This window comes from Chiloscyllium punctatum, chromosome 4, assembly GCF_047496795.1.
Source record: "Chiloscyllium punctatum isolate Juve2018m chromosome 4, sChiPun1.3, whole genome shotgun sequence".
NCBI lineage: Eukaryota > Metazoa > Chordata > Chondrichthyes > Orectolobiformes > Hemiscylliidae > Chiloscyllium > Chiloscyllium punctatum.
The window spans coordinates 20,682,847-21,777,499 of NC_092742.1; the positions used below are offsets into that span (position 1 = coordinate 20,682,847).

The window sequence follows — 1,094,653 nt, forward strand, 5'->3', positions numbered from 1 at the left end:
CATCCAAGGAGCAGCAAAATCGACGTTTTGGGCAAAAGCCCTTCATCAGGAATCAAGACAGAGAGCCTGATGTTCCCTAAAGTGGTCTGCGAGGAGACGTCCAGTCTCCCCAATGTAGAGGAGACCGCATCAGGAGCAATGGATACAATAAATGATATTGGTGGATGTGCAGGTAAAACTTTGATGGATGTGGAAGGCTCCTTTAGGGCCTTGGATGGAGGTGAGGGGGGAGGTGTGGGTGCAGGTTTTACAGTTCCTGCGTTGGCAGGGGAAGGTTTAATAACTACTCCAGCTATAATATCATGGAGTTTAAGAAAACTATTTGCTTCCCTCCACTCTGTCAAGGTATTGTACTGAAAGCAGTCAATTGTGGTGTGATGTGTTGTGACTCATGTTCGCGTGGGCTTGTTGGTATGTCAAAGGCCAGTTCATTTTATTTGCTGTGAGAATTGAGTGTATTTAAAAGCATGTGATCCTTTGAAAGATGTTTCTGTGTGATGGTGCTGATAAGTGCTTTGTGCTGAGCAATTTGAGTTTTCTCGAGTTCAGCCGACTTGAGTACAAAGTTTGAACAGGAAGTACATGGGACAGTTAGATCACCATAACTTGACATTTTGCTTAAAGTTGTTTAACATGGAGGGGGGAGGGGGGGAGAGAGAGGTGGGTACGAAAGTTACTGTAGTTTACTGCAGTGAAGGAGAATTTCAATCTATCTGACTTCCCTTATTTTTGAATTCCACTTTTGAATGGACCCCTCAAATTTAAAGTTTCATGCTGATCTCTCTCTGCACCTTCTGCAACTATGCCATTGTATCTTTTGCTCTGTTCTATTATCCTAATGCACGTTAGTATAATTTTGCTGAAGTGCATTGTACGGTTTGTATTTCAGATATTATAATCCAGACCACAGGAACAGATATCATCCACTGAGGTGATTCTTGAACTGCAAAGTGCACATTTCTCACCTTTTTCCTGTCAATCTGCTGCGGGAACTGTAGCAAAATAGTGCTTTTGAGCTCATCAGACCAACTCAAAAGATGACTAAAGGTGTTAAGTTGAAGGTTGCTTCCACCAGTGTTTTATCACCAAGATGTCCTTGATTCTAGCGAAGCCATCCAGTTCTCTTTAAAGTATAATTAAAGTATGTATTTGGAAGGTTAGCGTGTTTTGAGAAGATTTGTATCTCAGGTTGAGATTCTGGATATAGGTTTGCTTGCTGAACCTTCCAGCTCAGTGAGCAAACCTACATCCAGTAGTTGGAAGGTGGTGTTCTCACTATGTGGGCAGCAAGATGGCTCATTGGTAGCACTGCTGCCTCACAGTGCTGGGGACCCAAGTTCTTTTCCAGCCTCTGATGACTCTGAAGCTTGCATGTTCTCCCCAGTCCGTGTAGGTTTCGTCCAAGGGCTGCAGTCCCCCCCCACAGTCAATAGATGTGTAGGTTAGGTGGATTGGCCATGCATAATTACCCATAGTGTCCAGGGATATGCAGGATAGGTGGATTAACCATGGGAAATGCAGGGTTATAAGGATAGGGTGGGACTGGGTGGGGTGTTCTTTGGCAGTTTGATGTGGACTCGATGGGCTGAAGGGTCTGCTTCTACAATTGGGATTCTGTGATTCTATTTCAAACCATCAGATTCTCAGTGTATGGAGCTATTTGTTAATCTTGGTATCCATAATTATCTTCACTTTATATCGCCCCCTTTTCATCTTGGTCAATGTGTTGATTGGGACCACCCAGTTTCTTCTGCACCCTAAGCCCTTCGCAGCCACAGCACTGCAGGAATTTTGGATTTCCTTTCACTTCCTGATCTTCCTGCTGGTCAGTGTTCCCCAACAGAAAACACGAGTTAGTTTCAGGCACTGCTGAAGTCAGTTGTTCTTAAAGACAATACAGCTAAGTGTTTCACATATATGTTTAAATCTGCTGCCATTTGCTACTGAACTTTGTGCTCTTTCTCTTTATATTAGATGAGAGCATGAATTTACCAGGTACTGAAGCATAGTGTGCCTCCTGTGTCTTGGTTCAGAAGTTACAGGAAGGACTTTTACTTCCTCTGTTGAGAATGTTGATTCAGCCTATCCAGAATATGGCTGGATGCTGTTTGCCAGTTGCTGTGATGTTCCTTTAGAATTATTGAATGTCGGTTAGACTTGGCCTTCTATTGTCCTGAATGAGTTATTCCAGCTGACAACTTCCCACTCTAACAATTTTGATGTTGCTCAATGTGCCAGTTGAGTTTTTGAGGCTTCATATTCGCCACTATTGAGGCTACCTTTTTCATTTATTTTGTGCTCAATTCAAATTCTAAAGCAATGGTGACATTTGCATTTACTCTATTATTAATCCAGGCCACTGGTCAATAGCAATTAGTCATATCTCCATTCTTGAATGAGCTACCCATGACTTGTTACTATTGAGAAGCATGTTGGTATGAAATCGTCTGCAGTCCTCACTTTCTCCTCGATGAAATAATCAGTGAACAATGTTTGGTACTATTCAGTATCTGAAGAGTCAAATGCTGGCAATCAATTGTCTGGCAAGACCTGAACAGTATCCAACCAGGGCTGACAAGTGGCAAGTAATGTTCGTGCAATGCAATTGCTGGACAATTACTACCTGCAAAAGAGAATCTAAAAATCTCCTATTGACAGTAATACCATTAATATCAGATTTCTGGAGTTTACCATTTTCCAGAAGCTGGGCTGCACTGACTATACAAATAGTGTCTACCCAACAAATCAGAGGCAGGAAAACCTGCAGTGAGTAACTCTCCCCTTGACTCCAAAAAAAAAACCTTTCCATCATCTGTGTGGCACAAGTAGAATGGAATGGAATAAGCTCCAGTTGACCGAGCGAGTGCAGCTCCAACAATGCTCAAAGTTTGGCAATGTCCAGGGCAAAGTAATGCAGTTGATTGGCGCCTCACCTTCAGCATTCACCTCTGCCTTGCAGTGTTGGCAACATGTAGGAATTATAATGTGTACTACTGTGACTCTCAGGTTTCTCCACTGGTATCTTCCAAACGTAGGACCTCTATCACCTAGAAGAACTTTTAAATTTAAGAGCGGTTTTAGTCTGTTTTTAATCAACCAACAATTTTACTTTTTTCATATGTCACCGAGTCAATATTCATAACTTTTAATTTCTTCCATTTCAAGCCTTCATTTTTGTTTGCCTGTTGCCAGCCACTATGTTCAGAATTGTTGACAATGTTTATCTCCTCCAAATGATCCCAGACTATGGAAACCAAATCTACGTTCTGATGCTGAAACGCTGTGGAATGATAGTTTGCACTGTGGTTGTCATCTGTGTTAAGCATTGTCTAGGAACCCCAGCAAGGATCAACACACTAATTTTGATTGCATTCTAGTGAACATGTTAGTTTTAATTCAACTTTAAATATTGTGTTTTTCTTGTCACAGTGCAGTGGTTCTTCAGCATCCCTTTGCTTTGCAAAGCATGCAAGTCAGGTATATGCGACTGGATGTCTGTTTCTAAACTGTGGAACTGTCCTAAATTGAACAGATTTGCAAGAGTCATCCACCATTTCCAAAGTTAATCAAGAATATCTGTCTTGTACAATATGAAGAGTCTGCTTGCCCACTCAATGTCCTCTCCCCTGACAGTTGCATTATATTGTGCAGATTTTTTTTCTAGTGAGGGTGAAATTGTTTTTTCTTAACGTGCTGGGTCCCTAAGTTTGCTCATTTTTACTATGGCTCATCTGCATATGTCCCCAAAGGATTGTCTTTGGTTAATTCATCCCAAAATTGATGCTTTTTTTGGTACCCTGCTTAACTACTGAGCATCAACTTCCTGGCATGTATCTATAATAATTTGATTGTTTTCTGAGGAGGATTATGAGAAGGTAGTTTAGAATCCAGTGACTATTAATGTTTCCAGATGGCGATTTCATGTGTTTTGAAATTGCTGTGATGAAATTAGGCATATAAGTAATCTTATTGCTGCAGATTACGTAGAAAGTAATTTTTAAATTAAAACCTGTCATTCTAGTAGTCATCTTTTGCTTTGAATGATTTTATATTGTATTGTTGCAATATAAAATGTAGCAGTTTATCCATCCACTCTGTCAAGCTTCTGTTAATTGTCTGTGCATCTAACTAAGTGACATGAACTTTCTGTTACAGAATCTACAGCAGAACAAATTATAGTGGATATCACTCCCTGCCCCATTCAACCATGTCATCTTCGCAGAGGGCAAACATACAGTGTGAATGTCACCTTCACGAGCAGTAAGTGAAATGATAAAAGCAAATCTGGATTTGAAAGAAGAAAACTTTTACATTGAATGCGTGTGAGTTGTTATCCTAATCAGTGGGGTGAGCTTTATTATATACTTTTTATTATATATTGTATTATATCATAAAGCACCCCTCTAACATGAGTTAACAGTTTATACTTTCACAACAAGAGGGAAAAACATACTCTATCTCATCCTTACCAGTTTTCCAGCTGCAGATGCATCTATCCATGACAGTATCATTAAGAATGACCACCACACAGTTTTTGTGGAGACGCAGTTCTGCCCCCTCATTGAGAATAACCTCCATGTTGTGTGGATCTATTACCGTACTAAATAGGATCGACTTCAAACAGATCTAGCTGCTCAAGACTGGGCATCCATGAGGCCCTGTGGGCTATCAGCAGCAGCAGAATTGTATTCCAGTACAATCTGTAACCACATGGTCCAGCAAATCCCCACGCAACCATTACCATCAAGCCAGAGAGCAATGCTGGTGCAATGAGGGGTGCAGGAGGGCATCCCAGGAACAGTACCAGGCATACCTAAAAGGAGGTGCCAACCTGATGAAGCGACCCGATCAAGCAGGATTACTTTTGTGTCAAAACCATAAGCAGCAAGTAATAGGCAAAGCCAAGCGATCCCACAACCAACAGATCAGAATTGAGCTCTGCAGTCCTGGCATGTCCAGTTATGAATGATGGTGGACAACAAAACCACTGGCTGGAAATGGAGGCTCCACAAGTATCCCCATCCTCAATGGTGAAGGGCCCAGCACATCAGTGCAAAAGATAAAGGTGAAGCTTTGACAGCATACTTCACCCAGAAGTGCCAAGTGGGTGATCCATCTCTGGCTCCTCCAGAGGTCCCCAGCATTAGAGTTACCAGTCTTCAGCCAATTCGGTTCACTCCATGTGACAACAAGTAATGGTTGGAGACATTGGATACTGCAAATGCTATAGGGTCTGACATCGTTCTGGCATTAATACTGAAGACTTGTGCTTCAGAACCTGCCACTCTCTTCACCAAGCTGTTCCTTTATAGTTACAACTCTGGCATCTATCTGACAATGTGGAAAATTGCCCAAGTATGTCCTCTATATCAAAAGTGAGACAAATTCAACCCAACCAATTACCACCCTGTCAGTCTACTCCTGATCATCAGCAAAGTGATGGAAGGTGTAATCAACAGTGCTATCTAGCAGCACCTTCTCAGCAATAACCTGCTCAGTGACACCCAATTTGGGTTCTGCCAGGCTAACACAGCTCCTGACTTCCTTACAGTCTTGGTTCAAACATGGACAAAAGAGCTGATTTCCAGAGGTGAGGGTGACAGCCCATGACATCCAGGCTGTATTCGATAGTGTGACATCAAGGAACCCTGGCAAAATGAGAAACAGTAGGTATCAAGAAAAACTGTCATAGTTGGAGTCATACATGGCACAATAGATATCCTAGAGGTGAAATGGAGGCCAGCCATTTCACCTCTAGGATATCTGCAGGAGTTCCTCAGGGTAGTGCCCCATGCCCAACCATCAATGACCTTCCCTCCATCATAAGGTTGGAATTGGGGGTGTTCACCAATGATTACCCAGTGTTCCATTCCATTCATGACTCACGCTGAAGTAGTCCATTGTGCGTGGTGTGCTGCTGCCTAGTCTCCTGAAGGGGAGCAGACTTCACAGAAAACTCCAAGAAGAAATCAATTATCCAAACGAAATAGTGCCTGCCCATCTCGTTTGGATAATTGAGGTTCCTCTGTATACGTCTAAACTCTCCTCGTAAGACCATCCTGTCATATCCAGGATCAACCAGATGAACCTTCTCTGGACTGCCTCCAAATGCCTCCAATTTGATTCACCAAATGAGACTGATGGTGAGTATTTTGTTCAGATAACAGATTGTTCGGATAACTGATCTGATCGTAAACAACGGAAGCATTTGTGGGGCGTTGAAGTCTTGTTTGAATAATCTGAAATTTGGATAATTGATGTTCAGGTAACCAAGGTTGCTCTGTATAATCCTTCCTCACTTAATTGGAGAAAAGTTGTTTCCAATCCACTGCTTTGTCTGTTCAACTGTTCTTCTCTATCTTTGAACTCTATCCCCACCTATCATTTGCTCCTGTCGGCGCACGCACACTATTCTAGTTATCCGTTTGGACGAAGGGTCACTGACTCAATGTTAACTGTCTCTTCACAGATGCTACCAGACCTGCTGAGCTTTTCCAACAATTTGTTTTTGGTTTGAACTGAGTGATGTTTGTGACATTAGTCATTCTTTTGACTGGCTACTTTTGTCTTTCCAGCACTTGTTTTGTGAATGCTTCATATTGTGTGGTCTTAGAAATGGGACTAAATTACAGGTGAACCAACTGGCATTTATTTCCACTTATCGCGAAGTGTTTACTATTTATATTGGTAGATTATAAAAGCTAATACTGTTTTGCTTTGAATATAACTTGGATCACTGTCACCAAAAGAATCAGACTTAGAATTGTATTGACATTGTCTTGATCTTTTTAATCCCTAAAATAAAGTTTAAACCCAGCTCTGGTTGATGGCAGAATCTCCCCTTGCTGTGCTGTTGCCAACTAAAATTAATTGTCTCCAATTTCTGTCAAAGTCACAATACAAATAATCAGCAGAGACTTGAAAGATATCCATGATCTCAGGTTAGTTCAATGACAGTGGGGATTCAGTTGTTTATTCAAGTAGAATGCAGCGTCTGACTAAACTAAGGAAGGTCTTGCCCAAATGTGTGAAAAGTTTCTAAAATGACTTGTTTAAATTTTCATTGCTGCTGATGAGCTAGGTGAAATGCAGCCAAATGCCATAGCGGACCTGTGTACTTATCTTTATCTCAAACCAAGTGATGGAACTGGAATTGCAGGCACAGTTGTGCATTTTGCTGGTTGGTAGTAACTTTTTTTAATGTGGGTTAACCATATTGTAATCTGTTTTCTAGCCACCTTGAGTAAGACCAGTGAAGCCAAGGTTTTTGGTATCCTAGAAGGGCTTCCAGTTCCTTTTCCTATTCCTAACCCTGATGGTTGTAAATCTGGAATTAAATGTCCCATCCAAAAGAACATGAAATACAGCTACGTCGCTTCACTACCAGTGAAAGAGAGCTACCCAACAGTAAGTGTTTTCATGAAACATTAAAATGCAGAATAACATCGCTTTTACTTGATCGTTTCGTGGCTTGTTTGCTCAGCAAGACTTTGAAAAATTTTGTCGATCAAACAACATACTTTTATTGTCTGACTAAGTGGAATCATTTGGAACAAATCTGATGGTTGAACCCACGCTAGTAGTGAGGGAATTGTCATTCTAACCCTATCTGGTGATTTGTGGCTTGGTGGGAATGGTGTGATGAGGTCAGTTTGAGGTGTCAAATGATGTTTCATATTTTTTCAGGGAATTAGTGCTCCTGGTTCTTCGTGAATTCCAATTTGATGTCAGTTTCTCTGTTCTTTTTGGGAGCAATGACAGTGGAAATTTCTGACCTAACAGATAACTCTGCTTAATTAATCTCTAGCATATGTTCCAAGTTCTGCTCGGTTTGCCTGTAAAGATTTGAAGGTTTTTGAGCAAGTTAGTTGAAATTTGAAATTATAGTAGCTTTATCTCAGTGAAATTTTTTTGTGCACTAAAACCTAATCAGGCAATTGCCAAGTTGAGGAAGTTGATTAATTTAGGGACAGTGTAAGAGTCAAGAGGTGTTGACTTCAGGCATGGAGTGAGAAGCAATAGCATTATGGGACTTTGCCTCACAAATGGATTGTACTTTTCTTTTGAGAATGTTACCAATTGCAGATTTGAAAAATAGGAAGTTGGGCAGTTAAGCTTGGTGGAAAGAGTCAAGGGAGCAGAATGGATTTTATGGCCAAACTGAGTTTAGAGGATGTGAGAAATGTAACTTGAGGCCTTGTGAGGGGAGGTAATTGGAATTTTGAATAGGAGAAAGGAAGTTGTGAAACTGCCTTATCAAATGGTCTTGTTTTTATAACCAGTCGTAAGCTCCTCACGGATTGAGTATGGCCTGAGAGATTTGCATCAGAGAAAAGTCTGTTTTGGAATTCCAGGATAGTTTGGGAATAGTCAGTGGTTTTGGCACAGTCAATGCTTTTTTGTGATCCACTGAGGTCTGATGGTGAATGGTTAATTAGTGTTCTATCCATGCCTTGGTCGAAAGGACCTTTAGCTGAATCTCTATTTTGAGAGAGAGAGGAGGAGGGTGAAAGAGTTTAATGGCTTCAGAGGCCTGGGCATCAAAAGATGCAGATGTGGGTGTAGATTGGTAGCTGTGGAAATGCCAGAGGTGTATGGAGGGCCAAAAGATTGGCAATTAGAATTTTAAAGTGAGTTTTCTTGCTGGCTGCAGAGTTGGGAAACAATGAGATGTGGGTGGGGAGCAATACCAAGAAGTGATAGTAGCTGGTCTGTGGTTGACTTAGTGTGTAGTGAGACCATGTGATGGGAGAGAAATAGCTTTTTAAATGCACCAGACCAATTTAGAAGAATAGAATGTCTACAGTGTGGAAGCAGGCCCTTCGGCCCCACAAGTCCACACTGACCCTCTGAAGGGTAACCCATCCAAACCCATTCCCCTACTCTATATTTACCCCTGATTAATGCATCTACCCTACACACCCCTGAACACTATGGGCAATTTAGCACGGCCAATTCACCAAACCTGCACATCTTTGGATTATGGGAGGAAACCAGAGCACCTGGAAGGAAACCCACACAGATGCAGGGACAATGTGCAAACTCCACAGGCAGTCACCAGAGGCTGGAATTGAACCTGGCTCTCTGGTGCAGTGAGGCAGCAGTGCCAACCACTGAGCCATTGTATGGCCCCCTTTGTATATAAATTTGTATATAGTTTTGGAAAAGGTGCTATTCCCTTTAATGAGGCTGACTGGAGGTCACTGGTGCAATGAAATCAGTGCCTGAGAATTGTTTTGCATGTTAGGTTTTAAATGAATATGGAGTAATTTAACCTTTATGCAGGGGATTGTGTGGTTTTACAATGTTTTTAATCTTTTCTGCTTTTATTTTTCTTTTCATTTATCCTTCCCATCACCACCCTACCCAGATTAAGTTGGAGGTTAAATGGGAACTGAAGGATGTGAACAACACAGATATCTTCTGCTGGAAGATTCCAATCCAGATTACAGACTAAACCAGATCACGAAATACTAATCCCAACAAGTGCTCCTTGTATCTGGATACTGTGGAAAATTAAGCCAGACTTCTTTTGAAGAGATTTTTTGATATTTTTACAAAATCTTGTAACTTTGGAACACAGTTTTTAAAATTTAATAATGAATTGTCCTTTGATTTAATGCTAAGAGTTCTTGTGACTTAACCTTATTAGGCCATTAAAGGCATTAACTACAAGTTGCGTGTGCTGTTGCTTTAAATTGAGAGAATATAAATGGAGAAAATGAACGAGTTAAATGATTCCTGATTCTGAGCCTCTGTTGTTGAGGTGTCATTCAAACTCTCCCATGGGTATTTGGTGGTTCTTGGCTTTATTTTTCATTTTCTGAGAATGAGCCTAGTTGATGGGGAAAGATTGTTGTTTCCTGTTGCAGTGTTTGAAATTAATTGCTTTGCCTGGTCCATCTCTCAACTTCCCATCTGCATTGAGTTCTTTCCAGTGTTGAGCAATCCTTGCTTTCCAGTTCCCCTGCCCAGAGTTATTTTTGACTTTCTGGCAGACTTCTGTATTCATTCAGGTGATGTGGGCTTTCCTGGTTAGGCCAGCATTTATTGCTCATCCTTGGTTTCCTAGATTTTGACTTTGGCAATGGAGATTGCCTGTCACTTGGTCACCCTGGGCCTGGGTATGGTCCAGATCTTGCTGGACTGCATCAGTATCGAATACAGAGGAATCACTAATCAAAATGAACACTGCAATCATCGGGGAATGTCTGACCTTTATGGGGCAGAAGGTCATTAATGAAGCAGCTGAAGATGAACGGGCTAAGGACCATACCCTGAGAACCCATGCAGAAACTTCTTAGAGCCCATATGACTGAGCAACAATCTCAACCATGTTTTGTGCTAAATATGACTCTTACCAGCAGAGTTCTCCCCGGTTCCCATTGACTCTAGTTTTGCAAGGAATTTAAGTGTGAGCTGCTTCATACAAGGATGTTGCGAAACTCTTATCTTTCCTGAACTCTTTCAAGGATGTTGCCAGGGTTGGATGATTTCACCTATTGGGAGAGGCTGGCCTGTTTTCCCTGGAGCATCAGAGGCTGAGGGGTAACCTTATAGAGGTTTATAAAATCATGATAGGGTAGTCGAGTCTTTTCCCTGGGGTGGGGGAGTCCAGACCTTGAGGGCATAGGCTCAGGGTGAAGGGAAAGATTTAAAAGGGATCGAAGGAGCAAGGTGTAGTGCATGTATGGAATGAGCTGCCAAAGGAAGCGATGGAGACTGATAGAATTACAGCATTTAAAAAGCATCTGGCTGGGTATATGAATAGGAAGGGTTTGGAGGGCTTTGGGCCAAGTGCTGGCAAATGGGACCCTAGATTAGGTTAGGATGTCTGGTTAGCATGACGAGTAGGACTGAAGGGTCTATTTCCATGCTGTACATCGGAGTCCTCGATACCACACTTGGTCAGTTGTGGAGTTGGTGTTCATGGCAGTCATGTTCTATTCCTCTTGAGTTTGATTCCTGCCTGAAGTTTGGATCAAGATAGGAAAAAGGGTTTAAGTGCCACTAATGGAATGTAACTGAGTGGCAGCGAGCAGATGATTGCAAAGCAAATGTTGCTTGACAGCTCTGTTGACAACCCCTCCATCACTTCACTGATGATCAAGGGTAGACTGAGTTGTAAATGGAATGGAGATGCTGGTGTTGTAATTACAGTTGCATCACACTGTAAATTTTTGCTATAAATTCTGTGCCTTAGAATTGTCCTCCAGAGCACCACTCCATCAGGTGATAGTGAAAGCTAGTGTGCTTCCAATTAAACCTGTTGGACCATAACCTGGTGTTGTGATTTTTAACTTTGTAAATGGAAGGTTGTATTTGCTTTGTTCTGTGTACAGGAAATATCTGGGTAATTTTCCAAATTCCTGAGTGGATGTATTGGAACAACCTGGTTACAGGAGTAGAAAGATTTGGAGCACCAATCTTTAGTACTGTTGGCAGAGCATTGTCATGGCCCATCCAATGCAGTCAGCCATTTTCTAAAATCTGGAATGAATAAAATTTGTCTGCAGACTTCAGATCCCTTACATCCCAGTCTGTAAAGGAAATTAAAATGGGTCATCTACTCCAGGTCTGGTTGAAGATGGCTGCAAAATCAGTCTTATTTTTTGTGCTAGGCTCCTCCATTTATGGAAGGTAGGGATATTTGTGAAGCTGCCTGCTCCCTGGAGTTATTTAATTAACCTCATCCACAGATTCTATCAACAAACACATCTACCTCTACCCAATATACCGGCCACTGCAGCGGACAGCTGGAACTGACAGCCAGAAGCGGCAGAGACAAACCACTCTAAATGCTGGAGGAAACAGCACAAGCACTTCACAGGAGGGTCCCAAGCACTGAGGATGTCACCTAGACAGGGGATGAAACGTCTGCAACACAAATTCCCAGCTCGGTGAACAGAACCACAATATTAATTAACCACCTCCAATCAGCAGGCCTGTGAAGCTTGAATCTGATCAATTTGTTGTTTAAACTGCTTATTCCTGTAGTCACTTGCTGCTTTGGCATACACGCAGTCCTGTGTTGGGATATAGCAGATTGATGAATTTTAGGTATATTTGGCACTGCTTATGGCATGCCATCCTGCGCTCCCATTGAACCAGGGTTGATCCCCTTGTTTGGTCATGATGTTTGAGTTGGAATATGCCAGGTTGCAATTTGTCTGTCTGCAATTCTGCTGATGGCCCATTGATGCCTAATGTGTTGAGATCTGTTTTGGAATCCATCCCATTAAGTGGTCATTCTATGCAACTTGGTGTCCTCAGACAGGGCTTTCTCTCCAAAAGGGGTGAATGGTGGTAACTTCAATTTCTACTATAATAGACAAATGCATATGTGGCAGAGTTTAGTGAGGATCAGGTAAAGTTTTTTTTCCCAACTGGTTCCACTACAGATCCAGTCTAGTGCCAACCAGCTCTGTCACTACTGGTAATGCTGAGCCACTCTTGTTGATAGACACCCAGATGCCTCTTGCTCAATACATTCTATACCTTTTGCCTCCCTCTGTGCTACCACTGGGTTGGGAGGGGGTATAGAGATGATGATTTCCTTGCCTGTGTTTGAACCAAGGCTGCTTATTGAGGACTGTCAAAGTAACTATCTCTGTTATCTTCATCTCTGCTGGGCCTGCTCAAGTGGGTCAGTACATACTCTGGAATACCCAGACCTGTAAACTCTTATTGCAGTTAAGTTTTATGAATTCAATCACTCTCTAGTATTCCTGCTGTTTACACTTGAATCCCCATTCTGAACACCAAAGTGTTTTGGAGTTCCACTGAGAGTGATTGAAAGCAATGTATGCCATTGAAAATCCACTGTCAATGTTGCCAGTTAAAATAAAGACATGGTGGACATTCTGATTTATCAATTTGCATTACCACCCTTTCCCTCAACCACCACCTGCCCTAATTCAAGCAGCCTGCAATAACTATAATCAGTCTATACAGCCACTTCAGGACTCCCCCTGAGATGGGAAGAGAGTCTGAGGGACTTCTGGTGAGTGTTTCCAGAGGATGAAGTCAGCATGCTGGATGTCCCCAAGGAAACACAATACTGACCTTGTATGAGGAAGTCATTATGCTTGTTTTGTTCATGTAGTGAATTCCTATTTCACCATTACCACGGTGGGATGCAAACCTATGTCTCCAGAACATTAGTTTGGGTTAATAGTCCCATTACCAATATGCCACCTGTTGTTAAATTTCTAACATGCTGCACCACTCTCTCCTAGCTATCCCTCATCAAATACCCTGTGCACAAGTCCTTTGCATTCTATCCCTTGGCAAATGCAAAGTCCTCAGTGATGCATTTCTATGTTTGTATATGCGCTTAATGCAGATAGTCTTTGCAACATTTAACACAGATGTGCATTCTTAAGCTAACATAAGTAACTACTACTCGGTATGTGTAACCTTTCACCAATGGGGAGAGTGCTTATGGTATCCCCACAAAAAATTAAACTTGTACTGTGTTGACTTCTTATTGTTTCATATTATTGTGGGTATTGCTGATAAGGCCAGCATATGTTGTCCATCCCAATGACCCTTGAAATGAGGAGTGGTCAGCAATTTCAGAGAACAATTAACTGTCAACTGTATTGTTGTCGGTCTGAAATTACATGAGGGTCAGACCTGTCTCACAGCCCTGTCCTAAAATAACATCTGAGAAGACATGCACACATGTTTGAGACTGAAGGACCCGGAAAAGGCAAAAACAAAGTCCTGGAGAAACTCAGCACGTCTGGCAGCATCTTTGCAGAGAGGAACAGATTTAATGTTTTGAGTCCAATATGGCATGTAGGTCAGTCAACTTGTTCCCTCTAACTGTAATGCCTTATGGATCACTATATAATCATAGGGTTTCCTGGAAGAATTGCAACAACAAAGAAATCCAGACTATTTAGGAGTTGAAAAGAAAAACGCTAGAATGTTTCTCTTCACATTCCTTCAGTAATTTAAGCCCACCTGGGCAAGTATGAAAACTCAGGCTTACTGAGAGAGCAGATACACATGTTTCAATGGTAATGATGATGGCTGGTCTGTCAAAGATTGTCAATTTCCAGTTGTATGCATATACATCCTGACCAGCAGAATAAGGTGTGCAAGATGATCACAGACTGCAGGAGATGGCTACAGAATCGATGGGTTTACAACACAACTCAAATTCTGGAATACACTTAATTTTTTTTACTTTGCTACTTATTTGTATAAAGTGCTGAATCTGTTAATTTTCTCTTTCAAATCGTGTCCAGTTGACCTCCGAGAGGCAGATAATAATTATTTTCTAAATACCTTCTAAAAATACTTTTTTTTTGCTACGGGTGACTACTTATTGGAAGAAAGTTCTGAATCTGTTGACTTTCTCTTTTGAACCATCCCATTTGACCTCTGCGAGTTAGATAGAAGTTAGTTTCTAAATCTCTGCTTAAAGCATTGATTTTGTAAGAATTTGTCTAAGTTCACAAAGTAGCATTGGTTAGAGGACACAATGATACTTGCCAAGCACAGAATGTTGTGCTGCACACCGTGGACTATGCAAGGAAAAAAGTAATTTAATTGCAAGGAAGTCATTTGTTTGGACATCTGAGATATATCATTCACAGGCAGTCAAAGGTAAAAAAAAATGTTATTCCCCATTAAGTGTTTATGTGCAAGTACAGTTAACTTTGTCAACGACTTGTAAAAGGAGCTTCATGAATTTATTGCTGGAATGGTTCTTGATGGAATAATGATTGGAAACATTACGGCTGAATGACACAAGATGATAATAGAGGAGAAAGCCCCTGATGAAGGACTTATGCCCGAAATGTTGATTTTCCTGCTCCTCGGAGGCTGCCTGACCTGGTGTGCTTTTCCAGCACTAAACTCTCGACATGAAGATGACAAAAGAGTTAACATTTGGTTAGCTTTGTGGAGCAGAATAAAGCTTGACTGAACTTTTGCAACACTGATATTTCAGTAACATGCTTACTATGTCATAATGATAACTTATTTCCATTTATAGCCTTTGCAATGTTTTCCAAACCTTAGTTCAGTCTTGTGACTACATCATGTGCAGTTAGAAATGACTTAGATGGCAATTGATCAGTAATTCCATGCAAAAAGTTTTGTTTTTCAATAACTTTTGTAGGGCATTCTTTCATTGTGCATTATAACAACTGTGCATCAACCTGTCATACCTACAGAGAAGCCTGCACTAATCCAGCTTCATAATTGGGTAAAAACAATGACTGTAGATGCTGGAAACCAAATTCTGGATTAGTGGTGCTGGAAGAGCACAGCAGTTCAGGCAGCATCGAAGTAGCTTCGATGCTGCCTGAATTGCTGTGCTCTTCCAGCACCACTAATCCAGAATCCAGCTTCATAATTGGTTTTGGTCTCATGTTGTGCTATTGATATTTGCTATTTGTTACCTGGGTGTACCGTTTTGTATAAAGGGCTAGAGGAAAGAGATTAGGGTAAACAAATGCAGAGAATGAAAAACCATCATAGATTTAAAATGTTAACTCTGTTTCTCTCTCCACGGCTGCTGCCAGACGTGTTGAGATTCTCCAGCATTCTCTCGTGTTTGTTCCAGATTTCCATCATCCACAGCATTTTGCTTTTCTAAATGAATGGAGAGATAGATGGCTCCAGTTTGGGTTAGCAATGAGTTGCTTGTGGGACATTCTGGGCTGAATTCCCCCTGTCAAATGTTTGCCCAGACTGTGAGCCTATTCACCTCACTGCTGCTTGTGGTAGTGAATTCCACATACTCCCCTCTCCCTTCCAGCCTCTCACCCAACCCATTCAATCTCCTTCCTATCGGAAAGATGTTGTGAAACTTGAAAGGGTTCAGAAAAGATTTACAAGGATGTTGCCAGGATTGGAGGATCTGAGCTATAGGGAGAGGCTGAACAGGCTGGCGCTGTTTTCCCTGGATAGTTGGAGGCTGAGGAGTGACCTTATAGAGGTTCATAAAATTATGAGGGGCATGGATAGGGTATATAGGCAAAGTGTTTTCCCTGGGGTCGGCGAGTCCAGAACTAGAGGGCATAGGTTTAGGGTAAGAGGGGAAAGATGTAAGAGAGATCTAAGGGTCAACTTTTTCACACAGAGGGTGATACGTGTATGGAATGAGCTGCCAGAGGAAGTGGTGGATGCAATATTTAAGAGGCATTTGGATGGGTATATGAATAGGAAGGGTTTGGAGGGATATGGGCTGGGTGCTGGCAGGTGGGACTAAATTGGGTTGGGATATCTGGTCGGTATGGACAGGTTGGACCGAAGGGTTTGTTTCCATGCTGTACATCTCTATGACTCTATAATTCCTGGCTCCTTTCTCCGATGGTTACAACCCTGGACTCAGGGAAACATACATTTGCAGTCGAGCAACTGAATTCCCTTGAGAAAATAAATTGAAATTTTCGGATGCTCTTGGTTGGATCTCAACTTGGAGTAATATGCTCACATCAGGCATTAAAGGGAAAATGACATCTGGAGAATTTCAAAGCACCCTCCCCACACCGTTTATTGACAAATGCCGTGTCAAATATAGATGTCACCAACACTCTGATGAGTGAGAGCTGTGTACGTTCATGACTTTTTCAAGATAAAGGCCCCAGCTATTTGAATAAAGTGGCTAAGCATTGGTTAGTCTGTCGTTGGACTACTGTGTTCCATCCTGGAATCCGCACGATAGGATGGATGTGATTGCACTGGAGAGGATGCAGAGCAGATTTATCAGGATGTTGCCTGAGATGGAGAGTTTAAGTTGTGAAGAGTGATTGGACAGCTTGGGGCTGTTTTCCTCAGAATAGAGAGGACTGATGTGGGGGTCATGATTGAGGTTAATAAAATGATGAGGGTTATAGACAGTAACATAGAATTTTAGAAAATAGCTTTCAAACTTGCTCTGCACTTCAATATGATCATGGGTGATCATCCTACTCAATACCCTGCTCTCGCTTTTGGCCCACACCCTTTGATGCTTTGAGCTCCAAGATGAAGAGGCATTAGTTTAAAGTAAGGAGTGTACAATTTCAATGGATTTGAGGAAATTGTGTTCTGTCAGATAATAATCTGGAACTCACTGAATGATGGCAGAGGTAGATGCACTTATAAATTTGAGAAGTATTTAGAATGTATACTTGCAATGCCATAGCATACAAGGCTATGGGCCAAGTGCTGGAAAATTGAATGAGAATAGTTTTTGACCGGTGCTGACTCAACATTTTTCTGTGCTGCAGACCTCAATGACTGTAGCATGTCCTTGGCTTGGAGCTAGGGTTCTGTTCCTCAATTCTAGACACAATTTAATAAGGTTTGTTGAGACTTTGTGCTCTCTGTGCAGCAACGATTCAACTTCACCGACACATCGTTGGCTGAAAAGAAAGAGTTTCAGGTTTGAGGTTCTGATTGCTATTTTGGAAAATGTTTATTTCAAATCAGGCGCTGTGTTGCAATTCCAACGTTCCATCACCATCCGTGTTGAGATAATGGAATGGTACGGTCACCACATCACTTTGACAAATATCAATGATCTAAAGGGATCTGGAGGCAGGGAGGGAAAAAGGCAATGAAATAATGATCAGCGATCATTACATTGAATAGCGAATCAGGCTAGAGAGCCTAAATGTCCTCTTCTGGTTCTTACAATCACCCTTACATTTCTCAGTTATTCAGAAACTCTGAAGAAAATAAATTTTTGCTAAAGGCTGCATATAACATAACAAACTGTTCCTACCCAAATAGTACTACTGACAATAGTGGTGGTGTTCAAAACTCTGTGCTTTTTAGTGCAATAATTTAGCCAGATGCCACATTGTGAGCGATCGCATACCAAGGCAGTAAACTCCCTCTGCCTCAGTCTTTTTAAAAAATCCCTCTTGCCGTTCATTTTCAGTTCGAGTAGGTTAGGATTGTTTTCGCTGGAGTTCAGATGAATGGTGGGGGGAGTGTTGGATGGTGGGATCTCGAAGAAAGTTATGAAATTCTAACAAGACTAGACAGAGTAGATGCAGGGAGAACGTTCCCAATGGTGGGTCACAGTCTGAGGATTCAGGGTGAGCCATTTAGGACAGAGCTGAGGAGACATTTCTTCACCCAGAGAGTGGTGAGCCTGTGGAATTCATTACCACAGGAAGTAGTTGATTCCAAAACATTGAATGTATTCAAGAGGTGGCTGGATATACCACTTGGAGTGAATGAGATCAAAGGTTATTGAGAGGAAGCAGGATTAGGCTATTCAGTTGGACAATCAGCCATGATCGTGATCAATGGTAGAGCAGGCTCAAAGGACTGAAAGGCCTCCTTCTGCTCGTACCTTTTATGTTTCTATTTCAAAACAGCACCACTTCCCACTGAGCATTTATACCACTGACCCTGGTCTGTTTTGATGCCTTTTTGCCACAAAGATTAAGGCAATGATACAGGGCAGCAAAATAAGACATGGGCCAGACAAGTCCCCAACCTTGTACCAAATCCAGCTCTTCCCAGTTCAGTTTTTAGCGAACAGTTTTTTATAAATCCCAGCTCTGAGAGTTAGATTGTTTTATTAATTTAATATTCACATTATTTCAAAAACAAAAGAAGCATTCTGTTGCTGGTGCCTCGGTTTAATCTTTTTGCTGCAAATAAAACTGACAATTGCGTTTAGCCTGACAATTTTGTCCCGTTGTGAGGAGACCCACAGTTCTGAGGATGAGGAAGCGAGGGGTCCCAAATCATGAGGGAGTGTGAGGAAATCAGAGTTTGTGGAAATTTGGAGGCAAATAAGATTCCGTTCAGTCTGAAGCTCACCCCCACCTTGACAAATGGTGGATGTTTAGTGGAAGCTGCATTCTAAGAATGTGTGGCAATGACCGAGTGTATCCAATGGAGGTAGCTGGACACGCGGGTGTACACCCCGTAGCGTCCTGGCCGTGCGCATCCAGTCCCCCAGGATACAATACCCATCAGGTACCAGGCTCCCGAAGGCTGGTGAGGGACTAGGAAGCCCCCACCGGTGTCCCCACCACACGCATCCCTCCCGCCCTCTGGCAAACCAGCGCAGAACATGTTGTTGGTGATTGGCGGACGCAAACCCCCAATTCGTGCCTCCTGGAAGGCCTGCTGGCAGTGCTGCTGTCTGACCAAAGGCAGTGTAATGTAGCGTAGCCAGTCGCGAAGGAAGAACCCCTCCTCGATTCCCCAGCCGGCCACAAAGCCCACAGTCCCTGGTTGGAGGAGGTCACCCTCTTTGTATCCCCCGGCCCCGCGAAGGGCAGGCAAACAGGCAGGCATCGCCCCCTCCTCCTCTCCCTCGCTCCCGTTCCTCCTCAGCTTGATCAGGGCAATGTCGTTGTCGAAATCGTGCAGCTCCTCCACGAACCCTGGGTGCACCACAATCATCTCGATCTCCCAGCTCTTCCCTGCCAGGAGTGCCCGCAGGTTGGTGCTTCTCCCTGCCTGGCATGTCCGGATCCGGGTGACGTTGAGTTGGTGGGACAGCTCCGTCCGGCGGACCCCTTTCGGGTAGAAGACATGGGCGGCTGTCAGCACCCAGCCCCCGCCGATCAGGGTGCCCCCAGCCCTCCCCCGACCGCTGGCCACCACCAGCACGTGCCACGGGAAGCTCCCCTCCTCTGCCAGCCTACCGCCCAGGATCCGCTGCACCGTTGTCGCTGGGTTTGAAGGCCGCCCGCAAACTGTGAAAGTCGAGGAGAAGCAGAACAAGAGTCAGCGGCCGTGGTTTGGAAAGATAGAAAGAATTAGGGAGAGAGGGAATAAAAGCAGAGCTAGGGTGGTAGGTGTCTGGAATGCGTTGGCAGCAGAGGTATTAAAGGCAGACATGGTAGATTCATTTAAAATGCTTCTGGACAGGTGCATGAGTAGGTGGGGAGCAGAGGGATACAGATGCTTAGGAATTGGGCAACAGATTTAGACAGTAGATTTGGATCGGCTCAGGCTTGGAGGGCTGAAGGGCCTGTTCCTGGGCTGTAAATTTGCTTTGTTCTTTGTTATTTTCATCAGGTGTCATTACACAGGACTTGAGCACCTTTTCCCTATGTTTTCCCCCACCCTCATAGACCTTGTTATCACATGGGCTGCTACCACACACCACTCATTCTCAACCTCTAACAGTCCCCGCTGGCATAGCTGCCTTCCAAGCAGTTAACCTGAGTTCAATTCCTGACCATCACAAGGTTCCCATTTTCTTGTGGTGCTGAACTTGTTAACTTATTTCTTTATTTTTCTATTTCTATAACTTAAGATTTTATAGCTAGATACATTGTACCTAAGATGGCACTTGTGGGGTGACATTGTACACTTTTCACTGTACTCTTGTACCCTGTGTATGATAATAAAATGTAAATCCAGAATCTAGCAGCTATTCTTTCCCCTAGACACACCGTTATCCACTCCTTTTTTCTGTCCAACTGTTATTCTCTCTCTTTGCACTCTATCTCTACCTGTTGTTTACCCTCTTCCCTGCCACCCCACACCTCGTCTTCTGCATAAAACCATCCTTTTCCTTGCTGTCATCAGTTCCGAGGCAGAGTCACTGGATCTGAAACGTTTACTCTGATTTCTCTCCACACATGCTGCCAGACCTGCTGAGATTTTCCAGCAATTTCTGTTTCTGTTTCAGATTTCCAACATCTGTCATTCTTTCAGTTTTGTCCTCAACATCCTTGCTTGGCTGAGAGCTCAGTCCAGTAGGAATCTTAGTTCGGCAGAAAATTTATTTTGACATGAATTGTTGACTTGGCTTGATTGACATCTGTAAGCTGTTAACGTAAATTACATCTGAACCGGTGACTAGGAGGAATGTGCAGCAAGTCAAGAGTGTGGTGCTGGAAAAGCACAGCGGGTCAGGCAGCATCCAAGGAGCAGGAAAATCGATGTTTCAGGCATAAACCTTTCGTCAGGAATTTGCGGCAAGTAAGCATCACTATAAAGTTGACTGAGATGGTTATCCAGCAGTCAGCATCACTGTACGGCCAAGTGAAAGGTTGAGGGATGCACTAAAGCTGTGATCAGGGTGCAGTGGGGCAAGACCACTGTCTGAGGTCTTTCTGCTGAACTTAAGTAGGGATCTCAATACGGTAAAAACAATGACTGCAGATGCTGAAAACCAAATACTGGATTAGTGGTGCTGGAAGAGCACAGCAGTTCAGGCAGCATCCAATGAGCAGCTGCTCGTTGGATGCTGCCTGAACTGCTGTGCTCTTCCAGCACCACTAATCCAGTATTAAGTGGGGATCTGTTCAGTTAAAAGACTCTAGATGCCTCAAATGTACAGGTCATTCTGCTATAACACGTTTTATTAATGTGAATTCACCATAATGTGGTTAATGAATTGGGGACAATGTTTCTATCGTGTGAACTTATAAAGTGTGTTTTGGTTTTAACGTGATTCTGGACCCATTAGTTTAAACGATGTTGCTATTACATGATTTTCTTATAACACGGAATTGCACAAGATTAGATCTACTGCATTACAGCAGAACCAAATGCATGTAAATATAATCTTATAATAGTAAGAAATGCCTTTGGTTTGTTTATTGGATATAGTCCAACTCCAGTGTTTGATTTGTCTTCTTCATACGCTAATGCAAAGAACCGAACTGATTTAGTAAATATGCATTTTTTTAATGAATAAAGTATATGTTTGAAATAACATAAAGACTGGGAGTAGTGTGCAGCAGTCTATATCACTATGCAGCTGGGAGAGTGGATCTGATGGGGACATCAGGCCATGAATAAGGATAAGAGTTTTCTAGTCTGCAGTCCGTTCTGACATGTAAGGAATCCAGTCGGAGTGCAGCCAACCTGGGGGTAAACCTGGCAGGAGTGGAGCACTCCTGAGTGTCAATGGGGTGAGACCCAGCTCAAGCTCAGTCTGAGCAATAGTTAAACCCTAACGGGAAGCCCGCTCAAATTCAAATGACTGACCAAAATACCAAAAGTGCAAAGTCCTTGTCTACTTTAAAACCGCATTGCGAAACAGTAAAAGTTCTAGCTTTTTAAAACAAAACTCAATTCATTTTCTGAAACTAAAGCAGAAATTTCTGGAGAAACTGAGAATTAGCAGCTGGAATCCAGTGAAAACTGGTTGCAGCTCAGAAAGAGTGGTGCTTGTGCTGAAGTCAGCTGGACTCAGTGGGTGGGGAGGTGAGGTTAGGGCATAGGAGGCAAAGTCCAGAGAGAGAGAGAGTGAGAAATGAAAGGAATATGTACACAAGGAGATTATGGATAGCTGAAGGAAAGCGGAATAAGAGATAATCAGAGCTCAGAGTGAGAAATTGAATGAGCTATACTCAAAATAACCTGTACAATGTCATAATGGGCCTAGGACTATGTGAGAATGGGTGACTATGCTAAAAGCAACCCCATGTCATAATAGAACAGGGTGTGGGGTGGGTTAAAAAACTCACAGAAGTTTGGAATGGAATCCCCAGGCCCTAAAGTTATTAAACTCAGCGTTGCGTTCTGGAGGCTATGGAAAATGAGATGTTGTTCTTCGAGCTTGTGGTGAGCCACCCTTTGGCTCTGCAGCAGGCCTGTGACAGAAATGTTGGTGTGTGAACACAGTGGTGTGTTGAAGTGGCAGGCAACTTTTCAGGAACATTTCTGCGACAGAATGTAGGTGTTCTGCAAAGCGGTCACCCAGTTGGTGGTTTGTCTGTCCAGTCTAGAGGAGTCCACATTGCAAGCAGCGAATACACGAGACCAGATTGAGAGAAGTTCAGGTAAAACATAGAACATGGAACATTACAGCGCAGTACAGGCCCTTCAGCCCTCGATGTTGCGCTGACCTGTGGAACCAATCTGAAGCCTATCTATCCTACACTTTTCCATTTTCATCCATTTATTTATCCAATGACCATTTAAATACCCTTAGAGTTGGTGAATCTACTACTGTTGCAGGCAGAGCATTTGACACCCTTGCTACTCTCTGAGTAAAGAAACTACCTCTAACATCTGTCCTATATCTATCACCCCTCAATTTAAAGCTATGTCCCCTCATGCTAACTATCATCAACTGAGGAAAACAGGTCTCACTGTCCACCCTATCTAACCCTCTGATTATTTTATATGTTTCAATTAAGTCACCTCTCAACCATCTTCTCTCTAATGAAAACAGCCTCAAGTCCCTCAGACTTTCCTCATAAGACCTTCCATCCATACCAGGCATCATCCTGGTAAATCGCCGAGTAAAGCACTGTTCCCCCTGGAAGCTGTGTCTGGGGCCTTGGATACTGAGAAGGGAGGAAGTAAATAGGCAGGCATTACAGCTTCTGCGCTTGCAGGGGAAGATGCCGAGGTATGTAGGGAGGTATTGACAGTGGAGAAGTGGACGAAGGTATCCCGGAGGGAATGGTTCTTGCAGAAAGCTGACAAGGGAGGGGAGGGGAATGTGTGTCCCATGGCATCCCATTGAAGGTGACAGAAATGGCAGCTTACAATCTTCAGATGCAGAGGCTGGTGGTTTGGGTAGTCAGGACCAGGGGAACGCTATCATTGTTGTGGGAGGGAAGAGAAGGATTGAGGGCAGAACTGCAGGAGATTGGTCTGACATGGCTAAGGGCTCTGTCAGCAATGGTGGCAGGGATCTTCAAGTTGAGGAAGAAGGTGGATGTTTCTGAGGTTGGCCGGTGGAAGGTTGCATCCTCAGATGTAACGGAGATGGAAAGACCGGAGGAATGGGATGTAGTCTTTACAGGAAGGAGGGTGTTTGATGTATAGTCCAGGTAACTGTGGGCGTCAGTGGATTTGGAGTGGATCTCAGTGGTCAGCCTATCTCCATCATGAAAACAGAGATGTCAAGGAAGAGAGGAGTCAGATGGACCAGGTGAAGGAGAGAGCGGGTTGGAAATTCAAAGCAAAATTGTTTCAATTAATTTTCTACTTGGCTTAAGCTTATCATGGAATCCCTACAGATTGGAAGCAGGCCATCCTGCCCATCGAGTCCCTCCAAAGAGCAACCCACGTAGACCCCAACCCTACCCCATAACCCCACATTTCCTATGGATAACCCACCTAGCCTGCACACGCCAGGACACTATGAGCAATTTAGAACTATCTAGGCTGTATATCTTTGGACTGTGGAAGGAAACTGGCACAGACACAGGGAGAACAGATGCTGCCTGACCTGCTGTGCTTTCCCAGCAGCAAACTCTCGACTTTTATCTCCAGCATCTGCAGTCTGCGTTTTCTCTTCTCAATAGTAAAGGGTACAGGCATGTGTTTCTGCAGCCACAGGTGTGAGTCCAGGATGGTGGGGCCAAGGTCAAGAATGTCACTGAGTGGAGTATTTAGATGTGCATTTGCAATGCCAAGGAATACAAGGCCAGCAGACAAGTGCTGGAAAATAGGATTAGAATAGTTACATGCTTGTTTTTGACTGGCACGGAGGACTGCAGGACCTTTTTTTGTGCTGTGGACTCAATGACAATAAGGACTGCAAAACATTCTGAAGGAGGAGAGTGAACAACCAAAAGTTATGGTTCATATTGTTACCAATGACATAGAAAGAGAGAGGAGGTGCTGCATCAGGGAGCTAGGGAAATTAAAAAGCAGCACCTCACAGGTTTTAATCTCTGGATTACTCCAAGTGAAATGTTCTAATGAGCATAGGAATAAGCAGATGGACCAAGTTAATGCGAGGCTGAAGAGTTGCTGCAGGAGGGAAGGATTTTGATTCATAGATCACAGGATCCATTTCTAGGGGCCTGTACAGGTCTGACAGGTAGCTCCTACACTGAAACAGGGCTAACAACCAGGCAGGGGGAATAGCCAGTGCTGTTGGTGAGACTTTAAAGTAATTTGGCAAGGAAAAGGGATATGGAGTAGAGGTACAATAAGAGAAGATGCACAGACTATTATAATAAAAGAGAAACAAGTCAGTATAACTCCCAGTCTGACTATTTAGTCATGTTAAGACATAGGGGAGTTCAGCAAGGGTGGTTTATGTTTACTTTAATGTAAGAGTCATGTGAGTAAGGCAGATTAACACATGGCAATATGAGGTATCATCATTATCACAGAGACGTGGATGAGGGAGGGGTAAGATTAGGCAAACAAAACGGGAGTAATGTAAATGAGGAGGTGTCACAATATTGATCAATATTGATCCCAGCAACATGAAGGGATAATATCTCAGAAAGCTTACTCGATTGTGGCCATATTTTGGAACTTTAAAACAAGAAATGCCTAGTCATATTGTTGGGAGTGTTCTGTGGGCCCTCAAACAGTCAGGGAGAGTTAAAAGGTTAGATTTATCGGCAAGTTTCAGACAACTGTCAAAGTAATACGGTGACAATAGTTGCAGACTTCACTTTTACCCCCATATTAAATGGGATAGGTAATGCCACGATAGCTCGAGCAGACGATAGGGCTGCCCTCCCACTACAGAAAGAGAGAAATGACTGATGGTGGTTTAACCTGGGAGTCACCATGCCTCAGGCAAGGAGTGAGGTTTAGAAGGACAGTCCATCATGGTAACGTCAGCCGATAGACAAAGTAGGAAAGGCTGAGAGGGGAGAGCAAGTTAACTCCTACATGACACATGGCTGTGCTGTACTTAATTTTAGGGAATGAAGTTGGGCATGTGGTAGATGTGGAAGCATATTGGTACTATAACGTGGTAAACGTTAAAGTAATTGTGGATAAAGGCAAATATGGACCAGAAATAAAGATTCTGAATTTGGGGAAGGCTGTTTTTTAATATAGTAAGATAAAAGTCGGCCAAAGTGGCCTGGAAGCAATTACTTCTGGGAAAATCTACATTCAAGCCTTTCAAAAATGGGAGAGTGAGAGTGAAGGAACAACATTTGAAGAGTGAGACCATAGATTCTAGAGAACCCTGGGTATCAAGGTTTGTACCAGATAGGATAATTCACGAAACAGGAAGCTGATGGTAGATTCCAGAGGCTCAGAATGCCAGAAGCTCTCGAGATGCAGGTGGTTATTTATGAAAATAAATTAGGAAAGTGAAGAGACAGGCATGAGGAAACACTGGAGGGTAAATTAGATAAATATTGTAGAGTCATAGAGGTGTACAGCATGAAAATAGACCCTTCAGTACAACTCGTTCATGCTGACCAGATATCGTAAACTAATCTAGTCCCATTCACCAGCATTTCGTCCATATGCTTCTAAACCCTTTCTATTTGGATGTCTTTTAAATGTTGTATTTGTACCAGCCTCCACCACTTTCTCTGGCAGCTCATTCCATACACGCACCACCCTCTGTGTGAAAAGGTTGTGCCTTAGATCACTTTTAAATCTTTCCCCTCTCACCTTTAACCTATGTACCTAGTTCGGGAAACCCTGATATTGGGAAAAAAAGCCTTGGCTGTTCACCCTATGCATGGCCCTCATGATTTTATGAATCTCTATAAGGTTACCCCTTAGCTTCTGATGCTTCAGGGAAAGGAGCCCCAGCTTATTCAGCGTCTCCCTACAGCTCAAACCCTTCAACCCTGGCAAAACCCTTGTAAATCTTTTCTGAACCCTTTCAAGTTTCACAACATCCTTCCAAAGCAGGAAGACCAGAATTGAATACAATACTCCAAAACCATTATCCTGCACAGCTGCAACATGACCTCCCAACTCCTACACTCAATGCACTGACCAAGAAAGGAAAGCATACCAAATGCCTTCTTCATTATCCTGCCTACCTGGGACTCCACTCTCAATGAACTATGGACCTTAACTCTTAGGTCTCTTTGTTCAGCAAACTCCACAGAACCTTATCGTTAGTTTTCAGAACTAGAAGCAATGAACCCAAGGCTGTTGTGGGAGGGAAGGGAGGAGATTGCAGAGACATTGACATTAAGTTACAGTTTTTTCTCAGGAGACAAGACATGTGCTAGAGAACTGTAATCGATTCCTTGATCAATATTGTAATATCTCTTTTAGACCACCCCTTGTTTTATTTTTGTTTTATCATGTGGTATGTTTGCTCAAGAAGGGAAATATGGATGAACCAGGGAGCTACAGGCTATTGAGTCTAACATTTATGGTAGGAAAATGATTGGTAAAAAAAGAATCTGGGGGTCAGAATTAATCTCCACTGGGATCAGCAAAGATTCATCAAGGACAGTCAGCAAGGCTTTGTAAGGTGGACACCATGTCTGACAGGCTTGGTTGAGTGTTTTGAGGAGGTGACTAGTTGTGTAGATGAAGGTGGTGCAGTGGATTTAGGTTATGTGGACTCCAGTGAGGCTTTTGATGTGTTTTTGCATGGGAGACTGGTCAAGTTGGTAAGAGTCCATGGGATTCAGAGCAATTTAGGAAATTAGATCAAGAATTTGCTTAGTGAGAGAGATGGAAGGTGATTTTCGAAGGTTGTTTTAATGACTGGAAGCTTATGTCCAATGGTGTTCTGCAGGGTTTAGTGATAGCTATCTATTGTATACATTAGTGATCCAATCATAAATACAGGAGGTTTGATCGGTAGGTTTATGGATGATACAAAAATTGGTTGTGTGATAATTTGTGAGGAGGACAACTTTAGATTACAGGACGATATACATGGCCAGATGGACAGAATAGTGGAAAATGGAATTTAATCTAGAAATGCATGAGGTGACCATTAACAAGGCAAGGAATTACACGGTAAATGGTAGGTCCTTAGAAAGTACAGATGATCGGAGGTTGTATGAAGATCCTTGAAGGCAACAAGACAGGTGGCTAAGATAGTTAAGAAGACATGTATGATACTTGCCTTTTCTAGTTGGAACATTGAATACTAGGCATAAAGTCTATGATGGAGCTGTATAAGATGTTAGCAAGACGACAATTGGAGTGCTCTGTGCACTCCTGGTCACTACATTATAGGAAGGATGTGATTGAACTGGAAGACTGCAGAGGAGATTCACCAGATGGTTAAACTGAGAAAGAGAAAATGCTGGAAAATCTCAGCAAGTCTGGCAGCATCTGTAAGGAGAGAAAAGAGCTGATATTTCGAGTCTAACTGACCCTTTGTCAAAGCTATTTCTCACAAGAATGTTGCCTGGGCTGGATTGATTCAGTAATGAAGAGAAACTAGATAGGATGGGATTATTTTCCTAAAAGCAGAGAAGACCAAGGGGATCCAGACTGAGGTGTACAAAATTATGAAAGGCATAGTTAGGAAGAACCTAGCTAGAATTCTTTGAGGAAGTACGAGCAGGTTAGACCAAAGAGAGGCAATGGATATTATCTACTTGGACTGCAAGAAGCCTTTTGACAAGGTGCCACACAGGAACTTGCTGACTAAGATAAAGACCCATATGTTAGAGGCAAGGTGCTAGCATGGAGAGAAGATTGGTTGTCTGTTAGAAAGCAGAGAGTGGCGATTAAAGGGTGGAAAGTTGGTGACAAGTGGTCAGTATTCATAGATTCCCTATAGTGTGGAAACAGGCCAATTGGCCCAATAAGTCCACACCGACCCTCCAAAGACTAACCCACTGAGACCCATTCTCCTACCCCATAACTCTACATTTCCCCGACATATTCCTAAACACTATGGGTAATTTAGCATGGCCAATTCACCTGACCTGCACATCTTCGGACTGTGGGAGGAAACCGGAGCTCCCGCAGGAAACCCACACGGACACAGGGAGAATATGCAAACTCCACACAGGCAATTGCCCGAGGCTGGAATTAAACTTGGGTCCCTGGTGCTGTGAGGCAGCAGTGCTAACCACTGAGCCACCATGCCGCCCTTGGGACCACAACTTTTCACTTTATACATTAATTATCTAAGTGAAAGAACTGAAGGCGTTCTGGCTATGTTTACAACTGATACAAAGATAGGTAGAGGGACAGGTATTATTAAGGAAGTGGGGAGGCTGCAGAAGGATTTGGATGGATTAGGAGAGTGGGTAGTAAAGTAACAGATGGAATGCAACATAGGAAAATGTGAGGTCATCCACTTTGGTAAGAAGAAAAGAAGCAGGGACATGGGGAAAAAATTCAGAAGATTTAAGTACAAAGAGATTTGGAAGTTCAAATCCAGGATTCCCTCAAGGTAAACTTGCATGGTAAGTCAGTAGTTAGGAAGGCAAATGCAATGTTTGCATTTATTTTGAGAAGACTTGAATATAAAAGCAGGAATGTACTTCTGAGGCTCTATATAGCTCTGGTCAGATCATATTGTGTTTGGGTTTGGACCTGGACCTGGAATGGTTTCAGTGGAGATTCATAAGAATGGTCCCAGGAATGAAAATCTTAATGTATGAGGAATATTTGTGGACTCTGGGTCTATACTGGATGAAGTTTAGAAGGAGGAAGGGGATCTAATTGAAACTTACAGAATACAAAATGGCTATGACAGAGTGGATGCTGGGAAGATGTTTCCATTGGTAGGAGAGACTAGGACTGCCTTAGAGTAAAGGAATACCTTTTAAAATGGAGATAAGGAGAAACTTCTTCACCCAGACAGTGAACAACCTCTAGAATTCATTGCTACAGAAGGCTGTGGAGGTCAGGTCATCGAGTACATTTAAGACATGGATCAAGGGTTACAGGGAGAAAGAGGGAGAATGGGGTTGAGAAACTTATCAGCCATGGTTGAATGGCAGGGAAGATTCAATGGGCTGAATAGCCTAATTTCTGCTCCTTTGTTTTGTGCTCTTATGGTCTTACAACTACTTCCTCTTCGAGCAACCAATAACCAGTGGGCAGAGAGTTGTGGTAAAGGGCAGAAGGTTGAGAGGGGTGTAAAGAGCAATATTTCACCCAGAGGACGGTCGGTATCTGGAACTCACTGACCAAAAGGATGGTAGTGCTGGGAACTGTCACAACATTTCCGAAGTCTTTAGATGGTCCCTTAAATTGCCATAGCATAAGTGGCTATGTGCTGAAAAATGGGACTAGAATAGATAGATACTTTCTGACAGTTGTGGAGAAGATTAGCCAAAGGACCAGTTTCCATGAGGTGCATCACAATGGCTCTAACATATGAAATAGGAACAGGAGGAAGCCGTTTGGTCTCTCTAATCTGCTTCATCATTCAATAAGATATGATTGTGCCTCGACACCACAATACTTGCTACTCCAAATAATGTTTGATTGCTTTGTTAGTCCAGAAGTATATGTGTTCACCTTAAGAATATTCAATGATCCCACCTTGGCCCATGTGGTTCCATGACCATCAATTTAAAAATCTCATCTCAGTTTTAAACTAGAGACCTCTTATTTTCAAAATACCTTCCCTCATTCTTGTCTGTTCCACAACAGGAAAATTCCTTTCATTTCTCTCTATGATGTCTTTCTACCAATGCATCAAGACTTACTTGGATAAGTTTAAATGTGGTGAAATGCTTGAATCCCCTGTTGGGCACACAGAGGGTGGTATGTGTATGGAATGAGCTGCCAGAGGAAGTGGTGGAGGCTGGTACAATTACAATATTTAAGAGGCATTTGGATGGGTATATGAATAGGAAGGGTTTGGAGGGATATAGGCCGGGTGCTGGCAGGTGAGCCTAGATTGGGTTGGGATATCTGGTCGGCATGGACGGGTTGGATCGAAGGGTCTGTTTCCATGCTGTACATCTCTATGACTATGACTCTATGTTGCGACTTTAGGGCTCACATTTGTGTAAGGTTGCAGGAACAGAAGATTTTTTTTCTCAGAATATTTCTGAATTGGGGAGGGGGGGCGGATTTCTCAGCAGTTCCATAGCTGACCATCAATATTATTTGGCACAATGGTTATGTATATAATGCATACAGAGTATATGACAATACTGTGGCTTTCAGAGACATCCTTTGTCCTGGTTTTGTTTGAAGAAATTTTGCTCCAGAGGTACAAAGCTGCCTCCTCCAAGGCAATAAAGTAAATAGCTTGTGAGGCCTTGGGTTTTTTTTTCTAAAAGTTAGGACAATAGAAGCAGCCTGAATGGGTGGGGTCAGGCTCCCACACAACCAAGATTTTAATTTAGCTTTCAGGAGTTGTTGGGGTTTGAAGCTAGCTGTGGAAGCTGCCATATCCTTCTCCCGACCAGAATTTTCTCTTGGACTGGAGAAACATCTCATTGAGATAATCTATTTTATTGAATTTGCCTTTGCCGGGGTGTTTTTATGGGGTGTTAATATTTTGGAACAGTTGCTATCTTGTAGTTAAATAATCTATTAATCTGTTACATTTTCCAATAGAGTTAAAGTCATATCAATTCTTCTTTCTTTTGTTTGTATTTTAACTGTAGGGTACGAATAAAGCCGAGTGGAATAACAAATCGAATTACACGTGAAACACAACCCCTTACACTTGCCTTTAAGTAAGATAAAAGTTAGAGTCGAGGCTATCTCCTTGATATATTTGAAGGGGATTTGATTTGGTTCATTACAAATGTTACTCATGACTATGGGTAGTGGGTGGGGGCAGAATTGGTGTTGCCTTGATTTTGAATCCAAATTGGTGGGGGGAGGTGACGGGGATAATGCGGTGGTATGAGGAATGAGAGTCAAAGAGCTTATTGTCTTCATTATAAATGGGACAGAGTCTCAGAGTAAAAATCAAACTCTCTAAAATTCAGTGTCGTCAGGTCAAAATTCTGGAATTCCCTCCCTAATAGCACTCCGTGTCTACCTACAACACATATTGCAATGGTTCAAGAAGGCAGCTCATCACAACCTTCTCAAGGGTCATGGGAAATAGGCAATAAATGCTGGACCAGCCGGCAATCCCTTCATCCCATGAGTGATCTTAAAAAAAGGCAGCCCACCTCACCACTTCTGAGTTGAAATGGGGTGATGATTCCATCCTACACCCATCCACAATCCACTAAAACAGAAACTCAAAGACAGAAATGAACAAAAACAGAGACAGAGGGTAAAATAAAGACTGGAAGGAAGAGAAAGATAGGGACAGAAAAAGACTGAGTGTGAAAGAGGGTCAAGGAGACAGTGTGAGAAATGAGAAAGACAGGGAGACAAAGAGAGAGAGAGATTAAGAGGTAAAACCAGAAGGTTGATAGAGACAGAGATAGAGAGAGAGAGAAAAAAAATAAAATGGGAAAGAGGATTGGGGTGTGTGAGATAATAAGGGAACAGGCAGAGAGAGAGACATGGAGAGATGGACAGTTTGGACAGAAACTCTTGGAAAGTGAGAGAGAGGGAGAAACTCAAAGAGAGAAAGAGAGAGCTAGAGAGAGAGAGAGAGCGAGAAAGTGAGAGAGAGAGACAGAGACAGAGACAGAGAGAGAGACACAGAGAGAGGGAAAGAAAGAGAAATTACCTTTTACTCCAGAGGTTCCATTTCTTGTGTTATCAGTGGTTCCTTTGCACACTGTTTCTTTGGCACTCTGCTCTGTGACCCAGGGTTTCGTGGTAGTCTGGAGATCCTTGGTTGGTGGGCCCTCTGAGCTGCTGGTTGGTGACTGGGATATGGAATGGCCACAAAGCAAAGCAAGCACCAAAACCAAGAGCCTAGAAGGGATAGCACAGAGTGGTGACTGCATACAATTCACAGAGACAGCTAGGGTGGGGTGCAGGGTGATGGGAGTTCAGGGCTTCCAGCTGACCTCAGGACCATGCACCCCAGTTGCTAAGGCCATTGCAGGATTCTCAGCTTGATGGTTTGCAAACTACAGCATGGAAATTAAACCCAAATCCCTCTCAGTTTGCATTTATGTGTGTTAAACCATTTGTCCCTCAGGGAGAATGCTATTATCACTCAGATGCTTGGGGATTGGGCTCGGCCTTTGGATCTCAGTTGGAAACAAAAGCCAATGTTTGAGACCCAAGGAGGTGTTTTGGCCGTACGTTTCACCTCTGGGATGAATTAAGGCTGAAGCCAGGAGGAGATCAGCCTTTTATTGGGACCCATGGACAACTGGAAGTGAGAGGGAGGGTCCAGTCAGTCATTAAAGCTCAGCCTATAGCTCCGGGTGCACAAAGAATGCCCTAGGTGCCAGCACAAATCAGGGTTACACATCCCCAACACATCAGTGGCTTGCGAGACCAGTCAGACCACGTGTGGGTACCTCCTACTCTGATCTATTGCAATGTAAATGTTTATCTGTCATCTATTTATGTGACTGCAATGTTTGTCCTTTTAACGTTATTTCTTATTTTCCAACTTATGCTATAAATCACTGTATGATAATGTGACTATTATTTTCTTTATTTCGTATCTAAGATTTGAATCTCAGTACCTTTGTACCTAAGATGGCGCTGTAAGGGGAGACATTATAAACTGTACTCCTGAACTTTTGTACTTGAGCACACTTGACAATAAACCTAAGTCCAATCCTAATTCTAATTGCAAGTGTCCAACATACCTCATGGTCCTTCAGCAAGAGCAGAGCTGCTTTCTGTCGTCGAATGAGCAACACACACTAACACAAATCAAACTAGAACAGCACTCACTGACCTCTTGGACTGCTACGGTCTGTAATCTCTTTATCTGCTACTCACGTCACTCATCCAGGAATGCCCATGGCTCAATCACATTGCAATAGAGGAAACTGCTTCAGGGTCACCAGAGACACAGCAGTGGGCTACACGCAGAGTAATGCTGTCTTTACACTGCTCCTTTCCAGGTGGCTCATCTCTTGCCGTGGCGTTTAGAGGCACTTGTGCCAGCGCCAGAGGAGGGGCTGGCCCTATCGGAATCACCTTGTGAGGTACCCCATGATGTTGTCAGCAGCTCCTCATTCATTACTGTGAGATCCATTAGACCTTCCCTGTTTTCCTGAGAGGGGCCGGGAGCTACAGGCTCCTCATCACCTTTTGCCCCAGTTCTGGGCCTCAGAAGGTGGGACAAGTTGACGGAGCACAGTTCAACACACACATCGAGGTGAACAAAACACCAACAATCAAACATCCACACCACAAGGTGCAAGTAGTTTTCCCCTCAATGTTGTTTTGGTTTTAGCAATGATGACGTGCTGATGTCATGGGGGAGAATCTGTCTTCAATTCGATGGTTGGTCAGGTAGAGTTGGGTCTTTTTCCTGTAAGAATTCTTTCTTTTAAGCTCTGTTGGTTTTGCTGTCTTCTTCCCACAGAAAGTGTCTATTTTCAGGATGGCAGCCAGGGTCACAGGGATCAGAACTGGGACCAGAATTGTTTACAGTTTACCCTAATAATTTGGATGATAGAAGTGAAGGTAGTATTGCTAGGGTTGTGGAAAACACTAAAACAGCTGAGAAGGCAAGTGGTGAGGATGACGCAGAGTCTATCGAGGGATGTAGGCAGGTTAAGTGAGTGATCAAAATCTTGGCAAATGCAACATAATGTGGTAAAATGTTAGGTCATGCACTTTGGCAGGAAGAATAGAGGAGCCAAATATTATTTAAATGAGAAAACACTGCAGCACGAAGGGTATTCAGGGTTCTAATGCACCAAGCAGAGAAAGCTAGAATCCAAATTCAGCAGGTCATACAAAAGGCGAATGCAATGTTGGCTTTTATCTAAAAGGGAATGGGCTTTAAAATTGGGGAAGTCTTGCTAAAACAATACAAAGTAGTAGTCAGGCTACACCTGGAATATTGCGAACAGTTTTGGCCTCCTTATCGATGGAGGGATAAATTAGCATTGGGAACAGTGCAGACAAGGTTCACTAGCTTGGGCCCAAGAGATTTTCTCATGAGGAGGGATTGAGCAGCTTGAGCTTGTGCTCATTGGAATTTTGAAGAAGGTGAAGAGGCATTATTGAAATATATAACACGCTTTGGAAGACTCAACAGGGTGAATGCAGACAGGTTGTTTCACAAACCAAAGGGCATAAATAAGGCAGAGGTGAGGAGGATTTATTTTGTCTGAGGGTGGTGAATTTGTCAAACTCTTAATGGAAAGAATTGTTGAGGTTGGGTCATTAAGTACACTCAAGCTGATGGTGGAAGAATAGGCTGCGTTATATCTACACTCAGACTCAGTCCAGGGTGCTCTGTAAAGAAATGATCAACATGGTCAGAGAGAGTAGTCCCAGGAGACATCTTGTGTAGGCGTTTAGCCTTTTGAACAAGGCAGGAACCTGAGAGTTATCAAGAATATATGGATCATGGTATCTTCCAGAATACCTAGGGTAGACATCTAAGATGTGGTCGCAATGATTTTGGATGACTTGGAGATGGAACGTTTGAAAACCTTTTTCTGTTAACAAATTCAGCCGCAGCGTAATATGACACGGTCAACACAATTTTTCAAAACTCTTTTGCAGGATGAGAGTGTCACTGGCTAGACCAAAGTTTGTTGCCCAGAGGGCAGTTCGAAGTCAACCACATTGCTGTGGGTCTGGAGTCACATGTAGTCCAGACCAGGTCAGGACGGTTGCTTCCTTCCCTAAAGGACATTAGTGAACCAAATGTGTCTTTCCGGACAATTAGGAGAAAATGAGGACTGTGGATGCTGGAGGTCAGAGTCAAGAGTGTGGTGCTGGAAAAGCACAGCAGGTCAGGCAGCATCGGAAGAGCAGGAGAAGTGATGTTTCGGGCAAAAGCCCTTCATCAGGAAGGGAGGGCCGCACTACACTCTCGACTTTTCCAGACAATTGGCAATGGATTCATGGTCATTAATACTCTTAATTACAGACTTCTATTGAATTCAAGTTCCACCATCTGCTGTGGTGGGATTTGAACCTAGGTCCCCCGAATATTACCTGGGTCTCTGGATTGACAGTCCAGCAATAATGCCATGAAGCCATTGCCTCCCCCAGTCTACAGTAGCCTGCACCTGGGGGAAACCAACAATATTGGAAAATCCCACTGTAAGGGCTGCAGCACTGACCTCATCAAGGATCCATGGATGTTGAGATGCCGGTGTTGGACTGGGGTGAATGCAGTTAAAAATCACACAACACCAGGTGATAGTCCAACAGGTTTATTTGGAAGTACAAGCTTTCGAAACGCTGCTCCTTCATCAGGGAGTTGTAAGAAGCAGCGCTCCGAAAGCTAATTCTTCCAAATAAACTTGCTTGAGGTGGCACGGTGGCTCAGTGGTTAGCACTGCTGCCTCACAGCGCCAGGGACCCGGGTTCAACACCTCGGGTAACTGTCTGTATGGAGTTTGTACATTCTCCCCGTGTCTGCGTGGGTTTCCTCTGGGTGCTCCAGTTTCCTCCCACAGTCCAAAGATGTGCAGGTCAGGTGAATTGGCCATGCTAAGTTGCCCGTACTGTTAAGTGCGTTAGTCAGGGGTAAATATAGGAGAATGGGTCTGGGTGGGTTGCTCTTCGGAGGGTTGGTGTGGACCTGTTGGGCCGAAGGGCCTGTTATCACACTGTAGGGAATCTAATGATAACCTGGTGTTGTGTGATTTTTAACCTTATCAAGGAGATGGAGCAGTCATATGTTGCATAATCTACATTGGTAAGATCTTTGATATGTGTGGGTTGAAGATTGTGAGACTGCCCAACAACTCTCCTACAAAATGCAACAATGTGGAGAGCGGCCAACATTCTCACATCCTAACAGTTCACTGGGCAACTCTGTTCCCTGGTGCAACTATTAGACCTTGGTATGTGTTTGAGAATTGGTGAACTCTGGTGACACTTCCAATAACCTTTGCTTCACAGAGATCATCAGGGTGTTTCTTTTCTCTTTCGATCCTCGTCCCCTGCTTATGCATAGAACAACCTCAGTTATCCGAATATCTATTATCCAAATTTTGGATTATCCAAACAAGATCTCAAGGTCCTGTAAAAATGTTATCCATTATCTGAACAATCAGTTATCCAAACAAAATACTCCCCGCCTGTGTCTTTTGGATAATCGAGGTTGTACGGTGTTTATTTAAAAAAAATAATTCCCCAACTACTGCCAAACAGCAGTAGAGCTTATTTCTCCCCAGCACCCATGTTGTGTGCATGTAGGTGTAGGATGATTAGAGTTTATTTGTCATGATCAATGATATGGTCACAAGTGCTTTTTGGCCAGGATTTGGGATGTGTATTGTTGGTCAATGCATGTGCTGCACATGTGGAATAATTTAATGAGATATGTAGTATTATGGAATCTATAAATGCCTCATTAATACATTTATGTATACATCAACCCACAAGTCCACCTTACCTTGCAGACTAACCAAACTTTCTTGTTCCACTGTGTAATGGCAGCTATTTTCCATCATAATCGCCCAGTTGGGATTTGTTGGTAAATGGTATATTATCCAGGTCTTGCTCCTTCCAGTGAGTTCTAGTCTCTACCTCAAGGTCAAAGTACCCACTAATCCTTCAGGTACCTGTTTTGTGTCACTGTCCCTGTCAACCTCATCAGCTTTGAGGCTTTCTACATTCCCATCCAATTCCACTTATTTAATTCTCAATCCCCTTTATTTCCCCACTTCAGTCCCTATATAAATAGGCACACTGTCACAAGACACTGTCCTCCCCCTCTCCCCAACCACACTCCATTACAGTGATAAGCCACGGAAGATGACATCAGAAATGTCATTGCAGTCCTTCAAGAGAAATTATCCATGAACTCCCCTGAAATTGACTTCCCGAAAATAATGGAAGTTTCAGCCCAAAGTATTTCGATCTCTCGCGACATGTTGAAAACAAGCTGGTATTGAAGAAAATTGGACAGAACAATTTCAGCCAACAGCAGAAACAAAAATCTCCAAACATCCCACACGACTGGTGGCCCAGTGGCTTAGCAGTTAGTACTGCTACCTCACAGTGTCAGGGATGTGGGTTCGATCCCACATCCAGGTGACCGCCTGTGTGGAGTTAGTACGTCCTTCCTGTGTCTGCATGGATTTCCTCCCACAGTCTAAAGGTTAGGTGGACTGGCCATGCTCAATTGCCCATAGTGATCAGAGATGTGCAGGCTAGGGTTAGCCATGGGAAATGCAGGATACAGGATTGGGGGCAGCTGCTCGTCAGAGAGTGGTATGGACCTGATGGGCTGAATGGCCTGCTTCTGCACTGTAGGGATTTTATGACTGTGAAAGTTTGAGCTGCTGGAATCCTCCACCTTAACAGTTACAATAGTTGACAATCTTTGACAAAGACTGATTCAAGTCTTTTGTTGGACTGACCTTTCATTTCCAATCTGCACATATGTATGTGCATCGTGATGTATTATCTACTTTTGCCTAATAAACTCACATTATGCTCTGGAAAATCATGCTTAAATTGGCTCCTTTTAAAATATTTGGTCTGGGAATTGGTGTCCACAGGGAAGGAATCCATTTTTAAAAATTAACCAAGTCACAAGCCACAATGTGAAGGGTTGGTTACCAGAAGGAAAGTCAACACGTCCCTCCACATATCAGAACAGTACCCTTCGCGAAGCAGGCTCGAAGGGCTGAATGGCCTATCCCACTCGTATTTTCAATGTTTCCAACCTAACTAGAGTTGCAAAAGGTTGGGGAACCTCACCTGGGGACCAATTAGAACAATTATTTCTCCACACATTATGAAATACCTTTCACAGGTGAGGGTTGGGCTCAGTGGTCTATGCACTTTCAGGCAGACTCCCATCCACTATCACATGACCTGATACATTAAAGATCCACCATAACAAATGGAAAACATGAATTGAGTGCAGGTGTCCCCCCTCCATATCTGCGTTTGATATGTTCCAAGATCTACCGTGGATGCCCGAAACCGCGCATAGTAGCGAACCTTATCATTTATATGGGAAACCTGCCTCCCTGGCAGCCCCCTGGAATTATTTCTGTCATGTTCCATGTAATATTTTCAGGCTAAGGTAAACCATGGGTAACTTGAAGCCACAGAAACCAAATCCGCGGAAATGAGGGTTCTATTGTACATATAAAAGATATATAAATGAAAACTAATTGTGACAAATTGTAGAATTGTCATAGAGAACTGACAGTTAGAATGTGGTTGACTCTTAACTACCCTCTAGGCAATTAGGGATGGGCAATAAATGCTGGCCTAGCCAGTCATACCCTCATCCCATGAGTAAATGAAAAATATGATGTGTTTATCAACAGCAGCTGAAACAGTTGTGGGGTGGCGCAGTGGCCAGCACTGCCACCGGGCAGCACCAGAGACCCAGGTTCGATTCCAGCCTCAGGTGAATGTGGAGTTTACATTCTCCCCGTGTCTGTGTGGATTTCCTGCGGGTGCTCCGGTTTCCTCCCACACTACAAAGATGTGCAGGTTAGGTGGATTGTCCAGGCTAAATTATATGTAGCATCCAGGATGTGCAGGCTAAGTGAGTTAGCCATGGAGAATGCAGGGCTATAGGGTCAGGAATAGAAGGGGGTAGGAGGATGGATCTGAGTGGGATGCTCTTCCGAGGGCTGCAATGGGCCGAATGGCCTGCCTCCACACTGTAATGTAAGGGAGTCAATGAGCAGTCAGGCCTTCTTCTTGTCGTAAGTAAACTGGAAAGTTGAGGATTATCAGGCCAGCCATGATCCCATGGAATGGTGGGATGGGCTGAATGGCCTGCTACTATGTCTTATGATTTTATGTTCTCTTCTAGGCTGGGTTTGCTTGCCTAGATAGTTAGCACTGAGACCTTTTTGTTGAAACTGGACTTTGTGCATGATGTGATTGTTTTCATATTTGATGAATGTTCTCCCAGGGCTACAAGGAAAGCTCCACATTCACCAGTCATCTATAAAACTTGAATTTTTTTTAGTTGCTGCTATACTCCAGTCAGCAGCGATGCCAAAACATATCTCAATGTGGGCAGTCCTTGAACCACAATATGAAGGGCTTTGTTCTAGAAAATTGCTTGGAGTTCCTCCTGATTGGTCACCTTTTGGAATTTGCCTCTTTTTTTTTAAATTACAGGGTAAGGACAATAATAATCCTGGCACTGATCTTTGGGATCCCAACTGCATCCCCGACATGGACTCCAGTAATATATTTAAAGACAAAAAAAACTGCAGATGCTGGAATCCAAAGTAGACAGGCAGGAGGCTGGAAGAACACAGCAAGCCAGGCAGCAAGAGGAGGTGGGAAAGTCAACACCCAAAACATTGACTTCTCCTGATGCTGCCTGCCTTGCTGTGTTCTTCCAGCCTCCTGCCTGTCTACTTTGGATTCCAGCATCTGCATTCTTTTTTTGTCTCTCAGTATATGTCTACTCCAGCAATATATTGGCAGGTAATTCCCAATTTGACATTTCTAGCCTCAGGATGAAATAAAACTATGTGTGAATGCTGTTGCTTTAAAGATGAGCAAAGGACATACATAAGAAAAGGCCACAATGAGCTCCTGAGCTAGGTTAGAGTTCCCAGGGTTGGCCATGGACATTTGAGCCAAGAACTTCCATGCTGAGGGGAAATAAAATGAACCGTTTCTCAACTGGGTATGTGAAAGTCATAAATTGCCACATTATAAACTGCAAAACAAACAAAAGAATAAACAAACATGAAAAAGAAAGTCTGAATACTGTGGAGTTACAGCCAGTTTTATTGCCAAGGTTGAAAGTGACAAATTTGTGACTGTTGGAGTGGTAGACTTTCTTGCCAACAGCCCCATCTTTGAACAGAGACAGTGTCTATAGGCAATGTCAAAACCACATCAAGTGACTAGCCAATGGAGTAATTGATATAATAATTGTAACAAGAAGACAGACATAACAGGTTCAATCAGGACCCAGCTAATGCCAGGAAGTGACGATTTTTTTCAAGGAAACAACACGCCATCTTATGGGAAATTCTGGTACTGCAGATGCACTGAGCTGCAAGAAATGTGTCCATTATCAACTGAGCAAGCAAGATATTGAAATCTCCAGTGGATATCCAGTATTTTCCCCAGGAAACACTGATCCCCACTCCACCTCTGGTATTTTCTTTAATTTGCTAACCTATACTTGATTTGCCTCATTATTCAATTTTGTTTTAAAAAGAGTCTTGCATATCAGTACAGAAATCAGATTAAAACGACTTTTATCAGGTTAAAATAACTTTTACACAATGCAAATTGTGTAAAAGTTTGCTTTATCACCTTTGTGTCAAGATCCCAGACATGGAGAATGTGTGGGAGCAGTATTTCACTGTGGCTGGAATACTCCTGGGGAAACAGCCAGTGTTTTTTAGCAGCTGCTTTTTATTTTGCAAATAATGCAGACTTGAAAATGTTCAGCATTTGTAGGTTGCATGACAACTGATAAATAAAAATCATATATCAACCAATACCAGTTCCCAAGTTATCAGATAGATGGCAAAGATGCTGAATGAGAAGGAATGATTAAAGTAGATGATTCCCTGCTCAAAAAGGAGTAAGCTTTTGTTTTGCACTTGGTGTCTGTTTGCGCAAAGGACCAATAAAGTCAAATCTCTGTGCAAATCTGATTATTAGACAATGTGATGTAAATAGTTTAAAGATCCATTTAATATACCTGTAGAATTATGTATAGTGGTAATGTAAAAACAATGTCTAAATATTGTAGTTTTGTGAATAAAATGGAATAACCAATTGCAACAAGATGCAGTTCCTAACAATGAATATACTAGGGAACAATTAAGATTCTCATGCAAGTCATTATATGAGGTTTCAACTGTGTGGATAATTAAGGAGTAATTTTTCTTCTTTCTGAAAATGGTAACATGCTGTGAAAGATTTTTGCTTTGCACACATCAGGAAAGATGATATAACTTGTGCTCTGGAGGTAGAGGGCCTTGTGTATATTTGGGGCTGAGACAAATTCTTGATCAGTTGAGGAATCATGAGTTACAGGAAAGGGGCAGGAAATTCGGAGTCAGGAATGGCAAATCAACTAGGAATGGCAAATGTAATTCCTCTCTTCAAGAAAGGAAACAGGGAAATCCCCAGCAATTACAGACCAGTAAGTCTCACGTCTGTCGTCTGCAAGGTGTTAGAAAGGATTCTGAGGGATAGGATTTATGACCATCTGGAAGAGCATGGCTTGATTAAATGCAGTCAACACGGCTTTGTGAGGGGCAGGTCATGCCTCACAAACCTTATCGAGTTCTTTGAGGATGTGACTAGAAAAGTTGATGAGGGTCGAGCTGTGGATGTGGTGTATATGGACTTCAGCAAGGCATTTGATAAGGTTCCCCAAAGTTGGCTCATTCAGAAGGTCAGGAGGAATGGGATACAGGGGAACTCAGCTGTCTGGATACAGAATTGGCTGGCGAGTGGTAGTAGAAGGAAAATATTCTGCCTGGAAGTCTGTGGTGAGTGGTGTTCCACAGGGCTCTGTCCTTGGGCCTCTACTCTTTGTAATTTTTATTAATGACTTGGATGAGGGGATTGAAGGATGGGTCAGCAAGTTTGCAAATGATACAAAGGTTGGCTGTTGTAGGCTGCAGCGGGACATTGACAGGATGCAGAGATGGGCTGAGAGGTGGCAGATGGAGTTCAACCTGGATAAATGCGAGGTGATGCATTTGGAAGGTCGAATTTGAAAGCTGAGTACAGGATTAAGGATAGGATTCTTGGCAGTGTGGAGGAACAGAGGGATCTTGGTGTCCAAGTACATAGATTCCTTAAAATGGCCACCCAAGTAGACAGGGTTGTGAAGAAAGCATATGGTGTTTTGGCTTTCATTAACAGGGGGATTGAGTTTAAGAGTCATGAGATCTTGTTGCAGCTCTATAAAACTTTGGTTAGACCGCACTTGGAATACTGCACCCAGTTCTGGTCACCCTATTATAAGAAAGATGTGGATGCTTTGGAGAGGGTTCTGAGGAGGTTTACCAGGATGTCGCCTGGACTGGAGGGCTTATCTATTGAAGAGAGGTTGACTGAGCTCGGACTTTTTGCATTGGAGAAAAGGAGGAGGAGAGGGGGCCTAATTGAGGTATACAAGATAATGAGAGGCATAGATAGAGTCGATAGCCAGAGACTATTTCCCAGGGCAGAAATGGCTAACAGGAGGGGTCATAGTTTTAAGCTGGTTGGAGGAAAGTATAGAGGGGATGTCAGAGGCAGGTTCTTTACACATAGAGTTGTGAGAGCATGGAATGCGTTGCCAGCAAGGTCATTGGGGATATTTAAGAGACTGCTGGACATGCATATGGTTACAGAAATTTGAGGGTGCATACATAAGGATCAATGGTCAGCACAACATCGTGGACTGAAGGGCCTGTTCTGTGCTGTACTGTTCTATGTTCTATGTTCTAACCATGATCCTATTGAATGTGGGAGCAGGCCCGAGGGGCCAAATAGCCTATTCCTGTTCCTCTTTCTTAAGGTCTTATACCAAAGGGTGTGCTGATGTTGGAGAATCAAGATGAATGTCAATAACAGTAGACCTTTTTTCAGTAGTAGTCAAGTTATGTACCATTAAGCAACTATTTCCTTTCTCCACCAAGAAACAGGAGAAGAATTCAGATACACATTGCTCAGTATCTTCTCAACTTTAGTTTGAAGCAGTGTATGCTTTGAAAATTATCACTTCAGTTGCATCCTGTGTTGACAATGAGAAATAGATGTTATTGGTTGATCTATAACAAGTAACCAAAACTGCTCCACGGGGCAGAGAATTTGCACTTTATATGATACAGTGTAGAAAAAGTTACGTTTTGCAACAGGAAACTAAAGCAAAATGAAATATGGTTAAGGCACTTACTTTGAATTTTCAGCACGAGATACTAGAATTTATAGCCAGATCACTTGTAAAAAGAATAAAATCTGAACAGAAAACAATTACAATGTTATTACTAAATATCTAACATTTCTCTTACCTAAAACATTAAATACATTGTATTTTGTATATAAATCTGTACAAAACATATGCTCTACGTTTTTGAGAATGGTACTTGTATCCACAAAACATGTACAGGAATCAGGTGTAGCTTTACAGATGTTTTAGAAGCAAGTACGATTTACAAGACATACCAGAGCTTATTATTAATTAAAAAAAACGAAATACACAGACAAAAGAAAAAAAATGTTTTGTTCACTTGAGATTTTCAATAATTTACCTGCCCCTTGTTTAGCACTGATTAGACTTGAGAGAGAATTTACGACACATTCCTATGATGTGCGAGACTTTTAAATTTGAATATGAATTAATATACAAGCTGCAGACTATTTGAACAGCTCATTAGTCATATGGGTCTGTATTCATAAAAATCAATATGCTTCTTAATTTATATTTTATTGCAATCACATAGAAAATCATGCTGTAACTTTTAAAATTATTTTGTCCCACTGGTGAATCAACAAGAGTCTTCAGTGAGTTGCTGAGCAATGTTTGTTCTAGATTTGATTATATTTCCATAGCTGAGTTAGGTGATTGGCATCAGCTTCTCTGCGCTTCGGGGAATAAAGTGACCTGTATTTCCAATCGCCAGTCAGCACAGTTAATTAGTTGATGCTGCAAACAAGACTGGACTGTGATGCTTTATTATTGAACAGTAATTTAACCAAATCCAGGGGTTTAAATATGCAGGATGAATACCTCATCTATGCATGTACTTGAATCAATTACATGGATGGAATCAACATCTTCAACAGAGAACATAAGGGAGAAAATTTGTGAGGTAAAAAAAGATCATATTATTCATGTTCAAGGCAATTGAGGTAAATTTCCAAAGTAAATTAATAATACAATTGAAGCACGATTACATGTTAACAGCAGCTTTGTAAAAGAAAACTGCCAGGTAATGGTTCTGTATTAAAATCCAATTCTGAACTACTCAAAATAATTTACATCTTGTGTTAAGGTGAATTTGAATTACTCCCTTCTTGTTACATGAAATTTTCCATTAGCTTTCCTAAAGCAATGGATAGATGTTGTGAAAGATACAATTCAATCAACTTCTGAGCAGCTTACCTCTAGTTAGAATCTTCCTCTGGCACATGGTGTAATGATATTTCAAAGTTTTGTTTTAAATTTGTTCTTTATCAACAATTGCAAATTCAGTGCATAGAATGTTAACATAACTCAAGCTGCTAAGGTACAAGAAATCCAATTAGCTGAGGACAATACTAACAGCAATCAATACTGCACAATATATCTGCCACCTTGTCACATAAATAGGGGAAAAAAAGAGTATTACTTGAGGCCATCGAAGGATTTTTAATTAGAATGCTATAATTTCAGATAGATTTCCAGGATTAAAAACTTTAGAAGGTTACAGTTTGAATAAATGCACCTTTATTCTTCTGATATTTAGATAGTGGATTTACTTTAAGGTAGCCTTTGTAAGCCAATTTGTTTAAACAATTTGTTAAAATTCTAGGCTAATCTATAAATTTTGGCTGATAGCATGTTATAGAATTAAGACAACCACAATGATTATTTAAGACCTTAACTGATTTCTTTTTTTAACTTCAGTATTTCAGTCTACATGTCATTCATCACAGTGAAAACGCTGGGGGAGGATCATCTCATGGATGCAGAACATCTGAATATCATTAACATCATGCTTGAATAACATATACACCCTTGGGAGGCTGGTTCATGAGACAATGTGGTACAGTGAACTGGGAATATATGCGAATTATAGATAAATATGTGTTTTCTGTGTGAAAGGTGGCAGAAAGCTGGCACAGACTCAATGGGCCAAATGGCCTTTTTTCTGTACTGTGGACCTTTATGAAATCAAGTTTTGAATGGCAAGATCCAGCTTACTGTTCTCCAACTTCATACCTAACTGAATGTTTGCTATATGTTGCATTGAGTAGGAAATAATTGACATGCATGCTGGCCCCAAAACAACACAATTAGAGCAATTCCTTCAAGCTGCTACAGGGAGGTCCATTTCATTCTGCTCCTAGGTCCCAGAAAGCCCTTGCCTGTCATCCAATCCTAATACAAAATCCAGAAACATTTTTAATGAGGCTAACAAGAACAGATTTTATCCATATCTGTAAGTTTATAACTCAAGCCTATGTCAGATGAAACATATTGCCTGCAGAATTAAACATAATGGAACTTTACATGAGCCAGAATTAAAGTTATTATGGGGCAGAAGGAGGATCTTTGGCCCATTGTGCCTGTATTTATTATCCGATGCCAATCTCCTGCCTTTTCTCCATATCCCTGCACACTATTACTATTACAGTTAGCACTGCTGCCTCACAGCGCCAGAGACCCGGGTTAAATTCCCGCCTCAGGCGACTCTCTGTATGGAGTTTGCACATTCTCCCCGTGTCTGCGTGGGTTTCCTCCGGGTGCTCCGGTTTCCTCCCACAATCTAAAAATGTGCAGGTTAGGTGAATTGGCCATGCTAAATTGCCCGTGGTGTTAGGTGAAGCGGTAAATGTAGGAGAATGGGTCTGTGTGGGTTACGCTTTGCCAGGTCAGTGTGGACTTGTGGGGCCGAAGGGCCTGTCTCCACACTGTAAGTAATCTAATCTAATCTATTCAGAAACCATCCAAGGCTCACTTGAATGCCTCAATTGAACCTGCCTCCACCATATCTCCAAACAAGGAAATTCTGACTTTGTAAATAGATGACATTGCACTTGCGAAATTAATTTTGTATTCCCTTTATAAGGTCAAAAATGACTTGGGTTGAAAAAGAGACAATAGGGTTCAACTATTATTATAATAATTATTCTATTACCAAAGCTTGCAATCTATTTTTATGTCATAGCTTAGCAACCAAGTACATTTTGGCAGCTCTTCTGTTAACGGTGAGATATGGAGCTTGTGCTATGATGTTAGTTCCTCTCACACATTTGCACATCTTGTGTTATTATTTTTGATTGCTCTTTCCTGACCTTTCAGTTTTAGGAAGCAACAGCTGCAAAGTTCTCATTGAAACATTTCTAAATTTAAATCCCTCCGATTGGAGGTTTGCTTATTGAAGAGCACATTGCGAAATTGGAAGTTCCATCTCTCAAACTTTCCAATAAAAGGTTATACTGCCTTAATTCCCAGAGGATTCCAAGTCGTAGTCATAATTTGTGTTGGAGTTTGGGGGCGGTGGCGCACATTTCTACAACTACCTTATAATTCTTATATCACACTTTTTACTGAAAATTATTCCAATTCATTGAAATATTTTGATTATGGCATTTAAAGAGGTGTGAACACATACATATAACAAATAATAACAATAAAACAGGATTTTTTATTATCTAAAAAGCAAAACTAAGAATAAAAAATACTTACAGATTTAAAGAGATGAGCTCAAGAAGTTACGTTATGCAATATTAGAATTGGAGTGTTTAATGAGTGTTTAATTACTTAGTATGTTGTTTGGATAGATATTACCCATTTAACAAAAATGTGTTAGATTTGAACAAGATAATTTCATTCAAATGTGGTCAGTTTACGTTAATATTGTTTTTAGAATGCAGTTTTCAATGGAAGGGCACTGTAAACTGTCAGTGGGAGGTCATAATAAATCCTTACTGGCACACTTGTACTAATCCTCGAGAGCCTCGTTGATCCAGCACTAATAGCCTATAGTCATCGAGGAATGCTTTGAAATCAAATCGTATTCAAAAAAGAGAGGGAGACAGTAGGGCCAGTTAGATTAAAATTCTACAGTCTATTATAAAGGATGTTATCGAAGAACATTGAGAAATCCATGATATAATCACGCAGAGTCAACATGGCTCCATGAAGGGGAAATCATACCCGACAAATTTACTCGAATTTGAGAAGGTAACAAGCAAGCAGATAAAGCAGAACCAGTAGACGCAATTGGATTTCCAGGGTGCATTTTTGGGGAGGCAATTAGTGGTGTTAATTGCTGGACTGCTAATCCAGAAATGCAGGTATTGTTCTGGGGATATAGTACAAATCCCGCCATAGCAGATGGTGGTAGTTGAATTAAATTTTAAAAATCTGGAATGAAGAGTCTGATGATAACCATGAAAGGGTTGCTGATTGTTTGGGAAAAACCCATCTGGTGCACTAATGTCTTCTAGGGAAGGAAACTGCCAACCTTACCTGGTCTGGATTACATGTATCTCCAGACCCCCAGCAATATGGGTGACTCTTAACTGTTCCCTAGGAAGAACAATAAATACTGGCCCTCAACCCATGAATGAATTTTAAAAATTGATAAAACTGTCTAATAACACAACAGACCACGGGGTTGGGGGAATGTATATTAGCGTAGGTAAAGGATTGGCTAACTAATAGAAAGACAGACAGTTAACATTGGAGGGACATTTTCAGCTTGGCAGCATGTAGATTGCTGCAGGGATCAGTGCTGGAGTCACAACTATTTACAATACATATTAGTGACTTGGATGGCAGAAGTGAATGTACTATATCCAGGTTTGTAGGTGACACAAAAATAGGGAATAGGGCAAGTATTGAAGATGATACAAAGAATCAACAAAGGGATATAGACAGGTAAAATAAGTGGGCAAAAATTTGGGAAAATTGAATAGTATTGGAGAACCTGGGGTTATACACTTGGGCAGAAAGAATAGAAGAGTTGAATATTATTTGAATGGAGAGAAACTGCAGTGGGATGCAGCACAGAGGTTTGGAGATCCTCATGAATGATTCAGAAAAAGCTAGCATCCAGGTGCAGCAGGTAATAGGGAGCTTAAATGGAATGCTGACCTTTATTTCAAAGGGCATGGAGAATGTGGGAATGAGAGATATGGAAGTCTTGCTAAAAGTATACAAAGTACCACTTGGACCATAGCTAGAATACTGTGAACAGTTTTGGCTCCCTTATCTAAGGAATGATATACTGACATTGGAGCAGTCCAGCAAAGGTTCATCAGGCTAATACCAGCTATGCAGGGATTTTCTTATGAGGAGAGGTTTAAATAGGGTGGGCCTGTACTCATTGGAGTCCAGAAGAATGAGAGGAAACCTAATTGCAACGAATGAGGTTGTTATACTAATGAGGGAGTCTAAGACCAGAATTCATAATCTCAGAATAAGGAATCATCTATTTGGGACAGAGATGAGGAGGAATTTCTTCTTTCCCAGAGTTGTGAATCAATGGAATTCATTACCACAGAAAGCTTTCAGGACTGGATTGTTAAGAGTTTGACAGATTTTTAAGTGGGGACAGAATCAAGGGTTATAGGGAAAAGGCAGGGAAGTAAAGTTGAGGGTTATCAGCTTGGCCATAATCTCATTGTGTGGTAGAGTAGACTGAATGGGCTGAATGGCCTACTTCTGCTTCTACCTTTTATGGTCTGAAGTAATTTACATGTGCAGAGACATCTAGTGGCAGATCAGCTACACTGCAATATATTTTCCCTGACTGATTATTAGGGATTTTGAACACTAAACAACTGATTATATTTCTTTCGAAAATCTCAGTCTAGAAAATGCAACAAAGTGCACTGCTATGGTTTTAAAAGAGAAAATGTTTCATTTAAAAAAAACACAATGCTCGTGACCCTATCCGAATTATTTTCTCTTATTTAAAATGGTAATGTCTAATAAGAAATAACTTACTTTTTTAAAACTTTTGCTTAAACAAATGATATTTATCACAACCTTAGTGTCGATTATTTCAGAGCCATTCAGGATGTCTTCAAGTTACATAAAGGCCTTACACAGTCTTAATAGTCTCAGCCAACTGTCTGCTACTTGCAGTTTGTACTGCCTCTGTATATTTTTCAAATGGAACCATCACAAATCTAATCAACACTTTCTTTCAAAGTCATTGACATAAATTATAGATAGTGTCACTGGACTGGTGTCTGTGTGTGTTGCTGAACATTTACTCTCACATATAATCGAATTGATAATCCCAAGCAGAATAAACATATATTTTCCTTAAAATAAATCACCAAGTGCTTCTTTATCACTTGCCAGGTGACAATGTCCGTATTCTTACTGATGTTCTGTTTCTATTTCTGGTATACAGTCATTAGGATACTGGGAAAGCACAAAGCCTGGTAAACAGATGCACTTATATGATCCTTCTGTGTTCTCACAGCTTGCATTCCGGCAGAGTGGTATGCTATCACTCAGATCCTCACATTCATTAATATCTGAAATGCAAGAATCACAACAGAGTCATTTCAATTCATATGGATAGCAGTAGGTCATAGAAACGTCTCCAGCTTGCTCTGTTATTCAATTCGTTCATAGCTGATCATCTACCTCAACTTCACCTCATAGAATCCTGACAGTGTGGAAGCAGGCCATTCAGCCCATCAAGTCGACACTATCCCTCCAAAAGGTGTCCCACCCCGACCCATCTTCCTAATCTATCTCCATAACCCTGCATTTCCCATGGCCAATTCACCTAACTTGCCCGTCTTTGGACTGGACTGTGGTAGGAAACCAGAGCACCCAAAACGAAAACCCACACATACACAGGGAGGATGTACAAACTCCACACAATCACCTGAGGGTGGAATTGAACCCATGTCTCTTGCTCTGTGAAGCAGCAGTGCTAACCACTGTGCTACATCATTCTCTGTGACTGTAAGGTTTGAGCTTAAGGAGGCTGGTTAGCTCAGTTGGTGGGACAACTGGTTTGCAACAGAGTGAAATCAACAGTGTAGGTTCCATTCCTATACCAGCTAATGTCACCATGCCTTCTTAACCTCGGACCTCACTGTGAGAGGTGGTGGCCCTCAGGTTAAACTCACTACCAGTTGTCTCTCTTGAATGAGAGAATAGCTTTTGGGACTGTGATGACATTAATGCTTAAGGTTCTGTGGTGTGCTGTTTTCATGGAATGCAGGGGTGCCTGATTTATGAATGTCTGTCTTTTGAACGCAATCCTATACTGGGATGTAATTTGAAAGATCCAACACAGAAACATTTCCTATACACACAAATGGCTGCTTTATTTATCCTGCATTGTGTCCTGACTTGCATGCAAATCAACTTCCAAACAGACTCATTAACAGAACCTGTTCTCAACCTGGGGACTGCCTGTATTTAATATTCAATCAATATTCCCCCTTTCGATCCTGAAATATTGACTGCTTCCTGCAGTGAATATCTGTGGAGAGAGAGACTGCTTTCTATTTGACTGCAAAAATGTAACAGATTAAGTTTGATCATGTCCTTGTGAAACACCAGAGGTTAAGGGTTAGCTAGATTGAGTCTAGGCATTTACTTTTCCAATCAGGGTATTTCAACTTCACAGATGACACAATTCCAACACACCAAATACTTGTTATCCACAGACAAGTTCTCACCTAATTATCCCTTCTCTTTATAAAATAATCAATGCATATAGAATAATAATGAAAAACGAAAAGTCTACATATTATTTTCCTGCTTTTGTCATTCCAAATGTCCTTTTACTGGTATCTCTAATATTTCCTAGACCTTGTTCCTTTCTTTGTAAGGAGATGAGAAAGCCCACCCATTTCAAGTTTGCAATTTCTCCATTCTCCAATATCCACTTTCAAATTATAATATCGACTTGCAGCCTTTCTTCATTCACACGTTTTATTGAATGATAGTTACCCAGATAGAACTCAATGGGTTTTGCTGCCGAATCTCTTGTCAGAATTTCTCCCAGCATTTTTGTAAAGGAATACAGCACATCTACAGCCTCCACAATGGATTGGGAACAATATGGGCAGGTAGCTACTGCTGAAAGCATTGACATTGAAACAGTTGAAAAGCTGCCTGGCAGTTAGTCACAAGGAAACGATGACGAATGGACATTTTGAAAACTGATGTCACAGACAGCTGGTATCAGTGTATGATAAGACCGTGAACAGAACTCACAAATAATAACGTGCTGCAACCTTGAGGTAACACATGACCTGGCACATTCTTTGATATCCTGTTACATATATACATACATAAACTGTGATTGGCCAAGGCCATGACTTTGCCCTTTAAACTGGTGATGTGATGTGACAAGATATGACTGGTGTGCACCTCAAGGGATGTAACATGCATAAAAGTTACATGAACATTTGTATCCTTTGTTTCACTGAAGAAACCTACAATTGTTCCAGTTGTTCATCTCCCCAGCGGTGGAATAGAACCATAGAAAAACAGGAGTAAGAGGAAGCCACTCTGCCCTTTCAGCTTACTCTGCTATTTATTATGATCATAGCCGATCGTCCAATTGGATTCCCTTTCTTTGTCTGTCCTTCCCAAATACATCAGCTCACACTTATCCAGTTTAAATTCCATTTGCCACTGAATAGCTCATTGGAACAGTTTAGCTCAGTTGGCTAGATTGTCAGTTTACAGAGCGGTATGATGCCAACAGTATGGGTTCAATTCCCATCAGTGTTTCTTTTTAGATTCCCTATAGTATGGAAACAGGCCTTCAGCCCAACAAGTCCACACTGACCTTCTGAAAAGTAACCCACTCAGACCCATTTCCCTCTGACTAATGCGCCTTACACTATGGGTAATTCACATGGCCTACACATCTTTGTGATAGTGGGACAAAGCCCACACGGATACGGGGAGAATGGGCAAACTCTACACAGCCAGTCGCCCAAGGTGGGAATTGAACCTGGTTGACTGCTGCTGTGAAGCAGCAGTGCTAACCACTGAGCCATCGTGCCATCCATGAGGTTACCATGAAGGACTCTCCTTCTCAACCTCTTCCCTCACCTGAGGTTTGCTGACCTTCAGGTTAAATCACCGCTAGTCTAATGAGAGAGCAGCCCCTATGGTCTGGTAAAACCATGGCGACACATCAACAAGCATCTCGGACCAGCCCATCCATGTTTTCCTGTAATCTAAGGTTATTCTCCACCTGTGTTCTCACCTCACCTATTTTTTTGTACCTTCTGTGAATTTCGATCAACCCACCTACGTTCAAGTCTAAATCATTTACACAAACCACCAACAGCAAGAGCCCCAACGCTGATCTTTGAGAATCCCACTGGACACAGGTTTCCAATCACAAAATGTCCCTCAAACTTAATCTGAACTATCAACATCATTTCTCCATCAGCACCCTACACCTCCTGCCCCCAACACCACTCTCACCCCTTCTCCCTCAAAACTATTTCATAAATGCTGTCCCCTTCACACTTCACTTCAGCTCTGATGAAGAGTCAAGCGGGCTCGAAACATTAGCTTGCTCTCTCTTTATCTATGCTGTCTGACCTGCTGTGATCTCCAGCATTTGTTGTTTTTTGGTACAAATTCCAGCATCTGCAGTAATTTGCTCCTATCTCAAACTTCTCCCTCTGCTTCCCAATTCTGGACCTCTGCTTCCCAATTCTGGATCCAAATTAACCAAATTTCCTTGGATTCATGGGCTCTTACCTTCGCTATCAGTCCCCCAAGCAAGGCTTAACAAAACCCTTGCTGAAGTCTAAGGAGTCTACATTGATTGCTTTGCCCTTGTCTACAAACCTGGTCACCATTCTTGGAAAATTCAATTAAGTTGGCTGGACATGATCTCCCTTTAACAAAGCCATGCTGACTATCCTTGATTAATCCTTGTCTCTCCAAATTCAAAATAATTCTAACTCCAGCGGCGTTGAAACTGTTGGAAGCAATTCTGAGAGACAGACATTTATTTAACCTCCAGGGAGACACCCCCACCCCTGGCATTGACACTTCTTTTTGAAGAAACATTTCCATGTTGGACTGATCTTCCTGCAGAAAAGCATTTAATCTACATTCCCAATTATTTGTTAATAACAATGCCAAGAAATTGTTTCCCTCGATCTGAAGTGAATACAGAGTCCCGACAGAATGGAAGCAGCTGATTCAACCCATCTTAGAGTCGGATAAAAGGTTGGCACAACACCAAGGGCTGATGGGCCTATAATGTTCTATGAGTTCATGCCAGTCTTCCAAAGAACAGCCCACCCCTGACCCTATGAATCCACATTACCAAAAACTCACTCACCTAACCAGCATATCCTAGATACAATGGGCGATTTAGCATGGCCAATCCACCTAACCTGCACACTTTTGGATTGTGAGAGGAAACCCACACAGATACAGAAACCCTCAGAACGTGCAAACTCCATACAGAGGGTGGAATCGAACCGGGTACTATGAGGCAGCAGTGCTAACTACTGAGCCACTGTGCTACCTATATGATTATATCTCGACCCCCCTCAGTTTTTCCTCAAAGCTTTACTCCAGTGGCCTGGCTTTAGCCTTATAATTCCTGGAGAAACCTTTTCTGTGCATATCCATCCCTGTTCTGAAGAAGAGTCACTGGACCCAAAACGTTAACTTTGCTTTCTCTCCACACATGCTGCCAGACCTGCTGAGTTTTTCCAGCAATTTTTGTTTTTGTTTCTGTGATAGGGCTGTTTGCTGTCTGGAATCTCTGTGCCCACCCCACACTCTCTCCAGCTTTGTCATTCTTGCTGTTTATCAGCTTTTATTAACCTTTTGCAGGATGGGTGAGCAAATTGCCTCCATAGTTTGAACAGAATTTAGTTTATGTCTTCTCGATTTCTGCCCCTGATTTGAATAATATTTCCTTAATTCCAACAAAGGACAATGATTGCCCTAATTGTGTAAGTTGTACATTCACAGAGCTTCCAAACACAATAACTGTGCTCTTTTCCATATCCAGTTCCATTTGCATTTTTTTTTATTGATGGCTTACTTAACAACAATGGAGCTTCACTGGACTCCACGTCTGTGCTGATGAAATGACGGATTCTGGTTAATTTACAAGGAATGATTACTTTTCTTAAAAGATGTTGGTTTGCTATCACGTTCAAATCTGACAAAACGCTCAAATTCTAGGCATCTTTTCGTCTGTTCGTTTGACACAATATAAATGTGCTTTTGTTGTCTAACACTGCAAAGTTAAAAGACTCTGACCCAAGCACATTCATCACTTAGCTGAAACCTCTTGTGACCAACACAGTCCCCTCTTTGATCTCAACCTTCTTCTGAATCTTCCATTAGTTTCGAATGTTCTACCATCCTGTACGGGACAGGTGTTGGAGTAGTGAATCACACCTGACACATCAATTCCTATACCTGGAGATGCTGGAGTTCATTCTCTTATTGTAAATCTAAAATTCTCTTTCCTTCTCAAAATTGTGAAAAAGATTTTAATTTAATTTAGTTTCCTTTAATTAAAATTCTTCTTTTCTACTGTTGCCTCTGCCTTATATCGAGACAGTCCCACCAACCAGTTAACGTTGTGTCATATGGTTAATTGCCACATTTGCATCACAAATGATTCTGGAAAAGAATACATGTAATATTTTTCTTTTACGGCTCCTGACATTTGCTCTAGCAGTCTGTGTTTATCTACAAGTTGAACTCACATCATAACTGGAAGTCCGTATAAATTTGGCGCTGGGTAATAATTTATCGGCCAGGATCATTGGGGAATTGTTGCAGTCTTGTTGGTAATGTATTGAATTCCATTCGGTACTCTTCTATGCAGCTACCTTCACTCTGAATTGGCCAATATATGACCATGCGTCCTAAGCAGTTAATAAGACCATATGACATGGGAACAGAAGTAGTCCATTCAGCTGGTTGAGTCTGCGCTGCCATTCAATGAGATCATGACTGACCTGATAATCCTTAACTCCATGTCCCCGCCCTTTCCCCATAGCCATTCATTCTGTACTGATTAAAGACATGTTTAGCTCAGCCTTGAATACGCTTAAAACCCAACCTCAATAGCCCTCTGTCGTAAAGAATTCCACAGATTCTGTACCCTCTGAGAGAAGGAATTACTCTTCATTTCTGTCGTAAATGACTGGTCCCTTATTCTGATATTATGCCCTCTGGTCCGAGAATCTACTCCAGGGGAAACCAACTTTTCTGTATCTACCTTGTCACAGCCCCTAAGAATCTTGTACATTTCAGTAAGGTCACCATTTGGTTTTCTAAACTCCAATAAGTACAGGGCCACCCTACTCAACCTCTCCTCATAAGGCAGTCCCTCCATAGCTGGGACCAATCCTAGTGAACCTTCTTTGAATTCTGAGGAAGGGTCACTCAACCTGAAACAGTAACTCTGATTTCTCTCCACAGAAACTGCCAGAGACTTTACAACAATTTTTGCTTTTGAAATTTCTTTGATCTGCCTCCAATGTCAGTACATCTTTCCTTCAATTATCCAGTACTTTTTTTGTTTAATATTATTTGTGAAAAGTTGTAACTTGTGCAAACTTTTATTCATGCCTCCAATTCTAAAAAAAAACTTTGCGTCTTATCCTGTTTTCATTCTTTCACTGGCCGTACAATTTGCAATCAGAAATCAGGGCTGGGTAATCTCACCTTGATGATTTAGATTCAGTCTTCTGTCTGAAGTTTTCACCACACCACTGTCAGGTTAGAATAATGATAACTTTTCAACCTTTGTCCAAAAACAGCAAACCATCCTCCGTGGAGTGGGGAGAGTGAGGACTGCAGATGCTGGAGGTCAGAGTCAAAAACTGTGGTGCTGGAAAAGCACAGCAGGTCAGGCAGCATCCTAGGAGCTGGAGAGTTGACGTTTTGGGCATCGGGGGGAGAGAGAGAGTGACAGAGAGACAGACAGACACTGTGTGTGTGTGTGTGTGTGTGTGTGTGTGTGTGCGTGCGTGCGTGTGTGTTGGGGGGTGCGTATCTGAGAGATAAATAGAAGTGTGTGAGTGGGGCTGGGGGGAAGGTGATAGATGGATGTAGGTGCGGGGTGATTGCGATAGGTTGGTGTGGATAGGTGGGAAGGAAGATGGACAGGTAGGACAGGTCAAGAGGACATTGCTGAATTGGAGGGTTGGATGTTGGATGAGGTGGGGAGATTTGATTAGAATAGATTCCCTACAGTATGGAAACAGGCCCTTCGGCCCAACAAGTCCACACCGACCCACCGAAGCGCAACCCACCCATATCCCTACATTTACCCCTTACCTAACACTACTGGCAATTTAACATGGCCAATTCACCTGACCTGCACATCTTTGGATTGTGGGAGGAAACCAGAGCACCCGGAGAAAACCCACACAGACACAGGGAGAACATGCAAACTCCACATAGTCAGTCACCTGAGATGGGAATTGAACCCAGGTCTCTGGCGCTGTGAGGCAGCAGTGCTAACCACTGTGCCACTGTGCCACCGTGCCACCCATTTGGAAACTAGTGAAGTTGAATGGTCCCAAGGCAGAGGATGAGGCATTCTTCCTCCAGCAACAGAGTTAACGTTTTGGGTTCAGTGACCCTTCTTCAGAACTTCTGAACTTAAGTCTGCTTTCTCTCCACAGATGCTGCCAGACCTGTGTTTGTTTTGGATTTCCAGCACCCACCGTTCTTTGTCTTTCTTTAACCTGAGGTTACAAGCTGGTTAAACAGTGTTCAAGGTTTTAACAGCTTGAGTTTTATTCCAAATCACACCTCGTAAAACATCAACAGACTGCTTACTTGTTCCCCATATACCTAATCATGTTCTCATTCAATAATCCCGTAATTACCATTAAATATCAATTGTTTCCTAGTTCCATTTGGTTTTCGGTATCCCTACTGGATGACAATGGTTCTCAATTCATACATTGATCATGAGAACAAAACCTTGAGTTGACATCAACTCTCTCAATCTTATCAACCCAATATAGTCATCAACCAACAGTGAATTTCTTTTTAAGAATTAATTTGTTGCAATATGCAGTGAGATGGATTCTTTGGTCCTTTGACTTAGGGATAACGCATTAAAATCTAATCCATGCAGATAACTAGATCTATTTCCATTGGTTTGAGATTCTGGAATGAGCAGGGGACATAGTCTTAGAATATGGCCAGACTATTCTGGACAGGTATTATGAAGTACTTCTCCATACACAGGCTAGTAGAGGCTTAGAACTGACTTCTACAAATGGTGGTGGATGCTGGGTCACTTGTTATTTTAAAATCTGAGGTAGAGTTTCTTTTGTTAAACAAAAGGATATGGGCCAAAGGCGGGTAATGGAGTTCGACCACAGATCAGCCATGATCTGATTGAATGGTGGAACAGGCTCTAGGATCTGTTCCTATATTCCTAAAACAGCATCTACCCCATAGGGCAGTATCAGCAGTGATACTAATGAGATGTCTAGTCCTTTATCGGGGAAATGATAACTCAGAAAGCAGAACTGATAAGAACTACAGTGCAATCTGCATCTCACACTCCAAATAAGCTTGAATATTTAGTGGTGAAGGGTTGAGCCTTTAAGAAAGAGGAGGAAGGATGGACCAACCATCACAGAAAGCAAAAGGTCACTCACCTACACAAGTCATTTTTGTCATGTCGAGCTCAAAACCATCAAAACAGTCACAGGTGTATCCTTCCTGCACTCGAACACATCGCCCATTTTCACAGCCATTCAGAATTCCACACTCCTCTGCTTGTAAGCCTTCAAAACTACTGGAACGATCTAAGAAAATAAAATCAAATATTGGGATATACCACACAACTAAAGTAGGTTCAGGTGTTTCTGGTTCGACAATAGTATTTTCCATTGATCTACCTCAGACCACAGGCTGTAATCTTTGATGGAACTGGAACATGGATGTGCCCATGTATACCATCAATGATCCATGCCAGTTTTGTGAAAGTTGCATCCTGTTAAAAGAGCAAAGTGCCCTCATAATCCTGCCAAGGAAAACTGATGATACAATTGGCAAACAATGAGGACCCTGTGATGTGGTCACTGCACTGACAAAATGAATGAGGTTGTCAATTCTCCAGTTCATGGTTTGAAGTAAAACAATGTTAAAAGCTGTCATACATTTTTTCAATGTTCAACCTCATATAATTTCTAGTGGAATTTTGAGGTGGAATTGCCATCTGGGACTTTCTGAGGTGGAATTAGCCTTATTCCCAATTCCTCCACCTCCCTTATTCCCAATTCCTCCGCCAAAACACCATCCTTTATTCCCAATTCCTCCGCCTCCACTGCATTTGTTCCCAGGAGGACCAATTTCACCTCAGAAAGTCCCAGATGGCCTCCTTCTTCCGTGATCGCAACTTCCCTTCCCACGTGATTGACGATGCCCTCCAGTGCATCTCCTCCATTTCACGCACCACCGCCCTTGAACACCACCCCTCCCAACACAACAAGAACAGAATCCCCCTGGTCCTCACCTTCTATCCCACCAACCTCCGCATACAACACATCATCCTCCACCACTTCCACCAGAGATATATTTCCCTCTGCACCCCTATCAGCTTTCCAAAAAGACCATTTCCTCCACAACTCTCTTGTCTGGTCCACCCCCCACCACCAGCCCACTCCCCCCCCCCCACCAGCCCACTCCCCACTCCTGGCACCTTTCCCTGCCATCGCAGGAAGTGGAAAACCTGCTCCCACACCACTCCCCTCACCTCCATCCAAGGCCCCAAAGGATTCTTCCACATCCGTCAGAAATTCATCTGTATCCCTACCAATGTCATCTGCTGTGTCAGTTGCAACCGGTGTGGTCTCCTCTAATTTAGGCAGACAGGGTGCCTTCTTACAAATCGTTTCAGCAAACATCTCTGGGAACCTGCACCCACCAATCCCACCGCCCTGTGGCTGAACACTTCAACTCCCCTTCCCACTCCGTCGAGGACATGCAGGTCCTGGGCCTCTTCCACTGCCAAACTGTTACCACCTGATGCCTGGAGGACAAACGCCTCTTATTTTGCCTTGTTACCCTGCAATCACACAGGATAAAAATTGGATTTCAACAGCTTCCTCATTTCCCCTTCCCTCATATTATCCCAGTCCCAAACCTCCAATTTGGCACCGCCTTCCGGACCCGTCCATGACTGCCCCCTCTGACCTTTCACCTTATCCCCCACATTCATCCACCTATCGCTTTTTGAGCTATCTCCCACCAACCCCAACCCCCTCCCATTTATCTCTCAGAGCTTCGGCCCACAAGCCTAATTCCTGATGAAGGGCTTATGCCCGAAATGTCGATTCTCCTGCTCCTCAGATGCTGCCTGACCAGAGGTATTTTTCCAGCACCACACACTCGACATGTAGTGATTCACCCCAGACACTAGATAACGTACACAAGGAGCATATAAAGACACATGAATATGAAGCAAAGTAGGCCATTTGGTCCCACATTCTATTCTATCTTGGCTGATCCATTGTTTTGTATTTCACAATCCCATCTACTCCTGACATTCTTTGATTCCCTTGCCTTAACAAGAACCTAGGTAAAAACAAGGACTGCAGATGTTGGAAACCAGTGTCGAGATTAGAGTGGGGCTGGAAAAGCACAGCAGGTCAGGCAGCATCCGAGGAGGAGGGAAATCGATGTTTCGTGCAAAAGCCCTTCATCAGGAATAGAGGCAGGGTGCCCGCAGAGTGGAGAGATAATTGAGAGGGGGGGTGGGGGTGGGGAGAAAGTAGCATAGAGTACAATAGGTGAATGGGGGTTGGGGATGGAGGTGATAGGTCAGAGAGGAGGGTGGAGTGAATAGGTAGAAAGGAGGATAGGCAGGTAGGACAGGTCATGGGGATGGTGCTGAGCTGGAAGGTTGGAACTGGGGTGAGGTGGGGGAAGGGAAAATGAGGAAACTAGTGAAGTCCATATTGATGCCCTGGGTTGAAGTGTTCCGAGGCAGAAGATGAGGCATTCTTCCTCCAAGCTTTGGGTGGTGAGGGAGCGACGGTGGAGGAGGCCCAGGACCTCCATGTTCTCGGCAAAGTGGGAGGAGGAGTTGAAATGTTGGGTCACAGGACAGTGGGGTTGATTGGTGCGGGTGTCCCGGAGATGTTCCCTAAAGCGCTCTGCTAGGAGGCGTCCAGTCTCCCCAATATACAGGAGACCACATCGGGAGCAATGGATACAATAAATGATATTGGTGGATGTGCAGGTGAAACTTTGATGGATGTGAAAGGCTCCTTTGGGGCCTTGGATGGAGGTGAGGGGGGAGGTGTGGGCGCAGGTTTTACAGTTCCTGCGGTGGCAGGGGAAAGGTGCCAGGATGGGAGGGTGGGTTGTAGGGGGGTGTGGACCTGACCAGGTAGTCACAGAGGGAACGGTCTTTGCGGAAGGCGGAAAGGGGTGGGGAGGGAAATATATCCCTGGTGGTGGGGTCTGTTTGGAGGTGGCGGAAATGTTGTCCGATGATGTGGTTTATGTGAAGGTTGGTCCTCTTGGGAGCAGATACGGGAGGGCCAGGAGGACCAGTTCTACCACAGAACACACCAGATGGCCTCCTTCTTTAGAGACCGCAATTTCCCTTCCCACATGGTTAAAGAAGCCCTCCAACACATCTCGTCCACATCCCGCACCTCTGCCCTCAGACCCCACCCCTCCAACCGTAACAAGGACAGAAAGCCCCTGGTGCTCACCTTTCACCCTACCAACCTTCGCATAAACCAAATCATCCGCCGACATTTCCGCCACCTCCAAACAGACCCCACCACCAGGGATATATTTCCCTCCCCACCCCTTTCTGCCTTCCGCAAAGACCGTTCCCTCTGTGACTACATGGTCAGGTCTACATCCCCCAACAACCCACCCTCCCGTCCTGGCACCTTCCCCTGCCACCGCAGGAATTGCAAAACCTGTGCCCACACCTCTTCCCTCACCTCCATCCAAGGCCCCAAAGGACCCTTCCACATCCATCAAAGTTTTACCTGCATATCCACCAATATCATTTATTGTATCCGTTGCTCCCGATGCGGTCTCCTCTACATTGGGGAGACTGGGCGCCTCCTAGCAGAGCGCTTTAGGGAACATCTCTGGGACACCTGCACCAATCAACCCCACCGCCCCGTGGCCCAACATTTCAACTCCCCCTCCCACTCTGCCGAGGACATGAAGGTCCTGGGCCTCCTTCACCGCTGCTCCCTCACCACCAGACGCCTGGAGGAAGAACGCCTCATCTTCCGCCTCAGAACACTTCAACCCCAGGGCTTCAATGTGGACTTCACCAGTTTCCTAATTTTCCCTTCCCCCACTTCACCCCAGTTCCAACTTCCAGCTCAGTACTGTCCCCATGACCTGTCCTACCTGCCTATCTTCTTTTCCACCTATCTACTCCACCCTCCTCTCTGACCTATCACCTCCATCCCCACCCCCATTCACCCATTGTACTCTTTGCTACCTTCCCCCACCCTCCTCCTTGACCTATCACCTCCATCCCCACCCCCATTCACCCATTGTACTCTTATCTACTTTCCCCCACCCTCCTCTCTGACCTATCACTTACATCTCCACCCCAATTCACCTATTGTACTCAATACTACTTTCTCCCCACCCCCCACCACCCTCTCATTTATCTCTCCACTCTGCAGGCACCCTGCCTCTATTCCTGATGAAGGGCTTTTGCCCAAAACATTGACTTTTCTTAACAAGAACCTAACCAACCTTGAACATATTGAATAACTCTGCCTTCTGAGGAAAAGTACCAAACTCTTACAAACCTGGTGACAGAAACAAACTTCTTCTCATCTCTGTCTGGAAACAGCGTCCCCTAATTTTTTAACCATGTTCCCCAGTTTCAACTCACCCACAAGAGGAAATATCATTTCCACACCCACCTGGTCAAGGCTGTTCAGGATCTTACACGCCTCAATTAAATCACTTCTTAACAAGAACCTAACCAACCTTGAACATATTCAATAACTCTGCCTTCTGAGGAAAAGTACCAAACTCTTACAACCCTGGTGAGAGAAACAAACTTCTTCTCATCTCTGTCTGGAAACAGCGTCCCCTAATTTTTTAACCATGTTCCCCAGTTTCAACTCACCCACAAGAGGAAATATCATTTCCACACCCACCTGGTCAAGGCTGTTCAGGATCTTACACGCCTCAATTAAATCACTCCTCTCTCTTCTCCACAACCCAATCTGTCCAACATTGTTCACAAGACAATCCTTCCTTTAAGAAGGAGACCAAAGTTGTACATAGTATTCAAGGTCTGGCTCATCAATCCCTTTTATAACTGGAGCAAATTTCCTTCTGATCATGTTCTATTCCTCTCACAATACAACATAGAATTCTTCTCAAATAATTGCTGTACCCATATGGTAACTTTGAGTGACTTGTGTACTCGAACATTCGGCTCCCTCTGCAGCTCAGAATTCTGCTGATGTACTCCCTGAGGTAATCTGTTCTTAATTCTTTCTGCCAAAGTGAACAATTTTATACTTATTCTTCCCAAATTGCTTACTGACTTAAGTTACCTATCGTGGTTTCCAAACTCATAATGCCCTCTTTACAACATAGTTTCTCAACTATCTTTGTGTCATCTTAAAACTTAGGTACTGAGCCTTTGCTTTTCTCATTTAAGTCATTGAGATAAATTGCAAAAGTTTGAGCCCCCAGCATAGATCCCTCCCAATATTCTGCCAATCGGAAAAAAAGATCCATTTACACATCCTCTCTATTTTCTGCCAGCTAGCCAATCTTCTAACCGTGCTGGTATGTTATTCCCTCCACCATATTCTATTTTACTTTTGTAACAAATGTTTTCTCGCAAACATAATTTACCTCCGTTAGCCATAGCTCATGTCATTCTTTCAAAGATCTCCAATTAATAAGTTAATATGACTTCTATTTCATAAAACCACACTGACACTTCATGGTTGTCTTGATTTCTTTCGAAAATGCACCTTCTTAATAATCAATTCTAACACCTTCCCTGTGGCAGTTGTCAACTCAACTGGTCTATAGTTTCGCGTTTTCTGTCTCCTTTGGATGGGCCTTTTTCAGAATTTAACAAATTTTGGAACATCAATACCAAAGCGTCTGCTTCTTTCATAGCCACCTCTTTTAGGACCCTCGGATGAAGTCATTAAGAGCCAGGGTCTTGATAGCCTGCGGTTCCATTGTTTTGCTCAGTAATTTTCCCTGGTGATTGTAGTTTCACCAGGTTCCTCTCTTACTTCCACTTCCCAATTTGCAGCTTTTTTACAGCATATAAATGATTTATACGCGTGTCTACTGAAGTGTTCTGACAATCCTGCTGCTACTGTGACCACTCAAGTTATATCTATAATAACCTATCAGAAATAATAAGTGACATGCCTGGTGAGGGATAAAGGAAATTAACTGCAGCAAATAAAATAATTAAAGCAGGTATCAGACTTGGAAATATATCACTGCTCCTTCACGGTGTCAAAATCCTCGAACACTTTCTCTAACGACATTGTAAGTGAATCACATGACTGCAACGGTTCAAGAAGGAAGCTGACCACAACAATAAATAAAGTCTGGCCTTGCCTATAATGTATTATCAAATACATAATGTAGTGTCTGCGATTTACGTGTATTTTTAATATTATTTATTGTAAGTTTGGGTTTTTGGTTTTAAAATCAGTAACATACGGGTTTTCTGTATGTCTGAAGTTAATAATTAACTTGGAGGTATTTCAGTGGCCATGGTGATTTCTTTTGAAATATTTTTAGAATCTGAGGTTCAGAATTAATGGTGTTTTGTATACGTTGATAGGGATATATGACCGAACAAGACAATCAAGTTCCAGTTTCCAAGGTGAGGAGAGGTTTTATTTTAAGGCAAACACCCATAGCTTAGAGAGAGAATTATTTTCAGTCTTATTCTGATTTTAGATAGCCCTGTGAAGTCCTTGGATGAAGATGGGTAGATAGTCCAGTGATCCTGAGAAGGGAAGGATATAATTAGATTAACTTAGAGTGGAGAATTAGTGTTAGTTCCAGACCAAAAATGTTGGGATAGAATCCTGAAGAGGATAAAGCTGAGTATGTTTAAACTCAGATGTATAAAAGCTCCAAGAATAAGCTGCCTACAGGTCTAGTCTATAAGTTAACAGTCACAGTTAAATCTGTTGAAGGATTAGAGAGGGAGCTTCTGGTGTGAATACTGTAGAAGTGAAGCATTTGGGTACAATTCAAGGTGTGTTTCTGGGTACAATATCATGGCTGTATTTTGGGTACTGCACAAAAGCTGCTGTTTTCTATATGTAAAGGAACATTTTGGGATTAATAGGATTATATTTTTACTGCATGTTTAAAAATCTTAAAAGGTTTGTTTTTAGTCGATAATTTGGTTTATTCTATTTTGTTTTCATTTCTTTTGTTAATAAACTTTTGTTTTATTGTTAAAGTAAAATTGGCAGCATTGCAAGTTTATATTTCAGCAAGAGACCACTTTGTTAAAACCAAAACAAAACGAAGTCAGCTTTCATTTTGGGATCTGACTTGTCCAGTATTAGCATCATCTGGGATCATTAAATAAGTAAAAAATATAATTTGATCAATCCAACATATGCAGTCTAAGTAAAGACAAATAATCAAAGGCATAGGCAGTCCCTTCATGGTAAATCCATTTCATGTCATCTCAATCACAATGGAGCACTTTATGAGTAAAATAACCATTCAATTTGAACTTGCATATGTACACAAAATATTTTCTATCTACATATCTTGAAGTAGAACTTTGGGTTTCTTTTTGTCATTCTTTTAAAAGTCATACATGTGTCTGGAGAATAAGCATATATTGTGAAATAACTTTAGCTACTAATACGCAAGGTGAAAGTCTCATTATAATAAAGAAAACTGAATCACAGCTTACCATTCTCACTGCTACTAAACAATGGGATTCTTCCAGGCTCCCGAGGACGGTACTGTGGAATCCGTAAATATCCCGTAGAACTATACTCAGATCCAGGTTGTGAATTTCTTGGTCCATATGCTTCACCATATTGAGGTTCTACTGGGCCATATTGACGAGCTGGATAAGGATCTCTCAGTTCATACCTCGAGTCGGGTTGCGGATCTCTCTGTCTCAGATAGGGATCTCCCAATCCATATTCTAGCCCCTGTTGGGAATCATATGGTCTATATTCAGGCTGAACGTAATTGTCATATGATCCAATTCCAGGTTGGAAATCCTGACCATAGGGTGGTATTTCTGGGCCATATTCATAACCAGGTCTATCCCGGAGCCCAGTTGATCCATCGCCAAATATCCTAGGAATATTACAAAGCTGTGCAAAATCAACTGTAATGGTACAGAAAGAAAATCAATAAATTAAATTAGCAAATGAAAGAATAATCAGATGCCATTAAAATGCATACAATCCATTATTATGTTGATTGATTCTCAATGTTTCATTCTTTGAAAATGTGGCTCAATAATAACACCTGCTATAAGTATGTGTGGCACTGGTGAGTTTTTGAGTCTTATGTTGACTGAATACATAACCTGATTTTACATTTAGACCAACCTGTTAAACATACTGTATATACTCAAGTAAAAGTTGATCTCATGTCAAAGTCGAACCTCGATTCCTGGCCAAACAATCTGGTATTTTCCATCTAGCTCGTGTAAAAGTCAACCTTACTTCTTCACAGATAGTAATCAACATTTGCGAGTCAAGGTATTATCCTGTACACAAACGTTATGACGAGGAAATAAATATTGCTTTTTGTGCTATTATGTGTTTTGATGTACAATTCACACCAACATTAGGCTACGAATTTCTGAAGTTCATTATTGAACGAGCACTATAGTTAGTATAATGAGTGTGATACAAAGTTTATCACACAATCATTTCCTATATAAGATAGGCGTATATGCATTTATTTCCAAAATTACTGTGCAGCTGTTGATTATTTCTCGCAGCTACAATGATTGGCGAGATTGCATGAGAGTCAAATGTCTGATAACTTATTCTTATCAGAAATAAAAGCTTAGAATGTTAGTTTGAAACAACAGTAAATGAGAGAAAAAGGAGGGAAGCAGAAGAATTTGGCATAAAAGTTTTGGATGCATCAGGTGACACCTTCCTTTGTGTGTAGTTCAGCTGAGCTCAGTTCCCTTACAGCACTTGTGGAATTACCATAATTCATTGTGTATGAATTTCAGCCCCTCAAATGTAGTATCCATGTAATAGCTGACCCCATAAATTTAACCTTAAAAATAGTCTAAAAAAGTTGACTATTACAGGAGTATTTCTGGGCCACTTTCATAACCAGGTCTATCCCAGAGCCCAGTTGATCCATTGCCTAGGAATATTTCAAAGCTGTGTAAAATCAATTGCAATGATACTTTTACATGAGTATATACAGTAATTATTCTATCAGCTCACATATTTCCTTCCTTAAGCCTTGTTCCCATTTGTCATTCTAATCATAGTTTTTCTTAAATAAAAGATCAACTGATGTTTTAAACCACTAGATATTTATGATTATTATCTGTGTTTTAGAAATATTTGCAAAGTTAAACATGTTAAGTTTTTTTATTTTTTTAACTTTCCAGCCTTTATATTCTATGTGTGGATTTATTTTTCTGTGTTTAAGATGGCATTAGAAAGTGGCAACACTATACAACACTGCTCACTATATTTTGTACCAAAATACGTGTGATAATAAATTTTAAAAATCAAATAAACTAAATTAAATATTGTACTTACACAGTGAAGATTCAGAAAGAGGAGACTGAGATAAATATAGGTGAGAGACTTAGTGTCAATTGTCTTTTAAGATGACATATGGAATGTTGAAAGAAAATAGAACACAACACTTGAGTTTTGGTTATAGATGTAGGAATGTAAATATCCTGATTAGATTAGATTTCTTACAGTGTGGAAACAGGCTGTTTGGCCCAACAAGCCCACACCGACCCTCCGAAGAGTAACCCACCCAGACCCATTCCCCCTGAATGATGCACCTAACACTATGGGCAATTTAGCATGGCCAATTCACCTGACCTACACATCTTTGGACTGTGGGAGGAAACTGGAGCGCCCTGCAGACACAGGGAGAATGTGCAAACTCCACAGACAGTTGCCCGAGGCAGGAATCGAACCCGGGTCCCTGGTGCTGTGAGGCAGCAGTGCTAACCACTGAGCCACCGTGCTGCCCCAAACTGACCCCAATGGGACAGAGTAAGACAGACAGAAAGAGAACCTTTAGCTTCACCTATGTGATAGCAACAGGATGTTTGGGCAGCTACAATCAATGTTATTTCTAATCCACTGGCAAGTTGACTGGTCCAAATTTTAACTTGTTCAACTGAGCAGCTGGTTTGATGGTAATTCTTGAGGGTAGAAGGAATCCTCTTTGCATTTGAATATTGAATTCTGATGATGTCATTGCAATTAGATTGTAAGGTTAATTTGTGAGTTGGATCAGCAAGTTGCTGTTGTTTCCAGCTCAGTGTAAGGGAAGCAGAGAAACTGGCCTAATAAAGGCCCCAAAATGTTAACTTAGGGGTTGGCTGGTCAGCCATAATCCCATAGAATAATGGAGCAGGCTTGAAGGGCCAAATGGCTTGCATCTACTCCAACTTTCTACGTTTTAAAACTGTTCTTATGGTACCAGGAGTACTCCACTCAGCCATAATGGGTTTTCCCTGCTGCTAACCCTCTTCCCTTCTAATGCAATAACCTCCAAGACAACTGCAGAAATTGAACCTGTCACCTACAGAACTGGCGCTTGATTTTCAGGTACTCAATGTTGATGTTTTAGTCCAAATGGAGACCACTCGCAAAGTCAACTTCCCTCTAATTGTGCGTTACCACTGATATGCGTTTTCCCACAATACTGGGAGGTCAGGCCTTCAGTATGTACCTACATATTGTCCTGGCAATTTGAAATCAGCGATTAAGAATGGGATTCATTATGCTAACAGAGCTGCTCACATTTTCAGCACAAATTTGGCTCATTCAAATTGTCAAGAGAGCGGTCAAGAAAACTGTTAACATAAATGCCAAAGGGACTTGTTAAATAAAGCTGTTGAGCATTACAAACCCTTTCTTGTAACAAATGGAAATGTTTCTGTGGTGTCACAAGAAAAGCAGTGCTTGTTATTTGATTCTGTTGACATAAACCTGCAAGTTATAAATGCAGGATTAGTGCTATATGACTGATTTCACAACATGCCATTTCAATATTTGATTGGCTGTCTAAGCGGTTATAAATGCTTTGGGACAACAAATTCCAAGTTTTTTTTAATAGAGTCACAGAGCCATATAGCACAGAAAAGTGTGTATTTGACATTTAGATTCAATGCAGGTATTAAGTCATTAACATCTTACCTGATGTTCTGGAGGGGCAGAAAGCACATTGTAGGCCCCAGGCCTCTCCATACAAGCAGCAGCATTCAGTGTATGTTGTTGATCTGGTCCTCAAAGGCTTACTACAGATGTCATCCTCAGTCACTGCTTGCCAGCATATATCCAGATATGTATCTACCTCTTCAGAGTTAACTAGTGAACAGAATTAATATCCATAGGGTTATCTTCAAAACAGATAAAAAATGGTTATCAGGTTACTGTTGTACACACAAAACATATCTCTGAAGTTTCATGCCGCTACTGAGGTTTTGTAAGTGCAGTTAATGTCAGAGCATTGAAGTGTCCTGCCTCGAATTTTCCATGAAGGGGATTTAAAAGCACAGGCAACATATTTATTCAGCAATATTTCAATTAATTTCCTCAGCCCCTTGTTAGTTACGGTCAGGCATCCCAATTTTAAAAAAGGACCATTGAAAGAGAAATAAATGATTGATTATGATATAGGTTATGATATCTATATCAGCAGTTCCCCAACTGTGGATTCAATCCCAGTGGGCTCAAGGGATGAGCAATTGGGGTTGCAAACTCCAAGACAGCATTGGTGATTGCAGAGCCAAGACTCCGATTTAACCATCCTTAGTGCTGGGAGGACCCTTTAAGCGTATGTGTGTGTGTGTGTTTTTTTTTTCACTGTTAGGCATAATTTAAGGAAGTCAGTTTGATTACTGGCAACAAAACAATCTGTTCAATGGTAGGTGGCTGAAATTTTCTTGACCCTCACCCCTTCAGTTTGAGCTCCTCCCACACTCCATTGAGCAAATCTTCATAGAATTGTAGAAACCCTGCAGTGTGGAAACAGGCCCCTCGGCCCAACAAGTCCACACCGACCCTCCTAAGAGTATCCCACCTAAACTCACTCCCCATTACTCTACATTTGCCCCTGACTAATGCACCTAACCTACACAATCCTGAACACTATGGCAATTTAGCATGGCCCAATTCACCTAACCTGCACACCTTTGGATTGTGGGAGGGGCACCCAGAGGAAACCCATGCAGACACAGGGAGAATGTGCAAATTTCACACAGACAGTCACCCGAGGATAGAATCAAACCCAGATCCCTGCTGCTGTGCCGCAGCAGTGTTAACTACTAAGCCACCGCTGTTCAGTTCAACAACTGTTCATCTCCACTTTGTGTAACAATTATTCTCCCTCCTTACTCCTTCCCAGTTAACAACTCTTCCCATCACTCAATTTTCCTTGTGTGGGGTCACATCATTTGTGGGAGTTTGGCAAGAACTGGTCTACAGCAGGATAGCCAGGGACGCATTTTCAGTTGAGAACATGACAAACATTGATGGGAGAATAGCAATGAGGAAAGTTTGTAAGTTCTTTATAATATTTAAGGGATCGGTAACGTTTAGTTTAGAAAATGCTTGTAAAGGACCCTTCTAACAGTTTTCATCAATTCAAAATAAATCAATTGTAATGTTATTGGATGATAATGCTCACTTGTTCATGTGACTGGTGGCCCTTAGCTTGGAAGGATGGAAGTTAAAATGGAATCTGGAAAGGAGAACTGCAGACAGAAAAGCTGCAGCAGAGGGGAGAATAGAGAATGCACATTTAAAAGAAGCTGAGTTTTAAAAATAAGCTTAGATATATCATAAAGTCAAAGATAGGGCTAGAGCAACGATTGCACTTGAGATTTGCCAGAGTTGACTGCTGTTGGATGATATTTATGAAAGGAGTTTTATAAAGGAGTCTTTGGGAAATGTGTATTATCAAGACTTGAATGAACCTAGCTGAGAGGACATTCTACAGAGGTGTTCCACTTCGATGACATGGAGATGCCGGTGTTGGACTGGGGTGTACAAAGTTAAAAATCACACAACACCAGGTTTTGGTCCAACAGGTTTATTTGGAAGCAGCAGCTTTTGGAGCGCTGCTCCTTCCTCAGGTGGTTTAGATGACAACTCTCTCCGAATGCCTGGTGCTGAATGCAGTTTGACAGCCGAAGTACTTCCAGAGAAAAATGAAAGGTTCAGTGAACTGACATCGAGTTGGGAAGACTGTGAAATTACAAGTGGTGCCAAATATTTGTGGGGGTAATGTGAAGGCTTGTCGTATTGGCTCAGCCAGCATTTATTGTCCATCCTTAGTTGCTCAGAGGGCATTTAAGAATCAACCACATTGCTGTGGGCTTGGAGTCACATATAGGCCAGATCGAGGAAGGACGGCAAATTTCCTCCCCTGAAGGACTTGAATGAACTAATTTTCTTTTCCATCAATCGTTACATAGTTATCATTAGGCCAGTGTTTTGTTCCATTATGAAGCAAACTGTGTGACCGATATTGATGTTGATCTTTTTTGTGCTGTACGTTTGGGTTCTTGGTTTTTGCGTTCTTAACATTTGGGTTTTCTGTCAGTCTGATGTTAATTTACTTGCAAGTATCATGTAGCTACGGTGATTTCTTTTAAAACCGTTTTTGATGCCTGGCCTAGAATAAAAGGTAGCCATGATTTGGAGGTGCCGGTGTTGGACTGGGGTGTACAAAGTTAAAAATCATAAAGCACCAGTTTATAGTCTAACAGGTTTATTTGGAAGCACTAGCTTTCGGAGCGCTGCTCCTTCATCAGGTGGTTGTGGAGTATAAGATCGTAAGGCGCTGAATTTATAGCAAAAGTTTACAGTGTGATGTAACTGAAATTATATATTGAAAAAGACCAGGATTGTTTGTTAAGTCTCTCATCTTTTAGAATGACCATGTTGGTTTCAACTGAACCAACAATTATGATTTTATACTCCACAACTACGCGATGAAGGAGCAGCGCTCCGAAAGCTAGTGCTTCCGAATAAACTTGGACTATAACCTGGTGTTGTGTGATTTTTAACCTAGAATAAATGGGTTTTTGTGCACCGCTAATGGATTTTTATTTTCTAAATACTGTTTTGTGACATGAAAAGGTAAATACAAATGGTAAAAATTTAATTTGTTTTAAGCTTAAGAGAAAAACCCCCCTCTTAGAGATGGAGGCTTATGGGTTTAGTTTGACTTTGAGATTTGAGCAGTCATAGAATCACAGAATCCCTACAGTGTAGAAGCAGGCCAATTGGCTCCTCAAGTCCACACCAATCCTCTGAAGAGCATCCCTTTCAGAACCTCCCCCCTTTACCCTATCCATGTAATCCTGCATTTCCTGTGGCTAACCCATCTAGCCTACACATCCCTGAACACTACGGGGTAATGTAGCATGGCCAATCCACACTGACTTGCACACCTTTGGATTGGGAGGAAACCAGAGCACCAAAGCGAAACCCACACAGATACAGAGTGAATGTGCAAACTCCGCACAGTCACCCGAAGCTGGAATCGAACCCGGGTCCCTGGCAGAGTGAGGCAGCAATGCTAACTAATGAGCCACCATGCCACCCTTTGAAGAGGGCAATGGATCAGCTTAAATTTCTTGCGAATATAGAATTATCAATACATAGTAGAAATAGCTTCAAAACTTATATTTACCTCCTAATTCTGTGCCATTTATACATTTTTTACGGGTTACATCCAGTGTAAGTGGTGGGCTGCAGAAACAGTTAAAAGATCCTGGTGTATTGACACACTCTCCATTCACACATGTATTTTCATCTTGACACTCATCAATATCTAAAGAAATAATGACAAAAAAAGGGGGACAAATATGTCATTTCTTTCGATTAATACATGAACATGTACCCACCTCTACAAGTAATTGAGCAACTTCCCCGAGTAATAATGCTGATTGAAAATCATTGATACAATTATCTTGCGGTGCAATGGTAGTGTTGCTATCTCTGGACTAGGAGACCAGTGTTTTAAGTCCCACCTACTTCAGAGGTGGGTAATAACATCCCTGAACAGATTGAACATAAAATACGCCTTTAATTGTTTTATCAGTTTTGCTTTACATTGTTAATATGAAAGTATTAAATGCAAATGCGATATGCAAGTAATGTGTGTGCATTCTTCAAAATGTAGGTGCCTCATTTCTATAATTTTACCTCCAAATAGAAAACATTCTACTGAAATTGAATATTCTCAAAATTGGAAGGCCAACTTAGTGCGTATATATTCCTAGCAATAAGCAACACTCAGAGATAGTACTGCAGCTGCAGAACCTGTGATTTTGAACTCTATAATGAATGAAGATATACGTTGTACACCCATCAGTGAACACCAAGAGCACACAGTGATTGTTGTTTCCCAGTAGGTTGGAGGAATCAATACTAATATTTAGCACACGATTTCTATGAGGAAGCTTGTTTGAAATCAGAACTCTTGGACGTTCAATAGGCTTATAAAAGAGAAACCAGCCATTTACTAATTGCTTACTGGGCAAGCATAGTTTTAAATAAACATTCATTGTAGATATACATTCTTTTCATCCTGCTAATAGCTCAAACTTACCAACACATTCCAGTCGTACATTGTTATAGTAATATCCAGTGTCACAGTAACAGGCGTAGTCACCTATATTATTTACACAATGCCCATTCTTGCAAATTTCTGATCCAAACATTGTACATTCATCTGCATCTACAGTTGGGAAGTGAAACACATTTATTTCAGAGATATTTGATAAACAGTTCCACTATTTTGGTGAAGTGTTACAATGTCAGCTGATGGTAAGAGACAATTTAGCTCCCAAAATGAAACTTGACTCAATAGATCATAAGTTTAATTTTTGTAGATGGGTATTGTGAGTCACTGGTTGCATTCACATGAGATTGTCAATGTTCTTTAAGAAAATAACACCAGTTTATTGCACAAAAGGGAAAAAAATGGAAGTTTAAACATGTGATATGTTTTAGAAAGATCTCACCCATCATCATCAAAAAAACAATTCAACCTGCTTCCTAGGTTTTCATGTATTTGATATCAGGGAAGCATCACTTGTAACTTAACTCTGCAAATTCTTAGACAACTGACTTTTTCAGTTTTGTTGGCCAAGAGGCATCTTTCCAGATGCTTAAACCTCTTTTCAGTCCTTACAACTTGAAAACTTCAACACACACCCTCATAGTTTGGAAACTTCACAACTGGACCTGATCAGGTCTACCCTAGAACTCTGTGGGAAGCAAGAGAAGTGATTGCTGGGCCTCTTGCTGAGATATTTGTATCATTGATAGTCACAGGTGAGGTGCCAGGAGACTGGAGGTTGACTAACATGGTGCCACTGTTTAAGAAGGGACAAACCAGGGAACTATAGACCAGTGAGCCTGACGTCGATGGTGGGCAAGTTGTTGGAGGGAATCCTGAGGGATAGGATGTACATGTATTTGGAAAGGCAAGGACTGATTAGGGATAGTCAACATGGCTTTGTGCATGGGAAATCATGTCTCACAAACTTGATTGATTTTTTTGAAGAAGTAACAAAGAGGATTGATGAGGTCAGAGGGGGAGATGTGATCTATACGGACTTCAATAAGGAGTTCGACAAGGTTCCCCAAGGGAGACTAGTTAACAAAGTTAGGTCTCATGGAATACAGGGAGAACTAGCCACTTGGATACAGAATCCAAAGATGTGCAGATTAGGTGGATTGGCCATGCTAAATTGCCCATACTGTTAGATGCATTAGTCAGAAGGAAATGGGTCTGGCTGAGTGACTCTTTGGAGGGTCGTTGTGAACTTGTTGGGCCAAATGGCCTGTTTCCATACTGTAGGGAATCTAAGCATCTAAAGAACTGGCTCATAGGTAGAAGACAGAGGGTGGCGGTGGAGGGTTGTTTTTCAGACTGGAGGCCTGTGACTAGTGGAGTGCCACAAGGATCGGTGCTGGGTCCATTGCTTTTCATCATTTATATAAATGATTTGGATGTGACCAAAAGAGTCATAGTTAGTAAATTTGCAGATGACACCAAAAGTGGAGGTGTAGTGGACAGCAAAGAAGGTTACTTCAGATTACAATAGGATCTTGATCAGATGGGCCAAATAGGGCTGAGAAGTGACAGATGGAATTTAATTTAGATAAATGTAAGGTGCTGCATTTTGGGAAAGCAAATCTTAGCAGGACTTATACACTTCATGGTAAGGTCCTAGGGAGTGTTGCTGAACAAAGAGACCTTGGAATGCAGGTTCATAGCTCCTTGAAAGTGAAGTCACAGATAGATAGGATAGTGATGAAGGTGTTAGGTATGCTTTCCTTTATTGATCAGAGTACTGAGTACAAGAATTGGCTGTACAGGATATTGGTTAGACCACTGTTGGAATATTGCGTGCAATTCTGGTCTCCTTTCTATTGGAAAGATGTTGTGAAACTTGAAAGGGTTCAGAAAAGATTTACAAGGATATTGCCATGGTTGGAGTATTTGAGCTGTAGGGTGAGGTTGAATAGGCTGGGGCTGTTTTCCCTGGAGAGTCGGAGGCTGAGGGGTGACCTTATGGAGGTTTATAAAATCATGAGGGGCATGGATAGGATAAATAGACAAAGTCTTTTCCCTGGGCTGTGGGAGTCCGGAACTAGAGGGCAGAGTTTAGTATGAGTGGGGAAAGATATAAAAGAGACCTAAGGGCAACTTAGGTCTACGCAGAGGGTGGTACGTATATGGAATGGGCTGCCAGAGGAAGTGGTGGAGGCTGGTACAATTACAGCATTTAAAAGGCATCTGGATGGGTATATGAATAGGAAAGGAATATGAATAGGATTAGGAAAGGTTTGGAGGGATATGGGTCAGGTGCTGGCAGGTGGGACTAGATTGGGTTGGGATATCTGGTTGGCATGGACGGGTTGGACCGAAGGGTTTGTTTCCATGCTGTACATCTCTGTGACTCTATAACTGAAATCCTTCTGCTAAAATTGTTCTCTGAACTGAAACCTGATTCAGAACTGAACTCAAAAGAATTGAGTGACTCCCTGGTTTATTTTCTCTGTATATCATAAATGTTCCATTTTGTGAACTGTTCATTGGTAAATATTAGTTATCCTGCTGGTACTTGAGTGAAGGCACATGAATGTTTTGAAATTAAACATTGACTTACACTGTTCCAAACAAGTTTCTGACCTTCACAGGACTGAAAGCAAAATCAACGTTATCTCTAATTTTAAAAATCCCACATAATAATATGTTATAAACTGCTATCATACTGTTATGACCCAAATGAATTGTAATACAAGACTGAAATTTGGCTGAATCGTTTAGATCTTTTATCTTTACTTTGGTTAATGCTATGATCAGTCACTGATGGTGAGGAGTCTGGAGGCAGAGTTAAAGGTAAGAGTGGGTGGGATGGGGAGAATTTCGGCAGAGCCAGATTCGAAGGCCCTGACAAGGTGTTAATATACATTGACCCAAAGCAGGAAGAGGCACAGGCAAGCCTGTTAATGAGCTCACTTTCTTGCACATCACAGACTGAGCAGTGATAGTTGCCAGGTTGGATGTCTGTTTCCTGCTGTTAGTTAAATCCTAACGATAGTGGGATGAGGCATTTCAGTGACCATTAACTTGCAATGTAAGAGCCTCATCATAGAGTTTTTACTGTGTGAAAGCAGGCCCATTTGGCGAATTGAGTCCACACAGAAGAGCATCCCGCACAGATCAACCTCCTGCCCTATAACCCTACATTTTCCATGGCTAACCCACCTAGCCTGCACATGATGGACAATTTACAACAGCCAATCCACCTGAACTGCATGTCTTTGGATTGTGGGAGGATACTGGAGCACTCAAACAAAACCCACATAGACACAGGGAAAAATGTGCAAACTCCACACCGACAGTCACCCTAGGCTGGAATTGAACCCATATCCCTGGAGCTGTGACGCAGCAGTGCTAGCCACTGAGCCACCATGCCACCCTAAGGCGGGTGAGTTTCTTAACACAACCACTGGTACTGGTAAAATTGCAGCAGGATAGGGGACAATCTGAATAAGCAGCTGCCATGGACCACCCCCAGGGCATTTTACCAACAGAAGTCTTAAACCCCAGGCCAATATCCAACATTCGGACCAATGTATTGCACTTCACAGTAAAGAACAGTTGCTGACAAATCAAACCACATTTTCTATTGTAAGACTCACCTCCATAGCTTTGTGACCCAAAGCTAAAAGAACCGATCTGAAATGGAATAAAGCCTTTTCCATCTGGACAAATTTCATTGTATTCATCTGAATTGAGGCAAAGAGAACAAATGGTTCAAATGCAGTTCTGATTTTTTATAATTCCGGCCTTTGACAACACACACATCACATGGATAATGGTTCAATCAAACACCACAATTGTTTCTGAGGAAGGGCCACTTGACCTGAAACGTTAATTTTGATTTCTCGTCACAGATGCTGCCAGATTTGCTGAGCTTTTCCAGCAATTTCTGTTCTTGTTCTACAATTGCTTCACTGTCCTGTCGACACCTTGAAATGGAATGTTGGGAATTCTGTTTGCTTGCTCTGAATATCCCCTCACAGTAATTCTGTGTGTTGTAACAATGAGCCTAGATCCTTATGGGACATCTGAACATATCTATTGATGGAGTCACTTTCCCTAATGCAGTTGTAGTGTAATTCTTTTGTACCTGATGACCTTAAGAAAACTGATCATTACAAACATAATGGGTCTTTATTCTTTTACTTAGCAATGCTCCATGTCCCTCTCTCTCCCACACACACACACACACACACACACACACAAATCAATGGGGTAAAATTGCAGATTTGAATTTGAATCCCTGCAGCATGGAAACAGGTCCTTCAAGTCCACACTGACCCTCCAAAGAGTTTTCCACTCAAACACATCCCTCTACATTTACCCCTAACCTACACATTCCTGAACAGTATGGGCAATTTAGCATGGCCAATTCATCTAATCTACATATCTTTGGATTGTGGGAGGAAACCAGAGCACCTGGAGGAAACCCACACAGACACAGGCAGAATGTGTAAACTCCACACAGACAGTCACCCAAGGCTAGAATCGAACCGGGGTCCCTGGTGCTGTGAGGCCACAGTGCTAACCACTCAGCCACCATATGTAGCTTTTTATAAATTCCTACTTCTGGCTCCAGGGCGAGATACAAACACACTTGAAACTTGGCTTCACATCCAAAAAGTATTGTCTGACCTTTATTCTGATAAAACTTGAAGTTATCTTGGGGCAGGGATTTACATATTGATCAATTGAAACCTGCATCTCCATTCTAACTGATTAAGGACTGAACAGCCGTCTAGATTTGTTCAATACATTCGCATAAGTTGTATGACCCTTTGATCATTTACTTATAAATTCTGCGTCCCATATATTCTCTCTCACTAGCTGCCCAAGGAATTAACAGTGATCCAAAAGCTTGCAGTTTCAAATAAACCCTGTTGGACCACAACCCAATATCATGGGATTTTTGACTTTGTCTACCCCAATCTAACTCTGGCACCTCCACATCACAATGTCATGTATGTTTACAAAAAGCAGGGGCTCCTGCAGTAAGAGTTGGAACAAAGTGAACAGCTGGAACAACATCTCACCAGGTTCAACCTTCTCCACTGCTGGATTAGTGGTGCTGGAAGAGCACAGTAGTTCAGGCAGCATCCAACCTCGCTGCTCGTTGGATGCTGCCTGAACTGCTGTGCTCTTCCAGCACCACTAATCCAGTATTTGGTTTTCAGCATCTGCAGTCATTGTTTTTACCTTCTCCGCTGCTGTCAGCTATGTATGGATACATACTGGATTAGTGGTGCTGGAAGAGCACAGCAGTTCAGGCAGCATCCAGCGAGCAGCGAAATCAACGTTTCGGGCAAAAGCCCTTCGGCATCTGCAGTCATTGTTTTTACCTATGTATGGATACAATCAAGCCAAGCCTCTAGGAGTCATTAATACAGGGGGTGGTGAGTGATCATAAATAGATCTCATCTTTCTTTTTCTATTATCATTTAGTCCATTTTTCTAATCAACCTGTTCAGAGATGCTATTGCTCACCTCTGGAGCATGTGGGACTTGATCCCAGGCTTCGCAGTCCAGGGATAGGGACACTACCACTACACCACAAGACCTTAATAGGTCTCATCCTAATTACTGCCTCAAATAATTTCCAATAATATCCTCAGTGTGCCAGACATTGTGAGGTAATTTAGAATTTATATATGCAGATATGAAGCAGTACATTTCACTAGCCAGAATAGTTAATTGCCCCAAAATTCTTGGAGCTGGATAGTAAGGTGTATTTTATACCTGAGACCTGGACAATGCACCTCCAGCTTTACTGGGATTTTGCCTTAACTGGAGTAGAAATTAGGGCGGCACGGTGGCACAGTGGCACAGTGGTTAGCACTGCTGCCTCACAGCACCAGAGACCCGGGTTCAATTCCCGCCTCAGGCGACTGACTGTGTGGAGTTTGCACGTTCTCCCCATGTCTGCGTGGGTTTCCTCCGGGTGCTCCGGTTTCCTCCCACACTCCAAAGATGTGCATGCTAAATTGCCCGTAGTGTTAGGTAAGGGGTAGATGTAGGGGTATGGGTGGGTTACGCTTTGGCGGGGCAGTGTGGACTTGTTGGGCTGAAGGGCCTGTTTCCACACTGTAAGTAATCTAATCTAAAGAAATTCTTCCCTTGAGCCCGCTTTGAGCCCTTTTAAAGCAGTTGAACTCACCTCAGTTGCAGACTCCCACAGCTACCTGGATTACACCTTCTTCCACCCTGCCTCCTGCAAAAATGCTATTCCGTATTTCCAATTCCTCCACCTCTGCCGCATTTGCTCCCAGGAGGACCAGTTCCACCACAGAACACACCAGATGGCTTCTTTCTTCAAAGACAGTAATTTCCCCTCCCACATGTTGACGATGCCCTCAGCTTATCTCATCTACTTCTCGCACTTCACCTTCAAGCCCCACCCCTCCAATCGCAGCAAGGACAGAGCCCCCCTGGTCCTCACCTTCCACCCCACCAACCTCCATATACATTGCACCATTTCCACCGCCTACAAACAGACCCCACCACCACAGATATATTTCCCTCCCCACCCCATCCCTCCATAAAGACCATTCCCTCCATGAATACCTCATCAGGTCCACACCTCCCACCAACCCACCCTCCCCTCCTGGTACCTTCTTCTGCCACTCCAGGAATTGCAAAACCTGTGCCCAGACTTCCCCTCTCACCTCCATCCAAGGCCCCAAAGGAGCCTTCCATCAGTTTCACCTGCACATCTACAAATGTTATTTATTGTTATCCGTTGCTCTTGATGTGGTGTCCTCTACATTGGGGAGACAAGACCCCTACTCACAAAGCACTTTCAGAGAATACCTCCGGAACACCCACACCAACAAAGCCCACCGCACCGTGGCCGAACACTTCAACTCCCCTTCCCAATCTGCCAAGGACATGCAGGTCCTGGGCCTCCTCCTTCGCCACTCTCTAACCACCCACGCCTGGAGGAAGAATGCCTCATCCTCTGCCTCAGGACCCTCCAACCCCATGGCATTAATGTAGATTTCACCAGTTTCCTCATTTCCCTTCCCCCCATTTTATCCCAGTTCCAATCTTCCAGCTTAGCACCGCCCTCATGACCTGCCCTACCTGTCAATCTTCATTCCCACCTATCGACTCCATTCTCCCCTGACCTATCACCTTTACCCCCACCTCCATCCACCTGTTGCACTCTTAGCTACCTTCCCCCAAACCCCTCCCATTTATCTCTCCACTCCCGAGGCTCCCAGCATCATTCCTGGTGAAAGGCATTTGCCCGAAATGTCGATTTCCCTGCTCCGTGGATGCTGCCTGACCTGCTGTGCTTTCCAGCATCACACTCCCGACTCACCTCAATTGCAACCTAGTGTTGAGCCCCCTTGAAGGCTCCAAACTTCCACTAGGATTGTAGAACCCCACAGTCTCCAGTTCAAACATCTTTAGTGGGAGCCAGAAATTAAAACAGCTTCAGCCCATGGAGCACTCTGCTTTTTCTGAAGTCTTACTCTGCAGGTGGCATTTGCTGCTATAGAATGTCAGGGCCTGCAGTGTTACTGACTGTTCCACAGGAAGGTCAGCTTGTACAATAGCTGGAACCCCATTAGTGCCTGACCAGATAGTTGCCCCTTGAGGCTTCCAATCTACACTTTACATGGAGCCTCAGGGAGGCAACTATCTGGTTGGGCACTAATGGGATTCCAGCCTATTGTACACTATAGTTCAGGAGAAAAATCTTTTACTAACCATTAATAGGGCATGAGTGTTGCTGGCAAGACTAGCAACTACTTCCCATCCCCAGTAGCCCTTGAGAAGGGATGGGTGGTTAAACATCCTTTTGACTATAACTGAATGGCTATTCGAGCATTTCTGAGGATCATTAAGAGTCTACCACATTGTTGAGTGCCTGGAGTCACATGTAGATCAGACTTTTTAAATTCTTTCATGGAATGTTAGTGTTGTTGGCAAAGCCAGCATTTTTTGCTCATCCATAACTGCCCTTGAAAAGGTAAGGCAGCTTGATTCCATCATAAAAGATATTAATGAACTTATGGGGTTTACAATTAAAGCATGATATTTTATAATATGCCTTTAATGCAATAGAACATTTCAATGCATGCAACAGATGTTATGAAACAAGATACGACACTCTTTGTCATGAGGAGATTTTAGAGCAGGTGACCAAACATTTCCCAAGTGTCGTGTCTAGAGTTTTGTCAGGAAGGAGAGTGAAGCAGTGAGCTAATTTAGGAAGTGATTTCAAGAGGTTAGAGCTCAGGGATTTGAATACATTGTGAAAAGACTGAAATTAGAGAAGCCTGAAACTCATTATATTTTCAAAATTGGCAATGTGTAGGCTTTTATTTCTAATCTAGTAATTGATTCCTGAAATTCTTTGGTTAATGCTTCACAAATCTTTTCACTTTGGTCTTTGAGGTACAACAATTCATCACTATGGATTTATTGGTCTTAACACTTTCTACCAGTAATCTTACTTAAAACAAAAAATAAGTTGGGTTGTTGCCATTTCTTGGTGAATGTTTGGAGGAAGTAAACAGATTATGTTAAATGTCTTTACTCATTTTTGGTTTCGGTACAGTTTGCACCTTGTTCGGTTCTTGTCTCTCATTTCACAGTCATCATTTGTTGGACTTGAAGCTGTGTTTTTCTGCCTGCTTCATCTTTGCTTCTCTACCACTTCCAACCTGTACTTGGATGTTCAGGCCCATGCAGCTTTTTAAAATCTTCCTCCTTGTAGGGTTTGTCAGGCTCATGCTTCCTCGTCATTTTACTTCTCTCTGGTTCAGTCTACACTTTCCAACAACTGTGTAATCATCATCTTACATTCTCAGCAGTATGCCTTTATAAACACTTCATTTGCTCTTCACTGAAATATCATTGAAAACACCCATGCACTTGGTCACTCTGTAACTGCTATCCTCAAAAGAATGGCCCATTTTCCCATTCCTGTGTGTTATCTTCTGTAAGTTACCAGTATCAAGTTGGGATATGCACTCACCCTTGAAACTACCCTGGTTATGGATGAGGAATAGTCACATGTTATGTTTGTCAACTTCGACTGAACCACTTGACAATTCCAATTTATATTTGGTTGACTTAGAAACAACTTTGCTATTTTCACATGTCTTTCTTATCTTTGACTCTCTATTGCACATCTTGTGACTTTTACCTTTTTTTTATCATAGTATAGGTATCCAACCAGCCGTTCTCATTTTATGTCTTTTCATTTACTACGTGGTCATCTTTTCTGACATTGCTAAACTAACTCTCTTCCTGTGCCCCATGTACATTGCATATCTGTGGGTTAAGTCCACATTTCTGATATTTCACAAAAGTGGTTATCTTATTTGATTAGTGATCCAAAGGTCTGACCTAATGATCCATGGCTTCAAATCTCACCAAGGCAGTTGAAGAATCAAACTTAATGAATTAAATTAGTCAGGAATAGAAATCTAGCATTCATAATAACAACAAGAAGGAACCGAATTTCTATCGTGCTTGCAATCCATTTTTTGTTATTCATTCATGGGATGAGGATGTTGCTGGCCTGGTCAACATTTAATGTCCATCCTTAATAGCCCAGAGGACAATTAAGAATCAACCACATTGCTGTGGGTCTGGAGTCACATGTAGGCCAGACCAGGTAAGGATGACAGATTTGCTTCCCTAAAAGGCATTAGTGAACCAGATGGATTTTTCCCACAATCGATTCACGGTCATCATTAGACTCTTCTTCTCAGATTTGTTTTTGCCAAATTCTGGCATCTGCCATGGCAGGATTCAAACCCAGATCTGCTGAACATTACTCAGGTCTCTAGATTAACAGTCTAGTGATAACACTACGAAGCCATTGCTTCCCCTTTATGTCACATGCAATCTCAGCCACCTATCATCTTGCTGTTCGATGACCTACACTGGTTAACAATTTCTCAATTTAAAAATTCTCACTGTGCTCTCCCTTTATAATTGTTTCCAGAATGATGAGTCTCTAAGATATCTGCACTAATCTCCAATTCTGGCCTTATCCCAGAATCCATTAGCACTGAGGCACTATGGCATTGTACCTCTGTTAATTCTTTGAATGAACAATTCAATGAATCGCATGACCACACATTTTTCCTGCTATTTTATTTTCTCTTCAAGTGTTTATGAATGGTCTTTTAAAGGTTTCTACTGAATCTGCTTCTGCTATTCAGTCAGTGGTTATATTCCTGATCACCTTAATTTGCTGTGTTAAAAAAAAATCTCAATTTCCTTTCTGGGCCTTTTTTGCCAATGATTATAAATCTAAGCCCTCCGGTTACCAATTTTCCTGTCAGGGTTAAGTTTCTTCTTACTTACTCTCTCAACACTTATTATTTTAAAGAGCGTTCATAAGTTTGAACGCTGGAGCTGTTTAACTTTGGTGCCGATATACACATTTTTCAGCAAGTGCCACATGTAGCAGGATTTCAGGACAAAACACACCAAGGGTAACGAGATCTCAGTCACAGACAGATATCAAGGTCCAAAACAGGGAGAGAATCTCAAGGAGGTGCACGCATATGAAAGCATTAGGAAGAAAATGCTTTAACTGTATTCTGCTTGATGGTAGGGAACTATTGTGAAATATCAGAAACATGACTTCATCCACAGATAGGAGAAAGTGAGGACTGCAGATGCTGGAGATCAGAGCTGAAAATGTGTTGCTGGAAAAGCGCAGCAGGTCAGGCAGCATCCAAGGAGCAGGAGAATCGACGTTTCGGGCATAAGCCCTTCTTCAGGAATGATTCCTGAAGAAGGGCTCATACCCGAAACGTTGATTCTCCTGCTCCTTGGATGCTGCCTGACCTGCTGCGCTTTTCCAGCAACACATTTTCAGCTCTTCATCCACAGATACGCAATGTACATGGGGCACAGGAAGAGAGTTAGTTTAGCAACATGAAAAAAGATGACCACATGGTAAGTGAAAAGACACAAAATGAGAACGTCTGGTTGGATACCTATACTATGATAAAAAAAATGGTAAAAGTCACGAGATGTGCATAAGAAAGTTAAAGATAAGAAAGACGTGAAAATAGCAAAGATGTTTTTAAGTCAACCAAATATTAATTGGAACAGTCAAGTGGTTCAGAGGTGAAGTTGACAAATGTAATACATGACAATTTCCTCATTTATAACAGGCATGCTACATGGAGCAGTGCAGCAGTCAGCAAAGAAGGTTACCCTGGATCAGTTGGGCTGAGGAGTGGCAGATGGAGTTTAACTTAAATAAACGTGAGGTACTGCATTTTGGAAAGGCAAATCAGGGGGAGGACTTATATAATTAATTGTAAGGTCCTGGGGAGTGTTGCTGAACAAAGAGACCTTGGAGTACATGTTACTTGCTGGTAGACAAGATAGGGAAGAAGTTGTTTGATGTGCTTTCATTTATTGGTCAGAGCATCAAGTCTAATAATTGGGAGGTCATGTTACGGCTATTCAGGACATTGGTTAGGCCACTTCTAGAATATTGTGTGCAATTCTGGTCTCCCTCCTATGGGAAGGATGTTGTGAAACTTGAAAGGGTACAGAAAAAGATGTTGCCAGGGTTGGAGGGTTTGAGCTATAGAGAGAAACTGAATAGGCTGGGGCTGTGTTCTCTGGATTGTCAGAGGCTGAGGAGTGACCTTACAGAAGCTTATAAAATCATGACAGGCGTGGATAAGGTGAATAGACAAGGTCGTTTCTCTGGGGTGGGGAGTCAAGAAGAAGATGTCATAGGTTCAGGGTGAGAGGGGAAAGATGTAAAAGGGACCAAAGGGGTTACATTTTCACGCAGAGAATGGTGAATGTATGGAATGAGCTGCCAGAGGAAGTAGTGGAGGCTGGTACAATTACAAAATCTAAAAGGCATCTGGATATGTATATGATTAGGAAGAGTTAAGAGGGACATGGGTCAAGTGCTGGCAAATGAGACTAGATTAGATTAGGATATCTGGACGGCATGAACAAGTTTGACTGGAGGGTCTGTTTCTGTGCTGTACACCTCTACAAATCTATGACCCCAATTTGATATTGGTAACTTACACCAGATAACACACAAAAATGGGAGTATTACCACATTGCTGTGGGTCTGGAGGCACATATAGGTCAGGCTAGGTACGAATGGCAGTTTTATTCCCTCAAGGTCAATAGTGAACCAAATGGGACTTTTTTCCCGGCAATCATCATTCGTCAGATGACAGGGAATCCTCTGAGCACTCAGTCGCTGGAATTCACTGGGGTCTTCATGTTGAAGCTCTTTTTGTGCAAGATTTTCAAGGCAGATGAGGCAATGTGGATTGGCAGGACTGCACTTCGACATGCTAATAAACATACAAGTGTTGGGTTTGGTACATTTTAAGAGGTATTTTGTTGAAGTGGCCGGGGAAATGATGTGCTTACGAGATTTGGCTGAAGCTCCTCCAGATATTTTTTGATCAACCTGTTCAGAGGTGTCACAACACACCACTGGAGAAGGTGGAACTGGAGCCCGGGCCTTCTGATCGAGAGGTAGGATCACTACCATAATGCCACAAACTGACAGACAAATTAATTAATTGTAACAGGTAACTCACATTAGACAGACACAACTGCAATCTGTCAGAGGACTTCCAATGAGATGGAACTCAACCAAGAATCATACATGCTAAACAGTGAATGTTAGATAAATTTTAAAAGAAATCTCTATTAATTTACTTTGTAACACTGACATTGTAGAGAAAGCATATAAAAAGCATCTATTTTTAGGTGTAATTTGTAGTTAAATTGTACTGAATATGCAATGTGATATTTCAAGAGTGAAAGCAAGAATTTCCTAACCTTGCTTTCTGTCACAACATTTTATTAGCTGTCATCATCCTTCTGCTGTAATATATCTTTCATCTGCTCTAAAATTAATCATTATTTCCAATATTCCAGCATCCAGGAATCATGTTTTTTTATAACATCTGTTAACTGATTATTGATGTAAAAACCCTGGGGACAGTTTTTCATTAATATTTTTGAATATAAAGCTTTATTATAGATTTTGCACGGTTATAGTTAGTTGCTGAACGAAGAAAGTGAAATAAATCTCAGTTCAAAAAATATCGATTAGCTATTTTGGGCTGGAATGTATGAAATTGAATACAATGTTGTTTACAATGTTGACTTTGATCTTAGAGATGTACAGTTTTATGATGAGCCAAAGAATAATAAAGCAGTTTTGTACTGGGCAAAGGAATAATCAATGAATGACTCTTACTTCTATGGTAGAGAGTGGGGAGGGAATGCTCTGGCATCATGGTGCACTGGTCATGTGACAACTAACCAGCTGGATTCAGGAAAGGTCAGCCTATTTAGACAACTGAATGGTACTCCTCGTACATAAGTAACCGCTTTGCTGGATATTTAACTGAAACTATTTACATGGCGGAGTAGATTTCTGCCATGCTTCCAGCAGTGCTGGAAGGGCAGCAGTTCTCAGCAAGTATTCCTCTGGCAGGGAGGAGGGAAGAATTCCTACTGTCAGGCCCAACACTTGCATGTTAATGTCGAGAGTGTGGTGCTGGAAATGCCCAGCAGGTCAGGCAGCATTCGAGGAGCAGGAAAATCGACTTTTGAAAGGCTTTTGTCCTTCAAACTCTGATCTCCAGCATCTGCAGTCCTTACTTTCGCCTACTTGTATGCTAATTACTACATCAAACTATAATCCTACCAATCCATATTGCCTCACCCACCCCGGAAATCTAGTACTGCAAAACCTTCAAACACGAAGACCCCAGAGAATTCCAGCGACCGAGTGCTCAGAGGATTCCCTGTCATCTGACCCATGTCGATTGTCAGGAAAAACCCCATCTGGTTCATTAATGTCCTTAGGGAAGGAAACTGCCATTCTTACCTGGTCTGGCCTACATGTGACTCCAGACCCACAGCAATGTGATTGACTCTGAACTGGCCCCTCTCCGTAATTAGGGATGGGTAATAAATGCTGACCTAGCCAGTGATGCCCTCATCTCATGAATGAATTTGTAAAATGTCACCTCCTGCAAACCTTTCAAATTTGTTTCTTCAGTCTGACAAATCTGTCATGTGCTGGCATGAGACTGCATTGACAACAAAAAAACTGAAAGAACTGCGGATGCTGTAAATTAGAAACAGGAACACAAAACACTGGAAAAGCTCAGCAGGTCTGGCAGCATCTGTGGAGAGAAATCGGAATTAACATTTCGGGTCTCAGTCTGACGAAGAGTCACTCGATCTGAAACGTTCACTCTGGTTTCTCTCCACAGAAGTTGCCAGACCTGTTGAGCTTGTCCAGTAATAGCTGTGTTAGCAGATATTCATTTGACATTTTATATATGTCTCATGATGTTACAGCACAAGCACACATCTTGAGAATGGTTTTACCTGTGTTGATCATGGGACAAGGGTGAACTTCACAGTTATCACCCCAACCGAGTCCAACAGTACAGCAGCATTCTTCCTTTGTGATGTTTCGGGACAGCAAATTATCGCAGAAGTTCTCATCATTCAGATTGTAGTAGCATGCCTTCAAGTCTCCCTTTGCTGGAGCTGGCATCATGGACACTGGTGTCTGTTCTGTTGTATTGGACATGAAAAGATGTGAAATACGATTAATCAGGATTACAGCAAATACTAAATACATTGCTCAAGTTACTTCGTTCTCATTGGCAGAACCCATTTTTGTAGGTTAACTATGAAAGCCATGTCAACTGGCTATGATTCAGATGGTTCATTGTTTATCTTCAAATGTTCACCAAAACAAATCCTATTGCGGCTGTACAGGACATTGGTTAGGCCGCTTTTGGAATCTGCGTCCACCTCTGGTCTCCCTGCTGCAGGAAGGATGTTGTGAAACTTGAAAGGGTTCAAGAAAGATTTACAAGGATGTTGCCAGGGTTGGTGGGTTTGAGCTGCAGGGAGAGGCTGAACAGGCTGGGGCTGTTTCCTCTGGAGCATTGGAGACTGAGTAGGGTGACCTTCTAGAGGTTTATAAAATCATGAGGGGCATGAATAGGGTGAATAGCCAAGGTCTTTTCCTCAGGGTTGGTGAGTCCAAAGCGCATAGATTTAAGGTGAGGGGGAAAGATTTAAAAGGGACCTAAGGTGTAGATTTTTCATGCAGAAAGTGGTGTGTGTATGGAATGAGCTGCTAGAGGAAGTGGTGGAGATTGGTACAATTACAGCGTTTAAAAGGCAGCTGGATGGATATATGAAAAGGAACGGCTTGGAGGGATATGGGCCGGGTGCTAGCAAATGACACAAGATTAATTTTGGATAACTGGTGGGCATGGCTGAATGTGGCCAAAGGATAAGTTTCCATGCTGTACATTTCTATGACTCCATATTGTTAACGGCGATGTGCCAAGTAAATGACCTACCTCAGTTCCAACTAAGTTTCTGACTAATTCAGATGGCAGCCTTAGCTCACTGGTCACATTGTTATCTGAGTCGTAAAGTATTAAGTTCAAGCCTCACTTCAGAAACATGTGCTCTGCTCCAGATGAACCAGTCGGATGATGACTGGAGACAGGATGAATCCTGGGTGATGTGCTACAAAACTCCTTCATAAGTCCCAAAGCACTGATGGGGATAGCTTGAGAAGTTTGAACATCCAAAGGGCCATTCCCCCTAATCCCGATCCCTGGGATTTTCCAAAACATTCTCCAACTCAGAGGTAGAATTGGAGACTTTATACAGTTCCAATATAGTCCCTGGGTAATTATCCAGGAAATTTTGGCAAAGAAAAAAAAAATCCCAATCAAACTCTCAGGCAACTACACAACTGACCTCAAATCACTCAAAAGACCTGAAACCAACCTCCTGCTGATCCCATGATAGTCCTCACCAACTAAACCCCATTCCCCCAACCACCCCCAGTCCTCAGGCTCATCTGCTCCCCTGACCTGATCCAATCTCTGAGCTTACCTTTCTCCCTCCCATCCTGACTACAACCCCACCACAACCAACTGACGAAAGGCTACCCAGCTCAGTCAGGACAGACTGGTGATGAAGGTCAAGAGGAACGATAAGTCCCCACAGCTTGCTAAGAGCAGCAGCTCCACTGTTCCCTGTGCTAGGATGGAAGGGGGGTGGGGTGGGGGGGGGGGGCCCGAGGTGGTAGGTGTGTGCTTGTGCCAAGCAAGAATGGGAAAGGGCAGTGAGGCATCGGCTGCAAGGTGGGTTTGGAACAATTGCTGGTACAAACAGGCACCTGACAGCCTGATGACAAAAGGCTTCCTGCCTGTTTCCCAGTAAAGACCTCGGCAGCAGGATCTCATGCTCCATTCTTCAATGTTCATGGAGGGGAGAGGGAACATGTCAGAAGGTAAGGGTAGGGTAGTGGTCTGGAGCAACATGGCTGATCAGGCAGTAGAATCAATAATGAGCAACAGGTCTTTTGTTAGAGTCATAAAGTCATAAGCATGGGCCAAATTTACCATGCCGAACATAATCCCAAACTAAACTAGTCCCACTGCCTGCCCCTGGCCCATATCCCTCCTAACCTTTCCTGTTCATGTACTTATCTCAGAGTCTTTTAAACGTTGTAACTGTGCCCACATCTACCACTTCCTCAGGAAGTCCATTCCACATGCGAACCCTCTGTGTAAAACGTTTACCTCTCATGTCTTTTTTAAATCTCTCTCCACCCACCTTAAAAATATGCCCCCTAGTTTTGAAATCTGCCACCCTGGGGAATAGACATCTACCACTAAGCCTTTGATATTTTTAAATTTGTTCTAATTTAAAAGTTATTTCATTTAGCAATGTAGGAATTTAACAATGTGAAGCATTTCAAAATACAGGTTAGAATGTATCTTTTCTGATAAGTAGGCACGACAAAATCTTATTTCAGATTTAGCATTGATTTCATTTTTTACTTAAAGTTCTGATTTTTAGCAGTGACCTTGACTTTAAGTGAGAACTTATTCAAAATTTAATTTCCTGGACTCCACTGCTAACCTCATTGTTTAGGCACAATATTCAATCACTATCGCTGCCCGTGAAACCTCTCCTACACTTGAAGGAGGGTCACTGGACTCGTTTTTCACTTCACAGTTGCTGCCAGACCTTCTGAGTTTCTCCAGCACTTTCTGGTTTTGTTTGGTTCTGCAGTAAGATGTCTTAGTGCGCCAGGACTGTAAGCAGTTATTTATGAGCTATCGTTAGACAGAGTAGATATGACCTTTGCTTTTGTGGAAGAACCACTCCTGAATCAGCATTAACATCACAGACTTTGATAAGTATCTACCAAAAGAATAAACATGTAGACAATAATTTTTGTTTGTATGGGTCACTTTGCTTGCACTCGATTGGATTTTTTAATAAAACAATATCATTCCAAGTCAGTAGGGGGCAGGATTACCCTTGGCGAGAAAATAGAAACTTTTATTCAATAAACGTAACTTCAGTAGTAACATCTGAAAAGGTACACTTCAGCTCAGTTCAAGTACCTTAGTTCACAAAGTTCAGTACATAACACGGCATTTAAGCCTGCCTCCATCTATTCATAATGTAGATTATAAACACACACAATATCCATAAACATCTTTCAATTTCTGATATGATGTGGAGGTGCCAGTGTTGGACTGGGGTGAACAAGGCCAGAGGTCACACGCCACCAGGTTATAGTCCAACAGGTTGATTTGAAATCACGAGCTTTTGGAGCGCTGTCCTCACTTCACCTGATGCAGGGGCAGCGTTATGAAAGCTTGTGATTTCAAGTAAACCTGGTTGACAATAACCTGGTGTCAGGTGACTTCTGATTGATTTCTGATAGAAAGAGCCACTGCCCTTATGCTCCTGCTAGTGCATGCGATACTCATCTCAGTTTATATGAACCATGCCAATTTGCTTCTCTGCTAATTAGATTCAGGTAAGAACATTTGCAAGCTCCTTTGCTTAAACCAAGTTGGCAACACAGTGGCTCAGTGGTTAGTACTGCTACCTTACAGCACTAGGGACCTGGGTTCGATTCCGACCTCATGTGACCGTCTATGTGGAGTTTGCACATTCTCCCCGTGTCTGCGTGGGTTTCCCTCCAGGTGCTCCGGTTTCCTCCCACAGTCCAAAGATGTGCAATTTAGGTGGATTGGCCATTCTAAATTGCCCATTGCGTGCAGGCTAGGTGGATTAGCTGTGGGTAAATACGGAGTTACAGGGATAGGAAGTGGTTGACGTTGGTCTGGGTGGGATGCTCTTTGGAGGGCTGGTGGGAACTCAATAGGCCAAATGGCCTGCTTCCACACTATAGGGAATCCACGATTGTATAAATTGTATGAATTGCAGTTAGATTGTTTGTAAATATAGAGATATTTTCCTTTCATTTTAGGGGCAGTTTCATTACTGAGGAAACCTGTAAAAGTAGTAGATTCAGAGTTAGACCAGAGGGGGGCAGCAGGATCAAGGAGGCAGACAGCTGTTCATCGAGCACATGCAGCTTTCCACTTTAAAATTCATTGTGTTTAGGTATATGGACCTCAGAAGTCATTCAGAGTCATTGGATGTTTGGAATTTAATAGATTGGGATTATATCATGTGGTTGAGATTTTTGTATCTTGGTGGCAAGGAAGAGAATGCTCTGACAAAATTTGGGCCAGATTTTCCAATTGAATTGGGAACTAAGCACCTGGGAGGAATTTTGTCCTAAGTTATTGTGGTCTTTAAATGCAAATAGTATGATTGTCTAGCAAGTGGCCTTAGCACCAGAACTCCTTCACTCAAAAGACATTAATTAACCCGATCGGTTTTTTGATAGTTGGGCGAACTTTTTAAAATCAGTTTTATTTCATTCGCTCTTGGCCAGAATTTATTACCCATCCCTAATTGCCCAGAGGGCAGTTAAAAGTCAACCACACATCTGTGGGTCTGGAGTCATATGTAGTCCAGACCAGGTAAGGATGGTAGTTTCCTTCCCTGAAGGACACTAGTGAACCAGATGGGATTTTCCAACAATCATGTCATGATCATCATTAGACACTAATTTCCAGGCTCTTATTATTAAATTCAAATTTCACCATCTGCCATGGCAGGATTCAAACCCAGGTCTCCTGGATGAGTTTCTGGATGAATAAATTAGCGATAATACCACAAGGCCATTTCCTCCCAGTGTTTATATCCCTGGAGTTTGAAATGCTACTGGATGACATTACCATGACTGCACTGCCTCTCCTTTCCTGTCTATTTAAACAGACTCCCCTGGGAGCAGTAATCCTAATGACAGAGGATATATGAAGCACACAGATCTTTGATATTGGACACTAGACAATAGTTAAAGTCAATATGGCTATTTTCACCCACTTCATGTTTAACATCTGGGGTGTTAAAGGCTTCTCCAGCTGCACAGCCCTGAATGCACCTCATTGAGAGTGAGTGTGTAAGCATGTGTGCACGCGCACCTGTGAGTGTGTGTGTATGTATGTATATGTGTGTAAATGTGTATCTGTGTGTGTGTATGTGTATAGATTTGTGTTGGTGTGGGGTGGTGTGGGGTGGGGTTGGGGCTTATGAAGCCATGTAATGTTTTGGCCTTGCCTGTTTTTTGTACTCCAGATAGAGTGAAATAGTGAAATAGTGTATGTTGGCAACATGAATGAAATACCACACAGATCCGTGATGAAAACAGCTAACCTGTCTTTTCTATCAACCTGTTCAGAGATGTAATTACACATCTCTGGAACAGGTAGGACTGAACCCGGATCTCTCAATCCAGGGGTAAGGGCACAACCACTGCACCACAGGAGGGCACTTAACTAATTGTTGTTTCTCTACATTCCAATTGAACTTACCCATTGTTACCCGAGGGTGGCACTGTCCTCTTGCTGGGTCAAAGTCTTCATTCTCATCCATGCACACACAGAAGAAGGATCCTTCATAATTTTCACAGAGGGCTGTTCCACAAACTCCATTCATCATCTCGCATTCATTGACATCTATAACATGAGAACAAGTGATTTTCTTTAATTAAAATATGTACATACTCCGACTGCCTAATAGCAATAGATGAGATTCCTGACAAGACAATGGCACCTTTAAGAGGAGAAAATTTGCCGACTATTCCTGGTCTAGTCTACAAGTGACTCCAGAACCACAGCAATGCATCTGACTCATAAGTGCTCTCTGAAAAGACTAAAGAAACCATTCAGTTTTTTTTCCAAACCACTCTAAATAATAAATACCACATGGACTGTGGCAAGGAAGCTGCTCATCACCACCTTCTCAAGGGTATTTAGGGATGGGCAACATATACTGGCCTTGCCAGTAGTGCCAACACCCCATGGATGTACAAAATAAGTTATACCATGTTCAGATTTACCCCTTCTGCAGGAGATATTTTAAGTACATTATTTTACTTGACTCTGCGGCTTAATTATTCATAAAAAAAATGTACTCATACTAGCAAGGATCATGTTCCACCATCCACCTGTTCCTGGTTTTGTTGAGGAAGTCAACAAACAAACTTTGTGCTTCTTCCTCATTTATCCAAGTTTAGTTGAACAGACCCTATCTTTTTTTCTGTGTTTTTAAAAACTGTGGTATGAAAAGAAAAATAATTGTCTTAAAACTGGGGATTTACAAGGATGGTGGCATATTTTGAACATGCAATACCTGTTCTGAACCCTTTCTGTCTTGCTGTGCAGATGAACAAGAGAAAAGGGCTTGTTTCCAAGTGAAACTGATTGTTTTGTGGACCGGGACCAGTTATCAGTGATAGAAGTGCTCTACCTTCCCACATTGATGTGATTGGTTGTCAGGTAGCTGAACAGGTTTGTGCCATGAGCAGGACACAGAGAAGCTTTGTCGGACCAGGACAGAAACCAGAAGGTTGGCAACAGCAGAAAACTATTGCAGTTCTCTGCTGTAAGCCATTTTAAATCTGGAGCAAACCAGCTTCTCTTTCCTTCAGAAGATGCTGTAGGTTGTGACTTTGAATTGGCTAAGCCATGGACATTTCAGAAGGGATCCAGCCACCCTGTGCCTTTTGCAAACCAGTGGAAACATTTGAAAAAAGGAATGTCGAGGACAAATCTTCAGATCAGTAAGAACCCAACACACAGATCTTGTGAACAAATTCTATGGAACTGTTTTCCAAATGGATTTTTTCACCAATTTATGTTTGCTTGTGTGTGTATAAGGAAGAGTTTATAAGGGGTTTAGAGTTTTAATTTGTAAAATTTAGTTTAATTCTTTACCTGTAGCTAGAATCTAATGATCTGTAATAAAGAGTGATTACTTATTAAATACAGAAGCCTGGATCTGAAAATCAAGTACAACAAACAGACATTGTTGGAGAAACTCAGCAAGTCTGGCAGCATCAGGTAGTTTGGGGACTTTTAAGTTAAAAAAAGCTTGACTTTTGTGACAACCCTTGGAAATCAGGGTGGGACAGTGAAAAGTTGAACATGGTATATTCTGCTGGCTGGCTACATTCTCAACAATGTGCCTAACAGCTTGTGAGGTGAACATGTGTTTTAGCTCATGTTCAGCTCTTGAATGCAATGTGTTGCTCTTAAAATCAATGAACCGTAGGGAGGTATTGCTGATTGCCAGGACTGCAAATATCTGATGTTGTAAACAAAACAAATGGAACATCAAAGCAGAGAGAGGTCTCCTACATTCACGTGGCATTAGACACCTTGGAGTCATACAGTCATACACACATAAAATCATGCATACATAGAGTCATACATACTGGGTTATGAAGGTCAACAGGAGGAGAGAGGCCAATTTTCTGCAGGGGAAATACAATTTCTGACTGTTACTCTCATCTTTTCACCTTTATTTGCTTTGAGCTATTACCTACACTACCTTTTGACTCAAGTCTTCCACTGCATTTAATTCTTTAAAGCACTTATGTCTATACTCTGTAGCCTTTCCACAACAGTTCTGGTCCCATTGTGGTTTTGAGGCAGGTACTTTAATGATATAATTCCTTCTTTTCCCATTATGGTGCCGGGTTCCCGTGAAATGGAATTCCTCTTTTCCAAACCACTCTTGTAGCCAGGTGTTTGCTACGCAATGGGGAGAAATAGCTCTGCAGAGGCCAGTATTCTGTCACCAAGTTACTCTTTGTTTACATGTACACGGTACCTGACACAGATCTGGCTTCCTCAGAGCCAGCACTCAGAGTGAACAGAACCTCTGACACCCCTGTTTATATCTGTCAACCAGGGCTCCCTGATTGGACCAGGTTAATAGCCCCAAGTCAGATAACTCATTTTCTATGAGGTCCACCTAGCTGAACTTGTTACAGTCACTACATGGAGGTGCCAGTATATCAAGTGCACATTGGTGCAATAGTTACTTTGCAAATTCTGCCTATCTCCCCAATGATATGTGGGGCCTATGATTTCCACTGGCTGCTCAATGGGAAATCTAACTAAACTAACAAGGCATGACTGCATTCTCTCTGCTTAGAGAGCACACAATGAAGCAGCCTCTCTTCCTAGATAGAGTCCTTCACCTCCTGGCTGCACTGAACAGTGTCACTGGGAAATGTTCTCCCTTTCACCCACTTCTTCTTGGAATGATGGTGTGGATGTTGATTGCCACAAGTTTCGTCACAAATAGCAGCACATTTCTGTGTCCATTTTCTTGGTGAATCTGAGAAATCTCAGGCTGCTGAGTAAGGTGAAGACAGGAGGAGAAAAAAAAAACATAAATTGCTGGAGAAACTCAGCAGATTCTGGCTGCATCTGTGGAGAGAAAGCACTGTTAGTATTTCAGATACAGTGACCTTTCTTCAGAACTGACTGTAGACAGGAAAAGGTTGGTATATACGCTAACGACAGGAGGTGGGGTGGTAAATGAGTAAACAATGGATAAAGATAGACTCCAGAGAGAACTGCAATTGAACAGATGAAGGAATGGATACTGGTAAGTTGTGGAAAAAGGAAAGCTGATACTAGGGACCGTTAGTGGGTGAAATTGGGTTGACTGTGATAAGAGCAGCCCATGTGATGACAGGGTGAGGTGTGTGGGGGTGGGTAGAAGACATAGAGGAAAGTGTTCATGTCCTAAAATTATTGAACTCAATATTGAATCCTGAAGGCTGCAGGGTTCCCTGGCCAACATCTTTAGTTCAGGCCTGCTGCAGTACTCCAATGGAGCTCAGTGCAAGCTGGAAGATCAATAGCTCATTTCCTGCTTGGGGGGGCCTTGCCAACTTAGCCGATTTTCCAGCCACATCAGTAATTTTCTGAAGTAACTCCAAAGTATCCCCCTGTCACCAAGTCACCCTTTATTTACACGTGGATTGTTCTTGTCATTGATCCAATTCCCTCAGAGCCAGCTGTCAGAGTGAACAGGATGTCTGAATCTCCTGTTTATATTCCATCAGCCAGGAGTCCCTGATTGGTCAAGATTAACTGCCTCAATCAGAGAACTCATATTCTATGAGGTCTATCTGGCTGACCTCACTACAATCACTACATTTTCCTTAAATTCCATGGGCTTATTCTTAAATTTCTTTATCAAAAGCCTTCTGGACGTCCTTAAAAGCTGCTTTGTGACCCTGTGCTGGTCTTTGTATCTTTCCCAGTTAACAAGATCCATGCTATTCTTTGTATTTTTATCAGCCCTTTCATTGAGTTTTATGCTGTCCCTTATCTATTTGGGTTGTCCATGGCTCTTTTTTTCTGTGAAGTGGAGCTTTTCCCTCTCAGGGGCATAAACTGGCTTGGTGTTACCTACCAAGACATGAACAATAATTGGGCCATAACAATGGAGGCTATGCCCCGCTATGTCTTCGAAAGTAAAGCATCAGAATCCTTTGTTAAAGAGACCTAGCTTTAATGGGAGTTGGTGACACACAGTATCATTAACTGCATCGTCCATGTAAAATGCAGTCTGCTCAACCTCAATTTATCTGTTGATTCATTTTAAGCCATGTTAATCCTGACTGTTAAAGGTTAAATTGTATATAAAGTAATGTAAAGTCACTATTGTCTTACAGAACATAGAGCTGCTCTCTCATTCAATAGAAACAACTGGTGGTGATTTAATCTGAGGGTCACCACGTCTCAGGAAAGGGGAGAGATTGAGAAGGAGAGTCCTTCATGGTAACCCCAGCCGATGCAGTAATTGAACCCACACTGTCAGTAAGTATATTTTAGAATACATTTTGCATGCTTTGGCTACGTCTGAGTTGAATCGAGCATTTTGGAGTGGTTTGTTGTTGTGAAGTTTGGCGAGTATCTCTCACAGTATCTTAAGGAAACTCATCTCTATCTCTAGTTATTTACCCCACAACTTCTGCTTCTCTCACCACCGACTTCTGCCCGATCTTACCATTTCCTTGCAGTGCACCCTAGACTAGACTGACCGGACCAATGGTAAGCGATTCCTCTTGGGATGGCCTGGCAGGATGGCCTGCTGCTCAATTCCTGGGTTAAACTGGGAAAGATCCCTTGACCGTGAGCCTCCCAGATGGATGACTGACTGTGTCAAAGCCCCTTGACTGTGGCCGTGACTGATGATGCTTGGACCCCCTGACTGACAATGGATTCCTTGGATAGATTGAACATTATTCCCCATCATTTATTGACATGGCCAATGAATGTGCAGTCTGCTTGGCACTAGGGCAGCTGGTACATGCTGACAGCGTTCGATTAACATCTTGCTGTATCATTCACGAAGGTGCCCTCCCTACACTGAGACAGGCATACTGTCTTTGTGTCTGTGCTAAAGAGCCCATCCGAATAGCAGTAATAAAAGCCTCTGGCTATGGCAGAAGTACCAGTGCACTAACAGGCAAGGTATGGATGCTGTGGGTAGATGCAAAGTGAGTGCTAAGAGAGAGAGAGTAAGCAGCTTTGAGAAGCAGCCTGACTCAATCCATGAGTTGGTGCTTGCGTGCCAAGTATCCATGCTGCAGTGTTTCAATTCCAGTTTCTGGTATGGCCTTCAAGACAAGACTGTGCTTTCTGAGCATTTTGGTAGTGAATGGCCATGATGGGCTGGCAGATGCCAATGCCTGTGGAGGAAGGGTACAGCTGGTGCCTATGGATTGTGCCCTGAGATAGAGCCATAGAGATGTACAGCACGGAAACAGACCCTTCAGTCCAACCCATCCATGCCGACCAGATATCCCAACCCAATCTAGTCCCACCTGCCAGCACCCGGCCTATATCCCTCCAAACCCTTCCTATCATATACCCATCCAAATGCCACTTAAATGTTGCAATTGTACCAGCCTCCACTACTTTCTCTGGCAGCTCATTCCATACACGTACCACCCTCTGTGTGAAAAAGTTGCCCCTTAGGTCTCTTTTATATCTTTCCCCTCTCACCCTAAACCTATGTCCTCTAGTTCTGGACTCCCCCACCCCAGGGAAAAGACTTTGTCTATTTATCCTATCCATGCCCCTCATAATTTTGTAAACCTCTATAAGGTCACCCCCTCAGCCTCCGTGCTCCAGGGAAAACAGCCCCAGCCTGTTCAGCCTCTCCCTGTAGCTCAGATCCTCCAACCTGGCAACATCCTTGTAAATCTTTTCTGAACCCTTTCAAGTTTCACAACATCTTTCTGATAGAAAGGAGACCAGAATTGCACGCAATATTCCAACAGTGGCCTAACCAATGTCCTGTACAGTCGCAACATGACCTCCCAACTCCTGTACTCAATACTCTGATCAATAAAGGAAAGCATACCAAATGCCTTCTTCACTATCCTATCTACCTGTGACTCCACTTCCAAGGAGCTATGACCCTGCACTCCAAGGTCTCTTTGTTCAGGGACACTCCCAAGGACCTTACCATTAAGTGTATAAGTCCTGCTAAGATTTGTTTTCCCAAAATGCAGCACCTCGCATTTATCTGAATTAAACTCATAATTTGAGGAGTTTAATTCTCAGCCCACTACACTCAGCCACTTCTCAGCCCACTGGCCCATCAGGTCAAGATCCTGTTGTAATCTGAGGTAACCCTCTTCGCTGTCCACTACACCTCCAATTTTGGTGCCATCTGCAAACTTACTAACTGTACCTCTTATGCTCGCATCCAAATCATTTATGTAAATGACAAAAAGTAGAGGGCCCAGCACCGATCCTTGTGGCACTCCAATCGTCACAGGCCTCCAGTCTGAAAAACTACCCTCCACCACCACCCTCTGTCTTCTACCTTTGAGCCAATTCTGTATCCAAATGGCTAGTTCTCCCTTTATTCCATGAGATCTAACCTTGCTAACCAGTCTCCCATGGACAACCTTGTCGAACGCCTTACTGAAGTCCATATAGATCACATTTACCCCTCTGACCTCATCAATCCTCTTTGTTACTTTCTCAAAAAACTCAAGTTTGTGAGACGTGATTTCCCATGCACAAAGCCATATTGACTATCCCTAATCAGTCCTTGCCTTTCCAAATACATGTACATCCTGTCCCTCAGGATTCCTTCCAACAACCTGCCTACCAGGCTCACTGGTCTATAGTTCCCTGGCTTGTCTTTACCGCCCTCCTTAAACAGTGGCACCATGTTAGCCAACCTCCAGTCTTCTAGCACCTCACTTGTGACTATCGATGATACAAATATCTCAGCAAGAGGCCCAGCAATCACTTCTTTACCTTCCCATATAGTTCTAGGGTACACCTGAACAGTTCCTGGGGACTTATCCATTTTTATGCATTTCAAGACATCCAACACTTCCTCCTCTGTAATATGGACATTTTGCAAGATGTCACTACCTATTTCCCTACAGTCTATATCTTCCATATCCTTTTCCACAGTAAATTCTGATGCAAAATACTCATTTGAAATCTCCTCCATTTTCTGCGGCTCCACACAAAGGCCGCCTTGCTGATCTTTGACAGGCCCTATTCTCTCCCTAGTTACCCTTTTGTCCTTAATGTATTTGCAAAAACTCTTTGGATTCTCCTTAATTTTATTTGCCAAAACTATCTCATGTCCCCTTTTTGCCCTCCTGATTTCCCTCTTAAGTCTAATCCTACTTCTTTATATTCTTCTAAGAATTCACTCGATCTATCCTGTCTATGCCTGACATGTGCTTCCTTCTTTTTCTTTACCAAACCCTCAACTTCTTTAGTCATCCAGTATTCCCTACACCTAACAGCCTTTCCTTTCACCCTAACAGGAATATACTTTCTCTGGATTCTCGTTATCTCATTTCTGAAAGCTTCCCATTTTCCAGCCGTCCCTTTACCTGCAAACATCTACCCCCAATCACCTCTCGAAAGTTCTTGCCTAATACTGTCAAATTGGCCTTTCTCCAGATGTTGTTATCCAGTGTCCAGCATGGAGGTCATTCAGAGCTTGGGCTCAACTGAATCCGCCAGATATACAAGTTTGGTTTCCTTGTTGAATTTTGCTGACCTCTAGCTTTGTCGAGTTCAATGAGGTGGGAGGCTGAATACTTTGGCAAGGAGAATACAAGCACTGAATGTTACTTAAATGGAAATAAAAGACTGCAGAAAGCTTCAGTGGAGCGAGATTTGGAGGCCCTTGTGCATAAATCACAAAGAGCTAGCATCCAAATTAATAGGGAAGGCAAATGGGATGTTGGTCAGTAATTCCAAGGGAATGGAGTATAAAAATAGGGAAGTCTTTCTAAAATAATACAAACCACCTTTTAGACTACACATCGAATAATATTCATAGTTGTGGTCCCCTTATCTACGGAAAGATAAACTGTCATTGGAGGCTGTCCAAAGAAGGTTGTTCCTGAATAGGGAGGAATTGTCTTACAAAGAGAGATTGTGTAGTCTGGGTCTGTACTCATTTGAGTTTTGAAGAAAGAAAAGATTTACAAGAATGCTGCCAGGATTAGGAGGTTTTGATCTCTAGGGAAAGGCTGAATAGGCTGGGGCTGTTTTCCTTAGGGCACTGGGGGATGAGGAGTGACCTTATTGAGGTTTATAACATCATGAAGGACACAGATAGGAAGAACAGGCAAGGCCTTTTCCCCAGGGTAGGGGAATCCAAAATTAGAGGGCATAGGTTTTAAGGTGAGAGGGGAAAGATTTAAATGGACCTAAGGTGCAACTTTTTCATGTAAACAGTGGTGTGTGTATGGACTGAGCTGCCAGAGGAAGTGGTGGAGGCTGGTACAATTATAACACTTATACAATTACAACAGTCATAGAGATGTACAACACGGAGACAGACTCCTCGGTCCAACTCGTCCATGCCAACCAGATTTCCTAACTTAAACTCGACCCATTTGCCAGCATTTGCCCCGTAACCCTCTTAAACCCTTCCTATTCATATACTCATCCAGATGCCTTTTAAAAGATCTTTTCCCCAGGGAAGATGAGTCCAGAATTAGAGGGCAGAGGTTTAGGATCAGAGGGGAAAGATTTAAAAGGGGCAAGGTTTTCACGCAAAGGGTGGTGCTTGTATGGAATGAGCTGCCAGAGGATGTGGTGGAGGCTGGTACAATTACAACATTTAAAAGGCATCTGGTTGGGCATATGAATAGGAAGGGTTCAGAGGGATATGGGCCAAGTGCTGGCAAATGGAACTAGATTAAGTTAGGATATTTGGTTGGCATGGATGAGTTGTACCAAGGGGTTTGTTTCCATGCTGTACATCTCTATGACTCTTATAAACCTCGATAAGGTCACCCCTCATCCCCAATGCTCCAGGGAAAACAGCCCCAGCCTATTCAGCCTTTCCCTAGAGATCAAAACCTCCCAATCCTGGCAGCATTCTTGTAATTCTTTTCTTTCTTCAAAACTCAAGTGAGTACAGACCCAGACTACACAATCTCTCTTTGTAAGTCAATTCCTCCCTATTCAGGAACAATCTTCTTTGGACAGCCTCCAATGACAGTTTATCTTTCCTTAGATAAGGGGACCACAACTATGAACATTATTTGATGTGTAGTCTAAAAGGTGGTTTGTATTATTTTAGAAAGACTTCCCTATTTTTATACACCATTCCCTTGGAATTACTGGCCAACATCCCATTTGCCTTCCCTATTAATTTGGATGCTACCTCTTTGCGATGTATGCACAAGGACCTCCAAATCTCTCTGTGCTGAGGGTACTGAAGGATAAAATCCATTTATATTTGGAAAAGAATGGCTTATCAGTGATAGGCAACATAGTTTTGTGCAGGGTAGATCATGCCTTACCAACGTAATAGAATTCTTTGAGGAAATGACCAAGTTGATAGATGAAGGAAGGGCTGGAGATGTCATATACATGGACTTTAGTAAGGCATTTGATAAGGTTCCCCATGATAAACTAATGGAGAAAGTGAAATTACATGGTGTGCAGGGTGTTCTAGTTAGGTGGATAAAGAACTGGTTGAGCAACAGGAGACAGCGAGTAGTAGTTGAAGGGAGTTTCTCAAAATGGAGAAAGGTGACCAGTGGTGTTCCACAGGGATCAGTGCTGGGACCACTGTTGTTTCTGATATACATAAATGATCTGGAAGAGGGCACTGTTGGTCTGATTAGTAAGTTTGCAGATGATACGAAGATTGGTGGAGTAGCAGAAAGCAAAGGTCAAAGAATACAGGAGAATATAGATAGACAAGAGAGTTGGGCGGAGATATGGCAGGTGGACTTCAATCCAGGCAAATGTGAGTTGATGCATTTTGGGAAGACTAATTCTAGAGCGAATTATACTGTAAATGGAAGAGTCTTGGGAAAAGTTGATGAGCAGAGAGATCTGGGAGTGCAGGTCCATTGTACCCTGAAGGTGGCTGCACAGGTGGATAGAGTGGTCAAGAAGGCATATGGTATGTTTGCCTTCATCGGACGGGGCATTGAGTATAAAGCTAGCAGGTCATGTTAAAATTGTACAAGACTTTAGTTCGGCCTCATTTAGAATACCGTGTACAGTTCTGGTCGCCACATTACCAAAAGAATGTGGACGCTTTGGAGAGGGTGTAGAGAAAGTTTATGAGGATGCTGCCTGGTATGGAAGGTGCTAACTATTAAGAGAGGTTGAGTAGGTTAGGATTGTTTTCATTAGTGAAAAGGAGATTGAGGGGGGACCTAATTGAAGTCTACAAAATCATGAAAGGTATAGACAGGATAGGTAGAGATAAGCTTTTTCCCAGGGTGAGGGATTCAACAATGAGAGGTCATACGTTCAAGATGAGGTGAAATGTTTAAGGGGGATACACGCGGCAAGTACTTTACACAGAGGGTGGTAGGTGCCTGGAACACATTGCCAGCAGAGGTAGTAGAGGCTAGCATGGTAGATTCATTTAAGGTCCGTCTGGACAGATACATGAGTAGGTGGGCAGCAGAGGGATACAGGTGCTTAGGAATTGGGCGATAGGTTTTGACAGTGGATTTGGACCGGCTCAGTGTTGGAGGGCCAAAGAGCCTGTTCCAGGCTGTAAATTTTCTTTGTTCTTTGTACTAGGAGATTTACCAGGATGCTGCATGAATGGGAGGGCTTGTCTTGTGAAGAAAGGTTGAATGAGAAGGGCTTTTCACACTGGACAGAAGAAGGAAGAGAGGTGACTTAATAGAGGTGTACAAAATAATGAGAGGCATAGAGCCAAAGACATTTCCCAAGGGCAGAAATGGCTGTCACGAGGGGTCACAATGTTAATTGATTGGAGGAAGGTATATGGGAAATGTCTGAGGTAGGTTCTTTATGCAGAGAGTGGTGGGTGTATGGAATGCACTGCCAGTGGTGATAGTAGAGTCAGAGACATTAGGGATGTTTTAGCGATTGCTGGACAGGTACATGGACAGCAGTAAATTGAGGGATGTGTTGGTTAGGTTGGTCTTAGATTAAAATAACTGCTTGGCACAACATCGTGGGCTGAAGGGTCAATACTGTACTGCAATGTTTCATGTTCTATATCTGTGAATAAAAGAATAACCATTTACGACAGAGATGAGGAGGACTTCCTTCTCTCAGAGAGTGGTGAATCCGTACAAGTCTTTACTGCAGAAGGATTAGATTAGATTCCCTACAGTGTGGAAACATGCCCTTCAGCCCAACAAGGCCACACCGACCCTCTGAAGAGTAACCCACCCAGACCCATTTCCCTCTGACTAATGCACCTAACACTGTGGGCAATTAAGCTTGGCCAATTTACCTGACCTGCACATCTCTGGACTGTGAGAGGAAACTGGAACATCTAGAGGAAACCCACACGGACATGGGGAGAATGTGCAAACTCCATACAGACAGTCGCCCAAGGCTGGAATTGAACTGGGACCACTGAGCCATTGTGTCACCCACATTGATGTTGAAGCTGGCTCATTAAGTACAGTCAAGGCTGAGATAGGTAGATTTTTAATCATAAGGGAATTAAGATTTATTGAACAAAGTAAAGTCAAGGATTATCAGGTCAGCCATGATCTCATTGAATGGTGGAACAGACTCGATTGGCTGAACGGCCTATTTCTCCTCCTCTGTCTTATGTCTTATCAAGCCAGATTATAACAGAGATCAGCTTGGCCAGTTGTTTCAGAACTAAGATCATAGCACTTGATATCAACTGTGTTGGTAATAAGTGCACAAGAATTGATTTTATTATTTGTGCATTTTGGAAGTAGGTAATAAAGAGCTAGGAATGTTGATTTTCAAATCAATTAGAAATCAAACATTGTGTGGACGAAACTCAGTGCACATTTCAGTTTTCATCATTGTGAAACGATTTTGAACATTCCTTCACATTAACGGTGCTACATCAATATAAGTAATTAAAGGCTGCAAGGAAAAATTGAGAGAACTGCAGATGCTGAAAATCAGAAATTGTTGGAAAAGCTCAGCAGGTCTGGCAGCATCTTCAGGAAGGGTCACTGGACCTGAAATATTGACTCTGATTTCTCTCCACAGATGCTGCCAGACCTGTTGAGCTTTCCCAGCAACTTCAGTTTTTGTTATTAAAAGCTACAGTCTAGTTTCTGGTTTGCGATGACAGACATGGAATGTGAAACAAACTGGTTATTATCCTCAATTGGATTACTGTCTCATAATCAGTAAATCCCCTTTTCAACTATTTCTAAAATTCCATTTTGACAAAACAAAAAAATCCTGACATTTGCTAAACCTCTCATGTTTGTCTTGGCGTGTTTAAAATTTGTGGGCTGCAACAAAAGTATATTTGCTACCAAATTGATTTTCTTTAGAAAATGAAACTGATGTAATGAAATACCTGTTAGCAGTGTATTATGGTGCTTTTCGGCTTAAGTCTGCAAATGACTTTTTCTGAAAACTGTACTGGAGAAATGGCACAATTGTTTAAGCAGGACCTTGGGCAAAGCCAACCTCCCAGCCACCCGGTTCAGGTTTTATGTTGGATTTTACTTGATGTGTACAGCAATTCCTCCAGTTCAATCCACATAAGATTCTAAGAAAGTTGAAGGCTTAAAAATATTCCTTACTGGAGACAAAACGACTTGTTACAATACCTGTGCATGTATCAGCCAGTAGTTTATATAGACAAGGTCACAGTGTATTCTATTGCATCAATTGTATCTGGGTCAGTGATAGACTACTCAAAGCATTGAATTTCAGATCATTTTGATGTTAGGTAAACAACAGGATAATGATATTTAAAAGTTACCCTGTCGAATAACATTAATCATTGCTGCCTCGGGGAGCTAATAAGATTTTGCTTATTGAGAAAGCAAACATACTTGCATTCCCACTGTGCAGTGAAAAATCAGGCAAAATTACACAATAATCACTTCTTTTGGCTAAGGGATAAAATTACAATTTTCAGTTAGACTACAGATGTATGAAGTGAGAAATGGATTCAAAGTGTAATTGTTATTCATTGGGAAAGTAATGGTTACATGGAAGCCATTGGTGGTAAAAAAATATGCCACCCAGCCGAATGATCACTGTTTGAAGAGCCAGATGGTGGTCACTCAAGCTTGCAAACTCAAGCTGGCAGGCAGAAAACCTGGATCTTTCAAATACCCTCTGGGTGCATGGAAATACTTGTAGGTTCCAACGTAAGAAATAAGTGAGGTGTGTTCACATTTTGTTGAAGGGTCCCACGAACAGAAACATTTACTAAAGAAGCTACAATCGAGTCATATCTATTGCCTAGAAAAAGGTCCTTCGGCCCATTGGGTCCTTGCCAGTCGAAAACAACCACCTAACTTTTATAATCTCATTCTCCAGCACACAAACAGAAGCCGGAGTTAACGTTACGGGTCCAGTGACTCGTAATCCAGCACTCAGCTCATAGCCTTGTGTGCCTTGGCAATGCAAGTGTTCATCTGAATTCTACTTAAATGTTATGGTGCATTTCAGCCTCTACATCCTTACCAGGTGGTGAGTTTCACATTCCTACCTTCGTCTGGGTGAGAATGCTTTTCCTTACAACTTCTCTAAACCTTCTTTTCCTTACCTTGAACCTATATCCTCTGGTCCTTGATCTCTCCAGCCAGTTTATGTGTTTCTTCCTGTTTATTTTATCTATGCCCCTCATATTTTATAAATCTTAATAAAGTCTCCTCTGAATTTTCTCTGCTCTAATGAAAACAACCCTAATCTCTCTTCCCAAGTGAAACTCTCCAGCCCAGCACCATCCTGGTAATGCAGACGTCTACTAGAAAGGAACCAAGTAGAGCCATACCAAATGACCAATGCACTTTCAAATGGAGAAAAAGTGACCCTTCATGTGGGTTTGAGTATCTGTAAGGTTGTTGTTAAGGGAAAAAGGGTTGAATTGTTTTTGCTGTTCTTTGTAGTAAGATCATTTCTAATAATTTTTATACCGTGTCTTTTCCCTTTGTGTGTAATAAACATTGATGATTTTTTGTTAAACATACATCGATAGAGTCTTGTGAATATGTTGTGACTGATCTCTATGGTAACCAAATGACAATGATAAAGTTATGATCTATCAAGCCAACTTTCATTTTGGGATCTGATTTATCCAATACTGCCATCAGCTAAGTCAATAACAATAAGCTTCCAGGGGCAGGCTGTTCAGAGAGCCTGCTTTGATGCACAGACTCTGTGTGAGAGGTAAATAAAAAGAGAATAAAACCAAAGATTCAGATTAGATTCTCTACAGTGTGGAAACAGGCCCTTCAGCCCAACAAGTCCACACCGACCCTCCGAAGAGTAACCTACTCAGACCATTTTCCTCTGACTAATGCACCTCGCACTCTGGGAAATTTAGCACGGCCAAGTCACCTGAGCTGCACATCTTTGGACTGTAGGAGGGAACCAGAGCACCCGGAGGAAACCCACACAGACATGGGGGGAATGTGCAAACTCCACACAGACAGTCACCAAAAGCTGGAATTGAACCTGGGACCATGGTGCTGTGAGGCAGTAGTGCTAACCACTGAGCCACCATTCTGCCCTACTGAGCCACTGCACTGCCCACATCACAGCCATTACAGCTCTTCACCTCTCATACACCCCCAATGCCTCATTTATACCAACTCATGTCATCTTATTGCCCTACCCACACCCCCACGGCTCCTCATATCCTTAATCCTGGCTATGTCCCCCTGAGTCCATTGCCTCTTATACCCACCAAGACACCTTATGGTCTTCTTCCCCACTACATGGTCCCTCAGACACTTCATGTCAACCTATTCTCCACTCATCCCATGTTTCTGCCCCCACTGGTCAACCTTTAACCTTCTCTCTCCATGCCAATTCACATGAAGCCCATCATGTGCAGCGCTCAGGAGCCCTGCTGATGTAAATTAAACCTGTGTCTATTGATAATGTCACTATCAATAGACACTCTTGTTGACAGAAGACTATTCAATACACTGGGATTCTTTCGAAGCTAACGAGAACAAATATTTCTATTCCAAAAGCACTTGGTGCTGGCAATCAATCTGCTTACTTATCAGCCATTCTATGTGAAAATCTTAAGCTGGACAATCAGTTATGCAGCTCAAATATCAACAGGCACAATGCAACTGATATTATTTCAAAATATAGGCACATAGCTTTTAGATTTTGAGTCCAAAGGAGTAAAATCCCAGACCAGTTTGATAGTCATCTCTTAGCTTGAGAAAGGAGGTACTGGCACTGAAGGGGGTGCAGAGGAGGTTCATGAGGATGATTCTGAAGTTGAGGGGATTGACTTATGAGGAGAGATTGAGTAGACTAGGACTATACTCATTGGAATTGAGAAGAACGAGGGAGGACCTTATTGAAACATGCAAAATTGTGAAGGGAGTAGATAACATAGAAGCAGGGAGGTTGTTTCCACTGGTGGGTGAAACTAGAACTAGGCGGCATAGTCTCAAAATAAGAGGGAGCAGATTTAGGACTGAGTTGAGGAGGAACTTCTTCACCCAAAGGATTGTGTTAGATTCTGTTATTAGAGGATGTAATACCAGAACATTTAGAAATATGTAATGTAATCAAGCAGAGTCAGCACAGATTTTAAAAGTGAAATTATGTCAGGCAAATTTATTAGAATTCATGGAGGGGGTACCAAGCAGGATAGATAAAGGAGAACCAGTTGAAGTAATAGATTTGGATTTATAATGGGTGTTCAATAAGAAACCGCACACAAGGCTATTTAATAAGGTAAGAGCCCAGGGTATATATTAGTATGGATAAAGGATTAGCTAACTAATAGAAGACAGAGAGTCGGGATGGGGGGCTGTTGTTCTCAGAGTGATAACATGAAACTGTAATTAATGATTTGGATGATGGAAATGAATGTACTATTGTTACATTTGTGGATGACACAGTATCAGGTACTGAGGAAGACACAAAAAGTCTCCAGGTAAAGTGAGAGGGTAAAAACTTGGTAGATGGAATATAAAGTGGGAAAATTTGAGCTTATACCCTGCGGCAGGAAGAATAGAGGAGCTGGATATAATTTAAATGGAGAAAGATTGTGGAAGGTTGAAGCATCGAAGGATTTGAGAGCCCTCATTCATGAATCACAAAAATCTAATGTGCAAGTTCAGCAAGAAGGCCTTTATTTCAGCAAAAAGGGAAAGTAAAACAAAAATAGGGAAGCCTTAATAAAACTATGTAAGGCACTAATAAGGCCACAGTTGAAATACCGTGAACATGTTTGGTCCCCTTAACTCAGAAAAGATAGACTGAAATTGGATGCAATCCAAAGAAAGTCCATTGGTTTAATCTTGGACATGCAGGGATTTTCTTATGAAGACAGGGTGAGTAGGTTGGGGCAATACCAGTTAGAGTTTGGAAGAATGAGAGACAACCTTATTAAAACGGACAAGATTCTCTGGTTTCTCTCCACAGAGGCTGACAGACCTTTTCCGGCAATTTCTGTTTAAGAATGTATGAGGACTTGACAGTGTATTTGATATCTGCAACAAATACAAAGTTTTGAATATGACTTTGGGCTGTTAAATCAGTTCAGATTGTCAGACTGGAGATGCCAATCACAATAAATCATGTCATTCACAGAAATCTAACCACTACAACTGAAAGAACATTTGGTTTTGTATTTCAACGACTACCATGGAAAGATTTTCAGGAGATGTATTCTAGCTCTGACTTGAGACCCTCTGCGGTTCTTGCCTCTTTTGGAACATAGTCAACTATTTCTGCATCCTGATAGGGTCCAACTCTGCTGGAAATCTTGGGGGCACTCGCAGGGTCTGGAGCAGGGCATAGATCAAGACCCAATGTCAGACCCAGGGCCTTTGGAGTCCACTGAGCTTTGACTTGGAGGCAAGGCCATTATATGGAGGACTGTGGAAAACTGTGTGCATTGCAGCTACTGACTGCTGCCATTTCTAAGGGGTTGCTGAGTATCTGATATTTCCCATGAGGAATGATTGGAACCATCACCAATGGATCCAGGCATCCAGATGTTGTCATCTCCATGGCTAAGGCATGATGAACAACCACAGGCACCAATGAGGGACACACCTATCCAGAACCCTAAGACTTGAAACAACTTCCAGCAGATGTTAACCAACCTCTGAATGTAGAGTTTGCTGCAAAAGGTGCTGTCCTGATATGAAGAAAGTGCAGGAGGTCCACAGTTTCTCATTTTCAATGGCAGATAAAGTCACAGGGTCATAGAGATGTACAGCATGGAACAGACCCTTCGGTCCAACTCGTCCATGAGACCAGATATCCCGAATTAATTGAGTCCCATTTGCCAGCATTTGGCCCATATCCCTCTAAACCCATCCAGATGCCTTTTAAATGTTGTAATCATACCAGCCTCCACCACTTCCTCTGGCAACTCATTCCATACATGCACCACCCTCTGAGTGAAAAAGTTGCCCCTTAGGTCCCTTTTAAATCTTTCCCCTTTCGGCTTAAACCTATGCCCTCTAGTTTTGGACTCCCCCATCCCAGGGAAAAGACCTTGGCTGTTCACCCTATCCATGCCCCTCATGACTTTATAAGCTGGTCATCCCTCAACCTCCGATGCTGAAAGGAAGCCTTCAAAAACTGAGATAAATGAGAGTCGAGATTCTGCGGATGAATGTGACAGATTGCTTCTGCTGAATCGGAATGTCCCGGGATACAGTGAGAAATTGATATGTGCTGACCAATTTGAGGTTCACTGTGCTGGAGACATTAAATGGTGAGAGTAGCAATCACAACATGACCAATGTCACTAATAGGAAAGGATTCCATTTTGTCAATGGTTTTCAGCTTATCTATGAACATCATGACCACATCTTAGAAGTCGGGCCCCTGGTACTCTGGAAGATGATGCATCTATCGTTGATCCCTCTCAGGTTCCTGCTTCATTCCCCAAGATCCTTCCAAGGATGCAAGAGCAGGGCAGCTTGGTTGCCAAGACATGGAAGTCTTAGTATCCGTCACAGTTATCTCTCGTTAGTGCAAGGACTCCCACCCTCCTAAGAAAGGGTGAGTAGGCCATCTGCTGTGGAATTCTTCACACACACAAACTATGAAAGACAAAGCCTAGCTTGCAGTGTTTGAACTGGTGCACAGCTGGGTTTGGGACATAGCACGGACAGTACAAACACTGGAAGATCCATAAGACCATAAGACATAGAAGCAGAAGTCGGTCATTCAGCCCATCAAGTCTGCTCCACCAATAAATGAGATGTGGCTGATCTGATCATCCTCAACTCCACTTTCCTGCCATTTCCTCAGAACCCTTGATTCACTTATTAATTAAAAGTCTGTTTACCTCAAATAAACTTAATAACCCACTACAGCCTTCTGTGGTACAGAATTCCTGCGCTCTGAGCGAACAAACCCCTCCTCATCTCAGTCTTAAATGTACGATCTCTCACTCTGAGATCAAACGCTCTGGCCATAGACTCTCCCAAAGGATGAACAACTGTTCCAAATCTATCCTGTCAAGTCCCTAAGAAGCTTGAATGTTTCAATAAAGTTAGCTATTATTCTTTTAATTCTCATTCATGTAGCAGCAGGTACTGCTGCTGCTGAGAGCAAGAGGAACATCATGGTGGCCTGGCAAATACTTAATGAGGTGAGCACTGTAAAACTGGACAAGAAGATCTGATGGAGCTCAGAGGGAGAAACCCACGAAGAAAAAATTGACACTTGCAGAATTTTGCAAAAATGTAGTCCTCGATGTCTTTTCTGTGCATGATACACAACAGAGGCAACTATTGTATTCACAGTTTTTAGAATGATATTTGAGCCAATTACAGGCAAGAATACAAAGCCTGTGCCATGGAAATGTTAGGGTGTTATACCATATAAACTACTTTACATCTGTTATTGATTCAACAAAATCCTGAAAAGTAAAACAATGCAATGCCCAACTGTCATCGTTAAAGCAGCTTTTCACCAAATTAAAAAAAAGACACTTCCAGAGGCAAAGAGAAAATTAAGGAACTCTTTCAAGGAAAGCAGATTTCAACATCCACTCATTCATCATTTACTTTTTTACAAATTCAACAAATAAAAAGTACAGCTGGTTACCCAGACTGTTTACTGACCCTGACTCCGAGATGAAAGAAACTCAACGTAACACGTCAGTTTGTATATAGTTTTGACAACAGTTTTCAGTCAATGTTTGATTAAGTACTGAAAACCTGAGGAATGGTGGGTCAATTTGAAGTAACAATGCACTGTTTGAGAATGACTGTACTTTTTCTGATCTTGAGAACTGCTGTTAGTGGTGTAGAATGCTATCAGCCAATGTGAGTAGTGATTGAAATTTTTAGCGTAATTAACTCTGGTATTAAAATTGATGCAAGCTTTTAGATGGTTAAAGAGAAAACCAACTATTATTAAATCTATAAAACAATGCAGGATTTTGAACAAGTGTCTACAGTTTCACAACCAACATGTGCAAGATAACATCAAGGTTATGCCATTGAACGAATAATTACAGAGGCATGGATTTAAGATTGTAGGTTACATGTCACTACTAAGCAGTGGGAACATGAGTGTCGTTTGCCACTAACACAACGTTGCTGTTAGCTAAAAAGATGTTCTGTCTATTAACAAATGAATAATGCGGCATATGACTTTCAGTACCAGTGCGATGCTAGTTATGTAGGCTGCGTGTCCTAGAGATTGGTGGATTGCACCAAACAGCATATTTCTTTAAATATTTGTAACAAGCAATATATTGACCATATTCAACTAGCTCACATCTGCAAAACTCACAACGCAATGTCTAGCTTTAGATGTGATCCTGCAGTTGGGCAACATTTGCTGGATAATCCTAAATGTGCAAAGAATTACACTGACAACCAGTAGGGGAATAGCAGTCACACTTGCAGAGTACGCAGAGGTCCTCAGAGGTCCATGCAAAAGGAAAATAAAGGTCAGAGGGAACATAGTACACATAACCCTTTTCTTTACAGACACGCACAGTGCCTGTTTCAACACAACAAAATAGATAATAATAAACAATAATAGAAAATGCCTGGTTAACATTTTAAGAAAAACGTGGCTATTAACAATCAATTCAAAACCGTTAAACTATTCCAAGTGTTCTGGATTTCCCAATGAACCACAAGTGGGAAAGGACAAAGAGAGATTAGTATTTTTTCTGTTAGCTGCCCAGTTTTCTGGTGCTGCACACAGTGATTGAGCTGATGATTAACTGTTGGTGATGTCCATTTTGTTGAAATTGAACATAATGTCAAAAAACATGGCTATTAACAATCAATCTGTATGAAAGTGTGTTTTTCCATGGCAATGTCTCTACCAATTAGAATCCAATTACAAATCAATCAGCAGTCTCCATTCAGGCATTTTAAATATTGCTTTTCCTCTTGCATTGGTATTCTTGTGAATTGTTCTGATATACGTTAGCTTCAACGAACTGTTCTGTTTGTGATCCATAAAACAATTTTTTTGGGTCAAAGAATAAATACAACCATGTTAAATAATCCATTTCTCAGTGAACTCTTATTGACTCATTTTAAGTGTACTTCTAAAGAATTTGGTGTAATGATAAATGAAATCCTAGTTGACAGTTTTCCATTTCTTCACACAATATATTAACTTCCAACAACTTCAAATGCTAAGAAACACACATTTTTGTACTATGTAATATTTGGCCAAAGAAATTTGCTATTAGTATTTCTATAAAACATTGGCCATTAGAGAGGTGGACATTATGTTCATTTTCAACAAAATGGACATCACCAACAGTTAATCATCAGCTTAATCACTGTGTGCAGCACCAGAAAACTGGGCAGTTAACAGAAAAAATACTAATCTCTCTTTGTCCTTTCCAACTTGTGGTTCATTGGGAAATCCAGAACACTTGGAATAGTTTAATGGTTTTGAATAAGGCTTGAACATTCATGACCAACTTACACTTACCCACACATCCTTGGCCCCCTGGTGGAATCTCAAAACCTTGGTCACAATGGCAACGAAAGGATCCATCTGTGTTTTCGCAATATCCATGAGTACCACAGATCGTTCCATTCATACACTCATCAACGTCTGCACAAACCAAAAGAATTGGAATTAATTACTGATGTTCAGTATTGTTCAGTAATACTGAAAACCTAACTAAAGGAACACACAATAGTGATTACTGGATTCGGGGGTTCATTCTTCAATGCATTATGATGATCCTACTCATAGATGCAGGTTTGCTCGCTGAGTTGGAAGGCTCATTTCCAGACATTTCATCAGTCTTCTAGGTAACACCTTCAGTGGGTCTCCAGGTGAAGTACTGCTGCTGATCCCTGCTTGACATCACCACAGGAAATGACATCGCCAACCCAAAGAAGCCCAAATATATAAACAGAAAGCAGGAATCAGCAGCAATACTTTGCCAGGAGGCCCACTGAAGATGTTACCTAGTAGGGTGATGAAACATCTGGAAATGAACCTACCAGCTCAGCAAGCAAACCTACATCCAGAACCTCAACCTGAACTACAAATCTTCTCCAAACTCACTAAGATCCTACTCATAAATTGACTGGGTTAATGATACTCCACAGATAAATTTATGTTCTTACTGTTTATAATAGCAAGAAAACCAATGAGGAGGTCCAATGGATTTCAGATCTATTGATCACTACTTGATCATTTAGGAAGATTAAAGTTACCACTGTCAGGGCAATGACACTGACTTTGGCCTCTTCCCACATGACAGTAATCCTGGGTTAAATGTCTATATTCCTTTTTCTTATTTTTCTCTCCCAAAACGTATGAACCTCAAACCTATTCAAGATGAGTCTTTGTTTGATCAGATGGTTTACAAAAAGGACCAAAGTCAAAATGAGTTAAATCATGAGGCAATTGCCAAGGCCCTATAACCCTAATTATTTTATCAATTATATTTTTCAACCATTTATGCACATCTGCTCGGTATTTCTACGGAGAACTGTTTGACAACAGTGATTTCTTTATAAGTGAAATGCATACACTTTCTCAGTAACTGCTTAAGAACATTTAAAAAAATTGCATGGAACTTAATTCTTGCTGAAAAGAGATCATTTTTCTCAATGTATTGTTGAAATATAAGGCTGATGGCTTAATAGCACCTGCAGCACAGAACCTCCAGCTGCAGATTATCATTTGGCAGGTAAATCCTCAAAAGCAAAGTTCGACAATACCAAATACTAATGCTTAATAGGAATTCTCAAAAGACATGGCAGAGAAGCATTTTGACAATCATTAAAGTTCAAGACAGTTCATATAAACTATTAAAAGGGCCACTGTTAGGTATTTTACTACATTCTGTAACCATAATAAATTGTAACAGCTGCACATAGTTGGAACAAAGCTTTTGGTTTCATTGCTAATATCAACATAATGTCAGCACTGTAACATTCATCAAGGATGTGGCTAAGGTAGTGCTAAACTCCAAGAGTCCAATTTTAACTCTGGATAAATGAATGAATTGTGAGTAAGTTAACATCTTGTTCTTAAAACAGGCTATATTATATTTTGGTTGTTTTCAATCTATTCCTTACACACAGTACATTCATGCATCACACTAATAAATGGAAATGAATGCTTGACTAACAGTGACATTGTACAGTAAGTGAATTAAAAGTATACTGCAACCAATTCAAAGGGCCTTTATTGGTCAGCACGTTGAGTATAGGAGTTGGGAGGTCATGTTGTGGCTGTACAGGACATTGGTTCGGCCACTTTTGGAATACTGCATTCAATTCTGATCTCCTTGCTGTGAAATTTGAAAGAGTGCATAAAAGATTTACAAGGATATTCCAGGGTTGGAGGATTTGAGCTATAGGGAGAGGCTGAATAGGCTGGGACTAGTTTCTCTACAGCTTGGAGGCTGAGGATGGCCTCAAAGAAGTTTATAAAATCTGAGGGGCATGGATAGGGTGAATGGCCATGGTATTTTTTCAAAGGTTAGGGGAGTCCAAAACTAGAGGGCATAGGTTTAAGGTGAAAGGGGAATGATTTAAAAGGGACCTAAGGTCTAACTTTTTCATGCAGAAAGTGGACTGTGTATGGAATGAGCTGCCAGAGGAAGTGGTGGAGGCTGGTATAATTACAACATTTAAAAGACATCTGGTTGGGCATATGAATAGGAAGGGTTCAGAGGGATATGGGCCAGGTGCTGGCAAATGAGACTAGATTAAGTTAGGATATCTAGTTAGCATAGACAAGTTGGACCGAGGGGTCTGTTTCTGTGCTGTACAACTCTATGACTATAAGTCAAATATAATTCAATATCATACAACCAAACATTTTATATTCCTGGGAGAGTTTTGGAATGAATATATCTTCAAGGATGATTGGAACATTATTTATTACAGATGACAATTTCATGGCAGATTGCTTTTCCTGTCACACTTGTGTGAAATGATAGTAGTATCCTCTAGGATGCCACCAAGGCAACACATTATTACAAAAAAAGTTGCAGTCTTGTTCAGAGTGATGTAACATATATTAATTATTTCTTGTTAAAGTGTAAGCACGTTGTTGGAAACAACTTGTTACCTAGCGAGCACTAGAGTGTGGTGAATTCACAGAAACATAGCAACCTGGAGAAGGAGCAGGCCATTCAGCCCTTTCAGCTGGTTCTGCCATTCAATATGATCTAACTCAACAAGCGGTTCCTATTTCTCCCCCATAAGCTTTGATCTCATTCACCTCAAGTTCTATATATAAATCATTCCTGAAAACTTACAATATTTTAGTGTTGACTCCTGTCTGTAGTAGCAAATCCACCAACTCACCACTCTCTGGTGAAAGGCTTTTCCTCATCCCAGTCCAAAATGATTTACCCTGTTATCCTGAGACCGTGACCCCTGGTTCTGGGCAACCCAGCCCTCAGGAACAGCCTTATTATATCTACCCTGTCTAGTCCTGTGGGATTTTACAGGTTTCTATGAGATCTTGCTTCTGAACTCCAGTGAATATAATCCCGACTGATTTAACCTCTCCTTATAATTCGGTTCCGCACTCTTAAGAATCAATCTGGTAAACCTTTGCTGCATTCCCTCTATATCAAGAGCATCCTTCCCTAGATAAGGAGACCGGAACTGCATACAATATTCCCAGTGTGGTCTCACCAAGGCCCTGTACAATACCCCTATTCATTAATTTGTTATCCATTAATGACCTTGAAAGTCATTAATTATCTTGTCATAAAGGCAATTAAGAATAGATAACAAAGATTGGCCTTGCCAGTGACACTGAACCTGAACAAGAAAGAAAAAAGAACTTAATTAAACTAACCTTAATCAAATTCACTCGTTGGGAAAGTGAAGGGATTTTGTATAGCTCTGCATTTACACCTATTCCATAATATTTTTTATTGTATTTAAGATTTGCTAAACTACTGTTGCAACCAATTGTGTCAGTATGCCAAAAGATGTATTCAATTAAAATGATGCAGTTAAGTTAGTGTCATACAACACAGAAATGGACCCTTCGGTCCAACTAGTCCATGCTAACCATGTTCCCAAACTAAACTAGTCCCACCTGCCTATGCTTAGTTCACTTTCCTGTACCTATGTACCCATCCAAATATCTTTTAAACATTGTAACTATGCCCAATCCACCACTTCCCCTGGCAGTTCATTCCACACACAAACCACTACTTGAGTAAGAAAATTGGCCCACATGTCCTTTTTAAGTCTTTCTCCTCTCACCTTAAAAATATGAGCCCTAGTTTTGAACTTTCCCACTTTTGGGAAAAGCCCTTGTCATTCACTTATCTATGCCCCTCATGATTTTATAAACTATGATAAAGTCACCTCCTAACCTCTAGTGAAAAATGTCCCAGTCTTCCCCAGCCTATTTTTCCCTCTTGCCAACATAGGATTGTCAAGAGGATTATGTTGGTGCCCTCTATTTTAATGTGGGAACGTTTGTAGCATTCTCCCTGAAGAGTTCACAAGTAAGTCCATGGTACGTTTGTCTAAGACTTCAGACCCAATATTTTCCTTCTCTCCAAGAAGATCCATTTGAAATCCATCCTCTCTAGAGACTGAACAAGTTCATTTTCTTCACTGTATAACTAATGCTTGTGTTAACCTTACTGAACACTTGTGAGTCATGTCTTTGGTATTTTGAATTGGATAAAACATTGACAAGTTTAATATAATGGAACACTTCTGTAAACTGCAAAGGACTTTCAGGTCTCAAATGATCTCTCCTTATTATTCCATGTTTGCACAGGATGTATATGTCTGTCTGTAAAATAAGCAATAAACTCATGCAACAGCATGTTGCATATATGCGCACATTATACATAGGTAAAAGACTGAGAGCAGAACATGATCTCATTCTGTCTGCCATCTGTATTTGCCCATTAATATCTTTAGTTTCAATACTTTCTTTTATGAGCAACGAATGACACGTGCAAAAACAGTATGGAATTGTGGGTACTCACACTCACCATTACACAGTCTGAGCTTTATGGATTCAATAAAGCATCACATTAAAATAACAAAGTGGTCAAAGCACAGGAATGGAAGCAGTCTGTGAACAGTTAATGGTTTACCCCCTTGATTAATAAATATAAGGCAGCATGGGAGCAGCTTAAATATGTAAAAGAAAGGAAATTAGAAAACAGGGAAAAGTACAAAAGTGCCCAAATTTATACTGAAAAGAAAATCACAGATTTCCTCCTAACTTTATCCTTCCTCTGAGCTAGCAGAACAGTTTTAGACCTGCCAATCTAAACATTCTTCAGAGTTGGTTGTTGTCAATGCTGTGACTTGACAGTAAAGTTAGCCGTTGTGGATCGGAGGTGACTTGGCAACTTTTCTTCGCACATCTAAACCATCCATATTCCTATTCATTACCCTCCAAACAGAATACACTTAATAAATCGAGTGAGGAATAATTGTAAGAATAATAGAAATTGGAGCAGGAATAAAGTATACAGATACTCAAGCCTGCCCTATCTTTCAATAGCCTTCATGGCTATCCTCTGCCTCCACTGCATGACAATCAGTGATTCAAATCTCTCATCATCTGGATTGAAAGTGTTAAAGTGTTGATATGTTTAAAGCAGGAGGACTACAAATACTGGCTTGACTGAAACGTGAATGCTTGGACTTGGTCAATCTAATGAATATCATATGCACAGAGCACTAACCCAGTCACAAAAGTCAACAGGCATTATACAATTCCCGAAAGGAGCATTCGACAGGTTTCCTTTAGGAACTGGAATATTTTTTCTTCCAAATTTCAAAGCTGTCAGTAATTTATATTCGACACGAATATAAAATACAGCTTTGGTACTGTTCATTAATTTTAGATCTTTTAGAAGTTGGATATTTACTTAATGCTGGCAGCACTGTGGGGCTATGTTGAGGCCACAGTAAATTCTAGAACCGAGAGAATTTGTAATGCGCATTTGTTGAGTGAAAGGTATTTCAGAAACTTCAGTCACTGTTGCTTCAACAACAAGAGTTAACTTCAGTTAATTTAACCTTAAAAAGTTTCTCTGGGTATTTAGTAGATTTGTACTAAGTATGAAGTCCAACTGCACTGATAAATATTAGACAGTTTAATTAAAGCTGAAATTGTGCTGCTATGCTGCCATTTAAAACAAGGCGGCTTTAGGCAAATATCAGCATTAAAATGGCATTATATTTTGAGTCACTTCCTAATCTGTTCCCAAATTGCACTAAGTTCTAGCAATGTGGGACTCTCTCCTTGAGAGATGACCAAAGCTGCCTAAGTTTTAAGAAATTCAATATTCCTCCAGTCTAGACTTTTTAGATTAGATTCCCTACAGTGTGGAAACAGGCCCTTCGGCCCAACCAGTCCATACCGACCCTCCAAAGAGTAACACACCCAGACCCATTTTCCTCTGAGTAATGCATTTAACACTTTAGCATGGCCAATTCACCTGACCTGCAAATCTTTGGTCTAATATGAGGTTAAAGTGAGGGGCATGGATAGGATAGACATAAATAAACCCTTCCCCTTGATAAATAACCAGGGCATAGATTTAAAGTAAGGGGCAAAAAGTTTAGAGGGGATGTGAGGAAAAGATTTTTCACCCAGAGGATGATGGGAATTTAGAACTTACTGCCTGTGAAGGTGGTAGAGGCAATAACCCTCATAATATTTAAGAAATATTTAGATGTGCATTTGCAATGCCAAGGCATACCAGGATATGGACCAAGTGTTAGAAAATGAGATTAGAATAGTTAGGTGGCTGTTTTTGACTTGTGCAGATACAAAATGGCCAAAGGTCCTTTTTATATGCTGTAGACCTCCATGATTCTAAATGCTACTTTAACTTCATGGAATGTGTCAAATACATTTGGTTATAAAGTTTCTCTAATGCATTTAATCTCGCGGGTCGAAAGATGCTCTAACTTAAAATTGAACTTTGTTGGGGAGCATAGTTTTGAGTATGAATCAGACGTGCATGCAGTACAGTAATTATGACTATGAGGCTGCTAACCAATAGACCATAAGACCATAACTTATCGGAGCAGAATTAGGTCATTTGGCTCATCAAGCCTGCTCTGCCAATCAATCATGGCTGATGTGTTTCTCAATCCTATTCTTCTGCCTTCTCCCCATAACTCTTGATCCCCTTATTAATTAAGAACTTATTTCTCTCTGCCCTAAGTACAATTCAATAACATAGCTCCACAGTCTTCTGTGACAAAGAGTTCTACAAATTAACCACCCTCTGGCTGAAGTAATTACCCCTCATTTCAGTTTGAAAGGGTCGCCCCTTCAATTTGAGGTTGTACCCTCTGGTCCCAGTCTCTCTGACTAATGGAAACATCTTTTCCATGGCCATGCTATCCAGGTTTCTCAGTGTTGAGTAAGTTTCAATCAGATCCCGCCTCATCCTCCTCAAATCCATAAACCCAGAGTATTCAACCACTCCTCATACGACGTGACCTTTGTCTCCGGGATCATTTTTATAAACCTCCACTCAACCCCTCTAACGCCAGCATATCCTTCCTTAGATATAGAGCCCAAAACTGCACACAACATTCCAAATGCGGTCTGACCAGAGTCTAATACAGGTTCAGCAGTACATCCCTGCTGTTGTATTTTAACCCTTTGAAATGAATGCTGACATTCCATTTGCCTTTCTAACTGACAAATGAACCTGCATGTTAAACTTACGAGAGCATTGAACTGAGACTCCCAAGTCCCTGTGCTTCAGATTTCTGAAGCTTTCCCCACTTCGAAAAAAGCCTATGCCTCTACTCTTCCTACCAAAGTACATAACCTCACACTTGCCCACATTGTATTCCATCTGCTACTTATCTGCCCACTTTCCCAGCCTGTTCAAGTACATCTGCAGCTTCCTCACTTTCTCAACACTTTCTGCTCCTTCATCTATCTTTGTGTCATGTGCAAACTTAGCAACAATGCCTCGAGTTCCTTCATCCAGATCATCAATGTAAAACTTGAATAGTTGTCGTTCTAACAGGCACCCTTACTAAACTCCGCTAGTCACCAGGGTGACATCCTCAAAAAGACCCCTTTATTCTTATTCTCTACCTTCTGCCAGTCAGCCAACCCTCTATTCATGCCAGTATCTGCCTCTGGCATCATAGTCTCTTCCCTTATTAAGCTACCTTCTGTGTGGAACCTTGTCAAAGGCCTCTTGGAAATCCAAATAGATCACCCTCATTGGTTCACCTTTGTCTTACTTTCTTTGAACGTCCTCAAAGAAGTCTCATGGATTTGTCAGGCATCATTACTTTACACAGAGGGTGGGAGGTACCTGGAACACGTTGCCAGCAGAGGTAGTAGAGGCACGCACAGTAGATTCTTTTAAGGTGCATCTGGATAGATGCACGATTAGGCGGGGAGCAGAGGGTTACAGATCCTTGGAAATTGGGCAATAGGTTTAGACAGTGGATTTCAATCAGTTCAGGCTTGGAGGGCTGAAGGGCCTATTCCTGGGCTGTAAATTTCCTTTGTTCTTTATGATCTTCCCTTGATAAAGCCATACTGACTCAGCCCTTTTTTACCATGCACATCCAAGTTCTTCACAATCTCACCCTTCATGATGGCCTCTAAAGTCTTACCAGTGACTAAGGTTAGGCCAACCAGCCCATCTTTTGCCTCCCTCCCTTCTTAGCCTCCCTCCTTTCTTAAACAGGGGTGCTACACTAACCATTTTCCAGTCGTCTGACACTCTCCTTGACTCCAGTGATTCCTGAAAGATCACCACCAATGCTTCCACAATCTCTTCAGCTACCTCCTTTAAAATTCAGGGGTGCAGTCCATTTGGTTTGGGTGATTTATCCACCTTCAGACCTTCAGCTTCCCCAGCACCTTCTCCTTAGTGATGGTCATTACACTCACTCCTGACCCCCCCCCCCCACCCCCGATTCCATTAAAGTTCCAGTAAGTTGCTGGTAACTTCTATTGTGAAAATTGATGCAAAGTACCTGTTCAGTTCCTCTGCCATTTTTTAATTCCCCATTACTACTAATCCAGCCTCATTTTTCAGCGATCCAATGTCCACTCTTGCCTCTCTCTTACCTTTTAGATATTTATTCAAAACCTCTTGCAATACTTTTTGATATTACTTGCTAGCTTACTCTTACATTTATCTTCTCCCCTCAATTGTTTTTTTTATATATATCCTCTGTTAGTTTTAAAGGCTTCCCAATCCTCTGGCTTCTTACTGATCTTTACCACATTGTGTGCTTTTTAAAAATTTTATGCTGTCCCTGACTTCCCTTGTCAGGTATGTTTGCCTTATCCTGCCCTGAGCATGGTTCTTCTTTCTTGGGATCTGCTGTGATCCTGAATTACCCCCAGAAACTCTTGCCATTGCTGTTCCGATGATTCCCTTGCTAGGCTCCCCTTCCAAAAAAACTCTGACTAACTCTTCCCTCACGTTTTTATAATTTCATTTACTCAATTATAACACCATTACATCTGATTTCAGCTTCTCCCTCTCAGACTTCGGGGCAAATTCGATCATATCATGGTCATTGCCCCCTAGAGATTCCTTCACCTTAAGCTCCCTGATCAAGTCTGCCTCATTACACATCACCAAATCCAGAATTGCTTGTCCCTTATTGGGCTTTAGATTAGATTCCTACAGTGTGGAAGCAGGCCCTTCGGCCCAGCAAGTCCACACCGACCCTCCGAAGAGTAACCCACCCAGACTCATTTTCCTCTGACTAATGCCCCTAACAATATGGACAATTCACCTGACCTGCACATCTTTGGATTGTGGGAGGAAACCGGAGCACCCAGAGGAAACCCATGCAGACACAGTGAGAAATGTGCAAACTCCACACAGACAGTCACCCAAAGCGGGAATCGAACCCGGGTCCCAGTGCTAACCACTGAGCCACCTTGCCATCCCACAAGCTGCTTCAAAAAATCATCTTGTAGACATCCCAAGAATCCCTTATCTTGAAATCACTGCCAACCTGATTTTCCCACCTGCATATTGAGGTCATAGAGTCATAGTTCTCCCATGATTATTGTAACAGTGCCTTTCTTAATTGCCATTTCTGTTTCCTGGTTTATTTTCTTCCCCACATTCTGACTACTGCGAAAATGCCTGCACTTATCTCCCATCAGGGTCTTTGCTCCTTGATCATTCCTCACCTCTACTCACCTCTACCCTCACCTTTCTGACTTCACATTACTTCTTGCTATCAATTTAATTTAGTTTCTTACTATCAAGGCAACCCTGCCTCCTCTGCCCTCCTTTTGACTGAACGTGTATCCCATGAGGTAGTAATCTCAGGAATACTACCTGAGCCATGCATCGAACTTGGATAGAATAAATCAAGACAAGGAGTTAAATTCAAGGCTTAAAGATGGGTGTGGGAAGAATGGGTTTCAGTTCACTGAGGCACTGGTCCCAGTACTGGGATAGATGATGGGAATTGTGGATGGGTCGCCTTACTTGAAGTGTGCTGGGACCAGAAATATCAAAACGATAGGGCTATAGAGAGGGATTTAAACCAATTGGGGGGGGGGGAGGTTTAGAAGGGGAAATATGCAGTCAAACATGGCACCCTTATTACTGGGGAAAGGAGGGAGATCAAGGGGATATGGCTGCACTGCAGAGCAAGTATTTTTATAATTATACCAGAGAGGGACAGGAAAAGTTAGAGTGCGCAAGCATAAAAATAAAAAAAAACTGTAAGTATTGCTAAAGGTGGAAAAAAGGGGTGACAAGGTTAAAATAATAGTGAATTTCTTAAATGCTTCTGGTATTCAAAACTAAATAACTAAACTGCACAAATAGAAGTTAATCCTGTAGCCATTCCAGAGGTATAGTTACAAAATCAGGGGGTTCAAGCAGGGACTCAGGTATTTCAAAAAAAGTAATGCATGTCCCAGTTTACAGCCAAGTGTGATTGTGATTTCTTCATTGCTTCTGTTAGTGTATAATGACAAGGAAGTGCCAATATCTGCCATGGAGGGTAGGGGCAATGGTCTGGCATGGGATGCTTCAGGTGGAATGTATAGTGAAATAACTCCACAGTTACTCCCGGTTACCAAGTCACCCTTTATTTACACATGAACAGTCCTTGATTGTAATACTGTGTCATACAGAGTCAATTTCCTTGACCCTCAACCCCTTTTTTCGCCAGCCGGGGCTCCCCGATTGGACCAGGTCAACAGCCCCTATCTGGGAACTCACATTCCAGTGGGCTGACCTTGTTGCAATCGCTACAGATAGGGATATGCAGAATGTGTCGCATTGTGGATGGATGAAGGGTGATGTGCTACGTGGGGCCTAATTGCTTTTATTGTTACTGGAAGTAAGTCCCACAGCACAAAAGGGGGCATGTCCGAGCACTTGGCAGCACCTGTGGCTCCCTGCAATCTCTTTGCCAGACTGATGCAGCTCATATCAGCCCTCAGTGATGAGAAACCCTGTGGTTGACTGCACTTTCTCTTCAGGCAGGCATTATCGAAGGCAAGAGTTGTCCTGACTCCACCACTTTATGGTTTGGTGCTGTAAATCAGGCCCTAATGGTATTTGATGAAAAAAAACCTATGCTCTGATTACATACCTTTTCGGTCAATAGACAATAGGTGCAGGAGTAGGCCATTCTGCCCATCGAGCCTGCACCACCATTCATTATGATCATGGCTGATCATCCTCAATCAGTATCCTGTTCCTGCCTTACCTCCATAGCCCTTGATTCCACTAGCCTTGAGAGCTCTATCCAACTCTTTCTTAAACGAATCCAGAGACTGGGCCTCCACTGCCTTCTGGGGCAGAGCATTCCAAACACCCACCACTCTCTGGGTGAAGAAATTTCTCCTCAACTCTGTCCTAAATGGCCTACCCCTTATTTTTAAGCAGTGTCCTCTGGTTCGGGACTCACCCATCAGTGGAAACATGTTTCCTGCCTCCAGAGTGTCCAATCCTTTAATAATCTTATACGTCTCAATCAGACCTCCTCTCAGTCTTCTGAACTCAAGGGTATACAAGCCCAGTCGCTCCAATCTTTCAACATAAGATAGTCCCGCCATTCCAAGAATTGACCTCGTGAACCTACGCTGTACTCCCTCAATAGCCAGAATGTCTTTCCTCAAATTTGGAGACCAGAACTGCACACAATATTCCAGGTGCAGTCTCACCAGGGCCCTGTACAGCTGCAGAAGAACCTCTTTGCTTCTATACTCAATCCCTCTTGTTATGGAGGCCAGCATGCTATTAGCTTTCTTCACTATCTGTGTACCTGCATGCTTACCTTCATTGACTGGTGTACAAGAACACCCAGATCTCTTTGTACTGCCCCTTTACCTAAATTGACTCCATTTAGGTCGTAATCTGCCTTCCTGTTCTTGCCACCAAAGTGGATAACCACACATTTATCCACATTAAACTGCATCTGCCATGCATCTGTCCACTCACCTAGCCTGTCCAGGTCACCCTGTAATCTCCTAACATCCTCCTCACATTTCACCCTGCCACCCAGCTTAGTATCATCAGCAAATTTGCTAATATTACTATTAATACCATCTTCTATACCATTAATATACATTGTAAAAAACTGTGGTCCCAGCACTGATCCCTGCGGAACTCCACTGGTCACCGCCTGCCATTCCGAAAGGGAGCCGTTTATCACTACTCTTTTTGTTTCCTGTCAGCCAACCAATTTTCAATCCAAATCTATACTTTGCACCCAGTACCATGCACCCTAATTTTGCTCACTAGCCTCCTATGTGGGACTATATCAAAGGCTTTCGGAAAGTCCAGGTACACTACATCCACTGGATCTCCCTTGTCCATCTTCAGAGTTACATCCTCAAAAAATGCCAGAAGATTAGTCAAGTATGAATTCCCCTTCATAAATCCATGCTGACTCTGACCTATCCTGTTACTGCTATCCAGATGTGTCGTAATTTCATCTTTATAATTGACACCAGCAACTTTCCCACCACTGAGGTCAGACTAACTGGTCTACAATTTCCTGCTTTCTCTCTCCATCCTTTCTTAAAAAGTGGTACAACATTAGCCACCCACCAATCCACAGGAACTGATCCTGAGTCTATTGAACTCTGGAAAACAATCACCAACGCATCCACAATTTCTAGAGCCACCTCCTTCAGTACCCTGGGATGTAGACCATCAGGCCCCGGGGACTTATCAGCCTTCAGACCTAATAGTCTCTCCAACACCAATTCCTGGCAAATATAAATTCCCTTCAGTTCAGGTCCTTCAGCCACTGATACCTCTGGGAGATTGCTTGTGTCTTCCCCAGTGTACACAGATCTGAAGTACCAATTCAGGCAAGACAAGGGTTGCTAAATTGAAGAAATAGCAGCCAACTTCAGAAAGACAGCAAAGGCTCAATTTTGTATATTTCATAATGTCTAAGACTAAGAGGGATTGAGTTTCAGAGCCATGAGATTATGCTGCAGCTGTACACAACTCTGGTGCGACCACATTTGGAGTATTGCATACAGTTCTGGTTACCGCATATAGGAAGGATGTGAAAGGGTTCAGAGGAGATTTTCTAGGATGTTGCCTGGTATGGAGGGAAGGTCTTACGAGAAAAGGCTGAGGGACTTGAGGATGTTTTCATCAGAGAGAAGAAGGTTGAGAGGTGACTTAATTGAGACGTATAAGATAATCAGAGGGTTATATAGGGTGGACAGTGAGAGCGTTTTTCCTCGGATGGTGATGGCTAGCACAAGGGGACATAGCTTTAAATTGAGGGGTGATAGGCATAGGACAGATGTCAGAGGTAGTTTCTTTACTCAGAGAGTAGTAGGGGTGTGGAACACACTGCCTACAGCAGTGGTAGACTCGCCAACTTTAAGGGCATTTAAATGGGCATTAGATAGGTATATGGATGGCAATGGAATAGTGTAGATTAGATGGGCTTCAGATTGGTTTCACAGGTTGGCGCAGCATCAAGAGCTGAAGGGCCTGTACTGCACAGTAATGTTCTATGTTCTATGCTTTATTTGTCAGCAACAAATCAAGTGGTTGAATTCTTCAGAAAAACAATGAAGAGCTAGTGAGTATTTAACTGGATACTAATCCAAACCAACCAGACTGATACAAAGATAGAAAATAACAGAAACTCAGCAGGATCTGGCAGCATCTATAGTGAGAAGGAGACAGAGTTAACGTTTTGGGTCTGATATGACTCTTCTTGAGACTTGAAGAGGAGGAGAAAATGATGTTTTACGTTCTATCGACAGAGTGTGAGGAGGAGTGAGTGGAACAGATGGAGAGGATGTAAGGCAAAATAGAAAGGGAGTGCAAATGGTGATAAAGGAGAGATTGGGATGTAAAATAGGTGTAAGTGATTGGTGTGGAAAGGAGTATATGGGTCCTTTCTGCTGAGGGGAAAGGCAAAAGGATATAAGTAAGACACAGGACTGGGAGTTGTAACCAAATGGAAGACTGAGGTTACATTCTGAAATTGTTGAACTCAATGCTGAGTGCTAAAGGCTGCAAAGTAACTGACTGATGTAGTGCCAACAAGTCTTATAACACAATGTACTGGGGTTTTGTAGCTTTTCATTATGCAGAACAACTTGGAGGGGATACTGAAAACAACAGGAATCTAGGATAAGTTCTGATGCCGTTTCCAGGTTTCTTACTGCAGAATTTTCCAATGCAAAGATGGAACAAAAAAAAATTGCTGTTGCCATGACGAATGAATAAACAGATATTGGTTGACTGTTCCAATGATGGGATCGTTTCAATTTCAGGGTGGGAAAGAAAACTGTTGATTGAACAACTCTGGTTATTGTTCAGTCACAGATGTCAGATGGCGATACAAAGAAAAAGCAGCTTGCTTTTCACTTGTGAATTCATGTTTTGCATCATTTGAAAGAGGTTCGAATTTCACTGACAAATTACTCCTAGACATGTATAGGCTCATTTTGCACAGAATTGTGCATAAAGATGCTACTTTTACCTTTGACTGAGGTGTAATATAGGTGCAATGATCAGGTAGTTTTGGTCCATGTGCGAAGATTGTTGAAATGCAGAGGTGCAGTGAGTGGAGGGTGACTACATTTGACTTCAAGGAAACATTTTCCCCTTTGAAGAACCCTCATAAAGTTCAAGTTAATTGTAATCATGGGTGGGGGGGGGGATTTGCCACTAAAATGAAGCAAAGAACTGCGGATGCTGGGCATCTCAGGCAAAAACTGAAATCACATGAGAAACTCAGCAGGTCTGGCAGCATTGTCGGAGAGAAAGCAGAGTTAACATTTCGGGTCCAGAATGTGGAATGAGGAAGGGCTCGTGCCCGAAACATCGATTCTCCTGCTTCTCGGATGCACCACAATCTCGACTGATCTCCAGCATCTGCAATTCTCACTTTTTCCTACAATTAAATGGATTGTCTAAGAACTCTAAGACTAACAAAGCCTGAATTACTTTGTGGAAATAGTCTAATTCCATCACATCATTCTTAATTCTTAAAGAATGCTCACCAATGCATTCTCCGATCGCTGTACGTTGGAAACCAGGTTGGCATCTTACGATGCACTGGTAGGACCCAACCGTATTCTCACATTTCCAGACTCCACAGACTGAGCTGCCATATAAACTGCATTCATCGATATCTAAGTACACAAAAATACAAGCAAAGGGGTTGATCATCATTAGAAAGCATTAATACATTGCTTAATAAATGTGCATATTCTTAAAAGGATTCACACTTGTTTAAAGATTAATGTCAGAAGAGTATGTTTTGATTCATGAGCACTGGCACCAGTGCTGGGTATGATGTGGAGGTGGCAATGTTAGACTGAAGTCACCTGACGAAGGCGTGTGACCTCTGACCCGTATTGGGGTAAGTGGGTTTACCATGAGATGTTCTAGATCTGAAGTACGCTGGAGACATAGTGTTCTTGCAAATTGTATAACTAGGGAAGTACAGAGGATTTTAAAAGTAACTAGCAGGGGTAAGGTATCAAATATGGAGAGGTACAGTATATCAAAGAAATAAGGCACGTAAAGAAAATGGTTATGTGAGAAATGAGAGTTAGAGGTGGCGGGAAAAGTCAGAGACAAGAACATAGCAGCACATCAAAACTAGATGTTATCAAGATAACCAAAAGAAAATCAAAGGACTTTTGCATGGACAAGATATATTGGGTGCTTGTGATGAAGGGACAGGAATGATCATGGGTGATTTTACATATAAACTGGAAAAATAAGATTAGCAGTAGCAATTTGGATCAGAAGTTCACAGAATGATTTAGACATAGGTTCTTAGAACAGCATATTCTGGAACTGACTGGGCAGCAGGTTAGTTTAGACTTGGCGAGCTGAGTCACATGTTTTTTTATTAGATTCCCTACAGTGTGGAAACAGGCACTTTAGCCCAACAAGTCCACACCGACCCTCGGAAGAGTAACCCACCCAGACTCATTTCCCTACATTTACCCCTGAATAATACACCTCATGCTATGGGCAATTTAGCATGGCCAATTCACCTAAACTGCACACTTTTGGACTGTGGGGGGAAACCCACGTAAACACGGGGAGAATGTGCAAACTCCACACAGACAGTCGCCCGAGGCTGGAACCTGGGTGCCTGGCGCTGTGAGGCAGCAGTGCTAACCACTGTGCTGCCCCAAAGGGATTGGACAGTTTTGGATTAGGTATCAGTTTCACTGCTTTTCACAGGTTTGTTTCTCTCCACCAGGCTTCGGGACATCTCTTGTCATGTCTTACCAAACCCACCTCATTTAACTACCTACCTGCCGCATGGCACCCCTTCGCTCAATTCTAGACTCATTTTATCACCCTGGGGGAACCTGCCACACACACAGGCTGTCTGCCAAAAGATTGGCATCCCTGTCACCGATGCCATTTTTAAAAGGTCACTGTGCCTAGACAATCACTGGCATTCCATAACTGCCCTGCTTTTGAAGGGCAGCCATTCCCCAGATGGCACCATGATACCTCAACAGGGATCTGGAGATCCCGGAGAACAGGGCGGGGCAGATGAGGGCTATCTTCTTCCCAGAGGACTGGCAGAGGAGGTAATGCCAGGAGACCCTGGCAGCCTGGTCCAAGGTTGACACTGGGTCAGTGCTGCACCTATAATCCGGAGGAATAAAAGGTAAAGTTGCCATGGTCCCCAAGGACCATTGCACTGGCTCTCTCTCTCTCTCCCCAGTGAGAGATAGGGAGAATGATCAATGGTGGTGGTTTAATGGGGGATCACCTTAGCATCAGCCTGTGCAGGAATTGGACCTACACTGTTGACATCATTTTGCATTGCAAACTGGCCATCCAGCCAACTGACCTAGTGGAACCCCAATCATCCCCACCCCCACCCTTCCAACCACAGTGAGGACACAGCGTCACAAAAAGAACAATGCTTTTCACTGCTCTGCCAGAGTCAATACCACATTCCTCCCTCCCACACTCATTCTATCTCTGCTATCGCATCCACTGTTCATGATCTGTCACCCTCACTGTTGCCTGAAGATAGACTCTGATGTGACAACAAACTGTAGGAGACAATTGAAACAAGTGAAAGGTAACAGAGATATGTTTTGTCATTTCAGGCACCCTTTCGTAATTTTCTGCAAGGGATTTTTAAGTTTTGGAAATGGCTGTCCACATGTTTCCATCTTCAACATAACTAATATAAAATAATCACTTCTGTACAATTTAATAGACGACATAGGTTGTTAATAAAACACTAAAGTCTAAAATAAAGCAGTTAATATTTGTAAATTGATTCTTACCTATACATTGTTCTGCTTCAGGTAAATGTGTGAAACCTGCGTCACACCTACACATATACGATCCATCAGTATTTATGCATTGTCCCCCTGAACATTTAGTTTCGTCACTGCATTCATCCACATCTGCAGGATAACCAATATAGTTGAAGCAATGAACTTAGACAAAATACCTAAATGGACAGTTTAACATGAAATATCATGCTGACAGGAAAAATGTACAATACACAGTAGACAGAAATGATGGATTGTCATATATTTTCAATTGATTAGATTCCTTACAGTGTGGAAACAGGCCATTTGGCCCAACAAGTGCGCACTGACGCTCCCCACCCCCACCCTCCTCTAGTTTATCTCTCCACGCTTCAGGCTCACTGCCTTTATTCCTGATGAAGGGCTTTTGCCCGAAACGTCGATTTCGAAGCTACTTGGATGCTGCCTGAACTGCTGTGCTCTTCCAGCACCACTAATCCAGCCTGTGAAGAGTAACCTACCCAGACCCATTTCCCTCTGACTGATGTACCTAACACTATGGGGCAATTTAGCATGGCCAATTCACCTCACCTGCACATCTTTGGTTTGTGGGAGGAAACCGGAGCACCCGGAGGAAACCCACGCAGACATGGGGAGAATGTCTGTGTGGAGTTTGCACAGTCATCCAAGGCTGGAATCAAACCCAGGTCCCAGGTGCTGTAAGGCTGCAGTGCGAACCACTGAGCCACCGTGCTGCCCTATATTCCATATCTATTGTTTAAAAAACCAAGTCTAATGTTGAATTGAGTTAGTTGGCTTATAGACTCAATATTCATCATTTCTATTTGATGCAGAATAGCCAGAAATGAAGCCAGCACAATGCTGCTGCTTTGTCTGCAGTTGCCCTTGTATTTAACAAATGAAATACACCACATGGCCCTAAGTATAAAACTGCACTTGAAAATCTAATTGCAGGACATTGTTGTGATGCTCATCAAGGTTAAATGGATCTGAGCCTGAAAGAACTGCTCCTTAACTAGTAAAGTTTAGCATTTTGTATTTGCTGCCTGTAGACTCAAGGGGTGTTAGAAAAGCCAATTGTGTGCAACCTCAAGCATTTAGTTCCATGTTTTAAATTAGTTAGTCTTTTGACTTGTAATGCCTTAAAACAGTAAATCTCTTTTAAATTATATAACAAGCGCAAGTATTGCTTTGGTTCTGTAAGTTTAAGAATTAAGTTCTTATAACTATGCAGTTCTGTTTTTACTGTCTTTTTTGAACGTATCCTGCTGTATTTTGTAGGCATATCTTGCTACTAGCATTAACATACTGATTTTACACATGCTTTGTGCAGGCATAAGTATGGAGTGATTTTGGTTTTAAGAGTCATAGAAACCTACATCACAGAAAAGCCTCTTCAGCCCATCATGTTTACACTGTCAAAAATGGCCTATTCTAATCCCATTTTCCAGCATTTGACTCATAATCGTCTATGCCTTAGCTCCACAATTGCATATCTAAATACTTCTGAAATGTGATGAGGATTTCTGCCTGTACCATCTTTACAGGCAGTGAGTTCCAGATTCCTACTACCCTCTGGGTGAAAACATTTTTCCGCACATCTTAACTTTCTGCCTCTTCCCTTCTATTTATGTCCCTGGATCATTGATCCCTCCATCAAGGGGAAAGGTTTCTTCCTGGCCAACCTATCGATGCCCCCTCCAATTTGATACATCTCAATAGTGTCCTCTCTCAATCTCCACTGCTCTAAGGAAAACAACTCCAGTCTATCCAATCTCTCTTCATAATTGAAACTCTCCAGGCCAGGCAATATTCTGGTAAATCTCCTCTGCATCCTCTTCAATGCTATCACATCCCTCCCATAATGTGGATTCCAGAACAGCACACAATACTCTAGCTATGGCCTAGCCAACATTTTGTACAGTTCTAGCATAACGTCCCTGATCTTAAATCTATGCCTCGATTAATAAAGGCAAGTATCTCGTTTGCCTTTTGAGCCACTTTATTACCTTAAGGGACTGGTGGATATGCACACCAAGGTCCCCCTGATCTTCGGTGCTTCTCAGGGTCCCACCATTCATCATATATTCCTTTGGTTATTTGACCTGCCCAAGTGCATCACCTCATATTTATCCAGATTGAAGTTCAGTTACCATTGATCAGCCCATCTGACCAGCCTATCTATATTCTCCTGTACTCAAAGGTAATCCTTCTTGCTATTTAGGACTGTTTGCAAAACTATGTACCATTTTGCACTCTTTTGCTATTTTTTCACTAACTTGTGCAAAGTCACTGTAAAAATTTACACCCCACTAAAGACCAAAATACACTGATAACTCGAATAAAATCAAATTGCTGCAAATTCTAGAAATCTGAAAGAAACACAAAGAAACTCAGTATTAATGTTTTGAGTCTGATATGACTCTTTTTCAGACTCAAAATGTTAACTCTGTTTTTCTCTCTCCACAGATTCTGCTCAGCCTGCCGAGTTTCTCTAGTGTTCCCTGTGTTTGACGTGCACTTATAACTGGCTGGCTTCATGAGAATTCTTCAGGACGTGCAATATTGACACCTGGACATCAAGTAGGCATTTGAGACAATGAGCCCAGAAGTTCATCATCTCAAATAACTGGACAAAGAAACTATCGTAAGGCACCCGTTATCTTATTAGAAGGCCATTAAATTTAATGAAAGGACAGGAGAACCCTAATGAGAATGACTGTTCCACATATATCTGATAGCATAGGGTACCAGTCAGGAGTTAACAGAAAGTGACATCTGTAGATGACTGTCATCCTTCAGAACCCAATTACAGACTGAACACACACTACCTAAACCAATCAGAAAGAAATTCTGTACTTTCTGTAGCAATCAAAGTCTAGAAAACCACAGATTATAAATTGGGAGAGTTTTATGAGCAGACAGAAGAGCATTTAGCTGGTGTCAGTTCGAAGGATTGTGGATTGATTTAGTTTTTTGCTTGGCGAAAATTCCCCTCACTTGGATTTGGTTTGTAGGTGTCCTAGTTGAAGTTGGATATATGATGCATTTCTCCTGGAGAAAGCTGTTAATTTATAAAATAGATTACCTCAGTATAAAGGTTTAGTTTAAAAGTTCCACACCTTAAGTGTTTGGTTGATACCCTGAAGGGGTTAGTCAAAGCTGAGACAGTCTAAGCTCAGTGCGTGAATGCTCAAGGATCACAGAGGGTGGTTCACATGTGAAATAAAATGCCAGATGAAGTGGTAGATGCAAGTACAGTTACAACATGTAAAAGACATTTGGACAGGTACATTAAAAGGAAAGGTTTAGAAAAATATGAGTCAGATGCAAGCAAGTGGGAATGGTTAAATTTTGGAAATTTAGTCAGCAATAATGAGTTGGACTGAAGGGTATGTTTCTGTGCTGTATGACCCTATGACTCTCAGAGGATATCCGACTCTCAGGATCAGGAGTCGAAAGCAACATTTAAGTCAAACTATAGATATGATAGAGAAGGAAATTCTCTCTGGTGGTTAAGTACGTGAAAGGATACTCTTGGGATAATTCATATTCTGTATTTTGACTGTGTGTCTTTAAATCTTCCAAATTGCATTATACGTACATTTTTGATTTAATGTATTCAATCTTCTTTTCCTTCATGTGAATTAACTTCTGTTTTATTGTTAAAACCAGATCTGCAGCATTGTGTGCTTATAGTTCAGTGAAAGACCATCTCTTCAAATAAAAAAAACATAAATATGATTCATCAAGCCAGATTTCAGCCTTGGACTCTGACTTAGTCAGGAATAACATCAGCTGGGATTAAAGCAGATTCATACTGACTTCTAATACTACACTTTATCCAAGTCAAACCAAATATGAGGGTACAATGAGCTGCTAGCTAAGGGTTTAAAACAAATAACATTTTGCAACTGAAATAAAGGATCAATCTATTAAATTAATTAATAATAATTGTTACAATAACATAGATCCAAGTATATCCTTGGATTCAGTGGCCAGTTGATTCTGTAATTGATCTGAACATGGTGTTGACTAACACTGTTTTATAAGTGCTTGTTACAAGTCCTGGGAGGGTAACAAAACAATCCACTTAAAATGGGGAGGAAGATCCATGACTTGAATACACATTGTTTCTGTTTTTCTAATGCCAGATAAAGTGAATACTTCATGGGGTGACATGGTTTGAGACATATATTGCTTTAATTCACAATATTATGCTGTGTACTGGGTACTAGTTAATGTTAGAATTTCATAATTTAACCGATCAGACATATATTCATGGAAATTATACAAAATAAATGAAATGCAACACTTTCCTACTATTTAACGGATTGTCTTATATAACAGAAATGGAATAAGTCTTCTGCCTCCTCCCTTACAGTTACAGTGCACTTTGATGCCTGATTAATCTTGCTCTCCTGATTCCAAAGTCCAGTGTAGTTTTTAAAGGTGTTAAGATTGTGTTTTATTCCTTTTCTTTATACCTGTCTTTTAAATACATTCTGCATAAACGTGTTGTATTGCGAAGAGCAGGGAAACCCTGCTTTCTAATTTCCCTCACTTCAATTTTGCTTTCTGTCAAATTGTTCAAAGAATCCAAACTATTTATCAGTCATGGATTGGAATTTTCCTGTCTCCTGGAGTCCAAGTGTTTTGTGACAACGGATCAATGGTGCTTGATCTGCCCAACCTCAGAGTGACTTTACTCATCCGATCTTCCACTCTCCGGATGTTGAGTTCCAAAGGGAAATGGAGCAGGGATGTCTGAAACCAGGCATTTTCACGTGGTAAGACTGGTTATTTGCTGATGTTAAATTGCACAGATGAAAGAGTGTGGTGGGTTGTGGCCAGGGAACATGCATTGAACAGAGAGCACATGAAAAGGCCTTTCAGCCAACAATGCCTGTACTAATCATGATGCAATTCTAAGCCAATCCCACTGCTTGCTCATGGTCTGGATCTCTCTGTCTTCCTTGCCCTTCATGTGTCTGTCTAAATGCCTCTTCAACTTTGCTATCATAATGCAAGAATGTTTTTGTGAAGAACTAGTGGCAAAATGACCCGGACAAGCACTTGGTGAGCAGCAGCCATGTGGTATCATTGGAACAGGAGTAGACCATTCAGCCCCTCGAGCCTATTCTGTCATTTAATGAGATCATGGTTAATCTGTGCCCAACCCAGTGTGACATTTGTCTGATACCCCTTAGTACCTTCATTTAACAAAAACAAATCCATATCAGATTTAAAATTAACAATTCATCTAGAAGCAACTGCCATTTGTGGAAGAGACTTCCAAATCTCTCGCATCTTTTATGTGTTGAAGTTTTTCCTAATATCTCTCCCAAATGATCTAGCTCTAGCTTTTGGGCTATGCCCCTCTCGGACTGACATGTTGCAAATTATTTCTCAGGGAAAGAAAAATGAACCTGAGAGGTTTGAATGGATGGAACAAGGTAGTCACCATTCATTGGTGAAATTCCAACCACCATTTATGGCATCAGGAAAACTTTTCTTGGTCAAGAGTCTGATTTCTTTTATTCATATCATTTTTTCCCCTTCCTTTCTTGCTATTGCTCGTAGAATACAGGGAGAGGAAAATTCTACCCATGGAGACAAGTGATCAAATTACTTATGGTTAGGTCTCTGAGGTCTCCAATTAGCTTAATAAATACTTTTCTTCTGAATTTCGATTCACGACCCAGCATGCAGTTTTCCTGAGAAACTAAGTTTTTCAGAGGAAGCTATAGCTCAAAGCAAATTTTGGCATAATTGGAGCTAAGTTCCATGGACAAAAACAACGAAAATGTCCTGAAATGTAACATAGCTCTAGGTGGTAACATCTCTTGTTGCAATAGCAGATCTAAAATATCACGTTTTGGCTATTTGACAGTACACAGAGTGCACATAAGTTTGGCCAGAGAAACATCCAGCATTGTTTTTTCAAAGCGTCTCTGGCAATCTGCTCACATCTACAATTACATAACACCAAATGAATTACCTCATGAAAGTTGCAGAGTGGGTTAAGACTAAACTGCTCAGAGGCAAATGTTCTGAAATGGCCAAGCACGTGTGTCTGCTGTTCCCATTTATATGTTGAAGTTGTGGTTTGAAGAAAGTGCTTTTTGTAATTATCAAAGTGTGTTCCCAGAAGCTTTCACAAATTGAAACTTTAATGAGTATTTCCTTCTGAGGTTTACAAGGTGTTCACCATTTCATTCCTCTGACTGCTGGTATTTGCATTCACCCTCTAACACTCCTCAAATCTATGGGACAACTGTACGATTGTATGACATGTTAAATCTGGAATCACAAACAGTTGGACATAAACGTAGGCAAGTGTGAGATTATGCATCAAAGTGAAGAAGACAATCAGGGATTAAAGAAGATGGCATCAATCCTAAAACAGAGGAAGGAACAAAAGCAGAAGCAGGAAAAAGATTTGTCAAGCAGAAACATGAAACGAGGAAGTGTTTATTTATTTGTTCGTGGGACATGAGTGTTGCAGCTGGACCAGCATATATTGTCCATCCCTAATTATCCTGGAGAAGGCTTTCTTGAACTGTGGCTGTCAATGGTTACAGGGACAACAACAATGCTGTCAGGAAAAGGGTCTCAGGATTTTTGCTCAGCGACAATGTTGGAACAGGGATATATGTGCCAATCCAGGAAGATGAGAACAAGCATAGTGGTCCCATACATCCGCTATTCTTCATCTTTAAGGTGGTTGGGTTTGTGGGTTTAGAATGTGCTTTCAAGTACCTTGGTCAGCTAGTCCAGTGCATCTTGGAAATGGTCAACACTACTCCCATCATATAGTGGTAGTGAAGGGAATTGGCTTTGAAGGTTGTGGAGGGATACAGATCAAGTGGGCTGCTCTGTCCTGGACAGTGTCAAACTCCTTGAGTGTTATTAGAGTGAACCCCATCCAAGGAAAAAGTGAGGACTGCAGATCCTGGAAATCAGAATTGAGAGTGTGGTGCTGGAAAAGCACAGCTGGTCTGGCAGCAGGAGATTTGACATTACAGGCATAAGCTCATCATCAGGATGAAGGGCTCATGCTCAAAACGTCGATTCTCCTGCTCCTCGGATGCTGCCAGACCTGCTGTGCTTTTCCAGAATCACACTCACAACTCTGAACCCCATCCAGGTGTCTGAATGGTATTTCATCCCATACCTTTGTAGATGGTGGACAGGTATTGAGGTGATGAGACGTGAGTAATTTGCCACAGAAACCCTAGTCTCTGACACTCTTTTGTAACCATATTGTCAAAGTTCAGCTTCTGGTCAATGATTAGGTTAGATTACTTACAGTGTGGAAACAGGCCCTTCAGCCCAACAAGTCCACACCGCCCCGCCAAAGCGCAACCCACCCATACCCCTACATTTACCCCTTACCTAACACTATGGACAATTTAGCATGGCCAATTCACCTGACTTGCACATCTTTGGACTGTGGGAGGAAACTGGAGCACCCGGAGGAAACCCACGCAGACATGGGGAGAACGTGCAAACTCCACACAGTCAGTCGCCTGAGGCGGGAATTGAACCCGGGTCTCTGGCGCTGTGAGGCAGCAGTGCTAACCACTGTGCCACTGTGCTGCCCAATGGTAACCTCTAGGATGTTGGTGATGGTGTGTTCAGTGATGATAACGTGATTGAACATCAAAGGAAATTAACGGAGATAAATTACTTTAAGGATATAAAAAGAATGGAATTGATTTTTTGCACTAACCTGACACAGTGACCAATAACATACAGCACTGACTTCAGAGTTCCATTCCAACCCATCATCTAAACTCCTAATCAGATGAGATACTGGGATTGAAATTGGCTTTCAGCTATGGAATAAAATGGGTGGCCTCAAAATGGCAGCCTAGCTTACATTACCATGGCTGAATTTTCATTCTTACTGAAGTGATAAGCATACTATTATTGATTCTGTCCTACTGCCAAAGAGCAGAGCCACCTTCACTGCTAGCCCAATGGACTAAAGAATTAGAATTAGAATCCCAACAGTGTGGAAACAGGCCCTTTCGCTCAACAAGTGCACACCGAACCTCCAAAGAGTAACCCACCCAGACCCATTCCCCTACATTTACACCAGACTCATGCACCTAACCTGCACATCCCTGAACACTATGGGCAATTTAGCATGGCCAATTCACCTAACCTGCACATCTTTGGATTATGGGAGGAAACCCACACAGACACAGGGAGAATGTGCGAACTTCACACAGGCAGGCACCCAAGTGTGGGAATTAAACCCGGATCCCTGGCGCTGTGAGGCAGTAGTGCTAGCCATTGAGTCACTACACCAGTCCTAAAGAAAGTGGAAAGACGAAAAAAAGAGTTTCAAATCATAGCAAACTGCAATGTGCAAATCATAGGAGATGTAACATACACCATACAAACAGTTAGGCTGCAAAGGCTTGAATATAATTAATGATCTTACCTTCACAGCCTGTTCCATCAGTAGTAGTGGTGTAGCCCTGAGCACACAGACAGTGATAAGATCCTCCTTCATTGTTTATACACTCGCCATTTGGACCACAGATGTCTCTGGCCAAGCATTCATTAATATCTATGGAGCAGAGAACATACTGCAGGAAGTATGACACTAACAGTGGGCGCCCAGAAGCAAAAGCAAGAAACATTGACCCTAAAACCAAATTAAATTGAATTGGGACTGCTAACCATCCCCATTAATTATCCTCTGTTCTGAAGCAGAACTCTGTCTTGTCCATCACAGATGCTGCTGAATTTCTCCAGCTATTTCAGACCTTCAGCGTCACAGTTTTGTTTTATTTCATCCAACTAACTTTTCACAGTTTTCCTCATTGTTTGGGTCAGCTGTTTATTAGAGCCAATTGCTTTGGTCCAAATCTTCATCTTCCGATAAGGAAGAAAACAGCTAGCCCACACACCGGTGAAAGTTGTGTGTTTCTGTTTCCTAGTACAGAACGTTTCAGGTGGACTTTACAAAATTTTGGATACACAAGAGCTCTTGCAAAGCCAGCAATATCATAAAAATCCAAAATCTTTGAGGAAACACCTTACAATAAGTAGCCACAATCCAACTGTAGTAATAAGCTCAAACATTCCTTTCATATATATTTTCAAAACTTAGAGACGAGGAGCATGAGTATGTCATTAAGCTGATTACATCTGCTTCACAATTCAAAATGATCTTTGCTAATACACTTTCTCAAAGCCATATTCTCATCTTCACCCCATGCTCCCTGATTCCTTTGGTGTTAACAAAATCTATCTTTTTATTCCTTAAATATATTCACTGGCTTGGTTCCGTCGCTGTCTCATGTAGAGAATTCCACAGGTTCATCACTCTTTGACTGAAGAAATTTCTTTTCATTTCAGTGGCCTATCTCAGATCCTGAGACCTTGTTCTACACCTTGCCAGGCAGGGGAAATCTCAAGCAAAAGCCAACATATCGGTAGTCTTTTTTGAGGAGATTTGTAGCTCAAGTTGATGATAAGTCTGTAAGTTAGCTCACTGAACTTGAAGGTTTGTTTTCAGATGTTTTATCACCATGCTAGTTAACATCATCAGTGAGAATCTCTGGTGAAGTGCTGTGGTATGTCCTGCTCTCTATTAATAGGCCTTGCTTTCTTAAGGTGGGTGATGTTATTTCCGGTTCTTTTTTTCCCAAGGGAAGGTAGATGGGATCTAAATCGATGTGTTTATTAGTGGAGTTCTGGTTAGAACGCTATGCCTTTTTAAGAATTTTCATGCATATCTTTGTTTCCCCTGTCCTAGGATGTGTGTGTTTTCCCAGTCAAAGCAGTGTCCTTTGTCTGTATGTATAGAAACTAGTGACATTGGGGTGTGTCTTTTGGTGGCCAGTTGGTGTTCATGTATCCTGGTGGCAAGTTTCCTGCTAGCTTGTCTGATGTAATGTTTTTTACAGTTCTTACATGGTATCTTAAATGATGTTAGTTTTGCTGGTAGTATCTGATGGATCCTTTAGATTCATTAGTCACTGTTTAAGTGTGTTGGTAGATTTGTGGGCTCCCCAAGATGCCAAGGGGTCTGTGTAGTCTGGAAGTCATTTTGATAGGTCTTTGATGTACGGTAATGTGGCTATAGTTTTTGGTTGCATTGTGTCTGCTTGTTTGGGTTTGTTTCTGAGGAATCGTCAGAATCTGGTTATTGGGTACCCGTTTTTCTTGAAAACATTGCATAGATATTTTTCTTCTGCTTTTTGTAATTCTTGGGTGCTGCAGTGTAATGTAGCTCATTGAAATAATGTCTTGATGCAGCTCCATTTGTGGGTGTTGGGATGATTGCTTCTGCAGTAAAGTATTTGGTCTGTGTTTGTTGTTTTTCTGTAGACGGGTTTGAAGCTCGCTGTTAACTGTACAGTCAACTGTCACATCTAGGAATAGGAGTCTGTTATTGTTCTCCTTCTCTTTTGCGAATTTTATGTCTGTTAGGATATTGTTGTTGGTGTTGTATGTTTCCTCTTTTTGTTCCATTTTGTGAGTGACGAAGGTGTCACCTATGTAGCAGACCCAGAGTTTGGGTTGGATAGATGGAAGGGCAGCTTGTTCAAGTCTCTGCATTACTGCTTCCACGATGTGAACATCCCATGGGTATTCCGTGGACTTGTTTGTAGTTTTTGTTATTGAACGTGAAGTGGGTTATGTGGCACAGGTCCACTCGTTTGAGGATGGTGTCTTTGCTGATGAAGTTGGTGCTCTCTGGTGTTTGTGGTCCTCGTTTTCCTAGTAGTGATGCCAGTGTTTCTTTGGTCAGGTCGATGTTAATTGATGTGAAAAGGGCTGCAATGTCAAAGGAGACCATTATTTCATCCTCTTCTATCTTGGTGTCTTTGATGTTGTTCAGGAATTCCTGGGTGGAGTGAATGGAGTGGCGTGAATCTTCAAATAGGTGTTTTAGTTTTTGCTGGAGTTCTTTGGCTAATCTGTATGTTGGTGTACCAGGTAGGGACACTATGGGTCTGAGTGGGGCACTAGGTTTGTGTATTTTTGATAATCCATAGAAGCATGGTGTGTTGGATCCATCTAGTTTCATGTTTTGGAAATCTGTCCTGTTTAGCTGTCCTGATTTTTTAAGATCCCTTGGCATCATAGTAGCCCACAAACCTACCAACACACTTGAACAGCGACTAATGAACCTAAAGGATCCATTAGATACAACCAGCAAAACTAATGTTATTTACAAGATACCATGCAAGAACTGTAAAAAACACTACATCGGACAAACTAGCAGGAAACTTGCCGCCAGGATACACGAACACCGACTGGCCATCAAAAGACATGAACTGCTATCACTAGTTTCTATACATACAGACAAAGATGAACACTACTTTGACTGGGACAACATACACATCCTAGGACAAGCAAAATAAAGACTTGCATGAGAATTCTTAGAGACATGGCATTCTAACCCAGAGCTCCATCAAAAAATACATCAACTTAGGCCCCATCTACTTTCCCTTGAAAAGTGAACCAGAAATGAGATCACCCACCTTAAGAAACCAAGACCTATAAATAGAGAGGCAGGACATACCACCAGCACTTCACCGGAGACTCTCACTGATAATGTTACCTAGTATGGTGATAAAATATCTGAAAACAAACCTTCAAGGTCAGTGAGCTAACTTACATACATATCAGTAATCTTCCTAACTGCTTGCTACACATGCATGGCCACTGTCAGTGACTACTGTGAATAGATGGGGGGGGGGGGGGGGCAAAGACCAAACCTCATGTAGCCCATTAGTTAATACCTTACACTACAAAAAGGACCTATGTTTTGTTTGTTTTATGTTAATTTTTTTTTTGTTTCCCGTCTGCTAAACCAATCTCAGGCTATGTTAGCTATTTAACCTTAATTCCCTTTGCTTTAATTTTGCACATTAAATGCTGATTTGGGACATTGTAAAATGCTTTCTGGAAATCAATATACACCAAATCCACTGCTTCTCCCTTATCTATTCTGTTAGCTGTGTTCTGAAAAAGCTCAAGTTGGTTTGACAACCATGATTTCCCATTGATAAATCCTTGATGACTTTGTCTAAGTGACTTGTTAACTTATCTTTCACAGTACATGTCCTATATAATCGTTATCATAGACTCCAGGGTTTTCTTGACCACTGTTAATATACTAACTAATTTGTAACTTCACATTTTCATCTCCCTTTTTAAAAAAAAATAGTGGGGTTACATTTGCCACCCTCCAATTTGCTGGGACTGTTGCAGAAACTATAAAATTTTGGAAACTGACAACTGACATTACTTCAATGGCCACTTCCTTTAGTAACATGGAATATAGATAATCAAACCCTGGGGATTTATCAGCTTTGAATCCCAATAATTTCTCTGGCACTATTTTCAAATTTAGTTCAATTCCTTTTTCTTATGAGATTGCTGATTTCCTAACATTTTTGTGAAGATATATACTTTCATTCATGAAGACAGAAGTAATTATTTAATTGTCCTGTTTTTCCTTGTCCTACATTATCAAATTTCCTAATTTGTTCTGTGAGGGGCCTAAATTAGTCATCAGTCATATTTTCTCTTTATAATGAATGCAGAAGCTTTTACATCCTGATTTTATTTTTCTTGCAAGTTTACTCTTATACATGATTCTTATCTTAAGTAATCTTTTGTCTTTCTTTGTTGAATCCTAAACTGCTTCCAATCTGAATTTTTGTTACTTTCCTGACCAGCTTTCAGAGGACACTGCCTTACTTCCACCCCCTCCACAAACTGTGCCTTCAACTGCCCCCAAATTGAGTGGCAGTCCTCTCCACCACAAGCCGGTCACTCTGGTCAATCCCAGTCAGGAAGCCAGTCACTTTCTCAACATGGCAGTTAAACAGGACAGACTTCCAAAACATGAAACCAGATGGATCCAACACACCTCGCTTCTATAGATTACCAAAAATACACAAACCTGGTCCCCCACTCAGACCCACAGACAATCGTTAAGGTGGTCAGATGCAACCCCTAAATGGACATTCATTGGCTGTTTAATTACTGCTGAGTTGTGAAAGACTCCAGTGTACCCTTTTGTCCAGAAATTAATTAACAATGTGACAGACAGGGAGTGAATATCTCTCCAGTGACTATCTGCCCAGTTATTTCTCCCTGCTGGATATGGAAAGCTGTACTTGCCAGTTTCTAGGTATTTAACATTTTGCTGATTAGTTTTGAGTGAAATCTAGTTTACTGAACATTTCAAAATAATTCATGGACTATTGCTCGTTCTGGAATTTTCTGATGGCAGAGGGGTAAAGTTTTACTTTGGCTGTTGGCTACATGCCCTTCTGATTGACACAGTGGAAGGGAAACAGGATGGACCTGCAATGGACAAGTTATTCCCTATCATTCACTTTCCCCGCTGAAATTGAATTTCACGTCTAGCCGATTTCACAAAGCGTGAAATATAAAAGACTTGTGCTCTTAACAAACTTGACTATTACTTCACAAATTCTCCGTGACTTAATTAGAGTAATGGCAAAAGTGGCTGAATTGAATAATTGACCGAACTCATCTGTCAAAATGTTCTGTTGATACCTAAATAATGACAAAACAAACTATTGCTATCCAGTAAGACAGAGACTAAAAATAAGGAAGCTAATAAATGTGCTCCTACACTGTAACTGCTTGTGATTGCTCGTGAGTCTTTGTTAAAGTAAAGTCTTTAGAAAGACAAAGCTATACCTGTACAGGAGAGCTGAAGAATGGTTTCTCTTGGCCATAGCCAACCTGTATTACAAGCTTCGTGATTCACCAAAATACTGAATTCTACATGAATGAAGATGACCCCTCCCTAAATAACCTAATTTTTTTCCACTTGGCATTATAATCCCAATCATGACCCTTGGGTGATGTTCCCCAATTTATCGGTGATTTTTTAATTGTGATTTAATCTTAGTTTGATTTTGTTTTCAAATTGTGCTTATTTGCTTTAATCAGAATCTTAATTAAAACTACCTTATTAAGCCACACTGAAACACCATAGGTTTTGGGTTCTTGATTATGGAGTAATTGAGATTTCAAAATAAGAATGTGATTTCATATTTATTCAAATTTTCTGTGCCACATTTTATGGAATTTCTGTAAAGCACAATGTCTATTCTATGGATAGAATTGACACCTTGCAAATGGACTTTTTACTTTGGACTTTAAAAGGCATATTATATCTTCTTGTCACTTTACTAACTTTCTTTACCTTAAATATGCTTAGGTCAAAAATTGCAATGAGTAAAATCTGGCCAACAATTTGACCCCTGGACTCTAACACATCAAACGTGAAAATATGAGCTGAAATATGCAATTTTTACAATGACAACATGCATATTGTAATTGAGAATAAATATGAAATCTCATGCTTATTTTGAAATCTCAAATAGCCTTGTTACTTTTTAAAAATTCATCCATTCATGGAATTTGGATATCTCTGGCTGGCCAACAATTATTGTGAGCTGTTTTCTTGATCCACTGCAGGCCACAGACTAGGTAGACCCACAATGCCATTAGGGAAGAAATCCCTGGATTTTGACCCAGTGAAATATTTCCAAGTGAAGGTGGCAAGTGGCTTGGAGGGCAACTTACAGGTGGTGGTGTTCCCATGTCCGTGCAGCTCTTGTACTTCCGGATGGAAGTGGTCGTGGGTTTGGAAGGTGCTAACGAAGGATCTTTGGCAAATTTCAACAGTGCATCTTGTAGATAGTACATACAGAGCATTGGTGATGGAGGGAGTGAATGTTTGTGATGTAGTGCCAACCAAGTGGGCTGCTTTGTCCTGGATGGTGTCAAGCTCGTTGAGTGTCCAGGCAAGTGTAAAGTATTCCATCACACTCCTGACTTGTGACTCGCAAATGGTGAACAGAGAGTCAGGAGGTAAGTTACTCCCTGCAGGATTCCTAGCCTCTGTTGTAGTCACTGTATTTATATGGCGAGTCCAGTTCAGTCATCAATGGCAAGATGCAAAAAATGTGATTTTGGCATGTCACATAATCTCAATTGAATGAATTGTCCTATGAGAAAAAAACCTGAGAAACTTGAGCAGTCAATTATGATTCAGTGCTCTGTCAGGTCAAAATGAATTCTCATAAATGCTGGTATCATATTAACATGACTAACTTATTATAAGCATGTGTTCTTATCTTAATTGGTCTTACCTTGGCAGCCTGTACCATCAGGAGTAGTGGTGAAACCCCTGGCACAAATGCAGAAATAGGATCCTTCACTGTTAACACATTCTCCGTTTGGACCACAGACATCCTTGCTCAAGCATTCATTCATGTCTATAAAAGTATATTCATAGCAAAATTAGAAAAAAGATGGAAGACAGTAGAAAATAAACTCTCAACAATTCAATAGGAAATGCAACAAGTTAATTGAATACAAAAACCAGAAATTGCTGGAAAAGCTCACCAGGTCAGGCAGCATCTGTGGAGAGAAATCAGACTTAACATTTCAGGTCAAGTGACCCTCCAAATGGTTCTGAGGAAGGGTCATTGCATTCGAAACATTGACTCTGAGAAATCAGAGCCAATGTTTCGAATGCAGTGACCCTTCCTCAGAACCATTCTGAGGAAGGGTCACTTGACCCGAAATGTTAAGTCTGATTTCTCTCCACAGGTGCTGCCAAATCAGCTGAGCTTTTCCAGCAATTTCTGTTTTTGGTTCTGATTTACGGCATCCACAATTCATTTCATTTCTTAATTAATTAAGTACGTTGGAGCAGCAGGATGTTTCTTACATGATGTTTTCCATTGCTTATTTTTATGTCACCATTTCACACACTTCCTTCTAGCTTTTTCTTGGTGCACCCCACTGCCCCGTGTCGTGCTTTATAGTCATGATGTGGAGCGGTCTTGTTCAAATGTAATTTTTCTACCAAAACCTTGCTTCCTCCACTGACTTATTATTCTGTGTTAATCACTTTCTTCAGTTGACCTGAACTTTTGTAATAATGGAGACAGACATTCTCCCTGAAATTCGACTCTCTTTTCTATTGCAGGTGGGTGGCTGGAAGAACACAGCAAGCCAGGCAGCATCAGGAGGTGGAGAAGTCGACGTTTCGGGTGTAACCCTTCTTCAGGACCATGGGTGGGTATAGGGGGAGCTGTAGATAAAGGGGGGTGAGGAGGGGGGTGGAGCAGGGTGGTGAAGTGGGGCTAGGTGAAGACAGGTAGAGAGTACGGCCTGGTTGGTCAATGGGAGCAATGAATCCGGTTGGTGGCAGGGAGGAATGGAAGGGCAGAGGAGGGGCTGGGAAGGGAGTTAAGGGAAGGGAAGAAAGGTTATTTGAAACTGGAGAACTCAATGTTGAGTCCTCCGGGCTGGGCGCTGCCCAGGAGGAAGATAAGGTGTTGTTTCTCCAATTGCGGGGTGGTTTGTTTTGGCAATGGAGGAAGCCAAGAATGGTCATGTTGGAAAGGGAGTGGTTGGGGAATTGAAATGAATGGTGACTGGGAGGTCTGGTTGGCCCCTGTGGGCCCGGCTGCGATGCTCGGTGAGCCGTTCGCTAAGTTTATGTTCGGTCTTGCCATCTTCCATTGCTAAAACGTTCCCTTTCCAACATGACCATCCTTGGCCATCTTCCAATCTTTATCTTTCTCTTACAGCTCTCTCTTCTGAAGGGAGGCTGGATAAGCTTGGATGTTTTCTTTGGAGCACAGAAGGCTGAGGGGAGACCCAATAGAGGTGCATACGATTATATGGGGCATGAAGATGGTGAATGGAAAGTAGCGTTTTGCCTTTGTTGAAGGGTCGATAACAAGGGGGCATAATTTTAAAGTAAAAGGTAGAAGGTTTAGAGAGGAATTTGAGAATCATAGACTCTCAGAAAGAGGATATTCAGCCCATCAAGTCTGCACTGATCTTCCGAAAACTATCTCCATCACCCTAGGAAGAAGTGGGTACTGCAGATGCTGGAGATAGAGTCAAGATTAGAGTGGTGCTGGAAAAGCACAGCAGATCAGGCAGCATCCAAAGAGCAGAAAAATCAACATTTCGGGCAAAAGCCCTTCATCATTTAACCCATTCCTATTAAAGGGCTTTTGCCTGAAATGTAAATCTTCCTGCTCCTCAGATACTGCGTGACCTGCTGTGGTTTTCCAACACCACTCCAATCCTGATCCCCATCACCCTAACCCAACCACCCAGCCGGCACATGCCTGGACACTATAGGATAATTTAGGAAGGACAATCCTGCACATCTTTAGATTGTGGGAGGAAACTGGAGCACACAGAGGAAACCTATATAGACATGGGGAGAACTCCACCCAGACAGTTGCCCGAGGGTGGAATCGAACCCGGTCCTGGGTGCTGTGAGGCAGCAGTGCTAACCGTTGAGCCACTGTGGAGGAAAACCATTGTTCACCCAGAGGGCCTGGAATGCACTGTGTGGGAGGGTAGTTGAGGTGGGATACCTCACAACCTTTAAAACATTCCTGGATGAGCACTCGAAATGTCAAACATTCAATGCTATGGGCTTAGTGCAGGAAAGTAGGACTACTGTATGTGATAGTTTATTTTGGTGATCCAGGCTAGATAGGCTGAAGGGTCTCTTCTGTGACTGTGTGATTCTATGCTTCTTTTGCCAACCAGCCTGTAGGAGGATTTACTGTAAAGTCTGAGGGAACCTCTAGAGGCAATGAGGGTTTGGGAATATGCAATGAGGGTAGCCTTCCCACAAAGTGTATCAATCCGATCTGTGGTGGAACCCTTTTGGCATGTGCCAGGGTGCTTTGGTAGCTGTGTGGGTCATAGTCCTGAATCCCGTTTGGAATCGGATTTGATTGCAGAATAACAATGCCCAGCCTTGCACAACAACAGCCCTCCAGCCAGTTTGTTGACCAGTGTGTTCAGACAAGCCCATCACTGACCTGCAGCAAGGAGTGTTGATTCTGAAAATTCTGATTTTGGATGGTAGGGGTGCAACACTAATTGCCCGCCCCAAATTGCAGGAACAAATCAAGAGGTAAGTGTCTGGAACTACCTGTTGGTCAGACCAGGTAAGGAGGACAGATAGCATTCTCTAAAGGGTACTAGCGACTCAGATATGTTTTTAACCACAGTGAGAGCTTTTTATTCCAGATTTACTAATGTCACAGCCTCATGTCCTTCAAATATTAACCTGGGGTTCTGGATTACTCGGCCTGTGACATTACCACTAAGCCACTGTAAGATAATGCAATCAATTTCTGTGCTATGTACTGGGTCAAAGTTAAAAATCACACAATAACACCAGGTTATAGTCCAACAGGTTTATTTGGAAGCACTAGCTTTCAAGGCACCACCTACCACCAGTGGTACCCTTATACCATCCAAAATCAGAATTTTCAGAATCAACACTGCTTGCTGCAGGTCAGTGGTGGGCTTGTCTGAACACACTGGTCAAAAGACTGGTTGAAGAGACAATTGTTGTCCAGGGCTGACCATCGTGGATTAGATTACTTAGTGTGGAAACAGGCCCTTCGGCCCAACAAGTCCACACCGACCTGCTAAAATGCAACCCACCCAGACCCATTCCCCTACACCTAATACTATGGGCAATTTAGCATGGCCAATTCACCTAACCTGCACATTTTTTTGGATTGTGGGAGGAAACCGGAGCACCCGGAGGAAACCCACACAGACAGGGGAGAATGTGCAAACTCCACACAGTCAGTTGCCTGAGGTGGGCATTGAACCCGGGTCTCTGGCGCTGTGAGGCAGCAGTGCTAACTACTGTGCCACTGTGCTGCCCAATCTCAATCAAATCAGGCCAACCACCTGATGAAGAAGCAGCATTCCGACAGCTGGTGCCTCCAAATAAACCTGTTGGACTATAACCTGGGCATTCTGCGATTTTTGACTTTGTCCACCTCAGTTCAACACTGGCACCTCCAAATTCTGCACTGGGTCAGCAGGGCTTATGACTATCTCCTAAAAGGTGGAAATTCAACAACCCATTATTCTGACTGATAACACACACTTTGAGTTTTAATTTCATGCATTTGCACAAAGTGTTGTATTTTGTTCCCTTTTGTCTGTTAAAATAGACAATAGAAAATCTTAAAATGTAATTTTTTTTTTGCAAGTCTTTAATAGACATGCCTTTTTGGTACAGTAACAAAAGAATGTTGCTCTGCTGACTTACTGTGTAAGATATTAAAGCAAGGACCTATCAAAGGATCGAACAGACTCTGTTTGAAGGAGCTTAGGGGATCTCTGGCCTGGCTTTTACACCAATTCAGGCAGGAGAGGACCCTGTGGTCTCAGGGATCAGAGACTTCAAGCAAATGCACAGGGACAAGCAGAAGCAATGGACAGAGAAGTGGGATATAATGGCCCTCATTGTTCAAAGGCTATTTTTATTCATTCACAGGATGTGAATGTCGCTGGCTGTTCACTATCCATCCCCCTTGTCCAGAAGGCAGTTGAGAGTCAACCACATCACTGTGGGATTGGAGTCACATGTAGGCCAGACCAGGTAAGAATGACAGATTTCCTTCCCAAAGGAAGTAACTGAGCCAGCTGAGTCTTTCTGACAATTCGCGATGATATCATAGGTTTTATTTTTAGAATTTTTTATAGAATCCAAGCCCCACCATTTGCCATGGTGGGATTCGAACCTAGCTCCCCAGAACATTAGCTGAGTTTCTAGATTAATCATCCAGCAATAATATCACTAAGCCATTGCAAGAGGTGTAGCTATGTTTTGGGGATCCAGTTGCCTCATGCATGTCTTCATGGTCTGGTTGGCTGCGGCCATGGAGGTCTATGCTCAGCATCTCAAGAGTTTCTCGGAGAGATGCACATTCCTGCATTCCATTGCCTCTGCCATAAGCCCCAGGCATACAGGCAAGGAGTCTGAGAAACAGGTACATACCCCAGGAGCCTTTTCCAAAGGAGGAGACATGGCCAAGCCAGGAGGTACACAGCTGATTGACAAACCAAATCCAGGCCCTACAGAAGTTTCTCTCAGGACAATCCAAAAGTGCCCCGCCACCACCCTGACCCCATCCCTGACTCTCTTCAAGCTGAGGAGGGTCTATTTGCCTCTGGCAAGAAGACCCTCAGCATGTAAGGGCCATCCGGATACAAGCACCCGCTGTGGTCACTTGGCCAATCATCCAGCGTCCAGGGAGTCCTCCACCCTAGCTATGGTTCCTGGGACTACATGAAGATGCAGCCAGAGGGAAATGATCTCCAGAAAGTGAAAAGATGTTTAGAAAGCACTTTGGTGGCTTGGGTGATAGGGCACTGTATACGAACTAAATTTGATTGGTGTTGTTTGAATTTCTGAGTGGCCACAGATGTCACTGTGATAGCATGTGCCTGACTTGTTTGGGAAGGGGATCAAGAGTTACAAGGAGAATGGGGTTGAGAAACCCCATTCAGCTACGATGGAATGGCAGAGCAGACTTCATGGGCTGAATGGCCTAATTTTGCTCCTGTATCGAATGGTCTTTCATATGGTCCTATGATCTGATAAGACTATGGTAACTTTACCTTTACAGAGAAACATATCATTGAATGTGCCATGGGTTGATATGTTGAGAACTTGCTGGCCCATGTTGAAATAGGGTGAACAAGGCAGACACAGTGCAATGGGTTATTGTAATAGTTAACTCTGTAAACAAATGTTTATCTAAGACTCGAACTTCTCCCATGAAAACTAAGGTTCTTGGTGAAACAGATTATTGAAAGTCTATTAATAACTAACGGAATACTAATATGACATCGCAGACATGTTACTGTCACATTACATAGATTGTTGACTGGCTAACTGACCAACTGGATGACTATCTATTTGAGCAGCAATCAGACTGACTGTGCAAAGAGTAAGATGGAGTTCTAGTGCCTTTCTGAGATTTGTGCAACCACACAAAAACATATATATCCAACAAACACCTCAAGTGACAATCACTTCAGAAATGCCATTATTTTCTCTGGTTTCTTTACACAAATGCTGAGTTTTTCCAGCCATTTCTGTTTTTGTTTCTTATTTCCAGCATCCACAGTTCTTTCAGTTTTTCATTATCTTCTCTGTTTGGTTTTGACTTTCGTGACTATCAATAAAAAAACTGGGGGTCAGTTAGTACAGTCGGCTGGATAGCGATGCAGAGTGCTGCAAGTCCCACATTGGCTAAGGTCACCATGAAGGACTTTCCTTCTCAACCGCTCCCCCGTCCGGAGGCATGGTGACCCTCAGGTTAAGCCACCACCAGTCATCTCTCTCTAATGACAGGACAGCCTTATGGTCTGATAAGACTGATATAAGACTATAAGTTGATAAGGCAACTTCACCTTTACAATACAAACATATCATTGAATATACCCAATACTTTAACTGTTTTCCAGAAATTAAATTCATTAGATCATTTTGAATTACACAATTTTATTTATCAATGGGTGTGCAAAAGATGATGAGAAATCTACCTGGCTAATTATATAGATTCCTGGCCCATGATGTATTTAGTATTAACATGGTGATTTTTTGAAATCGGTTGTATTGATGTTCCTAATTTTAGAGTCCTTAAAATACCAATTCACATTACTGCACAACGTTCAATATGCTTTGAATGAAAAACCTTAGCTAGAATAAAGTGCAAAAGCTTTTCCACATAATTTACTCCGTCATTAATTTTTCACCTCTTTGGACATTTAAAATTATTTTTAAAATAGATGAGGAGTACCAGAAAGCTAGTCCACCTGAACATGTGTTATAACCTAACATTACATCTTGGAAAACTTAAACATACAGTGGCTATGCAAATCTAATAAAGAGATGCTTCTGTTGTTTGTATAAATTGGAGCTTAACAACTCTACAAAGAACTACATATAATTCTTTGAAAACATTCAATGTTTTGGTCTCAACCACTTTATGTGACAGACAGGCTCAACTGGATTAAGAAATCAGCCAGATATTACATTTGGTCTCCTTGTCTGAGGAAGGGTGTTCTAGTTATGGAGGGAATGTAATAAAGGTTGACTGATTCCTTAGTTTACAGGACTGAGAGAGACTGAATCGGTTAGGTCTTTATTCACTGGAATGTAAAACAATGAGGAGTGATCTCACAGAAGTCTATACATTTCTAACAGGACGAAACAGGACAAATGCAGGAAGCATGTTGACTGGGAAGTCCAGAAAGAGTAGTCACAGTGTAAGGGTATGTGGTAGGGACTGAGATGAGGAGACATTTCTTTACCCAGAGATTAGTGGGACTCTCTGCTACAAACAGATTGGAAAGGGTGATGATGGATGATTGTTTCTGTAATTGGAAGTCTGAGACCAGCGGTGTACCTCAGGGATCAGTGCTGGGACCTTTGCTGTTTGTTATGTACTAATGTTAGTGACTTGGATGTGAATGTAGAAGGTTTAATTAGTAAGCTTACAGATGGCACGAACATTCGTGTTGTTGTTGATACTGAGGGGGATGGTCTCAGGCTACAGTCTGATATTGATCAGCTGGAAACTTGGATAGACCAATGGCAGATGCACGTTAATTATGATAGGTGTTATGAGATGCATTTTGGAAGGTCTGATAAGGGAAAGAGAGATACAATTAATGGTCAGTCCCTTGAGAGTACTGGAGAGCAAAGGGACTTTGGTGTACAAGCCCATAGATCCCTGAAAGTGTCAGCACAGGTAGGCAGGGTGGTAAAGAAGGTCTTTATTAGCCAGGGTGTAGAATAAAGGAGCAAGGAAGTCTTCTTACATCTTTATAAAACTTTGGTTAGGCCACAGGTGGAATATTGTGTGCCGTTCTGGTTGCCACACTATTAGGAGAATGTGATTGCACTGGAGAGGGCACAAAGGAGATTCACCAGGATGTTAACTAGGATGAAAAGCCTTAGTTATGAGGAGAGACTGGGTAGGCTGGGTTTGTTTTTGTTGGAACAGAGGAAGCTGAGGATGAATCTGACTGAGGTATACAACACTATGAGAGGCCTGCACAGAGTAGATTGTGAGAATCTCAGGCATACCCAAGAACAGCTGGCATAAATTTAAGATGAGGAGTATTTGGTTTAGAAGACATCTAAGAAAATCCTTTTTCATCCAAAGGTTGGTAGATATATAGAATGTACTGCTTGAGAGAATGCTGAGATTGCTGAAGTAATTGACTGGGCAGATGGCAGTGGCATTTTACATTGCATTATTTGTCCCATTCTTCATGTTTCAACAACCAGAAGTGATTTGTTTTGTACCATGGAACATCAACATACTGCCTACCTTCACATCTGTGTCTGTCTTCTGATAGTTTGTAGCCAAGACTGCAGGATGAACACTCATAAGATCCCTCAGTGTTTGTACAAAGTCCATTGAAACAAACATCAAGAGACATACATTCATCGATATCTATAATACAAAACACAATAAATTGAGTTCACGTTTCTTTTATGCATAACTTTGGAGCAAAGTAATGGACTTTTCAACCAATTGATGAATTACTTTTGTATTCAGTTCATCTTGAAAATGTTAAATATATTCTGGAAGAATTTTGTAGCTATAGACCTAGGAATATATATTTAATGGAAAAATGGATGGAATATGAGCAGAGAGGTTCAGGAAGTCAACTGCATTAAAATGCATGTACACGTAATAGTAAAAAAGAATGGAAACAGCGTTTTGAAATTGCCCATAGTGTTCAGGGATGTATAGGTTAGGTGCATTAGTCAGGGGTAGCTGTAGAATAATAGGGTTGGGGAATGGGTCTGGGTGGGATACTCTTTGGAGGACTTGTTGGGCCAAAAGGTCTGTTTCCACACTGTAGGGATTCTATCGTGTGAGTGGGTTTGTGTATGTGTCTGTGGTTGCTTGTATTTTTGTGTTGGATTGGAGATGCTGCAGTAACAGCCTGCAGTCTCCAAGTAGGATCAGAGGGTTGAGAGTTTTGGGGGGGTGGGGGGAAGTGGAGGAGGGGGGTGGAGCGCAGTGGGCTGGCATGGCTCTCATTATTGGGCTCATCACAAAATCACAGAAATGCCAAGGCACGGAGAAGGTCATTCAGCCCATCATGTCCACACCAGTTCTGCAAATGAACACCGTTACTTGCTGCCAATCTGCTTTCTCCCCTCATACCATTGCACATTATTTCCATCCAAATGCTCATCCAATGCCCTCTTGAATGCCTCAGTTGAATCTGCCTCCACCACTTTTCCAGGTCAGTGCACACATATACCCACATCCCTCTGCTCCGGCACCCCTTTTATGAGTGAACTTTTATTTTACATTGTCTTTCAATGTTTTTCCTTCCAAGTGCATCACCTCAACACCTCTCACACTGAACCTCATTTTCCACTTAGTCACCCATTCCACCAACTTCCTGGTGTCTTTTTGGAGTTTCCACACTGTCCTCCTAACAGTTTACAATTCTTCCAAGTTTCATGACACCTGCAAACTTCGTAATTGTCCCCTGCATACCAAGATTCAGATCATTAATGTGCATCAGGAAAAACAAAGGTTTAAACACACTAGTTTCCAGCACAGCGCATTTAAATACTCCACGCCTGGAAATTTTAAATAGCGGAAGTTAACAAAAGCCAGAGTCAACAATGGGTTGGATAAAACAAGTAACTGAGTCTGTTTTGGTGTGGGGCCATGTGTACATTCCATCTGAATTAAGTGGTCTAAATTATGTTGCATTTATTTAAACATGTTCAAATACCTCTGCAACTCTTCAGGTTATCCCCAGGTTCAAACCCTTGGTTACAACTGCATCGGTAGGATCCATCCACATTTATACAATTTCCATTGGCACAAATGCCAAATGTCAAGCATTCGTTCTCATCTGAAACAGGCATAAATACATCCTAACATTAGAGTTGCATGTTTCCAAATTTTTTTTTTAACAATTGCAGAAGGGTCTAATTACAGAACAAAACAACCAAAATGCACAAGTCTTCTTTCATCGTAAATAGTTGTAACAATTGACAATCCACAAAGCTGACAGGAGTAACACTGAAATAATATGGAGTGAAAGGCTCTGCTGGCAACACTACTAAGAAAAAAAAAGTTTCCTTTGTTATAAGTGTTCCGTGAAGCGCACACTATCAAGAATGTATGCACTGATCCCAATTGGCAGCACTGCATCTTGGACGTACTCAAAGACTGAAGTCATTCATCCAACAAATAAATAACAGGCTTCTTGTAGCACTGTCCATTGTATGGCAACAACAGGTAAATAAGCCAAAACTACTCAGATGACACCAGTTGCAATTCAGTTTTGTTTCAATCACTCAAATAACAATTAATGTTTCTTTTTCTTCCACCTTTTCATCACTATTTTGCTCTTTATTTCGGAGGTTCTGAATCATGCTGGGACAAAATTTTAAGAACGTTATAATTTTACCAGTTTCCAATCCAAGTGGCTTTTTTTTTACATGTTATACAGTTTGGAAACAGACCCTTCAATCCAACTCGTCGGTACTAACCAGATATCCCAACTAATCTAGTCCCATTTGCCAGCATTTGGCCCATATCCCTCTCAACCCTTCTTATTCATACAGCCATCCAGGTGCCTTTTAAATGTTGTAATTGTACCTGCCTCCACCACTTCCTCTGGCAGTTCATTCCATACACTAGTGTACTGATACTTTGTCTTTTAACATAGAACAGTGCTTTGCAAAAAAAAAATTGCAATGCTGGAAATTAGAAACTAAAACAGGAATGCTCAACAGGTCTGGCAGCATCTGTGAAGAGAAACCAGAGTTAATGTATTTGGTCCAGCAAAAATTCTTCAATGCTTTGCAAACATCTTATGCAATGTCACCCCAGTAAAAATGGAGAGACGGGAAATGGAGAGAAGACGTATGAGAGCTGTGAAGGTTCATGAGAGTGAGGAGGGATTATTGGAAGAATTCCATAACCCCAGTTATTGCTGTGAGCTGGCAACCCCAAAAGCTCATGTTATGATCTTAACTCTCTTTGGGAATCCCTGGTCCACAAGTATCATTAAGATTCACTGCATTATCAGTGGCAGCAGGACTATGCACTATGTGATTGTCTCTGCTCAGAGATGCTCTGATCTGGTTGAGATCATTTGATCTTGTGGAGACTAGAGATGAACTCCCTCTTCATGCTCTTAGGTCATTGTTCCAAGCACCATGTCATTTAACTTGTCCTTGGATGCAGGAACTGTCAGCAATGCCGCACCAATTGTCCATTGCTGTTGCAACGAAAAGATGTAGGCAGCCATCTCCTGGAACCACAAGTCATAAGTCATGGTGCTCCCATTGTGAGGTTGGTTGAGGAATTTCAGAATGTTAACCCATCAACACTGAAGGAAAAACATAAGTCCACATAAAGATGATGCTGCTCTTGTTGGTGGAGCTTGTGGAGGAACAATCAAAGTAACCTTTATACATTACAAGCAGTGGTTTAAAAAGATGCACCATCATAGACTAGGACAACACAAATGTCCAAAAATGTGATCATTTTTAAAATTCATTCATGGAAGGAGGGCATCATTGATCAAGTCAGCATTTATTGCACATCCCTAATTGCCCAGACAATAGTTAAGCACATCACTGTGAAGTCACATGTAGGCCAGGGCAGGTAAGGCTGGCAATTTCCTTCCCTAAGGACATTAGTGAACCAGAAGGGCGGCACGGTGGCACAGTGGTTAGCACTGCTGCCTCACAGCGCCAGAGACCTGGGTTCAATTCCCACCTCAGGCGACTGACTGTGTGGAGTTTGCACGTTCTCCCCGTGTCTGCGTGGGTTTCCTCCGGGTGCTCCGGTTTCCTCCCACAGTCCAAAGATGTGTAGGTCAGGTGAATTGGCCATGCTAAATTGCCCGTAGTGTTAGGTAAGGGGTAGATGTAGATGTAGATGTAGGGGTATGGGTGGGTTACGCTTCGGCGGGGCGGTGTGGACTTGTTGGGCCGAAGGGCCTGTTTCCACACTGTAAGTAATCGAATCTAATCTAATCTAATCCAACAATTGACAATGGATTCATGGTCATCCATATTAGTCTCTTAATTCCAGATTTCTATTGAACTCGAATTCTACCATCTGCTGTAGTGGGATTTGAACCTGTGTCATTAGGATATTACTTAGGTCTCTGGATTAAGTTAGTCTAGTGATAATACCACTAGTCCATCATCTACCTTGTCATATGTTTATTACCCACATTCAAAAAACAAATGCTTAAAAACTGTAGTTTTACTTTTATTTTCCAAATCTCAGATGTTAACATACATCATGAACACAGTCTACTTTTAAACAACACCAAAGGAAGTATGTTTTATAATATTCTCCCAACCAAAAGATACTTGACCTGTAATGGCAATAGTTTTGAGAGGATGGTGACAGTGCCTGCGGCCAGGAAGATTTAGCATGCATGTATTAGTGAGGAGTTGGATGGAGATGATTTGAGGCACCAGATGAAACTGGAAAGATGAGGAGAAGGGCAGTATGGGACTAAGAAAAGCAATATGGCTTAACTTTCCTATTAGCATCAGGTTATCTGACACCATAAGTCAGATTTGAAGGAATCAGCCTGGCATTTGGCTGTAAGGTGGATTTGGCATGAATTTAGCAGTCACAGGAGTAGCAAAGGATAAGGGACTGTACAGGAGCCAATTCCAACACATCATGGCTCATCACGGAATTACTGAGGACCTGAGCAGCAATGGGAAACAGGAAGCAAAAGACTGGCCCGTGATAGGGTTGGCCCTCACTTCCAGATGCTAATCTGAAGATTCTCCTTGAGGCAGTAGGAGAGATTGGACATGCCCCCTTTGCACAGGGCTATAGGAGAAGGCCATCTGAAACAAAGCAAACACTCCCTGTGGTGGCTGAGAACACTAGGAGGTGCAAAATAGTAGAAGATCAGAGGGAAAATAAATTGTTCAATTGGGTTCTTCCTGTATGCAAGGGTGAGGACATCACTAGATTCTCACAAGGTCTTTGGTTGTTCAGAGTTGTCCAGGGTACCCTTTTTCATTGTTCTTTCATGCGATGTGGGCTGTCTTTGGCATTTCCTGCCTGTCCTAATTGTCCTTGAACTGGTGATTTACCAGACCATTTGAGGAGATAGTTAAGAGTCAACAAGATCTCTGGGGGTTTGGAGTCACATGTAGGCCAGACTCAGTAAGGACAAGTCCTAAGAACATTTGTAAACAAGATGGGTTTTCATGACAATAGCTTTCACAGTCTTCATTTCTTGGACCAGCTTTATATTCCAGACTTTTATCAACAGATTGTAATTTCCATTGGCTGTTATGGGGGGATTTGAACCCACATCTCCAGGGCACTGCCCCAGGCTGCTGGACCATTAATCCCGTGAGATTCCCATTACACTAGTATCTATGCCCCCTACTGTTCTCTCAGCAAGGCTCAGATCTGTCATGTTGAATTATGTTTCCCAGAACTGATAGGAGTAGCTTCCTATGTCAGTGAATCGCCAGCATTGGTCACAGAGGCCAAAGGGTTTCATATCTCTCTCAAGCAAATAAACTGCCCCACCTCATCTTCGTTCACCAAGAACGAATATGACCAAGAACAGTGACTGAGATGGTGACTGAAATTGGAGGTCAGTGTGTTAAACAAACCACCTTGAAATAGAACATAGAACATAGAACAGTACAGCACAGAACAGGCCCTTCAGCCCATGATGTTGTGCCGACCATTGATCCTCATGTATGCACCCTCAAATTTCTGTGACCATATGCATGTCCAACAGTCTCTTAAATGTCCCCAATGACCTTGCTTCCACAACTGCAGCTGGCAACGCATTCCATGCTCTCACAACTCTGTGTAAAGAACCCGCCTCTGACATCCCCTCTATACTTTCCTCCAACCAGCTTAAAACTATGACCCATCCTTTTAGCCATTTCTGCCCTGGGAAATAGTCTCTGGCTATCGCCTCTATCTATGCCTCTCATTATCTTGTATACCTCCATTAGGTTCCCTCTCATCCTCCTTTTCTCCAATGAAAAAGTCCGAGCTCAGTCAACCTCTCTTCATAAGATAAACCCTCCAGTCCAGGCAGCATCCTGGTAAACCTCCTCTGAACCCTCTTTAAAGCATCCACATCTTTCCTATAATAGGGCGACCAGAACTGGACGCAGTATTCTAAGTGCGGTCTAACCAAAGTTTTATAGAGCTGCAACAAGATCTCACGGCTCTTAAACTCAATCCCCCTGTTAATGAAAGAAATGTACACTCATTTCTTCTATAATGTGATAGCCATGTTCCTGTGCGATGCCACACTACACAAAAATCATGCAATACAAACAACACTTAAAGTGTTGGTGACCTAATCGCATTATAGCCAATACACAATTTATAAGTCCATGTTTTAGGAACAGCGTTCCCTACTCACCAATCGCGTTGCAGCCATTTGCATTAATGAAAGACATTATAGCAAGAACTGACTGTATACTTTTTCACTTACTGACCCATGTCACAAGATATTTGAGCCTCATTTACTTAATTGTGATACAGGATAAGAGGGAAAAAGTGCATGAAGGGGTGTGTGTGTGCCTATAAGGGGAACAGTGAAAACTATGAATGGTCCATACTGTAGGATATCTAATCTAATCTGGATCAACTCACTGGCAATAACAGGTGATTATTCCAGGTTGCAAGTTCAGTAGAAGTAATTTCAAAATACTCTCAATGGCAGTTCCTTGACCCTTACTGTTCTCCTGGATTAGAAGAGATCGGGTAATGAAATAACCCCTGAACATCGATACATTTTAATGATATCCTCAAGGCCTGCTCCACAGCTGGGGCACCTCTGTATTCACAACTTTCCTCTTCCACCAATAAGTAGAATGTTCTATTCTAAGACATTACTTTCTTTAAGGTCCATACCATTTTCAAGGTTAACACATTTCTGGAGGACTATGTTATAGAGCACACAGTGGACCGCCACAATGAGAGAGACCCTCACAGGCTGACCAGTCCAGGCAATATGACCGGATCTTCAGAGGTCTGATGGCTTTCCAGATCATGGTTCTTGCAGCTACCTTCAGTCTTGGTCTCTAATAAAGGTGCAAATCCTAATATTTTGAGTATGATACCTTGTCCACTAGAATCCACCAGCGCAGTTAGATGTTGGAATGAAGAGCTGTAAGTAATCTTTGGCTGCCAGAGGATGAATAAGCAGCTGCCAAGACAATGCAGAGAAGCATGAAGTTTTTGTTGTAGTTACAGGGCAGTTAATTGTTGGGGGAATGAAAGTTCTTCTAGTTGATGAATGTCCCTTGGTGGCCAATGGGTGCCTTGATGATGACATGAATGAAACTGATGATATCTTGAAAGTGGAAGAATCCAGTAATGGTGACCCTCTTTGCGCCTGCAACCCATATCTGACTGGAATTGAATATCGTCCTGATCTTGCAAATTCAGCATCACTGAATATGATATACAAGATTATACTACCTTCTAGTCCCTTGCCTCTCTCCCCAGTCCTCACCCTTGCATACAGGAAGAATTCAATTGAATGGCTCCACCTCTCCTGCTGACATTACTTTTCATCATTTCTGCATCTAGAATGTGAAATGCCACCTATTACCTTTCTTGCATTCATCTGGACTCTATTACATTCAATTCATTTATGCCTCAGGTGGGTGAAAACACCCTGCACTTCCTATGCACATGTAGACCATTCTGCAGTTCCTGCATAGCCAATGCATCTGTGTGTCAATGGCACCACACTCCTCTCAGTAATGTTCCTTTTATGGACTCACTCAAACTGATGTTGTGGTCAGAACTAACTCCCTGCTGCATTACAACAGTTTACCATCATAGGTCTGGACGGCACTGAACTGATCTTGCAGTCCCAAACTATCCCTGAACAAGCTCCTTCATTAATTCATTTCCCTCATTGCAGATTTCGAGGCCAGCATGCCTTTTCCCGGTCCTGATGAAATTTGCTTGTGGCAGTCATGGTGCTGGGAAATCAGCACACTGCCTGGCAGTACTATTTACAACGTCTCTACCTCCCACAATATATAAACCCTGAACTACAGCATTGTACTTGCTAAGTACTTACAGATGAAGAATAATTCAATGTTAAATTTTGAACGATTCTGTATTCTGTTCATTTTTTACGCCAAGTCATGCCTCTTCTCTATCACAGGTTGTGCATTTGCTATGTCAGCCACAGCTCAAATGCTCGTGTTTTCATCTCTTGATGAGAAACTTGTTTGTTCAAGTCCCACTACAGAACTTGAGCTCAAGATTATAACCTGACGCTCTAATATTACCTGAGGGAGTGCTGCACAGTTGGACATGCTGTCTCTCAACTGAGAGATAAAGCCAATACTAGGAGTAAATTATTACAGATGCTGGAATCTGTAATGAAAACAAAAAAAAAACCTAGCTTCTGATATGAAAACACTTAATTGTTAATATTTTTCTGAAGATTCATGTTTCAAGAATTTTGAATCATGGTTAATGTGAATAAAAATTGAGGAGATACCTGAACCATTTGTTTTTAAGGGGATCACGAAAGGATATTTCATTAAAAGACACTTCTTGGAAATCATGTGGTTTACACTAAGTAAATGGTCAAGATTCTTGGCTGTTGGATTTACTGCATGTTGATCATCTTCAATTAACTATTAGATTTACTGGAAGTCATCTGTCTAAGCTTGCGGCTGGCAAGGGGTAAAGTAATTTTGGATATTATTGGGAATACGGCTAGGGTACAACCTTTCATGAAGGGAGAGATTCCCCAGCTCAGCATCTGAGAAAAAGGATCCAGTAAAACAGCTGAAATACTGAGTAAACCGTTCTCCTGAAAAACCTCAAAGTTCAGATCATTCCGAATGCAAGTCTGTGTTAGGATTTGGCGCTCTCACCGTCGTGGCCCGGGTTCAATTCCCAGTCAGGGATAGCTTCTATAATGGGCAGCATGGTGGCACAGTGGTTAGCATTGCTGTCTCACAGCTCCAGAGACCTGGATTCAATTCCGACCTCAGGCAACTGTCTGTGTGGAGTTTGCACATTTCTCCCAGTGTCTGCGTGGGTTTCCTCCAGGTGCTCCGATTTCCTCCCACAGTCCAAAAATATGCAGGTCAGGTGAATTGGCCATGCTAAATTGCCCATAATGTTAGGTGAAGGGTAAATGTAGGGGAATGGGTCTGGGTAGATTGCTCTTTGGAGGGTCGGTGTGGACTTGTTGGGCTGAAGGGCCTGTTTTCACACTGTAAGTAATCTAATCTAGTCAATCTGCATCAGGATGCTGAGTGATATCCATCCTGAATATTTCAGATTTTTTTAAATTCAAGAGCTAATGGCGAGTTTTTTTTCCCCCAAAATTCAGTATTTAACTTTTTTTTTATTAAATGGTGTATGCATGTCAGGGTTTATTTAGGAAGGAGAATAAACGTTCATATTTCAAATTTTGTCTTAATCAACTTTATAACTTGGCTGAATAATTCCTGATTTCACAACCGACCAATGATTTTATTGTTTATTCGTGAAACCTGGTTGATGGATCTTATTATCCTAAAGCTTGTCCCCATCCCATTAGTGTTCAATGTTCAAAGCCTCTACAGTAGACAGGCAGAAGGCTGGAAGAACACAGCAAGCCAAGCAGCATTAGAAGGTGGAGAAGTTGATGTTTCAGGTGTAACCCTTCTTCAGGATGTCCTTCACCACCTGATGCTGCCTGACTTGCTGTGCTCTTCCAGCCTCCTGACTGTCTATTTTGGATTCAAGCATCTGCAGTTTTTTTTTGTTATAAACTTGTACAGGCAGTCATCTGGTTGCAAATAGGATCTGTTCTGGAGTCTCTCGCAAGTCAATTTGTTTGCAAGTCAGAGTACAATTCAGGAAAGTGTAAGTACAGAAGAATATTTATTCTTTGGGTCTTTAAATTTTAAAACTATGTATGAGATCACATTTTGTAAGTATGAGCATTTGTATGTCAGATTTTTGTAAATTGATGAGCCTGCTGTACATCCTCCACTAACATGCACAATGGCAGCCAATATGTACCTTCCATTAGATGCAGCACAACAAGATGCCAAAGTTGTTGTGACAGATCCTTCCAAACCTCTGATCTCTACCTGGTTTGAAGGAAAGAACAGCAAATGGATGTGAAAACCACCCTGACATGGTACTGTATCATCAGGTCTTCACTGTTGCTGGATCAAAATCATGAAACACCTCCCCCCACCAACCACACCCACCCCCCCCCCAACACACACACACACACACACACACACACGCACACACGCACAGACACACACAGACAGACACACACAGACAGACACAGACACAGACACAGACACACACACACACACACACACAGACAGACACAGACACACACACACACACACACAGACAGACACAGACACACACACACAGACAGACACAGACACACACACACAGACACACACGCACGCACGCACAGACAGACACAAACACACACACACACACAGACACACACACACTCACATGCACAGACAGACACAGACACACACACACGCGCACGCATAGACAGACACACACACACTCACACACTCACACGCACAGACACACACAGACAGACAGACACACACACACACACTACAGCAACTCAAGATGATGGTTCACCAGAGTTACTCGGGAACTGGTCTTGCAAGTGATGCTCATAACCCAAATGAAAACAAAACTGGGTTTGCTGACTGACCATTTAAATTGCTAGGACTTACTAATGATAAAGTTCAAGACTTCCAGGTCTCTTACATTTTACTTTTATTTATTGCAGCATTATTTGCTGCTTATTTTCTCTGTGTGCAAAACAGGAGTCCACTGCCTTGCCCTTAATTTCATCTGTCACTGTTTAGCTCAGGAATTTGCCCAGACCATTACATGGTTTCTTGTTTGTAGTAATTGATTCCATTAATCCTCATCATCATGAGCTGAGACCTGAGCTGGGATCCAGATTGGAGAAGGGCAAGAGAGAAAGAGTGAGAGCCCGCGCGCGCGAGAGAGAGAGAGAGAGAGAGAGAGCAGGAAAGTGCCTTGATTTGGAAACAGGAAAAGCCAAAAAGCTGACCACACTTATTATATGCAATTTATCCTTATTTTCGCAGCATGTACAGCATGCAATCATGTTATTAAACATGTGATCTGACCATTTTGGTAACTGTCCATCTTCTTAAGTGCACTTCAACATATGATAGATATCCTGTTTTCTTGTTATTTATCAGTAACACAACTTGAGTAATGTACTTGAAAAGCTCAAACAAGTTTCTTAACAGTTTAGATTACAATTTGTAGTGACTGATAACTATGTATGTACCTCCTGCTATTCTGCTCCATGGAACTTGGCAGTGGGCTGTATGGATTATATCTCGGTCCTGGGCTTATTAGCATTTAAAGCAGCACAGCTCCTGAACTATGAACAACATCCACCTTTTCGCCCCCAGTATAATTATTTTTAACTCATTCACTGGCTGGGCCAGCATTTATTGCCCATCCCTAACTGCCCAGAGGCAGTTAAGAGTCAACCACATTAGTGTGGGTCGAGTCACATGTGGGCCAGACCAGGTAAGGATGGCAGTTTCCTTCCCTGAAGGACATTAACGAACCAGATGGATTTTTCCAACAATTGACATGGTCATCATTAAACTCTTCATTCTAGGTTATTATTGAATTCAACTTCCACCATCTACCATGGCAGGATTTAAATCCAGGTCCCTAGAATATCACTTTGGTCTCAGAAATAGCAGTCCAGCAATAATACCATTCGGCCATCATCTCTCCTTGGATGATAATAATACATAGGCAGGGTGAAAATATGTATATGCTACCATAGTTACAAATCTACTTATACAGAAGCAACAGTACAAACATTTACGAGTTGAAGTGTGGATATGAAGTACTGGTGCTTTGACAGTCCTTCTGGATATTGTGATGGTGAAACCTTTGAGACATTTATATTTCATTCTAGGGCATCCTTGACTTGGGCATCTTGGTATGTTGCTGTCACCTTGGTTGTCCATTGTTCAAGCTTACTTCTGTGTGTGGTTTGTTCATATTTGGCATATTGCACACAGTCGCTTTACTTAGTTTCTGTTTCTCTCAACATTGCTTCATTAGTTTTGAGATTTCATGGAATCTAAGTTCATTTCGATATCTCTGTGGGTAACCATGACTTTCAGGTTGGCCTTCTTTCTCAAGACATTGCACAGCAGGACACAAGTTTGTGTTGACAATACTTGTTTGAGTGACTCAGATGCATGTAGACCACCTTGCTGCGATATATATGGGACCGCCCTCTCTTCCAACTTCTTTAAATGATGATGCCTTGTTGAAAAACTAGGTATGCATAGTGCCAGGGAGTTTTAAAAAAGGAGGCATTTCTGCAGATCTTCTTTGTCTTGGGAAGTAGGCATATATCCTAGCTCTATAACATTGCTTGTGTCAGGACATATCCTATAACTTGAACAGATAGAGTCAAAAAAGCTGTGACCTGCATTCATTTGGTACTCCTTGCTGTTGAAGACAAATTCTTCAGGATATTATTGGTGAGTGTAAATTTAAGTCGTGCATTTTATTGGTTTTGCCCATCGCCGAAATATTATCAGGAAGACAAACGCATCCAGGGATATTTTCTTGTAATTCCATCTCTAACATCCTGGAACATCTTGAGTGATAGACAGATTGAAAGGTAATCTCTGGAAGCAAATCAGGCGCGCTGAAAACAGTGATTTCCTGAGATCACATTGCCAAATCAGATAAGAAATATCTTTGTTTGGCATTCAGCTTGGGAAGAATTTAACTTCTGTGAATTTGGGATTCAATTCCTCCAATGTCAGAAATTTGTATGGGCATCTCTTTACAGAAATGTTTAGATATCTGGGGTTTAAACACGCTCCAAGAGTACCACCTTTCCCCAGCATGCACATAATAGAACTACATTAAGTTTTTCACTTTACTCTTAAGCTTCTGTATATGAAACACTGCACTTTCTTGACAAGCTTTTTCACAGAACTGCACCATCGTCTTCACGAATGTAACGTAATACTCCCCACTTGCCCAGATAAGTGCAGCTCCAACAACACTCAAAGCTTGACACCATCCAAAACAAATCTGACACCTTGATTGGCACCACATTCACTCCCTCCATATCAATGCTTAGTAGCAACTGTGTATACCTATCTACAAGGTGCACTGCAAACATTCATCGAGGCTCCTTATACAGCACTTTTCAAACACATGGCCAGTATCACGAGAAAGACCAAGACAGCAGATACATAGAAACACCACCACCTGGAAATATTTTGCCATTCCTTCAGTGTTGGTGTGTCAAAATCCTGGAACTTCACTCTTAACAGCATTACAGGTGTACCTGCATCAAATGGACTGCAGTGGTTCAAGAAGGCAGCTCACCACCACCTTCTCAATGGTAACTATGGATGAGCAATAAATAGTGCTTACCCACACCCCATGAATGAATAAGTGGCCGTGAGAAACCAAGCCATGAGACATTGCAGAGATTACAAAGTCACTCTACTGATTTCTCAAGATTTTATTGCAGAAGCAATTGGATCCAAAATATTCCTCTGCTTAAACGCAGTTTAATAGAGATCAAAAGAGTCAATAACATCTGTCAAAAAACACATAATGGGTTAAATGCCAAACCATGCTGCCATTTTAAAAAACTTAATTCATGGGATGTGGGCCTTGCGGACTAGGCCAGCATTTCTTACCCATCGCTAATTGCCCAGAGGGCAATTGAGAGTCAACCACATTGTTGTGGGTCTGGAGTCACATGTAGGCCAGACCAGGTAAAGATGGCATTTTCTGTTCCTTGCAGGACATTTAGTGAACCAGATGGGGATTTTCCCAACAATTGACAATGGACTCACAGTCATCATTAGACTTTTAATTCCAGATTTTAAAAATTAAATTCAAGTTCCACTATCTACTGTGGCAGGATTTGAACCCAGGTCCCCAGAACATTACCTCAGTAATTGGATTAACAGTCCAGCAATAATACAACTAGGACATCACCTCCCCTCCCACCTGATATGATGCTTCTCTAAAATGTTTTGGAGTTACAATTTTGCAAGGAATGTCGCCCTGCATATGCAATCAGGTGAGATGCTAATCCTAATCGCCACTGAAGAAGAAGATCCATAAATGTTGGATGGATGCAAAAAAAAGCTTGATAATCACAATGTGTATTTAAAAGCAATATGTTTACTTTTATGCAACTCAAGTTAGTGCACCTTGGCAGGAAATCAAAGGAAAATTCAATGAAGGAGAAGCAAGTTATTAACATAGCCTACAAAACAGATGGAGGTGGTACTGCAGATGCTGAAGATTAGAGTCAAGATTAGAGTGGTGCTGGAAAAGCACAGCAGGTCAGGCAGCATCTGAGGAGCAGGAAAATAAACGTTTCGGGCAAAAGCCCTTCATCAGGAATCCTGATGAAGGGCTTTTGCCCGATACATCGATTTTCCTGCTCCTTGGATGCTGCCTGACCTGCTGTGCCTTTCCAGCACCACTCTAATCATAGCCTACGAAGTGCAGGTTGAACCACTGGAAACCCAAAAAGAGGCAGTAAACCAGCAAGATAGCTGAATGTAAAATACTGCAGCTCTTGGAAATCTGGAACAATCTCAGCCAATGTGGGCGGCACGGTGGCACAGTGGTTAGCACTGCTGCCTCACAGCGCCGGAGACCTGGGTTCAATTCCCACCTCAGGCGACTGACTGTGTGGAGTTTGCACGTTCTCCCCGTGTCTGCGTGGGTTTCCTCCGGGTGCTCCGGTTTCCTCCCACAGTCCAAAGATGTGCAGGTCAGGTGAATTGGCCATGCTAAATTGCCCGTAGTGTTAGGTAAGGGGTGGGTACGCTTCGGCGGGGCGGTGTGGACTTGTTGGGCCGAAGGGCCTGTTTCCACACTGTAAGTAATCTAATCTAATCTAATGTGGAGGACCCCATCAAGCCTGGTAGCTTCAAAGGACAGAAAAAAAAGAGTTAACATTTCAGACCCCTGGGTTGCTGTGCAGTAAAGAGAGAGGCTTCAAGCCAGAGTGGTATCAAGTCAATCAGGTCAGACTGAAGCTGCATGAACAACATTAATCTTCATCTCCCAGCATTCAATAAAATGTTCGGTCCAAATTTTGAAGACATTGAAGTTTCACAATGCTGAAAGAAACTATGGTAAGCATGAACTCCCTGAATGTCTTTGGTGATGGAGCCATCATAATTTGAAAGTCCTTAAAAAAGATGATTCTGGAATGAATGAATGGGAAAGGAAACAAGAATATAGGTAAATGTTATAGCAACTATCCTGAAGTTCCCAGTGTATTTGACACAGAAGATCTGAGGGTCTACAGCTGGAAGTGAAGGTCCTTCAGGTGAATCTCAACTCCAAGTCTCAAACAATTAATCTGCCAACAGAACCCGCAGATAACTTGTCAGTCAACAAGAGCACATCAACTTCGGTAAAAAGGAAAACAAAAGATTGGACATGAACTGAGAAGGGGAGGCAGACTTCAACAATACAAAAGCTAATTATGAAAAGATAATGAAACTAGAAATGTGTGTGGAAAACACAGACCATTAATGCATTTGCTGAGATTACAAACCACGAAGACACAAAAGTAAGCTGAAAAAAAAGCAGATGCAGAGGTCTTATTAAAAAAAAAACAAGGTCTTCTCTCAGCCCCAAACTCAAACCAGGCAGTTTTGTTTTTAAATTCATTTGCAGCATGTGACAACCACTGGCTAAGCCAACATTTATTGCCCATCCCTAATTTCCTGGAAGGCAGTTAAGAGTCAACCACATTGCTGTAGGTTAGAAATCACATGCAGTCCAGACCAGATAAGGATAGCAGATTTCCTTCCCTCAAAGACATTAGTGAACTCCCCTAACAATGTATAATGGTTTAATGGTCTTCATTAGACTCTTATTTTCATTGAATTCAAATTCTACCATTTATAATGGTGAGATTCAAACCCAGATCATCAGAGCATTATCTGGGATTCTGGATTAACCAGAATAGTGGTATTATTATTCAGGAATAATACCATTAAGCCATCATCTACCCAGACACAGTCTGACTCTACATATAAAACAGTAAAAGGATCAGTATGACTTTGCAAACCTAGACTCGATTTGAGGAAAAGAAAGAGTTAGTTTATAATTTGCCAAATGTTCAAAGATTTGTTTGCTTTTGAAGGAATATGGATAGACCACTGATTAACAGTTCATTTTTAAAAGGTTTTTAAAATGGGGAAGCAGTGTTGAGTTTGTGATGATGTGATTAAACGTGTGATTTGGCCACCTTGGTTTCTGCCAGCATTTACTAATGTCTCCTATAATATGAGGGTGCCAGAATTGAAAGATAAATCACAGAACAGGTTGTTTGGAAAGTTTTAGGTAGGAGAAGAGTATCAGGACCAGTGTTAGGTCCCAGTGATCAGAATGGAAAGGATGGTGATCGCAAAATTTGAGGAACTCTTCAATGAAATCTATGGGGAAGTTCCTGTGAGACCAAGAGTGTATTACCAATAGAAAGGATTGTCCATGTTTTCCAAGGAGGCTGCATTTTAAAAATATTTTTAAATCAAGTCACTGCAGAGGATTTCTTACAGTCAGGCAACTTTCTGAACAGTAGCCAATGCAGTAGTTCTTGCTTTATTCTTAAGGCACTACCGAAATGAAATATGTTGCTGATAATTTTGAATGATTGAATATAAAAGCCTTTTAGTTTGTTCAAAAAGAACATCTGATTTAGGATCACATTTAAACAGGCTTCAAATAAATATTAATATTGACTCATGCAGTACATATTAAACATGCCAGAGCAATTTGTGACTTTATAGCTAGTAGAATAAACTATATATCCTACCATGCCTAAAAAACAATGACTATTTTTACGGACATGCAATTATTAAAAGCAGTTTCATTGTCAGTTTTCTTTTTTTTAAGGAGTGCATCCTCTAAAGGATTTATTACGGCACTCAGGGAATATTATGAAACTAGTTCAAGAAAAAATATCCTGTTTTGTTAATCTCATACTGCTGAAAACTCACCCAAAATAAATCTGAAGTAAGAGAACACACACTGCAGTAGCACATCTGTTACACTCCCCCAGTTTTTTTAGTTTGAATTGTTGACCTCTTGCAGCATATGATCCAATATGTGACTGTACGATCAACAACATCTGTTTGAAATTTCTTAAAAAAAGGTAACTGGGGGACTGAGGCGTACAGCCTTATTGATGAAGATGAAACACATATAAGTATTAATGCCAATGAGGAAACAAAACCAGGAAGGATATTATGCAGGATGTGCAGCAGTCATCAGTAGGTATCAAACATCTGGTACATTGTTTGACAGCAGTCTTTTAAATCTGAATCTCATCCATGGTACTGCTGAGCAAAGAACAAGCAAAATCCTGCTATGCGAAATTCAAATGCATCAATTCCAATTACTGGATTTTCTTCCATACAATTCATTTCTAGTGAAACTATGGTTTGTCTGGCATCGTGCCCTCCTGGCATGACGTAGCACCCTCCTGGCATGGCATGGTGATCTCCTGGCGTGACGCCCTCCTGGTATTGTGTGGTGACCTCCAGGCCTGGTGCAGCAGTCTCCTCCCGTGTCGTGGTGCCAACGCAGTGTGGAGCTAGGGCCTGGTGCGGACTGAAAGCTAAGCGTCAGCATGGTCTGCTGTACTGAGCTTTTATTTCCGGAATGTTGGACATTTTATTTCTGTATTGTCTAAAAACATGTAACTAAAGAAGCTGTACCAAGTACTTTTGTATCTATGTTGGCGCTATATACTCATTGAGAATATGTGACAATAAAGGTTAGCCTACATGAAGGAATGTCAAGGGCAAATTCAGTTCTACTGCGCCTGGAGGCCATTACAGATCTATTTTATATGGGGCTCAGTTGAGGTTTCTCCCCCTATAAGATAAGATGTTCCAGCTTCAACAAATCAGAAGCTTCTCAGTCCTCCCAGGGCCATGGGGAGAGATGGCAACTGCTGGGATTCCAACAGTGCTCAAAACAGTGACAACAAAACAGGCTTGAAGTTCCAGGGCCAGTATCAGGCCCAGTCTTAGGTCTCAGTAATCAGAATGGAAAGGTTGTTGATCGCAAAGGGCTGAGGAACTCTTCAGTTAAATCTTTGGGTAAGTTCCCCGAGGTGTATTACCAGCAAATAGGAAGCACTTATGACTTGGTGGCAGTATCTTTGATCCAGGAGGTCCAGAGTTCAAGTCCCACCTGATCCAGAGGCATGTAATAACATCTTTGAACAGGTTGATTGGAAAATATAAAAAAAAGTTTACCAAACTGCTGCAGCTATTGAAGTAATGGTTTCCTTCCAAACAAGGTCTTGTGAATAGTGTGGTGACTTGATGGTTCATAGTGCTGTATAATTATCATGACCAAAGTTCTATCTGATAGATGCACGCAATTACCTAATAAAGGAATAATCTTGTTCTGTTGACCCGTTTGTTGGCTGAATCTTTAGCCAAATGCTTAATGTGGAGCATTTGTCCAAATAGTCTCCACCTGCACTATGAATTATTGGCAGATAAGGAATGTTACAAGTAATTTCTGCTGATTTGAAAATGAAATTGGAGACTTAGTCCAATTTTAAAAGATTTTATCTTTCAAGATCTTGTTTGCTGTAAAGTTCAAATTACAAAATTTATCTGAGCTCTTTTAAATACATTAGAAGTCAACTTTTGTTTATTTTTCCTTACTGATATCATAAGAATAGACTTTGTTTTGGTGCACATTTCAAATCCATTACAGAGTAGTATAACAAATACAGGGCTGCAATGGCATAAAACTATCAGATTAAATCCACCTTAAAAGCACAAGTTCAATAGCAATAACTATAAAACTATCAATTTCACTGCCTTTTTTTTGATGCAGCTGTCAGATTTGTGACTAATTATTGAGAAGTGTCAATGGCACACAGTTTATTTTAGGAATCTTACCTACACATCGTCCATTCATTGCTTTGTATCCAACTGAACAGCTGACACATTCAAAGGAACCCAGAGTATTGATACACTCCCCAGTAGGACATGTATTGGGACTACTGCATTCATCAATATCTGTGGGATTAATCAAAAACTGAGCTCAGGTTTTTCCATTTAAAACTAGCTTGACAAATTGACTGAATTATGTATCTGTTCAAGCCACAGCCCGAGGAGGTTTTGTTGTCAAAGCATTTAAATTGTGTCACAGTAAAAGCTAAGAACAGAAAAATATTACCACATTTTTTTCACTCATTCATGGGATGTGGGTATCGCTGGTGAGGCCAGCATTTATTTGATTAGATTAGATTAGATTCCCTACAGTGTGGAAACAGGCCCTTCGGCCCAATCAGTCCACACCGACACTCTGAAGAGTAACCCACACAGACCCACTTCCCCTCTGACTAACACACCTACACTATGGGCAATTTAGCATGGCAAATTCACCTAACCTGCACATCTTTGGATTGTGGGAGGAAACCCATGCAGACACAGGGAGAATGTGCAAACTCCACACAGACAGTCGCCTGAGGCTGGAATCGAACCTGGGACCCGAGTGCTGTGAGACAGCAGTGCTAACCACTGAGCCACCGTGCCGCCCCAAATTGCCCAGAAGGCAGTTAAGTGTCAACCACACTGCTGTGGGTCTGGAGTCACATGTAGGCTAGACCAGGTAAGGATGGCAGATTTCCTTCCCTTACAGCTATTGGTGAAATCCCCAAACAATGGACAATGGTTTCATGGTTTTTGTTGGACTCTTAATTCTAGATGTTTTATTGAATTAAAATTCCACCTTTTGAGATGGTGGGATTCAAGCCCAGCTCAGCAGAGCATTATCTAGCATTCTGGAAAAACAGGCTCTGTAATAATACCACTAAGCACATAAAACAGTAAAAGTATCAGTAAGACTTTGCAAACCGAGTTGAGGAAAAGAAAGAGTTAGTTTGCAATTCGCTAAATGTTCAAAGATTTGTTTGCTTTTGAAAGTATATGGATAGACCACCTATTAACGGTTTATTTTTAAAAGGTTTAAAAGTGTTGAGTTTGTGATGATGTGATTAAACGTGTGATTTGGCCACCTTGGTTTCTGCCAGCATGTACTAATGTCTCCTATAATATGAGGGTGCCAGAATTGAAAGATAAATTATAGAACAGGTTATTTGGAAAGTTTTAGGTTGGAGAAGAGTAGTGTATGGATTCTCCTTGTTCTCCAAGGAGGCTGCATTTTAAAAATATTTTTAAATCTATTTGCTTTTGAAGGTGTATGGATAGACCACCTATTAACAGTTTATTTTGAAAATGTTTATAAAATGGGGAAGCAGTGCTGAGTTTGTGTTTCCATTGGCCACCTTGGCTTCTGTCCCTCTTTACAAATGCCACCTATAATAGGAGTGTGCCGGAAGTGAAAGATAAATGTCTGGAGACATATAGGCCAGACCAGGTAGGGACGGCAGATTCCTTCCCTAACGGACATTAGGGAGTCAGATGCGGTTTTCTGAAAATCGTCAATGGTTTCATGGTCATCATGAGGTTTTAATTCCAGATTTTTATTGAATTCAAATTTCACCATCCAGCAGAGTATGATTTGAAATTGGGTCCCCAGAACATTATCTGGGTCTCTGGAAAAACAGTTCAGCAATAATCCCACTAGACCATCCACAATTTGCACAATGTCTACAAGTTCAGATTTTGAAAGACCAAATGAATCTAACTTTGGCAAACTACATTGCAAAGGCATCATGCCATAATGTCCAAATCTTGCTGGGTCAGTCAACCTTGTGATGTGCCAAACCCTTACCTGATGTCATCCATCAAGGTTTTTGAGCTGCTACTTTTGGTCAAACATATAGCGGCTGCCCAGTTAATGAACATTTAACTTATAATGCGATCCCACATGGTGGTTTGGGGGGGAAGTGGGGGGGAGGTGTAATTTTAAAAGATAAGACATACAAACATTTCCTGTACTTATGAGTAGTGGGTTTACATTATGAGTGACATGGGCTCAGTCGTTAACACTGCTGGGGACCTGGGTTCGATTCCAGTCTTGGGTGACTGTCTGTGTGGAGTTTGCACATTCTCCCCGTGTCTGTGTAGGTTTCCTCCAGGTGCTCCGGTTTCCTCCCACAGTCCAAAGATGTGCAGATTAGGTGGATTGGCCACGCTAAATTGTCAACAGTGTTCAGGGATGTGTAGATTGCTGCATTAGTCACACGTTAAATGTATGGGAATGGGTCTGGGCGGGTTACTCTTTGGAGGGTCACTGTGGATTTGTTGGGCCTGTTTCCACACTGCAGGGAATCTGATAGAAAAGTTCTAATCATCCTGCAGTGTTTTGACTTGGGAACAAAGTGACGTGCAAATGCATTTCACAACAGATTCCATCCATCGACTGACTGTATATTTTATTCTACCAGATTTCTTAATTTTCAGCTTCTCGATTGATAAAACATTGCATCATTAAAAAAAGTCCATTATTTGCGCAAGGGTGTGTAAACTGGACAAAGCAACGTCTGCTTTGTCTGTACTGTCAAACAATTTATCTGAGTAGATACATAGTTGTGATCGTGACAATGAGAAAGGAAAAGCCTGTTCAAACTTTCCAAATCTAATATCCAAAGGGAAAAATGTGGCAGAAACCAGTGAATCTAAAGCAGAGAAATCAGATGAGTGATGAAGGATACTGTGATATACAAGGTGGTTCTGCTGGAACAGTGTACAAGTGGTCACACTACAGCTGGAGTACTGTGTGCAGTTCTGGAATCCACAATTTAGGAAGAATGTGATTGCACTGCAGAAGAGATTTACCAGGTGATTGCCTGGGCTGAACGGTTTAAAATACTAAGAGAGTGTGAATCGCTTGGCGTCATTTCCCTTGGAGCAGAGGAGATGGAGGGAGGACATGACTAAGAAGTATAAAATTATGAGACAGGGTAGACAGGAGATAATTTTCCCCTTGGTGGATAGATCACTGACCAGGCCATAGTTTTCAGAAAAGGAACAGGAAGTTTATAGGGAACATGAGGGATAAAAATGTTCACGCAGAGCTTTGGTGAGAATCTGGAACTCACTGCCGACAAAGGTGGTTGAGGTAAAAACCCTTATAACATTTAAGAAGCATTCAGATGGACACTTGAAATGCTGAGATATACAACGCTAGGGGATAAATGCTGGAAAATGGGTTAAGAATAGTTAGGTAGTTATTTCTGACTGATGCAGATTTGATAGGCTGAAAGACCCTTTATTGTGCTATGGACCTCTGTGACTCTGCATCATTTTCTCTAATAAACGTTTAGGAATGAGTGACCACAATATGATAGAATTTTACATGTTGAAAGTAAGGGTACTTCTATCTGAAGAAAGGTGTTAAATGTGAATAAGAGAAAATGATGAAAACATTATGGACAAATTGGCTAGATTGGGAAAATACATTAAAAGGCATCTCTGTACACAGGCAATGGATAGCCCTTAAAAGAATGATTACACAACTTACTACAACTATACATTCTTTCAAGACGCAAAACCACAAAATAAAACTCTAGTCAACCATGGCTGACAAAGGAAGTTAAGGATTACACCACATTCAAAAACAAAGGCTAGAAATGGTAATAAATCTGAGGTCTGAGATTTTTGTTTTTTCAGAATGCAGCCAAAATGGCCCCAGAAACCGATAAGGAAAGGAAAAGCTGAATGTGAATACAATCTGTCAAAAGAAAGTAAAAAAATCACACAACACCAGGTTATAGTCCAACGGGTTTATTTGGAAGCACTAGCCTTTGGAACAATCACCTGATGAAGGAGCGGTGCTCTAAAAGCTAGTGCTTCCAAATAAACCTGTTGGACTATAAGCTGGTATTGCGTGATGTTTCACTTAGTACACCTCAGTTCAACACCGGCTCCTCCAAATCATGCCAAAAGAAAAACACTCAAACCTGAAAAAAGGAAACATTTACGTAAGACGGATGTGGATCCATTTCAGTTTGTCAGGAGAATTTACACCAGGGAATCGAGAAATGGGAGAGCAGTTGAATTAATTAATTTGCAACTGTTTTCACTGAGGAAGATGCAAGAAATCTTCCAGAATCAGGGATTCAAGTAACTAGGAGTGAAGGAACTTAGTATTTGTAACAAGGCTGTACTGGAGAAATGATGGAGATGAAACTTGATAAACCAGAATGTTGGAGGTGGCCACAGAAATAATTGTGGTGATTATCTTTCAAAATACCATAGAATTTGGAATAATTCTTGCAGATTTGAAGCTAACAGATGACACTTCATTATTTCAGACAGGAAGAAGAGAGAAAACAGGGAACTGTAAACCTGTCAGCCTTACATCAGTAACAGCTAAAATGCTAGCAGTTATCACCTTGATAAATGGACCTTTGGATTAAAAAAATGATCTCATTGGGCATAATAAGCATACATTTGCAAATGGAAAATCTTGATAGACAAGGTAGACACAGGGAAGATGTTTTCTCTGTTTAGGGAGTCTCAAACAAAGGTGCACAATTTAAAATTAAAGGGTGGGGGTTGCCACTTAGAAATTACGTGGGGGTTATGATATTTGGAATTCAAAAGGGCTGTGTAAATTCAATTTTGAGCATATTAGAGTAGAAATTGGTAGATTTCTATTTTCAGTAGTGTAAAGCATTATAGGGATAGTGCGGGTTAGAGAAAGTGAAGTATTTGATTAGTCATATTAAATGATGGAGCAAGCTAAATGCGCTACTCCTGGTTCTATATTTCTAACTGACACCACCTGAAATTAAACTCAGTATTCATAGAGTTAATTCCCGATGACTAGGATACAATTCACTGTGAGAGCAGTAGTCAATGATTTCAATTACCGTTACACTGTCCCGATGGAGCCATGATGTAACCCTCTTCACAGTCACAGTGATAAGAACCTGGGGTGTTGATACAACGTCCTCTATGGCACAAATGAGCCTGAGCACATTCATTTATATCTGCAAAGCAAGAAATCAGGAAAGAAAAGATTACTTTTTAATCAGTTATGCTGGCAAGAATAATCTAAAGGATTTTTAAATTCACTGATGGGATGTGGGCATCACTGGCTCGGCTGTCACTCTCACTTCAGCTCTGGAATTCAACACTTCTGTCCATGTTTGAATCAAGGCTATAATGAAGTCAGGGGTTGAGTGACCCTGGCAGAACTCAAAGTGGGTGTCAGTGAGCAGGCAATTGCTGCTTGCTAGTCACTGTTGATGACACCTTCCATCGCTTTACTCAAGGCCTTTGATAAGATCCCTCACAGCAAGGTGTCAAGAAAGTAAAAGTCCACGGGATACAAAGGCATGAAAAGTGAATGGGAGCAGGAGTTCTGCATGGTCAATGGCTGCAGTGGAGATCCAGGAATTTCAGTTATTGCAAGAATGCTGGACTTGGAGGACCACAATCTTGCAAATAATTGGGAAGATGCACTTGGGAAGAGTGATGAACCTATTCAGCAAATATTTGAATTAAATTAGCTTTATTGTCACATGAGTACAGTGAAACATTTACAAATAACCACTTACAACACCATCTTGGGTACTAAGGTACAGATTCTTAAATGAGAAAAATTTGAAAAGTACAGAAACAAGAAGTCCAGCACTAGCTACAAAAACATATAGGAATAAATCAGAAAAAAAAAGTCCAGGAGTATAAATAAGACTGTAGGATTTATTGTTCACTGCTTTTCAAGCAGATTCAATATGGAAGTAGCAACTTAGAGTCAGGAAAACTAGAAACTGATGGAGCAATACACCTGGTTTAATTTTCAGCAATGAATTCCAAAAATATTAACTTTTTGTCCCTTGCATTGTGACAGTGATGGGAGCAATGCACTGGTGATCCCATCAAATCACATCATTAGTATCAATATGTTGACTTTATCACCAAAACAGCAGTGGCACATTTGCTTCCAATTTGCAGGAATTATTGCAGAATGGAAGATGGTCATCAATGCATCAGCTATCTCTGTAGTCTCCCCACTGTTTAAGAAGCAAAGCTTTTCTCCATAAGTCTTAATCTGAGGGATTCATGTCTCCTGAGAATGATGGAGGCAGTGTCAATTACAGGAGCAATCCATCAGGGACAGAAACAGTATTGGGATGAGGCAGCAAGTAGCAGTTGTTCAACAAACAGATAAGCCATGTTCTTACCAATCATAGAGGAAACCTGAGAGTCCAAGTGCCTATTCTGGTTCATAATTTGTATGCTTGCATGTTTTAACAATTCAAACCCATAATCCTTTCTAAGAATATATGTTACAATTTTTTTTAGAAGATCTTGGATAATGAAACAAAACTTCTCATGTAAACCTATACTTTTGTTTGATTCTCATTCCAGTTTCAAGGGAATATAACTTCAGTTGTATAGCTGGGTAGCATGGTGACTCAGTGGTTACCACTGCTGCCTCACAGCATCAGGGACCCAGGTTTGATTCCAGCCTCAGGTGACTGTGTGGAGTTTGTACATTCTACCTGAGTCTGCGTGGGTTTCCTCCCACAATCCAGACATGTGCAGGTTAGGTGAATTGGCCATGATAAATTGCCTGTTGTGTTCAGAGATATGTAGGCTAGGTGCATTAGTCAGGTGAAATGTAGAATAATAGGATCGGGGAATGGGTCTGGGTGCAGTACTTTTTGGAAGGTCGGTGTGGACTTGTTGGGCCAAATGGCCTGTTTCCACACTGTAGGGATTCTATTCTATATTTACTGAAAATCACTGTTTACTGAGTAGATGAAATAGAAAAAGAGCAGTGAACCAATTTCCAATGGGATCTTTCTGCTTGGCCATTGTTACATTGGCATAGGAAATGAAACATAAAGCTGGCAACCTGGGAATCTCATGGAAATTCAGCCAAATCCTAAAGACGATGTGCCCTTGAGTAACCTTTAATGGATATTGTTACTTATCGCTGCACTTCTTCACAATCTGAGAGTCAACTTATTTGTTTTTACTCCTTGGAAGCTCTTGGAAATTTTATGCAAGTTGGTTGCATTCAAAGGGACCTCTTACAGCTCAGCCATGTTTCCAGAGTTTGAATAACCCACTCTCAGATTTAAAACAGCACTCAGTATGCCAAAGCTCAGATTCCTGAACCAAATTGAACCAAGCAAAGCTCAATATCTTATTAACAGTGTGTAATAAATAACACTTACTATATTACATTGAAACAAGATCCAGTACTGCAGTTGTTTATCAATTAGTTATATATCCAACTACATACAAAGGTTGAGCCAAAAATTAACAATAGGCGAAAAATATGTTGCCAGATCTTAGATCCATAATTGCTCTCAAAAAGGGACTACATCAAAAGGTGAATGACACAAAACTGTCCCTAAATGGCTACATTGTAACCAGGACGCATGAGCCATTGACCAAAATATTCTTCCAAGAAAAGAACCAACATGGAAATCAAAACTTACTTAATTGCGACAATATCTTTCATTTAATCACTTTCATCCACTTTACAGAATATATCCAATTTTGCTCACTAGCAATATGATTATTAATACAAAGGTAAACCTTAATTTCCAGAATATCATTCTTAGGCGATGAGAACCATATTTACATAGACTTCAAGTTTGAAACTTCGCCAGTACTTAAAGGTTCACTGGGGTTATTGCCATTATTGTGCACAGTTTTGAGTAGTGTTGCACGTGTTTCCATGAACACATTCCTATAAATGTTCACTTCAATCATTTTCTAATACATTTCCTTCATTAAAACATGATGCAATCTCTCTTGAACTTTTTTGTATTATAATTAAATGTACTGGCATAACTTTAAAGAGAGTCTACATTTTTTGATACAAACAGCTGTCTGCTCAGCACGAAGTCTCACAATTTCAGCAATGATGGTTATATAACCTTCTATGTGTTAAAACCTAAATCACTGCCACTGTAATACATGCCATCCCTTCTAAAGTTAAGTCCAATTCTCCTGCAAGGACAAAGTACTGACATTATTCTGCACGTTTTAATTATTGATTATGATGAAGGTATCTGATTTACACTTTTAGAGCTTAGAGATTTTTAAGTAGTGGCATATGTGATTGGTTACTTTTTTGATGCTTTAAAAAAAACTTTGGTCGGACGTTCCTCTTGGAAAAAAGGGCTGATTTAGTATGAGCAGAGACCCCCTGAACTGCTAATGGAATATTACTTTCATTGTAGTGCTTTATGACAGATGGGGAAAAACTTAAGAGACATCAGTTTGTTTTTGGTTCAGGATAACCAAGTATTTGATTTTAGCACAGAAAATCCAGTGATTAAAAGTTTTCAGCTGTTCAGAGAAGACCTGAATAGAGTCAGAAGTACTGGATTAGTGGTGCTGGAAGAGCACAGCAGTTCAGGCAGCATCCAACGAGCAGCGAAATCGACGTTTCGAGCAAAAGCCCTTCATCAGGAATAAAGGCAGTGAGCCTGAAGCGTGGAGAGATAAGCTAGAGGAGGGTGGGGGTGGGGAGGGAGTAGCATAGAGTACAATGGGTGAGTGGGGGAGGAGATGAAGGTGATAGGTCAAGGAGGAGAGGGTGGAGTGGATAGGTGGAAAAGAAGATAGGCAGGTAGGACAAGTCCAGACAAGTCAAGGAGACAGTTACTGAGCTGGAAGTTTGAAACTAGGATGAGGTGGGGGAAGGGGAAATGAGGAAGTTGTTGAAGTCCACATTGATGCCCTAGTTTAACTCCGAAAACAGGAATATAGAACAGTTTAGGAAAAACACAGATAAATCAATCACAAATTTTATTTCCAGACAAAGATTGCTTGGTCAGAAATTGGCAGAGTATTAAAAAACTGAGAAAGTCTAGGCTCTCAGTTTTTTAGTTATTCGTGTAAGATGAGCTCACAGTTCACAGGAAAGAACTAGGGAGAATCAGCTGTATCCAACTTTAAGGTTTAACATTGTTAGGAAATAAATCAAAACTTTCTTTTGCTGTGTTTAACGATCTTTGAAATGGTGTTCTATATTCGATAACATTATTATTTGTTTTAATCTTTTGTGTAATAAATGCCTGTTCTATTGTTGAGAAAAAGTTCTGCAACATCATGCAAATATATTTCAATGATTGACCAATAACTCAACTAAAATAAAAATATTTAATCTATCGAGTCTGATTTTATTCTGGGATCTGATATGTTGGGTAATATCACAAGCATGCTCCATACCAGGTGAGAGCTGTTGCCAGGTTTTGAATTCATTGATTTAAAGAGAAATGTGTCTTTTTTTAAAAGAAGCAGGAATGTGGAGGTGCTTAAAATAATATGGGAGGATTGTGGTGAAGTTTCTTACATAAAATTAATTTCCAAGATGGCTTTGAATATTGTTAATAATCTGGGAATAGAAGCCTGAACAATTATCCATTTGAATTCTTGGTATAAAGTTAAAGTTATAAAGAGAAGGAAGAAAAAGAGAAGGAGAGAGAAATGGGAAAGATAATCAAAGGGACATGGAAAGGAAATGCAAGGATGGCACAGTGGTTCAGTGGTTAGCACTGCTGTCTCACAGCACCAAGGATATGGGTTCTATTCTAGCCTTGGGCGATTGTCTGTGTGGACTTTGCACAATCTTCCTGTGTCTGCATGGGTTCCCTCCAGATGCACGGATTTTCATCCAGACTAGATGGATTGGCTATGGGAAATGCAGGGTTATGGAGTCAGGGTTGGGACTGGGTCTAGCTGGGAATACTCTTCAGAGGGCCGGTGTGGGCTCAGTGGGTCAAATGGCCTGTTCCACACTGTAGGGATTCTGTGATGAAAGAGAATGTGAGAAAAAGAGATCTGAAAATATTTAAATAATTAAAAAAAATGTTTGATCTCAAAAAACATAGGGAAATTAGGCAACATGTGTTGGATAGAGAAAAGCTTACAATGAGTTTAAAAGGGTGACACTGGAAAAGCACAGCAGGTCAGGAAGCATCTGACGAGCAGGAGTGTCAACATTTCAGGCATAAGTCCTCCATCAGGAATATGGAAGAGGCAAGGGGTCAAGAGATAAATGGAGTTGGGCTCGGGCTGGGGGTGAGAAGGCTTGTGAGAAGGTGGTAGATGGATGCAGGTGTGGGGGGGTGTAATTTTGATAGGTCAGTGGGGAGGGTGGAGTGGATAGGTGGGAAGGAAGATGCACAGGGAGGACAGGCCAAGAGGGTGGTACTGAGTTGGAGGGTTGGATTGGGATGAGGTGGGAAGAGGGGAGATTTGGAAACTGGTGAAGTCAATGTTGATGCTTTGTGGTTGAAGGGTCCCAAGGTAGAAGACAAGGTGTTCTTCCTCCAGTTGTCAGGTAGTTTTGATTTGGGGGTGGAAGAGGCCCAGGACTTGCATGTCCTTGGAGGAGTGGCAGAGGGAGTTGAAATGGTTGGCCATAGGGCGATGGGGTTGTTGAGTGCATGTGTCCCAGAGATGTTCCCTGAAATGCTCTGTGAGTTGGTGTCCTGTCTTCCTGATGGAGAGGAGATCACATCAAGAGCAACGGTAGATGAGATGGATGGATGTGCAGGAAAGTCTCTGCTGAATGTGAAAAGATCCTCTGGGGCCTACCATAGCTTACAAAAACGTACAATATATAAAGAAGAGTCAGTAGTTTGGAGGATGCACCGGATTCCATTAAAGGACTTGAGTTAACTAAGAATCTATGCTTAGTGCATACTTTACTGAAGGTGCAGTCAAAAGATACTTCATCATATTCGAAACGTTTTAATAACTACATCCATAATTGCATGCAAATTTGTTTGAAGTGCAATCTGCAAATCATGAACCCATGAAAGAAGTAGTTCTAAAGATTTATGAGCTTATTCCTGAAAATTATCAATTAAAACTCTGAATTACAAGGAAGAAAACTAATCAGACATTTGTAGAATTTTCAAAAGAAAAATAAATTCTATAGGATCATTGTTTTTATAGTTATGAAGTCAGAGAGGTCTCCAGCACAGAAAAATACCCTTCAAATCCCATTTTCCAACACTTGGCTCAAAACCATTGAGCATTGTAAATGTAAGTGAATACTTCTTTATGTTATGAAGCTCTCTGCCTCAACCACCTTTACAAGGCAGAGAGTTCCAGATTCTCACCACCCTTTGGATGAAAAACGTTTTCCTCACATCTCCTTTCAACATCTTGCTCCTTATCTTAAATTTATGGCCCCTGGTCATTGATTCCTCCACCAAGGGGAAACTTTTAATGTATGCCCCTTACAATTGGATCCATATCTATCATGTTACCCATCAGTCTCCTCTATTCCAAGGAAAACAACACTAATCTGTCCAATCTGTTTTCATAACTGAAATCCTCCAACACTGGCAACATCCTGGTAAATCTCCTCACACTCTCCCCAGTGCAATTACATCCCTCTGATGGTATAATTTCGAGAATGCAGATCATGCTCTAGCTCTGGCCTAACTAATATTTTATATGGTTCCAGCATTATCTTTCTGCTCTTATCTCTATGCCTTGGTCAAGTATACCACATGCCACTTTATCTACCACTCTCACTATTTTAGGTGACCGATGGTCATGCACTTCAAGGTCTCTCTGACCAGGGTCCTGGGCATCATGTATTCCCTTGCCTTGTGTGTTCTGCCTAAGTGCGGCACCTCACACTTAACCAGATTAAACTCCATTTGCCACTGTTCAGTCCATCTGACCAACCTATCCATATCCTTCCATAACTTAAATCCTCACTATTTACCAATCCACCAATTTTTGCATCATCCATGAACTTACTGATCAATTCTTACTGATCAAGTTAGAGAAACATGTTGAGAACAGAAGGGAAATCATGTTTCTGGAAAAATTGAGAATTAGCGTTCCTGAATACCTGAAAACCTAGTTAAATAAGCATCCAGAATTAAAGATCTGTAAAGCAGACACTCTATTAGATACTGATGATATCTCAAATAGGTAGTTACAGGTGGGGTGACAGTCATATGGAAATCTATAAGGAAATCAAAGGAATAGAAAATCTGCCCAGATGGAAGAAGCATTTGTTTCAGGAACAAAAAGATGGTTGCCCAAGTTATGAAGGAGATTGGGCAGAACCGAAAAGTGACATGAAGTAAATAATATGCATCCGTTGTCTAAGACAGGTCACACCAAAGCCAACTGATGCAGGTTAAATCAGAACAGTAATAGAAATGTCTAAGGAACCATCAGGAAAGAGAAGTGTTAAAACTGTAGCAGTGGGATTACACATATGGAATATCCTGCAGAACTTGGCCACATCCTTATGCAATTCCAGCCAAAAAAAACATTTTAGTATGTTAGCTTGTGTTTTCCTAATACCGCAGTAACCTAGCATTTTATGAGCCCTTCATGAAATACGAGTACTTAGCTAGACCTAGAACCTGATTGAAAACTACTCATACACATTGGCTGGATTTACATGTTGTTATCAATGAGTATGGCTGCTGAATCCCTTTTTAGATTTTCTCCCAACATTTCCACTAAGAGAAATGTCGTTCCTAAAGGTAAAGCGCCATAGTCCCATTAGGGACAACTGGTGGTGAGTTGAATCTGAGGGTGACTGTGCCTCAAACAAGCAGTGAAGTTGAGAAGGCATGATGTTCATGGTAATCTCAGCTGGTACAGGAAATGAACCAAGCTGCTGGTATTACTTCACACTGCAAACCAGCTGACCAGCCAACTGAACTAACTGACCCCCTTATTTAATTCCTCACCAAGAGTAAGCGCCTCTATCGCTAATGTACATTTTCCGACTCTTTGATCTTTTTAGCTTCTCAAGTTCAAGGGCAGCATTCACTTTTCTTATCAGAAAAATTCCAAAATAAAGCAAATAATTGCGGATGCTGGAGATCTGAAATAAAACAGAAATTGCTGAAGAAATTCAGCAGGTCAGGCAGCATTTGTAGAGAGAGAGTAGAGTTAGTGTTTTGAGTCTGCTGACTGTTTGTTAGAAACTGTTAGCTGTTAGGAGAAAGTGGTATTTATGCTGAAGGTGAGGTTGGAGGTGCTGGGGGACAGGTGAGCGGATCGATGGAGATGGAGCCTAAAGAGAGATACGAAGGGGTTAGGCAAATGAGGCAATTATTGATAGGCCAAGAAAGCTGAATAAGGAGGAGAAAAAAAGAGCTTGGGGTGGAGGAACCTGTTGTCCGTGACAGGGCTCAGCTGTATTGGGTGCTACAAGCCAGACAGAGACTTATTGATACTGGATTAGTGGTGCTGGAAGAGCACAGCAGTTCAGGCAGCATCCAACGAGCAGCGAAATCAAGAGCTGACAGCAGTAGACCATCAGGGACAGTAAAATATTCATCGGCTACGATGCTGAAATCTGGTTTGCACTATGGCAGTGAAACTTAGCATCTATTGGTTTTGTTTGTATTCAGTTTTGCTGCCTGTAAACAAAAGTTCATGCTTATATTTATCCAATCGCTTGCCCGTACGTGATGTTCCCACTCTGAAGGTCAAGCTACAGGTTTACAGTGGGCATTGTGTGCAATGTCGTACTGACTTAGAGAATGAAGATATGGAGAGTTAAAGTGTGCAGTGTGGTGGTTCCACTGAGACTAGGGCGAGAGAATGGGGTTCTATGTAAGAGGGAGTGCCAGCTGTGCCAGCTACATATCATGGGTGTACAATGGCTGTGTCATGATGGTGCCTGTGAGGGGCATCATCAGATTGTTAATAAATATCAGGATGCATAGCTTCCTTTCAGTAGATATTCATGAACTGGTGAATGGTCCTGGGAATGTCATGTTGTAAGATGACACTGTGATTGGGTGTAGGGGTGCCCTGGGGCAGGGTGCTTAGTTCATGCAGTGAGGTTGGGTAAGTTATAACAAAAGGCCTCACAGTGAAGCGTCCTCCAAAAATAACTCAAGCAACTTGAAATTAGCCAAAAGAAAACAGAAGGTTCAATCCTTTAATTGGGCCAACAATGCTCAGAAACCACACTCAGAAGCCAATTTTACTGATGGTACCAGCTGGCAGCAGTGTAGCTTTGATTACAAAGTCTAAATTATCAATTTAAATATAGAACAACAATGGGCCTATCAGTGATCATTGGGGGATCCTACAAAACCTTCCACTTTGAATTGTTAGTCTCTGCCCCTCCTGTCTGCTTTCTTACTTGCAACAGCTTAGCTGTCCATTCTGCTAGTTGTCCTCAGTTCAGTATTTTCATTCCTCATTCATTAAGCTTTTACAAGGTGCTTTACAGAGATTTGCTTTGGAAATGTAGATGCATTACATCTTCCACCCTTGTGGAATCTCTCTCTGCCACCTCTTCAATTCATTCTTCGTAGCTCATCAAGCTCAAATTTCTCTCTTGAACACATTCATTATAATATTGTTCCTTTACAGCTGCTATTCTGTTTCTTGATTTGGAGGTGTCGGTGTTGGACTGGGGTGTACAAAGTTAAAAATCACCTCTACAATCTCAGACTCCACAACTGGCTGATGAAGGGGTGGCGCTCCGAAAGCTAGTGCTTCTCAATAAACCTGTTGCACCGAAACCTGGTGTTGTGTGATTTTTAACATTCTATTTCCTGCTTTGGTGAGGATATCATTATCATTCCCATCATCATGGTTAGACTTTGTGATTTCCTGATGCAAAGAGATATATCCATGGAGAGGCAAAACCAAGTGGATATTTTGTGTAACTGGATCATAATGGTCTCCTTGAGGAATATTTGATGTTTGGAATGTAACCAATATGGTGCTCCATTTGCTTTGGTCCCATCATCTTGACTTACCATATATACTCGATTAATAGTCAAACTTATTTGACTACTTCTTAAGGTTAAATTCATGGGGTTGCCTATTACATGGATACTACTTTTGAGGGACTGAAATTCATGCTCATCAAAATTCATACCGTATCATTAGCAGAAGCCCAACTGATCTGTAACAGGCTGGACCTATTTTCCCTGGAGCATTGGAGGCTGAGGGGTAGCCATATAGAGGTTTGTAAAATCATGAGGAACATGGCTAGGGTTAATAGACAAGGTCTTTTCCCTGGGGTGGGGGAGTCCAGAATTAGAGGGCATAGGTTTAGGGTGAGAGGGGAAAGATATAAAAGAGATCTAAGGGGCAACTTTTACACACAGAGGGTGGTGTATGTATGGAATGAGCTGCCAGAGGAAGTGGTAGAGGATAGAACAACTGCAACACTTAAGAGGCACCTGGATGGGTATATGAATAGGAAGGGTTTGGAGGGATTGGGGTGGGTGCTGGCAGGTGTGACTAGATTGGGTTGGGATATCTGGACGAGTTGGACCGAAAGGTCTGTTTCCATGCTGTACATCTCTATGACGCTACGACTCTAAAGAAAAAAATGAATTGCTGTATTTCTGAAAACCCGGAGTGGAACAAAACAGCCAGTGGAGTGGAAGACTGGGAATAGAGTGGAGTAACAGGCACATTGACTCATAAAGGTTGATCTGTTATCTGTAAAAAACTAGGGTCGACTTTCACACATGATATATGTAAAGATCCAGGTTATTTGGCCAAGAATTGGGGGTCGACTTTTACATGAGATTGACTATTACTCAAGTATATACGGTAAGTATGATGCCAAAGGATTTCTGCTCATTCACAGCTTGTGCATTAGATTCCTGTCTATTTTCACTACAAGTGAGAATCAGTAACTTGGATGCACGCCCTGCTGAAGCAGACAGACATTACTATGATGCCTTGCTGTCCAAAATTGGATCTTTAGCCCCAGTCCAATTTTTGAAGGGAGTTCCTCAAGTATCCAAAGTAGAAAAAAGTATCTATTTCTCTAATGCAATCATGATAAAAATTGGCATCTTAAAGCTTCAAAAGCATTTACATATCTATTAGTAGTGCTCTGCATAAAAGCACATTGGTATCGCTTGCACTGAATTGCTGGGATTTAAGAAAGAGTCACATTACATTGGAGATGTGGACAGAAGCAAATGGAGTGGAGATTCAGTATAACAGAATTCCATTCTGTCCTGCGCTGTTGCCCATCCAGATGTTTCTGGTTCCTGATACATAGCTAGCTTTTCGATATGTTGATAGAGCCAGAGATCTGAGGAGTTGTTGCCATTGTCAGTTTGTGTACAATAATGTGAGCAGGGCACCATAGAGTGTTGTGCCTCTCAGGAGTAGCACGTTGGAAACTGATCCCTGCTATTCCTGAAGTCCTCACTAAAGTTAAAGATTTTTTAAAATATCCCAAGATTCCTAAATATACCTGACTTTCAGACCAGGGTGACAAAAAGCACAGGCAAAAGCGAGGACTGCAGATGCTGGTGATTAGAGTTAAGAGTGTGGGGCTGGAAAAGCACAGCAGGTCAGGGGGATTCTCCTGCTTCTCAGATGCTGCCTGACCTGCTGTGCTCTTCCTGCAACACACGCTTGACAAAAAAGCACTGTCCAAGTTTCTGTATGTGACAGGAGTTATTATTACAAACAACTAACCTCTAGCTACAAAAAAAATTATGAGCTCTGGACACTTATATCTCTACTAGTTAAAACTAATTTAAAATTGTCACTTTTTAGTAAAATTCAGCCCACTGAATATGGTGTAATGTAGCTTTCATTGGCTTCTGTTTTATTGGCGAGTGAGATGTGAGTCTCATTGGGTGTGCTCATCCCTAGTTGCCCTTGAGAGGATGGTGGTGACTTCCTTCTTGAACCACGACAGTGCATGATTTGGACATTAACCCACAATGCCCTTAGAGAGGGAGTTTCAGGATTTTGACCCAGTGACAGTGTCCAGATTCTTTGAATATGGACTGCTTCAGTATCTGAGAAGTCACAATTAACTTCTACCCTGCCATTGTTTATTTGGAGGAAGTTCTGTCTCACATTAATGAAAACTAAGTGAGTTGCAAATTGAGAAGCATGGTATCTTCAGTGTTTGTCCTAAGGCTACATTTTATTGACAAAATTATGGAGTTTGAAAGTTTCTAATAATACACTGAATTGATATTGGGGAAACACTCTTTCATACATCTAGTATTTCATATTTTTATGCACGATACATATTGTTTCAGATGCATGAGTGAACAGTTACTCATTTTTTAATTTATTTTATTTATACTGTTGTTTTCTTTAAACAATTAGTGGAGCTGAGAAATAACAAGCAGCCACAAATATCAATAGTTGTTGTTCATAGGATAATGTAGACCATGGTATAAATTAAGGTAATTATAGTTGCGTACAGCAAGGGAATACAGTAATGATGAGTGAGCTCAATCTATTTATAAACTGAGTCAATCTAAAGAGCACCAATGCTATGGAGGAAGAATTCCTGGAATTGCTTTTAGGAGCAATATTTTGAAGAATGAACCAGAGCACCCAGAGGAAACCCACTAGGACATGGGGAGAATATGCAAACGCCACACAGTATGAAATTGAATCTGGGTCCCTGGCGCTGTAAGGCAGTTAACCACTGTGCCACCCCACATCCAACAGAATAGATTTCCTACAGTGTGGAAGCAGGACACTCGGCCCATCGAGTCCACGCTGACCCTCTGAAAAGCATCCCACACCACCTCATCCCTGTAAAATTGCTTTTACATGACTTACCCACCTAGCCTGCACATCTCTCAACACCATGGGAAATTTAGCATGGCCAATCCACCTAACCTGTACATCTATGAATTGTGGGAAGAAACCCATGCAGACACGGGGAGAATGTACAAACTCCACACAGACAGCCACCCAAGGGTGGAATCGATCCTGGGTCCTTGGCACCGTGAGGTGCCCCTCTGAACTGAACTGCCCCTAATAGGGTCATTTAAATGATAAGCTGCGAATATATTTCCATTTTTGGCAGCAGTGGGATTCAAAACCACACCTCCGCAGAGAATGGAACTTGAGTCCAGTGCCTTAGACTGCTTAGCGACACCACCCAGACTGTGGGTATGACAAGTATGACTTATACTGTAACAGAAAATTGCAAACTCAACTCATGTAATTTGCTGTGCACTGATTTGATGCCATCCTCCAGATTAAATCTTGGAAAATCTAGCCTAAATTATTTACTTATTCAGAGTTGCTTTTACTTAAAAACAGTTAAATTGCATTTACTCCAAATATGCAAATGATGATGGACTCAATGGTTGTCTTTGTTGAAGAAACTGAGCCAAATTTGGATTATTAATTGTTGAACATACAAATTTTCCACATACATACTGACGTTTTGAAAGTCCTGTAACGTTCTTTTCCAAAAGAACCAATGAAACAAATTAAAAATAAATATTGGACAACCAGATAGGATTTTCAGGAAACTGCACTGGGCAATTCAAACAGTATTGTTCAACCAACTGGTGCTCCTGCAGTATTGCATTTGCATATCAACATGGATTAGGTATTTAACCCTACCTATGAGTTAATTTCCAATTCTGCATACTTGGAATCACTTTGACATCCATACATGAACTCCCATAATTTAACTTTCCAAACAAACATTTGCCTGGGAAGAATAAGTAAAATAGTCCAGGTCATGGACATGGACATGGGCATAAATTCTGTTTGTAGGTCTCTTTGATCAACACCCCAAGTGACATAGATGTGTCGCCTAAGAATGAGACATATGCTAGTGTCACAATCCTCTACCAGGGAATCTGACTAAGTCTTTAGGAGAAGCTAAAGTGCACATTTTAACTAAGGCAGGATTTCGGGAAGGAAGAAAAGGAATGCAAATATCTGATTTTGATAACAGAATGAGTACTAACCTTGGCAGGTCTGTTTGTCTTCTAAGATAGCTAATGTATAGCCAGAATAGCAGGAACAGGAGTATGTGCCTGCTGTATTGATACAATGGCCTTTTCCTTCACATGGGTCTCCTTCACACTCATTTATATCTTCAGATCCAAATTATAAGATATCAATGGCAAGTGGATTCAACATAGAAAAAGAGAATAAAGTCATGGACTACTAATATACAACACTGTCATTTTGTTAGCAATGCTCATTTGGTTACCGTTTCATTACCTAAACATCAAACATTCCTTCCCAGTTCTCTCAATGAGTATCCATCAGCAAATAACTTATTTTTCAGGTGCTGAGCATTTTCAATATTTTCTGTTCTTATTGTTTCTGCTTTTCTATATTGTTTTCATGCAACCAATTAACAATCAGAATCTTCACCATTGCAACAGTTGTAGAAATGTGAAGTGCATATGTAAACATTAACAGATTTAATTAAACTATTTACAAGACACGGAAAGCGTGGACGTATTGTTGCAGTCTTACCATCCATCTGTAAACCCACTGACAGAGACTCAGTGATGCCCACACTTCCTGTTGCCCCGGGAAAGCAGCCAACACAATCAAATACCCTTCCCAACCCGGTTATACTCTCGTCCACCTTCTTCCATCATGCAGAATATACAAACATTTGAAAACATTAGATTACTTACAGTGTGGAAACAGGCCCTTCGGCCCAACAAGTCCACACCGCCCCGCCGAAGCACAACCCACCCATATCTACCCCTTACCTAACACTACGGGCAATTTAGCATGGCCAATTCACCTGACCTGCACATCTTTGGACTGTGGGAGGAAACCGGAGCACCCGGAGGAAACCCACGCAGACACGGGGAGAATGTGCAAACTCCACACAGAGAGTCGCCTGAGGCGGGAATTGAACCCGGGTCTCTGGCGCTGTGAGGCAGCAGTGCTAACCACTGTGCCACCGTGCCGCCCATTGATTGATTGAAATTTGTAGAAGATTGACAGCAATAGATTTGGTTGAGTTAGGTTATCAAGGGTTATTAAGTAAACGTGGGTAAATGAAATGGAAGCATGAATCAGTTAGGCTTTTTCATCAGCAATAATCCTGAGGGGCTGGATAATCCTATATTTACAATTCAAATACAAGCCGTCTTGCATATCAACCTGAGGACTGACATATGATAATCAAAATGTTTTCAAGATATAGTCATGTTCATTTTTCTCTTCCTTTCTGATTATTCAGGGCCTTGGTCATTTCTTCCAAGCAAAATTATGTACATCTTTCAGTTTAATACACTGCATTCCCTGCTCCTGACCTGGTCGACTCTACACTGATGTAACCAAATGCAATTGCATGATTGTTTTACCGGACACTTCCTTTCAGTCTGCAAGTTTAACCATGAGCTTTTGGTCACTTACCTGTTTAATACTCTGCATTGCTCATCATCTTTCTCTCTGTCTGCAGATACTTACTCTGTTCTAACTCCAAGCCAACAGAATTCAGCTTTTGATGAGGCATTCCGCAACCTTTCAGACCAAAGTCAAGACCAATAACTGATATTCCCACTTTTTTTCAGACAATTGTAATGACTCATCCATTTACTTGATCTGGTCCTGGTTTTCACCCCTATCACAGATCTTTCTTTTCATTCTTTGCTCCCTTAACCCATTTATCCTCCATTTGCTTGCTTGAAATCTTCTGTAGCTGTAACCATTTCAAAAAAAAATCTGGTAAATCTAAAGCTGGCTGGACCTCACAGAATATCAGTTCCCTGATTGGGGCTGTTAATAGAATAGAATAGAATAGAAAAATACAGCGCAGTACAGGCCCTTTGGCCCTCAACGTTGCGCCGATCCAAGCCCACCTAACCTACACTAGCCCACTATCCTCCATATGCCTATTCAATGCCCGTTTAAATGCCCATAAACAGGGAGAGTCCACCACTGCTACTGGCAGGACATTCCAATCTGGTCCAATCAGGGAGCCCCACCTGACAGATAAAAAGGGAAGTGTCAGAGATTCTGAAACTCTGGTAGCTGACTCTGAAGAGGCAGTATTAAAGTCAAGGGTTGTTCGTGTGTAAATAAAGGGTGAGTTGATAAGGAGATCCTGACCGCTGTGGAGTTACTTCAATCTGAAATGTTAGCTATTTTTCTCTTAGTTGGCACATATTGAGAAGATCTTCTATTATCCTTCACATTTGCCATTCTGCCACATTATGTATCTTCACTCAATAATATATTTAGATCCCAAATTGATTATCTTTATCTGAAGGAATTAGTTACAAAATGACAATAGTAAGAAGAGATTTTCGACATTGATTTTACCTATGCAGTCGATGCCTTGTTGGTTCAGCACAAAACCAATTGAACAAACACATCGATAGCTTCCCACTGTATTTTCACATCGTCCATAGCTACAAAACTGTGGGATTTGCCAGCATTCATCAATATCTGTCAATCAAAATAATCAATTTCAGAAATAATTACAAATTATGGTAGTTTAAGAAAATAACATGAAATTTATATAGAGCTACACTTGCATAATGTGTTTGAGTTTGATTTATTGTTGTCACGTATTGAGATAGAGTGAATAGTGTTGTTTTGCCAGATATACAGGCTATACTTGGTGTATCAGGGCAGCAGAACAAAGTGCAGAATACAGTGTTACAGCTGCAGAGAAGGTAAGAGAGAGAGAGATCAGAATTAACATTTGAGAAGTCCATTCAAAAATCTGGCAACTGTGGGGAAGAAGCTGTTCTTGAATCTGTTTGTATAGTTTTTCAAACTTTTATATAAATGTTCCCTCCCTATGTAAAGTTTGTAAATAGCAAGGCAGTATCAAACTGAAAACTTGCGAAGTCTTTACAGGAGTAATTCTAATTGCAGTTAACAACTTGGAATATTCTTTACTAATACGACACAGACTAAAGCTTTCTCAAAATGAAAACACTTTTCTTCTCTCTGTGTATTTCCTAACAATCCTAAACTCACTATTTAACTCAAGCAGTTTGCTTAATTAGCAGTGAATATAATACATAAACATACCCAAATATAACTTTAATTACTCAGTGAGATACTTAAAACTAAGTAGTATAGAAAATGGCAAAACCAATGCTGTTGTAGTGGGTATTTTTCCGTGTTTTGAAGAATGAGATATTGATAACACAGTGATTAATATGTATCTAATTAATGTTATGCTAGGAGTAGGTAGCATTGGAAGTAAAAGAAAGAAAATAATTATACCTCAGAACAATTACAAAACAATACTTATGTTGAAAAAACAACCTCTGAAATGAGTTTAAGATGAGACATGGTTTATAATTATCTATGTATAAATGATTAATTAACCAATTCTGATGAAAAAAGCCAATCAACCTGAAGTGAAGGCAAAATTTCCATGATTTTCCTCACACTATCAGCAGGAAACATTCACACAAATCTGTAACACAGCCCAGAAGCAGCATAAATCTCTCAGGATTTCATGACAATTTTACTCAATTTCTATACCCACTTGTTATTTTTTCACAATTACAAGAAAATCCACAGTCCATTATCTGATAAAAAAAGAAAAAAAAAGCCCTGGCAAGGTATAAAGTCAGAATCCCATTGAGGCATTTAATTAATATTGTCGGATTCTCAATGCAATGGATTTTCTAATAAAAAATACTCAAACACTGATAGCATTAATAAGCTCTCCATGAGAGATACAATGTACTAAAACAATAATTCATTCTTGTACAAAGTATATCCATTAAGACACTTCAGAATGAGTGATGACACATCTGCAAACTGCCATCATCCATGTGAAGCATACAGTAACAGACTTTTCATAAAATAATTCACTTAGTGCTTTTACCCTCTGGAACTCATCACCTTTCAAAAACAACTACGGCATGAGAGAAATCTATAACTTCTGCTTCTTTAAGAGAAGGAGACAGATTTAAAAAAAAACAAGTTGAATCCATTCCAGATCTCCCATTTATACTGAATAGGTGTTATAACTTTTCTCACAGTAAATTTTCTTGCTGTTAATGTGAGTGAACATTGAATACCTGATTTAGTTCAATTGTAAGTGTATACTTCTGAAGCCACTAAGTTGCCACATACAAATTATACAAGCTGGGAGAACCAGCAGTAAGAGAGAATAATGTCAAGGAGGCAAAGTGTCAAGGAGGATGGTGGCCATAGTATATGCCTGGGAGTTTATTGTGAAGTCACACCTGAATGAGGCCTTGCACCTGCTCTGATTTATATGTTGGGAATTTGTGCCGTCCAGTTGCTTGGGGAAGGAGAGGAGAATTGGAATTGGTATGAAAATAAAACACAATGAGGTTTTAATAAGATGAAAATATATTAAAATAAGAAATTTGCCACTCCATGGCAAAGATTTGGAAGTCATGATTCAAAGCTTGAAAGGAAATTTGCGAGCAAGAACAACATTTTAGGCGTCACAAATATGTTGTTACATTCTCTCTCGGATTTTGTAAACTTTCTTGCCCCTGCTCGTGCCATGCCAGGGAGGGGAAAGCACCCCCCAGTTCAAACCTTTGTTTCGTCCACTGGTGAGGAATAAAGCAACCTGTTGCTATAGTTTTCATACTATCAAACAAATCAGGATTGCAACCTTATTTCTTGATCTGGAGTCGCCGGTGTTGGTCTGGGGTGTACAAAGTTAAAAATCACACAACACCAGGTTATAGCCCAACAGGTTTATTTGGAAGCACTGGCTTTTGGAGCGCTGCTCCTTCATCAGGTAACTCCTTTACAGTTACCTGATAAAGACGCAATGCTTCGAAAGCTAGTGCTTCCAAATAAACCTATTGGACTATAACCTGGTGTTGTGTGATTTTTAACTTTGTCAATCTTTTCCTTACAGTTTTTGAAGAACAATTATGAAGCATTTCTTACCGACACACTTTGTTTTCTGATCATTTAGCTGATAACCTGGGTCACAGTTACACAAATACCCGACTTGCTGACTGATGCAAATTCCTGGACCACAGATGTTTGGTGAAACGTCACATATATTTACAACTGTAAGAGTGAAAACAAAACAAAAACATAATTTCCATTTTAACATAGTAAAAGCTATTTGCGTTTCTTTTCGACAGTTAGTCACTGAATATTAGAATAGAACTTTTGATGGCTGAAGTACATTTTAGGCTTAAATTGTAAACACATTCACTATCATGCACAATTACAAAATATCTTCTGTCAGTTTCTACTGACAGAACACTGAGAGGTGACCTCATAGAAACTTAAAAATTTCTTAAATGGATAGGCAGGGTCGATGCAGGAAGGAAATTCCCCATGGCTGTGACATCAAAACAAGGGACAGAATCTCTGAGTAAAATGTAAGCCATTTAGGACCAAAGATGAGGGGGAATGTCTTCACTCAGAGAGTGGTGATCTTTGGAATTCTCTATCCCAGAGGGCTGTGAAAGCTATTGAAGTCCCAGTTGATGATAATACCAAACAGGTCAGATGTCAAGAATGATAGATACATTGATCTGGCTTAATAGATCATACATCTTATTTCTGAAGTTTGGTTACTGTTGTACTTTGTCATTAAATATATTCACAAAGGGTTGCCAATGCTTTATTTTAACAAAATAATGAAAAATTAAAGCAGAGCTCTTTATATATGACAATTTACAAAGATTGTACAGCAACAGAAAAAGAAAGTTTCAACTCTTTTCCCAGCAATATACTTTACAGTCACTCAATCCCAGTGAAGGGTCACGCCTAATGAAATATTTCCACCCCTTCTTGTCAGATGGCTGAAACAATCTCAATGGTTGATTTTCAGCTCTGATGGCTTGGAAATTTCTTTCCAATTCTGATAGGCTGGAGAAGTTCTACCACTGTCATTGTCTGTAGACTTCTACAAACATTAAAAAAAGCCCTTCTTCTAGGATGACTTTTCTTCTCAGCTCATACTAGCCCTGGCTCATGACCATCCATTTCTCTACCAGAACACTCAAATTTGTAAATAGTTACTAATAAATTCATTTAACTTAAAGCTCACTGTTTAAGGTGACTTTGTAACCTTTCTCAAATCCGGCTGAGCTACCCGGCCCTGAAGTGTCAAAGTCGGTATGAGCAGTCATATTCACTCCCATCCCCACGTGGACCACTTCCCACCATGGGAAATGGATGAAACTCGGCCTGAACATGGGGGACAGGCCGCTCTTGAAAGCCAGACAATTGGCAGAACAACCGGGTCAAATCCGACTGAGCTACCCGGCCCCAAAGTCTCAAAGCCGGTATGAGCACTTTGCCTCACCTAACCAAAGGCTAAAGTTTCATTTATGTACCAATTCCAAATCAAGATTCCCAAATAATAACAACATTCTGCAAACCTCCATCACAAAGCTCAGTCTTTAATTAAGTTCAAGACAGAAATAGATAGGTTTCTAGTTACAAATGACACAAAGATATATGGGATAGCATAGGACTATGGTATTGAGGTAGCTGGCAGAACAGGCTTGAAGAAATGTATAGTTTATCCCTGCTGTCATGTTGCTATACCAATTTTGATCTGGAGAGTGATGTAGAGTTTTATATTCAAATAGGTGTAACCTGGAGTGATGATTTTCAAATGTATTTAGTTAGCACGAGTAATATTCAACAGAGCAATTTATGCCAAATATGTTCCCAGATATAAATCTAGAGATGACAAAACAATTCTCTACAAAGTTATTTGTAACAGTTATTACTGTTGCAATTACTTCGTTACCACATGTAATATATCAAATTTTATCATTGGCGTGCAAAATACGTTACATCATACAGGATGTACAAGAAGCCTTGGAGAACACGCTGATGACAGATTCTGGGGAGTGTTGTTAATGCTGAAGTGTTGTACTATAGGGTCAGATATTCGCCTCCTGCATGCTGCATCAGGTGGGCCAGGCTATAATGGGCTGGAGAATTAGGAAGCTCACATCAGGAAATTTCCCAGCTCAACTCCTGCCAATTCATGCACCGCTCCCCTCATTGATCCTGACTACCCTCCATATCACCCCACTCTCACATTCACCCCAAATAACCCCAGACACCCTTCAGACCCTCTAGGTCAACCCACTTCTCTCCTACCCCTCAATGACCCCCACATACCCTCAATGCCAACTTATGTATTCTATGCAGAATTATCAAACTGTGCAGTAAATTTGGCATGGAAGTACATAAAAGCCCAACCATCCATAACTTTCCTAAAAAGAAATACTGTTGCACAGCTCTAGAAGATTATCAATAAACCAAATGTTTAATGAACCAATATCAGAAACTATAAGCATCTGGCATTTCTTTATCTTTTGTAAATTAACACTGAGCCAGTGACAAAGTTGATCTAAACAAACCAAAGCTGTCAATGAAGCAAGAATATTTTGTCACTGCACTTGCTTAAAAGTAGTTATTTGGGCGGCATGGTGGCACAGTGGTTAGCACTGCTGCCTCACAGTGCCAGAGACCCGGGTTCAATTCCCGCCTCTGGCGACTGACTGTGTGGAGTTTGCACGTTCTCCCAGTGTCTGCGTGGGTTTCCTCCGGGTGCTCCGGTTTCCTCCCACAGTCCAAAGATGTGCAGGTCAGGTGAATTGGTCATGCTAAATTGCCCGTAGTGTTAGGTAAGGGGTAGATGTAGATGTAGGGGTATGGGTGGGTTACGCTTTGGCGGGACGGTGTGGACTTGTTGGGCCGAAGGGCCTGTTTCCACACTGTAAGTAAAGTAATCTAATCTAATCTAGTGGACATCTTGGATTCTCAGGAATACCTCATAATGCACATATGACATTGCCAGGACTGCTGAATTCAGGTCCAGTGGGTTATTTTTAAAGATCAATCGTGTCTTTCTGACTCAATGAAAATCCAGCTCAATATCTACTTTTGCAGCCAGTTGCCATACTTTGCTTTATTATGTTCTTATGGAGCATTTTTTAATTCTGTGAAAGGAATTACATAACAAAATAGTTATGATTATTATGAACAGTTTTGCTTGTTTTGATTCCACAGATCATATTAAAAGGTATAATTTTTACTGTGGGTCTATCTACAGCACATGAATGGCTGTCATTCAAGGCAACAGCTCAGTACCATCTTCTCAAGGGCAATTAGGGATCAGCATTCAAAGCTGCCCCAGCCACTGACACTCACGTCACATGAATGAAATGAAAAATTCTATTGGTGTGCCAATATCAAATTTCAGTCAAAGTGCAGAGTGCTCGTTTTAGATAATAAATCTTACATCACCCCATTGGCAAATTAACACACCCAATCATGCGCTTTCCCAAGTCACCAAAAACTGGTGGCCAATCAGATAATGTGCACGAGGTCCTAAAGACTACAGGATGGACCTAATCTTTGGACAACTCAGCTGTGAGAAGGTAACTGTTTCTTTTCTTTCTGGTTGTGGGGTGAACAATCAAAGGGACAGGGAAGTCTGGGTGCCAGATGAGCCTGTGCAGGCATGATGGGCCAAATATTCTCCTTCTGTGTCCAAACACTTCAGTGAGTCCATGATCAAAGGCAAAGGGCAGGGTTGTGGCTTTCACAGGTCACCTCCTTGCTCCACCATCAGTGCCTCCAATTGCCACCCAGGCTGCAACAAATGGTGCCCATCTCCCCTACCGTCCAGTGCAGCAAGCAGGTAAAGAAAATAGCCATCTTTCCTGCAAACTGGGAAGTGGAGTGACTGGGAGTTGATGAGCAGAGTGATATTAATTTATGACTTAAAGTCTTTAATTGTTGGTGGGTCAAGAATGTCCTGAAGGACCTTGCCATCCAGAACATAACTGGTGAGGTAGCAAGAAATATAAACATGGAAAATGAGGACAGGAGTAAGCTACTTGGTCCTTTGAACCTGTTCCATCATTCATGATGACCATGGGCAATCAGACAACTCAACAGTCAGTTCTCATTTTCCCTCCATTTCCTTGGATCCATTTAGTTCTAAACTTTTGTAACTTTTCTTGAAGGGAACAAGTATCTTGCTCAAGTCAACTTGCTGAATTATTTCCCTTCTCGCTAACTTCAGGGGAGAGAAATTCCACTCCGTGTTTTATAAAAAATATCTCCTGGTCCAATAGCAAGCTTTTTTCGAATAAAATACAAGAGGTCCCTTATTTATGGAACAGCCATCTAATTTTCAAAGATTTTGCAACAACATGTTTGTCCTAAAATTTTGTAAAGCTTGCCATCTATGAAATTTAAAACTGATCCCTTAATCCTGATGTAACTTCTGAGAAAGTTTGCCAACAATATATTGAATCATTCGATAGTCTATCTTTGTATCAATCTACGTTCAGATACAAGCAATTATTCAGGAATATTTTCTAATTTCAATGAAATGTTTGTTAAAATCATCCTTACGTCTTTCACTGAGGTGACACTAGTTTCACAATTTAAAAGTTTTTCCTTATAAAGCATCATTTTTCTCCTGTAAGATCCTCTCATAATCCTTTCAGTTTTCTTTCTTTGGCCCAGCTGAGTTGTCTACAGGGGCTTGGACCTCAACCAACATGCCCAATCTTCACTAGGTGACCCTGTGCTGAACTGTTCTGTAAGCAGTATTTTGATGAAGTAAGGTTGGAGTCTAGTATTGGCCCCAGCTCCCACATTAGACAACAGACATATGCACAGGTGAAAGCTCAGCACAACCCCTTCAAAGAAGGCAAGGAAATCTCGGCACAATACTAAAGAGGCGCTGTCCACTCCAAACTGCACACCCAGTTTTATTCCCATCTTGCAGGTCAGGCAAAAGGAGCTACTCTGAGACTAAAAGCAAAAACAGTCAGTCTGATCTATTCCTGAAGAGAAAATCTCCTCTTTCTTTGTCACAAATTGTAATTGTAGTCTATCAATTTTTGACGTCATCCATTACAATGCATAAGAACACAAGAACTAGGAGCAGGAGTAGGCCATCTGGCCCCTCAAGCCTGTTCCACCATTCAATAAGATCGTGGCTGATCCTTTTGTGCACTCAGCTCCACTTACCCGTCTACGCACCATAACCCGTAATTCCTTTACTGTTCAAAAATCTATCTTTGCCTTAAAAACATTCAGTGGGGTAGTGTCAACTGCTTCACGGGCACGGAAATGCACCAATTCACAATCCCTTGGGTGAAGAGGTTCCTCCTCAATTCAGTCCTAAATCTGCTTCCCCTTTGAGGCTATGCCCCCTAGTTCTAATTTCACCTGCCAGTGGAAACAACCACCTTGCTTCTATCTTATTTATTCCCTTCGTAATTTTATTTGTTTCTATAAGATTCCCCATTAAGTGCAATTTCCTCTTCTTTGTTGATCCAGTTCTTCCTCCATACCATTTCGGTTGTTCAGTTGCCTGTAATAAACTCCTCATAGCACCAGCTTGTTTTGTATTGCACTGGTATCTTTAATTCATATTGCCACTTTTCTTTCTTTTCATTTATCTCCTCTAATTTTATCCTCTGGAAATATGCTTCCAACTTGGAATAATTGGTTCCCTGTCCTGCGCTAACATTCCCTACACTAGTTATTACACCTCCCATATGGACGTTTCCCTTTGTGGGATAATTTAGGGTGACAGGTCATAGTTTTAGAATTAGGGCTTCCTGTATTAAAACAGAGATGAGGAGGAATTATTTCTTTTAAAAGGGTCGTGAATCTGTACCCAGACTACAATGAACACCAGGATACTGAATAAATTTAATGAGAAGATAGATTTTTAAGAAGTTGAAGGGTTATGGAAAGCCGATTGGAAAGTGGAGTTGAGACATGGATGAGATCAGCCATAATTGTATTAAACAGCAGAGCACTTTGAGAAGTTGAATTGCCTACTCTTGCTCCTAGCTTCTCACTCTTTATGGGTATGTTCTGCACTGCTCCATACAGGCAACCTCTACCCACTAATCAGGTAAACCTACCCCTTCTAACAGTCTTCCTTCTGTTCTGATTTTTATTACTTGATTATTTTTCCTGTTTCATAGTTCCAATGCTTATTGCCTTTTTTGGTATTGTCATTCCCCAATTACTTTTTACTTTGCTTAGAGTCATAGAGATGTACAGCACAGAATCAGACCCTTCGGTCCAATTTGTCCATGCTGACCAGATATCCGAAATAAACCTAGTCCCATTTTCTATCCTTTGGCCTACATCCCTCTAAATCTTTCTTATTCATATACCCATCCAGGTGCCTTTTAAATGTAATTCTACCAGCCTCCACCACTTCCTCTGGCAGCTCCTCCATGTACACACCACCCTCTGCATGAAAAAGGTGCCCCTTCAGTCCCTTTTAAATCTTTCCCCTCTCATCTTAAACCTATGCCCTCTAGATTTGGACTTACCCCACCCTCGAAAAAGACTTTGACTGTTCACCCTATCCATGCCCCTCATGAATTTATAAAAGTCTCTAAGAGTCACCCCTCAGCCTCCTACGCTCCATTGAAAATACCCCCAGCCTATTCAGCCTCTCTAAAATCATGCCATTATTATAACATCCATTTTCTACCCAATATGTAGTACCTAGTTTATTCATCTATCATTGGCACAATTCCTTTTCTACATTCTTCTTTCCTTTGATTTGACTGCCCTCTTATTTTAGTATCATTTTCAGTCAGTGAACACCTGATATTATTAATTTTTCAGAAAAGAATAAAAATATTTAAGGAAGGGTTTTGAGGGATATGGGCCGGGTGATGGCAGGTAGGGCTAAATTGGGTGGGATATCTGGTCGACATGGACGGGTTGGACCAAAGGGTCTGTTTCCATGCTGTACATCTCTATGACTCTATGATTCTATGGGTGAGTCACTTTCTTTTTCTGCTCATTCTTAGATTATTATCTCTTAAAATGCTGGGTAGAATAGATTAGTTAGCCAAGAAAAGGTTAATACTATCTCTCTCTTGTCTAATAAAATTTGGGCCTCACCTTTCAGACTATATAATAACACATATTGCAGCTGCAGTTACCATTCTAAACATGAGCAAAACGTTGCTTAAAGAAAGTAATAAAATGTTAAAGTAGCAGCCTATTTAACAGCAAAAACAACACAGATGGCTTACTCAGACATGTTCTGTATTACTTCATCAGATCCCTGCTGCACTGACTTTAAATCCAAGCTTGTTACTTAAGGTATACACATGAAGCATATGTTAATTCTATCATGTTTGTGAGATAAAAATCAGACACTGGAAATTCCAGATTCCTCAGTGAGAGCTAATTTGGTTCCATATTGATTTGGCAACTCTACCAAGATAAGACAATCTGAATAGCACAATCCAAACTCTGTTCTGTCTACTTTTATGGTATTTTCTTTTTTAAATGCCAACTTTGTGCTCCCTGTGCTGAAGCAGCTGGTAATCAACATGATTAAATTAGCTTTCTATAAATGGTCTGAGACAACTCCCTGCTGCTACCTGCCCCATAAAACACAAATGCATGCATCAGACTGTAATGTAAAACCATATGACATAGGTTGTGCTTTGAAGACAAGAACCATTTTTTAAACGCCAATGCTGATTATGTCAGCAAACACAGCAGTCAAATTGCTCATAGCAAAACTTACCAAAAGCAAATGGATATATCCCAGCTGAATCTAAGTTTGATTTGTTCTGATGATTTAAGGCACATGTCAATGTAATCCTTTTTTACTCTAATAGTTTTATCTTGAATAATATTTAACCCAAAAGTGTATTACAGTGGGAACTTCTTTTAGAAAACTGACAAAATTGATAGAGAGAGGTGTTCAAATTAGAGAATCCTTACAAAGCAGGTCATTTGACCCATCAAGTCCACACTGACTCTCTGAAGAACATCCTATCCAGACCGACCTCCTATCCTGTAACCCTGCATTTCCCAGGGCTAATTCACCTCGCCTGCATATCTCTGGGTCATTTAGCATGGCCAATCCACCTAACCTGCACATCTTTGGATTGTGAGAGGAAACCAGAACATCTGGAGGAAACCCATGCAGATGATGTGCAAACTCCATACAGACAGATACCCTAGAGTGGGGTCCCTGGCACTGTGAGGCAGCACTGCTAACCACTGAGCAACTCTGCCGCCCCATAGCAACTGTGACAAATGGGTTGCAAATTTCAAATCTGACATGTCCTTTATTGGTGGAAATGGACTTAGAGCAGGCTGGCTTAGAATAGCTTTTGCCCGAAACGTTGCTTTTCCTGCTCCTCGGATGCTGCCTTACCTGCTGTGCTTTTCCAGCACCACTCTAATCTTGACTTTAATCTCCAGCATCTACAGTTCCCAATTCTACATGGCTTAGTCATTTAATGAGATCATGGCTAGTCCACTTTCCTGCCTTTTCCCAATAACCCTTGATTCACTTAATCGTTTACACTTTACTGCTTTAGCCTTGAATATACTTAACAACGCAGTCTTGAGAACCCTCTGCAGTGACAGTATAGGAAATTATGTCTGGCGTATCCAGGGACACTAGCCAATTCTGGCAATTCCAGAATTCAGCAGCAACTCCCCAACTGCACTCCAAACATCCCCTCTCTGCTCAGGCTTCCAGGGTAGAGGGGTAACGATGGGAAATGTGGAGGACGTTTCTGGGGATAGGATGGATCACAGTGCAGGGTATTGGGGAAAGTAGGGGGACATTGGGAGAGGTTTTGAAGAGAACTGTGATAATTAACTTCAGTTTCATCTTTCTTTCTTAGAATGATGATTACATTCCAGGGTTTAACTCCATGACTGGTCATTCATCTTGTACAATGCAATTCTTCACCTAGATTTTCATTTTAATACCAAGGGTAAAGCAGTCAAAATGAGGGCAGCTCCTTGATCCTTTTTTACTGCAGTCTTCATATCGCTTTCCAATTACATGGGTGGCTCAGTGGTTAGCACTGCTACCTCACAGCACCAGGGACCTGGATTTGATTCCACCCTCGGGTGATTGTCTGTGCTGAGTTTGCACATTCTCCCCGCGACCACACGGGTCTCCTACCACAGTCCAAACCTGAGCATGTTAGGTGGATTGGCCGTGGTAAATTTCCCCAATGTGTCAAGGATTGAGTAGGTTAGGAGGATTACTCATGGGAAATGCAGGGTTATGAGGGGATGGGTCTGAGTAGGATGCTATTCCGAGGGTCAGTGTGGACTCGATGGGCTGATGGCCTGCTTCCACGCTGTAGGGTTTCTATGTTGACCAACTCCTTTGAGCAGTTAAATGGTGCAGCTGGAGGAGACAGTGGGATCCTTCCTTAAACATACAGTTTGGATTACAATGATATCATCAGGATTCCATCAGCAATTTGAGATGGAAGCTTGAGAAAGGGAACAGTGACAATTGCTCGGACAGGTTAGACTTGTCAGAAAATGGAGCTGGTCTAACAAGAGGTCTAATAAAGGGCAGCTTCTTCTTGCCAGCTTGGTTGGAAACTGGGTCAAATTTGGGCCATCATTGGGAAGGAACTTCAGTTGCTAAGATCAGCCATTTTCCACACCTGGACTTCCTGCTTTGAAACTTTCAGGCAACTATACTTACCCTTCCTTTAAAAGAAATATGAGCAGGTTTATCTCCTGGCTTGTACAGCAAGAGCGAGTTGGCTTCTTGTTTACTTATCAATATGAATGTTGAATGACAACGTTGCTCAAGGTATTGATGGAAAAGATGCAAAAGATACTTAAGTTAAGGTTGTGATTTCTCACTGTTGTAGAACAGTTTCACAGGGCTATATGGTCTACAGGTTGTTTTGTGGAAATGCGAGTTTTGTGAACACAAATTCGATATAACGCAACTGACAAATTGGGACACTATTTCTAAAACGTGAACTTTTAAAATGTTGGCTGTAACATGGTTGCATTGCCAACACTTTCAGCGTTGTTTCGAAAGCATTGTTTTTCTATAACACCGGGTTGCACAACCATCGCGTTATAGAAGAACTACTTATATTTTTGTTACTATACTCCTGTCTGTCTTTCATTTTAACAAGGTATCTTCACCATGGACTTCCAGTCCCTGTACACCTCCATCCCCCATCATGAAGGACTCAAATCCCTCCGCTTCTTCCTTTCCCGCCGTACCAACCAGTACCCTTCCACCGACACCCTCCTTCGACTGACTGTACTGGTCCTCACCCTTAACAACTTCTCTTTCCAATTCTCCCACTTCCTCCAAACCAAAGGAGTAGCCATGGGCACCCGCATGGACCCCAGCTCTGCCTGCCTCTTCGTAGGATGTGTGGAACAGTCCATCTTCCGCAGCTACACTGGCACCACCCCCCACCTTTTCCTCCGCTACATCGATGACTGTATCGGCGCTGCCTCGTGCTCCACGAGGAGGTTGAACAGTTCATCCACTTTACCAACACCTTCCACCCTGACCTCAAATTTACCTGGACCATCTCAGACTCCTCCTTCTCCTTCCTAGACCTTTCCATTTCTATCTCGGACAACCGAATCAACACGGACATTTACTATAAACCGACTGACTCCCACAGCTACCTAGACAACACCTCCTCCCACCCTGCCCCCTGTATAAACGCCATCCCATATTCCCAATTCCTTTGTTTCCGCCGCATCTGCTCCCAGGAGGACCAGTTCCAATACCGTACAACCCAGATAGCCTCCTTCTTCAAAGACCACAATGACCCCCAGACGTGATCGACGATGCTCTCCACTGCATCTCCTCCACTTCCCGCTCCTCCGCCCTTGAGTCCCGCCCCTCCAATCGCCACCAGGACAGAACCCCACTGATCCTCACCTACCACCCCACCAACCTCCATATATATCGGATGATCCGTCGTCATTTCTGCCACCTCCAAACGGACCCCACCACCAGGGATATATTTCCCTCCCCTCCCCTATCAGTCTTCCGAAAAGACCACTCCCTCCGTGACTCCCTCGTCAAGTCCACACCACCCACCAACCCAACCTCCACTCCTGGCACCTTCCCCTGCAACTGCAAGAAATGCAAAACTTGCGCCCACACCTCCCCCCTTACTTCCCTCCAAGGCCCCAAGGGATCCTTCCATATCCGCCACAAATTCACCTGCACCTCCACACACATCATCTATTGCATCCGCTGCACCTGATGTGGCCTCCTCTATATTGGGGAGACAGGCCACCTACTTGCAGAACGTTTCAGAGAACACCTCTGGGACACCCGCACCAACCAACCCAACCACCCCGTGGCACAACACTTCAATTCCCCCTCCCACTCCATCAAGGACATGCAGGTCCTTGGACTCCTCCATCGCCAGACCATAGCAACACGACGGCTGGAGGAAGAGCGCCTCATCTTCCGCCTAGGAACCCTCCAACCACAAGGGATGAACTCAGATTTCTCCAGTTTCCTCATTTCCCCTCCCCTCCACCTTGTCTCAGTCCCAACCCTCGAGCTCAGCTCCTAACCTGCAATCTTCTTCCTGACCTCTCCGCCCCCACCCCCACTCCGGCCTATCACCCTCACCTTAACCTCCTTCCACCTATCGCATTTCCAACACCCCTCCCCCAAGTCCCTCCTCCCTACCTTTTATCTTAGCCTGCTAGACACACTTTCCTCATTCCTGAAGAAGGGCTCATGCCCGAAACGTCGATTCTCCTGCTCCTTGGATGCTGCCTGACCTGCTGCGCTTTTCCAGCAACACATTTTCAGCTCTGATCTCCAGCATCTGCAGTCCTCACTTTCTCCTTTTGACCCTTTTAGTCTTTTACATGAAATAAATTATTATTTTAAAGCTCAGAAGTGTTGACTTCCAAAGGTCAGTGGTTAAGTGGGTAAACACACAGAATGGTCTGGTATTGAAGCAAAAAGGCATGACAATGTTGATCAATGTTGATTGGTGTTGAATTGGTCTGACAGTGATAGGGCGACAGAGAAAGTTCACCAGAGATCGTGGTTGTTGAAGAGGCAATCAAGTCCTGATATTCAATTACCAGCTGACACTGACTAATTATTCTGATATTTTAACAGATTAGTATTCACTAACACTTTACTAAGAATGTGTCTTAAGAACAGCAAAAATGTGTTGTACTACTGGAATTCAGTCCTTGACTATAAAGTGCAGCATTGCATGAAACTTTCTTTTTTTTTAAGATTAGATTACTTACAGTGTGGAAGCAGGCCCAACAAGTCCACACCAACCCCCAACCCACCCAGACCCATTCCTCTATATTTACCCCTTCACCTAACACTATGGGCAATTTAGCACGGCCAATTCACCTAACCTGCACATTCTTGGATTGTGGGAGGAAACCCACACAGACACGGGGAGAACGTGCAAACTCCACACAGAGAGTCGCCTGAGGCGGGAATTGAACCTGGGTCTCTGGTGCTGTGCGGCAGCAGTGCTAACCACTGTGCCGCCCATAGAAATGAAATGGTCAGTTTTCTTTTCTCTAAGTCTGTTCATGGCGTTTTGATGATCTGTGTACCTAGAAATCTTTTTGGTCTTTTATTGGTTCAACCTAATCACCATTTAGAAAGTAATCTGTTGTATCCTTTTAAAGTCCCAAAGTCGATGAACTCCCCCTCACCTACAGTGAAACACATTTGCCACAGCTTTACCCATTCACATAATTCTTCAATATTTCTTGGCAATTTTAAGCCCCTATCTACTCTGATTGCAGTGCTGCTAATTTTGGTGTTTTGAATATAGGACTTTTTAATCCCATCATCTAAGTCACCAATGAATACAATGCACAGTTGAGGTTCCAACACAAATCTGTGTGAGATTCAACTAGTCACATCCTGACCATTATCCCTACTCCCTGTCTCCTTTTGCTCAGGCAATCTCTCAATCAGGTTGTGATGCATTGTTTCAAAACAGACATTTTGTGAGCAAGATCCTCATTGAAAAAGGCAGTTGAAGATGGAAACTGAGAAAGGAAAGAGACCCTGTCCATTTTTTTTAAGGGGACAAAATGTGCAGCTGAGACTGCCAAACTTCCAAGCAGACTGCGACAGTTTGAAATCACATTAAAGTGACGCAATATCAATCAGAACTCAGACGATAATCCCAGAGAATAACTGTAACTGACCAAATGGGCTATTCTCACAAATAAAATGCTATGGGCATATTCAAAGTAAAATTCTAGATTAGAGTGGTGCTGGAAAAGCACGGCAGTTCAGGCAGTAGCTGAGGAGCAGGAAAATGGATGTTTCGGGCAAAAGCCCTTCATCAGGAATATTCCTGCTCGATTTTCCTGATCCTCGGATGCTGCCTGAACTGCTGCACTTTTCCAGCATCACTCTAATCTAGAATCTGGTTTCCAGCATCTGAGTCCTTGTTTTTACCTACATTCAAAGTAAAAGACAATAGTAGGACAAATAAATCTAGAGCTCCCTGAGTGCAAAAGAAGATAGAAATGAAACAAAATAGAAATGAAAGAAGATAAAGTGCACTTACGACAGCTGTCAGGTAGAAAATACAATAGAAAACCAAGAAAAATATAAAAGGTTCAGAAGGAAGGGGAGAAAGCAGACTGGAGAAATAAAGATGGATTCTGAGGAAAGGCTGGTGACCAAAAGAAAGGGGAATCCCAGTGCCTTTTATAGGCATTTGAATAACAAAGGGGTGGTGAAAAGAAGAGTAAGGTTGATTAGGGAAGGGAATGAAAGGAGGCATTGCAGAGTCTTTACCGCTCCCGATGTGGTCTCCTCTACATTGGGGAGACTGGGCACCTCCTCGCAGAGCGCTTTAGGGAACATCTCCGAGACACCCGCACCAATCAACCAAACCGCCCCGTGGCCCAACATTTCAGCTCCCCCTCCCACTCTGCCGAGGACATGGAGGTCCTGGGCCTCCTTCACCGCCGCTCCCTCACCACCAGACGCCTGGAGGAAGAACGCCTCACCTTCTGCCTCGGAACACTTCAACCCCAAGGCACTGGGAATAGCTGAGTGTGAACGTTTCCTGTATATTTAATGAACTTATCAAATGTAAGCTGTCACTTCTTAAGCAGTCCTTTAGATGTGACACTCCAAATCAAACATTCTGATCCACAAGTAAGAATTCTTGATTATGCACTGTCGTTAAACTCACCCGTTGCTATTTTCCTTTCAATCTGGCCAAATTAAACATTTTAGAATGCACATTATGATATTTAAGATGAGCACCTTACTGAAATTCCAAGTCACCTTTACATAATTGATATTTTGGTGTGAATTAACTTCCTCACACTTAGCAGGAATGACAATTTAGGATGTTACTTTCCTGTTTTTTTTTGTTCTTAATTTTGTTCTTAATAGTTCTTAAACTATTTCATGTTAAGCATAGTATAACGCATACACAACACATAAAAAAAGCTTCCTCTACTCTGTCCAAACCTAGAGCATGTGATTGTGAAATATTTTGTTTTTAAGGCAAGTTATCTTCCTCCTTCTGGGTGAGACTAGCAATTTCAATACTGTCCATTTTCTAACTCTGCTGAAAGCTGCTTTCTGTCTGCACTTGAGCAAAATTGAACTGAATTTAATGCAGTCCATTAGGGAATGGTCACGGAAACAAAACTGAGGGAGGGGGATCGGGGTGCTCCAAATAAAATTTTGCTGGAGGGAGAAATAATGCTCACAGCCCCACTGTGCCCAAAAGCTTCCAAAATCTTTGACTGTGCTGTTCAACACCATGTGTTCATGTCTAAGCACACCCAGGAGTGGCACACCTTTGAAAGAGTGGCGGGCAGTCAGGGAGTATGACCCCTTTATGGACCATTGACTGGGCTTATTAATGGCTGCTTAAGTCAGTCCGTCGAGTAGACCTATGAGGAGTTGCTCCTACTTGCCTGTGTCCAAAGATCAGGAGTTTGGACATTCCACGAGTTCAAGTTCAAGAGAATTACTCAAAACATGGGTGCAATCCACTGTGACCAATGTAAATTTGTGGTCCCTGCATTCTACGGTGCTACAGACAGTGCCGATGGCCTGAGAGTCCTGAACTGTAGCCTCTGATTGTACAGGATGGTCACATACAACAGCCTCCACTCCAGGTCTCTAATGGAAAGAAGGTGGACTCCTCCTCAGAGAGCCCCTCACTAGGCAGCAAAAGAGAGTGTCAAGGTGTGTCTGGGTGGAAGGTTAAAGTAAAGAAGTGGAGGATTTGCAACAAAAGCCTGTGCTGGAAACACCCTCTGCACCACCTGGAAAGACAGTGAGGGAATCACCCCGAAGCAGCTCAGGGTTTGGAGGGCAGTTTGAAACCCCCGGAACGAATATGAAATTCTGTTTGAGCTGAAGTACACTTAGAGGGATACCACCTCTTGTCTGCAGTTCCTCAAGATTGTTAGTGCTGTCAGGTCGAGTGGGTTTCCTCCAGGTGTTCCAGTTCCCTCCCACAGTCTGAAGATATACAGGTTAGGTGGATTGGCTGTGCTAATTTGCCCCATAGTGGCCAGGGTTGCTCAGCCTAGGTGGATTAGCCAATGGTAACAGTGGGATAACGGGGATAGAGTATGAGGACTGGGTCTGAGTAGGATGCCCTTTGGACACTTGGTGCAAATTGATGGGTGACATAGCCACTTTTTGCACTGCAGAGATTCCATGATATACAAGCTTAAACGTACACTGAATGGAAACTTCCCCTACCATCTCTTAAAGTTGGGCAGTAATTGGATAAGGCTTTGCATATTAAATGCCCACTTGAGGGTCTCAACTGGGCCATGAATGGGCATTTTAGTTCATAATGGGAGTGGGAATATGAAGGCCAACAATGGTATGGTACCCTCATTTACAGGTTCATTTGCCATTTTCAGCAGTCAACCAATAATATTGAACTCTTATTGGAAAGGTACTGTTACTTAGAAAAGATTTACAAGGATTTATCAGGATTGGAGGATTTGAGCTATAGAGGAAGGCTGAATAGAGTGGGGCTGTTTTCCCTGGCGTGTCGGAGGCTGAGGGTTGACCTTAAGAAGTTTACAATATTATGAGGGGCATGAATAGGGTAAACAGACATGGCCTTTTACCGAGGGTATGGGAGTCCAAAACTTGAGGGCATAGGTTTAAGCTGAGAGGGGAAAGATATAAAATTGACCTAAGGATCAACTTTTTCATGCAGAGTGTGGCGCTGGTATAAAACGAAATGCCAAAGTAGGGGGAGGAGGCTGGGAGAACACCAACATTTAAGAGGCATCTGGATGGATATATGAATCGGAAAGGTTTAGAGGGATATGGGCCAAATGCTGGCAAAAGGGACTAGCTTAATGTAGAATGTCTGGACAAATTGGACTGAAGGGTCTGTTTCTGTGCTGTACATCTCTATGAATGTAAGATGACCTTAAGGATGTAATTATAAATAGGAAGGGATCTTGAAAGTTTCAACAAAGAATAATGAGTTGCCAAAGAGAAAAAAAAATTAGATCTGATCTGCATCAACTTTAAACATTGCGCCTTTCTTCATATAATCAACTGCATTGTTTTCTTTCCAGAAAATGAAATGTTGGACCGAGAGCTAGCCACTGCAGACACCACAGCGCCATTTCTCAACAGGGGCTTCCTTCAACCTGCTCTCTAACTGGTGACCTCATCTTTTTGTACTTTTTATTGTTTTTCTCTTTTTGACAAGCGTTCCTGACCAGACTGCCTTTTGTCTCATTAAAAATGTTTTCTGATTCCAAGCATGCTGTGACATAGCTACAGTGGACATCGACGGCAAACTTTACCCTTTCCATGTGACCGTCTCAGTACTTTAGCCCAAAATAGGTTTCATATCCATCAAGAGCTGCTATTTTTTTCAGACCCATTATCTTACTTTCAGTCAGGTATAACCTGCCTTAGAAGGAGAATGTAGCTTTAATTCAGAACCATAATCACTGATATACCTATGTGATATTATCAATTCCCATCCTTGCGACATTCAGAGATGGTTAATTACAAAGTTGCTAAAGTTAATTGCTTTTCTATAAACAAAAAGCATTGAAAGTCTTCATTATAGCAACCATAACCACTAGACATAAGAAGACTTCATCCTGTCAGCCGGTATTGAACTCAGACCGAGGTATAGAGTCATAAGAGTCATACAGCATGGAGACAGATCCTTTGGCCCAAACGGGTCCATGCTGACCAAAATGTCCATCCACGCTAACCCCATTTCCTTGTACTTGGCCCATATCCTTCTAAACCATTTCTATCAATGTATTTGTCCAAATGTCTTTTAAGTGTTGTCAATGTACCTGCCTCAACCACTTCCACTGGCAGCTCATTCCATATGTATACCATCCTCTGTGTATTAAGGTTGCCCCTCAGGCTCCCACTTATTCTTTCCCCTCTCACCATAAACTGATGCCCTCTAGTCTGCAATTTCCCCAACCCTGGGGAAAAAAAACCTGTACATGCTTCTCATGATCTTATACACTTTTATAAGATTCCCCTCATTCTCTTATGCTGTAAAGAAAAAAAGTCCTAGCTTGTCCAACTTCTCCCTATAGCTCAGACCTTTGAGTCCTGGTAACATTCTTATAAATTTCTTCTGCACGTTTGCTAGTTTTATAACATCCTTCTTATAGTAAGGTGACCAAAACTGAACACAATATTCCAAGTGCGGCCTCACCAACATTCTGTACAACTACAACATAACTTCCCAACTTCTAAACTCAGTTTTCTGACTGATGAAGGCGAGTCTGCCTTCTACACTGCCCTGTCTACCTGTGAATCCACTTTCAGAGAACCATGCACCTGAACTCCAAGGTCCCTCTGTTCCATTATATTCCTTAAGGTCCTCCCATTCACCATGGAACTTCTACCTTGATTTGATGTTCCAAAATGCAAGACCTCACACTTCTCTATATTAAACTTCATTTGCCATTTCTCGGCCCACTTCCCCTGCTGATCAAGGTCCTGCTGCACTTTCTGATAATCTTCCTCACTGTCCATGATACTGCCTATTTTAATGTCATCTGCAATCATGCCTTGTACATTCTCATCCATATCATTGATATAGATAACAAACAGCAATGAGCCCAGCACCGACCACTGAGGGACACCATTAATCACAGGCCTCTAGTCCTACGAATATCCTTCCACTATTACCCTCTGCTTCCGACCATCGAGTCAATTGTGGATCCAATTTGCCAGCTCCCCAGATTCCAGAGCAGCCTATCATGTGGAACCTTATCAAAGGCCTCACTGAAATCCATATAGACTAAGTCTACAACCCTCTTCATCAAACTTCCTGTTCACTTCATCAAAGAACTGTAACAAATTTGTGAGAGATGATCTCCCACGCACAAAGCCATGCTGACTACTCCTAATCAAACCCTACCTTTCCAAATGCATGTATATCTTATCCCTCAGAATTTTCTCAAGTAACTTACTTACCATAAATGTAAACCTTACTGGTCTATAATTCCCAGGATTCTCTTTGCAGCCCTTCTTGAACTAAGGCACAACATTCACTACCCGCCAATCCTCTGGGACTTCACCTGTGGCTAACGATGATGCAAAGTTATCAGCCAGGGCCCCCACAATTTCTTCTCTAGATTCTTGCAGGGTTCCTAGATATATCTGGTCAGGACAGGGAGATTTATCCACCTTCTTACATTCTAATATGGTAAATGTTCATTGAGGACCTCACCCACCTCCTGTGATTCTACACATACATGTTCATTTTACACCTTGGGGAATCCTATTCTCTCTCTAGTTGCTCTTTTACCTTTATTCTACTTAAGCAACCTATTTGGATTCACCCTAATTTTCTCAGCCAAGGCTATCTCATGCTCCCTTTTCACTTTCCTGATTTCCTTCTTAGTAAACTCCTATATCCCCAATATAACTCCAAGGATTACCTAGATCCCAGCTGCCTGTACCTGAGCTATCCCTCCTTTTTTCTGCTCAGGGCCTCAATTTCTCTTGTCATCCAGGGTTCCCTATTTCTGCCAACCTTGCCCTCCATCCTCACAGGAACATATAGACCATGAACTCTAATTATCTCACTTTTGAAAGGCCTCCCACATGCAAGAAGTCCCTTTGCCTGCAAACAGACTTTTCCAATCAACCCCTGCAAGCCCCTGTCTAATTCCATTAAAATCCACCTTGCCCCAGTTTGCAACTTCAACATGTCTACCAGTTTTGTCCCTGTCCATAACTATTTTAAAATGAATAGAACTATGGTCACTGGTCCCAAAGTGCTCCCCACTGTTACTTTAGTCACCTGTCCAATTTCCCAAGCGTAGGTCGAGTTTTGCCCTGTTCGAGAAAACTTTCCTGAACACACTTAACAAATTCCACCCCATCTAAGCCTTTAATGCTCTGGCACTCCCAGTCTATGTTAGGAAAATTAAAATCCCCTGCTATGACAACCCTAGTGCTCCTGCCAGTCTCCCCAATCTCCCTGCATATTTGTTCCTCTAATTCTGGAGGTATTTGGAGGAAATTTCTTGAAGGCTGCTTTTGAGATCTTGTCAGGTGATTTTTATTTTGAGAAGATTTGTAGCTCAGGTTGAGATTTGGGTTGTAAGTTTGCTCACTGAGCTGGAAGGTTTGGTTTCAGATGTTTCATCACCACGCTAGGTAACATCATCAGTGAGGCTCCAGTGAAGGTGGAATAAATACAGCGGGACAGAACACCAGGGCTTCACCGGAGGCTCACTGATGATGTTACCGAGCATGGTGATGAAACGTCTGAAAACAAACCTTCCAGCTCAGTGAGCAAACCTACAACCTGATCTTGTCAGGTATTTGTCCTTCAAATTGCTTGAAATAGAGTTCAAGGTTGATAGTGTCTCAGTGCTAAAACTGACAGGTTGAATACTGTTCAAGCAAGTGGGACTTATAAAGGCGTGTTCAGGTTGAGTGCTTCAGGGAGCTAAGTGGAAGATGAGAAAAAGGTGTTTGGGTGCTTTTGCCTAAGCCTTTTCAGCTTCTAGGAATTGATGATTACTCTGTAACAGGATAAGCTAGTTAATTGATAGGTATCTGGGAAGTGATTGAGATTCATTCTATTCCTGTGGCTCAAAGGAATAAATTTTGAGCAAAAGGTGCGTGGGAGAGGATAAAAGATGTCAATTAAAAAGTCTCCCTACAGTGAGACCAGTGACGTCATGAACCACAACAATGACACGGGGTGCCGGGAAAGTATCTAATGAATGAGTAGGGTTGGTGAGTATTGCTAATACTTAAAACAATTGTGTTTAGGTCACCAGTCTTTATTTCTTTCTTAAAAATAGCTATTTAAATATAAGATCAATCTTGATCTTGTTAAAAAAAATTACAATAACGTGTAAAAAGTGGGGTATTGTTCACATGTGAATGTGAATAACAGTGATAACAATGTAATTAATAAATTAAATAAAATGCAATGGCAGTAGCAAGATCGGTGATGTGTTGTTGCTGCAGCATGCAGGAACAACTGGATACCAAGGTGACCCCGAATGAGCACACATTTAGAAAATATTTGTAACTCAAGGTAATCTGAATCAGAGCCAAAGAGCTGGAGATTAATTTGTAGACCGTGTGCGACATCATGGAGGAGTAAAGTTGTGGACACCTTTCTCCCAGAGGTAGTCATATCCCTCAGATTTGGTCATTCAAATTTGATCATTCAAATTTGGTCTTTGAGCAGGAAGAGGAGGCTGTGACTGCAGCTGAGGCAGATATGTGGACCCAGGAGGAGATGTGGCCCCTACATTTGTCCAATAGTTACAAGGTTCTTATAAGCTTATAGGAGTGTGGCAGTGCTGGGAGTCCATCCTGGTGGCTGTGAAGGTGACAGTCGCTCTGGACCTTCATGTGACTGGCACCTTCCAGGGACTGACAGGTGTAGGATTTCACGGCCAAGCAGCTACAAAATACATCACAACAGAGACCGATGCCATCTGTGCAAGATCACACTGGTTGACTTTGATTCCCCATGGCGAGCTCAGAGCTGTAGCTCAAGCAGTAAGATTCGGGAATATACCTGGATCCGCCCAGATGCATGAGCCATATCAACAATGCTGCAGGATTCATCAGCAAGAACGGGCTTCATTCTGTTTAAGTGCAGCTGATCAATACTTATGGTTACCACAACCTGGAAGTGTGTGCACACTAGCCTGGCAGCTGCCAAGACTGTTACAGCCTGAAACCTGGAGCATATTCTAGTGCTGGCTGTGCTTGAGGGTTCAGTGGCTTATAAGTCTAGTTATTAGGGGATAAGGGCCAGGGTACCTACTGTGACCAAGGCAGCAGCATTTTTACACTTGCCTTCATTGGTCAGAACATTGAGTACAGGCTTTGAGACATCGTGTTGTGGCTGTACAGGATGTTGGTGAGGCCACTTTTGGAGTACTCTGTACAATTCTGGTTTCCCTGCTATAAGATGGATATTATTAAATTGGAGAGGGTGCAGAAAAGATTTACAAGGGTGTTATCAGGACTGGAGGGTTTGAGTTACAGGGATAAGCTGGGATATTTTTTCACTAGGGCGTAGGAGTTTGACAGGTGACCTTAGAGGTTTATAAAATCCTGAGGGACTTAGATAAGGTGAAAAACAAAGGTCTTCTCCCCAGGGTTGGGGAGTTCAAAACTGGGGTACATAATTTTAAGGTGAGAGGAAAAAGAGCTGTGGGTAACTTTTTCACAAAGAGGGTGCTTTGTGGAATGAACTGCCAGAGGAAGTGGTAGATGCAGGTACAATTACAACATTTAAAAGACATTTGGACACGGACGTGAATAGGAAAGGTTTAGGGGGATATGGGCCAAACTCAGACAAATGGGTCAAGTTTAGCTTGGGAAACTTGATCTGTATAGAACCATATAATCCCGACAATGTGGAATAGGACATTCAGCCCATCGGGTGTGCACTGACCCTCTGAAGAGCATACGACCCAGACTGACTCCCCTACCTCATCTCTGTAACCCTGGACTTCCCATGGGCTAATCTACCTAACTAGACATCCCTGGACACTATGGGAAACTTAGCATGACCAATCCACTGAAACTGCACATCTTTGGATTGTGGGAGAGAACCAGAGCACCCAGAGGAAAACCATGTGGACACAAGAAGAATGTGCAAGTTCCATGCAGGCAGCCACCCGATGTCCAGTTGAACCCAGGTCCCTGGCGGTGTTAGGCAGCAGTGCTAACTACTCAGCCACCATGTTGCCCCTGGCATGAACGAGTTGGACTGAAGTTTCTGTTTCTTGCTGCATACTCTATGACTTTATAAGAGTCTATGGTAATGGGGGAGGATATTAGTGTGGATAGAGAATTAGCTAACTAACTTAATATGGAGAGTTGTATAAGGGTGCACTTTCAGGATGGTGACGTATAACTAGAGAAGTGCCACAGGGACAATGCTGGGGCCAGAATTATTTAGACAGATTAGATTCGCTACAGTGTGGAAACAGGCCCTTCGGCCCAACAAGTCCACACCGACCCTCCAAAGAGCAACCCACCCAGACCCATTCGACTACATTCATCTCTGACTAATGCACCTAACACTATGGGGAACTGAGCATGGCCAATTCACCTGACCTGCACATCTTTGGACTGTGGGAGGAAACCGGAGTACCCGGAGGAAACCCACGCAGACACAGGGAGAACATGCAAACTCCACACAGACAGTTGCCTGAAGTGGGAACTGAACACGGGTCTCTGGCCTTGTGAGACAGCAGTGCTAACCACTGAGCCACTGTGCTGAATTATTTCAGTATATATTATAACTTGGATGAGGGGAAGGGAACATTGACAAGCTTGTGGATGAGACAAAAATAGTACGGAAGGCAAGTGGGAGGATAGTATAAAGAATCTACGAAGGGATATAGACAGGTTAAGTGAGTGGGCAAAACTTGGCAGATGGAATACAACATGGGAAAATGTGAGCTTACACATTTTGGCAGGAAGAATAAGGCACTCAAACATTATTTGAATTGAGAAGGACACAGGGATTTGGAGTCCCCCTCAATAAATCACAAAACACTAGCAGGAGCGATCATTAGGTAACAGGGAAGGAAAAGTACACATTGGCCTTTATTTCAAAGGAAATGGAGTATAAAACTTGGGGAATCTTGCTGAAACAATACAAAGCACGAGTTAATTCATACCTCGAATACTGTGGACCATTTTGTTCTCCTGATCAAAGGAAAGACATTGGCATCGAAGGCAGTCCAGACAAGGTTCACTAGGTTGGTGTGGACTCAATAGGCCAAATTGCCTGCTTCCACACTGTAGGGACTGATCTACCTAACGCATTCCCAGCTACCTTCTCCCCAGCCCCATCCTCCTCCCATTTATCTCTCAGCCCCCTTGGCCCACAAACTCATTCCTGATGAAGGGCTTATGCTCAAAATTGATTCTCCTGCTCCTCGGATGCTGCCTGTCTTGCTGTGCTTTTCCAGCACCACATTCTTGACTCTGATCTCAAGTCTCTGCAGTCCTCAATTTCTCCCGATTCTGAAATCCTGTCAAAACTTAACAGTCAGACCACATTATAACACTTTGTCACATTCTGGCAGTCTGCCCAGTAATAGGCTGGCCAGCTGTTGGGCAGAAAACACTGCTGATACTTAAAGACCAGCCATGGAAATATAGAGATAGTAATCACAGTTGAGTGAGTTCAGGGAATGAGGGAATGCAAAAGGAGGGAAACAAATTATACAGTCATTGTCATACAGCACAGAAAGGGTTCTTTGGCCCAACTCGTCCATGCCAAACAAACTTCCTAAACTGAACCAGTCCCATTTTCCTGCGTTTGGCTCATATCCCTCTAAACTTTTCCTATCCATGTACCTGGCCTAAATATCTTTTAAATGCTGTACCACCCCCCACCACTTCTTCCAGTAGCTTGTTCCATACACACACCACCCTCTTTGTGAAACATTTACCCCTTGGGTCCCTTTTAAATCTTTCCCCTCTCAACTTAAAGCCATGTCCTCAAGTTTTTGGTCTCTCCTACCCTAGGAAAAAAAGACCTTTCATGATTTTATAAACTGCAGCCTCTGTCGCTCCAGGGACACAAGTCCCAACCTATCCAGCCTCTCATTGTAACTCAAGCCTTCAGTCTTGGTAACATCCTGGTCCTTTTCATCATTGCCCAGATTAATCACAGAACTATCACGATACAGAAGGAGGTCATTTGGTTCAAAGGGTCTGTGCCAGCTCTCTGAAAGAGCAGCTCACCTAATGCTTTCTCTCCAAAACCCTGCACATTCTTCCTTTTCATATAGTAGTCCAACGAGCTCCACTTGAAGTCCTCAAATGAACCTGCCTCCTTTTCTGATTGCAAAAAGGTTGCTATGTGCCCCAGCAGGTTCATCAGACATTCTGTCTCAAGTGTGCCATCCAGTCCAAATCTGCCTCATCTCCAAGATGACTCAGGACAGGCTACGTGCAAGTAGGGGTCCGCCAATTCACCTTTCTCGGTTTGTGTCTTACACAGTGTGCTTCCAGAGCTGCCCCCATCCAGCCACTCTCTTTGCCCTGGCCAAAACGTCACTCGTCGTAGATCCAACAAACAAGCAACAGTCCATTGCCAGCAGTTGCATTGCCCAGGCTTTATTTGGTTCACTAACACCCTTCAAGGAAGGGAATCTGCTGTCGATACTTGGTCTGGCCTAAGTGTAACTCCAACATAGCTGACTATTGACTGGCTTCAGAAATGGCCTTACCAAGCCATTCAGAACAAGGGGCTATTGAGGCTTGACTGTAAATGTTGACCCAACCCATCAATGAATAATGAATAAATAATAAGAAACGCTGCTGGACACTGCACCTGTAGGTGGCGTTTCACTGCAGAGAATGGTGCATGATGAGAAGGGCTTTCATGGCAATGTTGCAAAACAGGCGCTATCTGTGCAAACACAGGGACAATTTTTGCTGCCAAATTGGTTGTTCACAACACATTCCATTTACACTAGCATTAGGTAATAATATACTTTTACTACTGAAGTGAGACAGCGTAGACATTGATGGTCATTTATTGAGACTCAATCATCCTTGACACAGATGGTACATCTTTTTAACAAGATATTTAGTGTCTATTCACATTTTTAAAATGCATTTTATAGTTGAGATGAGGCTCCTGTGTTAAAATCGTTTATCCTCATGCACACACTTTACTGGTCTCATTTCTCAGAAGATAGACTTCTTGAATCCTTAGGTCTTGAAGGAATATACCACAGAAAATGCACAAAGTCTAATTTGTGAATTTATCCTCAGAAAGACCTCACTATGTAAAAGTTCAAATGAAAACTATTTGCAATTAATTGCTTTGCGCAGGCATATATAAGGAATTGAACAGTTATCAATTTCCTTTTGGTTTACTTACAAGAGTTCAAAAATTGCACATGGGAGTTTTGGATGCTGATTTCCTACTTGTTTAACTTCAGTGTTGAGCTGATGCCAAATTAAACCAGGAATAAAACTGTATCTGAACTTTCGCTGGAAGATTATATATTACTGAATGTAAAAAAAATTATTTTAGTTCAATGCCAGACTCTGACAATTAGGAGAATTTCAGCTTCGTTTCTACGACATTGTTCGATATCATTTTTGAAAGTTGCATTTCTCTATAAAAATAATTGCAACAAGAATTATACTTACTAACAGCACTTTAAAAGCCATGGACATTGAAGGAATGGAAGAGTGTGCATTTTGTACAGTGCCTTCTATGCCTTTCTACTTGTCCAATTTATTCCCTCAAATGAAGTGCAGAATTGCCCCTTTGCTTCTTGGTTCTACCAAAGTGGATGTGGTCAGGACTGCACCCAAGCCCAAGAAGAGGGTAAAGGTAAAGTCACCATAATGTTACTGGACCATAGGACTAGAGAAATGAGTAGTGGTGGTTTAACCTGAGGGTCACCATGCCTTAGTTGAGGGGAGAGTTTGAGAAGGAATGGTCACCTCAACTGATATGGGAATCGAAGCCCTTGCTACTGGCGTCACGTTGCATTGCAAACAAGCTGTCCAGCCAACTGAGCTAACCAACCCAAGAACAGCAGCAATGGAATCTCTGAACTAGGTACGTTGGAGGGGGGACATTGGGTGGAGAAGGCCTGGAAGAGGTGATGATGGAGTGGAGTTGTGGGTTTTAACGTCCCGACGAGGAAAAGGAAGAGGATATACCATCATATAATGGCGTGGTTTTGATGTGCAAAGCAGCATTCCTCTTCATCTCTCCCCTTTCAAACACCTTTTAAAAATAGACTGACCATGCTCATGATATTATGATTAATATGGGTCCAGCAACACGTGTTACAATCATAGAATCCTTACAATGTGGAAGCAGGCCATTCAGCCCATCATGTCTGCATCGACCTTCCAAAGAGCATCCTGCCCAGATCCACCCCTTTCCTATCCCCGTAACTCTGTACTTCCCATGGCAAATCCACCCAGCTTGCACATTCCTGGACACTACAGGCAACTGAGCATGTCCAATCCACCAAACCTGCACATCTTGTTATTATTTACATAATTGGAGACTCTACCACTTCTGGTAATCCCTTCCCCTATATCGTGGGATAAAGGGTGGGTGGGTAAACAGTCTGTCCATCATATATCCAATGCCAATCCTTACCTCCACTGAAAGCACACAAATCCAGCCCCTTATCTCTAAATGCTGCCTGATCTACAATAAGGTACCAGCACCAACAAGAAATGAAATGGGTTGCTTTGTGTGCCAGTTCAATTTGTATTCTTGCATTATTGTATAAGACATGCTCATTATTTTGAATTTATTGGGTGATGCTGGATGATTTTCAAGGAATAATTTTCAGCTGCCACAGCTAGTAAGAATTATTTTTAAGTGCATGAAACAAAGACTTGCCAACCATTCTTACATAATTTCTCCAGCAAATTTACACAACCATATTTCTTAACATGAAAAATATTCATATACAAGTTCTTTTCAGTTCAAGCTATTAACCTGAAATTCAAAATCTGCTGCTACTTTTAACAATTTCAATGTCTTTGGATATGCTAGTGACAAAATGTATTGCATTCAAAATTGTAAGCTATAGAATGGGGACTTACCTGAAATTTCTGTTGCAAATACTGAAGCCACCTGTCTTGGGGTAGGTTCAGGAACAATTTGCACCAGAGTAGGTGGACTTGTCTTCACTAGTACTTCCACTGTAGGACAAGAACCAACCATCAGTTCATAAACTATTCTGTCCCAATGTCAAAAAATGGGATTAAAACTAAGGGTGGAATCTTACAAAAGCCCGAACAGTGTGACCTATGGCATTATATGTGGCTGAAATGAGCTAGAAGTCCAGAAAGACTAAGGATGGCAGTGGTTAGCACTGGTGCCTCACAGCATCAGGGATGCAGGTTCAATTCCAGCCTTCGGTAACTGTCTGTATGGAGTTTGCACATTGCCCACATGGGTTTCTACTGGATGCTCCAGTTTCCTCCAACACAGTTGGAAAACGTGCAGGTTAGGTAGATTGGCCATGTTAAATTGCCCTGTGGTGTCCAGGGATGTGCAGGCTAGGTAGGTTGGCCACAGGAAATGCAAAGATGGCGTGGGTCTGGGTGGGATGCTCTTTGAAGGGTACGTGCAGACTTGAAGGGCTGAATGACCCATTTCTGCACTGTTGGGATTCTGTAGACCAATCTCAATAGTGAGAACAACACGCTGCATCTTTGAACTGGGTGCAGGGCATTGAGACAAGATTTTCACTGAGTAGAGGTGAGGTCGTATTGTTGAACATGAGGTGCCCATGGACAAAGATGTAACATAACAGAATCAATTAATCCTTAATTACTTATTGAGATGTGTCAATGGCCGGTTGTTTTCAGCACAACATTACGAGTTTAGATGGGAAGGTTATCAGCAGGGCACACAAGCTATTGTACATAATGCTCACGATCAAACACACACACAGCAGGGTTTGGCAATATCGAGGGTAATGCTTAGTTATGAAAGACAAGTGTCTCTTCTAGCTAAGATTCTCTACTGGTTGGTCCTGTAGCACTAATGATTAGACAGGAAGTGTACCATATAGAGGATATCATGATTTCATATGAGGAAAGTAAATAGGCATTGCACAAAAATATCATGCTTTTTTTTATTTTTAGTTTGCCTTGCCTGGCTAAAGGAAGGTGCTAAGATTCAGCTTAGAGAGGGGGATTGTGTTTCTTGAGCCAGGAGCCCAAGTTGAAGACCCAACTGCTGCAGAAGTGTGTTATAACATCTCTGAACAGGTTGATTGGGAAATATTGGAAAGGAGGGTGGGTTGCAGTGAACTATCCGCATCATCAGCTGGTAACCAGAGACCAATGTACTAGTCCCAACTTGCAAATATTTTTAACGAGTGGAATAACTACAATGGAATTAACTCAACTTTGCAAACACTGTTGAATTATGTCAGTTGTCTTTCCAAAAGTTACATTTTCAAAGTGAAGGCTGTATTTTTTTTTTACCCAAGACAGGAAGGATACCACATATGGGATATCAGGATTTCATATGGGGAAAGTAAAGAGGACTTTTACAATAATATCACAGGTGTTTTTTTTTAGTTTGCCTCACCTAGCTAATAATAAAGAGTTCTCAAGGAAAGGTTTTTGCAGAGTTCCACAAAAGAGGGAAGTTTACAGTATTTGTGTGAGGATTCATATGCAAAGAGAAATGGACAGATTTCTTGAAATACAAATATTGTATTCATCGAAAGATAGTATTGGCTGAACAAGGTGTCAGCTTACCCCAGCTGACAGCAATTTTACACGTGGTCCAGAGGATCCTGGAATTTTAATTCCACTCCAGGATTTGACAGCATAATGAAACTTACACTGTCTTGTCTTAAGAGACAGAATGCTGCATTGCTAAAGCCACAGGCCCATGGAGGAGGCCTGAGGCCCACCTCCCATCTACCTGACAAATGGGCATATAAACATCCTATAAGATGATATTAAAAAGAGCAGAGATCTCCTGGTGCCGAGTATCCATCTCACAACTAGATACTGTGATTGGTAATTCTGATGAATGGACATTGACTTGAAATTCATTTCTCTATTCCTCCTTTTACAGATGCTACCAGATCTGCTGAACACTGACAGCATTTTCTGTTTTAATTTCTGCTCTTGCTGTCTATGGAATGACACATACTAGAACAGTGACACCACAGCATTTTTAGATATCCTGATAAAGAAGAGCTTTTATAATTGGGGTAAGCTGACACATTTCAACCAATATTGTCTTTCAACAAATACAATATCTCAAGAAATCTGTCCATTCCTCTTTGCATATGAATCCTCCAATAAATCCCATAAATTTTCCTCTTTTATGGAACTCTTCAAAAACCTTCCTTTGATGTCTCTGTATTATTAGCCAGGGAAGACAAACTAAAAATAAAAACAACAAGCGTGATATTATTGTGCATGTCCTATTTTCTTTCCTCATATGAAATCATGATATCCCCTATATGGTACACTTCCTGTCTTGGGTGAAAATATTCAGCCTTCATCTTGCAAATTTGACTTTTGACTGATGTGCTTCAACAAAACGTTGATACAGAAGATGACAAAAACATGCCCTAAAGCAGGACTATCATCTTCAAAAGTAAAACAATGAGAACGTACAAGCTATAACTTTCACCTGTAATTAAGTTATGAAGCTAAAATAAAATTATAGATAAAAGATGAATTCAGTTGTTGAACCAGTTGATCACTGATGGTGAAAATGGGAGCCAAAGACCTGGTTCAGAAAATCTGAATGAGGCCTTGGTTGGCAGGAATCAACACAACATGTACAAAATTACTTTAAAGAATAAATACTTAAGTCATAGAGTCATACAGCATGGAAACAGACCCTTTGGTCCAATCGGTGTGTGCCAAACGTAATCCCAAACTAAACTAGTCCCACCTGCCTGCACCTAGTCCATATCCCTCCAAATCGTTCCTATTTATTATTTATTCAATAATCTTTTAAAGGTTGTAATTGTACTCACATCCACCATTTCCTCTGGAAGTTCATTCCACACATGAACCACCCTCTGTGTAAACAAATTGCCCCTTGTGTCTTTTTTGCAATCTCTCTTCTCTCACCTTAAAAATGTGTCCCCTGGTCTTGAAATTTCCCCCATCCTAGGGAAAAGACAACTACCCTATCTAGACCCCTCATGATTTTATGACCTTCTATAAGGTCACCTCTCAACCTCCTACGCTTTAGCAAATAAAGTCCCAGCTTTTTTCAAATTAACTCAAATTTTCCATACCCAGCAACATCCTGGCTAAAGACAAGATTCCTATGAAGTCCATGTTTGTTCGATTGATTAGTATTGTACTTCCATGCAAAGATGTCATATTTGAATTAAAATCTTTAACTATTATGGTAAAGTCTCCACATTGAAAAGCATGCTTTATTCACTAAAGAAGCAGCAGTTCAGGAATGATTTGTATGCACCCAACAACATTTTACAGATGTTAAGGGAAAATGATTTACTCCTTCAGTTTCCCAATTGAAATAAAGCTCACGTTTTTATAGTCCCACACGTCCATTTATGTTTGAAGGTAAGGCACTAAGATAAATTTGGGGTTGTAATCAACTGTAGTGGATGAAGGTGTAATGTTCCAAGTGTCCATATGATGATTAAAATATGCAGTTTAAATCCAGACCACAGTGGAATTACTGATGCATAAACAAACCTTAAAAAATTAGTTATTACTCACCTGGATAGGCATCAATTCTTGGAATATGAGCAGGTGCAAAGGGTTGAGGCTGTTTTAAACAAAAACAGATGGCACTGAGCAGATAATTCAGTAACTTTCTTTACCTAACCATAACAAATGTGATTGAGCATTGCATTTTATTTTTGGTTTCACTTTTTGGACCATTTTGTTCAGAGAACAAACTGGCAGCAGCTAGAGTTCTTCGAAGCTAAAGTTGAATCTAAATAGCCTGAATTGAAACTTTCTTAACTTTCTTCCACCATCAAAATAACAAAAAAAGTACAGTGGTTGAAAGATATGCAACAAATCCAGTTGTGTGAACAATTTCGTGCTGTAGCACACTCCTATACATTTAACTCTAAAAGGAATTTGATATGCTGTCAAACCACACTGTGCAGGCATACAAGACCAAACATTTAACCTTGGGTTTAATCCAGTATGTTCATTAGGAGGAGGTCATCTGTTTATTTTCTCTCTGATTTTGCACTGGATTGAAGTGAAAATTGGGCCGACAATAAAATGGATATCTGCCTCAAACCCACCTCATTCTGGCAGTGTGGATTAGATTAAAATTTGATTTTGTGCAGACTGCCACAATTTGAGACATGCAATCGCGTGAATAGCCTGGCACAAGGAAAAATCTCTGCAGGTGCCGAAATTGCAGGAATGGGTCCAAACAAAGTGACAGCAGTTCTGTATTCAGCCACCTCAGCAATTTTGCGTGAAAACATAACTAAGCCCCAAATGTAATCTTAACATGCCATCATATTACCTAATTATGTTCAGTGCCACGTCATGGACTCAATTCTATCCAAAGCTGATTGGGTATCCCCAGCCAGATTCTGTTCAAAACAGACCCTGCTCCCTTGGGATAACTCCTTCTCAAAGCTACCATTGTGCTAACTTATGACCTCACTTTAATGATGGATCAGGCAAGCTAATTCTGTTTCTGTAGGCACAAGTCGGTAAATTACACACCGATTAGCCTAACCTTGGTCTTGGGTAAGATCCTGAAATCTACTGTGAAGGATGAGATTCTGAACACTTGGAAGTGCAATGTAAAATAGGGCAAAGTCAACCTGGTTTCATCAAGGGGAGGTCATGCCTGACAAATCTGCTAGAGGTTTTGGAGGAAGTAATGAGCAGATTAAACCAAGGAGAGCCAATGGATTTTATCTACATGGATTTCAAGAAGGCCTTTGACATGGTGCCACACAGGAAGCTACTGGGTAACATAAGTGCCCATGGCGTTAAAGGCAAGGTGCTAGCATGGATTGAAGCTTGGCTGTCTGGCAGGAAGCAGAGAGCGGGGATAAAAGGGTCCTTCTCAGGATGGCAGCTGGTGACAAGTGGTGTTCCATAAGAGTTGGTATTGGGACCACAACTTTTCACTTTATACATTAACAATCTAGATGAAGGAACTGAGGGCATTCTGGCTAAGTTTGCACATGATAGAAAGATGGGTAGAGGGACAGGTAGCATTGAGGAGGCAGGGAGGTTGAGGAAAGATTTGGATAGGTTAGGAGAATGGGCAAAGAAGTGGCAGATGGAGTAAAATGTTGGAAAGTGTGAGGTCATGCATTTTGATCGGAAGAATGTAGGCATGGACTATTTTCTAACTGGGGAGAAAATTCAGAAGTCTGAAGTGTAAACTGGGAGTTCTAGTCCAGGATTCTCTCAAGGTAAACTTGCAAGTTAAGTCAGTAGTTAGGAAGACAAATGCAATGATGGTAATTATATTGAGAGGACTTGAATGTAAAAACAGGATGTACTTCTGAGGCTCAATAAGGCTCTGGTCAAACTACATTTGGAGTATTATGCACAGTTTTGAGCCCCATATCTCAGGAAGGATGTACTGGCCCTGGAGGGGGAGCAGTACATCTGCTCCAACTGCCCCTTCTTTGCCCACTCTCCTAAGCTGTCAAAATCCTTCTTCAACCTCTCTGCCTCCTCAGTGCAACCTGTCCCTCTACCTATCTTCAGAAAAAGTTCACGAGAATGGTCCCAGGAATGAAAAGCTTAAAATATGAGGAACGTTTGAGGACTCTGGGTTTATACTTGATGGAGTTTAGAAGAATGAGGAGGAATCTAGTTGAATCATACAGAACACTGAACGCTCTGGACTCAGTAGATGTTGGGAAGATGTTTCCATTGTTAGGAGAGATTAGGACCTGAGGGCATAGCCTTAGAGCAAAGGGAACACATTAGAACAGAGATAAGGAGAAACTTCTTCAGTCAGAGAGTGGTGAATCTATGGAATTCGCTGCAATGGAAGGCTGTGGAAGTCAGGTCATTGAGTGTATTTAAGACTGAGATAGATAGGTTCTTGAGTTTCAAGGGGATTAAGGATCGCAGGGAAAAGCTGGGAGAATGGGGTTGAGAAAGTAGGAGAATGGGGTTGAGAAACTTATCAGCCATGATTGAGTGGCAGAGCAGACTGGTTGAGATGAATACTGGATTAGTGGTGCTGGAAGAGCACAGCAGTTCAGGCAGCATCCAACGAGCAGCGAAATCGATGTTTCGGGCAAAAGCCCTTCATCAGGAATAAAGGCAGTGAGCCTGAAGCGTGGAGAGATGAATAGCTAATTACTGCTCCTATGTATTATGGTCTTATTTATGCCAACAGGCGACCATATTGTGCCACCCCTGGCCAGGGACTGTCCCAACATGTGCCACGTAGGTGGATTTAATAGCATCTGAAGCTGATTTGGCAATACCTGGACAGGTTTATAGGAAAATCTTTCATAACTGTCAGATGAATTTTAAATTGTATACAAAAGTTGACAAGCCAGTATTGTGAAGCATCATGCTTGTAATTTTTATGATAACAAATTTAAAACATTCCATAGATTATATGTGAGATACCCACTATGGAATCCAACATGCTGCAAAGTGTATGATCATTATAACTGGATAGCAATAGGTTATATCATGCACAGATAAATTCTAATGATTGAAATATCTAAATACAAGGTGAAAATTAATTAGTAATTACAATTGTTGATAAAGTTAATTATCATTTTCAATAATACTTACAGTTTTTATTGTCGTATCGTCTGCAAAGAAAAGAAAGTCAGTTACAGGAATTACATGTTACATAAAGAAGAATGGTCTATTAAAATAGAAGACTTACATTTTTGTGGCGCCTTTATAGCTATTGCACATTTCAAAGTGTTTTGCAGCCAATGAAACACTTCTAAAGTGGAATCACTGTTTCAGGAAATATAGCAACCATTCTGTTCACAATAAACCCCCGCAAACAGCAATGTGATACTAACAAATAAAATGTTTACTCATGTTGAATATAGTATATATTGACCAGGATGTGGGGGGAGAATTATCCTATTCCTCTTTAAACTAGTGCCATGGAACACATTATGTTCACCTGTGAGGATAGATAGCACCTTAATTTAACATCTAATACAAAAGATGACAACTTTGATGTAGCAACAAATCCTCCTTGTAAATCTTTTTTGCACCCTTTCCAGTTTAATAACATCCTTCCTATAGTAGGGTGACCAGAATTGTACACAGTCCTCCAAGTATGGCTTTACCAATGTCTTTGGCAGCTTTGACATGCTGTTCCAAATCCTATACTTAATACTCTGACTAATGAAAGTAAGCATGCCAAATGCCTTCTTCACCAGCCATCTACCTCAGGACTGCATTGAAATATTAGTATTTACAAAGGCACTCAAGATACATAAAATCTTTACAAACCAAAATTATTCTCTGAATAGAGAAATAATAGTTAAATACATTCAATGTACTCAAAATTGTGAAAGCATATTCACACTGTCTTTCATTGAATCCCTGCAGTGTGGAAACACACCATTCAGCCAAACAAGTCCATACTGACCCTCTGAAGAGCATCCCGTCCATAACCTATAACCCTGCATTTTCCATGGCTAATCCACCAAACTTACACACTCCTGGACACTGCAGGCAATTTAGCATGACCAATTCACCTAACCGGAATATCTTTGGACCATGGGAGGAAACCAGAGCACTCAGAGGAAACCCACGAAGACATGGGGAGAATGTGCAAACTCCACACAGACAGTTGGCAGAGGCTGGAATTGAACCTGGGTCCGTGGCATGGTGAGGAAGCAGTGCTAACCACTGAACCACATGGTGGTTCAGTGGTTCTTCAGAACTGAAGAAGGTACAATGGTGATATGAAATATTCTGCGTCCACCTGAAAGGAAGTTGTTCCCAAAGAAGGGTCATTGGGCCTAAAACATTGACTCTGCTATCTCTCCACAGATGCTGCCAGGCCTGCTGAGTTTCTCCAGCTAATTTGTTTTTGTACCTCATGTACATTGTGTATATTACTAGCCAACCTGATAGAAAAGTTTATTAATTCTTAAAAATATGTTTATTTTTCAGATGTCATCCCTGCTGTAATGTCAATCTTACAATATATTCAGTTGTAGTTCAAATTCATTGAAGAGGGCATTAAGCCAATGAGTGCAGACCAGGTATAAATTACTAGCTCTCTACTAACTGCATACTGCAAACTCTTTGTTACTTGCAATGTCAGCTGATTTAGTCCAGTTATAATTAGAATATCAATACAAAACAATTATGGGCACAGCTTCAATTAAAGTATAATCCAGAGCTAGGGCTCCATCTCATTCCAGAATAAAATATAAAGTTTCATTTGGGAGGAAATATTATTCTGTTACATGGAGTCATTTCATAACTCTAGATTTACACTGCATTAGCCTGGTTTGAAGTCAATGGAAAATAACATAAAACCCCACTGCAAATGTAGCTGTAACGATGGCAAAAGAAAAATGTGCCTTGAAAAGAACTTTGAAAATACTTAGTAATAAAAATGATACAAATATCCCTCTCAAATGTTTCACCACCGGGTTTACTTCTCTAAACTAAAATTATACACAATGTGGAGGTGTTGGACGGGGGTGTATAAAATTAGAAGTCGCATAGCACCAGGTTATAGTCCAACAGGTTTATTTGAGATCATGAGCCCTTCGTCAGATGAAAGCTTGTGATTTCACATAAACCTGTTGTGTGACTCCTAAAATTATACAGACCATAGAATTGTACTGAAAATATTGTACAGAAGTAGAGTATTTGAGTGAAGAATAGCTGGACACTCACCATCTTCTATCAGTGAATTCATGGAGGAGAGGCTCTAGCAATGAAATTGGCACCACATTTAAAATGCTGGGAAGCTTGTACTTACTAATGACAACCTCTCATCATGTGCAGACTGCATACTGATAATTTCCCATCCATATCTACTGGTGGTGCAGTGCTGGTATCCTCACTTCTAGAATAGGAGGCATGGGAAGTCTCACCGACTTTGAGCGGTTGATTAGGAAAATATCTTCATTTATAAAAAAGACCTATTGCATGCCTGCCTACAGGCAGAATGCAGCTACATTGGCAGCAGGAAGACCCTGGGAGATCTGAAGGTTTAACAATGCCCCCCTCCCCTCAAGGCTACAAGGACAGTGTGTGATGTCCACTCCCCTAGGGGTGGAAGGAAGTTTCTGCCCTGCCTGACCCAACTTACTAATATTTAGATTCTTCAGATCCCAAGCATCAGGTAGAAACTGAATGGCAACAACTCACAACATAAAAGTCACTCAGTGACTCCAGGTCACTGGCTGCCCATCTATACCTCCATCTTAGGCAGCAGCATCCAACACAGAGTCATAGATTCACACCACATGGAAACAGACCTTTCGGTCCACGTTGTAAATGTCAACCCAGGTTTGCTAAATTGAATTAGTCCCATTTTCCTGCATTTGGCTCATGTCCCTCTAAACCTTTGCCATCCGTGTACCTGTTCAATTGTATTTTAAATGTTATAATTGTACCTGCCTCTACCACTTTCTCTGTTACCTCGTTCAATATACACACCACCCTCTTTGTGAAATAGTTGTCCCTCAGGTCCCTTTTAAATCCTTCCCTTCTCATCTTAAACCTTTGCCCTTTACTTTTGGACTCCCCTACCTTGGGGAAAAGACCATGGCTATTGGCCCCATTCATGCCCCTCATGATTTTATAAGCCTCTAAGCTCACCCCTCAACCTCGTTTGAAAAATGTCCCAGCCTATCCTCATAACTCAAATCTTCCAGTCTGGATAATGCCCTTGTGCCACCAGCAGTGGTTAGCACTGCTACCTCACAGTGCCAGGGACCTGGGTTTGATTCCTGCCTCGGGTGACTGTGTGGAATTTGCATATTCTCCCTGTGCAGGTTGCTCTGGTTTCCTCCCATAATCCAAAGATGTGCAGGCCAGGTGAATTGGTCGTGCTAAATTGCCAAGTCAAGGGTAAATATAGGGTAAGGGAATGGGTCTGTGTGGGTTAATCTTCAGAGGGTCAGTGTGGACTTGTTGGGTCAAAGAGCCCGTTTCCATAGTATTGGGAAGCTAACCAATCTTTTCTGCACCCTAATATCCTTGCTGTAACAGGGTGACCAGAATTGTATGCAGTACTCCAAACGTGGGCTCACCAGTGTCTTATACAGTCTTAACATGCCATTTCAATTCCTGTACTCACTGGTCTGACCTATGAAGGCAAGCATACTAAATGCCTTCTTCACCACCTTTCTATGTGTGATACATCTCAGAGTACGCTCCCATGGGCAGTGACTGCATTCACCCACAGAAGATGGCATGAGACGCATATCAGCCTCAACATGATCTTATTGCAAGCATTATACCCATTACAAGATGATTCTGCACGTCAATGCTGCACTTTCAGTGCTCCAGCACCACCTGGAGTGACACGGTGACTCAGTGATTAGCACTGCTGCCTCACAATGCCAATGACCAGGGTTTGATTCCAGCCTTGGGCAACACATCTGTGTGGAGTTTGCACATTTTCTCCATGTCTGTGTGGGTTTCTTCTGGGTGCTCTGGTTTCTTCCCACAGTCCAAAGATGTGCAGGTTAGGTGAATTGGCCTTGCTAAATTAACCCATAGTGTTCAGGACGTGTGAAGGTTGGGTGCATTAGTCATGGGTAAATATAGGGTAGGGACAATGGGTCTGGGTGGGTTACTTTTCAGAGGGTCGGTGTGGACTTGTTGGGCCGAAGGACCTGTTTCCACACTGTAGGGATTCATGTTTATTGGAATGTTGTTGCGAGGACACTTTAGACAGGTTTTAGTCTGAATAGACTGGACCAGGAAATACCTCAGGGCTCCTCACTTACTCTCATAGCACATACTCACTTTGCATGCACTTGGATCCTCACAGTATCTCTGCCTTAGACAGAGCTTAAAGGCCCACAGTCCTTCTGTCTTGCCTTGGGTCTTAGCAGAGATACAAAGCCAGGCAGGCTAGTCTGGTTGTCAGTCAAGAGGGTGGCGTGTTGTATAGCAACTGTGCTACTTCAATCTCGGCATTATTAGTGAATTCAACTCACACATACAGTTTCCTATATGCCCACATGCCAGACAGAAACCTACAGCATGCGTCAGAAGCTTACACAGCAAATTGACTGTGTGTGTCTCAAAATCCAAGGGGAATAGACCTCAGTCAGCTCAAGGGAGACAGCTTTCAGTCAGGGGTCTCCTGCGCAGTATGTCAAAGATATCATCCAAGATCAATCCAGGGGCTTGAACATGATCAGTCTGTAACTTGGGTGGTCACAGTCAAAGGGCCTGCACCTCTACAGTCCTGGAAGTGGGACACGGTCAATCCTATATGTCTAGGGCAACCAGCACAGGGAGCCATGGTCAATCAGTTGGGAAGCTCCAGAGAGATCTGTCAGGGGTTTGGATACTCACCAATCAGGGCTGTCCATCCAATTAATTCAGAAGCGTGGGCTATAATCAATCCTGGCAGGCAGCTCAATGAAAGTGAAGGGGGTTGTCAGGGGCCACTGCTGAGTAGTGGTTAACTGTGGGGAATTGAAGGCAGCATGCAATATGTGAAATTGTGGGGATAGGACCGTGCATTGGGGCATATATGTTAATGTGAAAAGGGGCTGGTCATCAATGGTCACAACTACTCTGGCTTCAATGGGTGAATGGTTGAGTGTAGATTCACATCAGGCACACGTGAGGCATAGCATTCACCACTAGACACATGGAGCACCATAATGATTACAATGATACAATATGTAACCTTTCAATCTACATGCTCTCTCATACAGGTCAGCCTGTAGCTGAGCAATGGAGAATGACTAAAGGTGAAGAGTGCAGAGACTGGGTGCTATGATCCCAGTTGATATTAATGTTGACCAATTCAGCCTTCAGAGTGAAACCTGGCCTGGTAGACTCTTTGCTTTATTTGTGAACCATGGCAATTAGTTACTGAATACATGTACAAGAATCATGGTAAACAAGAAAAAGCATGCACTACATTACACCAGACAGTTGAAATACAATCATTAAGGCATCAGAAATGGATTCAAATACACACTACTTCATCTTGCCCAGCAATATTGTTACAAAGACGAACACGAGAAGTGAAGAGTTGCAATTATTTCCACACCAGACATTCTTACACGGGCCTGCATAGCTGCACTCAGATTCTTTCTAGTGAGGTTCTACACACACACACACACAAGATATTTTTTTAAACTGGTATCTCTCCCTGAAACACCTAAAACAAACTGTAAACTAAACTCACCAATTACTTTAACTTCAAAGCAAACCCGATTGCTGAAGCTCAGGTTGCAGCAGTCACTGTCTGGCACACCCACATACAAGGACTGACTGAATTCTACATGTTCCTGGCTCTCACTGTGTGTCCCTTGACCCCTGTCATTAGGCTACAACTCAAATTTTCTTATCGTGTTTTAAATCCACTGAACTGCTAACCCTATTTTTTTTTCACTGGAAGGGTTTTTAAAATACTCTTATAAAAGGCAAGGAAACAAACAAACCTGCCAACTCACAGCCACAAAACCCACAAAACAACTCTAAGAGGAAAATTAAATTAAAACTGACTCCCCTCTTCTTAACAAATAAAATGCATGAGAACTAAACTTGAGGTTGCACAGCACAGAACGTCAGAATAGCTATGGTGCAAAATGAGACCATTTGGCCCATTGGACCTGTACCAATTCTTTTATCTAATGCCGATCTCCTGCCTCTTCCCTATTTCCCTTCACACATTACAATCCAAACAACTCTCAGATCATGTCTTGAATGCCTCAACTGAATGTGCCTCTGCCACGTTTCCAGGCAGTGCATTCTAAATCCTAACCTTGATCCAGACCTGAAAAATATCCATTGACCGTTATTCTGTTTATAACCATCAGCCAATTTTATTCGTGTTTGAGTTCGATTTACTGTTGAGACATGTACCAAGATAAAATGAGAAACGTTGCTTTGTGTGCTAGACGGGCAGATTGTACCAAACAAAGTGCAGCAGGGGAGCAGAACAGAGTGAAGAATACAATGTTACAGCTGCAGACAAGATGCAGAGACAGATCAGAATGAAAGTTTGAGAGGTCTGTTCAAAAGTCTGATAACAGCAGGGAATACACTGTTCTCGAATCTGTAACAGGGAAGCAGCTATCCATGTTGTGTCCACATTGCCACTGTCCCTTTGATAATATTGTACTTAATGCCAAGGGAAACCGGCCACTTCAGGAGGAAGAGATGGCATCCCTAGAGACTGCACAGTCAGCTTCACTCGTCCACACCTTCCAACGGTGTAAATCCCAAAACGTATCAGTTTGCACACCAATTCAAGCATTCAAACTGGTGAGCACAGCATAGATGGGGCCTAGCAGCAGACGGAGCCCATCACAGGTCAGTTCACTATCAGTTTGAGGACGGCAACAGACCATGTGGATGTTGAGCCTTAGGATGGAGTCATCAGCAAATTCTGCAGTTGCATCATAAGTTGAGGGAATGTGTGGTGGAGCTTCCAGATGCTGTGTATTCTCAAACACAGATAATAGAGAATGGAGGCACCTATCCTAGCATTGTCAGATCTCGGGTGTATGGATGTTTTCTACCATCCAACTCAAAAGAACTGACTGGTGAGATAGTCAATGCAATTATTTTAATGTTTCAAAACATCCTTGATTCAAGGATGGTTCCATTAGAACATAACAAGATAAAAACTAGGAGCAATTCAGCCTCTCAGGCCTGCTCCACCATATAATATAATCGTGGCTAATCTCATCTCGGCCTTAACTCCAGTTCCTTGCCTGCCATTATTAATTAAAAATCTGTCTGTCTCTTCTCTTAATTTATTCAGTGTCCTGGTGTCCAATGTTGTCTGGGAGAGTGAATTCCACAGATTCACAACCCTTTGAGAGAAGTAATTCCTCTTCATCTCTGTTTTAAATCTGCTACCCCTTATCTTAAAATTATAACTTCTTATTCTAGATTGCTTCACAAGAGGAAACATCCTCTCTACATCTACTTTGTCAATCTTCTTTAATATCTCATATGCCTCAATTAGAGTTCTCATTCTTCTAGGTGCTAGAGAGTATCGGTCTAAATTGCTCAGTATCTCTTCATAAGGTAAAGCCCTCATCTCGAGAATCAATCTAGATAATCTGATTGGAATATACTGAATGTAACTACTTTATTCAAAAACTGATGGAGACGGAAAGTTACAGGCCAGCTGGTTGAACATCTGTCATCGGGAAAATATCAGAAGCTATTACTAAAAAGATTACAGCAGAGCACTCCGATAAATTAAAAGTAAGCAGGCACAGCTAATGCAGTTTGTGAAAGGGAAATCATGTTTGACTAATCTATTGGAGTTTTTTGAGGAGGTAACATGTAGTAGATAAAGGGGATGTGGTTGACATATTGTACTTGGATTCCCAGAAGACACTTTATAATGTGTTTTGTCAAAGGCCGTTGTGGTAGATAAAATCAGAAGTCACATGACACCAGGTTATCATAGAATCCCTAGAGTGTGGAAACAGGCCATTTGGCTCAACAAATCTACACTGAACCTCCGAAGGATAACCCATCCAGATCCATTCCCCTGACTAATGCACCTAACTTACATATCCCCGAATACTATGGGCAATTTAGCATGGCAAATTCACCTAACCTGCACATCTTTGGATTGTGGGAAGAAACCAGAGCACCTGAAGGAAACCCATGCACACACAAAGAGAATGTGCAAACTCCACACAGACAGACCTGAGGCTGGAATTGAACCCAGGTCCCTGGTGCTGTGAGGCAGCAGTGCTAACCACTGAGGCAGTGTGCCATCCGACACAGATTTATTTAAAATCACAAGCTATCAGAGCACTGTTCCTTCATCAGGTGACTTGTAAACTTTGTTCACTCCAGTCCAACACCAGTGCCTCCACATCATGGAGAATAAAAGGTCATGGTGGAGGGGGTGACACATTGGCATGGATAGAAGATTGGCTGGCTAACAGGAAACAGAGAGCAGGAATAAGTGGGTCTTCTTCAGTGAGACAACATAATGAGTGATGTGTGATAGGGATTGGTACTGGGACCTCAATAGTTTATAATTTGCAGAAGTGCAGTAAGAGATAGATGTTGTGGCCTCATAAATTGCTCAGGTAACAAAGGTAGCCAGGAAAGACTGGATCTAGAGTACTGTGCACAATATTAGTCACCTTCTTAAAAGAAGGATGTAAATACATTTGAGACAGTTCACAAAACATTTGCTTAACTATTACCTGGAATAGGGAGTCATCTTTTGAAGCAAAGTTGAACAGGCCTGGTTAATATTGGCTGGAGTTTTGAAGAGTGAAAGCTGAGTTGATTGATACATATCAGCTCTGAACAATCTGGACAGGATAGCTACGGAAAGGACATTTCCACTGATGGAAGAACCTGGAACTAAGGGGTCATCGTTTAAAAATCAAGGGTCACACCTTTAAAACAGAGATGAGTTTTTTTCCCTTGGAGGGTTGAGGGTCTTTGGAACTCCTCTTCTTGATGGAAGTAGAGTCCTTGAATAATTTTAAGACAAAGGTAGATAGATTCTTGCTTAATCAAGAAAGTGAAAGGTTATCATGAATAGGCAGGTGTGTGGATTAGTCATGATCTTATTGAATGGCAGAACAGGCTTGAGGGGCTGAATAGCCTACCTCTGCTCCTAACTTGTATGTTTGTGTGTGTTAAACCTCATTGTGCCATTTAACAAAAGACTAATGTATTAGTGCTACATCGTCTTTAATTTCTTGCTACTCTGTGTGTCTTCACTTGGCTACACAAGTGGCATAGCTGACACTTCATTGTAAGTATATTTGTGAATCCCCTTGGTTCCTTCAAAGTGCAGGTTGCAAGAGATAAGGCTGTGTCATTGCTGCAGACCTGCCGAAGTGTAATGTGTGACGGAGGCTGGGCGACGACATCAAAATAATGGAAGAGCCATTGGGGTTGCATAAAGGTAATTCTTTTTTGCTATGATTTCAACATGTAGTGTATAGTGTACTAACTTGCTATAAATACATGACTTCTGTCTCTCTGCTGTAATCACTTTCACTTCAGAATGTAGCAGCTGTTAAACACATTGCATGAAACATGATGGCAGAATAGTGCTGCTGAGATTGAGTGAATTTTCAGAGCTCCAGAAAGAGCCATCTACCAGGGGGAGGAAAGCAAAGGAAGAATTTTTAAAAAGGCTGTGTGTAACTTTGAAGTGCTAAGTGATTCAGGCTGTTAATATCCCACTCCACACTGCTGTGGAAATGAAAAAAGACAAAGGGCATAATCAGAATGTCATTTGCTTTCAGTGGTAAAACTATGAACTAGCCACAACATTAAGCAAAAAGGTTGATCAAATCTTATCGGTGCTTGGGAGAGAATATTGTATGATAGATCTCACTGAGAAGCAGAGAACACAGTTGAAAGTATTTCAACTTCATTTTTACATCTTCAGCAAGTCAATGATCTACACAATGGTGATTGTGGTTGTCCCGTGGCAGGTCTAATACCGCTCCTTTGCATCTGGAGAAGGGTTTCTCGAAACACGTCCTCACTGGGTAGCTCCTTCCTCTGGATATCCATCACTGAAGGTATGTGTGAGGGTCAGAGAAGCTTGTCACTAAGATTACTGAAGTACGTAGGTGTAATGACAGGCTCCAATAAAAGAAACATACATAAAGCAGGTTGCACCTTAGGTAAGCAAGATCTCTTTTCATTGATAAACTGATGTCTTGCATGCTTCATGCACACTGTCAATCACACCCAGCATCTGGGGGTGGCCCACAATGGGCCTAAGCCCAATGGACACCAGGGCTTGACTCTCTGGATTGATACAGTAGTGTACAGTCAGGCTCTCTTGGAAAGGGCACTGGTTACTGTCTCGATATGTTGATGAAGTGCAGACTGCAAGATCCTATACATACATCCAGTGGAGTTGAACAGTGTGGCGCTGGAAAAGCACAGCAGGTCAGGCAGCATCTGAAAAGCAGGAGAATCGATGTTACGGGCCTAAATCCTTCATCATGCTCCTTGCATGCTTCCTGACCTGTTGTGCTTTTCCAGCGCCACACTTTTCAATTCTGATCATCAGCATTTGCAATCCTCACTTTCTCCATATATCCAGTGGATTCAGAGGAGATCCAGAAATGCAGAAGATTGCTGCCATGGTGACATATCAGCTGTTCACCAACTCCAATTAGGCTCAGCTCCAAACAACAATGCAGCACACTAATCCGTGAGAGCATCTCTAGACAGACACATTCTCAGAAGCACAGCTGCTTGAACATCTGTTTGTCACTGAGACTTGGATCATAGACTCTCTGTTGAAGATAACCACTCCTTCATGAAAGAGGCTGCATTGCCCTGCTTCCTCTTTTCCAGTATCTCCATTCTGAGACAGACTCTCCTGTTCGCTCTGACATTGCTGACCACATGTTGTTTACGCCTGTATTATCCTTCTGCTGTCTTCTTTCTCTTCTCCAATGGGGACTTTGAAGCCTAAATAAGTCCTATGGCAGGTGGCCTCTCTCAGTGTAGAAGGTCTTTTATACAAATGGAACATCCCCTCATTTCCCCCATTTATTTCCATAAATAACAATTGATTCTTGGTCAATTGTCAATTATAAATCTGCGATAGATTCTTTTTTGTTAAGAATAAATTCAGGGAAATGGATTTAAGGGATATGAGCCTAAAGCAGGTATTTGAAGTTAGACCACAGATCTAATTTGATGAAGGGGCAGTGCTCTGAAACCTTGTGATTTCAATTACACTGTTGGACTATAACCTGGTGTCTTGTGACATATCATTTCATGGCAGACTTTGAATTCATTCTTAATTTATGAAACGTTAAATAAATTCTGTCTGCTGTCAGCACCAGATTCTCGGGTTTCATTGCTGCTTATTGCTTGTTGTCTTTGCATCTTTAATAATTTATAAGTGGGACATGCAGATGAAGTGGCTGAGAGATTTTCTTTTACCCAATGAACATATTAAGCGTATCTCTTGATTGCAAAGGTGTGGCCAGAGTTAGTGGATTGCTTTTGTGAGAGTTGAGTTATAGAGTTAAGAAAATGCTGGAAAAAGACTTAGATGGTTGGAGATGGTTATGTATGGGATGTGCTATGTTGGTTAGGATTGCACTACTCAATCAGATATAACTTCGGGTATTATAGTAATTCAAGAAAATTTTCGGCTGATGCACTCATGAGTATTGCCATCCTTATTACAAACTACCTTATCATCAGAAATCTCATCTACCACAAGATGTAAAGGAATGTCACAAACGTTATAGAGTCATAGAGATCTACAGCACAGAAAAAGGTCATTTGGCCCATCACATCTCTGCTAGTAAAAAAAACAATCATCTGACTCTTAATCCCATTTTCTAGTCTTGTTTGTGTTGGCATCACAAGTCCACATATAAATACTTAAATGTTATGAGGGTTTCTGCCTCTATGACTGTCACAGAGTGAGTTCCAGGCTTCCACCACCCTCTGGATGAAAATGTTTTCCTTTACATATCCCCTAAACTTTCTGCCCCTTACCTTAAATCTATGCCCCCACCCCAGTCATTGATCTTACCACCAAAGAGAAATGCTTTGTCCTATCTACCAATCTCTGCAACTCATAACTCTGTAAATAGAAAACAAAATGACTAAAAACTAAATTTGAATGATTTATTACTCTGGACAAAAATACCCTTTGTTATTTGCAGCAGAATGCTCATTGCAATTTTCTTTCTTCTAAATACTTTCTCTCTACCATATATATATTTGAACAACATGGATCTTGGGTATCTTGAGTCAACTTGTGGAACGTTTCAGAGAAGATCTCTGAGACACACGCACTCAACAATCCCATCACCCTGTGGCAGAATACTTTAACCCCTCCCACTCCTGGGATTCCTCCACTGCCAAACCCTAACCACCTGATGTCTGGAGGAAGAATGCCTCATCTTCTGCCTTAGAACCCACCACCCACTCGGGATCAATGTGGATTTCCTCATTTCCCCTCCTTCCACCTTATTCCAGATCCAACCCTTCAACCGTGGGTGGCACGGTGGCACAGTGGTTAGCACTGCTGCCTCACAGCGCCAGAGAGCTGGGTTCAATTCCTGCCTCAGGCGACTGACTGTGTGGAGTTTGCACATTCTCCCCGTGTCTGCGTGGGTTTCCTCCGGGTGCTCCGGTTTCCTCCCACACTCCAAAGATGTGCAGGTCAGGTGAATTGGCCATGCTAAATTGCACGTAGTGTTCGGTTAGGGCTATGGGTGGGTTGCGCTTCGGCGGGGCGGTGTGGACTTGTTGGGCCGAAGGGCCTGTTTCCACACTGTAAGTAATCTAATCTAAACTCAACACTGCCCTCTTGAACTGTCCTACCTATACATCTTCCTTCCCATCTATCCGCTCACCCTTCTCTCCAAACTATCACTATCCCCTCACCTCCATCTAACTATCATATTCCCAGCTATCTTCCTTCCAGCCCCACCCCCTCCCATTTATCTCTCAGCCCCCTTGGGCCACAAGCCTCATTCCTGATGAAGGGCTTATGCTCGAAATGTCGATTCTCCGGCTCCTCGGATGCTGCCTGACCTGCTGTGCTTTCTCAGCAACACACTCTTCGACTCTGATCTCCAGTATCTGCAGTCCTTGCTTTCTCCTAACTTTGATCAAACTCAGTTACATATTAAGATGAAGGATGTAGCTGTAGAGAGTTAAATACTTTCCATCAATGTAACAATAGGCATTCTTCATGTCAAATAGCATTCCAGAAGATGATCTATTATAGCTCCATCTACACTTGCCCCACTTTGTGATTATTGTTAATTGCAGAAATATGTGTTAAGTATTTTCACCTCTTCGCAAGGCAGCTATTCAATGTAGCATTTCTGATTGTGGGGCTTGCCTGAAAGCAATTCAATCCACGGACACTAGATTGAAATTACCTAAAACTAATCCCACAAAAAAACCTTTATTGTTGGCAGACAGCATCAGAGAGCACTCTCATTCTGTCAGTCTAAGGTAGATTCAAAGTCCTCACATAGAACTTAAATACAGCTTGCAAAATTAATGGATTTAAAGCAAAACAAAATACTTACATCCTTCTAACCTAATAAATTCATCCTTTTCCTTTGAAGTTAAATCGGAATCCTTGATGGTGCTCTGCTGACTGTCAAGATATTGTTCAGAGGTAATCTGAGCTAATTCATGTTCTTCAGCAGGTCTCACTGAAATCTGGACGTGAGACCGAGAGTAATGATACCCATGACCCGCTGGACAGATTTCATCAAAGACAGCTGAAATAAAACAAGACGTTACGTGTAAAAATACTATTAAGGCAAGAGTCCATGTGTTGCACTGTCAATTTGTTGAAAACATGAATGTTTGACAGACATTGCTTTAAGTAAAAAAACATGTTTAATACAAAGATAATTAAACCTAGCCTATTTGATTCCCTCGTCACTATTATAAACTGTTCCCTCTAGTGTCAGAGTAATGCACCACTTGTTATAATTGTTTCATGTTGAACTCACTTACACATCAGAAATCGGCTTATGTGGTTACGATAGAGCAATGTAATATACTGTTGTTAAATTAACCTCCAATACAAGAGTAGATGGTTTTTGGAATTATAAAACTAAACATTCACACCTGTGACCACACTATTGTACCAGTAGCAGCTGCAAGCTATCCAGCTTGATAACACTTGCTGATTTATACACAGTAATCCATATTTTCCCTTTGGTATTTTGTTAATAACTCAGTCATTCATAATGTTACAATGTTCCTAGCAGCTGTGTCAAGTATGCATACTTATACCATTTCTCCAAAACACTCCGGGGGTGGCTGTGATGGGATATTTATAATATTTGATCATTATTTGGGAACTTGGATTCGAAAGTGGAGAAATTATGGGTGGATGTAGGTTTGATTTGTATTTCTATACTCTGTATGGTAGGAAAGGGAGACATGAAGTAGACTCCTATAGAGGCCTGGGTGATGTGGGTGATGGGGGGACTGGGTCAAAATCAGATGAAATCTCTGAAGAGGTCTATCTTGATTTTGAGAGTATCTTACGCCAAATTTTGGCATTTGATGAGCACATGGTGAGTTTTACACACTAGATAGCAATTAAGGTTGATTATAGCTTGTCACGTGCTTTTTAATGCACAATGCACCTCATTTTGTTTTTGCTAAATATTTTTAAAAGTGTCATTAAATAGTTTTTAAAATTTCTTTCCAGCTTCCTATCTTACCAAATTCTGACATGGAAACCAGACCAGGTAGCTGTCAACTTCAACACGCTGCTAAGGGTCTCCTTGTTGTATCTCGATATCTCAGTGCACATCCCTTGGGCACAGGCCACATGCACTCCATGTCCAAAAATACCGGCATTCGATATGTGCCAGACTCTAAGAACCCTAACAGCATATCTCTGGCCCACTTACAGGATGCTTCTGCACTGAAATGCTGTGCCAGCATTTGTAATGCTGCACGCGCCCAGCTCATGGACTGGACAAGGTCACACCGCCAGGCTCTTCATTTACTCCATAACTCCCAAGAATGTTAACATCATCCCTACCTTGCATTACTATGCCTTGGTGTGTCTTACCCCCTCAGCCAAAGAAACTAGACTTATGTTACTTCAGTTCTCCCATGCTGTTTGGTGCAGATGCACAGACCTCAGTCAAGTGCAGAGGATAGTCTTTGCTCAGGGTTCCCAGCACAGCTGAGGACTTAATGGTAAAACTTTAACCTGCTGTCGGGAACCCTCACTTTTACCTCCTCCCACAACCCTTCTGTAAGTTGGAGGCCAAACCAGACAATTTCCCCTCAACATGCAGTTTTAGTAATATCAAAATTCTGCCAATAAACAGAAATGTTTTGAAATAAAATTTTTGTCAATTAAAAACTTACCCGCTTTGAAAAAGAAAACCAACAACTTAATCATATTATGTAACATAGCTTTAAAAAGCCTCACATTGTATCTGCTTGTTGAAAACAGTGGTTAGCACTACTTCCCCACAGTACCAGGGACCTGGGTTCAATTCCAGCCTTGGGTAACTGTATGTGTGTGGAATTTGCATGCTCTCTCTCTCTGTCTGTGTGGATTTCCTCCCACAGTCCAAAGGTGTACAGGTTGGCTATGCAAAATGGCCCATAGTGCCCAGGGATGTGCAGGCTAGGTGTATTTTGCCAGGGGAAATGCAGAATTACAGCAATAGGAGTGTAGGTGTGGTTGGGATACCCTTCGGGGGGTTGGTGTGGGCTGAATGGCCTGCTTCAACACTGTGGGGATCCTATGATTGCATTTTAAATATGAATAAACTATAACTAGCAAAGGCTACTTCAATTCTGACCTGTAGTTTTTTTATAATAATATCCATCTCTTTCATATGTAATGATTTACAAAGAACAGTGAGGCAGCACTTGAAATAAATTATTACCTGAGCCAGGCAGCGGGCACTTTTCACAGTTTTTACCCCATCCTTTGCCCACTCGGCTACAGCAGCAGATCTGTTTCGTGATCTGCTGAGAAAGAGGCAGCGAGCAGTTCCTTCTGGACAGCGATCTAAAACAAGTTCCTTTTTCCACTGAAACAGCTTTGTCCGCTGAAAAGAAAAACCAATTGCAAAAAAAACAAATCAACACATTGCTCTCAGGAGGATAGTTCAGGAGCTCAATCATCACCTACCTTTGAATAACATATACCCAACAAGCCCAATTCATTGCTGATTTGAAATCAGAAAAGTTTCAAAACCCAAATGACTTTTGTTTCTTTTCAAATGCAGGTTGACTTGTTTTAAAATGCAGTTCCATATTATTGATGTGGTTTTACATTGTGAACCAGAATGTGATGTTTGTGCGTAGAACAATACGGACTAAACTTCAAAAATACTTGTTTCTAAAAACTTTGTGATGTTCTGGAGACACATTAGCAAGTACATAAGCATATATTCTCTTTTGTTCTTTTAAATTACACACCACCTTCCTCGAAAATATTAGAAATTTACTTGAAGTAGCACTTCCCTAACAGTACTTTGATCAATTTTACAAGAATATTCACAGAAAGGAAGAAAGGTGGCAGCAAGGAATGGTGTCAGGATTATCAAAGACGACTAAAATGAGATGAAAGAGCATGCACCAAGCACTGATCCTGTAAACCTTAACAAGTGGTTCAAAATAAACTTTAACTAAGGCCAATAAGCGGGCCTTTAGCTTACAAACAAGGAATTATGTACACCCCATGAGACAAGGTGAGGAGAAATCAATAATTTACTGCAGAAAGATTTTTTGTGTGCACAATTTCATTTACAGCCATCATAAAACTGCAGGTCAAGTAATGAATTTGCTGTGAATCACTTGATGGTGTCAATTGTGCTGTATAAATAATTGCCAGCTTTTCTTTCTCTACCATTTTACAATTCACCCTGTCACATAGTATTGAGCAATTAGGACCTAAAAGGATCCAGCTCATGGTTCAAAAGACTAATTGTCTCTTTGAAATAAGGTATTTTAACCCCAAAACCTACCCAACTGGAAACTGGTACAATTACAATCATGTAATGTAACTGAAAACAAGACAGAAGGTGTAAAATAGGCAGCCTAGAAGTCTCCAAGCTTGATGTACTTTTATTCTAATATTGTCCTCTTGGAGACTTATGGCACCTGAAAAGTACCCCAAAGAGGACCCTCTTGTGGCAGAGTGGTAGTGACCCTCCCCCTGGATCAGGAGATAGGGGTTCAAGTTCCATCTGCTCCAGAGAAGGGTAATAGCATCCCTGAACAAGTTGATTGGATAAGTAGGTTAAATAAAAGCACCCCAAATTAAATATGGAGCTACTTGATTCATCATTTGAAGAGACTAATCATACTAAAGCAAATGTCAGTAAGGGAATGTTAACATTCCTACTGTCATGGTGGCTCAGTGGTTAGCACTGTTGCCTCATATTGCCAAGGACCCAGGTTTGATTCCTGTCTCAGGCAACTGTCTGTGTGGAGTTTGCACATTCTCCCTGTGTCTGTGTGGGTTTCCTCCGGGTGCTCTAGTTTCCTCCCATAATCCAAAGATGTGCAGGCCAGGTGAATTGGCCATGCTAAATTGTCCAAAGTGTTAGGTGCATCAGTCAGGGGTATGCATTGGGTCTGGGTGGGTTACTCTGCGGAGGGTCAGTGTGGGCTTGTTGGGTCAAAGGGCCTGTTTCCATATTGTAGAGAATCTAATCTAATATTAAACTCAAGGTTGCAGGTTGTGGAAGAAAATACTCAGACGCCAATAATCTAATTTGTGATTACTACACAATGATCTCATGTAAAGTGTGAGATAAGGTTCAATTTCCGAGTTATAAACTGGGGGATGATGAATTATAATGCAGCATAAGTCCAAGAACAGAAATTAGGCCAGTCTAAAATGGTGGGATCTGGGTCAGTTGGGGTTACATGGCAGTGGGCACATTTCAGTTTCCAGGCAGTGGGAAAACGTGCCCCTGCTAAAGCCCATGTCCCACAGGAGCTGACATGGAATTCCTTGCTGAAGTGGGCAAATGTAAATGAAGTTAATTAAAGACATTCCCCTTCTCCTACCCTGTTAATAAAATTAAAACTAGCATTATTGTCACATGAGTACAGTGGAAACGTTATAAGTTACCACTTATGGTGCCATCTTAGGTACAAAGGCATTCTTGATTCTTTACTACAAACTTTTAGGGGAAAAAAATTAGAAAAATAGAGAAATAAGAGGTCTAGCATTACAGATCATAATAATACATTGGAAAAATAAGGAAACAAAAATGTTCAGAATAACAGTCCTTCCAACCCAGGAGAAAGTGAGGACTGCAGATGCTGGAGATTAGAGCTAAACAATGTGGTGCTGGAAAAGCACAGCTGGTCAGGCAGCATCTGAGGAGCAGGAAAGTCAATGTTTCAGAGAACATCTCCGGGACACGTGCACCAATCAACCCACCATCCTATGGCCGAACACTTCAACTCCCCCTCCCACTCTGCCAATGACATGCAAGACACCAGATGCCTGGAAGAGGAATGCGTTATCTTCCGCCGTTGGGACCCTCCAACCACACGGAATCAATGTTGAATTTACCAGTTTCCTACTTCCCCTCCCCCCACCTTATCCCAGATCCAACCCTCCAACTCGGCACCACCCTGGTGACCTGTCCTACCTATCCATCTTCCTTCCCACCTATCCACACCACCCTCCCCTGCCACCCATCACCACCACCCCCCCCACCTTCATCTACCTATCGCATTCCCAGCTACCTTACCCCAGCCCCCCCCCCACTTATCTCTCTACCCCTTTGGGCCTGAAACCTCATTCCCGATGAAGGGTTTATGTCCGAAACGTTCGACTCTCCTGCTCCTCAGATGCTGCCTGATCTGCTGCGCTTTTCCAGCACACCCTTTGATTTTGATCTCCAGCATCTGCAGTCCTCACTTTTTCCCTGTGTTGTGAGGTTGACTGGTATTGAGAGTGCAGCATAAAGGAAAGTTGAAGATACATTAAGTATGTGCAAGTCGATATGGTGGTGTTTCGGCCTACTGTGGGCTCAGTGTGGACTTCCCACCTCAAGATGATTCCAGAGCGGTCGCTGGCCTCGGGGTGAAGGCCAGTGCAATCTAGAGTCCAGACCCATTACAGACTAGAGGCTAGATTTCAGCGAAGACTACTTTGGAAGGACTGAGTCAAAAAGTGTGGTGCTGGAAAAGCACAGCCAAACAGACAGCATCCAAGGAGCAGGAGAATCGACCTTTCAAGCATAAGCTCTTCATCAGGAACGTGGTGGGGGTGGGGGGGGGGGGTACAGTGGGCAGTTAGGTTTTGGTGACAGAGGAACCCCAGGTCCTGCATGTCCTTGGCAGAGTGGAAGGAGAGTTAAAGTGTTCAGCTACAGGGTGGTGAGATTGGTCAGTGCAGGTGTCCCAGAAATGTTCTCTGAAAAGATCTGCAAGTTGGAGTTCTGTCTCCACAATGTAGAGGAGACCACATCAGGTGCAATGGGTGCAGTAGATGATATGTGTGGAAGTACAGGTAAATCTCTGCCGGATGTGGAAGGATCCTTTGGGGCCTTGGACGGAGGTGAGGGCAGAGGTGTGGGCACAGGCTTTGCACTTCTTGCGGTGGCAGGGGAAGGTGCCAGGAGTGACAGGTGCATTGGTGGGGAGGGCGTGGACCTGACAAGGGACTCAAGGAGAGAATGGTCTTTACGGATGGTGGATAGGGGAGGGGTGGGAAATATATTTCTGGTGTTGGGGTCTATTTGCAGGTGGTGGAAATGGCAGTGAATGATGTGATTTATCCAAAAGTTGGTAGGGTGGAAAGTGAGGACCGGGGGGGGGGCGGGGAGGGGGGGTGGGTGGTGTTCTGCCCTTGTTGCTTTGAGCGGGATGGGGTTTAAGGGCAGAGGTGCGGGAATTGGAGGAGAAATGCTGGAGGGCATCAACCACGTGGGAGGGGCAATTGTGGTTTTAGAAGGAGGCCAAAGGCAGGTTTTACCCACCTTATAACTGGGCACAAAGAACTGAGCTGGTAACATAAGCTACATTGCAAAGATGGGTGAGAGTTTAAGACATTCCCACACAGAGGAAACTCTGCGTGCCAAATGACAAAGAGAAATAGATTTCCAAATAAAACAACTAGTACAAGAAGTATAAAACTTATTTCAAGCTAAAATTCAGAACTTTTGCAAATTCATCAGAGGTTGCAGCAATCAATTTGGTGTTAATGTAAAACCAATGTAAAAGCTGAAGAAAAAATCCATCCTGAAGAAGATACTCAAGACCATCAGCCAGTGGTCTGAACTTGAGAACCATGTATTGGAATGGGTCCACTAAAACCTCAAAATTATTTCACCATTGCAGGATTGGCAAAGTGTGCATGTGGCTTTAAGTGGGTGAAATCAAACCCCGATTCTGAGAAAGTTTCAGGGCAACAGTTAGCTCCTGTAAACACTTCATGTAACAAAAATGTTTTTACAAGTGTCCAGGATTATTTAGAGTGTGGGATACTAATATCATCATCAGATGGTAGGTGAGCTATAAGCATCCATTATGCCACAGAGGCAACATGGGAAGGATCATACACTTAAAGATGTACAGCATGGAAAAAGACTCTTTAGTTGAAATCCTCCATGCTGACCAGATATCCTAAATTAACCTGGTACCATTTGCCAGTGTTTGACCCATATCTCTCTGAATCCTTCCTGGTCATGGACCATTTCAGCTGCCTTTTAAATGTTGTAACTGTACCAGTCTCCACCACCTCCTCTGGCAGCTTACTCCATACACGCACCACCTTCTGAGTGAAAAAGTTGTCCCTTAGGTCCTTTTAAATCATTCCCTCTCACCTTAAACTTATGCCCTCTAGGTTTTGGTCTTTCCTACTTTGGGAAAAATGACCTTGGTTATTCATCCTATCCATGCCCCTCTATAAGGTCACTCCTCAACCTCTGACTCTCCAGGGGAAATAGCCCCAGCCTATTTAGCACTCTCTCTATAACTACAGATAAGCAATTATGAACTCTGGACATGAACTCTCTACTAGTTAAAATGAACTAAAATTTGTCACTTTATAATAAAAGTCAACCACTGAATACAGTGCAATGTAGCTTTTGTTGAAAGCGCTCTAGGATGGCTTCTGTTTTATTGGATGTGGTTCTCATTGGTTGTGCCCATCCCTAGTTGCCCTTGAGAAGGTGGGTGATGAGCTGCCTTCTTGACCTGCTGCAGTCCACCTGTTGTGGGCTGACCCACAATACCATGAGCGAGGGACTTCCAGGATTTTGACCCAGAGACAGCGAAGGAATAGCGATATATTTCTAAGTCAGGATGGTGAGTGGCTTGGAAAGAAACTTGAAGTTGATGGTGTTCCCATGTATCTGCTGCCCTTGTCCTTTTAGATGGAAGGGATCATGGGTTTGGAAGGTGCTTTGGTGAATTCTTACAATGTGTCTAGTGCAGAGTACATTGTGCTGCTGCTGCGCATTTTTGGTGGAGGGAGTGAATGTCTGTACATGTTGTGCCAATGAAGCAGCTTGCTTTATCCTGGACGGTATAAGTTTTATCATCAGAGTGGCTGTGGCTCTCAAGTGAGCCAACCTCCTCTAATGGTCTAACATGGCCAGAGACCATAATTCAGAGCTCTGACTCATTCCAAACTCCCACAGAGGACATCAGAAACATTAATTTTGCCACACTTCACAAATGCATCAAGACGGTCATTCGTGGCCTGTATGTCAAAGGTATGAAAAATTCACCATATTCATCCTGGATAATGAAAAGGCCTTGCAACTGGGTTCCTGTTGCAAGATTACCACCAGTCCAGGGAATTAATTGTGGCCACTTTAATGATTCAAGCCTCAATATGACATCTTATGATCTTCAGGAAACAAAAAAGAGATTGGGCTTCATTTATTTTGAAATAGTCAGCAACCAATGAAAGTCCCACCCCAGACAGCATTCATGACATCTTCATGTTAAGCCAACCATCAGCGCCTGGGCCATTTTAAGATCAGTGCAAGCTGTTCTAAAGCGGTGGTTGATGATATACTGAAATAGGATATCAACAGTAGGACCAACGTGTATATCAACAGCTTGTGTGCAAAAGTGACTTCAGAAACAGGCCACCATTTGGACAGTGAATAATCATTTTTCCTGAATTTAATTGTGACTTGACCAAAATAGTTTTGTACACTTTTCTAGAGTTCTGTGGGACCGTGTTAATGTATTGGTCTTCAAGAAGGATAGTTGTATATATTTGCACAATTTAAACCATCTGTAAAGAAACTTTATATGTTTGCAACAAACTAGTCCTTCATATATTAAAGTTGAGGAACCAGGCTGATTTTTTTTTCTGATGCTTAACTGTGCACAGTCTGATACATATGAATATATAATTGATAATATTACCTTTCTTAAAAGCAAGCATTTTTATTACCAGTGGAAGAGTGGGACAAGAAAACAAATCAGTTCAGCATTCCTAATTTGCTCATTACAGAGCAGTCAGGCTAGTCTTCAAGACAATTCTTCAGTTCTAGCTGATTGAGATAGTGTGGCTCCTACAGCTACAGGAATTATTTTCAAATCCAGCATCCAACATTTCTGTCAGCTTTCCATTGCTTGCTTACCTCAAGTAGTAAACAGTCTAAAAGACCAAAATTAACATTAGGAATAAGATTCACCTCCAGTCTCCACAGGACCTTTGGAGTTGACACATTGGTCCCACACATGGAAACCCAGAAAAAGTATATCTGAAGAAGGTGCCTCTTCTCGGTTTCTCATCTCGGATTTACTTGTGGCTATTACACAAGTGGGAAAAATGTACACGCGCACACACATACAGACACAAACACACGCTCACACATTTTCACTCACACGCATACCCTCGCACAGACATATATTCTGTCACACTCATGCATACCCTCTATCAAGCATGCACACAGGCACACACATGCACACAGGCACACACACCTGGATATTCACAATGACTGATTTCAAGAATTTTCACTCTGTATGAAGAGGGGAGATTAGGATTTGAGGTATTGGTATTCTTCCAAGTGTTGGGTATCAACAACTTTTTCTTTACCCCGATATAAGCCAAGTACCTAAGATGATCCCTTGGTGGGGGCAGGTACCATCCAAGAATTATTACGTTGTAAAACGTGCCTGGCTCACAGAGTCAGTGACAAGCCATGCAGCACTTGAGATTAGCTGCCACAAAAAAATTCAAGTACTTTTTGGGAACTTTAGCACTGGATTGCACAGTTTATTCCAAGGTTTTATGGATGGATTCATTGTTGGACAGAATGTATACTCGTACAAATACGGAAGTGGTCCCGTCAATCTGAGGGCCTTGTTCCACTGGTATGAATACAAGCCTGAACCCACAGAAAGTGCCTCAAAGTTCAGAACTCCCATCCAAAATTATGGAATAATGGTGGTATTTGCATAAAGGCTGCCAAGTAGACCAATAAGTACCTTGAATACTTGAAATCGTGACTTCCCACCTTTTCTATACTCCTGAAGCATTGAAGGGCTGGAGAATTTCAGACATTGAATGGTCTTCAACTTGCACAGTATTCCAACTGGAACTCCTGATGTCCACCTAATAGACTTGGATTCTTATCAATATTCCAGTCTCACCTGAGAACAAATCGGCCTTATGTTCCTCCTGCATTGACATTTCTAGGCCTTAAGCTTTGTATTAAGGACAAATATATCAAACACAACATATTTGAAACCATATTCACAAAATATTTCCTAGTAATATTTTCACAGATGTTAGATCTTTTTAACATTCTATGCATTATGAAAACTGGATGACAATGTGGTGAAGGTTAAGATCTGCCTGCCTTAACTACATCCAGAAATGTCACTGATATATACAGCATAGAATCATCAGATTATCACTTACAGATGCAGTGGCTCCTTGATGTATCCATCATATACCCAGGTTTACACGTACATCTGTAGCTACCTCTGGTGTTCAAACAGTTAGCATTTTGACACATTCCTGACATCAGGCATTCGTTGATATCTGAGATTAAGAAAATGCACCACGTTGTTGAGCACAAAAGAATACATCTCAAGGTAACTTAAGAGAAAACTATGTAACAAATTATATTGGATTAATAAATCTCTGCAAAATGCAAACTCGAAGACATTGAATGAACAGCAGTGCAATGGAGCAGAGTGTAGATCTGAGAGTTTGGTGAGTAAGGGAAGAAAGTGTTCCTCTCTTTTTTCATCTGTCACCCTCCAGAGAGGAGACAGAGAACCAGAAGACTTTCAGCTCTGCAACTACCTCCCATCAGACAATCAGCGATTAAATGTAAGGTTTTGCAATGAAACAAATGGGTTAAGGAATAAACAATACGTGGAGGTAGATTCTAAAGAGAGACAGGAACAGTTGGACAGACAAAGGAGTGGAAAGTGATCAGCCTGGGACAACAAACAGCTACTAATGGGGACAATTAGTGGCTGACAATGGGCTGTGTGTAGTAGCAGACCATGTGATAACAAGGCCAAGTGTGCAGGGGTTGGGGTAGGGAGAAAATTGTTGAACTCGATATTGAGTTCCAGAAGGCTATGGAGTTCTCAAGGGGAAAAATGAAGTGCTGTCCTTTCTGCTTGTTCTGAGCTTCACTTGAAATCTGCAGCAAGCCTGAGACAGAGATGTTGGCCAGGGAACAAGGTGGTGTGTTGAAGTGGCAGGCAATTGGATGCTCAGGATATTTTTTGCGGGCAGAATGTAGGTGTTCTGCGAAATGCACACCCAGTCTACACTTCATTTCCCTTCAGTGTAGAGAAACCACATTGTGAGCAATGAAGGCGGAGTGAGTGTCTTACTCGTTTACCAGTAACTTTTCAGTTCCTTTCTACTAAAGTCTTTTAAAACAGGATAAGTACACTTGAGTCTCAAACAAACTGGGCAAAAGTGAAGACTGCAGATGCTGGAAACTAGAGTCTAGATTAGAGTGTTGCTGGAAAAGCACTGCAGGTCAGGCAGCATCTGAGAAGCAGGAAAATTGATGTTTTGGACAAAAACGCTTTAGGGAACATCTCTGGGACACCTGCACCAATCAACCCCACCACCCAGCGGCCCAACATTTCAACTCGCCCTCCCACTCTTCCGAGGACATGCAAGTGCTGGGACTCCTCCACCGCCACTCCCTCACTACCTGGAGGAAGAACGCCTCATCTTCTGCCTCAGAACACTTCAACCCCAGGGCATCAATGTGGACATCACCAGTTTCCTCATTTCTCCTCCCCCCACCTTACCCCAGTTCCAACCTTCCAGGTCAGCACCATCCTCATGACCTGTCCTACCTGCCAATCTTCCTTCCTATCTATCTGCGCCACCCTCCTCTTTGACCTATCACCTTTATCCCCACCTCCATCCACCAATTGTACTCTTTGCTGCCTTCTCCCGAGCCCCAACCCCCTCCCATTTATCTCTCCACCCCGGAGGCTCCCTCCCTTCATTCCTGATGAAGGGCTTTTGCCCAAAACATCGATTCTCAAACAAACTGGCCAACACTTCTATTTTACAGCCAGACTTGAATTTGTTTGATCAGATCTCACGAGGCTATGCAAATGCCATGGATAGTCAAGCAGGTTAGCTGAACATGAAATATCTAACCCCGATGCTTTGCTCCACCTTGCCTGAATCACAACTGACTTTTGTTGCTCATCAGCAATCAACCACACTGACAGAGAGGTTAATCATCAATATTGTCCGATACTTTCAAATCAAGGTGTGTGGAGAAGCAGAAAATAAAGGGAAATAAAAAATTAAATAAAAAGGAAAACATGCTGTCTGATCTAATCCTGAGAAGAGTATAAAGGCAATAGGAGTATACTGAAGAGGGAAATCAGGAGGGCAAAAAGGGGACATGAGATAGCTTTGGCAAATAGGGTTAAGGAGAATCCAAAGGGTTTTTATAAATACATTAAGAACAAAAGGGTAACCCAGGAGAGAATAGAGCCCCTCAAAGATCAGCCTTTGTGTGGAGCCGCAGGAGATGGGGGAGATACTAAACGAGCATTTTGCATCAGTGTTTACTGTGGAAAAGGCCCTGGAAGGTATAGAATGTGAGGAAATAGATGGTGACATCTTGAAAAATGCCCATAAGACAGAGGAGGAGGTACTGGATGTCTTGAAACGCATAAAAGTGGATATATCCCCAGGAACTGATCAGGTGTACCCTAGAACTCCGTGGGAAGCTAGGGAAGTGATTGCTGGGCCCCTTGCTGAGATATTTGTATCATCGATAGGCACAGGTGGGGTGCCAGAAGACTGGAGGTTGGCAAACGTGGTGCCACTATTTACCAAAGGTGGTAAGGACAAGCCAGGGAACTGTAGACCTCCATCAACATGGTGAGCCTGACGTTGTTGGAGGGAATCCTGAGGGACAGGATTTACATATATTTGGAAAGGCAAGGACTGATTAAGAATAGTCAGCTTGGCTTTGTGCGTGGAAAATCATGTTTCATGAACTTGGTTGAGTTTTTTGAGGAAGTAACAAAGAGGATTGATGAGGGCAGAGCAGTGGACGTGAACTATACAGACTTCAGTAAGGCGTTCGATAAGGTTCCATGGGAGACTGGTTAGCAAGGTTAGATCTCATGGAATGCAGGGAGAACTAGCCATTTGGATACAGAACTGGCTCAAAGGTAGAAGACAGAGGGTGGTGGTGGTGCTGGGGGGTTGTTTTTCAGACTGGAGGCCTGTGACCAGTGGTGTGGCACAAGGACCGGTGCTGGGCCCACTATTTTTTGTCATTTATATAAATGATTTGGATCTGAACATAGGAGGTATAGTTAGAAAGTTTGCAGATGACACCAAAATTGGAAGTGTAGTGGACAGTGAAGGAGGTTACCTCAGATTACAATGGAATCTTGATCAGATGGGCCAATGGGTTGAGGGGTAGCAGATGGAGTTTAATTTAGATAAATGCGGGATGTTGCATTTTGGAAAAGCAAATCAGAGCAGAACTTATATATTTAGTGGTAAGGTCCTAGGGAGTGTTGCTGAATAAAGAGACCTTAGAGTGCAGGTTCATAGTTGCCTGAAAGTAGAGTTGCAGGTAGATAGGATCATGAAGGCGGCATTTGGTATGCTTACCTTTATTGGTCAGAGTATTGAGTACAGGAGTTGGGAAGTCATGTTGCAGCTGTACAGGATATTGGTTAGGTACAGGATATTGCGTGCAATTCTGGTCTCTTTCCTATTGGAAGGATGTTGTGAAACTTAAAAGGGTTCAGAAAAGATTTACAAGAATGCTGCCAGGGTTGGAGGATTTGAGTCATAGGGAAAGGATGAACAGGCTGGGGCTGTTTTCCCTGGAGGGTCAGAGGCTGCACAATGACCTTATAGAGGCTTATAACATCATGAAGGGCATGAATAGAATAAATAGACAAGGCATTTTCCCTGGGGTGGGTGAGTCCAGAACTAAAGGGCAAGGTTTAGGGTGAGAGGGGAAAGGTATAAAAGGGACCTAAGTGGCAACTTTTTTACATAGAGGGTGGTATATGGATAGAATGGGCTGCCAGAGGAAGTGGTGAAGGCTGGTACAATTACAGCATTTAAAAGGTAAATGAAGGGGAAGAGTTTAGAGGGATATGGGCAAATTGGACTAGATTGGGTTAGGATACCTGGTCGGCATGGACAAGTTGGACCGAAGGGTGTGTTTCCATGTTGTATATCTCTATGACTCTATATGAGAAGTTTCAGAGCTGATAAAGAGAGATTGGATAGACTGAAGTTGATTTTTTCTTAAAGCAAGAGGAGCCTATAATGATGAGCTGTATAAAATTATGAGTGGTTTCAGTAGGGTAGACAGGAAGAAACTTTTGCCCTTGATGGAGTGATCAGTGACTGGGGGCACAGGTTTAAGGTAAGTAGCAGGAGCTTTAGAGGGAACGTGAGGAAAAATCTTTTCACCCTGAGGGTGGTGAGAATCTGGAGCTCATTGTCTGTCAGGGTGGTACAGGCAGAAAGCTTTATAGTATTTAATAAGCCTTCAGGTATGCATCTGCAAGGTCAAGGCATACAAGGGCAAGAGGGTCTGCTTCCATGTTAGCCCATAGCCTTGTATGGAGAAAGTGAGGACTGCAGATGCTTCCATGTTAGCCCTTCATCACGAAATGACTCTTGCCTGAAACATTGATTCTCCTGCTCCTCGGATGCTGCCTGACCAGCTGTGCTTTTCCAGCACCACATTCTTGATTCTGATCTCCAGCATCTGCAGTCCTCACTTTCTCCATACAAGGCTATGGGCTAAGTGCTGGGAAATAGGATTGGAATAGTTAGGTGGCTGGAGTGAATGTTATGGTCCTGTGCTGTAGACCTGTATGACTCTTTGTGATACAGTGGGCAGAACTAATAGTAAAATTATAACCTATAAATTAACTGGATAGCTAACCATTCACAATTTTCATTTGCAGTAAACAGGTTAATTCTCAATGTAGAAAAGGACAGTACTGGATATGTGGTTAAAATTCCATTTTGAGATTCTACAGTGTGTAATCTTTACTTAATGGATTTAAAGCCCATTCTCTCAGGGCTGATCACAGAGTGTGCATGGTTGAGAGGAGTAGACAGCCCTTTCCTCTCCCTTGCCACCTTATTCTGAAGTTTGTGTTCAGGATTCAATTACATAGTTATTAATACCTCACAACGATATTTAAAATGCAGACGTGAAGCCTGATTTCCCCTTTATTTCAATGCCAACGTCCCTAAGTGAATTCCTGAGGCATCCATATTAATGGGTCTTCAGTCTGGATTCATTCATTAAACACTCTGCAAGGTTTATAATGCTATAATTATTAACCAACAAATCACTGAATTTACTTATGCAAGTATAAGCATTCCAAAGGGACTGCTACCTCCATGATAGTCTGGTCCACTCAATCACTTCTAATACCCTTGTTACATAAAAAGTTTGACAAAATTAAAGCTTGTTGAATAAAAATGACAGTAGCAGCATGGTTGTGAAGATGGCCAAGTGACAGGAGGTGGAGGACAGAGATGAGTTGTTGCTTTTCAGACTCGCTTAATGTACACAGTGAAGTTTCCTTAGTAATCTGGATCGGGATCACCGTTTTTCTTGATCTGTGTTGATTATGGAGACTTGGAAGTGCAGGGCACAATTCCAAAACTTAGAGTGCACAAAACTTGGAAGTGTTGCAAATTGTGTGGAGGTAAGTAATAGATTACAATAGTGCTCATCAGCAGTTTCTACATTTTGTCCAATTTCTAGAAACGGAGCTGAATTCTGATAAAGTTCACTCTGTATTAATTCCAGGGACTTTCACGGAGGGTTTCTGTCTCTGAACCCCAGAGAGATTTCTCACATTGTTATCTGAAAGCAACCTATCAATAATGTACCATGCCTCTGTGGTACCTCTCACATCCTAGATACACTCTCGTCAGAGGAAGGAGCACTTCCCACTGCGGGATATGCTGGGATTCCCAGCACCAGTGCTATCTTTAAAGCCCAGCCTTGCATTAAGCCAAATGCTGCCAGCCAGGAGTTGACATTTACTTAGAGTGTAGCAAGAGAAGAGAGAAAAATAAATGCCATTTGAGGCACAGAAGTGGCCCAGATGACATCCATTAGAAATGCAAGAGCGCATTCATAAATTTATTGGTGTTTAAGAAACAAACTACATAGGTTACCAGTCCTCAGCCTTACCTATCTTAGAAACCTGTCTTTTTGAGGGGGCAAGGCAGAGGGGAAGCAAGAGAAGGTAAAGATGCCGTAAGCAACTTACGGGTATGGTGCCAATCAAGCGGGCTGCTTCAACCTGCCAAACTTGAGTGATGTCGGGGCTATACCCATCCAGGCGAGTGGGCAGTATTCCATCACACTCCTGAATTGTGCCTTGTAGATAGTGGCCAGTTTTTAGGGAGTCAGGTGGTGAGTATTCCTAGCCTCTGACATGCTCTTGTAGCCACTATGTTTATGTAGTTAGTCCAGTTGCGTTTCTGGTCAAGGTAACCTCCAGGATGCTAATGGTGGGGGATTCAGTGACAGTAACACCATTGAATATCAAAGGGCGGTCGTGTCTTTTATTGGTGATGGCCATAGCCTGGCATTTGTGTGATGCAAATATTACTTATCACTTAACAGCCCAAGCTTGGATATCATCCAGGTCTTGCTACATCTTGATACTTCCGTATCTGAGGAGTCACAAATGATGTTGAACAATGTGTAATCATTTGTGAACAACCCTACTTCTGACTTTATGATGGATGAAGCAGCCAAAGATGATTGGGCCTCAGACCCAACCCTAAGGAACTCCTGTCGAGATGTCCAGAAGCTGAGAGGACTGACTTTCACCAACCACAACCATCTCCCTGTGTGCCAGGTATTATTTTAAACATTGGGAGAGCTAACCCTCTGACATTTCAGCTCCTTTGAACCAAGACTGTAATGGGGTCAGGAGCTGAGTGGCCCTGGCAGAACCCAAACTGGGTTTCACTGAGCAGGTTATTGCTGAGCAGGTAATAGCACTGTTGATAACATCTTCCATCACTTTACTGATGATCGAGATTAGGCTAATGGGGCGGGAATTGACTGGATTGGATTTGTCCTGCTTTTTTATAGAGGATCCTGGATTTCATTAGGATGTAGGTACTTCTGCAACCTCTCCAAGCCCTGGGAATCCCAACCTTTCACCCCCCAAAACACTGAATCCTTGATGGGTTATATTCTCTAGATACCAATCCAACCATAAGACCAAGACATAGGAGCAGAAAGTAGGCCATTCAGCTCATTGAGTCTGCTCCACCATTCGATCATAGCAGAGAAGTTTCTCAACCCCAATCTCCCACTTTCTCCCCATAATCCTTGATCCCTTTGAAAGTCAAGAACCTGTCTATCTCAGTCTTAAATATACTGAATGACCTAGTCTCCACAACCTTCGGTGGCAATGAATTCGATAGATTCACCACTCTCTGGCTGAAGAAATTTCACCTTGTCTCCATTCTAAAGGGTCTTCCCTTTACTCTAAGGCTGTGCCCTTGGTCCTAGTCTCTCCTAGCAATGGAAACACTTTCCCAACAGGCTCCAATATCTCATCCAACTGGCCATTAGAATGTGTGTCATTCTTAAATAACAGTAAGCAATCTGATCACTGAAAGCCACGTTCATGAAACCCAGCTCTGTCTGAATCTGGCATACATACAGACATTGCTGAAAATGTGTTGCTGGAAAAGCGCAGCAGGTCAGGCAGCATCCAAGGAACAGGAGGATCGACGTTTCGGGCATAAGCCCCTCCTGAAGAAGGGCTTATGCCCGAAACGTCGATCCTCCTGTTCCTTGGATGCTGCCTGACCTGCTGCGCTTTTCCAGCAACACATTTTCAGCTCTGATCTCCAGCATCTGCAGTCCTCACTTTCTCCTCGAAAATACATACAGACATTGCCAATTGGAATCTAAACTACAACTGGGGGCAGGAACTCCACTCCATTCCACCCTCTCTCAAACTAACCAATTTCAATTCTGGTGATTCTGAAACCAGTCCAACAAGGAAAATACATAACTTATTTGGTGTGAGTTACTTAGCTGCTTACTTTGGGAAAACAAAGGAGAAAGGGCCATGTTCCCACAGTTTAAAGTGTTTTGGGAAACTCAGTTAAGTGGGTTCACATTCTATCTTAATGACTACTTAGATAAGAGTTCAAATCTACAGAGTCTGATTGGATAAAACACTCTTCTTCATGTCTACAAGCATCCTACATCTGAGAAAGAGAGAAAAAATATCAGATGGAGCATTTTAAAATAACAATAGCAGGATCTGTAAGCACGTGAAACTTCTTTAAATAAACATGATGCAATTGTCAGCCTCTATCAGCGAGACAGATCAAGCTACCACGTATTTATTTCACTGGGGCTCAGATGTTTCAACACTTTAATGGATAACTGAGATCTCAGCTAACCTTAACCCTATGTTGCTTGATTGGCTGATGATCTCCAGCATTTTGTGTTTTCATTTCACTTCATTGCCACTTGCAATATTATTATTTTGTATGGGATGGTTGGGATTTGTTCTTACAGGAAAGAAAGTGGAATGGTGATTTGGTCGAGATGTTCAAATCTAGAAGAACCTGACCAGAGTGGCTGGACAGAAATTGTTCCTGGTGACAAAAGAGTCAAAAACCAAAGGAAACTGACTCAAGATGATTGACAAAAGGAATAACTATGGCATAAAGAAAAAAAAAATCATTTTGCAGCAGTTATTTCGGATCTCCCAAAAAGGACAGAATACAGCCATTTTTGTCTTTTAGAGAAGAATTTGATAATTACCTGAAGAAACAATATTTTTTTAAAATCTGCAAGGCTGTTGGGAACAGACAGGAAATTGGGAGCAGATGAACTACTCTTACACAGACAAGTCAGGCTGATTGGCTGTCTTCTCTGATGTAACCATTCCAGGATTCAATTTAATTATCAACTATGTTACTATTCTCTATGTACTGCCTCACTTAACAGTGGGACACGGAATTGCACTCTTTCCTACATTGTCTAAAACCATAAGACATGTCACCTTTTAACTCCATATCACTCACCTTGACAACTTGTCTGGTTCATTTTTTTATAGCCCAGAGGACATTCAACCTGGCCATTCTGTATCTTGGGATATTCTAAGAGATAGAGAAATAATCCATCATTATGATTGTTACTATATGAGTCAATATTATCCAGAACTTTGGTGGACAGAAGTAGAAATCGCCTGATTAGTGATATTATGATTAATGGGCTATTCGTGATCTATACTTCCATCAAGAAAGACTCTCAGCCTGTGCTGGAAGTGTGTAAAATTTGCCCTGCAATAATGTAGCACACAGCAAAATCTATAGAGCAGATTTAGATAATTTATTTCAGAACTGAAGTTATCTATAAGTTGTAGCAGAATTTTGAAAATTATTTGTCAGCATTAAAGGAACATGCAAAACTTTTGAATATTTCTTAAATTATTCTCAGAATGAAAAGTGTTATCAAACTTACTAAAAAGACATTGATCCATAAATACAACCTTTAGTTAAGCTGCCCTCATGGATTTTGTCCACCATGAGTTTTGGGTGTCAAAGTTTGATCCTACGCCTATGGTAGGATCTGGGTGCATAACGGCAACTGCTTTGCCCAGGGCCATAAGAAACGTCAGGCCGTTATGTGCACAGCCCAGACTATCATGGAAGCCAACCTGCCGCAGAAAGGCCGCCAACATCAAAGACCCCTCCCACCTCAGTAATGCTCTCCTATAACCTCTCCCGTCAGGCAGAGGATACAGAACCTTGAACACAGGCATCAGCAGTTTCAAGAACAGCATCTTCCCTGCTACTATTAGACTGCTGAATGGACCTGACCAACTTCAAATGATTGTTGATCTTGCTTTGTGAATGTCCTGTGCAGCCATTAACTGTACGCCTTGCTCTGTCTGAGCACCGTATGATGTGCATATCCTTGTTTTATATGATCTGCCTTTACTGCTTACAAAACAAAGCTTTTCATTGTACTTCGGTACATGTGACTACAATAAATCAATCAAAATCATATCAAAATCAAGACTGTCACTTCTCCAAATATGTCTCATCTTTGTTTCTGCTTTATCTAAGAAGCCATATAGTCCTAACTTCTGCAGTTCCAATAAATTTCTTTATTTACAAAATACACAATACTCATTGAAATTGCGAGGGGAATCTCAGAGTCATAGAGATGTACAGCATGGAAACAGACCCTTCGGTCCAGCTCGTTTTAGCCGACTAGAATTCCTAAACTAATCTAGTCCCATTTACTACCACTTGGCCCGTATCCCTCTAAACCTTTTCCATGCATATCCTCACCCAGATGCCTTTTTAATGTTGTAATTGTGCCAGCCTACACCACTTCCTTTGGCAACTCATTCTATACACACGCCACACTCTGTGTGAAAAAGTTACCCCTTAGGTCTCTTTTAAATCTTTCCCCTCTCACCCTAAATGTATGCTCTCTAGTTCTGGATTTCCCCACCCCAGGGAAAAGACCTTATCTGTTTATCCTATCCATGCCCCTCATGATTTTATAAACCTCTGTGAGGTCACCCCTTAGCCTCCGACACTCCAGGGAAAACAGCCCCACCCTATTCAACCTCTCCTAAAATCATGAAGGGACTAGATAAGATAGAAGCAGGGAAGTTGTTTCCGCTGGTGGGAGAAACTAGAACTAGGGGGCATAGCCTCAAAATAAAGGGGAGCAGATTTATGAGTGACTACTTCTTCACCCAAAGGGTTGTGAATCTGTGGAATTTGCCCAGAAACAGTGTTTTGATTGGCTCTTCAATTATAACTGTTTTGGGTTCAGCATAGTAACAAACACCTGATTAGCTCCTGAGTGTCCGTGTCCTGCAAAGAGGAAGCATCTCAATCTCTTTTGATCCTTTCTATTTCGAGAAGCAACAGAAAACCTTCTGGTAGCTATTCTCACTTATTCAATAGTCTACTCTCCAAATTTCCTTGTGGGAAGGGAAAACCATAAATTAAACTTCAGAAGGTTTAAAAGGGCAGATTGCTCAGCTAGTAAATGGAGTAAGTGTGCATCCCCAACTTCGGATTTTTAGCAAAAAGAAAATCAGAAGAATGAGAAACAAACCCGAAAAGAAAAAAAAACTCATTGACATCTGTGATCTGGACTGGGGCCAGAACTGTGCCATGCTGACTTCTTTTCCCATTCTCACCCGTAATACTCAGGTCCTGTCTTGTCTCTTTGTGTGTCTGTCTGTGTATGGGAATTTTTAAAATGGGTACAGTTTGAGTCGGAGAATTATAAGCTCGTAATTCATCTTTCTTTCTTTGTCTTTGGTTTAAAAATGATTAGAGTACAAATAGTGAAGAACTCCTGCCTTCAGCTCTTCCCCTTCTTACTTCCAGAACAGCAATGGTGTTCCCCTTGTTCTCACTGACCACCCCATCTTTCTTCTCATTAAAAGGGTCATGTCCTGCCATTTCTATCTCCTTCAGCTGGATGCCACCACCAGGAGGCAGCTCAGAGGAGATTTCATAGAATTTGCCAAAATTAAGAACGGGCTGGATGGAACCGTAGGGAGAAGTTGATCCACTCATAGAGCCATAGGTCCAACTCGTCCATGCCGACCAGATTTCCCAAACTAAACTGCGTTTGGCCCATATCTTTCTCAATGTTTCCTATTCATGTGTAAAAGTGAATGTGAGGGCATAGATTTAAAGTGATGTGTAAACAAAGCAAGGGTGATGTGAGAAAAAGCTTTTTCACACAGTGAGTAGTTAGGGAGCAGAATGCACTGCCTGGGAACATGGTGAAGGCAGGTTCAATTGAGACATTCAAAAGGGCCATTGGATGATTATTTGGATAGAAGTGGTATGCAGGGATGTGGGGGAAAGGCAGGAGATTGTCACTAATGAAGGGACAAAGGGCTGAATGGCCTCTTTCTGCACGGTAGCAGCTTTGTGATGCACTATTGTAACGGTTCTGGTATGTTTTCACGACGCGGATTGTGGCAGCCTTGGAGGCAGGCTGAGGAAAATGCCCAGTGGCTTCTGGATACAAGCTGAGACCCAATCGCAATGTCAAGGCCCGTACAGCTCAAACCGAGGGGAGTGAGCCTCCACCTGGGCAGAGACTCTCAATAGAACACAGCCCAAGAGGCCAAAAGACACCAGAGGGCGACTGGCCAAGTCTTCCATGCCAACATGGCCAACCGCCGACCCAGCTGAGGAACCTAGGTCGTCACCAGACATAGAGGGACAGAGAGGAAGAAGAAAACATACTATGCACACTGCATCACTGGAAATAAGGCACAATTTTGTCAATGGATTCACACATACTGTGACAATATTTGCTGCAACATTGCTCTGGTTAAGTCAGATCCATGTGAGATGAGCAGCCCATTCTAGCATCACAAAGATATAAGCTGTTGCATTTGCTAAGCATTGCTCATCTTTCATTAGCAACCGAGACTTTGACTGCACCATAACCTCATATATCATGGATCATGGAGGCTTTAACTTTGATCATTGCAGCCAAGGCTTTGCATGTCAAGGTGGAGATCCTGAGGCTAAAAGCAATGCGTCAGGGCCTGGCTTTAACAAATCCTTCAACCCTCTCCTTATGGCGAGAATCAAGGAGTGAATATTGGGACGCCTGTGAAAATGGCTGCGAGACACAGTATAAGTCAAATCCACCATATCATTAAAATAAATAGTGAAAGGTGAATGGCTTAACTCCTTGTACAAAAAAAACAGTTCCTGGAATATACAAACTATTCTGCGTATTGCGATCTAAATGTCAGTCACCTCAAATCCCTTTGCTCCTCCAGATTGTGTAATCTCATGTCTCATTTAGAATATTTATATTTCTTCAATCCAAAGTCAATGACTCACATGCCCTCAATTTATCTTTACCCTGTCATGACTTGGTCTGTGGAAATCTGTGTTCCTTTGTATTTCTGTGATCCCATCCACTCACCTCAGTGCCATTTTAAAAAGTCCATGTTCAACTCTAGCCTCCTCCACAGTAGTTAGAAACCATGGAAAGATTACTGTGCAGAAAGAGGCCATTCAGCCCCTTGTGGCCAAGAAAGGAAGGCTAGCTGCCCCTTCTAATAGGACTTTCCAGTACTTGCTGCTTTGGCTTAAAATGCTTCAGGTGTAGGTTCCTTGTAAATAGGTTGAGTGCTTCTGTACAAACCACCAAAAAGGAGCAGACATTCCAGAAACCATCACCTTCTAAGTGAAAAAGCTTTTCCTCAACTCCCCTCTACTCCTGTTACCAATCAACTCAAATCTGTGCCCCTCAGAAATCAACACTGTTATTGAAAACAGATCTGTCCTGCCTACTCTATCTTAATTCTTTTGCACCTCTTGACCTCCACTGTTTTAAGGATTAAAACTCTAACATGTCCAAACGCTCCTCATGGTTGCAATTTCCAACCCCTGCCATCAACCTCATAAGTTTCCTTTGTGATTTGTCCGGAGCAAACATGTCCTTTCTGTAAAGTGGAGACTCAGACTTCCATTTGTTGTATTTTATACAGTACCAATTTTTAAAAAAAATGCTTTTGTATTAAAATCCAAGGAAAGTATTTCAAAGATTTTTTTTTACTACCTTATCTAGCAGCCCTGCTACCTTCAAGGACTGGTGGACATGTGCTCCAAGATTTCTTAGTGCCTCAGTATCCTTCTGTTTATTGTGTTTCCCTACTTTTATTTGCCCACCCAAATGCATGACCTTATGACTTCTCGGGATTGAATTCCATTTGCCATTTTACTTCCCACTCAACCAAGCCATCGATATTATTCTGGAGTTGATAACTATTCACAATTAGTTTTAAATGACTGTATTTTGTAGTGACTGTAACTTTCTCAATAGTGTCTTGCACATTGGAATCTAAATAGTAAACATACACAGCAAACAGCAGGGGAACCACTAAGTCCTGTGGAACACCACGGAAACCACATTCCATTTGCAAGAACGTCCATGAAGTATTACCTTTTGCTTCCTATCGCTGGGCTAAATTTGGATTCAATGCATTATACTCCATTGTACATTAGTATCGCATGTGCTTTTACTTTTCTGACCAATTTCCAGTGTAGAACCTTGTCAAAGGCCTTTCTAAAATCCATACAGTCAACATGCACTGTACTACCTCATCAAACTTCCTTGTTAGTTCTTCAAAAAGTTAACTTGGGTTATGAAGACATGACCTTCTCCTTACAAACCAATACTGTATATTTGGGTTAAGCCATGTCTTTCTCCATGACAATGTATCCTGACTCTCAGAATTGTATCAAATAATTTTCCCAACAAAGTAAGACTGCCTGGGGTATAATTATTTGACAGACCCCTTCCACCCTTTTCAACCACAGGTACAATTTTCACGGACATCTGGCACCTCGTCTGTCACTAGTGAGGACTGAATAATGTTACTCAGAACATCCATCATGGCTGCCATGACTTGATTTAGATACAATCTATCTAGCCCTGTTGTTTCTTAAATTATTCATTAAAGAGATGTGGGTGCCACTGGCAAAGCCAATATTTATTGTCTATCCATAGTTGCCCTTGAGAAGATGGTAGTGACCTTTCTTCTTGAATTGCTGCCATCCATTTGGTATAGGTGCCCCAAAATGTAGTTAAGGGAGGGAGTTCCAGAATTTTGACCCAGGAACACTGGAGGAATGGTGATTTGTCTCCAAGTCTGGACAGTGAGTGGCTTCGATTGGAAGTTGCAGATGATAGAACTTCCATTTATCTGCTTCCATTATCTTTCTAGTATTAGGGACCAAGAGTTTGGAAAGTGCTGTCTGAGAAGCATGAGTGGATGTGTGCAGTGCATCTTGTAGATGTTATATACTGCACCGATTGAATGCTGTTGGCAGAAGGAATGTATATTTGTGGATGCCGTTGCAATGAAGCAGGCTGCGTTATCCTGGATGGCATCAAACTTCTTGAGTGTTGGCATAGCTGCACCCATCAGGAAAGTGGGGAGTATTCCATCACACTCATGACTTGTACCTTGTAGATAGTGGACAGAACTTCTGACCAGCTCTTGTGGCCATAGTATTTATAGGGTTAGTCCAGTTCAGTTTCAGGTCAACAGTTACCCAAAGGTGTTGATTCAGCAATGATAATACCATGGAACGTCAAGGGGGTGTGGTTAGATTCTCTGCTGTTGGAGAAGTTCATTGCCAGGCATTTATGCACCGTGAATATTTATCTACCTTCAAGAATGTCAGCACCTCCATTACTGTCTTGCCTTCTATACTTATTACATTGAATATTACATTGAATATTACACACTCCTCCTCTTTCCTGAGAATGTCTGCATCATCCTTCTACTTTCTGCAGGCAAAATATTCAGCCTAGCCACATCTTCTGCATTCATACATACCCTGTATGTCTCTTACCCTCCCCTTAGTTACCATCTTGCTCAACATGTAGTATAAAACATCTTTGTGTTTTCCTTGATTTTGTCTTTTTTCATATTCTTTGCTTTCCAATTTCATTTTTACTTCACCCCTGTACTCTCTTACATCTTTAGGTTTTCTACATTTTTACGTTTTTGTGACTGTCACAAATTTTCTTTTTTTTTTGCATAATGTTACCCTGGATACTACTGGATATGGGTTGTGCTGCTATAATGCATGTTTCATTAATGCAAATTTGTAATAACACAATTCATGAATTGAGGACACTGTTTCAAAAGTGTGAACTTTTAAAGCACGTGTTGGTTATAACATGATTCCGGCGCCATTAGTTTTCATGGTGCTGCTGTTACATGATTTTCTTATTACAGGATTGCACGAGAACAGAATTACTGCGTTATAGCAGAACTGCATGCATTAGGAGGCTCTAGATTTAGCAATAGCTCTCTTTTGTTTTATGAGGACAAGTCTACATTATGGCTGCTAAATCTCACTTTTGATCATTGGATTATAATGGTAAAAAGCCATGGTACAGATACAGTACATTATGGAAACCTGGGAAGCACTGCTTCTCAAATCTGCCAACTGAAGTAAATAATAAGTGATAACCCAAAGAGGCGTTCTCTGTCCTTTAGTAAGACGCAATTGATTACATGCAAATTGAGGATTCCAATTTGCAAGTGTGGAACAAAGCTAGGGGTCAGACCTGTATTAAACAAAGATCCAGAAACCTCAGACATCAGGAAGCAATAACATTATGGTCGTAAGTATATAAGATTAGCATAATTCAGGAATCAGCTTGTTCAAACTCATTTATTTGAGTATGTAGGTTAATTGGGCTACTACTGCCACAGGGATTGAATCAGCATCTGTTCAATCATTCTACACTCTCGTCAGCTGAACTACACATACCTTTAACATATTCCCTGCCCACAATCACATAACTAATTGCATCCCATGTCCTAAAATTACCTACAATCGCGTGCTTTCTCATTTTCACGAATGAATTCCAATAACCATTCAGATAATGATGCATGGCCAAAAGTCAATCAAGGGATGAATATAGACAGTATATAGGCTGTGAAGAAGTAACACCCACTAACACAAGATGTCAGATGCATATTGCTACAGTGGATTAGATGTCCTAGTACATAGAGATTTGTTTCTACAAGAATTGCACTGCAGTAAGGGCAGTGAACAACCTACACAAATAGGTGGTGCCACACACAAATTGAAGAATATATCATATTTTGGCATCATTCTATATGTTCCTATATATTAGGAATAAGAGTAGGCCACTCAGTCCACTGAACCTGCTCATGGGCTGATCATCGAACTCAATATCATAATTCTGTGCCAGCACTATATTCTGTAATGTCAACAGACTTCAGAAATCCATCGTTTTTTTGCCTTGAGCATGCTTACTGAGTGAGCTTGAACAGCCTTCTGCAGTCGAGAACTCCAAAGCTTCACCACCGCCAACAGAAGACAATTCTCTTCATCTCAGCCTGAAATGGCCTCCCTCTTACAGGCAGACCATGCCCCAGGTTTTAAATGCACCAGCCAGGGAAACATCCTATCCACCCTGTCAAGTCCTGGAAACATTGTGAGAGATAAAACTCCAGAGAATACCTGCCCAATTTCCTAGGTATCTCCTAAAAAAACATCTCCCTCCATCCCTGGTGAATCCTAATTGTACTCCATCTGTGAAAGTACTTAATCCTATTCCGTCTCACACTGTGACCTAATTTCAAGGCTTGAAAATTGTTTGGACCCCTCAAGTAAGCACTGTAAGACCTCTTCTGTTCTATTATTCATTTACAGGACGAAAGCACCACTGGCTAGGCCAGCATTTATTACCCATCCCTAATTATGTGGTGGCAATGACCTAGTGGTATTATCACCACACTGTTAATTCAGAGACCCTGGTAATTATTCCCAGAACATGGATTTGAATTTTGCTGTGGTAGATGGTGGAATTTGAATTTAAGAAATACCTGAAATTAGGAGTCTAACAATGACCCTGAAACCACTGTTGATTGCCAGAAAAAGATGTAAGACATAACACCATTAGACATTGGAGCAGAAATTACAGCATTCAGCCCATCAAGTCTATTTTGCCATTCATTCATGGCCAAGAGATTTATCAATCCCATTTTTCCATTTTCTCCCTGTAAACTTAGATCCCCTTAGCAATCAAAAACTTTTCTATCCCTGTTTTAAACAGACTCAATGACCTGGCCTCCACAATTTTCTGTGGCAATAAATTCTACAGATTCACCACTCTCTGGCTAAAGGGATTTCTCCTTATCTTCAATTTAAAAGGTATTCCCTTTACTCGGGTCCTAGTCTCGCTTGCCAATGAAAACATCTTCCCAATGTCCATTCTTTCCAGGCTGTTCAGTATTCTGTAAGTTTCAATCAGATCAGCCCCTCGTCCTTCTAAACTCCATCGAGTATACTCTCAGAGTCCACAAATGTTGCTCGTGTGTTAAGCCTTTCATTCCTGGGATCATTCTTTTGAACCGCCTCTGGACCTGCTCCAGGACCAATACCTCCTTCCTGAGGTATGAAGCCCAAAAACAAATCTGGTTGACAGCATTTTTATTACCCATTTTCTTACTTAGATAGCAGTTAGGAGTCAACCCACATGATTGTGGGTCTGGAGTCACATATAGGCCAGACCACGTAAGGAAGTCAGTTTCCCTTTCTAAAGGACACTAGTGACCCAGATGGGTTTTTCCATCAAGGGACAATAGATTTGTGGTCATCATTAGAATCTTAACTCCAGACTTTTATTGAACTCACATTCTACCATCTGCAGTGGTGGGATTTGAACTGGGGCTGCCAGAACATTACCTGGCTCTCTGGATTAACAGTCCAGTGATAATATCACCAGGCCATTGCCTCTCCTCCCAGAACAATAGGGGAAGGTCCTGGCAGGAGATTGACTGCTGTAATTCATTCAGAGCTCCACATCAGCCATTACTACCTGAGAACTCATGACCCTAGAGTTGCAGCTTACAACCACACTTGGGGTCCTGCCCCCATTTTTGGGAACAAAGCCAGAAATTGCCTGAAAAGCTCATCAGGTCTGGCAGCATCTGTGAAGAGAAAGCAGAGGTAATGTTTCTGGTCCAATGACCCTTCTTCAGAACGACTGGACATTTGGAAGGTCCTCTAGTCAGAATCATCAGAATAGTTGCAGTGGAGGAACTGAGAGAATTTACTGCCACAGAAGGCTGTGGAGGCCAGGTCATTGAGTGTACTCAAGACTGAGATAGATACGTTCTTGAGTATCAATGGGATCAAGAGATATGGAGAGAAAATGGTACAATGGGGTTGGGAAATGTATTAGCCATGATTGAAGGTGGAGCAGATTTGATGAGCTGAATGGCTTAATTTCTGCTCCTATGTCTTATATTTCAATGAAATAGAGTCTTTCCTAGAAGCAGGGTGTGAGGATGTATAGTTGAAGTAACTATGGGAGTCAGTTGGTATGTGATAGATATTGTGGGCAGCCTAGCCCCAGAAATGGAAATAGAGATGTCAGCAAAGGGAGAGGAGGAGTCAGATATGGACCAGGCGTAAGGAAAAGCAAGGTGGAAATTGGAAATTGATGAATTTTTCCAATTCTGGATGAGAGAGGGAAGCAGCACTGATGATGTCATCGATAACCAGAGAAAGAGTTGCAGCATAGGACTAGAACAAAGAAAGCCCCATCTACCCCAGAAAGGGACAGTCAAAACTTGGGCCCATGCCTGTAACTATGGCCACACCTTTGATCTGAAGAAAGTGGGAGGAGTCAAAAATGAACCTACCCAGGGTGAGGAGCAGCTCAGCCAGCTAGAGGAGGCTGGTGGTAGATGGGGACAATTCAGGCCTTTTTTTCCAAGAATAAGTGGAGAGCCCTGAGACCATCCTGATGGAGCATGGACATGTAAAAGGATTGTATGTTCATGGTAAAAAGAGGCAGCTGGAACCTGCAAACTAGAAATTCTGAAACTGATGTATAGCGGGAGAGGGATTGTGGATATCAGTGGGAAGGCACTGTACAAGGGAAAGTGGGAATAAAAGCGAGTCAAGTTAGGAAGAGAAGAGTTCTGTGGGGCAGTTACAGGCAGAAACAATGGGTCTGCCTGGGGATTCCTGTTTCTGAATTTTGTAAAGGAGATAGAAGGAGGCTCTATGGGGTTGGGGGTCTGTGAATTTTGTGGAAGTGGCGTTGGGACCGCCAGTTGAAATGAGATTAGTTATTAGGACACAAGACTTGGCATTCCATGTTGGGGTAATGATCCAGGGGAAGATAGGAGGAGGAGGTGGTACCTGAGAGCTGGTACTCAGCCTCCACAATGCAGAGGTTGGCACGCCAGACAACAGCACCATCTTGGGAAGCTCTGCTCTATGGCAGGCTCCTTAGATAAAGAGACCAAAGCTGCGTATAACACAGAATCACACAATTGTTACAGCACAGAAAAAGGCCATTCAATCCATCATGTCTGCTTTGGTTCCATTACTTAGTGCCAGTATCCTACCTTTCCCCCATAGGGGGCAACACATACAATTAATCTTTTAGCACACTTCATGAGAACCACAACTCACTGGATGTGACATTTCCTTTCTCCTGGTGTTGATCAATCTACAGGATTTGAATGCGCATTATTTCCACAAAAAAGAAGTCCCAGATTTTGGAACTCTTCCTCTAAATCCTCTGGACTTGCTACTCCATCTCCATCCAAATCTTCATTCATTGCTCCCTTGACCAACTCATTTGAACCTGCCTCCACCATATTGCCAGACAATGCATTCCATACTCACTGGACAAAATTTCTTTTTTCTCTCATCAGATCACGTCACTATAAACTATAAGGTGTTGCCTGTCTAAGGCTGTATACAATTGGAGCAAGGTGCATTTGAAACTCATTTCTGCACTCACTGAGGCCGACTCAGCACATCTTATTAGTAAGAAAGCATGAGAACCATACAGATAAACTGAATGTTAAAGCCAGCCTTTTAACATATCTAACACCGAATTTAATTACAAACAGGGTTGATAGCTGAATGGCTAATTATGCATATTCATAATTATGTCCGAGAAAATCTGGAATATTTGTCATTCCAAATTGGCTGACAGCCCCATGCAGAAACAGATACAATGACTCTAATCAATCTTACAAATAAAGTAAGTCTCATTCGCTGATAGGGGAAAACAAACTTTACTTCCCCACTTACCAAAATACTGTTTGATACTCTCCTGGATCTATCATATTGATCTGTACCTCTGCTGTCCTCCATACCCTTGTAAGGCTGTTTCAGAGGACGGAGATCCCAACCTATATGAATATGCAGAAAATGGATTTACTATCAATCTCCTCTGATAGGTGGAGAACAGAGGTACAGAACATTATCACAGAGTTTTCTATTTTAAGTAGAATACATTTTATAAAAAGTGAAATTGCAGAACTCAACTGCAAAGAGTTGCCAGTCTGGACTATTGTGCATGTAGGTTTGCTCGCTGAATGGAGGTTCATTTTCAGACGTTCGTCATCCTATTGGGTAACATTTTCAGTGGGCCCTCAGGTGAAGCAGTGTACATGATTCCTGCTTTCTATTTATATGTTTGGGTTTCTTTGGGTTGGTGATGTCATTTCCTGTGGTGATGTCATTTCCTATTCTTTTTCTCAGGGGCTGGTAGATGGGGTGTATCAACAAACACATTGAATTAGACCCCATCTACCACCCCCTGAAAGAAAATAGGAAATGACATCACCACAGGAAATGACATCACCAACCCCAGGAAACCCAAACATATAAATAGAAAGCAGGAATCATCAGCAGTGCTTTGCCCTGAGGCCCACTGAAGCTGTTACCTAGTATGGTGACAAAACATCTGGATATGAACCTTCCAGCTCAGCGAGCAAACCTACATCCAGAACCTCAACCAGAACTACAAATGTTCTCAAAACTCGCTGGTCTATTGTTTTAACCTCTGAAATGTCACCATAAAACAGCTTACTGTACTCAGTTGGCTGATACATGACAGCTAGCAATTGATTAAAAGACTCAGATAGCAAAGGCAATATTTTGGTTACACAGATATCCAGAAGGCCTTCAGTTAAAGCCCATTAATCCAAGTATCTTCCTACATCCATCTAACCTGTGCTTTTGTTTGCAAGTTCTTGTTTTTTGCTGAGGCCATGAAATGTAAAAAAAAATTGTTCTTTCTAGAAATGAAATGCAGAATAAGCAGATCCAAATCAACTGGACAAGTCTTCTAAAAGATACATATGCAAAAGCGAAACTGCGAGGAAGAGTTATATATTGAGGCAAGCTGACACATGCAATCAAAGATTACTTTCAAACTAAAAGTGCAACTAACTCTATAGTTGAAAGGTTAAATATTGTGAAGTACATTTACAACAGTGTAAAACATTTTGCTAGTTACTTCTATGCATGAAAATTTCTATTACACTGTGAATATGTTTGAATTATCCAGGAGGGGGCAGTGCGTGCAATTCATTTTTTAGCACACTTCATGAGAACTACAACTCACTGGATGTGACATTTCCTTTCTCGTGGTGTGGATAAATCAACAGGATTTGAGTGCTCATTATTTCCACAAAAAAGAAGTCCCACACTTTGGAATTCTTTCTCTAAATCTTCTGGACTCGCTACCTTCCTCAGTCCTTCAATGCTTGCCTAAAAATACATTTTTTTGACCAACTTTCATTTACCTTGTCTCCATTGCTCTGAAGCACTTTGGAATGGTTTTCTGCATTTAAGACACTATGCAAATGCAAGCTTCCTGTATTGTAGGAAAGCAAGAGATAGCTATGAATGACTCGAGATTTAACTTCTTACTGAAGGCTGAAATGCGATGATGTGGAATCTAGGGATTTTGGGAAAACAAGAGAAAGAGTAGCATAAGAAATACACAGGTTTGGACCAAGATTTCCATCTGTTTATCGAAGTGTTGTTACTACTAGGTGAATATTGAGGGTCACAACTCCACTTTATTTAACTCTCTCTCCTGGTTGGTTGCAACAAACCTCTTTAACCAGATGAACAATGAAGGAGAGCCAGTTCCAAGGTTTACTTGTGCGAAAAAAACATTAACTTTTATTACCCCAAAACAGTAATAAAATGTGACAACAAACACATAGATAATGAGCATTTTCATTCATTCATGAGCCGTAGGCATTATTGGTGAGGATAGCATCTATTGTCTATTCCTAGTTGCCCTTGAGAAAGTGATGTGTTGCTGGAAAAGCGCAGCAGGTCAGGCAGCATCCAAGGAGCAGGAGAATCAATGTTTCAGGCATGAGCCCTTCTTCAGGAATGAGGAAAGTGTGTCCAGCAGGCTAAGATAAAAGGTAGGGAGGAGCATTGGAAATGCGATAGGTGGAAGGAGGTCAAGGTGAGGGTGATAGGCCGGACTGGGGTGGGGGCGGAGAGGTGAGGAAGAAGATTGCAGGTTAGGAAGGTGGTGCTGAGTTTGAGGGTTGGGACTGAGACAAGGTGGGGGGAGGGGAAATGAGGAAACTGGAGAAATTTGAGTTCATCCCATGTGGTTGGAGGGTTCCTCCAACCCTCCAACCACAAGGGATGAGGAACCCTCCAACCACATGGGATGAACTCAGATTTCTCCAGTTTCCTCATTTCCCCTCCCCCCACCTTGTCTCAGTCCCAACCCTCGAACTCAGCACCACCTTCCTAACCTGCAATCTTCTTCCTGACCTCTCTGCCCCACTCCAGTCCGGCCTATCACCCTCACCTTGACCTCCTTCCACCTATCGCATTTCCAAAGCCCCTCCCCCAAGTCCCTCCTCCCTACCTTTTATCTTAGCCTGCTGGATATGCTTTCCTCATTCCTGAAGAAGGGCTCATGCCCGCCTGCTCCTTGGATGCTGCCTGACCTGCTGCGCTTTTCCAGCAACACATTTTCAGCTCTGATCTCCAGCATCTGCAGTCCTCACTTTCTCCTTGAGAAGGTGATGGTGAGCTGCAGTCCATCTGCTGTAGGTTGGCCTGCAATGCCCTTAGGGAGGGAATTCCAGAATTTTGACCCAGTGATGATATATTTCCAAGTCAGAATGTTGTGTGGCATGAAGTGGAATTTGCAGGTGATGATGTTACCATGTATCTTTTGCCTTTACCCTACTAGATGGTAGTGGAAATTTTGGTAAATGTCTGCAATGCATCTTATAGATATTGTTGAGACTGAGCATTGCTGGAGGAGGCAGTGTATGCTTGTGGGTACGTTGCCAGCCAAGCTTGTTGGAATGGCACACATCCAGACAAGCGGGCAGTATTCCATCACACTCCTGAGTTGTGACTTGTAGCTGATGATCAAGTTTCAGGGGCTCAGGAAGTGATTTATTCACTGCATGGTTCCTTGCCTCTGAACAGCCAATGTAGCCAATTATTTATACGGCCAGTCCAGTTCAGTTTATGATCAATGGTAACACTCAGGATGACGAAAATAGAAGATTTAGTAAAGGTGATGCCAATGAACGGCAAGGTGTGATCCTTCCTTATTGGAGATAGTTATTGTCCAGCACAAATGTTAGTCTCCAATTGCCATCTCAAGCCTGGATATTGTTTTGTTCTGGATGCATTTGAAGTGCCTGCTTCAATTTCCGAGGATTCACAAATGGTGTGAACATTGCACAATCATCAGCGACCATCCTCACGTCTGATTTTATGATGGAGGGAAGGTCATTGAGGAAGATGGTTGGGCCAAGGACATTACTCTGAGGAACTCCTGCAGAGATGTTCTGGAGCTGAGATGACTGACCTCCAACAGCCACGACCATCTTCCTATGTGTCAGGTATGATGCCAACTGGCAGAGAGCTTTCACCTGATTACCATCGATTCCAGTTTTCTAAGGGCTCCTTGATGCCTTGGTCAAATAGAGCAGTCAACTCTCACTTCACCTTAGAATTCAGCTTTTTTCTTCATGTTTGAAGGCTGTAATGAGCTGAGTGGGCTTGGCAGACCCTAAACTGGGCATCACTGAGCAGATTAATGCTGCTTAGTAACACTATCGATGATACCTTCCATCACTTTACTGATGATCAAGAGTAAACTAATGGGGCAGTTATTGGCTGTGTTGTAGTTCTCCTGCTCTTTGAGTACAGGATATAGCTGAGCAATTTTCCGCATTGTTGGGAAGATGCTAATGTTGTAACTCTAATAGAAGAGCTTGGCTTGGGGAGCGGCAAGTTTTGGAGCACAAGTCTTCAGTACTATTGCCAGAATGTTGTCAGGGCCCACAGCCTTTGCAGTATCCAGTGCCTGCATCACACTTGCTGATATTGAGTGGAGTGAATCGAATCAGCTGAAGACTGGTAACTGTAATGTTGGGGACCACCGGAGGAGATTGCAATGGATCATCTGCTGAAGATTCTTGCTAATGCTTCAGCCTTATCTTTTTTACTGATGTGCTGAACTCCTTCATCACTGAAGACGGGAATGTTTGTGAACCCTCCACCTCAATGAGTTGTTTAACTGTCCACCTCCATTTAGAACCAGATCTGGCAGGAGTGCACAGCTTAGATCTGATCCATTGGCTGTGGGATCATTTAGCTCTGTCTATCACTTCCTGCCTATGCCGTTTGGTAACTTCACCAGCTTGACATCTCATTTTATGTTCCTAGCATACCCTCCTGCACTATCCATTAAACTAGGGTTGATCCATAGAAACAGAGAAGATAGGAACAGGAGGAGGCCATTCAGCCCTACAAGTTTGCTCCGCCATTCATCATGATCATGGTTGATCGTCCAACTCAATAGTCTCATCCTGCTCTATCCCCATAATCTTTGATCCAGTTTGCCCCAAGTGCTATATCTAACCCCTTCTTGAACACATCCAATGTTTTGGCATCACCTACTTCCTGTGGTAATGAATTCCACAGGCTCATCACTCTTTGGGTGAAGAAATATCTCCTCATCTCTGTCCTAAATGATCCACCGCAAATCCTCAGACTGTAACCCCTGGGTCTAGACACACCCACCACTGGGAACATTTCTCCAGCACTTTCTGTTTTTGTTTCAGATCGCCAGCATCTGCGGTTCTTCGTTACATTTTGTGTTACAGATTGGATTGGGACTCTGTTGTAGCTGATAGTGATGCCCAGTTTTGATTTGCTAAATCTGATTTAATCCTTCTGAGAGGAGGAACACTTTCAAGTCTCCATCTATCTTCCTTCCACATCTACAATTTAATTGGGTGAAAGCTTCATCAGTCATTGTTGAACATCTAGGGGTGGGTCGAAGTGGGATACCAGGGTTGGAGATTTTGCCAGGGTTGGAGGATTTGAGCTATAGGGAGATGCTGGATAGGCTGGGGCTGTTTTCCCTGGAGTGTCAGAGGCTGAGGGGTGACCTTACAAAGGTTTATAAAATTATGAGGGACATGGATAGGATAAACAGACAAAATCTCTTCCTTAGGGTGCGCGAGTCCAGAACTGGCTGGGGGTATAGGTTTAAGGTGAGAGGGGAAAGATGTAAAAAGAGACCTAAGGGGCAACTTTTTCACGCAGAGGGTGGTGAGTGTATGGAATGAGCTGCGAGAGGAAGTGTTGGAGGCTGGTACAATTGCAACATTTAAAAAGCATCTGGATAGGAATAGGAAGGGTTTGGAGGGATTGGGGCGGCTGCTGGCAGGTGGAACTAGATTAGATTAGGATATCTGGTCGGCATGGACATGTTGGACGGAAGGGTCTGTTTCCATGCTGTACATCTCTATGACTCTAAGCCTCCTGCCCAGATACCCATATGGCCTGATAGTGCCAGTCAAGCAGGAAGCTGCCAGAAGCAGCTGAGAGAGATTCCTGGCGGAAAACTGGAATGGTACCCATTGGCAATCCTCATCAGAGAAATCTATGGGTAATCCACTAGTACTTACCAATCTCTACTGGTCTCAAATACTGGTTGACTTACTGTTCCTACAGGATTGGTGCAAGTCTTTCCTATTTCTGCCTTGGGAGTCAATTGGGCTCCTTGGCCATCAGGTCACAGGACGGAATGTCCTGCTCCACCTCAAGCTGCAGGACTGTCTGAGACCATGGGGGGGCAACAGCGAGAGGCTGAAGGCCCAGGCTACTGACGAAAGGCCAGCGCTGAGGACTGAGATCAGCAGGAAGCCAAGTGAAGGGAGGGAGGGGAAGGGGATGGCAGCTCACCCTTGGGGGGGGGGGGTGCGCGGAGGTCACAGGAAGAGGGCTGTCACAGGGGTAGAAGACACGGACAAGAAGCGAGTCTCGAAGTCACCCCTTCCATGCCATTGATTGCACCGCCCCTCATCAATGTAGGGGCCAAACTCAGCATCTCCCCTCCAACACCCCAAGCAATACAGAAGGCAGGCCATCCCGTGTTACCACTCGGGAAGACTGTCACTTTCTCACCTCATATACAACAAAGAATTGCAGATGCTGGAGATCTGAAACAAACCAGAACAAAAATAGCTGGAGAAACTCAGCAGGTCTGGCTGCATCTGTGGAGAGAAAACAGAGTTAAATGTTTTGAGTCCAATGACACCCCCCTTCAGAACTCTCACTTTCTTACCTGTTGGGCGCAGGATGAATCTGACCAGTAATGAGTTGGGGGCCCTTAGGTGGTTGTTAATTGATCACTATACTGGTTGGGAAGGTTGACATATGGACCAGTCCACTCAGGACTTAACCTGGTGGAACAGGCTGGAGGGGCTGAATAGCCTACACTTTTTCCTATGTTCATTGCTGAGGTTTTGGGAAGGGGATGCGACTCCCCTGATGCCAATCTGCTTTACTATTTGCCCTTCCCACTACCTTCCCCATTTCTCTTAGTGAGGGTATATATTCACAATGTGGTCCTAGGAGAGAATGGAAACAATATGTTGCTCTGAAAAACACATTCAGAAAATCAAGTCTAATTGAAGCAAGCTGTACAGACCAGGTGATATTTCTTCTTCCAAATTCTTATGTTCATATAAAGCAAAAGAAAAGGATTTCCATTCCTGAATTATCCAGCAGTGCAATGCAAATACTTTACACAGGTTGGTGCTTAATATTTAACTGATGAATTGAGTGTGATAATCCAAAATTCTGGTGCATTTACATTCTGTATTTCCTGCTACTGTGTGACTGTATGGTCAAAGCTGTGTGGCATTTTAAGAATTCACACATAACACATGTATTGCATTATAAACTTCACAAATAATTTAGCAGGAAACAACTTACCACTGGAGTTTTAATAATGTTCCACTTTACTTAAAGATCCATTTCAGCATGCACTCTGAACTCCATGCTTTGGAATAACCTCATGATGGCGAAAAAATGGACTATGCCCATTTCTCTTTGGTCTCATTCTCCTTCAGGAGCAGGTGAGGACTGCAGATGCTGGAGATCAGAGTCGAAGAGTGTGGTGCTGGAAAAGGACAACAGGTCAGGCAGCATCCGTTGAGCAGGAGCATAAGCTCTGATGCTGTTAGGAATGTTCCTGATGTTCCTCTTCATCACGTTCCCGATGAAGAGCTTATGCTCGAAACATTGACTCTCCTGCTCCTCGGATGCTGCCTCACCGGCTGCGTTTTTCCAGCACCACACTCTTCGACTCAATCTCCTTTACCTCATTTTCGTTAAGTCCAGAAATACATGCAACTGAGGTCAGCTTCAACAATCCAAAACTGCCTGTTACATACCCCTGTCCTGCCAGTTATATCTAATCAGCTTATTCAGAGATATTATTACACAAGTGAGACTTGAACTCAGGCCTCCTGATGAAGCTATATCCCATTTTTAAGAGGCCAGGTCATTTTGAAGCCTCAATCACATGACTAACTCCAGACCAATATTTTAATCAATGGTAAAGCAACATTTCAGTGTTCTGCCACCTCTCTTCCTCCTCCCTCCACAAAACCAATTTTAAACATATCCTTTAGCTGCTGCATGACTGAGTAAACCTGAGAATATGAGTTGTCTACACTTCCCTTTATCTGACTTGCTAAAACCACCCAGGGACTGTTGTAATCCTCAACACCGAATCTGTTGGTCACCTTTGCTGATACTCAGGCAGCATCTCCTTTCAAGTAATTCATCTCGTTCTATTCTCCCATTGCTCAGATGACTCTTCTGTGGAATTCTCTGTCGCAGAAAACCACTGAGTCAAAAACACAGAACTTTTTCAAGGAAGAGTTAGACATAGTTCTGAGGGCTAAAGAGTCAGGGGACCAAGTGAGAACAGAGTATTGAGTCGAACTATTTTGAGAAATTCACTAGTGGGACTTGTGCACCGATGGCCGGCCCGCATTTATTAGATTAGATTAGATTAGATTACTTACAGCGTGGAAACAGGCCCTTCGGCCCAACAAGTCCACACCGACCCGCCGAAGCGCACCCACCCAGACCCATTCCCCTACATTTACTTTGCAATTTAGCATAGCCAATTCACCTAACCTGCACATTTTTGGACTGTGGGAGGAAACCGGAGCACCCGGAGGAAACCCACGCAGACACGGGGAGAATGTGCAAACTCCACACAGTCGCCTGAGGTGGGAATTGAACCCGGGTCTCTGGCGCTGTGAGGCAGCAGTGCTAACCACTGTGCCACCGTGCCACCCACTTTTCCAATCCCAAATTGCCCTTGAACAGCCATGTTCAGGTTGAACGGCAGAAAAGGCTCAAAAGGCTGAAAGGGTGAATCCTGCTCTTATGTGACCTCCAACAATCACAAATACCATTCATTGTGCTAAAGGTGGCTCCAACCAATGCAGGCCCATATGTAGATATATAGGGTTAGTTCACAGATTAGCCAACATCTCATTGAACGATGGTAGAATGGTTCAATGGACAAAATGACCTTCTCCTATTCCTATGACTCAAAGTCCTTTGAGTCTACCTATCTCATACAAATAGACAATACACAGAAAATTCAACAACCTTCCTCCCTTACAGAGGCAACTCACATCAGGTTGCAACCTTGGGTGCCCAATGTAAATGTGGAGATGAAAACTGGACTTTATAATCACTGGAATTTAAGATTATACTTTCAATTAATTTGGAGATAGTTAGTAGTCTTTATGAAGACTAACTTAAGTAGAATATCTTGTCCAAGTAAAAATAAATAAACTTCACCTGATGGGGCAATGTTTTTATATTTTGGAATTGCAATTCATTGCTTCTGACATTAAAGTATGTTCAATTACTGGAATTGCTCATTAGTTATTTGCTTAGTTTATCTAAGGTCAAGTGAAACCTGAGAACATGCCGTGAGAGAGAGACTTGTAACAACTCAATGCTGAAAAAGATCAGCGGTTCACAGCATTAACTTTGATTGCTAATCAGCATTAAACCAAACCACAGCAAGTCCCAGATCACCTTGAGGGCTTAAATGGCAAAAAGGCAGAGAAAATATGGGGTTGAACCTTATTGTGTTTTGGCTAAGTTTGGGTTACATTGAGGGATTTTGTTTGCTGTAGGATTTCTCCCTGTATCTGACCAACTTTGCCTCATTGACTGACGAGGGCATTGGCTGGTTAGTTAGCTAGAAATGGTATGCAAGGGAATGGGGAGAAAGCAGGAGGTTGGCACAATAGGCAGAATGGTCTCCTTCTATGCCATTAGAATTCTGTGATCTACTCTGTCCTGCGACGTCCCTGATTCTAGCCGAATCTCTGAACATCTTGCCACTCAGTGGATGTTCACTGAAACGCTCCTGTTGCCCGCACCATCCCTTCATTATCCTGACAGCCCATTTCAACATATCTCCCTCACCACCACTCCCCATATGGAGACCCGCCACTTTGCACTTTGCCTCCAAATGCCCGCTCTTCCCTCGAGCCCCAACATTACACCTTAATGGTGCCCATTGTGCTCATCAACACTTCCCCTGTGGAGACCAATAACTGCCCCCCATCCCCCTCCCCCTCTTCAATAGCCTGCCGTGCCCTCCAATGTCGAACCACCTACCACCTCCCCCACCCACTTCACTGACTTTACCCCCAGCACTATCCTTTTCCCCACCTCAGCCCATGCCTCTGCTGTCTCCTGCCAGCCTCGACTTACCCACCCCTTTAGGCAGTGACCCTCCCTCTCTGCCCCTATTCCAACCAGCCCCCTCAACAATTAATGCATGGACTCCGAGCATTGGATTCAAACCAGATCTCTGACCTACATTGACGAGCAGCCCCTAGACCTTTCTGACCAGACTGCTGGCCATTGTCTTTGCAGATCTCAGACTGACAACATGCAAATCGCTTGATCTTTGGTGATGGCTCGGACCACTGCCCACTCCCCAGAGTGTAGTCAGACACATCCCTGACCATGCCCTGCCCAAGTGGGCAAAGACTGTGACCAGCCCCTGGACTGTATGTGCCCATGATTGATGGCATTAGCTACATAGGGTGGCACGATGGCTCAGTGGTTAGCACTGCTGCCTCACAGCACCAGGGACCCGGATTCAATTCCCACCTCGGGCAACTGTCTGTGTGGAGTTTGCACATTCTCCCAGTGTCTGCGTGGGTTTCCTCCGGGTGCTCCGGTTTCCTCCCACAGTCCAAAGATGTGCAGATCAGGTGAATTGGCCATGCTAAATTGCCCATAATGTTAGGTGTAGGGGAATGGCTCTGGGTGGGTTGCTCTTCGGAGGGTCGGTGTGGACTTGTTAAGCCAAAGGGCCTGTTTCCACGCTGTAGGGAATCTAATCTCCTGCCACTCAACTAGACTGAAGACATGGCCCCCCTCAATTTTCCAACATGGTTATTTGGGTAAATAAACGTGCTGTGTGTTTGCCGATCAGGCAGTTGGCACATGCTAAAGGGTTAGAGCAATATCTGTATGTGAGATGTCGCTCTCACATCTCTAGACAAATCCTTAATAACAAGCAACCTGGCAGCGTAAAAGACCATGTCTCGTTTGTTTGCCGCACTTAGTAAGATAGGAAGCCACCTTATATTAATGAGATGAATGTGCAGTTAATAAGGAGTTCAACAACCAATAATCCATGGTAATTGGCAATTAGCAGTTGCCTAGCAACAACAGCCTTCACTGTTCACTGATACATCAAAGCAACAGCAAGTTGCTCCCAACATCAAGATAGACCTCACTGGACCTGTCACACAATTCTGTCACAAATTTCCCCACAGACCACATCAATCAGCCCCCTGAAATTTCCATCATTGGATTCACAAAGCAAAAACATCCCCTTCATACACTTTCAACCCGAACATGTGTTTGTTGCAAGATCACTTTTACAGACAAGAAAAGAAAGCAAAATTCCCTCAGCCAAAAAAAAGACGTATTTATGAAGACCAGTCAAAAACAATGGAAACATAATCACGTATATGTAAATATTATTGCAAACAAAAGGAACTAAAAGGCTTCTAAGTATGCTGCCTTGTCACAAACAAGTATATGTTTGTTATTTTTAATGTCTGTGGTCCTTGTGCAAAAGGATAGTGAGAGCCCACCAAAGCTGTATTAGATAAAGTGTCTTTAAATGTCTCATGGCAACAGACAGAGGAAACAGATAAATCCCTTGGCTCATACTTACTTTCTATGAGGAGCAATGTCCAAATTTTGCCTGTGTTAACATTTGCAAATAAAAACTCAGTGTAAACGAATCAACACCAAGTTAGGAGAAAATGTCAGTGATGAACAGGTCTAGAATTAATAGTGATCAGAAGAAATAAGAACAGGAGTAGGCCATTCAGCCCCTCGAGCATGCTCCACCATTCAATAGGATCACGATTGATCTGACATTCCTCACATCCACTATCCTGCCTTTGCCCCATTACCCTTTGATTCCCTGACAGAATCTGTCTCAGCCTTAAATATACACAAGGACTCTGCCCCCTCATGGCTCTCTGTGGCAAGGAATCCAAAAGATTCTCAATCCTCAGCAAAGAAGTTCCTTTTCATTTCAGTTTTAAATTGGCATCACTTTATTCTGAGACTATGCCTCTCTGGTCTTAGACTCTTCCATGAGGGATACATCTTCTCAACATTTACCTTGTCAAGTTCCTTCAGAATCTGATATATTTCAATGAGACCTTGTCTCATTCTTCTAAACTCCAGCGAGTACAGTCCCAACTTGTTGAGCCTTTGCCCATATGACAACCCTTCCATACCGGAGAACATCTCAGTGAACTTTCTCTGAACTTCCTTCCGTGTAACGCTATCTTACCTTAAATAAGAGGATCAAAACTGCACACAGTATCCAGGTGTTTTCCCCCAGTACCTTATAATTACAGGACGACTTCCCTACTCTTATACTCTAACCCCCTTGAAATAAGGACCAACGTTCCATTGGCCTTCCTGATTACCTGCTGCACCTGTCTGTGAGCTTTTTGTGTTCTAATTCCCAAAAGTCATACTTAAAATGAGTATTAAAAACACAAGGAAAGAGTGTGAAAGTCTCAGATGAACTTATTAATAACATGAGTTTGAAAATCATGCAATACTTCATAATTGGAGTAATATTGAAAAGCTGAAAATTTTACAGCTCAGACCTTGCTTAGTGAACTTGGCAAAGCAGAAAAATGTGATCTTTTTCCAAGCCAATGAGAGATAGAAAATACTGTGGCGAGTGATTCACCTCCTGACTCTCCAAAGCCTGTCCACCATCTACAAGGCATAAGTCAGACATGTGGTGGGGTAGTCCCCACTTGCCTGGATGAATACAGCTCCAACAACACTCAAGAAGCTTGACACCATCCAGGACAAAGCAGCCCACTTAATTGGCATCACATCCACAAGCACCCACTCCCTCCACCAGCAGCGCTCAGTAGCAGCAGTGTGTACTGTCTACAAGATGCACTGCAGAAATTCACCAAAGATCCTCAGATAGCACCTTCCAAAACTCACAACCACTTCCATTTAGAAGGACAAGGGCAACAGATTGATAGGAACACCACCACCTGCAAGTTCCCCTCCAAGCCATTCACCATCCTGACTTGGAAATATATCGCCGTTCCTTCACTGTTGCTGGATCAAAAGCCTGAAATTCCCTCCCTAACGGTCAACTCACAGCACATGGACTGCAGTGGTTCAAGAAAGCAGATCACCACCACCTTCACAAGGGCAACTAGGGATGGGCAATAAATGACAGCTCAGCAAGTGAGGCCCACACCCCACAAAATGAATGAATGAATAAATAATAAAAGCACAGAGGTTTTTTGTCCAGGAGCACGAATGGAGGGGCTATTAGGAAGATTATTCAGAATAAGGGTAACCTAAAGAAGGCAGCATGAGAAGCCTGTGGAAGGGATTGTCTTAAAGCAGATCATATTCAGGAAAAGGGTATCCTGTAAAAATCATTCAGCGAAGTGAAGGACAAATGAACATCTGTTACCTGCTTTTCAAGATCTGCAGTGGAAGCATTTACAGGCTTATATCCTCAAGTTTTATCATTAGGAATCTCCAAAACACATTTGAGGTATGAAGTTACTATGCTTACTAGTGCTTTGCAGAGCCTTTTTGGTAAACCAGCTGGTGTGTATTGAGAAATCCACTCCAATTGTCACAAACCTCACAGATGTGTTAGTAACAATAGAGATCTAAAGTGATTAAGTGAGAAACCTAATGATTCAGGTACATGTGAAAGTTCTTTGAAAGATGCACCACACGTAGATGTTTAGCACACTTGCCTTCAGTATTCAGAGCACTGAGTTTAAGTGTTGGGATGTCATATTGTGGTTGTACAGGATGTTGGTGAAGCCACTTTTGGAGTACTGTGTACAATTCTGATTGCCGTGCTATAGGAAGGATATTATTAAACCAGAGAGTGTCTAGAAAATTGAATGATACTGGAACTGGAGGATTTGAATTATAAGGAGAAGCTGGAACAGCTGGGGCTTTTTTCACTGGAGTGTAAGAGGCTGAGGGCTGCCCTTATAGAGGTTTATAAAATCATGAGGGGCATTTATAAGGTGAACAGCCAAGATCTTTTCCCTAGGGTGAGGGAGTTCAAAACTAGGGGGCATATTTTTTAATGTGAGAAGAGAAAGATTTAAAAGGGGCAACTTTTTCATGATTTAGAGACACCGGTGTTGGACTGGGGTGGACAAAGTTAAAAATCACACAACACCAGGTTATAGTCCAACAAGTTTAATTGGAAGCACTAGCGTTTGGAGCGTTGCTCTTTCATCAGGTGGTTGTCAAGGAGCAGCACTCCGAAAGCTGGTGCTTCCAAATACACCTGTTGGACTATAACCTGGTGTTGTGTGTTTTCAACTTTTTCACACAGAGATTAGTGCATATATGGAATGAACTGCCAGAGCAAGTGGTAGTTGTTGGTATAATTACAACATTTAAAAAAGATCTTTGGACAGGTCTATGATTAGGAAAGATTTAGAGGGATATGGGCCAAACGCAGGCAAATGGGACTAGTTTAGTTTGAGAAACATGGTCGGCATGGACGAGTTGGACTGAGGGACTGTTTCTGTGCTGTATGACTCTAACTATGACTCATTAGCCCTTTGAGGATCAGGAAAAGTTTACTAATACAGATAAATTGCAAATAAACAGCTAATTTTTTATTGCCATTGTCAAAATTGAATGCCATGTATTCCTATAATAACATAAACAGTTTATTATAATTTTTAAAACACGTTTTAAAAATAAATAACTCAGGCTTTTAGTATTTTTTCAGATTTGGACACCATGTCAGTTTGATGATAAACTCCTGCAGGAGGTAAAGTTGACAAAATAGTCTGTAGGAACACAATCACATTATAACAGGAACCCACACCCACTTCCACATTTATTGCATTCAACATAATGAATGTATATTTCTAAAACATACTATTGCGTAAAGTTTGAAACCAATTTTCTAGATAAGTGAGTTAAGAATGTTAAAATATTTACTTAGATGTACAAATGCATTCTTTCCTCAAACAATTAACATTAATAATAACATTGCTTAGGAAGATTCAACAGTTAAAGACGGTTTTGACAATTTATTCAGCATCTGAGTGCCTTTTCATTGAATGGATTTCTTTGCTATAATCCTCGAGGCTAATGCTAATGCAATTCAACATTATTATGTGGAAGGTGAGGAAAAAAGTAGAGAGGCTAGGGAAGGGATTCCAGTGGTTAGGACCCAGGCAAAACCACCGATGGTAGGGCATTTAAAACTGGGGATACTGGAGAAGCCAGAATTAAAGGAGCCCAAATATCTTGAAGGTTGTGGAACTGGAGGTGATTTCAGAGCAAGGCTGGCTATGCAGGGATTCGAAAACAAGGATGGACGTTTTGGAAAAAATGTATTGCTTACCCAAAAACCAGGTCAGCACCTAAAAGGCTGATGGATGCAAAGATTATTTTTGTTTGTCATCTGTCTAATTAACTCTAAGCAATGACTTCAAACATTTTGTTACATTTGTTGAAATTGAAATAAATCAAAATATGGTCAATCAAACCAGGTTCCTGTCTGGGATCGGATTTGCTCAGTTATAAGATCAGCTCTGCTACCTAATTAGATTCTCATGAAACCACTGAAAACTGAAGGGTTAAATTGGACTTCCTTTTTCCCTTGATGCCAAGAGTCTAATTTTTGCACTCTTGCTGTTCGCCACATAGTTTAGAAGCTGGGAAAATTCCACCGTAACGTTCTGTTGTAGACACAAAAAGAATTATTCTACTTCTGGGGAGAAACAAATCTAGGAACACTCAATGTGATACTCAGCAAAAAATTCAATGGGGAAGTCAGAGTAAATGTACCTGGAGAGTTATGAGAATTTAAAGTTCACAACCACAGGATCTGATCGAAGTAAATTGGACAGATGCATTTCAGGGAAGGCTACGTGAATATATGAGGAAAAAGGGAACCATGTTGATAGAGTTAGCTCAGGAAAGATGGCGGGAGGTTTAAATGCAAAATGTATGCTGGCCTGGTTGGATTACATAACCTGTTACTCTTCTGTATATCTTATGTAGCACACAAATAATATGTAGCAATCCTATCCCAAAGTGCTTGAATTAGATTTGACATTAGATTCTGGCAGATTTCACAGAATGTATCAGGATACAACTCTCAGTTTCTTTAAGTACAGTTCCCCACTTCTCCAAATGCCTATGACTAATTTGTTGAGTATCCATTGCCCTCCTGTAAATTATTTGCTTATCTCAACTGTCTACTGTATGAGCGCACTCACTAACCACCCTTCAACCACACATACGAATCCCTCCGATACTAACGACTGCTTCACCAGTTAATTCTCCAAACCACGTTTTCACAACTATATATTCTCACCTGACTATTTCTAATAAACTAACCACTCAGCAGTTTCCCAATCTGACCAATAAATTCAAAATTTCCCAGTACTTTCCTTCTTTATTCCTCTTCCCAAAATATTCCCTACTCACACAATGGAAAAGTACTGAAATTATTCCTTCTACTTCCCAAATCTTTACAAAACCAACATGCTGTCCTCAATGCCATTTCCACATTCTTCCCATTACCAGGGTCTCCTTTTCCTTCAAAAAATTATGGGCCTGATTTTGAGAGTTTCCATTAACAGCGAAGACTCTTGCCAATGGTAATTTTAGTTTGAAATTCATGTGAAATATTAGTAATATGAGAGCCACTGGGGCTTTTCCCCAGGTGCCTTTAGTTTGATACTTTTCTAAAACAGGATTTATTTTTTAAAAAGATAATAAGATGAACAATATTCCAACAGCTAAACCTCAATCAGACCATGTACAATAGGAAACTGCAGGCACATTCCCAATATTTTCTATACATCATGTTAGAAAAGATAGTCATTTTCCAAAATACAAATCTATTAGGGGAGGTTCCCCCAACTCATGTACATTCACAATATTGACTAGTGTATAAAGAACATAAGCCTTTTAAACATTCTGATCATGTGGTAATTCATACCAAGGTACTTTTGGGACATGAAAATCATTTAAAGCAAAAGACCCAACCAATTTTCACAGCCACAAAACCATAATAGGACACAGCTGTTCCCAATCTGTAGAAATATAGACCTTCTGTAAGTTATCTATCACTCTGAATGTAAAGGATAAGACTGCAGTTAATTGACTAGTTAACAAATTCTGGAAATCATTAGTTAACAGTGCTGTAAGAACTACAGCAGCTGACAATGTTTATGGAATGTCTGACAGCTATACATAACGCCGACTTTACTTTAAAATGTGAAGTGGAATACTTTGGCCACATGACAACAGCGACTATACTTTAGAAGTACATAACTGTAAAGTCCTTTGGGGTGCCTTGTTGTTAGTGATTGCCTATCGATCCAAGAATGATATCTTTTCAGGGTTGAGAGTTTCTGGTGTGGATCTTCATGTGACTGAACATGTGAACCTATGGATCTTAGTGTAGGACATCCAGCTAAGGATTAGGAACCTGAGTGCAGGGTTTGCTTCCTTTCATTTCATTTTCTGCTGTTAGTCTGGTTAATCACTAATGCATTTTGACTCTAACTGTGATGGACAAACTGTTGCCCTTTTAAATGACTGGTATCAAGCTCCTCTCAGTCGTTAATGTTTCAAGGAAAGCCTCACAGTTTATTTACAGCTCTCTCATGAAAACACTAGCCATCTGAGAAGTAGCCCAAGTAGCGAAGATGTTTTACGGTCACCTGGGTGCAGAATTCAGTCCATCAGAGTTTAATTTCCATGACGTTTGCCTGAAGTCTTGTCGAGCTGTCTTCAAGAATGACGCAAGCATTTGTTTATCTATCCTCGTAGTGAATCTGAATTGGGGGTGGGGTGGGGGCACTATTGGTCAAACTTCTCCAGTTCTCTTATGATACACATCGGAGGTCTCACTGCAGTAACAGGGGTGTGGTGAAATTGCCCTGCACACTAGGACTTTAGTTAACTATAGCCAAATCTTTCCTGTCAAAGAGTTGTTGATCACCATACAGTCCAATAAAGGTTTGAACATTCCTGTCATGGTGGTTCCATGTCCTTCAGCCTTAAGGCATCTTCTGTTGGTCAAATGCTTGCTGCTGGAATTTGTAGAGGCCTGAGCAGGCATAGCCGATCCAGTGTTGGATCTCTTGGTCAATGGTGGTCTTTTAAAAGAGGTGGCTGCCAAGGTACAGAAAGCATTCAATGTTTTCCACATCAATACACATTGGTAGTGGCATATTTGATTGCATAGCTCTAGTTTGATAGGAGTTTTGTTTGGTGGTATTCAAGGAGCAGCTGAGTGTCCTGTCTGCAGATTCTCTAACTCACCAACTCAATGTGAACTCCAGCAGCTCCTTGAGTGATACTGTCGGGCGCTCCTGGCTCGTGGTCTGGACATGAATAGCAGCAAGATCGGGTCAAAGTGCCAGACAAAGAGCAGTCAACTGCAACTGTATCCCACCAGCAATGCAAATGAAGGGAGTCCGTGGTCCCTACTCATCATGGCTTGACACATAGCTGTCGAGATTGTGTGAACAACGATGACCCAAGGTCCCACGTAAAGCAATGTAAAGTGCTATCAGGGTCTATATGTCAACTCCTGTGATGAGATAGTTGCCGATGGTATGCGAACCTGTGAGTCAAGCGTCTGCATACAGTTGACACATATATGAAGAGCACTGGACATGTGTTGGCCCTGAGATCATCAAATACGTTATTAATGAAAATAGTTCCTTGTTCCACATTGATCCTCCAATCTTAATATTGGCCCTGAGATCATCAAATACATTATTAATGAAAGTAGTTCCTTGTTCCATATTGATCCTCCAATCTTAATAATTTCAGGCCTAACTGAAGTCCATTCTATCTGTTGGTTTCCAAATTGCTGACCTCATCTTCAAAGATATTTGCTTCTCCAGTCAACCAGAAATATTCAAAAGACACGTAATTGAAGTGTGTAGCATAGATTGCAAGTGGAACATCCATGTCTAAAACAGTTTACCATGTCACAATGAGGGAACAAAATCCATTGATCCATTATAATGAGGTAATATTGCAAGGGTGACAGGATTTCAACATTTTCAGATAGCCTGCTATGCCATTGGTTCACATAAAAGTTTCCTGCTGTGTTGAGTTTAGAAGGTACTTGATAAGTGAATTAAACCAATTTAAGGCAATGAGAGGGCTAATTAAATCCTTTTGTATTCTAAGGCAACTATTATGAAGATCAACTGATTATGTAACAGTTTAGCTGATGACTAATTTGATAAATAATAGTTGTCTACAGAGATGTTTGGCAGTACTGATGGTACAGCAATAGTTTAGTTGTTTGATAAACAAGAAGAGTCTCCTTTCTTGGGAACATGCTTTCTATATGGAAATTTCTAATTTGAAAGGTTTTTTTTTAGATTAGATTAGATTACTTACAGTGTGGAAACAGGCCCTTCGGCCCAACCAGTCCACACCGCCCCGCCGAAGCGTAGCCCACCCATACCCCTACATCTACACCTTACCTAACACTACGGGCAATTTAGCATGGCCAATTCACCTGACCTGCACATCTTTGGACTGTGGGAGGAAACCGGAGCACCCGGAGGAAACCCATGCAGACACGGGGAGAACATGCAAACTCCACACAGTCAGTCGCCTGAGGCGGGAATTGAACCCGGGTTTCTGGCGCTGTGAGTTAGCAGTGCAAACCACTGTGCCACCGTGGTTGAGAGCCATAGTGTTTTTGTAGCTCAGAAGCAGGTCCCTTACTCCACTATGGCCACTGGTTATCACACATCCGAGTATTCAAATCCCATTTTCCCTCACTTGGTTCATAAGAGAAATTTAAGAGGTGCCACAGAACAGGAGAATGTAGCAGAATAATTACTTTGAAGGAGGTCGGGGGAATGCTAATCACACCAAACAATAGGGGACTTGACACATTATGGTTTTTGTTTATCTGAATTACAATCAGGGAAACTGTACAGCTTTGAAAAATGCAGAGTCAAGCTTCTCTAACATTTATAGTGCCCTGTTAACACCATATATAGTTAAATAAAATAAGCACGGAGCTCTAAACCCAATTAGCCTGATAGTAGTCAGTCTGGAAAATACTGAAATCTATTATTTAAAAATGAATTGCTGAAGCCTTTCATCTTGTAGTCATCAGGGCAATTTATGACAATGCAAAGGGAAAAAAAACAACATTTTCACAGTATGATTCGTAATTGATTGGAAAGTAGACTATGCGATTGATAGAGGCATTGCAAAGGTGAATGCACAAGTTAGTTGCCAAGCTCTAACTATTTCGCAGATGGGTCCAGGCATTGCCCTGAAAAATCAACCAGAGAATCATTATCATCTATTCTTTTGAACTGAACTAGACACAATGTGCATACATAGATTAGAATCGTAGATCCCTACAGTGCTGAAAGAGGCCATTTGGCCCATCAAGTCTGCATCAACCCTCCAAAGAGCCATCCCATCCAGACCTGGCCCCCTACTTTATCCCGGTAACATTGCATTTCCAATGGCTAATCCACCTAGCCTGCACAACCCTGGACATTATGGGCAATTTAGCATGGCCAATCCACTTAACCTGCATATCTTTGGACTGTAGGAGGAAACCAGAGCACCCACGCAGACACAAAGAGAATATGCAAACTCTACACAGACAGTGACCCAAGACCAGAATCAAATCTGGGTCCCTGGCACTGTGAGACAGCAGTGTTAACTACTGCGCCACCATGCCATCCCCCATGTTCTTCCTGTCTGTGATGAACACGCCCTATACATTAATACAGGAGAAAGTGAGGACTGCAGATGCTGGAGATCAGAGCTGAAAATGTGGTGCTGGAAAAGCGCAGCAGGTCAGGCAGCATCCAAGGAGCAGGAGAATCGACGTTTCGGGCTTTCCTGAAGAAGGGCTCATGCCCGAAACGTCGATTCTCCTGCTCCTTGGATGCTGCCTGACCTGCTGCGCTTTTCCAGCAACACATTTTTAGTTATGCGTTAATATATGCAGCTTCAAGTGCACCAGCTTCACTGACAATCTTCAATTGGTTCTCAGCATCATTCTTCACACACTTGAGATTATTTACCAACTGTTGTCCAATCAGAGAACCACATCTAATGTTGGACATTGTGTTATGAGTTTTGTAAGTGCTGGCTGCTTGGGTATGGTCAAAACCTTACTTGTTGTGAACATCCAAAGGAATAAATTGTTTGTACAATCCATCAGCACTAGGATCTGCAGTCAGTCCTTGAAAGTGGAGTCGCAGGTGGATAGGATAGTGAAGAAGGCGTTTGGTATGCTTTCCTTTATTGGTCAGAGTACTGAGTACAGGAGTTGGGAGGTCACATTGTGGCTGTACAGGACATTGGTTAGGCCACTGTTGGAATATTGCATGCAATTCTGGTCTCCTTCCTATCGGAAAGATGTTGTGAAACTTGAAAGGGTTCAGAAAAGATTTACAAGGATGTTGCCAGGATTGGAGGATCTAAGCTACAGGAAGAGGCTGAACAGGCTGGGGTTGTTTTCCCTGGAGCGTCAGAGGCTGAGGGGTGACCTTATAGAGGTTTACAAAATTATGAGGGGCATGGATAGGATAAATAGACAAAGTCTTTTCCCTGGGGTTGGGGAGTTCAGAACTAGAGGGCATAGGTTTAGGGTGAGAGGGGAAAGATATAAAAGAGATCTAAGGGACAACTTTTTCATGCAGAGGGTGGTACGTATATGGAATGAGCTGCCAGAGGATGTGGTGGAGGTTAGTACAATTGCAACATTTAAGAGGCATTTGAATGGGTATATGAATAGGTTTGGAGGGTTATGGGCCGTGTGCTGGCATGTGGGACTAGATTGGGTTGGAATATCCAGTCGGCATGGATGAGTTGGACCAAAGGGTCTGTTTCCATGCTGTACATCTCTACGACTCTATGACTCTACATACTGAGCAATTTACCAGCACTGAAATCCACATTACTTACTCTTTTGTGCGATAGGCAGAACATCTGTTTGGTTTGATGGCAAATTCCTGTTGCGTGTACACCAGTCATATTGTTATTGCATAATAGCAGCATGAAAATCCTACTTCACCTTTTAGTCAAACTTTTGAGATAACTCATCCAAGATAGACCGGGCACCTTGAAGGATCAAAAATGAGAGTCTTAGACCCATCCATGCGTTTGTGCAATATATACTGAGAGGTGATGTGACCAGGGAAGCCACTATCCTGCAGGATGGCTTTAATACCCCATTTCAGTATGAATTGGCATTTACCAATTATCAACCAGTAATCTCCTCGCACAGATATTCTTGCAAGTTGTCCTGAAGAGTGCAAGACGAAAAGCCTGTTCTGTACTGTTAAACAACTGCTTATTAATTCTCAACAATACAATTGGAAAATGCTCGCGCCTATAATGATTATGTTTCTTATTCACGCATGAGGTGTGGACATCACCAGTTCAGCCACATTTATTGCCCATTATAATTGCCACGGACAAGGTAGCGGTGAGCTGCCTTCTTAAACAGGCCTTACAGTGCGTTTTGGAATGGAGTTCTGGAGTTTGATCCAGCAACAGTGAAGGAACAGGGATATACTTCCAAGTCGGGAATGCGTGTGGCTTCATTAATTTGAGGCGAACTGGACAAAAGCACCAAGTTTCCTCACTCTCCTTTCTTGAACAGCAGTGTTGTCATTCTAACTTCAAATCCATTGGGATCATTGGTGAATTTATGAATATTTTGCAGTCACTTACTACCAGACCTTTCAGCTCATCTAGCGATCAACCTCTCCCCTCACACCTATGGATTTAATTCAGTTAAATGTTTACAATCTTGTTTGGACTTCAACATATTGCTCTCAAACATAATGTGGAACTCAGTTACACCATGATCACGTCCCGTCACCCTTGAGAGTCTTTTATTCTGACGTTACTTGCTAAACCTCCCTCATTACACAATACTAGAACAAAATAGACTTGGATCCACAACACATTGTTTTCAGAATCAGTCACAAAAACATTCTACAAATTCATCTTCCAGGGTACCGTTGCCAGAGTAACAGCAGGCAATGAAAAATATTATTATTCATGTGGTTTGGGAGTAAGATGTTTAGTTGAATTGCATGCCTGTTCTTCCACATAATGATTGACTCAGAGTACATCTATTCTATATAATTAACACTCAGTGCTTTAGGTCTGTTTTCTTCACTTATTAAGCAGCTCAAAAACTCAACAAAATAGCAGAATACTGTGGCACAGTAGGCTTAAAACAATTAAATTATCTTGCCATTGCAAGGTTATTTCATTAACAATTGATTTCATCCCCGTAATGCAACATTGTAATGCATAAATAAAAGAATATTCAATGACAATGCATTTTAGCCCAAACTTTGCTACAGGTGCAACGCACAAAATATATAAAATCTGGCAAAGTGCTTTTTTAAAATAAGACTTTCAATGCAGACCTTGTTATTTCAGCTGGACTTAGTAACCTTAATGATAGTTGCTATAAATACATTTCATCATAACATTCATGTAATTCATCAAACCTTCATTGCCAATGGGAAGCAGACTGAAAGGGAGGACACATTAAAAGACAGAATTTTAATACTTTAGTATTGATTTTTCAACCTATTCCCCCTTTGAGAACAGCACTCCCCAACAATGGCATTTACTGTTTAATTGTAATGGTCAGAAAATCTTGCAGGCTGTGCTGACTTCCGTATCAAAATTCCAGATATATGCTCCTGAAATGCAAGTCTGCAAAATATACTGTACTGACTTATAGAACAGCACAAAAGGCCTACAATGTTGTGGTGAACTTGATGCCAAATTCAACTCAGCCGTTCTGCCTATCCTTGGTCCATATCACCCCATTCTTTGCACATTCACAAGCTTGTCTAAAAGTCCCTTAAATGCTCTAAATGTATCTGCCTCACCACCACCCCTGGCAACATGTTCCAGACCCCTACCACTCTGTAAAAGCTTGCCCCTTACCTCTCCTTTGAACTATTCCCCTCCTCACCTTAAATGCATGTCCCTGAGAATTAGACATTTCAGCTTAATTAGACTTAATTAGTTTAATATGTATCTGTTGTGTTATATTGGCATGTTCATATATATGAACTCATCTTGCCAAGTGCTGAGATAAACAGGAGGTCCTGCCATGAAAAATATAGAAGTTGGAAACGAGAATTTAATTCCACTTTAAATCAAAAGTGTATGGTTTATATGCAGTGAAATGGGCTTGTGAAGTTGGCAGACAAAGCTCATTATGCATTTTCTTGCACTACATTTCTGCAGTCTGCTGCAATTGTGAATTAAGATCACTGCCATTAATTTGTGCCATAAAGTTTCTAAGTCCTGCAAATTATTTGACCAGACTGTTTAATTGTTGAGTTTTCAATGCAGTTCCTCTGCAATACGAGAGAGTGAATTTCCATTTTGCAAACAAGTTTGTTTAAGAATGTCACAGCTTTGTATTTTCTCTTCTATGTTTTCTAGTACCAGGTATTTTATATACTTTCCATGTTTCTGAAATGTTAATCAATACGCATCTTTACAATGTACTTTGAGGCCAATTTATACGCAACATGAATTTGATGCTGCTGCAAACCTTCCAGTCGGGGTACCTCCCACGCCAGAGCCAAAGCAACATTTGCAGTGATTGAACAACAACAGGAAACACAATATTCGGCAGACTGGGGCCGCGCAGCCCATAAATTCAGTGGTGAAATGCTGGTTTAGCAAAGCATTTTCATTGACTGCCTGTGAGCAGGAGGCTGGGGTACAGACAGAGTCTATAACAAGGCTCTGGAATAAAGAAGCAATCCCTCACTCCCAAGTTGGGTTCAAATCCCTTTCCTCAGGCTGGGTCCTGTCACAGGCACAGGGGCTTGGAGAACTGTCTACATAAGCAAAGTGGCCTTTGAATATCTATAATTCTGGAAATTAGAGTTTGCATGGGCTGTTCAGGGACTGGCAATAATGATACATCTTTTCACGGATGCAATGAATGTTCTGAATTGTAATCAGGAGTTACAGTGTTCTATTTGCTCCTGCTCATGAATTTATTTTCAAGACAACTCATACGGTATATCTTTGGCATGATTAACCGTCAGTGACCATAAACAACTTCTCTGCTTGCTTTGCATTAGCAAGGAACCAGTTGTGCAGCTTTGCCAAGTGTAGCCAGCTAACAACATATGGATTGCATATTCTGTAAGTTTTACTCGACTCAACCAGGCTGCCTGGGGCCAACACAGTTAACATTATACTACCAGCTGACATGCTTCGATACATGTATCAAATAAAAGACCAGAACATGCATCACAAACTGCAACATTACTATTCCACTGCACTGCCTACCAAAGGTGACAAATATCATGGTTATTTCCCAAACTACTTAATGCCACAGGTAGCTACAAAAGCAAACATACTGCAGATGCTGGGAGTCTGAAATCAAAGCATGCTGGAAGTAGACTAGAAATGCTCAGTGTTTTTCTCGGGCCATAATTGTTTCCTGACCTGTTGGGTCTTTGTAGCGTTTTCTGTTCTCATTTCACTGGCAGCTATCATGCATCCAAAATACAGCCCATCACATTACAATTGTCTTGCTTGGCATTCAGTTTCCGTAGAAGTTGCAAGTGTGGTAAAACATTCAAATACATGTTACATAGGACATATAGCACAGAAACAGACCATTTCTCACGTATGTCAGCATTCCTGTTCCACTCAAGCCTCTCATTTTCCGTTATCTAAATCTATCATTAAAACCCATTATTCCCTCCTGATTAGTGACTCAAGATTTTAGCTCTCAGGCTTTACTGTCTCTCATTGTTTCTTTTGTACCACTTCAGTCTTGTTTAATTCCCAAACTTTTCTTCATGATGCTGACTACCGTCATTCACCTAACCTCAATTCTCTATCATAACATTCAAGGCTACAACTTAGTGAGTGAAAGTGGGACAGCATAGGTTTCGGTGGTATAGACTCAGTGGGCTGAAGGCCCTCTTCTGTTCTATGTAATTCAATAACTCTGTAAGAGCACTAATCTATAGAACTGGACTTGGTTCAACTTACTTGATATATGTATGTTGTAAGGTGTATGAAGTTTTTTTGAAATAAGGAAATCTTCGCAAAGGCAAGTTGACACATAATCATTGTAGCTCGCAATATTGAACCGTCAACATAGGGCATAATACAACTGGGAAGTATCATCTTGTTAAATGTTACAAAACATGCCATATTTTATTATAGCTTTTCTCCAGTTCCTGCAAACTCAGTAGACAACATCGAGACCGCCTAGCGACTCTTACAAGATGTGCCCAGTTCTGCCACACACCAGACTCCTGAACATCTCCGGGACACCCGCACCAATCTACCACACCGCCCCGTGGCCCAACATTTCAACTCCCTCTCCCACTCTGCCGAGGACATGGAGGTCCTGGGCCTCCTTCACCGCCGCTCCCTCACCACCAGACGCCTGGAGGAAGAACGCCTCATCTTCCGCCATGGAAGACTTCAACCCCAGGGCATAAATGTGGACTTCAACAGTTTCTTCCTTTCCCCTTCCCCCACCTCACCCTAGTTCCAAACTTCCAGCTCAGCACTCTCCCCACGATTTGTCCGGACTTGTCCTACCTGCCTATCTCCTTTTCCACCTATCCATTCCACCCTCTCCTCCCTGACCTATCACCTTCATCCCCTCCCCCCCTCACCTATTGTACTCTATGCTACTCTCTCCCCACCCCCACCCTCCTCTAGCTTATCTCTCCATGCTTCAGGCTCACTGCCTTTATTCCTGATGAAGGGCTTTTGCCCGAAACGTCGATTTCGCTGCTCGTTGGATGCTGCCTGAACTGCTGTGCTCTTCCAGCACCACTAATCCAGAATCTGGTTTCCAGCATCTGCAGTCATTGTTTTTACCTCCTACAAGATTCTGCCCTGTTTCATTTAGCTAGGAACCTCCTAGTCATGTAACATTATAAAATTCATTTACCAACTGAGCCAACAAAAAGTACAGACATTATTTCTGATGGAAGCGTATGCTACAGAGCAATTACGAAACACCGGTATGGGTTGAGAATAAGTTACATTGATGGTCAACATCCAAGCACTTGGTGTCAATTTACTTGTGAATCCTTTCCATAAATTGTGAGCCATTCGCTATCAATGTCATCTATTTGATTGGTGACTCATAGTATAAAAATAAATAATTATTAGAGCAGATCAGCCAAGATCTCATTGAATGACAGAACAATCTCAATAAGCTACTCCTGCTCCTATGTCTAATGAATGACTGCAGATGAGTTACATCAAGACAGACCAGAAAAGGAATAGGGTCCACTAGTTATTTAAATGTTTCTGTATATTATCACTGGGAGAGGACAAAGTGTATAATGAATGGTGTGAGAGGGCAAACTGGTTTCCTTACACATTGATAATATGTTGTCAAAACAATTTACAAAATCTATTGTCAGAAATTTGCAAATCTAACTTCTATCGTACACAAGTACAAACACCATGTCCATCTTTTTACTATTTATTCTTAAATCCTTAGAATACAAAGTAAAGCAAGTAAAGAAAACATCCAACGAAAATAAAACAAAGAACCTCTGATGCTGGAGATCTGAAACAAAAATAGAAATTGCTGATGAAACTCAATAGGTCTGGCAGCCTCTGGGAGAAAGCCGAGTTAACCTTGCAAGTCCAGTGACGCTTCACCAGAACGTGTGAGAGTCACCAGAGTTGAAATGTTGACTCTGCTTTCTCTCCACAGATGATGCCAGGCCTACTGAATTTTGCCAGCAATTTCTGGTTTTATTAAAGAAAATGTTAACATAAGTTCAACAGGATTTTCTGTTCTACTTTGAAACAGGAATTGCAAGCTTTATATTTCAGCTTTGTTAAATGAAAGGAAAAATTGTGTTTGCAGTTGTTTATCTTTATTCAGATTTAATGTTTCTTCCTTGGGCAATTATGTCATGGTAAAAGTACGCATATGTCTTAGATTACAATCTCACCCAATTATTCAGATAGTGAGGAATTTCTCAACATGTCAATTGAATGTTCTACCAGAACTTAGATGCAGGCATCGCTTTCATCATATTTACAGAATGTTGGTTTCAAAATGTAGAAAACAGTGAAGATATATCCCAATTTCTCAAAATATCTATTCATCAAGTCTGCTTAGTCTTTCGGATAAAATGGAAAAATCCATCATCCAACTCAGCTTCTTCACTTCAAAAATTAAGAAATAACAGAGTCATTTTTCACTGAGATCACAAAATACCTAGTGGGGGTAGCGAAGGGAGTAGTGGTGGCCAAATTAATGACAGCTTGCCGGATTAGAGTTAGCCTATGAAATTTCCTCTCAGGCTAAGGCTCTGTAGAATTAGGTGCCCCTCCTTACAATATACAAATTTAGAACACTCCATATGCCTGGACTGGTCAGGAGAGAAGACCAATACAGACCTCAGAGAACATGTGATAACATGCTGTATTCTCCAATATTACCATGTATGCTCGACTGATTGGGATCACTCGGAAGAGGAAGATTTGGAAAATGAATGAGAATCTAGAGGCCAGCAAAAGCTAATTCTTCAGATGATATTTGAACATGTAACAATTCACTCTCCTAACTGTTTAATGATTGTATTGACCTGCATTTGATTATGTTCACTTAGCTATGTTCACTGTACCTACATCTTGAAATGCAGAAGACCACATGACTGGGATGAATTTACATGTGACAGCAAACCTTGTGATGCAAGGGGACTTGGAGACAGCATTGGTGGCAAACAGTAATATTGCAGAAAGTAAGCCAGTATCTAAAAAAGAACCGGGGGCCTTTTGATGAAGAGGAAGGATGGAAATCAAACGACAGAGTACACAATGAACTTGCATTGTTTGGTGATACCTTTCCCACAAGCTAAAAAATGAGAAATTATCCCAAAAGCATTATAACAATGTATAGTGCAATTTGCCGATGAAGGACATCCAGTGTAACTGCCTAAGTTTTGGAGTAATAAATAAAAAAAAGTGTGATCGATTTGTCACTGATTGGTCATTCACAATGCTAAATCTTACACTAAGTATATAAACATACATAAATATTTCAACCATTTTGTTCAGAGTTAGTAAAAGACAGAGATAAAAAGATTTTTTTTTATAACTGTCCCTTCATTGGTTACTGATCGGCTTAGCATCACATCCAAAAGCATTCACTCCCTCCACCAACGACGCTCAGTAACAGAAGTGTGTCCTAATGCAAGATGCACGGCAGAAATTTGCCAAAAATCCTTAGACAGCACCTTCCAAAACCACAACCATTTCCATCTAGAAGGATAAGTGCAGCTGACATGTGGGATCAATACCATCTGCAAGTTTCCCTCCAAGTCACTCTCCATCCTGATTTGGATATATATTGCCAGTCCTTCACTATCGCTGGGACAAAATCCTGGAATTTCATTCTTAAGTGCATTATGGGTCCACCTGCACCAAACAGACTGCAGCGGTTTAAGCAGTCAACTAATCACCACTTTCTCAAGGATAACTAGGGACGGGCAATAAATTCTGGCCAGCCAGCAACTGGTTCATCCCGTGACTGAATGAAAGAAAAGCGCGGGTGAAAAAGTCAGGCTACGCTGGTATGGAATACCAGGAGCATTATATGGAGATAAGAGGAGTAATTGGAGCCAATTTGATAAACTTGAATAACTTCTCAACTCTACTGTAAGAAAGTAAGCCTATGCATTAACAAGTCACTGCAACATTCTACATTAGATCAAAGGGTAGGTCACCATAAAATGGTCGCATTCTCAATGGAGAACAAGAGCAGACCTGATGTATGTTGCACAAATCCAATTTCTCAGTCAGTAAGCAAAACGCCTTTTATGTTAGCACTGCTGCCTCACAGCGCCAGAGACCCGGGTTCAATTCCCGCCTCAGGCGACTGACTGTGTGGAGTTTGCACGTTCTCCCCGTGTCTGCGTGGGTTTCCTCCGGGTGCTCCGGTTTCCTCCCACAGTCCAAAGATGTGCAGATCAGGTGAACTGGCCATGCTAAATTGCCCATAGTGTTAGGTAAGGGGTAGATGTAGGGGAATGGGTGGGCTGCGCTTCGGCGGGTCGGTGTGGGCTTGTTGGGCCGAATGGCCTGTTTCCACACTGTAAATCTAATCTAATCTAATCGAAAAATTGTAGGACAAAACTACATGAAGGTGGTTGATGAATTCACGCCAGAATTCCAAACTTTTGTGACAGAGAGTAGCTGCAAGGTTCCACTATGAATGGTCATGGGTGTATTAATACTTTCGCAATATACAATAAAGAGAAATAAATTTTGAATTCATTAAACAAAACAGGCAAGCGCCTTATGAAATTCTTCAACAACCATGAAGTAACAGCAGGAAATAGAGTACACAGCTTCATTTCCATTTTAAAATATTCTCAAATTAACCTCCAAATTTACAACAAAAATATTAGGATTGTGTAACAGAAATGCTTGTAATATTGAGCATATCACTGCAAATAAAAATCATGCAATGAACTAGACTTTAATCATATCCCTTTGTAATTATTGGAATGGAAATGCTAACAAAACAATGACCAAACATAACTTCAAAAGGATATAAAAAGCATTAATCAAGAGATCACTTTCATTTCTAGCCCATCCTGATAATATTCAGTGTACTTAGGGCACCAGCCACAACAGCTGTTTGACCATGGCTTCACGGGTCTTACATTTTGTCAGTCACTTATGACATGTCTGTTTTTTTCAGGCCTATTGGTTAAACTCCAAGTGCACTCCTTACAGAGTATTACTTTAACTTCTTCCTAATGAATTTTCTATGTTGCACTGAAGTTATTTGTCAAAAGTGTGCAGTGATGTCCACCCTTGAAAAAACAAGAGTGCAATGGAATCATCATTAAGAGCATATCGCAGCAATGCATGATCTTAGTTATACACTATACATGTGATATATATTTTATCTATTCATAAAATCATTCTAATGTCTTTATCTTTAACAGTCACATCAGATCAATTTCAAACTTAAATCACTAAAAGCTCAGTATTGAAATGATACTCATATCCATTTAATTACTTGGATTGTCTGTATTGCTGCTTGCAATTATAACATTTTCAACAAAGTAACCTCTGAGGCTTGGCCACAGCTTTATTGAACAGGACCACTCCTCAGGACCACTCCTCAGGACCACTCCTCAGGACCACTCCTCAGGACCACTCCTCAGGACCACTCCTCAGTCTTTCTGAGACTTTACTCACACTTCACTCTTCAGTCATATCCCCAAACTGAACAGACAATTCTTGTCACTATTGCCCTTCTTCAGCCACCCCTGGTTGTGCTCGACATAAACGTCCTCTCAAATCTCTCACACTTAGCTTTTCCTCATTGGAGAAAAGAATTCCTGCCACCAGGGAGAGGCAGCGAACCAAGGTTAGACCAAACACTGAGTACTGCAGAGCAGACTGTGAACTTGGATAGGGTGATGCTGCCCAAGGGTGTAGGCAATGGAGAGGTAGTATTAGATATCATACTGCCATTCGATACATACAGTCACCGCATGCTGAATTGAACTACTAATAGAAATGGCATAATACAGAGAATAGAGGGTTTGATCACTTTCCTAATGTCAACAATAATTTATATCGTTCCTTCAGTGGCAGGGACAGAAGGAAGCCAGGAATCCTCAAAGGAGGCATGCACCTAAGTGAGTCCTGTATTGTGACACACTCGTACCACCCTCCAGCTGTGCAGGTACAGACAGCTTGGCAGCTACTTGAGTAGAAATGGCTTGGTTGTCACATAGCTGTTAGCCTCTGGAGAACAAAGCAATGCTGGAGACAAGTAGAGCACTGGAAACTCTTCAGAGTGTACAGTACTCAGCACAATATGGCTCTGATGGGCTGAATTGTCTGCTTCCACACCTTAGGGATTCTATGATGCCCGATATACTTGTCTACAATCTGGTCATATTATTTTCCTGAAGACTACTAATCATTTGCTGTTCGCAATGCAGTAAAGTGAATGGTTGAAGAACAAAGACTGCAAGTAGATTATTTGACTCATTTATGTAAGGACATACTGAACATCCTTCCTCAAACCCAAGTGAATAACGTTGTGCAATAATTAAGTCTTCCTGCTCAGGCACACTGCTCAGCCTGGGGAGTTAGCTACAGAAAGGAACTTCTGAAGAAACAATGGGAAATGTGTACATTTCCATGAACTTTTCCAGAGGTAGTGCATACACGTATAGAGGAGCCTCTCTCTAGTATGAGATGGTATTTCTGGTGTTTGCAATGTCCATCTCCTTGGGTGACCTGCATGGAGGAATGATGGCTCAGGAAGGGAACTATGTGTAGGCCCTTAACGAGAACTTTACATTGAAGGGATGAAGCCTTGTTTTGCTGGCTCAATGCCTTACTGAGAGGCAGAAAAGGGCTCCCCTGCTTTTTGGCTTGCTGGAAAGTGCAGCTTACCTTGGGAGACAAGTCTGACAAAGAGCATAGAGCGGTCAGAACTCTTCTCCAGGTGCTACCACTTCTTATACCTCAGTCCCCTTTCCACCCTCAGGCAGAACCTCTCGTGGGGTCTCCTGCAAGGGAACCACGGAGAAAGTGAGGACTGCAGATGCTTGAGATCAGAGTTGAGAGTGTGATGCTGGAAAAACACAGCAGGTCAGGCAGCATCCGAGGAGCAGGAGAATCGATGTTTTGGGCATAAGCCTTTCATAAGGAATGACAAGGAAACCATGCCTGTGCAGGGGTAGGTAGGGCAGTCTTTGGTTGGACTTTCATGGACTCCGAAAGCAAAAAGTTCATCCCCTCACAGGTATCTCAGGTGTCAGAGTGGGAAAGCAGCTATCTGCCTCCAATTCTGTTGAAGCCACAGGCTTGACACCACATAGGAGCAGGAGAAATAAACAAAGAAGACATAATTGTTGTACAATGTTATTCACTTGGGTTTGAGAAAGAATGTCACTCTCATTCCATATGTCTTTACATAAATGAGTCAAATTATTTATTTGCACTCTTTATTCTTCTAACATTCACTTTATTGTGTTGTGAACAGCAAATAAATAACAGTCTTCAGGAAAAGAGTGTGATCAGATTGCAGACAAGTATATAGGGGGATCATAGAATCCCGACAGTGTGGAAGCAGATGATTCGGCCCATCGGATCATAACCAACTCTCCGAAGTGCATCCCACCCAGATCCACCTCCCACACTATAATCCTGTATTTCCCATGGCCAATCCACCTGACCTGCACATCTTTGGACTGTGGAAGAGAACACACACAGACGCAGTGAGAATATGCAAACTTCACCCAGTGAGTCGGCCGAGGCTGGAATCAAACCCTGGTCCCTGGCGTTATAAGATAGGGCTGCGAACTACTGAGCCATTGTGCCACCCCATGAATATAATGACTAGATTTTAGAATGCGGGAATGGTAGTAAGATGGGAAAGAGGGTTGAAGATTGTACTGCAACATGACTTGTCACAGTTACAGTAGCTAAAGCATGTTTGAAATGAGGCCATTGCTCACTTCTCAGACCACCCGGTAAGTGGTTTCAGGCTCCCTGGTCATATCCAGCTCCTCCTATTGATACCCCACCCCCCAATCTTCCTCCTCCTTGAGTGCTCAGTGTCTGCTGTTTCTGGCTCCTGCAGCTCCATTCCTGTCTGCATCACCACATTGTACAAGGCACAGCAGACTATCACCGTTCTACAGAGTTGAGCATATTGAGAAAGGCGCGTCCAGATCAGTCCAGCACTGAAACACGTTCTCTTGGTCAACAATCATCCCGGAGTCGAGATAGCTAATGTTGTTCTTCTCCTTGGTGTCTATGGTCAACTCTTCTCAGGTGTTATCAGCCGTGTCTGCAGATACAGTCCAATGACCCGCCATTTCACTTCGTGTGTTGGTGAAAACTTACAGGGATGAGGAAGTCAGTTCCCCCACTTCCTGAGGTATCGCCACTCTGTTATGCAACTAAAGCTGATTCCTTGCCTACATGCCCTGTGTTGGGGTTATCACCACCTTCAGACTGGAGTCTCTGATCGTCCCATATCTGAACCATGAAGGAGCAAGAGAAGCCAGACGGTGTTCATCTTGTTACAAATTGGTGCTGCTGTTGCTGTACCTCCTGGTGCTGACATTCTTTATAATGATTGGTCTTTTTTCCCTCATCATAAAATCCCTACAGTGCAGAAGCAGGTAATTCGATCCACACCTAGCCTCTGAATAGCATCCCAGCCAGACCCACCTCCCGACCCTATTCCTGTAACCCCACATTTCACATGGCTAATCCACTTAGTCTACACATCCCTTGGACACTACAGGCAATTTAGGATGGCCAAGCCACCTAATCTGCACATCTTTTGACTGTGGGAGGAACCCAGAGCATTCAGGCGAAACCCACACAGACCCGGAGAGCAAGCAAACTCCACACAGACAATTGCCTGAGACTGGAATTAAACCCAGATGGCTTGGCACTGTGAGGCAGCAACGCTAAATGCTGAGCCACTGCGCTGTACCCAATCAGAGGTCTTTGCTGGAGCTCCAGAAGCTGCTCCCATGCCACAGTGAAGATCGATAGTTGGTAAAATCAGATCAAGGTCAAGTCAGGTCAAGTCCAATGCATGTGAAATGATGTCTAAGAATTTGGAATAATCTGCAAAGGGGCAGTTGTTGAAGCAGATCCTATGAGTGAGCTTCTCCTATAGCCCAATTAATTTTTAAAAAGCTTTCCAAACTCTCATTTTCATTGATTAGTTTTCTCCTCATATTGACTGGACAAGTTCTATAAAGCTCAAGAAACCTGCCTGTTTGCTATTCAATCTTGAACCTTTCGTTAAAGTCACACTTAATTGATTGTTTGAATGTTTTAAACACTGACCCAACAGCTTCATGGTGTTTCATAGTCACCTTCAGTACAATCTGGAAGTTTCTTTGAAAATTTATTTTGTTGGATGTGGGTATTGCTGGTTGGGCCAGCATTGATAGCCCATCCCTAGTTGCTCTTGAGAAGGTAGGGGTGAGCTGCTTTCTTGAACCCCTGCAGTCCACCTGCTGTGGGCTGACCCACAATGCCATTAGGGAGGGAATTCTAGGATTTTGACCCAGCGACAGTGAAGGAACGGCGATATATTTCCTAGTCAGGATGGTGAGTGGCTTGGAGGAGAAGTTGAAGGTGGTGATGTTCCCGTATATCTGCTGCTCTTATCCTTCTAGATGGGGGGTCAAGGATTTGGAAGGTGCTGTCTAAGGAGCTTTGGCAAATTTCTGCAGTGCATATTGTAGTTTGTACACAGTGCTGCTATTGAGCATCAGTGGGGGACGGAGTGGGTACTTGTGGATATAAGCCAATCAAGCTGGCTGTTTCTGGATGGTGTCAATGTACTTGACTGTTGTTGGGGCTGCACTCATCCAGGCGATTGGGGAGTATTCGATCACACTCCTGACTTGTGCCTGGAGGACAAGCTTTGGGAAGTCAGGAGGTGAGTCACTCGCCGCAGTATTCCTCGCCCCTGACCTGCTCTTGTAGCCACTGTGTCTATGTGGTGAGTCCAGTTGAGTTTCTGGTCAACGATAACCTGCAGGATATTGATAGTGGGGGATTCAGTGATGGTAACACCACTGAATGTCAAGAGACAGTGGTTAGATTGTCCCCTATTTTTGGTGATGGCTATTGTCTGTTATTTGTGTGACACAAATGTTACTTGCCACTTGCCAGCCTAAGCTTGGACATTGTCTAGATCTTGTTGTATTTGGACAGGAAAATGACACCCCAGAGTTTTCTCAATATTCATACCCAAATCTGAGCCTACACCTCAGATCTGCACCATCTTGGCAGTTAAAAATTTTCCTATTGTATTGGCTTTATCCTGTGTGTGCTCTCATAGTATCTAACTCCGCCACATTAAGAAGAGCTCCCTAAGTTGCATTTTTGTAATTGTGGTATATTATTGCATGTGTGTGATAGGTTCATTGACACAAACATTATTTTTCAAAATATCAAGAAAATAAATTTGGAAATTAAAGAGTAAAGGTTATTACGACAGATTTCTGCTTTTTATATTCCAACGTTCAGTCTCAAGATTCTCTAAATATTTCAGTGCAAGTTGCTATTGTAACTATTGTACATGTCAACACAACTTAGGTTAAAAAATTTCTATCAAATAATGTTCACAAAGAAAGGACTAGTAAAAATGAAAACGAATCGGTTTCTGGGTGTGGGTAGTGACTGCTCTCTATTTGAGTTGAATGGGAAAATATTGATAGCAATCAGACAGCCCTGTGTCTGCCAACCTGTGTATTGTGTGCAGTTCTGATTTTGACCCAGCAACACTGACGGAAAGTGATATATTTCCAAGTCAGGATGAGGAGTGGCTTTGGAGGGGAACTTGAAGGCAATGATATTCCCATATACTGTATCTGCTGCCCTTAGGAAGCATATTATTAAACTGTAGAGGAATCAGAAGAGATTTACCAGGGCGTTGCCAGGAATGAATGGTCTGAGATATAAAAATAGACTGGTAAGGCTGAGACCTTTTCTCACTGGGAATTAAGGGGTGCTCTTACTGGGGCTTGCAAAATCATGAGGGGCATTTGTAAGAGAAATGACAAGGATCCTTTCCTTAGGGTGGGAGAGTTCGAAACTAGGGGGTATGTTTTAAAGGTGAGTGGAGAAAGATTTAAAAAGGACATGAAGGAAAACATTTTTACTGAGAGAGTGGGTTATGTGTGGGATGAAGTACCAGAGAAATTGACGGAAGTAGGTACAGGTACAAGACATTTGGATAAATACATGAATAGGAAAGGTTCAGAGGGATATGAGCCAAGTGCAGGTGGGTAGGACTAGCTTAGTTTGGGAACATGATCAGCCTGGACTGGTTGTACTGAAGGGTCTGTTTCCAAGCTGCATGACTATGACTCTAAGAGATTTTCCAACACTAAGGACTGAAGCTAAAACTCTTAAAAACCTTGATGGCTTACCTGGTTTTGGAGGACATTTTGTACATTTATGGTACCCCCATGATATTCCTACGCTCCCACAACAATCATCCTGTTTTGTGAGACCTGGAAGGGGTTTTCCACACTAAAATATAAAGACAAGAAATTAATTGTAGCCACAAGTGCCTTACACCTTTATGGGAAAAAAGGTTTTTCTTCTTCCTAATAGTCAATTGTTTTACTTTTGGCCATGGTTAATAGTTGCTCATCAGATTGACAGATTCATAAAATAAGTTGGGAAAAAGGAAGGAAAAAATATGTCCCCATAGCCAGATTCATTTATTCCCATTGCAGCACCTAATTTGCTACTTTACAGATTTGAGAAATGGAAAACATGTTAATCTAGCTGTGACGTGTGATCAAGAGCTCAATACAAATAGGAAAAAGTGAGGACTGCGGATGCTGGAGATCAGAGTTAAGAGTGTGTTGCTGGGAAAGATTCTCTTGCTCCTCGGATGCCACCTGACTTGCTGTGCTTTCCCAGGCGGGCGGCACAGTGGAACAGTGGTTAGCACTGCTGCCTCACAGCGCCAGAGACCCGGGTTCAATTCCCGCCTCAGGCGACTGACCGTGTGGAGTTTGCACCTTCTCCCCGTGTCTGCGTGGGTTTCCTCCGGGTGCTCCGGTTTCCTCCCACAGTCCAAAGATGTGCAGGTCAGGTGAATTGGCCATGCTAAATTGCCCATAGTGTTAGGTAAGGGATGGATATAGATGTAGGGGTATGGTGGGTTACGCTTCGGCGGGGCGGTGTGGACTTGTTGGGCCGAAGCGCCTGTTTCCACACTGTAAGTAATCTAATCTAATCTAAGCAACACACTCTCGAATCTGAGCGCCATCCAAATGTCTAGCATGGCTTTTACATTTTGGGATTGCCACAGATCCTTGTGTTCAGTGGCATCAATCAAACACTCAACTGCATTATATAGCACTGACCCTCCTCAATATCCACCCACATTGTGAGAGCCTATACCAGAGATTTAACAACACTACTCTGATGTGATATGAACAAGCAATGTTTTTCTGTCACACCACAGCTGAAAATACCTGGTACAATAAGGTCAGATAGAAAAATTGATTAAATAGCTATATCACAGCAAATAAATATATAGGACGAACGTTATGATTGGGTTTATCTAACTTAATTGAAAATCCTCTCCCTTCTTACATCAGTGGTCTCCTGCTCAGTCTGTCTGAGCCTGGTGAGAGCTTGCCCTCATAGATCACTGTCAAAATCCTGAGTGATTGTCAGTTTTCTTGTCAGATAGAAAAATATGTAATCACTAAGAGAATCAAGGGTTATGGTTGTTGGGGTGGTGGGTGGTAGGAAAGTGGAGTTGATGATTATTAGATCAGCCATGATCTCATCGCATGGCAGAATAGACTTGATGGGCTGAATGGCCTATTTCAGCTCCTATGTCTTATGGTCTTATGCAGCTGAGTCTTGGCAGTGGACAGGGCAATACCTTCTGCAACTAATGTCTTCTAATCATGGCTATCTCCAACATTCTCCACCACTTTATTATCCTCATCAAACCAGTTGCTGCTTTGAGTGTCCCACTCTTTGTCAGTATATGTCCCTCCATCTCAATCTGCTCCTCACTGAAGGAGGCAAAAGCTGACTATGTGTAACCAATTGCTCTGTGCTGAGCTTAGGCCTAACAGCCTGTCAGATGTTTACCTCTATGTATGAGCTACATCTTGGAGAAACCTTTACCATATAAATCTTCCTCCACTGATTTTTCCCACTTGCATTGTCTTCAACTCCTGCTTCATATAGCTTAATGCCTCTCACCTTTCCTGTTTTGAGACATTGCAGATGTCAATAGCTTCCAAGCTCTGCCATTATTCACCTGCAGCTGTGCCTTTGCCTCCTTGCAACTAGTGAGGTGATACTGCGGCTTTAAAAGGTGCATTTTGTCGTGGGATCTTTTAAAGAAGGTTTTAAGGCAGAGGAGATGAGCAATCTATCAGGCAGAGTAAACAGCTTGTGACATCTTGTTTTTAAAGCTGGAATAATAGAAGCAGCCTGAAGGGGTGTGGTCAACCTCCCACAGAACCTGGATATTTAGTTTTAGCTTTCAGCAGAAGTTGCTGGGGTTGTGAAAAAGCTGCCATATTTCTCTTTGCCACTGTTGGAGTTCTCACTCCCTCAGAATTATCTTTTGATGTTCTTTCCTCCTGGATTGGAGAACTGCATGTAAGACAATCTATTTTCTAAATTTGCTTTTTGCCAAGGGGTGTGTCTATGGGATGTTACTACATGGAACAGATAATTAGTAATAGTTACAGTATCTATTATTTTGTTAAACATTCTAATAGAGTTACAGCTTAGCCAATTGTTTTCTTTTTTTGCTGTATTTTAACAATAATATGAATAAATTATGTTTTGCTTAATGTAGAGTGGTTCAAATTGTATCTGGAACACAACACCTTCCATTTACTTTTCAAATGAGAAAACGTTAGGGTCTAGGTTACCTTCTCAATATAGTTTGAGGGGGTCTGGTCTGGTTTGTAACACTAGCAGGTCACTGAATGGTTAGTCAGTTGGTTGGATAGTTCAATTGTGATGCAGAGTGATGCCTGTTAGACCAACCAGATAGAAACTATTCTGCCTTTAAATTAGAGAAAAGTAACAGACCCACACTAGAGGTTTAAAACTAGCTAGATACTGTACTAGGGAATGTTTTGTATAATTTAGTTTCAGCAAAAAAAGGTCCCAATTCTATTATTTAAGACAAAATCCATTTCTAGCTTTGTGAGCAAATCCTTCAGTCCTTTAAGTCCTTTCCATATTTCAGTTGGACCATGTATCTCATCTTCATGCACCTCAATTTGAATCAATTCTCCTTAATTAAATTAAGTAACAAGAATTCTCAGTCTTGGGAAATTCAAAGGACTAGACACCCCCAAACCATGGGGAAGACTTTCCAGATTTCCAACACAAGTTATGAGTAAATAAATTGCTTCTGCATTTTGTTTATATTAACTAGTTTTCAGATTGTTCCTCACTGTTCCTGATACTTGAGTCAGTCATGTGGCCTAATTGACAAGGCCACAGTATTAATTGGTAAGCTATCAGAAGATTGCAGGTTCAAGTCCCGCTGTGATCATTCACTAGCGCAAATTTAGTTTTCAGGTGGTGATAGCCATATTATTAATTGAATACTAATCCAGGAACTCTGGTAATATTTTGAGGACCCTGGATTGGAATCTTCCGCAGCAGATGGTAAAATTTGAATTCAACAAAAAAAAGTCTGGAATTAAGAATTGACTGATGACCATGAAACCATTGTAAAAAAAACCCATCTAGCTCACTATTGTCCTTTAGGGAAGGAAATCTGCCATCCGCATCTGGTCTGTACTGTGACTCCAGACCCACAGCAGTGCAGTTGACTCCTAACTGCCCTCTGGGTTGGGCCATAAATATGGGCCTATCTGGTGACACCCTTATCTTGTGAATGAATAAAAACAGCATCACCACAGGAAGTAATGTCTCTGTATCTGCCTAATTAAACGTTAGGTTTTAAATACCACATTTATACCAGAGAACTATTAGTGTGATAATTCCCATTTGACACCAATTCAAATGTTTAACAGTGCAAAAAGCAAGCATGATGCAGGAAACAATAACTTGTATTAGTACAGGGTCGAATCTTAAAGGAGTCTGGGAGATGTGGTCCTATGGTGGGATTTGAGGCAGAATTGTAAATAGACCCTGGCGAGGCCTATCTCAACAATGGGAGCATCTTGCTGCTCCTTTTCTGTTTCAGCAATGTGGAGAAGCTGGTTTCCTGCTAGGTAGCAGGGAGTTGCCAATTAAAGGGTCAGATGCCTTCAGTAATGTGCAACCTTTCAATATTCAGCTTCCGATTTTCCCAAACAAGTTAAGCATTGAGAATTCTCAACATGGGGAAGGTACCGAGTGACAGTAGCCCACCATTGTCTGCAAACAGCCTTCATTTTGTTCAGCACCAAGCCTGATGGGAAGGTAAATTTAAAGAATAAAAACTTAACCTCGTGTGTTCAGCTGTCTCCATTTTCTTGGTGGCAGTTGCAGTGGGAGTAGCGGCAGTGAGGACCAGGGGCTTGATGGGAAGGTAAATTTAAAGTAAAAAAACCTACCTCGTGTAAAGGCAGAGTGCACGCTGAGCACAAGCAGACATGGGACTGCTGGATAAGTGAGGTTACACATTTGGGCAGCTGCTTTACCCGAAACACTACTCGGGTAGTGTCTCCCACCCGTGCTCCTCCTCTAACCAAAAGAAAAGTTCTGTGCACTGGATTGGTAAGGTGACTAGGTTTTTTTTTTAAGTTTTCAGTAGTCTCGTTGAGAATAGTGGGAATGGAGGTTGGGGAAGTTGAATGTTCCTCCTGCAGAATGTGGGAGGTAAGGGACACCACTAGTGTCCCTTCTGACTGTATCTGAGGGAAGTGCACCCAACTTCAGCTCTTTGAAACCCGCACTAGGAAACTGGAGCTGGAGCTGAATGAACTTCAGATCATTCAGGCGGAGGAGGGAGTTATTGAGAGGAATTACAGGGAGGGAGCCACACCTCAGGTATAAGAAGAAGGTAAATGGGTTACCGTCAGGGGACGGAAATGGAACCGGCAGGCAGTGCTGGTATGCCCTGTGACTGTTCCCCTCAATAATAAGTATGCCGTTTTGGATACTATAGGTGGGGATGACTTACCAAGGGTAAGCCATTGGGTACAGGTCTCTGTCACAGAGTCTGTCCTTGTTGCTCAGAAGGGAAGGGGGAAGAGGAGCAGAGCATTAGTCATTGGGGACTCCATAGTTAGGGGTACAGATAGGAGGTTCTGTGGGAACAAGAGAGACTCACGGTTGGTGTGTTGCCTCCCAGGTGCCAGGGTTCCTGATGTCTCTGATTGTGTTTTCGGGATCCTTGAGGGGATGGGGAGGAGTCCCAAGTCGTCGTCCACATAGGCACAATGACATAGGTAGGTAAGGGAGAATGGGGATTTATGGCAGATATTCAGGGAGCCAGGGTGGAAGTATAGTGCTAGGACAAACAGAGTTGTTATCTCTGGTTTGTTGCCTGTGCCACGTGCTATGAGGTGAGGAATAGGGAAAGACAGGAGTTGAACATGTGACTACAGACACAGTGCAGGAGGGAGTGTTTTGGATACCTGGATAATTGGGGCTCATTCTGAGGTAGGTGGGACCGCAAAAAACAGGATGGTCTTCACCTGAACCAGAGGGGTACCAATATCCTGGGGGTGGGGGGAGTTTTCTAATGGTTTATCCTAATTCAATAGGGGGACGGGAACCTAAATTGTAGCTCCAGTATACAGGAGTTGAGCGTGGTGAGGTCCGAAATAAGGTTTCAAGGTCGCAAGAGGGCACCAGCAAGCAAGAAGCTAGTTTGAAGAGTATCTACTCCAATGCCAAGAGCATCCAGAGTAAGGTGGGTAAACTTGCAGCATGGGTTAGTCCCTGGAACTTCGATGTTGGGGCCATTTCAGAGACATGGATAGAGCAGGGACAGGAATGGTTGCTGCAGGTTCCAGGTTTTAAATGTTTCAGTAAGAACAGGGAAGATGGTAAAAGATGGGGAGGTGTGGCATTGTTAGTCAAGGACACTATTATGGTGGCAGAAAGGACATTTGATGAGGACTCGTGTACTGAGGTACTATGAGCTGAGGTTAGAAACAAGAAAGAAGAGAGCTCCGCATAGTTCCAGAGACAACACTGGAATAGTGTAGGTTAGATGGGCTTCAGACTGGTTTCACAGGTTGGCGCAACATCTAGGGCTGAAGGGCCTGTAACTGTGCTGTAATGTTCTATATTCCAAACAGCAATCACAGGGCACGGAACTGTGGCACCACCCCATGTACCACTCGATCACGGGCATCTGACACTTGTCAACGTCTCATAACCGTTGTGGCACCTTTCCAATCCAATCACAGGTAACTAAGGAAGCACATGCTTGCATTGTAAGGTGCACTAGCAAATAGCATTGAAAAGCTACAAAAAGAGATAGTGTGCGCACAAAGGCAAGCACTCAGGTCACAGATCGGACCAGGCTACATGTCAGACAGCTTTTCTGCTCTCTTAGCGCTCACTCATTTCAGACTGGCCTGCAGGCTCTTGCATCCATGTTTTTCCTTGCCATACTCTGCTAGTTAGCGTGTGGACACTCCAGCCAGCAGTATAAGACTCTCCATCCGACTGTACTGACATGCTAGCTTGCTCAGATCTGCAGAAGGTTGCTTGTCATTTGTGACCTATCTTGGTGGGGTGGGGGTGGACACCTTGCTTTCCAACATGCTGAGATCTTAGAATCCCTACAGTGTGGAAGCAGGCCATTCAGCCCACATCAACTCTCTGAAAAGCATCCCACCCAGACCAAAGCCCATCTTCTATCCCTGTAACCCTGCACTTACCATGGCCAATCCACCTAACCTGCAAATCTTTCAACAGTGGGAGGAAACTGGAGCATCCAGAGAAAATCCACACAGACAAGAGGGGAATATGCAAAGCCTCCACACAGAGTCATCTGAGGATGGAACCGAACTGGGGTTCCTGGCATTGTGAGACAACGGTGCTAACCACTGAACCACCATTCCACCCCCATGTCAATCTAACACTGACATCATGTATCAAATAGCTGTCTAGCAAGCACATTACATGTTCATTCACCCAAATGGCAAAGGTTGCAAGTAGTCTGCTTCAGCTCCACACAGTTGTAAGGGACGGGGACTGGAATCAATGGGTAAGGTGTGGATTTGTGGCAAAGACCAAAAAAACAAGTTTGATTTTCTCAATATTTGGACTGCCACAGGCTAAGGACAGTAGAGCCTGAGTGAGGGTAGTTCTGTATCTCCTAGATATTTCTGCTATCCACTTTTAGAGGTCACTACATGAAAGGGGTCTGTGGTCTAAACAGTCTACAGACGCATGTGTATCACCTTTTTGTTGTAGCAGTGACATGATTCTATAGCTGGGTCTGCTCACTGATGCAATGATGCTGTCACTTTAAAAAGGTCATTTTATCCTGGGATTTTTTTTGAAGAGAGGTTGTAAAGGCAGAGGTGCCAAAGTATCTATTGGAGACGGCCTTAGTCAATAACTTAAGAGGCCTTTAGGTTTTTGTTTTAAAAACAGTTGTCACAATGGAAGGGGAGTGGCCAGTTCTCCAAGATCAGGCTCTCTTGCGTTTTTAGCTGTAGCAATCAAAGCTGTTTGGGTCCCAGAAGGATTGTAAGCTTCAGTAGATGATTCCTAACTGTGACTTTCTCCAAAATCTTTCTTGATGTTGTTCCCTCTGGGATAGGAGACCTGCCTGTAAGAATCTTGTCGAAATTTTCTGTTTTGCAAAGGGGTGTGTTTATGGGATACTGCTGTATTGGAACAGTTAATTAGTAATTGGTACTGTATCTAGTCTTTGGTTAAGTTTTCCAATAGTTAAGTTATCCTAAATTCCTCTTTCTTTTGTTTGTATTTTAGCTGTAGTTTTTAAATGAATTACATTTTGCTTAATGTCGAGTGGTTTGACCAGTTGCATCACATCTGAAAGACCCACTTCACATCTACCTTTAAAATAAGTAAAGGGTAAGGTCAAGACTACCTTTTTAAAATATTTTGAAGGGGTCTGATGTCCTGCATAAAAAATTCAGAGCACATCTGGGATATAGTTCTATAATTCCAATTTGGATTTAGGGTTGTTGGACTCAAAGGTAGTGAGTGATAGGTGTTAGTGTATTTTGTGGAGAAAGTGAGGACTGCAGATGCTGGAGATCAGAGCTGAAAATGTGTTGCTGGAAAAGCGCAGCAGGTCAGGCAGCATCCAAGGAGCAGGAGAATCGACGCTTCGGGCATGAGCCCTTCTTCAGGAATGAGGAAAGTGTGCCCAGCAGGCTAAGATAAAAGGTAGGGAGGAGGGATTTGGGGGAGGGGCGTTGGAAATGCGATAGGTGGAAGGAGGTTAAGGTGAGGGTCATAGGCTGGAGTGGGGGTGGGGGCGGAGAGGTCAGGAAGAAGATTGCGGGTTAGGAAGGTGGTGCTGAGTTCAAGGGTTAGGACTGAGACAAATTGGGGGGAGGGGAAATGAGGAAACTGGAGAAATCTGAGTTCATCTCTTGTGGTTGGAGGGTTCCTAGGCGGAAGATGAGGCGCTCTTCCTCCAGCCATCGTGTTGCTATGGTCTGGCGATGGAGAAGTCCAAGGACCTGCATGTCCTTGGTGGAGTGGGAGGGGGAGTTGAAGTGTTGAGCCACGGGGTGGTTGGATTGGTTGGTCCGGGTGTCCCTGAGGTGTTCTCTGAAATTTTCCGCAAGTAGGCGGCCTGTCTCCCCAATATACAGGAGGCCACATCGGGTGCAGTGGATGTCGTAAATGATGTGTGTGGAGGTGCAGGTAAATTTGTGGCGGATATGGAAGGATCCCTTGGGGCCTTGGAGGGAAGTAAGGGGGGAGGTGTGGGCGCAAGTTTTGCATTTCTTGTGGTTGCAGGGGAAGGTGCCGGGAGTGGAGGTTGGGTTGCTGGGGGGTGTGGACCTGACGAGGGAATCACGGAGGGAGTGGTCTTTTCGGAACGCTGATAGGGGAGGGGAGGGAAATATATCCCTGGTGGTGGGGTCCATTTGGAGGTGGCAGAAATGATGACGGATGATACAATGTATATGGAGGTTGGTGGGGTGGTCGATGAGGACCAGTGGGGTTCTGTCCTGGTGGTGATTGGAGGGGCTGGACTCAAGGGCAGAGGAGCGGGAAGTGGAGGAGATGCAGTGGAGAGCATCGTCGATCACGTCTGGGGTGAAATTGCGGTCTTTGAAGAAGGAGGCCATCTGGGTTGTATAGTATTGGAACTGGTCCTCCTGGGAGCAGATGTGGCAGAGACGAAGGAATTGGGAATATGGGGTGGCGTTTTTACAGGGGGCAGGGTGGGAGGAGGTGTTGTCAAGGTAGCTGTGGGAGTCGGTCGGTTTATAGTAAATGTCCGTGTTGATTCGGTCGCCCGAGATAGAAATGGAAAGGTCTAGGAAGGGGAGGGAGGAGTCTGAGATGGTCCAGGTAAATTTGTAGTTCGGGTGGAAGGTGTTGGTAAAGTGGATGAACTGTTCAACCTCCTCGTGGAAGAAAAATCAAAAAATAAATATAAGGAGATTGAAATACAATTAAGAGAGACTATGTTTGATCAAATAGTTGAGACAAAACAAGTTAACACTGCTGCCTTACAGTGCCTGGGTCCTAGGTTCGATTCCAGTCTAGGGCAACTGTCTGTGTGGAGTTTGCACATTCTCCCAGTGTCTATGTGTGTTTCCTTCAGCTGCTCAGGTTTCTTCTCACAATCCAAAGATGTGCAGATTAGGTGAATTGACCATGCTAAATTGCCCATAGTGATCAGGGATGTGTAGGTTAGGTGTATTAGGCAGAGATAATTATCGGATAATAGGGTTGGGGAATGGGTCTGGGTGGGTTACTCTTCAGAGGGTCGGTGTGGACCTGCTGGACCGGAGGGTCTGTTTCCTCATTATAGGGATTCTATGAAGAACAAATGGAAGACAAAGTGGATTTTTTTGATCAGAGAAATTAAGTGAATTACAACAGATGCTGGGTTTCTCATATCAAGGTAAGGTGGCATTGGAAACCCCATCCTTCAGTTGGAACAGATATCCCTGATGGATTTACAGGACACAATAATAGCAAGACAACTGGAACTGACAAATAAATTAGAGTTATTTGCCAGAACCAAAACGAAAGGAGTGGTTGAAATATTGGCAAAACATTGGATGAAATTCAGTGACGGATCAGACGCACATTCATTTCAGCCAGCACAGATTCAATTAGAATTAAAGTATTTGTGTATGAAAAAGAAAAATAATTTAAAACACTTGAGCTTGAAAAGAAGGGAGAAAGAGAGCATCAGCCAAAGGAGAAAGATAAAGAAAGACCATTTAAGAGGCTGGAATGAGAAAACTAGGCATAAAAAAAACAGGAAGTAGTAGAGACAGGGAACACTGGTTAAAATGATGCAGTTAAAAAGAAAGAGATGTCAGATACTGTGGAAACCTCGGATGGGGAATATCCTCGTCATAATCTAAAGTCCAGCAGGAAAATGCTGAAGTTTGCACAGGCTCTAACAAAATTTAAGTTTAGGGACACTTTTGTCACTTGAGAAAAATAGCAAAACAAATGAAATAGCTGAAGAAAACTGGGCTTGACCAATCAAATCAAGTTGACGGGAAATTTGTCTAACACTGTCAGAGCAGGGCTCTAGGGGTTATGAACTTCAAAATGCTACTCTGGGTGTATTTTTTTTCTTCATCAAGGAATATAGATGTCGCTAACTGGAGTTAGTGTCCATTCCCTGTTGCCTTTGAGAAGATAATGGTGAGGCAGTCTTTGTGCTGTAGGGACACCCACAATAATGGGAGGGAGGGAGCTCCTTGACTTTGACCCAGTGACAGTGAAGGCATGGCAACACGTGTGTTCAAGTTAGTTCCTGCACCATACAGCAAAGGTTGTGAAATTTGAGGTAATAGCCTGAGCGAACTTGAAAGAACAAAGCAAAATAATTTTGAAATGGAAATTAGGAATAAATAACATTTTGGAAAGTTCTCAGTGAAATTACTTTCTTGGAATAATTTAAAGACTTAGTACAATGTTGAAACTAGAATCCATGTTGAAAGCCAGTTGCTGGACAGGTAGCAGGAATGGGTGACGATTATGACCTGAATCATAAAACTAAACTCTTTTTCCATCGCCCCCAGAAATTTGAAAGCATAGAATTGGGGGGCGGGGAGGGGAGGGATTTGAAAGGATGGGAGGTAGTGAGTGTGAGGAAAGGAAACCTGGGAAATCCCCACGATGCTCTCCTCAGACTGGAAACAAATTTGCTGAGGTTGGAGGTGAAAATCAAAGCTTGAGGTGATTCCACTCTAATGAAGTGGGATATATTCATTCAGACTGTTGGTGATTGTGAGGGAAATCCATTCATTAGAAAAGAGGTAAGTACCACTGATCATATTGTAACTTTAACTCCCTCAGGAGACCAGAGGTAAACTTTGCTGTATGGGGTAGGTAAGAGCTATAAAGGATTTTTGACAAAAGGAAAGATAACCTTTTATTCTTCAAGGTGATACAACCTAAGCAACATCTTTATCAAGAAACAGAAGCTACTCAAAGTTGTTTGACACAGAAGGCCATAACTTTCCTTCCAGTGAGTACAATGAAAAATAAATAAATGGGATAACTCCAGCATATATCCAGGTTCTTAAATAAAGTGCAATAGGAGTGTGACTTATAGAGTCATAGAGATGTACAGCACGGAAACAGACCCATCACTCCAACCCGTCCATGCCGACCAGATATCCCAACCTAATCTAGTCCCACCTGCCAGCACCCGGCCCATATCCCTCCAAACCCTTCCTATTTATATACCCATCCAGATGCCTTTTAAATGTTGCAATTGTATTAGCCTCCACCACTTCCTCTGGCAGCTCATTCCACACACACACCACCCTCTGCGTGAAAAAGTTGCCCCTTAGGTCTCTTTTATATCTTGCCCCTCTCACCTTAAACCTATGCCCTCTAGTTCTGGACTCCCCCACCCCAGCGAAAAGACCTTGTCCATTTATCCTATCCATGCCCCTCATGATTTTATAAACCTCCATAAGGTCACCCCTCAGCCTCCGACGCTCCAGGGAAAACAGCCCCAGCCTGTTCAGCGTCTCCCTGTAGCTCAGATCCTCCAACCCTGGCAACATCCTTGTATTTGTTGTTGGGAGCAGTAGGAGTAGGAATTGTTACAAAGTTACAATTGTTACAAATTATGGAAGGACTTGACTTACTTTTGATTCAGTGGGAGTAAATGTTGTACTTTCACAGAAAGTCTGAATGAAACTGTTACAAGAACAAGCTCCACTTACTTTTCCATCATGTGTGACAATCAGAACAATGGCTAAGCAAAGTCCATCACCAAAGAACACCACAAACAGCTGTTAGTGTAGACAGAATTTTCTTTCCCAATAGGGATGAATCAAAAGAATTGTTCAACGTGCATTTGTTAATTGAAGTTCAGAAAACAGATCCAGAATTAAGAAAGATAATATGAGCAGGCCACAATGAAGCTGATGCTGAAAGAGTTCCAGGGTGTTACTGTTTTTAGAGCAAAGCTCTGATGAGAGAGTGGAGATATCCTCACAGACTTGTGGATAAGGAATAGACAATTGCTCACCAGACACTGGTATGTCTGTATTAAAATAAGCAGATATTGAGAGAAATACATGGAATTTTTAAGACAGGACATGCAAGAATACAAAGAAAACTCAAGTGCCAAGATTTCGCAAGGACATAGTGAGATTTTGTAAACCATGCCATATATGTCAGGTCTGGGAAAACCTGAATGTGTGATCAAACCATTACCTTTAAGACCTATGCCACTTTTCGAAGCGGATTATTCAGTCAGTCAGTAGGTTGTGTCAGACCGTTACTGAAAACAAAAACTGGATGGCAGTGTACCCTCACCATTATGATCGTGACAACCTGATTTCCGAAGCAATTCTTTTGAGGACAAATATAAATATAATGGAAAAATTATCTCAGTATTTTTACACATTATAGAGAACCAATTGAAATATAATCAGATCAAAGTTCTAAGTTTATATCTAAACTTTTCCATGACATAAGCAATTTGAGTTTAGACAAGTTGATGTCTAGTGCATATAATCTGCAAACAGATGGTGTTTGAGAGATACCAATAGACTCTCAGAACAATTATTAAATCTATTATTGCAAATACACGTAAAATTGAAACAATGGATTAGATTCTTATCATCTGTGACTTGAGATTACCCCAAGGAATCTGTTGGGTTTAGTCAATTTGAATTAATCTATGGGCATGAGTTAAAATTGAAAATTGATTGAAATTTGACCATTGAAATTGACTAAGGAGAAGCTTTCAAGACAAAGTGTTGGATTTTTAATACAGCATTAAGAATTCATGTTCTTTTAAGAAACTTTCAGTGGCACTTAATTACTTCAGAAGCAAAAATGAAAGAATGTGACAAAAATGCAACATTTAGAAAAGAAAATGAAGTGTTAGTGATCCTACCTTTACAAGATGAACATCTGAAATTGAGATTCAATAGTCCATACAAGGTAGTAGGCATGTTAGTAGACTATCTATTTGATAGATAACCCTGATCACAGGAAGAAGTATGAACATGTTAAAGTGATATCAACATAGGGAGGAAGATAATCAGAGCAAATATGTCAGTTGCTTAGAGTTCTGGAAGGAGGGTATATAGTTGCTAAAGTGGCCTCCGACATTTCCACTCACCAATATATAAGATTAGGACAGATAGTTACCATATTTTGTATTTGGAGGAAAGTCAATGTGAGGACCCGGTAAATTATTTTAAGGAACATTTTTTATAGAATCTCTACAGTGTGAAAGCCGCCATTCAGCACATTGAGTCCACACCGACCCTCTGAAGAGCATCTCACTCAGCTACCCCATCCCTGTATTTCCCATGGCTAATCCACCTAGCCTGCACATCCCAGGACACTGTGGGAAATTTAGCATGACCAATCCACCTGACCTGCACATCTTTGGAGTGTGGGAGGAAACCAGAGCACCCGGAGGAAATCCATGCAGACACAGGGAGAATGTACAAACTCCACACAGACAGTTACCTGAGGCTGAAATCAAACCCCATGTCCCCAACACTGAGAAGCAGCAGTGCTAATCACTGGGCCTTCATGCCACCATAGACAAAGCAATGAACCAAGGTGCAACATTTTAGCCAGATATGATGTAGATGTACATAGGAATCAGTACTGATACAGCAACGTTCAGTTAAGCTCAGAAGAACAAGCTCGGGTGGAAATGGAGACTTGAGATCTTCAAAAAATAAAAACACTGGATTGAATCGAGCCAAAGCAGTTGGAGTTTACTGGTTATATTAGCTCTTAAACTAAATGGGTCAAATGGATTCTGCATAGGCTATGGATACAGTAATGAAAACAGACTTATGCCCAATACCTCAATTAGAAGATTGTATTAAAACAGTTGGCAGCTCATAAGATTTAGGAGCAGAATTCGCCATTCGGCCCATCGGGTCTGTTCTGCCATTCGATCATGGCTGATCTACTCCTCACCCCCATTTTCCTGCCTTCCCTCCATATCCCTCCAACCCGTTACCAATTAAAAAATCTGTCTAACTCCTCCTTAAACTTACTTATTTTCCCAGCATCCACCGCAGTTTGGGGTAGCAAATTTCACAGATTAACAACCCTTTAGGGGAAGTAGTTTTTCCTCCACTCTGTTTTAAATTTACTGCCCCTTATCCTAAGACTATCCTCTCATCCGAGAATGCTCCACAGGAGGAAGCATCCGCTCCACGTCTATTTTATCCACACCTTTTATCATCTTTTGATCTCCCCTCATTCTTCTAGATTCCAGAGAGGATAGGCCTAAACTGTTCAATCTCTCTTCATACGACAAACCCCTCATCTCTGGGATCAATCTAGAGAACCTTCTGTGAACTGTCTACAGTGCCACTATATCATCTCTCAGATAAGGGGACCAAATATGTGCACAATACTCCAGATGCAGTCTCACCAATACATTGTATAACTACAACAATACTTCCTTATCTATACATTCCATTCACTTAGCTTTAAAAAACCAACATTCCACTCACTTTCTGTATTATTTACCTACAAGGTAGTTTTCTGCGACTCATGAATGAGTATACTTAGATCGCTCTGCACCGGAGCATCCCGAAGTTTCTCCCCATTAAGATAATAGGTCGCCTTCCGTTTTTTTGACCCAAATGCATGACCTCACACGTATCCACATTAAACGCTATGTGTCACATTTTGGCCGACTCTCTTAACCTATGTTCTTCATTACATTGTAGGATTTATCTACTGAAGGGATTAGCATTACCACCAAAGCATACAAGTCAACAGTTTTTGTTACACCTATGGGCAATGTCAAGCTATTGCATTTGGGTTTAAAAATGCACCAGCAACATTCCAAAGATTAATGAATCAAGTCATAGCAGTACTGCCTAACTGTGTAATTTATTTAGAAGACGTCATAATATGTGGTAACACATTGGAATACTATGCAAAGTAATTGGATGGATTGTTTAGACAACTACAACTAGTTGGCTTAATAATAATTCTCAAAAGTGAATTTGCAAAAGCAAGGTTATTTCCTAAGCATGTATTGTATTGCAAGGGCAGTAATTTCCAAGAACAAAAATCAAAACTTTGATAGAATTCCCTTTCCTGAAACGAAACAGAAAATTATGAGCTTTCTGAGAATGTGTGGGTTTTATCAAATATTTGTGCCTAATTTTAGCAGAATAGCTGTGCCTTTAATGCATTTGTAACAAAAACAGGTAACAGTTTCTCTAGACAGCAGCCTTTGAGATGCTGAAGGCAATCCTATTAAATTAATTGGCGCTGCTGCCCAATGACTTTACTGAACCTGTTTAAGATGGAAATCATTCCTAAGTCTACTCTTCATCACTGTGTCTGAAAGATCCAAGTGCAATTGAAGCAAGCCATACTTTTAAAAAGATACCTTTTCCCTGAAAAATCACCATATCCCCTGACTCTCTGTTCCCAGTTGGTCAGGGAAACTGGAGGCAGCCTCCTACTCCTTTTGCTGAACCCATGGTAAAGAGCTAGTTTAAAGACCTGCAAAATGGGAAATCCGGTTCATGAGCCAAAAACCTTCCAACTGTTGCTTCAGAGTCTATGGCATCAAGAATCAACACCCAGAATCCTAAAATGAATTCCAATTTTAACACTTCAAGAAAGTGTGGATGATATAATAGATAAATATTGTGAGATTTTCTTTCCATACTCTCCAACAGATGATGGAAAAGAAATTTTGATGTTCTGATTGCAGATGAACCTAGTTAGGAGTCCCATGACTGTATCTCTTTCAAGTGACTTCAAATGGTTAAAAATTAAACCGTTGCTCAAAATTTGGTTCGAATCCAGCCATCCATCTTTTAATCAGGTATTAAACTGTGGTCTCACCTTGTTTCTTAGATGGATGTGAGAGGTGCCATCGTATCATAAAAACAATGGAATTTTGTCTACTTTCTGGTCAATATTTATTCTTCAATTCATGACTCAAAAAAAATTATTTGATAAATGATCATCATTAACTTTCTCCTTACTGATGCTGCCTGACTTTAGCATTTGCTGCAAAATGCTTCCAGCCTTGAGTTTTTGTTTAATGCAGTTTATCTGATAATTACAACATTGTTAATGATGGGAACTTAATGAGCACAAATTGGCTGTTTCACTTCCCACCTTAATATCTATACTTCAAGAGTATTCACTGCCTGCAAATTGCTTTGAGATATTTTGAGATCCTGAAAGATGCTATACAAATACAAGCTTGTGTTTCGTTCCAAAAACCAAAAATCTAAAATGTTTAAATATGTTGTGAGTTGCTACACTTCTGCCTTCCAGCGTTTTCTGATTGCTGTGGACAGTATTGTTAAGCACTGCAGAATCCGACACTGTGCATTTAATTGTTCTTTATTTCAATGAAAACAATGAGAATTTGTCAACTTAAATTCAGTTTTGGACAAGTTGCAAAAATGTTTCTGCAGTCCTCAAGGCTCAAAACTCAACAAATGTTTCTTGAATGATGCACAACAGAACAGAATAGATGCTTGTAACATGTCATGATCATCCACAAGGGATGCTGTTGCTATCTAAACACACATAAACATATTCTTATATCCTGACAACTACTATTTGTTAACAGCTCATTAATGTATGTTATAAACACTGGCATCTACAAGATGAATACATTTCACTAAAATTTAACACTGGATTACTATATAACGGACTTGTTTTTACTTCTGCATTTGGATTAAACAGTAAGCACGCCGAAATGGGGAAAGAAAAGTAAAAAATGGGACTGCACCTTTTCACCACTTGTTGCTGAGTAGCATTTAAATCCCAAAACGATTTGAAGCAGATCAGTGGATGCTTACCTTGCATTAAAAATCTCAGTGAAGGGATTATTTTTGAGAAATCATCAGTCATGGGATATTACAAAGGACTGAGGTAATGAGAATAACGATGAATGTGATGATTTAAATGAGTAAGAGTTCACTGATCAGAAATTCACCATCAAGTTAAACAGCACAATTATGTTGTTCCTCCCAAAATAGCAACACAAATTTTCACCATCATGGCAAGTAGTTTACATTTCATTGATTATATTTTTGAAAATTCATTTCTGGGATGTGGGTGTTGCTGACGTGGCCAGCATTTATTTCCCATCCCGAGTTGCCCTTGAGAAGGTGGGGGTGAGCTGCCTTCTTGAACCCCTGCAGTCCACCTGACCTGGGTTGACCCACCATGCCATTAGGGAGGGAATTCCAGGATTTTGACCCAGCAACAGTGAAGGAACTGGGATATGTTTCCAACTCAGGATGATGAATGGGGAGTTTGAAGGTGGTGGTGTTCCCATGTATCTGCTGCCCTTGTCCTTGTGATTATGGGTTTGGAAGGTGCTGTCTGAGAAGTTTTGGTGAATTTCTGCAGTGCATCTTGGAGATAAAACACACTGCAGCTACTGAGCACCAGTGGTGGAAGGAGTGGATGTTTGTGGGTATAATGCCAATTATGTGGGTTGCTTTGTCCTGGATGGTATCAAGCTTCTTGAATGTTGTTGGGAGCTGTAGTCATCCACGCAAGTGGGGAATATTCCATCACACACCTGACTTGTGCCTTGTAGGTGGAGGACAGGCTTTGAGGATTCAGGAGGTCAGTTAGTTGCCGCAGTACTCCTAGCCTCTGACCTCCTCTTGTAGCCAATATATTTATGTGGTGAGTCCAGTTGAATTCCTGGTCAATGATAACCCCCAGGACACTGATAATATCTCACCGCATTAATTAATTTTCCCCTCAAATAAAAAACTGTTTCCAAAAATCAACAATATAAAAAAAGCGGTTATGTGTCACGTTGCGTGTTCTGTCTTGTATCGGAGTGAGTTTATGGCTGTGCTAATCATTTTCCTTCTCTCTACTCGAGATGGAACCACCGCAACTGCATCAGGTGCCTCTACAATGTCAAAGGGCACAGTAGTCATGATTTGGAGATGCTGGTGTTGGACTGGAGTGCGAGGAGTGGTGCTCCAAAAGCTAGTGTGCTTCCAATTAAACCTGTTGGATTATAACCTGGTGTTGTGTGATTTTTAACAATGGACACAGTGACATTCTGAACTCCCTATCCACACAACTGAGCAACGTCAATGCATCAGGCTATATGTAACCTTGACAGACTGGTTCTCTCACAACTAGGTTTGTGTGGGGCAAGCTCCAGCTCAGAGATAGTATTTCAGTGCAGAAGGAAAACCAGCATCCTCTGGCCAAGGAGGATGGCTTACATGTTGCTGTCTGGCCATGTGCTGCCTCAATGTCAGATGGTACGTGGCAAACAAATCACATGCTTAAAAACTGTGGTAATGTGTGAAAGCCAAAGTGGACTTATTGGAGTTAGGTTGGGCTCCAGTCAGTTATGTGGTACTTCCACAGTTAGTCCAGTGTTTGGGTTATTTCTAGTCTCAGGGCTTGGCTATGGTCAGTCAGGTGCCAACCCGGGAATCCACATCATTCCAGTCTATGAGGTCGGGGCACACTCAGATCCAGAATTTAAATGGAAGCTGCCAAGGCCTTCTTACAAGTCAGCCACAAGGATACTATTGTGAACTCAGTTTGGGGAATGGGCTGCAATTATTCAGAGTTGTCCCACCAAGTCGGTCCAGAAGATACAACATAGTCAGTTGGCAGGAGCTGGATCCATATAATCTGAGGGCTGTTGAGGGTTCGATCCATGGCTTTTTTAAAGATACAGGCAGCTCAAGTCCGGGGATTGGCCCCATTGTTCTCAGTCATGGAGGGAATGGTCACAGTTGCTGGAGATAAGTGCAGATACTGAGATAGTGGGTGGGATCTGGTAGGTCATCAAAGGGAGCTATGTGATCTTAAAGTAGGAGCGGAGTGGATTATGACAAGTCAGTGTCATGCTGGCATCAAGAGGGAGAGCTTAAGGGCAGCAAAGGCAAAGATACCTCAAAAGCCATGGGTTCTAGAAGTAAAGCATACACATTAATGGTGATATAAAGTGCTTCAGTCTGAGGATTCGGGGAAGACCATTTCTGACGGAGATGAGGAAATATTTCTTCATCCAAAGAGTGGTGAGGAATTCATTACCACAGTTGATGCCAAAATATTGAACATATTCAAGAGGCAGACAGATACAGCACTTGGGGCAAATAGGATCAAAGATTACGGAGAGAAAGCAGGATTAGGCGATTGAGTTGGGTGATCAGCCACGAGCGTGATGAACGGCAGAGCAGGCTCGAAGCCAAATGGCCTCTTCCTGCTCCAATCTTCCATTTTTCTATATTTCAATGTAAACAGAGGTGGGGAGGAGCGGGTGGGATGGTGAAAGGTCAGTAGTATCATACGAATCAAAAGGCACGATGAGACATGTCAAACAGAGGGATAATCTAGGATTATGAATGCAAATAGAACCTTACCATATTGATCCAAAATCAATTGCATGGAAATAACATTTCAATGTGGAGTAAAGAGCCTCCGGAGTGGGAGGGGTAAGTAACTGATTTTGGTTTGGGGTGGTAGGGATGGGGTTTGGAGGTGGGGGAGGGTGAGTGCAGCACTAGAGTGTGAGGCCATCGCCACGGGCTAACTGACAGCAATCACCAAGCCTGCAGTGATTGAGCAATGCTATTCATCTGCATTCAATTCGCAGCTAATCTGGAAGTCATCATTCATCTGAACATCTGATTCCAAAATGTAATCATGAACTAATCATTTGCAGTGCATTGCCCCCATTGATTGCCAGACTCAATGGAGCAAGGTACTCTCAACAACAACTTTGCCTTCCCAAAATGGCCAAGGGACAAAATCCAAAGGACTGCAAGCCAATGGATGAAAACTGCTATATCCTCATATCCCACAAGGAAAAACCTACAAAAATGGCAAGCGATAGATACATCCTGAACTACCTTGTCTTATGCAATTGAAAATAGAGGATCAGGATGACCAATACATTCATATCTAAGTATTACTGTCTGTTTTCTTTTTAAGCATTTTTCATTTTTAAATACAACAGGTCAATGGGCTGAAAAATGGCAGATGAAGTTCAATCTGGATAATTATGAGGTATTGCATTTTAGTACAACAAACAAGGGTGGGGCTTATACAATCAATGGTAGGGCCATGGGTAATGTTGTAGAACAGAGGGGCTCAGGAGTTCAGGTGCATAATTCTTTGAAGTTTGCGTCATATGGAGACAGGGTGGTTAAAAAGGTGCACTTACATTCATTGTTCAATTGTTTGAGTATAGGAGTTGGGAAGTCACGTTGTACAGGACATAGTGAGGCCCCTTCTGCAATACTGTGTCCAGTTCTGGTCGCCCAATTATAGGAAGTATATCATTAATCTGGAGAGGATTCACAAGAGCTTTACCAGGAAGTTGCCAGGTATAGAAGGTTTGAGTTATAAAGAAAGAGTGGCTAGGTGAAGTCGTTTTTTGTACTGGAGCGTAGAAGGTTGAGGGGTAACTTGATAGAAGTTTATAAAATAATGAGGTATAGATATACTTAATGGTAATTGTCTTTCCACTAGGATGGGGGGATTTCAAGATGAGAAGTCATATTTTTAAGGTGAGAGGAGAGAGATTTAAAAAAGACACGAGGGGCAAATTTTTACACAGAGGGTGGTTCACATGTGAAATGAACTTCCTGAGGAAGTGGTGGGTGTGGGTACAATTACAACATTTAAAGGACATTGGAATAAGTTCGTGAATAGGAAAGATTTGGAGGTATATGGGCCAGGAGCAGGCTGGTGGGACTAGTTCAGTTTGGGATTATGTTCGGCATGGACTGGTTGGACCGAAGGGTCCGTTTCTGTGCTGTATGACTCTATGACTCTAAGACATTACTACCAAACAGAATGGAAAGGACTATTGGAATTTGACTGCATGGTAGCTTTGTTGAGGCACTTTACATAGGATATATCATTCGAATCTCTAGGAGCACAATAGGTTTAATTCCTTGTTTTGGCAACACACTGAATCTGTAACATTCAGCTTCATTACAAAGCAAACAGAGGGGTTTCAGGGCTCCGACATACCTTCAACGGCATTTGTTTAATCTCTCTTACCTTTTCTCATGGGGCATTTCAACTTAGGAATGAATGGCCAGAGTATCTGGCTGTGTTTCCAAAGGTGCTACTAATCCGATGAAACTGATGCAGAATACAGGAGAGTGAACATGTTCTGCGGGTCGCACATGAACAGAAGCCACGACTGGGTACTGTGCTGCAGCCAGAGGGAAAAGTGGCAGGACAAGTTCTACTGAAGAAATCAAAAGCTCCAACAGGCAATCGCATCTACAGACTTTGGTGCAGCTTTCTGAAAATGACTTGTCGAGGAGAAAGTGAGGGCTGCAGATCAGAATCAAAGAGAGTGGTGCTGGTAAAGTCCTGATGAAGGGCTTCTGCCCGAAACATCAACTCTCTTGCTCCTCAGATGCTGCCTGATCAGCTGTGCTTTTCTAGCACCACACTCTTCGACTCTGGAAATGACTGTCACCCAGTGCAGAAGAAAAGAGATGTTCCCAACCATCAGGTCATGTGTATGCCAGATACTGTCCTGACATGGACCTGGTGGCAATCACATCCTGGTAACTCTCACCATCAATGCTGTTTTGTGCTTTTTTTTAAACTAGGAGAAAGTGAGGACTGCAGATGCTGGAGATCAGAGCTGAAAATGTGTTGCTGGAAAAGCGCAGCAGGACAGGCAGCATCCAAGGAGCAGGAGAATCGACGTTTCGGGCATAAGCCCTTCTTCAGGAATGAGGAAGCCCTTCTTCAGGAATGACCTTCCTCATTCCTGAAGAAGGGCTTATGCCCGAAATGTCGATTCTCCTGCTCCTTGGATGCTGCCTGACCTGTTGTGCTTTTCCAGCAACACAGTTTTCAGCGTCTTTTTTTAAAAGTAGGCCATTTCAGAAAACAATTGGATATCCTTGTGGTATTTCACATCCCTCAACCCACAAATGCATCTGGGGTGGACAGTGAGAACCTTGAGATACACCAAGACCAACATGGAAGAGAAGACAACACACAAAGTGGTTTAGAAATCTATAACGGCAGATTGAGCTTTATAGCTCTGTGCCACTAGGATATCTGTGTAAATGGAGATCTTTTATTTATAATTTTGTCATTTGAGCAATTGCAGACAGTCCTCTGCTTGGTGGAGCACAAATTTCAAAGGAGTTATCTTGCTGTTGCTGTTCATTATACCAGTCGGTAAAATGTTCACTTGTATGAAAGCTAAGGTGCCTACACAAACCCTTGCTCAAGTCTAGAATTAGTAATACAAAGGGACTTCCATTACACTGTGCTCCAAGGTGTTTTTGCTAAAATTACCCTCGTGCCAAAGACATATGTATCCCATCTGGGAATGCATTTCTTCATGAGGATTGCCAAGGTGTCACTCATTCAGAGTTTGCTTCTTCAGAGCATTCCTTCAACATTATGCTTTCAAAACTCTGGCTGCTCTAAGCCTTCATTAGACCCTTGCATCCTCTATAACAGCGTTACAACTACAATGGTAGACAAGCAGGAGGCTGGAAGAACACAGCAAACCAGGCAGCATCAGGAGGTGGAGCAGTGAACATTTCTCCTGAAGAAGGGTTACACCCAAAACATTGACTTCTCCACCTCCTGATGCTGCGAGACTTGCTGTGTTCTTCCAGCCTCCTGCTTGTCTACCTTGGACTCCAGCATTTGCTGTTTTTTTGTCTTTTACAAATACAAAGAACTGGGTGTAGGTTTGCTCGCTGAGCTGGAAGGTTAGTTTTCAGACATTTCATCACTACTAGGTAACATCATCAGTGAGCCTTGAGATGAAGCACTTGTGGCATGGCCCGCTTTCTATTTTTGTGTTTAGGTTTCCTTGGGTTGGTGATGTTATTTCCTGTGGTGACATTACTTCCTGTTCTTTTTCTCAGGGGGTGGTAAATGGGATCCAGGTCAATGTGTTTGTTGATAGAGGTCAGGTTGGAAAACCATGTTTCTAGGGATTCTTGTGTGTGTCTCTGTTTGACTTGTCCTAGGATGAATGTGTTGTCCCAAAGTGGTGTCCTTCATCATCTGTATGTGAGGATACTAGTGAGAAAGGGTCATGTCTTTTTGTGGTTGATTAATGTTCTTGTATCCTGGTGGCTAGCTTTCTGCCTGTTTGTCCAATGTAGTGTTTGTTACAGTTCTTACAAGGTACTTTGTGAATGACATTAGTTTTGCTTGTTGTCTGTATAGGGTTTTTCAAGTTCATTAGTTGTTGTTTTAATGTGTTGGTGGGTTTGTGGGCTACCATGATACCAAGAGGTCTAAGTAGTCTGGCAGTCATCTCTGAGATGTAGGGGAGAGTGGCTAGGATTTCTGGATGTGTTTGTCTGCTTGTTGCGGTTTATTGTTGACAAATTGGCGGACTGTGTTCATTGGGCACCCATTCCTTTGAATACACTGTATCAGTGATTTTCCTCTGCTCTACTTAGTTCCTCTGTGCTGCAGTGTGTGGTGGCTTGTTGAAATAATGTTCTAATGCAGCTTCGTCACCATAGGAAATGACATCACAAACCCAAGGAAACCTAAACACATAAATAGAAAGCAGGCCATGCTAAACCTCACCTCTGAACAGCTTGATTAGAAAATATCTAAGAACTGTGTTTTGGTCTACTGTGGAGTATTGGTACAGTTCCTATCCTTGGACCAAGAATCATTAAGGCCCTTACAACACAGGAACAGTGAACTAATGTTAGTTATTCCTTCCCCTCCATAAATGCTTGAAATTTGGCTCTTCAAATTAACCCAAAATCTAAGGAATTTGTTTAAATGTTTTAAAAAGAACCACAGATTTATCGAAAATGTTGAGCTAATGACCTCTCACATTCATACTTATCTTTGTGACATTGCATTGAATAATCTTTACATAAATAGCAAACACAGGTGCAAGCTGTCAAAAACATAACACTTTTGAAAAACAACATATATAAACAGCCCCTTGAAACTCAACTGTGCCAATAAATAAACCATCAGCAACAGTTGCATAACATTATACATCAATTTCACCTCATCGTGTTGGCACGGTCAATAAACATCCAGCCAATCTAATCCCATTTCCAGCACTTGGCTTGTAGCCTTGTATGCTATGGAGATTTAAGGATTCATCAAAAAAGTTCTTGTGTCTTGAGAGTTTCCACCTCGAACATCCTTTTAGACAGGGAGTTACAGATAGTCACAACTCTCTGGGTGAAAAAAATTCTCACATCCTCTATAAGCCGCCTGCTCCTTACCTTAAAACTGGTCCCATGGTTATTGACCCATCTACTAAAGAAAAAAGTTACTCCTTATCTACCCTGTCTATGCCCCCCAGAACACTGTACCCCTTAATCAGATCCTTCCTTGCCTTCTCTGCTTGAAGAAAAACAATCCCAGTCTCTCTGTAGAGCTGAATCGTTTCAGTGCACGCTACATCCTGGTGAATTTCCTCTGCACTTTCTATTTGGGGCAGCATAGTGGTTAGCACTGCTACCTCACAGTGCCAGAGATGTGGGTTTGATTCCACCTTCAGGCAACTGTCTTTGTGGAGTTTGCCCATTCTCCACATGTCTGTGTGGGTTTCCTCTGGGTACTTCATTTTGGGTTGGTTAGCCATGCTGAAATTGCCCATAGTATCCTGGAATGTGCAGGTTGGGGAGATTGGTCATGGGGAGGCGCAGGGTTACTGGGATAACATTGGAGGGCTGGATCAGGGTTGGATGCTCTTCCCAGGGTCAGTGTGAACTTGATGGGCCAAGTGTTCTGCTTCTAAACTGTAGGGATTCTATGATTCTACTGTAAATCATATCTTTCCATTAGTATGGATCCAGAACTGGAAACAGTTCTCCAGCTATGACCTTACTAGTGATTTCTACAGCTCCATCATAACCTTCTTGCTCTTGTATACAATGCCTCAACTAATTGAGCCACTTACCATGCTGTTTCCAGGGATGGCGGGACTGACATACAAGAGGAGATTGACTGAGTTAGGATTGTTTTCACTGGAGTTCAGACAAATGAGGGGAGATCTCAGACATTTTTAACATTCTAACAGGACTAGACAGGTAGATGCAGAGAGGATGCTCCCAATGGAGGGTGTATCCAGAACCAGGCGCCACAGTCTGAAGATTTGGGGTGGACCATTTAGGATGGAGATGAGGAAATATTTCTTCACCCGGACAGTGATGAGCCTGTGGAAATCATTACCACAGAAAGTAGTTGACGCCAAAACATTGAATGTATTCAAGAGACGGCCAGATATAGCACTTAAGGCAAATGGGATCAAAGATTAGGCTATTCAGTTGGATGATCAGCCATGATGATGATAAATGGTGGAGCAGGCTCAAAGGATCGAATGGCCTCCTCCTGCTCCTTACTTCTATGTTTCCATATCTTCTTAACTACCTGATCAACTTGACTGACTGTCTTCAAGGATCTATGGAAATGCACACCAAGGTCCCTCTGTATTTCAAAGGTTCTAACATTTAATGTGTATTTCCTTAATTTGTTCGTTCTCCCAAAATGCATCACCGCACACTTCCACTTGCACGTAAGGGAAGATGACTGGTGCAGAACTCAGTGCTGAAGAGCCAACTCAACAGGTACCCATTCAGTTTTTGGTCTCAAATTTTTCAAGCATCAAGTTTCTTGATTGTAGAGAAGTTATTACAGAAGAGAAAGTTAATTGTGTAATTAATGAGATGCTTATGCTTGTTAATAGGCTAACTGTATATGATGTTGAAATGGTGATCTCACCCTCTAAGAATTAAATTTTGGACTGTTCTTTTGTGACAGCAAGAATCTGATATTTGGAATCTCACCCAATTAATTCATCAGCCATTAATTAGCTGCCATTGTTCCCATGACCACAATAGAGGGGAAAGACTTGCCCTTAATTCTATAGAGTCTATCTTAGAAGAAGTTCAACTCACAGGAACATCTTTGGTGCAACTGCAGTTACATATTCAACTGCTGGGCTAATGAAGAATGAAGACTGACAAAGTTAATTATTACATGACATTATATTGGACAATCTCTAAATAACTTGCAAAACCAGGTGCAAGTTGTGAAAAACAACATTTCTGAAAAACAAAATGCATAAAGAATGCCCCTTGGTACTCAACTGCGCCAATAAATTAAACCATCTGCAACTGTCATATAACATCATACAATAATTTTGTTTACATAATTTCTATACCAATCTGTTCAGAGATGCTATTCTACATCTCCAGAGCAGCTAGGACTTGAACCTAGGTCTCTAGTTTCAGAGGTAGGGTCACAGTCATTATACCATGACCCCTAGTAAGTTTGTTTAAGTTAGATTGTGTGACCCTGAGAGCCTGACCTCCAAATGAAATAGGAACGGAGTCAGGCCATTTGTCACCTTGAGCCTGTCCCATTATTAGACATGTTTACAGCTAATCCAACATTCCCCACATCCACTTTCCTGCCTTTTCTCTGTAACCCTGTTATCCATTATCCATTATCCAGGAGAAACAAATTGAAAGGGGAAATAATAAAAGTTCCTACTTTTATGTGAAGTAACACCAAAACATAGACATCACCTCATGGATTAGTTTACTCACTGCAGTGCAAAGTTTACACATGCAATTCAGAATAGCCTTTGTCAATGGGATGAATCGTGCCATATTTTGGGAAAGTACAAATTTTGTCAAGTTTCATGGAGGGATTTCTTTCTCCATGAGATCCAGAAAGTTTTCTCACACTGTTATCCTAAATTTACCTTGTTAAATAGATACCACACTGAAGTACTGAAGCGGAGGGACCTCGGGGTTCATGTGCAGAATTCGCTGAAGGAGGCTAGTTGAAACAAATGTTAAGGCAGCTTTTTGGATCCTTGAGTTTATAAGTAGAGAGATAGAGTATAAAAGTAAGGAAGTGATGATACACCTGTACAAATCATTTGGCAGACCACATTTGGACTATTGTGTTCAGTTCTGGCACCTTAAGACATAGAATATTACAATGCAGTACAGGCCCTCCAGCCCTTGAAGTTGCACCGACCTGTGGAACAAATCTGAAGCCCACCTAAACTATACTATTCCATTCTTGTCCATATGTTTATCCAATGACCATTTAAATGCACTTAGAGTTGGCGAGTCTACTATTGTTGCAGGCTGTGTATTCCATACCCTTGCTACTCTCTGAATAAAGAAACTACCTCAGACATCTGTCCTATACCTATCACCCCTCAATTTAAAGCTATGTCCCTTTGTGCTAACCATCACCATCCGAGGAAAAAGGCTCTCACTATCCACCCTATCTAACCCTCTGATTATCTTATATTAGTTAATATATATCTACTTATATATCAATACCAGGTTTATATCAATTAAGTCACTTCAAAACGTTCTTCTTTCTAATGAAAACAGCCTCACATTCCTCAGGCTTTCCTCACAAGACCTTCCCTCCTTACCAGGTAACATCCTGACCCCTTTTCAAAGCTTCCACATCCTTCCTAATATGCGGTGACCAGAACTGTACACAATACTCCAGATGCGGCCTAACCAGAGTTTTGTACAGCTCAAGCATGGCCTCATGGCTCCAAAACTCAATCCCTCTACCAGTAAAAGCCACCACACTGTATGCCTTCTTAACAACCCTATCAACCTGGGTGGCAACTTTCAGGGATCTACGCACAAGGACACCGAGATCTCTTTGCCCATCGACACTACGAAGAATCTTACCATTAGCCCAGTACTCTTTATTCCTGTTGCTTCTTCCAAAGTGAATCATCACACACTTTTCGACATTAAACTCCATTTGCTACCTCTCAGCCCAGCTCTGCAGTTTATCTATGTCCCTCTGTAACCTGCAACAGCTTTGACACTATCCACAACTCCACTGGCCTTAGTGTCATCTGTAAATTTACTAACCCATCCTTTTACACCCTCATCCAGGACATTTATAAAAATGACAAACAGCAGTGGCCCCAAAACAGATCCTTGAGGTACAGCACAAGTAACTGAACTCCAGGATGAACATTTCCATTCAAACACTACCCAGTGTCTTCTTTCAGCTTGTCAATTTCTGAACCTTATTTAAGGTAGGAAGTTAAAACCCTGGAGAGATCACAAAGGGGGTTTACTAGAATGATAGCAGGAATGAGGGATTTTAAATACAAGGAAAAAAAAATAGAGAAATTGGGCTTATTCTCCTTGGAGCAGAGAAGGTGAAGAAGTAACCTTATTGAGGTGTTCAAAATTATGAACAATTTTGACAAGAGACAGGAAGATATTCTGTGGATATTAGTTTGTATGTTATTAATGTTATGAACCAGGTCAGACCCCCAGAAAACATTTTCAGAAGGTAGCCTAGACCCTAACTTTTTCTTATTTTAAAGGTAGATGTGGAGGGGATATTCCAGGTGTGATGCAGCTGGTCAAACCACTCCGCTTTAAGTAAAACAGAATTTATTTAAACACAATGGTTCAAACATCTGTTGAACTGTGGAACTTTGTTTTCACTGTAGCTGCTTCCCCGTGATGAGTAGTTTCTGACTGCCTGCTTAAAAAAAAACTAGAAAAAATCCTGAATTGACTGAGCTGGCTACTCCCCTGCGATTGTTGAAGTAGTCATTTCCAGACATATTGGCACTTCTGCCTTTGCGAACCCTCTTGAAAAAAAACAAGGACTAAACAACCTTGTTAAAGGGGCAGCATAATCACAGTAACTAGCAGTCACAATTTCAAGATTGTCAGCAAGAGAGCTAGGAGTGAGTGGAAGAAAAACTTTGTTTGGTATGCTTGCCTTTATTGGTCATTGCATTGAGTATAGGGGTTAGGAGGTCATGTTGCAGCTGTACAGAACATTGGTTAGGCCACTATTGAAATATTGCATGCAATTCTGATCTCCCTGTTACAGGACAGATGGTGTGAAACTTGAAAGGGTTCAGAAAAAAATTGCAAAAAAATGTTGCCAGAGGGTTTGAGACATTGGGAGAGGCTGAATGGACTGCGGCTATTTTCCCTGGAGCATCAGAAGCTGAGGGGTGACCTTATAGACATTTATAAAATCATGAGGGGCATGGATAGGGTAAATAGACAAGCTCTTTTCCCAGGGTGTGGGAGTCCAAAACTAGAAGCCATATGTTTAAGGTGAGAGGGGAAAGATGTAAAAGGGACTTAAGGGACAGCTTTTTCACACAGAGGGTGGTACAGCGATGGAATGAGTTGCTTGAGGAAGTGGTGGAGGCTGGTACAATTACAACTTTTAAAAAGCATCTGGATGGGTATATGAATAGGAAGGATTTAGACGGATATGGGCCAAATGCTGGCAAATGGAACTAGATTTATACAGGATATCTAGTCAGCATGGATGAGTTGGGCTGAAGGGTCTGTTTCCATGCTGGATATCTCTATTACCCTATGACTTGACTGAGATTTGTTAGGATTTGGAATATGCTGTCTGGGAAGGTGGTGGAGGTGGATGCCACAGGAACATGCATAAGAAATCTGGGTATATATTTGATAGTGATGAAGTTAGAGGTCTATGGAGATGGAGACGGGAGAATGGGACTAGTTGGGTAGCTCTTTTGGGAGCTGGTACAGACATGATGGATCGAATAGCCTCCTGTTACATTGTAAAAATCCATGCTTCTGTTCGAATGATTCTAAAAGGCAAATTAAGATATCGTGCACCTGTTAACTCCAGTTGAGAAGGCAAGGCAAAGCAGGGAAACTGAATATCCAGGTCAGCACTGAATGAGTGAGCCACTATGAGAATAAGCATGCAACCCTTGATGCAGCATGGTCCATTTGGCAAAATGGGTGTCTGTCCAAGTGCACACAGCCTTCCAATAAGAATTACTGACACACCCCAAAGTGCAGTCTGATAGCATCGTGGCATACTATAAGTGGATTGGAGGTATATTGTCATTGACACGCTGGCACTATTGGATACCAACTTCTATAGTTGCAGGATGCGGGCGGTTGCTGCCCCGGTCTGTGCCCTGAGGCCTTGGTACCAGGTGTGAAAGATGGAGCTCTGAAGGAGCAAGCAGTGAACTGGAGTCCTACTCCGTACTCTCAAGGAGAAAGTGAGGACTGCAGATCAGAGTCAAGAGTGCGGTGCTGGAAAAGCACAGCAGATCAGGCAGCATCTGAGGATTAGATTAGATTCCCTACAGTGTGGAAACAGGTCCTTCAGCCCAACCAGTCTACACTGACCCTCCAGAGAGTAACCCACCCAGACCCATTTCCCTTTGACTAATGCGCCTAGCACTATGGCCAATTTAGCATGGCTAATTCACCTGACTTGCACATCTATGGACTGTGGGCTAGGAGGAAACCCACACAGAAACCCTGAGGCTGGAATTGAACCTAGGACCCTGGTGCTGTGAGGTAGCAGTGCTAACTACTGAGCCACCGTGCCACTCAGGGATCAGGAGAATCAACATTTCGGACATAAGCCCTTCATCTGACTTTCATGTCGGGAATTTTCAAAATGTGTTTAATCCCTGACTTGGTAAAATTGATGAGCTAAGATTAGATAATGATCCTAGTTACCAGGAATGATAACCCTAGTTACTAGTGTCATTGAAGCACAGAATTGTTAGATCAAGAATGACGCCATTCAGCTCATCTTTCCTGCACTCACTCGATTACTAGAGCCAATCTTCTTTTGTTCTATAACCCTGCAAACCATTTCTATCCAATGCTCTCTTGCACCTACCTTCACTATATTTCCAGGCAGTGCATTCCATAACCTAACTACTCGCTGTGTGAAAAAGTTTGTTTTGTTTCTCATATCACTGTTCCTTCAATTACACATCATTTTAAATCAATGCTCTTTCATTTTGAATCCATTTCCAAGCAGGAACAGCACCTCCTTATCTACTCTATTCCCACCTGCTCATGATTTTGCAAACTTCTATTAAATCTCCTCTTGGCCTTCCCCTCTCTAAAGAGAACAGTCCCAACCTCTTCAATCGATCCTCAAAATGGCAGTTTCTCATTCCTGCCTCAGGGTAGCAGCCACCCACGCCCTGTATCTACAGATGTTGGTATCCAATAGGTATCCAACCGGTCAATAACAATATGGTGTACCTCCAATCCACTTATAGTATGCTATGATACTATCACTCTGCTCTTTGGGGTGCGTCAATAATTATAAAATAGGATTATATAAATCCTCTTGCAGCTCAATAGTGGGAATCTCATCTCAATGTGCAAAACTAGGTTGGAAAATGAGACTTCTCACGACCAGCATCAGGAGGTGCAGGACTTCTCATGCAATTCTCCCAACTTTCTCACTATGGTCCACATCCTGGTAAGATTCCACCTAATGTGCCTTGCAACACCTCACAGGCATTATGAAGTCTTCAACATTTGAAATTTAAGAATTATCCTCATGGTGCACACTGCAATGACCATAGCATAGCCCGTCAGATCATTTTATTCCACTTAATCCAAAGAGGTCCTCAGCTGGAGTTGTCTATTCATATCCCATTTGACTGCTCTTCTGTGGCAGTTTTCCTTTACAAAATCTTACCCAATGACAATTGATGTCATTGTTCTGGTCATGTTGTGAGGATTCTCCCAAACCCCTGCACTTAACGATAGGGCACTCTTAGAATTACCAGGAACAATCATAAATAATGTTTACAGCCACAGGATGGTGTACAGAGCAAATCAAACAGAAGGAACCACAAGCTAAACTTGAAGAAGCAAACAATAATCAGTGTGAGAATTGGGACTCCCTATCTGAGGATGCTCAGGATCCAGATCTCTGGTTTAAAAGTGAAAATGATGGATTGGGAAGAGTTTATGGCACAATGTAATATTACTCAAGTAATTCAGACACTCAGGTCAATGCTATGGGATCAAATGATGCAAGTCCTGCCAATGGCAACCAGTAAAGTTTAAACTGGTTGTTATAAAAGCCCATCTGGTTCATTAACATGCTTTAGTGAAGAATAGTTTTCATCCTCACCTGGATTGCCTTCAACATGCAAGGTTATGCCATTAGCATTGTGATTGGCCAGATCCTACCTGCCCTCTGAAATGACCCAACAATCCACTCAGATTTGGAATAAATGGGAAATGCTGGTCTTGTCAGTTATGCCTATAGCCCAAGGAGGAATCAAATAATAAATATGTGGAGCCACTAAGAATGTTTCTAAACAAGTTATTTTATGTGAAAATACATGGGACTCTAAGTCTGTACTTTAAGACCAGAAGAAATGGGAACAGGAGTAGGCCATTCAGCCCCTCAATAGGATCATGGCTAATCTGACATCCTGCATGTTCTCTTTCCTGCCCTTTTCCCAAAACACATGATTCCCTGACTGATCAAGGTTCTGTCTACCAGACTCTTAAAAATATTAGATTAGATTAGATTAGATTACTTACAGTGTAGAAACAGGCCCTTCGGCCCAACAAGTCCACACCGCCCCGCCGAAGCGTAACCCACCCATACCCCTACATCTACATCTACATCTACATCTACCCCTTACCTCACACTACGGACAATTTAGCATGGCCAATTCACCTGACCTGCACATCTTTGGAGTGTGGGAGGAAACCGGAGCACCCGGAGGAAACCCACGCAGACACGGGGAGAACGTGCAAACTCCACACAGTCAGTCGCCTGAGGCGGGAACTGAACCCGGGTCTCCGGCGCTGTGAGGCAGCAGTGCTAACCACGGTGCCACCGTGCCGCACCACTCTCTGAGGCAGGGGGTTCCAAAGACTCTCAGCCCTCAGAGAGAAGAAATCCTCATCTCAGTCTTAAACTGGTGCCCCTTTATTCTGAGACTATGCCCTCTGGTCCTAGACTCTCCCATGGTGGGGAAGCATTTCCTTCGCATTTGCTCTGTCAAGTCCCCTGAGAATGCTGTGTATTTCAATGAGAAACTATGATAACGTGCTGAAAGTAATCCAGTCCATCCTGTGTGCCAGCTTCAGGACAACTAAGTATGCAGGTTAACTCAGTGAGCTGGAAGGTTTGTTTTCAGACATTTCGTCACCATGCTAGGAAACATCAGTGAGAGTCTCCGGTGAAGCGCTGGTGGTATGTCCTGCCTCGCTATTTATAGGTCTTGGTTTCTTTAGGTGGGTGATGTCAATTCTGGTTGTTTTTTCAAGAGAAGGTAGATTTCTTACCTTCAGAAACCAAGACCTCTAAATAGAGAGGTGGAATATACCACCCGCGCTTCACTGGAGACTCACACTGATAATGTTATCTAGTATGGTGACAAAACATCTGAAAACAAACCTTCAAGCTTACTTATCATCAACCTGAGCTACAAATCTTCTCAAAAATCACTAACAGGACAACTAACACAGAGGCCCTAAAGACTGTCCTAGCTCCTGAAATGAAGGCTCTGATGATAACTTTATGATCAGAGAAGGCTCTCCATTTCCATTCTCAAAGTTTTAGAAAACTGAATAGTACTTATAATTACAGAGAGTGTCTGAACGCCTTGATAATTTTCAGCTCACCAGAAAGACCAACCTGAGGGTTGTTACTGTACCCTTGCTTAAATCAATAACAGTAATCAGTAATGAGTTTTGAGAAGATTTGTAGCTCAGGTTGAGGTTTTAGATGTAGGTTTGCTCGCTGAGCTGGAAGGTTCATTTTCAGGCATTTCGTCACCCTACTAGGTAACATCTTCAGTGGGCTCAGGTGAAGCAATGCTGAAAATTCCTGCTTTCTATTAATAAATTTGGGTTTCTTCGGGTTGGTGATGTCATTTCCTGTAGTGATGTTATTTCCTGTGGTGAAGTCACTTCCTGTTCTTTTTCTCAAGGTTTGGTAGACAGGGTCTAACACGATGTGTTTGTTGATAGAGTTCTGGTTGGAATGCCATGCTTCTAGGAATTCTGGTGCACGTCTTTGTTTGGCTTGTCCTAGGATGGATGTGTTGTTCCAGTCGAAGTGGTGTCCTTCTTCATCTGTATGTGAGGATACTAGTGAGAGAGGGTCATGTCTTTTTGTGGATAGTTGGTGTTCATGTATCCTGGTGGCTAGTTTTATACCTGTTTGTCCAATGTGGTGTTTGTTACAGTCCTTTCCACAGTAGTTTGTAAATGACATTAGTTTTGCTTGTTGTCTGTGTAAGGTCTTTCAAGTTCATTAGCTGCTGTTTTAGTGTGTTGGTGGGTTTGTGGGCTACAATGATGCCAAGAGGTCTGAGCAGCCTGGCAATCATTTCCAAGATGTCTTTGATGTAGGGGAGAATGGCTAGTGTTTCTGGACGTGTTTTGTCTGCTTGTTTTGTGTGCAGCTGCATCAGAACATTATTTCAACAAGCCAAAACACATTGCAGCAGAAAGGAACTCCGCAGAGCAGAGGAAAATCACATATACCGTGTATTCAAAACTAAAGGTGCCCAATGAACACAGTCTGCTGAGTTCTCAGCAACAAATCCAAACAAGCAGAAAAAAACACGTCCAGAAACCCTAGCCACTCTCCCCTACATCAAAGACATCTCGGAAATGACTGCCAGACTACTCAGACCCCTTGGCATCATTGTAGCCCACAAACCCATGAACACACTAAAACAGCAGCTAATAACTTGAAAGACATTACACAGACAACAAGCCAAACTAATGTAATTTACAAAATACTGTGCAAGGACTGTAACAAGCACTACATTGGACAAACAGGCAGAAAACTAGCTACCAGGATACATGAACACCAACTAGCCACAAAAAGACATGACCCTAATTTACTAGTATCCTCACATACAGATGAGGAAGGACACCACTTCGACTGGGACAACATATCCATCCTAGGACAATCCAAACAAAGACGTGCACCAGAATTCCTAGAAGCATGACATTCCAACCAGAACTCTATCAACAAACACATCATGTTAGACCCTGTCTACCAAACCTTGAGAAAAGGAACAGGAAGTGACTTCACCACAGGAAATAACATCACCACAGGAAATAACATCACAAACCCAAAGAAACCCAAACATATAAATAGAAAGCAGGAATTTTCAGCATTGCTTAACCTGAGGCCCACTAAAGATGTTACCCAGTAGGGTGACAAAATGTCTGGAAATGAACCTTCCAGCTCAGCGAGCAAACCTATATCCAAATGTAATCAGTAACAACCTTGCTTAATCAATGTAAGAAGGATGTGGCAGTGTCAGTGTTGGACTGGGTTGGATAAGGTCAAAAATCGCATGACACCATGTTATAGACCAACAGGTTTATTTGAAACCACTAGCTTTCAGAGTACCTGATAAAGGAGCAGTGTTCCAAAAGCTAGTGATTTCAAATAAACACATTGGACTATAACCTGGTGGCATGTGATTTTTGACAATGTAACAAAAGCAGTAGACATGGGATTGTCAATGGATGCTATTAATAGCAGCGATAATGCATTAAAGTAAGTCCCACACAAGATACTATTCACTGAAATTGAAGCTTATGGAACTGAGGACAAGCCATTAGCCTGTATAGAAGATAGGTTCAGTGGATAGAGGCATAAGTGTACAAATTGACAGTGTGTGACTAGTAGAATCCTTCAGGGGCTGACCAAAACCTCAATTATTCGCTATTTATTAATGACTTAAACCGAATCACACAGCAATATGTCAATGATATAACGATGTGGCATTGCAATTAACTGCACATGGAATATATAAATTTACAATCCTTTTTAAAGAAATATAAGGTTTGGTAATGACAAACAGATTTCGTCTGAGGCAGTTGAAACATCATCCACTTTTGGATGTAAACTGAATGATCAAAATACCTTCAGCTTGCACTCAGTCAGCTTCTAATGAGCAGTGGAGGTGCACAGAAACTAAAGAGTCCTTGTGTGTAGATTGATGAAATTTCACAGCTAGGTTCAAAACATATTCAAAAATGGTAAATAGAATGGTCCTAGTTAGATTGCACCTTGAGTCCTGCAAGTTCTTGACAGCATACATTAGGAAAAGGACACTGGCTTGGAGGGAATGCAACACAGCTCTTTCAGAATAATAGGCTATTGCCAAAAACCAGATCAAAGACTATGAGTAAAGACGACTAAGGGGTTTTGGTCTAGGTTTCTGAACATTAAGAGGAACAGATAGCGACATGGATTGACAAAAACAATTTCTTCAAGCAATTGAATCTGACTAAAGTTTCAAAACATTTCTGGACTTAGAGTGGTGGAAGTTTGGGACTCTCATCCACAAGCAGGAGTTTTTCCTAGGTCAATTGTCAACTTCACACCCAAGACAGAAAGATTTCTGTTAAGAACATCGGAGATATATATGTGACAAACTGCGGTATATGGAGGCAAGCTATAGATCAATTCTGACATTGTTAACTGCAAAACAAAATACAGAGAATAAATAACTTACTGTGATACATGATCAATGTGTTATGAATTGACTTTCTTTATTCCTTATTTTTCTTTTCATTATGCGAGTTACAAATAATACCTTACCTGACCATCAGCTGTTTCCTGAAAGCATCTTCCCACATTCAGAGTTCTGGTTGGTGGTTGTGGTTGTGGTTGTGACTGAGGTTTGGGCTGGCCATTTACATTTCCATTAGCATTAAGCTGTGACCTTTGTTGAACTGAATGGATTGGCTGTTGCTCCTGTGACAGTTTTATGCTGTTCTTGATTGGAGTGTCAGGTACAGTTTTAACTCTTGCCACTTGATGAATCTGCACAGTGGCCTCTGGTGGGTGGTTTACATGAATATTAACCAAGGACGGAAGCATTACAACTGCAGGGAAAATGGAATAACCATTCAATATACTGGAAATTGACGATGCATGTTCTTTCAAACTGTATTATTTTCTTTGCCATCACAACAATAAAGACAGTACTTCAATGCAGAACTTTTCAAAGATTACCTAATAGAAAAAGGACATCTAGTCCACCATATTTGCAGCTCCTCTTCATCTAACAGATCAAAAAGTGGACAATTAAATATGTCAGGAGATTGGAAAGGAGGCACACCGCAAATATTTTGGAAGACCACCTGATCATCTATCTATTCATTTGAACAGAAAACAGTTGTGTTACAGATGTCTTCAAGGGCTCAGTGGTTAGCACTGCTGCCTCACAGTGCCCATCCTCGAGTGACTGTCAAACCATCTACAAAGACAAGAGGTGAATTCTGCTCAGGCAAAACAGGTAAGGGGCCTATGAAAATTATGGTGAACTTACGGTTCTATTTCCAATCTTGCTAAGACCGTGGTTACGTTGCCTGGGTTCTCAGTATAGGTGGAAGTAAGTGAATAGCAAACTAATGTATTTCAGATATGTTTTTGCTTGAGGAGTGGGAAGCAGGGTCTTAAACCTCCTCTCAACTCACGAAAAGCTTGAGATCACAGTGGGTTAGGTAGCATCCACGGAGAGAGAGCAAAGTAAAATTGAGTCTAGATGACTCTTCATCAGAGCTCTGATAGGAGACAGTGAGGCCTGCAGATGCTGGATATCAGAGTTGAGAGTGTGTTGCTGGAAAAGCAACCGAGCACCCGAAACGTCAATTTTCCTGCTCCTCGGATGCTGCCTGACCTACTGTGCCTTGCCAGCAACACACTCTCAAATCAGAGCTCTGGTGAAGAGTCAGCTAGACTCATGTACAGGATGGGCTAAAGTTGATAATATTCAACAGCTACATGATCTGGAATGGGCCTTGTGAACATTCCTGTATGTGCTGAAAACAGCACAATTAACTTGTTTTTCCTGTAGTGGCTGTTTGTTGCACTGTATAAAAGAGAGGGGGAGAGTTTCGTTCTGAGCTATTGGACTTCACCTCAGACTGGGATGGTGAAGGGTGCGAGGAATGAACCTAAGCCTCCAGACCAGCTATTGATTGAGCGGTCCCCGATGGGCAGAAGGGCCTGAGACTTGTTGCTTTTATTTCCTTTTATTTTCCTTTTAGTTTATTACTATAAATGCTGGATTGGGCAGTAGCATTGTGGGGGTGGGGGGGAGGGGTAGGGGCGAAGTTGGGAAGATGAACATATGCAGTGCGAGTACCTAGAAACATAGAATAGAGTCATAGAATCCCTACAAAGTGGAAACAGGCCCTTTGGCCCAACAACTCCACACCGACCCTCCGGAGAGTAACCCACCCAGACCCATTCCCCTACCCTATTATCCAATACTTACACCTGACTAATGCACCTCACCTCCGCATCCCTGAACACTATGGTAAAAACAATGACTGCAGATGCTGGAAACCAGATTCTGGATTAGTGGTGCTGGAAAAGCACAGCAGGTCAGGCAGCATCCGAGGAGCAGTAAAATCAACGTTTCGGGCAAAAGCCCTTCATCAGGAATACAGGCTGAACACTATGGGCAATTTAGAATGGCCAATTCATCTAACCTGCACATTTTGGATTGAGAGATGGAACTGGAGCACCAGGAGGAAACCCATGCAGAAATGGGGAGAATGTGCAAACTTCACACTGACAGTCACTCTGGGGTGGAATCGAACCTGGATAGGAGAGGTACGGTTTAGATATCATAGTCACACTTGCAAAAGAGAGAGAGAGAGAGAAAACTGGTGGTGTTTTAACCAGAGGGTCACCATGCCTCAGACAAGGCGACAGGCTGAGAAGGAGAATCCTTCACGGTAATCTCAGCTGGTGAAGGAATTGAACACACGCTGTTGGCATTACTCTGCTCTGCAAAGCTGCCAACTGAGCTAAACAAAGTCCTTTAAAGAGAATCCAATACCATCTTCTCAAAGGTAAATGGACATTGAAATGTTGCCTTTGCATTTTGAAAATGATATTCCATTATTATCCTGGAAATAGCTAACAGTAATGTAGAGATATGAATGAAATCATATTCAATAGGGGGCAAAATAATTCTATCGACTCAAATTAAACATCTATCTAAAGTGCACAAATTAACAATTTTTTCCACTCGGTGGACCAACTTTGACACTGATTTTAAGGTAAAAACATTGTAACTTATACTAAAATATACAGGTATCTTTTCAATAATGATAACTCAGTGTAATTACAAGAATTTGCCACATTACCTTGTTGGTTCGAAAGAGGCAGAGTATACACAGACTGCGAAACTGATGAACGGACAGGTACTGTCTTTGACACAGTTTGCTTTTCAGGAGGAACCGGAAGGTGGCAGAACTTCCCTGTTGAGTTTGATGGACACCTGCACTTGTCCCTTCCAATGCAGTATCCTCCATTCAGGCAGGGGATCTGGCAGAAATCTATAACACAATTATAAGGAAGTCAGTAATGAGAGCAATTGCTAATTGAATTGATTTATGCACCATTTGTACAATTGATTTCCTACTTGTGACAGCTCACTGGTGTTACTTAAGGGTCAAGAACAGGATGCTTCATGTGTGATTAAGAAACTCTCCTGAAAGATAATTAACAACTACTAATTACCTTTGAATGTTGGCTCCTTAGGAGATGACCTAAGAGACTCTGCTTATTATTTAAAGGTAGTTAACACTATGATACTTAGTTTTTAAGCCCTTTTCCCCGTATTTTTCAATTAAGATTGCTCTGTCAGTTACTTCCCCTTTCCATCTGACCATGAAATTAAAAATAATTAATATCTTACCAATAACCAGGACTGATGCTTTATTACAAAATGTAAAAGGCTTTACAGAGAATCACATATATATTCCTGGTTAAAAACTACCCCAGAACACTGAGAATTTTTATATAGTGTCAATTGTAACAAAGAAGTTCAAATAACTACAAGTCACAAATTACTTGAATGCGAGGCTTTTTCCATCCTGTTTATCTGTTATTAATTTGGTTTTCCTGTTAAGATACTCACTTACTTGCTGCACGTCTTTAGAAAAACTGTCTTAAGGCAAAGATTGAGAGTTCACCTTGCTGGGAACTAACAACGCCAAATTACATGCAAAAGGTAAAATTACTTAAAGTGCTCATATATAGCAGAAAATATTCCATGTTCTACAACGATTTCACCGTCGTTTTACAGACAGTTATGTGGGAAAGAAATTGTGATAGGAAAGATATAAATGGAAAACATATTCTTGAAGAACGAAGCAGAATTGATTGGAAACTGGGAAAACACCCACCGACAGTTAGATGTGAACTTAAGTCAATTGAGTGTAAGAAGAGTTGCATTATTTGGTGCTGTAAGGCATTTGTTTCTAACAATGGGAAGGCATAGGGAGGCATAACTGAGGGATTTCCCTCACCATGGCCCTTAACTCCTTTACTTTTCAAAAAAATTATCTTTGCCTTAAAAGCATTCAATGAGATAGCCTCAACTGTGGGCGGCACGGTGGCACAGTGGTTAGCACTGCTGCCTCACAGCGCCAGAGACCTGGGTTCAATTCCCGCCTCAGGTGACTGACTGTGTGGAGTTTGCACGTTCTCCCCGTGTCTGGTCTGCGTGGGTTTCCTCCGGGTACTCCGGTTTCCTCCCACAGTCCAAAGATGTGCAGGTCAGGTGAATTGGCCATTGCTAAAATTGCCTGTAGTGTTAGGTAAGGGGTAGATGTAGGGGTAGGGGTAGGGGTAGGGGTATAGGTGGGTTACGCTTCGGCGGGGCGGTGGGGACTTGTTGGGCCGAAGGGCCTGTTTCCACACTGTAAGTAATCTAATCTAATCTAATCTAAACTGCTTCACTGAGCAGGGAATTCCATACAGATTCACAACCCTTTGGTTGAAGGAGTTCCTCCTCAACTCAGTCCTGAATCTGTTCCCCTTTATTTTGAGGCAACGCCCCCCTTGTTCTAGTTTCACCCACCAATGGGAATAACCTTCCTGCTTCTAAGTCTTCTATTCCCTTCATAACTTTATCTGTTTCTATAAGATCCCCCCCTTATTCTTCTAAATTCCAAAGTGTATAGTCTCAGTCTACTCAACCTTTCTCAACGCAATTCTCTGAATTCCAGAATCAACCTAGTGAACCTCCTCTGCACCCCCTCCAGTGCCAGTACATCCTTTCTCAAGTAAGGAGACCAAAACTGTACATTGTAACTTCTGCTAGGAGGTCTGAAGTACTATGTTTAAACTGTACTTAAAGCAATGCTTTCTACAATCAGATGTTTCCAGTGAATAAAAACAGGCCATTAATATTAGCTTCACAAGTCGGGGGAAAAGGTCTACACTGTCTTAACATGTCAGGATTAATGTCAGTTGAAGAATGAAGAGATCTTCAGAAGATATGGATTACACTAGAAGACTGATTCAGTGTCAGTCAATTGGTCAACTTCATTGACTAGAATTTACGTCATTTAGACATATCTTACAGAACTCATAGACCACTTCAAGATTGGGTACAAAGCAAAGGATGCACAATATGATTTTTCAATGGGGAGTCAGCAACTGGAATTGTTAAATTGATGATTTCATCAAGCCCCATCAAAATTTCCCAGAAAGATTTGCTAGACAGCTCAAAGATTTAGTGTTGATGACATACAGAAGATTAGGTGTAAGTACAAGGCAATCCTTGCAACTTGACGATTGACATAATCATAATATTGACATACCCAAATATAGCAAGACATTGGGAAAGTGTGGCCTCCTGCCTGCATCAAGGAAATACTCAAATTTCAATCAAGAAAACCTTTAGAAGCAGTTGACTAGATCAAAGGCTGATGCGGCTACAGAGAGCTGATCCTAAATGATCATTCGCAAGGAGTAGCTACAAACTACAATAAAGACAATGTCATATCTCACCACAAGAATTGATCAACAAACTATAACCTGACAAGGAGTGAAACAAAGAGTGATGAATACATCTTCCACACAGTCAATATCATGGAAAATGTCAAACGTTATCACACTGTCCAGAGTGTTTGCAAAAATTCCAATTTTGTTCTAGAAAAACTGATGACTATTCAAAATATACCCAAACACATGGGAAGGCGTGACAAAAAACTTATTAATCCTCTGGCTAACAACTAATCTTTGCCAGATTGTATTTGTTTTTTCAACTTGATGTAGATTCTCTTTGTTAGACATGGTCACTGCTTGCTGCACTGGAGAATTTGTTTTTCGTGAATACATAGAAAACACAACAAAGGAGGGGCAGTTATGGGCCAAATATTCAGAAACGAGACTGGGCAGGTGGAAGGTGTATCAGGAGGGGAACTGTTGAAAATAGTGACCATAACTCAGTTGGATTGAATATGGGCACACAAAAGGGAAAGATGGCTGCTGAACAAAGCACTAAACTAAGGAAAGCCTGATTTTATGAAGATATGAATTGGTCCAAATAGACTGGGAACTATTTGCATTAATTTCTTTTCCAGAGCAGTGGGAGCATTCAAGAAATAACAAATATATTCACGAAATGACAAAGGGTAGGACCAAAACTGGAGAACCTTGGATGTCAAGAATTAAGAATACAAAGCAAAGGCTTACGACTGTTACTGAGGTATCAATACAGCCCTACCGTTCACCATGAAACCCCTCCTTTGATTTGACTTTCCAAAATGCAAGACCTCACACTTATCCATATAAAACTCCATTTTCCATTTCTCAGTCCATTTCCCCAGCTGATCAAAGTCCTGCTGCAATTTCTGATAATCTTCCTCACTATTCACAATACCGCCTATTTTAGTGTCATCTGCAAACTTATTAGTCATGCCTTGTACGTTCTCATCCAAATTATTGATATAGATAACACATAGCAATGGGTCCAGCACCAACCACTGAGGCACTGCAATAGTCGCAGGCCTCCAGTCCCACAAGCATCCTCCCACTGTTACCCTCTGCTTCCTACTATCAAGCCAATTTTGTATCCAACTTTCCAGCTCCCTCTGGATTCCATGCAATCTAACCTTCCAGAGTAGCCTACCATGTAGAACCTTTTCAAAAGCTTTAGCAAAATCCATTCAGACTATGTCTGGCATCCTGCCTTCAACAACCTTCCTAGTCATGTCATCAAAGAACTCGAACAAATTTGTGAGGCATGATCTCCCACTCACAAAGCCATGCTGACTAATCCTAATCAAACCAAATTCATGTAGATCTTATCTCTCAGAATCTTGTCAAGTAACTTATCTCAAGTTCATACCAGATCCCATAAGTCATGACAGAAAAAGTACTGATTCCATTTGCTCTGGGTATGGTTGTAGCCAGTTTCCATTTGTTGTTCACACGTAGGAATTGATTGAATATGGAAGGCAACACAGGTCATCATTGGCACTGAGGGTCTCAGGCTCAGCCTGGTTATCACAGGTCTTGTGCAACCTCAAGCAAAACTTGCAACTTCCTCCCCATTGCCCATATTGTTTAGGGGCTGTGAAGATTTTGTAACTCAACAATATTGGAGCTCATTCTGTAGCACACAATCCATTAACATGGATAGTTGAAAAATATACAAGAAACAGAGTCAGGATAAATGGCTCACTCTCAATCTATAAACTGTAACTAGTGGAAAGCCTTCGGGATCAGAGCTGAGGGGGTTAACAATTTATTGGGGAGATGTTAGTCACTGAATTGGTAATTAAGAACAGGCTAATTTGTTCTGGGGATGTGTGTTCCAATCTCAGAATGGTAGGTGGTGAAATTTGAACTCATTAAAAATCTGGAATGAAAAACCAACTTGATAGCAACTACATTGAAATAACTCTACCTCATCATTAAGTTATCGTGTATTTAACTGTGGAGAGAGTCCTTGACAGTGATCCAACTCCCTCAGAGCCAGCTCTCAGAATAAACAGAATATCTGATACTCTTGATTATTTTTTGTTTTTTGACACACTGATCCGGTTCTCTCAGAGTGAGCAAAACTCCTGGTTGACACTGGTGTTTATTTTTTTCTACTCCACAGAGACCAGTATCCTGTCACCAAGTCACCTTTTATCTACACATGGAAAGTCCTCAACAATGATCCAGCTCCCTCAGAGCCAGTTCTCAGAGTGAACAGAACGTCTGACACTGTTTATTTTTTTTTATAAACAGTGTCCCCAATTCACCAATCGCATACAGCAAATTTGTGTTGATGAAACGTGTGTTATGACAGAGGACCCGTATGAATGCAGAGATACACAAGGCTTTACTGTTCAGCTCCACAGTCCTTCATCACTGTTGTCTCCTTTCCCTCAAACAGAGTCTGTGTCTGGATGGATCTGAGTGGAGCTCTGAACTTTCTGAGGACACTCTTATTTATCTGTCAGCCAGGGCTCCCTGATTGCATCAGATTAACAGCCCCAGTCAGGGAACTTATATTCAATGACATCCATTTGGCTGACCACATTACAATCACCAGACATGTAACTACCATGGATGGTTACAAAATCATATCTGGTTCACTTGAAGGAAGGAAATCTGGCCTACATGTGACTCCAGATCGACAACAATATGGTTGACTTTTAATTGTCCTCGGGACATCTAAGCACAGGCAAAAATGCCAACACAGGGACTGGCACCCAGATGCCATACAAAGATAGATAAGTTTGAAGAGGATAAGAAGAACAGGTCTACAATGGGATACGGATAGGTTAAATGCATTGGGAAAAAAACATGAGCAGGTAGACTGGAATGAGAGAAAATAGGAGGTTGTCCACTTTTGTCAGAAAAACAAAAAATCCAACATTATTTAAATGTAGAGACACTAGAGAATACTGCAATGCAGATGCGTCCTCACAGAAGGTTAGCATCTAGATATAATAAGAAATTAGGATTCAATTACATTCGAAGTTTGCCCTTTGATACAAGAGAAATAAAAGTAAGTGTTGTATGTACTATAACAGCTTTGGTCACCTTACATAAGGAAAGATAGATTAGTGTCAAAGGTAATTCAGTGAAGGTTGATTTATTGGAAGAAGGCTTTGCCTTATGAGGAAATATTGAGCAAGTTGGACCTATATTCATTGGTGTTAAAAGGTCAAGAGCTATTGATTCTTTATTTGTATGGCTGGCGAAGGAGTAACAGTTCCACGTTGAGGTCAACAATCCATTCAACTGCTCTAATTGACACACGGTGAGAGTGGTTATGATGCTAAGAAGAATAGAAATCATGGGAATAAACCTGGATCCATGGGCAATGGTCTGACTTGGATGGTCTCAGTCACAATTTGAACTGTTCCTTGTGGAGCAAATGGCCATATCTTCCCCAGGCCAATGGTTGAGGGCTGTCCAGATTTTCCACAAAGGACTGATATCTGCAGCCTCAGCACTCGAGTCAGTCAGCAGGTCACATTTGGTGATGGCTGCAGCCAACCAGGAGTTTCACCATCAAGAGGTGGGGTGCTCATCAGTTTGTGGGATATGGAGTGCATTCTAATACACAGAGGGGAAGATTACAGACAAGGGTTTTGTTTTCATGTTCTGTATCAAAGGAAATGCTTCATTACCAAGCACTGAGAGATTCGATGTGTGAGATGTGAGCCCGGTTGGTCACAAGATCCCAGAAATAATCATTCTGTTTAAGTGGAAGGTCCTGAGCAGGATCGGCCATAGTGAGTGAAACATTGTGCAGCATGCTGGCTCTGTCCCGGGCGGTACCTGTTTTTGTCTTGATTTTGCCTCCCCAATACCAATAGATCAACACACAGTCAAGAGTGATACCAAGGTGTTTTGACATATGGGCATGAGTGAGTGGTCAGCCACAGAACTGAACATGACATTCCCAGCTGGCATTTAAGATTTTAAAGGGAAGGCTGAAACAAAAATGTTCAAAGTCAAAGTCTCAGTTTTCTTAAGTAGGCTTTTGGAGAACACAAGTCTTCACTGGATGGTTCCTCAATGTTCTGAAGTATTTTAACTGGAAAGTCAATGCTAGGTCATCAGCATACTCCAACGGCTATGATGTCAGTGGGGAAGAATTGGTGTGAAGATTGATCTCTGCTGAAGATAGTTTTGTATGATGATCTCCAAGGTGTACATGGAATGGTCAGTCGACAAACAGAAGGGTTTTCACACAGCTTCAGCTTCTTGCTCATACACCAAACTGTGATCCAGGCACACAATAAATCCACAAAGACATTCAGATCTCCAGCATTTTGGAAACTGGCAGCAATAGGTGAAGAGGAAGACAGCAACTTCTTCTGCATGGTTCTCCTACAAATGTTTCCCAAACTGTAAGCCTCTTTCCTGATGGCGGGCTTAAGCTTAAAACATCAACTCTCCTGCTCCTCAGATGCTGCCTGACCTGCTGTGTTTTTCCAGCACCACACTCTTGACTCCTCCCTGAAAACCTAGTTACCAAACCCTGGCCACCAGGCTCCTGGTTCAAGTGGTAAAAACCCACACAAAGAAAGATGATCTTACTGAAACATATTAGGTTCCAAAGAAGCATGTTAGACCGGTTAAATTTCAAAAGGATTCTTCATTTCATGGAGAATATTATCAGAGTAAGGGTTATCCCGCTTAAGACAGAGATGAGGAAAGATTATTAATCTTTGGAATTCTCTACTTCACAAAGCAGTGGAGGTTGGATCATCGAATATATTCAGAGTTAGACAGGTTTTTAATCTTTAAGGGAGTCAGGCTAAGGGAATGGAGGCATGGTGTGAGTCTGTAGGAAATGAAGGAGGCAGGAGGAAAGGAGCATTGAGGTCACTATAAATCAGCTTTCATCTTACATTACATTACAGTGTGGAAACAGGCCTTTCGGCCCAACAAGTCCACACTGGCCTGCTGAAGTGCAACCCACCCTTTCCCTTCCCCTACATTTGCCCCTTACCTAACACTATGGGCAATTTAGCATGGCCAATTCACCTGACCTGCACATCTTTGGACTGTGGGAGGAAACCGGAGCACCCTGAGGAAACCCACACAGACACAGGGAGTACGTGCAAACTCCACACAGTCAGTCGCCTGAGGTGGGAATTGAACCCAGGTCTCTGGCGCTACAAGGCAGCAGTGCTAACCACTGTGCCACCGTGCCACCCAGCAAATCTTAAATACATTTGAGTCAACCTCTTCAAAAATGTTATGAGAAACACCTGGAGCAAGTGGGACTTGAACATGGGCCTCCTGGCTCAAAGATAGGTATACCACCACTGTGTCAAAATAGCCCCTTGAAACCTTTTCTTGTCAATGACAAAAGAATTGATGGGCTAAATTCGATACTCCTGCACATATTTGTTCTGCTCTTTTGAAACAATACAAGCTCCCAAATTGTAGTAAGGAAGTTAATGGAAGAGGCATTGGAAAGGGCATTTTCCTGCACAAAATATAATAATATTATAACAGAAAGTGTCTTCTTTGGGAATTATTATTTTTTCTGGGAACCGAGGGTGTCACATGCAAAGTCAGAATTTATGCACTATAAATTACTCAGGCATTAAGTAATTTAGATCACACACAATAAAAAAAATAAAACAAAGAACTACTGATGCTGGAAATCAAAAGCAGAAATTGCTGGAGAAACTGAGCAGGTCTGGCTGCACCTGTGGAGAGAAAGCAGAGTTAATGTTTCGGGTCCAGGGGCCCGTCTTTAGAACTGAACACTCCAAAAGTTAGCGCTGCTTTCTCCCCACAGATGCTGCTGGACCTGCTGAGTTTCTCCAGCAATTTCTGCTTTTGTTCAACTGAGAAAACTGTTCAACTGAGAAAACAGTTCCCTGTAATTCTCTAGCTTCGAATTACCTTATAACATCCTTTGCATTTAGGTAGTGCATTTAAATACAAGTAGTTATTGTTCGCCTTTTGTAAACAAACTTATAATGTTAAAATGGGCAATGCAATATTGACCCATCTGGAAACGTGTTTGAGCATACAATTTGGAGAATACTATTCCAATGCAAGTTCTCCTGTGGTTAGTTGGAGCAAGTCATAATTTATTTTTGGTTTCACACCATTTATGAATTGCTCTAACAAATAATATATTAAAATCAGCCACACTTGACTCAGCCCCAAAACTGATGGCAAAGTTACAATACTTACAAACATTAATAGCTCTTACTTTCAGATACAATGAAGTTCTTGTTGTCTGGCATTTCTAATTCTTAAAACAACCTGGCAAACTAGAAGAAATGTTTGGAATTTCAACATGAATTTATTCAAGGAAATGAAAAGATGATGTTGTACCAAAAAAATAATATAGACTATGCTAGTCTGCCAAGTGACAAACTTATAGGGCTGTTGTTTCTCCTGCAATTACAGCAAGACAATCAATTTGGCACGGATTCTTTACAGAAGTGTTATGAATTTCAAAAGCAATACTCATAACAGGAAGAAAACTAGAATTAATTCTGGAACTTTAACAGCACAGAACAAAGAAATTATATTCCAAAGTGCATATTTTCTGTTAAAAATCCATCTCAAAGCTCTGGAATAATTTCACAGAATTTTATTCTTTGGTGAAATGTAACTTGTCACATTTCATCCCAGCTTGTTTCCCTGTTCACATGGAATGTGTAATTTTAATCTTCCATCAGTAACTTGTTGTTACAGCAGAACATTTTTAACCACCTGTTAGTAATTTTCTCTTCCTTATTTCTTCATAACATTAGAACAGATTTTTTAAGAATCAAGAATGAAAATAAACTCCATTTATTGTGATTTATTTTCTTTCTCAGCAGACTTTGTCAAAATATGAAACAGTGTGAGACTTCTTTCCTGACTTTTTTTCCTTGTGAACTATCATAAGCTGGATTAAAAATATGAAGGTAAATCCTCGTAGCCCCAGGTCTCCATTTTCTGTACAGTGTGAGCTCAATTCAAGATGCTCCTCAGGGTAAGGGACAGAGTTCAGCAGTTGCTACAATAATTATCACCTTATGTGGCTGAAGGTCACTTTTCATATGTTTGTAGACGTGAGGACAGCTAGATACAATTTTAAAAGTTAGGTGGAAGTCTGGTGGTAGGCAACCAAGCTGAGAGTACCCTTCAAGCTAAGTGGGAACTTTAAACCAAACCTTGAGGACTTTTGTAATCCTGGACATTTTTAAAACGTTTGTCCTTAATTCTTTTTATTTCTAACCTTCTGGATTTGAGTTCCACTGGCCATTTTTACAGGTCCAGGGTGTCTTCCCAACTTGACAAAAACCTGGTCTTGAGTCTGAAACAGGTATTATTTGTAAATGTCAAAGACATGCTACAAGCCTGGGTAATATGTGCAATTTCCTTCTGTTGTTTTAGGTCCTTTATATACATCATGATTTTTGAGCTCAAAGCATTTTCTGAAAACTTGGATTAAGAACTGACTCAGGTCTGGTGGTATGTTGAGAACCTGGAATGCAGAATCAAAGAAAATTTGAGATTTTCTTCATCAATTCTGAGAAGATCAAAAAGTCTTTGACCAAAGAGGTACATTTCTCAGGCAGTTTATTATTAAAGTAGCAAGATAACAGGTTAACTTAAGACTAGTTGGTTTAACTAATGTCAAATAAGTGACATAATTATCTCCTCAGAGATCGTAGCTGGACCTATGTATTTTGTAGATGGTATGCACTGCTGCCACGGTGGGTTATTAAAGGAAGGAATCAATGTTGGGAGTGGTGCATGGTGTGCTATTCATGTTGGTTGCTTTGTCTTGGATGTGGTCAACTTTGAGTGATATTGAAATGCATCCATCTGGGCATTCTTTTACAGTCCTGAGTCTACCTTGCAGTTGGTGGACAGATATCGAACAGAGAGGAGAGAAGCTGCTTGCTGCAGAGTTCATAGTCTCTGGCCTGTGCTATGTCTACAGTATTGATGTGGCTGGCCCAGTTCAGATTTTACTCAAAGTTAACATTCTGGATATTGACAGAAGGGTGGAGTCAACGGTGGCAAGGGGAAATGGTGAGATTCTCTCTTGTTGAAGATGTGCATTACCTGACACTTGTACAGAGCAAATATCACTTGCCACTTCTTTCATGGGATATGGATTTTGCCGACAAGGTGTATATTTGCTACTCATTCCTAATTGCACTTGAATAGAGTAACTGAATAGGCCATTTCAGAGGGTGGCTAAGAGTCAATGTCATGACTGAGAGTCTGGAGTCACATGTAAACCTGGAAGGTAGGGAGAGCAGGTTTCCTTGCCTAAAGGCCATTAGTGAATTGGATGGATTTTTATGTAAGAATACAATGATAGTCCCATGGTCACCAATACAAAGACTAGTTTCAATCCCAGGTTTATTAATGAATTTAAATTCCACCAGTTGCTACAAGGGGATTTGAACCCGTATCCACAGATTAACCCGAGCCTCTGGACTACTAGTACAGGGATGTTATCATTATGCAACCATCTTGACATTACCTTTATGCCATACATCATTGCTGTTGTCTGATCTTGCTGCATTTGAATGAAGGCTACTTCAGTATCTGAATTGTAAACAGTGCTGGGCACTTTACAATCATCTGCAAACATTCCTACTTCTGACTTTATGGAGGGAAGGTCATTTGATGGAGCAGCTGAAGATGTGCTGAGGACACTCTCCTGAGGAACTCTTCCGCTGAAGTTCTGGTACTGAGATGAGCCATGTTGATCTATCATAACCATCTTCATTTGTGCTGAAAATGACTCCAACCAATGTGGAGTTTTACCCTGATTCCTACTGACATTAGTTTAGCTCGGACCATTGTCATCAAATGCTGCCTTGATAGCAAGTGCCACTCTAGAATTTAGTTCTTTTGTTCAGCTTTGGAACAAAGTTATAATAAAATCAGGAATGGTTCTAACATAACCCATATTGGAGCATCAATATGTAAGTTATTGCTGAGCAAGTGCTTCTTATCAGTACTGTCAATGAGCTCTTTCATCACTTTGCTGATACCTGCGATGATTAGATTAGATTCCATGAGATTCCCTACAGTGATAATTGGGACTGGCAGTGAAGTGTTCAAAAAATAAATGTTACAAAATGAAAAAAGTGCTAGTACTTCACATTCCTATTGGCACATATCATCATAGGATTTGTGCGTCATGACTGACTTCCCAAACTATCATTTTCACAAAGGCATGTCCTGCAGGTAAGCATTCTGATGGATGGCTTCAACCGTTTATAGAATGAAGTGTTTGTTTCTATAAAGGGATGAAGCTCTGTACAGGTTGGACTGAGTCATCTCGTCTGACACCAGCATGGATCAATTAAATAAATTAAAGAACTGCAGACCCTGGAAATCTGAAACAAAAACAGAAAAATTGAGGTTTTCTTCACCAATTCTGAGAAGGTCAAAAAGTCTTTGACCAAAGAGGTACATTTCTCAGCAAGTCTGGCAGCATCTGTGGAGAAAAAGCAGAGTTAAAGTTTTGAGTCCATCTTTAGAGTGGTTACTGGACTCGAAATGTTAACTCCATTTTCTCTCCACAGATGCTGCCAGGCCTGCTGAGTTTCTCCAAACAATTTCTATTTTTATTGCTATTGAATTAAAGCCTAATCATGAGCCCCAGAGATCAATTAGCTCAGAAAGACTGGTCACAAGGACAGTTTTGGAGCAGTCAAAGTAGGAAACCAAGTTAAAAATTCTCATGGTTGTGGCATTGTCAGGAGTGAGACCATCAGTAACAGATGTTCCACTACTAGGAGACTGATACTGTAGCAGCTACTGTATGTTATTAAAATGACTCTTTTAAGTTAGTCTTTATTTTAATCAAACTGTCAGATTTGTATTGAAATTGTCAGTTGTGATCCTCAATCTGACAGGCTTTTGCACAGGCTTTTCATGGAGACTTTCCACCATCTGACAAACTGTCACTTACACTCACACTCAGCCTCAATGTAAGGCAATGTGACACTGAAACCACACAATGGCCAAAGACTTTTACCCTCCTTGCATACTCCCACAGCTCTCCGGTGTAACTGCCGGTGGTAGAGGAGAAGAGGGTTTGGTGAGCCTAACTCACTCTACTGGCCATTAGTGAGATTGAGGTGGTCCTGTTCAGCCTGTCTGGGGAGCAATTCCTAACACTTGGTGCTGTCAGCCACTTAAATGGTCCTGCCCCAAGCAATGCTACTGAGAGAAGAGGACCAATCCCTAATGAACACTGCCCCTGAGCCAGCTATGATTTACGTTGTGTGTGTGTGTGGGGTGAAGGGGGGGGGACAAGGGCTTTAATGTGACCTGAATGAGAGGGCAAGGGCATTGGGCTGTTGGGGTGGAGAGGCCAGGAGAGAGGGGAATTCTGGGGGGAGGGGGGAGGGGGAAGGGAGAGAGGGAGGAAGGGTTGGAGTCTAGGGAGCCTCCAATTGGGTCCAGCAAGTCCTTAGAAGGAGATTCCACCTCCTTCTCCACCACTAATTTGCAATAAGCTGCTGGGCAGTGCATTTGGCACTGCAGCAGGAGAAATTCCTTAGATGCCCATTATCTGGGCACTTACAAGGGCAAGAAAGCTGTTCAGTGCTTTCCCTACCACATGAACAATTCCAAAAAGGGCAAAATATGCTGGTAGGCTACAGGAGCAGTGCCCATAGCTTTACATTCAATTTTATATCCCCAACTTTCTAAAAACACCCTCTCAATGCATTCCATTTCACAAGAACATGAGTCAAGGATAGGAATACACCATATTAGTCTACTCAAAACAGGCTTCGACTCCACTCTCGCACCTAGTCTTCATATCCCTCAGTTCCCTGAGGTATGAAAAAATGTGCCTGTCTCAGAATGAAATTTGTCAACTATGAAGCATGCAGAAGCCTCTGGGAAGAGACTCTTCCAAAGGTCCATAACTGACTGAAAGAACTTCTCTTCAGTCCTAAGCAAGCAACCTCTTATTCAGAGGACGTTCCCTTAGTGCAGTCTAGATTCCTATCAAACTCAAACAGAATCTGAGTGTCATTGAAAGTATCTCATATTAACCTAAACTACAGAGAATGCAGGCCAAATGTATTCAGTCTCTCACCATAGGGAAATCCTCTCATCCTAATCTTCTGGCACATAGGTTTCTTTTGTCTCTTAAACAAAGACAGCACAGACTAGACATAGATCCCTTTTCCCTCCTAAGCAAAAGAGAGCACAGATTACTGGGAAGATACATAGTTCTGCAGATGGTCCTCCAGTTAACTTCATGCATGCTCCAAGAAGCCATTCTCTGACTCTTTGTGAAGATGCAAAGTGCAATGGTATCTGTTTCTTGTGAATGATGATGGCACCTTCCAGGATAACTTGCATAAACATTCACAAGAAACTTCTAGTGCCAAGATACCAGCTGGACATTGATGGAGGGGTATCTCTACCAACTGACAGACTGCTGGTTGCTACGAGTGCACCTTTGTTGTCACCAGCGTGCAGTCTATGACCAACTGCACCTGTAAGAATCTAGCCGTGCAACAGATGCAAGAGTCTTTGAGTTCTGAATGGACTCGTAAGTAACAAAGTAGTGGCCCAGGCAAAATCACTATCAATCACCTGAGAGGTGCAGTTTTGGGCAACAGGTTAAGAAGTTCTTCAGGAGATTGCTGGAAAAAATGGAAAGTGAATTAATTCAGGATACAGCTTCTTTCTTCTATGGCTAAGGTGGTAATAGCTGCTGATATAGTATTTTTGATGCAATGATTTCACATAGCCATCATCAATCCCAGTCACAGTCTCACCTTCTTGGCTCTGTTGATTTCATAAAGCACGAGAAACGCATGTGCTGACGTGAACCAGAATTCTGAGTTCAACATTCATTTAGTTGCTTACCCAAATAACAAGCAACCCAGTCAACCCTTTCAAAATCCATAACCACTTCCACCTAGTGGCTAGATGGTTCCATCTACAAAGGCAGAAGATACATGGGAACATCACCACCTGCAAGTTGCCCTCCAAGCGACTCACCATCCTGACTTGGAAATATATCCTTGTTCCTTCTCTGTAGCTGGGGCAAAATCCTGGAATTCCCTTGCCAAGGGCATTGTATGGCTGCCTACAGCACATAGACTGCAGCGGTTCAAGAAAGCAGCTCATCACTACCTTCTCAAGGGCAATTAGAGACGGGTAATAAATGCTACCCAGCCAGTGACACCCATGTCCCACAAGTGAATAAAAAATACTTGAACTATTTGCAAAAATGCATTCAATGGTAGAAATGATGCGATTATATCTGGTTCTGACACCCCAGCACCATCTCACCTCTGGGTTAAATTTTCACTCTATGACTGTCACAAAAAGCACGCAGACAAAATCCTTCCAAATCTTTAAAAACTGACTTGCTAGTTTACTGTACGTTTGATGTATTTAAACTTATGGACAAGATATCCTCTCATTAAGCAAAAATGGCAAGACACATGTAATGTGTGAATCGCCCTATAGCAAGGCCGTGGTATCACCATAAAAATTTTCCTTCCTCCTCTTTCTGTGTAAAGGTCATCATCTGATACAACAGACGTTTTTGGCCAGTTGCACCTGTGCCAACTCTAAAACAGCTACGAATTGGCCCCAATTGTCTACTCTTTTCTACCGGCTTTGCAAATTTTCTTCTTGTAAGTATATATCAAATTCCCTTTTTGAAGTTAGCATTGAAATTGCTTCCACCACTCTTTCAGGAAATGCATTCCAGATGAGAACAACACATCGAGTCAAAAAAAATCTTCATCTCACAAATGGCTTTTTTTGCCAAATATCTGTGCCCTCTGGTTACCACCCTCATTCATTGGAATTGGTTTTATCTTATTTACTATGTCAATCTTGAACACCACTTTTAACCATCCTCATTCCAAGAAGAGCTACAATAACTTACGTTTCTGGAAACTTTTATCGCCAACAAAGCTTCTCAAAACATTACAAAGGAAAACATATTTGATAGCGAGTCAAGGAAGGTCAGGTGGCAAGCCTTTAGTCAATTAGGAGTTTAAAAGGAGGATCTTAAAGGAAGAGGAGAAGGTAGAAATGGAGAGGTTGAGGGAGGGAATTCTAGAGTTTAGGATCCGTTGAAAGTACCACTGACAGATCGATGGAATCCGCGGAGGTGCAAAACAACTTAAAAAAAATATTTGGAGAAGTACTTCTAATATTATAACATTCAAGGATATAAGACAAGTGCAGGAAATTGGGATTAGCGCACTTTCAGTGGTAGCTACATTGGTGCAGATGCAATGGGCCAAAGGGCCTTTTCTGCAATGTATGAATCTATAAAACAGCTTTGGAGGAACATAGAGGTTGAGGAAATGCATTACTGATAGTGGTCACACAGTGTTGGAGAGGGGCAAGGCAATGGAGAGCATTGAAACCATGAGGATTTTAAAACTGAGGGATTGTCAAATTGGGAGCTAGTGCATGTCAGCAAGCGTGGGGTGCTGGGTGAGCAAGTCTTGGACCTAATTAAAACTAAAGGTAGCAGAGGTTTGGAAGATCATAAGGTGATATAGGGTCAAGGATAGTCAGTTGGAGGAGTATTGGATAAATGAAATCTAGAGGTGACAATTTAAATGCTCCACTCTATTTCTATCCTGCTACTATTTCTCTCTTAAGCAAAAAAAGGACACAGAGACACAGAACATCCCATAAACCCACACAGCTTCACACTTCCCCAGTTCCTCTCCCGTACGATCTGCAAGTGCCCATACTCACCGATGCTTTACAGAAACCAGCAGCACGAGTAGGACATTCAGCCCTTCAAACCTGCTCTGCTATCCAATATCATCATGATGGATCCTTTTTTTAAACATCATATTCATGTTTTCTCTCCATAACGTTTGAGAAATTTCTCAATCTCTTTCTTGAATATATCCAGTGAGCCCGGCCACCACAGCCTTCTGTGATAGTGAATTCCACAGACTGAATTTCCTCTGAGTGAAGAAATATTTCCTCATCTCAGTGCTAAATGGCCTACCCTACATCCTACGTCTGTACCTTCTGGGTTTAGACTCCCCATCAGGGAAACCAGCTTCCCTGCATCTAGTCTGTCCACTCCTGTTGGAATATCACATGTTTCAGTCAGATCCTCTCTCATTCTTCTAAGCTCTAGTGAGTTCAGGCTCCGTCCAACCAATCTCTCTTCACACAGTAGTCCTGCCATCCAGGTATACACCCAGTGAGCCTCTGCTGCCCTCCCTCCATGATACGTTTATCCTTTCATAGGTTGGGAGAGCAAAGCTGCACACAGCACTCCATGAGTGGCCTCACTAAGTCCCCCTTTTGGTCTGCCAATGATATCCTAACTTCTGAATTCAAATCCTTTTGTGATGAAATCCAATCAACAATTAACCTCCCTGATCGCTTGCTGTTCTTACTCATTTCATTGACTGGAACATGCAGATCTGTTTGTTCGTCGACACTTGCCAAAACATCACTATAGTACTCCCCCATTGTTTCTCACAGCGAAGTATATAATTTCAAAGACTAAGGAGAGAGGATCTCACTGAAGTCCAGGAGACAGTCATCATTCAGGAGGTCCCAGCACAGTAAGCCAAGGATACCCTCTGATATCAGTCCAGGGGTTTGGCCATGGTTAGAGGGTCCATGCTTCTGCAGTCTGGGCAGTGGGTCACGGTCAGCCTTATGGCTCTATAGTGGTTAGTTCCACCCACATTAACACATGAGGTGGCCATAACCAGAGATGGTCATTCACTGCACCCCACCCCCATCTTGAAGTGAGGCACCTCCTGAATAGGGACAACAGTGCCTCCTTAGCCCCTGACTGCTTTTTCACAGCAATGCTTTACTGTATCCCTCCCTTGCAGAGGCTGCTGCTCCCCTCATCACAACTAGGATCCTCCTACCCGGCATTCCCTGACGGCTGCACCTCCTTCACTTCCAGTTCTGGTCATCGCTGCCCCACAGACAGACATTGAAGATCCACAAAATGGGAAAAGAAAATTTTGGGAGGAAGCATATCTCCCATTCCCCATGCGCCCAGAGCCTGAAGCCCTGAAATGGAATAGCAGAGAGTCTCACTCCTGGATTCCCCAACCCCCCCAGCATTCCCCTTCATTTCTGTGGGTGACGTGACTAAGGTTCCCCCTCATTGTGAATGTCACTGGACAGCCGCTAATGAGGACTGCCAAGACCCCTGACCAGCGACTGTGCACCTACCGCACTGCATCCATCTTCCATAAGTTTGAAGGTTCTGTGTTGTCACTCACTACCCTGTTCACACATCACCCCTGAACTATACTGCCTCCTGGTTAAGTGCATCTGCTCGACTACTTTCCCCGCCCCCTCTGATTGCTGCAATAGAGCCACAGTACAGACTGTGGCCCACTCTGCACAAGCAGAGACACAACCCCCTTACTCACTCATTGTGAGCCATCCCCTTGAATGACATTGCAGGCTGCCCTTGACTGATTGTGCCAGGACCCCCCCTAACTGACAGGCGACACTATGGGCTTTGCCAATGGCTGCTCCCCTCAAACTTTGTCACAATAAGCTGCTGGCCACATGGTGCAGTATGGGACTGACGTGGCACAGTACCTGACAGCAAGACAGTCACCCCCCCCCCCCCCCCCCCCCCCCACCGCCCCCGCAGACTGAGGGCTGCTGTCCAGCGAGGCAAGCCACCTGGCTGTGTGACTGCGTGAATGGGCACAACAAGATAAGGCAGGGTACGGCTACTGTGAGTAGACAGTGGGCAAGTGCTGAGAAAGCAAGGTGCCACCTGGTCCATTCCATGAGCTTGGTGCTAGCCCATGTGTGTGGCCTTTTCAAGGCCAAATGCCAGTGTGCCTAGCAATGCAAGTTTGTGCTTCCAGAGGGCACTGCCAGTGTTTCAGAGTGATGCCATGATGGTTATGAGAGTTAGGAAAATATCAGGAGCCAATGTCTGTGAATGAGGGGCTGGTGCTCATAACTCCATCCTGAGCTGTGGCTTGCACATACAGACGTGGAGCTTGAATGGAGTAAGTGGTGATAATAAAATATGGAGCTGGTAAAAGCACAGCAGTATCAGAAGGCAGTACAGTGGCTCAGTGGTTATCACTGCTGTCTCCCAGTGCCAAGGACCAGAGTTGTCTGTGTGGAGTTTGGACATTCTCTCTGTGTTTGTGTGGGTTTCCTCTGGGTGCTCTGGTTTCCTCCCACATTCCAAAGGTGTGCAGGTTGGGTGAAGTGGCCGTGCTTAATTGCCCATAGTGTTCAGGGATGTGTAGGGGTTAGGTGCATTAGTCAGGAGTAAATATCGGAGAAGGGAACGGGTCTCAGTGGGTAACTCTTCACAGGGTCAGCGTGGATTTGTTGGGCCGAAGGGCCTGTTTCCACACTGTCGGGGGTTCTATGATCCGAAGAGCAGGGCATCGATGTTTTAGGCAGGGCATCTCCTTCTCCTCTGATGCAGCTTGACCTGCTGTGTTTTTTCAACTCCACATTTTATCCACCCTGACTTTCCAGCATCTGCAGTCCTCACTATCTCCAAGTTGGTGTAAGCAGTGAGCTGCACCAGTCAGGTGCCTGCTTCAGTTTCCTCCAGTTGTCTCAATTCTAGCTTGTTTAGCAAGTTTAGTATAATATAATAAGCAAATCTCCCTTGGTAGCTTTATGGAGGTGGAAGGTGGTTACACTGAGATAAGGAAGGAATGGAAACAGCTATGAGGATCTGAAAATGTGCATGGGATTACTTAACTAGGAGGCAGCATAGTCCAGGGTGATGTGTGAATCAGATTGTGAGTGACAACACAGAACCTTCAAACATATGGAAGATGGAATAGGAAAGTATGTTTGATCAGCCCAGTCTATAGATAATGGGGTTACTGATGAGGTTTTCACCAGATCAATGGAAGCAAGGAAGATTCGAACACCCCTAGCACATGAAAAACCAAATGTGGCCTACGTTCCCACCGTGCAGGAAACGATGGAGATTCAGCTCCATAAAGGAACTGGTGAAATCCCCGGCCAGAGACCTGATTGGAGAACCGCCTTTGAACATTGCATCTGAACTCATAACTTACTCGGGACAGGCAAGTGGGGCTGGTTTTCAAAGTGTATAGAGCTCAAGGATATCTTTGACTTTTGTCACCAGCCTGAAGTCTGCCCAAATTTAAAATATTCCTTTAATTGCCCATACACAAGTCTAACAAAACAGTTCAAAGTGATTCTATAAAACTGAACCTTCCAGCTCAGTAAGCAAACCTCCACCATGATTCCATTGTTTTACTGAGCTTTACATTAATTAGCCAATTGATCCATTTCCACATATTACACCTTGTAATTTCCAAAATATTTAACATTTTGAAACAATAAATGTTTACAAAATAAAGCAACAGAGTGATTTAAAAATGGCTACTCTTGTGCAGAAAAGTAATCAGAAATAGATACATTCACTTACAGATTCGAAAACCTGATTTGGACACAGGGCCGTAACCATTTTCGCTGTAAAGGGTGGTTGGGTCGCCTTTTTTACAATTGTTGTAACACTTTCCATTTATACACTGGCGTTTGCAAATAGTTGGTGTGAAGACTATTTTTATTGTTCCTATATTGGTGGTCAGGTTTGCCCCTGTAAGAAATAACAATTCAGCAAGTAAGCAAATAAGTACACAGTTGAAAATCATTGTTACTGAAGAGCTCTGGAGTTGTCGGAGCCAAGTGGAGAGAATTGGATTTTGTGAAGGAACAGTTAAGCAACCATGCAGCTAACCTACAATTCTCCAAACCAGGAAGTGGACAGAGTACATTGAGTTGGACTATGTTGGACTATGCTCCAAAGTGTGAGCGAGGATTGAAATAAAGGGCATGTGGAATGGTGAGTAAGAGGAACACAATGGCAAACTGCATCAGATCAATGGCTGTCAGTGGATTAGTTAAAGCCCTCAGCAGAGATTCCAAGTTCAACATGGTTTGTATAATGCAAATTAAAAAAAAAACGTTCCCCCGGAATATTTCAGTTACTCAGGAATTAGATTTGAGTTCAGCAGAACGTGGGCTTTTAAACTGACCCTACCATAGTTAAGTCCTCAGAAATAGTATGTTTTATGCCACTGCATGGTAGTACAGTGGTTAGCACTACTGTCTCACAGCACCAGGAATCTGGGTTCAATTCCAGCTCTGACTGACCATCTGTGTGGAATTTCCACATTCTCCCTTTGTCTACATTGATTTCCTCTGGGTGCTCCAGTTTCCTCCCAGAGTCGAAAGACTGTGCAGATTAGGTGGATTGGCCATACTAAATTACCCATAGGGTCCAGGAATGTGCAGGCTAGGTGGATCAGCCATGGGAAATGCAGGGTTATAGGGACAGGGTGGGTCTGGATGGGATCTCTTCAGACAGTCAATGTGCACTCGATGGGCTGAATAGCCTGCTTCCACACTGGAGGGATTCTATGATTTCTGATCAGCTGTTAGCAATGACACTTGATTTAATTCAACTCCTAAAAAAAAGAGGTAAAAAGAAAAAAAAAGTCAAACTTACTGTTTCTGGATAACTGAAGCATTATTTCTGTATTTTGCAAATAATTTGCGTGAACAAAATATTTATTGTTCCTTTGCTGGTGGGCAGATTTCTTCCTCCAAGAAATAAACACTCCAGAAAAATAACTAAAAACAAAATGAACTCAAAAATCATCATTGCTCCAGAGCGCTGGAGATGTTGGAACTTAATTGAGAAAATTAGATTTTGTGCAAATTAGTTGTTATGTAGAAAGTGGCAGCTGGCACCAAAGACTGGATGGTGTGCACGAGATCTACATCAGGTTTATAGTGGCCTATGTATTCAAACAATGTATTGTTGCAAAATTCTTTTTATTTCTTTGCCACAGCTATTTTAATTAAAGAAATGCAAACATTCTTCACCTCAATGTGTTTCTTGTTGTCACCCCTATTTAGAATAATGTGGTGCAAGGTCTGTGATGTATATGTTCTTCTCATCTGATTTGTTTTAGAATTGGCAATCTGAACCAGTGACATGTAGGTTTTTGTGTGTCTGTGTGTCTGTACTTTTGAGGAGGTTTAACAATTAAATTGTCACTATTTCTGGAGCCATGATATTTTTAAACTATTTTTCAGAGACACAGGAACAGGACATAACCAGTGCATTCCTCTCCACTGTCAGTTATAAGAAGATACAAATGTCAAAAGAAACATCTGTTTAAATGTGAAAAATACAAATTCAAGCTTCCCAAAAATAAGTCAGTTTCAGCTTTCAGAATAGATATCATGGAACAAACAGCACAGCAACCCAGAAATGCTCATTTGAAAAAGCACAATACTGAATAACAAATTCAAAATCAACATGAAAACACATTGTGGTGTCTTATGAATATTCATTTAAATAATGACCAGTTTATAGCCCAATTAGAGCTAGGTGGTTCAAATCATGTTATAAGAAACAGATATCACAATATGTCACATAGCAAATCACAATATAACCACACAAATATTCAATACTCAAGACCATTATAGCAGACCCTCCTGCTCCTCAGATGCTGCCTGACTGGCTCTGCTATTCCAGCACCACACTTTTCAACTATATTTTAAGGTCACGTTGCCGCTGTTCAGGACATTGGTTAGGCTACTTTTGGAATGTTGTATGCAATTCTGATCTCCTTCCCATAGGAAGGATGTTGTGAAATTTGAAAGCGTTCAGAAAAGATTTACAAGCATGTTGTCAGGATTGGAGGGTTTGAGCTATAGGGAGAGGCTGAACAGGCTGGGGCTGTTTTCCCTGGAGTGTTGAAGGCTGAGGGGTGACCTTATAGAGGTTTATAAAATCATGAGGAGAAGGGATAGGATGAATGGATCTTTTCCCTGGTAATGGGGAGTCCAAAACTAGACAGCATAGGTTTAAGGTGAGAGGAGAAAGATTTAAAAGGGACAAAAGGCACACTTTTTTTCACCCAGAGGGTGGTGTGTGCATTGAATGAGCTGCACGAGCAGGTGGTGGAGGCTGCTTCAATTACAATATTTAAATGGCATCAGGATGGGTATATAAATAGGAATGGTTTAGGGGATATGAACCAAATGCTGGCAAATAGGCGTTAATTTATCTAGCATATCTGGTTGGCATGGACGAGTTGGATCAAAGGGTGTTGTACATCTCTATGACTGTATGACTATAAAATAAAGAACAAAAACTACCAAGAGTTGAGAACAGTTCCACACATGAAACGAACAAGCAACCTGCTTAGTCAATGAAACAGTGAAATACTTTGGATGCTAGAAATCTGAAACAAATGCAGAATGTGAGAGAAACTCAGTAGGTCTGGAAGCATCTGAGGAGAGAGAAACAGAGTTAATGTGTCAAGTCCGCTATGACTCTTCTTCAGAAGAAATTAATCAGGATGTTGCCGGGAATGAAGGGTTTGATATACAAAGAGAGGCTGGAGAGGATGGGACTTTCCCTGGAGCATTGGAGATTGAGGGGTGACGGTATACAGGTTTATTAAATCGTGAGAGGTATAGGTAAGGTGAATGGTAGGTGTCTTTTCTCTGGGGTGGGGAATTTCAAGACTTGGGAACATATTTTTAAGGTGAGAGGAGAAAAATTTTAAAAAGACATGAAGGGCGATTTTGTTTTACGTAGAGAGTGGTATATGTGGGAAATGAACTTCCAAAGGAGGTAGCAGGTAAGGGTACAGTTACAATGTTTAAAAGGCATTTGGTTCAGTTCATGAATGAGAAAAGGTTTTGAGGGGTATGGGGCAGGAGCAGGCAGGTGGGACTAGTCTAGTTTGGGATTACAGTTGGCAAGTACTGGTTAGACTGAAGGGTCTGTTTCTGTGCTGTATGACTATGACTCCACAACCATTTGAAACTACTGAAGAGTCATACACAGGATTCAAAACTTATTGTCAGTTTAGTCACCTGTTTTATTGATATCATTGCACTGACTGAAGTAGGCCAGATAGAGTTCAAATTCCATTGTATAATAAAGTTCATCTGGTACTTAAGCTTGTATCGTACTCAGGAATAACATGTTTGATTCTGGGAGATGACATATAGACACCATGTGTAGCTGGTGAATGCTTAATGCGACCAAGTTTTAGACATGTAGATCTGAAATGTTCCAGAGCCAAGAAGGGGCTTTGCAAGTGGGAGTGAGGTATATTTGGAAGAATACATCTCGGAAAAAAAGCTTTGTTGCATTTCCATCCGTGAGCATTCTCCCCCAAAGGTGGACCAGCAAGTTCAACAGCAACCTGATCACCGGCATCACAATTAATGATGGCAACAAGACATCTCTACAGAACATGAGGTGCTCTCTTCTTCACAATGCAGAGGACCACCATTGTGTCAGGAGCCTAACAATGGACTAAAGGCACTGGATGTCTGAGATGTGATGCATTCAGGGGCTGACATTTCCAAAAGGGTAGCAGCCCTACCTTGCAGCAACATCACAGAATCTGGATGTCTCTGATCTCAGTCCCCTCCCTCCATTGAAGACAGCTCAATGCTGCTTCTCCTGTTGGGCCAAGGAAGGTCACTTAAAGGTCTGACTTAGTATTGGGCAACAAGGCCATTGTTGATCCTTCCACTTCAGAGTGAGCCAAAGCAGATGAGGGAAGATAGTATTGTACCCACGCCATACCCTTTAAAAATCCTTGTCCCCAAACCCATCCTGAGGGAGGACATTAAGTTCTGCACAATGTCTTGATTTACTCCAAGTAACTAGATAGTTAGAGAGTAGAACCTTGAGAAGGAGAAATGACAAGCTCAAAGAGCAGGAGACATGCTTTAGTATTCCCTGCTCCAATAACTGGGGAGTTTCAGAAACAGTAGCATCAGGATGAATGCCCATCACCTCATGTCCATCATTTTAACTGATCAAGATTGTGAAGGAAGCAGAGATGAGACTTGGAAGGAAATAACTTTGGGCCATTTACTCAATTACATCCTTAAACAAAAACAGAAACGATTCTGAGATTTGAAACAAATGTTTTCGTCACTCACCTCGTAACAGTGGATGCTCATTTTCAACTAACGTTTGCCCATTTGTTGTGAAACGGTTCTGGACCCGTGCCTGCCCATTGCCATTAAATAACGCATTTGAGAGTAGCTGTCCATTTCCATTCGATAGATGTTTCACAGTACGTAATGTTCCAGGCACTTGCTGAGTATTAACAGGCTGTCCATATCTACTCAATGTACTGCTGGAAGGTGAAAAACAAAATCAAATTCAGGCTATGTCTCAAGCTTAAGAAATCGAACCACACGGTGCACTGTAATTAAAAACATTTGAGGCAGATGACAACTTTACTCAGAAAAAAAGATTAAAAGTAAAAGGTTTTCAGTTATACATAAAGAACAAAGAACAGTCCAGCGTAGGAGCAAATTACTGCAGATACTAGAATCGGTACTGGAAGCAGCAAATACTGGAGATCACAGCATGTCAGACAGTATTCACAGAGAGAGAGAGAGAGAGAGAGAGAGAGAGAGCACAAGCTAATGTTTCAAGTCTAGATGACTCTTCATCAGAGCACAGCTTAGCTTGCTCTCTCTCCACGGATGCGGTCTGACATGCTGTGATCTCCAGCAGTTGTTGCTTTCGGTAAAGAACAGTACAGCACTGGAACAGGGCCTTTGGCCCACCAGGCCTATTGCAATACACAAGGCCTTTCTAAACTAAAACGTTATTACCTCTACGTTATTCATAACGCTCTATTCCCCCTATTCATACATCTGTCAATGTTTCTCTAACATTTCTATCGTATCTGCTTTTACCACCTCCTCTAGCAGTACACACCAGGCACTTACCAGTCTCTTAAAAAAAACTTGCTTCTCACATCTCCTTAAAACTTCTGCCCTTTTATAATAAGTCTATGTTGCCTGGAAATTGCCATTCTACTCTGGAGAGAAAAAAAAGACTTTGACTATCCATGCTATCCACCACTCTCATAATGTTGTAAAATTCTATCAGGTCACCCCTCAGCTTTCGAGATTCAAATGAAAGCAAACCATGGTTGTGCAATCTGTCCTGTGAGATTAGATTAGATTACTTACAGTGTGGAAACAGGCCCTTCGGTCCAACAAGTCCACACCGCCCCGCCGAAGCGCAACCCACCCATACCCCTACATCTACCTCTTACCTAACACTACGGGCAATTTAGCATGGCCAATTCATCTGACCTGCACATCTTTGGACTGTGGGAGGAAACCCACGCAGACACGGGGAGAATGTGCAAACTCCACACAGTCAGTCGCCTGAGGCGGGAATTGAACCCGGGTCTCTGGTGCTGTGAGGCAGCAGTGCTAACCACTGTGCCACCGTGCCGTCCTCATACCCTTCAAACCAGGTAACTTCCCAGTAAATCTCTCCAAAACTTCCACATCTTTCTAGTCTGGTGACCTGAACTGCACGCAGTAAGAATATCAGAAACACTTCACAAAGGCCTTTAACAAACCAAAGAATTGTGGAAACACGGATCATCGTCTGATTTGTTTTTGATTTGATTTATTGTAGTCACATGTACCTAGGTACAGTGAAAAGTTTTGTTTTGTGAGCAGTGCAGGCAGATCATAGCAAATAAGGACATACTGATCATAGGGTGCTTAGACAGAGCGAAGCATACAGGTTATAGCTGGACAAAGCAAGATCAACATTATTTGAAGTTAGAGAGGTCCAATCAGTAGCTTAGATTCCCTACAGAATGGAAACAGGCCCAACAAGTCCACACCGACCCTCCGAAGAGTAACCCACCCTGACCCAACCCCCTGATTAATGCACCTGACACTATGGGCAGTTTAGCGTGGCCAATTCACCTGACCTGCACACCTTTGGATGGTCAGAGGAAACCGGAGTACCCAGAGGAAACCCATGCAGACACAGGGAGAATGTGCAAACTCTAGCTGTGGAGAGAGAATCAGAATTAATATTTCAGATCCCTAACTCTGATTCGGAAACGTGAAATAATAACAAAAAAGTAGTGAAAATGATCAGGTGCAGAAGCATGTGACGAGAGATGTAGAGTTAATATTTCAGATCCCTAACTCTACATCTCTCGTCACATGCATCTGCACCTGAACATTTTCACTACTTTTTTGTTATTATTTCACATTTCCAGCATTTAGAGTATTTGGCTTTTGCTCTTCATAAAATTTGCTACTGGTGAACTTTGAGGAGAAAGTGAGGACTGCAGATGCTGGAGATCAGAGCTGAAAATGTGTTGGTGAACTTTTCCAATTTTGATATGATTACATTTTTATTGTGAGGGGATGGGATGGTTTCAAAAACACTCTTATTAAATTGTGGACCCCTGTAAATTTTAATCGCTCCATTTAAAATGGAGAGGGAATTAGAAATAGATATCAGGGCTACAATGTGAGCAATGATCAGGTGAATAAAACTAAAGAAAATCCAAAGGCATTTCAATACACATTAAATAAGTATTAAGCAAAAGAGGATAACTAGCTATAGAGTGAAGTCCATTAGGCCCCTAAGTGGCAGACTGTGGGTACAGCCGGAAGATATAGGTGAGGGTACTTCACATTTGCATTCACTCGATGAAGGAACAGTACACTGAAAGCTTGTGATTTTAAATAAACTCCATTGGACTATAACTTGGTGTTGTATGACTTCTGACTTTGTCCACCCAGTCTAACATTTCCTGATGAAGAGCTTATGCTTGAAACATCAATCCTCCTGCTCCTCAGATGCTGCCTGACCAGTTGGCTTTTCCAGCACCACATTCTTCGACTCTCCACATCCTAAGTTTGTATTCACAGCAGAGAAGGAAGATGTATTTATAGAAATCAAAGAGAACTCTGGTATACTTGAACAAATCACAGCTGAAGAGGACGAGGAGGAGGAATTAATGGTGTTAACAGAATTAAAATTGGGTAAGTATCCTCGCCCAAGATGATGTGTAGGCCAGATCAAGAGGTAGAAATCGGAAACACGCGCTGAGAATGATTCTGGTTTCTTCAGAAGAGTTAGCATTTTAAGACTGGTATGACTTTTCAGTTCAGAACTGAATATACCAGGCTCAAAATATTAACTCTGTTTTTCTCTCTTTGCAGATGCTGCCAGACCTACTGAGTTTCTCCAGCATTCTCTGTCTGCTTGTATTCCTTGTATCCCAGATCACTTTGCGAGGCAAGGGAGGAGATTGCAGGGGCCCTGACATTAATGTTCAATTCTTGTCTGGATACAGGAGAGGTGGTAGAGAACTGGAGGACTGCTATTGTAGTATGAATATTCAAGAAGGATGATAGGGGCAAATCAGGGAGCTAAAGGCCAGTAAGTCTAACATCAGTTTCAGGAAAACTATTTTTAGGAGACAGAATTAATGTGCAGTTGAAGAGGGAAGGTATGGCTGTGTCAGAGGGAGATCACGTGCAATTGGCTTGATTAAGTTTTTCTAGCAGTTTCCAAACTGTGGATCAGGGCAGTGTAGAGGATACAATCTACATGGAGTTTCGTTAGATTTTAGACAAGGTCTTGCATGGAAGACTGTAAGAGAAGAGTCCATGGGATCCCGAATAATTTGGAAAATTGGATCCAAAATTAATTTGGCAGCAGGAAGCAGAGGGTGGTGATCAAAGGGTATTTTTGTGACTGGAAGGCTGTGAACAGTGGTGTACCACAGAGCTGAGTTCTCCATCTCCATCTCTTGCTGCATTAATGATCTAGACAGGAGTGTATGAGGTATGATCAGCAAGTTCACAAATGAGACGAAAATTGATTGTGTAAATAGCAAGGGGAAAGTCTTAGGCTACGAAACAATATAGACTTATAAAAGGGACCTACAAGACAACTTTTCCACGCAGAGGGTGGTACGTGTATGGAATGAGCTGCCAGAGGAAGTGGTGGAGGCTGGTACAATTGCAACATTTAAGAGGCATTTGGATGGGTATATCAATAGGAAGGGTTTGGAGGGATATGGGTCGGATGCTGGCAGGTGGGACTAGCTTGGATTGGGACATCTGATCGGCATGGATGGGTTGGACCAAAGGGTCTGTTTCCATGCTGTACATCTCTATGACTCTATGACTTGGCTGTTCGGTCCATCTGACAAATCGCGAATGAAATTTAATCGTGAAAAGCATGAAGGAGGATTAATAAGGCAAAGGAATACATGTCTAATGACAGGACCCGAGGAAATATGGAGGATCATAAGGACCTTGATGAGCAGGACTGTAGATCTGTGATGAGAGAAGGTCAGTCGGTATGTTGGTTAAGAATGCAATGGGCTACTTGTCATTATTAATTGAGGCATCAAATATAAGAGCAGGGTGGTCAGGATGGATCTGTACAAGACACGAGTGAATCCACAGCTGAAATCCTGAGGGACTACGCAAAAAGGAGGAAGACTTGAAAGCATATTTTTTGGTTGCCAGGTGAATATCCGACCATCTCTACCCCTGACTGAATCACAAGAATCAGGAAGGCAATGGGGCCTCTGTTCCTCCATATTCTATGCCTCCCCTCAAGCACCCACTACCTGGCCTGCTCCTTCATACAGATTAACATTTTGCTGCCTTTAGAGTCAAGGAATCATTCAATGATTCAATTTTGTCTCCTTTATTCATGGGATGGGAGCATTACTGGCTAGACCAGCATTTATTGCCCATCCATAATTGCTCAAGGGAAGTTAAAAGTCAACTACATTCCTGTGGGTCTGAAGTCACATCTAGGTCAATCTTAGCAGGACTTATACACTTAATGGTAAGGTCCTAGGGAGTGTTGCTGAACAAAGAGACCTTGGAGTGCAGGTTCATAGCTCCTTGAAAGTGGAGTCACAGTTAGATAGGATAGTGAAGAAGGCGTTTGGTATGCTTTCCTTTATTGGTCAGAGTATTGAGTACAGGAGTTGGGAGGTCATGTTGCGGCTGTACAGGACATTGGTTAGGCCACTGTTGGAATATTGCATGCAGTTCTGGTCTCCTTCCTATCGGAAAGATGTTGTGAAACTTGAAAGGGTTCAAACAAGATTTACAAGGATGTTGCCAGGATTGGAGGATCTGAGCTATAGAGAGAGGCTGAACAGACTGGGGCTGTTTTCCCTGCAGCATCGGAGGCTGAGAAGTGACTTTATAGAGGTTTACAAAATTATGAGGGGCATGGATAGGATAAATAGGCAAAAAAGATATAAAAGAGACCTAAGGGGCAACTTTTTCACACAGAGGGTGGTACAGGTATGGAATGAACTGCCAGAGGATATGGTGGAGGCTGGTACAATTGCAACATTTAAGAGGCATTTGGATGGGTATATAAATAGGAAGGGTTTGGAAGGATACGGGCCGGGTGCTGGCAGGTGGGATTAGATTGGGTTGGGATATCTGGTCGGCATGGATGGGTTGGACTAAAGGGCCTGTTTCCATGCTGTACATCTCTATGACTCTATAACAGCAGTGGCCTTCCCTAAAGGACATTAGTGAGCCAGATGTGATCATCATCATAAGCTTAATTTCAGATTTTGTATTGAATTCAAATTCCACCAGCTGCCATGGTGGGATTTGAACCCGGGTACCGAAACTCTGGATTAATAGGCATAAAGAACAGAAACAGGCCCTTCAGCTCACCATGCCTATGCCAACCAACAAAGTCTAGCAACAATGTCACCAGGCTGTTGCTTCCCACATTGCTGCATGCTGTAGGCACTATCCTTAAATTGACTAATTTCTCACATTCACACCATATTTTCAGAATGAAATAAGCTTGAGAAAAGTTACCAGCATTGTCTACATGAGTGATATATGACAATGGATGGCACTTTCATTCCTGATACTATGCAGCTAAATTCTACAGAGTATTGGTTTTAATTTTCTAAAACTACTTCAATACAGACGATCCCATTAGTATGGAAGATCACAAATTTGACTCCTTTATTCATTTAGGGAGAGAAAGAGACAGGAAGCAGGAAACTGTAGATAAGTCAGTTCATGGAGAAAATGTGTGAAGGTATTAGTAAAGAAGTTATAGCAGGGCACTTGGATAAGTTCAATGTAATTAGGCAGAAACAACATTGTCATGTGTAAAGGGAAATCACATTTGACCAAAATCAAAATTGGACATAACTTATAAGATCACAGGAATTGACTGACAATTTAAAAGCTAAATTACACACTGTTGTTCAAAGCTCCCATATTTATTAATCAAGAATTTAATCCAAGTATGAAATGCATCTCCAAAGCAACCACAACTATTTGAATAAGACAGCTATTTTTCCATTTTCCTCTTCAAATAAATCTCATTAACAAGCGGCACTATTTGTATACAGGATCTTATGGCAGCATATTCAAGCCTAGATTTATGCAATTTGGGGCCTGTCCATTCTGTTTAATTACACCAACAAGGATTTCACTGTACATTAATTCTTGCCAGAAACATTACAACTTTTCTGTCACAACAATGTGTTTTTCAGTAAGGACCAAATGCTGGCAAATAGGACGAGACTAATTTAACATATCTGGTCGGTATGGACAATAGACAATAGACAATAGATGCAGGAGTAGGCCATTCTGCCCTTCGAGCCTGCACCGCCATTCAATATGATCATGGCTGATCATTCCTAATCAGTATCCTGTTCCAGCCTTATCTCCATACCCCTTGACTCCACTATCTTTAAGAGCTCTATCCAATTCTTTCTTAAAAGAATCCAGAGACTGGGCCTCCACTGCCCTATGGGACAGAGCATTCCACACAGCCACCACTCTCTGGGTGAAGTAGTTTCTCCTCATCTCTGTCCTAAATGGTCTACCCCGTATTTTTAAGTTGTGTCCTCTGGTTCGGCACTCCCCCATCAACGGAAATATGTTCCCTCCTGCCAGAGTGTCCAGTCCTTTCATAAGCCTATACGTTTCAATCAGATCCCCTCTCAGTCTTCTAAACTCAAGGGTATACAAGCCCAGTCACTTCAGTCTTTCCGTGTAAGGCAATCCTGCCATTCCAGGAATTGACCTCGTGAACCTACGCTGCACTCCCTCAATAGCTGGAACAGGATACTGATTAGGAATGATCAGCCATGATCATATTGAATGGCGGTGCAGGCTCGAAGGGCAGAACGGCCTACTCCTGCATCTATTGTCTATTGTCCATTGTCTATTGTCCATACCGACCAGATATGTTGGACCAAAGGGTCAGTTTCCATGCTGTACATCTCTGACTCTAAAAATTGGTCCAGTTTAGTCTTTGAAAATCAAATATTTTGCCAGATATTCATCTTTAAACATTTATTTCAGTAAACAGTAAAATGTTATTTTCTGGAATAAGAAAGTACCAGAACTTTAATGTGCACATTTTGAAGTTTTAGACTTTAACAATGCAGATTACAATGGTAATCAGGAAACTGTGGGTAAGGCGTTTTTAGCAGCACACGTTCATTTCCATGAGAGCCATGTCCTTGATAAGGAAAACACTTCAAAGTAAGTCTTTACTACAACTACGAAGACCATAGCCTAGGTCTTCTGAGGAGTGAGAACCGTCAATGGATTTTCACCTGCATTCCCAGTCTTCTCAATGCTCCTCCCTATTTCTTGCCAGGTCTTTAGAAGCAAGGAAAGGTTTGAGGGCGAATGGTGGCAGGCAACACAGGGTGATGTGTAATGGTGGTTGGGCAGACAGGAGCAACACCAGAAGCTGCAGGCAGTGGAGTTTGCAAATCAGTGACTGGTGTTCCTTGGCACATAATCCGAACCACTGGAATCAAGGAGGAGTACTGATTCATGAGCCAGGAGTGGGGAGATAGGTGGTAATCAGCAGGACATTCCCCTGTCCATTTCAAGCTGATGCCATTTGAATTCATGAGGTCCAGAGTCAATGGCAGAGGAACAGGAAGAGGCACTTGTTTTAAAATGCATTTACTTAGTATCAATGATTCTTCGATATTTAGTAAGACTATTCGATATTTGATCATCTTTGAGATCCAGAGTTATCCTCCAAATTTCATCCAAGCTCATATAACATCACTAGGTTGTGTGGAGTTCAATAAAATCCCCTTTAAGAACCATTACCTAAAACAATAGCTTTCATTCTCTAAGACAACCAAGAAAAAGACTATTTAATCATGTATCTCATTTACTTTCTAGATAAACTGTTATGAGGCTCGTACTCTGATCTGCTTCATTGGCATCTAGTCTTCCATTTCTTTTTAAATCGTATATCAATCACTTGTTTGATTCCTTCTGATTAATGGCCTAAAACCCAGATAGCCAAGGTATCACCTCCTTCCTATCACTTCAGCTCCAGGTCATCTTTTACCTTATCCTTATTCAGGGTACATTTTGTTATCGAGACAAATATCTTATAGGAGTTAACAGGGTACAAGACACTATCCTATCGGCTCAGGAATATCAACTGAGAAACCTCTTCCAGGAAACCTCAATGTGAGACACCATTCCTCTTTGCCAAAAAGGTCGTCTCCATCATTCCAAAGCGTAGCTCTCTCATGTGATGGTTTAACCTGAGGGTCATCACGTCTCAGGTGAAGGGAGAGGTTGGGACGGAGAATCCTTCATGAGATCCTCAGCTAGTGCAGGGTCGTAACCCAAACTATTGGCATTACTCTATACGGTAAATCAGCCATCCAGCCAACTGAACCAACTGATTCTTGGCTGTAAAATTTATTTCAATACAGTCCCTGATGTCTAAGAAATGTTTATATGCTTTACCAGAGAGAAGGAACAGGCTTCAGCCAGATAGATTTTTAATAGGCACAGTATAATGTAAGTATTCTATTACATTAAAAATACCAGTATATAGAAGAGTGGGAATTGACAATGTTGCTGCTTTTTTTTAATGAACAGTTCATTAAGTAATTTTCCATATTGTTGGGTTGATACCAAATTTCTGGTTGGACTGGAACATCCAGAAAAGGGGTATGGCCAAGTCCCAGGCCCCAGTCTTAAAGGACTACAGCCAGGATGTTGTCAAGGAGAGTAACCCTTGTTGGCTCCAGTGTACCCAGTCATTTTGTGATATCACTTGGAGTAAAATAAATTGGCTGAAAGCTGGCATCTATAATGGTGGGGAATGTCAGGAGGACTCCTAACCAGAGATGATTGCAAACTCATCAAAATTGTCTTTTGCATGGGTATATTAGAGTCCTCCATCATAAAGGATGTAGCTGTTGATGAAACTTATCCTCCTGTTAGTTGTTTATCCTCCAGCTCCATTTGTGGGGATGCGACAGGACTGCAGAGCTTTAATTTGATCCTTTGGCTGTGGTATCACTTACCTCTTGACTGTCATGGGATATGTCTGCTGTTCAGAATGCATGTAGCCCTGTGTTCTGGTGCCATCACATTGGTACCTCATTTGCAGGGAAGACGGTTTCTGGCATGTTCCCCAACACTTATCCTTGAACTAAGGCTGGTCCTTCAGCTTTTATAGAATTGACAGATGGAAAGATATTCTAACCTTTGAGTTTACAGATAGTAACAGATCAGACTTCTGCTGCTGTCTGTCAAAACTGGGACAGTGGGTTTTCCCACAAAAATAGTAAAGCAACAATCTGATGGACATTAAAGTCCTAATTCAGAATATACTGTGTTACTTATTGTCTAAAATGCTACTTTCAATTCATATTCAGGAGCTCCAATACATCAGCACAGTTGGTGGTGGTTGGTGATGGAAATCAGCAGGAAGAGTTCTTGCCCATGTTTTACTGAAGCCATGAGACTTAAAAGGATCTGTCTTGAGGAAGGGAAAGTTCCTCCAAATTTTCTAACCACTATGCTCCATCCCTGGTGAGTCTGTGCTGACCAAGGGCATAGGACATGTCCAAGGGATGATGATGGGGGAGTTTGGGGTATTGGTTGTGAAGGGCGTGACTTTGATTCACGTCAGAGTATTAACCATGAGACAAAGGAGCAGAAATTAGGCCATTCAGCACATCGAGTCTGCCCCACTACTAGTTCAACTAGTTTTAAGTAACTGGTTTGTGGGACAGCTCTCCTAATTTTGGCACAAGTGAGGAAGACATTGCAGAATTGACTAATGAGCAGTATTTTGGCGGGCGTTTTTCTCAGGTTTGTTACCTGAACCAGTACTGAGTGACCCTTCAGTTTTATCCTAATTTAATTTTGTTGTAGCAGTTTGAAAGTGAGGACTGCAGATGCTGGAGATCAGAGTCAAAGAGTGTGGTACTAGAAAAGCACAGCCGGACGAAGGGCTTCTGCTCAAAACGTCGACCTTCCTGCTCCACAGATGCTGCCTGACCTGCTGTGCTTTTCCAGCTCCACACCCTTCGATCCTGTAGCAGTTTGTACATGAGTAGCTTTTGTTAGAAATGCATAGATTTATAGGTTTTCAGTAACTGGAATATGGAACCACTTGAACACACCAGGTGAAGAGAGATTTACAATGTGATTTACTGGAAACAAAATAAAGTTTAAAGAAAAGGTCAAAGAGAAGGTGGTTACCCACCGTCCGTAGAAGCCGACTCTGAGGAAAGAATGTCCAGCTAAGCTTTTAAAAAGGAAAGATAAAAGATGGATTTCGATAAGACTTGAAGGAACCCTTCGATGTGTGCTGTAGTTTACCAGGCAACAGTCCCTGATCTAAAGGTACATTTTCAGCACATACCCAAGTGTGGTAGTTGAGGAAATTTTGCTGTGCTCTCTCTCTCTCTGTCAGTAAGAGAATAATGCTGAAAGCACAAAAAAAGCTAAATAGACATTTCCCTGGTGAAGTTGTATGAAAAATCTGATAACATTTCATTAGTTAGATCTTGATTTACCATCCACATCCGAAATCTAATCAGAGGACCTTCCAGAATTCTACAACTATCAGAAACTGGATGTCATCAATAGGCAATCAAAGGAACGGTGAAAAGTAATTCTACCTTCTGAACTCTGACCCTGGACGTAAAGGGCCATTGTTCTTTCTAGTGGATGTTTTTTCAAAAAGATTTACAAGCATGTTGCCAGGGTTGGAGAGTTTGTGTTATTGGGAGAGGCTGAATAGGCTAGGGCTGTTTTTCCAGAGGCTGAGGGGTGAACTTATAGAGGTTTATAATATCATGAAGGGCATGGATAGGGTAATTAGTCAAGGTATTTTGCTCAGGTAGGGGAGCCCAAAACTAGAGGGCATAGGTTTAAGGTGAGAAAGGAAAGGTTTAAAAAGGGACCTAAGGGGCAATCTTTTGACGCAGAGGGTGGTGCGTGCATGGAATGAGCTGCCAGAGGAGATGGTGGAGGCTGGTACAATTGCAACGTTTAAAAGACATCTGGATGGGTACATGAATAGCAAGGGCCAAGTGCTGGCAAATGTGACTGAATTAATTTAGGATACTGGTCAGCATGGACGAGTTGGACAGAAACTGTGCTGTACATCTCAATGACTCTTGTGATAGTTCTGCAGAGCTGCCATGTTACATCTACATACCAATGAGTGCGTGAAATTAGGGAAATACAGTTGAATGCCATGGTATCTTAATCAATAACTGATTTTGCTACTTATTTTAAAAGGGGTTATTTCTTAACGAACTAATTAACTTTAAGTTTCTTGAAAAACAAGTCTCTTTTGTTCTAGATAATAGTAATGAACAAATTGACCATTCTTGGTGATTAAAAATAATCACTAATTGGAGCTTGATTGCTTGCACACTCCTCCCATTACTCTAAGTGTTTTCAGAGGGTAGTTAAGGGTCAACTTAAAGGTCAATTGCTAAGAGTCTGGACTCAGCTGTAGGGAAAGACTGAACAATTGCCTTCCATATAATACATTTATGAACTAAATGGGTTTTTAACAACAATTTGGTCCTCATTACTGAGGGAAGCAGTTTTAACCTAGCTTTATTTGAATAAATTCCTCCATCTGCCATGCTGAGATGTGAAATCATAGCTCCAGTGCATCTGAGTTACCAGCCCTGTAAAATAAATTCCTACTAAGCTACCATACTGGAAAAAAATAAACCAAATGGAAAGCAAAACTGATCGCAGCAGCACAAAAGTACTGTAGATGCTGGAAGTTTGAAATAAAAACAGAAAATGCTGGAAATACTCCACAGTGTCCGACAGCAGCGTCTGACATCAGACAGAAACAGAGTTAGACACATGCAGGTATGATGGGCTGAATGGCCTCCTTTTACAGGCATAAGCAAGGCCTGACAGCAGGCTCAGTGATTAGTACTGCTACCTCACAGCAGCCGGTTCGATCCCAGTGTTGGGGGCACTCTGCATGCAGTTTGCACATTCTCTCTGTATCTGTGTGGATTTTCTCCCACAATTCAAAGAGGTACAGGTTAGGTGGATTAGCTGTGAGCAATGCAGGGTTTTGGGGTGGTTCTGGGTGGGGTTGCTCTTCTGCAGGTCAGTGTTGACTCGCTGGGCTGAATGGCCTGCTTCCACACTGTAGGGATTTGAGAAGTTCCTGCAATATTCCACCCAGATGTAACCAAGAGAAGAGTGACCCCTTGTGGAAGACATGCCAAATGGGCCAGTGAGGCATGTCTTGTTGTTACAGCCAATGAGGCAGGTCCAGGCAACTCGGGCAGTGAACACTGTTGTGGTGATGCACGGCCACATGGGAGGCTATAACTACCGTTAGTTCCTCCTCCTTCCATGGAGCCTTCAGAAAAGAAAGGACCTTGAGAAACTGAGCAAGTGATTAAGACGGCTAATGGGATGACAAGAGAAATTTAACATAAACATAAGGAGGCTTCAAATCATACAGGGCATCAGTGAGACCACATCTCAAATATGGTATACAGTTCTAGTCTCACTTAATTAAATGTTGACTAAATAGGTACAGGTATCCCCCACTATGCAAATGTTTGCCTTACGCTATTTTGTTTTTACAAAAGACCTACATTAGTACCTGTTTTCACAAATCCAAAGAGGATTTTTGCTTTTATGAAAAACGGTGATACTTTTTACCATATAAATTAAGCTTTCCACCATTTTTGGCTTACGATAGGTTTTCTGGGAATGCTGTACTTTCGGATAGCCGGAGCTACCTGTATCTAGAATGAGCTTCTGAAAAAATATTGGACAGACCAGGCTGGTTTCTACTGGAGTTTCAAAAGGTGAGAGGCGATTTGATTGAAACATAAAGCATTCTGAATGGTCTTGAATGTGGAAAGGGTCATTCCCCCAATAGGTAAGTCTGAAACTAGTGCACGCTGTTATAAAAATTAACAGCTGTGCTTTAAGGATAGGAATGAGGGAAGTTTCCATTTCCCTCAGAGGGTTGACAGATTTTGGAATGCTCTGCCTCAGAGGAGGTCATTGAATATTTTACCGGCGTAGGTAGAAAGATTCCTGATTAGTGAAGGATGAGGGGGTGGGGGTGGGGGGTGACAAATGAGTATCTGGGCTTCAAGACACTGAATATGTCATCCTTCCTCGGGCAACTGACTGTGTGGACTTTGCATGGGTTTTCCTCGAGGTGGTCCAATTTCCTCCAACAATCCAAAGATGTGCAGGTTAGATGGATTGGCCACACTAAATTGACAATGGCTTCCAGAGATGTGTAGGTTAAGTGCATTAGCCATAGGAAATGCGGGGTTATGGGAGTTGGGTCTAGGTGGGATGCTGCTCAGGAGGGTCGGTGTGGCGCAACGGGCTGAATGGCCTGCTTCCACACTGTCAGGATTCTATTATTCTAATACCTATGATCTTATTGAATGATGGGAGTAGGATGTAAGGGTCAAGTGGCCTTCTCCTGCTCCCAATTTGAATGAAACCATTCGGGAACTAGAGGAGTCCCTATGTAGCACAGGGCCAGTCTGACTCTGCTAAAATGCCAGCAGCCTGGTAGAATGGCCATCCAGAGGTTAATTAATGAAATAAATGAGTAACCTGGCTCCAGGTAGCAAGTAGCCAAACTGCAGAGTTCCCATCATGAGTGGGAGCTCTCCCTTGTGGCATAAAGAGGTTGGACTTTTCTCCCACATCACCATTTTACCAACTCTTCTGTCTTCCATCAGCTAATGAAATACCAGCCCACATTTCAGCAAGGTGACATTACTTCAAGATATTTCTGTGTCCAACATTGCAGAGATCCCAGCAGCACTGCAAAAACACAACCATTTGCCCTTCACATAATTTCTTGTCAATCTTTAAAGAAATAACCTTCTGTTTTTAGAGCAATGTCCACTGTCCCTTTCATCTGTTGTCGTTAGTAAAGACATATGTCACTTTTATTACAGTCGCAGAATGATTTACTCTGCACAAATTGTACTTTGTTGTTATTAGCATCTACTGAGTAGCACAAAATATCATCCAAAACAGTCACACTTTGAGTCGAGTTTTGATTCATTTTTGCTCAAAATACTTTTTGATTGGCTTTCCAGCTGTTATTAAAGCCAACTTGTTAAAAAAATTCAAATCATTGCTGCAATAAATAATACCATATGCTCTCTTTTATGACTTATTTTTTTACAAGAGCTGAAAACAGCCTCAATAAATTTACAGATAAACAGACAACACTGCAAGCCATAGAAAATTAAAGATTCTTTTCAGGTACAATGGGCTAGAATTTGCTTTACCCCAAGTTTTGGGTTGGGGGCAGGGGTTAATGATTCACAACCCGCTTCTACTCACTGAAATAGAGACAGACGTATCTCTGTCTACCCACTTCATTGGGCTAATAGTAGCGTTGAACAAAGCAGCTCCTTCGCTGCCCTGTTGAACTTCACAGTTTTCGCACAGAACGAGGGAGCTTGCCAAAGCTTTTTGGCGCTCTTGCCTTTCAAGCAGTCTGGTCCGATCAAAATAAAAAGGCTCCTTGCCTCATTAAATTGAGAGATTCTGCACCTGAAAATTGTGGCAAAACGGGAATTTATTTTGAAGCGCTGGAAGGACATTAGGATGGTAGAAGGAAGGGGGAAGAACAAACGTTCTTTGGGAGGAAAATGCCCTGTGTTTGGTGCCAGGGTCCTGACAACCTGATTTAAGCAGGTGGATGAAGGCATTCCCACAATCCACTCTTGCTCATTATATCAATAAAGGTCTCACTCTGCTCAATGAATTACATTGGAATGATCCTGGTATGGAGGGATTGTTTTATGTGGAAAAGTTATATAAGTTGGAATCCTAATCACAGTCAAAATGTGTGGTGCTGGAAAAGCACGGTCGGTCAGGCAGCATCTGAGGAGCAGAAGTGTCGATGTTGCAAGTGGAAGCTCTTCATCAGAAATGTGGAGCTAATGAATATGCTTTTCCAGCACCACACGTTTTAACTCTGATCTCCAGCATCTGCAGTCCTCACTTTCTCCTGGGATTCTACTCACTGCAGTTTAGAAGAATGAGAGGTGATCTCAAAAATATTAAGGGTGAATACTGAAAAGATGTTTCTCCCTCATAGGCAGTAGAGCACCAGAGGGCACTGACACAGAATAAAGGGGCGCCAATTTAAGACTGAGATGAGGAGCAATTTCTTCTCTCAGAGAGTTGAGAGTCTTTGGAACTCCTTGCCACTGAGAGCAGTGGAGGCAGTGTCCTTGTGTATATTTAAGGCAGAGAGAACTTCTTGATCAGGAATGGGGAAAGGACAGGAAAGTGGATGTGTGAAGTGTTGGGTCTGCCATGATCCTATTGACTGGTGGGGCAGGGCTCAAGGGGCTGAATGGCCTACTCCTATTCTTATTTTTAACGGTATAACTATCATTCAGACAGCAGGTGTCCATGGAATACAGGTCTCACACCTCCCAATCACACACTCTATCTCACCCATAACTATCTACCAATTCATCTGGCCCACACCTCTTCCTTTCAGTCACAGAGTGATCACAGGCACAGTACCATCCACCATCTCTAAAACTCTGCCCTCCCTTGCTGGAGATGATAGACAATCATATCGGAGAGAGGGAAACATTAGCAACTTCATTCCCTAAGCCCTTTGAAACAGATTGTGTTCTACATCATGAGGCTGGAGATATCACAGCCCACATAGAGCAGAAACTATACCAGATGACAGTAAGCGTCAGTCATAGATCTTCTTTTTAAACTTTTCTATTCACCCTCCATCCTGAATTATACCAGCAAGTTCAAGCTGACGACGTCGCAACCATCAATCTCCTGACTTGCACCCACTCTCCGTCCTTACTCTACTGCGTCCAGGGACAGAACGTCCCGCGTGACAACCACAACAGAGGCAGGAGGGAGAGGAAGAAAGATGTTGCCTGGATTGGAGAGTATTCTTTATAAGGAATGGTTGGACAAACCTGGATTGTTGCTACTAGAGCATCGGAGGCAGAAGAGTGACCTGAGAGAAAGCTATATAATTATTGGAGACACGGCTAAGATGTACAGTCTTTTTCCCCAGGGTGGAAATGTCAAATTGGCTGAAAGTGAGAAAGGGAAAGTTTGAAGGAGGTATACGAGGCAAGAATTTTTTTCCATAGAGAGTGGTAGGTGTCTGGAACGTGCTGCCACAGTAGACACAATAGTAATATTTTAGGGACACTTAGACAGACACATGACTAGGCAGGGAAGAGAGGGATACAGATCATGTACAGGCAGATGGAATTACTTTAAAATAGCATCACGGTCAGCACAGAAATGATTGGCCAAAAGGTCTACTCCTGCGCCGTACTGTTTTATGTTTGAAGAAGAATGACAAGTGCCATTACTTCATTGTACAAACAATGTCAATGGCTCAAATACTTGCACTGTGGGGAGTTCAGAGACCCACATAGAACACAATGAGTCATGAAGAATGGGTTGCAACCAGGTCAGAGAGAGAGAAAGGGTAGCTTTTCTGCCAGTACCCTGGGTGCAAAGGAGTTTTTCTGCAGAACAATCAGGCAAAGATTTGGATGGAGCAGCGTAGAAAGGAATGTAAATGAAAATCCATCCTGAGATGTTTGGAGCTCGGACAGGCCTGCTACACAGGCAGTGTTATTAGAACAGGATCACGCCATTCAGCCCCTTGAGCCTGTTCTACATTCAGTTCGATTATAAGATTCAGGTATGAACTCAGCTAATGTTAATTTTGAACAGGTCAGATCTCAGAGTTAAACCTAGCTTGTTAAATCCTAACTTAGTTTCATTTTAACCATGGAGATCAGTGACTAAGTTCATTCTCATTGACCCGATCATTTATAAACATTTTATTCCTTTTGTCTTTTTAAAAAAAAACAAAGTGAAAAATAGCATATTAGGAAATTAGCTGGAAAACATTTCATTACAGACATCAGAAAATGATTCAAACTCACATTATCCCCTTTATACTAGCAAGCTGGTGGTGGTGATGGCCTTGCGGTATTATCACTGGACTATTAATACAGTGACCCAGGTAATGATCTGGGAGCCTGGGTTCAAATCCTGCTATGACCAATAGTAGAATTTGAATTCAATAAACATCTGGAATTAGAAATATAACAATAGCTGGTGACGACTGCCATCTGGTTTACTGATGTCCTTTAGGAGAGGAATCTGTTGGCCGACATGTAACTCCAGACCCTCTGGGCGATTAGGGATGGTGACCTCATCAGTGATACCCATAACTTGTGACTGGATTAAAAAGACAGACTTGAAGACTTGCCACTATCTCTACATTAAAGTTGTCTTACACAGACAGGCTAGGACAGCTGCAATCAGCTACCTCACTGCAAAGTTCTGGTAGTAACTGATGCTTTTTTTAAAAACCCTTTCATCTAGGTGTCTCAGCCCCAAGATATCTGAAACCTAAACTCATTGGGCATCTCTTGGTTCATCCAAGTCCACATTGACCCCAGTCTCCTCAGGTTTCTTTCATTCATTCAGAGGATGTGGGTGTGGCTGAATAGGCCAGTAGGAATTACACACCCCTAGTTGCCCTCAAAGAGAGTGTCTTCGTAGCTATTTCTGAGGGTCGTTAAGAGGCAATCACATTGCTGTGGGTTTGGGGTCACATGTTAGGTTAGACTAGCTAAGAATGGGAGATTTGCTTCCCCAGCAGATATTAATGAGCTAGATTTTTGTTTAGGACAATGGTTACACAGTCACCATTAGCTTGTAATACCAGATTTTTAATTGCAGTTCATTCAAATTTCACCATACACCATGGTGGGATTCTAACCCAGGACCTTAGCCTCAGGTTCTGCATTACTAGACCTGTGACACAATCACTTCCTTTAAGAGCAATACTGGGAAAGAACTGGTGTGCACAGCAAAGAACCCCCAAGCACTGTAGACAATGGAAGCATTGTACCTGAAGGTGACGTAGCTGTCACTATGTGTCAAATGCTACTTCTATGATGGGATAGTACAAAGGTGCCCCTATCCTTGAGCAGCTAGTCTCTCGGTCTTCCTGAATGCCTGGAGATAAACGGTTTGTAGGGTTGACTGACACATACGGCCAAACAAACTAGAAACAGGAATAGGCCATTCAGCCCCTTTAGTCTGTCCTCCACTCAATAAAATCATGACTGATTGGATTGCAACCTTAAATCCATATTCCTGCCCATCCCTCTGACAGAGTTTTCTTGTCAATGGTGAAGGTTAAGACCATAAGGAACAAGAACAGAAGTTGGAAACACTTCATCACAGACATCAGAAAGTGATTCAAACTCACCTTGTTCCTTTTCTCTCAGCAAGATCCTGATAGACCTTGTTCAGCCCATTGTGCCTGCTCCACCATTCAATAGTGTCATGGCTGATCATTTAATAATAATCTATCTCTGCATTAAGGATCCCATTTTAACCACCTTTTCAGGAAAGAGAATTTTAAAAACTCATGGCCTTAAGAAAAATTTGCATCTCATCTTGGTTTTAAATGGACAACATCAGATTTCTTAACAATGTTGCCTAGTTTGAAGTTCTCCCATAATAGGTAACATCATCTCCACATCTACCATGACAAGACCACTCAGGAACTTGTTTTTTAATCAAGTCACCTCTTAATCTAAACTACAGCTGATACAAGCCTGGCTTACCCAAAGTACTGATAAATTAGCTGTACATTTTAATGTTGTCAAAGGCATTGTCCTTTGCAAGTTAAATCACTGATTTCTATTTAAAAATTGTTAAAGACTAAGCAGTCAGGAAAGAAATGAACACAAGTACAAAATATCTTTGTCATTCAGCAAGGCATAACAAAACATGAATTATGGTTTGTTATTCATGCATCACATTCTAGAGCTAACAGTTATGTTCTATAAATAATATATGTTGCATAGCCAAATATTTATATTACAATGGCACTTCATTACAAGGGCTTAGCAATGCACTTTAAGTTTTGGAAAATGGTTAAATTTGGCTTGAAGTTAATGGATCATTTCTCTATTATTTTTGTGGGCACATTATTTAACTGGGAACAATTGGTTGAAACAGAATGTTTTTGTCTAAATGAAGGTATGTACGAACATATCATTGGCTCAAATTTATGTCTTGCTTGCAACAAAAGCCAATTGGTAATAAATTTACCATTAATGTTTGTGTTCGTTTTTGCTGAAGCATTCTGATGAAAGCAATATCAAAGAATGAGAGTTAAAGTTTGTTTAAAAACTTTACACTGAGCTCTCCATTCCCTCCTTCCCTAATTCCTCCATTGGAATAAAGAGTACCACACCATGGCTCTCAGACTTTTCTCAAACTGAATCCTCCATGCCAGTGAAACTTGTCTCTCTCTATGATACACCACAAGTGACTGCTCTTCAACAGAAAGTCCAATCTCTCTGAGCATAACAGCCTCTCAAACATAGTTTGCAAGCTTACTGACTAGAATAGTGAAGAAGACATTTGATATGTTTTCCTTTATTGGTCAGTGCATTGAGTATAGGGGTTGGAGGTCATGTTGCGGCTGTACAGGGCATTGGTTAGGCCACTGTTGGAATATTGCATGCAATTCTGTTCTCCTTCCTATCGGAGAGATGTTGTAAAACTTGAAAGGGTTCAGAAAAGATTTACAAGGATGTTGCCAGGGTTATAGGATTTGAGCTATAGGGAGAGGCTGAATAGGCTGGGACTGTTTTCCCTGGAGCATTGGAGGCTGAGGGGTGACCTTATAGATGTTTATAAAATCATGAGGGGCATGGATAGGATAAATAGGCAAGGTCTTTTCCCTGGGTTGGGGGAGTCCAGAACTAGAGGGCATAGATTTAGGGTGAGAGAGGAAAGATATAAAAGGGACCGAAGGGGCAACGTTTTTTACACTGAGGGTGGTGCATGTATGGAATGAGCTGCTCAAGGAAGTGGTAGAGGCTGGTACAGTTACAACATTTTAAAGGAAAGGGATGGGGATATGAATAGGAAGGGCTTAGAGGGATATGGGCCAAGTGCTGGTAAATGGGACTAGATTAGGTTCAGAAATCAGGTCGGCATGGACTGAAGGGTGTATTTCCGTGCTGTACACCTCTATGACTCTATGACTCGATGACCTCTTGCCCTCTTCAGTAAGAACTCTTCTGCTCTTATATCATAGCAATCCGCTGCTCAGTGAATGCTTTCAGGATCACGACCCACCAATGTGCCCTGGGATTGCCCTATAAAATGGCATGGGCCTTTTTTTAAAAAAAAATTCATAAGTACTCTTACATGTGAACATTTCCCCTCAAAATCAATAAACCACATGTAGTATTATTTGCATCTATTAATCAAAATTTTATGGTGAGAGGAGAATGATTCAAAAGGGTCCTGAGGGGCAATGTTTTCGCACATAGAGTGGTTCATGTGAGGAATGAGCTGCCAGAGGAAGTGGTGGGTACTGGTATAGGTACAAGAGTTAAAGAAGACATGGATAGGAAAAGTATAAAAGGATATGGGCCAAACGTAGGCAAGTGGGACAAGTCCAGATTGGGAAACTTGTTTGGTATGGATGAGTTGGACCACAGGGCTGTTTCCATGCTATCTGACTCCATGACTCTATAACCGCAACCAGTAAATCACCCACATTTTCCAATTGATTAATTTACATGCAAAGCCCCATTAAGGCCAATGCAAACCATCAAACGTGAGGAGCGGGGTGGGCAGGCACATGCAGTGTTAAACTTTAACGTATTGCTACTTTAATTAACTTGATTAGTCATTACTTAGTCATTAGCCCTAAATGTGGATTCCAAATTTGCACTTCTTTGACCAAGCACTGGACCCCCATTGAAATTCCACATGAATGAGCCCATTTCAGGCAGCAGGTGCAAAGTGCAATTTATGACAAAGCCATTTGGACAGTGTACTTAGGGCATATGAAATCTTTTGTCAATCTTATAAATAAATATGATTTCAATCTTGATTCAGACTGTGCTATATTTTGTATTACACTTTTGAGTGATTTTTGAGCGATTGGGAGATATATTTTTTGCTGGGTCTGCCCCAGCCCCACTTTTCCCATCAGCCCCATTATTTATAATAAGCGATTTCTATTAAGCGAGGTTTTGTTGGAATGCAATTACGATATTACAGGAGAACTACCTGTAGCTGAAAACCAGACGTTATACAAGGTTTTCACCTCATGCTCCTACTTTTTCTGAAATAAACCATCCCCTGTTATTGGACGGCAAGGTGGCTCAGTGATTTGCACTGCTGTCTCATAGCACCAGGGATCTGGGTTCGATTCCAGCCTCAGGTGACTGTGTGGAGTTTGCATATTGTCTCTGTGTCACCAGCAGGGATCAGTTGAGTTTCTCATTTGTATAAATGATTTGGATGAGAATATGGAAAGTATGATTAGTAAGTTTGTGGATGACACAAATTGGTGGCATAGTGGACAGTGAAAACAGTTTTCTAAGATTACAAAGGGATCGTGATCAAATAGATCAATGGGGTGAAAAATGGCAGATGGAGTCCAATCTGGATGAATCAAGGTGTTGCATTTTGGTACAACAAACAAGGGTAAGGTTTATACAATTAGTGGTAGGGCCTTGAGTAGTGTTGTAGAATAGAGGGACCCAGGGGTTCAGGTACATAATTCTTTGAAGTTTGCATCACATATAGACAGGATAGTTAACAAGGTGTTTGACACGCTTGCCTTCATTGCTCAATCTCAATAGATTAGGAGTTGGGACGTCATGTTGAGGTTGTACAGGACATTGGTGAGGCCTCTCCTGGAGTACTATGTCCAGTTCGGGTCGGCCAGTTATAGGAAGGATATTATTAAGCTGGAAGGTTCAGAAGGGATTTACCAAGGTTTATGCAGGATATGGATGGTTTGAGTTATAGAGAAAGGCTGAATAGGTTGGGACTTTTTTCACTCCAGCATAGGAGGTTGAAGTTTATAAAATAATGAGAGATATAGATAGAGTTATTGGGAGTTATCTTTACCCCAGAATGGGCAATTTCAAGATTAGGGGGCACATTTCTAATGTGAGATGAGAGAAATTTTTTTTCAAAAATTAGGCTTTTTTTTTATAGAGAGAGTGTAACGAACTTCCTGAGGAAGTGGTGAATGTGGGTACAGTCATAACATTTAAAAGGATAACATTAGAGGGATATAGGACAGGAGCAGGCAGGTGGGACTAGTTTAGCTTGGGATTATGTTTGACACGGACTGGTTGGACTGAAGAGTCTGTTTCTGAGCTCTATAACTCTATGTGCAGGTTCAGTGGTTTGGCCATACTAAGTTGCCCATAATGTCCAGTGATGCGCAGGCTCGGTGGGTTAGGCATGGAAAATGCATGATGATAGGGTATGGAGTGCATATGGGTGGGATGCTTTTTGGAGGGTGGTGTAGACTCAATGGGCTGAATGGCCTGCTTCCACATTTTAGATATTCTATGAAATGTCTTTTGATTTACTCTAAATTCAACTGTTGTGAAAAAAAAATGTTGTTTCGAAACCGGTGTTGGCAGACAGTAGAGAACAATTTGAACAACAGTTCAAAACAACAACAGTTCTGAAGAATCACACTAGACTTGAATTGCTTCTCTCTCACAGATGCTGCAAGACCTGCTGAGCTTCTCTAGCATTCTCTGTGTTTGCATCAGGTTTCCTGCATCCGCACTAACTTGCTTGCAACAGATTACCTTTCACCATTCAATTGCTTGTCAGATTACCATTTTGCCATGTTAACTTTATCAGAGATCAATTTTTTCCAACTCGGAATTGCTCAAGTGTCTCAACCATAAGATAACAAAGGTGTGAAGTGTTCACAGTAAAACATCCTGTCGAATTAGTCACAAATATCTACACGGTTCAAACCACAAAGGTGCCAATTATAACACCTGAATATCGGTCTTTCCTTTATTCTGGTCCCTGATTCACAACTAAAAAGGGAGAATAGTCAAAAGAATGAAATAAAATAATCACAGGTATAGAATTCAGAATGGCTAGGTACTGATACAGAATAATGGCTATTATTCATGAGAATTAGAATTCACTTTATTTTCAAGTACTCAAATTAAAAGTTTACAAATCGCCACTTACAGTGCCATTATAGGTACAAATGTACCTGGGTACAGACTCTTAACTACAAACTCTTCGGGAAAAATTAGGACAGTTACTGTACAACCAAATGAATCACAGACATTGTAAATGGTAGCAATATCCTTGTGGTTTGTAATCATCTGGACCAACAAAGCTGTGTAACAATTTGAATTCTCTCCTTGTTATCTGATATTTAAAATTAAATACAAACTATGTGATTTAAATAAAATGATTAGCATCACTCTTTTTATACCATGAATGTACTGATCCAAAGCATAATCATTGCAATATGTGTGCTGTGACACTGATTTGAATTTTGCCATGGTAGTAATGGCAAAATGGTCAGTGATTGTCATCAATACTCCACTGAAACTGATACCACCGTTGATACCTACCCTTGTAAAGCATAACTTGCAAATCCAAAAATAATTGTCAATACTTCCATCCATCCTCAGAGGGAAGGAGGTTAGGAATCCACAGAGAGCTGCCAATGGAATCGATGGGAATTTGGCAGTGATCCTCAGTAAATGCTGTGAAATCCTTGGAAGTCTTGGCAAAGTTGAGCCTCAACAAGCTAACCTGTTCACTATGCCCTTCAGTGAAAAAGATAACTTTCGCCTTTTTACCTGGTCCAACAAACACTGTACTCTTTTTATGTTTCTGGACTTTCTGATTGTGGACTGCATTAGGAGGTCAACTGGTTTAAAAGCCAAAGGGTTGTTGAAAGAATGCTGCACTTTTTAAAAAGCGGGTAATGTGACACTCGTTGTAAGTGTTGTTTACACAGCTGTTTGGGCAGTGGGGACAACCTAGACACTGATGCACTGGACACAAGAATGAAGAGCTGGAGTAGGCCTCAAGCCTGCTCTGCCATTTCATATGATCGTGGCTGATCTCAACTCAGTCTCGAATCCACTTTCCTGCCCGCCCTCCATAACCCTTCAACCCATGACTCATTAAAAATCTATTTCCTCCTTAGATGTACCAGCATCCACTACACTCTGGGATAGTGAATTCCACAGATCCACAACTCTGAGAGATGTAGGTCCTCTTCATCTCTGTTTTAAATATGCTACTATGTCCTCTCATTCTGGATCGCCCCGTATGAAGAAACATCCTTCCTACTTTCTCAATCTCCTTTAGTGTGTCATATACCTCAATTAGATGTACTCTCATTCTTCTAAACTCCAGTCAGTATCGGCCTAAACTGGTCAGTCTCTCTTCACAAGACAAACCATTTATTACTGGAAACAATCCAGTGTACTTCCTCTGAACTGTCTCCAAACCAGCTGCATCCCTCCTCCATTAAGACTACCAAAATTGTATGCAGTATTCAAGGTTCAATGTCATGTATTGGACACCATCAATTGCTGATCCTGATTTTTCTTACCCACCCGATATGACATAACAAACACTGCCCAATCGGCAAGAACTAAAAAACAAAAATGAAAAACCAAGGATGTTGAGTGCTGAACTCAGCTCTCATTTTTTGGTAAAATAAATCGTTACAACACATACCTGCCCATCAAAGGTAGTTAACCACAACTAAACCAAACAAAGGAGGAGACTATAACAAAAATCAAAGAGGCAGTTGGAAACCATGGAACTCATGCCTCATGAACGTGATTGTGTTTTTTGAAGCAGTAACAAAGAGGATTGACGAGGGCAGAGCGGTGGATGAAATGTGTATGAACTTGAGTAAAGCTTTCGACAAACTTCCTCATGGTAGCTTGGTTAGCAAGGTAAGATCACATGGAATACAGGAAGAACTAGCCATCTGGATACAGAACTGGCTCAAACGTAGGAGACAGAGGGTGGTTGTGATGGGTGTGTCCAGTGGTGTGCTACAAGGATTGGCGCAGGGTCCACTGCTTTACACATTTGTATAAATGATTTGGATGTGAACATAGGCGGTATGGTTAGTAAGTTTGCAGATGCCACCAGGATTGGAGGTCTCGTGAACAGCGAAGAAGTTTACCTCAGAGTACACCAGGACCTTGATCAGAGGCCAATGGGCCGAGGAGTGGCAGATGGAGTTTAATTTAGATAAATGTGAGGTGCTGCATTCTGGAAAGGTATATCAAAGCAGGACTTGTACCCTAATGGTAAGGTTTTGGGGAGTGTTACTGAACAAAGAGACCTCAGATTGTAGGTTCATAGTTCCTTGAAAGTGGTGTCATAGGTAGACACTGGTGTCAGAGGAAGAGAAAGTGAGGACTGCAGATGCTGACAGGTTAGTGAAGACAGCGTTTGGTATGCCTGCCTTCATTGGGAGATCATATTGCAGCTGTAGAGGACATTAGTTAGGCCACTTTTGGAATATTATGTGCAGTTCTGGTCTCCCTCCTATGGGAAGGAATTTGTGAAACTTGAAAGGGTTCAGAAAAGATTTACAAGGATATTGCCAGGGTTGGAGGGTTTGAGCTATAGAGAGAGGTCGAATGGCTGGGGCTGTTTTCCCTGGAGCATCGGAGGCTGAGGGGTGACCTCATAGAGGTTTATAAAATCACAAGGGGCATGGATAGGATAAATAAACAAAGTCTTTTCCCTGGGGTGGGGCACATCTGAAACCAGAGGGCATTGGTTGAAGGGAACAATTTATAAGGGATCTAAAGGGCAACTCTGTCCATGCAGAGGGTGGTGCTTGTATTGAATAATGAGCTGCCAGATGAAGTGGTGGAGGCTGATACAACTACAACATTTAAGAGACATGTGGATGGGTAAATGAATAGGAAGGGTTGAGAGGGATATGGACCAAATGCTGGCAGATTAATCCAGGATATCTGGTCAGCATCTATGAGTTGGACCGAAGAGTCTGTTTCCATGCTGTGCATCTTTATGGTTCTTTGACTTGATGAGTTAGGATGAGGGGAAGCTACAGGGTCATTTTGTGAATCGTAGGCAGTGACTCATGGAGTACTATAGACATCAGTGCTTGGACTTCAAATGTGCAAAATATATATTGATTCAGATAAGGGGCCTATGTGCAATATTTCCAAATTAATGTCAACACAAAGCTGGGTGGGAAGGTGAATGCTGAGAAGGATGCAGAGATATTTCAGTGTGATGTGGACAAGTTCAGTGAGTGGGCAAATCCATGCAGATGAACAGTAGCAAAAACACTGAGGCAGATTGCAGTCAGTTCTTATACAACACGATAGGTCCGTTCTCGTTCGATCTCACATTATAAGAAAATCGTGCGATAGCCGTGCCATTTAAACTAATGGGGCTAGAATCATGTTGTAGCCAGTACAGGTAAGGAAAGTTCGCATTCCATAAATAACAGTCTAAAATCTCCAATCGTGTCAAAGCCAGTTGGCATTGAAGAAACGCATTCTAGCGGAACTGACTGTATTATCTGAATGGGGTAGTGCAAAAAGATTTGAACGCCCGATGGTGAAGGTAAGCATGCTGGTGCAGTAGGTGATGGAGAATGCAAAATTGAAGAATGAGAGAATTGGAGTACAGGAGTAGGGATGTCTTACTCCTATTGTACAGCGCCTTGGGAAGGCCACACCTGGAATACCATGTACAGTTTTGTTCTCCTTATCTAACTATGGAGGGTGTGTAACAAAGTTTTACCAAACTAATTCCTGGGATAGCAGGACTGACGTATGAAGAGAGTCAAGGGGGTGAATTTGCATTTGCAGATACATTCTATTTTGTTCAAAAAGCACACAATCTGCAGGCAGTCAATACATATATACTATTTTATAAATTCCTACTTTGGAAATAGAACCACTCTGGCTCAAGATTGGGAGACAGCCAGACTCTAACCTCACACCTTTAATGGATTGTCTGAGTTGAGACGTCACTTTCTTTTACTAAAATGTAAAGTTATCTCAAGAATGTCACTTGAAATTCTGGGATTTACATATTAATGGACCGAAACCTGTAATCCATTCTAAAAGATGAAAGACTTAACAGCAATCTAGGTTTGTTCAATATATCATTTCAGTCGTATGACACTGTGATCTTTTGCCATAAATTCTGTGTTTTATGATCCTGCTCCACAGATACCTGATGAAGGAACAGCACTCTGAAAGCTAGTACTTCTAAATAAACCTGTCAGACTATCACCTGGTGTTGTGATATTTTTAACTTTGTTCACCCTAGTCCAACACCGGCTCCTCTACATCATGACTAGACAAGGCAAACGCAAGAACAATATTCCTGATGACCACACAGTCCAGAACCAGGGGTCACAGTCTAAGGGAACCTTTTTGACCGAGATGAGGAGAAATGTTTTCTCCCCACAGGAGAATGGGGATCTTATAGAACATAGAACAATACAGTGCAGAACAGACCCTTCGGCCCTTGATGTTGCGCTGACCTGTGAACTATTCTCAGCTCGTCCCCCTACACTATCCCATCATCATCCATTGGCTTATCCAAGGATTGGCTAAATCTCCCTAATGTGGCTGAGTTAACTACATTAGCAGGTAGGGCATTCCACACCTATACCACTCTCTGCATAAAGGACCTGCCTCTGACATCTGTCTTAAATCTATCATCCATCAATTTGTAGTTATGCCCTCTCGTACACATTGACGTCATCATCCTAGGAAAAAGATGTTCACTGTCTACCCTATCTAATCCTCTGATCATCTTGTATGTCTCTATCAAATCCCCTCTTAGCCTTCTTCTTTCCAATAAGAACAGACCCAAGTCTCTCAGCCTTTCCTCATAAGACCTTCCCTCCAGACCAGGCAACATCCTGGTAAACCTCTTCTGCACCTTTTCCAATGCTTCCACATCCTTTCTGAAATATGGCGACCAGAATTGAACACAATATTCCAAGTACAGCTGCACTAGCGTTTGTACAGTTGCAGCATGATACTGCGGCTCTGGAACTCAATACCTCTACCAATGAAACCTAACACACTATATGCCTTCTTAACAGCACTATCAACCTGTGTGGCAACTTGCAGGGAGCTATGTACATGGACTCCAAGATCCCTCTGCACATCCACACTACCAAGAACCTTTCCATTGACCCAGTACTCTGCCTTCCTGTTATTCTTCCCAAAGTGAATCACCTCACATTTAGTTGCATTGAACTCCATTTGCCACCTCTCAGCCCAATTCTGCAGTTTATCCAAGTCCCCATGCAACCTGTAACATTCTTACAAACTGTGCACTACTCCACCGACTTTAGTGTCATCTGCAAGTTTACTAATCCAGCTACCTATGCCTGCGTCTAAGTCATTTATAAAAATGACAAACAGCAGAAGTCCCAAAACAGATCCTTGTGGCACAACACCAGTAACCGGACTCCAGGCTGAATATTTTCCATCAACCACCACTCGCTGCCTTCTTTCAGAAAGCCAGTTTCTAATCCAAACTGCTAAATCACCCTCAATTTCATGCCTCTGCATTTTCTCCAACAGCCTACCATGTGGAACCTTATCAAAGGCTTTACTAAAGTCCATGTATACCACATCAACTGCCCTACCCTCATCCACACGCTTGGTCTTGTGGAATTCTCTGCCACAGAAAGTAGTCGAGACCAAAACATTAAATGTTTTCAGGAAGGAGTTTGATTTACAGAGGAACCTTGATTATTTGAATGTCGAGTATCCGAATGTCAGATTATCCAAACAAGATTGGATAAACAAGATGTTTGGCTAAACTGTGTTATCTGGCACTTGACTTTCTGAACAAAATATTCCCTGCCCATGTCGTTCGGATAATCGAGGTTCCTCTGTAGTTCTTAGAACTAAAGGGACTGAAAGGTGTGGGAAGAAAGCAGAAACAGAGTACTAAGTAGGATGATCAGCCACAATCATATTGAAGGTGGAACAGGCTTAAGGGGCCAAATGGCCTACTCCTGTTCCTACTTTCTCGCTGTTATGTAATAAAGATTGAGGGTGGGGAGGTGGACATCCAGATGGGGAAGATAATGCAGTCCATTTCCCACCTCTTCCTAAATGCTACCAATGGACACCGTATGCTCCCAATTTCAGGTACATTACAGGTTAAGTAAATTTCAACCAAATTGAATAAGTAACAATTCATAGTAAACATACTTCATGAAACTGGGAAATATCACACTAGCAAAGCCTGACAAATGTTTCAGTTTGCACAAGCACAGATCAATTCCATTTTGATTTACAAAACTCAAACTTGAGTAGAAAGAATCACAGAGTTTGCCAGAGTCCTTTCTTGCATTGACATGAAGCAGAGTCTTGCAATTTCAAAGCACAAACAAAAATATCTTATTACTTTGCTGAAATAGCTCCTCCCTCACTTCACCGGATTAATAAAACTAAACATTATAAACCACAGTCAAACAATTATCACGTGGAGATTAGTTTAGTTTCCCTACAATGTGGAAACAGGCCCTTCAGCCCAACACATCCACACCAACCCTCCGAGGAGTAATTCACCCAGACCCATTTCCCTCTGACTAAAGCACCCAACACTATGGGCAATTTAACATGGCCAATCCACCTAACCTGCACATCTTTGGACTGGAGGAAACCGACGCAGACACGGGGAGAATGGGGAAACTCCACACAGACAGTCACCCGAGAGTGGAACTGAACCTGGTGCTGTGAGGCAGCAGTGCTAACCACTGCGCCACCATGCTGCCCCAAATGTTAGACACCTATGAAGCAGCAAATCCTTTTAAAATTTTCATCCATGTAGTGTTGTTCAATAAAAAAACTGTTTAGTTTACTACTTTTCATAAGTTTATGCCACTTAACAGAATTAATTCAAAAGGATGGTTGAACGTTATCAATTTTAATCACAAATCTTGAAGAGTATGGCTTCTAACACCGGAATATTTAAAGTCAGGTGCCTGATCAATACTGCCCGCTCAAAATTCCTCAGGTTAAAAGTTCAATCATACCTTTGGATATTCATCTTCTATAAATGCGCATATGTGGTGCCTCATGTTTCTGTATTGTCTTTTCTACAAACTGGCAAGGAAAAGGTTTGCTGGACTCCAGCCACCTCTCATACATGGTAGACTTGGCTTCAATCACATTTTCTCCTTCATTTCCTCTTTTGACTTGCACTGGGGCAGCACGCATGAACTGATTATTTCTATTCACCGATATTTGTGTGAGTACACTTTGAAAATAATTAATTGGCTCTAATGTGCTCTCACATGCTCTGATCGAAAATGGACAAATTTCAAACTAAATCTGACTTTTTGAATATTTCTGAAGCTATGACTACAAATTTCGAATCAGCGTTCTGTGGACCAGTATAAGAGGCTTGTGAAAGGTCCTGAATTTTGAAAAGTATGCCTCAACGCTCACTGGTTTTCTAAACTTGATAAGCAGCAGTTCCTTTGGACTGCTTGGAGGCTGCATTAATTGGTGTTGATAAGCTGCCTTACATGAACAATTGTTCTGCTGAAAGATCAAATAGAAGACATCTGTTAAATGAGCCACAATGTTCTTCAAATTAGATGAGAACAAAATACATTCATTAATCATTGGAAGCTAATTCTTCAGAAGCAGCATTCACATACTTAATTGTGAGAAAGAAACATAGTCTTTGACACATTAGGAACTAATCATATTCCTGAACTCATCCCATTGCACTGTCTTTTGACTTAATAAAATACAATGCAAAACATTAGGAATTTAGTTCACCATTCAGATAAAGAAATTTTCAGTCAGATGAATGAATATTAAGAATAGTCCAAGAACAGAACACCTTTAATCAAAGAATCGTTATAGCGCAGAAAAAGACCATTCAGCCCATCAAATCTGTACCGACCCTCCAAAGAGCATCCCACCCAGGCCCAGCCTTCTACCCTACCCCCATAACCTTGCATTTCCCCTAGCTAATCCACTTGGCCTGCACATCCTTGGATTCCATAGACACTTCAGCGTGGCTAATCCACTTAACCAACACAGCCCTGGAAACTATGGACAATTTAGCATGGCCAATCCACCTAACTTGCATATCTTCAGACTGTGGGGGGAAACTGAAGCATCCAGAGGAAACCCACGCAGATGTGGAGAGAATGTGCAAACTCCCCACAGACAGATGCCTGAGGTTGTGATCAAACCTGGGTCCCTGGCACTGTGAGGAGTCACAGTGCCACCCACTGAGTGAAATTTATTCTGGCTGATAGAGGCCTTCCCCACAAATGGACAAAAATGCATTCTGGGGAGAGATCAAATTATATACCAGTTAACAAGCTTAAAAAGTGGTGAAGAGTCTTCCTATGGGAACGCGAACATTATTGGAAGGGCAAAATCAGTTTAAGTAAAAGTAATCCTTGAAAATTATACTTGGACTTCCATTTTGATGAATATGAGATGTGTCTCAGTCCCAGCTTTACTAGTTTCTCCATCTGAGTGAGGGCAGAAATTACACCTCCAGGCAATCTCTGCAAACAGTGTAATGGCAGACGTGAAGATACCTATTGGCAATGCACCCATTAAAGTTCCTTAATCACTGAAGGATACAGAGAAGTAAGGGAAGGATAGGCCTCACAAGGCTGGCAGTCACAGCAGAAGGTGCGGTAAGGGGGCTGGCAGCAAGTGCAGACCATCTCTTCCCAATGCCAGATCCGTCAATTTGGCACTGAGTGCCTGACAATGAGGGATCCCCACCAACATCACTGGGAATATACAAGCAAACAGGCCTGGGTTTATTTCCCCCTACTCCCTGGACAGAGACAGCCCCAAACCTCGTCAAGGCAGAAGGAAAAAGGCAGCAGGGATCTCCACTCAACACCCTCCAACCCAATTAAATGCCACTCCTACCTCCAATCTCATGTTGAAGGAGTATCCATTACCTACTGTGCGATATAATCCAAGGAATTGCTCATATTAAATTACAAAGACAGATTTTTTTGAGGATGGGGAGATGTTAAACACAGACACCCTGAAACTGAATTGTCTTGAATATTGATCATCTACAGCAGTGGTCCCATGTTAATTTGTGTAGTCGGCTCATCTATAAGCTCTTTGGTAGTTCATTAATTCTAATCAAATGGAAGAAAGGAACAATACACCCGGTTCACTGCAGTAAAGTGGGGGGCTGTTTGAAGGGGATAGGGTGGTCAGGATCGAAAGACACAAATGTAATTGGGGGTCAGAATTACATTCAACAAAAGGCTAAGACCTAAAGCTCTGTAAAATCAAAAGCTATGGATTAGAACACAGAAATAGCCTCAAAATTACAACTCAACAAACAGGAAATACTTCCTCGATTAGGGTCCATAAATGGAGGAATATCTTGCGAATGAGTGTGTGTGTGTATGTGCGTGTGTGTATGTGCGTGAGAGAGAGAGAGAGAGATTACATCATACAGAAAGAGAAAGCAGCAAAAGATTGAAATGATGGTACTGATTTGCAAGACTTAATTAGGGAAAAGTGGTTTGCAAACTACTTTAGACAAAGGAAATAATGAGACTCAATTCTCTCATATCCAGACGAACATGGCATTCAATGACCTGAATTAAAGCAGGAAGGTTAACATTGAATATTCCGGGTCATCTTGTGATACAGGATTAGGAAGCCCACGTTCAAGTCCCACCTGACCCAGAGGTGTGTAACAACATCTCTGAACAGGTTGATTAGGAAAAATAGGTTAATGAGAAAAGAATGACACTCTTCCCTTTTTGAACTTTGAGAATCAAACCCACTCTTGGTCCCTGCATCAAGATCTTCTCGGATATTTGCCTCATTGAAGACAGGCTCAGGTGCTGGTGGGTATAGATGAAATTAAACAAATGACGGACGTCACACCAGGTGACACGCAGATAGTGAAGTCCCCGGAGGAGCAACGATTGGATGAGGATGAGCTACGCCTCTGCGAGAGGTTCTCCTCAATGAGAAAGTCATGAATTAACAGCTCATAGTTATACAGGTGAAAAGAAGAAGGTTTAAGGAACGCCACTATTACATGATGACACTGAAGTCCATTGCTGAAGATCAGACATCCCTCTGTAGCTTCGATCTGATTTCTGGCAATATCAAGGAACCATTTTCTTCATTAAAAGCCTCAAAGCATCCATTAATGTTTTGCGTGAGCCTAATGCCTACAATGCCATATTGTAGCTCTCCTCTGCAATTATTCTTGAGACCTTTAAAGAAGTAATTGTCCATTTCATAAAAGTGTATATTTCAACACTCATGTCATATGCTGACTTTATTTCTTAGTAATCATGAAGATTTCAAAGAGGGCAGAATAATTAATTGTGAAAATCTCTTGGTAAGCTCCTGCAAATTATACTTGGACTGGAAGTACAGTTTTGTATTGGGGGATGTAACCTGGGCAACGCACAGGGGGTCATCCCTGCTGTTTAGGAAGTTGAGTAGGTTGAGAGGAAATTCACAAAACAACATGGGATTCACTTATTAAGGAATTTAGCCACACAATAAAACTAAATGGATCAATCTTGTTATTGTCTTGGTGTGATTCCAACTGATTGAACTTCCTAGATCTCCTTAAAAGTGGATCAAACTTTGTTTTAATCTTCACCTTATGAACCGGCACTCTTGATAAACCAGAAAATATTAGATACCTGAAATGGCAGAAGTTTACCGTTCTATCGCAATCTCCATAATGTCCCAAGTAATCAGTTGAGGGTGTGAGTAAGAAGGCTGTCTGCTGGTATATTTTATTTAAGGTAGAATTGCATTATTATTTAAGTGATTTTTGCTGTAAACAGAGTATAACTGTGATGCGTATACTCCCCTGTATTACGTTTTGACTACTTAGAGTGTGTTTTACATTGATTATGAGGACTCCTTGATTAACCAGAATAGTTTATCAACCAGCCCACTCTTTTCCCAAAGCTGCTGGTTAATAAAACAGTTTGCTGTATTCCAGTTCTCTGATAAATGCCGGCTCATTCAACATCTTGGCCAGTAATGTACTAGTCGGTAGTTAGCAGCAGTAAACCAATTGCTGTACACCTTTTCTCATGAATACGCTATCCACCTCATTGTGCCAAGGTATCAGTTTCTCTAATCCTTACAATGATCTGAGGAAGAGTCACAGGATGCAAAATATTCATCTGGTTTCTGTCCACAGATGCTGCCAGACCTGCTGAGCTTTGCCAGCAATTCTTGTTTTTATTGATCATGATCTTTATGGCTGATCAGAACCTTAGCACTTAGTTGGCTTTCTGTGGATGCTTCCGCTGTTGCGCAAGGGACACAAAATGATTGGTTCATTTATAAACGGTCTCACAGTTATTCTAGCTGACAAAAACTGCTCCAAGAAAGAGAAACTGATTTTTTTCAGGTTTTAAGAGGGTTTTAGAGTCATAGAGTCATAGACATGTACAGCATGGAAACAGACCCTTCAGTCCAACCCATCCATGCTGACCAGATATACCAACCCAATCTAGTCCCACCTGCCAGCACCTGGCCCGTATCCCTCCAAACCCCGAGAAAACATATAGATGCTCCATTAGCTGGTGGAGATCAAACCATTTTCTCTCTCTGACCTGTTCCCATTTCCAAGCCAATCAGTAACTTGACAACCAATCACAGAATTGCTGCCAGGCAGAAGATTGTTGTCATCAGCAACAGGTCACTCGCCAATAGACCAATCAACTTCTTGTTGCCACCCAGCTGTGTCCATACATAATTCATCTGCAATTAAGATGCTGCTTGCTCAAACAATTATTCACACAATGCTTACCACACGGGTAAGGTAACTTGGTTTTTAAAACATACAGCAATCCTCAAAATGACTGGTTTTATAATAGTTCTTTCCCATTTCAGTCCACAATTCATCTGGATGGGTACATGAATAGGAAGAGTTTAAAGGGATATGAGCCAAATACTGGAAAATGGAACTAGATCAATTTAGGATATTTGGTCGGCATGGACTAATTGGACCGAAGGGTCTGTTTCTGCTTTGTGCATCACTATAACTCTATGACTCTAATTTTAAAAAGCACAAAATTAAGATACATTGTCTTTTCCTTATGTTAAACCTGTATCAAACCATAAGTAAATCATATCTGATCTCTGTAATTCAAAAATGATAGAATGATAATGAAGATGATGCAGATGTAATTTACAAAGGATAACACCAGAACGGTGTATAATGGTGTACATATCAGGGAAGATCAGTTTGGGTCTTTTTTCTCTTGAGACAAGAATGCTAAAGAGATTGCTTTTTTCATTCATTCACAGGATGTGTGAGTCACTAACTAGGCCAGCATTTATTGCTCATTCCTAATTGCCCATAAGGCAATGAGTCACCCAAATTGCTGTTAGTATGGAGTCACCTGTAGGCCAGACCAGGTAAGGATGGCGGTTTCCTTCCCTGAAGGACATTAGTGAACCAGAAGGGTTTTTCCAACAATCAACAATGGTATCATAGTCATCTTTAAACTCTTAATTCCAGATACTTCTTATTGAACTCAAATTCCCCCATTTACTGTGACAGGACTCACGCCGAAGTTCCCAAGGCATTACCCGGGTGGATAGTCTAGCATGGAAACCATAAGGCCATCACAGATGGTTAAACAAGAGAGCTTCAAATTCTGAAAGGTTTTGGATCAGTTGGGTAAAGATTGACTGTTTCCAGTTGTGAGTGAGGACACACACCTGAGGCCATCAATATCAGTTAGTCACCAAGAAAGCTAGCAAGACATTTGTAAGAAACCTCTCAACCCAAACAGTGATAAGAATGTGATACAGAAACAGAAATTGCTGGAAAAACCAAGTAGGCCTGGCAGCATCTGTGGAGAGAAATCAAAGTTTACGTTTCAGGTCCGGTGACCCTTCCTCTACTTCTGAAGAAGGGTCACTAGATCCGAAACATTAACTCTGATACCAGACCTGCTGAGCTTTCCAGCAATTTCTGGTTTTGTTCCTGACTTACAGCATCCACAGTTTTTTCAGTTTTTAAAAGAATGTGATACGTGTTAACACAAAAAAATGGCTCAAGAGAATAGCATTTAAGGTGAAGTTGAGAAGGATACCAGGGAAAGAAGGGGTTAGACGCTTACAACTTTAGTCTTAAAGCAGAGAGGGATGCTCATCTGGACAAAAAGTACTGGCATGGAATGGTTCAGCTGAATATTCTGTCACTGTAACCCTACGTAATACATACCAGCCAAAATTTATGAGTGTGGTGCTGGAAAAGTGCAGCCGTTTGGGCAGCATCTGAGATGCAGAAAAATTGATGTTTTGGGCAAAAGCCTTCATTAGGAATCAATCAAATCCCAAACTTCTTAAAGCAATTTGGCACTAACAGAAAGATTCCTTTGAGAAGTTAACATTATAAGTTGAATTTTATTGGAAGACAAACTGACATCTTTGGATCAAGAGGGACAGGTTAAATTGACAAAAACGTTTTTGCCGACATAACCCCACCTATTTCTGGAGTTAACTGACGGTTGAAAGTGGGCTGGGGTCTGACCCAATGGAAAGAGGTTGGCTACAACATTAAGTATGAATATAAGGCTGCAACTTTACTGGAGAGAAACATAGAAACTTAGAAGATGGGAGCAGGAGGAGGCCATTCAGTCTTTCAAGCCTGCTCCACCATTCATCATGATCATGGCTGATTGTTCAACTCAATAGCCTAATCCTGATTACTCCCCATAACCTTTGATCCCATTCGCCCCAAGTGCGATATCTAGCTGCCTCTTGAATACATTCAATGTTTTGGTAACAACTACTTCCTGTGGTAATAAATTCCACAGGCTCACCACTCTCTGGGTGAAGAAATGTCTCATCTCCAACCTAAATGGTCCACTCCAAATCCTAAGACTGTGACCCCTGGACGCACCCACCATTGGGAACATGCTCCCTGCATCTACCCTATCTAGTGCCATTAGAATGTTATAAGTCTTGATGAAATTTCCCTCATTTGTCTGAACTCCAGTGAAAACAATCCTAACCCAGTCAATCTCTCCTCATACGTCAGTCCTGCCATCCCTGGAATCAGCCTGGGAAACCCTCGCTGCACTCCCTCGAGAGCAAGGACATCCTTCCTCAGAAAAAGAGACCAAAACTGCACACAATATTCTAGGTATGGCCTCACCAAGGCCTAGTATAACTGCAACAACACATCGCTGCTCCTGTACACGAGACCTCTCTCGATAAAGATCAACATGTTATTTGCCTTCTTTACTGCCTGGTGCACCTGCATGCTCACCTTCAGTGACTGGTGCACAAGGACACCCAGGTCCCACTGCACACTCCCCTCTCCCAATTTACAGCCATTCAGATAGTAGAACATAGAACATTACAGCGCGGTGCAGACCCTTTGACCCTCAATTTTGCGCTGACCTGTGGAACCAATCTGAAGCCCATCTATCCTACAGTATTCCACTTTCATCCATATGCCCATCGAATGACAATTTAAATGCCCTTAAAGTTAGCAGGTCTATCACTGTTTCAGGCAGTGTGTTCCACACCCCTACTACTCCCTCTGTAAAGAAACTACCTCTGACATCTGTCCTTCTTGTTTTTGCTTTGAAAGTGCATAAGCTCACATTTATCCAAATTATTCTGCATCTGCCATTGATTCGCCCACTCACCCAACCTGTCCCGATCATGGTGAAGGATCTCTGCATCCTAGTCACAGTTCACCCTCCCACCCAGCTTAGTGTCATCTGCAAGCTTTGAGATGTTACATTTTGTTCCCTCATCCAAATCATTACTATATATTGTGCATAGCTGGGGTCCTAGACCTGATCCCTGTGGCACCCCACTACCTGCCAATTTGAAAAAGACCCACTAATTCTCCTAAGTGTCAAGAGCTTCCTCAAGGTGAGGACGTGCTGGATTCGGGAAAGGGAAATGACATTATACTTCCTTTCAGAATCCAGACATCTGCCAGAAAAACTTCTGCAATAGGCGACCACCCTTAAGAAAATAAGATGTAAAAGCAGACGTAGGCCATTCAGCCCATCGAGTCTGCACTGCCAATCAAGAGATCATGGATGATCCATAATCCTCTAAACCACTTTCCTGCCTTTCCCCACAACCCTTGATTCCTTTAACAATTAAAAATCTGTCTGTCTCAGCCTTGAATACACATTAATATCTAGTGCTTCCAATTAAACCTGTTGGCTATAACCTGGTGTTGTGTGATTTGTAACTTTGTACACCCCAGTCCAACACTGGCACCTCCAAATCTGATCTAGCCTCGACAGCCTTCCACTGCTGTCTGCCCTCACTGACGTCTCTTGTGATGAGAGAAAGCGATGGACTGAGTGATTTGAATGTGGGTGGATCTACAGTAATATTAGTCGTGGTGCAGGTTGTTGAGAGATGGTGAGATACTCCGAGGGAGTAAGGAGAAAGTGCACAGATCATGCAGAGGTGGTGGGTGTAGGAGGCTGAGAGACAGCTGGGATCGAGTGAGGGAAGATGTTGCAGCCCACAATGAGAGTGGTAGAAGGTGATCCTTGGTACGACGTGGGTACAGTGACAGAGATAGAGCAAGTGTGAGGAAGCAGAGAGTGTGGCACTTATCCTGTAGGAGCAGAAAAAGACGTGACATTCTCACAGCACTGGGAGAAAGTGAGGACGACAGATGCTGGAGATCAGAGTGAAGAGTGTGGTGCTGGAAAAGCACAATAGGTCAGACAGCATCCAAGGAGCAGGAGAGTCGACATTTCTGGAATGAGGCTTGTGAACCAAGGAGGTAGACAGATAAATGAGAGGGGGGTGGGACTGGGGGGAAGATAGCTGAGAATGCGATAGGTAGATAGAGGTGGGAGTAATAGCAATAGGTCAGAGAGGAGGGTGGAGTGGAGAGGTGGGAAGGAAGATGGACAGGTAGAACAGGTCAAGAGGGTGGTACCGAGTTGGAAGGTTGGATTTGGAATAAGGTGTGGGGAGGGGAAATGAGGAAACTGGTGAAGTCCACATTGATCCCGTGTGGTTGGAGGATCCCAAGGTGGAAGATGAGGCGTTCTTCCTTCAGGTGTCAGGTGGTTAGTATTTGGCGGTGGAGGAGGCCCACCACTTGCATGTCCTTGGAGGAGTGGGAGAGGGTGTTAAAGTGTTCCGCCACAGGGCGGTGGGGTTGTTTCGTGTGTGTTCCCCATGGCCAAACACCTTAACTGCCCCTCCCACTCTGCCAAGGACATGCAGGTGCTGGGCCTCCTCCATCAGCAAATCTTAACCACCCGACGTCTGGAGGAAGAACGCCTTATCTTCTGCCTTGGGACTCTTCAACCACATTAATGTGGATTTCATCAGATTCCTCATTTCCTCTCCCCCCACCTTATCCCAGATCCAACCTTCAAACTCGGCAGCACCCTCTTGTATTGTCCTACCTGTCCATCTTCCTTCCCACCTATCTGCTTCACCCTGCTCTCTGACCTATCATCTTCACCCCCAACCTATCTCACTCTCAGCTACCTTGCCCCCAGCCCCACACCCCTCCCATTTATCTCCCTGCCCCCTCGGCTCACAAGCCTCATTCCTGATGGAGGGCTTATGCCCGAAACGTCGATCCTCCTGCTCCTCGGATGCTGCCTGACCTGCTGTGCTTTTCCAGCACCACATTCTCGCAGCACCGCTGACCCTTCTTCAGCACTGTAGATACTGCCCTGACCGAGGTGGCCAGCTTTAATCAGTCAGGATGGTGGTGGTGGTGGTGGTGAAGATCAGTCTAGAGTCAGATGGTGAGAGATGCCATATGGTGGGTTAGGTAGTTAATGGCACTAGTTTGGAAAGATACAGCAAGGAAATTCAATAGGCCACGTTGTCAAAATTCCTCCAAATAATCAACTCAGACATTACCAAAAAAAAAGTAAGAGTCAACCCATTGTGAATGCCTTAAAAACACAGTGAAAACTCTAGGCTGTGTCATCGTGAGAGTGGACTTGCAGTTACCTTCTCAAAACATCTCTGAAGTTGAAGTCAGCCAAGGCATCAACACCAACCTCCATCAAAAACCCTTACACAATACATTCGCAAGTTCTCCACCATCTTATAGATGCACGTCTTAATGAGTTCCCACTTAATCCCTCAAATAGGGCACTGACAATGATCCCTTTGCAAAGCAACCCATTGTTTCTCCTTCCCTAGCAGGCTTGGTCACATGACTCTCAATATTAACCTCAACTACTTTTTCACTGTCCACCTTTGAAATCGCAGGCAGTTCAGGGTCAGTGCTACTCCATACATCAGTGATGACAACATCAACACTTCTAACTCTGAGTTACAAAGGAAAAGACTCTGGCCTCTACAAAAGCAACAACAACCCAAATTTGTGCACTATGCAAGAAAAAAACTCCTTTTATGAAAGCACTGAGGCAGAAGTTATATTTCAGCAAATCTTTCTCAGACAATTTGCGAAGGGGTTTTAAAGAGATGACAAAGCCTACAACTCAGCTGTTGGACAGCCAGCCAGTCAGACATCCACTGTAGGAATCCAAGACTGGTAACTCCAATCTTTGGAGTTTTGGACTCCATTGTAAAAGCAAGAACACTGGTGTTCCTTGGTTGTATTTCAATAAAGTTGTTACTAATTGAATAATCTCTTCTTCATTCCAATTCTGTTTCACTTATATGTTTGCTTGTGTTGTATGGTCTTCCATCCCCCTATCTAATCATTAAATAAACCTTATAAAATCAGAAATTGCTGGATAAACTCGGGTCAGGCAGCATCTTTGAAGAGAAGGTAGACAAGCAGTAGGCTGGAAGAACCCAGCAAGCCAGGCAGCATCAGGAGGTGGAGAAGTCGACGTTTCGGGTGTAACCCTTCTTCAGGACTACATTCAGGATTTTGGTCACACCTGAAACATTGACTTCCCCACCTCCTGATGCTGCCTGGCTTGCTGGGTTCTTCCAGCCCCCTGATGGTCTCCCTCTAGATTCCAGCATCTGCAGTTTTTTTTTGTCTCTGTGGAGTGAAAGCAGAGTTAGTGTTTTGGATCCAAAACAATTCTAAAGAAGGAGGGTCACTGATCCTGAATTGTTAACTCTTTTATTTTCTCCACAGATGCTATCCGACCTGCTGAGTTTTTCCAGTAATTTCTGATTTCCAACATCTGCAGTTCTTTGTTTTATTTTTTAAATATACCTCACTTCTGGTTTGGTTTTACCAGAGTGATGCTGTGGTTCCTATAAAGCCATGGCCCAGAATGGAGTATGGAAATATTGTTTTAAGATAGTTTAAGTCACTTTATGCTTGCAGAGGGCTGGGGAAAACAGGGAGAGAGGTTAATTCAAAAACTTACAAACTGTCTGTAACAATATTGATTGCCAAAACACTGCATATTAATCGAACACTGATGAGAAAACCATTTTCCTGATGTTCAAAACACCCATGTGGAAGAATAAATCAAACTGTTACTTACACAGAGCTTTGGCCTATTAGTGAAGCTCTATGTCCTGCTGAGGGTTCAGTTTTACTCCTTGTCGTGTTTTTTGTGCTGCTGTCAGTCCTCTGGAATATGTTTGAGCGCAAAGCAGACGACCGAGATGAGAAGGATCTTGACGATAATATGCGGGGCATGTAGGGCTGTTCTGGAACAATTTCTTCACACCTTGAACCCTGGAACCCTGACCGACAGACGCAGAGCTGAGGTCGTGAACACGAGCCTCTGTTCTGGCACGGTGGATCACACACAGCTGTTGAGAAATGCCAAATTAGGAAAAATCAGCAGAATAGAGATTTCAAAAGCAAACAATGTGGACAACACTGATATAGAGAAACTCATCCTCTTTTTGACAGGGATTAATAAATTGAATATTTGCAGTTCTTTTCTGCCAACAAAGCAAATGATGAGAAAATGATGATCAGAAAACTCATAAATGTCTGTTGCTCCCACACAGCATATTCCTTTTTGAAGTTTGTATTTATGGCCTGTGTCATTTGCAACTCAGATGTTTGCAGTTTCAGAGTCAGAGGTTGTGGGAATAAATCTCAACCCCAAGTAGGTCCCTGTAAATCAGATCTAGCATCAAACCCAAGCATGATGTCTCAGTCCTATTGCTAACTGCCCTTGTCACATGGCTGTCACTTAGCATTTGAAATGGAAGGTTGGGAATCTACCTTTTTTACCCATTCTCACTGATGTATGACCCTCAGAAATGGGATTGTCTCCCAACAGCCCCCTGAAATGGACGAGTATTCCACTCAGTTGTCTAAAGTCATTTTGAGAAAGTCTGCGATGATGCGTTAGATAGTTGGATTATGGGGGTTATGGGGATAAGGCAGGAACAGGATACTGATTGAGGATGATCAGCCATGATCATAATGAATGGTGGTGCTGGCTTGAAGGGCAGAATGGCCTACTCCTGCACCTATTGTCTATTGTTAGGTCTACCTAGAAATTTCAAAATGGCGGCAGAGGAGTGCTCCTGAGCTCAGTCGTGGAGGCAGTGGCAGTGTTGGCAGCAGCTAGGGACCAAAAGCAGGGACTTTGCCAGTTAGCCACGAGGTGGTTGGTGTACCCGGGCAGAACTCTGGCAGTCAGCGGCATCATGGAAATGGCTGGGGGCCCAGAGTGGCACCAGCTCTGGACTCTGGAGGCCTGTGGCGAGGCTGATGAGCCTGGATGGCAGTCGGCAGTGAGACAGCAGTGCAGAGGCATGGAGACAGAGAAATCGAACCTAGCATAGGGATCAAGGGATGGGGGAGAGATTGAGCTGAATGTGGAACGATTGCAGGCCCATGGCTAAAGAAAGACTGTAATTTGGAACTTTTAACTTTATTTCTTATTTACTACTTCATAATGTGAAGAACTGTCCTGTTGAATTTATAACTTATTTAATCATAGAGTCATAGAGATGTTCAGCATGGAAACACACCCTTCTGTCCAACTAGATACCCTAACCTAATCTAACCTAATCCTATTTGCCAGCACTTGGCACATACGCTTCTCAACCATTCCTATTAATTTACCCACCTCGATGCCTTTTAAATGTTGCAATTGTACCAGCTTTCACCACTTGCTCTGGCAGCTCATTCCATACACGCACCACCCTCTGTGTGAAAAAGTTGCCCCTTAGCTCCATTTTAAATGCTTCCCCTCTCGCCCCAAACCTATGCCCTCCAGTTCTGGACTCCCCCACCCCAGGGAAAAGACCTTATCTATTTACCCTATTCATTATAAACCTCTACAAGTTCACCCCTCAGCCTCTGACACTCCTGGGAAAACAGCCCCAGCCTGTTCAGCCTCTCCCTGTAGCTCAAATCCTCCAACCCTGGCAACATCCTTGTAAATCTTTTCTGAACCCTTTCAAGTTTCACATCTTTCCAATAGGAAGAAGACCAGAACTGCACATAATATATCAACAGTGGCCTAACTAATGTCCTGTACAGCTGGAACATGACCTCCCAACTCCTGTACTTAATACTCTGACCAATAAAGGAAAGCATACCAAACGCCTCCTTCACTATCCTATCTACCTGCGACTCCACTTGGAAGGAGATATGAACTCCTTTATTTTTATATGAGATTACAGAGCAAAAAGGGCTGGATTTGCAGTCATTGCTCCCAGTGCCAATGTTGATGCTGAGTGCTCAATTAGTTCCTTTTTGTAGACTTCATCCTGATTTGATACAACTAACATGCCTGCTGGGCCATCTCAGGGGACAGTTCAGAGTCAACAACATCGCTCTAGAGTGTTTGGAGTCACATGGAGGCCAGACCAGGAAAGGGCAACATTAGCAAATCAGATGGCGGTTTACAAAAGCAATTAGCTTCATGGGTCACCATTCACCTCGCTTTATAATTCCAGCTTTATGAATTTCACCATCTGCCAGAGTGGGATCCAATCCCATGTCCCCAGAGCATTCAGCAGGATCGCCAGTGCAGCGATATTGCCCACTACGTTACCACCTCTTACCCAAGATTTCCAAGAGTTTCTATTGTCTACAAGCCTGGAGTGTGATGACGTTCTCTCCACTTGCCTGGATGAGAGCTCATCCAATAAGAGCTCACCGTGCCAGGAACCCGGGTTCGATTCCACTTCCAGGAGACTGTCTGTGTGGAGTCTGCATATTCTCCCCTGTGTCTGTGTGGGTTTCCTCCGGGAGCTCCAATTTCCACCCACACTCCAAAGATGTACAGGTTAGGTTACTTACAGATTACATACTTACAGTGTGGAAACAGGCCCTTCGGCCCAACAAGTCCACACCAACCCACCGAAGCGCAATCCACCCAGACCCATTCAAATACATTTACTCCTTCACCTAACACTACGGGCAATTTAGCCTGGCCAATTCACCTAACTTGCACATTTTTGGATTGTGGGAGGAAACCAGAGCACCTGGAGGAAAGCCATGCAGATACGGGGAGAATGTGCAAACTCCACACAGAGAGTCACAGAGAGTTAGGGTGGATTGGCCATGCTAAATTGCCCCGTAGTGTCAAGGGATGTGCAGGCTAGGTGGATTAGCCATAGGAAATGCAGGGTTACAGGGATAAGGTAGGGAGGGTGGATCTAGGTGGGATGCTCTTCGGAGGGCCAGTGTGGACTCAATGGCCTGAATGGCCTGCTTCCACACTGTAGGTATTCTATGAATAAAATTCAAGAAGCTCAACACCATCCAAGGCAGAGTGGCTCACTTGACTGACACCCTGTGTGTGCTCCTCTTCTACCAAGACTGCACCATCGATTATTCTGTCCAAAAAATGCAATGTAGAAATGTGCTAAATCTCTTTCCAAAGCAGATACTTTTCAAACCCACAATCTGGAAGAGTAGGAGTAACAGATGCATGGGGACTATTGCCTGCAGCTTCCCCTCCAAATCCCTCACTATCCTGATTTAGAACCCTCACTGTCACTGGGCCAAGGTCCCTGAATTCTCCATCTAATAGCATGAGATATGAGTATCCACATCACAAAGGTTCAAGGAGGCAGATCACAACCACATTCTCAAAACTTTTTAGGCAATAAATTCTGACCTTGACAGTGATGTTTGCATCATCCCATCAAGAATAAAAAAAAGTTAGCCAGCCCTAAAAGAATCCTCCTCATGAATGTCCATGGACATGCCAAAATTGAGACAGCCATTTCACAAACTACATACACTTTCGCGAGGGGTGGTGGTGTCGTGGTTATTCACTGGTCTAGCAATTCAGAACCCCAGGCTGATGCCTAAGGACACAGGTTTGAATCCCACTGTGACAGACATGGATGGCATGGTGGCTCAGAGATTGGCACTGCTGCCTCACAGCACAGGGAACCCCCTTGGCTGACTGTCTGTGTGGAGTTTGCACATTCTCCCCGTATCTGCGTGGGTTTCCTCCCATAGTCCCAGATGTGCAGATTAGATTGATTAGCCATGCTAAATTGCTATGGAGTCATGGAAAATATGGAGGTAGAAATGGGCGGGATGCTCCTTGGTAGATAGTTGGGAACTTGATGGGCAGAATGGCCTCTTTCCACACTGTAGGGATTCAATGATTCTTTATAAAAAGAACATCTAATGCTGACCAAGTAACCACTGTTGTAAAAACAATGGTTCGCTAACATATTTTGAGAAGGAAATCTGCCATCCCCACCTGGTCTAGAAGTAACTCCAGATGCACAACAGTGTGGTTTATTCTTAACTAGGGATAGGTAATCAATGCTGGCCCAGCCAGAGACATTCACATCCTGTGACTAATTTAAATCACACTGGAAAAATCAAATTAGCAGTAGTAACTTGGATGAAGAGTTCAGAGAATGTTTTTGAGATCATTTCTTACAGCAGCTAGACCTTAGAGGCAGGACGCAAAGCTTTGTTGTTGTCTAGCTGTTAGTCTGATGTACAGTCCTGATTGAACTAAAATTCTCTCCAATTCAAAATTACAATGAAAGAAGTTCTTTAGCCTCAAACACAAACTCTGTTTCCAAGTGACCAAATCCATTACACAGCTTGGACACTAGATGAACTCCTCTTCTGTGACCAAGAGTAGGTGCCTGATCTGATTTTGTTCCACCTTCAATTTATGTGCTACTCAGATCTCCATCCATGACTTTGGTTACATCTTCTAGCCTTGGAGCTCGCTCAATCTCCTCTGCCTGAACCCTATCGCAACGTATGCCATTCATTTTTCACGACTATGTCAACCCACAACCACTGGATCCTCATCAACCAATGCCTTGATTTTAAAATTATCAATCTGTTCAAATTATGGTCCTGCCCATCCCCAACACAGTTACCTCTTCCAGATATGCAATCTTCCCAAGTACTTGGTATGCCTCCCATAACCCAACAAAGATCTTTACATAGCGCCGTCCAAACCCACAAATACTTCCATTTAGAAGAACATAGACCGCTGATACTTAGGAACGTAACCACCTGCAAGCTTCCCTCCAAGCCACTCACCGTCCTTACTTGGAAATGTATTGCTATTTCTTCACTGTCACTGGGTCAAAATTCTGGAATTCCCTCCCTAATTGTATTGTGGATCTACCTACAGTGCATGAACTGCAGTGATTCAAGAAGGCAGGTCATCCCCATCTTCTCCAGGGCAACTAGGGATAGGCAATAATTCCTGACACAGCTCGTGATGCACACATTCCATGAGTGAATTAAGAAAAATTGGTATGTATAAACTCCCAGTCTATCCTCTACATGCTACTTTGATTATCCAGTCTTGCTTCCTTTAAAATTTTTCTTAAGGCTCTTTGTGGTCACCTGTCCTAGAGTCTCCACCTTTAGTTCAATTTTTTGTCACATTATGTTCCTACAAAACATCTTGTGTCATTTTTCAATTTCAAAGGCTTTTTCCAAAATAAAAGCATTGCTATTGTTTTGTATAAGTACCATGGACAGTTCTGCAATGGCTACTGAATGGGACCTGATTTTCTTTCACATGTAGGTTTCTCCAGATTTTTCACCCCTGTCATTACTATTCGCAGACAATCTCCGTCGAATGAAGAAAACTAATAATGATTAACTCTTATTGGTGTTGCAAAGTTCTCAGAAATCTCAGCATGTCTATGACAGTGCCTATGACAATGAATTTGCCTATAGGAAAAATACATTCTGTCCCATCTCACCGATTAAATGCTACAACTGGAGCCAATGGCTTGAGAAATCAGCAGATCACTGCTCCCACTTTTGATGACAATAAGTGGTGGTCATGAAATAGAAAGTTTCTTTTTGTTCTTTGCTCAAATCTGCATATTCTCTGCTTTTGCGCTTTCTGAAAACCTGTCTCGAACTTAAATCGCCAATTTTTTGCTGAAAGACCATTGACCCAAAATAATAGTTCTCCTCTCTGATGCGACCTGACCTTTATGAGAATTTCCATCAGTTTTTGTTTTTATTAACAAAAACCTATCACTCCCAGTTTGAGGCTTACAGCTTGCAATAAATCATCTACTAAAACATTAAGTTTTAACTGGAAGAAATTTTTGTTCCACTTAAAACTTTACTATCTGTAAGATTCATTTGGAAAACAAGTGTTAACGGAAACTAAATAAGAGAAATATCTCTCAGTTCCAATTTAGCAATAATACCATTAATGGATCTTGTCTTGGAGATACTAGATAGTCCTTACATTAAATCCCTAATTTAGAAAACAACACTCACAGTTGCTTTGGCTTGGTAATCAGTTTTTATTGTCACATGTACTCAAGTACAGGTGGAGAGTATAACGTTGCCACATGAGGTGCTATCTTACGTACAAAGTACCTCGGTACAAAATCTTAACGACAGATGTAGATAAAGAAAGAAAGAAGTTAAAAAGTTCAGCACAAGAGACTTCTTAGTATAAAAGTGGGAAAATAAAGAAAACTAAGTTTAAAAAGTCAAACACTACAATCCTTTATTAAGCCCTGAACCTTCAGACACTCTGAGCTGGGCTATCCACAAGAGGGCTCGCAGTCCACTGCACTGGTAATACATTACACTGGCTATACACTGCATTGGCGAGACACTGCACAGGGTGATGCACTGCACTGGCGATACACTACACTGGCTATACACTGCACAGGCTATACATTGCATTGGTGATATACTGCACTGGACATGCACTGGGTACACACTGCACTGGTTATACACTGCACTGGGTATACACTGCACTGGCAATACACTGCACTGGGTATGCACTGCATTGGATATGCACCGCACTGGTGATACACTGCACTGGCTATACACTGCACTGTGTATGCATTGCATTGGCAATACACTCCATTGGGTATACACCGCACTGAGTATACACTGCACTGGTGATACACCACACTGGCTATACACTGCACTGGCGATGCATTGCACTGGCCAAACACTGCATTGGTGATACACTGCACTGGCCATACAATATACTGGATATACACTGCACTGATGATACACTGCACTGTGCATGCACTGCACGAGTGATACACTGCACTGGTGGTACACTGCAGTGGGTATGCACTGCACTGGTGATACACTGCATTGATAATACACTGCAGTAGGTATTCACTGCACTGGTGATGCACTGCACTGGGTATACACTGCAATGGTGATACACTGCAGTGGGTATTCACTGCATTGGCTATACACAGCACTGGCCCTACACTGCACTGGCGATACACTGCACTGGCTATACACGGCACTGGTGACACACAGCACTGGTGATACACTGCACTGGTGATACACAGCAATGGGTACACACTGCACTGGTTATACACTGCACCAGGCATGCACTGCACTGGCTACACACTGCACTGGGTATGCACTGCACTGGGTATACACTGCACTGATGATATACTGCACTGGCTATACAATGCACTGGATATACACTGCACTGGATATACACTGCATTGAGTATGCACTGCACTGTCGATACACTGCACTGGTGATACACTGCACTGGCTATACACTGCACTGGGTAAGCACTGCAATGGGGATACACTGCACTGGCTATTCACTGCACTGGCTATACACAGCACTGGTCCTACACTGCACTGGCGATACACTGCATTGGGTATGCACTGCACTGGAAATACACTGCACAGGCTATACACTGCACAGGCTATACATGACAGTGGTGATACACTGCACTGGTCATACACAGCAGTGGGTATTCTTCTGCACTGGTGATACACAGCACTGGGTATACACTGCACTGGCTATACACTGTACTGGGTACGCACTGCACTGGTTATACATTGCACTGATTATACACTGCACTGGGCATACACTACACTGGGTATCCACTGCACTGATGATACACTGCACGGGCTATACAATGCACTGGATATACTCTGCATTGAGTATGCACTGCACCATCGATACACTGCACTGGCTATACACTGCACTGGTGATTCAATACACTGGGTGATATAATGCACTGGCTATACACTGCACTGTGTATACATTGCATTGGCAATACACTGTATTGGTGATACACTGCATTGGTGATACATTGCACTTGGTATACACTGCACTGGCAATACACTACACTTGCAATACACTGCACTGGGTATCCAGTGCGCTGGGTATACACTGCACTGATGATACACTGCACTGGATATACTCTGCATTGAGTATGCACTGCACCATTGATACACTGCACTGGCTATACACTGCACTGGTGATACATTGCAGTGGGTATTCACTGCACTGGTAGTACACTGCACTGGGTATACACTGCACTGGTGATACAATGCACTATGTGATATAATGCACTGGCCATACACTGCACTGTGTATACATTGCATTGGCAATACACTGCATTGGTGATACACTGCATTGGTGATACATTACACTGGGTATACACTACACTAGCTATATGCATCACTCGTGATACACTGCACTGGTCATACACTGCATTGGTGATATACTGCATTAGCTATACACTGCACTTGCTATATGCTTCACTCATGATACCCTGCACTGGTGATAACTGCACTGGTGATACACTGCACTGGTGATACACAGCTTTGGGTACACACTGCACTGGTTATACACTGCACTTCCCACACACTACACTGGGTATACACTGAACCGATGATACACAGCTTTGGGTACACACTGCACTGGTTATACACTGCACTGGTTATACACTGCACTGGATATACACTGCATTGAGTATGCACTGCACTGTCGATACACTGCACTGGCTATACACAGCACTGGTCCTACACTGCACTGGTGATACACTGCATTGGGTATGCACTGCACTGGAAATACACTGCACAGGCTATACACTGCACTGGCTATATATGACACTGGTGATACACGACACTGGTGATACACTGCACTGTTGATACACAGCAGTGGGTATTCACTACACTGGCGATACACAGCACTAGTTATACACTGCACCGGCTATACACTGCACTGGTTACACACTGCACTGGTTACATACTGCACTGGTTATACACTGCACTGGTTATACACTGCACTGCGTATACACTGCACTGGGTATACATTGCATTGGCAATACACTGCATTGGTGATACATTGCACTGGGGTATACACTACACTAGCTATACACTGCACTTGCTATATGCTTTACTCATGATACACTGCACTGGTGACACACTGCGCTGGTGATATACTGCATTAGCTTTACACTACACTTGCTACATGCTTCACTCGTGATACACTGCATGGGTGATATACTGCATTGGCTATACACTGCACTGGATATGCACTGCACTGTTGATACGATGCACTGGCTGTATACTGTACTGTGTATACTTTCCCCTGCACTGGGTTTACTTTCCCCTGCACTGGGTATACTTTCTCCCTGCACTGGCTATACCTTCCCCCAGCACTGGCTATACTTTCCCCTCCACTGGGTATACTCTTTCCCGCACTGGGAATACTTCCTCCTGCACTGAGTATACTTTCTCCCTGCACTGGGTACACTTTCCCCCACACTGGGTATACTTGCCCCCCATACTGGGTATACCTTCCCCCCACACACTGGATATACTTTCTCCTGCACTGGGTATACTTCCCCCCCTCCCCACCCACACACTGGGTATATTTTCACCTGCACTTGGTATACTTTCCCCCTGCACTGGGTATACGTTCCCCCTGCACTGGGTATACTTTCCCCTGCACTGGGTATACTTTCCCCCTGCACTGGGTATACTCCCCTCTCCCCCCTCCCCGCACTGGGTATACTTTTTCCTGCACTTTGTATACTTTCTCTCCGCACTGGGTATACTTTCCCCTACACTGGGTATATTTTCCCCTGCACTGGCTTTACTTCCCCCAACACTGGGTATACTTTCCCGCCACACTGGATATACTTTCTCCTGCACTGGGTATACTTCCCCCCCTCCCCACCCACACACTTGGTATATTTTCACCCTGCACTGGGTGTACTTTCCACCTGCACTGGGTATACTTTCCCCTGCACTGGGTACACGTTCCCCCCGCACTGGGTATACATTCCCCCTGCACTGGGTACACGTTCCCCCTGCACTGGGTATACTTTCCCCCTGCACTGGGTATACTTTCCCCCCACACTGGGTATACTTTCCCCTGCACTGGGTACACGTTCCCCCCGCACTGGGTATACTTTCCCTTTGCACTGGGTACACGTTCCCCCCGCACTGGGTATACTTTCCCTTTGCACTGGGTACACGTTCCCCCCGCACTGGGTATACTTTCCCTTTGCACTGGGTACACGTTCCCCCCACACTGGGTATACTTTCCCCTGCACTGGGTACACGTTCCCCCCGCACTGGGTATACTTTCCCCTGCACTGGGTACACGTTCCCCCCGCACTGGGTATACTTTCCCCCTGCACTGGGTACACGTTCCCCCCGCACTGGGTATACTTTCCCTTTGCACTGGGTACACGTTCCCCCCGCACTGGGTACACGTTCCCCCCGCACTGGGTATACTTGCTCACTGCACTGGGTATACATTTATCCTGCACTGGGTATACTTTCTCCTGCACTGGGTATACATTTATCCTGCACTGGGTATACTTTCTCCTGCACTGGGTATACATTTATCCTGCACTGGGTATACTTTCTCCTGCACTGGGTATACATTTATCCTGCACTGGGTATACTTTCTCCTGCACTGGGTATACATTTATCCTGCACTGGGTATACTTTCTCCTGCACTGGGTATACATTTATCCTGCACTGGGTATACTTTCTCCTGCACTGGGTATACATTTATCCTGCACTGGGTATACATTTATCCTGCACTGGGTATACTTTCTCCTGCACTGGGTATACATTTATCCTGCACTGGGTATACTTTCTCCTGCACTGGGTATACATTTATCCTGCACTGGGTATACATTTATCCTGCACTGGGTATACTTTCTCCTGCACTGGGTATACATTTATCCTGCACTGGGTATACTTTCTCCCGCACTGGGTATACATTTATCCTGCACTGGGTATACTTTCTCCTGCACTGGGTATACATTTATCCTGCACTGGGTATACTTTCTCCCGCACTGGGTATACTTTCTCCTGCACTGGGTATACTTTCTCCTGCACTGGGTATACATTTATCCTGCACTGGGTATACTTTCTCCCGCACTGGGTATACTTTCTCCTGCACTGGGTATACATTTATCCTGCACTGGGTATACTTTCTCCTGCACTGGGTATACTTTCTCCTGCACTGGGTATACATTTATCCTGCACTGGGTATACTTTCTCCTGCACTGGGTATACTTTCCCCCGTACTGGGTATACTTTCCCCTGCACTGGGTACACTTTCCCCCGTACTGGGTACACTTTCCCCCGTACTGGGTACACTTTCCCCCGTACTGGGTACACTTTCCCCCTGCACTGGGTACACTTTCCCCCGTACTGGGTACACTTTCCCCCGTACTGGGTACACTTTCCCCCGTACTGGGTACACTTTCCCCCTGCACTGGGTACACTTTTCCCCGTACTGGGTACACTTTCCCCCTGCACTGGGTACACTTTCCCCCTGCACTGGGTACACTTTCCCCCTGCACTGGGTACACTTTCCCCCGTACTGGGTACACTTTCCCCCGTACTGGGTACACTTTCCCCCTGCACTGGGTACACTTTTCCCCGTACTGGGTACACTTTCCCCCTGCACTGGGTACACTTTCCCCCTGCACTGGGTACACTTTCCCCCTGCACTGGGTATACTTTCCCCCGTACTGGGTATACTTTCCCCTGCACTGGGTACACTTTCCCCCTGCACTGGGTACACTTTCCCCCTGCACTGGGTACACGTTCCCCCCGCACTGGGTACACTTTCCCCCGTACTGGGTACACTTTCCCCCGTACTGGGTACACTTTCCCCCTGCACTGGGTACACTTTCCCCCGTACTGGGTATACTTTCCCCCTGCACTGGGTACACTTTCCCCCGTACTGGGTACACTTTCCCCCGTACTGGGTACACTTTCCCCCTGCACTGGGTACACTTTCCCCCGTACTGGGTACACTTTCCCCCTGCACTGGGTACACTTTCCCCCTGCACTGGGTACACTTTCCCCCTGCACTGGGTATACTTTCCCCCGTACTGGGTACACTTTCCCCCGTACTGGGTACACTTTCCCCCTGCACTGGGTATACTTTCCCCTGCACTGGGTACACTTTCCCCCTGCACTGGGTACACTTTCCCCCTGCACTGGGTACACTTTCCCCCTGCACTGGGTACACTTTCCCCCTGCACTGGGTACACGTTCCCCCCGCACTGGGTACACGTTCCCCCTGCACTGGGTACACGTTCCCCCCGCACTGGGTACACTTTCCCCCGTACTGGGTATACTTTCCCCCTGCACTGGGTATACTTTCCCCCGTACTGGGTATACTTTCCCCCTGCACTGGGTACACTTTCCCCCGTACTGGGTATACTTTCCCCCTGCACTGGGTACACTTTCCCCCGTACTGGGTATACTTTCCCCCTGCACTGGGTACACTTTCCCCCGTACTGGGTACACTTTCCCCCTGCACTGGGTACACTTTCCCCCGTACTGGGTATACTTTCCCCCTGCACTGGGTATACTTTCCCCCGTACTGGGTACACTTTCCCCCTGCACTGGGTACACTTTCCCCCTGCACTGGGTACACTTTCCCCCGTACTGGGTATACTTTCCCCCTGCACTGGGTATACTTTCCCCCCGCACTGGGTACACGTTCCCCCTGCACTGGGTACACTTTCCCCCTGCACTGGGTACACTTTCCCCCGTACTGGGTACACTTTCCCCCTGCACTGGGTACACTTTCCCCCGTACTGGGTATACTTTCCCCCTGCACTGGGTATACTTTCCCCCCACACTGGGTACACGTTCCCCCTGCACTGGGTACACTTTCCCCCTGCACTGGGTACACTTTCCCCCGTACTGGGTACACTTTCCCCCTGCACTGGGTACACTTTCCCCCTGCACTGGGTACACTTTCCCCCTGCACTGGGTACACTTTCCCCCTGCACTGGGTATACTTTCCCCCGTACTGGGTATACTTTCCCCCTGCACTGGGTATACTTTCCCCCTGCACTGGGTACACTTTCCCCCTGCACTGGGTACACTTTCCCCCGTACTGGGTACACTTTCCCCCTGCACTGGGTACACTTTCCCCCTGCACTGGGTACACGTTCCCCCCGTACTGGGTACACTTTCCCCCTGCACTGGGTACACTTTCCCTCTGCACTGGGTACACTTTCCCCCCGTACTGGGTACACTTTCCCCCTGCACTGGGTATACTTTCCCCCATACTGGGTACACTTTCCCCCTGCACTGGGTATACTTTCCCCCGTACTGGGTACACTTTCCCCCTGCACTGGGTATACTTTCCCCCTGCACTGGGTACACTTTCCCCCTGCACTGGGTATACTTTCCCCCTGCACTGGGTATACTTTCCCCCTGCACTGGGTATACTTTCCCCCTGCACTGGGTATACTTTCCCCCTGCACAGGGTATACTTCCCCCGCACTGGGTATACTTTCACCCGCATTGGGTATACTTTCCCCCATACGTGGTGTACGTTCCCCCTGCACTGGGTATACTTTCCTCCTGCACTGGATATACCCCCCTCCCCACACTGGCTATACTTTCCCCTCCATTGGGTATACTCTTCCCCTCACTGGGTATACATTCTCCATGCACTGGGTCTACTTTCCCCCCCGCACTGGTGCATACTCTCTCCTGCACTGGGTATACTTTCCCCCCCGCACTGGTGCATACTCTCTCCTGCACTGGGTATACTTTCCCCCCCGCACTGGTGCATACTCTCTCCTGCACTGGGTATACTTTCCCCCCCACACTGGTGTATACTCTCTCCTGTACTGGGTATACTTTCCCCCAACACTGGGTATACTCTCTCCTGTACTGGGTATACTTTCCCCCTGCACTGACTAGACCTTCTCCTACACTGGGTATACTCTCTCTTATACTGGACAACAATCCATTTGTGTTTGTTAGCTACTGATCATTAATTTATATTTTTAAACACAACGTTTGATCACATTTTATGCAATATAATGAGGTGGTCAACAGCTTCAAGAAAGCAAGGACTTTAAAAATCAACACGGTCTGGGGGGAAAGGCTGCTTAGTTGTCTACATAAATATTCAATGCAAAAGGTTTCATGTAAAATTATATTTACACTTAAATGGTGGATAGGTTTGAGATTTACCCATGCTGAACATTATGGTTTGTTCAACTCATGCGGCTCCATTACATACAACCTATGAAATGCATAACACAAATTTGAAGAATTACATAATTATCGTTGGGCATTTCCAGTCCGGTGTGTGGTGGAATACACACCAGTTGCCTGGATACATGCATTGTCAACAACACTGTCAAGTACTCAACACCAACCGGGACAAAGTATCAGGAACAAAATGGGAGATTGAAGTGGAAAAATAAGTCATCAAGAAAGGAAGAATACGGTGAGGTAGGAAACACTGATTAGATTAAATTCCCTTCAGCGTGGAAACAGGCCCTTCAACACATCTAGTCCAAACCGACCCTCCGAAGAGTAACCCACCCAGACCCACTCCCCTGACTAATGCACCTAACTCTACATCTTTGGACTGTGGGAGGAAACCGGAGCAGAACCACACAGACACGGGGAGAATGTGCAAACTCCACACGGACAGTCGCCCGAGGCTAGAATCGAACCTGGGTCCCTGGTGCTGTGAGGCAGCAGTGTTAACCACTGAGCCACCGGACCACCCCTGCCCCCATCATTACAAAATGCGACTTAGAGCAATCATTTCACCCTCATAATATTGAGTTTCTCTAGCCTAAAATTGAAAAGGAACAAAAAAAACCACAGATCTATATAAAGGACCAAATGAAAATGAAGAATGGAAGAGGCAAAAAAAAAACACAGGAAGAGAACATCTGCTGCTTGCATATACAAAGAAAATCAGCAATACAATATAATTGATGTCACGGGGGCAGGAGTGGGGGGCTTTGGTTTATGAGTCAGTGATAACATTTTCCATGTCGGTAAAGTCAGGAAAGCTTTGCCTTGCCATTTCTGGGAGCCATGGCTGAGGTTATAACCTCAGGTAGTGACTGAACCTCTGCCAGGGCTCCCATTCCAATAAGGGGATGACAAGGGCTGTCAGTCAAATGGCCAACAGGATTTCAGAGCCAGCAGTGCCACCTGGAGTAATGGCCACTGCTGAAATTACACCTAGCCCTGAGAAGTGTTCTTGGATCAAAATCCATCGAATTTTTGTCACTGGCTCACCAATGCCACTGGGATGGTGTTCTGCGATCCCATTGAGAATCCCCCATCAGGTGTCCAAGCTTGAGAGAGACCACCTATTCCTGGTGACTTTGCCATGAGGCCTCTGCCCAACACCTCTCTTTCCCCTCCGCCACTGGGAAAATAGCTGGAACAATGGGATTGGTCCTGAACTCTCAACCTCCCCACCTGCCTGCCCACACCCTTTTTAGTCCAGTGCCCCACCCCAGCCCTGTCCTGCAGGTCTGTTAAATGCTGACCCATGATCAGCAAATGGGGGCTTGACTTCTTGAAAATCTACACAATGGAACATCAGGAAATACCAGCCTGCCAACGTACACGTGGTGGTCATGTGTGAAGTTACCCTTTGATTCATGAAGAGCAATGTTTATAATTGTAGTAGATTTTTCTCTTCCCACAAAGAAGCAGGACAACTCTGGCAAGTTAACATCCCAACAGCCTACCATCTTCAACAAAGGGATGGAAAGGGCAGGGAGCAGCGCCCCCAAGTGATACTGACCCAGTATTCGATTTCTTGTTCAGAACCAAAATATTTTTCCAGCCTTAGATCAAAATAAACAAAATGACTTCTTATTTGAGACTGTCCCACAAGGGGGAATATCTGTTTACCATCCACCTTATCAATCTCCCCTTTAGAACTTTATATACTTTGATCAGATCCCCCCCGCCCCCCTCATTCTTCAGAACTCCAGCAGGTACAAGCCCAGGCTATTCAATCGCTCCTCATATGACAGCCTTTTCATCCCTGGAATTAACCTGGTGAACCTCCAATGGCACCACATCCTTCGTCAACTCAAGGAGACCAAAACTGGACACAATATTCCAGGTGTAGTCTTACCAATGTCTTATATAATTGTAACAACACTACATTTATAACCATGTCCTTTTGCAATACATGCCAGGATTCGTGCACAAAGATGGCCACATCCATCTGCACTGACACACTTTGAATCTGCTTCCCAATTAAACAATAATTTGCCTTTTTATTTTTCCAAACAAAAGGACAACTTTGTACTTATCCACATTAAACTCCACCTGACTGATTCTGACCCATTCTCCTAGCCAATCAATATCCATCTGTAAACTCTTTATCTCCTCATCACTTGGCGAAAGTGAGTACTGCAGATGTTGGAGATTAGAGTCCAGAGTGTGGTGCTGCAAAAGGACAGCAGGTCAGGCAGCATCTGAGGAGCAGGAAAATTGACATTTTGGGCAAAAAGCTCTTCATCAGGAATCTGCTTTCCCACCTATTTTAGTATCATCCACAAATTTTGCTATGTTACACTCAGTCCCTACTTGCAGATCATTTATACAGATTGTAAATAGTTGAGGTCTGAGAACTAAACCCTGAGGCAACCCACTAACTATAGCTCACCATCCAGAGAAGGATCCATTATCCCAACCCTCTGCTTTCTGTTAGTCAGCCAATCCTCTATCCAAGTCAACACTCTACCATTAACGCCCTGGGATCTAAACTTCTGGATCAGTCTTTCATATGGCTACCGCCACACAGTGGCAGTTGGAGGTTCCACTTGTTGAGGAGCTACTGGCCAATCAGAGGCAGCACTCTTTGGGAATAGTGACTGCTACAGGTAATGCTCCAGTAAAATCATCGTCGGAACCCTCTACTCAGGCAAGGATATCACAGGATACACAGATGGCAGGGGTTTCAAAGGTGAGGACTTACTGGAGAGCCTCCACTTCCTGATGCCAGGCCCCTTGATTGGGCACAAAGTGCCAGGCAAATAGCAAGTTCCTTCGTAGGCTGCTGACTAACCTAACAACATGTATTGAGCAACCTTCAGGAGGCATATGAAAGCAGTTTGATCCCTACTTAATCCCTTGAGTCAATACTGAACACTGGTCAGCTCAGGCATAATTGGTATCAACTGGTTCACTTAGGAGCCTAATTAACATTTCACCAACAGCAGAGAAGTTTTCACATGGGATTGGATCATCCTGCCTCCATCTTAATCATAAAACAATCTCCCGCCAACAGACTAATGGGCACGACTGCCATATGTCTCATTTTAAGGCACAGTGGCTCAGTGGTTAGCAATGCTTCCTCACAGTGCAAGGGGACCCAGGTTTGATTCCAACCTCGGGACACTGCCTGTGTGGGCACTGCATGTTCTATCCCCTCCCCGGTTGGTGTGGATTTCTACCAGATGCTCTGGGTCCCTCTCACAGTCCAAAGAGATGCAGGTTGGGTGGAGTGGCCATGCTAAATTGTCTAGGCTGTGCAGGCTAGCTGTGGTAAGAACACTATGCACAGTTACAGGGATGGAATGCCCTTTAGAGGGTTGGTGCAGGCTTGGGCTGAAAGGCCTCATTCTGCATTGTAGAGATTCTACGTTGAATTAAATTGATGCTTGAATTTTCTATCTTTATCAATAGAAAATATGATATCACAAACATATCTTACATATGTTATTGCATGTTCACATTTCCATCTAATGTCTGAAAATGAGACAATAATGAGTAGTCAGTGCCTCTAATGATACTCCAAATAACTTTACTTCTCTCCTTTCTAATTAGTTGTAGGTGAAATAAAATCAAAGTACTGTTACTTCAATCTTTCAAGGATGTAAGACTTTAATACAGGAACAGAATTCCTTCTCTGCTACCTGATCTCATTTCCCCATCCCTCTATTCCCACTTCAAAAGAAGAAGGTATTTTGACTCTGTGCAGGATACCACAAGAGCTCAGCTGGTACACAGCAATAGTTAAGCAGTACAGTGAAAGCTTTGTGGAAAGTCAGAAGAACACTGGGAGGTCTGAAAGTGGTCCTTTTGTCACTTAAAATGCCTTTGCTCAACCTCAGAATCACTTCTGCAACAGTACAACCTTTCCCCCAAGTATAAACCAGTGAAAAGTCTGAATGACGTTGGTCCAATCTGATTCGTTCACCACAGGACAGTGCTCCAGTATGACCAGTGCATTCATTTCCAAGTATTACAGTTTTTTTTTACTGTTTGCTTTCCCCCCTCTGGGTTGTAAATTCATCTGAGCAGAAAAGCATAAATTTCTTGCAAATTGTGTAACTGTGAATTGTGACTCCGAAACTTAAATTTACTCAGGACCCTTAACCATCACCAGGATGGAGAGACCTTCAGCATCTCAGCCACAATTGGACAAACATTTTAAAACATGAATCAATCAGCTCTTAATTGAATTACTTCGATTCACAAATATGATAATGCACAGGGCAAAGCTTAATTACAAAGTAGCATCAATATCACTCCAGAGATCAGTTTCTCCTTGGATGCTGCCTGAACTGCTGTGCTCTTCCAGCACCACTAATTCAGAATCTGGTTTCCAGCATCTGCAGTCATTGTTTTTACCTTTTTACTTCATCATCAGCAGTTATAGCATAACAATGCTGCTATCACAAATTACTATCCTTAGCCCTCTGTGGATAACTCAACAGAAAACATTTCTTTCAAGTGATATGCCCGTTTATTTTGTACACAGTAAAATCATTGTACAAATTCCACGGTGTCTGCACAGGAAAAGAAATAAGTAGTGTGAGTGCCTCATGTTTCCAATGAGTTATGTTCAGTGCCTGGAGCAACATTAATTCCTCAGACAGCATCAACAAGTGGATTATCTGGTCATTATCAATTGCTTTACATGGGACCTTGCTAAATCCAAATCAGTTGCCATGTTTCCTAAACTACAATAATGATTCCACTTAGAATGTACTGCTTCGGCTGCAAAATGCTTCTGGTACATCTTGCAATCTTGAAAGTGTTTTATAATTACTTTTTTTTACATATACAAATTACAGCTAAAACTTTTTTTACTTAAGTATGTTCACACTGCTCATACCGTCCACATAGAAAAAGGACAACTACAATGTTTAAAATGTATATAACACACTGCATTTGAAACACCACATTGTTAAAGTAGAACTTTAGGGTTCTACTTTAGGTTTAGGGTGAGAGGGGAAAGATATAAAAGAGACCTAAGGGACAACTTTTTTCACACAGAGGGTGGTACATGTATGGAATGAGCTGCCAGAGGATGTGGTGGAGGCTGGTACAATTGCAACATTTAAGAGGGATTTGGATGGGTATATGAATAGGAAGGGTTTGGAGGAATATGGGCCGGGTGCTGGCAAGTGGGACTAGATTGGGTTGGGATATCTGGTCGGCATGGAAGGATTGGACTGAAGGGCTTGTTTCCATGCTGTACATCTCTATGACTCTATAACTTGCTGTTACTAATGACTAGATTATCTTCCAGCTCAGCACTGTCCCCATGACTGGTCCTACCTGCCTATCTTCTTTTCCACCTATCCACTCCACCCTCCCTCCCCCCCCCCCCCCCCGACCTATCACCTTCATCCCCTCCCCACTCACCTATTGTACTCTATGCTACTTTCTCCCCACCCCCACCCTCCTCTCACTTTTCTCTCCACCCGTCAGGCTCTCTGCCTTTATTCCTGATGAAGGGCTTTTGCCCGAAACGTCGATTTTACTGCTCTTCGGATGCTGCCTGAATTGTTGTACTCTTTCAGCACCACTAATCCAGAATCTGGTTTCCAGCATCTGCAGTCATTGTTTTTACCTATTAGTTGGATATCTTCATCAGTGATAGACATTTTATTTTCACTGCACCTGATATTGTTGTTAAAATGAATCACTGCAGATGCCAACTCACAGCTCCACATTTGATAGCGACATTGTCAGATTATAACTATTCAAAATTACCTGTGGAGCCATATAGTTGCTACTTTGTAATTAAGCTTGGATTTCTGATTTGACGTACATGCGAACCAAAGGAATTAGATTCTGAGGAACCCTGTTTGCACTCTGATACAGCTGGCATTGGCCAGATTCTCCAAAGGAAAGAAAGCTGATGTCTTCCTGCCAACACGGTATATATTGAGAGACAGGAACAGCAACAATTTACACTTTAAGCTCATTAGCTTATCGGAGAGGCGGTGGCCAAGTGGTATTATTGCTGGACTATATATACAGAGGTCCAGGTAATATTCCTGGGGAACCAGATTCAAATCCCATCATAGCAGATGGTGGAATTTGAATTTGATAAAAATCGGGAATTAAGTGACAAATGATTGAGTTTCGGGGAAAAGCCCATCTGTTCATTAATGTCCATCCTGACCTGGTCTGACCTACAATGTGGTTGACTCTGAGCTGTCCTCTGGGCAATAGGAATGGGAAAAAGATTTAAGGCCCTTCAGCATTTGAACAGCAGAATTACAACTCAATAGAGACAGTTGGATTCATTCCTAATCGCATCCCAGTTAGGGAGTACCCCAACTTCCATTCAGGAGTTTTCCTTGTCTCACAGTGGAACCTCCCCCAGTAATAATCACTCCTGTGGTTCTCTCACTACACCAGTGGAGAGTTTGTTCAGTCACCAGAACCTGCCTTAATGGACCTCGCATATTAAAAAAGAAACTCTGAGTATTCTTCAAGAACATAGAGAAACCTCACCATCTGTCTGTAGCTCCCATAGCAGCAGTCATCTCCACAGGTGACACTGCCAAAGTCACGAAGCGTCTGAACAAACCACTGGCTCAGAGAGGCAGACCACTGTCCTTAATGGGGTAGTTATCTCAACAGTAGCCTCTGGAATGGCATTCAATAGTAACTTCACTCCACAGATCCATCATCTGTCAATGCAAGCTAGAAACCATCTCCAGTATGAATGTGTAGGTGTTGTTACATTGACTTAGTCTCCTTGACTGGAATTTTACTAACACGACGGGGATCCCATCATCTAAATCAAATGATCAACTGAATCAAAGGAGTCTAGGTCAGTGTAACACCTACACACTTATACCGGAGGACAGTATCCCACAGCAATACCCAGAGGAGGAGGATGTCATGGTGGAACTTGGCTTCCACAACAAAGTCTGCAAAGTTGCTCATTGACCTTCCCATTGTTATTGATAGTACATGACATGTGGCAAGGAAAAATGCTTGTCTTTTTGTTGGCTAATACTGAACTTTTCTGTTAGGTTTTGGGTTTTCATGTTCAGATAAAGGACTTGAAGACCTCAACCAGATGCTTTCACACAGGAATCTGTTTCAAAAGGCAAGTATTCTTTTCCACCACAATGTATAAATTGAGATAGACCAGTGATCAAGGAACTCTGCCAAATCTAGTGTTATCCAAAAAACCAGTATAAAAATATACAGTTTACAAATTTCTTAGTAGAACCCTCTATCATTCACAGCAAGCAAATAAACTTGCATCAATGCAGCCACATAAGGAAGAGGAACTGCAGATATTTTCTCAATCCTTTATTGCCAGGTTATAGATAAATGATTGGAGCTCTTTCTGGGGTAGGTGGGACCTCCACAAACAGGATGGTCTTCATCTAAACTAGAGGGGTACCAATATCCTGGGTGGGAAATTCACTAAAGCTATTCAGGTGGATTTAAACTAATACAGCAGGGGGATGGGAACCAAAATTGTAGGACAGGTGCAGAAGAGGATGAGAGCAGGGAGTTCCCAAATCAAGTATCTGACACTGGCAAGCGAGAACCTGGTTTGAAGTGTGTGTACGTCAACGCGAGGAGCATCCGAAATAAAGTGGGTGAACTGGCAGCGTGGGTTGGTACCTGAGACTTCAATGTTGTGGCCATTACGGAGACATGGATAGAGCAGGGACAGGAATGGCTGTTACAGGTTCCGGGATTCAGATGTTTCAGTAAGAACAGAGAAGATGGTAAAAGAGGGGGAGGTGTGGCATTGTTGATCAGGGACAATATTACAGTTGTAGAAAGGATGTTTGGGACTCATTAACTGAGGTAGTATGGGCTGAGGTTAGAAACAGGAAAGGAGAAGTCACCATGCTGGGAGTGTTCTATAGGCCTTTGAATAGTCCCAGAAATGTAGAGGAAAGGATAGCAAAGATGATTCTCAATAGGAGTGAGAGAGGCAGGGTAGTTGTCATGGGGGACTTCAACTATCCAAATATTAACTGGGATCACTACAGTATGAGTACTATAGATGGGTCAGTTTTTGTCCAGTGTGTGCAGGAGGGCTTCCTGTCACACTATGTAGACAGGCCTACAAGGGGCGAAGCCACATTAGATTTGGTACTGGGTAACAAGCCTGGACAGCTGTTAGATTTAGAAGTAGGTGAGCACTTTGGAGACAGTGATCACAATTCTGTCAGGTTTACTTTAGTGATGGAAAGGGATAGGTGTACTCCACCGAGCAAGAGTTACAGCTGGGGGACGGGAAATTATGATGCAATTAGGAAAGATTTAGGAAGCATAGATTGGGGAAGGAACCTGCAGGGGATGAGCACATTAAAAATGTGGAGCTTATTCAAGGAAAAGCTCCTGTGTGTCCTAGATAAGTATGTACCTGTCAGGCAGGGAGGAAGATATAGAACGCGTGAGCTGTGGTTTACGAAGGAAGTGGAATCCCTGGTCAAGAAGAAGAAGAAGGCTTATGTTAGGACAAAATGTGAAAACTCAGGGTGCTTGAGGGTTACAAGGAAGTCAGGAAAGACGTAAAAAGAGAGCTCAGAAGAGCCAGGAGGGGACATGAGAAGTTGTTGGCGGATAGGATCAGGATTAACAAGGCTTTCCATAGGTATGTCAGGAATAAAAGAATGACGAGAGTTAAATTAGGGCCAATCAAGAATAATAGTGGGAAGTTGTGGAGTCAGAGGAGACAGGGGAAGCTCTAAATAAATATTTTTCGACAGTGTTCACTATAGAAAATGAAAATGTTGGCGAGGAAGATACAGAGATACTTGCATCTAGACTAGAAGAGATTGAGGTTCACAAGGAAGAGGTATTAGAAATACTGCAGAGTGTGAAAATAGACAAGTCCCCTGGGCCAGATGGGATCTATCCTAGGATCCTCTGGGAAGGAAGGGAAGAGATTGCCGAGATTTTGGCATTGATCTTCAAATCATCATTATCTGCAGGAATAGTGCCTGAGGACTGGAGGATAGCAAATGGTAATAGAGACAACCCTGGTAATTACAGACCAGTGAGTCTCACTTCAGTTGTTGGTAAAGTGTTGGAAAAGGTTATAAGAGATAGGATTTATAACCATCTAGAAAAGAATAATCTGATCAGGGACAGTCAGCACTGTTTTGTGAAGGGTAGGTCGTGCCTAACGAATCTTATTGAATGTTTTGACAAAGTGACAAAACAGGAAGATGAGAGTAAACAGGTTAATGTGGTGTATATGGATTTCAGCAAGGCGTTCGATAAGGTTCCCCATAGTAGGCTATTATACAAAATGCGGAGGTATAGGATTGTGGGAGACATAGCAGTTTGGATCAGTAATTGGCTTGCTGAAAGAAAACAGAGGGTTGCAGTTGATGGAACATGTTCATCCTGGAGTCCAGTTACTAGAGGTGTGCCGCAAGGGTCGGTGTTGGGTCCACTGCTGTTCGTCATTTTTATAAATGACCTGGATGAGGGCTTAGAAGGGTGAGTTAGTAAATTTGCGGATGACACTAAGGTTGGTGGAGTTGTGGATGGTAACGAAGGATGTAGTAGGTTGCAGAGAGACATAGATAGGATGCAGAGCTGGGCTGACAGGTGGCAAATGGAGTTTAATGTGGACAAGTGTAAGGTTATAGACTTTGGCCGGAGTGATCAGAATGCAAAGTACTGGGCTAATGGTAAGATTCTTGGGAGTGCAGATGAGCAGAGAGATCTCGGTGTCCATGTACACAGATCCCTGAAAGTTGCCACCCAGATTGACAGGGTTGTTAAGAAGGCATACAGTGTTTTGGCCTTTATTAATAGAGGATTGAGTTCCAGAACCAGGAGGTTATGCTGCAGCTGTACAAAGCTCTGGTACGGCCACACTTGGAGTATTGTGTACAGTTCTGGTCACTACATTATAAGAAGGATGTGGAAGCTTTGGAAAGGGTGCAGAGGAGATTTACTAGGATGTTGCCTGGTATGGAAGGAATGTCTTATGAGGAAAGGCTGAGGGCCTTGAGGCTGTTCTCCTTAGAGAGAAGAAAGTTGAGAGGTGACTTAAGAGACATACAAGATAATCAGAGGGTTAGACAGGGTGGACAGGGAGAGCCTTTTTCCAAGTATGGGGACAGCAAACACGAGGGGACACAACTTTAAAATGAGGGGAGATAGGTATAAGACAGATGTCAGAGGTAGTTTCTTTACTCAGAGAGTAGTAAAGGTATAGAATGCTTTGCCTGCATCAGTAGTAGATTCGCCAAGTTTAAGTGCATTTAAGTTGTCATTGGACAGGCATATGGACGTACATGGAATAGTGATGGGCTTCAGATTATTATGACAGGGTGGTGCAATATCGAGGGCCAAAGGGCCTGTACTGCGCTGTAATGTTCTATTTTCTATGTTCTATCAAACGTAATTGCACCAAGTATTTATAGTGCATAGTTGAAGTGAACTGATAATATATGAAGTATACAGAATGCAGCACAGCTACCCTTCTGCTTTTGACCTGTACCACTGTTGCATGTAACACCTCAGGTAGCTATAAATTCAACAACTCTGGAAGTCAATGTGAAAAAAGACAGTTAAAATCACCATCAATATATTCACCTTGCATATATTTTAACCTCAGCTGTATTATTTTCCCAATAATTATTTCAATGAAAACAGCCAAGATAACAAGAAATTTCCAAAGTTGTTTTCATTGCAATACTTACGTTTTATACATCTGTTTGTACCAGGGCTCACAGTCCATCCAGAACAGCACTGTCGTCCACAAACATTAGCTCTGAAAGAAAAATTAGCGTGCAGGTTAATTATGAGGTTCTTTCTTTGATTCATTGTGTTTGCTATGTTAGAAAAGATGTTCATTCATTTGGCCATGTTATCTATCAAATCATTCACAAAACCATCGCAAGCAATGCCTCTGGGACTCCCCAGTGAGTTAGCAAGTTCATCCAGTGAAAACCAATTAGATCAAAGGTGTTGCAAATATGATAACAATATGGGTTCTGCTGTGATGTGTTAAAGATGAAATAGGAGCTGATGTTCATCGTCAAGCTCTATAATGGCCTCATCCAGGACCTTGGGTTCATGTCACATTACACCACACACACACACACACACCTACAGACCTATACAGTCACGCAGACCCTCTCTCATACACAAGCTCTCTCTCATACGTTCACACATACACTCCCACACCCACCCTCTCACAGACTTATACCCCTTTACAGTCAGAGTCACACACATACTCACATCTCTCATAGACACTTATATGTCCCCTCTACATACACACACACATACACACACACATACACACACACACATACACACACATAAGTTTGTGGGGTGACATTGTACTTACAGAATTATAGTTCTGTGTTTCCTTAAACACAAGTGAGGTGCCGGAGGACTGGAAGGTTGCTCATGTTGTCCCCCGTACAAGGAAGGTAGTAGGGATATTCTAAGTAACTACAAGCCAGTGATCCTGACATCAGTGTGGGAAAGTTGCTGGAGAAAGTACTGAGGGATAAAATCTATTTATGTTTGCAAAAGAATGAGCTTATCAGTGATAGGCAACATGGTTTTGTGTGGGGGAGATCGTGCCTTACCAACATTAGAGTTCTTTGAGGAAGTGACCAAGTTGATTGATGAAGGAAAGGGCTGTTATATCATTTACGTGGATTTTAGTAAGGCATTTGATAACCATCCCCATGGTAAACTAATGAAGAAAGTGAAGTCACATGGTGTGCAGGTGTTCTAGCTAGGTGGATAAAGAACTGGTTGAGCAACAGGAGACAGAGAGTAGTAGTTGAAAGGAGTTTCTCGAAATGGAGAAAGATGACCAGTGGTGTTCCACAGGGATCAGTGCTGGGGTCCCTGTTGTTTCTGATATGCATAAATAATCTGGAAGAGGGCACTATTGGTATGACCAATAAGTTTGCAGATGAAACGAAGATTGGTGGAGTAACAGAAAGCATAGGGGACTGTCAAAGAATACAGGAGAATATAGATAGACTGGAGAGTTGGGCAGAGAAGTGGCAGATGGAGTTCAATCCAGGCAAATGTCAGGTGATGTATTTTGGGAAGTCTAATTTGAGAGCAAATTATACAGTAAATGGAAGAGCCTGATGGGAAAAGTTGATGAGCAGAGTGATCTGGGAGTTCAGGTCCATTGTACCCTGAAGGTGGCTCCACAGGTGGATAGAGTGGTCAAGAAGGCATATGGTATGCTTGCCTTCACAGACTGGGTATTGAGTGTAAGAGCTGGCAGGTCATGTTAAAATTGTTCGGTCGCATTCGGTCGCATTTAGAATACTGTGTACAGTTCTAGTCACCACATTACCAAAAGGATGTGGAAGCTTTGGAGAATGTGCAGAGAAGGTTGACAAGGATGTTGCCTGGTATGGAAGGTGCTAGCTATGAAGAAAGGTTGAGTAGGTTAGGTTTGTTTTCATTAGAAAAAAGGAGATTGAGGGGAGGACTGATTGAGGTCTACAAAATCATGAAGGGTATAGACAGGGTAGATAGAGATGCGCTCTTTTCCCGGGGTGAAGGATTCAATAACACGAGGTTACACTTTCAAGGTGAGAGGTGAAAACTTTAAGGGGACTATACGCGGCAGTACTTTACACAGAGGATGGTAGGTGCCTGGAATACGTTGTCAGCAGAGGTAGTAGAGGCATGCACGATAGATTCGTTTAAGATGCATCTGGATAGATTTGTTTAAGATGCATCTGGACAGATGTATGAGTAGGTGGGGAGCAGAGGGGTATAGATGTTTAGGAATTGAGCAACAGCTCAATTTGGATCGGCTCAGGCTTGGAGGGCCGAAGGGCTGGTTCCTGGGCTATAAAGCTTCTTGGTTCTTTGTTCTCTTTGTTGTAAATGTTATTTTGCTCAAAACCTGCATGAATTCATGTAAGATTAAATAAATCCCTTTTTTAGATTGGAATCAGTCTGAACATTGGGACATAGACAGTCTCACACAGGGTACCTCGCACCATCAATGCGTTATATGAGCCAACATGGGACCTATTTTTTAGATTTATTTTTTGATTAGATTCCCTAGAGTATGGAAACAGGCCTTCGGCCCAACAAGTTTACATCGACCCTCCGAACAGTAACCCACCCAGACCCATTACCCTCCCCTATATTTACCCCAGACTAATGCACCTAACACTATGGGCAATTTAGAAAGGCCAATTCACCTGACCTGCACATCTTTTGGACTGTGGGAGGAAACCGGAGCAACCAGAGGAAACCCACGCAGACACAGGGAGAATGTGCAAACTCCACACAGACAGTCACCCAAGGTGAGAATCGAACCCAGGTCCATGGTGCTGTGAGACAGCAGTGCAAGTTCACTTGAGAACGTAACTTTAAAAGAAGTTCTGGGATTTACATATGAAAGAACTGAAACTAACATGGTCATTCTAACAGATGAGAGACTTAACAAACAATCCAGGCCTTTTTCAATATATAATTTCAGTTACATCACACTGTAAACTTTTGCTGTAAATTCTATGTCCTACGATCTTATACTCCACAACCACCTGACGAAGGAGCACAGCTCCAAAAGCTGGTGCTTCCAAATAAACCTGTTGGTCTATAAACTGGTGTTGTGTGAATTGGCCATGCTAAATTGCCCGTAGTGTTAGGTGAATGGGGTAAATATAGGGGAATGGGTGTGGGTGGGTTGCTCTTCGGAGGGTCGGTGTGGATTTGTTGGGCCGAAGGGCCTGTTTCCACACTGTAAGTAATCTAATCTAATCTAAGTAAAATATAATTTGGCATTGGGAGCACATAAGTGACTGAAAATTGCAACTAAAATATTTCTTAAAATGCCAAGTGTATAAACCTCAACGCAGCTTGATGTTCTCCGGGATTGCTTTGGCCCATTTGATAGTGTTCAAAATGCTAACTCACTCAGGCAAATTAACAAATGCGTGTTTCTCGTTTGACCGATATTCCTCCCTCAGAGAAGTGTGTCACGGGGCATATTTGAATTCAGTGTCATTTGCATATATTTGTTGCTCCAGTGAATTCTGTAAGACCCAACAAAGTTATTTTCTTCTGTGCTGCAGATCACTTTGAACCCCTTGGCTTTTCCTGACTGAATTCAACCATATATTGCCAAGGAAGCTTTTCTGGGATTGATCTAAATCTGGGATTATAAGCAAAAATTCAAATGCAGCCAAGACAGATCCAGAAATTTAGAAAATATGTCAGCTATTCATGCATTAATTTGTAGAAATTGAGAGCAGATGATTTCCTCAGTACTTGTTTACATGCTTTTGACAATCGGTTTTCTCATACAAGTTTTTTGTTTTTAAATTATCTATCTTAAATCCAAATGCATTTCTTCATTTGCCAGACTAAGATATAATCTATCAGCCCTCTTCTTTTACACAGCAACAAAGCAGTAGCAACATGAATCTAATTCAACCTTCAGACCACAACATTCTATCTGCTACATGAAGATACATAAAGTTCAAGAACAAATAACGATTGGAAGGGGATTTAAATATACCTCTGTCAAGGAAAATTCTCGATGCCGAAACATGCTGCAAGAAGCAATTGAGCAAGTATGGTAGAAAACAGCAATGCCAGGTCAGAAAAAGACTCAGAGAAAGAGGAAATATTAGATAGCAGAACATTATTTCCTCCTGTTCTTTATATTTTAGCAACCCTTTCACAGACTTGAATCCAGTGTTTTGTTTTAAATCTAGCCAGGCATCTAATCCCATTTGGCCCTATTTTCTGGTCTTTTATGGTGTTTGTGGATCTCACTCAGTTTTCAATCTATTTTGGCACCATCCTTTAGATCTCTGAAGCTCTTCATATTTTGTGAATATGATCTAAATCAAACTCAGTATGAAAGTGACTTAAGTACTTTGGTATTTATTGACACCAGTCATCTCTATGTGCCATTTAATGATATAATTCATTACAATTATTTCTGGAGTATCTGTTTTTTATATAGAAAACTGTTATTGATTTTCTTGCATCTTGTATTCTCTAATTTGTGTGAAAGTTGAAAGGAGGGAGGCAGTACTTTCAATCATTATTTCCTTGTTCATGCTTGCAGCTGCCATGTAGGACCATAAGATATAGGACCAGAAATAGGCCATTCAGCCCATCAAATCTGCTCTGCCTTTCGTTGAGATCGTTGCTGATTTGACACTCAACTCCACATTCCTGCCTTTTCCCCGTAACTCTTGGTTTCATTATTGATTAAAAATCTGTTTATCTCAGCCTTGTATATATTTAATGACCCAACTTTAACAGCCCATTGTGGTAAAGAATTCCACAAATTCACAACCCTTTGAGAGAAGAAACTCATCCTCACCTCGCTCATAATTGTGCAACCCTTTATTCTCAGATAATACCCTCTGGGCCTAGATTCTCCTATAAGAGGGAAACAATCTTACTGCATCTACCCTGTCAAGTCCCCTAAGAATCATGTCTATTGCTATAAATTCATAAGAACAGAAGAAATAGGAAGAGGAGTAAACTATTCAGCCCCTCGAGCTTGCTCAACCCTTCCATAGGATCATGGCCAATCTGACATTCCTCATATCTATTTCCTTGCCCTTTCCCCCATGTCCCTTGATTCCCCCACTAATAAGAGCCAATCAATCACAGCCCTAAATACACACAAGGACTTGGACCCCACAGCTCTCTGTGAGTCCAAAGACTCACAACCTTCTTAGAGAAGAAATTCCTCCTCATCTCTTTCCTAACTTGGTGCCGCTTTATTCTTAGACCATACCGTCTGGCCCTAGACTCTCCCATGAGGAGAAACGTCCTCTCAGCATTTACATTTTCAGGAATTATATATGTTTCAGTGAGATCACCTCTCATTTTTGTAATTTCCAATGGATAGAGTCATTAAACGATCCCTCCATAAGGGAATCCTCCTCGTGAACCTTCTCTGGATTGCCACCAGTTGAATGATAGCTTCCCTGAACTAAGGGGACAAAATTCCTCACAGTACTGATGTGGTCTCACCAGCACCTCATACAGTTAGCAAGACTTATCCTGAAATCCTATTGAAATAAGGACAACATTCCATTAGCCTTCCTGACTACCTGCTGCACCTGTGTGCTCGCTTTCTATGTTTCATGTGTGAGGCCTCACAAGTCCCTTTCTGTTGCAGCTTTCTCCATTTAAATAATATTCTGTTCTCTTGCTCTCCCTTCCAAAATGAACTGTTATACATTTTCCCACATTATACTCCATTTGTCAATTCCTATTTAACCTATCAATATCTCCCTGTAAACTGTTTGTATCCCTCTCAAACCTACTTTTCCACCGGTTTTTATGTCATCTGCAAATTTGGCTCCAACCCATTCAGTTCCTTCCTCCAAGTCATTGTTAGATATTGTAAACAGTTGTGGTCACAGCATTGATACCTATTGGTAATAGGTACCAGCCTGAGAAAGAACCCTTTATTCGCTGTTTCCAATTTAGGAGTCAAATCTCTACCCACACCAATATACCTCCTCCCCCAACATCATGGGCTCTTATCTTGTAAGTTAACCTTTTTTGAGGTATGTTTTCAAACATGTGTCCAAATAAACAGATGTCCAAATAAAACACCTCTACTGGTTTCCCTCTATCCAGTTTGGTTGAGTCTTTCTCAAAAAACTCTTGCCAGACACAATTTGCTTTCATGACGCCATGTTGGCTCTGCCTGATTATATTATGTTAAAAATCACACAGCACCAGGTTATAGTCCAACAGTTTAATTGGAAGCACACTAGCTTTCCAATTAAACTGTTAGACTATAACCTGGTGTTGTGTGATTTTTAGCTTTGGACACCCAGTCTAACACCGGCATCTCCAAATCATAATTATGTTATGCTGGTTTTCCAAATGTTCTGCTATTTCTTCGTTAAAAATTTATTCCAACATTTTTCTAACAATGCTGGGCTAATCCATCTCCACCCAACCCATTTCTGCCTCCCTCCCTTTCTGAATAGAGGTGTCACATCAATAGTTTTCCAAGCCTCTGGTACAACTCCAGATCTTTGGAAAGTTACAACCAAAGCATCCATGACCTTTGTAGCTATCTCTTTAGGATCCTAACATGAAGCCATCATGGCCAAGGAAGTTATCGGTGTTCAGCCCCATTAGTTTGCCTATTACTACTTCTCTAATGATGATGATGATGGTTCTTAATTTCTCCTCTATATTTTTTAGTATTAATGCGATGTTCAAAGTACCTTCCACTGTAAAGACTGATTCAAATATCTGGTTAACTCCTCTACATTTCCTTGTTCCCCATAACTGTCCCCTCAGATTCATTTTCGAAGGGGCCTATGTTCTCTTTGATCTCTCCCTTTCATTGTTTTTACATTTAAAGAAGCTCATACTGTCAGTTTTTTGTATTTGCCCTCATAGTTTCTGGGCTCACCTCAAATTTTGTTACATTCCAACATGTACAGAGCCAATCTACTCAACCTCTGCTCATAAGACAGTCCATCCATACCTGGTATCAGCCTTTTGCCTAATGCTATAAACAAGGTCGGATGGACACATCATTTCCTTTCTACTCCCATTCTTCCACCAGTCACAATAAATGTTCGACGTTGACAGGATGATGATGTGACCTATTATCAGGAAACATAAAAACTGGGAGCAGAAGCAGGCCATTGGCATTTTCAGCCTGCTCTGACATTCATGAAAACTCATGAAAACATTTACACACAGAAATATGGAAAATAGGAGCAGGAGGAGGCCATCCCGCCCTTCGAGGCTGCTCTGTCATTCATCACAATCATGGCTGATCATCCAACTCAATGGTTCCCCTCCAAGCACGGGATTGATGTGGATTTCACCAGTTTCCCAAGGACAGAAACCCCCTCCCCCCGGTCCTCACCTTCCACCCCACTAACCTCCAGATACACCACATCATCCTTCACCATTTCCAACACCTACAAACGCATTCCACCACTAGAGATATATTTCCCTTCCCACCCTATCCACTTTCCATAAAGACTATTCCCTCTGCGACTCTCTTTTCAGGTCCACATCCCCCACCAGCCCACCCTCCCCTCCCAGCACCATCCACTGCCACTGCAGGAATTGCAAAACCTGCACCCACACCTCTCCCCTCACATTCGTCCAAGGCCCCAAAGGAGCCTTCTACATTCATCAGAAATTTGCCTGCACTTGCACACGTCATTTACTGTATCCATTGCTCCCGATGTGGTCTCCTCTATGCTATTTACAGGACGCCTACTTACAGAACGCTTCAGAGAACATCTCCGGGACACACGCACGAAGCAACCCCACTGCTCTGTGGCTGAACACTTCAACTCCCCCTCCCATTCCACCAAGGACATGCAGGTGCTGGGCCTTCTCCATCGCAAAACCCTAACCACCCAACACCTGGAGGAAGAACGCAGTGGGACCCTCCAACCACACGGGATTAATGTGGAGTTTACCAGTTTCCTCATTCCCCCTCCTAGATCCAACCTTTCAACTCAGCACTGCCCTTATGACCTGCCCTATCTGTCCATCTTCCTTCCCCCCATCCACTCCACCCTCCTCTCTGACCTATCACCTTCACCCCATCTCTATCCACCTATTGCACTCTCAGCTAACTTTCCACCAGGCCCACCCCGCTCCAGTTTATCTCTTCACCCCCTCGGCTCACAAGCCTCATTCCTGATGAAGGGCTTTTGCCCAAAATATTGACTCTCTTGCTTCTCAGATGCTGCCTGACCGGCTGTGCTTTTCCAGCACCACACTCTCGACATCTACCTCAATAGCCTCATCCTGCTTTCTCCCCATAACCTTTGATGCCATTCGCCCCAAGTGCTATATCTAGCTGCCTCTTGAATACATTGAATGTTTTGATAACAACTACTTCCTGTGGTAATGAATTCCACAGGCTCACCATTCTCTGGGTGAAGAAATGTCTCCTCATCTCTGTCCTGAATGGTCCACCCTGAATCCTCAGACTGTGACCCCTGATTCTGGACATACCAACCATCAGGAATATCCTCCCTGCATCTCCTCACTCTAATTCTGTTAGAATGTTATAAGTTTCTATGAGAAGTCTCCCTCACTCGTCTGAACTCCAGTGAAAACAATCCTAACCCAGTCAATCTCTCCTCATACATCAGTCCTGCCATTCCTGGAATCAGCCTGGGAAACCCTCGCTGCACTCCCTCGAGAGCAAGAACATCCTTCCTCAGAAAAGGAGACCAAAACTACATACAATATTCTAGATGTGGCCTCACCAAAGCCCAGTATAACTGCAACAACACATCCCTGCACCTGTACTCTAAATCTCTTTCAATGAAGGCCAACGTACCGTTTGCCTTCTTTACCGCCTGGTGCACCTGCATGCTCACCTTCAGTGACTGGTGCACAAGGACACCCGGGTCCCACTGCATACTCCCCTCTCCCAATTTACTGCCATGGTTGATCTGTTTGTGTTTGAAATCCCACACTCCATCTATCCTAGAATACCTTTCCTCACAAGAATCTATCCACCTCTGTCTTCAAAAATAATTAAATAAGCAAAAACACCAGACTCCTCTGGTTTCTAAAGTTCTAAAGTCACACAATCCTCTGTTCTCCTCAATTCTCTCTAAAAAGGGCAACCCCCTCGTTTTAAAACAAAGTTGACCACCAACAAGAAGATGACTATTCAGAATCTTCTCTACTTCAAATAAATCACCCCTCACTCTTCAAAACTCCAATGGAAACAAACTCAGTCTGTCCAACCTTTCCTCATAAGATACCTCACTCAGACCAGATTTTCATCTTGTAAACTACCTCTCACATAATTGCATCCTTCCTTTAAAAGGAGACCAAAGCTGCACACATTGAATCCCTACAGTGTGCAAACAGGCCATTTCGTCCACACCAACCCTCTGAACGGCATCCCACCCCACCCTCCTACCCTGTATTCCCCACATCTAATCTACCTAGCCTGTACATCACTGAATGCTATGGGTAATTTTGCACAGCCAATCCACCTAACATGCACATCCTTGGACTGTGAGAGGAAACTGGAGCATCCAGAGGAAACCCATGCAGACACGGGGAGAATGTGCAAACTTCGCACAGACAGTTGCCTGAGGGTGGAATCCAACCCAGGTCCCTGGCACTGTGAGGCAGCAGTGATAACCACTGAGCCACTGTGCCACCTCACAGTATTTGAAATGTCTCAGAAATGTCCTGGAAAACTGAAGTAAACTATCCTTACTTTTATGTTCAGTTCCTCTTGAAATAAAGGATAGGATCCCATCAGCCTTCTTGATGCCAGACCCCTATATTAACATTTGAGACACATGCAGTAGGACACGTAAATCTGTCCCCACTTCAGAATTGGGCATATGTTCTCCATTTAAGTTCTGCTCTGCCTTTTTAAAGTGAACATCCTCATATTTCCCCACATTATTTTCAAATCTTCCAGATTTTGCCCATGCACCCAATCTAGCCATATCTGTCTTCATCCTCTTTGTGTCTTCATCACAACATAGCTTCCGATTTTTTTTTGTCATGTGCAAATGTTGCCACCATGCTTTTCATTTCCTTCATTTATTTCAGTGACATAATTTGCATAAAGCTGAGGCACCAGCACAGACCGCTGTGGGCTGGGTAATCCAAGACGGAGGATGGGAAACAATTGTTGCTGTAAGAGCTGCTCCCTTTTTGAGGTATTTCAGGTATTGGAGCTGATTCCCTCGAATTCTAGGAGCAGTAATTACTGTTTTATAAGCTGTTGCATTGGTTTGGAACTTTGAGAACAAAAAGATCAAAACAACAGCACTTTATAAAGGACGAAGGGAGATAAATGCAGAGACCATATGGTCAGTGTAAGAGAGAGAGAGAGAGACAGAGAGACACAGAGAGAGAGAGAGAGAGAGAGAGACAGAGAGACACAGAGAGAGAGAGAGAGAGAGAGAGAGAGAGAGAGAGACACAGAGAGAGAAAGAGAGAGAGAGAGACAGAGAGACACAGAGAGAGAAAGAGAGAGAGACAGAGAGACACAGAGAGAGAGAGAGAGAGAGAGAGACAGAGAGACACAGAGAGAGAGAGAGACAGAGAGACACAGAGAGAGAGAGAGAGAGAGAGAGACAGAGAGAGAGAGAGAGAGAGACAGAGAGAGAGAGAGAGAGAGACAGAGAGACACAGAGAGAGAGAGAGAGACAGAGAGACACAGAGAGAGAGAGAGACAGAGAGACACAGAGAGAGAGAGAGAGAGACAGAGAGACACAGAGAGAGAGAGAGAGACAGAGAGAGACAGAGAGAGAGAGAGAGAGACAGAGAGACACAGAGAGAGAGAGAGACAGCGAGAGACAGAGAGAGAGAGAGAGAGAGAGAGACAGAGAGACACAGAGAGAGAGAGAGACAGAGAGAGACAGAGAGAGAGAGAGACAGAGAGACACAGAGAGAGAAAGAGACAGAGAGACACAGAGAGAGAAAGAGAGAGAGAGAGACACACAGAGAGAGAAAGAGAGAGAGAGAGAAAGAAAGAAACCTACGTTGCTGTCTGACACAACAGTGAATCTGCACAGCTACTGCCTTTGCTGTTTGAGTTCAAGTATTTGTATTGTGTGGAATTCTGGTCTCCTTCCTCTAGGAAGGATGTTGTGAAACTTGAAAGGGTTCAGAAAAGATTTACAAGGATGTTGGAGGTTTGAGCTAAAGGGAGAGGCTGAATAGGCTGGGGCTGTTTACCCTGGAGCGTTGGAGGCTGAGGGTGAGATGTTTTACAAAATCATGAGGGGCATGCATAGGGTAAATAGATAATATTTTCCCTGGGTTGGGAGAGTCCAGAATTAGAGGGCATAGGTTTTGGGTGAGAGCAAAAAGATTTAAAATGGGACCTAAGGGGGGGTGTGGTGCGTGTACGGAATGAGTTGCCAGAGAAAGTGATGGAGGCTAGTACAATTACAACCTTTAAAAGGCATCTGGACGTGTATATGAATAGGAAGGGGTTAGAGGGATATGGGACAAGTACTGGCAAATGGGACTAGATTAATTTAGGATATCTGGCCAGCATGGACGAGTTGGACTGAAGAGTCTGTTTCTGTGCTGTAAATCTCTGTGATTCTATGACTTCACTTATTATGTCCTGCCAATCAGAAAAGAGACTCATTTATGCATATTCCCTGTTTTCTGCCAGCCAGCCAATACAACCAGAAGATAATACAATAGAGCGTAGAACAGGCCCTTTGGCTCTCAATGTTGGCGCCGACCTGTGAACTATTCTCAGCTCGTCCCCCTACACTATCCCATCATCATCCATCTGCTTATCCAAGGATTGTTTAAATCTCCATACTGTGGCTGAGTTAACTACATTGGCAAGTTGGGCATTCCACACCCTTACCACTCTTCATGTAATACCTGATACCGTGAGTACAAACTTTGTGCAGTAATCTTTGATGTGGAACCTTGTCAAAGGTTTTCTGGCAATTGAAGTATAATATGTCTATAATTTCCCCTTTATACACAACGCAAGTTCCACCTTCAAAGATTTCAGTAAAAATTGGTTAAAGATAATTTCCCTTTCACAAAACCATGGTGACTTTTCCAATTATTTGGAGTATTTCAAAATACCCAGTGGAAATCTCCTTAAAGATCAGGGAGTTTTTTTTTATATAGATTTGCGACTGAATCTGGTTTCATATTAGGAACAAGTTATGCAGGTTCCTTTAGCTAGCAAAGAATAACAGCTTTATTTGAAATAAAGCTAAATGTGCATAGATTATTGCAAAGAAATGGTGCAAGCTGTGCCAAGATAGGTATAACATATTCTAACAATCCAAACTTAACCTGAGGAAAATGTTAGAATACCCCACAGAACACATCAAACAACAACCAGGATTGATACAGACCCTATGGGTTTGTCAGCAGCTCCTCAGAAGTTAGTGACACTGTGGATGAGCAAATCTTGTTAGAATTTCAGGAGAGATTCTAATTGTCAACTTTTGATGATATGGCCTGGAAATTCTTTCAAAAACTACTGTCATGCACTGTCTCAATGACTGCTCATGTTTTGGTGTTTCGCCCCCCCTCTCCTGGGTTTACGTTCCCAAGGATTCTGGAAACTGCACTCTAGCACTTACTCACAAGCATATTTCACAAACTGCAAACTTCACCGAGTCAGTGCAATACTTGTTTCTCCAGCTATATTCTGGCTCAGTTACACAAAGTAAAATGCTGACTTACGGCTCTCCTTCTCCCTCATTCAGCGCTACACAGTTTCTCTCAGGTCCCCACAGCATTTAGGATGTTTCCTGAATGAATCTTCTGCCTCCTAGAACAAGAACCATCGCAAACCCTAACCACCTGATGCCTAGAGGGGCTTCCAATACTTTGAGCCAGTGACACTGAGGAACAGTGATATGTTCCCAAGTCAGGATAAGTGTGTGGCTTGAATGGTAACTTCCCATGTATCCTTCCTGGTAAGTGGTGAGTATTCCATCACACTCCTAAGCTGTGCCTTATAGATGGTGGACAGGCTTTGTGGAGTCAAAGATGACTTAGTCACTGCAGGTTACCAAGCTTCTAACCTGCTCTTTTAGCCACAGTACTTGTATGGCTAGTCCAAGGCACAACCTTCAGGGTGAAGGGCCACACTTTAGAATTGAGATGAGGAGATATTTCTTCAGTAATGAGGGTGGTGAATCTGCGGAACCCATTTCCGCAGAAAACTGCGGAGGCCACGTCATTGAGTGTATTTAAGATGGAGATTGATTAGTAAGGATCAAGGGTTTTGTGGTTCTGGAGTCAGGTGTACATAAAACAAGTTAAGGATGGCAGATTTCTTTCCTTAAAGGGCATCAGTGAACCTCAGATTTTTATAGCAATCAACAATAGTTGCACTTCTCTACTTTCTAATTCTAGATTTGTATTGAATTCAAATTTCACCATCAGCCATGGTGGAACACAAATGCATGTGCCCAGAACATCAGCCTGGGGTTCTGGATTACTGGTCCACTGACATTTCCACTACAGTATCCAAATCTAGATCTCCACAAGTAAAAGTGTGGTTACAAAGGCATTTAGCATGGTTGCCTTCATTGCTCAGACTTTGAGAATAGGAGTTTGGAGGTCATTTTGAAGTTGTACAAGACATTAGTGAGACCTCTTCTGGAGTATTCTATCCAGTTCTGGTCCCCCTGCTATAGGAAGGGGATGATGGTTCACTGGTTAGCACTGCTGTCTCGCAACACCAGGGATCCAGGTTTGATTCCCACATTGGCCAGATGTCTGTGTGAATCCTGCAAATTCTCCCTATGTCTGCATGGGTTTCCTCCCACAATCCAAAGATGTGCAGGTTAGGTGAATTAACTGTGCTAAATTGCCCACAATGTTCAGGGATGTGTAGGTTAGGCACACTGCCTTTATTCCTGATGAAGGGCTTTTGCCCGAAACGTCGATTTCGCTGCTCGTTGGATGCTGCCTGAACTGCTGTGCTCTTCCAGCACCACTAATCCAGTACATAATTTAGAGGGAAATGGGTCTGGGTGGGTTGCTCTTCAGAGGATCGGTGTGGACTTGATGGGCCAAAGGGCCTATTTCCACACCGTGGGGATTCTATAGTCTTGGAAGCGTTTTCTTAAATTGAGAGGGTTCAGAAGAGATTTACCAGAATATCGCTGGGACTGGTGAGTTTGAGTTATAAAGGTAGGCTGGGATTTTCTTCAACCAAGTGTAGGAGACGGAAGGGTGACCCGATAGAGATTTACAAAATCATGACCGGCTTAGCCAAGGTGAATAGCAAGGGTCTTTTCCTTAGGGTGGAGGAATTCAAAGCTAGGGTCATATTTCTAAGGTGAGAGGAGAAAGTTTTAAAAAGAACGCTTGGGGCAACTTTTTAATGTAGAGAGTGTGTAGAGTAATCTGCCAGAGGATGTGGTTGAAGCAAGATGTAAAAGACATTTGGACAGGTAAGGTTTGGAGGGATATGGGCCAAATGGAGACAAGTGGGACTTCTTTCGTTTAGGAACGTGGTTGGTGTGGACGAATTGAACCGAAGGGTGTTTCCATGATGTATGACTCTATGACTCAGGTTTTCTAAACATTTGCCAGCCAAGCTGATGGAAAAATTCTGAATCTATAACAATATATCATACAGTGAATACAATTAATTTGCAATATTTCATTCGAGCTGCATTGGTGCTTTTTCAAAACCAAAATGGCTTTTAAATTATGAAATTAAAGTGTAGATTTTAAGGCTGTGCTGTTCACTAAACATCAATTGCACATGAAAAATGGCAATTTGTTTATGTTTGTTTACAACTTATAAATGTGTTTGCTCAGATAGCTCTTTTTTTCTGTTTTAAGTCCTGTGTGTTTTGATCTCCTAAACATTGTTTCCGTTTCTGTGTCCAGTTGGTTTTAAGACAAGTATGTTAATTTCTGGAATAATACTCCCAACATGTGTGCCAGATTCATTTCCAGCCTCAAGCAGAGTTACAGAAAAAGCACATTGAGGGTGGAACCTGACCTGAATTCCCAAACTTTAACTAGGCGAAAGTGAGGACTGCAGATGCTGGAGATCAGAGTCGAGATTAGAGTGGTGCTGGAAAAGCACAGCAGGTCAGGCAGCATCTGAGAAGCCGGGAAATCGATGTTTCGGGCAAAAGCCCTTCATCAGGTTTCCTCATGAAGGGCTTTTGCACGAAACGTCGATTTTCCTGCTCCTCAGATGCTGCCTGCCCTGCTGTGCTTTTCCAGCACCACTCTCATCTAGACTTCTCAAAATTTAACCCAAGACAAGCCTTCATAATGGGGGATACCTTACTAGTAACAATGATCCCAGTATCCGTGGGCAAGAAGGCTGACTGGGTTGAGAAACATATCAGCCATGATCAAATCGTGGAACAGACTTGACAGGCTGAGTGACTTAATTCTACATCATTTAACATTACTTTCATAATCCTGTATTTCTCAAAACACAAAATTGACTACATTTCAAAAGTTCTTAATTAACTGGAAGCCAAATCTTTAGATGACATTGTTTTGTTTTCAGCTGGAATTATGTGTCCGAAGTGTCCAAAATAATTAATGGTTTTAATGGAGCAAATAATGGCTGCACTCCAAAAAATATTGGAATGACATTGAATGAGGCATTCACGCCCGATAAGAATGGAGTGTTTTTAAAATGTTTGCCCTGTTAAACTTGTGCCCTATCAACATGTAATCCAGTTCTGAGCACCAGATTGACACTGCATGAGGCACATGTATCTGGTGAGAGTCGAGAGCATTTAAACTGTTAGAATATAGTGGTGAAAGCAGAATCTATAATTGCTTTTAAAAACAGGGCAGATGAATGTTTAAAGAAGAGAAAATTGAATCTGTATGAAGAATAAACGGGGATAGGACTAAGCATACACTTCTTTCAGGTAATTGGCATCAGCATGATAGACTTATAGCTTCCTGTACAGTGGAAATTATGCAACTTCGCTGGGCTCAAGTTATATACAAAACAGTACAGAATCAACTTGCAATGTTATAGCAATAAAGTTATTCAGGCATTTAAACAAACGAGTAATAGCATGGTATGGTGTAGTATATAGTGTAGAAATAGTGTTCTGAAAAATTGCCAAATTAGTTTAAAGTTAGCATTTCCAAACAGTGTGCAAGTGGTTGAGCTGTAAAGCACATCTGTGGCACAGATTTTCCGTTGACCTCCTACTGAAAGACAGCACTAGACTGTAGACATCACAAGCATGTTAAATATCCCACATAAGATGGATGTTGCCTTTTTGTCACAGAGCCATCTCTTGGAATACTGCTTGTTTCTTTGATTTGTTGCTTTCTGCTATATGCTTTAAAAGAAATAAATATACTTCTACAGTACTACATTCGGCAGAACAAGTTCCTGAAGCCCAATAACTGTGAGCAAATTTGTTAAGTTATGGCAATTACATTAAATCCACAATAATTCAAAGATTCAAAATCTTAAATATGAATGTCTTATTTTGTTTGGAAGGTTAATTTATTCTCAGTACCAGAATGATCTTCCCTATTTTAATCCTGCAATACAAGCAAATAAATATGTTTAGAAGCTGACTCTTATCTCTTTAAGTGCTTTTTTATTAAATATCTAAGATTTGTGCATACCAGAGGTGATTTTAATTGCAAATCCGAAAATCTCGGCAGTTGGGAGCCTCAAAGTCTGTGTTTCATCTGGACAGGACTCTATCCTGACCTTCTTTTATGACTTCTAATATATTTTGCTGCTACACCCCCCACCTCCAAAAGTAGGCAATATCTGCCATGTGAAAGCATGTGCGTATGAGAAGTAATATAACTTGACTGACTGGCACACTCCAGAAGTCATACCCACATTGTACCATTTATCAAAAGCACTCTATAAAGTTGTGAATTTTTTTGCCGCACTGTGCAGAAACATAACAGTGCTGACTCTCCTGCCAATTAGTTGTTTTTCAATCTTTTACCATTCAGTAGCCATAATGTAATCAGACCTGGTGTAATGTTAGCCTACCTGTATTTTTGAAAGTTGATCACCTCTCCTGAGTTTTCAGGAATCACTGGAGTCAGGAAGGATGTCAAAGGACTAGAAAACAGCTAATGCAACATTCCTGTTCAAGAAGGCAGGGAGGCGGAAGAGGGGAAACTATAGGCTGGCGAGCCTTCCTCTTGTCATTGGTAAGACTTTAGAGTCCTTAGATTATGGAGAACTTAGAACTCCATGGAAAATTAGGATGCAATCAGCACACAGTTTCATCAAAGCAAGATCATGCTTGACAAATCTGTTAGACTTCTTTGAGGAGGTAACGAACCAGTTAGACAAAGGATAGCCATTGAACATGATCTGGATTTCCAGAAGGCCTAGGACAAGTTGCCATACAGGAGTGTTTGACTAATTCAAAATATAGTGCTTTTATTACATTGAGACAGCAAGTTTTTCGCCGAATGTTAGTACTTATCCTTTTTCAGCCCTTCACATTGCAAACACCATCTCACAGTGAATGGCTAAGCAGCACACCTAATCAGGGGCATATTTATATTTGAATGAAGCCTTGAGTTTCGATAAATGGCTCATTTCTAAAATGAAATCCATGAAATAATTTGGATTTGTATGTTGAATTTGGAACACATGTGGTTTATATAACTCAAGTTGTATTGAGGTGAAAGCTAAGTCAAACATAATTTTGTCTGTGTTCCTAACATATATGGAAACCAATCAGTATGGTAAAGGGGCTTGAGTTAAATTACTGAAATAGTTATATTGGCATATTTTCTGGGTGTCCAGTGTAGGGTACATGTCCTCCTGCCTTCAGTAAAGCTACTGTTTTCCTAAGTTCAGAGAATCCTATCACAGGTTGGCAGACCTAAGGCTTCAGGACCCTCATGAGGGATCAGGGATGCTGCTGAGGTTTCCCTACGGTAAACCTTCACACAATACCAGAAAAAAGCATCGAGAAGTCTCTGAATGCTTATTCAGCTGTGACCATAGGATTGCAGCAAAGTTTGGAGCCAATTGGAAACTTGACAGCACTGGCATCTGTGCAATAATGTGGAAAATTGCCCAGGTATGTCCTGTTCACTAAAAGCAAGACAAACTTAAGTCTGGCCAATTATCACCTCAGCCGTACATTCTCAATCATCCGCAACGTGATGAGAGTATTGTTGAAAATTCTATTAAGCAGCACTTACACATCATCAACTAACTCACTGATGCTCATTTTGAGCTTTGCCGGGACCACTCTGCTCCAGATCTCCAGGTCCGAATATGAAAGAGCTGAATTCCATAAGTGAGGTAAAGAGTGACCGCCCTTGACATTCTGGCTGTATTTGGCATTAAGGCACGCAAGGTGTTGATGAGAGTCAAAAGGAAAGTTCTCTACTGGAGTCTTGCCTCGCATAAAGAGGGATGATTGCGATGGATGAAAACTGATTATCTCTGTCTGAGGTCATTGTTGCAGGGTTCCTCAAGGCAATGTCTGAGGCCTTCGCCACTGAACGTTATTCCAACATAAGGTTAGAGGTGGGGATGTTAGTTGATAATCTCCCATTGTTCATGGCTCTCCAGATACTGAGGAAGTTCATGTTTTTATTTATTCATGGGATGTGTGCATTGCTGGACAAGACAGCATTAATTGCCTATTACCTAATTGCCCAGAGAGCAGTTAACATACTGTTATGGGTCTGGAGTCGCAAGTAGAACAGTTTCCTTCTCTAAAGGACATCAGTGAACCAGATGGGTTTTTCCTGACAATTGACAATGGTTACATGGTGATTATCAGACTCTTAATCTCAGATTTCTTTCATTGAATTCAAATTCCACCTAAGTCTCCAGAACATTACCTGGGTCTCTGGATTAGTAGTCTAGTGATAAACCACGAGGACATCAGCTCCTCTTTGGATACATCCAAGACCCGGACAATATTCAGGCTGGAGCTGGAAAGTGGCAAGTAACAATCGTACCACACAAGTTCTAGGCAATAATTATCGCCAACAAACTCTAATTATCGCACATTAACATTCCACAATCACTCTTTGACTAGAAACTTAACTGGACCGGCCTCCTAAATACAGAGACTACAATAGCAGGTCAGAGGATGGGTGGATAATCACATGATCAGCTGTTCACAATGCTCTACATCAAGCGCTGACTGAGTGACAGCTTTGGGGAACAATCGTGGCTGTCGGCAAAAATGACCCTAAGTGTCTGGTTGATTGCCACTTCAACACACCATCTTGTTCCCTGGCCAAAACATTAGCCTTGGATTTGTTGCAGTGCTCCACTAAGACTCAGTGCAAACTGGAAGAACAGCACCTCATTTTCCACTTGGGGACACTGCAGCCTTCGGAACTTTGTATCAAGTTCAATAATTTTAGGGCCTGAACACCTTCTTCCATGTCCTTTAGCCACCCCCTTCCCCTCAACCCAGGCCTTGTCATGACCTGGGCTTCCTTTAGCACAGCCGATCTATTTTCAACTACTTATGGCCCGCATTAGGAACTCCTCTTTCTCCCTGGCTTACCATTAGACATCCCTTTGTCTTGCAAACTGTTTTTCTCTCCTTCTGGACTTCACCTCTACCTATCACTTACTCCTTTAGCCCACCCACCCACTCCCCCTTCCTGCCCCACCACCACCTTTTGCTAACCTTCATTGATTCTGAAGAAGGGTCACTGGACCCAAAGTGTTAATTTTGCTTTCTGTCCACAGATGCTGCCAAACCTGCTAAGTTTTTCTAGCAATTTATGTTCTTGCTTTGGGTAATCACATCCTGGCTCCCCAAAATATCTAAAAAGTACAAATCAGAAATACTCTCTACTTCCACTGATGTAACAATCCATTGACACTTGGATCAATTTGCCATGTTCTTCAACTGCACCTTGAACCTAAAATCTCTGTCACCCAGAGGGATAAGGGTAGCAGCTAAATGGAATTGTTGCTACCTGCAAGTTCACATTGAAGCTATACACCATCCTGACTTGGAGTTATATAGCTAGTCCTTCCTTGTTGTTAGCTCAAAAGCTTGCAACTCTTTGCCTAATAGCACTGTACACGACTTGGATTTGAGTACTTCAAGAGGGTAGTTTACCTTCACAAAGGAAGTCAGGGCTAGGCAATAAAAGTTGGCCTTTGCAATGATGCTCACATCCCATGGGCAAAGAAAAATTTTAGTGACAGGTCTATCTTTCCAGGTTCTTTTCACAAACTAGCCTGGTCAATCATTAATAATGCCCTAGAGTACAACAGGCCTGTCTGGTGCATGTATCGTATTACCAAGTCTGTTAAAGGATTAACTTCGTTTTGAATTTCCATTAGCAGGCGTGTCTCTCTGAAGCCACGTCAACCTTAAAGACACCCTACTCAAAACAATAAAGAATACTTAAAAGCCAGATTAGTAGCAATGCTGCAAGTTCAGTAATGGTTAGACCTCCTTAAATGTGAGTTGTACTTAAATGTTGAATGTAAAATCAAATAAACTCCACTTCTATTTCTTTTTGAAAGCTGTTTCCTCCATCCGTACATTCTTTTTCGCTTTGCTGTATTACATGCCAAGGCAAAGAGCCAGTCAAAAGAGTTAGCAGGGACAACGTTTACAGATTTATCAATCTGCTGTAACACTGAAGTGCAGGAACAAGAGAGTAATAAATGACCATACATTCCACACATCAAGCCTTCAGTGAAGCAGCACTTCAGGCAGATCTTAAAGGCCTCATGCCACTATTTGAGGAAGAGTAGAAAACTGAGGGATTGGCTCACTCCAGAGTGTTAGCATATGGTTCCGAGTAACACCAAAGGCTTTGGCTCCTGTTCTGACTGAGGTGGCTTTGGGACTTGTCACCTTCCCCTATCTCTGAGGCTGGCTGGCAATGGCAGTACACCACTGACAGAAACTGCCGCAAGAAAAACTGAGGTTGAATCAGCAGTGAGCCCAGGATTAAGTATGACAAATTCTGTCAGTGCCCAGGCCAAAATTTCCTCCTCACTCAACATGAACAAAAAGCAATGAATAGGTCATTCATCACATTACTGTTTGTGGGAATGTATATAAAAATGCCATTGTATTGCTGTTAAAATTAAACAATGATACTGCATGTTGCATATAAGTGATACGGCAGAGCATTACATAAGCGCAAGTGTTTTTTAAGTAATTTCACAATGCGCACCAGAGTAAGCACGAAAGTGAACTGATTTAAGTTCCTACAAGTGTTTTCCTTCTCATTGGAAAAAGCATTAGTTAGTCTCTGAAAACTCATCTGATAGAACAACGGGATAGTAAATTCATAGCAAGGGGAGTTACAGGGATAAAACTACATCTTACTTATTAGTACTATATCCTCACTGTATAATATTGTGCTGAATTATGAGTTAGGAACAAAAGATGTACAGAGAGTGGTGAGCCTATAGAAATTTCTGCCACAGGAAACTGTTGAAGCCAAAACATTAATTGCTTTCGAGAAGGAGTTACACATAGGTCTTAGGGCTTAAGGGATCAAAGAGTATGGGGAGAAAGCAGGGAGTGGGTTCTAAGTTGGATAATCAGCCATGATCATAATGAACAGTAGAGTAGAAACTCAGGGCCAAAAGGCCTACTGCTGCTGCTCTATTCCATGTTTCTATGATGTGGAGGTGCTGGTGTTGGACTGGGATGGACAAAGTTAAAAATCACATGAAGGAGCAGTGCTCTGAAAACTAGTGCTTCCAAATAAACCTGTTGGACTATAACCTGGTGTTGTGTGATTTTTATCTATATTTCTAGACAACTTGCTTAGTTTGTTTCTGCTACAACATGTATTAAAATTTAATTAACTTTTTTTTAATTATTCACTCATGGGACATGGCTGTGTCAGTATTTATTGCCTGTCCCCAGTTGCCCTGGAGACGGTGATTCAGGAGAAATGTTAGGAAGTACCTTTACACAGAAAGGGTGGTAGAGGTTTGGAACTCTCTTCCAAATAGCAGTGGATGCCAGATCAGTTGTCAACCTTAAATCTGAGGGAGATAAATTTTTGATAAGCAAAGGTATTAAGGGACATGGGCCATACGCAAGTATATGGAGTTAGGCTTACAAACAGGAATATCAACGAGTATCTTTGTGAGATCTGCCTGCTATTGCTGAAGAGCAGATGTAGTATGGAAACGTGAAGAGGTGGCTCAGAGAATTGACAAGCTCGAAGGTGAGCTGAAACATTTGAGTGGTAAGCACATTGCTGTTGATGAGTGATGGGCATTTGGAGCATTGACCAGCGGGAAACATTACCAAAGAACATTCTTTGACAATACATTAATTGGCATTGCCCACATCAAAGAGGTCATTGAGCCTTTTCCAGAATAACAGCCAGGTCCTCAGGGCCAAACATCAGGAATTAAGTTCCATGGTCATTTATTCCCATTCTGTTGTAAGGGTACACTTATTGACTATGTCTCCCTCCCCTTCGCTCCATCTCCATCACTTAGGCTGCCTCCGAAAATGTATTAACCTTTCCTCTATTCTGCTGCTCCATTAAAAGTCCTCTGCCATCCAACAAAGCCTTTCAGCGACTATTGCCAGCTGCTATTGTACTATCTTTGTAATTTTCTCGTGAGACATGAGCATCACTGTCTAGCCAGCATTTATTGCCCGTCTCTAGTTGCCATTGAGAAGGTGGTGGTGAGCTGCTTTCTTGAAGTGCTTCAGTCCACCCTGTAGGTCGACACACATTGACTGCCCTTATTGACGGAATTCCATGATTGTGACTCTGCAACAGTGCAGGAACAGAGATATACTTCCATGTCAGGCTGGCGAGTGGCTTGCAGGGGAACTTGTCTACTGCTCACTTTGAGAGTAAAAAACAGTATTTAAAAGTGCAAACTAGCTATATATGTCATGTCAGTCACACACATTGACACTACTCAGTGTGCCATCAATTGAGATTTTTAACTTTATTGCACATTACTGTCATATTGATGTGTACGGAGGTAGCACCAAAGTTTGAATATTACGTGCCTTAATGAAACACAGGGTCATCACTCATTCTCAGATTCAGTCCTCATCAAACCATCACACCAAGGTACATTTTTCTTCCATTTAGTTACCAATTATAACATAAACGTGGAAGCAGGATACATTTTTAAAAATACAATCTTCATGTTATAAAGGAGGATATGAGCACACATCTACTGAAAAAAAAATACCGATAATATGATGAAACAAACAGAGAGGGAGGGGTGTGATAGATGAAGAAGTTGAGCTCTTGACTTCCATTTAATAGGTTGCAAGTTCAAGTCCCAAGGCAACCTTTCATTGGCAATAGCTTGTCTCACTTGGGTAAATTCCATCAGTTCCTGTCTAAGACACTAATGAAACACATACAACAGACTTCCAGATGGATGGGGAGGATCAGTATGCATGACAGATGATAACCTGCTAGAAATATGGGGTAGAATGAATGTCTTCTAGAAAACAAGATCACAAAAATTAAGATTGGCAAGCAATCAGTTACAGTACACAGTGCCAGAAATTAAATCTTTTGACTCTGCAATAGGAATGAATTTTCAAGTTAGGCTTTATAAGCTTTTTATAATGCTTTATTTTCAATTGTATTCCTCGATGGATTTGTGCAATGTTACAACGTGAGCAACAGTAAAAATAACTTATGCTTGAGTAGCGTGATTTTGAATTAGCTCAACCTTAATGAAATTGATTTTAACCTAGAGTGGGTTTCAGGTGGGCAGTGCTACTACAGAGAGTTGCCACTTGCCATGAATATAAAAAATGCATGAACTGTGGTAACGGACGAATGTGGCTCAGCACAAGCTTCCAGAGGGGCGGCTGGAGGGTGTCTGGTAATGGGGAATATTTGGAGGTGGGAATGAACATGGCAAGACTGTGACTTTCATTTTTGGCCCTGGTGGAATCTTCCTGTTGCTCCTGGCCCCACTGAGGAAAAGAAATTTCGACATTAGCAGTCCGTCTATTCGATCTTCAGACCAGCTGCAGATCTGCTGCTGCCTAGAGGGAAAGGCACAGAAATTACCCTACACAGGCCCCAGTTAAAATTGCACCGAGATCCTATTAATATTTTAAGAGCCCAATCTCACATAATTCCTTAAATTTACAAATAACTGTTATTCATCTGCCAGCTTCATGCAGTAATATTATCAATTTGTATTGCCTGTCCTTCTAGTACCTGCCTTCTGAATCTAAATTTACATCTTCTTTCTTCTTTTCTCTTGATTATTCTGTAAATTTTCCACTTTTATTGATATTCTGTATTTATAGATGAGCAACAACTTGCATTTATGTAGTGCCCTTTCTGTCACAAAATCAGTAGAAAAACCTTATGAACTTTAGTAATAAGCATTTTTGACATTGAGGCGTAGAAACAGCTATCAGGACAGATGACCGAAAGCTCAGCTAAACAGGTAGGTTTGAGAAGCATCTCAAGGATGCAGAGGCACAGAGATTATACAGGAAACTCCAAAGCTTTGGCTGAAGATGACTGAAAGTAGTGAAGGGATTAAATGTCAGTGATGGGGAAAACGCCAGAATTGGAAGAGTGCAGAGCATTAGACCAGTGGGCTGGAGGAGTTTACAGACATAAGACAAGCCCATGAAGACAGTTGAAAACGTGTTGAGAATTTCTGGGGATCTGAAACCCTCCAGTTGATTCATACATCGATGTCAAGAGATCAGCCATCTCCAGTGTGCACTTGAATCCAAGGTTACATTATCCAAGGTTTTACAATACAGCCCAAGTCAATAATCAATGTCAGCACAGTATCAATTTAGTCTACCAACCTCACAAAGAATATGAGGAACTTCAAACCAACATTCGGCGCCAGAGTTCATGGTCATCAGTATAGCGCCATGTTGTCAAGCAGATAGCATCCAAACTTAACAGACACGCATTCAACTTGGCTCCGTACTGTTGGGAATACAACGTACAGATTGGCTTTCATGCCTAAGGAAAGATATAGCTGGCTGAGGCAAAGATTGCAATCAAGATTCGTTAGATTGATTCCTGGCATGAGAAGGATATTGGGTTGAGTCGAATGAGCTATGCAAATGGAGTTTAGAAAACTGAAATGCAATTTGATTGAAACATGTAAACTTCTGTGGACCTTACAAGTTAGATGCTGGGAATTGTTTTCCTGTCTAGAACAAAGGGAACGGTGTTTTTGGATTGAGATGTGGAGAAATGTCTTGGCTTGGAAGGTTGTGAATCTTTGGACTCCACTACCAGAGAGCTCTGGAAGCTTAGTTGTTGAGTTGATTAAAGACTGAGATCAACAGATTTTCACACCCTGAGGGAAACAAAGGATACAGGAATTGGAAAAACATGTACAGTGGAATTTGTGAGTTATTCAAGGTCTTGTGAAATAGTAGCAGAAGAAAGAGGCAGCTGTAAAGCTTACTGCTGCACCTACTTTAGAAGGAGTCCATTCAATCCATCATGTCTCTGTTAGATTTGCTTCGGAAAGTGGTATTCACGTAGTCCCATCCCCCAGTCCTTTGCTGGAACCCTACAGTTCTTTCCCCACTTCCCACTTTCAACAGAGTTTCCAACTACTTCTCAGGCGATTCATGATCATAAGGTCCCTCTCATTTGGTTGCCAAATGTGTATTGTATTGTCTTGTGTCACCATAGTCTTTCAAAACCACAGGGATGCTCTCTCATTAGAGATAGAGACGACTGGTAGTAGTTTAACCTGAGGGCCACCATTCCTCAGGCGAGGGGAGAGTTGCGAAGGACAGTACTTCATGGCAACCTCAGCCAGAGACGGGAATTGAGCCCACACTATTGCTCATCACACTGTTTCGCAAGACAACCATCCAGCCAACTGAGCTAAACCAAATCCCAGTTGCCAAATGCCTCAAATTTGTACCATCTGATTCATGACCTCACCCTCTATCCCAATGGAAACCATTTCTCCTTATGCCTCATACAACTTTGAACAATTCTATTCAATATTCCTTTAGTTTTGTCTACTCTGAAGGAAACAAAATCCTAGCTTCTCTTGTTTATCTACTTAAGAGTCCCTTAACCCGGGTACCATTCTGGCAAATCTCCTCCGCAATATTTTCAAGGTCTTGACATCTTTGCTAAAATACAGTTCTTAGAATTGAACAGAATAGTTAGGTTTCAGTCAGTGTCTTATAAAGATTAGCACTGTTTCTTTGCTTACATTTGGGGTAAGTTCTCTAGCACTTTAAGTATAGCAGATGCTTCAGCTAAGCATGTCAAATTCTACATGACGCAATGTGGTTAACCACAAATTCGACTTGTCTTGGAAGCAGTACAGAAAAAGTTCACTAGGATTGGTTAGTGCAATAAGAGGATTTTCCTACGATGAGAGGATGATTTCACCAGGCCCATACTTCTGGGGTTTGGCTGCCTGAGAGGTAATCTGAAAATACATGATAGGATAGACACTGAACAGTTGTTTCCCCTGTCTGGAGAATAAAGAAAACCTGGGCACATTGAAATGGATGATTTAGGACCAGGAGGATGAGATTCCAGTGGTTGTAAATCTTCAGAATTGGCTACCGAAAGTATTGTGGATGCTCCACTGCTGAGTATATTCAAGGCTGGTCTCCCTGGGAATCAAAGGACACAGGGAACATAAATAGAGTGCAGGCAGAAAACAACCACAATCCTATTGAGCGTTGGAATAGGCTGGAGAGTCTAAACAATCCACTCCTACTCTATGTTTTTTGTAACAGAATCTTAGAAGGAGGCCAGTCAGCTCCTCATCTTGGATTAGTGGTGCTGGAAGAGCACAGCAGTTCAGGCAGCATCCAAGTAGGGATGCTGCCTGAACTGCTGTGCTCTTCCAGCACCACTAATCCAGAATCTGGTTTCCAGCATCTGCAGTCATTGTTTTTACCTCAGTCAGCTCCTCATGTCTGCATTGGTTCAGACTGAATGTATAATTCATCCACCTCATTCATAGAACATAGAACATTACAACGCAGTACAGGCCCTTCGGCCTTTGATGTTGCTCCCAGCTATGAAACCAACCTGAAGCCCATCTAACCAACATTATTCCATTAACATCCATATGTTTCCCCAGTGACCATTTAAATGCCCCTAAAGTTGGTGAGTCTACTACTGTTGCAGGCAGGGCATTCCACACCCTTATTAGTCTCTGAGTAAAGAACCTACCTCTGACATCTGTCCAATATCTACTATCCCTCAATTTAAAACCAGCATCACCATCCAAGGAAAAGGCTCTCCCTGTCCACCCTATCTAACCCTCTGATTATCTTATATGTCTCTATTAAGTCACCTCTCAACATTCTTCTCTCTAACAAAAACAGCCTCAAGTCCCTCAGCCTTTCCTCATAAGACCTTCCCTCCATACCAGGGAACAACCTGGTAAATATCCTCTGCAACCTTACCTGTACTTTCACAACCTTCCTATAATGCGGTGACCAGAACTGTACGTTATTCTCCTGATGTCTAACTCTGCGCATTCATCCTTTCCAGATAACATGAAGATATGCGTTAGGAGGAGTGGGGTTCTCAGCTCTCAGACCTGCACTGTCATTCAATAAAGTCATTGATGATCGGATGTCTCTTTACATTATCGCCTACTCCTAAAAACACTTCACTCCCACTTTCCTAACAAGTATCTATCTAATAAAAAAAAACTGAAAGATCTGTGGATGCTGTAAATCAGAAACTAAAACAGAAATTGCTGGAAAAGCTCAGCAGGTCTGGCAGTGTCTGTGGAGTGAAATCAGAGTTAACGTAGTGCTGAGGAAGGATCATGCGACCTGATATGTTAACCCTGAAGAATCTATTGATCTCTGATTTGAGAAATATTCAAAGGCTCTGTTTCCATCAGCTTTTGAAGAAGAGAGCTCCAAGTTCCTAAAACTCACTGTCCTCTCTGTCTTAAGTGAGTAACCCTTGACTTGATAAAAACAAGGACTGCAGATGCTGGAAAGCAGAGTCTAGATTAGAGTGGTGCTGGAAAAGCACAGCAGGTCAGGCAGCATCCGAGGAGCAGGAAAATCGACATTTCAGACAAAAGCCCTTCATCAGGAATGATGAAGGGCTTTTGCCCAAAACGTTGATTTTCCTGCTCCTCGGATGCTGCCTGACCTGTTGTGCTTTTCCAGCACCACTTTAATCTAACCCCTGATTTGAATACAGTGATGAAGGGCTTTTGCTCGAAACGTCGAGTCTCCTGCTCCTCAGATGCTGCCTGACCTGTTGTGCCTTTCTGTCATTACTCTAACCTTGACTCTAATCTCCAGCGTCTGCAGTCCTCACTTTTGCCTTGAATACAGTGACTGCTAATTCTAGATTCTCCCACAAGAATCTCGAATCCTTTCGACATGCACCTGATTGAGACTGTTCAGCATCTTATATGTATAATCATGTTGTCTCTTACTTTTCTAAACCCTAGCAGATGCAAGCCTAGCCTGTCCAATGTTTCCTCATAGGGCAACCCACCCATTCTTGGTAAGAATCCATTAAAACCTTTCTGACCTGCTTCCAACATATTTACATATGTACACCCACCCCCAGTCCTGAAGAAGGGTTACACCCGACACGTTGACTTCCCCACCTCCTGATGCTGCCTGACTTGCTGTGTTCTTCCTGCTTGCCATCCAACATATTTACATCATTCATTAAATTTCCTTGGTTCTTCAATGCAGGGTGACAATAGCATAAGTGGCATTCTGACTATGATATTGATCTCGTGATCCCAGATTATTTTCAGGGAACCTGAGCTCGAATCCTGCCATGGTAGATCCTATTCAATAAAGGGGGAATAATCTGGAGTTACGATTATAATGACGACCATGAAAATATTGTGACCACTGGGGGAACCCCTATTTGGTTCACTAAGACGTTTTAGGGGTGGAAACTAACATGGACTGGCCTACATGTGACTCCAGACCCACAGCAATGTGGTGACTCTTGACTGCCCTCTGGCCAATTAGGAATGCTAATAAATAAACAAATGCTGCCTTAGCCAGCAACACCCGCATCCTGTGACAGAATGTTAAACAAAAAAGTGAAAAATACATCAAGCCTGAAGAAAGTCAGTTTATTTCCCTTCATCAGTGCTGAGAAATGTGATGGCTCTTATCCAATACATGAGTGATCTTATGTGTGAAGGAGTTGTCCTGAGTGAAAGTAACAAAAACAGGAATTGCTGGAGAAACTCAGCAGGTCTGGCAGTATAAGGCCTTAAGATTTAGGAGCAGAACTGGCCCATCAGGTCTGATCTATCATTCAATCATGTTTTTCAACCCCATTTTCCTGCCTTCTCCCTGTCACCCTTGATCCTTTTATCAATCAAGAACCTATCTATCTTTGTCTTAAATACACTCAGTGGCTTGGTCTCTACAGCCTTCTGTGGTAATGAGTTCCACAGATTCACCACACTCTGGCTGAAGAAATTTCCCCCTCATCTCAGCTCGAAAGGGTTGTCCCTTCACTCTGGGGCTGCGCCCTCTGGTCCTAGTCTCTCCTACTAATTGAAATGCCTTCTCCATGTTGGCTGTATCCAGGCCTCTCAGTATTCTGTAAGTTTCAAAGAGATTCCCCCCTCACCCTTCTAAACTCCATTGAGTACACAATCGCTCCACATATGACTAGCTTTTCATTCCCAGGAAAATTCTTGTAATCTTCCGTTAGACCCCCACAACTGCAGCACATCCTTCCTTAGATATGGGACCAAAACTGCTCACAATATTCCAGATGCAGTCAGAACAGATATTTGCTGAAAATGTGTTGCTGGAAAAGCGCAGCAGGTCAGGCAGCATCCAAGGAGCAGGAGAATCGACGTTTCAGGCATTGTGATTCTCCTACTCCTTGGATGCTGCCTGACCTGCTGCGCTTTTCCAGCAACACATTTTCAGCTCTGATCTCCAGCATCTGCAGTCCTCACTTTCTCCCAGAACAGATATTTGTACAGCCTCAGCAGTACATCCCCCTGTTCTTGTATTTGACCCCTCTTGAAATAAATCCTAACATTGCATTTGCCTTCCTAACTGCCAAACGAACTTGTGTGTTAATCTGAAGAGAAACCTGAATGAGGACTCCCAAATTCCTTCATGCTTCAGACTTCTGAAACCGTTCCCCATTTATAAGATAGTGTATGCCTCTTCTTCCTACCAAAGTGCATAACCTCACACTTTCCCACATTGCATTCCATCTGTCACTTCTTCGCCCACTCACTTAGCCTGTCCAAGTCTTTCTGCAGCCTCCCTGCTTCCTCAGTACTACCTATCTTTGTGTCATCTGAAAACTTAGCAACAATGCCCTCAGTTCCTTCATCCAGATCGTTAATGAAAACGTGAATAGTTGTGGTCCGAACAACGACTCCTGTGGAATTCTACTAGTCACCAGCTACTCTCTAATGCCTGCTTTCTGTCATTCCTCTATCCATGCAAGTACCTTGCCCCTAACACCATTGGCTCTATTGTTATTTAGCAACTTTCTATATAGCACCTTGTCAAAGCCCTTCTAGAAACTGAAATAGATCATGTCCTCTGGCTCTCCTGTTTTTAACTTGCTTATTATCTTGTCAAAGAATTCTGACAGATTTGTCAGGTGTGATCTCCCCTAGATGAAACCATGCTGACTCTGTCCTATTTTACAATATTGACAACAATCTCAACCTTAATAATCAAAGAACAAAGAACATTACAGCACAGGAACAGGCCCTTTGGCCCACCAAGCCTGTGCTGATCCAAATCCTCAATCTAAACCTGCCGCCTATTTTCTAAGGATCTGTATCCCTCTGCTCCCTGACCATTCATGTATCTATCTAGATACAGCTTAAATTGACTATGTAATCTTATTAATGACTGAGATCAAGCTAACCACCCTATAGAATCCTGCCTTCTGCCTCTTTCTCTTCTTAAATAGGAGTGTTACAGTAGCTCTTTTCTCCCCAACCCTCTGGCACCCTCCTTGACTCGAGTGATTCATGAAAGATCCCCAGCAATGCCCTTACAATCTCCTCAGCTATCGTCTTCAGAACTCTGGGGTGTAGTCCATTTGGTCAAGGTGAATTATCCACCTTCAGACCTTTCAGCTTCCCCAGCACCTTCTCCTTAGTGATGACCACAACATTTACCTCTGACCCCTGATGCTCATGAAGTTCTGGTATGTTGCTACTCTCTTCCACCATGATGACTGAGGCAAAGTACCTATTCAGTTCGTCTGCCATTTCTTTGTTTCCTATCACTACTTCTCTTACCTCATTTTCCAACAGTCCAATGTCCATTACTGCCTCTCTCTTACCTCCTGATACCTAAACAAAAACTTACAATTATTTTTAATATTACTAACTAGCTTATTCTCAAATTTCATCTTCATCCCCCTTATTGCTTCTTGCAATATCCTCTGCTGGTTTTGAAAGGCTTCCTAATCCTCTCATTTTTCACTAATCTTCACCACACTGGATGACTTTTCTTTTGCTTTTATGCTGTCCTTGACTTCCCTTCTCAGTCACGGTTGCCTCGTCCTCTCCTTAGTATGTTTCTTCCTTCTTGACAGGAATTTCTGTTGTGCCTCTCGAATTACCCCCAGAAACTCCTGCCATTGTTGCTTCACTGTCTTCCCTGCTAGGCTCCCCTTCCAACCAACTCTGAGTAGTTCCTCCTTCATGTCTTTGTAGTTTCCTTTACTCAGTTGTAACACCATTACATCTGATTCCAGCTTCTCCCTCTCAGGCTGCAGGGTGAATTCTATCATACCATGGTCACTGCTCCCTAGGGATTCCTCTACCTTAAGCTCCCTGATCAAATCTACCTCATAACACATCACCCAATCCTGAACTGCCTGTGCCCGAGTGGGATCTGCCACAAACTTCTATTCAGCCTCTCCCATTAGCTCAAGTCCCCCAACCCTGATTCCTGATGAAGGGCTTATGCCCGAAATGTTGATTCTCCTGCTCCTCAGATGCTGCCTGACTGGCTGTGCTTTTCCAGCACCACACTCTTGACCCCAACCCTGGCAACATCCTTGTAAATCCTTTCTGAACCTTTTCAAGTTTCACAACATCATTCCAGTAGGAGGGAAGCAAGAACTGCACGCAAAATTCGAAAAGTGGCCAAACCAATGTCCTGTACAGCCGCAACGTCACCTCCCAACATCTCACATAAACAAGCTGAAAAAAGTCTTCAACCTATTGGGAATTGCAAAGACTGAGGCTCATGTACACCTGACCTCCGGGTCCCTAACCTGTCTCAATCACAGTCACACCATCGTTTCTGTGACCAGAGATCTAATTAGAATATTCGAAGGAGGTGTGACACCCTGCGAACAATGAGATGACGACCCAGTGGTATTGTTACTAGACCACTACTGCAGACACCCAAGTAATATTCCACAGACCCAGGTTCAAATCCCCCATGGCAGTTAGTGGAATTTGTATTTAATAAAACCCTGGAATTCAGAGTTTAATGATGACCATTAAATCATTGCTAATTGTTGGGGGAAAATAGACTAACAGGAGGTGGGCAGAACATAGCAAGGCAGGCAGCATCAGGAGGTGGAGAAGTCAACATTTCAGGAGTAACTGTTCTTCAGGTCTGGGGCTGGGGTAAGGAGAGCTCAAGATAAAGCGGGGGTGGCGGAGAGTTTTGGGTGGGGAGAGGGGCAGCATGGTAAAGTAGTGATAGGTAAACAGAGGTAGAGGGTACGGCCTGCTTTATTGATGGGAGGAGTGAATCCGTTTGGTGGCTGGAAGGATTAATAAGTAGAATGGAAGGGAGGAGGAGGGGCTGGACAGGGAATCGGGTGGATAGGAAGGGAGGTTATTTGAAATTGGAGGCCGCCCAGGCGGAAGATGAGGTGTTGTACTTCAGTGAGTCATTCAAGTTTACGTTTGGTCTCACTGATGTAGAGAAGACCACATTGGAAGCACCGGATACAGTAAACTCAGTTGAAGGAGAGGTAGGTGAACCTCTATCTCACCTGGAAGGACTGTTTGGGGCCCTGGATGGAGGTGAGGGGGGTGGTGTGCTGGCAGGTTTTGTACCTTTTACAGTAGCAGGGGAAGGAACCATGGGCTTCAGCGGGGAGTATGGCATGAACCAAGGAATGATGAAGGGAGCGGTCCTTGCGGAAGGCAGAAAAACCCACCAGCTACACTTATGTTCCTATAGGAAGGAAGCTACTGTCAGGTCTTCCAGTGACTCCAGATCCACAGGATTATGGTTGATTCTTAACAGTATTTAACTTAACAATTAGGGATTGGAAATTAATGCTGGTCTGGTCAGTGACATCCATGTCCAAAGAACAAAAATGAAAAACTTCCTGAATAAAGTGGCCAGTAAACATTCCTCTCCTGGGTACATCACAGTGTCTGTAGTTCACCCTCCAACCTATAAACTCTGAACTGAAGTTGATCAAGCTACGGCAGATATGTTTACCCTGGATCACCTGGGCATCCAAGAACTCCCACTTGTTCTTTATTGACTTGTGGGATTTGAGCAATGCTGACTTGGCCAGCATTTAATGCCCTGTCCCTAGTTGCCCTTGAGAAATGGTGGTGCCTTCTTGAACTGCTCCTGTCCACATGCTATAGGTAGACCCACAATGCTACTCAGGAGGGAATACCAGGGACATCCTGCAAATACATCTCCCAACTTCATTGTGCTTGAATTAAGTAATGTATTTAATATTTGGTTAATTAACTTTTAAATAAATTAATATCCCTTCTCACCACGACTCACTGTACTAATTAATATCTTAGAATTCAATAAATTTTACTACTTAAGAATTATATAAATAATGGAAACATTAGATTCTTACTTCCCTTTTGCAATAGGCTTGAGGTTTCCATGATGCTGCTAATTGCCTGTCTTGAGGTCCACTGATGGCTGTTCTATTTTGAATTCCCATTTGAATGCTTCGATTGAATTTGTTTCCACCATAGGCTCAAGCAGTGCACTGTTGACCTTGACCACTCACTGCATGATAAAAGATTTCCCTCATGCTGATTTTGTTTCTTTTGCCAAATAATATAAATCTATGCCCTCTCATTTACAAGCGTGGGCAGTTTTTCCTTATCTATTCTACGTCCATCATTGTAAATGCCTCCATCCAACCTCGTCTCAGGCCTCTCTTTGTCAAGGAAGCTCCTCATGCCCGGGAATGTGTTAATAGATTCTGATTCAATCTACCTGCACTGAGTAATTATTTATTCCATTTATTCAGACTGCATTAGAGTGGAGCATCCCACTGCACACACTGCTCTTCACAAATATTCACCAAACTTTAAAGAATTTTGTCCATACTATTGCTGGAAATACAATTTAATACAATAAAGGCAATAAAAGGCTTCTTGGATGTTGATGAACAATAGAACAAACATTCCATGAACAAATGAATGTAAAAGTTTGGAAAATAAACAAAGGATGAGAAGATTGAAGTGGACAGGATGAATTAATTATGTCAATGCTGGAACGGAGTAGGAAATATTAGATTAAGAAAAGAAGTTTATTTACTTTTAATTTTAAATCTGAGATAGATACTTTTTTTTTCAGCAAAGCTATTAAGGGACAAATGCAGACATATAGAGTTCGGTCACTAAACAACCATGATCTCATTGAACAGTGGAACAGGATTGTGGTTTGAATGGCCTACTCCTGTTCTTCTGTTTCTGTGTAAGCAGGATTTTTCTTTAAAGATTGACAAAAGTTAGGTCTCCAACTTAAAATAACAGCTCACCACCACCTTCATGACGTCAACTAGAGATGGGCAATAAATGCTGGCCAGCCAGTGACGCCCGCATCCCACAAATGAAATAAAATTAAAAGTACATAAGTCCATGCAAGTCACATTTCCAATTGTACACTTTCCTGGTAAGATTAACAAGGAATGCCAGGAGAGAATACTTACACTGTTAATTATGGATGTACTTCAAATTCTGCTTAAAACCTACTTCTTCGACCGTACCTTTGATCATGCAGTTTAAAGTCTCCTCTCAGACCTTGCTGTCAGCTCCTGTAAAGCATCTTGGAGTATTCCACTTTATTTAAAGGGACTATTATTATCAGTAAAAGTTTTTTAAATTTAATTTTTGCAGTATGTTAGTGGGCAATTAATCTGCAAATGCTGAAACCTCATGAAAATTACGGAGACATTAAGGGTGAGATGCAGTTTTCGCAAAACTCGTGCTGAATTGTTGCAAATCATCCAACAAATTGGGGCAATTTGCAATTGACAGGGTGTATCTTTTTCACCATTGACTCATTTGCATGTACAGTTCATACACCATTATTTTTTCTCAGCAAATTCTGGCAATTATTTTGACAAGAGTCAGAGAGTGATAGAAATGTACAGCACAGAAACAGACCCTTCAGTCCAACTTGTCCAGCTCGACCAGATATCCTAATCTAATCTATTCCCATTTGGACAATGTTCCCCTAAACCCTTCCTATTCATAAACCCACCCAGATGCCTTTTAAATGCTGCAATTGTACCAGCCTCCACCAGTTCCTCTTGCAGCTCATTCCATACACGCACCACCCTCTGTGTGAAAAGTTGCCCCTTAGGTCCCTTTTAAATTTTTCCCCTCTCACCCTCAACCTATGTCCTCTAGATCTAGGCTCCCCCATCCCAGGGAAAAGACCTTGTGTATTTATCCATGCCCTCATGAGATTGTAAACCTCTATAAGGTGATCCCTTAGCCTCCAACTCTCCAGGGAAAACAGCCTCAATGTATTCAACCTCTCCCTATAGCTCAAATCCTCCAACCCTGACAATATCCTTGTAAATCTTTTCTGAATCCTTTCAAGTTTCATAACACCTTTCCGATAAGAGGGAGACCAGAATTGCACGCAATATTCCAAAAGTGGCCTAACCAATGTCCTGTGCAGCTGCAACATGACCTCCCAACTCCTGTACTCAGTGCTCTGACCAATAAAGGAAAGCATACCAAACGCCTTCTTCACTATCCTATCTACCTGCAATTCCACTTTCAAGGAACTATGAACTTGCACTCCAAGGTCTCCTTATTCAGCGACACTCCCCAGGACCTTGCCATTAAGTGTATAAGTCCTGCCCTGATTTGCCTTTACAACATGTAGCACTTCACATTTATCTAAATTAAATTCCATCTGCCACTCCTCAGCCCATTTGCCCATCTGATCAAGATCCTGTTGTAATCTGAGGTAACCCTCTTCACTGTCCACTACACCTTCAATTTTGGTGTAATCTGCAAACTTACTAATTATTACCTCCTATTATTCACAATCAAATCATTTATATAAGTGACAAAAAGTAGAGGGCCCAGCACTGATCCTTGTGGCACTCCACTGGTCACAGACCTCCAGTCTGAAAAAATAACCCTCCACCACAACCCTCTGTTTTCTATCCTGTAGCCAGTTCTGTATCCAAATGGCTACTAGTTCTCCCTGTATTCCATAAGATCCAACCTTACAAACCAGTCTACCATGAGAAACCTGGTCGAATGCTTTACTGAAGTCCACATAGATCACGTCCACCACTCTGCCCTCATCAATCCTCTTCGTTAGTTCTTCAAAAAAACTCAAGCAGGTTAGTGACACATGATTTCCCATGTTCAAACCCATGTTGACTATCCTTAATCAGTCCTTGCCTTTCCAAATACATGTACATCCTGTCCATCAGGATTCCTTCCAACAACCTGCCCATCACCAATGTCTGGCTCACTGGTCTATAGTTCCCTGGCTTTTCCTTAGCACCTTTCTAAAATAGTGGCACCACATTAGCCAACCTCCAGTCTTCCTGGACCTTATCCATGACTATCGATGATACAAATATCTCAGCAAGGGGCCCAGCAATCACTTCCCTAGCTTCCCACCGAGTTCTAGGCTACACCTGATCGGATCGTGGGGATTTATCCACCCTTAAGACATCCAGCACCACCTCCTCTGTAATATGGACATTTTTCAAGATGTCACCATCTATTTCCCTACATTCTATATCTTTCATGTCCTTCTCCACAGTAAACACTGATGCAAAATACTAATTTGGTATCCCCCCCATCTCTTCTGGCTCCACACAGAGGCTGCCTTGCTGATCTTTGAGGGGCCTTTTCTCTCCGTAGACACCCTTTTGTCCTTAATGTATTTATATAATCCTTTTGGACTCTCTTTAACCCTATTTGCCAAAGCCATTTCATGTCCCGTATTTGCCCTCCTGATTTTCCTACTGCCTTCATACTCTTCTAAGGATTCACTCAATCTCTGCTGTCTATACCTGGCATATGCTTCACATTTTTTTCTTAACCAAAACCTCAATTTCTCCAGTCATCCAGCATTCCCCACACCTACCAACCTTGCCCTTCACCCTAACAGGAATGTACTGTCTCTGGACTCTTGTTCTCTCATTTTTGGCTTTCCATTTTCTAGATGTCCCTTTACCTGCAAACATCTGCCCCCAATCAACTTTGAAAGTTCTTGCCCAATACTCTCAATGTTGGCCCTCCTCCAATTTACAACTTCAACTAAAGTATACACAGGGTATGGGTTTCATGTAGGAGACGTACCAGCTTACAAACTGGTGAGAGACCCATGTCAACTGTTTTTGTGAAGACCTGCCATATTACTGCCAATCACACAACTAAATGGGCAGTGATGGACCTTCCAAAGGATATAGGGGCCCAGAGGCAAAGATCCCACCTGCTGATAGTGGCCGGCACAGTGGCACAGTGGTTAGCACTGCTGCCTCACAGCGCCAGAGACCCAGGTTCAATTCCCGCCTCAGGCGACTCTCTGTGTGGAGTTTGCACGTTCTCCCCGTGTCTGCGTGGGTTTCCTCCGGGTGCTCCGGTTTCCTCCCACAGTCCAAAAATGTGCAGGTGAATTGGCCAAGTTAAATTGCCCGTAGTGTTAGGTGAAGGGGTAAATGTAGAGGAATGGGTCTGGGTGGGTTGTGCTTCGGCAGGTCGGTGTGGACATCAGTGTGGGCCGAAGGGCCTGTTTCCACACTGTAAGTAATCTAATCTAATCTGATAGCTACCAGAAAAACCAAAGACTAGTTAATCGTCATTGCTCAGCAGCACCACTGCAGAATGGTGGCCAATGCCGATAATATTCCCAGCTGAGATCAAGACTCTGAAGGCTTTGGGCACAGGAGGAGTACCTGAGGGTGGGGGTCAAGGGGAATCTTGATGAGGTTTTGTTTCAATTCATTCAAAGGATGAAGGTGCCGCTAGCCAAGCCAGCATTTATTGTCCATCCCTAATTGCCCAGAGGCCAGTTAAGAATCAATCACATTGCTGTGGGTCTGGAGTCACGTGTAGGCCAGACCAAATAAGGATGGCAGTTTTCATCCCTAAAGAGAACCAGATGGGTTTTTCGAATAATTGACAATGGATTCATGGTTATCATTAGACTCTTAATTCTAGATTTTGCTGAGCTCAAAGTACACCATTTGCCATGGTGGGGTTCAAACTCGTGTCCCCAGACTATTACCTGGGTCTCTGGATTAACAGTCTAGCGATAATGCCACTAGGCCAGTGACCAGGCACTGAGTGCCTTCGAAGTGGGGAACCACCCCCTCGAAACTCAGCAGTAAATCGATGAAGATTTGCTATTCAGAATTCTTGTATGGTGCGTTTATAACTGGGTAAATGCTAGTGGTGATGGGAGAGCCCTTAAATAGACCAGAAATTGCATAACTGGGGCAGAAGGAGGAAAGTGGATGGTGCTGAGCCTTCACTCTATTGCCTTATCAACTGCGGCCTGTCATCAAACTCCACACAGCAGAGATTAAGTTTCACCCAGAGTTAATATTTGTTTCCAACAAGTGCCTCTGAGAGGTGGAAGACTGCTGCTTTCAATCTGGTAATTTGCAACAGCAAAAACAGATATGTGCAGACTGAAAACTAGAACATCCATTCATGATCAGGTTAAAGGGTGCTGGCACATTGAACATTGGGTCATAGCCAAGAGACAATGAGAAAGCATGAGAGGAATGGAAGGACAGCATGGAGTAGAGGCAAAGAAACAAAGAGAGAATGTGACAGTGTCCAAGGAAAGGTGAAGGCAGACTGGGGGGGAAAGTAATCTGCAGGGGTTCAAAGGTTAGGTTGATGAGGGAGAATGTAAATGTTAAAGTAAAAAGTATGGAAGCGAAGGAAATCTGTGAAACAACAGGCAGCTTTTTCTTTTTTTAATATGAGCTCAAAAATAACATTTCATGCAATTGATAGCCACTTCCAATTGGAATGATAATTTAATAAGTTTGGTTGCAGGTTCTGAATGAATATCTTGAAGTATTTTATCGATAAGTTTTTTTAACACATCGATTTCTTAAATTGGGCACGTGATGAATAGGGAATTATAAATTCCAGCTATTGAGAAAGAAATATTTTGGATGTTTCTGATTCAATTGGCTCCTCTTCTTCTTGATAGGCTTTCCTGACTGATCATGCAAGTTTAATTCTTTGCTCCTGTGTTTCTTTGAGCCAATTTGCAATTGGAAAAATATGATGTATGGAGTGTGCTGCCAGAAATAAGTATGATACATCGAATTTGCAAGACTGTTAATACAGTGTTGATTTTATGTATCGCCACATGTGGGTGTGTGTCACAGGTTTTAAGTCATAATTTGCGTGCCACATTTATGCACACATATATTTCATATTTCACATCCGTGAACTGACAAATTACAACTGGATAAATAGGCAACATACCGATCAAAAGATTACAACATTATGTAATCCTCGAACAGGATCAGACAGAATAGATACAGGAAGGATGTTCCCAATGACTGCAGAATCCAGAACCATCGCTCAGAGTTGAAGGATATGGGTTAGACCTTTTAGGACTAACATGAGGAAAGTTTTCTTCACCTCGAGAGCGTGGTGAGCCTGTGGAATTCTCTGTACAGAAAGTGGTTGAGGTCAAAACATTGAGGACTTTTAAGAAAGATGTAGGTATAGATATAAAATTATAGAGTCATTGGAATCCAAATGTCTTTCAAATGTTTTAACTGTACCACTACCTTCTGCGGCTGTTCATTCCACACACTAACTGTGTAAAAAGGTCCCCCTCATGTCCTTTTTGAACCTTTCTCCTCTCACCTTAAAAATATTCGCTGTAGTTTTGAATTCCACCAAATTAGGGAAAAGACCTTTGTGATTCACTTTATCTCCACCCGTTATGATTTTATAACATTCTGTAAAGTTACTCGTCAACCTCCTACACGCCAGTGAGAAAAGTCCCAGCCTATACAGCCTCTCCATATAACTTTAACTCTCCATTCCCACAACATCCTGGTAAATCTTTTTTGAACCCTTTCTAGTTTAGTGTATCCTTCCTGTAGCAGGGCAACCAGAACTATGCCCAGAAGAGGCCTCACCAACGTCCTGTACAACCTCAACATAATGTCCCAACTCCTATGCTCAGTTCTTTGGATTTAAGAGATCAAAGGGTATGGAGTGATAATGGGAACAGGACATTATGTTGGATGAGCCGTCATTATTATATCGAATGGTGGAGGAGGCTCGAAGGGCTGAGTAGCCAACTCCTACTTCTATATTCCATATCACTATGTTTCTGTAGCAACACTTCTCTGCTTTTATAATTCATTATCCTCACCAGGAAGTATCAACATTTTGATTGTCTTTCTCATTACTTGCTGTATCTGCATACTCACTTTTAGCGATTCAGGTATTAGGATACACTGGTCCTTCTGAGACATAAAGTTTTGCAATCTCTCCCCATTCACATGACATACTGCTTTTTGATTTCTCCTGACAAAGTGGACAAGTTCACATTTCAGGTTCACATGTGAAATGACCTGCCAGAGGATGTTGTAGATGCAGGTACAGTTACAAAATTTGAAATACATTTGGACCGGGGGTGCATGAATTGGAAAGGTTTAGAGTGGTATGGGCCAAATATAGGCAGATAGGGCTAGCTTAGTTTGGGAAACTTAGTTGGCATGGACTGGTTGGAGTGAAGGATCTGTTTCATTGCTATAGGACACTATGACTCTGACTCTATCAATGATTTTCTAAAACAAATATAGCAATCAGCAAAAACAACCAATACATACCGAAGAAAAGGAAAACCTATGAACTTTTTAAAAAATCCTCAGCAAGGTGATAGAGATTATTGTTAGGGAATTTTCATCACCTGAAATCAGCATCAACTACTGTCAGGTAAGTACAGTATTTGGAGAAGGAGACAGAGAATAAAAGTTGCTCAGTTCTGCCCCAACCATTTGCTTCCTAGTGACATGGCTGCAAGGACATCAGGACTGGGAATTAAATATCCAAAGATGCATGCCCTATTGAAAGGACAGACAGATGGGCATGGGGGCAGGATTGCATTGTTAGTAATGAATTAAATTAAATCGATAGCCAGAAGTGATATCGAGTCTATTTGGGTAGAATGGAGGGGCTGCAAAAGATAAGGGAGGACAATAATGGGAGTTGTATACAGGCCTCCTAATCAGGACGTAGGGAAGAAAATAAAACAGGAGACAGAAAACGGAACTAAGAAAGGCACTATTACAATAATCATGGGGTGGGGGGTGGGGTCTTCAATATAGAAATGGACTAGGAAAATCAGGTTGATAGTGGATCTCAAGAAAAGGAATTCGCAGAATGTCTACGGGATTTAGTTTTGGATCAGCTTGAGGTATAGCCAATAAAGGGACAGCTAATTCAGAATTTGATGGTGTGTAGTGAGGCAAACTTGACTAGGGAGCTGAAGGTGAAAGAACCCCTTGGGGCAGTGAACATAATATGACAGAATTTAACTTGCAGTTTGAGAGGAAGAAGTTGGAATCAGGTGTAACGCATTACAATTGAATAAAGAGCCTCACAGTAGATGTACAGACTTTTATAATTGAGCTGATAAGGAATTCTTTCAGCCAGAGGGTGGTGAATCTTTGGAACTCATTGCCACAGATGACTGTGAAGGCCAAGTCATTGAGCGTACTTAAGACAGAGATAGACAGATTGTTGATTGTTAAGAGGTTTGAGGATTACAAGGAGGATCCTGGAGAATGGGATTGAGAAATATATTAGAATTAGAATTAGATTTTTATTGTCTCATGTACTCAAACATAGAAGTACATGAATACAGTGAAAAGTGTACAATGCTGCCATTCCCTGCACCATCTTAGGTAAAAAGGTACCTAGGTACAAAATCTTAAGTACAAAGTATAACAATAAAGAAACATTAACATTACTGTCCCTCTTGGTACAAAACAGAAAAATAAAGAAGTAAAGTTAAAAGTTAAACATTAATGTCTTACTTAGTATTAAGTAGAAAAATAAAGAATTAAAGTTAAAAGTTCAACAGTCTTTCTTATGTGCTTAGCCCTGCTGGGCTTGCACTCCCTACAAGTGTTTGATCTACACCACTTTGGCCCCATCTCCAAGAGACCTCGGGCTGCCTGCTCTCAGCAGTGCAAACACCAGGCAGACCTCTCTCACTAATGTGTTGGGCTCACTCCTCTGACGTTGGAATCAATCTCCAACTGTCAAAGTCCCAATCCAGGCATGATCGGCCATGATCAAATAGTGGAGTGGACTCAGTGGGCTGAATGGCCTAATTCTGCTCCTATAATCTATTGGTCTTAGAATAGAATCCCTACAATGGGATTTTGGAAACTGCACAATGTTTTCTAGATATGATCCATCCAATGCCCATTTGGCCTATGTATAACTACAATAAGACTTCTTTAAATGTTACATGCCAAAGCCTTTTTTGGTACCATAAGCGTACACACCATTTGCCTTCCTAACTGTTTGCTGTACTTGCATGCAACTTTCTATGATTCTTGCTGAAATGCATCCAAGTTCATCTACGGAATTATTTCCCAAACTCTCACCATTCAGAAAAATACTCTGCAACAGTCCAAAGCTCATGCTCCATCGAATCACTGGCCGTCATCACATCTCAAACACATACATTTGATAGCTTTTCATCAAATGTTTGGATGGGGCAAGGACACAACCATAAAAGATAGTCTTTTAAATTGATCTTCTTTCGAGTTCAGCGCCACTCTGCCCCAGTCAGATTTCCTGGTGTCGACCAGTGAGAGTTGTCAAGCTTGAGAAGCCATGTTGACCCAGTTATGTTGCACCTTTAACATTGCAAGTTTTTGACAACAACATAGAGTCATAGAGATACACAGCGCAGGAACATGACCTTTGGTCCAACTTGTCCACACCAACCAGGCATCCTCAACTGAACTTGTCCCATTTGCCTGCATTCGGCAAATGATCCTCTAAAACTTTCCTGTCTAAATGTCTTTTAAATGTCATAATTGTACCTGCCTCTACCATTTACTGAGACAGCTCATTCCATACACACACCACCAAGCCCAACTGCATGCAATTGAGATATCTCATAAGCAGGTCAACAATTAGGGGCTTCACTCCAAACATCGTAAGCATTTGCCTAAACAAGTATCTTGATTATGAAACAGCCTCGAAGAATTGAAGAAGTTTGTACTTATCAGAGCTTCAAGGATGAAACCTACCCTGCTAAGTTCATGCATCATATATGAAGTTAGATATGTGAATGTGCAATTTCCTGTTTATGGCCAATAAGATTGTGCCTTTGAACATAATTCCAGAAACATGCCAAGCTAAGAAATATAAAATAGGTTCCTGACCATGAAGGTTAGGAAAGCCAACCAATCTGCAAAGTTCTGCGAACTTCATAGCAAAGCTTTAGTCTGACATTGGAAAACTGAATTATTGCCTCCTGTTCCCGTGGCCAACTTTCTAAAATCTTTGAGCATGCTGAGAAAATTCTGCCTGAAATCCATTACTAGTCTACTGACATATTCCCTTTGCTTTTAGTTGCCCAGTATATATGTGGATTAATATCCAGCAGCATTTTGCATTAACCCTTTCTTATATGACCCTCCACTTTCCTGATTTATACTCTGTCTAATATTAGAATAGTAATAAAATATGGGCCATCAACTTTCAACTTGCATCATCTGAATGTTAATATTTAGGACTTAAGACAATGAGCCATCAAGTTCAGCCAAACTCAACATATGAAAAGCAAAGGCAATCTAAGCTAAAATGAACATTTTCTCAATCAGGCTTTGAAACTCAGTCATGCATGTAGAAACCTCAATTGTTACTTTTGATTTCCAAACGTCTGGAAGTTTCACATACTGAAATGAAAATCATATCCATATAAAAGAACAATGATGCCAGACATGGGAACACACAAGTGACGTGTATTTCAGGAAAGGGAAAGAAATAACATGGATTGGTAACAGCAAGAACTGAAATCAATCTCCCTGTTTCATTTCCAGTGACTCAAAAGCCGGTCCTGGTGATAAAACAGAGGAACTGAGAATTCCCCAATCCTTACTACTGCTAAGGATACCAGACATTAACTAAATAGCAGTGGTCTCGGGTTCAGTTATAACAATAAGGACTCGTAAGCACTTTTGAAACTTTGCGTTCTAGAACTTCCTGCAAAGGTAGACACTGTTTTCTTTTAAAACATTTTACCTGAGTTTATCTGTTATATATTACATTTTATTATTTTTCTCAAAATAAGTATATAATAAAATTCCACTTTATTTCATTCAAGAAAACTTTGCATTTGACAGCTTAGTTTTGATTAGTATTATATTTCAATTGAAATCTGACATAGATGAATGCTAAAAGAAAAATGTTTGACCGAGGTGTTTGAAAGAGATCTGATTTACCCCTCGTCACCTGGTTCTGGAACTATACAACAACAACTGTTGAAGAACTACGACAAGTCACATTAGTATTTTCTGCCCCTTGCTGTTTCTTTGCTCCACAGAAAAACCATTTGGTTCTTGATTTTCTGATCTGAAATTCTTTATCTCTAAAGCCTTTATCCTATTCTTTATTATCAGTGCTATTCCTCCTTCATTTCTGCTCTTTCTACTCCTTTTAATTACTACATTTCATAAAATATTTAGTGGGCATTTTGCAATCACATCTGTAACGATAATCACATTAAACCTATTCATTTCTGAGCCAGTAGCTTCTCTAAGTTGTTGTGATTTTGAATATAGGCCCTTTAGCATGGACTTTTACTGATATTGTTTTGTGAAATTACTTTAGTCATTAATACCTTTTACTCGTACTGTCCCTCCCTGATCCACATACTTCCTTCGCAGCTTTCAAAGTTATCCTTTTCCTGATCTTCCAGCTGCTTATTTCACCAGGGAACTGGTTAGAGCCCAGTTTAACTGGAGCCCATTTCCACAGCACAACTCTCCCTCACCCCCAGTGCTTCTGGTCAGTGGCACATGAAACCACTGCCTCCCACATCAATCCTTTAGCCACACATTCATGTTCCAATCCGCTTTTGTTTCCCTCTCTGTCAATAGGCACACAGCTGAAGTAACAACTCTGGGATTAGAAATTTTGAGTGCTACTTTACAATTTAACATCCTTCCCAATCTATCGATGTTGGTGATCCTTTCAAGAGCCACAACTGCATCCAATCCTCTCTCACTCCAGACTGTTCTCCAGCCGCAAAGAGAGGCTTTTGCCTCCAGCACTAAGCCCGGTAGTGACTGAAAGGAATGGTGTTCACTCTGAGAGGTGTGGTGTTCCCTATCACAGCCACACTCCTTCACTTTCTTACTTGAATGGCCTCCTGCACAGTGGCTAATTTGTCCATCCACATCCACTTCACAGACACCTCTCACCTATTGATCAAAGTAAAGGGCTGGGTCACTCCATAACTATGTCCTGGTGCCAATACTTGCCTGTCAAAGCCCATGCACAGTACATGTACCACATGTTTAATGGTTTAGCATGTGTCTGGAGTATTCTTTGCCAAGTCAGTTCACACACACACACACATACACACACACACACACACACACGCACACATATAAGCGCACACACACACACACACACGTTGAACTATGTCATAGTATGAGGGATACTAATGATGTAGGAATGTAGAAAGTAGGAGTAGGCCATTCAGCCCTTCAAGCCTGTCCCATCATTCAGTATGATCATGCCTGATCATCCAACTCAGTGCCATCTTCCTGTTTTATCCCCACACCCTCTGAACATAGATTTAATGTGATTGTTGTTACAGATTCATTGCAAAATGACTAACAAATATTTTATGATATTTTGTATTTAAAAGAAGTAGGCAGAACAGAAATGAAGGAAGAATAGCCCTGATACCAAAGAATAGGATAAAGACCTTAAAATCATATCAAATTCTTACGTGAAAGCATTTAAAGTGCTCAGGTAATTCTTCCCTTCCTTAAGGTGCCAGAATATCTGCAGCTCATTCTCCAACTCTATGATGCTGAACTGAGCTGGCTGCAGGCAATATGTGGGGATGCAATTGTCCATTATCACAAACTTCAACATGGTGTACCGATGGCATTGTGCCTGGCCTGCTGTGTCTGTGTAACTCGGTGTATTTCCTTACTTATTTAGTTAATTGTTCAATTGCATCAACTATTTTAATTTCAGTAAGTAATTGATTTTATCTAGTTTAAGCTTATAATTGAGAAAGGTTATAGCAAGTTGCAGTTTCCCCGTTTAGAGACAAAAATGAAACAAGAGGTCAATGGAAATTGAAAACCAGCAACTTTTTCTTTCTCTGAATTGAGTTCCCACTTGCACCACATTTTGGGCTTTAGGAATATGTAAATGAAGCACACTTTCATGATCACACTTTGTTCCGTATTGTGCTCTTAAAACCAGCAGCAGAAAAGATTTCCATCCTATCAGCCTGGGCTGGAACTGAAACAGGGCCCCTATAAGGTCAGAGTTTAAGCTACCGTCACACAGTTCCTCTCTAATCATTGTGTGTAAGCCAATCTTAACAATGAAACAACAGGAAGGTGTCAGAACCTCAAATTTCAGAAATCATTAATGGGGCTTTGAAGCTAAATAATAATTTATTCCACTTTGGAATAAAACCATCAAGACAATACTGTGATTTGGTTTTTACTCACTTTGTGCAGGCTAGATTTAAAGATCTGAAGCCATTTATTAGATTCAGCACATTCTCTCTAAATCTGATCAACAATAAACGCTGTCATTCATTGTTACAGTCCACAATGGGAGCATAAGACATCTGCTGTTACATGCTCCTCAGTTGTCCTTTTCTCCACCCTGTTGCATTCTTTCCCCAAACTGTCACATTTCCATTAAATTCAGAGATCCACTTGGTTATCAAACTTATATTTGAGGTACACAAATTTACTTCAATGTTATTCAATCACCAAAATAATTGTTGATCAGTTCATTATTTACTTGCAGGAAATAGTCAAAAATAATGCCACTGTCTCAGATCATAATCTCTCATATAATCTTTTCCAAATCCTTTCAACATGCGTGTGTCCCTCACCCTCTCAGTGCCTTTCAACTCTCCAAGTGCAACAACAAACCTTCTGAGCAATGACACAGGATAGATATGAAAGGTTAATACATCTCAGTTATAACTGAGACATTGCGTGGTGTTTTGCCAAATTGTTACCTTATGCTTATTAAAAAATATTAAAACGCAACAGACGTCAGTGTTCAAGCATCAAGATATGCTATACCACAACTAACTTGAAATGACCTCAGCATGTCTTATTTACTCCCTGCAGCATTTTATTTTTTGAAATCACAGGGCAAGCAAAGCTAAAGGCATCTCCATTCCAAAGAACTAGCTTTGTAAGCAGGCAGGTATAATATTCCTACCTTGATAAAAGATTGTATCCTTTCACATTGAATAATGCTATGGGTGATTCATTGATTACAGCATCTATCCATCCATCCAACTCGTCCAAGCCAACCAGGTATCCTAAATTAAATCAGTTTCATTTGCCAGCATTTGGCCTGTATCCCTCTAAACCCTTCCTATTCATATACCCAACCAGATGCCTTTTAAACTTGTAATTGTACACATTTCTATCACTTGTGGCAGCCCATTTCATACACATACCACCCTCTGCATGGAAAAAAGTTGCCTTAGGTCCCTTTTCTATCTACCTTCTCTCACCCTAAACCCATGCCCTCCAGTTTTGGAGTTCCCCACCCTGAGAAAAAGACCTCGACCTTATCTACACCCCTTGTGATTTTATAAACCTCTATAAGGTCATCCTTCAGCCTCCAACACTCCAGGGAAAATAGCCCCAGCTTATTCAGCCTGTCCCCTGTAGCTCAAACCCTCCAACTCTGGCAAAAGATTTGTAAATCTTTTCTGCAACCATTCAAGTTTAACAAATCTTTTCTATAGTGACGAGACCAGAATTGAACATATTGTTAAAACTTTCAATAATCGAACGCATTTAAGAAACACAGAGAATGCTCAAGAAATGCTGCAGATCTGGCAGCATTTGTGGAGACAAAAAATAAGTGAACAATTTGAGTCCAATATGAACTAAGTTCTGAAGAAGGATCACTCAACTTGAACCCTCAATTCCGTTTCTCTCTTCCCAGAAACTGCCAGGTTTAATTGTGTTTCTCCAGCATTTTCTGTGCTTGCCTTTGTTAGTGTGAACTTAAGATATTGACATGACTTTAAAGCCTGGATTTCCATTCATCTTTTTAATCAACTCAACTCAATCTTTCAATTTAGTTCCCTGGTCCAAACTTTTGAAACCTAAATGGGATATTAACACAGCATGGTCCCACAATACCTCACCATTTTAGCTTGCCAGCATGTTCCTAATTCTTCAGAGCACATTGCTATGGGGGTGAAATGGATTCTCCCTTGTAAATGCAAGAAGGGAATCAAGTTTACGAAGGGGCACAGAAATCCCCTTGGATCCAACCAGCTTCTCAAGATGGTCCATCCTGCCCAAGGAACATGACTTATGAATGGAACTTGCTTCCCAGCATCGGATCAGCGGAGGGAGGTGGGGGTGTAGTTTGGGGGGAGATATGGGGAAGTTGTTACATAAGGTGAATGCTCTAAAAGAGTTAACATCAAAGATACACTAAGTTCCACCCAATCTGATAATATTTTACAATATTTGAATATAATACAGGCAGGCCAGCATGAGAATACAAACAGTGATAGACATTTTCATTACCATGGTCTTTGTAATTTATGTCATATCAGCACATTCAAATCATACAGTGTGGAAGGATACCATTTAGCCCATCAAGTCCATACCAACTCCCTGGAGAGCATCTGACCCAAGCACATTCCCTACTCTATCTCCATAATCCTGCATTTCCAATTAATCCACCTAGCTTGCACATCCCTGGACACTTTGGGCAATTTAACATGCCCAATCTGTCTAAGCTGCACATCTTTGGACTGTGGGAGGAAACCAAAGCACCAAGAGTAAAACCACACAGACTTGGGAGGAATGTGCAAACTCCACACAGACAGTTGCCAAGGGATGGAATCAAACCTGGGTCCCTGGTGCTGTCAGCCAGCAGCGCTAACCACTGAGCCACCATGCTGTCCCAGTGCTTAACAAGTCAATTTAGCTTGTACCAATGACAATTAGAGTCATGGAGATGTACAGCACGGAAACTGACCCTTCGGTCCAACTCATCCATGCTGACCAAATATTCCAACCTAATCTAGTCCCACCTGCCAGCACCCGGCCCATATCCCTCCCAACCCTTCCTATTCATATACTCACCCAAATGCCTCTTAAATGTTGCAATTGTACTAGCCTCCACCACTTCCTCTGGCAGCTCATTCCATACACGTACCAGCCTCTGAGTGTAAAAGTTGCCTCTTAGGTCTCTTTTATATCTTTCCCCTCTCACCCTAAACCTCTACCCTCCAGTTCTGGACTCCCCCACCCCAGGGAAAAGGCTTTGTCTATTCATCCTATTCATGCCCCTTATGATTTTACAAACCTCTATAAGGTCAACCCGCAGCCTCCGACGCTCCAGGGAAAACAGCCCCAACCTGTTCAGCCTCTCCCTATAGCTCAAATCCTCCAACCCTGGCAACATCCTTATAAACCCTTTCTGAAGCCTTTCTGGTTTCACAACTTCTTTCCGATAGGAAAGAGACCAGAATTGCACGCAATATTCCAACAGTGGCCTAACCAATGTCCTGTACAGCTGCAACATGACCACCCAACTCCTGTACTCAATACTCTGACCAATAAAGGAAAGCATACCAAACGCCTTCTTCACTATCCTATCTACCTGCGACTCCACTTTCAAGGAGCTATGAACTTGCACTCCAAAGTCTCTTTTTTCAGCAACACCCCCTAGGACCTAACGATTAAGTGTATAAGTCCTACTAAGATTCACTTTCCCAAAATGCAGCACCTCACATTTATCTGAATTAAACTTCACCTGCCACTCCTCAGCCCATTGGCCCATCTAATCAAGATCCTGTTGTAATCTGAGATAACCTTCTTTGCTGTTCACTACACCTCCAATTTTGGTGTCATCTGCAGTCTTACAAATTATACTTCTTATGCTCACATCCAAATCATTTATATAAATGATGAAAAGTAGTGGACCCAGCACCATCCTTGTGGCCCTCCACTGGTCACAGGCCTCCAGTCTGAAAAACAACCCTCCACCACCACCCTCTGCCTTCTAACTTTGAGCCAGTTCTGTATCTAAATGGCTACTAGTTCTCCCTGTATTCCATGAGATCTAACCTTGCTCACCAGTCTCCCATGGAGAACCTTGTCGAACGCCTTACTGAATTCCATATAGATCACATATACCGCTCTGCCCTCATCAATCCTCTTTGTTACTTCTTCAAAAAACTCAATCAAGTTTGTGAGACATGGTTTTTCATGCACAAAGCCATGTTGACTATCCCTAATCAGTCCTTGTCTTTCAAAATACATGTATGGCTAATGGTTTTTAAATTTAAGGTCAGGGTGGAATGTATGTCCTGTCCCTCAGGATTCCCTCCAACAACTTGCCCACCACCGACATCAGGCTCACTGGTCTATAGTTCCCTGGCTTGTCCTTACCACCCTTCTTAAACAGTGGCACCATGTTAGCCAACCTCCAGTCTTCCGGCACCTCACCTGTGACTATCGATGATACAAATATCTCAGCAAGAGTCCCAACAATCACTTCCCTAGCTTCCCACAGAGTTCTAGGGTCCACCTGATCAGGTCCTGGGGATTTATCCACTTTTATGCCTTTCAAGACATCCTCCTCTCTAATATGGACATTTTTCAAGATGCCACCATCTATTTCCCTACATTCTATACCTTTCATGTCCATTTCCATAGTAAATACTGATGCAAAATACTCATTTAGTATCTGACCCATCTCCTGCGGTTCCACACAAAGGCCGCCTTGCTGATCTTTGAGGGGGCCTATTCACTCCCCAGTTACCCTTTTGTTCTTAATATGTGTGTAAAAACCTTTTGGATTCTCTTTAACTCTATTTGCCAAAGCTATCTCATGTCCCATTTTTGCCCTTCTGATTTCCCTCTTAGATATACTCCTACTGCCTTTATACTCTTCTAAGGATTCACTCGATCTACCCTGTCTATACCTGACATATGCTTCCTTCTTGTTCTTAACCAAACCCTCAATTTCTTTAGTTATTCAGCATTCCCTATAACTACCAGCCTTTCCTTTCACCCTGACAAGAATATACTTTCTCTGGACTCTCGTTATCTCATTTCTGAAGGCTTTCCATTTTCCAGCCGTCCCTTTGCCTGCAAACATCTGCCCCCAATCAGCTTTTGAAAGTTCTTGCCTAATACCGTCAAAATTGGTCTTCCTCCAATTTAGAACTTCAACTTTTAGATCTGGTCTATCCATTTCCATCACTATTTTAAAACTAATAAATTATGGTCGTTGGCCCCAAAGTGCTCCCCCACTGACACCTCAATCACCTGCCCTGCTTTATTTCCCAAGAGTAGGTCAACAAAATAGGTTTTGTTGTGTATGACAAGTGACTCTTTTGTTAAGATCTAACAGTGGTTTCTCTTATGCCATCATTCATTAAATAGACACTTGGACTCAGTGGTAGTGTTTCTACTTCTAAGTCAGAAGGTCTGGGTTCAAGTCTCATCTGTCCCAGAGGTGTTTCACAGCATGTCTGACCAAATTAATTCCAACAATTTTTCCAAGAAGGATCAATCAAGGGCTCACTAAACAGCAAATATCTATTTTAAAAGCCTTAGAAATGAGAAATCCCTCTCCAGTTCTTAGATTTGATTCCCTACAGTATGGATCAAGTCTACATCGACCCTCTGAAGAGTTACCCACCCAGACCCATTCGCCTATGTTTACCCCTGACTAATACACTTATCACTATGGGCAATTTAGCATGACCAATCTACCTGACATGCACATCCTTGGAGTGTGCGAGGAAACCCACGCAGACAGGGGGAGAATGTGCAAATTTCACACAGATAGTCACCAGAGGCTGAGAATCGAACCCAGGTTCCTGGCACTGTGAGACAGCAGTGCTAACTACTGAGCTACATGCCATTTCTATTGAACATTCATTTTAAGAAGTAGATAGGAGGATTGTTGGCAGCACTCTACACCAACGAAAAGCCTTACAACGTATGATAGGAGAGTTAGAGAGGTGGAGGTACATTGCTCTATATGCCTTATTAGATCCTCATTCCTGCCCCAATCATAGTTTCAGCCAGAGCCCTCCATAATGGTCAACTTCCAGCTTTAGTCAGATTTCATTCCAAAACATTTGCAAGATATCTAGGTTTATAAAATCATGAGGCGTATAGATAGGGTTAATGGTGCGTGTTTTTTTCCCCCCTAAAATGGTGGCTTTCAAGACTAGCTGATGTATTTCTAAGGTGAGAGGAGAGAGATTTAAAAAAAAACATGAGGGGCAAATTTTTTACACAAAGGATGATTTGGATGTGGAATGACCTTCCTGAGAAAGTGGTGGATGTGGGTACAGTTACAACTTTTAAAAGACACTTAGATAAGTACATGAATAGGAAAGGTTCGGAGGGATATGGGACAGGATCAGGCAGGTGGGACTAGTTTAGTTTGGGATCATGTTCAGCATGGATGTTTTGGACTGATAGGGTCTGTTTCCATCTCAATATTGAAACAATCTTTCTATCTCTAAAGTGGAAGCTCCCATCCCTGACAGTGGGGCTGCTCTACTCTTGGTGCTAGAACACCTCCTATTGGACAATGAATGTATTCTCTGGCAACTAATGGTTCTTGTGACAGACACTCAAAAATCATGCTGGAAACGTTATGCAGAAACTATTTGGAGTCAGGTCCCAAAAACGATCCTGATATCAGTGTTTTGTCACCCCCTAAAAGTCCGGTCTTTTATATCTGTTATTATCAGAACAATGGAATTAAGTACAATATATAATTTACCAGAAACCAATCAGATTTGAGAAGAGAAGCAGCAACTTCAGCAGACTTCAAAGGCAAATATTGACACAATGTGTGATCTCATTACTCGCATTTAATATTTTCAGATTTCATGGAAGTGACTTCATCGTGCCACATTTTAATTGTAAGAAATGTCTTTCCCTTTTGAAATTCATTTTTTGATGAGACATTCTTAACCATTGACAGATGTAGGCAACAAGCACTTACACATATATATCCCTGATTGAATTTCCAATATAACTGAGTGTTTAAACCCCATAAGTCATATAATAAGTAACACTACTACAATGTTTTGAATTGAGCATTTAAAAAATATTTACAGTTAGAAAGTATGTCGAGATGGAATTCATTTCCATAAAATATTTTTCATATTTCATGGAAATGACTTCATCACATCACATTTTAATTACAGGAACTATTTTTCTCCTTTGAAAATCCATTTGAAGAAAATATTTCGAACATGTGTTTGAATCTGTGTCACACAATAACCTAATTATTAATCATAGTGCTTCCAGCTGGACAAGGGACAAACTGGAAAGGAACATATGCACTTTAATCTCAAATATTTTTGAAAGCACTTTATAGAAGTAATGATGAGTTCTCACTCACCGGACTTCTTTTAAAAGTATCAGGCCATTCTGATGAATACCGAAGAGCTTTCCTTTTGCTCTATTTTGGTCACTGATGGGCAACTCCCTATTGCTACTTGACACTTGATATGAACAAAAAGCATTATGACTATCTATAGGTTGCAATTTATGCCTCTCTTTTAGATCTGACTGCAATTAACTTGCAAATACTTCAAGGATCATCAGATCAACCTATTCATAGGCAGATGTATTCCCCCGTAGATCTTTTACAATGAATAGTTGCTATTTCACTACTGCTCCCAAACGTTTGGGAGACGGTTCTGCTGTGGCATTTTGATACTTCTGCATCACGCGAGATAGGCACGGGCTTGAAGAAGTAGTTAATTTTCATAGAGTCATGGTACATCACCAATGAGCTGTTTGATGCTGCACTTAATGCTTCGATTCTATATGTCAATGCCACAACTTAATTCAACAAAGCAGTTTGGGGGCTACAGCTGTTCAACCATTAAACTTGTTTAGCTGCTGCCAAGCACAGTTCCATTGTTGCTATTTTGATAAATAGACAGTTTAACTGATATGTTTGTGTGTTTGAATTAAACTTTTGTCGCATTTCAAAGTGCTGGCTGCTCAAGACAGATGGATGTTCAGTGCCTAGGTTATTTTTCATGTCAAACTATGGATTCATATGCTAATTCCAATGAATCCAACATCTGTTTTACTACTGGGTCACGAGGCAGCCTCATTTGTATTGAGGAGTGGTTTTAGGAGCCATTGGGTAGATATATATAAAAAAATCCACAGTTCCTCATGCTTCCAATTCCACCCCATACCCACCCCCATATAGCTGGTCTGTTTTCTAATAAAGTGGATTTTATGAGAAGTCTCCTGTTTATACTGAATGATTAACATGAAGCAGAAAATAACATGAAAAATGTGGTCTGTGTCTCAGACAAAAAGCGAAAATCACAGCGTGGGGAAAGTAAGCCAAATGTGGTAGGGTGAGAGCAGACAAAGCATCAGCAACCACGTTTTTGGAGTGTGTGGGATTTGGCACTCTAGTCTATGTCCCAATTTATACTGGCAAGAGTCCATATTCCCCTGTATTGGCCTAGGCCTGTTTCCAAGGACTGTACTGAGTTCCGGTCGAGTTGGTATTTGGGAGTTAAATGTAGATTATAAAATGAAGATTGGAGACACCCGAATTACTTATGAATCTGACCTCCAAAGACTAAATGAGAGAGTACAAAGAAGACTTAGCGTTGCTGAGGTCAGTAGGGATTGCATAGCCAACATTGAGAAGAGCAATTCCCGATTTCAGAACCGTGATTGCCAGGAAAGGTAATGGGAAATATAACAAAACTGGTGATTCTATATCCTTTTTTCTTTGAAATACAATTTTTAGTGAAAATTATCTTCATTTGAAATGAGATTCTGAATTTCAATTTATTCATCATATGTACCAGAACCAATCTTGAAACATTTCAAGCAAATAAGTTAAATTGCGTACACTGGGGTGATACAGGTTCTGTTGATTAAGTTTCAAGGAAAGGGGGATGCACTATGGAGGGTTTCAAGATGTCAAAGGTAACATCCACAGTCTACACTGCTGCAGATTAATGGGCGGGCTGAGGCACTATGGGAGAGATTCATGCTGCTCTCTCAGAATTGCAGCTTACTCACTCCCTGCCAGTACCTGGAACAGTGCTTGGGCTGGTGCTGCAAAGCTCAATCCGACAGTCAAGCCCCCGGCGTGACACAGTCTGCGGCCAGGTATTCCCACACCCACATTCCTCAAAGGTTTTGCTTTCCCAAGACTTGTCCCATCCCCAAACTATTGTGGAATTCTTAGTAGAAGCAGGTAAAGGAGAACTTCAGACTTGCAGGTCCTCTAATTAACAGCAGTTGTAAAACCCACCACATTATTTTTTGAATTTTTTTTGCTGGACTACTCTAATTTGTTGAGTACCTGATGGCCGTTCAAGTGTTCTATCTGAAAGATTCATGTTTCTATAGGGTCTCTGGAATCCTAAGGATACTGGTAGGGCTGAAGCTGGAAGGGGCTACTGGCAGAGGAGAATATTCAGCCCTCCTCGATGAGCTGTTGTCAAAATGTTCTTTAGCTGGTAGAATAGGTGGACCTTGTTCTGCCTCATACTTCTCACAGCCTCCTTGTTGTACACATATCTACTCCTCCACATTTTCCTTTGTAGCTGGTTCCATAACTTAGCCATCTGCCTGGCAAAATTGTGCATAATGTAGCAACAATCGGTGACAATCCTAAGGACAGTGTCTGAGGACAGTACTGGGGCCACTTCAGGACCTAATCTGCAGCAAATAATATTGCTTCAGAATCATCACAGTCTGTTCAATAAGGATGAATGCACAGTGCCAGTTGTATCTTATCACTGTAACTGGGCTTTGGTTCCTGGGAGATAAGTTAGCCAAGCATGAGAAGCACAGCCATTGTCCTTGAGTAGTCAGCCACTAATCTGATGAAATGGAGAAGGAGTTGAAGATTGATATGGGAACAATGCATCAGGAAATTAACCATGATATGGAGGTGCCGGTGTTGGACTGGACTGGGCTGGACAACGTTAAAAATTGCACAACACCAGGTTATAGTCCAACAAGTTTATTTGGAAGCACTAGCTTTCAGAGCGCTGCTCCTTCATCAGGTGGCTGTGACAGCTACCTGCTGAAGGAGCAGTGCTCTGAAAGCTAGTACTTCCAAATAAACCTGTTGGACTATAACCTGGCGTTGTGTGATTTTTAACTCTGGGAAAATAAGGCAAAGACGTGCATGAAGTGCCTTGTGTCACTGCATGGTCAGTTGATGAAATGCCTTCCTATTCATGTTGATTCCCCACTCCTCTACACACACACGTGCAAGGTTGTATCTGCAAAGTTGATAACGCCATGCACCAAGGTAATTTCTGCAACTAAGGAAAGACTCAGAGACCTGTCATTCTAATTAATTGGGATCAATTGAAATAATTGGCTTTTAGTGTACCACCACCAAGCAAATTAACAAGAATGCATCACCTCTTCTTGCCCAGTAGTAGTTAACGACCTCTCGACCAGAAGATCCCGATTTAAGCCCTACCTGCCCCAGATGTGTGTCATAACATGTCTGAACAATTGGATTAAAATGATCTATTTTCAGGCCTCTTGTGGTGCAGTGGTAGTGTCCCTGTCTCTGAGCCAGGATGCCCAGGTTTGAACTCCAGCTGCTCCAGAGATGTGAAATAACATCTCTGATCAGGTTGATTAAAAGGAAAGTACAAAAAGATCTGAGTTCTTTTGGGCTCTTGTGATGCAATGGTAGTGTCCCTGCCAGAAGGCTTGGGTTCCAGTGCCCCAGAGGTGTGTCATAACTTATCTGAACAAGTCAAGAGCTACATCATTTTACTGGACTTTAATAGAGATTCCATGGTAAAGCATAGCCCCTTTATACACTTTGCCTCAATAAGTTGGGCGGCACAGTGGCACTACTGCCTCACAGCGCCAGAGACTCAGGTTCAATTCCCACCTCAGGCAACTGTCTGTGTGGAGTTTGTACATTCTCCCCGTGTCTGCGTGGGTTTCCTCCAGGTGCTCCGGTTTCCTCCCACTGTCCAAACATGTGCAGGTTAGATGAATTGGCCATGCTAAATTGTCCGTAGTGTTAGGTGTAGGGGAATGGGTCTGGGTGGGTTGCTCTTCGAAGGGTCAGTGTGGACTTGTTGGGCCGAAGGGCCTGTTTCCACACTGTAAGTAATTTAATCTAATCTAAAAAAAGTTGAAGTTGGCTAGCTCTGGGAATATACTTGGGTTAAAGGTATTGTTCACTGCCCTCATTTTGGCTCCCCACAGCTACAAGACTTAGCTGTAGCTCATTCTTCCCTCTCCTCCTCACCCAGGCACAAGGGCAAGTACCAAATCCATATCGAAACCAATCTAAGCTATATCAAAAACTCTGAGACTGTTTAATGAATCAAATTACTTGAATAAAATGTCAGTTGTAGTCAGTTGAAGCAATTAAAAAGTTCAAAAACAATACTATGGAAATCCAAAAACGTCTAACCATTGATTTACATGAGAACAATTGATGACCCCTTTAAAAACCTCAGGCAATGGCTGCTCACACAACTGATGTCTGTAACTGTTAAGGAATTGACAAATAGAGCTGAAGAAAGGGGCATACAGTCTGTTCTGCTATAACACAATAATTCTATTCCTGTGCGATCCCATGTTATAAGAAAATTGTGAATTAACAGCATCATTTAAACCAATGGGACCTGAATCATAATATAACTAATGCAGTGAAGGAAGGTTCACGTTGTTCAAATAATGGTCTAAATTCTTCAACTGGCGTTGAAGAAACACGTGTTTCTTCACAGAACCAACTGTATAGACCTTTGAACAAGCACACAGCAAAACCAATGTGCTTAAATAGATGCCTAACATCTTGGACAGATGCCTAAAAGGAAAAATACTTAAAGGTGATGACAATTGACATCTGTGTACAAAGTTAAGGACTAAACAATCAAAAGCAGAAATTGCTTTAGAAACTCAGCAAGTCTGGTAGCATCTATGAAGAGAAAACAGTTTTGAATTCTGAAGAAGAGTCACTAGAATCAGCTCTGTTTTCTTTCCACAGATACTGCTAGACTTGCTGAGTTCTTCCAGCAATTTCTGTTTAGGTTTGTTTCAGATCTCCATCATCCACAATTTTTGGTTTATTCAGGGCCAAATAAAATAATTTCTGAAGCTCCTACATTTAACGTACCTGATCACCTGACTCCACATCCTGCTGATGCATTTTGGATATTGGATGGCTTCATCCCTGAGTGAAGTTGACATTTAATTCCATATTATTTTTTATTTTGTTGCATTTGTAGAATCATGTAAAACAGCGGAAGGCTTCACAGACTGAATAGCAATCAGACAGGCTGCAATGTGCAAGCTGTTTCCATAGCTGCAGGAAGGGTTTTATGGGGTCCCATTTAAATGCATCCAAAACGACATCAACTCATTCTCCCATTTATTATGACAGAATGAAGAAATACCAAGAAATAGAAGCAAAGTTACTTCTCTATTAATACGTAATTTCTGTGCCTCAATGGCAATGTTTGAATATTTTCTTCACTGTTTCCTTCACACCCATTTACATGTTCCATGCTGTAACTTTAAAATATAATTCATCCTGTACATTTGTGCAATTCTTTAAATTGGGCAAGTTCTTCCAGATCTCGAAGGTAGACCTGCGAGTAGTTAACTGATGGCACTCTTCCAATAATATGCAGCCATGCCCTCCAACACATTATCATTGTTGGAACATTATCCATGCTTTAAATATGACTTTCTGAAATTGCTACTGTGCATTCCACAGATTTATACCAGTTAACTGGCTCATTAGCTCCTTAAAAGCATTAAAGGATCAATTGCCTACTGTTATGGCTCCACTTACTGCAAGAGAAGTTGCATTCTTAGGCATTGCACACTTGAAATCATGCCTTCCTTGGATTTCTTTGGAAAATACAAATTAAGGCAAAATATTTTAAAATTCTCCATTTCGAGAAAGCCATGAACGATCACGCAATTTGATAGCTTTTACTCTCAGAGAAAAGTAGAGAATAAATAGAAATTATTGCACTGGAGCTCGTTCTTTTGGTAAAGTCACCATTGTTTCCCAAAGCTGACTTTCATTAGAAAGAGAGAGAGAGAGAGAGAGATAACTGGAGCTGATTTTAACTGGAGGGCCAGCACACCACAGGCGAGGGATGAAAGTTGAAAGGTGGGACATTCTTGGGAAGCTCAGCCAGTGCTAGAATTGAACCTGCACAGATGGCATTACTCTGCATCACAAACCAGCCATTCTAACTGATCCCCAGTGCTCTTAGTGATCCATTGGTGGCAGCACAATTGTGATCTACCAAGTGACCAGTCGGTGGCTTGAGCAACAATATTTCCTCGTGAGAAAAACTTCCCTTTTCAAGCTTTCCCAACCTACTTGTAGATGGTACAGGAGACAAAAATTAGGAAAGAAAATTTAGAGTGAAGACTGAAGTTGGTGGGGTCACATTAAAACAGCTTGATATAATGTAAATAGGTAAACTGAACAGAAGATGACAAATGTAATGAAAAAGTTAGAAGAATAAAGATGGACAGAAGTAATTGTGTGAAAAAGAAGGATGTGTAAACAGCAAGAAAATGCAAACTCAAAAAGGGAAATAATCATAAATTCCTACATTCCATCCACTTTCCTCAGAAACAAATCAATAAGTCAAAAATCAATGGTAGAAAAGAGGCTTTTGACATGATACTAAGGTGTATGGTCATTTCCAATACCTCGGCAGCGTCCTGTGGGCCAAAGCAGGTATTGATGAAGAGATCCACCACTGCCTGTAGTGTGCTACCACAGCCTTCAGCTGCCTGTGGAAAAGGGCGTTCGAGAACAACAACATTAGATCCAATACCAAGCTCATGGTTTACAGAGCTCTGGTGGATCCCACCCTCCACATGGCTCTGAGACATGGACTGTCAACAGCAGACACCTCAAGGTCCTGCAGCAGATGCACCAACGCTGCCTGCACAAGGTCCTGCAAATCCGCTGGGAAGGCATACCAACATCAGCGACCCGACCAGGCCAACATCCCCAGCATCGAGGCACTGACCCTCCCTTGATCGTCCGCCTGACCAACACAAGATTTCCCAAGCAGGTGCTCTACTCCCGGCTCCGTAACAGCAGGCAAGCCCCAGGTGGACACAGGAAGTGCTACAGGGATATCCTCAAGGCCTCACTGGGCAAAGTGTGGCATTCCCACTGACATCTGGGAATCACTTGCTCAAGACCATCCAAAGTGGAGTAGGAGCATCCAGGAGGGTGTCGAGCTCCTCGAGACCTGCCATCTGGAAGAAGCGGAAGGCGAGCATAGACAGCGTAATTGCGCGCTGCCACACCAAGCCCCACCTTCTGCCCCAAGTGTAACAGAGCCTGCAGTAGCCAAAGCAGTCTGTACAGCCACCTACAGACTCACCCTGAGAGTGATTAGATTAGACTAGATTACTTACAGTGTGGAAACAGGCCCTTCGGCCCAACAAGTCCACACTGACCCGCCAAAGCACAACCCACCCATTTCCCTACATTTACCCCTTTACCTAACACTACGGGCAATTTAGCATGGCCAATTCATCTGACCTGCAGGTCTTTGGACTGTGGGAGGAAACCGGAGCACCTGGAGGAAACCCACGCAGACACAGGGAGAATGTGCAAACTCCACACAGTCAGTCGCCTGAGTCGGGAATTGAACCCGGGTCTCTGGCGCTGTGAGGCAGCAGTGCTAACCACTGTGCCACCATGCTGCCCACCGTGCCGCATCATTCTCATCTGCGAAGGACCGCCAATGGTGATGATGAGGATGATGATAATGCTAAGGTGGATGCTGAAAAAAACCACATACCCCCTGTTTTGAGAAGATTTGTAGCTCAGGTTGAGGTTTTGGATGTAGGTTTGCTCGCTGAGCTGAAAGGTTAATTTCCAGATGTTTCGTTACCTTACTAGGTAACATCTTCAGTGGATGTCATACGAAGTAATGCTGAAAATTCCTGCTTTCTATTTCTATGTTTGGGTTTCTTTGGGTTGGTGATGTCATTTCCTGTGGCGAAGTCACTTCCTGTCCTTTTCTCAGGGGGTGGTAGACGGGTTCTAACTTGATGTGTTTGTTGATAGAGTTCCGGTTGGAACTTGTTAGAACCCATCTACCACCCCCGGAGAAAAGGACAAGAAGTGACTTCACCATAGGAAATAACATCACCACAGGAAATGACATCACCAACCCAAAGAAACCCAAACATAGAAATAGAAAGCAGGAATTTTCAGCATTACTTCGTATGACGTCCACTGAAGATGTTACCTAGTAAGGTAATGAAACATCTGGAAATTAACCTTTCAGCTCAGCGAGCAAACCTACATCCAATACTCCCTGTCTAGAGTATTAAAAAAATGGTGAGAGGCTTGAAATTACAGGAGACAAAAGGAAGTCACACATAGAAAAGAAGATGGCAGTATTTTGACCATTTAGTTAGAGCTGGAAAGCATATTCTACAGGGCAAAGTGAAGGGCAGCTGATACAGAGGTTGACCTAGGAATATTGGATGATGGATGTTACCATCTCCATGTTGAGGACTACCTAGGGGAAGTATTGAAGGTGGCAAGGGCACAGAATGGCAAGGGAACTTAAATGTGCATCACTGGGAATAGCTCAACAACATCTCTACTGACTGAACTGGCTGGGGATATAATTGCTGGATTGTGCAAACGGCAAACCATGATGGAATCTACAAGAGGGAAAAAAAACAAAATCATCTTCAATTTACCCATTGCCGATGCATCTGTTCATGTAGTATCAGCAGGAAAGACCATTGCACTATCCTTGTGGAGACATTGTCTCAACTTTACACTGAAGATTCTCTCCACTGTGAGGAATGAAATCGATTTTGGACAGAGCTACGAGGTGCTGTCATCCATCACTGAAAAGGAGTGTCTACAAAAATAACCCAAGTCTATGATCGGTACCTTGATGCAAAAGATTCGGCTAAAGCATTCACAAGTTTCTTCAGCCAAAAGTGCTGAGTGGGTGATACATCTCAGACTTTTTCTGAGATCCCCAAAGCCACAGATGCCAGTCTTCAGCCAACTTGGTTCACGTCATGTGGTATCAATAAATGGCAGAAAGCATCAGATATTACAAAGGCTACAGGGCCTGAGAGCATTCTGGCAATATTTCAGAACACATGCACTCCAGAACTAGCTATGCCCTTAGCCAAGCTGTTCTAGTACAATCACAACATTGGTAAATGCCTGGAAAAGTGAAATATAGCCCCAAATATGCTGTCCACAAAAGGAAAGCCAAATCCATCCCATCCAATTACCATCCTATCAGCCTACTCTCAATCATTATGCAAGATGTCTCAACAGTGCTATCATGAGGCACTTAGTCAGAAATGTACTCAGTGACCAGTTTGGGTTCCACCAAACCCATAAAGCTTCTGATCTCAATACAAGACCCAAGCACTTGATCATGGACAAAAGAGATGAGCTCAAGAAGAAAATAAGAGTGTCTGCCCTTAGCATCAAGGCCTCATTTGACCAACTGCAACATTAAGAAACCGGAACAAAATCAGAGGAATCGGAAGAGAACTCTCTGCTGGTTGAATTTATACCTGGTACACATGAAGACACTCTTGGCTGCTGAAAGTTAGTTATCTCATCACTGCAAGAGGTCCTCAGGGTGATGCCATAGGACAAATCATCTTCAGCTGCTTCTTCAATGATTTCCCCTTCACCATATGGTCAGAAATGGGGATGTTGTCTGATGATTGCATAATGTTCCTCAGATGCTGAAGCAGTCTATGTTCAAATGCTGCCAGACCTGGACAACATTCAGATTTGGGCTGATAATTGGCAAGTAACATTCATGTTTCACAGGAACCAGGTAATGACAATCTCCAACAAGGCAGAATCCAACTATCATCCCTTACATTCAATAGCATTACAATTTTTGCAAGGCTTCACTTAGAGGTCACCACTGATGATGTTACCTAGCCAAGTAGTGAAACGTCTGGATATCAAATCTACAGCTCAGCGAGCAAACCTACACCCTAAGCATTACGATCTCTGAATAGCTAGTAGGGGATCATTAGAAACTGAAATAGACCAGGCATATAAATACCATTGAGGTAAAAACAATGACTGCAGATGCTGGAAACCAGATTCTGGATTAGTGGTGCTGGAAGAGCACAGCAGTTCAGGCAGCATCCAACACCTTCAACATTCACTCCTTCTACTACTGATGCAGAGTGGCAGCAGTGTATACCATCTACAAGATGTACTGAATTTGCTTACCAAGGCTCCTTAGCTACTACCTTCCAAACCCATGACCTCTACCATCTAGAAGGATATGGGTACCAGATGCAAAAGAACCCCACTGCAAGTTCCCATCCAAGGCACTCACCATCCTGACTTGGAAATGTATCACCGTTCCTTCAGTGTCAGTGTCAAAATCCTGGAACTTCCTCTTTAACAGCATTGTGGGTCTACTTACCCCTTATGGACCTGTGCAATTCTAGAGTCAGCTCACCATTTTTGATGGCAATTAGGGAAGGGTAATAAATGCTGGCTCAACCAATGATGCCAAAATACAGTGACTGAATGCAAAACACAAGTAAAAGTGCTATACAATTTGTGACATTGTGTCAAAAGCCATCATTGCCTGCTTCACATTTTTTGACCTCTTAGCCGGGTTATAGTGAGCCATGGTACTGCAAGAAGCCAAATTCTTCAGAACACACCCAGCGCATTGCATCTTATCCTTGTGCAGTTCTAACTCGACGCATGTTGTTGACACACCAATGCCTTCCAGTCATTGCTGACATCTGCTTCAAATATATGCCTGGTACAAAACTTGTACACACGTTTGTTATTGTTGCAATGATGCTCTGTGATGGAGAGTGTAAAAGTGTTGATTTCTTTTACATTTTTTGTCTGTATTAGAGTTCCTGTCTGTTTTCTTTACACTCTTGCCTGTCATTACAGTCCCTACTTCATACGCAATCCCAAAAATGATTCATTTTAAAATGGCCTATTTTCTTTAAAATTCCACTGGGATAGATGATTTAAAACTTGTGTAGATTAGCATTAGTCACAAACCCAGCAAAATATTCATAAACATTTAACAACATTCCAGGGATCACATCTTTGGAAAAATGTCAGAGCACTTGTGTTTTTTAATGGTCGCTCCTGTTCAGATTCCATCCCCCACCCCTCTCCAGTAGAATATGGTCCCATTAAGAATGGAACATGACAAATAATTACTCAATCAAAGTTTTCAACAGAAGGGAAATGAGAGGGAATGCTCAGTTAAACATTGCAACAAACTGAATTCAACCTGTCAAATGTGAGTTTGGTTTTGCATCTTCACCACCCCCTTCCCCCACATGAGACAGTTTAGCTCCCCATCCCCCCATGAGAAGGTATAGTCCCCCCCCCCTCCCAATCCCCCCATGAGACAGTATAACATACCCCTCCCTCCATGAGATGGTATATCTCCCCCTCCCCCTCGAGACGATATAACTCCCCCTCCCCCATGAGATGGTATAACTCCCCCTCCCCCCCATGAGATGGTATAACTTCCCCATGAGACAGTATAACTCCCCCCTCCCCCATGAGATGTTCTAACTCCCCCCTCCCCCTATGAGACAGCATAACACGCCCCTCCCCCATGAGACGGTATAACACGTCCCTTCCCCCCCCGACGGTATAAGACACCCCTCCCCCCATGAGACTGTAACCCCCCCTCATGAGACGGTATACCTCCCCCCTCCCCCCATCAGACTGTAACCCCCCCCCCCCCCCAGGAGACGGTATACCTCCCCCACCCCCTATGAGACGGTATAACACGCCCCTCCCCCATGAGACTGTACCCCCCCCCATGAGACGGTATACCTCCCCCCTCCCCCCATCAGACTGTAACCCCCCCCCCCATGAGACGGTATACCTCCCCCCACCCCCCACATCAGACTGTAACCCCCCCATGAGACGGTATACCTCCCCCCACCCCCCACATCAAACTGTAACCCCCCCATGAGACGGTATACCTCCCCCCTCCTCCTATGAGACAGTATATAAAAGTACAGGCATTGCAGGTATCATTGGAATCAATGCAATGGGTTTGCCATCACCCTGGTCAGTCTCATCATTGTAACTGGCAATAAACATACTCACTACTACTCTGAAGAGGCATATAGGTATTCTGCGGGGGGGGGGGGGTGTTATTCTGTCCGTTCCTCGAGGAAAATAAAATGTTTTGCTGTGTTTTTGTGTGTGTGAGGAGGGGCCGTTTGAAACTGGACACTGCGAGGCTTAAGTGATCTCTGTGGGATTGAACGGATCTCCCTTGTTTGATCTTCAGGGAGAAAAAAGTCTGAGATGGCATGGGGAGAGCCAACAGCGCCACTCTGCAAAACCACCCAAAATCACAACCCGTCCAAAACCCAGCGCTAACGGTAGGAAACGAGGGAAGTGAGTTACATGTTATGAACGCTGTTTATTCCCCAACCCACACACCCTTTTGTTTATTTAGGATAAATCTTACTGCGGGGCCGCTGTGCTTTCTCCTGATCACCACGCCTTGGGCTGTCTTATTTTTTTCTCTCTCTAAAGCTGTCATCGGTCAGAGAGCGAGAGCTAGTTGTGACTTCAAACGAAGTTTTCTTCCTGCAGAAATGTTCACCCCACCCACCCTGGCAAACTTGCTTGATGGCGCCGTCGGGTTTTGTTTTAAAAAAAGAGCATGAAGTCATTAAAACTGGGGGCTTGTGATTTCATTTTAAAGCATGCCCGTTAAAGTGAGGTCCCTGTCTTTATCCCAGAGCCAAACAGTTACGACAAGAGCGCTAGTCGGGATGTGGTTAAGTTGATGCCACATAGCGCCGGACTCTCAATTTCAGCCTAAACTTCACCCACAACACACGGGCCACACACGCCTCCTCAGAAAATAGCCACACATTGGGACTGACCACATTTAACAGAAAGCGAGCCTTGGTGTTGCAAGGTTGGGGGGGGGGGGGGGGGGTGTGTGGGGGGGAGGTGGGGAATGCATTCGGGTGACACTCTCTGTGGAAATGGTAAAGTCCCTATCACTTGCATTTGACACTTCAAACGACTAACGTGCCCTCGCGTTAGGACCCATTCTCTGCTGGGATTTTAAGTGTGGGTGTGCCGAGCGAATAGGGAAGGAGAGGGTTCGAAAAAAGAATTCCCAGGATGTTGTCTGGACTTGGAGGGTCTGAGTTATAGTGAGCCTGGGACGTTTTGTTTTCACTGGAGCGTAGGAGGTTAACCTTGTTGAGGTTTATCAACACATGAGGGGCATAGATAAGGTCCTTTCCCTACTGGGAGAGTTCAAAACTTAGGGAGCGTGTTTTTAAGGTGAGATGAAAAAGTTTTAGGAGGGACCTGAGTTGCAACATTTTCGCAGAGAGAGTAGTGTGTGGAATGAACTGTGGCTCAGTAAAACTGCCTCACAAACTGGGTCCTAGGTTCAATTCCAGCCTCCGGCAGCTGCCTGTGTGGAATTTGCACATTCTCCCAAAGATGTGCTGGTCAGGTGAATTGGCCATGCTAAATTGCCCATAGAGTTAGGCGCACCAGTCAGAGGGAAATGGGTCTGGATGGGTTACTCTTCGGAGGGTCGGTGTGGACTTGTTGGGCCGAAGGGCCTGTTTCCACACTGTAGGGAATCTAATCTAAACTGCCAGAGGAAGTGACAGATATAGTTACAACACTTGGACAGGTACATGAGTAGGAAAGGCTTAGACGGATATGGGTCAAGTGGGATTAGTTCCGTTTGGTCGGCGTGGACGAGTTAGACAGAAGGGTCTGTTTCTATGACTCCATGCCTCCTCCACCGCATTGTAGCGACCCCCAGACTTTCATCTCTCCGTTTAAAAAAAATGTGAATCGCTCTCTCCTTACACGCGGTACTGTTTTAACCCTGAAACTGTGGCAATCTCTGATCCACCAACTCGTGGTGTGAAATGCGGTGGGGGGGGGGGAATCGATTGAGCTCGGGGGAATGGGATCTAAATCTGTTCACATTTTTGAAAGACAAACCGATTCCAAAATCATGTCCCCTCGACACCCTGCAGGCAGAGGAAGCTGAGAACATCCAGTGTCGGCACTCCGGGACTTGAGATCAAACAAAATTTTAAAAAAATACAGGCGGAGACACCGTGCTTGGGTCCACCTGTAAACACCGCATTGTTCTCGCTCGGTTCAAAATGAAAACTCGGATCGGTGGTGGTGGTAGTGGGGTGGGGGTGGGTGGGGGGGGGGGGAAGGCACAGAAACCACGTCTAGCGAGAGTAGGTTTAATACTGTCTTAAGGTAAACACTCCACAGAAATAAATTGATGTAAATTAAACGCAGTTTGCAAAACCCTGTATAAATAACTTGCGTAGTGCAATAGACAATTGGATCTTATTCCACGTCAAGTTAAAAATCACACAACACCAGGTTATAGTCCAACCAGGTTATTTGGAAGCACACTAGCTTTCGGAGCGCTGCTTCTTCATCAGGTAGTTGTTCACATAGGTCAGTGTTTTAACAAATAATTGATCATGTTGAAGATCCAATGTGTCTATTGCACGATGCACTATCTGAGAGAGTGGATTTTTAAACAAAATGTTGGAGGTTAGTAACTAATGGAATGAATTCAGATGGTGGTCTCACCCTATCAGTTTCCTGAGTGGTGTTCGCTTCCCTGGGTTCTGTCTGTTTAGCTGCCGGTTCCTCAGCTGGGAGCCACTCGCCGTGATTCTGTTCCTCAGGGAGACCGGGGACAGTGCGCTCGGTCCAGGTGAGCCCTTGCCTGCGGCCGCCTCCCGTTCCTGGCTCGAAGCTGCTCCCCGGCCGTTCCACGCTGTGCTCCGGGCCGCCCCGTACTCGATCCGAGCGCTCTCCCGGGACGACACGGCGCTGATCCGGGAGGTGATGGGGCGGCCGGTCCGAGCGGAGGCAGCCCGGGGAGAAGCAGCATCGCTCGGCCGCAGGGCGAGGGGATTGACCCGGGCTGCGGTGCGGCTTCCCCATCTCGCTGTCAGGTTCAGAGCTGGAGACCTGCTGCTCAAGCTCCGCTGAGACGCACCGGGGACCACGAAACTGCCCCAGACCACCAGGACTGACATACCAATCCAGAAGCGGCTGTACTGCATCTTTCCCCGCTGGGCGAATTCCAAATAGCAGCTGTTCACTTTAAAAAAGAAAAGGTCCTTTTTCCCATGAAATCCCAAAGCGTCCTTTAGTAGAAAGCAACACGCACACACCAACACAGACTTCCAAAGCAAAAGTCTTCCCTTAGCTCCCTGTTCTTAAAATCTGAAAAGCGCTTTCTTGACAGAAGATTGCAGGCGGTGATAGAGTCTGTTACATGCGGGTGACTGTCAGGATCTCCAGTAACTAACTGTGGGTCGCAAAGTAATCCTCTCCTTTGCCGTGTGGAGTGTCTCAACCGACTCTCGCTTTTCTTTCAGATTCTTTCTGAAACACTCGTTACGTGTAGAGGACGCTGTAGCCCACTCTCAATGAACTGTGACGTCGGGACAGAACCTAATTTAGAGATGGTTTTGTTTTTTTTAAAAGAAAAGAGATCCATGTGTTTATCCTTTTGACTGGGAAGGCAGGAGGTGTCACCCATTATGTCCGCCCAGTCCAGCAACAGTTCCAACTCTCCCCTTGGCCAAGTGCAATGTTGTACATGACCCTGCAGTGGGACACTCAGGACCAAACTAAATTACCGGCAACACCTTTCATTGAGTGCCTTGCTTAACCACCTATTCCAATTATTAGAAGTTAATCTTGCAGCAAGGAAGCTTGAGGTGGGAGATGAGCCGGCTTGCTTCTTCTGAGTTTGATCGAAATGCCGAGGTCAACTGTGCAGGGACGGGACAAGTTGTATTTGAGAATGAACCTCAACAAAACCCGCTCCCAATTAAGCAAGCACTTATGTCGTCAGTTTCGAGGTCAAATAAATCTAACTTTCTGGAGGGATTTATTTACAGCTGCCTAGATTTGTAGAAGTACTTTGGACGGTTTCCAGGTCTCTCTCTCTCTCTCTTTTTAATGATCTTTCCCTCCGGGCGCTGACAATCACTTCATTTCCCTCTTTAGCTGAATCCACACACGGAGGCTGCCGCTTTCAAGAGATGCAGCAACATATCAAGCACAGAGCCCTCGGCCCCGGGGCGGATCTGTGCTGGGATACATGTTCAAAACAGATCCACTACTTAGCTTTTTGGTTCAGCACCCGCTGACACGGAATAAGCCACACTTTCCTCTCATCACCAGAGAGAGGTCATGGGCATCGCGAGCTGGACCTGCTTAATTTCCCATCCCGAATTGCTCCTGGGTCTGAATGGTTTATCGTATCCCTAAGGGTTGGAAGCAGGCCATTTGGCCCATCAAGTCTGCACTGACCCTCTGAAGAGCATCCCACACACATCCAACCCTCATCTCTGCGTTTCTCATGGATGATCCACTTAGTCTTTCATAGGATCTTGGAGTCCCTACAGTGTGGAAACAGGCCCTTCAACCCACCACCCCACCCTGACTCTCCAAAGAGTACCCACCCAGACCCATTCCCCTATCCTAATGCACCTAACCTATACATTCCTGAATGCTAGGTACAATTTAGCATGGCCAATTCACCTCACCTGCACATCTCTGGATTGTGGGAGGAAACTGGAGCACCCAGAAGAAACCCATGCAGACACAGGGAGAATGTGCAAACTCCACACAGACAGTCACACGAGGTTAGAATTGAACCTGGGTCCCTGGTGCTGCGAGGCAGCAATGCTAGCCACTGAGCCACCATGCCTCCCACAGTCCAAAGACTGTGGGAGGAAACCAGAGTACCCAGAGGAAACCCAAGCAGTCACGGGGAGGATGTGCAAACTCCACACAGACAGTCACCCAAGGGTGGAATTGAACCCAGGTCCCTGGAGCTGTGAGGCAGCAGTGCTAACCAATGAGGCAGCTTGCCATTGGCTTGTTAGGGCCATTAGGCTGTGGGTGTGGAATCACATGTAGACCAGACCAGGTCAGGATGGCAGATTCCTTTCCCTAAAAGACATTAGTGAAGCAGATGGATTTTTACTACATTGAGAATGGTTAATTCATAATTAATGATGGTATCATGTCACTATTACTCTAGCTTTATCAGGGCTCTAGTGGTGCAGTGGTAGTGTCCCTACTTTTGACCCATAATCCCTTGTCTCACCTATTCCAGAGGCATATCATAACATACCTGTACTAGTTGATGAAAAATACCTACAGATCAAACCATGAGTATACCACTCTTGTGCTGCAGTGCTGTACCTACCTCCAAGCCTGGACAACTAGATTCAAGTCCCACCTGCCCTAGAAGAATACAATAACGTTGCTGAACAGGTTGGTTAGAAAATATCTACACCAGTTTTTTAATTCCAAAGTTATGAATTGAACTCATATTTCATCATCTACCATTGCAAGATTCAAACACATGATCCCAGAACCTTAGCCTGGCTTATTGGATTACTAGCCTGGTGATGTCACCACTACAGCACCTTAATTGTTAGAAAAAATAACTTCACTTCACTTCATGAACCAGGAAGCTTGCTTGGTTGGAACCTCCAGCAATTAGGAAAGTTTATTCTCCCATCCAAAAAATCTCTGTCAAATTGTCCAACTTCTTTCTAGGTGATTATCACAGTCCACCCAACCCCAAGCACATACACCTGAGGTACTACAACTGCCTGGAAACCCAAATGACTCTTCAATAAAAGGTCTGATCCACAGTTCCTGTTTGAAGCCCTTGCTATTGACTCACCAGAAATGTCAAGATGGCATCACTTCATACGTTCAAATAATAATTATATATTTTTAAGAGGTTAAATATTGTTGCCTTGAATACTGCAAATCTTGCATAATTTCAAAACATCAATACTAATTTTCAGCAGCTACAAGACTGATACAGTGTCCTATTCTGCAATTTATTAGAAGATTAATGGTTAAATACAACAACTGCTTGCATTTGTAAAGAGACCTTTACATAGAAAGTCTTTCATAGCTCTTCACAAAAGAAAGAAGGGGAAGATCACCATTGTTAGTTCAACTTTGCCTATGTTTCCAATACTGAAATCAGTGACTGACTCCACTCTTAATTAAAATACAGTACATCTAGTGCAGTCGTGTTTTAAATCCTTTATGTGCTCAGCTTGTGTTAAATCAGTTATAAAAATAACTACAGATTTGTACATGGACAGATATGTATACTGAGATTTGTCAGAAATCAATAAAGGTTAAAATTGTGAGGTGTAAATTCCTGTTTTAAATCCTTTATGAGCTCAGCTTGTGCTAAATCAATTATAAAAATAACTACAGATTTGTACATGGACAGATATGTATACTGAGCTTTGTCAGAAATCAATGAAGGTAAAAATTGTGAGGTGTAAATTGATCTGCTCATTCACTCTCACAAGGTTACACTTTTATAGAAAATCAGAAGGAAGGTCTTTGGACTTCTAGTTAATGGGAGGCGTTCAGAAGAATGTCCCAGTCTGTCAAAATGAACCACATAATGCTGGATTGGCAAAGACTTTTCCACATGGAAGGAGGGATAAGTTATTCAACATTCCCCTCTGGATCATGAAGTCTGTTACAATGCAACACGGAGGAATTATGGAAAAGCCAAGCGAGAAAATCATACATACTTTAACTTTAAGAGAAAAAAAAACTTAACTGGGATGAAATTAATGCATTCTACTGTGATCCCACGTAGCTTTTCACAATCAAAGCTAGCAAATGATACCGACTGAACATCACAATATTGAATTGGTTACAGACCATTTAGAGGGCAGGGAGCAGGAAGATTTGTAAGTCAGGAAAGGCACTAATAATAGGAGTACTTCTGTGGTAAATAGGTGAAACCCATAACTCCCCCCACACACTGAGTCCTGATTTCCAGTCTGCCTTTGGGGATAGGATGGGCAGGAGGAAAACCGAGGGCAGTCACTTCCCAACAGGAAAGGAAAAGTCAGAGGGCAAGTCAACCCAGGCCATTTCCATAATTATGCTTCCATCTAGAACTGTTTTCGATTATAACAGTAAAGTTATTTTGCAACAGGTATTCATTAACAAAAGTAGAAAGCCAACAATTCTCAGAGAACAAATTTTCATTGAGGTGAAATTTTGCTCGTAATTAACTTTTTCTCAATTTGCAGTTCAAAGTCTGTTTATATTCATCTCAGTTGTTCTGCATCCAATGATTTGAGCAGCTGTGTGTTGTGCACCTCAATTGTGAATAATTAGGCCTGATTGAGGATATCTGGTGTTATATGTGAGCTCTCGTGGGTCAAGCAATCATCCTTTTCCCCTTGAATTCTCAGTGGAATTGGAATGTTCTTCCTTATTATCCAAGTTTCGGCAGGCATTTTCTCTCTCATAGCTTCAAAAGATAAGAAAGATGATACAAATACTATAAGTAAAATCTCAGTAGAGCCAGAATAACAAATTCTTGCTATACTTAGTTGAAAGTAACAGGTCAAATTGATTATATGATTTGATGAACTGCCTGCCCTATTTCCCAAGTAACCGTGCAGATAGAGTCATAGAGATGTACAGCATGGAAACAGACCCTTCAGTACAACCTGTCCATGCCAACCAGATATCCCAACCCAATCTAGTCCCACCTGCCAGTACCCGGCCCATATCCTTCCAAACCCTTCCTATTCATATACCCATCCAAGTGCCTCTTAAATGTTGCAATTGTACCAGCCTCCACCACTTCCTCTGGCAGCTCATTCCATACACATGCCACCTTCTGCGTGAAAAAGTTGCCCCTTAGGTCTCTTTTATATCTTTCCTCTCTCACCCTAAACCTATGCCCTCTAGTTCTGGACTCCCCGACCCCAGGGAAAATACTTCGTCAATTTATCCTATCTATGCCCCTCATGATTTTGTAAACCTCTATAAGGTCACCCCTCAGCCTCCGATGCTCCAGGGAAAACAGCCCCAGCCTGTTCAGCCTCTCCCCGTAGCTCAAATCCTCCAACCCTGGCAACATCCTTGTAAATCTTTTCTGAACCCTTTCAAGTTTTACAACATCTTTCTGATAGGAAGGAGACCAGAATTGCACGCAATATTCCAACAGTGGCCTAACCAATGTCCTGTACAGCTGCAACATGACCTCTCAACTCCCGTACTCAATACCCTGACCAATAAACGAAAGTATACCAAACGCCTTCTTCACTATCCTATCTACCTACGACTCCACTTTCAAGGAGCTATGAACCCTCACTCCAAGGTCTCTTTGTTCAGCAACACTCCTTAGGACCTTACCATTAAGTGTATAAGTCCTGCTAAGATTTGCTTTCCCAAAATGTAGCACCTCGCATTTATCTGAATTAAACTCCATCTGCCACTTCTCAGCCCACTGGCCCATCTGGTCAAGATCCTGTTATAATCTGAGGTAACCCTCTTCGCTGTCCACTACACCTCCAATTTTGGCGTCATCTGCAAACTTAGTAACTGTACCTCTTATGCTCACATCTAAATCATTTATGTAAATGACAAAAAGTAGAGGGCCCAGCACCGATTCTTGTGGAACTCCACTGGTCACAGGCCTCCAGTCTGAAAAACAACCCTCCACCACCACCCTCTGTCTTCTACCTTTGAGCCAGTTCTGTATCCAAATGGCTAGTTCTCCCTGTATTCCATGAGATCTAATCTTGCAAATCAGTCTCCCATGGGGAACCTTGACGAACACCTTACTGAAGTCCATATAGATCACATCTACTGCTCTGCCCTGATACCTTTTTTTATATTTATATATTTGTGGGCATTGTTAACTCACACATTAGGTGTTGCATTCATTGTATAACAATGATGAGTACTGGAAAAAATATAGCATACTAGATAAGAAGTATGTCAATGCAATGTGTTTCTTAATGTATGATACGATGTGAAGGTGTCAGTGTTGGATTGGGGTGGACAAAGTCAGAAGTCACATGCCACCATGTTATATTCCAACAGGTTTATTTGAAATCACAAGCTTTCAGAGCATAGCCCCTTTACCAGGTGAAGTGAGAGAGAAGCACACAGAATTTACAGGCAGAGAGATCATCACGGAGAGATCAAAAGATCATACAAGTGGTGTGTGTGGAGGGTCGAAAATAAGTCTCTGCAGGTGATCAAAAGTGTCAGACGGTGTGAGTAAAGTGTCAATGGCTAAATAACAAGCAAAGGATGACCTATAATCCTATTAAATGAGGCAGAAGATCGTTGCAAAAAATTAAAAATAAAGTGGTGCTGGAGACAAACTAACTGAATGGAATAACATGATAGGTATAAGAGTCACATGCTGAGGGTCCAACCAAAGTAACCAGTAATCCAAAACTGTATAAACTAATTAAAGTAGAGTGATCATAACAATTTATCAAGGTGATGGTGTCAAACAGGACAGTGAGGAATATTTTACAGATACAGAACTGTTTATTGGGGTCATATTAAGTGTGACATGAACCCAAGATCATGGTTGAGGCCATCTTCATGGGTACAGAACTTGCCTATCAGTTTCTGCTCAGTGATTCTATGTTGCTGTGTCTTGTGAAGGCTGCCTTGGAGGATGTTTACCCATCTGAATGTCCCTGACCACTGAAATGTTCGCTGACTGGGAGGGACCATTCCTGTCTGGTGATTGTGGATGGTCTCCATTTAGCCGTTGTCATAGCGTCAGTACAGTCTTGCCAATACAGCATGCCATGGGGCATCCTTGCCTGCAGCATATGAGAGAGACAACATTGGCCGAGTCACATGAGTTTCTGCCATGTCCATGGTGGGTGATGTTCCCACATGTGATGGTAGTATCCATGTCAATGATCTGACATACCTTACAGAGGTTGCTGTGGCAGGGTTGGGTGGTGTTGTGGTCAATGTTGTCCTGAAGGCTGGGTAGTTTGCTGCAAATGATGATCTGTTTAAGGTTTGGTGGTCATTTGGTGGTGAGAAGTGGAGGTATGGGGATGATCTTGGTGAGATGCTTATCGTCATCTATGACATGTTGAAGGCTGTGAAGAATATGATATAGTCTTTCTGCTCTGGAAAAGTACTAGACGATGAAAGGTACACTATCAATTATATCCTGTGTCTGTCTTTTGAGGAGTTTGTTGCAGTTTCTTTGCTGTGGTACTTTGGAACTGGTTGATGAGTTGAGCATTGTATCCTGTTCTTATGAGAGCGCTCTTCAAAATCTTTAGGTGTCCATCATGTTCTTCCTTATCTGAGCAGATCCTGTGCATGTGCAGGGTAAGAGTCCTCCAAGATGGCCTTCGAGATACTCACCAATGCAGAGATGCATAGCTAGGTTCTGTACCCATGGAGATGGCCTCAACCTGACCTTGGGTTCATATTGCGCTACATGAGACCCCACCACAAGTCTGTATCTGTAAAATATTCCTTACTATCCTGTTTTGACACCATTACCTTGATAAAATGTTATGATTTCTCTACCTTAATTAGTTTGTATAATCTTGGTTTACTTATTGCTTTGGTTGGATCTTCAGCATTGGACTCTTATACCTATCATGTTATTTCAGTCATTTGGTTTGTCTCCAGCACCACTGTATTTTTTAATTTTTTATAATTATCTCTCTGCCTTATATAACTGGTCATCCCTTCTCTTGTTATTCAGCTGTTGCCACTTTACTCACACTATCTGACACTTTTGATTACTTATTAATCAACGATCTATTCAGACCATTTGTAGGATCTTTTGATCTCTCTGCCCATAAACTATGTGTCTGTGTACTTCTCTCTCACTTCACCTGATGAAGGGGCTACACTCCAACAGCTTGTGATTTCAAATAAGCCTGTTGACTATAACCTGGTGTTGTATGACTTCTGACTTATAAAATCATACAACATGAAAAGAGACCCTTCGATCCAACCAGTCCATGTTTAACATAATCCCAAGTTAAACTAGTCCCATCTGCCTACTCCTGGCCCATATCTGCCAAACCTTTTCTATTCATGAATCCATCCAAATGTCTTTTAAATGTTTTAATTATACCTACATCTACCACTTCCTCAGGAAGTTCATTCCACACACGAACCACCCTCTGTGTAAAAATATATGCCTCTTATGTCTTTTTTAAATACCTCTCTTCTCACCTTAAAAATGTTCCCCCTAGTCTTGAAATTCCCCCATTTTAGGGAAAAGACAACTACGATCAACTCTATCTGTACCTCTCATTATTTGATAAACTTCTACCAGGTCACCTCTCAATCTCCTACGCTCTAGTGGAAAAAGTCCCAGCCTACATAGAACATAGAACATAGAACATAGAACAATACAGCGCAGTACAGGCCCTTCGGCCCTCGATGTTGCGCCGATCAAAGCCCACCTAACCTACACTAACCCACTATCCTCCATATACCTATCCAATGCCCGCTTAAATACCCATAAAGAGGGAGAGTCCACTACTGCTACTGGCAGGGCATTCCATGATCTTACGACTCGCTGAGTGAAGAACCTACCCCTAACATCAGTAAGGGCCTATCTAGCCTTTCTTTATAACTCAAACCTCGCATTCCTGGCAAAAAGCTGGTAAATCTCTTCTGAAAGCTCTCCAGCTTGATAACATCCTCCCTAAAACTGGGTGAGCAGAGCTGGACACAGTACTCCAGAAGAGGTCTCACCAATGTCCTGTACAACTTCAACATAACATCCCAACTCCTGTACTCAAAGGACTCAGCAATGAAGGAAAGTGTGCCATATGCCTTTTTAACCATCCTGTCTGTATACGATGGAAACTCTAAAGAATTATGCACCTGCACCCCCAGATCCCTCTGTTCTACAACACTACCCAAGGCCCTACCATTAATTGTATAAGCCCCACCCTTGTTTGTCGTACCAAAATGGAATACCTCGCATTTATCCAGATTGAACTCCATCTACCATTTTCTGCCCACTGACCCATTTGATCAAGATCCTTTTGTAAGCTTAGAAAACCTTCTTCACTGTCTGCTACGCCACCAGTTTTGATATCGTCTGCAAACTTACTAGCCATGTCTTCTATATTCTCATCCAAATCATTTATATAAATGACAAACAAAGGACGACCCAAAACCAATCCCTGTGGAACACTGCTGGTGTCAGGCCTCCAATCCAAAAAGCAACCCTCCACCATTACTCTCTGTCTCCTGCCATTAAGTCAATTATGTATCCAATTGGCAAATTCATCCTGAATCCCATGTGAACTACTTTATTAATTAGTCTACCATGCGGAACCAAGTAAACAACGTCTACTGCTTTGCCATCATATGATAGCAAGAAATCAAAAGATTATTGAATTTTGTTTTGGAAGTTGCAAATATTCGCTGGTTCTTATTCGCTGGTTTTGTTTGTATTGACTTATGGTCCAATAAGTGAATAAAAAATGAATTTGTTCCCTTATGCCTTATGCTCCACTAAGTGCATTTATCTTATTTACATTTCATAGTACAGTTTAGTATCTGCTGTGATGTGTATTTGACATACATTGAGATAATAACAATGTGCTAACAAGGGATCAAACTACTCTAATTAAAGTTGCCAGTGAAAGATAGTGAGTGATGGCTGATTGCTTAATTGTTCTATTTAATCTGTCACTCCAACACCCTTTGCTGATACCATCTCCTTTAGTAGTCCGTCACTTTATAATTTAACACAAGGTCAGAACGTTAACAGTGCTGCCTAAATATCACAAGATAGGATGCGTTGGCATTTGCTCTAGACTCAGAAATCTTTTTGTGTCTCTTGCAGAATGCAAGGCTGATATCACTTTGAAATGCATCTATACCTCTGCACAAATGTTATTGGCAAAACTAAAACAAGCAATGTTAGGGGAAAAAAAATAAGTTCAACAAGTGAAAACTGAATTGCTGATGTGTATGAATCATTGGGTGTATTGGTTTACTCTTGACCAGATCAATATGGAAGCAGAAGGTAGTGACGTGGTTAACAGCATGCATTTACATTTGTCCAGAGTCACAGCACTTTGCTTTATGAACCAATGTCTTGAGGTTGATCTCCATTCGAATGAACCGACTAGTCCCAGCTGGTAAGTATCACAGCACTGACAATGGAGGATTGCAATATAATGTTCGCGTTATTTTGCTGGGCTTACACAGTGTCTTAGTGACTAATTGAACCTGAAGTCAACCAAAATCTTAACTTAATTAGTATGTGCCAAATCAGTGCCAGTTTGAAAACAGAGCCAACTCAGGGCTTGTTTCTCTAAAATCCAGAATTAGATACTTTTCATTGAAATCTAGTGAGACTTATGAAATTCCCTTCTCCTCAGAAACCACCAAGCTCATTGCTCTGTATGCTGGATCCTTTCACTTATCTGTATCATATTTGCCACTTCTGCCAAGTCAATTTAGGTTCTAAACTTCCTTTAAAGATTGGGCATGTAAATTCATGTTTGCACGTATAATTGGGAAGAAACCTTATATTTCTGTTACAAAGCTGGATGTATTCAAAATAGCTGCAATTTCTTTAAATTTCTTGTGTTTGTTTGAAATTGAAAGCATGGATTACACATTAGGTGATAGAATCACTGAAGCAAAACAATTGTTTTAGAGAAATTCTCCTTAAATTCAAATATTTTTGTGAGATTTTTAGCATCATAAATGTCTGCTTATGCTTACTCTCAGCAGCTCAAGTGCACAATCAGAAATAACATTGCCCAGATAGCTGGTCTTAAAGAATCAGATTCAGCGAAGGCATAATTGGGTCCATCATTAGGGAAAAGAGCAAGAGAAATCAGCCAAAAACGCAATTACTTCTGAATTCTTGAATAAATTCAGTGTGGAGATGATGAAAACTCATGTTGATACCTTCTTAATGCAATGATTTTACTCAGATATTTGCCAAATAATTTGTATAGTGATAGCAACTTGCATTATTAGGAACCTTTTGTATTTTAGAAAGTGACAAGTTACTTCACAGGAGTGTAATTGGACAAAACTCATGCATCATTTGATTTGATTTATTATCATGTGTACTGAAGTACAGTGAAAAGCTTTGTTTGCGAGCAGTACAGCCAAATCATAGTAAGCAAGGACAAACAGATCATAGAGAGCTTAGACAGAGTAAGGCATACAATGACACGGCACAGTGGATGTGCAAAGCATGATCAACATTAACAAGATGAACATTATTTAAAGATAGAGAGGTCCAGTCATCAGATTAATAATGACAGGTAAGGAGCTGCTCATATCCCTGCTATAGCAAGTGTTCAAGCTTCTGCAACTTCTGTAACAGAAGAGATTGTATGAGAGCATCACTGGGGTGCGATGGGTCTTTGATGATGTTGGAAGAGATTATAGGAAGCATGACCAGGGTGTGATGGGTCTTTTATGATGTTGGAAGTGATTGTAGTAGAGCCTTAATGGGGTGTAATGGGTCTTTGATGATATTGGAAGTGATTGTTGGAAGCATTACCAGGGTGTGGTGGGTCTTTAATGATGTTGGAAGAGATTGTAGGAGAGCATTACTGGGGTGCGATGGGTCTTTGATGATGTTGGAAGAGATTATAGGACAGCATTACGAGGGTGCAATGGGTCTTTGATGATATTGGAAGAGATTATAGGAGAGCATTAACAGGGTGCGTTGGGTCTTTAATGATGTTGGAAGAGATTGTAGGAGAGCATTACTGGGGTGTGATGGGTCTTTGATGATATTGGAAGAGATTATAGGAGAGCATTAATGGGTGCGATGGGTCTTTAATGATGTTGGAAAGGATTGTAGTAGAGCCTTAATGGGGTGTGATGGCTCTTTGATGATGCTGGAAGAGATTGTAGGAGAGCATTACTGGGTGCGATGGGTCTTTAATGATGTTGGCTGCCTTTCCACGGCAACAAGAAGTGTAAATGGAGTTCAATGATGGGAGGTCGGCTTCTGTGATAGTCTGGGCTGTGCATACAGCCTTTTGTAGTTTCCTATGGTTCTGGGCAGAGCAATTGCCATACCAGGCTGTTATGCACCTGGATAGAGCATTTGTAGAAGTTGGTGAGGGTCTTTATAGCTATACCAAATTTCTTGAGCTGCCTGAGGAAGAAAAGGCATTGTTGTGCCTTCTCGACCATCTCATCAATGTGAGAAGTCCAGAACAGGTTGTCTGTTTTCATCACTCTTAGTAACTTGATGCTCTCAATTTCCTCAACTTCTGCTCTGTTGATGTAGATGGGGGCATGTTCTCCTCCTTTTTCTGAAGTCAATGATCAATTCTTTAGTTTTGCTGACACTGAGAGAGAGGTTTATATCACTGCACCATGACACCAAGCCTTCTATCGCCTTTCTGTATTCTGAGCTGTTTGATATCCTATTTACCAGGGTGGTGTCATCAGCAAACCTGTAAATGGCATTCATTCAGATCTAGGCTACATAGTTGTGGATGTACAGGGAGTACAGTAGTGGGCTGAGAGCGCATCCTTGGGAGGCTCCAGTATTGAGGGTTACCGCAGAGGACACGTCTGTCTTCACTGCATCACCCAAGAAGCTTGACACCACCCAGGACAAAGCAGCCAACTTGATTGGCACAACATCCACAAACATCCACTCCCTCCACTGATGCACAGGAGCAGCAATGTGTAGCATCTATAAGATGCAATGCTGAAATTCTGCAGAGCTCACTTGATAACACCTTCCAAACCCATGACCACTTCCACCTAGAAAGACAAGGGCAGTAGAAACATGGGAACACCACCTCCAGCAAGTTCCACTCCAAATCACTCACCATCCAGATTTGGAAATATAACACAGTTTCTTCAGTGTTGCTTGGCCAAAATCCTGGAATTCCTTCACTAACACCATTATGTTACCTGTAACATATGGACTGCAACAGTTCAAGAAGGTAAAAAGTTCAAGAAGGCAGCTCTTCACCACATTCTTAAGAGCAACTAGGAATGGGGAAGAATGCTGGTCATTCTCACATCTTATCTGTGAACAAAAAAAGTCACATAAGGAGCTGTAAGGATGGTGACCAAAATGTAGTCAACAAGGAAGCATTTGAGAAAAGGAGAAGTGACATAAAGAGAGAATACAGAGGAAATTCCAGAGCTTAAAACCAGAGCCATTGAGTAGATATTGTAAGGATGAGAATGATTTATATCTACATGCTACTAATACACAGGAACATGCAATTTTCAATCATGTTTAAGCAAATAATGCCCATTCCTGTAGGTGGAGGCAAACATGTTTGAAAAGCTAAATGATGTTCCTTATTTTCTGTGCACATTGAGAAGTGCTTGAGGTTAAAATTAAGTTGACACTCTGTATGGAGATGTTCTGAAGAATCACTGACAGGACTTCATTTCCAAAAATAAGGTGTGTATGAACCCTGAAGCAAATGGGAACGCATGAAATTTATTTAAAAAGGTGTTAAGGAATATAATTTTTTAAAATGTTTGGATAGATTCCCTCTATCTGCCTTTTACCTATCAGTGGTTGCTACTGGTGACTTTTGGTTTAAGCTTGATAATGCTTCAAACAAAACGTCCGCGCTCCAGCTACATGTCTCTTTCATTTCTGGTTTATTTGTCTTAAAAACAAGAATGGCATACCTTACCATGACACACAGTGAAAGAATGGACAGAACTTCCTTCTCACTTTCACCACTTATCATTTTGCAACACCTGGAACTCTTCCTTGAGCTCATTATTGAATCAATGACAGTACAATGCAACTTAATTTGTATAGATCCTGCGTCCAAGCATAAAACTCCATGAATGCAAATTGTTGTCAAATTAACATTTACAAGGATTTGACTGAATGAAATATGTATTCATATTATCAAATTATTCATATGACTTCCAACCACTGGAGTTGCTTAGGGCATGTAAGGATGAGTGTCATTGCAGAGAGAGGTTGAGGCAAGTTAATTCACGTTTGATACAAATGGCTGGATTTCAAGACAAAAGATTGGATTTAGTGTACTAGGCGTCAGGAAATAAATGCCTGTCAGGAATCTGGATGAGTTGAAGAATTAGGACTTTTTGAGTGGCAGGAGAAAGTAAGTGGAGTTTTGACAAAGTTCACATTTATGGTGGGTCTAGATGGGAAGTCAGCAAGGGGTGTAAATTTAGCTTCCAGCAGAATTGGGAGTGAGAGACGAGAGGACTTTTGATATGGAGTTGAAAGTAAATTTTTGTTTATGGTGGACTTGTGGAAGTTCAGATCGGGGGGTAAAATAGGACACCGAAGTTTGGTTGAACCTGAGCTGAATCCTGGGGAAGGGGTTAGACTCAGATCAGAACATAAGAATGACTGTGAGCCATATACTGGATTAGTGGTGCTGGAAGAGCACAGCAGTTCAGGCAGCATCCAAGGAGCTTCAAAATCGACATTTCGGGCAAAAGCTCTTCATCAGGAATAAAGGCAGTGAGCCTGAAGCGTGGAGAGATAAGCTAGAGGAGGGTGGGGGTGGGGAGAAAGTAGCATAGAGTACAATGGGTGAGTGGGGGAGGAGATGAAGGTGATAGGTCAAGGAGGAGATGGTGGAGTGGATAGGTGGAAAAGGAGATAGGCAGGTAGGACAAGTCCGGACAAGTCATGGGACAGTGCTGAGTTTTGAACGAGGGTGAGGTAGGGGAAGGGGAAATGAGGAAACTGTTGAAGTCCACATTAATGCCCTGGGGTTGAAGTGTTCCGAGGCGGAAGATGAGGCGTTCTTCCTCCAGGCTTCTGATGGTGAGGGAGCGGCGGTGAAGGAGGCCCAGGACCTCCATGTCCTCGGCAGAGTGGGAGGGGGAGTTGAAATGTTGGGCCACGGGGTGGTTGGTTGATTGGTCCGGGTGTCCCAGAGATGTTCTGTAAAGCGCTCTGCTAGGAGGCGCCCAGTCTCCCCAATATAGAGGAGACCGCATTGGGAGCAATGGATGCAATAAATGATATTAGTGGATGTGCAAGTAAAACTTTGATGGATGTGGAAGGCTCCTTTAGGGCCTTGGATAGAGGTGAGGGAGGAGGTGTGAGCGCAGGTTTTATAGTTCCTGTGGTGACAGGGGAAAGTGCCAAGATGGGAGGGTGGGTTGTAGGGGGGCGTGGACCTGACCAGGTAATCACGGAGGGAACGGTCTTTGCGGAAGGTGGAAAGGGGTGGGGAGGGAAATATATCCCAGGTGGTGGGGTCTGTTTGGAGGTGGCGGAAATGTCGGCGGATGATTTGGTTTATGCGAAGGTTGGTAGGGTGGAAGGTGAGCACCAGGGGCGTTCTGTCCTTGTTACGGTTGGAGGGGTGGGGTCTGAGGGCGGAGGTGCGGGATGTAGACGAAATGCGTTGGAGGGCATCTTTAACCACGTGGGAAGGGAAATTGAGGTCTCTAAAGAAGGAGGCCATCTGGTGTGTTCTGTGGTGGAACTGGTCCTCCTGGGAGCAGATCCAGTGGAGGCGGAGGAATTGGGAATACGGGATGGCATTTTTGCAAGAGGTAGGGTGGGAAGAGGTGTAATCCAGGTAGCTGTGGGAGTCGGTGAGTTTGTAAAAAATGTCAGTGTCAAGTCGGTCGTCATTAATGGAGATGGAGAGGTCCAGGAAGGGGAGGGGGGTGTCAGAGATGGTCCAGGTAAATTTAAGGTCAGGGTGGAATGAGTTGGTGAAGTTAATGAATTGCTCAACCTCCTCACGGGAGCACGAGGTGGCGCCAATGCAGTCATCAATGTAGCGGAGGAAGAGGTGGGGAGTGGTGCCGGTGTAATTACGGAAGATCAACTGCTCTACGTAGCCAACAAAGAGTCAGGCATAGCTGGGGCCCATACGTGTGCCCATGGCTACCCCTTTGGACTGGAGGAATTGGGAGGATTCAAAGGAGAAATTGTTAAGGGTGAGGACCAGTTCGGCCAAACGAATGAGAGTGTCAGTGGAAGGGTACTGTTGGGGACGTCTGGAGAGGAAAAAAACGGAGGGCTTGGAGGCCCTGGTCATGGCAGATGGAGGTGTAGAGGGATTGGATATCCATGGTGAAGATGAGGCATTGGGGGCTGGGGAAACGGGAGTCTTGGAGGAGGTGGAGGGCATGGGTGGTGTCTCGAATGTATGTGGGGAGTATTTGGACTAGGGGGGATAGGACAGTGTTGAGGTAGGTAGAGATGAGTTCAGTGGGGCAGAAGCATGCTGAGACAATGGGTCGGCCAGGGTGGTCAGGCTTGTGGATCTTGAGAAGGAGGTAGAACCGGGCAGTGCGGGGTTCCCGGACTATGAGGTTGGAAGCTGTGGGTGGGAGATTGCCTGAGGTGATGAGGTTCTGTATGGTCTGGGAGTTGATGGTTTAGTGATGGGGGGGCGGGGTCATGGTCAAGGGGGCAGTAGGAAGACGTGTCCTCGAGTTGACGTTTGGCTTCAGTGGTGTAGAGGTCAGTGTGCCAGACTACCACTGCGCCCCCTTTATCCGCTGGCTTGATGGTGAGGTTGGGATTGGAGCAGAGTGGTTGTGGGAGTGGCCATGATGGGGCAGAAGTGATATCATCAATCAGCGTAGGGGTGGCAGCTGCATCAGCCGCATGGCTAGTGGCGGAATAGATTCCGAGGCCAGCAGAATCTTCTGGAATGTTTGAGGAGCACTGGTTATGGAGGTGGGTGGATAAAAGTTTGTTGTACTTACAGTTTTTGATGTTTGAGATGGAATTGAAATACTGTTTGTTGAGAGTATGAATTCTCCTGAGGATGTAGTGCAGAGTGAGTGAGCCATATAGCCTATCTTGCCATTCAATGCGATCATGGCTAATTGAGCACTTAGAATTCCTACAGAAACAGGCCCTTTGACCCAACAAGGCCACACCGACCCTCTGAAGAGTAACCCACCCAGAGCCATTTCCCTACCCTATATTTACTCCTGACTAAAGCACCTACACATCCCTGAACACTATGGGCAATTTAGCATGGTCAATTCACCTAACGTGCTCATCTTTTGATTGTGGGAGGAAACTGGAGAACTTGGAGGAAACCCACGCAGACAAGGGGAAAATGTACAAACTCCTCACGGACGCCTGAGGCTGGAATTGAACCCTGGTCCCTGGTGCTGTGAGGTAGCACAACTAACCACTAAACCACCGTGCCGCCTACAAATAGCTTTATGGGCGGCAATAACTTCAAAACCTTTCCTAATCCCATGCCTATTAACACTGATAATGAACAATCCATCAAACTACTTTAAACATATTCAAAATCTGAGCTTCCAAATTGAGAAATCCAAAGGTTCACAATCCTCTGAGTTAAAAAAAAAGTCTGGTGTTCTGAGGAAGAGTCATACTAGACTGGAAACCTTAACTGTGTTTCTCCCTCAACAGGAAACTGCTTAGTTTTTCCAGCAGTCTCTGTGTTTGTTTCAGATTTCTTGCATCCGCAGTATTTTGCCTTTATTCTATTCCAAGCTTGTGTGGTTAAGTATAGATATCAACACTTTGCATCAAATAATCTGTGAGGATAGAGAATTAAACTCTGGTATGCTTGACTTCAATTGCCGCCAAATTGTACTACAAAGCGTTAAACTGAGATTATATCACTTCATGAGGTTGCAAATCGGGTAGATAAAATGTGAATTGAAAAGGCGATAAAGAGAGTGAATTTAGAAGGATAGACAACTTCATTATTTGCAGGCAATCGTCATAAGAAGGTAGATGAGGTTGGGAAGTGATGTCATGATATCTGGCAAGACCTTAGCAAGAGAAGGAGAAAACAAGGTTAAATATTAAACAGTTACATGTCCTAACCAAAAAATAGCAACATTTCCTTTGAAGCAATACATCAAGCTTGCCAGAGATAAGCAAGCTGCACAGTATTAAAACATGGATATAAACAGACTTCAGAGAAATAAGATCTGATACAACAGTACAGTTCCAATGTCTCAAACCACTTCCCCTCCACTTCAATTATACAGCAGTCCTGGTCCAAGCATAACATTTAAATATGAATTCCTGATTCAAACATTAAAAAAAAATCATCTCTGATTATTTGTTTTGTAATACTGTTGCCTATAAGGTAAACTACTGCCAACTTTCACCTAAGGCAGCAACATATGTCTGGTGTAAAACATTTTGGCTCAGGGTTACCTGTTTTTCTTAAGATAGGATCTCTGAATCAACCATTAAATAAGGCTATGAGACAAAGAGTTTGCAATTTGTCTCTTTTTATTTGCAGTTCATTTGAATCCTGAATCTGGTGTTATTTTCCTGGCAAGGTAGGCATGCATTGAAGTAACTTCATTTCAATGCATGTATTCAACTGCAGTCATTGACCTTTTGGCAGTATAACAAGTATCATAAAAAAATTGACCCAGCCTTGTAATTCACTGTGGAATTACTCCCAAACCACATGGAAAATAATCAGTCATTATTAAGTTATCAGGTTTACTTACTTAGATCAAGTTTCAACGCCAAACAACTTCTACCCATGTCTTATTATATCATTTATAGTAAGAAGTGAAGAAGGCATTTGGTATGCTTGCTTTTATTGGTCAATGCATTGAGTATGGGAGTTGGGAGGTCATGTTGTGGCCATATAGTACATTGATCAGGTCACCTTTGGAATGCTATGTTCAATTCTCGTCTCCTTGCTATAGGAAGGATGGTGTGAAACTTGAAAAGGTTCAGAAAAGATTTACAAGAATGTTGTCAAGGGCAATCTATAGAGATAGATTAAATAGGTTGGGACTATTTTCCCTGGAGTGTCAAAGGATGAGGCAGAAGTTTATAAAATCAGGAGGGACAGGGATAGGGAGAATAGTCAAGTCTTTTCCCCAGGGTAGGGGAATCCAAAACTAGAGGGCATGGGTTTAAGGTGGGAGGGGAAAGATTTAAAAGGACCCAAGGGGCAACTGTTTCACGCAGAAGATGGTGGATGTATGGAATGAGATGCCAGAGGAGGTGATGGAGGCTGGTACAATTACAACATTTAATCAACATTTGGATGAATACATAAATAGGAAGGGATATGGACCAAATATTGGCATATTGGACTAGATTAATGTATAATATCTGGTTGGCATGGACAAGTTAGACCGAAGGGTCTGTTTTCATGCTGTACATCTCTATGACTCTATTTACATCAATAGTTCCTATTAATAATAAAGTTTTTATGTGCCCTTTTATTACTGCTTGGAATACGAGAACATTTTAGCTCATGGGCAGCATGATTGATATCGATGGGAAGCCAATGAATTTTGCTGTTGTTTGTGTTATAACTTCTGAAGGTTAATTTTATGATGTAAATAATGTAACACTACAATGGTGCAATCTTCAATAAATTATTGCAAAATAGCATTATTCAACCTGTACAGGCATTAAATATGATATTCGATTGGGGATAAACCACAGGACACTGAATTAGATAATCAATGCGTCGAAAGGCACAAACAAAACTAGAGCAAAACTTGGAATGATTTTTTTCTGTTATCAGATCCATTACTGTCTTTGAAGTCAACAAAGTCTGATTCTGTCTAATATAAGGTGTATTGCTACTTTTGTATCTCCAACGTTTGATTTTAATTTGGCTTTCCTTGGAAGACATAGTTGCTGGAGGAAGTCATTCTGCACCCGTTCTGGCATTCAGTTAGATCATGGCTGATCTGGTCATAATCTTACCTCCATTTTCTTGTCCTCCTCCCATAACCATTGACTCCCTTGTGTATTGAAAATCTATCCAACTGCACCTGGAATAAATTCAATGACCCAGCCTGAACAGCATTCTGGGAATAAAATTCTACAGACTAACAAACCTCTGACAGAAAAGGATTCTCCTCATCTCCATCTTTAAAAGAAAGCTACCTTTTATTCTTAAACTGTGTTCCCCCACCCCCGGTTCTAATTTCACTTACAAAGGGGAGCATCCTTTCAGAAACCACCCTTTGGGCAGCATGGTCGCACAGTGGTTAGCACTGCTGTCTCACAGCATTAGAGTCCCAGGTTCAATTCCAGCCTCAGGTGACTGACTGTGTGGAGTTTGCACATTCTCCCCGTGTCTGTGTGGGTTTCCTCCAGGTGCTCCGGTTTCCTCCCACAGTCCAAAGATGTGCAGGTCAAGTGAATTGGCCATGCTAAATTGCCCATACTGTTAGGTGCATTAGTCAGAAGGAAATGGGTCTGTGTGGACTTGCTGGGCCGAAGGGCCTGTTTCCACACTGTAAGGAACCTAATCTACCTAATCTAATCACGTCTTACATGTTAGAAACTATAAAGTGTAGGAACAGAAAGTAGACCATTTAGCCCATTGACTAGATTAGAGTGGTGTTGGAAAAGCACAGCAGGTCAGGCAGCATCCGAAGAGCAGGAAAATTGATGTTTCGGGCAAAAGCCCTTAATCAGGAATAGAGACAGAGAGCCTGCTGGGTGGAGAGATAAAAAGCCCGTTTAGCCCATTGAGTCTGCTCTGCCATTCAATGAGTTCATGGCTAATCAGATAATCCTCAACTCCACTTTCCTGTCTTTTCCATATAACCCTTGATTCCCTTGTTGATTAAAAATTTGCCTGTTTCAGCCTTGAATGTACTCAATGAACCAATCTGAACATCCCTCTGTGTTAACGAATTGCATGGGTTGACTACACTCTGAGAGAATAAATCTCTCATCTCTGTCTTAAATGTGCGACCCCCTTATTCTGAGATTATGTTCTCTTGTCCCAGACTCTCCCACAAGGGCTGACAAACTTTCCAATTTCTTTACCTACCATAAGAGTCTTATACATTTTAATAAAGCTGCCTGGCGTTCTTCTACATTCCAATGAATAGAGGCCCAAACTACTCAATTTCTTCTCATAAGACAGTCCCTCCATACCTTCTCTGGACTGCCACACATGCCAATATCTCTTTCCTTCAATAAGGAGCACAAAACTATTCCATCTGTAGTCTGATACTGCTTTGTGTCATTGTAGCAATAACCTCTCCAATTCTTTTTTCCATTGCCTTTGAAATTTCAACAGGGTCATCTCTTGTTCTTCCAAACTCCAGTGGGTGAAAACACAGCCGATTCAACTTTCCTTCATGCAATAACACCTTCATCCCAGGAATGAGTCAAATGAGCTTTCTTTGAACTGTTTCTAAGGACAGTGATGAATGATAAGCGCTCACTTGCATGTCATGTACTTTGACTGGTGGTAGTAATGAAACTTTATGCACTAACCAATTCAGTGTAAATGCCATTCTACAACTATAGAAACATATTATAGTAAGTGAAAATAAGAATGCACACCTTTCCTCAGGATCCATCTTTTGTAATTGTGCAAGTTCTGCTCTTTGAAGTTATTTTAATTTTTCCTTTCTCCTGTCACTTGGTCTGTTACTAATGCCAATCAAGTAGGTATGTAATGTACTTTTAGGCTTCAGCCAGCATCTTTCTGAGTCAGGCGTTATAAGATGTGGTTAAGCTGTAAATTGCTGACTTGTCTTTGCATTTTCTGTTCCCTCAGTGTGCAGAGACCCCTGATCTATCTTAGGCAGTTTCATAATTGATTTGATTTGATTTATTTTTGTCACATGTACCTAGTACAGTAACAAGCTTTGTTTGGTGTTCAAGGCAGGCAGGTCATAACATACAAAGATCATAGGGTGATTCAACAGAGTGAGCAATACAAAGTCACGGCTGCAAAGAAGGGGCACAAAAAGCAAGCTCAAGGTTGATTTGAAATTTGAGAGATCCATTCAGAAGTCTAATAACAAAACAGAAGAAGCTGTTCTCATACCTGTTGGTACCTGTTTAAGCTTTTGTACCTTCTACCCAATGAAAGAGATTGGAGGAAATTATAACCGGGGTGGGAGGGGTCCTTGTTGATGTTGGCTGCCTTTCGAGGCAGCAAGAAGTATAGATGGAGTCAATGGCTGGAAGGTTGGCTTGTGTGATGGACTATGCTGTGTTCACAACTTCGTTGTTTCTTATGGTCTTGGGCAGAGCATCCTGACAGAACACTTTCTATGGTGCATCTGTAAAGGTTGGTGAGACTCCTTATGGGAATTCCCAATTTCCTTAGCCTCCTGGCACATGGTGTGTAGGGTGTTCTAGCTAGATGGATAAAGAGATGGTTGAGCAACAGGAGACAGAGAGTAGTAGTTGAAGGGAGCTTCTCAAAATGGAGAAAGGTGACCAGTGGTGTTCCACAGAGATCAGTGCTGGGGCCACTGTTGTTTGTGATATACATAAATGATCTGGAAGAGGGCATTAGTGGTCCGATCAGTAAGTTTGCAGATGACACGAAGGTTGGTGGAGTAGCAGAAAGCATTGGGGACAGTCCAAGAATACAGGAGAATATGGATAGACTGGAGAGTTGGGTGGAGAAGTGGCAGACAGGGCTCAATTCAGGCAAATGTGTGATGATGCATTTTGAGAAGTCTAATTCTAGAGCGAACTATATAGTAAATGGAAGAGCCTTGGGAAAAGTCGATGAGCAGAGAGATCTGGGAATTCAGATCATTGCAACCTGAAGGCTGCTCCGTTGGATAGAGTGGTCAAGAAGGCATATAGTATGATTGCCTTCATTGGGCAGGGTATTGAGTATAAGGGCTGGCAGGTCATGTTAAAATTGTACAAGACATTGGTTCGGCCGCATTTAGAATACTGTGTACAGTTCTGGTCGCCACATTATCAAAAGGATGCGGACGCTTTGGAGAGGGTGCAGAGAAGGTTTATGAGGATGTTGCCTGGTATGGAAGGTGCGAGCTATGAAGAGAGGTTGAGTAGGTTAAGATTGTTTTCATTAGAAAAAAGGAGATTGTGGAGGGGACCTGATTGAGGTCTACAAAATCATGAAGGGTATAGACAGGGTGGATAGAGATAAGCTTTTTCCCAGGATGAAGGATTCAATAACGAGAAGTCACGCTTGCAAGGTGAAAGGTGAAAAGTTTAAGGGGGATACACGTGGCAAGTACTTCACACAGAGGGTGGTAGGTGCCTGGAACACGTTGCCAGCAGAGGTAGTAGAGGCAGGCACGGTAGATTCATTTAAGGTGCGTCTGGACAGATACATGAGTAGGTGGGGAGCAGAGGGATACAGATGCTTAGGAATTGGGCGATAGGTTTAGACAGTGAATTTGGATCGGCTCAGGCTTGGACGGCTGAAGGGCCTGTTCCTGGGATGTAAATTTTCTTTGTCCTGAGGAAGAAGAGACATTATTGTGTCATCTATGTGGCTGGTCCAGGACAGATTCTTGATGATAGTTGAAACTGGGAACTTAGTAGTTTGAAAGGAAGAAGTCCCAGCTCTGAGCTCAGGCACCACCATCTCATTATTGTGCAGGTTGGAACTTCATACTGCTTAATGTGGAAGCACACCACCTTACTTGTTAAAAGAATGGCTCAGCCAATGCAAATGCTTTAACGTTTGCACAATTATATTTTCACACAGTAGTCTTGGTGAGATTACCTTGAAGTCTTTATGGTTATTGTGAGCTAATATTCTTTAAGATGTGGAAGTGCCAGTGTTGGACTGGGGTGGACAAAGTTAAAAAAAATCACACGACACCAGGTTATAGTCCAACAGGTTTATTTGGAAGCACTAGCTTTCGGAGCGTCGCTGATCAAGGAGCGTGCTCCAAAAGCTTGTACTTCCAAATGAACCTATTGGACAAGAACCTGGTGTTGTGATTTTTAGCTAATATTCTTTACTAGCAAATAAGAAGAAGTGTATTAATACCCTTAACACCAAAAGTGGCAAATGCCTAACCAATCTAGCGACTGCTAGTATTTAAGGTGGTTTGTATTTTTCATCTGGTTTGCTGTCAAATGCCAACACAGGAGCTACATACATCCTGAACTACCTTCAGGATCTCCTGAATGCTGAAAGGCAGGGCTCACCTTCAGTGCAATTGTAACCACACGGTCAAATGGCTGTGACCTTTGGCCACGTAAAGGAGCCCCCAGCAACCAAAGTGTGCAGAAAAGTTGCATGAACATTTTTAGGAAAAAACTCATCATGGAATAAGAGAAAGTATTGAATGAAAAAAGAGTATATTTTTTCAAGCATTTAAAAAGTAAACTTACTTCTTTTCAATGTTGATTTTTCAAATTGGTACAATTCACTTAATTCTGAAATAAAAACATTTTCCAAGCTTTTTTTTTCCAGGCTAGTTTCCAGGGTCCGTGGTTTTCCAGTTCCTCCACCAAGATCTAAGACACTTGAATGGCAGAAATTCATCTATGCTCATTTTTATCGGAAATTGATTAAAAGATTTGGCTGCCCCTGTGAAGAGAAATTAGAGTTAACATTTCAGGTCTAGTGACCCTTCCTCAGAAGTTTTCCAGCAACTTCTGTTTTGTTTCTGATTTACAGCATCCACAGTTTTTTTTTTGGTTTTTATTTTGATTAAAAAATTCTTGTTTTTAAATGAGCCTTTCATATTCCCAGAGTATTCCTGTGTTCCCTTTGAAATAACTCCACAGAGGCTGGTATCCTGTTATCAAGTCACCCTTTATTTACATGTGGAGAATCTTTGACACTGATCTGACTCCCTCAGAGCCAGCTCTCAGAGTGAACAGAACCCTTGTCACTCCTGATTTGGAGGTGCCACTGTTGGACTGGGTGTACAAAGTTAAAAAATCACACACCACCTGGTTATAGTCCAACAGGTTTATTTGGGAGCACTAGCTTTCAGAGCACTGCTCCTTCATCAGGTGGTTGTGGTGTATAAGATCGTAAGACACAATGGGCCGACATGGCACCGATTGTTAAAGATCACTTAAGAATGTAACTTTAAAAAGAATCTGGGATTTACATATTAAAGAACTGAAACCAACATGGTCTTTCTAAAAGATGAGATACTTAACAAACAATCAATGTCTTTTTCAATATATAATTTCAGTTACATCACACTTAAACTTTTCCTATAAATTCTGTGTCTCACAATCTTATTCTCCACAACCACCTGTTGAAGGAGCAGCACTCCAAAAGCTAATGCTTCCAAATAAACCTGTTGGACTATAACCTGGTGTTATGTGATTTTTAACCTTGACACTCCTGTTCTTTTTTCTTTGGCTGTCAGACCCTCCTATTTATTTCTTTTTTTCTTTTTTTTCTTTTAACCCCAGCCCCCATGTTGTGTGTGTGCAGGTGTGAGACACAGTGGGAGACACAAGGTGTATGAATTTTTATTCAGTTTCCACAACCAGGAAGAAGGAAACACCTGAGTGGCCAGTGACAAACAGTGCCCTTCACATCAAAGGGCAACACTGCGTGATCAAACCATGAAGGGGAGGGCAGGGATTAAATCAAAATAGAATTGGATGGGGAAATAATACACCTCACTCCCTGTGGTGCCCACCTCTTGACACTCCTGTTCTTATCTGTCAGCCAGAACTCCCTGATTGGACCAGATTAACAGCCCCATATTCTATGAGGTTTATCAAGCTGATCTCATTACAATCACTTCCTTCCTCCCCCTCTGAGTCTGAAGACATAGACCAGTTGTTTTATTTGTTGCTCCACCTGGAGTGTTTTAGCACTGGGTCAGGTTCCTCCATCTCACCCTCAGATACGGGCAGCATGTAGTGCACAGTAGCTCATCTCTTGAGCCCAGAGCATCTCGGACAAAATTAATTCTCTTCTTCAGGCAGCAAAGACGTTGAGGTGGTGACATCCACCATGTCCACCTCGGATTCTGAGGTATCTTCAATGCTTGATGGAAAGGGAGAACCCATGGGTCCAGGGGACAGTCAGAAATGCTATCAAGGAGGTGGACATGTTTTGCTCCCACACAGTTTGCGAGTTTGCAACTTTCATATGATCTATGTGCTTGTGCAGAACCATCACATTTACCTGAACGTTATATGTCACTGGATCTCACCTCGCATTGACTATGCCTCTTACCCAAGCAGGGATGTTCCTGTGGTTCTTACACCAAACTTTGTCCCCTGAAGTAAACTCTCTCTCTCGCTTAGCGGAGTCTTGTGTCTGGAATTGGCATTCCTGGGGCTGTGAGGCAGCAGTGCTAACCACTGAGCCACTGTGCCGCCCCACGGTGATATCTAGTGAAGCCTACCTTCAAATTTTGGATTGTTCTTTCTGCCAGAACATTGGATGATGGATTATACAATGAATACCATTTAGCTTTAGGAAATACCCAAATTCTCTGCTGGTAAATGATGGTCCACTATCAGTTGCCAACACTTCTGGGAGTCCGTGTCTTGCAAACAATGCTTGCAGTTTTCTATTGTTGTCCCTGTGTTTGATGAGTGAACTCTGTGCACGTCCAGCCACTTTGAGTGACCATCCCCAATGATGAAAGAACATCGAGCCCATGATAGGACGTGCATAATTGAAGAATAACCAAGTCCAGGGTTTACCCAGCTAGTCCCACAAATGTGGGGGAGCTACTGGTGATAATTTTTGTCCTTATTGGCTCTCTGCACACCAACACGGCTATCCAATCCCTGCCACCAAACATAACTTCTCACCAACATCTTCATTTTGGGAACCCCTGGATGGGCCTGGTAGAGTTTGACCAGTATCTGGCAGTGATCTTTGTTCAGGATAATCGCTCTTGTTCTCCATAATAATGTCCCCTCCTCTGCTGTGATCTGGTGTCTCTGGGTCCAAAAGGTTTTCAATTCTGATTATGCTGGGCCTTTGGATTCCCCCATCACCACCAGCTGTTTCAGTTTTGCCAGGACCGGATCTTTCTGTGTCCAAAGTCTGATATTGTCAGCTGTGACTAAAAGTGAGTCCAGAAATGTTAAAACCATGATGAGATCATCCAGTAGTGGTACCATCGGCTGTGTATCTGCCAGTAGGAGGTGGCTCAATGCATCCACATTTGCTATTGGTCTCCTGGATGGTGTTCCAACTTGTAGTTATACAGACTTACTGTTATAGCCCACCACTGAGTCCAGTCTGAAGCTACGGGCGGCACTGCCTTGCCCTTTTTATAGAGAGCGAGCCGAGTTTGTGGTTCCTTAATATTACAAATTTACATCTGTAAATGTATTGACGGAACTTCCTGACTCCAAATATGACTGCCAAACGTTTCTTCTCTAACTGTGCGTATTTACATTCTGCATTAGCCACAGTTCCGGATTCATACACTATTGGATGTTCCTCTCCATTGGGCCACCTATGAGTTAAGTCAAGAGTGTGGTGCTCAAAAAGCACAGCTGGTCAGGTAGCATTCGAGGAGCAGGAAAACTGACGTTTTGGGCATAAGCTTTTCATCAGGAATGGCTGATGAAGAGCTTTTGCCCAAGACATCGATTCTCCTTCTCCTGAGATGCTGCCTGACCAACTGTGCTTTTCCAGCACCACACTCTCAACTCTAATCTCAAGCATCTGCAGTCCTCACATATGTACCAATACTGCCCTGATGCTGCTTGGGGAGGCATTACATGTCAATATGAGATCTCACTTGGGATCATAGTGTGCCAACACCTAAGAGGATGATAGCTGTTTCTTCACTTCACTGAAAACTATGTGACCATTTCCGAAGCTGACCCTTACTAAAGAGTTGATGCAAAGGTGCCAGGATAGAGGCCAGGTTATGTATGAACTTTCCGTAATAATTCACCAGCCTAAGGACAGGTCTAAGCTCTGGTACTGATGTGGGAGCCAGGACACCTTTGATCGCTTTCACTATAGCTTCCCGGCTGTGTCGACTCTGTAGCATAAGTAGGTCACTTGGGGTGACTCAAACACACATTTTTCCTTTCTAAGGCATACATCAGCCTGGGAGAAAGGTCTAAGGACTATGTCCAAGTTCTCTAAGTGCTCGTTGTTGGTCTTCCCTGGTATTAGCGGTGATCTAGATGAATGGAGACCTGGGGTAGACTTTGTAAAATATTCCCCATTGTCCGCTGAGAAACTGCACAAGCTGGTGATGCCTTAAATGGCTGTCTTGTATATTGGGACAAATCCTTATGGGTATTAATTGTGGCATACTTCTGGAAATCCTGATCTAACCGCAATTGCAAGTACACATCGCTCATGTCCAGTTTCATGAAGGACAGCCCCCCTGCCAGCTTTGCGTATAAATCCTCTATGCGATGGTTGGGTATTTATCTAGCTGTGAACAGCTCAGTCAGACTGGCAATGGTGTCCACTTCCAAGAGAGTACCTGCAACTCATATACACCACTTGCTGCATTTTCCAATGATTAAGTCAGTAGTAGTGCCTGTTTAAAGTCCAGCTGGGCTTCAGCTAGTGGGCACTTTTGCATGGTCACATCAAGAATCCCACATACTGAATGGTTTCTCAGCATCTCATGAAGGGTTATACCACAGTCACATGCCTCTGCCAGTTGTCCTCACCTAGTCAATAATACTGATTCCCCTAGTTCATGAATTGCCAAGTAAAACCGACAGCGTCACAAAATTAAAGGTTTGGGGTGTAATAATCCTTAATTAAATCCATCAACTCTTGAAAGGTTTTTGTATTTGATGCCTCAGGGGAAGTTAGATTTCTAATGACTGATAAAGCTATCAGGAGAAATTTTTTTTCTTTTTTTTTACTCCTGTTCTTTTTTTTATATAACCTCCACAGTACTGCCTAACTGCGATAGTGCTTATTTTTCCCCCAGCCCGCCTTTTTATGTCCTTAAAAGGGACAAAATTAAAATTCTAGAGGCGGCTCAGGTTGTGGGGCATAGGTTCCCACGGGAAGTTCGGGACCTTTGGGCCAATGTGAAATTCCGTCCGGGCCGGGGTGAGCACGGACGGGATCCCATCGCACACCTGAGCGTCCTCCAACTGGTGCACTACGTCGGGTCGGAGCACCGCCGTTTTAAGGCGTTGGATGGCGGTGGCCACGTACCGGACGTCTACCGCTGCCCTGCTATGCTCCTGTTCTTTTTTCTTTTTTTTCTCTTTTTTTTAATAAATTTAACCCCCACAATACCGCCTAACTGCGGTAGTGCTTATTTTTCCCCAGCACCCATGGTGTGTGTGTGCAGGTGTGAGACACAGTGAGAGACACAAGGTGCACGAATCTTTATTCAATTTCCACCACCAGGAAGAAAGGAAACACCCGAGTGGCCAGTGACAAGCACTGCCCTTCACATCAAAGGGCAATGATGTGTGATCAAACAGTGAAGGGGAGGGTAGGGACTCAATCAAAATAGAGTTGGAGGGGGAAATAATGCAGTCCACTCTCTGTGGTGCCCACCTCTCCCTGAACGACTCCAGGGTGTTGGTGGACACCCCGTGCTCCTTCTCCAAGGACACCCGGGCTCTAACGTAACCCCGGAAGAGGGGCAGGCAGTCGGACCTAACGACCCCCTCCACAGCCCGCTGCCTGGACCTGTTAATGGCCAGTTTGGCCAGGCCCAGGAGCAGACCCACAAGGAGGTCTTCGGACCTGCCCTCCCTCCTCTGTACCGGGTGCACGTAGATCAGGAGCGTGGGACTGAAGTGCAACCAAAAGCAGAGGAGAAGGTTTTTAAGAAAATCAAAAAGGGAGTGCAAACGCCCACACCCAATATATACATGGTCCACGGACTCCACAGCGCCACAGAACAAGCAGTTGGGCTGTGAGTCCATGAACAACCGCAATCTGTGGTTGCAGGGGACTGTTGCGTGCAGCACCCTCCACCCCAGATCCCCGAGAGAAAGGGGGAGACTCCCACGTAGAGAGCCCTCCACTGGGGATCCCCACTGCCCGGTGGCAAATGGGCACGCCAAGGCGTGTCCGGACGGTGGATGAGGGAGAAGAGGTGGATGGTGTGCAGCAGCAGTCTATACAGGGCCCTCCTTTTTACATCCTTGAAGGAGACAAAATTAAAATTCCGGAGGCGGCTCAGGTTGTGGGGCACAGGCTCCCGCGGGAAGTACGGGACCTTCGGGCCAATGTGAAATTCCATCCGGGCTGGGAGGAGCGCGGACGGGATCCCACCACACACCTGAGCGTCCTCCAACTGATGCACTACGTCAGGTCCGAGCACCGCCGTTTTAAGGCGTCGGATGGCGGTGGCCACGTACCGGACGTCTACCGCTGCCCTGCTATGCTCTTATTCTTAACTGTCATCCAGGGCTCCCTGACTGGACCAGATTAACAGTCCCAATCAGGGAACTCATATATTCTGAGGTCACCTGGCTGACCTCATTACAATCACGACACACCTTGACTCACTGAGCACTGAGAAGGTGTTTGAACAAAGTGAGCATATGTCAGTCATCAGTTTATCAAGGTTAATGACTAATCCTTGGATTTCTGCTACATTTGCTGTTTTGATGACCAGCAACTTACAGTGACTGGATCACACAATTACCTGGCAGATTTTAGTTAAGTTAGGAAAATTCAATGTCAGTTGTTTTAGCTCTTGACCTTAAATCAGAACATTGGCCCTCAGAACATAACCCAGTCTGACACTTCAGCGCAGCATGTAACAGAGTGGTTCCTTGCTGGAAGTATCTCCTGAATGAGTTTTTTAATCAGGAGCCCATCTGCCTGCTTTGGTGGATGTAACTGATTCCATGTAAACTATTCTACGATCAGTGAGTTCCCCTGGTGTCCTGGCTAATGTTCTTCCCATAACAGACTATGAGATCATTCACATCATTGTTCTTCCCAGGTCTCTGCTGTGTGCAAATATCTGTTGCATTTATTTAAATATAAATAATTTTAAATAGATCTGTGACTACTATTCAAAACCAATTCATTGGTTACAGAGTGCTTAAGGCAATGACAAAGCACTTTTTATCTGCAAACACCCTCTCTTCTTTATTATCTATGTGTTGAGTAAATGTTTGGTGATCTCATGTATCACTTATTCCCAGGAATTATATTGGGGAAAAATTTCCTCTTCATTGTACAGTAATAACTTCATAAATATAGTGAGGAGGTTATGAATGATTGATTCTTCCTCACGAAGTCACCAAAAGATGTTCCCAAATGAACAGATCTTGAGGGCGATTGTTTTAGACTTATTAAGAACCACATTAAATTGCTCCACGCAGGAAATGACAAAAACGGATTAACCCACAGATCCAATATGATTTCTGACCTGATTTGTTATCGAACCAGCAACAAACACAACAAAGATGCATAAAATCATTAAAAGATTTAAAATATGAATGTGTGCAGTCGAGTGAACCAAAATTAAATAAACAGATACCATGTGTACAGCTCCAACCTAATTCAAACAACAATCCTAGACTTCTTTCTTCAGTGAGTCACCCAGTCAAAGAAGTAACTGTTTCCGATGTTTAGTTTTGTTCAACATTTCCTGTCTGAACAAGCTTTGCCCTCACTCTCTCATCCCTCATTCCTTTGTGACTAGGATACAAAAGAGTATTCAACCACAAATAATACGGAATTATATTTCAGAATATTAAATGTAGAGGGAGGGACATTGTTTATCGACTGATAATCCACAGCGAGAATCAAAAACTGCAAGAGCCATTTATGTTTATGATTGAAGTTAATATAAGATAAAACATTAAAAACCGAAAGAACTACGGATGCTGTGAATCAGACACAAAAACAGAAATTGCTGGAAAAGTTCAGCAGGTCTGGCAGTATCTGTGGAGAGAAATCAAAGTTAATGTTTCATGTCAAGTCACTCTTTCTCAGAACTTCTGGACCCGAAAAGTTAACTCTGATTTCTTTTCTCAGATGCTGCAAGATCCAACGAGCTTTTCTAGCACTTTCTGTTTTTTGTTTACAATAAAACACTATTGGTATTATAGAGACTATTGCATTGTTTCTTCCTCTGCCTAGATAAAACATAAGTAGATTAATCTTGCTACTCAGTCGCAGTAGTGTGCATTTTCTACAAAGTAAAAACAAGGAATGCAGATGCTGGAAACCAGAGTCTAGATTAGAGTGGTGCTGGAAAAGCACAGCAGGTCAGGCAGCATCCGAGGAGCAGGAAAATTGACATTTCAGGCAAAAGCCCTTCATCAGGAATAGAGGCAGGAAGCCTCCATGGCGGAGAGATAAATGAGAGGGGGGTGGGGGGTGGGGAGAAAGTAGCATCGAGTACAATAGGTGAATGGGGGTGGGGATGGAGGTGATAGGTCAGAGAGGAGGGTGGGGGAAGGTAGCAAAGAGTACAATGGGTGAATGGGGTTGGGGATCGAGGTGATAGGTCAGACAGGAGGGTGGAGTGGATCGGTGGAAAGGAAAATAGTTGGTAGAACAGGTCATGGGGATAGAGCTGAGCTGAAAGGTTGGAGCTGGGGTGAGGTGGGGGAAGGGGAAATGAGGAAACTGGTGAAGTTTACATTGCTGCCATGGGGTTGAAATGTTCCAAGGCGGAAGATGAGTCATTCTTCCTCCAGGCATCGGGTGGTGGGGGAAGCGGCAGTGGAGGAGGCCCAGGACCTGCATGTCCTCGGCAGAGTGATAGGGGGAGTTGAAATGTTGGGCCACGGGGCGGTGGGGTTGATTGGTGCGGGTGTCCTGGAGATGTTCCCTAAAGCGCTCTGCTAGGAGGCGTCCCAGGAAGAACGCCTCATCTTCTGCCTCGGAACACTTCAACCCCAGGGCATCAATGTGGATTTCACCAGTTTCCTCATTTCCCCTTCCCCCACCTCACCCCAGCTCCAACCTTCCAGCTCAGCACCCCCCTCATGACCTGTCCTACCTGCCTATCTTCCTTTCCACCGATCCACTCCACCCTCCTCTCTGACCCATCACCTCCATCCCCACCCCCATTCACCCATTGTACGCTTTGCTACCTTACCCCACCCTCCTCCCTGACTTATCCCCTCCATCTCCACTCCCATTCACCTATTGAACTCTATGGTACTTTCTCCCCATCCCCACCCCCCTCTCATTTATCTCTCCACTCTGCAGGCACCTTGCCTCTATTCCTGATGAAGGGCTTTTGCCCGAAGCGTCGATTTTCCTGCTCCTCGAATGCTGCCTGACCTGCTGTGCTTTTCCGGCATTTTCTACAAGATGCACTGCAGAAATTCACCAAGACTCCTTCGAGAGCACATTTCAAATCCATGACCTCTACCAGTTCGAAGCACAAGGACTGCTGATACCTGGGAATATCATCTGTAAGATCCCCTCTAAGCCATTCGCCAGCATAATTTGGAGATATATCGCCATTCCTCAGTGTTGCTGGATCAAAATCCTGGAACTCCCTCTGTAAAAACACAGTGAGTTTACCTACACGCATGAACTGCAGCGGTTGAAAAGATCAGCTCACCAACTACCTTCTCGAGAGCAACTAGGGATGGGCAATAAATGCTGGCCCACCAGGTGATTCACAAATCCCGTGAAATGAATTTTAAAAATCACATTATGATCATGTACAAAAAGTGTCATATGAATGTGTGAAATGTTTGTAGTATGTTGAAAAATGTTTCAAAATCAAAAGACAAGTCAGTGCTATAAAAATGCTCTGGCCTCAGTGGAATATTGGGCTAGCACTTTTGGAAGGAAATCATAGCTTTAGAGGCTAGAAATGATTTAGCAGAATGATCCAGAGATGAGGGGCTATAGTAATGTGGACAGATTATAGAAGCTAGGGGTGATTTTCTCATTTAAGAGATGATTAAGAGGAGACTTGTTAGAAATGTGCAGTCTAGACTGAGCAGACACGAGATACCATTTCCATGGGTGGAAAGTTTGAGGATCTGAAGATATTGATTTACTTCACATAGACTCCTGGCCTCGAGAGCTTCAAGATGAATACAGAGCGGACTCCCGGGCTCAGCGTGGACTCCTAGCCTTGAGGCGAATACAGACCGGACTCCCAGTACTCCCAGACTTGAAGCTTTGAGGTGAAGCCCAGCGCAGTCTGGAGGCTAGGCACAGTATGGTTCGGTGGTAAGGCCCGGTGCAGTGTGGTGGCAGGCCTGATGTGGTCTGGAGGTAAGGCCCAGTGTGGTCTGGAGGAAAGGCCTAGTGCGGTCTGGAGATGAGGCCCACTGCAGAATAGAGGTGAGGCTCAGTGCAGAATAGAGTTGAGGCTCAGTGCAGTTTGGAGGTAAGGCCCAGTGCAGCCTGGAGGCAAGGCCCAGTGCGGTGTGGACATGAGGCCCTATGCAGTCTGAAGATAAGGTCCGTGCAGTCTGGAGGCTCAGTGCCAGTATGGCCTGGGTTATTCTGAACTTTTTATTTCTTTATTTTTCTAACTTATTCCTATGACTTTTGTACTTAAGAATCTGTACCTCTGGACATTCGTACCTAAGATGTCACCATAATTGAAAAACTTTTCATGTGACAATAAAGCTAATTCTAATTCTAACAAAAACATGTTATGCACCCAGAAGGCAGCACTTAACAGTATGATGAAGAAAGACATATAGTGGGATTGAAAGGAGAATTGGATAAGCACTTTAAGAAAATAAAAGAACTTGCAGGACTGAAGGGAAAGAGTAACAGAACTGGACTAGCTGAGTTAATTTTATAGGGAACTTATGTGGATACAATAGACTGAATGATGTCCTTCTGAGTTATAATAATGCTCTGATTCTATAATTATAAGTTTGAATGTGATTCTACATCAGAACTTGGTTATAAAGTTTTGTTTGAAGAAGACTCTTATTAAACACAAAATGTTGACCCTGGGTTTCTCTGCTCAGGCACTGCCAGATCTGTTAGGTTTCTCGAGCACTTTCTGTTTATATTTCAGAACTCCAGCATCCACAAGACTTTTATTTGTTTTGATGATACCTTATCCTTTCTGAAGCTGTTTAAAAGTAAAATCATTCTTGAACCCAAGACTTTGACCAAGACTTTGGCTACTCATACTTTAACCCTCTTTGTCAGCTCAGAGCTCATTTTTGGGTATTGTAATTCTGTGAAGGGATGTGGGCGTCACTGATTGGGTCAGGGTTTATTGCCCATCACTACATCTCACTCAGTCTGTCTCTGCGACCTTATCCATTTCCCTCCAAGTCTCATGCTCTTCTCTTCTCACTATTGCCTGCAACATCTTCCTTCCCTAACTGGCACCTACCCCAGAGCCTGATGCCACTACCCCTTCATACCCTCTGTGCTGCCTACTCACTCATGCAGGACCAGCAATTATAGCTGTGCCACCTATGTTTATCCTTCATAAAACATGTTTCGTTGCCTCTCTAATTGCATGAGGAAAACAGAGCACAATAGCACAGAAAGACTCAAGATGAGTTGTGTTCTGCCCACCATTTAGCCGCAGTCCCTTTCTGAGATGAGGGCCTTGATACGTGTTTACATGATAAAGAGAGCTCAGATAGACTAGAGCTGTAATCATTGGAGCAGAGGGGTTTGAGGGGGGTTATAATTACATAGAATTGTGAAAGGCATAAACTGGGTAGACAGGAAGGAACTTTTCCTTTTGGTAGAGGAATCAATGGCAAGAGGGAATAGATTTAAGGAGAGGGGTGGGACGTTACGAGGATGTGAGGAAATATGTTTTCACCTAGACAGTGGTAATCTCGAACTCACTACCTGTAAAGAGGTGTAGAAGCAGAATCCTTCATAACATTAAAGAAGTGTTTAATTGTGCACTTGCATGACAAGGATGGGAAATGGGATTAGAATACTTAGGTGCTTGTTTTTGACTGATGTGGACTTAATGGACTGACGGGCCTTTTTCTATGTTGTAGACCTCTATGACAAAGTGAAGACTTCACATGCTGGAGATCAGAGTCAAAACAATGTGGCACTGGAAAAGCACAGCAGGTCAGGAAGCTTCTGAGGAGCAAGAAGGTCAACGTTTTGGGCATAAGCTCTTCATCAGGAATGTGTGACTCTATGACTCGATGACTCTGACCACCCTGATGAGGGCCTGGACTGGTATTGGAGCTACTGTTGACTTTAATGTGTAGGCATCCCCTGAGTGACTCCCCTTAACAGATACCTGCTGACAAACTTCCTGGCTTTGTGTCTGTTTTAAACTGCAAGGTAAGAAGGCACCATTCGTGTATATCTGGCTCTGGGGCATAAAGCTCTGCAAGACAGGAGATGCTGAGAGCATCCGGGCAGGCTCAGAGTAAGGAAGTGAAGAGACCAGAGATGCAGCCTTTGTGTAATCCAGGAGCTGGGGGCACAGTCCTGAGCACACAGTATCTTTGCTGCAGCATTACAATGATAGCTGAGAGCCAGATGGCGATGCAACATGGAAGTGCAGAAATGATCTGTAAGCAAATCAGAGATATGCCGTTGGGTTCGTAGAGGCTGGTACATTAGATGGCAATGTCTGTGGATGTGGCATGCGTGTGTTTGGTGCCCATGGAGTGTGCCCTGAGGCATTGGCGCTTGATTTCCAACATAGAGATCCTTGATGACTTTAGCTTCCATGTATCTGCTTTTGCATCTCTCTGTGTGGACTCTCAATGTGCTGTCACACCATCAAGCAGCAGTTTGTAGCCACACAGGAGACTAATAGATGGAGGTCTGCAATGACAGCGGGAGTAAGGGGTAGCATTGGATGTTGCTGATGCCTCTGATCCTCCTGGTTCAACATCCCTAATTCTTAGCTCCCTCGATAAACAAAGGTTTAGCTACCAAAGAGTTGTCCAGAAGTGGCTGTGCCATTGAGGTGCCACATACACAGAGAATCAATGCCAGATGATGACCAGAGAGTAGCCAGCCAACGTGCCTGTGTGCTGCACCTTTCATAGGCCTGAGACCTAAAGACCATGAGAAATAGGAACAGGAGTCGACCACAGGAGTTGAACCTGCTCTGTCATTCAATATGATCAGCATGATCCTGCATTCCTCATGTCCACTTTCCTGCCCTTTCCCTTGATTGTCCAACCGGTCAAGAACCCATATCAGCTTAAATATACACAATGAGTCATCTTGAGGTTGTACAGGACGTTAGTGAGGCCTCTTCTGTAGTACTATGTCCAGTTCTGGTCACCCTGTTATAGATAGGGTCGCTGTTATTAAGCAAGAGAGGACTCAGAAGAGATTTACTAGGATGTTTCTCAGTATAGAAGTTTTGAGTTATTAAGAAAGGCTGAATAGGCTGGGATCACTTTTTCACTGGAGCATAGGAGGTTGAGAAGTGACCTTATAGTGGTTTATGACATCATGATATGATTAATGGTGAGTGTCTTTTACCTGGGATGGGGTATTTCAAGACTGGGGGGTATATTTATAAGGTGAAAGGAGAGATTTAAAAAAGGCATGAGGGGCAGCTACTTTTTACATATTTAATGAACGTGAGGAAGCAGTGGATCGGGCACAGTTACAATGTTTAAAAGGTACTTAGATAAGTAGATGAACAGAGAAGGTTTGGAGGGATGTGGAGCTTAGTTTGGGATTATGTTCAGCATGGACTAGTTGGACCAAAGGGTGTGTTTCTGTTCTGTATGACTCGATGACTCGATGACTCTGCCCCCACAACGCTCTGTGGTAAGGAGTTCCAAAGATTATCAGAGAGAAGAAATTCCTCCTTATTTCAGTCTTAAATTGGTGGCCCTGTATTCTGAGACTATGCCCTCTGGTCCTAGACTCTCCCATGGTGGGGGAAACATCCTCACAGCATTTACCTTGTCAAATCCTTTAAGAATCCTTTATGGTTTAATGAGATCACCTCTTATTCTTCTAAACTCCAGCGAGTAAACTCTTAACCTATTTGATCTCTGCTCGAAAGACATTCCCTCCGTAGCGGGGATCATCCCGGTGAACCTTCTCAGAGCTGCCTCCAATTAAAAGATATCTTTCCTCACATAAGGGGACCAAAACTGCTCACTATCCACCAGATGTGATCTCACCAGCACCTTGCATAATTGCGGTAAAACATTCCTCCTCCTATACTCCAACCCAAAACAAAACAAAATAAGGGCCAACATTCCATTAACCTTCCTAATGTGTGTGCTAGCTTTCTGTGTTTCATGTACAAGTCTCCCCAAGTCTCTTTGTGTTGATTCCAACATTTTCCAACAATATCTGTAAGGATAACAGCTCGTGGTTAACTGTTTTAATGCCTCCCTCCCATTAATTTCCTCCGCTTCTCCTAGCCTAGATTTTTCAAAATAATTTTCTAAATTTGTCTTTTACACATTAAAAACCTAATTTATGCAAGATCAGCTCTCAAATGCATCTTTTCAACGAACTGTGAAAACAATTTAACTGAATGGCAAGGGGACAGAAAGAGATTAACTATGCTGTTCCCTTTTAAAAGCCTAATGTTCGATTTTTGGTACAGCCCACTCCCTCCAGTTTAAGTCACTTACTCTTCTCACTTTAACTGTGGACGCCAGACATTTTCATCCGCATTGTCCACCTAATTTCCAGCACAATGTGAGGTGACAGTGAGAGTCCCTCTTTCAATGGTTTCCAACCAGAACCTGATGGTGAGCCCCAAAATATCCATAACTCTTTCCCAGTGAGTCATCCCATCTACCCTATAACATATCCCCCTTCCCAATGTCCTAACGCAACTCATCTATGTTCACCTACACCTGCCTACCCATTCTCACTCAGTCCCTGGCGTAGGAGCCAACTGTGCTGGAGTGGTCATTGACTTGAAATCAGGGTCTCACTGACTGTGAACAAATGTCCCCTGCCACATTGAATCCGCCCTGACCATACTAAACCCCTTTCACTACTGTACTGTACCCCTTTCACCATCGTACTTTACCTCTTTCACCATTGTACTGTACCTCTTTCACCACTGTACTGTACCCTGTTCACCATTCTACTGCACCCCTTTCACCACTGTACTGTACCCCTTTCACCATTGTACTGTACTTCTTTCACCATTGTACTTTACCTCTTTCACCACTGTACTGTACCCTGTTCACCATTGTACTGCAACCCTTTCACCACTGTACTGTACCCCTTTCATCACTGCACTGTACCCCTTTCACCACTGTACTGTACCCCTTTTACACTGTACTGTACCTTTTTCACAACTGCACTGTACCCCTTTCACCACTGTACTGTACCCCTTTTACACTGTACTGTACCTTTTTCACAACTGAACTGTACCCCTTTCACCATTGTACTGCACCCCTTTCACCACTGTACTGTACTGTACCCCTTTCACCATTGTACTGTACCCTGTTCACCACTGTCCTGTATCCTTTTCACAACTGTACTGTACCCCTTTCACCACTGTACTGCACCCATTTCACCTCTGTACTGTACCCCTTTTACACTGTACTGTACCTTTTTCACAACTGTACTGTACCCCTTTCACCACTGTACTGTACCCCTTTCACCATTGTACTGTACCCCTTTCACCACTGTACTGCACCCCTTTCACCACTGTACTGTACCCCTTTCACCATTGTACTGTACCCCTTTCACCACTGTACTGCACCCCTTTCACCACTGTACTGTACCCCTTTCACCATTGTACTGTACCCCTTTCACCACTGCACTGTACCCCTTTCACCATTGTACTGTACCCCTTTCACCACTGTACTGCACCCCTTTCACCATTGTACTGTACCCCTTTCACCATTGTACTGTACCCCTTTCACCACTGTACTGTACCCCTTTCACCATTGTACTGTACCCCTTTCACCACTGTACTGCACCCCTTTCACCATTGTACTGTACCCCTTTCACCATTGTACTGTACCCCTTTCACCACTGCACTGTACCCCTTTCACCATTGTACTGTACCCCTTTCACCACTATACCGTACCCCTTTCACCACTGTACTGTGCCCATTTCACCACTGTATTGTACCTCTTTCACCACTGTACTGTACTCCTTTCACCACTGTCCTGTATCCCTTTCACCATTGTACTGTACCCCTTTCACCATTGTACTGACCCCTTTCACCACTGTACTGTGCCCATTTCACCACTGTATTGTACCTCTTTCACCACTGTACTGTACTCCTTTCACCACTGTCCTGTATCCCTTTCACAACTGTACTGCACCCCATTTCACCATCGCACTGTACCCCTTTCACAATTGTACTGTACCCCTTTCACCACTGTCATGTACCTCTTTCAATACTGTACTGTACCCCCTTTTACCATTGTACTGTACCCCTTTCACCACTGTACTGCACCCGTTTCACCACTGCACTGTACCCCTTTCGCTACTTTACTACACCCCTTTCACTATTGTACTGTACCCTTTTACCATTGCACTGTACCCCTTTCACCATTGTACTGTACCCGTTTCACCACTGTACAGTACCATTTTCACCACTGTTCTGTACCCCTTTCACCACTGTACTTCACTCCTTTCACAATTGTACTGTACCCTTTCACCAGTGTACTGTACCCCTTTCACCATTGTGCTCGACCCCTTTCACCACTGTACTGTACTCCTTTCACCACTGTACTGTGCCCATTTCACCACTGTACTGTGCCCATTTCACCACTGTACTGTACCCCTTTCACCATTGTGCTAGACCCCTTTCACCATTTACTGTAAGCCTTTCACAACTATACTATACCTCTTTCACCACTGTACTGTACCCCTTTCACCATTTACTGTAAGCCTTTCACCACTGTACCGTACCCCTTTCACCATTTACTGTAAGCCTTTCACCACCATACTATACCTCTTTCACCATTGTACTATACCCCTTTCACCACTGTACAGTTCCCCTTTCACCACTGTACTTTACCCCTTTCACCACTGTACAGTTCCCCTTTCACCACTGTACTTTACCCCTTTCACCACTGTACAGTTCCCCTTTCATCACTGTACTTTACCCCTTTTCACCACTGTACAGTTCCCCTTTCATCACTGTACTTTACCCTTTTCACCACTGTACAGTTCCCCTTTCATCACTGTACTTTACCCCTTTCACCACTGCACTGTTCCCCTTTCACCATTGTCCTGCACCCCTTCCCCCAGTTCTGAAGTCTCTGCTGCTGAGGCTGCATTTGCTCTGACCCCTTAATTTCTCTGGTTGGACCAGACAGTGTGACCATGGCCCAACCCTTGACCAAAATGACCTGAGAACCCCAGGCATGACATGTTGCACTGCTAGTGTGTCTGGATCCAATGCATTTCCCTGACTGTATTAATCTTACAACCTCAGCCTCCGTTCTGACGAAGAATCACTTCACTCAAAATGTTAACTCTGTTTTTCTTTACAAATGTGGCCAGATCTGCTGTGTTTTTCCAACACTTTCTGTTGTTGTTTCCAGTATATTCTCTCCAGTATGAAAGTCCAAAGTCCAGAAATACCAATTACCTGTAAATTGTTTAAACAGACACCAATGACCCACAGATTCTCTATTCAATTGTTTGCACACTGAACTTGAGAAGGTGTAGCTTCACCTGATCTTGCGCTGGGTCAGAAAATGGTGGCTATTTCAAGTATTGGTGTTTCTGGCCAACAGTAGTAGTACCATTGGATTGTTAATCTAGATACCTGGCTGATGTTCTGGAGAGTGTGGTTTTAAATCCTGTCATGGCAAATGGTGTAATTTGTATTCAATAAAAATTTGTAATTCAGGTTCTCCTGATGACTATGAAACCATTATTGATTGTTGGGAAAACCCACCTGGTTCACTCATGTCCTTCAGAGAAGGAAACTGCTATCCTTATTTGCTTTGGCCTACATGTGACTTCAGTCCCACAGCAAAGTGGTCGACTCTTAATTACCCTCTGGGCAATTAGCAATGAGCAATAAATAGTGGCCTGGCCAAGACACCCTCATTCTAAAAATGCAGCACAGATTTATAAAGTTAATTGTTTTATGCCTCTCATTGTCTGTCTCTGCCAGTCTACATCTACGTCCCTCTTAACCTAATTCTTAATGGCTCACTTGGATGCAGTCTCTTTCTCTGACCCTCTCTGTTGATCTTGCTCTTTGGTAAGCTACTTCTGTCTGTTTCTGTCAGCGTCCCTCTTTTGCTATCTGCAATTTTCTCCATCCGTCTGACTCTCGCTCTCTCCCTTCCTCTTGCAAATTCACTCTCTGGATCTCAGGGCGGAAAAATGTAAGTTCCAATCTTTGGACAATCAAAACATTTTTATTACTGTTTCCATAATGGTTATCAAAGCTTTATATCCATGTTTATAACTTAGACGTGTTCTGGTTCATACACTAGGTGGTAAGGCATTTGAATGTCATTATATAAAGCAGACAAAATCAGAATTTGCTTGGTCCCAAGCATTCAGAACATTAGAAGTTATAGAGCACAATCGGATCTCCCTCAATATTATTCAGATGATTGAAGGGATATGCTGATTCATAATGAAGGAGTTTTGGGACCAACATTTTCTTTATTCTTATTAGCACTGAGTTATAGTGACAGGATACATCACATTTCATTTGGTTGTATGATATCAGGGGACTTTAGAGAACATTGACACTTGTGTACTGGCCAAAATATGACATCTAAAGTGTAGTATCTGATGTTTGGCTGGAATTAAATGTTATATTCACTGAAAGTGTATGTTGCATGGATAGATCATGGAAAATGTGAGGCAAAAAGTTCTTGGACCTGATAGGCTTTTTACCCTCAGCAGTTAAAATAACAGATTAACAGGCTTCTGGATAACTGCTTCACACTTAGATATAATTGTCTATTATAAATATACAATGTATATCTTAGGAAGTTAGATATGTGGGCAGCACGGTGGCACAGTGGTTAGCACTGCTGCCTCACAGTGCCAGAAACCCGGGTTCAATTCCCGCCTCAGGCAACTGACTGTGTGGAGTTTGTACGTTCTCCCTGTGTCTGCGTGGGTTTCCTCTAGGTGCTCCAGTTTTCTCCCACAGTCCAAAGATGTGCAGGTCAGGTGAATTGGCCATGCTAAATTGCCCATAGTGTTAGGTAAGGGGTAGATGTAGATGTAGGGGTATGGGTGGGTTACGCTTCGGCGGGGCAGTGTGGACTTGTTGGGCCGAAGGGCCTGTTTCCACACTGTAAGTAATGTACTTACTTACTGTAAGTAATCTAATCTAATATTGCTTTTCATAATCCCACAGCCGTCAGGAATATATGCTTAGCAGGTATTGGGATAGAGTTATAGAGGCATAGAGATGTACAGCATGGAAACAGACCTTTCATTCCAACTCGTCCTTGCCAACAAGATATCCTATGTTAATCTCGTCTCATTTGCCAACATTTGGCCCATATCCCTCTAACCCTTTCCTATTCATGTACCCATCCAGAAGTCTTTTAAATTTTATCAGTCTCCACCATTTCCTTTAGCAGCATATTCCATACACACACCATCCTCTGTGTGAAAAAGTTGCTCCTGAGGTCCCTTTCATATCTTTTCCCTCTCACCTTAAACCTATACCCTCGAGTTCTCTACTCCCCTACCCTGGGACAAAGACCTTGGCTCTTCACCCTATCTATGCCCCTCATGATTTTACAAACCTCACCAAGGTCATCCCACAGCCTCCAATGCTCCAGGGGGAGAAGCCCCAGCCTATTCAGCCTCTCCCTGTAGCTCAAATCCTCCAACTCCAGCAACATCTGTGCAAATCTCTTCTACATCCTTTCAAGTTCAACAACATCTTTCTGATTTCAATCATCAGTGTAATTAAATTCTCAAAAGAATAAAAAGAGGGCATGTGTTACCTTTTCTATGCTGCATTGACAAAATACACATTAATGTAACAGAAATATCTATTGCAAACTCGCTAATACCAAACTGTTTACAAATTGCAGCACACATGCAAGTCTCGACCTGAAAGGTTGTATCCTGTACAATCATCAAATGAACCTATTACATTCTGAAAACGAAGAATCATTCTAAATTTTTATAAGTCACCATGCAATACCACCTTTATGCCATTACACAGAAGGTAAACTTTCATTATGGGCATCAAGTGGGCATAATATTGGTAACATGCCAACCCAATGCAGCATTAACAGGGTCAAGTCACTTTCAATTTTCTTTTTATCTTAACCTAGTTTTCTAATCAAACTGTTCAGAGATGTTATCACACACCTCTGAAGCAGGTGGGAATTGAACCCAGATCTCCTGGTTCAGGACAGACCACAAGAGGTCCACAAGTCACTTTTAATTCAGACTTTTTTAAAATTAGTAACAGGTGTCAAATAGTGTAGTTGACCAGGGAATCCTCAGGGAAAATCTGCCAACTGTAACTCAGCAGTTAACCAGCCAGCAGGTTAGGTCTGTTTTGGTATGGGTCAGGATTGAGAAAGGGCTGTAGTGATCTGGAAGACACTTTGGGATACAGAAAGTTATGTGTACCTGAATTATTGCCTGTCGAAAAGATGGTAACTTTTGCCATAGAGTATAACCATTTACAATACCAAAGATCAGGGTTAAGCTATTTTTCTTACTGAATGTGTAATAATCAAATCTTCTAAGGATTTGCTTTAGTCTCATATTTCATTAACTTTCCTACTTAAAGGTGACATTAGAACACCAGAGGGAGCCGGCAGTGTTTGAGTGTTGTGGAGAGGAAGTCGTATTATCAGAAAGAGGACTATCTTCAGTGAACTTTGCAACATGATGATCAAATATCACAAAGAAGAGTTTTATCAAACTTCTGTGTGTTTGTCAAAAAGTTGATGCAGCGAAGTAACCTGCCTCAACGCAAAAAAGATTCAAAATGCCATGTAGCAAAACAAATGCCCCAAGTGATGTAGATTGCAGGGACTCGACAACAACAACTTGTGTTTATACAGCTCTATTAACCTGGTTAAAAATGACCACATGCTTCATAGTGACATTAGGAAACAAAATTTGCCAACAAGAAAATATTGGGACAGGCCCTTCGGTCCAGCCAGTTCATGTCGAACATTATCCCAAACTAAACCAGTCCCACCAGCCTGCTCCTGGCCCATATTCCTCCAAACCTTTCCCATTCATGTAATTATCTAAAGGTCTTTTAAATGTTATAACTGTGCCTGCATCCATCATTTCCACACGTGAACCACCCTCTCTGTAAAAAAAATTTCCCTCCTGTCTTTTTTTTAAATCTCTCTCCTCTCACCTTAAAAATATGCCCATTACTCTTGAAATCTCCCATGCGAGGGAAAAGACACCAATCATTAACTCTATCTATACCCCTCATGAATTTATAAACCCTTATAAGATTACCTCTCAACTTCCTACGCTTCAGTGAAAAAAAATACCAGTTGGATAAGTACATGAATAGGCAAAGTTTGGAGGGATATGGGCTAAGCACAGGCAAATGGGGCTAGTTTAGTTTGGGATTGTGGTCGGCATGGTCTGGTTGGGCTGAAGGATCTGTTTCTGGGCTGTATGACTCTGTGACTCTATGTGGCAGGCAACAGCTTACCAGCAGGCAGTCCCAATTCTAAAATACATAAAATACCCACCAAGATGTCAGTGTCTGAGCTGGTTTAGGGCATAGGAGACAGCCTTGCCAATGTTTACCCCTAGGGATCCATGCTCTCTTCGTCAGAGCTAGGGGTCAGAATGCCTCGCAGAGCAGCTCTCCTGACCACTGCCAAAAGGGCCATTTCACTGATACCTGCAAGACACATCGCACAAGACATAAGACCCAGGTTTAAATGTGGGTTTACTGTACAATAAACAAAATTCATACTCGGTTGTCAGGATGTCTTTGCATTTCCACAGGACCTGACCAGGCCGAGAACCAAGACCTGCACATAGGAGGTGCGTAGCCCGGTACAGGGAACCCCACCACCTAGCTTCTTCCCATTTCCATCCCATTGTGGGCCATCTCTGTAATGAAAGGGAGAAGTTGTGTAAGATAATGTTGGGTGGCATAACTGTTGGCGAATGAAGGATTATTTGGAAAAGGCAAGACAGAGACGTTGACGATTATCAAATCAGCCACAATCTCATTGAACAGTAGAGCACACTCGTTGGGCTGAATGGCATGCCTTTTCTCCTATGTCTGATGGTTTTGTGGTGCTAATACAGACAGGTGAAAGGTGGCAAGGTGCCCTGAGTGGGTACAGCATACGGGGTTAGTGATCTGGGGGCATTGGGATGGGTGAGATTGAGTAAGGAAAGGAGCTGCATGTGGAAATGAGAGTGACAGAGCATGAGGCTTGGTAGGAGGTATGTCAGTAACAGAGACAGAGTCAGAGTGGGTAGCGGACTGAAGTTAAGTGGCACTTACTCTCACAGATTGGAAGAGGTCATTGACCTTCATCCTGCATTGCTGGTCCATCCTCTGAACCTTGTAGCCCACACTGACACAGGTAACGACCTCCAGCCAGGCAGCAGAAGCTTGTGGCATGGTCTCCCCACACAATCTGAGGGAAGAGGACATCTCTCCTCTACGCCAGCCCATCCATCAGGCCATCGAGCATGGACACCAATTTCCTCTCGGCTGCCACTGTCCACCAGACAGTGTGTATTTAACCATGCAGGGCAACCTTGGAATGCCAATGTTTGTCCAAGTATTGCAATGGTGCCATCCAAATGCACAATGGCATTTTAAAGATGGCACCGGGAATACTGGCCTCTTCCAAGATATCTGGCCAATGGCAAACTCTTCTGGCTAAGGCAAATGGGAGAATCAGGATAACATTGGATAAGAGGAGGACTATAGGGATGGAGTAAATATTGAATGAACAACGATGATAATGCAGGGAAACCAATTAGGCCTCACAGAGAGAAGCCGCCCATGAAACCGGCCAAAATATTCAACTGAAGAGTCGCTGATACAGGGTAGGCCAATCAGAACAAAGATAAGAAGATTTTTCTTCACTTAGTGAGTGGTGAGCTTGTGAAATCTCGACCACATCAAATAGCTGAGGCCAAAACATTGAATGCTTTCAAGGAGGAGTTAGATGTAGTTCTTGGGGTGGAGGGACTAAAGGGTATAGGACGACAGCAGGAACTAGGGACTGAGTTGGATGATCATATTGAATGGAGGAGCAGGCTCAAAGGGCCAAATGGCCTACTCCCATTCCTGTTTTCTACATATCTATGTCTGGGATTAACAGGTCAACCAACAGAACATCTTCCCAAAGAGAAATGTGGATTGGAAAATTAACCATGGATCAACTGAGAAAAAGGGAGAATTAAATAAGGCAAGTTCAATGTCATATCAGATACCAAATGAGAAATAGAAAGAGGGTAAGAAAGACTGGATGGAAGAAAGATAAATAAGAAAGTTCACATCCTAAAGGAATCAGAATCCACATTTGTGTTAATCATTTTACAGTGTCAGAGAGGATGATTGACAGTCATTAAGATGAATCATAACTTCAAAAGGATAGGTCCATTTGTCATTATTTTCCTAAAGTGTCTGGATTGCATTAGTTTACATTTGCTATGCATAATATAGATGGTCTAGTGGCATTGTCACTGGACTGTTAATCCAGAGACCCAAGTTCAAATCTTACCCCCCCGCCCCCCATGGCAGAATTTGAATTCAATTTTTTAAAAACCCTGGAATTAAGAGTTTAATGATGGCTTGGAGAAAAACTTCTCTGTTTTGCTCATGCCCTTTAGGAAAGGAAACTGCCATCCTTACATGTGTCTTCAGAGCCACAGCAATGTGGTTGACTTTTAACTGCCCTCTGGGCAATTAGTGATGCTGGCTTACCAGTGACACCCACATACTGTGAGTGAATTTAAACTGCAGCAATCATGTGTGTATCCCTGGTGAAGCAGGTTCAAGCTCTGCCTGGAATTGTATTATTATTATTGATGAGTTTGGTGGCTGGGGGCTGGAGGTGAGATAGTAGTCAGAGAGATACAGTGGCTTCCCTCCTCCACTCTGATAAAACCTGCAGCAGGGGCTTTTCTGTCTCATCGCCAATCGAGGCCTGCGTATTGAGGAGAGGAGTCTCAACCCACTGCTACCGGCCTTCACTCCACGGTGGGAAAGGGAGGCCTATCACGTGCCAAGCCTGACAAGCAAACCTTGGTGCCTTTGCTTGCTGGCTCCAGGGAAGGTCAAGTCCCATTGCTCAAAGGTGCTCAGCACTTGATTGGTGGGCCCATCTTCAGCATAGATGAGTCTGCAGCTAGCCAAGCCCCTGATGTTATCTCTCACTCATCCATCTCCCAATCCTGCATCCCTCCTTGATCAAATAACCTGTATTGTTGTAGACCAGCAGTAACCATAGAGGTGCTGCTGAGTACAGAAGAGTGCCCAACTTTTAATTAGTCAACAGCTCTTGGTGTACAGGCCTTCGACCCCCAGGGTCCTTGATCCTGGGGTGGCCAGAGCAGGCCTGTGCAGCATATGAGATGCATAAGATGTGGTGGACCTTCCAAAAAGCAGGCAACATGGGGTCCTCTCCAGCTCTCCAGTCAAAAGCCCTTGCCTTCACAAGATCCCATCCACCGTGTGTGGTAAGCAATTGTAATCCTTGTTGTTTAACTTGGCATTGGTCTTCAAAGTACCTGTGCCCCCCCAACTCTGACAGTTTGTCTAAAACCACATTAACTTCCCGTCTAATTAAAGGATATGGTAGCATAGAGGTTACTGTTACTAGACAACAGTTTCAGAGGACGGATGATCAAAAAACATGGGCTCGTATCCACCGTGGTTGCTGGGCAATTTAAACACAACTAATCAAATAAATCCCTAAGGGCAGCCAGAACATAAAACTACCAGATTTCTGTCATAAAAACCAAACTGGTCACAGCTGTCCTCATAGAAAGGAAATCTGTTGACTCAACCCACGTGATCTATGTGGTACTCCAGATGCACAACAACGTGATTGACTCTTAGTAGTCCTTCGGAGAAGTCTAAACACCAAATCATTGTGTTCAAGAAAGTGGCTGAGGGAAACTTTGTCAATAGAGCTGCACGGAAAAAGTTGGCTTTCCGAATAACACTGTAAAGACCGCTTTTGTGTTTATTTTTGGATTCTGCATTAAAAATGGGAAAAGCTGCTGCTTTGAAGCAAGGAACTTGTAAAAAGATGTTTGAAGTTTTGAAAACATGCTCCTGGAACACACTGTGAGTCGTATCAGCAATATTGCCTTATTCAAGCAATGAGGGAGCATTTCAGACAGAATGGCACTGTCACTCTGAGTTTGAGAGAATTTTAGCATCATTAAGATTTCTATCACAGAAAAACAATGCCCTTCAGCCCATCGAGTCTGCATTTGTCAAAGACCAGCACCGAACTTTTCGAATCCCATTTTTCATCACGTGTTACATATGCTTTGGCATCACAAGTGCACATCTAAATACTTTGGCTTTTGATTTTGATTTTATTACCACATGTATTTTACAGTCAATATACAATAAAATACAGTGAAAAGCTTTCATTTGTCACCACAATATAGTGCCATTCTGAATTATTTAGGAACAAGGAATAAAAAAAGGTGTAGATTGAAGAGAGTTGAAGAGTGTGGTGTTGGAAAAGCACAGCCGGTCAGGCAGCATCTGAGGAGCAGGAAAGTCAATGTTTCGGGCAAAAGCCCTTCATCAGGACAGTCTGCTCCTTGAATGCTACCTGACCTGCTTTGCTTTTCCAACACCACACTGTTCAGCTCCGATCTCCAGCATCTGCAGTCCTCACTTTCTTGTAGTTTGAAGAGAGTCCATCAGTCCTGAGACAGCTTCAGAAATACCTGCACTGCCAACCCTCTGCCACTGCCATGCTGCTGTCTACACCGGACCCAATCGACATCATAATCGCCGATTCTCAGGTGCCATCTCTGCCGCTGGGCCAATACTCCTCCACCCCCACCTCCTGGGCTGGGGAAGGAATATCAGAATCACGTCTCTTGTCACTTGGCCAACCTCATTGATGTTGCCATGATGCCTTTCCACCACCATTTTCTTACTGCCTGTGCCAGACTCAACCAACAACAAAGTTGCCAATCCTTGGGCACCATCTGGACCTACCTTGCCTCCACTGATGTAGCAGCCGCTGATTCCAGGTCTGTCATGAGGGATTTTGTACAGAGGTGGATTTTTGATAGGCTTTTTAATCAAGACAAGTTGTTGTGGGCTCAGCATAGTAACAGCCACCTGATTGGTTCATTGGCAGGAGGCCTTACCTGTGCGTGGACAATATAGCAGAAGCATTCCGTCTCCGAAGAGAAGGCATCTACCTTTCTCTTTCCATTCTGTGTGGGGAAGTAATAGTTAATCCTGAGTAGCTAGATACTCTCCCTCACCTTTCTCCAGAAGTTGTTCTGTCTGCAAATTCCCCGTTGAAAGGAAAAAGAAAAAGACCACCTTCAGACACATTAAAAAGATGAATCTTCAACCACTGAATGAAAGACTGAGAATCAGTGTATCTACAACATCGTGTTATTAGCAAATAATCAGAAGGGGTTGAAAGAAAGCTAAAAGAAAGCAACTCATTGATGTCTGTGATCCAGTCTGGTGCCAGAACTGACATTTTTTTCCCCTTCTGTACTAATAATATTTGTGTCTTGTTTCTTTGTGTCTGTGTGAGAATGTTAAGAAAGACGGCACACTTTAAGCTACAGAGTTATAGTAGCAACTGAACTTGTCTTTTTTTTTGTTATTGGTTAAAAATGTTTAGTTATAATGAATATTTACTTTCTTGAGCATGGTAGAACCCTCGTGGACTTATTCATTCTCCCTGAATTAAACAGGTTCAGCAAGATGGGGCATTTCACATTTGTAATGAACCCTGGTATAGTGGAGCTTGATTTCCATCACACTATCCCAGCGAGACAGTGAAACAGAACCCACAAACCACAAATGTAAGTGCAAATATTGTCTGCCTTGATTTTGTTGTGGGTGTCCTTCTGCACGTTGAAAGACACTTTTGTTTGAGAACAGTTCACAATGAAGAGCCACACACATGGGCGACACGGTGGCTCTGTGGTTAACATTGCTGCCTCATAGCAGCAGGGACCCAGGTTTGATTCCACCCTCGTGGAATCGTCTGCGTGGGGTTTGCACATTCTCCCTGTGTCTGTTTGGTTTCCTCCCACATTCCAAAGATGAGCATTGGCCATGGGGAATGCAGGTTTATGGGGATAGGGTCTGGGTGGGATCCTTTTTAGAGGGCTGGTGTGGAGTCAATGGGCCAAAGGGCCTGCTTCCACTCTGTAGGGATTCTATGTGCAAATAGCTCTTTCACTGGAGCTTGAATTTGTGCAATTCTTGATCCCATTAATGCATTTTGAATTAGTCATTCAAGTGATTCGGACTGGGCTCGGCCAGCATTTATCGTCCGTCCCTGACTGCCGAGAGGGCAGTTAGGAACAGGAAAATAGGAACAGGAGTAGGCCATTCGGCCCCTTGAAGCCTGCTCCATCATTCAATAAAATCATGGCTGAACTGTGACCGAGCTCCTTCCTGGGGAAAGTTCTTATAAACTTTGCTCACCTTAACTGACTTTATTCCCCCTCCCCGTATATTTTGCAGTAACAATGAATGGCGTCATTTACAAGTCTCGCTACTTTGCAACTCTATTCTTGGATGAGGTTATCCTCATCAAAAACATGCAATGCTGCCTCAACCAGTTTGAACGCTTTTGCTATCCTCTCAGTGGTTGTAAATGTTGGAGGAGCAAGAATTTCAAATTCATCCTCCTTCCTGTACTATTCCATCTGGTGTAGCTTCTCATTGGTAAATGCTGTATAATCAGTTTCCAAAACTTCCATGACATCCCTTTTCATTAAACCCAGCTTTCTTCACCTTTCTTCTGACTTGCTTCAGGGACATCCTATTTGATTTCGAAGTCATGAAGGTCAATTCCATATTCAGATCAAATTTGCTTTCACGCATCAATCACACAGTCATGATTTGGAGATGCCGGTGTTGGACTGAGGTGGACAAAGTTAAAAATCACACAACACCAGGTTATAGTCCAACAGGTTTATTGGGGAGCACTAGCTTTCAGAACGCTGCTCCTTCATCTGGTGGTTGTGGAGTATAAGATCGGAAGACACAGAATTTATAGCATATGCTTACAGTGTGTTGTAACAGAAATTATATATTGAAAAAGATCTGGATTATTTGTTAAGTCTCTCTTCTTTTAGAATGACCATGTTGGTTTCAGTTCTTTGGTATGTGAATCGCAGAACATTTAAAAGGTACATTCTCAAGTGAACTTTAATAACTGGTGTCGTGTTGGCCCAGATAATGCATTGAAGGTATGAGCTGTCCTGTGTGAGGCTGTCTGTGCCACAATGTTCAGACTGATTCTAACCTAAAAAACAGATTTACGGAATGTTACATGGATTCGTGCAGGTTTTGAGCAAAGTAAAATATAATTCTGTAAGTACAAATTCACTCCACAAACTTATATGTATTTGTGTGTGTTTGTGGGCCTGTGGGTGGGTGCGGTGGTTATGAGTGTCTGTGAGAGGGTGTGTGTATGTGCATGAGTGTGAGTGTAAAGGGGTATAAGTCTGTGAGAGAGTGCGTGTGTGTGTGGAGGAGTGTATGTGTGAGCGTATGAGAGAGAGCTTGTGTATGAGAGACAGTCTGCATGACTGTATGGGTCTGTCGGGGTGTGTGTGTGTGTGCATGCAGTGAGGTCACCCGTAGCGTGACATGAACCCCATGGGTACCGAACTTGGCTATCAGCCTCTGCTAGGCCACTTTGCATTGTTGCCTGTCCTGAAGTCTGCCTTGGAGGACGGTCACCCTAAGGTCCGAGATTGAATGTCCTGGACCGCTGAACTATTCTTTGACCGGAGATTTGATGACATTGATGACATTTTCTTCCTCTGGACCCATGGCAAGGAGTCACTGAAACCACTACAGAGTGATATCAATGAGTTTCATCCCACCATCAAACTCACCACGGACTACTCTCTACTACATGGGCACCTCAGCACCTCATTCTACCTCAAACTCACAACGCTACATTTCTCCAGCTTCCACATGAAACATTTTAAAACAGCCATCCCCTATGGACAAGCCCTATGCGTACACAGGATCTGTTCAGATGAGGAGGAACGTGATGGGCACCTGGAAGTACTCAAGGATACCCTCATAAGAACAGGGTACGATGCTCAACTCATCGACTGCCAGCTTCGACCTGCCACAGTGAGAAACTGTGATGACCTCCTCAGGAGACAGACACGTGCTGCAACCGACAGATTACCCTTCGTTGTTCAGTACTTCCCAGGAGCTGAAAAACTACACCATGTTCTACGCAGCCTGCAACACATTATCAATGAGAATGAGCACTTTGCCAAGACCTTCCCCACACCTCCACTTCTTGCCTTTAAACAACCACCAAACCTCAAACAGATCATTGTTCGTAGCAAACTGCCCGGCTTTCAGGGCAACACCATACAACCCTGTTACGGTAGACGCTGCAAGACGTGTCAGAGTGTGGACATGGATGCCACCATTACACATGGTGACACCTCCCACCATGTACATGGCAGGTACTCATGCAACTCAGCCAACGTTGTCTATCTCATGCGCTGCAGGCAAGGATGCCCTGAGGCATGGTACATTGACGAGACTGAGCAGATGATGAATGGACACTGCACAACAATCAAAAGACAGGAGTGTTCCCTCTGAATCGGAGAACACTTCAGCAGTCAGGGATATTCAACCTCGGACCTTCAGGTGACCGTTCTCCAAGACGGACGTCGGGACAGGCAACAGCGCAAAGTGTTCGAGCAGAGGCTGATAGCCAAGTTTGGTACCCATGGCTATAGCCTCAACCGGGACCTTTGGTTCATGTAACACGACAGGTGACCTCACTGCACTAAACACACATACACGCACACAGACACACGCACACAGACACACATGCACACAGACACACGCGCACGCACACAGGCACACACATGCATACAGACACACAAACACACACATGCACACAGACACACGCACGCACGCGTACACAGACACACACGCACACACATAAACAGACAGACACAGGCACACAGGCACTCCTACGCACACACACTCCTACACACCCACACTCCTCCACACACACACACACACACACGCACAGAACCTCTCTCATACACAAGCTCTCTCTCATATGCTCACGCATACACTCACACACGCACCCTCTTACAGACTTGTACCCCTTTACACTCACACTCACTCTCTCACAAACACTCATAACCACCCCCCCCCCACACACACACCTGCATACACACACAAATACATATAAGTTTGTGGGGTGAATTTGTATCTGCAGAATTACATTTTATTTTGCTCAAAAGCTGCATGAATCCATACAAGATTCTGTAAATCTGTTTTTTAGATTAGAATCAGTCTGACCATTGTGGCATAGACAGCCTCACACTGGGCACCTCACACCTTCAATGCATTATCTGGGCCGACATGCACCAATTGTTAAAGTTCACTTGAGAATGTAACTTTTAAAAAGTTTTGCAATTTACATATGAAAGAACTGAAATTGACATGTTCATTCTAAACAAAAAAGAGACTTAACAAACAATCCAGGTCTTTTTCAATGCATAATTTCAGTTACATCACACTGTAAACTTTTGCTATAAATTCTTCATCTTATACTCCACAACCACCTGAAGGAGCTATGCTCCGAAAGCTAGTGCTTCCAAATAAACATATTGGACTATAACCTGGTGTTGTGTGATTTTTAACTTGAATCACAGAGGATTGAGTAACTCAGTCGAGAGTGTGGTGCTGGAAAAACACAGCTGGTGGGCCCACTCTCACTGATAATATCAATGCCATTCTTAATGTTGAAACAATGCCAACATTCCTTGATCAAAGGCTTGTCATTGCCATCAATTCCTGGATCAGTTGGCAAATGTCTTCCTCAGATTGTGGGCCTTGAAGGCAGCTATCACTCCTTGGCCCATTAGCTGCACAAGGGAAGTGATGGTAGTTGTCCTTGGAGAGATCAACAAAGTTTGCAGGGGAATTATTCAGCAGAAGAAGAATCTTGACGTCCAGATATTATTGGGCTCAGAATACACATTGTTGAATCAATCAGCCAACCCAAAGTCTCCAACTCTTAATCCTCATTATTACTTTGTCAGCTTCTCTTCTGTCCTGGCTTACCACCAATAAGTCCTTGTTTACCTATCCCTTTCATATCTTTCTCTCTCTCTCTGTTCTCCATCTCCATCTATTCGCTCACTTCTCCCCCAACCCTCCCTCACCCTCAACCTCATCTTCAACTCTTTCCTGGCTGCTATCAGTTCTGATGAAGAGTCACTGGACTCGAGATATTAACTCTGTTTTCTCCCGACTGACACTGCCAGACATGCTGAGTTTTGCCAGCAATTTCTGATTTTGTTTCAGATCTCCAGCATCCGCATTTCTTTGTTTTATTACAATACTGTCCATTGCCACTCTCTGGACTCCCAAGGGAACAGATGGAAGAAAGACACAGGAGGTTAGAGTTTGAACTATATATCTGCCAGTTGATGTGGTTGTGGTCAACACATTGAGTTGACAGAGAACCATTGCACTGAAAGTTCACCCTTGACTAGCCCTTCAAAACCTTTGGACTTTCTGAGTGGTGCACCGTCAGTGTTTCTAATATGCAGTCTCCTGTAGCTTCTCCTCCAAAAAGCAAAGTACATCGATGTTTAGCCACCTTAAGTCATGGTGCTGTCTTCTCCTCAGCAGTATTGTAAGTGCTGGAAGACATTCTTTTCCCATACAGTCCTGTCTCACCAGGCTCACCATCTGCTTCAGGCTACCATTGTTTTCTTCAATCAATTCCTGCAATAATGTGGGAAGTGTTTCTGTGGCTTTGACACCTGCTGGGGCTGCATCACCAGTCATCTTAACAGGGCGCAGCATCGCTCTCTATTTGAAGCAGTCAAGCCACCCACCACTGGCATGGAGAGGTTTCACATCAGAATTGTTTGAGTCAAACCCTTGTACAGGCTTCTAGCTTGCTTTTGTATCACAATTGAAGAAAAAAGAGCGACACTTTTTTTTGGAATTTTAAGTTCCATTTGGGATGTTATCAATTGTTTCAAACCATCCATCACCTCAGGATTTGAGTTGCACTTAACAATGCTGAATATTTTGCTACTTGCTTCAGTTTTATCAGCTTCCCATTGTACATACGGGAAACATTGAGAGCCATAGCTCTTCGGATATCCAGTTTTTGCTCACCACACTCAAACCTAGAGTGTACGCCTCTTTTATCTCTTGGTGGAATTGGTACCTGGTGTTCTTAGCAAAAATCTCATTGTTTGTCAAGGCTAGACCATGATGGATGGACGTGCCAAAGGACAAGTAATGGCCAAACATGCTAAACTTTGGAATCAGTTCACAACTGTGCTGGCATGCACCTATTGGAAAGATAAAACCAGGTTATAGTCCAACAGGTTTATTTGAAATCACAAGCTTTTGGAGCAGCGCTCCTTCATCAGGTGACCTCACAAAGGAGCAGTGCTGCGAAAGCTTGTGTTTTAAAATAAACCTGTTGGACTATAATCTGGTGTCGTGTAACTTCTGACTTTGTCCACCCCAGTCCGATACTGGCCCCTCCATGTATTGGAAAGATGGGTAGTGAAGTAAACACTACATTATGGTGAAAATTGTGTTAATCGAAACTGATTTGATTGAGGATTATCTGGAGTGATTTGATAAAGTCACTGTTTCTAATGCCTAATGGACAAATAACCCAGGGAGGACTGATTGAAGGCAATTGACAAAGGAACCAGAGGTGACTTGAGGAACAATTGTTTTTACAGAATGCCTGGTTAGGATTTGAAACATACTGCCTGATAGTGTAACGGATCTAAATTCAGCAGTAGCTGTCAAAAAGGAAATTCAATTAATACTTAATAGAGAGAAGCAAAATGCAAAATATAGGGACGTGAAGGGGATTGAAACTAACTGGATCATTCTTTAGAAGAGTTGATGAACTGAAGGACATTTTTCTACATTGTACTGTTTAATGACGCTATAGAGTAAAAATATCCCAAAATGCTTCACAAAAGTATTGTCCTGAAAAATCTGTGGAAGCTCAATGTAATTGAGAGTCCGCCAACTGGCCCATGGTCCCCATTCGCTTATAAGAACAAACGCTGCAGGCAGGCTTGTTCAATACAGGCCAACCTTAATAATGCATCTGTCACATCTTGGCTACTAATGTTGGAGCTGAGGTGACTCTCCTTTCCACCGACTTCCCACTACCTGCTATTTTCAATTGGTGTCAAGAGTGTCAAGAGAATTCCCAAAGAAGGGCTTATGCCTGAAACGTCAACTCTCCTGCTCCTCAGATGCTGCCTGACCTGCTGTGCTTTTCCAGCACCACACACTTGACTCTAACCTTCCAGCATCTGCAGGCCTCACTTTCACCCATTTTCAATTGGTGTCTGCCTATACCTCAGGCAAGAAATGGCTAGACAGTTCTAAAATTTCACTAAAACACAAAACATTATTGAAACAGCAGATCTGTGAAGGGTTAGCATTGAAGAGTTAACCTTAGAAGCCCAAAATGATTTTGCAGAAATACCCATGTCAGAAGAGTGAATTAATCTGTTTTCTCCAACAACTTTGTCTGAGCTGCTGAGCATATTCAGTAGTTTATGTTCAAAGTTCAGGTTCCCAGCTGTTTATTTTTGTGCTTTTGGTTGTGAGGTACACTAGAAATCTTAAGGACGCACTGACTTCCTCAGCAGAATTGCTTATCTTATTGGATGTAGCTTGTAATGTAGCAGTAGTCTCAGCTCTGAGGCAGAGAGTTGTGGGTTCAAGTTCCACTCCAAATATTTGAGCACATAATGCTGGCTGGCGTTCCAGTGCAACTGAGAGAATGTGAGATGACCCTAAAGGTCCAACTTGGGCTCTCATTGGATAAACGTTAAGACAAGAAAACCTTCACAATTTGAGGAAGACCAAATCATGTATGCCCAGGCTGATTTTATTTTTTTCTAAAGCGAATAACATGAAAGAAAAACATCAGCTGATTGTTCTCATTTTGCTGCTTGTGGGATCTTACTGTGTGCTAATTAACCACCATGATTTTTTTTAACAGTAGAGCACTGAGTACACTTTAAAACCTAATTCTCTCAGTGTAAGATGCTTTCATAGAATCCCTACAGTGTGGGAGCAACCCCTTTGGCCCAACATGTCCACAGACCCATTCCCCTACCCTATATTTACCCCTGACTAATGCACCTAACCTACACAGCCTTGAACACTACAGGCAATTTAGCATGGCTAATTCACCGGACCTGCACATCTTTGGATTATGGGAGGAAACCCACGCAGACACGGGGAGAATGTGCGAACTTCACACAGGCAGTCACCCGAGGCAGGAACCAAACCCAGGTCCCTGGCACTGTGAGGTGGCAGTGCTAATTACTAAGCCACTGTGTCACATGTCTTAACTTGTCCTGAGGTAATGGAAGACCTTATGTAAAAAGAGTTTTTAAAAAAATGTGTACCTGATTTTTGAGGGTGTGGACCAGGGGAGTATTTTTGTACAAAAGACAATAGATGTTCCCTTTTTCCTCATTTCCCTCTACCCTGCAGGATAGCTGTTTCCTCTTTAATGCAGTACTTCACCATGGAAACTGATTCATATGACAGCAGTATCACAAAGACTTCTGGGGTGGTGCAGTTGTTTCGTGGTTAGCACAGCTGCCTCATAGTTCCAAGAGCCCAGGTTTGATTCCAGCCTTGGTTGACCGACTGTCTGGAGTTTGTACGTTCTCCCTGAGTTTGTGTAGGTTTCCTTCCACAGTCCAACCATATGCAGAAGGCACTGAACAGCTCAGCGGGTCAGGCAGCATCTGTGAAGAGAAGTTAAGGTTAACATTTTGAGTCAGAAGGGTCACTGGACCCAAAACGTTAACTTTGATTTCTCTTCACAGCTGCTGCCAGGCCTGAGCTTTGCCAGCAACTACTGTTTTTATTTCTGATTTATAGCATCCGTACTTTTTGGTTTTCAAAGATATGCAGGTTGGGTGGATTGGCCATGCTAAATTGCCCACAGTGTCCAAGATATGCAAACTAAGTGGGTTAGCCATGGAGTATGCAGGGTTAGGGGGATAATAGGTCTGGGTGGGATGCTCCTCAGAGGGTCGGTGGGGACTCGATGGATCAAATGGCCTGTTTCTACACTGTAGGGATTCTATAGTTTTCTATGATTCTAAACTAGCTGCCCCAAACCTTTCACAACAATCCCTCCATAGAAGGGTATGTGATGGCCTTGTGATATTGTCGCTGGACTATTAATGCATAGTCTGTCATAATGTACCAGGGACTTTGGTTCAAATCCTGTGTTGACTACAAAATTAAGAATTTAATGATGACCATGAAATCATTGGCAATTGTTGGAAGAACCCATCTGGCTTACTTCCTTTGGGGAAGGAAATTGCTATCCTTATCCAATTTGGCCTGCATGTGACTCTAGACCCACAGCAATGTGATTGACTCCTAACTTACCTCTGGGCAATTAGGGATAACCTAGCCAGCAACACCTGCATCCCATGAATGAATTGAATTAAGAAACATTGAAAATAGGAGCAGGAATAGGTATCCAATCAGAGGTTATGCATTAATGATGAGAGCGGGGAGCTGGAAAAGCACAGCAGGTTAGGCAGCATTCAAGGAGCAGGAGAATCAATGTTTCGGGCAAAAGCCAGTCATCAGGAAATGGCTCTTGCCCAAAATGTCGATTCTCCTGCTCCTCGGATGCTGCCTGACCTGCTGTGCTTTTCCAGCACCTCACTCTCGACTCTGATCTCCAGCATCCGCAGTCCTCACTTTCTCCTTTTGCATTAATGATCGTACTCACAACACTTTCACAAAGCATCCCTACTCAGTCTTTTTAAAAAAGCATAAATAGTCATGAAGCATGATGATTTATGCCAATATCGCTTTTGCATCATTTCCTCTATTTATGTTGTTATATGGATATTTTCTTCAATTATTTAACGTTGATGACATTTCCACTGGAATATCTCTCTAAAGGGTGACAATGTCAGGGGTCTGGATTAATATGAGCATGACAGACATCAGTCTGAAAGCATTCCTCCAATCTGTCAAGCATGGAAAATTTTCCAAGGTTATTGACGTCATACATGTGCACCATCTAAACAAAAATATTCAGCCAACTCATTCAAAATGTCCAAAGGAAGTTAGAAATTAGGATCCTGCATCCTGACAATTTAATACTTTAAAAGGAAACCTTACTCTCATTTTGTGAGAAGATACCACTAATTCTGATTTGACACATACAAATTGCAGGTTGAAAATTTCACTTTGCTGTAGCTCCATGATCACCTCTCGTGTTCAACCATTTAATTACCACATCCTTGAATCATCCTTAAATCAATTATTTATGAAGCAACTGGTCTTCTAAACTTCAGTTGAATCTTGCTGTGCTAAACCCATTTGTTCTGTGATGGAACAAAAACAGAAATTGTTGGAGAAACTGTGTAGAGCATCTGTAGTAGAGAAAGCAGAGTTAACGGTGTGAGTCCAGTTCCCTTCTGTTCTGAAGAACAAAGAACAATACAGCACAGGAACAGGCCCTTCGGCCCTCCAAGCCTGAGTCAACACATACTAAAACCCCTTCCATATGCCCTTCCATACTAAATCTGTCGTCACTTACAGGATCCATATCCCTCTATTCCCTTCCTATTCATGTATTCATCCAGGTGTTTCTTGAACGCTGCTATTGTGTCTGCTTCCACCACCTCCTGTGGCAATGTGTTTCAGGCACTCACTATCCTTCGCGTGAAAAACGTGCCTTGCACATCTCTTTTAAACTTAACTCCCCCTCCCCTGCACCTTGAACCTGTGTCCCCTAGTAATTGACCCCTCCACTCTGTGAAAAAGCCTCATACTTTCCACTCTATCCATGCCATTCACAACCTTATAAACTTCTATCAGGTCACCCCTCAACCTCCTGCATTCCAGTGAAAACAAACCCAATCTATCCAACCTTCTTTCATAGATAAAATCCCCTAGACCACACAACATCATGGTAAACCTTTTCTATACTCTGTCCAAAGCATCCACATCCTTCTGGTAGTGTGGTGACCACAACTGTATGCAATATTCCAAATGTGACCTAACTAAAGTTCTATGAAGCTGCATGGCTTATGCCTGAAATGTTGATTCTCCTGGTGCTCAGATGCTGCCTGACCTGTTGTGCTTTTCCAGTGCCACACTCTAGACTCTGATCTCCAGCATCTGCAATTCTCATTTTCTCCTTCCTGTAGCATAACTTGTCTATCCTTATACTCAATGCCCCTCTCAATGAAGGCAAGCATGCCATAAGCCTTTTTTATTACCATATCTATCTGCAATGCCACCTTCAATGATCTATGGACCTGCACACCCAGTTCCCTCTGAATTTCAATAAGCCATTCACTGCACAATGACCTTCCAAAATGCATCACCTCACATTTGTCCAGGTTAAACTCCATTTGCCATTTTTATGCCATACCTCCAACTGATCTATATCCTGCCGAATCCTCTGACAATCCTCCTCACCATCTGCAACTCCAACAATCTTTGAATCGTCCGTAACTCAAAATGTTAATTCTGCTTTCTGTCCACAGATGCTGCCAGACTTGTTGAGTTTCTCCAGCATTTTCTGTTTTTATTTCAGATTTACAGCGTGTACAGTTCTGTGATCATAGAATCCCGACAGTGTGGAAGCAGACCATTTGCCCCATCAAGATTTGGTCTGTTGAGGCCCATCAGAGAGATTGGTTTCACTCGTTGTGAAATAGAGGAGATAGCCATTGCCTAATAATTTATATGCTAGAACTATGACTTTTTTTCCTATCGTAACATCGACCCATGCTATAGAAATATATAACATAGTAAACAATAGGAATAGAAGTAGGCCTCTCAGTCTGCAAGCCTGCTACACCAATCAATAAGATTTTAGAGGATCTGACATTCTTAATGTTTCTGCCTTTTCCCCTTAACCCTTGATTCTGCCTTGATCAAGAATCTATCTCAGCCGTAAACATACAAAAGGATTCTGCTTCCACAGTGTTCTGGGGCAAGTAGTTCCAAAGATTATCAACCCTCTGAGAGCAGAAATTCCTCCTCATCTCAGGCTAAAATTGGTACCCCTCAAATCCTAAAGTGCCAATTTTGACAAGTGGAGTATTCTCCTTCCCAGTGTTAGGATTTTGCACTTTGATAAAGGAGAAGGTAGAAATAGTGAAAATGGAATACCTTTCAGATCCATGCTGTTCACAATTGCACTGATTCTTGTTTGAGAAACGGTGAATTTTGATTCTTTCATTTTGTCAATCACTATCATGAAGCATGTTTGAAAAAGGACACTTTTTTTATATTTGTAGACCTGTTTATTAATCATTGAAAATTCCCTTATGTCTTCACCATCACTGCGCAGAAAATATCACATTTTCAGAAAAGTCAAAACCTTCATCACTTAAAAAAAAAGTTAAAATTGTTTTCATAAATGTATTATTTATTTAACCTATAAAGTAAGGTTAAAGAAATACCACTAATAAAGTTGCCGAGAAGCAGCTGGAGCTATTCATCATTGTTTTACAACAGGAAAGAAGAATAGTTATAGTTTACAAATCATTTAGCGATGGGCCAAGCCTATCCATTTTTTTTAAACTAAAACACAGGGTGCCGCTATCGTACACAAGTTATCTATTACATAGTAGAGATTGTACTGTGCTTTAAATACTCTGGTGTTAACACTTGTGCCTACATCCATCTGGGAAAGTTAAGAAGATGAAAGCTGAGTCTCGTCAACTAGAAATGTCCAAGAGCATTTGTGACATGTGATAAATCTATGTTAGTATGTGTGACTTTGTGTGCATGGATTTAACTCACCAGGCAAGAACTGATACACTCCAAAGGACACATCCTGTCAATTGACTTCAACAAAAACAAAAAGCAGAATGTGAAGCCATAATTTTGCCAGGGCGGGACTTGCACTATCAATGGCAGGGCCCTGGGAAACAAAGAGATCCAGAGTATAGGTTCATTGCTCCGTGAAAGTGGAGTCACAGGTAGACAGGGCAGGTGAAGAAGGCTTTCAGCAAGCTGGCTTTCATTGGTCAGAGCACTGAGTATCGGAGTCTGGACGTCTTGTTGCAGCTGTACAAGACAATGGTGAGGCCACATTTGAAACACTGCATGCAGTTCTGGTCATGCTACTATAGAAAGGATGTAATTAAACTAGAAAGAGGACAGAAAAGGTTTACTAGCTGGACTGGAAGATTTGAGTTATAAGGAGAGATCGGATAGTTTGGCACTTTTTTATGTGAAGCATAAGACACTGAGGGGTGGCCTTATTGAGGTCTATAAAGTGGTGAAAGGCACAGATGTAGACCATATGGAATTGAGGAACACTAAAGGATCTAAGATTGTAATTGGTGCCATGTACAGACCCCCTGGTAGCATCTCTGAAGTGCTAGATTGTATAAGTGCAGAAATGAGGCCAAGTGTAGAGCCAGAGTAGTGTTAAACAGGGGATTTTAACTTTAAAATAGATTGGGAGAGGCAGACAAGCCCCTCATAGAGTCATAGAGATGTACAGCATGGAAACACGTCCATGCCAACCAGACATCCCAACCCAATCTAGTCCCACCTGCCAGCACCCAGCCCATATCCCTCCAAACCCTTCCTATTCATATACCCATCCAAATGCCTCTTAAATGTTGCAATTGTACCAGCCTCCACCACTTCCTCTGGCAGCTCATTCCATACACGTACCACCCTCTGTGTGAAAACATTGCTCCTTAGGTCTCTTTTATATCTTTCTCCTCTCACCCTCTAGTTCTGGACTCCCCGACCCCAGGGAAAAGACTTTGCCTATTTACCCTATCCATGCTCCATATAATTTTATAAAACTCTATAAGGTCACCCCTCAGCCTCTGACTCTCCAGACAAAACAGCCCCAGCCTGTTCAGCCTCTCCCTATAGCTCAAATCCTCCCACCCTAGCAACATCCTCGTAAATCTTTTCTGAACCCTTTCAAGTTTCACAACATCTTTCCGATAGAAAGGAAACTAGAATTACATGCAATAGTCCAACAGTGGCCTAACCAATGTCCTATACAGCCGCAACATGACCTCCCAACTCCTGTACTCAGTACTCTGACCAATAAAGGAAAGCATACCAAAGAGATAGAATTTCTGGAGCATGTCTGGGATAGTTTCCTTCAGCATAATGTCCTGGATGCAAAAAGAGGACAAGCAATATTGGATTCAGATATGAGTAATGAGAAAATTTAATTAATAACCTTACTGTGCACGAACATTTATCAAATGCACGACAACAGACTACGACCCTGATCTCCAGCGTCTGCAGTCCTCACTTTCTCCTTATAGTTCAAATCTGTTGGACTTTAACCTGCTGTCAAGTGATGTTTAACTTTGCTCACCCCAGTCCAACACTGGCACTTCCATATCATTTATCAAATAGTGATCATACCATGATCGAGTTTAATGGAACATTTGAAAACAAAAAGCATGAGTCACCTACTTGAGTTTTAGGTTCAGGTAAAGCTGACTTTAACAAGATAAGACAGTGACTGTCCACAGTAAACTGAGAAAATCTGTTAATGAGTAAAACAACTGAAGAACTGTGGAGGGTGTTTAAAAAAACACTTAACAAAATGCAAAACCAATTTATATCCCTGAGAGGGAAAAGCTTCACTTCACAGAAGAAAATACAGCCACGGACAAGAAAAGTGATAAAGGCCTGGATAAAGCTAAAAGAAATGGCTTACAAAAATGCAAACTGAAAGCACAGATCCAAAGGAATAGAAAAGATGCAAAAACTAGCAAAGCCACAAAACATCTCATAAGAGCTACAAAAGGGAATTTTCAAAATAAATTTGTCAGCGGCATTAAAATCAAGAAGAAAATTTACACTTACGTAAAGTGAAAGAGAGTGGTCAGGAGCAATATTGACCCAGTAAAGACTGAAAATGGGATATTGTCAATGATTGTGGGGGGAAATGGCAGACATGTTGACTAATTACTATACCTCAGTACTTAATCGAAAGGGATGATAGCTTATCGGAACTCTCGAGGAAATTAATGGTGAATTGGGAACAAGGATTGAATAAAATTAATGTAAGAGAAACATGGAAACATTAATTGAGGAAATTAATTGAATTAAACAGTGACAAATCCCCAAGATTGGACAGTGGCAAATCCCCAGGAAATGACAGTGACTATTCCCCAGGACTTGACAGTGACAAATCCCCAGGACTTGACTGTGATTATTCCCCAGGATATGACAGTGACAAATCCCCAGGACTTGACAGTGACAAATCCCCAGGGCATGACAGTGACTATTCCCCAAGACTTGACAGTTTCCATCGAGGGTGTTCAAGGAAGGAGGGGACAACATTGTCGATGCCCTAACTGTAGTCTTTCAGAGTTCCCTACATATAGGAGTCAGCGCTCTGGATTGGAAAATCACACTTATCACTTCACTTTTGAAGAAGGGTGAAAGAGGAAAACCAGAACTGGTACAGACCAGTTAGCCTAACACCTCTGGTGGGGAAATTGTTGGACTCTTTAAGCAAGGATGAGGTAACTGAACAGCCTGGAATTTTTCATTAATCAGGGAGAGCCAGCATGGATTCATAAAGGGCAGATCATGTCTGAAAAAAAAGCCAAATGGATTTTTTTTGAACAAGTGACTAAGGTAATGGACAATCTCTACGGACGTTTTCTATATCGACTTTCGGAAGTCACTTGATAAAGTTTTACATTAAGTAAGGTAGAAGCAAACAGAATTGAGGGCAAATTACTGACATGGCTGGAAATTTGACTGAATGGCAGGTGACAGAAAGTAAGGAGAATGTGTAGGTACTCAAATTGGCAGGATGTGACCAGTGCACAAGGGTCTGTGTGAAGATTTCATTATTCGCATTATTCATCAACAACTTGGATAATGGCATAAAAAGTCATATATCCAAATCTATTGATGATGTAAAATGAGGTAGCATTGTAAATGATAGCATAAAATTACAAAGGGATATTGATAGATAAAGAGAAGGGCAAAACTGTGGCAGACGGAGATGAACTTAAGCAAGTGTGCATCATTTTGGACTGATGGAGGATAGATCAGATCCACTTTCTAGATGGGATGAAGTTAAATACAATGGATGTCCAAAAGGATTTGGTGGGTTCAAGTACATAGATTTTCAAAATGTCACAAATAGGAACAGAAAGTAACCAAGAAAACTAATGGAATGCTGGCATTATGTTAAGAAGATTGGAGTACAAGGATACAGACGTTATACTGAAATTATACAAAACCCTGATTAGACATCACCTAGAGTACTGTGAGCAGATCTGGGCACCACACCTTAACAAGGATATATTGGCTTTGGAGGAAGTACAATGTAGATTTATGGGAATGATACCTGGACTCCAGGGGTTAAGTTATAAGGAGAGATTAGATGAATTAGGCCTGTTTTCTCTAGAATTTAGAAGGTTAAGGGTGATCTGATTGAAGTTGTTAAGATTGTAACAGGAAAAGACAGGGTAGATAAACAATTTCCACTGGTTGTGAATTCTACAGCAAGGACAAATAGTCTAAAACTGAGGGCCAGACCATTCAGGAGAGATGTTGGGAAACCCTCCTACACACAAAGTCTGGTAGAGGTTAGGAACTCTCTTTTACAAATGACAGTGGCTGTTTGCTCACTTGGTAATTTCAAATCTGAGATAGATACATTTTTGTTAAGCAAAGGTATTAAGGGAAAGGAGCCAAAGGCAGGTGTATGGAATTGGACCACAGATCAAACATGATCTCATCAAATAATGGAACAGGCCCTAGGGGGCGAAATGGCCCACTCTGTATTCCTAGCTTAAAAATCACCTGTTCAACTGCCAATGTCAATACTACCAGTGCAATAAAGGTTACAATGTCATCTCATCTTAATGAACAATTGAGATAGATCTGCATAACCTTACTTTTTGCTTTTAACTTTTTGGGCTCCCCTCTTATTTCCAACCTGTATCCTGGAGTCCTTACAATCCCAGTCACATTTGGCCCATTGAGTCTACACAAAACCTCTAAAGAACATCCCACCCAGACTTACCCTTTGCATGTAACACTGCATTTCCCATGGCTAATCCACCTAACCTGCACTAGCTTGAAATGTGGAAGGAAACCGGAGCACCCAAAGGAAACCCATGCAGGGAAGAATGTACAAACTCCACACTGACAGTCGCCTGAGGGTGGATTCGAACCCAGGTCCTGGTGCTGTGAAGCAGCAGTGCTTTCATTGAAACACCGTGCTGGCCACATATGTATGTGTATCATGTTAGTACTTCTTCTTAACCAATGAGACTGGTTAAATTGTCTCTTTTTGAAACATAAATCCATTTGAGTCTGGGGGAAAGGTATCAACAAGGGAATGGATCCTTTTAAAATTAGCTTGGTTGCAACTAACTGAGGGGGCAGATATATAAAGAAGGGAAGTCAGTCTGTCCTTCTTCACTCGAGAGCTTAATAATTTTGGATTTTTTGTTTGGAAATGTACCAACTTGGGGAACATGGCATGGGAACATTTTGTAAAAAAATTGCATCACTTTTTTGAAAGGCGAGTTAGTTTAATATCATATTCAGTAGGAGGATAAGGGAAAATGTGGTGAAAAGAACAAATGCTGGAGATTACAGCAGGTCAGGCAGCATCCATGGAGAGAGAGCAAGCTAATGTTTCAAGTCTAGATGAATCTTCATCAGAGCTGAAGTGAAGTGTGGAGAGAGCAGTATTTATGCTATAGTTGCAGGGGGCAGTTGTGGGGTGTAGCGTGCTGGGGAGAAAAGATGGCGATAGCATGTGGTGACTGTATCTATGTCTTGACAATCGCCAGATTTACAGATGAATTAGTGAACAATTATATTCCTGCTGTTGTTGATAGAATTGCATTAGCTTTTCACCCTTGTTTGAGTCATGGGATCAAGACTGCAGCTAGAATTTTAAGACTTTTGAAATGAACTGACTAAATTTACAGAACACATCTAAAACTGATCTCCGCTGTCTAATGGATAATTTGTGTACATTTACTAAGATGATGCATTTCCATACCAATAAATGCAAATTAAGAGTGAGAAGGGAAGTCAATCTTTCAATGAAACCATAATACATGTTATCAGGGAAGAACAATGAAATACCCAATTTGATTGCAATCAAGGAGATCCTTTCCCAGATAGAAATGAAACAAATTGAGTTGATAGGGATCCATATACTAGAAAAGGGCCAAATGTAATAGACTCTTTCCTGTTTCTAACAAGTCTGCAGTAAAGACAAAATGGAAACATTAACATAGTACATCCAAAGATTTGTAGCTAACAGAATTTCCATTACATCTCAGTAATCTGTAGGTTGTTGACAGTCTCAGAGCAATACCATTTCTGCTCTAGATCTGACCTAGTAATTAAAAAAAAATCTACTGATTGGGTGCAGAAGTGCACAAAGCTGGGCGCACATATGGACCATTTCAACGTTTGGACTAAACCCAGGTAGTGACTCAGGCTCAGCTTCTCGGACTTCAGGACAGCATGAAAAAAACATGAAACAATCAGAAATATAAACAGTGGAAATTGTTGTAACCAGGTATGGAGTGATGATTCACCTCCCCGCTTTTTAACTCCCATCTGGTCAGTTGTAACAAATTATTTCATTTATTTTTAACCATGCAACTATCCCACTTCAATTAAAATGTCATAATGGTCAAAAAAAAGCCTCAATTGCAAGGTTTCCTTGCTTCAAAGTAAGAGGAATTTTTGCTGCACACTCACCGATAAAGATTTTTTAAAATGCCATTGAACACACAGACAAGAGCACTAATAATTTTAAAAGGAACAGTGTAAAGGCTGGAAGAATATAAACTCTGCAGTTAAAACATTATTAGAGTTTTTGATGTGTTAAATATTCCCTCCGACAACTTGCCCACCACTGAGGTCAGGCTCACCGGTCTATAGTTCCCTGGCTTGTCTTTACCACCCTTCTTAAACAGTGGCACCACGTTTGCCAACCGCCAGTCTTCCGGCACCTCATCTGTGACTATCGATGATACAAATATCTCAGCAAGAGGCCCAGCAATCACTTCCCTAGCTTCCCATAGAGTTCTAGGGTACACCTAATCAGGTCCTGGAGATTTATCTACCTTTATGCATTTCAAGACATCCAGCACTTCCTCCTCTGTAATATGGACATTTTGCAAGGTGTCACCATCTATTTCCCTACAGTCTATATCTTCCATATCCTTTTCCACAGTAAATACTGATGCAAAATACTCATTTAGTATCTGCCCATTTTCTGCGGCTCCACATAAAGGCCACCTTGCTGATCTTTGAGGGGCCCTAGTTGTGAAACTTGAAAGGGTTCAGAAAAGATTTACAAGGATGTTGCTAGGGTGGGAGGATTTGAGCTATAGGGAGAGGCTGAACAGGCTGGGGCTGTTTTCCCTGGAGCATCAGAGGCTGAGGGGTGACCTTATAGAGGTTTACAAAATTATGAGGGGCATGAATGGGGTAAATAGACAAAGTCTTTTCCCTGGGGTCAGGGAGTCCAGAACTAGAGGGCGTAGGTTTAGGGTGAGAAGGGAAAGATATAAAAGAGACATAAGGGGCAACTCTTTCACAGAGAGAGTGGTATGAGTATGGAATGAGCTGCCAGAGGAAGTGGTGGAGGCTGGTACAATTGCAACATTTAAGAGGCATTTGGGTGGGTATATGAATAGGAAGGGTTTGGAGGGATATGGGCTGGGTGCTGACAGGTGGGACTAGATTAGGTTGGGATAGCTGGTCGGTATGTACAGGTTGGACCGAAGGGTTTGTTTCCATGCTGTACATCTCTATGACTCTATGACTAACAGTTATTTAATTGTTGACCCACATCCTCAGCAGTGATGAAGTTTGTGGAGATCTTTGACATCTTGGTGAATTTTACCAATTTTCTTTTTCACTAGATGCTGTCTTTTGAGATGCTGAGGAGAAACTAGGGAGACAATCTTTCAGTCCTTGAAGTTATCAATCCATGTTTTTTTTTTCTCCCTGCCTTGTTGCTCAAAAGCATCTCTTGAAATATTCAGTGTATTCCTGAGTCTGACTTCATTGTCTTTTGAAGATAGATCATTTGCAGGTGAGCCCTTCAATGTGTGAAGTTATTTACCTATCTATGCTACTTTACTCTGTGATCTGCTTGTATTGCTCACAAGACAAAACTTTTCACTGTGCCTCGGTACACGTGACAATAAATTCAATACAAGTGTGAATTAAAGCAGGTTCTTTGTTTCTTGATGCCTGATTGCCTGAATTTCCTAATGTGTTGATTGCCTGGTCTTTGTGTCTTTGGATAAAATACTAATTCCAATGCAGACAGTTTCACTTATTTCACATTCTCCTCCTCTTTCACCAATCATATTTGCATTTTAGGGCAGTATTTTCACTTTGTCTAAGAAAACAGTTTAGTCCAAGCAAAGTCTCAGGTAAAACAATCAGAGGATAGGAGCTAAAATTTGGTAAGCCACAAACATAAAATATAAATAGTACATAAAAAGCAGAAAGAACACAATTACAAAAATTATTTTGGGATAGAAATTGATGTACAAAAATGGCCACAACATTTTTACAACTTGACAGAAGCATAACTGTACCTAAACTACTCAGGTTTTGGTCAGATTTGAAAGAAACCTGAATCAGGAATGATGTCTTTTTCATATGTAAAGAGGGGATTACTGTCTGTCATTGATAACTTTGTTTAGGTGATGAGGACTGAAGAACAATTTCAGTTGGTCCGTGGATCTCTAGTCTGTGTAAATGCTTTTCATAAAGCTCTGAGTCTGAGTGCAGATCAGAATTTACCTCTTCAGGGCTAAACTAAATAGAGTTTGAGGATAGATAAGTAGACGAATATGAACAGATCTAGGCCAAGCAGGTGGGACTAGTTTAGTTTGGGATTATTGTCAGCATGGACTGGTTAGACCGAAAGATTTGTTTCCATGCTGTATGACTCTATTACTCTATGACTGTAGCCATGATGCTGTGGTGCTGGGGTGGACAAAGTTAAAAATCACACAACACCAGGTTATAGTGCAACAGGTTTATTTGGAAGTACTAGCTTTTGGAGCACTGCTCCTTCATCAGGTAGCTAGTGGGGCAGGATGATAGGACACAGAACTTATCGCAAATTTATGGCTACTCCTCATGAAGGAGCAGCTACAAAAGCTAGTACTTCCAAATAAACCTGTTGCACTATAACCTGGTGTTGTGTGATTTTTAACTTTGTCCACCCCAGCACCTTGTCATCATGGCTACAAATAGACTTAACAGCCATCTAGATTTGTTCAATATATAGTATCAGTTGCATGCCCCTATGAACACGTGCTATAAATTCTGTCTTATGATACTGTCCCACTAGCTACCCAAAGAAGGAGCAGGGTTCTGAAAGCTAGTGCTTCCAAATAAACCTGTTGGATTATAACCTGGTGTTGTGTGATTTTTTAACCCAATGACTGTAATTAAACTGTTGGATACCAACACTGTTATTGGAAATTTCCACTTCCTACATTCTATTTTGTCATTTATATTTCATGTTGGGCAATATTTCTTGCAACACCAGTCATTATAAAGGCTTTGTGTCACAGTGATGTACTTGGGCAAAGGTTAACTTGTGTTTTTACCAGGTATGATAGAGAAACATTATTGAAAAATGCCATCACAGCAAAAAGAAAAATCATTGCCTCTTAACCAGGAAGATTCACATTTTAATCCAGTGACATTCTGGTTTTCCGTAGTTGCAAGTCATGCATTGTGTGGCACAGTGATTCTGTTTTAGAAGTAATTGAGTTAAGGGAGGCACATGAGTTTGTTTGGCAAATGACTGATGTGTGAGTCAGTATAACATGGGGTTCAATATCCTCCTGTCAGTAAGGCTAACATGGGGCCTATCTACCCACCCCGGTCCTCAATAAATTCACAGCCTGAGCCCGGAAGCCCTTAACCCTGGTAAACCTTGAATAACCAAGGAAGTGACTCAGAGGAGAAGAAATAATGAGTGAGTTGAGTTAAAAGCAAGTTTAAAATAATTCTCTCTTATCAGAAAAGTATAAGACCAACAAGGGTAGTCAACATGCATGATGCTACCACAACAAGATCTGCAAAATGGAAATCTGTCCTTTACTCATGATATCATTGTGACTAAGAAGTTAATGTGCTCTGCCAAACTGTTACTCATAACTGTAACAAGCTGCACTTAAACTTTAAGTTGGAAAGAAAATTTTACAGCATCCCACTTGCCTGGAGCTTACTGGAAGTTTACAGTAACTTTAAAAATCTTGTCAGCATCTCATTGTGATCCACAGTGCTTAGAAAAGTGGGACCTATCAGTCTGAGCGTTTCTCACAAATTGGTTTACTAAAGGCTATCTGCAAACCTGTCAATATTCCTCTCTTTGCCAAGATTTTTTTTTTCTTTTTTGCATCATCCAGTATCTCTGTCTCTTCTACTTTATGTCCAAATATAAAATAATGACTGCTGGAATATTCCAAATAAAGAAAAAGAACAAGGAACAAAGAACAGTATAGCACAGGAACAGGCCCTTCGGTCTATCAAGCCTGCACTGATACCCAATGTCTTTCTAAACTAAAATCCTTTTGTCTTTATGCAGGCTGTATCCTCTATTCCCTGCCTGTTCATATCATCTGTCAAGATGCCTTTTAAATATTGCTATAGTATCCACTTCCACCACCTCCTCTGACAGTGCATTCCAGGTTCTTACCACCCTCTGTGTTAAAAAAAACAATGCCTTTCACATTCCCTTTAATCTTACCCTCTTTTAGCTTAACCCCATGCCCCTATTTCTCCCCTGGGAAAAAAGGCACTGACTAGCTACTCTATCCATGCCTCTCATAATTTTGTAAACTTTCATTAAGTCAGCCCTTATTCTTCGATATTCAAATGAAAACGAAGGAAGTTTGTCCATTCATCGCTCATAGCTAATACCCTCCAAACCAGGCAACATCCTGCTAAACCATTTCTTCAAAGCCTCCATATCTTGTGATAATGTGACGACCAGAACTGTGCACAATATTACAAATGTGGCCTAACTAAAGTTGTTTGCATCTGCAATGTGACTTGCCAATTTGTATTCTCCATGCCTTGATCATACCCCTTCTTGACCACGTTATCCACTGTATAGCACTTTCAGGGAACCGTAGACCTGTATACCTAGATCCCTCTGGATGTTAATGCTTCTAAGAATTCTGCCATTTACTGTATACTTCCATCCTACATTTAACCTTCCAAAATGCATCACCTCACATTTGTCCAGATTAAATTTCATCTTCCATTTCTTTGCCCAAATCTCCAGCCAATCTATACCTTAATGTATCTCTGGCAATCTTCCTCACTCTCCACAGCTTCCCCAATCTTTATTTGTTCCCCAAACTTACTAATCAGGCCACCTATATTTTCCTTCCAATCATTTATATATATTACAAACAACTGGGGTCCCAGCGCTGATCCCTGCAGAACACTAAGAAGGAATAAATTGATTAGGGATAGTCTGCACAGTTTTGTGAAGGGTAGGTTGTGCCTCACAAATCTTATTGAGTTCTTTGAGAAGGTGTGCAAACAGGTGGATGAGGGTAAAGCGGTTGATGTGGTGTCTATAAATTTCAGTAAGGCATTTGATAATGTTCCCCACAGTAGGCTAATGCACAAAATAAGGAGGCATGGGATTGAAGGTGATTTAGTGGCTTGGATCAGAAATTGGCTAACTGAAAGAAGATAGAGGATGGTAATTGATGGGAAATATTCATCCTGGAGTTCAGTTTCAAGTGATGAACCGCAACGATTTGTTTTGGGTCCACTGCTGTTTGGCATATTTTATAAATGACCTGGATGAGGGCATAGAAGGATGGGTTAGTAAATTTATGGATGACACTAAGATTGATAGAGTTGTCGATAGTGACAAAGGATGTTTTAGGCTATAGATGGACATAGATAAGCTGCAATGCTGTGCTGAGAAGTGGCAAAAGGAGAGGAGTTTAATGTGGAAAAGTGTGAGGTGACTCACTTTAGGAAGAGTAACAGCAATAAAGATTACTGGGATAATGGTAAGATTCTTAGTAGTGTAGATGAGCAGAGAGCTCTCAGTTTCCATGTACATAGATCCTTGAACTTTGCCACCCAGGTTGATAGGGTTGTTAAGAAAGCATATGATTTATAAATGTTAGCATTTATTAGTAGAGGGATTAATTTTCAGAACCATGAGCTCATGCTGCAGCTGTACAAACTCTGGTGAAGCCACACTTGGAGTATTGTGTGCAGCTCTGGTCACCACTGCAGAAGCTTTGGTTTGGGTTCAGAGGCGATTTACTAGGATGTTGCCTGATATGGAGGGAGGGTCTTATGAGGAAAGGCTGAGGGACTTGAGGCTGTTTACATTAAAGAGAAGAAGGTTGAGAGTTGAATTATTTGAGGCATATAAGATAATCAGAGGGTTAGATAAGGCAGACAGTGAGAGCCTTTTTTCTTTGGATGGCGATGGCTAGATTGAGGGGCATAGCTTTAAATTGAGGAGTAATAGATGTAGGACACATGTCAGAGATAGTTTCTTTACTCAGAGAATAGTAGGAGTGTGGAACACACTGCCTGCAACAGTAGTAGACTCGCCAACTTTAAATGGTCATTGAATAGGCATATGGATGAGAATGGAATAATATAGATTAGATGGGCTTCAGATTGGTTTCACAGTTCAGCGCAACATCGAATGCTGAAGGGCCTGTACTGCACTGTAACGTTCTGTGTTCTATGTTCTACAATTGGTTACTGGCCTCCATTCAGAAAAACACCCTTCCACAGCTACTCCCTGTCTTCTATGATTAAACCAGTTCTGTTTCCATGTTAGCAGATAGAACATAGAACATAGAAGAATACAGCGCAGTACAGGCCCTTCGGCCCTCGATGTTGCGCCGATCCAAGCCCACCTAACCTACACTAACCCACTATCCTCCATATACCTATCCAATGCCCGCTTAAATACCCATAAAGAGGGAGAGTCCACTACTGCTACTGGCAGGGCATTCCATGAACTTACGACTCGCTGAGTGAAGAACCTACCCCTAACATCAGTCCTATATCTACCCCCCCTTAATTTAAAGCTATGCCCCCTTGTAATAGCTGACTCCATACGTGGAAAAAGGTTCTCACTGTCAACCCTATCTAACCCCCTAATCATCTTGTACACCTCTATCAAATCACCCCTAAACCTTCTTTTCTCCAATGAAAACAACCCCAAGTGCCTCAGCCTTTCCTCATAGGATCTTCCTACCATACCAGGCAACATCCTGGTAAACTTCCTCTGCACCCGTTCCAGTGCCTCCACATCCTTCCTATAGTATGGCGACCAAAACTGCACACAATATTCCAGATGCGGCCGCACCAGAGTCTTATACAACTGCAGCATGACCTCAGGACTCCGGAACTCAATTCCTCTACCAATAAAAGCCAGTACGCCATATGCCTTCTTCACTGCACTATTTACCTGGGTGGCAACTTTCAGAGATCTGTGTACATGGACACCAAGATCCCTCTGCTCTTCCACACTACCAAGTATCCGACCATTAGCCCAGTAATCCATCTTTTTGTTACTCTTACCAAAGTGAATCACTTCACACTTAGCTACATTGAACTCCATTTGCCACCTTTCTGCCCAGCTCTGCAGCTTCTCTATATCCCGCTGTAACCTGCCATATCCTTCCTCACTGTCTACAACTCCTCCGACTTTCGTATCATCCGCAAACTTGCTCACCCAACCTTCTAACCCTTCCTCCAGGTCATTTATAAAAATGACAAACAGCAATGGTCCCAAAACAGATCCTTGCGGAACACCACTAGTGACGGCACTCCAAGATGAACCTTTGCCATCAACTACTACCCTCTGTCTTCTTCCAGCCAGCCAATTCCTAATCCAAACCTCCAACTCACCCTCAATGCCATATCTCTGTATTTTCTGCAGTAGCCTACCATGGGGGACCTTATCAAACGCCTTACTAAAATCCATATATACCACATCTACCGCTTTCCCCTCATCTACCTCCTTAGTCACCTTCTCAAAGAATTCAATAAGGTTTGTGAGGCACGACCTGCCCTTCACAAAACCATGTTGACTATCCTTGATCACATCATTCTTATCCAGATGTGCATAAATCCTATCCCTTACAATTCTCTCTAAGACTTTGCCCACAACAGAAGTGAGACTCACTGGCCTATAGTTACTAGGATTATCCCTACTCCCCTTCTTGAACAAGGGAACCACGTTTGCTAGCCTCCAGTCCTCTGGCACTACTCCTGTCGACAAAGAGGACACAAAAATCAAGGCCAATGGCTCTGCAATCTCCTCCCTTGCTTCCCAGAGAATCCTAGGATAAATGCCATCAGGCCCAGGGGACTTATCTATTTTCACCCTTGCCAGAATTTCCAACACCTCTTCTCTACATATCTCAAAGCCATCCATTCTACTTATTCGTGCCTTAGTATTCATATCGACAACAATGTCCTGTTCCTGAGTGAATACTGACGAAAAGTATTCATTCAGCGCCTCCCCAATCTCTTCAGCCTCCACACGCAACTTCCCATTACTATCCTTGATTGGACCTATTCCTTCCCTAGTCATTCTTTTATTCCTAACATACCTATAGAAAGCCTTAGGGTTTTCCCTAATCCTACCAACTAAGGACCTTTCATGTCCCCTCCTTGCTGCTCTTAGCTCTCTCTTCAGGTCCTTCCGGGCTACCTTATAACTCTCAATCGCCCCTATTGAACCTTCACGCCTCATCTTTACAAAGGCCGCCCTCTTCCATTTAACAAGGGATTCCAACTCTTTATTAAACCACGGCTCCCTCACACGACCCTTTCCTCCCTGCCTGATAGGTACGTACTTATCAAGGACACTCAATAGTTGCTCCTTGAACAAGTTCCACATATCAATTACGCTCTTGCCTTGGAATCTACTTTTCCAATCCACACATCCTAAGTCATGCCTCAACGCATCATAATTTCCCTGCCCCCAGCTATAACTCTTGCCCTGTAGTACACACTTATCCCTCTCCATCACGAGAGTAAAAATCACCGAATTGTGGTCACTGTCCCCAAAGTGCTCACCTACCTCTAGTTCTAATACCTGGCCTGGTTCGTTACCCAGAACCAAATCCAGTATGGCCTCACCTCTTGTTGGCTTATCCACATATTGTGTCAGGAAACTCTCCTGCACACATTGCACAAACACTGACCCATCTAACGAACTTGAGCTATAGCTTTCCCAATCAATATCAGGAAAGTTAAAGTCTCCCATAACAATCACCCTATTACTGTCACTCTTCTCCTGAATCATCTTCGCAATCCTTTCTTCAACGATTCTAGGACTATTAGGAGGCCTGTAAAAGACTCCTAACAGGGTGACCTCACCTCTCCTATTCCTAACCTCAACCCAAACTACCTCAGATGGCAAATCTTCGTCCATCTTCCTTTCCACCGCTGTAATACTATCTTTGACAAGCAAAGCCACACACCCCCCTCTTTTACCCCCACCTCTGACCCTACTAAAACATTTAAACCCTGGAACCTGCAACAGCCAATCCTGTCCCTGATCTAGCCACGTCTCCGTAATAGCCACAACATCGAAGTCCCAGGTACCAACCCACGCTGCGAGTTCACCTACCTTATTTCGTATACTTCTGGCATTAAAGTATACACACTTCAAGCCACTCTTCTGTTTACAGGCACCCTCCTTTAAGATTGATGCCATATTCCTAACCTCCCTACACTCCAGGTCCTGCACCCTAAAGCTACAGTCTGGGTTCCCATGCCCCTGCAGCGTTAGTTTAAACCCCCCCCAAGAGCACTAGCAAACCTCCCCCCAAGGATACTGGTGCCCCTCAGGTTCAGGTGCAGACCATCCTGTTTATAGAGGTCCCACCTTCCCCAGAAAGAACCCCAGTTATCCAAGTACTGAAATCCCTCCCTCCTGCACCATCCCTGTAGCCACGCATTTAACTGTTCTCTCTCCCTATTCCTCGACTCTCTATCACGTGGCACGGGTAACAAACCAGAGACAACAACTCTGTTCGTTCTAACTCTGAGCTTCCAACCTAGCTCCCTAAAAGCCTGTCTAACATCCTCAGCACTCCTCCTACCTATGTCATTGGTGCCAATATGGACCACAACTTCAGGCTGCTCCCCCTCCCCCTTAAGGACCCGGAAAACACGATCAGAGACATCACGTACCCTTGCACCTGGGAGGCAACATACCAAACATGAGTCTCTCTCGTTCCCACAAAACCACCTATCTGTGCCCCGAACTATCGAGTCCCCAATTATTATTGCTCTGCTCTTCTCCACCCTTCCCTTCTGAGTAGCGGGGACAGGCTCCGTGCCAGAGGCCTGAGCCCCGTTACTTACCCCTGGTAAGTCGTCCCCCCCACAAGATCATTGTGCATCCCACATGACTTCACCTTCTGTATCAGGGGCTTGACCCTGAATCAATGAAAGAAAAGTGCACACATGCAATGAAATAATATGAATATATATCCACCAACATATGATCTGACCAACATTACAAGATAGACTTTCCTGAAATCAGGTTTACAGGTTGGAATTTTTGAGTGAAGCAACATATTTGTAAAAAAATGATAATGATGCCCATTGATAGTACATCCTTAGAGTTTCAGAATTTTTAAACAAAGCAAGGATATATAATGTTTATCCTGAATTTTTGCGTTCAGTGGAACTTTGGTGAAGGCAAACTAAAAATTGCATGACATCTGCACTCCATATTTTTTCTCTGCATTGGTCGTTCCTTAGGTGTTCTTTCTGCTCCTGGGTAATACGAGAAAAATTCAACAGCCTCCCTCTCAAGAATCTAATGTTTCATCTTGACTCGGTGACAAAATGTTCAAGCGCACTTTGAAAAACTTTGAATTTTAACTTTTTATTGGAACTGATTTTGTCACGTAGGACAGCCCCGGGCAGATACCGGCTCCATTTACCAGTGTTTTCTGATTTTTCTTCTGTATGAGATGCTACTACTTTATTCCACATGCTTTCCGTCTCTTACCTGACACATCCCATGATGCTGAAGCAATTCCATACGGAGGAATGGAAGCGGGACATGCTATGATGTACTTTCAATGGGGCGTCCCGACTCATTAAGATTATGCAGCAAAAACATTTGGAAAGGCAATGAGACAAGTCCGGTATGACTGTTCAGAACTAAAAGTTGTTGGAAAATAAGATTCTTTTAAAATACATTTGACAGAGGCACTGGAGGAGAAAGAATGCAAAGGATATAACGGTCCAGAGCAAAATCAAAGTGTTTGTTTCTAGTGGAGAAAGGGAAGAAAATATGTAGAAAGGGTTTAGATTAAGGTGTGAAAGGAATCATAGAATCCCTGTGGAAGCTGGCCATCAAATCTACACTGACTCTCTCTTTAATACACTGTGTAACTTGTTCTCCACAGTTATCTGCGGCAATCAGTTCCACAGATTCATTACCCTCTAGCTGAAGAAATTCCGCCTCATCTCAGTTCGAAAGGGTTGTCCCTTCACTCCGAGGCTGTGCCCTCAGGTCCTAGTCTCTCCTAACAGTGTAAATATCTTCACCGTTTCCAGTCTAGTCCAGTCTAGTCAGTATTCTGTAAGTTTTGATGAAATTCCCCCTCATCCTCTAAAACTCTGTCGAGTACAGACTCAGAGTCCTCAACCTCTCCTTATATGATATTTAAGTTGCACTTATTAAAGGAAGCCAGGACATTGTCTATTCAGTCCTCACAATTGTTGACTCCTCTTCTGTATCATAATCACAGCTATTTTTCCTGCTTACAATTGCACTCCCTCTCCCCTTTGTGATGATACAATGATTTTAAGAGGTGAGTTTGTCCTGGTTTGTTGTTTGAAGAGATGTTTTAAGACAGAGGTAATGAGCTGTGCATTTAAATCCAATACAGTAGACGGCTTGTGAAGTCTTGGGGTGTTTGCTTAATGTTGCAACAACAGAAACAGCCTGAATGTGTGGGCCCCAGCTCCCACAGAACCAGGGTTTTTAGTTTTCGCTTTTCAGTAGATTTTCAGGATCCTGAAGCTGTGTTTGGAAGCTGCAGCATATCTCTCCCCCCTACTATCTCTCTCAGAGTTTTCCCTTGATGTTTTTTCTTCCCTCCTGGACTGGAGAATTGCCTCTGAAACAATCTATTTAACTGAATTTGCCTTTGCCAAGGATGTGTTAATGGAATGTTACTACATTGGAACAATTACTATTTAGAATAATCTCTTATTCTATTAAGTTTTCTAATAGGGTTAATTATTCCAATTCCTTCTTTCTTTTGTTGTATTTTAACTATACTGTACGAATAAAGTGTTCTTTGTTTTAAGTATGGTAGTTTGACCAATGAATTGCACCCAGAATGCAACGCCTGGCATGTGCATTTAAATAAAAAAAGGTTAGTGTCTAGGCTGTCTTCTTCATATAGTTTGATGCTTGGTCTTGTCCATAACATCTTTGTTACCAACCCTCTATTTCATGGTCTCTTCCTCCCTCCAAGACCCCCACCTTCAATGTCTATCTCTTTCCTGCTGTCAAATGCACTCACTCTCTTGCTCTTTTGTTTACAATATTATTCCATAGAGATGTAATAGCCTAGTGATATTATCATTCTTAACTGCGAAACCTAGGTAATGTTCCAGGGACTTGGGTTTGAACCCTGCCACAGCAGATTGTGAAATTTGAATTAAATAAATATCTAGGATCTATGATGACCAGGAATCCATTATTGACTGTTGGAATAAACCCACTGGGTTCACCAATGCTCTGTAGGGAAGGAAACTTGAGATCTGGCCTACATATAACTACAGATCCACAACAATCTGGTTGATTCTTAACTGTCCTCTGGGAAATTAGGGTTGGGCAATAAATGCTGGTCAAGCCAGCGACACCCCTCATCCCACGAAGGAATCAAGAAAAAAATCCCCGCTCTTGACTGCAGCCTCTTTCTCCCTCTCAAATGCAGTTTTTCTCTTTCATCTTGATCTCAACCTCTCTGAGGCTTACAATTACCTCATTCCTTCCCCTCCTGAGAATGCTGTCCATTCCCCTAGACCTTATGGGATGTCTCTCACATGTTATTGCAGGCTCTAACCTCTTCAATTTCCAGGAGAACCTCTTTGAGAGTTTGAGCCTCCTGCACTTGTTTTCCTCACTGGTCTACCCCATGCTGTAGTTGTCAGTTTTCAGTCTTTACAGCCGTCTGCCTTCTTGCCCACAGATACTGGGAGAGAGAGCCCTCATTATGAAAGCTTGTCCTGGTTTAAATTTCGGGAATTCATGTGATGTTCCACCTTCAACATGCTGCTCCTGTAAATCAGCTCAAAACCAGGCCTGGCACTCACAGAATCCCTACAGTGTGGAAATAGACCCTTCAAACCACCAAGTCCACACTGACAGGAAACATGTTTCTGCTGATGGGTGAGTGCCGAACCAGAGGACACAGCTTAAAAATACAGGGTAGACCATTTAGGACAGAGATGAGGAGAAACTTCTTCACCCAGCGAGTGGTGGCTGTTTGGAATGCTCTGCCCCAGAGGGCAGTGGAGGCCCAGTCTCTGGATTCATTTAAAAAAGAGTTGGATACAGCTCTCAAAGATAGTGGAATCAAGGGTTATGGAGATAAGGCAGGAAGAGGGTACAGATTAGGAATGATCAGCCATGATCATATTGAATGGCGGTGCAGGCTCGAAGGGCTGAATGGCCTACTCCTGCACTTATTGTCTATTGACCCCCCAAAGAGTATCCCACTCAAACCCATTCCCCTACCCTGTTACCCTACATTTACCCCTGACTAATGCACCTAATCTACACATCCCTGAATACTATGAGCAATTCACCTAGCCTGAAATCTTTTGATTGTGGAGGAAACCCATACAGACACAGGAAGAAAGTGCAAACTCTACATAGACAGTCGCCCTAGGGTGGAATCAAACCTGGGTCCCTAGTGCTGGGAGGCAGCAGTGCTAACCACTGAGCTACCATGCAATGTTGGCAGCATTATTCCGGAAATTGATATACTTGTCTTAAAACCAACTGGACACAGAAATGGAAACAATTCCTGATATTTTGGAGATCAAAACACACAGGACTTAGAACAGAAACATAGTGAGCTATCTGATCAAATAAATGTATAAATTGCAAACAAATATAAGCAAACTATCATTTCTTAATGATATTGCAAACCCCGCTGCCTTCAAATGTGCATTTTATTTCCATAGTTTAAAAATTATTTTGGTTTTGAGAAAGTATCATTGCAGCTAGAATGAAATATTATAAATTAATTGTGTTCAGGGTATTGTATATAGTTACAGATGCAGATTATTTCCATCGGCTCTTTTTAAAGGATGTTCTTCATGTTGGCTGGCAAACATTTGGAGAGCTTATAATTTGGATGATGTGGATTTGGAAGACAGAGTGGAAATGTCAATGGACCTGTTATCCAGAACCCCAGGCAAATGTTCTGGGCACATGGATTTAAGTTCCATCATGGCTGATGATGAAATTTGAATGCAGTAAACTTGATTAAAAAAAATTAACCATGCAACCATTGTTCATTGTTATAAAAACCTATCAGGTCATAGATAGGAGAGATTGAACGAATCCTCAGAAGAATATAAAGACAGAAGGAATATACTTAACAGGGAAATCAGGAGGGCAAAAAATGGACATGAGGTAGTTTTGGCAAATAGAGTTAAGGAGAATCCAAAGGGATTTTATAAATACATTAAGGACAAAAGGGTAACAAGGGAGAGAACAGGGCCCCTCAAAGATCAGCAAGGCAGCCCATATGTGGAGCCGCAGGAGATGGGGGAGATACTAAACAAGTATTTTGTATCAGTGTTTACTGTGGAAAAGGACATGGAAGATATAGAACATAGATGGTTACATCTTGAAAAATGTCCATATTACAGAGAAGGAGGTGCTGGATGTCTTGAAATGCATAAAAGTGGATAAATCCCCAGGACCTGATCAGGTGTACCCTAGAACTCTATGGGAAGCTAGGGAAGTGCTTGCTGGGCCTCTTGCTGAGATATTTGTATCATCAATAGTCACAAGTGAGGTGCCAGAAGACTGAAGGTTTGCTAACGTGGTGCCACTATTTAATAGAAGTGGTAAAGGAAAAGCCAGAGAACTACAGACCGGTGAGCCTGAAATCGGTGATGGGCAGGTTGTTGGAGGGAATCCTGAGGGACAGGATGTACATGGATTTGGAAAGGCAAGGACTGATTAGGGATAGTCAATGTGGCTTTGTGCGTGGGAAATCATGTCTCACAAACTTGATTGAGTTTTTTGAAGAAATAATAAAGAAGGATTGATGAGGGCAGAGCATTATACATGATCTGTATGGACTTCAGTAAGGCGTTCAACAAACTTCCTCATGGGAGACTGGTTACCAAGGTTAGATCTCATGGAATACAGGGTGAACTGGCCATTTGGATACAGAACTGCCTCAAAAGTAGAAGACAGAGGGTGGTGGTAGAGGATTGCTTTTCAGACTGGAGGCCTGTGACCACTGGGTGTCCACAAGAATCGGTGCTGGGCCCACTGCTTCTCCTCATTCATATAAATGGCTTGGATGTGAGCATAACAGGTACAGTTTGTGAGCTTGCAGATGACAACAAAATTGGAGGTGTAGTGAACAGCGAAGAGGGTTACCTTAGAGTACAAAGGGATCTTGAGCAGATGGGCCAATGGTTGAGGAGGCAGATGGAGTTTAATTTAGATATATGCGAGGTGTTTCTTTTTGGAAAAACAAATCTTAGCAGGACTTACACACTTAATGATAAGATCCTGGGAGTGTTGCTGAACAAAGAGACCTTGGAGTGCAGGTTCAGAGTTCCTTGAACGCGGAGTTGCAGGTAAATAGGATAGTGAAGAAGACGTTTGGTATGCTTTCCTTTATTGGTCAGAGCATTGGGTATAGAAGTTAAGAGGTCATGTTGCAGCTGTCCAGGATATTGATTGGGCCACTTTTGGAATATTGCGTGCAATTCTGATCTCCTTCCTATCGGAAGAAGTTGTGAAACTCAAAAAGGTTCAGAAAAGATTTACAAGGATGTTGCCAAGATTGGAGGAGAGGCTGAATAGGTTGAGGCTGAGTGTCCCAGGCAAAAGGGTGACCTTACAGAGGTTTATAAAATCATGAGGGACATGGATAGTTTAAGTAGAGAAGGTCTTTTCCCTGGGATGTGGGAGTCCAGAACTAGAGGGCATAGTTTTAGGGTTGGAAGGGAAAGATTTAAAAGGGACTAAGGGGCAACCTTTTCACACAAAGGGTGGTGCATGTATGGAATCAGCTGCAGAGGAAGTGTTGGAGGCTGGTACAATTACAACATTTAAAAGGCATCTGGATGGGTATATGAATAGGAGGGATTTAGAGAGATATGGGCCAAGTGCTGGCAGGTGGGACGAGATTAGGTTAGGACATCTGGTTGGCATGGACAAGTTGGACCGAAGGGTCTGTTTCTGTACTGTACATCTCTATGATCCCCTTTAAGGAAAGAAATCTGCCACCCTTAACTATCTTTATTGACACTTGACTCCAGATCCACAAAAATGTTCTTAATGGCCCAATGGGAAATGAGGAATGAGCAAGGAATGTTAGTCTAGCCAATCTATGAACAAGTTTTGTTGAAAAAACAAATGCCATCTCCAATGCTTTGAATATTCTTTAGATTAGATTACTTACAGTGTGGAATCAGGCCCTTTGGCCCAACAAGTCCTCACCGACCCACAACCCATTCCCCTACATTTACCCCTTCACCTAACACTACAGGCAATTTAGCATGGCCAATTCACCTAACGCGCACATTTTTGGATTGTGGGAGGAAACCCACACAGACACAGGGAGAATGTGCAAACGCCACACAGAGAGTCGCCTGGGGTGGGAATTGAACCCAGGTCTCTGGTGGTGGGAGGCAGTAGTACTAACCACTGTGCCACTGTGCTGCCCACCACATTCTGGCGAAATATTCCTTGCTGAAACAATCCACAATACAAGAAGGTTCCTGCCTCCTTATCTCCCTAAGGTAAGGTTGCTAACCCTCCAGGATTGCTATGGAATCTCCAGAAATTAAAGAGTAGTCTCCAGGATATTATCAAGAACAAAACCCCACAGAAAAGTAATCACAACATTTAAAGAGTTGAGTTTAATTGTCTGCTAACATTTTCATTTATTCATGACAGAAGTATTAGGAAGGGTTTTACTTTGTGGAGTTGTTAGAGATGGGTGGGTATGGGGCTTTTGTTTTTCAAGAAAAGGTATATCCCATTTGTATTCAGTCTAATAACATTTGGGCTAATTGTCCATACACCAGGACAATCTGGCTAGACACTGATTCTCAGTGGTACACTGGACTAGTTGTTGGCTTCAGCACTTTGTTTATCATGGCATGTTGGTTTAGTTCCCACATTCCCAGTCGATGCAAACAACATTTGACCTGGCCCAGCCCAAACAGCCTGATCCCTGCTCATGCACTCTTTGTGTTGTTTCTTGTCCTCATTTAGTGCAGCTGCTGAGTTGTTATTTGTGGTTTCCTTTAAAGGATTACTGCTGGAATTAGATTGAGGTACATCAAATGTTATGCAAATATTATCCATTTTTAATACAATGTTTAACATATTTCTTATTCATTTAATCTGTCCTTGGATTTTACTGTCCAAAATCCAAGAAAGTCCAAAATCCAGTAGTGTCCTGTTCCCAAGTGTCTGTGAATGACCAACCTAGTAATTTTAAAATGTTTATTAAATTTCCTCTTAGCTTTTTCTTCTTTAGATAAAATACTTGCCCTATCTCATTCTCAATCACCTTTTAGGGTGGCATGTGACTCAGTAGCAAGCCCTGCTGTCTCACAGCGTCAGGAACCTGGATTCAATTCCAGCCTTGGCAAATGCATGGGTTTCCTCCAAGTGCTCCAATTTCCTCTTGTGGTCCAAAGATATGCAGCTTAGGTGAATTAGCCATGATAAATGTGGGGTTATAGGGAATGGGATGGTCTTTGGAGAGTTGGTGTGGACTTGATGGACCAAATGGCTTGATTCCACACTGTATGGATTCTATCGCTGAGAACGCCCTGATCGATTCATGTTGTCCAACCTGAACTGGATGCCAAAAACAATTTTTAAATTTTTTTACAAACTTACAGACAGTCTGCTACTTTCTTCTAAGACAATTGTCAAAAGAACCTGAGAAGAGAGGAGGAGAAAAGGATTGTGCCGCAAAGTCTGATGATCTGAAGTGAGATTTCGGAACGGGTAGTAGAAGGACATTAAATTATAACTTGAAGCATGGAATAAAATAAGTCCTTATAATAGAAATAATTGCAAGGTAATGAGGGATAATGAGGGAAGTAGAAGAAAATGGATCACTATCTTAATGAGCCAGCAGAGGCACAATTGACCGAATGGTCTCCTCAGCTGTATTGTTCAGCAACTTTATGATCTGCATATCCTACTTTATCTCTTCGAACTATATTTTCTGCCTCCGCACTGCGTTTTATACGCCACATGGTTTTCTTTACGCTAATTTTAATGACAAACATGATGGATTCGTCATTGAAAATACAAGAGAGATTATATTATTAGGTTTCAAACTATGCATTGACTTCTGTTGCTAAGGATAGCTACTTAAGTTATTTACTTGGAACACAGTGGGCAATAAATACAGCAAAGCATCATTAACTGAGGAACTGTGGACCTATTTGCTGGCGTTACTCCAACAGTGAACTTTATACTGATTGGAAGAAATGTAGCTGTGCCAGAGGATATTACTGCTGCACCTTGGCTGTAGTATCTGTACAAGTGTTTTTTTCTCTGACCTCTCCATGGTTTTCTTGCTATACATTGAGATTTCTACTTTGCTCCAATCAAAGTGTAAAGTTGCTATCCCCTTTAAGATCAGGATACGACTCTGTGCTCTTGCTGTGGAACATCCATGTGTTATGCCTAGAGTTGATATCAGGGAGCAGATTTTCATATTTGTTGGGGGAATCAGGAAAAAGTACTTATCCCATCTTCTATTCTAGCCTTGGTCTTGAGATTACCAGGATCCCAGGAGGAGAATCCAGTAAAACTTGTGAAAATGCATACTTTTCTGACCTGCTTTGTTGCCCTCAAGAACAATGCTCCAGTAAGACCAGTATGTTCATTTCCAAGTATTTCTGGGGAAAGGCTGGACACCAGTATCCACCACACACCCACTGACCCCAACAATTACCTGGGCTATACAGCCTCACACCCTGTTTCCTGTAAAGACTCTATTCCCTTCTCCTAGTCTCCCTCCACTGGTGCATCTGTTCTGTTGGTGCCTCCTTCTGCAGGGAGGCCTCTGAAATGTCCACTTTTCCCTTCAATGGAGGGTTCCCTACAACCGTGGTTAACAGGGCCCTCAGTCATCTCCCCCACTCTTGCCCTCACCCCTTCTCTTCCCTCCCACAACAACGATAGGGTCCCCCTTGTCCTTACCTATCACCTCATCACGCATCCAAAAGATTGTAAGCCACCATATTTGCTACCTTCTGTGAGATGCCACCACCAGACACATACTCCCCTCTTCACCTTTGTCAACATTCCAGAAGGACTGCCCCTTCCAGGACACTGCCCCCACATCCCTACACCTCTACACACCCCATGGCACCTTACCATGCAATTACAGAAGGTGTAACACTTGCCCATTTATTTCTTCCCTCCACACTGCCCAAGGCCCCAGCCACACTTTCCCAGTGAAACACCAGTATGATATAGTGATTTGCCAGCATTTCATTTATCTGGTCTCATGTAATCACTGCTCACACTACGGTCTCATCTACACTGGGGAGACAAAATGCAGACTGGGTGACCGCTTTGTGGAGCACCTCTGTTCTCTCTGTGAAAATGCTCTGATTTTCCTATTGCCTGCTACTTCAACACACCACCGTGTTCCCTGGTCATTATCTCTGTTCTGGGCCTGTGACAGTGCTCCAGCGAAGTTCAGAGCAAACTGGAAGAACAGTACCTCATTTTCCACTTGGGAAACCTGCATCCTTCAGGACTCAATATCGAGTTCAATCATTTTAAGGCCTGATTATCTTCACCAGTGTCCTTACCTCAACCCCCAAACACCAGGCCCTGTCACCACACGAGCTGCTTTCTTCCTAACCAACCCATTTTCACCAACTAATGGTCCATATTGTAAGCTTTCCTTTCCCCCCGGCTTACCATTAACCATCCCTTTGTCTGTCCAATTGCTGTTGTCTCTGGGCTCCATCTCCATCTATTGTTCACTCCTTCCCCCTCCCCTCAACTCATCTTCAGCATGTGTACCAACGTTTTCTGAGCTAGCATCAGTTCCGAAGAAGGGTCACTGGACTTGAAAGGTTTACTCTGATTTCTCTCCACAGATGCTGCCAAACCTGCTGACACTTTTCATTAATTTCTGTTTAAGTATTACTATACCTTTATATTCTTTTCCTGCACTTTTTATTCTAAGTTTCAATCCCTAAATGGCAGAAATAGACTCAGAGTGCCCGGGGTTATCTCATTTCATGGTCATCATCAGACTCAAATTAGATTCAAATTCCATGGCAGGATTTGAACACAGGTCCCCAGAATATTACTGGAGTCTCTGAACAATACCAGTGATAATGCCACTAGCCCATCAGCACCTCCTGAAAAATAATGGGTTGCACATTTAAGACAGAGATGAGGAGAACGTTCTTCTCTCAGGACATTTTTACCAAAGTGGGCTGTTGAGGCTTAGTCATTAAGTATATTCAAAGCTGAGCCAGATAGATTTTCAATCACTGAGGGAATCATGGATTAGGGGGAAAAGATAGTTGAGTTGAAGATGATTAGATCAACCATGATCCCAATGAATGGTGGATCAGACAAGGTGGGCTGAAAGACCTCCATCTGCTCCTTTGTGTTATGGACCTCTAGCTGTGCTGCTAGGGGGCTAGTTTTTGTTTTGATCCTATACCTGTTTGGTCTTGATATACATGGTCACTAAAATCTGGCCCTAGGAGTTTGAGACAAGTTAAGGTGATCATCTAACTCTAACCCTAACTGTTAACCTAATCCGAAACCAAACCCTAACTCAAGTCTTAACTCTAGCTCTAGCCCTAGCCTCAACACTAACCCTAACCATAACCCCACCAAACCTAACTCTAGCCCCAATCCTAACCCAAACTATAACCCTTCAACCCTAACTCTAGCCCCAACCCTAACCCTAACCATAACCCCCCCAACCCTAACTCTAGCCCCAACCCTAACCGTAACCATACCCCCTTAACCCTAACTCTAGACCTAACCCTAAACCTAGCCCTACCCCAACCCTAACCCCTAATCCTAACCGTAACCCTAATTCTAATTGTAAACCTATTGCAATCAGTGGGTCGACAACATTTTCCCTTTGTTTAGTTTGATGATTAGGAAATTTCTATGTTCCACTGAATTCCCAAAATGTGCTCAGGGCATGCGATAAGGCATGCTGGGAATGCAAATTTGTCATGGCTACCTATTATGGTCATTGATTTGCATAAGTATTTTATAGTAATGATTCACAGTTTTAGGGTCACATCTCCCTTGCTCCTAGCTTCTTAATTTTTGTGGAAAAGTATATCTCTAAATCGGATTGTGCTGCCTTCCTCTTAATCGCGCCAATATTGTCAGTGAAATTGGTAAAACTGACCCCTTTCATTCAACAAGATCTTGTTTTTGGATTGTGAAACTGAGTTTTCCACCACAAGGTCACTGAACTGAAGCAAAAACTTAGATTTTAACAGTAATTATCCAGCATGAAGATGAGGGTAGCAAATCGTCACCATTTTCATAGCCTGTCAAATGTACTTTTCTGTAGTTTAATTGCTGAAACAATATTCAGCCAATTGATTATAATTTGAAACTTGAACTACCATCTGAGGTGTTCTGGAGTTGGTGGGATAAGGCCAATATATTGATGGAAACTCATTCCAATTGTTCAAATAATCGAACTCTTGTTCAATCGCCCGCCGTTTATTCTGCGCGGTGTGATCAAACTTTGAACAGGCTGTCACCCATTTCCAAAAGCAAAAAATTACATTTGTTCTATACTTGTGGTTTTGTGAACATTTTGACTGACTGGGGAAGTTAATAACTTAAAATATATTGTGCTACTGATGAAAACCTAAATGTTTTGCATACAAACTTTTCACCCAACAATTACTCTGGTTTTCTTAGTCTGAGGAATAAATTGCTTGCTCCCTGGTCAGTACATTTTATTTATCTGGTCACTTACTGACAACACTCAGGACAATGTATAATTTATCATTTAATTATAATGTATATAATTACCATATAATTTGTCACCTACCAGTTGTGCTGATCCTTGGTGGGATTCACATGTCACCTCATCTTCTAAAGTTCCCTCATGTGAAAAGGTGTGTAGGTGAAGAGTTTGCAGTTTGACAGGAATTTTTAAAATTATTTATTCACAGGATCTGGGATTTGCTGACTAAGGCAGCATTTATTGCCCATCCCTAATTGTCTGGAGGGCAGTTAAGAATCAACCACATCCCTATGGGTCTGGAGTCACATGTAGGCATTTTCCTTCGCTGAATTTGATTTGATTTGATTTGATTTATTATTGTCACATGTACCTGGGTACAGTGAAATGTTTTGGTTTGCATGCAGTACAGGTAGATCATATCATACAAAGATCATAGGGTGACTGAACAGAGCGAGGAATACAAGGTTACAGCAGCAAAGAAGGTGCACAAAAAGATCAACGTTAAGATTTGAAAATTATGAGGTCCATTCAGAAATCTAAAAAAGCAGGGATGAAGCTGTTCTTGAGCCTGTTGGTACATGTGTTTAAACTTTTGTATCTTCTGCCCAATGGAAGAGGCAGGAAGAGAGTATTACTGGGATTGGAGGTGTTGGCTGCCTTTCCAAGGCTGCGAGAAGTATAGATGGAGTTAATGGATGGAAGATTGGCTTGAGTGATGAATTGGGCTGTGTTCACAACTCTGTATAGTTTCTTATGGTCCTGGGCAGAGCATTTGTGGTAGCAAGCCGTGATGCACCCAGACAGAATGTTTTCTATGGTGCATCTGTAAAAGCTGGTGAGGGCCTTTATAGACAGGAGTGAATGCCCAATACTAGATTCATGGTCATCAATAGACACTTAATTCCGATTTTCACTCAATTCAAATCCCACCATCTGCTGTGGTAGGATTTGAACCCCGGTCTCCAGAACATAATCCAAGTCCCTAGATCTACAGTTCAGCAGGTAATTCCATTAGGCCATCACATTGTTGGAATAGCCACTCTAATTTTCATTCTTCCCTGTTTTCAAAATGTCATCAAATATTAGGAATGTAACTCATTTTTTTGCCCTCTGTCTGTAGTTTGGAGCCTGTGTTAAACTCACCTGATTCACCCTCGGGTGTGGTCATGGGATAATTAAGTCACTTCTTACTTGATCGCAAGGCTATATTAAACCAAAGGCCTAGACTGTCTTCTTGACAGCTTACAAAGGCTGCACTTATAGCACATTATGAGCGAAGCATTTACGCAGCCATTACCAATTAATGCTCCCTTTCACACAAAAACATGTCTTCATGTTATGACTTTACTTGAGAAACAACCACATTCACAAGTTGTAGGTTTTCTTGTGAATGTTGCTCTCCTTTAGGCTCCTCTGTGTTGACAAGGCTGTTGTAAAATAAAGCAGCTGTGTCTTCTATTTGTCTATAATGCGGTTAATCTCTCAGTCAGTGAGGATACTGTCTGGGAGCTTCTTATGAAAATCTGTGAAGCTTTGTTTGTTTTATACCTGAAGATGTGACAAATTAAGAATGCAGGGCCTCAAATCTTTAAGAATGTCTCAGCTTATATAAACAAAAACATTAATGTCATCTGGTGTAAACACAGTATAGGCAGGACTTCCATTTGTATAGAATCCTTCATTATCCCAGAATCTGCCAGAATGTTTTACCACCACTGAAGTGTTTTTGGCATGTAGTCACTGTTGTAGTGTATGTAAGAAGCCCAGAGGAGAGCAGATGTAAGCGATGGTAAGGATTTATTTTAAGCATCCGCAGATTCTGAAGGCCATAATTCCCCTCTTGGAGAATCACATCAGAACGCAACGAGGCAACAGTCAAGACCAGTGAGAGCCCCATCAAAACATCATTTTCTGTCAGAGTTGGGCCCATTTATACAGAAATAAAAATTTTATCATTCTATGTTATCATTTTATCTATGGAGCATCTGTAAAATCAGTGAGGGTCCTTATGGACATGTCAAATTTCCTAATCTGCCTGAGGAAGAAGAGGCGCTATTCTTTGAGAAGATACTCCCTAATTGGGGAGTGAACTGTTTGCTTTAATATACATTTTTGGAGATGTCTTGGTCAATAACATATGATGTAATCGCTTCCATAAAATTACATTGCATCCTCGAGCACAGAAACAAACTGTTTGCCCACCATTCCAGCTGTTTAGATGTAGCTAAAGCCACGGACTACCCAGTGGAGAGTCTGTTCAAGACTCTTTAAAGGAGAAGTTGGAGACAGGGATTCTCGAAATGGTGCTGTTCACTGTCTTGGTTACCTGAATCAGTTCATCTGCACTGGAGGGCCTTTTATTGGTTCTCCAACTTTTCCAAAGTGGCAATATATATTTAGAGAACGCAATCTCTGTAAACCTGGATAGTTAGCACTTTTGCAATGCTGGCCCTCAATTTATATATGGTAATGGAATTTTAGCATTTCCCTTTTACCTGAGGAGCCTAAAGACATCTTCTATCTGGTTTTATCTCATTACAGTGTATAACTGCTGTATGAAAGCAATAAATTGGGATAGGATTCTGTCCTTTGCCTCTTGATTTCATCATCAAAAAAGAGTCGCAACATTGCACTCTGTAAAGCTAATAAGAATTGGGGAAGAGATTTTCTCTGAATGGACAAATTAGTGGCTGGGGCTGAGGTAGGCTCATCATCCAACTGTGGATGGCAGATGGGATCTCTAAGTTGGAGAACCAATAACAGCCTGGTATGGCAACTGCTCTGCCCAGGAACGTAAGAGATTACAGAAGGTGGTGTGCACAGCGCAGACCATCACAGAAGCCATGGACTCCATTTACATTTCTCATTGCCACAGAAAGGATGCCAACATCATCAAAGGCCCCTCCCACCCCCGGTAAGGCTCTCCTACAACCTATTCTGTCAGGCAAAAGATACAAAAGCTTGAACACAGGCATCAGCAGAGTCAATAACAGCTTCTCCCCTGCCATTATTAGACTGTTGAATGGAGTTCTCTAACTTCAAATAATGTTGATCTTGCTTTGTGCACCTCCTGTACAGCCATAACCCATATGCCTCACTCTATCTAAGTATCCTATTAGCCTGTATATTCTTGTTTGCTATGATCTGCCTGTACTGCTCGCAAAGCAAAACTTTTCACTGTACTTAGGTAAATGTGACTACAATAAATCAAATCAGATAAAATTGTGTCATGATCAGTCCCTGGGTAAGATTTCCTTATTTGTTGTGGTTCCTGATGAGGGTCTCACAAATTGTCAGACTCCTACATGAATAAGGGAATACACTGGCTCCCCTTCATCAGGACCTCAGTTGCTTGGCAACAAGATTAATTGCAAAAGGATCACGTCCCATGCGTATTCACCAATTTTACCCAGACCAATTAATTCATGTTTTCAAAGATCATTTAACCAGGTTTCCTTGAATTAACGAAAGAATGAGTTTATCATTTACAATGTACAACTCACACACAGATTAGACCTGAGAGGGAAGTGAAGAAAGGCACATGTTGAAAAGCTTGCAGATGCGTCTCTGAATGCCATGAAAAGCAGACATTAGAATAAGGTGTAAGCCATTCAGGACTGAGATGAGGAAGAGTTTCTTCACACAGAGAATTGTTAACCTGTGGAATTCTCTCCCACATAAGGCCCGTTAGATATATCTTCAAAAAGGGAACTGGATGTGGCCCTTTCAGCTAAAGGGATAAAGGAGAGAAAATGGGATTGGGATACTGAAATTGCACGATCAGCCATGATCTTACTAAATGGCAGTGAAGGGTCCAAGGGCTGAATGGCCTACTCCTGCAGCTATTTTCAATATTTCTATGTTGCTGCTGGTACACTGCATGAACCAGTATCTCTGATGTTGATAGGTGAACAATTGTATTCAAGATGCTTGGCATCACATGTCAGCAGAATGTTTTGTTTTCTTTCGACTGTGGTTCCACTTATAGCAGTCCGAATGACGTTCTTTTTTCCCCCTGGAGAGCAGGGGTGTTTAATGGCTGTTCTCAAGCTATGACCAACAAAGCACATTATTCCACACATTAGCACACAGACCACTAACACACCGACCAGTGATGAAGTTCTGAAGTTTGGTTTGATTTAGCCAAGAAAAGCAAGAAAATCTTAGCTAAATATTTTATTAGGAAATTAAATAGCTTTGGCTTTTGAACAACTATGGACAATTTATGCAAGAAGTAGACTTGACCTTTCTTGTTTATTGCCTTCATAACTTCCAAAATGTTAACTATTAGTTGAGTTCTTAGTTCAGAATTTGCAAAGGTGTCTTATTGCTGACAGAATTGAGGTAGGATGCCAGTGACAATACTCTGATATAATTTATAATTGCTATTCTATAACAGTATTTAGACACAAACTCTGTAAAATCACAAATATTTGAGCTGGTGTGATCGTCAAAAATGCAGCTCAGATGTAGTACTGACATCCTTACTCCTCAATGTTACTGTTTGCATTATATACAGAAGAATTATATCTGTAAACCAATCCATCAATCTGTCTATCCATCCATCCAGGTGTGTCTATGAGGAGGAGGAGGAGGAGGAGGAGGAGGCATAAGCTGTAAAGGGATACAAAATAATCACTGAGTTGGCAAAACATGACAGATGGGATATGGTCTGCATATATGTGAAGGTCTCCATTTTGGAAGAAAAATAGGGAAAAAACAGAATATGTGAAAAACCAAATTGGCACTCTTGGATCCTTGTGGACAAACGATAGAAAATTAATTTTCAAGTAGTGCAAGCAATATTGCAATTAGTAACTGATATGCTAACCTTTCTTGACACATTATTGAAGTATTAAAGTGATGTTGTCTTACTACAGTGGAATAAGGCCTTGCTGAAATTGCACCTGAATTACTGAATACAGTTTTAATCAATCTGCCTGAAGAGACATGTTTCATGGGGAATGCAACAAGTGTTCACTTAACTGACTACTGTAATGAGAGGATGTCTTATGGGGAGAAACTGTGTAAAGGCTAGACCTATATTCCATGCACTAGAAGTACAGAGTCAAAAGCTGTTGTGCTGGAAAAGCACAACAGGTCAGGCAGCATCTGAAGAGCAGAGAGTCGACATTTTGGGCATAAGCTACACTTTTCGACTCTGTACTAGAAGTATGCAAGGTAATCTCATTGCAGCAGAACACTTTTTCTCCTGATTGTGGTATCGAGAAGTAAGGTGGTGTAGAATGGTGGGTCAGCCATTTAGAACGGAAATGTGGAGAAATATCCACACTGAAAGGCTTGCAGATCTTTAGAATTCTCTAACCTGGAGAGCTGTGAGTGTTCGAGCACTGAGAATATTTAAGATGGAGATCGGGAGATCTTTCAATGTTAAAGACTGATTGGATGAAATTCCCTGTTTTTGTACTGCCAAGTGAAAAATGTGGAGGCTGCCAAGGAAACACTGGCATCCCCATGACCAATGGCCCACAGCAGGGTGACAGACTGGCCAAGCGGTAGACTCCAACAGAAGATGTGTTGGGGGCAGGAGGTGAGGGGGCTCTGGCATTTGAGAGGCCGTGGGAAGAATATGACCTGTTGTGGTTCTGTTTGCTGAGCTGGGAATTTGTGTTGCAGACGTTTTGTCCCCTGTCTAGGTGACATCCTCAGTGCTTGGGAGCCTCCTGTGAAGCGCTTCTGTGATGTTCCCTCTGCCATTTATAATGATTTGTATCTGCCGCTTCTGGTTGTCAGTTCGAGCTGTCCGCTGGAGTGGCCGGTACATTGGGTCCAGGTCGATGTGCTTATTGATTGAATCTGTGGATGAGTGCCATGCCTCTAGGAATTCCCTGTGTGTTCTCTGTTTGGCGTGTCCTATAATAGTAGTGTTGTCCCAGTTGAATTCATATTGCTTATCATCTGAGTATGTGGCTACTAAGGACAGCTGGTCGTGTCGTTTCATGGCTAGTTGGTGTTCGTGGATGCGGACCGTTGGCTGTCTTCCTGTTTGTCCTATGTAGTGTTTTGTACAGTCCTTGCATGGGATTTTGTACACTACATTGGTTTTGCTCATGCTGGGTATCGGGTCCTTCGTCCTGGTGAGTTGTTGTCTGAGAGTGGCTGTTGGTTTGTGTGCTGTTATGAGTCCTAGTGGTCGCAGTAGTCTGGCTGTCAGTTCAGAAATGTTTTTGATGTATGGTAGTCTGGCTAGTCCTTTGGGTTGTGGCATGTCCTCATTCTGTTGTCTTTCCCTTAGGCATCTGTTGATGAAATTGCGGGGGTATCCTTTTTTGGCGAATACATTGTATAGGTGTTCTTCTTCCTCTTTTTGCAGTTCTGGTGTACTGCAGTGTGTTGTGCCCCTTTTGAACAGTTTCTTGATGCAACTTCTTTTGTGTGTGGGGTGGTTGCTTTCGTAGTTTAGGACTTGGTCTGTGTGTGTGGCTTTCCTGTATCCCTTTGTGGTGAATTGGCCGTTCGGTGTTCTCTGTACCATCACGTCTAGGAATGGGAGTTGACCTCAAGTGTACAATAAAATCTCATGAAGAGGTGCTTCTGATGAGTTCAGGAGCCTGTTAAAGAGGACCCTTCCCATCAGCCACCAGACAATGCAGGAAAACCTGCACAGCAGTGCAGTTGGCATGGAAATCTCCCAGAGTGGTCAAACACTGGAGGCAGTCAGATGAGACCCTGTAATGAACATTCACTATCCATATAAGGACCCCAGTTGGGTCCAACGGCAAGCAGACCAGTCCCCAATAACCCCTTGCTGCTGATTGGTGGCACTCCATCTGCTGACTTGAATAAACTCTGTCTTCAAACGTTCAAATTGGGTACTCCCTAGTTGAAACCTTGAGGATAAGGGTAGTTAAAGCCTATGCAATTAAGGGATAAAGTCAAAAGTCACACAACACCAGGTTATAGTCCAACAGGTTTATTTGAAATCACAAGCTACCAGAGCGTTGCTCCTTCTTGAGGTGAAATGAAATTAAGGGGTAGGATCAGAATGGAAAAGGATAGCATTGAGAAAGAAGAGTAGTCATAGTCGGGTGGAATGATGGTGAAAGCCCAATGTGACGTATTCAGGAACTCCTGTTTCGTATTTTCTTGGAAACTTTGTGCTTATATATAAAAGGTTTTGCATATAGTACACGTCCATCACCTATCGGGTAGACTTACAAATGTTTGATTTTTTCTTTGTTGGCTACATAGAACAGTCAATCTTCCATAATTACACCGGCACCACTCCCCACCTCTTCCTCCGCTACATTGATGACTGCATTGGCGCCACCTCATGCTCCCGCGAGGAGGTTGAGCAATTCATCAGCTTCACCAACACATTCCACCCTGACCTTAAATTTACCTGGACCATCTCTGACACCTCGCTCCCCTTCCTGGACCTCTCCATCTCCATTAATGACGACCGACTTGACACTGACATTTTTTACAAACTCACCGACTCCCACAGATACCTGGATTACACTTCTTCCCACCCTACCTCTTGCAAAAATACCATCCTGTATTCCCAATTCCTCCGCCTCTGCCATATCTGCTCCCAGGAGGACCAGTTCCACCACAAACACACCAGATGGCCTCCTTCTTTAGAGACCGCAATTCCCCTTCCCATGTGGTTAAAGATGCCCTCCAACACATCTCATCCACATCCCACACTTCCGCCCTCAGACCCCACCCCTACAAACGTAACAAGGACAGAACGCCCCTTGTGCTAACCCTCCATCCTACCAACCTTCGCATAAACCAAATCATCCGCTGACATTTCCGCTACCTCCAAAAAGACCCTATCACCAGGGATATATTTCCCGCCCCACCCCTTTCCGCCTTCCGCAAAGACCGTTCCCTCCGTGACTAACTGGTCAGGTCCACGACCCCCTACAACCCACCCTCTGTAAAACCTGCACTCACACCTCCTCCCTCACCTCCATCCAAGTCCCTAAAGGAGTCTTCCACATCCATCAAAGTTTTATCTGCACATCCACTAATATCATTTATTGCATCCGTTGCTCCCGATGCGGTCTCCTCTACATTGAGGAGACTGGACGCCTCCTAGCAGAGCGCTTTAGAGAACATCTCCAGGACACCCGCACCAATCAACCACACCGCCCTGTGGCCCAACATTTCAACTCCCCCTCCCACTTTGCCGAGGACATGGAGGTCCTGGGCCTCCTTCACCGCCGCTCCCTCACCACCAGACGCCTGGAGGAAGAATGCCTCATCTTCCGCCTCGGAACACTTCAACCCCAGGGCATCAATGTGGACTTCAACAGTTTCCTCATTTCCCCTTCCCCTACCTCACCCTAGTTCCAAACTTCCAGCTCAGCACTGTCCCCATGACTTGTCCTACCTGCCTATCTTCTTTTCCACCTATCCACTCCACCCTCCTCCCTGACCTATCACCTTCATCCCCTCCCCCACTCACCTATTGTCCTCCATGCTACTCTCTCCCCACCCCCACCCTCCTCCCACTTATCTCTCCACACTTCAGGCTCACTGCCTTTATTCCTAATGAAGGGCTTTTGCCCGAAACGTTGATTTTGCTGCTCCTCGGATACTGCCTGAACTGCTGTGCTCTTCCAGCACCACTAATCCAAAATCTGGTTTCCAGCATCTGCAGTCATTGTTTTTATCATACAAATGTTTGAAACAAGCTTCAGAAAGTATGGAAAGAACCATTCATTTGGAGACAGAACAATTCCATTCCATTGCTCTACACTGTAGGGAAATAGATGGTGACATCCTGCAAAATTCCCAGATTACAGAGGAGGAAGTGTTGGAAGACTTGAAATGGTTAAAGGTAGATAAATCCCCAGGACCTGATCAGGTGTACCCAAGAACTCTGTGGGAAGCTAGAGAAGTGATTGCTGGGCCTCTTGCTGAGATATTTGTATCATCGATAGTCACAGGTGGGGTGCCAGAAGACTGGAAGCTGGCAAACGTGGTGCCACTGTTTAAGAAGGGCAGTAAAGACAAGCCAGGGAACTATAGACCGGTGAGCCTGACCTCGGTGGTGGGCAAGTTGTTGGAGGTAATCCTAAGGGACAGGATGTACATGTATTTGGAAAGGCAAGGACTGATTAGGGATAGTCAACATAGCTTTGTGCGTGGGAAATCATGTCTCACAAACTTGATTTGAGTTTTTTGAAGAAGTAACAAAGAAGATTGATGAGGGCAGAGCAGTAGATGTGATCTATATGGACTTCAGTAAGGCGTTCGACAAGGTTCCCCATAGAATACAGAGAGAACTAGCCAATTGAACACAGGCCTGGCACAAAGGTAGAAGACAGAGGGTGGTGGTGGAGGGTTGTTTTTCAGACTGGAGGCCTGTGACCAGTGGAGTATCACAAGGATCAGTGCTGGGTCTTTACTTTTTTCATTTACATAAATGATTTAGATGCGAGCATAAGAGGTACAGTTAGTAAGTTTGCAGATGACACTAAACTTAAGGTGTAGTGGACAGCGAAGAGGGTTCCCTCAGAATACAACAGGATCTGGACCAGATGGGCTAGTGGGCTGAGAAGTGGCAGATGGAGTTTAATTCAGATAAATGTGAGGTGCTGCATTTTGGGAAAGCAAATCTTAGCAGGACTTATACACTTCATGGTAAGGTCCTAGGGAGTGTTGTTGAACAAAGAGACCTTGGAGTGCAGGTTCATAACTCCTTGAAAGTGGAGTCACAGGTAGATAGGATAGTGAAGAAGGCATTTGGTATGGTTTCCTTTATTGGTCAGAGTATTGAGTTCAGGAGTTGGGAGGTCATGTTGCGGCTGTACAGGACATTGGTTAGGCCACTGTTGGAATATTGTGTGCAATTCTGATCTCCTTCCTATCGGAAAGATGTTGTGAAACTTGAAAGGGTTCAGAAAAGATTTACAAGGATGTTGCCAGGGTTGGAGGATTTGAGCTATAGGGAGAGGTTGAACAGGTTGGGGCTGTTTTCCCTGGAGTGTTGGAGGCTGAGGGGTGATCTTATAGAGGTTTACAAAATTATGAGGGGCATGGATCGAGTAAATAGGCAAAGTCTTTTCCCTGGGGTCAGCGAGTCCAGAACCAGAGGGCATAGGTTTATGGTGAGAGGGGAAAGATATAAAAAAGACCTAAGGGGCAACTTTTTCACGCAGAGGGTGGTACGTGTATGGAATGAGCTGCCAGAGGATGTGGTGGAGGCTGGTACAATTGCAACATTAAGAGGCATTTGAATGGGTATATGAATAGGAAGTGTTTGGATGGATATGGGCCGGGTGCTGGCAGGTGGGACTAGATTGGGTTGGGATATCTGGTCGGCATGGACAGGTTGAACCGAAGGGTCTGTTTCCATGCTGTACATCTCTATGACTCTATGACTATATGAGGGAGAAACATCTGTGATTAAACTCCAACTGGACAGACTCTGAGAAACATGTCCACCTGAGCTGAAGAATTTGTTGCACAATAGTCTTCACTCAAATACTTGCGAATCTTTGGAATTCTCTAACCCAGAGAGCTGAGAGTGCCCACGCTTTGAGTGTATGGAAGGTAGACATTGGGAGATCATTCAATACTAAAGACTGAATTAATCTGGCACCAGATTCCATGCTCCACCACTCCCAGGCAAAAAAAAATCAATAATAGAATGATACCTATCTGATTTCCAGTGAGTGGGCCACAGGATGTTTGACAACAGAGTAATGTAAAACAGGCAAATCTTTAGTTACAGACAGGGTTAATGGTAGTTGTCTTTCCCCTAGGATGGGGAATTTCAAGACTAGGAGGCACAATTTTAAGGTGAGAGGAGAGAGATTTAAAAAAGACCAAGTGGGCAAATGTTTTACACTGAGGCTGGTTTGCCTGTGGAATGAACTTCCTGAATGGGTGGATGTGGGTAGAATTATAACATTTAAAAGATATTTGGATAATTATATGAATTAGAAAGATGTGGAAGAATGTGAGCCAGGAACAGACAGGTGGGACTAGTTTACTTTGGGATTATGTCGGTGTGGACTGGTTGGGTCAAAGGTCTGTTTCTGTGCTGTGTGACGCTATGATTCTATATAGACCTATACATGCTCTAACTTATAGATTATGGAACATTGTTTCTCAACAAAAGGTGTCCCTTTTACCTTTACTCCCAGCATGCTCAATATTTCACAACATCATTGTTGGAGAAAAAGCTTACAATGGGCTTTCATTAGGTCCAGGAGCAATAGAGAGAGAAAGCAAAGTAAAAGGTACAGATGAGTTACTTCCCTTATTGATTTTGTTCTATTTGTAATGTTGATGTCACTGAGCAAAATTATCACTAAACACACAACCACACAAATGTGCGCCTGTTTCCATGTGTACAGGATGTTTTATTTAGAAGGGGATGCAGTGATTAGAATGAGGTCAGCCAGGTGGACATCAGAGAATGTGAGTTCCTTGATTGAGGTTGTTAACCTGATCCCATCCTTGACTTCGCACATAGATGTGATGGTCAAGAAGCAGCAACGGCACCTCTTCCTCAGGCAGCTCTGAAACCTTGATATGTCCGTCACCAACTTTTACAGATGCTCCATAGAAAGCATACTGTCCGGGTGCATAATGGCCTGGTACAGCAACTGCTCTGCCCAGGACTGCAAGATACTACAGGAGGTTGTGTGTGCACGGCCCAGACCATCACAGAAGCCAACCTCCCATCTGTGGACTCCATTTACACTTCTCATTGCCGAGGATAGGTTGCCAACATCATCAAAGGCCCCTCCCACCCCGGTAAGGCTCTCCTGTAAACTCTTCTGTCAGGCACGAGGTACAGAAGCTTGAACACATGCACCAGCAGGTTCAAGAACAGCTTCTTCCCTGCCATTATTAGAATGATAAATGGAATCTCTAACTTCAAATGATTTTCTTGTTAATGTAGATCTTGCTTTGTGCATGTCCTGTGCAGTGTAACCTCTATACCTTACCCTGTCCAAGTTTTTTCACCCTGTGATCTGTATGTCCTTGCTTACTATGAACTGCCTGCATTGTTCGTAAACAAAGCTTTTCACTGTCCTTAGATACACGCGACAATAAATCAAATCAATCAGTCAGTTAATCAATCAGCGCTGACAGAAATAAACAGGAGTGTCAGGAGTTCTGCCCATTATCGGAACAAGCAGGGTCAGTGTCATGTACTCTGCAACTGTAAGTAAAAGGCGATTTGGTGATGGGATACCAGCCTTTGTGGAGTTATTTCAGGGGAGAATTTAAATTGTAGAGAGTTATAAGTTAGGAATTTTGTTTCTTTTCTGCTTTCAGTTAAAAGTATTTTGTTTGCAATAAATAGCTATTTTCTTGCGAAGTACAAAAGGATCGTTAGTAATTTTCTTTAAACCTGGGTTTGCCAATCAGATAATCTGGGAAATTTTGATAATTCAATTAAATCATTCCACATTTGTGACAACCTTGGGAATAGTGGGGTTTGAAATCTCATGCACTACTCCTGTGAGTCATGGTACTACATATAGATTACTTCAGTGTAATAACTGTTCAACATAACAAACAGAATATAATTGTTGCCAAAGTGTTATTAGAATATAGAAAGTATGTTACCATGAAATTAAATACATGCTGTGGTACATTAACTCTGTTCAATTAAAATAAAGCATACAACCACAGTATGTGATGTAATGTCACTTCAGAATAAACTACATAGTACGGTAATAGTGATGTAAAAAAAATCACGTGGTAGAATAACTTAAGAGTGAATGAAATTTTATAAAAATACTGAAATATGAGTCATTTGGTGCATTCATGTCAAGAAGGATCATTTAATTTAGCATTGGAACCTAATAACCATTCAAAATATTTCTTTGATAATGGTACATAATGGAACATCAGAATTGAGGACAGGGCCAGAACATTTGTAATTTTGATTGTCTTGGCTGCATACAAGTGACAGAAGCTAAAACTTAATGAACTGTGACATGCTTTGTACTATCCTCAGGGCAGTAAAGGTGTTATATAAATGCAAGACTGCACGTTCTATCTTCCCACTTATCCTCATTAGATGAGCTGTACCAAGTAATGTAAAGTGTGCCAAAGCTAAGTTTTTATCTAGCTGAAGAAAGAATGACTTCACTTTAAGAAAACAAAATTATTAAAGCAAGTGCTGACATACTCAAGTGAACAAAGCTTCTGATTGTGAGTGTTTAATGCTGAAAAGAAAGCATTCTGAGCTCAAATTACCCTCCCACGATTGAGAAAGTCAAGTCATGTTTAGTACAGGATACAACTTGGCAAAATTCTGATTGTAAAGAGTGGTCTAGATGGAGTAAAAATATTATAAGTATATATAAATGTACATTTGATGGGAATAGAGTAAATTGTGGATATTGCCATTATGAAAGTCCGGATGGAGATGATTTCAGAAAGTGAAAAGTTGAGGATGTTAAAAAAAAATCACAGGTCCAGAACCAAAAGTTCTTACACTGGCCTCAATGACATGGATTCTGGATTAGTGGTGCTGGAAGAGCACAGCAGTTCAGGCAGCATCCGAGGAGCAGTAAAATCGACATTTCGGGCAAAAGCCCTTCATCAGGAATAAAGGCAGAGAGCCTGAAGGGTGGAGAGATAAGTGAGAGGAGGGTGGGGGTGGGGAGAAAGTAGCATGGAGTACAATAGGTGAATGGGGGAGGGGATGAAGTTGATAGGTCAGGGAGGAGAGTGGAGTGGATAGGTGGAAAATAAGATAGGCAGGTAGGACAAGTCATGGGGACAGTGCTGAACTGGAAGTTTGGAACTAGGGTGAGGTGGGGGAAGGGGAAATGAGGAAACTGTTGAAGTCCACATTGATGTCCTGGGGTTAAAGTGTTCCGAGGCGGAAGATAAGGCGTTCTTCCGCCAGACGTCTGGAGGTGAGGGAGCGGCGGTGAAGGAGGCCCAGGACCTCCATGTCCTCGGCAAAGTGGGAGAGGGAATTGAAATGTTGGGACACAGGGCGGTGTGGTTGATTGGTGTGGGTGTCCCGGAGATGTTCCCTAAAGCGCTCTGCTAGGAGGTGTCCCGACTCCCCAATGTAGAGGAGACTGCATCGGGAGCAACGGATACAATAAATGATATTTGTGGATGTGCAGGTGAAACTTTGATGGATGTGGAAGACTCCTTTAGGGCCTTGGATAGAGGTGAGGGAGGAGGTGTGGGCACAGGTTTTGTAATTCCTGCGGTGGCAGGGGAAGGTGCCAGGATGGGAGGGTGGTTTGTTGGGGGGCGTGGACCTGACCAGGTAGTCAGAGAGGGAACGGTCTTTGCGGAAGGCGGAAAGGGGTGGGAGGGAAATACATCCTGGTGGTGGGGTCTCTTTGGAGGTGGCGGAAATGTCGGCCGATGATTTGGTTTATGCGAAGGTTGGTAGGGTGGAAGGTGAGCACCGGGGCGTTCTGTCTTTGTTACGGTTGGAGGGGTGCGGTCTGGGAGGATTTGGGAATATGGGATGGCATTTTTGCAAGAGGTAGGGTGGGAAGAGGTGTAATCCAGGTAGCTGTGGGAGTTGGTGGGTTTGTAAAAAATGTCAGTGTCAAGTCGGTCGTCATTAATGGAGATGGAGAGGTCCAGGAAGGGGAGGGAGGTGTCAGGGATGGTCCAGGTAATTTTAAGTTCAGGGTGGAATGTGTTGGTGAAGTTGATGAATTGCTCATCCTCCTCGCGAGAGCACGAGGTGGCGCCAATGTAGTCATCAATGTAGCAGAGGAAGAGGTGGGGAGTGGTGCTGGTGTAATTACAGAAGATCGACTGTTCTACGTAGCCAACAAAGAGACAGGCATAGCTGGGGCCCATACGTGTGCCCATGGCTAGCCCTTTGGTCTGGAGGAAGTGGGAGGATTCAAAGGAGAAATTGTTAAGGGTGAGGACCAGTTTGGCCAAACGAATGAGAGTGTTGGTGGAAGGGTACTGTTGGGGACGTCGGGAGAGGAAAAAATGGAGGGCTTGCAGGCCCTGGTCATGGCAGATGGAGGTGTAGAGGGATTGGATATCCATGGTGAAGATGAGGCGTTGGGGGCCAGGGAAACGGAAGCCTTGGAGGAGGTGGAGTGCGTGGGTGGTGTCTCGAACGTATGTGGGGAGATCCTGGACTGGGGGGATAGGACAGTGTCGAGGTAGGTAGAGATGAGTTCAGTGGGGCAGGAGCCTGCTGAGACAATGGGTTGGCCAGGGTGGTCAGGCTTTTGGATCTTGGGAAGGAGGTAGAACCGGACGGTGTGGAGTTCCCGGACTATGAGGTTGGAAGCTGTGGGTGGGAGATCTCCTGAGGTGATGAGGTTCTGTATGGTCTGGGAGATGATGGTTTGGTGATGGGGGGGTGGGGTCATGGTCGAGGGGGCAGTAGGAAGAGGTGTCCTCGAGTTGGCATTTGGCTTCAGCGGTGTAGAGGTCAGTGTGCCAGACTACCACTGCGCCCCCTTTATCCACTGGCTTGATGGTGAGGTTGGGATTGGAGCAGAGGGATTGGAGGGCTGCACGTTGTGAGGGTGAGAGGTTGGCGTGGGGGAGGGAGGTAGACAGGTTGACGCGGTTAATGTCCCGGCGGCAGTTGGAAATGAAGAGGTCAAGGGCAGGTAATAGGCCAGTGCAGGGTGTCCAGGTGGATGCAGTGTGTTGGACGTGGGCAAAGGGGTCCTCAGAAGGTGGGCTGGAGTCCCGATTGTGAAAGTAAGCTCGGTGGCGGAGGCGGTGGAAGAAGTGTTCGACGTCACAGGGTGTATTAAGTTAATTGATGCGTGGACGGAGGGGGATGAAGGTGAGTCCTTTGCTGAGGACTGATCGTTCGTCCTCAGTGAGGAGAAGGTCTGGAGGGATGGTGAAAACTCGGCAGGGCTGGGAGCTGGGATCTAGTGTGGGTGTGGAGCTGGGACTGGGGGCGGAGCCAGTAACTGGAGTGGGTGTGATGGTGGAGTGAATGGGGGTGGAGTCATGAGCAGGGGTTGTGTTCCCCTCAGGGTTCTGGGGGCTGGGAATGGTGACATTGGGATCTGTGGGGGGCGTGTCAGCAGAATGCAGGTTAGTGGCGCTGGTGGGGGCGGAAGTGGTGGCAAACACGGCACTTGGGGTGGCAGAAGTCACTGAGCATGTGACATCAGCAATGATGTGAGAGGCGGAAGTGACGTCACGTGTGATGCATGAGGAATTGTGAGGGGCGGAAGTGGTTGTGGGAGTGGCCGTGATGGGGGCGGAAATGACATCATCAATCAGCATGGGGATGGCAGCTGCACCAGCCGCATGGCTAATGGTAGATTCCAACAGAAGCTGAGGTGTCGGGGGTCTGGCATTTGAGAGGCCGTGGGAAGAATATGACCTGTTGTGGTTCTGTTCGCCAAGCTGGGAATTTGTGTTGCAGACGTTTCATCCCCTGTCTAGGTGACATCCTCAGTGCTTGGGAGCTTCCTTTGAAGCACTTCTGTGATGTTTCCTCCGGCATTTATAGTGGTTTGTCTCTGCCGCTTCCGGTTGCCAGTTCCAGCTGTCTGCTGCAGTGGCCGGTATATTGGGTCTAGGTCGATGTGCTTATTGATTGAATCTGTGGATGAGTGCCATGCCTCTAGGAATTCCCTGGCTGCTCTCTGTTTGGCTTGTCCTATAATAGTAGTGTTGTTCCAGTCAAACTCATGTTGCTTGTCATCTGTGTGTATGTCTACTAAGGATAGCTGGTCATGTCGTTTCGTGGCTAGTTAGTGTTCATTGATGCGGATCGTTAGCTGTCTTCCTGTTTGTCCTATGTAGTGTTTTGTGCAGTCCTTGCATGGGATTTTGTACACTGCATTGGTTTTGCTCATGCTGGGTATCGGGTCCTTCGTCCTGGTGAGTTCTTGTCTGAGAGTGGCTGTTGGTTTGTGTGCTGTTATGAGTCCTCGTGGTCGTAGTAGTCTGGCTGTCAGTTCAGAAATGTTTTTGATGTATGGTAGTGTGGCTAGTCCTTTGGCTTGTGGCATGTCCTCATTCCGTTGTCTTTCCCTTAGGCATCTGTTGATGAAATTACGGGGGTATCTGTTTTTGGCAAATACATTGTATAGGTGTTCTTCTTCTTTTTGCAGTTCTGGTGTACTGCAGTGTGTTGTGGCCCTTTTGAACAGTTTCTTGATGCAACTTCTTTTGTGTGTTTTGGGGTGGTTGCTTTCATAGTTTAGGACTTGGTCTGTGTGTGTGGCTTTCCTGTATCCCTTTGTGGTGAATTCTCCGTTCAGTGTCCTCTGTACCATCACGTCTAGGAATGGGAGTTGACCTCAAGTGTACAATAAAATCTCATGAAGAGGTGCTTCTGATGAGTTCAGGAGCCTGTTAAAGAGGACCCTTCCCATCAGCCACCAGCCAATGCAGGAAAACCTGCACAGCAGTGCAGTTGGCATGGAAATCTCCCAGAGTGGTCAAACCCTGGAGGCAGTCAGATGAGACCCTGTAATGAACATTCACTATCCACCTAAGGACCCCAGTTTGGTCCAACGGCAAGCAGACCAGTCCCCAATAACCCCTTGCTGCTGATTGGTGGCACTCCATCTGCTGACTTGAATAAACTCTCCCACTCACCCATTGTACTCTATGCTACTTTCTCCCCACCCCCACTCTCCTCTAGATTATCTCTCCACGCTTCAGGCTCTCTGCCTTTATTCCTGATGAAGGGCTTTTGCCCGAAACGTCGATTTTACTGCTCCTCGGATGCTGCCTGAACTGCTGTGCTCTTCCAGCACCACTAATCCAGAATCTGGTTTCCAGCATCTGCAGTCATTGTTTTCACCTACTCAATGACATGGAGTTGACTGAGGATCTCTGGTGTAGCTTAGGTTCAGCACAGCATTGCGTTGCAAGGTGCAAAATGATTTTCAGCCAAAGTAAGCAAGATTAATAGCACTACTGGTGGAAGTCAATCTAAAAAATAGCTGATCTCTATGCTAACCTCAAATTTTAGGCATCTATAGGAGACTTCATTGGATTCAGCCACCCTAAGGTAAGCTAGTGCTATGATGGCTCAGTGGTTAACGCTGCTGCCTCATAGTGCCAGGGACCCGGTTCAGTTCCAGCCTGTGTGGCGTTTACACATTCTCCCTGTGCCTGCATGAGTTTATTCTGCGTGCTCTAGTTTCCACCCACTGTCCAAAGACATACAGGTTCAGTGGATTGGCCATGTTAATTTGTCTACGGAAGTGTAGCTAAGGGAAAGATGGTGTTAATGGGACACTCTTTGGAGGGTCAGTGTGGACATGATAGGCCAAATGGCCTGCTTTGGCACTGTAGGGATTCTATGATTAACTGCTAATGTTGAGAGAGGCTTTTCTGTGCAATTCGGCAAACGTTACCAAGAGCAGCAATAAAGGCAGTTTGCAGTTTAGCAGCTGGTCTGCTTTCTTAGAGTTGAGTACAAAGTGTGGTGCTGGAAAAGCACAGCAGGTTAGATAACATCCGAGGAGCAGGAGAATTGACGTTTCGGCCAAAAACCCTTCATCAGGAATGAGGCTGTGAACCAAGGGGGTGGTGAGATAAATGGGAGGTGGGTGGGACTGGCGAGAAGGTAGCTGAGAATGCAATAGGTAGATTGAGGAGGGGTAAAGGTGATAGGTCGGAGGGGAGGATGGAGCGGATAGCTGGGTAGGGAGATTGACAGGTGGGACAGGTCATGAGGGCGGTGCCGAGTTGGAAGGTTGGAACTGGGGTAAGGTGGAGGGAGGGGAAATGAGGAAACTGGTGAAATCCACATTAATGCCATGAGGTTGGAGGGTCCCGAGGCAGAAGATGAGACGTTCTTCTTCCAGCCGTCTGGTGGTTAGGGACTGATGATGGAGAAGGTCCAGGACCTGCGTATCCTTGGCAGAGTGGGAGTTGAGTCTTAGAGTTGAGTCTATTGGATACAGTAATGGTTTTTCTATTCAGTCACAAGATATAGGTTTCACTGACAGACCAGGATTTATTGCCCATCCCTAGTTGCCCTTGAGAAGGTGGTGGTGAGCTGCCTTCTTGAACTGCTGTAGTTCACCTGCTTTGGGTTGACCCACAATGCCATTAGTGAGGGAACAACCGGAATTTGACCCAGAGATTTACCCAGAGGGTAATTTGGTGTCAAAAAAATTGGATGGCATAGAGTAGGACTCCTGGCTGTAGTTCATCTGCTCCAATCGCTTTTCTTTCTTCCTGTTTTCTCACTTTAAGTTCTTTTTTTCCTTTCCCTACTTACCTTTTAGTGGGAGGTTGGTCATGGAGGCAGTGGCAAACGTTTCTTAATTGAATTTAGATAAATGCAAGGAGCTGCATTTTGGAAAAGCAAAAAAAGCCTTAATGGTCCTAGAGAGTGTTGCTGAACAAAGAGACCTTGGAGTGCAGGTTCATAGCTCCTTGAAAGTGGAGTCGCAGGTAGATAGGATAGTGAAGAAGGCGTTTGGTATGCTTTCCTTTATTGGTCAGAGTATTGAGTACAGGAGTTGGGAGGTCCTGTTGCCACTCTACAGGACATTGATTAGGCCATTGTTGGAATATTGCATGCAATTTTGGTCTTCTTCCTGTTGGAAAGATGTTATGAAACCTGAAAGGGTTCAGAAAGGGTTTACAAGGATGTTGCCAGGTTTGGAGGATTTGAGCTATAGGGAGAGGTTGAATAGTCTGGGGCTGATTTCTCTGGATTGTCAGAGGCTGCGGGGTGACCTTATAAAGGTTTGTAAAATTATGAGGGGCATGAGTAGGATAAATAGACAAGGTCTTTTCCTTGGGGAGTGGGGGAGTCCAGAACTACAGGGTATAGTTTTAGGGTGAGAGGGGAAAGATATAAAAGGGACCTAAGGGGCAGCTTTCTCTCACAGAGGGTTGTGCTTGTATGGAATCAGCTGCCAAAGGAAGTGTTGGAAGCTGGTACAAATACAGCAGTTCAAAGGCATCTGTATTGGTATATGAATAGGAAGGGTTTAGAGTAGACCTGGGCATTTTACGGCCCACGGGCCATGTCTGGCCCTTTGGTCGTTCCTTCCGGCCCGCATGAGGTCAATCTTAAATTAGAACATAAATGAAAAAGTATTTATGCCATGCACGCAATACAACTGTGTTGTTTTTGTTTTGAAAAGGATTTTTTAAAATTTACATATGGACGCACATGCGCGTGTATGTGCATACGTGAACAGTTAAAAGTGATGCTTGCTGTCTAGCCCTCAAAATGTCAGCTCACCCCAAAAAAAGGAAAGTTTATACGGAATGCCGCGTTTTTAGCAAGACGTGGACTGCTAGATATTTATTTCCAGAAATTGGAGGTAAAGCCGTGTGCTTGGTTTGTGGTGCACAGGTCTCTGTGTTCAAGGATTATAACTTGAATCGCCACTACGTGACCAAACACGCCGAGAAGTACAACAACTTGTCTGATCAAGAGCGGGCAAGGGGGTCGGATGCTACATAAGCTACATAACCAGCAAAGACTTTTTACTAAACTTCACATATCCAGAGATGCAGCTGTCAAGACTAGTTATGTCATATCCCACAAAATCGCCAGAAACAGTAAACCGTTTTCTGATGGACAGTTTATTAAGGAGTGCTTGTTGGACTCTGCAGAACTAGTGGACCTGGAGAAAAAGGAGGCATTTGAGAATGTGCCCCTCTCCTGACGCACTGTAACGAGAAGGATTGGGGACATTGTGAGAAATCTGGCGCTTCAGCTGCAGCACAGAGCGGTCAACTTTGACTTTTTTTCCTTGGCTTTGGATGAGAACTGCGACATACGTGACACAGGCCAGCTACTCCTCTTCATACGTGGGATAACTACGGACTTTAAAATCACGGAGGAGCTGGCCGCCATGCAGTCAATGAAAGGAACAACAACTGGTAATGGTTTGTTCATGAAGGTAAATGCATGTTTGGACACGTTGGAACTAAAATGGGGCAAGCTGGCGGGTGTGACAATGGATGTTTGTCCAAATCTAATGGGAAAACATGTTGGACTCTTAAAGAGAATGCAGGATAAAGTGACAGAAATTGACCCTGAACAGAAATTGGTATTTTTGCATTGTATTATATATCAGGAAGTGTTGTGTAAGTCAGTGTTAAAAATTAACCATGTGGTTGATGTTGTAACTAAAATAGTTAACTTCATCAGGGCAAGAGCTTTGAATCACAGGCAGTTGGTTGCACTTTTGGAGGAAAATGAGACTGAACATTGTGACATAAGCTACCACACAGCTGTCAGGTGGCTCAGCCTGGGCAAAATGCTCAAGTGTATGGGACCTGAGAGAAGAGATTCAAGATTTCTGTGTGAAGAAAGGGAATGGCATTCCACAGCTTTCAGATGCTGACCTTGGTTTTGCTGTTGATGTGACTGCACATATGAATGAACTAAATGTGAAACTGCAGTGCAAGGGCCTTTTTGTGCATGAAATGTTACAACTCGGTGAAGACTTTTATGAGAAAGTTGCAGCTTCTCTCAAGCAAAATGGAGGACAACATTCTCACCCACTTGCCAACACTGAAGGAAGCCGCACCTTCAGCTGATCACCTTCACAGGTACTCAACTGCATGGTGAATTTTCAAGGCGATTTCAAGACTTTAAAACGGTTGAGAATGAAATGCACATGATTTTTTTGCCCCCACTTACATGCAATGTGAAGAATGCACCTAGTGATGTTCAGCTTGAACTCATTGACCTGCCGTCTGACACACTTCTGGCAGAGTACTTTAGGTCAGTCTCACTACTTCATTTTTACTCATCCCTCAAAGAGGAGAACTTTCCACACATGAGGAGACATGCTCAGAAGATTCTAGTCCTGTTTGGACCTACCTATATATGCAAACATTCTCAGTGATGACATTCAACAAGTCCAAATACAGATCCTCTATCACTGATGATCACCTCTCAGCAGTCCTTTGCATATCTACCTCAGACATTCAACCAGATTTCAGAGCACTTATTCAAGCCCAAAACAGACAGGATTTTTGTCACTAAACAAGTAAAATAAACTGAAAAACATCAAAAGCACTTATTGCTTTTTGTATAAAGTTGTTTGTTGTTTGTAATACTGAACAATAATGAAACAACTTTTCATTATTGGTTTGTGAGATTAACATGTTAAAAATAAAATGAAATACTGAAATTATTGTTTTTACTGTTTATTTCATCTATATTTGACCTACTCCACAATTTCATGTCTTTATTGTAACAGAATATCCTTATTCTTTTGATTATAAGTTTCAGTGCAAAACTATATAATTTAGCACTTTTTACAATGGGAGAAAATTAATACTGAGCAGAATTATGTTCAACTTATTGTTGGTTCGGCCCTCCAACACAACTCAGGTTTCTCATGTTGCCCCTTGGACGGAAGAATTAATTGCCCACCCCTGCTTTAGAGGGATATGGGCCAAGTGCTGGCAAATGGGACTGGGTTAGGTGAGAATATCTAGGCCGTGTGGACAAGTTGGACCGAAGCATCTGTTTCCATGCTGTACATCTCTGTGACTCTATGATTCTATGAAATCAAATTCCACCATCTGACCTGGGGGAGTTTGAACCTGACACCCTAGAACATTACCTGGGCCTCTGAATTAACGATCCAGTGATAACATCCTTCTTCAAATGTTAACAAAACTACTTGTATGCTCTGTATTTCGAAACATTACTTTTGAGAAGTGCCTTCCATGAAGGTGTGCGGAAATAGAGAGAAGGAAAACAAAGTAGGAAATGACGGTGACATTGTATTGACCAAGCGACCACGTTCGAGGTGAGATGCAATGTTTCTTTTTTTGTTGTGGGAAGTTAAAATTGCTTTTGCACATTTGCATTAGATTAAATAGTGTTTTCTATTTGTTGAATTGAAATATCAATTTTTGTCAACAACATGCATAATTTAGCCCGTGGAAAGGAACGAACCCCATTGGGGACTGCTTTGTACGGCAGTACATAACTGCATGTGGTCCCTAATTGCTTATATGTCACTCAGTATGGGCAACTGTTTGAGTATTTTCTTATGTAAAAGGCACACTTCCAGCGGGCAGGGTTCCCAGCTACATTGTGCACTTGGAAAATTATCTCTAATGTGTTTTCCTAATGTGCTTATCAGCAGTTATGAGTCATGTATTTCTATATATGAGTAGCGTCTGTGCCTGTGATCAACGTGCTTCCCTAAGCCAAGAGGCAACACATTAATGCCAACTGTTATATTTGAAATTTAGTCTGCCCTCTGGCAGGGGTTGCAGCCTCTGAAGTGTCTTGTATTGAATCATGGTGTAACTCCTTTGTTTTGGTCACGGAAGGAAGCCATTTGGCCCATATCTGTGCCAACTCTATGCTAGAACAATCCAAAGTTAATTCTACAGCCCCACACTCTGTCTTTTTCCCTGTAACCTTGTAACGTCCCCTGCTTCAAACATTTAGCCAAGTTTGTCTTAAATTGTTACTGTGTGAATCATTTCCAGTGGCAACACATTCCATACCCACTATGGAAGGAACAACTGCTAATTCTCTCTTCATAAGCGTCGTGCTTTTTTTACCGATGATCCTTTATCATTGATGCCCCAACCAAAGGAAACAGACCTTAACCTGTTCACTCTAACACCACATTTCTGCATTAATACTTTCTTCCACGTTTCATAACTGAATTCCTGGTATTAAATTGGTGAATTTATATTGTACATGATTTGAATGTCCTTTTTATCATAACTCAAAATTGCATCATACTTTTAATAAAGCCTAATAAATGTTTTGTACAATTCCATAATTACTTTTCAATTTTTGCTCACACAGAAAGTATAATAACATTTCTTGTGGCTTTAGTTAATTTAATTTATACTTTCAGAAATCCTGGAAGTTCCTTTGTTTATACAAAGTCTTCAGTGTCTTTGGATTATATCTAGTCCTTGTTTTTTTTTCTTTCAATATTTACTGCCTCACTGTTGTCCACATTATTCCACCTGCCTTCATGTTCCATTCAGCTGTTTGTGTTTTTCTGAAGACTTTTTTGATCTTTTTAATATTTGGCATATCCATTCATGCTCAAGTACCCAATGCCCAAGCCTAAATCAACAATCTTTCACATTGAACATAATAAATATCCAAGTCATTTCACAGAGATGTAACTTTTAAAAAAAACAAATTCCTGTAGCACTCTTTTATTTGTTTCCTGTCAATCAATTCTTTCTATATCAAAACATTTCCTCTTGCACAATAACCCCCGATTTTTCAAACAAACACGAAGCACATTAGAAAAGCAGAACATTTTCAATGTATAACGAAGCTCTCCAATTTAGTTCATATGTGTCAAACAGCAGAAAGTGAACTCCAGCCTAGTCCCACTTGCCAGCTCTTGGTCTGCAGTTCTGTCAATTATAGCAGTTCAAGTGGCATATCAAGGTATTTTTTGAATATGATGATGGAATCTGTTTTGTTGAGAATCTTAAAAAAAAATACATTTATTAAGAATGTTCTTTCAATATTTGTCAAAACAATCATAAATCTGCCTGTTACTCCTTCTGGTGACATTCCTAGAATGTCTTGTGCAAAGTTTGGCACAAGCGCAAATCTGACGCGATGTATCTGTCAGTCGTTGTTTTTTAATTCATTCATAGCGTGCGAGTGTTGTTTCAAGGACTGTATTTGTTACCCAAATCTATTTGCCTATAAACCAGCTTCTTCAGCCACTGCAGTCCATCTTGTATAGGCATATCCACAGTGCTCTTTGGAAGGGGGTTCCAGATATCTGACTGAGTGACAGTGAAGGAATACTTTAACTCCAAGGCATGATGATGTGTGACTTGAAGGTAAACTTAAAGGTATTGGTATTTCCATGGTGTTCTTTTAAATTGGTGAGGTTGTGAATTTGGAGGGTGCTGTTGAAGGAATCTTAGTGAGTTGTTGCAATGTGATTTGTAGATAACACACACTGCTGCCACGATATGTTAGTGATAAACGGAGTGAATGTTTAAGGTGGTGGATGGGGTTTCAATCAAGGAGGCAACTTTTTACTCGGATGGTGTCAAATGTCTTGAGAGCTGTTGGAGTTGTACTCATCCAGGCAAGTAAGCAGTATACTACCACACTCCTGACTTGCACTTTACAGATGGTGAAATGCTTTCGGGGACCCAAATGTGAGTTACTCATTGCAGAGCTTCTGTTGCTGATCTTCTTTTACAGACACAGCAATTATATTGTTGGCAACAAAAACAAAAACAGAAATCGCTGGAAAAACTCAGCAGATCTGACAGCATCTGTGGAGAAACATCAGAGTTAACAGAGTTTCGGATCCAGTGACCTTTCTGATTTCTCTGCACAGGTGCTGCCTGACCTGTGGAATATTTCCAGCAATTTCTGTTTTTGATTTTAATCTGATTTCCACATTCCACAGTTCTTTTGTTTTTTTTTCTTTAGAATTATATTGCTTTTCTGGGTAATTCTCTCATCAATGTTGACTATCGACATTGGTGGGATATTCAGCAACAGTATCACCATTGAGTGTCAAAGGTAGAATGGTTAGTTTCTCTCTAGTTGGAGATATTTATTGCCTGACATCTAAGTGAAATGAATGTTACTTGCCACGTTCTCAACTCAAGCCTGAAAGCTATCGAAGTTTTTCTGTATGCAAACATACACTGATTTGGTATTTGAAGAATCATAAATGGTATGAAACACTGTGCAATCGCCAGAATGTTCCCACTTTATGTTGGAGGAAAAATCTTTTATGAAGCAGCTGAAGATGGTTAGGACTTGGACACTATCCTGATGAACCATGTAATGATGTCCTGGGGCTAAAATGATTGGCCTCTAACAGCTATCATCCTTTTGCGCTAGGCCCCAAGGAGACATTTTTTCTTTTATTCTATTTACTTGGCAGATAAACTGATATTTTCACAAAACTACCTAAGAGATTTTCAAATAATATTTTCCATCCTTTCAGTCTGCTGATTTATTCTTGGTATTCATCTTGACCAAGGAAGTCCATGTGAAATTGTAAATTCACCATTGGCAGGCTAGCCCATATTGTGGCAATCTTAAAAACATAATTTACTTCAAAAATACATTGTTGGTTACTTGCTTGTAACCAATTAATTGAAAAGTAGAACTCATTATTGCTTGGAATAGTGAGTGAAAATTGCCTTTATTGTTCTAGGGCATGGGTTGGAGTCCAGGAAAGACAAAGTGATGAAAGGTTGTTCCTGCTGCCTTTATGTAAGTCTTGTGCATTGAAAAGATTTTGTGCAGTTCCAAGTTACTCTTGGATATGAGTTCCCAACACAAAGATCCCCCTAATTCATCACATGTGAGTATCAAATTGTTTACCTTAATGAAAAATACTGAAGTATATTCGATATAGGAAAAGATTAAATTCACTCAGGTGCAATGAAGGGTATTCCGAGGTTGAGTGTTGTGGATTTTAGTGGGAATCTAACTCCACATTTTGTCTATTCATTTGATTTAGGCTGAGGGGGCTGAATGTTGGAATTGGGTGGTAAACGAAGAATTGAGAGGTAATGGCTTAGTGATAATATCCCTGGGCAAGAAGCCCATGAGTCATAGATTAATCCTCTGAAGACATGGCTTTGGATCTCACCATGGCAGACGATTGAGAACTGAATTCAGCTAAAAAAAAATCTGGAATAAAAAGCTTGTTTTTGTGTAATGATGGCTGCTATTGGTTGTTGTTTATTTCAACAAAAAAAATCTGGTTAATTAATGTCATTTAGGGAAGGAAATCTGCTATCCCTACCGAGTCTAGTCTACATGTGACTCCAGATTCACAACAACATGATCAACTCTTAGCTGTCCTCTGGGCAAGTGAGGATGGACAATAAGCGCTGGTCTAGCCAGCGATGCCCACATCCCATTCATGATTTTTTTTTGAAAATGCACAACATTGATATTAGATTAGATTCCCTACAGTGGGGAAACAGGTCCTTTGGCCCAACAAGTCTACACCGACCCATTTCCCCTGACTAATACATCTAACACTGTGGGCAATTTAGCAAGGCCAAATCACCTGGCCTACACGTCTATGTAGCCAGGGAAGCAGCCAGGGGAAACCTGCACAGACAAGGGAAGAATGTGCCAACTCCACACAGGAAGTCACCCAAGTCTGGAATCGAACCTAGGTCCCTGGCATTGTGAGGCAGCAATGCTAACCACTGAGCCACCGTGTCACCCCATATGCCTCACTATCACCTTGTCCCATTGCAATAAAATAATTATGGCTCTTTAACTCATCTGTTAAAATCTTTTAAAAGTGTGCATTATATGTTATTGACTCATTAAGGCCAGAATATGCTCTTAACATGTTTAAAACATAGAATCCACCGATGCAGTTACTTGATTGATGTTGCCCATTCTAACTCTCCAATTCATAGTGATGAGGGTATTCTGTTATTAGTCATAATAATTAGCATGCACTAGCCTAGAGCTCTGTAATGAATTGCAAATGCAATAATGCAACAGTTAATGCTGTTTCAGGATGAAGCATCAGCAGTTAATTAGCCAAAGAATTGCCTTCAGGCAGAGCGTACAAACCATACCATTTTGTTCCTACAACAGTTCTATAATGAAAGCTATTAAGCAGCAGTGAAAAGTATGCTTTACAGAGGACGTCCTTCAGGGCCTCAAAGTTGTAGTCAAGGAAAGACAAAATGGAATAACCTTGAACCAACTGACCTCAAGGTAGCATTTGAGCAATGACTAACCCTGCTCCAGCACCTAATGAAATTGGTTGGAGGTTCATAAAACCTCATGAGATATGAAGAAAGGCTCCAAGGTGAGCACTCATATAATAGAGCAAGAGAAAAGCAAACTATGGGTGATCTAGCTGTCAGAGACTCATAAACAATTTTCTAAACTTGCATGAAATATAAGCTCAGGAAACTGTTTAAGATCCATGTGCTGTGTTGCAGAAGTTTGATGACAGCGTAAATGTTTTCTCAAAACTACTGGTATATGGTATTTATAACCTAGATGGTTCTCAGGTCCATGTCTGAATTTCAGAACAAAGAATAAATACTTATAGGTCCTTGTTAGTATGGAACCTGAGGATCTTTGAATAAACTAGCGTCATGGAGTCACAGAGATGTGTAGCACAGAAACAGACCCTTCCGTCTAACTCATCCATGTTGACCAGATATCCTAGATTAATCTAGTCCCATTTGTCGGCATTTGGCCCTTATTCCTCTAAACCCTTCCTATGCATATATCCATCCAGATGCCTTTTAAATATTGTAATTGTACCAGCCTCCACCATTTCCTCTGGCAGCTCATTCCATACACACACAACACTTTGCATGAAAAAGTTGCCTCTTCGGTCCCTTTTAAGTCTTTCAGTCTCACCTTAAACCTATGCCATTTAGTTTTTGACTCCCCCACCCTGAGGAAAGGATCTTGTCTATTTACCCTAGTCATGCCCCTTATGATTTTATAAACTTCTATAAGTCACCCCTCCGAAGCTCCAGGGAAAACAGCCCCAGACTATTCAGTTTCTTCCAATAGCCCAAATCCTCCAAATCTGGCAACATCCTTATAAATCTTTTCTGAACCCTTTCAAGTTTCACAGCATCCTTCTTACAGCAGAGAGACCTGAATTGCATGCATTATTCCAAAACCTAACCAATTGGCCTAACCAATCTTGTTGACGCTTTTCACATCGCATTTGTCAGACAATTTATAAAAAAAACAAATGTAAAGGGAAAACAGCACTTATACTGGCTGAGCCAAGACTAATTATTGGTTACCAATATCCAAGTTTGGCAGTCCGCTGTCAGTTATTATCTAACTGGTGCATTTTCCATGGCAACACCTTCACCAATTAGAGTCCGCTTGCAAACCAATCAGCACTTTCCTCTCATACAGTCTGATTATTGTTTTTGCTTTACGATGTAATTTAATGTGAGTTGAAGATTTAAAAAACTGTAGCATTATTGAAATGTTTACGCAAAGAAGGAAGAACAGAGGCTTGCAGAAGTTTGTAAAATTAGGATAATTCTAAAGGGTGAGGTATATCAGCCAAGACTCTTCTTTTTCTGTGAAAATATATTGTGTTTATGAAATGTGCAAAATACATTACATATAATGAATTGATTAAGTGCAGTCACATGCATTACGTGAGGTGCTTCATTCACTATGTTTGCCATTGCTGATTATATTTAAAATGTGCATTTGAATTTTGTGTCAAGCGTGTATTCAACTCAAGAGATTTTACACCGTTTCCAGCTCCTCAGTATATAATTGGCAAGAGGGCTCAAGATAATGGTCTTTCCCTTTTGAACTTTTGCAGCAACTACCTCAATCATCAGTGCATCCCTCAGGCCTGAACTTTGGAATGGGACAGTCTGTAACACTCAGTCATCAACAGTAGAGGAAAACCAGCAAAGTTAAGGCAAACCAAACAGCAGCTTTCAACAATCTGATGGCTCTCCAGCTAAAGGTCTGGGCAAAAGCCAGAAGACAGACTGGAGACCAGATTATAGTGTGAGGCATTTGTATACTGGCTTTAAGCTGTTAAAGATATCCTAAACCACATCACTGTCAGATGGTGGAATATGAATTCAATAAAAACGTGGAATTAAGAATCTAATGATGACCATGGATCTATTGCTGATTGTCATTTAAAATCCATCTGGTTCACTAATGCACTTTAGGGAAGGAAACTGCTGTCCTCATCTGGCCTACATGTGACTCAGGACCTACATCAATGTAGTTGACTCTTAACTGCTCTCTGGCCAATTAGGGATGGACAATAAATGCTGCCGAGCCAGAGACATCCTTATGCCATGAACGAATAAAGAAAAAGAAACATTAAATCTCTCTTTCATGAGCCTTAGTACTTAGCCAAGTGTTAATTGACATCTTTTCAACAGAATGTTTCAATTTGCCAGCGTTGGCCTCATTACATGAATATATTCTTTTAAAAAATCAACACTTATCGATTAACTGAATTGTCACAGCATGAAATATTTTATGACGTGTATGTTAAAACCAACGTCAGAAAAAAAGAAAATCTCTTGGTGTTGGAAGATGCCCAACCAGAAACAGAAAATTCATTCGAAGAATCTTGGAGAAGTTCTGATGCTGGCCTACAGGTGGGGTGTTGACCTCATTGACAAGGTCCTCAACTCGCTGCCACACGACTGGTGACTGTCAGGAACGTAATTGAAAGGAGAGCTGACATGTCATCTGATCATCCCTTGAGTTCAGTTTTTAAGGTGTAGCCAGTCTTTACTGACAACACCATCAGGGCATTACAAAATTGTACTGCAAAGATTACATTTGCATTTTGAGTGACTTTAATTGAACTTCAACAAGAGCCAACCTAAAAGAAATTGCTGTACTTTAACAGAGCAAATGTTATTCTTCAGAATTATTGCATACTGCTCGTTAAGGCTTTGAGAAATGTCTTGTTAGCCGCAAACAATGTGTGGTCTCCAGGAATTAAGAATCCTTGAGAGAAAATCAAAATACTTCTACCTCTCACTGAAGTTCCAAAGTATTAATACCACTGTGAAACTAAGTTGGGAATATTCCTGATGGTCATTTGTCTTTACTCAGGTCCTCCTTTTAAAGGGCTTCCATCAAATAAGTGAAGCTGGATGACACAATTCATAAAGTTCCGTCCAATAATCGTGAACAAAATTGAAGACCATTTTTTACAAAAATCCTCACTTCCATTGGATTGGTCCACACTTGGTGCTGACGAGATGTGTCGTTTTTAAAAAATAATTCATGGACGTGTATGCATCACCGACATCATTTCCTGGTCGTTCCCTAATTGTCCAGGAGGTGATGGTGGTGAGCTGCAGCATTTTTGAGCTGTACCAACAATGCTGTTAGGGAGGGAACTCCAGGACAATAACCCAGCGACACTGAAGTCAAGGTGATCCAACTCCATGTCAAGATGGTGAGTGGCTGGGAGGGTACCTTGCAGAGGTATCCCATGTATCTGCTGCCTTGGTCCTTTTAGGTGGTAGAGGTTGCAGGTTGTTGAAGGAGGCTGGGTGAGTCTTGTAGATGGTACATACTGCTGCCAGAGTGCATTAGTGCCAGAGAAAATATATGTTGAAGCTATTAAATGGGCTGCCAGTCAAGCAGCCAGCTTGGTCCTGGATGGAACAGGCCTCATCCAGGCAAGTGGGGAGTATTCCAATATCCTCCTGAGCTGTGCCTTGTAGATGGTAGAACAGGCTTTGGGGAGTCAGAAGATGACACTGCTCTGATCTGCTTTTGTAGCTATATGGCGAGGAGAAACTGAGGACTGCAGATGCTGGAGGTCAGAGTCGAAGAGTGTGGTGCTGGAAAAGTACAGCCAGTCAGGCAGTATCCGAGGAGCAGGAAAGTCAACATTTCGAGCATAAGCTCTTCATCAGGAATGGAGGGGAGCAGAGACATAAATGGGAAGGGTGGGGCTGGGTGGAAGGTAGCTAAGAATGCAATAGGTAGATAAAGGTGTGGTGTGATGGCGATAGGTCGGAATGGATAGGTGGGAAGGGAGATGGACAGGTAGGGCAGTTCAAGAGGGCGGTGCTGAGTTAGAGGATTGGATCTGGAATAAGGTGGGGGGAGGGGAAATGAAGAAACTGATGAAATCAACATTGATCCCGTGTGGTTGGATGGTCCCAAGGCGGAAGATGATGCATTCTTCCTCCAGGCATTGGGTGGCGAGAGTTTGGCAATGGAGGTGGCCAAGGAATTGCATGTCCTTGGTGGAGTGGGAGGGGAAGTTGAAGTGTTCAGCCACAGGGCAGTGGGGTTGATTGGTACTTGTGTTCTAGAGATGTTCTTTGAAACATTCCACAAGGTGGTGACCTGTCTCTCCAATGTAGAGGACACCACATCTAGAGCAACAGACATAGTAGATGACATGTGTGGATGTACAGGTAAATCTCTGTCAGATGTGGAAGGATCCTTTGGGGCCTTGGATGGAGGTGAAGGGGGAGGTGTGTGTGCAGGTTTTGCAATTCCTGTGGTGGCAGGGGAAGGTGTTGGGAGTGGACAGTGGGTTGGTGGGGGTGCATGGACCTAACAAGGGAGTCACGGAAAGAATGGTCTCTAAGGAACATAGATAGGGGTGGGGAGGGAAATATATCCCTGGTGGTGGGGTCTGTTTGTAGGTGTCAGAAGTAGCAGTGGATGATGTATTGTATCTAGAGGTTGGGGGGAGGGAAGGTGAAGACCGGTGGTTGGGGGGGAAGGGGGGGGTGCTCTGTCCTTGTTGCGATTGAAGGGATAGGGTTCAATGGCAGAGGTGCATGAAGTGGAGCAGATGTGCTAGAGGGCATCATTAACAACATGGGAGGGGAAATTGTGGTCTTTGAAGGAGGAGGCCATCTGGTATGTTCTGTGGTAGAATTGGTCCTCCTGGAAGCAGATGTGGCAGAGGCAGAGGAATTGGGAATAAGGGATAACGTTTTTACAGGAAGCAGGGTGGGACGACGTACAGTCCAGGTAACTGTGGGAATCAGTGGGTTTGAAGTATATGTCCGTGTTGAGTCAGTCTTCCTTCTCCCACTCCACCAAGGACATGCAAGTCCTTGGCCTCTTCCACCGCCAAACTCTAACCACCCGATGCCTGGAGGAAGATTCATTTTCCCCTTTGGGACCCATCAACCACACGAGATCAATGTCAATTTCACCAATTTCCTCATTTCCCCTGCCCCCATCTTATCCCAACCCCCTGACTCAGCACCACCCTCTTGAACTGTCCTACCTAGCCATATGGCAAGTCCAGTTCAGTTTCTGGACAATGTTAACCCCCAAGATGTTGATAATGGGGCATTCCGTGAAGCCAATGCTATTAAATATCAAGGAGATTGTTGGATTCTCTTTTGTTGAAATAAAACAAAGAACTGTGATGCTGGATACCTGAAATAAAAACAGAAATTGCTGAAGAAACTCAACAGGTCAGGCAGCATCTGTGGGAAGAAAGTGTGGTCAACATTTTGAATCCAGTAACCCTTTTTTAGAACAGTTCTGATGAAGTGACACCAGATGTAAAATGTTAACCACTAGCCCAGCATTAAATCCATCAATTTTCTTCCTTTCTTCACACCTGAAGAGGAGGCAGATTTGACGTGAAATAAGAATTCTCTTTCTCGTTCCTCAGATGCTGCCAGACCTGCTGAATATTTTCAACACTGTCAGCTTTTATCTGAGGGAAGGGCCAAGTGTTGTTTCAATGAGTTATTGCTGACTGTGTTTAACAATCACTGAGTTGCTTCAAACAAACATTGTAGGAATTCTGGTCAGGAAGTTGGGAAGTGGCATGTTAATGGGAAAATAAATTATACATGTAACCGAGAGAAATCAACAAGGGAATGATTAGAGAAGGAAGTGGGAGAAGTCTAGTTTGCTTTTAAAATCCATGCCTTGTAAAAGGGCAAGGGTCAATAAGCTGGAATTGGACTAACATATACACAATGGACGTTCTGTGAAAGACCCCATCTTGCAAATATTGTGACACATGTCCCATTCCCCCAGTGGTTTGAGTTGCCAAATTCAGCTCAATGGACCTCGGGCTGTAGTTCATATTTTAATTTAATTTGTATTTTCATTTCCTTGCACAGTATTCTTTGGGGGTGAGGTGGGAGGCTGAAAATCAGCTCAAGGGGATTGCAATGGACTATTAACTCTGGCCTGCTTGTTTGCATGCAGACAGCCTGAAAGGTTTGCACTGCCTATGACAATTACCGCTTTCTGTCCAGACCTAGATGCACTCCTGAGTGACTGCGCCCCTCAGCAAGGGGCTCAAGTATGTGTGAGACTGGCATGAGTTCAAAATCACAGAACTGCCATAGTATAGAAAGAAGACATTTGGCCCATCATGTTTGCAGTGTCTCTGAGTATTTTAGTTTAGCACCAATCTCCTGCCTTATTCCCACAGTCCCTGCAGCCCGACCTATTTAAATATTCATCCAATGCCCTCTTGAATTCCTTAATTGGACCTGTCTTCACCACATTAGCATACATTCCAGATTCTAACAGCTTGCTGAGTGAAAAAAAGATGTTTGAGTTTCAGTTTCAGTTTGATTTATTGTTGTCATATGTACTGAGATATAGTGGAAAGTGTTGTTTTGCACACTATGCAGGCAGATTGTACCATACAAAGTGTATCGGGGTAGCAGAATAGAATGCAGAATACAATGTTACAGCTGCAGAGAAGATGCAGAGAGAGATCAGAGTTAATATTTGTGAAGTCCATTCAAATGTCTGATAATAGCAGGGAAGAAGCTGTTCTTGAAACTGTTCGTACGTGTTTTCAAACTTTTATATCTTCTGCCCGACGATAGAGGAGTATAACCAGAGTGCGAGGGGGCTTTGATTATGCTAGTTGCTTTCCTGAGGCAGTGGGAAGTATGGATGGAGTCAATGGATGGAAGACTAGTCTGTGTGATGGACTGGGCTGTGTTCATGACTCTGTAATTTCTTGCCATTTTGGGAAGAGCAGTTGCTGTTCCAAGCTGTGATACATCCAGACAGAACACTTTCTATGGTACAGCTATAAAAATTGATAAGAGTCTTTGTGGACACATTGAATTTCCTTAGCCTCCTGAGGAAGTAGAGGCATTGATGTGCTTTTTCTCACATTGCATTTGCTTCTTATGCAAAACACTTTAAAACTGTGCCCTATGGTTGTCAATCCCATTTCTTAGTGGGAACAGTTTCTACCCTATTCTTTGTATTCAGACCCCTCACGACTTTGAAACCTTCTGTCAAAAGTCCTCTTAGCCTTCCCACTGTCCAGTGGAAACAGCCCCAACTCATCCAATCTTTCCTCATAATCTTTCCTTATGTCTCATAACTGGAACCATGCTTGAAAACTTCTTCTGGACTGTCTCCAATGCATGCATATCCTTCTTACAACGTTGTACCCAGAACTGCACACAATAGTCCAGCTGAGGTTAATCAGTGTCTTGTGGAAGTTCTGCTCTTGTGCTTTATGACTCTATCAATGAATACTGTACACTTTATTAACACAAAGTCAAAATACTGTTGATGATACAAATCTGTGGAGAGAGTAACAGAACGAAGGTTTTGAGTCAAATATGACTGTTTCAAAAATGGAGGTGGTTGGAAGATTGTGTTATTAATGCTGTAAACAAAGGGGGAAAGAGGGGCAACTGAGGGGAAAGAGGCTGTATGGGTGTTCAGAAACAAAGACAACAGAGTTGCCGATGGTAGTAAAGTGAAAATAGGATGCAAGAAATGTTTGTGTGTATGTGCATTTGTGCATGTGTGTGTCTGTATGTCTGCATGTGTGTGTGTCTGTGTGTCTGTGTCTGCGTGTCTGCATGTGTGTGTGTGTGTGTTGGAGGGGAAAAGGTAGGGTGTCGTCAGTAGGATCTTCTTTTTCCAAATCTGCTTGATACGAAGACCAACATACCATTTGCCTTTCGAATTCCTTGCTATACTAGCACGCTAACTTTCAGTGACTTATGGATCAAGGCCAAAATCTTTTGGACTTTCACACACTTCTCAAACTTTCATCATGTTGTGAAATTTGAAAGTTTTCAGAAAAGATTTACAAGGATGTTGCCAGGGTTGGAGCGTTTGAGCTACAGGGAGAGGCTGAGTAGACTGGGGCTGTTTTCCCTCGAGCGCAGAGGCTGAGGGGTGACCTTATAGAGATTTATAAAATCATGAGGGGTATGGATAAGGTAAATAGATAATGTCTTTTCCCTGGGATGGGGAAGTCCAAAACAAGAGGGCATATGTTTAAGGTGAAAGAGAAAATATTTAAAATGGAGCGAAGGAGCAAGTTTTTCACACAGAGGTTGATGCACGTGTGGAATGAGCAGCCAGAGGAAGTGGTGGAATCTGGTACAATTACAACATTTAAAAGGCATCTGGATGGTACATGAATAGGAACGGATTAATGGGATATGGGCCAAGTGCTGGTAAATGGTACTAGAATAATTTAGATATCTGGTTGGCATGCATGAGTTGGACCGAAGGTTCTGTTTCTGTGCTGTACATCTCTATGACTCTATTTATGAGATATTCTGCTTTTCTAGGTTTTTTTTTACCTCCGTGAATAACTTCACACTTGTTAAGTTTTATTCCATTTGCCATTGGAAGGACAAATAAGATGCTGGCCTTCATTGCAAGGGGATTTGAGTAGAGGGGTAAAGATGCGTTGCTGCAGTTGTATGGAGTCTTGATGATGTCACACCTGGATTATTATGTTCCGCCTGCATCTTGCAATTGTCTTGGTGATGCGTCATCTTGAGATCTTGGAATGTTCCTTTTTTTTCTGAAGCAGGGATGTACTTGTGGCAGAGAGAGTGTAATGAAAGTTCACCAGATTAACTCTTGGGATGGCAAGATTGCATTAGAAGGATAGATCGGGAAAACTGAGTTTTTATCTAGAGTTTGCAAGAATGTAAGTTGGTTTCATTGAAACTTACAAAACTCTTACAGGACATTACAGGGTGGATAGAGATAGGATGCTTCCCCTAGCTGGTAACTCTACAACCAGGATGATAACCTCAGAACAAGGGGCAGGCTATTTAAGGAGAAATGTCTACATTTGAAGGCTAGTGGATCTTTGGAATTCTTTACGCCAGACGACTGTGAATAATTGATTATTAAGCAAGCTCAAGACAAAATCCAATGAATAGAAAGGTAGATTATTGTTTGCACCTTTTTTTCTGAGGTGGCACGGTGGCTCAGTGGGTAGCACTGCTGCCCACAGCACCAGGGACCTGGGTTTGATTTGATTCCAGCCTCAGGTGACTGTCTGTGTGGAGTTTGCACATTCTCCCCTTGTCGGCGTAGGTTTCCTCCGGGTGCTCCAGTTTCCTTCCACAATCCAATGATGTGCAGGTTAGGTGGATTGGCCATGCTAAATTGCCTGTAGTGTTCAGGGATGTGTAGGTTAGGTGCATTAGTCAGGGGTAAATATAGAGTCAGAGGGGAATGGGTTTGGGTGGAATACTTTTCAGAGGGTCAGTATGAACTTGTTGAACCTGTTTCCTGTTTCCACACTGTAAGGATTCTATGATACTATGATTACTTTAATGACCATAGATTGCGGAGAAGGAAAGGAAATGAAACCTGGGTGTCCTTGTGTACCAGTTGCTGAAAGTAAGTGTGCAGGTGCAGCAGCCAGTAGAGAAGGTAAACTGTGTGTTGGCCTTCACAGCCAGAGGATTTAACTAAAGGCACAAAGATGTTTGCTGCCATTATACAGGGCATTGGTGAGTCCATATCTGGAATATTGTGTGTGGTTTATCTGAGGAAGGATGTTCTTGATATAAAGGGAGTGCAGCGCAAGTTTAACAAATTGATACCTGGGATGACAGGACTGACATATGAGGAAAGATTTTGTCAGCTAGGATTGTATTCACTGGAGCTTAGAAGAATGAGGGGTGATCGCATAGCATTCTAATTGGACTAGACAGGTTAGCCACAGGAAGGTTGTGGGGAGTCCAGAAGCCGGGGTCACAGCTTAAGGGTAGTTTAAAGTTGTTAAGACTGAGGTGAGGAGAAATGTCTTCACCCAGAGATGGTGAACCTGTGGAATTCATGATCATAGAAAGTGGTTGAGGCCGAAACATTGTGTTTCCAAGAAAGAGGTAGATGTAACTCTTGTGACTAAAAGATGGGGTGGAGGTGCTAGGACTAGGGTTCTGACCTCAGTGATCGGCTATGACCATAATAACTGGCAGAGCAGGCTCAAGGGGTTAAATGGCCTACTCCTGATATTTTCTCCTATGTTTCTTTGAATTTCTGAAGAATAATGACATTTGGGGATACTGCAGAAAAAATGTATCTGCGGAATTAATAATAGAAAGTAGGAAGATGGCAGATGAACTGAACAGGAATTGTGCATTAGTCATTACCGTGACAATCTCATCCAACAGTTCTAGATTATAACCTAAATTCTAATTTTATTTTTTATCTCCATTTCTACCACAGTGTACTTCCTATTGTCTCCTGCCTCAAATGTGAAATGCAGCTGATGTGAAATTAATGACATAATGTGTGAATACATTTTTGCTCTGAAGTTGCTCCATTGTGCATTGTTGCTGGCTCATATCGACCTAAAGAAAGCTAAAAGTTTCTTAATTTTAAAAAAAGCAAAACAGCTCTGCTTTTGTCATTGGCTTTGCTGCAATGCACCTGGTTGAGATGTTGAATTTAGGACCAATCAAATCATGAATGAGGTTGTTAAATTGGTAATTTAATTTCCACAGACCTCCTGTCTCAAAGGCAGGATGTTTCATTAGCCTCTGGCTACTTCTGGTTGTTGATAGCATAACGAGGTGAAACTTCAGAGAGCTCTGTGTGTCCTTTCAGTTGTTCTTAAACATGTCGTTGGGTGAAGAATAAAGGCCGCAGGTTTGATCCTTGTTTTCAGATTATATTATCTGATTGTTGTTAGGGAATATAACTGTCGTCAGCACTCTTGGGTTCAGGGTGGGAAATAGCCTCCAGCTTTAATGATCCCTATCCTGTCATCACTGCTGAGATTGTGCTGAACTGTTAAGCACCAATTCCCCCAATTGACCATGAGTCAACACTCATCTGGTGAGTGGTTGCCTGAGCCATAAGCACCATGAGTCCATTACCCTACCAAGAAAAGATGATAAAGTTTGGAAAAAAGGAGAAAAAAAATCAAAACTGCAAAACCTAAAGAAAAATAAGGTCAATATTTGACCTTTCAGCACAATGCTAAGAATGCAGATTACAGGGTCAAGAACAGCAATTGCACATGGCCATACACAATATGGAGATTCTTCCCTCAAACAAAGATGCAACAGTTCACTTACAATGCGGAGCTCCAAATGTAAAGAGGCTGTTCAAAAGCAGCCTCTGTCAGTACTTCAATTTGTCATTCGTTAACCAGTACATCACTGTGAATTTTTGTATTTCTCCTGTTCACTCTCACAATCTTTAGTTAAAAATAGACTCTGAAAGGAAGCATCTCAGAATTTCTCACACGTCCCACAGCTATAAAAATTTTAATGTGAGTAAAGTTTCTGTGCTCTCCATAACAATTAGGTTGGAGCATTTACTGATGCTATTGAAGGGGTGTCTTTTTATGACGTTCTACAGAGTGCTGTGTACAGGCATTCAATCTGTAAGCACTAAAAACCTGCTCGAATTCTCAGTTTTCATAAGCAAATTATCACCCAAGACCCTTAAAGGGTCAGTTAGACTCGAAACGTCAGCTCTTTTCTCTCCTAACAGATGCTGCCAGACCCGCTGAGATTTTCCAGGATTTTCTCTTTTGGTTTCACATTCCAGCATCCGCAGTAATTTGCTTTTAACCAAAACTAATGAGTTCTCTCGTGTCCCATCACAGTGGGGCAATGCAATATAGGACAGACAATTACCTCTTTGTTTTGGCACTTGCACCGGGGGCTATCTGAGATAGCAGGCAATAAATATAAAACTCCCAGCTATCATTTTCAGGTTAGAACCAATAGTTTAGAAGAAATGATAGAATGAAAGTGGAATACAGTAGCATGGTCTGCCTATGCTGGCATTTCCAAATTCAAAGACTCAGGACATGAGGGGAGTAAGCTGAGGTGCAACATAATTTGAAATGGACCCTGCCTGTGAGGTACAGGCCCAGTAAATAGTTGCTAAATCTCCACTGAACATTTTTACTCCCCACTGAACCAAGAGTTCAAGGACATTATGACAAGGATTTGGGTTGGGCTACCATTTCAGCTGATCAAATGGGTCAGTGGGCTGAAATATTACAGCTAGAGTCCAATGTGGATATGTGCAAGGTATTGCATTTTGTTAAAAAAAAACAGAGGTAGGATTTATACAATTAATGGTAGGGCCTTGAGCGGTGTTGTAGGGCAAAGAGATCTAGGGGTTCAGGTGCATAATTCTTTAAAGTTTATGTTACATAAAGAGAGGGTGGTTAAAAAGGCATTTGGCACAGTTGCCTTCATTGCTGAGTCCTCTGAGTATAGGAGTTGAGAAGGCATGTCGAGGTTGTACAGACATTGGTGAGGCCTCTTCTGGATTACTGTGTCCAGTTCTGGTCGCCCTTATAAGAAGGATATTATTAAGCTGGAGAGGGTTTGGAAAGAGTTTACAAGGATGTTGCTGGGTATGGAGAGTTTGAGTTATAAGGAAAGGCTGAATAGGCTGGGACATTTTCACTGGGGCATGCGAGGTTTAGAGGTGACCTTATAGAGGTTTATAAAATCATGAAGGATATCGATCAGATTAATGGTGGGTAGCTTTAACCTAGGATGGGGGATTTCAAGACTAGAGGACACTTTTTTAAGGTGAGAGGAGAGAGATTTAAAAATGACATGAGGGCAATTTTTTTACACAGAGGGTAGTTCACGTGTGGAATGAACTTCCTGAGAAAGTGGTGGATGTGGACACAATGAGACATTTAGATATGTATATGAATAGGAAGGATTTGGAGGGATATGGACCAGAGCAGGCAGGTGGGACTAGTTTAGTTTGGGATTCTGTTCGGCATGGACTGTTGGACTGAAGGGTCTATTTCTCTCTGACTCTATGATTCAATGACCTCCTCAAGTAATGGGTAGAGGCCAAAGTGTCTGAGTACAAGAAATACCTGTTTTAAGCATCTGCTCACAGTGGTGTTACTCCTGTCCGTCCAATGCTGATGAACGGGCCCCTCTCTGAGCCTGCAAATTCCATGTACGTTACCACCAAAGGACACAGTCAGCTAGGATCCTTGCACAAATGCTGAGATTGGGCCACTTTAAAGATAGAGGTGTTCTGTTTAGTTGGACGATGATATCTTCCCTCACCCTCTGACTTTGTACATCCCAGAAACCACACCAAACCAGACCCTCTCCTGCTCGAATTTCCTCACTGAGGACAAATTTCTTGAACTATTTCAGAATCCAGCTACTTCCTGATTTTGATGGGGTGAGGGAGTGGAGCAGAGATGCAACATTGGAGAATTTTGGATGAACTCCCATTCCCTTCGACCCCTTCCCTCCTGATTCATTGTGATTAGAATTTCTGTGTTAACATGTAACAGAATCAAAATGGTGGGTGAAACTGGCCGACTTGAGATCTTGTGCCACCTAGTGGCGAAAGGCTTATAAGTACAGTGTGACAATAAATAAGATTTTGTCATTCAAAAATGTTGACATGGGGTTTTACCATTACAAAGGCTGACATTAATTCTGTCACACAAATATCAGACAATGGAAAATATAGTTAAAATGGGCATGAAATGAATGGGGTATACAAGACTTCTTCTGTGCTATCAATGCAGAATTGGATATAAAAAGTTTATAGGTATATTGTCTATTTAATTTAATGTTAAGCTTTCAGTAGTGGAGAAAAAACTCATCACCTTGAAGGAAGTTATTTTGCAAAAGAAAATAAGTTGGTTAATCATAGAATTTCATGAGGCAGATATTACTGGAAGCTACCACAATGCCAATTCCACATGATGTTAGCTTGATATCAATAACATAATTGTAGCGTCACAACTTAAATGAGATTACCACGAGGTCTATGCACTTTGGGACCCTTTACACAGCTCCCAATATGCTGCATGAATGAGAAGTGTTTGTCTCATTCTCACAAGGTAAAGGCAAGCAAAAGATTTCTTCCAATTTTATGATCTAATGGGGAGGGGTGAGTTGGCTCCCTAGTTTTAGGGCTCTCTGGTTGGTTGCATTAATGGTTTGAGTTATTCTTAGGACTTTCTCCAAAGAAAATATAGTTAACTAATTTTTATAATAGACATAATGAGCCAATCGCAACATTTTCTTAAGTGAGAGAAATAGCAAATTTCTTACCTCCTAATATCAAGGAAAGTATTGAAGAGGTAACATCAAGCCTTCAGTCTTTGTGCAGTCCTGTAGGACTATGCACAGACAAATGTACAAAGGTGATCGTGTCCAGTACAAAAGGGAGACAAAATAATATTGAGTTTTGAGTAGTGTCATAGAGTCACGGAGTCATACGGCCTAGGAACAGACCGTTTTATTCACTCATCCACACCGAACAAGTTTCTCAAACTAAACTAGCTCTGTTTACCTGTATTTTGCCCGTATCCGACTAAACCTTTCCTATTCATGTACAAATGTCTTTTAAATGTTGTAACTGTATCTGCATCTACCTCTGGCTATTCATTCCACATACAAACCACTCTCTGTGTGAAGAAGTTGCTCCTCAGGTCTCTTTGAAATCTTTCTCCTCTCACCTTGAAAATATGCCACCTAGTTTTGAACTCCCTCATCCTAGGGAAAAGATCTTTGCTGTTCACTCTATCTAAGTCCCTCATGATTTTATAAACCTTTATATAGCTACCCCTCAACCTCCTAAGCTCCAGTGAAAGAAATCCCAGCTTATCCAGCCTCTCCTGTTAATCCATTACCTCAGTCCTGGTAACATCCTGGTAAGTCTTTTCTCAACCCTCTCCAATTTAGTAATATCCTTTCTTGGCAAGGCGACTAAACTGGACACAGCACTCCAAAATTGGCTTCCTGTGCAACCTCAACATGACATCCCAACTCCTGCATTCAATGTTCTGAGAAATGAAGGCAAGCGTGCTAAATGCCTTCTTAAAGATCTTGTCTACTTGTAATGCAACTTTCAAAGAACAATGTGCCTGAACCCTAAGGATCAAAACGTAGGCACAGCAAAGAGCACAGCAGGTCAGGCAGCTTCCGAGGAACAGGAGAGCCAACATTTCAGGCATAAGTCCTTCATCAGGAATTGGTGGTATCGTTGACAGTGAAGAAGGTTATCTAAGATTAAAAAGGGATCTTGATCAATTGGGGCAATGGGCTGAAAAGTGGCAGAAGGAGTTTTAATTTGGATAAACTCCCGATGAAGAGCTTATGCCCAAAACATTGACTCTCCTGCTCCTTAGATGCTGCCCGACCTGCTGGGCTTTTCCTGTGCCACCCTTTTCAACTCTGTCTCCAGCAGCTGCAATCCTCACTTTCTCTAGCTGTGCCCAGGGCCCTGCTATTAAATATATATCACCAAAATACAACACTTCACATTTATCCAAATTAAAGTCCTTCTGCCACTTCTCAGCTCATTGACCCAATTGATCAATATCCCTTTGCAATCTTAGATAACCTTGTTCACTGTCAATTATTCCAACAATTTTGGTGTCATCTGCAAACTTACTAATCACACCTTCCATATTGTCATTCAAATCATTTATACAAATGACAAACAACAGTAAACTTAACACCGATCCCTGTGAAACACCTCTGGTCACAGGTGTCCAGTCTGATAAACAAGCCTTCACTACCACTCGCTGTCTCCTACTGTCAAGTCAATTTTGAATCCAACTGGCAAGCTCTCCCTGAATCCCATGCGAGCTAACTTTACTAATCAGTCTACCATGTGGAACCTTGTCAAAGGCTTTAATAAAATATGTGTAGACAACGTCTACCACTCTGCTGTCATCTATCTTTTTGGTTCCATCCTCAAAAAACTCAATCAAGTTTCTGAGACACGATTTTCCATATACAAAGTCATGCTAACTGTCCCTAATCCATCCTTGCCTCTCCAAATATGTGTAAACCTTATCTCTCAAAATCCCCTCCAACAACTGACCTACTAATGTTGTCAGACTCACAGGTCTATAGTTCCCAGGCATTCCTTGCTGCCTTTCTTAAATAGCCACTCTCTAATTTTTCAGCACTTCACCTGTAGCTGTATATGATGCAAAAATATTTGCTAAGGGCCCTGCAATTTCTTCCCTAGCTTCCCACAATGTCCTGGGATACACTGGATCAGGTCCCAGAGCTGTCTCCACCTTTGTTTTTTTTTAAGACCTTCAGCATCTCACCTTCTGTAATGTGGACTGTTTTCAAGACATCAATATTTATTTACCGAGTTCCCAAGCCTCCATTTCTTTCAGCACAGTAAAATCTGATACAAATATTAATTTAGTATCTCTCCCATCTCCTGTAGTTCATAAACATAGATGATCTTGTTGATCTTTATGGGGACCTATTCTCTCTCTCGTTGTTCTTTTGCTCTTGTTGTACTTGTAGAATCTCTGAGTTATCTTGAACCTTATCTGCCAAGGCTATCTCATATCCCCTTTTTGCCCTTCTGATTTCCCCCTCAAGAATATCCCTATACCTCTTATACTCTTCAAGAAATTCACTTGATCCTAATTGTCTATATGTGACTTATGCCTCCTTCTTATTCTTCAACAGAGTCTCAATAACTCTATTCATACATTGTTCCCTACTCCTACCAACCTTACCCTTCACTCTGTCAAGAACATAATGCCTCTGAACTCTCGTTATCTCACTTTTGAACACCTCCCACTTGCCTGCCATTTCTTCACCTGCGAACTGTCTAACCAAATCAACCTTTGAAAGTTCCTGTCTCATATTGTCAAAATTGCCTTACTCCAGTTAGGAACTTCAACTTTTATACAAGGCCTATCTTTTTCTATAACTATTTTAAAACTAATAGAATTATGATCACTGGTCCCAAATGCTCCCCACTAACATTTCAGTCACTTGCCCTGACTTATTTCCCAAGAGAAGGTTGGGAAGGTTGCTCCGTCTCCAGTTGGTACATCTCCATAATTATAAAGAAAATTTTCTTGTTCACATTTAATGAATCCCTCACCATTTAAGCCCTTCACACTATGGCAGTCCTGGTCTATGGTTAGAAAGTTAAAATCTCCTACTTATATAATCCCATTATTTTTACACATATCTGAGATCTCTCCACATATTTGCTCTTCAGTTTCCCATTGATATTGGAGTGCATAGTGTACAATTCCATCAAGGCAATCATCCTTTTCTTATTTTTGAGTTCCACCCATATAACCTCACTCCCCTCAGTAATATCCTCTGCAGTAATGTTTTCCTTAATCAAAAATGGCACTATCCCTTCTCTCTTGCCTTGCTTTCTATCTTTCTACAGCAACTAAACCCCAAAACATCAAGCTGCCAGTCCTGTCTCTCCCTCAACCATTTTTTCTGTAATAGATATGATGTCCCATTCCCACGTTCCTGCCTTATCTTTCTTGCATTGAAAGAAATGCTGTTGAATTCTTCTGAGTTATCTTGTTCTCCGACTTGCTCTTGCCTGCCTTGTCTAATTAACTTGCTCTTTTTAATGTTAGAACCCTCCTCACCCGTCTTTCTATTCACATTACTACTTAACCCCCTCCCCTGCATCTTCCCTACCTAACCCCACACACACTTTTCTCTACTAGTTTAAAGGCTTTCAAATAGAACTACCAAATCTCCTCACCAAGGTATTGGTCCCCCTCCCTCTCCAGTTCACGTGAAACCCATCCATTTTGAACAGATCACTTATGCCCCAGAAGAGATCCCAATGATCCAAACATCTGAATGCTTGCCCACTGCACCATCTCCTCAGTCATTGATTTATCTGCCCTAACTTCCTAAACCCATTCTCACGAGCACATGGCACGCAGGAGTAATCCAGAGATTGCTACCTCTGAAGTCCTGCTTTGCAACCTCCTTCCTAACTTCCTATATTCACTCTGCAAAGCCTCAACCTTTTCAAAGCAGTATCTCAAAGGACTTTTGGATCATTGGGATCTCTTCCAGTCTACTGAATTCACTGCCCACAATGTGGTCTCCTCTGCGGTTGGGCAGACTGGCTGACCGCTTCACAAAACATCTATGTTCTCTCTGCAAAAAAGGCCCTGAGCTTCCAGTTGCCTGGCAGTTCAACACACCACCCTGTTCCCTGGCCAACATCTCTGTCTCAGGCTTGCTCCAGTGCTCCGCTCAGCTCAAGCTGGAGAACAGCACCTTGTTTTATGCTTGGGGACTCTACAGTCTCCTCACATCAATATCGAGTTCAACAATTTTACAGCTTGAGCACTATTCGCCATGGTTTCCCACACCCCCACGCAGCAGGCCTTGTCATCACATGGTCTGCTATTACACACAACCCATTGTTAGCCACTAATAGTAACCATTAACAACTATTCACTCTCCCAGACTGACTTTTACCCACTCCTTTGACTCTCCAACTGTTTTTTTTCTCATTTTGGGCTCTATCTCCCCCTATCGTTTACTCCTCACCCCCTCCCCCCCACTCTGCCTTCTGCATAAGAACCAACTTTAGCCTAGCTACCATCAGTTCTGAAGAAGGGTCACTGGACCTGAAACATTAACTCTGATTTCTCTCCACAGATGCTCGTAGAAAGTGAGGACTGCAGATGCTGAAGATCAGAGTCGAAGAGTGCGGTACTAGAAAAGCGCAGCAAGTCAAGCACCATCTGAGGAGCAGGAGAGTCGACGTGTGTGGCATGAGGAAAGTTCCTGATGTTCCTCTTCATCATGTTCCTGATGAAGTGTTTATGTCCAAAACATCGACTCTCCTGCTCCTCAGATGCTACCTGACCAGCTGTGCTTTTCCATTGCCACACGTTTTGACTCTCCACAGATGCTGCGCAGTTCTTTCGGTTTAGTTTTAAGCTCTGAATACGTTTTTATTTTAAAAATCTAACCTTGCCATAAGTTTTTAAGTTTTTAAGTTTAAGTATGCCAAAAAAAAGGAAAAAAAAAATTCTTAAAATCCAGCATCCACCTTGAACTCTGGCAACCAAAAACAGTCTCTTCCTCAGATCCTCTATCAGTTGGCTCTCAACTCTTTGGCTCTAAGTAAAGGCACTTTGTTCCCTCCTATTCCTGGGTTCAGCCCTACAAAAATAATGATCCAGGAACCTGCTCCCCATTATTATTTAAGTTACTACAAATGAACCCTCAACAAAAGAAAATCTTTTCTGGAGCCCTCGCCAAATACGTGGGCAATCCAGTAGAGGGATGACTGTTTTAACCTGAAATTACATTGGCTAGTAACATTCTTAGACTGTCAGCTATAGGAAATACTGCATTTACAACAATTGTTGCTGTCTCTGGACTTTTTCTTTCATGACAGGCAGTGGGAGATCCTTTTTCCTACCTGATTCAGTTCTGCAGTCAAACATCCATCAACACTGCCTTTTGGCAAAGAGCTCCTTAAATATGGAAGCTACTTGTCTGTTCTCTGTCTAATGAAGTTTTGTTTTGTTTCTCTAGGTTTGATAGGTGTCAGTGAGGTTCCATCACATTGGAGATAAGATTCATTTCACAGCTCTCAGGATGAGTTTTATTGGTTTCACTGCCATGGAATAAAATGTCAACGCGTCTACAATTTGTGTATTCCACTCACTTCATGAAACCTCACTGACTTGTAGAGTAAGTGTTGCTTGTAATCCCTCTAGGTCAATGTTTTGCTCTCCTTATTAAGCTTTTTCAGGCCATGAATGTCCCAGGTATTAAAATAGAAAATGGAATGCACTGTCAAAATCCATATTCTGTCCAATTGTGACAAGTTCCTTCGGTTCATTGAAGGATACCTGTAGAGTATAGAACACTCTGGTACCCTGTTTTACTGAACAGCTATAACTGGTTTTTTCCCAATGGCAAGGAGAATAGACAGGCATAACAGCAGCAGACTTGTATTTTTAAACATTCATTCACAGGGTGAGGGCATCACTGGCTAGCCCTGCATTTATTGCACAGAAGGCAGTTAAGAGTCAGCCACATTGCTGTGGGTCTGGAGTCACATGTAGGCCAGACCAGGTAAGCATGGCAGCTTCCTTCCCTGAAGGACATTAGTGAGTAGTTGGTCTTTTCCTGACATTCATGGCCATTATTTGACTTTAAATTCTGAATTTTATTGAATTCACATTCCATCATTGCAGGGTTTGAACCCAGGTCCCCAGAACATTTCCTCGAGTCTTCCCCATTAATAACCCAGTGATAATATCACTAGGCCATTGCCTCTCCTAGTACATAGAACACACATATATGAAGTAATTCAACATCGTGTCAATCATGATAAGTAAATTCTACTAATCATAGACAGATTTGCTCTTACTTTTTTGTCTTTCTGCATAAAACATACAGCAGCTGTCCACAAGATGACAGGGAGGAACATACAGTTGATGCATCACTAACATTTGCAAAACCTCAAAGGAATTATATTCCCAGATGACAGATTCCATTGAAATAAACAAACATGTGAAACTTGTTGCCTTCAAACCGTTTCAAACTTCCATGAGTTAATCATACTTGGTTTAAGTCGACAGTGTGGAGCTGGAAAAGCACAGCAGGTCAGAAACTCATTCCTGATGAAGGGCTCTTGCCCAAAATATTGATTTTCTTGCTCCTCAGATGCTACCTGATCTGCTGTGCTTTTCCAGCACTACATTCTCGACTCTGACCTCCAGCATTTGCTGTCTTCACTTTCTTCATACTTGGTGTAACTCCAGTCATCACAGCACTTTGACAATAAGGGCTTTGGGTTATGTCTACTCAATATGGAGACCAGGTCAAACACTACCATTGCCCTCCACAGTTACTACCCGAATGTGAGACACCTGGGAATAATGTAATTACCCTAACTTTAAACTAAACATAGATCTCAAATATTGTAAACATAGAAATACAGATATTTAGGTGTGATTAGAAGGCAGCAATCCAATCAAGCAATTTGGCTGACATCACAAACTTTTATCGTATTAGTTGATATATAAGTGCATTTCGTATCCGGATGTGATTTTCTGTTCCATCTATAATTTTATAGGATAAAGCTGCGGTGATCCTAAAAGCCAGAGTATAATTCCTAAAATAAGTTTTGTTAAAGTGTCACTGGACTTGTAATGTTAAACTTGCATTCTTTCCATCGATGCTGCCAGACCTGCTGAGTTTCACCAGCAATTTCTGTTTCTGTTTCAGATCTCCAACATCTAGAGTTCTTTGTTTTTCCTAAAGTAGGCTTGGTGAGCTGGTTGGAAAATGTCCCAATCTGCTTGCCTTTCATTCATAAGAACAAAGGAATGTAAGACATGGGAGCAAAAGGAAACCATTCAACACTCCGAGCCAGCACCATCTTTCAGTAAGATCAAAGCTGAGCTTCTATATTGATTAAATTTTACTGCAAATCAGCAGTAAATGTACCAATTTTGACAGGTTTCATGGACAGTTACTCTCCATGAGGCCTGGTGAAATTTCTCATTATTTCTTTTATTGAGGGTTCATTTGTAGTAACTTAAATAATAATGGGGAGCAGGTTCCTGGATCATTATTTTCTGAAATTCGTCTCACTAGCTATGCACCACATGATTATGGCACCCCACTTGTAATATCTTTCCTCTTGCCATATTCATTACTGCCAGGATCGCAAAAGATTCCTGGTGCTGGTGCCCTGTTTATGAACAGTTGTTCACCAAGTCAAGTGCAGAAAGTTCAGAGCTGCTTTGCATATTCCTTCATCCAAAGTATTGCACTGGACTTGGCAGATCGAGGAATATTGCACTTCACTGTGCTGACAGTGACTAGCAGTTCAGGTGGACAAGGTATTGCAGAGAAAGACTGTTCCATTCCCTCAGGATCGGCAGAGGTGACCGTGCCACCAGACTCTGCCAGCATGTTCTAAGATTGCCACCTGGGTCAGTGCAGTTTCGGTGATCCAATGGAACCTACAGTCATGCCACAAAAGGTGCCACTTATACTGATATTTTTCTCTCTGCTTCCTCTCATTAATCTATTTCTGCTCGATCACCCATCTCACACCAAGGTTCATGTTCTACCATTCTCACACAGTCCCTTCCTCCATTCAGTCTCATTAATCAAATCTCCTCAGATCACTAACCCTGTACAGGCTTTGCGCTGCCTACTCACTTACTTGGGATGCCTCCTTACCTGCAAGATCACTCACAGCCTGCGCCAGGCACTTGCATCTCACTCAAACCCTCCTTTTGGAGATGTTGGTCCACATTACGGCAGGAGAGCCAAGACAGTTCTTGGGGCACCTACTCATCTTGCCACCCTCTTTGACGTTAGGATCATTGCCCTGGCTGCTCAGGACCATGACCATTCCTGTGGTGATGCTGAAATATTCCTGAAGCCACAGAGCATTCAATGTCCATTGCTGTGCTGCTCTCCTACCATCACCACTGGGAATTTACACTTAACAAATCTGATCTTCCACAGCTTTTCCATCTGGCTTTCCCTTTTTTGTCTCCTGAAGATGCCAGAGGAATCTGCACAGTCTCCATCATTATGGGTGTGGCCCTGAAAGATATACCCTGGACTGCCTCTGAGGAAGATAGCATGGATCCCTCAGAGGTAGCATTAACAAGGCTCCTGCAGCCTCCACTAGCTCAGATACTGACACCTCCGTAGATAATTTATTCCCATTACTGTCAGGAGCACTTGCTGGTTAGCACCTCCCTGCCTCATCTTCTTTTTTAATTCGTTTGTGGGATGTGGACATCACTGGTTGGATCAGCATTTATTGCCTGTCCCTATTTGCCCTTGAGAAGGTGGGGGTGAGCTGCCTTCTTAACTGCTGCAGTCCATTGTTAACCCACCATGCCATTAGGGAGAGAATTCCAGGATTTTGACCCAGCGACAGTAAAGGAATGGCAGTATATTTCCAAGTCAGGATGGTGAGTGGCTTGGAATGAACTTGCAGGAGGTGGTGTTCCCATGTATCTGCTGCCCTTGTCCTTCTAGATGGACGTGATTATGGGTTTGGAAGGTGTTCCATAGCTGACCAAGAGAAAAACATCCTAAGTCACTGGCCTGGGAATTGAAAAGAACTAAATGCAAATAAAGTCAATCATTGGATGTAGGTTTGCTTGCTGAGCTGGAAGGTCCATTTCCAGATGTTTTGTCACCCTACTAGGTAACATCTTCAGTGGGCCTCAGGTGATGCACTGCTGATAATTCCTGCTTTCTATTTATATGTTTGGGTTTCTTTGGGTTGGTGATGTAATTTCCTGTGGTGAAGTCACTTCTTGTTCCTTTCTCAGGAGGTGGTAGATGGGGTCTAACTCGATGTGTTTGTTGATAGAGTTCCTGTTGAAATGCCATGTTTCTAGGAATTCTTGTGCATGTCTTTGTTTTGTTTGTCCTAGGATGGATGTGTTGTTGCAGTCGAAGTGGTGTCCTTCATCATCTGTATGTAAGGATACTAGTGAGAGAGGATCATGTCTTTTTGTGGTTAGTTAGTGTTCATGTATCCTGGTTTAGAAGAGAGTGGTGCTGGAAAAGCACAGCAAGTCAGGCAGCATCCAAATAGTAGGAAAATCGATGTTTCGGGCAAAAGCCCTTCATCAGGAATAGGCTTCCTGCCTCTATTCCTGTTGAAGGGCTTTTGCCCGAAACGTCGATTTTCCTGCTCCTCGGATGCTGCCTGACCTGCTGTGCTTTTCTAGCACCACTCTGATCTAAACTCTGGTTTCCAGTATCTGCAGTCCTCACTTTTGCCTTCATATATCTTGGTGGCTAGTTTTCTGCTTGTTTGTCCAATGTAGTGCTTGTTACAGTCAATCGTTTTTTTGGTAAAAGACTGCTTACAATATGAATTTTAAAGTGTGAATGACAGTGTTGACTGTATAAAACAGATTACAATATAATCCAGGAAGCCTGCACGTTTTAACTGAAAACCACAAATGCTGGAAATCACAGCGTGTCAGACAGCATCCACGGAGAGAGAGCGAGCAAACATTTTGAGTCTCGGTGACTCTTCATCAGTGCTTGTACCTAAGCCTGTAATTCATATTTTGTTCACTCATGGGATTTGGACATCCCTGGCTGAGCCAGCATTTTATTGCCTGCTCCTAGTTGTTCTTGAGAAGGTGGTGTTGAACTACCTCTTGAACCACTGCAGCCCATCCTTTGATGGCGGTTATGTTTCGCATTGTTGCACATAGGTCATCAAGTGTAATATTCTTTTTCAAGAGTAATGTTTGGGAATTGCTGTTATGTTATGTCATTATCATTATATTAAATGGCAGGCAATTAGCTTGAGAATATACATGAATAGTCTAATTTCAGGGCACTGGCCTAAATATTACCGATAAAACATTTAAGATCATCTTAAACTAAATGTACGTAAATACAAAAGCAGTGAAATATGGAATAATTAAACGGTCTGGAAAGCACAATCCATTGGGATTCAAATTTTAATTCGGTCCAGTTGTGACCTCTGTAAGAGAAAAGAAAAGCTTGCATTCATGTAGCACCTTTTGTAACCTCAAGACGTCCCAGTGTGCTTTGCAATTATTAAGTACTTTTGAAGTGTAGTCACAGTTGTAATGTGGGGGGAAAAAAAACAGTCTCAATTAAATGCAAGTTCCTGGTTTTTTAGTTAACCTCTGCCTGACTCTAACTTCTTCCAAACCCCTAAAATATACTTTTTCACGTCATGTAAGAGTAATTGGCATAGCAAAACCTGAAGCTGTACAAGGTGAGTAGTTGATAGTTAGGACGCATACAAGGAACAATGGTGAGATTCAAATGTATCCACTTAGTCCTCATTCCCGAATTCAGACAATGGCTGCCTGACACGTCGGCCTACAATCCAAAAGGCTATTTATTGCCCATCCCTGATTGACCTCATACTGAATAGCTTGTTAGATTATTTTAGAAGTTGGTTCACAATCATAGAATTGTACAGCATATAAATAGACCCTTCGGTCCAACTTGTCCATGCTGACCAGATATGCTAAATTAATCTAGCCCTATTTGTCAGCATTTGGCCAATTTCCCTCTAAAACCTTCATGTACCCATCAAGATGCCTTTTGAATATTGTAATTGTATCAGCCTCCATCACATCCTGTGGCAGCTCATTCCATCTATACACCACATTCTGCATGAAAAAGTCACCCCTTAGCTTCCTTGTAAATCTTTCCCTTCGCACTTTAGACCTATGCCCTTTAGTTTTGGACTCACCTACCCTGGAAAAACGACCTTGCCTATTTATCCTATTCCTGCCCCTCATGATTTTGTAAACTTCTATAAGGTCACCCATCAACCTCCAATGCTCAAGGGAAAACAGTCCCAGCCTATTCAACCTCTCCCTGTAGCTCAAACCCTCCAACCCTGGCAACATCCTTGTAAATCTTTTTGGAAAACCTTTCAAGTTTAACAACATCTGTACTATAAGAGGGAGACCAGAAGTGAACACAGTATTCCAAAAATGGCCAAATCAATGTCTTGTACAGCCGCAGCATGACCTCCCAACTCCTATACTCAATGCTCTAACCAATAAAGGCAAGCATAACAAATGCCTTCTTCACTTTCCATTTTCAGGAAACAGTCAGCCATATTCTGTACAGCTGTAGGCCAGGCCAGGCAAGAAAACTGATGTTTTTTTTCCCCAAAAGGATATCAGTGAACCAGATAGATTTTTATGACATCTGCTGCATGGTCACCATTGAACTTGCTTTTAAATCCAATTCTTATTGAATTTGAATTTCACTATCTGTAACTGCAGGATTTGAACCTCCGTTTTAGGAATGTTCACTGGTTTATTAGGCCAGTGACATCATAACCAAGCCATCACCTCCCCTATGTTCTGGATAAACCGAGATTGCAAAAATATGATTGTTAGATATAACAAGTACCTCAAAAGGTATAGAACAAAAGCAGATAAATAGATTTGAGATATAAATCAGTCAGGAATTTACTGCATGGTGACATGACCTCCTATATCTTACCTTATCTCTCAACATTCTAAGCTTCAAACCATTACATTAACTAACTGTGGTTTTAGGCTATCTGCTGACTGCAGGGAGACTGAAGCAAGCTGCTTATTATCAAAGTATTTTGCTAACTGTTGATAAATACAGCAGTGACTCCTCACTAAAATTGTAGCCCAACATCAACGGTTCAGAGATTATTCTTCAGCATATAGCTGAACAATCACATGGTATCAACATCAACTTCGCCAGTTTCCAAATCTCCACTCCCCGCATCTCATCCCAGATCCAACCCTCCAACTCCACAACATCCTCTTGACCTGTCCTACATGTTCATCTTCCTTCCCACCTATCCGCTCCACCCTCCCCACCAACCTATCACAATTATTCCCCACTTGCTTCCACCTATCACCTTCCCAGCTACCTTCCTCCCAGCCCTAACCCCATCTCTCTATTTATCTCTCAGACCCCATGCCACCCCATCGCCGCACATTCCTGGTGAAGGGCGTATGACCAAACCAGTGACTTTCCTGCTCCTCGGAGTCTGTCTGACCTGCTGTGCTTTTCCAGTGCCACACGTTTTGACTCTGACTTTCCAGCATCTGTAGTCCTCAGTTCCTCCAAACTTACTAGTAGGATTAATATTCGAAGTAAGGTCAGGAACCAGACAATCGGATGAATTCTATGTCCTCGTGCAGTTCATGCGCTATTATTTTGGAATACTCTTTTATGCAAGAGACAAACTCAAGGCTAGATGTGACCTGTCTTGCAGCAATGGTAAAGGCAGATGATGACAAAATTGGAGTTTGCTACTGCCTTGTTGAAAAGACCACTTGGTACATCAGAGGGATAGATCATTGCGAATGAGAGTAGCTGGGTCAAACTGAGGTTACATGCAAGTTCTGAAGCAGATTGTCCCAGAATCTGATCATTTCCAATGTCGAAAGGGGAACCTGTCTTTAACCCAGCGGTGAATCTGAAGCTGTGCTTTGAGGTGCAATAGATTGTTTCAGTTTACCAAAATCAGTTTTAAAAATTGTGTTCCCAGATCCGTGGCCCCTAAACAAGCCCCTCAAGGGAATTAATAAGTTGTTAATTTGGCAGCCAGCTGGTTTCCCTTCATCCCACCCCTGCCAGCACTTTGTAAAGAAGACAATCTCCAGGACCATGATTTGAAGTCACACCAATACATGAGTCCTAACCCCATGTGGATTTACAAATCCGGCCATTCTTAACCTTTGAATTGGTCGTAGTCCCACCACTGAGTCAACAGGTTCTTGGTACTAAATCCTATTGTAGTCGTGAGCTTATCATCTTGGTCCTCAGGGAGCAAGGAGAATCATGCAGGCCCCTTTAATTCCCAGATTCTGGATTAGTGGTGCTGGAAGAGCACAGCAGTTCAGGCAGCATCCAAGTAGCTTCGAAATCATTGTTTCGGGCAAAAGCCCTTCATCAGGATGGGCTGATGAAGGGCTTTTGCCCGAAACGTCGATTTCGAAGCTACTTGGATGCTGCCTGAACTGCTGTGCTCTTCCAGCACCACTAATCCAGAATCTGGTTTCCAGCATCTGCAGTCATTGTTTTTACCCCTTTAATTCCCAAGCTACCGTTATACTCTGGACAGCTCAGGGACAATTACTCACAAATGGCTCATTATGGAGCCAAATTGACATCTTGTTGGCATAGCCAAGGATTCCAGTGATGGACCCTTCCTGCTTAACTTAAGTAGGGACAACTTGATTGATGAATCTAATGAGAAAACCCAATTCAATTCTTCTACTCAACGGGGCAGCATGCTTACTCCAGCAGGCACCAGTGAATTCCAACCATTATATTGAAGAGTTGACAATATATCGGTTCAATTCCTCCTCTATGTTGCAATATGGATTTCACTCCTGTCACAATTTCACATGTTGAAGGAGGCAATAAATCATATTTCAATAGGCAATTTGTGTTTTACATTAAAACAGCATCATTCATTCACATTGCTTGATTGTGCTGGTCTCTGTCTGCCTAATATTCCTCTGTAGAATATTCCAATGCTATCTGACCAGCCTTCCATATCATCTTCCACAAACTGAGGCCATTTGAAAATGAACAGCTTTTCTTTTCACTCATCACCCAGTTCCAGTTGATTCCCAGCTATGCAATGCCTTCATTTCAAAATCCTTATCTTTGTTTCAACCTCTTTCATGACTTTGTTCCTAACAATCTCTGTAACCTCTGCCAAACCTAGAACCTTCAGAGATAACTAAAATACTTCAAATTTGGCCTCATGCCTTCCAAAATTTAATGACACATTTGAAGATACTTGAGTCATTGGTGTGTAGGAGGGATACCCCTGTGTTGTTGCCCATCTGTTCTGATTTCAATAACCAGGCTGTTGTATGCCATTAGATCTTTGCTGCTGTAAGGACATGCTCATCAAAATTGATCTTGGTTAAAAGTTGCCTTCACCTCTGATTTCTCCTCCAGTAAGATCTTTCCTAAAACCTACTATGTTAGCTTTTGGTTTCCTATGTATTTATATATTTTAAGATGATTCAATATATAAGTGTCATGAAATGCCTTGGGATGCTTTACGATATTGAAAGTGTTCCACAATTGCAACGGGTCGTTATTGTGTAAGAGAAAACACAAAGGTAAATGTTGATTGGGTGGCATGGTGGCTCAATGGTTAGCACTGCTACCTCACAGCACCAGGGGCCCGGATGGGATACTCTTCAGAGGTTTGGTGTGGATTTGTTGGGCCAAATGGCCTGTTTCCACACTGTCGGAATTCTGTGATTGGTTTTTAACTAACCCGTCTGATTTCTATTAAAACGGAGTAAGGAACTTGCTCTTGAATGAATAGCATTCATGTTTATTTAGGGACCTTGACCTGTGATCTGTGTTCTTCCACCTGTGACCATATACTTCATATATGGTCAGTATAAATAGTGGAAGGTGCCGATCCAACCGAATGCTTTTAATTCAATTGTGACGGAAGTGGGATTCTTCTCCTTGGCTTCCTTCCTGACATGTGAATGTCAAGGAGCTGAGCTTCTTGAGCTGTGACCTATTGCTCTCTTAACTGCTGTCAAACAAAGAGTACTTCAGTGTGCATGCAATGAGATTTTGTATCAGGTTTGTGAGCGCGAGCTCTCAAGCTTCTAATCACCAATACAATACCTGGATTATCTGCTGTTTGCTTCTTAGATAGGATGAAAACTATTATCTAATTTCCTGTTTGTTAGCATTGCTAATCTATGACTATTGCAGCTTAACTTTGACTCTGTTGCTCTAGGACTTATTTCAACTCTGCCCTGCATTTATATTAAACCATGTTTTGCTATTTTCAGGTGGCGGCACGGTGGCACAGTGGTTAGCACTGCTGCCTCACAGTACCAGGGACTCAGGTTCAATTCCTGCCTCAGGCAACTGTCTGTGTAGAGTTTGCACAGTGTCTGCGTGGGTTTCCTCCGGATGGTCCGTTTTCCTCCCACAGTCCAAAAATGTGCAGGTTAGGTGAATTGGCCATGCTAAATTGCCCGTAGTGTTAGGTGAATGGGTCTGGGTGGATTGCTCTTCAGGACTTGTTGGGCCGAAGGGCCTGTTTCCACACTGTAAGTAATCTAATCTAATCTGTTTTGCTGCTTCCAGTGAGAACAGAGTGAGTGAGTGGTCAGAATGGTGGCTGGATACTCCTCCCTGCATACACAAGGTGTTAATGTCTGTTTAACTGCTGCATTGCTGGCAATACAACTCCACAGACAGGCGAAGAACTCATTACTCAGCTGTTGTCCAGCATCCGATGATAATACTCTGACCCAAATCTCAGCGGTTACACCTGTTTAACACTATCAGCAAGTCAGAGGATGGCTAGAATAAATCTACAAAAATCTAACTGTCCCTCCCCTTCCTCGTGGAATGGAGTGTTCCTCTGAGTGCATTATGAAAAGTGTACTTGCCCCACTTCATCCCATACTCACAATAACCTCCTGCTACCCCTCATCCCACTTACATTCAACCTAAAAACCTTTGTTCAGGGCACCAACTGCCCAGAATCCAAGACCCAATAAGACATTGGGTCTGACGATATGTCACACATGTACAAGATCAGGTTTTGGAATTCTCATGTGCTATTGTGAACCTGCTGATGGGACAATGCTGCGTCATCTCTGCGGAGCAAACATTTGGGGAATTTGCAAGATACATTTTCCCATAACAGAGATCACGAATGATGCTAGAAACTCACCCATGTCAAGTACCATTCATTCCCTTGGACTGACATGTCATTGCACAGCATGTGTTCTTTATTTCTGCCTGGCACCTTAGTCATGCCTCTGCTGTGTGGTATTTATCTATCCCACCCCTTCAAGTGTTGCTGTAATTCCAACACAAGGTGTGATTGTGATTCTAACTTTCCTTTATAGAATTCACTACAGTATGGAAGCATGGACCATGGAGTCCACACTGACCCTCCTGAAGAGCAGCCCACCCACAACCACCCTACGACCCTGACCCTGTAACCCTGCATTTCACCATAGTTAATCCACCTAGCCTGCACACTATAGGCAATTTAGCATGGCCAATCCACCTAGCCTGCACACAATAGGCAATTTCCCATGGCCAGCCCAATTGACCTGCACACCTTGTGGGAGGAAACTAGAGGACCCGAAGGAAACCCACACAGACACAGGGAGAAGGTGGAAATTCCACACAAGCCTGGAGACGAACTTGGGTCACTAGTGCTGTGAGGCAGCAGTGTTGACCACTGAGCCACCATGCTGCCCTATTCCTTCTTCTCCTTCTTGTGCACATGACCATAACCTCCACTGAGTTGTTTGCAACAGATCAAGAATACAAGACTGTCTCGGGTGAAAATATCCTCTGGCCCATTGGATCAGTGCACAGGTACAGCACAGAGGACTCTGTGCAGTAATGTGCAAGGCTACTGGTCTGGAATAATCTATAACAAATCTCAGGAATAAATTAACATTCCAGCACCGTAGCCCAGCTTTAAGTTACAAAAAAAGAATGCAATAGAAGAAAGAGAAGCTAACTGTTTCTGCTCATGCAGAAAGTCTCAGTTACAGATGTTTGCTTGATAAATGGCTGCTTTTTACTTTCTGATTTGTTCAGGCTCAATCTATCAACATTGGATAATTCTGGTAGAAATTCCAGGGCTGGGTCAAGGGCAGATCCCACGGCTCCTGTTAGCTACACCGACTAATGTAAATACTTCAACCTCTCGCGCCCATAATTTATGCATCTACTTTAATTTACTTGTTTTCTTTTATGTGTTGTTCCTTCCAAAGGCATGAAGATAGCTGACTGTTAGATACAATTTGGAGAGTAAGGCTCATTTGAAGTTTGGACTAGGAACACAGGAACAGGCATAGGCCATTCAGCCCTTCAAACTAGTTTTGCAATTCAGTGAGATCATGGCTGTTTTATGGCCTAATCCCTTAATACCTTTGCTTCATAGAAATTTGTCTATCTCAGACATAAAACTAACAACTGATCCAGCATTTGCTGCCATTTGTGGAAAGGAATTCCAAACATCTACCACCTTTTACGTATAGAAATACTTCCTAATATCTCTCATGAACACCCTGGCCATAATTTTTACACTCTGCCCCCTAGTTCTAGAATCCCCAGACAGTGATAATAATGTATCTTCATGTAGCCTTCCCTTTTCTGTTATTATTTTGAGCATTTCACTTAAGATTGCCCCTTAACCTTCTAATTTCTAGAAAAAAAACAGAATTAATTTGTAAGATCTCTCGATTAGGGGCCGAGGGGCTGGATCAAACCCAAGAATTTGACACGTTGGGCGATCCCATCCAGGACCATAATAACTTAGGGGACCTCACCTAGGGCCTGATTAATTGAAAAACCAAACTGATTGAAGCCTTTGTTTCTTACAGCCTGACTGAATTGCACAAGGGAAACTGGTCGAATTCTGAAACCTTGCAAATTCTGCTTTCTGATGTAGCCATCACAATGTATTCCTGGGCTCTATCAAACTGCAACATTTTATGTTAGCACCTTTTTGATTTGCCTTAAAACTGGCTACACTGTATTCCCGAATATTGTGGAATTATGCACTCATGCACTTTGTGAGTTCATATGTAATGATGCAATTGACCATTGCCCCTGTGTGCAATAATTATATTTAAACTCAGCAAAAACAGAAGAAGTACAAGAGTATATTTCTCAAGATGCTCCTGGGGGAAAGTTGCAGCAACCACCTCTGTTAACTTGGGTATGATTATTTTAAATCAGATTCACTGAACAGTTAGAGATTAACAGGGTCAATCAGTTCAGAGTTGACAGTATCTGTCAACTTCATCATTGCAGGCAATGAGGCATGAACTATCAATGTTAAAGATCTATTTATCCTTCAAACTCTATTCATACAATTTTAAAGTACATCGTGTGTTCTTGGTGTTTTGTGTTTTCTACCTTTTTTGTTACTCACTAGATGGTTTGCAGAAGATCATTGTTTATAGTATACACAATCTTGCCACACCATTCCTTTGTAAAGCTGTCTTTAGTTTTAATTAATTAGAATACCTACAGTGTGGAAACAGGCCCTTCGGCCCAACAAGTCCACACTGACCCTCCGAAGAGAAATCCATCCCTCTATATTTACCCCTCAGTAATCCACCTAACACTATGGGCAATTTAGCATGGCCAGTTCACCTGACCTGCATATCTTTGGACTGTGGGAGGAAACCGGAGCACCCGGAGGAAATCCACGCAGACACGGGGAGAATGTGCAAACTCCACACAGACAGTTGCTGTGAGGCAGCAGTGCTAATCACATTACTGTGGGTTTGTGTGCTTTCTTTGTAACAGGTAAGATTTCACTGTTTCGGCATGAGCTGGGGCTCAGGGGGTAGCACACTGAAATCGGGGTTGCAAAGTTGTGGGCTCAAGTCCAATTCTGGAGACAGGGAAAGAAACATCAGCTGACGATCCAGTGTGGTGCTGTGGGACTACTCTGGTTCGTGAAATGCTACTCTTCACATGAGATATAAAGCCAAGACACTTTCAGGTGACCATAAAAGAACCTTCGCCAACATTTCATTGATTTGGAGAGTCATCTCCAGTATCCTGACCAATATTTATCACTGAATTAACCTAATGGAAACAGATTAGGTGGTCTTTCATTTGCAGTCCCTCTGCTCAGGGTCACAGGTTTCTGCTGTGGGTCTTCATGTGAACTGAACAGGTTGATTGCCCGGGTTTGTGGTCACATCAGCAGGACTTCCCACAAAGTAGTAAAATCCTTTCCTTTCCTTCTCTGCTGCTGTTAAGGCCACAACAAATAAAAGCAGGAATAGGCCATTTGGCCTTTCAAGCCTGCTTCACCATTCTATAGGATCAAGCCTGATCTGAGCTCTACCTCATCGTTATGATGTTATGATGCCAAGTGTGATACAACTTGATGGATGAGTTGTTAATGCTCTGAATACTTTGTAACAATTTCCACTCAATTATTAATGACGATGCTGTCAAGCTTTAAGGAGGACCTCGGAATGTCTTTGTAGCATTTTCTTTGTCCTTCCTTGGAACAGTTGAGGAATTGAGGAAACAGAAGCTGGCAGGGAAGACATTTCTCACCATCCAGATACAACGTCTGATCCATCTTAATTGGTTTTGCTGGAGTTTTACCTGAATTCTCATAGAGTTGGCTTCCAGAAGGACACTGACATTTACTTAACAATACTCTCCTAACATCTGGAGGATGCATGGGACTTTGCTGATGGAATTTCTCCAGCATTCCTGAAGCAATCGAGGTGTCACTGTGCCTCTAGGAGTGTGGGGCCAACTGTTCTGTGCATTCGGAATGCTGATTGGTGGAGGTCTTTGTTGTCAAATACTCCCTGCTGTAGTCTGAAAGAAGCTGAGCTCTACCTTGTCGTCAATGGTGACCTTTTGAGAGCAGTGGCTGTCAAGGTGTGAGAGATGCTTAACATGTTCCAGAGTCTTCCCTCCAACATAAAAGTGAGGTGGAATGTTTGACTGGCTGGTTGTGGATTTATAGAGTTTTGTTTTGGCAACGTTCAAGGGCAGGTTTCCACACTCTAGGGAAGCTAATCTCTAATCAGGTCAAATTTCTAGTATGGAGAATTGAAGAGATCGAGACTGGCTTGCAAATCTGGTACAGAGTGCACATTCTGGAGATCATTTATAGTCAGGTTAGTTTTAGCATGGAAGTTTCTGACGTTAAAGAGTTCTTCATCTCAGCGATATGCAGAACAAAAGCAGGCAATGCTGGAAAAGGGAGCTGATAGCCTAGTCTTATTATTGCTAAACTATAAATCCAGAGACACAGAAAGTAAAAACCTGGAATTAAGAGTCTCATGATGACCCATGAAATCATTGTCAGTTGTTGGAGGGAAGCACATCAGGTTCAGTGAAGTCCTATAGGGAAGTAAAGGCCTGGCCTGCATGTGACTCCAGACCGGCAGCAATGTGGTTGACTCTTCACTGCCACTGAAATGTCTCAGTCAGCCATTCAATGCAAGGAATGGGCAATCCAAGATGGAGGATGGGAAAAATTTCTGGCTGTAACAGCTGCTCCTTTTTTTTTGAGGTATTTTAGGTGCTGGAGGTGATTTCCTCCAATTCCAGGAGCAGCAATTACTGTTTCATATGCTGCTACATTGCTTTGGAACTTTGGGGAAAAAAAAGTCAAAACAACAGCAGTTTTAAAAGGGAGAAGAACAGACAAAGGAAGCACATGGTGAGGACAGTGCAGGAGAGACAGAAAGAGAGAGAGGGAGAGAGAGAACCTGCACAGTTACTGCCTTTTCTGTTTGAATTCATGTTTCACTGGACATCGGAGTGCGTCTGGGAAAATTAACAAACAGTGAAATTCACAACTAATCTTGGAGGAACTGTTGGGCGAAGTTCACAGCACAGAATCAGATAAACTAATTGTTTTAAGTGAACTACAGAAAGTCTGCAGTAGTAAGTAGAGTGGGTTCTTTCTTGATTTTATGTGTTTGGGGATATGTCTCTTGATTAAACTTAAAATATAACCCATAACTATTAATTTAACCTGGGGTAGTGTTTGTAGAGGAATAAGACGGTGATATTTTCTGGGTCTATAGATTGTGAAGGAGCAAAAATGTGATATGTGCTTCTTGTCAGATGTGGGAGTTTAAAGAGAGTTTAAGGGTTACTGCAGATTATATCTGCCATAAATGCTGTTGGTTGCGAATCTTATCAGATTGAGTGGATTGGTTGGAGAGACAGTTAGAAGCGATGAGGAATTTTCAACAGCAACAGTATGCGATGGATGGCAGTTATAGGAAGGGGGGAAAGTCTCAGATACACTCACATAGATGGGTTAACTCCAGGAAAGGTAAGAGAGGCAGGCAGCTAATGCAGGAGTGTTTTGTGGCTATACCCATTTCAAACAGGTATGCTGTTTTGGAAAATGTAGGGGGTGATGGATTCTCAGGGGAACGTAGCATGTACAGCCAAGTTTCTGGTATTGAGACTGGCTGAAATACAATGAAGGGTACGTCGGGTTCCAAGAGATCAATTGTGTTAGGGGATTCTCTAGTCTGAGGTACAGACAGACGTTTCTGTGACCAACAGCGACAAAACAGAATGGTGTGTTGTTTCCCTGGTGCCAGAATCAAGGATATCTCTCCGAGAGGATGCAGAATGTTCTCACGGGGGAGAGGGGCCAGCAGGAGGTCATTGTCCACATTGGAACCAATGACATAGGAAGGGAAAAGGTTGAGATTCTGAAAGGAAAATACAAAGAGTTAGGCAGGAATTTAAAAAGGAGGTCCTTAAGAGTAATATTTAGATTACTCCCAGTGCTGTGAGCTGGTGAGGGCAGGGATAGGAGGATAGAGCAGATGAATGCATAGCTGAGGAACTGGTGTATGGGAGAAGGATTCACATTTTTGGATCATTGGAATCTCTTTTGGGGTAGAAGTGACCTGTACAAGAAGGACAGATTGCACCTAAATTGGAAAGGGACTAATATACTGGCAGGGAAATTCACTGGAGCTGCTCGGGAGGATTTAAACTAGTAAGGTTGGGGGGTGGGACCCAGGGAGATAGTGAGGAAAGAGATCAATCTGAGACTGGTACAGTTGAGGACACAAGCGAGTCAAACAGTCAGGGCAGGCAAGGACAATGTATTACATTAAACTGCATTTATTTCAATGCAAGGGGCCTAACTGGGAAGGCAGATGAACTCAGGGCATGGTTAGGAACATGGGACTGGGATATCATAGCAAATACGGAAACATGGCTCAGGGATGGGCAGGACTGGCAGCTTAATGTTCCAGGATACAAATGCTACTGGAAGGGTAGAAAAGGAGGCAAGAGAGGAGGGGAAGTGACATTTCTGCTAAGGGATAGCACTGCAACTGTGCTGAGGGAGGATATTCCAGGAAATACATCCAGGGAAGTTATTTGGGTAGAACTGAGAAATAAGAAAGGGATGATCACCTTATTGGGATCGTATTATAGACCCCCTAATAGTCAGAGGGAAACTGAGAAACAAACTTGTTAAGGAGATCTCCGTTATCTGTAAGAATAATAGAGTGGTTATGGTAGGGAATTTTAACTTTCCAAACATAGACTGGGACTGCCATAGTGTTAAGGGTTAGATGGAGAGGAATTTGTTAAGTGTGTACAAGAAAATTTTCTGGTTCAGTATGTGGATGTACCTACCAGAGAAGGTGAAAAACATGACCTTCTCTTGGAAATAGGCAGGGCAGGTGACTGAGGTATCAGTGGGGGCGCACATTGGGGCCAGCGACCATAATTGTATTAGATTTAAAATAGTGATGGGAAAGGATAGACCAGATCTAAAAGTTGAAGTTCTAAATTGGAGAAAGGCCAATTTTGATGGTATTAGGCAAGAACTTTCAAAAGCTGATTGGGGGCAGATGTTTGCAGGTAAAGGGACGACTAGAAAATGGGAAGCCTCCAAAATGAGATAACGAAAATCCAGAGAAAGTATATTCCTGTCAGGGTGAAAGGAGAGGCTGGTAGGTATAGGGAATGCTGGATGACTAAAGAAATTGAGGGGTTGATTAAGAAAAAGAAGGAAGCGTATGTAAGGTACAGACAGGATAGATCGAGTGAATCCTTAGAGAAGTCTAAAGGCAATAGTATACTTAAGAGGGAAATCAGGAGGGCAAAAAGGGGACATGAGATAGCTTTAGCACATAGAATTAAGGAAAATCCAAAGGGTTTGTACAAATACATTCAGGACAAAAGGGTAACTAGGGAGAAATAGGGCCCCTCAAAGATCAGCAAGGCAGCCTTTGTGTGAAACCACATAAAATGTGGGAGATATTAAATTAGTATTTTGCATCAGTATTTACTGTGGAAAAGAAATAAAATGTAGGGAAATAGATGGTGACATCTTGCAAAATGTCCACATTACAGAGGAGGAAGTGTTGGATGTCTTGGAATGCAGAAAGGTGGAACGCATAAATCCCCAGGACCTGATCAGGTGTACCCTAGAGCTCTGTGGGAAGCTAGGGAAGTGATTGCTGGGCCTCTTGCTGAGATATTTGTATCATCGATAGTCATAGGTGAGGTGCCAGAAGCCTGGAGGTTTGCAAACGTGGTGCCACTGTTTAAGAAGGGGGGTGAGGATAAGTCAATGAACTACAGACCAGTGAGCTTGACCTCAGTGGTGGGCAAGTTGTTGGAGGGAATCCTGAGGGACAGGATGTACATGTATTTGGAAAGCCAAGGAGTGATTAGGGATAATTAACATAGCTTTGTGCGGGGGGAAATCATGTCTCACAAACTTGACTGAGTTTTTTGAAGAAGTAACAAAGAGGATTGATGATGGCAGAGTGGTAGATGTGATCTATGTGAACTTCAGTAAGGCGTTCGACAAGGTTCCCCATGAGAGACTGATTAGCAAGGTTAGATCTCACGGAATACAGGGAGAACTAGCCATTTGGATATAGAACTGGCTCAAAGGTAGAAGACAGAGGATGGTGGTGAAGGGTTGTTTTTAAGACTGGAGGCCTGTGACCAGTGGAGTGCCACAAGGATCAGTGCTGGGTCCTCTACTTTTTGTCATTTACATAAATGATTTGGATGCGAGCATAAGAGGTACAGTTGGTAAGTTTGCAGGTGACACCAAAATTGGACGTGTAGTGGACAGCAAAGAGGGATACCTCAGATTACAACAGGATCTTGATCAGAAGGGCCAGTGGGCTGAGAAGTGGCAGATAGAGTTTAATTCAGATAAATGTGAGGTGCTATATTTTGGGAAAGCAAATCTTAGCAGGACTAATACACTTAATGGTAAGATCCAAGGGAGTGTTGCTGAACAAAGAGACCTTGAAGTGCAGGTTCATAGCTCCTTGAAAGTGGAGTTGCAGGTAGATAGGATAGTGAAGAAGGCATTTGGTATGCTTTCCTTTATTGGTCAGAGTACTGAGTACAGGAGTTGGGAGGTCATGTTGCGACTTTACAGGACATTGGTTAGGCCACTGTTGGAATATTGTGTGCAATTCTCATCTCCTTCTTATTGGAAAGGTGTTGTGAAACTTGAAAGGATTCAGAAAAGATATACAAGGATATTGCCAAGATTGGAGGATTTGAGCTATTGGGAGAGGCTGAACAGGCTGGGGCTATTTTCCCTGGAGCATCGGAGGCTGAGGGGTGACTTTATAGAAGTTCACAAAATTATGAGGGGCATGGATAGGGTAAATAGGCAAAGTCTTTTCCCTGGGGTCGGGGAGTCCAGAGCAAGAGGGCATAACTTTAGGGTGAGAGAGGAAAAGATATAAAAGAGACCTATGGGGCAACTTTTTCACTCAGAGGGTGGTACCTGTATGGAATGAGCTGCCAGAAGAAGTGGTGGAGACTGGTACAATTTCAACATTTAAGAGGCATTTGGATGGGAATATATATAGGAAGGGTTTGGAGGGATATGGGCCGGGTGCTGGCAGGTGGGGCTAGATTGGGTTGGGATATCTGGTCAGCATGGACAGGTTGGACCGAAGTGTCTGTTTCCATGCTGTCCATCTCTATGACTCTAAATGCTGACCTTGCCAGAATTGCCCACATCCAATGAATTATAAAATGAACTCCAGCAGGTTACAGAGTAAGACCCTTTGGTACAAGTTGTTCATGCCAACTAGATATTCTAAATTAATCTCGGTCCATCTGCCAGCATTTGACCCATATCCCTTGAAACCCTTCCCATTCATATTTCCATTCCAATGCCTTTTAAATGTTGTAATTATGCCAGCCGCCACCATCTCCTCTGGCAGTTCATTCCATACATGCACCACCCTCTGTGTGAAAACTGTGCCCTTTAGGTACCTTTTAAATCTTTTCCCTCTCACTTAAACCTATGCCCTCTAGTTTTGGACTCCCCTATCCTGAGAAAAAAACCTTGACTATTCACCTTATCCGTGCCCCTCACGATTTTATAAACCCCTATAAGGTCATCTCTCAGCCTCTGAAGCTCCAGAGAAAATAGCCCCAGCCTATTCAGTTTTTCCCTCCAGTTCACCCTCCAACCCTGACAATATCATTGTAACTCTTTTCTGAACCTTTCCAAGTTTTACAACATCTTTCCTATGGCAGGGAGACCAGAATTAAATGTAGTACTCCTAAAATGGCCTAACCAATGCCCTGTCCAGCCACAGTATACCTCCCAACTTCCATACTCAATGCACTGACCAATAAGGGCAACGTTTGTGGGGAGAGAAACAGAGTTAAGTCCGGCGTGACTCTTTTTCAGAGCTGGCAGTGTTTCACAGTGACACCAAAGGGTGGGTGGTCTTCGTTGAGGTGAGTAACTACCACCAGGTAGATTTTAAATAGTAAATGGTCATTATTAGTTTACTATTTTGTGGGATCTTGTTATTTACACATAGTGAAACCGTGAAACTGTTGATAAATGGGAACCGGACTCGCAACAGAATCAGAGAGGCATGAGGAAAAGATTTCCTTTATTCATTAGGATTTGCTGTGTACTGTCCAATGAGATGGTGAATATAGGTTCAATATATAGCTTGCAATAGGAAATTCAATGAAAAAATGGCTGAGAAAATGGTATGAGATTGATTGAAATACCCAGCCCAGGCACAATGGGCTAAATGGCCACTTTTTCTCCTGTTCAATTCAATAATGGTATAAAATCTATCAGGAAGATAATTGGGCTGCAATATGTCATCACAAATCATACCTCACTATAGCCACCAATCCAGTACCTCTTCAGGCAGACAGAGGCCTCCTGCCCTAAAGAAACAGTTAAATCAGATTTGGAATGATGTGGTAATGCCAGCATCTAAACATTCCACTCTGCCCCTCCTCTTGACTTATCTGTCAGAGTGAAACTGCCAACTATGACTTGAGTCGCTGCTTTACCTTGACCTGGACCAAGCTTGCATTCCCCTTGAACTCATTGATAATGTGGGACACACATTGTGGTGTGAATCTGATATCATTTTGGCTAATTATGAGTTGCACTGAGTATTTTGGAGGATTTTTCTACCGTGAGGCGCGGTGAGATTTCCCACCATATGTTATCAAAGGTGCCTCATTAACTCGCTACCTCGTCCATATCCCAGGATGAATCCTTTGAGCCCACACCACCTTTAAAAGCCAGTTGTGCACCCAAACATACACTGTCAGTCCGAGCTGCCCTGCATGGTTCCTGACATTTGCCCCAGACATGGCAAACATGAGAAAAGCAATACTCCAGTTTGGAAGCAAAGATGAGGAAGTCCTGCTAGATGGGGTGGCACTACTATTCAGCTTCCTCCTCCCTCCTAGAAAGGAAAATATGTCCAAGGTTTCACAGTCAGAACAACATAGAAATTTTCAGGGGTGTGTTGATAATTGACTTGTGGGGTTGGAATGGGAAGGTCAAGACCATAGCGAAACTTAAATAGAAGCAAATCATTTTAATTTAGTGTCCATTGTCCATGCAGCGCAAATGGGTCAGTGATGCAGAATAGAATGGACCTACAACACTTGCTATGAATTTAAACCGAAGGAAAATGGATACCTTCCTGAGAACTTTGGAATATTTGAATCTAAATGTGTGTGTGTGTGTGTGTGTGTCCCTGTCTGTGTGTACCTGTGTGTATGTGTGTGTGTGTGTGTGTGTGTGTGTTTGTGTCCCTGTCTGTGTGTACCTGTGTATATGTGTGTGTGTGTGTGTGTGTGTGTGTGTCCCATTATTTTACACTTATTATTTTGTCTCCATTTCTTGGCAAAGAAGAAATGTTTACATAAATCATACATCAACTTATCATTGGTTAAATACCATGCCACTGTGTCACATATTTCTCTCATGCTTTCAGTGTGTACATTGGCCTGAGAAGCTACAAACAATAATGTGATGTTTTTTTTTGTGTTGGCATTATTCCACAGCTGCACAATTTTTAGTATCAGTATCAACATCCGTTCATTCTTATTCTTCATTTATGAACGAAAAAATGGCATTAAATGGTCCGTCATATCAATGAGGCCACATATTTGACTGGTATGGGAAACTATCAGAATCTTTATCTTAGTCTGGAGTAGCAGCGCATTCAGCTAAAACCTGCCACAATTACGTGAAATGATATTGGATGACTTCAGAACTCTGCTCACTATTTTTAGAACCCAAATTATCCCTGGAACAAAAGAGAAATTAGAAATCTTGTTTCACACAGCAATTTCTCAGAACACTAAAGGCTTAACCTCAAGTGGCTGTTGAGGCAGACACTATAACTTCATTGCAAAGGAAATTGGATTAGTATTTGAAAAATGAAGAAAGGATATGGAGATAGGACAGGACAGAATTAATTAACTGAGACATGAGTCTAGGCACAATCGACTGAATGGTTCCCTTCTATTTGAAGATTCAATAGAAATTCTGAAATAAAATTTCTATGATTGCGTTGTAACTGACCAACAGAGGAACTCTTCATAAATGCAGAGTGAGCATGGAGATTAACACTTCTTTTCCCATTAGGCATCCATTTAAATTAAATTCCCAAAATGGAATTGGTTAGGCAAGTGCTTGCCAAAGTATCCGTCACCATCCCCTTCCAGAATGGCTGACCATTCTGGTATTGAAAACATCTTCCCCAGGGTTCTACAACATTCTTTAACATTTGTGATGTCCCCAGAATAACATGAAAATTAAACCTTCCTAAATCATGATTGGATGCAATCCTTAGAGCTTTGGTTCCTGTTGAGAAAGGAATTGTATGTATTTTGCACAATGTCCAGGAATTGCATAACATGCTCAAGGTTTTTAAGATATTTTCTAATCAATCTGTTCAGAAATTTTATTACATGTGTTGGCACTTGAACCCAGATGACTTAGTACAGAGATAGATACATTATCACTATGCCCCAAGACCCATGCTCAAGACGTTTAATGATAAGGATTAAGTTGTATACACAGCCCAGACCATCATGGAAGCCACCTTCCCATCCATGGACTCCATTTATGCTTCTCGTTGTCACCAAAAGGCTGCCAACATCATCAAAGACCTGTTTGATGCCAGTGATACTCTCTTCCACTCTTTTTCTTAAAGCATAAGATAGAGAAACATGAACATATGCACCAACAGGTTCAAGAAAAGCTTCTTCCTTGCTGTTATTAGACTGTTGAATGGACCTCTCTAATTTCAAATCTAATGTTGATCTTGTTTTTATGTATCGCCTGTGCAACCTTAACCTTATATTTTCGCTCTGACTAAGCACCCTATTATCTATATGTCCTTGCTTGCTATGATCTGCTTGTACTGCTCACATAACAAAACTTTTCACTGTACTTAGGTACATGTGATAACAATAAATCAAGTCAAATCAAATCAAGTCTTCTGAATGATTAACTCAACAGAAAGGCTCTCGGTTTAATCTCTTATGTACTTTGAATTATCTTAATCAAGAAGGTTGAAGACATGCTATGCTCCAATGGTCTTTGGTAGTACAGTGTTAAGGAAATTGGTCAGTGCTTCGGCATCTAATAGCAAACCAAAACAAACTATTACAAAACGAATAAGTGGAAACATTTGATCAATAGTGGTTTAACTGAGTTGCAGGGAGCAGATAATACTCAGAAACATATCAAATCAAAGAAGTATAGTATTTCAGAGACAGTAGAAAAAGGTGAGCACAGAAAATTAGCAAGGACAATTAAAGACAACAATGTATCTCATTAAAAGAGAAACATAAAAATTGGTATGTGCCCTAATGCAACCTTTGGTAATATAGTATAGAGTAGTAAGGAGAAACAATGGTATTTTTGTATCTTGCTGAATTTTTCACCTACTACAGTATCAAGATGTCTTAGAAACAGCTAAATAACTAAAGTTTCCAATAAATTCAGCCTATTTTGAAAAACACAGATACCAGGAAGTTCTTGATCTGATATTCATTAAACGGATAATCAAAACCCATAATGAATCTTTACAGGGACTGGAAGAAGCAAAAACATGGACATCCAATGACCTCTTTGTTTATTTCAACAGTTTTAACAGTCTATTTGGTTCAGATCTCTTGGATCTGTTTTGAACACAACTTCCTGGAGCAGGAAGTCATTGTAATTATTCTGGTAATGAATGAAACATCGAGGAGGATACATAATGAGTCATTGGTATCACATCGGATGTAGGATGTGGGAACACGAGTTAGGAATGAGTGATGCCATTTAACCCATTAGACTCTTTGTACACCTGCATGACCACCCCCACCAGCATCCACCTTTAGTTCCACAAACAGGAAATACCTACCCCATTATCGTCCTGTATCAATACAAGAATATGTTTGGAGAATTATTCCAACTAAGGCCATATTATTTTACAATAGAATGGAATCTATTCACTTGAGTGCGCATTAACTATGTTAAGTCCATTTCCTCCTTCTGAGTACATTCACTGTCTTTTTTAGATGACGATTTATTCCTGTTCATTTGTTAAAAGGATTTGGAGGGATATGGGCTGGGTACTGGCAGGTGGGACTACATTGGGTTAGGATATCTGGTCGGCATGGACAGGTTGGACCAAAGGGTCTGTTTCCATGCTGTACATCTCTATGACTCTAAATGCAAGTTTATTATATCTGAGCAAATATATGTTCACTGTATTACAATATTGGTAAGTACGACAGTCACATTTTAATGTTCACCATCAGATTGCTATACTCAAGACCTTACATGGACCACAATGGGTATAAAAAACGAAGCAGCAATGGCTTACATTAGCTGCAGTTAGAGTCATAGAGTCATAGAGATGTACAGCATGGAAAGAGACCCTTCGGTCCAACCAAAGATAGTACTGTTGATGACACCTTCCAACACTTTACTGATGATTAAGTGTGGACTGATGGGGCAGTAATTGACTGGATTGGATTTGTCCTGCTTTTTATGCACTGGACATAACCTGGGTAATTTTCCAAATTGTCGGGTAAATGCCAGTCTAATATTATCTCCAAGTCCTTTTTTCTCATTTTCAAATACTTTCTTATCACTTCTGGGACTTAGGTTACAAATCAGTTCAGGTATAACGACATCTCTACAACAATTTGGGGCGGCACGGTGGCGCAGTGGTTAGCACTGCTGCCTCACAGCGCCAGAGACCTGGGTTCAATTCCCGCCTCAGGCGACTGACTGTGTGGAGTTTGCACATTCTCCCCGTGTCTGCGTGGGTTTCCTCCGGGTGCTCCGGTTTCCTCCCACAGTCCAAAGATGTGCAGGTCAGGTGAATTGGCCATGCTAAATTGCCCGTAGTGTTAGGTAAGGGGTAGATGTAGGGGTCTGGGTGGGTTGCACTTCGGCGGGGCGATGTGGACTTGTTGGGCCGAAGGGCCTGTTTCCACACTGTAAGTAATCTAATCTAATCTAAACAATTATAAAGAACTTTACTTGACTTTACTTCAGTTAAATCAACTCCATTGCAAAAGGAAGCAAATATGTAGCAAAATTTGCCCAAACATTGGCAATATCAATTGGATGCCATTGTGATAAGAGATATAGAGCATTAAAGATGTCACACTGGTGCAATAGAGATCCCACATCAAATGAGATGAAATAGACAATAGACAATAGGCGCAGGAGTAGGCCATTCTGCCCTTCAAGCCAGCACCACCATTCATTATAATCATGGCTGATCATCCTCAATCAGTATCCTGTTCCTGCCTTATCCCCATAACCCTTGATTCCACTATCCTTAAGAGCTCTATCCAACTCCACAGCTTTCTGGGGCAGAGCATTCCACACAGCCACCACTCTCTGAGTGAAGAAGTATATCCTCAACTCTGTTCTAAATGGCCTACCCCTTATTTTAATCTGTGTCCTCTGGTTCGGGACTCACCCATCAGCGGAAATGTGCTTCCTGCCTCCAGAGTGCCCAATCCTTTAATAATCTTATACGTCTCAATCAGATCCCCTCTCAGCCTTCTAAACTCAAGGGTATACAAGCCCAGTCGCTCCACTCTTTCAATGTAAGACAGTCCCGCCATTCCGGGAATTGACCTCGTGAATCTACGCTGCACTCCCTCAATAGCTAGAATGTCTTTCCTCAAATTTGGAGACCAAAACTGCACACAATATTCCAGGTGTGGTCTCACCAGGGCCCTGTACAGCTGCAGAAGAACCTCTTTGCTTCTATACTCAATTCCTCTTGTTATGAAGGCCAGCATGCTATTAGCTTTCTTCACTGCCTGCTGTACCTGCATGCTTGCTTTCATTGACTGATGTACAAGAACACCCAGATCTCTTTGTACTGCCCCTTTACCTAACTTGACTCCATTTAGGTAGTAATCTGCCTTCCTGCTCTTGCCACCAAAGTGGATAACCACACATTTATCCTCACTAAACTGCATCTGCCATGCATCCGTCCACTCACCTACCCTGTCCAGGTCACCCTGTATTCTCCTAACATCCTCCTCACATTTCACCCTGCCACCCAGCTTTGTACCATCTGCAAATTTGCTAATATTACTTTTAATACCATCATCTATATCATTAATGTACATTGTAAAAAACTGCGGTCCCAGCACTGATCCCTGCGGAACACCCACTGGTCACTGCCTGCCATTCCAAAAGGGAGCTGTTTATCACTACTCTTTGTTTCCTGTCAGCCAACTAATTTTCAATCCAAGTCAGTACTTTGCCCCAATACCATGCGCTCTAATTTTGCTCACTAACCTCCTATGTGGGACTTTATCAAAGGCTTTTTGAAAGTCCAGGTACACTACGTCTACTGGATCTCCCTCGTCCATCTTCAGAGTTACATCCTCAAAAAATTCCAGAAGATTAGTCAAGCATGATTTCACCTTCATAAATCCATGCTGACTCTGTCCTATCCTGTTTCTACTATCCAGATGTGCCGTAATTTCATCCTTTATAATAGGCTCCAGCATCTTTCCCACCACTGAGGTCAGACTAACTGGTCTATCATTCCCTGCTTTCTCTCTCCCACCTTTCTTAAAAAGTGGTACAACATTAGCCACCCTCCAATCCACAGGAACTGATCCTGAATCTATAGAACATTGGAAAATGATCACCAATGCATCCACGATTTCTAGAGCCACCTCCTTCAGTGCCCTGGGATGTAGACCATCAGGTCCCGGAGACTTATCAGCCTTCAGACCTAACAGTCTCTCCAACACCATTTCCTGCCTAATATAAATTCCCTTCAGTTCAGGTCCTTCAGCCACTGTTACCTCTGGGTGATTGCTTGCGTCTTCCCCAGTGAACACATCTGAAGTACCAATTCAACTCTTCTGCCATTTCTTTGTTCCCCGTAATATATTCACCCGTTTCTGTCTTCAAGGGCCCAATTTTAGTCTTAACCTTTTTTTTTCCTTTCACATACCTAAAAAAGCTTTTACTATCCTCTTTTATATTTTTGGCCAGTTTACCTTCATACCTCATTTTTTGTCTGCGTATTTCCTTCTTAGTTATTCTCTGTTGTTCTTTAAAAGCTTCCCAGTCCTCCGTTTTCCCACTCATCTTTGTTATGTTATATTTTTTTCTCTTTTGACTTTATATGTTTCTTAACTTCCCTTGTCAGCCCCGGCCACCCCTGCCTCCTCTCAGGATCTTTCTTCCTTTTTGGAATGAACTGATCCTGCATCTTCTGCATTATACACAGAAATACCTGCCATTGTTGTTCCACTGCCATCCCTGCTCGGGTTTTGCACTATTGAACTTTGGCCAGCTCCTCCCTCATAGCTCCATAGTTCCCTTTATTCAACTGAAATATTGTCACTTCCGATTTTACCCTCTCCCTTTCAAATTGCAGATTAAAGCTTATTGTATTATGGTCACTACCTCCTAATGGCTCCTTCACTTCGAGGTCCCTGATTAAATCCGGTTCGTTGCACAACACCCCCAGATCCAGGATTGCTTTCTCTCTGGTAGGCTCCAGCGCCAGCTGTTCTAAGAATCCATCTCGGAGGCACTCCACAAACTCCCTTTCTTGGGGTCCAGTACCATCCTGATTCTCCCAGTCTACCTGCATGTTGAAATCCCCCATAACTGTAGTAATATCTTTGCAACAGGCCAATTTCAGTTCCTTATTCAACTTACACCCTACATCCAGACTACTGTTTGGGGGCTTGTAGATAACTCCCATTAGGGTCTTTCTACCCTTAGAATTTCTCAGCTCTATTCATACTGACTCTACATCCCCTGATTCTAGGTCCTTCCGCACAAGGGACTGAATATTATTCCTTACCAACAGGGCCACCCCACCCCCTCTGCCCGTCAGTCTGTCCTTACAATAGCATGTATAGCCTTGAATATTCATTTCCCAGGCCCTGTCCACTTGAAGCCACATCTCCGTTATCCCCACAACATCATAACTGCCAATTTCCAAATGAGCCTCAAGCTCATCAAATGGGATAGTAAAGTGAGTATTATCTTGTATATAAACAGTTATGAAGAAATACTTGCTGCAGGTGCTGAGTTTTGAAATGGGACAACGGTTCCATTCCGCAGCAGTGAGGTATCTTCAATTGATGAGCACAGAATTTATATTCCCCTGTCTATAACAGATGCCAAAGGTCCTTGCAACTTTGCTCAGAGGAATGTATTTGGGAATATATGCATTCCATTTGAACAGTGAAGAAAGGGTACAGAATCTCTGTGAACAATCCATTATTGGTGGATTCTCTTGTCCCAACCTCTGGAATTTCCTTTTGAGATTCATCCACATCCTTATTCCTCTTTCTGTCATCAAGAACCTCTCTAAATCCTAATGTTTTGCCCAAGATTATTTTGTTATCTGTCCTGATATCCCCTTATGTGACCCAGTGTTACTCACATTTTCTTTTGAGATGTGCTGGTACATTAGGGTGGCACAGTGGCTCAGTGGTGAACACTGCTGCTTCACAGCACCAGGGTCCCAGGTTTGATTCCAGCCTTGGGTGACTGTCTGTGTGGAGTTTGCACATTCTCTGCATGGGTTTCCTCCAGGTGCTCTGGTTTCATCCACACTCCAAAGATGTACAGGTTAGGTGAATTGGCGATGCTAAATTGTCCCAGGAATGTGTTTGAATGAATCTAGGGTAAATGTTGAGCAGTAGGGGAATGTGTCTGGGTAAGTTACTCTTTGGAGGATTGGTGTGGACTTATTGGGGTGAAGGACCTGTTTCCACACTGTAGGGTCTCTATACCATTAAAGGTGCTATGTATTTGCAAAAATGGACTGAGCAGGGGAGTTGGATCAATGCTAGTGACAGTTTGGAGAATTGATATTCTTGTTCTTTTGAGATTCAAATGGTCATTTCATGATTTGCTTTTATTTATGGGTATATTAACTATGAAGCCTGAAGTACCTAGACATCCACCAGGATTCTTGAATTGAATACAAAGATTCAAAGTGTAACCTTTTGTTTTATGTCTCCAAGCAGTTGTTATGGACTAGATCAAACCCCCTCAAAATATATTAACAAGATCGTCCTGATGCCAAATTTTCCTTATTTTTAAAGGCAAGTGTAAAACATTGTAGGTCCAGATACAATTTGCTTAGTCAAATAGCAGATTTGAAGCAAGACATTACAGTTAAAATACAAACAAAAGAAAGAAGAATTTGTACAACAACGTTTGAAAAGCTTAACAAAAAAAAGATGATTTAACTACTAAACAGCTACCGTTCCAATGTTGTAACATCCCATAAAAACACCCTTGGCAAAGGCAAATTCAGATAAATAAATTGTCTCATATTTCAATTGTCTAGTCTTGGAGAAAAAAAATCAACAGAAAGCTCTGAGACATAAAGAGAGAGAGAGAGAACTCAAGCATTTTGCTGTAGTAGGGAGAAATGTTTAGCAGCTTCCAAATCACAACAGCTACTGAAAGCTAGACTGAAATCCTAGCTCTGTGGGAGCTTGACCCTACCCCTTCATGCTGCTTCTACAAGCTGTTTACTTTATTGGCTTGGAACAGACTACTCGCCACCTCTGTCTAACCTCCCTTTATAAAAGTAAAATAAAATAGACCTCTTAAAGCCATGGTATCGTTAGTAATTCCTGAAAAGAAACTTTTAAAACTGGAATTTCCTCTTTAGGCCTTTGTATACTTGTTTCTTTAATGATTGCATTTGTCAGCTGGGCCTACAGTTAATATTATTAAGCCTGTGTAACTTAATATTTTCACACCATACTCTCAGAAGATTGAACCTTACGTCTTTTGGCTAACTGGGAGTTGCATTGTGTATTTTGGAAGGATTCTCACTGTGAGGCCCAGCAAAACTTTTGGCAACAACTCATAAAATTCGCCTCATTGACTACCTGCCCCATCCATATAGCATCTCTGAAATCCAAGGCAAGCCCAATTCTATCACCGTTCCCAGAACAATTCACCATTCAGTACATATCTGCCGGAAGACTGACATCATCGGAGGCTCAGGGGTGACCTTATAGAGGTTTACAAAATCATGAAGGGCATGGATAGGATAAATAGACAAAGTCTTTTCCCTGGGATGGCGGAGTCCGGAACAAGAGGGCATAGGTTTAGGGTGAGAGGGGAAAGATATAAAAGAGACCTAAGGGGCAACTTTTTCACACAGAGGGTGGTACGTGTATGGAATGAGCTGCCAGAGGAACTGGTGGAGGCTGGTATAATTGCAACATTTAAGAGGCATTTGGATGAGTATATGAATAGGAAGGGTTTGGAGGGATATGGGCCGGGTGCTAGCAGGTGGGACTAGATTGGGTTGGAATATCTAGTCGGCATGGACGGGTTGGACCGAAGGGTCTGTTTCCATGCTGTACATCTCTATGACTTTATGACTTGTACTTGTGCCAGGTTTGAAAGTCTGCTCTGCACCCAGACAAGTGTTGCAAATCCAGTATTGCCCCTCACCAGGAATGTAAAGGCACAGCAGCCTCAAAGCCAACCTTCTCACCAGATATAGCAGGCATGGCTAACACTCCCTCGCAAATAAACCACACACCCCAACCTACCCTCGTTCTCTTATCTGATCACCCTTGAAAAAAAAATCACATACAAAACTCTGGTGCAGCCGCACTTGGAGTATTGCATATAGTTCTGGTCACTGCACTATAGGAAGGATGTGGAAGCCCTGGAAAGGGTTCAGAGGCGATTTATTACGATGTTGTCTGGTATGGAAGGAAGGTCTTGGAGAGAAAAAGGCTAAGGAGTGACTTAATTAAGACATATAAGATAACCAGTCGGTTAGATAGGATAGACAGTGAGAGACGTTTTCCTTGAATGGTGATGGCTAGCATGAGAGGACATAGTTTTAAATTGAGGGGCGATAGATATAGGGCAAATGTCAGAGGTAGTTTCTCTACTAGGAGAGTAGTAGAGGCGTGGAATGCACTGCCTGCAACAGTAGTAGACTTGCCAACTTTCAGGGCACTTAAATGGTCATTGGATGAAAATAGAATAGTGTAGGATAGATGGGCTTCAGATTAGTTTCACAGGTCGGCACAACATCGAGGGCCAAAGGGCCTGTACTGCACTGTAATATTCTATATTCTATGTTATATACTTTGCTTGGCCTTAGATACATCCCATCTGAAGAACCTCTCTGAATCCTCACTACTCTTTTCCCAAAGACCAGTGGCCACCAACATTGTCCAGTTGATGCAGGCAATTATTTGGATAAGTCCAAGCATGAGCCAGCAAGACAGAACACAAAGAAAACAAATTGATTTGTTCTTATCCACAATGTGAGCCAAATGTTGACATCTTGGCCTTGACTGTTGGTGATGGTTTTCAGCACCTAGCTAACATATGCTGGAACTGGGTTCAATCACATCCAGTCTGGTTTGTAATGCCTAATACAGCTGAACTCTGTCATCGATAAGGAGAGCTCTCTGCAGCTCAATCTCTTCATCCTGCTCCTCAGGTGACAGCTCGTGCTCTCCCAGTTCCATGGCATTTAGCATATTGTCCAATTGCCTCCTCCAATTGTAGAGAACACAGCATGCCAGGATGATGTGGTACACTCTGTCTGGACAATACTGACTGGTCCAAACTGCCTATGGCGGTCTTACCCTTTGTTTCACTGTGGCGCTGTTTGCAGAATATGTACTAACTTGGGGATGATATGCACCAGCATATTACACCCAAAAGGATGCTGCACTCTGACACCCTTCCCATCTTGGATGCACATGAACCATTTCACTTTCCAATGTGTCCATTAGAATCTAACATCACACTTACACGACAAATGATGTCGCATTATTCCCCTTGTCCCACAGCACATTTAGAAACTCCCATAAGTGATGGGGTGCTTTCGACCTGTTGTCACCTTCTTTTAAGATATTGCCACTCACTTCTGCATCACTGAGATGACGATGTTAATTTATGAAGCCCCAGTGTCATGGTGCAGTCTGTCTTTGGCAAGCCTTTGACACATCAGCACATTCACTTGGCAAGCTTTGGAAATGGGTGAAGAAAATGAGTGCATATGAAATGTAGCTGGTGTTTGCTAACCCATACTTCAATGTCCTAGTAGATGTGAACTCCCATGCTTCTGTCCATCAATGTGACATTGACTCTGCACACCCTGGGCATTGACCGAGCCACTTTCACACCTAGAGAAGAACAAATGAAGGCAGGGAGTGAGCCTCATGGTGGACACTGTCGGCACTGGGCTCTGCTGTTGTCATCAAGTATGCATCAGGCTTTCAATGCTGGTTGTCAACGTATTTTGCAACACAGGTCTGTGCTTCCTAAGTGATCTGCAACTGGATTGGAGAGGTGCTATGAGGATCACATGGGGTTGACAAATATCAGATGCCAATGACCTTTGGATGATTAGCTGGTGCCCGTGTATCATGCTCCGAGATGCTGCAGGCTGCTCAGAGCCAGGGGCAGGCTGAGGTCACCAGTACATACTCTGACTTCCATGTTGAGAATTTCTGATCATTGCTTATTTGACATGTTTGGAAGGATAGTAAGCTGAACAATATTTCGATGAGTTGGAGCATTAATAAGGCATTTAATAAGCAATAATCTCTAAATCCCCATTACTCTTTTTCCCAAAGACCAGTGGCCACCCACATCTTGTAATTGTCCAGTGAGAAACCCCTGCTATGAGGTTCCACCCATAATCTCAGCCATTTTGAAGCTGCAACTGTTTTGGGATTGACATTTTCAGAATTGGGAGAGCATTGAAGAAACTGACTCAGCAGTCGATGTGGCTGCTTTCTATAACTTTAGATCTCCAAATCCCAAGTCCAATTAACTTGAAACATTAACTCTGTTTCTTTCCCTACAGATGCTGCCAGACCTGTTGTGTTTCTCCAGCGCTTTCTGTCTGTTCCGCTGAGGAAGGATCATGGATTTCTCTCCAAAAAAGCTGCCAGACCTGCTGAGCTTTCCCAGCAATTTTTATTCTTGTGTTTTATTCTTCTCAATGATTGGTCCACTTTAGTATAATTTTCAGTTTGCACTGAATTGCAGTGATACCAATGTACATAATGAATTCTGTGCCAATCTGTAACAATAAAGCACTTCCTGGGGATTTTGACCTATCAACCTTATCTTTTAGATGGTAACTGTGTAAATGCTTTGGCCACAAAATAATTCTGTGAGATTACTGTTGTTAGATGATTTGCGTCTATTTTGTTTCAGATAGGTAAATGCTTTCATTAAAATGAAGGTATTTCCTGTGAATGCATTAAGTGTTCATATGCTAACATACACACATTATAATTTCAAGTTCGTTGCTTTTGCCAAATTCAGCTACATCATCACAGAGAGGACTTTTGTTTTCTTTAGTAGTGGGATTGTGGTTTATGTTCAGTTATTCAGAGGAACAGAAAAATCCCAGAGGAAGCAAACATTGTTTTCCTTTAGGTAGAATGGAAAACTGTGAATACTGGAAAATTGAAAAAGAGAGAGGTACATGGGAATTTCTAGACAGGAAAAGACTCAGATCCATCTAGTTCACCTTCTACAACCCGTTAACCACATGGCACAATGATAAAGGAATGGTGGACAAATCATAGCAATCAATCTCTGACAATTCTTTAACAATAAATCCAGAAATGAAATCCCCAAAATTGGAAAGCTTGGGATGTAGGCCTTTGCCGATCCTTCATTCCCAGCACATGTCCACAGGGAAAACCCTAGTTTAAAAATAAATGGTAATACTTGAAAATGAAAGTATTGATCGCACTGATGCTCTAGTGTTCCATTTTTATAGGTAAATTAGAGCAGGACTTAGACAATTAATGGTAAGGTCCTGAGGAGTGTTGCAGAGCAAAGAGCCCTTACAGTGCGGGTTCATAGTTCCTTGAAGCTGGAGTCACAGGTAGACAGGATAGTGAAGAAGGTGTTTGGTGTGCTTGCCTTGAGTGCATTGAGTATATGAGTTGGGAGGTCATGTTGCAACTGTTCAAGACATTAGTTAGGGCACTTTTGGGACACTGCATTCAATTCTGGTTTTCCTACTATAGGACAGATACTGCCAAACTTGAAAGGGTAAAGAAAAGATTTATAAGGATATTCCCAGGTTGGAGGGTTTGAGCTACAGGGAGACACTGAATAGGCTGTGGTTATTTACCCTGGAGCATCAGAGGCTGAGGGGTGACCTTATAGATGTTAATAAAATTAAGAAGAGCATGGAAAGGATGAATAGCCAAGATCTTTTCGCAGGGTCGGGGAGTCCAAAACTAGAGAACATAGGTTTAAGGTGAGAGGGGTAATATATAAAAGGAGCCGAAGGGGCAATTTTTTCATGAAGAGGATGGTGTGTTATGAATAAGCTGCCAGAAGAAGTGGTGGAGGCTGCTACAATTACAACATTGAAAAGGCATCTGGATGTGCATATGAATCAGAAGGGTTTGGATATGATCCAAATGCTGGCAAATGGGACTAGATTAATTTAAGAAATCTGGTCCAAAAAGTGTGTTTCCATGATGTACATCTCTATGACTCCATAACTGTATAACTCTATGGCTCTGTAGCTCTATAACTCTACAACTCTATATAGATAAATATGATATGGGCCAAAGGCTTCAGGTCAGCCATGATCTCATTGACTGCCAAAACAGGCTCAAGAGACTGAATGGTCCACTACTGTTCCTAAGTCCCCATCAGATTACCAGTGTTTAAAATTTTATTAAGGACAAAACCAGACAGAAATTTTGGGAATCAATTGTAGAAATCAGGAAGTTGCTATCCTAGGTTGGTCTAAATGAATGCATTTCTTTGTGCTTTGAAGTTTTCTTCAGGCTTATTGTGGAAAGAAATGTATAATATGCCTTTATAAAGAGTACACTTAAAGTTGGAAATTGTAGTAAATAAAAATATTTGATTTATATAGGCTATCCCCCTGGCCTTCCCTGCTGCTCCTTAAAACTCAGACTGTCATCCCTGGTCCTCCTGCATTAGGAGTCGGTTGCCATTTCCTATGTCAGTCTGAGTTGTGTCTCTGGGAATGCAGTTAAAAGAAAACACAATCTTGCAAATGTCATATGCTGGTCTGGCTTGTTTTGTAGACATCAGGACAGAGTCAGAGAGTCATCGAGAGAGTTCTATCACTCTTTGTGTGTAGAGCTGCTTCCTAACAATTCACTTGAATGGTTTGGCCTTAATTTTTACAGAATGCTCCTTGTTCAAGGATCTCCAACCAGTGGAAATGAAATTTGGACACAAAATCCAGAACCATGAATCTAGTCAATCGTAGCACTGTTAATTTCAACCTCACCTCTGAGGTTCAAAGTCTGATTCAAGTTCCTGACTAAGGCTTGAGCATAGATATCTAGGCTAACACTCCAATTATAGTACTGCTGGAGTGCCACAATGTTGGTGGTGCCATGTTTTGGATGAGAGTATAAACTGAGCTCCCGTCTGCTTGCTCAAATGTATGTTGAAAATCCCATACACAGATAAACAGGGAATGTACCTCCATTGAAGAAAAAACTGAAAGAATTGCAGATGCTGGAAATCAGAAACAGAAACAGAAGTTGCTGGAAAAGCTCAGCAAGGCTGTAAGCATCTGTGGAGAGAAATTAGAGTTAATGTTTCAGATTTAATGTTCTGAAGAAAGGTCACAGGATCCAAAATGTTAACTCAAATTTCTCTTCGCAGATGCTGCAAGATTCCTTCCATGTCTGTCAATCAAAATACACAAATATGGTCATTGACTTAATGTGAGTTGATTTAATTTGATTTATTATTGTCACCTAAGTACAGCGAGAAGTTTTTTTTTGTGCAATACAGGTAGACCATACCATGCAAAGTGCATAAGGGTAATAGAACAGAGCAAGGAATACAATATTTCAGCTGCAGAGAAGGTGCACAAACAGCTAGATCAACTTGAGAGGTCTATTCAGCAGTCTAATAACAGCATTAAAGAAGCTGTTCTTGATCCTGGTAATACATGTGTTTAAACTTTTGTATCTTCTGCCTGATGGAAGAGGTTGGAAGAGAGTATTACCGGGGTGGGAGGGTCTTTGATGATGCTGGCTGCCTTTCCAAGATGGTGAGAAGTATAGATAGAGTCAACAGATGGAAGGTGGTCTGCCTGATGGACTGGGCTGTGTTCACAACTCTCTTTTTACGGTCCTGGGCAGAGCAGTTGCCATACCTAGCTGTGCTGCATCCAGATAGAATGATTTCTATAGTGCGTCTATAAACATTGGTGAATTTCCTTAGCTTTCCGAGGGAGTAGAGGTGCAGTTTTGCTTTCTTGATGTCACATCAGCGTTTGCGGTGCATGAATTAGCTATGATGTTTCAATGATTATAACAGTGACAACACGTCAGAGGTATTTCATTGCCTACGAGTACATTGAGACATCTGGTAGCCAGGAAAAGTGAACATAAATACAAGCCATCCTTTAGTCTCCAGTCAACAGAAAGTCAATGTCTTGTACTGTACGTCCAAGATAGGAGTCAGTCTATGACAACTCTGAGCATCTGGGATTTAGTCCATACCTGGACAAGAGAGCTATTCTTTGAGACTCACTCTGACCCAGACTCCTCCAAATAAAGAGCGACATGGTTCATTTGAGACATAAGGCCACTGCCCATCATCTCTTCAATCCCTTCTCATAGGGGTCTGGTATAAAGTGATAGATTTGCTGTCCTCTATGGAGTATATTAAGAATATTTAGCTGCTGGGAGGTTTCTTCCATTCCCCAACCATTTGCCAGTTCCTTTGTAGAGGTGCCAACAGAACCTACATGGTCTAGTTAAGAACATCTGGGTGGCCCATAATATTTAACACCTGCCAAATGAAAGATTCCCAGGACGTCAAAAATGTTTTAAAACCTTACAGCCCTCATTAAAATTGTTTACTTTCTCTTTTTATCTTTTCCTGCCATTCTTTTACAGGCGTGTACGGCAGAAAACCATCTTGTCTGAGACACCAAAGTGAGGTTCAAAATTCACGACTTAGGGGAGACAGTGAAAGGAAGCCTTGCTGTGAAAGATCTGCAGTTAAAAATAACGTGAATAAAAGTCGGCAATGTGGTATAAATTGCAAAGCTGAAAGACTAGGATTCATTCCGCACATATGATGCAGAAAAGGTCAATAGATCAGATTAATCGCCATAGTTTCACTTTTACTCAGTCGACAATTAAAGGTAATTGAATTTTCTATTAAATTTCTAACAAAAAATATCGTGTGGCTGTAATTCTCTTGAATTTAAAATTAAATTCCCTGCCTGCATTTAAAAGCAACATTACCATCTCTTGGTCTCTGATCAATACCTAGACTTCCATAATACAGAGGAATGTATATCAACAATTTTGATAGGAATCATAGATAATTAGCAAGTATATTGATTCCCAAATCTCTGATAGTATGCAAAGTTGTAGAGTGATAGTTTCTCTCCTCAAAAGAATTGACTAAAGTCCGTGAAAATCTACATTTTGTGTATATTCAATTAATTGCAAGGAGAAACATGGTGTAACACCCGACAAAAATCAATTGAAATAAGAAGAGAGATTCTGTGGAAACTCAGCAGGTTTGGCACCATCTGTGGAGAGAGAGAAACTGAGTTCTGATGTGATTCTTCTTCAGAACTGAAAGGGATTGGTAAATAGTGCTTTTTATGCTGTTGATAGAGGAGGACGAATTGGACAATGGCGGTACACGGAGCAGAAGATAAAGAAAGCGCTGTTGATACTAAAGGATAAATAGAGATGCAAAATAGTTGAAAATGTTAAGTCTCACGTTTGAAGTATACAATTAACCCCCAGGACCACATCACTTTGAAGGAGAGAGTTCCAAATTTCAACTACCCTTTATATAAAGGAATGTTACCTGCCAGCAGCCCTGGAAAGTCCAATTCACTTTTCATTATTATGACCCCTTGCTCTGGACTCATACAACAAGAGAAATGTTTTCTCTTCATCTGCACATTTGAGCCCTTTAATCATCTTGAAAACCTCAATTAGATTACTCCTTAAACTCTACTGTAAAAGGAATATTAGCTTAACTACAGTTATATTAAATCTACATGGCTATCATATACATCAACATGCAGTTCTAAATTATGTCAAAATCTACATTTCAGTGCGAATGGTTTACAAAACCCTTTTTCGTTTTCTTTCTAGGGCCACAGGTAACACTTTGGTAGAATACATGGCCCTCCCACTGTCCAAATACACAAGTTAGTTGAAGTTTGTTTTTGACTTATGACATTATTAAGATCAGATGCAGGTTCATTAAATTAGTGCCAAGGTTGAATAGTTTGTATCATGCAGTGCTATAGAAACAGATCTGTGAACATTGCATTCACTGGCATTAATAATTGCAGGTAGTATAGGTCTGTGTTGGTGGAAATCAAACACAGGGCTACCACAGTGTGTACCGCAAACAGAAAAACCTCGTTAAGCTGACACAGCTGACAAAATGCCAGGAATAAAGCTGAGCCGAACATATAGAAGTGTTTTTTTACAAGCACGGGCTTTGGAAAGAATTGCAGGACAGGTTTGAAATGGCATTAGATTTTGTTCATACCTTGGACAAGTTTAAACTGACAAAAGAAATCGCATTGTTAAGATGGATGTGGAGTTGGTGGGAGGGATCGGCAGGTGTGGTTGGCTGCAGCTCACTGTTGGCCTCGAAGGGAGCGCCGATAACCTTTAGGGAATGATTCAGAACTTATCTGCTGGGACCTCTTCACCTCATGAAACGGGATGGAATTTGCAAGAAACAGATTTCAACAGTTAACAATCAGAATCCATTGAATTACTCATTTGCATTAACAAACCAGGCCCAACCCTATCACAGCTCTAGTTCAGTTCTGTAAATTTCTTGGGCCTTCATACTATACTTCATACTATACTTTGGGCCTAGGTACTCTAGCAACAAATGCTGCTCCCTCGGAATCATAAAACCCATACAATGATGAAGAGGCCATTCAGCCAATCAAGTCACACTGACCCTCTGACGAGCAACCCATCCAGACCCAGCCCTATCCCCATAACCCTACATTTCCCATGGCCAATCCACCAAACCAGCACATCCCTGGACACTTTAATCTGGTCAATCCACCTAACCTACATATTTTTGGACCATGGGAGGAAACCAGAGCACCCAGAGAAAACCCACATAGACATGGGGAGAACATATAAACTCCACACAGACATTCACCCGAGGCTGGAATTAAACCCAGATCCATGGTGCTGTGAGGCAGCAGTCAAACCACCGAGCCACTGTGCCACCTACACTTCCAAGGTGAACAGACTCCACTACAGGGCAGGGTCCCTCCACCCCATCTGCAAATGCTCGGACTATACCCAGACGTGGGTATCAGGGAAAGGAGAAAAGAAATTACAAGGAACAAAGGCAACACAGGCCAAGATGGAGGTTTTGTGGCAGTAAGGTCATTAGAATATCTATCCAGAGCTCAGACTAATTTCAATGGACATAGCTTTGAATCCCATCATGGCAGATGGAGAAATTTGAATTCACAATTTTAAAAACCGGAATAAAAAGATAGTTAATATTTACATTGTAACACTGTTGTTTGTCTTAAAAGCTTCTGGTTCACTAATGTCTTTTAGGGAAGGAAATCTGCCATCCTTATCTGGTCTGGCCTTCATTTGACTCCAGACCAACAGCAATGTCGCTGTTTCCTCAATGGTCCCTAGCAATTAGTGATGGGCAATGAATGTTGGCGGAGCCAGCAACACCCTCTTCCCATGAACGAGTAACTAAAAAGGAGCAAGTGGCAAACTGGAGCTGCCAAGGGTGCACTTTGACTTTCGTGTCAGGCATTGTCAGCATCTGGATTCTCTCTGCCAAATGAGAGATAAGCGAATTACACAGAAATGAGGTGAGGATAGGTAAAAATTAGATATTGATGTGTCCAAATATATCCCCTGTCTTGCACTACTGGGGTTCTCATCTCATGCTGAAAACCTTGGATAAAAATGGGATTTTCTCCTAAAAGCTCACGTCTATTTTTTGCTGTTCCCGTCATATCTTCCCATTGCCTCCCCATTGTCCACATCACTCAGGGGCTTGGAAAGCTCCTCCCATTATCCTATGGCTCTGTTGGCCTTGTATTTGTGATTCCTCTATCAGACTGCACACAATTTTCCTTACTGAAGGAAATCAAGCAAATATTCAACACTACAACATTCCTTGAGCGTTTGTCCAAGAAGTCCAGAAAAAGATGGACTTAGGAAACACAATCTTCTTTTTCAGTGGCTAATTTGCAGTTTGGAGATTTCGAATACATGGTCAATGGCATATTTTAGCTAAGGCGAAGTTTTATTTCTTCAATCAAATGCCTGAGAATAGGGAGGAAAATAATATTGAATGATAAGGCCCTATGTTTTGGAATTATCCTTTATGTGTTCTTAAGCCAAACTCAGACAGCTGATTTTCTTTACATTGTTTACAAATACCATTCAAAAAGTACAAGTTTCACAGGGAACAATTGTGCACTACTCCTTGCCCTGTCTTCCCTCAATAGAACTGATCCTTAACCTCTTCCATGACCTTCCCCTTGACAAATGTGCCCTAACACCGTGAGGAGGCAATGGTCCAGTTGTATTATCACTGGACCACTAATCCAGAGACCAAGTAATGTTCTGGGGACACAGGTTTGAATCCTGTCATGGTAAATGGTGAATATTGGAAGTTCCAATTTTTAAAAAATGCCTGGAATTAAGAGTCATTATCAATTGTTGGAAAACTCATCTGGTTCACTAATAACCTTCAGGTAAGGAAATTTGCCATTCTCACCGGGTTTGACTTGCATGTGACTCCAGAACCACAGGAATGTGGTTGACTCTTAACTGCCCTCTGGGACAATAAGTGCTGCCCTAGCCATCCCATGAATGAATTAAAAGAAAGACTCTGTGGTCCAATTCATCCATACTGACCAGACATCCTAAATTAATCGAGTTGCATTTGGTCCACATCCCTCTAAACCCTTCCTCTACATAGACCCATCCAAATGCCTTTTAAATGTTGTAATTGTATCAGCCCCCACCATTTCCTCTGGCAGCTCAGTTCATGCACACACCACCCACTGCATGAAGAAGTTGCCCCTTCGGTCCTTTTTAAATCTTTCCCCTCTCACCTTAAACCTATGCCATCTAGCTTTGGACTCCCTACCCTGAGGAAAAAGACCTTGACTATTCACCCTAGCCATGTCCCTCATGATAGTGTAAACCTCTATAAGGTCACCCCTCAGCCTCGGATTTGCCAGAAAAAATGTTCAGCCTCTCCCTGTAGCTCAAACCCTCCAACCCTGGCAACGCTCATGTAAATCTTTTCTGAAACTTAAGTTCCATGATGTTAATGATTCACCCATGAGTGATAGATGCCTCAATACACACAGCTCCTGCAAAAACTCTGTGTGCCTGTTGAATGTGCTTCAGGATTAACCAGTACCAGCTAACAATTGGGGTAGAAATCTATTCACTGCAAACTACATCTCAAGTTCTGTTTGGTTAACAGTGCTACAGGATGAACCATGATGAGTCTTAAAAAAGAAGAAATATTTATCTTAACAAGAAGATGGAGTTTATTGTTTGATAATGGCATAGGGCAGCACGGTGGCTCAGAGGTTAGCATTGCTGCCTCACAGCACCAGGGACCCAGGTTCGGGTGACTGTCTGTGTGGAGTTTGCACGTTTTCCCCGTGTCTGACCGGGTTTCCTCCGGGTGCTCCGGTTTCCTCCCACAGTCCAAAGATGTGCAGGTCATGTGAATTGGCCGTACTAAATTGCCCATTGTGTTAGGTGCTTTAGTCAGGGGTAAATGTATGGGTCTGGGTGGGTTGCTCTTCAGAGGGTCGGTGTGGACTTGTTGGGCCGAAGGGCCTATTTCCACACTGTAGGGGAATCTAATCTAATCTAATCATGTAAAAGGTATACTGGCAAGTTAGACATAACTTCTAAGACCATCAGAATCCAGGAGTGACTGACTTGTCTGACCCCATTAAAATCTTGAGATAATCTCACATTTTTCCACCCAATACTGCACACTTAATGATGGTGATGTTTATTACTGTGCCATAATCTGGTGTGACTTGGTTTATTTTGAGGCCAGTGAGGAGATACAATAAGAAAAGCTCTCACAGTCTCACAGTCACACTAGCATTACCATCTGATTCATTACTCATTATGCTACGTCTTTTTCTCTTTTGTAGTGCTTGGTTCAACTGTTATATGTTGTTTGGTGAATGTCATTGCATAGCAGAGCTGGGAACACAATTTATATAAGACTGTTTTAGTGGGAAGCATTTTGCAGCTGAATAAAATAGAATTGCAAGAAAAAAAAGATACAAACCACCAGTCATGGGATCCTTGCCATTTGCAATTTCATCTTCTCTATCTAATGAGTCAGCAGTTCGGGCTCTGCTTACTTAGAAACGTCTGTTTTAACACCTTGTGTTGGCTTGCTTTCTTCAGGTCTTTCTAACTTTTGTGACCCACTTTGGCTTTTCCGTCCAACATTTAGAGATATATTTAGGGAGTCTAAACCCTTCTTTGCCAAGTTCCATTGAAGAGATAGGCCTGTGGACACGTCTCCCTCAATCCTAAGATCTATATCGTCTTTCACATTCCCGGAGTCATTTCTAGCATTGAAATGCTGAAAGCTCTCGCTCTGTCCGTACTGGTGTAATTTCTTTGGTGTTGGATTGGGAAGTGATCCCCCTTTATGGCTTCATTGAGATTTTGGAATCCAGGCAAACTCTTAACTAACCCATTGTGAGGGGATTCATCCAATCTATGTTCTGTGACTCTGGTGGTCACCATTTTTTCTTCCATTTCTTATGGGTCTATTGGTGCTTTACCAAATCATCAGTTTTGTAGTGGGGTCAATTGGTTTTGATATTCAAAATACAGAAAGCATCCAACTATCTCATCAGAATACACTGGGTACACTTGCACCAGTTTTTTTTAAGAATCCCTATAGTATGGAAACAGGCCCTTCAGCCCAACAAGTCCACATTGACCCTCTGAAGAGTAACCCACCCAGACCCATTTCCCTCTGACTAATGCACCTATCAGTATGAGCAATTTAGCATGGCCAATTCACCTGACCTGCACATCTTTGGAGTGTGGGAGGACACGGGGAGAATGTGAAAACTCCCCAAAGACAGTTGCCCAAGGTTGGAATTGAACCAGGGTCCCTGGCGCTGTGAGGCTGCAGTGCTAACCACTGAGCCACCATGCTGCCCATCTTCTTTCCATCTAATCAGAGGGTACTTTTCAATGACTATATTCTCTTCAACCTACAGAGCTGTCCCCTTTACTTCACCATTTATTGACATAATCTGCAGCTTTTCACAACTCTTTACTCCTCCTTGTTGTAGATTGTAATGGAACATTGACAGGGTGCAGGGCTGGGCCGAGAAGTGGCAGATGGAGTTCAACCTGGGAAAACGTGAAGTGGTTCACTTGGTAGGTCAAATTTGAATGCAGATTATAGGGTCAAAGGTAGGATTCTTGGCAACAGAGGGATCCTGGGGTCCACATCCATAGATCCATCAAAGTTGCCAACCAAGTTGATAAGGTTGTTAAGATAGCATATGGTGCATTGGTTTTCATTAGCAGGGGAGTGAGTTCAGGAGCTGCGAGGTTATGCTGCAGCTCTATAAAGCCCTGATTAGACCACACTTGAAATATTGATTTATATTCTGGTCACTTCATTATAGGAAGGGTGCAGAGGAGATTTACCAGGATGCTGCCTGGACTGGAGGGTATGTCTTATGAAGAAAGGTTGCAAGAGCTATGGCTTTTCTCATTGGAGCAAAAACGAATGAGAGGTGACTTGATAGAGATGTACAAGATAATGAGAGGGCAGAGACAGTGTGGATAGCCAGAGGTTCTTTTTATCCAAGGCAGAAATGGCTATCACAAGCGGGCATAATTTTACGGATTGCAGGAAGATCTAGAGGAGATGTCCGAGGTAGGTTCTTTATACAGGGAGTAGTTGGTGCGTGGAGTGCACTGCCAGTAGTGGTAGTAGAGTCAGATACATCAGGGACATTTCTTGGATAGGCACATGGATGATAGTAAAATGAAAGGTATGTAGGTTAGTTTGATGTTAGAGTAGGATTAAAGATCGGCACAACATTGAAGGTCAAAGCACCCATACTGTGCTGTACTGTTCTATGTTCTAAACAGAAGGTCATTCCTCCTCATCTCTTTTCTGGATATGTTTTAATGTTTGACACTGATTTGTGTTGGTTCTCTTAAGTTTGCAGGCGTATCCAAGTGCAGCCGTGAAATGTCCCCTAATGAAACACTGAAATAAAAGTTTAGCTCCTAACTCCCTCTTTCTTGGAATAAACCAGAATGCTGTTTCAATGTTACTCTTCCAGTCACTGACTTTTCAAAAAGAAAGAAAATTATCAATCGAGTTTTTGGGAAAAGAAACTAAAGGCCTTCTCATTGTCTTTCTTCTGGCACTAACACTGCTCAGTTTTTCAAACAAGTAATTCATTCAATTTAAACCGCTTTTGGTTCATTCACAGACATACATCTGTCAGGAAGAAAATCTGCCATCCTTACCTGATCTGGCCTATATGTGACTCCAGATCCATAGCAATGACGTTGACTCTTAACTGCCTTCTGGGTAATTAGGGATGGGCAATAAATGCTAGTAATGCTCATATCTCATGAATGAATTTGAAAGAGCTGCAAATGTGGAATACTGAAACACTCATACATGACTTTGGGTTCTCGCTCCAATATGTAACAACATGTACAACAATGTGTAACAGCAATCATATTGTAATTCAATCCCTCTAAAGCATATAGTGCTGTGTTCGAACATCTACTTGTGGTGACACAGCCATTCCTGGTTAGGCACAGCTACGCAAATCCATTTACAAGGAACAGCATGTTTCAAAGAAATGGGAGGGATACCTATTGGAAATGTATGTTTTCTGACAGATATTAAAGGATCTCAAAATCTAAAGTCAGAAGCTGTCAAGATGAAAGTCCTGGTCTCATAACCTGTGATATAAAATATTGTCTTCATGCTTCTGGTGTCGATGTCTCTAAGATTGCTCTTGCCTTTGAGGTTCACGCATTGGATTGTCGTGTAAAGTCAGCAATATACTCCGCACAATCTGATCAAGTGAGAAAAGGCAGAACACCTCTAAATCTCAAAGGTTACTGTACAGACTTAGTAATCCTGACCCTAACCAATGTAACTCATAGCTCATTGCTATTGTACAATAAACTGCACCTTGTTTAAGACCCACAGCCTCTTCGTATTCAAAAGCCGAAAGAACTGCGGATGCCGTAAATCCGAAACAAAAACAGAAATTGATGGAGAAGCTCAGCAGGTCTGGCAGCATCTGTGCAGAGAAAGCAGGTCGAATGATCAATTGATGGTAGCGAGGAAAATGTTCGTTTATATGCAGGAGATAGGGAGTGGATAAGGAGTAAAAGATAGGTGGGAATATAGCCCAAAGAGAGAGAAGAACAGTTGGACAGTGAAAGGTGTGGATAATGATCAGGCTAGGAGGTGAATCGCAATTAATGGGACTGTTACTGGCTAACAATGGGTTGTGTGTAATAATAGACTATATGATAACAAAATCTGGTATGTGGAGTTTGGGGCAAGAACGTGGGAGAACTCAGACCCTGTAGTTGTTGAACTCGATATTGAATCCAGAAGGCTGCAGGGGTCTGGCCTTGTTATCACACAGGGTACTATTACAGACTGTTACACAACAATTACTCATCATTAGTCCAGATCATTATCCAATCCTTTGTCTGTCCAACTGTTCTTCTCCCTCTTCGGACTCCAACCCCACCTATCGTTTACTCCTTACCCCTTTCCCATAGCCAATCCCCAGCATGTATACTGAGATTTTCCTAGCTACCATCAATTCCGTCAAAGGGTCAGTCAACCCAAAACAGTAATTCTGATTTCTCTCCATAGATGCTGCCTGACCTGCTGAGCTTTTCCAGCAATTTCTGTTTTTGCCTCTTCCTATTTGATTACTTTGTGGTTTTCCTATCACATGAAACAGTCTTTGTAAATCCTAAACTAAAAGAAACATGATGGTAGTTAACTTACTTTATGGTGGTCAAGGGTCCACCTAGCTTTTACAAAATTGCACCAGTGCAGGGCAGCTGAAGATTTATTTTAGCCACATCATTGCAACATGAACTGAAGACATTTTGCTTTCCACCCAGCAACACCAAAATGTGTCTGATACATACCTGAGAAAGATTGAGCACCAATATTCCTCAAGGAGAGGAATATTGGCCCTCATGTGATAAATGCAGAAGCTTTCACCTCACCCTTATTTCCTGTTCATTGTCATCTGCTATCCTCCATTACTGAAGATCGAAACCATTGGTGAACTGTCCATGCAGAGTAAGCTTGTGGTATAAATTATTCCACAGATGGTGAGTGGGTTGTGGTGCTGTGGTGCCGATTTCCCAAACTACTTCTAATCCAGAGAGATTGATTGAGTTTTTTGAAGAAGTAACAAAGAGGATTGATGAGGGCAGAATGATAGATGCGATCTATATGGACTTCAGTAAGGCATTCGACAAGGTTCCCCATGGGAGACTGATTCACAAGGTAAGATCTCATTCGCAAGGAATACAGGGAGAACTAGCCATTTGGATACAGAACTGGCTCAAAGGTAGAAGACAGAGGGTGGTGGTGGAGTGTTGTTTTTTGGACTGGAGGCCTGTGACCAGTGGAGTGCCACAAAGTGCTGGGCCCTCTACTTTTTGTCATTTACATAAATGATTTGGATGCAAGCATAAGAGGTACAGTTCGTAAGTTTGCAAATGACACCAAAATTGGAGGTGTAGTGGGCAGCGAAGAGGGTTACCTCAGATTACAACAGGGTCTTGACCAGATGGGCCAATAGTTTGAGAAATGGCAGATGGAGTTTAATTCAGATAAATTTGAGGCGCTGCATTTTGGGAAAGCAAATCTTAGCAGGACTTATACACTTAATGGTAAGGTCCTAGGGAGTGTTGCTGAACAAATTGACCTTGGAGTGCAGGTTCATAGCTCCTTGAAAGTGGAGTCACAGGTAGAAAGGGTAGTGAAGAAGGTGTTTGGTATGCTTTCCTTTATTGGCCAGAGTATTGTGTACAGGAGTTGGGAGGTCATGCTGCAGCTGTATAAGACATTGGTTAGGCCACTGTTGGAATACTGCGTGCAATTCTGGTCTCCTTCCTATCGGAAAGACGTTGTGAAATTTGGAAGGGTTCAGAAAAGATTTACAAGGATGTTGCCAGGCTTGGAGGATCTGAGCTACAGGGAGAGGCTGAACATGTTGGGGCTGTTTTCCCTGCAGCGTTGGAGGCTGAGGGGTGACCTTATAGAGGTTTACAAAATTATATGGGGCATGAATAGGATAAATAGGATAAAGTCTTTTCCCTGGGGTGACAGAGTCCAGAATTAGAGGGCATAGGTTTAGGGTGAGAGGGGAAAGATATAAAAGGGACCTAAGGAGCAACTTTTTCACGCAGAGGGTGGTACGTGTATGGGATGAGCTGCCAGAGGAAGTGGTGGAGGCTGTTACAATTGCATCATTTAAGAGGGTATATGAATAGGAAGGGTTTGGAGGGATATGGGCCGTGTGCTGGCAGGTGGGACTAGATTGGTTTGGGATATCTGGTCGGCATGGACAGGTTGGACCGAAGGGTCTGTTTCCATGCTGTACATCTCTATGACTCTATGAATCTATGAGATGAAGGGAAGAGCATCCTGAACTGGTGAGCTGTTTCGGCACTGGTTAGTCACTGGCATGTTCCACATGGAGACTTCAAAAAGCAAAGATTTGGATGAAAGAAAGAAAATTTGCTTCTGTCCTGGATTATTTAAGGATGTCACTGACGCTGAGCATGCTGTAATTTAAATGACCTGCAGAGAGACGACGCATGCCGCCCTGATGCTGAAGATGTGATATGTTGCTGATTTAGCTCACAATCACACTGAAACCTGAGAACATAAGCCAGATTGCTCTAGCGGTATACCTTTGATTATAAATGGCTTGCTACTTAGCCTGTGGTGATGAGTATATCCATCCGATAGATGGCCTGTGGCCCTCAGCAGGAATCCAAAAGCACCGACCTTTCAGCGTGGAAGAGCTGAACTCCAGCTGCATGTCGCCATGGTGACCCTGCTAATTACAGTGAACTGGCCCCAATCCAGTCGCGGCTGGATAAGACAGAGCACAGAGCTAGAGTGCTCTTACATGCTATTCCACTAAGACATAAGGGGAACAATGCATTGGTGTGCCATGCTCCTTTTGCAAATAATTTGAAAACCTTGTCAGGATTGGACAAACGACATTGGTAAGAAAAAGTAAGACAGTAGCGTGGAACGTTTCATGGTACTTTCCATTCCTAGTTTGCCAAGCTCCAAATTATTTATCAGCACGGGTCCCTGCCTCAAATATCATGGTTTGTATACTTTTTCCAATTTGCCAATCAATTGGGAGGTAGAAGTGGTGCTCAGGATATACTTTCTGTCTGACCTTCCCTCCAGAACCATTAGGTTTCATCCTTACACCATACACTCTCTCTCAATACTCAGATGTCAGGTGGGAATGCAGTCATCACTTTTCTAGGAAAGGTGCTGTTGCCAAATACTGAATGCCTATTCTAGCTGTGCTTGAGATATTTTCTAATCAACCTGCTCCGAGATGCTATTACACACCTTTGGAATAGTGGGACTTGAACCCAGACCTTAAATAGTTAGAGTCATTGGGTCATGGAGATGTACATCATGGAAACAGACCCTTTGGTCCATCTTGTTCATGATGACCAGATATCCTAAATTAATCTGGTCCCATTTGCCAGCATTTGGCCCATATCCCTCTAAACCCTTCCTATTCATATGCCCATCCAGATGCCTTTTAAATGTTGTAATTGTATCAGCCTCCACCACTTCCTCATTCCATACATGCACTACCCTTTGCGTGAAAAAGTTACCCCTGAGGTCCTTTTTATATCTTTCCCCTCTCACCGTAAACCTATGCCCTCTTGTTCTGGACTCCCCCCACCCAGGGGAACAGACCATATCCATGCCCCCCCCCCCACCCGCCATGCTTTTATAAACCTCAACCTCTGACACTCCAGGGAAAATAGCCCCAGCCTATTCTACCTCTCCCTATAATTCAAACCCTCCAACCCTGGCAAGATCTTTGTAAATCTTTTCTGAACACTTTCAAGTTTCACAACATCCTTCCAATAGGAGAGAGACCAGAATTGCACACAGCATTCCAAAAATTGCATAACCAATGTTCTGTACAGCCACAACATGACCTCTCAACTCCTATACTCAACATTCTGACTAATAACGGAAAGCATACCAAATGCCCTCTTCACTATCCCATTTATGTGAGACTCCACTTTCCATTTAACACTTCCATTTAAAAGAATAACAGTTGGAACACAATGAGGTCATTCCCTCCCTTCAATCTGTTTCATTCTTCAGGTACTGAAAACAAAAAATGCTGGAAATCACAGGGGGTCAGATAGCACCCATAGACAGAGAGAGCAAGCTAATGTTTTGAGTCTGTTCTGAAAAAGAGTCATCTAGACTCAAAACATTAGCTTGCTCTCTCTTCATTGATACTGACTGACCTGCTGTGATTTCCAGCATTTTTTGTTCATAAGTTGCAACCCATGCATTAAACAAATACTCCGAATCAGAGTTTTATACAGATGTTTCCTAATCTCTTTGTCCAGATTCCAGCACCTACACTAATTTGCTCCTTCATTATTCAGTTAGGGTCCTGGCAGTCTTTTTTTATAAAAGTACTTCATTTTTAAAGGAACTGAAATAATGATTGTTGAATTACAGCTCTAACACAGCTGGTCCTAAATGAAGCTTAAACTCCTCCCATAAGCGTATCCCAATACCAGCAGAAATAAGGCTCCTCTGAATAGACATTTCTCCAATTTATAGTTGCCTCTTCTACTTACAAACCCACACTACTAGCTACCACCATATTTTAAGTCCCTTGAACATATTATTATCATAATGTTGCTTTGTGTTTATCTTCACAAAGAACAGTATCTCTTGAATCTTTCTTCTGTCCTTCCAATAGTAATAAAACCATGACAGACACAACCTCAATGAGACCTATTGGAAACAGGACATATTATGCCTCCTGGTCTTCCCCAAATTCTTTGCATTGTTCAATTCAGTTGACAACTTGCTCTTCCATTTTCTAAAATTCATTCACAGAATGTGGGTATCAGTTCCACTGTCCAGCCCTAATTGCCCAGAAGACAGTTGAGGGTCAACCACATAGTGTGGGTCTGGAGTCATATGTAGGCCAGAACAGGTAAAGATAGCAGTTTTCTTACCCAGGGGACATTAATGAACCAAATAGCTTTTCGCAACAATCAACAATGATTTCATTGTTAGCATTAGACTATACTCATGCTTGCAAAATGCAGAATATAATGACTAACATGAAATGTGATTCTGCAATAAACTGAATACTCCAGAGTGTGCTAGGAGTTATACTGATGACTAATTTAAGATTATTATTCTGGCTCAAAATGGCTTCCACCTATGCCAACACCACCAGAACATGTTTTATATTGGACCTATTAGTCTAGCCGTGTTTTTAGAAAGATTTTTTGAGATCTCAAAAATCAACTTGCATGCCACAATCCATTGCAACAAAAGCTAGAGTAGAGTGGATACGTCCAAATGGTTTTAAATAATTTTCTTGCTTTTTTCTTAATAAGGCAGCTGAGAGGATTGATGACAGTAAAGCCATAAGATGCGATTAGATGAAAGTCTACAGAACAGGCTTTGCTTGTCAAGGTTAAGTTTCGTGGAATAAAAGTGACAGCCAGAATTGGATACAAATTTGGTTGAGTAACAGGTTTCAGAGAAGCAGAGTTGCATTGTTTAGAAGTTGAAGACAAATTCCCCATATATTGGTGTTAGAACTCTACTTGATATGTATTAATGACCTAAAGTTGTGTGTACAGGGAATAATTTCAATATTTGTGGGTAACATGAAACTTGTACATATTGTTAACTCTGAGGAAGATAACGACAAACATCAAGAGGACATTGTAAAACTGGTGGAAAGACAGATAAGTTGTAGATTAAATGAAAACAAACAATGCTGGAAATCACAGCAGGCCGGGCAAAATCCTGAGAGATCGTAAGCTATTGTTTCAAGTCTAGATGACTCTTCATCAGAGCTTATTGCCCCAGTAGAGGTTTCAGCATCAGCTGTAATTTGCTCCTGAGTGGTAGATTAAATTTGATCTGGAAAATTATGAAATGATTCGTTGTGGGAGGCAATATGAGGAAAGCAAATATAACATCAAGGGCACAATTTTAAAAGCAGTGCAGGATCAGAGGGGCCTGTATGCATAACTAGAGACATAGAGTCCAGTGCAAGGAAGTTAGGAAACATCTGTATGAAACCCTGATTCAGAGTATTGTGTCTAATGCGTGGGATTGCAACTTACGAATGATCTCAAGACATTAGAGGCTACAGAAAATATTCACGTGAATGACTTCAGGAATGTGGAACATCAATGGATAGATTGGAGAAGTTGAGGCTGACCGTCTTGGAAAGGGAAAGAATCCAAGGAACTTTAATGGAAGTGTTCTGAAAGGGACAGGACAGAGTAGATAGGCAGAAGGTACTCATATGGCAGGAAGATTGGAATCAAAAGGCATTGATTGAAGGTGCTTAATGAAAGAAACAAAGCTAACAACAAGTAAAATCTTTTTTACACAGGGTCTACAATGCACTGAGAGCTTTGTGCCTTCAGTCAGGGACAGATTTTTAGTCAGTAAGGGAATCAAGGATTGTGGGGAAAAGGCAGGAAAGTGGAATTCAGGGTTATCAGATCCACCATGATCTGGTTACATGGCAGTGCAGACTCAATGGGCTGAATGGCCTACTTCTGCTCCTATGTCTTATGGTCTAAAGTGGTATGGTAGTGAGACGATAGGTGATTAGGAGGCAAATGGGTGCATTTGTTGGTCAGCAGGGAAACAGGTGGTTGAGATAGCAGCTGGATAGGATGGCAGATGGGTGATCTAGGTAGTGGTTCGAGCCAGAAGGACCTTATCAGATTGAGTTGAGAGGGAGAAGTCAAGGGGTCAAGGGACAGTCAGACTTTTCCATCTAACATTTTCTTTATAATACCAATGTATTTCTGTCCAAATTGTCTGATGTATTTGACTCTAACACGGAGTCAAGCAATTATTCAGAAAATTCTGTGGGAGCAGGGTAATTGTCTGTCCAAAGTTCAAAACTCCTGTGCCATTCCTGTGGAGATAGTGCACGACGTCTGGGGGATCCTGGAGTGAATCTCTGGTTCCGCTCCAGACCCCAACTATCTGGAGGGCAGGAGATCAGGGCCTATCTATATATATATATATATATATGCATATATATATATAAAGTTGTATGAAAGCTGAGCTGTCACTCCTCAATATTATATTCAGCTGCACTGTGACAGAATAGAAAACCAAGGAATCAGAGTGAGAGTGAAATAAAGACCACTGCAATTCTGGAGACTTGAAGTCTGAACTGAAGTGTTACATTATAAGACAAGACCAGATCAGGTGTACGCTAGAACTCTCCAAGAAGCTAGGGAAGTGATTGCTGGGCCCCTTGCTGAGATACTTGGATCATCGATAGTCACAGGTGAGGTGCTGGAAGACTGGAGGTTGGCTAACGTGTGCTACTATTTAAGAAAGGTGGTAAGGACAAGCCAGGGAACTATAGACCAGTGAGCCTGATGTCTGTGGTGGGTAAATTGTTGGAGGGATTCCTGAGGGACAGGATTTAGATGTACTTGGAAAGGCAGTGACTGATTAGGGATAGTCAACAGGCTTTGTGCGTGGGAAATCATGTCTCATGAACTTGTTTGAGTTTTCTGAAGAAGTAACAAAGAATTTTGATGAGGGCAGAGCGGTAAATGTGATCTTTATGGACTTCAGTAAGGCACTCAACAAGGTTTCCCATGGGAGACTGATTAGCAAGGTTAAATCTCATGGAATACAGGGTGAACTAGCCATTTGAATATAGAACTGGCTCAAAGGTAGAAGACAGAGGATGGTAGTGGAGGATTGCTTTTCAGACTGGAAGCCTGTGACCAGAGGTGTGCCACAAGGATCGATGTTGGATCCACTACTTTTCATCATTTATATAAATGATTTGGATGGGAACATAGAAGGTATAGTTTGCAGGTGACACCAAAATTGGAGGAGAAGTGGACAGTGAAGAAGATGACCTCAGATTACAATGGGATCTTGATCAGATTGGCCAATGGGCTGAGAAGTGGCAGATGGCGTTTAATTTAGATAAATGCAAGGTACCGCATTTTAGAAAAGCAAATCAGAGCAGGACTTATACATTTAATGGTAAGATCCTAGGGAGTGTTGCTGAACAAAGAGACCTTGAAGTATAGGTTCATAACTCCTTGAAAGTAGAGTCACAGGTAGATACGCTGGTGAAGACGGCATTTGGTATGCTTTCCTTTATTGGTCAGTGCATTGAGTATAGGAGTTGGGAGGTCATGTTGCGGCTGTACAGGACTATTGCATGCAGTCCTGGTCTCCTTCCTATCTGATGGATGTTGTGAAACTTGAAATTTTTCAGAAAAGATTTACAAGGGTGTTGTCAGGGTTGGAAGATTTAAGGTAAAGGAAGAGACTGAACAGGCTGGGACTGTTTTCCCTGGAGCGTTGGAGGCTGAGAGGTGACCTTATAGAGATTTATAAAATCATAAGGGACATGGATAGGATAAATAAACAAAGTCTTTTCCCTGGGCTGAGAGAATCTAGAACTAGAGGGCATAGGTTTATGGTGAGAAGGCAAAGATATAAAAGAGACCTAAGAGGCAACTTTTTCATGCAGGGGGTGGCATGGAATGAGCAGCCAGAGGAAGTGGTGGAGGCTGGTACAATGACAACATCTGGATGGATATATGAATAGGACAGGTCTAGAGGGATATGGACCAAGTGCTGGAAAATGGGACTAGATTAGGTTAAGATATCTGGTTGGCCTGGATGAGTCTGTTTCCATGCTGTACATCTCTATGACTCTATATAGGAGAAAAAATAGGCCAGTTAATACATCAAGTCTACTCTGCCACTCAGTGGCTGATCTGATAATCCTTTCCTGCCTTTTTTGCAAAGGAGTTACCCAATCTACATTTGCTTTCCCCAACAAACAGCAGATCAACATCAAGAACAGTGAGAACAGTACCCTGAACTGAAAGATACTGTTAATTTGCCAAGGTCTTATCCCCAGGGTTGGGGAGTCCAAAACAAGAATGCAAAGGTTTAAGATGAGAGGGAAAAGATTTAAACAGGACCTAAGCGGCAACTTTTTTTACGCAGGGGGCGGTGCATGTTGGAATGAGCTGCCAGAGGAAATGGTGGAGTCTGGTACAATGACAGCATTTAAGAGGGCTCTGTCTGGGTATACGAATAGAGACGGTTTAGAGAGAAAAGGGCCAAATGCTGGCAAATGGGATTTGGTCAGATTGAGAAGTGTGGTTGGTGTGGATGAGTTGAACTAAAGGCTCTGTTTCTGTGTTGTGTTAAAATTCACACAACACCAGGTTATAGTCCAACAGGTTTATTTGGAAGCTGCTCCTTCATCCAGTGGTTGTGGTGCATAAGCCCACAAGACCCTTGCGGTCTGACTCTATGACCCAAACTAAATCATTGTTTCACTTAGAAAGACTATTTGGGTTTTAGGACAGTGTGAAGTGAGAAGATAAAAGTGTTTTTTTTAATTCATAGAATCCCTGCCAGGCCATTCAGCCCAACACGTCCACACCGACTCGCTGAAGAACTTCCCACCCAGACACACTCCCCTACCCTGAAACCCTGCATTTCCTCTGGCTAATCTCCACTCTCCTGGACACCATGGGCAATTTAACTATCCATTCTGCATATCTTTGGACTATCAGTGAAAGAGGGAACAAACTCACACTGACGTGTGGAGAATGTGCAAACTCCACATAGACAGTCACCTGATGCTGGAATTGAACCCCGGTCCCTGGCACTATGAAGTCGCAAAGCTAACCACTGAGAACCATGCCACTCTTATAGTTTAAGATTGTAGGGGAAGATGCAGTGTGACAGGAAGAAGTTTCCTGATGCAGCATCCCCAGTGCTTATGTAAGCAAGTCCACCCAGGAAATATGCAAGTGTCTCCCTCTGGAGGCATCTTAAAGGTGCTACATGTTCTTTTCAAAGTGAAAAGTAATTTCAAGGAAATTTCAGGATTGTCATTTTGGCAAAATGATTAGCTTGTTCAAGTTATAAACAGAAATGATGCGATCATGTCTAATTAAATAAAAAGCAGATTGCAATAGCTTGCACTGAAACAAGATACGGTATCTGTGGTGCTCAAACATTCACAGATGGCTAATATGGCAACTTGCTGAGCTTTCTGAGTGAGGCATTTCAGAAAATTGGTCCGCGCTAAAGCGCTTTTCAATGCTTTTTATTTATTTGTTTATTTATGACTCTCAGCTAAATTATTTTCCAAAAGCACAATGTTAGCTATCACTGGCCGTAAAGATCTATAAGTAATTACACAGAAAAAGATTGCAGATGTGTAGGATAAAGATGATTGCAATGCAAACATATCTATCTCTCTCTGTCATTATTTTGCACGGAAACTGGTACAATAGAGAGAATTCCAATTATCGCATCTCTTTGGCAAAGGGAGTGCTTCATTATTGTTGCTTTCCATTCAAATTTCTATCTGATATCTGATGGATGTTAAACACGTGTAGGGCAGTGTAGTATTTGAATCCAGGGTATTGGTGAGGCCACACCTGGAATATTATGTACAGTTTTGGTGTTCTTATTGTCAAAGAATGTTATTACTAGTGAGGGAGTACAGCGAAAGTTTACCAAATTGATTCCTGGGTTGGCAGAACTGTTGTATGAGGAGACACTGAGTTGGTTAGGATTGAATTCACTAGAGTTTAGAAGAATGGGAAGAAACCTATAAAATTCTAATAGGACTCAACAGTTTAGCTGCAGGAAGGATGTTCCTGATTGTGGGGAAGTCCAGACCAGGGGTCGTAATTTAAGGATGAGGGTAAGCCATTTAGCACTGAGATAAGGAGAAAGTTCTTCACCCAGCGAGTGGTGAGCCTATGGAATTCACCACCATAGAAAGTGGTTGAGGCCAAAACAATGTGTTTCCAAAAAGGAGGTAGATATAGCTCTTGTGGCTAAAGGGATCATGGGAGTTTGGAAGAGGGCAGGATTACTGCACTGAGCTCAATAGTCAGTCATGCTCTTAATTAATGGCAGAGCAAGTTTGAAAATCAACATGGCCTACTCCTGCAGCTATCTTCCATGTTCCTATTGATGGGTTTATAATATATAGATCTAAGTTATATTCAGCTACAGTGAAACAGCCATCAGGAAAGATAGAGATGCAGGATAGAAAGGGCCAGGGAACTTCACATTGCCAAAATCGGCAGTTTCTTTTTCTTTTTAAATTCACTCATGGTATCTGGGGATCACTGATAAGATCATCAAGTATTACTGACCATTAATTGCCCTTGAACTGACTGGCCTACTGGGCTATTTCAGAGGGTAGTTAAGAGTCAACCATACAACTGTGGTTCCAGAGTCACATGTAGACCCGACCAGGTCAGGATATTAAAGGACATTAGTGAATCAGACAGTTTTTACAACAATTGGCATTGGTTGTCCTTACGGTGGCTTCTAATTCCAGACTTTACTTTTATCAGATTCAGATTTCACCACCTGCCATAGTGGGACTTGAACCAACATCCACAGGAAGTTCAGATTAGATTAGATTCCCTACAGTGTGGTAACAGGCCCTTCGATGCAACCAGTCCACACCGACCCTCCGAAGAGTAACCCACCCAGACCCATTCCCTTAAACTAATGCACCTAACTCTATGGGCGATTTAGCCTGGCCAATTCACCTAACCTGCTCATCTTTGGACTGTGGGAGGAAGCCAGAGCGCCCAGAGGAAACTCACGCAGACACAGGGAGAACGTGCAAATTGTATAGAGACAGTCGCCCAAGGCTGGAATCAAACCCGGGTCCCTGGCACTGTGAGGCAGCAGTGCTAACCACTGAGCCACTGTGCCACCCTAGAATAGTCTGCCAACTGAATATCAGGGGTAGTGTGGGGGTGCCAGTAATGGTGTGGGGTGGACAAGGTCAGAAGTACTTCACCTGATGATGGAGCAGCACTTTAAAAGCTTGTAACTTCAAATAAACCTGTTGGACTATAGCCTGGCAATGTGTGACTTCTGAATAATATCTGTGGAAGGAAAAGTACTTAATAAATATGAAGAAACTAAGAAGGCCAGCTACCATGTCCCTAAAATACTACAACAGGGAGGAATTCTCTGCAAAGTAAGTACTGTACATTTCGAGGAGATTTGCCATCCACCCTAAATCAGGTAGCTTGTTCCAACAGTCCTCATCCAAACCCGCTGCTCTGAGTGGTCAGCAGCTTAACGGAGTGAAATAGTGGTCACCATTTTTGCAAGAATTTGACACAAGAGAACCTTATGGAAATGTATAAGACCATGAGAGGCATGGATAGGGTGAATGCACTCAGTCTTTTTCCCAGAGTTGGGGAATCGAGGACTGGAGGGCATCAGTTTACCGTTAGGAGGAAAGAATAAAATGGAACCTGAGGGGCAACGTTTTTTACACACAGGAGGGTACACACATGGAATAAGCTGCCAGCGGAAGTGATTGAGGTGAGTATATTAACAACATTTTAATGGCATTTCGGCAAATATATGGTTAGGAAAGGTTTTAGTAGGGCCAAGTGGGCTAAGTGCAAGGAAATGGGGTTAGCGTGGATGGACATTTTGGTTGGTATGGATCAGTTTGGGCCAAAGGATCTGTTTTCATGCTGTAGGACTCTATGACTTTAAGAGATGCCGGTTCAATCAGAATAATTGTCTTTCTGTCCAATCTTTGATTTGCAGGTGGAATAATGAAACTGCTCAACCCAAATGAAAATCCTAATCAGTTGGAAGCAGTGACAGGTATCATATAGACCATGAAACAGACAAGCTTCATTCATTAAAGCAAGAGGAAAACAGTGGGAAATCTGACATGAAAAGCAGAACATGACACAAAACGGGACAATCAACTTCACAGTAATAAGTCTCAGTGGGAATTTGACTGAAACCTCTTGAGTCAGTGGATGGGATGTCGGACTCATCGAGCAATGTTCTATGGTGTCTGCCATGGGAAAGATCCCCCCAGGTGGTCCTTTCTGCTACTCTCCCACTGCCCCTCCACCTGTCCAGGATGTTGCCAGGTAATCCAAAGGCCAACGTGGTCCTGTCATCCGAACATGGGTAATTTTTGAGCACATAGGCCCCTGCTGTGATTTTCCAGCCAGTGGGAGGAGATCAGAGATGGAAGGTAGTGGCCTCCTTTCTGCTCTTCTTGGTTCCCCATCCTCCTAACTCCTTAAACCCAGCTATGTCTGCTCTTCTGGGTGCTTCTCCTCCAGCTGGACTTTGCCTGAAGACATGATAGGATGGATATAGATGATTAATCAGAACCTATCATTAGCCTCAGTGCCTCTTCCTTGTGCAACCCCCACATCTCTTCATCTCATTTCTCTCCAGAAAATAATCATGATCTATTTTGAATCAGATCAATGCTTCCACAGACCTTTGGGAAAGAAAATTCCAAACATTCACCATGTTCTGAGTGAAGAATTTCCTCTTCATCTCATTCTTAAATGGCCTGCCCCATATCCTGAGATTTGGCTCCTGTTTATAGACTCTAGATTAGAGTGGTGCTGGAAAAGCACAAATGTCAGGCAGCATCCGAGGAGCAGGAAAATCAATGTTTCGGGCAAAAGCCCTTCATCTGGAATGTCCTGTTTATAGACTGTCTAGCCAGTGGAAACATCCTATTTATATTCCCTGTGGGAATTTTGAAAGTTTCAATGAAATCGCTTATCATTCTTTGAGTCTCTAGAGAATACAGAAGGCCCAATTTTCTCAATGCTTTATCATAAGACAGTTTCAGTGTCCCAGGGATTAGTCTGGTGCACCTTTGTGATACTTCTTCTTTGGTGAGTAATGTCTTCCTTAGATAAGGTCCTCCAAGTGTAGTAGTGTAGTCGTATCAAGGTTTTGTACAATTACATCAAGATACCTAGACTCCTGTACTCAATCCACGAGCAATGAAGATCAATGTTCCATTTACATTGCCAAATGTTTACTACTATTGTATACTAGCTTTTAATATCACATGAACAAGGGCACCCAGGTCCCTTTGTACATCAGCACTTCCCAACCTCTCGCTATTCAGATATTTTGCCAGAACATGTAACTTTACATTTATTCACATTGGACTCAGCTCTTATTTCTTACCAGTGCAAATGCTATTGTTGATTCTACTCAAAATTAATAATTAACAAACTCACATTTTGTTATTCCAAGAAAGCCTGGTTAAATTGGCTTTTTGAAAACACAAAATAATTTGAATCTGGGAGAAAAGTATCCATAAGGGAAGAGATCCACTTTGAATGAAACTTGTTGAGATTAACTGAAGTGGGGTCAGTTCATCCCCCACATACGGAAGGTTACTAATTTGGGGTATCTCATCTGGACTGTAACAAAGCTTCACCCAGTAAAGGGTCTTATTAAACTGCAGGGATACCACATCCAATGCCTATGCTACAAGTAACATCTCAAAAAGCTTCAAAAGATTTGTCAAACATTTTTTTACTTCCATCAATCCATGTTGACTCATTTTCTTTTCTGAACGTCCAGTCATCACTTCCTTTATAATTGACACTAATAAATTCCTTACTGCGGATGCTAAGCTAGCAAGTTTGTAGTTCTCCATTTTCTCTCTCACTCCCTTCTTAAACAATGAGGTTATACTTGTTCCTTTTCAGTCTGCAGGAAACTTTCCAGAATCAAATTCATTCCAAACATTGGCTCGCTCCTTATTGGCTGTAAACCACTTTGAAATCTAAAGCACTTATGAAAGGCACTATATAAATACATATATTTATTTATTGTTCTATTCCAGTCTGTGTAACGCCCATAACTTTTGATAGTTCTCAAGTGTTTATCTAGTTCTTTCATAAATGTCACTGTTAACTTCACTTCAAAACGCGTCATCTTAATCAGGATGTAAATATTTATTCGTTCCTTGCTGCAAAATACCAACATAGTTTCTTTGAGTCAGGTTTGCTCAGTTCGTAAAATAAAGCTTACTAATTCATGCAGGAATGTTTTAGTAAAAAGTTATGACACGGAGCTGACAGCCAGTGGAAGTGAAAAGGTACACGCACAGCATCAGTGAAATAGAGAAAGAAACAATAAGGACTGAGGCGGAAGGACTGAACACACACATTTTCTGGCAACTTGCTCAGTTTTTCAGCTCCTCGCCAGAACTGGAAAAGCAGTTCACCCCTGCGTAGTTGGCGAGGGGCAGATCCAGTCATAGAGACTCCTGTGATTATACAGCATAAGAACCTGGAATTCTGGAGCAGAAGAAAGCACATCTGAATTCCATAGCAATTGAAAATAATTGTTTGCTGGACACAACACATTATTAGAAACAGAAGTTCTTACAGCTATGTTACCATGATGTTTGGCATGGTCGTCAACTGATACATAATGTTGCTGTTGAGTAACCATGATATAAAACCATCAGATTTCTTCACACATCACTTGGCTGTGAAGAAAGTTTAAAAAAATCTCTCCCCATGCCTATGGTCATTGTCTCACTATCATTACAATGTCTGCTTGCTCTGCAAGAGAGAGGGGACTGCAGTATGCAGATACCAATTGCCATTGACAGCACTAAGCTCAAAATTCAACATTTTCCTGATGCAGTTTTGGCATCAAAAGATTTCAACAATTTTTTGTTTCACACTGAAACATGATGATAGGCAATTCAATTGTTTGTTCTGCTTCTCGTTTTTCACATGATTCCTTTTCACAGTGACATGTCAGTTCAGCACATGCAATACCTCCAATCCAATGAGGTGGATGTTGGTGCTTTATAATTTTCCACAAAGCGGTTCCTAACCTTGCTAATGAAGGGAAGCTAGAAAGACTGTGTTACTATTGCTGTAACAAACAGAGACTGTTTGTCACTCAGCTGCTGGTTCATGCAACTCTGTTTCTGCAGTACGTGAAGATCCCACATTAACTTGTTCTTTGCTGAATGACATGAGAGTTGAATTAGCAGCTTGATAGTGTTTATTCCCACCTGTAAGGCAGGTGATAGCACTCCTCACATTAAGTCTGGTTTGCTTTAGCGAAGATTATATCACAGGCATTCCTGAGCGTTCTTTTTGTAAAGGGTAGGTGGGGGAGGGGAATAAATGAAGGTGCCTGCTTCCAAACTTTCGTCAATGACCCGGCAATAAAATCTGTTGACATTGCACAAGGGCATGACTGGGCTCATCTGGGATATGCTCCCACAGTCGATTCATTTGCTACCACTCACTGGCAATGACTTAAACATGAAGAATGGCTAATTAGTTCCGGTCATCAGAGGCTGACCGATGTATGAATAAATGATGCACGATTGTGAGTAAGTGCCTTCAATGAAGGAGAGACTAAAGATGTAGAATAGTGGCCTCTTAAAGGGACAGGCAAGTTCTGGTGTAAAGCATATTACAAAATGATGCTGACAAAGCAATGAAAACTGATCAAGAAAACATTGATAAGATGGTTGAACAGGCAATCAGACAGCAACTACAAATTATGATAGTTAAGTTGTAATTGGTAATTATTAAACTCACTTTTTGTTGTGTCAAGAAAGCCTGGCTAAATTGGCTCCTTTAAAACATGAGTTAACTTGGGTCAAGGAGGCTATGGATAAACAGTAATTTCCTAAAAGCAAATTAGGCCAAAAAAATTTAACTTTTAAAAATGTCATCGTCGAATATACAGTAAAGTTATTCGGCCACAGGAGAATTATCACCTAACGTTATGGGCATCCCAATCCAGTCATCAAGAGGGTATTCCATGACGAGTACTGAGTGAATTAGGAAGGGTAATTCTCTCTGGTTGGGGAGTCAGTGACAATGGCACATTAGTTCAAAGTTATCACTGAGGAGTTGAGCTGTGATTTTAGCAGAAACTTCTTTACAAAAGAGACATGGAAACATGAAACATTTTGCAATTGGGAATGATTGATGGGGAGGGCATTGCAATCTTTGAAGGAAGATTAGACTAACATCTGATGCAGAGAAAGAAACGGGGAGAAATTTGTTCAATGGAGTTTTAGATAACCATGCGTTGTATCCTCAACTCCACTTTCCTGCCTTTTCTCCACAGCCCCTAATTCTCTCAATGATGGAAAACCTGTCTACCTCAGCCATGAATATACTTAATGACCCAGCTCAACAGCTCTCTGCAGGACAGATTCATTGCTCTCTGAGAGAAGACTCATTTCTCTCTTAAATGTGCAACCCTTTTTTTCTGAGATTCATGCCCCCCGGTCTTAAACTCTCTTAAGGCCAAAACAACCTTTTTATACCTACCCTGTCAAGTCCTCTAAGATCCTTGTGTTGTGTGATTTTTAAGAATCTTGTATGTTTCAATAAGGTTACTTCTCAATATTCTAAACTCTGTGGCAAAAGTGAGGACTGCAGATGCTGGAGATTAGAGTCGAGAGTGTGGTGCTGGAAAAGCACAGCAGGTCAGGCAGCATCCGAGGAGCAGGAAAATCAGGGTTTCATTCCTGATGAAGGGCTTTTGCCCGAAACATCAATTTTCCTGCTCCTCGGATGCTGCCTGACCTGCTTTGCTTTTCCAGCACCATACTCTCAACACCAAAGAACACAGTCTCAACCTATGCAAACTCTCCTCCTAAGACATATCTCTATACCTGGTGTGAGTGTGGTGAACTTTCTCTGCACTGTTTCCAGTATTTTTCCTTAAATAAGCAGCCCAAAATTATTCACAGTATTCGGGACTAGAACCTTGTATAATTTTAACAAAACCTCACTACTTTTAAACTTCATTGCCTTTCTATTCAGATGAAATTTTAAAAACTGACTTTAACAATAAATGTAACCTTTGTGCATTTTGCACAGTGAAGGATATGCAGCAGAAGGGGCACATGGTATTCCTCAGTAACCCCCAGGCCTGGAATATTGTGGCTACATTTAACCTCAGTGAGTGGCTGGCCAGCAACTTTCTTCTGTGGATGATTAACTGTGGCTGGGTGAAGATCCTCTCCCTTTATACTCTTCTGTATCACTGCTCCCAGCATTCAACATGCTGTTCCAGTAGCAGCTTCCCGAGGGCTTTCAGAAACTTTATTCCGTGAAGGAATTGGATGTCGGATTTAATAAAACGGTTCCCTTTCACTGAATTAACACTCTGACATCCTTGCAATCTATACCACTAAGTGGCAGTTAGCCTGTCTCACAAAATAATTTTCCTGCAGTCAGTTGTTCAACATCCTGAATCTCCTAACCATAAATCTGGTTACATTCAATCTAAGCAACCTCTCAATTTTCAAGTCTGCCGCTTGCATCCTGTAGTGCAATATTTCATTGCAAATTGACATAACCTACTTGTTATTCCAACCTCAACACTCTTATTACCATTCATCTACAGAGTTCACTTCCTCACCCATTCACTTATTTAAAAACCATCTGTTTAAACTATTCCCCTACAGATCAATTCAGAACAGTAATCAGGCACCAATTAGTTCCTTAAAGACATTGTAACTTAAGCATCGTATCATCAGGTTTGACAAATAAAAGCTAAAATTTACTCTTATATTAAGGAAAGAAAAGCAATTCTAATCTAGCAGAATCCCTCATCAATCAAATCAGCCACAGGATTGTGCTGCTACCCTGATTAATAATCTCTTTACAGATCTATTCCACTTCCTATATTTATTATCCATCAGAAGGTTTATGAAGGAAGAGGAAGAGACTGCAGGATACCATGTCGTTGGGTGTTTTCACAAGTTGCATGCCTTGACTGGCTGCAAGATCATTGTCCAAAGCCGAGCGTGGACTGCTTCAGTATCTGATGGGTTTGTGAATCCAGCACAGCACTGCACAAACATCCCGACTTGTAACCTTGCAATGGAAGGGTCGTCACTGATGATTGACTTATGACTGCAGTTTCCCTAAGGTTAGGCACAGCAACTAACCAAAACACAGTTTTCCCCAGACACCCCATCAGCTTCAATGTAACAGGGTTCCTTAATGTCACAGCTGAAAATGTATTGCTGGAAAAGCGCAGCAGGTCAGGCAGCATCCAAGGAGCAGGAGAATCGACGTTTCGGGCATGAGCCCTTCTTCAGGAAGAAGGGCTCATGCCCGAAACGTCGATTCTCCTGCTCCTTGGATGCTGCCTGACCTGCTGCGCTTTTCCAGCAACACATTTTCAGCTCTGATCTCCAGCATCTGCAGTCCTTACTTTCTCCTCCTTAATGTCACACATGGTTTAAGGCTGCCTTGATATCAAGGGTGGTTATTTTCACCTCGCCTCTGTTGTCCACGCTTGGATCAAGGGGTCAGGAGCTGAGTGGCCCTGGGCATCAGTAAGCAGATGGTTGGTGAGTAGGTGCTGCTGATAGCACTATTGACATCTTCTACCTCTTTGCAGATAATAGAGAGATTGATGAGTCAGTATTTTATCAGATTGACTTTGTCATTTTTTTTCTTTAAATGGGCCATATTTGAACAATTTTCCACTTTGTCAATGCGGTTGTGCTGGTACAAACTGGCAAGGGTCATGGCATGACCTGGAGCACAAATCTTCATTGCCGTTGGCAAAATGTTTTCACGCCTCTGACATATTCAGTGCCTTCTATCATTTCCTGACATCATTCTGAAGACTGAAAAGAACAGTTTTCAGACACTGGCTGACATTAACTAAAATGTTGCATTTGAGAAAAGCTTTCTGAGGAATGTTGAATCCACAAAGCTCTCAGAAAGAAAGCATGTGGTGCAAGCTCTTGGGAGCAAAACCTGGTTTTGAACCAATAGTAAGAGATGAAGACAGCCACAGAAAGCAAGGAAACAGCATTACCCCCTCTGTCTCTTTGAAGAATCTCTCATCAGTGCTGAGCTGTTGATTTGAATTCCCACATGAACCTTCGTTGCTGCAACTTGTGTACTGTTATGGAAAAATTGAATTGATTCTAGTGTCAAAGAGAATGAAAACAATCACCATGACACAACTGAAGAGAGGGATTGTGCCAATAGGAAGCTTCAGGACTAGTAGCTGCTGCAGGGAAACAAGCCTCTGGGTAGTCCATGATTAATTTCCTTTTCTGAATTGTTACTTGGCCGGGTTTTAAGACCTGATACTCTGCAGAGCTCTGTTGTTTCTTTTGGATGCTGGGTGGCAGTGAATTTTGTGAATTGTTTTGGATGAAAAGTGGCAGCTGGGAGCCACTGCAAGAAGCTGAGATGGATCATCCACTCGGCACTCCTGACTGAAGAGCATTGCAAAGGCCTGTTTTAAAATTCATTCATCAGATGTAGCCATCACTGACAGTGCCAGCTTTTCTATAGACATGCTGGGCTTCACCGACATTGTGGAGGTAATGTCCATGAAGCCTCGTCTTCCTTCTAGCGTTAAACTGTCCACCACCGTTCACAGTCGGATGTGGTAAAATTGATCTGATCCATTTTGCATTGATCACATCTATTTCGCATGCAATTAATCACATATTGCAGCTTTTTTAGGTTGGAACCTGACTGTTAGACATCCCTGTGCTGCTCTCAGTCTCTTGCCGTGATTTCCAACATCACAGCTGTCATTTTTCAGTCAATATCATATTGTTGTGCAACCATCAGTGAACCAGAGTTGATCCACCTAGCTTGATGGTAATTGTAGAGGGGGAAATGTTCTGGACATGAAGTTACAGATTGCGGGTTAAACACAACTTGACTGCTCTTGAAGGCCTACAGTGTCTCATGGATTTGCAGTTTTGATCTGTTTTGAATCTTTCCTATTTAGCATAGTGAAGCCTTACAATTTTTTCGAGGTTATCTTCAATCTGAAGATGAGAATTCATCACTAATAGGGCTCAGTGGTGGTCATGCGTACTACTAATTCCATGGATAGACATAGCCATGACAGATCGGTGGTAAGGATGAGGTTTGTCCCTCTGGTGGGTTTGGGGAGGTGATGTCTATCCTCCTAGTGGAGCACGAAAGCCCAAGGTCAGTGAGATGTTGGAGGTACAGCATGATTTTGTGAATAAGACAATTATAGATTGGCTGTTTTCATGAGCACTGTCCCAACTTTGACCAAAACCTCTGGACACCAGAGTGGAGGGTCAACTGGGCAAAATGTATCATTGTCATTTCTGCTGCCTCAGTCAATATTGGATGGGCATTTTGGTTCTATTATTATTAGACTTCTCTGTCACATTTTGCGCCACTGAGAGACTTGTTAAGGTATTTTAAAGAGTGCTTTACAGTTAAGCACATTGCATTGGGTCTGAAATTACATTTAAGCCAGATTAGGTAAGGATAGTGAATTGGGGTCAAGCGTGTAGTGCTGGAAAAGCACAGCAGATCAGGCAGCATCCAAGGAGCAGGAGAATCAACATTTCTGGCAAAAGTCCTTCATCTGGAATGAGGCTGTGAGCCGAGGAGGTGCTGAGATAAATGGGAGGGGTGTGGAGCTGGGGGTAAGGTAGCTGAGTGTGCAATAGGGAGATGGAGGTGGGGGGTGATGGTGATAGGTCGGAGGAGAGAGTGGAGCGGATAAGTGGAAGGAAGATGAACAGGTTGGACAGGTCATCAGGGTAGTGCCAAGTTGGAAAGTTGGAACTGGGATAAGATGAGGTAGGGGAAATGAGGAAACTAGTGAAATCCACACGGAAGCCATGAGCCAGATGTTGAGGCATTCTTCCTCCAGGCATCGGGTGATTGGGGAGTGGCAATGGAGGGGGCTCGGGACCTGCATGTCCTTGGCAGAGTGGGAGAGGGAGTTGAAGTGTTCGGCCACGGGGCGGTGGGGTTGCTTGTTGCGGGCTTTCCGGAGAAGCGAGGGAAGTGATTGCTGGGCCTCTTGCTGAGATATTTGGATCATTGATTGTCACAGGCGAGGTGCCAGAAGACTGGAGGTTGGCTAACTTTTTAAGAAGATGGTAAGGACAAGCCAGGGAACTATAGACCAGTGAACCTGACCTCAGTGGTGGGCCAGCCATTGGAGGAAATCCTGAGGGACAGGATGTACATGTATTTGGAAAGGCAAGGACTGATTCGGGATAGTCAACATGGCTTTGTGCGTGGGAAATCATGTCTTATAAACTTGATTGAGTTTTTTGAAGAAGTAAAAAAGAGGATTGATGAGGGCAGAGTGGTAGATGTAATCTATATGGACTTAATTAAGGTGTTCGACAAGGTTCCCCTTGGGACATTGGTTAGCAAGGTTAGATCTCATGGAATACAGGGTGAACTAGCTATTTTGGATACAGAACTGGCTCAAAGGTAGAAAACAGAGGGTGGTGGTGGAGGAATGTTTTTCAGACTGGAGGCCTGCGACCAGTGGAGTGCCACAAGGATCGGTGCTGGGTCCACTATTTTTCATCATTTATATAAATGATTTGGATGGGAATATAAGAGTTATTGTTAGTAAGTTTGCAGGTCACACCAAAATTGGAGGTGTACTGGACAGTGAAAAAGGCTACCTCAGATTACAACAGGATCTTGACTAGATGGGCTGAGAAGTAGCAGATGGAGTTTAATTGAAATAAATGCGAGGTGCTGCACTTTGGGAAAGCAAATCTTAGCAGGACTTATACACTTAATGGTAAGGTCCGAGGAATTGTTGCTGAACAAAGAGACCTTGGAGTGCAGGTTCATAGCTCTTTGAAAATGGAGTCGCACGTAGATAGGATAGTGAAGAAGGCGTTTGGTATGCTTTCCTTTATTAGTCAGAGTATTGAGTACAGGAGTTGGGAGGTCATGTTGTGCCTATACAGGATATTGGTTAAGCCACTTTTGATATATTGCATGCAATTCTGGTCTCCTTCCTATTGGAAGAATGTTGTGAAACTTGAAAGGGTTCAGAAAAGATTTACAAGGATGTTGTCAGGGTTGGAGGGTTTGAGCTACAGGGAGAGGCTGAACTGGCTGGGGCTGTTTTCCCTGGAGCGTCAGAGTGATGACCTTATGTGGGTTTATAAAATCATGAGGGGCATGGATAGGATAAATAGACAGTCTTTTCCCCGGGGTGGGGGAGTCCAGAACTGGAGGGCATAGGTTTAGGGTGAGAGGGGAAAGATATAAAAGAGTCCTATGGGGCAACCTTTTCACACAGAGCATGGTACGTGTATGGAATGAGCTGCCAGAGGAAGTGGTGGAGGCTGGTACAATTCGCAACATTTAAAAGGCATTTGGATGGGTATATGAGTAGGAAGGATTTGGAGGGATATGGGCCGGGTGCTGGCAGGTGGGACTAGATTGGGTTGGGATATCTGGTTGTCATCGACGAGTTGGACCAAAGGGTCTGTTTTTGTGCTGTATATCTCTATGACTCTATGTTCCCTGAAGCGCTCTGCAAGTGGATGTCCTGTCTCCCCAGTGTAGAGGAGACTGCATCCGGAGCAACGGATACAGTAAATGACATGTATGGAAGTGCAGATAAAACTCTGATGGATGTGGAAGGCTCCTTTGGGGCCTTGGACGGAGGTGAGGGGTGGTTTTGCAATTCCTGCAGTGGTAGGGGAAGGTGCTGAGAGAGGAGGGTGGGTTGGTGGGGGGCTTGGACCTGATGAGGTAGTCGCAGAGGGAATGGCCTTTACAGAAAGTGTATAGGGTGGGGAGGGAAAAAAATCTCTGGTGTTGGGGTCCGTTTGTAGGTGGCAGAAATGGCAGAGGATGATGGGGTGTATAGGAGGTTGGCGGGCTGGAAGATGAGGACCAGGGGAGTTTTGCCCTTGTTGTGGTTGGAGGGGTGGGGTTCGAGGGCAGAGATGCACTGGAGGACAACCATGTGGGAGGGGAAATTGTGTTCTTTAAAGAAGGAGGCCATCTGGTATGTTCTGTGGTGGAATTGTTAATCCAGAGACCCAGGTAATGTTGTGTGGACATGAGCTTGAATCCCATCATGGCAGATAGCAGAATTTTAATTCAATAGAAATCTGGAATTAAGAGTCAAATGATGACCATGAAACTGTTGTTGATTGTTGGAGAAATCCCATCTGGTTTGTTAATGTCCTTTAGGGAGGGAAACTGTCATTCTTATCCATCTGGCCTACGTGTTGACTTCTTACCCACAGCAATGTGGTTGACTCTTAACTGCCCTCTGGGTAATTGGGAACAGGCAATAAATGCTGGTCTTGCCAGTGATGTCCTCATCCCACGAATGGAAGAAAAATATCATCAAAATCTTGTCAAGTGTTGAGCAGCAAAACAAGAATTCCACATCGCCCTACTACATTTTTGTCCAACATCAACTGAGAACACCACCCTGAACACAACTTGGGCTTGTCCAGCAACCAATTGTCTTACAAATCTGATACACAAAACATTCTTCTGTGAAGACAGGGAGAGTCACTTAATCAGCGAGAAAGTAGAAAACCATAAATGGCATGGAGAGCAAACTGACTGATATATTACCCCTGTGAATGCCATTGGAGACGAGAGAGAGAGGGACCGTATTGTTGTATTTACAAACGAGAGGGACCGTATTGTTGAAGAGGAGAGTGTGAAACGGACTGGTAAGCTAGAAGAGATACTTGTTAGGAAGGAAGATGCGTTGGACATTTTGAACAACTTGAGGATAGACAAGTCCCCTGGGCCTGATGGGATATATCCTAGAATTATGTGGGAAGCAAGAGAGGAAATTGCAGAACCGTTGGCAATGATCTTTTCGTCTTCACTGTCAACGGGCGTGGTACCAGGGGACTGGAGAATAGCGAATGTTGTGCCCCTGTTCAAAAAAGGGAATAGGGATAACCCCGGGAATTACAGGCCAGTTAGTCTTACTTCGGTGGTAGGCAAAGTAATGGAAAGGGTACTGAGGGATAGGATTTATGAGTATCTGGAAAGACACTGCTTGATTAGGGACAGCCAGCACGGATTTGTGAAGGGTAGGTTTTGCCTTACAAGTCTTATTGAATTCTTTGAGGAGGTGACCAAGCATGTGGATGAGGGTAGAGCAGTGGATGTAGTGTACATGGATTTTAGTAAGGCATTTGATAAGGTTCCCCATGGTAGGCTTATGCGGAAAGTCAGGAGGCATGGGATAGAGGGAAATTTGGCCAGTTGGATAGAAAACTGGCTAACCGGTCGAAGTCAGAGAGTGGTGGTAGATGGTAAATATTCAGCCTGGAGCCCAGTTACAAGTGGAGTTCCGCAGGGATCATTTCTGGGTCCTCTGCTGTTTGTAATTTTTATTAATGACTTGGAAGAGGGAGTCGAAGGGTGGGTCAGTAAATTTGCAGATGATATGAAGATTGGTGGAGTTGTGGATAGTGAGGAGGGCTGTTGTCGAATGCAAAGGGACTTAGATATGATGCAGAGCTGGGCTGAGGAGTGGCAGATGGAGTTCAACCCTGTCAAGTGTGAGGTTGTCCATTTTGGAAGGATAAATAAGACTGTGGAATACAGGGTTAACGGTAGGGTTCTTGGGGTCTATGTTCATAGATCTTTGAAAGTTGCCACTCAGGTGGATGGAGCTTGTAAGAAGGCCTATGGTGTATTAGCGTTCATTAGCAGAGGGATTGAATTCAAGAGTCGTGAAGTGATGTTGCAGCTGTACAGGAATTTGGTTAGGCCACATTTGGAATACTGTGTGTAGTTCTGGTCACCTCACTTTAGGAAAGATGTGGAATCTTTGGAGAGGGTGCAGAGAAGATTTACCAGGATGTTGCCTGGAATGGAGAATAAGTCATACGAGGATAGGTTGAGAGTGCTAGGCCTTTTCTCGTTGGAACGGCGAAGGATGAGTGGTGACTTGATAGAGGTTTATAAGATGATCAGAGGAATAGATAGAGTAGACAGTCAGAAACTTTTTCCCCGGGTACAACAGAGTGTTACAAGGGGACATAAATTTAAGGTGAAGGGTGGAAGGTATAGGGGAGATGTCAGGGGTAGGTTCTTTACCCAGAGAGTGGTGGGGGCATGGAATGCGCTGCCTGTGGGAGTGGCAGAGTCAGAATCATTGCCGACCTTTAAGTGGCAATTGTATAGGTACATGGATGGGTGCTTAAGCTAGGACAAATGTTCGGCACAACATCATGGGCCGAAGGGCCTGTTCTGTGCTGTATTGTTCTATGTTCTATGTTTGATGTTCTATGAGACATCAGAAACAAAGATGTTTAAAGCTGATACAGTGGCCTTGGTTAGTCCTCATATGCGATGTGGGCCATCTCTGTTGCACTCTCTCAATACACTCAAATTTGCTTTGCTCTTCCACGAACTGCATAGTCCTTTAAACACTCGCTGGGAGAAGAATGATTCCTTTGAGAATTTTGCTTTGTTTTTGATTCAACTGTTTGTCCTCCTCTGACCATCCTTCTCTGAGTGTAGCCTGACTAAACCCTCATCAGAGAGTCCAGCCAGCCCCTTGATCATTTGGAAACCACGGTGGCGACCGCAAGCTTGAATCCTTTAAGATCAAGAGAGAAAATTCCTGACTAGCTAGTGCAAGGAACTATCTCCAAAACTTTGGTGATACTTTGCCTGAGTGCAACTGATGCCGCCTCAAGGAATCACGTTTACTGATTTCCAGGACATTGACCTGTTTCAGCCTTAGTTAATATCCCCAGAAAATCTGAGCAGTCGTGACAAACTGCAATTAGATGTTTTCCCACCTGACAGTGCTGTGTTTCAGCTCAAATTGGATGATAAAGAGCTTAAAATCGTCCCCCACGGTCTTCCTTACAAGTAAACAGGTTTTCCAGAGGGTAGACTGTGTTTAAAATGGTGATAGAAGGAGTACAGGGTGCAGAGAGACACACATCAGGCAGGAAATATTTTTCAAGGTAGAGAAGATAAGGATTACATTTACACCTAGTTAATAGCCGGAATATTATTCTTTTTCTTGGAAGTGGAGTTACTGTTTACGGATGGTGCACAATGAGCACGTTATTATTGTTCGTTGGGGAGTGTGAATAACTGTCCTCAAGTTTTCCCTGTATAAAATAACATGGAAATCACTCACACCCAGTGAATAAACATAGTGTGTCACCATCTATTTTAACTGGGATAATGTCAGAGGGCAGCAATCACTTTTGTTGTTGACATAAGTGAGGTGTATTGTTTTACAGTTGCTTTTTGAGTCACTTTGGCTCCCATGATCTGAAGGGAGTATTGATTCCAGACATTGCAGTATTGGGCTTTATTAATACCAACTCAGTATGCCAATGGCATAGCTCCTCACCTCCATTGTTAGAAGGTACAAAACCAGAGAGCCAAGCATTCCCCAATAGTGACACAGTGGATTTCAGAAAAAAAATCCAATGGCCTTCAGTACATCTTTAATTTGTTCCAGCCAATTACTCTTTGTCATCATGACTATTCATTAAGATTATTTATATAGGAGCAGGCCATTCAGCCCTTCGAACCTGCTCCACCATTCAATAAGATCATGGCTGATCCGAGTTTAACCTCAACTTAACGCTATCCTCGGTGGCCTTTCATCCCCTTGGTAATCAAGAATCTATCTACCTCTGCCCTCAAAATATTTAAAGATTCTGTGTCCACCATCTTTCCAGGAAGGGAATTCCAAAATTTCACAAGCCTCTCAGAGAAAATTCTGTGTCTTGTATTTTCAATTCTTTTTGTATTTAGCAGCTAACAAACTCACTTTTTTTTTAACTCAAAAAAGCCTGGATGAATTGGATTCTTTTAACAAGTAAATTTATTTGGTCTGGAAGAACCCTCTGAGAGAAAAATGTTTCCTCACCTATGCCTTAAATGGGTGCCCCCTTATTCTTAAACCATGAGCCCTAGTTCTAGAAACTTCCACAAGAAGAAACATCCAGCCAGTCAAGTCCTCTCAGGATTTTGTATTAATTAAGTCACCCCTGACTCTTCTAAACTCCAGAGGATACAATCCAAGCCTGTCTAACCTTTCCTCATAAAGCAACCCACTGATTCTGGGTCATAGTCTCTGAGTTACTCCTTTAAACTGCCTCCAATGAATTATATCCTTCTATAAGTACAGTATCAGTAATTTACACGGTATTCCAATGTTTTGTATAACTGAAGCACAACCTCTCCACTTTTTACATTCAATTCCCTTCTCAATACACCCATCATATTCTATTTGGTTTCTAAATTACTTTTTGCCCCTAATTCCCTTTCACAATTCATGATATTGTCAGATATAAAGATGAAGGCATTGGCTTTTTGTCATGCTGTCTTGTCCCAGAGACATTTTGTTCTCCAATAACGTCAAAATTACTCAGTGACAGGGACACCTCCACTTGGGTCTGTCCAAAGTTCTTTTTGTCCTGTATTAGGATCCAGCTTGCAAGTTGAACATAAGAACGTAACGTAAGACCTCAGAGCAGGAGTAGGCCATCTGGCCCCATTGAGCCTGCTCCACCGTTCAATAAGATCATGGCTAATCTTTTTGTGTACTCAGCTCCACTTACCTGCCCTCTCACCATAACCCTTAATTTCTTTATTGCTCAAAATAAGATCCATCTTAATTTTAAAAACATTTACGGAAGTAGCATCAACTATTTCACTGGGCAGGGAATTCCATAGATTTACAACCCTTTGGGTGAAGAAGTTCCTTCTGAATTCAGTCCTAAATCTGCTCCCCCTAAACTTAAGGCTATGCCTTCTTGTCCTAGTTTCACCTGCCAGTCGAAACATCCTCTCTACATCTGTCTTATCTATTCCTTTCATATTTTATATGTTTCTATAAGATCTCCCCACATACCTCTAAATTCCAGCGAATAAAATCCCAGTCTACTCAGTCTCTCCTCATAAGCCAACCCCTTCAACTCCAGAATCAACCTCATGAAACTCTACTGCACACCCCCTCGAGCCAATACATCCTTTCTCATGTAAGGAGACCAAAACTGCACACAGTACTCCAGGTGTGGCCTCACCAGCATTCTGTACAGCTGCAATATAACCTCCCCACTTCTAAGCTCAATCCCTTTAGTAAAGAAGGACAAAATTCCATTTGCCTTCCTCATTAGCTGCTGTAGCTGCAGACCAACCTTCTGTGATCATAAAGTTGGAGTTTAGCTTTCAGTTGGTCTTTTTATCGAAGATTGGAAAGTCCTGTGGTGTGGATTCCCAGTTCTCAGTTGGCTATGTCGGACTGCATTTGTTCTCTAGGGTTTGATTATGTGAACCATGCGACTGACCCCAGGATGCTGAGCTGTGAAAGGCAAAATCTAAATGCCGGGTGTGCAGCATTTTGCAACAACTTCACCACTGGGAAATTTCTACTGCCATCTGTTGCAAATAGTTTGCAGGCTGCAACAATGGAATGTTTTTAGTTATTTCATATGATGCCAGTAGTTGTCCAAGTTTCACACCTACGAAGAAATGATTTAAGAACCATTGCCTGGTAGACTTTGATTTTGCTTTGAGACAAACTCCATGCTCTTTCCAAAGTCTGTGAATGAACTTGCCAAATTCTGTGCAAAAACCGAAAGAACTGAGGATGCTGTAAATCAGAAACAAAAATCGAAGCTGCTGGAAAAGCTCAGCAGGTCTGGCAACATCTACAAAGAGAACATTCTGAGGAAGGGTCCCCGGATTTGATTTCTTTGATTTCTCTCCACAGATGCTGCCAGACCTGCTGAGCTTTTCCAGCAACTTCAGTTTTTGTTGCCAAATGCTGGGCTTGCTTTTGCCAGGCAGTGGCCAGTTTTATCATTACATTATTGGAAAGGACACTCCCGAGATAGCAAATCCCTTGTACTGAATAGAGTTGTGTAGTAATACAGCACGGAAATATACCCTTTAGTCCATGTTGGCCAGATATCCTAAACTGATCTAGTCTCATTTGCCAACATTGTCAGGCTAAAGTGTTGAGGTGAGGACAAAGCAATCAACTAGCAACTGAATGGCCTCCACAGTATATGCTGTGTGAGTGCAATAAACTGTGAACAAGTGTTCACTCAGTAGTGCTATGTAGATTTGAGTTTTATAAATCTATGTTATAATTTAATTAAGCTTGAATCTTTGATGTTTTGACTTAGTGACATATGTTTATTGTGCCTTTAGAATTCGATGATTAACTTGTAGATTCCATTATTATTATTGCTGTAGCCATGGTAACTTCTATTAAAACAATTTGAGAGAGTTAGCTTTCAGAATTAATGATTTTATTACATTGAGAGAGCTTATGACTGAGCAAAGCAGATAATTGTGCATCAGGTTTCTGTTAGAAACCTCAGGAACCTTTCTTTGAACTTAACCTTACCCATTGCTTGGAATTCTTTTTTGTTTTCAGTTTTTGGGGATAGTTCTGCAGAAGTCCGTCATTGAAGATGGATGTATAAAGTAATAATCTCATGAGGGGAGAAGATTGTAGAAATACGCTACCTTAGAGTAAGGAATTTAATGATAGTTCCAGCAGTGTTTGGATAAAACATGACGGAGTCACTTGAAGCTCAGAATGTTTAGATTTAAATCTTTGAAAACCTCATTTCTAGTTTCCGACTAGAAGTTGGAGTCAGATTCAACTTAAACTTATCAAACAGTTCGAAAAAGGGATGTTGTTTTCTGATATGAGTACTGTACAAGGAACGCTTTTAGATACTGTATTTTGGCTTCTGTAGATGAGTTTGGTTTTGAATTAATGGGACAAGATATTACTTTGTGGTTAACATATCGTTATGTTTGTCTAATAGGTAAGTAGTGTTGTTCATTCAATTGTATCTTCTTTTATTTTGCTTAATAACCTTCTGTTTTATTGTTAAAACCTAAACTCCAAAATTGTGTGTCAGTGACAGACCAACTCCTTAACACCAAAACAAAACAAAATATGATCTTCAAGCCAGATTTTAATTTGGGTTTTGACTTGCCCAGCAATACCATTAGTTGAGATCAAAACAAAGCAGAGCCCTTTATACAAGCCTTTGTGTCTCGATCAGTTGAAGAAATTGTAAACTATCCTGAATTGAATATGTAACCCCTCGTGGAGACTGTTGTAGACGGGGTCTAGGACTGAGATAAAGTGCTGTGTAAATGTAGTTTCACTTTGCAATTTGCACAAAAAATTGGGAGACTATGGTAATTTTCAAGCTTGCTTTTTAATTCATGAGACATGAGCCTTTTATTGCATATAAAATCATAGAAATGTACAGTACGGAAACAAATCTTTTGGTCCAACTCGGCCATGCCAACTAGATATCCTAAATGAATCTAGTCCCATTTGCCAGCAATTGGCACATATCCCTCTGAACCCTTTCTATTCATATACTCATCCAGATGCCTGTTAAATGTTGTAATTGTACCAGCCTCCACGACCTCCTCTGACAGCTCATTCCATACATGTACCACCCTCTGCGTGAAACAGTTGCCCTTTAGGTTCCTTTAAATTTGTCCTCTCTCACCCTAAACCTATGCCCTCTAGTTCTGGACTCCCTCACCACAGGGAGTCTATTTACCCTATTCATGCCCCTCATGAATTTATAAACCTCTACAAGGTCACCCCACAGCCTCCAATGCTCCAGAGAAAATAGCCACAGCCTATTCAGCCTCTCCCTTTATCTCAAACCCCAGCAACATCCTTGTAAATCTTTTCTGAACACTTTCAAATTTCATGACATCTTTCTTGTAGCAGGGAGGCCAGATCTGAATGCAGTGTTCCTAAAGTGGCCTCACAATGAGTTGTCTTTAAGAAGTTGGTGGTGAGCCATGAGCCCTGGGGTTTAAGAACACCTGCAGTGCCATTCAGAAGGGAGCTACTGGACTTTGATCAACTTACAGTGAAGGAATGGCACTAAACTTTCAACTCAGGACGCTTAGCTTGGAGGGGAACTGTGTGTGTTGGACAGGAATTGGTGTTCCTCCTTGGCTGCTGACTTTTCCATTCCCGGCAAGGTTGGAATGCACTGTCAAAGGAAGCTTGTCAGGAGCCACGGTGCACCTTGTACGTGGGACATACTATTAGCACTGGGTGTCAGTGTGGAGGGAGTAAGTGTTTCAGGTGACTTTTAAGGTTAAGTGTGCTGCCTTGACCAGAGTAAAAAAGTAGTATGCGGACTCGGAACAAACGGGATGCGGTTAGGTGAGGAGCAAATTCCTGCAGATGCTGGAATCTCTACAGCAAATAACAAATGTTGCAAGAGTTCTAATGAAGTGTCGTGTCGACTTGAAATGTTAGCTTGCTCTCTCGCCATGGATGCTGTCTGGCCTGCTGTGCTCTCCAGCATTTGTTGTTTTCAATGCAGTTAGGTTAACTGTGCACATATGCACACAAAACAACACTTTTCACTGTATCGCAGTACATAAGACCATAAGACCATAAGACATAGGAGTGGAAGTAAGGCCATTCGGCCCATCGAGTCCACTCCGCCATTCAATCATGGCTGATGCGCATTTCAGCTCCACTTGCCAGCGTTCTCCCCGTAGCCCTTAATTCCTCTAGACAACAAGAACCTATCAATCTCGGCCTTGAAGACATTTAGCGTCCCGGCTTCCACTGCACTCCGTGGCAATGAATTCCACAGGCCCACCACTCTCTGGCTGAAGAAATGTCTCCGCATTTCCGTTCTGAAATGACCCCCTCTAATTCTAAGGCTGTGTCCACGGGTCCTAGTCTCCTCGCCTAACAGAAACAATTTTCTAGCATCCACCTTTTCAAAGCCATGTATTATTTTGTACGTCTCTATTAGATCTCCCCTTAATCTTCTAAACTCCAACGAATACAATCCCAGTATCCTCAGCCGTTCCTCATATGCTAGACCTGTCATTCCAGGGATCATCCGTGTGAATCTCCGCTGGACACGTTCCAGTGCCAGTATGTCCTTCCTGAGGTGTGGGGACCAAAACTGGACACAGTACTCCAAATGGGGCCTAACCAGAGCTTTATAAAGTCTTAGTAGTACATCTCTGCTTTTATATTCCAACCCTCTTGAGATAAGAGACAACATTGCATTCGCTTTCTTAATCACAGACTCAACCTGCATGTTTACCTTTAGAGAATCCTCGACTAGCACTCCCAGATCCCTTTGTGCTTTGGCTTTATTAAGTTTCTCACCATTTAGAAAGTAGTCCATTCCTATATTCTTTTTGCCAAAGTGCAAGACCTCGCACTTGCTCACGTTAAATTCCATCAGCCATTTCCTGGACCACTCTCCCAACCTGTCTAGATCCTTCTGTAGCCTCCCCACTTCCTCAGTACTACCTGCCTGTCTACCTAACTTTGTATCATCGGCAAACTTCGCTAGAATGCCCCCGGTTCCCTCATCCAAATCATTAATATATAATGCGAACAGCTGTGGCCCCAGCACCGAACCCTGCGGGACACCACTCGTCACCGGCTGCCATTCTGAAAAAGAACCTTTTATCCCAACTCTCTGCCTTCTGTTAGATAGCCAATCCTCAATCCATCCCAGCAGCTCACCTCGAACACCATGGGCCCTCACCTTGCTCAGCAGTCTCCCGTGTGGCACCTTATCAAAGGCCTTTTGAAAGTCCAGATAGACCACATCCACTGGGTTCCCCTGGTCTAACCTACTTGTTACCTCTTCATAAAATTCCAACAGGTTTGTCAGGCATGACCTCCCTTTACTAAATCCATGTTGACTTGTTCTAATCAGACTCTGCTCTTCCAAGAATTTAGAAACCTCATCCTTAATGATGGATTCTAGAATTTTACCAACAACCGAGGTTAAGCTGATTGGCCTATAATTTTCCATCTTTTGCCTTGATCCTTTCTTGAACAAGGGGGTTACTACAGCCATCTTCCAATCGTCCGGGACCTTTCCTGACTCCAGTGACTCTTGAAAGATCTCAACCAATGCCTCTGCTATTTCCTCAGCAACCTCTCTCAGAACTCTAGGGTGTATCCCATCGGGGCCAGGAGATTTATCAATTTTAAGACTTTTTAACTTTTCTAGCACTATCTCTTTCGTAATGGCAACCATACTCAACTCAGCCCCGTGACACCCTTTAATTTTTGGGATATTACTCCTGTCTTCCACTGTGAAAACTGACGCAAAGTACTTGTTAAGTTTTCCTGCTATTTCCTTATCTCCCATCACTAGGCTCCCTGCATCAGTTTGAAGTGGCCCAATGTCTACTTTTGCCTGTCGTTTGTTTCTTATGTACTGAAAGAAACTTTTACTATTATTTCTAATATTACTGGCTAGCCTACCTTCATATTTGATCCTCTCATTTCTTATTACACTCTTTGTTATCCTCTGTTTGCTTTTGTATCCTTCCCAATCTTCTGATTTCCCACTGTTCTTAGCCACTTTATAGGATCTCTCTTTTTCTTTAATACATTTCCTGACTTCCTTTGTCAGCCAAGGTTGTCTAATCCCTCCCCGGTTAATCTTTCTTTTCTTGGGAATGAACCTCTGTACAGTGTCCTCAATTATACCTACAAACTTCTGCCATTTTTGCTCTAGTGTCTTCCCGGTTAGCCTCTGCTTCCAGTCTATTTTAGTCAGTTCCTCTCTCATGCCCTCATAATTACCTTTATTCAACTGTAACACCATTACATCAGATTTCGCCTTCTCCCTTTCAAACTCCAGACTGAACTCTACCATATTATGGTCGCTACTTCCTAAGGGTTCCCTTACTTTAAGATCTTTTATAGAGTCTGGTTCATTGCAAAGCACTAGGTCCAGAATAGCCTGCTCTCTTGTGGGCTCCATGACTAGCTGTTCCAAAAAGCCATCCTGTAAGCATTCCATGAATTCCCTTTCTTTAGATCCACTAGCAACATTATTTACCCAGTCCACCTGCATATTGAAGTCACCCATGATCAATGTAACCTTGCCTTTCTGACATGCCTTCTCTATTTCCCGGTACATGTTGCGTCCCTGGTCCTGACCACTGTTAGGAGGTCTGTACACAACTCCAATTATGGTTTTTTTGCCTTTGTGGTTCCTCAATTCCACCCACACAGACTCCACATCATCCGACGCTATGTCATTCAATACCATAGATTTAATTTTGTTCTTAACTAACAAGGCAACCCCACCCCCTCTGCCCACCTCTCTGTCTTTTCGATAAGTCGAAAAACCATGGAGGTTTAACTGCCAGTCCTGACCCCCCTGTAACCAAGTCTCTGTGATGCCTACTACATCATAATCATTCACTATTATCTGTGCCATTAATTCATCGGCTTTGTTATGAATGCTACGAGCATTCAGGTAAAGTGCCTTAATGCTAACTTCCTTATTAGAGATGTTGTAAGTCATATGTCCTAAGTTATCCTTGCTTTTTTCTGCATTCTCAGTCTGCCTCAATTTTAAATCCGCCTGGAAACATGCTATCCTGCTGCTTATCTTTCCATTTACCTCCATACTCCCTGTCGCTTTCACTTTCCCTTCCCCCCAACTCAGAAGTTTAAAGTCCTACTGACCACCCTATTTATCCTCTTCGCCAGAACATTGGTACCTGATCGGTTCAGGTGGAGACCGTCCCAACGGTACAGATCCCCCCTGTTCCAAAACTGATGCCAATGCCCCATGAAGTGGAATCCCTCTTTCCCACACCAATCCCTTAGCCACGTGTTTACTTGCCTAATTTTCTTGTCCCTATGCCAATTGGCACGTGGCTCGGGCAGTAATCCGGAGATTATGACCCTTGAGGACCTGTGCTTCAATTTCCTGCCTAGTGCTTCGTAATGCCCAAACAGGTCTTCCACCCTAGTCTTGCCTATGTTGTTGGTACCAACGTGGACCACAACAACTGGATCCTCCCCCTCCCGCTCCAATATCCTTTCAAGCCGGTCAGACATCTCACAACGATAAATCAAAGTTAAAAATCAACAACACCAGGTTATAGTCCAACAGGTTTATTTGGAAGCACTTGCTTTCAGAACGCTGCTCCTTCATCAGGTAGCTGTGGAGCAAGATCATAATTTCTCGCAAAAGCTTGCAACTGAAATGATATATTGAACAAACCTAGATTGCCAAATCAAATCAAATCAAATGCAAGCTCACAATCCTTGATCAAATTGTAAATGTCCACATGGGAGTACGATGTTGTGTTGGTAACAAAGACGGCTTAAGAAAGAGAAGAACTGGGAACTAAATATTCCTTGGTATCAAGTGGTCAGTAAAAATAGGAAATGAAAGAAAGGAGCAGGGATAGCTTTATTGGTTCTGTGGAATATTACATTGTTGCAGTTAGGGAGAGAGGATGCCCTGAGGGATTGAAGAGAGGATTAATTTTGTTCAAGTTAAGAGATAATTATAACGACATTACACTATATATTATCTAAACCACCAACCAAATAATGGGGCAAATTTGCAGGAAAATGACAGAGAGATGCTAAAACCACAGTAGTAATAATGGGAGACTTCAAATATCCTAATGTGGACTGGGATAATAATAGTGGAAAGGGCAGAGAGGGAAGAGAGTTTCTGAAGGGGAATTTGGGGCAATTTTCTTCATGAGAATGTTTCTGATCCAAAGAGATTCTGTGGGTCAGCTTGATCAAGTGTCAGTGTGGGCTCATTTCAAGGACAATGATCATTATATCATAAGATTTCGGCTAACCATAGAAAAGAAGAAGATACAATGGGTTGAATCTTACATATTTTTAGCTGAGTGCCAGTTGCATTGAGTTTTTTGGAGGATTTTTCACTCTAAGATCTAGCCAATTCTCTCGCTATATCTTATCAAACTCATGTCATTAGCTACACAGCCTGTCCCTGTGTCGTCCCTACTGTCTGATTCTAGACCTAGCTTACCATGTGTTGTTCCCGATACAACTCACCACTGCTGGGATATCCTGGAATTGACTGTCAACCATCTAGCTCCATTTTCCAAAACTCTTTACCATTATTGGTCAGAGGATTGAGTGTAAGAGTTGGGAGGTCATGTTGCGGCTGTACAGAACATTGGTTACGTCACTGTTGGAATATTGTGTGCAATTCTAGTGTCCCTCCTATCAGAAGGATGTTGTGAAACTTGAAAGGGTTCAGAAAAAATTTACAAGGATGTTGCCAAAGTTGAAGGATGTGAGCTACAGAGAGAGGCTGAATAGGTTGGGACTGTTTTCCCTGGACTGTCGGAGGGTGAGGAGTGACCATGTAGAGGTTTATAAAATCATGAGGGGCGTGGATAGAGTAAATAGACAAGGCCTTTTCCCTGGGTTGGATGAGTCTAGAATTGAAGACCATAGGTTTAGAGTGAGAGGGGAAAGATTTTAAAGGAACCTAAGGGGCAACTATTTCACGCAGAGGATGGTGCATGTATAGAATAAGCTGCCAGAGGAAGTGGTGGAGGCTGGTACAATTACAACATTTAAAAGGCATCTGGATGGGTATATGATTAGGAAGGGTTTAGAGGAATATGGACCGAGTGCTGGCAAATGGGACTACATTAAGTTAGGATATCTGTTCGGCATGGACGAGTTGAACCAAATGATCTGTTTCCGTGCTGTATATCTCTATGACTCTCTGATTCTATAACCGGAAAAACAGTGTCAATTCGGAGCTGCCCTGCACAATTGCACATGACAGAGCAAGGAAGACAAACTAGGTGCCCCTCTTTCAGGACAGGGACCTGAAGATCCTGATGGATGAGGTAGTACAAATGTTGTGTTTTTTTTCCCTAGGACCAGAAGAGACACCACGCTATCTGACCATGCCCACCTATCCGAGGTTACTGCTGAGGTCAGTGCAGTCTCAGGCATCTGGATGAATGGAAAGCGTTATAGGAAGATCAATGACTACCTCTCCACCAGCATTTCACACCATTCTGTCTCTGATATCGTGCGCTCATTTTATCACTCATTACTGCCTGCAATATCTTCCCTCACTCACTGTCACCCACTCCGACCCTCCCCCATCACCACTAACCCTCCATGCCTCTACAGTCCCTACTCACTTGCTCAGGGCACTCCCTCTCCCCCCTCTCCCACCCCCCCCACCCCCCATCCCCCCCCATCCACCACCCCCATCCACCCCCCACCCCACCCCCCATCCCCCCCATCCCCCACCCCCCCATCCCCCCCCATCCCCCACCCCCATCCCCCATCCCCCCCACCCACCCACCCCATCCCCCACCCCCCCACCCCCCACCCCCCACCACCACCCCACCACCCCCCTACCCCCCCATCCCCCCCATCCCCCCCACCCCCCCATCCCCCCCATCCACCCCCCACAACCCCCCACCCCCCATCCCCCCCCACCCCCATCTCCCCCACCCCCACCCCCCCATCTCCCCCCCCCAACATTGTAAATGTTGCAAACTTATTTAAACCCAGCAACTACAGGTCTGTTCATCAAACCGACATCCTATGAATGATTTTTTAAAAAAAGACTTATTAGTTTTAATATTGATGCCAGGAATACATTAAAATGTAAATGTGAACAAAATTAACAGGAATTGGGACAAATAGAGACTAATTAAAGATATTAAAAATTGCTAAATGCACATCATTTCCATTAGGTAAAAGAAAGGTAAATGAAAAGATGGGTGTGGTTTGCATGGTCTTCCAATAGATGTTTGATAAAACACCTCTTTAAACTTGTGTTATCTGGAAATAGTATGTAAATAATTCTACTTCCTGTCATTTTCTTTTGCAGAATGAACTTCTGTTTTACTATCAGAATCAGAGCTGCAGCATTGCATGCTAGTGTTTCAGTGAAAGGCTATCTCATTTTTAAAAAATCTATTGAGCTAGATTTCAGCCGTAGATCTGACTTGTGCAGTAATGGCATAATTAGAATTAGATTTAGATTTTATCAAATATACTCAAGTAAGTGATGCAGGAGCACAATGAAAGGTCTCGGATGTCTCCTTCCCTGGTGCCAGCTGAGGTGTTCAAACTCTTCTGTGCTAAGTAGAAAAACAGGGAAATACAGTGAAAAGTTCAACATTAAAGTCATAGAGTCATAGAGATGTACAGCATGGAAACAAACCCTTCGATCCAACCCATCCATGCCGACCAGATATTCCAACCCAAACTAGTCACACCTGCCAGCACCCGGCCCATATCCCTCCAAACCCTTCCTAATCATATACCCATCCAATGCCTCTTAAATGTTGAAATTGTACCAGACTCCACCACATCCTCTGGCAGCTCATTCCATACATGTACCAACCTTTGCGTGAAAAGGTTGTCCCTTAGGTCTCTTTTATATCTTTCTCCTCTCACCCTAAACCTATGTCCACTAGTTCTGGACTCCCCGACCCCAGGTAAAAGACTTTGTTTATTTATCCCATCCATGCCTCTCATAACTTTGTAAACCTCTGTAACATCATCCCTCAGCCTCTGATGCTCCAGGGAAAACAGCCCCAACCTGTTCAGCCTCTCCCTATAGCTCAAATCCTCTAACCCTGGCAACATCCTTGTAAATCTTTTCTGAACCCTTTCAAATTTCATAACATCTTTCTGATAGGAAGGAGACCGGAATTGCATGCAATATTCCAACAGTGGCCTAACCAATGTCCTGTACAGCCGCAACATGACCTCCCAACTACTGCACTCAATACTCTGACCAATAAAGGAAAGCAAACCAAACGCCTTCTTCACTATCCTATCTACCTGTGACTCCACTTTCAAGGAACTATGAACCTGCACTCCAAGATCTCTTTGTTTAGCAACACTCCCTAGGACCTTACCATTAAGTGTATAAGTCCTGCTAAGATTTGCTTTCCCAAAATGCAGCACCTCGCATTTTTCTGAATTAAACTCCAGCTGCCACTTCTCAGCCCATTGACCCATCTGGTCAAGATCCTGTTGTAATCTGAGGTAACCCTCTTCGCTGTCCAATTTTGGTATCCAATTTTGGTGTCATCTGCAAACTTATAAACTGTACCTCTTATGCTCGCATCCAAATCATTTATATAAATGACAAAAAGTACAGGACCCAGCACCGATCCTTGTGGCACTCCACTGGACACAGGCCTCCAGTCTGAAAAACAACCTTCCACCACCACCCTCTGTCTTCTATCTTTGAGCCAGTTCTGTATTAAATTGGCTAGTTCTATTTCATGAGATCTAACCTTGCTAATCAGTCTCCCATGGGGAACCTTGTCGAACGCCTTACTGAAGTCCATATAGATCACATCTACTGCTCTGCCCTCATCAATCTTCTTTGTTAATTCTTCAAAAAACTCAATCAAGTTTGTGAGACATGATTTCCCACACACAAAGCCATGTTGACTATTCCTAATCAGTCCTTGCCTTTCTAAATACATGTACATCTTGTCCCTTAGGATTTCCTCCAACAACATGCCCACCACTGATGTCAGGCTCACTGGTGTATAGTTCCCTGGCTTGTCCTTACTTTCTTAAACAGTGGCATCATGTTAGCCAACCTCCAGGCTTCCGACACCTCACCTGTGACTATCGATGATACAAATATCTCAGCAAGAGGCCCAGCAATCACTTTTCTAGGGTACAGAGTTCTAGGGTACACCTGATCAGGTCCTGAGGATTTATCCACCTTTATGCATTTCAAGACATCAAGCACTTCCTCCTCTGTAATATGGACATTTTGCAAGGTGTCACCATCTATTTCCCTACATTCTATACCTTCCATATCCTTTTCCACAGTAAATACTAATGCAAAATACTCGTTTAGTATCTCCCCCATTTTCTGCAGCTCCACACAAAGGCCACCTTGTTGATATTTGAGGGGCCCTATTCTCTCCCTAGTTACCATTTTGTCCTGAATGTATTTGTAAAAACCCTTTGGATTTTCCTTAATTCTATTTGCCAAATCTATCTCATGTCCCCTCTTTGCCCTCCTGATTTCCCTCTTAAGTATAGTCCTACTTCCTTTATACTCATCTAAGAATTCACTCGATCTATCCTGTCTATACCTTACATATGCTTCCTTCTTTTTCTTAACCAAACCCTCAATTTCTTTAGTCATCCAGCATTCCCTTCACCTACCAGCCTTCCCTTTCACCCTGACAGGAATATACTTTCTCTGGATTCTCGTTATCTCATTTCTGAAGGCTTCCCATTTTTTAGCCATCCCTTTGCCTGCGGACATCTGCCCCCAATCAGCTTTCGAAAGTTCTTGCCTAATACCATCAATTTTGGCTTTTCTCCAATTTAGAACTTCAACTTTTAGATCTGATCTATCCTTTTACATCACAATTTTAAATCTTATAGAATTATGGTCGCTGGCCCCAAAGTGCTCCCCCACTGACACCTCAGTCACCTGCCCTGCCTTATTTCCTAAGAGTAGGTCACGTTTTACACCTTCTCTAGTAGATACATCCACATACTGATTCAGAAAATTTTCTTGTACACACTTAACAAGATCCTCTCCATCTCAACCCTTAACACTTATGGCAGTCCCAGTCTATGTTTGGAAAGTTAAAATCCCCTACCATAACCACCCTATTATTCTTACAGATAGCTGAGCTCTCCTTACAAGTTTATTTCTCAATTTCCCTCTGATTGTTAGGGGGTCTATAATACAATCCCAATAAGGTGATCATCCCTTTCTAATGTCAGGTCAAAAAAATAAAGAAACAAAATTAAAAGTTCACGTGGAAGTCTTTCTTAAGTGCCTAGCCATGCTGGACTCACACTCCCCACATTGATTCCACCTCCTCCTCTTCGAGCTCATTCTCCTCCTCGTTGGATTCCATTGCAGATGCTGGGAGACCTTGGACTGCCTGCTCTCCCTGCCAGTGCAGATGCCGGAGTTCTCTATCACTGCCACACGGGGATTAATCGCCCCCTGCACTGGGTCTCTCTCCTCTGCTTCGGGCTTACTGCCTCGCTCTCCCCCACACTCTCGCACTGTCCCCCATACTGGCTTGATCTCTGCACAGAAGGTAGGTAAAGTAAGCAAAAATTAGCTGTGAAAGGAAAGATAAAAGCAGATGAGCTCTAGGAGCCCACATGCTGCACTGCTGCTCTGCCGCCATCTTGGAAATCAAAAATCATCTGAGATTATGGCAACTGGGGGATCTTAGCAGGATGGCAAATGTGAGGACTGCAGATGCTGGAAACCAGAGTTTAGATTTGAGTGGTGCTGGAAAAGCACAACAGGTCAGGCAGTATCCAAGGAACAGGAAAATCGACTTTTCGGGCAAAAGCCCCTGATGAAGGGCTTTTGCCCGAAACGTCAATTTTCCTGCTCCTCGGATGCTGCCTGATCTGTTGTGCTTTTCCAGCACCACCCTAATCTAGGATCTTGTCAGGATGTTGAACTCAGAATTTAAGATGGATTGGTGCCTTTTTTTTAGAACAGTAGGCAGATGATGCTTCGGGGTACAAAATGATTGTCTTCTGCTGAGGCTCCAGAGAATTTGAAGATGCTCTGAATGTTGCTCAGAGTTTTGGGAAGTGAAAGATATAACAGTTGATGATTTAGAATCTTTGGCTAAAGGTAAATTGAGAGAGTTAACAGATAAATTGAATGTAAAAGTAAAACCAGTGTCTTATAAGGAGTTTGGAAGATGGGTGTTATGAAGTCGAAAGAGTGTATTGTCACTTTAAAAGAGGTGTCTTTCCTGAGCAGAGAGATTGTGATGGCATATGTGTTTCTGACTCTCTGAGATTGCAAAGAGTGCTGGGAATTGCTCAATTGTGAAAATCAGCTTGGAGTTGTGTTTTGATGTTGAGACAACCAGATTTGAATTTAACCAATTAATTTAAATTATGCCCAGGATACCAAAAACCAATTGAATTTGAATTTATTGTATTGACATCATCAGACCAATGAAAGGGTAGGATGCTGGGGGTTTAGAAAGGAAGGGCATTTTGAAAATTGGTCAGGGCTAACTGCCCATTGAACCTGAGAGCACATGTCATCTGAAAGTGGCTTTCAAAAGAAACTTTTAAGAACGCACAAACTATTTAAAAGCAAGGCATTTGATTGTTGAAATGCTCACAGTGAGAGGAAGACCCAGCGAGAAGGCAGCAGAATCAAAAGGAAACAGCAGACTTGGAAGACTTGAAGGAAGGCAGCGTAAGAGACTGTATAGACTTTGAGAGATTAAGTTAATTTAAGTTTAATAATGTTATTGGAACAGCATTTTTGTAGTCAGCTTTTAGTTAAGAGAAAGGGGGCTTGAGTTTATTAATAGCTTTTGTTTAGTGTTCACTGTTAAAGTTAAGAAAATAAATTGTTTTTTCTTTTAAACAGTGGAAATTAGGGGTTTTCTTTCATTCACTCTCATTTTAACAGATTATAAGACAAGACAATCTTTTCTGGGTGTTTTCATTTTAATTAACAGAGGGGTTTGACTTCTGCATCGTAACAGGGGTCACTGGATGTGAAACTTCAGCTCTGTTTTCTCTCCACAGATGCAGCCTGACCTGCTCAGTTTCTCCAGCAATTGTTTCTGTCTCGTGAGGATGAATTGCTTCAACTGAAAGTGCATTGTAGACCAGCAGGAGGCTGGAAAAGCACAGCAGGCCAGGCAGCAATGTCCACTTCCTAATGCTGCCTGGCCTGCCGTGCTTTTCCAGCCCTCCTGCTGGTCTACTTTTGGATTCCAGCATCTGTGGATATTTTGTCCCTAACTGAATGTTCAACATTTGGGATTAGAAAAAGAAGCTTGTAATTGAACGTCACGACTGGAATTAGTAAATACACAGCTTTAGAAATAAAAAAAGATTCAAGTTAGAAGATAAAGGGAGAGTGAGGATAAAGAAAATGAGAAAATAATGGAGAACAACATGAAGATAAGGAAAAGTGAAATGGAAAGAGAGAAAAGGAAGATGGGAAGTGAGGAAAGAGACAAAAGATGTAATTGTTTTTAAAAAATGAATGCTAAAGAGAAAGGTAATGTGGAGGACACAAAATGGAGGATAGACATCACGTTCTGAAGTTGTGGAATTCAATATTGAGTCCAAAAAGTCAAAAATTGTGCTTCGTTGCAGGAGGGTCATGGCAGAAGTGTCAGATGGTTTGCAGCTGGAAGGTCAGGGTCATTGCTATGGACAGAGTGGAGGTGTTCTGCAAAATGACCATCCAGCTTGTGTTTAGTCTCACCACTGTAACAGAGGTTGCACTGGAAGCAAAAATGCAGTAGGCCAGAATGAAAGAAGTTCAAGTCAAATGCTGCTTTTCCTGGAACATGCATTTGGAGCCTTGGACAGTGAGGACGGCAGGCATGAATGGGCAAATGTTACAACATCTGCAATTGTATGGGAAGATGCCATGATGGAATGAGGAAATGCTAGGAGCTATAAAGGAGTTGACCAGTGATTGAATGGAAGATGGCAAAATACTGGAACAAGTCAATTGCTGATGCTGGCTGATAATACTATTTGTCAACCAGAGGTGTTAATGAAGAAGAAAACATTGATTGGAGGTATACATGGAGATTATAAACCGGTGTCAATATTAAGTCAAACTTATAAGTCTATGGCTTGTCTAGCAAACCTCTCTGGACAGCCTCTATGGGCTGGCTGCAATCACCAGCCTGACAATTCTTTTTGCTATCTCCCCATCTGGCTGGGCGAATAGAAAAGCAGAATACTATTTCCATAGTGAGAGATTGCAGGACTCGCTGGTACAGAGGGGTTGGAAGAGCTTGGTACCTGGTTCATGGGAAGTTAGAATACAAGTACAGCAAATGATTGGGAAGGTAAAAAGAATGTTCTCATTAACCACAACAGAATTGGAACATAAAAGTAGGAAAGTTAACTAAAGCAGTACAGGACAATTGTGATGCACTGGTTCCTTTTCAATTAATTTCTGTATAGCCATGATATGCTATTTTCCTTCAACCAATATCTCTCCCCAGAAAACCTAAAGCAAACTTTAAGATAAATTTACCATTTCTTAACTTCAAAATAAATGCAGAAGTTCTCTAAACACAAATGTCCAGCAACCTTGCCTCTACTTTGCACTAGCAGTAATAATGTATTTACATCCATTACACAAGGATTACCCATAAGAAAGCTATTTTACACAAGTCCATTTTAAGTTTGACATTTGTTTTCTTCCATATTGCTCTTGAGAAAGCTTCTGCTGCAGCCTTTTATCTTTCTGATACTTGATGATTTTCAAATTGTATGGTTATAGCATTAAACTTCAATGAAAATAGTCTCAGATTTTTGGTATGAAACTGCCGGGAATGTCAGTGAATTATGGTTGTATAAGTAAGTATCCATAATTATGTAGGCTTCAGAAAGTCATGGTGCCAATATGAAACTCAATACAAAACCCTCAGTATGTCCCTGCTGTCAAGAATTTAGCTTTTTAATAAGGGAACTGACTGGCAATTTGATCCAAATCTTCTCTGCCTGTAATAAAACTGCACTGATTGCCACATCGCTGGCACAAGGGTAAATTTAAAGGGCTTAACTTAATTCAGCATTGCTGAAGTCAGTATGATAATCAGTATGGCAAATTTACTGTTGACCAAGTTCGTAACCAAGTTGGTTCTTTGTCGTGGTCAAGTAATTCAATCAACTGTTGTAAATGTTCACCCAGCTTTGGCTGAACATTACCAAATCATTACCATATGCATCATAGTTGCATAACCTTCATGACGTTGTTGGTTAATGTTTGAAAAGTTGCATTTTTCATGCCAAATGGCACGATTTTTCTAAAGTTCATCCAGGGTTACAAAAGCTAACACTTCTTTGGCCATAACATTGAATCAAACTTGCCAATACCCTTTTACAGCAGACTATTTAAGGAGCAGTTGTTGTGAGTGTTGCACAAAGTTGTTCCTCTGAGACAGGTAAGAAGGGGTAAGACTAAGGAATCTTGATGACGAGAACAGAGGATCTTCTCATCAAAAGGAAGAAGGCAGCTTATGTAAGGTGGAGGATGCAACGATCTAGCACAGCTTTAGAGAATTACAGGCCTACTAGAAAGGAGCTCAGAAATGGACTGAGGAGAACCAGGAGGGGGCGCGAAAAAGGTTTGGCAAGAAGGATTAGGAAGAACCCAAAGGCATTTTACTCATCCGTGAGGAATAAAAGAATGATCAGGGAGAAGATAGGGCCAATCAGGGATAGCAGAGGGAACTTTTGCGTGGAGTCTGAGCAGATAGGGGAAGCCCTAAATGAGTTTTTTGCCTTGGTTTTCATCAAGGAAAGGGAACTTGTTGTAAATAAAAACTTAGAGGAGCTGGGATACAGTCTTAACCAGATCAAGATTGATGAAGTTGATGTGCTGGAAATTTTGGAAAACATTAAGATTGATAAGTCTCCAGGGCCAGACCAGATTTATCCTAGGCTGCTCCGGGAAGTGAGAAAGGAGGTTGCTGAGCCGCTGGCAAGGATATTTGCCTCCTCACTCTCCACGGGAGTCGTACTGGAGGATTGGAAGGAGGCGAATGTTGTTCCTCTTTTCAAGAAGGGTAATAAGGAAATCCCAGACAATTACAGACCAGTCAGTCTTTCATCCGTGGTCAGTAAAGTTTTGGAAAGAATTCTGAGGGATAGGATTTATGACTATTTGGCAAAGTATAGTGTGATTAAAGGCAGTCAGCATGGCTTTGTGAGGGGCAGGTCATGCCTCTCAAATCTTATTGAGTTCTTTGAGGAGGTATCAAGACAGGTCAACGAATGTCGAGCAGTGGATGTGGTGTATCTGGACTTCAGCAAGGCACTTGATAAGGTTCCCCATGGTAGGCTCATTGATACAGTCAGGAAGTATGGCATACAGGGAGATTGGACTATCTGGATTCAGAATTGGTTGACAGAAGGCAGAGAGTGGTTGTAGATGGAAAATATTCTGCCTCGAGGATAGTGTTGAGTGGGGTCCCGCAGGGCTCTGTTCTTTGTAGTTTTTATTAATGACTTGGATGAGGAGGTTGAGGGGTGGGTTAGTAAATTTGCAGATGACACAAAAGTTGGAGGTGTCGTCGATAGTATCAAGGGTTATTGCAGGCTGCAGCATGACATAGACAGGATGCAGAGCTGGGCTGAGAAATGGAAGATGGAGTTCAACCTGGATAAATGCGAAGTGATGTATTTTGGAAGGTCGAACTTGAATGTTGAATATAGGATTAAAGACAGGATTCTTGGCAGTGTGGAGGAACAGAGGTATCTGAGTGCGCAAGTACCTAGATCCCTCAAAGTACGAGGAGTCATAGTTTGAAGATATTAGGAGGAAGGTATAAAGGAGACGTCAGAGGTAGGTTCTTATGCAGAGAATTGTGAATGTATGGAATGCGTTGCCAGCTGTGGTGATAGAAGTGAAGTCATTGGGGACATTTAAGTAACTGCTGGACATGCACATGGATAACAGTGGGTTGAGGGGTGCATTGGTCAAGTTACTTATATTTTTCATTCGGAGTAAACCTCGGCACAACATCGTGGGCCAAAGGGCCTGTTCTGTGCTGTACTTTTCTATGTTCTAATAAATTATATCCTAGTTAGCAATCATATACTTTAACATCATGGATAACCAAAGATGTTTTAGGTGACCTTTATTTGTGCTGGTAACGACATTTATAAGTCATTTTGATAGTTTTCTGAAAGCATAATATCACCCAACGTTTTGCGCACCTTTATATTGGAATCTTAGAATTCCTATAGTATGCAAGCAGGCCATTTGGCCCATTGACTCCATGCCAACCCTGTGAAGAGCATCCTACCCAGACCTAAACCACCTACTCTATCTCTTTTAACCCTGCATTTCCCATGGCTAATCCACCTAACCTGCACATCTTTGGCTTGTGGGAGGAAATAGGAGCAAACCCAAACAGACACAAGGAGAGTGTACAAACGCCACTCAGTTGCCCAAAGCTGAAATTGACCCTCAATCCCTGGCACTGAGTCAGCAGTGCTAAGCACTGAGCCACCATGCTGCCCATATTATCTAATCTAATTATTGGAGGTGAACTTTACAAATTTTAATTTCTGATTGATTTGTAAATCAATCTGACATTTTCATTTGTCTTCCTATTACTTTTACTAATGTAAACACACCTCTCGGCTGACTATCCTCCTTATCTTAGTGTTGTGTTGTCATATTAACATGACACACCATCTGATTTTACCTCTGAGTATTCATGGCATAATTCACATAAGTCTTCAAATGCTGGAAAAGAATTCAATGCACAGGCTTAAGTGATAGTTGGAGTGTCCCTTTTTTTTGCATTCCTGGTGAAAAAAATGTCTCCGTACTTTAATTTGTCTTTTTCTCAATACCAGAATTACTCGCCATTGGAATTTTATGACCACTCATAAAACTGATGGACTGCTGCCCATTTCTCATTAGTTTGTATTTGGGGCGGTGTCTATTTCCTCATTAGCAGTTCATCTTTCAAATAATAGCACTGAGGTATTGGTTCTGATTTACTTTCTGTGTAAGCTGTTTGACAGCTTTTTCAGTGCAGGATGTATTTGTTCCATTTCCCTTAAAGATGATGGGTTAAGCAGATTTACATTATTGTCTTTATCTTCCTCCATTTTATGTAGGTTTTTGAAAATTGAGGTAACTAATTTTCCACATCATCTCCGCTTTGTACAGATTCTTCTTCCTGTCTAATTTTATTGTGTCATGACCATGGATCAAAATCCCAGAATGCCTGAGGGCATATCAATCTCTATTTCCAACATGTGTTTTCTTCACAAAAAAGTCATTCTGCCAAAGGTCCACTGTGTATGTGAATTTAATGGTTGCCTGCAGAAGAGAGAGATTATGGAATGTCATGCATGATGAGGGGCCAAAGAAACTTCAAAAGGAGAAAATGCACTACAAACTGTTTTTTTTTTGTGATCTCCTGTGAGTATCACAGACTGTGAACATGATGGTTTCAAAATGAAAGACAGTAGATTAGTTAAGAGACATATTTGCATTTTCCCCTTTTTTAGAATACCCAGGGATAGCATGCTTTAGAAAGTGAACGAACTGCGGATGTTGTAAATCAAAAATATTATATGGAAATTGATGGAAAAGCTCAGCATGTCTGGCAGTATCTGTGGAGAGAAATCAGTGTTAACATTTAGGGTTGAGTGACCTTCTGAGGGATATCTTCCCTTCAAGATAAACCATCCAGGAGCTTCAAAAGTCTGACTCCCTTTCATAATTGGAATTCTTTTTGACTACCTTGAGCAATCTCTTCCTTCTGAGAAGGTTTTGAGGGAACCCATTCTACCTGTTCCACGGCTATGATGTTAATATTGATTTACTTTGCTGCTACATCCTCTCATGAGGAGTCCTTAGGGATGTTTCTACAGAAATTGGTCTCCCATTTAATTTCCAGCAATTACCTGAGATGCCTAGTCTTACTATAATGGAGCACATAATTTTCTTAACCTCACCTTTACATTCAAAGCATTCTGCTTTAATATTTTGAAGTTTGACTTGTTGTCCAAAATGAATGCCTTTCCCATCCCCAGATTTTCTATTCCTTAATATTTCCTTTTTAACTCTGATATGGCCATTTTCCCGTCTGTAACTGACTGTGACAGAACTGCTGCTTCTCAGCATTTGATGCTTTATCTAAATATGTTTTAAGAGCTAATTGAACTGCCATAATTATGATTTCACTTACATTCTCAATTTTATGCTCTCACCTCAGTGATTCAAACCACTAATCCCACCACATTTCCTTTTATCTTGCAAATTCCACAGATGTCTGATTAGTTTTCTTTCTTATAATTCTAATCTTTAATTGTTAATCTCCAGGGAGAAGCTCATAGTCTTGAGTATAAGCCTTGGAACCTTTTTTGGATCTGATGCTCTTATCCAACTGGTGTACACATTCATTACTGTACTTACAGGACACTGCAATAGTAAGGTCCAAACATACTTTGGTCATTTCAGCTTCACCGTTACCTGAACAAATGAATAGAAAGACCTTTCAGGTCTATTCTGTGTAAATATAGGTACAAAATGAAGGCTTCTAGTTTAATCAAATCCTTCAAAGAACAATACGGCACAGGAACAGACCCTTTGGCCCACCAAGCCTGCACCAATTCCTCTTCCTTATTTAGGCACGATCCTTATTGCCCATACAATACCTATCCCTCTGTTTGCCTCCTGTTCATGTGTCGACCAAAATGTCTCAGTGGTGGCACAGCGGCTAGCACTGTTGCCTCACAGCACCAGGGACCCGGGTTCAATTCCAGCCTCGGGCAACTGTCTGTGTGGAGTTTGCACGTTCTCCCCCCCCCCGTGTCTGCGTGGGTTTGCTCTGGGTGCTCCGGTTTCTTCCCACAGTCCAAAGATGTGCAGGTTAGGTGACTTGGCCATGCTAAATTGTCCATAGTGTTAGGTGCATTAGTCAGGGATAAATATAGGGAATGGATCTGGGTGGGTTACTCTTCAAAAGGTCAGTGTGGACCTGTTGGGTCGAAGGGCCTGTTTCCATACTGTAGGGAATCTAATCTCACTCATTTACTTATCATACCTGAATTATTTTCTCTTCTTTCATCCTTAACTTTTAGCCACATCATCTTTTCTGATTTTCTTTTCTCTCTCTCTGTCTAGAAGTCAAGCATTAGCATTCCCTTATTCATTTCAATGCTTTTGCTGTTCCTTGTCCTCCTTCGCCAATGTACACCTTTCTGCTTTCATCTCTGTTGTCATTTTTCTTTCTCTTTCTTCCTCCACACATACCAATTCATTTTTTTTTGTTCAATTTTCCATTTCTCCAACTCTTGTTTTTTCCTTAGTTATATCATCAGAGCACCCTTTGGTTCAACTTGTCCATGCTGACCAGACTTCCCATTCTGACCTAATTCCATTTGCCAGCACTTGGCCCATATCCCTCTAAACCGTTCCTATTCACATACCCAACCAGATGTCTTTTAAATGTTGTAATTGTACCAGCCTCTACCACTTCCTCTGGCAGCTAATTCTATATAGGCACCACCCTCTGTGGGAAAAAGCTCTCCCTCAGGTCCATTCTAAATCTTTCCCCTTTCACCTTAAACCTATGTCCTTTAGTTTGGACTCTCCCACCGAGGAGAAAGAGCTTTGTTATTTACCCTATCCATGCCCCTCATTATTTCATAAATCTCTATAAGGTCACCCCTCAGTCTCAAAAGCTCCAGGTCCACACTGACCTTTCGAAGAGTAACCCACCAAGATCCATTCCCTATATTTATCCCTGGCTAATGCACCTCAAACCCTCCAGTCCCAACATATTCATGTAAATCTTTTCTACGCCCTCTAAGTTTAACATCATCCTTCCTATAGAAGGGCAATCAGAATTGTATAGAATAGTCAGTGATCTCACCAATGCCCAGTACAGCCACAACATGACATTCCATCTCCTATACTCAATGTTTTGACCAATGAAGGCAAGTGTGCCAAAAGCCTTCTTCACTTCCCTGTCTACCTGTAACTCCACTTTCAAGGAACAGTGTGACCCACTTTCACACCTGGGTCTCTTGGTTGGCAAAATCTCCAGGGCCCTACCATTACCTGTATAAGTCCTGTCCTGGTTTGCCTGGCCAAATGCAACATCTCACATTTATCTAAATTAAACTATATCTTCCACTCCTCAGTCCATTGGCTGATCTGATCAAGGTCCCAATTACTTTGAGATCATCTTTTTCACTCTCTACTACACAACCTATTTTGATGTCACCTTCAAATTCATGAACCATACCTCTCATGTTCACATACAAATCATTTATATAAATGAGAAAAACCGGTGGACCCAGCTCCAATCCTTGCGTCACATCACTGGTCAGAGGTCTCCAGAAGGGAAGACAATCCTCTACTACCAGTCCCTGTCTCCTATTTTCAAACTGATTTTGTATCCAATTGGCCAGCTCACCCTGGATCCCATGTGATCTAACTTTACTAAGCAGCTTATTATGCAGAACCATATTGAATGCTTTGTGAGACCTCTTCAAAAAAACTCAGTCAAATTAGTGAGACACAATTTCCCATGCACTAAGACATACTGACTATGCCTAATCAGTCCTTACCATTCCAACCTCATGTAAATTCTATCCCTCAGTTTCCCCTCTAACAACTTACACACCAGTAACATAAAGCTCACCCGTCTATAGTTCCCTGACGTTTCCTTACAGCCTTCCTCAAATAATGGCCAACCTGCAATCTCCAGTCGTGACTTAGAGATGCTGGTGTTGGACTGGAGTGTACAAAGTTAAAAATCACACAACACCAGGTTATAGTCCAACAGGTTTATTTGAAGCACTAGCTTTCAGAGCGCTGCTCCTTCATCAGGACAACCACCTGCTCCGAAATCTAGTGCTTCAAATAAACCTGTCGGACTATAACCTGATGTGTGATTTTTAACTCCAATCTCCAACACCTCACCCATAACTATTGATGATACAAATATCTTAGCAAGGGGCCCAGAAATTCCTTCCCCAGCTTCCCACAAAGTTCTGGGAAATACCTGATCAGGTAATCAGAGTTGATCAGACCTCCAGTGCCTCCTCTTCGATAATAGGGACACTTTTCAAGATATCAATATTTATTTCCCAGATTCCCTGGCTTCCAACTCCTTCTCCACGGTAAATACTGACACAAAATATTCATTTAGTATCTCACCCATCTCCTGTGGTTCCCCACATTGACGGCCATGCTGATCTTTCAGGGGCTCTCCTCTCTCCCTACTTACTCTTCTGCCCTTAACATATTTATAGAATCTCTTTGGATTCTCCTTAACTCTATTTTCCAAAGCTATCTTATTTTTATTCCTCATTCCTTTCTAATACATACATTTTCTCTTTCTCCTTTAAGTCTTTTTTTTTGCTACTGTATTTTAGCTCATTCTAGCTGTGATAGATCAAATTCAGGTTTCTTCCCTTTTTAGTTCAAAGTGATGAGTAATCACTCTAACTACATTAACCTTACAATGTCCTGATTTTATTTCTACCTTCAGTTTAACCACTTACTCTCCCTGATTTGTTGTTAAAGATTTTAAGAAATCCACTCGCAGAGAATTAGTATCAATAGTCAAGTTGATTTTGAAATTCCAACCCCGATCACATATTTCATTACAACTCCTATTTCTATGCCCATCATCTCCCAATATTTTATGGATTCACAGATTTATCTTGAATTCAATGAATTTCCAGCTCACAAAAGGCCCTCCTTTATTATGATACCAGCTGAGTGAAATCTGTACTATTAGATACTCGATTTGTTTTTTTTAAATTTATCGGTTAGTTCCTGAACACAGTCATAAGAGATTGCTTGTGTATTTTTAACACAAAGAATAAAATGTTTGTTAAACAAAATATACACCATTAACTATCTTATATCTAACAAAATGAAAGGTTGGAAAGCTTTCATTACAGACATCAAAATGTATTCAAAAGCATACTATTTCTTTTATTGCAGCAGCATCTTTACAAATATCCAAACCTCAGTGAATTATTACCACAATCTCCACACCAGACTCGGCCTGTTATTGCTGCAATTGGTTTCTTTTCAGTAAAAGTCTATGCAGTCAAGAGATGCTACTCTCCTTCAGCTAGGAGAAGCAAGAGACAAAAAATCTGCAGATGCTGGAATCCAAAGTAGACAGACAGGAGGCTGGAAGAACACAGCAAGCCTGAGATCCTTAACAATGCAGCAGTTATCTAAACTCAGTGTCTAGCAGCTTTGCTTCCACTGTCCAGAGGTGCAGAAGTCGACTTCTATTTCTTCTGCATCTACTTCGACATTTATTTCTGCACCTCCTCTTGCTGCCTGGCTTGCTGTGTTCTCCCAGCCTCCTGCCTGTCTACTTTGGATTCCAGCATCTGCAGATTGTTTTGTCTCTTGCTTCTACTGTCCAACATCTACTGACACAGACCAGTGCACTTTCATGGTTGTCATTCTGTGTCACTGGACTCCTGTCACTAACCAAACCTTTAACAAAAACAAATTGCTGGAGAAACTCAGCAGGTCTGGCAGCATCTGTGGAGAGAGAGCAGGGTTAATGGTTTGAGGTCTCAAAACATTAATTCTGCTGTCTCTCCACAGACGCTGTCAGACCTGCTGAAATGTTTTCTAGCAATTTTTTGGTTTTGTTTCAGATTTCCAGCATCTGCAGTTCTTTATTTTCTTTTAGCACAATCTCTTTTATCTCAACATAAAATAGAAAGTATAAATTCAACTTCAAGTCATACAATGCTCATAACACATAATTGCTTTAGAAACAGTACAAAAAAGATTGTATCCACTCATTCCTGAGGCGAAGGGATTATCTTGTAAAGGAAGTTTGAGCAAGTTGGCTACTCATTGGAGTTTGTGAGAATGAGAGGTGATCTCATTAAAACATAGGTATTGGATAGTCTGAGTACACAGAGGATGTTTCTCCTAAGGGAGAAAATATCTAGGGGATATGATTAAGAATAAGGTTTCCCTTTCAAGACAGAAGGAGGAAAATTTGGTGTGGTAATAGAGGTTCCCGAGAAGGGAATGGGCATTCAGTCTTTATATGTATTCAAGGCTGGATTAGATAATGATAGTGAGTCAAAGTTTATAGTATGTTGACAGCAAAATGGATCCAAGACCACAACCAGATCAATTATGTGCTTTAGAAATGGTGGAAGTTCCAAATGGCCTCGTCCCACTCCAATATTCTTCCAAGCAATCTACAAGTGCTTCCTGTGAAAGGTAAAGTCATCATAGTCTTACCAAATCATAGGATCGCGCTCTCATCAAAGAGAGATTACTGGCGGTGGTTTAAGTCAAGAGTGTGGTGCTGGAAAAGCACAGTAAGTCAGGCAGCATCTGATGAGTATGAGAATTGATGTTTCAGGCAAGAGCCCTTCATCAGGAATGAGGCACCAGGAATGGTGGTGGTTTAACCTGATCGTCACCACACCTCAGGCAAAAGGAGATTTTGAGAAGTGGCAACTTTAGCTTTCACAGGAATTAAACCATTGATTAGATTAGATTCCCTACAGTGTGGAAACAGACCCTTCGGCCCAACCCTCCAAAGAGTAACCCACTCAGACCCATTTCCCTCTGGCCAATGCACCTAACACTACAGGTAATTTAGAATGGCTAATTCACCTGACCTGCACCATCTTTGGACTGTGGGAGGAAGCTCACATGGATGCAGGGAGAATGTGCAAACTCCACACAGAGAGTCGCCCGAGGCTGGAATTGAACCTGGGACCCTGGTGCTCTGAGGCAGCAGTACTAACCACTGAGCCACCATACCACCAACCATCCAGCCAGTTGAGTGAGTTTTAACAGAGGACCTAGGCACAAAGAAATCCTTCTAGCAACGTACTTCCTTCCAGACTCAAAAGCCATTCCCTTCAGTATGATAGCGATATGTCAAATAGCAGTCCTCCTCATGTTTTGCTGAGAGATGTTAACTATTTGCCACTTATTCTGCAAAATAATTGTCGGTTGAGGTCACCTATAATAATCTCCAAATTGTTCTTAAGTTTTTTTTTAACTTAAGACCTTTACAACAGGGGAGGCTTTAATCCAATCAGTATGATCTACAGTTCAATTCGGGTCCCAAAGGTCAGAAACCATTCATCATACCAGCCAGTCCCAATTGTTCTGGCCTTACAATTCCAGCCTTGTTTCTTTCCTCTGTGCTTTCTTTTCTTCCTCCTATCATTCCTTTCTTATTTTACCCATTATTTTGTAGCTCAGTGCAAAGTCAAATGATTTACCTTTCTGCAAAGCTGAATAGAACAAAACACAAATTAGAAGTTGTTAAAGAAATTCTTCTCCTAGCTGTCAAATTTGGAATGATGAATACTGCCAAGATAGCTCTCTCTCGCTCTCTCTCGCTCTCTCTCGCTCTCTCTCGCTCTCTGTCTCTCTCTGTCTCTCTCTGCCTCTCTCTCACACGCACACGTGCACGCACACGCACACACACGCACGCACTCACACATCAAATCAATGTTGCACACAGTGGCTCAGGTTTGACCACTGTTTTTGCCTCTTGTGTCTCCTTCAAGGTGCTGTCCTTGCATTATTACAGCTGCTTCACATCAACATCTTTCTCTACTCGATAACCAAAACCATATCCAGCTTCTGCTTATAGTTCTACTCATTGACTTCTTTCAGGTCCTACAACATAGGTTGATTAGAATCCATACAGTGCGGAAAGAGGCCATTCAGCCCATCCAGACTGCGCCAACCCTCCAAAGAGCATCCCACTCACGTCTCCTATTTCCCATGGCTAATCCACCTAGCCTGCACATCCCTAGACACTATGGGCAGTTTAGCATGGCCAGTCCAGCTAACCTTTGGGCTGTGGGAGGAAACCAGTGCGCCTGGAGGAAACCCATACAGTCACAGGGAGAATGTTCAAATTCCACGCAATAGTCATCAATGGTGGAATCAGATCTAGGTCTCTGGCACTGTGAGGCAGCATTGCTGACCGCTGTGGCCACCCTGTGTTCATGACTGTACATTTTCCAACATATCATTAGAGAAAGAAATCTTCCATACCCAGTCACCAAGGCAGTAAATTAATGCTCCTGCTGCTTTTATCTCTGCCTTTTGTATGTGTGCCCTTTACTGTTTCATCATAAAGAGTAGCATCTGCGCAATATCTATAGCCTCTGAAGAAGTGCTTCTTCTCAAAACTTTCCTTTCTCTGATCTTTCTTTTCTGATCTGAGTCATTATATACTGAAGGTGAACAGAAGTTAGCTCCCACCTTGAGGAGGTGCCGGCTGGAGCATACAGCCAGTTATCTGTGCAATCACTAGACCCTGGATCCAAACAGGCATTGGCAGAGCAGAGTTTCAACAAGCAGATCTCTCAGAGTGATCCTTGATGTGGGAGAACTCAGGACGGAGAAGCATAAACCTTAAGAGAAACTATAGGAAAGAAACATAAGGACAAAAATAAACCTTTGTTAGATCTGGGTGTAATAAGATTGAGTACCTAAGACTGAAATTGAACCAACCTCTGATCTTTGTTAAACTTGTTTCTTACTGGCTATTTCATATAATCATCTGAGCTGTTAATTATTTGTGTATAAAGCACATTATACATTCACTGCATTATATTATGTCATTTCTAAGTATTAGCAGAAGAGCAAAAATATTTTAACAAAGTTTGCACATATTTGTCACAAATGAGCTGTTTGAAAGTGTTCAATGCGATTTTACTCAGGAGCAATTAGTTAACTTCCATTTAATTGACAAATGTTTAAATAAAGCTTCTCCATGGTTGTGAACTAGTTAGCACTATTGCCTCACAGCACCAGGGTCCCAGGATCGGTCCCAGCCTCAGTCGACTGTCTGTGTGGAGTTTGCACATTCTCCCCGTGTCTGCATGGGATTCCTCCGGGTGCTTCAGTTTCCTCCCTCAGTCCAAAGATGTGCGGGTCAGGTGAATTGGCCATGCTAAATTGCCCATAGTGTTAGGTGCATTTGTCAGAGAGAAATGGCTCTGGGTGGGTTACTCTTCGGAGGGTCAGTGTGGACTTGTTGGGCCGAAGGGCCTGTTTTCACACTGTAGGGAATCTAATCTAATCAAGATTAGAACAATTAAGAAAAGCAGAATGCACATCATCAGAGACTTTCGCTTGTTAGGATTTCTATCTTTCCTAAAACAGCTGTTTTAAAATGTCACAGAAATAAATTCTTCCGGGATTTTCATTTAGGAGCTGTTTTTGGATAATTCTTTCCTATTTTAGTACTAATTTAGAAGCTGGATTTGGAGTAAACATACTCATGTTTGTTTTGTTTGGTTTAAGAGCTGTTTTTGGAATAATAGACTTTAAAAAGTGCAAAAAGCTGGGTTTGGATTAAGCATACCTATGTTTTGTTTTTTATTTAAGAGCTGTTTTTGGAGAGTATGGAAAGTGATCTTCGTATGAAAGTATTCACACCAAAGCAGTCCAGTACCACATGATGTCTAAGAACAAGAACAAGCTGTGGGCTGCCATTTCAATGTCATTAAGAATACACAGGAACATTGAAAATTGAAGCATGACCATTAAGAGAAACTGTAATCCTTTGAGTCTGCCCCAACATTCACTATCATAATTGTTCATCCTGTTCCCACCTTCTCTCCAAATCCTTTTATTCTGTTTAGGAACACAGGAACAGAAGCAGGCCATTCAGCTCTTCCAGCCTGTTCTGCCATTCAATGAGATTTTTGCCGATCTGTGGCCTCACTCCATCTACCTGTCTTTGGCCCATATCCCTTAATACTTTTGCTTAGCCCCCAAGAACAATATCCATCTCCTTCTTAAAAACTTACACTGATTTGATCTCAACTGTTTTCTGTAACAAAGAATTCTGCAAAGCTCACCAGTCTCCGAGTGACAAAATTTCTCCCCATCTCAAACTATTTGGTATAAGTCAGCATATAATTGGCCTGTGGCTCAAAAATATGTTGATGATGTGTCTCTTCGGGAGGATCAAGGATTTGGAGCCTGGAGCTTTCCTAAACTGGCCATATATTGTGCTGTGTCAGTTCTACAAGCCAGCAATTGTTAGACATGGGATACCAACATATGTGTTTGTACTGTCTATCGACTGGGCTGAACTAGATGGGCCTGGTCACCTTTATTGTCCATATTTTTGCACTTTTGCACATGTGCAATACAATTTGGTGCTGAATATAACCTTGACCAACTATGGCCAATATGTAAATGTGGTCATGATTTAGGCTGCTTCCATACTAAATAGATATCATCCCCATAGCACCTCACACCAAGACTCCACAAGACTTTAGAATTTGGTGTTAGCATTAATTTTTGAATTGGGCAAATGAGTATAAGCAAAACTTCTTCCCCTCTAAGTGGTCTCACAGGACAATGCCTTCAGGTTTTAGCTATCAAATTACAATTTCTAAACATTCCAATGATTTCATGTGCTACAAATAGATGAAACAAGCAGTGGCTTCTAGACTGACATGGTATAGTGTGTGTCTCAGAACAAGCAATACCGCAAACTGTCAGCTGGTATATAATATAGAATCATAACAATATATAATGTAACAATATATAATGGAACATTGATCACAAATTAGATAATATAGAATCACTGCATTTAATGCACAGAAGTAAACCATGATGAATGTCATTCACATTTCAAGACTTATTGCTTTGACTAACATTTTCAACTTCATTTCAATTTCTTTGCATTTCCTTAAGAACTTTGCAAGCTCCCTTTCTAAATAGTTATCATTAGAATCTGCTCAGAATGCAGTGGGAATTTAAGGTCAACTCAAAGGCTAGTTACCAGTCTGACAGGATATCTTTCAAAAAGTCCACCCATGGCTGTCACCATCATTATACCCACCAACAGAATGGTTCATTCTATATGACAGAGATTTTATATGTGCTGCTACAACCGACATGATGGGTTCTAATTGGGAATGGGATTGGATGGGGGGCATATAAATACCACTAGCAGAGTCTGTGAGTTTTAGACAGTCAGGAACTGGGCACCATACTAATGCAAACTCATGAACACTACTTAACTATTTACATTCCCGATGAAGAGCTTGTGCCCAAAATGTCGACTCTCCTGCCTGACCGGCTATGTTTTTCCAGTGCCAAATTTTGACTCTGATCTCCAGTATCTGCAGTCCTCATTTTCTCCTAACAACTATTTACATCAGCTGCAGAGACTTTGTTTTCTTTCTTCACTCGTGGAATGTGGGCATTGTTGGCTGACGAGCATTTATTATGTGTCCCTCGTTGAGAAGGTAGTGGTGAGTTGCTTTCTTGACCCACTGCAGTCCATGCGCTATAAGTAATGCCAGTAGGGAGGGAACTCTAGGACTTCACTAGAATCATTTTTCCTTTAAGTCCCAGTTGCATGTGATGTGACATCAGTGATGGTGCAGTCTAGCTATTAACATTGATCTCGTATCTAGAGAATTCCACTCCAAATTATTTTGACTGTCCTGCTGGATTTCAATCCAAAATTCAGAGTTTGTGCTGGAAAACTTTATAACACACATGTAAAACATTCATTATTTCAATAGCTCTCCGTATGCAAAAGAAAAGCCCACCTCAAATTGATTTCGACAATGCACAGTTAGAAACATCTGTATCTGACAGGGAATACTTGTGCAGTGATATCAAACAGAAAGTCCAATTTAGCAGCTGAACATCAAAGGTATGACCCTGCCCCCGTATTAAGACAACACCAACGTCTTCCATTTATAATTGAAATGTACTTATCTATTTTATTTTAAACAAACAAATATAGTATTCCAAAGAACATGTGTCAGTCTACATATTTTGTGATGATTAGTGTTGATTTGCAGATAGTTCCACTGTCTGGTTGACTGTGCTTTTCCTGTGAATGTTACAGAATGCAAGCCAATCTCACCTGATGTTGCTCATCGTGTTTTTGGCTGAAACTGCAAAATTATAAAGAGAGGGGTTAGCGTTTGGAATTTTCACTGCACTTGTAACACAGAGATCTAGCCTAGTGCTTCAGTGAGGGGAATTCAATCCAGAACTTAAAAAGAGTTAGTCTGTTGGCAAATGTTGTTCATTGTTGTAAAAAGTCACTAATGCCACTTTAGAGAAAAAAAATCTGTCAACTTTATCCGGTTTGGACTGCATGTCATTCTAGAACCAAAACAATGTGGTTGACTATTAAATCCTCCCTGAAAGGGCCTAGCAAGCCACTCAGTTGTGACTAGCCACGAAAAACAATAACATGACTTAAACAAGATAGACCGCCCAACATCAACTAAAGCATCAAAAATGAATGACAACGTCATGCACAGCTTTATGGATTCTGAAAAATCCTCCTTATTGATCACCAGGGCTTGTGCCAATATTGGAAAAGCTGCTCAAGTACAAGTCAAGCCATAGCCTGAAACAGGCATTCTCACAGAATCACACTGACACTTCCATCTCTATCCCTGAGGTGACCATCGGTTAGCATCCCTGCAGTGTACAGTTGTCATGGAGTTGCCTTCAGAGTTCGGAACATTGTCTCTAAACCCCGTGAGCTCTCATAACAACAGGTCAACCAGGCACAAGGAAGTTTCCTGCTGGTTGCCACTTACCACTCTGCCCTCAGCTGATGACTCAGTGCTTCTCCATCAGAGACACACTGAGAGTGGCAACGGTACAGAATCCCTAACTCGGGCATTTCAAAATCTAGCACCAAAAATTATTTGGTAGCACCACGAATAACCAAGCTATCCATGGGCAAAAAAAATGCCAGACTGTGCCAGTGGCATGTGGTATTGAGGGAGCCAAGAAGAAACAAAAACAGATGTGACCTCATCCTTACCAATCCGCCATTCACAGATTTGCCTATCCATGACAGTAATAGTAGGAATGACCACCACACAGTCAATGAAGAGATGGTGTTCTATCTTTACATTGAAGAGACCCTGCACGGTGTTGTGTGGTTTGACCAAAATGTTGAATGGGGCAGATATCAACAAATCAGTCAAATTAAAACTGAGTGTCCATAAGGAGCTGTATTCATTAGCAAGAAAATTGTATTCGAAAACAAACTGTAACCTCAAAGCCTGATATCTCACTGCTCGGCCATTACCGCCTCATCCCTGGCTCAATGATGAGTGCAAGAGCAGAACCAGACACGCCGAAAAGCAAGGCATCAACCAGGTGAAGCTAGAACACATGCATGCCAAACAGAGTGAGTAACACACAGCAGATTGGGAGAAGTGACCTCACAGCCAAAGGATCAGATATAAGTCCTGCAGGCCTGTCATTCCAGTCATGGAAAGTGATGTACAATTCTAATTTCGAGAAAGAGACTCCACAAATATCCCCATTCTCAATAATGGGGGAATCCAAATATCAGTAAAAGACAAGGCTGAAGCATTCACAATGATTTCTGCCAGAAGTATCAAGTACATGATCCAACTCAGCCTCCTTCCAAGCTCCCCAGCAGTACAGATACTAGTATTCAGATTCAATTCACTCCATATGATATCAAGAAATGGCTGAAAGCAGTAGAAACTGCAAAATCTGTGGGCCCTGATAGTGGTTAGCACTGCTGCCTCACAGCGCCAGAGACCCGGGTTCAATTCCCGCCTCAAGCGACTCTCTGTGTGGAGTTTGCACGTTCTCCCTGTGTCTGCGTGGGTTTCCTCCGGGTGCTCCGGTTTCCTCCCACAGTCCAAAGATGTGCAGGTCAGGTGAATTGGCTATGCTAAATTGCCCGTAGTGTTAGGTAAGGGGTAGATGTAGGGGTATGGGTGGGTTACGCTTCGGCGGGGCGGTGTGGACTTGTTGGGCCGAAGGGCCTGTTTCCACACTGTAAGTAATCTAATCTAATCTAATCATTCCAGCTATAATATTGAATAATTGTGCTCCAGAACTGACTGCACCCCTAACCAAGCTGTTCCAGTACAGCTACAATACTAGTATTAACTAGCAATATGTAAATTTGTCTAAATATGTCCTGTCCACAAAAAGCACGACAATTCCAACCTGGCAAATTACCGCCTCATCAGTCTACTCTCAACCATCAGTAAAGTGATGGAAGGTGTCAACATACAGCACTTGCCCAACAATAACCTACTCAGTGACCCCCAGTTTGGGCTCAGCCAGACTCATTCAGCCCCTGACCTCATTACAGTCTTCACACAAACCTGGACAAAAGAGCTGTAACTGTTTGAAGCATGTAGGAGAATGGAGGGTTGTAGATGTTAAAAGTCAATCATCTCAGCTCCGGGTAATGTCCTTGGCCCAACTATCTTCGACTTCTTCATCAATGATCTCCCTTCCCCATTATAAATGTCAGATATTTGCTGATAATTTCACAATGTTCAGCACTATTCACAACTCCTCAGACACTGGAGCAGCCTGTGTCTAAATACCAAAAGACCTGGAAAGCACTCAGGCTTGGACTGATGAAGGGCAAGTAAGATTTGCACTACATAAGTGCCAGGCAATGATCATCTTCAACAAGACAAAAAGCAAACATTGCTCCTTGGTATTCAGTGGCATGATCATCACTCACTATCAATATCCTGAGGATTACTGTTGATCTGAAATCACACTGAACCAGCCAAGTAAATACTGCAGCTATAAAAACAGGTTAGAGGTTCAGATGTCTTCAGTGAGGAACTCACTTCCTGACTTCAAACATCTTTCCATCATCTACAAGTTACAATCACTGGTGTGATGAAATACGCTCTACTTGCTTGAATGAGTGCCGCTCCAGCAACACCCAAGAAGATCAACACCATCCAGGACAAAGCAGTTCACTTGATTGGCATCAAATCCTTGTTGAGAACTCTCTAACAACACCATGGGTGTATCCACTCCCACGGACTGCAGCAATTCAAAAAGATGGTGCACCATGAGTTAAATTAAAGAGGATGAGGGTTGGGCAATAAATGCTGACCTAAAAATATACCAATAAAAGGACATCCCAAGACACGTCACAAGAACGTTGTCAAATAAAATTTGATACTGAACAACAAAGTAAGTATCACAACTGCTAGCCAAAACCTCCAGTCCAACAACCATCCCCGCTCCACTCCAAGCTTCCAGTCCGCTCCATACCACCTCTCTGCTGCTCCAAGATTTTTTATTCCACTAGGCAGCACAGTGTCTCAGTGGTTAGCACTGCTGCCTCACAGTGCCAGGGACCTGGGTTTGATTCTATTTTCAGGCGACTGTCTGTGTGGAGTTTGCACATTCTCCACGTGTCTGCGTGGGTTCCCTCTGGGTGCTCCGGTTTTCTCCCACAATCCAAAGATGTACAGGTCAGGTGAATTAGCCATGCTAAGTTGCCAATAGTGTTAAGGACTGTGTAGGTAAAGTGCATTAGTCAGGGATAAATGTAGAGGAAGAGGGTAGGGGGAATGGATCTGGGCAGCTTACTCTTCGGAGAGTCGGTGTGGATCTTTTGAGCTGAATGGCCTGTTTCCATACTGTGGGGATTCTATGATTTTATTTAGGTTTTACCTAGGTACTTGTACCTAAAGTGGCACCATGAGAGGCAATATTGTAAAATTTTTCACCGTACTTGACTACACGTGACAATAAAGACCAAAAGGATCATGGCTGCGGTAAATCAGAAACAAGAACAAAAGTTGCTGGAAAAGCTCAGCAGGTCCGGCAGCATCTGGGAAGAGTTTACAGAAGTTGCTCTTCAGAGGATCTCTTCCCAGATGCTGCCAGACCTGCTGAGCTTTTCCAGCAACCTCTATTTTTATTTCTGACAATAAAGGATATTCTATTCCATTCTGTTCGAAATGCTTGGCCAAGGAGGTGGATTCTAATGGGTGTCTTAAGAATAGAGTGAAGGATAGGGTTGTGGAGAGCTTTAGAGAGAGAATTCCAGAGCTTAGAAATCACCATGAGCAATGCCACAGGCGATCGGATTGCCTTCTATGATATTTGCAGGAAATGGTCGGACACCCAGACACGTAGCTATTCACAAACCAGCACTGATCATTTTGAAATATGTAGAACGACAAATGTTCCATGAAATGCTTTATTTCTTTGCTTTGCAAATGAAATAGGTACATAACTCACTTTTCTTTGAAATTGTACTGGCCTATTTTATCCTGCCTGCATTTGTCTTCCCTTATTATTCAACCACGAATAATTGATCTTTTGAAGCTGAAGTCAATTCAGTATAAGGTCTCTGTTTCAGTAAAGAGAGATGACAGATATTCAAACAAACCATCATGACGAAAGTGATCTAGGAGAAACTGCATAGAGATCGAGAAAGCTTTTGGTTGTTCGCAATAAAGTAATCCAAGGCTCCTGCATTAATGCATAAAATGTTGTTATTTAAAACTTGCTGCTGTGATCAAAAAGAAAAAGTACACCATTGAGTTTAATCTCAGTGGTAGCTACACGCTTGCATATGCTGGTCCTGGCCTAGATTCCAACTCAACTGGAGACTTAACTCATTTCAGATATTCTCACACATAATAAAAGATTATAAATAATTATGCTAGGAATGATTTAAGAATACATGTTTTGGTATTCATTAAAATGAATACAATTTTGTAGTTTACTAGTGATTTCAGCTTATGAGGAATGCAATTTACAACCCTTTAGAAATTACTTTTAACCAAAATTATATGTACCTTCAAGGTGTATGTTCAACTAGACATCATTTGGTATTCACGGCTGTTTATTTAACATCTCTGCCAAGATTAAAAAGCATTATAAAGATATGATAGTGATAATTCTCGGAGCTGACAGTACCTATTTTTCACTTCTCATAGCTGAGCTATTGCCACCTTTGAAATCAAGGTAAACATTTCTTAATACTGTCACAAAACTGGACAATTTGTATTCCAAAGACCAAAGAGAAAAAAGTAATACAGACATTACATCAAATAATTCCATGGGCCCATTCTGAGATCCAAAGACTCTCTCCAGCTCTCAGAAATCAGTGCATTATTCTTTAAAGTGACTTTCATAGTACTCATCATCAAGATACTGGTGTCATTTAAGTAAATGGCAATGGTGTCATTGGAAAAGGGTAAGGCCTATGCTGACGCCTTCAGTCCTTGGAGACATCATTTACCCATTAGCAAGCTGAAGGGGTCATGGTGACCTAAGGGGTCATAAGCATTATGAAGTGCCAAGCATAGGAGAGAACAGGAAAACAATCATAATTAAATTGGAGACGGTGAGTAATACATGGGAAGGTCTTGATATTATTTCTTATAAAGCACAATGAAAGTGCATTTTTAAAACTTTATCGGCTTTGAACAGAACTCCTTTTAGTGCTTTACCCCCTATGGTTAAAATACATAAAAGACTCTCTTTGGGAATTTGATTCAAATTCATCAAGCAATGATTTTTTGATTTTAATGAATGGTCATTACGTTGCACTAAATTTTCTCTAAATTTACTTGATTAAGTTGACTAGGTCAACAATTGCTGTACTCCTATTGCAACAAACGCATCAAAATGTATATTCTTTCACAAATAGCCAATATCATCGGAATTTCTATGTGAGCTTGGTTAGAATGCCATTTCACAACCAGCTTGGCTTCAGAGCACCATTATATTAGACCTTCTTTCTCTGCTGTCAGTTCGAGCTGAACATAAATTCAGGATAATTGTGCTCATGGTTGATGATTCAGTCAAACTATCCAAGAAGAGATTTCGAATTATCCAAGAAGCGATTTCTTACTGGATGGGGAAGTATCAGAGATGAACAAGAGCTGAATCAAATCCTGTTCCAGATGGTTAAATGGTGTATTCAGCTGACTGGGTCCAATGGCCTATTTGCATTGACTTAACATTACAAAGTTAACGTCTTGCAGACCTTTAGTGAAGGGAGAACCCTCCATGTGCTTCTAAGCCACATTTTCCACTCATTCATAGTAAATGTCAAGAAGAATTAAGCTATAACTTAGCATAGCACACCCAAACTTCTGATCAAAGCTATTTCACATCCCCTGAGAAAAAACTAGTTAATCCAATCTCTGAATCAAATGGTAGAGGCTGTTAAGGTTGGACAGCACAAAGCAGCTTTCCCTTCCTTTTTAAGGAGAAGGTGTATAGAACTTTAAGTTGCTTAGGAAAGCTCAAGAGAAAAGTTGAAATGAAGAGATGATAGTGAAGGTGAATATTATCAATGTAAAAGAAGAAAATGTTGAAATGTACTGAAGAGCAATCAACAATAGACAGTAAAAGATAGTTTGATATTTTCAGGGTTCAAAAGGTCAGCGTGACTAGTTAGCGCTCTTTTCATCCATAACCACTCATCCCAGACATTTGCCAGCTCAGGTTCTATTCCTGGACTTGAAAACACTGTTGACTGATGTTCTACTGACTCAATAACCAAGTATTAAACTATCTGAATGCAGTTCTCTGAACTAGATGTCATCTGCCTCTTTGAGTTGATGCTGACCAACACTTCTCCTTCAGTCAAGACTCATTGATTATAACCAGTTGCTCAATATACGTACACCTACTAAAGCCTTGACCACATTACATTTCACAGGCATTACATCCAGGGGTAAAACAAAGTTTGATCATTTGCTCTATGCTGTAACCTGTAAGTGCTCTTATACAGGTCAAAGGCTGAGGAATGTTGGATAGGAATGATTTGAGAATAATATTGTACATAAAAAGGAAAAACCGTGGTTTCTTGGTCTAGAAATCATGAGATCTCATCTTTTGCGTTTTGGGGGTTACTTTTGGTGTGTTGGGGTGGGAGAAAGTGGTTGAGTGGAGAGTTGGAGAATGGACCAATCTCTGCACCTGAATTGTGTGCCACAATATTAGGCCTTGAGTCTCATTGCAATGCAGTAGATGAGCTTTGAAGAAGAGCAGTAGAGGTGACCATTCAGTGGGCAAAGAAAATGAAATAAGGTGGATAAAGAGCATTCATGGAGATGGAAGGGTCTGGCAAGAGAGAGAGAGAGAGAGAGTGTGTGTGTGTGAAAGACAGAGACAGAAAGAGAGAGAGAGAGAGAGAGAAGAAGAAGAAGGGAGGGAGCCAGCATGCATACCATGGAGCTGGAATCATCACACTAAGTGCAAATAAAATGCAGATTTGATTTTACAAATAAAGATGGAGTTTTTAAAACAAATGCACATACACGTTCACAAAGACATAGATGTCTTCTCTACACGTAATACAGATGTTAATGATTTCATCATCTGAAGCACCCTTAAAAATTTTAGAAGCTTTTGTGATTTAAGTTTTCAGTCTAAAAAAAGACACGTGTTTCCCTCTCAAGCAGTACATGTACATCTCAATCTTACTGTCCGTCTGTCCATCTGTTTGTTTGCACGTTGCCAAGGGTTTGACTTGGAAAGGGGGTTGTTTTGTAGCAGATGGATGTCTTCTCTCGAACCAAACAACATTTTCATTTGTTCCTTGGGTTATTTGGTCTTAATTAAGCCGTTTAAAAATCAGATTAAATTCTACTTTGTCTCATGCAATACAATTATATTTGGAAGGAAAAAGTGGAGGGGAAGATTTTGCACCTTCCAGTTGTCCCTTAATATTAATGAGGAGCAATTTTAAAAGATTGGAAATGAGAAACAATCGACAATTTCTCCCCGTTTATTGTAATCATCAGGCTCAATACCATCACTACCTGTCATCAATGTTACCCCAACAATCAGCCCCCACTTCACCAGAATCACCTCAACCGCTACAATAGTGGATATATTGGCTATAATTTTCTAATGTTCCCTAGAATCCAGAAATGTAACACATTTCAAAAAAAGAAAGAAGGGCAAAGAACAGGAAGCTATCAGCCAGTTCTTATAACCACCTGTCATTGGAAAATACTATAATCTATTAGGAAACTGAGAAACCATAACATAATCAGACAGAGTCAACATGGTTTTGTGAAAGGAAATCATTGTCGGTCATTCTTTGTAATGAGCTAGGTGTATAGAGGGGAACTTAGGCTGCAACACCCACATCCTATGAAAGCAATTTATATTTATTGCCCATCCCTAATTGTCAGTTGTTTCTTTTTCCCTAACTCCCAAGGTTTGCATTTCAGATGGTTATATTTGTAAAAAGAAACCAATGGTCTTAAAACAGGTGTTTTAATTTGTAATACTGAAGATGACCCAGCATTGTCAGTCCTGTTACTAAAGTATGGGATTCAGTGCACTGTAGATATTCAGGCTACTCAAATGTAGTATTAGATTATAATATTGAAATCAAGGCACCACATCTTTTGAGATTGATCGACCTCAATGATTGACTTGCTGCTTTAAACTTGCTCGGAGCTAATCACAGTAGAGAGAGATGTAATATTATGGGATAGGGGATGGTGCAGTGGCAGTCTCACTGTAACACAGTAACCCCCGGTTAATGTTCTGGGATAAGAGATGGTGCAGTGGCAGTCTCACTGTAACACAGTAACCCCCGGTTAATGTTCTGGGAGAGGGGATGGTGCAGTGGCAGTCTCACTGTAACCCAGTAACCCCAGGTTAATGTTCTGGGATAAGGGATGGTGCAGTGGCAGTCTCACTGTAACCCAGTAAGGCCCGGTTAATGTTCTGGGATAAGGGATGGTGCAGTGGCAGTCTCACTGTAACACAGTAACCCCCGGTTAATGTTCTGGGATAAGGGATGGTGCAGTGGCAGTCTCACTGTAACCCAGTAAGGCCCGGTTAATGTTCTGGGAGAGGGGATGGTGCAGTGGCAGTCTCACTGTAACACAGTAACCCCAGGTTAATGTTCTGGGATAGGGGATGGTGCAGTGGCAGTCTCACTGTAACACAGTAACCCCCGGTTAATGTTCTGGGATAAGGGATGGTGCAGTGGCAGTCTTACTGTACTGTAACACAATAACCCCCGGTTAATGTTCTGGGCTAGGGGATGGTGCAGTGGCAGTCTCACTGTAACACAGTAACCCCCGGTTAATGTTGTGGGATAGGGGATGGTGCAGTGGCAGTCTCACTGTAACCCAGTAAGGCCCGGTTAATGTTCTGGGATAAGGGATGGTGCAGTGGCAGTCTCACGGTAACACAGTAACCCCCGGTTAATGTTGTGGGATAGGGGATGGTGCAGTGGCAGTCTCACTGTAACACAGTAACGCCCGGTTAATGTTGTGGGATAGGGGATGGTGCAGTGGCAGTCTCACTGTAACACAGTAACCCCCGGTTAATGTTGTGGGATAGGGGATGGTGCAGTGGCAGTCTCACTGTAACACAGTAAGGCCCGGTTAATGTTCTGGGATAAGGGATGGTGCAGTGGCAGTCTCACTGTAACACAGTAACCCCCGGTTAATGTTGTGGAATAGGGGATGGTGCAGTGGCAGTCTCACTGTAACACAGTAACGCCCGGTTAATGTTGTGGGATAGGGGATGGTGCAGTGGCAGTCTCACTGTAACACAGTAACCCCCGGTTAATGTTGTGGGATAGGGGATGGTGCAGTGGCAGTCTCACTGTAACACAGTAACGCCCGGTTAATGTTCTGGGATAGGGGATGGTGCAGTGGCAGTCTCACTGTAACATAGTAACCCCCGGTTAATGTTCTGGGATAAGGGATGGTGCAGTGGCAGTCTCACTGTAACACAGTAACCCCAGGTTAATGTTCTGGGATAAGGGATCGTGCAGTGGCAGTCTCACTGTAACACAGTAACCCCCGGTTAATGTTCTGGGATAGGGGATGGTGCAGTGGCAGTCTCACTGTAACACAGTAACCCCAGGTTAATGTTGTGGGATAGGGGATGGTGCAGTGGCAGTCTTATTATAACACAGTAACCCCAGGTTAATGTTCTGGGATAAGGGATAGTGCAGTGGCAGTCTCACTGTAACACAGTAACCGCAGGTTAATGTTCTGGGATAAGGGATCGTGCAGTGGCAGTCTCACTGTAACACAGTAACCCCCGGTTAATGTTCTGGGATAGGGGATGGTCCAGTGGCAGTCTTATTATAACACAGTAACCCCAGGTTAATGTTCTGGGATAAGGGATGGTGCAGTGGCAGTCTCACTGTAACCCAGTAAGGCCCGGTTAATGTTCTGGGATAAGGGATGGTGCAGTGGCAGTCTCACTGTAACACAGTAACCCCCGGTTAATGTTGTGGGATAGGGGATGGTGCAGTGGCAGTCTCACTGTAACACAGTAACCCCAGGTTAATGTTCTGGGATAGGGGATGGTGCAGTGGCAGTCTTATTATAACACAGTAACCCCAGGTTAATGTTCTGGGATAAGGGATAGTGCAGTGGCAGTCTCACTGTAACACAGTAACCGCAGGTTAATGTTCTGGGATAAGGGATCGTGCAGTGGCAGTCTCACTGTAACACAGTAACCCCCGGTTAATGTTCTGGGATAGGGGATGGTCCAGTGGCAGTCTTATTATAACACAGTAACCCCAGGTTAATGTTGTGGGATAGGGAATGGTGCAGTGGCAGTCTCACTGTAACCCAGTAAGGCCCGGTTAATGTTCTGGGATAAGGGATGGTGCAGTGGCAGTCTCACTGTAACACAGTAACCCCCGGTTAATGTTCTGGGATAGGGGATGGTGCAGTGGCAGTCTCACTGTAACACAGTAACCCCAGGTTAATGTTCTGGGATAGGGGATGGTGCAGTGGCAGTCTTATTATAACACAGTAACCCCAGGTTAATGTTCTGGGATAAGGGATAGTGCAGTGGCAGTCTCACTGTAACACAGTAACCCCCGGTTAATGTTCTGGGATAGGGGATGGTCCAGTGGCAGTCTTATTATAACACAGTAACCCCCGGTTAATGTTCTGGGAGAGGGGATGGTGCAGTGGCAGTCTCACTGTAACACAGTAACCCCAGGTTAATGTTCTGGGATAAGGGATGGTGCAGTGGCAGTCTCACTGTAACACAGTAACCCCCAGTTAATGTTCTGGGATAGGGGATGGTGCCGTGGCAGCATCACTGTAACCCGGTAACCCCCAGTTAATGTTCTGGGATAGGGGATGGTGCAGTGGCAGCATCACTGTAACACAGTAGGCCCGGTTAATGGTCTGGGAGAGGGGATGGTGCAGTGGCAGTCTCACTGTAACCCAGTAACCCCCGGTTAATGTTCTGGGATAAGGGATGGTGCAGTGGCAGTCTCACTGTAACACAGTAATCCCAGGTTAATGTTGTGGGATAGGGGATGGTGCAGTGGCAGCATCACTGTAACACAGTAAGGCCCGGTTAATGTTGTGGGATAGGGGATGGTGCAGTGGCAGTCTCACTCAAACCCAGCAAACCCGGTTAATGTTGTGGGAGCAGGGGTTTAAATTCTACCAAGGCATATGGTGAAATCTGAATTTATTAAAAATCTGGAATTGACAATCTGGGCTAATAAACCATTAATAAGAACCCATCTGGTTTGCTAATGCTCTTTAAGGAAAGGAAATTGCCAGCTTTAAGGAAAGGTAATGGGGGAAAGCTCAAAGGAGATCTGAGAGGCAAGTCTTTTACACAGAGAGTGTAACAAACTGCCGGGGTGGTGTTAGAGGTAGCTGCAATAGGGTCATTTAGGGGACTTTTAGGTAAACACTTGAATAAGCAAGGAATGGAAGGAATTGGACTAAGGGCAGGCAGAAGGGATTACTTTAATTTGGCATCAAGTTTAGCACAATATTGTGGGCTGAAGGGCCTGTTCCTGCGCTGTACTGTCGTACGTTCTGGGCGGCACGATGGCACAGTGGTTAGCATTGCTGCCTCACAGCGCCAGAGACCCGGGTTCAATTCCCGCCTCAGGTGACTGACTGTGTGGAGTTTGCACGTTCTCCCCGTGTCTGTGTGGGTTTCCTCCGGGTGCTCCGGTTTCCTCCCACAGTCCAAAGATGTGCAGGTCAGGTGAATTGGCCATGCTAAATTGTCCATAGTGTTAGGTAAGGGGCAAATGTAGGGGTTTAGGATGGGTTGCGCTTCAGCGGGGCGGTGTGGATTTGTTGGGCTGAAGGGCCTGTTTCCACACTGTAAGTAATCTAATCTAATCAGGTGACTCCAGATCTACAGCAATGACCAATAACTGCACACTGGAATTATAGATGGGCAATAAATGCTGGTAGAGGCTGTGACAACCATATCTCATCAATGAATAAACTGTACTGTTCTAGTGGCTCATCTCCACATCAATCAGCTGCTCTCTTCCCATCTTAGATTTTTTTAAACTTCTGGGCTTATTTATTTGGCCATTTTTTTGGGTTCTACCTGACATCACAATTGAATATTGCATCCAGAAGTTAGCGAGTTGAAAACATCTCAACTATGGCTCGAAGTCAGCTAGCAGATTGTGTGTGAGCAGTTTGTGGATTTACCAATCCCCTGTTTCAATGGATTTCCACATGTCAGAACGACCTGATAGTGGAATATTATTCCTTTTTGCCAAAGTAGATACGATCTAAAGAATTACGTTTGTTAACAAAGAAGATCTGTGTGTGTGTGCGTGCGCGTGTGTGTGAGAGAGAGAGGGTGTGTGTGTGTGTCCTTGTGTGTGTGTGTATGTGTGTGTGTGTGTGTACGTGTGTGCGTGCGTGTGTGTGTGTGTGTGAGAGAGAGAGTGAGTGTGTGTGTGGCTATGTGTGTTTGTGAGAGAGAGAGAGAATGTGTAGGTGTCTGTGTGTCTTTGTGTGTATGTCTGTGTGTGTGTGCCTGTGTGTGTGTCTGTGTTTGTGTGTATGTGTGGTCTCATTTCTGGTCATTAAACACCTTTTTATCTTTTGAGACATGATCAACATTAAACTCTCCAAGTTTCAACACAGAATGGGCTACTTGCAGAATATTATCCTCCCTATTCTTTTACAAAGAATGACATGAAAAAAGTTCATTTGTATTGCACTTTTCAGAGCATATTACAATCAGTCAAGTGCCTTGTCAAATAGCGTCAGCTAGTTTGTGACAAAACAGCAAATGTTCCACATATAGCAATGCAGTAATTATCAGAAAGTTTGGACAGAATGAAAACACCTTCCCCAGGGGAGTTTGATGATGGGGGAAGGGTATTTAATCAAGTGGGAGGGTGGCTGAAAGTGACCTCATTGCATTTTCGCTTCTGTCCCAAATAGGTTGGATGATAATCCTGTCCCACTGCCATTTAAGGACTTCAGTCATCCAGTGATGGTTGAGGAGCTTGCAGTGTAGGAGACACTGAGGTGAAAACCCTTGTGAATTTGATTGTGGGCCTCATACAAAGGCACTCAGTTCCTGATCAGAGGACCTGGTATTAGGAAGTGGAGATGCCTTGCTGAAAGACCATTCCACCTGGTGCACTTGCTATCAACTCCTAGCCATACCATTCCTGCCCATACCACCCCACTCAATGTCAGTCACCTCTACCCAAGTCCATGATAATCCTGGGCCTCAAGAGGATGCAGTATCACAGTAGTCACTGACTTCACAATTTGGAGTAAAGGGTTAACTTTACTCTTACTCAAAGAATACCAAGTGAGCAAGTAGGTAAGAAGTAATAAAGACATCCGATCACATGGAATTGGGAAGAGAACCTGTTAGGTTCCAATGAAGATCTCTCTTACTACCCCTTGTATTGATACAATATTAATGTTCACTCACTTGAGTGTGGACTGGATCTTACTAGATGCGATATAGGGTCACTAACGAGCAATTCAAAGTTGCTGATATTTTAATTTGTTACAGCCTTCTAAGGGCCAGGCTTACAATCTGGGGGACCCAGTTCGTGGGGCTGGAGGGGGCTGCAAGTTGATAGCTGCCCTTAGAGAGGCAAAATGTGGTTCTGGCTGGTTCTTCAGCAGATGTAGTGTACCAGGAGGCACACTCCCATCGTCTTCACTAAATGACATTCTCTGTGTCAGTGATGTTGACCTAGATATACACAGGAAGGACAGGACTTGGGTGGTGGGGCAGCTCCAAATTATTTTCACAACTAACTCCTGTTGCCGGTGATGATTGCTTCACTCAACTGGACTGGAATGAACTGTAGCCCAGGTTAACAAAATGAAAGGCCAATGCTATGAAACATCCATGGGTAACACCATTGTACGTGGGGACACCGCCTACCATGTACACGGTGAGTACTCAGCCAACATGACCTATCTTATACATTGCAGGCAAGGATGCCCTGAGGTATGGTACATTGGCGAGACCAAGCAGACGCTATGGCATTGGATGCATGGACACTGCACAACAATCACCAGACAGGGGTGTTTCCTCCCAGTTGGGGAGCACTTCAGCAGTCCAGGGCATTCGACCTCAGACCTTCGGGTGACCATCCTCCAAGGCAGACTTCGGGACAGGAAACAACACAGAGTGGCTGAGCAGCAGCTGATAGCAAAGTTCAATACCAATGGGGATTGCCTCAACTGGGACCTTGGGTTCATGTCGCACTACATGTGACCCCACTGCACTACACACGCACACGCACACACACGTTCTCTCTCATATGCACACACATATACCCCCCCGCACTTACACCAACACACACAACCTCCCACACATACCCCACCACACTACACACACACTTAACCAAGCTTACACAAGAACATGGACACACACACAAACTTTTTATCACGTGAACTCACATCCATACGCACACACTCGCATGTACACTCAATTTGTCATTCCTGCATGTGCACACATATAAGTTTATGGGGTGAATTTGTTTTGCAGAATTACATTTTACTTTGCTCAAAAACTGCATGTAAAACCCTGTAAAACTACACAGAGGGTTTGTCAGTATGACATAACATTGGGTCATAGACAGACTTCACACCTATTGTTTACAGAATAGAAGCCATCATCTCCCATTATAAAAGATGCAAGTTTTAATCGAAGATTGTTTACTGTATCACATCTCCATGACACTGGTCTCCTTTGGCTGTAAGTTCTGAGAGCATGATGTAACCTTCACAACCGCCTGATGAAGGAGCTAGTGCTTCCAATTAAACCTGTTGGACTACAACCTGGTGTTGTGTGATTTTTAACTTTGTACACCACAGTCCAACACCACCACCGCCAAGTCATGAAGATTGGATTCCCTACAGTGTGGAAACAGGCCCTTTGGCCCAACAAATCCACACCAACCCACCGAAGAGTAACTCCCCAGACCCATTTCCCTCTGACTAATGCACCGAACACTACAGGCAATTTAGCATGGCCAATTCACCTGACCTGCACATCTTTGGACTGTGGAGGAAACCAGAGCACCCGGAGGAAACCCACACAGACAGTCACCCGAGACTGGAAATCGAACCTGGGTCCCTGGCGCTGTGAGGCAGCAGTGCTAACCACTGAGCCATTATGATAGTTAGTGCCCTCCAAATACTTAGTCCCCTCAGTGCACTGCAGTAATCCCTATCCTCATCTTCAGTAAAATTCAAAAACAATCTCAAAAACAGTATCAACAACAGAATGACAAAGGAATTTATTTGAATTAATACAATGTGCTGCTGATCTAATCTCACTGGTAGAACTCAATTAATCAGATCCTTTCCCAAGGATCCAGTCCCATTGCTTTATAATTCAGGTGAAACAAATCTATTGTTGAGAAAGCAAAGGATTAATCTGCTTCATACTGTATGAATTTTCTAGTCCAGGAAAGTTGTTCATTTTCCCAGATTTAATTGTCTAAGCAGTTAAATATCACCTGAAAATTGCAGAACATTTGAACAATGTGTATAACATAGTTTTTAATTAGGTATTTTCTTTTCTTGATTAGGTTGAGTTATGAATGATTAAATAGATTGTGTAACAAAGATTTGTAATGCACCCATTTAAATCTCTATCTTTAATTTATAGATACCCTAATTGAAGCATAACAGTTCTTGGCAAACTGTTAAACTCCACAAAACAAAGTTAGCACAGAACAAAGGCAATGCAGGATCATGCCAAAAGACAAGTCATCAACACAAAGACCAAAATCGCTGCAGGTCAGTCAAAGATTCAGTTACTTTGCACTACAACAAGACGACTCAACTCAATGAGAATCTGCTGCCAGTCTTACTATTTTCGGTTTTACATTTACTTATGATGAACCAAAATGGTGGCCAAACACATCTTGAATCAATCTTGGTTCAACAATTCTGTAGACAATAAAAATAGCAGATAAGCTGATTCTGCATTGCATCCATATCCTACATGTCATGTTTTACTGAACCTCATTTATATCCCCTCCCCAACAATGTTAGCAAACTCCATGCTGTGTAATCACTCCTCTCATTGGTACAACATCAATACTGTGCTAGGTTTTACCTTGAGCTACCTAACAGTCTTTCAACAAAGTTGTGCCTTAGTTTTCTGAATGGTCTGCTTTTTTGTTTAAGTGTTGCACATATTAAGTTGCTGATAGAAATGACCATGAGGAAAATAGGCAACGTTCCACCTTTGCACCCAGTATCCACGCCTTCAAGTTCCAGGAGAGGGATGGTAATGTTTATATGCAGGAACAATTCTTTTCAATTGTTGAAGGGTTTTTAATCCTAGTCTGCTGCATCTGTATGATGCTCTCATATCAACTACTGTTTGAATCTCTATTTGAGAGCCATGATTTGGAGGTGCCGATGTTGGACTGGTATGTACAAAGTTAAAAGTCACACAACACCAGGTTATAGTCCAAGAGGTTTAGTTGGAAGTACTAGCTAGTGAACAAAGAACAAAGGAAATTTACAGCCCAGGGACAGGCCCTTCGGCCCTCCAAGTCTGAGCCACTGTCTAAACCTGTTGCCCAATTCCTAAGCATCTGTATCCCTCTGCTCCCTACCTACTTATGCATCTGTTCAGATGCATCTTAAATGAATCTACCGTGTCTACCTCTACTAGCAACGCGTTCCAGGCACCTACCATCCTCTGTGTAAAGTTTAGCGCTTCCAAATAAACCTGTTGGACTATAACCTGATGTTGTGTGATTTTTAACTCAATGAGAGAGATTATTTTTACAATAATTTATATCAAATAGCATTGTTAACTTAACTGATTGCTTGACAAAAAGAGACCAAATACCAAACAAGAGATTGGGAGACATTGAAGTGCAGTGACCAAAGATAGAATGTACTCTGGGTGGAGTCTTGATTGTTCACCACCAAGAGTGGGCCGGTGCCACCATGTCTGATTGAACTGATCAAGTCCTGTAGGAAGTACTTGCCTTTTGGAATACTGCATTCAGCTCTGGTCTCCATGCTGTAGTAAAATTGTTGTGAAACCTGAAAGGGTTCACAGAAGATTTACAAGGATGTTGCCAGGTTGGAGGGTTTGAGCTGTAGGGAGAGGCTGGGGCTGTTTTCCCTTGAAGCGTCAGAGGATGAGGGGTGACCTTATAGATGTTTATAAAATCATGAGGGGAATGGATAAGATGAATAGTCAAGGTCTTTTCCCCAGCGTAGGGGAGTCCAAAACTATAGGGCGTAGGTTTAAGGTGAGAGGGGACAGATTTAAAAGGGACCAAAGAGAAAATGTTTTCACGCAGAGGGTGACGCATGTAAGGAATGAGCAGCCCGATGGAGAGGTGGAGGCTGGTACAACTTTAACATATCAAAGGCATCTGGGTGGATACATGAATAGGAAGGATTAAGAGAGATATGGGCCAAATGCTGACAAATGGCACTAGACTGATTTAGGATATCTGGTCAGCATGGACAAGTTGGACCAAAAGGTCTGTTTCCATGCTGTACATCTCTATGATTATATGATAGGTTTGCGACAGGCAGTGAGGAACTAACTAAAACCTGACTGACCTCACTATCATTAACCTGTACATTGCAGATGCCTTTCTCTATTGATATTGCTAAGAGTATTCACTTCACAGTGTTTATGAAGAAAATGTGCATATTTCACACTGAAAATACTCTCCATCACATTGTGTGGTTCTACCACAGGGCAAAATGGGATAAGTGGAGAACAGATTTACCACTCAAGTTTTGAAACATCCAAGATTCTTAGGGGACTTGACAGGGTAGATGCGGAGAGCTTGTTGGCCCTTGTGGGAGAGTCTAGGACCACTCAGCATCATTTCAGGTGAGGGACTGCAAACTTAAGACTGAGATGAGGGGGCATTTCTTCTCTCAGAGTATTCTTAATCTGAGGAATTCTTCACCATAGAGGGCTGTTGAGATTGGATCATTTAAGTGTATTCAAGGCTGAGATAGACAGATTTTTAACCAGTGAGGAAATCAAGATTTATGGAAAGTGAAGGAAAGTGGAGTTGAGGATTATCAGAGCAGCCATGACCTCACTGAGTGACAGAGCAGAATCGATGGGTTGACTTCTCCTCAAAAGTATTATGGTTATCCATGAAACACAGTATGTCATTAGGATTGGCAGAATTGTGTCCAATCACAGTCTGGGAGAAAGTGAGGACTGCAAATGCTAGAGATCAGAGGCAAAAAGTGTGATGCTAGAAAAGCACAGCAGGTCAGGCAGCAACCAAGGAACAGGAGAGTCGACATTTTGGGCATAAGCTCTTCATCAGTCTGTAACCACATGCTCCACCAAATCCATTACTCCACTATTAGTATAAAATCAGAGGATCAGCACTGGGCTTGAAGAGGTGTGCAGGAGTGTGTATCAGCCCTACACATGCACTATGAACAGCCGAAGGAGCAATAGACCCACAACCAAAGGATTGGATCGAAGCTCTGCAGTCCTACCATATCTTGTCATGAATGGTGGTGGATAATTAAGCTTAAGGCTCAATACAAATGGAACACCAAGTCTAGCAGTAACTTAGTAACAATTAGTACTGTGTTTATTTCAGGCTATTAGATGTACAGTCCTGACTGCTGATAAGGAGGACATTATCGTCTCTCAGTCTGAACCAGGGCAGAACCCAAATCATAACCAAACTGACTACGGTGAACAAAAGGCAGCTCATGGAGTCAGAGACACCTCCACTCAATTCCACAAAGTTTGAAAAAGAGTCATTCCTGTTGTTTATACAAGCTTCACTACAACAACAACTTCGTAATTATATGGCGGCTTTAACATAAAGAAACATTCGAAGAGGTTCCACAGTGTGAAACAAAAATATTACACTGAGCTACCCTGCAAAGATGATAAAAAATTTGATCGAAGAGGTAGGTTTTAATGGGGTGAGAATTGGAGAGGGAGGGAATTCCCAAGCTTGGGACCTGAGAAACTGAGGAGGTAATGACCAATGGTTGAGTGACATGTCTGTTCATGAAGCCAGGATTATTGTCTCTGAGGGGAGTGGAGCTATATACGATTACAGTGAGGCAAGGCTTGTTGCCTAGTCTGTTCAATAGCACCCCAAGATTTCTGTGCTCCTCAAATTCTGGTCTCTTGCACTTCACTTTATCATGGACGGCTGTGCATTTGATGGTCCAGGACCCAGGCACTGGAATTTTCTTGCTAAAACATTTCCAATTTTCTACCTAGTTTTCTTCATTCAAGATGTTCCATAAAATCTGCCTGTCGGCCGTCTGTCATAGTACCTCCTTTTTTAACCAAAAGGAGCACTGAGAAGGTGGAATGCTCTACCACAGGGACAAAGTCAGAGAATGCAGAAGAAAACCAGCAGCATTTGGGGAGAGAGAAAAGCAGAGTTAACATTTTGAGTCGGGATGGATGCTCTTCAGAAAATATTCTTCAGCTTTCTCTGCGTTTGCTTCAGATTTACAACACCCACAGAATGTGATTTTTTTTCTCTCTCTCCCACAGTGGTTGAAGCAAAATACTCTTATGGTCGTAGAGTCATAGAGATGTACAGCACAGAAACCCGAACCTTCAGTCCAACTAGTCCATGCTCACCAGATATCCTAAATTAATCCAGTCCCATTTGCCAGTACTTGGCCCATGTCCCTCTAAACCCTTCTTATTCTTATACCAATCCAAATACCTTTTAAATGTTGTCATTGTACTGGCCTCCACCACTTCCTCTAGTAGCTCATTCCATATAAGCACCATCCTCTGTGTGAGAAAATTGTCCCTTAAGTCCTTTTATATCTTTCTGCTCTCACCCTGAACCTATGCTTCTAGTTCTGGACTCCCCCACCCAGGGAAAATATCTTGTCTGTTTATCCTGACCATGCCCCTCATGATTTTGTAAACCTCTATAAGGTCACCCCCTCAGCCTCCGATGCTCCAGGGAAAACAGCCCCAGCCTGTTCAGCCTCTCCCTATAGCTCAAACCCTCCAACCGCGGCAACATCCTGGTAAATCTTTTCTGAACCTTTTCACAACATTCTTCTTATAGGGGAGGCTATATGAGCAAATGAGGAAGAAGAGAATGGATAGTTAGGATGATAGATTCAGATGAGGAAGAAAGGGAGTAGACTCCAGTGGAACATAGAATCAGGCATTGGCTGGCTGGAGTGGATGGCTGGTTTGTCTACAATGCGTGTTCTGTCATCCACATAGTGCACAGTGAAAATCTCTTTGTATGCCTGCTTGCCTAGTTCACTTAGGTTTCAGTGTCAGCTTCATACAGCTGCCCAGTAATCACACCTACTACTAGAAGTCTGTTCAATTGAACACCATTAAAGCTGATGGATACATAGCCTGTGACATAAGCCAATCTCAGTCTCGTCAGTCATTCTTAAAAGAGACAGCAGTGGGCCTCTGCTAAAATGGTACTATATATTTTTAGGTTTGACTTTTCTTTCTGTGATGATGCACGTGCTTCTCCTGGCCCAATAAAAATCCCACTGCCCACCATCGCCATTCTCACGCCACCCCCCACCACCCCCCCCCAAAGCCCTTTCACCACAGCCTTGTACCGGCATCCAGTTCAGCTGCCAACCCAACCTGAACCACCAACCAGTTGCCAGTCTGTCTCTCACCAGACTGGAATAACCATTTGTTATTGATGAAACCACCAAGAAACATGTTAACTGAAGAGACAGCCTTGATAGAAGAGTAACGAAGAGCCTGCCTATATTGCATCCACTGAATTATTTCCTCACAGCATCAACTGGAATGCATAATTTGCCTTGGTATCATTGAGAGAGAAACCTAAGATCATAGAATTGTAGAATTCCTACAGTATGGAAACAGACCATTTGGCCCATCGAGTCCACACTGACACACCGAAGAGCATCCCACCCAGCACTATCCCAAACCCCTTGGGTAACCCCTATACCTGTAACTCTGCATTTCCCATGGCTAATCTAACTAGCCCACACATCCCTTGACACTATGAGACAATTTAGCATAACCAATGGGGTGGCACAGTGGCTCAGTGGTTAGCACTGCAGCCTCACAACACCAGGGTCCCAGGTTCAATTCCAGCCTTAGGCGACTGTCTCTGTGGAGTTTGCATATTCTCCCTGTGTCTGCGTGGGCTTCCTCTGGGTGCTCTGGTTTCCTCCCACAGTCTAAATGATTGCAGATTAGGTGAATTGGCCATGCTTAATTGTCTGTAGTGTTAGGTGCATTAGTCAGAGGGAAATGGGTCTGGGTGGGTTTCTCTTTGGAGGGTCGGTGTGGACTTGTTGGGCCAAAGGGCCTGTTTCCACATTATATGGAATCTAAGCTAATTTTAAAAAACTCCACCTAGCCTGCACATCTTTGGACTGTGGGAGGAAATGGGAGCACCCAGAGGAAACTCACACAGACAGGGGGAAATGTGAAAATTCCACACAGCCTGAGGCTAAGGATGAGTGAACTTTATATCCTAATGTTGAGACTGTGGTGGACAGAGACTTATACACACACGGGTGGGGGAAGCATGCGAGCTCAGTGGTTAGCACTGTTGTCTCGCAGCGCCAGGGACTCAGGTTCAAATCCTCCCTTGGTCAATTGTCCTAGTGGAGTTTGCACATTCTCCCCATGTCTGCGTGGGTTTCCTCTGGGTGCTCCGGTTTCTCCCCACAATCCAAAGATGTGCAAATTAGGTGGATTGGATATGCTAAATTGCTCATAATGTTCAGGGATGTATAGGTTAGGTGGTTTAACAATGGGAAGTGTGGACTGATTGGGTTTGAGTGGGAAGCTTTTCAAAGGTACGGTATGGAATCGATGGGCAGAACTGCCTGTTTACCAACTGTGGGTATTCTATTCAATCCCACCTCATAGCTACAATTTTTCAGACTTGACAATCATAGAATAGAACAATAGAATCCGTACAGTGTGGAAGCCAGTCATTTGACCCACCAAGTTCACGCTGACATTCCAAAGATGATCCCTCCCAGACTCACCCCATCCCTATGACCCTGCATTTCCCATTTCTAATCCACCCAGCCTGTGTATCTTTGGACACTAGGTAATTGAGAATGGACATCAAATTTTGGTGTAAATCTCCTGTGTGCTATCTCAAGTGCAATTGCATCCTTTCTGTGATGTATATAAGACAGTCCCAGAAACTGCAGTGTCAGTTTTCAATTTGCACCCCACTGATCTTGTGACCTTCCTGAGATGGTGTTGTATCGGCGTGGGTTTTCTCTGGGTGCTCCGGTTTCCTCCCACAGTCCAAACATGCGCAGGTTAGTTGGATTGGCCATGGGAACTGCAGCATTACAGGGATAGATAGGGCAGCAGGTCTGGATGGGATTCTCTTTGGATGGTCAGTACGGACTTGATGGGCCGAATGGCCTCCTTGCCCACTATAGCCATTCTACGATTCTATATTATCCTTCACTTTGACCAGAGCATTAAACAATGCAAAATGGTTTAAGTAAATCCTCTCCAAATATATGTTTGAACTGAACCTAGCTGAGTAGCTCATTAGCAAAATTAAAAGTGGATGATCTCACTTGTCTGTACACACTTTGGTAGATCATCAAACGTATTTTGTGAATTGGTAGAACTGGGATGTTTGTCCAATTTTGCTGAGATAGAAATAGAGCAAAAGAAGTCTCTAAAAAGAACATAAAGTTCACTTAAAATAACATTTTTTCCATGAGTGAAAATCAATTATTCTTTGTTCTTCAAAGAGATTAATGCAAGACTTCTTTCCTAGGAGTGGTACCATTTTTGCTCCAGTTTTGAAAAAAAACGATTCTTATCAAAATCCTTTTAAATTTTGTTTTGTTGATTTTATAAAGAGCTTTAGTAAAATGAGTGGCTGTTCATTAGATTTTTACAGTTTTGGGAAAATTTTTTGAGATCTTTAAAAATGATACATCGATCTTTGATGTATTCATCGAGACATGGAGTTATACAGCATGGAAATAGAATCTTCAGTCCAACTTGTCCATGCTTATCAGGTTTCCCAAACTGAATTTGTCCCATTTGCTGTTTTTGGCCCATGTCCCTCGAAATCTATCCTGTCCATGTACCTGTCCAAATGTATTTTAAATGATGTAAATTATAACTGATTTTGATGTGAATATAGGAGGTATGGTAAAACGTTTGCAGATGAAGCCAAAGTAGATGGTGTAGTGGACAGTGAAGAAGATTATCTCAGATTACAATAGGACCTTGATCAGATCAGTCAATGAGCCAAGGAGTGGCTGATGGATTTTTATTTAAGTAAGTGTGAGGTGTTGCATTTTGGTAAGGCAAACCATGGTAGGACTTATACAGTTAATAATAGGGCCTTGGGAGTGTTGCCAAACAAAGAAACCTAGGGGTGCAGGTGAGTAGTTCCTTGAAAGTAAAGTCGCAAGTAGATAGGGGGTGAAAAAGGCGTTTGGCATGCTTGCCTTCATTGGTCATAACATTGAGTATAGGAGGGTGGGATGTCATGCTGGCACTGTATTGGACATTGGTGAGACTATTGGAATACACCATACAATTCTGGTCACCCTTCCATAGGAAAGATGTTGTCAAACTTGAGAGTGTGCAGAACAAATTTACAAGGATGTTGCCATGACTGGAGGGAGAGGATAGATAGGTTGGGGCTTTTTTGCTTAGAATATCGGAGGTGCGACCTTAAAGAGGTTTATAAAATCATGGCAGGCATAGATAAGCTAAATAACCAAGGTCTTTTTCCTGGGGTGGGGAAGTCCAAAACTAGAGGACATAGAGTTAAAAGTGAGAGGGGAAAGATTTAAAAAGGATCTGGAATGTACTGCCAAAGGAAGTGGTGGGGGTTGGTACAGTTACAACACTTCAAAGGCATCTGGATGGGTTTATGAATAGGGAGGGTTGGGAGGGATATGGGCCAAATGTTGACAAATGGGACGAGGTCAGATTGCAATGTTGGGCTGACATGGATGAGTTGGATCAAAGGGTCTGATTCTGTGCTGTATGACTCTTTGACTCCAGATACTTACCTCTACCACTTCCTCTGACTGTTCATTTTGCCAGTGGGCATGACCAATGGGATTGAAGCCCAAAGGCAGCTGCAGTGTTACCATCCGAGCTGATGCTTTACTGGACAACTCCAATCCCAGAATGAAACCTGGTTTGGTTGTTTGTTTGTTTTGCTTATTTTGTTGACATGTTGGTTAGCCTACCAACCATATTCACATAAGACCGCAGACTCTCTTAAACAATAAAACAGAAGTTTGTTACAGAAATTACACAGATAAAATTTAAAAAAAGAAAACAAACAAAGAGCAAAGAACAGGACAACACAGAAACAGGCCCAACAGCACATCAAGACAGTACTAACACATGATGCTTTTCGAAACTAAAACTCTTTTGCCTCTACAACATCCATAACACCAGCAACAGTTCTCCTTCAAGAACACAAGCAACAGTTCTCCTTCAAGATCCTCCGCTCCACGCTTGTAGCAATGCGCCGGCACCTAACCTCTCTACAGTCAGCCCTGCCTCAGCTGAGGGCCACACTCTCGCAGAATTGCAAAGGACCCACTCTGTACTACATCCTCAGGAGAATTCATACTCTCAACAAACAGTATTTCAATTCCATCTCAAACATCAAAAACTGTAAGTACAACAAACTTTTATCCACCCACCTCCATAACCAGCGCTCCTCAAACATTCCAGAACATTCCCCTGGCCTCGGAACCTATTCCACCATTAGCCATGCGGCTGATGCAGCTACCACCCCCACGCTGATTGATGATGTCACTTCTGCCCCCATCATGGCCACTCCCACAACCACTTCCACCCCTCACAATTCCTCATGCATCACACCTGACATCACTTCTGCCCTGCACATCATCGCTGATGCCACACGCTCAGTGACTTCCGCCACCCTTACTGCCGTGGTCACCACCACTTCGGCCCCCACCAGCGCCACTCACCTGTATTCTGCTGACATGCCCCCCATAGACCCCACTTCACTATCCCCACCCTTCAGAACCCCAAGGGGAACACTACCCCTGCTAATGACTCCACCCCCATTCCCCCCACCATCACACTCACTCCAGTTACATGTTCAGCCCCCTCTCTCAGCTCTACACCCACACTAGATCCCAGCTCCCAGCCCTGCCGAGTTTTCACCATCCCCCCAGATCTCCCCCTCACTGAGGACGAACAATCAGTCCTCAGCAAAGGACTCACCTTCATCCCCCTCCGTCCACACATCAATGAATTTAATACACGCCGTGATGTCAAACAATTCTTCCGTCGCCTCCGCCTCCGAGCTTACTTTCACAATCAGGGCTCCCGCCCACCTTCCAAGGACCCCTTCGCCCACCTCCAACACACTGCATCCACCTGGACACCCCACGCTGGCCTATTGCCTGCCCTCGACCTCTTCATTTCCAACTGCCGCCGGGACATTAACCGCCTCAACCTGTCTACCTCCCTCCCCTACTCCAACCTCTCACCCTCACAACGCGCAACCCTCCAATCCCTCTGCTCCAATCCCAACCTCACCATCAAGCCAGCGGATAAAGGGGGCGCAGTGGTAGTCTGGCGCACTGACCTCTACACCGCTGAAGCCAAACGTCAACTCGAGGACACCTCTTCCTACTGCCCCCTCGACCATGACCCCACCCCCCATCACCAAACCATCATTTCCCAGACCATACAGAACCTCATCACCTCAGGAGATCTCCCACCCACAGCTTCCAAAATCATAGTCCGGGAAGCCCGCACTGCCCGGTTCTACCACCTTCCCAAGATCCACAAGCCTGGCCACCCTGGCCGACCCATTGTCCCAGCACGCTCCTGCCCCACTGAACTCATTTCTACCTACCTCGACACTCTCCTATCCCCCCTAGTCCAGGAACTTCCCACATACGTTTGAGACACCACCCACGCCCTCCACCTCCATTAAGACTTCCGTTTCCCTGGCCCCCAATGCCTCATCTTCACCATGGATATCCAATCCCTCTACACCTCCATCCGCCATGATCAGGGCCTCCAAGCCCTCCGTTTTTTCCTCTCCAGACGTCCCCAACAGTACCCTTCCACCGACACTCTCATTCGTTTGGCCAAACTGGTCCTCACCCTTAACAATTTCTCCTTTGAATCCTCCCACTTCCTCCAGACCAAAGGGGTAGCCATGGGCACACGTATGGGCCCCAGCTATGCCTGTCTCTTTGTTGGCTACATAGAGCAGTTGATCTTCCGTAATTACACCGGGACCACTCCCCACCTCTTCCTCCGCTACATTGAGGACTGCATTGGCGCCACCTTGTGCTCCCGCGAGGAGGTTGAGCAATTCATCAATTTCACCAATACATTCCACCCTGACCTTAAATTTACCTGGACCATCTCTGACACCTCCCTCCCCTTCCTGGACCTCTCCTTCTCCATTAATGACGACCGACTTGACACTGACATTTTTTATAAACCCACCGACTCCCACAGCTACCTGGATTACACCTCTTCCCACCCTACCTCTTGCAAAAATGCCATCCCGTATTCCCAATTCCTCCGCCTCCGCCAGATCTGCTCCCAGGAGGACCAGTTCCACCACAGAACACACCAGATGGCCTCCTTCTTTAGAGACTGCAATTTCCCTTCCCACGTGGTTAAAGATGCCCTCCAACCTATCTCGTCTACATCCCACACCTCCGCCCTCAGACCCCACCCCTCCAACCGTAACAAGGACAGAACGCCCCTGGTGCTCACCTTCCACCCTACGAACCTTTGCATAAACCAAATCGTCCGCCGACATTTCCGCCACCTCCAAACAGACCCCACCACCAGGGATATATTTCCCTCCCCACCCCTTTCCGCCTTCCGCAAAGACCGTTCCCTCCGTGACTGCCTGGTCAGGTCCACGCCCTCAAACAACCCACCCTCCAATCCTGGCATTTTCCCCTGCCACCGCAGGAACTGTAAAACCTGCGCTCACACCTCCTCCCTCACCTCTATCCAAGGCCCCAAAGGAGCCTTCCACATCCATCAAAGTTTTACTTGCACATCCACTAATATCATTTATTGTATCTGTTGCTCCCGATGCAGTCTCCTCTACATTGGGGAGACTGGGCGCCTCCTAGCAGAGCGCTTTAGGGAACATCTCCGGGACACCCGCACCAATCTACCACACCGCCCCGTGGCCCAACATTTCAACTCCCCCTCCCACTCTGCCGAGGACATGGAGGTCCTGGGCCTCCTTCACCGCCGCTGCCTCACCACCAAACGCCTGGAGGAAGAACGCCTCATCTTCCGCCTCGGAACACTTCAACACCAGGGCATCAATGTTGACTTCAACAGTTTCCTCATTTCCCCTTCCCCCACCTCACCCTAGTTCTAAACTTCCAGCTCAGTAACTGTCCCCATGACTTGTCCGGACTTGTCCTACCTGCCTATCTTCTTTTCCACCTATCCACTCCACCCTCTCCTCCTTGACCTATCACTTTCATCCCCTCCCCCACTCACCCATTGTACTCTATGCTACTTTCTCCCCACACCCACCCTTCTCTAGCTTATCTCTCCACGCTTCAGGCTCACTGCCATTATTCCTGGTGAAGGGCTTTTGCCCGAAACGTCGATTTCGAAGCTACTTGGATGCTGCCTGAACTGCTGTGCTCTTCCAGCACCACTTATCCAGAATCTGGTTTCCAGCATCTGCAGTCATTGTTTTTACCTGTCAATTCATGCACCTGTCAAGGTACTTTTTAAGTACTGCTATTGTATGCAGCTCCACCACCTCCTCTGGCAGCTCATTCCGAGTACTTACCACCCTCTGTGCAAAATACCTGTCTCTCACATCTCTTTTAAACTTCCTCCTTTCACTTTTAGCCTATGTCCTGTAGTTAATGACATTTCTACCCTGGGAAAAAAGACTCTGACCATCCATTCAATCCACCCTGCTCTTAATTTTATAAACTTCTATCAGGTCACCCCATATCCTTCAACATTCAAGTGAAAACAAACCAACCAATCAGTCCTAATAGCGAATGCCTTCCAAACGAGACAACCTCCTGGTAAACTCTTTCTGTATCCTCTCCAAAGCCTCCACATTCCTCTGGTAGTTTTGAGACCAGAACTGTACACAACATTTCAAATGTGATCGAGCTGAAGTTTTATACAGCTGCAACATGACTTGCCAATTTTATACTCTATGCCCCCACCAATGAAGGCAAGCATGTACCTTCTTGATCACTTTATGCACTTGTGTTAGGGAATTGTGGACCTGGATGTTATGCCGACCTTTTATCCTACTCTGAGATCAGAGTAACCAACATATACTTCATTTGCTATCATCCATGTGTCTATCCAAGAGTCACTTAAATGTCCCTAATATATCTGACTCTATTACCACTGTCGGCACTGCATTCCATGCACTCACCACTCTCTGAGTAAAGAACCTACCTCTGATATCTCCCTTAAAGTTTCCTCCAATCACCTTAAAATTATGCCCCATCATAATTGCCATTTCTACCCTGGGAAAAAGTTTCTGGCCATCCACTCTATCTATGTCTCTCATCATCTTGTACACCTCTATCAAAGTCACTTTTCACCCTTCTTCGCTCCAATGAGAAAAGCCCTAGCTGCCTCGAGCTTTCCTCATAACACATGCCCTCCTGTCCAGGCAGCATCCTGGTAAATCTCCTCTGCATGCTCTCTAAAGCTTTCATATCCTTCCTTTAATGAGGTGACCAGAACCGAACACAATATTTTAAGTGTGGTCTAACCAGGGCTTTATAGAGCTGCAGCATAACCTCGCTGCTCTTAAATCCCTGCTAATGAAAGCCAGCACACCAAAAGCCTTCTTACAACCCGATAGGGTGGCAACTTTGAGGGATCAATGGATGTTGACCCCAAGATCCCTCTGTTCCTCCACACTGCCAAAAATCCTGCCTTTAATTCTGTAATCTGCACTCAAATTTGGCCTTCCAAAATGAATCACTTCACATTTTTCTAAGTTGAACTCCATCAGCCACTTCTCAGCCCAGTTCTGCATCCTATCAATGTTCCATTGCAACCTACAACAATCCACACTATCCACAACTCCACCAACTTTCATGTCATGGCAAACTTATGAACCCACCCTTCCACTTCCTCATCCAACTCATTTATAAAAATCACAAACAGCAGAGGTCCCAGAATAGACCTCTGCGGAACATCACTGGTCAGAGAGCTCCAGGCTGAATACTTTCCATCTATTACCACCTTCTGTCTTCAATGGGCCAGCCAATTCTGTATCCAGACAGCCAAATTTCCCTGTATCCCATGCCTCCTGACTTTCTGAATGAGCCTACCATGGGGAATCTTAACAAACACCTTGCTAAAATCCATGTGTGATCCATGCTTCCTCAACCTTAAGTATGCTTTCTTGTTCCTCTTGACCAAATGTTCCACATCTCTTGTCAGCCTACCATTCCTTCTTTGTCTCAGTGGGACAAACCTATCCAGTACTCCACATTTCTGTCATGCATTTCCCTGAGAACATTTGTTCCCAATTTCTCTACAGTTCCTGCCTAATAGCTTTGTAATTCCGCCTCCCCTAATTAACTACTTTCCCATACCGTCTGCTCCTATCCCTCTCCATAAGTATAGCAAAGATCAGGGAGTTGTGATCACTATCACCAAAATGGTCACTGACTGAAAGATCTGACACCTGACCTGGTTTGTTGCCAAGCACCAAATCCAATATGGCCTCCCGTATAGTCAACCTATTTACATATTGGACACACGTGACAAAATCTGCTGCATCCAAACTATTTGCACTAAAGAGGTTCCAATTGGGTAAGTTGAAGTCATTCAGGCAACAACCCTGTTACTTCTGCAGATTTCCAAAATCTGCCTCCCAATCTGCTCAGTGTCTCTGTTGCTATTGGGGTGGTCATAGGGTCATAGAGTCACAGAGATGTACAGCATGGAAACAGACCCTTCGGTCCAACTCGTCCATGCCGAACAGATATCCCAATCCAATCTAGTCCCACCTGCCAGCACCTGGCCCATATTCCTCCAAACCCTTCCTATTTATATACCTGTCCAAATGCCTTTTAAATGTTGCAATTGTACCAGCCTCCACCACTTCCTCTGGCAACTCATTCCATACACATACCACCCTCTGCGTGAAAAAGTTGCCCCTTAGGTCTCTTTTATATCTTTCCCCTCTCACCTAAAACCTATGCCCTCTAGTTCTGGACTCCCCGACCCCAGGGAAAAAAACTTTGTCTATTTACCCTATCCATGCGCCCTATCATTTTGTAAACCTCTATAAGGTCACCCCTCAGCCTCTGGCACTCCAGAGAAAACAGCCCCAGCCTGTTCAGCCTCTCCCTATAGCTCAAATCCTCCAACCATGGCAACATCCTTGTAAATCTTTTCTGAACCCTTTCAAGTTTCACAACATCTTTCCAATAGGAAGGAGACCAGAATTGCACGCAGTATTCCAACAGTGGCCTAACCAATGTCCTGTACAGCCGCAACATGACCTCCCAACTCCTATACTCAATACTCTGACCAATAAAGGAAAGCATACCAAATGCCTTCTTCACTATCCTATCTACCTGCGATTCCACTTTCAAGTAGCTATGAACCTGTACTCCAAGGTCTCTTTGTTCAGCAACACTCCCTAGGACCTTCCCATTAAGTGTATAAGTCCTGCTAAGATTTGCTTTCCCAAAATGCAGCACCTCGCATTTATCTGAATTAAACTCCACCTGCCACTCCTCAGCCCACTAGCCCATCTGGTCAAGATCCTGTTGTAATCTGAGGTCGCTGTCCACTACACCTCCAATTTTGGTGTCATCTGCAAACTTACTAATTGTACCTCTTATGCTCGCACCCAAATCATTTATGTAAATGACAAAAAGTAGAGGCCCCAGCACTAATCCTTTTGGCACTCCACTGGTCACAAGCCTCCAGTCTGAAAAACAACCCTCCACCACCACCCTCTGTCTTCTACCTTTCAGCCAGTTCTGTATCCAAATGGCTAGTTCTCCCTGTATTCCATGAAATCAAACCTTGCTAATCAATCTCCCATGGGAAACCTTGTTGAACGCCTTACTGAAGTCCATAAACATCAATCTACCACTCTGCCCTCATCAATCCTCTTTGTTACTTCTTCAAAAAACTCAATCAAGTTTGTGAGACATGATTTCCCATGCACAAAGCCATGCTGACTATAACTATTCAGTCCTTGCCTTTCCAAACACATGTACATCTTGTCCCTCAGGATTCCCTCCAACAACTTGCCCACCACCGATGTCAGGCTCATTGGTCTCTAGTTCCCTGGGTTGTCCTTACCAACCTTCTTAAACCGTGGCAACACGTTTGCCAGCCTCCAGTCTTCCGGCACCTCACCTGTGATTATCGATGATACAAATATCTCAGCAAGAGGCCCATCAATCACTTCTCTAGCTTCCCACAGAGTTCTAGGGTACACCTGATCAGGTTTGGGGCTTTATCCACCTTTATGCATTTCAAGACATCCAGCATTTCCACCTCTCTAATATGGACAATTTGAAAGATGTTATCACCTATTTACCTACATTCTATATCTTCCATATCCTTTTCCACAGTAAATACTGATGCAAAATACTTATTTATTACCTCCCCCATTTTCTGCGGCTCCACACAAAGGCTGCCTTGCTGATCTTTGAGGGGCCCTATTCTCTCCCTAGTTACCCTTTTGTCCCTAATGTATTTGTAAAAGCCCTTTGGATTCTCCTTAATTCTATTTGCCAAAGCTATCTCTTGTCTCCTTTTTGACCTCCTGATTTCCCTCTTAAGTATACTCCTACTGCCTTTATACTCCAAGGATTCACTCGCTCTCTCCTGTCTATACCTTACATATGCTTCCTTCTTTTTCTTAACGAAACCTTCAATTTTTGCAGTCATCCAGCATTCCCTATAGCTACCAGCCTTTCCTTTCACCCTAAAAGGAATATAATTTCTCTGGATTCTTGTTATCTCATTTCTGAAGGCTTCCTATTTTCCAGCCGTCCCTTTACCTGTGAACATCTGGCCCCAATCAGCTTTTGGCCGATAGAAAACTCCCAATAAAGTGACTGCTCCTTTCCCGTTTCTGACTTCTACCCATAGTGACTCAGTCGACAAACCCTCCTCGATGACCTCCCTTGCTGCAGCTGTGATGCTAATCCCTGATCAGCAATGCCACTTCCTCATCTCTTTTACCTCCCTTCCTATTTCTTTCAAAACAGCTAAACCTCAGAACAACCATTCCTGCCCCTGTGATATCCAAGTCTTCTGTAATGGCCACAGCATTGTAGCTCCAAGCACTGATCCATGCTCTAAGTTCATCACCCTTATTCCTGACACTTTTTCCATTAAAATAGACGCACATCAATCCATTACACTGACATCACACTGCCCTATCAACTGTCTATCCCTCCTCACAGGCTTTCTGCATGCTGTATCTGCCTGTTCACCAGCTATCCCATCCTCTGATCTATAGCTCCAGTTCCCATCCCTCTCGAGCAAACATCCTGCTCAAGATATTGGTGCCCCTCCAATTCACGTGCAGCCCCTTGTACAGGTTCCACCTTCCCCAGAAGGTATCCCAATGATCCACATATCTGAAGCTCTCCCTCCTTCGTCAGGCCTGCAGTCACGTGTTTCAGCTGCACTCGCTCTCTATTCCTAGCATCACTAGCCCATGGCTTTGGTAGCAATCCTAATTCCCTTAATTCACTTTTCAAGTCCTCATCCTTTTTCCTAGCTATCTCATTGGTACCAATGTGTACCACAACCTCTGGCTGCTCACCCTCCCTTTTAAGAATCCTGTAGACTCGATCCGAGACATCACTGACCCTGGCACCCGGGAGGCAACATATCATCCGGCTATCTCATTTGCGACCACAGAATCTCCTGTTTGTTCCTCTAACCAATGAATCTCCAATCACTATTGCTCTCCTATCCTCCCCCTCTTCTCCTCTGAGCCACAGAACCAGGCTCAGTGCCAAAGACCTGACCACTGTGGCTTTCCCCTGATGGGTCATCCCCCCAATAGTATCCAAAACAGTATATTTAATATTGAGGTGAACAGCCACAGGGGATCCCAGCACTGTCTGCCTATTCCCTTTTCATCTCCTGACAGTCACCCAGCAACTGCCCTAGCTTCCATCTCCTCTGCTCTTAATTTCCAAAAGAGATTTTAAAAAATCCCTTACCTTACCAACCCTCCACACACAGTTTTTTTGTTTGGTTAGAGGAGGAGGATGGGTGGGAGGTACTACACGTGTAGTGTTTCGTGTTTAACCACTGCCCGAATCTCTTAGTTCACTTACCAGCAGTCTCCGTGTTGGCTTCTGCTCTTGTTCAGCCTTCACTTCACCGATTCATGAGGTAAGTCTTTTCTAATCAAATTTACCTTCCCTGCTCTCCCCTGGCTCTCCTGCTGTTGAAATGGAGGCTATTAATACTGCTAAGAATTCTTTTCTACCTGCATGACCTGATATTTGTTTGGATTAAATTCCATTTGCCATTTCTCTGTCCATGTCTCCAGCTTATCTCTATTCTTCTGTATCGTTTGGCAATCCTCCTCACCATCTGCAGATCCCCCGATTTTTGTGTCAGACCGAGCTTACCTATCAGACCACCAATATTCTCCTCCAACTCACTCATATGTACATTCCTAACAACAGGAATCCCAGCACTGATCCCTATGGAATACCACTAGTCGCAGACCTTCAGTCAGAAAAACATCCTTCCACCATTACTCTCTGTCTTCTATGACTATGTATCCATGACACCGCTCACAGTGGGTCCCATGTGACCTCACGTATTATATCATCTTGTCATGTTAAAGTCCATGTAGACAACATCTACTACGCTGCCCTCATCAATCATCTTTATAACTTCCTGAAAAAACTCAAAGTTTGTGAAACACGACCTCCCCCACACAAACCCATGCTGCCTATCACAAATAAGTTTATATTTTTCCAAACATGGGAAAAGAGAAAGACTCCCTTGAGCCAGTAGAAAGATCTTTAAAAAGAGAGCAAAACAAATTTACCAGCATTTTCCATTATACAGACTCAAGACTGAAGAATCTAATCTAATCTAATCAGAGAATGGGTCTGGGTGGGTTGGTCTTCGGAGGGTCGGTGTGGATTTGTTGGGCTGAAGGGCATGTTTCCACACTGTAAGTAATCTAATCTAATCTGTAATATAATCTAAAGAAATTATGCCTCGACTTCAGTCTCTTAAATCTCTGCTTAACTGACTCTCAGTTTCTTTGCCATGGATTGAAAATTCAATTCAATGAGTCTGATAATATGAACTTCTCACAAAGCTGAGAGTTTACAGTTTTAATTTTTTAATAACCTGCAGATTTCCAATCAAACATATCTGATTTTGAAGCTTTGCAAACTGGATTTTTTCTGCTGATTCCCTGAATTGAACTTTTAGGAGAGAAACTAAATTTGCTTCTAAACTCAACTGTGGTGTCTTCGAAACTGAACTGAAATCTAAGTAAATGGCCTCACATGTTTACTCTACCTGTCATAAATGCAAAAATATAAACATCTGCCCATTAATACCACAGGGGTCTACAATGATCTGTATGACAAACACTGAATTTAATCTCTGTCCCAGAAGGACTCTATGACCATTCTAATTTTAAAAAAATTCTTGCACAGAAATAGGCAATAGCTTTTTGTATATTAATATATAAATTTATATATATATTTATATATAAATCATAGCAGGGACAGTGAAACTTATGTCACTCACCAATGGAATAAACTTAAAAGCTCCTAAACAACCATTAAGGGCCATTTACCTATCATGATCTAATTATTAACAATTATTTTTCTTTTTAAAATAATTTTTAAAATGTAAAACAAAACTGGCAGCAACTGTCTATAATTATTAAAAAAAAACAACTCTACTAGACTGTCTTGATTATGAGGACAGATGTGTAACATGGATTTAAGCAGTTTCAATAGAATTATCTGTTGATACTTCCTTAAGAGGCATCCATTATGAATGTTAGGTGAGTTTTTGAAGCTAAAACAGGTTATTAAAGGATTAAGGCTATGTACAGAAATTCACCTATTTATATAAGAAATTATCCACTTGAGGCAATCTAAAAACGTTGATGCATTTGCGATTGGGAGCTTTTCACTATAAATTCTTTGTGGGGATTTACTAAAATTTTGTTTCTTTTCCACATGGTTCATGAAGTCTACCCTTGGTGGAAACCAAGTGACTTGGCATTGAATAGGCATAGGAGTTTGAGGAGGCATGATGGCTGGGTGAGGGTCATGAGTTAGCATTGAGTTGACATGGGGAGTTTGAGGTGCCATGGGGGAGTAGGTGAGAGTGGGGAGGTGTGATGGGTAGGTGCTAGAGTACCTAAAGGTTTCCGAAGCAACTGAGACCAAGTCCCAGAGATCCACAGCAGGGCTTTTAATCAGCTTTACTCTCACTGGACTTCACATCCTCTGAGCAACTTTTTTCTCGTTGTGTGGATCCCAAACCATCCAGTCCCCTAAAGTGGAAATCGCATGAGTGGGAGTATGTTTTATCAAAGTGAATTCATCAAACTAAGAAATTCTCCAACTTGAGGAATTTTCTGTGGTAGCCAATTTCTGGTCCTATGACTTTACCATCGCTTCACAGAGTAAAGATGTTAGATTTGCATTTAAACAGCAGAATTGCTGCACCCTCCTTTAGATGGCCATGCATAATCAAGCAGAAGTTGACCTTTGGAATCAAAATTTTTAAGCCAAAGATTAGAGGTTAATTTATACAAAAACTATATTGAGGGATTACGCATGAAAATTGTGCATGTTCTTGGTCATGACAACACAGTGCAAGACTTTAGCCCTATCTGTGTTTTATGGTTGGGCCAATGAAGTCTGTGAGAACTGATTAAAAGTATTTTGGTGAGACCTGTTTTATTCCCTGAGGCTATTTCCCATTCTCTGCTTCAATGCTCAACTCTTCTACTAGCATGGGGGAGTGGTGGCATACCAGTGTTAATATCACGAGACAAATAATCCATAGTTTGAGGTTAACATTCGATGGACATGAGTTCACTCCCAGAGGAATAAATGGTGAATTGGCATCACCAGTACCTGCTATGACTTTTATGACCAGGAATGTTTGGCATCCAGTTTCTATCCAGCAGGGAGTAGAATAAGAGAATGCACATTCATGAGATAACACTAAGCAATAATGAAGTTGATAATGAACAATAATCCCAGTTAATAGGTTTCTCGCTGCTCACCAGCAGGAATCTCATCTAGACATCCGGAACATAGGATCTAAGTATCTGGTTGCTTTCTTTGGCCCCGAACATTTTATATTCGTGGACTGGTGCCTTTTCATTTCTTAATCGATTGTTAATCCTGGGACTGGCAGGTCCAGTAAAATGAAACACTCAAAAGCTTGGAGCTTTCTTAGAGCTGCTTACTTGGAGCTTGGCTGGGCATGTAGCATAAATCCCATCCAGTGGAGATATGTCAGACGAGCAGGACCTAGTCTGAAGAAATTCACAACACATATTCATCGAATAAATATTAGTATAATGCAATCATAAAACTCCTCATATTTCAGAAGCAGCTCTATTATTACAATGTTGGATACAAACATTATATTTTAAATTAGACACTAATAAAAATGTTTCTCTGTTGTGCTTTTTGCCTCTGTTCACTGCTCATGCTTTGATTATTTTACTTTTTAAACAAATTTCTGTCTAATATCACTTGATGCATTAATTCCAATGCACTTGCTAAACTTGCATACCCACCACAAATGAGAAATGAGGAGGTTTTCCCAACAGAAATTTAACTCCATAGTAATATATTTTTCTCTTTCTCAAATTAAATTATTTTCAGTAGGGGGGCCGTTGATTTATGTCTTATTTTCTCTCCCTCCCCTGTTTTTGCTTTCCAGCACATTCCATGTTTGAGGAAGCTGACTTTCAAACTTTCACTGATGGCAGACTGAGATGATCCATTGAATTGAGACACTTCAATAACTCACTTCACCATGGTGGCACGGTGGCTAGCACTGCAGCCTCACCGCGCGAGGGACTTGGGATCTGTGTGGAATTTGCAAGTTCTCCTCATGTCTGTGCTGGTTTCCTCCCACAGTCCAAAGTGTACAGGTTAGGTGAATTGGCCATGCTAAATTGCCTATAGAGTTCAGGAATGTGTAGGTTAGGTGCATTAGTCAGGGGGAATGGGTCTGGACTTGTTGGACCTGTTTCCACATTGTAGGGATTCTATAGAGACTAATTGGGAGAGGAGCAGTGAGGTATTAAGTTGGAGAAGGGAAATAGTTGAATTTTAATGGAAGCATATTTCTTGTCACTTTATGATAAATTGATCATTGGAATAACTGGTTTTTATTGCTTATCTTCACATAATAGTTAACCATTGAGTAGATGGATGCAATTAGTCAATTATGTGCTATTTTAATGTCCATTTGAGAGGTGTCCAATTGGTACAGAACAGGAGTCCGGTAATGATGCTAAATGTCCTTCCTGAAAGCTCCCTTTTTATGACAAACTAACAACTTCATGGACAATTTCATTGATGTTAATTTATTTTTTATTTAAACTAAATTTAAATTTTTAAATCACCACTGCAGGAAATTTATTTACTAGATTGCTAGAAATAATCAATTTACCACCCCAGTATTCTGACAATTAACTAGTAAAAGGAACCCAGTGAATTGAGAAAATTACAAGTAGATAATTCCTACCCTTCTGAGGTTCAACATTGAAGTGTAACTCCAGCATTCCATCATCACATACTTGCTTGCAATCTTCATCACTAACTGTTAGTGTTTAATTCAATCACTAGGAGAAAGAATAAAATAAATTGGAAATAAAAATTTTAGATCGCAGAATGACAATTTTGGGGGCAGAAGGGGGCCTGTGTTTGCTTATTAAATGAGCATTGTTACTGGCATTAATCTTCTGCTTTTTACCTAAAACCTTATACATTATTTTTATCCAAATATCCATCCAAAAACCCTAGTGAATGCCTCAACTAGAACATAAAACATAGAACAACACAATGCAGAACAGACCCTTCGGCCCTCAATGTTACGCCAACCTGTGAACTAATCTAAGCCCATCCCCTCAACACTATCCCATCATTATCCATATGCTTATCCAAAGACTGTTTAAATGCTCCTCATGTGGCTGTGTTAACTACATTAGCAGGCAGGGCACTCCATGCCCTTATCACTCTCTGAGTAAAGAACTTGCCTCTGACATCTGTCTTAAATCTATCACCCATCAATTTGTAGCTATGCCCCCTTGTACAAGCTGACATCATCATTCTAGGAAAAAGACTCTCACTAATCCTCTGATCATCTTGTATGTCTCTATCAAATCTCCTCTTAGCCTTCTTTGCTCCAATGAGATCAGACCCAAATCTCTCAGCCTTTCCTCATAAGACCTTCCCTCCAGACCAGGCAACATCCTGGTAAATCACCTCTGCACCTTTTTCAATGCTTCTACAGCCTTCCTGGTTTTTTTTTCTGATATTTAAATTAATCTGAGATACATCAATTTTACACATTAACATTTTATAAGTATTAGGTCTCCAATTTAATCTGTTACACTTAAAAATGCATCAATGTAGATTGAAGACAAGCTGTAAAAAAGTTACCACCTACAACCATTAAAAGCCCTGCTTCAAAATGCTGAAATAAAAGTCCAACTTTGCTATCATTTTTTCCTCACTATTGCCAAATCAAAAGTTTGTGCAAGTTCAAGTGAATTTGACATTAGAATCAACAATACTGCAGACTCCAGAATGCACAGGAGACTAATATCTTTTAAGAATAAATTAAAATGAATACAATGAAGAAATAACTGCTTCTTGACCAATTGAAATTCAGAGTGTAATACTTGAAAAAACAGGGTTCTTATAATCTACTTGGAAACAACTTTGCCCAAGCATTGAACATCTCATGTAATTTCAAGTGTTTGAAGCTGATCTGAATTGTAGCAAACTTAAGCAACTGAACTTACTTTCACTACATTTCTGGACAGTGCATTCCATACTCTAAATCCTTGTTGAGTGAAAAAGGTTTTTCCTCATTTCACCCTTGTTTCTTTTGAACACCACTTCGAACCTACCCCTTCTTGTTATGATTCCTTTTAGAAATGGGAACAGCTTTTCTCTATCAGCTAGATACAGATTGATCATGGTTTTGGAAACCTCAATGAGATCTTCTCGGAGTCTTCTTCTCTCCAAGGAGAACAGTGCCACATTCTTCAATCTATCCTCAAAATTAAAGTTCCTCAATTTTGGAACCAATCTTGTAAAGCATTTCTGCATTCTCTCCAATGTGTTCACATCCTTCCTATAATGTGGCGCATACTGCTATACACAATACTCCAGGTGGGAGTCTAACAAGTGTCTTATATAAATTCAACATCACCTCTTTGCTCTTGTATTCTATGGCCCTACATTACAGCTTTCAAGACTGAGACTATTAGACGTTTACTAAGAAAGGATATCATAGGACGTAAAGCTAAAGCATATAAGGTCATAAGACCATTTGATGTCCATACAGATCAGCCATGACCTAAGTGAATGATGGAGCAACATAACAGAGTTAAATGGTCCACTCCTGTTTTTTTTACCAATATCAATGGATTAGCTTCCACATCCATGACTAAGTGCTGGTGAGTGAGTCTACTCCTGATCAATGACTAGATTGTTTGCTGGCCGAGAATGTCTTCTCAACTCAGTTTGAAGAAATCCTAATTCGTCATGAGGGCCATGTTTGAATGATAGGCATTGACGTTCAGCAGACTTGATTCCAGTTGTCTAAACAACAGATCAAGGGATATTCTAGTCTCTATTGAAGTGCAATTGGAAATTAAAATCCCATACCATTTTTATCTAAATGCATTCTATTTCTTCTTCCATCCTCAGTAAATTCCTAAATAGTGAATAATATTTTGCCCAGATTACACAATGCGATATGTTTATTTTACCTCGTTTACAGCTTAGATTATAAACATTTGACATGTTGGACAGAACATGACTAATTTTTTCAATCTGGGTAAGATGACATCACTGTGACTGGCTTGTTCTCTGTAGTTGCACTAAGTAATTTGGCTCATAAAAAGAAATAATAAAGCTGTCTTGATATGTGAGCCAAATTTCTATGGAAAGTTCGACAATGCGTAATTACAGAGCACAAGCTGGACATGGTGAAGTCATCATAAATGAATACACTCGGCCCTCTGTGGTGAAGCAATGCAACGTTGGGAATTTTTTTTGCCACAATGCAACAGAGGGGTCTCCATACACTTGACCGGAAATCATGTTAGTGAGGATGTGACTGCCTTTTTGTTTTAAAGATGCTTCCTAATCTACTTGTTCTTTAAGATTCTAAGGAGCGTGACCTATTGCCAATCTTAGCACTAGCTGAAAATAGAATGCAGTTAATAGCTGAGCAGTAACTTCGATAACCTCCACCTTTTCTCTGAGCAAAGAACTGGTTTTGATGTGTCAGAAAAATTTAAAATCATTATGACATTGTAATTCCTTGTCACCTACTTCCCTGACGTTGGGACATCCTATTGTATTTCTCCCTGTACCGCAGTCAAATTGTGAAAACAGGGATCAGGGCTTGATGAGGGTGAGAATGTAAAGCTGCATCAGACTATGAGGATGATAGGGCAAAGATGGAAAGTTTAATTACGTTAAGAAGTTTGCAAACAATGTCACTGTGAAATCTATATGTTTGAATCTCTATTAGCCAGTCTGAAGTGCATTTTTCTCTCCACAGAAACTCATCCCCTTATCAAAACCTAGAGAGCTTTGACACAATTGACAGAGGCTCGCTATAGAGATATCTGAGAATGCATAGTACTACTACTCCTGCTCAATTATCTTAAGCTGCACAGTTAATGACTACAGAGTACTAGTAAGCTACACCCTTGCTCTTCATGCTGTGAGTAACTGCTCTGCTGTCTTACCTGCAAAAACATTGATAGATAAGGTTATCTGGAGATACATCAGAGAAACTTTAGCTCCCAGTGTCCAGTCCACCTTTTCCATGTTCCATTGGTGGGTAGACTGACCAATCAATCAACAGTATAGAGTGAAATTCATCTGCCACGCACTGCAGATCCATATGTGCTGCCCACAGACCAAATTAAAGCTTTTGACAGTGTGAGCCACCCTCATCTTACACCCCCAACCTAAGAGCAAACAAGTTTGTCAAAGTCTTGCACTTACCATACATTAGCATGGCTAGATATATTTGTAATGAGATATCCTATGCCTTTGGGATAACCAGCAGCATGAAGTAAGGAGGCACCATAGCTTTCCAACTCTTCAATCACTTCTTTGATGCAATGCTTAAGAAAACCATAAGACAAATGCCTGCAGACATCAACATTAGGTTACAATCAGAGAGGTTCATTTACCTTTCAAGGCTGCATGACGTCCCTCAAGTGAAGAGGCAATGAGCAAATACTTTTCGTAGGCAGATAGCTGTTGCTCAACCACCTGCAAACAGACAGACAAACAAATCCTAGGTTGCTGACAGATCAGTGTTTCAAAGACTGTGATTGTGTCTCAGCCATGACTAGGTAATGCCATGAAATATCTGACAGCTCTCTCAAGATTGTTGAAAAATATCTTATACTTTGGTTATGTGCTTTCTAAGGTTGCTGTTATTGATGAGGAAATCAGTGCATGCACCCTTTAAGCAATGTCTGCCTATGGTGAATTCCCTGATTATGTTTGAAAGCGGTATGGCATTAAATGATGATTACTGGGCTGACGTCCTTACTGGTCTGCTATGTATGATGTAGAATCTTGAGTGTTCTATAAGAACTACATGAACACATTGGAACAGATTAAGCAAATTACGTTTTTGTTGGATGCATCCAGCGTTTACTCTTCATCCTTAATTCATCAAACACCCATCTATTCAAATCCCATTTCTAGCTCTTGGCCCCATAGCCAGTAGTGATAAGCTACCTTCTTAAACCTCTGCAGTATACATGGTGGCAGAACACCCATGGGGCTCTTAGCAAGTGAGTTTGTAGAATTTAACCCACTAACAGTGAAAGAACAACAATGCAGTTCCAAATCAGACGGTGGTATTCCCATGTCATTGAGTCATAGGTTAATAGAGATGTATAGCACAAAAACAGACCCTTTGGTCAAACTCACCTATGCCAATTAGACATCCTGATCTGACCTAGTCCTATTTGCCAGCATTTGTCCATTATCCCTCTAAACCTTTTCTATTCATGGAACCATCCAGATGCCTTCTAAATGCTGTAATTGTACCCACAGCCATCACTTCCTCTGGCAGCACATATGTACCACCCTCTCTGTGAAAAAGTTACCCCTAAGGCCCTTTCAAATCTTTCACCTCTCACCTAAGCCTATGCCCCTTGGTTTTAGACTCCCAAATAGTGGGAAAAAGACTTTGACTATTCATCCTATACATGCCCCTCATGTTTTTATAAACTTCTACAAGGTCACCCCTTACACTCAATCTCTGACACTCCAGGGAAAATAGCCCAAGACTAGTCAGCCTTTCCCTATATCTCAAACCCTCCAACCCTGACAACATCCTTGTAAATCTTTTCTGAACACTTGCAAGTTTTACAGCATCCTTCCGATCAGAGGGAGACCAGAACTGCACAATATTCCAAAGGTGGCCTAACCAATATAATGTACAGTTGCAACATGACCTCCCAACTTCTATACTCAATGTGCTGACCAATAAAGGCAAGCATGCCAAATATCTTTTTCACTACCCTGTCTATTTGCAACTCCATTTTCAAGGAAATATGAACTGCACTACAAGGTCTTTTTATTCAGCAACACTCCCCAGGACCTTACCATTAAGTGTATAATCCTGCCCTGGTTTGCCCTACCAAAACATAGCACCTCAAATATATCAAAAATAATCTCTATCTGCCACTCCTCAGCCCATCTGATAAGGTCCCGTTGTAATCTGAGGTAACCTTCTTTGCTGTCCACTGCACCTCAAATTTTGTTGTCATCAGCAAGCTTACTAATCACACCTCCCATATTCACCTGAGAATCATTTATATGCATGACAAAAAACAGTGGACCCAACATCGATCCTTGCAGCATACCACTAGTTACAGGCCTCCAGTCTGGAAAGCAACCCCCACTACCACTCTCTGTCTCCTACCTTTGAACCAGTTATGTTTCCATGGCTATTTGTCCATGTGTTCCATGTGATCTAACCTTGTGAACCAGTCTATGAGGTGGAACCTCGTCGAATGTCTTACTGAAGTGCATATAGGCCACGTCCACTGCTCTGCCTTCATCAATCCACTTCTTCACTTCTTCAAAAAACTCAATCAAGTTGGTGAGACATGATTTCCAATGCACATGTCCTTCTAGATGGTAAATCTTCTATGGAAGGAACCGTTAAAGATTTTGTCAAAGTCACCTGAAATTCATTGTGAGAATTCAATGGCATGACAAGATCACAAACAAAGAGTTCCTTACTCAATGTCATAGAGACTGCTCTCTGGAAAATTAAATGGGCTGGCCATAGCTCCCACACAGATAATGACAGAATCAACAAGCAAATAAACTTTTGGGAGTTGTCTCAAGGCGAACAAAACCAAGAAGTCATACAGCTGACATGAAAACACTCAAAAACAGAGCCTTACAAATGACTGCATTGTACACCATCTCTCTCTTGACATCCACCTCAGCCCATGGGGAGGCAGGCACTGAAATATGGCTCTGTATGCTTTACAAGATGAGCTACACCAAACCCGCAGCATTCAACATGCCAATAGGGAGACCAGAGGTGACGCAGCCACAGATATTTACATCACACAAAGAGCACAAGCAAGGACTGCCAGTTCTGGGCATGTCTGTATCAACTTTGCATCAAACTATTCGGTTATGAGAGAACACTGTGATGATACTATGGCTTTCGGAGGAGTATTTTGTCCTGTTTTCTTTTGAAGAGAGATTTTAAGACAGAGGTGAAGAACTGTTATTTGAATCCAATAAAGTAAACAGCTTGTGAGGCTTTGAGATCTTATTTTAGAGTTGGAACAATTGAAGCAGCCTGACTTGGTGGGGTCAAACTCTCAAAGAACCAAAACTTTCACTTTTAACTTTTCAGTAGCAGTTGCTGAGGTCTTCAAACTGGGTTTGGAAGCTGCAGCACATCTGTCCCCCCTACTCTACCATGCAGAGTTTTCTCTTGATGTTTTTCTCCCTGGACTGCAGAATTGCCTGTGAGACAATTCATTTGAACTTGTCTTTGTCAAGGGTCTATTCATGGGATGTTACTATGTGGGAACAGTTAATTAGTAATGGTTAATATATCTTTTTTTTAACCATTTTGTTAAAGTTGTAGTTAAGCCAATTCTTTTATTTTTGTTTTGTCTGTGTTTGAACAGTATTGTAAAAATGAAGTGTGCTTTGCTTAACATCGAGTGATTCGACCAATTGATTTGCATCTGGGAATGCAGCATCTTAAGGGTGGCACGGTGGTTAGCACTGCTGCCTCAAAGGAACCCGCATTCAAATCCTGCCTCAGGCAACTGTCTGTGTGGTGTTTGCACATTCTCCCCGTGTCGGCGTGGGTTTCCTGCCACAGTCCAAAGATATGCAGATTAGGTAAATTGGCCATGCTAAATTTTCCGTTGCATTAGTCAGGGGTAAACGTAGGGGAATGGGTCTGGGTGGGTTGCTCTTTGGAGAGTTGGTATGAACTTGTTGGGCTGAAGGGCCTGTTTCCATTCTGTAGGCAATCTAATCTACGCTTACCTTTAAAATAAGAAAATGTTAGAGAGTCTAGACTATTGTCGCTATATATTTTGAGGGGGTTTGGTCCTTAACGATACTCACAAAATGAAAATTGCCTAGAACTTGGATGTACTTGAACAAGCAGCAGTCTACCAACAATTGTGGATCTACCATTCTACCAATTAGCTTGCTCAGTCTGCTATGAAAGGATAACTTACAGGATCAGACAAGAAGACCATTTGGCCAAAGATGCCTGTGCCAATTCTTTGAAAAAGCAATCCAATCAGTACCGCTGCCTTATTCTTTCTCTTTGGCCTTGCAATTTTCTCTTAGCTTAGCTAATCTGAATTTCCATTTTCAAGCCAACTCTGACCGCAAATAAACCTTGCTAGGTGCTTTCTGAAAGTATCTTTGATCAACAGAATCATGACTATTGTAAAATCAGTTGCAATAATAACATTTTTAAAAAAAAGCAAAGAACTGTAGATACTGGACATCACAACTAGAATGAGAAGTTGCTGGAAAATCTTGCTGGAGCTTTTCCAGCAATTTCTAATTTTGTTTGCAAAAATGAAATGCATATTCACTGATATTTTGATAGTGTCACACCATTAGAATTGCAAACTCATTTTAAATCAACTTTGTCTGTTCAGTTCCATTCAATATATTGTGTGAATGTTGCATCAGCAGGATTTTAAAGTCAAAAGTTTGCAGAGGTTGAAGCATTATATTTATAAGTCTACTAACAATAACTTGCCACAGTCAAACTGTCAAATTTGATTAAAAAATGGATAAAAGCAAATTACTGCGAACGCTGGAATCTGAAACCAAAAGAGAAAATGCTGGAAAATCTCAGCAGGTCTGGCAGCATAGAACATAGAACATAGAACATTACAGCGCAGTACAGGCCCTTTTGTCCTCGATGTTGCGCCAACCTGTCAAACCAATCTGAAGCCCATCTAACCTACACTTTTCCATGTACACCCATATGCTTGTCCAATGACGACTTAAATGTACGTAAGGTTGGTAAATCTACTACCGTTGCAGGCAAAGCATTCCATACCCTTGCTACTCTCTGAGTAAAGAAACTACCTCTGACATCTGTCCTATATCTATCACCCCTCAATTTAAAACTATGCCCCCTCATGCTCGCCGTCACCATTCTTGGAAAAAGGCTATCCCTGTCCACCCAATCTAAACCTCTATTAAGTCACCTCTCAACCTTCTTCTCTCTAACGAAAACAGCCTCAAGTCTATTAGCCTTTCCTCATAAGACCTTCCCTCCATAGCAGGCAACATCCTAGTAAATCTCATCTGCACCCATTCCAAAGCTTCCACATCCTTCTTATAATGCGGTGACCAGAACAGTACACAATACTCCAAGTGCGGCCGCACTAGAGTTTTGTACAGCTGTAGCATAACCCCATGGTTCCGGAACTCAATCCCTCTATTAATAAAAGCTAAAACACTGTATGCCTTCTTAACAACCCTGTCAACCTGGGTGGCAACTTTCAAGGATCTGTGTACCTGGACACCGAGATCTCTCTGCTCATCTACACTCCCAAGAATCTTACCATTAGCCCAGTACTTTGCATTCTGGTTACTCCGGCCAAAGTGAATCACCTCACACTTGTCCGTATTAAACTCCATCTGCCACCTCTCAGCCCAGCTCTGCAGCTTATCTATGTTTCTCTGTAACCTACAACATCCTTTGTCACTATCCACAACTCCACCGACGTTATTGTCGTCTGCAAATTTACTAACCCACCCTTTTACGCCCTCATCCAGGTCATTTATAAAAATGACGAACAGCAGTGGACCCAACACCAACCCTTTGGTACACCTCTGGTAACTGGACTCCAGGATGAACATTTCCCATCAACCACCACCCTCTGTCTTCTTTCAGCAAGCCAATTACTGATACAAATTGCTGTATCTCCCACAATCCCATTCCTCTGCATTTTGTACAATAGCCTACTGTGGGGAACCTTATCGAACGCCTTGCTGAAATCCATACACAACATAAACTGGTTTACTCTCATGTACCTGTCTGGTCACCTTCTCAAAGAACTCAATAAAGTTTGTGAGGCACGACCTACCCTTCACAAAACTGTGCTGACTATCCCTAATCAAATTATTCTTTTCTAGATGATTATAAATCCTATCTCTTATTACCTTTTCCAACACTTTACCACCAACTGAAGTGAGGCTCACTGGTCTATAATCACCAGGATTGTCTCTACACCCCTTCTTGAACAGGGGAACCACATTTGCTATCCTCCAGTCTTCTGGCACTATTCCTGAAGACAGTGACAATTTAAAGATCAATGCCAAAGTCTCGGCAATCTCTTCCCTGGCTTCCCAGAGGATCCTAGGATAAATCCCATCCGGCCCAGGGGACTTATCTAACAAAGAGTCAGTTAGACTCAAAACATCAGCTCTTTTCTCTCCTTACAGATGCTGCCAGACCTGCTGAGATTTTCCAGCATTTTCTCTTTTGGTGTCAAATTTGATTATCAAAATGAACAGTAATGGTGAAAAAGCGAGGTAATCATTGATCTCAAATGCATAATTCTCCAATGTTTCATTAGGTCATCTGAACCCTTCCGTTGGAGTACATATAGGAGCAATCATTTCTCAGTGAATGGTAGGGTCATTATATATTTGGGGGATTCGAGGGGGAGACTGCTGATTAAAAACAGGACAATAAAGCATGGGAAGTTTACGTTCGATATGTGAATTCTGAAATAAAAATGTAGAATCAAAACCATTGAGGGGAATTATCTGATACTGGAAGGACATTGAATATTTGAACAAAGGGACTTTTGGAGAAAATTCCAAGACCACAAAATGAAGGATGAGCTGAAAAATTTCCCTGGAGCCAAAATGTATTTTTTTTCCAATGAGAAATTCCAATTTAATAAATCTCATGATTTTTTCTGTTTGCTTTGAAGAAGGAATAATGTCATGTGATTGAAAAGCTTATATGACAGAGGTTTCATGCTTTTCAAAAATAAAGATTAAATGGTATTAAGGGACAGGGTCATAGCCTACTATCTACTAGATTAGTGGTGCTGGAAGAGCACAGCAGTTCAGGCAGCATCCAACGAGCAGCGAAATCGACGTTTCGGGCAAAAGCCCTTCATCAGGAATAAAGGCAGTGAGCCTGAAGCATGGAGAGATAAGCTAGAGGAGGGTGGGGGTGGGGAGAGAGTAGCATAGAGTACAATGGGTGAGTGGGGGAGGAGATGAAGGTGATAGGTCAAGGAGGAGAGGGTGGAGTGGATAGGTGGAAAAGAAGATAGGCAGGTCGGACAAGTCCAGACAAGTCAAGGAGACAGTAACTGAGCTGGAAGTTTGAAACTAGGATGAGGTGGGGGAAGGGGAAATGAGGAAGCTGTTGAAGTCCACATTGATGCCCTGGGGTTGAAGTGTTCCGAGGCGGAAGATGAGGCGTTCTTCCTCCAGGCATCTGGTGGTGAGGGAGCGGCGGTGAAGGAGGCCCAGGACCTCCATGTCCTCGGCAGAGTGGGAGGGGGAGTTGAAATATTGAGCCACGGGGCGGTTTGGTTGATTGGTGCGGGTGTCTCGGAGATGTTCCCTAAAGCGCTCTGCTAGGAGGCACCCAGTCTCCCCAATGTAGAGGAGACCACATCGGGAGCAACGGATACAATAAATGATATTGGTGGATGTGCAGGTGATACTTTGATGGATGTGGAAGGCTCCTTTAGGGCCATGGATAGAGGTGAGGGAGGAGGTGTGGGCACAGGTTTTACAGTTCCTGCGGTGGCAGGGGAAAGTGCCAGAATGGGAGGGTGGGTCGTAGGGGGTTGTGGACCTGACCAGGTAGTCACGGAGGGAACGGTCTTTGCGGAAGGCGGAAAGGGGTGGGGAGGGAAATATATCCCTGGTGGTGGGGTCTTTTTGGAGGTGGCGGAAATGTCGGTGGATGATTTGGTTGATGCGAAGGTTTCAACTCCCCCTCCCATTCTGCCGAGGACATGGAGGTCCTGGGCCTCCTTCACCACCACTCCCTCACCACCAGACGCCTGGAGGAAGAACGCCTCATCTTCTGCCTCGGAACACTTCAACCCCAGGGCATCAATGTGGACTTCAACAGCTTCCTCATTTCCCCTTCCCCCACCTCATCCTAGTTTCAAACATCCAGCTCAGTTACTGTCTCCTTGACTTGTCCAACCTGCCTATCTTCTTTTCCACCTATCCACTCCACCCTCTCCTCCTTGACCTATCACCTTCATCTCCTCCCCCACTCACCCATTGTACTCTATGCTACTCTCTCCCCACCCCCACCCTCCTCTAGCTTATCTCTCCATGCTTCAGGCTCACTGCCTTTATTCCTGATGAAGGGCTTTTGCCCGAAACATCGATTTCACTGCTCGTTGGATGCTGCCTGAACTGCTGTGCTCTTCCAGCACCACTAATCCAGTATTTGGTTTTCAGCATCTGCAGTCATTGTTTTTACCTTATAGCCTACTATCACTGAAGCAGGATGATCTACCATATTGCAAGAAAATATGGCTGCCTATATTTAATATTTGACCCAATTGGCTGCTATGTAATTGAGCAAGATGTTTTTGTTATTCTTATCCTAATTCTGCATTGGCAAGCTGTTCAAACACTTGGCTGCAAGTGGAATGTGTGTTTCAGAATTACACTAACAATCCAGGTTTGATTTCTGGCTCAACTGAGGTAGACTTAGTTCCTGTCCCTTTGCCCAGTCCTTGAGAACCTGAGACAATGTCAAACCACCATTGACAAAACTACCATGAAAACTCCTTAGGAAGAAGTAACAGCAGACAATGAGCCAAGAACCTGAGTTCAGGTAGTATACACGTGTGACATGACATGATTATGTTTTGCATTCAACCTTTTCTTGGTGCAAGGCAAATTACTGCAGAGGCTGAAATTCTGAAACAAACACAGAAAGTGCTGGAGAATCTCAGCAAAGGCGACAGCACACATGAAGAAAGGATCAAACTTAGATCGAAAGATATAGGAACTGAAGTGGACCACTCAGCCCATTGAGTCCGTTCTGCCGTACAGTGAGAACATGACTGATCTCATTATCCACAACTCTTGCTTTGTCATCATTATTTCCTTACTGATTAAAACTTTGTCTACATTGGCTTTGGATATACCTAACAATGCAAGCTCCACAACCTCTATGGAAAAAAAAATTCCACAGTTTCATTGGACTTTGAAAGAAGGAAGCCCTCTTCATCTCTGTATTAAAGGTGCAAGCCCTTATTCTAAGCTTATGTCCTCTGGTCCTATACTGTCTCACAATGAGAAACAACCTCTCTATATCTATTCTGTCAATTACTGTAAGAATCTCGTCTGTTTCAAAAAGGTGACATCTTATTATTCGAAATTCTAATGAGTGCAGACTCAACTGACTCAATCTCTCCTATAAGACAGTCCTTCCAGACCTTCTCTAGAACCTTCTCTAGAATATCGCTAATGCCAAAATATCTTTCCTTAGACAACTGTTCACAGTATTCCAGCTGTGGTCTGACTACTACCTTATACAATTTTAGAAAAACCTTCCTACTTTCATAATTCATTCCCTTTGAAATAAAGTTAAAAATCACACAACACCAGGTTATCGTCCAACAGGTTTATTTGGATGTACAAGCTTTCGTAGTGCTGCTCCTTCGTCAGGTAGCTAGCTGATGAAGGAGCAACATTTGGAAAGCTCATACTTCCAAATAAACCCTGCTGGACTATAACTTGGTGTTGTGTGATTTTTAACTTTCTCCACCCCTGTCTGACACAGGCATCTCCACATCTTTGGAATAAAGACAAACATTCCATTTGCTAGCCTTTTACTCACTGAACTTCATTGTTAGCAACTCCTAGTGCCCCAACATTTTAATGACGTATCTCAGATTTACAATGTGTCTATCATTGTGTCATATTGGGCTCTGGGTTACCAACCACAGATGGCTTATGGTTGCAGTAATCTGCTGCTACTCATTCTCCTTTCCAAGGATCTGTCTAATTATCAATGGTAGATGGTAAACTGCTAGAGTCTTAACAAGAAGAGGCAATTATTTTGCATATCAAGCTTTAGTTTATTGCACTGTCACAACTAATAAGTTAGGCATGTAAGACCCTGTTTTTGATTTTAACTTTTGTGCCAAATGGTGTTTATGGGGATTGTTGCAAGCATTGGGAACAGTGTCACAAAGTTGGTAGAATTTGTTGGGTTTTCGGATAGGTTACCTTAATCGGTATTCTGTTCTCTTTTGCTTGTGTTTCATTCAGTAATCTTGTAATAAATTCCGTTTTGTTTAAAACTAAGTGGTTTGACCAACTGCATCCCTCCTGGAATATCTGTGTTCACCTGCTTAAAAACAAACTAGCAAAGTTAGGGTCTGGGTTACACACACACTCACACACACAAAGACCAACATGCACACATATACATAATACATTTGTGGGGTGAATTTGTACTTGCAGAGTTACATTGTACTTTGCTCAAAAACTGCATACATTCATGTAAGACTCTGTGATCTCACTGTTTAGAGTGGAATCAGTCTAAACATTATAGCACAGACAGAGAACACAGGGGGCTAACGTGGACTTCAACAGCTTCCTCATTTCCCCTTCCCCCACCTCATCCTAGTTTCAAACTTCCAGCTCAGTAACTGTCTCCTTGACTTGTCTGGACTTGTCCGACCTGCCTATCTTCTTTTCCAACTATCCACTCCACCCTCTCCTCCTTGACCTATCACCTTCATCTCCTCCCCCACTCACCCATTGTACTCTATGCTACTCTCTCCCCACCCCCACCCTCCTCTAGCTTATCTCTCCATGCTTCAGGCTCACTGCCTTTATTCCTGATGAAGGGCTTTTGCCCGAAACGTCGATTTCGCTGCTCGTTGGATGCTGCCTGAACTGCTGTGCTCTTCCAGCACCACTAATCCAGTATTTGGTTTTCAGCATCTGCAGTCATTGTTTTTACCTTTTTACCTTCAACATAGTGCCAGCTAACACAAATTGTTACAGTTAACCTGAAAATGCAACTTTTTTTAAAAAAAGCTTTGTGATTTACACATGAAAGAAATGAAACTCTCATGGTATTCGAACAGATGAAAGACTCATCAACAATCAAGGTATTTGTCAATGTATAATTTTTAAGTTACATCACACTGTAAACTTTTGCTATAAATTCTGTGCCTTACAATTGTGTCCACCACAACCACCTGCTGAAGGAGTGACGCTCCGAAAACTGGTGCGTCCAATTAAACCTGTTGGACTATAATCTGGTGTTGTGTGATTTTTAACATTGCCAGGGTTGGAGGAATTGAACTATAGGGAGAGGCTAAATAGGCTGGGACTGTTTTCCCTGGAGCTTCAGAGGCTGAGGGGTGACCTTATAGAGATTTATAAAATCATGAGGGGCATGGATAGAGTAAATAAACAAAATATTTTCCCTGGGGTGGAAAACTAGAGGGCATAGGTTTAGGGTGAGAGGGGAACAATATAACAGGAACCTAAGTGGTAACTTTATCACACAGAGGGTTGTGCGTGTATGGAATGAGCTGCCAGGGGAAGTGATGGAGATTGGTACAATTGCAGCATTTAAAAGACATCTGGATGGGTATATGAATAGGATGGGTTTAAAGGGATATGGGCCAGGTGCTGGCAAATGAGACTAGATTAGGTTAGGATATCTGGTCAGCATGAACAAATTGGACCAAAGGATCTGTTTCTGTGCTGTGCACGGCACGGTGGCACAGTGGTTAGCACTGCTGCCTCACAGCGCCAGAGACCTGGGTTCATTTCCCTCCTCAGGCGACTGACTGTGTGGAGTTTGCACGTTCTCCCCGTGTCTGTGTGGGTTTCCTCCAGGTGCTCCGGTTTCCTCCCACAGTCCAAAGATGTGCAGGTCAGGTGAATTGGCCATGCTAAATTGCCCGTAGTGTTAGGTAAGGGGTAAATATAGGGGTGTGGGTGGGTTGCGCTTCGGCGGGGCGGTGTGGACTTGTTGGGCCAAAGGGCCTGTTTCCACACTGTAAGTAATCTAATCTAATCTAATCTAAAAAAAAACCTCTATGATTCTATTTGTTCCCTGAGTTTCTTGTTGGAATATGACTGTCATTGTAGGAAAGCTCCCCATGTGTGAGATGGGAACAGAGAGCAATAATGAGCTAAGTATGGAGGCTGTTGCTCTTGTCATTACTTAGCCACTGTCTGGTGGCTGCAAAATGATCAGAACAGCTGGCAGAAACCACAGAGTGTGGGTATCTCAAACTACTGCCAGCATCATGGAAATTAGCCAGAATGATGACCTTGGGCATTCTCAGATACCAGTATCCATTCAGCTCCATCCTGAAAAAATCCACCTGCATAGAAATTTAAGGCAAAAGCAACCTTGATGACTACGGTCCATGCAGTGTTCTAAGACTGTGGATCTAAGATTGAAATCAACCACTAACCAACCCCATTAGAAGCTATTCATTGTGCTAGGCTGACCTTTACCCACTCCTTTGTCCAACTATTGTTCTCTCTCTCTCTCTCTTTCTCACTCTCTCTGGGCTCCATCTCCAGCTATTGTTTATTTCTTGCCCCTCCCCTCCCCCTTCGCTCACAACCTTTTCCTCGCAACTATCAGTTCTGAAGAAGGGTCACTGGATTCAAAACGTTAACTCAGATTTCTCTCACAGATGCAGCCAGCAACTTCTGATTTTGCTTCTGACTTCCAGCATCAACAGTTCTTTGCAGTTTTTTTGTCAGTACAGTGCAGGAAGCATGCCCATTAGCCCCAGATTGATCACATTCCTCATGGCAGCGTGAGACCCTATATATAATTGCTGGCCACTTCTGGTTGGGGTGCAAAAGAGAGTCAATCATCAGATGTTAAGTCAATAACCTTTGTCAACCGGTATCTACCATCTGCTATGACTTGTTGGCCCAGCCAGACAGAGTGGGATAAATACGCCAGGACTGTTGCCGAAAGAACAAGCATTTATTAGACCATCAGTTCTAATGGAGGGTCACTGGACCTGAAATGTTAACTCTGTCTTTTCTCCACAGGTACTGCCAGACCTTTCTACAGGATTGCAGATGCTTTCAGTTTTCGCTTCAGATTTCCAGCCTCCACAGTTCGGGGTTTTATAATCAACATTGACTAGGATTTGTGTGGTAACATGCTGACAGAGCACTGAGCAAATGGTAATCTTTGCAAAAGATCTGTAAAGTTCTGCAATGTTTTACGTCCCATGACAGAATAAAGCTGGAATAGCCTTTGCTGTTCTGGGACATGTTAGCAATGTAATACCCATAAGATGACACAAGAGGAGTCGATTATACTCTGAACCGTGAGAATGCCCACCATCCTGGTCAAATCTGGTGTATGTTCCACCTTGCGCCCTCTGTACTGCGACTAGATCTAACTTCAATCAAACGTTGTGGAGAATCACAGGTCTAGACATAATATGTTGGTACCCTGTGGTTCAAGAAGTTATAGAACTCTGGAGAATGCCCAGGATCAAAGGTATTGACTGTCAACAAATAGCACCATAGAGGAAGCACACAGCCTCAGTTCAACTACTGCTCACAGCAATACAATTGAGTTCAGAATTGAATTGTGCAATGAATTAAATATTGTTTCCATTAATGACCTAATAGAAGAAAAACTGGAATCTCCAATGATTCATGAACATGGTAGTTAGAAACAAATGTGTTTAGAATAATTCCCTTCTCAATGTTGGAATTTAAATGACACATTTTCAAGAGACTAAGTCAAAACTAGGATTAAAGCAGAGCCTATTAGAGTTAAATGGTGCAACATGGGATTGGTTGAAGGATTTTCAGTGGAATAACTTATTCCTGTTAAAGTCAAGATTCCTCATTATTGGTAATTCTGATTAAAATTCCTGTCTAAAGACATATCATTCACATTATCCACATTAAATTGGATACATGAAATGTAAAAATAGCTTATACATCATTAACAACCCATTCTCCTGAGGGAAGTAAAATGTCCCAGAGTCAGACCCTTTGCCAATTCAAGGATAACTCAGAAATTCCAACTCCAAATCTCTAAAGGAATTAAGTTGAGGTCCAAGAGATCTCAGTAGCTTATAACCCCTCATAATTACATCTAACCAGCTCTTATAGAAACCCACATAATTGAAGGTTCTCTAGTAGTCTCTGTCTACTTCAAGTCATGAATCCAGTGCCTGTAAAACCTGTAACTTAAACACTATTATCTGAAGGAAATCAATCTGTGTGAGCATATTTTTGAAGCTTAAAATTGGAAACGTGTGGGAGGTGAACAGAAGTCTTCCTGTGGTAATGAGTCATGTGAGTTATTCCCATCACTGGATATTATCAATTAGATTCAACTCAGCCGCTGAAGTACATTCACTTTCTGAAGATGGAAGTGGCTTTGTCAATCCATTACTCATGATTAAAGCAATTCCCCAAACTGTGATTATTCCATCCACCCACCAAGTGATCTTCCAAGATGGTTCCAGAATATATGAGGAAATGGGGAATTTGCAAAAGCTCTGCTTTATGGCCAACATTGACTGAATTGAAATTTCCACAGTATTCCATTTCGGCAGCCAAAAAAATTTTACTTTATACTGGAATTATTTTGAAGTTGCAACATATTTTGTATTTACTGTTTAAAACCAAGATCCAAATAAGGAGTTGGGAGGTCATGTTGCAGCTGTCGAGGACCTTCGTTAGGTCACTTTTGGAATATTGCACTCAATTCTGGTCTCCCTGCTTTACAAACAATGTTGTGAAAGGGTTCAAAAAAGATTTACAAAGTTGCCGCCAGTGTTGGAGGGTTTGAGCTACAGAGAGAGGCTGAATAGGCGAGAGCTGTTTTCCCTGGAGTGTTGAAGGCTGAGGTGACCTTATAGAGGTTTATAAAATCATGAGGGACATGGATAAGGTGAATAGCCAAGGCCTTTTCCCCAGGATAGCGGAGTCTAGAACTAGAATGCATTGGTTTAAGGTGAGAACATAAAAATATAAGAAGGAGCAGCAGGAGTAGACAATCTAGCCCCCTGAGGTAAAAACAATGACTGCAGATGCTGGAAACCAGATTCTGGATTAGTGGTGCTGGAAGAGCATAGCAGTTCAGGCAGCATCCAAGGAGCTTCGAAATCGACGTTTCGGGCAAAAGCCCTTCATCAGGAATAAAGGCAGTGAGCCTGAAGTGTGGAGAGATAAGCTAGAGGAGGGTGGGGGTGGGGAGAAAGTAGCATAGAGTACAATGGGTGAGTGGGGGAGGGGATGAAGGTGATAGGTCAGGGAGGAGAGGGTGGAGTGGATAGGTGGAAAAGAAGATAGGCAGGTAGGACAAGTCCGGACAAGTCATGGGGATAGTGCTGAGCTGGAAGTTTGGAACTAGGGTGAGGTGGGGGAAGGGGAAATGAGGAAACTGTTGAAGTCCACATTGATGCCCTGGGGTTGAAGTGTTCCGAGATGGAAGATGAGGCGTTCTTCCTCCAGGTGTCTGGTGGTGAGGGAGCGGCGGTGAAGGAGGCCCAGGACCTCCATGTTCTCGGCAGAGTGGGAGGGGGAGTCAAAATGTTGGGCCATGGGCAGTTTAGTTGATAGGTGCGGGTGTCCCGGAGATGTTCCCTAAAGCGCTCTGCTAGGAGGCGGCCAGTCTCCCCAACGTAGAGGAAACCGCATCGGGAGCAACGGATACAATAAATGATATTAATGGATGTGCAGTGCGGGGTTCCCAGATGATGAGGTTGGAAGCTGTGGGTGGGAGGTCTCCTGAGGTGATGAGGTTCTGTATGGTCTGGGAGATGATGGTTTGGTGATGGGGGGTGGGGTCATGATCGAGGGGGCAGTAGGAAGAGGTGTCCTCGAGTTGGCGTTTGGCTTCAGCGGTGTAGAGGTCAGTGCGCCTGACTACCACTGCGCCCCCTTTATCCACTGGCTTGATGGTGAGGTTGGGATTGGAGGGCTGCGCGTTGTGAGAGTGGGAGGTTGGAGTTGGGGAGTCCGGGAACCCTGCACTGCCCGGTTCTACCTCCTTCCCAAGATCCACAAGCCTGACCACCCTGGCCGACCCATTGTCTCAGCATGCTCCTGCCCCACTGAACTCATCTCTACCTCCCTCGACACTGTCCTATCCCCCCAGTCCAGGAACTCCCCACATACATTCGAGACACCACCCAAGCCCTCCACCTCCTCCAAGACTTCCGTTTCCCCGGCCCCCAACGCCTCATCTTCACCATGGATATCCAATCTCTCTACACCTCCATCTGCCATAACCAGGGCCTCCAAGCCCTCAGTTATTTCCTCTCCAGACGTCCCCAACAGTACCCTTCCACCGACACTCTCATTTGTTTGGCCGAACTGGTCCTCACCCTTAACAATTTCTCCTTTGAATCCTCCCACTTCCTCCAGACCAAAGGGGTAGCCATGGGCACACGTATGGGCCCCAGCTATGCCTGTCTCTTTGTTGGCTACGTAGAGCAGTTGATCTTCTGTAATTACACTGGCACCACTCCCCACCTCTTCCTCCGCTACATTGATGACTGCATTGGCACCACCTCGTGCTCCCGCGAGGAGGTTGAGCAATTCATCAACCTCACCAACACATTCCACCCTGACCTTAAATTTACCTGGACCATCTCTGACACCTCCCTCCCCTTCCTGGACCTCTCCATCTCCATTAATGATGACCGACTTGACACTGACATTTTTTACAAACCCACCGGCTCCCACAGCTACCTGGATTACACCTCTTCCCACCCTACCTCTTGCAAAAATGCCATCCCGTATTCCCAATTCCTCCGCCTCCGCCGGATCTGCTCCCAGGAGGACCAGTTCCACCACAGAACATACCAGATGGCCTCCTTCTTTAGAGACTGCAATTTCCCTTCCCACGTGGTTAAAGATGCTCCAACGCATCTCATCTACATCCTGCTCTCAGACCCCACCCCTCCAACCGTAACAAGGACAGAACACCCCTGGCGCTCACCTTCCACCCTACCAACCTTCCCATAAACCAAATCATCCGCCGACATTTCCGCCACCTCCAAACAGACCCCACTACCAGGAATATACTTCCCTCCCCACCCCTTTCTGCCTTCCGCAAAGACCGTTCCCTCTGTGACTACCTGGTCAGGTCCACGCCCCCCTACAACCCACCCTCCCATCCTGGCACTTTCCCCTGCCACTGCAGGAACTGTAAAACCTGTGCCCACACCTCCTCCCTCGCCTCTATCCAAGGCCCTAAAGGAGCCTTCCACATCCATCAAAGTTTTACTTGCACATCCACTAATATCATTTATTGTATCCGTTGCTCCCGATGCAGTCTCCTCTACATTGGGCGCCTCCTAGCAGAGCGCTTTCGGGAACATCTCCGGGACACCCGCACCAATCAACCACACCGCCCCGTGGCCCAACATTTCAACTCCCCCTCCCACTCTGCTGAGTTTCACTTAATGGCCCATTCACCATATCCTTTAATTCATTCAAAAATCTATCTATCTTTGCCTTAAACACATTCAATGAGGCAGCCTCAACTGCTTCACTGGGAAGGAAATTCCACAGATTCACAACCTTTTGAATGAAGAAGTTCCTCCTCAACTCAGTTGTAAATCTGCTCTCCCTTATTTTGAGGCTATGCCCCCTAATTCTAGTTTTACCCACCAGTGGAAACAACCACCTTGCTTCTATCTTAACAATTCCCTTCATGATTCTATATGTTTCTATAAGATCCCCCCTCATTCTTCTAATGTCCAGTGAGTCTACTCAATATCTCCTTATAAGCCAACCTCTCCAATTCCAGAATTAACCGAGTGAACCTCCTCTGCACCCCTTCCAGTGCCAATACATCTTTTCTCATGTAAGGAAACCAAAACTGTACACAGTGTTCTGGGTATGGCCTTGACAGCACCCTATACAGTTGCAGCATAACCACGCTATTTTAAACTCCATCCCTCTAGCAATGAAGAACAATATTCCATTTTCCCTCTTAATTGCCTGCTGTACCTGAAAACCAACCTTCCGTGATTCATGTACAGGACACCCAGATCCCTCTGCACAACAGCATGCTGCAATTTTTCACCATTTAATTAACAGTCCATTTTGCTGTTATTTCTACCAAAATGGATGACCTCACATTTACCAACGTTGTACTCCATGTACCAGACTGAGACTGAGAGGAGCAAGATTCAAAAGGGATCTAAGGGGCAACATTTTCACAGAGAGGATGGTGCATATATGGAATGAGCTGCTGGAGGAAGTGGTGGAGGCTGCTACAATTACAACATGTAAAATGGATCTAGATGGGTATAAGAATAGGAAAGGTTTAGAGGGATATAAGCCACATGCTCACAAATGGCATTAGATCATTTTAGGATATCTGACCGGTATGGACGAGTTGGACTGAAGGGTCTGTTTCTGTGCTGTGCATCCCTGTGGCTCTATGACTCTAAGTCTGTTCAAAGCTTTGTGCAGAGGACTTCCAGTTTACCATTTGTCTTTAATCTCACCTATCCAGCTTTCCTAAATGCACTGACTGTGGGACTTGGCCGGGAGAGGGCGGTAAGGGTGGGTTATTGGTTAGGTCAGTTCGCCCGATGACTGGTTTATGATGCAGAGAGGGTTCAATTCCCACAGCAGCTGAGGTTACCATGAAGGATTCTCCATCCGAACCTCTCCCCTCAACTGAAGCGTGGCGACCCTCAGATTAAACCACTACCACTTGTCTCTCTCCAATGAGAGAACAGCTCAGGAGTCTGATAGGCCAATGGTGACTTTAAACCTTGGCAGGGTAGTGATCATTATTCAAGGAGAGCAATTATAGCGAAAATCTGCAAAAACAAAATGACTATCATGTGGAAACAGTACAGTATAGCCAAAGCTCAGAGTTCCCAAAGTTAGTTAGTTTGTTCAAAATCACACAACACTATTGGTTATAGTCCAACAGCACTAGCTTTCAGACCGTTGCTCCTTCATCAGGTGGTTGTGAAGTATAAGATCATAGGACACCGAATTTATAGCAAAAGTTACAGTGTGATGCAACCGAAATTATATATTGAAAAAGATTTGGATTGTTTGTTAAGTCTTTCATCTTTTAGAATGGGCATGTTGGTTTCAGTTCTTTCATATGTAAATTTCAGAACTTTCTTTAAGTTACATTCTCAAGTTCACTAGTGCTTCCAAATAAACCTTTAGATTTAGATTACTTACAGTGTGGAAACAGGCCCTTCGGCCCAACAAGTCCACACCGCCCCGCCGAAGCGTAACCCACCCATACCCCTACATCTACCCCTTACCTAACACTACGGGCAATTTAGCATGGCCAATTCACCTAACCTGCACATCTTTGGACTGTGGGAGGAAACCGGAGCACCCGGAGGAAACCCACGCAGACACGGGGAGAATGTGCAAACTCCACACAGTCAGTCGCCTGAGGTGGGAATTGAACCCAGGTCTCTGGCACTGTGAGGCAGCAGTGCTAACCACTGTGCCACCGTGGACTATAACCTGGTGTTGTATGATTTTTAACTTTGTACACCCCAGTCCAACACCAGCACCTTCAAATCAAGTTTGTTCAAAATTCTGCAGAATTTCCACATGCAGTTACAGCTGATAGTGGATAATGAGCAATGAATGAGAGGAGGAGGTTCCATGAATATCCCCATTCTCAATGACAGCAGAACCCAGCATGTGATTAGAACAAATAAGGCTGAAGTACGCAAAACCACCATCAATCAAGTGTGAGTTATCTTTCTCAGCTCCTTTCTGATAGCTGTATCATCTTCGGACAAATTGATCTACTCTGCATGATATTAAGAAATGCTCAGTGTGCTGCAGGCTGTAAAAAGTTTCACCAAGTCTCTAGTTGAAAATCTGTGCTCCAGAACTAGTCACACCTCTAGCTATTCCTAAACATCAAAAACACTGGCACCTGCTCAACAATGTGAAAATTGTCCAAGTCGGATCTGTCCACAAAAAAAAGACAACTTCGATCTGGCCAATTGCCATCCCATGTATCCTCTCTCAATATCAACCCAGTTGGGTTGGAGCAGCTCGATGGCTCAGTGGTTAGTACTCCTCCCTCATTTCACCAGGGACCTGGGTTTCATTTGGGTGGCTATCAGTGTGGAGTTTGCACATTCTACATGTCTCCAGGTGTGTTTGCTATAGTTTCCTCCCACAGTTCAGATGTCATCACGTTCCCACCCCTACCTCATTTGAAGCAAAATGCTCAGACACAATATAGCTTTACCTCCTTCATCTTTATTCTGGGCCCTGGAGGGAAAGAGAACGATCGCCCATGTGCATAGAGACATGAGTTCACGGTCTTCTCTAGAACAGCAGTTTCTCAATGAACTATATAGTCATTTTACAGGAAGGAGCAGCCAGATAAGGTAACATATGTACTAATTACATGACCATTTCAATCAAAGAGTATCAATAGTAAAGATTAAGACATCTGCTGTTACACAAATAATATCTAGCTCCACATAATGAATACTTTTCACCTTGTTAAACTGACCTCACATACTGAATGCTACCTCATCTTGTTAAATGGTTCTACATGATGAATGCTTTATGCCCTGTTAATCCATTACCCTTGCCTGCAGCACCCCATTGTTAACTGTAAGTGCTTGTCTGATCTGAGTCATGCTCAGCTGAGTTTCACAATGCTCAGCTGAGTTTCACAAAACTCAGAACTTAACTCTTTCCCTGCCTGCTATACACATTCTCACAAAGATGTGCAGATTATGTAGATTGGCCATGAGAAATTCAGGGTTATAGGGTTGGGTGATGGACTGACATGGGATGCTCTTCGGAGGGTTGATGTGGACTTGATGGGCCGAATGGCCTGCTTCCACACTGTAGGTATTCTAGTCTATGATTCTGTGTGAAGGGCACTGTAACCTACCTGGAGGATTTCATCAATCTTCTCAGCTCTGTTAACATCTTGCCCTAAACATGGACAAAAGAGCTGAATTTAAAAAGTGATGTGAGAATAACTGTCCTTGGCATCAATTTAGCTTCTCTCTGAATGTGAATTAAAGGAGCTCCAGTAAAATTGACATTGATGGGGATCAGAGGGAAAACTCTACAGTAGCTGGGAGGAAGTTGGTTACAGTGTATACTATTCACAAATTCCACTGCAGCAAATTGCTAAATCTTTTTTGACAGCCTGTCCCAATCTACAGACAATCTGGAAAGACAAATGGCACCAACTCAAAGGACCTCCAAGTCAAACACATGGCCACTCTTCTGTCATTATAGAAGTCTAAATTTTGGAACATGCACCCCTCTCTCCTCCCTTAATGGCATTGAGGGTCTACCTTCAGCACACGGGATGCTATCATTCAAGAAGGCAGGTCACCACCACTTTCTTGAGGACTTTTGCTGTAGATAGTAAATGCTTGCCTTGCCATTGTTGTTTAGATCCTGCAAAGTAATTTTAAAAACTCTCTGCCTGAGAGAGGGATGTGTAAACTTTCAATTCTCTTATTATCTGAACCTCAGTCAAGACCTCTCATATCCTCAACCTTTAATGGGATCCAGTGTAGCGTCAGTGGGATTGTGCTTAGTCAGAATTTGATTGAAATAAGATAATTCAAGGGTCTGGACCAATGGTTGTCTGAACTCCAATGCTAAGTTGGCAATGTCTTTTAACAAACATATAAGGGCAGGGAGACATGGAATAGTTCTTTAGGCGGCCAGGTACATATTGTGATATCCCTGACCAGATACTTCCCCTCCAGATTCCTGGTCTCCTGAGAAAGCAAGATGTCCATTTTGATGAGGTATTAAGGGAACTTCTGCCAATCCTGGAAAGTGCTCAGATTGCGACCTGGGAGACTTCAGTACCCTAATCTGAAGAAGAACTATATGGGGATTACAAAGTTAACAGTCACACAACACCAGGTTATGGTCCAACAAGTTTAATTGGAAGCACTAGCTTTCGGAGCGCTGCTCCTTAATCAGGTAGTTGTGGAGGACACAATTGTAAGACACAGAATTTATAGCAAAAGTTTACAGGGTGATGTAACTGAAATTATACATTGAAAAATACCTTGATTGATTTTTAAGTCTCTCATCTGTTACAATGACCATGTTAGTATCACTTCTTTCATATGCAAATCACAAAACTTCTTTTAAAGGTTACATTGTCAGGTGAACTTTAACAATTGGTGTCATCACAGATAATGTGTTGAAGGTGTTAGCCCCCTGTGTGCTGCTGTCTGTGCCATAATGTTTACACTGATTCTAATCTGTAAAATGAATTAACAGAATCTTACATGGATTCATTATATAGGGCTTGTAATCTTAACTCTCTTTCTCTCTTGAGAAATGCTGCTTAACTTGTTAAGTTTCTCCAGCATTTATTTCAGTATCTTACTGTTTTCTGTTTTGGTTTTCATTTCAGATGTGAAGGATTTGCTATTTTTCTCCTTTATGTTTCTTGTCCTATTTGTACACTTGTTGTATTCCCTTTACCCTGCTAAAATCATTTTACTTAGGCTATCAACTTTCATTGCTTTCCAGATCTATTGAACTCATTTGCTTTTTTCCTTCCTTTATGTTTTGCTCAGTCCCAGAAATGGGTACACTCATCAAGCAAACCACAAATTTGTTTTGCAACAGGTTCTGAGTAACCTGCTGTGCATTTTCTTCTATTCTTTCCAGCATTGGTATTTGGCAGCTCCCTCATCTCTGAGTCATAAAGTTGCGGTTTCAAGTGAGCCTCCAGGCCTTCATGCACAATAGAATCTGATGTTATAGTCTAAAACTGAGGGAGCACTGCACTGCTGGACGTGACTTCTTTCAGGTCAGAAGACAAACAGATCCTGTGACACAACATGAAAGTATGTTCATCACTGGCTGAGGTTACCCTCAAGACCCCACTTTCTTAACATCTCTCCTTGCCTGAGGTGTGGTGACCCTCAGGTTGACCTCTCTAATGAGAGAGCAGCCTCGAGCACTATGGTAACTTTTAGGAAAGCAGGCAGATTTGTTTTCTTAAACTCAGCAGGTTTAGCAGCATTTCTCAAGAGAGAAAGAGAGTCAACATTTCAAGCACCATATAGTTCTTCTTCGTATTAGGGTCTCCCAGCTCGCAATCTGAGCACTTTCCAGGATTGGCAGAAATTTCCTTAATATCTCACCAAAATGAATACAGTAGCACCTCGACTTATGGACTTAATCCGTTCCAGGACCTGGTTCGTGAACCGAAAAGTTCGCCAACTGAATCAATTTTTCCCATTGTTTGGATAGCGTAAGAATGCTTGGATGTAGCAACGAACGATGTTCACAGCGCACGCGCCAAAGACGAACTGAATGAGATCACGCGGGGCCCGAGAGCTTTTGTGTTCAAAGCACGTGTAGCAAAGCAGAACAATGAAACTACGTGGTCGCACACGGGCTTTTTGCGCTTGTACCTTCGTTTGTACCTTGAATTTCGTGCGTACATTGAAGCAAAATTTTACGTACAATCCTGTTTGTAAACCGATTTGTTCGTGAACGGGGTCATACATATGTCGAGGCGCTACTGTATCTGTACCGGACATTAGCTGGACATCTTGCTTTCTCAGGGGATCAGGGAATCTGGAGGGAAAGTATCTGGTCAGGGATATCATAATATGTACCTGGTTTCCTAAAGAGTTGTTCCTAGTCTCCCTGCCCTTATATGTTTGAATGTCTGGTATCCAAGTTAATCAAAAATAGTTATCTGATATATAACACTTCAAAATAAATGTATGGACATTGAAGCTCATTGAGATATCCCATGGTGTGATCATAAGTTCATAAGCTATCAGAGCAGAATTAGGTTATTCGGCCCATCGAACATGCTCCACCATTCGATCATGGCTGATATGCTCCTCACCCCCATTTTCCTGCCTTCGCTCCCTATCCCTTCAACCCATTACCGATTAAAAATCTAACTCCTCCTTAAATTTACTCACTGGCCCAGCATCCACCGCAGTTTGGGGTAACGAATTCCACAGATTCATAACTTTTTGGAAGATGTAGTTTCGCCTCAACTCTGTTTTAAATTTGCTGCCCCAATCCTAAGTCTATGACCTCTCTTCCAAGAGTGACCCACAATAGAAATCATCCGCTCCACAGCTATTTTATCCACGTCTTTTATCATCTTGAACACCTCAATTTGATCGCCCCTCAAATCTGCAATAACACCACACAGGTGCAAGAGGAACAGATGCAGGCCATTGACCGTGTTGCACCATTGAACAGGTGATCTGATCACCATTTCGTTGCTATTTCTGGGACCACCACTGCACAATCTTGGCTGTCATGATTCCTCCATCACAGCAGTGACCGCACATTAGAAAAATGTAATTCACTTCAAAGCATTTTGTGACACTTCACAGTTGTGAAAGGTGGCGAATAGATGAGAACCTTTCTTTCTTCTTAAACTGATGCAAGTTAATTCCTCGCATTTCATTTGGAACATGAGTAGATCGTCTCCATTTATTTAAACAAGAGAATGGAACCATTCTGCTTGCTGCTGTAGCAGTAATGATTTTGTAAAAATGCAGCCTTAGACTGGTACCATGAAGGAGCTTATTCACCGTGATTCTATCGATTTCCTGCTTTAACATTGGCACCAATCCCTGGGAAACAGTACAATAGCTGTTTGCCCAAAGTTTTGGCAAATCCCACTTTCAGCGGGAGATTGGGAGATATAACCTGTGCTCTTTCCACATGGAAGTCTCACTCTTACATTTATATTGCCATTATTTCTCTCAATGGCACCTCCTAAATAGGCAAAAGCGAGGACTGCAGATGCTGGAAACCAGAGTTTAGATTAGAGTGGCGCTGGAAAAGCACAGCAGGTCAGGCAGCATTCGAGGAGCAGGAAAATTGAAATTTCGGGCTTCCTGATGAAGGGCTTTTGCCCGAAATGTCGATTTTCCGGCACCTCCTAAATTCCTAGCACTAAGAAGGACAAGGACAGCAGGAACACGGTAAGACCAACAATTCAATAAAAACCGAAAGAACTGCTGATGATCTAAATCAGAAACCAAAACAGAAGTTGCTGAGAAAGCTCAGCAGGTCTGGCAGCATCTGTGGAGAGAAACCGGAGTTAACGTTTCAGTTCCAGTGACCTTTCCCCAGAAGGGTCTGAGGAAGGCTCACTGGAACTCAAATGTCAACTCTGATTTCTCTCCACAGATGCTGCCAGACTTGCTGAGCTTTCCCAGCAACTTCTGTTGATGTTTCCAATGCTTCAATGTTCCACTTTGAGACACACAATGCCCTGACTTGAAATTTCTTACTTTTATTTCTGTCATTGGGTCAAAATCCCTATTTGAGAGCACTGTGGCTCTCGCAATGACATCAGGGGTGAAGTAGTCCGAGAAGCAGGAAATCATGGGCTGAATGGAATAGACAGGATGAAGATATTTCCACTTATACAAGAAAACTAAAACAAGAGAGCATAGATTTAAAATGATGTGCAAATGAAACAAGGATGATGTGAGAAAATAACTTTTTCACAAAGTGAGTAGTTAGGGTGTGGGAAGCACTACCTGAAAATTTAGTGAAGGCAGGTTCAGTTGAAGCATTCAAGAGGACATTGGATGGTAATGATGAGCATGGAGATGGAAAGAAGCAGGAGTTTGGCACTAAGTTATAGAGCTGGACTAGATAATACAGAGAGTGCAGGCATCATCCTGCATTGTAATAGGTCTGTGATTCTGCGGTTCTCCCATCTTCCCAAGGGCATCTGAGGATGTGCAATAAATACTAGCCTTTCCAGCAATATCCACATTCCATAAACTAATTTTAAAAGCTCTGAAGTCCTATTTACACTGGGAATGGCATTGAGATTGGAGTTTGGGGAAGGGATAAGGAATTCAAAATACAAACTAGAACACATGAAGCAGCAGGATGGTTTCTGAGGATGAATTCTCTCTTGTGCACCAGGGAACATTGGTGCAGAATTTTAATACCCAACCTGCCTGAAGCCATGTTTCGATATCCTGCTCCTTCTAATGCCAAACGTCCATTTCCTGTTGCTGTTACTGATGACAACACTGCTGCCTCTATTTAAAGTACAGCATTGCTGTCAAAGGCAGAATTCCAGCAATCACATTCATTCTGATGTGAAATTAGATGCTGCTAACTCGTTCAAACTTTTAAATAACAAAGAAGAGCTGCAGAATGAGAAGACAATAGTAAATTCATCTATGCTCCTCCTTCTGGCACATGCTAAAGCAGATGTCCACTTTACTGCTACTTTTAACACACTGTAAATGAATTCTGTTAAAATGTTTTTAATACATTTGTGGAAATATTGACCTGCTTAACTACTGTGTCCTGGTGCCCAGCTACTTTTCGAGTCTGCTGAAGGAAGTGAATAACTAATGTTATCTTTAGTACCACTTGAAACAGAGATCTAGCAAAAGCTATTTGTCTTGAACTCATCAGCACACATACAAGAATGGCAAATTCCAAACAAAACCAGGAAACCTGGAATGGGGATTCTTGCACTCGTCCTGATGTTCTGGCCCACATGTGACTCCAGACCCACAATGTTTGACTAACTAATCTCTAAAATGACACCTAGTTCAAAGGGCAACTATGAATGGGCAACAAACAAGAGGCAACAATCGATATCCTATGAAATACATTTTCTAAAGCTGTATGTTCAGGATACCCATGTTCTAGTTCGACTCTGTATGAGGTTTCTTAATTCTAGCTGAGTTAAGCAGTGGGGATACCAACCAATAGAAACTGTGATTGTTGAGTAAAAACAGGACCAACTTTAGTTGGTCAACCTGCTGATGTCAATTGAAATGCATCCAGGTGATGGTGGAGATTTCTGAGCTCCTTAGCCTGGACATCATGGGTGACCTGAGCATACTGGTTAACCTGTGAGTATTGGATCACTTTGCAGTGTAGGGTCACCAACGTGTGTAGGATCAGTGGGTGCATTGGACTAACTGGGGGCAATGGATCTATAGGTTAATTGGATCACTGTAAGCATTCGTGTATTTGGATTGCTTGGTGATATTGGATCACTGCAGGTCATTGGAGCATCAAGGAGTGTTGAACCATCAAGGAGTGTTGATTATTGGATCACTGGATTAGTGTATCACTGGATCTTTTCAATCATTGTGGCAATGGATTACTTGAACTTCTGAATGCTTTGAATTATAAGTGTTTCATGTCCAGTTGTCCAGCTGTTTTCTTAAACATTTGGCCCTTAAAACCTCACTTTATCTCTTACATCCTCTCAACACTCCTCTTATGTCCACTGCCTATCCATACTAACTCATTATAAACTATGCCAATCAACCACCTCCATGTCCCTTGTATGTCAACTTAGTACCAGCCTATGTCAAATCATTGACCCCTTCTTGGCATCCTTCGTCTTTACAACTTGTATGCCAACTCACTGAACATTTGCCAAGGGCAGACATCAGAAGCCATGCTGAAATGAAATAAGGTTCTAAGTATCAATGACAGACCTTATAACTAAACAATCTTCATGAAAATCTGTGCAATATATTTAACTTGCCTCAGGTATTTAATCCCTTTTTAAAGACGTGTATTTATAAACATACATCAAAGACAGAAAATCCTTTAACTAGCTGTTTGAGTGTCAATCAAACTGTGAATCTAAAACCTCCACTGTGTTAATGGTAGGTTGTGAAAATCAGTCAAGGAATAATAATGCTTTAATTATAAGATTAGGCTTATGACAACAAAGAGCTATTGAAAATGTTAGAACAGGTACCCCTCAACTCAAGATACAAGCAGATGATGTTTCCCATCATCAATAACTTCTAAAAAGTTGAAAACTTATCGTTTCTACTCACCTTATTCACTTTTCATGACCACCTACATTTGTTTTGAAATTTTGTAACATATTTTGCTAGTTAAGCCCCATATTGAAATGAATTTGAGGTCTGTTTAAACTCAGTAGTGAGTTTAAATGGCTGCTGAGTTCAGGTTTCCTTCCTATGTTTCCTTCCATTCCCATTCAGTGCCCTGCTCCACCCCACTGAAAATAGGATCTGCTGGAAATGAGGAGGGACTATCAGACCGAGGACCTGCCAATGACTTTTAATGGTTACTGGGATCTCCACAATTTCGTGAGAATCTAGGCTTGCAAGAATGAGAGTGGGAGGATGGAATGTGCGTACCTGTGAGAGAATATGGGTGGGCATGTGAGTTTGCCTATACATATGGAAGAATATCTGTGTGTATGTGTGTGTGGGGGAGGTGGGTGGAGGGGATGGGAGCGTGTGTGTGTGCATACATGTGTGCGTGCCTTGTGTCTGCATGTGTGGGAGTGTGTGTACATATAAACGCTCACGAGTGAGTGTGGGAGTGTGGGAGTTTCTGAGTGTGCTTGGCGAAGTGTGCAGGTGTGAATATGCGTGGATGAATGTGAGTGTGTTTGAGTGGGATGGAGAAGTGGGAGTGTGCGTGTGTTGGTATGTAGGTGCAAGCATGATTGGATGAGTGTCTGAGAGGGGGGGCAAGAGAGATGTGGGGATGGGCGGGTGTGGGTGCGCTTGTGTTCATGTGTAAATGCTAGTGTGTGGATGCGTGTGTTCATTTGTTGGAGTGGGGGGTGTGTGGATGGATGTGTTCATTTGTGGGAGTGGGAGCATGTGGGTTGAATTGCCTGTGGGTGTGTGAGTGTTAATATATTTGGATGAGTGGAGTTGGGAGGGAGTGAGAGTGTACAGGTGAGTGGGTTGTGTATGTGGGGATGAGTGTGGGAGGAATGGAATGGGAGTGTGTGGATGGGTGAGTGAGATTGCTTGTGAAAGGGAATGGGAGTGGGAGTGTGTATGTGTGTTTGGGTGAGTGTGTGGAAGGCAGTGTGTGCATGTGTGTGTGAGAGAGAGAGAGAAAGGGAGTGGGAACGTGTGTGCATGTATGTGTGTGGGGAAGAGAGTAGGAGTGCGTGTATGTATGAGATGGAATGGAAGTGTGTGTAAGTGTGTTTGAGAGGGAGGGTATAGTAGATTTGTGTGTGGGAGTTAGTGTGTGCATGACTGTGTGAGCATGAGGCTGTGGGGTGATGGGATCGTATCCTCACAGTTTCATTTATGCTATAGTAACTGTCCAAGAGCATCTCTTTTCCAAGAGCCATTCTGGATGTTACAATGGGCTCATTCTTACAATTCACCTATATATAGAATATGTTTTGTCTGTAATTATCATGCATGAAAAATCCAGACAAAAGTTATTAAATTACCCCACAGGATCATTGCCATCAAACACAAGGCTCTGCTTGTCTCCCAAATTTGAAGCCAGTTCCTGTGTTTTTGTGATTGTTTTTGGACTGTACACAGTCGACAGAGTTTGCCTGCCAGGGCCTCCCTGTAAATCAGCGCCTGATTCCATACACTCCACCCTCTGCAAATATGCCAAGCATTTTATTTAGTTCAATAATGAATAAACCAGGGAGGGGCTCCAAGGAGTAAGCGGATTGAATGGCAATGGCCCTCACTCATGGGGCAAAACAGCAGCCCAGCTGGTGTGTCTGTTCATGCACTGGGATATTGAACCGTGAATTGATACAAAGCAGACTTCAGCCATTGCTTCTGGCATAGGGTGTTCCTGATTGAGATGTCTGGGAGGTTAAAGCCTGAAAAGAACATTTCCTCAGTGGCAGGAATTGGTAAATAATTAAACATGTTCTCGAGAAAGACAGGCTGATATAACAATAATTTGGAGGGCAGGGTGATCAGATGCCAATTCACTCAGCGTTCTCTGGCATTTCTCTGGCTCCTTCTCTCAGCCCATCTACATCAGGTATCTCTGGAAGAGAGAGAGGAGACAACACCAAGAGGTGAATTGATCTCCTTCCCAAGCTGCTCTGGCACATTTACCAAGAGCAGGGAGCTTTCGGAACCCAGTGACTACAGAGGAATGAGATTGAGGGTGATTTAGTGGTTTGGATCAGAAATTGGCTAGTTGTGAGAAGACAGAGGGTGGTGATTGATGGGAAATGTTCATCCTGGCGTTCAGTTACTTGTGGTGTACTGCAAGGATCTGTTTTGGGGCCACTGCTGTTTGTCATTTTTTATAAATGACCTGGATGAGGGTGCAGAAGGATGGATTAGTAAATTTGTGGATGACACGAAGGTCAGTGGACTTGTGGTCAGTGTGGAAGGATGTTGCAGGTCACAGAGGGACATAGATAAGCTACAGAGCTGGGCTGAAAGGTGGCAAATGAAGTTTAATGCAGAAAAATGTGAGGTGATTCACTTTGGAAGGAGTAACAGAAACACAGAGTACTGGGCTAATGGAAAGATTCTTGGTAGTGTGGATGAGCAGAGAGATCTCAGTGCCCATGTGCATAGATCCCTGAACATTGACACCCAGGTTGATAGGTTTGTTAAGAAGGCATATGGTAGAGGGATTGAGTTTCGGAGCCATGAGGTCACGTTGCAGCTGTACAAAACTCTGGAGCGGTTGCACTTGGAGTATTGCATACGATACTGGTTGCCACATTATAGGAAGGATGTGGAAGCTTTGGAAAGGGTACCAGGATGTTGCCTGGTATGGAGAGAAGGTCTTATGAGGAAAGGCTGAGGGACTTGAGGCTGTTTTCGTTAGAGTGAAGAAGGTGACTTAATAGAGACATACAAGATAATCAGAGGATTAGGTAGGGTGGACAGTGAAAGCCTTTTTTCCTCGGATAGTGATGGGCTAGCATGAAGGGACATTGCTTAATTTGAGAGGCGATAGATGTAGGACAGATGTCAGAGGTACGTTCTTTACTCAGAGATTGTAAGGTTTATGGAAAGCCCTGCCTGCAACAGTAGTAGACTCACTAACTTTAAGGGTATTTAAATAGTCTTTGAAAATGGGATAGTGTTAGTTAGATTGGCTTCAGATTGATTTCACAGGTTGGTGCAACATCGAGTGCTGCAGAGCTTGTACTGCACTGTAATGTTCTATCTTCTACTAGCTGATGGTTCCACCCAAACTCTTGGGATATGATAGTTGACCTTAATCGAGAAAAGTATAGGGGTTAAAACAAGCACATTGAAAAGCTTGGATGGCAAGCTGCAACTATAATAAATAATGCTAATCATCATGTAGCTAACTGGTGGTACAGAATCTGCAATATTGATACAATGCAAACAATGACCCAATCAGGATAGCCATTGTCCACAAAAAAGCTTTGATGTTTGGTGCTTTGACATAAGAGTTCAGTTAGCTCAGTTGTTCAGACACCTCGTTTGTGATGTCGAATGACACCAACAATGTGGGTTCAATTCCTATTCCAGCTGAATTTTCCATGAAAGTCCTGCCTTCTCAGCCTCACCCATGCCTGATGTGGTGACTCTCAGGTTAAATCACCACTGATCATCATTCTCTCTCTCTCTCTCTCTCTCTCTTTCTCTAATAAGAGAGTGGGGCTATGGAAACTTTACCTGAACTTTGATGTGTTCTAGACCAAAATCAAGCTTGAGGAGGTTGTAGATCCCGATTCCTCTTTCTATGGGAACATCTCAGCAAATCAAAGTCAACTTGTAACCAATCACCTGCAGTACAAATTTTAATGATTTTTAAAATTTGGCATTCTTGAATTGGTCCTGATCTGTGCAAGACGAAACGTTTCGCCAACAGGTCTCTCATAGAACAGAAAGCTGAATTGTGCCCAAAAATGGTCATGCGTGGGGCAGATTGTACATTCCATGATGATGTTTCAACCACTGTGTAATGTTGGTGCTGCCAATATAACTGGAGTACATCCAGCAGAACACACAATAGATACATGTTTATGAAGTGTGAGTTTGAACAAATACTGAAACATGCTCTTCAACTATAAACTTTTTTTAATTTCAAAAATATACTTTATTCATAAAAATCTTTGTATATCGACACAAAAGCAGTTCGGTTCTACACAGTTGCATATCAAGCAAACAAGCAAAATATTGAACTTTGACAATTGCAAAAAAATGAAAGACCTTGTTTATACAAAACTAATATTTACATATGTTTGAGGCACCAGGAAGGTCCGATAACTGAACAGGTTCACATTTACCTTCAGCAGGAAGACCTCGGACAGTGGTCTTTCCCCACCACGCCTTGGCAGCAGCTGTCCCAAACTTGAGTACGTCTCTCAGCACGTGGACCTGGACTTTGCAATGTGCCATGCTGCAACACTCATTCGGAGTCAGGTCCTTGCTCTGGAAGACTATCAAGGTTCGGGCAGACTAGAGAGCCTCTTTCACCGAGTTGATGGCCCTCTAAGCGCAGTCGCGTTGTGCATCCTGGGGAACAGACGATAGAGCAGAGTCCTGCATCACAGTGCTTCTAGGGACAAACCAATGCACCTTCCTCCAGACTTCCTTTGCTAAGGGAAGTGTGTGACAGTTTGGTCCACCCCCCCCCACCCCCAAGGCCACTTGAAGGACAGCATGCGCTGGCACAGTCCAACTGGGCGTACATGAAGGATCTTACTAAGGTACTTAGTGCTTGTTGGAAAGTTCTGGCGATGAGGCATTCTGACACCTGATTTTGATAGTCTGCTAAGGGAACAAACTGACATGATCCAGCCTCTCCTTATTCCGCAGGGTCTCAAGGACACTACGTGCTGACCACTTCCTGATGGGCGTGTAGTCAAAGTTGAAAGTGAGGACTGCAGATGCTGGAAACCAGAGTTTAGATCAGAGTGGTGCTGGAAAAGCACAGCAGGTCAGGCAGCATCCAAGGAGCAGGAAAATCGACGTTTCGGGCAAAAGCCCTTCACCTGGAATGTAGTCAAAGGTATTTATCTTTGCAAATTTCTCTACAAAGGACAGGTAATATGGAACTGTCAAACTACTTGGAACACTCCACATCAGTAAGGCTAGGCCCATCCTTCACAACAGCAAGGACAGGTAGAACCTCAGTACATAGGGACACCTGGCCTTTGCATACCGAGGGTCTACACAGAGTTTGATGCAGCCGCACACAAAGGCAGCCATCAGATGAGAGCAACATTGGGCACATTCTCCACCACTCAACCCCCGCTTCAGCCCAACAAGTCCGGCACTGAGCTTCTGAAGAGTAACCCACCCAGACCCATTCCCCTAACTAATGCATCTAATACTATGGGCAATTTATTATGGCCAATTCACCTGACCTGCACTGCTCCTTCATCAGGTTAAGTTATCTCGAGAATGTGACTTAAAAGAAGTTCTGGGATTTACATATTAATGAACCGAAACCTGCAACCTATTCTTAAAGATGAAAGACTTAACAACAGTCTAGGTTTATTCATTATATCATTTTAGTTGCACAACACTGTAAACATTTGCTATAAATTCTGTGTTTTATGATCCCATTCCATACCTACCTGATGAAGGAGCAGCGCTCCAAAAGCTAGTGCTTCCAAATAAACCTGTTGGACTATAACCTGGTTTTGTGTGATTTTCAAACCTATTCAGGGTAGCAACACTAGCAGCTTACTTGTCAAAAGGGGAAATGAGTCCATTTGTGAGCCACTACAGCTGTTTCCATCAGTGGAGGGAATGGTTCCAACTTTACCTCTGCAATATAAGAGATATTGTGAGGTGCTCTTACTGGTTGTGATTGCAGAAGTTAGGCAATTATAAAGATCAAAAAGCACAGAAACAGGACATTTATGAGACACACAAGCCTCCTCCTACCACTCTCCACCCAATCCGATCAGCATAACCTTTCTCTCTCGCACATTTTTCTGACTTTCCCTCAAATTCGCTTTCCCTTTCATTGCATACGAGTGGCTGTCTCAGGCATTTTAAGGCTGGAAATCTATGATGGTGTGTCTTTTTGTGAACAATATGTTTGGTAAGGAAAATAATGGCAAATGACCCATTGTGCTGCAGTGTGTTCAATATCATTAGAACCAAAGAAATTTTGATTAAACTTGTGTTCATTTGTTTAAGGAGTACAGGAATTAGAATCGGAAATGAAATAAGTATAATTATATTTTGGAAGGTTTTACGCAATTTGTGGAATATTATGTGTATAAACTGAATGTTAATAAATAAATGTTATGGTGTTTAAGTAATTACTTTGCTGATTTCTGTCAGTAGTAACACATCTTAGGAAATAATATTTCTTCAACAGGTTGGCAATAACCTGTTGGCAAAGGTAGAAATGGAGGAGGTTAATTAATAAATAAATATTTGGGAGTCTTCCTGTCACAGAAACTAATTATTCAATGCCCACTTGTGTTATTGATGAACTTTTATATCACTTATACTCTGCAGTGGAAATATTCATTGTTACCACTAATATTTTAAAAATATCCAAAGCACTAATGGAACTTAAAAGCTAGGTTTTGTTTGTACCAGTGAATGAATGCTGGGACCAAGTGTCCTAGCCATGCTGCCAGGCTCAGTGATATGTGAGTTTGAAGATTAAATGAGTATTCGGTGAAAAGGTGACAGGTATCTATGATGAAATAACAAGACTGACTAAACCAAAAGAACATATTAAGTATAAGAATTTCCCTTATACAATTCCATTTCCGTCCCAGCAGTTGTGCCCAATGCAGTTTTAGAACATAGAACATAGAAAAATACAGCGCAGTACAGGCCCTTTGGCCCTCGATGTTGCGCCGATCCAATCCCTAACCTACACTAGCCCAATAACCTCCATATGCCTATCCAGTGCCCGTTTAAATGCCCATAAAGAGGGAGAGTCCACCACTGCTACTGGCAGGGCATTCCATGAACTCACGACTCGCTGAGTAAAGAATCTACCCCTAACATCTGTCCTATACCTACCACCCCTTAATTTAAAGCTATGCTCCCTCGTAATAGCTGACTCCATACGTGGAAAAAGGTTCTCATGGTCAACCCTATCTAAACCCCTAATCATCTTGTACACCTCTATCAAGTCACCCCTAAACCTTCTTTTCTCCAATGAAAAAAGCCCCAAGTGCCTCAGCCTTTCCTCATACGATCTTCCTACCATACCAGGCAACATCCTGGTAAACCTCCTCTGTACCCATTCCAGTGCCTCCACATCCTTCCTATAGTATGGCGACCAAAACTGCACACAATACTCCAGATGTGGCCGCACCAGAGTCTTATTCAACTGCAACATGACCTCAGGACTCCGGAACTCAATTCCTCTACCAATAAAAGCCAGTACGCCATATGCCTTCTTCACAGCACTATTTACTTGGGTGGCAACTTTCAGAGATCTGTGTACATGGACACCAAGATCCCTCTGCTCATCCACACTACCAAGTATCCGACCATTAGCCCAGTACCCCATCTTCTTGTTACTCTTATCAAAGTGAATCACTTCAAACTTACCTACATTGAACTCCATTTGTCACCTTTCTGCCCAGCTCTGCAACTTATCTATATCCCGCTGTAACCTGCCACATCGTTCTTCACTGTCATCAACTCCACCGACTTTTGTATCATCCACAAACTTGCTCACCCAACCTTCTAGCCCCTCCTCCAGGTCATTTATAAAAATGACAAACAGCAATGGTCCCAAAACAGATCCTTGTGGAACACCGCTAGTAACTGCACTCCAAGATGAACCTTTACCATCAACTACTACCCTCTGTCTTCTTCCAGCCAGCCAATTTCTAATCCAAACCTCCAACTCACCCTCAATGCCATACCTCCATATTTTTTGCAGTAGCCTACCATGGGGAACCTTATCAAACGCCTTACTAAAATCCATATACATCACATCTACTGCTTTACCCTCGTCCACCTCCTTAGTCACCTTCTCAAAGAATTCAATAAGGTTTGTGAGGCACAACCTGCCCTTCACAAAACCATGCTGACTATCCTTGATCACATTATTCCTATCCAAATGTTCATAAATCCTATCCCTTACAATTCTCTCCAAGACTTTGCCCACAACAGAAGTGAGACTCACCGGCCTATAGTTACTAGGGTTATCCCTACTCCCCTTCTTGAACAAGGGAACCACATTCGCTATCCTCCAGTCTTCTGGCACTATTCCTGTAGACAACAAGGACATAAAAATCAAGGCCAATGGCTCTGCAATCTCCTCCCTGCTTCCCAGAGAATCCTAGGATAAATGCCATCAGGCCCAGGGTACTTATCTATTTTCACCCTTTCCAGAATTTCCAACACCTCTTCCCTACATACCTCAAAGCCATCCATTCTAATTAATTGTGACTCAATATTCACATCGGCAACAATGTCATGTTCCTGAGTGAATACTGACAAAAAGTATTCATTCAGTGTCTCCCCAATCTCTTCAGCCTCCACACGTAACTTCCCACTACTATCCTTGACTGGACCTATTCCTATCCTGGTCATTCTTTTATTTCTGACATACCTATAGAAAGCCTTAGGGTTTTCCCTAATCTTACTAACTAAGGACTTTTCATGTCTCCTCCTTGCTGCTCTTAGCTCTCTCTCCAGATCCTTCCTGGCTACCTTATAACTCTCAATCGCCCCAATTGAACCTTCACGCCTCATCTTTACATAGGCCGCCCTCTTCCCTTTAACAAGGGATTCTAATTCCTTATTAAACCATGGCTCCCTCACACGACCCTTTCCTCCCTGCCTGACAGGTACATACTTATCAAGGACACTCAATAGTTGCTCCTTGAACAAGCTCCACATATCGATTGCGCCCTTCCCTTGAAGCCTACTTTTCCAAGCCACGCATCCTAAGTCATGCCTCACCGCATCATAATTTCCCTGCCCCCAGCTATAACTCTTGCCCTGTAGCACACACTTATCCCTCTTCCATCACTAGAGTAAAAGTCACCGAATTGTGGTCACTGTCCCCAAAGTGCTCACCTACCTCCAATTCTAACACCTGGCCTGGTTCGTTACCCAGAACCAAATCCAGTATGGCCTCACCTCTTGTTGGCCTGTCTTCATATTGTGTCAGGAAACCCTCCTGCACACATTGGACAAACACCAACCCATCTAACGTACTCGAGCTATAGCTTTCCCAGTCAATATCTGGAAAATTAAAGTCCCCCATAACAACCACTCTATTACTTTCACTCTTCTCCTGAATCATCCTCACAATCCTTTCTTCTACGTCTCTAGGACTATTAGGAGGCCTGTAGAAAACTCCTAACAGGGTGACCTCACCTTTCCTATTTCTAACCTCAGCCAAACTCCTCAGATGGCGAGTCTTCATCTATCGTCCTTTTCACCGCTGTAATACTATCTTTGACAAGCAATGCCACACCTACCCCCCTTTTACCCTCACCTCTGACCCTACTAAAACATTTAAACCCTGGAACCTGCAACAGCCAATCCTGTCCCTGTTCTACCCATGTCTCCATAATAGCCACAACATCGAAATCCCAGGTACCAATCCACACTGCAAGTTCACCTACCTTATTTCTCTCATTGAAGTATACACACTTCAAGCCACTTTCCTGTTTACAGGCACCCTCCTTCGAGATTGATGCCATGTTCCTAACCTCCCTACACTCCAGGTCCTGCACCCTAAAGCTACAGTCTAGGTTCCCATGTCCCTGCAGAGTTAGTTTAAACCCCCCCCCAAAGAGCACTAGCAAACCTCCCCCCAAGGATACTGGTGCCCCTCAGGTTCAGGTGTAGACCATCCTGTTTATAGAGGTCCCACCTTCCCTAGAAAGAACCCCAGTTATCCAGAAACCAGAATCCCTCCCTCCTGCACCATCCCTGTAGCCACGCATTTAACTGTTCTCTCTCCCTATTCCTTGACTCTCTATCACGTGGCACGGGTAACAAACCAGAGACAACAACTCTGTTTGTTCTAACTCTGAGCTTCCAACCTTGCTCCCTGAAAGCCTGCCTAACATCCTCATCCCTCTTCCTACCTATGTCGTTGGTGCCAATGTGGACCACGCCTTCAGGCTGCTCCCCCTCCCCCTTTTGGAAAACACGATCAGAGACGTCACGTACCCTTGCACCTGGGAGGCAACATACCAAACGTGAGTCTCTCTCGCCCCCACAAAACCGCCTATCTGTGTCCCGAACTATCGAGTCCCCAATAACTATTGCTCTGCTCTTCTCCAACCTTCCCTTCTGAGCAATGGGGACAGGCTCCGTGCCAGAGGCCTGAACCCCATTGCTTACCCCTGGTAAGCCGTCCCCCCCACAAGTAGTTAAAACGGTATACTTGTTCTTGAGGGAAACGGCCGCAGGGGGTCCCTGCACTGGCTGCTTCCTCCCAGTCCCCCTCACTGTCACCCATCTGTCTGCAATCTTTGGAGTTACTACTTCCCTAAAGCTCCGATCTATGACCCCCTCTGTCTCCCGAATGATCCTAAGTTCATCCAACTCCAGCTCCAGTTCCCTAACACGGTCTTGGAGGAGCTGGAGATGGGTGCACTTCCTGCAAGTGTAATCAGCAGGGACGACCATGGCATCCCTCACCTCAAACATGTTGCAAGAGGAACATTGCACTGCCTTCACTGCCATCCCTCTAAAAGTAACCTTTTTTAAAAAAACTAGGTCTAAACAATAGAACAAGCAAAATGCAGCACTTACCTGCTTACCACAATGGGTCTTATTATTAGGTTAGAGGAGGAGGGCAGGTGGGAGGCACTACCTCTGTAAGGGTAGTGGTAGAGTTATAATATGTGGAGGTGATGAGACCAGCAAATGTACTGAGCTTATTTGAACATTTCCATTGTAAATATATATGTACCCACTTATGGTAGAAATTATCTTGGAAGACAAATACATTTTAATTACACCATCCATCCAGTAATAGCGCTGAACTGGGAGGAGGGCATAGTTAAAGATTGACAGACCTGCCAAATGTTGTGGTACCAACAAGTCGTAGCTTCTGGGTGGGTTACAGTGCTGAATCCTCTTTTCTGTTTTTTTTAAAGATAATGTTAATAAGGTTAGACAGCTCCTGGTGGGATCTGTAACTGAAATAACTGCACAGAGGCCAGTATCCTGTCACCAAGTCACCCTTCATTTGCTTGTGCACAGTACACTCGCTGTGCCTATGACCAGCCAGCTCGGAGTTAATCTCCTGAACTGAGGAGATTCTAAACCCCCATTTATAGTTTTATTTTCCTTTTTTCCCCTTCATTCTGATCTCCTGTTTATATTTTTATATCCAGCTTGGAGTCTATCCCCTGGTCTTTGTTTTCCCTCCCCACAATACTGCCCACCAGTGGTAGTACTTAATACCACCTCCCCAGTACCCATGTTGTGTGTATGTGTAGGTGTAGGACACAGTGAAGAAACAAGTGCAGAAAACTTTATTGACATTCCACCACCAGGAAGAAAGTAAACCAAGTGGCCACTGACAGGCAGTGCCCTTCTCATCAAAGGGCAATGGCTGAGTGAACGAAAAAGTAAAGGAGAGGGTAGGGATTAAAGCAAAATAGAGTTGGAGGGGGAAATAAAACACTCGATTCTCTGCAGTGCCCACCTCTCACTGAACAGCTCAAGGGAGTTGGTAGATACTGCGTGCTCCTCCCCGTTTATATTTTTTATTCTCCTCCTGAAATAACTCCAAAGAGGCCGGTATCCTGTCACCAAGTCATCCTTCATTTAGCCATAGAAAGTCTTTGATACTGACCCAACTCCCTCAGATCCAGCTCTCAGAGGGTCAGGATGTCTGACATTCCTGTTATTTTTTGTTTTTTGTCTACTTTATGTTTTGTGTTGGTGTCGGACACAGTGAAGAACAACAAGTATGTAAAGCTTTATTCAATTTCCCCCACACCAGGAAGAAAGGAAACACCCGAGTGGCCAGTGACAAGCAGTGCCCTTCACATCAAAGGGCAACGCTGCGTGATCAAACCATGAAGGGGAGGGCAGGGATTAAATCAAAACAGGGTTGGCGGGGGAAATAAAACACTCCACTCCCTGCAGTGCCCACCTCTTCCTGAAAATCTCGAGGATGTTGGTAGACACTGCATGCTCCTTCTCCAGGGACACCCACATTACCGCAGAAGAGGGGCAGGCAGTCGGCTATAACGACCCCCTCCATGGCCCGCTGCCTGGACCTGGTTATGGCCAGCCTAGTCAGGCCCAGGAGCAGATCCACAAGGAGATCCTGTGACCTCCCTTCCCCCCCCCACACCCCCCCCCCCCCCCACCCCCCTTCACACTCAGTGCTCAAAGATCAGGGGCATGGGGCTGAAGTGCAGCCAAAAACATAAAAGAACATCCTTAAGGAAAACAAAAAGTGACTGCAGATGCCCACACCTCATATATAACTCGGTCCACGGACTCCACACTGCAACAGAACAAGCAGTTGGGCTGGGAGTCCGTGAACCACCGCAATCTGCGGTTGCAGGGGACTGCTATGTGCAGCACCCTCCACCCCAGATCCCCAAGAGAAAGGGGGAGGACTCACGCGTAGAGAGCCCTCCACTGGGGATCTCCACCATCCAGTGGCAAATGGGCACGCCAAGGCGTGTCCGGGCCATGGATAAGGGAGAAGAGGTGGATGGTGTGCAGTAGCCATCGATAAAGTTTCATATCTCGAGAGGGGACAAAAATAAAATTTCAGAGGCAGCTCAGATTGTGGGGCACAGGCTCCCATTGGAGATCCCCTCTTTATATTTTTTCCCTTTTTCTTTTTTTTTTACCCCCACACTACCGCCAAACCGCAGTATAGCTAATTTTTTCCCCCTGCACCCATGCTGGGTGTGTGCAGGTGAAAGACACAAGGTACACAAATCTTTATTCAATTTCCACCACCAGGAAGAAAGGAAACATCAGGCTGGCCAGTGACAAGCCCTTCTCATCAAAGGGCAATGCTGCATGATCAAAAAAATGAAGCGGAGGTTAGAGGTTAAAACAAAAAAAAGGGGGAAATAAAACATGGCACTCCCTGCAGTGCCCACCTCTCCCCGAACAGCTTGAGGGAGTTGGTACATACTGCGTGCTCCGCCCTGTGTAGATTTTTTATTCTCCTTCTGAAATAACTCCAAAGAGGCCGGTATCCTGTCACCAAGTCACCCTTCATTTAGCCATTGAAAGTCTTTGACACTGACCCAGCTCCCTCAGATCCAGCTCTCAGAGGGTCAGGATGTCTGACATTCCTGTTTTTAATTTTGTTTTTTTTTGTGTGAGTAGGTGTCGGACACAGTGAAGTAAACAAGTGCGCAAATCTTTTTTCAATTTCCACCACCAGGAAGAAAGGAAACACCCGCGTGGCCATGGAGAAGCAGTGCCCTTCACATCAAAGGGCAATGCTGTGTGAGCAAACAGCGAAGGGGAGGGCAGGGATTAGATCAAAATAGAGTTGGAAGGGGAAATAAAAACCCTCCACTCCCTACGGTGCCCACATCTCCCTGAACAGCTCAAGGGAGTTGGTAGACACCGTGTGCTCCTCCTCTGTTTATTTTAAAATGTTTTTTCACACTGGTCGAGCTCCATCAAGGAAAATGTCTGATACTCCTCTTTTTTGCCCCCACACTATGGCCTAACCGCAGTGCTGGTAGTGCTTATTTTGTCCCCCAGCACCCATGTTGTGTGTGTGTAGGTGTGGGACACAGTGAGAGACACAAAGTGCACAAATCTTTATTTAAATTTCCATCACCAGGAAGAAAGGAAAACACCCGAGTGACCAGTGACAAGCACTGCCCTTCACAAAAGGGCAAGACCGTGTGATCAAACAGTGAAGGGGAGGGCAGGGATTAAATCAAAATAGAGTTGGATGGGGAAATAATGCACTCCACTCCCTGCAGCGCCCACCTCTCCCTGAACAACTCAAGAATGTTGGTAGACACTGTGTGCTCCTCCCCTGTTTATTTGTTTTTTTCTTTTCTTTTGTAGTGCTTATTTTTTCCCCAGCCCCCATGTTGTGTGTGTGCAGGTGTGAGACACAGTGAGAGACACAAGGTGTTCGAAGCTTTATTCAAATTCCCACCACCAGGAAGAAGGAAACACCCGAGTGGCCAGTGACAAGCAGTGCCCTTCACAGCAAAGGGCAACGCTGTGTGATCAAACAGTAAAGGGGAGGGCGGGATTAAATCAAAATAGAGTTGGAGGGGGAAATAATGTACTCCACTCCCTGCAGTGCCCACCTCTCCCTGATCAACTCCAGGGTATTGGTAGGCACTGTGTGCTCCTCCCCGTTTATTTGTTTTTTTTAGAGTGAACAGAACCTCTGACACTCCTGTTTGTTTATTTATTTATTTATTTATTATTTCCTTACTCCCACACTACCACCTAACTGCGGTAGTGCTTATTTTTTTCCCCAGCCCCCATGTTGTGTGTGTGCAGGTGTGATACACAGTGAGAGACACAAGGCGTACGAATCTTTATTCAATTTCCACCACCAGGAAGATAGGAAAACACCCGAGTGGCCAGTGAGAAGCAGTGCCCTTCACATCAAAGGGCAATACTGTGTGATCAAACAGTGAAGGGGAGGGTAGGGATTAAATCAAAATAGAGTTGGCAGGGGAAATAATGTACTCCACTCCCTGCAGCACCCACCACTCCCTGAACAAATCCAGGGTGTTGGTAGGCACTGTGTGCTCCTCCCCTGTTTATTTTTTTTTCTTCTTATCCCCACACTCCCACCTAGTTGCAGTAGTGCTTTTTTTTCCCAGCACCCAAATCTCCTGTTTTTTTTTCTTACTCCTGCTTTTTTTTCCTCTTACCCCCACACTACCACCTAACTGCGGTAGTGCTTTTTTTTTCCCAACATCCATGTTGTGTGTGCAGGTGTGAGACACAGTGAGAGACACAGTGAGAGACACAAAGTGCACAAATCTTTATTCAATTTCCACCACCAGGAAGATAGGAAAACACCCGAGTGGCCACTTCCCTATTTATTTTTTTTTGTTTGTTTTTTTTTGCTGTGTGACACTAGTGTTATATATATTTTTTTTCTTAACCCCCACACCACCGCCTAAGTGCGGTAGTGCTTATTTTTATTCCCCAGCACCCATGGTGTGTGTGTGTAGGTGTGAGACACAGTGAAAGACACAAAGTGCACGAATCTTTCTTCAATTTCCACCACCAGGAAGATAGGAAAAACACCCGAGTGGCCAGTGGCAAGCACTGCCCTTCACATCAAAGTGCACAAATCTTTATTCAATTGCCACCATCAGGAAGATAGGAAAACACCCGAGTGGCCAGTGACAAGCACTGCCCTTCAAACCACAGGGCAATGCTGTGTGACTTCCCTATTTATTTTTTTTTCTTCTTTTTTTTTCTTTTTTTTTCTTTTTTCTCTTTTGTCTTTTTTTTTCTTTATACCCCCACACTACAACCTAAGTGCGGTAGTGCTTATTTTTCCCCAGCACCCATGGCGTGTGTGTGCAGGTGTGAGACACAGTGAAAGACACAAAGTGCACGAATCTTTATTCAATTTCCACCACCAGGAAGATAGGAAAAACACCCGAGTGGCCAGTGACAAGCACTGCCCTTCAAACCACAGGGCAATGCTGTGTGACTTCCCTATTTATTTTTTTTATTTTTTTTTTTTTTTTTTTTTTTTTTTTTTTTCTTTTTTTTTTTTTTTTTTCTTTTTTTTTCTTTTTTTTTTTTTTTTATTCCTAAGTGCGGTAGTGCTTATTTTTATTCCCCAGCACCCATGGTGTGTGTGCGTGTGTGTAGATGTGCGACACAGTGAAAGACACAAAGTGCACAAATCTTTATTCAATTTCCACCACCAGGAAGATGTGAAAAATACCCGCGTGGCCAGTGACAAGCACTGCCCTTCACATCAAAGGGCAATGCTGTGTGACTTCCCTATTTATTTTAGTCAGCCAGAGCTTCCTGATTGGACCAGGTTAACAACCTCAATCAAGGATGCCATAGTCAATAAGATCCACCAATCACTACAGTTGCAAATCAGTAATCAATCAGTTATTGTTGAGTTTAAAAATAAAACCTTCAGACCTGACCAGTAAGGATTAATCGTTAAGGGTTAATTGGATATGACAATGACCATTTGAAATAAAGGGGAAATGTACATGAACAAACCCAATGTGAAACATAGCCCTTTTTGACTTGGGGGTGGGGAGTGTGATTCTGCCTGACCTTAAGGGGCAGGGGGATCTGTCTGCTTCTGCAGTTTACATGGGGCTGCCTGGACTTATTTCTCCACACATTTTTGGGGGCTGGAGAAGTACTGAAGTTATGACAAAATGGGGATTCAGCACATAACCTTAGAGACAAAGTAGTATTAATAGCAGGGACTTTACTCTGCTCATTGGACTTCAGACCATCAGGCCGGGGTTGATGTGACCGGTGCTGTGGACTCTGAGATTGAGCTCTGAATACCATTGTCACCAAAATCCCCAATGGATAAAATGGGAGACTCATTTGTTTATCGCAGTTGTTCAACTTGGTAAGTTTAGAATATAGATGTATATAATAACCCAACAATTCACATATGTATTATAACCCAACAAATTAGCCATATATTGAAGTTCACATGTTTTTGTCTAGTTATTTTGATCAGACCTTAACGAACTTGTTAGGTACTTTCAGTCTAACAGAACAAACGGTCAACAGCATCTTACGGAACTTATCAAAATCAAATCATGATACCATTATCTGAAGTGATAATTAGTGTTGCCAGTGTTGAAAAGCCTCTACTGTCCTAGTGGACTTCCTTCCCTATGACCATGGAACAACATAAGGCCATTCGACCCTTCAATCCTGTTCCAACATTCAGTAACATCGCAGCTGACCTGATTTTAACCCCAACTCTACAATCCTGCATTTCCCCAATAATTCTTTCAACCCAAGAATCTATCTCCTTCTGCCTTGAACATATTTAAAGATCCTACATTCGTTGCCTTTTGAGGAAGGGAGTTCCAAAAACTCTCAACACTGAGAAAAGAAACGATTCATCATCTTTTTTAAACAGGTATTCCCATTTTTTTAAACAATGACTATATTATCCCACAAGATTGTAGACTATCTCACAAGCTTCTCCCATATCCTTTCTCCATACACGCAGTCAAACAAAACAGAATTTATTTACACAGTAACAAAAGAAAACCCGATTTAGAATAACATAACTATTTAAAAACCCCCCAACACGAAAAGCAAAGTAACAAAGAGCTGTTCCAATTTCCTGCAACATCCTATAAACACACCCATGGCAAAAGAGTAAATTTAAACACAGGTTCTTATAGGAGAGAGATTTCAGAGAGAGTGAGGATCAGCATGGAGCTGTTTCTTTGGGTCTGCAATTAAAACCTACCCAAAAATAAAAAGAATCCTGAACTGGAAGAACTGGCCGCTCCCCTTTCATTGTGCAAGTACATTGAAAAAAAACCTGAAAGCCTTTTCTGATTGTTAACGTAGGCAGCATCATTATTAAAGTAGCCAGTTCAAACATTTCAGCACCTCTGCCTTTACAATCCCTTTCAAAAAAAAAACAAAGACAGAATAACCTTGTTATAGGAGCAGTATCACCACATAACATAGGTTCCTCCTTTCTACTCTTGTAAACAAACAAAAATTTGGTTAAATATCCCCTGGTGGAGTACTGTAACAAAAATGCAAATGAATGGTTAGCAGAAACTCAGATGACAAAAAGGAAACTAAAAGAGATCATGATAATGTTGTCTGGAATAATAATGCTCTCCAGCTCTTTTCATATCTACTAGTCTCTGAAGGTTTATATCGCGCTGGTGAGCACTGCATGCTCTATCTCCAAGGACACCCAAGTGCGGATGTTATCACAAAGCAGGGGCAGACAGTCAGGCGTAATGACCCCATGCACAGCCCCCCCCGCTAGTTAATGGTCACTTTGGCCAGGCCTATGAACAGAACCACAAAGAGGCTTTCTGATTTGCTCCCCCCCTGCCCCCCAACAACTACACTCCCCGCACAAGGTGCGGTTCCACTGATTAGTGGCATGGGGATGAACTCCAGCCAAAAATGTAAAAGCTGCCCTCATAAGAGACTAAACAAGGGCTACGCACAAACACGTTCAAAATAAAATCTTTTTTTCTGGACTATATTGAAGGGGCCTGTTCTGTTAACAGTAGTAGAGGGCAAACCACTAATGTGTGCTAAACAGCAAAGGCACTTGCCTTAATAAAGTGTGTAGTTTATTGGGTGATAGCGACAGGTACCAAGTTACATTGGCTAACGACACCTAACAGGAGTCAGAGATGACCCCTGTTCTGAGAGTTTCAAGGAAGGGTCACTCAACCTGAAATATTAACTCTGATCTCTCTCCACAGGTGCTGCCAGACCTGCTGAGCTTTTCCAGTCATTTCTGTTTTTGTTTCTGATTTACAGCATCTGCTGTTCTTTCATTTTTTATCAGAGATGACCTTGGATGATGGCGTTGAGAGTGTGTTGCTGGAAAAGCACAGCAGGTCAGGCAGGATCCGAGGAGCAGGAAAATTTGGAATGGCTGATGAAGGGCTCCGATTGGATGATGGACTCTAGAACTATGCTCCTCAATTCTCCACCTAAGACCACATGGCATCATTCAGTACAGTCTCTAATATTAACTATTTCAGAACATCGGATTACACCACAAAGTTCTAATGTACCCACCTAGAGCTCTGAGAAATGCCAGTGGGACACTTAATTGTGCAGGAGGCGAATTTTCTTGTTTCCTGGATGTGAATTAAACGTTTCCTATTACGTTATCAAAATGTTCAGATGGGTTGGGTTTCCTGGCCATAATCAGCAGGAATCTGTTTTGCATTTATTAACACATCATGAATACTGATTAAGATAGCAGCCCACTGAAATTATGTTCACAAACACAATCTTGGTAGTCAAAAATGGAAAATATATCTGTTCACAATCCCGAATGTACCCTGAAAAGGTTTATGCCTCACATGCATGCATGTTTCTCCAAGGTCCATTGATTACAAATAGTTTCAATAACTTCACCCTGTCAGAAAAGAGATTGTGCATAAATACATACAGTGTTAGGGTTGAAGCCTCTCCAAGACTATGACTATATTGATCAGCTCATGAAAAGTCTCAGTCATATGCAGTTGACTTTGAACAAAGAACAAAGAAAATTGTAGCACAGGAACAGACCCTTCAGCCCTTCAAGCCTGCAGTAAACCATATCCTCTATCTAAACCTGTCGCCTATTTTCTAAGGATCTGTATCCCACTGCTCCCTGTCCATTCATGTATCTGTCTAGATACATGTTAAATGACATTATTATGCCCACCTCTACCACCTCTGCTGGCAAAGCATTCCAGGCACCCTCTGCATAAAGAACTTTCCATGCATATCTTCCTTAAACCTTTCCCTCTCACCTGAACTCATAACCCCTAGTAATTGAGTCTCCTACTCTGGGAAAAAGCTTCTTGCTATCCACCTTGTCTATACCTTTAATGGTTTTGTAGACCTCAGTCAGGTTCCCCCCCCCCCCCTCAACCTTCTTTGGTGTTTTGTTTTAGGTTACTTACAGTGTGGAAACAGGCCCTTCAGCCCAACAAGTCCACACCGACCGCCGAAGCGCAACCCACCCAGACTCATTCCCCTACATTTACCCCTTCACCTAACACTACGGGCAATTTAGCATGGCCAATTCACCTAACCTGTACAATTTTGGACAGTGGGAGGAAACCGGAGCACCCGAAGGAAACCCACACAGACACGGGGAGAATGTGCAAACTCCACACAGTTAGTCGCCTGAGGCTTTAAATACCTAAAGTGTTAGGGGTGAAGTCTGTACTGTAGGGAGTGCTGGTTGGTTTACTGTGCACCAGCTCCCTGGTTCTGACACTGGACTTATGTGGTGAGATGTGGTGTGGTGGAAAACACAGGAGGCAGATGCTTCAAAGGCAGAGGAAACTCGGATTTTCTTAAAGCAAGCAAAACTGAAAATATGTACAATAACTGGAAAAGAAAATGAATATTAAAAACAAAACCCAATCTTATGGATCAAGCAAAGTGAGACTTATCTGACACAGCCACCTAGCTACCTAGTTAACCCTTACAACCTGACTTGGTAGTGTGGGTTTAAAATTACAGAGAGGGTGAGAGGGGAAAGGGGAGAGTGAGAGAGAAAATGCTAATCCTGGGGTCTTATCCAGGGTGCCCTGCACCATTAGCCCTGAAGCCCACCCTTCCTACTCTATCCAACTGAGCTGGGACAGAGGGCCTCAATGACCTTAAGCTCACCCCTGAAGTGGCTTCTGTCAACTCGGACGGTGGTGGATTTCACTGACACTGCCCAAGTCGGTATCTCAGCTCCCCAGTCACTTCCCGTTTGTATGTGGAGGTTTGTGTTTGAAAAGATCGTTTATTCTCATTCTTTTCCCGAGTCTATCAATGGTTACAGTCTGACTCACTGCGACTGGCTGTGTTTGATTCTCTCTACTCTGGCCAAACGTCTCGCTGATTCCAACCTCCCTTCGAGATTTCGGCTCCCCAGTTATACTGACTGCCGGTTCTCCATTTAGATTAGATTACTTACTTACAGTGTGGAAACAGGCCCTTCGGCCCAACAAGTCCACACCGACCCACCGAAGTGCAACCCACCCATTCCCCAACATTTACCCCCTTACCTAACACTATGGGCAATTTAGCATGGCCAATTCACCTGACCTGCACATCTTTGGACTGTGGGAGGAAACCGGAGCACCCGGAGGAAACCCACGCAGACACGGGGAGAATGTGCAAACTCCACACAGAGAGTCGCCTGAGTCGGGAATTGAACCCAGGTCTCTGGCGCTGTGAGGCAGCAGTGCTAACCACTGTGCCACCGTGCCACCCTGCCAAATCTGGGTTTGGTTAATGAGCTTAAGAGTGTGATGCTGAAAAAGCACAGCCAGTCAGGCAGCATCCAGGGAGCAGGAAAATCGACGTTACGAGCAAAAGCTGATGGCTGAGCTGTTGTTCCTCCTCTCCGGGTTAAATGAGCCTCCTGATTATTAGATGAGGTGTAAATAGTTCTTTAGTTAAAGTGAATGACAGTTCTGAATGTCCAGTATTTCTCTTGGATGGATGTAGGTTAAAGCTTTCCTAATAGTGTAGGGCCAGGTTTTCAGTGTAATACAATGGTGTGAAATGTTCAGTATCTCTGTGTCAGAGCAAACTGATTAAAAGTTGAATGGCTTTGTATGTTTTTGTTGGCTCCAGAATGTCTCAGTTGTTTCCTCTGCAGGCCGGTGTTCCTTGTCTTCAGCTGAGGTGTTTGTGGGGGTCTTCTTTTAGCTTTACAATCTAAGGCTGTGTTCAGACAGCTGCCCCTAGGCTTGCATATTGCATGCTAAACCCCTGTTCGGACAGCTGCCCCTAGGCAGCTCTCTCACCCAGAGAGCTCAGTGACTCCCAGTTCAAATGTGAATTCCACAAGCGCATGTCCCAAGTTCAGAGGGTTTTAGTCCAGGGTATCTGATGGGGATTTTTGCCCCACCTTACAGGGAACAAGCCTGCCCAAGTGAGGCAGCTGCTCTGGCTGACACCAGCAAACACAACCAAGGCAGACAAGTAGGCCTGAGCTCAGAAGGGAGCTGAACTCAAAAGGCCACCTTTTGTCATTGCATCCTTGTCCCCTACAAGCCTTTAACAACAAGCTATCAGACCTCTCTGTTCTCCTAGTTGTGATGTGAGGTCAATGAGTTGACAGTGGATGTGCTGCTGTTCCTTCATTGCTTTAATTGTTGACCCTGGCGAATATGTGAGAGGTAGTTCCATTGTGGTGCTATAAGCACTATATTGTTTGGGGCAATGAAGTGTAGAATTGATTGCACATGAAGCATCTGATGAAGATGCTTGGCACCCACATTTGTGTGCGATTGTCCTCTGCAGTAACAACTTTACGATGTTAACTCTGTCTGCAGGAAGTATAAAGCATTGAGCAAAATGTACCCAGGTTCTGAACAACATGATCTATGGTGAGAAATTTGGGAGAATCGTGTGAGATGTCAACTTCCCAATATCAGGACCGAAGAGTCGATTCTTCAACCAAGGCACAGATGATGAAGATGAGATTTCTGCTAGTGAGTGGTGAGAGACTTACTAATGGGGATTTGCACACATTAATACCTTCACTACAACCTAATCCTGCCTGATTAATACGCAGGCTCCCATTCTTCGCATCCACTGGGTAGAAACTGGACGCTGAGAATTCTCCACATGCAAGTCAGAACAAGTACCTGGCAATTCCAGCTCACCATTCGCTTTCCGGATCTCAATCTTGCAAACCCAGCACCATCCTCTCAGGGCACACTATATGGGCAGAGGGTCCTTGCACCCTAAGTCCATGGATAAGGCAGGTGATAGTGCAAGTTCCTCTATGCCATTGTCGCAATCCATTTACAGTACACTTCTATTCTGCCATGCTGCACTTCCCTCCGTATCTTCTGCTGCAATGTCGTTGCAAGGATGCTTTATGCACAAGGATGTATGTCCAGCTCAGGACAGGACCAGGGCGCAGCACGTTCTCTGAGTGCTCGCTCACGTCCCACTGACCTGGATTCTCACCACATTCTTGCTATGCGTTTTAGTGTTTCGCTCCCCTCCCCCAAACCCCCTCAGCCACACTTTAAAGGGTCACAGAACCAAAGGCACAAACTCACCGAATGCACACCCACCATCTGTGGCAAAGCCTACGCAACATAATGGGATACATAATGAAGCAGAACAAAATAGCGGACGGAAACACATGATGTGCTCAGCGCTTTCTGTGCTCGGTTCGAGCAGAATGCCAGTGGCAGGGTGTCTCCTGCCCCGACAGCACCAGACGCACCTGATCCCTCTGTCACCGCGGCAGACATCAGATCGGTCTTCCTGAGTGGAAACCCAAGGAAAGCGTCTGGCCCTGACGGAGTCCTCGGCCGTGCACTCAGATCCTGTGAGGACCAGTTGGTGGAGGCATTCACTGACATCACTCTCCCTCCTACAAGCCAAACTCCTCACCTACTTCAAGAAGACCACTATCTACCCCATACCTAAGAAAGCACATGTAAAGTAGCTTAACAACTACCGCCTGGTTGCTCTGACCTCAATACTCATGAAGTGCTTCAAAAGGCTGGTGATTGTCTATATCAACTCCAGTCTCCCGGCCTGCCTTGATCCCCTTCAATTTGCCTACCGATGAAACAAATCCACAGCGGATGCCATGTCCCTAGACCTGTACTCATCCCTGGATTATCTGGCTAGCGAGGATACCTCTGTCAGACTGCAGCTGATTGACTACAGCTCCGCCTTTAACACCATAATCCCTACCAGACTCATCTCAAAACGCCAAGGCCTAGATCTCGGATCCACCCTCGGCAACTGGATCCTCAGCTTCCTGACCTACAGACCGCAATCAGTGAAGATAGGAAACTGCACGTCTTCCACAATAACACTCTATACTGGAGCTCCCAAAGGAGTGTTTTCAGCCCCCTACTGTACTCCCTGAACACCCACAACTGTTTAGCAAAATTCCAAATGAACGCATCGACATGTTTGCTGATGACACCACCATGTTAGGGTGGATGGTAAACAACAATGCGTCAGAATACAGAAAGGAGATAGAGGACTCAGTGGCATGCTGCAATGATAACAATCTCTCTCACAATGTCAGCAAAACAAAATAATTAATCATTGACTTCAGGAAGAAAGGAGGAGAACACTCCTCCATTAACATCAGGGGAGCTGAGGTGGAGAGGGTTCAGAGCATCAAGTTCCTGAGAGTGACAGTAACTGACAACCTGGCCTGGACTTCACATGCAGATGCGACGGTCAAGAAGGCACAACAACGCTTCTTCTTCCTCAGGAGGCGATGAAAGTTCAGCATGTCCATAAGGGCCCACGCCAACTTTTATAGATATACTATGGAAAGCATACTGTCTGGGTGTATAACAAGCTGCTACAGCATTTGGTGTGCCCAGGACTGTAAGAAACTACAGAAAGTTTTGTGCACAGCCCAGACCATTGTGGAAACCAACTTCAGACAAAGACTCAATTTGCATTTCTCGTTGCCGCAGAAAGGTTGCCAACATCATCAACGACGCCTCCCACCCCAGTAATGCTATCCTATAACCTTTTCCATCAGGCAAAAGATGCAGAAGCTTGAACATATGCAACAACAGGTTCAAGAACAGCTTCTTCCCCGGTATTATGGACCTCTCTAATTTCAAATAATGTTGCTCTTGCTTGGTGTACCTCCTATGCAGCCATAACCTGTATGCCTCACTCTGTCTGAGCATCTTATGTTCCTGTACATCTTTGTTTGCTATGATCTGCCTGTACTGCTCATAAAACAAAACATTTCACTGTACTTAGGTACATGTGACTATAATAACTCAAATCAAATCCAATTAAATAAAAACGGAACTTCTCTGTTGCCTTGCAGTTTAGTGCAGACACAGAAAATTTAGAGATTAAGAGTACAACTTGGGTTTCAAGCTCTGATGCAAAGCAGCTGGTTCACAAAGGAGAAGCCATTCACTTGCTCCAAATGTGGGAAGGGTTTCAGGAAATTATGCAACCCTGCAGCAGCACTGGTGAGTTCAATCAGGGGAGAGGCCATTCACCTGTCCCCAGTAGGGGAAAGGATTCATTTAGCCATTCAGCCGGCTGAGTCACCAGTGTCTACCCAGCGTCTGTCGGAGGGGATTCATTTGTTTTATAAACTTACTGAGACACCTCAAAGGTTATATTGGGAAAAGACCTTTTAACTGTCTAAATTGCAGTAAATGCTATAAAAGCTCAGGGGAATTAAGAATGTTTCGAGAGGATGCTGCAGTGATGAAGGCGGTGTGGTCAATTCCTCACAGCCATTTTGACTGCATCCAGGTGGGTCCTGCAGAGTGGTGGTCTGCATGTTGGTGGCGTCTTTGGCTATGAGGTGGGTTTGATCTGGGATTCCAATGTCAGTGTGGCAGTTTCTCAGCGGCTCAGTGAGGCCTCAGTGTGAACTTCCAGCCTCGAAATGGTTCTGGAGTAGTCTCCCAGCCTTGAGAGCCTCAAGATGAAGCCTGGTACAGTCTGGAGTCAAGGTGCAGCGCAGACTAGAGGCTAGGTGTCAGCGTGGACTGGGTTGCAAGAACTATTATTCTGAATGTTTTATCTTCACTATTTTTCTAAATTTTTCCCTCATAGTTTGTAGTTAAGAATCTGTACTTAAGTACCTTGGTACGGACTGGGTGCCTCCTAGCAGAGCGCTTTAGGGAACATCTCCGAGACACCCGCACCAACCAACCAAACCGCCCCGTGGCCCAACATTTCAACTCCCCCTCCCACTCTGCCGAGGACATGGAGGTCCTGGGCCTCCTTCACCGCCGCTCCCTCACCACCAGACGCCTGGAGGAAGAACGCCTCATCTTCCGCCTCGGAACACTTCAACCCCAGGGCATCAATGTGGACTTCAACAGTTTCCTCATTTCCCCTTCCCCCACCTCATCCTAGTTTCAAACTTCCAGCTCAGTAACTGTCTCCTTGACTTGTTCGGACTTGTCCGACCTGCCTATCTCCTTTTCCACCTATCCACTCCACCCTCTCCTCCTTGACCTATCACCTTCATCTCCTCCCCCACTCACCCATTGTACTCTATGCTACTCTCTCCCCACCCCCACCCTCCTCTAGTTTATCTCTCCACGCTTCAGGCTCACTGCCTTTATTCCTGATGAAGGGCTTTTGCCCGAAACGTCGATTTCGCTGCTCGTTGGATGCTGCCTGAACTGCTGTGCTCTTCCAGCACCACTAATCCAGTATTTGGTTTTCAACATCTGCAGTTATTGTTTTTACCTTGTTGATCCTACCTAAGATGGTGCCATAAGTGGCGATTTGTCATTTTTCACTGTATCCATTTGCGTACATGCGGCAATAAAGCTAATTCAAATTTGAATTCCCTGAGGCAGTGTCTGCAGCATCTTCTGGCTTGGGGTTCCAAAGGCCTGGCATGGTGGTCTGCTTCAACAGCAGCTTTGGTGTGACATGGGTTCTTGAGGGTGGCTTCTGCAACACCTTCATTGGCATGGTGGTCTGGCCTGAGAATCTGTGGCTTCTATGCCAGCTTTCTGCAGCGGTGGAGAAAGCAAGTCCTGTCTTTTTATTGACCTTGGGAACTCATGGGCTGTGAATTGCACAAAGATGGCCATTGTCTTAATTTTATTTATATACGGGTTCCATTATTAATATGGTGTCTTAAAGATTTTCACTACATTTTTTGTGAAAATACAAGTGACAATAAATGACTATTCTATTCTATTCTGATTCAGTTACCAGTGGTTGTAGGAAAACGTTCAGGTCAAGCTTAATGGGGTGAAATTGGTTGAGAAGGTTCTCCTCGATGCACTCAACGTTTTTCAATTAGAAAACAGCTTGCCTGAGTGAAGTTAAAAATCACACAACACTAGGTTAAAGCCCAACAGGTTTATTAGGAAGCACTCGCTTTCAGAGTGCTGCTCCTTCTTCAGGTGGTTGCAGAGTATAAGATCCTAAGACACAGAATTTATAGCAAAAGTTTACAGTGTGATGTAACTGGAATTATATATTGAAAAAGACCTGGATTGTTTGTTAAGTCTCTCATCTTTTAGGATGACCACATTGGTTTCATCTCTTTAATAAGTAAACAACAAAACTTTTTTAAAAGTTACATTCTCAAGTGAACTTTTTAAAAAGGTTTTGCAATTTACCTATGAAAGAATTGAAACCAACATGGTCATTCTAAAAGATGAGAGACTTAACAAACAATCCAGATCTTCCTCCATATATAATTTCAGTTACATCACACTGTAAATCTTTGCTATAAATTCTGTGTCTTACGATCTATACTCCACAACCAACTGACGAAGGAGCAGCACTCCGAAAGCGAGTGCTTCCAAATAAACCTGTTGGACTATAACCAATGGTGTTGTGTGATTTTTAACTTTGTACACCCCATCTCCAAATCATGCCTGAGTGAAGTCCTAATTACATACCTGGAAGTCTTTCATGGAGGTGTAGGGACTACAGAGAAGATAAGGCCACCCTGCATACTGACGAGGAAAATTTGTGATAATCGTGCACCACAAATCCTATTAGATCTGCTTTCAGAGGACAATTACACAAGGCCTACTCAGTGCCATTTGCCTAGTGAGCAAAAGTAGAAACAGAAATCAGAAGGCTGGAAATTGAAGGAATCATCAAACCAGTCCAGACTGCAGAATGGGCAGCACCAGTCAGATTAACTATGAAGCCTGATGGTCAGTTCACCTTTGTAGAAATTTTAAACAAACAGTAAAGCACTTTTGTAGCTGGATAGCCAATCCCTCAGATAGAGGATTTGTCCATAGCTCTGGTAGGGGTGCAATCCTTCACAAAGTTGGACATGAGCCATGCTTACTTGCAATTGCCTTTAGACAAGACTTCCCAGAAATATGCTACAATTAATACCCATAAGGACTTGTACCAATACTGCTATAAATCAAATTGATATCTGAGACTACCATTTGGAGCATGAAAGGGAAAGAAGGATTGGCTGCATTTAGGAAGTGGTACCAATACTTTCATGGATGAAAATTTATGATAATCATCTACCCTACTAGATCTGCTTACAGAGGACAAAGCAGTGCTGCCCATAGCTTCAGGCCAAATTCAACATAAGGCTCTAATACTAAGTGCATATAATAAGGAGTTAGAACACCGTCTGGGAGGCCAATTAGCGAATGTGGGCTCATTGAGCCACTTCTCATTCGCAGATGCACCATTGATGGTACTCCCAGTGGAAGATTCAGTCATGATATTACATTTTCTGGAAATGCTCCCAGTCACAGCTGAAAATATCAGACTTTTGTAATGAGGCTGCTCCATTTACAAAGTTGTGCTGTCTTTAGTTTATGTTTTCAAAAGTGCTGTACGAGGCAGAGTTTTTTTTTAGATTAGATTACTTACAGTGTGGAAACAGGCCCTTCGGCCCAACAAGTCCACACCGCCCCGCTGAAGGGCAACCCACCCATACCCCTACATCTACCCCTTACCTAACACTACGGGCAATTTAGCATGGCCAATTCACCTGACCTGCACATCTTTGGATTGTGGGAGGAAACCGGAGCACCCGGAGGAAACCCACGCAGACACGGGGAGAATGTGCAAACTCCACACAGAGAGTCGCCTGAGGCGGGAATTGAACCCGGGTCTCTGGCGCTGTGAGGCAGCAGTGCTAACCACTGTGCCACGGTGCCACCCACGGTGCCAAGAGGTTTAGCTTAGATGAGTTTTCGGACCAATTTGATTATAGCTAACAGATACTGCCTCAGAAAAGGGCTTTCAAGTTTTAAAAAAGACACTTGTACAATGAAAGGGCAATGGCTAGTTCTCCCAGTTCAGCTTTTCTGTAGTTTGGTTTGGTTTAGTTTTGGGTTTTAGCAGTCTGACTGTTCAGAGAAATCGGTCAGTCAGTTTTTTGAGGCTGTAGTAAAAGAAATAGCTCCATGGAAGAAGGTGTTCCATGCTGAATCACCCTGCTATCTCTGTCTCTCTGCTGTAAGACGCTGTGTTTGATTTTACCTTTTTTGCCAAGTGGGGATTGTTGCAAGTATTTGGAACAGGATCATTAAGATGGGATAGTCTCTTGGGTTTTTGGATAGGTTACGTTATACTACATTTTGCTTTTGGTTTTGTTTCATTTGGTAATCTTGTAAATAAATTCTGTTTTGTTTAAAACTAAATGGTTTGGCCAGCTGCATCGCTCCTGGAATATCCACTTTACACTGTCTTAAAACAACTAGCAAAATTAGGGTCCAGGCTAGTTCCTTGAAATGTTTTAAGGGGGTCTGGCCTGATCCATAACACTTTGAATGCAGAAAGAAACAGCCTGGTGATGATGGGGGAAGGCAAAAGGACCATCACAATTAGCATTGAAATCTTTTTGGACGAGGATAGCCCAATTCAGAGTAGAGAATAGCATATTGTTATGGGGAGCACGTGTGATTGCCCCAAGCAAAGTTCACTGCAAAATACTTGCTGAAGTCCACTAGGGTCACCCAGAGGTCTCCAAATTGAAGATGCTGGTGAGAAGTTATGCCCTGGTAGCCATGCATGGATGCAGACATAGCCATGTTGATGGGGCAGTGCCCAGAGTGCTAACAAGGACAAAAACTTTTGCCAGCAGCTCCCTCACATCCAAGTAACCTGGATGCAGGTTAAATTCTGACTATGCAGGTCCTTTCATGCCCTCAGTATTCTTGGTTAAAAATCACACAACACCAGGTCATAGTCCAACAGGTTTATTTGGAACCACTAGCTTTCAGACCACTGCCCCTTCATCAGGTGGTTGTGGAGTATAGGATCGTAAGACACAGAACCTTATATGATCTTATATTCCACAGCCACCTGATGAAGGGAGCAGCGCTCCAAAAGCTAGTGCTTCCAAATAAGCCTGTTGGACTATGACCTGGTGTTGTGTGATTTTTAACTTTGTACACCCCAGTCCAACACCGGCATCTCCAAACCAATGTTCTTCGTCATTGTAGACAACCACTCACAGTGATTGGACATGCTTAGGGTCCACTTGTCAAATACGGGATAATAGAAACACCGTTTGCATCTTTTTCAATACACACTGGAATGTTGGTCATCGATAACAGGCCATTGTTTACCAGCAGGGAATTTGAGTATTTCCTATAGCCAAATGGGAGTCAACATGTAAAAACAGCTCCATACCACTCATCATCCAATAGTCTGGTAGAAAGAACTGTGGGTAAAAACAATGACTGCAGATGCTGAAAATCAAATACTGGACTAGTGGTGCTGGAAGAGCACAGCAGTTCAGGCAGCATCCAACGAGCAGCTCGTTGGATGCTGCCTGAACTGCTGTGCTCTTCCAGCACCACTAATCCAGTAGAAAGAACTGTGCAAGCTTTGAAGGCTGGCTACAAGAAACAGCCTACAACCTCGCTAGATACCAAGATGTCACAGTTCTTATTTGATTATGGAATGATCCCACATGCAACTGCACAGATAGCACTGACAGATTTGTTAATGGGGAGAAGACAAGGTTAAGTAGATCTTGGGGGGACAGTGAAATGGAATCAGGAATGCCAACATCAGACACAAACGAGAGAGACAGTTTGATAAAGGGGATGAAGTTTGGTGTAGGAACCATGGGAATGGCCCTACATGGGTAAGAAGCATGGGTGACACGAGATCAGGACCAGAGATGTATAAAGTTTGGGAAGGTGCAATGGCTTTGAACAAGGACTGTATGAAAGACATGAAAACAATTCAGGAGCAAAACATGTCCTGCTCCTTGGAACAGTCAGAAAGGCTGCCAGAATCCATGGTTTCACCCTCTCTGATGAGTCCTTATAATCTGAGATAGACATAACAATGTAGCCACCTTGATGTCTTTGCAGCCAGAAGAAGAGAGTGAAATTCTGCCGAGGCACTCCTGGTGCAAAAAGCAAGCTCCTGCATGTGACATACCACCCAAATCAGAGGTTGAGTCAGAGGAACCTGACCCGGTACTAAAATGACCCAAAAGCCTCTCCAAGATAAAGTGTCAGTCTGTGTCTTTGAACTCAAAGGGGGAGGGCATAACGATTGTGACGAAGTCATCCAGGCAGACCACACAGGATATGTATTCCCTGATTGAGGCTGTTAACTGGGCCCAATCAGGGAACCCTGGCGGACAGGTAAAAATGGGAGTATTAGAGGTACTGACATTCTGAGAGCTGACTCAGAATGAAACATTACTGAGGTCAAGGATTGTAAATAAAGGGTGACTTGGTGACAGGATACTGGCTTCCATGGAGTTATTTCATATTGGTCATCCTAGTTGCCCTAGTTTTATACTTACTTCATGAACGCAGTAACACCTGTAACAGTCTATCATCATAAGTTGGATGTGTAGCAAGAAGGTTATGTGGCTAGCATACTATGAAAAAACTATTTTAATTTGGCCAAAATTGGGCAGATATGTAGTTCAAATCACCTCAAAGTTTGGCCGACCAGATGTCTCACTAATGTCCCATACATGAGGTTTTAATCTTTTTTTTATTGGGTTTCATTTTAAGAACTTCTGTCTGAAACCATCAAAGTGCTTCATTAAATATAGAGCTAAAACTTCCTGTTCATTTATTTATTAATTAGTTATACGATTGACGATTGATGATTGACTTGTCATTGCCTGTTTAGGTCTTTAAGTGTTTCATGTGATAATTTGGTGATTGGACAGATGACAAAATCATAGCATGGTAACCCAGGCATCTGAGACCTGAGTGAACAGAGAAACCAACAGTTTGATTCTCATGGAAAACAACAGCCCACAGACTGAGAAATAGTGTAAATTTACAGTAGGTGGATTCAATACCAAGTTAGGAAGAAAAGTTAAGGAAAGAAAGGCTGGAGTAAAAGACTGAGAGAAGGAAGACTAAGGTCTTGACCCTCCATTTTTTTTGACTAAATGTGTGTCAGGTAGGGTTTGTTAAAGGGATTCTCACCACTGGAACCATTCTTATAAATTGCTTCTGCCCTCTCTCCATCCTTTCTAAAGTGTGATGTCCAGAACTATACACAATACTGCATCTGTGGTCTAATCTGTATCTTACACAAGTTCAGCATCACTTCTTGCTCTTGTACAAGTTCATATTAATATTGGCTAAGACACTTTATTAATTATTATCTCCATCTATCCTGCTTTTTTCATTAATCTATGTACGTATACACGCAGGTCCCTCTGCTTTTGCACTCCCATTAGCATTGTATTCCTTATTCTATATTGTCTCACAATGTGCTCCAACCAAAATGCATTGCCTCATATCTCTATATTCCACCTCATCTGGCACCTAACAGCACACTCCACCAATGTGTCAATGTCCTTTCAGAGTTCCACACTGCCCTCCTCACAATTCACAATTCTACCAACTTTCATATCATTGCCCTGTTTGAAGTTGAAATTGCCCTGGCCCATCAAGATCTAAATAAATAATATAAATCAGAAAAAAACAAGGATCCTAACTCTGCCCCTTTGTGAACTTCACTTCACATCTTCCTCAAACCCAATGTGTAGAAAGGTCATCAATATCCCTTTCCTCTCCATCAGGATAATTTGTTCATCTTCTCTTTGATCCTTCACACTCACTCTATCACTGCCACTGGACCCACCTCCCATCAAGTTTGATGCTTTACCATCTTCACCAATGCCTGTAAGGTCTTGCCCACTCACCCTCACCAACTCATATCTGACACTTCCAACTCTGCCAGCCCCAAGCAGGCCTTGCACTCAGAGGTTGCCAAGATCTGCTGAGTGAAGGCTATTCCCCTTTGACTTGACTGAGGCCTGCTGACAACCATGGCCTGCTTCCTGGCTTTGCATCTGCACCAAATGGCAGAGCAAGTCAGCACCAATATCTCCATATGAGAGGGCAAAGAGCAAAAGGGAAGGCAAGGCAATGCAAGGAAGGGATGGTGTGAGTATCTTGATAGGCTCAGAATGAGTGAGCACTATGACAGTGAGTGAAAAGACTAGAAATACAGGCCTACTGCACTCCATAAGCTGGCACAAGGTCCTTGCTGCAGCATTACAATGAGAGTTAGAGGCACAGCATGTGGACCAGCGCTGAAATGCTGATGTGACCTGTAAATGGATCAGAAGTGCGCATGAGGGTTCTTAGAGGCTGGCACATGTCAGATGCCAAAGGGGTGCATAGAACATTTCCTGGGATATGGCTGTCTGTTGTCCAACATGAGAATCATTTTTTTTATTCATTCACGGGACAAGGGCATCACTGGTTGGGCAGCATTTACTGCCCATCTCCAATTGCTCAAGGGAAGTTAAGAGTCAACTACATTGCTGTAGGTCTGAAGTTACATGTAGCCAGACCAATTAAGGATGGCTGGCAGTTTCCTTCCCTGAAGGACATTACTGAACCAGATGGGTTCAACAATGGAGTCATAATCATCATTTGACTCTTAATTCCAAATATTTATTGAATTCAAATTCCACCATCTGCCCTGATGGGATTTGAACCCAGGTTCCCAGAACATTATCTTTGTCCCTGGGTTAACAAATACCACATGGCCATTGTTTCCCTTTCAAACAAACAGCAAGCTTTACACACCAGGCACCCATTCTGGTTTCTACGTCACATTTTCCCAACTACTTCCCTTTCCTTGGGAGACCAGGAGCAATGGGATAAATCCTGCATGCCCAATGAAGAACAATAAATGTTTTCCCAGACCTCCTGCTATCCGTGGCAGTTAAATATGTTGGTTGACTCAACACCCCCACTGGTCTGATGCCTGCTTCTCATGAGAATCAGGACTCAAAAGGTTTAGCAAACTCAATTATCCTAAATGTAATCTTCGCAAGAAATGGACCTTGCAGCAAATTGATGGGAGACATTATGACGGAAAACTTGTACTTCAGTCAAAAAAATGTCTCAAAGCATTTCTTATACAATTCCACAAATACCAAAACTCAGTTCATGAATTGTTGATGACATTGGGAGAGGAAAGAATATTAGTCAAAAGTCCTTTCCATTCTTGGAACAATGCATTGCATATTTTACCTGAAAGTGCAACAAGTCCTCTGTTTAACTTTGCATCTCACACACACACATTATCTTCACCACTGCATTGTTCCAGCAACAACTATGTTTTTGGTGTTGCAATGAGCCTCTGACTTAAAAGCAACTCTGCCACCCTCAGCTGGTCAACTAGCATCAAGAGTCAAAATAAGAATCTTTTTTCCGAAATATTTCACTGCAAAATAAACTATTGACATCGACTGCACCTACAAGTCATCAAACCAAGTTGGGACAGGTCACAGTATATAAATGACATTGAGTGGAGGTGCCTGCATGCTCTGTACACTCTGTTAATTTACCTTTTGAGAAGTCACAATTTTTGTCTGGACCCAGTGCTATCTCTACTAAAAAATGCCTTTACCCTCTGCCAAGTGTTGATTGGAACCTGCTGGTCCACACTCAGATCAGCAGCCCATTCCTTACTAATGAAAGCAACATGGGTTCCAAGTTACAACAGGGGCCACAGTGGTTTAGCTACCCTGCAGTCAGACTGACTGATACAACAAGTAAGCCACATACCTGCAGGCTGAGATAGTGCAGGAATTGAACCTCTGGATTCTGTTGCATTTCAGGAATGAATTCTAAGTGGCACTTATCAACATGACACCCACATCCACATTAGACCCATTAACTGTAGTAAGTGAGGGGTGAATGACAGTGACATAGTGGTCATGTCACTAGACTAGTAACTCAAGTGTCAAAGGTTATTGTTCTGGCTTCAAATCCCACTGCTTCAGGTTGTGAAACTTAAAAGAAACTCCAGTGAGCAAGGAAGATGGCAGGCAATAATAACAAAACTAAATTCCTGGATAATGCCAGAACTTGGCTAGGTTGTACCATTGATGGGCACCATCATTTTCTTTTGCCACCTACTCTTCAATCCATGTGTACTCAAAGTAAATCATTAGCCATGCTATAGTTAAGACTCTGGCTAGGATTCTTCTATTTGGAATGAGTTATTTGACAATTGGTGTGACTTGATGTTGTGGCCCGTGGCCCAACATTTCAACTCCCCCTCCCACTCTGCCGAGGACATGGAGGTCCTGGGCCTCCTTCACCGCCGCTCCCTCACCACCAGACGCCTGGAGGAAGAACGCCTCATCTTCCGCCTCGGAACACTTCAACCCCAGGGCATCAATGTGGACTTCAACAGCTTCCTCATTTCCCCTTCCCCCACCTCATCCTAGTTTCAAACTTCCAGCTCAGTTACTGTCTCCTTGACTTGTCCGACCTGCCTATCTTCTTTTCCACCTATCCACTCCACCCTCTCCTCCTTGACCTATCACCTTCATCTCCTCCCCCACTCACCCATTGTACTCTATGCTACTCTCTCCCCACCCCCACCCTCCTCTAGCTTATCTCTCCATGCTTCAGGCTCACTGCCTTTATTCCTGATGAAGGGCTTTTGCCCGAAACGTCGATTTCGCTGCTCGTTGGATGCTGCCTGAACTGCTGTGCTCTTCCAGCACCACTAATCCACCATTTTGATTTTGTTCCAGTCAGAATTCGTGTTTCCGTTCAGCAATACAATGGATCTCATAGAAGTGTCATAGAAGATAGATGGTTTATATACTTCCCAAATGATCGTGCAGAGTGATGGGTTGCAGCAATTAAGATTACATTCTGTATGTCTATTGCATTGGAAGACAAGACTCTGTCTGTTTTTTCTTAAGCCCACAATTCCACTCATGAAATTGAAAATCAATAGCCCCAGCCCATGGATTCTTAATAATCAGGTAAGAAATTATGACCTGACAAAACAAGGAATCAGTGACATGTGAAAAGCTACTCAATGGAATGGGATAAGAGCAGCCCTTTTAGGTATCATTGCGTTGAATTTCAATGCCCAAGGAAGGTCAGATGCCAGAAGACATTGCCTCACCAATGTAACACACTGAAAACAAAGCCCCACTATTCCTGGAATCGTCACCATTTAGAAGTCTAGAAAATCATGAGAGGCATAGATAAGGTAGATAACTAACGGTAGGGGAGTCTAAAACTAGAGGGCTTAGGTTTAAGGTGAGAGGGAGCGATATAAAAGAGCTCAGAGGGGCAATTGCTTTCACACAGATGGTGGTGAGTGCCTGTAACAGGCTGCCAGAGGTAATGGTGGAAGCAAGTACAATTTTGTCATTTTAGAAACATTTGGACAGGTACATGAATGGGATAGGTATGGAAGGATATGGACCAAGTGCAGGCAAATGGGGACTAGTTTAATTGTGAAAATAGGGTGGCATGGAAGATGAGCTGAAGGGTCTAATTCCATGCAGTAGGCCTCTATGATTCTGTGATTCTAAGTTAAATAGTTTGAAAAGCTTGCAGAATTCGCCAAATTTGGTGCATTTTTAACCTAGGTTGACAGAGAACATGGACCAAGTCTCAGTACTTAACAAGAATTACTGTTTATTACTATTAACTAGGCTCTAACCCCCTTATAAATTCCCCTTCACACATAAACAGACAGGGCAAAAAACAATGGGTGTCATGGATGGGTGTGAAGACTGAGAAAGCGACTTAGTAATCTGTGTTGTCAAAACAATCCTTTTATAAACCAGAAATCTGCTTCTTTTAGGTTAGGGAGTAGCAGATCTAAAACAGAGATGAGGAATTCGCTCAAAGGGTCATGAATCTGTGTATTTCACTCCCCCAGAGTGCAATGGATGTGAGGACATTGAGTAAATTTAAGGAGGAGATAGGCAGATTTTGAATGAGTAATGCATTGAAGAGCTACAAAGACTGGGCAAGAAAGTGGAGTTGAGGCCAATATGTGATCAGCCATGGTTGTATTATATGTGAAACAGCCTCGAAGGGCTGAATCACCGACTGCCAATCCCAATTTTGATGTTCTTATGATCTTCCTTCTCCAGGGGCTCTCAATTGTTTGCAGGAGGCAGTCACCACCCATTTTAATCCCCCTTCCCACTCCCTTTCTGACACGACCATCCTCGGCCTCCTCCATTGCCACAGCAAATCAGACTTCAAACTGAAGAAACAACACCTCATCTTCTGCCTGGGCAGCCTAAAGCCCAGAGGACTCAACATTGAGTTCTCCAATTTCAAATAACCTTCCTTCCCAACCCCTGACTCCTTTCCCAGCCCCTTCCCTTCCCTTCCACTCCTCTGATTGACCCTTACTTTCAGCTATCAACTGGATTCATTCCTCCCATCAACCAACCCGGTGGTACCCTCTACCTGTCTTCATCTATCCCTACCTCACCACCCTGCACCCCCCCTTCCTCTTTACCTGCAGCTCCCCTCACACCCACCTCCAGTCCTGAAGCAGGGTTCCACCCAAAATGTTGACTTCCCCACCTCCTGATGCTACCTGGCTTGCTGTGTTCTTCCAACCTCCTGCTTGTTTACCTCTGATATGGCCTGTCTAAGATCAGCGTATTGTCATGTGGAAAGTACCATTCTGCAGTGCCATCCTCTTGGAGCACTCATCAGAAGTTTTGCAGCCTGTATATGAACAGTAAGAAATAGTCATTCATTGAGAGTAGAAATCAAGATGAGTTTTAAATGACAGAATGGTTGCACTGAAGATCACAGCACAGATTCCAAATACCAATACGCCTTAGTCAGTTTGGGCTCTGAGTTGAGTGACTGGTTTATAAGGTATCAAGTTCTATTTTTATTGAAAAGATTACTTGATTTTTACAAGGTGTTTGGAATACTGCATTCCATGATGTTTCTCTTTTTATGACTTGTGATGGCTGAATAAATTAAGAATTCCACTCACATTGTCTAGGATTCTGAGACTCCTTGAAATTGGTCCAATTCCCGAAACCAAAGATTACGACATGACTATCTTTAAATCGTCGAAACGAAAGGTTGAATAATGGAATAAAAACTGTAAGAGTTCAGCAACCTCACATTTTGCTAAGATTACTGGCAGATTTGAAGTTGGTATGGGCAGTCAGCAAAAGGGCCACCAGAATTTTCTATGGGTGGGGCATCAGGATGTAAAGTCAAGAGAGAGCAATGGGTATTTAAGTTGGTTATACTGGAGATAATAAACAAAAAGGAAAAGAGCAAATGTAAAAAGAAGAAAATAAATAAAGTAGACAGAAGCAGATGAGCTGAAAATGTGTTGCTGGAAAAGCGCAACAGGTCAGGCAGCATCCAAGGAGCAGGAGAATCGACGTTTTGGGCATGAGCCCTTCTTCAGGAATGAAGCAGAAATGAAGCAGATGAGCCCCAGGCTCAGCCCTGCTACTCCAACACCATCTACTATTCTCACCACTAGGGGCAGTATACTGCATGTTCATAAAATGAGAATGGCTTTAGGAGAAAGTGAGGACTGCAGATGCTGGAGATCAGAGCTGAAAAATGTGTTGCTGGAAAAGCGCAGCAGGTCAGGCAGCACCCAAGGAGCAGGAGAATCGACGTTTCGGGCATAAGCCCTACTTCAGGCTTTTAGTGCACACAACCAGCAACTTGTAACGGTCCTCAGCCAAAGTGGCATCCACCTTAATATACAGTAACATGTGACGACAATCTCATACTCGTACCATATGCCAGCAGTTTACGTGACAATCTCTGCACGTGCAACAAGCAAGAAAGTCTTAAGGGAATAGTGCTCACCAAAGTCCATGGAGGTACCAATTAGTCAGGGGGTATGGAACAGTAAGTCAAGGGCAACCTTCAAAACTACTCCATTAGCTGTGGTCCAGCATTTAGCCTGGGTACCTTGGTTCTCTGCAGGCCAAGCAATGGATCATAGTCAATCCTCTGACTACATAGCAGCCAGCTTGAGGGATTTCTCTGAGAAAGCAATCTCAAAGGTGTTGTCAAACCAAGCTGAAGAAGGAATTGTAGAATAATGGAATATCCCAATATGATGATGAGACTCTGGCATCAGTAAGAGATTGAGAAAAGGCATCGCTCTCAATAAGCATATGGAACATAGAACAGTACAGCACAGAACAGGCCCTTCAGCCCATGATGTTGTGCGGACCATTGATCCTCATGTAAGGTAAACCTAATGTACGAACCCTCAAATTTCTGTGACCATATGCATATCCAGCAGTCTCTTAAATATCCCCAATGACCTCACTTCCACAACTGCTGCTGGCAACGCATTCCATGTTCTCACAACTCTCTGCGTAAAAGAACCCGCCTCTGACATCCCCTCTATACTTTCCGCCAAACAGCTGAAAACTATGACCCTCCGTGTTAACAATTTCTGCCCTGTGAAAAAGTCTCTGGCTATCAACTCTATCTATGCCTCTCATTATCTTGTACACCTCAATTAGGTCTCCTCTCTTCCTTCTTTTTTCCAATGATAAAAGTCCGAGCTCAATCAACCTCTCTTCATAAGATAAGCCCTCCATTCCAGGCAGCATCCTGGCAAACATCCTCTGAATCCTCTCCAAAGCATCCACATCTTTCCTATAATAGGGCGACCAGAACTGGACACAGTATTCCAAGTGCGGTCTAACCAAAGTTTTATAGATCTGCAACAAGATCTCATGACTCGTAAACTCAATCCCCCTGTTAATGAAAGCCAAAACACCATATGCTTTCTTAACAACCCTGTCCACTTGGGTGGCAATTTTAAGGGATCTATGTACCTGCACACCAAGATCCCGCTGTTCCTCCACACTGCCAAGATTCCTGTCTTTAATCCTGTACTCAACTTTCAAGTTTGACCTTCCAAAATGCATCACTTCGCATTTATCCAGGTTGAACTCCATCTGCCACCTCTCAGCACATCTCTGCATCCTGTCAATGTCACGCTGCAGCCTACAACAGTCCTCCACACTGTCAATGACACCTCCAACCTTTGTGTCGTCTGTAAACTTGCTAACCCATCCTTCAATCTCCTCATCCAAGTCATTAATAAATATTACAAAGAGTAGAGACCCAAGGACAGAGCCCTGTGGAACACCACTCACCACTGACTTCCAGACAGAATACTTTCCTTCCACTACCACTCGCTGTCTTCTGTCAACCAGCCAATTTTGTATCCAGACAGCTACATTTCCCTGTATCCCATTCCTCCTGACCTTCTAAACGAGCCTACAATAGGGAACCTTATCAAATGCCTTGCTGAAGTCCATATACACCACATCCACTGCTTGACCCTCATCAACTTGTCTAGTAACATCCTCAAAGAACTCAATAAGATTTGTGAGGCATGACCTGCCCCTCACAAAGCCGTGCTGACTGCATTTAATCAAGCCATGCTCTTCTAGATGGTCATAAATCCTATCCCTCAGAATCCTTTCTAACACCTTGCAGACGACAGATGTGAGACTGACTGGTCTGTAATTGCCGGGGATTTCACTATTTCCTTTCTTGAAGAGAGGAATTACATTTGCCTCTCTCCAGTCCTCAGGTACAACTCCAGTGGAGAGTGAGGATGCAAAGATCTTCGCAAGCAGCAAAGCAATCACATTTCTCACTTTCCAAAGCAGCCAAGGACAAATCTGATCTGGCCCTGGCAACTGGTCAATTTTAATGTTTGTCAAGTTTTTCAGCACATCGGCTTCCTTAATCTCTATCCATTCCAGCATGCTTACCTGCTCCTCAATGGTTTCATTCACTACAAGGTCCTTTTCTTTAGTAAAGACAGAAACAAAAAACTCATTTAGGGCTTCCCCTACATCCTCAGACTCTATACACAAGTTCCTTATGCTATCCCTGATCGGCCCTACTCTTTCTTTGATCATTCTCTTATTCCTCACATACGTGTAAAATGCCTTTGGATTCCCCCTAATCCTTCCTGCCAAGCCTTTATTATGCCCCCTCCTGGCTCTCCTCAGACCATTTTTGAGCTCCTTCCTCGCCTGCCTGTAATCCTTTCGAGCTGAGCAAGACCCTTGCTTCCTCCACCTTACATAAGCTGCCTTCTTTCTTTTGATGAGAAGCTCCTCCGCTCTCGTCATCCAAGGTTCCTTTATCTTACCCCTTCTTGGAGGAGAAAGTGAGGACTGCAGATGCTGGAGATCAGAGCTGAAAATGTGTTGCTGGAAAAGCGCAGCAGGTCAGGCAGCATCCAAGGAACAGGAGAATTGACGTTTCGGGCATAAGCCCTTCTTCAGGAAGAAGGGCTTATGCCCAAAACGTCGATTCTCCTGTTCCTTGGATGCTGCCTGACCTGCTACACTTTTCCAGCAACATGTTTTCAGCTCTTACCCCTTCTTGCCTGTCTCAGAGGAACACATTTATGCATCACTTGCAACAACTGTTCCTTAAACAGTCTCCATGACATTTCCATGGATCAATTGCTCCCAGTCCATGCTTACCAACTCACGTCTGATAGCATCATAGTTTCCTTTTCCCCAGTTAAATATCCTCCCATTGTGCCTGCTTCTCTCCTTCTCCATAGCTATGTAGAATGTGAGACAGTTGTGGTCACTATCACCAAAATGCTCTCCCACCACAAGATCTGACACCTGCCCCGGCTCATTGTCGAACACCAAATCCAAAATGGCCTCTCCCCTCATTGGCCTGTCAACGTACTGAGTTAGGAATCCCTCCTGAATACACCTTACAAAAACAGCTCCTTCCAAACCATCTGCTTAAAGGAGGTTCCAATCAATATTGGGAAAGTTAAAGTCACCCATTACAACAACCCTACTACAATCACACTTTTCCAAAATCTGCTGACCTATGCTTTCTTCAATCTCCCTGCTGATATTTTGGGGCCTGTGGTAAACCCCTAATGAGGTGACTGCTCCCTTACTGTTTCTAATTTCCACCCATACTGACTCAGTAGGCAGACCCTCCTCGACAATGGTAATTTCTGTAGCTGTGATACCCTCTCTGATTAGCAATGCTACACCCCCACCTCTTTTTCCCCCCTCCCTATTCTTTTTAAATGTTCTAAACTGTGGAACACACAGCAACCATTCCTGCCCCTGAGAAACCCATGTCTCTGTTATGGCCACAACATCATAGCACCAGGTACTGATCCATGCTCTAAGTTCATCACTTTTATTCCTGATACTCCTTCCGTTAAAGCAAACACACTTTAACTGATCCCTTGGTTCTTTCCCAGGAAATTCCTTCCCACTGGCTGAGCTATCTCTTGCTATTGCCTCATCTCCATCAACTCTCACCACAGGTATATAGCTCAGGTTCCCACCCCCCCGCCATACTAGTTTAAACCCTCCTGAACCACTTGAGCAAACCTTCCAGTTCAGGTGCAACCCGTCCTTCATGTACAGGTCTCACCTTCCCCAGAAGGCATCCCAATTATCTACATATCTGAAGCCCTCCCTCCTACACTAGCTGCGCAGCCACGTGTTAAGCCGCGCCCGCTCCCTGTTCCTTGCCTCGCTATCTCGTGGCATCAGCAGTAAACCCGAGAACACTACTCTGTTCGTCCTGCTCTGCAGCTTCCACCCTAACTCCCTGAAATCACTTTTTATATCCTCAATCCTTTTCCTGGCTATATCATTGGTGCCAATAACACGATTTGTGGCTGTTCGCCCTCCCCTTTCAGAATCTTATACACCCAATCGGAGACGTCCTGGACCCTGGCACCAGGAAGGCAATATACCTTCCAGGATTCTCAATCCTGACCACAAAATCTCCTGTCAATTCTCCTAACAATCGAGTCTCCTACCACTAGCGCTTTTCTATTCTGCCCCCTTCCCTTCTGGGCCACAGTGTCAGGCTCAGTGCTAGAGAACTGACCACTATGTATTTCCTCTGGTAGGTCACCCCCCCAGCAGTATCCAAAACGATATACTTATTGCTGAGGGGAACGTCCATAGGGGATCTCTGCACTGTCTGTCTGTCCCCTTTCCTCCCCCTGACTGTAACCCATCTACCTTTATCCTGAACCTCAGTAGTGACCAACTGCCGGTAACTCCTCTCAATTACCCCCTCAGCCGTCCGAATGATCCGTAGTTCATCCAACTCCAGCTCCAATTCCCTAACACGGTTTTCAAGGAGCTGGAGTTGGGTGCACTTCCCGCAGATGTAGCCAGCAGAGACATGTGTCACATGTCACATTCTGCACAAGGAGCAAGCAACTGCCCTAGCATACATAACCCACTTTTCTGAACGCCCACACAATACTAAACAAGAAAGCTTAGTTCAGTTGCTATAAAATCAAGCAATAAACTTATATTCAATAAAGGAAATGATATCACCACAGGAAATGACATCACCAATGCAAAGAAACCCAAACATATAAATGGAAAGCAGGAATCATCAGCAGTGCTTTGTCCGGAGGTTCACTGAAGATGATATCTAGTTTGGTGATGAAGCATCTGAAAATGAGACTTCCAGCTCAGCGAGCAAACCTATATCCAGAACCTCAACCTGAGCTACAAATCTTCTCAAAACTCGCTAATAAAACTTGATGGGTTAGCCAAAATGAAATTACAAAAATTGAAAAGTCAATGGTCAGCACTGGTCTCAATGTTTCTGTGTCTTTTTAAAGGAACGTGTCTGTTGAGTTATGTGTTGTAACTCAGCACTAATGGACTGAGCTACCACAGTATGGCTGAAAAGTTCAAATCCTGTTAAAAACAGTGACGTAGATGATAATGTGACTATTTATCTGCTAAATATAGTGTACTTGATTAGAGAGTTGTGCTGTGAAAATATCATATCAGAAGATATATAAGTAGCAACAACATAATGAGAGAAGTCTGAGGTCAAAATTTGCTCAAACTGTGAGATAAGCCTCTTACCAGGGCAATGAGAAAATCTTTTCATGAGTAATTGATCAAACCAGTCATGCCAGTTAACACATTCCTCACCAGTGGTCAAACTGATCTTACTGCTGGAGACTGGGCAGTGTCAAAGTTTGAAAACACAGCATGCTTAGCTGGAGAAAGGGTAAAAGAAAGCCTGACTCAGAGCGATAGCTCGCTCAAGAGGGATCATCGCATCAACGATGAAACAGGCTGATCTCCTCTTTTGGCCTGATTTTCAGACAAGTCCATGTAAACTTGTGATCGTAAAAATGATGAGGTTAAAGTTGGAGAGTCTTGCTACTGTTGCAGTATTCTGTCATATACCTTGCTTTGATAAAGAACATTGGGTAAATCCCGTTGTTAGAACTTCCTTGGGTTACTGAAATCCAGAATAAACCTGATGGACCAGGAAAGGTGGGAATAAAAGCCTACAACACACAGGCTAGCGACACTAAGCACAAGTATCTCATTATGCTAATACCAATATCATCCTAAAGCATGAAATAAAGCAGAGGTGTTGCTCAGTTAACAGCAAATTCCTCACAGTGATGCGCAATAGATTGACTGAAGCTTGAAGCAAGTCTATAATGTTTATCTTCAAGTGCAAAGCCAGGTTTAATTATCATTCTGTGCTAAAACCTTTCCATAATTATATTCATTGCAAGTTTATTAAATATCAGTCTCTATTCCACAGCATGTTGTAAATTACTTCACAGCCAATTTGATTTCAAAATACTGTTGTCAATTTCTTCTGTCGTCGTATATCTAGAGCTCGGGTTTGCTCATTATTGAGGGAACTTGCTGTAAGATTGGCAGATTCTTTGTAAACTGGGCCCTTAAGATTAGGCCAATTTTTTTTAAAAATCAGAAAAATGTGAAGAAAATAACTGGTTTGCTCCTTTTTTCCACTTTTGACACTTTGAAGTTGGGTGATTGAAAAGTGACTGATATGCGTCAGATGCATAACTTTTGCACAGACAGATTGACTGTCCTATGTATTTGGATAGTTCACTTTACTTCTGCAGTTTCCTGTCCCAATTGAATGTGAAAACTTGATTTCAACCACAGTACTCCTCATTTGGGCCGGCAAACATTTCAGATGTTGATTGCTTTTGAAACTAAATGCAGCAATGCCAGGGAAATAAAAGGAAATAAACTTTAAGATTCATTTTCATTAACAATTGCTGGAGCTAATTAAAACAGTAAAATGATCCTAGATGCTCAAAGATGAATGAGTTAAAAGTCTTGATCTGTATTCTCCAATGAATTATTTAAAGGGGAAGTAACCTTGCCAAAATAAGAAATGTCTTTGGCAAACTATTAAGAATTTGTTTACAGATGTCTTAACAGTGCAAGCCACATTGAGTCTCTCAGGGTCTTACGTGCAAGTGTTGCTGTGTAAACACTTTTTGTGGCTCTTTATCCACATCAGTCAAAAAGAGAGAGATTGAGAAATGTACTTACTTGATGATGATTGCACTTTAACTACTGGCTTTGTTACAAAGTCCAAATAGATGCTTATATATTTTCAAATAACCTACTGACAAGAAAGCCATTACAATTTCCTCATGAGTTGTTTCTCAATGTTGCAGTTTGTCACAAATCATACTCTTATAGCGTGCCTCTCAGGAAATCGAAAGGAATGAAACTACTGAGAAAAAAAAGCAAGTTCGATTGTTAGAATCACATGTTTTGCAAAGTTTCCAATGGAAAGAACATTCTGAAGACAATTTCAGTTGAAATATTCACTTGGATCAATGTCCTCAATCATTGACTTAATAACTCCTTTGGGGCTTCATTTTGAATGGAGGCACCAGTATCGCCAATTGCACTTATTGTTCTATTTTTGCCATTTGTGCTCAGCTGACTCTCCAGGTTTTTAAATTACTTACGACATTGTGACCATCCAGCAACCACATTTTTAAGCGCACTGTGTCAGCTGGGTATAAAACTTCTCATGGCACCATTACAAAGCAGTGTGTACCATTTTCCTTAGTCCCCTAAGCAATATGTACTCCTCAATCCACACCACTATGACACATGATCACGATCACACCCTGTTTGTGGGACCTTACCATGAGCAAATTGTCTAAACTGTTTCCTAATTGTGACTGAGAACTGTCTCAATTACACTTACAAATTACTCTTTAGAAGTATTTAGTTGGCTTTCCAATGCTTTGGAATGGTATGAGATGATGAAAGACACTATACAAATGCAAATAATTATTTTACGGTTGACTTCAGTAGTTGGACAGTCAAATGCATCTATTTATCATTTCTTATATGCAAATGCATTTTAAACCAGATTTATGAAGTAAACAATTCTGGGCATGAGCAAGTGTATACAAATGTTATAGATATGGCTCATCTTTGCCAAAATGGAAAAGATGCCTCTTCTCAAACAGTCTGCCAATACTTACCAACAGGAGATTGCACGCAATCCTCACCCAGATATTCTACATGAAAACATAAGCAAATATGTTCACAATGCAGACTCTCACATCTTACATATAAGCTGCATTGGAAAAGGTTGTATTTCTTTCAACAAAAACAATCATTTCTGTATGAATTATTATATGAATAGCATTGTTGCAGTTCTGGCATTCGGTATGCATTTCCTGGCGATCTTGCTTCAGTTATTCAGGATTCCTTTTGCTCACCTTCTCATTGCTGACTCCTTGCATCATGGAACATGTGGCTTCTGAATCTTTGTCTTTGATGTCAAACACTTTGATCTTCCAACATCTGCGTGTGCTTTTTGTTTCCTCAAAAACTCTTCCTGCTCATGCTTCAGGACTACCCCCTGCTCTTCCCTCCCCCTCATCACCCCATTCCTCTCATTTGTGCTCCTTCGCCATGGTCAAATGCTGAGTGATTTGGTACTTTTGGACGCTGGACAATGTTAGTCAGCATTTTCAAATTATCCATAACCTACCAGGAAAACTATATTCTCAAACAATCCCTAGCTCATTTTACATGGATTTAATCATGTAGCCTTCTCTCACAAGATTCTAAAGTGAATGGCTCGAGAATCTATCCATGCTTTCATTGACCACTTACAATCTGTCAGAAGGTCACTTGGCTCATTTCAACAGCCTCTGCTAGACACCATATTAGAATTACCTCCAGTACTCTTCCCAACAGAAGATACATTTATCACCGCATGTTTAAATGATCCAAACCGATTCAATTTGCTTGCTTTGGCTTCAGTGTACAAGATGCAGCCAATACTCTGTTAAATGTCAGCTTGAGACAGCAGCAGCATTATGAACAGTCAAATGGACCACGTGCACATGTTCTTGCTAAAACGCATGGCTGTTTTTGTTTAAATTGAAGGAATGATTTAAGCAGGCTGTAGTGGAAGATTTACAAACACAATCAATTTTGACTATGATTTCGAAGAAAACCTGAGAGAAACACAGATTTGTTTGCAAACAACCCTTTTCTCATAGAACTGACCTGCAGGCTGACTGGTAAAGGATGAGCCTGATTTGACATGCTGTCATGACAAGCAATCACCAGCACATCTTTCCTCCGAGACAGTCAGGGAGTATTTTCAAAAAGGTATTTTTTTGTCTAGGATATCGATGCAATAATTTTTAAACCCTCACACACTCTAATAACATGGTCAATAACTCGGATCTTACTAAGGTTTATATTCACATGCCATCTTTCATGACCTCAGAACATGACAAAGTGCTTTTGGAAGTGCAGACACTTTGAACACAGCAAACGTTTAATAATTTACCTGAAACTTTGCTTTCAACAATTTACTGGAGAGTTAATTGTTGGTCAGGACATCAAGTAGACATTCCTTACTCAGCTTCAAAGTACTCCCCTGAAATTTCTTAAATCCACCTCAACTTTACACTTCATCTGTAAGGTGCACTTCTGACAGTGCAGCACTCCCTCAGTACTGGCAATAGAGGGTCAGACTAGATTCTGAGCAAAAGTTGCTGGAGTGAGAATTGAATATTCATTCCTCTGACTCAGAGCTAAGAATGCCATCCCACTCCACCCATTTCAGTTCAAACAGAAAGGATGTCTTATGACTTCCACCAGGATAGCAAGCATTCAGCAAGTCAATGTTTGCTCAATCTTGTATTTGGCACTGATACTGCTACCTGCACATTGAGATATTGTTCTGGAGTATCTCTAGGTCTGCTGTAGTCAAATGAAGTTTTGCAATTTTCGAATTATAATCGACCAGGGCGAAACCTTATCTCTGAAATTGCAATAAGATCCATTGTTAACAATTCCCACAGTCTTTTCACAAAATCTGATGAAATCATTGGCCTTTTGGACATGCATGAGGTACAATCAGCAGCAGCAGAACTGTATTCAGCCACAACCTGTACCTCATAGCCCACACTTCACCTATTCATCAATCAGCCTCAATGTCGATTGCAGAAGGGTTTGCCAGGAGTAGCATCAGGCATACCTAAAATGATGTGTTAAACTGTTGAGGCCACAACACAGGGCTACTTGAATAAAGGGAGAAAGTGAGGACTGCAGATGCTGGAGAGCAGAGTTGAAAAATGTGGTGCTGGAAAAACACAGCAGGCCAGGCAGCCTGGCCTGCTGTGTTTTTCCAGGGCTACTTGAATGTCAAATAACTTAAGTATTATGCGATAGACAGAGCTAAATCATCCCACAACCAAAGGATCAGATCTAAGCTCTGAAATCCTTTTGCCTCCAACCATGAATAGTAGTGGATGATTGAACAACTCATCGGAGGAGGAGCCTCCACAAATATCCCCATCCTCAATGATCAGGAAAGCAAGGTCTACTCTGCAAAAGATGAAACATGTAGAAGCATCTGCAGCTATAACTGCTGAGTAGGCAGTGCCATCTTGGATCTTCCTGGATATTCTTGCATTCCAAGTACTAGATCCCAATCTTCAGCCAATTTGACTTACTTCAGGCAACATCAACAGATGGTTGAAGGTCTAGGATCCTGCAAAGACTAAGGGACCTGATAACATTCTGTCAATTGTACTGCAGACCAGTGCTCCAGAATTAGCTACCTCCTTAGACAAGCTGTTACAATACATTTACATGTATATCCTATCCAAAAAAATTGCAGGATAAATCTAACCCAACCATTTGCTATAGACTCCATGAGTCTATTCTCAATCACCAGTGAATTGGTGGAAGATGTCACCAATGGTGTAATTAAGTGGCACTTATGTTTAATTCATTCATGGCATGTGGGTATTGCCAGCTAGGCTGGCATGTATTGGCCATCCCTAAATGTCCATGGGTTAGTTAACAGTCACATGTAAGCCAGACCAAATGAAGATGGAGGATTTCCTTCCCTAAAGGACAAGAACATTAGTGAACCAAGACAGCTTTTACAGAATCAGCAGTGGTTACATGCTTACTATTAGGCAAGACTTTCATTCCATATTTGGGTAATCCAAGATGGAGAGCAGGAGAAATTTCTGGCTGTAACAGGCTGCTCCATGTTTTGAGGTATTTTAGGTGATGGAGGTGATTTCCTTGAATTCCAGGAGCAGCAATGACTGTTTCATATGCTGTTGCATTGTTTTGGAATGTTGGAGAAAAAAAAGTCAGAACAACAGCACTTTTAAAATCGAGAGGAACAGACAAAGGCAGCAATGATCAGGTCAGTGCAGGAGAGAGAAAGAGAGAGAAACCCACACTGCTAACTAAGATAGCAATGAACCTGCACAGTTACTGCCTTTGCTGTTGAATTCATTTATCGCTGGACATAGGAGTGCGTCTAGGAAAATCAACAAACAGTGAAATTCCCAACTGATCTTGGAGGAACCTGTTTGGGAAAGGTCACAGCACAGAGACAGATAAGTGAATAGTTTTAAGTGTGGCCTTGCTGTAAGTCTGCAGTAATGAGTAAAATGGGTTCTTTCTCGATTAAATGTTTTATTGAGCTACGTCTCTTGATTAAACTTAAAAATATAAGCCATAAGTATTATGTTAGCCTGGAGCAGTGTTTTGTGGAGGAATAAGACCTGCAGATTGGAAGAAGCAAAAATGGCCTTTAATAAAGTGATATGCTCTTCTTGTCGGATGTGGGAGTTTAGGAAGAGTTTACGTTTTACTGAGGATTGTATATGCAATAAATGTCATTAATTGTGAATCCTGTCAGATCGAATAGGTCGACTGGAGCGACAGTAGGAAGCAATGAGGGATTTACAAGAGCAAGGGGATGTGATGGATGGCAGTTATAGGAAGGGAGAAAAGTTCAGATACAGTCACATAGATGGGTTAACTCCAGGAAAGGCAAGAGGGGTAGGCAAGTAGAGCAGGAATCTTCTGTGGCTATCCCCATTTCAAACAAGTCTGGTGTTTTGGAAAATATTGGGGATGATGGATTCTCAGGGAAATGTAGCATGAACAGCCAAGTTTCTGGTATTGAGACTGGCTCTAATGCAATGAGATCAATTGTGTTAGGGGACTCTCTATTCCGAGGCACAGACAGACATTTCTATGGCCAGTAATGAAAAACCAGAATGGTGTGTTACCTCCCTGGGGTGCCAGGATCAAGGATGTCTCAGGATGTAGAATGTTCTCAAGAGGGAGAGGGCCAGCAGCATTGGATCCAATGACATAGGAAGGGAAAAGGATGAGATTCTGAAGGGAGATTACAGAGAGTTAGTTAGGAATTTAAAAGGAGGTCCTCGAGTGTAGTCATATCTGGATTACTCCCAGTGCTACGAGCTAGCGAGGGTAGGAATAGGAGGATAGAGCAGATGAATGCATGGCTGAGGAGAAGGATTCAGATTTTTGAATCATTGGAATCTCTTTGGGGTAGAAGTGACCTGAACAAGAAGGACGGATTGCACCTGAATTGGAAGGGGGCTAATATACTGGCAGGGAGATTTGTTAGAACTGCTCAGGAGGATTTAAACTACTAAGTGGGGGGGGGGGGGGAACTCAAGGAGATAATGAAGAAAGAGATCAGTCTGAGACTGATACAGTTGATAAAAGAAGCGAGCCAAACAGTCAGGGCAGGCAGGGACAAAGCAGAGACTGATAAATTAAACTCCATTAATTTCAATGCAAGAGGCCTAACAGGGAAGGCAGATGAACTCAGGGCATGGTTAGGAACTGGGATATGATAGCAATTACAGAAACATGGCTCAGGGATGGGCAGGAATGGAAGCTTAATTTTCCAGGATACAAATGCTACAGAAAGGACAGAAAGGGAGGCATGAGAGGAGAGGCAGTGGCGTTTTTGACAAGGGATAGCATTACAGCTGTACTGAGGGAGGATATTCCCAGAAATACATCCAGGGAAGTTGGTTGGGTGGAACTGAGAAATAAGAAAGGGATGATCACCTTATTGGGATGGTATTATAGACCCGCAAACAGTTGGAGGGAAGTTGAGAAACAAATTTGTAAGGAGATCTTAGTTATCTGTAAGAATAATAGGTTATGGTCGGGGATTTTAACTTTACAAACATAGACTGGGACTGCCATAAAGTTAAGGGTTTAGATGGAGAGAAATTTGTTAAGCATGTACAAGAAATTTTTCTGATTCAGTGTGTGGATGTACCTACGAGAGAAGGTGCAAAACTTGACCTACTCTTGGGAAATGAGGCAGGGCAGGTGACTGAGGTGTCAGTGGGTGAGCACTTTGGGGCCAGCGACCATAATTCTATTAGTTTTAAAATAGTGATAGAAAAGGATAGACCAGATCTAAAAGTTGAAGTTCTAAATTGGAGAAAGGCCAATTTTGATTGTTTTAAGCAAGAATTTTCAAAAATTGATTGGGGGCAGATGTTTGCAGGTAAAGGGACGGCTAGAAAATGGGAGGCATTCAGAAATGAGATAATGTGAGTCCAGAGAAAGTATATTCCTGTTAGGGTGAAAGGAAAGGCTGGTAGGTATAAGGAATGCTGGATGACTAAAGAAATTGAGGTTTTGGTTAAGGTAAAGAAGGAAGCATATGTCAGGTTTCGACAGGATAGATCAAGTGAATGCTTAGAAGAGTATAAAGGCAGTAGAAATATACTTACGAGGGAAATCAAGAGGGCAAAAAGGATACTTGAGATAGCTTTGGCAAATAGAGTTAAGGAGAATCCAAAGAGTTTTTACGAATACATTAAGGACAAAAGGGTAATAGGGAGAGAATAGGGCCCCTCAAAGAACAGCAAGGCGGCCTTTGTGTGGAGCTGCAGAAAATGGGGAAGATACTAAATGAGTATTTTGCATCAGTGTTTACTGTGGAAAAGGATATGGAAGATATGGACTGTAGGAAAATAGATGGTGACATCTTTAAAAATGTCCAGATTACAGAGGAGGAAGTGCTGGATGTCTTGAATTGCATTAAGGTGGATAAATCCCCAGGACCTGATCAGGTGTACCCTCGAACTCTGTGGGAAGCTAGGGAAGTGATTGCTGGGCCTCTTACTGAAATATTTGTATCATCGATAGTCACAGGTGAGGTGCTGGAAGACTGGAGGTTGGCTAATGTGGTGCCACTGTTTAAGAAGAGTGGTAAGGACAAGCCAGGGAACTATAGACCGGTGAGCCTGACGTCGGTGGTGGGCAAGTTGTTGGAGGGAATCCTGAGGGACAGGATGTACATGTATTTGGAAAGGCAAGGACTGATTAGGGATAGTCAACATGGCTTTTTGTGTGGGAAATCATGTCTCACAAGCTTGATTGAGTTTTTTGAAGAAGTAACAAAGAGGATTGATGAGGGCAGAGTGGTAGATGTGATCTATATGGACTTCAGTAAGGGTTCAACAAGGTTCCCCATGGGAGATTGGTTAGCAAGGTTAGATCTCATGGATTAGAGGGAGAACTAGCCATTTGGATACAGAACTGGCTCAAAGTAGAAGACAGAGTGTGGTAGTGGAGGGTTGTTTTTCAGACTGGAGGCCTGTGACCAGTGGAGTGCCACAAAGGTCGGTGTTGGGTCCACTACTTTTTGTCACTTATATAAATGATTTGGATGTGACCATAAAAAGTATAGTTAGTAAGTTTGCAGATGTCACCAAAATTGGAGGTGTAGTGGACAGCAAAGTTTACCTCAGATTACAACGGGATCTTAATCAGATGGGCCATTGGACTGAGAAGTGGTAGATGGAGTTTAATTCAGATAAATGCGAGGTGCTGCATTTTGGGAAAGCAAATCTTAGCAGGACTTAAACACTTAATTGTAAGATCCTAGGGAGTGTTGCTGAACAAAGAGACCTTGGAGTGCAGATTCATAGCACTTTGAAAGTGGAGTCACAGGTAGATAGGATAGTGAAGAAGGCATTTGGTATGCATTCCTTTATCAGTCAGAGTATTGAGTACAGGAGTTGGGAGGTCATGTTGCGACTGTACAGGACATTGATTAGGCCACTGTTGGAATATTGTGTGCAATTCTGGGGGGTGAACTTATAGAGGTTTATAAAATCATGAGAGGCATGGATAGGATAAATAAACAAAGTCTTTTCCCTGAGGTGGGAGGAGTCCAGAAATAGAAGGCATAGGTTTAGGGTGAGAGGAGAAAGATATAAAAGAGACCTAAGGGGCAACTTTTTCATGCAGAGGGTGGTGTATGATTGGAATGAGCTGCCTGAGGAAATGGTGGAGGCTATTACAATTGCAACATTTAAAAGGCATCTGGATGGGTGTTTGAATAGGAAGGGTTTGGAGGGACATGGGACAGATGCTGGCTGGTGGGACTAGATTGGGTTGGGATATCTGGTCGGCATAGACGGGTTGGACCGAAGGGTCTATTTCTATGCTGTATACCTCTGTGACTCCATGAACATCTTCAGCATCCACACCCCATGCCACCAATGCTCAGTAGCAGCAGTGTGTGTCATCTTAAGATACACTGCAGAACTTCATCAAGGCTCCTCAGATAGCAGCTTCCAAACCCATGACCTCTATGATCAAAAAAGTCAAAAACAGCAAACACATGGGAAGATCTGAAGTTCCCCTCCAAGGCAAATAATTTACTGACTTGGAACTATACCACCATTCCTTCATCATCAACAAGCTAAAATCCTGGAACTTCCTTCTGAACATGTTACATCACATGGAATGCAGTGGTTCAAGAACGCAACTCACCAGCACCTTCTCAAAGTTAATTCCCAGCCAGTGCCATCCACATCCCATGAATGGAAATTGTCTTGTGTATGAGTATGGCACATGTTTAGCTTACCAAAACATATTCCTATTTGTCTTTCAAAAAAGACTGACCATAACACTGATTTTTATGCTCTTGATCTGCAATTTGTGATACCTAGATATCCTCTGTGGAGCTTCGGTCAGATTTTTTATCACATCAACTTTCATGCTAATTCTATAGTTACAGAACTTTAATAAATTGTCCTCTATCATCAAATAGTGTTTCTGTTTGTGGCAGCTTTTCAGCACTTTGTCTGCTGGATCTTTTTTCAACCCTTCTTGCAGATCGAGTTGTTTGACCTTTGTGCACTCCTGTTCAGATTCTTGAGATGCCCAAACTTGCCTCAGTTACCTAACTGAAGTTACAATGAAGGACCCTCCTTCTCCACCTGTCCCTTCCCCTGAGGGGTGATGACCCTCAAGTTTAACCAGTCATGTATCTCTCCTGAGAATGCAGCCCTGTGGTCCTTCAGGTCTGTACTTTTTGCTTCTTCAGTAAGAATAAGATCTGCTTCTGCTGAAACCACTGCAGCCTTGCAGAGTGAATCTGTCATTAATCATGACTTGTACAGTTCTGGAATATCTCAGGCTGTCAGTGTCTGCACATATACTGTCCCTGAGGCTGCTTGCTCCTTATCTCTCAGTGAGGATCTTCAACTCCTTCTGTGTTGTAACAAACCCTTATTTATGTCTATATATCTAACAGCTTATCAAATATGACTCCTCAGACCTTTCTCTCCCCATACTCATCCTAGATTGGTCTGTTCTTGATTACTGTGTCAAATTATCGGTTAATTCATCATGGTCTACATGAAACAGCACAAAAATAAGTGGGATAGCAAGTTGTGAGAGTGATACAAATAGTTGACTTTGAATTATTGATAGGTTAAAAGCAAGTGGGTAAAGAAAAATTGGCAAATGGAGAACTATGTGGCAAATTTTGAAGTTGTTCATTTTGGAAAGGAGAACAAAGGTACAGAGTATTATTTAAATAGAGGAAACTGCAGAACTCTGAAATACAGAGGGACTTGGGGCTACTTGAGCATGAAGCACAGAAAGCTAGCACATAAGTGCAACAGGTTATCAGGAAGGTTATTGGAATATTGGCCCTTATTTCAAGGGGATTGGAGTATTAGAGTAGGGAAGCCTTATTGCAACTGTACAAGCTGCTGGTGAGACCACCTCTATAGAACTGAGAGCAGTTTTGGGTTGCCTTATTTAAGGAAATATCTCATTTCATTGGAAGTTCAGAGAAGGTTAACTGCAATGATCCCTGGTGTGGAGAGATTGTCATATGAGCAAAGGCTAAACAGGCTGAGATTCTGTTCGCTGGAGTTTAGAAGAATCAGAGGTGATCTCATTGAAATGTATAGGATTTTTAAGGGCCGAAAGAGGGTAAATGTTGAGAAAATGTCCCATTTGGGACAGTCTGAGACAAGAGGACATAGTCTCAATATAAAACAGTGCCAATTGAAGACTGAGTTCAGAGAACTGTAGGGGCAGAGTGCTTGTGTATATTACAAGCTGAGATAGATAGAGTTTTATTCAGTAGGGGAATCAAATTTACAGGGAAAATGCAGGAAAGTGGACATGAGGAATGTCAGATCCTTTGAATGGCAGAGCAGGTTGAAGAGACCAAATGGCCGACCCTTGTTCCTGTTTCCTATGGACTTTTGGTCATATCTATACTCCACCTCACCCAAACAAGAATGAAAATGCATCTGTAAGAGGAATTTTCATTGGCCTTCAAAAATGATCAATTTTATTTCCATAGCACATTAACAATTGCAACATTAAACATACAATGAATTACACAACAACCATATTTTACGTTAAGTCCACAGGTACCAAATTATTCAGTGACCTTCACATGTGCTCTGAATAAAGTATCTGCAATAACAGTATAGTTTCCAGGCACAGGAATAATTTTTAAATTACATCTTTGAAAAATTAAGCTCCACCAAAATAATCATAATTTCTTTTTCCAAAATATTCCAAGAAATCAAAGAACTGTGCTCCATGTAAATAACAGTTGCTTCCAAATTATTGGTGATGTGCATTTCAAAGTTTTGCCGCACCAACACCAGACTCAATTTTCTTTCTTAGTTGCTGAATATTTTTGCTAACATGCTGTCAGTTTCTTTGAAAAATAACTAACTGGCTATTCGATCTCCATCACGCCAGCTTGCAATCAATCAGCTCCCAAACCAATGTCATTGGCATCAATAGCAAGTTTGAATGGTTTCTCATATTTCAGCACCGCTAAACTAGTGCAGTTGTCAGTCCAGCTTTCGGGTTTTCAAAGGCACTCAGGCACTCTCACATCTATTCAAGTTTTCTGCCTCTCTTTAACAAGTTTGTTAATGGTACAATGCCAGTGCTAACGTTTGGAACAAAATTTCAATAAAATCTACCCATGCCAACATTATACAAAATTGCATGCATTGTCCTAAGCAGGAGAAATTCCAAATAGCTTTTACTTTCTCTTGGTCTTGTCACAATATGTCACTCAAATAAGTAATTTCTTCTTTGGTAATTCCACTTTCAGCCAGATTTAAAACTGACTTTAAAATATTTGAAATATTTCAGCCAAGTTGTGTAAATGCTCTTCCCGGGTTTGGCTAAAAACAACCAAATTGTCAATATGAACAACAACATAGTTCTACAAATTTGTTGGTTAATCATTGGAACATTGCAGCTTCTTTATCATTCCAAATGGCATAACTACAAAGTTAAAAATCCCACAACACCAGGTTATAGTCCAATAGGTTTAATTGGAAGCACTAGCTTTCGGAGCGCTGCTCCTTCATCAGGTGGTTGTGGAGTATAGTCCACAGCTACCTGATTAAGGATTAGTGCTCCGAAAGCTAGTGCTTCCAATTAAATCTGTTGGACTACAACCTGGTGTTGTGGGATTTTTAACTTTGTACACCCCAATCTAACACCGGCATCTCCAAATCAAGGCATAACTATACATTGCTACAGTTCACCCGATGCTGTAAATACCAATGTTTCTCTTGCTGTATCAAGTAAAGGGTACTTGGCATTATCATTTTAGCAAGTTGATTATTGCAACAAAATATATTTTATGCATGTCCAACTCAGTCAATATAATTCTGCAATTTTGGATTCGGATATGGCTCTGCTTTTGTTACCAATTTGACTTTGCAATAATCATTACAGAATCTTTGAAACTCATCCAGTCTCATCACCATGAGAGGTGAGCCCCAGCAACTATGAGTCAATTTAAAACAATCATTGTCTATCATTAACATCATCTCTTCCCCTACCTGAGCTAATTTTTCAACATTGAATCTATATGAGTATTGTTTCATACATATTGCACTCCCCATTAACATCATGAACAGCCAAACTGTTTTTCCAGACCCAATCATGCAATTTGATTTAAGGTTCTTTAATTTCTTTTGTAAGTCACTTTGATACTTTTCTGGAAGATAAAACATGATGCCATTGAACATGCTATGTGCCCTCATACTCTCCAATCTGATTGCTGGAGGGTCAGCTTTTAAAGTTTCAATTTCTGACTCATTCTCTAATTGTTCTGATATTTCTATTTCACACTTCACTTCTTTCACTGTTATGAACGTACTTCTTCCATGACTGTTGCCCTTGTCATAATATCTCTCTAACATGTTAACAGGACAAAACCAATGATCCTTTTTCCAGTCTGGGGTATACATTATATAATTTATATGATTAACTGTCTTTTTGATTTGATTGGGTCCAGCGAACTTTGCTTTTAATAGTTCCTGAGAGACAGGTAACAATGCCAACACTTTATCTCCAATAACAGCATCTTGAACATTGGCCTTTTTTATCTGCCCTGGTTTTCATTGTTTGTTGAGCATCCTTCAAATGTTTTTTGTCAGCTCACACACTTTATTTCGTTTCCCTTTGAAATATGAAACATGGGTTGAAAGCACAGTCTCTGAGCTTTGGCTCATTAATTTTCCTTTAATCATTTTATGTTGTGCTGTCATCTCATGCCTATAAATAGCTCAAAAGATTGAAACCCTATAGACTCATTTGGAATGTCCCTAATGACAAACAGTAACAAAGGAATACTTTTATCCCAATCATTGGGACATTGTTGGCAACAAATTCCAAACATGGTCCTCAAAGTTTGATGCCATCTTTCCAACACCCATTGAGATTGTCGATGATAAACAAAAAATGCAAATTATTTTGTTCCCAAATTGGCTTTGAATATTTGCAACATAAAATTTGAACCTTGATCAGATTACTTTTCTTAGGGTAATCCATACCTTTTAAAATGTTGAATTAACTTCTCTACTACCACTTTTTCAGCAAATGTTCCTAAAAACACTGCTTCAGGAACTTTCATGAAAATGTCCAGAATTAAATGATACCAATTCCCACTCCTAGTTCTAGTTCAGGTTCTATACAATTTATTGGGACTCTGTTAAATGGTTAAATGCTTTAATATTTTCGCCTGCATTTACTTATACCTAAATAACACTCTACTGGAATTTTGAAAGCCATTTGTAAAATTCCATTACAATACTGAGATGGACCACTTCTAATTCCTCATCATATGGTATTTAAGGTGGTCTCCATTTCTTCATCAATATTTTGTTTTCAAATAATACCACTCATTGTTTCTGAGTGGGCAGTTTGATATAACTTTTTGAATTCTGAATTGTTTTTGCATTTCCATGAAAAAAGATGGGCTAAACAAATCAGCCTCATTCTGTTTCCTTCAACCAGCTTACATAAAATTTAGAAAATTTTATTAGATAGCTGAATTTCCAAATCGTCTCCCAATTTTTTTTGTCCAATTCTGTTGGTCTGAGATCTAGTCACAACATAGTCAGAAAATAATCCAGGATATTCCTTCAGTAACATCAATTTCTTTTGCCTCCCCTGGTTGTTCCATCGGATTTGGTGAGGCAAATATTCTTGAAAATGTCAAGTCTTTTCTCAAAATAAAATCAATGCCTTCTTTCACAATTTGTTACATTACTCCTCCTCTGCAACTTAGAATCATAAAATCATAGAATTTTATAGTACTGAAGGAGGCCATTTGACCACTGCCTCCAAAGGAGCTTCCCAGATAATCTTATTCTCTGACTTTATCTCCATAACCCTCTAACTACATCACCAGCAAATATATATCCAGCTCTCTTTTGAAAACTCTTGTCTCCACCAATCTCACAGGCAGCATATTCCAAAACTCAACAACTCTCTTCCTCCTCATCTTACTCCTTACTCTCTAAATTCTCCATTTACCAAGTCATTCTAATTCAGTTCTGAGTAATGTATAAATTTGTCTCCTTTATTCAAAAGCATAAAGAAATACCTTACTTTTTGAGGCAAAGTACATTGAACTGCTGGTGGTCTTCTATATTACTTTGGTGTCTCTAAGACTGTCCTCTTCCATCTATTTCTTCCTGATATATCTCCCCAACTGTAATTGTCTCTTAACATTCCTGCCAGAACTGCTGTTTCTCTGATCTTACATACTTATTTAATGGGATGTCAAACATTAAATTTTGCAGGAATACCATTTCTTCCATCATAATTTCCCCATGTTCTCTTTTTTTATTTCAATAGCTTGACTGATCCAAACCACTAATCTCATAGTATTTGTTTCTGTTTGCAAATTTCACAAATGTCAAATTAAGTTTCATTCTTGTACTCCTAGATTTTAATTAATAAGCATCAGGCACAAGCTCATAAACATTGAGTATTGACTACTTGACAGTTTGTACTTGGCAGATTTTTCTTCTGTCAAGATTAGAGTGGTGCTGGAAAAGCACAGCAGGTCATGCAGCAGCTGAGGAGCAGGAAAATCGATGTTTCGTACAAAAGCACTTCATCAGGAATGAGGCAGGGAGCCTCTGGGATGGAGAGATAAATGGGAGGGGGGTGGCGTTGGGGAGAAGGTAGCTCTCAGAGGCTCCCTGCCTCATTCCTGATGAAGGACTTTTGCCCGAAACGTCAATTTTCCTGGTCCTCGGATGCTGCCTGACCTGCTGTGCTTTTCCAGCCCCACTCTAACCTCGACTCTGATTTCCAGCACCTGCAGTCCTCACTTTCACTGAGATTTTTCTTTTGACAAACTGACATGTACTGTCAAACTTGGACCTAGTATAGAACATAGAAAAGTACTGCACAGAACAGGCCCTTTGGCCCACGATGTTGTGCCGAGGTTTAATCCTAATGTAAAGTATAGTAACTTAACCTATGCACCCCTCAACTCACTGCTATCCATGTGCATGTCCAGCAGTCGCTTAAATGTCCCCAGTGACTCTGCTTCCACCACCACCACTGGCAATGCATTTGATGTATTCACAACTCTCTGCGTAAAGAACCTACCTCTGACGTCTCCTTTATACCTTCCTCCTAATATCTTCAAACTATGACTTCTCGTACCAGTCAATCCTACCCTGGGGAAAAGTCTCAGTAGAAAGTTTGCGTTATCCAAACAGTGCCTACAATTCATCAATCACGCTATAGCCAATTCGCAATGATGAAATCCAGCAGATCAATGTGGGAATACTTTGAAATATTAAGATCCAACCATCATTTGGCACCTCCATCTGCCCAGCTGCCTTCCTAACAGACATAAAATCCCTTTCATATCTATTCTTAGTGTGGTTTGGTATTATGTGTAGATTCATAGCTAAATCGAATCTCTCACTGGAATTAGAAGCATTCTCTGAGCTAATACATTCTCCTTCTTTATTTGTTCTAGGCTTTCACTTGACCAATTCATTTTCAATAGTTCCCTATCTGTTTTGAGTTCAGATATTTCATTATTCCCACCTCTTTCTGCTTTTCATTCTTCCCTACTTTCTATTACAGTTGTTAGATTAGGTTCCCAGGTTGATCTGCTGGATTTCATCATTGCAAATTGGCTATAGTGTGATTGATGACTTGTGGGCACCGTTTGGATAACGCAAACTTTCTACTGAGAGGATATAGCAATTTTCACTTGTGACCTTCTACAGAGTGATTTTCTATAGCGAGCTTTTACAGAGTGATTCTCTATAGTGTTTCTCCATCATGTGATTTTCTATAGCACGAGATTACAGAGGATCACAACTGTTGGATTATAGCAGATCTATTTGCATCCTCTTTTCTTTTGTTGTCTTTTCTTCCCTTTCCATTTCTTAAATATGTGATGCATTCAATAATCTTCTGAAATTTATTTGTCCTCTGACTCAAGCCTTTTCATTTCTAACGGTGGAGCACAAATGAGAATAGCATGTAAGCCAGTGATAAAGCCACAGCTGGACAATTGTGTTGTCATGCTATGATTCATTTTCCTTCATTCAAAGCATTACCATAAACGTGGTGAAAACCTGAGACTCTATGCACAGCTTCATGAGAAATACCATCTGTCAGCCTAACAATCAAAGAATAAACCCTCTACCCCTAAACTCTACTTCCTATCTCCCAACAAAGGTTATCTCCATTACAGTACGTGGTCATTTTTGTTAACAATTTTATATCCTAAATCCTTCAGCATGCATTCACTGCCCAAGCTACTTTCATCAGATGAATGAACCGCATGTATCCAAAGGCATTCTGTACAATGCACTGACCACAGGGTTGTGACCATTGAACTTCCATTTCTCTGGTGACCTTTAGTCAAGATGGTGGATTTAAAGCAGACAACGTTACCTCTGGAGGTCAAATATTTCACAGGATGCTGGAACAGGTGAGCAGAATAGGTAAAGTCTGCAGACTGACAAGACAACACAAAGAAATAGTGGTCAAAATTGCACACCTGCTGAACCCAAAGTCCTCCTGCGAAGCAAGTGTAGCAAATATGCCATGTCAGAGTGGAGCTGGCAATGCTTATCATTAAGTTGCCAGTGACAATGCAAATTATCATCTCACAAGACAGAAGGTCACTGAAACAATCCCACATTGACCTTATCAACTGTCTTCTGTATAAAATATAGACAGTAGCAATAGACTTTTGATTAACTATTGTCACATGTACCTAGGTTTTTTAGATTAGTGTGGAAACAGGCCCTTTGGCCCAACAAGTCCACACCGACCCTCTGAAGAGTAACCCACCCAGACCAATTTCCCTCTGACTAATGCACCTACACTACGGGCAATTTAGCATGGCCAATTCACCTGACCTGTACATCTTTGGACTATAGGAGGAAACTAGAGGCAATCCACACAGACATGGGGAGAAAGTGCAAATACCACACAGTCACCCAAGGCTGGAATCAAACCTGGGATCCTGGTGCTGTGAGGCAGCAGTGCTAACCACTGAGCCACCATACTGCCCTAGGGTGAGTGAAAAATTTTGTTTTGTGTGCAGTACAGGCAAACCATACCATTCAAAGTGCATGAGGGTATTAGAACAGGAATACAAAGTTATGGCTGCAGGGAAGATGCGCAAAGAGTGAAATTATCACTAAATTTAAAACTCGAGAGATCCATTCAGAAGTCTAATAATAGCAGAGAAGGCCCTGTCCTTGAGATGTTGGTGCATGAGTTCAAGCGTTTGTATCTTCTGCCCAATGGAAGAGATTATAACCGGGGTGGGAGAGGTCTTCACTGATGTTGGCTGCCTTCCCAAGGCAGTGAGAAGTGTAGATGGATGCATAAAGTAATAGAGTCATAAGGATGTACAACACAGAAACAGACTCTTCAGTCTAACTGTCCATGTTTACCAGATATCTTAAATTAATCTCGTCCCATTTGCCAGTACTTGGCCCATGTCCCTCGAAACCCTTCCTATTCATAAACCTATCCAGATGCCTTTTAAATGTTATCATTGTACCAGCCTCCACCACTTCCTCTGGCAGCTCATTCCATACACACACCACCCTCTGTGTGAAAACATTGCCCGTTAAGTCCTTTTTAAATGTCTCCCCTTTCACCCTAAATGTATGCCCTCTAGTTCTGGACTCCCCAACCCCAGTGAAAAGACCTGGACTATTTATCTTATCCACGTCCCTCATGAATTTATAAACCTCAATAATGTCACCCCTTACCCTCCGACGATCCAGGGAAAACAGCCCCAGGCTATTCAGCCTCTCCCTATAGCTCAAACCCTCCAACCCTGTCAACATCCTTGTAAAGGTTTTCTGAACCCTTTCAAGTTTCATTGGATAGAAGGTTGGCTTGAGTGATGGACTGGGCAATGTTCACAATTCTCTGTAGTTTCTTATACCTTCTTAACAACACATTCCGCAACCTCCAGAAAAATATTTAACAAGATTGGTTGGACATGATCAGCCCTTTGTAAATCTACGCTGTTTCTTTTGGATCTAATTTCCCCAAAGATTACCCACCATCCACAAAACACACAGGAACATATGGAATGTTTTGCTCTTGCCTGGGAAAATGCAGCTTCATCAAGAAGCTTGACGACACTGTAATTAGCCAATATTTTGTATCCTTTAAGCTGGATACATATTTCTACCTCACCTGTTTGATTTTTATGCATCTGCTAGTGGTCCACTCAGGCAACAAATTGCCCAGTAGGAGCAAATTTCTACAGATGCTGGGAGCCATACTGAAAGCAAGAAATGCTGGAGATCACAGCAGGTCAGACAGTATCCCTGAAGAGAAAGCCAGTTAACATTTCAAGTCTAGATGACTCTTCAGAGCTGACGTGAAGTGTGGAGGGGACAGCATTTATGCTATAGTTGAGGAGTGTGTGGGTGGTGAGGTGTCAAGTGCAGGTGGAGAAAAGATTAGATTACTTACAGTGTGGAAACAGGCCCTTTGGCTCAACAAGCCCACACCGACCCATGCCCCTACACCTAACACTACAGGCAATTTAGCTTGGTCAATTCACCTGACCTGCACATCTTTGGACTGTAGGAGGAAACTGGAGCACCCGGAAGAAACCCACGCAGACACGGGGAGAATGTGCAAACTCCACACAGTCAGTCGCCTGAGGCAGGAATTGAACCTGGGTCTCTGGGGCAGCTGTGCTAACCACTGTGCCACCATGTCTCCCACTTTGATTGTACTGATTAAGTGATCAGAATATGAGAATGGCAGAACAATGACTAACTGCCAGCCTTGCAAGAACAGAGAGTTCCACTGTGGGGGAGAGGAAGAGAGGGTATGGTGACAGAGAATGTAACAAATAAAGCTAAAAGAAAGGGAAGAAATGGGAGTTGGTTCACAATTTAAAGGTGTTGAACTCAATACTTAAGTCCAGAAGACCCTAAAATGCCTAGTCAGAAGCTAAGATGTCAGTTTGTGTTGTGATTCACTGGAACACTGCAGAATGCTTAGCACAGACACATTGGGCATGTGAGCAGGACACTGTATTAAAATGAACAACTATGGGAATGTGTCCTGATTGTGCACAGACCAGAGGCGTTCTGCAAAGCGATTACCCAGTCTGCGTTTGGCTTCTCCAATGTTGAGTAGGCCACATTAGGTACAGTGATTACAGTACACCAGATTCAAGGAGGTGTGGGTGAAACAGAGCTTCAGCTGGAAAGACTGTTCAGGCCCTTGGATGGTGAGCAGAGGAGGAGGTGAAGGGGCAAGTGCTGCACCTTCTGCAGTTACATGAGAAATGGGTGTGGTGTTATTGGTCGATGAATGGACTAAGGTGTCCCGGAGGGAATAATCCCTGTGAAATGCAGACTGGGGGGCTGAAGGGAAGATATGTTTGGTGATGGCGTCCTGCTGGAATTGTCTGAGACTGGAGGTGTCTAAAGTTGGTGAAGAATGATCCTTTGAATGAAGAGGCTAGTGGGATGAAAAGTGAAGACAAGGGGGACCTGATCTCACTGCTGTGAGTGCTGGAAATGGGCAAGGGCAGAAGCATGGGTGATAGGTTGAAGACCCTGTCCACCACAGTGGGTGGGAAACCATGGTTATGGAATAAGGAAGCCAAGTCAGCAGGAGGGTGGCATCATCGAACACGTATGACATAAGTGAAGGAACTGGGAGAATGGGATGGAGTCCTTGCAGGACATGGGGTGTGACGAGCTGTAGTGAAGGAGCAATGGGAATCATTGGCTTTGTCATGGATGGTAGTGGACAGTTTTTCCCTGAAACGGAGACAGCGAAGTCAAGGAAAGGAATGGAAGTATCAGAAATGGATGTTGTGAAAGGAATTAAGGGGTTGAAATTGAAGGCAAAGTGAACACCTTTTTCAAGGTCTTGGTGGGAGCATGAAGCATCATTGAAGCAGCTGTCGAAATTTTCCTGCAGCCCACAAGTGGTACATGAGGAGGATGGAAAGGAAAGAATAATAGCATTAATGACCATCACCTGCCCTGAAGCTTATTTAAATGACGTACTTAATGCAAAATAGAGATTGTCAATTGCATAGATGATCTTTACTCAAACTGTATAACAATTCTGGAGTAGATGGGACTTAAACTTAGGCCCCCAAGCTCAGGGGAAGAACATTACCACTGTACCATGGCAGCCCTTTTCTCACAGTGGGAAGCATAAGTGCTAAGATGATGCCGTGTGACTCTGTAGTGCGTGACACAATGCAATCAAACTGTCACATCCAAATGGTGTGTGGGGATAGCAGAACGTGGTTGACTCAAACTTGTTCACATTTAATCTGGCTGCTCTCTTAAACGTTAGCTGTGTCCACCTAAAGTGATCATTCATTGACATGTATCAAATAGTAGCTCATTACTATCAATGGCTGTCATGACTTGAAGGTAGTTTAAGAGCTGGCTTGTTTAATGCAGTGGTAGTGTCTCTACCGCTAAACCAAAAAGCCTGAATTTAAGTTCCACATGCTCCAGAGGTGTGCCTGAATACGTTGGTGAAAACTATTTGAAACTCCAAGGGCATAACACAGTGGGTAGGGGATAAAACACATGTTTGTTGGGGTGTGAAAGTGCTTCTGGATTTTTTTTTAAAAGTGGTAAAAATCTCTTATAGGGGAGGAAATTTTTGGCAGGATAAAATGCTGGGAGCCTTTTGTGAACTGAATCTCTGTTGTGAAAGGGTGGAACGTATCTGACAATGCGAGAGAGTTTGCATTAAGGAGGTCTGAGCAAAAAGAAGAGAAAATTAGGTCTTTTACACCTGTGAGAGTTGAAGAGATTTCTTGTTATATATTTTCAGGAGGCAATGGGAGATCAATGCCATAACCTTTCCCATTATTCTTGACACCCTTCCATTGACTATTGAGGGCTTCTTCAGAGCAATCCAGCCAAGGGGAGTGTTTCTTGGCATTACTAATATTTGACTATCAGTATAGGCGCGTTGTGCATGTGAGCATAGATTTCAAATCAGAACCCTGTGCCATGTTACAAGTGGGTAGTAGTCAGGCTGTGACGGGTGATGGTGTGTCAGATACAGTTGGCATATGGAGGACTGACTGCAGAACAAAGGAATCATGAGTCAGGTTAATGAGAAGTTATCTGCATATTGCATTGCCTGTCATTCCATGTACAAATTGGCTAGCTCTGGAGGCTGGATGACTGGCCTGTAATAGACACCAATACCAACAGGTTAAATTCCTCCACTGTAGTTCCTGAGAAGGATTCCCTTCACAACCTTTCCCCTTGCCTGAAGTGTGGTGACCCTCAAGTTAAACACCACTCATGAGAGAGTAGTAGGACCGTGGTGACTTTGCCTTGCCAACTGCACATTGTGCGGTTGGGATATTTCTGATTTATCAAAATGGGGCATGCAAAGTCATGTGTGTGCAGCCAATGACACCCTACACCAGGAGGACATCTATAGTCTCAAACAAACCTTTGTGTTGTTTTACCTGATTGCCTCTAGATAAGGAGAATGAGCTGAAAGTATCTGTTTATGTCGTGAGCTTCAGCAACTGTCTACTGCTTAAAGTCTTCACCCAGACACAAAGACTAACAGTGACAGTCACCATGACAGCCATGGGTACCTTGTCTTTGCCTATCCTTACAGTTGTAGCTATGGGAACAGCAGAGTTGCCAATTTCAGTGACTACAGCTTTCATGAGAAGACATCTCATAGATTGGCCCTCGCTGATTCAGGTCAGAGAATTGTTTCCTAAAGGTCCTTTTTGTAAATGACTTGCTGACCTTTTTTCCCCTCCTATGCCTCTGCCTCCCTCAGATAGCTGCTTGCCCTGAGGTGCATGTTCTTGGTCTATTCAGTCCTTGATGCTTCAGGTGCATAGAATGTGCCATAAACATAGTCAGGTGTGTGCAGTAACCAGGGCAGTTTGCTTTGTAGAAGAGGAAGACTGGAGTGCCTTTGATTCTTGCTGTATTAGATTAATGTGAAAGAAATTTACAGCCCCATATGGGTAGTTTCATCCTTAAGGTCAGGATTTCCTGTATTAAACCATAAATCTCTCTTCTCTTCCCAAAGGTAATAGAGATAATATTTGGTGAAGGGACGACTGAATTCTATAAATATTTATGGGGTAGATTTTCCCGCACAACATGCAGGCAAAGAGAATTCCGCAGACCAGATGCTCTTCATGAAATCCTGAAAATAAACTGCTCACAAATTGTTATCTATTTTAAAATGGGCAAACCATTATAGGCTGCTGGTTGTTTGTAATAAATGCTGCTTCACATCTGAGCTCTTGCACACAGCTACTGTATGGGAGAATCCACTTCTTAGGGTCTGTCTATGTGCATGTGTGAGACTTTTTGTGTGAAACTGCATGTTTGTGTCAGTGTGAATGTTTGTGTATGCATCTGAGGGTGTGAGAGGTGAATGAAATGTATGTGCGAATGTTTGTAACTGAGTGAACGTGACATGCATGAGTGAAAGTATATTGGAGAATGTGTGAGTGTGATTGTGTGATTATGTGTGTGTGATTATGTGATTGTGAGAGTGTGTGTGTGAGTAAATGATAGTGTGATTATGTGTGTGTGTGTTAATTGACTTGGGAAAGAATACTCCAGACACATGTTAAACCATTAAACTTGTGGTATGTGTATTGTGCATGGGCTTTGATCCAGGAGCTCTTAAGGCCAAAGGGACTTTAGTAATTGTCTTTTTGGCTATGATTGCAGAATAACAAGATGAGTCAATGAAGAACTGTGAATATAATTTGAGTGTCAAAGAAATACCAGGATTTAATAGCTGACATGATTTCAAGATATGATTGTAAATAGAATTATACCATTGTACACAGACATGAGAAAAACAAGATTTTTATACGCTTTTATTGCCGGATCATAGTGACTTTCAAATCTTTTATTTTAAGGGCATTTTCCCATGAACATGACTCAGTCTCTTGATTTAGTATGCCTTGTATGGAGACCAAGGTTCAAGTCTCACAGGCTGTGCACATTAAGCCAAAGATGACTGATCCTACCCATTAGCCAGTGAGAAACCAACACAGCAGATATGTTTGTACAATTGTGATTATTAACTAGAAAGGCACCCCTTCTCTCTAGCACACCCTCCACCAACATGGACAAAGGGCCTCCAATACTCCACACAAGTAATTAACAAATTGAGCACAGTGTTGATATTTATATAGTTTATGGAAGATCATTCCTCATTTTCATAAATGTACGAAATAGGAACAAAAGTCAGTCACTTGGCCCTTGAGTTTCCATTTAATAAGATCATGAATGTTTTATGTTAGCTTCCAATCCCACCTATTGGATTACTCCTAATAACCTTTGATTCCCAAGGCCAGAATAATCCGTCTACGTCCGCCTCAAATGTATTCAATGATTCCACTTCCACCCACCTCTGAAGCAGAGTTCCAAAGTTGTACAAATCAGAAAGAAAAATAAAATCTCCTTATCTCTCCTATAAAATAAAGCCCTAATTTCAAAACAGTATCCTATTGTTCCCAAGTATCTATTGTTCTTATCCTCCTAGATGGTCATGGGTCTGGAAGGTGCTGTTTAAGATCGTTGGTGCATTTCTGCAGTACATCCTGTAGATAGTACACACTACTGCTACTGAACATCAGCAGTGGAGGGAATGGATGTTTGTAGATGTGGTGCCAGTTGGTGTCAAGCTTCTTGAACATTGTTGGAGCTGCACAGCATCCAGGCAAGTGGGGGGTGTTTCATCACACTCCTGACTTGTGTCTTGTAGTTGGTGGACACTCTTTGGGCAGTCAGGAGGTGAGTTATTCACTGCAGGATTCCTAGCCTCTGACCCGGGCTTGTGGCCACAGTGCTTATGTGTCTAGTTCAACTTCACGTCAATGGTAGCCCCCAAATGTTGACAACTGGGGAGTCAGCAATGGCAATGTCATTGAATGTCAAATGGCAATGATTAGATTCTCTCTTGTTGGGAGGTGGTCATCGCCTGGCACTCGTGTCGCATGAATCTCACTTAGAACATAGAACATAGAACATTACAGCGCAGTACAGACCCTTCAGCCCTCAATGTTGTGCCGCCCTGTCATACTAATCTGAAGCCCATCCCACCTACACTATTCCATGTACGTCCATATGCCTGTCCAATGACGACTTAAATGCTCTTAAACTTGGTGAATCTACTACCGATGCAAGCAAAGCATTCCATATCCTTACACTTGTCCGCCCAAAACTGGGTATTATCCAGGTCGTACTCCATTTGAACATGGTTAAAAATCACACAACACCAGGTTATAGTCCAACAACTTTAATTGGAAGCACTAGCTTTCGGAGTACTGCTCCTTCATCAGATGGTTGTGGAGGCCACAATTGTAAGGCACAGAATTTATAGCAAACATTTACAGGATGATGTAACTGAAATTATACATTGAAAAATTCCTTGATTGTCTGTTGAGTCTTTCATCTGTTTGAATACTATGATAGTTTCACTTCTTTCATGTGTAAATCACAAAACATTTTTTAAAACATTGCATTCTCAGGTTAGCTGTAACAATTGGTGTTGGCTAGACAATATGTTGACGGTATTAGCCCCCTGTGTTCTCTGTCTGTGCCATGATGTTTAGATTGATTCTAATCTAAAAAGTGAGATAACAGAGTTTTACATAAATCCATGCAATTTTTGAGCAAAGTACAATATAACTCTGCAAGTACAAATTCACCCCACAAAATATATGTATATGTGTGCATGTGGGTCTGTATGTCACAGACACGCACACAGACACTCACGCACATTCTCACAGACACACACACTCCCACTCACACATGCATCCTCTCAGAGACTTAGACCACTCTACACTCACACATACACATATGCACTCTCTCACACAGACACTCACAACCCCCCACCCCAGACACACACACACACACACACACACTCACTCAGGCACCCCCTCACAGACCTAAGACACTCTACACTCACATCCACATACATATACACTCTCTCACACACACACAGACACATACACACACACAGGCACACACACACAGACCCACATGTACACATATGCATATATTTTGTGGAGTGAATTTGTAATTGCAGAGTTACATTGTACTTTGCTCAAAAACTGCATGAATTCATGTAAAACTCTGTTATCTCACTTTTTAGATTAGAATCAATCTAAACATCATGGCATAGACAGAGAACACAGGGGGTAACACCTTCAACATATTTCCCCTCAGACGTGATTGACGATGCTCTCCACTGCATCTCCTCCACTTCCCGCTCCTCCGCCCTTGAACCCCACCCCTCCAATCACCACCAGGACAGAACCCCACTGGGCCTCACCTACCACCCCACCAACCTCCAGATACATCGTATCATCCTTCGGCATTTCCGCCACCTCCAAACAGACACCACCACCAAGGATATATTTCCTTTGCCTCCACTATCAGCGTTCCGGAAAGACCACTCCCTCCATGACTCCCTCGTCAGGTCCACACCCCCCACCAACCCAACCCCCACTCCTGGCACCTTCCCCTGCAACCGCAAGAAATGCAAAGCTTGCTCCCACACCTCCCCCCTCACTTCCCTCCAAGGCCCCAAGGTATTCTTCCATATCCATCACAAATTCACCTGCGCCTCCACACACATCCGCTGCATCCGTTGCACCCAATGTGGCCTCCTCTACATTGGGGAGACAGGCCGCCTACTTGCGGAACGTTTCAGAGAACACCTCTGGGACACCCACACCAACCAACCCAACCGCCCGTGGCTGAACACTTTAACTCCCCCTCTCACTCCGCCAAGGACATGCAGGTCCTTGGCCTTCTCCATCGCCAGACCATGGCAACACGACGCCTGGAGGAAGAGTGCCTCATCTTCCGCCTAGGAACCCTCCAACCACAAGGGATGAATGCAGATTTCTACAGCTTCCCCATTTCCCCTCCCCCCACGTTATCTCAATCCCAACCCTCGGACTCAGCACTGCCTTCTTGACCTGCAATCTTTTTCCTGACCTCTCCGCCCCCACCCCCACTCTGGCCTATCACCCTCACCTTAACCTGCTTCCACCTATCACATTCCCAATGCCCCTCCCCCAAGTCCCTCCTCCCTACCTTTTATCTTAGCCTGCTTGGCACACCCTCCTCATTCCTGAAGAAGGGCTTATGCCCGAAACGTCGATTCTCCTGCTCCTTGGATGCTGCCTGACCTGCTGCGCTTTTCCAGCAATATATTTTTCAGCTCTGATCTCCAGCATCTGCAGTCCTCACTTTCTCCTACCTTCAACATATTGTCTAGTTAACATCAATAGTTACAGCTAACCTGAGAATGCAACTTTTTAAAAAAAGTTTTGTGATTTACACATGAAAGAAGTGAAACCATCATGGTATTCGAACAGATGAAAGACTCAACAGACAATCAAGGTATTTTTCAATGTATAATTTCAGTTACATCACACTGTAAACTTTTGCTATAAATTCTGTGTCTTACAATTATGTCCTCCACTATCACCTGATGAAGGAGCGTCGCTCCGAAAGCTAGTGCTTCCAAATAAACCTGTTGCACTATAACCTGGTGTCGTGTGATTTTTAACCTTGTACACCCCAGTCCAACACCGGCATCTCCAAATCATTTGAACATGGACTGCTTCAGTATCCAAGGTATCATGAATAATGTTGAACTTTGTGCAATTATTGGCGAAAATCCCACTTCTCACCTTACGATAAACCAAAGTTCATTGATGCAGGAGCTGATGCAGTTGAGAAGAGCATACTGCCCTGAACAACCCCTGCAGAGCTGCCCTGGAGCTGAGATTGCTGATGTCCAACAAGTACAACTATTTCTGTTTCAAGTGTTACTCCAACATCAGGGTGCTTTACATCTGATTTCCTTTTATCCCAGTTTTGCTGGGCATCCTTGGAACCCCATTTGGTCAAATGCAGCCTTTATATCAAGGGCTGTCACTCTCATCTCCCCTCTGGAATTCAGCTCTTTTCTTAATGTTTGGACCAAGGCTGTAATGAGGTCAGGAGCCAAGTGGCCCTGGTGGAACTCAAACCATGTGTCAGTGAGCAATGCTACTTGTTAGTTTTAGTGGTAACAGCTTCCATCACTATGCTGATGATTAGTTAAGCATAATTTCCCTTTCACAAAACTACACTGACTCTCCCTGATTACTTTGAGTTTTTCTCAGTGCCCAGTAATAACTTATTGATTTTAACAGCTTCCCAATGACAAATCTCAAGGAAGATGTTCTATAGTTCCCTATTTTCTGTCTTCTTCCCTTCTTGAGTACATAAGTTACATATACTAGTTTCCAGTCAAATGGAATCTTTCCTGACTGGAGAAAAATCTGTAAAATTAACACAAACATGTTTATGACCTCATTAGCCATCTCTTTTAGATGGATGAAGTCTATCTGGACCTCGAGACTTGTCAGTCCAGAGCTCCTGCAGTTGCTTTGTACCACTCCCCTCATGGTTGTTCTTTGTTCTACACTCCTCTCTCTCTTCAATTCCTGATTTGCAGATATTACCTGAATTCTTTTTGTATTCTTTATACAGAAGTCAGAAGCAAATCAGTTGTTCATTTCATCTGTCTTTTAATATCTGCTATTAACTCCTCATTCTTACTCTTTACAGCAACAACACATTTCTTTTTCTTTTTAAATGCCTGTAAAACGTCTCGATATCCATTTTTGTGTTTCTAGCTAGCTTCTCCTCATGCTTTAATATCTTTCTGTTGATTAACTTTAGAGTCATTCTCTGCCATTCTTTATATTCTGACCTATCATCTCTTATCATTGCACAATTTTGTGCTTTCTCCTTAAGTTTGATGCATTCTTTAGTTAACCATTGATGATGGGTCCACCCTTTAAGTGGTTTCTTTATAGTACAAATATACTTCATTTGAGTGTTTTGAAATGTCCCTTAAATTTCTGCCACTGCAATCTATTTCTGATTCGCTTCATTGAGCTCAGATTTTATGCCCTTAGTTAAGCTTAAAATATTAACTCTTAGTCACAATCTTTTACCTTTCAAACCAGATATAAAGTTCAATAATATTTTGGCCACTGCAACATAAGAGTGCTTTTAATCAGAGATCATTAATTAATTCTGTCACAGCATACACTACCAAGTCTAATGTAAGTTGATCTCCAATTCCAGAGCATGTTGCTCTAAGAAACTACTTGCAAACATGCAGTGAATTCCTTATTCATATTGCTACTGTCATCTAATTTTTATATATACATTAAATTCTCACATGATTATTTCCAGTCCTTTATCACAAACATCTAATATACCATCTTGTATACTTTAACCTACACTATTGTTAATGATGAGGCCTGTAGACCACTGTCACTCCCATTAGAGAATTCTTTCCCCTGCGGTACCTCATCACTAGTTAAACTAATTCTAAACCTGACCTGAATAAAGTGATATCTAACTATTGCCCAAATGCCATCCTGGATTAACAGTTCTACCTCTCCATCTTTACCTGGCTCCTTTCTTTTTAAGTGTCATATACTCACGCAACACTCACACCAAATCCCTGTTAAACTGCAGCTACATTTCTGTAATGACTATCAGGTCATATTTATTAATCACAATGTAAGCAATCGGTTAATTTACTTTATTATAAATGGCATGTGCATTCGCATACAAAGCCCTTATTTGTCCTTTTTATTATTTTTGCAACATGCACTGTTTGGAAATTTTATTATCAATTTACCATTTACTTGTCTATGCATATAAAGGAAAAAAATGCATCTTTTGTTTCTATAGAACCTTCCAGGACTTCAGGCTAAATTTCTTTGAGTAATCATTGTTGAAGAAATTTGGGGAATTTCCAAATGCTGGCGGTTTCTTATCTTCCTTTGGTAGCAACAATGCCAGTTACAGTCATTACTTTTTGTAAACATTATGCCATTATACAATTGGCTTACGGCTATCATACTTCACTTCATAAAATACTCACGAAAATGTATACTGATTCAAAGCTCCCATTCAGCTCAATCTAAAAATCACAAAGAGAATAAATAGCCCATCTATAAATAAGCCTGTCTTCAGACTGATGTTCCAGAGATCAAACCAACTTAGTTAATGGTAGTCAACCTATTATAGACATAAATATTTTAATGGGGTAAAAACAATGACTGCAGATGCTAAAAACCAAATACTGGATTAGTGGTGCTGGAAGAGCACAGCAGGTCAGGCAGCATACAACAAGCAGTGAAATCGACGTTTCGGGCAAAAGTCCTTCATCAGGAATAAAGGCAGTGAGCCTGAAGTGTGGAGAGATAAGCTAGAGGAGGGTGGGGGTGGTGAGAGAGTAGCACAGAGTACAATGGGTGAGTGGGGGAGGTGATGAAGGTGATAGGTCAAGGAGGAGAGGGTGGAGTGGATAGGTAGAAAAGAAGATAGGCAGGTTGGACAAGTCTGGACAAGTCAAGGAGAGTGTGCTGAGCTGGAAGTTTGAAACTAGGATGAGGTGGGGGAAGGGGAAATGAGGAAGCTGTTGAAGTCCACAGTAATGCCCTGGGGTTGAAGTGTTCCGAGGTGGAAGATGAGGCGTTCTTCCTCCAGGCGTCTGGTGGTGAGGGAGCGGCGGTGAAGGAGGTCCACGACCTCCATGTCCTCGGCAGAGTGGGAGGGGGAGTTGAAATGTTGGGCCACGGGGCGGTTTGGTTGATTGGTGCGGGTGTCTCGGAGATGTTCCCTAAAGCGCTCTGCTAGGATGCGCCCAGTCTCCCCAATGTAGAGGAGACCACATCGGGAGCAACGGATACAATAAATGATATTAGTGGATGTGCAGGTGAAACTTTGATGGATGTGGAAGGCTCCTTTAGGGCCTTGGATAGAGGGGAGGGAGGAGGTGTGGGCACAGGTTTTACAGTTCCTGCGGTGGCAGGGGAAAGTGCCAGAATGGGAGGATGGGTCGTAGGGGGGTGTGGACCTTTTAATCCTCACGTGATAGCTGCCAAAACCATTGTTAGTTACTCATAACACCACCTAATCTATAGCCTTGTGTGCTAAATTATAAGCAAGTAAAGGGTTCTCACAAACTTCACTCTTGCAATGATGTTCCTCATTTCCCCAACCCACCAGCTCTAAACACAATCTCCCTCCACCTCACTATAGCTGTGAAGGTCAAAACTGGAGTGAAGGTGAAGGGACTGTTCAAACTGCATCCAATACCATTATATGTGACAATGTGCATAGGCTGTTTATGATCAGGAATGTTAGGCATTACATTAACAATCAACCTGAAGGAAAGAGAAAGAGAAAGAGAAAAGATGTCCTAAAATGCAACGATATGTTTTTGAGGTGTCATCACTATGTAAGTTATTAAATTATTTATATATTAAGTGGTTATCGATTCTCCATTTGAAAAACAACCTTGTAAGTTGTTGAAGTCCTCATATCCTTTCATTGCTCTTTGTTAACATATATAATATTACAATGAATCTCCGAAAACTGTCTCAGTGTACCTACCTTTATCCTCAACGAGGGATTCATCTCCACCAATTTGCCACACTACCTTCCTTCCCAGAGCCACAATAGGATCCCTTATATCCTCATCTTACACCTCACAGCCTGGATTGAGTGAACAGGCTTCCACCGTATCTGCCATCTCCTTCACAGAGCTACCACCAAATACATTATCTCTTCCTCTTACTTTTCAACATTTTGAAAGTACGTTCCCTCTGAAACGCTCTGGCCTCCTCGTCCAGTGCCCTGACCACATCCCATGGAAGCACAGGGAGATCAAAGCAACTTGCTCACCACTTCCTTTTGCACTACCTGAGGCCCACAAACATTCATTTCATGTGACATAGCAATTTACTTGCAATTTAACAAGCTATATTCACTACTCACACTGTGGTCTCCTCTACAATGGAGAGACCGAATGTAGGATGGATGACTGTTTCAGGGAAATGTGACTCAGCTGAAGCATCTAGTCATATGCTATTTTAATTACTATTACGTATTACGTGGGCTTTTACGTATTTCCGAAGAAATTTCCAAAGTAAATTTATGGAACAACATCACATTTTTCAATCGAGTGCTTTACAACTGGGTGCAATGTTAAGTTCAACAACTCATGACCCTTTTTTTCAGCCAAGGGATGTTCATGACTCTGCTGTAAACATTTATACCTCTTCTGAATTTAACTTCTGTTTCTATATTATCCCATTGCCAACCCTCTTTTGTTTTGCAACATTTTTGTAATTTAATCATTCCTGCCCCTCCACCCCATCACTGACAATCCCTTCATTCTTTTGATTTGATTTACTGTTGTCATATGTACCTAAGTACAGTGAAAAGTTTTGTTTTGCGAACTGTACAGGCAGACCATAACATATAAGGACATATAGATCATAGGGTGATTGAACACAGTGAGGCATACAAAGGTACGGCTGCACAGGAAGTGCACAAAAGCAATATCAACATTAGATTTGATATTGGATGGCTCCATTCAGCAGTCTAAAAACAGCAGGGAAGAAGCTATTCTTGAACCTATTGCTGCATGTGTTTAAGCTTCTGTATCTTTTTTTTAAGATTAGATTACTTACAGTGTGGAAACAGGCCCTTCGGCCCAACAAGTCCACACCTCCCCGCCGAAGCGCAACCCAACCATACCCCTACATTTACCCCTTACCTAACACTACGGGCAATTTAGCATGGCCAATTCACCTGACCCTGCACATCTTTGGACTGTGGGAGGAAACCGGAGCACCCGGAGGAAACCCACGCAGACACGGGGAGAACGTGCAAACTCCACACAGTCAGTCGCCTGAGTCAGGAATTGAACCCGGGTCTCTGGCGCTGTGAGGCAGCAGTGCTAACCACTGTGCCACCGTGCCGCCCAAATTTTTTCTTTTAGAACGTAACTGCATCCTCCTTGTTTCTCAGCTCCACCCATTGTGCCTCACTGTCCAAGCCCTCCATAGTGTCCTCCTTTAGCATAGTCGTGGTTTCATCCCTGACCAGAAATACACTTTTTTTTTAGATTAGATTACTTTTCTGTACTAGTTCAGCCGGTGAAAAGTTACCCCCTAACACCGTGCCGAATCAATAGCCACTCTCCCCCAACCGCCAATCTTCTGCCTGATGAAGGAATGTTCTCCCTTCCCTTCTCCTCTTGCCTCCACAGTTGCTTATAAATCAAAACAAACTGAAATGTTAGTACTATTCTCTCTCCGCAGATGCTGCCAGAGTTGCTTGGAGTTTTCAACATTGTCAGTTTTTACACGTCCTTGCCGTGTTGGAAGAAATGATCAATTCAAGGATCATGGGCAGACCTTCAACTGACAACATCCCAAAGTGTTACTCAGACAGCTGTTAGACAAATTTAAGAAAGGCAAGCCAATAGCAACTTGATATGAATTTAATTTTATCCCATAAAGATTCTTGGACTAGCTATTTTTTTATCGACTAGTCGACGTTGGACAGAAATGACTGCTGATATTGGGATGGGATTGAAACTGAGAGTTCAAGTTGCTGGAATAACATCTACAAAATGCAAATGAGAATGTCAAACCTAAACAAACACTGACTCTATCATTATCACTGCAGATGGTTCTGCGTTAAAGGACTTTGGACACGGCCACCTCTTTAGGGTGACTGGATAAACTAAATTCTGTTCTTTTTCAATGGAGTTCTAATATTTTGACCATGTTTTGGCATCACTTTCTTCAATTCCATTTATATTCCAGCCAACTGGGCTATGGTGGCTGAATAATACAAATTCTTTGTTTATTACTCAGCAATAAAGAATTTCCCTGGACATTCACTCGTGTTTCAGGAATTGTAGTCTATAATTCTGTTCATTTTCCCAGAGAAGCTGCAAACGAGTGACCTTGTCTTCAAATAATCAGCTGCTGTGGTATTAGGGGAGGAGGATTGTACATGGCTTACTCACACAACCTGGAACAGAGATACAAAGAAACCATACAGCAACAGATGTTAGTGAATAACATTTTTCACCCAGTGCATGCACAATGAGAAGAGTTAATTCACCCTCATCTGCTGGGGCAGTTAACATATAGGAGTTCACACTCAAACATGAATAAACCACACACTATTTAGTGTATAATAATGTACATGTATAAGAAAGAGCACAAAGTCCAGACATGTAATGCTCCCATTGTATGGAATGGCAATATAACCAAACCATTCCCCATTCAGTCCAATTGTATAGAACCCTGATGTATTAAGCCACTCTACTATTTGATTCTCACTCTATTTGATCAATGTACTTCTCAAAACATATCAAATCCTTCTAATATACTCCCAGTGTGACATGTAGATCAATCAATCCAGCCCATTTCTGTAGTGAACATCGATTCTCAGCTTGACTCAGTATTGTCTGTAGTAGGTCCAGCTCAGGAAGCTCCTCAGGTCCAGCCAAGTATTGCAATGACTACCAATATTCTATTTGGAAATATAAACCAGATAGTAAAATAAAAGCTTGGACTGCTTTGTTGCAGAGAATATTCTTTTTTATATATGTTACTCAATGGAAAGTGGAACTATTGGTTACACAAAGATTAGCCCAGTTTGCTAGATGGCTGGTTTGTATTGTAGAGTGATCCCAATAGCATATGCCCTGCATTGGCAGAGGTTACCAATGAGGGTCCCACCTTCTCAACCTCACTTCCTGCCTAAGGTGTGGTGTCCCTCAAGTTAAGCCATCACCAGTTGTCTCTCTCTCTCTCTCTCTCTCTGGTAGGGCTATGGTAACTTCTTACACAAAAGCATGTCTTTTTAAAAAATGATTTTTGGCACGTGTTAGAGAATACTTTTAATATATTAAGTACGTAAATTTTTTTTTTGTTCAGTGGTAAAACCTGGTGTAAGTTTCTTCTATCTTACACATGGGCCACAATTAGGCATTAACCATTCTAGTGATTAAATTGGTCATATTTCGCACTCATTACAGCTCATGGAATAGTGGGGCTTGACATCCCACACACTATTATTATCAAGGTCATAATAATATTACAAACAGTATACAGTCAATCCTTCTCTCCAATTTACAGTCAATTCAAATCTGCAAAGTTATCAAACCCTGCTCTGCCAATGTGTTTAAAAAATAAAGACTTGCAGTAATATAGCAAATTTCACAACAACATGACGACCCAAAGCGAATTAAAATGAAATACAAATTGGTTCTGCTATAATGCATGTTTCAACGTGAATTGGCTTTAACGCACTTGAAAAATTTAGACTGTTATTGTAGAATGTGAACTTTCCTTAACTGAATTGGCTATAACACGATTCCATCCCCATTAGTTTAAATTGCATGATTTTCTTTTGACGTGATATCACACATGAACAGACCTAGGACATTATTTCAAAACCAACTGTAAATACTGTCAATGCACATTCATTGTAGTAATGTAAGAAACACAGCAACTGTGCACAGTAAGCTTCCACTAAGAGCAATATGATAATAAGCAATCTGTTTATACAGTTATTGGTTGAGGGCTAAATATTGCTCAAGACAATAAATTGGAGCCTAACCTCTCCATATTGTCAGTTTGACTCACTGAACTCCATAGTCAAAAGTTTCACTGCCTGAGAATTTCTTTATAAAAGTTATGTCTTAAATCTGTTGCAGTGATGTAAAAATCTAATTATTGGAGATAGAAGTATTAAAAATATCTTAAATGAGTTCTTCGCATGCAATCTAAGATTATAAAGATTACTTTACTGCACAAATTGTATTATGCAGCATCCTGCCATATAATTAGTTAAGCCCACTCATTGTCTGTAATGAAACCACTTCTATGTTCTCCTTCCTATCAATAAGAATGCATGCAGCCAAGCATTACCATTCTGTGGTGTGTTTTTCAGATTAGCCCAGCGGGACAAAAACATTTAAAATGTGTATGACATTTATGTACCTTCTCAGTAACTAATCTTAATACTAACCCTAATGAAAAACACTTTTATTTACTGTTCAAAGGGAAAGAGGTTTAAGTCAATGCAGATGTTTTAAGGTTCTTTGCATGTCTCCTCTCACCATGTGCCTGGGCTGACCAGACAAGCTCCAGGTTTTGTGATTCCATGTTTTCATTATGGAATAGGTCTAGTTCACAAGGGATAGTAGTCACCTTGTTTATAACCAGCTATGGGCAAAGTGAATGTGCATCATACTAGATCAGGAAACATAGAACAATATTTTAACAAATTTGAAATCCACTCACTTGTGCAAAGTTAAATTTGGGTACTAAGTCTATCAATGCACTACCCATATAATATAATTATATGTGCTGTAATTTGAGTTGTATCTGTATCATGTGGGAATTCATTGCACCAGTAATCTAGAGGCTGAGACCACTGGACTATTTCAAATCACATCAATTGAAAAGTTAAATTTGGTGAATTAAATAAGTTTTGAGTTAAAAGGCAAGTTTCAGAAATGGTGTCTATGAAGATACCACATGACTGTCAAAGCCCAATAAAACAGAAATTGCTGGAGAAACTCAGCAGATCTGGCAGTTTCCTTGGAGAGAGAAACAATTAATGTTTGAATCTGATATGATCCTCAGCTCCCAATAAGAGTCAAATCTGATTTGGAATAATCGACTTTGCTTCTTTCTCTACAGATGCTGTCAAAACTTTTGAGTTTCTCCAGCATTTTCAGTTCCATTCAGATCATCAGCATCCAATGTATTTTGCGATTTATGATAAAACCCCATTTGGTTTACAATCATCCTTTAGGAAATCTGATGTCTTTAACTAATTTAGTCTAGATGTGAACTGCAGATCTATCTATAGTTGACTCTTTAACTACCCATCGAAATGGCGTGTATTCAACAAAACAGCTAACCTTCTTTTGTGCAATTAAGCGTGGTCAATAAAATCCACTCCAACTTGTGAATGAATAAAATAATCTTCCCATGTTGGTACATAAGCATATTCAAATAGGAAAAGAACCATATTGGTCCTTGAATCTACCTTGCCCTCCAGTAAAATTATAGTTGGTACTTTTCCTCAACTTCATTATCCCACCCACTCCCATTATCCCTTGATGCCCTAAAATTTAAAATCAGCCCTCACATACACTCCACAAGGAGACTCTATGCTCTTTGGATACACAATTCCAAAGATTGATACCCTCTGAGTGAAGGAATTTCTGCTCATCTCTATTCCAGACAATCAATTCATTATGCACCCATGTTCTGGATTCCCCAGTCAGGCGAAACAACTCTCACAATCTATCTAGTAAGGTCTCTTCAAAATCTTGAACTCTTCAATGAAATCCCATTCTCATTGTTCGAAGTTCAAAATATTTAGACTCAACTTCCTCATCCTGTCATTGCAGGATCTAGTCCTTATCCCAAGACCCAATCTAGTGTCGATTCACTATACAACCTCCAATGCAAGTGTTACGTATAGAGATTAAACTGTGTACAGTGATACAGATGTGGTTTCCTACATAGCTGGAGTAAGAGTTCTTCATTCTCATTCTCCAATGTCTTTGTAATAAAGTTCAAAATGACATTTTCCTTCATAAGTGCTTGCTGTAGATTGTCAACTTTTTTGTATTCCTTGTACAATTACATTCAACTCTCTGTGAACATCAACATTTGGAAGTTTCAATTCCAGAACATCCATAACCTGAACTGGATAATAGTGGAAGGATACTCTTAAACTGAAGAGGGTTCAGAATAGATTTACCAGGATGTTGCTGAGAATGGATGGGTTTGAGATGTAAAAGTAGATGGAATGGTTGGAATGTTTTTCACTGGAGCGTAGGAAGTTGAGGGGCGACCTTATTGAAATTTGTAAAATCATGAGGGGCATAGATAAAGTGAATGACAAGGGTCGTTTCCTAAGGTGGGGGTGTTTAAAACTAGGGGGCATATTTTTAAAGTGAGAGGAGAAAGATTTATAAAGGATATGAGGGGCAATGTTTTTATACAGAGAGTGGTTTGTCTGTGGAATGAACTGCCAGAGAAAGTGATAGATGCAGGTACAGTTACAACGTTTAAAAGATATTTGGATGAGTTCACAAATAGGGAAGGTTTAGAGGGATATGGGCCAAGCACAGGCAGGTGAGATTAGTTTAGTTTTGGAACATGGACAGTGTGGACCAGTTGGACCGAAGGGTCTGTTTCCATGTTGCATAATTCTATGGCTCTATGATGGAGGTCTTCTGCTCGAAAGATCGACTCTCCTGTTCCTCAGATGTTGCCAGACCTGCTGTGCTTTACCAGCACCACACTTTTTGACTCTGATCTCCAGCGTCTGCAGTCCTCACGTTCTCCTCTATGACTCTATTACTCTTTAGCTGAATCGACTAATGAACAAGATAGAAATGGACTAACCTAGACCTACAAAACCTCATGAAACCAACACCTTTGCAGAAGCTAACTTTGGAGCCCATCTCTAGAAACAAAGCAGCAAGGTTTTATTGTGTTTTTAAAAATATTCTGCTTTCCTATTCTTGTATCCGAGGTGAGTGATATTACACTTTCTAGCTTCTCAGATCAGACTCTATAAGTCACTGCATTGCCCTGCATCAACAATGCATTCATGTTTCTAAGCAGCAATTCCCTTGGCCAAACACAAATGGACTGCCACTTGCCACGGTCCCAAAATAGAACTTTGACTATTTATCATCATTTTCCGCGTCATTTTATCAACTCAACTTCCAATCCCACCAACTAATTTTCAATTAACGCAATGATTGCTTTCTCCAAAAGAATGGGTGGCATGGTGGCACAGTGGTTAGAACTGCTGCCTCACAGTGCCAGGGACCTGGATTTGATTCCTGCCTTTAGTGACTATGGAATTTGCACATCCTCCCTGTGTCTGCGTGGGTTTCCTCTGGGTGCTCTGGTTTCCTCCCACAGTCCAAAGATGTGCAGCTCAGGTGAACTGGCCTTGCTAAATTACCCAGAGTGTTAGGTGCATTAGTCAAAGGGAAATGGGTCTGGGTGGGCTACTCTTCGGAGGGTTGGTGTGGATTTATTGGGCCAAAGGGCCTGTTTCCACATGAATGTAATCTAATCTAATCAGTATTCCAGTTCAGAATTAACCATCAGAAGCAGATACTATTACATTTTAGAATTTTTGTACAGCTCTAAGACTGTAAGAAACTTAGCATGAATGAATTTACCTCCAATGCTAAAACCACAATATAATCTCAGGTTTCAGGACCTCCCTAAGCAAAGATGGGAGGTTTCCTCCAAAATTTTGATTACAGTGGTGCTGGAAAAGCACAGCAGGTTAGGCAGCATCCAAGGAGCAGGAAAATTGATATTTCAAGCAAAAGCCCTTCATCAAGAATGAAGGCAGGGAGCCTCCAGGATGGAGAGATAAGTCGGGGTGAGAGGAGGGGGTGTGGAACGGAGCTGGGGAGAAGGTAGCAAAGAGTACAATAGGTGAATGGGTGTGGGGATGGAGGTGATAGGTCAGAGGGGAGGGTGGAGCAGATAGGTGGGAAGGGAGATTGGCAGGTAGGACAGGTCATGAGGACAGTGCTGAGCTTATCCCAGTTCCAACCTTCCAGCTCAGCACTGTCCTCATGACCTGTCCTACCGGCCAATCTCCCTTCCCACTTATCCGGTCCACCCTGCCCTCTGACCTATCACCTCCATCCCCACCCCCATTCACCTAATGTGCTCTTTGCTATCTTCTCCCTAGGCAACCTTCCCTACCCCCCCCCCCCCCCCCACCCCACCCCCACACTTATCTCTCCACCCTGGAAGCTCCCTGCCTCCATTCCTGATGAAGGGCTTTTGCCCGAAACGTCGATTTTCATGCTCCTCAGATGCTTCCTGACCTGCTGTCCTTTTCCAGCACCACTCTAATCTAGACTCTGGTTTCCAGCATCTGCTGTCCTCACTTCTGCCTGGTTTCCTCCAAAGTCAGTCTTGGGTGCAGAAGTGGTCGCTTGATAACAATTCATTTGGTACCCTTTCAACCCTCTCCGGCCTCTTAGGGAATATCTGGATTTCACTTAGCAACCTCCTTGTTGTTACCATTTATAAAAGATTAACATCTAAAAATGGGAATTCAGGAAAAAAATTGAGTTCAGAATCTGTGTCTGGCCCTCAACTGCGTTCCCTCTTGCCTATTTTCACCTTTGTTTTTAGATTCTCTTAAAGCTGTGTAAAGACACATTGTGACATGACTTGACCTGTTCCTAATTTGGTGGATTTGAGATTTGCACAATCTGTCAAATGTATGTTTCCCATTTCTCCTGATCAAGCGAAGTGGCATATGCATAGTCCTTCAAAAGTAATTCACACCTTGCAGCTCTTGAGGGTTTTGACAATGTGATAAATTGTTAAGTAAACACAAGGATTTTTTTTTGTAAATGAGGCAAGGGGAGGAGAGTACCTGTAAATTGATTCCAACTTCTGTTTGAAGAAGGCAATAATTGAATGCTGCCAAATTCAATCAGAACATTACAGAAGTGGGGCCGTTCAGATCCTCAAGTCTGTGCCACCATTCATTGAAGGCCACATTGTACTCAACTTAATTTTCTTACCTGAGTTTTACACACAGTTTGCAGTATATAGGTCAACCCTGCGTACCAAATAACCTTGGTTTCTCAGTGCCAAAAAAATCATGCTTTTGTAGATACTTAGCATATAAATCAAATCTCTTTTACAGCTATATTTAGCTCCTTTTAAACCATTAAACACTTTGATCATTGCACACCACAATCTCCCACATTGCGTATTTATATTTGTAGTCAGCCTCACCCCAGAAAAGTTAGTTGCACTGTAAGTTTATGGAATCAAGATGATGATATAGGTTGTGCTGTAAAGAAACTGCATAGGAGTTTGTTTAAGACATTCCTCATTCCTGATGAAGGGCTTTTACCTGAAACATTGGTTTTGCTGCTCCTCAGATGCTGCCTGACCTGCTGTGCTTTTCCAGCACCACACTCTCGACTCTGGAGCAGCACGGTGGCTCAGTGGTTAGCACTGCTGCCTCACAGCACCAGTCTCCCAGGTTCGATTCCAGCCTCGGGCGATTGTTCTGTGTGGAGTTTGCACATTCTCCCCGTGTTTGTGTGGGTTTCCTCCAGATGCTCCGGTTTCCTCCCACAGCCCAAAGATGTGCAGGTCAGGTAAATTGACCATGTTAAATTGCCCATAGTGTTAGGTGTATTAGTCAGAGGGAAGTGTGTCTGGGTGGGTTACTGTTCAGAGGGTCGGTAAGGACTGGTTGGGCCAAAGGGCCTGTTTCCACACTGTAGGGAATCTAATCTAATCTCCGGCATCTGCAGTACTCACTTCCTCCTTTGTTTAAGACATGCCCACACCAAAGCATATTGTGCATGAGGTAGGTGAGTGACAACACAAAATGGGACCTCCAACGAAACAAATTAAGTACGAAGCTGATTTCAAGCTAAAAGTCAAAACATTTGCTTACTGTACACAAGGGAGTCTGATGTTGCTGAGAAACTTCTGCAAGAATGGAAGAAGAAAGAATACACCCTGAGTAAGATCCTAAGACCTATTCCCCCCTGAGGAAGATGCCTATTCCCGATGAAGGGCTTTTGCCAAAACATCGATTTTCCTGCTCCTCGGATGCTGCCTGACCTGTATCACTCTGATCTAAACTCTGGTTTCCAGCATCTGCAGTCCTCACTTTTGCCTAAAATCAAGCCCAGTGCTGACTTTATAGAACAAAGCAGTCTAATTTTGTGATGGAAAACCAAGATTGCTCTGAGATGTCCAGGAGGTCTCAGTGCCAAAAGCACAGTTTATAATTGTTCCTAATCAAACAATTGTAAAAAACACAAGTAACATCAGTAACAGAGGTGATTTTTAACATGCCTTGCACCCTGAAATGAAAAGGTTAAAGAGAGTTCTAATGAAAACCATGCGACACAAAAAGACAAAATGCATAGTGGTATTAACCTGTGTGGTCACTCGAACAATAAAGCTTATGGTCATTCTAAACTTAAAACTATGCCAAACATCAAGTTCTGTGCAGAACTTTATGTGTTTGTCCATGACAATGGTTGGATAAATGAGAATGTGGTGACATTATCATGCTGTGTGATAGAGTTATCCCAGTCGCCCACACAAAGAATACAGTTTCTTAGTTTTGTAAATGTTCAGATTCTATATAGCTGATGAAATCAAGCTATGCAAGCAAAGTAATATCTGCAATACAGTTATACCAGGGGATCTAACATCAGTTTTCAGATATATGTCATTCAAGCACCAGACTCACTGTAAAGGGAAGGAACGGATGATTGACAGAGAACGGGATATTTACAAAGAATGTAGGAAGCAGGAATCTGTCTGGTGAACCTTTGCTGCATTCCCTCCATAGCCAGAACATCCTTCCTTAGATAAAGAGACCAAAGCTACACATAATACTTCAGATGTGGTCTCACCAATTGCATGACATATCCCTGCTCCTGCACTCAGATCCTCTTGCTATGAGAGCCATTATACCATTTCCCCTCTACACTCCCTGCTGCACCTGCAAGCATTCTTTCAGCAACTGGTGTATAGCCACTAATTTAGATTAGATAGATTAGATTAGATTCCCTACAGTGTGGAAACAGGCCCTTTGGCCCAACAAGTTCACACCGACCTTCCGAAGAGCAACCTTGACTAATTCACCTAACACTATGGACAATTAAGCATGGCCATTTCACCTAACCTACACATCTTTTGGACTGTGGGAGGAAACCAGAGCACCCGAAGGAAACCCATGCAGACACGGGGAGAATGATGTGCAAACTCCACACAGACAGTTACCCGAGGCGGGAATTGAACACAGGTCAGTAGTGCTAACCACTAAGCTACCATGCTGCCCCCATTTAGAAAGCAAGTCAATTTTATTCAAGCTGTATTCACAATTTAACAATGATCAGGCTAGAACAAATGCGTCTTTCAATAACAGGGAGAAAGGTGAGGGTTGCAGCTGCTAGAGAGTCAGAGTTGAAAAGTGTAGCACTGGAAAAGCAGAGCAGGTCAGGCAGCATCTGAGGCGCAGGAGAGTCGACATTTCATGCATAAACTTTCAGAGTAAAATAATGATTAATTGCTAAGAAACACATCTTTCTTTTATTCATTCACAGGATACAGACAGCATTTACTGCCCAACCTTAATCCCAGAGGGCAGTTTAAAAGTCAACCACATTGCTGTGAATCTGGAGTCACATGTAGGCCAGATCAGATAAGGATGGCAGTTTCCTTCCCTAAAGGACGTTAGTGAACCAGATGGAGATTATTTCCCAACCATCGACAATGGTTTCATGGTCATCAATAGACTCTTCATTCTAGATTTGTTATTGAATTCAAATTTCAATGGCCGAATTTGGACCCAGATCCCCACGACATTTTCTAAGTCTCTGGATTAATTGTTCAGTGATAATACCACTCGGCCATTGCCTCCTCTGAGACTTTGGATCCTGGCCCATTGACTGGAAATTGATTGAAATCAATTCTCTTGCTGCTTTATTGGTATAAATCGCAATTGGATTTTCACTCTTTCACTGATGTTCTGGGGTCATGGAGTCAAACCCTACCATGGCAGCTCGGGATAGTTCAATTCAATAAATCATACCCATTGGTGTAAAAGCCCATCTGATCACTAATGCCTTTTAAGGAGGGAAATCTGCCATTCTGGTCTGGTCTACATGTAACACAGCAATGTGGTTGCGTATTGACTGCCCTCTGGACAGTTAGGGATGGGGAATAAATGCTGGCCTTGCCAATGATGCCCACATCGCTTGAATTAAACAATTTCCATTCTTTACATGAAAGAAGGCATGAATTACATCCACCAAAAGAATAAACTGTCTGTACAATGCATACACCTCTTTCCGTTCCAGATTACGAACAGTCATTCTTGATGATCCATTACGTACAATTGCCTTCCTCCTTTCACCTTTCCAATCAGTATTCATTGTTTTTTGCCAGTTGTAAAAATACAAGAGAAAGTGATTTGTAGAGAGCAATGTCCTCATGTTATAGTGGGAGTGACACAGAGAAGACAAACATTCTAGATACTTCTGGAAGGAATTGTAGTTTGCGCATTTATGCATGTGATTCTCCAATCATTGCACCAGACACCAAACAAGATTGATAGAAGTCCCAGAAGCAGATAATCAATTGTGCATGACCCATCCATTGCTGTGTATGGTTTAAAGTAGATTGGAGGTAGACCCCAAGAGAAGACTACAGGTTTTTCTTTACTCTGAGCTACTCCAGTTATAATATCATCCCTGTAAGATTTGTGTTTTATTTCAGCAGGGAAAGGGTTAATGTCAGATTGTGCATGCTGCCCTTTATGTCATGTTGAATCGCACTTGATAAAACCCAGGTGCCTTGAATTGCCAAAATCACTTTACATGAGTACAATACTTACTTTTCCCAAATTGCTTTGTCTGACCCTGGGACTGAACATTTAATCCGATTGGAATCACAGGAAATAATTACTGCGAGACTCTAACTGTTGTCTTTGCCTGTTTGCCAGTTTTTTCTAGCCTGATGCCTTAACTGCTGTTTGCATTAATAGGGCCCTTTGACGTTCAAGACTGCTTGGCTGCTTCTCAATGAAGAAACCATAGTCCTGAAGTTTTTCAATGGAGCTGAATCTACACTTACACATGTTAACTCCATCTCCCCTTAACGCCATTAATGTCTGTTACCTTTCCACATATTAGCCAGAGAATGTGTTTCTTAATGCCAAAGCTGCCAGTGGGCATTGATTGCCACTAATTTTATTGCTACATTTTCTGTATGTTTGATGTCTTTGGGAACAGACGTCTGGGCTTTTTACTGATGATCTGTTCGGCATCTACTTTTATGTCCTCATCCTTAAGATCCAACAGATATAATTTGAGTGGAACATGCTGTTACCAATATTCTAGATACTTAGAAAATATATAAACATTATAATACTATAAATATCTAAAGAAAAATTAATATGCAACAAATAGCATATGTTTATATTAGTTGGCTAATAGTTAACAAAGGGCATTCATGAACTAGTGTGTTTTTATATCAAAGCAACAATTTCAAAGTCATATGAACACTTACATATTGTACAGTTTTAAATTCCACTTTTTAAAAACTGAAATCTAATTCTCAATTTGCAATGGTGGGATTGGAATTCATTCTCTCTGGATTAGTACTTCAGTCCATTAGAATTCATTACTATTATGTTATCTGTACCTTGAATGCTTTGACATCAACATGGTGAGGAAGAACTTTTATTCCTTACAGTGTCCACACAGTTCACTGCCCATTCATTGGAAAGGATATGAAATACCATCAGGCTGCACTATGTGCAAGGCCTACTCTACACCTGATTCCCCACCTTTGATACAGATACAGCATCCAATAGCTCTAAGCACAGAAACAGGAAAACATGCCTCAGTTAGTTTCACTAGAAATCAGTGAAACCCGAGAGGTCTGTATATTCTGACATTACCCTGTGTAATAATAACCTTGGAATGCTGAATATATTGGTCTCAAATTACCTTATCCAACATCAACAACAAACCTGAGAAGAAAGAGACACAATGAGAATTCGAGAGGGAACTTAAGGCTTAGACAGTAAAAGTCACAGCCACCAATGAACCTACGTACCAGCTGTCTGAGCTGCGTAATGACAATATAGAGTGGAATTTCAACCAATAGTGACAACCATATACTCCAAACTAACAGTTTAATCTGAATAATTATCTCTCAACAATTATTCCATCCATTTTTTTATCATCTACAATTGTTCTTTAGCATTCACAAATTGTAACATCTAAACTAACATTTCTGTCTATGCATGCATGGGATCTCCCATTCTCTCGCTCACACACTCACACATTCACACACACGTACGCACACACATACACACATACACGCGCACACACACACACACACACACAGACACACACACATACATCCACACAAGGTATTAATGGGTTACAGGATTTACACCCAGCAAAGTTGATATATTTCCAAATCACAGGATGGTGGTGCATGTTTCATGTGCCTGCAGTCTTTACAGGCAGAAGAAGATTGTGGATTTAGAAAATAACCTTAAAGGTACTTTGTCCAGGTATTGTCTTCATTTCTGGGATGGTACACCTAAGACATGGATGCCAGTGGTGAAGGAAGTGAACATGAATCTGTACGTAACTTGGAAAATGGACAAACCGGTGTCTATATACCAACATGGTTTTAAAGGAAAGGTACAGCTACATTAATACTATCTGTGTTTGTATGGATCAAAACATTTTTGGCGATTCTTTCTTTAAATATATAACTCAGCTTTATCAATTAAACTGATTTAATCAATTTCTCCATCTCCCTGTCACCTCCTCAGGTAGAAGAGAAATAGAATAGTTAAGAATGGATTTGTGGTGAATTTGGATTAAAATGATAAAATACTCCATGGTTCCAGTCACGCTGAAACCGTGTTATCTCTGGCATTTAAAAAATGCAGATTGTAATGTTAGATTTACAGTCTGGATTGGAATTATCTTTATGAAGCAATGTCACCAACTCCAGCATTATGTTTCCTTTGGCATTGATCCTCTTCCTTGACTTTTCAATGTTGAAATAAATTAAGCTCTAATTGCTGAACTTATATCAAGTAGAGCACCAAATTATCCAATTATTAGGGTTGTGACTAGCTGAGCTGCTATTTTCTTCATGCTCCATTGCAACAGGGAATTGCTGATGGAAGCTTGTCTTGAAAGCAATGGAAAATAAATTTGGTTGGGGTCTAATCAAGACTGCTGATTGGCCACCACCCATTTTTGCTAGTGTCCAAGACCAATATTTTCCCCCAAATGTTTCATCATTTCACTCGAGCATGCATGAGGGTTCAGTTAATGTGAATCTTTCGTGATTTGTGCCACTGTAGGGAGCTATCAATCCACTAAATGCATTCTCAAAGGGCTGAAAAGTAATGTCTGCATCTGCTGAAAAGTCCACTTTCAGAATAATAAACACAATTCATATTGATTTCTTTGCTATTATGTCAATGCACAGCATCAAGTAATGAAGCCATTAATTTTCATATCAATTTTCACAATTACACACTGAATCCAAAATAATAGAATATAGCAGAACAATATAGCAATGTTTCCACACTGTAATTAATCTAATCTAATTCTCCACCCTCTCATCTGTAGGATTACTATTGAGCAGAAACTTAACTGGACCAACAACATAAATGCTGTGGTGACAAAAATAGATTTTCAGTGTTGAATGATTTTTTAAAAATTCATACGCAGGATGTGGGCATCACTGCCTAGGTCAGCATTTATTACCCATCCCTAATTGCCCAGAGGGAAGTTAAGAGTCAACCATGTTGCTGTAGGTTATATGCAGCCCAGGAAAGGACAACAGTTTCCTTCCCTAAATGACATTAGTGAACCACATGGGTTTCTCCCCAACAATCAATTCATGATCAACATTAATTTCTTCTTTCCAGGCTCTTTTTTTAAATTTAATCATATGCTGTAGGAGGATTCGAACCCAGGTCCTGACAACATTATCAGGGTCTTTGATTTAACAGTCCAGCAATAATACTATTAGACCATTGCCTCCCCATTAAGCCAACTTATCTCTTGACTTTGAAAAGCATGTTTCAAGACAGAAGTCAGAAGTGTGATGAAACGCTCTCCATTTGCCCAGCTGAGTACAGCTCCAACACCACTCAAGATGCTCAACAGCATTCAGGATGAAGTTCATCAACCCAACAATCAATCTACATGTCCTCCACTACCAGAGCACCAGTGTGGTGGTGGAATGTACCAGCTACGAGGTGTGCTTGAGCTGTTCAGTTATGTTTCTTAGGTCTTCCAAACCTGCAAACTCTATCATTAAGAGAAGGCCCGCTGTTGCATGGGAACATGACCAACTAAGCTGCACACCAAGTTATTCATCACCTTGAATTGGGAATACATTATCATTCCTTTGCTCTCACTGGGTCAAAATCCTGAAACCCTCTTGCTTATATGGGGAATGGCACGGTGGCTCAGTGGTTAGACCTGCTGTCTCACAGTGCCAGGGACCTGGGTTAAAATGCACCCTTGGGCAACTGTCTGTGTGGAGTTTACACACTCTCCTTGCATTGGTGTGGGCTTTCTCTGGCGCTCTAGTTTCCCCCAACAGTCCAAAGATGTGCGGGTAATCATTAGACTCATAATTCAACACTTTTTTATTGAATTTAAATTTCACCATCTGCCATGGGGAGATTCAGACCCGGACTCTTAGAACATTATCTGGGTCTCTGGTTTAACAGTCTAGCAAAAATACCACTAGGCCTTTGTGTTCCTAAATAACCTAATAGACCATTGGCCATGCTAAATTGCTCACAGTGTTCAAGGATGTGCAGGCTAGCTATGGGAAATACAGGGTTACAGGGATAGGGGACGGAGTGGTAGGTCTGGATGGGATTCTCTTCGGATGATCATTGTTGATGTGATGGGCCAGGTGGCTTGCTTCCACACTGTAGGAATTCTATAATTCCATGTGATTGTATCCGGGGTGGACTGCGCATTTAAAAAGTGCAGTTTCTCAGGGTCAATAGAGGATAAGCAATAAATGTTGACCTGAATCCATGTCCCATGGATGAACAAAAAAAAGGTCAAACTTCAAAATGTTCATCTTCCAACACTGAGATCCAACAACTTGCATTAATCATCCTTAATATTGTAAAATATCAAAGATATCTCTCAGGCATTCCATCAAACAAAACTTTGACCTGAAGTGATGTAAGGATATATAAGAATACGTTCCCAAAAGTTTGGTCAAAGAAGTAGGTTCAGAGCATTGAAAGTTCTGGCCACTGAGTTGTAAAGACATACATTGGCTGAAGGTATTGCAAAGCTAAACCACATGAAACAAGGAGGGGAATGGCTTCAAACTAGCAAAAATAAAATATACAACTGACAATCAAGACTTTTCTCCAAGCATGTAAAGTGATTCATGCTTGGTTGTAAGGTAAAACAATGGACATTAAAGACCATCGAAGTTACATAAAGGAGCAGATTATTTGGGCTATGCTTGTGATAATGTTACACACACACACACATACACACCTCCTCCTTTCAGCTTGCATACACTATCTCACCCTATTGCCATATCCATCTAATCCTCTCTCCTTCGCCTAGATTTCCTTTAAATGCATCAAACCGTTTAAGAAGCTATTAGATATTCAAGAATTGGAACAGTGGATTCTTATGGATGGATGAATTGAGATGGGCCAATTTTCCTTCACATCATTTATTGTTATAGAGGTGATTCCATGACTCCGGAATGTTGATGAAGGAATAAAAATACAACATTGTTTTTCTGATTCTCACAAACATGATCGCTGTCAGTCTGACTCCCCAGTGGGAACACAACATCATGGGATTACCACATATTCTGAAGCTGCCTTAAAGGGACAATACCAAAATGCCCGGAATAGGAGTTGTTCAAGGCAAACTGTTTTGAATGTGGATAAATCAGAACAAAATTGGTGATTCAAAAGGTAAAAAGAAAAGGGATAGGCATCTTTAAAAGTGTCACAAATGTCCAAAAATTCCAAAAAAAAACAAAGTAAAGCCTGGATTTTTCCGCTTTTTAACTGACAGGCTAAGTGAGGGAAGGCATGAAATTGACTGAGTTTGTGTTGGAAACACCAGTAACTGATTTTCCAAGAGGCATGCCCTTTTGGAATGGCTTGCGGATCTGATATAAGTGTTTAAAGCAATTAAGTTGGCAGGTGACCAGGATTTTTCAAAAGCATTCCAATTTTCCTCATAGTACATAGGGGCCACAGAGCATGTGAACATTGACAGTCCCTCGGGGTGGTAACGAGGCAACAGGTCAGCTCACTACTGCATCCAACAGCCATTGGGTGAGCGATGCGTATTCAGGTCAGATTCTCGGGGGCATGGACGATCTTTTGGAGATGGCTAATGATTCCAGTGAGGAGTGATGAAATCCAAAACTTGCCATACAGTGACCTGAGCCACCATCAGACTGACCATAGTTCTTCATGGGATGAGATTCAGGTTCCTGGCTCATTCCAGTGAGTCACTTCAATATGTTCCAGACTCTGCTGTGATTCACATAACCTGACAGTGCAGAGGAGCTGCATTTCTGGCAAATGATGATATCACGAAATATGAGATATCTTTTGTTGAGGAGAAAGGTAAGGAAGCTGATGAATGTTGCATCCCGCATGACAGAGGAAATAGGAGCTGGAACAAGCAATTTGAGCCCACAGCACCATTCAACATGATCATGGCTAATCATCTAACTCAGTACCTTTCCCCACATTCTTCTATACCCTTTGGTCCCTTTAATCTAAGAACTATATCTAACTTCTTCTTGAAAACATTCAATAATTTGGCCTCAATTGCTTTATTTGGCAGAGAATTCCAGCAGCTCACTACATTTTGGATGGAAAAGAATGAATCATATGAAAGGTGCCATGATGTAGGCACAAGGGAGGCAGGGCAGGAACTCATACACACAAGATTGAAATGAGCCTTGCCCATCAGTAAAGATTGATCTTCAACCTTTCACAGCTGCTATCTCCTCATTTGCAAGGCCTACTTAGTCTTACCCATGTTGCCGTCCACTAGGATTGTCCTGAGAAAAGCTCCCAGGAGTAGAAAGTAGGTTATTCACTTCTCTTCCTTCACAAGAGTCACAATCAAGCGAGGAATGGCTCCCTCCTTGTTCAATCTCTTTGACTGCAGTAGTCCTTTTCTTTAATGAATATAGTATGTATAATAACTCAGTGAGTGCTCAAAGTTTGTGTTTTGTGACTGCAAAAGACACAGGCAGAAGGATTTTCTTGTGACCTTTTCAAAAGCAGAGAATAATTTTATGGTCTTTAACCAACTCTAAGGAAAATAATAAAAACATGCTAATGTTTATGCACAAATATGCACCTTCGCTCACAGATACACAACAATAACCTACAAGTGAAAGGATAAATGCAGGGATCATTTAAGGGTCTAATAAAGATTAAAATTGCAATGGGCAAGGTTGGAGAAGGTCTCTCTCTTTCTAGTCCCACTACTCTTTTGTAGTTAGCATATATTTAAATACTTTGCCTAGATACTGATATGAGCAATTATGTCAATTTGTCAACATGCAATTCAGAATTTAAAAAATGCATTGGACAGGTTTCTTTAATCAGATAATGCTTTATTATAATAGTAAATTATATTGAACAAAGATGCAAAGCTGACTACCTTATAGTAAAAGAAATGTAAAAGAATTAATATTTATCCTTCTATATAATCCCAACACACACACACACACACACGATCACATAAGTTAAAGGAAAAATAAGGAAACTTTCACTGCAAAGGTTAACTTTGAATTAATAAAACACATCTGCCAGACAGTTAATAATTCTCAGAGAATAAAACAATATGATATGGAATGCTCCAGGTTGCTTTCCATCTGACATCTTTCTGCACATAAAATGAGTGACTAAGCATAGACCATTGTCACAAGATACGTGGTTGTCTTTCTGGAATATTTTCAGTTGCAGTTAGTTGAGAATATCGAGGGAAAGTCTTCTAGAAGCCTTTCAGACAGAATAGCTGTTTCACCTGTTCAGCTTTCACATATGATGCTCAAAAGAGTTTCTTGTAAAGGGTGACTAAAGATAAGCTTTTGGTCTTACCTCATCACAGACTACATCTCCATGAAATTCTAAAGCAATATCAAATAGCTACACTCCTGGCAGCCATAATCCCAGACATGTGACTTCCTGTAAATCCAAGCAATTAGCCAAAGACAGGTGACTTCCAGTAAACAAGTTCAAGAAGTTAGCTTAATTCAAGTGGCTTCTAGTAAATGTGCTTTAAGAAAAAAAAGAGTCAAGCAGTGTTCTTTCAGTGACTCTTGACAAAAACAAGCCCAGATATCTCCTCAAAACCTCAATGAACTAATTTTCACTATCCTTTAGAAATGAGTCTTCAAAATAATATCAATAATGGAAACCTTTGTAAGAAAATTGTATGGTTCTTACAGGGTGATGAGTTGGACAGACTCAATGATCCTTCTACACTTGGTGGGAAAGTACTTTAATAGGTAAATAGTTGAATTGCCTGTTCTTCTGGAAACAGCGGTTTTAAAAATCTTTGTGTACAAAGGCCTTTGATTGTAGTCAAAGGCAGTAAACAGAATTTCAGCATGTAAGTCAGTAGAGGAACAGATGATCACAGAGTGATCTTGTCTGTTGTGATAGAGTCATAGAGTCATTGAGATGTACAACACAGAAACAGACCCTTCGGTCCAACTCATCCATGCCAACCAGATATCCTAACCTAGTCCCTTTTGCTAGCACTTGGTCAATATTCCTCTAAACCCTTCCTATTCCATGCACACACCACTCTCTGCATGAAAAAGTTGTCCCTTAGGTCCCTTTTAAATCTTTCCCCTCTCACCCTAAACCTATGCCCTCTAGTTCTGGACTCCCCACCCCAGGGAAAAGACCTTGTCTATTTAACCTATCCATGCCCCTCATGATTTTATAAACTTTTATAAGTCACCCCTCAGCCTCTGATGCTCCAGGGAAAACAACGCTAGCCTATTCAGTCTCTCCCTATAGCTCAACACTCCAACTCATTTACAGCTTGGCTTATTTCTCCACATAGGCAGAAGTGGGTACTGCAAATGCTGCAGATAAGAGTCAAGATTAGTGTGGTACTGGAAAAGCACAGCAGATCAGGTAGCATCCGAGGAGCAGGAAAATTGATGTTTCAGGCAAAAGCCCTTCATCAGGCCATCAAAAGTCATTCCTGATGAAGGGCTTTTGCCTGAAACATCGATTTTCCTGTTCCTCGGATGCTACCTGACCTGCTGTGCTTTTCCAGCACCACTCTAATCTTATTTTTCCACACGTCTAGTTCAGAGAGTAGATATTTATTATTGAAATTAATTTGGTGGATGTGATTTGAAATAACTCCACAGAGGTCAGTATCCCGTCATCAAGTCACCCTTTATTTACAAGTGGAGATTTCTTGACACTGATCTATAAGACCATAAGACCATAAGACATAGGAGTGGAAGTAAGGCCATTCAGCCCATCGGGTCCACTCCGCCATTCAATCATGGCTGATGGGCATTTCAACTCCACTTACCTGCATTCTCCCCGCATCCCTTAATTCCTTGTGACATCAAGAATTTATCAATCTCTGCCTTGAAGACATTTAGCGTCCCGGCTTCCACTGCACTCCGCGGCAATGAATTCCACAGGCCCACCACTCTCTGGCTGAAAAAATGTCTCTGCGTTTCTGTTCTGAATTTACCCCCTCTCATTCTAAGGCTGTGTCCACGGGTCAGAGTCTCCTCGTCTAACAGAAACAATTTTCTAGCATCCACCCTTTCCAAGCCATGTATTATCTTGCAAGTTTCTATTAGATGTCCCCTTAATCTTCTAAACTCCAATGAATACAATCCCAGGATCCTCAGCCGTTCCTCGTATGTTAGACCTACCATTCCAGGGATCATCCGTGTGAATCTCCGCTGGACACGTTCCAGTGCCAGTATATCCTTCCTGAGGTTTGGGGACCAAAACTGGACACAGTACTCCAAATGGGGCCTAACCAGAGCTTTATAAAGTCTCAGTAGCACATCGGTGCTTTTATATTCCAACCCTCTTGAGATAAATGACAATGATCCAGCTCCCTCTGAGCCAGTTCTCAGAGCGAACAGAACCTCTGACACTCCTGTTTAAATCTGCCAGCCAAGGCTCACTGATTGAACCAGATTAACAATCCCACTGAGGATGTCACCTAGACAGGGGACGAAATGTCTGCAACACAAATTCCCAGCTCGGCGAACAGAACACAACAACATTGACAATCCCAATCAGGGAACTCATATTCTATGTGCTCCTGATTTCTTAAACCATTGCAGTCCATTTGTTGAGGGTTGACCCACAATGCCTTTAGGAAAGGAATTCTAGGAATTTGACACAACAACACTGAAGGAGTAGTGACATATTTCCAAGTCAGGGTGGTGAGGGGCTTGGAGGGTAACTTGAAGGTGGAGATGTTCCTATGTATTCCTTATTCTGTTGCTTTTAGGTGGAAGTGATTGTGGGTTTGGAAGTTGCTGTCAAAGGAATCAAGGTGAATTTCTGTAGTGCACCTTGTAGATGGTACACACTCCTGCTATTAAGCTTCAGTGGTGGAGGGAGTGAATGTTTGTGATTGTGGTGCTAATCAAGTGAGTTGCTTTGTCCTAGATGGTGTCAAGCTTCTTGAGTGTTGTTGGGGCTGCATCCATCCAGGCAAGTGGGGAGTAATCCATCACACCCCTGACTTGTGGCTTGGAGATGGTGGATAGGCTTTGGAGTGTCAAGAGGGGAGTTACTCAATCTTACTTAAATTTATTTGAAGTTAGGAGCCATTGCTGCATAATAATGAATGAATGGTAGCTATTCACACTTATTTATGATGAACTCGATTCTCTACAGATCTCAGTATGTGTGAATACCACCAATTATTTTATTTTCACATACCCCTTCAAGGGAGGTAACCCAATTAGTTAAATTTTTCCAGAGACTTGAGGAAACTTTGACCTGATAGGTCACCTGACACTTGGTAGCCACATTTATAGCTTGCTCTTTTAAAACTCAGTTGGCATTTTCCAACCATTTTTTATAATTAGTAATTTTTTACGCAGCATAGTTTTAATACGCAAAATTGATATAGATCTGGGGGATACTCCAGATACCTTATCTCCCACTCACATTGTCACTATTGGATCGAGATCACAGCTGAGGTGATGACAATGTCAGTCTCCATGCATCCACTGACTGACCTGCTAGATGTGGCTCTCCATGAGTTTGACAATCACTCAATGGCATTTCTGCCAAATCTTGACATAGCCCATACCGAACCTTAATATCGTCACCTCACATATGGCTTCAGAGGTGCTTCAATCACCTTGGACTCAGCTTTAGCTTGGCATCCCACACTCCTACATTGTCAGAGGCCACAGCTGTCACTACCTCCGAAAGCTGGCCAGGAAGGGCATGCAGTGCTCTCATCAGGTTGCCACTCTGAGATGGATGACTGTAAGTGAAAAAAGTATCCTCTAAAGTGTCCTCTTCCTCATCAGTGGCAGACAATTGTTCCTAGCGTTATGGACCAGACCAGACCCCCAGCGTACATCACGCAGATAGCCTGGACACTAACTTTTATATTTTTTAAAAACATAGGTGTAAGGCTCTGTGCTCTAGATCTGATTCGATTGGTCCACTACTAAGTTTTAATCAAAACATGTTTAATTCTTACAAGGGTTAAAATATGACAAAATGGATTGGCATAACTTTACTCTATTGAAATACTTAACAAGGTATTGCATTATTTAACCATTATTTAATTGTTCCAGTATAGGCAGCATCCCATAAACACACCCTTGGCAAAGGCAATTGGGCATCACAGTTATGATTCTCATGTGCTGTCTCTACTCAGTCCAGTAGAAAGAAACACTGAAAGAAATGATCTGCCCCTTTTGATTTTGAAGAGGAAGTCTCTCTGTCTGGCTCTTCTCTCTAGCAGCAGAGCATTCAAGCTTTCAGCTCCAGAAGCCAGCAAAAACCACCAACTCACTGAAAGCAAAAGCAGAATTCTCTGTCTTTGTGAGCCTGACCCTGTCCACTCATGATTCTTTATGTCTTATTTCTAAACAAAGATGAGGGAGAACTCAAAACTGTTTACCGACCACTTGCCTAAAGGAGCCATTTCAGCATCATTGTGACAACACGACTCTGCAAGTAAACAGGATCCCAAACACATGTCTTAAAGGCACAGTATCAATGCATCAGGCAGTGGCAACTCTCTGTTCTTGTGACTAATCTCTATAACAAGACAGGACTCTGTCCTTCTAAACACAAATTGCGAGAAGCAACAGGTGTTTATATTGATGTATGTACAGTGAAAGTCAAATAAACAACCCTAGTGCTCACCTAAAACTGTCAACTGTCCCGTCACGAGACAGGAGCAGACTCAAATGGCAAAATGGCCAAATTTCTGCTCCTATTTCTTAGGGTCCTCTGAGACTAGCACCCTCTTGCACCCATACCCATGCCTCCTTCTCCACAATGGAACAGTCACCATGCCCCTCTGCCAGTTTCATAGTTTCCACCACCATAGGTATGAAGATGGCAAGGAATGGGACCAGGGATTTTTTCCTTAGGATTTTTTCCTTGACATTGTGGGCTCTCTTTTTCTGCAGGGACTAAAATAAGGAATCCTACTTACTCCACAATAACAGGTGTAATAGCTGTCAGCCTAATTGTTCATTCTGGTGGCATTCACATGCAACTGCAGTCTGGCCAACTGGAAGCAACCTTGCAAGGGTTGCTATTAAAGGATTAGTGCTCATCGCCCAAGTTTCATCCAATCCTTTCAAAGGAACCCCTACAGCCTAACTCCACTGACAATGGCTAGGTGGCCTCTGTCTCCACAATGACTGCTCCCTCATACTTATCCAGCTGTTAATTCCTAAAGGAACTGAGGTATGGAGTGCTCCCCTTAATGAAAATATTATTCAAACATTTCCTGCTTCTGGGTTCTCCAATCAGCCTCATAACTGCCGATCTCCTCTGTAACCTCTATCCAGGCTTACTTTGTCCTGTTCTGTTGAGTTATCACCTTTAGAGTGATACCCCTTTAAGAGTTTCAGGTGTAAATGAGCCAAGTACTTGAATGTTATCACATAAATATATATTACATGGTCTCTGCAGTGTAGTACTCAAGGCACGGGCTGTGTCTAGAGAGTACCCTGTAGTGTACATATTATTTCAGCTGTAAACACATGTTTAGGATTGTTTGATTAAATGGAATACATACAACTTAATTGTATTACATTTTGTTAATCCTAAAATATAATCAAATGATTTACAGCTGGGAAGTTTAAAAAAAACCACAAAGAGGGCACCAGTCTTCCAGAGTTCAAGGAGAACAGAAGCAAACAAAACATAACAGTCATCTAGAAATTCGCACAGTATAGCAAACAGAAACAAGTAAGATATATTTGTAATCAGTATCTCTGAACTGGCCAGGATCATGCCACAGCTGACTGATTTTGAACCCATCCAAACTATAGGCAATTCCAAATTGGGCATTTGCTGAACTAAGAGAAAGCGTACCTAAATTCAACAACTGAAAAAGGCAGGCTACATTCAGAAACAACGCAGAGCCAACTGAATAGCCCTTGGAACAAGTTTCAAGCCCAAGTTAAATAGAAAACAAAACTAAGGACAGCATTGAAAGCACAGTAGGATGGATACAAAGCTCCCTAGTATGAACTGGGAAGCCATGGATCTTCTATGTGAGTTCAATGTTTTTAAACAAAGGATTCTGTTATTTTTCAGAGACCAAGCAGTGGCAGGCCAGTTGAAGTCTTCATGAAGATTCTGATAGCTGTTGGTAATGAGGGATTACACAGAGTCAGGCTTATCTGAACATCCATAAGTACCTAGAAAATGTTAAAAGAGCAACTGCATGCAAGAGTTCACTTTAAAATTAATTGCTTTGAATTGGTACCGTATAAATAAATGCCAGAGGAATCAGGAGATGCTGCAGCAAGGGCAACGTATATGGCTGTTCAGAGGCTGATCTGTCAGAGCAGATAATGGAGTCAGTGAATGCCTCAACACCTATTGAAAAAGACCTCTTGGGAAATAAAGAATGGTTGCCACATTGATTCACTGCAAATAGACGGCACAAATCATGAAGTCACTGTAACTGGATAGCAACACTGCCAATCATTAGGCATAGCAAACAGCATTAACACTGTAATCAGGACACAAAAAGACAGAGGTAGTCTATCACACCCAATATAAAACTGTCCTGAATTCCAAGGTCTGTGCATGGCAAGCAGTATTAAAAGGCTCACCAAAAAAGGAAATCTGGCATCAGGGTATAACAAAGGACAACCAAATAGATTATAGATGCAGCAGAGCAGCAACAACAGTAAGGAGTGCACGAGAAATTAAACAGAAACTAATACATGATGATCACAGCAATGCAGACGCAAGTCAAGACCAGGAGTGGAACAACTTCCAATCAGAGGACAAACAGGATTTCCACATGGTGAATGGAACACATTATGTGGACCAAATCAACCAACCAGAAGCTTTTGCCACAATCAATGCCATTAGCCCAAAGAAAACTGACAAAAACACATACAATACATGAGATCTAGTACACATATCCCACCAGTCTGTATCTGAAGAGACATGCAGCAGGATCATTGGAACTCATGGGGCAACTGACAATAATACGACTGACAACCACTAAATTGTCTGCACTGATTGCGAGCTAATGCATTATATTACTACACCAACAATGTAATGCAGCTAAGAGTGGACAGGACTACCAGTGTGTACAGTTCTGAACATTGTAACTACCCGTAAGATCAACAGGGCATCTCTTGTTAGCTTAACAGACCAAGAATACAGAGATTGATTCAATCTCAGATAGAACAATTGTACTCGGACAGATCTGATGTCATAGGAAATTTGAAAGACGATGGCATATTGCACCTCAAAGAAGATGCTATTCCATCAAGCAACCTTTCCAGGAAGTGCACCATTTGCAAACAAAGAAAGTTTAACTGCAAGCTGGGTGGTATCTGATGCCTTGTCATAATCTGCCAGGTCGATCAACTCAAGTTAGTGTAGATCAATTGTGTCTGTACTAAAGAAAGATCATGCAGTCAGGTTGTGGCTAGAAATAAAAAATATCTAAACCTCTTCCTAACCGTACAAGATTCTAATGCTGGAGGAGTTCAATCCCAAGTTCACAGGAGCTAGGTTCTTCTCTAGTTCGGACACCAAACATGGATATTAATCGGTATACTTAGTGAAAGACTATCAGGAAGTCACTACCTTCAGATCGCCTTTTGGATAATATTGTTTCCAAAGATGACCATTTAGTTTATCTAGCAGATAAATCTGTCAAGGTCTGTTTCAGCATCGTATGGACTGAATTACAGAACATACATGTTTAATGCTCATGGTATTATGGTAATGGACAACACCAAAGAAGAGCATGATTTGAACCAGCACTCGCCAATAGCAATAGCTTATCATGGTCAACAGCAAAAGGTACCAGGTGAATATACTTCAGGTCCGTTTTTTTTTTGGAGCTATCAGTCTGGTTTTGGAATCCATCCTGACTCAGGTAGAGTTGCAGATGTGCCACAAATGCTAACCCCACAATGAAAAGAAAGACCTACACAGATGCCTTGCGTTATTCAACGTCTTGACACCTTTAATTTTGAACTTTTCCAGGAAAGCATCATCATCGGGATAGCTCCGATGATGTATCATTGGAATGGGAGAAAAACTGTCAACATGTGTCTGAGCCTTACAAACACTGACACCACCCTACAGCACCACAACCCAAGGAAGAGAAAGATTTTCCTTTGCAGAGAGAACCTAGGAAGTGCAAGATGGAAAATGGCAAACCAATTGCATTTTGATCCAAATGTCTATTGCAAAAGCAATCCTATTATCCTAACATAGTGCATGAAACACCCACTCTTGTATTCAATATCAACTTGGTGAGCAATTCATTGTGGAAACTATTCACAAGCCATTGGAAATAATTTGGCACAAACCAGTGACAAGTGTACCACCCAGACTAAAAGGATGTGACTTCAATATCTCCTAGAAACCTCTCACCAAAATGATTACCTCAGATACATTGAACAGTTTACTCAACACAAACAAGGATGCAGATGTTCCATTGGATCTACAAGTTGACAGTGTGGTGGGCAATGGCTCAAAATTAATTTGTTGCATTTTTTCAGCATATGTGCCATTGTCTTCAATCAGAAACAACTAACAACCAACAAATGAAAGCACTGTGGAGAAATTCGATCCAATAAAAGAGGTGCTAGAGACTCTCTTAGCCTTATTGCGATGAGCTCAGTATCTCAAGAAGAGTTATCTTCTAAGAAAAGTAAGTACCTGTTCCTGAGTCTCTCCACCAGGACACATTGGTGCATCTACACCAAGGACCTAGAGGTATAGAGTGTAAGAACCAACTAGCCTTTGGGAAAAGTTAGTTTTAGTTTTATCTTTCTTGTACAAAGGTAGGCTCCAATCAGGAAGACTGTGATTGTGTTCTGGTGCTGTCTCCCTTTAAAAATGGTGGCAGCAGACCCATCTGTGCCAGCTGGCTTTGTGGCTAGCACTGCTGTGCCCATCTCCTTCTCTGGAATGGTTGGCCTGATTGCCCGTTGACGGTTAATTGATTGAGATGGTAGTGCCATCTGGAATCAAGTTGTTAGTGTTGTGCCACCCACTTTTAGTGCCAGCTGCCAAACCTCAGCTCTGCTCATTAAAAACCTAGTCAAGCATTGGATCCCCTTGCACAATCTTCAATGGTTCATCATGACATTTTGACATTCTAATGGTTCCTTCTCAGCCAATCACTCTGGCACTAAAAATGTAATGGATATTGAAAAAGTCAAGATATTTTGCTCAATGTATATCCTATAAAGAAGTTAAATGTCACAGGGGTTAAGTTTCATCTTTGGGTCTAAGCCAGTTCCCACCCACTCAGAAAGTCAAGTGCAAAGAATGCTCATTTCCTTAGGGTAGGCTTATTTGCATAATCAGTCATGGAACTTGGTGTCAAGTTGGATCTGTCTTGGGTAAATTATGGGGCGGGGGTGGATTTTAGTTTCTGCTGTACGTGCTTTTGGGTGGAGTTGAAGTGGAAAATGCCTCAAAATGTAGCAGCAATAAATTCTGTCTGATTTCCATCAATTTCTGGATACGCACACTCTCTTGCAGAGCTTGTGGTAGGCTGTGGGGACTCTCATCCAAACATGGTGGTAGTTTCAGGAATATATTCAAAGCAGTGTGAAATCATAAGAGTGGCTACACAAATCTATTCCCTTTTACATTTCTGCATGATTGCTTACTGATTCTGCTCAAAACATCGGAGGGTTGATCTTAACATAACAACAATGAGTACATTGAGTTCATGGGCCGTAAAATGTCCTGATATCATAAGAGGTGATTATATTAAATGTAAGACATCCAAATATTTATTTTCTTTTAATACAATTCAAACAGTAGATTGCAAAGGGCTTTTTTTACATAATGTTTTAAAGATCGCAGCTAAATGTTGTAACTATTTTTTATGATGAGTTGCTAAACTGACAACTGTAGGCTTCTAAATGTGAAAGGGGTTTAGAAGACAGAGTCCCTGTGAGACCACCATAGCCGACATTACCCCTTCGCATTATGAAATTCCCTCTCAGAACTCCTCGGCCCATTGTCCGCTCGAAGGAGAAGGGATATGGAAAGAAACAAGGATGCTGCTCATAGTTCAAGACACAGGAGAAGGTTTACTCACACCCAGACTTACCCTCTCCTAGCCAAGTGCACAGGCTGTGCCAAACATTCCTGCACTTTCACTGAGAAGCATGAGGAGACTGTGGCTCTCCAGGGAGCCAATGAAAAATGTATATTGTCTGCACTGCCAGCCTCTGAGGCAATCACTGCACTGCCTCATGCAGGAAAGGTCATTGCAACTCTTGAACTGTTTTGTTCCAGTGGCTCCTTTCAGACTGCAAAGGGGGACCTAAGTGATGTTAGCCAATCTGCAGACCATACAAGAATCCAGCAGGTCAGTTTATCAGAGTTAATGCCTTCCACTGTTTTCCATGCAGAAGGCCAGGAACAACAGGGGAGACCTGTTACTGCTCAAAAATCCAGTCTTTACAAATTGCATAGATTTTGACTTCATGATTTGAAACAATTTGTGCTCTATCCGTTCTGTGATTATCTGTAGATCACATCTGCTGCAAATGCAGTTCACCACAGACTAAGATGCTGTAAAAGTCTTCTGTTTCCTAAAGGAAACAAAGTGCAAGTAAGGTCTCTGCAGGTGGCCTTACGATAACTTTGCGATAAACACGTGCACCTCCTGAAGAGATATGCAAATATGCTCAGTGCTTCGAAAAAGGACCATGACTGAGCCCATTTGGAATCTAGGACGTGTGGCAGAAATCTGCAGGAGTGGGGCCTTCGTACATTACAATTTATCCAAACTGTCATATATCCTTGAGGTTTACTACTGAATAGGTTTACAGTACTGTGTAATGAAGGATACCAATGGATCTGACAGAGAACTCATAGAAAGATGTGACTGTGTTACATTCAGTTCCCCTAGTTGGAGTTCCTAAATTATTATAGTTCAAAACAGGATACAGAAAATTGGCAAGCTCCAGCTAATCCTAACCCAACCCTAACCCTATCACTAACCCTGATCCAAATCTTAATGCTAACTCTGACCCTAATCCTAAATGTAATGCTAAACCTAACCCTATCCTTAACCCTCACCCTAACCTTAATGTTAACCCTGACCCTAATCCTAACCTTAACCCCAAATGAACTCTAACCCGAACCTTAACACCGACCCTAACTTTAATGCTAACCCTGATCCTATTCCTAACACTAACCCCAAGCCAACTCTAACTCTAACCCTGACCTTAATCCTAACCATAACACTAAACCTAACCCTAACTGTGACACTAACCCTAACTCCACCCCTAACCCTAACTCTGATCTAAACTGTAATCCTTACCCTAATACTAGCCATAAATCGAACCCTAATCCTAAATCTAACTATAACCCTAATCATAACCTGATGTTCCGGTTCCCCTTCATTATTTGCCCACCTCCTTGATTGGTTGTAACAGAACCAATTTCCAAAGGACTCTCCACTTCTGAGTATCTTTCGCCCACATTAAATGGTTTTGTGTTTTAAAAGGAGCCCATTTATCCAGGCTTTTTTGACTTAACAAAGGTTGAGTTTATTCATTATTGAATGTGAGAAGTTATAATAACACCATACACATGTATACAGATTACAAATAAGAAGTGAGTTAAAAGATACATATTAGTTAAATGAATCACTACAGGTAACGTGTGAAGATTTGTGAAGTAATTTGTATAGGCCTGTATCTCAGCCCACTAGCACACATAGCACACAAACGGCTCATTAGTTTTTAATTCCTGTTCTTTTGCATTCCTGAAACGGGGAGATACAAACCTTGTGAATCCTTTTTCTCCCATCATGTTCAAAGTCTGAGGTAACTCCCAGGCAATTACAGTTTTGCTGCAGTGCACTTCTTCCTAACACATCCATCACTGTGAAGCTTCCAGGACAACTCATCATTCCAGAACACTCTACGATCTCTCTCTTCAGACAGTCACTGAATTTACATAAGCAGGTGTAAGTTCTTTATCATAAACAAAAGCATATAATTGAAAATTCAGTATGTCAGTAACTACATTGGGATTCCAAAGTCCTTATGACACTTTCCCCACAAGATGAATAAAATGACATAAATTCTCATTTCATTACAAAAGGAGGAAAGCAAAATCAAAATATGAACTTAAAACAACAAACTTACACACATTCATTCCTCCAACCTTGGTCAATTACATCTCCTCAGCACTATCTGTAACATCTGTCGGCTCTGGATGTTTGAGATAAAGTTCTATTTCCTGGGATTAGGGTTAATTTTTAAGTGGTGCAGTTGAAGGATCAGGCTCCAACATAATAACCTGGTATTCTGGGTCTTAAATTTCTCTGCAAATGTTAATGAGTTGCATTCAGTATAGACAGTGGTCTCTTTGTATCCATTTCGGGCACATATCCCAAAGTGTTTGAGATGAAAATCAAACTCAGTGTTTCATTCTTTATTGTGGAGCACCGTCTCTGATGCTTTTATAGCTTTATTTGGAGGGGTACCCGATTGATCTCTCTATTCTGGAGTCACCTTCCTGAATGAAATCAGCCTTTATCCCATTGTTGCTCGAGTCAGTGGTTACTTTAAATGACTGTGTAAAGCTTGGAGCTGCCAGCAGAGGATCACTGACAAAAATGGCCTTCAGCATTTCAACAGCTGTCTGGAATTTCTCAGTCTGTGCTAGCTTTGCTCTTTTTCCCCCGTTTAGTAGGTCTGGCAGTGACACAGCTGCTGTGCTGATGTTTGGGGAAACCTTTTGTGGAAAGCAAGACCCCTCGAGAACCTCACAATTTCCCATTTTGTTGTGAGAATCCAGAAACATGCTGCCACTTATACTCAGCAGTCCTACCTTAGACTGAAGCTACCGTGCTCTAAGGAAGCATGCTCCACCCTGCAGATATAACACAACGCTAGGTTGGATAACAGTGATGCTGGAAAAGCACAGCAGTTCAGGCAGCATCTGAGGAGAACAGTGTGGCATATATCTCTTGATGGGAGAAATCTCACTCGCTGAAATTCCTAACTGGCTGGCAATTTCCACCATCCTGTCCTGAAGAAAGGTTACACCCGAAATGTCGACTTCTCCACCTCCTGATGCTGCTTGACTTGCTGTGTTCTTCCAGCCTCCTGCCTGTCTACTTTGGATTCCAGCACCTGCAATTTTTTGTTAGACTCTAACCTAGCTTCCGCCATCTTGGCAATGCTTTGGAAATGAGCTTGCGGGAGTAAGTCCATTCAACTCCTTCAGTCTCCTCTACCCCCATTCAGTCAGGATGTGGCTGATCTGATTGCAATCTTAAATCTGCATTCCAGTGATTCAAGATGGCACCAGCGCACGGCGCCTCTTTGCCAGCTCTCTACAGCAGATACAGCAGAACCTGAGCTGTATACCGGAGGTGAGAGTTGATGCAGATGAGGCAATAGCAAGAGGTAGACCAGCTAGTGGGGAGGATTTTCCTGGGAAGGAACCAAGGGATCAGTTAAAGTGTGTTTGCTTTAACGCAAGGAGTATCAGAAATAAAAGTGATGAACTTAGAGCATGGATCAGTACCTGGTGCTATGATGTTGTGGCCATAACAGAGACATGGGTTTCTCAGGGACAGGAATGGTTGCTGGATGTTCCAGGGTTTAGAGCATTTAAAAAGAATAGGGAGGGGGGAAAAAGAGGAGGGGTGTAGCATTGCTAATCAGAGAGGGTATGACAGCTACAGAAGCTTCCATTGTCGAGGAAGATCTGCCTACCGAATCAGTATGGGTGGAAATTAGGAACAGCAATGGAGCAGTCACCTCGTTAGGGGTTTACTACAGGCCGCCCAATAGCAGCAGGGAGATGGAAGAAAGCATAGGTCAGCAGATTTTGGAAAAGTGTGGACGTAGTAGCGTTGTTGTAATGGGTGACTTTAACTTTCCCAATATTGATTGGAACCTCCTTCGAGTAGATGATTTGAATGTAGCTGTTTTTGTAAGGTGTGTTCAGGAGGGTTTCCTAACTCAGTACGTTGACAGGCCGATGAGGGGAGAGGCCATTCTAGACTTGGTGCTCGGAAACGAGCCGGGACAGGTATCAGATCTTCTGGTGGGAGAGCATTTTGGTGATAGTGACTACAACTGCCTCACATTCTACATAGCTATGGAGAAGGAGAGGATTAGGCAAAATGGGAGGATATTTAATTGGTGAAGAGGAAACTATGATGCGATTAGACATGAGTTAGGAAGCATGGATTGGGAGCAATTGTTCCATGGTAAAGGCACTATAGACATGTGGAGACTGTTTAAGGAACAGTTGTTGCAAGTGATGAATAAATATGTCCCTCTGAGACAGGCAAGAAGTGGTAAGATAAAGGAACCTTGGAGGACGAGAGCGGTGGAGCTTCTCGTCAAAAGGAAAAAGGTAGCTTACATAAGGTGGAAGAAGCTAGGGTCAAGCTCAGCTCTAGAGGATAACAGGCAGGCGAGGAAGGAGCTCAAAAATGGTCTGAGGAGAGCCAGGAGGGGGCACGAGAAAGGCTTGGCAGAACGGATTAGGGAGAACACAAAGGCATTTTACACTTATGTGAGGAATAAGAGAATGGTCAAAAAAAGAGTGGGGCCAATCAGGGATAGCATAGGAAATTTGTGTGTGGAGTCTGAGGAGGTGAGGGAAGCCCTAAGTGAGTTTTTTGCTTCTGTCTTTACGAAAGAAATGAACTTTGTAGTGAATGAAACCTTTGAAGAGCAGGTGTGCATGCTGGAATGGATAGAGATGGAAGCTGATGTGCTGAAAATTTTGTCAAACATTAAGATTGACAAGTCGCCAGGCCGGGACCAGATTTGTCCTCGGCTGCTTTGGGAAACGAGAAATGCAATTACTTCGCCACTTGCGAAGATCTCTGCACCCTCGCTCTCCACTGGAGTCGTACCTGAGGACTGGAGAGAGACAAATATAATTCCTCTCTTCAAGAAAGGAAATAGGGAAATCCGCGACAATTACAGACCAGTCAGTCTCACGTCTGTCATCGGCAAGGTGTTAGAAAGGATCCTGAGGGATAGGATTTATGACCATCTGGAAGAGCATGGCTTGTTTAAATGAAGTCAACACAGCTTTGTGAGGGGCAGGTCATGCCTCACAAATCTTATTGAGTTCTTTGAGGATGTGACTAGAAAAGTTGATGTGGGTCAAGCTGTGGATGTGGTGTATATGGACTTCAGCAAGGCATTTGATAAGGTTCCCCATGGTAGGCTCATTCAGAAGGTCAAGAGGAATGGGATACAGGAGAACTTAGCTGTTTGGATACAGAATTGGCTGGCCAACAGAAGACAGTGAGTAGTAATAAAAGGAAAATGTTCTGCCTGGAAGTCTGTGGTGAGTGGTGTTCCAAAGGGCTCTGTCCTTGGGCCTCTACTGTTTGTAATTTTTATTAATGACTTGGATGAGGGGATTGAAGGATAGGTCAGCAAGTTTGCAGATGACACAAAGGTTGGAGGTGTCGTTGACAGTGTGGAGGGCTGTTGTAGGCTGCAGCAGGTCATTGACAGGATGCAGAGATGGGCTGAGAGGTGGCAGATGGAGTTCAGCCTGGATAAATGCGAGGTGATGCATTTTGGAAGGTTGAATTTGAAAGTTGAGTACAGGATTAAGGATAGGATTCTTGGCAGTGTGGAGGAACAGAGGGATCTTGGTGGGCAGGTACATAGATCCCTTAAAATGACCACCAAGTGGACAGGGTTGTTAAGAAAGCATATGGTGTTTTGGCTTTCATTAACAGGGGGATTGAGTTTAAGAGTTGTGAGATCTTGTTGCAGCTCTATAAAACTTTGGTTAGACCGCACTTGGAATTCTGCATCCAGTTTGGGTCGTCCTGTTATAGGAAAGATGTGGATGCTTTGGAGAGGGTTCAGAGGAGGTTTACCAGGATGCTGCCTGGACTGGAGGGCTTATCTTATGAAGAGAGGTTGACTGAGCTCGGACTTTTTTCATTGGAGAAAAGGAGGAGGAGAGGGGACCTAACTGAGATAATGAGAGGCATAGATAGATTCGATAGCCAGAGACTATTTCCCAGGGCAGAAATGACTAACACGAGGGGTCATCATTTTAAGCTGGTTGGAGGAAAGTATAGAGGGGATGTCAGAGGCGGGTTCTTTACACAGAGAGTTGTGAGAGCATGGAATGCGTTGCCAGCAGCAGCTGTGGAAGCAAGGTCATTGGGGACATTTAAGAGACTGCTGGACATGCATATGGTCACAGAAATTTGAGGGTGCATACATGAGGATCATTGGTCAGCACAACATTGTGGGCTGAAGGGCCTGTTCTGTGCTGTACTGTTCTATGTTCTATACCTTCCAACTCTTACAATTGTTCTGCTCTTGTTAATCTCACATCTGTTACCTATACCTCTTGCTGCCTCAGGAAGGCAGCCAACATAGTCAAAGACCCCTCCCACCCCTGTTACAATCTCTTCTAACTTCTTCCATTCTGCAGAAGATACAAAAGCTTGAACACATGTATCAGCAGACTCAAGAATAGCTTTTTCTCCACAGTTATTAGACTTCAGTCTAACTTCAAATTTAATGTTGATCTTGCTCTCTTTGCTGCTGTAATTTTGTATCCCTCACTCTGTTCTATCACCCGATGCATTTTGTATAGTATAATCTGCTTGTACTACATGCAAAAGAAAACTTTTCACTGTACACAGGTATTTAAGAAATCAAATCAAGTCAAAACCAACCCCTATCAACCTTTCATCCCAAATTCTGTTCGAACAAGAATTTACCTATCTCTGCCTTAAATACCTTTCAAGGGCTATGCATCCTCCACCTTTTTTTGGAGCAGAGACCCAAAGACATACCAACATAAGAATGAGGAGGAAGAGTCAGTCACTCAGCCTTTCTAGCCTGCTCCAACGTTCAGCAGAATTGTTGTTGATCTGATTGGAACCTCAACTTGACATTCCTGCATTCCTCCGATAATCTTTCTTCCCAAGAATCAAGAGTCTATCTATCTCTGCCTTAAAAATGTTTAAAGATTCTTTATCCTCTGCCTTTTGAAGAAGGGAATTCCAAAAATTCACAATCTTCCAAGATCTTTCTCCTTCTTATCTCTATCTTAAATGGGCAACCCCTTATTTTCAAACCATGAGCCCTAGTTCTGGACACTCCCACAAGAGGAAACAGTTTTCCCTATTCACCCAGTCAAACGCCATCAGGATCTCAGGACTTTCTGAAAGAAAATACTTTGCTATTGACTGGTTTTAAATTGATGATAAATTATCTTTAAACCCCCTATTTCTAAATTCTCCTAAAAGAGGAGACATCCTCTCACATCCCCACATCAGGATTGAATGTTTTAATCCTCCTCTTAACTCCAGCAGCTACACTGATCTTTCCAAAACAAACAAACCAAAGAAATGTAGGTGCTGGAAATTAGAAACAAAAACAGAAATTATTGGAAAAATTCAGCAGTTCTGGCAGCACGAGTGGAGAGAAAGCAGGGTTAATGTTTCAAATCCAGTGGTCTTTCTTCAGAAATAATCTGTCCAACCCTGCCTCATGCGGAAACCTACTCATCCCAGGTGTTGGTTTCGTAAACCTTCTCTGAACTTCTTCCACACACATAGGAAATTATGTTTTCGACAGAACAAAGGAGGGGGAGGTGTTGCTGGTGGAACAATGATGAGAGAGCATTGCTATGGGGATGGAGGGTTGGGTAAGGCCTTCAAACAGGCTGGGGGAGGAGCAGCCACATGATTCCACTTCCTGCCCTCGGTGCACACTTTGGGGTCAGTTCAGTGTTGGGGCAAGAAGTTAGTGGGTTAGCACCTGACTAATTTTCTGCACCTTATCAAAACACAGCCAATGAGGGTGCATTGAATTTTGTCCAATGTAAGTCATTTTATTATTTTACTCGGATATCTTATAGGTTTGTATGCAACCCTGGCACTTGCCACGAAAATGGTGTATTCTAGTCAATATGTCTTTCAAGTATCTTAGGGTCTTCAATAATGTTAAAGAGACTACAACTGGTTAGCTCAGTTGGCTGGTTTGCACCACAGAGTGATGCCAACAGTTTGGGTTCAGTTTCTGTATCAGCTGAGATGACCATGAAGAACCCATCTCCTCAATCTCTCCTCTCACCTGTGATTGGCGACTCTCACTTAAACCAGTTGTCTTTTCTCGCTCTCTCTAATGAGTTTAAAGAAATCACACAAAGCACTGCTCCTTCATTGTACTTACAAATAAACCTGTTGGACTATAACCTGGTGCCGTGCGATTTTTAACATCGGCTCCTCCGCATCATCCCTAATGAGAAAGCAGCCTAAGGGTGGCTGGGCTGTTGTGATTTTATCTTTATAAATGTAAATTATTGTTGCTATATTACCCTATGTGCATCTCTTTAAGCCAAGCCTGCAATAATCATTTATTAATTGGCATTTGCTGGTGTATCTTCTGAATGGCTTCCTCCATGCTTTCCTTGGACCACAATTTCAATCAACTGATGGACCTAGGGAAAGAGAAACAGATAACAGTCTGACTTTCTGGAAAGATTAATGCTGAGGTTATCTGCACTCATTGTTATTGTGAAATAAATCTGACAGCTTAATTATATCCACACGTATGCAGCAAGAAAATGGAAATGAAAATATTCCTTCCAGAGATATCCACTCCTCTATTAGCTTCACTATTGTCCTACTTCGTCAAGAACTTCCATGTAAGGGTTTGAAGTTATGTTATTAAACATGGCTAGAAGATGTTGGAGTATGTCTAAGTGTAAACAACTTTTAATGCTGAAACTAATCTCAATTATTATCAAAAACCTCACCAACTTTGAAAATTTACTTTTAAATGCTTTGAGTCTCATTCCATTTGATATTACTTCAAAAGAAATATGTATTAAAAATATTTTTATGTATCTATTATATTTCTATTTAATGTATCTTTCTTCCTGTTCTTTATTTCACATTATTTTATATTACATTAATATTACAACTTAATTATAACCTGGACTAGACTGCAAACTTGCATATGAAGTCTAAAATCTAATTGATACTTCTTTGTGTTTTAACGATATGAGGATGTTAGTAACAAGATCAGTATTTATTACATGCTGTCATGATGACAGATCCAAATCTCAACGTACTATAGACATTTTTTAAAGTGTGAAAACTAAAATCTGTTTTTTTTAAAGAGGACAGCTATAGACCAAAAAAAAAACTGTTGATAAAAATTCAGTGCAGTCTGGCAATGTCTTTATTACACTGGCAAAGTCTTGTGTGAGAATCACGAAATGTCACAATTGGAGGTGGGCAGGGAATCTTCAAATTGAGTGGGAGAGACATAATTGGAAGAGATAAGGAAGGGACTAACAATCTCTTAGTGGAAAGCCACCTCTTGCAAACAATATTTTTTGTATTTCTTGCCCTTCCAAGAATGTACTAAATAAAGGGATGCAAAACCAACCGTAATGCTGGCCTCTGTGCATGAGTGGAATATGATGCCCCAGCCTAGGTTGAATGCCATTCTGCCATGAATGTCACAGTCATTACATCATCTATCAATCACACCTGCATTGGAATTTAAAAGATTCTTAAAGATTAAAGGGATATAACAGGAGAAAAGGCAACAGTCTGGGCGAAAGACATGTTTTGTAACTCACACTTTCATGAGTACACAAGAACCAAGTTTAAAAGCAATTCTGGCCATTACATGTGTGTTGTAGCTTGGCTTCCTGTGCTGGTGGGCTCGGAAAGGTCCAGTCAATGATCCATTTACTAGTCACCCCTGTACTGCCAGCCGAGTACTATGTCACTCTGTGTGCGAGGAGCCAACTAGCCAGCAAGCCAGTCAAATCGAAACAAATCAAGAAGGGCTGACTTGGTCTGAGTGTTGAACCAACCACCCTAAAAGGGAAACAGTACAAAGGGTTTCCACGAACCTGCAAATGTTAAGAATCACAAAATTGTCTGTTCAGATATTAACACTCAGCCATCCACTCAGAGAGATTGACTCACACACCTTATAGAGTCATAGAGATGTACAGCACAGAAACAGACCATTGGGACCAACCTGTCCATGCCGACCAGATATCCCAACCCAATCTAGTCTCATCTGCCAGCACCTGGCCCATATCCCTCCAAACCCTTCCCATTCACATATCCATCCAGATGCCTTTTAAATGTTGCAATTGTACCAGTCTCCATCACTTCCTCTAGCAGTTCATTCCATAGACGTATCACCCTCTGCGTCAAAACGTTGCCCCTTAGGTCTCTTTTATATCTTTCCCCTCTCACCTTAAAACTATGCCCTCTAGTTCTGGACTCCCCCACCCCAAAGAAAAGACTTTGTCTATTTATCCTATCCATGCCCCTCATGATTTTATAAACCTCTATAAGGTCACCCCTCAGCCTCCGACACTTCAGGGAAAACAGCCCCAGCTTATTCAACCTCTCCCTATAGCTCAAATCCTCCAACCCTGGCAACATCCTTGTAAGTCTTTTCTGAACCCTTTCAAGTTTCACAACATCTTTCCGATAGGAAGAAGAGACCAGAGCTGCATGCAATAATCCAAAAGTGGCCTAACCAATGTCCTGTACAGCAGCAACATGACCTCCCAACTCCTGGTACTCAATACTCTGACCAATAAAGGAAAGCATACCAAATGCCTTTTTCATTATCTTATCTACCTGCGACTCCACTTTCAAGGAGCTATGGACCTGCACTCCGAGGTCTCTTCATTCAGCAACACTCCCTCGGACCTTAACATTAAGTGTATAAATCCTGCTAAGATTTGCTTTCCCAAAATGCGGCACCTCAGATTTATCTGAATTAAACTCCATCAGCCACTTCTCAGCCCATTGGCCCATCTGGTCAAGATCTTGTTGTAATCTGAGGTAACCTTCTTCACTGTCCACTACACCTTCAATTTTGGTGTCATCTACAAACTTACTAACTTTACCTCTTATGCTCACATCCAAATCATTTATACAAATGACGAAAAGTAGGGGACCCAGCACCGATCCTTGTGGCACTCCATTGGTCACAGGCCTCCAGTCTGAAAAACAACCCTCCACCACTACACTCTGTCTTCTACCTTTGAGCCAGTTCTGTATCCAAATGGCTAGTTCTCCCTGTATTCTATTTGATCTAACCTTGCTAATCAGTCTCCCATGGGGAACCTTCTTCAACCATTTTAGTTTGGGCTCATTTCTTATTTCTAATCTGTGTATGTGTGTGTTGTATTGTTAATTAACTTTTTGTTTCATAACCAATAATTTCACTCTTTTATATTAATGAAAGAAAGCCTGGTTAAACTGGATAACTTTTGAAACATAATTTCACGTGATCTAAGAGAAAGACACCAACAAGGGAGCGATCCTTTGAAATTAATGTTGTTGCGACCAACTAAAGGGGCAAGATCTTCCTGTCGCATCTTAACCAAACAAGCCTCATTAACTAGATTCTTTTTGGGTTGGAAGCTTCTAAATTAGAATTCTTTAAAGATGTATTTTCAAATTCTTTTTAAAGAGTCTTTCATCTTAAGAGTAGCTTTTGAAGAAAGAACTGCACTATTCAGACCAATCAGAATCCCTTTAAATTGGCAGTCCCACTTTTATGACATATTTTAGAAGAATTGCAGAGCTTATTCCCCTTTTAAAGTGCAAGTTTCAGTGTATGGGTCCCTTTTGAAGAGGGTCTCCATCCAGTATACGACTGTTCAGGACATCCTGCACAGCCATTTCTCATCACCAAGATCTTTTACAAATAAAAACATGTTGCATGTTTAATAATCCCTTTATAATTTAATTATTAATTTAATTATTAATTATGGCCCAGTTGTTTTCAATGTGAGGACACATGTGCAGTATTTATAACTAAAGTAGTCTTACATGGTACCTTCCTCGCTGCTGTGTGGCCCTGCATCCATACAGCTTAGCAGGAACCCTGCGCATGTCAGGACATATTTGTGTGGAGTCAAACTGTGCAACAAATAGCTTTGCAGTGAGTCACAAAGAACACCAAGTGAAATATTAATCCCCTAATCCAAAATATCTACTTAGCAGGAATTAATTGAGAAAGGTTGATGCCTTTACTGGGCCAGGATTCTAAATGTTGCACTTTTCAATTCAGTGAGAGAGATTTATGGCAAAGTGCTGCGATGACAAGTTTGATTAGCTGACCTTTTGGTTTAATGGTAACTCACAAAAAAAAAGTAGCATTTTAATGGTACAATAACTTTGTATTCTAAACAAAGGAAAACATGTAACATGAGAATTAGAGTTTGTACCGAGCAACTTAAGACATTTCACAATGACACAGTTGTCTGGGTCACTACACAAGGGTTGTAATGAGATAAATAACTTGAGCAATGTTGCCACCACATTTTTCCCCTGCAAAGTATTCCAAAACATATGAAGTTAAAAATCTCACAACACCAGATTATAGTCCAACAGGTTTATTTGGAAGCACAAGCTTTCGGAGCGCTGCTTCTTCATCAGGTGATTGTGGAATATAAGATCGCAAGACACAGAATTTATAGCAAAAGTTTACAGTGTGATATTTTACTACAAATTCTGTGTTTTATGATTTTATACTCCACAACCACCTGATGAAGGAGCAGCGCTCCGAAAGCTAGTGATTCCAAATAAGACTATAACCTAGTGTTGTGTGATTTTTAACTTTGTACACCCAAGTTCAACACTGGCATCTCCAAAGCAAAATGTATATTTATTTTAATGTATTCACAGGATTGGAACATGGGAATAGGAGCGGGAGCAGGCAATTCAGCACTTTGAGCATGCTCCACGATTTAACATGATCATGGCTAATCTTAACCTGGTCTCAACTCCACTTTCTTGCCTGTTCCTCAAAGTCCTTTATCCTATTTTCCATCAGTAACATATATTCTTTTCTTGAATTTGCTGATTGATTTTGCCTCCATTGGATCAGCGAGTTCCATAGATTCACAACCCTCTGAGAGAAGTACTTTCTCCTGATCTCAGCTTTGAACCCACCTCCTATCATTCCACATCTATGCCCTCTTGTTTGAGACTGCCCCGAAAGGGAGGAACATCTGATTCACGTCCATCTTATCATTGCCTTGAGCATTTTATATACCTCAATCAGATTTCCCCTCATCCTTCTGAATTCCAGTGAGTACAAGCCCAAGCTATTCACTTGGTCCTCAAACAACAACCCTTTCCTTCCTGGAATCAATTTTGTGAACCTCCTCTGAACTGCCTCCAATGCCACTACATGCTTCCTAATGTGCATGCTTGCCTTCATTAGTCATAACATTGAGTATAGCAGATTGGATGTCATGACCATACAGGACATTGGTGAGATCACTTTTGGAATATTGCATACAATACCCTTCTATAATGTTACAACATAGGATAAACTCTGCCCTGCTAATTTAAACCAGCAACACAGAAAAGATTTACCCCATGCAATAATCTGTGAAAATTTGAGAGGCAAAGAACTTCCCAAAAGTCAGTTTAAAGTAAAAATTAACAACTTTAATTTGTTTTAAAGTCTAACAGGGAATAATTAACTAACAACCATTTACAACTCATTTACCTAAACATAACTTTTATCCTCCTCTGTAGTCCGATAAAACCCCCAATTAAGATTTACAGAAAAATTCAAATTTCAAAACCAGCCAGCAGTTGAATCTTCTTTTTGTATCTTCCTCTGTAGATATGCTCTCCTGGTCGGTGGCGACGTATTTTTCCTGTGCAAACTCCCTCTCCAAACAGATACCTCTCAGAGAGTTTTTACGAGCAGCCTACATCTGAAGGTCTTTTAGCAGTTCTCCTCCAATTGTTCAATTTTTTTCAGTGCAATACCCCAAAGCATCAGATCATTTCATTGGTTTTAATATTATCAAAATACTAAATTCAAACTTGATTGGAGTTTGGTATCTTGGGGCATAACTTAAACTGATTGGCCAAATTTGATTTTTTTTTGTATCATAACAACCCAGGTACTGCTAGCTGCTGGATCAAATGTTACATTGTAAATTCTCCAGCACTCTGTGTGCCTGCTCAGTCCTTCAACTCTCTTAAAGGTATAGTAGCCTTACACCTGCATAAAAATAGGAAGGATGTTGCTAAACTTGACAGGGTTCAGAAAGTATTGACATAGATGTTTCCAGAGTTGGAAGGTTTGAGCTAATGGAAGATATTGAGTGGACTCGGGCTTTTTCTCCCTGGAGTATCAAAGGCTGAGAGGTGACCTACTAGAGGTTAATGAAATGGTGAGGAGTATGGATGCAATGAATATCCAAGGTTTTTTTCTCTAGGCTGGGGGAGTCATAACTTAAAGGAGAGGGGCAGGATTTAAAAGGGACCAGAAAGTAACTTTTTCATGCAGAGAATGATGTGTGTATGGAACGAGCTGCCAGAGGAAGTAATAGAGGCTGGTATAATTACAACATTTAAAAGGCTTCTGAATGGATATATGAATACGGACCATAGAGGATATGGGGAAAATGCTGGCAAATGGGATGAGGTCAGATTAGGATGTCTGGTCAGCGTGGATGAGGTCTGTTTCCTTGCTGTGTGTTTCTATGACTATATAGAGTCATAGTCATAGAGGTGTACAGCATGGAAACAGACCCTTCGGTATATAACTGATTGGTTATTCCACATGTGGTCCACCAATGCTTTATATAACTGTAACAATACTTCTTTACTTTTATAGTCCAGTCCTTTTATAATAAATACTAGGATTCCATTTGCCTTTCTTATTATATGCTGCACCTACCAACTCACTTTCTACAATTTATGCACAAAAACGCCCAGATCCCTCTGCACTGATGTACATTGAATCTGCTTCTCATTCAAATAATAATTTGCCCTTTTGATTTTCTGGTCCAAATGGACAACCTCACACTTATCCACAATAAACTCCAACTGCCCTGATTCTGACCCATTCTCCTAGCCTATCCATATCCATCTGAAAACTCTTTATCTCCTCATCACTGCCTGCTTTCCCACTTATTTTACATAAACTTTGCTATGTTACATTCTATCCTTGCTTGCAGATCATTTATATAGATTATAAATAGTTGAAGTCTGAGAACTGAACCCTGTGGCACCCCACTAGTTACAGTTCACCATGAGGAGAAGGACCCATTTACCCCAACAGTCTACTTTCTATCTGTCAGCCAATCCTCTATGGCCTTGCACCTACCTATCTCTTAATCTCCTCCAGACCAAGAATCCTGAGATATTTGCATGCCTATAATTGTTGCCTCTTGGGCATTCCCAAATTGAATCAATCCACTTGTGGACAGGTAGGAAATTTTGGAATGTTGTTCCAACAACTTTCTATCTCTCTGAATAAAACTCTGATCTTATATCTCTTAATGTGATTCAATATCATGTCTTGTTTTGTAATGATGCTTTCATGACGCACCTTGGAATTTTTGTATTACATTAAAGGTGCTACATAAACATTAGTTACTGTTATGCATTCACAATGCTTCACATTTTGCAAACTGGAGCAGTCAACACTGCACTTAAACCATAAGACTATGGGTTATAGTTCAAATACTACAGATGCATGCAATTTCACTTGCCTCAGCGCCATAATCTCATTCCCTCCTGTAGCTCATCGAAGATCAACAAGCTTCTTTAAGATTAATTCTCTTTTTCCTTTCCTACTCTCTCCACCCCTTAGCTAAAAGAACAGGAAACCCTGCCAATCTCCTGCAACTGTTCAGATTTAAGCAGACCCTCCTTTGTTGGCCATTTGCCACATTGTTGTCCAAAATGTCCAAAGCGATTGTGATGTTTCATGGCAACGAATCAAGATGAAAACTCTTCCCACTGCTCTCTGTTGCAACTCACAGGAGCAATCAGGGCTGAGTGACTGAGTGGCAAGGGAGTAATTTCAAAAATACCACTAGACAATCTGTTTATCTTAAAACGGCTATTTGTGTATCTTATAAACTGCCAGCCAACTCTCCTCTACCTGATAACTGCCACTTGACCACTCTAGCACTGTTTCCTCTCACTCTGGGTGTGTTTTTGGCTGATCTTGGTCACAGTCTCATTGGTGTAGGGCTGTTGTCTCAAGTTCTTAAGCTTATCAGGAGAATGCAGCAAACCATGAATAGAATGGGCACTGGTGGGAACTGTTAGGGTTATATTTACAAATCTAACACCATTAAGAAAATTATTCTTTTATCAGAGATTATACTTTGATGCAATCTACTGTGTTTAAAGAACTGAGTACAATGGGTGTAGATAAGAAGCATTTTGTTTTTTCAAAAATAAACAGAACTTAAGCCAGAACAAAAGTAACCCTTTAGAGGTTTGGAAAATAAAAGTTTAATTTGAGAGGCTGTGACAATTTTGTTTGTTTGCCCCTCTGCTGCAATATGTAGACTTGCCCCTTGTTCCCTAGATGTGATGGGGGGATTGAAAAAGTATCAGAGTCATTTGTTAATTCTTTAGCCAAAAAACTCTGCCAGGAATTGAAGATGCTGATGAAATCAGCTCCCCCTATCTCTGCCATCATCAGTGTTTCCATCCTCCCAGCAGTTGTCTCAGGCTGAACAAGACTATTGTTTGTCTTGTTTGTTATTTCATAAAATCCCTACAATGTGGAAGCAGGCCACTTGGCCCATCAAGTCCAGACTGAGCCTCTGAACAGTATCCCACCCAGACCACCCTGTCCCCCCAACCCTGTATTTCCCATGGCTAATCCAACTAGCCTGCACACCCCTGGACACTACAGGGCAATTCCGTGCAGCCAGTCCACCTAAGCTACATATCTTTGGACTGTTGGATGAAACCAGAGCACCCGCAGGAAACTCACATAGACACGGGGAGAATGTGCAAACTCCACACAGACAGTCGCCTGAGGCTAGAATTGAACCTGGGTGCTGTGAGGCAGCAGTGCTAACTACTACCCACTTGGCTATGATCTGAGCTCTGGCTCCATATGCTCTTGATCAAAAACACTATTTATTCCAACCTCTGTAACAAAAGCCATCACTGCCCTTTCCTCAACCTGAAAATCATTTTCATTGCCCTTTATCCCCTGTCCCACCAATTGTCGCCTACATGAAAGAAAGAGAATCTTCGTACTTAGATAACGCCATTCACAATATTCCAATGAATAATCAACCCAATCAATAATGATTGTTCTGAGGTGGGAAATGCACTTCAATAAATTGGTACAAAGCAAACTGTCACAAACAGTAACATTCTAATAACTTGATAATTTGCTCTTAATTACATCAAAACAGAAAGTACTGAAGAAGTTCAGCGGGTCTGACAACATCCGGGGAGAGAGAAACAGAGATAACACTTTAAATTCAATATGACTCTTCTTCAAAGGGACTGTCCATGCTGTGACAGAGGAGGAGGAGGAACAAGTGAACCAGATGGTGAGGATGATCAGATCAAAAGACAGAGGGAGTGCAACTGTAGTAGATGTGAACAGAAATTAACCTTCACACCACAAAAAAAGTCAGGTAATGATCATCTCCAAATATGAGGATCTAACCATCATCCCTTGACATTCAATGGTATATTAGTTGTCATCTTGCAAACGTTTGTAGATTCTAATACAATCCTGACAGGTTTAATGGCAACAAACGTAACCTTACTGTTTGAAAAAGGAGGGAATGAGAATAGGAATTACAGACCAGTTAGCCTATCATCAGTAAGGCTGGACTTTTTTTATAAAGGGTGAGATAATAAAACCACGAAAACACCAAATGGGATTACATGAAGTCAACAAGGGTTTATGAAAGGGAAATGATGATTGATAAGCCTACTGTTTCTTTTGAGGACATAATGAATAGAATAGATGAAGGAGACCAAGTGGATGTTGTGAAGTTGAATATTCCAAAAGCTTTTGATAAATCCTACATAAAAGGTTAGGATTAAAAATGAAAGGTAATAGAGAATTGATTATCAGATAGGAAACAGAATAGGAATAAGTGGGTCATTTTTGGAGTGGAAGGTGGTGAGAAATGGGGTTCCACAAGAACCAATGTTTGACTTTGAAATAACTGCACAGAGGCTGGTATCCCATCACCATTCCACCCTTCATTTTCTTGTACACAGTGCACTAGCTGTGGCCAGCCAGCTCAGAGCCGGTCCCTGAACTGAGGAGATTCGAAACCCGCTGTTAATTTTTTTCTTTTTTTTAAAAACTTATATTTTCCCTAGCACCCATGTTGTGTGTGTGCAGATGTGAGACACAGTGAAAGACAACAGCTTATACAAATCTTTATTCAACTTCTGCCACCAGGAAGAAAGAAAACACCCGAGTGGCCAGTGACAAGTAGTGCCCTTCTCAGGGGCAATGCTGCGTGATCAAAAAAGTAAAGGGGAGGGCAAGGATTAAATCAAAATAGAGTTGGAGGAGGAAATAATGCACTCCACTCCCTGTCCACCTTTCCCTGAAAATCTCAAGAGTGTTTGTGGACACTTCTCAAGGGACACCCGGGCTCTTACATAACCACAGAAGAGGGGCAGGCAATCAGCCCAAATGGCCCCTTCCACAGCCCACTGCCTGGACCTGTTTATGGCCAGTTTGGCCAGGCCCAGGAGCAGACCCATGAGGAGGCCCTCTGAACTACCCTCCCCCCTCCATACCGGGTGCTCGAAGGTCAGGGACTGAAGTGCAACCAGAAACAGAGAAGAAGGTCTTTAAGAAAATCAAAAAGGGAGTGCAAACACCCACACCCAATATACACAAGCTCTACAGACTCCACAGCACCACAAGAACAAGCAGTTGGGCTGTGAGTCCGTGAACCACCGCAATCTGCGGTTGTAGAGAACCGCTGCGTGCAGCACCCTCCACCCCAGATCCCCGAGAGAGAAAGGGGGAGGACTCCCGCGTAGAGAGCCCTCCACTGGGGATCTCCACCACCCAGTGGACCTCTTTGTTATTTTTATTTTCTTTTTTTTTAAAGGAAGGCCAACCGGAACGCATTGGGATTGCAGAACTTTCAGGCAAATTTCCAGACTGAGACATCCTGATGGGCATTGCTTCTGCAGGTTCTAGAAATAGCACTGTAAGATTGGTGAGGGAGCCAAGGGAAAGACCTGCCCCTTTTTTTTCACTTGATCTCTGGGACCATTTTCATATCCTGAGTTTTTGAAGGGCAAATTGTTAGTTGGAGGAATTTTCTTTATAGAAAAGATAAATAGGAACAAATTATTAGTAAATATGGTTTGACATATAGCTGCATTGTCATATTTAATAAATCTCCTCAGTTAAATGAAGGAAAGGTTGTTGGTCCATTTAATTGATTGAACACAAAGAAGAAGAAGAAAAGACAATGGGAGTAAGCTTTAGACTGATAAAGTAAGGACTGGCCAAACAGAGATTATCCATTTTCTAAATCAGCAGGCTGTGTAGTGGAGAAAGGCATTTGGAAAACAATTGAAAACAGAGACCCACACTAGCTATCACATAATTGCTGGGATTAGGTTACATCTGAAAACTAATTTGTTTCAGGGCACCTTTTCAATTAAAAGGGAGGCAGATACAGCAAACAAAATCAATCAGCAGGAAAGGAATTTATTTGCTCTGTATTATCAGCACAAATGCTGAATCCAAATTAAATTTACCAGCATCTTGAAGATATGAGGTTTATTAGTTAGTGATGATACTAGTAATATCACAGCACATCCATTTAGGAATGAGATCAACACACACACTTTAAAAGTGACCGTTTGACAGCTCTGTGCCTTAGTAATCCAAATTGAGCCTGATATTTTATCTCACCCCATTAACTTTTACTTTATTGTTTCAAATATTTATCCATATTTCCTCTAAAATGAACAGTATTCCTTTCCTCAACTGAAATAACTCCTTAGAGGCTGATATCCGATCATCAAATCACCCTTTATTTACACGTGGAGAGTCCTTGATATGATCCAGCTCTCTCAGACGCAGCTCTCTGAGTGAGCAGAACCTCGAACACTCTTATTCTTTTTTTTGTTTTTTGGCAGGTGTGGGACACAGTGAAAGACATAGGTGTATAAATCTTTATTCAATTTCTACAACTAGGAAGAAAAGAAACACCCTGTTTCCTCACACAGTCCAAAGATGTGCAAGTCAGGTGAATTAGCCATGCTAAATTGCCCATAGTGTTCATCAGAGGGAAATGGATCTGGGTGGGTTACTCTTCGGAGGGTCGGTGTGGACTGGTTGGACCGAAGGGCCTGTTTCCACAACTGAAGGAAATCTAATCTAAAAAAACCACATGGCCAGTGACAAGCAGTGGCCTTCACATCAAAGGGCAATGTTGCATGATCAAACCGTGAAGGGGAGGGCAAGGATTAAATCAAAATGGAGTTGGAGGGGGACATAATGCACTCCAGCCCCTGTGGCACCCACCTCTCCCTGAACAAGTCCAGGGTGTTGGTGGACACTGTGTGCTCCTTCGCCAGAGACACCTGAGCTCTGACGTAACCGCGGAAGAGGGACAGGCAATAGGACTGAAGTGCAACCAAAAACAGAGAAGGAAGCTTTTAAGAAAATCAAAAAGGGAGTACAAATGCCCACACCCAATATATACATGGTCCATGGACTTCACAGCACCACAGAAGAAACAGTTGGGCTGGGAGTCCGTAAACCATCGCAATCTGTGGTTGCAGGGGACCACTGCGTGCAGCACCCTCCACCCCAGATCCCCGAGAGAAAGGGGAGGACTCCCACATAGAAAGCCCTCCACTGTGGATCCCCATCACCCAGTGGACCCGTTGTTTTTTTTTTCTTTTATGTCTACCACTCCTGTTTTATTTTCTTTTTACACCCGCACTACCACCAAACTCTGGGACACCTGCACCCCAACGCCCTGTGGCTGAACACTTCAACTCCCCCTCCCACTCCGTTAAGGACATGCAGTTCTGAGCCTCCTCCACTGCCAAACCGTTACCACCCGACACCTGGAGGAGGAACGCCTCATATTTCGCCTTAGGACCCTGCAACCATGCGGGATAAATGTGGATTCCAACAACTTCATCATTTTCCCTGCCCCCACATTATCCCAGTCCCAAGCCTCCAATGCGGCACCACTCTCCGGGCCTGTTCATCACTGTCCCCTCTGACCTATCACCTTCTCCCTCACCTTCATCCACCTATCGTTTTCCCAGCTACCTTCCCCTCAACCCCAACCCCCTCCCATTTATCTCTCAGCCCTGGCCCACAAGTCTCATTCCTGATGAAGAGCTTATGCCTGAATCGTCGATTCTCCTGTCCCTTCCAGATGCTGCCTAACCTGCTGTGCTTTTCTAGCACCACACTCTCGACTCTGATCGCATCTCAGCCTCAACTCTACTTTCCTGCCCGCTCTCCATAACCTTTAATCCCGTTACTAAGTAAACTCAGTTCATATTTTGAGAGAGGCAGGATGGGCAACCAGGAGGCTGAAATTTAACTATCAAATTGAGGTTGTGTGACTCATATTTAACCACGATTTTAAATTTACCTCAGGTCAGACAAAGCACAGTATTTAATGTTGGTCATGGGAGTAGTTCAAAACGTGTGGTGCTGGAAATGCACAGCTGGCCAATGAAGAAGTTTCTTGATGAAGAGCTTATGCTCAAAACATCGACTCGCCTGTTCCTCAGAAGCTGCCTGACCTGCTGTGCTTTTCCAGCACCACATCTGATCTCCAGCATCTGCAGTTCTCACTTTCTCTATGGGAGCAGTTCCACTGGTTAGAGGAACTCTGGAACTCCATCTTTTCTTTTCAGGAGGCTTGGTGTCATCCCAGCAGAATCAGGTACTTACCTGGTCAGCACATCTGGTTTCCTGTTGAATTAAGCCCCGTGCATGGTGGAAATTTCATCCCGAGAACTGCCAGCCAATCAGAAGCTGGCAGATCTCTAGCACCAGTAGCACCACAGTGAGGCCACTGCCAGTATTGCATATGGGCCTTCACCAGGTACAACACTGGATCCCTGGAAAAAAAAGTGTGGAAAGGATGGGGGTAGCAGGGGAATGCAGAGGTGGGGCACCAGAGTTCAGGGTGGAGTTTAGTTGAAGGCAAGAGCAAAGAGATGACTTTCTGCCAGATCACCTCACCTGGTGCTGGGATTCTTGACTGGGAAAAGAGAACAAGCATTCAGGCAGAACTCCTGTAAAATGAACTTCAATGGAGTCCACATTGTGAGAAGATGACTGAAAAGTCCTGTTGTCTCAACTCACAAATACTGAACATTACAGGGCAGTTCAAAGAAAACCCTTTGAAACCACTCTTAACACCCTCCCCACCCACCCCATCCCCCAACCTTAATGTGCTGTAGAATTGACATCCATGACTAGGAGGAGTTCGCTGTTACAATAACTGATCCATAAAGCTGCATCACATTTTCATTCTTGACACCTTAAATGATGAGGCAGAGCAGCAGCAGAGAATGAAAGGAAAGGAAGCAAATCCAGATCCTACTGTTATGTTGGATATTCGATCCCATTTGACCAAAAATGTGTCAGTTAAGGCTGCCTGTTAAGTCACATGACCCATTGCACAAATTCATGTGCGGGAGAGAAGATGACGACAAAATTCCACCTGAGTTTTCTAAGCTCCAGGAAACCTAGTGGCCAATGGAACCTTCCTTTCATTAAATCTTAGATTCACTCTGACCCAAACCTTTGGTCTTGCATTGGGCCTTTCTTCTCTCCAGCTCCTTGCGTCCCTTGCCCTGGTTTTGGACTTCAACCTTAGTCCCGCATCACTGATATTGTTAATATTCTGTTGGTTTACCCAATGTGATGGCATGTCCCGTGTCTTTAGGATGTTTATACTTTACTCAGTGGATAGTTTCTGTTGATGTCCTTTGGTAAAATTATCCATCTCATTTCAGGCTTTGACTACGATTCTTTTTAGTTTCTACTTCGAGCACAATTTGAACAGGTTTCTCCAAAGATAAACCTTCAAACAACAATTTAGTTTCTCATGAATTCTGATTTCACAGCTCCACAGTCAGTTTTCTATTAATTTTTAATGATTCACCTGGATACTGAACTCTTCTATTAAAAATTCCTCTTACAAAAATTGGTTGTTCTCTGATTTAAATAATTGTTAAAACCTTGAAGAACTTCCAGAAGGGTACCTGCACCTTCTTTTATATATTGATGATTTTATAATATTATTTGCTACAAGTCCCATTGGCTAAAATAGAGGGTTTAATTGTTCAACTTGAGATTTGGTATTTAGTTTTGAAAAGCTTCAGTATCCCTGAAAGTTGCCACCCAGGTTGACAGTGCTGTTAAGAAGGCATATGGTGTGTTAGGTTTCAATCGCTAAGGGATTAAGTTCTGGAGCCGCAATATCATGCTGCAACTATACAAAACGCTACTGCGGCCACACTTGGAATATTGTGTACAGTTCTGGTCGCCATATTTTGGGAAGGATGTGGAAGCATTGGAAAAGGTGCAGGGGAGATTTACCTGGATGTTGCCTGGTCTGCAGGAAAGGTCTTATGAGATAAGGCTGAGAGACTTGCGTCTGTTCTCATTGGAAAGAAGGCGGCTAAGAGGGGATTCGATAGAGACATACAAGATGATAGGGTAGACAGTGAAAGTCTTTTTTCCTAGAATGATGATGTCACCTTGTACGAGGGGACATAACTACAAATTGAGGGGTGATAGATTTAAGACAGATGTCAGAGGCAGGTTCTTTACTCAGAGAGTGGTAAGGGCGTGGAATGCCTGACCTGCCAGTGTAGGTAACTCAGTCACATTAGGGAGATTTTAAAAATCCTTAGATAAGACCATGAATAATGATGGGATAGTGTAGGGGGACGAGCTGAGAATAGTTCATAGGTTGGCGCAACATCGAGGGCCGAAGGGCCTGTTTTGTGCTGTATTGTTCTATGCTGTATGTTCTATGTATTTTGAGGACTGTTTTCTCCTAGGTACCGAAAGAACAAAGAACAATACAGCACAGAAACAGACCCTTCAGCCCTCCAAGCCTGCTCTGACATATTTTGTCCTTCCATACTAAAATTGTCTTCACTTACAGGATCTGTATCCCTCTATTCCTTTCCTATTTATGTATTCATCCAGGTGCTTCCTGAATGTTGCAATTGTATCTGCTTCCACCATCTCCTCTGGCATCATGTTCCAAGCACTCACCACCCTTTGTCTGAAAAACCTGCCTCGCACATCTCTTTTAAACTTCCTCCCCTTACACCTTCAACCTGTGTCCCCTCATAATTGACCCCTCCATCCTGGGAAAAAAAACCTCATACTTCCCACTCTATCCATGCCATTTGCAATCTTATAAACTTCTATCAAGTTGTCCCTCAACTTCCTGCATTCCAGGGAAAACAAACTCAGTTTATCTAACCTTTCTTTATAGTTAAAATCGCCCATACAAGGCAGCATCTTGGTAAACCTTTTCTGTACCCTCTCCAAAGCATCCACATCTTTCTGGTAGTGTGGTGACCAGAAGTGTACACAATAGTCCAAATGTGGTTTAATTAAAGTTCTATAAAGCTGCAGCATAACTTATCTATCCTTATACTCAATGCCCCTTCTAATGAAGGCAAGCATGCCATAGGCCTTTTCTACTGCCTTATCTACCTGCGCTGTCACCTTCAGTGATCTGTGGACCTGTACACCTAGATCCCTCTGCATATCAATGCTCCTAAGGGTTCTGCCATAATCTGTGTAATTTGCACCTGTACTTGACCTTCCAAAATGCATCACCCCACATTTGTCCAATCTGGTATTCTGTGTTGCATATCTCTGACATTGAATATAATTTCTCCAGCCACTTTCTCTTAATGTGATGATATATTCACCATCCTTTATAGCTGTTTTAAATCCACATTATCTCAATATTGTCTGTAATCTGGTTTTAATCTTTCTGTGGATCATTGCTGACTTAATCTTTTGTCTGCTAGATTTAATAAATCTGTATTATAGAAATGCCGCCTACTTGTCCTTGTTTTACAAGCTTTTAAATGCTGTATTATAGCAATGTTACATTATTTTTTCCAAGAAAGCTTCTGAGTTTATGTTGTTAAGTATTTAATGACTCTTAAAGCTATAAATTCTGTTAAATAGCAATCCGTATCTCTGGACAGCTTGCTGGGAACTCTGCCATTTTTGCAATCACAAAGGTCATTTCCCACATCCTATGGGGAAAGAATGGATATTTTCTTACCTTCTGGCACATGGATGGGTGTTTTCTTTCCCATCTTTCCCACCTCTCACGTCCTAACAAACAATGCATGACTGTTTTCTGGAATGTTGAAATAAACTTCTTTGGCTGTGGCCTTAATGAATCTTCCCACTAATTCAACAGATCTTCTGATTTTACCACAGTCATGAAGTGCTTTTAGCCATCTTTTGTTCTGTCAGAATCTGCCATCTCAATCATTTAAGTTGCTTCTTTGTTGCAATAAATCTGCCCCACAACATTCCTGATGCTTCAGCCTCAGTATTAATTAAGTTGATGATCTTTGACTTGATTATTGCTGCTTGCCTCTTGGTGCCCATTCCTGATGGTGGCAATGCGAATTGTGAATGTCTTACCTTAACACGTCACAGCCTGATCCCTTGTGCCACTAATTCAAACTTTACCCCCTTGCACACAGCAATTCTTAATCTTCCTCAGGTTGCTTTAAAATAGTGACTTCCCCACCTTACCTTTGCCCCCCTGGCAAGCCCTTCTTGTTTAGGGGCTCTGATTGCCCCTTATCAGCTCTGGAGTCTAGGTTGTATCTGGAGTGCTACTTTTTGCCTTGCCACTCCTTCATGAGATTTTCTGTTTGCCTGTCTGTCTGACAATTGTGGTAAACTCAACATCTTCTGAAATATTGTTTTCCTGAATGAAATGGATCTCTCCTCCATTGTTACCTTAAGGTACTTAAACAAAGATTCTCCCACTGATCATCATGACAAATGAGCAGTGGAGTCCAGAGTATGGTGTTAGAAAAGCACGGCAGGTCAGGCAGCATCCAAGGAGCAGGAGAACTGATGTTTTGGGCATAAGCCTTCCATCAGGAATGAGCCTTGTGGGCCGGGGAGGGCTGAGAGATAAATGGGAGGGGGATGGGGTTGAGGGAGGAAGGTAGCTGACAAGCTGTGGAGTCAATCACTGCCAGCTAATAGGATCACAGAATCCCTCCAGTGTGCGAGCAGGCTATTCAACCCATCCAAACCCATCCCCTGTAACACTGCACTTCCCTTGGCGAACCTACACATTCCTGGACACAATAGAATGGCCAATCCACCCAACCTGCACATCTTTCAACTGTGGGAGCAAACCAGAACACTTGGTAGAAACCCACACAGACAGGGGGAGAACATACAAATTCCACACAGAGAAGGTCACTTGAGGGTGGAATTGAACCCAGGTCCCTGGTGCTGTGAGGTAGCAGTGCTAATCACTGAATCACAGAATTAGATTACTTACAGTGTGGAAACAGGCCCTTCGGCCCAACAAGTCCACACCAACCCGCAACCCTCCCAGACCCATTCCCCTACATTTATCCCTTCACCTAACACTACGGGCAGTTTAGCATGGCCAATTGACCATAAGTACATCTTAACAGGAAGAAGAACTTGTCTGAATACCAAAAAGTGTAGCTTATTTCATAGTGGCAATGGGTACAAGTTACATTGGCTGTTTAGATACAATTAAAAAGACTATCAGAGACGATACAAGTGACCTAAAAAAGCATTTCAAGTTGGGCTTTTTTTAACCTTTCCAGAGCCATTGCCACAATTACCTCCAGAAACTGTCCACAGTAAACTGGATAAATCTCTTAGTAAATTCACAGAAGATACATTGGAGAGGTGTTCAAAAATAATATAATGTGATAAAAATGCAATCTCTACTATAAAAAGGGCAGTAACAGTACTTCCCAGAAACAAATGTTAGAAATGAAATGAGCATTTTTTTTAAAAAAAGTAAATACAGAAATGGAAAACCTTGCATAGGAACTGTTAAATGTGAAAAATACAAGCAAGGCCATGAAGGTGACAGAATTTGCAAGAAAGGTGCATGAACAGACCCTTTCAAGTCATAATAAAATCAAAAACATTACAATTGTATTAGGGAAAAGGAGCTGGCTGAAAACTGATAATGGGAATATTCTCAACACAGAGGAACAATTACTCTGTGTAAGTATTTATAGTGGAGGAACAGGATAATATGCAAGATATCCCAATGAAGTTACCATTAAATCAGGGACCAATTATCACCCAAATTAATGCAAGCTAAGTAACTGCTGAAGAAAGTAATGGCATTGAAGAGTAATCATTCCACAGACCAGATTATTCCCAGGCCTGGCTTTTAAAGAGGAGAGGTGAGAACATTGCAGACGCCCTTGCCACAATCTTCCAAAATGCTCTTAATATAGGAACTGTTCCTTTGCATTGAAGGATATGTACATCGTTGCACTATTTAAGATAGGTGGCAACGGGAATAGAGGGAAGTATAGATCATTTAGCTATTGTCAGAAAATTACTAGAGCCTGTATTTAAAGTTAGAGTGACTGAACATGGTGAACATTGTCAGCTAGTGAGAGCCAATGTAGATTGTAAAGACCCAATGAACCAATGGAATTTCTTTTGAAGAGGCAACTTTTGTATTTTGGTGGGGAATTGTTGGTTAACATTGAAGCTCATTGTATTGAAGGAAAATTATTGACCTGGTTAGGAAATTGGCTGATTGGCAGGAGACATTTTATGGCTAGTGGCCAGGTAATCTAATTGGTAGAATGTTACTAGAACTGACCCATTATGATCTGTGTTGGGGACTGTACTATACACCAACAATGGAGATGTTGGAAAAGCAAATCTCTAAGTTTGAAATAACATCTGAAGTTTCAGCTTTATTTCTTTACTTTCTACTTAAAACTAAGAAGGTCTGCAATGTGTATATTTTAACCTTATTTGTTTTGTTTTATGCTACACCATGATTACTGCAGTGTTTAACTTTTAACTTTGTTCTTTCTCTCTCCCTTGTTCTAAAGATTCTGTACCTACATAACTGTACCTAAGAAGGCACCTTGTGTGGCAATATTATACACTTTTCACTGTACTCCTGTACTTTTGTACTTGAGTACTTGTGGCAATAAACATCAAATAAAATCAAAGTTTGTTGATGACACAAAGAAAGACAGCATTGTTAAATTTGTAACTGGAAGCTTAAAATTATAAGATTGATAGATTCCACAAACATACAATAATCAGGGAAATAGATTTCAGTTTGGCAGATGTGAGGGCATGTGAAGGCATAAGAGGTAGAAAAAGGTTCTTTCTAAATGGTAAAGTGTTAGAACCACTGGAAATCTGAATAGACTTAGGAATCCTGGTACATTGATCATCAAATTGACATGAACAGATACAGGAAACAATTAGATTAGATTCCCTACATGCAGAAACAGGCCCTTCAGTCCAACAAGTCTGCACTGACCCTCTGAAGACTAATCTACTCATTTGCCTTCTTTTATCCTTGACTAATGCACCTAACACTATGGGCAATTTAGCTTGGCCAATTCACCTGGCCTGCACATCTTTTAGAATGTGGGTGGAAACCAGAGCACCTGGAGGAAACCCACGTAGACACAGGAAGAATTTGCAAACTCTACACAGACAGTTGCCCAAGACAGTATTCGAACCTGGGACCCTGGCACTGTAAGGCAGCAGTGCTAACCACTGAGCCGCCTTGCCACATCCAAATTAGCCAAAATGGAATCCTTATAAAACACAGAGGACTAGAATATAAGGGACAAAATTCTTGCTATAGCCCTGGTTAGTCAAGGAGGAGGTTGGAAGAACACAGTAAGCCCTGGTTAGACTACACTTGGAGTACTGTGAGTAATTCTGGTCTCCATTCTTTAGGTAGGATATATTGGATTTGGACAGAGTATAGAGTAGATTTACTAGAATAGTACCTGGATTGCAATTGTTAATTATATAAAGGTTTTACTTAAACCAGGGTTGCATAACCTGGAATTTTGGACATTTAATCAAAGTTTTCAGATTATTAAGGAGGAGATAGAGATAAACCCTTTGTGGAGTCTAGAATTTGGGAGGCAAGGTCTAAATATTTCAGCCAGATCCCTTGGGAGTAAAGTTATGAAATGCTTATTCACACAAAGGGCAACGTATGCCTGGAATTACCCTCCAAATATGGTAATTGTTGCCAATTTAGTCATTAATTTTAATTCCGGGATTGATAAGTTTTTTTTAAGCAAGATGTTATGGGATATAGAACCAAAGCAGATATATGGAGTTAGGGCACGGTTCAGCTGTGATCAACTAGAATACTGAAATAGGCTGAAGGGGCCAAAGACCTGTTCCTATCACTATGTTCCTCTCTTCTATTATCAGAGGCACCATCTTTCAAAACATGACGGATATTCTGAAGATTCAAATGGATGTTAAATATTTGACAAGACCATATATCCTCATCAACATTACTCATCTAACCAAATACAAAGGAGTGGTCAGCTGACTCATTGCTATCCATGAAGTGAAGCTGTGTACACAATTGCTTTCATAATTGTGTGATAAAAGTCACAACTTCAAGAGAATTAACTTTGAGACATATCTTGAATATATTAATTATGTTTAGTTAAGTAAGCAATAAATAGAATAGTTATAGCAGGCCAATCAACACAGCGAGTCAGCACCAACCCTCCAAACAGCATCCTACCCAGGCCCACCCCTGCAGTTTCCCATAGCTAATCAACCTATCCTCACATCTTTGGATGATGAAAGAAAATCCAAACAGCCACAGACAGAATGTGCAAACTTCATAGACAGTTGCCCAAGTGTTGGGGTGGCACAGTGCCTCAGTATTTAGCACTGCTGCCTCACAGCGCTCGGGACCTGGATTCAATTCCCGCCTCAGGCGACTGTCTGTGTGGAGTTTGCACATTCTCCCCAAGTCTGCGTGGGTTTCCTCTGGGTGCCCCAGTATCCTCCCACAATCCAAAGATGTGAGGTCAGGTGAATTGGCAATGCTAAATTGCTCATAGTATTAGGTGCATTAGTCAGGGGTAAACATAGGGTAGGGGAATGGGTCTGGGTGGGTTACACTTCGGAGGGTCGGTGTGGGCTTGCTGGGCCAAAGAGCCTGTTTCCATACTGTAGGGAATCTAATCTAAATTCTTGTCCCCAGCAATGCTAAGCACTGAGCCATGATGCTGCTTAAATGGTAAGACAGATTTTCAAAGAAACACTGGAGAAATGGCACTTGTGGAGAAATGAGGTAAGGAAGTATCCTCCATAAGCGGTTATGCTTCAGAGTTTGTGAACACATGGGAGAAAATATGCAGGAAGAACATCAAGGAAGTACATAAAATTACACAGCCAACAGAAAAGGTCTGTCCATGATCAGAGAACATTGCAGAATGTAATGCAATACTATTGGGAGCAAAATATATCTGATTAAGACTGAGATATCACTTTTAAAGTGACATGCTTTTGCATATCTCTGTTCACCCCCTCAGGATGAGCCACCTAATAGCTAATTGGATACGTCTTGATGTATGCACCCATAAAATGGAATATATCGATATTTTACTGAATGCGTAAAATTCGATAAACAAGCAGCAAACGAAATGGAAGTCAAAGTTCATCGAAATTCTTAGCAGTTATTTTTAAAGTTCAGATTAATAATAGACATCATATTAAAATAACAGGTATGATTTGAGTTTAATTACCAACACACATTTTTCTTGTCCTGTTTTCTCAAGATGCTGCTTCCATAATGACAGTTAGGTGACTCCTAACTATGGTCTTGTATCCTTCATATCATCCACTACAGACAGTCAAACAGGACACCAGCATCTTTTGGCCACAATGGAATTCAGGATGTTTAACTTTTGGGTTTTAATATAGTCGATGTTGGCTATCAGAATTGTAAAAGCACATTAGTAAACCTCTTGAGCTAAGTAAAGGAGTATAAAAACAAGATAAATACTTTCAAAGAATATTAAACAATGTCTGTCATGTCAGATGTGCTACAGAAAGTTGAAGAGAAAAGTTAAGTTATGACTCATGAGAAAGGGAATTTACTGAACAAGGATCAAGGAGTGGAAATAGACCCCATATGGGCAGGGATAAAAGGGGAGAGTCAGGCACTGAACCAAGGAAAGGCAAGAAAAAGGAAACGTATTTAAGGCAGACATTCCGTAATCCAGGGTTAGTTGTTCAGGAGTTTTATCTTTCCGTGAATATATGCTGGCAGCACGACCTACTGAACAAACCACTGATGACAGACTGTAAGCAAGTCTGAGACATTTGTGCATTTGACAAAAATGTTCTCAATATGAATTAAAATAAAAACTTTTAAATGAAGTACAAATAATTAATGGGATAATCCTCAAAATCCCAGCAGGAGTGCTCATTAGACCTGCTGGTTAATTGTTCATTTATATTGTCCAGATGGTTGTTCAGATTAAATTGGACTTCAGATTCAGACATTCATTAAAATGTCAAATGTCTAAGCTTAGTTTCATGAACTGCAAGAACTTCATTTACATGTGCTCCTATTCAACTGCCAGACAACTTAATAACATGTAGACTAGGTGTAAAGGGGGACAAGAACATGCCTATAAGTACACATCACCACACTGATACAGCATTCAGAAACATAGCAATTAGACTCTTGGACATGACAAATGTATGAAACTTATCTGGAACTTAGGCTGAGAGCGACTGATTTTGAAGGATTTTAAGCACGTATCCATATTATCAGGAAAATCTGATGTATAATTATTACAGCGAGCAAAGCATGATAGCTTTAAACTTGATTCTATATCTCTAGTGGTGTTAAATTTCCACATGAATTACTTATTTCACACAAGCACTTCACATTTTGAGGGGATCTCCATGGGGAATATTCTGCAAACTAACATTCATTGTAATGTGGATTATTTTCTCACAAATGTGAATTAAGAAATGGATTAAATCAGAATGAAAATGATTGTCAGCAAGGAGCAGCTCCATTGTACTGGTTCGTTTATACAGTGGTTGGTCACAAGTTCATACCTGCAACCCTTCATATTGTGCTGTAATATATCTCTGTCACTTTTGAGTTACATTGTGGAGAGTGAAATCAAAGATAGTCCATGCATTTTTCTTTGTCTATTTTCTTCCCAACATTTGGGTTCTCATTAGCATTTATACCAACAGCTGAATATCATTGTGTGCAAACTTACAGGGATCTGAGCGACATGGGCTGTGGATGAAGCACATGGCAGAATCAAGTGAGAATTCAAAGTTTGTGAGAAGATTTGTAGCTCGGGTGCTCGTTGTTGTGGTTCTGTTCGCCGAGCTGGGAATTTGTGTTGCAGACGTTTCGTCCCCTGTCTAGGTGACATCCTCAGTGCTTGGGAGCCTCCTGTGAAGCGCTTCTGTGATCTTTCCTCCGGCATTTATAGTGATTTGTACCTGCCACTTCCAATTGTCAGTTCTAGCTGTCCGTTGCAGTGGTCGGTATATTGGGTCCAGGTCAATGTGCTTATTGATTGAATCTGTGGATGAGTGCCATGCCTCTAGGAATTCCCTGGCTGTTCTCTGTTTGGCTTGTCCTATAATAGTAGTGTTGTCCCAGTCAAATTCATGTTGCTTGTCATCTGAGTGTGTGGCTACTAAGAATAGCTGGTTGTGTCGTTTCATGGCTAGTTGGTGTTCATGGATGCGGATCGTTAGCTGTCTTCCTGTTTGTCCTGTGTAGTGTTTTGTGCAGTCCTTGCATGGGATTTTGTACACTACGTTGGTTTTGCTCATGCTGGTTATTGGGCCCTTCGTTCTGGTGAGTTGTTGTCTGAGAGTGGCTGTTGGTTTGTGTGCTGTTATGAGTCCTAGTGGTCGCAGTAGTCTGGCTGTCAGTTCGGAAATGCTCTTGATGTATGGTAGTGTGGCTAGTCCTTTGGGTTGTGGCATGTCCTCGTTCCATTGTCTTTCCCTTAGGCATCTGTTGATGAAATTGCGCGGGTATCCGTTTTTGGCGAATACATTGTATAGGTGTTGTTCTTCTTCTTTTTGCAATTCTGGTGTACTGCAGTGTGTTGTGTCCCTTTTGAATAGTGTCTTGATGCAATTTCTTTTGTGTGTGTTGGGGTGGTTGCTTTCGTAATGAGCACGGAGGATGTCACCTAGACAGGGAATGAAACATCTGCAACACAAATTCAAGTGACAATTTTGGTGCAGCCCATCTCAATATCAGGAGCAACTTATTCCATCTTTTTAAGCTTTTCACAAGTGATGTGGCAAGTTTCTCACTGGGCAGCTGCAAATAGCTGATTAAGGAGGATTATTGCTTATTAACTACCTTGTTAACAGTTTAATTTAGCTTCCAATCTTACCAAACTTGCCAAACAAGCTGGGTATTGAGAGAACTTGATATAGGAACCAAAGTGGGCACCAACTCATCACTTGCCCCCAATGACTTCCATATTGTATTCCATCAAACTGTAGCCCAATCCACAGGCACCAGCCTACCATAGCCCTCATCCACGATTATTGGCAACCAACATTTTACCAACTTCTTATGACCACCATATCACCTCTCCCACACACTGGCAGAGTGCTCAGAATGCACAGACTTGCACTGCAGGACAGTGAGCATTGGAAAGATGGAGCAGTGGAAGCTTGTACATATGGACAGGCATCCAGCTCAGTGATTGGATCTGGCTGCGTCTCAGGGCTGCTTGCTTGCTCTCTTACTGTTAACTCACTTAGTGCCTACCTGCCAACTTGCAGCATCCACGACCTGCCTTGCTTTCCCATTATAATGAGTGCAGTCACACAACCAAACATCTTGCCTTGCTGGTTAGCAATTCTCTGTCAAGAGGTCATACAACTTGCTGCACAACAGTGTGCTACATTTATCTCTCATCTCCACTATGAATCAGCTGCTTATGAGGCAAAAACACTGCAATGTGCTGAAAGTAGGGTGGGGGGAGTAGTTCTCACTAAAATCTATAGAGTCAGGGCGTCAGTCAGTCAGGTGGTCTGGGCTCAATAAGTCAAAGGCTGCCTCTGATACAAATCCAGTGGATTGGCTGTGGTCAAGGGTCTGGAAGTAGTGTCCTCATCCAGGACGCCTGTTCCCTCTGTAGTCCAGGGAGTGGGTCACCGCACACAGTAAAATGGGGTCAGAATCAAGCTTTTATTTGCAGACAGTAAAAGCAAACACATTCAAAATCAGCGGCTGGAGCTTACCCTCACAATGCAAACCAGATTTCGACATCAGGCCCAAAGATTATTTTACAGTCACTGATTGTCTGCTGCAGCCGACTTTCATCTATTGGAAGCAGGTGTCAATAAGGTTCTGTCTGGCTCAGAACACCCAATCCAGCCAAACTCTGTCACAGATAAAGATATCTACCTCAGATGGTTATTCCCAATCCCTCAGTTCCTCAACAGTTAGGATGTCACCTCATTGCCTGCTCCAAGTGTGTAGAACATAGTACGCCAGGGTGATGTGGCACATTCTGTCTAGACTGTATTAGAGGGCATTCACCCAGACCAGTCCAGGTATCAGAATTGCATCTTCATCAGCCCCATTGCCTACTCCATCAAGTCCCTAGTTGAAGCAGGGCTGGCATTGTATCTGAGCTCCACATCAATCATGGGTTATGCAAAAGCATCTTGAGCCATTGTCAAAGCGAGTAGGCATAATCCTCCAGCTTTGAAAGGCACCTGGGCCCCCAAACGTACCAGGTACATGACGGTACTCCAGGACATTAGAATCATGACAGCTGCCAAGTTAGAGGGTACACCTCCAGAGAAATGTGCAGATTAGGTGAATTGGCCATGCTAAGTTGCCCGTAGTGTTAGGTGAAGGGGTAAATGTAGGGGAATGGGTCTGGGTGGGTTGTGCTTTGGCGGGTCAGTGTGGACTCATTGGGCCGAAGGGCCTGTTTCCACACTAAGTAAGTTAAAAAAAATGGTAACCATGATCACAGATCAGCTGGACACTGATTGGATGGAAGCCCTCCCTGCTGATGAATTTTGCAGTGTGGTGAGTGCAGCCAATGACACCCTGCTCCTGTGGGTGGGACAATGACATGAAGCGAAATGGTCACTAATATGTTTGTGTTTGCAAGACTGAGAGATTCCACACAGGTCAGCTGTCACTGCTTTCAATGGCAGCAGAGGCCTTCATCAGCCCAGGACATAAAGACTTCCCATTCCTGCAGCCCTTAGGTCTCGCTCCGACAATTGACATTGTTCTGTCAGTGTCCCAGGACATATGGTACCTTCTCAATCATCGTCAGGAAGTGAAGTTGGGATTAGAAAACACTGGGCCTCCTGTGCACCCAGATATTCTGAGAGCCCTGCAGTAGTGATCTTTCCCCAGCTGGGTGCTCCTTGTCTTGAGTGTGAGGGTGCAAGTATTGCTCTTGGGCTGTTATTCCTGGTCCTTTTACATCTGCCCTCACCTCCTTAGGTGATGGCTGAATCATCACTCTCAGTAGCAATGAGTTAAAATGGGAAGAAAAGGAATGAAAGAGGTCCTCAGATTCTACATCAGTCATTAGTGCCATTCCCTGCAGTTTGAGGGCTGAGCCCAAAGCGCCCCCTGCTGACAAGGGACATGTCTCCATCACTCACTCAGCTCCAGCCTCCGCCTGTGCAACAACTTGGTGAAGGGGCCAGGCCAGGTTGAGTCACGCCCAATGTCATTGAGACGGGAGAGCCTGCTGCATTCTTCCTCCACTCACAACCACATCACATTCTCGCTGCATTCAGTACAGACTCACATTTCACAATCCAGGGAGAACGTGAGGCCTCAGGTGCTGAAAATCAGAGTCAAAAAGCATGGCGCCGGAAAAGCACAGCAAGTCAGATCAGGATGAAAGGCTTATGCCCGAAACATTGATTCTCCTGCTCCTCGGATGCTGCCTGACCTGCTGTGCTTTTCCAGCACCACTCATTTTGACAATCAATCCAGAGACTCTACTAATGTTTCACAGACCCAGATTTGAATCCTACCATGGAAGTTAGTAAAATTTGAATTCAATTCAAGGTATCTAGAATTAAGAGTCTAATTTAACATTTAAACCATTGTTGATAGCTACAGAAGAACACATCATTAATGTTCTTTGTGAAGGAAACTGCCATTCTACTTGGTCTGGCCTGCACGTGACTCCAGACCCACGGCAATGCGGTCGACTCTTAATTGCCCTATAGGCAATTGGGAATGGGCAATAAATGCTGTTTTTAGAACATCTGAGTGGTAAAGAGAGGAAGATATAAGTTATTCTACATTGATATGTTCTGATGCAGTAACCTAAATATTTAATTGCTTTGAATGTCCATCGGCTCATTAGCCATTTGTAAAGTCATTGCTGCTAACCTCAGCATCATTGAGATCCCCAGGTTCAATTTGAAAGTAGGCCAAGAAATTCACCAAGATCTCAAGCCCTTAATGTCCTCCAGGGAAGGAAATCTTCCATCCTTGCCTGGTCTGGTCTAAATATGACTCTAGAGCCACTACAATGTGCTTAATTCTCAACTACCTCCTGAAACCACATAGCAAGCCACTCAGTTCTACCAATCACTATCAAGTCTAAAACAAAGAAATGAATCTGGATGGACCATCTGGCATTGACCTAGACAGTGGAAAAGACAACAGCAGAAGTCTTCCTCCTAAACATATGGGGGCTAGTGCAAAAATTGGGAGATCTGTCTCACAGACTAGTCAAGCAACAGCCTAATATTGTCACACTCACGGAATCATACCTGACAGATGATATCCCAAACACCACCATCACCCTCCCTGGAAATGTCCCATGCCATCAGTAGGTCAGACCCAGCAGAGGTGGCATCACAGTAGTGTATAGTCAGGAGGGAGTTTCCCTGGGAGTCCTCAACATTGACTCCAGAATCCATGAACATTCGTGGTTCGGGTCAAACATGGGCAAGGAAACCTCCTGCTACATACCATCCTCGCTTGGCTGGAAAATCAGTACTCCTCCATGTTGAACAACACTTGGAGGAATCAGTGAGAATGATAAGGACACAAAAGGTCCTCTGGGTGAGAATCTCAATGTTCACTGGCAACAGCGGCGAGGCAGCCGTGTTAATGGTCGAGCTGGTTGGGTCTGAAAGGACATGGCTGCTAACCTGGGCTGCAGCAGGTGGTGAGGGAACCAACAAGAGAGAAAACCATGCTTGATTTCACCCTTACCAATCTGTGAGCTGCATGGTAAGAGTGGACACTGCTGAAGTACTGCAGATGTGCTCCAGAACTTGCTACTCCCCCTAGCCAAGCTATTACAATATAGTTACAACACAGGCACCTATGTAAAGATGTGGAAATTGCCAGCACAAACAAAGCAGGACAAATCCAAACCAGCCAATTACTGCCCCATCAGCCTATTCTCAATCATCAGTAAAGTGAGGGAACATGTTATCAACAGTGCTATCAAGCAGCATCTGCTCAGCAATAACCTGCTCAGTGACACCCAGTTTGGGTTCCACCAACTCCTGATCTCATTACAGCCTTGGTTCAAATATTGACAAAAGAGCTGAATTCCAGAGGTGAGGTGAGAGTGACAGCCCTTGTCATCAAGGCCACATTCAACCAAGTCCAGCATCAAGAAGCCCTATCAAAACTGGACTCAATGGCTATCCAGGGGCAAACTTTCTGCTGGTTGGAGTCATACCTGGCACAAAGGAAGATGGCTGTGGTGCTTGGAGGTCAGCTATCTCAGCTCCTGGACATCTCTGCAGGAGTTAGTGTCTTAGGCCCAACCAGCTTCAGCTGCTTCATCAATGACCTTCCCTCCATCATAAGGTGAAAAGTGAGGATGTTCACCAATGATTGTACAATGTTCAGCACCATTCACATCTCCTCAGATACCGAGGCAGTCAATGTTCAAATGCAACAAGATCTGGACAATGTTCAGGCTTGGGCTGTCAAATGCCACAGAAATGCCAGGCAATGTCCATCTCCAACAAGGGACAATGTAACCACAACTCTTTGACATTCAATGGTGTTACCTTCATTGAATCCCTCACTATCAACATCCTCAGGGTTACAATTGACTAGAAACTCAACTGGATTTGTCATATAGTGGTTACAAGAGCAGGTCAGATGTTAGGGATACTGTGGAGAGTAACTCACTTCTTGACTCCCCAAAGCCTGTTCACCATCTACAAGACACAAGTCAGGGGTATGATGGGATATTCCCCGCTTGCCTGGATGAGTGCAGCCTAACCAACAGTCAAAAGAATTGACAGCATCCAACACAAAGCAGCCCACTTGACTGGCACCACATTGAAAACCATCCATTCTGTCCACCATCAATGTTCAGTAGCAATATTGTGTACAATATACAGATGCCCTGCAGAAATTCATCAAAGATCCTCAGACAGCATCTTCCAATCCCACAACTATCTAGAAGGACCAAGACAGCAGAAAAATGGGAACACCACCCCTGCAGTTTCCCCTCCAAGCCACTCACCATCCTGACTTGGAAATATATCGCTGTCGTTGGGTAAACATCCTGGAATCACCTCCTTATGGGTAATTTGGATCAACTTGCAGATGGTGGACTGCAGTGGTTCAAGAAGGCAGCTCACCACCACCTTCTCAAGGCCAACAAGGGATGGGTAATAAATGCTGGCCAGAGGGTGACGTCCACGACCCATGAACGAATAGAAAAAAAAGGCATGTTACAAATCGCCTTTGACTAGAACCTGCCCCCTCCCCTCCCCCCACCCTACTCCCCCCACCCCCAAACCCTCTACTAGGATAGCAAGTGTATAACAAAATGATTGCAAATAAAATGTAGCTGGGGTTTTCAAATAGCTGCTTCATGCATTTGTTCCTTTGATGCCCTCGCACTCAGCAAACATGGATCCCATGCTTTTGCTCATCAAAGTGACACTGACTCTGCCCACCCTGGATATTGTCCCAGCCACTTGGAGCTCTTCACATGAAAAGAATGGAAAGTGACGGTAGGGAATGCAGTTCACGGTAGACGCCATCAGGACCAGGTTCCTCCCCCGAAAGCCTTCATATTGCATTTTACCATGCACGACCCTGAGAGCCCATTTCCACCCATCCCTACAACGTGGAGACCAATGGCATTGAATTTCGATCATTGTCCTCCCTACCCTCCTGAAACTTAATGATATACCTAACAAATGCCACCCTTCTTTCCTGTGGAGATACACTCCCATAGCTATTCCACATACACCCATCTCCCCCCATATGCCTTGAGATTTGCCCTGTCGCCTTCGTTGTCCCCATTTCTCTCCAATACCAGCTATGACTTCCCCATGCCTTCAGGTAGTGACCCTTCTAGGCCTCTATTCAAACTCTCCTGAACGATCATTGGAAGGACAATTTGGATTGTATTCTCCCAGGCCTCTGACTGACTTCAATGAGCAGCCCTTAGGTATGACCGACTTAGACCCCTGACTATTTTGAGATGATACACAATTTCCCTGACTGAAAAACAGAACAGATGGAGCGAGATCCATTCAGTGTCAAGAATGGCCTCATTTGACCTCTTATCAGATTCTGTCACGGGTCTCACCACATTGCTCACACCCATATAAGATTTCCGCCATCAGCAATCAGATATATCAATTCGTTACCCGTTATGTTAATATGATAAAACATTATTACAGAGACAGAGAGGAGGACCGGATGTTGAAACTCATTCTTTCTGATGCTGAACTCTTCTGCCCAAAAGCTCAAAGAACATCATCACACTGGGTGGTTCTAATGACACTCCTCCATATTAACCCTTTCAGACCCAAACAGAACCGGTACTAGGAGAACCCACTGCTCAGATTGAAGGTACATGGTGATCAGAAGTGGATACAAGAAGGAGTTCAACAGAGAAGAAAGAAAACATGAAAAAGAATTGAACAGGACCAGAAAAAAAGGCAGGAAGTCACGTGAGTGGAATGAATCCAGATCAATTGGCAAATTCAGTAACTCCAGAACATTGAGAATCTAAGTAGCAAGAAATACGCTTTCACTCAATCATCAGACATACAGAATATCTGACACACAGCTTTATTAATAACTCACCAGGCTTTCCCATTGCATACAACTGGAACACTGAAAGGTTTGCAATGCTTGGTATTTCTTTGTGAAAAATGAAACCACGATCTCTAACCTGCAAATTCACCTTACTCCATCCCACCACTATCCGAACACAAACTCGGCTCATTTGTACAAAAGAAAAGATTGTTCTTTCCCCCAATTTACTGCAACGTTCACAGTTAAGACAGAGAACAATAGTTCAGTCACGGCATATAATGAGACTGTCGCACGGTCTGCAGGTGGAGAGGGAGCTGGAAGAGGTGAGTGAATCGGTATGCAAGGAATAGAATAGAAATGAATGGGTTTTGAAAGGGGATTCTATAATTATGGGATAGATGCTGCTCTGTGCAAGCATTACTGAGAGTTCTGAAGGACACGCTGTTTACCCAGTGACAAAGTAAAGGATCCCTTGGGGTGGTTGTATCGGAATTTGTAAAGGAAGGGGTAAAGTCCAGCTGCTGTGTTAGAATAGGAAGTCTTGATAGGAAGAGGATCTTGCTGAGGGAATATCTGGCGTTAGGTGCTAAATTCACAAGCAGGAATTTGAGAGAGCTAATCATTGGATTATTGCCTAAACTTAATGCAAATCCAATGAAGGCAGAAATCAGGACTGCTCACACATGGTGTAAGATTGATGTGGGAAAGAAAGGATCCTTTTCATGGGTTACCGACATGGATACTGGGAAAAGATGTATTGCACAGATGGGACAAACTGCAGCTGGGACTAGTGTTCTGGAGGAAAGGGTAAAAAAGCCTAAATGTAATAGTGACATGGTAAAGACTATGTATTGTAAAGGTGGTGAGAGGAGAGTTCTTGAATGTATTTAGGCAAAAGCTATTAGATTCTCATTAAGCAAAGAGGTGAAAGGTTATCAGAGCTAATGTAAAATGGGGAGTGATAAGATCAGCGGATTCGCAGGATCTTGCTCAGGCAGCGACAGTGGTACTGCTCCAGCACCTTGAGGTATCTGCTGCAGACAGTCCATGTCTCAGAGCCAAATAGGAGGGCGGGAGCTACCACATCTCTGTAAATTCCAAGCTTGGTGTCAGATCTGATGTTGTTGTCCTCGAACACCCTTTCCCTCAGGTGGCCAAAGGCTGCGCTAGCACACTGGGTAAGCGGATGTTGGCAGAAACAGTGTACAGAGCATGCTGCCACACCAACGTTCCCAACCACCCCCTTCCCATGACCACCTTCTGTCCCTAGTGTAACAGAGACTGTGATAGCTGCATCGGTCTGTGCAGTCTCCTACAGATTCACCCTGAGAGTCATCCTCAACTGCAAAGGATCACCAATAATGATGAATCAGATCAGCCATGATCTTACTGAATAGTAGAGCAGATTTGAGAGGCTGTGTTTGCATGTTCACAAGTCCATGACAATGCCTCTACCAGAGTCTGCTTGCATACTAATCTACACTCTCTTCCCATAAAATATGAAAAGGGTGTTTTCCCATTATATTTGTATTTCTTGCAAATTTCCCTGATGATAGCAAGACAAAATACTGTGACAAACGTGGGGACTTCTCAGCATTAAATTAAAGATTTTCAGAATGGGAAACACAACTTTTAAATTTGTGGTGATTGCCAAACTGAAGGGATAGTCAATCATTGGGAGAATTGTAACAAATTACAAAAGGCCATGGATAAACGTGCAAAATTGGTGTATAATTAGCAAATGAATTTCAACATATTTAAGTGTGATACATTACATTTGGCAAGAAAAATAACAGGGTCACGTATTACTTGGAAAATAAGAATTTAAATAGGATGGCACAGCAAAGGGATTGGAAAGTACAAATACTCTAATCACTAAAAGTAGTAACATAGGATAGCGAAGCAATTATGAAACAAACCAAACAGTAGGATTTATCTTTCGAGGAATGGAGTTGAAAAGCAGAACAAATAGGATGAATTGTACCAATCTTTGGTCAGACCACACTTACATAGAAACAAATGCGAATAAGGATAGGACACATAGTGCCTCAAGTCTGTACTATTCAAGTATTGTATACAGTACTGGCCACTGTACTGAAATAAGGATGGAGGGATTCTGGACAGAGTCCAAATACTTTTTGCAAGAATGGTACCAGACAAGTAATGTTATACCAGAAACTGAATTTGCCATCTTAATACTGTGACTACAAGAACTGGCAAGAAGCTGGGAATTCATCAACCTAAATCAGTGTCATTTACAAGACACAATTCAGGACTGTGAAGGCTCCACCTCAGACACACAATAACAGCAGTGTGTACCATCTACAAGACCAACTGCAAAAAATCCCCCAAGGTTCCTTTGACATTGCCTTCCAAATGGTGACCTCTAATACCTTGTAAGACAAGGGAGCAGCCACGTATGCATGCACCCTGCATGTTCCCCTCCAAGTCACACACCATCTGGACTGGGATTATGTTGTGATTCCTCCACTGTCACTAGATCCACATCCAGGTGAACAGGTTAAGGGGAAGACTGTGTAATCCTGAGAAAGCACATTAAGGTACGTTGAAGGGTCCTCCCCTTTGTCTGGAGTAAGTGTCCCCACAGAGAGCTTGAATAAGCCAGTAGCACTGTAGTTCTGATGAAAAGTCATTGGATTCAAAATGTTAATGCTTTCTTCCCACCAATTCTGCCAGACCTGCTGAGCTTCTGTTTTTGTTTCATATCTCCAGCATCCACAGTTCTTTGTTTTATTAAAGCCCCATAGTTCTAGCAACGCTGGGTGGGAGCGGAGGCCATTCTTGGGACTACAGGCTATTCCACTTCACTCAGGGGCCTAGTCAAGCTGAATTTGGGGGTTTTCAGCAAGGGGCGTTCAGTGATAAGAACAGAAAATACTGGAGAAACTCAGCATCTGTGGAAAGAGAAACAGAGTTAATGTTTTGAACCTGTTCAAAGGAAGACTTTTCAGACTTGAAACATTATTTATTTCTCCACAGATGTTGTCAGACCTGTTGGGTTGCTCGAGCAATTTCTGTTTTTTTTCAGGTTTCCAGCATTTGCTTTCATTTGAGGGGTTTTGGGGGAAATGTTCTGGAAAACCAGGTGAGGGATAAAGGGGGAGAATGTGCTCTGCTGGTCCAATGGGCCTTAGAAAGGAATTTCCCACATGCCTGGCTGTGTGTAACCCTGAGTAATTTAGACTGTTGTTTGTAACCTGGAATATTATGCACAGCATTGGTCTCCTAATTTGATGAAGGACATTCTGGTTATGAAGGGAATGCAAAGACTGATTCCTGGGATGGCAGGAACTGATGTATGAGGAGAGATTGGATCGGTTAGGATTATATTCACTGGAGTTCAAAAGAATGACAGGGGATCTCATTGAAAACCAAGAAAATTCCAACAGCATAAGACAAGGTAAATGCAAACAGGACAATCCCAATGACCAGAGAATCAAGAACCAGAGGTCACAGTTTAAGGATATGGGATAGGCCATTTAGGATCAAGATGAGGAGAAAGTTCTTCACCCAGAGTGTGGTGAGACTGAAGAATTCTCTGCTGTAAAAGTGGTTGATGACAGAACATTGTGTTTTCAAGAAGATGTTTGATTTAGTTCTCAAGGTTACAGAGGTCAAGGGGTATGGGGAGAAAGTAGGGAAAAGGTACTCAGTTGGATAATCAATTATGATCATATTGAATCTTAGTAGGACTTACACACTTAATGGTAAGGTCCTCATGAGTGTTGCTGAACAAAGAGACCTTGGAGTGCAGGTTCATAGCTCCTTGAAAATGGAGTCACAGGTAGATAGGATAATGAAGAAGGCATTTGGTATGCTTTCCTTTATTGGTCAGAGTACTGAGTACAGAAGTTGTTGCAGCTGTACAGGATATTGGTTCGGCGACTTTTGGAATATTGCACGCAATTCTGGTCTCCTTCCTATTGGAAGGATGTTATGAAACTTGAAAAGGTTCAGAAAAGATTTACAAGAATGTTGTCAGGGTTGGAGGATTTGAGGTATAGGGAGAGGCTAAACAGGCTGGGGCTGTTTTCCCTGGAGTGTCGAAGGCTGAGGGGTGACCTTATAGAGGTTTATAAAATCATGAGGGGCATGGATAGGATAAATAGACAAAGCTTTTTACCTGGATTGGGGGAGTCCAGAACTAGAGGGCATAGTTTTAGGGTGAGAAGGGAAAGATATAAAAGAGACATAACTTTTTCACGCAGAGGGTGGTACGTGTATGGAATGAGCTACCAGAAGAAGTGGTGGAGGCTGGTACAATTGCAACATTCAAAAGGCATCTGGATGGGTATATGAATAGGAAGGGTTTGGAGGGATATGGGCCAGGTGCTGACAGGTGAGACTAGATTGAGTTGGGATATCTGATTGGCATGGAAGGGTTGGACCAAAGGGTCTGTTTCCATGCTGTACATCTCTATGACTCTGACTCTATGACTGATGGAGCAGACTTGAGGGGTCAAATAGCCTGCTCTTGCTTCCATTCCCTATATTTTTAGGTTTCTAGCTGAAGCCATCTGATTTTCCACATGGCCTGGAGCCACCACTCCCCTCCCCAATCCTACTGCCAATAAAATGCGAGTGGATATAGAATGGAACCCTTAAGTAGCCTTTAATTGACCCCAACACCTCTTCCCCGCCCCCCCCCTAAAATTTCAGACAGGACAGGGTGGTCAATAACCTGCTCAGAGATGTCCAGCTTGGGTTCAACTAGGACCACACAGCTCCTGTCATCATTACAGCCTTGGCTCAAACATGAACAAAAGAGCTGAATTCCAGAGATAACAGCCCTGGACATCAAGGCAGCATTCAGCCAGGTCTGGTACCAGGGTATCAATGGATATCAGTAGCAAACTCTGTGCTGGTTGCAGTCATGCCAGGCACATGGGATTATGGTTGTGGTAGTTCCAGGACATCTCTGCAGGAGTTTCTCAGAGTGATGTCTGAGGCCCCATCCATCATCAGCTGTTTCATAAAAGATTTTCCCTCTATGATATGGTCAATTGTAAAGATGGTCGATGACGAATGCACAATATTCAGCACCATTCACGACTCCTCAGATTCATCAGGTGCTCCCGATGCGGTCTCCCCAATGTGGTCTCCCCTACATTGGGGAGACTGAACGTAAACTTAAGGAACAGTTCAACAAGCATCACAGCTGGGCCCGTAGGGGCCGACTGGACCTCCCAGTCACTGCCCATTTTAATTCCCCTTCTCACTCCCTTTCTGACATGACCATCCTTGGCCTTCTCCATTGCCACAACAAACCACACCGCAAATTGGAGGAAGACAACCTCATCTTCCGCTTGGGCAGCCTACAGCCCGGAGGACTCAACATTGATTTTCAATTTCAAATACCTTCCCTTCCCTTCCCTTCCCTTCCCTTCCCTTCCCCTGACTCCCTCCCCAGCCCCTCCCCCTTCCTTCCACTCCTCCCTGCCACCAACCGGATTTATTCCTCCCATTGACCAATCAGGTCGTACTTTCTACCTGTCATCACCTAGCCCCACTTCACCACTCTTCCCCCGCTCCCCCCCCCTCCCTTTACCTGCAGCTCCCCCATCACCCAGTCCCAGTCCTGAAGAAGGGTTACACTCAAAACATCAACTTCTCCACCTCCTGATGCTGCCTGGCTTGCTGGGTTCTTCCAGTCTCCTGCCTGTCTTCCTCAGATACTGAAACAGTCTGTGTTCAAATGCAACAAGTTCTGGACATATCTAGGATTGGTCTGACAAATGGCAAGTAGTATTTGTGCCAGACAATGAGCATCTCCGATAAGGGACAATCTAACCATCATTCTTTTGACACCATCCAGGACAAAGCAGCCATTAATTGGCAACACATCCTCAACCGACACTCAGTGGCAGCTTCTTTAAAATGAACCGCAGAAATTCACTGAAGATCCTTAGATCCAAACCCACAAAAACCTTTATCTGGAAGGAAAGGGCAGTAATCCATGGGAGCACCACCACCTGTTGTTCCCATCCAAGTCGATCCCCATTCTGACATGAATTATATCGCCGTTCCTTCACTGTCACTGGGTCAAAACCCTGGAATTTCCTCCCTGATGGCATTGTGGGTTCACCCACAGTAGGTGGACTGCACCACCATCATCTCAAGAGCAGCAGATATGGGCAATAAATGCTGGCCCAGCCAGTGATACCCCACACATCATGGGTGAATAAATGAAAAAGTATATGGGGGAGAAGGTAACAGAGGATATTGCTGATAGAATAGATAAGTGGAGCTTTAAATGCAAACATAGCCTGCTTCGATCAGATGGTTTGTACCTGTGGTGTATATACATGTGGCAATAACTGACATTTATATAGTGCTCTTCACATCGTAAAACGCCCCAAGGCACTTCACAAGAATATTATCAAATAACATTTTACACATATGGAGATGAAAGGAATGGAGACCAAAAGCTAAAAAACTTTGCTTAAAGGAATGCCTTATCGGAAGAGCATGTGAGGTGGAGAGGCAGTAAGGTTTAGGGAGGGGTAATAGACCTTAGGGCCTCAGCAACTGATGGCATAAAGGCCAGTTGTGGAGTAATAAAAGGAAAGAATGCACAAAAGGCCAGATTGAAAACATTTAAGACCACTGTAAACTTGGAAGGCCTTCAATCTCTCAAACCCATCCCAAATCCTTCTCTATTATTTGCTAATTTGCACCTTCTAATCAAACCACTAAGTCCTAACTAAATATTTGTGCAAAAAAAAAGCCTCTGAAATGCTCTGAAGACATGATCTTAATTTTTTAATTACAGGTCATAAAACAGATGCAGCCGTGCTTATAATTGCAAGAACATTATTGTTTAGACAAATAGTGCAGCTATCGAATGTACTTATTTGGAATAAATTAAAGCAGTTGCAGATATCAAAGAGGCAGCAGGGTAATACTGGGCATCAAATAAGCCCCTCACTTGTGTCAAAACATCAAAGTTATCAAAGTTATCCGAAAGCTTTCAATTAAGGCATCAAAAGGTCTCAAAACTATCAATATAGAGCTCTCCAGAAAGGCTTTCAAAGACATTGTTGAAGTTCTTAAAGGGATCTATTAATGCCAATTAACACTGGGGGAGAAAGAAATTGGGAAACAGAAATAGAAAGGAAATATGATCCCAGCCTTGGGCAACTGTCTGTGTGGAGTTTGCACATTCACCCTGCATCTGCGTGGGTTTACTCCTGGTGCTCCGGTTTCCTCCCACAGTCCAAAGATGTGCCGGTCAGGTGAATTGGCCATGCTAAATTGCCCATAGTGTTAGGTGCATTAGTCAGAGGGAGATGGGTCTGGGTGGGTTACTCTTCAGAGGGTCAGTGTGGATTTGTTAGGCCGAAGGACCTGTTTCCGCACTGTAGGGAATCTAATCTAATCTAATCTATTGCACAAGTAACCAAATTGATTAAAATATTCACTTTAGTATAAAACTAATCTGCATAGCAATAAAACCTCTAAAACCTTAAAAACTACACAAACAATAGATGTCTATAAAATAATGGGGGCTATAGATAAGGTGGATAGTCAGAGGCTTATTCCCCAGAGTGGAAAGGTCACTTACAAGAGAGAACAGGTTCAAGGTGAGAGGGGAAAGTTTAGGGGAGAAGAGTGGGGAAAATATTTTACCCAGAGGATGGTGGGTGCCTGGAACATACTGCCAGTAGAGGAAGTAGGCATTTTAGCAATGTTTAAGGCATATCTTGATAGCCACATGAATGGGAGGGGAAAAGAGGGATATAAACTGTGTATGGGCAATAAATAGCAGATCTAAATAAGGATTAGGAATCAGTGCAGGCTTGGTGGGCTGAAGGGCCTGTTCCTATGCCATATTGTTCTTTGTTCCTGGTTTTCTAATAGTTATATAAACTTCACAAACCTTACAACTATACAAACAGTAATGATAAACAATGAAACAGGAAGTATAGCAAAAATATAGAAACAATAGCAACCAAAAAATAGAGTCATAGACGCATAACCTTCAGACCAACTGGTCCATGCTGATCATATTCCCAAACTATACTGTATAGTCCCGCTTGCCTGCATTTGGCCCACATCCCTCCAAACCTTTCCTATTCATGTACTTATCCAAAGGTCTTTTCAATGCCGGAAATGTATCTGCATTCACCACTTCCTCTGACAGTTCATTCCACACACAAACCATTCACTGGGCAATAAAGTTGCCCCTCATTTCCTTTTTAATTCTTTTTCTTCTTAAAAATATACCCCCTAGTTTTAAACTCCCCCACCCCATGGGAAAGACCCTTGCTAGTCACATTATCCAAGCTGCTGCTGATTTTTTAAACCTCTACAAGGTTAGCCTTCAACCTTGTGCACTCCAGTGAAAAAGTTTCAGTCTATCCAGCCTATCTTCATAACTCAAACTGTCCAATCCCAGTGACATCCTGGTAAATCTTTTCTGAACCCTCTCCAATTTAATAATATCCTTCCTATAGCATGATACCGGCTAAAAAAATGATGAGAACCTCATAAAATATCGGAGCCCGGATCCCCATCAGTTATGAACAGCTCCAACTATGTGACAGCACAGGGACTGCTGCTTAGTGGGTGGCCATCTTGCATTTGCACTGCAGCTGGTGATGATGAAGTGAAGTCTCCCTTCACTCACCGCAGCCACTCTATCATTTCTGCACTGCTTTCTCATGAACCCTGGAAAGATAATGTTTTATTGTCTGATCAACTGACAAAGGGGCTACAGTTCATCAGCAAGATTTGATTAGATTACTAGATTACTTACAGTGTGGAAACAGGCCCTTCGGCCCAACAAGTCCACACTGCCCCGCCGAAGCATAACCCACCCATACCCCTACATCTACATCTACCCCTTACCTAACACTACGGGCAATTTAGCATGGCCAATTCACCTAACCTGCACATCTTTGGACTGTGGGAGGAAACCAGAGCACCCGGAGGAAACCCACACAGACACGGGGAGAACGTGCAAACTCCACACAGTCAGTCGCCTGAGGCAGGAATTGAACCCGGGTTTCTGGCGCTGTGAGGCAGCAGTGCTAACCACTGTGCCACCGTGCCACCCAAGGAAAAGCAAATCCGAAAAACCCTACTACAATTTCCACATTGGCCACAATTAATGGGAAAATGTGTAGAATGATGAGACCAGCTGCCCTTAAAAGTACAAAATTTCATTACTAGGACACCTCATCGTGACTTAACTATAGGTTAGCTGTGTAGGTTCTTGAATTTGTTGTGGTCTTATTGTTGTCCGTTAGCTAGTAATAAGAACATAAGAACTAGGAGCAGGAGTAAGCCATCTGGCACCTCAAGTAAGATATTCAGTAAGACCATGGCTGATCTTCTCGTGGACTCATTCCACTCACCTGCCCGGTCACCATAACCCTTAATTCCTTTACTGTTCACAATCTATCTACCTCTGCCTTTAAAACAGTCAATGAGATAGCCTCAATTGCTTCACTAGACAGAGAATTCCACAGATTCACAATCCTTTGGGTGAAGAAGTTCCACCTCAATTTAGTCCTAAGTCTGTTCTCTCTTACTTTGAGGCCATGCCCCCTACTTCTAGTTTCAGCTACCAGTGGAAACAACCTCCCTGCTTCAATCTTACATATTCTCCTCATAACTTTATAACTTTTCTTCATAACTAATGAAGGACAATATTCCATTTGCCTTCTTAATTACCTGCTGTACCTGCAAACCAATGTTTTGTGATTCATGAACAAGGTCATCCAGGTCTCCCTGCACACGATGTTTCAAATTTTCACCATTTAAATAATAGTCCATTTTGTTGCTATTCTTATAGCAAAATGATGACCTCACATTTACCAACATTATACTCCATCTGCCAGGCCCTTGCCCACTCACTTAACCTGGTATATGCCTCTGCAGATTTTCAGTGTCCTCTGCACACTTAGTTCTACCACTCATCTCAGTGTCATCTGCAAACTTTGACACATGACACTTGGTCCCCACTCCAAATTATCGATGTAAGTAATTAAGATCACGGAGGCACATCACTAACTACTGATTGCCAACCACAAAAACACCCATTTATCCCTACTCTTTGCTTTCTGTGAGTTAACCAATCCTCTAACTATGCTAATACATTACCCGTAACATCATGCACTGTTATCTAATGCAGCAACCTTTGCACAGTGCCTTGTCAAATGTTTCCTAGAAGTCCAAATACACCAGATCCACTGGTTTGCTGTTGTCCACTGCACTCATAATGGCCTCATAGAATTCCAGTAAATTAATTAAACATGACCTGACTTTCATGAGGGCAGCAGTGGTTAGTACTGCTGCCTCACAGCTCCAGGGACCTGGTTTCAATTTCACTTTCGGATGACTGTCTGCATGGAGTTTGCACATTCTCCCCATGGCTGTGTGGGTTTCCTCCAGGTAGTCCAGTTTCCTTCCACAGTCCAAAGATGTGCAGGTTAGGTGGATTGGCTATGGGAAATGTAGGTTTACAGGGTTAAGATAAAGGGGGAGGAGGGTTTGGTCTGGATGGGATGAGAAAGATCAGAGTGGACCCAATGGGCCAAATGACCTGCTACAGGGATTCCAAGAAACCATGCTGTGTCTACCCAATTTCTATCCAGATGTTTCGCTATTTCTTCCTTAATGATAAATTCAAGCATTTTCCCCACTACAGAAGTTAAGCTAATGGGCCTATACTTTACCTGCCTTTTATCTACCTCCTTTTTCAAACAGTGTTGACACATTTGCTGTTTTCCAATCTACCAGAACCACCCCAGAATCCAGCGAATTTTGGTAAATTACCACAAGTAAGAATATCAGAGTTGGTTTTTTTTTGGAAGATGGCCGTTTTTCCTCATAGAATTGATTCTTAAATGCACATAAAAGTAATGCCCAAGATTGTAACTAACACGTTTACATAAATGAATGTGGTGAGGAGATTAGCTGTTGGACTATGTATGGAATTTGGACCATGATCAATGAACGTGAACTACCATTTAGCAGATGTGTTGAGTGCAAATTAGATCTGTTCATCTAAGAACAGTCTCAATAAGCTCCATAAAATATGTTTGTATTTATGTCAGTGTTGGCATGGTCAAGGACAATATGCCAAGTCATGAATTTAGTTTCTTTTGTCCAAACTATGTTGACAGTATTTAAAGATTCTAGCCAGCTATCAAACCTCAATGTAGCCACCTTGTAAATGAAGATATATATGTATACAAGGCCCCAGGAAACGTCAATCTGTCTGCCCATCTCAGTATTCTTGTCATGTTCCAATACTGAATTCACTTGTTTGATTTGGCTGTTCACAACAAACCCAGAACTGAGTATAGCTGAAAATGTGTTGCTGGAAAAGCGCAGCAGGTCAGGCAGCATCCAAGCCCTTCTTCAGGCTTATGCCCGAAACGTCGATTGTCCTGTTCCTTGGATGCTGCCTGACCTGCTGCACTTTTCCAGCAACACATTTTCAGCTCTGATCTCCAGCATCTGCAGTCCTCACTTTCTCCCAGAACTGAGTATACCCCAGCTTTCCTGGACTTGCAAAATGTGCAACACAGTATCTACCTTTAGATATGCAATTGGACAGCATTTGCTGGATAATCTGAGTGTGTGAAGAATTATGCCAACAACCAAGTTAGGATTGGCAGTAGGGCACACTACGTGGTGCATTTGTGTGTAATGGAAAAAATATATGTTCTATTCTCTGCAGACACAAAAATATATGGCTATGCACAATATCTGTTTGAACTCTACATAACAGATAGCAGCCATTCACTGGTTAATTTCTCAGGCAATGGTCTGAAAAATCAAACGCAGCCTAGCATTTATCTGGCCATTAGCTTTAACTGGGTGCATTCTGCATGGCAACACATCTACCTATCAAAGTTAATTACAATAACAATTAGCATTCCCTCCTCATGTTGTTTTTTCCTTGAATTGGCATTCTTGCAAATAGCCCTGATGAGTTGAAGATGGAAAGCTTCAATAAAATGTGACTTTTCTTCAGCGATACTCATTGTCTGATTTTTGTATAACATAATTTTGTTTTATGTGCCATGTCTATTTTTAGGTGAGGTTGTCGTATCTCAAGGCATATAATGATATTGTTAGCTGGATATTGCACTTCAAACTGTACACAGGCAAGTTGACTATTTTAATTATCCCATACTCCATATTCTAATATTGTAACCATTACTATAAAACATTCCATTATTGACTCTTACAATAAAATGCTTTTAAACAATCATTAAAATGTCATTGGATCACATTCATAAGAACATAGGAAATAAGAGCAGGAGTAGACCACCTGGCCAGTTGAACCTGATCCACCATTCAATAAGATCATGGCTGATCCTAATGTGGACGCAACTGTACTTACCCTGGTGAAGAGATTATGCCCGAAACATCAACTCTCCTGCTCCTCGGATGCTGCCTGACCTGCTGTGCTTTTCCAGCACCACATTCTTTGATTCTGATCTCCAGCATCTGCCGTCCTCACTTTCTTCTACTTAGCTGCCCACTCAACTAAACCCTTAATTCCTTTACTGTTCAAAACTCTATCTAGCTTTGCCTTAAGAACATTCAACAAGGTAGCCTGAACTAGGCAGAGAATTCCACAGATTCACAACCCTTTGGGTGAAGAGGTTCCTCCTGAACTCAATCTTAAATCTATTCCTTCTTATTTTGAGGCTATACTCCTTAGTTCTGATTTCACTAGACAGTGGAAATAATCTTCCTGCTTCTATTCTATCTGCTCCCTTCATAATTTTGTATGTTTCTATAAGATTTCCCCCCTTCATTCTTCTAAATCCCAGTTAGCATAGTACCAGTCTACTCAATCTTGCCTCATAAGGCAATCTTCTCAATTCTGGAATCGACCTAGTGAGCCTCCCTCTGCACCCCCTCCAGCATCAGTGCATCCTTTCTCAAGTAGGGAGATGAAAGTTCTACACAATACTGCAGGTGTGGCCTCAACAGCACCCTATACAGCTGCAGCATAACCTCCTGCAAATGAACTTTTTGGAATTCATGCAAAAGGGCACCCATATCCCTCTGCACAGCAGCATGCTGCAAGTTTTCACCATTTAAATAATAGCCATTTAACTGTTATTCCTATCAAAATGATGACCGTACATTTACCAACATTATACTCCAACTGCCAGATCCTTGCTCACTCACTTAACCTATCTGTATCTCTCTGCAGACTTTCAGTGTCCTGTGCAAACATTGCTCTACACTCAGTTTAGTGTCATCTGCAAACTTTGACACACTACACTTGGTCCCCAACTCTAAATCACCTATGTAAATAGTAAACAATTGCAGTCCCAACACTAATCCCTGAGGCACGCGACTAGCCACTGACTGCTAACTAGAAAAACACCCATTTACCCCCCATGCTTTGCTTTCTGTTAGTTAATCAATCGTCTATCCATGCTAATAAATTACCTGAATGCGATGCACCTTTATATTATGCACCAACCTTTTGTGCAGTACCTTGTCGAATGCCTTCTTGAAATCAGATACACCATATCTACCATACATTGTCCATCGCGGTCATAATGTCCTCAAAGAGTCACAGTAGATTAATTAAACATGACCTGCCTTTCATGAACCCATACTGCGCCTGCCCAACGGGGCAATTTCTATCCAAATATTTTGCTATTTCTTCCTTGATGATAATTTCAAGCATTGAGGTTCATTGTCTCAAATTCCTACAAAGAAATAAAAATACACGAGGATTCTTAAACTGTTAGTCAGCTTAAAGGAACAAAAGAAATGACTGCATATCAACTGTAGAACATAGTACAAAGAATTTAGAAAAGTACAGCACAGATCAGGCCCTCAGGCCCACGATGTTGTTCCGCGATTTAATCCTAATGTAAAATATAGTAACAACCTACGCACCCCTCAACTCACTGCTATCCATGTGCATGTCCAGCAGTCACTTAAATGTCCCCAATGACTCTGCTTCCACCACCACAGCTGGCAACACATTCCATGCATTCACAAGTCTCTGCGTAAAGAACCTACATCTGATGTCTCCTTTATACCTTCCTCCTAATATCTTCAAACTATGACTCCTCATACCAGTCAATCCTGCCCTGGGGAAAAGACTCTGGCTATTGACTCTATCTGGATTAGTGGTGCTGGAAGAGTACAGCAATTCAGGCAGCATCCGAGGAGCAGTAAAATCCCTTCATCAGGAATACAGGCAGAGAGCCTGAAGGGTGGAGAGATTAGTATTGACTCTATCTATTCCTCTCATTATTTTGTACACCTTGATCAGGTCTCCTCTCTTTCTCCTTCTCTCCAGAGAGAAAAGTCCGAGCTTATTCAACCTTTCTTCATAAGGCAAGCCCTCCAGTCCAGGCAGCATCCTGGTAAACCTTCTTTGCACCCTCTCCAATGCCTCTGTATCTTTCATATAGTAGGGTGACCAGAACTGGACACAATATTCCAAGTGTGGTCTCACCAGGGTCTTGTAGAGCTGCAGCAAAACCTCGCGGCTCTTAAACACTATCCCCCTGTTAATGAAAGCCAAAACACCATATGCTTTCTTAACAACCCTATCCACTTGGGTGGCAACTTAGAGGGATCTATGTACTTGCACACCCAGATCCCTCTGTTCCTCCACACCATCAAGAATCCTATCTTTAATCCTATATTCAGCATTTCAGATCGATCTTCCAAAATGTATCACTTCACATTTATCCAGGTTGAACTTCATCTGCCATTTCTCAGCCCAGCTTTGCTTCCTGTCTATGTCGCACTGCAGCCTGCAGTAGCCCTCTTTACTATCGATGATGCCTCCAACCTTTGTGTCATCTGCAAATTTACTAACCCACCCCTCAACCTCCTCATCCAAGTCATTTATAAAAACTACAAAGAGCAGAGGCCCAAGAAGAGAGCCCTGCGGGACCCCACTCAACACTGTCCTCCAGGCAGAATACTTCACATCTACAACCACTCTCTGCCTTCTGTCAGCCAGCCAATTCTGAATCCAGATTGCCAAGTCTCCCTGGATCCCATACTTCCTGACTTTATGAATGAGCCTACCATGGGGAACCTTATCAAATGCCTTGCTGAAATACATATACACCATATCCATTGCTCGACCTTCGTCAACCTGTTTTGACACTTCCTAAAGAACTCAGTAAGATTTGTGAGGCATGACCTGCCCCTCACAAAGCCATGCTGACTGCCTTTAATCACACTAAGCTTTGCCAAACAGTCATAAATCTTATCCCTCAGAATTCTTTCCAAAACTTTGCTGACCACAGATGTAAGACTGACTGGTCTGTAATTGCCAGGGATTTCCCTATTACCCTTCTTGAAAAGAGGAACAACATTCGCCTCCTTCTAATCCTCCGGTACAACTCCTGTGGAGAGTGAGGAGGCAAATATCCTTGCCAGCGGATTAGCAACCAGCTTTCTCCCTTCCCGGAGCAGCCTAGGATAAATCTGGACTTATCAATTTTAATGTTTTCCAAAATTTCCAGCACATCAACTTCATCAATCTTGATCTGGTCAAGACTGTATCCCAGCTCCTCTAAGTTTTCATTTAAAACACGTTCCCTTTCCTTGGTGAAAACCGAAGCAAAAAACTCATTTAGGGATTCCCCTATCTGCTCAGACTCCACACATAAGTTCCCTACGCTATCCCTGATTGGCCCTACCTTCTCCCTGTTCATTCCCTTATTCCTCACGCATGAGTAAAATGCCTTTGGGTTCTCCCTAATCCTTCTTGCCAAGCCTTTTTCATGCTCCCTCCTGGCTCTCCTCAGTCCATTTCTGAGCTCCTTTCTAGCAAGCCTGTAATTCTCTAAAGCTATGCTAGATCCTTGCTTCCTCCACCTTACATTAGCTGCCTTCATCCTTTTGATGAGAAGTTCCTCTGTTCTCATCATCCAAGGTTCCTTAATCTTACCCCTTCTTACCTGTCTCAGAGGAACAAATTTGTGCATCACTCGCAACAACTGCTCCTTAAACTGTCTCCACATGTCTACTGTGCCCTTTCTGTGGAACAATTTTTCCCAGTCTGTACTTCCCAACTCCTGTCTGATAGCATCATAATTTCCTTTTCCCCAATAAAATATCTTCCCTCGGTAACTGCTCCTTTCACTCTCCAAGGCTATGGTAAATGTGAGGCAGTTGTGATCACTGTCACCTAGGTGTTCTCCCACCACGAGACCTGACACCTGTCCTGGCTCATTGCCAAGCACCAAATCCAAAGTGGTCTCTACCCTTGCCGGTCTGTCTACATACTGAGTAAGGAAACCCTCCTGAACACACCTGACATAAATGGCTCCATCTGCACTTAGGAGGTTCCAGTCGATACTGGGAAAGTTGAAATCACCCATAACAACAACCCCTGCCACTTTTGCATTTTTCCAGAATCTGCTCGCCTATGAGTCCTTCAATCTCTCTACTGCTATTAGGTATTCTGTAGAAAATGTGTGGTGGCTGTTCCCTTGCTGTTCCTAACTTCCACCCAGACTGACTCAGTAGACAAACCTTCATCAACAACCTTCGTTTCTGTAGCTGTGATGCGCTCTCTGATTAGCAATGCTACACCCCCTCCTCTTTTTCCACCCTCCCTGTTCTTTTTAAATATTCTAAACCCTGGAACATCAGGTAACCATTCCTGCCCCTGTGAAACCCACGTCTCTGTTCTGGCCACAACATCGTAGCTCCAAGTACTGATCCATGCTCCAAGTTCGTCACTCTTATTTTGGACACTCCTTGCATTAAAGCAGACATACTTTAACCGATCCCTTTGTTTCATCATGTGAGAAACCTTCCTGATAGATTCAATATATCCTATCACTGTCCCATCTGCAACTGACCCCCTCTCAGACATGTGGCTCTGATTCCCACCCCCATGCCAAACTAGTTTAAACCCTCCTGAATCGCACAAGCAAATCTCCCACCCAGGACATTCATGCCCCTCCAGTTCAGGTGCAACCCATCCTTCATGTACAGGTCCCACCTTCCCCAGAAGGTATCCCAATGGTCAAAATATTTGAAGCCCTTCCTCCTGCACCAGCCTCACAGCCACATATTAAGCTGCATTCGCTGAATGTCCCTCATCTCACTATCTTGTGGGAGGTAATCAAACCTACTCTTCATTTCTCATTCAATCAGCTAAAAGCACTGAAGGAGATCAAATGGTAGATGGAATAGCTCCACAGAGGCCAGTGTCCCATCACTAAGCCACTCCTTATTTACATGTGCATAGTACTTCACACTGGTCCAGCTTCCTCAGAGCCAGCTTTCAGGCTGAACAGAATCCCTGGCACTCCTGTTTATATACGTCAGCTAGGGCTCCTTATTTGACCAAGTTAACAGCCCCAATCAGGGAACTCATATTCTATGAGGTCCACTGGCTGACCTCAGTACAATCACTATAAAGCTGGATGGTGTGATATCACATTCAATGCCAATTAATGACAATGATATCAATTGCTAATAACTAGAAATGTTGATTTACAGCTAATCAGCTCAATTGATATCAATTAGTAGCTGAAAGGTTTCTAATGCGATCAAGCAAGCCTGAAGACTGTTTGTAAGAATGAATGAGACATGTCAAGAATGAATGGTGTGAAATGTTTAAAAAAAGATCAACAGTTTAGATAGAGAAATGGCATCCAAAGCTGGGCTATTTGCTCACAGTAGAAATGATACCAAAGTCTCTTGCACACAGTAAAAGTGAAGAGCAGCAGACAGAGCGATTGAGCTCTGCATATTTGGGTGATGGGTACGACTGATGTATAAGGATAATGCAAGACATGGCGAGCGTGACATATCATGACAGCAGATCTCCTGCTACGAAAAGCTTTAAGCTTCAGTAGCAGATCACATCATTCTTCTTATAACCTCGCAAACATTTTTCAATTGCCTTTCAGGTGTACCCTTTCACACAAATCTCCACCCTCACATACCTCTTTTCACTAACCTAAACCATATCCATTCTCAAGCATAACAATTCAACCCCCATCTCAAACTACCTGCCAGCCCCCTCAACTGGAATGATTTATTCAGCTCAGCCAATGATCAAAAACAAAAGACATAGCCAGTCTGAGTAAGGTTTTAAATATTGTTTTTGGCCCTCAGAAGCTGTAGGCTGTCTCAAACACTTCTATCCATTCTGACACAAGGTAATCAACCTGAAAAATTAACCTGGAGATTTTCACGCACCATGATTGCTCCCAACATTTTCTGGGGAAGTGGTTTCACCTTTCAGAATCGGCTTTTATTCTGGTTCATGTAAGATACAGCAGTCAGCCATTTCATGAAGATATTGGAAGCATGCTGGAAGGTGTTGGCACTTCTTCAGAGATGAAGCTTCCACCCTGCCTCCCCAAGTGGGGCTTGAGTTTCAATGGGTACAATCTGAAATCATGGTCAGCCAAACCAGAGGTCAAGATTATAACCATTGTATTCATTATGCAAAGTGACAGTTCAGTTTATCGGTCAAAAATGTGATATCATGCTAATAATAACAATGAGCATGTTAATTACTATTTCAGAGGTTACTAAATTTAGAATTATATTTTATTGTCACGTGTACTCAAATACAGGGATACTTGAGTACAGTGAAAAGTGTACAATGTCACCATTCCCAGCGCCATCTTAGGTACCTTAGGTACCATGTAGAGAAACAGGAAATATAGTTAAAAGCTCAACATTAAAATCCTTCTTAAAGTATCAATTGGAAAAATAAAGAAATGAATTTAAATGGTCATGTTTGGCCATGCTAACCTCACATTTCCCACAAGGGCTCAAACTCCTGTGCATTGGGCTTGCTCTCCCCGCATTCGATGCTGATACAGATGGGGGGAGATCTCGGATTGCCTGTTCTTGCTGCAACCGCAGATGTTACGGGCCTCTACCACCGTCATGTTGGGCTTGATCTTTCCCCGCACTGTCTCGCTCTCCTCTGCTTTGGGTTTGCTCTCTCACTCTTCCCCACACTGGCTCACTCTCCCTTACATTAGGCTCACTACCTCACTCCCCTCCACACTGGTCCACTCTCCTCCGCACTGGGTTCATGCTTTTGCTCTCCCCCACGTTGGCTCACTGTCCTCCCTGTTGGCTCATTTTCCTATTCTCAACTGTGCTGGCTCACTCTTCCCATGCTCGGCTCACTCTGTTGCTCTTCCCCTCACTCTCTCACTGCCCGCTGCACTGGCTCAGTCTCCCCAACGTTGGGCTCGCTCTCCCCCACATTCTCTCACTGCCCCCACACTGGTTCAGTCTCCCCCATGTTGGGCTTGCTCTCCCCTGCACTCTCTCACTGCTCCCCACACTGGCTCGGTCCCTCCACAGAAGATAAGTAGATTAAAGAAGATTGAAGGAAGAAAATGATAGTAAAAGCAGACTGAGCAGATGAGCCCTGGGCAGGAGTCTGCTCCTCCATCGCCATCTTGGAATCTTTCATCATTTTGCCATTGAATAGACAGACTTAAAAAGTTGCATAATTCTCAACGAAAGAACAAAAAGAACCACTCTTAACTTAAGCAAGTGGAGGCTTATAACTAAAAGGGTAAAAGCCAAGTGAAATGTCCACAGGTTACTCCACCTCAATTGTCTGATGAATGTCATCTCTGTGCAACAATAGGAAAGTTTGCACAATCTAATTATATTACTGGTTGGACGTAGGCTGAATCATTGGCTTCAAAATAAGCTGAGTAATTCAGCATTTGAGTCACTGCATTGCTCATAAGTTATGGCTTGGACAAGCCCTACATGTACATCAGATTTGTTCAGATGAGGAGGAACGTGACGGGTACCTGGAATTACTCAGGGATGCCCTCATACGAATGGGGTACGATGGTCAACTCATCAACTACTAGTTCCGACGTGCCACAACAAGGAACCGTAATGACCTCCTCAGGAGACAGACACATGCTGCAACTGACTGGGTACCCTTCGTTGTCCAGTACTTCCCAGGAGCTGAAAAACTACGCCATGTTCTTCACGACCTGCAACACATTATCAGTGAGGATGAGTACCTCGCCAAGACCTTCCCCACACCTCCACTGCTCACCTTTAAACAACCGCCAAACCTCAAACAGATCATTGTTCGTAGCAAACTGCCCGGCTTTCAGGACAACTCCATACAACCCTGTCATGGTAGGCGCTACAAGACATGTCAGAATGTGAATATGGACACCACCATTACACGTGGGGACACCTCCCACCATGTACATGGCAGGTACTCATGCAACCCAGCCAACGTTGCCTATCTCATACGCTGCAGGTAAGGATGCCCTGAGACATTGGTGAAACCGAGCAAAGGCTATGGCAATGGGTGAATGGGCACCGCACAACAATCAACAGACAGGAGTGTTCCATCCCAGTTGGGGAACACTTCAGTGGTCCAGGACATTCGACCGCAGACATTTAGGTGACCATCCTCCAAGGCGGACTCCGGGACAGGCAGCAGCGAAAAGTGGCTGAGCAGAGGCTGATAGCTAAGTTCCGTACCCATAGGGAGGGCCTCAACCGGGATCTTGGGTTCATGTTACACTACAGGTGACTACCATTGCACTATACACATACACACGAATACACTCTCTCCCACAGACACTCACAACCCCTCCATCCCAAATACATACACACACACACTCCTACAGACACACACACTCCCACACTCACTCATGCATCTTCTCACAGACTTAGACACTTAACACTCACACACACACATATACACTCTCTCTCATACTCAGAACCACCCACCAACGACAGACACACACACACACACACATACACATAATACATTTGTGGGGTGAATTTGTACTTACAGAGTTACATTGTACTTTGCTCAAAAACTGCATGAATCCATGTAAGACTCTGTTAACTCACTTTTTAGATTAGAATCAGTCTAAACATTATGGCACAGACAGGGGAACACAGGGGGCTAACACCTTCAACATCTTAACATCTTAACATCTTATCTGGCTGACTCCAATTGTTACAGTTAACCTGGGAATGTAACATTCTAAAAATGGTTTTGAGATTTACATATGAAAGAGGTGAAGCTAACATGGTCATTCTAACAGATGAGAGACTCAACAATCAAGGTATTTTTCAACGTATAATTTCAGTTACATCACACTGTAAACTTTTGCTATAAATTCTGTGTCTTACAATTGTGTCTTCCACAACCACCTGATGAAGGAACGTCGCTCCGAAAGCTAGTGCTTCCAATTAAACCTGTTGGACTATAACCTGGTGTTGTGTGATTTTTAACTTTGTACACCCCAGTCCAACACCAGCATCTCCAAATCACGAATTGGATTCAGTTTCTATCCTTGAAATGTATGTCAAAGAATGTGGTTGGGAGGTTTATTGTGCTATTGATAGGTAATGAAATTTCCTGATTAGGACAGCAGCAAGACCGAACAAAACACAACGAGAAAAACAAAGTAAAACAAGAAATCACAATTAAGTAATGTTAACATTTTGCTTTAAAAATGATAGATTCTGTGTTTAAAAATCACTGCTACGTTCGCAACAAACAAGGAAAACAAACACGGGTGGGATGTACCTGGTGACAAGTTGCATGGAGCGTGACAAATCTCGTGGACTGACCCGGTGTCCCCAGGGAACTGAACATTAGTGTCCTGGACACCACCACAAGAAATAAGGCTCAAAAACACGAGAGTATCTTTCAAAATCAAAAACAGAAATTGCTGGAAAAGCTCGGCAGGTCTGGCAGCATCTGTGGAGAGAAATCAGAGTTAAAGTTTTGGCTCAGGTGAGCCTTCCTCAGAACTAGACCCAAAATGTTAACTCTGATTCCTCTCCACAGTTGCTACCAGAACTGCCGAGCTTTTCCAGCAATTCTTGCTTTTGTTTCTGATTTATAGCATGCACAGTTCTTTCACCTTTTACAGAGTATTTTTCAAGATGCATTCCTTGACAGACAGGGGTTGTTTTCTTTCCTTGATACCAGGTGACTAATGTTGGGAACATCGTAAAATAAGGGAAGACACCATAGCCCCAGACAGCTGGTCTCTCATGAGCAAGAGATAGCTCATGCTGGTTTAACCTGAGGGTCATCTTGTCTCAGGCAAGGGGAGAGGTTGACAAAGAGATACCTTTATGGGAATTGAACCAATATTGGAGGCATCAAAATGTTGCAAACCACCCACCCAGCCAACTGAGCTAACCAATATCCAGCTGTAACAGGTGGGTTAAGGTGAGACATCATATCATGAAACCTCTAGGAATTAATCCAACTAGAGGGAGTAACAGTGGCTATTAGTGAGACATAAAGATCTCAGCTCAGTGTAGAGTGGGGAAGCAGGTTAGGTTAAGATTGAATGGATATCCAGATGGTGGGATACTATGAAATAAAAAACACGGGTTTCTGACATGTTTGTCCTAGATAGCTCCAATTCTCCCAAAGTTGGCACCTGATATGCAAATGCACATACATGTGACCAATGTCATTTCAGAATACTATTTATGATTACCTCTCTGTAGAACTATGGCAGAGGTTGAGGTGAAAAGAAGTTCATATAGTCTAGGAGTACCAGTATGTGAATGTTGCTTAAAAGAGTCACATGCTGCTGATGTTTTGCACACATCAGGTCAAATGCAAGAATGCAAAATGTTAAAAGATCACAACAATTTATACCAAGGAGATAAGAGTGCTGATTGGCTGAGGCATTGCCATTTAGTGAACAATCCTAAGTGTACTAAATGGCTAGATTAACAATTGATCTAAGTTAATCAGTTGAGGTAGTAGTATGACTTATTTATACCTTCTAGATGCAAGCTACATTCCTACACAAAGAACCATTCTCTATAAAGAAAAGGAAATAATTTTAAGCCATGCATATTTTTTTTTGAATTACCTGGAAGCTTGAGGAGCCAATGGTTTTCCACTTCTTCCCCGCCAGCACCACCCCCCCAGGCACCTCCCCCCCCCCCCTTTGAAATTTGGCATTCTTGCACTTATCCTGAAGAGTACAACCTTGGCAATGTGTCTTTCTATTCACCAACACATTTATTGCCTGATGGCCCTGACATTGCAGAAAACCAGTCAGTTTCCTGACAATAGTAGCCCTGCATCGTCAAAGAGCCACAGTCATCCCTTCAAAGTGACTTGCAAATAGTCAGGGAATTGCATAATAACATTCTTAGAAATTGCGTTCGCCTTAAAATAATGTTTTCCTTTCTACAAAGTTTATTTTTGAAAAAAACTAACATCAAAATGTGTAACAGTCGTTTGTGGTGAACCAGATGTGCCATCTGCTCTTGCTCAAATGTTCCTAAACAATCAACTTGGTGGGTTCAAAGTTGCATTTTGGAACACATTACTTGCAAACCTCCTCTGTGTTCACACATTTAAACATAAATATAGCAGAATTAGAAATCATTATATAATAATTATATATTATTTTCACAGGAAAATTGCTGGAATGGTACCCTATTATTGACCCTATTGCAGGGGAAAACTCTTTCTAACACCACAGACTGATAATAATTAAATTCAGACACGGTTATTAAAGTCTTATCATCAAATTCTCACTGCGTTATGTTATAGTCCGCACTGCTTATAAAAGGCTCAAGGAAATCAACATCATATATCTATGTTCAATTTGAAGCTGAAGATCTGGTAAACGTAGAGCTGTGATAGGGGAAAATAGTGAACAATGAGAGAAGCCAAATAAATTGAGTTCACAACTGAAAGTCAAGTAAGAAGCTAATGCAGAAAATATGCACTATGATAAAACACCACTAATGCAAATACCCGTCAGTCTGGAGATACATGCATAGGGTACATCAATCACATCAATGAGCCTTTGTTAGGCTGTTTTTACACTATGCAAGGCCAAAGCTTACACTGTTACTTCTCAGCAAGCTGCGCCCAAAAGGTAAACATTTTCTAAGGTCACATACCAACAAGACCCCAAATACAGGTCTCACTGACTGATGGTCTTTGTGAATATCTTAGTAGATCTTTAGATTCAAGCTGGCTGCACTAGGACCCATGGGTCAACAGCCAGTGGTGCGCTCACTGGTCTCATACAATATGAAAGGAGCTTGAGAAGCAGGGAGAAATACTTTCCTCTGTTTTGACTAAATTTACTGAAAGCTATGGAGACACTTATAGACAATAGAGTTCTTCATTTAGATGGCACTAACTCAACATCTGTCTTTAACATTGCTCAGAGGAATACTGCTGCCCAAAAATGAACCAAAAAAATTAATTAACAGTGAGAGAAAGGCTAATCATGTGAAAAATGGTTGAAGTAAATCAAAAAATGCTGCAGTTAAATTCCAGTCAGGATTGTATCTCATGGTGTACAAACTCGTTTAAGTAAAGGACACAGAATTAAAGTAATTGGCAAAATAGATGGGGTGATAATTTATTTTTAGACATTAAGTTGTTATGGTCTTGAATATTCTGTCTGAAAGGGTAGTGGGAACGGTTTCAATAGTAACTTTCAAAAGGGGTTTGGCTGTGTGCTTGTATATACACAATGGGCTGAATTACCTTATGTTCTATAACATTGTTTCATAAACCCATTTTCAAGTGCGGTCAAGGTACATACCTGTTGGAACGCGGTCTGATTAAGTGAAATAAAATAGGCCACCCACCAGTTCTGTTCGTGCTGTTCAGGTGGACTTAGGCAGCAGGAAATTGTGACGACTATAATCAGAAACCCGAGCCCAGACTTGTCTGGGTACTGCTGCCTATAATGACGAACGAGTTACAAATAGTGACATATTTCTATCTAGTTTCTGTTTGGTGTTAACAATAGTATTAACAACAGTCACAATGTATCAAGGTTTCTTTTTAAATCTGAAGCCACAGAAATGTTGTCCAGGCTATGTTGAGAAATTGAATGATTCCGTGCCCCATTTACATACACACAGTAACAAACCAAGCCCTGGCCAACTGTCAACTGCGAGTGCAAAACAGAATGCAATGCTAAATGGGCAAAAGTCCAGAACATTGGATGTCGATCACTTCTTTTGAATCATTTGCATTGACTTTACTTCTAATTATTGGCAATAACTGATTGAATAACCTGCTTTATTGTTTGGGCATTAAAACGGAGCTTTTCTGCTATCTGTGAAAGACTGACCATTCATTGCACAGCTTGTTTCGTCTGCAGGGAAAGCACGTCACCTGGGAGAAACCCCAAACCAGTAGCAAGTTGGGTAGAATCCACATCCCACAAACGTGACCATAAGATAAATAATGTGAAATTAGAGACGATGGAATCAAAGAGAACCACACCGTAGCCCTCTTGGCTGGCTTGCAAACCTTCAGCTTTGAAACCTAAACTCATCCAAAACTCATGGCCCTGTACATGCCACCCTCCATTCACTCAAATTAAAACTTCCATCGTTATGTTTGAACCTTCTTCATTGACTTCCTTGTAAACACCTCCAGCTCAATAACCATCCTTCAAATCTGTGTTCTTTCAACTCTTTTGTATTCATTGTTCCATTATTAGCATCTTTGCCTTCCACTTTTGTATATTAAAATACCAGATTGCATGGGCTACACACTTAATCAGCATGATACAATCTAAGAGCTGACATTACTTGTCTAAACATTTTTTAACTCTTTACCTCTCTCACTTCCTTTGAGAGAGCCCTTAAAACCTAACCTTTAATCAGGTAAAAGCAAAATACTTCTAATGTTGGAACGCTGAAACAAACACAGGGATTGCTGGAGAAACTCAGCAGGTCTGGCAGCGTCTGTGGAGAGAGAAACAGAGTTAACACTTTAAAACTGAAGGTAAGTCAGACCAGACTCGAAATATGCTTGTTTCTTTAATCAGGTTTTTGGTCACCTCTCTGCCACAGACGACTTTAGATTGTTCCTTTTTTTATTTCCCAGTGCTTGGTATATTTGTATATGCACATATGTATTTTCTTACCCATTGAGTAATTAGCTTAATTCTCAATAACTTAGCACCAAGATTGTAATTTGAAATGAAGCAGTTATAGAGCCATAACGTTGTACAGCACCGAAACAGATCCTTCAATCCAACTCATTCATACAGACCAGATATCCTAAATTAATCTAGTCTCATTTGCCAGTATTTGACCCATATCCTTCTAAACCGTTCCTATTTATACAACCACCCAACTGCCTTTTAAATGTTGTAATTGCACCAGCCTCCACTTCGTCTGGCAGTTTCCTCCATATACGCATCACCCTCTGTGTGAAAAAGTTGCCCCTTAGGTCCCTTTTAAACCTATGCCCTCCAGGTTTGGACTCCCCTGTCATAGGAAAAAGACCTTGGTGCTTCACCCTATCGATGCCCCTCTTGATTTTATAAACCTCTAAAATAAGGTCACCCCTTAACCTCCAATGTTCCAGGGAAAATATCCCCAGCCTTATCAGAAGTGACTTCTGACTTCTTCACTGTCCTATCTACCTGTGACTCCACCTTCGAGGAACTGTGAACTTGCACTCCAAGTTCTCTTTGTTTAGCAACACACCCCAGCATTAAGTGTATAAGTCCTGCCCTGATTTATCCTATCAAAATGTAACATCTCACGTTTATCTAAAAATTGAACTCAACTCCTTGGCCCATCAGCCCATCTAATCAAGGTCCCATTGATAACCTTATTTCCCACACACCTACCCCATACTTCAAGGAAGATGTGGCATTTCACTTATACAACTCACACACACTGCCACACACAAACAAAAGAGACAGTAAAAATTAAAACAATAATTGCAAACGTGGAGTTTAACTCAGCCTGTGTTTTGCAGCAGGCCTGTTGTTCCTGAGTTGAATTGTTACTATGACTGAAGTAACTTAATCAGCAGTCTGGATCATTGACCTGTTGTGACAGTAGCCAAAACCTTTTGATTTCTGGCAAGATAAATTCATATTTACAAAATGAAGATGTCAAGGAACTTTGTTTATCCCCATTCTTAACTTACAATGAGTCCGAATCAAAGGTTAATGTTGTCCTTTTTAGAGATAAGACAATATGATCCACAAAACTGCCTAGTAACCCTCAAGAAGCCATCTTGATTTTCAGCCTTTCACAGAATCCCTACAGTGTGGAAGCAGCCATTCAGCCCATTGAGTTCACATCAACTCTCCAAAGAGCATCCCACCGAGTCCAAATCTTTACCCTATCATATCAGTACTGGTTTGACACCACTTTATGTGGTTTGGTGCCAAAAGTAGATTGGTAACAGCACTATCTCATAGATTAGAATGTATTACTACATTGAAGATGTTATACAAATGAAAGCGATGTATGTTGCTGGTTCACTGTGTAATAAAGCAGGAGAGGCAGCAACTAATAATATTTCCTGGAAATGGGCAAGTTGATTCATATAATCCTCTTCCCCATTGTATCAACCAGCATCATGGTTTCTCATGTACTGGGGCTCTGTACACCTGGTTCCAGCCAGTGAACAGTCGAAAACAGAAAATGATTCTCATGGAATCTGACCACCAGAGAAAAAACAGGGTGAACTCCACAGAAGAAGCAGCCTTAAGCAATGTAGTAGAACTGACAGAATCAACGCTGGAAAAAAAATTGACTGAAGTCGAGTGCCAAATTAAGTTCCTGAAGTGTTGAGTGGATGATCCATTTCAGCCATGTCCAGTGAGCTCCAGCATCACAGATGCCAGTTTTCAGCCAATTCAATTCACTCCACTTGGTATCAATAAACAGTTGGAGGCACTGGATGCCGCTGAGACTATGGGCCCTGACAACATTCTGGGAAAACTACTGAAGAGCTGTGTTCCACAACTTTCCACACCCCTAGCCATGTTATTCCAGCACAGCTACAACACAGACACCTACTCAACAATATAGAAAATTAGGTTAGATCACTTACAGTGTGGAAACAGGCCCTTCAGCTCAACAAGTCCACACCGACCCTCTGAAGAGCAACCCACCCATACCCAATCCCCTACATTTACCCCTTCACTTAACACTACGGGCAATTTAGCATGGCCCATTCACCTAGCCTGCACATTTTTTGGACTGTGGGAGGAAACCAGAGCACCCAGCAGAAACCCATGCAGACACGGGGAGAATGTGCAAACTCCACACAGACAATTGCCTGAGGCGGGAATTGAACCCAGGTCTCTGGCACTGTGAGTCAGCAGTGCTAACCACTGTGCCACCGTGCCACCCACTTATCCAAGTCTGTCCTGTACACAAAAAAGCTGGACTGATTCAACCTGGTAAATTACTATCCCGTCAGTCTCCACTCGATCATCAGTAAAGTGATGGAAGAGTACTTTATCAGTGCTATCAAAGAGCATGTCTTCAGCAAATAACTTGCTCACTGACACCCAATTTGGGGTGCACTAGGGCCACTCAGCACTTGATTTCATTACAACTTGTTGCAAACGTGGCTAATGGAGCTGAATTCCAGAGGTGAGGTGACAGTAACAGTCCATGACATCAAAAGTAGGCCAACAGGAGGGTGGAAGAACACAACAAGTCAGACAGCATCAGGAGGGGGAAAAGTCAACATTTCAGTTATAACTCTTCTTTAGGACTGGAATTGACTTCTTCACCTCCTGATACTGCCTGGATTGTTGTGTTCTTCTAGCCTCCTATGTGACTACTTTGGATTCCAACATCTACAGTTTTTTTTGTCTCTAGTCCTTGACAACAATGCCACAATTGACTAAGTGTGATATCAAGGAATCCAGTGAAATTAGAGCCAATGGGAATCAGGATGCAGAGGTGGGGGGGTGGGGGGGAGGTGGGGGGGGGTGGGGGGAGCTCTCAGTATTTGGAGTATGCAAGTTGCAAAGCAAAAACAGCTGTAGTGAGTAACTCTCCTCCTGATTCCCCGAAACCTGTTCACCATCTACATGACACAAATCAAGAGTGTGATGGAATACTGGATTAGTGGTGCTGGAAGAGCACAGCAGTTCAGGCAGCATCCAAGTAGCTTCGAAATCGACGTTTCGGGCAAAAGCCCTTCATCAGGAATAAAGGCAGTGAGCCTGAAGCGTGGAGAGATAAACGAGAGGAGGGTGGGGATGGGGATGGGGAGAAAGTAGCATAGAGTACAATGGGTGAGTGGGGGAGGGGATGAAGGTGATAGGTCAAGGAGGAGAGGGTGGAGTGGATAGGTGGAAAAGAAGATAGGCAGGTAGGACAAGTCCGGACAAGTTATGGGGACAGTTACTGAGCTGGAAGTTTAGAACTAGGGTGAGGTGGGGGAAGGGGAAATGAGGAAACTGTTGAAGTCCACATTGATGCCCTGGGATTGAAGTATTCCGAGGTGGAAGATGAGGCGTTCTTCCTCCAGGCGTCTGGTGGTGAGGGAGCAGCGGTGAAGGAGGCCCAGGACCTCCATGTCCTCAGCAGAGTGGGAGGGGGAGTTGAAATGTTGGGCCACGGGGCGGTGTGGTTGATTGGTGCGGGTGTCCCAGAGATGTTCCCTAAAGCGCTCTGCTAGGAGGCGCCCGGTCTCCCCAATGTAGAGGAGACCACATCGGGAGCAACGGATACAATAAATGATATTAGTGGATGTGCAAGTAAAACTTTGATGGATGTGGAAGGCTCCTTTAGGGCCTTGGATGGAGGTGAGGGAGGAGGTGTGGGCGCAGGTTTTGCAGTTCCTGCGGTGGCAGGGGAAAGTGCCAGGATTGGAGGGTGGGTTGTTTGGGGGCGTGGACCTGACCAGGTAGTCACGGAGGGAACGGTCTTTGCGGAAAGCAGAAAGGGGTGGGGAGGGAAATATATCCCTGGTAGTGGGGTCTGTTTGGAGGTGGCGGAAATGTCGGCAGATGATTTGGTTTATGAGAAGGTTGGTAGGGTGGAAGGTGAGCACCAGGCGCGTTCTGTCCTTGTTACGGTTGGAGGGGTGGGGTCTGAGGGCGGAGGTGCGGGATGTAGATGAGATGCGTTGGAGGGCATCTTTAACCACGTGGGAAGGGAAATTGCGGTCTCTAAAGAAGGAGGCCATCTGGTGTGTTCTGTGGTGGAACTGGTCCTCCTGGGAGCAGATACAGCAGAGGCGGAGGAATTGGGAATACGGGATGGCATTTTTGCAAGAGGTAGGGTGGGAAGAGGTGTAATCCAGGTAGCTGTGGGAGTTGGTGGGTTTGTAAAAAATGTCAGTGTCAAGTTGGTCATCATTAATGGAGATGGAGAGGTCCAGGAAGGGGAGGGAGGTATCAGAGATGGTCCAGGTAAATTTAAGGTCAGGGTGGAATGTGTTGGTGAAGTTGATGAATTGCTCAACCTCCTCGCGGGAGCACGAGGTGGAATGGAATACTGTCCACCTGCCTGGATGGGTGCAGCACCATCAACACTCAAGAAGCTTAACATTATCCAGGACAAAGCAGCCCGCTTGATTTGCATCACTGCCACAAACATCCAGTCCCTTTACTACCGACACTCAGCAATGGCAGGATGCACTGCAGAGATTCATCAAAGCTCCTTGGGCTGAACTTTCCAAATTCAAAACCACTGCCATGTAGAAGAACAAGGGCAACAAACATATAGGAATGCCATCATCTGCAGGTTCCCCTCCAAGTGACTCACCATCCTTCCTCGGAAATGTATCACTGTTACTGGGTCAAGAACCTAGAACTCCCTTGCAAACAGCATTGAGGGGATTCCTACATGAAATAGGCTTCAGGGATTCAAGAAGGCAGCTCATCATTACCTTCTTGAAGGGATCTGGAGATGAGCAATAAGCAACAAAGCCCACACCCCATGAATGAATTAGAAAAGTACTGGAAAGTACTAAGAAGATCACCTGCTGAAGCAGTTTAATTCTGAAATCTGGCACCTTTTTGAAACACTAACCTCCCATTTCCTCTTGGAATGCAAAGAGGTTAATGGAGGTGCAAGCTCATGAATAATTTAGCCCTAGAATGGATGCATAGAGTCGGAAGCAATTGAGACACTGGACAGATGTTGTTCTATGGCGTTGTTCACTGGCAGCAATGAGTCATTGATGGCAATCCCTTTCAAAGGTAACAAAAGTTCTATTTCCATGTTGAGTCTATGAAAAGTGAACTCTAATTAATTGCCAGTAACAATCAGAAGTTCAGGACCTTAGAGTAAGCTGAAGATTCAAAATAGTCCATGAGAATACTGTAAAAGAACTCGAATGACGGAGAAATCTGGAAGGCCTAAATGATTTCCCCCATTCCTGCATTCTTATGTTCTTAGGTTTTTAAATGATACCATCTGTAATGGCACAGAAATAACGTTTTAGATGCAATATTGTTGAACTATAAAATGTTTCAAAATGTTAACACTACGATGCTTTGTTCATATGCAATTGGTGAAGAATGTGTAGCAATTGTTCCAATTTACTTTACAATCGTGCTGTTGTTTCAACAACCCAATGTAGCAGCAAATGGTAGTCAAGGTGCTGCTTTCCTCCTTTCCAATGGAGCCCAGCCTGCTACTGTTCCAGATCACTGGTTACCACAGAGACTTTTACAGAAATTATTTTTCATGGGCTGTTTATGAGCCATGGAAATGAAATCATTAACCTGGCCAATTCTGACTTGTAGATTACTTCAAGCAGTGAGTCGCTGGGTTCATGAAAAGCCTACTAAGGGAAAGAAAATATAAAAATATTCTTACCTCCATCCCCTCCAAAACTCTCATATTCAAGCAGTAGGGCAATTGGTGCAACAAGATAACAGTTTTGGGTGTTAGCCCAGAATGAGTATCAATACTGCATTAAGGAATTGTCAAACTGCTTATCTCATGAATGTTGGTGATGTATTTACAAACTGACTTAACTCATGGGTTTCCAATCCTGAATCTAATTTGGCCCAGCTACCTTAAAGCCACATTTGTTAAAACAGAGGTCATGTTTTCCAACACAAATAAGATACAGGCTGCAAGACTGTGTATAAACAGAAACATAAAGACTGGTATGTTATAGACAGATGAACAAAGGTAGCAGCATTGTTGTGCTGAGAAAGGAACTGAGACTGCAGTGTGCTCAACAGAGATTGGCATAGATAGCTACACTTCTGAAGAAGAGTGGTACTGGATTTGTAGCATTTCTAGGTAAAAACAATGACTGCAGATGCTGGAAACCAGATTCTGGATTAGTGGTGCTGGAAGAGCACAGCAGTTCAGGCAGCATCCAAGGAACTAATCCAGAATTGTAGCATTTCTAGTCTCATTTAGATCAGACTGGGTCAGGATGCCAGATTTCCTAAAGTAGGCTTGCAAACTAAGTAGGATTTTACAATAACTGCAAAATATGGCAGATCCTGGCGATTTGAAATGAACCAGAAAGTGCTGGAGAAACTCAGCAGGTTTGACAGTATCTGTGGAGAGTGAAACAATGTTAATTGTTCCAAGTATATACCATTCTCATTCAGACTGAGGATCATATTGGATCCCAACCATTAAATCTGTTTCTGCCTCCACAGATTCTACCAGACCTGCTGAGTTTCCCCAGCATTCTGAGTTTGGTTCAGATTTCCAGCATCAGCAGATTTTTTGCGCTTTTGTTCTACAGTTAGCTACAACCCTGGCATCTACCTGACAATGTGGAAAACTGCCCAGGGTGGCATGGTGGCTCAGTGGTTAGCACTGCTGCCTCATAGAACCAGGGATCCAGGTTCAATTCCCACCTCAGGCAACTGTCTGTGTGGAGTTTGCACATTCTCCCCGTGTCAGCGTGGGTTTCCTCTGGGTGCTCCAGTTTCCTCCCACAATCTAAAAGACGTGCAGGTCAGGTGAATTGGCCATGCTAAATTGCCTATAGTGTTAGGTGGATTAGTCAGGGGTAGAAGTAGGGGAATGGTTCTGGGTGCATTGCTCTTCGAAGCGTTAGAGCAGACTTGTTGGGCCGAAGGGCCTGTTTCCACACTGTATGTAATCTAATCTAATATGTCCTATACACAAAAAGGAGGACAAATCCAAAATGGCCAATTCCTGCCCCATGAGTTTACTCTCGATCATCAGTAAAGTGATGGCAGGTGTCATCAACAGCAGCTGCTCAGTGACACCCAGTTTGGGTTCCACCAGGGCCACACAGCTCCTGACCCCATTATAGTCTTGGTTCAAGCATGGACAAAAAGCTGAATTCCAGAGGTGAGAGTCACAGTCTTTGACATCAGGCCCCATTCAAGAGTACAACGGGACTTTGATCAGATAGGTCGGACAGTGGCAGTTGGAGTTTAATTGAGATAAATGTGAAATGTTGCACTTTGGTAAGGCAAACCAGGTCAGGACTTCTACACCTAATGATAAGGTCCTGGGAAGTGATGCCACACAAAGAGACCTTGAGGAACAGGTTCATAGTTCTTTGAAGGTGGAGCCACATGTAGACAGGATAGTGAAGAAGGTGTGTGGTATGCTTGTCTTTATTGGTCAGTGCATTGAATATAGGAGTTGGGATGTCATGTTACAGTTGCACAGGACATTGGTTAGGCTACTTTTGGAATACTGCATTCAATTCTGGTCTCCCTGCTACAGGAAAAGATGTAGTTAAACTTGAAAGGATTTCCATACCTCCAAAGAACATCCCACCCAGCTGACACCCTAACCCTGCAAACTCCACATTTCCAATGGCTAAAGCTTGCACATCTCTGGACATTACAGAGCAAGTTAAGCAATTCACCTAACCTTCACATCTTTGGACCTCAGGAGGAAATCCACACAGACACAGGAGAATGTGCAAACACCACAAAGAGTCACCCGAGGCTCGAATCGAACGCGGGTCCCTGTATTGTGAGGCAGCAGTGCTCACCACTGAGCCTGCCCAAATGTCTGAAGTCTGTGATTCTAACTTAGTGTCAGAGGCATTTGCAAAAGGATCTTGGGCAATGTGGAATACACATTGGAAGTTTAAACCTTCCGGGAAAGTTCCACAAAGGTTAATATGTCAGAACTTCCATGGGTTCCCAATGCATATCTTGAGCTGTATGTCCAGACTAGAAGATTTGAATCATTATTTCACAAAATTCTTTTCTCAGTGCAAACGAGTAAAATGCAAATGCGAATAGTATTGAATTGACGACAAATGCTTCTCTTTTAAAAAATGTAGCCTTAAGTGTTGTAAGTTTCAAATGTTACACATGGAATTCCAGGTCCTTAAACTAACATTTAGCTAGCAACAGATCAAACCGCTCAGCAGCCAAATGAAACACAAGGTAGTTTACTGAACTTTGCAGATGACCCCTGGAGCATTAATCACCAATCAAGACAGCTCTTAAAATATCCCGCAGGTGTGCATTAGCAAGGCAAGATCACTAGGCAGGAGCTCAAGCCCCCAAAAGCATTGGAAGAATGCACAGAGCACAGCAGGTCTCTTACACCCAGTGTGGCTACGACAAGAACAAATTGTTACTGTCATCTCATTGCAAATCACACTCCCACTCCCTTCCCTCACCTCCAGCTTGTCTCATTGCCACTCTTCTAGGCAGAAGTGCAGATGCTGCAGATTCGAGTCAAGATTAGAGTGGTGCTGGAAAAGCACAGCAGGTCAGGTAGCCACCGAGGAGCAGGGAAATCGATGTTTCGGGCTAAAGCCCTTCATCAGAAATGAGGCGGGGAGCCTCGGGGGTGGAGAGAAAAATGGGAGGCGGGTGAGGCTGGGGAGAAGGTAGCTGGGAGTGCAGTAGGTGGATGGAGGTGGGGGTAAAGGTGATAGGTCGGAGAGGAGGGTGGAGCGGATAGGTGGGAAGGAAGATTGACAGGTAGGACAGGTCATGAGGATGGTGCTGAGCTGGAAGGTTGGAACTGGGGTAAGGTGGTGGGAGGGGAAAGGAGGAGACTGGTGACCCCACCCCCCCCCCCCATTCATTTCTCCATCCCGAGGCTCCCAGCCTTATTCCTGATGAAGGGCTTTTGCCTGAAACATCGATTTCCATGCTCCTCAGATGCTGCCTGACCTGCTGAGCTTTTCTAGCAGCATTCTAATCTTGACCCATTGCCAATGTTGTCAAACTGACTAAATGCTCAGTCTACTGAACATCATGAAATTCACGAACACAGGATTCAGAGGTATTGGAGTCTGACAAATGCAGAAGGATGCCAGTTGCCCAGTACTTGTGGGGAGATTTGACAGAAGTGGTAAATGGATCAATCAGCATTCTGGTGAATTGCGAGGCTTTGCCAGCAGCAAAGAGAGGAGGGACACAGGGGAGGGTGAGAGTCTGGCACTGCAGATCCCAAAAATGGTAAATGTTGAATTATATTGCATGAAAAAGAGTAACTCACGTTTAAGTAGCATATTATATATTGTCCAGGACACAGCAGGATCCTAGTCTCCTTCAACATAACACCATGAGATCTTACACATCCACTGAGAGGTCAGTCAGTTTAATCTTAGGACTTCCAGTCATCCTCTCAGATTTCCACTTTCAGTATAACTTAGACTTTTCTCCCAGAGTCTCGAGGGGTTGCTTAGCTCAGTTGGCTGGGCAGGAGGTTTGCTGTGGACTTTCCTTCTTAACCACTCCCCTCACCCATACATGTGTTAAATCACATGTAAAATCACCACCAGTTGCGTCTCTGATGAGAGAATAGCCCAATGAGGGCTTTCCCTTCTGACTTTTCTGTTAAAGTCCTTGGAACTGAACTTAAAGCCACAACATTCCAATCCACACGCAAGAATATCATTAACTGAGGCACAGCTGCCACTGTGGTTAATTGTTGTACATGCTTCACTCAGTGTTTCACTCATTGTCCTTCCTCTGTAGCTTTCTCTCCCTCACTCGCTGTCTATTACAGATGTCATCAGTTAAGATGTTTAAGTTTCCACTAACAAAACATATATTATGCTAATCCACTCTTGAGAAAGTTTCAAATGAATTTGCCTTTATTTGGGAAAACCAATATAACCAGGAGATAATGTGTTATTGCTGGGAGGTGCTGACTCTCATTATGGACAATAATAGTGACTTAAAAATAATTTTCAACTAAATTGACAATCTTGGTTTGGAAATGGAGTGTGGGTGGAGGAGGCGAGTGAGAATCATTCTCACTGTATTAACAACAATGACTGCTTTGTAAATTGACTATTTATAAAATTTACAGGATACGATTGCAATATAATTGCTTGTGAAAAAAAAACAATATAACCGGGAGATTTTGAATCTCCTCACTTCAGGGGACTGACACCAAGCTGGTTGGCCACACTGCCAGTGTATTGTGTGCAAGTAAATAAAGGGTGACAGGACACCGGCCTCTGTGCAGATATTTCATTAGCACTGCTGCCTCACAGTACTAGGGATATGGGTTCGATTCCAGCCTTGGGCGACTGCCTGCATGGAAAATAGAACATTACACCGCGTTGCAGGCCCCTCGGCCCTCGATGTTGCGCTGACCTGGGGAAGCAGTCTGAAGCTCATCTAACCGACACTATTCCATTCTCATCCATATGTTTGTCCAATGACCATTTAAATGCCTTTAAAGTTGACGAGTCTACTGCTGTTGCAGGCAGAGCATTCCACACCCCTACTATTCTGAGTAAAGAAACTACCTCTGACATCTGTCCTATATCTGTCACCCCTCAATTTAAAGCTATGTCTCCTCATGCCAGCCATCGCCATCTGAGGAAAAAGGCTCTTACTGTCCACCCTATCTCACCCTCTGATTTTCTTGTATGCCTCAATTAAGTCACCTCTAACCCTCTTCTCTCTAACGAAAACAGCCTCAAGTCCCTCAAACTGTCCTCATAAGACCTTCCCTCCATACCAGACAACATCCTAGTAAATCTCGTCTGCACCCTTTCCAAAGCTTTCACATCCATCCTATAATGCAGTCACCAGAACTGTACACAATACTCCAAGTGCAGCCACACCAGAGTTTTGTACAGCTGCAGCATGACCGCATGGCTTCGAAACTCAATCTCTCTACCAATAAAACCTAACACACCGTATGTGTTCTTAACAACCCTATTAACCTGGGTGGCAACTTTCGGGGATCTATGTAAATGGACACCAAGATCTCTCTGTTCATCTACACTATCAAGAATCTTACCATTTGCCCACTAGTCTGTATTCCTGTTATTCCTTCCAAAGTGAATCACCTCATGCTTTTCTGTATTAAACGCTATTTGCCACCTCTCAATCCAGCTCTGCAGCTTATCGATGTCCCTCTGTAACCTACAACAGCCTTCGACACTATCGACCACTCCACCAGCTTTCGTGTTATCCACAAATTTACTAAGACATCCTTCTATGCCCTCATCTATGTCATTTATAAAAATGATAAACAGCAGTGGCCCTAAAACAGATCCTTGTGCTACACCACTCGTAACTGAAATCTAGGATGAACATTTCACATCAACCACGACCCTATGTCTTCTTTTAGCTAACCAATTTCTGATCCAAACCACTAAATCACCCTCAATGCCATGCCTCTGTATTTTGTGCAATAGTCTACCAAGGGGAACCTTATCAAATGCCTTACTAAAATCTATATACATCACATCAACTGCTTTGCCCTCATCTACCTGTTTGGTCACCATCTCAAAGAACTCATTAAGGTTTATGAGGCACAACCTACCCTTCACAACACCATGCTGACTATTCCTAACCAACTTACTCCTCTCTAGGTGATTATAAATCCTCTCCCTTATAACCTTTTCCAACACTTTACTCACAACCGAAGTAAGGCTCACTGGTCTATAATTACCAGGGGTGTCTCTTCTCCCCTTCTTGAACAAGGGGACAACATTTGCTATCCTCCTGTCTTCTGGCACTATTCCTATAGACAATGATGACATAAAGATCAAAGCCAAAGGCTCTGCAATCTCCTCTTTGGCTTCCCAGAGAATCCTAGGATAAATCCCATCTGGCCCAGGGGACTTATCTATTTTCACACTTTCCAGAATTGCTAACATCTCCTCCTTGCAAGCTTCAATCCTATCTAATCTAGTAGCCTGTCTCTCAATACTTTCTTTAACAACATTGTTATTTTCCAGTGTGAATACTGACAAAAGATGTTCATTTAGCGCTTTCCCTAGCTCCTTGGTCTCCATGCACAACTTCCCACTAGTCATTCTTTTATTCCTGAGACACTTATAGAAAGCTTTTGGGTTTTCCTTGATCCTACCTACCCACAACTTCTGATATCACATCCTGTCTCTTCTTAGCTCTGTCTTTAGGTCTTTCCTGGCTAACTTGTAATTCCTAAGTGCCCTAATTGCGCCTTCACATCCCATCCTAACATAAGCCTTCTTCTTCCTCTTGACAAGAAATTCAACTTCTTTAGTAAACCACAGTTCCCTCGTTCAACCACTTCCTCCCTCCCTGCCTGACAGGTATATACTTATCAAGGACACGCAGTAGCTGTTCCTTGAATACGCTCCACATTTCAATTGTGCCCATGTCCTGCAGTTTCCTTCCCCATCCTATACATCCTAAATCTTGCCTAATCGCATGATAATTGCCTTTCCCCCAGTGATTACTTTTGCCCTGTGTTATATACCTAACCTTTTCCATCACTAAAGTAAACATAACCGAATTGTGGTCACTATCACCAAAGTGTTCACCTACCTACAAATCTAACACCTGGCCAGGTTCATTAGATTAGATTAGATTCCCTACAGTGTGGAAACAGGCCCTTCAGCCCAACCAGTCCACACCGACCCTCTGAAAAGTAACCCACCCGGACCCAATTCCCTCTGACTGATGCACCTAACACTATGGGCAATTTAGCATGGCCAATTCACCTGACCTGCACATCTTTGGACTGTGGGAAGAAACCGGAGCACCCGGAGGAAACCCACGCAGACATGGGGAGAATGTGCAAACTCCACATAGACAGTTGCCCAAGGCTGGAATTGATTCTGTGACCCTGGTGATGTGAGGCAGCAGTGTTAGCCACTGAGCCACCGTGCCATCCCAGTACCAAATCCAATGTGGCCTTGCCCCTTGTTGACCTGTTTACATATTGTGTCAGGAAACCATCCTGAACACATTGGACAAAAACCAACCCATCTAAAGTACTCGACCTACAGTATTTCTAGTCAATATTTGGAAAGTTAAAGAGCCCTGTTACTCTCACTACTATCCAGAATTATCTTTGCTATCCTTTCCTCTACATCTCTGGAGATATTCGGAGGCCGATAGAAAACTCCCAACAGAGTGGCCTCTCCTTTCCTGTTTCTAACCTCAGTCCATACCACCTCAGTAGACAAGTCCTGAAATGTCCTTTCTGCTACCGTAATACTGTTCTTGACTAACAATACCACACCTCCCCCCTTTTACCATTTTGTCTGTTCTTACTGAAACATCTAAATCCTGGAATCTGCAACAATCATTCCTATCCCTGCTCTACCGATGTCTCCAAAATGGTCACAACATTGAAGTTTCAGGTACCCATCCATGCTGCAAGTTCACCCACCTTATTCCAGATGCCCCTGGCATTGAAATAGACACACTTCAAACCACCTTCCTGCTTGCCGGCAAACTCTTGCGACCTTGAAACCATTTTTCTGACCTCACTACTCTCAACCTCCTGGACACTGGAGCTACAATTTAGGTTCCCATCCCCCTGCTGAATTAGCAAATCTACCCTGCCAGGATATTGGTACCCCTCTGGTTCAGGTATAAACCATCCTGTTTGTAGCGTCCCACCTACCCCAGAAAGGGCCCCAGTTATCCAGGTATCCAAAACCCTCGCTATGTTGGACCCACTCAAAGTTTGATCTTTGAAGGACATGGGGTGTACTGGAAGGATAGGACCAAAGATGTAGCATGGAACAGTGAAAAGACCACTTACACATTCTGTTTTACAGAGTTGGCCACACAGTACTGAAGGAAGAGATGATCAGACCATGGTCCTTCTGCCCCCAGGTAAGATCTCAGTTGCCTTGGGCTCAACAAGGTGTTTAAAGGGAGGCCTGCCAATCTGAAAACGTAAAGGGGATCACAAATTTGATTTAAGGCATCAATACCCCATGCAAGTTGCTTTATCATTCCTCAAAATCATTCATAACAAGGATAAAGAAAGCCAGATTTTAATGTTGCTTTCAGGAAACTTCCTCAGAAACACCCGTCAATTGGCCTCAGGACCTATTACTTCCCCTCAAGCCCACTCTCCATGTTGTACAAGCAATGAAGTGGTACATTGTCAGTTCCATGGTTAAGTCCTCTCTTGTGAAACAAAACATCCTTTGACTTATTCTGAACAATGGCACTGAACATCTGCTAGCAATACATCAGGAACCACACATATGGTCTGCACAGATGTCACATTTTGATACAAAACATTCCTAAAATGCCATGACCTTCTGAGCTGTGGCCTGACAGACTGTCAACCACATTCCAATCCACAAAAATATTCAAATCAAATAAATTCCAATCAACCTGACTCTACATTTACTTAACAACAATGAGATTTTGGAACCTACAAGGGCATACCTTCACCTGTGACGTATTGTAAACCTGCCTCAGGAAAACAACCTTCGACTAATTCTGAACAATACACATGTCCCTCATACCTTTGAGTATTTTTTGCTATTCCATTTTGTTTCCCTGTCTGTATTATATGGGGTGTAAATCAAACAGAGGGCACTAGGACTCTGCAGTACCTGAACTCCAGCTTCATCTATGATTCCAAGCCCTGCATTAATGCCCTTCCTCTCACATGTTGAGGCCTGCCCTTTGAAGGAGCTTGGCAATCATATCATAGAAACCCCACAGTTCAGCAAGAGGCCAGTCGGCCCATCAAGTCTGCCCCAACCCTCTGGGAAACATTCTGCCCAGACCCGGCTCATCCCCGTAACCCTGCTTGGGGATTTTTTTACCATATCCAATCTGCACACCTTTGGACTGCGGGAGGAAAAACAGAGCACCCAGCAGAAATCCATGCAGACACAGGGAGAACGTGCAAATTCCACACTGTCAGTTCCCAAGTCTGGAATCGAACCTGAGTCCCTGGCACTGTGAGGCAGCAGTGCTAACCACTGAACCAGCATGCAACCCAATAAAAGGTTTGGGAATTGGGAGGCTCATCTATTCCTGACAAATGTCAGTTAAGGTGCCTTCATGACAAGTGGAGACTCATTAAAGAGGCCCCAATTCATTGCCACATCATTTTGATACCTGGAGTGGCTGCATGTGAAAACTCTCCACATATTCCAAAGAAACAGTAACTATTTTCCTGGTAAACCTTCTATTCATAATCCAGATAACAGGATTTTACAGATAGTTATTTTATGTGCAGAGCAAAAATGCCACATAAATTGTTAATTCTTCTGTGCTTCCAGTGACAATACAGCAAGGATTTCTTAGCAGCTCCAAAAGAAACTCCTGGCCAAGGTTTCTGTTATTTGGCTCCTATTTCTGATTGGAATCATTTGTTAACCGGGAGGCAAGGAGCAGTATTTCCAGTGAAAGAGTGGCAGTCGAGATTTCTCAGTCTCATGGCTCAGGCTCAGTTAGCTGGTTTATGATATAGGGAAATTCCAGCAGTTCAATTCCCACATCAGCTGAGGTTAGATTAGATTACTTACAGTGTGGAAACAGGCCCTTCGGCCCAACAAGCCCACACCGACCCTCCGAAGAGCAAGCCACCCAGACCCATTCCCCTACATTTACCCCTTCACCTAACATTACGGGCTATTTAGCATGGCCAATTCACCTAACCTGCACATTTTTGGACTGTGGGAGGGAACCGGAGCACCCGGAGAAAACCCACGCAGACACGGAAGTGTGCAAACTCCACACAGTCAGTTGCCAGAGGTGGGAATTGAACCCAGGTCTCTGGTGTTGTAAGGCAGCAGTGCTAACCATTGTGCCACCATGCCACCCAGGTTACCATGGAGAACTCTCCTTCTCAACCTCTTCCCTCGCCTGAGGTGTGGTGACCCTCAGGTTAAACTCACCACCAGTCGTCTCTCCGTAATGTGGTTTGATAGGCCTATGGCAATATTAGAATCATAGAGTCCCTACAGATCCAAAAGAGACCATTCAACCCATCGAGTCTGCACCAAGCCTCTGAGCAGCATTCCAGCCAGACTCTACTCTAACCCCACATTTCCCATGACTAATCCACCTAGCCCACACATCCCTGGACACTATGGGGCAATTTAGCATGGCCAATCCACCTAAACTGCACATCTTTGGACTGTGAGAGGAAACCAGAGTTCCCAGATACACACACGCACATGCAGACATGGGGAGATAATGCAACTTCCACACAGACAGTCACCCAAGGCTGGAATCAAACCAAGGTACTTGGTGCTGTGAGCTACCAGTGTTAACCACTGAGCTATCATGCCATCCTTTAATTTTATTGACCAATCACAGCAGAGTAAAATGCCACGCTCATAAAATAGTTGCTATTGTTATTGGCCCAGTATTACCAATGAGCTAAATAGTTCCACCCCACTGAAAACCAGTCTCACTTTCCCACTGTTCATAATGAGCATCACATACAGATCATATGTCACTTTGCTCAGAAGCTTCTAAATTACAAGGTTGTGGGTTCAAGTGCTACTTCAGCCTATAATCCAGGATGACACAGCATAGTAGTGAGTGAGAGCAGCTATTATTCAAATACAATGTAACTGAGGCCCAGTTTTCAGGATCAGGTAAATGATCTCAGCTCATTAATTGATGCAAAGAAGGGATGTTTGTCTGGCAATGTTCTCTCGACTAACCCAACAAAGAGAGATTAACTTCATTTATCTCATTGATGGTGTGAGGCTTCACTCAGCACAGAAAATCTTCTCTGATTGCCCCCATAGCAACTTCAAAGGAATTCACCAGATGTGTAAAGTGCTGTGGAATGTTTCTGTGAGATTCAATATGGGAGCTATATTCTGTCAACGTGCGGTATGGATTTTCTGGTCCTTCAATCTTATAATGCTGGTTGGGAAAGGGGGATGGGGAAGAGCAGAAAATAAACTAATGAATCACCTTTTAAGGCATAGTGGCTGTTGTAAAAGTGGCTCACCATAGGTATATGGCTATAATTCATATCCTCAGGTATCAGAAGCACACTGCCCATTGGACTCACTGCAACATATTTTTTCTCTACAATTAAAAGTCATATGTTGTGTGAATCTTGCATTCAACAACGTAAGAGATAGTAGCCTCTTTCCATAACAAAATAGTTTCAACTCCACCATACCACACACTTCAAATAAGACAGGAACAGGATACTGATTAAGGATGATCAGCCATGATCATATTGAATGGTGGTGCAGGCTCGAAGGGCAGAATGGCCTACTCCTGCACCTATTGTCTATTGTCACCCTCCCCATTGCGCCCCCCCCCCCCCCCCACCTCCCACCCCATACAGAGATGTGAGTTAATGAAAAAGTAACATATGATGTTGATTCCACTCTCAGCTTTTTTCAAATCTCCTTCTGAGGCCTGATGAGACAAATGATCTCGGACAGACTCTCACCTCCCCCATTGTTTCGCTCTCCTCTCATTTTCTTTCTCATGACTCCCTGGAACTCTCTTCCTCAACATTTTGTGTTCACCTTCCTAAGACCATTTGATCATAAGAAATAGAAACAGAAATAGGCCATTCAGCCCCTCAACCCTGCTCTGCCATTCATTGGGATAATAGCTGATCCAACGTTCCACACATCCACTTTCCTACACTTTCCTCTTAGCTTTTGCTCCCACTACTGATCAAGAATCTATCAATCTCAGCCTTAAATATATACAAGGCCTCTGCTCCCACAGCTCTCTGCGGTAAAAGTTCTAAAGACTCACAACCCTCTGAGAGAAGAAGTTCCTCCTCATCTCAGTCTTAATTTTGCATCCATTTATGTTGAGATTATGCCCTCTGTTCTAGAATCTCTCATGGGAGGAAATATCTTTTCAAAATTTACCCTGCCAAGCCCCTTAAGAATCCCATATGTTTCAATGAGATCACCTCCCACTCTTCTTTACCTCAGTGAGTAGAGTCCCAACTTGTTTAGCTTGTGCTCATAAGATGGGTGCAGCTCCAATAACATTCAAGAAGCTTAACAACATCCAGGATCAAGAAACCCACTTGATTAGCACCACATCTACAAATATCCACTCTCTCCAGTACAGGTACTCCGTAGGATCAATGTGAACTACCTACAAGATGCACTGCAGAAGTTCACCAAAGATCTTTGGGCAACACTGTCCAAACCCATGACCACTTCTATTTGAAAGGACAAGAATGGCGGCATGGTGGCTCAGTGCACATTCTCCCTGTGTCTGTGTGGGTTTCATCCGGGTGCTCCAATTCCCTCCTACAATCCAAAGATGTGCAGGTCAGGTGAATTGGCCATGCTAAATTGCCCATATAGTGTTAGGTGTATTAGTCAGGGGTAAATATAGGATAGGGGGATGAGTCTGGGTGAGTTACTCTTCGGAGGGTCGGTGTGGACTTGTCGGGCTGAAGGGCCTGTTTCCAAAATGTAGGGAATCTAATTTAATCTACTCTAATGGCAGATACAAGGGAACACCACCATCTGAAAGTTTCCCTCCAAGCCACTCACTATCCTGACTTGGAAATATATTGCCATCCCTTCACTGCCATTGGACCAAATTCCTGGAATTCCCTCCCTAAGGACATTGTGGGTTAACCCATGCGAGTGGACTGCAGCAGTTCAAGAAGGTACCTCATTGTTACCTTCCCAAAGGCAACTAGGGACGGGCAGTAAATGCTGGCCAGCCAGCAACGCCCAGATCCCATGAATGAATAAAAAAAGGCAATCACTCCATATCTGGGATCATCCTGGTGAACCTTCACTGATCTGCCTCCAAAGTACTAATAAGTTTTACATAGGCAAAAGTGAAGCCTGCAGATGCTGGGGATTAGAGCCAAGAGTGTAGTGCTAGAAGCACAGCAGGTCAGGTGGCAACCGAGGTGCCGGAGAATTGACAATGCGGGCAAAAGCCATTCCTGATGAAGGGCTTTTGCCTGAAATGTCGATTCTCCTTTTCCTTGGATGCTGCCTGACCTGCTGCGCTTTTCCAGTACCACACTCTCGATGATAAATTTTATATGTAGTTGGGCATCAAAGCTGTTCATAATACTCCAGATATGGTCTCACCAGGGCATTGCACAGTTGTGGTAAGACTTCCCTACATTCCAACTCTCTTGAAATAAGAGCCAATATTCTATTAGCCTTCATGGTTATCTGCTGTATTGGTGTGCTAGCTCTCTGTGTTTCATGTACAAGTGTCCCCCATGTCCCTTTGTGTTGCAGCTTCCTGCAGTTTTCTCCATGTAACTAATACTCTGTTCTTTTATTTTCCTGTCCAAAGTGAGCGTCAGACTTTCCAAAATTAAACTCTATTTGCTAACTTTTTGCCCACTTACTTAAACTATTAATTTCTCTCTGTCAACTGTTGGTATCCACCTTGTTGTTTGCTTTTCTACCTATTTTGGGGTCATCTGTGTCATTCTTTGCAACCTGTTTCTCATGATAATTTTTTTTCTGTATTGCTTGGTATTTGTGTTTCTCTTCCTTCATGTCTTGCAAATTGTCCCACAGTTTTAGTTTGCACTCATAATGGTGCAAAATGCTACTAGTTTCACAGAATAACACCACAAAGGAGAAATGTCTTCATCAAGAGAGTGTTGGAGGCCAAAACACTGCATGTTTTCAAGAAGTTAGATAGAGCTCTTTGGGCTAAAGGGATCAAAAGGTGTGGGGAGAAAATGAGAACACTCAGTTGGATGATCAGCCATGATCATATTGAATAATGGAGCAGGCTCAAAGAGGCCGAATGGCCTACTCCTGCTGCCATTCAGCATGTTTCTAAAAAGAGAAAAGAACTTTAGTTCCAAGAATACTGATAATGGAAAGTCTATCTCCCATATAACCAATTTCATATCACAGCTTACATTGATTCCACCGTGCTTAAATCTTTGTGAATCGGTTTTTGACACAGTTAAAGTAGAACTCTGACATCTCCCCCATTTCATTTTTATCTAAGCGCTTATTTCCTTCTAAAGTGATATCAACTCACTCTAAATTATAATATTGCCCAACAGCCTTGCACAATTCAAAGTCCAAGGTGGACCCTTCACCTCTTCCCACGTTCTGAATAGAATTAAAGGAAAGAATAGTTACTCAACCAGTTCTCTCTTTCCCCAATGTCACAGTTTCCAACCCCATTCTCAAACTAACTCTTGCTTCTCTTTAATTTGTGAATCATTAGCTTGCCTCTATTTTAGCCAGTACTTCACAAAACAGTTCCATGCTCCAAATATACGGGACTGTTGTTTTTTCATATTCACTGTCTCCCTGCCCTCTTTATCTTTGGCTAATTTTTTTCTCAGGTTTATACAGAATTTTACCTTCTGCATTTATTCCTTTTCCTATCACCATTAACCTTTGAAAACATTATCTAATCTCTACTTCCAGATATGTCTTATTTTAAAAAAATATTTTGATCATAGGGCTGTTTTGAACTCTAGCTTTGCCTTTCACCCTAGTTTCTCAAAAAAAAACCTGGTCAACATTCCTCCCCTCTTTTTACAGTAAAGGTAGGGGGTCTATTAATCAACAGCTCATCAAGGATTGATTAACTTCATGGGTTAGTTTATTTAATTTAGTAAGACACCTTACAGGTTTTGAACATAGAACATAGATCATAGAACAATACAGCACAGAACAGGCCCTTCGGCCCACGATGTTGTGCCGAACTTCTATCCTAGATTAAGCACCCATCCATGTACCTATCCAAATGCCGCTTAAAGGTCGTCAATGATTCTGACTCTACCACTCCCACGGGCAGCGCATTCCATGCCCCCACCACTCTCTGGGTAAAGAACCCACCCCTGACATCTCCCCTATACCTTCCACCCTTCACCTTAAATTTATGTCCCCTTGTAACACTCTGTTGTACCTGGGGAAAAAGTTTCTGACTGTCTACTCTATCTATTCCTCTGATCATCTTATAAACCTCTATCAAGTCACCCCTCATCCTTCGCCGTTCCCACGAGAAAAGGCCGAGAACTCTCAACCTATCCTCGTACGACCTACTCTCCATTCCAGGCAACATTCTGGTAAATCTTCTCTGCACCCTCTCCAAAGCTTCCACATCTTTCCTAAAGTGAGGCGACCAGAACTGCACACAGTACTCCAACTGTGGCCTAACCAAAGTCCTGTACAGCTGCAACATCACCTCACGACTCTTGAATTCGATCCCTCTGCTAATGAACGATAATACACCATAGGCCTTCTTACAAACTCTATCCACCTGAGTGGCAACCTTCAAAGATCTATGTACATAGACCCCAAGATCCCTCTGTTCCTCCACCTGACCAAGAACCCTACCATTAATCCTGTATTCCGCATTCTTATTTGTTCTTCCGAAATGGACAACCTCACTTGGCAGGGTTGAACTCCATCTGCCACTCCTCAGCCCAGCTCTGCATCATATCTAAGTCCCTCTGCAGCCGACAACAGCCCTCCTCACTGTCCACAACTCCACCTATCTTTGTATCATCTGCAAATATACTGACCCACCCTTCAACTCCCTCATCTAAGTCATTAATAAAAATTACAAACAGCAGAGGACCCAGAACTGATCCCTGCGGAACTCCACTTGTAACTGGGCTCCATGCTGAATATTTACCATCTACCACCACTCTCTGACTTCGACCGGTTAGCCAGTTTTCTATCCAATTGGCCAAATTTCCCTCTATCCCATGCCTCCTGACTTTCCGCATAAGCCTACCATGGGGAACCTTATCAAATGCCTTACTAAAATCCATGTACACTACATCCACTGCTCTACCCTCATCCACATGCTTGGTCACCTCCTCGAAGAATTCAATAAGACTTGTAAGGCAAGACCTACCCTTCACAAATCCGTGCTGGCTGTCCCTAATCAAGCAGTGTCTTTCCAGATACTCGTAAATCCTATCCCTCAGTACCCTTTCCATTACTTTACCTACCACAGAAGTAAGACTAACTGGCCTGTAATTCCCGGGGTTATCCCTATTCCCTTTTTTGAACAGGGGCACAACATTCGCTACTCTCCAGTCCCCTGGTACCACCCCCGTTGCCAGTGAAGACGAGAAGATCATTGCCAACGGTACTGCAATTTCCTCTCTTGCTTCCCACATAATCCTAGGATATATCCCGTCAGGCCTGGGGGACTTGTCTATCCTCAAGTTGTTCAAAATGTCCAACACATCTTCCTTCCTAACAGGTATCTCTTCTAGCTTATCAGTCCGTTTCACACTCTCCTCTTCAACAATACGGTCCCTCTTGTTCGTAAATACTGAAGAGAAGTACTTGTTCAAGACCTCTCCTATCTCTTCTGACTCAATACACAGTCTCCCACCACTGTCCTTGATCGGACCTACCCTCGTTCTCGTCATTCTCAGGTTTCTCACATACGCATAGAATGCCTTGGGGTTATCTTTGATCCTATCCGCCAAGGATTTTTCATGCCCTCTCTTAGCTCTCCTAATCCCTTTCTTCAGGTCCCTTCTGGCTATCCTGTATCCCTCCACTGCTCTGTCTGAGCCCTGTTTCCTCAACCTTATGTAAGCCTCCTTCTTCCTCTTTACTAGACATTCAACCTCCCTCGTCAACCAAGGCTCCCTCACACGACCATTTCTTTCCTGCCTGATCGGTACATACATATCAAGGACACGTCGTATCTGCTCCTTGAAAAAGTTCCACATTTCCACCACATCCTTCCCTGACAGCCTATGTTCCCAACGTATGCTCCTCAAATCCTGTCTTACAGCATCGTAATTTCCCTTCCCCCAATTGTAAAAACCTCCTTGTTGTGCGTACCTATCTCTCTCCATAACCAAGGTGAAAGTCACAGAATTGTGGTCACCATCACCAAAATGTTCACCCACTAACAAGCCCACCACTTGTCCCGGTTCATTACCGAGTACCAAATCCAATATGGCCTCCCCTCTGGTTGGACAATCTACATACTGCGTTAGAAAAGCTTCTAGGACACACTGCACAAACACCGCCCCATCCAATCTACTTGATCTAAAGAGCTTCCAATCAATATTTGGGAAGTTGAAGCTGCTACTACAGCAAACCATCTGATTGCTGTTTAGAACATAGAACATAGAAAAGTACAGCACAACACAGGTCCTTCGAAGATTAAACCTAATCTAAAAGAAAATAAGCTAACCTACTCTCCTGTCGCTGCTGTCCATGTGCATGTCCAGCAGTCACTTAAACGTCCTGAATGACATTAGTTTATGTGTGTGTGTTTGTGTGTCTTTTTGTAGCTTGTGGACATACAACAGACCAAATGCCAGGCAGAGTCACAACATTGTATACATTCAATACTATACCTTGATGCCTCAGGGGCAATTTCTTTTAAAAGAAAGGTGTACATACAACACTCTTCTCTTCTCAAAAAGTATACATCTATCTAATTCCGAAGACATTTGTTAGAAACTTACTCCTTACGTCTTTTCTAGTTTTCTCTCCCTTTCTTTTGACATTTTAAGCTTCTTGATCATTTTCTTCATTTCAATACTCTTCCTGCTGGAAATTTTCTCTAAACTTAGCTTGTGATTTCACAATTCTGATCTAAAGCCTCAAGTTGCAAGTCAAAATTAGCTAGGGAATATGCTAACCTCTCCCTTGAAGATAATCTTGCCCCCATTTGTTTGTCTCTGTTTAGTGGCTAAGACAGACAGACAGGCAGGCAGACAGACAGAGAGAGCACAATGCTGCTTAGATGAACAATTGAACCTGTCTGAACATTGAAGCTTTCTATGGAAGCACAAGCAATCTCTGTGAATTAATGCATGCAGTACAATACGTCTTTTTACTCTCTTCAAATATTTTGATTAACACAGTCTTTGCCAAGCCATGTACTTAAAGCAAGACTTACATTTATATAGCACCTCATTTCAACTTGCAAAAACTTTCACAACTAATGAATTACATATGTGTAGTGGAAATAACATTCCTGCAGAAGGATTATCCAATGCAGTTAGTCAGTACAATATATAAAATATATTCAGTGATGAACGAGGGGATATGTCTGAGTCTGTAATAAAACATGAACTCTAGTATTCAAGCGTGGATGAAAGTTTGCAACACACATGTAGTACAAGAAATGTCAACACAAGAGATGTCACATCCCTGAGGATTCCTATCACTTGGCTGGTGATCCTTTTCAAAGTGAACTGTGTAAATATTTAAATCAAATTGAGTGCATCTCATTCCAAATCAACAAGAACAAATAGGCCATCAAATCATTTTACTGCAAAGATATGAGGGAGGAGCTGAACAGATTTGATTGGAAGGAGAAGTTATCAGGGAAGACAGTGAAGCACAAAGGCAGAATTTCTGGGAGTAATTTGGGAAGCATAGAAGAAATTTATCCCTAGGAAGAAGAAACATACTAAGGGGAGGATGAGGCAACCACAGCTGACAAGGAAAGTCAGGGACAGCATAAAAACAAAAGAACAAGTAACGTGGTGAAGGTTAATGGAAAGCCAGAAGATTGGGAAGCCTTACAATTGGCAGAGGACAACTGAAAAAGCAAGAAGGGAGGAGAAGATGAAATATGAGGATAAAGCAGCTAGTTATATAAAAGAAGATTGCAAGAGTTTTTTTGAGATATAAAAAAGGTGAAAACGAAGCAAGAGTGGATAGTGAACTGCTGTAAAATAGGGCTAGAGAAGTAGTTATAGGGAACAAAGGAATGGCAGTGGAACTGAATAGGTACATTGCATCAGTCTTCATGGTGGAAGAGACCAACAGCTTAATATAACTTCAAGAGAGTCAGAGGCAGAAGTGAGTGTTGTAGCCATCACTAAGGAAATTGAAATTTCCCAGAAAGGATGGACTACACACCAGAGTTCTGAAGGAGATAGCTGAGGAGATTGCAGAGGAACTGTTGCTGATCTTTAAGGAATTCGTGGAGTCAGGGAGGGTGCTAGAAGACTTAAAAATGTTTAATGTAACATCCTGTTTCAAAAGGGAGGGAGACAGAAGGTGGGAAATTATAGGCCAGTCATTGGTAAGATTTTAGAAATCGTCATTAAAGATGAAATTACAGAGAACTTGGAAGCGTATGGTAAATAGGGCTGAGTCAGCATGACATTGTCTAGGGGAAGTCATGTCTGACAAAACTGTTGGAATTCTTTGAGAGGGTAACAAGCAAGTTAGACAAAGGGAAGCCAGTGGACATGATCTATTTGGATTTTTAGGAGGCCTTTGATAAGACGCTGCACAGGAAGCTGCTAAATATGATAACAGACAATGATATTAGGGGCCAATTTAGAGGACAGAGGATTGGCTGACTGGCAGAAGGCAGAAAGAAATCTTTTTCAGGATGGTAGCTGGTGACTTAGGGGAGTTCTGCAGGGGTCAGTGTTGGGACCATAATTACTCCCATTATGTTATCAAGTTAGATGAAGGAACTGAAGACATTGTTGCTAAGTTTATAAATGACACAAAGATAGGCAGAGGGACAGGTAGTATTGAGGAGGTGGGGAGGCTGTAGGAGGAATTTAACAGGCTAGGAGAATAGGCAAAGAAGTGGCAGATGCAATACAATGTCATATTATGAGCCATGTTTGGTCCCATACATAAGGATTGAAGTACCGCCATTGGATTATGTCCAGAGGAGGTTTACAAGAATGATCCCAGGACTTAAGAGCTTGTCCTATAAGGAGCAGTTGAGGACTATGCTTCTGTACTCAATGGAGTTTAGAGGAATGAGGGGGATGGAATCTCAAAGAACAAAGAGCAGTAGAGCATAGGAGAGGGCCCTTCAACCCACAATGCTGTGCTGAACACGATGCCAAATTAAACTAATCCCTTCTGCCTGCCTTTGGTCTATATCCCCCCATTCCTCGTATATTCATGTGCTTACCAAAAGTCCTTTAAATGCCCGTATTGTATCCACCTCCACCACCACCCTTAGCAGTGCGTTCCAGACTCCTGCCACTCACTGGGTAAAAAACTTGCCCCTCGCCTCTCCTTACCTTAAATACATTCCCCCAGTATTGGACATTTCACCTCTGGGAAAAAAAGTCTGACAGTCAACCCTATCCATGCATCTTGCAATTTTATAGACTTCTATCAAGTCTCCCCTCAGCTTCTGTCATTCCAGAGAAAACAAACCAAGTTTTTCTAGCCTCTTCTTATCACTCATATCCTCTAATCCAGGCAGCATCCTCATAAATCTCTTCTGAACTCTCTCCAAAGCCTTCACATCCTTCCTGTAATGAGGCAACCAGAATTGAACACAATACCCTAAATGTGACCTAATTAAAGACTTATAAAGCTATTATCCTGACTTTGCACTCAGTTCCCTGACCATAAAGGCAAGCATGTCATTTGCCTTTTTTACCATCTTCTCTACTTGTGTAACCACTTTCAGGCAACTATGGACTTGAACGCCAAAATCCCTTTGTATATCAGTGCTGTTCAGAGTCCTACCATTCACTGCATTCCTTAACATTTGATACCTCACACTTATCAGAGTTTAACTCCATCCGAGTTTTTCTCCACCATATCTGCAACTGATTGATATCTCGCTATATCCTTTGACAAGCTTTCATGCTTTCACAACTCCACCAATCTGTGTATGATCTGCAAACTTATTAACTCACCCATCTGCATTTGCATCGAAGTCATTTATATATATCACAAACTGCAGAGGTCTAAGTACTGACCTAGTTGCAGACCTCCAGTCTGAAAACCACCCTTCCATCACTACCCTCTGCCCCTTACAGGCAAGCCAATTCTGAATCCACACTGCCAAGACCCTATGGATCCCGTGCATCTTAATCTTCTGGATGAGTCTACTATGAGGGACCTTGTCAAAAGCCTTATTAAAATCCATGTAGACAATATCCATTGCTCTACTCTCAATCATCTTTGTCACCTGCTCAAAAAATTCAATCAAGTTAGTAAGACATAACCTGCCCCACATGAAGTCATGCTGACTATTCCTAATTAGGCCATGCTTTTCCAAATATCTAAATCCTATCCCTAAGAATTCTCTCCAACAGCACCCCAACCATCAGAGTATAGTTTCATGGATTATCCCTATTTACCATTAGCTACTCAACGTTCTGGGCAAAAGCCCTTCATCAGGAATGAGCTATTCCTGAAGAAGGACTTTTGCCAGAAATGTCAATTTTCCTACTCCTCAGATGCTGCCTGACCTACTGTGCTTTTACAGCACTACTCGAATCTTGACTCTATTCTCCAACACCTGCAGTATCCACTTCTAACATTAGCTACTCACCAGTCCTCCAGGACCTCTCCAATGGCTAGTGAAGATATAAACACCATGGTCAGGGCCTTAGCAATCTCCTCTCTAGCCTCTCTCAATAACCTGGGGGAGATACCATCAGGCCCTGGGGATTTATCCACCTTAATACTCTTCAAGATATCTTACACCATTTCTATCTTGATCTCAAAATGCCCAAGCACATTAGTATGCACCACATTAATGTCATTCTCTTCCATATCCCTTTCCTGGGTTGAATACCAACACAAAGTATGCATTTAGGATCTCACTTACATCCTCTGTCTCCAAGCACAAGTTCCCTCCTTTACACTTGAGTGATCCTACCTTCTCCCTAGTTATCCTCTTGACTTTAAGGTAGATATAGAATGCCTTGGGGTTCTCTTTAACCTTAATTGCCAAGGTTATTTCATGGCCCTTCTTTGTTCTTCTAATCCTTGCTTGAGTTCTTTCCTGTTTTCTTTATATACATCACGGGCCCTGTCCGATTTTAGCTTCCTAGATATTCCATATGTTTTGGATGTAGGCTTGCTCACTGAGCTTGACGGTTCACTTTTCAGACATTTTGTCACCATACCAGGTAACCAGTGAAATCCCAGATGAAGCACTGGTGGTGTAGCCCGCTTTCTATTTATATGTTTGGGTTTTCTTGGGTTGGCGATGTAATTTCCTGTGGTGACATCATTTCTGGTGGTGATGTCATTTCCTGTTATTTTTCTCAGAAGGTAGTAAAAGGGATCCAAATCAATGTGTTTGTTAATAGAGTTTCGGTTGGAATGCCATACCTCTAGGAAATCTTGTGTGTATCTCTGTTTGGCTTGTCCTTGGATGGATGTGTTGTCCTAGTCGAACTGGTGTCCTTCCTCATCCATATGTAAAGATACTATTGCGAATGGATGTGTGGTCCCTAGCATGGTGACAAAATATCTGAAAATGAAACTTCCAGCTCAGTGAGGAAACCTACGTCCAGAACCTCAACCTGAGCTACAAATCTTCTCAAAACTCACTAATTCCATATGTTTCTTTCTTCTTTTTGACTAAATTCACAATCTCCCTTGTTATCCAAGCGTCCCTTACCTTGCCATCCTTATCCTTCTTCCTTACAGGAACACTCCAGTCCGGAACTCTAATTAGCGGGTCTAAAAACAATCCCTACATGTCAAATGTGGACTTGCCCGATAACAGTTCCTCCAAAACAACTCTCCCTAGCTCCTGCCTAATACTGACGTAATTTGCCCTCTCCCAATTTAGTACCTTCCCGCAAGGTCCTGATTTATCGTTGTTCGTAGGTATCTTAAAACTTAAGGAGTTGTTTAACTGAGATGAGGAGGAATTTCTTTAGCCAGAGGGTGGTGATTTTTTGGAACTCATTGTCACACAGGGCTGTGGAGGCCAAGTCATTGAGTGAATTTAAGAGAGAGACAGATGGATTGTTGATTGTTAAGATGGTCAAGCATTACAAGCAGGAAGTGGGAGAATAGGTTTGAAAAACACATCAGCCATGATCGAATGGCAGAGCAGTCTCAATGGACTGAATGGCCTAATTCTGCTCCTCTATTTGATGATCTTTGGGTCTCATGGTCTTATGGCTGAAGACAAGCATTGTGATGCTGCAGACCTCAGAATAAGCTCAAGGTGGATCATCCACTTCCTGCTGAGAGTGCTCGCACAAGTCGGCTTCCCCTTAATGAGGAATTTTCTTTTCTTTTTATTCATTCTGGGGCCAGCATTTATTGCCCTTCTCTGTTTGTCCTCGGTAAAAGTGTTCTATTTTCCTCCTTAGACAGCACTTTCCAAGCAAATCTTTGATCACTGCAATCTTGAAGGACAAAGGCAGCACCATCACTTGCAAGTTCTCCTCCAAACTGCAAACCAACCTGACTTGGAAATATATTGCCATTCCTTCACCGTCACTGGGTCACAATCCTCCCTAATAGCATTGCATGTTTATCTGCACTTAAAAGACTGCAGTGGTTCAAGAGGTTGCTGAGGGTGGTAAGGTCACAGAATATACTCTGGTGATATCTGTCACCAAACTGCAGACCAAGCTGTCCAAATGCTGAAGGTCATAGCTCTGCATTGGCTCTGCAGCAGTTGGTGAGGGAATCAATACAAAGGGGTGAAGAAAAAATGTTTTGAACTTGTCCTCACCTATGTACATGCTGCAAATGGTTATGTCCATTTGTTGCTTGGAAAGTGCTGTCTCAGGAAGTAAATTTTAAAAAACTTTGATTTGAAATCGCCATGTGAGGCACTTTAACTTTGAGTGTTTATGTTGCTGTAACTCTTTTGGTTATCTTGAAGGCAAAATTTTTCAGCTACATTTCTTGGGAGATGTAGACCAATGCAAATAGGGGCTAAAGACAGTCAGATATCATTTATAAGTATTTTTAACTGTGATTAGCCAAGTGTCAACACATCTGCAGGTATATCAACGGAGCACAGTATGGAATAGACATGATCTAAGATCGAGGCAAAAATTTGTTTGCAACAAACTGATGAGTAAATTCATTTTTCAGTTCCTCATCAAAACAGAGGAGTAATTCATTTCCTAGGCTGTCAAGGATAACTTTCTATCCATGACTTAACTTGACCTTTCGAAGCATACTATCTGCAATTTCATGAAGGTCTTGAACCAAAATATGAATTTGTCTTGTTTCCTAAGATGATGAATAGCACTTTAGTATTTAAAGCATTTTCCATGTTTCTTAAGCTCAATCAGAATCTGTCTTCCAGTAATGTGTCAAGTGCTGTTCAGTCAGTTTAAAGATAGCTTCATTTTTCTTTCATGAAGTTTAACCAAGCACTGGGAATGTGATTTAACTAAAATATGTTGTGTTCTGTCAATGCACATTCAAAAGGGATGAGTTTTAGAAGCAGTTTTGCAGAGTAGAGGATTACAAAACACCATCTGGTATGGAAGAATTGTGGACTGTGTTGAGGAATAAAGGGAAATATTTAAAAGATGTGTTGCAGTATTCATTGATGGAAAAAGTATTAAAAGGATAATGAATAACACAGGATCTTAAGAAAGCTACAAATGGCACAGGTATATTTCACTGGTTCAGTGTAGAAACAAACTTGCAATCACCCATTACAACATCCAAATATTTTCTTAGGTGATTACAAGGTTTATTCTTCCATTATCCTGCTCAAAACTCCATTCCATATGTTGCTCATTCTTTGTGTTAAGAAACTTCTCATATCAATCCCAAATCTTTCCCTTCCCAGCACTGAATCTATTTCTCTTGGTGGACAGTTATAGTTTAACTTGAAATAATGAAATAATTAGTGTCAGACAGTCTTTACAGCATTGAAAGAGGCCCTTTGGCCCATCATACCCATGCCAGTCATCAACCATCCCTGCACTCTAATGCTATTTTCCAACATTTGGCTCACAGCTTTCTATCGCTTGGTGTCTCATCGAAACAGGAGAAAGTGAGGACTTTAGATGGAGAATCAGACTCAAAAAGTGTGGCACTGGAAAAGCACAGCAGATCAGGCAGCATCTGAGGAGTAGGAGTGTCGATGTTTTGGGCATAAGCCTTTCATCAGGAATGCCTTTATTTTAGCTGCTACTCATTCTGTACAGAGGTAATGGTTCTGGTGGTTGACTTGAGGCCCATGACCTTGAAGGTTCTCTGTCAGTGAAAGAACCGTGGTAATAAATTTAAATTTAAACTTGGAAGACTTCCCACTTCTAGAGGTACATGAGACAGGTCACTCACCTGTAAGCCACAGGTTACAGTTAAAGGGGCAATACTCTACATTAAACATGGCGGACCAGCATTATCTTCCAGACTTCTTGACTGCCATAGACATGGGTTGAGGAGTGGCAGATGGAGTTTGATTTAGATAAATGTGAGGCGCTGCATTTTGGAAAGACAAATCAGAGCAGGACTTATATACTTCATGGTAAGGTCCTGAGGAGTGTTGCTGTACAAAGAGACCTTGGAGAGTGGGTTCATTGTTCCTTGAAAGTAGAGTCACAGGTAGCTAGGATAATGAAGAAGGCGTTTGGTATGCTTTTCTTTATTGGACAGAGCATTGAGTATAGGAGTTGAGAGGTCATGTTGCGGCCGTACAGGACATTGGTTAGGCCACTTTTAGAATATTGTGTACAATTCTGGTTCCCCTCCTATTGGAAGGATATTGTGAGACATGAAAGGGTTCAGAAAAGATTTGCAAGAATGTTGCTAGGGTTGAAGGGTTTGATCTACAAGGAAAGGCTGAAAAGGCTGGGGCTGTTTTACCTGGAGCGTAGAGGCTGACGGGTGACCTTATAGAGGTTTATAAAATCATGAGGGGCATGGATAGGGTAAATAGATAAAGTCTTTTCCCTGGGATGGGGGAGTCCAGAACTAGAGGGCATAGGTTTAAGGTGAGAGTGGAAAAACTTAAAAGGGACTACTTTATCACGCAGAGGGTGATGCATGTATGGAATGAGCTGCCAGAGGAAGTGGTGTGAGCTGGTACAATTACACCATTTAAGAGGCATCTGGATGGGTATATGACTAGGAAGGGTTTACAAGTGCTGGCAAATGGGACTAGTGCTGGCAAATGGGACTAGATTAGGTTAGGATATCTGTTCAGCAAGGATGAGTTTGACAGAAGGGTCAAACATCTCTAAGACTCTATAACTGGAAGAATCTACATGTTGACAATCAATCTGATCGCTTACATCACAAATGCACCTTCAGTGACTGTTAAATCATGGTATTTTGTTCAGAAGTAGGGAGACTATTCACAGTGTACAAAGACCCCTACTCATGACAATAGGACAAGACTTTAATAAGATAAATGCACAAAGATGCTTGACTTTGATTATAGAAACAAAGAAACATAGAAACAGAAATAGGCCATTCAACCCCACAAGCCTGTTCCATCATTCAATGAGATCATGGTTTATCTGTAGCCTAACAACACATACTTATCTTTGGCTCATATCCCTTAATATCTTTGATTAACAAAAATGTATCTATCTCAGATTTAAAATGAACAACTGATGTAGCATCAATTGCTGTTTGTGGAAGATAGCTCCAAATACCTACTATCTTTTGTGTGTAGAAATGCTTCATACCATCTCTCCTGAACGTCTGGCCTATTTTTTAGACTACGTCTTTTAGTTTTAGATTTCCCAATCAATAGAAATAGTTTATTTTTATCTCTCCTGTCTTTTTCTGTGAATATCCTGAGGACTTTAATCATTTCACTCCTTAACCTTCTAAGTTCTAGAGAAAACAGGCCTAATTAGTATAATGTCTCCTCATAACTTAATCTCTAAAGTCCAGGTATCATTCTTGTGAACTCCGTTGTACTCCCTCCAAGGCCAAAATATCCCTCCTAGGATTTGCTCTCAGTACTCTACGTGGGGTCTAACCAGGATTTTGTACAACTGCAGCATAACTCCTGTTTCTTATAATCCAGTCTTCCAAATTAAAAAGGCCAGAATTCTGTTCACCTACTTGGCTATTTCCTGTACCTGTTTGTGGCACTTTCAAGATCTATGTACCAGAATACCCAAGTGTCTTTGGACATCCATTATATTTAACTTCATACTATCTAGAAAGTAGATTGATCTCTTCTTTCTTGGTACAAAATGGATAACCCCACATTTGTTTACATTGAACTCCATCTGCCACAGTTTTGCCCATTCACTTAGCCTATCAATATCCCTTTGTAATTTTATGCTATCACCTACATTGTCTACAAGGCTGCCTAACTTTGTGTCATCAGTAAATTTGGATGTATGACTTTCTATGACAATATCCAAGTTATTAATTTATCGTATTACCTAGAAATATGTTGCCTGAATTGGAATTATAATTGGATCGGAATTTCTATGAACCCTAGATAAAAAGTTGTCATCAATGTTCCCACTTAATCACTCATTCACTAATTCCTGATTACTCAAACATAGCAGAATTGACTTCGCCAGTACAGCAATTTCACACAAAATTGAAGCAGCTTGTAAAAATCCATTACTCGATGTTACAGAAATTTGGCAGTAAGTTGAATGTGTTTCATGTACTGGGCTTTGAACACAAGATAATTGTGGAACATGTTACACTTGGACTAGGTTTTTCTATTTAAATATTATCCTTGGATCAGAATTCCTACACAATGGGAGTGAATGGGAAACTTTTTGGTTCTATACTTGGATTAAAGTTGCATTTAGATTAGGTATCCAGCTTGTATGTTTAAGAGTTTATGGTGCTCAAGGACATTTATAAGTGGGGTTGGGGGGAGCTGATTTTGCTGTGGTGCATATATGTCAGATTTCCAGCTTTAACTGAGTCCGCAACTAAATGTGGGACGTCAATGAAATAAATTGAACATATTTTGAATACATTTGTTGCTCTTTCTGAACTGCCCTTGAGAAGTTGGAGGTGAGCCACCTTGTCATAGAGTCATACAGTAGAGGAACAGACCCTTCGGTCCAACCAGTCCATGCTGAACAAATTAAACTAGTTGCACCTACCTATTCCTGGCTCATATCCCTCCAAACCTTTCCTATTCACGTACTTATCCAAATGTCTTTTAAGTATTGCATTGTACCCACATCCACCACTTCCTCAGGAAGTTCATTCCACACATGAACTACCTTCTGTGTAAAAAGAAATTGCCTCCCATGTCTTTTTTAAAATCTCTCTCCTCTCACCTTAAAAGTGTGCCCCTTAGTCTTGAAATCCACCATCCTAAGGAAAAAGACAACTATCCTAAGTGGTATAGGTCATCTTTTGGAGGATGTTGTTGAAAATTCTTTGTGGTGATCTTGTATGTGGCATTCAATGCAGCCAGGGTGGTCATTTTCTGATGTTGGATGGAGTATTGATTAAGCAAGTTGGAACATATTGAGCCTTTTGAGTGCAGTTGGAGTTGTACTCATCCCAAGCAAATAAAAAGAATTCCATCATACTCCTGTCTTGTGGAATTACAAGCTAATGCAAAATTCTTATACACACTAACTCAAAGAAGTAATTGGGCATAATGGATTTCTGCTGAAACAATTTTTGAACGGTCCACTTAAGACCTGGATTATCAAGTCTAAACTGTAAAGCAATTGAATCTAAAAGTCTGAATAAGGAAAATCGTTATGTCATTAGGGGATTGAAATCTATTACTAATATTTACACAATGTTTACTGCGAGTGCCTTTCATAGAAAAATGTATGCACTGCACACTGTTAGGATTGAAATGCAGTCATATACAAATGTGCTTCCTTGTCTGTCATACTCATGTGATCTCTACCATGAGGGAGCCATCTTATCTTACTGACACTTCAAGAAAGAACTCATTCCGACCAGACTGCTGTGCTTAGAAGATGGTGAGGAGTGCAGCTGAGATCGAAGGTGTAATACACAGCTACCGACAGAGAGATATTTAATAGCAAACACTGCTATAAAGCTACTGAAATAAAGTAAAATTCAACAAAGAAAAAGGACACAGTTGAAACAGAGGAAAGAAAATGACTAGAGCTTTCCCTCTTCCAGCTCTGGTCAGAATGAAAGGAGACTTGAACAGAAAACTAGCATTTCCTTTCCACACACAATGGCAAACCAATTGCATAGCAACAGATTTGTTGACCAAGCCAAAGAAGGTATGTGTCACTACAATCTTAACATAGTTGTGAAGAGACTATTGCAAAATATATTCGACCCTGAATCTCTCTGATGAACTGAAAAGCAAACTGCAGAAATTTGAAAGCCCTGAAGGCACAGTTGTAGCCCAAATGAACACAACTTACAAATGGGGTACGAGGTGAAAGTGAGTCCATTGGTCAATATATGACCTCATTAACTCAGCCTGAAGGCTCTGCTTATTGTGCACAATTAGAGAAAATAATCTCATGAAAGAGGGATTTTATCAGGCACAAAAGATCCTGCATTGAGACCATGTCTAATGAGAGAAGAGATGCTCACTCTTAGGAAAGGAATTGACACGTGCAGAAGTGCACGTTCGGGAAGCAACAACAGTATATTCGTTACAGAGCAGAATAGGTCCTGTATTATAGGTTGATAGTCAGTCCCGAGAACAAAACAATCACAGATAAAAGAAAGGGCTCAAACACTGCTCATCTGGAATGGAGAATGCAGTGTTCTCACTGCAAAAAGCTGAATCATTTTGCAGACATGTGTATTGTCAAAAGCAAGTACAAAGATCAAGTACATATGGCCACTGGAGAGATATCATCTGAAGATTCTGATGAATCTTTCCACACAATACAACTGTTTCATTCAGTCAAGTGGACAGATGATACAGGGTTTATGAATTGATTGAGCACTTCAGAAGGAAATCATCAGGTCAACATAGCAAGATAGACACCAGTACATCATGCAATGGCACGACCTTCACAGATCTGTGCAAAGTGGCTCAACATTGTGAATCCAGAAAAAAGACCCTCTAAAATAATATTGAGAGGAACAATGACTTGCAGCCAGCACTCTGTGGCTGCAGTTTGTGGAAGTGTGTTTTAGCTAAACAACATCCATTCCATTACATTAATAACCATCCACGTCTTTACAACATTGAATGATAGGTTATCAAAAACAAAATTGGTGATTCATGTCAACTAATATTCCACAATATATTAATGGAATGTGATGAAGGAAGTTGGGAGGATGCTTGTGTGGAGCCATGTTGTAACACGAGACAATCCCTGCCCTACTCTTCACATTGATTTTCAATTTCTTCACAGCCTAATGGCACTGTCAACCTTGTTCTTCATATTCAGAACCCCTGCCCTTTTCTTCATCTAATTTTCTGCCCTATAATCAGAACTTTTGTCTTTTTGTTATGTTTTAATTCTCTGCACTGTTGTTTGCACTCCCCACCCAGTTCGACACAATGTGATTCCAAACTGGTCCCCCTGGTGTAGGTGCAATTTTGGAAATGGTTGCTTGACTCATTGATAAATGCAGGCATTCCACTGGCCTGCTTAGTAATGTGAACATAATCAAAAATTTACATAGTCAAAAACGACATCGAGATCAGGCTTTCCTACAGAAATATCATTTATCCCAAATTGACACGCTATCATAATTTCTAAGTTATTTATCTTTCTTCTGTTCTCTCAAATTCCATGACAGTTTGCAGTGTACACTCACTCAATCAAATAGAGCAGGTACCCATGCTGATGTGCATTAGTGGTTTGGCCTACTTTCCTTTATTTAACATATTTTAGTGCTAAAGTAGATGTTCACTAAGGTTAGGGCTCCCCCTATTGTCTGCTGTTTGAACTCTGACTGAGATGTTTACGGTGTATAAAAGTCAAAATGACTTTGCTCCCAAGTGCATCATGTTTGCTATCACACAAGGACCATTCCCCAATGTTGTATAAGGAGTGAATAACCTCCCAGCAGTTTAAATATAAAATTATGCATAAAGGTTGCTATTAAATAATTCAGTTCCCAGAAATGTGCTAACAATTAAGCTGAAAAGCTGGGATGATTATAATCCTGGTTATGTGAGACCTTTTATCATGTGGGATTCTATACCATGTTTTCTCACTTGCCATTCCATATATGACATGAAAATTGGAAACTATTTTCATATGTGTTATGGCATGCAGATTTGGACTATGTTCCACTCAAACCTGAATGGTGGGGCCTATGATTGTGCAGTGTGACATTAATGAGTATTTTTAATTTCAAAACCACCATTAAGACTGACAAGCAGAAGTATTTTAAATTGTAAGTACTCTTTGATAGAACCAACATGCTAACTTTTTTAACCTCTTAGCTTTACCATGATTCATTTAAAATCCCAGTTTCACTCTCCTCATTTCTGATATTGATACATTGACTCACAGGAGCAATAAGCCTAGAAATCTCTAATGTTTACATCTTTTCAATGAATACAGGAACATATCCATTCTTCAATATCACAAAGATAATGTTTTTGTATAATTTTGAATAAAATTATATAATGTATTTCAAATCTATTTGAAAAGTTTGCAAAATATGGATCTCATCCACACTTGTGTTTCTATTTCAGACTTTTTTATTTGCTCTTGAGATGTGGGCACTGTTGGTTGGCAAGCATTTATTGTCCATCCTTAGTTAGCCTTGAGAAAGTGGTGCTTCCTCTTGAATCACTGCAATCAATGTGCTGCAGATTGTTGTTCAAGAGAACGTTCCAGGGCTTTGACCCAGCGATACTGAAGGAACAGCTATAGATTTCTAAGTCAGCATGGTAAGTGGTTTGGCAGGGAAATTGGGTGGCGATGCCAATATCTTTTGCCCTTGTCCTTCTAGTTGGATTTGGTCGTGGGTTTGGAAGGTGCTGTCTAGGGGGCTTTGGTGAATTTCTGCAGTGCATCTAGTAGATGGTACACACTGCTGTTATTGAGTATTAGTGGTGCTGCACTCATCCAGGCAAGTGGGGAGTATTCCATCATACCCCTGACTTGTGCCTTGTAGATGGTGGAGAAGCTTTGGGGTGTCAGGAGGTGAGTTACTTGCAGCAGGATTCCTTGCTTCTGATCTGAGGTCACATCTACTTGTCTGTCCAAACCTGGATATTGTCCAGGCTTTGCTTTGTTTTATTCATTCATAGGATGCAGGTGGCACTGTCTGGGTCAGAATTATAGCCCATTGCTTTTTGCCCCTGAGAAGGTGATGGTGATCTGCTTCCTTGAATAACTGCAGTCCATTTGTTGCATTTGGTCATGGACTGCTTCAATATGTGAAGTGTTGGGAAGGGCGCTGAACATTGTGCAAACAACAGAAGACATCTCCACTTCTGACTTTATGTTGGATGGAACGTCATCATGATATATGTCTATTGTCATATAAAGGCAGCAGATACTGAGGATGTTGAAAAATATCATTCAAAGAACATTGGATCAAAAATGGATCAACTACTTGCTTGGTTGCAGGTAAACACAAACACAGAAATGAACCTGTTTTCCTTTTATCATCTGTTTTCAGGTGGGCATAAAAGATTCTGTAGCGTTGTTCATGAGAAACAAAAAGGGCTTTCCAGGCCAAAATTAATTCTACAACCAACATCAGTACAGATTAACTAGTCATTTCCTTAATTTTAGTTGTGTGTCTTATAGCGTCATACAGCATGGAAACAGACGCTTCAGTCCAAATTGTCCATGCATACCAAAGAACAAAGAACAAAGAACAAAAAACAATACAGCACAGGGACACAGCCCTCCAAGCCTGTGCTAACACATTTTGCCCTTCCATATTAAAACTGTCTTCACTTACAGGATCTGCATCCCTCTAATTCCTCCTATTCATGCATTTGTCCAGGTGCTTCTTGAATGGTTCTATTGTGTCTGCTTCCACCACTTTCTCTGGATTCGATGGGCTGAATGGCCTGCGTCCACACTGTAGGGGTTCTATGATTTATGATAAGTTTAACAATATCTTTCCTATAGCAGGGAGACCAGAACTCAATGCAGATTTCTAAAAGTGACCTAACCAATGTCTTCTATACAACTTTGATTGTCATGCTGAAGTATAAAAATGAAATTCTGAAGAATGAAGTTCTTACTTTCTCACAAACATCCCGACTTATGTCTAAGCCTGATCCAGCCAAGCACTCTTTTGGCAGACTAGTTACCTGCTTTTCAGGAGCCAATTGTAACTGCACTAGATTTGATATGTTTTATTACGAATGAACAATGTGCAGGAAATTGTACAACGGAAATCACTTGCTAATAACACAAATCCCTGATAAGCTAATCAAATTGTGCAGCAGTCAGGTTTTTCATTTGGCAGATATCGGTTGTATTCCTACTGAATGAAAGCAGGAGACATCTGTAGAGGTGAAAATAATCAAGTTAAACATAATTACTTCACCCATTTCCCAGGTATGGTGTCCTGTTTAATAAGTCTTCAAGCTCTTTTTCAGGCTTTGCCAGGAACCAAGTATTTTCCTATGTGTCATTGTTAAAATTCCAGGAAGGGTGTGATTCATATCTTTTGTCAACAACAAATTTATTTTAAAAAAGCATGATTCATACTGCAATCTATTGGTCATAAGTTTATAATGCAGATCAGTCTGAGGCAAAAGAATGCATTCTCCTTTGAAGTTATTAACATTATATCCATCAAAAAGCTAGATACCTTTGAATCAACAGTGCATGAATTCTCCTGTGATGATTCCAGTATGTCAGAGGCATTTTGTCTATCTTCTACTGTGATCCAATACAAGTATCCACATTGATGTTATGATGTTAAAAGAAAATGTAATAATTTATCTGAAAGCAGTTACTTCAAAATTACTGCTGGAAAGTAAAAACAATTTGCATTTGTATAGCAACTTTAACTAGCAGGGAATGCCAAAGGAGCCAATGGGGTAATGGTAAGAGGAACAGAACACAAGCCAAGGAAGTGTGTTTGGGAGGGATGACTTTGCAATATTATTTCTGCAATGTTCTTGCAAAGAGTTATCCAGTGTTAACAATAGCATTATCGAAATACAGTACCAAACATATCTGTTACATGTATGGTGTATACTACACTTATGAATCCCTCTGTACATCATTTCATAGAGTCATATAGATGTACAGCACAGAAAACCATTTGGTCCAACTCGTCCATGCCGACCCAACCCAACATCCCAACCCAATCTAGTCCCACCTGCAGCACCTGGCCCATACCCCTCCAAACCCTTCCTATTCATACACCCATCCAAATGCCCTAAATGTTGAAATTGTTCTAGCCTCCACCATTTCCTCTGGCAGCTCTTTCCATACATGTACCACCCTCTGAGTGAAAAGGTTGCCCCTTAGGTCTCTTTTATATCTTTCCTTTCTCATCCTAAACCTATGCCCTCTAGTTCTGGACTCCCCAACCCCAGGGAAAAGACTTTGTCTATTTATCCTATCCATGTCCCTCATGATTTTATAAACCTCTATGAGGTCACCCCTCAGCTTCCGATGATCCAGGGAGAACAGCCCCAGTCTGTTCAGCCTCTCCCTATAGCTCAAATCCTCCAACCCTGACAACATCCTTGTAAATCCTTTCTGAACCCTTTCAAGTTTCACAACATCTTTTCAGTAGGAAGGAAACCAGAATTGCACGCATTATTCCAAAAATGGCCTAACCAATGTCCTGTACACCGCAACATGACCTCTCAACTCCGGTACTTGATACTCTGACCAATAAAGGAAAGCATACCAAATGCCTTCTTCACTATCCTATTTGCAACATTTCAACTTGTAAGTTGGTGTGTGATTCTACAGGTGGAAAATAAAGAACATTTTTTTGTAAATTGAGACTTTTTCCCATAACATTTTTCTCCTACTGGGGGCTAAATGAAAGAAAAATTAATATATGAATTTATTCTTCTAATTTGTACTAACATATATTCTGTATATCCTCCTCAAGACAATGCCACCACCCTACCTCTTCTGGTCACTTCAAGTGATTTGTCAAACAGGGAAAGAAACAGTAAATGGAAACTGATTAAAATTGAGATTGAGGAAAAGGCAGAAAATTGTTGGGATTGAGATGCAAAATAAATGATTGATGGTTTCAGTAAAGAGATGTTGAAATGCTGGAAACCGTGATATTGTTGAAATAGCCATCAGCGACAGAGGAATCACAGATGCCAATATCTAGAGGCTAGTTAGAAAGGGAACACTCATTAAAAACCAGATGAGGGCCAGCTCTGAATGAGGTTCAAACCAGAGGTTGAACCACCCCTCTCTAATACTGATCAATTCACTGTGCATTTGTAGAATCATTGGTTAATACATCAAAAGGAGCCTATTCAATGCATTGCCCAGTGTCAGCTCTTTGAAAGAAATATTTAATTAGCACAATACCCTGTTCTTTCTCCACAGTTATGCAAACACCCCCCAAACCTCCACCTTCTATAGACGCAATTTTGTTTCCTAAATTACTATTGAATCTATTTCCTGCACCATTTCCAGGGACCGCATTCCAGAAGATGACAACTTTTTGCATGAAAAAATCTCCACATCCACCACCTACCCTGGTCCTCTCGCCAATTATCAGCCTCTTCCAGTTACCACCACTTCTGGCACTCCCTGGAATTTCGTCTTCACTGGTAACCAATTGTTAGATGTTAAATTAAACGTTGATTCTTCAAAGTCAAATGAATTGAACATCAATAGCCCCGAAGTTGTAATACATAGGAACTAGACAGTCTCATGGGTGTAATTGAATCACAACAATGGGTTTGGCATAACTTTGCCAAATCAAGGGTAAGCTAAAAGACTGACAGGGTTTGAAATTTGATCTTCTCCTGCAGTTGTCCACCTCATCATTATCTGGCAAGACATTCTAAACATTTTTCCTTCTTTACTAATTGAGGGAATACCTTTCTTGCCAAAGGACAGTGAATAAATATGAAACAATTGGAATTTTTTTGAGAATTGCAAGACTGTTTAATCAAGAATCATTTCAGTGCCAATTTCTTCCACTGTGATTTGACTGGGATTTTGATTGAGGCTGCCAGAGCCTATTGCTCTCAGGACCCTTATCAAATGATTATAGTGTGAGCACCTCTATCTACACCTCCATGGTGGAGTACATTTTTGACATAAAACTACCACGTTTTGACCTATTGTGTTACTTTCTGAAAAAAACAAAACTTTTTACACATAAAATACAGCAACCCAAGGAAGCTGAGGGATTACCTTATAAAGATTTATAAAATCATGTGGAACATTGATAGGATCAATAACCGAGACCTTTTTCTGAGGGTAGGGGAGTCCAAAACTAGAGGGCATAGGTTTAAGGTGAGAGGGGAAAGATTAAAAAAAGGACCTGAGGGTAACGTTTTCACTCAGAGCATGGTATACATTTGGAACGAGCTGCCAGAGGAAGTGGGTAACAAATGTATTTAAAAGGCATCTGAATAGGTATATGAATAGAAAGGGTTCAGCAGGATATCGGCCAAATGCTGGCAAATGGGACTGAATCGGGATATCTGGTTGGCAGAGGCGAGTTGGACCAAAGAGTCTGTTTCCGTGCTGGATGACTCTGCGACTCTATGATTTGGATAATGGCATAGAGATCCATATATTCAAATTTGCTGATGACACAATGTGAGGTGCCATTGCAGATGGTGTAGATGATAGCATAAAATTACATAGGGATATTGATAGACTAAGTGATTGGGCAAAACTGTGGCAGATGGAGTTCACCATAAGCAAGTATGAGGTTATCCATTTTGGACCAAGAAAAGATAGATCAGGAGATCTTCTAGATGGTATGAAGTTAAATACAGAGGATATCCAAAGAGACTTGCCTCTAGGAGCATAGATCTTTAAAATGTCACAAAAGGAGCAGACAGTAATCAAGAAAGCTTATAGGATGCTGGCCTATATATCAAGAGGACAAAACCCTGGTTAATCCTCACTTACAGGACTGTGAGTGGATCTGGGCACCATATGTAGGAAGGACATATTGGCCTTGGAGGGAATACAATGTAAGTTCACAAGAATGATACCTGGATTTCAGAAGCTAAGTTATGAGGAGAGGTTATACAAATTAGGCCTATTTTCTCTAGAATTTAGAAGGTCAAGGGGTGATCTGATTGAAGTGTTCAAGACATATGAAGGGAGCAAATATGTAGGGAGATCCCAGATAGTCGTAAGAATAATAGGATTGTAATAGTAGAAGTTTTTAACTTTCTAAACATAGATTGGGAATGCCATGGTGTTAAGGGCTCAGATGGGAAGGAACTTGTTAAATGTATTCAGTAAAATTTTCTCAATCAATATGTAGGTGGCCCTACTAGAGAAAGGGCAAAATCCTATCCAATCCTGAGAAATAAGGCAGGGCAAGTTTAGGAAACCTGGTTGACGTGAACCAGTTGGGCCAACGGGCCTGCCTCCAAGTTATATGACTCCATGACTCTACATTTATAGGAAAAGACAGGGTAAATAAATATTTACACTGGTTGGCCATTCTCGAACTAGGAGGCATAATCTGAGAATTGGGACCAGACCATTCAGGAGAGATGTTCGGAAGCACTTCTACACACACACGGTGGGAGAGGTTTGGAACTTTCTTCCACAAATGGCAGTCAATGCCAGATCACTTGTTTATTTTAAATCTGAGATAGATACATTTTTGTTAAATGTGCTTTTTTGTGCATTCCTGAAGAAGGGCTTATGCCCGAAACGTCGATTCTCCTGCTCCTTGGATGCTGCCTGACCTGCTGCGCTTTTCCAGCAACACATTTTTTAACACATTTTTGTTAAACAAAGCTATTAAAGGATATGAGCCAAAGACAGGTATATGTTCAGCCACAGATGAACCATGATCTCATTGAAAGGTGGAACAGGCTCGAGGGGGGCTGAATGATCTATTCCTGTCCCTGTGTTCTCTGGAATATCTGCACTAAGCACAGTAATAAGTGTACCTTAAATGTGAAATACGTTTACGGCCAGAGGGCATAATCTCAGAATAAGTGGTCACTTATTTAAAACAGCGATAAGGAGGAATTTCTTCTCTCAGAGGCAATGAATCTGTGGAATTCTTTACGACAAAGGGATGTTGAGGTTGGGTCATACACAGTTTTTTAATTGATAAGCGAATCGAGGGTTATGGAGAAAAGGCAGGAAAGTGGAGTTGAGGATCTGCCATGATCTCATTGAAAGGCAGAACATATTTTAAGATTGAATGGCCTATGTCTGCTCCTACCTCTTATGGTCGTGTCATTTTGTGTTTGTCTACAGTTTTACTTTCAAGCGCTAACCTTGTTTCCTTTGGTTATTGTTGTTCAGCTGCTGAGGTTCACCGCCCTACACTTCTCTGTCCTCATCATTCCCTCCATGTAGAGCATGCCCTGTTCCAGGAGTTTGGATTTATGAGACAATTCCATGAACTGTGCACCTTCCTATTTCCAGTGCTGCATCTATGATCAAGCAAATGAGCTCTGCTTGGTATTGTCCAGCACCATAATTCCAATCCATTGACAAAGCAGCTATGATCAGAAACTGACTGTGAGAGAAATAGTGCTAATATATCCACATCCTGCCATGCTATGGTCGGGTATTATAGTGGTCCAACTCTCTGAACAACAGAACTAAAATTTCTAAATTTGGTTTTCAGCATTATATTCCAGCTCCATAGTAACAGGAAGAGATTGGTCTAAATTAGAGATTATTATAAATTTGATTCTCACTGTGTGTAATTGTGTTAATTTTCTTTTGCTCCCTTCAATCTAGTGAACTTACTAGCTAACCTAAAACTCACCTGATGTTTTGTTACCTGAGGCAGCTATCAGTTTTCCCCTCTCCTCCCTGTCCCCTCAGTTTGATTCCTGTCATCCTAATGCTCGAGCATCCTCAAACACAACTGGAACACAGATAGTACTGTCACAACCAATCCCTGGGCGAGGGCAAGTTGTTATAGTCCTGGCGAGGAGAGAAGATTTGGCTCCCCTTCTTTATTCGATCTCACTCCTTCACCTTTGTTGGTGCAGCAAGGTCAACTTAAAACAGGGATCCCTCCCCTTATGGATACCTATCCCAGTTCCAATGTACTTATGTTTTAACAGGAGCCAGTTTAGCCAGGCCTTCTTGGATTAAGAAAAGAGTGAGTTTATTATTTAGTGAGATGAGAGTATAAGTAATAAATTGCAACATACACAGCAATAAGAAACAAGGAAAGGTACACAGATAGTAAAAAGATTTTCAAATCAATCTTTGGTCTGTCCGGCCAGAGGAGATGGTGAATCGTTTAATCCGTTAAGTTGGGCGGTTTCAGCAACGCTGATCTTGGCAATCAAACAATTGGTCTGGAGATTCTTGGGTCTGCAAGTTAGCCAAAGGGAGTTGTCCTGTTTACTTTCCACAGTGACTTTGCTGATTAGTGACTTGCTTCCAGCAGGGGGGTAAAGGGAGAAAGAGAGAGAGAGAAACAGACAGAAAGAGAGAGAGCCTTTTTCTTTTATCTGAAAACACAGGTGCACCTTTCAGATTCACAGCACACACAGAAACTCCATAGCCCCTGAACACCAAACTAGCACACACATTTCTAGGTTTCAGGTTTTTTTTAACCACTTCTCTTGTACATTCCTAGAAGGGGAGAACATAAACTTGTCTTTATTCCAAATTGTTTCCTTTTTATCTCTCTGCATGTTCACAACCTGGGACATAACAACGGAATGGTTTCCAGTGAGATGGTAGCCAGCCTTTATGAGCACTGCAACTGCAGGAGATTACAGTTTAGCTTCTGCATTGCCACTCTTCCTTGACGCAATCCAGGTGTGACATTCCATTGTTCCTCCAGGTACTGAACATAATCCACACAGGAGTTTCCATTTTCAGGTGTACAGCCCTATCCCTTATCCCATCCAGCTTCCTGAAAATGATCTGTGGGCATGATGGAGCTGGGGAAGAGGCAGGCAAGCCAGCCCTACAAAACCCAATCATCTCTGGCTGGAGCTAAACATTTAATCTCCTTGTGCCTAATTAAGGAAAACCTTCTTTGGCAAATGCAGGCATTATGATGACATGGCACTGATCAAACTTAGACAAGAAGGGAGTAGGTTCCATTCATCAGGCTTTGTTAAGTTATGAAGAACAAAGCATTTCAGCCAGGGACCAGAGGGTTATGTGAACATTTGAAACTATACCTTACTAAGAAATTGCATCAAGGAAGAGCAGAGAATGATACAGAGCCACTGCATTGTATGTTATTCATATTAAAAAGACATCTTTCTTCCTTATGTTAATTTGGTTCTGGTATATATTTTGAAGCACATCCCCTCAAACAGGTTAAAAGCAAATAAACTTATGATATAATGTGTAACAATAGAACCTCGTTTATTGAACACAGTAAAACACATGTCTTTATTTAAGCTGTTAGTATTTGCTGGCAAATGGTTTATGCAGTTAACAGCATTACAATGTAACAATACAGGAATTTGGACAAATGTCTCAGTTCAAGATTATAATTTCGAACTTCTGGGGAATTCTCTTTTAAAACTTGTACTAACTGTCTAGGAATGCTTCAGGGATAAATACGTTAATTGGTCCATTAGATTTGCTTCCAAGGTGGTGAACCTTATCTGACCCTTGTCCCACAGGAAACACTGCATTAATAAAATTGATCTGAGCCTCATGTGGGCAGAAATAATATAAATAAGCACATCGTTATAAAATTTTAACAAGTGTTAGTCATAAAATTGTATCTCCTTTGTATGTGACGTAAGGACATAAGAAGGTATTGACAGGATAAACCATTCAGTGCATGCACAAGGCCCATTCAAACCATTTCCATTCTGCCAGTCTCCAAAGGTGCTGTTTACAAGTAATGGAATAAGCTGCTATTTTGGGCAGCAAAGCAGATATCAAATAAAACTTTCAAAAAGAATCGCTGCATTTATTATTTTTTGCAAGTTCATTCCAAGTCTGTATTCACTACCCAATTATGTGATAATTGCTAAGTGTAAAGCAGTTGAAATGTCATGGGGCTAGAGACAACGTGAGCTTGTAATTGTTTGTCTAATTCAAGATTTCTCCATGTTACATTGTGATCTGTTAAATTTGGATTGTGCTTCAGCCCAGTCTTTTTTTTTCTCCCCCAAATGAGTCAGATTGATCTCACTTTACAAGACAAATTGTTCTCCCTTTTCTTCACAGCTGAATAATTTAAAAACTAGTTCTTGGCCTTCCACAAATTGTCTCAATCACTCTATGGGCTGAATCTTAATGTTTATTTTTAGCTAAGTATTGAGTGTTTTTTGGAAGGTTCATCACAGCAAGGTCTACTTGCTCACTGTATCTTAGTGAAAGTGCTCCATTAATTACTTACCTACCACTATGGCATCACACTCATCAGATTTCAGCCCCAACTTGCTGTGTACAAATTGCCACCATCTGGATTTCCTGAAATCAATGGACATTTCTTGCCATATTTAAAAGCCAGTTGTGCTCCTGGATAAGTCCTGGCAGTCCAAGGCAGTGTGGAGCAGCACAGTGGCTCAGTGGTTAGCACTGTTGCCTCACAGCACCAGGGACTTGACTTGGGTTCGATTCCAACCTTGGGCAACTGTCTGTGTGGAGTTTGCACATTCTTTCTGTTGCTGAGAGGGTTTCCTTTGGGTGTTCCAGTTCCCCCCATAGTCCAAAGATGTGCAGATTAAATGAATTGGCTGTGTTAACTTGCTCATAGTGTTCAGGGATGTGTAGGTTAGTCAGTAGGGTAGGGGAATGGGTCTGGGTGGGCTACTCGTCTGAGGGTCGGTGTGGACTCGTTGGGCTGAAAGACCTGTTTTCACACTGTAGTGTTTCTAAGATTCCTGAGATTTGCTGTGCATGAGGCATGGAAAAGGAGGTTTGGGATCCCTCCTTACACGTAGTCATCTGGAGGTGCTGCTGGGAGGAGTGAAGCAAATGCAGGACTTCCTGTTCCCCAGTCCCAGCAGTGGTTGCCATGACAATAGATCATGGTAATCTGACCTGGAGTTACGATCCAGATCAGTGAGGTTTCAGCCATCTGGAGAAATGCCCCATGCCTTGCGAAGAAGAACAAAGTCCTTAGAGTTCATAGAGTCATACAGCATAAACATAGGCTCTTCTGCCCACCATGTCTATGCTGACCAAGAAACACCAAACTACACTAATCTCATTAGCCACTCTTGGTCCTACTAAAGCCTACTATTCCCTGGCATTTTAACTAATCAGCCAGATGTTTCTTAAATCTTGCAAAAGTACCTCCGTCCAGCACCCTCTCAGGCAGCAGCTTACACATATATACCACCCTCTGGGTGCAAAATGCTTTCCTCAGATCTCATTGGAGAAAGTGAGGACTGCAGATGCGGGAGATCAGAGCTGAAAAATGTGTTGCTGGAAAAGCACAGCAGGTCAGGCAGCATCCAAGGAACAGGAGAATCGACGTTTCGGGCTTAAGCCCTTCTTCAGGAATGAGGAAGGTGTGCCAAGCAGGCCAAGATAAAAGGTAGGGAGGAGGGACTTGGGGGAGGGGCATTGGGAATGCGAGAGGTGGAAGGAGGTTAAGGTGAGGGTGATAGGCAGGAGAGGGGGTGAGGCGGAGAGGTTGGGAAGAAGATTGCAGGTCAAGAAGGCCGTGCTGAGTCCGAGGATTGGGACTGAGATAAGGTGGGGGGAGGGGAAATGAGGAAGCTGGAGAAATCTGCATTCATCCCTTGTGGTTGGAGGGTTCCTAGGTGGAAAATGAGGCGCTCATCCTCCAGGCGTCGTGTTGCTATGGTCTGGCGATGGAGGAGGCCAAGGATCTGCATGTCCTTGGTGGAGTTAAAGTGTTCAGCCATGGGGAGGTTGGGTTGGTTGGTGCAGGTGTCCCAGAGGTGTTCTCTGAAACATTCCGCAAGTAGGCGGCCTGTCTCCCCAATATAGAGGAGGCCACATCGGGTGCAGCGGATGCTGTAAATGATGTGTGTGGAGGTGCAGGTGAATTTGTGGTGGATATGGAAGGATCCCTTGGGGCCTTGGAAGGAAGTGAGGGGGGAGGTGTGGGCACAAGTTTTGCATTTCTTGCGGTTGCAGGGGAAGGTGCCGGGAGTGGAGGTTGGGTTGGTGGGGGTTGTGGACCTGATGAGGGGGTTCCGGAGGGAGTGGTCTTTCCGGAACGCTGATAGGGGAGGGGAGGGAAATATATCCTTGCTGGTGGGGTCTGTTTGGAGGTGGCGGAAATGACGGTGGATGATATGATGTATCTGGAGGTTGGTGGGGTGGTAGGTGAGGACCAGTGGGGTTCTGTCCTGATCTCCTTGGGAGAGAGATTCTCACGATCTATTCTGTCTATGCCTTTCATAATTTTGAATATCTCAATTAGATCTCCCCGCACCCCTCCCCTAAACCGCCCCAGCCTCCTCTGCTCCAAGAAAAACAAACCCAACTTTGCAATCTCTCCTTTCATTCCAGGGAACATTCTGGTGAATCTCCGCTGCACCCTGTTCAGCGTCGTCCTTCTCTACTCTGCCAGTATAAGTGTCACCGTCTTCTATCTGATCCCTACTAGGCAATAGCCTAGTGGTCCTATCACTGGACTGTTAATCCAGAGACCTAGATAACGTCCTGGGGACCTGTTTTCGAATCCTGCTACAGCAAATGGTGGAATTTGAATGCAATAAATATCTGGAATTAAGAATCTAGTGATGACCCTGAATCCATTATCGATTGTCAGGAAAACCCATCTGGTTCACTAATGTCCTTGAGGGAAGGAATCAGCCATCCTTAACTGGTCTGGCCCACATGTGACTCCAGACCCACATCAATGTAGTTGACTCTTAACTGCTCTCTGGGCAATTAGGGATGGGCAATAAATGCTGCCCAGCCAGTGACGCTTTCGTCCTGTGAATGAATAAAGAACTCACTCTATCTCTGCCACTGTAAGCCTCACGGTCTCCCACTCTTGCTGTCACATACAACATCATCCCTCACTCACCATCACACACACACAAGCCCTAACAAAACTAATACTGCAGCATTATGGCAGTTCAATTTGAGGTGCAGCACTGAAGTGCAGAAGGGTCCCATAAGTAAATTGGAAATGTGCCTGGAGGGTTCTTAAAGGCTGGCATGATCTGGATGCCAAAGTCCTTAGACATGGGTTGTGCCTGTGGAAATGCCCTAAGTTATTTGTAACTTCTTCAATGTCCAACATTGAAGTCCTTCAGGGCAAGCAGTGAGCTGAATCCGCAAGTACTTGCTCTGATTTCCAAGTTGGCATTTCTCCACATCTAGGTAAAAACAATGACTGCAGATGCTGGAAACCAGATTCTGGATTAGTTTATTCCTGATGAAGGGCTTTTGCCCGAAACGTCGATTTCGAAGCTCCTTGGATGCTGCCTGAACTGCTGTGCTCTTCCAGCACCACTAATCCATTTCTCCACATCTAACCTGTTCGGCACCTTCGGTAAGATAGGAAAGAGAATATTAAAGAGACAATTTGGGCTGTTAACAAGGAATTTAACAAGCTATAGTCCCCTTTTAGTGGCAACTTGCTGCTGCCTATTGAGCAGTTCACATCATCAATTGTCAAAAGCATAAAGGATGGCTCAAATTGCTGACAATGATGATATAGGCTTTGCTGACACCTCATCCAATTCTGCCAAACGTTTCACTATCTCAGACCACGATAAGATTCTTTATGGAACTTTATGGAATTAGGAAGATTTAAACCATCAAGAAGCCCCCGCTAATCCTAGCTCCAATGATATACATCACTTCATTTATCTAAATATAGTAGTCAAACACAACACAAATGTCCAAATATGGTCATATTCAACCACAACAAAAAAATGTAACAAAGAGGATATGAATAAAAGCAACAAAGACACTTACAAAGGGTTTAAGTTACAAAGCCATAGTCACAGAATGTTTTTGCACTGAAGAAATTATACAATTTGAAATCCTTGGTCTTCTTGTGCTGTTAAGGACTGTTCATAGTCTGCTCAGTTAAAGAAACAGATGAACAGTCCATCTTCCATAATTACACCGGCACCACTCCCCACCTCTTCCTCCGCTACATTGATGACTGCACTGGCGCCATCTCATGCTCCCGTGAGGAGGTTGAGCAATTCATCAACTTCACCAACACATTCCACCCTGACCTTAAATTTACCTGGACCATCTCTGACACCTCCCTCCCCTTCCTGGACCTCTCCATCTCCATTAATAACGACCGACTTGACACCAACATTTTTTACAAACCCACCGACTCCCACAGCTACCTGGATTACACCCCTTCCCACCCTACCTCCTGCAAAAATGCCAACCTGTATTCCCAATTCCTCCGCCTCCACTGTATCTGCTCTCAGGAGGACCAGTTCCACTACAGAACACACCAGATGGCCTCCTTCTTTAGAGACCGCAATTTCCCTTCCCACGTGGTTAATGATGCCCTCCAACGCATCTTGTCCACATCCCGCACCTCCGCCCTCAGACCCCACCCCTCCAACCGTAACAAGGACAGAACCCCCCTGGTGCTCACCTTCCACCCTACCAACCTTTGCATAAACCAAATCATCTGCCGACATTTCTGCCACCTCCAAACGGAGCCCACCATCAGGGATATATTTCCCTCCCCTCCCCTTTTGGTGAGGCTTTGATATTATAGTTAGAATAATCAATCACATCTTTACCAGTTATGAGGAAGGGTCACTCAACCTGAAACATTAACTGATTTCGCTCCAGAGATGCTGCCAGACCTGCTGAGATTTTGCAGTGGTTTCTTTTTTTGTTTACTTTCATTCCAATGTCTAGTTTTGAAGCATGATTTAGCATAACTGAAACAAGGGAATGTGAACCTTTAAGTAGGCTTTGAAACTACATTTCTGCAAGAGAAATAACAGCTTCAAATGAAGTAAATGAAGTAAAACTGTGTTTCATTAATAGCACGAACCTCATTTATATGTGGAGGAGAATAATACGGCTGGGTGAACTATTTTCATAAGATCAAGAAAGAGGAACAATGGATGGTCACTGGGCCCACCAAGCCTGCTCCAACATTTTACATAGAACACAGAACATTACAGCGCAGTACAGGCCTTTCAGCCCTTGATGTTGCACCGCCTGTGAGCCTGACCTCGGTGGTGGGCAAGTTGTTGGAGAGAATCCTGAGGGACAGGATGTACATGTATTTGGAAAGGCAAGGACTGATTCGGGATAGTCAACATGGCTTTGTGCTTGGGAAATCATGTCTCACAAACTTGACTGAATTTTTTGAAGAAGAAACAAAGAGGAAAGATGAGGGCAGAGCAGTAAGGCATTCGACAAGGTTTAGATTAGATTAGATTACTTACAGTGTGGAAACAGGCCCTTCGGCCCAACAAGTCCACACCACCCCACCGAAGCGCAACCCACCCATACCCCTACATCTACTCCTTACCTAACACTACGGGCAATTTAGCATGGCCAATTCACCTAACCTGCACATCTTTGGACTGTGGGAGGAAACCGGAGCACCCGGAGGAAACCCTCCGCAGACACGGGGAGAATGTGCAAACTCCACACAGTCAGTCGCCGAAGGCAGGAATTGAACCCAGGTCTCTGGCGCTGTGAGGCAGCAGTGCTAACCACTGTGCCACCGTGCCACCCAATGGGAGACTGGTTAGCAAGGTTAGATCTCATGGAATACAGGGAGAACTAGCCATTTGGATACAGAACTGGCTCAAAGGTAGAAGACAGAGGGTGGTGGTGGAGGGTTGTTTTTCAGACTGGAGGCCTGTGACCAGTGGAGTGCCACAAGGATCGGTGCTGGCCCGTCTACTTTTTGTCATTTACATAAATGATTTGGATGCGAGTATAAGAGGTACAGTTAGTAAGTTTGCAGATGACACCAAAATTGGAGGTGTAGTGGACAGCAAAGAGGGTTACCTCAGATTACAACAGGTTCTGGACCAGATGGGCCAATGGGCTGAGAAGTGGCAGATGGACATTAATTCAGATAAATGCGAGGTGCTGCATTTTGGGAAAGCAAATCTTAGCAGGACTTATACACTTAATGGTAAGGTCCTAGGGAGTGCTGCTGAACAAAGATCCTTGGAGTGTAGGTTCATAGCTCCTTGAAAGTGGAGTCGCAGGTAGATAGGATAGTGAAGAAGGCATTTGGTATGCTTTCCTTTATTGGTCAGAGTATTGAGTACAGAAGTTGGGAGGTCATGTTGCGGCTGTACAGGACATTGGTTAGGCCACTGTTGGAATATTGCGTGCAATTCTTGTCTCCTTCCTAGCGGAAAGATGTTGTGAAACTTGAGAGGGTTCAGAAAAGATTTGCATGGATGTTGCCAGGGTTGGAGGATCTGAGCTACAGGGAGAGGCTGAACAGGCTGGGGCTGTTTTCCCTGGAGCGTTGAGGCTAAGGAGAGACCTTATAGAGGCTTACAAAGTTATGAGGGGCATAGATAGGATAAATAGACAAAGTCTTTTCCCTGGGGTTGGGAAGTCCAGAACTAGAGGGCATAGGTTTAGGGTGAGAGGGGAAAGATATAAAAGAGACCTCAGGGGCAGCTTTTTCACGCAGAGGGTGGTACGTGTATGGAATGAGCTGCCAGAGGATGTGGTGGAGGCTGATACAATTGCAACATTTAAGAGGCATTTGAATGGGTATATGAATAGGAAGGGTTTGGAGGGATATGGGCCAGGTGCTGGTAGGTGGGACTAGATTGGGTTGGGATATCTGGTCGGCGCAGATGGGTTGGACCCGTCTGCTGTACATCTCTATGACTCTACAACCCTGCAAAGGTTTTGCTGCTAATGTGTTGGGGCTAGTGTCCAAACTGGGAGACCTACCTTACACACAAGTCAAGCTACAGCCTCTTATAGTGCTACTCTCAGAATCATATCTGACAGACAATGTCCCAAGCACCACCATCATTCCAAGGTTCACTCTGTCCCACTGGCAGGACACAATGAGGAGAGGAGATAGCACAATGGTGAGCAGCTCAATACCCACTCTTCTTTTCTGTAGACTTCTGAGGCCACAGACTTGGAAGATTATTGGTATATACTCAGGGGGATGTTACCCCAGGAGTGCTCAACATTCAACCAGTGATGCTGGTTAACCAGAAAGAAACCCTGCAGTATGTGATGCAGCAGCCACTGAGGAAAGCTTCAATGGCAACAACATTTTCTCCCACTCCTGTTAGAATGTGGCTTTTAGTTAGTGAGGTCACTCAAATTGCCAAGTCACTCAGCATTTCCAATGAAAACTCCAGCACTTTAACTTTTTGGAACATCCCATAAGAGCTCTTCCATTTCATAACCTTAGCTGGTGGAAATGCCACATTTTAATTTCTTCAACATTGTAAAAGTAGCTCGCAAGTTTGTGTGTGGAATTTATTCAAGAATTTCCCTCAAACACAACTCAGTCACATGTAGTTCATAATAGCTGCAGTTTGTATAAATTGAACCCTCTTCCCCATTTAGTGAACAGTTCATTCCCTGTGCAGCCATGGGCTGCCAAACAAACTAATGAATTGTATAAAGATTAAAGGAAGGCCAGGCTAGAAGTTCCCAATTTACAGCTTTATTATTGGCCGGTACAGTTGCAGTACCTATTAATTTCTTACAGTCAGACGTTGAAATGTGAATGGTTAGCAATGGAACCTTTTGACATTGCATCCTCTCGGATTGCCAAACCTCCACATGTGAACAACCATCTGGTTTTTCTAACAGGTCGTAAGAATTTTATTATTACTGGTGCACTGAGACGATTTTTTGGGCTTATGAAACTAAAGATTATAAAGGGCTGCTAGCACGATGGGAGATCTCCACTCTGGCACATTTTAAAACTAGCTCATGGGAAAGTGGTCATCCCTGACACGGCCAGCATTTATTGCCCTAAATGACATTTGAGAGTCAACCACATTGCTGGGGTAGGGAATCACATATCGGCCATGCCAGGTAAGGAAGGCAATTTTTTTTTCTCTGAAGGACCATAGTGAGCCAGATTTTTATGACTCTCAACAATAATGACACGACTTTATTCCAGATTTTTGCTGAATTCAAATTTCACCACCTGCTATGCTGGGATTTGAACCCATGTGTCCAGAACATCAGCTCAGCGTTCTGCATTACTAGTGTAGTGACATGAGGGCTGACCCAGCCTGCACTTGGCCAGCTTGCCACCTAGTTATTTAACAGCTGTGAGCTGGCATCTCACCTGGGCCACATCATCCGGACGTAGTGAGGAGAATGGGGAGACCTGAACATTAACAACATTTAAAAGCCATTTGGGACTAACACAAGGATAGGAAAGGTTAGGAGGGTATGGGCCAAGTGCAGGGAAATGGGTTAGCATGGACAGACATTTTGGTCAGCATGGACCAGTTTACAGCAAGGGGCTGTCTCCATGCTGTAGGACTCTATGAACATAACTTTGTAGAATCCCTACAGGGTGGAAGCAAGCCATTTGGCCCAATAAGTCCACACTGACCCTCCAAAGAGCAACCCATCCAGACCCATCCCTCTACCTTATCCCTGTAACCCCACATTTCCAAAGGCTGTTCCACTTAGCCTGTACGTCCCTGAACACCATGGACAATTTAACTTGGCCAATTCACCCAACCTGCATATCTTTGGACTGTGGGAGGAAACTGGAGCACCCAAAAGAATCCCAAGCATACAAAGAGAGAACATGCAAACTCCACACAGGCAGTCGCCTGAGGCTGTAATCAAACCCAGGTCCCTGGCCTTATGAGGCAGCAGTGCTGACCACTGAGCCACCATGCCACCCCAATCAGGCTCAGAAGAGAGGAGAGATCCAGAGGGGGAGAATCATCTGAGCGGAGCCCTCAGTTGCACACAGGGGCCTGAGAAAGGGGCATCACTCAACCATCAAGCCAAAAACCTGCCTGGTGTCACCCAGCAGGCGAGACACTTGGCATTGGTTTGCCTGGTGTGGGTATCACTGCAGCAAGAGTGGGCATGTACAGGATGGTGGGAGGACACATCTCCACTGCAATAGGACTATTTTTACAGTCTGGAAGGGAGAGTTGTTGGGCAGGAGGGAGCTTGATGGTGGTTAGATATAGTACTTTAGTCTCGAGATCAGAAAGAGCTATAAGAAATTAATGGTAAGCTATTAAGTGAATAAAATGTGACACTAGGAGCTCGGCTAATAAGCTTAAAATGCAAGTATCCAGAACTTTGGAATGACAAGGCAGCAAATGTTAAAGCCTGATCCTTAAAGAAGTTGGGAATAATCACATCAGGACATCATGTTTGAGCAAAGTAGCTTCAGAATAGATAATCATAACTGTTTGCACAAATTCAAATTCTTCAATTCATTTGGAAATAGAGCCATTGGTTGGTCTTATAACATGTACTGTTGCCAAAGGCAAAGTGAGAGGGATGAAGGAGAATAGCTTTAAAAGGTTTTTTTTGGAAGACTTGAGAGAAAGAATTTGAAGATGAAAGCCAGCTTCCCTTCTCTGGTTAAGCTGATAACTCAGTTCTTAATTAGATGGAACAAAGACATGACTGATGAAGGGTCACTGGATTGGAAATATTAATTCTGTTTTTCTCTCAACAGATGCTGTCAGATCTTTCTCCTGTATTCTCTTGGTTTTGAATCAGATTTTGAGTTGTGTTTATTACACAGAAACATTGAAAATGGGAGCAGGATTAGGCCATTCAGCCCTTCGAGCCTGCACTACCATTCAGTAAGCTCATGGCTGATGGTGCAATCTCAGTATCCCATTCCCACTTTCTCTCCATACCAACAGAGCCCTTTAGCAGCAAGGGCCACATCCAGCTCCCTCTAGAATACATCTAATGAGCTGGCCCCAATGGCTTCCTGTGGGATAGAATTTCACAGGTTCACAACTCTCTGAATTAGATGGATTAATAGACTGAAGCTAAATCATTTTAATTTAAAGAGTACAATTAAAAATGACAACATCTCTTTTAAATTCTCTAGCAATAAACTATAATATTCAACATTATGACAATCTTACTGGTTCCAATGTTGTAATGCTTTCAGCAAGGCATTAATTCAATAAATTTTACAGCAGGTGGCATGTTTTCTGGCATATACTTTATTTTTGACGACAGTAAATTAATTGTTTAGCATCCAGGAACAACACGTCCAACATTTCTGAACTTCAGCTGTGGGTAGGAAGGAGCTTTTTTCACTTAACTCCACCCCTTTTTACACAGGCATCTATTTTCCTGACTAACATCAAACTATGTTTGTGGGATTTAATGGCCTCTCCTTGTTTGCAAAGCAACCTAATTTTCCTGAATCTCTTAATATTCCTTCCAAAATAAAAGCCCATACCCTTAATGCAATGCAAAAACAACGGCTCTTTTCTGTTTGGGCAGACCCAATGACATTTAAGGGAATCAGCACATAGCAAGCAGCTGACTTCTTTCAAGAGACTCCCTCGTCTGCTCAAAGATGTGCAGCAGGACTCCAGGGATAAATCCATCCCATTCCTCAGCAAAATTGTTTGGCCTCCACTGATACAGAATGTTTTCAATGTGAGGGAACTCTTATCGGCCCGTTATCATTGTTGTATCATCAGTTACCAATGTTGCAAAATCATGCTCCCACACAGATAGAAATGTTTCATATTTGTCCCTAAACAAAGTATGCCTATGAGCAAGGCTTGTAAAGAGAACATTTTTATTTTAACATTTGACTGAATGCAGTCGCTGCAGTAGTTTGAATTCATAAAGAGAAGAATGCAATAAAGTTTGATTTGAAATAAAACGCTGGACATGGAATTCCAGTAAATTAACAGTGGAAAGAGAAAATCAGATACATTTAACATTGTTTCTGCTGACAATTTGCAAAAATTGCCATTTTTTAAAAAAATCAGTTTGTATTGTGTTAGTTTGCAAAACACTTTGAACAATTGGATGTGAAAATGAATGGAATTCACCAAAATTAATGTGATAATTGATTCTGGGTTCACCGATTTGACTGGCGTAAACGTACTCACAAAAAAGTGGCCTCCTCAAGGTTTCTACCAAGGTTGGTAATCACACGTCCATGGAGCCAGCTTTGGCTCCAAAAGAAATTATTGTTGGCTGACTTACTGCCAAGATCCAAAGAGAAGACATTTGGAATCAGCCCAAGGGCAGAAAAAAAAAACTTAGCTCCCGAGCCAAGATCCCCTTTGTTTCAAAATCAAACCACACAAGTTGCTCAAGGACCACTCCCTGGATACCGCTCCTCATCAACAGGTGTCAAACATGAAGTGACACAACCACTGAGACTGGTAGTACAGAACTAGAAACCAATACACATTAGTCAATTAGACATGCTTTATGTTCCAAATCCAGCTTGCTTTTATGCAAGGAGAACAGTTGAGACTATAACACTGTGGATAATTTAATTGAAAGCATTAAATGTCACTGACTTCAAAAGAATCACATAGTTGATTGCTGAGCCAGTGCTGGTAGTTCTACAATCTGAAACAATGTTCTCTTAGGGTTCTGTGCTTTCTAGAAGACTCAGCTACACCTAAAAAAATGTATTTTTTAAAAACCTTTTTATTTGGTTTACTAAATACTAAAACAAGTGACAGGGTCTTACATCTTATTCTGCTTTATAATACAAAAATATTTCCTTAAAAAAAAATTCCCTTCCCACAATTATTCTTCAGAAATGTCTACAGTTGAGAAAAGAATTGAGAATGAGAGTCATAGAGATGTACAACACTGAATTAGCCCTTCGGTCCAACTTGTCTACGTTGACCAGATATCTCAAATTAATCTCGTCCCATTTGCCAACACTTGGCCCATTTCCCTCTAAACCATTCCTATTTATGTACCCATCTAGAAACCTTTTAAATGTTGTAATTGTACCAGCCTCCACCACTTCCTCTAGCAGCTCATTGCAGTAGAATCATCCCCAGAGGATTCTTATTTTATTCATTCACAGGACGTGGGCATCGCTGGTTAGGCTAGTATTTATTGCCCAAATTGAATTACCCAGACAGCAGCAGTTAAGAATCAATGACATTGCTGTGGGTCTGGAGTCACATGTAAGCCAGACCAAGTAAGGACATCAGTTTGCTTCCCTAAAGGGCATTAGTGAACCAGATAGATTTTTTTTCTGAAAGTTTAATGATTCCAGATTCTTATTGAATTCAAATTTCACCATCTGCTATGACGGGATTTGAATTCTGATCTCCAGAACATTATCTGGATCTCTGAATTAACCGTCTAGTCATTATACCACTAAGCCATCGCTGCTGCCCATTTAGGAGAGCTGGCAGGAGCTCTTAATTGGATGACAGGCCAAAAACCTAACATTGGGTCAAAGTTTTGTAATTTAAGTTCTCAGAACCCTTCAGGCACATCAGTTTTGGGAACCTCCTATGTGAACATATGAACAAAGGTATTAGGAGCAGGAGTAGGCCTTTCGGTCCCACCTTGAGCTGCTCTGCCATTTTATAAGATCATAACTGATCTGATCGCAGCATCTAATCCAAGTTTCTGCCTACCCTTGATAATCCTTCTCTCCTTGCTTAATAAGAATATATTTACCTCTACCATAAAAATATTTAAGACTTTGCTTCCAACAACTTTTGAGAAGACAATGCCAAAGGCTCATCTCCTCCCAAGAGAAAATAATTTGCCTCACCTCTGTTTTAAATGGCTGACCCTTGATTTTTAAATAATGACTCTGAGTTCTAGATATATTCTAATTATTAGTATGTCATGAATACTTACGAACAGTGCAACCGAATTGAAATTACAATCACATAGCAATGTTATGTACGAGTTGTGTACCTGATGGAGTAAACTTCGCCCTTTAATCTCTGGTGAGTACAAATGTCTTCAGCAACTTGGCTTCTTCAAGTAATTTATTTGCACAATTGCTCACATTGTAAGGGTAATGTCTGTCCAGGTCAACCAGTTCAAGTGAAGTCAGTTGTATATGGTCTTGCTTGTAGTTAGAGACTCAGAGCTGTACAGCATGGAAACAAACCCTCAGTCCAATTCAGCTATGGTGACCAGGTATCCCCGTCTGACCTAATCCCATTTGCCAGCATTTGGCCTATATCCTTCTAAACCCTTCCTACTCATATACGCATCCAGATGTCTTTTAAATGTTGTAAATGTACCAGCCTTAAGAACTTCCTCTGGCAGTTCATTCCATACCTGTCTGCATGGAAAACGTTGCCCCTTAGGTCTCTGTTAAATCTTACCCTCTCACCGTAAACCTATACCCTCTGGTTTTGGGCTCTCCCACTTAAACGCTTACAGTGTAGGGGGTGAAGCTACTTCATATCAACCAGCTTGAGAAGTCACAGTCTTATTTGGTCTTCCTTGTAGTCCATCACATGTAAGCTGAGTAACAGGAAATGATATTGATACAAGCACCAGTGACAATCTTGGCATATCAGGATGCATTGAATCCCCATCAAGTCCACATCAACCTTCCAAACAGTATTCCACCCAGACCCAGCCACCTACCTTACTACTGTAACCCTGCATTTCCCATGGCTAATTCACCAACCCACACATCCATGGGCTCTATGGACAATTTAGCATGGCCAGTCCACTAACCTATACATCTTTGGACTGTGCGGGGAAACTGGAGCACCTGGAGGAAACCCACACAGACATGGGGAAAATGTGCAATCTTCACGCAGACTACTGAGCCATCGTGCCACCCTATTATAGTGCAGATTGTCCATTCGTTTTGGTTTTAGTCACTTGGATGGATTTGCAGTCTTAAGTTCTGGTTGTGTCCGTGTATTGAACTCCTATTTGAGTCCCTAGAGGCTGCAGGATATCCAAATGGAAAATGAGATGCTGTTCTTCAAGCTTGCAGTGAGGCTCACTGGAACACTGAGGCAGGCTCGAGGTAGAAATGAAAGTGTGAGAACAACTGTATTGTGTCAAATTGGCCAAATGTGATAAAACAAAGAACAAAAAAACGCAAAGATGCTGGAGATCCGAAATAAAAACAGAAATTGCTGGAAACATTCAGCAGGTCTGGCAACATCTGTAGAGAGAAAGCAGAGTTCACATATTGAGTTCAGTGACTCTTCATCAGAACTGATAGCAGCTGATATGTGTGAAATATATGTGGAAGACCAAGTGTGGTTGGGGGGAAGGGTATCAGTGGTTATATGACGATGGGGGGAGGGGGGAGGAGATGAAAGGGATAGGTAAATGGGGTGTTTTTAATAGTAGGTCAGGACAGAAGAGAAGCTGAATATGTGACAATAAGAGCTGAGGATTGTAGGTTACTACTTCTGTCACATCTGGTGGGATACCACGATCGGACTTCATCAGCATTCCACAGAGACTATTCCTTCTGGAACACTCTGGTACGTTTGTCCTTCATTCCCCACCCACCATCATGGCACCTTGCCATGCAATCATAAAAGGTGTAACACTTGCCCATTTACCTTCTCCCTCCTCACTATCTGAGGCTGCAGACACACCTTCCAGGTGCAGCAATGATTTACCCGCACTTCACTCAGTCTAGTTTACTGTATTTGCTGTTCACAGTGTGGTGTCCTCTACATTAGAGAGAAAAAATGAAGGCTGGGTGACCACTTTGCAGAACACCTACATTGTGTCAATTAAAATGACCCCGGGCCTACCACTTCAACATCCCACTGTGTTTCCACACTGTCATTTCTACCTCGAGCCTGCCTCAGTGTTCCAGTGAGCCTCACTGCAAGCTTGAAGAACAGCATCTCATTTTCCACTTAGACATCCTGCAGCCTCTAGGGACTCAAATAGGAGTTCAATAATTTTAGATGGAGAAAGTGAGGACTGCAGATGCTGGGGATCAGCGTAGAGAATGTGGTGCTGCAAAACCACAGCAGGTTAGGCAGCATCTGAGGAGCAGGAGAATCGATGATTTGGGCATAAGCCCTTTGATTCTTCTGCTCCTCGGATGCCGTCTGACCTGCTGTGTTTTTCCAGCACCACACACTCGACTTCAATACTTTTAGAGCCTGATTTCATCCTTTCATATTTTTACCTGATTCCTGAAGAAGGGCTTATGCCCGAAACGTCGATACTCCTGCCCCTTGGATGCTGCCTGACCTGCTGCGCTTTTCCATCAACACATTTTTCAGCTCTGATCTCCAGCATCGGCAGTCCTCACTTTCTCCATATTTTTACTTCCACCCCAGACTTGGTCCTGACATGACATGGATTGTTTTCAGCTCAGCATTCCCAATCTCTCCAACTCTTAGCTCTCATTATCACTTATTCAGCTTCTCTTCTGCCCTGGCACACTGTCAATAATCCCCTTCCTTGCATACCCCTTTCATCTCTCCCTCTGGGCTCCATCTCCACCTATCCACTCAATATTCCAAGTGTGGCCACAATAGCATTTTGTATAGTTGCAGTATGACATTACGGCTCCGGAACTCAATCCCTCTACACCATATGCCTTCTTAACAGCACTATCAACCTAAGTGGCAACTTTCAGGGATCTATGTACATGGACTCCAAGATCCCTCTGCATATCCACATTACCAAGAATTGTTCCATTGACCCAGTATTCTGCCTTCCTGTTATTCTTCCCAAAGTGCATCACCTCATTGAGCTGCATTGAACTCTATTTGCCACCTCTCAGCCCAATTCTGCAGTTTATCCAAGTCCCTTGCAACCTGTAACATTCTTCCACACTGTCTGCTACTCCACTGACCTTAGTGTCATCTGCACATGTGATAGGATTTCCTTTCCACTTTTGTCCAATGTCCTCCTGTAGAATAGAGCTTGTATCTATTATTGAAATGTTGGACCTTGCCTTGATGTGTGAAACAAGGCACATCTCATAAATGATTTAAATGTTCCTCTGAACCTGTTGATAACAATTGCTGTACCAAAGCCAAGCATCAGCAGATGATCCCAGTCTGCTTCAATTGTTTCAAACCTGTGTTCTTTATCCCTTAAAACATCAATAATGTTTTCTTTGGGATTATCTAGAAGTGTCTTTTACAGGAACATAATTAAAAGACAAAGTTATTTTAATCATGGTTAGGCCTTCTTTGGTGCAATGGTCTCAGTACAATAAATAGGATGCGAAGATCCTCCAGAAGATGCAAAAAAGATTCACAAGAGGATTAATTTATCTGCAAAGGCTGGGGCTCTTCCCTTCAAGAGGTGACCTGATAGAGGTCTTTAAAATCTTGAAATGGTTTCTCAGATGGGTGAAGGGAAATTATTTTCACTAACTAGAAAGAAAAAGTAAGGACTGCAGATGCTGGAGATCAGAGCTGAAAATGTGTTGCTGGAAAAGCGCATCAGGTCAGGCAGCATCCAAGGAACAGGAGAATCAATGTTTCGGGCATAAGCCCTTCCTGAAGAAGGGCTTATGCCCGAAACGTCGATTCTCCTGTTCCTTGGATGCTGCTTGACCTGCTCCGCTTTTCCAGCAACACATTTTCAGCTCCCTAACTAGAAGTCAAACATAAGACAGTATTGACAAATTCAGTAGGGAATTCAGAAGAAGCTTCTTTATCCAAGGAGTGGTAAAGCCTAGTTGAGGCAGTCAGGCACTTCTTGTGGTGGAAGAAACACAGGATCCAGTTTGTCTACAGCGAGATCCCATAAAAAACAATGTGATCATGACCAGATATTTAGCGTGATGTTGACTGAGGAATAACTAATGTCCAAGCCATTGGGAAAGTACACTTGCTCTGTGCAAAGAATTACCTGTGGGATACATCAGAATATGTATATCAGAATTTAGAATCAGAATTAAGCATTATTGTCACATGTACTCAAGTACAGAGATACAGGAGTACATTGAAAAGTTTATAATGTCGCCATTCACAGCTCCATCTTAGGTACAAGGTACCTGGGTACAAAATCTTACCTATAAAAAAGAACAATAAAAGAAGAAGTTCCAAGTTCAACATTACAGATCTCAGTATAAAGTAGTAAATAACAAATAATTTTAAAAGTGCAAAAATACAGTCAATGGGCTTGCAGTAGCTCCATGCTGGGAGTTCCCTACGAGGACACAATGTCTCTCCCATGCATGTTCCTTTTCTCATTCTGCATTACTGTCTCTCCACTACTCGCTGTCCTCTCTGTCCTGGGTTGTGCTTGATCTCTCAATCCTCGCGCTCCTGTGTTGCCATCTCACCGCCAACCACCACCTCCAGGCTCACCAGCCACCTCACCATAGTCTGACAAAGCCCCACTCTGGTGCCGTACCAGGCATCCGGCCACTTCCACAATGTCACCGACTGCCAGAGTTCTGCCCAGGCCCCACCAACCACCTTGGGGGCTGACCAGCAATATCCCCACTCTGGGTGCCCAGACGTTGCTGTCACCACAACCGAGCTTCCTCCAGAAGGCAAGTGGAGAGCAAAACTAAAAGAAATGAAGAAAAGAAAGAGAAAAGAGAAAGGGAGAAAGAAAGCTGTCAGAGTGGACAAACACTGGCTCAGGACTCCAACTCCACTGCCAGCCCAAGAGAGTAGATCAAGGCCTTGGTTGAATTTCTCATCTGAGAGATAGCATCTGCAACACTATTATATTCCTTCAGCACTACACTAGAGCATCAGCCTCGATTTTTGTGCTCACATTCTGGAATTAGACTTAAATTTGTAAACTTCTGACTCAGAAGCTGGAGTGCTCCTGATGGAGGGAATACTTGCTAGCTCTGACAAATTATACATTGAAGGCATTGAATAAGGCAATTATGTGATTACACCAGAGAAACATTGGCTCTGAAAAGAACTGTCGTTTCCTTAAAAGAGGTCCTTAGAAGAACTGATGGGTCTCAACATTTCAGGCACCATGATCTGCCTATTGTTAAAGGACAATTTTGAGACATTGATGTTTCAATCGACCTTGGGTGAAGTAGCTCATTAACAGTAAAACAAAAGAAAGAAAGTTTGGTCATATTTAATACCTTCCAAGTGAGCTGAAGTCTGTCATGCCGAAATAATCAGCTTCATTGCCAATTCTATGTGTGGGAGTTGGAATAGGAGCTGAGGTGAAATTTAGTGATTAAGTCAGTGATGTATTATAGAATCAAAGTGTCATAGAGATATACAACACTGAAATAGACCCTTCAGTCCAACTCCTCCATGCTGTTCAGATATCCTACATAAATAGGATAGAGATGAAAATAGGATATAAATAAGTATAGTCCTGTTTGCCAGCATTTGGTCCATATCCCTCTAAACCCTTCCTATTCATATACATATGCAGATGCCTTTTAAATGTTGCAATTGTACCAGCCTCCACCACTTCCTCTGGCAGCTCATTCCATACTCATACTACCCTCTGCGTGAAAAAGTTACCCCTTCAGTCCCTTTTAAATCTTTCCCCTCTCACCCTAAAGCTATGCCCTCTAGTTTGGACTCCTGCAACTATGCCCCTCATGATTTCACAAATCTCTATAAAGTCACCACTCAGCTTCTGACACTCCAGAGAAAATAGCCCCAGTCTATTCAGCCACTCCCTATAGCTCAAATTCTCCAACCCTAGCAACATCCTTGTAAATCTTTTCTGAATCCTTCCATGTTTCGCAAATCCTTCCGATAGGAAGGAGAACAGGATTGCATGCAATATTCCTAAAGTGGCCTAATCAATGTCATGTACAGCCACAACATGACTTCCCAACTCCTGTACTCAGTGCTCTGACCAATAAAGGAAAGCATACCTTCTTCATTATCATATATACCTGCAACTCCACTTTCACTGAACTATGAATCTGCACTCCAAGGTCTCTTTGTTCGGCAACACTCCTCAGGACCTTATCATTGAATATATAAATCTTGCCCTGATTTGCCTTTCCAAAATTCAGCACTTCATATTTATCTATATTAAACTCCATCTGCCACTCCTCAGCCCATTGGCCCATCTGATCAAGATCCTATTGTATACTGAGGCAACTTCTTCGCTGTCCACTACACCTCCAATTTTGCTAAGATCTGCAAACTTACTATCCATTCCTCCTAAGTTCATAACCCAATCATTAATATAAATGACGAAAAGCAGTGCACCCAGCACTGATCCTTGTGGCACAATGCTGGTCACAGGCCTCCAGTCTGAAAAGCAACCTTCTACCACCACCCTCTGCCTTCTATCTTTGAGCCAGCTCTTTATCCAAATGGCTAGTTCACCCTGTATTCCACGAGAATACCAGTCTACCATGAGGAACCTTGTCAACACCTTACTGAAGTCCACATAGATCACATCCACCACTCTCCTGTCATCAATCCTCACCAATGTGAGTGGAGCATTGGTTCCCTCAATGTGAATGACCTGAAAAATCATTACAGAAAACATTTGGTACTTGCAGCTTAACGCCATTTAACACCAGTGACACACAAAGATCGCTGTGCCTTGTTCACGATCATTTAAAGGTGACACACAACACCTGAGTTCGTACAGTTGAGTCTGTGGTCAACGGTTTTCATTATTGCACCAGGATTATCCCACAGTAGAAAAAGCTGCAAAGGAAATAGCTACAGCCTTGTCACTTGAAATCTTCAAGACTCATCTCCAAGTTATTTCCATTTACAGGTTTTCAATACCAGGACGACGATCTCTACAGATTCTGCCTGCTTTATCTAGTATGAATCATGTAAATGTTGGTGGAATACAGATAGGAGTCTGTAGTGCTGAGGCAGAAGCGAGTGCTGCAGGAGAAAGGAAGCTTGCAGGGGACTCAGGACCAGCAAGGACGAGACAAGATGGGGAGAAGATAGTGGGAGTGGGGCTTGGAGGTGCATGACATAAGAGTCCAATGGATAGCACAGGGTGTGTTTGGTGGGGTGGTGAGTGGGCATAGAGAAGTGGAAGAGGGAAGGGACTGGTATACTGGATGTGGGTTATAGGACGGCGGGAAAAATTGAGGACTGCAGATGCTGGAGATCAGAGTCAAAGTGGAAAAGCACAGCAGGTCAGGCAGCATCCGAAGGGCAGGAGAATCAAGGTTTCAGGCATAAGCCCTTCATCAGGATGGTAGGGATAGTCAGTCAAGGCAAGAAAATGAGAGGTCTGAAGGGTTAATTATAGAATTCCTATCATGTGGAAGGAGGCTATTCAGCCTGCAGTGACCCTCCAAAGAACACCCCACTCAGATCCACTGCCCACCATATATCTATCATGGCTAATCTACCTAGCCAGGCATTTTAGCTTCAGGCATCAGGAAGGAACATCAACGGAGAGCCATCCCATTGCCCCTGCACCTGATCCACATTCAGACAATGGGTGAGGCATCAAAAGTTTCTACAAGATAACTCGCGTTAAATCTTTTTAAATAATCCATTTATCCAATAAAAATACCAAAATTAAAAATAATATTTGGGGGACTGGGTGGGGGGCGAGATGGGATCGTAGTGCACAAAATACTTTGAAAGAATCAAAAGGGATCCATACGAAGTGAAGGCAAATGGAGAAGACATTTTCTGAGGGATGTTGCCTTAATCATCATCATCATCATCATCATCGCTAATGGGCCATTGGCGCAAGCTCCATGTTCAGATCTTCAGCACCCTCATAGAGCCAATGTACAAAATAAAGAGACAACATATCTTGCTCACACTTCCTCCAGGAAAAATGAGTTTTGAGAAGAAGCAACTAGTTTTTCAGTGGGAGTGTAAAAGGGATGGAGTTTAGGCATATGGGAGTGTCACACTGACTACCTGCATTATATTTGGTCATTTTTTCTCTCTCTGCAGGACATGGGCATTGCTTGCTGGCCATCATTTATTCCTCAACATTGGCTCCCCTGAGTAGGTGGTAGTGATGAGCTGCCTTCTTGAATCACTGAAGTCAAACCCACAATGCTCTTCGGGGGGGGGATTCCAGGGTTTTATCAAATCTCTACAGTGTGGAAAGATGTCATTTGGCAATCAAGGGCCTGCACCAACCCTCCAAAGAGCATCCCACCAAAACCAAGCTCCTTACCCTATAACACCATGTTTTAAGACTAAAATTGGGCCCTTGAAGACAGAAACAGGGGAATATATTACAGGGAACAAAGAAATGGCAGAAGAATTGAATTGGTACTTCAGATCGGTGTTCACTGGGGAAGACACAAGCAATCTCCCTGAGGTAACAGTGGCTGAAGGACCTGAACTTAAGGGAATTTATATTTGCCAGGAATTGGTGTTGGAGAGACTGTTAGGTCTGAAGGTTGATAAGTCCCCGGGGCCTGATGGTCTACATCCCAGGGCACTGAAGGAGGTAGCTCGAGAAATCATGGATGCGTTGGTGATTATTTTCCAGACTTCGATAGATTCGGGATCAGTTTCTGCGGATTGGAGGGTGACTAATGTTGTACCACTTTTTAAGAAAGGTGGGAGAGAGAAAGCAGGAAATTATAGACCAGTTAGTCTGACCTCAGTGGTGGGAAAGATGCTGGAGTCTATTATAAAGGATGAAATTACGACACATCTGGATAGTAGTAACAGGATAGATCAGAGTCAGCATGGATTTATGAAGGGGAAATCATGCTTGACTAATCTTCTGGAATTTTTTGAGGATGTAACTCTGAAGATGGACGAGGGAGATCCAGTAGATGTAGTGTACCTGGACTTTCAGAAAGCTTTTGATAAAGTCCCACATAGGAGGTTAGTGAGCAAAATTAGGGCACATGGTATTGGGGGCAAAGTACTAACTTGGATTGAAAGGTGGTTGGCTGACAGGAAACAAAGAGTAGTGATAAACGGCTCCATTTCGGAATAGCAGGCAGTGACCAGTGGGGTACCACAGGGATTAGTGCTGGGACCGCAGCTTTTTACAATATATGTTAATGATATAGAAGATGGTATTAGTAATAACATTAGCAAATTTGCTGATGATACAAAGCTGGGTGGCAGGGTGAAATGTGAGGAGGATGTTAGGAGATTACAGGGTGACCTGGACAGGTTAGGTGAGTGGACAGATGCATGGCAAATGCAGTTTAATGTGGATAAATGTATGGTTATCCACTTTGGTGGCAAGAGCAGGAAGGCAGATTACCACCTAAATGGAATCAATTTAGGTAAAGGGGCAGTACAGAGAGATCGGGGTGTTCTTGTACACCAGTCAATGAAGGTAAGCATGCAGGTACAGTAGGTAGTGAAGAAAGCTAATAGCATGCTGGCCTTCATAACAAGAGGGATTGAGTATAGAAGCAAAGAGGTTCTTCTGCAGCTGTACAGGGCCCTGGTGAGACTACACCTGGAGTACTGTGTGCAGTTCTGGTCTCCAAATGTGAGGAAAGACATTCTGGCTATTGAAGGAGTGCAGCGTAGGTTCACGAGGTCAATTCCTGGAATGGCGGGACTATCTTACGCTGAAAGACTGGAGCGACTGGGCTTGTATACCCTTGAGTTTAGAAGACTGAGAGGGGATCTGATTGAGACATATAAGACGATTAAAGGATTGGACACTCTGGAGGCAGGAAACATGTTTCTGCTGATGGGTGAGTGCCGAACCAGAGGACACAGCTTAAAAATACGGGGTAGACCATTTAGGACAGAGATGAGGAGAAACTTCTTCACCCAGCGAGTGGTGGCTGTGTGGAATGCTCTGCCCCAGAGGGCAGTGGAGGCCCAGTCTCTGGATTCATTTAAGAAAGAGTTCGATAGAGCTCTCAAGGATAGTGGAATCAAGGGCTATGGAGACAAGGCAGAAACAGGATACTGATTAAGGATGATCAGCCATGATCATATTGAATGGTTGTGCAGGCTCGAAGGGCAGAATGGCCTACTCCTGCACCTATTGTCTATTATCACAGCCAACCTACGTGCTCCTGGACACTACTGGGTAAGTTAGCATCACCAATCCACTTAACCTACACACCTTTAGACTGTGGGAGGAAACCAGAGCTCCCAGCAGAAATCCACAGAGAATGTGCAAACTCCTCACAGACTTTCACCAAAGGCGAGAATTGAACTGAGGTCACTGGTGCTCTGAGATAGCAATGCTAACCACTGAGCCACCATGCTGTTTTGTGACAGTGAAGGCATGTTGATCATTGGGATGAAGAGTGGTTTGAAGGGGGACTTTCAAGTTCTCCTTCCAGATACAAGTGGTTGTGGGTTTGGAAGTTGCTATCTAATTTCTGTAGTGCATCTTGATTCCTTGTGTTCCCAGGTAGTAGTACAGAGGTGTATGTTGCTCAATGGAAGATGGGCAGATAACCCTCATGACTCTGTTTTCAGGCATAAATAAAAACACATGTTTTATTGTTATCTTTATTTAATCCTTTGCCTCACTCCCAAACTAGAAAACAGTAAGTGGGGAGAGCCAGGACCAGACTACTACTCAGCATGGTGAGCCATACCCAAACTTACAAACACTTTACTTAGTTTGATTAGGCAGCACTGAATGAAGCATGGGGCAAAGTTGAGAAAGAACAAGTGAAGTTGGCAACTGATAAGGAGCAAACAACTGCCTATACTTTCATTCTTCTGCTTAATGGCCAGGGGGCTTTGTACCCCACTGGACTAGCTTTTATTATGCCATAAGACCATTAGTGGAAGTAAGACCATAAGACCATAGGAGTGGAAGTAAGGCCATTTGGTCCATCTAGTCCACTCCGCCATTTAATCATGGCTGATGGGCATTTCAACACCACTTACCGCACTCTCCCTGCAACAGTTAATTCCTTGCGAGATCAAGAATTTATCAATCTCTGACTTGAAGATCTTTAACTTCCTGGCCTCCACTGCGATCCGTGACAATGAACTCCATAGGCCTACCACACTCTGGCTGAAGAAATGTCCCCTCATTTCCATTCTAAATTGATCCCCTCTAATTCTAAGACTGTGCCCACAGGTCTTAGTCTCCCTAATGGAAACAACTTCCCAGCATCCACCATTTCAGAGCCATACATTATCTTGTAAGTTTCTGTTAGATCTCCCCTCAACCTTCTAAACTCTCGTGAATACAATTCCAGGATCCTCAGCTGTTCATCATATGTTAGGCCTACCAATCCAGGGAGCATCCATGAGAATCTCCGCTGGACATTCTTCAGTGCCAGTATGTCCTTTCTGAGCTGTGGAGCTGACAATTGGATGCAGCAGTCTAAATGGGGCCTAACTAGAGCTTTATAAAGTCTCAGAAGTACATCGCTGCTTTTATATTCCAATCCTCTTGAGATAAATGACAATATTATATTCGCTTTCTTAATTACAGACTCAACCTGCAAGTTAACCTTTAGAGAATCCTGGACTGGCACTCCCAGATCCCTTTGTACTTTAGCTTTATGAGTTTTCTCACCATTTAGAAAGTAGTCCATGCCTGTATTTTTTATTCCAAAGTGCAAGACCTCGCATTTGCTCACGTTGAATTTCAACAGCCATTTCCTGGACCACTCTCCTGAACTGTCTAAATCTTTCTGCAGCCTCCTCACCTCTTCAGTATTACCTACCTGTCCACCTAACTTTGTATCATTGGCAAACTTGGCCAAAATGGCCCCAGTCCCTTCATTAACACAGATCACTAACACAAAGTGAACAGCTGCGGCCCCAACACAGAAACCTGCAGGACAACACTTGCCACCGGCTGTCATTTCAAAAAAGAACCTTTTATCCCAACTCTCTGCTTGCTGTCAGACAGCCAATCCTCAATCCATACCAGTAGCTCACCTCGAACTCCATGGGCCCCTCACCTTACTCAGTAGCCTCCTGTGAGGCACCTTATCAAAGGCCTTTTGGAAGTCTAGATAGACAACGTCCACTGGGTTTCCCTGGTCTAACCTACTTGTTCCCTCTTCAAAGAATTCTAACAGGTTTGTCAGGTATGACCTTCCCTTACTAAATCAATGCTGATGTTCTAATCCAATCCTGCACTTCCAAGAATTTCGAAATCTCATCCTTAACGATGGATTTTAGATTTTTACCAACAACCCAGGTTGGGCTAATCGGCCTGTAATTTTCCATTATTTATCTTGATCCTTTCTTGAACAAGGGGGTTACAACAGCAATTTTTCAATCATCTGGGACTTTCCCTGACTCTAGTGACCTTTGAAAGATCACAACCAACGCCTCCGCTATTTCTTCAGCCACCTCCCTCAGAACTCCAGGATGTAGCCCATTGGGGCCAAGAGATTCATCAATTCTTAGACTTTTTGGCTTTTATAGCACTTTCTCTTTTGTAATGGCTACCATACTCAACTCTGCCCCCTTCAGTGACCACCTGCCGTCTTTCAGGACAACATGAAACATCTGTCAAAGGTTTTCAGATGGATGATACACTATAATTTCCACTTCTCAAGAGCAGTGTTTTCAGGCACACACAGTATCAGATTTTCGATTCCAAGTCTCCTTGATATTATATGGGCAAATCTGCTGCCATCCAAGACACCAGCACAAACCAATGTATGAAAAGTTATAATCACCTCAACATTACCAGACCAAAAACAATGTCCAGGAAATGATGACTTAAACCAAGGTAGAGATAGTAGCTTAGAGGTCATGTCATTAGACTGATAATCCAGAATGCAGGCTAATAATCACGGGACATGGGTTCAAATCACACCATGTGGTGGATGCTGAAATTTGAATTAACATAAAGAGTTAGCTCAATCATAACCACTGTCCTAAAATCCCATTTGGTTCACCAGTATTATTTAAAGAAGTAAATTTGCCATCCTTACCCAGTCTACAAGTGACTCCAACCCCATAGCAATGTGGTTGATTCTCAACAGCCCTTTGGAAATTATTCAATGACCACCTGCCATCTTTCAGGACAACATGAAACATCTGTCAAAGGTTTTCAGATGGACGTAGCACTACAATTTCCACTTCCCAAGAGCAGTGCTTTCAGGCAACCTTTGGGGGAGTCGGGGGGGAGCGGGAGCAGCCCCAATTTGTGGTCCACATTGGCACCAACGACATAGATAGGAAAAGGGATGGGGATGGAAGGTGGAAATTCAAGGGGCTAGGATGGAAGCTTAGAGCTAGAACAAACAGAGTTGTTATCTCTGGTTTGTTACCCATGCCATGTGCTAGCGAGGCAAGGAATAGGGAGAGAGAGCAACTGAACACGTGGCTACAGGGATGGTGCAGCAGGAAAGGATTCAGCTATCTGGATAATTGGGGCTCATTCTGGGGTAGGTGGGCCCTCTACAAATGGAAGGGTTTACACCTGAACCAGAGGGGTACCAATATCCTGGGGGGGTGGGGGGAGGAATTTCCTAATGCTCTTCAGGAGAGTTTAAACTAAATCAGCATGGGGACGGGAACCTAAATTGTAGCTCCAGTGTACAGGAGGCTGAGTGTAGTAAGGTCATGAATAAGGTTTCAAGGTCACAGGACTTTACTGGCAAGCAAGAAGGTGGTTTGAAGTGTGTCTACTTCAATGCCAGGAGCATTCCGGAATAAGGTGGGTGAACTTACAGCATAGGCTGGTATCTGGGACTTCAATGTTGTGGCCATTTCGGAGACATGGATAGAGCACGGATAGGAATGGTTGTTGCAGATTCCAGGATTTAAATGTTTTAGTAAAAACTGGGGAGGTGGTAAAAGAGGGGAAGGTGTGGCCTTGTTAGTCAAGGACACTACTACGTTGGCAGAAAGGACATTTGATGAGGACTCGTCTACTGAGGTAGTATAAAGTTAGAAACAGGAAAGGTTACCCTATTGGGAGTTTTCTATAGGCATCTGAAAAGTTCCAGAGATGTAGGGGAAAGGATTACAAAGATGATTCTGGATAAGAGTGTAATTAATAGGATAGTTGTTATGGGGGACTTTAATTTTCCTAATATTGACTGGAAACACTATAGTTCGAGTGCCTTAGATGGGTCAGTTTTTGTCCAATGTGTGCAGGAGGGTTTCCTGACACAGTATGTAAACAGGTCAACAAGGGGCGAGGCCACATTGGATTTGGTACTGTCTATGAACCGGGCCAGGTGTTAGATTTGGAGGTAGGTGAGTACTTCGGCGATAGTGACCACAATTTGGTTAAGTTTACTTCAGTGATGGAAAGGGATAGGTATATACCAAACATCAAGAGTTATAGCTGATGAAAAGGTAATTATTTTGCGATTAGGTGAGATTTAGGATCCATAGGGTGGGAAAGGAAACTGCAAGGGATGGGCACAATTGAAATGTGGAGCTTGTTCAAGGAAGAGCTACTGCGTGTCCTTGATAAATATGTACCTGTCAGGCAGGGAGGAAGTGGTTGAACGAGGGAACTGTGATTTACTAAAGAAGTTGAATCTCTTGTCAAGAGGAAGAACCATACTTATGTAAAGATAAGACGTGAATGCTCAGTTAGGGCGTTTGAGTGTTACAAGTTAGCCAGGAAGGACCTAAAAGGACAGCTAAGAAGAACCAGGAGGGGACATGAGAAGTCTTTGGCAAGTAGGATCAAGGAAAACTCTAAAGCTTTCTATAGGTGTGTCAGGAATCAAAGAATGACTAGAGTAAGATTAGGGCCTATCAACAACAGTAGTGAGAAATTGTGCATGGAATCCGAAGAGATAGAAGAGGCACTAATTAAATATTCTTCATCAGTATTCACACAGGAAAAAGACAGTGTTGTCGAGGAGAATGCTGAGATCAGAAGGGATTGAGGTTCATAAGGAGGAGGTGTTAACAATTCTACCAAGTGTGAAAATAGATAAATCCACTGGGCTGGATGGGATTTATCCTAAGATTTTCTGTGAAGCTAGGGAGGAGATTGCAGAGCCTTTGGCTTTGATCTTTATGTCATCATTGTCCACAGGAATAGTGCCAGAAGACAGGAGGATAGCAAATGTTGATTCCCTTGTTCAAGAAGGGGAGTAGAAACAAACCTGGAAATTAAAGCCTTACTTCAATTTGGAGTAAAGTGTTGGAAAGGATTATAGAGATAGGATTTATAATTACCTCGAAAGGATTTGAGTAGGGATAGTCAATACGGTTATGTGAAGGATAGGTCATGCCTCACAAACCTTATTGAGTTATTTGAGAATCTGACCAAACAGGTGGATGAGGTCAAGTGGTTAATATGGTGTTTATGGATTTCAATAAAGTGTTTGATAAGGTTCCCCAAGGTAGGCTATTGCAGAAACTACGGATGCATGGGATTGAGGGTGATTTAGCTGCTTGGATCAGAAATTGTTGAGCTGAAAGAAGACAGAGGGTAATGGTTGATTGGAAATGTTCATCCTAGATTTCAGTCACTAGTGGTGTATCACAAGGATCTGTTTTGTGTCCACTGCTGTTGTTCATTTTTATAAATAACCTAGATGAGGGTATAGAAGAATGGGTTAGTAAATCTGTGGATGACACTAAGGTTGGTGGAATTGTGAATAGTGCGGAAAGATGTTGCAGATTACATAGTGATAAGCTGCAGAGCTGGGCTGAGAGTTGGCAAATGATGTTTCATGCAGAAATGTGTGAGGTGATTCACTTTGGAAGGAGCAACAGGAATATAGAGTATTGGGCTATTGGTAAGATTCTTGGTAGTGTGGATGAGCAGAGAGATCTCTGTGTCCATGTGCTTAGATACCTGAAAGTTGCACCCAGATTGATGGGGATAATAAGGCGGCATATGGTGCGTTAGCTTTTATGGTATAGGGATTGAGTTCGGAGCCATGAGATCATGTTGCAGCTATACAAAACTCTGGTGTGGCTGCACTTGGAGTATTGCGCACAGTTCTGGTCTCCATATTATACGATGGACGTGGAAGCACTGGAAAGGGTGTAGAGGAGATTTACTTGGATGTTGCCTGATATGAAGAGAAAGGCTGAGGGACTTGAGGCTGTTTTCATTAGAGAGAAGATGGTTAAGAGGTGATTTAATAAAGACAGACAAGATGATTAGAGGGTTAGATAGGGTGGACAGAGAGAGCCTTTTTCTTGGGATGGTGATATCGAGCACAAGGGGCCATAGGTTTAAACTGACGGGTGATAGATATAGGACAGACGTCAGAGGTAGGTTCTTTACTCAGAGGATGTGAAATGCTCTGCCTGCAACAGTCACAGATTTGCCAACTTTAAGGGCATTCAAATGGTCATTGGATAAATATATGCATGACAATGGAATAGTGTAGATTAGATGGGCTTCAGATCGGTTTCACAGGTGGGTGCAACATTGAGGGCCATTGGGCCTGTACTGCGCTGTAACGTTCTATGTTCTATGTTCTATGTTCTATGAAATTAGGGATAGGCAATAAATTCTGGTCTAACTAAGTGATGCCCACATCCAATAGAATGTTTTTTCTTAATAAAAGTTTCTATTGCTTAAAGTATAAATTAAACAAATAGAAGTAGTCATCTCTGTAATCCTAGAGGAACATAGCACTTGTCCCTCATTACAGATTACTTACAGTGTGGAAACAGGCCCTTTGGCCCAACAAGTCCACACCGACACGCCGAAGTGCAGCCACCCAGACCCATTCCCCTACCTTTACCTCTGCACCTAATGCTACGGGCAATTTAGCATGGCCAATTCACCTAATCAGAGGGGTGGTTAATGTTGAGTTTAATGATAAATGGTGGAGTGCGTGGTGCAGAGGTAATGTCGCTGAACCACAGCAAATTAATTTGAACTCTAGCCACAGATAACTCTGAAACCCTTTTTTGTTGTGGAATTACATACAGTTCACTGCTATCCTTTAGGGAAGTAAATGTCCCACTTTACCTGGTATGGCTTTCAAGTATCTCCAGACCCATAAGTATGCATTTGACTCTTAGCAGGCCTCAGTTTAAGCTCGATCGGGGTAGACAACAAAAACAGATGGACAGAACACTGGCTTTGCTGATAAAAAACAATGAATGTTCCACATAAAAAGTTTCTTCCCTTTTCGTTAGCTTTGGCATACTCAGAACAAACATCAGGAAAGGATTCATAAGCCTTATTCCCCATTGTGAAAATTTGCTGTATTGGCTTGCTATGATTCCTACATTCCAACAGTAAGTCAAAAAGTAATGCACTGACTGTGAAACACTTTGAGACATCCTTAGGTTGTGAAATGTGATACAGAAATGGAAGATTTTATTTTCTATTACTTGTGACAGTGCAGAAGACCCTGTTCATCGAGATCCTTGACCAGTCAGGAACTAGCCTCCATCACTTGGGATACAAAGCATTGGTACTATTGAACTATTGGTACATCAACAGCTTCTCTATTCCATCCTTACAAATTGCACAACTATCTACAGAATGACACACGTTCAAAGCTGGTAACCTTGGTGCTAATTAAGCAGCGAGGGAACAATGAAGGAACAGTAGCCCAATGCCACTCAGAAACCAAGACAAGATGATGGATAAGTCATTCTAAATCTGGTAGTCACGTGTCAGATATTCTATACTAGCTCACAAAGAATCCTCTCCCTGATTTGTTTTCTTTTTAAGAGACAGTCATGAGATTCAGTAACATGGGCTTTCTTTGCCACAAGGTATGATTTATTGGCAAACAACAGTTTCAGCAAGACTTATATCTGATGGCAAGGATTCATACTGTCCACTTAGTTTAGAATTATAAGTCTTTTCAATAGGGATAATCATAACATAATTCTTACATTCTATTCTGATTATTGTTAAGTGTTTTTGGCTTAGATAGAAAATGTATTTACTGCATTTTGACTTTTTTCGGGCACCTTACCACTATTTTATTCCTTGGTCACAGATTTTAAACTGTCAAGATCAGTTAATCAATTGAAAACAGACAGGTTGAATTCATCAGCTGATGACAGATAGGCTGGACTAATCAATTGAAAACAAATGGTTCTATCTGATTTAGCATTCAACCATAAAGTGTTTTGTAACCAAAGAACATCTTTAAAAAAGAAAACAAAGTGATTTAGAATGTCATCCTTCAACATTCTGTCTGGTGTTTGAGACAGCTGAGACAAATGGGCGTATACCCTCCCTCATGGTTTGTAAGGGTTCTTTGAGAGATGTCCAAGTTGGTATGGAGAAAAGCACAAAAGCACTAACAGCTGAGTATGCTGCAACTCAGCTTGGCAATGGAAGTTATGGAAAAAAAGAAAATGCTTTACTGGGATTCATTCAGTTCACTAGAATGATCTCTGGTATGGAGGGATTGTCTTACAAGCAAAGATTAAACAGGTTGGGACTCCACTGACTGGAGTTAAGAAAAATGAAAGGTGAATTCCACAGGCTCACCACTCTCTTGGTGAAGAATCTTTTCCTCATTTCAATCATACGGTCATATAGCACAGAAACAGACCCTTTGGTCCAACCAGTCCATGCTGAACATAATCCCAAACTAAACTAATCCCACCTCCCTGCCCCTGGACCATATCCCTCCAAACCTTTCCTATTCATGTACTTGTCGAAATGTCTTTTAAATGTTATAATTGCACCCACATCCACCACTAGCTCAGGGAGTTCATTCCATGCATGAAGCACACTCTGCATAAAAAAATGCCCCATGTCTTTTTTAAAATCTCTCCCCTCTCACCTTAAAAATGTGTCCCCTATTCTCCTAAATGTTTATCCTTTGTCCTTAAATAATGACTCTTGGTGGGGGGTGGGGAGTCCAGAACCATCAGGAACATCCTTCCTGCATCAAACTTGTCTAGTCCTGTTGGAATTTTATAGCTTCTAAAAGATACCCCTCTTATTCTTCTAAACTCCAGCGAATACCAATCCAATCTCTCCTCATATGTCATTCGACCATCCCAGAATCAACTTGGTAAACCTTTGCTGCACTCTTTCTGTAGCAAGAACATCCTTCCTCAGATATAGAGACCAAAACTGCATATATTGTTCCATGTGTGGGTTCACCAATGCCCTGTATAATTGCAGCAAGACATTCCTGTTCCTGAACTCGAATCCTCTGGTTGTGAAGGCCAACATGCAGTTTACCATCTTTACTATCTACTGTACCTGCTCCTTATTTTCAGCAATTAGTGCATGAGAGCACCCAGGTCTCATTGAACATTCCCTCTCTCAATTTACAGCCATGCAAATAATAATCTGCCTTCTATTTTTCCTACCAACATTTATCCAGATTACACTGCATCAGCCATGCATTTGTCCACATACTCAGTCTGTCCAAATCACATTGCAACATCTCTGTACGATCCCCATGTGACAAGGGATGTATTTTTGTCTTGCTTTTTTATGAAGAGAGGTATAGAGCAGTACACCCGAGCTGCCAGAGTAAACAGCTTGTGAGGCCTTGCATTTTTTTTTAAAGTTGGAACAATTGAAGGAGCCTGAATGGGTGTGGTCAAGCTCCCACAGAACCAGGATTTTTAGTTTTAGCTTTTAACAGTTGCTGTTGGAGTCTTGAAAAAGTGGAAGCTATTTTTTTCCCTCTCTCAGTTACAGCCAAGAGCTGGGGGTTCTTTTCCTGCTAATGGGGTTGCATACGAAACAATCTATTTTCTGAATTTGCCATTTTGCCAAGGGTGCGTTTACGGGATATTACTATATTAGAACTGTTAATTAGCAATAGTTATTGTATCTATTATTCTGATAAGTTTTCCAGCAGAGTTGTTATTCCAATTCTTCCTTTATTGTATTTTAATATAGTGGGTGAATAAAGTATGTTTTGCTTTAAATCCAGTAGTTTGACCAATCGAATTGCATCAGGAATGCAACACCTTACACTTACCTTTAACATAAGAAAAAGTTAAGGTTTAGTCTTCTGTACATTTGAGGGGGTTTGGTCTGGTCCATAACAGTTATAGCTCAATCTTCCAGCTTTGTGTTAACTGCAAATTTGGGGGATTACCACTTAATTCTCTCACATAATCATGAACATACATTGGGAATAGCTGGGGTTCAGGTACACATCCCTGCAATACCCCAATAGTCACTGCCTGCCATTCAGAAAAAGACCCATTTATTCCTATTCCAGTAGATTTATCAAGCATGATTTCCTGTTTGTAAACCTATGCTAACTGTGACTGATTCTGCCACTGTTTCCTTGGTGTTATGCTATAAAATCCTTGATATTTCACTTTAACATCTTCCCCACTACTGATATCAGACTCACTGGTGTATAAGTATTTCTTTTATCTCTACCCCACTTTTTAAATAGTGGGCTTCCATTACCTACTCTCTGAACCGTAGGAACTGTTCCAGACTTGATGACCAATGCATCCATTATTTCTAGGGCCACTTCCTCAAGTACTCAGGGATGTAGGTTATCAACATCTGGGGATTTAACAGTCTTCAATCCCATCAATTCCTCTAATACCATTTGTCTACTAATACAGACTTCCTTCAAGTTCCTCCCTCTCATTAAAAACTGTATTCTCCATCATTTCTAGCACATTACTTGTGTCCTCTTTGTGCAAATAGAAGTACAAATTTATTCATCAGGCATTTTTTTCTTCCCCATTATAAATCCCACCCCCAACCCATTTCTTACTATAAAGGATCTACATTAGATTTCAATCTTTATCTCTTTACACACCTGTAGAAACTTTTAGTCAGCTTTTATGTTCCCTGCAAGTTATTCTCATACTCTATTTTCCCCTTCTTAATTAATATCTTGATCCTCCTTTGCTGACTTCTAAATTGTTCCCAGTCTTCAGGTCTATTGTCTTTTCTTGCCAATTCATGAACTCCCAACATAAGCCACAGTTAGGCCACTGCCAGACAGGAGTATCAGCTATGATCCAGCTGAGTGGTGGAGCAGGTTCAAGGGGCTGAACAGCCCTCTTCTCTTTTTGATGGGATAATGTAGCTATTGCTGTAGTACAGTTCCTGAAACTGTATTAAAGTGCATATTGAGTGACCAGAATAACAACTTTACCCCATGTCCAATCCACGGAAGGAGCTGACCTGGAAATGCTCAATGCTGACATTGGACATTGACATTCCTTATCTTGGACATAAATAGCTGATGAAACATAAACATTATTTCAATGATAATGATACATATTAATTGGTACAATTTTAAAGCTGATGTTAGAGGAGACTTGGTATGTTCACATTTTGGGAGAAGCAATTGCCTAATCCAGAGACCCAGGTAATGTTCTGGGGAGCCAGGTTCAAATCCCACCACAGCAGACGGTGGAATTTAAATTCAATAAATTAAAAATCTGAAATTAAGAGTCTAATGATGACTACAAATCAATTGCCAAAACTCGGAAAATCACGAATGTCCTTCAGGGAAGGAAACTGCCATCCTTAAATGGTCTGACCTGCGTGTGACTCCAGAACCACAGCAATGTTTTTGACTCTTAAATGCCTTCGGGGCAATTAGGGATGGGCAATAAATGCCAGTGACACCTACATCCCGTAAATTAATAATGAAAATAGTCATGCACATATCTTTGAAGGAGTCAACACAGGGTGTGAAAACAGTTAACAAAGTAAATGGGATCCTGGACTTTATAAATGAGAAAGCCAGGTAGTTATGCTAAATTATATAAAACACTGGTTCAGTTTCAACTGGAGTGCTGTTTCCAATTCCAGGCACTATACAAAGGTTTTGGATCCTGTACAGAGGAGAATTATTAGATTGGCTCCAGAAATGAGGTATTACAAAATGTGGAAAGTCTGGAGAAGCTGCCAATGTTCTTTTTAGAGAAAGATAAAGGAGATTAGATAGAGATATTGGCAACCATGAAGAGTTTAAGATATAAAAAATAAAGGATAAAACTTCTTCCAATGGCTACAGTGTCAAAAACTAAAGGACACGGATGTAAGATGATTGCCAAGTGAGCTAATGGTGGCATGACAAAATATTTGTGTGATTAGGATTAGAGATGCACTGTCTGATCTATATTGGATATGGATTCAGCAGTCACCTTCAAATAAATTTTACAGTAAGAGAAATTTGGGGGGTTATGGGGAAAAATGGAGAGTGGGACTAGCTGAACTACTCAGAAAAAGAGACAAAAGGCTAAGTGCTGGAAAATGGGATTAGAATAGTTGGATGGTCATTTTGACTGGCATGAACAAATGTGACGGGCTGAAGGGGCTCTTTCTGGATGTTACATGTCTATGAATATGACTTAAAGGATGAATAGACTTCTCCTGTGCTGTGCTATTCAAAGAAATTAAAATACATTACCTGCCTTGTGCTAGTTTTATACACTTTATATGCATTTTACACACTTATGCCAACATATTTCAATCCTAATCCAAATGCATCAGGTGACAATTGTATCATTGATAGTAATGTGTACGAAAGATGAGACTTTAGCACAATTTTTAAAAAATGTTCTCCTGTTTTCTTCCATTTATCTATGTTGTCCAGAAATTGCGGGGAAGGTCATCAAGAGCTCACAACACCTGTCATCAATAAAGTGCAAAAAAAACCCAATTCTGTAGTAAAGAAGGAGCATGTCATTAGTACAAATTTGCCACAAATTATTTTAGACAAATAGTTTTGCTCCAGTTTTAGCCTAGAAAAACAAATAAATGATCATTTTGCTGTGAGCCTCCTAATACCGTGTCAAGAAATTATTTGACTTGCAATGTCAAATCCAATGAATCTCACTGCCTAAGTTTAGGGTTGGTATTTCATGTTATAAGTATTAACATAGCAAGTGGTTAAACAGATAATTGGGATTGATTGATGAATTAATTGGATCAGTAGATAGAAGGGTGGAATGAATGGCTCTTGTGGCGCAGCAGTAGTATCTCTAGCCCTGGGCCAGAAAATCTAGGTTCAAGTCCTGGTTTCCCGAGAGGGGTATAATAGATTTCTGAACAGATTGATTAGAAAAATAGGTTAAATTTCTTAAAAAGGGGGCCCAAGGTGCAGTGGTAATGTCCCCAAACCTGGACTGAGACCCAGGTTCAAGTCCCAACTGCTTCAGGGTGTGCAATAACATCCTTGAACCAGTTGATTTTAAAAAAATTTAAAATGGTGGGTGGAATGAGAAGGTTCTTGTAGCTGTGTCCTTACCTCTGAGCCAGGAGACTGATGTTCAAGTCCTACCTGCTGCAGAGGTGTGTAATAACATCTCGGAACAGGTTGATCAGAAAACATCAAAAATGTGGAATAGGTGGGACTGGTACATGGAAGAAGTTGGAAGACTGAGTGCCTAATAAACTCTCTCCACAAAGTGTCTGGTCTCTGTCCCACTGACTGGCATGGATACAAATTGACATTAAAGACCCTGTTAATGAAGTGATTTGTGATCCTGACATGATACTCAAACTTGGGGGCTGAGAAACAATGTTAAAGTTAAAACCAACTCACTCAGCCAGTTAGTAAACTGTCCCCAGAGATATGTTACTAGCATAGATTTTATTTTTTCCCTGATTTTTAATTATTTGTTCTTTCTCTTCTTTTTCAAAGTCCAACCAATCTTCTTCCTCTTTCCCTACCTAGTTTGACTCCTAACTCACCAGATTTCCTTTCAGATTGTTCATTCAGTTTCTTCATCTTTGCTTAAATTTAATTAGTAATGGAGATGGACTATTTCACCAGAGGTCCCATTGCCCATTAATTTCATGACCAATTTTTGTTCCTCGCAATTTGCACCCCAAAAATAATACAAACGAAACAATGAGGAAATAAATCTATTTGAACCATCACAACCTCCAAGTTATCATATGTGTTTGTAACGTGCAATGAGTCATCTTCCGATTCTTTTCGTGTATAATGTAGTTTAATGTAATAAAGCATTCTTACTAGAGGAGCATTACTAAACTATACTAGTCAGTTGACAAAAATATTGGTGAAAGAGGAAAGAATGTATTAAGGTGGAGGTGTAGTGAGGAAATCCAGGTTGTGGCTTGCCCTGGGTGCCTGCATGGACAGAAGACTTAAAGAAAACTTTAATATTTAGTTTGTTTCCTTTATTGTTGCTGTTTTTCTTATTCTGGTTTTGAAATCAAGATGGCGCCGATTATGTCAGTGGAGGCAAGATGGTACATAGCATGGGGGCTTCTGTTCCAGCAGCAGCGACATAACAAAGGGGACTTGTGCACTTAACAAGAAGAACTGTAGAGTTGGACACTTACTTTGTTTCTTCATTTTTCTGCCTTTATAATTGATGTTTTATTTTTCTGTGTTTTAAGATGGCGCCGGAGAGTGGCGACACTATACAACATTTTTCACTGTATTTTATAACACATGACAATAAATCTAATCAAATTAAATAAATAAATCAAAATTCAAGAGCGTTAGACCTAGGCTGCTGAAGGAAATAGCACCAAACTATGACCAAAGGTGGAGTGATTAAAACTGATATGTTTTTGTTTGTTAAGGGGGAAGAGCTTCAATGGTAAAGTCAATATTTGTTCATTATTCCAGTTGCCCTCGAAAATGTGTTGGTGAGTCAGATGCTCAAACTGCTGCAGTCCACTGGCTTGTACCCACAATGCTATTGCAATAGGAGTTCAGAGAATTTGACCCAATGGGAAAGAAACAACAACAATGTACAGCGAAATTGTGATGCCTCAAATTCAGATGGCCCAGAACTCTGGTTGTTTTTAAATCATCAGCCATTCCCCAAGCAGACAGCAAATTCCATATGTGCAATGATAAGCCAAAATTCTATCCTGGAAACTTAGGACTTGCAAGGTGAATATTTTAGCACAATTTAACAAGCATGCATTCTTTCCAAAAGGCAAAAGGATGAGATTGCCAGTCTATTCTGATGTTTTGATTAGATTAGATTCCCTACAGTATAGAAACAGGCCCTTTGGCCCAACTAGTCCACACCAACCCTCCAAAGAGTAACCCACCCAGACCCATTCCCCATATTTACCCCTGACTAATGCACCTAACTCAATGGGCAATTTAGCATGACCAATCCACCTAACCTGCACATCTTTGGACTGTGGGAGAAAACTGGAGCACCCGGAGGAAACCAACACAGACACAGGGAGAACGTGCAAACTCCGCATAGACAGTTGGCCAAGGCTGGAATTGAACCTGGGTCACTTGCACTGTGAGGCAGCAGTACTAACCACCGAGCCACCCAATAGATTTGATTAGATTCCCTACAGTGTGGAAACAGGCCCTTCAGCCCAATAAGTCCACACCAACCCTCCAAAGGATAACCCATCTGTCCTTTGACCAATGCACCCAACAACTCTGGACAACCTGACCTGCACATCTTTGGAATGTGCGAGGAAACTGGAGCACCTGGAGGAAACCCACTCAGACACAGGGAGAATGTGCAAACTCCACACAGACAGTTGCCCGAGGCGGAAATTGAACCTGGAACCCTGGCGCTAAGAGGCAGCAGTGCTAACCACTGAGCCACTTTGCCTCCCTGTGATATTGTTTAACTCAGAGGGAAATGTACGGCTGGGCATGCACCTTTGTGCCTGCTGAATAAGATTTCAGGATAGTTTGTCAGATCAACATGATCTGGTACCAGCCAGAGTAGTCTATATCAGAGCTGGCATTGACTAATGCAATAAGATTATATCTGGCAATAGACTGGCAATTCCTGAGTGGCAATGATCATAACATGACTGAATTTTCCATGCAGCTTGAAAGAGAGAAGACTGGGTCTAAAACTAATATTTTAAACTTAAATAAGAGCATGAAAACAGAGCTAATAAACGTGAATTTGAAACTTAGATTGAGGTAAAGGACAATAGAAACTCATTGACAAACATTTCATGGAATTTTCAAAGGTACAGAAGAGATATACTCCACAAAAATGGAAAGTTCTGAATTCTACACTAGTCGTGGTTAACTACAAAAGTAAAAATAAATTGATCAAATTTTTTTGAAGAAAAACATCTGATTCTACATATATATAAAAGATAGTCTAGAATATTAATGAGAGAGAAATTAAATTACAAGACAAAGTTAGTTTAAAATATAAAGACAATATGAGTTTGTCTATTTTTAAAATAGTTAACAGAGCACTGATCCTGTAGAAAATTGGTCTAGAGAATTAATAATGGAAAAGAAGCAGATGGCAGGTTGGTCTTCACAACAAAAGATTCAAGCAAAATTCTATAAATATCTGTCAATCATGAATTAAATGGGAGGGAGAAACTTAAGAAAATTAGTACCACCAGAGAAGTAGGACTTAGTAAATTATCGGAACTGAGGTTCAGCAATTCGCCAGGTCCTGATGGTTTTTATCGTAGGTTCTTAAAAAAATGTCTAGATTAAAGTGGTGCTGGAAAAGCACAGCAGGTCAGGCAGCATTCGAGGAGCACGAAAATCGACGTTTCGGGCAAAAGCCCTTCATCAGGAATAGAGGCATGGTGCCTGCAGAGTGGAGAGGGGTGGGGTGGGGGTGGGGAGAAAGTAGCAAAGAGTACAATGGATGAATGGGGGTGGGGATGAAGGTGATAGGTCAGAGAGGAGGGTAGAGTGGATGGATGGAAAGGAAGAAAATGTGGCTAGTAAGTAGTTTATGTGCCAGTTTCAACTTATTAGAAGTTCACTAGATTTGGAGAAGCACCATTGGATTGGAAAGTAAGTGATGAAATTCCATTCCTCAAAATGGAAGGGAAACAGAAAGCAGGAAACTACAAACCAGTTACCTTAATATCCGTTCCAGGGAAAATGCACAAAGCTGTCAAAGACTTCATAACACAGCACTTACGTGAAGTTCAATGTAATCGGGCAGAGTCAACATGGTTTTGTGAAAGGAAAATCATGTTTAACCAACTTATTGACTTTAGATTAGATTACTTACAGTGTGGAAACAGGCCCTTCGGCCCAACAAGTCCACAGCAACCCGCTGAAGCGCAACCCACCCAGACCCATTCCCTATATTTACCCCTTCACCTAACACTACGGGCAATTTAGCATGGCAAATTCACCGAACCTGCACATTTTTGGACTGTAGGAGGAAACCGGAGCACCCGGAGGAAACCCACGCAGACACAGGGAGAATGCGCAAACTCCACACAGTCAGTCGCCTGAGGCGGAATTGAACCCAGGTCTCTGGCGCTGTGAGGCAGCAGTGCTAACCACTGTGCCACCGTGCTGCCCACAGTTCTTTGAAGTAATAACATTCAATGTGGATATGTTGTTCTTAGATTTCCAGAAGACATTTGATAAAATGATGTTTCAAAGGTTATTGTAGAAAATAAAAGCTTATGGTGAAGAATCACAGAATGCCTACAGTTGGAAGCAGGCTATTTGTCCTATTGAGTCCACACTGACCCTCTGAAAAAGATTCCACCCAGACCCACCCACCAGCTATCCTATTAACCATAGCTAATTCACCTTGTCTGGACATCTTTGGACTGTGGGGGGAAACCAGAGCAGGCAGAGGAAACTGACGCAGACATGGGGAGAATTTGCAAACTCCACACAGACAGTTACCCAAGGGTGGAATCAAACCCAGGTCTCTGGTACAATGTGGCAGTAGTGCTAACCACTGAGCCACTGTGCCATCCTGTAGGGAATAACTAATCTCCTTCCCATGCCAATAAGTTAACAGTGTAATTTTCTAATTGACCAGATTAATGAATAGTATGTTATAGGGAACAGTACTAGGCCCCTAACTGTTTATAATTTATATAAATGATTTAAGATGAAAGGACTGTCTGGTCAGCATGGATGAGTTGGACCAAAGGATCTGTTTCCGAACTGTACATCTCTATGACTCTATGACTGAAGGTATGGTAGCTAAATTTGCTGATGACATGAAGGTAGGTAGGAATGTAAGTTGTGAAGAGGACATAAGAAGGCTCCAGAAGGATGTAAGTAGATTAAGTGAGTAGGTTAAGATCTGGAAGATGGAGCTAATTGTAGGAAAATGTGAAATGGTCCATTCTAGCAGGAAGAATAAAAGAAATTTATCATCTAAATCATAAGACATTTCAGGGCTGCATGATTGTTTAATAATATTTGAACTAATATTTATATAATATTACATAAATCATTAGGATGCAGGAACTGGAGGCGGTGTTACAATTTAGTTGCGAGGAGTTGTCTTGAGAGTCATTGATCATGGCTCTGGGCCCATGATGTCTGATCGTTCAGAGCAAACATGGGTAAGGAAACCTTCTGACCAATACCATTTGCCATTCCTTTTCAACCGATGGATGATATTTTGAAGCTGAGGTGGCAAAGGCACAGAATGCATACTGGGTATAACTTTAAGTATCCATCAACACGTGTTGCTCAATGGCACCAGTATTGAACATGCTGGCTGATGCCTGAAGAGTATATCTACCAGACAGACCAGAGAGTAACAACATGAAGGAAAAGCCTATTTGACTTCAGTCTTACCAATCTATATGTTGCAGATGTTCCTATCTAAACCACTATTGGTAGAAGTAATCATCCTTGTGGTTGTAAAAATCTGCTTCATTGGACCTTGGCACAGTATATAGAATTATTACATCCATTGTTTGGTGTGAAACTAGTCGTGTGATGTGTCTTCATCAGTCTGGCCCTTGACTTTTATGTGTGTTGGGAGTTCTGCTCCTGGCACACACTTTTATATTCCTCATTGAACCAGGATTGATTCCCTAGCTTGATAAAGATTGATTAATGAGAATATGCTAGTCAAAGAGGTTACAGATTGTGATGAGAAACAATACTGCTATTGCTGGCCCACTCCACCTCACTGGGAGTTGGTTAGCTCTGTTCCCAATTCAGTGTGAAATTAATAGCACGGATTCAATTCCTGTACCAGCCAAGGTCACCATGCTTTCTCAGCCTCACCCTTTGCTTGTCCCAAAGAAGGGTATCACCCAAAATGTTGACTTCTCCACCTCCTGATACAGCATGGCTTGCTGTGTTCTTCAAGCCTCCTGCTAGTCTACTTTTGCTTAAAGCATGGTGACCCTCAGGTTAAACTCACTGCCAGTTCTGATGAAGGGTCACGGAAACTGAAATGTTAATTCTGCTTTCTCTCCATGGATGCTGACAGACTGGCTGAGATTCTCCAGCAATGTCTGTTTGTGTGCCTGTAATTTTTTTCTACTGCGAGAGCAGTCTGGGTTTCTCTGGGGATACGATAACTTTTACTACACCTCATGTGCCCAGCTTGAGTTGCTAGGTGTTCAAAATCTATTCCATTTCACACAGATACTGTGCCTCACAAAACAACAGAAGTCAATTTCTATGAAAAGATGGGACTTTGTTTATGCTAAGAGCGTGCAGTGAACAAAATTTTGCTGCATGTGTCTTAACTCATTTGAAGAAACATTCACCCATCACACCTGTGTTCATGCTCCAACATTGATTTTGACTAAACAATGCCTTAACTTTCAAATTCATGGTTATATCCCCTCCCTGACTCTAATTTCCTCTAATCCAATAACCCTTCAAGAATTCTGCCTTTCTCTAATGTTGGTCTTTTGTATATCGTTTAAGAGTAAAGTCAGACAAAACACCAATGTATATTGACAGACTTGATTGGACAATGGCACTTCCTATCCTATTGATCTGGAAATGTTCCCCTTAACAACATCTGGAGGCCTTGTCAGAATTGAGAGAGCTGCTCCACAAATGAGTCAGGTGATCATTTTACCTTACCATATTCACAGAATTAAATCCAACAGCTAACATCCAGACTCTTCCATCACCATCCTGAGCATCCCTTTTCCTACCATTAAGACAGACCCACCAGAGTTGATGACATCATGGGATACAGTCTGGAGGCAGTGGACAGCTGGGAACTGATGTTCAACCTTCGATGGGATTGTAGAAAGAAAAACAGGACTTTACATCTTTAAATGCAGAATATTTACATGACAGTTGGACATGTACTGAATGAATGAGAATAATTTCTTTTGCTGTTAGGTTAATGGATAGGATGTGTAAACAGCAGTTTGAACTGGTTAGTTTGGTTCCCAATACATCCTCTTCATTATTTGTAACTATTCAGGGTAAAGGAGAGGCTGAATAGGCTGGGGCTTTTTTTCCCATGGAGCATTGGTGGCAGGGGGGGTGACCTTATTGAGGTTTGTAAAATCATGAGAGGTATGGATAGGGTAAATAGACAAGGTCTTTTCCCTGGTAACTAAGATACTAGAACTACAGGGCATAGGTTTAGGATGAGGGGGGAACCTTTAAAAAGGACCCAAGCGCAACTTTTTCATGAAAAGGGTGGTGTGTATATGGATTCAGCTGCCAGAGAAAGTGGAGGAGGCTTGTACAATGACAATATTTGAAAAGCATCTGGTTGGGTATATGAATAGGAAGGGTTTAGAAGGATATGGGCAAAGTGCTGGCAAAGGGAACTAGATTAGTTTAGGATATCTAGTCAGCATAGAGGAGTTGGACTGAAGGGTCTGTTTCTGTGCTGTATATCTCTATGATTTTATGACTCTAAGTGGAGGGCATGAGTTGGAATATTATTTGAGCAAATATAAAGAAACACCAGGAGGTTCTGCTGATGCTGTGGTAGTGTCCTTGCCTCTGGTTCAGAGGATAGTGTTCAAGACCCACCTGTTTCAGAAATGTGTCATACACATCTGAACATATTAATATCTAAAAACAAAGAACAACTGCAACATTCATTTCCTCTCATGATCCAAGACACTAACTAAACAATTGCAGTCTCAGGTTAAGGACACCCCCAAAAAAAATCTCTTGAGCACATATAACGAAAAACTAAGGAATCTTCCAATGCAGTGGTAATGTTGCTATCTCTGGGTCAGAATGACAAACTTCAAATCAAACTTGCCATGGAAGAGTATCACAACAGACTGAACAAAAATGTGAGGTCTTGTAGTGCAGTGATATCATCCCTACCTCTGAGCCTGAAGGTCTGAATTTAAATCCCATTTTCCACAGAGGTGGCTCAATGATTAGTAATGCTACCTCACAGCGCCAGAGTCCAGGGTTCAATTCCAGGGCAACGGTCTGTGTGGGGTTTGCGCATTCTCCCCATCTCTGCATTGGTTTCCTCTGGGTGCTCCGGTTTCCTCCCACAATCCAAAGGTGTGCAGGTTAGGTGAATTGGCTATACTAAATTGCCCATATTCTTCAGGGATGTGTAGGTTAGGTGCATTTGTCAGGGGTAAATGTAGAGTAATAGGGTAGGGGAACAGATCTGGGTGGGTTACTCTTCAGATGGTCAGTGTGGACTTGTTTCCACACTGTAGGAAATCGATGATTCTATAATAGCTGAACAGCTTCACTAATATAGCTTATTGCATGTAAACAGATGCAAGAGGGTGTTATTGTAGTGTGCCTGTATTTGGGCCAGAAAGTCAGGGTTCAATTCCCACAAAGATGTGCCAGATGTGGTTCATTATGAATGAAATGACAGAGAGAGACACATTAGAGCAGTTTATGTTAGGATGGTAGTGCTCATACCTTCAAGCCTGAAAGTTTAAGTTCAAGTCCCTCCTCTAGATGTGATGACCATGAGGGTGTGTCATAAAAGGTCCAAGCAGGTCAATAAATATATATGTTGGAGCAGACAATGTTTGCTGTTGCATTCTATGTATTATGAGCAAATAAAAAAAACTGATAGTCTTGACCTCAATTATTCTGTCATTCATCTCAGAGCTATTTTGAATTTCAATAGATATGCTGAACAAAGCAAGATGATGTAAATGTCACAAAGTTGTCGAAAAAGTGCTTTTGTGGCATGATGGTAGTGGCCATACCTTTTGGTTAGAAGGTATGGATACAAGTTTGACCTGCCATGGAGATCTATCACAAACGTTTCTGATAGGTTGATGATAAACAATAAAGAGACACTAAAGTATCTTGTGGTGTAGTAATAGCATCTTTGCCTCTGGACCAGAAGATCTGGGTACAATACCTAAGTCCCATCTCATGGTGGTGGAGGTATATCATAACATATGAAACACCCACTGACACAAGAGTAGACCGGACCCAAGAAATGTCCATCCCTGCCAACATATCTGCTTTGTTTTCCCTCCTAAAAATTAATTGATTTTTTTTCCTGTAATTGGTGAAAAATCCTTTCCCAGCTCCTCAATGTTAACCTGTTTCTAGAAAACATCAATTTGACCACAAATTCAATACCAGGATGTGACGCTTCACTCTGTGAATGAACATGTTTCAAGTGAAGACTGGGTCTGCTGTCATCCTTCTCCAAATGGCTGTAAGGATTCATGATAGCCAAAAGTGAAAACCAACTCCACAGATGTAACTGACAGCCATTCAAACTGATACTAATTGAATATACTAACCTACATTGATATTAATAACATTGAAATATCAGTATTTTTGCCAACTGGGCAAAACAGAGGAGAGTTAATTAGAGGCACAAAAAAATTTTCTTCACTAAATCTCTTCGATGGTCCAGCTACCTCTCCTTCTCTACGAGATGCTTTAAAACTCCCTTTTTGATCAAGTGTTGGTCACCTGCCCTAATATTTCCTTTTATAATGATGTGTCAAATTTGGCTAAGTAACACTATTGTATAATACATCAGGACATTTTACAATGTTAAAGATGAACACAAGTTGTTGCTGTTCCTACCACCAAGTTTTTCAAACAATGTATTAATTCCCACCTATGAAACAATTAGGAAATGTCTAACACTAAAAGCAGTATTTTGAGTGGTCTCACAATCCTCCAATTTACAACAAGAATATGCAATTTTCTGTTTGCAAATCTAATTTCTCAATCCATTAATCTAATAGATGAACAGATTATTGCTTTAGAATGAAAATTGCAAAGCACCAGCAATTCACAACCAAATTACTTCACAACTGTGGTAAGAAGATTTAAAGTTTTTTAAAAAAAGAGAGACTTGTTGGCTACAACTAACAACAGGAAGTTGTTCTCTCCATCTGTAATCTTTTACTGCTTGTTTTCTACATCTGGTCATTTTGTGGTCCTGTTGGAACTCTTGCAACATGCTTAACAAAAGTAATAATTCTCTCCTGCTCCTCTATATACTAAGACTGTGGTAGTTTATCATTAAAGGCTTGGCATTGGCCTGGCCTGGATGGGTTTTGCTCTTATTGTTACAACATTGATCATGGTCATGTATATGCATAAATATGTACAAACCCCCTGACATCTCAATCCATCAATCTAAGTCAGCCAGACTATTACAAGCAATTGTTACCATATGCTCTATCTGTGTCATTACTATTAAGGCAATTTAATTGGGACAATGAGATGTTTTAAAAATGTTAACACGAGCTTTAGTTACCCTAATTATTTTCTGCCCAAACAATGAAATAGAGGCCATCTGAAAGTTCAGGAAATTTATTTCAAATCACTTAACTCTTCTCCCACCAAATGGGAACAGAATTTTTGATTTCAAAAATACATTTAAAAACATAGAAAAATAATGAACAATTTTACAATTCTCCTAGGACATTCTGGTATTGAATTTGTGGTCAATGTTAGGTTTTCTGGAAATAGGTTGATATTGGTAAGCTGGGAAAGGATCGCAGAAAAATTCAATTAATTTCGAGGAGGGGGAAAATTAGCAGATATGTTGGTAGGGATGGACATTTCTTGAACACTTAAGTAAGAGATAACCTATCGGGAGGCACAGTGGATAGTATCCCTGCCACTGAGTCTCTGTCCAAGACTGGATGGTAAACTCATAACATAGCTGAACAAGTTGAGTATCAAATTATAAATCCTTCCACCATATGCAATTAGAAGACAGTAAGAGCTGGAGAGATTCCCAATCAGCCAGGCAATGAAAAGGAATTGCAGCCTATACATCCAGCTCCAGGCTAAAACATTCAGGAAAAACCTGGCTTTTATTTTTATTCTTTCATAAGATGAGGACGTCATTGGCTAGGCCTGTATTTATTGCCAAGAAGGCAGTGAAGAGTCAATCTCATCACTGTGGATCCAGACTCACATGTAGGCCAGACCAGATAAGGATGACAGTTTCCCCCCGCCTAGACGACACTAGTGAACCAGATGGGTTTTTAATGACAATCAACACATGGTCATCATTAGGCTTTTAGTTGCAGATTTTTCCTTTTAAAATTGAATTTAAATTCCACCATCTGCAGTGGTGGGATTCAAACTCAGATCCCAAAACATTACCTGGTGTCTCTGGAATAATAGACCAACGATAACACCACTGGGCCTAACCTCCCCTAGAAGACTGAGTTAGCTGAGTTAGGTGGATTGGAAAATCCTGATGAAGGGCTTTTGCCTGAAACATTGATTTTCCCGCTCCTTGGATGCTGCCTGACCTGCTGTGCTTTTCCAGCACCACTCTAATCTTGACTCTGATTTCCAGCATCTGCAGTCCTCACTTTTGCCAAGTTAGATGGATGGCAAGTGTGGATCAAGTCAGTGCAAACAGCAGGAGGTTCAATCCACATTCTGGCTGGGATAGATTTTGGGACGTGCCTCCTTTCCCAATCCATGGTGAAAATTGTATTACAAAGGATCAGACTTGCCTTCGGACAGAACAGAAGAAAAGCTGTAATAGTTTGACATTGTGTCTCTAACCACACTGACATGAACAAACTTTTGGAGAAAATGTCATTGTGAATCCATTAATCCCAATTAAGCTGCATATTCTCTTTGCAGAGGTAGTGGAGTGCAATTTAATTCTCCATGGCCCATGCCTGTATTGTTCAGAAACGAATGTGCTGAAATGAAATTGGTTTTGCATTATGTCATTTAGTATGGCCCCTGGCACTTCCTGCTTCCCTTCACCAACTCCTTTCCGTGCAGCTTATAAATAGGAGTTCAGCTAGAAAATGTTATGCCAATAGACACAAATGAGATCAATGTTCAAACTGTAGGACCATCACGTGTGAGAGTTGTGACTTCTAATTATTATGCTTATTTGAGGTCTTTTAAAAGTGAAGATTTTCTAAGGTAAGGCAGGAATACTTTAAGAGGATAATACAATTAAGGATCCTATCATTTCCAGTTCTGAGCAACAAAGCCTATTTCATTGAACATAAAGAAGTTGCCCTTACCATGATTATGATACACATTTTCTCCGAACATTGAACATGACCATGACATTTATTGTCAAAGGGAAGGAAACATGCATGCTTTAATGTGAAACCTTAAGACACCTGTGGCTACATTCTACCCACCCTCTTCAGTATGATTGATGCAACTATTGTGTCAGAATATGATTTAATAATGTTAACTGAGTCCTACATCACAAAAATTGACAGAAACTCCACCAAAGCCATTAATCCCATTGTTTTCAAGAAATGTGAAATATCCTGACACCTTAATCAGGATTTCCTGCTATGTCCAACCAACTGTGAGGAACAGACAAACTTTGCTGACCTGGACTCCTGGTTCAGGGATTTAACACAGGAATTAAAAATTAACACTCAAGCTACCAAGTAACTGAGTTACCCTACAGCAATAGATAAGGACAAACATGAAAGGATATAAAATAAGTGATACCATGTAATTTATTGATTAATCAGAGGCTTACCATATAGCTAAATACCAGCCTTCCATCCACTGACTCCACCTGTACTTCTTGCTGACTAAAGTAGCTGCCAACATAATCAAAGATCCCCTCCCAGCCCGGTTATACGCTCCCCCACCCTCTTCCATCAGGAAGATGATAGAAAAGTCTGAAAACACATACCAACAGATTCGAGAATAGCTTCCTCCCCACTGTTACCAGACTTATGAACGGACTTCTCATATATTAGAGTTGATCTTTCTTTGCACCTTCTCTGTAGCTGTAACACTACATAAGGACATAAGAATGCATAATGTAAAGCTTAACTTGCCTGCATAGCACACAAAACAATATTTTTCACTATCTCAACACATATGACAATAATAAATCAAATCAAATGCATCTGTGGAATGGAAGCAGCAAATCTGACTTTGTCCATATCAGAATGTGTATGGACCTCACAGCATCCAATAGAATTTCTGAGCTTTAATGCTCTCTTTTCCTAACTTAATTTGCACAATACATTTATAACATAACAAGTGAAACTGCTATATTTTCTTCCAAGAAATATCAAGCACTAATGCAATCATATTTACAAAATCTGTCACAATTACATTGTGCAAATCCACAGATTGGTCTATGAACTGGAAATCTATATTGCTTATATATAGCACCTTTCCAAGTTTTCAGCATTCAAGTTTAAAATAGCAAGCAGCAAAAATTTAGCTTCAAACAAAATCAAGGATTAGTTTATTATAAAATTATTGATGGAATTTATTAAGTTAAATTTAAAAAATGTATTAAATAAAATCCAGGTATAAAATGAAAAAGTACATACAGATAAAAGATACTTACAAAGATGAGAATAAGATCATTTTGGTATTATTGCAATAAAAAGCAAAAGAACTGCACATGCTGGAAATCAGAAACAAAATGAGAAATTGCTGGATATTGCTGAACTTTTCCAGCAATTTCTGTTTTTGATTTTGGTATCATTCCAGTTCTGCTACTTGTTTGCAAATTCTCTTTTTATGATGGTGAAATTTCAAATCAGAACTCATTACTTTTGACAGCTACTGATATGGAGTTGTTGGAGTTTGTTTGTATGGGTGGACTGTTACTTCACTGGGATAGTATGCTTGAATTAAAGATTTTATTACAGCACACAAAATTCCTCAATTTACCTGTCTCTTTAGACCCAGGTTAATAGAAAACACAAGTCAGGTGGCTATACTTAACAAGATGACTGTTTACGATGAATAAGTGGACTCTAGATACAAGTAACAAATATGAATAGTTAAAATTCCAATCCTTTTATAAAAATTTCCCCTACAAACATAGTTACAGGCAGAAAAACATTGGTGTCATGGATGGAGGTAAAAGAAACTAATAAGACAGTTTAATGATAGTAATCTTAGCTGAGATTATGCTGTTGTTGAGGCAAAAATGAGGACTGCAGATAGGGTCATGGAGTCATAGAGATGTACAGCCTGGAAACAGACCCTTCAGTCCAACCCGTCCATGCTGACCAGATATCCCAACCCAATCTAGTCCCACCTGCCAGCACACAGCCCATATCCCTCCAAACCCTTCCTATTCATATTCCCATCCAAATGCTTCTTAAATGTTGCAATTGTACCAGCCTCCACCACTTCCTCTGGCAGCTCATTCCACACACGTACCACTCTCTGTGTGAAAAAGTTGCCCCTTAGTTCTCTTTTATATCTTTTCCCTCTCACTCTAAACCTATGCCCTCTAGTTCTGGACTCCCCAACCCCAGGGAAAAGACTTTGTCTATTTATCCTATCCATGCTCCTCATAATTTTGTAAACCTTTATAAGGTCACCACTCAGCCTCCGGCGCTCCAGGGCAAACAGCCCCAGCCTGTTCAGCCTCTCCCTATAGCTCAAATCCTCCATCCCTGGCAACATCCTTGTAAACCTTTTCAGAACCCTTTCAAGTTTCACAACATCTTTCCAATAGGAAGAAGGCCAGAATTACAAGCAATATTCCAACAGTGGCCTAACCAAAGTCCTGAACAGCCTCAACATGACCTCCCAACTCCTGTACTCAATACTTTGACCAATAAAAGAAAGAATACCAAATGCCTTCTTTACTATCCTATCTACCTGTGACTCCACTTTCAAGGAGCTATGAACCTGCAGTTCAAGGTCTCTTTGTTCAGCAACTCTCCCTTGGACCTTAGCAGTACTTATACACTTAATGGTAAGATTTGCTTTCCTAAAATGCAACACCTCGCATTTATCGGAATTAAACTCCATCTGCCACTTCTCAGCCCATTGGCCCATCTGGTCAAGATCCTGTTGTAATCTGAGGTAACCCTCTTCGCTGTCCACTACATCTCCAATTTTGGTGTCATCTGCAAACTTACTAACTGTACCCCTTATGCTTGCATCCAAATCATTTATGTAAATGACAAAACGTAGAGGACTCAGCACCGATCTATGTGACACTCCACTGGTCACAGGCTTCCAGTCTGAAAAACAACCCTCCACCATCTTCTACCTTTGAGCCAGTTCTGTATCCAAATGGCTAGTTTTCCCTGTATTCAGTGTGATCTAACCTTGCTAATCAGTCTCCCATGGGAACCTTGTTGAACGCTTTATATAGTCCATATAGATCACATCTACCACTCTGCCCACATCAATCTTCTTTGTTACCTCTTCAAAAAACTCAATCAAGTTTGTGAGACATGATTTCCCACGCACAAAGCCATGTTGACTATCCCTAATCAGTCCCTGCCTTTCCAAATACATGTACATCCTGTCCCTCAGGATTTCCTCCAACACCCTGTTCACAACTGACGTCAGGCTCATTGGTCTATATGCTGGAGATTAGAGTGGAGCTGGAAAAGCACAGCAGGTCAGGCAGCATCCAAGGAACAGGAAAATCGGCGTTTCGGGCAGGAGCCCGTCATCAGCAATTATGGTTTTGTTTGCCAGGACTTATTGTTTTTCAATCTCTCTTCTCCAGGTAAGTTTCACTTCCTTGCAGGAGGCACAGAGCAACTGGTTTATAAATGATGAAATCTCTAACTTATTGGTTATAAGCAACAGTTTACATTAACCGGTGAAAGGCAATAACTGGCTTTCCTAAGGCTTCAAGTATTTTCCACCTTCACTTCTGGAGATGCAAAGGCATCTGGCAATATTATTCACATCCTTAGGTTATTCAGCTACCCAGGAGCCAACCACACTGTTGTTGACAGACAAGTTGGCTTTGTCATCCACAACTGGTCACCACTTCACTAAAGGATACCACTTTGACCCAACACCAACCCACCTGCGACAAACCTCCATCACTGGTTTAATCGTAGAAACCCTACAGCAGGGAAGCAGGAATTTGGCTCTTCAGGTCCACGCCAAACCCCTCCAAAGAGCATCCCACCTAGACCCATCCCACCCTGCATTGTCCATGGTAATCCACCACACCTTTGGGAGGAAACCTGTACAGACATGGGGAGAACATGATACTCCACACACACAGTCACCTGAGGCTGGAATCAAACCCGGGTCCATGGCACCATGAGACAGCACTAAACCACCATGCCGTCTTAATAAAGCAGCAGTGTGAACACCACTTACAATGAGCTTCAATAATTTACTAATCGAAAAGGCGGCAATTCCTTCCACAATCTGCTGCTTTTAGAACCGTCCTTTTTTTTAATTTCAGTCCACCTTCAAAATACAGGACAAAAAAGGTACTGTACTTACAAGACTCAGTGGGTAAAATAGAGGTAACACAATAGACAGAAGAGTGTGTGAGAGAGAGAGAGAACAAATAAGACAAGAGTAGAATCAAGCCTTTCAGCCCATTCAGTCTTCTCCACCATTCAATGAGATCATGACTGATCTGAAATTTCTCAGCAAGACTTTCCTACCTTTTCCCCATAGCCCTTGATTCCCCTCCTTCCTAATCTCTGTCTTAACTGGATGACCCAAACTATGAGATATTGCCATTTAGCCCTCAATTCCCTCAAGGAGAAACAACCTGTCTGCACCTACCCTGACAAATGTCCCCTATGAAACCTGTATGTTTCACCAAGGATATCTCTCATTCTTCTTGACTCTAATGAATACAGGTCCAACCTCCTCAACTTGTCAGAAGAAAATCTTTCCTGATCCAGGATTAACCAAATGAACCTTCTCTTAACTGCCTCCAAACCTGTATGTCTATCCTTAGATAAGTGGACAAAAACTGTTCACAGTAGTCTATCTGTGATTTGACGTATGCCTTGTATAGATTTAGCAAGATCACACTATATTCTTTTCAAAGGGAATGCAAATTAAAGGTTGACATTTCATTTGTCTTGCGTATTACCTGTTAAATGTGAATGTTAGCTTTTTATGATTCATGCACCCCAAATCTCTGTGCTATAGCTTCCTGCAGTCTTTTCTCATTTACATAATATTCAGCTCATTAAAACATAAGAACACAGAGAAGGGGAAGGCCTTTGATCCTTCGAGCTTGCTTACCATTCAATATAACAGTGGATGATTGTCCAACTCGGTTCCCTTTCCTCCTTTCTCCCCATACCCATTGAGCCCTTTAGCCCTAAGGACTGTATCTGACTCCTTATTGAAAGCTATCAATATTTTGACCTCATTCACTTTCTGTGACAACTCCTTTATTCTCGGTGACCAAGTGCATAATCATACATTTCCCACACTATATTCCATCTACCAATTTTTTGTCCACTCACCCAACCTGACTTTCATCCCTCTGTAGATTACATCATCCTCTCCACTTCTCATCTATTTTTTCCTCAACCAGGAACTTGGCTATAAGACACTCAATTTCCTCTTGAGTCATTAATATATATTATAAATAATTGTTTCCCAACACTAATCCTTATGGCACTCCCTTTATCCCAACTCACGACCTTGTATTAGTTAGCTAATCCTCTATGCATGTTCTTAACCTTATTAAGGTAGGCATACATGTGGCCCCATATCAAATGCTTTCTGGAAATCCAAACATATTACATCCATGGTTCCCCTTTGTCTAGCCTGTTTGTTACCCCCTCAGAATTATAGTAAATTTGTCAAACATGGTTTTCCCTTCATGAAACCGTGGGGATTCTGTTTGATAATGTTATGCATTTCTAAATTTTCCTATTACAGCTTTTATAATAGACTCTAACATTTTCCTTGTGACAGGTGGTAAGCTAGTTGGCCTATAATTACCTGTTTTTTGTCTGCCTCCCTTTTTAATAAGGATGTTATATTGGCAGTTTTCTAATCCTCTGACTTTTAAAGATTCCTGGAAGATTGCTGATGCCAATTAGGTCCAAGGATAGGTTTGTCTTTCGCCCATTTGTTTCCATTGTAATTTTTAACTAGTAATAATTATCATGTCCCTTGATTATTTAGGAATTTTGAAATGCTATTAGTGTCTTCTACCGTGAAAGCCCAACATTTCCTGATCCCACATTAATTCCCATCCTCATTGTCGAAAGGGGTTTTGTTCACTACAGCTTTTCTCTTCACTTTTATATATTTAAAGAAGCATTCGTTGCCCATCTTGATATTACTTGATATTTTCTACTTCTATATCTGTGTTGATCATCTTTTGTTGTTTTTAAAAACTTTCCCAAACCTCTGGATTATTATTAATCTTTACTACATTGAAAACGAAAGTACAATGTGATGCTATCCTTAACTTCCTTGATTAACCATGGTTGACTTATCCCTTTCCTAGAATTTCTCTTCCTCACTGGGATCTACCTTTGCTGTGATTAAGGATTTATTTTAAATATCTACCCCTGTTCCTCAACTGTCTTTGCTGCAAAGTTATCTTCCCAGTCCACACTACCTTTATTCCTTTGTAATTACCATTATTTAAATTTAGCACTGTTATCTCTAACCCAGGTTTCTTGCTCTCAAAATGAATGCTAAATTTTGTTGTGTTGTGATAACTGTTTTGGAGGTAATCTTTTAACTCCAAGATCATTTGTTAAACCCATGTTATTACATAATAACAACATTCAAAATAGCTTGAGCCCTAATTAGATCCACAGAATATTGTCCTGAGAAACTGTCCTGAATACACTTATGGTAGTGCTCTCCTTGGCGACCTCTGCCAACCTGGCTTTCTCAGCCTAGATTGTCCTCAGTGAGGATTAAATTTGCATTGTAACTTCATAAATCTGTTGTATTGAATTTCACATTGAACTAAGCAAAATCGATTCACAATACTGACGGGATGGGTGTGGGAAGGGGAAGAGGAGAGCTGCAAAATGGCAAAGGACCATATGATAGCGAGGTTGAGAGATTAATCTTGCAGGAAGGGGTTTGAGAAGGAGGGGTGAAGGGGGTTTAAATGAGGTGTTAGAGGAAGATGTTCTGATTTCAGGGTGGGGAAGGAGATCAGAAATTTGAAGGGGGATTAGACGCCTGTGTTGGGGAAGGAGATTGGAGGCTGTATAATACAGGCAAGAAAGGCGATTGGAAGATTGTGGTGTGATCAGATGTCTCAGGGATAAGGCAGAGTGGAAAAGTACACTGTGGTCCAAACATGGAGGCACCTCATCATGCACATACAATCCAAATTGTGTGTGAAGCCAGTGATCATCTGACACCAGTAAGCCCTCACCTTGGTGAAACTAGTAAAAATGCCTGGTCCTGAAAGTCTAGTCAACAAGAGTTAAAAGCTGAAAACCTGAAGCACATGGAGGCTGGCAACCTCTCCGATTTAAAGTTTCAACCTTTCTGTGTAGAGTATTAGTCATCCACCCACTTCCAACTTCAGTTACAGCTACAAGCGATTTTGAGAGAGGTTGGTTTAGCTCAGGAAGTGAATTCCTCACCTGCCACTAGCTCATCTGCTTAAAATAATATTTTTCCCCTCTCCCCAAAGTGCGGTTTGTTCAACTAAAAGCGAAGGCTTATTTGTCACCTAATGATGGTTCCTATGACTAAAACTATGCTTTTGGGCTGTTTGGAAGACAGGAATGTATATGCAATTTAAAGGTGAAGGTGTCACCCATGCCTCAGCTGGCAGCACTCATCACTGAAGTACAATAGGGGAAGGTGCAGACTGCAGATGCTGAAGATCAGAGCTGAGAGTGTGGTGTTGGAAAAGCACAGCAGGTCAAGCAGCATCCGAGGAGCAGGAGAATCAACGTTTCAGGCAAGAGCCCTTCATCAGGATTCCTGTACTTTTCCAACACCACACCCTTGACCCTGAACTACAATATCCCATTTTGGGTTATGAATGCATAACAGCCAAAGCTCCAGAGCCATGCAATGTCTGAGGTGCTGTCTTTTGAATGAGATGTTAAGTCTAGGATCTAATCTGCCTGATCAGATCAATGTAAAAGATTGCATAAAACTTTTTCATAGAATAATAGAGGAAGCATCCTGCTGTGTTACTAAACTTCAATAACATCACATAATGAAGAAACAGATGCTCTGGTTATAATCAACTTTGTAATTTACAAAAATGTCGGTGCAATACAGATATATTAGTCTTTAATGCATGACACAACTGAAGCAGAACTCAAATGCAAAACATTTCAAAGCATTTCATGAAGTTCTATAGCAAAAGCCAAATACTGTGGAAATCTGAATTGAAATCAGAAAATGCTGAGACACTCAGCAGGTTTGATAATGTCTGTGGAGACAGAAACAAAGTTAATGTTTCAGGTCTGTAACTATTCATTAGAGCTACAAAAAAAAAATCATATTATTCTGAGTGGAATTTGGCATCGAACAGTGAACAGCTCAGCCATTTTAATTGTGAAGTAGAATTACTTAATCGCTCAGATAATTACTTCGTAATTCTACTGGGGAACCTGGGGAGGAAGAATTATAAAATGTCACATGATGCACTAGCAATTCAATACACTCAAAATATTACACTCAAAACAGTAATACACATTCAGTTGTTAGAAGACAGATTATTTTTGCATTGATTGTAGACATCAATAATGATGTTAGCATTTGTTGCCCATGCTAATTATCCTTGAATTGAGTGGCTTGTTAGACCATCTCAGACAACAGTTAAGAGTCAACCACATAGGTGTAGGTCTGGAATCACACATTGACCCGATCAGGTTACGATGGCCTACTCACTATGACCCCTGAAAAATGTGACACTGGAGCAAAATGTGGAAATGACTTCAAAGAAAACACAATCTGGAGAAGAAATAATTTGAATACTTTCCAAAAATCAGTAAGTGTTAGTAATAAAAGTAAAACCTGAATATTAAAGGTAGAGGCTAATTGCAAAAGAAAGCAAAAATGCTTCAATTGCTTTTCAGCAACAAAAACAAAACAAAGTTGATGGATGGAAAAGCAAAATCAGTTGATGAAATAGGATGAAAGTTTTTGTTGTTTTCGCTCTCCAAAAGGAAAAAAAAGGTTGATACATTTTTTCAGATTTAAAAATGGATGAAAGAAACAGTAGTAATATAACTCAGTTTCTTTTTTTTAATATGTTGTACTCCTGTGTTCCTCAAAACTGCATGGTACAGGAAAACAAGATCATAACTGCTCTAAGCTAATAGGCTATTGGATCTGAGAAATGTGTAGGCACAAGAATTCCACCAAGTCCACAGGATTTTGCTTTACTTTTCTAGAAAATGCAATAGTTATGGCTGCAGTAGAATACCATGAAAGCTCTTTAGATGTAAGGATGTTAAAAAATGGGCTGTTTTGCTTCTTCACGTACTATTAATGGCTAAGAAGCCAAAAGGTCACAGATGAAAGGGAAGTGCAGTAAAACTGAATAATAAAACCAGCTTGAATACATAAAACATGAGATAATCACTGACTGTGTTCTCTCTTCTGCATTCATGAGTGACATCATACAGGTGATCTTAAAGGTGTACAGTATTTGATATTGACATGA

At 42.3% G+C, this 1,094,653-nt stretch overlaps 3 protein-coding genes and 1 long non-coding RNA gene across 5 annotated transcripts in view; 1 reads left to right on the top strand and 3 right to left on the bottom strand.

Moving 5' to 3' along the window:
* LOC140476118 (NPC intracellular cholesterol transporter 2-like) overlaps positions 1-9,675 on the top strand; it is a 10,357-nt gene extending 682 nt beyond the window's left edge. Inside the window, exons 2-4 of the mRNA XM_072568219.1 lie at positions 4,156-4,260; positions 7,235-7,407; positions 9,371-9,675. Coding sequence (XP_072424320.1) covers positions 4,156-4,260; positions 7,235-7,407; positions 9,371-9,457 — 365 coding nt within the window. The 3' untranslated portion in view covers positions 9,458-9,675. The remainder of the gene's footprint in view (positions 1-4,155; positions 4,261-7,234; positions 7,408-9,370) is intronic.
* Positions 9,676-18,476: 8,801 nt separating this feature from the next.
* LOC140475921 (mannan-binding lectin serine protease 2-like) lies at positions 18,477-33,484 on the bottom strand. The gene is made up of 3 exons (XM_072567851.1): positions 33,246-33,484; positions 32,201-32,391; positions 18,477-19,673 (listed from the first exon to the last, which is right to left on the bottom strand). Exons 1-3 carry the CDS (start codon positions 33,248-33,250, stop codon positions 18,829-18,831), a joined length of 1,041 nt encoding a protein of 346 aa, XP_072423952.1. The 5' UTR covers positions 33,251-33,484; the 3' UTR covers positions 18,477-18,828.
* Positions 33,485-40,282: 6,798 nt separating this feature from the next.
* LOC140476119 (latent-transforming growth factor beta-binding protein 2-like) lies at positions 40,283-510,121 on the bottom strand. Of its 2 annotated transcripts, none has more exons than XM_072568220.1 (36): positions 508,900-510,121; positions 441,047-441,117; positions 416,135-416,408; positions 374,593-374,792; positions 370,034-370,204; positions 349,995-350,186; positions 347,431-347,717; positions 310,851-310,953; positions 262,600-262,674; positions 253,936-254,058; positions 245,960-246,124; positions 243,611-243,808; positions 230,178-230,197; positions 227,142-227,190; positions 223,503-223,601; positions 196,529-196,654; positions 193,946-194,071; positions 191,617-191,745; positions 177,787-177,906; positions 172,901-173,020; positions 155,641-155,763; positions 154,206-154,331; positions 146,154-146,279; positions 139,433-139,561; positions 130,987-131,109; positions 128,713-128,844; positions 113,704-113,829; positions 92,833-92,976; positions 87,431-87,622; positions 76,651-76,737; positions 73,040-73,168; positions 72,119-72,259; positions 68,614-68,784; positions 65,145-65,573; positions 57,868-58,017; positions 40,283-49,740 (listed from the first exon to the last, which is right to left on the bottom strand). In XM_072568220.1, exons 1-36 carry the CDS (start codon positions 509,379-509,381, stop codon positions 49,580-49,582), a joined length of 5,619 nt encoding a protein of 1,872 aa, XP_072424321.1. In that variant the 5' UTR covers positions 509,382-510,121; the 3' UTR covers positions 40,283-49,579. The 2 variants fall into 2 exon arrangements, with proteins under 2 accessions (XP_072424321.1, XP_072424322.1); XM_072568221.1 differs by having other exon boundaries at positions 49,567-49,740; positions 57,872-58,017.
* A 416,688-nt stretch (positions 510,122-926,809) lies between these two features.
* On the bottom strand, positions 926,810-1,000,623 carry LOC140475922 (uncharacterized). Its single transcript, XR_011960354.1, has 3 exons — positions 1,000,341-1,000,623; positions 933,567-933,689; positions 926,810-927,199 (listed from the first exon to the last, which is right to left on the bottom strand). It is a non-coding gene; the product is annotated as an uncharacterized lncRNA (long non-coding RNA).
* Between the last annotated feature and the right edge of the window lie 94,030 nt (positions 1,000,624-1,094,653).

Excerpts from the sequence above, each read along its gene's own strand:
- LOC140475921 (XM_072567851.1), bottom strand. Across the intron at positions 19,674-32,200 it reads TGGAACCTCTGGAGTAAAAG|TTTGCGGGCGGCCTTCAAAC; the intron begins GTAATTTCTCTT and ends CGACTTTCACAG.
- LOC140476119 (XM_072568220.1), bottom strand. The coding sequence starts at position 509,381 with ATGCAGTACAGCCGCTTCTGGATTGGTATGTCAGTCCTGGTGGTCTGG. Across the intron at positions 350,187-370,033 it reads CAAATCAGGTTTTCGAATCT|ATTTCTGCCAGATCCCCTGC; the intron begins GTAAGTGAATGT and ends ATTGTGTTATAG. Across the intron at positions 243,809-245,959 it reads GTGCCCGCTGCCTGGCTCAG|CTGTCTTTGATGAAATCTGT; the intron begins GTAATAATTTAT and ends GTTTTATTTCAG.